At 44.4% G+C, this 1,153,433-nt stretch overlaps 2 protein-coding genes, 1 long non-coding RNA gene and 1 pseudogene across 8 annotated transcripts; 2 read left to right on the top strand and 2 right to left on the bottom strand.

The window, feature by feature from the left end:
- Nucleotides 1–173,784: 173,784 nt before the first annotated feature.
- On the bottom strand, nt 173,785–299,534 carry LOC130276909 (uncharacterized). The gene is made up of 3 exons (XR_008845293.1): nt 299,294–299,534; nt 194,176–194,243; nt 173,785–173,853 (listed from the first exon to the last, which is right to left on the bottom strand). It is a non-coding gene; the product is annotated as an uncharacterized LOC130276909 (long non-coding RNA).
- Nucleotides 271,119–713,263, top strand: LOC130276901 (mucin-5AC-like). 6 transcript variants are annotated; one of them, XM_056526890.1, is made up of 50 exons: nt 271,119–271,251; nt 288,575–288,634; nt 326,797–326,865; nt 328,572–328,833; nt 341,308–341,422; nt 342,265–342,346; nt 350,020–350,132; nt 354,876–355,092; nt 358,043–358,168; nt 374,380–374,497; nt 378,044–378,182; nt 381,507–381,617; nt 390,287–390,356; nt 395,343–395,489; nt 397,349–397,513; nt 403,645–403,739; nt 409,598–409,724; nt 413,294–413,549; nt 415,991–416,037; nt 417,327–417,421; nt 421,331–421,482; nt 439,903–440,041; nt 441,611–441,718; nt 441,823–442,002; nt 442,986–443,225; nt 443,301–443,457; nt 451,236–451,364; nt 451,480–451,624; nt 469,853–469,896; nt 470,983–471,144; nt 500,617–501,549; nt 512,202–514,018; nt 519,152–519,326; nt 521,746–521,984; nt 554,713–554,896; nt 591,250–591,457; nt 596,107–596,270; nt 602,976–603,045; nt 617,972–618,072; nt 631,959–631,990; nt 634,129–634,306; nt 650,077–650,117; nt 651,044–651,175; nt 651,278–651,373; nt 672,245–672,373; nt 673,740–673,838; nt 698,039–698,158; nt 710,411–710,456; nt 710,964–711,084; nt 712,404–713,263. In XM_056526890.1, exons 2-50 carry the CDS (start codon nt 288,616–288,618, stop codon nt 712,573–712,575), a joined length of 8,886 nt encoding a protein of 2,961 aa, XP_056382865.1. In that variant the 5' UTR covers nt 271,119–271,251; nt 288,575–288,615; the 3' UTR covers nt 712,576–713,263. The 6 variants fall into 6 exon arrangements, with proteins under 6 accessions (XP_056382865.1, XP_056382866.1, XP_056382870.1 ...); XM_056526891.1 differs by having other exon boundaries at nt 271,119–271,247; XM_056526892.1 differs by lacking the exons at nt 271,119–271,251; nt 288,575–288,634 and adding an exon at nt 325,918–326,148.
- Nucleotides 713,264–814,733: 101,470 nt separating this feature from the next.
- LOC130277903 (U2 spliceosomal RNA) lies at nt 814,734–814,896 on the top strand (annotated as a pseudogene).
- A 37,274-nt stretch (nt 814,897–852,170) lies between these two features.
- On the bottom strand, nt 852,171–1,107,215 carry LOC130277500 (mucin-5AC-like). Its single transcript, XM_056528176.1, has 37 exons — nt 1,107,155–1,107,215; nt 1,082,352–1,082,396; nt 1,065,545–1,065,806; nt 1,065,351–1,065,468; nt 1,053,911–1,053,995; nt 1,052,711–1,052,814; nt 1,047,875–1,048,091; nt 1,046,112–1,046,237; nt 1,045,511–1,045,628; nt 1,043,230–1,043,368; nt 1,036,301–1,036,411; nt 1,033,902–1,033,971; nt 1,032,887–1,033,024; nt 1,024,994–1,025,158; nt 1,023,050–1,023,144; nt 1,021,133–1,021,259; nt 1,020,786–1,021,041; nt 1,017,118–1,017,170; nt 1,012,458–1,012,558; nt 995,656–995,807; nt 990,305–990,443; nt 990,111–990,221; nt 987,565–987,744; nt 986,735–986,974; nt 982,025–982,181; nt 977,964–978,092; nt 976,084–976,219; nt 931,252–931,295; nt 911,898–920,468; nt 871,230–871,270; nt 868,452–868,568; nt 865,188–865,274; nt 864,352–864,438; nt 862,519–862,641; nt 860,696–860,756; nt 857,109–857,211; nt 852,171–852,639 (listed from the first exon to the last, which is right to left on the bottom strand). The coding sequence occupies exons 2-37, from the start codon at nt 1,082,386–1,082,388 to the stop codon at nt 852,468–852,470; spliced, it is 12,972 nt and encodes a 4,323-aa protein (XP_056384151.1). The 5' UTR covers nt 1,082,389–1,082,396; nt 1,107,155–1,107,215; the 3' UTR covers nt 852,171–852,467.
- Between the last annotated feature and the right edge of the window lie 46,218 nt (nt 1,107,216–1,153,433).

Raw genomic sequence — 1,153,433 nt, forward strand, 5'->3', positions numbered from 1 at the left:
CCATAAATTTTTTTTTTTTTTAATAAAAAGCGATCAAAAAGTCCCATCAAAAGAAAAATGGTACCGATAAAAACTAATGACCACGGCACAAAAAATCTGCCCCATATGGGGAAAAATTAAAAAGTTATAGGGATCAGAAGATGACAAATTTAAACATACAAATTTTGGTGCATGTAGTTATAATTTTTTTTAGTGAAAAAATAAAACCTACATAAATTTGGTATCATTGTAACCACATGGACTTACAGAATAAATATAAGATGTCATTTTTACCGAAAAAGTGCACTGCATAGAATTTGAAGCCCCCAAATATTACAAAATGGCATTTTTATTTTATTTCACCCCACAAACATATACATTTTTTGCCGCAGATTGTTTTAAAATAAGTGTCATTACAAAGTAGTGATGCAAAAAACAAGCCCTCATGTGGGTCTGCAGGTGCAAAATTTAAAGCGTTATGATTTTTAGAAGGGAAGGAGGAAATCCTTGCTTAATCCCTCCCTTCTCGGCCATTTTTCATTTTGCACTACCGTTTTTTTCCTCCTAACCTTCTAAAAATTATAACACTTTCAATTTTCTACCTACAGACTGATACGAGGGCTTGTTTTTTGCGTCACCAATTTTACTTTGTAATACCATTATAATCATTTCACCACAAAATCTATGGTGAAACCAGAAAAAAATATATTTGTGGGGAAAAACTGAAAAAGAAAACGCCATTTTGTAAATTTTGGGGGCTTCTCATTCTACGCAGTACACTTTTCAGTAAAAATTACACATTATATTTATTCTGTAGGTCTAGACGGTTACAAGGATACCTAATTTATACAGGTTTTATTTTATTTTACTACTTTAAAAAAATGATAGCTACATGCACCAAAATTAGTATGTTTAAAATTGTCCTCTTCTAATCCCTATAACTTTTAAATTTTTACTTATATATAGGGATTAGAGATGAGCGAACCTACAGTAAATTAGATTCCTCACAAACTTCTTGGCTCGGCAGTTGAGGACTTATCCTGCATAAATTAGTTCAGCTTTCAGGTGTTCTGGTGGGCTGGAAAAGGTGGATACAGTCCTAGGAAAGGGTCTCCTACGACTGTATCCACCTTTTCCAGCCCACGGGAGCACCTGAAAGCTGAACTAATTTATGCAGGATAAGCCATCAACTGCCGAGCCGAGAAGTTTGTGACTAATCGAATTTACTGTAAGTTCGCTCATCTCTAATAGGGATGCATAAGGGCTAATTTTTGCGCCATGATATGAAGTTTTTATTTTGATGGCACCTTTTGATCGAATTTTATTCATTTTTTTCTAGTCTATGAAGTGACCAAAAATACGCATTTTTGGACTTTGGAATTTTCTTAAACTTTGCCGTTGACCGTGTGGTTTAATTAACATTATATTTTAATAGTTCGGAAATTACGCACATACATGTTTAGGTTTTATTTTTTTATTTGAAAAATGGGAAAAGAGGGGTGATTTAAATTTTTTATTAGGGAAGGGGTTAATGCATATTTATTAACTTTTTTAACCTATTTTTTACACTACAGGGTGGGCCATTTATATGGATACACCTTAATAAAATGGGAATGATTGGTGATATTAACTTCCTGTTTGTGGCACATTAGTATATGTGAGGGGGGAAACTTTTCAAGATGAGTGGTGACCATGGCGGCCATTTTGAAGTTGGCCATTTTGAATCCAACTTTTGTTTTTTCAATAGGAAGAGGGTCATGTGACACATCAAACTTATTGGGAATTTCACAAGAAAAACAATCATGTGCTTGGTTTTAACGTAACTTTATTCGTTCATGAGTTATTTACAAGTTTTTGACCACTTATAAAATGTGTTCAATGTGCTGCCCATTGTGTTTGATTGTCAATGCAACCCTCTTCTCCCACTCTTCACACACTGATAGCAACACTGCAGGAGAAATGCTAGCACAGGCTTCCAGTATCCATAGTTTCAGGTGCTGCACATCTCGTATCTTCACAGCATAGACAATTGTCAGGGGGGACAAGGGGGTCAGATCCGGAGACCGTGGGGGCCATTCAACTGGCCCACGATGACCAATCCACTTTCCAGGAAACTGCTCATCTAGGAATGATCAGACCTGGCACGTTCCCTGAGTTTTTCCAGCAACATGGTGCACCACCACATTATGGGTCTCAGGTCCGAGCATTCCTAGATGAACAGTTTCCTGGAAAGTGGATTGGTCATCGTGGGACACTTGAATGGCCCCCAAGGTCTCCCGATCTGAAGGCAATTGTCTATGCTGTGAAGATACGAGATGTGCAGCACCTGAAACTACGGATACTGGAAGCCTGTGCTAGCATTTCTCCTGCAGTGTTGCTATCAGTGTGTGAAGAGTGGGAGAAGAGGGTTGCATTGACAATCCAACACAATGGGCAGCACATTGAACACATTTTAAAAGTAAGAGATAATTATATAACCAGTCCTCAAGAAGTAGTGAAAATAAGTAGTGAAAAAAGGGGAAAGAATAAAAAAGGGAAAAATTAGTGGTTTCGAATAAAAAATGTACAATGATATGTGAAATAAAAATAAAAATAAAGACAACAGTAAAAAAATAAATAAAAATGAAAAAGAGAAAGGGGAGAAGAAAATGATAAATAAATAAATGAGAAAAAAAAAAAATAATTAATAAGCCTGCAGAAAATGATAATACTTAAACATCAGCCGATACTACCTGGACAGCGCTGTAGGACCCGGACTAGTGGACCACTGTGAATTAACGCGCCATTCACACGCCACGAGGACGCCGGGCAGCGGCTGCCGTTTTCTCCATAGACCGGCCACTAAGCTGTGCGAAGCACGATACTCCCACCTGGCTACGATCTATTACCCAGCGGCTTACATTATCGTAATCGGGATCATCACATCGTCCCAACCACGGCACGATAAGTACCTCTTTACCCATACCAGGGCAGTGATCGATCCGGTCCGTGCGGGCACTGGGCTCCCACAGTCCCCGGAGACTGCAACTTTGGAGATATACAGCCGCCGATCATCACGGTGAACATAAGCATAAGGTACTGTGCCTGATCTCACATAAGCAACTGTATCTTGCTATCAATATTGTTATTTCTACAAACATTTGTTGTGGGACACAAGTAGATAACAGCGAGCAATTACAATGAAACATTGAAACATTTATCACAGCTCAAGGTGACTGTATTTTATATAGGAGTATCATTGGAGCACACAGTCTCTCCGATCACCGGATTTTTCATTTAATATTGTTGCTATTCACATCATTTTTTCGGCTACAAAGGACTATTTTTGTAATTTGAGATAGTTGGCATTTTTATTATTTTATTGGAATATTTTTATTGCATGCCTGAGCAAGGGCCCTGCCCAGGCATCAATCAGTTTTATTTTTAATAAATGCATATGATTGTTTAAGTATTATCATTTTCTGCAGGCTTCTTCATTATTTTTTTTTTTCTCATTTATTTATTTATCATTTTCTTCTCCCCTTTCTCTTTTTCATTTTTATTTATTTTTTTACTGTTGTCTTTATTTTTATTTTTATTTCACATATCATTGTACATTTTTTATTCGAAACCACTAATTTTTCCCTTTTTTATTCTTTCCCCTTTTTTCACTACTTATTTTCACTACTTCTTGAGGACTGGTTATATAATTATCTCTTATTATATTTCTTTTTGTTGATTACTGGGTCTTTTGGGGTTTTTAGACCTACCAGTTAACCTCGGAGTAGATGGTAGATTGAGCTGCACTTCCTCTTTGTCTTCTATTACATTTTAAAAGTGGTCAGAAACTTGTAAATAGGAGGGGCATGGCTTGCCGAGCTCGTGATGAGTCACACCCTGTGAAGCTCCGGCTAGGGCCGCGCTTCTTGGCCTATTTTCGCCTGCTATGGGAGGCAAATCTCGGGGGAGAAGCCGCAGAAAGTTAGCCCTGACAGCCAGCAACCAGCCGAATCTAATATCGGGATATTTTACACCCTGCAACCCACCCGCTTCTGCTCCAGCCCTGCAGCCTGGGCCGCGGCCTGACTCACACGCACTGCCGACCTCCATCTCTCCACTGCGCAAGTGCAGTCTAGCTCCGTCTGAGACGGAAGGACCGGAGGATTCCCCTGCACTCCCGACCCTCCAGCAGCTGGAGAACACTGTCTCTGGATCGCTGTGACTGCATTTTGATACTATAGCTGACTAACGGCTCCTTACATTTCCTATGGTACCCTTATGGTTATTATGTTTCTCCCCCATGTAATTAGACGCTTCTGTTCTATATGCCTTCCTCAGTTTTGTATTGCTGTCATTGAGAAGCCCGTTGGCTCTCAATGTTTAATGCCCACATAGCCCAACCTCATATTGATACGGCTCTGATCTTGAGCTGTTCTTTAGTTATTCACCAGGCCCTGAAAGTAAGTACACTCTATGACACTATGTTCCTCGTGATACCTACACTTGGTAACTGTGATGAGCTTACCTTCTACGTCTCCCACCTCAGTCTGACTGGTTCTAACCCTGTCAAGCCCCCCACCCCTTACGCATCCCCCTCCGCCACCCTCATCCTTCCACAGTATCTCTCTGACACTGCTCTCCCCCGTCTCTTCCCTGACCTAGTCCACTCTTTGGAATCTCCCTTCACACCTGAGGAACTTGAGAATGCCATTGCCTCATTGCCTGCTGGTAAGAGCTCTGGCCCTGACAGCTACACAGCCAAATTCTTTAAGTCCCTCAGGTCTGAACTTTCAGCTCCCTTACTCCTAGCCTTCAATCATGTCTCCGATACTAACCCCCTGTCCCAGTCCTTTCTAAATGCCTATGTCACGGTTATCCCGAAAGAAGGCAAGGATCCCCTTTTGTGCCCAAGCTACAGACCTATTTCCCTGATTAATACTGATACCAGACTATTCGCCAAATTACTCTCCAATAGACTGGCCTCTCACATGCCAGCCTTAGTTCACCCGGATCAAGTCGGCTTTATTAGGGGTAGAGAGGCGAGAGACAACACTCTACGTACCTTCTCAGTGGTACATCACGCCCATACTCACAAGCTGCCCCTCTTTCTGTTATCACTGGATGCCGAGAAAGCTTTTGACCGTGTGGACTGGGGCTTCCTGGAGGATGCATTGCTACAAATAGGCCAAGGTCCCTCCATGCTGTCTCGTATTATGGCCCTCTATTCCGCCCCGAAGGCCCAAGTGAGAATAAATGGACAACTCTCGGCTCCATTCAGGATCCGCAATGGGACGAGACAGGGATGTCCTTTGTCTCCGCTCCTCTATGTCCTCTGCATGGAGCACCTCCTAGTAGTGATCCGCAACAATGTCAACATAAGGGGTATCCCTGTCTCCTCTCCCCATCTCAAAAGTTCGGCCTTCTATACCTGTCTGCTCCCATCACTACTCTCCCCTCTCTAATGCACACCATTCAATAGTACTCAATCCATAGTAACTTCAAACTAAACGCCTCTAAATGCGAAGCCCTGAACATCACCATACCACCTTCAGTAGTCAATCAAACACGATTTTCCTACCCCTTTAAATGGAAACTGACTGCACTCAAATATTTGGGCATCTCCGTCCCTGCATGCCTATCGGACACATACAACTTCCCACCCCTTCTCCATACGCTAAGACTAGACCTGGCCAGATGGGAGTGCAGGGATTTCTCCTGGTTGGGGAGAATAAACATCTTTAAAATGACTGTTCTCCCGAAACTCCTTTACCCCTATTCCTGTATACCGCTGCATCTTCCCCGAACCTTTTTCAGGGAGATCGCTGTGCTCCAATCTGGCTTTGCATAAACAGCCCAGACTGTCTTGACACGTTCTCATACGATCCAAGACTAGGGGGGGCTTAGCCTTACCGGACTTTCTCGCTTATTACCTGCCTGCTGTCCTAGTCAGGGTCCTAGACCGTTCCCATCATCGCAGGGACAAACAATGGTCCCACCTTGAAATTACTGTGTCTGGTGTTGACCCACGATCCCTGATGGGGCTACCCCGTTACTCTTCCTCCGTATCCAATATCCCTCCTGTCTTCCCTCCTGTCATGAAATCCATAGTGAAGGCCAGATTGACCTATATGTCTCACTTTACTCCGACTCGTTCTTAAACTTCTCTAGGACCTCCGGTACAACCTTTTGCGATCTCATGGCCCAGTCGGCCCTGAGACCATTATCGCAGCTCTTACAGGAGCCCCCCCCCTGACACCCCTTCATTTTTTTCAATACTTCCAGCTGCGTCACTTCTACTCAGTGGCCACTCAACCCACACCTCTCCACAGACCTCTCACTTCTTTTGAACGTCTTTGCACCCAAGAAATAGCCCCACTCCGCACTATTAGTTCACTGTATCCGCTGATTCTAGAACACTGTACAACAAAGCCACTCCCATACAAATTGGGATGGGAACGTTAACTTGATAGCTACCTGATAGCGACTGGTCTGAAGCCCTGTCCTGGTGTCATCACACCTCCATCTCGTGTAGAGCTCAAGAGACCAATTTCAAAGTTCAATCCCGCTGTTATAGAGTCCCGACGCTCTTAGCTAAATTTCATCCTGGTGTCTCTGATTCATGTTAGAGGTGTGGGGAACACGGTGGCTCGATGCTTCATGTGTGGTTTTCATGCCCATGTCTCTGGCCCTTCTGGAGGCAGACCTGTGAGTTGATATCCCATATCAGTTCTATCCACTTGCCACGAACTCCTGAGACCCTGCTCCTCTCTATACTACCAAAGTGTTTGCCTTGGGCCATGACTAAACTGATCTCCTATCTCCTCATGGCAGCCAGAATAGTGATACCCGCCACTGGAAATCTCCCATCCCCCCCTACCATCTCGTCCTGGCTCCGGGAAGTGACACATCTCCATAGAATGGAGGAACTCATGGCTGAGTCTCCCTGCCAATTGACTAGATATTTCTCAATCTGGCATCCCTGGTCCTCATTCCTTGCCTCTCCGGAATACACATCGCTTGATCTAGCCACTTAAAACTCGTTACTCTACCCCACACTCACCCTGATAACTCTGTACCGTCCAATGTCCTCCCCATCTCATGCAATAACTCCTTGCTAGAGATGAGCGAACCGAAGCTGACGAACCCGAATTCGTTATAAATTTCATGAAAAATTTGATTCGCAACGAATACGAATATCGCTGCGATTCTATCGTGCAAATCGCTTAATTAAACTACATTTTACAGCGTTCCAGGCTATTGGAGACCTAAAATGGCGGATCCACGTGTGAGTACATGGGGCAGGGGATTATGGGAGGGCGGGAAACAGCGGCGGGAATGAAGGTAGGCGGGCTGACCCTGAATCACATGTGAGATGCAGCCTATCAGTGTTCACTGTCCCCTGTGATGTCACAGCCCCTATATAATCGGCGGCCATCTTGCCTCTCTTTATTTCATCTATGAACTGGAATAGAGAGGACGGGACTGCGTGTGTGTGAATAGCTCATACCACAGCGTTACACTGCAACTGCTAGTCACATCAGCATTAGGGAAAGACAGGAGTGCAGAGTGCTTTGCTGTAACACTGAGAAGGATCATTGATAGCTAAACCTCCTATTCACTGTCACGCTTCGGCTGGCAGGAGGTGGATCCTCTGTGCCAGAGAGGGATTGGCGTGGACCGTGCTAGTGGACCGGTTCTAAGTTACTACTGGTATTCACCAGAGCCCGCCGCAAAGCGGGATGGTCTTGCAGCGGCGGTAGCAACCAGGTCGTATCCACTAGCAACGGCTCAACCTCTCTGACTGCTGAAGATAGGCGCGGTACAAGGGAGTAGACAAGAGCAAGGTCGGACGTAGCAGAAGGTCGGGGCAGGCAGCAAGGATCGTAGTCAGGGGCAACGGCAGGAGGTCTGGAACATAGGCTAGGAACACACTAGGAAACGCTTTCACTGGCACAATGGCAACAAGATCCGGCGAGGGAGTGCAGGGGAAGTGAGGTATACATAGGGAGTGCACAGGTGAACACACTAATTAGAACAACTGCGCCAATCAGTGGCGCAGTGGCCCTTTAAATCGCAGAGACCCGGCGCGCGCGCGCGCGCCCTAGGGAGCGGGGCCGTGCGCGCCGGGACAGGACCGACGGAGAGCGAGTCAGGTACGGGAGCCGGGATGCGCATCGCGAGCGGGCGCCACCCGCATCGCGAATCGCATCCCGGCTGGAGGCGGTATCGCAGCGCACCCGGTCAGTGGATCTGACCGGGGCGCTGCAGTAGCGAGGATGTTGCGAGCGCTCCGGGGAGGAGCGGGCACCCAGACGCGCTCGGCGTAACATTCACATTATTGAGCAGTGCAGCAGACAGGGGTAGATAGCTGTCAGCTGCCTCATACAGATCTCCAAGCTGCCTGAACTTTCTGAAGCATCTTATCTCCTCATTTTTCAGCCCAATTTAGTTTTTTTTTTGCTCCACAAATCTGCTGCGGCTCAGAAATGTGTGCAATTTACAGTTTAATCCCTGTATTTTCTGTTTTTTTGTGGTGCTGCACTGTTGGGTCCTGCTCCTGTTCAGAAATACGTGATTGTTCAGTGGACTGTAGTGCATTTGTGCCATTTTGTACCTGTTAATCTGTCAAGAGGCTACATACTGTGCAAGTCCAAACAATAGTATTCACTGGCTGGTGTTTTTAAAAAATACAGAGTTTTTTCTGCCTATAGTTGCGCATCTTACTGCCCTCATCAGTGCATACCGCATACGTACATCCAAGTAATGTACCATCTTGTACCTGTTAATCTGTAAAGGGCCTACATACTATGAAAGGAAAGCCGTAAGTAATCACCTGCTGCTGTTCTAGACAAATACTGTTTAAGCAGTAATGTAGCGTATTGTAATGCCCTCATAAACGCACTAAGTATGTCAGGCAGAGAAGTGCCAAGACGTGCACAGAGGAGTGGCAGAGGCCTAAATACTTCAGGCAGAGTTGGCAGCAGACTTTGGGTGACTGGCAGCAGGAGTCGCAGCGAGAGGCCTGAGCTCCCGTTATCAGCCAGCGGTCGTGTCTTGACCAGCAACCCATCTGCCGTCATTGATTGGTTAACACGCTCATCCACATCATCACAAGTGACATCTGACACCCCCAGTCAACAGTTGGTGGGTTCCTCAGACACAACCCTCAGTTGGCATGGCCCGGGAGCAGTCCCTGTCCTTCCATTGCCTTTGTCCTATGCTGTTCCCTCTCCTAAAGAAGTATCTTATGCTGTGGGTTCAGCTCCACTATTTACTGAGGATGATCTAATAGAGGACAGTCAGCAGCTACTGGACAGCCAAGAAGGGGAGGAGACATGCGCCGCTTGCTCCACTAGGCGGCCAAGTAGTGATGCGGAGAGTGACGTGGGAGGCGGTGTTGCAAGGGTTCAGGGTCCTGAAGCAGACACTGTTGGGGAACCTGAGGAGGACATCAGTGACGTGCACACACCTGTTGATGATGATGAAGCCGATCGCAATTGGGAGCAGGGTGCAGAAGGGGCTTCATCATCATCAGGAGAAGAGAGTTGCAGCTTGCCCTTGAGGCAGCAAGACGGTAGCACGGTTGGCAGTCAGCGTGGTGGCAGGAGTGGAAATTCAGGAGCAAAACGTGCCCGGGGGAGACCACCTGCTTCGCGGCAGCCTACCCTTCCGGGAGGTAGTGGAACAGGGGTTCCTGGAGACGACACCAGTAGCAGTCAATTAGTGTCGACTGCGGGTGGGAAAATCAGCTACTCGGCGGTGTGGAAGTTTTTCATAAGGCATCCGGAGGAGGTTCATGTAGCCACATGCAAGATCTGTCGGCAGAAGGTGAAGCGTGGTCAGGGTCCCAATGCCGGCATCACGGCCCTGCGTCAACACATGCTTCGCCACCATAAAGCGGCCTGGGAGAACCGTGGCTCCAATGTAGTGGTCCAGCCTGCTGCATCACCCAGTGGCCATCCGCTCCCTCCTTCATCCAGCCAAGGCTCCACCACCTCAGCTGAAGGGAGCTGTGTGTCAAACCCTCCTTCTGTCGCTCCTGCTTCTCCCGCTTTTAGTCAGCCATTCCACCAACAATCCATCGGCGAAGCCATGTCCAAGAGACAACAGTATGTGCCCACTCATCCAACGGCGCAGAAGTTGAATGTGCTCCTGTCCAAGTTGCTGGTGTTGCAGTCCCTCCCATTTCAAGTGGTGGACTCTGCACCTTTCAGAGAATTGATGGCTTGTGCCGAGCCGAGGTAGAGAGTCCCAAGCCGTCATTTCTTTGCGAAGAAGGCAGTACCAGCCCTGCATAAGTTTGCACAAGAGAAGGTGGGCCAGTCCTTGAGCCTGTCGGTGGGTTCAAAAGTGCACGTCAGCGCCGACGTGTGGAGCTGTAACTACGGGCAGGGACAATACTTGTCTTTTACTGCCCACTGGGTAAATGTGGTTCCTGCACAGCCACAACAGCAACTTGGACAGGTCACACTGCTTCCTCCTCCACGCTCTTGCTCCCAGGCAGTTGGTCCTGTTACAGTGTGCGACACCGCCTTTTCATCCTCCACCGTGTCCTCGGCCTCCACTGCATGTCCAAATCTCGGTGGCCCTTCATCGTACCATGTGTGTAGGGCACGGCGGTGTCAAGCTGTTCTTCACATGGTTTGCCTTGGCGAACGGAGTCACACAGGGGAGGAACTGCTAAAGTTCATTCGTAAAGAAATCCAAGTATGGCTTACTCCACGAAATCTGGAAATGGGAACCATGGTGACCGACAATGTGAAGAACATCGTGTCCGCCCTGCGACAAGGAAGTGTGAAACATGCGCCCTGCATGGCACACGTGTTGAATCTGGTTGTCAAGCACTTCCTCAAGTCTTCACACCATTTGCAAAACATCCTGAAAATGGCAAGGAAACTGTGCATGCACTTCAGCCACTCGTACACCGCCAAGCACACCTTCCTTGAGCTGCAGCGTCAGAACGGTATCCCACAACATCGTCTTATTTGTGACGTTGCCACCCTCCATATGTTGGACAGAATATACGAACAAAGAAAAGCCATCACCGATTTCTTGATGATCCAACAGATAGGAGTACTCCCCTGTGTAACTTCAATGTGAACCAGTGGCAGCTCATACGTGACACCTGCCGTTTGTTGAGGCCCTTTGAGGAAGCCACATTATTTGTAAGTCGCTTGGATTACGACATGAACGACGTAATTCCACTCCATTTCCTACAACAAATGATTGAAACCATTGCAATGGAGACGTTGCGCCTACATCTCAAGGCTACATGAGCCCTGTGGGGGCTTAACTGGAGGAGGAGGAGGATGATGAGGGGCAGGGCGGAGCACAGTTTAGTTTGGATGAGATGGCCAGTGTTTCTAGTCATCGGACAGGAGAGGAGGAGCAGGAGCAGCCAGAGGAGCTGGAGGGTTATGAGGAAGGCGAGACAGAGGATCCAGACACACCGTGGCAGTATGCAGTGGAGATGGAGGCAGGAAGTCCCTCCGAATCACTGGCGCAAATGGCATGCATGTTAACTTGCTTGCGTAGTGACCCCCAAATTGGCAAAATTCGTCAGCGGGATGACTTCTGTATCTCCACCTTATTAGACAATCGCTACCGTCCCAGAATGGATGCCTTTTTTACACCCACTGAGAGGGAGGACAAACTGACCTACTACAGAGAGATTCTATCGGCCACATGGTCCATTCACTCGCAGGTCTGAATCGGGGGACCCTCTGCGCTCACCTTCCACTGCCATGGCTGCTAGGGAGGGGAGGGGTGGCAGGAGCAGTACCAGCACAATCAGCAGCAGCCTGAGTCTACAGTCGCTGATGAGTCGCTTTCTTCAACCGCATAGTGAAGCAACTCATCAGCAGCAGGTAGACATGGAGCAGGACCTGAACCAGCAGGTGGTGGCATACCTTGACATGACCATGCCAGCAACCATTGAAGATCCGCTGGACTTCTGGGCAGCCCTGGAAAAGCTCTCCTGCCCGGCCAGTAGTGTGCCATCAGAGCGGGTGTTTAGTGTGGCCGGGGCCATAGTCACCCCCAAGGTGAACTCGTCTGTCCACTAAAAAATGTGGAGAGACTGACGTTTGTCAAAATGAATCAGGGATGGATCAGCCAGGATTTCCAGCCACCAATTCCAGATGCCTTAGAGTAGATTGACCATGCTGCTACACCAACATTTCCCAATTATGGTTGGTTATTAAACCCTCTTGGGTTATCAATTAGGGTTATGAAACCCTCTTTGGTACTGCCATTGCCTGCTCCTGGCTCATCCTGTGTGTTTCAGGAACTACTTGCCTCACTGATGCTTCTGGCCTTGGGCCTTTAATTTTTGGAAGTTTAGCAGTAGCTAAATACATGCTTAATGCAAATTTCAACATTGATCTTTAAATGTAAGGGGTTATGAAACCCTCTTGGGTACTGCGAATGACTGCTCCTGACTCATTCTGTGTATTTCAGGAACTACTTGCCTCCCTGATGCCTCAGGCCTTGGGCCTTCAAGTTTTGGATGTTTAGCAGTAGCTAAATACATGCTTAATGCAAATTTCAACATTGATCTTTAAATGTAAGGGGTTATGAAACCCTCTTGGGTACTGCGAATGTCTGCTCCTGACTCATCCTGTGTCTTTCAGGAACTACTTGCCTCACTTCTGGCCTTGGGTCTTTAATTTTTGGAAGTTTAGCAAATGCAAATTTCAACAATGATCTTTAAATTCTCGGCGCTCTGTCAGGGCCTTCTTCTTCCCCGCCGGGGCCGATCCGAGGACCTCCCTAAACCATCCAATCGGTAGTAGAGACATGTGGTGTGTAAAAGGGCAGGGACTTAATGAACCCAGCTTATGGCCCGCACTTAGTTGTGATTCTTCTTTCCTGGCAAATAATTGCAATCCCTGATCCCTATCGCGAACGGGGTTCAGCGGGTTACCCGCACCTGTCGGTGAAAGATAGACACACGCTGCTCTGTTCAGTGTTTTGCGCGTGCAGCCCAGGACATCTGAGGGCATAACACACGTGTTATTGCTAGATCTCGCAATTGATCGTGCAATGTAAGGGGTTATTGAAGCCTCTTGGGTACTGCTGATGCCTACTCCTGACTGCTCCTGTGTCTTTCTGGAACTACTTGACTTGATGATGCTTCTGGGCTAGGGCCTTTAATTTTAGGATTTTTGAAATACATACATACATGCTTAATTAAAATTTCAACATTTATGGTGCAATGTATGGGGTTATTAAACACTCTTGGGTAGTGTTTTTTTTTTTTTTCAAATTTTCTGATAATTATCACAGTAATAAACTTGAATTTTCCAGAATATTAACCATTAAACCATTGAACGCTTGTTGCGTGTGATTTTTTTAAGTAAAATTTTCAAAAAAATACGGAGAGGGATGAACTCTGCTTCTTTAATTAATAAAAAATTATTTTATAGAAGAATGTCTTTTGGTGGTCCACTGTCCTGCATTATAGAGTCTTCTGGACTCTTGGATATGCAGTTGTTCTTAAACAAAGGTGCAAAAACCAAAAATGGCAGGTCAGGGCTATGGAGACGTTGCGCCTACATCTTACGGTCACATGAGCCCTGTGGGTGCTTGTAAGATTAGGTCCTTTGTACCCACACGGCGGGGTCCGGGACACAAATTTTGATTTAAATTTTCAAATGAAAAAAATCACACATTTGAATGGTCTCCTCATGCTGCAGCCAACTCCAGGCTGCGTCATTCTGGTAATATATAGAGAGCATGCGCTGTCCTAAATTTTTGTCCAAATTTTTTCGTCAAAAATGTTTGTCTTTTTTATTAGGGATTGTGAAGCTTTGGTGCGTACTCATGCATCAGCCAACTCCAGCCTGTGTCATTCAGGCAATATATGGTTTACTGACAGCGCTGCTGGGCCTGGGTCTGGGAATTTCAAATTTTCTCATAGGTAGCACCCGCTATCCAGAAGTCTTCTTCATAAATTTCTACAATTGTTGTGTTTTTTGGGAGGGATTGTGAAGCCCTAGTGTGTACTCATATATCCGCCAACTCCAGGGTGTGTCATTCATGCAACATATAGGTAGCACCCGCTGTCCTAAATATTCTTAATTTTTTAAAAAAAATGGTTGTTTTTTCTTTGGGATTCTGAAGCCCTGGTGTGTACTCAATGCTGCTTCCTGTTGGTCCTGTGACAGTGTGCTACTCCGCCTCCACATCCTCCACTGTGTCTTAAGCCTCCACTGCCCAGGCAAGTCTCAGTGGCCCTTCAGCATACCATGTGTGCAGGGCACGGTGGTGTCACGCTGCTCTTCACATGGTTTGCCTTGGCGCGAAGTCTTGGAAACAATGGCCGATCAGGGCACCTACATCTCACAGCCACATGAGCCCTGTGGGGGCTTATTGGATTTGGTCCTTCGTACCCACACGCTGGGGTTCGGGACACGCAAAGGTTGTTTTAAGTTTCAAATCAAAAAATGATGGTGCTGCTGGGCCTGGGTCTGGGAATTTCAAATTTTCTCATAGGTAGCACCCGCTATCCAAAATATTTTTCAAAAATTTCTAAAATTGTGGTGTTTTTGGGGGGGAATTGTGAAGCCCTGCTGTGTACTCGTGAATCAGCCAACTCCAGGCTGTGTCATTCAGGCAATATATGCTTTACTGATGTTGCTGTGGGGGCTTGTTGGATTTGGTCCTTCGTACCCACACGATGGGGCACGGGACACTCAAAGTTTGTTTTAATTTTCAAATAAAAAAAATGATGGCGCTGCTGGGCCTGGGTCTGGTAATTTCTAATTTTCTCATAGGTAGCACCCGCTATCCAAAATCTTTTTCAAAAATTTCAAAAATTGTGTTTTTTTGGGGGGGGATTGTGAAGCCCTAGTGTGTACTCGTGCATTAGCCAACTCCAGGCTATGTCATTCAGGCAATATATGGTTTACTGATGCCGCTGTGGGGCCTGGGTCTGGGAATTTTAAATTTTCTCATAGGTAGCACCCGCTATCCAAAATCTTAGGGATTGTGAAAGCCTAGTGCCTACTCATGCTGCTGGCAACTCCGGGCTGTGCCATTCATCCACTATATGGTCTCCTCATGCTGCCAACACCTCCACACTGTGCCATTCAGACACTATATGGTCTCCTCATGCTGCCAACACCTCCATGCTGTGTCATTCAGCCACTATATGGTGTCCTCATGCTGCCAACACCTCCAGGCTGTGCCATTCAGCCACTATATGGTCTCCTCATGCTGCCAACACCTCCACGCTGTGCCATTCAGCCGCTATATGGTCTCCTCATGCTACCAACACATCCACGCTATGTCATTCAGTCACTATATGGTCTCCTGACACTGATGCCACCACCAGGCTCTGTCATTGTGCTGCTGTGCGGCAGTGATTCTAAAAGCGATGCTGGTAATCTGCATGTTATTCTGAATAACAGTATTATTTCACTACCCCAGCACACTCCATATGCGTTTTAGAACACAGTAAAAGCATGGAGGCTGTATGTAGGCTAGAAATAGCCTTTTTTAATATAGATTCGGATCGAAACAAACTTTTTCGGAAAATTTGGCCAATCGGCCAAATCAAATTTTTGAAAAGTTCGCTCATCTCTACTCCTTGCTGGGTGGCAGGTCTTCCGGTTGCAGCTCCCTTGGCAGGTGATTTGTTCTTGCTCTCTTTGTTCCCCTGTCACCTCTCCTTCCTTCCCTTCCTTTTCTCCCCCTCCCCACTGTCCTCTCTTTTCTTCTCCTCTGCCTTCCTATCAGACCCCCCTTGGAGTGTACTCTACCTGTCATAGGTGACATACCTTGGTCAAGGTTCTATGTTTGCTACTCACTGGCATCACTGCCTCCCATCCCCTGTTTCTAATGCCCATGGGTTTTCCTAGTGGTGCGCCTGTCCTCCTTGTTTACTGTCATGTACTTTTGACCTATCCTTAGACCTGTTATGGTAGACTATTACGTTAACTTTTTATTTCTGATGGAACCTGGCGGAGTCTGTATCCTTATTCTGCTTTTGGAATTTGTTTCTGTTTTGTATTGTATTAAAATTCAATACATTTTTACTTTGAAAAAAAAAAAAAAAAAAAAAAGAAACTTGTGCTTTGTTTTAATGTAACTTTATTCTTTCATGAGTTATTTCCATCATTGTTTTTCTTGTGAAATTCCCAATAAGTTTGATGTGTCACATGATCCTCTTCCTACTGAAAAAACAAAAGTTGGATTCAAAATGGCCGACTTCAAAATGGCGGCCATGGTCACCACCCTTCTTGAAAAGTCCCCCCCCCCCCTCACATGTACTAATGTGCCACAAACAGGAAGTTAATATCATCAACCATTCCCATTTATTAAGGTGTATCCATATAAATGGCCCACCCTGTATTTTGAGTCCCCGTAGGGGACTATAACATGCAATCTTTAGATTGCATACACTGATCAATGCTTCTCCATAGGAAAGCATTGATCAGTGTTATTGGTGCTCCATTGCTTCAGCCTTGCAAAGCTAACTGAAAGCCTGGAGCACCGATCGGACGGCCAGCAGGAACATAAGACACCACCCCTGTCCTCTCAGCTGATCGGGATCAGTCCCAATCAGTCCACTGATTTAACTGGGAACAGAATTAAATGCTTTTAGATGCATGCATTAGCTGTGGGTCCCGGTTGCTTATAGCAACTGGGACCCACTGGGTATGATGCACGCTCACCTGCTGAGCATGCGTCATACAGCGGGAGCCCGCAGTGGACGTACATATACGTCCATTTGCCGCAAGGGGTTAAGGGAAAAGTCTTTAAGGTGTTAAAGGAGTAGTCCAGTGGTGATTCAGTGGTGAGCAACTTATCCCCTATCCTAAGGATAGGGGATAAGTTGCAGATCGCGGGGGGTCCGACCACTGGGGCCCCCTGCGATCTCCTGTACGGAGCCCCGACAGCCCGCGGGAAGGGGGCGTGTCGACCTCCGCACGAGGCGGCGGCCGACACGCCCCCTCAATACAACTCTATGGCAGAGCCGAAGCGCTGCCTTCGGCAATCTCCGGCTCTGCCATTGAGATGTATTGATGTATTGAGATTGTATTGAGGGGGCGTGTCGGCCGCCGCCTCGTGCGGGGGTCGACACCCGCTATCTCGGCGGAGAGCCGGGGCCCCGTACAGAGAGATCGCAGGGGGCCCCAGCGGTCGGACCCCCCGCGATCTCAAACTTATCCCCTATCCTTAGGATAGGGGATAAGTTTTTCACCACTGGACTACCCCTTTAATGAAATAAGTCAGTAAGTCAGAATAAGCACACAAACATAGTATATCTATAGAGGTAACAATATACTTCACAATCAGATGAAGAAAAGGAGCATTTTATCGCCTATAAAACACATTACTGCCAGTCCATCAGCTCATTAAACAAAGAACACATACAGATTGCTCATGCGAAAGTATGAAAAATGTCTATATACCTGGGTATTTGAAGCTATCCCGATATGAGTTGGACAATGATGACCGTCTAAAGCTGAAAACTGTAATCCTGGTGAATGTAAATGAAACTATGGTTGTCCACATAAAAAGATTCTAGTACCTGGTAAAATAAATCCACAATATCCTCTAAAGAGGAAGGTAGGAGAAAAAAACATTTGTCCTGATTTATCAAAATGTGTGAAAAAGAAACTGGAGAGATTTTGTCCATAACAACCAATCACCGCTCAGCTTTCATATATTAAGGAGCTCTGGTAAAGTGAAAGCTAAGCTTGGTGATTGGTTGTTATGGGAAAATCAATCCAGTTTTTCTCTCATACATTGAGTATTCGATGTTGGCAGTGCAGTACATATACACCTTGTGGGCCAGCTCTGGCAGGTAGCATTAACCACACGTTCACCAAAATATTCACTCTACTTCCATCAAATAGGGTGCCTTACCAACCAACGAACTCAATACAAGGTAGGATGGCACGCTATTTAGAGCAGGTAGGGTTTTTTTTATTGGGTCTACAAGTATCAGGGGTATAAACATTTTTTTTTAAACTACTTGTCCAAGGGACTAAAATGGTAGCACAAAATAATTTCTACCAAAATAGTATGTAAATATGTTTTTTATTTTATTAAAGGGGTTGTTCGCTGCCCTAACTTTCGGAGTTCATTATTCCAAACGCTGTGTGCGGGCTTCTGTGTTCACGCCCGGCCCCTCATGACGTCATGCCCGCCCCCTCAACAAAAGTCTATGGGAAGGGGGCACGACCGCTTCCCATAGACTTTGGTTGAGGGGGCGGGCATGACATCACGGGGGGGGGGGGGGCGGCCACGAACACGGAAGCCCGCACACAGCGTTTGGAGTAATGAACTTCCGGACGCTGTGAGCGGAGCTCCGAAAGGCAGGGCAGCGCACAACCCCTTTAATACAAACTTAATAGGTAGACGTAAAATTCTTTAGTGCAATCAACAAATTCAATCAAGATGGAACCTTAACCACTTACGGACGAATGGGCATACAGGTACGCCCTTGCGTCCCGGGTCTTAAAGGGGTATTCCGGTGAAAAATATTTTTTATTTAAATCAACTGGTGCCAGAACGTTAAACAGATTTGTATATTACTTCTATTTAAAAATTTTAACCCTTCCAGTACATATCAGCTGCTGTATGCTCCACAGGAAGTTCTTTTCTATTGAAATGTATTTTCTGTCTGACCACAGTGCTCTCTGCTGACACCTCAGGAACTGTCAAGAGCAGGATAGATTTGCTATGGGGATTTGCTACTGCTCTTGACAGTTCCTGAGACAGACAGGTGTCAGCAGAGAGCACTGTGGTCAGACAGAAAAGAAATGTAAAAAGAAAAGAACTTCCTGTGGAGCATACTGCAGCTGATATGGACTGGAAGGGTTAAGATTTTTAAATAAAAGTAATTTACAAATTTGTTAAACAATTTTTTTTTAAATCAACTGGTGCCTGAAAGTTATTCAGTCTTTAAGGAAGAAGGACATACCTGTATGCCCTTTGCTTTACCGATTCCTGCCACACGCTGGGCGGTGGTTGGAATTGGATGGCTGCTGATAACTATCAGCAGCCATCCCGGCATATCGCCTAGGGGGGTCCTGATTGCCACGATTCGCCGATTAATTCAGACCGGCAAACCACTGCATTTCCAGGGCATTCAGGTCACTGTTGACGCGAAAAAGAGGGTAATCAGTGCAGTTAGATAAGGCACCAATAACCCTTGCCCATTTGGGGGCGTTGTCAGTGGTGCCACCCCCCCCCCCCCCCCCGGATGGCTTCGGTTGGAGATTCCATCTCTCGGTGCTCTGCTCTCTTCCAGACCCCAAAAGTGGTCTGTGGGTCCAAGCAGTGTTTGCTTGTGTGACCCCAGCCTTACCTTAGGGTGCTTCAGTCTACCCCAGCGTTTTTTGTGGTGCAGAAGTTTATTTTTTCTACTAACTTTGTGGCTGACCCACTGTTAGTAAATCACCCACCCAGCCGCTGAACAGTGAAGTACCACTGATCAGCGTTTTTTTTGGGGTGCAGGCACTATTTTCTTGGATTATAGGTGTTTTTTTTTTTTTTTTTTGCTGTTTTAGTAAACTTTTTTTGGACTTTTCGGTTCGTGCCACCAGCAGCAGTCCTGTGCTGTGTGGACAGACATCCCCCCCTGAGTGTAGACTGCCCTAACCACTGTTCAGTGAGTTATTACTGATCAGACTTTTTTGTGGGGTTTAGGCGGGTGCTTTTTTTGTGTTAACACCTTTTTTTGGGGGGGTATTTGAGATCTGTGCCACCAGCAGAAGTCATGTGCTGTGTGGATGGACCATATCCCTGGTGCTGCCCACCCTTACTGCAGAGCATTGAGGTTTTTGTTTTTCAAATTTTTGGAGGGTTTTTGTTCTTGCCACCAGCTATTGTTCTGTGCTGTGTGGCCACATTCCTCACTGCTTGTCTTCTGCACCCCCTGCCGCCACAGAGCGCTAATCCGTAAGGCACTCCAGTGATTAGTATCCGTTCTAATTTGACACAATGCTTTTTGCCCTAGAAGGTTAAAAAAAAAAAAAATCTAAATTAAAATTAAGTTTTTTTTATTTCTTTCCCCCCCTTTCTTTTAGTTAGGGGGTGGGTTAGGGAAAAAGTAAAAGAACCACACTAAACCACACCTACACAGCTTCACAGTTTTGACAGAGGGGGCATATACTATTATGTTTTTCCACACCAAATCTCTTCCCCTCATCATCATCCATTGATGATGAGCCCCCTAGAAGGCCGTACCGCCACAGGGCAAGGCCACAACCCCCATGCCAATATGAGTGCCCCTGGTGCCCATACTCGCTTTCTGGCCAACCAGTCAAGTCCATCTGTACCCCTACAGGTGAATCTGTCTGGACTGTCCCTGAGGACTATGAGCCCCTGGTTCCTTAGCTTGTTAGTAACCCAGGAATCCAGATTGACCGCATCGGCTTCACAGAGATGAGTGAGGACTTGGTCAATTTGATGGTGGAGCAAGCAAACCTATATGCCCACCAGTTTCTTGCCCAGCACCCTGACTCCCTTTTAGCTAGGCCTAATGGATGGACCCCCGTCAGTGCAGCAGAGATGAGAACTTTTTGGGGCCTCATGCCGCACAATGGCCTAGTTAAAAAGAGTGTTTGGCAATACTGCAGTGAGAATATCCTTTACAAAACCCCACTCTACCATATGACCATGCCTTGGGTACGCATGCAACACGCCCTCCCTGAAGTGATCCTGCGTATGACCTCCCATACAAAATCAGGGGGTCATCGATCATTTCAGTGCTTAATTTTTGGAGGCCTATGCCCCCCAAAAGGAGGTCACAATAGATGAGTAGAGATGAGCAAGCCAAATCCAGCGAACCCAGATTCGATCTGGCTGGGCAAACACATGAGCTTTTACAGGTTAGGCTTGTGCAAGCCAGTAAATAGAATGAAAAACCAGAAAGCATGTTTTTTTGGCGGACGGAAGAAGCAGGGCGGCAGGAGGCGGTGAGATGGCGTAGGGATAGCAGCAGATCACATGATAACCTAGATCTATAATGTGATTTGCTGCTTACTGTGTCAATCAAGCACAGAGGCCAATAGGAAACAGCCAGGTACACAGATAAAAGGGCGCTGATGTCACCCACAGCGTTCATAGCGCTGGAAACTTTTTCAGAGAGAGGGAGACAGACATAGGGACAGTTGGTGGTTAGAAAGATCGAGACTGTCCCTATTTCTTCTCTCTTTGTAATCTGTATCTCAGTTAGTGATTGGAAAGAAAGAGATAAAGATTCGAAAGAGAGACCTTGTGTGTGTGTGTGTGAACAGGATTCAATTCCCTTACAGGAAGAATCCTATAGGGACTCCTATACACCAAAACAGCATATAAGGAGGGGACCTCTTAATCACAGCCTCTTAAGGGCTCATCCTTTTCTACCACAAATTTACAGCCTTTTTCAAGGCTCATACCAGTATATACCTGAACTGAAGTGTTCCTGAACCAGCTCCAGTGAGGTGCATTGATCTGTGCACCCATCCACAAAGCATATTCAAGTGGCACCTGTATACCTATAGGGCCTGTCAACACAGTAGTGAATATAATAGATTTCCGCAAACACCTTCAGTACGCATTTTGCTGTCGTCTCTGCCACCCAAAAGGCGTGTTTAAGTTATACATATCTAACCTGTAGTGTCATACTGTTCTGGTACATTTAATATTGTTCCGCAAACACTGTCAGTACTCTGAGGTCATCTCTGTCAGTCAAAACGCGTGTTGAAGTTAAGCCTGTAGTGTTAATACAGGTCTATTGCATTTCATATTGTTCCACAAACACCTTCAGTAGTCTTTGTGCTGTCATCTGTCAGTCAAAAAGCGTGTACTCCGGCGCTTAGACATCTTATCCCCTATCCAAAGGATAGGGGATAAGATGCCTGATCGCAGGGTCCTGCCGCTGGGGACCTCCGTGATCTTGCACGGGGCACCCCAGTTAAAATAAGCCCCTGGAGCATGTTCGCTCCGGGTCTGATTACCGGTGACCACGGGGCAGGCGGCGTGTGACGTCACGCCTCCGCCCCCATGTGGCGTCAAGCTCCGCCCTTCAATGCAAGCCTATGGGAGGGGGCATGACAGGGGATAAGATGTCTAAGCGCCGGAGTACCCCTTTAAGTTACACGTATCTTACCTGTAGCCTACACTAGCATGTAGTGTGAATACAGTTGTGGTGCATTTCATATTGTTCTGCAAACACCTTCAGTACTCATTGTACTGTCAGCTCTGCAACGCAAAAAGCGTTTCAAGGGTTTAAACTTAAATTGAACAAGTCGGTTGTGGAAAAATCACCGAAAAAGGATAAAAGTAACCCAAAAAAACATGTCTGGAAAAGGAGTTGGTGGACAGGGTAGAGGGCAGAAGACCTCTGCCATGTTCTCTGCCAGTAATAATGTTCGTGGCAGTCTTAGTACAGGTAGCGGCAAGAGCAGCCAGGTGTCATTTGGTAGGAGTGGCAGCAGTGTCATCCATCCCAAGTTCTTATTGCCTGAGAGAGGTTATGTGGTTTCATAAGATGATCCGGCTTTACTGGAACATTTCTGTCATATGACTTCTGAGGAGGAAGTCTCTGACAATATGACGGTGAGCCACACCGGTCAGTGGATTCCTTTGTGTCTACTCTCATATGGGGAAGTGGAAAGGTCCATCCTAGATGCTGTGCTTTCTCATCTCTGGCTTTGCCCCCCCCCCCCCCCCCCCCACACTGCTCCAAAGAAGGATAGCACTAGCCACGAAGAGGAGTTGTGTGGGGACAGTCAATCTTTAGAGTGTGTCGCCGAGGTGATGGAAGATAAGGAGTTTGACGTTGATGTGATGTTGGACAGGACATGGGAACCACCTGGCCATGAGTTGACGTGTTATGAGCAGTAGGGTAGTAACAGTGTCAGCGAAGAAGAGCGTAGCCAAAGTAGGGGAAGAAAACCTGTGAAACTTAACAGGTGTAGAGCTGCTGATCTGATGAGCTCAGGTGATGGTGACACTGCTGCATGTTTAGGGTTCTGATAAAAAAAAAAAAGCAACACGAGGAGGGGCACATTCAGATTGTACAGTCTCTGTCCGATATTCTGATGGGTGAAACTTCTTCTCCACCTTACCTGATGCAGAGAACATGGCAATATGTTGTCTCTGCAAACAGAAAGTAAGCCTTGGCCAGGGTCGAGTGTGAGGACTACGGCCCAGATTTATCAAACTGTGTGGGAGAAAAAATAGAGTGATTTTCCCACAGCAGCCAATCGAAGCTGAGCTAACAAGCTCCGGTAAAGTGAAAGTTGAGCTGTGATTGGTTGCTGTGGAAAAATCCCTCTATTTTTTGTCTCACACAGTTTGATAAATCTGGGCCTACGTCTCTACACAGGCATATGGAGCCTCACCACAAGGCCATGTGAGGAAAACACTGATGCTGCCACTGATGATCCTTCAAATCCCTCCCAAATGTCTAAAAGCCAGGCCTTTTCCTTAGGATTTGCCTAATCTGTGTCATGCCCTCCTCCTCCCTGATCCCACCAGTTATCCATTGGGGAATCCATGTCCTCCAGACAACTGTATTCTGTCAGGCGTATTCTGCGCCTCAATTCTTACCTGGCCAAGTTGTTGGTGCAGGTCCTCCCATACCATCTTGTAGACTGCATGGCCTTCAGGCAACTAATGGGGTGTGCCCATCCCAGGTGGCGCATATCTAGTTGCCAATATTTTGTAAAGAAAGCCGCCCCCGCTTGGCACAATCATGGGGCGGAGAGGGTGGGACACTATGAACTTGTCTGTGTGCAGAACAGTGCATGCCACAGTTGATATGTGGAGTAGTAGCTATGGCTAGGGGCAATACATGTTTTTTATGGCCCACTAGGTCAACATCCTGCAAAATAAGGCTCCACCGCAATGAGGCCAGGAAATAGTTGGAACACCTCCACGGATGCGCCGATCGGGTTCAACTGCTGACACCCCCCACCTATCCTCTTCCACTGCCATATTGCTCCCCATGGGGAAGAGCTTCACTTATTCTCCTCCTCTTCCCCCTTCTTTCATCGCTGGAAAATTAAGCGCTGAAATGCTGTGTTACACCTGCTGAGCCTGGGCGAGAAAAGCTCTAGATCTTGCAAAACTACAACTCCTAGCATTCCCACACAGTAGTTTGCTGTCTGGGCATGCTGGGATTTGTAGTTTTTCAACATCTGGAGGGCCACAGTTTGGAGATCACTGATCACTGGTCTCTAAACTGTAGCCCTCCAGAAGTTGCAAAACTGCAAATCCTAGCATGCCCAAACAGCTGGCATGCTGGGAGTTGTAGTTGTGTACCTCCAGCTGTTGCATAACTACATCTCCCAGCATGCCCTTCGGCGATCAGTACATGCTGGGAATTGTAGCTTTGCAACAGCTGGAGGCACACTGGTTGGAAAATACTGAGTTAGATAACAGAACCTAACTGAACCCAACCCAACCAGTGTGCCTCCAGCTGTTGTAAAACTACAACTCCCAGCATGCATGGTCTGTCATTACATGCTAGGAGTTGTAGTTTTGAAACAGCTGAAGGTTTGCCCCCCATGTGAATGTACAGGGTACAGTTGAAATTTTTCGCCGCAGCACAAACTCTACACCCTAAAAACACTACACTACACTACACTAACACATTATAAAGGGTAAAACACTACATATACACCCCCTTACACTCTCCCCCCCCCCCATTAAAATGAAAAAGTATTGTACGGCAGAGTTTGCAAAACGGAGCCTCCAGCTGTGGCAAAACAACAACTCCCAGTTACTGTCCAGGCATGCTGGGAGTTTAGCAACAGCTGGAGGCACCCTGTTTGCGAATCACTGGCGTAGAATACCCCTATGTCCACGCCTATGCAATCCCTAATTTAGTCCTCAAATGTGCAGGGCACTCTCTCACTTTGGAGCCCTGTCGTATTTCAAGGATACAGTTTAAGGTCACATATGGGGTATTTTCGTACTCGGGGGAAATTGCACTACAAATTTTGGGGGGCTTTTTCTCCTTTTACACATTATGGAAAGGAAAAGTTGGGGCTACACGTGCCTGTTAGTGTAAAAAATTTACAATAACACGCTGGTGCTGCCCCATACTTTTTATTTTCACAAGCGGTAAAAGTCAAAAAAAGACCCCCAAAATTTGTAACGCAATACCCCATATGTGCGCGTAAAATGCTCTGCGGACGCACAACATGGCTCAGGAGTGAGAGCGCACTATGTATATTTGAGGCCTAAATTGGTGATTTGCACAGGGGTGGCTGATTTAACAGCGGTTCTGACATAAACGCAAAAAAATAAATACCCACATGTGATCCCATTTTGGAAATTACACCCCTCATGGAACATAACAAGGGATATAGTGAGCTTTAAACACCCCACAGGTGTTTGATGAATTTCCATTAAAGTTGGATGGGAAAATGAAAAAAAAAAATTTCACTAAAATGCTGGTTGTTACCCCAAAATGTTTCATTTTCACAAGGGAAAATAGGAAAAAAAGCCCCCCAAAATTTGTAACCCCATTTCTTCTGAGTAAGAACATACCCCATATGTGGTTGTGAAGTGCTCTCCTGGCGCCCTACAATGCTCAGAAGAGAAGGAGCACCATTGGGCTTTTGAAGAGAAAATTTGTCCGGAATTGAAGGCCACATGTGTTTACAAAGCCTTCATAGTGCCAGAACAATGTGACCCAATTTTGGAAACTACACCCCTCATGTAATGTAATAAGGGGTACAGTGAGCATTTACACCCCACAGGTGTCTGACAGATCTTTGGAACAGTGGTCCGTGAAAATGAAAAATTTTATTTTTCATTTGCACAGCCCACTGTTCCAAAGATCTGTCAAATGCCAGTGGGGTGTAAATACTCACTGCCCCCCTTATTAAATTCTGTGAGGGGTTTAGTTTCCACAATGGGGTCACATGTGGGGGGGTCCACTGTTCTGGCACCACGGGGGGCTTTGTAAACGCACATGGCCCCTGACTTCCATTCCAAACAAATTCTCTTTCCGAAAGCTCAATGGCGCTCCTCCTCTTCTGAACATTGTAGTTCGCCAGCAGAGCACTTGACATCCACACATGGGGTATTTTCATACTCAGAAGAAATGGGGTCACACATTTTGTGGGTCATTTACTCCTATTACTCCTTGTAAAAATGTAAAATTTGGGGGAAAAAGCAGCATTGTCGATACTTCCCTTCTGAGCCCGGTAGTGCACCCACAGAGCACTGGACATACACATATAAGGTATTTCCTTACTCGAGAGAAATTGGGTTACACATTGTAGGAAGATTTCTCTCCTTTTACCCCTTGTAAAAATTCAAAAACTGGGTCTACAAGAACATGTCAGTGTAAAAAATGAAGATTTAAAAGTTTCTCCTTCAATGTGCTGCTATTCCTGTGAAACCCCTAAAGGGTTAACAAACCATTTGAATGTCATTTTGAATACTTTGAGGGGTGCAGTTTTTATAATGGGGTCATTTATGGAGTATTTATAATAAGAAGGCCCTTCAAATCCACTTCCAAACTGAACTGGTCCCTGAAAAATTTTGATTTTGAAAATGTTGTGAAAAATTGGAAAATTGCTGCTATACTTTGAAGCCCTCTGATGTCTTCCAAGAGTAAAACCATGTCAACTTTATGATGAAAATATATTGGAATATTAATTTTCCTTACAAGTAAAGAGCTTCAAAGTTAAAAAATGCTAAATTTTCAATGCATGCAAGTATCGACAAAATTTTACCACTAACATAAAGTAGAATATGTCACGAAAAAACTCTCGGAATCAGAATGAAAGGTAAAAGCATCCCAAATTTATTAATGCTTAAAGTGGCAGTGGTCAGATGTGCAAAAAATGGCCGGTCCCACACTTTGCAAATTACAGCGCCAAACGGTCTCCACCAACACTACCTTATATGTTGGAACGCTTCTACCAGCAGTGCAAAATGGTGACCAACTTTCTCATGCAAAAGCAAGACAATTTCTGGAGCCAGTGTGATTTACAGCTCAGGAGTTGGATGAGGAGGTAGTGGGACCTGGGGAGGAGGATTTGGAGACAGACTCTATGGAAGAGAGAGGGGACAAGGACCTTACTCAAGGCGATACGGATAAGGACGAGAAGGAGCAAGACCAACCTTGGCCGCATGGGATAAAGGTGGAACTCGCTGGGCCCTCAGAAAAGCTTGTAAGGAAGGCTAGGTGTATGCTTTCCTGCTTGCACAATAACAAGCATTTTGAAGGCTTGAAGGGAAAAGAGGAGTACTGGATAGCCACACTCTTAGACCCTTGGTATAAACCCAAAATGGGGGGATTTTTTAACCTTCTGAGAAGGAGGCTAAATTGGAATTGTATTAGGTGAAGCTATGCAGCCAGCTTGCCCCAGCTTTTCAGCAACAATCACCTGCTGAACGGGAGTCCAGTCTCCGCTCTCTGCAGAATCAGGAAAGGGATGTAAACCACCACCATAACAACCAGGTTGAGGCCTACCTCACCGGTGCCTTTTCTATGACAGACACCATGAGCCCAGACCCCATGGACTTCTGGCTCACCAAATTAACCCCTTAAGGACCCAGGACGTACAGGGACTTCCCCGCACCCTGGGCTTTAAGGACCCAGGACGTCCCCGTACGTCCTGGTGTTTTCCAGTCCCTGCCGCACGCCGGGCAGAGATCGGAACCGGATACCTGCTGAAATGCTTCAGCAGGCATCCAGGGCAAACGCCAAGGGGGGCCGTGTAGGCCCCCCATGTCGGCGATCGTCGCAAATAGCAAGGGAAATCGCCCCTGCGACCTGCGGCGATACCGGGCTGATCGGGTCTCTGGGACCCGACCGCCCGGTAATTTTGCATGATCCCGGTTGTCACAGACAGCCAGGACCATGCTAAAGTATAGGAGCGAGGTGGCAAGCCTGCCACCTCCTCCTATCCCCTGCGATCCGTCGGTTAGCTAACTGACCAATCGCAGGGGGGGGGGGGTTACTTCCTCCCGCCCTGCCCGGCCCCTGGAAGTCCGGAGAGGACGGGAGGAAGACCGGAGGACGCGGCGGGGGACGGGGGAGTGCTGGGGCCCGGCCCCGGTACTTACCTCATCCCTGAAGACCCGGATCCCGGCGATGAAGACGGCGGCGGGACCCGACCGCCCGGTAATTTTGCATGATCCCGGTTGTCACAGACAGCCAGGACCATGCTAAAGTATAGGAGCGAAGTGGCAAGCCTGCCACCTCCTCCTATCCCCTGCGATCCGTCGGTTAGCTAACCGACCAATCGCAGGGGGGGGGGGGCGGTTACTTCGTCCCACCCTGCCTGGCCCCTGGAAGTCCGGAGAGGACGGGAGGAAGACCGGAGGACGCGGCGGGGGACGGGGGAGTGCTGGGGCCCGGCCCCTGGAAGTCCGGAGAGGACGGGAGGAAGACCGGAGGATGCGGCGGGGGACGGGGGAGTGCTGGGGCCTGGATCCTGGCGATGAAGACGGCGGCGGCAGCGACAGGTGAGTTCCTCTTCAGCCGCGGTCGGGCCCTTTACAGCAATGCACGTTGCCGTAAAGCGACATGCATTGCTGTAATGGGACCCTGTATACTACAACTCACAGCGTGCCCAGACAGCCCTTTGCGTCTGGGCATGCTGGGAGTTGCAGTTTTGCAACATCTGGAGGTCCACAGTTTGGAGACCACTGTGCCCTTCCAGATGTTGCAAAACTACACATCCTCAGCCCTTACTGTCCAGGCATGCTGGGAGTTGTAGTTCTGTAACAACTGGCCCTTCAGATGTTGCAGAACTACAACTCCCAGCATGCCTGGACAGTTTTGGCATATTGGGAGTTGTAGTTTTGCAACATCTGGAAGGGCACAGATTGGGAACCACTGTATTAGTGGTCTGCAAACTGTAGTCCTCCAGATGTTGCAAAACTACAACTCCAAGCATGCTGGGAGTTGTAGTTCGGCAACATCTGGCTCTAAAGATGTTGCCGAACTACTACTTCCAGCATGCCTGAGAATTTTTGGGAGTTGTGGTCTTGCAACAACTGGAGGCACACTGGTTGGGAAACATTGTCTGTTTCCTAACTCAGTGTTTCCCAACTTGTGTGTCCCCAGCTGTTGCAAAACTATAACTACCAGCATGCATTGATAGACTGTGGATGCTGGGAGTTGTAGTTTTGCAACAGCTGGAGCCCCCCCCCCCCCCCTGTGAATGTACAGGGTACATTCACATGGGCAGGGGGCTTACAGTGAGTATCAGGTAGCAAATTTGCGATGCAGCAAATTTTGCGCGGCAGCTCAAACTCGCAGCGGGAAACTCGCTGTAATCCCCCGCCCGTGTGACTGTACCCTAAAAACACTACACTATCACAAAATAAAGTAAAAAAACACTACATATACACATACCCCTACACAGCCCCCCTCCCCAATAATGAAAAATGTCTGGTACGCTACTGTTTCCAAAATGGAGCCTCCAGCTGTTGCAAAACAACAACTCCCAGTATTGCCGTTGACTGTCCAAGCATGCTTGGAGTTTTGCAACAGCTGGAGAATTTTTGTTTGGGAATCACTGGCGTAGAATACCCCTATGTCCACCCCTATGCAAATCCGTAATTCAGGCCTCAAATGCGCATGGCGCTCTCACTTTGGAGCCCTGTCGTATTTCAAGGCAACAGTTTAGAGCCACATATGGGTTATTTTTACACTAACATGCTGGTGTTGCCCTATACTTTTCATTTTGACAAGAGGTAAAAGGGAAAAAAGCCCCCCAAAATTTGTAATGCAATTTCTCCTGACTACGGAGATACCCCATATGTGGGCTCTGGGGGCGTACAACAAGGCCCAGAAGGGAGAGTGCGCCATGTACATTTGAGGTGATTTGCACAGGAGTGGCTGATTGTTACAGTAGTTTTGACAAACGCAAAAAAAACAAAACCCCACATGTGACCCCATTTCGGAAACTACACCCCTCACGGAATGTAATGAGAGGTGCAGTGAGAATTTACCCCCCACTGGTGTCTGACAGATCTTTGGAACAGTGGGCTGTGCAAATTAAAAATTTCGTACAGCCCACTGTTCCAAAGATCTGACAGACACCAGTGGGGGGTAAATGCTCACTGTACCCCTTGTTACGTTCCTCAAGGGGTCTAGTTTCCAAAATGGTATGCCATGTGGGTATTTTTTGCTGTTCTGGCACCATAGGGGCTTCCTAAATGCGACATGCCCCCCGAGCAAAATTTGCTCTCAAAAAGCCAAATATGACTCCTCTTATAAGCATTGCAGTTCGCCCGTAGTGCTCTTCAGGTCAACTTATCGGGTACCTCCATACTCAGAAGAGATGGGGTTACAAATTTTTGGGGGTATTTTCTGCTATTAACCCTTGCAAAAATTTGAAATTTGGGGGGAAACACACATTTTAGTGATTTTTTTTTTTTTTTTTTTACATATGCAAAAGTTGTGAAACACCTGTGGGGTATTAAGGCTCACTTTATTCCTTATTATGTTCCTCAAGGGGTCTAGTTTCCAAAATGGTATGCCATGTGGTATATTTTTTGCTGTTCTGGCACCATAGGGGCTTCCTAAATGCAACATGCCCCCAAAAAACCATTTCAGAAAAACGTACTCTCCAAAATCCCTTCGCTTCTGAGCCCTCTACTGCGCCCGCCGAACACTTTACATAGACATATGAGGTATGTGCTTACTCGGAAGAAATTGGGCTACAAATATAAGTATAAATTTTCTCCTTTTACCCGTTGTAAAAATAAAAAAATTGGGTCTACAAGAACATGCGAGTGTAAAAAATGAAGATTGTGAATTTTCTCCTTCACTTTGCTGCTATTCCTGTGAAACACCTAAAGGGTTAAAACACTTACTGAATGTCATTTTGAATACTTTGGGGGTGCAGTTTTTATAATGTGGTCATTTGTGGGGTATTTCTAAGATGAAGACCCTTCAAATCCACTTCAAGTCTGAACTGGTCCCTGAAAAATTGTGAGTTTGGAAATTTTGTGAAAAATTGGAAAATCGCTGCTGAACTTTGAAGCCCTCTGATGTCTTCCAAAAGTAAAAACACGTCAATTTTATGATGCAAACATAAAGTGGACATATTGTGTATGTGAATAAAAATAAAATTATTTGGAATATCCATTTTCCTTACAAGCAGAGAGCTTCAAAGTTAGAAAAATGCTAAATTTTCTAATTTTTCATCAAATTTGGGGATTTTTCACCAAGAAAGGATGCAAGTATCGACAAAATTTTACCACTATGTTAAAGTAGAATATGTCACAAAAAAACAATCTCGGAATCAGAATGATAAGTAAAAGCATTCCAGAGTTATTAAAGTTTAAAGTGACAGTGGTCAGATGTACAAAAAATGGCCGGGTCCTAAGGTGTAAAATGGCTGGGTCCTTAAGGGGTTAAACCATTGGCCAGAACTTGCCCAGTTTGCCATGAGTGTTCTGTCTTGTCCATCCTCTAGTGTAGCTTCGGAGAGATTGATCAGCGCAGCAGGCGTCGTCGTCGTCACCCGGAAGCGAACAAGAGTGTCAGCCAGTAGCGTGGAAAAACTGACTTTTACTAAAATGAATCAGGCATGGATTAGGCTGGGTTCACACTACGTTTTTGCCATACTGTTTTCAATCCGTTTTTCTAAAAAAACAACGTATGGCAAAAAAACGGACGGAACAGTATGGAAAAAAGTAAACCGTATGCGTTTTTAAACAGTATACTGTTTTTAAAAGTGCATACAGTTTCGTCAGTTTTTATTTTTTTAAAAACCCATACGTTTTTGAAAATTTTGTCCATTTTTAATGGGAGGGGTCTTGGGTGGGGACTTTAGGATGCAAATGCGCATGTGCAAAGTAAAAACGTATACGTTTTCCCCGTATGGAACCGTATACATGTGCGTTTCCCATTGACGTCCATGTTAAAAAAAAAAACATATGCGGTTGCAGTACGGTTTTTAAACCGGAGTCAAAACCGTGGTCGACCACAATTTTGTCTCCGGTTTAAAAACCGTACTGCAACCGTATACGTTTTTTTTTAACATGGACGTCAATGGGAAACGCACATGTATACGGTTCCATACGGGAAAAACGTATACATTTTTACTTTGCACATGCGCATTTGAATCCCAAAGTCCCCACCCAAGACCCCTCCCATTAAAAATGGACAAAATTTTCAAAAACGTATGGGTTTTTTTTCTATAAAAACTGACGGAACTGTATGCACTTTTAAAAACAGTATACTGTTTAAAAACGCATACGGTTTACTTTTTTCCATACTGTTCCATCCGTTTTTTTTGCCATACGGTTTTCTTTAGAAAAACGGATTGAAAACAGTATGGCAAAAACGTAGTGTGAACCCAGCCTTAGCGAGGAATTTAAACCTCCTTTGGCAGATGCAACTGATTAGGCATTACTACCACCACCCCTGTTGCTTAATTCCGATGCTGAATTCAGTTCCGCTTCAAGAAAGAACATGTTCATTCTTTAAGCGGAATCCGCAAGCAAATTTCAATAGACGTCAATAGTAAAAAAAAAAAAAAATCTGCCTGACATCGTTTTCATGCTGAACTCAAGCAGGATTAAAGCGGAATTAAAGCAGAATTCAGAAAAGTAGAATTAAATAGCCTCCTCCTTCATTCCTCTTAATTTCCGAGTGGAAATTCTGCTCAAATTCCACTTGAATTCTGTTTGAATTCCGCAGTGTGAACATACCCTTATGTTCTCCTCATGCTGATGCCAGCTCCAGGCTGTCTCATTCTGCCACCATATGTTCTCCTCATGCTGATGCCAGTTCCTGGCTCTCTCATACTGCCACCATATGTTCTCCTCAGGCTTATGCCACCTCCAGGCTGTCTCATACTGCCACCATATGTTCTCCTCCTGCTAATGCCACCTCCAGGCTGTCTCATTCTGCCAACCATATGTTCTCCTCATGCTTATGCCAACTCCAGGCTGTCTCATACTGCCACCATATGTTCTCCTCATGCTGTTGCCAGCTCCTGGCTCTCTCATACTGCCACCATATGTTCTCCTCATGCTGATGCCACCTCCAGGCTGTTGATTCTGCCACCATATGTTCTCCTCATGCTGATGCCAGCATCAGGCTTTCTCATTCTGCGACCATATGTTCTCCTCATGCTGATGCCAGCTCCAGGCCGTCTCATACTGCCACCATATGTTCTCCTCATGCTGATGCCAGCTCCAGGCTGTCTCATACTGGCACCATATGTTCTCCTCATGCTGATGACACCTCCAGGCTGTCTCATTCTGCCACCATATGTTCTCCTCATTGTAACACTCTAGTTTCAGAAGACTGGAACACTGAAGATAGCGGATCCACTGGACCTGTGTGGTAGATGACTCAGACAGTACCAGGGAGCGGAGTCTAAGGTGCCGCTGGTTTTCACCAGGGCTCGCCACAAAGCGGGATGGACTTGCTGCGGCACAGGAGGGATAATGCAGCTCGTAGTCAGGATAGCAGAAGGTCAGGGCAGGCGGCACAGTAGCGTCATCAGGACGTAGCAGGAGGTTAGTCGGCAGGCTGCAGAGGAGCAAGGTCAGGTCACAGAGCAAAGGATCAGACACACAGCAAGGTAATAACAGGAATGTGGAGGAATCTATCAATGAGCCACAGATGAATTACACTAATGAGCGCACTGGCCCTTTAAATCTTTGCAACAGTGATTCTAATAGCGACGCCTCTAATCTGCATGCCATACTGACTAACAGTATTATTTCACTAACACAGCACACTCCCTATATGTGTTATGGCACGGCAAAGTGTTCTACACCCCTATTGGGGCTCTCTGTAGCCCAAATATAGCCATTTAAAATTTTTCTAAAATGTGCTTATCTCTACTAGTGACATTGGTCCGTCATCTCATGCTGTATGCTAGTGACATCTGTCCGCCATTTCATGCTGTACGCTAGTGACATCTGTCCGCCATCTCATGCTGTATGCTAGTGACATCTGTCCGACATCTCAAGCTGTTCGCTATTAACACCACCTACGGTACACGGGCTACAACTAGAAACACCAATCCACCATCACCCTACTTCTGGCTAGGCCTACACATACACAAACGGACAGCAGAAACCCCCACAATTGACACCATTTTGTAAACTACACTCACCAAGGAACATAACAAGGGGTATACTGAACTTCTACACCCCGCAGGTGTTTGACAGATTTTTGTTACAGTTGTGAGAATGAAAAAACTAATTTAAAATGTTTCCAACCCACTGTAACAAAATTGGCAAACACCTGGGGGATGCTAAACTAATAAGGAGCAAGGGCGTACAGGTATGCCTTTGCTCCCTGGTACTTAAGGACAAAGGGCGCACCTGTATGCCTGTGGGAATTTCAGTCCCCGTCGCACGCCGGGCGGGGACCAGACCGGGGTGACTGCTGATATCGATCAGAAGGCACCCCGCACAAATGCCCAGAGGGGTCATCAGACCCCCCCCCCATGTCGGCGATCGGCGCAAATCGCAAGTGAAATCACACTTGCGATTTGCGGTTATTCCGGATCATACGGGTCAATGGTGACCCGGAAAATAAGGGGGATTGCGGTTGTCCAAGACACCCACGATCCCCCTGAAGGGATAGGAGTGAGGTGGCAGGGGTGCCACCCCTCCTATCCCTGCTATTGGTCGTCAAGATGCGACCACCAATAGCAGATCGGGGGAGGGGAGGGGCTAACTTTCGGTTTCCCCATCCTGCCCACCCACAATAGGCGGAGCAGAACGGGGAAACCGAAGCGGACTGGTAACGACGTCCACTTACCATGCGGGCGAGGCTGCGGGTGACGATCGTGGTTGGAGATCGGCGGGCGGCTTTGTTGTGCGGCTTGCTCCCTGGATCCTACGGAAGCCGGTGAGTTGCCTAGCAACATCTGGAGGGCTAGAGTTTGAGACCACTATACAGTGTTTCTCTACACTATAGCCCTCAAGATGTTGCAAAACTACAACTCCCAGCATGCCCAGGCAGCTGTTTGGGCATGCTGGGATTTGTAGTTTTGCAACAGCTGCAGGGCTACAGTTTGGAGATCACTGTGCAGTGATCTCTAAACTGGCCCTCTAGATCTTGCAAAACTACAACTACTCGCATGCCCCCACAGCAGTTTGCTGTCTGGGCATGCTGGGATTTCTAGTTTTGCAACATCTGGAGGGCCACAGTTTGGAGATCACTGTGCAGTGGTCTCTAAACTATAGCCATCCAGATGTTGCAAAACTGCAAATCAATTTAGCCAAACAACAAAACGGCAAAACAATACGTGCCGTATGTAGGTCCCGGGGGTACCGATATATAGCCAAAAACAAAGAGACCCACAATACTTATATTATTTAAAAAAGTATAACAATGTTTATTAGACAATAAAAAACAAACAATTTAAAAATAGTAAAAAGCAGAGGATGACCTTACGCAGGAGACAACAAGTGCCAGTGGACCTGGTATGGGCGATATAGGCATTCAGTCAAGAACATACATAATGTAAGACTGGCACGGCTGCACACTTCATGATATCGTAGCAATAGATATAATATCTAACATACATTGATGTAACAGAGGGAGCAGCAATGCAATATAACAAACATAAATAGGGACCCAAGATGGGTAATACCTAAAAAGACTACCTGTCATATACCCAAAGGCCAGGAACCCCAAGCACCAACACCCCAACGCACGTTTTGCGTATGGGCTTCGTCAGGGGCTCTAGTCCAGCCCCTGCCCATATAAGGGAGCTGTAGCCAATTATCGCTCTCTTGGGTTGCTGCTCTCGTGGATGCCGGACTAGCAGGACGGATCTGCGCAACTTGCAAAGACACGCTAGGCCTGAAAACCTACCGGTCTCAGCAGAACTAAACCATGAGTTCTAAATTAATCCCTGCTAAAGCTAGCGTGACTACTGGACCGCAACTAAATCCCCTAAATCCAGTGGAACAGCGCATATTATCCTTAAGACTCTAAATGGCTAAAGTCCCAACCATTGTCAATTTCCAAGAAAGCAGTTGTATGTATAGGGACTGTTCCAGTTATGATGCTTGCATAAAATCTTCAGTAAAAGTGAAACCTGTTTCAGCAAACTCTCCGGTTGTGGACATTCCATTATTATCTACCTCCCTATCGCTCTTGGGAAGGGTGGCAGTAGGACAAGCATTAATGAGGAGCCCCCAACCTGGCGTCACGAATAGCAAGGGTTAACAAGCACACTTTAGTCACCGCACAGCTACACTCCCCATACCCTACATCCCCCAGGCTATCACATAGCTTTTTGGCATCCTACAAACAGGATACGGGTGTGTGCCTACAGCCGTTGCCACCAAGTAAAGTGTACTCCCCCTATGTAAAAGACTGTATCAATGTGTTGCGAAGCACCATCTAAGAGTACGGAAGTTTGTGAATTGTGCCGCGTGCAGAGAGCACACGTGAAAAGTAAGGGGGGAGGTGAAAATGTAATTGCTGCAGAAATGTGAAAAGTGAATGTATGCTACGATCCTCTGGTCCGGTCAGCATGCAAGAGTTAACCCGCTGCCGGAAAAGCGCGCGAAGAAAGCCTGCGCTGCGCCACGACAAGTGAGTGTATCGCAGCCGATAGGGAACTTGAATTCACAGGTTTTTTTTTCAGGGGGGACCGGAAGTCGGGGCTGCACCGATGACGTCCTACCGGCCAGCAGCCATTTTGGAGAAGCCCAATATAAAAGGAGCCCTGCACAGTGACCTCTTCAGTCTGCACAAGAGAGAGACAGACGGAAAGTACAGACATGGTGGAGAGCAGCGTTCCACGTGGCGTGCGCCCCAAGATGGCACCGGAACAAAGGAAAGTTGTGGCGGTCGCAGTCCAACTGTTCCACGATCTTGCCGACCGTCTGCATCGGTTGTCGCTGGATGAAGAGGGGGCCTGCAATCTTCCCCCACTGCCTGACGATGATGACGGCTTGGCCGGATACCCCTTCAGGGGAAATCGCAGGGACACCTGGAGCTCCTTCACCGGTGAAATTGTCCCCTCACCACCGGATATGGGGTTCGTGGGCCGAGATCCTGGCGGAGGAGTCTTCTGTAAATACACCATCAGAAGCTGCCTTCTCCTCCTCCACCAGCCCTGAGCCAGAAATACCCCTGCCCGCTTTGCAGAGTGCACAACCGCGCTCACCAAAATTGCCCCAATGGGTCTTTGGTGATGAACCTGATTTAATCCAGTACATGCATGATGTTCTTCAACACCTGCCTTCTTCAAGTCCCTTCCACCGGTCCCTAAGGCACAGAGGGAAAGGGCCCGTCAGGAGGCCGAAATAGCAGACTTGATGGAAAACTTAAAGGCCTGACACAGAGAACTTTATGCTCTCAAGCACGTTCATCTGCCTCATGAGGAGAGGATCCGCTACCAGGAGAACACCAAAGAAATGGAGGCACTCTTTATCCGCATGTGGGATCATCCCCGAGAAGGAGAGAAGCCCTTGGAACGTCGTAGATCAACAGTGGCCAAGTTCAACAAGGTCAGAGATTATGGTACCCTCATTGATTGCCACACCGGCTATACCATCCTCGTAAACCGGCGAGCTGTACAGAGGCCATACATCCACAAAAAGTTCCATTCCCTGGAGGTGGGTGAGATAATGGATTACACCCCCGTCCAAGGCCTGCAAGGAGAGTGGGCTGCCACAGTCACCAGACCAGCTGCTCCAACCCAGCTTCCTTTCAAATACTTTCCTTCTACTGATTGGGAGGCGGACCCCTTCCAGCTGAGGCTGAAATGGCCTGCTCCTGATGCCTCCACCTACGAACCCGAGGAGGAATTACTACAGCAGCAGCCACTTCCTTATACCTACAGCAAAGTACCCAGGCCTACTCCTATTAAGGAGGTTTGGCCTACCCAGCGGGTACCAATCAATGTACCTAGGCCTACTCCCAACGCAGAGGTTTGGCCTGCCCACCATGTACCAACGAAAGTGCTGCAGCCCATTCCCGATGAGGAGGTGGGGCCGAATCAACCAGCACCAACTGTTAGTCTCAACCCCACAGTGTCACACTCTACCCTCACTAATGTGGTGTGGGAGAGCCACATTAACTCTTTGCCTGCTCGTGATCCTGAGAGGGGTAGAGGCTCCAGGCGAGGAGGAGGACGTCATCGCAAGAGTTTCGTCTGAACTGTGACACTTATCTTGTTTTAAAGTCTTTTTTGTCTTCACAGACTTTTAAGAAGTGTGCCTAGCAGGACTATGCTAAGACTGTTAAAGTTGAAACCGTAACCGTCAAGCTTTTGTGCCTGGTACTTAGACCAAGAGACTCCTAGCGGTAGGAGATTTATAAGTGTGTGCCCGGCTAAACTAGCCGTGATATTTGGACTCAGCGCAGATCCTTGCGTGCCTGTTTACATGTAAATACCTCAATAGCAACGTGACATTCCTTGCTAAAATTGCACTTATCAGGTGAATGCACCTGAACCCTGTTGGAGTGTTTAATAAATATTCATGCTAAGGTAACTAAATGTAAATGGTTATTGTACACAGAAAAATTAGCCTTGTACATGTGTACATAAAAAATGTAAATAATAGGTGTTGTAGTTTTTGCTAGTAGGTGGCTTTCTCAGCTCCTCTGAGGAGAACAGTTTCGTCACCCATCATTAACACCTTCTCAAAGGTCCAATTAAGGAAAACTACCCCTAAGGTATCAAGACTGACTTTTCACATAGTACCTTAAAATAATCACTTAAAGGGGTACTCCGCTCCTGGCATCTTATCCCCTATCCAAAGGATAGGGGATAAGATGTTAGATCGCCGTGGTCCAGCTGCTGGGGACCCCGGGGATCGCCACTGCGGCACCCCGCCATCATTACTGCACAGAGCGAGTTCGCTCTGTGCTTAATGACGGGCGGTACAGGGGCCGGAGCAGCGTGACGTCATGGCTCCGCCCCTCATGACATCACGGCCCGTCCCCTTAATGCAAGTCTATTGCAGGGGGCGTGACGACCGCCACGCCCCCTCCCATAGACTTGTATTGACGGGGGCGTGCCGTGGCATCACGAGGGGCAGAGCCGTGACATAACAATGCTCCGGCCCCTGTATTGCCCCTCATTACGTGCAGAGCGGTCTCGCTCTGCACAGTAATGATAGCGGGGTGCTGCAGCAGCAGGACCCCGGCGATCTGATATCTTATCCCCTATCCTTTGGATAGGGGATAAGATGTCTAGGAGCGGAGTACCTCTTTAAGTCTACTTACCTCACTTAAACTTAGTACACCAAACAAACATTAAAAATATCTCACACTCAAGTAAATGTTTTGTGAATTGTAGCCTATGTCATTTTCCAATTCCTGCCACTGTTATGTATACTAACTCTTTTCTCTCCTACGTGTGCGAGATGCCCTGCCTGGCCAGTAGGTGCTCTTGCGAGCTAGAAATAATACACGTAATCAAAAGGTAACCTAGGTAAGGTTTATCTGTTGTGTTCTAGGGATAAGAGCGTGTAGCCAATGGACCCTAGTAGCCAGTTTATTGGTAGAAAGCCTCAGGCAAGCCAGTAAAGTTCTCAGTGTACTAAACAGGTAGCTAACATGACAAAAATGTATAGTGAGATTCAAAATGTCTAGTAAATGTCTAGTCTCTGCGGTCTAGTAAGCTTTCAAATTGTTAAGTAGGATGTATCTCACTTGCCTCGACGTCTGTCCCCTAAGACAGAAGGGTGAAGTGAAGGTTGGTTAATAACATTATAAAGCTTCTTAACTTCTTTGAGGTACATACATTTACTTGGGTAAACTCATGAACAGGATTATTGGGTTCATGAATTTAGTAACAGGATGATATTATTCGCATGAGATACATCCTACTTAACAATTTGAAAGCTTACTAGACAGCAGAGCTCTTTACATCCACATATGGGGTATGTTCTTACTCAGAAGAAATGGGGCTACAAATTTTGGGGGGCTTTTTTCCTATTTTCCATTGTGAAAATGAAAAATTTAGAGTAACACCAGCAGTTTAGTGAAAACATTTTTTGTTTTTAATTTTCCCATCCAACTTTAATGAAAATTTGTCAAACACCTGTGGGGTGTTAAGGCTCACTATACTCCTAGTTATATTCCGTGAGGGGTGAAGTTTCCAAAATGGGGGTCACATATGAGTATTTATTTTTTTGTGTTTATGTCAGAACCACTGGAAAATCAGCCACCCCTGTGCAAATCACCAATTTAGGTCTCAAATGTACACAGTGCACTCTCACTCCTGAGCCTTGTAAAGTGCTCTGCTGGTACACCGGCGCACTACAATGTTCAGAAGAGAAGGAGCGCCATTGTGATTTTGAAGAGAAAATTTGTCCGGAATTGAAGGCCACGTGTGTTTACAAAGCCCCCATAGTGCCAGAACAATTGACCCCCCCCCTTTGTAAACACACGTGGAATTGAAGGCCACATGTGTTTACAAAGCCACCATAATGCCAGAACAATTGACCCCCAACATGTGACCCCATTTTGGAAACTACACCCCTTACATAATGTTTACACTAACATGCTGGTGTTGCCCTTTACTTTTTATTTTCACAAGAGGTAATGGGAAAAAATGACCCCCAAAATTTGTAACACAATTTCTCCTGAGAACGGAAATACCCCATATGTGGGCGTAAAATGCTCTGCGGATGCACAACAAGGCTCAGGAGTGAGAGCACACTGTGTACATTTAAGACCTAAATTGGTGATTTGCACAGGGGTGGATTTTACAGCGGTTCTGACATAAACACAAAAAAATAAATACCCATATGTGACCCCCATTTTGGAAACTACACCCCTCACGGAATGTAACTAGGGGTATAATGAGCCTTAACACCCCACAGTTGTTTGACAAATTTTCATTAAAGTTGGATGGGAAAATTAAAAACAAAAAAAATGTCCCTAAAATGCTGCTGTTACCCTAAATTTTTCATTTTCACAAGGGAAAATAGGAAAAAAGCCCCCCAAAATTTGTAGCCCCATTTCTTCTGAGTAAGAACATACCCCATATGTGAATGTAAAGTGCTCTGCTGGTACACCGCCGCACTACAATGCTCAGAAGAGAAGGAGCGCCATTGTGATTTTGAAGAGAAAATTTGTCCGTAATTGAAGGCCACATGTGTTTACAAAGCCCCCATAGTGCCAGAACAATTGACCCCCCAACATGTGACCCCATTTTGGAAACTACACCCCTTACATAATGTAATAAGGGGTACAGTGAGCATTTACGCCCCACAGGTGTCTGACAGATTTTTTAAACAGTGATCCATGAAAATGAAAAATGGAAAGGGTGATGAAATGAAAAATAAAGGACAGGAGATGAGTTATAGATCGCTGCGGGTCCAAGCGCTGGGGCCCCCCAGGTTCTCCTGGACGGGGCCACTGCAGTCTGCAGGAAGTGCAGTTTCGGCCCCAGCAGAAAGCCGTGGCAAATAGATATCAGCAAATTTAAGTAGTGACTAGCAGCAGAGAATGATATACAAAGGAAGAACGTTTGGTATAGGCTGGCACAGGACTCACCCCAGTTACAAGATGACTTGGATAGACTAAGTGTCTGGGCATCCACTTGGCAAATGAGGTTTAATGTGGATAAATGTAAAGTTATGCATCTGGGTGACCTGCATGCGTCGTATGTCTTAGGGGGATTAAACTGGCAGAGTCACTGGTAGAGAAGGATCTGGGTGTACTTGTAGATCACAGACTACAGAATAGCATGCAATGTCAGGCTGCTGCTTCCAAAGCCGGCAGGATATTGTCATGTATCAAAAGAGGCATGTACTCAAGGGACAGGGACATAATACTCCCCCTTTATAAAACATTGGTACAGCCTCACCTGGAATATGCTGCTCAGTTTTGGTCGCCTGTCCATAAAAGGGACACTGTGGAGCTGGAAAGGGTGCAGAGACGTGCGACTAAACTAATATGGAGCATGGAACACGTTAGCTGCGAGGAACGATTAAAGGAGTTACAATTGTTTAGTCTTGAGAAGAGACGTTTAAGGGGGATATGATAAACGTATACAAGTACCGTATTTATCGGGGTATACCACGCACCGGCCTATAACACGCACCCTCATTTTACCAAGGATATTTGGGTAAAAAAAGTTTTTTACCCAAATAACCATGAAAAAATGAGGGTGCGTGTGTGCGCATGTATACCCCGATACACCCCCAGGAAAGGCAGGGGGAGAGAGGCCGTCGCTGCCCGCTTCTCTACCCCTGCCTTTCCTGGGGTCTAGAGCGCTGCTGTCGGCCCTTTTCACCCCCTGGTTATCGGCGCCGCTGCCCGTTCTGTCCCCCTGACCATCGGTGCCGGCGCCGATAGCCAGGGGGAGAGAAGCGGCGCCGACAGCCAGGGGGAGAGAAGGGGCAGCGGCACCCATTGCCGGCGCCGCTGCCCCGTTGCCTCCCCCCATCCCCGGTGGCATAATTACCTGAGTCCGGTCCGCGCTGCTCCAGGCCTCAGTCGTGCGTCCCCAGCGTCGTTGCTATGCACGGCGCGGCGCTCTGACGTCATGCGCAGCGCCGTTCAGCGCATAGCAATGACGCCGGGGACGCACGACGGAGGCCTGGAGCAGCGCGGACCGGACTCAGGTAATTAGGCCACCGGGGATGGGTGGAGGCAACGGGGCAGTGGCGCCGGCAATGGGTGCCGCTGCCCCTTCTCTCCCCCTGGCTGTCGGCGCCGCTTCTCTCTCCCTGGCAATCGACGCCGGCACCGATAGTCAGGGGGACAGAACGGGCAGCGGCGCCGATAACCAGGGGGTGAAAAGGGCCGACAGCAGCGCTCTAGACCCCAGGAAAAACAGGGGGAGAGAAGCGGGCAGCGACGGCCTCTCTCCCCTTGCCTTTCCTGGGGGTGTATCGGCGTATAACACGCACACAGACTTTAGGCTAAAAATTTTAGCCTAAAAAGTGCGTGTTATACGCCGATAAATACGGTATATAAATGTCCCATACAAAAAATATGGAGAAAAAACTGTTTCAGGTTAAACCCCCCAAAGGACGAGGGGGCACTCCCTCCGTCTGGAGAAGAAAAGGTTTAGTCTCAAGGGGCGACACGCCTTCTTTACCATAAGAACTGTGAATTTATGGAACAGTCTATCTCAGGAACTGGTCACAGCAGGAACAATTAATAGCTTTAAAACAGGGTTAGATACATTCCTGGAAAAAAAAATTAATGCTTATGCAGAATTAAAAAACAACATCCCTTCCCCTTATCCCCTTACACCCTTCCCTGGTAAAATAATGGTGACATTAGTTGCCTAAAGGTCATGGAGTCAACAAAATAGTATGGGTAGCCCCCTTTACCACAAACAACTTGGCCAAGTGCCAATTAATGTAGGTTGTGTAATCAATTTAGGGTACACATATGCTGGATATCAGCCCCACAGACCACTAACTTATCAATGGAAAATATAGGGATGTCGTTACAAATTACAATTTCTTAAAAAATATACCGTGTTTCTCTGAAAATAAGACCAGGTCTTATATTAATTTTAGTCACAAAAAACATACTAGGGCTTATTTTCAGGGTAGGGCTTATTTACGGTATGGGGGGCTGCAGCAGTGTGGAGGATGGGAGGCTGCAGGAGTGTGGAGGATGGGGGGCTGCAGGAGTGTGAAGGATGGGGGGCTGCAGGAGTGTGAAGGATGGGGGGCTGCAGAAGTGTGAAGGATGGGGGGCTGCAGGAGTGTGGAGGATGGGGGGCTGCAGGAGTGTGGAGTATGGGGGGCTGCAGCAGTGTGGAGGATGGGAGGCTGCAGGAGTGTGGAGGATGGGGGGCTGCAGGAGTGTGAAGGATGGGGGGCTGCAGGAGTGTGAAGGATGGGGGGCTGCAGGAGTGTGAAGGATGGGGGGCTGCAGGAGTGTGGAGGATGGGGGGCTGCAGGAGTGTGGAGGATGGGGGGCTGCAGGAGTGTGGAGGATGGGGGGCTGCAGGAGTGTGAAGGATGGGGGGCTGCAGAAGTGTGAAGGATGGGGGGCTGCAGGAGTGTGAAGGATGGGGGGCTGCAGGAGTGTGGAGGATGGGGGGCTGCAGGAGTGTGGAGGATGGGATGCTGCAGGAGTGTGGAGGATGGGGGGCTGCAGGAGTGTGAAGGATGGGGGGCTGCAGAAGTGTGAAGGATGGGGGGCTGCAGGAGTGTGAAGGATGGGGGGCTGCAGGAGTGTGGAGGATGGGGGGCTGCAGGAGTGTGGAGGATGGGGGGCTGCAGCAGTGTGGAGGATGGGAGGCTGCAGGAGTGTGGAGGATGGGGGGCTGCAGGAGTGTGAAGGATGGGGGCTGCAGGAGTGTGAAGGATGGGGGGCTGCAGGAGTGTGAAGGATGGGGGGCTGCAGGAGTGTGGAGGATGGAGGGCTGCAGGAGTGTGGAGGATGGGGGGCTGCAGCAGTGTGGAGGATGGGAGGCTGCAGGAGTGTGGAGGATGGGGGGCTGCAGGAGTGTGAAGGATGGGGGCTGCAGGAGTGTGAAGGATGGGGGGCTGCAGGAGTGTGAAGGATGGGGGGCTGCAGGAGTGTGGAGGATGGGGGGCTGCAGGAGTGTGGAGGATGGGGGGCTGCAGGAGTGTGGAGGATGGGGGGCTGCAGGAGTGTGAAGGATGGGGGGCTGCAGAAGTGTGAAGGATGGGGGGCTGCAGGAGTGTGAAGGATGGGGGGCTGCAGGAGTGTGGAGGATGGGGGGCTGCAGCAGTGTGGAGGATGGGGGGCTGCAGGAGTGTGGAGGATGGGGGGCTGCAGGAGTGTGAAGGATGGGGGGCTGCAGGAGTGTGAAGGATGGGGGGCTGCAGGAGTGTGAAGGATGGGGGGCTGCAGGAGTGTGGAGGATGGGGGGCTGCAGGAGTGTGGAGGATGGGGGGCTGCAGGAGTGTGGAGGATGGGGGGCTGCAGGAGTGTGGAGTATGGGGGGCTGCAGCAGTGTGGAGGATGGGAGGCTGCAGGAGTGTGGAGGATGGGGGGCTGCAGGAGTGTGAAGGATGGGGGGCTGCAGGAGTGTGAAGGATGGGGGGCTGCAGGAGTGTGAAGGATGGGGGGCTGCAGGAGTGTGGAGGATGGGGGGCTGCAGGAGTGTGGAGGATGGGGGGCTGCAGGAGTGTGGAGGATGGGGGGCTGCAGGAGTGTGAAGGATGGGGGGCTGCAGAAGTGTGAAGGATGGGGGGCTGCAGGAGTGTGAAGGATGGGGGGCTGCAGGAGTGTGGAGGATGGGGGGCTGCAGGAGTGTGGAGGATGGGATGCTGCAGGAGTGTGGAGGATGGGGGGCTGCAGGAGTGTGAAGGATGGGGGGCTGCAGAAGTGTGAAGGATGGGGGGCTGCAGGAGTGTGAAGGATGGGGGGCTGCAGGAGTGTGGAGGATGGGGGGCTGCAGGAGTGGGGAGGATGGAGGGCTGCAGGAGTGTGGAGGATGGGGGGCTGCAGCAGTGTGGAGGATGGGAGGCTGCAGGAGTGTGGAGGATGGGGGGCTGCAGGAGTGTGAAGGATGGGGGGCTGCAGGAGTGTGAAGGATGGGGGGCTGCAGGAGTGTGAAGGATGGGGGGCTGCAGGAGTGTGGAGGATGGGGGGCTGCAGGAGTGTGGAGGATGGGGGGCTGCAGGAGTGTGGAGGATGGGGGGCTGCAGGAGTGTGAAGGATGGGGGGCTGCAGAAGTGTGAAGGATGGGGGGCTGCAGGAGTGTGAAAGATGGGGGGCTGCAGGAGTGTGGAGGATGGGGGGCTGCAGCAGTGTGGAGGATGGGGGGCTGCAGGAGTGTGGAGGATGGGGGGCTGCAGGAGTGTGGAGGATGGGGGGCTGCAGGAGTGTGAAGGATGGGGGGCTGCAGGAGTGTGAAGGATGGGGGGCTGCAGGAGTGTGGAGGATGGGGGGCTGCAGGAGTGTGGAGGATGGGGGGCTGCAGGAGTGTGGAGGATGGGGGGCTGCAGGAGTGTGAAGGATGGGGGCTGCAGAAGTGTGAAGGATGGGGGGCTGCAGGAGTGTGAAGGATGGGGGGCTGCAGGAGTGTGGAGGATGGGGGGCTGCAGGAGTGTGGAGGATGGGGGGCTGCAGGAGTGTGGAGGATGGGGGGCTGCAGGAGTGTGAAGGATGGGGGGCTGCAGGAGTGTGAAGGATGGGGGGCTGCAGGAGTGTGGAGGATGGGGGGCTGCAGGAGTGTGGAGGATGGGGGGCTGCAGGAGTGTGGAGGATGGGGGGCTGCAGGAGTGTGAAGGATGGGGGGGCTGCAGGAGTGTGAAGGATGGGGGGCTGCAGGAGTGTGGAGGATGGGGGGCTGCAGGAGTGTGGAGGATGGGGGGCTGCAGGAGTGTGAAGGATGGGGGGCTGCAGGAGTGTGGAGGATAGGGGGCATCCTCCACACTCCTGCAGCCCCCCATACTCCTTCAGCCCCCCATCCTCCCCTTCCCCTGTCGTCCTCCACACTCCTACCGTACCCTACAGCAGTGTTTCCCAACCAATGTCCTCCAGCTGTTGCAAAACTACAACTCCCAGCATGCCCGGACAGCCTTTGGCTGTCCGGGCATGCTGGGAGTTGTAGTTTTGCAACAGCTGGAGGCACACTGGTTGGGAAACACTGCCCTACAGTGCCCCCCACCCCTCTGCCATAATAAACTTGGCTACCGGGACTCATTTCACTTTCTTACCGTACGGTACCCTCCTGCGAGTTCTTCTCCTGTTGCTTAGCAGCTGGGGGCAGGGACACATCCGTGACGTCGGCCGTGCATACGCGCCGACGTTTTAGAACGTCAGCGTCCCTGCCCCGGCTGAATTACGGTAAGCTAACTTGCTGCGGGTGCCGCGGGACCAGCCAAAGGAGGCAGGGGGCTGGCCGAGGGGGGCTGTGGGGTCGGCGGGCAATACTGGGGTGGCCAGGGGGATGTGGAATCTGCGGGCATTACCGCACTGTGGTGGCCGGGCGCGGTGTCAGATCTGCGGGCATTACTGTGGCGGCCGGGGGGGAGGTGTGTGGAGTCTGCGGGCATTACTTTGGTGGCCAAGTGGGGTCTGCGGGCATTACTGGCGGCTGCGGTCCGGATCTGGACCGCGGTCCGCCAGCAGATTACCCCTGAACTAGGTCTTATTTTCGGGGTAGGGCTTATATTGCAGCCCTACCCCATAATCCTGCTAGGGCTTACTTTCGGGGTAGGGTTTATTTTCGGGGAAAAGCCACCAGATAGAAAATAGTGCAATTACCCAAAAAAAGGTGGAGACAGGAAATACATAAAGAAAGACACTACTAATTCTAGAGGAATTAAAGGAAAACTGTCAGCTTGTGGTACTGGCTGGTAGTTACATAGTTAGTATGGTTGAAAAAAGACATACGTCCATCAAGTTCAACCAGGGAAATGAAGGGAAGGGTGTAAGGGGATAAGGGGAAGGGATGTTGTTTTATAATTCTGCATAAGCATTATTTTTTTTTTTCCAGGAATGTATCTAACCCTGTTTTAAAGCTATTAATTGTTCCTGCTGTGACCAGTTCCTGAGATAGACTGTTCCATAAATTCACAGTTCTTATGGTAAAGAAGGCGTGTCGCCCCTTGAGACTACACCTTTTCTTCTCCAGACGGAGGGAGTGCCCCCTCGTCCTTTGGGTGGTTTAACCTGGAACAGTTTTTCTCCATATTTTTTGTATGGGACATTAATATACTTATATATGTTTATCATATCCCCCCTTAAACGTCTCTTCTCAAGACTAAACAATTGTAACTCCTTTAATCGTTCCTCGCAGCTAACGTGTTCCATGCTCCATATTAGTTTAGTCGCACGTCTCTGCACCCTTTCCAGCTCCTTTTATGGACAGGCGACCAAAACTGAACAGCATATTCCAGGTGAGGCCGTACCAATGCTTTATAAAGGGGGAGTATTATGTCCCTGTCCCTTGAGTCCATGCCTCTTTTGATACATGACAATATCCTGCCGGCTTTGGAAGCAGCAGCCTGACATTGCATGCTATTCTGTAGTCTGTGATCTACAAGTACACCCAGATCCTTCTCTACCAGTGACTCTGCCAGTTTAATCCCCCCTAAGACATACGATGCATGCAGGTTATTAGTACCCAGATGCATAACTTTACATTTATCCACATTGAACCTCATTTGCCAAGTGGATGCCCAGACACTTAGTCTATCCAAGTCATCTTGTAACTTATGCACATCCTCTATAGACTGTACTGTGCTACAAAGCTTGGTGTCATCTGCAAAGATAGAAACAGAGCTGTTAATACCATCCTCAAGATCATTGATAAATAAATTAAACAACAGCGGGCCCAGTACTGAACCTTGGGGTACACCACTAATAACCAGGGACCAATCAGAGTACGAATTATTGACCACCACTCTCTGGGTACGATCCATGAGCCAGTGTTCAATCCAGTTACAAACTAAAGTTTCCAAGCCCAAAGACCTTAACTTACCTGTCAGACGACTATGAGGGACAGTATCAAATGCTTTAGCAAAATCCAGAAACACTATATCCACAGCCATTCCTCTGTCAAGGCTTCTACTCACCTCTTCATAAAAGCAAATTAGATTGGTTTGACAACTTCTATCCTTAGTAAACCCATGCTGGTTATCACTTATAATACTATTATCCCCTATGTATTCCTGTATGTAATCCCTTATAAGTCCTTCAAACAATTTATCCACAATGCACGTTAGACTTACCGGTCTATAATTAAGACCTAGGGCCCTTTTTGAAGATTGGTACCACATTCGTCTTGCGCCAGTCCCTTGGCACAATACCAGACACCAGAGAATCTCTAAATATCATGAACAAGGGTACAGATATTACTGAACTTACCTCTCTAAGAACTCTTGGGTGTAGTTCATCTGGTCCTGGAGATTTGCTTACATTTACTTTACTTAACTTACTTTGTACCATCTCTACATTAAGCCAATTCAGTACATTACATGATTTGTTACCAGCACTGACCTGGCCAATGTCAGCTCCTCCTTCTTTCATAGTATATACAGAACTAAAGAACCCATTCAGTAGCTCCGCCTTCTCTTGATCGCCTGTGACAACTTCCCCATTATCATTATTAAGGGGTCCTACATGCTCTGTCCTTGTTTTTTTTGTATTTATATATCTAAAAAAAATATTTAGGATTAGTTTTGCTTTCTTTGGCCACCTGTCTCTCATTTTGAATTTCTGCCGTTTTTATTACATTTTTACAGATTTTATTAAGTTCTTTGTACTGTTTAAATGTTATATCTGACCCATCAGATTTGTATTTTTTAAAAGCCATTTTTTTTTGTTGTTTATTGCTCTTTTAACATCATTTGTCAGACATGTAGGCTTTAGTTTTAATCGTTTATATTTGTTCCCCTTTGGTATATATTTAGCTGTATAGTTATTTAGAGTTGATTTAAAAATTTCCCATTTACCTTCTGTATCAGTATTTGAGAACACCTCCCCCCAGTGTGGGGGCTGCCTGCCGTTCTGACATAATCTTTTATTTTCAGTATATGCTAATTAGGTGCTAACTTGCACCGGCTGGGCTAACTGGCACTGTGACATCAGTGTTTTTGGCCCGAGCGCCACCCAGCTCATCAATATTCCTCCCCTCCCTCCGCCTCTCCCTCTTCATAACCGAGAGGGGAGAAAAGGGAGAGGCCGAGGGAGGGGAGGAATATTGATGAGCTGGGCAGTGCTGCGGCCAAAAATGCTGACGTCAGAGTGCCAGTTAGTCCGGTCAGTGCAAATTAGCATATACCGAAAATAGAAGATCACGGCCGAATGGCGGGGTGGATCCGGGCACTGTAAACATCAAACTAATCAGCTTCCCACGCACTACCCGCCAGTACCGCTGGTTAGTGCGGGGGGAGCAAGCTGACAGTTTTCCTTTAAGTAATGTACTAGACAGACCCCTATTTTTAAGATAAGAGATCTCTCATATGATCTGTTCATACCCAGGACTGTATCTATATGAAGGAGATTTATCAAAGGATTTAGAGGGGTTTTTTTGCGTACAAAAGTCGCAAAAGAGGTTGTTTTTTTTTGCTTACAAAAGTCGCATGTGCGCGTAACCAAATTTTTGTGCGACTTTTGTGGGTAAGCAAAAAAATACCAGTCAGCCCTACCTAAGCAATTTTAAGTTTTCACTTTGCAGTGGTTGGAGGACTACAGTACCCAGAAAGATTATCAGAATCAGGGTTATTTAGTTTAGAAAAAAGAAGGCTTAGGGGCAACCTAGTAACTATGTATAAATATATCAGGGGGTAGTATAGAGATCTCTCCCATGATCTTTTTATACCCAGGACTGTATCTATAACAAGGGGGCATCTTCTACGTCTAGAGGAAAGAAGGTTTCTACACCAGCACAGACGGGATTCTTTACTGTAAGAGCAGTGAGACTGTGGAATTCTCTGCCTGAGGAAGTGGTCATGGTGAACTCTGTAAAAGAGTTCAAAAGGGGTCTGGATGCATTCTTGGAGAGTAATAACATCGCTGGTTACGTATACTAGATTTATAGGGACAGAACGTTGATCCAGGGATTTATTCTGACTGCCATATTTGGAGTCGGTAAGTCATTTTTACCTCTAGTATGAGTTTTTTTGCCTTTCTCTGGATCAACTAAGTAGCGACTCATTAGGGATATAGGTAAAAGGGGTACTGCGCCCCTAGACATCTTATCCCCTATCCAAAGGATAGGGGATAAGATGTCAGATCGCCGCGGTCCCGCTGCTGGAGACCCCCGGGATTGCCGCTGCGGCACCCCGCTATCATTACAGCACAGAGCGAGTTCGCTCTGTGCGTAATGATGGGCGATACAGGGGACGGAGCAGAGTGACATCATGGCTCCGCCCCTCGTGATATCACGGCCCGTCCCCTTAATGCAAGTCTATGGCAGGGGGCTAGACGGCTGCCACACCCCCTCCCATAGACTTGTATTGAAAGGGGCGGGCCGTGACATCACTAGGGGGCAGAGCTATGACGCAACGATGCTCCGGCCCTGTATTGTCCGTCATTACGTGCAGAGCGAACTCGCTCTGTGCTGTAATGATAGCGCGGTGCCGCAGAACCGATCCCAGGGGTCCCCAGCAGCGGGACTGCGGCGATCTGACATCTTATCCCCGATCCTTTGGATAGGGAATAAGATGTCTAGGGGTGGAGTACCCCTTTAAACTTGATGGACTCTGGGGTTTTTTCAACCTCATGAACTAGGTTACTATGTTACTGTTTAAGTGATATGATACAACCAATATCACTGTAGGTTTATGGTCCATATATAATCTGGAAAGCAAGTTAATACCAAAATATACAAAATACACACGTTCCCAACGAGTTTCTCTCGGCATGCATAAATTACTCTAAACATGTGAATGTCTTCAGGGGAATCTACGTGCTATCAGATCAATAAAACAAAGTTGGCGGGAAAATCTATGCCATACTCAAATAGGTAGTGCCAACACATACTTAAAATGTCATATAGTCAGGGAATCAACCAGTCAGGATCCAGGAGTGGCATCCGGATACCAAGACATGGATCCCACAGGCTGCATAATAACTCCAAACATTGACCCTGAGCAGCGTGTCTAGCAAATCCCTGCAGTGGCAGGATGCCGGGCGCATGTCCCGGTGTATGATGTGGCTCATGGTGAATCTGGCGCTACCTAACTGGTATTGCATGGAAGATTTTGACTTTTTGTATTGGCACAGCTCATACGATTACCATCTTTTTATTCATACTGCCTTTTTTATGCATTGTGCACCTATACTCATGATTTATACATGTCCCAGGCTGCCTTTCTGTTGCTTGAATTCCAACTTGATTTTAAATATGTTATTATTGTATGTTACACTGTTGTACCAATAAAGATCATATACTTTGCACATAAAAGCTTGGTAAATAAAATCAGAATGCTTGGGCTAGGGAAAATGTGTGTAGGTGTATAAGTAACTGGTTGAGTGATAGATGCGCGTTCTGTGCCCATGGATCGCCCTTCGAAACGCGTTGTCTGTCCTTTATGAAGAAATAAAGACTGAACTCTTTACCACACCTGTAGTCTTTTACCTTATTGACCACCTGGACGGATCCTGCGAGCGCCAGATGAGTATCTGATTTTCTATTCTGTGACCTATGCCACGGGCACAGAACGCGCATTTTGACAAAACCGCCTCGACTATCTCGAGAAACGGAAGGATACAGGCTGCCGCGGATCGCACTATTTCGATACCAAACCCACAACGGTGTCGCGCTCACAGCGCGACGCAATAAGGTGAGCAACTTCCCACCCCCATTTTTTCTCTTGTCCCCACGAGGTAACGGCACAGGGTGCGCTGGTCTTTTGTTCCCTTTTTCTCCTCCCTTTCTAAAGCTGGTTGAGTGATAGGAAACAGAGTGTTTATTAATGGTGCATTCTCTGAATGAGTGACTGTGACTAGTCGGGTACCCCAAGGTTCAGTTCTGGTCCCTATTCTATTTAAGATATTTATTATTGAGTCAATCTTTGAAAATGATATGAAGTTCTGTAAAGTGCTTAACACAACAGAGGACAGAGCATTTATGCACTTGGATCTGGATAGTTTGGAGCCTTGAGCTGATGAGGTTTAACACTGATAAATTGGAAGTTATGCACATGGGGAGGGAAAATCCAGGCTAGAAATGTGTTAAATGGGGACGACTGACATTAAAAAGGACTTTGTACACATGTACACTGGGGACCAATACTGTACACAGTATTCCAAGAAAGATATAGTGGAAAAGGAGAGAGGTTCAAAGAAGTGCAACTAAAATAATACTTAGATTAGAAGAACTACAGTACTCAGATTAATTATTAAAATTAGCCCTATTTTTTTCTGAAATAATAACCCTAAGGGGGAAGAAATAAGAGATCTCTCATATATGTTCATTCCCAGGACTGTATCTCTATGAAGTAGATTTATCAAAGGATTTAGAGGTTTTTTTTTTTTTTTGCTTACAAAAGTCGCATGTGCACGTAACCAAATTTTTGTGCGACTTTTGTGGGTCAGCCCTACCTAAGCAATTTTAAGTTTTCACTTTGCAGTGGTTGGGAAGTGCGAAAGTCTCATGTTAGCAAAAAAAAGTTGCAAACCCCTTCAAAAAGTTGAAAGCGTAAGCCAGGTCAGACCTGGCTTACAAACTTGCTTTTGACAACATTTTTTAAAAGTCCCACAAAAAGTCGCCTGACACCCGCTCACATTTACCACCCGTCCGCAAGCTGTTGGGACTACAACTCCCAGCATGTGCTCACTGTGAGGAGCTAGTGGGTGGGAGGCCGGGGAGCGGAGCTGCACGAAAAGTTGCACTTTTTGTAAAGCTCCGCTCCCTGGCAACCCGCCCGGATCTACCACCCACCCGTTAGCTACTGCAGGACTACAACTCCCAGCATGCCCTCACATTGAGGACATGCTAGGATTTGTAGTCCCAACAGCTTGCGGGCAGGTGGCCAGGGAGCTGAACCAGCCGACAGGAATATGATACCACAGCACTGTAATTTAATATTTCCCGGGCAGGTGATTGGCAGCTGAGACTGGCCAGGAGGTCTGGACCAATCACAAGTCTGCCCAGGAAATATGAAATTACAGTGGTTTAATTTCATATTCCTGTCAGACGGCTCAGCTCCCCGGCCACCTGCCAGCAAGCTGTTGGGACTACAACTCCTAGCATGTCCTCACTGTAAGGGCATGCTGGAAGTTTTATTAGTGCGATGCGGGTGGGTGACAAGGAAGCCAGGAAAGCAGGTGGCATGTGCTCCACTCCCTGATTTCCCAGCGGGGAAAATTAAGTAATGGCACTGTAACTTCATGTTTCCCTCTGGCAGCTGTGATTGGCCAGTAGGTCTGGACCAGAGTGAAACATGAAGTTACAGTGCCGTAACTTCATTTTCCCCACTGGGAAACCAGGTAACAGAGCACAAGCCACCTGCTTTCCTGGCTTCCTTGTCAACTGTGCCGCACTACTACAACTCCCAGCATCCCTTTACAGTAAGGACATGCTGGGAGTTGTAGTGGTGCAGCGTGGGCGAGAGATGTGTGGGCGGGTGACAAGCTTGTCACTCGCCTGCATATCTCCCGCCCGCATTGCACCATTACTACTCCCAGCATGTCCTTATTGTAAGGAGATGTGCGGGCAGGTGAAAAGCTTCCCTGACTTGCTTGTCAACTGCCTGCACATCTTCCACCATTGCATGACTACAACTCCCAGCTTGCCCTTACAGTGAGGACATGCTGGGAGTTGCGGCACGGACGGCTGACAATAAATGCACTCACCTATTTTCTGTTTTTCTTTTCTCATTTCAGATCAGTGTATCCTGTGGACTACTTCAGGATCGGTGGACAACTACAATAATCAGCATTTTTTTTTTTTGTTTAAGGTTAATAAAATGGTTTACGAGGGCTTGTTGGGGAGTAATTTTTTTTAAATAACATGTTGTGTTTTTTTTTTTTTTAACTTGGAAGTGGTCTCATAGACAGAATCCATTACTAAGCTGGGGCTTAGTGTTAGAACCAAAAATAGCTAGCACTAACCCCAAATTATTACCCCGGTACCCACCACCATAAGGGTTCCGGGAAGAGCCGGTAACAACAGGCCTGGAGTGTTAAAAATTACAAAAGTAACAGGCTGGCATTATTTAGGTTGGGGAGGGCCAGTAACAATGGTCCTTGCCCACCCTGGTAACGTCAGGCTGTTACTGCTTGGTTGGTATCTGCCTGAGAATGAAAATAACCCTATAAGTTTTTTTTTTTTTTATCCTTCATGAAAAAACGTGTGGGGTTTCCCCTATTTTTATTCTAAGCCAGATACCAACCAAGCAGCAACAGCCTGACATTACCAGGGTGGGTGAGGACCATTGTTACTGGCCCTCCCCAGTCTAAATAATGCCAGCCTGTTACCGCCTAGGCCCAGGAGCACTATTTTTGATGCTCTGGACCTGTTCGTACCAGCTCTTCCCGGAACCCCTGTGGCGGTGGGTTCTGGGGTAATAATGAGAGGTTAGTGCTAGCTGTTTTTGGGGCTAACGCTAAGCCACGGCTTAGTAATGGATTCAGTCTACAAGACAGCTTCCACTACTAAACTTGTTAAGTAAATAAAATAAAAAACACCACATGTTTAAAACTTTTATTTTAAAAAACACTCCTCCAGAAACCTTGGTAACCATTTTATTAATATTAAACAAAATAAAACACTGGTCATCGTAGTCCACCGAATCTGAAGTAGTCCACAGGATACATGGATCTGAAATAAGAAGGAAAAAAAAAATGGGTTAGTACATTTAGGGGGGAAAAACTGGTAAAAAAAAAAAAAAATGTAATAAAAAAACACACACACACACATATTGTTACGCCGAGCGCTCCGGGTCCCTGCTCCTCCCCGGAGCGCTCGCGGCGTTCACCCCCATGCAGCGCCCCGGTCAGACCCGCTGACCGGGAGCGCTGCATTAGTCCACCGGCGGGGATGCGACCCACGTAGCGGGACGCGCCCGCTCACGGCTCGCATCCCAATCCCCTCACCTGTCCCGTCCACTATCGGCTCAGTCCTCAGTCTCTTAGATTTAAAGGGCCAGTGCGCCATTGATTGGCGCCTGGCCCAATCAGTACTCACACCTGTGGCCTCATTATAAAATCCCACTTCCCCTTCCTAGCATTGCCGGATCTTGTTGCTTCAGTGCCAGTGAAAGAGTTTCTTGTGTATGTTCCAAGCCAGTGTTCCAGACCCTCTGCCGTTGCCCCCGACTACGATCCTTGCTGCCTGCCCTGACCTTCTGCTATGTCCGACCTTGCTCTTGCTAATCCCTTGTACCGCGCCTGTCTCAGCCGTCAGTTGGGGTTGAGTCGCTATCAGGTGGAACGACCTGGGGGTTACCTGCCGCTGCAAGTCCATCCCGCTTTGCGGCGGGCTCTGGTGAAAACCAGTAACCCCTTAGACTCCGTTCCCCTGGTACGGCCCACGTCATCACCCCACTGACACAGAGGATCCACCACCAGTATCCTCACAGTATACCCATCCGGATCCTGACAGTAGATCCGGCCATGGATCCCGCTGAGGTCCCACTGCCAGTTGTCTCTGACCTTACCACGGTGGTCGCCCAGCAATCTCAACAGATGGCGCAACAAGGACAACAGCTGACCCAACTGACCGTCATGCTGCAACAACTTCTGCCACAGCTTCAGCAACCATCTCCTCCGCCAGCTCCTGCACCTCCTCCGCAGCGAGTGGCCGCTCCCAGCCTCCGCCTGTCCCTGCCAGACAAATTATAAACTATGCCGTGGTTTCCTGTCTCAATGTTCCCTACAGTTGGAGATGATGTCGGACCAATTCCCCACAGAACTGTCTAAGGTGGCTTACGTGGTTAGTCTCCTGTCTGGAAAGGCCTTGTCATGGGCCACACCGCTCTGGGATCGCAATGATCCTGTCACTGCCACTGTCCAGTCCTTCGCTGAAGTTTGTAGTGTCTTCGAGGAACCAGCCCGGGCCTCCTCTGCCGAGACTGCTTTGCTGAACCTAGTCCAAGGAAGTTCTTCCGTAGGTGAATGCGCCATCCAGTTTCGTACCCTCGCCTCTGAATTATCCTGGAACAATGAGGCCCTCTGCGCGACCTTCAAGAAAGGCTTATCCAGCAACATCAAGGATGTACTGACCGCACGAGAAATTCCTGCTGACCTGTCTGAACTTATCCATTTGGCCATCCGCATTGACATGCGTTTCTCTGAAAGACGCCAGGAGCTCCGACAGGAGAAGGATCTTGTTCGCACCAGGCGATTTCTCTCCCCGGCTCCTCTCTTCTCAAGTCCATTGCAATCTGTTCCTGCGCCTTCTGTCGAGCAGGCTATGCAAGTGGATCGGTCCCGCCTGACCCTACAAGAGAGGACTCGCCGCCGTAACGAGAATCTATGCCTGTACTGTGCTAGTACCGAACACTTCCTAAAAGACTGTCCCATCCGCCCTCCGCGTCAGGAGAAACGCACTCCAATTCCTCACAAGGGTGAGACAGCTCTAGGTGTGAATTCTGCTTCTCCACGTCTCACTGTGCCTGTGCGGATTTCTTCTTCTGCTAATTCCTCTTCAGCTGTGGCCTTCTTGGACTCCGGTTCTGCAGGAAATTTAATTTTGGCCTCTTTTGTTAATAGGTTCAACATCCCAGTGACCAGTCTCGCCAGACCACTCTATATCTCTTCAGTCAACGGAGAAAAATTGGACTGCACTGTGCGTTACCGCACAGAACCCCTGCTAATGTGCATTGGACTGCATCACGAAAAAATTTAATTTCTTGTCCTACCCAACTGCACCTCTGAAATCCTCCTCGGTCTGCCATGGCTCCAACGTCATTCTCCTACCCTTGACTGGACCAAAAGGGAGATCAAGAGTTGGGGTTCATCTTGGCTCCACCTATACCAGGTCTTCCCAAGGCCTACCCGGACTTTGCCGATGTTTTCTGTAAAAAACAAGCAGAGACTTTGCCACCTCATAGGCCTTATGACTGCCCTATTGATCTCCTTCCTGGTACTACTCCACCCCGGGGCAGGATCTACCCTCTGTCCACCCCAGAGACTCAAGCCATGTCTGACTATATCCAGGAAAATCTAAAGAGGGGATTCATTTGAAAGTCCTCATCCCCTGCTGGAGCGGGGTTCTTCTTTGTTTCTAAAAAAAAGACGGTTCCCTACGGCCATGCATTGACTATCGCGGTTTAAATAAAATCACCATCAAAAACCGCTATCCCCTGCCTTTGATCTCTGAACTCTTTGACCGTCTTCGTGGCGCCAATATTTTCACTAAATTGGACTTAAGAGGCGCATATAATCTTATTCGCATCAGGAAAGGGGATGAGTGGAAGACCACATTCAATACCAGAGACGGACATTTCGAATATCTTGTTATGCCCTTTGGGCTCTGCAACGCTCCTGCGGTCTTCCAGGACTTCGTTAATGAAATATTTCAGGACTTGTTATATACCTGTGTTGTGGTTTACCTGGACGACATTCTGATTTTCTCCTCTAGTCTAGAGGAACACCGTCGTCATGTCCGCCTAGTGCTCCAGAGACTCCGCAAAAATCTAGACATGTGCAATTCGATTCGGCACGAATGTCTAAAATACCGAATTTTACCGTTTTCGTGCATTCGGACCGATCCGAATGCACGAAAACATATTTTGAACATTCCCGAATAGCCACGATAACACGAATAGCAAAGTAACGAATACATTCGTTATTTCCCGACCATATGCTGTAAATAACGAATGCATTGGCTATCTGTAAACGAACGTGAATAATTCATTCTGATAGCAAAGATAATAAAAAGGATACAGATAGTTTGATTTTTCGGATACATTTGGTATTCGGGTACATTCGGTAAATCTTATAATTCTTTTTTTGGACTTTAGCGATCCTAAAAAATTATGGAGATACCTTTTTTATTAAAATTTCGTAGGGTATCATAAAAAAATCATAATAAAAAAGATACAGTGGTGATGGAAAAAATTGTATCTAATGAAATGTATCATTTTTATTATGAAATGTTTATTCATTTTTAAACAGGGATTAATTTATGTGAGCGGGTAAAGCACTAAAAATGTAGCCGACAATAGTAAAAATGTAGTGTGTGCGTGCTTTTCACTTTTTTTTTTTAAAACATTTTTTAGGTAGTACTACTACTCCCAGCATGGAACACACTCTTCCATGATGGGAGTAGTAGTTACCTGTACTAATTGACAGATCGCCAGGGTCCCTTGCGATCCTCTTGTATAATGTATAGATGCGGCGGCTGCTCTTCTATGGTCCCCTGCACTCACGTATATATACACGTATTCATATTTCCCACAGAGCTGTGATTGGCCAGATGGTTCCAGCCAATCACAGCTCTCTGTGAGAAATAGGAATATGTGTATATATACGGCCGTGCAGGGGACCATAGGAGAACGGCCGCCGCATTCATACATTATACTGGAGGATCGCAGCGGGCGTCAGGAGTGATACCCGCAGTGATCTTCCCTTTATTACAAGTACTACTACTCCCAACATGGAGTACACTCTGCTCCATGCTGGGAATTGTAGTACCTGTATTAATAGACAGATCGCAGCGGGTGTCAGAAGTTACACTCGCTGCCATATGTCTATTAATGCAGGTACTACAGCTCCCAGCATGGAGCAGAGTGTGCTCCATGTTGGGAGTATTAGTACCTGCAGTAAGGGACAGATCCCAGGGATGTCACTTCTCCTGACACCGCTGCGATCGTCCTTATGTGAATGTCGGGATCAGCTGTTCTCAGGGCTACAGAGCCGGGAGAACAGCTGACGCTGAGCCGTAGGTATACATGGTATATCTACTGCCCAGCAAGAACTTACAGTGAGCTTGCAATGTGTATACAGTATACACATTGCTGGCTCACTTAACCCCTTGCTGAGCTGTGCGCTATGCGCAAGCCCAGCAATGGAAGAGTTAACTTACACTGCTGGACAGTGTAGGTTAACCCTTTGGGCGGTATACACTATATACAGCTATCTATAGATAGCTGTATACAGTGTATACAGAAGACGAAGTCCAGCTTACTTCCCTCTAGTCCAGGGCGGGGTTCGTGTAGCTCCGCCCCTAGTGATGACGTCATTAGGGGGCGGATCTACAGAAGGGAACAAGGCTAGTTAATCTGAAGCTCTGTTCACATTGTCCGTATTGGATAATGTGAACAGACCCTTCTGGCAGTGTCTACCCAGACAGGGAGACTCCAGCTGTTGCTAAACTACAACTCCCAGCATGCCCAGACAGCCAAAGGCTGTCTGGGCATGCTGGGAGTTGTAGTTTTGCCCCAATTGGTGGCTCCCTGTTTGGGTAGACATTGCATCATGAGTGCTCTCCCCAGCGGACAGCGCCAAAAATGTCCAATTTTTTGTGTTTTTTTCTTCTCGTTTCAGATCCGTGTATGCAGAGGATTACTGCGGATTATTTATTTTTTCCTTTAATAAAATGGTTAACGAGGGCTGTGGGGGAGTGTTTTTTTAAATAAAATAATTTTTCCAATATGTTGTGTTTTTTTTTTTTTTTTATTGAATTTTCAGGGTTAGTAGTGGAAGCTGTCTTATTGACGGAATCCATTACTAGGCCAGGGCTTAGTGCTAGCCCCAAAAACAGCTAGCGCTAACCCCCAATTATTACCCCGGTACCCACCGCCACAGGGGTGCCGGGAAGAGCCAGTACCAACAGGCCCGGAGCGTCAAAATGGCCCTCCTGGGCCTAGGCGGTAACAGGCTGGCGTTATTTAGGCTGGGGAGGGCCAGTAACAATGGTCCTCACCCACCCTGGTAACGTCAGGCTGTTGCTGTTTGGTTGGTATCTGGCTGAGAATGAAAATACGGGGAACCCTATGCGTTTAAAAAAAAAAAAAAATATTTAAATAAAAAAGAAAAACGCATAGGGTTCCCCGTATTTTCATTCTCAGCACAATACCAACCAAACAGCAACAGCCTGACGTTACCAGGGTGGGCGAGGACCATTGTTACTACAGCCTAAATAACGCCAGCCTGTTACCGCCTAGGTCCAGGAGCGCCATTTTTGACGCTCCGGGCCTGTTGGTACCGGCTCTTCCCGGCACCCCTGTGGCGGTGGGTACCGGGGTAATAATTGGGGGTTAGCACTACCTGTTTTTGGGGCTAGCACTAAGCCCTGGCCTAGTAATGGATTCCGTCAATAAGACAGCTTCCGCTACTAACCCTGAAAATTCAATAAAAATAAAAAAAAACACAACACATTGGAAAAATTATTTTATTTAAAAAAACACTCCCCCACAGCCCTCGTTAACCGTTTTATTAAAGGGAAAAAAAATAATCCGCAGTAATCCTCTGCATACACGGATCTGAAACTAGAAGAAAAAAAAACACAAAAAATTGGCTATGACATTTTTGGCGCTGTACGCTGGGGAGAGCACTCATGATGCAATGTCTACCCAAAAAGGGAGCCACCAATTGGTGCAAAACTACAACTCCCAGCAAGCCCAGACAGCCTTTGGCTGTCTGGGCATGCTGGGAGTTGTAGTTTAGCAACAGCTGGAGTCTCCCTGTCTGGGTAGACACTGCCAGAAGGGTCTGTTCACATTATACAAAACGTACAATGTGAACAGAGCTTCAGATTAACTAGCCTTGTTCCCTTCTGTAACTCCGCCCCTAATGACGTCATCACTAGGGGGCGGAGCTACACAAACCCGGCCCGGGACTCGAGGGAAGTAAGCTGGACTTCGTCTTCTGTATACACTGTATACAGCTATCTATAGATAGCTGTATATAGTGTATACCGCCCAAAGGGTTAACCTACACTGTCCAGCAGTGTAAGTTAACTCTTCCCTTGCTTGGCTTGTGCATAGCGCACAGCTCAGCAAGGGGTTAAGTGAGCCAGCAATGTGTATACTGTATACACATTGCAAGCTCACTGTAAGTTCTTGCTGGGCAGTAGATATACGATGTATACCTACGGCTCAGCGTCAGCTGTTCTCCGGCTCTGTAGCCCTGAGAACAGCTGATCCCGACATTCACATAAGGACGATCGCAGCGGGTGTCAGGAGAAGTGACATCCCTGGGATCTGTCCCTCACTGCAGGTACTAATACTCCCAACATGGAGCACACTCTGCTCCATGCTGGGAGCTGTAGTACCTGCATTAATAGACATATTGCGGCGAGTGTAACTTCTGACACCCGCTGGGATCTGTCTATTAATGCAGGTACTACAGCTCCCAGCATGGAGCAGAGTGTACTCCATGTTGGGAGTGGTAGTGCTTGTAGTAAAGGAAAGATCACTGCAGGTATCACTCCTGACACCCGCTGTGATGCTCCTGTATAATGTATGAATGCGGGGGCCGCTCTCCTATGGACCCCTGCACGGCCGTATATATACACATATTCCTATTTCTCACAGAGAGCTGTGATTGGCTGGAACCATCTGGCCAATCACAGCTCTGCGGGAAATATGAATATGTGTATATATACGTGAGTGCAGGGGACCATAGAAGAGCGGCCGCCGCATCTATACATTATACAAGAGGATCGCAAGGGACCCCTGCGATCTGTCAATTAGTACAGGTAACTACTACTCCCATCATGGAAGAGTGTGTTCCATGCTGGGAGTAGTAGTACTACCTAAAAAATGTTTTAAAAAAAAAAGTGAAAAACAAGCACACACTACATTTTCATTATTGTCGGCTACATTTTTAGTGCTTTACCCGCTCACATAAATTGATCCCTGTTTAAAAATGAATAAACATTTCATAATAAAAAAAGATACATTTCGTTAGATACAATTTTTTCCATCACCACTGTATCTTTTTTATTATGATTTTTTTATGATACCCTGCAAAATTTTAATAAAAAAGGTATCTCCATAATTTATTAGGATCGCTAAAGTCCAAAAAAAGACTAAAAAGATTTACCGAATGTACCCGAATACCGAATGTATCCGAAAAAAACAACCCGAATACCCGAATACCGAATGTATCCGAAAAATCTAAACCGAAAATATTGCCGAACCGAAATTTTTTTCCAAAACGAAACGAAATTAAACGAAAATTTTTCTAGTGCACAAGTCTACGAAAATCACCTGTATGCCAAAATGGAGAAATGTCTCTTTGAATGTGAATCTCTTCCTTTCCTAGGTTACCTAGTCTCTGGCCAGGGACTTCAAATGGACCCAGACAAACTGTCAGCGGTTTTAGATTGGCCCCGCCCTTCTGGACTCCGAGCTATCCAACGCTTCCTAGGATTTGCCAACTACTAACGACAGTTTATTCCCCATTTTTCCACCATTGTGTCCCCTATTGTAGCCCTGACTAGGAAGAATGCCAACCCTAATACATGGCCTCCTCAAGCGGATGAGGCCTTCAACCGCCTTAAAACTGCCTTCGCTTCTGCCCCAGTGCTGTCCAGACATGATCCATCGAAACTTTTCTTGCTGGAAGTGAACACCTCCTCAGTCGGAGCCGGAGCAGTACTTCTCCAAAAAAAACTCTACCGGACGTAATATTACTTGTGGTTTCTTTTCTAAAACCTTCTCTCCGGCAGAAAAAAATTACTCCATTGGTGATTGTGAACTTCTAGCCATCAAGTTAGCACTCGAAGAATGGAGGCATCTGTTGGAGGGTTCCAAACACCCCATTGTCATTTACACCGACCACAAAAATCTCTCGTTCCTCCAGTCTGCCCAGCGTCTGAACCCTCGCCAGGCTAGGTGGTCGTTGTTTTTTGCACGCTTTAACTTCGAGATTCACTTTCGTCCTGCTGACAAAAACGTCAGGGCTGATGCCCTTTCACGTTCCTCTGATGCCACCGAATCTGAAGTCCCTCTACAGCACATTGTACCTCCTGGGTGCCTGGTCTCCTCTGCTCCAGCTTCTATTGGTCAATCCCCTCATGGGAAGACCTTTGTCCCTCCACGCCCGCGCCTCAAGATCCTCAAATGGGGTCATTCCTCTCACCTAGCTGGCCATGCTGGCATCAAGAAGTCCATCCAGCTTATTTCTCGTTTATATTGATGACCTACGCTGGAGGGTGACATCACTGATTTCATTCGGGCCTGTACAGTTTGCGCCCGGGATAAGACCCCTCGCCAGAAGCCTGCTGGACTCCTCCATCCTTTACCCATTCCTGAGCAGCCGTGGTCCCAAATTGCCATGGATTTTATTACGGATCTGCCTGTATCTCATGGCAACACAGTAATCTGGGTGATCGTTGATCGTTTCTCCAAAATGGCACATTTCATTCCTCTTCCAGGTCTTCCTTCTGCGCCACAATTGGCGAAGCAATTTTTAATGCATATTTTTCGCCTTCACGGGCTACCCACGCATATCGGATAGAGGCGTTCAATTTGTATCGAAATTTTGGAGAGCTCTCTGTAATCAATTAAAAATCAAATTAAATTTCTCGTCCTCCTATCACCCCCAATCCAATGGGCAAGTAGAGGGAGTTAACCAGATTCTTGGTGACTATTTGCGACATTTTGTCTCCTCCCGCCAAGACGATTGGGTCGACCTTCTACCCTGGGCTGAATTCTCGTACAATTTCAAAAACTCTGAATCCTCCACCAAATCCCCATTCTTTGTGGTGTACGGCCGTCACCCTCTGCCCCCCCTCCCCATTCCCACTTCTTCTGGATTGCCTGCTGTAGATGAAGTTACCCGGGACTTCTCTATTATCTGGAAGGAGACTCAAAAGTTGCTCCTACTGGCCTCGTCTTGTATGAAGAGACATGCCGATAAGAAGAGAAGAACTTCTCCTGTCTTCGCTCCTGGGGACAAAGTGTGGCTCTCTGCCAAGTATATTCGCTTCCGCGTTCCGACCACGTTACCTTGGACCATTTAAAATCAAGAGTCAAATCAATCCTGTCTCCTACAAACTTCTTACCCCTTCTCTCCGTATTCCTAACTCCTTTCATGTTTCACTTCTCCAACCTCTCGTTCTTAACCGTTTCTCCCCGAAGGTTGTTGCTCCAGCTCCTGTCTCTGGCTCCTCTGATGTCTTCGTGGTAAAGGAAATCCTTGCTTCTAAAGTGGTCAGAGGTAAAAAAAAAAAAAATTCTCGTAGACTGGGAGAATTGTGGCCCCGGAGAGAGGTCTTGTGAACCCGAGGATAATATCCTCGACAAGGAGCTCATTCACGGGTTCCTGGGATCCAAAAAGAAGGGGCAGACGAAAGGGGGGGGGTTCTGTTACGCCGAGCGCTCCGGGTCCTGCTCCTCCCCGGAGCACTCGCGGCGTTCATCTCCATGCAGCGCCCCGGTCAGACCCGCTGACCGGGAGCGCTGCATTAGTCTAACCGGCGGGGATGCGACCCACGTAGCGGGACACGCCCGCTCGCATCCTAATCTCCTCACCTGTCCAGTCCTCCGTCGGCTCAGTCCCGGCACGCGCGGCCCCGCTCCCTAGGGCACGCACACGCCGGCTCGCTGAGATTTAAAGGGCCAGTGCGCCTGGCCCAATTAGTACTCACACCTGTGGCCTCATTATTAAAACCCACTTCCCCTTCCTAGCATTGCTGGCTCTTGTTGCCTCAGTGCCAGTGAAAGCGTTTCATGTGTATGTTCCAAGCCAGTGTTCCAAACCCTCTGCCGTTGCCCCTGACCACGATCCTTGCTGTCTGCCCTGACCTTCTGCTACGTCCGACCTTGCTCTTGCCTAATCCCTTGTACCGCGCCTGTCTCAGCCGTCAGTTGGGGTTGAGTCGCTATCGGGTGGAACGACCTGGGGGTTACCTGCCGCTGCAAGTCCATCCCGCTTTGCGGCGGGCTCTGGTGAAAACCAGTAACCCCTTAGACTCCGTTCCCCTGGTATGGCCCACGTCATCACCCCACTGACACAGAGGATCCACCACCAGTATCCTCACAGTATACAACTCCGGATCCTGACACACACACACATATATATATATATATATATACACACATACCGGTATATAACATTTATTTTTTTCACAGTTGCGACTTGAGGTGGGGTTACAAATAGGTGTTCTAAAGTCATTTATTGGTTTTTGCTTATGCCGGCCAAATTTATCAACCCCCTGTGATAGTTTAAGAAAACTCACACAAAAACCAAAGCAAGAAAAAGATGCCAACAGAATTTGCTTACCAAAGCAATGATGATAAATGTCCTATGTCTTTTTATTTAAGGAGGTTTTTTTTTATATATATAATTGAAAAACAGAAGGAATATAAGTACAATATAATAACAGAGCACAAAACAGCATAAAAGAAGAGCACTACAGTAAGTGGCATAATAAGCGCCATATAACATCAGCAGCATATTACGGTAGGCTAGAGGACGTAAGAAGTGACACAGCAGTGTTTATGTATGCAATATACACCTAATAAACAACAAAACCAACATATAATAGCAACAAGACAGAGGAGGGGAAAGGGAAGAGGTGAGAAGAGGGGGAGGCAGGGGTAAACAGACTGCTTATTGGATCCATGCACCCACCTACATTTAACCCCTTAAGGACTGAGCCCTTTTTCACCTTAAGGACGCAGCCCTTTTTTGCAATTCTGACCACTATCACTTCATGCATAAATAACTCTGGGATGCTATAACCGATTATTCTGATTCCGAGACTGTTTTTTCGTGACATATTATACTTTAACACAGTGGTGAATTTTCATTGATACTTGCATCCTTTCTTGGTGAAAAATCAAAAAATGTCATAGAAATTTTGAAAATGTTGAATTTTTCTAACTTTGAAACTCTCTGCTTGTAAGGAAAATGGATATTCCAAACAAATTATACATTGATTCACAAATACAATAGGTCTACTTTATATTTGCATCATAAAGTTGGCATGTTTTTACTTTTGGAAGACATCAGAGGGCTTCAAAGTTCAGCAGCAATTTTCCAATTTTTCACAAAATCAGCATTTTTCAGGGACCAGTTCAGTTTTGAAGAGGATTTGAGGGGTCTTCATGTTAGAAATGCCCCATAAATGACCCCATTATAAAAACTGCACCCCTCAAAGTATTCAAAATGACATTCAGAAAGTGTGTTAACCCTTTTGGTGTTTCATAGGAATAGCAGCAAAATTAAGGAGAAAATTCAAAATCTTCATTTTTTACACTCTCATGTTCTTGTAGACACAGTTTTTGAAATTTTACAAGGGGTAAAAGGAGAAAAAGCCCCCCAAAATTTGTAACCCAATTTCTCTCGAGTAAGGAAATATCTCATAGGTGGATGTCAAGTGCTCTGTGGGTGCACTACAAGGCTAAGAAGGGAAGGAGTGACAATGGGATTTTGGAGAGTAAGTTTTTCTGAAATGGTTTTTGGGGGGAATGTCACATTTTAGGAAGCCCCTATGGTTCCAGAAGAGAAATAAATAAATAAATAAATAAACCTACATAGCATACTATTTTGGAAACTATACCCCTCAAGGAACGTAACAAGGGGTCCAGTGAGCCTTAACACCCTACAGGTGTTCGACGACTTTTCGTTAAATTCGGATGTGTAAATGAATTTTTATTTTTTTTTCACTAAAATGCTGGTTCCCCCAAATTTTACATTTTTGCAGGGAGTTATAGGAGAAAAAGCCCCCCAAAATTTGTAACCCAATTTCTCTCGAGTAAGGAAATATCTCATAGGTGGATGTCAAGTGCTCTGTGGGTGCACTACAAGGCTAAGAAGGGAAGGAGTGACAATGGGATTTTGGAGAGTAAGTTTTTCTGAAATGGTTTTTGGGGGGAATGTCACATTTTAGGAAGCCCCTATGGTTCCAGAAGAGAAATAAATAAATAAATAAATAAACCTACATAGCATACTATTTTGGAAACTATACCCCTCAAGGAACGTAACAAGGGGTCCAGTGAGCCTTAACACCCTACAGGTGTTCGACGACTTTTCGTTAAATTCGGATGTGTAAATGAATTTTAATTTTTTTTTCACTAAAATGCTGGTTCCCCCAAATTTTACATTTTTGCAGGGAGTTATAGGAGAAAATGCCCCCCAAAATTTGTAACCCCATCTCTTCTGAGTATGGAAATACCCCATGTGTGGACGTCAAATGCTCTGCTGGTACACAACAATGCTCAGAAGAGAACATTTGGCTTTTGGAAAGCAAATTTTGCTGAAATGGTTTTTGGGGGGCATGTCACATTTGGGAAGCCCCTATGGTGCCAGAACAGCGGAAAAAAAACACATGGCATATTATTCTGGACACTACCCCCCTCAAGAAACGTAACAAGGGATACAATGAGCCTTAACACCCCACAGGTGTTTGACAAATTTCCGCTAAAGTTGAACAGGAAAATTCAAATTTGTATTTGTTTCACTAAAATGCTTATGTTACCCCAAATTTTTCATTTTCACAAGGGGTAATTGGAGAAAAAGCCTCCCAAAATGTGTAACCCCATTTCTCCTGAATATGGAAATACCCCATATGTGGATGTAAAGTGCTCTGCGGGGGCGAACTACAATGCTCAGAAGAGAAGGAGTGACTTTGGGCGTTTGGTGAGAGAATTTGGTTGGAATAGAAGTCGGGGGCCATGTGCGTTTACAAAGCCCGTGGTGCCAGAACAGTGGACCTCCCACATGTGACCCCATTCTGCAATCTACACCCCTCACAGAATTTAATAAGGGGTGCAGTGAACATTTACACCCCTCTGGCGTTTGACAGATCTTTGGAACAGTGGGCTGTGCAAATGAAAAATTTAATTATTCATTTTCACAGACCATTGTTCCAAAAATCTGTCAGACACCTGTGAGGCGTAAATGCTCACTGTACCCCTTATTACATTCCGTGAGGGGTGCAGTTTCCAAAATGGGGTCACATGTGGGGGGGGGGTCCATTGTTCTGGCACTATGGGGGCTTTGTAAACACACATGGCCTTCAATTTAGGACACATTCTCTTGCCAAAAGCCCAATGGCACTCCTCCTCTTCTGAGCATTGTAGTGCACCCGCAGAGCACTTTACACTCACATATGGGGTATGTTCTTACTCAGAAGAAATGGGGCTTTGGGGGGCTTTTTTCCTATTCTACCTTGTGAAAATGAAAAATGTAGGGTAACACCAGCATTTTAGTGAAAACTATTTTATTTTTCATTTTCACATCCAGCTTTAACGGAAATTTGTCAAAACAAGGCTTACTATACCGCTTGTTACATTCCTTGAGGGGTGTTTCCAAAATGGGGTCACATCTGGGTATTTATTGTTTTGTGTTTATGTCAGAACCACTGTAAAATCAGCCACCCCTGTGCAAATCACCAATTTAGACCTCAAATGTACAAGGCACGCTCTCAGGAGAAATTGTGTTACAAATTTTGGGGGTCTTTTTTTTCCTTTTACCATTTGTGAAAATTAAAAGTATTGGGCAACACCAGCATGTTAGTGTAAAAATATATATTTTTTTACACTAACATGCTGGTGTAGACCCCAACTTTACCTTTTCATAAGGGGTAAAAGGAGGAAAAAGACCCCCAAAATTTGTAACGCATCTTCTCCCGAGTACGGAGATACCCCATAAACTGTTTCCTTGAAATACGACAGGGCTCTGAAGTAAGAGAGCGTCATGCACATTTGAGGCCTAAATTGGGGATTTGAATCCACCACAAAAAATACACTACGGCAATGTTTCCCAAACAGGGTGTCTCCAGTTGTTGCAAAACTCCCAGCATGCCTGGACAGTCAGTGGCTGTCCGGCAGGGCCGGATTAAGAGCATCATGGGCCTGGTGCTGAAGATTGTGATGGGCCTTTTTATCAAAGTATATAAAATGAAAACGCAACACAAAGCAATTTTGTCACGTTTTATGCACATTAAATTATCAGGATAGCTGAATATATGTTAGTGCATGGAAACTTTACATATCTTTATAGAATCTGTTCTTTAGCTAAAAAAAAAAGAAAACAACTCACTTTTATGGGGACCCAGAGTATCAAAGAGTTGTGGTAGAGGGTCTGCTATGCCCCCAAGACTGTAACACCTATCCGATTTGACGTCACATCCGCTGCTTCTTTGGTTAACATGCAGGGCTTGCTTGCCAGTGAGGTGTTGCCAGTTGTGAACTACAATCCCTATTCATGGTGCATGCACAGGATGTCCGACTGCTCATGCATCACAATCCCCATTCACAGCGCATAGGGGATGCATGTGTCAAAGAAGGTGCGGAGAAGTGTTGCCTTAGCGCACCCTAGCCACACCTCTTTCACACTCAATGTATCCCTAAAAAAATAAAAAAAATTTTAGCGAAATAAAGGATCAAACATCATCTATGAAGATATGTAAAGTATCATACACCAACGTCTTTTATGGCTATACTAGCAATTTCATATGCATAAGGCTTCTTTCACACTGCCGTTAGCACACGGGGAATAGTGGGAGAAAAATTACTGCTTGCGCCATCTTCTACTGCTAGTCCCGTTACAAAATAATGGCACCCGACGGACCCCATTATAGTAAATTGGATCCATCGGGACCAGTTATTGCACATTGTGCCCCATCTCAAAAACTGCTGTTAAAGGCTGGAAAAAAAAATGGCCTAACGGCTGTTTAATGGGGTACTCCGCTGCTCAGCGTTTGAAACAAAATGTTCCAAACACTGGAGCAGGAAGCTTGTGACGTCATTAAGGACGGGGCACAACATTTAGTGTGAAACTAATGTATGACAGATGCACTTTAAACAATTTAAATTTTCACAAGTGTGAACCCCATCTATAGTGTCCAAATGGTTATAATGCCATATCTTTGTGGGACTCACAGGCAATATCTTCTCTCATCAGCGTCGTCCTCTTGTATTTTATTTTCCATCTATCCATCTAGCTAGGACCGCTGTGACGATTCCTTCCAGATGTATATCATTTCTGCAGAATTGGTAGGGAAACATTTTAGGTGCAGCAATCACCCAGCACTGCATTAGTACAGCTATAAGAAGATATGTGATTCAGAAACAAGGAAAAGCTCTTCACACCTAGCTTTTTATGCTCCTGAATGGAATATCTGTTTATAATAGCTCAGCTATTCTAGACAGATTTGCCTATAACATATAATCAAAGCTTTCTATAATAGCTGAGCTATTATAAGAAGACATGCCATTTAGGAGCATGAAAAAGCTAGGTGAGAAATGGTCATCTAGCTTTTCTGGGCTCCTGAATGTCATATCTGCTTATCATAGCTCAGCTATTCTAAACAGATTTGACTAAAAGTTATAGGGAAATCTGTCTATAAGAGCTGAGCTATTATAAGCAAATATGCCATTCATGAACCCAAAAAAACTGGGTGACAATGTTTCACCTAGCTTTTTCATACTCCTGAGTGGCATATGTTCTTATAATAGCTCAGCTACTATACTATCCATAATAGCGGAGCTATGATAAACAGCTATGCCATTCAGGAGCCCAGAAAAGCTAGGTGACAATTTCTCACCTAGCTTTTTCATTCTCCTGAATGGCATATCTGCTTATCATAGCTCAGCTATTATAGACATATTTGCCTATAACATATAGTCAAAGCTGTCTATAACAGCTGAGCTATTATAAGCAGATATGCCATTCAGGAGCATGAAAAAGCCAAGTGAGAAATTGTCATCTAACTTTTCTGGGCTCCTGAATGGCATATTTGCTTATCATAGTTCAGCTATTATAGACAGCTTTGATTACATGTTATATGCAAATCTGTCTATAATAGCTGAGCTTTTTTTTTTAGCAGATATGCCATTCACGAAGCCAGAAAAGCTAGGTGACAATGTTTCACCTAGCTTTTTCTTACTCTTGAGTGGCATATGTTCTTATAATAGCTCAGCTACTATAAGCAGACATGCCATTCAGGAGCATGGAAAAGCTAGGTGAGACACTGTCACCTAGCTTTTCTGTGCACCTGAATGGCAAGTCAGTTCATGCCCGGTGGACTAGTGATACCTTTGGGGGAAACTCCTGGGGCAGAGTGTAATATGCGCCGGCGGCGGGACCTCAGGCAGGTGGCAGCTACAGCACACACAGTAGTTTTTTTTAAACTTGGCAGACGCTGGCCGAACGGGGGGAGGAGTCTCATACGCTACCCTGATGTCATTTGGGGCACGCAGGTCGGCAGGTTACGCAGCCACGTCACCACCAGGGCTGTAGGTAAGCCTGTGGGCCGGCCTGGGACATCGCAGGGCCAGCCCTCTTTTACTGTTAACTAGAGGCGGCTCTAGAATTTCGGAGGCCTTAGGCGTAACTGGAACATGAGGCCCCTGCATCATTTTCTGCAGACTTCACATAGTGATCCGATCGTCTGTGAGATGGCAAATTCTGTCCAGTACATCGAGACCACAATCACCAATAATACCAGTATACAAGGAGGGCAAAATTGAAAAAAAATATACCATTTAGCAACTTTTGGGGTGCGTCCGTTTCTATGCAGTGCACTTTTCTGTAAAAAGACTCAATCTTTATTCTGTAGGTCCATACGATTAAAATGATACCTACTTATATAGGTTATTTCTATTTAACTACTTTAAAAAAAAATCTTGTACAAAAATGAGGGAGTGTCTCTTCTCACCCCCATAACCCTTTTATTTTTCCGCATACAGGGCTATATGAGGGACCATTTTTTTTGTGTTTTTATCAGGACCATTTTTTTAATGACATCTTTTGACCGTGTTTTATTTTCCGACCAAAAACACGCACTTCTGGACTTTGATATTTTTTCACGCTTTTGCCTTTCACTGTGTAACTTAAATAACATTATATTATATCAGTTCAGACATTTGCACACGTGGCGATACCACACATGTTTATAGTGTTTTTTTTTTTTACATTTGAAAAATAAGAAAAGGGGGTGATTCAAATTTGTACTAGGGAAGGTGTTAAATCACATGTATTTACTTTTTTTTATAATTTTTTTTTTTTACACTCTTTTAGTCACCATGAATAGGCCAGCGAGTACAGGGACATAATACTGCGGGGCTATATACATCGACTGTGCTGTACCCACTGCCCTGATTACTATATATATACATATATATATATATATATATACACACGCACATACATATACACCGTATACACCGTATAAGACGACTTGGCATATAAGACGACCCCTAACTTTTACAGTTAAAATATAGAGTTTGGGATATACTCGCCATATAAGACTACCCCTCCTACCGCGATGTACGGTATCTTGTAGTTTCCCCCCACATGAGGTAGGCATCATGTTCCCCCCACATTAGGTAGGCAGTATAGTTCCCCCCACATTAGGTAGGCAGTATAGTTCCCCCCCACATTAGGCAGGCAGTATAGTTCCCCCACATTAAGTTGCCAGTTCCCCCACATTAGGTTGCCAGTTCCCCCACATTTGTAGGCAGTTCCCCCACATTTGTAGGCAGCTCCCCCCAGATTAGGTCAGCAGCTCCCCCCACATTTGTAGGCAATTCCCCCACATTAGGTCAGCATTTCCCCCACAATAGTAGGCAGCTCCCCCCAAATTTGTAGGCAGCTCCCCCACATTTGTAGGCAGCTCCCCCCACATTTGTAGGCAGCTCCCCCCACATTTGTAGGCAGCTCCCCCCACATTTGTAGGCAGCTCCCCCCACATTAGATTGGCAGCTCCCCCCAACAGACATACAGCTTCCAGCCATATACAGTGTATGGCTGCAGGCTGTATGTCTGTACTGGTCTGCCCCCACAGTGTTCCGATCCCCGCTCCTCCGGCCCGGGTCACCATCTACTGCTATGGCCTATGGACCATAGCAGTAGGTGCTGGGACCGGGGAGCGGTGACCGGATCACTTAAGATAGCAGGGCCGGTCACTCACCAGGCCCCGGTTGGCGTGCGTCCTCCTGCGGTCCTCCTGGTCCTGCGCTCCTCTGCCTCTATGGTTGTAGGCACGTGACGTCACTGACGTCCCGTGCCTACAACCATAGAGACGGAGGACCGGACCGAAGGAGGATCGCAGGAGGACACGCGCCGCCGGGGAATGGTAAGTGATCGGCGGACTATAAACCAGCCTCCAGCTGTTGTAAAACTACAACTCCCAGCATGCCCGGACAGCCTTTGCCATGCTGGGAGTTGTAGTTTCATAACAGCTGGAGGCCCCCTGGTTTGTAGTATACAGTATTAGTTTTTACTTGCTCTGGCCGGCCCCCGCCTGCAGCGACACACGGGAGCCGGCCTGGGCAGATAATCAGAAGTTTTCCTATCCCGGACCTCAATACCTGGCGTATAAGATGACCCCCGACTTTTCAGAAGAAAATTCAGGATTAAAAAGTGGTTTTATACGCCGGGATATACGGTATATGCATATGTTTATATATAGCAGGCAGGGTCGTGGGTACAGTACAGGGCAGCTGATGTATATAGACCCGCATTATTATGTCACTGTATACCAATGACGTTGCTGTGTCATCTGAACTGGCCCATACTACATATATTATATACGATACAGTGACCCCCCGACTTACGACGTCCCCGACATATAATCATTTCAACATACGATTGCCTCTCAGAGCCCATCGTATGTTGAAGGCAGCATTGACATATGATGCTGCTGTGTGTCGGGGCCATCGTACAAACAGCTATCTGACAGCGCTGATAACTTCAGCAACTGACAGATAGTTGTTTCATGTGCCCCATGTGTCCCGTTCTGCCTCCTGTTACTCACATGCTGTCCTGCTAATTCACGCAGGCTTCCACTGTGAGCTCTGTGTAAGCCCCGCCCCCCAGTGCAGCCATAGCCAATAGCCTGCAGCATCTTGCTGCAGGTATCCAATGAGCTGCTGGCTCCCCTCCCCTCCCCTTCCTTTCCTATAGAGCTGTAGTCGGCAGGATCGTAATGGAGGACATTCTGTCCCCCCTGAAGGTATTTAACCCCTTAAGGACACATGACGTACTGGAACGTCATGTGTCCGCTCCCAATAACCCCCCAATATATATATATATATATATATATATATATTAGGGGTGTGAATCGCCAAGAATTTGGCGATTCGATTCGAATCGCGATACCAGTGCGGCGATTCGATATATCGCGATATATCGCGATACCGTCTAGGTGACGATACATCGCGATATATCGCCCACCTGGGAGCATTCATAGATCCCAATAGACGCCGCTGTCAGCTTTGACAGCGGCGATCTAGTACTCCGGTGCTCACTTTTCTCATGTTATCCCGTCCGGGCTGCAAAATAAAATAAAACGCACTTTATCTTACCTGCCAACGAGCCCGCGGAGGTCCGGTACAGGTGTTCGGTCCCCGGGCTGTATTCTTCTTACTTCCTGTTAGTCCGGCACGTCACATGGAGCTTCAGCCTATCACCAGCGGAGGCGGGACATCGCTGCGGCCAGTGATAGGCTGAAGCTCCATGTGACGTGCCGGACTAACAGGAAGTAAGAAGAATACAGCCCGGGGACCGAACACCTGTACCGGACTGTACCGGAGCTCCGCGGGCTCGTTGGCAGGTAAGAAAAGTGCGTTTTATTAAAAATTCCACATCCCTAAAAGAATCGATTCAAAAATATTTTGAATCGATTCTGTATCGGCAAATGAAAAATCGCGATTATCGCGAGAATCGATTTTTTCTTACATCCCTAATATATATATATATATACGCATATGTATAGCAGCCAGGGCAGTGGGAACTGCACAGCTGATGTATATATAGCTCAGCACTATTATGTCACTGTATATCAGTGTTTCCCAACCAGGGTGCCTCCAGCTGTTGCAAAACTACAACTATGGCATGCTGGTTGGGAAACACTGCTGTATATCAATGACTGTGCTGTGTTCTCTGACTGGCCCATACAGCATATACTACTATATATAAATATATATAGGGCAGAGGGCAGAGGGCACAGCACAGTCACTGGTATATAGTTAGTGACTGAATGCTGCCTGAGCCAGGCCCGGCCACTGGGACTTATCTACAGAACTCGTCACCTTCTGACCTTTGCAGCCTCTGCAGGTCGGAGACTGCTAGACTGGATGGAGCTCCCTCACACAGACCGCAGAGGTTGTACAGCTGTGAGGCAGTGTGTCTCTCTCTCTCTTCAGCTCTGCAGTAGTACAGTGAGCAGCCGGGGGAGGGGTCGGTCGGGCGGGCAGGGACTAATAAGCTGCAATGTCTGTGGCACATGACCAGCCCCATCAGCCCCTCTCTTAAAGGGGCAGCAGGGGCTGGTCAGAAGCAGCGCTGGGGCCCTCCAGCTGTTACAAAACTACAACTCCCAGCATGCACTGACAGACCATACATGCTGGGAGTTGTAGCTATTCAACAGCTGGAGGCACATTGGTTGCGAAATACAGAGTTTGTTACTTAACTCAGTGTTTCACAACCAGTGTGCCTCCATCTGTTGCAAAACTAGAACTCAGAGCATGTACAGTCTCTCAGTGCATGCTGGGAGTTGTAGTTTTGCAACAGCTGGAGGCACACTGGTTAGGTAACATACTCTGTTTCACAATCAATGTGTCTCCAGCTGTTGCAAAACTGAAACAATCAGCATGCATTGACAGTCAAAGGGCATGCTGAGAGTTGTAGGTTTGCAACAGTTGGAGTCACACTGCTACAACTTACAGCATACACTTTGGTAGTCTGTGCATGCTGGGAGTTGTAGTAATGCAACAGCTGAATGCACACTTTTTCATAGAAAAATGTGCCTCCAGTTGTTGCATAACTACAACTCCCAGCATGCACAGACTACCAAAGGGCATGCTGGGAGTTGTAGTTGGAACTCCTGCTTTTGCAAAACTACAACTCCCAGCATGCCCTTTGGCTGTGCAGGCTTCGAGTTGCTGCTAAGCAACAGCCAGAGGGGAACAGACCTCACCTCCTGCTGTTTCCTGCTGCCTACACCGCGAAGACCATCGCCGCTGCTGCCACTGCTCCTGCCGCAGGGACCGCTGCCACCGATCCTGAGGGGACCCCCGCCGGACCAGGAGAAGGTAGGAGACCTCCGCTGGTGCTGATCGCCACCATCTTCGTCATCCCGATCGCCGTCCAGCAGATCTATGATTGATCGGACGTTCCGGCCGATCAATCATGTGATCGTAAGGCGGCACCTGTGCCACCTCACTCCTGCTGGGTAAGGGTGAATGGGGCTGTCTCGGACAGCCCCATTCACCCTTTTTTTCCAGGTCACCAGAAACCCGATTGACCCAGAAGAGCCGCAAATCGCAGGTCTGAAATGACCTGCGATTTGCGATGATCGCCGACATGGGGGGGTCTCAGGACCCACCCAGGGGTTTTCATGGGGTGTCTGCTGATAGACTTCAGCAGTCACCCCGGTCCGGTCCCCACCCGGTGAGCGGTGGGGACCGGAATTCCCACGGGCGTATGGATACGCCCTGCGTCATTAAGGACTCAGGATGTAGGGCGTATGCATATGTCCTGAAGAGATTAACATTTATCCCTCTCTGACATATGATGTAGAGTTCATTGTTTTCTGATGCTCCTCACGCGTTTTGGTTGTTTTTGCGCTTTGTGTATTTTATAGGGTGGGTTAATTTATGAGAGGGCTATTTTTGTCGTGCTATTTTTTCTAATAAAGATTTAATCATTGTCATTGTTGTACTGTGAATCTTTTGTAGGTTTTGTAGGTTAGATAACCTAAAACTACTTAAATACATTCCTAGCAGTGTAATACAGGGCGTAGGCAGTGTTATAAACATGTTTAGGGGCTTATTTGCTGGTTCACATCAAACCGTGCCAAACCACACTCAAAGACAAATGGTAATACATGCGTCTACTGTTATAAAATTATACTATAGTAATGCAGTTTAAAATAATAATTCCACTGTCTGCAGTCACCATATCCTCATACTAAGAAAAGGGGCACAATGGGGGAGATTTATCAAAACCTGTGAAGGGGAAGACTGGTATGGTTACCCATAGAAACCAATCAGATCGCTTGATTCATTTTTTTATACAGGCTGCACCACTCCTGCCCTATGCAGATTTTGATAAATCTTCCCCAATATATTTTATGCAGTTAAGCAGAATGTGTAAAAAAGGGTACTGTATGTGCAGAAACTGATCTGAAAAATTTATTGTCAAATTTACTATGCTGTTTTGGTGCTGATTTTGATGTGATCTTTCACCTAGCTTTTCAGGCTTTTTTTTCCCAAACTCATATTGATTTCAAGGTAAGATTTCAAATTGAATCATTCTAAAATGGGTAACTTTATTCAGCACTGTTTATTAAAAAAAAAAAATTACATTCTGCATTGATGTCAAATTCAAAGGAAACAAAAACTGAATTGTTTGAGGTGTTTTAAGAGTTTTTAGGGGGTCTTTTTAGCCTATGTGAACATATTCTAGGCCCCCCAAATGCCCAATGAACATGCATTTTCCATTTCCCATGGACTTCAACTGAGAATCATTTAGAAGTGGCTTTCAAAAGCAGTGAAAAGGACCTGTCACTTTTTAGAGTAGTAGTTCAGCACCAAAAACCACACAGACTTTAGAAACATTTTAGAGAGCTCCTTTTAAAGTAAGCAAATGCTGTCATCCAGGTAACAAACCTAAGATAAAAGGAAGGAGCGCTCCATAGTGTAAATCAATCTAAACCATCAGACAGATGCTCGGGAATGATGTACGCTTATCCCAGCGAGTTGTGCAAGCCAAAATGTTGAGCACGAATATTCGCAATTTGAATATTTCTCGCGAATTGCGCATATTCGTAAATATGGCAAATATACCACTATTTTTTTCCACTAAACACATCACAGTGATCTTATCCCTCCCTGCTTCCAGCTTGAGGCCTAAAGAAGGCTCCTATACTATTTACTGTATTAGACTGGAGAGCTAATATTTGAGAATATAAGAATATGCGAATATCCTCATATTCGCGAATATCATCACTAAAATTAGATGGGTAGATAGGTGATAGTATATTTGCTAATATGATATGACAATATTCAAAATGAAGAATGTCATAGACCCATTATCACTTCTGTATAGACCAAAAATAGACCAAAAAGATTCAGGAGATAGATAGATGGATAGATAGATAATATAGATAGGTAGATAGTTATCCACATGCGCATACACGCAAAGCAAAAATAACCACGAATATGTTGAATATGCAAATGTTGCAAATATAGGACAATATAAATATCGCAAATTCGAATATGGCATATGCTGCTCATCACTATACACAACCATGGATACAAATGCAAGGAACGGACAGCTTAAAAAAGGGAAGGCGGATTGTAGGCACTGAAGGGAACAGGCCAGAATAGATAGGTGCCATTAAATAGGTAATGCATTAACTCTCACTTTGCCGGTACAAAATATTTAACAAGGAATACAAAAAAACACATTATACAACAAATACAATATGCTAAATTTTGTATTATGTAACCTTAATGTGCTTTTTAATATTGTTTTTATTTATGTAATTTTAATGTCTATTTTGCATATTGTTTTCGTTGTATATGTCCAATAAAGATCTTTCTGTTCATCTTATCCTGGCCTGTTACCTTCAGAACCTACATCCAGGTAACAAGTACTGCAAGCTACCACGGTAGCTTAGTACAGAATAGCAACTCATATTAGATACATTGGTATAATTGTAGACATTCAATGTAAAAATGTAAAGGGTAATTTTAACAGGATTTATGCTTGTCTACAGTAAACAGTAATCAATAAAGAGCTCTGCTATCCTCCCCTCATTGCCAAAATCGAAAGGGAACTGGACAGATGGAAATCGATGCCGTTGTCTCTGATGGGTAGAGTGCAAATGATTAAAATGATGTGCTTCCCGAAGCTTCTCTACCCGTTGCAGACAATCCCATTGTTATTACGTCACAACGACGTCAAAAGGATTCACTCTAGTTTCTCTAAATTTGTCTGGGCGGGTAGGAGACCGAGAGTGGCTTATGATATTTTGTTTGGGCAAGGAGGTGGGGGGACTGAAGTTGCCTCACGTACGTTTCTATAACCTGGCAGCGCTTTTCCGACATGTCCGTGACTGGTCTCTGAACACAGGATATTTCTACAATACTGTACTTGAGAAAGATCTCTGTCCCATAGGCTCCCTTCAAACATTGCTCCACCTCTCTTACAAGGATATCCCTGGGGTAATCCGCCAGAATACTCTGTACCGCGATACCATCGCAACGTGGAAAGCGGTTCGTAAGCTTTATGGTTTGTCTTGGCGTTTATCGAGATTTTTGGGGCTATGGCATGTCCCTACCCTAAAACATTGTGCAACTAACCTGAACCGTAAAGTGTGGGAGAACAAAAACATCCTCTCGTTTAATGACTTTTTGTCAACCCAGGATGGCTCCTTGTTGAGGTGGGGGGAATTTAGTGAAAAATACGCTCTGCCCGCCTCCCATCAGTGGCTCTATAATCAATTCTGTTCTTTCTTTCATAGCCTGAATAGGAGTTATGCCACCGCAGAAAGGAGAAGTCCATTTGATAGTATATTGGGTAGGTCCGTCAGCAGCTGCTCCCTTTCGTTCATCTATACAAACATCAGGGATGTAGCGTTAAAGGGAGCAGCTGCCAAATCACTGACCAAATGGTCGACCCATATTGATAATCCTGATTTACAGATGTTGTCTAGAGAAGGGCTGGCGGCAGCATTTGGAGCCACCCCAAGTGCTCAACTCAGAGAAATCCAATGGAGGATTATGCATAAGGCTACATACGCTTTTAAATAGAAGGGCCATCCACCCCCCTCCCCATATCTCACCCACTAAGTGTAAGCTAATTGATGCAGATTTATAGAACTGTATATGGGAGTGTACGGGAGTACAGCAGCTTTGGGAGGGTATGAGACGATTTGTCTATGATGTCTGGGACCACGACTTCCCACTCACACCTGAACTTTACCTGTTCCATTTTCTTCCTCCGACAGCTTCTGACCCACCTGACAGAGGCAAATTGCACAGGGGTATTCATCTAGTGTTCCTGGTGACGAAACAGTGTCTCTTACGACATTGGCTTGTACCAACTGTCCCGACTTTGACAGAAGTTCTCAATGAGGTACATTTGGTACTACATAAGGAGTTACTGCTAGCAATTAGAAATTCGGAACTACATGCCAAATCCTTTTTTGCTAAATGGCGTAGATACTTACAACATTTGCCTGATGAAAGTGAAAGGCTCAGGATTGTAACACATTTTAAATCATCGGCATGGTACTCTATAGAACGGTGGAAGGGCTCCTTAGGAAATCTGGAACTACCCGCATAAGTGTCCACTCATTTAGCGCATTAGCATCCTGGCTGTTATCGGGGTCACAGGTCGGGACATAAAGATTTAAAACCTGGTCACTTAGCTGATTGATAGGAGGACAACATCCAAAGCCTGGCAGGGTCTGACTGAGATGTAGACGGGTGAGGAAACTGAAATTGTTGTGGGAGATTAGGTTGGGTCATGTTATATGTTATGCTTTATGGTGACAGTTCTTTGCATTGATGGTATACTGCAACTCGCTGTCTAGACGTTAAAAGACGGAAGTTAAGTGCTCTTACATGTCTCTACATTTCTGTAATATTGTAATTCTATTTTATGACATGTCCTGTACAGCATTGCTACGGTTGTATGTTATCTGATGCACATTGCTTCTATGAATAAAATGTTTTGGGAAAAAAAAATAAAGAGCTCTGCTTACTGTCTGGCCCCAATGGAGTAAAGTGCTGATGCTCTGCAGGCGTCCTGCTCCTCTGTGGGGACTGGTTTAACATTTAACACTCTCCACTCCTGCAACAGGCCTATCCAGTATTCACTGAGCAAGAGCCATACAGCGATTACTCCTCCTGCTCAGACCAAGCTGGACCAGTGAATGTATAGCAACAGGTCAGCTCAGGAGCAGAATGTGTGCCAAAACCAGCACACCTTCTGCTCATGCGGGAAATGCTTGTCAAAAAGAGTTCCAGCTGAGATATAGTAAACAGTATTGGGCTACTGTTTACTGTAAGGCTGGCAGAGGTAGGTGGTGATGTTTCACTTTGCCGCTTTACATTCCATAGGCTGGTTGCTCTACACGCGACCCTGGAGTCTAGAGGAAAATCTGAATTGGCCGTCAAATCTGAAACAAATTAGTCAATTACAAATCTTTGGAGGTTTACTCATTTCTAGTGGCTGCCTTGTAGAACAGAGGATGACTATGGGGACCTGGATGTGGGGAGAGTGACTAAGCATGTGCGTCCTTAAGCACTCAGCTCATAAACTAACTTACAGATTGCTGTACTTATTGCTTATAAATACCAGGTTGCGCCATATTAAGTAACTCCTTACCTGATTGTGTTTTTAAACAGAATGTTAATCGCAAGCACTGTTATTTTTTTAAATAAAAAATAGAAATGCCGGTACTGCCTTCCCAGTGTATGCATCAGAGTTGACAAACTCACGGAGTAGTGCCCAGGGTTCCGGACGGTGCATATGTCAGGTAAAAGGATAGCGTTTCCTCTGTATCAATTGTAAAGGAATGAAGTCTCTGCAGCATACGTCAGTGGACCAACGCAACCTTATTGACAGCAAAGTGAAACGCACAGGCAACAAATGTTTCGCTCTTACAGCTTCTTCACAGCCACAATTTTTTGTTCTTTTTTATTATATTTGTATTAAACAATTTCCAAGAAGTACAGAAAGTACAATATGCAAATCAACAGAAACAAAATAACATAAGTTCCCGAGAAGACAAAAGTGCGACTGTACTATGAATGTGAACAAGCTGTCAGCTAAGAGTACATCTCCCTCATTTGCAATACATCCATGCCCTATATCAATCAGAAACAGCCCCCCCCCCCCCCCCATACCTTCTCCTGTACATTACCATATGTCGACAAGCAAGCAAAAGCCAGAAAGGGACATTTTGACACCGAAGGGATACAAGAAAGTGGTGTGAAAATCATAAGACCCAGGCGATTAAGGGTTAAGCAGCTCAAGGGCTCCAATAGAACTCCTGACTCCCTAAATGGCATACCACGTTGTGTACTGGAAGGGACAAATAAAATCAGCTATCCTCTGTGTGTCAAAATTATAAAAGATATCCATTTGTTGAAGAAGCGTTCTGTCCCTGAATCTTTGTGCCTCTCTGCATCCAACCTGTCAACCCCTAGAAACATTTTCAGCTGGGAGAGGATCGGCAAGTCTGAGGAATCTGCTTCCAACCACTTGGCAAAATGGCATCCCAGTGCTAAGAGGACAATGTAAATGAAATTCTGCACTTTCCCCGGCCCCCATTCCTCCCTCAGGTTGATGAAAAAGCAGGGACAGTGGTGTGAAAGAGAGATGAACCCTCCAGTGGTCCAGAATGTAGGTCATCACCAGCCTCCAGAACGCGGCAATGTTGGGACGTTTCTATACCCCATGGTAGAGGGGGGAGTCGCACTTTGGACATTTGATAATCCTATCCAGAAAAGACTGGGAGGGTAAAATGTTAAAGCCATATGAGGCCGTGTTCACTAACATAAAATAAGTCTCCCTCCACCATTCATTTATCACATATTTACACACTGTTTCTTACCTGTCAGTATTGTTACTGTGAAGTCAGGGTCCCCCGTTCACCTCTCCCAGGTGCAGAATATTTGTTTGGGATTGATTCTGAGTAGCCTACTTCTAAAAGCAAGGTAAAGGGATGATCTAGAGGCCCTCTTCTGTTCTGCACCTATAATATTATCCAGCATGTGAGTTGTGGCCTCTTTCGCCAAATCTCTAAGTCTTGTTGAGCAGAAGGTGGACACCTGGTTGGCAAAAAAGGCATGAGTCTGGGGCAACCCAACTAATTGAAGGATTTCTTCAAGGGCCAGGCACCTACGGTCCTCTCTATGCATGAGAGACCCCACCCCTGCTATCCCCTTAGACTCCCATAAAGCCATGGGGCCGATCGTCCCTGTGGAAATTCTGGGTGGGTCAGCAAGGGCATCCGTTTAGAGAGTAGAAAGGGAAGGCCAAAAGCCTTGTATATTTCTTTCCAAGATATTATGGTATCTCTAAGCATAACTGATCGCTTGCCTTCAACAGGTAACTTGGAGTAAGAGGTATTGAATAAAGCTGTAAGAATGTACTGGGCTGTCAGGGCTTGCTCCACTTTCAGGTTGGAGTGAAACTTTGAGGCATGCTAAGTTATATCCCCTGATATTTGGGAAATTAGCTCCCCCTTCAACTTTATGAAGCATGAGTTTCTGTAGGGCTATGCGTAGGCACTTGCCCTGGCAGAGAAAGTGTGTAAAACCTAAGCCTCATCCCCATGCTTGAGAAGAAGCGGAGGGGTCTGCAAGGACTATAGCAGCCTGGGGAAGCTGATCATTTTCAAAAGATAACACCTGCCCAGAAAGGAAAAAGGCAGATTGCCAATCTTTCCAGTTCAGCGAAGATACACTTGAAATATACTGTATCCTATATCTTCCCTATTTGAACTCCCAGGTAATGAAGGAAGTAGCTATAGTGACCCCCAATTCCCCTGCTCCCACCAATCATCTTGGAGGGGTGTTCATTATGGGCAGCAAAATGATCTCGGCAGCCTGATAATCCCCTAATATAGGAAAGAAAATCTAAAACTTTGGGAACCCCTTTAGCCAGGTTGCTGAGATAGAGCAGGACATTGGGTGAAAAAGTAATAGTGTTGCACTCACCAGAAAGGTCCTGATAGAATCTTCTTTATTGTGGAAACACATCTCAATCGGTGTGAACACAAACAGGAAGAGGTGAGGAGCAGGTGCAGGGGGGGGGGGGCTCAAAAAGTGACCTGTGGATGCATACCCTTCTATCGAGCCACAACTCATATGATGCCTTTGCCTCTTGCAACTTGGTTTGGTTGAACAATGTGGGAGAGTCAACAAAACGGGAGTATGCTTCCTCCAAAGCTGCACTGGCCCCTGAATAACCCTCTGCGGTCCTACACGTCAGTGTATTAAAGTATGTTAAAATCCTACCCCGAAGGACTACATTTGCTGATTCCCAATAAATTGTAGGGAGGTACCTTGGTGCCTCACATTGTCAAATTCAAACTCCCTCCATCCTCCCCTCAGAAGATCCAAGAAGAAATAGTCTTTAGTCAGATAGAATGAAAAGTGCCAGAGATGGATAATACATCAATGGATAAAAATTATTACTTGGGTGGAACCTTAAAATAGGGAACAGGTTAAAAACAAGTGTGAGAGAGAACTAAGTTACAGGGAATACAGAAAGAGAGGTCCATCCTCATCACAGAAGTTCCTAGAGGCTACCTAAAGGGGCGGAGTAATGAAGAGCCAGGGAGAGAACTTGATGCTATAAGCCCCTTCTTCCCTAATAATCGGTTAGGACTACAGGTGTTCCCATGGACCCCAGACAGCCATCTTTCTATCTTACCATCTACTCTCGGTGGTAAGATACACAGGTATCTTATTTGATTAATCCCTTAACCCCTTAAGGACCAGGCCATTTTACACCTTAGGACCAGAGCGTTTTTTGAACATCTGACCACTGTCACTTTAAACATTAATAACTCTGGAATGCTTTTACCTATCATTCTGATTCTGAGGATGTTTTTTCGTGACATATTCTACTTTAACATGGTGGTAAATTTTTGTGGTAACTTGCATCCTTTCTTGGTAAAAAATCCCAAAATTTGATGAAAAAATTGAAAATTTTGCTTTTTTCTAACTTTGAAGCTCTCTGCTTGTAAGGAAAATGGATATTCCAAATAAATTTTTTTAAATTCATATTACCAATATGTCTACTTTATGTTTGCATCATGAAATTGACAAGTTTTTACTTTTTGAAGACACCAGAGGGCTTCAAAGTTCAGCAGCAATTTTCCAATTTTTCTCAAAATTTTCAAACTCACTATTTTTCAGGGACCAGTTCAGGTTTGAAGTGTATTTGAAGGGTCTTTATATTAGAAATACCCCATAAATGACCCCATTATAAAAACTACACCCCAAAGTATTCAAAATGACATTCAGTAAGCGTGTTAACCCTTTAGGTGTTTCACAGGAATAGCAGCAAAGTGAAGGAGAAAATTCACAATCTTCATTTTCTTGTAGACCCAATTTTTGAATTTTTACAAGGGGTAAAATGATAAAATTTATAATTGTATTTGTAGCCCAATTTCTCTCGAGTAAGCACATACCTCATATGTCTATGTAAATTATTCGGCGGGCGCAGTAGAGGGCTCAGAAGGGAAGGAGTGACAAGGGGATTTTGGAGAGTACGTTTTTCTGAAATGGTTTTTGGGGGGCATGTTGCATTTAGGAAGCCCCTATGGTGCCAGAACAGCAAAAAAAAAAAAAACACATGGCATACCATTTTGGAAACTAGACCCCTTGAGGAACGTAACAAGGAATAAAGTGAGCCTTAATACCCCACAGGGGTTTCACAACTTTTGCATATGTAAAAAAAAAAAAAAAAATTCACTACAATGTGTGTTTCCCCCCAAATTTCACATTTTTGCAAGGGTTAATAGCAGAAAATACCCCCCAAAATTTGTAACCCCATCTCTTCTGAGTATGGAGGTACCCCATAAGTTGACCTGAAGTGCACTACGGGCGAACTACAATGCTCAGAAGAGAAGGAGTCATATTTGGCTTTTTGAGAGCAAATTTTGCTTGGGGGGCATGTCACATTTAGGAAGCCCCTATGGTGCCAGGACAGAAAAAAAAAAAAACACATGGCATACTATTTCGGAAACTACATCCCTCAAGGAACATAACAAGGGGTACAGTGAGTCTTCACACCCCACAGGTGTTTGATAAATATTCATGAAGTGGGATGTGAAAATGAAAAATTGGATTTTTTTACACTAAAATGCTGGGGTTACACGAAATTTTTCATTTACACAAGTGGTAAAAGGAGAAAATGTCACCGTAAGTTTGTAAATACATTTCTTTGGAGTAAGGACAGACCTCAAGTCTGGGCGTAAACAGCTTGCACACTGGTCTCTCAGAGCAGGTCACATTCAGGGGCCTTGAGCTTCTGCATTGCGGCCTATGGAGCCAGAACAGTGGGAACCCCCCTCAAGGGGCATTACATGGGGTAAATAACTGGGGTACACTAAATAACTAAAATGGGGTACAGTGGGACATAAAATTATAAAACAATTTATGATCCCAGAATGATGACCCAGAGCATAGCCAAAACTAAAAAATATGCCCGCCCCAAACCCTATGCTCTGAATCATCACTCTGGGAATGTGACGTGTGTGGCCGTCCCTAACCTGATGTCTCAAATGCGCACCCCGCTCAGGTGGAGAGAGAGCGCTGCGCATTTGAGGCAACAAAAAAAGTCCCCGATGATAGTGACTCAGTGACCCATGACCAAGAGAAAAAAAATACCCCCAGGGGTCTCATCAGTTTTTTTTTTTTTAGATGAGTTTTTTTGGGCAATTTAGTGGTTTTATGGTGTTAAAATTTGGAATGTACTCTGGACATGGTACATTGGGGTCAAATTATGGAAAATTAAAATGAAAAGGGAAAATTTAGTCCTGCATGGAAGTGTGATACTCCCTGAAGCAGTTTTTAATGCAGAGGCCCGGATGATCGGGGCAAGTGTTACATTGAGTGGTGGTATCCTTCCGAATCCCCCTCCTGTTACACACACTGCCTTTTTTCTGGGATCGTCCCTTCTTTCCAGTGTGGGGGACCTCACCTGGAAAGTGTTGGCCTGGGACGATCCTGGCACCTATAACTCAAGTTCCTTGGGAAGTCCGGCCTGCTCTTTCCCGGTCGCCAAAGATCAGGACCTTTAGGACTTCTTCTTGGAACTGGAGGAATGTCCCTGTGTTGCCAGCGTACTGGGACAGTACTAAAGCGTTGTACATGGCAACCTGTACCAAGTAGACTGCAACTTTTTTGTACCATACCCGTGTTTTCGGCATGGCCATGTATGGCTTGAGGACTTGATCAGAAAGATCAACTCCCCCCATATACCGATTGTAGTCCAGAATACAATCGGGCTTGAAGACCAGTGTTGTGGTACCTCGCACAGGGACAGGTGAGCTGCCATTACCATGAATAGTGGTCAGCATAAGGACATCCCTCTTATCCTTATACCTGACCAACAACAGGTTTTCATGGGTAAGGGCACGGGACTCACCCTTGGGCATAGGTGTCTGCAGAAAATTTAGAGGGAGGCCTCTCTGGTTTTTCCGCATGGTCCCACAAGCGGACGTGGATCTGGCGGCAAGGGATGTGAAGAGAGGGATGCTGGTATAAAAGTTGTCCACGTACACGTGGTAACCCTTATCCAGCAAAGGGTGCACAAGCTCCCAAATGATTTTCCCGCTAACACCCAGAGTGGGGGTACAATCTGGGGGTTCAATACGGGAATCTCGTCCCTCATACACTCTAAAATTGAGAGTGTACCCGGAGGTACTCTCACAAAGTTTATAGAGCTTCACGTCATACCGCGCCCGCTTCGAGGGAATATACTGGCGGAAGATGAGTCTCCCCTTAAAACTGATAAGAGACTTATCAACCGAGAGCTCCCTGAGGGGTACGTAGGCCTCCAAAAATTTGGCCCCAAAGTGATCGATGACCGGCCTCACTTTTTAAAGCCGGTCATGGGCGGGATCACCTCGGGGCGGACATGCCGCATTATCTGCATAATGCAGGCATTTCCGAATGGCCTCGAACCGCCTCCGTGCCATGACCATACTGTAAAGTGGGGTCTGCTAGAGGATGTCCCTGCTCTAGTACTGTCTGACACTTGGTTTTTTGACCAGGCCCATATGCAGCAATAGGCCCCAAAATGTCCTCATTTCTGCTGCATCAATGGCGTACCATTCATTGGGCCTGGCCAAAACAGAATCAGGGTGGTGGGCGATGAACTGCCTGGCGTACAGATTCGTCTGCTCCACCATTAGATTGACAAAACTGTCACTGAAAAAAATAACTGAAATAGTCAATTTCAGTGAATCCAGAATTGTCAATCCGGATTCTGGAGTCGCCAACAAACTCCGGAACCCGTGGCTGATAAGCCTCTGGGGGTCTCCAGACAGGTTAACCGGAAGGGGGCTCCGGTAAACTTGTCTGGGGGGTCGAACTCCTAGTACGAGCAGCATCACCACTCGCACTAGTGCCGGCCACTGGGCCACTATCATGGGGGGTGCGTGGCCTCGCCTGGCGGCGTCTCCGCCGCCGTGCAGGGGGCTCATCATCAGTACTAGATGATGAGGAGGACGATGAAGAACACAGGAATGTTGGATCTTCATCGTCCTCACTGACAGATTCGGAGTCGGAGGCAAGAAAAGCGTATGCCTCCGCTGCTGAAAATGCCTGGCGAGCCATCACATTTTTTCTACGGTGGTGGTGGGGGGTTGGTGGCGGGGTGGCGGGTGTGTGTGTGATTGGTGTAACTAACTGTATGGTGGGGGAAAAAAGCGCTGCGGCCAGAAAAAAAAAAGGCCCAATGCAGCGCCTGAATCCCTAATAGGGCCCGGGTCACACTAAAAAAATTGTGGCGGACCCTTTAGGTCCTATTAGGGGGTCGGGGGGGGGGGGGGGGAATGTTTAACTTGTTTTTTACACTTTTTTTTTTTAACTTTATTTTACTGGTTAACCCTACCTATCCCTGGGGCTGTACTCTCTCCCTGCTCTAAGGGGGGTCTTCCTCTGTGAGGGGCTCCGATCTTCAGCTGGCTCCTTCTTGCAGCTCTGGCCGCTGAATGAACTCAGGGAGCAAGCAGAGCCGCGAGAAGGGGCCATTAACCCCTCCCCTGCCGTCTGCTATTGTCTGGGGGGGTTGACGAAGTCGCCACCTCCCCATAGATACAGAGGGTGAAAAGTGGTGTATCCTACACCCCCGATCACCTTGTATCTCCGGGTCAGCGGGTCACACGTGACCTGCATCACCGGAATAGCCGAAAATCGCAAGTGTGAATTCACTTGCGATTTTCGGCAATCGCCTACATGGGGGGGGTCTGATGACCCCCCTGGGCATTGGCGCGGGGTGCCTGCTGATCGATATCAGCAGTCACCCCGGTCCGGTCCCCGCCCGGCATGCGGCAGGGACCGAAATTCACACGGGCATACAGGTACGCCCTTGGTCCTTATGTACCAGGGAGCTTAAGGGGTTAAGGACGCAGGGTTTTTCAGTTTTTGCATTTTCATTTTTTCCTCATCACCTTCTAAAAATCATAACGCTTAAAATTTTGTACATAAAATTCCATATGATGGCTTATTTCTTGCACCACCAATTCTACTTTGCAGTGACAGTCATTTCACCCAAAAATCCAAGGCGAAACGGAAAAAAAATTCATAGTGCGACAATATTGAAGAAAAAATTTAATTTTGTAAATTTTGGGGGCTTCCGTTTCTACGCAGTTCATTTTTCGGTATGAATAACACCTTATCTTTATTCTGTAGGTCCATACGGTTAAAATCATACCCTACCTATATTGGTTGGATATTGTCGTACTTCGGGAAAAAATAATAACTACATGCAGGAAAATTTATATGTTAAAAATTCTCATCTTCTAACCCCTATAACTTTTTTATTTTTCTGCGTACAGACATGAGGGCTAATTTTTTGCGCCGTGTTCTGAAGTTTTTATCGGTACCATTTTTGTATTGATTGGACTTTTTCATCACTTTTTATTCATTTTTTCATAATATAAAAAGGGACCAAAAATACACTATTTTGGACTTTGGAATATTTTGGCGCGCACTGACCGTAAGATTTAATTAATGATATATTTTTATATTTCGGACATTTCCGCACGCGTCAATACCACATATGTTTTTTTATTTACACAGTTTTTTTTTTTTTATGGGAAAAGGGGGGTGATTCAAACTTTTATTAGGGAAGGGGTTAAATGACCTTTAACTTTTTTTTCCCCAGTGTTATAGCTCCCATAGGGACCTATAACACTGCATACACTGATCTCCTATGCTGATCCCTGCAAAGCCATAGCTTTGCACAGATCAGTGAGATAGGGGCTTGATTGCTCAAGCCTGTAGCTCAGGCTTGGAGCAATCAATCGCCGATCGGACGCCGCGGAGACAGGTAAGGAGACCTCCGCCTGCGTCCCAGCTGATCGGAACATCACGATTTTATCGCGATGTCCCGATCAGACTGACTGAGCTGCCGGGGAGCGTTAACTTTTGCTTTCAGACGCGGTGGTCAACTTTGATCGCCGCGTCTGAAGGGTTAACAGCGCAGCACAACGATCAATGCCGCGCACTATTAGCCCAGGGTCCCGACTATGATTAGCAGCCAGGACCAACCCGGTGTCATGCGGGGTTACAGCGTGACCCCGTTTTAAACACTGGGACCGGACGTACAGGTACGCCCTATGTCCTTAAGGGGTTAAGTTACCTAATTTTAATGTGGACTGAATTATGTTATGTATAGTAGCAGAACTGGCTTATATATAACCTCAATTATGAGATGTAATAGTAGTTTCTAAGCCACACCCCCTTCTACTGCAGATGAAGGGGGCGCATCTTATGGGGATCAATGCAATGATCATATTGCATGTTAGCATAGTCTGTTGGGATCCTACTCTGCTCCATGACATAATAATTGCCACGAGGAAACGTAATTTAAGTCTTCCTAATTAGCAGCATACTAGAAATGATATATTTAGTACCGTATCTTACCAGAGATAGTTGTGGTTAGCCAATAGTGAGAAGAAAATTGAGGAGGCACTGGAATTGCAGTTACTCGAAGATTATTCCATCAGGTCAAGGATACAACAATGAATGAATACGAAGTGGTCGGCACTGCGGCTTTGGTCCCGGTGCGCGTAGATGCAATAACTCACAAGTAGAAAGAATTCCCAGCACATGGTAGTCGTTTTCTTTTGCTTTATTGCGGTTCACAGCTTAGCGTCTGCACGCGTTACAACAATGGCCGACGGGCCGTTTCTCGTTTACATGCGCTTAATCATGGCCAATTATTACTACACCTTTGTGTTCCAAAGATAGAGCACGGTTAAACGTTACCATCTACAATGCCCAGGTGTATACCCGATTCGCACTACAGAAGCCAGCTAAAAGATTAAGGTACGCGGCAGTGCCGTACTCTCTATTTTTTATAACCAAATAGTTGTGGTTAGAACTGGGCTGGGTTTACTCCCATTTTTAAACACGCAAAATGCCCATGTGATATAATTTGATTTAATGATTTCTACACAAAGTACGGTAAACTATTGATATCTGAACTAACCTACTTCTGTGACCAAGTTTAATCTTTTTAAATAGCTTACTAATACATCATTGATTTATATCTGACATTAAGTCATTGATATTCTTTATATCATTTCAGTAATATTTTGGTCTGTTTTTATTACTCTATATTGTTTTTTTTTATATAATTGTTTATTTTTCAAATTTTTCTACATTTTTAACAAAAAGAAGAAAAGCATGTATGCAAAATGTTATGTCAATACAATCAACATTAATATGAAAGAAAATGAATAGTAAAATAAAAGAAGAAAAAGAAAGAAAAAAAATATATAAAGGAAAGAATAAAAAGGAAAGTAAGCATTTAAAAAAAACAAAAAAACATAAAAAAACATCAAGATATTTGTTGATAACCTTCATAGAGTCTCATCTTCACGTGTCCATACTGGGTATGACTTTGAGGATGGATGTTCGAGACAAATATGCATAGCAACCATTGAAAAGAAAATGTGTCCAGGTTATAAAGAAAATGTAAACATTAACAGAAAACAAGCATAATGAAGGTATCTCTTGACCCAAAAATATAATAAAAATGATTCACGCTGTGAACCAATTATTTCTTGTGTTTTCTTATTTCTTTTAATGTGTTTCAGCGCGCCGACCAGAACAGTGACGTAGGCCCACTGCCTGCGATGATAGGTAAGTTCTGAGAGATGACCCAGGTAGTAATTAAAAGCTATGATACCTGATTGGATATGACAGGTGACACTTTGTAACAACAATTGTGAATGGTCCCAGAGATTGGGCGCAGGTCAATAATGCAGACAACAACTGTTATAAATACCACCTCCGCCATATTGTTGTCATGATTGCCACTCTTGCCTCTTGAGAATGCCGTGGAGATGGAGAAACATGTAATGGCGTGCAATTGAGTGTTTTTTTTAACATATCAGAATGGACCAAAGCACAGTGGTTGCTGCAGGGCCACTTTATACTGTAAAATGGAGTGTTAACTCCTTATACTATTACAGCTTACAGCGTCCATCCTGGAATCTATTTTAATCACTGTTGGGGGACAACATTTTAAGCATTATACAATAAAAGTTAAATTTTAAGGGTTACTTTAAAAGGGGTATTTCACCCCGTTTTTTTGCCCTAGGGTTCGGTAATTTCAGGAGATGTGGAGCAGCAAGGGGAGAACCTGAGGACCTCTGTGTGCCCGCCTAGAGAGTGGGTAAAGCTGCCACCGCTGCCATGAGAGATTGATACACCATGAAAGTCCCATTCGGGCAGAAGACCTTCAGAACCGCAGGATATTGCAACTGGAAAAGTTTTTGCACCTTATAAAGTTCTGTGCACACCCTGATGAATGCTCTTCTCCATTTGGCAACTTCAGCTAAGAAATCTTCAAAAAGGCAAATCCTCATATTGCAGAAAATCAATGGTGAGGAGCATTTACGATAGGCCCTCAGCACCTCCACCTTGTCATTATAGTTCAGAAACTTAAGGATGACTTGTCTCAGGCGCTGTCTGTCCTCAGGGCGGGATGCCAGGCGTTTGGTGGCTTTCTTGCCCAGGCGGTGCGCTCTTTCGACCCTGCAGGAATGTTGGAAGCAAAGGGCCTTTGACAGGTCACGTTCACAGAAGGATTACAAGTCAGTAGGAGAAAGAAACTCACTGATATACACCAGGCCGAGGTTGTCACGGCTGGATCGGTTTTCTAAATCCTCTAGCTTCACGCTCACGTAGCTTAAGTCGGTTTCCTCCCGTTTCAGTCTAGTCACCAACACAGAATTCTCATCCTTCAGGGCAACAATCCGCTTTTCTGCCTTATCCAGGCACATTTGGTAAGCATTCAGAGCTGTCTTGATCTGTGTCAGCTTGGAGCACGTTGCATTTTCCAGAGTCAGCTGAATGGTGGAAGTAATAAGTTTGACCAACTCCGCCGCTATAGAATGGAGGTCTGTTGACATGGGAGATGAACCATCCTTATTTGGCTTGTCAGCCTGCCAGGAGTAACGATCAGAATAAGAGGGGGCAACTTCTTCCTGCATGAACAGTCTCCCTGCCACCTCCATATCTGAAAAAGGTCCTGGGGGAGAGCAGACGCATGTTCCAGTGTGGGAGCTGAGTTAAGCTCCGAGAGTGAGGGGCTGTGGTGCTGGTTCCCTTTGCTTAAGAAGTTCTCCATGGAGCTGCTGCAATCTGTGGGTGCTCCAAATCAGATAGAAGGACCCGCTGCTGAAACGCTAAGGCATATGCTAGAGTGGCGGTTAGATGTGGTCGTCCGAGCTCCTAAGAATAAAGAAGACCCCCAAGTGATGCTGTCCCAGAGGTGGGGGGAGCGCAGTCCAAGGTAGAGGGGCAGCGAATGTCAGTAGTCTACCCGTGGCCATAGAATACTCGTGCAAACTTGTCCTGGGGAGATGCTATGCAGACTGTATAAGGCAGGAGATGGTTAGAGCTTAGGAGTCTGCAGCCAGACCAGTAGATCTGAGCTGACGCTCTTGTTGAGTCGGGCACCGAGAGGAGAAGCCACCGGAGAGATGCGGCTCTGAGCAGGGTCTTCAGAGGCCATCCTCGCAGCGTAATGGCGGCGCTGAAGGGTGTCTAGCGGGAGGAGGCAGCTCTGTAGCTGGGCCGAGTGTCAGTACTGTGAGAGCAGATCTTTGGCTCCAGCTATCCCCCAAATCACCAGGCATGAGGGAAGAGAGTTGGGCCCCTTTTGTGGCACTGCGAGCCAGGAATGGTGCAGGTATGGAGCTTGGGGTGCAGGAGTTCTTTCTCCTCACTCCTTACATGACTGCGCCAGAACCGGAAGTCCTCAGCACTGTTAATTTTTTTAAACTATTGCAGTGTTAAAGATATCTCATGTTGGGCTAACCCCTTCAACCTTTAAATCTGACAAAACCTTTCAATTTGACAAAATGTGCCTTATTTTAAACATTTATATGAAGACACCTTTATACAAACTTACTTATAATTATCAATTTTTGTAAATTTTTTTACTTGATTACATTTCTAATTACATATTGATTAATTTCACACCACTACTAAATACAACAATATTCCTGAATCTTAGATCTAGAGCTGATGGAAAATAGTTTAAAATAGGTAAATCAGCAGTTCATTTATTCTGATAGGAGTCACTTTCCAAGACCAACATATTGACTAAAAGTCTTCTCACAGCCATCTCACCTGTGTTGGAGGCTTCGCTTTGAGCATCCATCACAGCTTCCATCAAAAACACAGTACAACAATAGAAAACTGGAAAATTAAAATCAGGGGTGTGAACCCCTGTATTTATTTAATAACTAGCTGAGTACCTGGCGCTGCCCGATTTTTCCTACCTAATCCTTGTGGGGGAGGAAAAGCAACAAAAGGAGAAAACGATTGTCCTCATATCCCATCCACAAATCCTGACCCCATATCCCCTCCTCATATTCCGACCTCAAATCCCCTCCTCATATCTCGACTTCATATCCCAACCTCATATCCCAACCTCATATCCCTTTCCCATATCCCGTCCTCATATCCAGTTCCCATATTCTGACCTCAAATCCCTTCCCCGTATCCTGTCCCCATGTTCCATCTCCATATCTAATCCTCATATCCCATCCTCAGATGGGGCTGAATTGTGATTAACCCCTTAAGGTGCAATGACGTACCGGTACGTCCTGGTTCCTTTCCCTTTCTATAACGCGGGGCCACACGGAGCTGTTTGGGATTACCGCGGTGAAATCGCAGGAGCGTCTCCTTACCTGCCTCCTGTTGTCCGATCGCCGAATGACTGTTCAGTGCCTGAGATCCAGGAATAAACAGTCAAGCGGCAGTGTGTGCAGTGTTATAGCCCCCTATGGGAGCTATAACATTGTAAAAAAAAAGTAAAAAAAAAAAAAGAATAAAGATCTTTTAACCCCTTCCCTAATTAAAAGTTGAATCACTCCCCTTTTCTCACTTAAAAAAAAACTGTGTAAATAAAAATAAACATATGTGGTAAAAATCTATCGTTAATTAAACCGCATAGTCAATAGCATACGCGCAAAAAAATTCAAAAGTCCAAACTTGTGTATTTTTGGTCACTTTTTATATCATGGAAAAATGAATAAAAAGCGATCAAAAAGTAAGATCAATACAAAAATGGTACCACTAAAATTTTCCGATTACGGTGCAAAAAATTAGTCCTCATACCGCCCCGTATGCGAAAAAATTTAAAAAAAGTTATAGGGGTCAGAAGATGACAATTTTGAACGTATAAATTTTGCTGCATGTAGTTATGATTTTTTGCAGAAGTACGATAAAATCAAATCTATATAAGTAGGGTATCATTTTAATCTTTGGACCTATAGAATAAAGATAAGGTGTCATTTTTACCGAAAAATGTACTGTGTAGAAACGGAAGCCCCCAAAATGTACAAAATTGGGTTCTTTTTTCAATTTTAGCACACAATTTTTTTTTTCACTTCATCGTAGATTTTTGAGTAAAATGACTGATGTCATTACAAAGTAGAATTGGTGGCGAAAAAATAAGCCATCGTATGGATTTTTAGGTGCAAAATTGATAGAATTATGATTTTTTAAAGATAAGGAGGAAAAAATGAAAGTGCAAAAACGGGAAAACCCCTGGTCCTTAACCCCTTAATGACGAAGGACGTATATTTACTCCCTCAGCCGGCTCCCGCGATATGCCGCGGGGTCACGCGGTGTCCCCGCGTCATATCGGGTCGTTCCGACGGCTATCAACGTCCGGGACCCGTGGCTAATACAGGACATCACCGATCGCGGTGATGCCCTGTATTAACCCTTCAGGCGCGGCGATCAAAGCTGACTGCCGCGTCTGAAGTGAAAGTGAAAGTAACCCGGCTGCTCAGTCGGGCTGTTCGGGACCGCCGTGGTGAAATCGCGCGTTCCGAACAGCTTACAGGACACCGGGAGGGCCCTTACCTGCCTCCTCGGTGTCCGATCGACGAATGACTGCTCCATGCCTGAGATCCAGGCAGGAGCAGTCAAGCGCCGATAACACTGATCACAGGCGTGTTAATACACGCCAGTGATCAGCATGAGAGATCAGTGTGTGCAGTGTTATAGGTCCCTATGGGACGTAAATGCGTAAATGTCCAAACTATAAAATATATCATTAATTAAACCGCACAGTCAATGGCGTACGCGCAAAAAAATTCCAGTCCAAAAAAGCGTATTTTTGGTCACTTTTTATACAATTAAAAAATGAATAAAAAGTTATCAAAAAGTCTGATCAAAACAAAAATGGTACCGATAAAAACTTCAGATCACGGCGCAAAAAATGAGCCCTCATACCGCCCTGTACGTGGAAAATGTGTTACATTTTCCTGCATGTAGTTATGATTTTTTCCAGAAGTACGACAAAATCAAACCTATATAAGTAGGGTATCATTTTAACCGTATGGACCTACAGAATAATGATAAGGTGTCATTTTTACCGAAATATGCACTGCGTAGAAAAGGAAGCCCCCAAAAGTTACAAAATGGTATTTTTGGGTAAAATGATGACTAATGTCACTGCAAAGTAGAATTGGTGACGCAAAAAATAAGCCATAATATGGATTTTTAGGTGGAAAATTGAAAGGGTTATGATTTTTAAAAGGTAAGGAGGAAAAAACGAAAGTGCAAAAAGTGAAAAATCCTGCGTCTTTAAGGGATAAAGATATTGAAAGCTGAAAATTAAAGGGGTGTGGCTCAAAGGGTAGGTGTGGAATGCGTGCAGGGTGTGGCTTGCAAGCCTGACTGACACATTCATCAGGAGATGCAAAGCGGAGCTTGTGGAGTAAGGTACCAGAAATCCTATATACTTGCATGGGGTAGGTTAGGGTTACTTTAACTATTATATATTTTTATTTGACATATAAGAAACATGTGACCAAGTATTATCGAAATATCTCCAGCTATACAGAAGTTATGCTAGAACATACATTTCCCATAGATTTGCATTGGACTTTAAACTAAAACCCTGACTGACACAAATGAGGATAGGTAAGAGTTAAATTAACTATCCTAAATTTTTAGCTGACATATAAGTAACATGTGACTGAGTATTATCAAAATATTTCCAGCTGTTTGGAAGTTATGCAGTATCATATTTCCCATAGACTTGTATGGGATTTTAAACAAAAAGCCCAACTCTCACCAAAGGGAGTGGGTAAGGGTAAAATTACCAATCCTATGTTTGTTGTCGACATATAAATAACATGTGTACCAAATTTCATGTTAATATCTTAAGGCGTTTGGAAGTGATGCTGGAACATACACACATACATACATACATACACACACATACATTGAATTATATATATATATATATATATATATATATATATATATATATATATATACACATACATACTAGCTGAGCACCCAGCGTTGTCCGGTTTTTACTTCCTAATCCTTGTTGCGGAGGAAAAGAAACAAAGGAGGAAGCTTTTGACTTCATATCCCATCCTCATATATTGTTGTCATATTCCAACCCCATATCCCGACCTCCCATCCCGACCTCCCATCCCGACCCGTAATATGTGTACCAGGTATTGAAATATCTCCAGTCGTACGGAAGTTATGGGGGAACATACATTTCTCATTGATTTGCATGGGACTTTACACAAAAACCCTGACCCTCACAAATGGGGGTAGCTAAGGGTTAAAATAACTATCCTATCCTATATTTTAAGTGGACATATTAGTAACATGTGACCAAGTATTATCGAAATATCTCCAGCTGTTTGGAAGTTATGCAGTTATGCATTTATTTCCCATTGACTTGTATGGGACTTTAAACAAAAAATCAGGGTGGGTAAGGGTTAAATCACCTATCCTATGTTGTTAACATGAAACTTGGCACACATGTTACTTATATGTCAATATCTTTAGCCGTTTGGACGTGATACATACATACACACACACACACACACATGTTGAGTTATATATATATATATATATATATATATATATATATATATACATATACATATATATATATACATATATATATATATATATACATATATATATATACATATATATATATATATATATAGACTAACTGAGTACCCGGCGTTGCCCGGTTTTTCCTTCCTAATCCTTGTTGGGGAGGAAAATCAACAAACATATCCCATCCTCATATATTGTTGTCATATTCCAACCTCATATCCCATAACCACATACCATCCTCATATCCCATCCTCATATCCTGTCCTTATATCCCATTTTCACATCTCGACCTCACATCCTGACCTCACATCCCTCCTATCCCGACCTCGTTTCCCGTCCCCGTAGCCCGTCCAACTATCCCGACCTCCTATCCCGACCTCATATCCCGTACTCTTAGCCCAACCCCATTTTCCTGTCCCCATACCCCATCTTCATAAGCTGTCCTCATATCCCGACCTCATATCCCGTCCTCATATACTTTCGTCATATCCCATCCTTATATCCTGTCCTCAGGTGGGACTGATTTGTGATGAAGATATTGTAGGATGAAAATAGAAGGGAACGTGGCTTTGTGGGACTGGGTGTGATTTTCAAGCCAAACCAATGCACAAAAAGGGTAGAGAATAAAAAGTTGTGGGGCTTAAAAAAAGGGAGTGTCTTTGTGAGATGGGGTGTGGCTTGCAAGCCGGACTGACACATTCACCAGGAGATGCAGAGTGGAGCTTGTGGAGTAAGGAAGTCCCATATACTTGCATGGGACTTGAAACAAAAACCCATCTTTTATATAAGGGTGTAGGTAAGGGTTAATTTAACTATCATATATTTTAATTTGACATATAAGTAATATGTGTACCAAGTATTATTGAAATATCTCCAGCCGTACGGAAGTTATTTGGGAGAATACATTTCCCATAGATTTGCATGGGACTTTAAACAAAAATCCTGACCCTCACAAATGGGGCTAGTTAAGGGTTAAATTAACTATCCTATATTTTATGTGGACATATAAGTAACATGTGACCAAGTATTATTGAACTACCTCCAGCTGTTTGGAAGTTGTGAAGTAACATATATTTAAAATAGACTTGTATGGGACTTTAAACAAAAACCCTGACCCTGGCAAATAGGGGTGAGTAAGGGTTAAAGGAGTACTTGGGTGGAAAACTTTTTTTTTTTATCAACTAGTACCAGAAAGTTAAACAGATTTGTAAATTACTTCTATTAAAAAATATTAATCCTTCCAGTACTTATTAGCTGCTCAATACTACAAAGGAAATTATTTTCTTTTTGGAACACAAAGCTCTCTGCTGACATCATGACCGCAGTGCTCTCTGCTGACACCTCTGTCCATTTTAAGAACTGTCCAGAGTAGGAGAAAATCCCCATAGAAAACATATGCTGCTCTGGACAGTTCCTAAAATGGACAGAGATGTCAGCAGAGAGAACTGTGGTCATGATGTCAGCAGAGAGCACTGTGTTAAAAAAGAAAATTATTTCCTCTGTAGTATTCAGCAGCTAATACGTACTGGAAGGATTAAGATTTTTTAATACAAGTAATTTACAAATCTAACAGACAAAAGATACAGAATTCGGCACTGCTGAATGTATGGCAAATAGGCAGCTACAGGTGCATGTATGAAGCAATATCAAACAGTTTGGTGCTCAGTCCAGAAACAGTAAGTCAATCCACATAAACGAGATATAGAACAGAGGAGAGCACTCACCCAGGTAGAAGCTTCAGTGTTTTCTTTATTAAACAGTGGGGGTCTCAGACAGGTGAACAGACAGGAACGCCGAGGACCTCAGCATGAAGGTAACAGCTGTGTCGTTCTTCATCAGACCATCACTCCCACAGGTATGGCCACCGGTAAAATACCTGAGTGACCTCACCAGGGGGCGGGAACTACAAACTTGTAGAGTCACCAAACAAATTCAGCGAACAAAAAGAGATAAAAACATTTCAAATCAAAAATATGCTGGAAAACATTTCTGTGCAAAGCATTATAGTTCTTAAATAAATATACTTAAATCTAGTTTATCATTTAAACCTAGTTTTCCTTGAGCATAATCCAGCGCGCCTCAGTTTGAAGGAGGGAGTTGCGTCTATCTATACCATCTCGGCGATACACTCTCTCGATCCCGAAAAACTGCAGAGCCGAGGGATCCCCTTAATGAACTTCCCATATATGATCTAGAACACGAGGTGAGCCTTTTTTTGTCCGTATTGTATAGAGATGCTCTCGAAACCTAGTATGCATTGGACGTGTGGTGCTTCCGATGTAAAATTGTCTGCACCCACACTTTAGACCATACACCACAAAATTAGTTTTGCAACAAATGAAATCTTTACATTGTATGCAGATACCGCCAATTGTGAGAGATTTATCACACAACAAGGAAGAGCACCATTTACAGGCTCCACATTTCACATTGGCGTTCCTGTCTGTTCACCTGTCTGACACCACCACTCTGTCTGTTTAACCCCTTAAGGACGCAGCCCTTTTTCACCTTAAGGACTGAGCCCTTTTCGCAATTCTGACCACCGTCGCTTTACGAATTAATAACGTGAAAACTCTTTTACCAAATATTCTGATTCTGAGATAGTTTTTTCGTGATATATTCTACTTTATTTTGGTGGTAAATTTTTGGCGTTACTTGCATCCTTTATTGGTGAAAAATCTCAAAATGTCATGAAAATTTAGAAAATTTTACATTTTTCTGACTTTGAAGCTCTCTACAAGAATATTCCAAATAACTTATTTTTCTTCACAAATACAATATGTACATTTTATGTTGGCATCATAAAATGGACATATTTTTGCTTTTTGAAAAAATGAGGGCTTCAAAGTAGAGCAGCAATTTAAAAAAAAAAATCATGAAAATTGCTAAATCTGAAGATGTTACAGAACTACAACTCCCAGCATGCCTGGGCAGTCCAGGCATGCTGAGAGTTGTAGTTTGGCAACTTCTGGAGGGCTACTGTTTAGGCACCACTATAACAGTGGTCTCCAAACTGTGACCCTCCAGATGTTGCAAAACTACAACTCCCAGCATGTCCAGACAGCCTTCCGAGTAGTTGCCACGGTAAAGATTGTTTTACTTTCACTTTCAATTCTGACCAATGGCAGGGTATAGGAGGAGATTGCAGCTCTGCGACCTCACTCCTAGCCCTCAAGATGATCGGGGCTGTCCCTGACAGCTCCGATCATTGCTATTTTCCGGGTGATCTGGTCACCAGAGACCAGATCAGCCTGGAATAGCAGAAAATCGCATGTCTGAATTGACATGCAATTTTCTGCGATCGCCGACATGGGGGGGCCTCAGGACCCCCCTGGGCGATGTGTCGGGGTGCCTGCTGAATGATTTCAGCAGGCATCCCGATCCGGTCCCCAACCGGCTAGCGGCGGGGACCGGAATTCCCATGGGCGTATCCATACGCCCTCAGTCCTTAAGGACTTGGGATGCAGGGCGTATGCATACGCCCGGCGTCCTGAACAGGTTAATAAAGAATACACTAAAGCTTCTACCTGGGTGAGTGCAGTCCTCTGTTCTATATCTGGTTTATGTTAATTTACAAATCTGTTTAACTGTCTGGCACCAGTTGATTTAAAAAAAGAAAGTTTTCCCCCCCGACTACCCCTTTTAATCACCTATCCTATGTTTGTTGTGCCAAGTTTAATATTAATATCTTTTGCAGATTGGACGTGATGCCATACATACACACACATAGGGGGACATGTATCAACGATTTTACCCGTTTTGTGTTAACATTTTTGCACAAAATTTTGCTCAAGCTGTTTTTTTGCGTCTTTTTTTGTGTACGTTATGGTGGAGCATTTCCTCCAGATGTGTATGTTTTGGTGTACCTTGGAGTGACAAATTTAGTACGCACGAATTTATTAAATGCGTACATTTCATTTACCCGCAGAAATCTTGCGCAATGTCCAAATTTTTAACACAAATATAAGCCATCTTGGACTGCACATAGCAAGATGCTCTAAATTATTGATTTCATTTTTCAAAGAGTGGAGGTATGAGGAGATTACTATATTTGCCCGCAATTTATGAAACTCATTGCACTTGATTGATAAATTTAGCGGATCTGTTTAGAATTTAGCGCATAATTTAGAATTCGGCAAAAGGGGTAAACTGCTTCTACCATACACAAATAATGATACATGTCCCCATTGAGTTTTATATATATAGATGAGCATGCTGTAGGGCAAATGGAAAGGACTTCATTTTTCACCTCCATTTAATCTTAAAAAATGTAAAATCACTGGGCCTTACCGGTTAATACTGGCAGAAAAGCCTCCAGAGTTCTTCAGTATAAGTCATTGTTAAGACATACTGGGGGAGATTTATCAAACCTGTCTATGTCCCGTATCAATATGGACCAAACTACAGAGGGTTAGGCTAGTCTATTGTGCGCCTAATTTATCAAGTCGCACGGCTCTTGATAAATTCTGCACACGGACTTCATGATCTATGCTTTAGACTGTATTTAAACCTGCTCCAACATGGTCTGATATTTCATCGTACAGTGGTCCCTCAACATACGATGGTAATTCGTTCCAAACGACCCATCGTTTGTCGAATCCATCATATGTTGAGGGATCCGAGCACTGTAAAGTATAGGAAGCTGTACTTACCTGTCCCCGCCGCTCCGGACCAGGTCCTCACCGCTCCCGATGCTGTCCCAGTGGCTCCCGATGCTGTCTCGCTGCTCCGGTGTCTTCTTCGCGATCCTCCGGCTTTTTCCGCATGTTCTGCAGGGTCCGGGCCTCGCTTTCTGGTGGCGTTATTACGCTGCTGCGCCGATGCGGCGTGCGTAGTGACGTAATAACGACGCCGGAAAGCGAGGCCCGGACCCTGGAGAAGATGCGGAAGACACCGGAGGATCGCGAAGTGGACCCGGAGCAGCGGGAATAGGTAAGCGAACCTGCCCAGGATGCTTAAACTGCTATCCGACAGCAGCTTAAGCATTTTGCGCTGTCGGATAGCAGTTAATGCGATAGCCCCGACATATAAAAGCATCGTATGTCGATGCTGACATCGACATGCGATGGCCTCTGAGAGGCCATCGTATGTCGATTTTATCATATGTCGGGGCCATCGCATGTCGGGGGGTTACTGTACTTTCAGCCGATGCGACTTGTCACAGTAAAGTCACTTTTGATAAATTCAGCACCAATGCATTTTTCCATCTAAAATAGACTGGAATGCATCTTGTTCTAAAAATCCTCTAAAACAAAAGTCGCTAAAAAGTCGCACAAATTTAGACTGCGACTTTCTGTGCGACAATTTAGACAGGAAAAAACTGTCTAAATTCTTTGATAAATGTCATTCAGTGGGGGAGATTTATCAAAGGATGTTTTTTTCCACCCTTATTTTGACGGTGGTTTTGACAAGCACACAACAAATTTATCAAAAAGTCACAAGGACAATAATAAATTTGATGCGTTATTAGTACTTTGCACATTTCCTTAGTGGATAAGTCTTTCTCATGTCTCCTTTTAGATGGTGTAGAGTTGCACCTCGATTTTGCTCTTTGTACAAAACTTTTAACTTTTGTTATAAGCTGTAATTTTTTGTGCAAAGAGTATAATTTTATAAATATGTGACCACTGCATAGTGAAAAAGATAAATGGTGTACTGTTAGTTAAAGGGGTACTCTGGTGCTAAGACATCCTATCCCCTATCCAAAGGATAGGGGATAAGATGCCTTATCCCGGGGGTCCCGTCGCTCGGGACCCCTGTGATCTTCCAAGCCGCACCCCGTTAGAATCAGCCCCCAGAGCATGCTCGCTCCGGAGCATAGGGACGGAGAATAGTGACGTCACGGCTCTGCCCCCGTGTGACGTCACGCTCCGCCACCTCAATGCAAGCCTATGAGGGGGTGTGACAGCTGTGATCGCTAGTAATCAGACCCGGAGCGAGCACGCTCCGGGGGCTGATTCTAACGGGGTGCGGCATGGAAGATCACGGGGGTCCCCAGCGGTAGGACCCCCGCGATCAGGCATCGTATCCCCTATCTTAGCGCCGGAGTACCCCTTTAACATTGTGAAGAATGTCTATATACAAAGTCGCAAAAAAGTCACATAAAAACCCCACTGCGCCTAAACTGCACCAAATATAGACAACAAAATAATAATAATGTATTTCAGGAGTGTCTATAAACATTTCTGAAATAACTATTGTAAAGCTCGTAATTTGCTCCATAATTCAGGCTATTCTTTAATTTGTTAGGCAAGACTTAGTGACAACTAGAAACACAAGACATAATGACATAATGTTCAATGAACAAGGCAACCTTTGGCATCCTATGAGTTCATGCTGCTCTCATTAATTATTTCACTTCTTTGATATTGCTCAAACAATGACTCTTTGCCTTCTGTATAACTGCTGTGGGGATCAGTTAACTACTGCTTAGTAAGTTACACTTTCTAAAAGTTTAAAAGTTGAATATTATCAAGACATAAATTATTTTACAAAATAATTTTAAATAAAATAAAAACATGTATTACAATTCTATGAATTTTATTCAATCATTTGTTTTATATTTTAAGATATGGGGGAGATTTATCAAAACCTGTCCAGAAGAAAAGTTACTGAGTTTCCCACAGCATCCAATCAGATCGCTTCTTTCATAGGCCTTCTGCAAAAATGAAAGAAGCGATCAGATTGGTTGCTATGGGCAACTCAGCAACTTTTCCTCTGGACAGGTTTTGATAAATGGCCCCCCTAAGTGAGTAAATTAATTTTAGGGATTAGCTTTGGACACAAATTGCTTTCACTATTAAGACTTTCAAGATTCATGCCTTGAGGCAGATCTGGGCAGTGGCCAAGGCCACTAAAACTAATTGGAGGAACATCAGCCTATATGTAACCAACAAGCAGGGCCAACGTTAGGGCGGGGCAAACCAAGCAATTGCCTAGGGCCCCCATCCCCCAGGGGGCCCCCTCCTGGCTGCTTAGCATAGGCCTAATTAAGCCTGGGGGGCATCCGCAGAGCAGTCCGCAGCGGGCCCCCGTCACATTCTGGACATCCCTGTGTCCTGAAAAATCTTTTCGGGGCACAATGATGTCCCTGTTACCTTTCTGCGGCGGCCCCCGCGTTAACTTTAAAAACGCAGGGGCCGCCGGGAGCTAGCTCACGCATGTGCGTGCGCCCATAGCAACGAAGGAAAGGAGCGGAGCTATGAGGAGGACGCGCGCCGGCTGGAATGGTAAGTCACCAGCTCGCAGCACGTCCTCTCCGGTGCTCCGACCACCGGTCCTCCGTTCTCGGGACCTACTGCTATGGTCTATAGGCCATAGCAGTAGAAAGTGACCCCAGACCGGAGGATCGGTGGTCGGAACACTGAAGTGGGGCAGTACACAGACATGCAGCCTCCAGCCATACACTGTATATGGCTGAAGGCTGTATGTCTGTGGGGGAACTATACTGCACCTAATGTGGGGGAAGTGTACTGCACCTAATGTGGGGGAAGTGTACTGCACCTAATGTGGGGGAACTATACTACACCTAATGTGGGGGAACTATACTGCACCTAATGTGGGGGAACTATACTGCACCTAATGTGGGGGAACTTGTCTGCACCTTATGTGGGGGAACTTGTCTGCACCTTATGTGGGGGAACTTGTCTGCACCTTATGTGGGGGAAGTGTACTGCACCTAATGTGGGGGAAGTGTACTGCACCTTATGTGGGGGAACTTGTCTGCACCTTATGTGGGGGAAGTGTACTGCACCTAATGTGGGGGAACTATACTGCAACTAATGTGAGGGAACTATACTGTACCTAATGTGTGGGAACCATACTGCACCTAATGTGGGGAACTATACTGCACCTAATGTGGGGGGAACTGTACGGCACACCTAATGTGGAGGGAACTGTACTGCACACCTAATGTGAGGGAACTGTACTGCACACCTAATGTGAGGGAACTGTACTGCACGCCTAATGTGGGGGAACTATACAAAAATATAAAATTGTACTATTCTGATCCCTATAACTCTTATTTTTCTGTATATGGGTATGTATGAGGGTCTTTTTTGTGCGCTGTGATTTGTAGTTTTTATCGGTACCATTTTTGTTTTAATGGGACTTTTCAATTGCTTTTTAGTAAATTTTTTATGGTATTCTGGTTAGTGCACTATTACAACTTTTGGGGCCCACTTTTGATTTTGCCTAGGGCCACGCTAAGCCTAAAACCGGCCCTGCCAACAAGTAGAGTGAATGAATGGTGCACTGTGACAATTACCTTAAAGGACATCTGCAGTGATATAACACTTATCCCCTATCCACAGGATAGGGGATAAGTGTTTGTGGTGGCTGGGAGTGAGGTGCAGGGCAGATGTTGGTACCCTAGGGGCGGATGGCATTAACCCCTTAAGGACACAGCCCATTTTCACCTCTAGGACGCAGCCCTTTTTTGCACATCTGACCACTGTCACTTTAAACATTAATAACTCTGGAATGCTTTTACTTATCAATCTGATTCCAAGATTGTTTTTTCGTGACATATTCTACTTTAACATAGTGGTAAATTTTTGTGGTAACTTCCATCCTTTCTTGGTGAAAAATACCCAAATTTGATGAAAAAAATTGAAAATTTAGCATTTTTCTAACTTTGAAGTTCTCTGCTTGTAAGGAAAATGGATATTCCAAATATTATTTTTTTGGGATTCACATATACAATATGTCTACTTTATGATTGCATCATAAAATTGATATGTTTTTACTTTTGGAAGACATCAGAGGGCTTCAAAGTTCAGCAGCAATTTACAATTTTTCACAAAATTTTCAAACTCGCTATTTTTCATGGACCAGTTCAGGTTTGAAGTGGATTTGAAGTGTCTTCATATTAGAAATACCCCATAAATTACCCCATTATAAAAACTGCACCCCCCAAAGTATTCAAAATTACATTCAGCAAGTGTTTTAACCCTTTAGGTGTTTCACAGAAAAAGCAGCAAAGTGAAGGAGAAAATTCAAAATCTTCATTTTTTACACTTGCATGTTCTTGTAGACCCTTGTAGAATTTTTACAAGGGGTAAAATGGTAAAATTTATACTTGAATTTGTAGACCAATTTCTCTCGAGTAAGTACATACCTCATATGTCTATGTAAATTGTTCGCCGGGCGCAGTAGCGGGCTCAGAAGCGAAGGAGCGACAAGGGGATTTTGGAGAGTACGTTTTTCTGAAATGGTTTTTGGGGGGCATGTTGCATTTAGGAAGCCCCTATGGTGCCAAAACAGCAAATAGAAACACATGGCATACCATTTTGGAAACTAGACCCCTTGAGGAACGTAACAAGGAATAAAGTGAGCCTTAATACCCCACAGGTGTTTCACGACTTTTGCATATGTAAAAAAAAAAGTTTTTTTCACTAAAATGTGTGGTTTCCCCCCAAATTTCACATTTTTGCAAGGGTTAATAGCAGAAGTGCACTACGGGCGAACTACAATGCTCAGAAGAGAAGGAGTCATATTTGGCTTTTTGAGAGCAAATTTTGCTCGAGGGGCATGTCGCATTTAGGAAGCCCCTATGGTTCCAGGACAGCAAAACAAAAAACAAAAAACACATGGCATACCATTTTGGAAACTAGACCCCTTGAGGAATGTAACAAGGGATAAAGTGAACCTTAATACCCCACAGGTGTTTCACGACTTTTGCATATGTAAAATTTTTATATTTTTTTTTACCAAAAATGCTTGGTTTAGCAAAAATGTTACATTTTTTAAAAAAGGTAATAGCAGAAAATACCCCCAAAATTTGAAGCCCAATTTCTCCCGATTCAGAAAACACCCCATATGGGGATGAAAAGTGCTCTGCTGGCGCACTACAGGTCTCAGAAGAGGAGTCACATTTGGCTTTTTGGAAGCAAATTTTGCTCTGGGGGCATGCCGCATTTAGGAAGCCCCTATGGTGCCAGGACAGCAAAAAAAACAACACATGGCATACAATTTTGGAAACTAGACCCCTTGTGGAACGTAACAAGGGGTAAAGTGAACCTTAATACCCCACAGGTGTTTCACGACTTTTGCATATGTAAAAAAAAAAATATATATATTTTTTTTACACTAAAATGCTTGTTTTCCCCCAAAATTATAATTTTTTACAAGGGATAATAGCGGAAAATACCCCCCAAAATTTGTAACCCCATCTCTTCTGAGTATGGAAATACCCCATAAGTGGGGGCGAACTGCACTGGGAGCGAACTACAATGCTCAGAAGAGAAGGAGCATCATTGAGCTTTTGGAGAGAGAATTTGGCAGTGTGCATTTACAAAGCCCCCCGTGGTGCCAGAACAGTGGACCCCCACATGTGACCCCATTTTTAAAACTCACGGAATGTAATAAGGGGTGCAGTGAGAATTTACACCCCACTGGCATTTGACGGATCTTTGGAACAGTGGGCTGTGCAAATTAAAAATTTTATTTTTCATTTTCACAGACCCCTGTTTCAAAGATCTGTCAGACACCTGTGGGGTGTAAATGCTCACTATACCCCTTGTTACATTCCGTGAGGGGTGTAGTTTCCAAAATGGGGTCACATGTGGGTATTTATTGTTTTGCGCTTATCTCAGAAACGCTGTAAAATCAGCCACCCCTGTGCAAATCACCAATTTAGACCTCAAATTTACATGGTGCACTCTCCCTTCTGAGCCTTGTTGTGCACCCGCAGAACACTTTGCGCCCAAATATGGGGTATCTCCGTACTCAGGAGAAATTGTGTTACAAACTTTGGAGGCTTTTTTTCTTTTACCGCTTGTGAAATTTAAAAGTATGGGGCAACATTAGTATGTTCGTGTAAAAAAAAATATTTTTGTACACTAATATACTGGTGTAGACCCCAACTTTACCTTTTCATAAGGGATAAAAGGAGAAAAAGCCCCTCAAAATTTGTTAGGCAATTTCTCCCGAGTACGGTGATACCCCATATGTGGCCCTAAACTGTTGCCTTGAAATACGACAGGGCTCCAAAGTGAGAGCGCCATGCGCATTTGAGGCCAGAATTAGGGATTTGCATAGGGGTGGACATAGGGGTATTCTAAGCCAGTGATTCCCAAACAGAGTGCCTCCAGCTGTTGCAAAACTCCCAGCATGCTTGGACAGTCAATGGCTGTCCGGAAATGCTGGGAGTTTTTGTTTTGCAACAGCTGGAGGCTCCGTTTTGGAAACACTGCTGTAGGATACGTTTTTCATTTTTATTTTGGGGGAAGGGGGGTGGTAGGGGGGGCTGTGTACGTGTGTATATGTAGTGTTTTACTCTTTATTTTGTGCTAGTGTAGTGTAGTGTTTTTAGGTTACATTCACACTGGCGGCGGATTACACTTGGAAAATTTGCCACAGCTCAAACTTGAAGCGGGGAACTCACTGTAATCCGCCGCCAGTGTGAATGTAACCTGTACATTCACATTGGAGGGGGGGGGGGGGGGCAAAACTACAACTCCCAGCATGCACTGACAGAACGTGCATGCTGGGAGTTGTAGTTTTGCAACAGCTGGAGGCACACTGGTTGGAAAATACTGAGTTAGGTAATAGAACCTATTAGCTAACTCGGTATTTCCCAACCAGTGTGCCTCCAGCTGTTGCAGAACTACAACTCTCAGCATGTACTGATTGCCAAAGGGAATGCTGGGAGCTGTAGTTATGCAACAGCTGGAGGCACGCAAGTACAACTCCCAGCATGCCGAGACAGCCTTTTGCTGTTCCTGAATGCTGGGAGTTGTAGTTTTGCAAGATTTAGAGGGGTTCAGGCTGGAGATCACTGACAGTGGTCTCTAAACTGTGGCCCTCCAGATGTTGCAAAACTACAAATCTCAGCATGCTAAGACAGCAAACTGCTGTCTGGGCATGCTGGGAGGTGTAGTTTTGTAACATCTGGAGGGCTACAGTTTAGAGAGCACTATCAGTGATCTCTAGCCTGAACCCCATCTTGCAAAACTACAAATCCCAGCATGCCAACACAGCAAACAGCTGTCAAGGCATGGTGGGAGTTGTAGTTTTGCAACATCTGGAGGGCCACAGTTTAGAGACCACTCTCCAAACTGTTGCCCTGCAGATGTTGCTAGGCAACAGACTCCCGGACACGCGGCGCCATACTCACCTCCACCGCCACCATGATCACAGCCGCTGCCATCATCTGGAGCTCCGCCACCGGGTAAGTGACAGCCGCTGCCGCCGCTGCTACAAGGTTCCCCCCCGCTGTGCCCGGACACCGATGGGTGTAGCGCCCTAGAGCGCTTCCCCTGCAAACACCATAGAACTGATCACGGCATCTATGGGGTTAATGCTGCTGCGATCGCGGCCCCGGCAGCTGCGGTGGGACTCCGGCTGTGATTGACAGCTGAGTCCCGCCGGCGATCTCCTGCGCTGCCTGCGGCAGAGCAGAAGATCGCTTGGTTGTATGCATACGTCCATTTGCGCGAACGTGTAGCTCGCCTGGACATATGCATACGTCCAATAGCGGGAAGGGGTTAACCCCTTGTATTCGTGATGCCAGGGCATCGTTTAGCCTATAACCACCCGAAGGTATGCCGCTGGATCCTGGGCTAGGTATGGGGGCAATAAAGACTCTGATGGCAAGTTACGGACAATGAAATTAGAAAGAAAACAAAGGTGCGCTCCTAGTGTAGAAGTTAAGATAAGCAGGCGCCCCAAAAAGGTTTGATTCTGCTTACCAGAAGATGTTGCGCTGCAGGCGCAACACCGTGAAGTTCCCGTAGTATGACACTGAAGATTGAGGTCAGCAAGCCGAGGCGTCCTTCTCAAGTGGCTCTGGGTCACTCCAGTAAATGAACATCAATTGGATGGGTATCCAGGAAAAATAGGACTATGCCAGGCGCTTCTCCTCTAGGTATTGAAAGTCCAGACCACACAAGATGGATGCAGGGACAATCACTTTATTGGTGCAACAACAAGTTTCGAGTCCGAGCGGGACTCTTCGTCAGGCATAAGGAAGTCAAACACAGACCTTGTTTATATAGCCCTCAGGTAATCACTACCAGGCCACAAGGTCAACAAGTTACATAACATATAAAAACAGGGAATTTAGGACATAATATAAAAAAAACAATAAAACCTTACATATGTAAAATATAATATACTGTCACTAGGACATAAATGGTTAAAATGTTTAAAAGCAGTGTATAAACAAAAGTGCCCAGTCTCCGTGCTGTATGTAAACAAAACAATAGTTTATGAATTATAGTGAAAGCGAGGCTGGTAGAAGGAGCATAATCCTGTGTACTATGTAGTGCTGGCTGCAGAACTAAAATTGTGCCCGTATGTCAGACACACATAGCGCTGTGATGCACTACATATGGTGCTAGACTGAGAAGGCACCGCTCCCAGAACTAGCGCTGTCGGCAAGCTTGTTACGGCCAGACGCAAAATGTAAGTGGAGAGGCTGAGCAGGAGCTGGTAGACAGGGGCGCATGCGCAGATGAGCTACACAGCGCTGCGTTTGTAAACATAAGCCACGTGCTGCCCGGAGCCAGCATGATAGGCGGATATATGTCTTCTGTGCTACTGTGGGCTAAATCCTATGTGTCTCCTGCGCTGTAGAAAGAGACACACAGGGAACAAGGGGCCAAGATTGTGATATGGAAACTAGGTAAAAACCAGAATGTGCTAGTGTATAAAATAAGTTTTAATAATAATAACAGGTCTGTATAAATATTAAAAGATGAAATAACAATTAGCTGAGTGCCAACCATGTGAAAGGCTGATAAGACCAATGCAAAATGATTATAAAATAACATATATATGATGTATCGCAACCACATAAAAGACATATAATTAAGACTTGATAACTGGTTATTGCACATGAATATTGCACACAAAAGGGAATAAAGGTATACCCTATGGTAATTTCTATAGGATGGTTTCAGCCATTTCATTAAGCCCTTTTGGTGAAACTGTGGCGAGTTTGAACATCCAGAAGATTTCTTTCTTTTTTAAGGATTCAAACCGTCCTATAGAAATTACCATTGGGTATACCTTTATTCCCTTTTGTGTGCAATATTCATGTGCAATAACCAGTTATCAAGTCTTAATTATATGTATTTTATGTGGTTGCGATACATCATATATATGTTATTTTATAATCATTTTGCATTGGTCTTATCAGCCTTTCACATGGTTGGCACTTAGCTAATTGTTATTTCATCTTTTAATATTTATACAGACCTGTTATTATTATTATTATTATTACTTATTTTATACACTAGCACATTCTGGTTTTTACCTAGTTTCCATATCACAATCTTGGCCCCTTGTTTCCCGTGTGTCTCTTTCTACAGCGCAGGAGACACATAGGATTTAGCCCACAGTAGCACAGAAGACATATATCCGCCTATCATGCTGGCTCCGGGCAGCACATGGCTTATGTTTACAAACACAGCGCTGTGTAGCTCATCTGCGCATGCGCCCCTGTCTACCAGCTCCTGCTCAGCCTCTCCACTTACATTTTGCGTCTGGCCGTAACAAGCTTGCCGACAGCGCTAGTTCTGGGAGCGCTGACGCTGTCGGTGCCTTCTCAGTCTAGCACCATATGTAGTGCATCACAGCGCTATGTGTGTCTGACATACGGGCACAATTTTAGTTCTGCAGCCAGCACTACATAGTACACAGGATTATGCTCCTTCTACCAGCCTCGCTTTCACTATAATTCATAAACTATTGTTTTGTTTACATACAGCACGGAGACTGGGCACTTTTGTTTATACACTGCTTTTAAACATTTTAACCATTTATGTCCTAGTGACAGTATATTATATTTTACATATGTAAGGTTTTATTGTTTTTTTATATTATGTCCTAAATTCACTGTTTTTATATGTTATGTAACTTGTTGACCTTGTGGCCTGGTAGTGATTACTTCAGGGCTATATAAACAAGGTCTGTGTTTGACTTCCTTATGCCTGACGAAGAGTCCCGCTCGGACTCGAAACTTGTTGTTGCACCAATAAAGTGATTGTCCCTGCATCCATCTTGTGTGGTCTGGACTTTCAATACCTAGAGGAGAAGCGCCTGGCATAGTCCTATTTTTCCTGGATACCCATCCAATTGAAGTTACGGACAATGGTAGCTTTGCTGAGGGTAAAAAGTTGGTAAAGTCTATATAGTTCAGCCAGGGCCCACGGAGGTGACCAGTGACACAGAGCCCTTAAGGGTTTGCTGGGACTTGTAGTAGGACTGGACAATTGAATACACACCTCGCTGACTTGACAGATGACAGGGACTGACTTGACTCATAAAGCTGTGACTTTAGCATACTCGAATTGATGGTGGCTGCAGGACTTGACTTTAAAACGTACACGTCAGATCCAACAAAAAACCTTTTTTTATATATATATCACTCAGTACCTAATCCTGATCATGTATATCTAACTTTTATGTGTCTAGCACCTTTATTTATTTATTACACTTTTAATTTAGCTCACTAGTCTGAATTCCTCTCAAAGGCAGGGGGCGTGGCCTCACTGTGCAGGTCTCCGCTTCCTCCCTCAGTATGCTGTCTGCTCACATCTCCCCCAGCATTAGCAAAACTACCCCCCCCCCCCCCAGCTTGTCCTCACTGACAGTAGCAGGACACAAGCTGACAGTGGGAGGATTTTACCTCCAGCTGTGAGCTCTGCATTCACAGCTGTCAATCAAGGAAGTGTGTCCATGACATAGGTGATGACGCATGGACACAGCAGGACTAGTATGTGTCCAAGCAGGCAGGGGGGCAGTTGTTTGACTGGCTTTTTCTGTATGAAATACTGACATGATCTGCTCCCTCAGTATAAATGCACAACCGCATTTGAGCCCCTCCAGCCATTCGAGACCACGTTTTTTGTTGTTTGTTTAAATTTTATACTTGGAGGTGTGTAAACTCCATATGTTAATGCGCCTTGAATATCTTCCAGGCAGCATTAGGGTAGCACCTGTGAGGCCATGCACCTATATTAGCCAACTTCGGTGGGGCTTGCAGCTTGCCTCTCTCCTCCCATTGTTTGTGTGTGCTTGTAGCCACGCTGGAGGGTACCTGGGAGGAAGCTGTGAGTCGACCGAATGCTGCCGTAATTGCCCACTGGCCCCTGTTTTGCTTATCACGCACAAGTAGGTTTAGCGTTAGGTCCCTCACCATTTGAGAAACCTTGGCGTTGGTGTGCGGGCTCTGGTATGTCTTTCATACAAGGATATACTGGCAAATGTCTCAATTTTAACAACAGTGTTGAGGGATAGCCAATGTCATTGTATACATCTACCACAGTAGTGCACCCATATTCCTGTATTGTACAATTTTCTAATGAAAGCAATTGCAAAACCTATTGGTTTTGCATGCTTTACAACATATCAAAAGTTTTTGTATCTGACAGTGCCCATTTAAGGCCTCCAACACTCTGGACACATACACACTGGGCACGACTGCACTGGACCTCAGCAGGAAGCAAGAGCTCTGAGCTCCAAGAGAGAGAAGCTAGCTCCACCCAGGGCTTATATGGGGGAGACTAACAGAGAGTCCATAGGTCACTCTTGGGATCACCTGGTCACTGATACTTTCTGGGTAACAATCACACGAAATAACTCTTAAAGCTACAACACATTTTATACAGTACAACATATTTACAATGGAGAAACTAATGCAGGGGGCCCTGAGAACACTGAAGGAGGCTGCCTGACATTTGGGGCTCCCAGCAGTCAGACCTTCAGGATTAAACACTTATCCCCTATCCTGTCGATAGGGGATAAGTTTTATATACCTGCAGATGTCCTTTAACCCATTAACGACGCAGAATGTAAATGTACGTCCTGGTGCTGTGGTACTTAACACACCAGGACGTACATTTACGTCCTATACATGACTACGAGCATCAGAGCGATGCTCGGGTCATGCGCGTCAGGTCCCAACTGCCAGGGCCAGTCCTGCTCTGGTCTGAGTTTGAGCAGAGCAGAAGATGACTGATAACACTGATCAGTGCTATGGCCTATGCATAGCACTGAACAGTATTAGCAATCGAATGATTGCTATAAATAGTCCCCTATGGGTACTATTAAAGTGTAAAAGTAAAAAAAGTGAAAAATAAAAGTAAAAAAATTTGAAAAATCCTCTCCCCAATAAAAATGTAAATTGTCAAGTTTTCACTATTTTACCCCCAAAAAGTGTAATTTTTTTTTAATTATCATATTTGGTATCGCCGCATGTGTAAATATCTGAACTATTAAAATAGAATGTTAATCATCCCGTATGGTGAACGGCGTGGACGTAAAAAAAAAGTCCAAAATTGCACACTTTATTCCAAATAAAATTGATAAAAAATTTAATAAAAGTTTTATATATGCAAATGTGGTATCAAAAAAAAATTACAGATCATGTCGCAAAAAGTGAGCCTATATACCGACGCTTATACGGAAAAGTAAAGTTATAGGTCTGCAAAATAGAGGGATTTTAAATGCACTAATTTAGTTAAAAAGTTTGCAATTTTTTAAAGCAGTATAATAATAAAAAAGTATGTAATCATGGGTATCATTTTAATTGTTTTGATCCACAGAGTAAAGAAAACAGGTCTATTTTACCATAAATTGTACAGCATGAAAACGAAAGCTTCCAAAATTAGCAAAATTGCGATTTTCTTATCAATTTCCCCACACAAATAGTATTTTTTTGGTTGTGCCATACATTTAATGGTAAAAAGAGTGATATCATTACAAAGAACCACTGGTCATGCAAAAAACAAGCACTCACACTAGTCTGTAGATGAAAATATAAGAGAGTTATATTTTTAGAAGTCATGGAGGAAAAAAACAAAAATGTAAAAATAAAATTGTCCTAAAGGCCCAAATGGGCTGAGTCCTTAAGGGGTTAAACTATGTTCCAGTCTCACTGCGATAGTTAGCCTACCAGGGATCTGTGTGCCAGACCAAACATGTTCCATGCCTTCTGAGGCACACTAGATTAAACCCATTCGGGCCGAGGTCAATTTCTATTATTTCTTTCTCACTTTCTAAGACCCATATCAATTAAAAAATTTCCCATAGAGGCAAAATCATAGTAAAAAAAAAAGGCATTACAAGATTTTGTAATATTAAAAAAATATTTTGTAATGACAAGCTTGTGGCTATTTCCATATACAGAGCTTAAGAGGGCTTGTTTTATGCAGGACCAATTAAAATAACATCACTACTTTTACCACTAAGCCTACATAAAAAAAAAAATTGTGGGGGTGAATTGAAAAAAAAAAATTCAAGTGTGTGTGTGTGCACGTGTTATAACCCTTTTTGACCTACAAGATAAAATTAACGTTACATTGGTTTTATCTTACTTTACTACTGCTTTTTTTTGTATACGGAACTGTATGAAAACTCATTTTGGAGTTTGTCAATTGTTTAGGGGAATAATATGATCTATGTATAATTTTTTTATTTTTTTTAAATCCCGATAATTTGCTCAAGTACCCTGTTAGGGCTGAGTGTTAAATAGGTGCACTTCTGTACATGAATATCTGTTCACCATATCTGAGTATACCAAAAACTATGACTTGCCTGTAACCCATACTAATTTTTAATTTTCAAAAAGTCTAATAATTTTCCATCCCTGAACAAATGTTGAGTCAATTTTGCTCCCAAAAACCTACTTGCCCTGTAAAAAAAATCCTTCAAATGTGCATTATGACAAAATTGGTGTTATTGGTAAACTGTTTTTAATCTCGAGAATGTTTTTCAACTCCTTCTATGGCTTACAAATAAGTTCCCCAAATGTGAAAAATCAGGAAATAACCAACCTCCATTTTAATGTTAGAAAGTTTCCTCCCCCAAATAAATTTGTTTATAATATTTTTTTTCGTGTGTGTGTGAGTAGTTTGGCCTAGAATTTTATAGGCTAGGTGTTAAGTTGGGTATAGTGGAGCTGAGTGAAAATTTGATAAAAAGATTGCTGTTGTTAATGCACAAAGCAACTAAATGATCTTGTGGTATTGAGTTTAGGTTTTCTTTTTCCTTTCTTCAGATGGCCGGTATAGCCAACGTAAAAGTATGTCAGAGGGGAATCAATATGCTTACTATCAGATATGCCCTTTTTGTTGTTTGGGGTATGAGAAATGTCCAGGGATTAATTTACCTATAATGGACAGAATGAGTGTTGAGATGTGTATGCTTCTTGTTAACCACTTCACCTTTTTCCCCATTTAGATTTAAGCATGAAAATCCCACATGGAAACCCCGGTAGAACAAGGTACATAAACCACTATACTGAAGTTAGTATCCTTGAATTGTAAAGGATTAAATTCCCCTCTTAAAAGAAGTAAATTATGGAATGAGGCTCTTGATCTAAAGGCAGACATATTATGATTACAAGAAATGCATCTTAGGACAATAGATACCCATAGGCTAAACCATAAGACACTTCCATTAATTTGCCATGCCCCAGCCACTGGTAAAAAAAAAAAAGGTGGTGTTGCAATAATTTTTCATAAATCTGTATCAATAACAGATGCCCTGGTTGAAGTAGACATGGAGGGAAGGTATGTGATATTGAAATGCAATATTAGAAAGGTACCATATGTGCTCATAGGCAGGCCTGCCTGTATGCTTCAGGAGGCCCGGACATCCCTGGACCTTTTTTTCTTTTTTTAATTGGTTTGTCAGTGAGTGACTAGGACTGTCACTCACTGACCGCTGGGGGCCCGCCAGGACTATGACCGGGCCTCACTGTCTGGGGGGCCCACACATTCCTCATAAATTACCTATTCCTAGGGCGCAGTCCCCTAAAGAATCATAGCAGTGCCAGACAGGCCAGGGGCTGATGGGAGTAGAGACATCACGTTCCCCGTGCAGGCACGCACGTCTACTCCAATTACCTGACCTGTCCCTGCCTACGTCCACCCGCGATCACCAGCATCCACCCCATGCAGTGACAGGAGCAGCAGCACCCTCACACCATTGCACCGATCCCCGGCAAGGTAGGTGAACTTGCGGGCGGGCAGGGGGTGTGGGGGGGCGGTTGTTGGGTGGTTAGGAGACTACAATGGTGATGAGAGGTGCAGAGGGGGGTTATGGGGGTGATAAGAGGTACAGGGGGGTTATGGAGCTGATTAGAGGTGAGGGTGGTTTATGGAGGTGATAAGAGGTGCAGGGGGGGTTATGGGGTAATGAGAGGTGCAGGGGGGTTATGGGGTGATGAGAGGTGCATGGGGGGGTTATGGGGGTGATAAGACGTTCGGGGGGTCATGGGAGTGATAAGAGGTGCAAGGGGGGTTATGGAGGTGATTAGAGGAACAGGGGTGGTTATGGGGGTGTTGAGAGGTGCAGGGGGTGATGAGAGGTGAAAAGGGGGGGTGATGAGAGGTGCAGAGGGTTATGAAGGTGATCAGAGGTGCAGGGGGGGTGGTTATGGGGTAATGAGAGGTGCAGGGGGGGGGATTATGGGGTGATGAGAGCAATTTTCCAATTTTTCACAACATTTTCAAAATCGAAAATTTTCAGGGACCAGTTCAGTTTTGAAGTGGATTTGAAGGGCTTTCACATTAGAAATACCCCATTAATTACCCCATTATAAAAACTGCACTCCTCAAAGTATTCAAAATGACATTCAAAAGGTTTGTTAGCCCTTTAGGTGTTTCACAGGAATAGCATCAAATTGAAGGAGAAAATTCAAAATCTTCCTTTTTTACACTGGCATTTTCTTGTAGAACCAGTTATTGAATTTTTACCAGAGGTAAAAGGAGAGAAATCTTCCTAAAATGTGTAACCCAATTTCTCTCGAGTAAGGAAATACCTCATATGTGTATGTCAAGTGTTTGGCGGGCGCAGTAGAGGTCTCAGAAGGGAAGGAGCGACAGTGGGATTTTGGAGAGTGAGTTTTTCTGAAATGGTTTTTGGGGGGCATGTCACATTTCGGAAGCCCCTATGGTGCCAGAACAGAAAAAAAAAACACATGGCATACTATTTTGGAAACTACACCCCTCAAGGCACGTAACAAGGGGTCCAGTGAGCCTTTACACCCCACAGGTGTTTGACCACTTTTCGTTAAACTTGGATGTGTAAATGATTTTTTTTTCACTAAAATGCTGGTTTTCCCTCACATTTTAAATTTTTACAAGGGATAAAAGGACTAAATGCCCCCCATATTGTGTAACCCCATCTCTTCTGAGTATGGAAATACCTCATGTGTGGACGTCAAGTGCTCTGCTGGCGCACTACAATGCTCAGAAGAGAAGGAGTCACATTTGGCTTTTGAAAAGCAAATTTTGCTGAAATGGTTTTTGGAGGGCATGTCGCATTTAGGAAGCCCCTATGCTGCCAGAACAGCAAAAAAAAAGCACAAAAAAAAAAAACACATACTATTTTGGAAACTACACCCCTCAAAGAACGCAACAAGGGGTACAGTGAACCTTAACACCTCATAGGTGTTTGATGACTTTTACAAGGGGTAATAGGAGAAAATGTAACCCCATTTCTTCTGAGTATGGAAATGCCCAATGTGTGGATGTCAAGTGCTCTGCTGGCACACTACACTGCTCAGAAGAGGAGGAGTGCCATTGAGCTTTTGGAGACAGAATTTGGTTGGATTAGAAGTCGGGGGCCTTGTACAAAGCCCCCGTGGTGCCAGAACAGTGGACCCCCCACATGTGACCCCATTTTGAAAACTACACCTCACAGAATTTAATAAGTGGTGCAGTGAGTATTTACACTCCACTGGTGTTTGACAGATCTTTGGAACACTGGGCTGTGCAAATGAAAAATTACATTTTTCATTTTCAAGGACCACTGTTCCAAAAATCTGTCAGACCTGTGGGTGTAAATGCTCACTGTACCCCTTATTACATTACATGAGGGGTGAAGTTTCCAAAATGGGGTAACATGGGGGGGACAGACCATTGTTCTGGCACTATGGGGGCTTTGTAAACACACGTGGCCTTCAATTCTGGACAAATTTTCTCTACAGGCTAAACTCCCAGCATGCCTGGACAGTCAGTGGCTGTCCAGAAATGCTGGGAGTTGTTGTTTTGCAACAGCTGGAGGCTCCGTTTTGGAAACACTGCCGTACAATACATTTTTCATTTTTATTGGGAGGGACAGTGTAAGGGGGTGTATATGTAGTGTTTTACCCTTTATTATGTGGTAGTGTAGTGTAGTGTAGTGTTTTTAGGGTACATTTGCACTGGTGCAGGTTTACAGTGAGCTTCCAGCTAGAAATTTGTGCCATGGTGAAAGATTTGCCGCAGCTCATACGTGAAGCAGGAAACTTACTGTAAACCTGCCCGTGTGAATGTACCCTGTACGTTCACATGGGGGGACAAATCTCCAGCTGTTTCAAAACTACAACTCCCAGCTGTCTGTACTGACAGACCATGCATGCTGGGAGTTGTAGTTTTGCAACAGCTGGAGGCACACTGGTTGGAAAACCTTCAGTTAGGTTCTGTTACCTGACTCAGTATTTTCCAACCAGTGTGCCTATAACTGTTGCAAAACTACAACTCCCAGCATGTACTGACAGGGGGGATGGGTAGGGTAATTTTTTGCATCGGGGCCCTGTGGTTTCTAGCTACACCCCTGCCCACGCCCGCTGCCCATTGATACAGCATTGGGGGCAACAATTAGCAGCAGAAAGAGGCGTACAACAACTATATATTGGCAAATTGTGCCCTAGCCCATATAGTTGTAGGCCCCTCTTTGCTAATAGTTTCCCCCCCCCCCCCATATAGTTGTAGGTCTCTCTGAGAGGGGCCCAGGCCTACCACAACCATGGGGGCAGGGGCGTAGCTAGAAACCACAGGGCACTGGTGCAAAAATTTGCCCAGGGCCCCCCTATCACCTGATGACCCGCTTTCCCAATCCCGGCGACCCCTTACTCAGCCGATCAAAGATATCAGTGACTACAGCACTGATGAGCAACAGTCAGGAGAATACACAACAATATAAGTGACTTACATGCAGGGCAGGACAGTCAAAACATATGCCCAGACTTTTAAGAATAAGCCGCCCATTTTTCTACTGGGGGTCCAACTGCTGGGACCCCCACCTATCACCTTGGTTCCAAGTTGCTCTCCAGCTGTTATAAAGCTATAACTCCCATCATGTTTGGAGAGCCTCAGGCATTATAGGAGTTGTAGTTTTGCAACAGGTGGAGAGCCACAGATTAGGGTACAGCGTCACCTATCATCACTGCAGAACTAACAAGTGATTACAGCTCTGATGGGACAGTCAGAAGAATACACAATTATATCAGTGACCTGAGTGATGTCTTCTCTGTTGTCTTTTCTTTTCTTCTTCATCTGGTCCAGACGTCAGAGTCTGACGCCCGGACATCATAGGTTCTGACTTTGTCAGTAGATCCTTGTTCTCTGTATGAAGACAATAATCATTTTTATTGCTAAATACTGTACCCCCTGAATATAATACTGCCACCCACTGTATCCCCTGAATATATAACTACCATCCACTGTACCCCTTGAATATAATACTGCCACCCACTGCACCCCCTGAATATAATACTGCCACCTACTGTTCCCCCTGAATATAATACTGCCCCACACTGTATCCCCTGAATATAATACTAGCACACACTATATCCCCTGAATATAAAACTACCATCCACTGAACCTCCTGCATATAATGCTGCCACATACTGTACCCCCTGAATATAATACTGCCACCTACTGTTCCCTATGAAAATAAAAATGCCACCTCCTGTTCCCCCTGAATAAAATATTGCCACCTACTGTTACCCATGAATATAATCCTGCTACACACTGTGCTCTCTGAATATAATACTGCCACATACTGTTCCCTTTGAATACAATCCTGCCACACACTGTGCTCCCTGAATATAATCCTGCCACACAATGTACTCTCTGAATATAATACTACCACACATCGTACCCTCTGAATATAATACTGCCACACGGTGCCCATGAACGTAATACTGCCACCCACTGTACCCCTGAATATAATACTTCAACACACTGTGCCCCTCAAAAATAACCATGCTTTACGCTTCACCCTCTGAATATAACCCTGCCACACACTACCTTCCAAAAATAATAATCCCTCCATACTAATAATACTGTCACACACTGTTTCTTCTCAGTTTAGCTGAGTCACACCTGTCCTCTTCCAGACCCCTCTGTCCTCCTCCTGGCTCCTCTGTTCCAACCCCCCTTTCCTCCCAGACCCATAAGTCCTCCTACATGCTTCTCTTCCCCCCTTCCTAGACCACTAAGTCCTCTCCAGGCTCCTCTACACCCTCCCCAGACCCCAGAATTCAGCTCTAGGATCCCCTGACAAACTCTCCAGACCCCAAAGTCTGACCCATACCCAATCACCTCCTGTCCCCCCCCCCCCCATTGTTGAACAGTATATATATTTACGTATGATAGATGTGTATGAGACTGGTGTATGTATGGTAGATGTATGGTTATGATATTTGCATGTATGATAGATGTATGTATGATAGATGTATAATACATATACACATCATACACCCATCTATCATTCATACGTACATCTATCATACACACATCCATCATACGTACATCATACATCCACACATCATAGATACATCCATCTAGCTTCACAAATACACACACATACACGCACACATCTAGCTTACACACATCTATCAAACATACACACATCATACAAACACACAGACGTCCGACGCCTCCGCCACCCCCCTCCAACACACACACATGCATAATACATACATATACACGGACATCATACATAAACATACATTATACATTAACACATATCATACATACACCTGCCACCTCCAGATCTCCACGCATCATAAATACATCTTGTTTACACACATCATTCATACACACACCATTCATACATCATATATGCAGTACATACACACACACATCATTCATACATCTTACAGTACATACCCACACATCATTCATACATCATACATACAGTACATACACACATCATACATACACCATACATACAGTACACACACATCATACATACACCATACATACAGTACACCCACACACACACACCATACATACAGTACACCCACACACACACACCATACATACACCATACACACAGTACATACACACACATCATACATACACCATACATACCATACATAGACACATCATACATACACCATACATACAATACATACACACACATCATACATACACCCTCTGCCTCTGGACCCCAAATATAACCTGCCCCTCCGGATCCAAAATTAACCCCCCACCTCCCCTTCCCTCCGGACCCAAAATTAAGCCCCAGCAACTCGACCACTTGGCCACCCCTGCCACTCCTCCGGACCCCAAATTTAGCCCCCCGCCGCTCCTCCAGACCCAAATTTAAATTAACCCCTCCTCACTCACCTGCGGCAGCCATGAAGTTCATCGAGGAGACCTGCTGGTGATCCGGTCTTTCCTCTGCGCTCACTGCTAGGCCATTGCTGCATGCATTAGGAGCATGTCTGACGGCACCAATCTCGGTAGAGGAAATTGTAAAACATGTCCGTACACTCAAAGCTGCTAAGTCGCCTGGTCTGGATGGGTTGATAAATTAATTTTATAAGACTCATTTAGATAAGCTGGCTCTGTATTTCACTAACCTAACACTAACCTTAATCAACTCTTTACAACTGGTTCTGTACCGGGGGAGATGTTAGAAGCTGTAGTAATCACATTGCCAAAAGAAGGGAAGGAATTATCATCTCCGGCCAGTTTCAGACCAATTTCTTTATTAAATGAAGATATTAAATTCTATGCAAAAATATTAGTGTCTAGAATAAGCTACTGTTTGATCAGGTAGGGTTTATGAAAGGGCGACAATCATTGGACAGGACCAGGCGTCTTTTAAATCTTAGAGTTGTGTGCTGTCGAGTGCCTTCGTTTATTTTGGCCATAGATAAGGAGGAAAAAACGAAAATGCAAAAACAGAAAAAACCCGGGTCCTTAAGGGATTAAGTAGGTTCTGTATTTCTAATGGCACGAGACAGGGATGCCCCTTGTCCCTGTTGATTTTTGCCCTCGCAATAGAACCATTTGCTCAGCGGGTTCGGGACTCGACGGGGATTCGGGGCATCCCTGTTGGACTGGGCGATCATCACATAAGTTTATTTGCTAACAAAATTCTTATTTCATGCACAGCCCCAATTGTGTCCCTGCAGGCAACAATGACCCTCCTAACACACTTCAGTAAGGTAAGCTACTATAAATAGAAAACTTTAACAGAAAGACAGATCAAAAAAAGGGGGAAAGAAATAGTCAGTGTGTGGTACAAAAAAAAAATATTTTAAAGACCACTGTAACACTCCCCATATTGGTAATTAACCCATAAATGTGACTAAAAATAGATACATACAAAAAAAAATAGATATATACAAAAAAAGCAAAGAAATGCCCAAAAGAGTCACTTACTAAAATATAAAATGATAAAATATAATAAAATTAATAAAGATTATTAATATAATTTATACAATTTTTGCATGAATTTAGCATTATTGGTGGTCATTTTATGGTGACAATTGTAGTAGTATTACCATATGTGGTTTTTGTTACCATTTCTATTGGTAGAAGAGTGTAGGTTTATAAAATATAAAATTAATTAATTTTATTGATATGCACTAAAATTAGCTACACACACGTAGAGGAAAACGATATATCACAATAAGCGGAAAAACCGGATACCCTGCAGCAGGGTTGACAGTAATGGGGTATTGCACATGAATCAATAATTAGATAATATAGGTAACTACAGACACCAAAAAAGCAGCATACTCATATAAGTTAATGGAAGGTGCAAAGTGCAAACAAGGTAAGGTGCTGTATATAGATGTATAAAACTATACACCTACAATGAAATGTATGATATTGAATAAAAGGATACCCACAATGGATACAAAGATCACACAGAAACTGCAGGGACCGGGATGCTGCCACTCCTGGAGTGGGGGTCTGCTGATGTACTGGCCAGTCTCCTAGTAGCGCCTCGATGCTCTGGACACTACGCTGACAGACACAGCAAACCTCCTTGCCAGACCTCACATTAATGTGCCATCCTGGATGAGCTGCAGTACCTCAGCCACTTTAGTGGTAGCATGAGACAGAGTCTACAACCCACACGAGTGAAAGCACCACCAGCATTCAATAGTGACCAAAACATCAGCCAGGAAGCATAGGAACTGAGAAGTGGTCTGTGGTCACCACCTGCAGAACCATTCCTTTATTGGGGGTGTCTTGCTAATTGCCTATAATTTCCACCTGTTGTCTGTTCCATTTGCACAACAGCATGTGAAATTGATTGACAGTGTTGCTTCCTAATTGGACAGTGTGATTTCACAGAAGTGTAATTGACTTGGAGTTACATTGTTTAACCCCTTAACGACCACGGACGTAAATGTATGTCCTGGTTTGGCGGGACTTCCCGCACCAGGACGTACATTTACGTCCTGTGTATGACCGCAGCAGCCGGGGACCCGCCGGTAATGGCCGACATTCGCGATCGTGCGGATGTCCGCCATTAACCCCTCTGATGCCGTGATCAATACAGATCACGCCATCTGCGGCATTGCGGCACTTTGATTGGATGAACGGATCGCCTGCAGCGTTGCCGCGGGGATCCGATCATCCAGCAAGACAGCCAGAGGTCCCCTTACCTAGCTCCGGCTGTCTCCCGGGGTCTTCTGCTCTGGTCTGCGATCGAGTAGACCAGAGCAGAAGATCACCGATAATACTGAGCAGTGCTGTGTCCTATACATAGCACTGCACAGTATTAGCAATCAAACGATTGCTATAGATAGCCCCCTATGGGGACATAAAAAGTGTAAAAAAAAAAAATTTGAAAAATGTAAAAAAAAAAAAAGTGAAAAGTCCCCTCCCCCAATAAAAAATTTCAATTTTTCCCATTTTCCCCCCCAAAAGCGTAATAATAAAAAAAAATAAACCTATTTGGTATCGCCGCGTGCGTAAATACCCGAACTATCAAAATATAATGTTAATGATCCCGTACGGTGAATGGCGTAAACGTAAAAAATTCAAGTACACAAATACTGCTTTTTTGTCACATAAAAAAAATTATAATAAATGATCTAAAAGTTTTATATATGCAAATGTGGTATCTAAAAAAAGTACAGATGACGGCGCAAAAAACGAGCCCTCATACCGCCCTATATACGGAAAAATGAAAAAGTTATAGGTGGTCAAAATGTTTGATTTTAGATTACTGATTTTGTACAAAAAGTTTTTGATTTTTTTTTAAGCGGTACAAAAATGTAAAAGTATCTAGCCATGGGTATCATTTTTATCGTATTGACCCACAGAATAAAGAACACCTATCATTTTTACCGTAAATTGTACAGTGTGAAAACAAAACCCTCCAAAATGTGCAAAATTTTGGTTTTCATTTAAATTTCCTCCCTAAAAAAATGTTTTTTGGATTCGCCGTGCATTTTATGAGAGGTTTCATTACAAAGTAAAATTGGTCACGCAAAAAACAAGCCCTTATATGGGTCTGTAGATGGGAATATAAAAGAGTTATGGATTTTAGAAGGCGAGGAGGAAAAAACGAAAACGCAAAAATAAAATTGGCCTGGTCCTTGAGGTGAAAATGGGCTTGGTCATTAAGGGGTTAAGTGTTCCCTTTATTTTTTTGAGCAGTGTATAATAATGCCACACTGTAATCACTGAATACTACCACACACTGCACTCTTTGAATATAACACTAGTACATGTATCGTATACTTTATACTTTACTGAAAACCTTAATAAAAACTTTGAAACAGAATATAACACTAGCACACACCATACCCTCTGATTATAATACTGTCACACTTTGTATCCTCGGTTTATAATACTACCACACACTACACTCTCTGAATATAACACTGCCACTCATTATATCCCCTGTATATAATACCGCACAGTGCACTCTCTAAATATAATACTCCCACACACTGTGCTCTCTGAATGTACTACTATTACACAATGCGCCTCTGAATATAACCTTGCCATACAGTGCACCCTCTGAATACAATTCTGCATACCTTAACTCTGAAATGTAAAATAATTCTTCCTGACTCCCTACTGGCGATGGTGGAGCACAATAATCTAGACTTCAGGCAAGCTATCCAGAGTAATGGTGCGGGTGACCATAACCAGCCACCTGGAGGAGGTCCGAGAGAAGAGAGTGCCAGTTCAGTTCCAGACCCGGGCTGAAGAATGAGCAGTTACACCGGGTAGCATAGGTGAGTGTCCATCTAGACTGGAAACATCAGGGCAGTGTCGCAAAGAAGTAGCAAGGAGTTAACATGGAACTTCTGGCCGCTCATGGAGGAATAGGATCCACCGGTTGAGAACGGGATGATCACCGGTCTCTAGTGACAGGAACCTAGATGCGAATCAGTCGGCCCGAACGCTGAGGCAAAGGTGGCTGGTCCGCCAGCTTAATGTGTTCCTGAGACAGTACATCCTTAGCGTCAGAAAGGGAATGAACTGTGTGTGAACGCCCATTCACTTGAAAGGAAAGGGAGAAGGGGAACCCCCATCTATACTTCACCCCCTCTCGCTGTAGTGCTAATGTCACAGGGCGAAAGTCCCGACATCTAGCCAGGGTAGTTGGGGCTAGATCAGTGTATAAATGTACCGAGGAAGGCACATTCGGGAGCATTGGAACGTTTCTAGCTGCCTGTAAGATCAAGTCTTTCACCTCAGGATAGTGCAGTTTAAGGATCAGGATTCTTGGGCCTGGCCAAGGCCCTATGAATGCGATCAAAACAGTAGAGCGCCGGTTCTAGTTGCGGGGCCAGCTCATAAAACAGAGATGAGATCGCCTTGGAGACATCCGTCACCTCCTCCAGGAGGCCTCGAATCCACAAATTTGCTCGCCGGGAGCGGTTCTAGAGGTCCTCGAGTTTCAGCACAAGGACCTGCAGCTGAGCAGAATGGTCTTCCAGGTCAAGGCGGTCATTTTCAATTTCATCTGCCAGACCATCAATTTTGGCCTGCATTTACCTATAGGGAAGGGGGAGAGGGGGGTGCTCTGCATTTACCTATAGGGAAGGAGGGAGAGGGAGGGGGGTGCTCTGCATTTACCTATAGGGAAGGGGGGAGAGGGGGGGTGCTCTGCATTTACCTATAGGGAAGGGGGGAGGGGGGTGCTCTGCATATACCCATAGGGAAGGGGGGGAGAGGGGGGGTGCTCTGCATTTACCTAAAGGGAAGGGGGGGAGAGGGGGGGTGCTCTGCATTTACCTATAGGGAAGGGGGGGGAGAGGGAGAGGGGGGGTGCTCTGCATTTACCTATAGGGAATGGGGGGGAGAGGGAGAGGGTGGGTGCTCTGCATTTACCTATAGGGAAGGGGGGGAGGGGGGGTGCTCTGCATTTACCTATAGGGAAGGGGGGAGAGGGGGGGTGCTCTGCATTCACTTATAGGGAAGGGGGGAGAGGGAGGGGGGTGCTCTGCATTTACCTATAGGGAAGGGGGAGAGGGGGGGCGCTCTGCATATACCAATAGGGAAGGGGGGTGCTCTGCATATACCTATAGGGAAGGGGGGAGAGGGGGGGTGCTCTGCATTTACCTATAGGGAAGGGGGGGAGAGGGGGGGTGCTCTGCATTTACCTATAGGGGAAGGCGGGGTGCTCTGCATTTACCTATGCGGGGAGGGGGGTGCTCTGCATATACCTATAGGGAAGGGGGGAGAGAGGGGTGCTCTGCATATACCTAGGGCTGGGCGGTATGACCATATATGTGTATCACGGTATTTTTTTAACTTACGGCGTTTCCACTGTATATAACGGTATTGCCCCCAAAATCATGTGACCCGCCAGGGCTGTTCTGCCCCCCCCCTGCCCCTATCATGTGACCCGCGTGCGGTGTTCGCCCCCCCCCAAAAAAAATAATTTGACCCGCCAGAACTGTTCTGCTCCCCCCAATTAATGATCAACCCAGCGGGGTACTACTCACGTCAAGCACTGCCCTCCTTCTCTTTGTTGGGGGCCGCCGGCGGGTAACATAGGAACAGTGCTGGAGGGTAACATAGGATTAGTTCCCCGATGTGGGGAAAGCGCTGTGCTAGGCTGATAATACATTCTCGAGGGGAAGGGGCCCAACAGGTATTGCGGTATGAAGGAAAATTCATATCGTGCAGCCCAAAAAATTTGGTATTTGGTATGAACCTGGTATACCGCCCAGCCCTAGATATACCTATGGGAAAGGGGGGGGGGGGGTGTAGCTCTGCATATACCTATGGGGAAGAGGGGGGTGGGGGGTTTAGCTCTGCATATACCTATGGGAAAGAGGGGAGGTGTAACTCTGCATATACCTATGGGAAAGAGGGGGGGGTGTAGCATAGCTCTGCATATACCTATGGGAAAGAGAGGGGGGTGTAACTCTGCATATACCTATGGGAAAGAGGGGGTTACCTGTCTACCTACCTACCTGCTCTTTTACTGTGCAGGACACCAAGGAGGGCATTATTACAGTTTGTGGGCCTATAGATGGGAAGATTGTGTAGAGGAGGGGAGGGCACTGAAAATATGCAGAGTCTGACATGTTTTTCCTGCAGATGTTAAGAGATCCACATGGCGGTCTTATCCAGACGGAGAAGAAAAGGAAAGAGGACGCCGCTGATCAGAAAAGACGTAATTGTGAGTCCCAAAATGTAACTGTAATCACTTATATGGTATACACATCCTATGTACAGCTGATATCTACCGCCATATGGTCCTGTATATAATCACTTATATTGTATACAGATTCTTTATAGTATACTGGTCTGTATATAGTGGTTTTATACAGTATGGCGGTATTATCCAGTTATTGTGTGATGGTATATATTTACTCCTTGTATACCAGTATTATTGGTCATAGAAATTTACCTACGTTAAAGTGTTTCTTACATATATTCATTTTAGTTTATTGTGTGTGGGATTTGGGTGGAATAGGAGCATGGCAGAAGATTGACAAGCTGCAGAGCCTAGCAGGGGCCCTTGCCTTTTTTTTGGTCCGGGGGCTCCGAGTGTTGTCAGTCTGCTCCTGGGGGGAGGGGAGGGAGGGGGTGCGCGCGTGTGTGTGTGTGTGTGTGTGTGTGTGTGTGGGGGGGGTGCCAAACAAAGGGTCCGCCCCGGGTGCCAAATGCTCTTGGTACGCCCCTGGAGTAAGGTCACACATAACAGATCCGCAGCATATTTTACGCTACAGATCCACCTGTAGCCTGACCCATATTGTGCCTCCAGCTGTTGTAATACGCTGCTTCGAGCAGCCATACAGGAGCCTGTGAGAGGGAAAGTACACTTGCAGTGTCTGAGTATACTGCTCATGCATGCAGTGACTTGCAGGCCTCTGTGTGGCTGCTCGGGACCATTAAGTGTGACACTACCCTTAAAGGGGTTTCTGAGAGAACCTATTCTGGAATATCTGAATGAAAATAACCTTCTAAAACAGCACCAACATGGGTTTATGCAAGATTGGCCCATTCAGACTAATCTGATTAGCTTCTATGAGGGGTTCAGTTATAGATTGGACCGGATGAAGTTGTGGATGTTGTACATCTGGACTTTTCTAAGGCATTTTATACTGTGCCACACACACGGTTAGTACATAAAATGAGGATGTTTGGGCTAGGGGAGGATATATGTAAATGTGTTACCCTCTGCTTCCTGTCACTAAGCCAGTTGCTGAGTATCAATAGTAGAAATTCAATATTTGCAGATGGCACTAAACTGGGTAAGGAGATCACCGCAGAGCAGGAAAATATAATATTACAGAGAAATCTAGGGAAGCTGCAAACTTTGGCAAAGACACAGCAAATATAGTTTAACCCCTTAAGGACCAAGCCCACTGTGACCTTAAAGGGGTACTCCTGCGGAAAACTTTTTTTTAATCAACTAGTGGTAGAAAGTTAAGCAAATTTGTAAATTACTTCTATTAAAAAATCTTAATCCTTCCAGTACCTTTTAGGGGCTGTATACTGCAGAAGAAATGCTTTTCTTTTTGGATTTCTCTTCTGTCACAACCACAGTGCTCTCTGCTGACCTCTGCTGTCCATTTTAGCAACTGTCCAGAGCAGCATATGTGTGCTATGAGTATATTCTCCTGCTCTGGACAGTTCCTAAAATGGACAGCAGAGGTCAGCAGAGAGCACTGTGGTCATGACAGAAGAGAAATCCAAAAAGAAAATAATTTCCTCTGTAGTATACAGCCCCTAAATTGTACTGGAAGGATTAAGATTTTTTGATAGAAGTCATTTACAAATTTGTTTAACTTGGCACCAATTGATAAAAAAAAAAATAATAATTTCCACGGGAGTACCCCTTTAACCCGATAATGAACATGAACATCTATGCTCGTCCAATGGCCATTATCTGGGTATGACGCAGGCTTCCGACTCGAGCCCGCGTCATACCGGCCGGCCCGCAGCTGATTCCTGTAGCTGGGGGACGGTGTTAATAGCCGACATGTTTTGATCGCCACGGCCGGCTATTAACCCTTTGGAAGTTGACAGCGACGTCTAAAGGTGCCTGTATCCCGTCCCTGGTGGTCCAGTGGGGTGGATCGCCCCCCACAGCGCTAAGGCGCTAAGGAGATCCACTGCTGTGGTAGCTTGAGGGCTTACCTCTCCTTTCATGTTGGCTCCGGTGCTCAGAATGATAAAGCCTGGCAGGATTACACTTTATCAATCGAGCACAGAGCACGCAGATCTATGGGAGTATATGTAACCCCACTGATCTGTATAAGGAATCAAATGATTCCTCCTAAAAGTCCGCTAAGGGTACTAAAAGTGTAAAAAAAAAAGGTTTAAAAACACACACCCCTTCCTTATTAAAAGTTTAAATCACCCCCCCTTTTCCCAAATTCATATAAAAAATATATATGAACATAATAAAAATAAACATATATGGTATCGCCAGGTGCGTAAATGTCCGAACTATAAAAATTAAATTAAACCGCACAGTCAAGGGCGTACACGCAAAAAAAAAGTCAAAAATAGCATATTTTTGATCACTTTTCATACCATAATAAAAAGGAATAAAAAGTGATGAAAACTTCAGATCACAGCGCAAAAAATGAGCCATCAAACCACCCCGTATATGGAAAAATAAAAAAAAGTTATAGGGGTCAGAAGAGGACAATTTAAAATGGATTAATTTTCCTGCATGTAGTTATGATTTTTTCCAAAAGTACGACAAAATCAAACCTATATAAGTAGGGTATAATATTAATCGTATGGACCAACAGAATAAAGATAAAGGGGGAGATTAATCAAGAAATGTCTATGTTAGATCAAATTTCCACCATTTTTTTTGTCTATACTTTGACTAGCGTGCGCCTTACTCATCAATAATGCGCAGCGTAATGATGAATAAGGTGCCGCTCTCCTTTAGCGTGAAAAGTTGTCTAACGTACACCTTTTCTAAAAATAAAAATAAAAGAGTCAGACCAACAACCAGAGGCCTGGGTTCTCAACCCGTGGTACACGTACCCATAGGGATACAACATGGGTCATGCGTTGGTATGCGAAAGTGCCGACAAATACTGGCCATGCACTGGCAAGTACTTGTCAGCGCATAGCCGGGCAAACCTCCAGCTGTTGCAAAACTACAATTCTCAGGATGCAGTGACAGAAGGGCATGCTGGGACTTGTAGTTATGCAACAGCTGGAGGCACACTACTATAACTTTCAGCATGCCCTTTGGCTGTCCGTGAATGCAGGGGGTTGTAGTTATGCAACAGCTGGAGGCACACTGGTTGCAAAACACAGAGTTTGTTACATAAGTCAGTGTTTCTCAACCCATGTGCCTCCAGCTGTTGCAAAACTAAAACTCCCAGCATGCCCAGACAGCCGAAGGGCATGCTGGGAGTTGTAGTTTTGCAACAACTGGAAGAGAACAGATTGGAAACCACTGTGTAGTGGTCTCCAAACTGTGGCCCTCCAGATGTTGCAAAACTTCAACTCCAAGCAACTCTGCAGGGCCATATGTTACAGAACCACAACTCCCAGCATGCCTGGACTGTCTGGGAATGCTGAGAGTTCTAGTTTTGCAACATCTGGAAGAGCACAGATTGGAAACCACTGCACAGTGGTCTCCAAACTGTGGCCCTCCAGATGTTGCAAAACCACAACTCCCAGCAAGTCCAGACAGCCAAAGTCTGTCTGGGCATGCTGTGAGTTGTAGTTTTGAAACTCCTAGAAGCAGCAGCAAAGATTAGTGATGATCTTCACAGATGCCGCCGCCGCCACTGCCACATTGCCTCCCCCATCCCCGGTTTTATAATTACCTATTCCCGGGGCCCGGGGTACGCGTTACTTCTGGCTCCTGCGGCGTCCTGTCCTCAACGCGACATCACCGTCAGTGTGCCCAGTGACAGCTCAGGACGCCGCCGTAGCCAGAAGTAGCGCGGACCCTGGGCCCGGAAACAGGTTATTATAAAAGTGGGGATGGGGGGAGGCAATGGGGCAGCGGTGGCGGTGGTGGTTGGACTAGGGAGGACCCCAGGACAGGCAGAGGGAGAGAAGCGGGGTGGCGGCGGTCTCTGGCCCCGCTAAAGCCCCTGCTGTTCATTGATTTAAAGTGCCCGCTTTAAAGGGTACTCCGGTGAAAACCTTTTTTCTTTTAAATCAACTGGTGGCAGAAAGTTAAACATATTTGTAAATTACTTCTATTAAAAAATCTTAATCCTTCCTGTACTTATTAGCTGCTAAATACTACAGAGGAAATTCTTTTCTTTTTGGAATGCTCTCTGATGACTTCACCAGCACAGTTCTCTCTGTTGACGTTATTATAATAATAATAATAATAACAACACTTTATTTATTGTCCTTAGTGGGATTTGAAGCATACATCTGCTATGCATGGTTGCTAAAATGGACAGAGATGTCAGCAGAGAGCACTGTGCTAGTGATGTCATCAGTGTTCCAAAAATAAAGGAATTTCCTCTGTAGCATTCAGCAGCTAATAAGTACTGGAAGGATTAATATTTTTTAATAGAAGTAATTTACAAATATGCTTAACTTTCTGCCACCAGTTGATTTAAAAGAAAAAAGGTTTTCACCGGAGTACCCCTTTAAATCATTGATCTGCAGCGGCTTCTGAGGTGGGGAGGGGGGAAGATATAGCCGATAACTTATACCGGAATATCGGTATAAGTTATCGGATATCGGGCTGGTAACTGCGGGACTTCTGCCAGTTAACCCGTTAACTGAATGCCGTCTATAGACGGCGGAATGCGCAAAGGACCTGCGCAATTCGCCGTCTATAGACGGGATTCTGCGGGAAGGGTTTAAAGGTTGAATTGTGGAAGGTAGAAATTATTCTCACCCCTACTGGTAGGTGGTGTAGCTTTGGGCCTAAAAATGTACATTTGCGCACAAAATAGCGACTTTTGACAAAAGTCGCAAATGATAAATACGTGACCACTGCATGGTCAAAAAGAAAAAGTTCTACGGGTAGGCAAAAAGAGAAACTGTCTATATCAAAAGGCACATAAAAGTCTCAAAATATGCTGCTTGCACCTGAACTGTGCCTAAACATAGACAAAAAAAAAAAGCAATGATAAATCTTCCCCATTGTGTCATTTTTACCGAAAAATGTACGACGTAGAAACGGAAGCCCCCAAAATGTACAAAATGGTGTTTTTTCTTCAACTTGTCGCACAATGATTTTTTTTTTTCCGTTTCGCCGTAGAATTTTGGGTAAAATGACTGATGTCATTACAAAGTAGAATTGGTGGCGTAAAAAATAATCAGCAGCGGCGGGCGGCAGAGGACAGCGATGCGGCAATCCTACAGAAGCCGGTGAGTAGTTGGCTAGCAACATCTGGAGGGCTACTGTTTTGAGACCACTATATAGTGGTCTCTAAACTGTAGCCCTCCAGATGTTGCAAAACTGCAACTCCAAGCATGCCCAGACAGCTGTTTGCCTTTTGGGCATGCTGGGATTTTCAGTTTTGCAACAGCTGGGGGGCTACAGTTTGGAGATCACTTTGCAGGTGTCTCTCAACTGTGGCCCTTCAAATGTTCCAAAACTACATCTCCCAGCATGCCCAAACAGCAAAGAGCTGTCTCAGCATGCTGGGAGTTGTAGTTGCGTACCTCCAGCTGTTGCATAACTACATCTCCCAGCATGCCCTGTGGCAATCAGTACATGCTGGGAGTTGTAGTTTTGCAACAGCTGGAGGCGCACTGGTTGAAAAATAATGAGTTAGGTATCAAAACCTAACTGAAGGTTTTCCAACTAGTGTGCCTCCAGCTGTTTCAAAAGTACAACTCCCAGCACGAACAGTCTGTCAGTGCATGCTGGGAGTTGAAGTTTTGCAACAGCTGAGGTTTGCCCCCCACCCCCATGTGAATGTACAGAGTACAGTGAGTTGTGCAGGATTACAGTGAGTTTCCTGCTTCAAGTTTGAGCTGTGCCAAATTTTCCGCCGCAGCGCAAACTCCTAGCGGGAAACTCACCGTCAACCCCCGCCTGTGCAAATGTACCCTAAAAAACACTACACTACACTAACACATAATTAAGGGTATAACATTACAGCTGTCCCCCCCCAATATAAAATGAAAAAGTATCGTACAGCTGTCCCCCCCAATATAAAATGAAAAAGTATCGTAAGCCAGTGTTTCCAAAACGGAGCTTCCAGTTGTTGCAAAACAACAACTCCCAGCATTTCTGGACAGCCACTGACTGTCCATGAGCAGAAGAAATGGGGTTACAAACGTTATCCTATTACCCCTTGCAAAAATGTTAAATTTGTGGGGGAAATGCATTTTAGAGAATTTTTTTTTTTCATTTACACATCAGACTTTAACAAAAAGTCCTCAAACACCTGTGGGGTGTTAAGGCACACTGTACCCCTTGTTATGTTCCTTAAGGGGTGTAGTTTCCAACATATTATGTCATGTGTTTTTTTGTTGTTGTTGTTCTTGCACAAAAGGGGCTTCTTAAATGTGACATGCCCCCCAAAAACCATTTCAGCGAAATTTGCTTTCCAAAAACTAAATATGACTCCTTCTCTTCTGAGCATTGTAGTTCGCCCGCAGAGCATATTACGTTTATCATGGGGTTTTTCCATACTCAGAAGAGATGGGGTTACACATTTTGAGGGGCATTTTCTCCCAAAATTGCATTTTAGTGAAAACATTTTTTTCATTTAGGTTTTTCCCCAGCGTTTTCTTCACAAAAAAAAGCGCCAGTGCAATTTCCTGCATCTGACGTTTTTTCTGGCATTTTTGCATTTGAGTTGAAATTTCATTTTTGGCCCCTTTGGCGTTTTTTTCAAAATGTGTTGGGTACTAGAAAAAAAAAGGATGCAGTAGGGATGGGCAAAAAATTATTTAAAGAAATTTTTATTTTTTATAATGAACTTTTAATAAATTTTTAATGAAGTGTGTATTCACTTTTTTTCTCTATTTTATTTTTTAAATTTTTTAGGTAGTACTACTAATCCCAGCACGGAACAGACTGTTCCATGATGGAAGTATTAGTACCTGTACTAATAGCCAGATTTCCCGGGGTTTCACTCCTGACACCCGATGCGATCGTCCATAATATAGCAGAGATGCGGAGTGGCTCTATACATCGCATCTCTGCTCTGTACTCCGGCCGGCCAGTGATGTTAATAGAAATTCCCATCACTCATTCATAGTTTCCGCCGAGAGTGGGGATTGGCCAGATGGTTGCAGCCAATCACCACTCTATGCGGGAAATATGAATGAGCCATGTTCTATTCATATCACTGTCCGGAGTATAGAGAAGAGATGCGGAGAGCAGGAGAAAGCCGCTGAGCATCTCTGCAGTAGAAAGGACGATCGCAGCGGGTGTCAGGAGTGACACTTTCTGTGATCTTTCCTTAACTGCAGGTACTACTACTCCCATCATGGAGAACACTCTGCTCCATGTTGGGAGCTGTAGTACCTGCAGATAAGAAAAGATCACAGCGGATGTCAATCCTGACACCTGCTGTGATCTTCCTGTATAATGTATAGATGCGGCTGTCCGCTCTTCTATGGTCCCCTGCACGGACGAGAGTTGTGATTGGATGGAACCATCTGGCCAATCACAGCTCTCTGCGGAAAATATGAATAGGTGTATATATACGGCAGTGCAGGGGACCACAGAAGAGCGGCCGGCCGCATCTATAAATTATACAGAAGGATCGCAACGGAACCCGGGGTGATCTGTCAAGTAGTACAGGTACTACTACTCCCATCATGGAACAGTGTGTTCCATGCTGGGAGTAGTAGTACCACCTAATAAAAAAATAAAAAAAGTGAAAAAAAATACACACACACACACACTACATTTTTATTATTGTCGACTACATTTTTAGTGCCCTGCCCACACACAAAATGGATCCCTGTTTAAAAAATAATAAAAAATGTTGTTATTAAAAAAGATGAATTTAGTTAAATACTATTTTTTTCCATCACTACTGAATCTTTTTTATTATCATTTTTTTTTTTTTACGGTGAAAAAAAGAGTAAAAGAGCCAAAAAAGAGTGAAAAAAATTCCAAAAGGATTAAAACAACACCAAACTGAAAAACGTCAAGTGGAAAAAGAATTTTTAGATTTCTCATTGATTTACAGCTAATATCTGGCCGCAGTGGTTTTTGCCAAAAAAAAAAAAAAAAAAAAACAAGTGGAATTCCAGCCTTACACATCCGACTTTAACGAAAAGTCATCAAACACCTATGGGGTGTTAAGGCTCATTGGACCCCTTGTTACATGCCTTGAGGGGTGTAGTTCCCCAAACAGTATGCCATGTGGGTTTTTTTTTTTTTTTTTTTGCTTTTCTGGCACAATAGGGGTTTCCTAAATGTGACATGCCCCCCAAAAAACATTTCAGAAAAACTCATTCACCAAAATCCTATTGTTGCTCCTTCTCTTCTGAGCCCTCTATTGCACCCGCTGAACACTTCACATACACATGAGGTATTTCCTTACTCGAGAGAAATTGGGTTACAAATTATGTGGGGCTTTTCTCCTATTACCCCTTGTAAAAAAAATTAAAACTGGGCCTACAAGAACATGAGAGTGTAAAAATTTGGTTTGATCCAAATTTATTTGCGGCAAATCTATATTGAAAACAGCTATTTCTGGACTACAGAGAGCCTCAATAGTGGTGTAGAACACTTTGCTTTATTCTAACATGCATATGGAGTGTTCTGGGGTAGTGATACAATACCGTTATTCAGTATGAGAATGCAGATTACAGGCATCGCTTTTAGAATAATTGCCGCAGAGTGGCACAATGACAGAGCCTGGAGGTGGCATCAATATGAGGAGATGATATAGTGGCTGAATGACAGAGCTCGGATGTGGCTGAAGCATGAGGAGACCATATAGTGGCTGAATGACACAGTGTGGAGGTGTTGGCAGCATGAGGAGACCATATAGCAGCTGAATGACGCAGCATGGAGGTGTTGGCAGAATCAGGAGACCATATAGTTGCTGAATGACACAGCCTGGAGCTGGCAGCAGCATGAGTAAACACTAGGGATTCACAATCCCTAAGATTAAAAGATTAATTTTGAAATTTAAATTGAAGATTTATGGTAGCTTGTGCAACCATGAAAAATTTTAGGCTCAGGCTCACCTGCATCAATAAACCATATATTGGCTGAATGACACAGCCTGGAGTTGACTGAAGCATGAGGAGACCATATAGTGTCAGAATGGCACAGCCTGGAGTTGGCATAAGAATGAGGAGACCATTGAAATTTAAGATTTTTATAGAAATTTTTATAGAAATTTAACCCCTTAAGGTCGCAGCTCATTTTCACCTTAAGGACGCAGCCTTTTTTTTTTTTTGCAAATCTGACCACTGTCACTTTAAGCATTAAAAACTCTGGGATGCTTTTACTTTTCATTCTGATTCCGAGAATGTTTTTTCGTGACATATTCTATTTTATGCTACTGGTAAATTTTTGTTGATATTTTTGTTCATTTATTGGTGAAAAATTCCAAAATCCCATATTTATTTTTTTTTACTTTGAAACTCTCTGCTTATAAGGAAAATGGACATTCCAAATAAATGATATATTGATTCACATATACAATATGTCTACTTTATGTTGGCATCATAAAATTCACATGTTTTCACTTTTGGAAGACATCAGAGGGCATCTAAGTTCAGCAGCAATTTTCCAATTTTCCACAAAATTTTCAAAATCAGAATTTATCAGGGACCAGTTCAGTTTTGAAGTGGATTTGAGGGGCCTTCATATTAGAAATACCCCATAAATGACCCCATTATAAAATCTGTACCCCTCAAAGTATTCAAAATTATATTCAGTAAGTGTGTTAACCCTATAGGTGTTTCACAGGAATAGCAGCAAAGTGGAGAAAGAGAGAAAATTAAAGAGAAAATAAAAAAAATCTTCATTTTTTACATTCCCATGTTCTTATAGACCCCGTTTTTAAATTTTTACAAGGGGTAAAAGGAGAGAAAGCACCCTAAAATTTGTAAGAGTAAGGAAATACCTCATATGTGTATGACAAGTGCTCCGTGGGTGCACTAGAAGGCTCAGAAGGGAAGGAGTTTTTTCTCCAAATTTTACATTTTTACAAGGGGCAATAGGAGAAAATGTCCCCAAAATTTGTAAACCCATCTCCTCTGAGTATGGAAATATCCCATGTGTGGACGTCAAATGCACTGCGGGTGCTCTACCATGCTCAGAAGAGAAGGAGTCACTTTTGGCTTTTGGAAAGCAAATTTTGCTGAAATGGTTTTTTTGAGGCATGTCCCATTTAGGAAGCCCCCTATGGTCCCAGAATAGCAAAAAAATAAAAAACACATGGCATACTATTTTGGAAACTGCAACCCTCAAGGCACGTAGCAAGGGGTACAGTGGGCTTTAACCTCCCTGGCGGTATGATTCTGTCTGGAAATTTGTACCAAAAGCGGTACAATTTTTTGCATTGAATTTCACATCTCCCCCCGCCCATTTCACATCTCCCCCGTCACATTCCCCCTCCCTTGTCACATTCTCCTCCCCCTTGTCACATCCCCCCCTCCCTTGTCACATCCCCCCCTTGTCACATTCTTCCCCCCATGTCACATTCTCCCCCCCTTCATGTTACATTCCCCTCCCCCTGTCACATCCCCCCTCCCTTGTCACATTCTCCCCCTTGTCACATTCTCCCCCCCTTCATATTACATTCCCCTCCCCCCTGTCACACCCCCCCCCCTTGTCACATTTCCCCCTCTGCCCCTCTGTCACATTCCCCCCTTTGTCACATTCATCCCCCCTTCTCACCTTGTCCTGCAGCAGCATACACTAGGTTTGCCGGGCAGATTTCAAACCTAGTGTTGTGAAACTACTACTCCCAGTATACCCGGACAGCCTTTGGCTGTTCAGGCATGCTGAGAGTTGTAGTTTTGCAACAGCTGGAGGCCCCCTGGTAGGGAAACACTGACTTTTAGTATTTTTCTTTACCTGCTCTGGCTGGCCCCCGCCACAGGAGCCGATCCGAGCAGATAATCGTTTTCCCGGGGGCCGCATCGCTATATTGCATTGCTTTTGCGATATATATCGTGCAGCCCAGCCAGCAACTCTGCAATTCTACCCCGAGCGTGACTCGGGGTTACCGATCCTTGCAGGGAAAATTAACCCTGAGTCACGCTCGGGATTACCGCTCAGGAGGCTAACACCCCACAGGTGTTTTGCGAATTTTCGTTAAAGTCGGATGTGTAAATGAACATTTTTTTTTTCACTAAAATGCAGTTTTTCCCCCAAATTTTACATGTTTACAAGGGGTAATAGGAGAAAATGCCCCCAAAATTTGTAACCCCACTTCTTCTGAGTTTGGAAATACCCCATGTGTGGATGTCAAGTGCTCTGCTGGCGCACTACAATGCTCAGTAGAGAAGGAGCGCCATTGAGCTTTTGGAGAGAGAATTTGGTTCGAATAGAAGTCGGGGGCCTTCTGCATTTACAAAGCCAACCGTGGTGCCAGAACAGTGGACTCCCCCCCCCCCCACATGTGACCCCATTTTGGAAACTACACCCCTCACCGAATTTAATAAGAAGTGCAGTGAGCATTTACACCCCCTTTCATTTTCATGGACCACTGTTCCAAAAATCTGTCAGACACCTGTGGGGTGTAAATACTCACTGCACCCCTTATTACATTCCGTGAGGGGTGTAGTTTCCAAAATGGGGTAACATGTGGGGGGGGGGGTCCATTGTTCTGGCACTATGGGGGCTTTGTAAACACACGTGGCCTTCAATTCCGGACAAATTTTCTATTCAAAAGCCCAATGGCGCTCCTTCTCTTCTGAGCATTGTAGTTCGCCCGCAGAGCACTTTACATTCACATATGGGGTATGTTCTTACTCAGAAGAAATGGGGTTATAAATGTTGGGTGGCATTTTTCCCTGTTAAAAATGAAAAATTTAGGCTAACACCAGCATTTTAGTAAAACATTTTTTTTTCTCATTTTCCCATCCAACTTTAATGAAAATTTGTCAAACACCTGTGGGGTGTTAAGGCTCACAATACCCCTTGTTACGTTCTGTGAGGGGTGTAGTTTCCAAAATGGGGTGTCACATGTGGGTATTTTTTTTTTTTTTGCGTTTATGTCAGAACCGCTGAGCAAATCACCAATTTAGACCTCAAATGTACATGGTGCGCTCTCACTCCTGAGCCTTGTTGTGCATCCGCAGAGCATTTTACACCCATATATGGGGTATTTACGTTCTCTGGAGAAATTGCGTTACAAATTTTGGGGGTCTTTTTTTCCTTTTAACTCATGTGAAAATAAAAAGTATGGGGCAACACCAGCTGTTGCTAAACTCTCAGCATGCCTGCACAATCAGTGGCTGTCCGGAAATGTTGGAAGTTGTTGTTTTGCAACAGCTGGAGGCTCCGTTTTGGAAACACTGCCGTACAAAATGTTTTTTTATTTTTATTGGGGAGGGGGACCGTGTAAGGGGGTGTATATGTAGTATTTTAAACTTTATTATGTGTTAGTGTAGCGTAGTTTTTAGGGTACGTTCACACAGACGCAGGTTTACGGTAAGATCACCGCTAGGAGTTTGCGCTGCGGTGGAAAATTTGGTGCAGCTCAAACTTGAAGCAGGAAACTTACTGTAAACCCGCCCGTGAACCCTGGGAGGAAATCTCCAGCTGCTGCAAAACTACAACTCACAGCATGCACTGACAGACCGTGCATGCTGGGAGTTGTAGTTTTGCACCAGCTGGAGTCACACTGGTTGGAAAACCTTCAGTTAGGGTCTGTTACCTAACTCAGTATTTTTCTACCAGTGTGCTCCAGCTGTTGCAAAACTACAACTCCCAGCATGTACTGATCGCCGAAGTGCATGCTGGGAGATGTAGTTATGCAACAGCTGGAGGTACGCAACTATAACTCCCAGCATGCCGATACAGTTGTTTGCTGTTTGGGCATGCTGGGAGTTATCTCCAAACTGCACAGTGATCTCCAAACTGTGGCCCTCCAGATGTTGCAAGACTACAAATCCCAGCATGCCCAGACAGCATACTGCTGTGTGAGCATGCTGGGAGTTGTAGTTTTGCAAGATCTAGAGGGCCACAGTTTAGAGACCGCTTCACAGTGATCTCCAAACTGTACCCCTCTAAATCTTGCAAAACTACAAATCCCAGCGTGCCCAAACGGCTGTCAGGGCATGCTGGGAGTTGTAGCTTTGAAACATCTGGAGGGCTACAGTTTAGAGAGCACTGTATAGTGGTCTCCAAACTGTAGTCCTCCAGATGTTGCTAGGCAACTACTCACCGGCTTCCGTAGTCTGCACCAGGGAGCCGCACGTCATCGCCACCCGCCGCCGCCGATGGCAGGTAAGGGACCTCCACCTCTGCCGGTCACGCTACAGTTCCCCCATTCTGCCCGGATTACCGTCTGTGGGCAGAATGGGGGAACCAAACTTTAATCCCTCCTCCCCCGATCTGCTATTGGTCAGTCTTCTGACCGACCAATAGCAGGGATAGGAGGGGTAGCGCCTCTGCCACCTAACTCCTATCCTTTCAGGGGGACCGGGGGTGTCTTGGATGCCCCTTATTTTCTGGGTCACCAGAGACCTGTATGACCTGGAATCGGCAAAAATCTCTGGTCTGAATTGACTGGCGATTTCCGGCAATAGCCAACATGGGGAGGGGGGGGTCTCAGGACCCCCCTGGGCATATGCACGGGATGCCTGCGGGATAGATATCAGCAGTCATCCCAGTCCAATCCCCGCCGCTAGCCCACTGATCAACCCATACGCCCTGTCTCCTGAAGAAGTTAAGATTTTGAAATTGAGGATTTTGAAATTGAAATTTTAACTCCCAAGTTTTAGTGCCCCAGGCCCCAGCCTGTGGGTACAAAGGACCAAAATATAACAAGGAGTCACATGTCACATGGCAGCTCAATGACAGAGCCTGGAAGTGGCATCAATATGAGGAGATCATATAATGGCTGAATGACTACCTGGAGATTGTGGCAGCATGGGGAGACCATAAAGTTTCTGAATGGCACAGCCTGGAGTTGGCTGAAGTATGAGAAGACCATATAGTGTCTGAATGGCACAGCCTAGAGTTGGCAACAGCATTAGTAGACGCTAGGGCTTCACAATCCCTAAGATTAAAAGATGAATTTCGAAACTTAAATTGAAGATTTATGGTAGCTAGTGTTACCACAAAAAATGTTTAGGCCCAGGACCAGCAGCATCAGTAAACCATATAGTGGCTGAATAGCAAAGCATGTAGTTTCTGGAAGCATGAAGAGATCATATATGGGCTGAATGGCAAAGCCTAAAGTTTGTGGCAGCATGAGGAGACCATATAGTGGCTGAATTGCACAGCCTGGAGTTGGCTGAAGCATGAGGAGACCATATAGTGGCTGAATGAGACCAGGGCTGTGGAGTCGGAGTCGAGGAGTCGGACAAAATTTTGGGTACCTGGAGTCGGAAAACAATGCACCTACTCAGACTCCTACTAAATTTAGATTGGAATAAAAAAAAAAAAAGGCAAGTTTAAATGTCCCAATTCACAAAAAGTTATAATTAATGACTTCTCTACTGTAAGAATAAAGTTCACTGCATGCAGTGCCTCATGTAACCGCAAAATGAATACGTTAAGTGACTGTGAAGAAGCATGCTTTTCATGTGCTTTACTATATGGCACACAACGCACAATTAGAGCGTCAATACTTATACTTTCCATAGTGTTGTGTTCTGCTGTTACAGGGAACCCATGGGTAACCTAGCCTCTCACTAATAAGGGATTAAGTAAATATGTTTTTTGCAGGACTAGAGACACTTGTATAAGTGAAGGGAATGGAGGGTCAATAGTTCAAATCTGATGCTGTAAACCATTGGAAAAACTACTGCCATTCAGCTAAGGCAATAAAAACTTGTAAACTCGATTGTTAGCTTAAAGGGGTCATCCGCCCCTAGACATCTTATCCCCTATCCACAGAATAGGGGATAAGATGTCAGATCGCCGGGGTCCCGCTGCTGGGGACCCCCGGGATCGCCGCTGCGGCGCTGCGAGTTTGCTTTGTGCGTAATGACGGGCGAACAGGAGCCGGAGCACACAAACTGTTCAATACAGTAGACTGTTGGCTTCCCAGCCAGTAGTCCTGTGGTAATGACATGTATGTTGCCTTTCTTTCAAGGAATGTATAAAATACATTTGCATATTAATACAGAGGGGTCGGAGTCGGGGAGTCGAGTGGGAAGTACAGAAAACTCCGAAGTCTGAGTCGAAACATTTATCTACCGACTCCACAGCCCTGAATGAGACAGTCTGGAGGTGGCCACAGCAGGAGTCCTGAAAGTGACCCTAATGCATAGGAATTTCTGAAACTTCTGAAAAAGCCTGGAAGTGGTAGCATCAGCATGAAGAGACCACAAAGCAGCACAATGACAGTGCCTGGAGGTGGTAGCATCAGCATGGGGAGACCGTATGACGGCACAATGACAGAGCCTGGAGGTGTTAGCATTAGTATGAGGAGACCATAGAGCAGCACAATGATAGAGCCTTGAGGTGGCAGCAGCAGCATGAGGGCCATGCCAACTGAGGGTTGAGTCTGAGGAACCCAACAACTGTTGACTGGGGGTGTTGAATGTCACTGGGGATGAAGTGGATGACCAAGTGAACCGATCAATCACGGCTGCTGGGTTGCTGATCGAGACACGACTGCTAGCTGACACCGGGAGCTCAGACCTCTTGCTGTGACTCCGGCTGCCACATGCCCCTACTCTGCCGCGAGCTCTGCCTGCACCTGATGAAGTTAGGCCTTTGACACTCCACTGTGCACGTTCTGGCACTACTCTGCCTGACATACTTATCACGTATATGAGGGGTGTACAATACGCTTCAGTAAGCTTAAAACAGTATTTGTCTAGAACAGCAGTAGGTGTGTACTATTGGCTGTCCTTTCACAGTATATAGGCCCTTGACAGATTAACAGGTACAAAAAGAGTACACTACTTAGATATGTGGTATGAACTTATGAGGGCAGAAAAATGCGCTACTGTACACTTAAAGTATCTGAGTAAAAACACCAGCTGGTGAGTACTTTTGCCTGGACTTTCACAGTATCTAGGCCCTTGACAGATAAACAGGTACAAAATAGTACACTACTTAGATGTATGTATGTGGTATGCACTTATGAGTGCAGAAAAATGCGGTACAGTACGCTTAAACAAGAAAAACTTATTTTTGCACAACACCAGCAGTACTCAACTGTGCTGCGTGCTGCAGCACTGTTGTGTACTGCTGGTGTTGTGCAAAAATAAGTTTTTGCACTCTGTCAAAGACTATTAGGAATGGACTGCTGGTTATTATACCGTCTACAGACTAGTATAACCAGCAGATGATTTTTTGTGGAATAAAGACACAGAATTGCGCTGAAAAATTATTCCTGTCTCCTCTGCTAAGGTTTATGAAGTTGAGGCAGCTTGGTGAAATGCAACACACAGCTATCTGCCCCTCTCTGTAATACAATGCTGTAGAAAGTGGCTGGGAGGTTAATGGCTGCAGTAAAAATCCTTTTCAGTGGAAGTGACTAGAATGGGGTATGCTGCTGGAATGAGCATTTCTGTGTAACACACACACACAGCGATGTCCGTCCTATCTCTCTGCAGTGTAATGAATGACATGAGGAGCAGAAAAATGGCTGCCAAATATACTAGTGACATCACAGGGGTAACTGGCTGCTGATAGGCTGCATCCTGCATGTGATTCGGGGTCATCCCGCCTACATCCCTTTCAGCCTTGCTTTCCCGTCTTCCCAGCGTTCCTTGCCCTATGTACTGACATGTGGATACGCCATTTTAGATGCCCTGGAGCCTGGACCGCAGTAAATGGAGTTTAATGAAGCGATTCGTATGATAGAATCACGGTGATATATGCATGCGTTGCAAATCTAATATTTCATGAAATTCTTTACGAATTCGGGTTTGTCAGCTTCGATTCGCTCATCTCTAATTATTTAACATACACAATATGTCTACTTCATGTTTGCATCATAAAGTTGACATGTTTTTATGTTTTGAAGACATTAGAGGGCTTCAAAGTTTAGCAGCAATTTTCAAATTTTTCACGAAAATTTAAAAATCTGAATTTTTCAGGGACAAGTTCAGTTTTTAAGTGAATTTGAGGGTATTTATGTTAGAAATACCCCATTATGGACCCCATTATGAAAACTATACATGTCAAAGTATTCAAAATGACATTTAGAAAGTTTGTTAACCCTTTAGGTGTTTCACAGGAATAGCAGCAAAGTGGAGGTGAAAATAAAAAATCAAATTTTTTGCACAAATATGTTCTTGTAGACCCATATGTTTTATTTTTACAAGAGGTAAAAGGGGAAAAAAAGCCCACCAATTTGTTACCCCATTTCTCTCGAGTAAGAAAATGCCTCATATGTGGATGTAAAGTGGTCTGCTGGCACACTACAGGGCTCAGAAGGAAGGCGAGACAATGGGATGTTGTAGAGTGAATTTTGCTGAGATGAGGGGGCATGTCGCTTTTAGGAAGCCCCCATGGTGCCACTATTTGAGAGACTACACCCCTCAAGGAACGTAACGGTGATTGATAAACTTGATTGACTTAAATTGGGACGTGAAAATGAAAAATGTAATTTTTTACACTAAAATGATGATGTTACCCCAAATATTTCATTTTCACAAAGGATAATAGGTGAAAATGTCCCACAAAATCTGTAATTCCATTTCTCTCGAGTAAGTACATATCTCATTTGTGGATGTAAAGTGCTCTGTGGGTGCACTAGAGGGTTCAGAAAGGAAGGAGCGACATTGGGCTTTTGGAAAGCAAATGTTGCCGAAATGGTTTTGGGGGGGCATGTATCATTTAGGAAGGCCCCAGAGCAGGAAAAAAAAACTAAAACACATGGCACACTATTTGGGTAACTACACCACGTAACAAGGTGTACAGTGAGCCTTTACACCCTACAGGTGTTTGACAAATTTTCACTAAATTTGGACATGAAAATTTAAAATGTGTTGTTTTTTTCACTAAAATGCTGGTGTTATCCCAAATTTTTCATTTTTACAAGGGGTAATAGATAAAAATCCCCCCAAAATTTGTAACACCATTTCTTTTGAGTATGGAAATACCCTATATGTGGATGTAAAGTGCTCTGTGGGAGCACTACTGGGTCCAGAAGAGAATGAGCGCCTTTGGGCTTTTGGAGAGAGAATTTGGTTGGAATGGAAGTCGGGGGCCGTGTGTATTTACAAAGCCCCCATGGTACCAGAACAGTGGACCCCCCCCACATGTGACCCCATTTTGAAAACTACACCCCTCACAGAATGTAGTAAGGGGTGCAGTGAGCATTCACACCCCACTGGCGTTTGACAGATCTTTGGAACAGTGGGCTGTGCAAATGAAAAATTAAATTTTTCATTAGCACAGACCACTGTTACAAAAATCTGTCAGACACCTGTGGGGCGTAAATGCTCACTGCACCCCTTGTTACATTTTGTGAGTGTAGTTTCAAAAATGGGGTCACATATGGGGGGGGGTCCACTGTTCTGGTACCATGGGGGCTTTGTAAACACACGTAGTCTTCAATTATTAAGGCTCCCTATGCCCCTTGTTATGTTTCATGAGGGGTGTAGTTTCCAAAATGAGGTCATAATGGGTGTTTTTTTTTTTTTTTGTGTTTATGTCAGAACCGCTGTAACCAGCAGCCACCAGTTTAGGCCTCAAATGTACATGGTGCACTCTCACTCCTGAGCCTTGTGTGCTCGCAGAGCACTTTACATCCACATATGGGGTATATCCGTACTCGGGAGAAATTGCGTTACAAATTTTGGGGGTCTTTTTTTACCTCTTATGAAAATGAAAAGTATGCAGCAACACCAGCATGTTAGTGTAAAAAAAAAAAAAAATTACACTAACATGCTGGTGTAGACCCTAACTTTACCTTTTCATAAGGGGTAAAAAAAAAAAACATTTGTAGCGCAAGTTCTTTCGAGTACGGAAATACCCCACATGTGGCACTAAAACTGTTGCCTTGAAATATGACAGGGCTCCGGAGTGAGAGAGCCTAAATTAGGGATTTGCATAGGGATGACCGCAGATGCAAGAAGGGCGCTTGCCTCCTCCACCAAAAATACCGTACGGCAGTGTTCCCCAAACAGGGTGCCTCCAGCTGTTGCAAAACTCCCAGTATGCCTGGACAGTCAATGGCTGTCCAGCAATACTGGGAGTTATTTTCCAGCAGCTGGAGGCTCCGTTTTGGAAACAGTTGCATACATGACGTTTTTAGTTTTTATTGTGGCGGCAGGGGGTGGGGTGGGGGGGGAAGTGTAAGGGTAGGTATATGTAGTGTATTTTAACCCTTTATTTAGTGTAGGTATAGTGTAGTGTTTTTAGGGTACATTCATATGGGCTGGGGTTTAAAGAGAGTTTCCCGCTGGGAGTTTGAGCTGCAGCAGGAAATTTGCAGTTGTTGTAAAACTACAACTCCCAGCATGCATTGATATACCGTGCATGCTGGGAGTTGTAGTTATGAAACAGCTGGATGCACACTGGTTGGGAAACACTGAGTTAGGTAACAGACAGTGTTCCCCCAACCAGTGTGCCTCCAGTTCTTGCAGAACTACAACTCCCAGCCTGCACGGACAGCCGAAGGGCATTCTGGGTGTTATAGTTTTGCAACAACTGGAGAACAGTTTGAAGACCACTGTGTAGTGGTCTCCAAACGGTGCCCTTCTAGATATTGCAAAACTACAACTCCCAGCATGCTTAGACTGTCCAGGCATGCTGTGAGTTGTAGTTCAGCAACATCTGAAGAGCCATCCTTTGGCTGTCTGGGCATTCTGGGAGTTGTAGTTGTGAAACTACAAGGCAGCAGTGAAGATCACTTACCAGATCTTTACTGCTGCCTCGGTCTCCGCCAACTACAGTCTGCTGCCACCGGTCCTCCCCACCGCCGCCGCCCCCTTCCACAACGGCCGGCAACCATCGCCACCACGTTTACCCCACTGTGCCCGGACTTCCGGGGGCCGGCAGAGTGGGGATCTCAACTTTAACCCCTCCACCTTTGCCCTGCGATATGCCAGTCAGTCCTTATTAGCAAATCGCAGGTCATAGAAGGGTTTGGCACCACTGCCACCTCGCTCCTATCCTTTAGGATGATGGGGCTGCCTCTGACAACCCCGATCACCCCTATTTTCTGGGCGATCGGGTCACCAGAGACCCAATCAGCTCAGAAAAGTCGTGATTGGCTGGTCGAATTGACCGGTGAATCACAGCGATCGCCAACAAGGGGGGGTCTCAGGATGGCTGCTGATATATATCACCCTTGGTCTTTTAGTACCAAGAAGTAAGGTTATACCTGTACACCCTTGGTCCCCAACAGGTTAATGTGAATAAATGTAGAGTTGTGCACTTGGGCTATAAAAACTAAATGTAAAATGATGTGCTAAATAATAAGACATTAGGTAAAACTTCTATCGAAAAGGACTTGGGGGTACTGGTGGAAAGTAAGCTTAACTTTAGTGACCAGTGCCAGGTAGCACCTGCCAGGGTTTACAAAATCAGGGATAGAGGCTCAGAACAGGAACATAGTTTTGCCATTGTATAAATCATTAGTCAGACCTCATATGGATTATGGTGTCCAATTTTGGGCATCTGTATATAAAAAGGACATTGCAGAACTGGAGAGGGTGCAGAGGACAAAGATAAATAATGTTATAGGAGGATTACAGGACCAAGACAGGTTATCAAGCTTGGGGTTATTTGGTCTGGGGAAAAGATGTCTTAGGGGCAATTTGATCACAATGTATAAAAATGAATGGACAGTAGAGAGATCTTTCTAGTGATATTTTTATACCTAGGCAGGTAACCATGACATGGGGGCATCCTCTATGTCTAGAGGAAAGAAAGTTTCACCATAATAACAGACAGGGATTATTAACTGTAAGTAAGACTATGGAACTCTCTGCCACATGATGTTGCGATGTCTGACTCCATAAGCAGGTTCAAGGTGGATCTGGATACTCTTCTGGAAACATATATTTTTACAGGTTATGAATACTAGATTTATTGGTATAGAACATTGATCCAGGGATTTATTCTCATTGCCATATTTGAGTCGGGAAGGAATTTTTCATGGGGCAACTGGCATCAGCCTCATGGGGTGTTTTTTCCTTCCTCTGGATCACACAATAGGGTTTTAGGTTGAACTCGATGGACTCCTGTATATTTTCTTTAACCTGACAACCTATGTTATGTAGTAGTGAGGTGCAGGCTGGTATTGTAAGGGTCAAAACAAACGGCGCTTTCACCTTTGCATAATTTGCACATTTAGTAGTGCCACCTGTAGCACATTTAGCAGTGCTTTTTGCTTGTATTTTATATTTAACCCCTTAAGGACAGAGGCCATTATGACCTTAAGGACAAGAGCATTTTTTGCACATCTGACCACTGTCAGTTTAAGCATTAATAACTCTGGGATGCTTTTACTTAATAAATTTGATTCCGAGATAGTTTTTCCGTGACATATTCTACTTTAACCCCTTAAGGACCAAGGGCGTACAGGTATGCCTCTGCTCCCTGGTACTTAAAGGGGTATTCCGCCCCTGGCATCTTATCCCCTATCCAAAGGATAGGGGATAAGATGTTAGATCGCCGCGGTCCCGCTGCTGGGGACCCCGGGGATCGCCGCTGCGGCACCCCGCCATTATTACTGCACAGAGCGAGTTCGCTCTGCACGTAATGACGGGCGATACAGGGGCTGGAGCAGCGTGACGTCATGGCTCTACCCCTCATGCCATCACGGCCCGTCCCCTTAATGCAAGTCTATGGCAAAGGGCGTGACGACCCCCACGCCCCCTCCCATAGACTTGTATTGACAGAGCGGGCCGAGACGTCACGAGGGGCGGAGCCGTGACATAACGATGCTCCGGCCCCTGTATTGTCCCTCATTATGTGAAGAGCGAACTCGCTCTTGCGCAGTAATGATAGCGGGGTGCTGCAGCAGCGATCCCCGGGGTCCCAGGCAGCGGAACCCCGGCGATCTGACATCTTATCCCCTATCCTTTGGATAGGGGATAAGATGTCTAGGGGCGGAGTACCCCTTTAAGGACCAAGGGCGGGGACCGGATGGGGGTGACTGCTGATATCTATCAGCAGGCACCCCGCGCAAATGCCCAGGAGGGTCATCAGAATGTGAATTCACACTTGCGATTTGCGGCTATTCCGGGTCATACGGGTGTATGGTGACCCGGTGACCCGGAATATAACGGGGATCGCGGTTGTCCAAGACACCCACAATCCCCCTGAACTGATAGGAGTGATGTGGCAGGGGTGCTACCCCCTCCTATCCCTGCTATTGGTGGTCTAGACGTGACCACCAATAGCAGATCGGGGGCGGGGGGGATTTACTTTCGGTTTCCCCGTTCTGCCCACCCACAATAGGCGGGGCAGAACGGGGAACCGACAGAGGACCGGCGCCGACGTCCACTTACCCCACGGGCGAGGCTAGTTTTGCAACAGCTGGAGGTCCACAGTTTGGAGATCTCTAAATTGTAGCCCTACAGATGTTGCAAAACTGCAAATTCCAGCATGCCCAAACAGCAAACAGCTGTCTCGGCATGCTGGGAGTTGTTGTTGTGTACCTCCAGCTGTTGCATAACTATATCTCCCAGCATGCCCTTCGGTGATCAGTACATGCTGGGAGTTGTAGTTTTGCAACAGCTGGAGGCACACTGGCTGGTAAATACTGAGTTAGGTAACAGAAACTAACTGAAGGTTTTCCAACCAGTGTGCCTCCAGCTGTTGCAAAACTACAACTCCCAGCATGTACTGTCTGTCAGTGCATGCTGAGAGTTGTAGTTTTGAAACAGCTGGAGGTTTGCCCCCCCCCCCTCCCCATGTGAATGTACAGGGTACATTCACACATGCAGGTTTACAGTAAGTTTCCTGCTTCAAGTATGAGCTGCGGCAAATTTTTCGCCGCAGCGCATACTCCTAGCGGTAAGCTCACTGTAAACCGCCGCCAGTGTGAATGTACCCTAAAAACACTACACTAACACAAAATAAAGGGTAAAACACTACATATACACCCCCTTACACTGTACCCCTCCAATAAAAATAAAAAATGTCTTGTACGGCAGTGTTTCCAAAACGGAGCCTCCAGCTGTTGCAAAACAACAACTCCCAGCATTTCCAGACAGCCACTGACTGTCCAGGCATGCTGGGAGTTTAGCTACAGCTGGAGGCTCCCTGGTTAGGAATCACTGGCGTAGAATACCCCTATGTCCACCCCTATGCAATCCTTAATTTAGTCCTCAAATGCGCATGCGCTCTCTCACTTCGGAGACCTGTCATATTTCAAGGAAACAGTTTAGGGCCACATATGGGGTATTTCCGTACTCAGGAGAAATTGCACTACAAATTTTGGGGGACTTTTTCTCCTTTTACCCCTGATGAAAAAGAAAAGTTGGGGTCTACAACAGCCTGTTAGTGTAAAAAAAAAAAAATGTACACTAACATGCTGGTGTTGTCCTTTACTTTTTATTTTCACAAGAGGTAAAAGGAAAAAAGACCCCAAAAATTGGTAACACAATTTCTCCTGAGTACGGAAATACCCCATATGTGGGCGTAAAATGCTCGGCGGACGCACAACAAGGCTCAGGAGTGAGAGCGCACTATGTACATTTGAGGCCTAAATTGGTGATTTGCACAGGGGTGGCTGATTTTACAGCGGTTCTGACAAAAACGCAAAAAAAAAAAAAATACCCACATGTGACCCCATTTTGGAAACTACACCCCTCATGTAATGTTATAAGAGGTACAGTAAGCATTTACACCCCACAGGGGTCTGACAGATTTTTGGAACAATGGTCCGTGAAAATGAAAATTGTAATTTTTCATTTGCACAGCCCACTGTTCCAAAGATCTGTCAAACGCCAGTGGGGTGTAAATGCTCACTGCACCCCTTATTATATTCTGTGAGGGGTGTAGTTTCCAAAATGGGGTCACATGTGGGGGGTCCACTGTTCTGGCACCACGGGGGGCTTTGTAAACACACATGGCCCCTGACTTCCATTCCAAAGAAATTCCCTTTTCAAAAGCTTAATGGCGCTCCTTCTCTTCTGAGCATTGTGGTGCGCCAGCAGAGCACTTGACGTCCACACATGGGGTATTTTCATACTCAGAAGAAATGGGGTTACAAATTTTGGGGGGTAATTTTCTCCTATTACCCCTTGTAAAAATGTAAAATTTGGGGGGAAAAAACTGCATTTTAGTGAAAAATTGTGATTTACACATCTGACTTTAACAAAAAGTCGTGAAATACCTGTGAGGTGTTAAGGCTCCCTGTACCCCTTGTTACATTCCTTGAGGGCTGTAGTTTCCAAAATAGTATGCCATGTTTTTTGCTGTTCTGGCACCATAGGGGCTTCCTAAATGTGACATGCCCCCCAAAAACCATTTCAGAAAAACTCACTCTCCAAAATCCCATTCTCGCTCCCTCCCTTCTGAGCTCTCTACAGCGCCCGCCGAACACTTGACATACACATATGAGGTATTTTCTTTCTCAAGAGAAATTGGGGTACGAATTTTTAGAGGATTTTTTTCCTTTTACCTCTTGTAAAATTTCGAAAACTGGGTCTACAAGAACACGCAAGTTGAAAAATGAAGATTTTGAATTTTCTCTTTCACTTTGCTGCTATTCCTGTGAAACACCTAAAGGGTTAAGACACTTACTGAATATCATTTTGAATACTTTGAGGGGTGCAGTTTTTATAATGGGGTCATTTGTGGGGTATTTCTAATATGAAGGCCCTTCAAATCAACTTCAAACCTGAACGGATCCATGAAAAATTCCGATTTTGCTAATTTGGAGAAAAATTGGAAAATAGCTGCTGAACTTTGAAGCCCTCTGATATCTTCCAAAAGTAAAAATATGTCAATTTTATGATGCAAACATAAAGTAGACACATTGTATATGTGAATCAAAATATTATTTATTTGGAATGTCTATTTTCCTTACAAGCAGAAAGCTTCAAAGTTAGAAAAATGCTAAATTTTAATTTTTTTCATCAAATTTTGGGATTTTGGTGAGAGAAGAAATGGTGAGAGTATCGACAAAATTTTACCAATAACAAAGTAGAATATGTCACAAAAAAACTATCTCAGAATCAGAATGATTGATAAAAGCATCCCAGAGTTATTAATGCTTAAAGTGAAAGTGGTCAGATGTGCAAAAAATGCTCTGGTCCTACAGTGTAAATTGGCCTGGTCCTTAAGGGGTTAACATAGTGGTACATTTTTGTCAATACTTTCATCATTTCTTGGTGAAAAATTCCACAATTTAATGAAAATGTTGAAAATGTTGCATATGTTTAACATACCAAATAAATTCAATATTACTTCACCTATACAATATGTCTACTTTATGTTTGCATCATAAAGTTGACATGTTTTTACTTTTTGAAGAGATCAGAGGGCTTCAAAGTCCAGCAAAAATTTTCGAAATTTTTTGCAGCAAAGTTCAGCAGCAAATTTTTTAAAAAAATTTCAAAATCAGAATTTTTCAGGGAGAAGTTCAGATTTGAAGTGGATTTGAAGGGCCTACATATCAGAAATGACCCCATTATAAAAACTGCATCCCTCAAAGTATTCAAAGGACATTCAGAAAGTGTGCTAACCCTTTAGGTGTTTCACAGGAATAGCAGCAAAGTGGAGCAGAAAATTCAACCTTCATTTTTTACACTTGTACTTGTAGACCCAGTTTTTGAATTTTTTAAAAGGGATAAAAGGAGAGAAATCCACCCAAAATTTGTAACCCAATTTCTCTTGAGTGAGGAAATACCTCATATGTGTATGTAAAGTGTTCTGTGGGCGCAATACAGGGCTCACTGCGATAATGAGATTTTGGAGAGTGAGGTTTTTTTTTTATAGTTTTTGGGGGGCACGTCACATTTAGGAAGCCCCTTACGTGCCAGAACAGCGAAAAAAAATACAAACAACTATGGCATACTATTTTGAAAACTACACCCCTCAAGGATCATAAAAAGGGGTACAGTGAGCTTTAACATCCCTCAGGTGTTTGACAACTTTTGGTTAAATTTGGAAGTGTAAATTAATTATTTTTTTCACTAAAATGTAGTTTTCCCCCAAATTTTCCATTTGTACAAGAATAAGAGAAAATGCCCCCCAAAATTTGTAACCCCATCTCTACTGAGTATGGAAATATCCCATGTGTGGACATCAAGTGCACTACGGGCGTACTACAATGCTCAGAAGAGAAGGAGCGCCATTGAGCTTTTGGAGAGAGAATTTGGTTGGAATAGAAGTTGGGGGCCATGTGCGTTCACAAAGCCCCCATGGTGCCAGAACAGTGGACCCCTCCACATGTGTCCCCATTTTGGAAACTACACCCCTCACAGAATTTTATAAGGGGCGCAGTGAGCATTTACAACCCACTGGCATTTGACAGATCTTTGGAACAGTGGGCTAAGCAAATGAAAAATATTTTTTTTTTCATTTCCATGCACCACTGTTTCAAAAAAATTTCAGACACCTGTGGTGTGTAAATGATCACTGTACCCCTTGTTACATTCCGTGAAGGGTGTAGTTTCCAAAATGGGCTCACATGTGGGGGGGATCCACTGTTCTGGTACCATGGGGGCTTTGTAAACACACATGGCCTTCAATTTTGGACGCATTCTCTCTCCAAAAGCCCAATGGCGCTCCCTCTCTTCTGAGTATGGAAATACCCCATATGTGATGTAATGGGGTTACAAGTTTTGGGGGGCTTTTTTTCAATTTTCCCTTGTGAAAATGAAAAATGTAGGGCAACACCAGCATTTTAGAAAAAAATATATGTATGTGTTTTTACATTTTCACATCCAACTTTAACAAAAATTTGTCAAACACCTGTGGGGTGTTAAGGCTCACTCTACCCCTTGTTACGTTCCGTGAGGGGTGTAGTTTCCAAAACAGGGTCACATGTGTGCATTTATTGTTTTGTGTTTATGTTAGGAGTACTGTAAAATGAGCCACCCCTGTGCAAATCACCAATTTAGACCTTAAATGTAAATGGTGCTCTCTCACTTCTGAGCTATGTTGTGCACCTGCAGAGCACTTTGCATCCCCATATGGGGTATTCCAGTACAAACTTTTTTTTTACTTTTACCGCTTGTGAAAATTAAAAGTATGGGGAAACACTAGCATGTTAGTGTAAATTTTTTTTACATAAGGGGTAAAAGGAGAAAAATCCCCAAAATTTATAACACAATTTCTCTCGAGTACAGAAATATCCCATATGTGGCACTAAACTGTTGCATAGAAATACATAGTAACATAGTTCATAAGGTTGAAAACGACCAGCGTCCATCAAGTTCAACCTATATCCCTAATGAGTCCCTACTGAGTTGATCCAGAGGACAGAAAAAAACAATCATATTAGAGGTAAAAATTATTTCCCGACTCCAAATATGGCAGTCAGAATAAATCCCTGGATCAACTTTCTTTCCTCCAAACGTAGAGGATGCCCTCTTGTTATAGATACAGTCCTAGGTATACATAGATCATGGGAGAGATCTCTGTAGGGTCCACTGATATATTTATACATAGTTATTAGGTCGCCCCTAAGCCTTCTTTTTTCTTAACTAAATAACCCTAATTCCGATAATCTTTTTGGGTACTTTAGTCTTGCCATTCCCCGTTTTACTCTGGTTGCCTGTCTTTGAACCCTCTCCAACGCCACTATATCTTTCTTGTACACTGGTGCCCAGTACTGTACACCGTATTCTATGTGTGGTCTGACTAGTGATTTGTACAGTGGTAGAATTATTTCCTTGTCGTCGGCATCTATGCTCCTATTGATGCACCCCATGATTTTATTTGCCTTGGCAGCAGCTGCCCAACACTGACTAAATTTACTGATAACTCAGACTCCCAAGTCTTTTTCCATGTCAGTCGTCCCAAGTGTTCTCCCATTTAATACATAATCCCAGCCTGGATTTTTCTTCCCCATGTGCATTACCTTACATTTATCAGTGTTGAACCTCATCTGCCACTTCCCAGCCCTAACCTCCAACCTATCCAGATTCATTTGTAACAGTGCACTGTCCTCTATATTGTTTACCGCTTTACAGAGTTTAGTATCCTCTGCAAAGATTGCTACTTTACTATTCATAGAAACAATAGAATGTGTCGGCAGATAAGAACCATTTGGCCAATCTAGTCTGCACAATAATCTAAATACTATGAATAGCCCTGGCCCTATCTTATGTGAAGGATAGCCTTATGCTTATCCCATGCTTGTTTACACCTTAAGGACCATGGACGTGTATACATGTCCAGGCTGAATGCACGTTCCGCCATTAGGACGTGTATACTCGTCCATGGCTCTCGTGGGTGCTGCCCAGTGCACCCACGAGATTGCAGCAGGGACTCGGCTGTAACACACAGCCGGGACCCTGTCGCAATGCCGGGACCTCTGTCTTTCCTGCAGCACGATCACGGGGTGCTGTGTGTAATCCCCGGCAGGCGGGGACCTGCCTTACTGCCGGGACAGAAGAAAACTTTGGTCCCGGCAGTTTAACCCTTACAGCTCGCGGTCGACCGCGAGCTGTAAGGAGTTTTGACAGAGGGAGGGGGCTCCCTCTGTCTCTCTCCTGTAGCACCCCGCAACTATTGTGGGATGCTGCTTACCTGGGCAGCTGGGGGTCTGTACTAGGACCCCCAGGTCTGCCCCGGTTATTGCCTGATTGGACGTGCCTGAGGCACGTCCTGATATGCTGCCTGCTAGTGTAAAACTGGCAGGCAGCATATAACTGCAATGTTTTGGAATACTAAGTATTCCAAAGCATTAAAAAAAAGTGTAAAAAATATAGAATAAATAAAAGTGTAAAAAAAAAAGTGTAAAGACAATAAATGTAAAAAAAAGGTGTAAAAAAATGTTAAAAAGTGTAAAAAATAATAAAAATACATTTATTAAATAAATATAATCAAAAATAAAAATGCATAATGTGTAGGATCCCACGGCGCACATCCGCAGCATATTACATGCTGCGGATGCCTGCCAGCAGTCACGATAATGAGCTCCCTGCTGTGGTTAGGTAGCTTTGTGTGTCCACTCATAGCGGCGGATTTCCTGCCGGCAGTCATGAGCAGACACACTGAGCTACCCAGCCCCAGCAGTGATCTCGCCCCTTGTGACTGCTGCCGGGGGCATCTGCAGTGTGAAATAAGCCGCGGATGTGCTCTGTGCCCCTACACTGCGTCCCGTTCATACTGCGTTTGTGCAGTGTTAGAGGTATCCGTCAGCATCACGTCAAAAAGAGTGATGCTGACGTATACTGTAGCAGCTCCATTCATTTCTGAATGAGACTGCTACAGTATACATTGGCATCCCTTTTTTGACACGACAACGGACACCTGTACTGCAGAAACGCAGTATGAATGGGGACTATTCATATAATGATGCCCTGAAAGCCAAAGACGGTCAAGCAACCAGATATAGCCTAAGTATGGGTACTGCCCGGGATGAACAAGGTGATAAAATATGGGGCGTATTTCCTCCATTTCAAAGCAACTTACCAAAATGATGTCCCACAAATAAAGAATTTGTGGGAAAAAAAGCTAATTTCTATTTTTTCCACTGACTTTGAAATAATTCTAGCCACACAATAAGGGCTCAACGTACTCACTTTTGCCCCAGGTGAATACTTTAGGGGGCGTAGTTTAGTAAATAGGGTCACTTCTGGGGGTGCGGTATTGTTCTGACAGCTAGAATGCTTTGCAAGTTGAAGTGCGGCCCATAATTTGTATAATGATATCCTGAAAGCCAAATGGGGCTCCTCTCCTTTTGGGTCCCACCATGTGACCATGCAACCAAATATGGTCTAAGCGGGGGTATTACCGAACATGGGACAAACAGCGTAATAAAATATGGGGCGCATTTTCTACTTTTCAGATGCAATGTACAAAAAATATGTCCCACAAATGATGCAATTGTGAAAAAAAAAGAAAATTTAAATTTTTCCACTGATTTTGTATCCATTCCAGCCACACAAAAAGGACTCAAAGTACTCCCTTTTGGTCTAGATGAATACTTTAAGGGGTGTTGTTTCCAAAATGGGGTCACTTGTGGGGGTTCTGTATGGTTCTGGCAGCTAAAACCCTTTGCAGGCATGAAGTGCAGCCTACAATCCATTCTTCCTAAAATGATGCCCTGAAAGCCAAATGGCGCTCCTCTCCTTCTGGGTCCTACCATGCGGCCAAGGAACCAAATATGGCCTAAGTGGAGATATTTCCAAACACGGGCCGAGCAGCTTAATAAAATATAGGGTGCATTTCTTGCAATATCAGAAGTGATGTACAAAAAATATGTCCCACAAATGATGCATTTGTGAAAAAATGCAAATTTCAAGTTTTTAACACTGACTTTGTAATAATTCCTGCCAAAAAACTATGGTGTTAAAATACTCACTGTACCCCCTAGCGAATACCTTGAAGGGTCTAGTTTTTAAAATGGGGTCATTTGGGGGGTGTTCCTATGTTCTACCACCTTCAAATTTCTGCAAACCTTGCATAGCACATAAAAAAAGATGTACTTTTCAAATTTTCAAAATTTCAAGTTAAATTGTAAGGCTTCTAATTAATTAAAAATGTGAATAAAAAAAAAAAATACTGTCAAAATAAAGTAGACATCTGAAAGTATAAGTTTCATAAACTATTTGGTCAGTAAGTATAAATATATGCAACCTATTAGTGTTAAAATAGCAAAAAAATCTAAATTTTTCTTTCATGATTTCATGATTTTTTTGCATTGTAAAAAAAAAACTACAAATGATAATCGGCTTACTTTTACTATGTACATGAAGGACAACTTATGACAAAAAAACAGTGTCAGAACTATCGTGATTGGCAAAACTTTACCAGAGTTATTCTCTAATAAAGATCTGACATCTTATCCCCTTATCCCCAGAGCAAACCTATGCTGCTCTGGACAGTTCCTGACATGGACAGAGGTGTCAGCAGAGAGCACTGTGGACAAGACAAAAAAAATCAAAAAGAAAAGAATTTCCTCTGTATCATACAGTTGCTAATAAGTACTGAAAGGATTAAGATTTTTAAATAGAAGAAATTAACAAATCTGTTTAACTTTCTGGCACCAGTTAATTAAAAAAAAAGTTTTCCTCCGGAGTACCCCTTTAATCACCTCCCTGTGTAGGCAGCTTACACTTTACTATTCACAGTTACTTTATTTAAATTCTATATCATGTATATTGTTCTATGATGTTTGGTGATGTGACTTAGTAAATAAATAAAATGCAAAAGTAAATAAAATTTGAAACCAAAGACTTTCCTATATAATTGTCCTCCATTTACCTGAACAACTGAAAATGAATGATCATCAGGTCAGCAATTGCTTGGCCAACACAGCCATACGTATTTCAGTCCATATTGGCTATTTTAGTTTCCTAAACCGACCATACAGGATTTATGGCACAGCAAACTATTTTCGAGCTTTCTTGTGCATTGCTTTTATTAGAGGATTTCTACTGGGACAACAGCCAAATAGACCAATTTGATGCACTGTATGGAATATGGTCTGAGCACTAACAGGCTGACCCATATACCCCTTCAACCTCTGCAGCAATACTGGGGCACTCATACGTCTATCAACCAAAGACAACCTCTGGATAAGATACTGAGCATGTGCACTCCACTTCATTGGTCAACCATGGTGAGGCCTGTTCTTAATAAAACCTGTCCTCTGAAACACCGGTATGGTAAATCTTCTTATTGCCTAGGTATTCTTTACATAAATAAGCAATTCTTTTTTCATAAGATCTTCACAGCGTTCTTTACCATGAGGTGCAATGTTGAACTTTCAGTGACCAGTATTAGAGATTGTGAGACCAATAATACCAAATTTAAGACAACTTCTCCCCATTCACACCTGAGACCTTGTAACATTAACCCTTTAACGACCATGGACGTAAATGTACGTCCTGATGAGGAGGTACTTTGCGCACCAGGACGTACATTAACGTCCTGTACATGACCGCAAGCATCGGAGTGGTGCTCGCGTCATGCACTGCAGGTCCCGGCTGCTATCAGGTAATGGCCGGATATGGTGGACATCAGCGATCGCGCTGATGTCTGCCATTAACCCCTCAGATGCTGTGATTAATACAAATCACGGCATCTGAGGCAATGCACGTGTTTAAATGGATGATTGGATCACCCGGGGCACTCCTACCATCTTAAATAATATGGCCATCTCCAAAGGTCTTTTGCTCTGGTCTGAGATCGAGCAGACTAGAGCAGAAGATCACCAATAATACTGATCAGTGTTATGCCCTATGCATAGCACTGAACAGTATTAGCAATCAAATCATTGCTATAGATAGTCCCCTATGGGGACATAAAAAGTGTAAAAAAATAAATAAATTAAAAACGTCAATGTGAAAAATCCCCTCCCTCAAAAATGTAAATTTTCCCTTTTTCCAATTTTTTGTCACATTTTATAAAAAAAGAAATCATAAAAAGTGATTTCAAAGTTTCATATACGCAAATGTGGTATTGATAAAAAGTAAAAATGACAGTGACTATTTGTGTTTGATGTCAGAAGATGCGACCTGATGCATTCTCTTCGTTTTGATTGTGTTCCCTGTTGTAACACGGTAAACCTTTAATAAAAACTTTAATATGGAAAAAAAATAAAAAATAAAAAAAATGTAAAAAATGAGCCCACACAGAGACGCATATACAGAAAAATAAAAAAGTTATAGGTGGTCAAAATAGGGCGATTTTACACATACCGATTTTGTACAAAAAAAGTGAATATTTTTTTTAAAGCAGTACAATAATAGAAAAGTATGTAAAGATAGGTATCATTTTAATCGTATTGACCCATAGAATAAAGAAAACATGTTATTTTTACCAACACGTTTAGAGTGTGAATACAAAACCCTCCAAAATTTGCTAAATTGTGGTTTTCATAAAAAATTTTTTTTTGAGTTTTCTGTACATTTTATGGTAAAATGAGAGGTGTCATTTACAAAGTACAATTGGTCAAGCAAAAATCAAGCCCTCATATGGGTCTGGGTATGGAAATATAAAAGAGTTATGGGTTTTGGAAGGCGAAGGTGGAAAAAATGAAAACACAAAAATAAAATTTGCCTGGTCCTTAACCCCTTAAGGACCAGGCCATTTTACACCTTAAGGACCAGAGCGTTTTTTGCAATTCTGACCACTGTCACTTTAAACATTAATAACTCTGGAATGCTTTTAGTTATCATTCTGATTCCGAGATTGTTTTTTCGTGACATATTCTACTTTAACTTAGTGGTAAAATTTTATGGTAACTTGCATCCTTTCTTGGTGAAAAATCCCAAAATTTGATGAAAAAAATGAAAATTTTGCATTTTTCTAACTTTGAAGCTCTCTGATTGTAAGGAAAATGGATATTCAAAATAAAACATTTTTGGGTTCACATATACAATATGTCTACTTTATGTTTGCATCATAAAATTTATGAGTTTTTACTTTTGGAAGACACCAGAGGGCTTCAAAGTTCAGCAGCAATTTGGAAATTTTTCACAAAATTTTCAAACTCCCTATTTTTCATGGACCAGTTCAGGTTTGAAGTGGATTTGAAGGGTCTTCATATTAGAAATACCCCATAAATGACCCCATTATAAAAACTACACCCCCCAAAGTATTCAAAATGACATTCAATAAGTGTATTAACCCTTTAGGTGTTTCACAGGAATAGCAGAAAAGTGAAGGAGAAAATTCACAATCTTCATTTTTTACACTCGCATGTTCTTGTAGACCCAATTTTTGAATTTTTGCAAGGGGTAAAAAGGAGAAAATTTTTACTTGTATTTGTAGCCCAATTTCTCTCGAGTAAGAACATACCTCATATGTCTATGTTAATTGTTCAGCGGGCGCAGTAGAGGGTTCAGAAGGGAAGGAGCGACAAATGGTTTTTGGGGGGCATGTCACCTTTAGGAAGCCCCTATGGTGCCAGGACAGCAAAAAAAAAACACATGGCATACCATTTTGGAAACTAGACCCCTCGGGGAACATAACAAGGGGTAAAGTGAACCTTAATACCCCACAGGTGATTCACGACTTTTGCATATGTAAAAAATAAAAAAAAATGTTTTACCTAAAATGCTTGGTTTCCCAAAAATGTTACATTTTTAAAAAGGATAACAGCAGAAAATACCCCCCAAAATTTGAAGCCCAATTTCTCCCGATTCAGAAAACACCCCATATGGGGGTGAAAAGTGCTCTGCTGGCGCACTACAGGTCTCAGAAGAGAAGGAGTCACATTTGGCTTTTTGAAAGCAAATTTTGCTCTGGGGGCATGCCGCATTTAGGAAGCCCCTATGGTGCCAGAACCGCAAAAAAACCCCACATAGCATACCATTTTGGAAACCAGACCCCTCGGGGAACGTAAAAAGGGGTAAAGTGAACCTTAATACCCTACAGGTGTTTCACGACTTTTGCATCTGTTAAAAAAAAAAAAAAAATTCTTACCTAAAATGCTTGGTTTCCCAAAATTTTTACATTTTTAAAAAGGGTAATAGCAGAAAATACCCCCCAAAATTTGAAGCCCAATTTCTCCCGCTTCAGAAAACACCCCATATGGGGGTGAGAAGTGCTCTGCTGGCGCACTACAGGTCTCAGAAGAGAAGGAGTCACATTTGGCTTTTTGAAAGCAAATTTTGCTCTGGGGGCATGCCGCATTTAGGAAGCCCCTATGGTGCCAGGACAGCAAAAAAAAACACATGGCATACCATTTTGGAAACTAGACCCCTCGGGGAACGTAACAAGGGGTAATGTGAACCTTAATACCCCACAGGTGATTCACAACTTTTGCATATGTAAAAAAAAAAAAAAAAAAAAATTTTACCTAAAATGTTGGTTTCCCAAAAATTTTAGATTTTTAAAAAGGGTAATAGCAGAAAATACCCCCCATAATTTGTAACACAATTTCTCCCGAGTACGGCGATACCCCATATGTGACCCTAAACTGTTGCCTTGAAATACGACAGGGCTCCAAAGTGAGAGCGCCATGCGCATTTGAGGCCTAAATTAGGGATTGCATAGGGGTGGACATAGGGGTATTCTACGCCAGTGATTCCCAAATAGGGTGCCTCCAGCTGTTGTAAAAGTCCCAGCATGCCTGGACAGTCAGTGGCTATCTGGTAATACTGGGAGTAGTTGTTTTGCAACAGCTGGAGGCTCCGTTTTGGAAACAGTGGCGTACCAGACGTTTTTCATTTTTATTGGGGAGGGGAGGGGGGCTGTGTAGGGGTATGTGTATATGTAGTGTTTTTTACTTTTTATTTTATTTTGTGTTAGTGTAGTGTTTTTAGGGTACAGTCGCACGGGCGGGGGGTTCACAGTAGTTTCTCGCTGGCAGTTTGAGCAGCGGCAGAAAATTTGCCTCAGCTCAAACTTGCAGCCGGATACTTACTGTAATCCTCCGCCCATGTGAGTGTACCCTGTACATTCACATTGGGGGGGGGGGGGGGGGGGGAACATCCAGCTGTTGCAAAACTACAACTCCCAGCATGTACGGTCTATCAGTGCATGTTGGGAGTTGTAGTTTTGCAACAGCTGGAGGCTCCGTTTTGGAAACGGTGGCGTACCAGACGTTTTTCATTTTTATTGTAGGGGTATGTGTATATGTAGTGTTTTTTTACTTTTTATTTTATTGTGTGGTAGTGTAGTGTTTTTAGGGTACAGTCGCACGGGCGGGGGGTTCACAGTAGTTTCTCGCTGGCAGCTTGAGCTGCAGCAGAAAATTTGCTGCAGCTCAAACTTGCAGCCGGATACTTACTGTAATCCTCCGCCCATGTGAGTGTACCCTGTACGTTCACATTGGGGGGGGGGGGAACATCCAGCTGTTGCAAAACTACAACTCCCAGCATGTACGGTCTATCAGTGCATGCTGGGAGTTGTAGTTTTGCAACAGCTGGAGACACACAGGTTGTGAAACACCGAGTTTGGCAACAAACTCAGTCTTTTGCAACCAGTGTGCCTTCAGCTGTTGCAAAAGCTACAACCCCCAGCATGTACGGACAGCGGAAGGGCATGCTGGGTGTTGTAGTTATGCAACAGCGGGAGGCATACTACTTTGGCTGGGGATGCTGGGGATTGTAGTTATGCAACAGCTGGAGACACACTGGTTTGCTACTTAACTCAGTGTGCCTTCAGCTGTTGCAAAACTACAACTCTCAGCAGTCACCGACAGCCAACGGGCATGCTGGGAGTTGTAGTTATGCAACCACCAGATGCACCACTACAACTCCCAGCATGCACTTAAGCTGTTTGTGCAAGCTGGGAGTTGTAGTTACACAACAGCTGAAGGTACATTTTTCCATAGAAAGAATGTGCCTCCAGCTGTTGCAAAACCATAAGTCCCAGCATGCCCATAAGTGCATGCTGGGAGTTGTGGTGGTCTGCCTCCTCCTGTTGCATAACTACAGCTCCCAGCATGCCCTTTTTGCATGCTGGGAGCTGTTGCTAAGCAACAGCAGGAGGCTGTCACTCACCTCCTGCTGCTGCTGCTTGATCGCCGCACAGGTCAGTCCCGCCGCCGCCGTCGTCGCTCCTGGGGCCCCGATCCCAACATTAACGCCGGGGATCGGGGTCCCCAGCACCAGGGGTGCACGTCCCGCACCCGCTCACGTCCTCCGGAAGAGGGGCGGAGCGGGTGCGGGAGTGACACCCGCAGCAGGCGCCCTGATTCGTCGGCCGGTAATCCGGCCGACGAATCAGGGCGATCGTGAGGTGGCACCAGTGCCACCTCACCCCTGCAGGCTCTGGCTGTTCGGGGCCGTCTCTGACGGCCCCGATCAGCCAGTAATTCCGGGTCACCGGGTCACTGGAGACCCGATTGACCCGGAATCGCCGCAGATCGCTGGACTGAATTGTCCAGCGATCTGCGGCCATCGCCGACATGGGGGGGCATAATGACCCCCCTGGGCGATATGCCGCGATGCCTGCTGAACGATTTCAGCAGGCATCGGGCACCGGCTCCCCTCCGGCTAGCGGCAGGGGGCCGGGAAAGGACAGGACGTACTCCTACGTCCTCGGTCCTTAAGGACTCGGAAACGGGGGCGTAGGAGTACGTCCATTGTCCTTAAGGGGTTAAAGGGGTACTCCCGTGGAAAACTTTTTTTAATTTAATCAACTGGTGCCAGAAAGTTAAACAGATTTGTAAATCACTTCTATTAAAAAATATTAATCTTTCCAGTACTTTTTAGGGGCTGTATATTTAAGAGAAATCCAAAAAAGAAATGCATTTCCTCTGATGTCATGACCACAGAGCTCTCTGCTGACCTCTGTTGTCCATTTTAGGAACTGTCCAGAGCAGGAAAAAATCCCCATAGCAAACATATGCGGCTCTGGACAGTTCCTAAAATGGACAGCAGAGGTCAGCAGAGAGCACTGTGGTCATGACATCAGAGGAAATGCATTTCTTTTTTGGATTTCTCTTTAGCATACAGCCCCTAAAAAGTACTGGAAGGATTAAGATTTTTTAATAGAAGTGTTTTACAAATCTGTTTAACTTTCTGGTACCAGTTGATTTAAAAAAAAAAAAGGTTTCCAAAGCAGTACTCCTTTAACCTCCTCAGGACACATGTCGTACCGGTATGTCATGGGACCCTGGTACTTAAGGACCCATGACGTACATGTACGGGCGTGGGAATTTCGGTCCCTGCCACGCAGCAAGCAGGGATCGGACCGGGGTGACTGCTGATATCGATCAGCATTCACCTCGTGCAAATGCCCAGGGGGTCATTAGACCCCCCCCATGTCGGCGATCAGCGTAAATCGCAAGTGAATTCAAACTTGTGATTTGCGTCTTTTCCGGTGATGCGGGTCACAGGTGACCAGCTGACCCGGAGATACAAGGTGATAGGGGGTGTCTCCTGTATCTATGGGGAGGTGGCGATTTAGTCACCCCCCCCCCCCCCCCCCAGGATCGCTGCTATTGGCTATCGTCCGGCCAATAGCAGATGGCAGGGGAGGAGTTAACGGCATCTTCCCGCAGCTGGCTGAGTTCAGTCAGTGGTCAGAGCTGCTGGAGGAAGCCAGGGACCCCCCCCCCCCCCCGTTTGCTGGGTTGGAGAACCCACAGAAGAAAAGAAGCCCCCCATAGATCAGGTAAAGAATACAGACCAGGAAAAGGTAGGGTAAAAAGTTCAAAAAAAGTTCAAAAAAATTCCCCCCTGACCCCCTAATAGGTCCCAAAGGGTCCTCTGCAGTTTTTTCAGTGAGACCCGGGCCCTATTAGGGGTTCAGGGCGCAGCGATTTGCCCCCATTTGTTTTCTGGCCGCAGCGCTCCCCCCCCCCCCTATTTAACGGTGTGTGATTTTGAATCCCACACAGTTATAGGTAAAGTTACACCAAACACACAACACCCCCCCCCCCCCCCCCCCGTCACTGTAGAAAAAAAGGCGAAGGCTTCTTCGGCAGTGGAGGCATACGCTTTTCTTGCCTCCGACTCCGAATCGGTCAGTGAGGACGATGAAGTTCCTACATTCCTTTGTTCTTCATCGTCCTCCTCATCATCTAGTACTGATGATGAGTCACCTGTCACCTGCCAGTGTAAAAAATGAAGATTTTGAATTTTCTCCTTCAATTTGCTGTTATTCCTGTGAAACGCCTAAAGGGTTAACAAACCTTTTGAATGTAATTTTGAATACTTTGAGGGGTGCAGTTTTTATAATGGGGTCATTTGTGGGGTATTTCTAATATGAAGGCCCTTCAAATCCACTTAAAACAGAACTGGTCCCTGAAAAATTTTGAGTTTGAAAATTTTGTGGAAAATTGCTGCTATACCTTGAACGCCTCTGATGTTTTCCAAAAGTAAAAACATGTCAACTTTATGATGCAGTCATAAAGTAGACATGGTGTGCATGTGAATCCATATATAATTTATTTGGAATATTAATTTTCCTTATAAGCAGAGAGCTTCAAAGTAAAAAAATTCAAAATTTTCAATTTTTTCATCAAATTTTGGAATTTTTCACAAAGAAATGAGTATCGACAAAATTTTACACTAACATAAAGTAGAATATGTCATGAAAAAACAATCTCAGAATCAGAATGAAAGGTAAAAGCATCCCAGAGTTATTAATGCTTAAAGTGAAAGTGGTCAGATGTGATAAAAATGGCCGGGTCCTACAGTGAAAATTGGCTGGGTCCTTAAGGGGTTAAGGACAAAATGGGCTTGGTTCTTAAGGGGTTAACGATTGGGCCAAATTCATATCAATTGGTGCCAGAAAGTAAAACAGATTCTATAAAAAAAATATCTTAATCCTTTCAGTACTTATCAGCTGCTGCATACTACAGACTACAGAGGAAGTTGAGTTGTTCTTTCCAGTCTCACATTTCTGTCTGCTGACACCTCTGTCCGTGTCCGGTACTGTCCAGGAACCAAACCCACGGGCCTACTGTCCAGGAACCAAACCCACGAACCAAACCCACGGGCCTTAAATGCCCACCAAAACTTTGTTAGCCAACTGGCTTTTACAAGTGTTGGCGCATCTGCATGGGCCCATTCTCTCTTGATGATGACACAACATGTAGAGTGGGCACACACACTGTCTTTAAACATTGATTTTTGTGTTTGTTTGGTGTTAGGTTGAATGGTAGCTACTGCAGATTCACTGACACTTGTAAAAGCCAGTTGCGTAAGAATATATTAATTACCAACATCAATACATTGGATTTAACAAACACTCTTAGTATATCACAATAAAAGTGAAGTTTTAGGGGTGGGCGTTTAATAGGGGTTCTTTACCACGGGCTTAGGCACATGGGTTTGGTTATTGTTCAATTTGTCCCCTTACTCACCTTGTCTGAACTGTTCTTGAGTACAATAAAATTCCCATAGCAAACCTTTACTGCTCTGGACAGTTCCTGACACAGATAGGGGTGTCAGCAGAGAGCATTGTGGTCAGATTGAAAAGAACTTATACAAATTTTTGTGGAGCATACAGCAGTTCATAAGTACTGGAAGGATTAAGATTTTTAAATAGAAGTAATGCACAAATCTGTATAACTTTCTGGCACCAGATGATTTGGAAAAAAAAATATTATAATAATTGTTTTCCACCGGAGTACCCCTTTAAGGCTGTACTTTCTTTTGTTACCAAGATTTAAACATTGACGGCTGTGTGATGAGTTGTTTTGGGGCAACACTACATAAAACACTGCTATAAGGCTGTGCACTCACTACTTTACATTGAGGCAGAGTGTCCCATGAAAAGATATTATATATTTACAAAAATGTGAAGGGTGCACTCACATATGTGAGGTACTGTATATACAGTGTGGGCCATTTATATGGATACACCTTAATAAAATGGGAATGGTTGGTGATATTAACTTCCTGTTTGTGGCATATTAGTATATGTGAGGGGGGAACTTTTCAAGATGGGTGGTGACCATGGCGGCCATTTTGAAGTCAGAAATTTTGAATCCAACTTTTGTTTTTTCAATAGGAAGAGGGTCATGTGACACAAAAGAAAAACAATCATGTGCTTGGTTTTAACCTAACTTTATTCTTTCACGAGTTATTTACAAGTTCCTGACCACTTGTAAAATGTGCTCAATGTGCTGCCCATTGTGTTGGATTGTCAATGCAACCCTCTTCTCCCACTCTTCACACACTGATAGCAACACCGCAGGAGAAATGCTAGCACAGGCTTCCAGTATCCGTAGTTTCAGGTGCTGCACATCTCGTATCTAATAGCATAGACAATTGCCTTCAGATGACCCCAAAGATAAAAGTCTAAGGGGAACAGATCAGGAGACCTTGGGGGCCATTCATCTGGCCCACGACAACCAATCCACATTCAAGGAAACTGTTCATCTAGGAATGCTCTGACCTGACACCCATAATGTGGTGGTGCACCATCTTGCTGGAAAAACCCAGGGAACGTGCCAGGTGCGAGCATTCCTAGATGAACAGTTTCCTTGAAAGTGGATTGGTCATCGTGGGCCAGTTGAATGGCCCCCAAGGTCTCCCGATCTGACCCCCTTAGACTTTTATCTTTGGGTTCATCTGAAGGCAATTGTCTATGCTGTGAAGATAAGAGATGTGCAGCACCTGAAACTACGGATACTGGAAGCCTGTGCTAGCATTTTTCCTGCGGTGTTGCTAACAGTGTGTGAAGAGTGGGAGAAGAGGGTTGCATTGACAATCCAACACAATGGGCAGCACATTGAACACATTTTATAAGTGGTCAGAAACTTGTAAATAACTCATGAAAGAAGAAAGGTACGTTAACACCAAGCACATCATTGTTTTTCTTTTGAAATTCCCAATAAGTTTGATGTGTCACATGACCCTCTTCCTATTGAAAAAACTAAAGTTGGATTGAAAATGTCCGACTTCAAAATGGCCGCCATGGTCACCACCCATCTTGAAAAGTTTTCCCCCTCACATATACTAATGTGCCACAAACAGGAAGTTAATATCACCAACCATTCCCATTTTATTAAGGTGTAGCCATATAAATGGCCCACCCTGTATTTATCATATACAGAAAACAATACTTTTTTAATTGTATTACGTTTGAATTGGTAATAAATGCACCGTATAATTGTAGAATGTCCAGGGTACTTGAACAATTGACAATGCCAAACAGACCTAGTGTATGCTATGTATATATGTATTAGATTATAAATCTGCCCAATATGTCAACTACTTGACATATTCCTTGCAGTAAGGAGCAAGTAAACCTTTTTTGTTAACATAATGGTCCAATGTCACCTCTTAAACAAACTGCCTATTGCCCATACACACGTCTGTAAATTACAATATTTATTGTCTCAAAATGATAAATGATTCTAAATGTTGTACATGTTCTTGGCAAGGTAATTTAAAAATATGGTAACATTATATCACATCCTCTGGAATCCATTGGAGTGCTGGGCTTAAAGGGGTACTCCGCCCCTGGCATCTTATCCCCTATCCAAAGGATAGGGGATAAGATGTTAGATCGCCGTGGTCCCGCTGCTGGGGACCCCGGGGATCGCAGCTACGGCACCCCGCCATCATTACTGCACAGAGCAAGTTCGCTCTGTGCGTAATGACGGGCGATGCAAGGGCCGGAGCAGCGTGACGTCATGGATCCGCCCCTCATGACATCACGGCCCGTCCCCTTAATGCAAGTCTGTGGCAGGGGGCGTGATGACCGCCACGCCCCCTCACATAGACTTGTATTGACGGGGGCGGGCCATGATGTCACGAGGGGCGGAACCGTGACGTAACGATGCTCTGGCCCCTGTATTGCCCGTCATTACGTGCAGAGCGATCTCGCTCTGTGCAGTAATGATAGCAGGGTGCTGCAGCAGCGATCCCCGGGGTCCCCAGCAGCGGGACCCCGGCAATCTGACATCTTATCCCCTATCCTTTGGATAGGGGATAAGATGTCTAAGGGCGGAGTACCCCTTTATATTTAAGTTAAAATATGCTCAGACAGCAGGATCTTATGCATTCTCCCATTCCAGTTAATGTACCAAACACAGCACACATTATAATCAAGGTTACTGCCCCTCCAACAGATTACTTTAATAGTCAGACAGGTTTGGTCAGCAACACATAGGCAAATAAGTAGCCAAATCAGCAGACAAAGGAATACACTAAGGACACAGATGGTAAAAACCGAGAGGGGAGGATATTACAAAATTAGAACCAAAATCTTAAAGGGGTTATCCACCATAAGGTGATTTTAGTACTTACTTGGCAGACAGTAATGGACATGCTTAGGAAGAATCTGTGCTTGTCTTAGGGCTAAATGGCTATGTTGTGAGATTACCATTACACTGTGGCTAACTTTTTGTAAACTGGTATTTCCTGTTTGATTTTTCTTTTTTGCCTACAAATTCCATAATTCCATTTTCCACCCTCCCACACATCAGCCACCCCACCCAATGAAACATAAATTAACTGCATCCATTCAAAAGACCTGGGATTTTCAATTAGGGTGCCTACAGGAAAAATCCTAGGAAAAATCTGAGACAACAGTTATTTTGTATGCCGTTAAAAATAAATATTGGGATGAAAATCACAGAAGAATTGTGAGAAAACCGTCACACACAGGTACAGACACTATATTATGAACTACACCAAGTTTACAGCCCCTGTAGCATAGTCAAATGAAAAAAATCCTGGAATACCCCTGTAAGCAAAGCAAGTATAGTACAAAATCAGCAGACAAGAGAATAGTCAAAATACAAAGAAAAAGGTCAGATTAGGTCAGAATATTACTAATGACAGCGGCCCCTAGAAGAGATCAGAGGTGGCACTGGACCCTCTGTAAATTTGTTACAGAAGGAGGATGAGAAAGTAGGAGCTGGGGGAGATTTAGTGATGGAATTGGTTGAGTTATCACAGGAAGAGATAGGGATCCAAAAAGACATCCAACACAAAGATGGCTACTACCACTATGATGATGACCAATCATGGCAGAGTCAAATGGATATGGAACAAAAAGGCCCTTGAAAATACTGGCAAGGATCGCAAGCCGGTTGTCTCGTTGCTTCACTGATTACAGCTATATTGTGAACATGAAGCAAAGAGATACTGTATAGCCACACTTAGGAGGTATCTTACTAGAGGGATGTAAAATTGTCCTTCTCTCAAGAGAAGCTTTTCAACCAGATTGCCATTGCTTTCCGGGCACATGCCTTCCGGGAAGGGGCGAGGGCTGGCAATGGGTTGTTGCTCCTTGCTTTTGAGTCACCACTGCTAACGCTCCAACATGTAGCAGCATCCAATTTACTTTTGTTGTTTTTGCAATTCTCTATTTTCACTTTTGATAATAACTCATTTAGGATTACAGGATGACAAAGTTTTTACATCCAATAGGCTGACAAAGATCATGAACTGCAAAGAGAAGTGCACCAGCAGCACCTAAACAAACCTTTCTCCAGCAGATAAACTGAGCCTAGACCCAATGGGCTTTTAGTAAGGAGATTGGTTTATTAATAAGATTTGCTTCAGTTTGCAATGAATGTACTTTCTAGGCCGCCCTCCAGTATGGCTTCCGAGTGGGTATTCAGTGTAGCAGGAGGTGATGGATTTAGGACCCTTTATTGAACAATATTGTCTGCTAAAAACATTAGAAAACTCATGTTTGTTAAAATGAAAACAGGCATGCATTGGTGAGTATTTTAAACCATTGTTCCTGATGTGGCTCTAGATAAATATATATTTATACATATATTTTTATAATGTATATACATACACACATATTTTAGCAAACTTTAAAGGGTTGTCTACATTATTATTTAAACATTTTTCTATAGCCTGTTATTATGAAAAATAAAAATTGCGATACAAATGGTATATTTACCTGTCTTATCCCTATCTTTTTCAGCACTGCTTCTATGGTCCTTACAGCTGAATTTGTTTTTACAAATTCAGCAATGACATGGCGGTATATAGAGATGAGCGAACTTTTCAAAAATTCGATTTGGCTGATTCGCCGAATTTTCCGAAAAAGTTTGTTTCGATCCAAATTTTTTTTGCGGCAAATCTATATTAAAAAAGGCTATTTCTAGCCTACATACAGCATCTATAGGGGTATAGAACACTTTGCTGTGTTCTAAAACGCATATGGAGTGTGCTGGGGTAGTGAAATAATACTGTTATTCAGAATCACATGCAGATTACCGGCATCGCTTTTAGAATCACTGCCACACAGCAGCACAATGACAGAGCCTGGTGGTGGCATCAGTGTCAGGAGACTATATAGTGACTGAATAACATAGCGTGGAGGTGTTGGCAACATGAGGACACCATATAGTGGCTGAATGGCACAGTGTGGAGGTGTTGGCAGCATGAGGACACCAAATAGTGGCTGAATGACACAGAATGGAGGTGTTGGCAGCATGAGGACACCATATAGTGGCTGAATGGCACAGTGTGGAGGTGTTGGAAGCATGAGGACACCATATAGTGGCTGAATGACACAGCTTAGAGGTGTTGGCAGCATGAGGAGACCATATAGTGGCTGAATGGCACAGCGTGGAGGTGTTGGCAGCATGAGGACACCATATAGTGGCTGAATGACACAGCTTGGATGAGGCTGAAGCATGAGGACACCATATAGTGGCTGAATGACACAGTGTGGAGGTGTTGGCAGCATGAGGACACCATATAGTGGCTGAATCACACAGCATGGACATGTTGTCAGCATGAGGAGACCATATAGTGGATGAATGGCACAGCCCGGAGTTGCCAGCAGCATGAGTAGGCACTAGGCCTTCACAATCCCTAAGATTAAAAGATGAATTAAGAAATTTAAACCGAAGATTTTGGATAGCGGGTGCTACCTATGAGAAAATTTGAAATTACCAGACCCAGGCCCAACAGCGGCATCAGTAACCCATATATTGCCTAAATGACAAAACCTGTAGTTGGCTGATGCACGAGTACACACCAGGGCTTCACAATCCTCGCCCAAGAAACACCACAATTTTAGAAATGTTTTAAAAAGATGTTGGATAGTGGGTGTTACCTATGAGAAAATTTGAAATTACCAGGCCCCACAGCGGCATCAGTAACCCATATATTGCCTGAACGACCCAGCCTGGAGTTGGCTGATGCACGAGTACACACCAGGGCTTCACAATCCCTCCCAAAAAACACCACAATTTTAGAATTTTTTTAAAAGATTTTGGATAGCGGGTGCTACCTATGAGAAAATTTGAAATTACCAGACCCAGGCACCACAGCGGCATCAGTAACCCATATATTGCCTGAATGACACAGCCTGGAGTTGGCTGATGCACAAGTTCACACCAGGCCCAGACCCAGGCCCAGCAGCGCCATCATTTTTTGATTTGAAATTTAAAACAACCTTTGCGTGTCCTGGACCCCAGCGTGTGGGTACGAAGGACCAAATCCAACAAGCCGCCACAGGGCTCATGTGGCCGTGAGATTTAGGCAAAACGTCTCCATTGCCCTGACCGGCCATTGTTTCAAAGACTTCTCGCCAAGGCAAACCATTTGAAGAACAGCATGACACCGCCGTTACCTGCACACATGGTATGCTGAAGGGCCACTGAGACTTGTCCGGACAGTGGAGGCTTAAGACACAGTGGAGGATGTGGAGGCGGAGTAGCACACTGTCGCAGGACCAACGGGCTGACAGAGTGTAGCAGTAAGCAGCATTGAGTAAACACCAGGGCTTCAGAATCCCAAAGAAAAAACAACCATTTTTAAAATAATTTTAAGAATATTTAGGACAGCGGGTGCTACCTATATGTTGCTACCTATGAGAAAATTTGAAATTCCCAGACCCAGGCCCAGCAGTGCCATCAGTAAACCATATATTGCCTGAATGACACAGGCTGGAGTTGGCTGATGCATGAGTATGCACCAAAGCTTCACAATCCCTAATAAAAAAGACAAACATTTTTGACGAAAAATTTTACCTAAAATTTAGGACAGCGAGTGCTCTCTATATACTACCAGAATGACGCAGCCTGGAGTTGGCTGCAGCATGAGGAGACCATTGAAATGTGTGATTTTTTTATTTGAAATTTTAATCATAATTTGTGTCCCGAACCCTGCCGTGTGGGTACAAAGGACCTAATCTCACAAGCACCCACAGGGCTCATGTGGCCGTAAGATGTAGGCGCAACGTCTCCATAGCCCTGACCGGCCATTTTTGGTTTTTGTACCTTTGTTTAAGAACAAGCGTCCAGAAGACTCTATAATGCAGGATAGTGGACCACCAAAAGACATTCTTCTATAAAATAATTTTTTATGAAATAAAGAAGCAGAATTCATCCCTCTGCGTATTTTTTTTGAAAATTTTACTTAAAAAATCCCACGCAACAATTGTTTAATGGTGTAATGGTTATTATTGTGGAAAATTCAAGTTTATTACTGTGATAATCAGAAAATTTGAAAAAAGAAACACTACCCAAGAGTGTTTAATAACCCCATACATTGCACCATAAATGTTGAAATTTTAATTAAGCATGCATGTATGTATTTCAAAAATTCTAAAATTAAAGGCCCAAGCCCAGAAGCATCATGAAGTCAAGTAGTTCCTGAAAGACACAGGAGCAGTCAGTGTCACGATCCCGGCTGGTAGGAGGTGGATTCTCTGTGCCAGAGAGGGATTGGCGAGGACCGTGCTAGTGGACCGGTTCTAAGTCACTACTGGTTTTCACCAGAGCCCGCCGCAAAGCGGGATGGTCTTGCTGCGGCGGTAGTGACCAGGTCGTATCCACTAGCAACGGCTCAACCTCTCTGACTGCTGAAGATAGGCGCGGTACAAGGGAGTAGACAAAGGCAAGGTCGGACGTAGCAGAAGGTCGGGGCAGGCAGCAAGGATCGTAGTCAGGGGCAACGGCAGGAGGTCTGGAACACGGGCTAGGAACAAACAAGGGAACGCTTTCACTAGGCACAAGGGCAACAAGATCCGGCAAGGGAGTGCAGGGGAAGTGAGGTATAAGTAGGGAGTGCACAGGTGGAAACTAATCAAGGTAATTGGGAAGATTGGACCAGGCACCATCATTGGTGCACTGGCCCTTTAAATCGCAGAGACCCGGCGCGCGCGCGCCCTAGGGAGCGGGGCCGCGCGCGCCGGGACAGGACCGACGGAGAGCGAGTCAGGTACGGGAGCCGGGGTGCGCATCGCGAGCGGGCGCCACCCGCATCGCGAATCGCATCCCGGCTGGAGGCGGTGCCGCAGCGCACCCGGTCAGTGGATCTGACCGGGGCGCTGCAGCAACGAGGATGAGGCGAGCGCTCCGGGGAGGAACGGGGACCCGGAGCGCTCGGCGTAACAGTACCCCCCCCCTTGGGTCTCCCCCTCTTCTTGGGGCCAAAGAACCTGAGGACCAAAAACTCAATTTTTCCGTGATGAGGTCCGAGGCACATTAGGAGGGGTTCCGTGCGGTAACGCACGGCACAGTCCAATCTTTCATTGTTAACACAATTGATGTAGAGGGGTCTGGCGAGACTGGTCACAGGGACGTTGAACCTGTTGATAAGAGAGGCCAAAAAAAAATTTCCTGCAGATCCGGAATCCAAGAAGGCCATAGTAGAGAAGGAGAAGGTAGAGGCAGATATCCGCACAGGCACAGTAAGGCGTGGAGAAGCAGAGTTGACATCAAGAACTGTGTCACCTTTGTGCGGAGTCAGCGTACGTCTTTCCAGGCGGGGAGGACGGATAGGACAATCCTTCAGGAAGTGTTCGGTACCGGCATAGTACAGGCAAAGATTCTCCATGCGGCGTCGTGTCCTCTCTTGAGGTGTCAAGCGAGACCGGTCAACTTGCATAGCCTCCACGGCGGGAGGCACAGGAACGGTTTGCAGAGGACCAGAGAAGAGAGGAGCCGGGGAGAAAAAACGCCTCGTGCGAACAAAGTCCATATCCAGGCGGAGCTCCAGACGCCATCCGGAAAAACGCATGTCAATGCGAGTGGCAAGATGAATGAGTTCATGTAGGTTAGCAGGAGTTTCTCGTGCGGCCAGAACATCTTTAATGTTGCTGGATAGGCCTTTTTTAAAGGTCGCGCAGAGAGCCTCACTATTCCAGGACAACTCGGAAGCAAGAGCACGGAACTGAATGGCGTATTCGCCAACGGAAGAAACACCCTGGGCCAGGTTCAGCAGGGCAGTCTCGGCAGAAGAAGCTCGGGCAGGCTCCTCGAAGACACCACGGACCTCAGCGAAGAAGGACTGGACTGTGGCTGTGGCAGGATCATTGCGGTCCCAGAGTGGTGTGGCCCCAGACAAGGCCTTTCCAGAAAGGAGACCACGGCAGAGTCTAGAGTCCCCATCAAATTTGTCCGGCAGGGACAAGCAGGGGTTAGGAGCGGCCGGTTGCTGCGGAGGAGTTGCAGGAGCCGGCGGAGGAGATGGTTATTGCAGCTGCTGTGTCTGTGACTGAAGTTGCTGTATCTGCGGCAGCAGCTGCTGTATCTGAGACTGAAGTTGCAGAGTCACGGTGGTCAAGTATGCCAGCTGGTGATTTCGTTGGGCAATCTGTCGGGCTTGCTGGGCGACCAGTGTGGGGAGGTCGGCGACAAGTGGCAGAGGAACTTCAGCGGAATCCATGGCCGGATCTACTGTCACGATCCCGGCTGGTAGGAGGTGGATTCTCTGTGCCAGAGAGGGATTGGCGAGGACCGTGCTAGTGGACCGGTTCTAAGTCACTACTGGTTTTCACCAGAGCCCGCCGCAAAGCGGGATGGTCTTGCTGCGGCGGTAGTGACCAGGTCGTATCCACTAGCAACGGCTCAACCTCTCTGACTGCTGAAGATAGGCGCGGTACAAGGGAGTAGACAAAGGCAAGGTCGGACGTAGCAGAAGGTCGGGGCAGGCAGCAAGGATCGTAGTCAGGGGCAACGGCAGGAGGTCTGGAACACGGGCTAGGAACAAACAAGGGAACGCTTTCACTAGGCACAAGGGCAACAAGATCCGGCAAGGGAGTGCAGGGGAAGTGAGGTATAAGTAGGGAGTGCACAGGTGGAAACTAATCAAGGTAATTGGGAAGATTGGACCAGGCACCATCATTGGTGCACTGGCCCTTTAAATCGCAGAGACCCGGCGCGCGCGCGCCCTAGGGAGCGGGGCCGCGCGCGCCGGGACAGGACCGACGGAGAGCGAGTCAGGTACGGGAGCCGGGGTGCGCATCGCGAGCGGGCGCCACCCGCATCGCGAATCGCATCCCGGCTGGAGGTGGTGCCGCAGCGCACCCGGTCAGTGGATCTGACCGGGGCGCTGCAGCAACGAGGATGAGGCGAGCGCTCCGGGGAGGAACGGGGACCCGGAGCGCTCGGCGTAACAGTCAGGAGTAGGCATCAGCAGTACCCAAGAGGCTTTAATAACCCCTTACATTGCGCGATCACTCGCGAGATCGAGCAATAACAGGTGTGTTATGCCCTCAGATGTCCGGGGCTGCACGCGCGCTATACTATCTTTCACAGACAGGTGCGGGTAACCCGCTGACCCCCCCCTTCGCGATAGGGATCAGGGATTGCAATTATTTGCCATGAAAGAAGAATCACAACTAAGCGCCGGTCATTAAGTCCCTGCCCTTTGTACACACCGCATGTCTCTACTACCGATTGGATGGTTTAGTGAGGTCCTCGGATCGGCCCCGGCGGGGTAGGAGAAGGCCCTAGAAGAGTGCTGAGAATTTAAAGATCATTGTTGAAATTAGCATTAAGCATGTATTTAGCTACTGCAAAACATCAAAAAATTGAAGGTCCAAGGCCTGAAGCATCAGGGAGGCAAGTAGTTCCCGAAAAACACAGAATGAGTCAGGATCAGTCATTCGCAGTACCCAAGAGGGTTACATAACCATCACCTTACATTTGAAGATCAATGTTGAAATTTGCATTAAGCATGTATTTAGCTACTGCTAAACATCCAAAAATTTAAGGCCCAAGGCCTGAGGGCAGGGAAGCAAGTAGTTCATGAAAGACACAGAATGAGCAGGCATTCACAGTACCTAAGAGGGTTTCATAACCCCTTACATTTAAAGATCAATGTTGACATTTGCATTAAGCATATATTTAGCTACTGCTAAACATCCAAAAATTAAAAGGCCCAAGGCCAGAAGCATCAGTGAGGCAAGTAGTTCCTGAAAGACACAGGATGAGCCAGGAGCAGGCAATCGCAGTACCCAAGAGGGTTTCATAACCAACCCCTTACATTTAAAGATGAATGTTGAAATTTGCATTAGGAATGTATTTAGCTACTGCTAAACATCCAAAAATTGAAGGCCCAAGGCCTGAGGGCAGGGAGGCAAGTAGTTCCTGAAAGACACAGAATGAGCTAGGAGCAGGCAATCACAGTACCAAAGAGGGTTTCATAAACCTAATTGATAAGCCAAGAGGGTTTCATAACCAACCATAATTGGGAAATGTTGGTGTAGCAGCATGATCAATCTACTCTGAGGCATATGGCATTGGTGGCTGGAAATCCTAGCTGATCCATCCCTGATTCATCTTGACAAACGTCAGTCTCTCCACATTTTTGGTGAACAGACGAGTTAGCCTTGGCGCACTAAACACCCGTTTCTGATGGCACACTACTGGCCGGGCAGGGCAGCTTTTCCAGGGCAAATTCTGCTAGTTGTGGCCATAAATCAAGTTTGGCTGCCGAGAAGTCCAACGGATCTTCAATGGTTGTTGGCATGACCATGTCAAGGTATGCCACCACCTACTGGTTCAGGTCCTGCTCCATGTCTACCTGCTGCTGATGAGTTGCTTCACTACGCGGGTGAAGAAAGCTACTCATCAGCGACTGTAGACTCAGGCTGCTGCTGATTGAGCTGGTACTGCTCCTCCCACCCCTCCCCAGCAGCCATGGCAGTGGAAGGTGAGCGCAGAGGGCCACCCGAGTCAGACCTGCAAGTGGATGGACCATGTGGCCGATCAGGCAACTGACTACGTAGAATCTCTCTGTAGTAGGTAAGTTTGTCCTCCCTCTCAGTGGGTGTAAAAAAGGCCCCCATTTTGGGACGGTAGCGAGGGTCTAATAAGGTGGAGATCCAGAAGTCATCCCGCTGACGAATTTTGACAATTCGGGGGTCACTACGCAAGCAACTGAGCATGCATCGTGCCATTTGCGCCAGTGACTCGGAGGGACTACCTGCCTCCATCTCCACTGCACACTGCCACGGTGTGTCTGGGTCCTCTGTCTCAACTTCCTCATAACCCTCCAGCTCCTCTGGCTGCTCCTGCTCCTCCTCTCCTGTCAGAAGACTAGAAACACCGGCCATCTCATCCAACCTAAACTGTGCTCCGCTCTGCCCCTCATCATCCTCCTCCTCCTCCAGCTCAGCCCCCACAGGACTCATGTAGCCTTGAGATGTAGGCGCAACGTCTCCATTGCCGTGACCAGCCATGGTTTCAATCATTTGTTGTAGGAAATGTAGGAGTGGGATTACGTCGTTCATGGCATCCAGGCGTCCAGGCGACTCACAAATAATGTGGCTTCCTCAAAGGGCCTCAGCGAACGGCAGGTGTCACGTATGAGCTGCCACTGGTTCACATTGAAGTTACACAGGGGAGTACTCCCATCTGCTTGGATCATCAAGAAATCGGTGATGGCTTTTCTTTGTTCCTTGCCATTTTCAGGATGTTTTGCAAATGGGGTGAAAACTTGAGGAAGTGCTTGACAACCAGATTCAACACGTGTGCCATGCAGGGCGCATGTTTCACACTTCCTTGTCGCAGCGCGAACACGATGTTCTTCCCGTTGTCGGTCACCATGGTTCCCATTTCCAGATTTCTTCGAGTAAGCCATACTCGGATTTCTTTACGAATGACCTTTAGCAGTTCCTCCACTGTGTGACTCAGTTCGCCAAGGCAAACCATGTGAAGAACAGCTTGACACCGCCGTGCCCTACACACATGGTACGATGAAGGGCCACCGAGATTTGCACGTGCAGTGGAGGCCGAGGACACGGTGGAGGATGAGGAGGCGGCGCCCCAGACTGTAACAGGACCAACAGCCTGGAAGCGAGAGCGTGGAGGAGGAAGCGGTGTGACCTGTCCAAGTTGCTGTTGTGGCTGTGCAGGAGCCACATTTACCCAGTGGGCCGTAAAAGACAAGTATTGTCCCTGCCCGTAGTTACAGCTCCATACGTCGGCGCTGCCATGCACTTTTGAACACACCGACAGGCTCAAGGACTGGCCCACCTTCTCTTGTACAAACTTATGCAGGGCTGGTACTGCCTTCTTCGCAAAGAAATGACGGCTTGGGACTCTCCACCTCGGCTCGGCACAAGCCATAAATTCTCTGAAAGGTGCAGAGTCCACCACTTGAAAAGGGAGGGACTGCAACACCAGCAACTTGGACAGGAGCACATTTAACTTCTGCGCCGTTGGATGAGTGGGCACATAATGTTGTCTCTTGGACATGGTTTCGCCGATGGATTGTTGGCGGAATGGCTGACTAAAAGCGGTAGAAGCAGGAGCGACAGAAGGAGGGTTTGACACACAGCTCCCTTCGGCTGAGGTGGTGGAGCCTTGGCTGGATGAAGGAGGGAGCGGATGGCCACTGGGTGATGCAGCAGGCTGGACCACTACATTGGAGCAACGGTTCTCCCAGGCCGATTTATGGTGGCGAAGCATTTGTTGACCCAGGGCCGTGGTGTCGACATTGGGACCCTGGCCACGCTTCACCTTCTGCTGACGGATCTTGCATGTGGCTACGTGAACCTCCTCCGGATGCCTTATGAAAAACTTCCACACCGCCGAGTAGCTGATTTTCCCACCCGCAGTCTGCACTAATTGACTGTTATTGGCGCCGTCTTCAGGAACCCCTGTTCCACTACCTCCCGGAAAGGTAGGCTGCCGCGAAGCAGGTGGTCTCCCCCGGGCACGTTTGGCTCCTGAATTTCTACTACTGCCACCACGCTGACTGCCAACCGTGCTACCGCCTTGCTGCCTCAAGGGCAACCTGCAACTCTCTTCTCCTGATGATGATGAAGCCCCTTCTGCACCCGGCTCCCAATTGCGAACGTCACTGAGGTCCTCCTCAGGTTCCCCAACAGTGTCTGCTTCAGGACCCTGAACACTTGTAACACTGCCTCCCACGTCCCTCTCCGCATCACTACTTGACCGCCCAGCGGAGCAAGCGGCGCATGTCTCCTCCCCTTCTTGGCTGTCCAGTAGCTGCTGACTGTCCTCTATTAGATCGTCCTCAGTAAATAGTGGAGCTGAACCCACAGCATAAGATACTTCTTTAGGAGAGGGAACAGCATTGGACAAAGGCAATGGGAGGACACGGACTGCTCCCGGGCCATGCCAACTGAGGGTTGTGTCTGAGGAACCCACCGACTGTTGACTGGGGGTGTCAGATGTCACTTGTGATGATGTGGATGAGCGTGTTAACTAATCCACAACGGCAGATGGGTTGCTGGTGGAGACACGACCGCTGGCTGATAACGGGAGCTCCGGCCTCTCGCTGCGACTCCTGCCGCCCCAAGTCTGCTGCCAACTCTGCCTGAAGTATTTAGGCCTCTGCCACTCCTCTGTGCACGTCCTGGCACTTCTCTGCCTGACATACTTAGTGCGTTTATGATGGTATTACAATACGCTACACTACTCTTTAAACAGTATTTGTATAGAACAGCAGCAGGTGATTACTTACGGCTGTCCTTGAACAGTATGTAGGCCCTTGACAGCTTAACAGGTACTAAATGGTACAATACTTGGATGTACCTATGCAGTATGCACTGATGAGGGCAGTAATATGCCTAACTATTAGCAGAAAAAAATCTGTATTTTTGTAATACACCAGCCGGTGGATACAATTGTTTGGACTTTGACGGTATGGAGCACCTTGACAGCTTAACAGGTACTAAATGGTACAATACTTGCATGTACCTATGAGGGCAGTTATATATGCGTAACTATACGCAGAAAAAACTATTTAAAAAACAAATTAAAAAAAACAGCCGGTGAATAGTATTGTTTGCAATTGCACAGTATGTATCCAGCCCCTTGACAGATTAACATGTACAAAATGGTACAAATGCACTACAGTCCACTGAACAATCACATATTTCTGAACAGCAGCAGAACCCAACAGTGCAGCACCACAAAAAAAAAATCCAGGGATTAAACCCTAAATTGCACTCTGTCACACAATTCTGAGCAGCAGAAGATTTGTGGAGCAAATAAAAATAAACTCAATTGGGCTGAAAAATTAGGAGATAAGATGCTTCAGAAAGTTCAGGCAGCTTGGAGATCTGTATGAGGCAGCTGACAGCTATCTGCCCCTCTCTGCTGCAATGCTCAATAACGTGAATAGGAGGTTTAGCTATCAATGATCCTTCTCAGTGTAACAGCACAGCACTCTGCACCCCTGTCTTTCCCTAATGCTGATGTGACTAGCAGTTGCAGTGTAACGCTGTGGTATGAGCTATTAACACACACACAGTCCCGTCCTCTCTATCTGAGTGCATAAATGAAATGAAAAGAGGCAAGATGGATGCCTATTATTTAGGGGCTGTGACATCACAGGGGTAAGTGAACACTGATAGGCTGCATCTCACATGTGATTCAGGGTCAGCCCGCCTACCTTCATTCCCGACGCTGTTTCCCGCCCTCCCATAATCCGCTGCCCCAAGTACTCACATGTGGATCCGCCATCTTAGGTCTCCAATAGCCTGGAAAGCTGTAAAATGGAGTTTAATGAAGCGATTCGCGCTATAGAATCGCGGCGATATTCGTATTCGTTGCGAATTGAATTTTTCATGAAATTCGTAACGAATTCGGGTTCGTCAACTTCAATTCACTCATCTCTAGCGGTATATCCACATCATCAGTGCCACCAATTACACACCTAAATGTTATACAGCATGATATCATTAAGGCCAATGATTGGCTGCAGCAATGGTGTGATTACAACTGGAGCAGTGGAACTAGGTGAGGATAGCTTCCCACCCAGGAAACTACTTATGGGGCTGGTGGGGGACACTTTCAAAACATCATGGCCCAGATTTATCAAACAGTGTGAGAGAAAAAAAATAGAGTGATTTTCCCACAGCAACCAATCACAGCTCAGCTAATGAGCTCTGGTAGAGTGAAAGCTGAGCTTTGATTGGTTGCTGTGAAAAAAATCACTACATTTTTTCTCTCAACAGTTTAAAATATGGGCCCATATCCTTACCACCCCTCGAGGGGCGTACCTGGAGCATTTGGCACCCTTGGCGGACCCTTTGTTTGGCACCCCCCCCTATAATTACACCCCCACACCCTTAATTACACCCCCACCCTTCCCCTCCTTTAATTAACCCCCCTCCCCCAAAGGTATAGGCAGCAGAGGTAGCCCCCCACCCTTCCCCATAGGTATAGGCAGCAGAGTTAAACCCCCTTCCCAATAGGTATAGGAACAGAGATAACCCCCCTTTCTCTTTAGGTATAGGCCGCAGAGTCACCCCACCCCCTTTCCCCCGTAAGTATAGGCAAAATTACACCCCCATCCTCCTTTCCCCATAGGCAGAGTTGTCCCCCTCTTCCCCATTGGTATAGGCAGAGTTACCACCCCCCATCTTTCCCATTGGTATAGGCAGAGTTACCCCACCCCCCCTTTCCTCCCCTTTCCCCATTGGTATAGGCAGAGTTACCCCACCCCCCCTTTCCTCCCCTTTCCCATAGGTATAGGCAGAGTAACCCCCTCCCCCTCTTCCCCATAGGTATATGCAGAGTAACCCCCCCATAGGTATATGCAGAGTAACCCCCCCATAGGTATATGCAGAGTAACCCCCCCCATAGGTATATGCAGAGTAACCCCCCCATAGGTATATGCAGAGTAACCCCCCCATAGGTATATGCAGAGTAACCCCCCCCATAGGTATATGCAGAGTAACCCCCCCCATAGGTATATGCAGAGTAACCCCCCCCATAGGTATATGCAGAGTAACCCCCCCCCATAGGTATATGCAGAGTAACCCCCCCCATAGGTATATGCAGAGTAACCCCCCCCCATAGGTATATGCAGAGTAACCCCCCCCCCATAGGTATATGCAGAGTAACCCCCCCCCCATAGGTATATGCAGAGTAACCCCCCCCCCCATAGGTATATGCAGAGTAACCCCCCCCATAGGTATATGCAGAGTAACCCCCCCCCATAGGTATATGCAGAGTAACCCCCCCCATAGGTATATGCAGAGTAACCCCCCCATAGGTATATGCAGAGTAACCCCCCCCCATAGGTATATGCAGAGTAACCCCCCCATAGGCATATGCAGAGTAACCCCCCATAGGCATATGCAGAGTAACCCCCCATAGGCATATGCAGAGTAACCCCCCCATAGGTATATGCAGAGTAACCCCCCCATAGGTATATGCAGAGTAACCCCCCCATAGGTATATGCAGAGTAACCCCCCACAGGTATATGCAGAGTAACCCCCCCATAGGTATATGCAGAGTAACCCCCCCATAGGTATATGCAGAGTAACCCCCCCATAGGTATATGCAGAGTAACCCCCCATAGGTATATGCAGAGTAACCCCCCCATAGGTATATAACCCCCCCCTCTTCCCCATAGGTATATGCAGAGTAACCCCCCCCTCTTCCCCATAGGTATATGCAGAGTAACCCCCCCTCTTCCCCATAGGTATATGCAGAGTAACCCTCTCTTCCCCATAGGTATATGCAGAGTAACCCCACCATATTCCCCATAGGTGTATGCAGAGTACCACCCCTCTTCACCATAGGTATATGCAGAGTAACCCCCCCCCTTTTCCCCATAGGTATATGCAGAGTAACCCCCTCTTCCCCATAGGTGTATGCAGAGTAACCCCCCCCCCTCTTCCCCATAGGTATATGCAGAGTAACCCCCCCAGGTATATGCAGAGTAACTCCCCCCCAGGTATATGCAGAGTAACCCCCCTCTTCCCCATAGGTATATGCAGAATAACCCCCCTCCCCCATAGGTATATGCAGAGTAACCCCCCTCCCCCATAGGTATATGCAGAGTAACCCCCCTCCCCCATAGGTATATGCAGAGTAACCACCCTCCCCCTCTTCCCCATAGGTATATGCAGAGTAACCCCCCCTCTTCCCCATAGGTATATGCAGAGTAACCCCCTCTTCCCCATATGTATATGCAGAGTAACCCCCCCCCCTTTTCCCCATAGGTATATGCAGAGTAACCCTCTCTTCCCCATAGGTATATGCAGGGTAACCCCACCATATTCCCCATAGGTGTATGCAGAGTAACCCCCCCCAGGTATATGCAGAGTAACCCCCCCTCTTCCCCATAGGTATATGCGGAGTAACCCCCCCTCCCCCATAGGTATATGCAGAGTAACCCCCCTCTTCCCCATAGGTATATGCAGAGTAACCCCCCCTCTTCCCCATAGGTATATGCAGAGTAACCCCCCCCCTCTTCCCCATAGGTATATGCAGAGTAACCCCCCCTCTTCCCCATAGGTATATGCAGAGTAACCCCCCCCCCTCTTCCCCATAGGTATATGCAGAGTAACCCCCCCCCCCCTCTTCCCCATAGGTATATGCAGAGAAACCCCCCCCCCTCTTCCCCATAGGTATATGCAGAGTAACCCCCCCCCCCCCTCTTCCCCATAGGTATATGCAGAGTAACCCCCCCCCCTCTTCCCCATAGGTATATGCAGAGAAACCCCCCCCTCTTCCCCATAGGTATATGCAGAGTAACCCCCCCCCCCCTCTTCCCCATAGGTATATGCAGAGTAACCCCCCCCTCTTCCCCATAGGTATATGCAGAGTAACCCCCCCCCCCTCTTCCCCATAGGTATATGCAGAGTAACTCCCCCCAGGTATATGCAGAGTAACCCCCCCTCTTCCCCATAGGTATATGCGGAGTAACCCCCCCTCCCCCATAGGTATATGCAGAGTAACTCCCCCCAGGTATATGCAGAGTAACCCCCCCTCTTCCCCATAGATATATGCGGAGTAACCCCCCCTCCCCCATAGGTATATGCAGAGTAACCCCCCTCCCCCCTCTTCCCCATAGGTATATGCAGAGTAACCCCCCCTCTTCCCCATAGGTATATGCAGAGTAACCCCCCCTCTTCCCCATAGGTATATGCAGAGTAACCCCCCCCTCTTCCCCATAGGTATATGCAGAGTAACCCCCCTCCCCCCTCTTCCCCATAGGTATATGCAGAGTAACCCCCCCTCTTCCCCATAGGTATATGCAGAGTAACCCCCCCTCTTCCCCATAGGTATATGCAGAGTAACCCCCCCTCTTCCCCATAGGTATATGCAGAGTAACCCCCCCTCTTCCCCATAGGTATATGCAGAGTAACCCCCCCCTCTTCCCCATAGGTATATGCAGAGTAACCCCCCCCCTCTTCCCCATAGGTATATGCAGAGTAACCCCCCCCCCTCTTCCCCATAGGTATATGCAGAGTAACCCCCCCCCCTCTTCCCCATAGGTATATGCAGAGTAACCCCACCCCCTCTTCCCCATAGGTATATGCAGAGTAACCCCCCCTCTTCCCCATAGGTATATGCAGAGTAACCCCCCCCTCTTCCCCATAGGTATATGCAGAGTAACCCCCCCCTCTTCCCCATAGGTATATGCAGAGTAACCCCCCCCCCCCTCTTCTCCATAGGTATATGCAGAGTAACCCCCCCCCTCTTCCCCATAGGTATATGCAGAGTAACCCCCCCCCCTCTTCCCCATAGGTATATGCAGAGTAACCCCCCCCTCTTCCCCATAGGTATATGCAGAGTAACCCCCCCCCCCCTCTTCCCCATAGGTATATGCAGAGTAACCCCCCCCTTCCCCATAGGTATATGCAGAGTAACCCCCCCCTCTTCCCCATAGGTATATGCAGAGTAACCCTCCCTCTTCCCCATAGGTATATGCAGAGTACCCCCCCCTCTTCCCCATAGGTATATGCAGAGTACCCCCCTCTTCCATAAAGGTATATGCAGAGTACCCCCCCCTCTTCCCCATAGGTATATGCAGAGTACCCCCCCCCTCTTCCCCATAGGTATATGCAGAGTAACCCCCCCCCTCTTCCCCATAGGTATATGCTCACCTGGTATCCCACGCAGCGATCTCCTCAGCAGCAGGGGCCCACGTCTTCTCCCCTCCACAGTACAGGCACCGGATGAGCGACGTCACCGGCGCCTGTACTGCATGCTGCGTGGGGGTGGAGGTCACATCTCCTCTGTGTAGCTGCAGATGCGGCTCACACAGAGGGGATGCCTTCTCCTGTATGTGCGTGTATTGCGCATACAGGAGAAGGCACCGCTGTCTGCTGGGGATCTGGGACGAGTCCCGGACCTCAGTAGCGGCGGCGGGTCAGTCCACCCCTGGCACCCCCCCTTGTGAGTAGCACTCGGGGCGGGATGCCCCCCGCCCCTTGGTACGCCACTGCACCCCTCCCAGCAGGAACATCTCCTGGGTATGGTGACGAAAATTTTCACATATATAAACACGTTGCCACACGTTATGCATAGTAAAATCTGATTATAACTTCCCTTTAAATAACTTGACAATTAAATGGTTAAATAGCTTCTCCTAATTTAAGAGCCTATGTAATCTGTAGCATATTTCTGTCACTCCATTTACCAAAAAATATTTCTTTATAGCTGAAAAAAATCCCTAAAGTTTTGGCTACTAAGTGACTTACTTCTCTACAATTTGCTGTTCACTAACCGTTAGTCTCAGTCGATCTTTAGTAACAGAAAGACCAAAATTGAATACAGGAAGTGGGGGTAGGGCTTAGCTACTGCTGCATGCAGGAGAGAGAATTTTAGACATTTTTTGCCAACTTTTTTAAAAGTAAAAACTAAAATTTTGCAGGAGCTTATGTATTCAGAACCTTAAGGGGAAAAGAACTGCATGTAGATGTCAGAAACATGGGTAGAGGCGCAGATCTGTAGACAGGTTCAAAAAAAAATACCAAGAACACCGTGACTCCATAATTCATAAATGGAACAACAAGAAATCTTCCTAGAGATGGTTTCCCCACCAAAATAAGCAATCGGGGGGAAGGGTCTTGGTAAAAGAGACCACGTGACCACAAACCCAATGTTCACTCTGGCTGAGCTCCAAAGGTCCTTTGTGCAATATGGGGAAACTTTCAAAAAGGTCAGCTGTCTCTTTGGCAGAGTGGAGTGAAAGTGTAGTAAAATACACAAGGAAATTTGCAAAAGATACCTACCTTTCTGGTGAAACCAAGATTTAACCCCTTAAGGACTTAGCCCTTTTTCACCTTAAGGACTCGGACGTTTTTTGCACATCTGACCACGGTCTGGAATGCTTTTAGTTATCATTCTGCTTCCGAGATTGCTTTTTCGTGACATATTCTACTTTAACATAGTGGTACAATTTTGTGGTAACTTGCATCCTTTCTTGGTGAAAAATCCCAAAATTTGATGAAAAATTTGAAAATTTAGCATTTTTCTAACTTTGAAGCTCTCTGCTTGTAAGGAAAATGGATATTCACAAAAAAAATTTTTGATTCACATATACAATATGTCCTCTTTATGTTTGCATCATAAAATTGATGTGTTTTTATTTTTGGAAGACACCAGAGGGCTTCAAAGTTCAGCAGCAATTTTCCAATTTTTCACAAAATTTTCAAACTCACTATTTTTCAGGGACCAGTTCAGGTTTGAAGTGGATTTGAAGGGTCTTCATCTTAGAAATACCCCATAAATGACCCCATTATAAAAACTACAACCCCCAAAGTATTCAAAATGACATTCAGTCAGCGTTTTAACCCTTTAGGTGTTTCACAGGAATATCAGCAAAGTGAAGGAGAAAATTCACAATCTTCATTTTTCACACTCGCATGTTCTTGTAGACCCAATTTTTGCATTTTTACAAGGGGTAAAAGGAGAAAATTTATACTTATATTTGTAGCCCAATTTCTCTCGAGTAAGGACATACCTCATATGTCTATGTAAAGTGTTCGGCGGCGCAGTAGAGGGCTCAGAAGGGAAGGAGCGACAAGGGGATTTTGGAGAGTACGTTTTTCTGAAATGGTTTTTGGGGGGCATGTTGCATTTAGGAAGCCCCTATGGCGCCAGAACAGCAAAAAAGAAAACACATGGCATACCATTTTTGAAACTAGACCCCTTAAGGAACGTAACAAGGAATAAAGTGAGCCTTAATACCCCACAGGTGTTTCACGACTTTTGCATATGTAAAAAAATAAATAAAAACATTTCACAAAAATGTGTTTCCCCCCAAATTTCACATTTTTTCAAGGGTTAATAGCAGAAAATACCCCCCAAAATTTGTAACCCCATCTCTTCTGAGTATGGAGGTACCCCATAATTTGGCCTGAAGTGCACTACGGGCGAACTACAATGCTCAGAAGAGATGGAGTCATATTTGGCTTTTTGAGACCAAATTTTGCTCGGGGGGCATGTCTCATTTAGGAAGCCCCTATGGTGCCTGGACAGCAAAAAAAAAAAATACACATGGCATACTATTTTGGAAACTAGACTCCTCGGTGAACGTAACAAGGGGTTAAGTAAACCTTTATACCCCACAGGTGTTTCACGACTTTTGCATATATAAAAAATTTTTTTTTTTTTTTTTTTTTACCTAAAATGCTTGTTTTCCCAAAAATTTTACATTTTTAAAAAGGGTAAAAGCAGAAAATACCCCACAAAATTTGTAACACAATTTCTCCCGAGTACGGCGATACCCCATATGTGACCATAAACTGTTGCCTTGAAATACGACAGGGCTCCAAAGTGAGAGCGCAATGCCCATTTGAGGCCTAAATTAGGGATTGCATAGGGGTGGACATAGGGGTATTCTACGCCAGTGATTCCCAAACAGGGTGCCTCCAGCTGTTGTAAAACTCCCAGCATGCTTTGACAGTCAACGGCTGTCCGGCAATACTGGGAGTTGTTGTCTTGCAACAGCTGGAGGCTCCGTTTTGGAAACAGTGGCGTACCAGATGTTTTTCATTTTTATTGGGGAGGGGAGGGGGGCTGTGTAGGGGTATGTGTTTATGTAGTGTTTTTTACTTTTTTATTTTATTTTGTGGTAGTGTAGTGTAGTGTTTTTAGGGTACAGTCACACGGGCGGGGGTTCACAGTAGTTTCTCGCTGGCAGTTTGAGCTGCAGCAGAAAATTTTCCGCAACTCAAACTTGCAGCCAGAGACTTACTGTAGACCTCCGCCCATGTGAGTATACCCTGTACATTAACATTGGGGGGGGGGGGGGGGGGACATCCAGCTGTTGCAAAACTACAACTCCCAGCATGGTCTGACAGATTGTACATGCTGAAAGTTTTAGTTTTGCAACAGCTGTAGGCACACTGGTTATGTATCACTGAGTTTGTGACCTAACTCAGTGTTTCACATCCAGTGTGCCTCCAGCTGTTGCAAAACTACAACTCCCAGCATTTACGGTGCATGCAGGGAGTTGTAGTTTGCACCAGCTGGAGGCACACCGGTCGTGAAACACTGAGTTAGGTAAAAAAAAAAACTCTGAGTTTCACAACCAGTGTGCCTTCAGCTGTTGCAAAACTACAACTCTCAGCAGTCACCGACAGCCAACGGGCATGCTGGGAGTTGTAGTTATGCAACCAGCAGATGCACCACTACAACTCCCAGCATGCACTTTAGCTGTTTGTGCAAGCTGGGAGTTGTAGTTATACAACATCTGAAGGTACACTTTTCCATAGAAAAAATGTGCCTCCAGCTGTTGCAAAACTATAAGTCCCAGCATGCCCATAAGGGAATGCTGGGAGCTGTGGTGGTCTGCCTCCTGCTGTTGCATAACTAAAGTTCCCAGCATGCCCTTTTTGCATGCTGGGAGCTGTTGCTAAGCAACAGCAGGAGGCTGTCACTCATCTCCAACTGCTGATCCACGCCACTTCAGGTCAGTCCCTCGCCGCTGCCGCCGCTCCTGGGGCCCCGATCCCAACATTGACGCCGGGGATCGGGGTCCCCAGCTGTCGGGGTCCTCTTCCCGCACCCGATCACTTCCTTCGGAAGAGGGGCGGAGCTGGTTGCGGGAGTGACACCCGCAGCAGGTGCCCTGATTGGTCGGCCGGTAAACCAGCCGACGAATCAGGGCGACCGTGAGGTGGCACCAGTGCCACCTCACCCCTGCTGGCTATGGCTGTTCGGGGCCGTCAGAGACAGCCTGTAATTCCAGGTCAATGGAGACCCGATTGACCCAGAATCCGCCGCAGATCGCTGGGCTGAATTGTCCAGCGATCTGCGGCCATCGCCGACATGGGGGGTCATCATGACCCCCCCCCTGGGCGATATGCCGCGATGCCTGCTGAACAATTTCAGCAGGCATCGGGCACCGGCTCCCCTCCAGCTAGCGGCGTGGGGCCGGGATTTGACAGGACATACTCAAATGTCCTGGGTCCTTAAGGACTCGGAAAAGGGACCGTTTGAGTATGTCCTGCATCCTTAAGGGATTAGTCTTAGGGATTGTGAAGGCCTAGTGTTTACTCATGCTGCTGGAAACTCCGGGCTGTGCCATTCAGCCACTATATGGTCTCCTCATGCTGCCAACACCTCCATACTGTGTCATTCAGTCACTATATGGTCTCCTGACACTGATGCCACAACCAGGCTCTGTCATTGTGCTGCTGTGCGGCAGTGATTCTAAAAGCGATGCCGGTAATCTGCATGTTATTCTGAATAACAGTATTATTTCACTAATCCAGCACACTCCATATGCATTTTAGAAGTGTTCTATACTCCTATAGAGGCTGTATGTAGGCTAGAAACGACGGAAAATTCGTCGAAACGGCCGAATCAAATTTTTGAAAAGTTCGCTCATCTCTAATGTCAGCCATTAGTGGTAGGTCCCGTGGGTCTATCAGCAGCCAAACACCTGCCGCTAATGGTGGACATCCGAAATTGCACTAACCAGCCATGCACCCTTTAAATGCCTTGAACAGTATCTATCACAGCAGCTGAAGGATTATGGGGGGCTTTGAGAGACTTATCGAATCACCTGTGGTGCAAATGCGGGGTCCAATGAGTCAGGGTCCAATGCCAGCCAAAGCTCCAGTTCTGGCACACCTAGAAGTAAATTGACAATATCAGTGATAAGTGCAATGCCTATGCATAGCACTGAACAGTAATAACAAATCAAAAGATTGCTATAAATAGTCCTCTATGAGGACTTCAAAAAAACTTAAAAGAAAAAAAGTTAATAAATGTAAATAAGCCCTCCCACCTATTAAAAAATGAAATAATTCCCATTTTAAATATAAAAAAAAAATCTCAAACAATAAAATAAAAATAAAACAAATGTGGTATTTCCGCGTTTGCAAATATCCGAACTATTAAATGTAAGGTTACTAATCACAAGTCTAGAATTGCAGAATTTTGGCCACATCACAGGCTAGAGAAAAATAGATTTAAAAAATTGATAAAAAGTGCATGAAAAGTCATATTTGCAAAAGTGGTACTGATTAAGTAGTAAAATAATAGTAATACATGTAACCATATATATCATTTTAAACGTATTGACCCACAGAATAAAAAGAACAGGTCAGCTTTCCCATAAAGTGCAATGCGTAAAAATGAATGCCCACAAAATTAGCAAATATGCAATTTTCTTTTCAATGTGCAACTACAAATTGTAAGGACACATTTAAATTTTATGATAAAAAGGTATGAAAATGAAAGTTATGAAAAAAAATTAAAACGCAAAAAAAATATTTAGCTGTGTCCTCAAGGCCAAAATGGTCTGTGTCCTTAAGAGGTCAAGGGCAAGGGACGTAAATGTACACCTTTGTGCCCTGGTAATTTTAAGAGTCATACTGTACATTTACACCCTGCACAGTATTTTGTCTATGAAGCAAGCACAGGAGCCTTGCCAGCCCTGCGAGGTTCCTGTGCTTGCTTCATAGGCAAAATGCTGCCGATGTCTGCCATTAACCGATTAAATGCTGTTGTAAATAGTGTTCATGAATGACAGCTCTTGTAAGTGATGAGCACAACCGCAACATGTATGTGGGTATCCGATTAGTTTTCATACCAGCCGGAGGTCCCCTCACCTGCTCTGATAGAATCTGCCAAAGCAGACATCAAAGTGCTCATCTCACTGATCAATGCTATGCAATTCAGTATTAGCAATCTAATGATTGCTTGCAATAGCCCCCTATGGAGACATCAAAAGCGTAAAATAAAAAAAATAAAAAGTTGAAAAAAAAATGATATATGCCACTCCCCTAATACAAATTTTAATCTCCCCCTTTTGCATTTTGCAAATAAAAATAAACAAAAGAGATTTGGTGTTGCCATCTGCAGAAATATCCCCACTATTAAAATATGTTTATGATGCTCCACAGTGACTGGCATGAACATTAAATATACTAAATGCCAGAATTGCTGGATTTAAGGTCACATTAAATATTAGAGAAACATGAATAAAAAATGATCAAAAATCCCAGATGTAACACTTTTGGATTTGATTTAGAATTTTAGTGCAGATTCTTAGGCCGATTTAACAGTGTAATTTTTTTCATCCAATGTGTAGACTTACCCTTGTCTCCTTATGCAAAAATATAAATAGTAACTAAACCTGTATGTATGTCATACATCAGTGTTTGAGTAAAAAGTATTGCAGAGTGATTCTACAAGTAAAGTTACAAGTAGTGGTGTTTAAATTAAATGTTATTCTTTTTGGTTGCCAAAAGGCACTTTGACATGGCAGATAGCAGGCGCCACTAAAGATTTCTCTGTCTGAAACTAAAGCTTGCATTGTCTGTTTATAGTGTAACCCCTTGGAGACCAGTCAATTTTGGTCCTTAACCCCTTAAGGACTGAGCCCTTTTTCACCTTAAAGGACTGAGCATTTTTTTTTTGCAATTCTGACCACTGTCAATTTATGCATTAATAACTCTGGGATGCTTTTACCGTTTATTCTGATTCCAAGATAGTTTTTTCGTGACATATTTTACTTTAACCCCTTAAGGACTCCGGGGTTTTCAGTTTTTGCACTTTTGTTTTTTCCTCCTTACCTTTTAAAAATCATAACCCTTTCAATTTTCCACCTAAAAATCCATATTATGGCTTATTTTTTGCATCACCAATTCTAATTTGCAGTGACAGTCATTTTACCCAAAAATTCACGGCAAAACGGAAAAAAAAATCATTGTGTGTCAAAATCGAAGAAAAAATGCTATTCTGTAACTTTTGAGGGCTTCCGTTTCTACGTAGGCATATTTCGGTAAAAATGACACCTTATCATTATTCTGTAGGTCCATATGGTTAAAATGATACCCTACTTATATAGGTTTGATTTTGTTGTACTTCTGGAAAAAATCATAACTACATGCAGGAAAATATATATGTTTAAAAATGTCCTTTTCTGACCCCTATAACTTTTTTATTTTTCCATGTACAGGACGGTATGAGGACTCATTTTTTGCGTCGTGATCTGAACTTTTTAACGGTATGATTTTTTTTATGGGAAAAGGGAGGTGATTCAAACGTTTATTAGGGAAGGGGTTAAATGACCTTTATTAACACTTTTTTTTACTTTTTTTTTGCAGTGTTATAGCTCCCATAGGGACCGATAACACTGCACACACTGATCTATCATGCTGTATTAACACGCCTGTGATCAGTGTTACATAGTTACATAGTTAGTATGGTTGAAAAAAGACATACGTCCATCAAGTCCAACCAGGGAATTGAAGTGAAGGGTGTAAAGGGATAAGGGAAAGGGATGTAGTTTTATAATTCTGCATAAGCATAGTGTTATCGGCGCTTGACTGCTCCTGCCTGGATCTCAGGCACGGAGTAGTCATTTGTCGATCGGACACTGAGGAGGCAGGTAAGGGCCCTCCCATTGTTCTGTAAGCTGTTCGGGACGCCGCGATTTCACCGCGGGAGTCCCGAAGAGCCCGACTGAGCAGCCGGGATACTTTCACTTCAGACGCGGAGGTCAGCATTGATCGCCGCGTCTGAAGAGTTAATACAGGGCATCACCGTGATCAGTGATGTCCTGCATTACCCGCGGGTCCGTTGATAGCCGCCGGGACCGACCCGATATGACCCGCGGCATATCGCGGGAGCTGGCGGAGGACGTAAATATACGTCCTTCGTCGTTAAGGAGTTAACATAGTGGTAAATTTTTTCATTACTTGCTTCCATTCTTGGTGAAAAATCCAAAAATTTCATGAAAATTTAGAAAATTTAGCTTTTTTTCTAACTTTGAAACTCTGTGCTTATAAGGAAAATGGATATTCCAAATAAATTATATGTTGATTCACATAATATGTCTACTTCATGTTGGCATCATAAAGTTGACATGTTTTTACTTTTGGAAGACATCAGAGGGCTTCAAAGTTCAGCAGCAATTTTCCATGAAAATTTCTAAATCAGAATTTTTCAGGGGACCATTTCATTTTGAAGTGGATTTGAGGGGCTTTCATGTTAGAAATACATTATAAAAACTGCACCCCTCAAAGTATTCAAAATTACAAAGTTTGTTAACCCTTTAGGTGTTTCACAGGAATAGCAGCAAAGTGAAAGAGAAAATTCAAAATCTTTATTTTTTTGGGGAGAGATATCTCCCCAAAAATGTAACTGAATTTCTCTCGAGTTAGGAAATACCTCATATGTGTATGTAAAGTGTTCTGTGGGCGCACTAGAGGGCTCAGAAGGGAAGGAGCGACAATTGGATTTTGGAGAGTGAATTTTGCTGAAATGTTTTTTTTTTGTCGCATTTAGGAAGCCAGAACACCCAAAAAAAAAAAAAAAAATCACATGGCATACTATTTTGGAAACTACACCCCTCAAGGAATGTAACAAGGGGTACAGTGAGCCTTAACACCCACAGGTGTTTGACGACTTTTCATTAAAATTCGATGTGTAAATAAAAAAAAGATTTGTCACAAAAATGCATTTTTTTCTCCAAATTAATAGGAAATACCCCATGTGTGGACATCAAGTGCTCTGCTGGTGCACTACAATGCTCAGAAGTGAAAATGGTTTTTGGGGGGCATGTTGCATTTAGGAAAGCCTCTATGGTGCCAGAACAGCAAAAACAAACAAAAAAAAAAAACACATGGCACATTATTTTGGAAACTACACCCCTCAAGATACGTAACAAGGGGTAGGGTACAGTGAGAGTTAAACCCCAGAGGATGAATTTTGAAAATGAAAAATTAGATTTGTTTCACTAAAGAAGCTGGTGTTACCCCAATTTTTCTTTTCCTTTTCACAAGGGTATAGGGTAAATAGAGCCCCAAAATTTTGTACCCTTCTTCAAGCTTTGTAAACTACTCAGAGCATGGATACATGGCGGATGTAGAGTGCTCTGTGGGCAAACTACAATGCTCAGAAAAGAAGAAGCGCCATTGAGCTTTTGGAGAGAGAATTTGTTTGGAATGGAAGTCGGGGGCCATATGCGTTTACAAAGCCCCCATGGTGACAGAACAGTGGCCACATGTGACCCCATTTTGGAAATTACACCCCTCACAGAATTTAGGAAGGGGTGCAGTAAGAATTTACAACCCACTGGCATTTGACAGATCTTTGGAACAGTGGGCTGTACAAATTAAACATTACATTTTTACGGACCACCGTTCCAAAAATCAGTTAGATGCCCTGTTTGTGGCAAATGCTCATTGTACCCCTTATCACATTACATGAGTGGGGTAGATTCCAAAATAGGGTCACATGTGGGGTCCATTGTTCTGACACCATTGTGGCTTTGTAAACACACATGGCCTTCAATTCCGGACAAATTTTCTCTCCGAAAGCTCAAAGGCGCTCCTTTCTCTACTGAGCATTGTAGTGTGCCTGTAGAGCACTTTGCATCCACATATGGGGTATGTTCTTACTCAGAAGAAATGGGGTTACAAATTTTGGGGGGCTTTTTTCCAATTTTGTCTTGTTAAGATAAAAAAAAATTAGGGTAACACCAGCATTTTAGTGAATTATTATTTTATTTTCATTTTCCCATCCAACTTTAACAAAAAATTGTCAAACACCTGTGGGGGTGTTAAGGCTCACTATACCCCTTGTCACGTTCCGTGAGGGGTGTAGTTTTCCAAATGGGGTCACAAATGGGCATTTATTTTTTGCGTTTATGTCAGAACCGCTGTAAAATTAGCCACCCCTGTGCAAATCACCAATTTAGGCTTCAAATGTACATAGTTAGCCATGTTGTGCGCCCACAGAGCATTTTATGTCCACATATAGGGTATTTCTGTACCTCTTGTGAAAATGAATAGTATGGGGCAGCACCAGCATGTTATTGTAAAAATTCTTACTTTTTTACACTAACAGGCTGGTGTGGACCCCAACTTTTCCTTTTCATATGGTGTATTTCCTGAGTACGGAAATACCCCATATGTGGCCCTAAACTCCTTGAACTATGACAGGGCTCCAAAAAGAGAGTGCGCCATGCGCATTTGAGGCCTAAATTGAGGATTTGCATAGGGGTGGACTCTGATGCAAGCGTTACAATTGCTTCCGCTACCAAAAATATTCTATGCCAGTGATTTCCAAACCGGGGTGCCTCTAGCTGTTGCTAAACTCCCAGCATGCCTGGACAGTCAGTGGCTGTCCAGAAATGCTGTGAGTTGTTGTTTTGCAAAAGCTGGAGGCTCCGTTTTGGAAACACTGCCGTTTTACTCTTTATTTTGTGTAGTGTAGTGTAGTGTTTTTAGGGTACGTTCACACAGGCGGGGGTTTACGGAGAGTTTCCCTCTAGGAGTCTGAGCTGCAGCAGAAAATTTGCCACAGCTCAAACTTGAAGCAGGAAACTAACTGTAAACCCCCGCCCATGTGATTGTACCCTATACATTAATATGGGGGGGGGGGGGAGGGGGGTGCAAACCTCCAGCTGTTGCAAAACTAAAACTCGCAGCATGACAGACCGTGCATGCTGGGAGTGGTACTTTTGCAACAGCTGGAGGCACACTGGTTGAAAACCTTGAGTTAGGTTCTGTTACCCCCCCCCCCCCCCCCGATCTGCTGTTGGTCGGTCGCTTTCGAGACGGCACCTGTCACCCTTAACCCCATTATAACCCTAAGGACGGGAGCATTTTTTGCAATTCTGACCACTGTCACTTTAAGCATTAATAACTCTGGGATGCTTTGATTCCGAGACTGTTTTTTCGTGACATATTCTACTTTATGTTAGTGGTAAATTTTTGTCGATACTTGCATCATTTCTTGGTGAAAAATTCAAAAATTTTATGAAAAAAAAATGTCAATTTTGCATTTTTCTAACTTTGAAGCTTTCTGCTTGTAAGGAAAACAGACATTTCAAATAAATTATATATTGATTCACATATACAGTATGTCTAATTTATGTTTGCATCATAAAGTTGACATGTTTTTACTTTTGGAAAACATCAGAGGGCTTAAAAGTTCAGAAGCAATTTTCCAATTTTTCACAAAATTTTAAAAATCAGAACCAGGCCATTTTACACCTTAAGGACCGGAGCGTTTTTTGGCAATTCTGACCACTGTCACTTTAAACATTAATAACTCTGGAATGCTTTTAGTTATCATTCTGATTCTGAGATTGTTTTTTCGTGACATATTCTACTTTAACTTAGTGGTAACATTTTATGGTAACTTGCATCCTTTCTTGGTGAAAAATCCCAAAATTTGATGAAAAAAATGAAAATTTAGCATTTTTCTAACTTTGAAGCTCTCTGCTTGTAAGGAAAATGGATATTCAAAATAAAACATTTTTGGGTTCACATATACAATATGTCTACTTTATGTTTGCATCATAAAATGTATGGGTTTTTACTTTTGGAAGACACCAGAGGGCTTCAAAGTTCAGCAGCAATTTGGAAATTTTTCACAAAATTTTCAAACTCGCTATTTTTCATGGACCAGTTCAGGTTTGAAGTGGATTTGAAGGGTCTTCATATTAGAAATACCCAATAAATGACCCCATTATAAAAACTACACCCCCAAAGTATTCAAAATGACATTCAATAAGTGTATTAACCCTTTAGGTGTTTCACAGGAATAGCAGAAAAGTGAAGGAGAAAATTCACAATCTTCATTTTTTACACTCGCATGTTCTTGTAGACCCAATTTTTGAATTTTTGCAATTGGTAGAAAGGAGAAAATTTTTACTTGTATTTGAAACCCAATTTCTCTCGAGTAAGCACATACCTCATATGTCTATGTTAATTGTTCGGCGGGCGCAGTAGAGGGCTCAGAAGGGAAGGAGCGACAAATGGTTTTTGGGGGGCATGTCACCTTTAGGAAGCCCCTATGGTGCCAGGACAGCAAAAAAAAAAAAAAAAAAACATGGCATACCATTTTGGAAACTAGACCCCTCGGGGAATGTAACAAGGGGTAAAGTGAACCTTAATACCCTACAGGTGATTCATGACTTTTGCATATGTAAAAAAAAAAAATATGTTTTACCTAAAATGCTTGGTTTCCCAAAAATTTGACATTTTTAAAAGGATAATAGCAGAAAATACCCCCAAAATTTGAAGCCCAATTTCTTCCGATTCAGAAAACACCCCATATGGGGGTGAAAAGTGCTCTGCTGGCGCACTACAGGTCTCAGAAGAGAAGGAGTCACATTTGGCTTTTTGAAAGCAAATTTTGCTCTGGGGGCATGCCGCATTTAGGAAGCCCCAATGGTGCCAGAACCGCAAAAAAAAAAAAACACATGGAATACCATTTTGGAAACTAGACCCCTCGGGGAACGTAACAAGGGGTAATGTGAACTTTAATACCCCACAGGTGATTCACAACTTTTGCATATGTAAAAAAAAAATTTTTTTTTTACCTAAAATGCTTGGTTTCCCAAAAATTTAACATTTTTAAAAAGGGTAATAGCAGAAAATACCCCCCAAAATTTGTAACACAATTTCTCCCTAGTACGGCGATACCCCATATGTGGCCCTAAACTGTTGCCTTGAAATACGACAGGGCTCCAAAGTGAGAGCGCCATGCGCATTTGAGGCCTAAATTAGGGACTTGCATAGGGGTGGACATAGGGGTATTCTACGCCAGTGATTCCCAAACAGGGTGCCTCCAGCTGTTGTAAAAGTCCCAGCATGCCTGGACAGTCAGTGGTTGTCTGGTAATACTGGGAGTAGTTGTTTTGCAACAGCTGGAGGCTCCGTTTTGGAGACAGTGGTGTACCAGACATTTTTCATTTTTATTGGGGAGGGGGGCTGTGTAGGGGTATGTGTATATGTAGTGTTTTTTACTTTTTATTTTATTTTGTGTTAGTGTAGTGTTTTTAGGGTACAGTCGCACGGGCGGGGGGTTCACAGTAGTTTCTCGCTGGCAGTTTGAGCTGCAGCAGAAAATTTGCAGCAGCTCAAACTTGCAGCCGGATACTTACTGTAATCCTCCGCCCATGTGAGTGTACCCTGTACATTCACATTGGGGGGGGGGGGGACATCCAGCTGTTGCAAAACTACAACTCCCAGCATGTACGGTCTATCAGTGCATGCTGGGAGTTGTAGTTTTGCAACAGCTGGAGGCACACTGGTTGTGAAACACAGAGTTTGGCAACAAACTCAGTGTTTTGCAACCAGTGTGCCTTCAGCTGTTTCAAAAGCTACAACCCCCAGCATGTACGGACAGCGGAAGGGCATGCTGGGTGTTGTAGTTTTGCAACAGCGGGAGGCATACTACTTTGGCTGGGGATGCTGGGATTGTAGTTATGCAACAGCTGGAGACACACTGGTTTGCTACTCAACTCAGTGTGCCTTCAGCTGTTGCAAAACTACAACTCTCAGCAGTCACCGACAGCCAACGGCATGCTGGGAGTTGTAGTTATGCAACCAGCAGATGCACCACTACAACTCCCAGCATGCACTTTAGCTGTTTGTGCAAGCTGGGAGTTGTAGTTACACAACAGCTGAAGGTACACTTTTCCATAGAAAGAATGTGCCTCCAGCTGTTGCAAAACCATAAGTCCCAGCATGCCCATAAGGGAATGCTGGGAGTTGTGGTGGTCTGCCTTCTCCTGTTGCATAACTACAGCTCCCAGCATGCCCTTTTTGCATGCTGGGAACTGTTGCTAAACAACAGCAGGAGGCTGTCACTCACCTCCTGCTGCTGCTGATCGACGCTGCAGGTCAGTCCCCGCCGCCACCGCCGTCGTCGCTCCTGGGGCCCCGATCCCAACATTAACGCCGGGGATCGGGGTCCCCAGCACCCGGGGTCGTCTTCCCGCACCCGCTCACGTCCTCCGGAAGAGGGGCAGAGCGGGTGCGGGAGTGACACCCGCAGCAGGCGCCCTGATTGGTCGGCCGACGAATCAGGGCGATCGTGAGATGGCACCAGTGCCACCTCACCCCTGCAGGCTCTGGCTGTTCGGGGCTGTCTCTGACCGCCCCGATCAGCCAGTAATTCCGGGTCACTGGAGACCCGATTGACCCGGAATCGCCGCAGATCGCTGGACTGAATTGTCCAGCGATCTGCGGCCATTGCCTACATGGGGGGGCATAATGACCCCCCTGGGCGATATGCCGCGATGCCTGCTGAACGATTTCAGCAGGCATCGGGCACCGGCTCCCCTCCGGCTAGCGGCGGGGGGCCGGGAATGGACAGGACATACTCCTACGTCCTCGGTCCTTAAGGACTCGGAAACGGGGGCGTAGGAGTACGTCCATTGTCCTTAAGGGGTTAAGGGCCTTCATATTAGAAATACCCCATAAATGACCCCATTATAAAAACTGCACCCCTCAAAGTATTCAAAATGGCATTCAGTAAGCGTGTTAACCCTTTAGGTGTTTCACAGGAATAGCAGCAAAGTGAAGGAGAAAATTCAAAATCTTCATTTTTTACACTCGCATGTTCTTGTAGACCCAGTTTTCGAAATTTTACAAGGGGTAATGGGAGAAAAGCCCCCTAAAATTTGTAACCCAATTTCTCTCGAGTAAGGAAATACCTCATATGTGTATGTCAAGTGTTCGGCGGGCGCAGTAGAGGGCTCAGAAGGGAAGGAGCGACAATGGGATTTTGGAGAGAGAATTTTGCTGAAATGGTTTGTGGGGGCATGTCACATTTAGGAAGCCCCTATGGTGCCAGAACAGCAAAAAACAAAAACAAAAAAAAAAACACATGGCATACTATTTAGGAAACTACACCCCTCAAGGCACGTAACAAGGGGTCCGGTGAGCCTTAACACCCCAAAGGTGTTTAACGCTTTTTCGTTAAATTCGGATGTGTAAATGAATAAAAAAAAAATTTCACTAAAGTGCAGTTTTTTCCCCAAATTTACCATTTCTACAAAAGGTAATGGGAGAAAAATCCCCCAAAAATTTGTAATGCAATTTCTCCCAAGTACGGAGATACCCCATATGTGGCCCTAAACTGTTGCCTTGAAATACAACAGGGCTCTGAAGTGAGAGAGCTCCATGCGCATTTGAGGCCAGAATAAGGAATTTGCAATAGGGGCGGTCCGGTTACAAGGGTGGGGCTTGTCTCCACCAAAACCCTACAGCAGTGTTTCCCAAACATGGTGCCTCCAGCTGTTGCAAGACTTCCAGCATGTCAGGACAGTCTATGGCTGTCCGGCAACACTGGGAGTTGTGGTTTTGAAACAGCTGGAGGCGCCGTTTAGGAAACACTGCCGTATAAGACTTTTTTCATTTTCTATTGGGGGGGGGGCGACGTGTAAGGGGGTGTAGGGTTTTACTTTTTAGTATTTGTTAGTGTAGTGTAGTGTTTTTAGGGTACATTCACGCAGGCAGGAGTTTACAGTAAGTTTCCGTGAAGGAAACCCACTGTAAACCCGCGCGTGTGAATGTACCCTGTACATTCACATGGGGGTGGGGGTGGGGGTTTGCCCCAAACCTTCAGCTGTGGCAAAATTACAACTCCCAGAATGCACTGACAGACCGTACATGCTGGGAGTTGTAGTTTTGCAACAGCTGGAGGCACACGGGTTGGAATCACTGAGTTAGGAAACAAGACTCTAGCTCAGTGTTTCCCAACCAGTGTGCCTACAGCTGTTGCAAAACTACAATTCCCAGCACGGCCAGACAGTCAGGGATGCTGGGCATGTAGTTCTGCAATATTTGGCCCTTCAGATGTTGCAGAACTACAACTACCAGCATGCCTGGACAGTCTGGGCATGCTAGGAGTTGTAGTTATGACACAACTGGGGAAGAACAGTGGCATCCAAACTGTAGCCCTCCGGATGTTGCAAAACTACAACTCCAAGCATGCCAAGACTGTCCAGGCATGCTGGGAGTTGTAGTTATGCAACAACTGAAGGGCCAGATTACAGAACTACACGCCCAGCATCCCTGACTGTCTGGCCATGCTGGGAATTATAGTTTTGCAACATCTGGAGGGCTACAGTTTGGAGATCACCATATAGTGGTCTCCAAACTGTGCCACTTCAGATGCTGCAAAACTACAACTCCCAGCATGCCCAGACAGCCTTTGGCTGTCTGGGCATGCTGGGAGTTGTAGTTTTGCAGCTTTTAGAAGGCCACAGTGAAGATCACTTATTGCGATCTTCACTGCAGCCTTTTCCGCCGCATTTTCCGGCCGCCGCTCTTCCTGCTGCAGCCGCTGCTCCGTGGGTGCCCCCGATGCCGCCTCCGAAGGTCCGGGTAAGCCGGGCCATGCTCCCCCCTCTCCGCCCGTGTTTCCCCGCTCTGTACCGACTTCCGATCGGTGGCCAGAGCGGGGGAAATGAACTCTAACCCCCGCACCCCCCTCCTGCCATTGGTGGTCAGCCTGACCGACCAATGGCAGGGGATAGGAGGGGGTGGCAACATTGCCACCTCGCTCCAATCCTTTAGGCTGGTCGGAGCTGGCTCTGACAGCTCCGATCAGTCTTATTTTCCGGGCGATTGGGTGACCCGATTTGCCCGGATCGCGGCAAATCGCAGGTCTGAATTGACCAGAGATTTGCTGCAATCGCAGACATGGGGGGGGGGGGTCTCAGGACTCCCCTAGGCATTGCCACAGCAGTCATCCTGGTCCGATTACCGCCTGGTGAGCGGCAGTGACCGGAAATGCCGAGGGCATATGGATACGCCCTCCGTCCTTAAGTGACGGGACGCGAGGGCGTATGTAGGGATCGACCGATATCTTTTTTTTAGGGCCGATAATTGGTGGAGGTTAGGGCCGATAGCCAATAACTTATACCGGTATTCCGGTATAAGTTATCGGCTATTTATCCCCCCTCGACACCGCTGCAGGTCATTGATTTAAAGCGGGTGCTTTAAATCAATGCACTGCGGTGGCTTTTGCGGTGCCATAGGCCGCCGCCGCCACCCGCTTCTCTCCCCCTACCTGTCAGGGTGGTCCGGGCTATCCATCCTTCCTTCCTGTAGTGTCTGGCAGCATTCCGGGTGGAGGGTGCACCGGTCCGGGCTGTCCTTCTCCGGCGGTCATCTTCTCCACTCCGGGCAGGCTCCGGCCTAGTACGCTGCGCTCCGGCCTAGCCGCTGCGCAGCGACGCCCGTGCGCAGCGACGTACCTGACGTCACGGCGTAGCAGCGTCTATGCAGCATACTAGGCCGGAGCCTGCCCGGAGTGGAGAAGAGGACCCCCGGAGAAGGACAGCACGTACCGGTGTACCCTCCACCCGGAATGGCGCCGGACACTACAGGAAGGAAGGATGATGGATGGCCCGGACCACCCCGATAACGGGTAAGCTTATTTTTTTTTTTTTATTGACTTGAAGGGTGGGGGAGGTGCCCGACCGGTATAGCTGTATGGGCAAAAATCCATACCGGTATACCACCCAGCACTACGGTGGGGGTGCGACGCGGTGGGTCGGGGGGCGGTCGCAGTGCGGCGGGTCGGGGGGTGGTTCGCGGTGCGGTGGGGGCGGGGCATTATCGGCTTATCGGCAAGGTAATTGCCGATACCGATAATGCCCAAAATCGTGATTATCGGCCGATAATATCGGCCATACCGATAATCGGTCGATCCCTAGGCGTATGCATACGCCCTTCGTCCCCAAGGAGTTAAGCAGCAGGAGTTAGGTGGCACCTCACGATCGTCCTGATTCGTCGGCTGTTACCGGCCGGCGAATCAGGACTCCTGCTGTGGGGGTGTCCCTAATGGCACCCGCTCTGCCCCTATTCCGGAAGGCAAGATCGGGTGCTGGGAGTCGTTACCTGTAGTGGGGGCCCCCGATCCCAGGCACCAAGAGTGAGTCGGCGGCGGCAGGCAGGAGGGTCCTGGAGCAGCAGCAGGAATTAAGGCTGGTCTAATGCAGTTGCTTAGCAACAACTCCCAGCATGCAAAAAAGGGCATGCTGGGAGTTGTTGTTATACAACAGCAGAAGGCACAACCACAACTCCCAGCATGCCCTTTGGTAGTAGGTGCATGCTGGGGGTTGTAGTTATGCAACAGCTGAAGGCACAATTTTTCTATGAAAAAGTGTGCCTCCAGAAGTTGCAAGACTACAACCCCCAGCATGCACGGACAGCCAAAGGGCATAATGGAAGTTGTAGTAGTATGCCTCTCAAGCTGTTGCATAACTACAAGTCCCAGCATGCCCATCAACTGTCACTGCATGCTGAGAGTTGTAGTTTTTGCAACAGCTGAAGGCACACTGGTTGCGAAACACAGAGTTTGTTGCCTAACTCAGTGTTTCACAACCAGTGTGCCTCCAGCTGTTGCAAAGTACAACTCCCAGCATGCACTGATAGACCGTACATGCTGGAAGTTGTAGTTTTGCAACAGCATGTGGCACACTGGTTGCAAAAACACTGAGATAAGTAACAAACTTCCAGTGTTTTGCAACCAGTGTGCCTCCAGCTGTTGCATAACTATAACCCCCAGCATGCACAGACAGCCAAAGGGCATGCTACAAGTTGTAGTTTTGCAACAGGTGGAGGTTTGCCCCATATTTGTCATTTTCACAAGAGGTAAAAGGAAGAGAGAAAAAAACAAACTTTGTAATGCAATTTCTCCTGAGTACGGTGTGATAAAGTGGCAAGGAAAGGGTCAATTACCTTGACTGACTCTGAAGGATCCCTCACCTGGGTAAAATTGGACATGAAACTAAAATGCTGGTGTTATCCCAAATTTTTCATTTTCACAAGGGAAAATAGGAAACATGCCCCCCCAAAATTCGTAACACCATTTCTTCTGCGTATATAAATACCCCATACGTGGACATAAAGTGCTCTGCAGGTGCACTACAATGTTCAGAAGAGAAGGAGTGCCATTGGGCTATTGGAGAGAGAATTTTGCTGGAATTGAAGGCCATGTGTGTATACAAAGCCCCAATGGTGCCAGAACAGTGGACCCCCCCCCCCCCCCCCAAATTAAAATTTTCATTTGCACAGCCCACTGTTCGAATTGTCTGCCAAATGTCAGTGGGGCGTAAATGCTCACTGCACCCCTTATTACATTCCATGAGGGGTGTAGTTTCCAAAATAGGGTGACATGTGGGGGGGTCCATTGTTCTGGTAGCACTGGGGCTTTGTAAATGCACATGGCCCCCGACTTCCATCCCACACAAAATCTCTCTCCAAAAGCCCAATGGCGCTCCCTCTCTTCTGAGCATTGTAGTTCGCCAGCAGAGAACTTTACATCAACATATGGGGTATTTCCATACCCAGATGAGGGGTTAAACATTTTGGGTGGCTTTTTCTCCTATTACCCCTTGTGAAAATGAAAAATTTGAGGTAACACCAGCATTTTAGTGAAAAAAAAAATCAAATTTCTCATTTTCACGTCCAACTTTAGCAGAAATTGTCAAATACCTGTGGGGTGTAAAAGCTCACTGTACCCCATATTATGTTCCTTCAGGGGTGGTGTTTCCCAAATGTTATGCCATGTGTTTTTTTTTTGTGTTTTTTTTGCTCTTCTGGCACCATAGGGGCTTCCTGCTACATGCCCCCCAAAAACCATTTCAGCAAAATTTGTTTTCAAAAAGCTAAATGTGGCTCCTTCTCTTCTGAACATTGTAGTGCACCTGGAGAGCACTTTACATCCACACATGGGGTATTTCCATACTCAGAAGAAATGGGGTTATAACTAGAGATGAGAGAACTTTTGAAAAATTTGATTCGGACGATTTGCAGAATTTTTCGAAAAAAAAATTTTGATCCAAATTTACTTGCAGCAAAACTATATTAAAAACGGCTATTTCTTGCCTACAGAGAGCCTCAATAGGGGTATAGAACACTTTGCTTTGTTCTAACACGCATATGGAGTGTGCTGGGGTAGTTAAATAATACTGTTATTCAGAACGACATGCAGATTACCGGCATCGCTTTTAGAATCACTGCCTCAGAGCGGAACAATGACAGAGCCTGGAGGTGGCTGTCACGATTCGGCTGGCTGGAGGTGGATCCTCTGTGCCAGAGAGGGATTGGCGTGGACCGTGTCGGTGGACCGGTTCTAAGTTGCTACTGGTATTCACCAGAGCCCGCCGCAAAGCGGGATGGTCTTGCAGCGGCGGTAGCAACCAGGTCGTATCCACCGGCAACGGCTCAACCTCTCTGACTGCTGAGATAAGCGCGGTACAAGGGAGTAGACAAGAGCAAGGTCGGACGTAGCAGAAGGTCAGGGCAGGCAGCAAGGATCGTAGTCAGGGGCAACGGCAGGAGGTCTGGAACACAGGCACTGGCACAATGGCAACAAGATCCGGCAAGGGAATGCAGGGGAAGTGAGGTATAAGTAGGGAAGTGCACAGGTGAAGGTACTGATTAAAACCTCATGCGCCAATCAGTGGCGCACCGGCCCTTTAAATCGCAAAGACCCGGCGCGCGCGCGCCCTAAGGAGCGGGGCCGTGCGCGCCGGGACAGCACAGACGTGGAACGGGTCTGGTAAGCGAGTCGGGATGCGCATCGCGAGCGGGCGCGTCCCGCATCGCGAATCGCATCCTGGCTGGGAACATTATCGCAGCGCACCCGGTCGGCAGGTCTGACCAGGGCGCTGCGAATAGGAGAACACTGTGAGCGCTCCAGGGTGGAGCGGGGACCCGGAGCGCTCGGCGTAACAGTGGCATCAGTAAGAGGAGACCATATAGTGGCTGAATGACACAGCTTGGATGAGGCTGAAGCATGAGGAGACCATATAGTGGCTGAATGACACAGCGTTGAGGTGGTGGCAGCATGAGGCGACCATATAGTGGCTGAATGACGAAGCTTGGATGAGGCTGAAGCATGAGGAGACCATATAGTGGCTGAATGACACAGTGTGGAGGTGTTGGCAGCATGAGGACACCATATAGTGGCTGAATGACACAGCGTGGAGGTGTTGGCAGCAGGCGGAGACCATAAAGTGGCTGAATGACACAGCGTGGATGAGCCTGAAGCATGAGAACATATAGTGGCTGAATAACACAGTGTGGAGGTGTTGGCAGCCTGAGGAGACCATATAGTGGCTGAATGTCACAGCCTGAAGTTGGCGACAGATGAGGAAACAATAGGGCCTCAGAATCTCTAAGAATAAAAGATGAATTTTGAAATTCCAATTGAAGATGTATGGTACCTAGTGCTACCATAAACACATATAGATAATGTCCTAGGCCCAGCAGCATCACTAAACCATGTAGTTGCTGAATGACACAGTCAGTAGCAGGCAGCAGCATGAGTACACAAGAGGGGTTCACAACCCCTAACATTAAAAGGTGAATGTTGAAATCTCTATTAACGATGCATGTTAGCTAGTGCTACCATCCAAAAATTTAAGGCCCAAGCCCAGCAGCATCACTAAACCATGTAGTTGCTAAATGACACAGACATGAGCAGTCAGCAGCAGGAGTACACAAGAGGGTTTCATAACCCCTAAGAGTGAAATATCAATGTTGAATTCTCTATTAAGCATGTATCTAAGCTAGTGCTAACATCCAAAAATTTAAGGACCAAACTCAGCAGCATACGTAAGCTAAGTAGTTCCTGAAAGACACAGTCAGGAGCAGACAGCAGAACCCCTAAGATTGAAAGATCAATTTTGAAATTTTTATTGAACAGGTATGTTATCTCGTGCTATCATCAAAGAATTTAAAGGGGTACTCCATTCCTAGACATCTTATCCCCTATCCAAAGGATAGGGGATAAGATGTCAGATTCGCTGCGGTCCCGCTGCTTGGGAGCCCCATGATCGCCGCTGCGGCACATGCTATCATTTCTGCACAGAGAGAATTCGCTCTGCACGTAATGACAGGCAAGACAGGGGCCGGAGCATCATTGCATCACAGCCCACCCCCTCAATACAAGTCTATGGTAGGGGGCATGGCGGTCGTCACGCCCCCTGCCATAGACTTGCATTAAGGGGACGGGCAGTGATGTCACAAGGGGCGGAGCCATGACGTCACGCTGCTCCGTCCCCTGTAACGCCCGTCATTACGCACAGAGTGAACTCGCTCTGTGCAGCAATGATAGTGTAGTGCAGCAGCGGCTATCCTGGGGGACCGCGGCGATCTGACATCTTATCCCCCATCCTTTGGATAGGGGATAAGATGTCTAGGGACGGAGTACCCCTTTGAGTACGAAGCCCAGCAGCATCGTTAAGCACAGTAGTTCCTGAAACACACAGCCTTGAGCCGGCATCAGCATGAGTTTACAAGAGAGCTTCACAACCCCTAACATTAAAATGTTAATGTTGAAATCTGTGTAGAAGATGTATGTTAGCTAGTTCTAACATCAAAGATTTTTAGGCACAGGCCCAGCAGCAACACTAAACCATATAGTTGCTGAAACACACAGCCTGGAGCAGCCAGAAGTACACAAGAGTGCTTAATAACCCCTAACATTAAAAGGTGAATATTGAAATATGTTTAGAAGATGTATGTTAGCTAGTGCTAACATAAGTAAAAACTTTAGGCACAGGCCCAGCAGCATCAGTAAGCCAAGTAGTTCCTGAAACACACAGCCTGGATCAGGCAGCAGAGGATGCGTACATAAGAGGGCTTCACAACCCCTAACATTAAAAGATCAATGTTGAAATCTCTATTGAGCATGTATGTTTGCTAGTGCTACCATAAAACAATTGTATGTAATATCCAGGAGAGTCCCATCAACATCAGAAAACAATATATTGGCTGAATGACACAGCCTGGAGGTGAAGAAAGCATAAGGAGCCCATTTAGTGTCTGAATGGTACAGCCTGGAGGTGGCCGAAGCATGAGGAGACCATATAGTGGCTGAATGGCACAGCCTGGAGTTGGCAGAAGCATAAGGAGACAAAAATAGTGGCTGAATGAAACAGCCTGGAGGTGGCAGCAGCAGCATTCAGGAATCCTGAAAGTGACCTGGTGACAGAGTGGTGCGGTGGGTGGCAATACCAGTACCCAGAGATGAAGGTGACTGGAAAATTTGTAAATGAAGAGCAGTGCCTTAAATCTGTTTGGCACTATCCATATTTGTGAAGTGTTGGTGTAGCACCATGGTCAATCTACTCTGATGCATCAGGCATTGGTGGTTGGAAATCCTGGCTGATCCCTGCCCGATTCATCTTCACAAAAGGTCTGTCTCTCCACATTTTTTGTGGACAGACGAGTTCTCCTTGGGGTGACTATGGCCCCCTGCCGCACTAAACACCCGCTCTGATGGCACACTACTGGCCGGGCAGGACAGCTTTTCCAGGGCAAACTCTGCTAGTTGCGACCATAAATCACGTTTGGCTGCCCAGAAGTCCAGCGGATCTTCAAGGTTTGTTGGCATGGCCATGTCAAGGTATGCCTCCACCTTCTGGTTCAGGTCCAGCTCCATGTCTACCTGCTGCTGATGAGTTGCTTCACTATGCGGGTGAAGAAAAAGGTACTCATCAGCGACTGTAGACTCAGGCTGCTGATGATTGAGGTGGTACTGATTCTGCCACCCCACCCCTCCACAGCAGCCATGGCAGTGGAAGGTAAGCGCAGAGGGCCCCCCGAGTAAGACCTGCGAGTGGATGGACGATGGCGCCGATAGGCATCGGCCAACTGACTACGTAGGATCTCTCTGTAGTAGGTCAGTTTTTCCTCCCTCTCAGAGGGTGTAAAAAAGGCCCTCCATTTTGTACCGGTAGGGAAGGTCCAATAAGGTGGAGAGCCAGAAGTCATCCCGCTGCCGAATGGTGACAATTCGGTGGTCACTATGCAAGCAACTGAGCATGCATCGTGCCATTTGTGCAAATGACTTGGAGGGAGGGACTCCCTGCCTCCATCTCCACTGCATATTGCCACGGTGTGTCTGTGTACTCTTTCTCGCCTTCCTTATAACCCTATAGCTCCTCTAGTTGATCATGCTCCTCCTCTCCTTTCAGATTACTAGAAGCACCGCTCATCTCATGAAACTTAAACTGTGCTCCACTGTGCCCCTTTTCCTCCTCCTCCTCCAGTTCAGCCCACACAGGGCTCATGTGGCTGTGAGATGTATGCGCAACCTCTCCATTGTCCTGACCCGCCATAGTTTCCAACACTTGTTGTATGAAATGAAGGAGTGGAATGAAGTTGTTCATCCCGTAATCCTGGCGACTTACTAAGGGCCTGAGCAAACGGCAGGTGTCACGTATGAACTGCCACTGGTTCACATTGAAGGAGAGTACCCATATCCGTTCGGATCATCAAGAAATCAGTGATGGCTTTTCTCTGTTCGTACAGTCGGTCCAACATATGGAGGGTGGAATTCCAACGTTTGGCAACGTCACAAATAAGACTATGTTGGGGGATACCATTCTGATGCTGCAGCTCAAAGAGGGTGTGCTTTGCGGTGTACGAGTGGCTGAAGTGCAAGCAAAGTTTCCTTCCCATTGTTAGGATGTCTTGCAAATGGGGGAACACTTCAGGAACTGCTTGATAACCAGATTGAACACGTGTGCTAAGCAGGGCGCATGGCTCACCCTTCCTTGTCGCAGCACGACCAAGATTTTCTTCTCGTTGTCGGTCACCATGGTTCCCATTTCCAGTTTTTGTGGAGTAAGCCCTACACTGATTTCTTTATAAATGACTTTTAGCAGTTCCTGCCCTATGTGACTCTTTTCACCAAGGCAAACCATGTTAAGAACAGCGTGACACTGCCATGCCCTGCACACATGGTATTCTGAAGGGCCACTGAGACTTGTCTGTGCAGCGGAGGCTCAGGACACGGTGGAGGATAAGGAGGTGAGTCGCACACTGTCACAGGACCAACGGGCTGACAGCGTGGAGGAGGAAGCGGCGTGACCTGTCCAAGTTGGTGTTGTGGCTGTGCAGCAACCACATTCACCCAGTGAGCCGTAAAGGACATGTATTGTCCCTGACTGTAGTTACAGCTCCATGCACTTTAGTACATACCGAAAGGCTCAAGGATTGGACCACCTTCTCTTCCACAAAATTGTGTAGGGCTGGTACTGCCTTCTTCACAAAGAAATGACGGCTTGGCACTCTCCATCTCGGCTCGGCACAAGCCATCAGTTCTCTGAAAGGGGCAGAGTTCACCACTTGAAAAGGGAGGGATTGCAGCACCAGCAACTTAGACAGGAGCACATTCAGCTTCTGTGCCATTGGATGAGTGGGCGCATACTGTTGTCTCTTGGACATGGCTTCGCGGATGGATGGCGGAATGGCTGACTAAAAGTGGGAGAAGCAGGAGCATCTGGATTGACAGAAGGAGGGTATGACACACAGCTCCCTTCGGCTGAGGTGGTGGAGCCTTGGCTGGCTGAAGGAGGGAGTGGCATGCCACTGTGTGATGCAGCAGGCTGGACCACTACATTGGAGCCACGGTTCTCCCAGGCCGCTTTATGGTGGCGAAGCATGTGTTGACGCAGGGCTGTGGTGCCAACATTGGGACCCTGGCCACGCTTCACCTTCTGCCAACATATCTTGTATGTGGCTATGTGAACCTCCTCCGGATGCTTGATGAAAAACTGCCACCTTGCCAAGTAGCTGATTTTCCCACCAACAGTCCGCACTAATTGACTGCTACTGCCGCCGTCTTCAGGAACCCCTGTTCCACTACCTCCCGGGAAGGTAGGCTGCCGCGAAGCAAGTGGTCTCCCCTGGGCACGTTTGGCTCCAGAATTTCCACTTCTGCCACCACGCTGACTGCCAACTATGCTACCGCCTTTCTGGCTCAGCTGCTGCCTCAAGGGCAGCCTGCAACTCTCTTCTCCTGATGATGATGATGAAGCCCCTTCTGCACCCGGCTCCCAATTGCGATCGGCTTCATCATCATCAGGTTGTGTCTACACGTCACTGATGTCCTCCTCAGGTTCCTCAACAGTGTCTGCTTCAGGACCCTGAACCCCGCCAACACCGCCTCCCATGTTACTCTCCTCATCCCTACTTGGCCGCCTAGCGGAGGAAGCGGTTCTTGGCTGGGCAGTAGCTGCTGACTGTCCTCTATTAGATTGTCCTCAGTGAATAGTGGAGCTGAACACACAGCATAAGATACTTCTGTAGGAGAGGGAACAGCATAGGACAGAGGCAATGGGAGGACAGGGACTGCTCCCGGGCCATGCCAACTGAAGGTTGTGTCTGAGGAGCCCACAGACTGTTGACTGGGGGTGTCAGATGTCACTTGTGATGAAGTGGATGACTGTGTTAACCAATCGACGATGGCAGATGGGTTGCTGGTCGAGACATGACCGCTAGCTGATAACGGGAGCTCAGACCTCTCGCTGCAACTCCTGCTGCCACTCGCCCATAGTTTGCTGCAATTTAGGCCTCTGCCACTCCTCTGTGCACATCCTGGCACTTCTCAGCCAGACATACTTAGTGCGTATATGAGGGGGATACAATACGCGTCACTACACTTAAAACAGTATTTGTATAGAACACCAGCCGATGAGTACTTTTGCCTGGACTTTCACAGTATGTAAGTCCTTGACAGATTAACAGGTAAAAAATAGTACAGTACTTAGATGTACATATGCGGTGTGCACTTATGAGGGCAGAAAAATGTGCTACAATGCGCCAAAACACTCTGTATTTCACCAGCATGTGATTACTTTTATCTGTCCTTTCACAGTATGTAGGCCCTTGAAAGATTAACAGGTACAAAATAGTACACTAGTTAGATGTACGTATGCGGTATGCACTGCTGAGGGCAGAAAAATGCGCTACAGTACCCTTAAAAAAATATATTTTTGTAAAACACCAGCAGTACACAACAGTGCTGCAGCCACAAAAAGCTCTGTACTAAACACAAAATTGCATTCTGTAACTGATTATTAGGAATGGACTGCTGGTTATTATACAGTCTACAGACTAGCATAACCAGCAGATGATTTGTTGTGGAGCAAAGACGCTGAATTGCGCTGAAAAATGATTTCTGCTTCCTCTGCTAAGGTTTATGAAGTTGATGCAGCTATATGCTTCTCTGTAATACAATGCCGAAGAAAGTGACTGGGAGGTTAATGCCTGCAGCTGCAGTAAAAATCCTTTTCAGTGAAAAAAAAAACAATGCTCTCCGTCCACGAGAACGCTGAAGTGACTAGGAGGATGTTAAACGCTGCTGGAATGCGATTTTCTCTGCTTTAACACACACAGGCTGTCCGTCCTATCTCTCTGCAGTGTAATGAATGAAGTGGCTGGCAACAATATGGCTGTCGATTATATAGGGCTGTGACATCACAGCACAGGGGTGACTGGCTGCTGATAGGCTGCATCCTGCATGTGATTCAGGGTCATACCGCCTACTTCCCTTCCCGCCTTGCCTTCCCAGCGTCCCTTTCCCCATGTACTGACATGTGGATCCGCCATTTTAGATGCCCTGGAGCGCTGTAAAATGGAGTTTAATTATTATTTCCTGAAATTTGTAATGAATTTGGGTTCGTCAGCTTCGATTCGCTCATCTTTAGTTATAACTTTTGGGGGGCATTTTCTCCTATTACCTCTTGTAAAAATGATAAATTTGGGGAAAAAAACATTTTTGTGAAAATAATTTTTTTTTTCATTTACACATCCGAAAAAGGTTTTCATTTACACATCATCAAACACCTGTGGGGTGTAAAGGCTCACTGTACCCCTTGTTACGTGCCATGATGGGTGTTTTTTTTTTCTTTTATGGCACCATAGGGGCTTCCTAAATGAAAACAGTGAAGAGAAACGAGATGGAAAACTCACTCACCAGTAATCTTGCTGGGATGAACAATTTCTTATTTTATTCTAGCGTGCTGTGCAAAAATGTAACAGGTACACAGGAAGCTGTAGTAGGAAACAGGCAGGGGGCGGCAACTAGTTTCACGCACGTAGGCGCTTCCTCTGGCTCGCACTGACACTGACTGGTCAGTGTGAGCCAAAGAAAGCGCCTACGTGTGCAAAACTAGTTGCCGCCCCCTGCACGCCCCCTGCCTATTTCCATCTACAGCTCCCTGTGTACCTGTTGAATTTTTGCACAGCACACTACATTTAAATAAGAAATTCTTCATCCCAGCAAGATTCCTGGCGAGTGCGTTTTCCATCTCATTTCTCTACACAGTTTGCATTTGCTTTTCTGCCTATTTGGATTATCGCACCGCCACCTGGGGAAAATTATAGCGATATCACAGGTACCTCTACCCAGCACACTGCTTTGTTGCTTTTTATATTAGCGGTGCCGGACATATACAAACTCTCTTCCTCCTGGATTTATTGCTTCCTAAATGTGACATGCCCCCCAAAAACAATTTTAACAAAATTCACTCTCCAAAATCCCATTGTTGCTCCTTCGCTTCTGAGCCCCCTAGTGCACCCACAGAGCACTTTACGTTCACATATGACGTATATCGTTACTCGAGAGAAATTGGGTTACACATTTTGTGGGGCTTTTTCTCCTTTTACCCCTTGTAAAAATTCAAAAACTGGGTCTACAAAAACATGTTAGTGTAAAAAATTGAGATCTCGAATTTTCTCCTCCACTTTGCTGCTCTTCCAATGAGACACCTAAAGGGTTAAACTTTCTGAATGTCATTTTGTATACTTTGAGGGGTGCAGTTTTTATAAGGGGGTCATTTATGGGGTATTTCTAATATGAAGGCCCTTCAAAACCACTTAAAACCTGAACTGGTCCCTGAAAAATTCTGATTTTGAAAATTTTGTGAAAAATTGCTGCTGAACTTTGAAGCCCTCTGATGTCTTCCAAAAGTAAAAACATGTCAACTTGCTAACATGAAGTAGACATATTGTTTATGTGAATCAATTGGAATGCCTATTTTCCTTACAAGCAGAGAGCTTCAAAGTTAGAAAAACGCAAAATTTTCTAATTTTTCATGACATTTTGGAATTTTTCACCAAGAAATTACGCAAAGAATCAATGAAAATTTACCATTATGTTAAAGTAGAATATGTCACGAAAAAATAATCTCAGAATAAAATTCATAAGTCAAAGCATCCCAGAGTTAGGCTAAATTCACACAACCGTTGTCCGCAGTCTAGATTTTTGTCTGTTATTGCCTCCTAAACGGACCATTCTATTAACGGGTGTAAACTGATGCAAAGGGGTGCTATTTAGTGGCATCCGTTTGCATCAGTTTTTCATCCGTTAGTATCAGCTGTCTACAGGCTACTGCAGCCGGGACTAGTACTACTCCAATCATGGAACAGACTTTTCATGATGGGGGTAGTAGTTCCCTGGTTGCTGTAGTCTGCAGGTGGCTGGGAGGCTAGATTAGTGATTGTACTACTACCCCCATCATGGAACAAAGTCTGTTCCATGATGTGGTTTGCAGTATAGGGGCTGAGGGATTGATCTGATCACATTGGGTCCCAGAAGTGAGACCCGGTGTGAAGTTATTAACCAGGGTAGCGGGCAGCATTGTCCGCAACCCTGCGATGTAGATCGTGTGCGTGTTTTACTTTCATTTTTAAATATGCCGCTGGGAGTCCTGAATGGCCGAGGGGCCATTCAGGGCTCTCAGTGGGGGTTTTAAAGTCATTAGTGAGGATTGTAATGTTTCACTACACTGGCAGCCGGGGAAGCATTGCGCTGCGTTCCCCGGCTGCCCTTATGCACTGCAAGAGGGAAAGATCTATAGGGGGCAATATAGTGGGCAATATACATAGAAGCACTACAGGGGGACAGTTACATATCACTATATATCTTTCCCACTGCAGTGCTTCTATGCACATGTCCCTCACAGCCAGGGCCAGATTAAGGCTGCCTAGAAGACGGAGCACTTCATTATGTTGGGGCCCCCTGCCCCCCCGACAGTTCTCCCACATTAGGTTTCAGTATAGTTCCCCCACATTAGGTGCAGTACAGTTCCCCCACATTAGGTGCAGTACAGTTCCCCCACATTAGGTGCAGTACAGTTCCCCCACATTAGGTGCAGTATAGTTCCCCACATTAAGTGCAGTATAGCTCCCCATATATACAAAACACAATTCGCATAGTATCCTTAGCACTGTGATGTCACTGTGCATATTACCCTTGTACTATGACATTACTGTGTATTATCCCTGTACTGTGACATCACTGTGTATATTATCCCTGTACTGTCACATCACTGTGTGTATTATCCATGTACTGTGACATCACTGTGTATATAATCCCTGTACTGTGACATCACTGTGTATATTATCCCTGTACTGTGACATCACTGTGTATATTATCCCTGTACTGTGACATCACTGTGCGTATTATCCCTGTACTGTGACATCACTGTGTATATTATCAATGTACTGTGACATCACTGTGTATATTATCCCTGTACTGTGACATCACTGTGTATATTATCCTGTACTGTGACATCACTGTGTGTATTATCCTGTACTGTGACATCACTGTGTGTATTATCCTATACTGTGACATCACTGTGTGTATTATCCTATACTGTGACATCACAGTATAAATGCACATACCCCAACTATAAATGCACATACCCCAACTATAAATGCACATACCCCAACTATAAATGCACATACACCAACTATAAATGCACATACACCAACTATAAATGCACATACACTAACTATAAATGCACATACCCTAGCTTTCTGAGATGCTGACAGGATCCTCATATGGCTTCCAGTGCTGGGGGTCAGGAGTCAAGACCTCTGACCTCAGGATGAAGTCATGTGGAGGAGGGGGCACAGACAGTTGTCCTCCTACTTTGCTGTCATGTTTCATGCTAGCAGGCTGCTGTGCTCTGAGGATCATTTCCCCTCCTTTAGGGCCCGACAGCAGGATGGCGCTTGTAGAGCATGTGCAGAATAACAAGATTAGTACTGCTGTGATTCCTACAATCTATGAGCCAGGCTGGGCAGCCAAAAAGCACTGACAATGTAGGCAGTGCCCCCCATTCACTCTCCTAGTTACCTTACACAGAGGCCATCTACTCCCACAGTTCTTCTTCCTCCTTACTCCTGCTGCCGATCACTACCAATGAAAGGGTGGGGGCCAGAGCGAGGCCCCCACCAGTGCGAGGCCTTAGGTGGTGGCCTAATGGAAGGGCCTCACACCGCCTCTGCAGTTCCCCCACAGACATACAGCCTCCAGCCATATAAAGTGTATGGCTGGAGGCTGTATGCCTGTTTACTGCCCCAGTGTTCTGACCACCGCTCCTCTGGTCCGGGGACCGGGGTCACGATCTACTGCTATGGCCTATGGGCCATAGCAGTAGGTCCCGGGAGCGGAGGTCGGAACACTGAAGATGACCGCAGGTCACTTACCATACCCGCGCGTCCTCCTCGATGCTCCGCTCTGCTTTTCATCTATGGGTGCTCGCACGTGACGTCAGTGACGTTCCTGCGTGCGCTAACTCCCGGCGGCCTCTGCATTTTTAAAGTTAACGCGGGGCCACTGCAGAGAGGTAACCGCCGGGACATCCTTGAGTCCTGAAAATATTTTTCGGTATTCAGGGACATCCTGAGTGTGACGGGGCCCCCTGTGGGCTCGGGGCCCGGAGCAGGCGCTCCATAGCGCCAATGATGATCCGGCCCTGCTCACAGCGCTATCTGTGAATAGCATGCTATCAGCAGCGCATCTGCTGGCCGGGAAGCGGGCGGCATTGCGCTTCCTTTCCCGGACAGCAGAATGATGTGCTGCTGATAGTATACTATTCCCAGATAGCGTTGCAACGGATTTATGTATGCGCTCACTGGGGGGACATATGTAAGCGCAGCAGGGGGCATTATACATATAGCGTTATATGTCTGGCTCCCCACTGCGCTAGCTATGTATATTGCCCACTGCTGCGCTACCTATAGATCTTGCCCTCCTGCAGCACATCAGGGCAGCCAGGGAACGTAGCACAGTGTACTGCAACATTACAATCCTCGCAATAATGACCTTAAAAACCCCGCAGGGAGCCCTGAATGGCCCTTCGGTGCTGGCCATTCAGGGCTCCAGATGGGGTATTTGAAAATGAAAGTAAAACACACACGATCTACATCACAGGGTTGCGGACCATGCCGCCCACTCCCCTGGTTAATAACTTTTGATCGCATGGGGTCTCAGACGTGAGACCCAGTGCGATCAATCCCTCAGCCCCTGTACTACTACCCCCAACATGGAACAGACTCTGTTCCATGATGGGGGTAGTAGTACAAGCATTAATCTAGCCACCCCAGACTCCCGCAACCTGGAAACTACTACTCCCATCAAGGAAACAAGTCTGTTCCATGATGGGAGTAGTAGTAGTCCCACAGCTCAGCAAGAGTTTGCTCAGAAGTAATAACGGTTGAAAAATGGATATTAAAAACTGGGTGCAAACGGATGACATTATATGCTCATCCGTTAGCCATAGTCTTCAATGTTAAATTTCCGTTTCCATGCCGTTATTTTTGACGGGAGAAAAAATACTGCATGCAATGTTTTTCCCCCGTCAAAAAAAAAAAAACAGAACAGGAAGGAAATTGGTGCAAACGGGTAATAAAGAATTGTAAAAAAATTCCCATTTACATCAATGGGATTATTTTACAGCCCTTTGCAACCCGTTTAAAAAATATCAAACGGATTGCAGAACGGGCATAAATTTATGGGGGCAGATGGCTGTGTGAACGATTCCTTATTAATGCTTGAAGTGACAGTGGACAGATGTGCAAAACAAATGCTCTGGTCCTTAAAGGGGTATTCCAGGATTTTTTTTTTATTTGACTATACTACAGGGGCTGTAAAGTTAGTGTATGTTACGCCTAGCGCTCCGGGTCCCCGCTCCTCCCCGGAGCGCGTACGGCGTCTCTCTCTCCGCAGCGCCCCGGTCGGTCCCGCTGACTGGGAGCGCTGCACTGTCATGGCCGTCGGGGATGCGATTCGCACAGCGGGACGCGCCCGCTCGCGAATCGCATCCCAGGTCACTTACCCGTTCCCGTCCCCTGCTGTCATGTGCTGGCGCGCGCGGCTCCGCTCTCTAGGGCGCGCGCGCGCCAGCTCCCTGAGACTTAAAGGGCCAGTGCACCAATGATTGGTGCCTGGCCCAATTAGCTTAATTGGCTTCCACCTGGTCCCTGACTATATCTGACCTCCTCCCATGCACTCCCTTGCCGGATCTTGTTGCCCTTGTGCCTAGTGAAAGCGTTTTGTGTGTCCAAAGCCTGTGTACCAGAACGTCTGCTATCCACCCTGACTACGAACCTTGCTGCCTGCCCCGACCTTCTGCTACGTCCGACCTTGCTTCTGTCTACTCCCTTGTACCGCGCCTATCTTCAGCAGCCAGAGAGGTTGAGCCGTTGCTAGTGGATACGACCTGGTCACTACCGCCGCAGCAAGACCATCCCGCTTTGCGGCGGGCTCTGGTGAAAACCTGTAGTGACTTAGAACCGGTCCACTAGCACGGTCCACGCCAATCCCTCTCTGGCACAGAGGATCCACCTCCTGCCAGCCGGCATCGTGACAGTGTAGTTCATAATATAGTGTATGTACCTGCGGTTTTCTCACAATTCTTATGGGATTTTAACCCCAATATTTATTTTTAACAGCATGCAAAATGACTGTTGTCTCACATTTTTCCCAGGTTGCAATGCAGCCGAGAGCTGACTTACTAGTCAGCTGTTGACAGGGAGCCTGTCTGCTTCAATGGGTGGAGTGATCGTTTGGTGGGAGAGAAATCAATCTGCAACTAATGCACCAGCTGTAGGAACCCTGACTAAAAACCACAGATCTTTTGAATGGATGAAGATCATTTATGTTTCAATGGGTGGGGTAGCTGATGTGTGGGAGGGAGGAAAATGGAATTATGGGATTTGTAGGCAAAAGAAGAAAATACCAGTTCACAAAAAGCTAGCCACAGTGTTATGGTAATCTCACAATTTAGCCATTTAGCCCCAAGACAAGCGCAGCTCCTTCCTAAGCATTTCCATTACTGTCTGCCAGGTACGTACTAAAATCACCTTATGGTGGATAAACCCTTTAAGGTAAAAATGGGCTTGGTCCTTAAGGGATGAAATTATGTAAAAAATAAAATAAAATCACCCTTGTTGTCCCATATTGATATATATATATATATATATATATATATATAGTGCTGGGCGGTATACCGGTTCATAACGAATACCAACATTTTTGTGCTGCCGGTTGGGCTTCTCCCCCTCGGAAATGAATTAATTATCAGCCCAGCGCTGCACCGTCCCCCGCAAGCACTGTTCTGCACCCCCCCAACTTAATTAGCCCAGCGCTGCGCTGTCCCCATCGGCGTAAATACTCACTCGTCACCCGCAAGCGCTACCCTCCTCGTCCTCCTGTTGGTTGCGGGCCGCCAGCTCTGACACTCTATACTGTACGCTGTATCCTTATGCCCAGGCTGCAAAAAATAAACAAAATAAACTTTAAACACACCTTCCTACGTTCCCCCGTCGGTCTGGACCTGCTTCCTGGGGAAGGGAATGCAGCGATGTTCCACCTCGGATAGGTTGAGCCCACTGTCATGTAAGAAGTGCGCTCAACCTATCATGGGCCAAGGCAGAACATCGCTGCGTCCGGTAATAGGCTGACGGCGCTCCAACGTTCCCGTCCCCAGGAAGAGCGTGAGGCCGGCGTAGGAAGGTGCGTTAAAGTTTACTTTGTTTATCTTTTGCAGCCCAGGCATAGGGATACAGCGTATAGTATAGAGTGTCAGCACCAGCGGCCCGCAACAAACAGGAGGACGAGGAAGGCAGCGCTTGCGGGTGACGTGTGAGTATTTACCCCGCTGGGGACAGCTGAGTGCTGGGCTGATAATTAATTTGGGAGGGGGGGTGAGAAGCAGAACAGCGCTCGCGGGTCACATGATTGGGGGGGGGGGGGGAGGAAATACCATCATACACCGTGGAACCGCCATAAGTTACAAAAATACCGTGATACATATATTTGGTCATACCTCCCGGCTCTGTGTGTATATATATATATATATATATATATATATATATATATATATATATACACATATACATACACACACACACACATTTCGTATAGCTGCGTGCGTAATTGTCCAAACTGTTCAATTTAATGGAGGTTATTTACTATTAGTTTCCTAAAAAAATGTCCATGGCATTATGTGGTTTCAAACGCTCTTGGTTTCATACTGTCCATACGTTTATGGCTTTTCACTGTCAATACGCTTGTGGCGATTATACTGTTCCATGCTCCTGGTATTTATACTGATCATACGCCCATGGCATTCATACTGTCATACGTTCAGGACATCATACTGTTCACATGCTTACGGCAGTTATACTGTCGTGAACTATGGGCATTTTCACTGTTCATACCTCATGGCATTCATACGGTCATCTGCTCATAGCTTTAATACAATTCTTACACTCATAGCAGTCATACTGGTCACACGCTTATGCCATTTATATTGTTCATACTCTCATGTCATTTAATTTGTTCATACGCTCATGCCGTTGTCATGGTTCATATGATTGTGCTTATGCTGTTCATACGCTCATGGCAGTCATACTGTCATACGTTCATGACTTATACTGTTCTTACACTCATGCTGTTCATACGATCATGGTATTCACACTGTTCATACGCACTTGTTGTTAAGACTTTGATAGCAGTTATGTTTCACGTGCACTCTTGGCGTTCGTTATTTGTGGCATTATTGTTTCTTTTTACAATGTGCAGTCATACACAGCACTTATATTGTATATATAAGTCCTTAGCTTCCATACCAGTCATACGTCCATGAACCTTCACTGGGTTCAGATAGAATTACAGACATACATTGTTGCTAGGATTACATGCATATTCTTGTTAGGTCCATGACATCTACAAGTGAGATAGCACACTTACTCTACAATAGTTGGCACCACACACGGGTGTTAGATTTTGAAATCACAAATATTTCCAGGTGTGTTACTATGCCTCTCACGACAATATCACGACACTTAGGTGGTGGTGTACCCATCATACCTGCCACGTATGCAGGGGGATACACTGCATAGTTGTTGTTACTGACACGTCTTCAGAGCAACAATATCATGACACATAGGTGATTGTATACCCTGCATACCTGCCGTGTCGGAAAGGGGATACACTGCGTAGTTGTTGTTACTGACATGTCTTCAGAGGAGCAACAGCATGACACATAGGTCGTTGTATACCCATTATACCAGCCATGTCTGCAGGGGGATACACTGCATAGTTGTTTGTTACTGGCACGTCTTCAGAGCAATAACATTACAATGCTTGGGCAGTTGCATACCCTTCGTACCTGCCATGTCTGCAGGGGGATGGACTGAGCAGTTGTTGTCTCAGACACATCTTCAGAGTGACTACATCACAACACATAGGCGGCTGTATACCCATCATACCTGCCATGTCTGCAGGGGGATACACTGCATGGTTGTTGTTACTGACGCTTCTTCAAAGCAACTAAATCATGATGCATAGTCGGTGGCTTGACTTTGTATCTGCCACATCTGCAGGGGGATTCACTGTGCAGTTATTAACACGCCTTCAGAGAAATAGCATCAGGTGGTTGTATTCCCTTCACCTGCCATGTCTGTATTGGGATGCACTGCATAGTTACTGTTACGACAAACTTTCAGGGAAATAATTTCATAGAAGTGGTAGAAAAAAAACTAAAAATTATGGTTACGCAAGTCCTGTCACGTCTACAGGCATGATGGTTACGAAAGATCTGACATGTATTCAGGCACTGGTGTTCACGAAAAGACCTACAGGTACGAGGGTTCCGCAAATGACTCATTTCCAGGCACGATGGCAGGGAAGTTATCGGTCACTTGCGGCGGGACGTCACCCCTGAGACCAGTTTGAGTCAGAAGCTCGGCAATTAAAAGTTTGGTTAAGATCTAGAAAATGGGTTATTCAAGTGTAGAAGATGGTACAAGACCTGGCCCATCTACAGGCACATGTTTAGGGTATGGCCGTCGTTACAGTTCGGGTAGTTTTCAGGATAGTTCGAGCCTAGTACTGGTTACAGGTAATATGGAGATCATGGTCAAGGTCTGTCATATGGTCCGGTTACTTGTGTGTCAGATTGCCTAAAACGTATTGTTTATTTATGAAGTTATGCATTCTACTACTTACTCTACCGGGTTATGTGTTTTGCCCACTCAAGGCCTGTCCTTGGAGGCGGTGATGGGCACAGTTTAACTGCGTTTGTTCAAGGTACATTTTTCCAGTCAGGTGTGTGTAATATTTTGTGACACGAGCATGAATGTAAGCCCGAGTGTTAGGCCGTACCGGAAACTATCCGTTTCTCTTGTCATAATGGCACAGGTGAGAATATATATTCCATGATGCCAGCCTGGTCGGGATTCAGTGCTGGCTCGTTCTTCCGAGTAGGCTTAGTTGCCTTTAACTCCTCAAGTATCAGGCACCGCCTTCATTGATACCTAGTCAGTTGATTATACTCTGTCTCTAGGGTAGGGTCTGAATTAGGGTGTTGTGCTGGTCACTGTACTTAGGGTGTGGTATTGTTTATTAGGTTTATATATTCTGCTACTTACCCTACCGGGTTATGTGTTTTGCCCACTAAAGGCCTGCCCTCGATCATGGTTATGGGCACAGTTCAACCACTTTTTGTTATGGTTTAATGTTTTCTATTCATGTGTGTATCGTTTTGTGATACGACCATGAGCGTAAGCCCGAGCACAAGTGTTAAGCCTATCAGGCTGTGTTTGTGCGAGGGGCTGGAATATTCTGCCCCTAAACCACCAGGCGGGGCTTACAGGTGTTGTGGGTGCCCTGTATATATTGCCCTCTCCTCTTACTGGAGGGGCATTCGTGACATTTTTCGGATCCCTCCCAACCCTCCCTATCTTATTTTATTTATTTTAAATTCATTCATCACAGGGTATGCCTACTTAAGGCCTGCCCTAGGTCACGTTTATGGGCACAGTTCAACTGCTTTTTGTTATGGTTTAATGTTTTCTATTCAGGTGTGTGTATCGTTTTGTGATACAAGCACGAGTGTAAGCCCGAGCACAAATAAACATTTGATATAACACAATTACAATGCCAAAAACTTAAACACCTGCAACATTTCAAGCCTAAGATTCGGAACATATCTCACATAAGATGAATTCCATCTATCCATTTATTTGATGATATGCACTAGAACCTTGTGCTGTGACGCTGCAGAGGCGGCACCAAATCAGAAAGAAACCCCCAAAAAAGAAGTAGGATTATAACCCAATGTTTTAGCTAAAAGCATTGTTAAAGAAAGATTAGAACCTGCACCATGAACCCTTATCTACCTATGACAAGTTCTTAAGTGATACTGACATGCTCCCATGTAAACCAAAAAATGCAGCGGGAACCGGAAGTATTCCATCACCCATGCACTCTTAACACACACCGTAATACGAAACAGAGAGGATTGCAGATTGTCCCTAATAGCAACATGACTACAGAAGGAATCTAGTGCCCTGTAGCCATAAGAGGACTTTGCGTAATCATCGTGCATGTGACAGTGTTTGTGTAACCATATGATCAGGAGACTATCGTGATTAGACAGACATAGTACCATGTATAACTGCAATGACCTGACTGAGGACCTAGAAAGGGGTAACCATGGTTTACTGTGTGTGCGAAGAGCACACGCACGAAACCTACCTAAACAACAAGCTACTTGCTTACCGATACCTGGTCCTTACATTCCTTATGACATAATGTTGAACCAAGATGATCCAAATACCTTCTCTATAAGTCGATTACTGCTTCACCTCAATAACCTGAAATCTAAGTGGCAAAATACAATTGAGTAGGTAGGAAACATAAAGGCTTCCATGAACACCCGGTGCCATCCTGATATACCCTAATTGATAAGAGTAACAGAATGAAACAGATATACTGGGATGAATTGGTTGAGTGTATCCTGGAGGAAAGAATTCTTACACTACTCAATAGTAGAACTACTCAAACCCTGTGAAGCCATCTAGCCTGTATACTTAAATGGGCACTCTCATTAAAACTATTTTTTTCAATTGCACTCATTTCTAATATACTTTGGTTAAAAAAAAAAAAAGAAGTTTTCTAGGTTTTATTTGTGCTTAAAAAAGCTCAAGAGCACATTTTCCCCATCTTATACACAGACTTAGGACCGAGGTCCAAACACAGGAAGTGCAGCCTGGAGTGCTGAGGGGGGGGGTCCAACCAACAGCATGTGGCAGTTAAGTGTGAGAGGAACTACGATTGGATGAGGCTGGACACACACCCCTCAGCACTCCAGGCTGCACTCTGTGTTTGGACCTCGGTCCTAAGTCTGTGTATAAGATGGGGAAAATGTGCTCTTGAGCTTTTTTTAAGCACAAATAAAACATGGAAAACTTCATTTTTTTAAACAAAGTATATTAGAAATATATTTTTTATTTACCATAAGGAGTGCAATAGCAAAAAATTTTTTTAATGAGAGTTACCATTTAACTATGCTAACATGACCAATGGCAGCTATAGACCCGACAACTTGTAAAACCATTGTGCCCACAAATGCGACAAGTCTTGCACAACCATCATGTCTGTAGTCGTGACAGGACATAGCATAACCATCTTGCCCGTAGTTGTGACAGAACATTGCATAAAATCATCATGCCTGTAGTCATGACAGGTCTACCGTATTTATTGTGCCTGTAGTCATGACAGGACATTGCATAACCATCATGACTGTAGTCGTGACAGGTCTAGCATAACCATCGTGCCTTTAGACGTGACGGGTGTTGGGTATCCATTTTGCCTGTAGTCGTGAGAGGACATTGCGTAACCATCGTGCCTGTAGTGGGGACAGGACATAGCATAACCATTGCGCCTGTAGTCATCACAGGACTTTGTAAGTATCATACCCATAGACATGATAGGTTGCCTAGATATTGTGTAACATGCCTATTTACAGCAGTCATATAGTGACAACACTATGCATGCAAAGTGTGTGTATTTGGAACATATAACAGCTATTATGACACCTAACAGACATTACCCGATAATGAGCAGCGAATTGAACTTTCTATGGGGACAGCTTGAAAGGCGTGACAGACCTAAAGTGTACGAAACTTACTATTGATGATCGTCATGTGAATCTGAAACTACCGTAGCAACCTGAAAGACATGGCGACCCTAACCCTAGCAGACCCCACCAGACCAAAGTGCACGAAGCGTGATAGTACAAATATCGTGACAGCCTAAAAAAACGTGACAACACTGAATACCTTAGGAAACATAACCGTAGTAATGATGACAGCCTAAAACGTAGCAACCTATGAAATGTATCAGTGCCACCTGCCCTGTGCTGCTATATAAAATAAATGATAATGACATCTACCCGGCAAACACGATAGGAAAGCATACATTGCACCTGTATGATGGCATGACACAAATCTATACATACATTAGTGATGACATTGCGTACTTTGCCTACATGTGATATCTAGCAATGTGTATATAGATGGTAAAGTGTACATGGTAACACCTAGAGAAGTGTATGCATTGTGTCTCTGCTATAGTGACGTATGCTTAGTGTGTGAGCTTTTGGTGACGATTATATGGAATGAAGCTATAGTAAGGAAAGCAAAGGTATCTATGCTATTGTAAGTATACATAGTGTGTGAGCTATGATGACTCCTATAACCAAGCTGTGTACACGCTCCACCCCACTGGTGCCAGCAAGAGGTTGTTTCATCAGTAATTTGTATAGCTAGGCCTTCCTAGCTGTTGCTGCAAAAGCAACTCCCCTTCTGCGCAACTCCTCCATGATTTTAGGAATTGTCCACATGCGATATGAAGAGACATTGTCTCTGTCCGAAGCACTTGACGGAGTCTCTTGAATCAACAAAGCATCGTCAATATCTGACGCACAGGGCCGGATTAAGAGCATTATGGGCCTGGTGCTGAAGATTGTGATGGGCCTTTTTATTGAAGTATATAAAATGAAAATGCAACACAAAGCTATTTTGTCAAGTTTTATGCACACTAAATTACCAGGATAGCTGAATATATGATAGTGTATGGAAACTTTGTATATCTTTATAGAATCTGCTCTTTGGCTTAAAAAAAAAAAAAAAAAAAACAAACAAAAAAAAAAACTCACTTTTATGGGGACCCAGAGTGTCAAAGAGGTGTGGTAGAGGGTCCGCTAATCCCCCCCCCCCCAGACTGTAACACCTATCCCATGTGACGTCACATCCACTGCTTCTTTGGTTAGCACGCAGGGGTTGCTTGCCAGCGACATATTGACATTCTGTGCATGCTCCATGAATAGGAATTGTGGTTCACAAGTGGTAAGTCTGAGTTCACACCTGTCAGACTGCTCATCCATCACAATCCCCATTCACAGCGCATAGGGGATGCATGTGTCAAAGAAGGTGCGGAGAAGTGTTGCAGCCCTGTAGCCACACCTCTTTCACACTGAATGCACCCCTAAAAATTTTTATTTTTGTTTAGTGAAATAAAGGATCAAACAACATCTATGAAGATATGTAAAGTATCATACACCAACATCTTTTTTGGCTATCCTAGCAATTTCATATGCATAAGGCTTCTTTCACACTGCTATTAGGACACTGCAGTATGACGGCCCCCGGGGGAGAAAAATTACAGTTTGCTCCGACTTTTTCTCCTGCTAGTCCCGCTACAAAATAACGGCGCCCGACTGACCCCATTATAGTAAATGGCAAGGTAAAAATTTCTCACCTAGCTTTTTCATGCTCCTGAATGGCATATCTGCTTATCATAGCTCAGCTATTACAGATAGATTTACCTATAACTTTTAGCCTAATCTGTCTATAATAGCTGAGCTATGATAAGCACATATGCCATTCAAGAGCATGATAAAGCTAAATGAGAAATTGTCATCTAGCTTTTCTGGGCTCCTGAATGGCATATCTGCTTATCATAGCATAGACAGCTTTTGACTATATATTATAGGCAAATCTGTCTATAATAGCTGAGCTATTATAAGCAAATATGTCATTCAGGAGCCCAGAAAAGCTAGGTGACAATGTCTCACCTAAATTTTTCAAGCTCCTGAATGGCATATCTGCTTATAATTGCTCAGGTACTATAAGCAAACATGTCATTCAGGAGCATGGAAAAGCTAGGTGAGACATTGTCACCTAGCTTTTCTGTGCACCTGAATGGCAAGTCAGTTCATGCCTGGTGGACTAGTGGTACCTTTGGGGGAAACTCCAGAGGCAGAGAGGAATGTGCGCCGGCAGCGGGACCTCAGGCAGGTGGCAGCTACAGCACACGCAGTAGTTTTCTTAAACTTAGCGGGCGTCGGCCGAATGGGGGGACGGGGGACGGGGAGAGGAGTCTCCAGGGCTGCCATCAGAAATTTCGGGGCCCCCTGCACAGCTTCAGGCCTGGGACCCTCATCACCGGCCTCTCCTCCTGATGCCCTACTCTCAGTGGCCCTAATAATGCTCCTCCTTAGTGCCCTAGTGAGTAGGTTAGCGTGTTAGGGAAAGGGTAGGCGGATGGGTGGTGGTGGGTAGGTAATTTCCCTTCCCCTATTAGTGTTAATGCCCCCATTAGGTAGGTAGTAGGTTATGGCCCTGGTAGGTGGCAGGTAATGCCCCCAGTAGATAGTGCCCCTAGTAGGTAGGTATCAGGTAATGCCTCCAGTAGGCAATGCCCCCCCCCCCAGCTGAGTGGTGCCCCCCCGTAGATAGTGGCCCTAGTACCTAGTGGTCCCTTGTTGGTTGTGCCCTCAGGTAGGTAATGCCCCCAGTATACAGTGACCCCAGTAGATAGTTCCCCCATATAGGTCATGCAGGTGGGTAGTGTCCCCCAGGTAGGTAATGCCCCCAGTTGAGTAACAATGCCCCCAGCTAGTTAATAATACCCCCAGTTAGGTAATTATTCCCCTCACATAAGTAATGCCCCCAGTTATGTAATAATGCCCATCACATAGGTAATGCTCCAGTAGGCTAAAAATGCACTAGTTAGTAAATAATGCCCCCACATAGGTAAAAATTGCCCCCACGTAGATTAAAAAAAACATCATAAAAATCCACTGCGCTGAGGCCAGGCTGTCAGCAGCCTCTGGAGCGGCGCAGGACTTCTCTGGCCGGCTGCGTGATGTACGTACAGGAGCCGGAAAATGCTATAACCTGTATGTACATTGGGGAAGATTTATCAAAACCTGTTCCTTGGAAAAGTTGCTGAGTTGCCCCTAGCAACCAATCAGATCACTTCTTTTGTTTTTAAAGAGACCTGTGAAAAATGAAAGAAGCAATCTGATTGGTTGCTATGGGCAACTCCGCAACTTTACCACTGCACAGGTTTTGATTAATCACCCCCATTATGTACGCAATTTGGGTACTGTATGTCCAGAAGCAGGAGACCGCTGTCTACACAACTCAGCTGCCATAATACACAGTGACAACTAGAAGGAGGACAAGTAGCTCATCACATTTGGGGTTTCAGGAGCCTGGAAAAGCTGGGTGAATGGCAGTACACAGTGCAGGGCTCACAGTACTTCCCCAGCTTTATGGACTGCCTGTCACTCAGCTTTCCCAGTCTCCTGAACGGAATGCCTGTATGGTGAAGCAGTCATATTGGAGAGATGAAGTAACAGATGTCACACTAGTATTTTGCCATTCAGGAGTCATATAAAGCTAGGGAAATGCTAAGAGTACTAGTGTGACATCTGGTACTTCACTACATAATAACATGTTTTCTTTCCAATGTGGCTACTTTACCAGACAGATATTCTCTTCAGAAGTCTGGGAAAGCTGGGTGACAGGCGGTACACATAAAGCTGGGGAAGTACTGTGAGCCCTGCACTGTGTCACCTAGCTTCTCCAGTCTCCTGAAGAGAGCCCCCATACACCCATATAGTGCCCCACACAGCGAATACACTGATACATACACATTACACAGATACAGACACATGTACTTTACATGTGTACAATTTCAACACTAACAGACATACACACACAGGTGATACATGACATATATACACACACACAGGTGATACATGACATACATGCACACACAGGTGATACATGACATATATACACACACACACACACACACAGGTGATACATGACATATATACACATACACACACAGGTGATACATGACATATATATATACACACAGGTGATACATGATATATACACATACATACACACACAGGTGATACATGACATATATATACACACACACACACACACACACAGGTGATACATGATATATATACACATACATACACACAGGTGATACATGACATATACACATACACACAGGTGATACATGACATATATACACATACACACACACACACACACACACAGGTGATACATGACATATACACATACATACACACAGGTGATACATGACATATACACACATACATACACACACACACACAAAGGTGATACATGACCTATATATACATACATACACACACAGGTGATACATGACATATATACACATACATACACACACAGGTGATACATGACATATATACACACACACAAAGTGATACATGACATATATACACATACACACACAGGTGATACATGACAGACATACACACACAGGTGATAAATGACAGATATACACATACAGGTGATACATGACATATATATACACACACAGGTGATACATGATATATACACATACATACACACACAGGTGATACATGACATATATATACACACACACAGGTGATACATGATATATATACACATACATACACACAGGTGATACATGACATATATACACATACATACACACACACACACACACACACAGGTGATACATGACATATACACATACATACACACAGGTGATACATGACATATACACACATACATACACACACAAAGGTGATACATGACATATACACATACATACATACATACATACATACACACAGGTGATACATGACATATATACACATACATACACACACCGGTGATACATGACATATATACACATACATACACACACAGGTGATACATGACAGATATACACATACAGGTGATACATGACATATATATACACACAGGTGATACATGATATATACACATACATACACACACAGGTGATACATGACATATATATATATACACACACACACACAGGTGATACATGACATATATATACACACACACAGGTGATACATGATATATATACACATACATACACACAGGTGATACATGACATACACATACATACACACACACACACACACACGTGATACATGACATATATACACATACATACACACACAGGTGATACATGACATATATACACATACATACACACACACAGGTGATACATGACATATATACACATACATACACACACACAGATGATACATGACATATATACACATACATACACACACAGGTGATACATGACATATATACACATACATACACACACAGGTGATACATGACATATATACACATACATACACACAGGTGATACATGACATATATACACATACATACACACACAGGTGATACATGACATATATACACATACATACACACACAGGTGATACATGACATATATACACATACATACACACACAGGTGATACATGACATATATACACATACATACACACACAGGTGATACATGACATATATACACATACATACACACACAGGTGATACATGACATATATACACATACATACACACACAGGTGATACATGACATATATACACATACATACACACACAGGTGATACATGACATATATACACATACATACACACACAGGTGATACATGACATATATACACATACATACACACACAGGTGATACATGACATATATACACATACATACACACACAGGTGATACATGACATATATACACATACATACACACACACACACACAGGTGATACATGATATATACACATACATACACACACAGGTGATACATGACATATATACACATACATACACACACAGGTGATACATGACATATATACACATACATACACACACAGGTGATACATGATATATACACATACACAGGTGATACATGATATATACACATACATACACACACACACACACACAGGTGATACATGACATATATACACATACATACACACACACAGGTGATACATGACATATATACACATACACAGGTGATACATGACATATATACACATACATACACACACAGGTGATACATGACATATATACACATACATACACACACAGGTGATACATGACATGTATACACATACATACACACACACAGGTGATACATGATATATACACATACATACACACACACACACACGTGATACATGACATATATACACATACATACACACACAGGTGATACATGACATATATACACATACATACACACACACAGGTGATACATGACATATATACACATACATACACACACCGGTGATACATGACATATATACACATACATACACACACCGGTGATACATGACATATATACACATGCATACACACACAGGTGATACATGACATATATACACATACATACACACACACAGGTGATACATGACATATATACACATACATACACACACAGGTGATACATGACATATACACATACATACATACACAGGTGATACATGACATATACACATACATACATACACACAGGTGATACATGACATATATACACATACATACACACACCGGTGATACATGACATATATACACATACATACACACACACAGGTGATACATGATATATACACATACATACACACACACACACGTGATACATGACATATATACACATACATACACACACACAGGTGATACATGACATATATACACATACATACACACACACAGGTGATACATGACATATATACACATACATACACACACCGGTGATACATGACATATATACACATACATACACACACACACAGGTGATACATGATATATACACATACATACACACACACACAGGTGATACATGACATATATTCACACACACAGGTGATACATGACATATATACACACAGGTGATACATGAAATATATACACAGACATACACACACAGGTGATACATGCCATATACACACACAGGTGATACATGACATATATACACAGACATACACACACAGGTGCTACATGACATATATACACACACAGGTGATACATGACATATACACATACATACACACACACACAGGTGATACATGACATATACACATACATACACACACAGGTGATACATGACACACACAAAGATGATACATGACATATATACACATACATACACACACAGGTGATACATGACACACACACACAGGTGATACATGACACACACACACACACAGGTGATACATGACATATATACACATACATACACACACACGTGATACATGACTTATATACACATACAAAGTTAGGTGATACATGACATATATACACAGACACAGACACACACAGTTAGGTGATACATGACATATACACACACACACACACACACACACACTTACTTTTAGGCAGGATTAGACAGCTCCAGGGGGTTCCACATCTGCAGAGTCCTTATTTCACCTCTGCTCCTAGCTCCACTGTGCAGCCTGCAGCCCTCCCCTCCTCCTATTCCCCGACTGCCGACCTGTATACAGCAGGAGGCCGAGGATCTTACTGAAGGATGGGGGGAGGGGTCCGGGAGAGAGGAGAGGGGCCCAGGAGAGAGGAGAGGGCCCAGGAGAGAGGAGAGGGCCCAGGAGAGAGGAGAGGGGCCCAGGTCTTCCTGCCTGTACGTGTGGGGAAGTGCTGAGCCCCAGTGTAGAGACCAGGCAGGGCAGAGGGAGGATACAGGCCTCACGATCAGGGGAGCATAAGGGGAAAGTGACAGCCGGCAGCCACAGCCCCTGTATATAGTGCACCTGGTCCGGGCCTGTACTGCCCTGATGGCGGCCAATACGTTACCCTGACATCACGTGGGGCACGCAGGTCACGCAACCAAGTCACCACCAGGGCCGTAGGTAAGCCTGTGGGCCGGTCTGGGACATCGAAGGGCCAGCCCTCTTTCACTGTTAATATTGTTGTCGCAGGCTGCCGGGCCTATTTTTACGTAGGGGCCTGGAGCTGCCGCTCCATCCGCCCCTACGTTAATCCGGCCCTGCTGACGCATGAGACATGCTGACTGACAACCTGTTACTGACTTTAGTAAAACTCAAAAGCAACGTCACCAAGAACTATGCCCTGAAAGAAATGAATTGAAGATTACTAAAATATAATGCATTGTAAACTTATGTACGAATTATTATTGCTTAAAGTAATTAACCTTGTCAGAAATTAGATTAAAGGGGTATTCCGGGAATTTTTTTTATTTGACTATGCTACAGGGGCTGTAAAGTTAGTGTAGTTCATAATATAGTGTCTTTACCTGTGTGTGACGGTTTTCTCACAATTCATATGTGATTTTCATCGCAATATTTATTTTTAACAGCATACAAAAGGACCGCTATCTCGGATTTTTCCCAGCTTGCAATGCGGTCGAGACCTGACTCACTAGTCAGCTGATGACAGAGAGCCTGTCTGCTTCTATAGGTGGAGGGATCAATCTGCAAGTAATTCAACAGCTGGAGGCACTCTGATTGAAAACAAACAGGTCTGCAGCTCATTTATGTTTCAGTGGGTGGGGTGGCTGATGTGTGGGAAGGAGGAAAATGGTGTCATGGGATTTGTAGGCAAACAAGAAAACTGAAAACAGGAAATACAAGTTCAGACAAAGCTAGCCACAGTGTTCTGGTAATCTCACAGCATAGCCATTTAGCCCAAGACAAGTGCAGATCCTTCCTAAGCATGTCCATTACTGTCTGCCAGGTACGTACTAAAATCACCTTATGCTGGATAACCCCTTTAAGCTTGGAAAAGTAAAATTCAAGTTCTCAGGTGCTGATCACATGTAGTAGATAAGTAAGGACACAAAGTTATTGTCCAAGAGACAAATTTATTAGCACAAACGTTTGTGCTGATAAATTAGTATCTTGGACAATAACTTTGAGTCCTTACTTATCTACTACATCTGATTAGCGCCTGAGAACTTGAATTTTACTTTTCCAAGCATTTCCCACCGGATCAGAGCTTCATAAAATCATTTGTCTACTGAGGCGTTGTGCTCTTAGCACAACCCTTTATGGTGAGTGTAAAATCGCTTATCATAGCATTGTTTTTTAACCTTGACATATTACACTAGGGGTGCGTATCCCCTTTTTTTTTCTTTTTTGCCTGTGCAGAAATTAGATAAAAACAGGGCTGTGACTGAAGTTGAGAGTGCCATGCTAGGAACGTATGAGTTAAACATGTAATGTTTGCTTGGAACGATGGTTAAGTAGATATTTATTTTCCAACAATAGGTGGACAGTGTATGCCACCTGAAGCGTGACAGGTCATGAGGGGTATGCCACTGCATGTGTGTGACGTGTGATCCATTGCTCTGAAATAGTGTCAGCAATGATAGGTTAATCATTGCACCCCACCTGGAATACGTGACAGGTCATGAGGGGTATACCACTGCATGTGTGCGACATGTGACCCATTGCCCTAAAAGCATGTCCGAAACAATAGATAATGAAAGTTTTAATAACTTACACTGCCAATAAGTATGAGTTTTTGCTCTGAACCTCGTCAGTAACCCTGTGACATCAAAACAACCACGTGGATGAGTGTTTGATATGATGAGAGATATTAACGCTGCTGATGGAACGAAAGATATTGATCGACTGCGGTGAACATTGATAAATGTGATACCTGATGACAACTACCGTGATGGACTTGGTACATAGAAACAGAAACTCAAAAGCAATGTCACCAAGAAGTATGCCCTGAAAGAAAAGGACTGACAATTACTAAAATATAATGTATTGCTAAATCATACAAAATTTTGATTGCAAAGAAAACCCATGTAGCAATGGAGTAAAAGCTACTGTGTAAGTGCCATACAAAGAACATATGAGTGAGCAGTGTAAACGTTTGCCTTTGAAGAGTGTTGAAAGAGAATATACATGTATATAAATCCCTATACATAATTTCCTTTTTTTAAATGATATTTTATTTATTTATTTTTATTATTATTCAATTTGTAAATCACTTATACTATAACCGCGTATGTGATATTGCTCTGAAAACATGTCAGTAACAACATGATGCGAGTGACTTCCACCTGAATGTGTGTCAGGTATGATGGAAAAGTCACTTATACTAGAGCTACGCAAGCGGTATTGTTCTGAAAGCGTGTCAGTAACAATATGGTGCAGTGAGTCAGGTATGTGTACAGGATTTATACAGGACTAGGTAAGTGGTATTGCTCTGAAAGCGTGTCAGTATCAACATAATGCAAGTAACTCCCACCTGAAAAGAGTCAGGTATGATGGCAAGATATTGTACTAGAAACTACGTAAGGAAAAGTTCTGAATTGAATCAAGGTGCGATAAAATAAAGCAAATGACATGATGACATGGATGCGTGTAAATGTAATGAGGCAGACATGTGTATAGCTAAAACTGAATAAAGGATCAAGTGTGGTGGACCTTAAGGTAATGAAATCAACTAAAGCTAGACATGGCGCACAGCAACAAAAAGCTATTGTATTAACCCCTTAAGGACTCAGGGTTTTTCCGTTTTTGCACTTTCGTTTTTTCCTCCTTACCTTTTAAAAATCATAACCCTTTCAATTTTCCACCTAAAAATCCATATTATGGCTTATTTTTTGCGTCGCCAATTCTACTTTGCAGTTACAGTCATTTTACCCAAAAATGCACGGCGAAACGGAAAAAAAATCATTGTGCGACAAAATCGAAAAAAAACCCACCATTTTGGGGGCTTCCGTTTCTACGCAGTGCATATTTCGGTAAAAATTACACCTTGTTATTCTGTAGGTCCATACGGTTAAAATGAAACCCTACTTATATAGGTTCGATTTTGTCGCACTTCTGGAAAAAATCATAACTACATGCAGGAAAATTTATACGTTTAAAAATGTCATCTTCTGACCCCTATAACTTTTTTATTTTTCCACGTACAGGGCGGTATGAGGACTCATTTTTTGCGCCGTGATCTGAAGTTTTTATCGGTATGATTTTTGTTTTGATAGGACTTTTTGATTACTTTTTATTCATTTTTTAATGGTATAAAAAGTGACCAAAATACGCGTTTTTGGACTTTGGAATTTTTTTGCGCGTACGCCATTGACCGTGCGGTTTAATTAATTATATATTTTTATAGTTCGGACATTTACGCACGCGGCGATATCACATATGTTTATTTTTTTTTTTTTACACTGTTATTTTTTTATGGGAAAAGGGGGGTGATTCAAACTTATCAGGGAAGGGGTTAAATGAATTAAATTTTGCTTACCTGAAAATTTCAATTCCTGGAGTCCGTAGGCAGCACAGAATGGGTTAAGTTCTTCCTCCCGAACTTGTCAGAAGAGGTAATCAGCATATAATTACACAAATTAACATAGGAACACAGACCACAGAGTATTTTTATAGCAATATTTATTTAGGGAGGGTCCTCTGTGCTGCCTACGGACTCCAGGAATTGAAATTTTCAGGTAAGCAAAATTTAATTCATTCCTGGACGTCCTACGGCAGCACAGAATGGGACTTAAGTAGCAAAAAACAAAAAAGGGCAGGCATTACTTCTTAAACGCTTCTTCCAACACAGTCTTACCCAGGGCTGAGCTATTGGATATGTCTAGGCGATAGTGCTGAATGAACGTCATCGGAGTTGCCCACGTTGCAGCTCTGCAAATCTCTAGAAGAGACACATGAGAAGCTTCTGCCCAGGATGCAGATGTCGCCCTAGTTGAGTGGGCTTTGAGATCCTTCGGGGGCTCCAAGCCTTCCTTCTGAAAGCAAAAACTGATCGTCTTCTTAATCCAGTTGGAAATAGTAGGTTTGGCTGCTTTCGAGCCCTTAGACTTGGCCCCAAATTGCACGAATAGATGCTCCGAGCATCTAAAGGATGCTGTTCTAGACAAATATTCCAGAACCGATCGCCTCACGTCCAGTTTCGAGACTTCTTGGTTCTCCGCCAAAGCCGGTAAGACAATTTCTTGTTGCAGGTTATTAACCGAATGAACCTTAGGAATAAAACCTGGCAGGGTTCGAAGGACTAACGCATCCCCCAGGTCCCGCAGGTAAGGTTCCCGGCAAGACAAGGCCTGTATTTCGCTGATTCTTCGAGTTGATGCGATGGCTACCAGGAAACAGGTTTTCCACGTGAGAAACTTAATATCAATGGAATGTATAGGCTCAAATGGGTCTGAAGCGAGGCATCTTAGTACCTTGGATAGGTCCCATGAAGGTATAGGTTTACTGACTTTTGGACATAGATTATTGACTCCTTTAAAGAATCTCTTAACCAAAGGGTCTTTAGCGAATTTCCCCGCTAAGAAGAAATTTATAGCCGCAAACTGTACTTTCAGTGTAGACTGCTTGAGACCCTTGTTCAACCCCTTTTGCAAAAAATTCAAGATATCGATGACTGTAGGATCCCTATTAGGGGTCATGGACTTGAATAGATTCCATACCCTGGTGTAGCACTTCTTGGTCCCTGGTCTGCTTGATTTCTCCAGTGTCGATAACACCTCACCCGACAGACCCTTGTCCTTAAGTAAACTCAGTTCACCCTCCATGCAGTTAGGTGTAATGGGTCTATATCCTGATGATAGATGCCGTGTTGTGACAATAGATCCATTCTCTTGGGCAGATGCCAGAATTGGTTGTCCGATATCTCTCTTATCATGGAGAACCATGCTCTCCTGGGCCAGTATGGAAGAATTAGAATCGCCCGAGGGTTCTCTCTCTTGACCTTCAGTAAGGTTCTCTGTATCAAGGCCGGAGGTGAAAATAGATATAGAAATTTCCTTCTCCAAGAGAATGACAGGCCATCCACATGCTGCGGGTGGTCCAGGCTGGAAAGGGAACAAAACTTTTGCAGTTTGGAATTTTTCCTTGTTGCGAATACATCTATCTCCGGTGTCCCGAAACGTCTGGTCACCTGCTCGAAGACTTCTGCATTCAGCTCCCATTCTCCCGGATGTAGGGATTTCCGACTGAGGAGATCTGCCTTGACATTCAGTGTCCCCTGTAGATGTACCGCCGCCAAGTTCTTGATATTGGTTTCTGCCCATTTGAAGATTTTGGCACACTCCGTCAATAATGAATGACACCTGGTCCCCCCCTGCTTGTTCAAGTAAAAGACTGTGGGAAGATTGTCTGACCTCAATAGAACATCCTTGTTTGACAAGCAGGGGGAAAAATGAAGCAGGGCCAGACGTACTGCCCTTAGTTCTTTCATGTTTGAGGACAGAGTTTTTTCTGAGTGGGACCAGAGGCCCTGGGCCCAGTGATCCCCAATGAATGCTCCCCATCCATGAGCTGAGGCATCGGTTGTAATGACCACTTGTCGGGCTGGAAGCAAGGACCTTCCCTCCGAGAACCTGTTTCGTGCAAGCCACCATTTGAGTTCTTTGCAGAGGATCGGCGGAATCCAGATGGATGTTTCTAAACCCGTCCTCGATCTGTTCCAATACGACAGAACTCGACTGAAGACTGCGGATGTGGGCCTTCGCCCAAGGTACTGCATCTATTGTTGATGTGAGGCTGCCTAGTACTCTCATGGCTAACCGAATGGACACTGTTCTGGCTCTTATGAGGAACTTTATCTGCTTCCTCAACTTCATTTCCCTTTCCTGAGAAATCGAAATTTTCATTGATAGAGAATCCACTCGGAATCCCAAGAAAAGGATTTGTTGTGATGGGGCTAAATGGGATTTCTTCAGATTGATTATAAATCCATGATGTTCTAGAAACTCTATTGTCTGCTTTACATGACGACTCAATTCTGGTTGTGATCCTGCCTTTATCCACCAGTCGTCCAAATATGGTACTATCGTCATACCTTGAAGCCGCAGGGCTGCTGAAAGAACCACCACCAGCTTTGTAAACACCCTTGGTGCTGAGCTCAGACCGAAGGGGAGGCACCTGAACTGGAGGTGCCATGTTGAGTGTCCTACCAACACTGCAAACCTCAGGAATTTCCTGTAGGACGGATGAATTGGTACATGTAGATATGCGTCCGATAGATCTAATGTGGCCATGAAGTCCCCCTGATTCAGAATGGGGAGTACTGACCTGATGGTCTCCATCTTGAAATGCCTTCTGGCCATGAACTTGTTCAGGTATGTGAGGTCTATGACCAACCTCCATTTGCCGTTGGATTTCGGTACTGCGAAAATCCTTGAATCTGATGATTGCTCTTGAGGGGGTACCCACTCGACAGCATTCTTCTCCAGAAAATCTTTGACCAGAGAAAGTACGTTCTGGTCCTGGTTCGAGTTGACAAAATACATCTCCTGTGGAGCACTGAGAAGCTCGAGACGATATCCTTTCTCTACTACTGAGAGTACCCACTTGTCCTCCGTCGTCCGTGCCCAGGCAGGAAAAAATGCTGCTAATCTTCCACCAACTTTTAGGGGCACTAAGCTGGCGTCATAAATCCTTCTTTTTGGTTGGTGGCTTGTTCTTAGATGCAGGATTAAAGCCTGTGTTCTTCCTCTGCCGATTAAATCTAGGCTTGTTATATTGGCCCGACTGAAAATTCCTCCATTGGAACTTGGGTGATCTTCTCCATTTCGGGCAATCCTTTGATGCGTCCTTCTTAGATGTACCTGGAAATGCGTCATTCTCATCGTTAATATCTTTAAGAATGTTTTTCAGACTAGGTCCGAAAAGAGACTCTGGAGAGAATGGAAGGGAGCAGAGATCATTCTTTGCTGCTACATCTCCTTTACTCCAATTCTTGATCCATAGTGCTCTCCTAATGGAGTTAGATTCCGCCATGTTCTGAGCTCATAAGCGCATTGTATCCAGTGGTGCATCGCACAGAAATTCTGCCGCGGATTTCATAACAGGGATTCTCTTAATGGTGTCCTCCCTGGAAACTCCATCACTCAGGTCTCTGGATAATTGACTTATCCAAACACGAAGGGCTCTAGCCACTGGAACAGAGGTCATCACTACCTTTGAAATCGCCGCTCCTGTGGAGAACGCTTTTTTAGATAGAGACTCCGCCTTTCTGTCCATGGGGTTGGATAACACGGATGACTCTTCGGAAGGAAAATACGATTTTTTAACAAGCTTGGCTACTGATAAATCCACTTTAGGTGGATTGAACCAAGAACCTGTAGCCTCAGAAGACAATTTGTATATAGACCTAAATCTGGAACTGACGTCCACTCTCTTTTCAGGCTTATCCCAGTTGGACCTGAACCATTTAGTAATGGCTGGATGAGAGGGTAACACCCTATCTTTAGAAGCTGGAAAGTAATATAGACTTTCCCTGGGAGGCTTATCTTCAGTGGATCGGTCTGTTTCTAGTACATGCTTCACTGATTTTATCAGGGTATGCATGTCGTCTTTGTGGAAAATATAGTAATCTTCTGGAGAATCTTGTGATTCAATCGAGGAACCTGGACCGGAATCCTCCGAGTCAGGAGGAGAGGTCGTTCTGTGTTGAATTTTGCGTTTTTTTGCACAGGAACCTTCCTCGGGTAATATGGCAGAAATACGTTTCTTAAACCAAGAAAAAAATAAAGAAGCCTCATCACCAAAAGTTTCCTCTTGAACTGGATGTTGTTGTGGGGAACACATGCCACAAGTGTCTCCTTCTATATCGTCTGCCAAAGGCTGGGAACATGATACACACAGTCGGTGTTTCGTCTTTCTTGGCTTTTTGACCCTTGTGTGAGAATCCTCAGACATCTGAGGAAAAAAAGAGGTCAAATAATAAATTATAAGTGAGATGATCACTTGACACATAAAGCGCACATCTTGAATGTTGGAAAGACAGGCAGCGGAAAAAAACAGGCAAAAAACCTAGGTACTTCACAGTAACCTGGTATCCCACAGTATTCCTAGAAGGAGGCGCAATAGGACACTTCACAGTAGTCCCAATAATCTGCCCATCATAAGTATTAATCACACCTACAAACAAGCACTTACTTTTAAGCTCCAATAGCCCTGCTGCCCCGAGTACAGTGTATGCGGCAGCAGGGCCGGGCCGGAAGCAGTTTATGAAGGGTTTCTGGCGCGAATCACCGCCTGTACCGCCCCTTGCTTGAATGTGACTTACTTCCGGTCTGCGCGTGCAGTAAACAACTGCACGTGGAACGCCGCCGGAAGTAGAGGTCCGCGAGTAGCGCTGACTCACCGGCTGACGGACCTTTGTACCGTGTCCTGCTGCAGCTAGGGATGCCGATAAACATGAGTAACCAGAAAATCATTCCAGTAACTGTGACCCCATCGTCCGCCGTGGATCTTCTGGAGGAGGGAAGGGCCATAACATCAGCGATCTCGCTCCAACCCTCCTGTCCACAAAAAAAGGGCACTTCACAGTAGCCCTTGAGATAAAAAAAATAGAGACTTCACAGTGTCTAATAAATCGGCCTGTTGCAAAGGACTTCACAGTACCTCCCAGGATTTCATACTAACTCTGAAAGAAACAAAATGAGACAGGGAATAAGTTAAAAACCCCGTCCAAACATTACCCCTTCTAAGATCAGAAGAAAAAAACTATGTGGTCTGAGTTCCTATGTACCTACTTATACCTGGTGGGAGAGGTTGTTAATTATGTTAATTTGTGTAATTATATGCTGATTACCTCTTCTGACAAGTTCGGGAGGACGAACTTAACCCATTCTGTGCTGCCGTAGGACGTCCAGGAATGACCTTTATTAACACTTTAAAAAAAAATTTTTTTTGCAGTGTTATAGGTCCCATAGGGACCTATAATACTGCACACACTGATCTCTCATCCTGATCACAGGCGTGTATTAACACGCCTGTGATCAGTGTTATCGGCGCTTGACTGCTCCTGCCTGGATCTCAGGCACGGAGCAGTCATTCGTCGATCGGACACCGAGGAGGCAGGTAAGGGCCCTCCCGGTGTCCGTTCAGCTGTTCGGGACGCCGCGATTTCACCGCGGCGGTCCCGAACAGCCCGACTGAGCAGCCGGGTCACTTTCACTTTCACAGCGGCGGTCAGCGGCGGGAAAGCTGACCGCCGCTTCTAAAGGGTTAATACCGCACATCGCCGCGATCGGCGATGTGTGGTATTAGCCGCTGGTCCCGCCGTTGATGAGCGCCGGGACCGACGCGATATGATGCGGGATCGCGGCGCGATCCCGCTTCATATCGCGGGAGCCGGCGCAGGACGTAAATATACGTCCTGCGTCGTTAAGGGGTTAACCTCATTATTACATAATTTATATATTTTTTATTATTATTATTATTATTATTATTTTTTTATTTTTTTATTAAACACACCTGTATTAAGTAAAACATTGGCAATGTATACTGTCCCAGAATAATCTGAACCACAACGTATCAAAATTAAAAGAAATACATTCCAAGACATACATTTATTACCAAATAGCTTGAACATTTCATAAAACACAATGACAACTGAGACCCCCAGATTTAAGAAAGGGGAAATGCTGCCGCAACATGGCCCAGATAAAGCTGACATTTAGCTCCCCACTAGCCCAAGTACTGACATCAAGGTGTGAATCCAGTGCTGCGTTTTAATGCCCCCTGGACACTTATAATAGAATGCTACTCAGCTGGCCAGTTCTACAATCTCTGAGCCAGCCACCACTAATTAACACAATCTGCTTGTATTTCCCTCACACAAATAATCTGCCAATGATACGCTGACAGCGCAGGCGACCCTGCGCCCGCAGCCTACCTGGGGCCAGCCCCCGTCCCCTGTCGGCGTGTGAGTCACATTATATTATATATACACATGTATGTGTATATATTATATATATATATATATATATATATATATATATATATATATATAGTCCGGTTGCCATGCGAGTCTCAGCCCGTCTCTCCCCTTCTTGTGTCTCTGCTTCCTGGTGTCCCCGCAGCTCCGGCGTGCGTGCCTTCCCCCCCTAGGACGCGTGTGTGCCGGAGCTGTTTCTTAAAGGGCCAGTACCTATTAAAGTGTCTGCCCCTGTCCCTTGTCCATAAGTATCTGCTCCTCCCTGTTCCCTGGGCCAGATCTTTGGTTGTCTAGCCTTAGTGAAGTCCTGTTTCCCAGAGTCTGTGTATCTGTTTCTAGTTCCCACCATGTCCTGCCAGCCACGTTCTGCCAGTCACTGTCAGTGCCACGTCACCCCACATCTACCTATGTGGACGAGTCGTGCCAGGGGTAGCGACCTGAGTGTCACCTGCCGCAGCAAGACCATCCCACTTTGCGGCGGGCTCTGGTGAAAACCAGTGGCACCTTAGACCCCGCTCCCTGGAACCTGAATTTTACTCCACATATTAGCAACACGTATGTTGAATTTTTAGATCTTTTAATCACATCCACCCCCACGAAACTAGTTTGCAGCACCTTCACCAAACCAACAGCACGTAACAGTTTTATCCTCTTTTCAAGTTGCCACTTACCAAGATGGTTACTCAATATCCCCATTGGCCAATACAGAAGGCTAAAAAGAAATTGCACTGACGAGACCCAATATCAATTAGAAGCAGCCGATCTCACCAAAAAATTTGTGGCTAAAAACTATCCCACTACTAAAACTTTAAAGAAAAAGTTGAAAAACTAAACAGGCAAGAATTTTTTGAGGAACAAACTCGACCATCCAACGCTGATAATAAAACACGTCTAATTTTCCCTTTTAATCAAGAGTATAAAAAACAAACAAATTTGCTCGAAAAATTGGCACCTCCTTCTACAAAGACAAAATAATAGGCCCTCTTCTCCCCAGCACACCTCCCATCGTCTTTACAAGAGCGCCCAATTTGAGCATACAAGTGGTTCCCACTGTACGTAACACGTAACCACCGGCGGTTTTCATAGATGTGGCACCTGTTCAGGTTGCAAAAACACCACATTTCCAAAGAAAACAGAAAAAGTAACAACTACCTCAAATAACTTTCAGTGGTCCATTAAACAATTCCTAACATGCAATTCCAAGGGTGTTATCTACATCATTACATGCAGCTGCCAAAAACAGTACATCGGCAGGACCAAACGTTCCCTTAAAACACGTATAGCCGAACATATATATAACATAAAAAAAGCAGCGACAAACACCCGCTATCGGCCCATTTCCTCAAATACCACAATTCAGAACCATCAGAATTCACTTTTGCTGCTATTCAGACAGTAAAAAGAAATCGGAGGCGCGGCAATTTTATTATACAAATGTCAAAAGCCGAGGCACGAAAAATTTATGAGTTTGGCAGCCTCGAACCCAAAGGCTTGAATGCAGAACTAGAATTATTCGGCTTTTTATAAACATACCCCCCCTAACTATTCATTTCCCAGTCCTTTCCCTCCCCCTCCCCCTATATATGAAAATTCTTTAGTTTTATTTAATTATAAGTAGGGTGCAAATTTTTATAGGTATAAATTATTACACTATTATATACGTATTTTATTGTAAATAAACACCATATGAACATATAAATCTACTTAATCTATTCTATTGGCTCTTTTCGATCACATCCCGTCCCTTTCCTTCACTACATCATATTTATACCCACATCTATTTTATCCTTCACTGTATCATATTCATACCCCCATTTTACATATAGCAATATTCATATACGCTGTAAATAAATTCTCTATATTTTTATCACCATCTCCCAACCTGTTTTATACCAGTTTTTTTTTATCACCTCTGGTTTGTTCCTAACATTTGAATTCCCCCCCCCCCCCCCCATTTTTATTATCATTATATATTAAATATTAGCCCTATTGGCTAGTCTCTAAATCTGCACACAGAGCTCAAACATATGACATCATTTTTTATCACTGGATATTCGAAATACGAGTATCTAGTCAAATCATTTTTGACCAGGCAAACATTTTCAGATCCATTTTCCCATACCTTTCACATAAACAGCATCATTACCATTTTTGCAGCTCACGTCATCTAAATTTTATTCATTATTCACTCAAATAACATTTATAAAAATATGCATCATAAATAAATTTGTCATTTATCCTTACTGTATCCATACTTTTCTCTCCCCTTCCCTTTGCATGTCAGAATACTCTAAAATTTATCTTTCAAAGCACTACATCCGTTACTCTAATTCACAAACATAATGCATAGCAACCAAAATTCACGAACATAATGCATAGCAATCAAAATTCACGAACATAGTGCATAGCAACCAAAATTCACGAACATAATGCATAGCAATCAAAATTCACGAATATAATGCATAGCAACCAAAATTCACGAACATAATGCATAGCAACCAAAATTAAAGAACGTAAAAGACTGCCTTTTAATATCTATCCAATTAGAAACATAACACTACTCTCATTACACACAGTATCATATGTATCCCTATTTTTCTTCTTAAGTCTTTTTCTTTTATTCCTCTATGCAATTCTGTTTTCTCTGTATTCTATTCTTTTTCCATGTTTTTATTTTTTTTTTATTTTATTTTTTTATTTGAACGTGTCCAAAAACTTTATTGAAGCTAACTGTAAACTCTGACACTTCCCTTCCAAAACCCGCATCTAGCCTTTGTATTACACAAGGATGACACCCACAAAATGGGTTATAAAAGACTGAAATTTTCAGCCATGACATACAGTCTTTCTGAACCTCCACCATTGAAAAAGGGGACGCAGTTCCCCGAAACGCGTCTGGTGTTAAGACAACCCTGAACATCATCTGAGACAATCGTTACTGCATTGCCGGTCCTCACCTACTCTCTCACCTGCTCCCCGTGTCGTCGGCGTAGAGAGAATACCTCCAGCGTTGCCATACGCTGCTACGACTGCTAGGCTTCACAGCGCTGCCACACGCTGCTTCCCAGCCCTCATCTCCGACCCCCAGCACCGGATCATATCACCCCTCCTACATTTCTCCCGTGCCGCCGGGACATGTATCCATATCGCAAGCACAGCTGCACTCACCTGACTGTGCACACTGTAGCCGGTAAGAGGCAAGTGCCTGAACTGTATAGCGATTGCCCTCTTGCATTCAGTCCCCGTGCCATCGGGGTAGAGGGGGCATCGCCTGTATCTCTGCACCTAAAAATGTCTATAGTGGGCCCCAATCTGGGAGGCTCCAGAGCTACCGAAAATTTGCCTAATTGGATTATCAACTTTTTTGCTATGTACTTTCATCTGGATTAATCCTGGCTCCTATAATATGACTTTACAGTATAACTAAACAGATACTGTTTGCACTATCCCATTGCCCCACTTTTCATTGTCTCATTGTCCAATTGTTGAAGTGCAATACCACTGTGCATATTTTATATATTTAGCATTTTATACCATTGTAACCATTTTTTATCTAGTGACCAGTCTGCGACAAGGGCCCTGTCGCAGACCTCACATCATTTTTCCAAATAAATGTTATCATTTTATGCTATTTTAGACACGTTTTCTTTTTTCTCTCTCTTTTTCTCCTAATTTTTGACCTTATATCTTTTACTCTGACCTAGCCTAGCAGGACTGCCTCCCCTTTTTACACTATTAGTACTCTTTCTTGGCACATGGGTATGTGCAATGCAGTATCCTCGGTATAGGTTTTCTCTTTTTACGTTGAGCTCCCACATTTAAAAAAATAAATAAAATTAATGATGATTCTTCTTCTTATTATTCTGTAAATTACAAATTATGTCTAGCTTTCATATCCAGTATATCAAGAGGTTCAGTACTCAACTATTAAATAGAAGATGTAAAGCAAGAAATAAAAAATGTGAAATAAAAGCTAGAATAAAACAGGATATTGCAGGGTACGTCCTTGTATTGTTACCATCCATGCCCATTTGTCCAAACAATATAAGGCCAGCCAAGCCACACCTCATGTAAGTTTTATGCCAACATCACAATATAAAATCTCAGCTCTTGGATGGAAACTCTGCTCATTGTTGGTCTACTTCTGCTTGAGTACACTATGGGATTCTTTGCTGGGATCCCATTATGTATCTTAATGTTATGTGTGGGCCAGTCGAAAGGTAAGTGTCCAACATTATGTTTTTTTTTAAATCTTTGTCACCCATTGTAAAACTCTGAGCATAATTCTAACTTATGTAATATCATTATAGTATATATCATTATATTACTAATTCAGTGGAGGAATTTAGTGTGTCCCATATTTATATTGATTCACATTGATTGTTTTTATTAAATTCCACTATTGTGAGACAGCTAGTTCCTTGATGCATTATGAATAGTGTACATGTGTTTCTGATGGAGAACATGATAGTTCTGCTCCTTGACTTTGCAAGTCTTTTGAAAGTGATTTGTATAGCACTGCAGCTAAGATACTTATCATTATGAAACAGAGGACATTGTATTTCTCTTTAAGCAGTGAAGCATGGATCACAGTACATTTTTTTTTTTGTTTAATTATTTTTATACCAAAAGTAAAGGAAAACAAACTTATCTGAAATATTTTTTATTTAACTATCTATTTGCATCTATTTCATAATATAGTCTAAACAGACCTAAGTGGTTGTCCATAAATACAAATAAACATATTAACCCCTTAAAGGAGTATTCCAGGCAAAAACTTTTTATATTATATTATTTATATATATATATATATATATATATATATATATATATATATATATATATATATATATATATATATATATATATATATCAACTGGCTCCGGAAAGTTAAACAGATTTGTAAATTACTTCTATTAAAAAATCTTAATCCTTCCAATACTTATTAGCTTCTGAAGTTTTCTGTCTAACTGCTCAATGATGATGTCACGTCCCGGGAGCTGTGCATGATGGGAGAATATCCCCATAGGAACTGCACAGCTCCAGGGACGCGAGTCATCAGAAAGCAGTTAGACAGAAAAAAAAAACAACAACTTCAGAAGCTAATAACTATTGCAAGGATTAAGATTTTTTAATCGAAGTAATTTACAAATCTGTTTAACTTTCCGGAACCAGTTGATATATAAAAAAACGTTTTGGCCTGGAATACCCCTTTAAGGACGGAACCATTTTTTACCTCAATGACCAGGCTCATTGTATCTCTTCAAATGGTAATAACTTTAGAACACTTTTTCTGAGCAGAGCGATTCTGAGATTGTTTTTTCGTGACATATTGTACTTTATATAACTGGTGCATTTTTGTTGACACATGCAGCATTTTTTGTGAAAAACTTAAAAATATTGTGAAAAACTGGAAAATTTCTGACGTTTTAATTTATTTATTTTTTATGGTGTACACTGTGCGGTAAAAGTGATATATTTATTCTATGGGTCAGTACAATTATGGTGATTTTGTATAGCTTTCTATGTTTCTTTTTCCTTTTCTGAGCAAAATTATTTTTCTGCCATTCATTTTCCAACAGCAGTAACTTTTTATTTTTCGTCCGACGCCATTGAGTAAGGGCTTATTTTTTGCGGGATGAGCTGTACTTTTTATTGGTATCATTTTTGTGCTACGTGCTACCATTTGCTCTTTTTTATTCTGCTATTTGTACCAAAATTGGCGAATTTTGCACTTTTTTAATGTATTTTTACGGCGTTCACCATGTGGGATAATTTACATTATAGTTCTATAGTACACGTCAAAAGGGACGTGGCCATACCTATTATGAATATGATGTGTTTTTGATCTTTTTTGGTGATAATACAGGGCTTTTATTGGGAAAGGAACTTTTTATTTTTTACATTTTTTACAGGTTATACTATGCTGCAATACATTTGTACTTCAGCACAGTATGACCTGATGAGCTGCACACACTACAGCCTGTGCGATCCAGCCTCTGGCTGGATCTCACAGGCTTCCGTAGCAGGCAAACATGGCAAACATGCTGCCATAGCAACCAACGGCGACCCGCGATCGTATCGCGGCGCTGGCGTTGGTGAACAGGAGGAGAGCGCTCCCCCTGTCAACAACAATATGTCATGATCGGGATTGATGGGGTTAATGCTGCCAGGACCGACGAGATCGCGGCTCCGGCAGCTGTGGCGGCGGGACTCCAGTTGTGGGTCCCGTCCCCAATCTCCTGCACTGCCCGCGGCATTGATGGAGATCGCTAGGACGTATGCATACGTCCAAATGCGCAAACGTGTCGGATGCTTGGATGTATGCATATGTCCTATAGCGGGAAGGGGTTAAAGAGTATGATTATTTTCTCTAGGAATAGCATCCATGAGCATGTCTGGTATTACAGCTCTACTTGTAATATGTAATATCTGAGCAATTTTACTTATTTGTAATACAGGTCAATAAATTCTATAAATTAATCAGCAATTTATTAGCAGTAATTTTGCACAATCAATCCCTCAGTTTTCAAGGCTTGAAGAGGCTTTCCAGGTACGTTTTCTATTTGTGACTATAAAGAATGAGAATAGACTATAAATATCCCATCTGTGAGGTTCTGATTCCTGACACCCCCACATATCACTTAAATTGATGGGGCACCTGTGCCTGTGTATACTGTAGCCTCATACTTAATGTACGGCGGTGGGCAGTGTAAGAGGTGAAGAGGCAACAGTGCTCTAATGAATGCAGTGGCCGCAGCACCCTTTCATCAGTGGAGGTGCTGGAAGTTCACCCTCACCAATTGGATAATGATAGTCTATCCAAAGACTAGACATCAGTCATATCCGTATGACAGCTGTCATACGGATCATGAAGTATTTCACTGTTTGCCACAAAGCAACTCCAGCACTTACTGTGTGTATATACATATATATATATATATATATACATACATACACACATATATGTATACTGTATATATTAGATGTAAGTGTTTTTAAAGGGGTTGTCCAACCATTAACACTTTACCTAAGTACAGGATAGGGGATACATTTATGGTTGTGGGGAGTCTGACTGCACCCTGAAGAACACATAGAGATCATGGGTGCACACTTCCATATCCAGTCATTGTCTATTGGGGCTTTCAGAGAGTACTCCACTAGCTCTCATATACATTGAATGGAGAGGCAGATTATACGCACAACCACTGCTTCATTCTAACTGGAGACTTAAGACACCATTTTTTAAACTGTGGGATAAATTTTTTCGTATATGTAATTTTTTGGACAATTTTCTTTTTTTTTAGTACCATATGAACACTTTCACCCAATTCTTTAAAGGAATTCCTTAAATATTAACTCGCCATGCATATTATGTCCTATAATTCTCTGAATAATGGGGATCACATGAGCCCAGGGGGAGTCAGCAGGATTATGTGGGCCCTCAAGTAGAGCTTCCCCTCCACTACATTAACTACTTTTCTCCACCCAGTATACTTTACATTGATAATTGCACCAGTGACATTTGAGTCATGATTTGTGGTACATTTTTGGTGATTTTTTTTTTTTTAATTACCGTAAATATGTTTGTCAGCTCATCTAAAGCTGTATGCTTCAAACATTGTAATTTAATGTTTTGCTGTACTGTACTGTACCTGTTGAGAAGACAGGAATATTTTTTCTCTCCAGGCCATAACTTTTTACACAACTTTAAAAAAAAATTTTATTATCATTATATGTTTATTTTGTCGATCAGAGTTATAATTTTTCCTTCACTACTGTATCATACACATACTGTAAGTAAATATATTGCAGTGTTCAACATAACTCATTAACTTGTACTTTTCACTACTATACTGTACTGGCACAGTCAGTAAAACATCTATATATGACAGTATATTATGTCTATGAAGAATAATAATAATGTATAGGCATTATGGCATTTTTTCCACACAGATACAAATGAAGTTCACAACAAATGAACCACCCCCTTGGATGTGATATATGAAAAAACAGTAATATTCCAGTAAAATTTTGGAGGGATTGGCTTTCTGTACACTCTCAGGCAGGGTCACATTGGCGCCTTCTGCAGTGTATTTCATGCTGCAGATGTGCAGACAGCACTCACAGGGGAACTGCAGAGCGAGCTCCCAAGTGTGGCCAGGTAGCTCTGTGTGTCTGCTCGTAGTGGTGGATTTGCCACTGTACAAATCTGCCGCTAAGAGCGTACAGAGAGCTACCCGTCGCAGCCAGGAGCTCACTCTGCAGTCCCTCTGTGACCTGCGTCAGTGCATCCGTAGCGTGATATACACTGAGGATGTGCTCAGTGTAACTGTAGTTATACTGAGGGTCAGTATGATTACAATGATACCCATGGTTACATGTTTTATATTATTGTACTGCTTTTAAAAAACTCGAACTTTTTTTTTTTTTTTTAAACAAAATAAGCATGTTTAACCCTTTAAGGACCAAGCCCACTTTGGCCTTAAACAAGATGTTAGTGCTTGCAGCTTCTGCGTCCATCACACCCCCTCAATTCATGTCTAGTACATAGCTGTCACACCTTCTCCCATAGACGTGAATGGAGGGAGCGTGGCGAATGGCATCGCCAGTCATAGGGCACGGAGCGGAGTTCGCTCCGTGCACCGAATGACAGGGGTGTCGCAGTGGAGATCACGGGGGGGTTCCCCAGCTTTGGGACCCCCGCAATTAGACATCTTATCCCCTACCCTTTGAAATGGCGTCTAAAATAAGAAAGAAAAAAGGGCCTCGGCAGCTTTGAGACCACTGCTGTAAAATCACGGTGTGCCGAACCGCTCAGAGGACTGCGGGAGGGCCCTTACCTGCCTCCTCAGCATCCAATCGTTGGTATAAAGTAACAGTCAGCCATGGCAGGCTGGAGCAGCAGAGCACCGATAACACTGATCAATGCTATGCTATGGTATATGCAATTTAAGAATAGCATGTCATAGTCCCCTATGGGGACTAAAAAAATTTGGTAAAACAAAGTTAAACATTTTATTAACCTTTTCACCCCTTAATGATGCAAGGTATTTTTCCTCATCACCTTCTAAAAATAATGCTTTTCATTTTGCACCTAAAAATCCATATTATGGCTTATTTTTTTGCTCCACCAATTCTACTTTGCTGTGACATTAGTCATTTTACCCAAAAATCCACGGCGAAACGTAAAAGAAAAATCATTGTGAGACAAAATTTAATTAAGAATACATTTTTTTACGCTTTTGGGGCTTCCGTTTCTATGCAGTGCATTTTCCGGTAACAATTACACCTTCTCTTTATTCTACAGGTCCATACGGTTAAAATGATACCCTACTTATTTAGGTTTGATTTTGTCATACTTTTTATTTTTTATTTTTTTTATTGGGAAAAGGGGGGTGATTCTGACTTATTATGGAAGGGGTTAAATGATCTTTATTAACACTTTATTTTCTGCACTGCACACACTGATCTTCTACACTTACCACTGCCAGGCAATAGCCTGGCGATGATCAGTGTAATCGCCGCTCGACTGCTCTTGCCTGGATCTCAGGCATGGAGTAGTCATTCGGCGATCGGACAGCGAAGAGGCAGGTATGGACCCTCCTGCTGTCCTGTAAGCTGTTTGGGACCTCGCGATTTCATTGCGGCGATCCCGAACAGCACCACTGAGTTAACCGGCAAAGTTTACTTTCACTTTAGACGCAGCGATCAACTTTGATCGCCGCGTCTGAAGGGTTAATACCGGGCATCACCGGGAACGGTGATGTCCGGTATTAGCCGAGGGTCCTGGCCATTGATGGCCGCCTGGACCGACGCGATATGAAGCAGGGTCAGCGCGGGAGCCCGCTCATGACGAATGCATATGTCCTGTAGCGGGAAGGGGTTAAAAAAATGCTAAGAAAAACAAAATGCAAAGTGTCCAAACTATAAATATGTAATGTTACTTTAACCACGCAGTCAATGGCATATATGTAAAAATGACCAAAGTCCATTGCGTATTTGTCCAGAATTGCGTGTCAATAAAAAGGTATAAAAAAAAAGTGATCAAAAAGTCCCATCAAAACAATTGTACAGATAAAAACTACAAATCAAAAAATTAGCCCTCACACATCCCTGTATACAGAAAAATAAAGTTATAGGGGTCAGAAGAGGACAATTTTAAACATGCCAATTTTTGTGCAAAAAGTTATAATTTTTTAAAAGAAAAAATGAAAACTATATAAGTTGGGTATCATTTTAATTGTATGGACCTACAGAATATATAGAAGGGTATGTTCACACTGCATAATGTGAACATAATCATCATCTGGCGGCCACCGCCGTCTAAATACTTTGGCGGTAGGACCGTGCGGCACCATTCTTTCTTTGCGTAGATCAATTTCAGCGGTGGAATTGTTCGTCCTAGGAATTTACGTCCTAAGCATAACCGCGGGCATCGGAGAGATCGCAGCCAGGGACCCGCCGGTAATGGCGGACATCTTCGATCCCGTGGATGTCCGCCATTAACCCCTCAGATGCCGTGATCAATACCGATCACGGCATCTGCAGCATCGCGGTCACTTAATTGGATGATCGGATCGCCTGCAGCACTGCCACGATGATCCGATCATCCAGCACGGCAGCCGGAGGTCCCTTCACCTGCCTCCACTGTCTTCCGGGAGTCTTCTGCTCCGATCTGCAGACCAGAGCAGAAGATGACCGATAACCCTGATCAGTGCTATGTCCTATACATAGCACTGAACAGGATTAGCAATCGAATGATTGCTTTAATGAGGACTATTAAAGTGTAAAAATAAAAGTAAAAAAAGTAGTTAAAAAAGTAAAAAAAAATTGAAAAACCCCCTCCCCCAATAAAAACGTAAATTGCCCCATTTTCCATATTTTACCCCAAAAAGTGTTAAAAAATATATTTTATAAACATATTTGGTATCACTGCATGCTTAAATATCTGAACTATTAAAATAAAATGTTAATGATACCGTACCGTGAACGGCGTGAACGTAAAAAAAAAAAAGTCCAAAATAGCTGCTTTTTTATAACATTTTATTCCCCAAAAAATGAATAGAAAATGTTTTAAAAGTTTTATATAAGAAAATATGGTATCAATAAAAAGTACAGATCATGGCGCAAAAAATGAGCCCTCATACCGCCGCTTATACGGAAAAATTAAAAAAAGTTATAGGTCTTCAAAATAGGGGGATCTTAAACATACTAATTTGGTTACAAAGTTTGTGATTTTTTTTTAAGCGCAACAGTAATAGAAAAGTATGTTATCACGGGTATCATTTTAATCGTATTGACCCAAAGAATAAAGAACACGTCACTTTTACCATAAATTGTACGGCTTGAAAACTAAACCTTCCAAAATTAGCAAAATTGCGGTTTTCTTTTTAATTTCCCCACACAAATAGTATTTTTTTGGTTGCGCCATACATTTTATGGTAAAGTGAGTGATGGCATTACAACGGACAACTGGTCGCGCAAAAAAACAAGCCCTCATACTAGTCTGTGGATGAAAATATAAAATAGTTATGATTTTTTTGAAGGCGAGCAGGAAAAAATGAAAAAGTAAAAATAAAATTTTCTGCGTCCTTAAGGCCAAAATGGGCTGTGTCCTTAAGGGGTTAAGGACACAGCCCATTTTGACCTTACATACACAAGAAATTTTCATGTTTTGCATTTTCATTTTTCCTCCTCGTCTTCTAAGAGCCACAATTCCGATTTTTCCATCCACAGACCCATGAGGGTTTGTTTTTTGCGCAACCAATTGTACTTTGTAATTACCACTTTCATTTTACCGTAAATGAAATTTTATTTTATGGTTGTAAATTGAAAAGAAAACCAAATTTTTGCAACTTTTGGGGAGTTTTGGTTTTATGCAATGCAGTTTATGGTAAAACTGACATGTTCTCTTTATTCTTTGGGTCAATATAATGAATATAAAACTATCTTTACACGCACTGGTAGCCATCTTGATTCATCAGACACCTGAGATTGCACCACGGGTGGTCTGATGAATCCCCCCAAATGCTTCAGATACCATGATTACAGCTTTTACCCCTTAAGGACGGACCGATTTTTTCTTTTTTACCTTTAGGACAAGGCTTTTTTTATTTATTTTTTATTTGACTATGTCTCTGTGGTGAAGTATACTCACGATAATTGTATTTCCTGGAAGTCTCCATGACAGCACCCGGAGATTGCCTCCCCCTGATTGGGACAGGAAAAACACAGAGTTTAAAACCCCACCCCTTTCTCTCCATTCCCAGTGTATTAAAGAGAACACCAAGTAGAAAGGAAAAGTGATCACCGAATGACCAAACCAGAAAGAAAAACCAAAGGGCGGGTATTATGAGTGCTGTCATGGAGACTTCCAGGAAATACAATTATCGGTGAGTATAATTCACCATTTCCCAAGTCGTCTCCATGACAGCACCCGGAGATAATACCAAAGAATAGTATTCAGGGAGGGACCACAGCACTAAAGACCTTGCATCCGAACGCCTGATTAGAAAGAACATCTAATCTATAATGTTTGGAAAACTTATGTAAATTTTTGCATGTGGCTGCACGACAAATCTGCTCCACAGAAGCAGATGCTCTCTCTGCCCATGAGGAAGAGACTGCACGGGTAGAATGAGCCTTTAATTCAAGAGGGGGATTTTTTCCCTTTGCCGAATAGACGTCTGATATGGCCATGCGGATTCATCCCGCTATTGAACTCTTGGAAGCCTTTTTCCCCTTGTTAGGACCTGCAAACTGTAGAAAAAGGTTTTTGTCTTTCCTCCAGGGACGGGAGGATTCAACATACTGTAACACTGCTCTCCTTACATCTAAACAGTTGAACAATCTTTCTTGTTCATTCTTAGGAGCTGAGCAGAAGGAAGGAATAACAATATCCTGGGATCTATGAAATGATGAAGATACCTTAGGTAAAAAATTAGGGTCTAATTTGAGGATGATTCTATCATCTCTGACCATAAAAAAAAAGGCTGTAAAGTAGAGAGAGCCTGAATCTCACTGACTCTACATGCAGATGTTATTGCTACCAAAAATACAGTTTTTAAAGGTAAGTAATTTGATAGAGATGGACTCTACTGGCTCAAAGGGAGGTTCAATGAGGGCTTCAAGGACTACATTAAGGTTTCATGAAGGGTAGAGGTTTGTAATTCTAGGCCTAAGTTTTTCAGAGGCTTTAATAAACCTAGACACCCAACAATCCTCCCTAAATTCATTTGGAAAAGAGCACTGAGGGCTGAAACTTGGACCTTTAAAGTGTTAGGAGAAACACCTAAATCAAAGCCATCCTGCAGAAAATTAAGTATCTGAGGAATTTTAGAGGATTCAAGTGAAAAAGAAACCCTTTTTCTCTAGCAGGAGCTTCTCAGTTTCCAGGCCGCTAAGCTGAGGGTATGAACCTGACTGTGCTGGACTGGACCCTGGGTTAGTAGATCTGGATGAGGAGGAAACTGTATTGGATCTTCCACACTCATAGATTTTAGGATAGGAAACCAACTCCTTTTGAGCCAAAAGGGGGTGATGAGGATTTACATACAAGAGTGGATCATCAGCTTGTGTAGTACTCTGGGGATTAGGACTATTGGAGGGAAGGCATATCCCAGGCTGAAGGACCATTCTTGAAATAGAGCATCCACTGCCACTGTAGAGTCTCTGGGATTCAGAGAGAAGAACCTTCTCACTTTGCGATTCTTTCTGGAGGCAAACAGATCTATCTGGGGTAGGCCCCAGGCATTGACTATTGATGAAAATGCCCAGTCTGCTAGCGTCCATTCCCCCGGATCTATAAAGTGTCAGCTCAGAAAGTCTGCTCTGATGGTCCATATCCCCGAGATATACGGCTGAGATGGAAAGTATGTTCTGTTTTGCCCAACAGAATTTTTGACCTGCGACTGACTGCAGGGCTAAGTGGCGAGGCCCCCCTTGATGACTAATGAACGCCACTGTGGTTATGTTGTCTGAGTAAATGAGAATGTGTCTATCTTTGCAATGAAGTTCCAAGTCCTATAGAGCCATCCAGATGGCCAACAACTCTTTCAGATTTCCAGACCTGTTCGCTAGAGCAGGACTCCATTTCCCTTGTACCCAAAGCTTTTCTGAGTGGGCTCCCCAACCCCCAGCACTGGCATCCGTGGTAATGATCCTGGAATTTGTTTGATGCCAGTGTACACACCCTTACCAGATTTTGGAGGGAAAGCAACCATCTTAGCTGGGTCTTTAATTGTGACGGAAGAGGAAATCTTTTGTCTAAGGAGCTTTGCTTTTTGTCCCATACCATTAGAATCCACTTCTGGAGGGGTCTGAAGTGGAACTGGGCCCAAGCCACCGCCGGGATGGAAGATGTTAACAGTCCTAGACCTAGGACTGTTTAACTATTGGATTGCAAATAAAATCTAAATCTACTTCACCGTGACAAGTGGTGTGCGAAGTTTTATCTTTTATATAACAGTCCTAGGACCGACATGGCAAATCTTAGAGTACAACTTTTGAGAGTAAGAAGTAGATAAATCTAATCCTGTATCTTTTGGACCTTTTCTTTGGGAAGGAAGGACTGTTGGGCTACTGAATCCAAGAGGATCCCTAAAAAGACCTTCCTGCAACTTGGTAGTAAGTTGGATTTGTCTAGGTTCAAGATCCAACCGAGATCCTGAAGGACCTGAGCCGTTCTTTTTATATGTTCTTTTAGATAATGAACAGAGTCCGCCACAGTCAATATGTCGTCCAAATAAGGTATTACAAGAATTTTCTCCTTTCTGAGAGCTGCCACCACCTCCGCTATCACTTTTGTGAAAATGCGGGGGCCGAGGAGAGCCCGAAGGGCAGACAAACAAATTGTAAATGGCGGACTCTTCTGTCCCACTGGACAGCGAATCTTAGAAAAGGTTGCAAGTCTATGTGGATTGGGAGGTGATAATACGCTTCCCTGAGATCTATTGTGGCCATGACTGCCTTGTTTTTATGAGATGAATGGCTGATCTCACTGTCTCCATCCAGAATTTCCTGTATGTAACTAGTCTGTTTAAGGGTTTCAGGTTCAGATGGTAATAATGACCTGAACCCCTCTGGTTTCTTGGGACCTCTATGACTGCCCCTAAACAAAATAGGTTCTGGACCCCCTGAAGGATTAAGGCTAGGGAACCTGGGGATTTGGTTACCACAAATCTTGGGGAAGGGGGAGAGGAAAACTATCTGGTAATCTTCTTGGATAATGTTGACTATCCAAGGGTTGGGAATCATTGATTCCCAAATGGAAAAGGATGACAGTCTCGCCCCTACCGGAATGGCGTCATTGTTTACCTGCACCAGCGCTAGACTGGTTGGGGTTAAATAAGAAGCTTCTTCCTCTACCTCCTTTCCCATAGGACCAATGGCCTGTTTTGCCCTTACCTCCTCTATAGGGCTGATTAGTCTGAGAAAAGAGGCGAAAGGGGGTCTTTTTTGGTTGAAAACCTTTTTTCTTTGGGAAAAACTTTCTTATTGTCCGAGGCCTTAGCCAGGATATTATATCAGCTCCAAAAACAAATTGTCCATGAAACGGAAGGACAGCTAATTTGTTTCAACCAGAGCACCCTTCTTGAAATATTTGACAGAACAGCAGTGCGGGCAGATAGTCTGACGGATTCTGCAGATGCATCCGCAAGAAAATTGGTAGCCATTTTAAAAATAGGGACTTGCAATTATATCCTCTTTAGGGGTATCGCTCTGTAAGTGTAGCTGAAGTTGGTCAATCCACACGCCCAAGGTTCTAGCTACACACGTGGAAAACTTTTTTTTATATATCAACTGGCTCCGGAAAGTTAAACAGATTTGTAAATTACTTCTATTAAAAAATCTTAATCCTTCCAATAGTTATTAGCTTCTGAAGTTGAGTTGTTGTTTTCTGTCTAACTGCTCTCTGATGACTCACGTCCCGGGAGCGGTGCAGTTCCTATGGGGATATTCTCCCATCATGCACAGCTCCCGGGACGTGACATCATTGAGCAGTTAGACAGAAAACTTCAGAAGCTAATAACTATTGGAAGGATTAAGATTTTTTAATAGAAGTAATTTACAAATCTGTTTAACTTTCCGGAGCCAGTTGATATATATAAAAAAAAAAGGTTTGGCCTGGAATACCCCTTTAAGAGACTCTCTGTCTTACGGAACTTTGGATCCTTTAACTGAGAGGAGTCTTCAAATGGTAAGGAGGTATTTTTAGCCACCTTGGCTATGGGAGCGTCGACTTTTGGAATAGTGTCCCAGTTAGATGAGTCAGCCTCAGTAAAGGGATAATGTCTCTTAATGCCCTTAGGAATGAAGGACCCCTTATCTGGCCTAGCCCATTCGTCATTAATGATCTTATGAATGTTAGGATGCACAGGGAAGGAGGGAGATTTACGGTCACCTAGACCTCCGAATAATTCACCCTGAATGGTTTTAACCTCTTGTACCTCCTCAATATTAAGGGTGGCTCTAACTCCTTTACCCCTTAACGACGCAGGACGTACATTTACGTCCTGCGCCAACTCCCGCGATATATCCCGCATCATATCGCGTCGGTCCCGGCGCTCATCAACGGCCGGGACCCGCGGCTAATACCACACATCGCTGATCGCGACGATGTGCGGTATTAACCCTTTAGAAGCGGCGGTCAAAGCTGACCGCCGCTTCTAAAGCGAAAGTGACCCGGCTGCTCAGTCGGGCTGTTCGGGACCGCCGCGGTGAAATCGCGGCGTCCCGAACAGCTGACAGAACACCGGGAGGGCCCTTACCTGCCTCCTCGGTGTCCGATCGGCGAATGACTGCTCCGTGCCTGAGATCCAGGCAGGAGCAGTCAAGCGCCGATAACACTGATCACAGGAGTGTTAATACACGCCTGTGATCTGTGTATAAGATCAGTGTGTGCAGTGTTATAGATCCCTATGGGACCTATAACACTGCAAAAAAAAGTTAAAAAAAAGTGTTAATAAAGGTCATTTAACCCCTTCCCTAATAAAAGTTTGAATCACCCACCTTTTCCCATAAAAAAAATAAGTGTAAAAAAAAAAAAAAAAAACGTATGTGGTATCGCCACGTGCGTAAATGTCCGAACTATAAAAATATATAATTAATTAAACTGTATGGTCAAAAATTTTTAGACCATTAAAAAATGAATAAAAAGTGATCAAAAAGTCCGATCAAAACAAAAATCATACCGATAAAAACTTCAGATCACGGCGCAAAAAATACCGTCCTGTACGTGGAAAAATAAAAATGTTATAGGGGTCAGAAGATGACATTTTTAAACGTATAAATTTTCCTGCATGTAGTTATGATTTTTTCCAGAAGTGTGACAAAATGAAACCTATATAAGTAGGGTATCATTTTAACCGTATGGACCTACAGAATAATGATAAGGTGTAATTTTTACCGAAATATGCACTGCGTAGAAACGGAAGCCCCCAAAAGTTACAAAATGACATTTTTTCTTCGATTTTGTCGCACAATTATTTTTTTTTCCGTTTCGCCGTGCATTTTTGGGTAAAATGACTAATGTCACTGCAAAGTAGAATTGGCGACGCAAAAAATAAGCCATAATACGGATTTTTAGGTGGAAAATTTAAAGGGTTATGATTTTTAAAAGGTAAGGAGGAAAAAACAAAAGTGCAAAAATGGAAAAACCTCGAGTCCTTAAGGGGTTAATTAGCTCCTCAATGTCCTCAGAATTAAGCAAAAAAATTTTAAAACCCGTATCCTCTTCTTCTTGTGGGCTGTCTACACATTCAACTTCTTCAATGTCCTGATGAGATGTATTATAATCAGAGTTGGAGAAAGAGATCATCTTAGTTTTTGTTTGGATCTTTAGCAATGTAGCCGGGACTGCATGACTTGAAGAGGATTTAGAAGCCTGGATTTCAGACTGAATCATTAATCTAATATCTTTCAAAATATCAGGAGTTTCCTCCGAGACTAAATTGGCAACACATCTTTTGCATAGTGTTTTTTTTTTTTTTTAAGACACCTGAGGCTCCTTTTTACAGACTACACATTTCCTTATTTTATATCTTGTTTTTACGGAAACCATAGGAGTATCTTTTTCTCCCTAAAATATAAAGGGAGGCAAGGATCAGACAGTAGTTCTGAAGATAGGCTAGGGTACAAAACCCTATAGGCCCTCATTACTTACGGTTACTTGGATCTACACGGGATCAACCTTTAACTGGTGTAGACATAGTGGAAAACGACTGTAGCAGCGAAAATTGCTTCGGCTGTGACAGATAGTACCTTCAAGGGAACGGTCATAGAGCTTGAATCCACCATGGTAAAAGAAGCCAAAAAATGACCCAGCATCAGGAGTACTTATATCCTGTAGCGGGTAATAGGGTGTAGCAACTGTAGTTCTGTTGCGGGTCCCTGCGGTGTTTAGCAGCGTCGGCTGTGGTAGCGGAGTGAATCCTTATAGAGCTTACTCTTCTGGAGTAAGCACCTTCTGTGATTTCCATGTTTCCTATATTGATGGGGATTTTGAAATCCCCGCCAAATTTCTGGCCAGGTGTGACGCAAGACGCCATACACGTGGCCGGAAGCGCACTCCGGAGGACTCCTATGTCACCGGAAGTGATGTTGTTACCATGCCACAGCTTGCTGGTCGGCGTGGAATCGGAAGGCAGGACCTGAGGACCGCGATCTGGCCCCATATCGCATCTCCCCTGTATTAGCCCGTCTGGGTGCTGCAAGGGGAGACAAACAGAAAAAGAGTTTCCCGGCAAGTCAGTAAGTAAGTATTTTAATAGGGCAGACTAACCCCCAAAGTTTTCTAGCAGAAGAGCGCTCTCCTGCACTCTCAGCTTCCTTCCCTAATCAGGACAGGAAAAACACTGGGAATGGAGAGGAAGGGATGGGGTTTTAAACTCTCACTGTTTTCCAGTCCCAATCAGGCGGAGGCAATCTCCGGGTGCTGTCATGGAGACGACTTGGGAAATGGTAATAACTTTAGAACGCTTTTTCTGAGCTGAGAGATTCTGAGATAGTTTTTTCATGACATATTGTACTTTATATAAGTAGTACATTTTTGTTGACACAAGCAGCATTTTTTATGAAAAACTCCAAAATATTGTGAAAAAAATGAATTGCTGGCGTTTTTTTATCCTCATTTTTTTATGGTGTACACTGTGCAGTAAAAGTGAAGTTATACCTATTCTGTGGGTCAGTACGATTATGGCGATATCCATTTTATATAGCTTTCGATGTTCTTTTTCCTTTTCTGCCATTCATTTTTCAACAACAGTAACTTTTTTTATTTTTCGTCCGACGCCATTGAGTGCATGCTTATCTTTTGTGGGATAATCTGTACTTTTTATTGGAATCATTTTTGCGATTTGTGCTACCATTTGACCTTTTTTATTTTGGCAAATTTTGCAATTTTTATTTTTATTTTATTTTTTTTACGCCATGCGGGATAATTTACATTATAGATTTATATTTGACATCATTACGGAGGTAGCAATACCTATTATGTATATGATTTGTGTTTTTGATCTTTTTTGATGACAATACAGGGTTTATTTTACACTTAATAAAAGGTTATTCAATACATGTATGATTTTATTTTTCACTCTTTACAGGTTATACTATGCCACAAAATATTTGTACTGCAAGTATAACCTGATCTGCTGCAGACACTAAAGACCGTGCGATCCAGCCTGTTGCTGGATCTCATAGGCTTCTGTAGAAGGCAGACATCTGTCATCATCTGACCTCCGGCTGCCATAGCCACCAACCAATGCGCTCCCCCTGTCAACACCATAGATGCCGTGATCAGGATTGATCACGGCATCTATGGGGTTAATGCTGCCGGGACCAGCGCGATTGTGGCCCCGGCAGCTGCAGCGGGTCCCCGGCTGGGATTGACAGCCGGGTCCTGCCGCCGATCTCCTGCGCTGCCCGTGGAGGTGCAGGAGATTGCTAGGACGTATGCAAACATCCTATTGCAGTAGGGGTTAAGGAGTAAGTGGCGGACATCAGCGGAATCACTGATGTTTGCCATTATTGGTGAGACCCTGCCAGTATCGGCGAGATCCCAGATGCGCTGTGTGCGAAGTCCTTACCGCCCATGTCCTTATGGGGTTAATCTAAGTTATTTTATTAAAACATAAGCGGGGACATTTATCGTTGTTGCTTTGGTAAAAGAGAGTTCTGTATGCATTTTTGTTTTGCTTATGTGTGACATATTTATCATAGGGGGTTGATAAATTTGGCTTACATTAGCAAAAAACAAATCACTTTTGAATACCATTTTATTAGCACACATGAGCAAAAACCAATAAATGACTTCAGAATTTGCAGCTTTGAAAAAACATGTGTGATAAAATTATATATATCTATATCTCTCTCTATATATGTGTTTATTACATTTTTTTTACCCCTAAATGTACTAACTCATTTTTTGTTTTTTACTTCTCATTTCAGATGAGAAGTGTATCCTGTGGATTACTTTAGATTCAGAGGAGTAAAGTGACCAGTGTTATTTTATTTTTTTGTTTAATGTTAATAAAATGGTTAACAAGGGCTTTTGGGGGAGGTTTTTTTTTGGATGAAAATTTTTTTTTTAAATGTGCTGTGTTTTTTTAACATTTTTTATTTAATTGACAAGCTTTGTAGTGGAAGCTGTCTTATAGATGGAGTCCATTACTTTGCCTAGCTTAGCGTTGGCCACAAAAACAGCTAGCGCTAACCTCAAATTTTTACCCCGGTACTCAACGCCACAAGGGTGCCACAAGAGCCGGTACCAACAGGCGAGGAGCATCAAAAATGGCGCTCCTGGGCCTAGGCGGTAACAGTCTGGTGTTATTTAGGCTGGGGAGGGCTAGTAACTATGTTCCGTGCCCACCCTGGTAATGTCAGGCTGTTGCTGCTTGGTTGGTATTTTGCCGAGAATAAAAATAGGGGAACCTTATGCTTTTTTTTCATAAATAATTAAATATAAAAAAAAAAAAAAAAAACTAAACATAGGGTTCCCCCTATTTTTATTTTCAGCCAAATACCAACCAAGCAGCAACAGCCTGACATTACAAGGGTGGATGGAGGACCATTGTTACTGGCCCTCCCCAGCCTAAGTAACACCAGCCTGTTACCGCCTAGGCCCAGGAGCGCCATTTTTTATGCTCCGGGCCTGTTGGTACTGGCTCTTCCCGGCACTCCTGTGGCGGTGGGTACCGGGGTAATAATTGGGGGTTAGCGCTAGCTGTTTTTAGGGCTAACGCTAAGCCCAGGCTTAGTAATGGACTCAGTCTATTAGACAGCTTCCACTTCTATGCCTATCAAATAAAAAAACACAACACGTTTAAAAAAAAAATTCCAAAGAAACTCCCCCCACAAGCCCTCGTTAACCATTTTATTAACATTAAACAGAAAAAAACGCTGGTCATCAACGCAATCCACAGGATACACTGATCTGAAATGAGAAAAAAATAAAATAGGTTAATACAATTATTGTCACCTGTCTGTGCATCTCCCATTCAGACACAACTACAACTTCCAGAATGCCCTTACAGTAAGGACATGCTGGGGGTTTTAGTCATGTGGTGCGGGAGATGTGCTGGCGAGTGACAAACTTGTCTTAGTTGTAGTTGTGCGGCAGGTGGAAAAGCTTGTCGCCCGCCCCCGCTGCACGACTATAACTCCCAGCATGCTCTTACAGTAAAGGCATGCTGGGAGTTGGAGTTATGCAGCAGAGGGCAGGTGACAAGCTTGTCACCCGCCCGACAACTACAACTCCCAGCTGGGAGTTGTAGTCCTGCAAGCCAGGGAATCGAGCGGTAATGCGCTCCTCTCCCTGGCAAGGTGATAAGAAAATCACTGTAATTTCAAATTACAGTAAAGTCCATGGCACCATGGTAAGGAGCCCCGGCTGACATAACAGAGAAGCCGCCCGGGACTCCCACAGCCGGGAGATGTGCAGGAGCCATCCCTGCAATCCCTCAGCATGTACTGCAGTGCTGGAGGGATGGCAGGGACTGCTCCTACACATCTTCATGCCCGGCTGCGGGAGTCCCGGGCGGCTGCAGAGTTATGCCAGCCCTGGCTCCTTTTAACATTCAACAGAGCCGCAGAGTTTTTAGTCCTTACTGTAAGATCAAATTTCCCACCGAGTCCCATGATTGGCTGTTCGGTCCCGGCCAATCATGGGACCCAGCTGAAAATATGAAATTACAGTAGGGGATATAGAAACTCTGCGGCACCGAGGTATGTTAAAAGGAGCCAAGGCTGGCATCACTCTGCAGCCGCCCGGACTCTGTCTGATTCTATCCCCGCTACCCTAACTTAACCCCTTAACGACCACGGACGTAAATGTACATCCTGGTTTGGCGGTACTTCCAGCACCAGGACGTACATGTACGTCCTATGTATGACCGCGAGCATCGGAGCGGTGCTCGCGTCATACACGGTAGGTTCCTACTGCTATTAGCAGCCGGGGACCCGCCGGAAATGGCAGACATCCGCGATCGCGCGGATGTCCGCCATTAACCCCTCAGATGCCCTGATCTGTACAGATCACGGCATCTGCGGCAATGCGCATAATAAAATAGATGATCGGATCGCCCGCAGCGCTGCCGCGGCGATCCGATCCTCTGTAATGGCATGCGGAGGTTCCCTCACCTGGCTTCGGCCGTCTCCCAGGGTCTCCTGCTCTGGTCTGAGATCAAGTAGACCAGAGCAGGAGATAGCCGATAATACTGATCAGTGCTATGTCCTTTGCATAGCACTGAACAGTATTAGCAATCAAATGATTGCTATAGATAGTCCCCTATGGGGACATAAAAAGTGTAAAAAAAAATAAAAAATCCCCTCCCCAATAAAAATAGTTTTTGCCATTTTACCCCCAAAAAGCGTAATTTTTTTTAAAATTACATATTTGGTATCGCCGCATGCGTAAATGTCCAAACTATCAAAATATCATGTTAATGATCCTGTACAGTGAATGGCATAAACGTAAAAAATTTAAGTCCAAACATGCATTTTATTAACAATGATATAAAAGTTTTATATATGCAAATGTGGCATCGATAAAAATTTCAGATGACGGCACAAAAAATTAGCCCTCATACCGCCCTATATACGGAAAAATGGTCAAAATAGGGAGATTTTAGATAACGGATTTTGTACAAAAAGTTTTAGATTTTTTTTTTTAAGCGGTACAAAAATATAAATATCTAGCCATCGATATCATTTTAATCGTATTGACCCACAGAAGAACATTGTCATTTTTACCGTAAATTGTACAGTGTGAAAACGAAACCCTCCAAAATGTGCAAAATTGTCGTTTTCATTAACATTTCCTGCCTAAAAAAATATTTTTGGGGTTCGCCGTACATTTTATGGTAAAATCAGAGGTTTCATTACAAAGTACAATTGGTCACGCAAAAAACAAGCCCTTATATGGGTCTGTAGAAGGAAATATGAAAGAGTTACGGATTTTAGAAGGTGAGGAGGAAAAAACGAAAACGCAAAAATAAAATTGGCCTGGTCCTTAAGGTGAAAATGGGCTTGGTCCTTAAGGGGTTAATGACGGGACACTGATTTACATCCCCCCAGTCTCACACAAAAATTTATAAAAGTGCCTAATGTGCTCCAAATTTTTTACATTTTTTTATTTAAACAAGCATCAAATAAATGTATCCGTTGACTCCTGGATATTAATAAATCCAATGTCATAATTTAGATTATTATATTATCATTTAGTAGCTGCATTTTATTACAGGAAAATAAAATAGCTTTTTTTCTTGCCAAAAAGAAAAGATAATGGGGGAGATTTATCAAAACCTATCCAGAGGAAAAGTTGACGAGTTGCCCATAGCAACCAATCAGATCACTTCTTTCATTTTTGCAAAATGCAACAAACAATTATATTGGTTGCTATGGGCAACTCAGCAACTGTTCCTCTGGACAGGTTTTGATAAATCTCCACCAATAACTTTTTAATGGGAATTTCAGTACCTGAACTATAACCCTGAAAGTGTACCTCCAAAGTTCAACTATCGTCCGAGCTTTAGAACTGGCATGAAGTAACGCAGTCCATATTGGGCAGTAAAGTGGGTGAGACAAACGTACAATGACCAGCAAGTTCTGTACACAAACTTATTTCTAATTAATAGGGCTCATACTAGGAGGTTCACTTTAAGTCTCTACAGGGCTATATGTGGGCTTTAACTCTTCTATATATAAATTCCATAAAGGTCTATAGAGTTCAATAAAAATGGCAAAGCCTGTAGAGCAGTGGTTCTTAACCCCAGGGGTTCGGTGAGTCAGTCCTAGGGGTTCTGCGGGGGAGGTCGCAACAGGACAGGCAAACCAAGCAATTGGCAACAGGACAGGCAAACCAAGCCGATGTTTGTCAGTCCTGTAGCTACGGGGCAATTCCCCCCATCACTATTAACTCTGTGCGGCCACGCGTTAAGTTTAACCCGTTAAGGACCAGATGTTTTTCGCACTTTCGTTTTTTCCTCCTTACCTTTAAAAAATCATAACTCTTTCAATTTTGCACCTAAAAATCTGTATTATGGCGTATTTTTTGCGCCACCAATTCTACTTTGTAATGACATCAGTCATTGTACCCAAAAATCTACGGCGAAACGGAAAAAAATCATTGTGCGACAAAATTGAAAAACAATGTAATTTTGTAACTTTTGGGGGCTTCCATTTCTACGTAGTACATTTTTTATTCTCTAGGTCCATACGGTTAAAATGCTACCCTACTTGTATAGGTTTGATTTTGTATTACTACTGAAAAAAAATCCTAAATACATGCAGGAAAATGTATACGTTTAAAATTGTCATTTTCTGAGCCCCATAACTTTTTTATTTTTCCATGTTCAGGGGGCTATGAGGGCTCATTTTTTGCGCCGTGATCTGAAGTTTTTGTCGGTACTATTTTTGCATTGATCGGACTTTTTGATAGCTTTTTATTCATCTTTTCACGATATAAAATGTGACCAAAAATACGCTGTTTTGGACTTTTTTGGCGCGTACGCCATTGAACGTGCAGTTTAAAAAGCGGTATATTTTTCTAATTCGGACATTTCCGCACGCGGCGATACCACAAATGTTTATTTTTATTTACACTGGGTTTTTTTTTATTCTTGGAAATGCCGGGTGATTCAAACTTTTATTTGGGGAAGGGATAATTGAAAGGCTTAATGATTTTTTTTACACTTTTCTTATGCAATATTATAGCCCCCAGGGGGGGGGGGGGGGGCTATAACATTGCATGTACTGATCTTTTACACTGATTGATGCATTCCTATGGAGATGGATCAATCAGTGTTTTCGGTGATTGAATGCTCAAGCCTGGATCTCAGGCTTGAAGCATCCATTCGGCGATCGGACTGCAGGAAGGAAGGTAAGAGACCTTCCTCCTGAAGTACAGCTGTTCGGGATGCCGCGATTATACCACAGCGATCCCGAACAGCTCCCTGAGCTAACCGGCACATTTTACTTTCACTTTTAGCCACGCGGCTCAGCTTTGAGCGTGCGGCTAAAGGGTTAATAGGGCGCGGCACCGTGATCAGTGCCGCGCGCTATTAGCGGCGGGTCCCGGCGTCACTATGACGCCGGGCCCGCCGTGATATGATGCGGGGATACCGTGTAACACCACGTTATATCACGGGAGCGGGACTAGGGGTGTAAGTTTACGCCCTTGGTCCTTAACAGGTTAAAAATGCAGGGCCTCCAGGACATAGCGCACGCCGGGACATCACTGAAGTCCCGTGTGTGTGCCCATGGAAACGAAGGTGCCGAGGACCGGAGGATAGAGAAGGAGGAATACACTGTATATGGCTTGAGGCTGTATGTCTGTGGGGGAAGACTGCCTACATCAGTGGTCTTCAACCTGCTGGGAGTTGTAGTTCTGCAACATCTGGAGGTCCGCAGGTTGAACACTGCCTGCCCGCCTAATGTGGGGGGGAACACTGCCTGCCCAATGTGGGGGGGGGGGAACACTGCCTGCCCAATGTGGGGGGGGGAACACTGCCTGCCCAATGTGGGGGGGGGGGGAACACTGCCTGCCCAATGTGGGGGGGGGGGAACACTGCCTGCCCAATGTGGGGGGGGGAACACTGCCTGCCCAATGTGGGGGGGGGACACTGCCTGCCCAATGTGGGTGAGGGGGACACTGCCTGCCCAATGTGGGTGAGGGGGACACTTCCTGCCCAATGTGGGTGGGGGGGACACTTCCTGCCCAATGTGGGTGGGGGGGACACTGCCTGCCCAATGTGGGTGGGGGGGACACTTCCTGCCCAATGTGGGGGGGGGGACACTGCCTGCCCAATGTGGGGGGGGGGGAACACTGCCTGCCCAATGTGGGGGGGGACACTGCCTGCCCAATGTGGGTGGGGGGAACACTGCCTGCCCAATGTGGGTGGGGGGGACACTGCCTGCCCAATGTGGGGGGGGGGGAAGACTGCCTGCCCAATGTGGGGGGGGAAGACTGCCTGCCCAATGTGGGGGGGGGGAACACTGCCTGCCCAATGTGGGGGGGGGGGAACACTGCCTGCCCAATGTGGGGGGGGGGACACTGCCTGCCCAATGTGGGGGGGGGGAACACTGCCTGCCCAATGTGGGGGGGGGGAACACTGCCTGCCCAATGTGGGGGGGGGGACACTGCCTGCCCAATGTGGGTGGGGGGGGACACTGCCTGCCCAATGTGGGTGGGGGGGGACACTGCCTGCCCAATGTGGGTGGGGGGGGACACTGCCTGCCCAATGTGGGTGGGGGGGGGACACTGCCTGCCCAATGTGGGTGGGGGGGGGACACTGCCTGCCCAATGTGGGTGGGGGGGGACACTGCCTGCCCAATGTGGGTGGGGGGGGACACTGCCTGCCCAATGTGGGGGGGGGGAACACTGCCTGCCCAATGTGGGGGGGGAACACTGCCTGCCCAATGTGGGGGGGAGGGGGGGACACACTGCCTGCCCAATGTGGGGGGGGGGACACTGCCTGCCCAATGTGGGGGGGGGGACACTGCCTGCCCAATGTGGGGGGGGGAAACACTGCCTGCCCAATGTGGGGGGGGGGAAACACTGCCTGCCCAATGTGGGGGGGGGGAACACTGCCTGCCCAATGTGTGGGGGTGGGAACACTGCCTGCCCAATGTGGGGGGGGGGAACACTGACTGCCCAATGTGTGGGGGAACACTGCCTGCCCAATGTGGGGGAACACTGCCTGCCCAATGTGGGGGAACACTGCCTGCCCAATGTGGGGGAACACTGCCTGCCCAATGTGGGGGAACACTGCCATTGTTGCGAAAATGACATGAGAGTGACACTTGCCAAGGTAAAGCCGCGCATTTCTGAACTGGTCTCTGAAAGACAACAGCAGAAGTCACATTGATTTGTAGTAAATATTCATTATGTTTTTGTGTGAAAATCAAGTTTTCATGGTTTTGTTCTTTGTTCTTAATGGTTTTGTTCATTTTGTGCACCTATGTATAAATATATACCTCCTATGTTTTGAATTTGAAAAAATCATATTTTAATTTTCCAATTAAGAGGGGTTCGGTGAATGCGCATATGAAACTGGTGGGGTTCAGTACCTTCAACAAGGTTAAGAACCACTGCTGTAGAGGGTGGAGACACCTTGTTATGCTGATCATTTCTACCAGTTAAACCCATCTGAATAACAACAAGCAGTAATCTCTCCACACACCTCATGTTATTGTATCTATTGCCAGAAAGATAAGGAATTATATATTTACTTTTTGAGCAGCCATAGATATTCCCATGTATGTGAATTTATCTTTTGCTATTTACACTCAAATCTGTTTTGTCCAGGATCTTTCACCAGATGGTTGCAGGAAAAAATTTCACATTTAGCTTCATTAAGGGTCTATTCACATGTATAGTATCCTACACATATTTCATACGCAGGATTTGAAGCTGTGTCCAGTCATTTAGATTACATTAAAACCTGCAGCATAAAATCCTGCACATAAAATATGTGCACGATACTGTACGTGTGAATAGACCCTGAGCGTAAAGTCACATGTGCTGTATTTTGCAGCATATTTGCTGCTGCACATTTTCCTACCCATTGAAGTCAATGGGTAGCAAAATCAGCTGCACATTTTGCTACCTATTCATTTCAATGGGTAGAAAAATACGCAGTGGCAAATATGCAGCAAAATACAGCACGTATAACCCTACCCTAAGAGAGTTTTCTGGGGGGAAATTTGTGTGCCATTTGTTATCTTTACTCACATATCAACAGTATATAGCTGGTCCTGCTCCCTGCACCTAATAGATATCTTAAGGAGAACAAGAAAAAAAAAAAAAAGGAAATATATAGTCAGCTGCTAGTCATGCTATTGATCTGCACGATTCCTGGGGTCCCAATATGCACATAATAGCCCCCAATGAAGACATACACGTATACCCATGTGCAGTATAAAATGTTAACCCCTTAAGGACCGAGGGTTTTTCCGTTTTTGCATTTTCGTTTTTTGCTCCTTGCCTTTTAAAAATCATAACTCTTTCAATTTTGCACCTAAAAATCCATATGATGGCTTATTTTTTGCGCCACCAATTCTACTTTGTAATGACGTCAGTCATTTTGCCCAAAAATCTACGGTGAAACGGGAAAAAAAAATCATTGTTCGACATAATTGAAAAAAAAAACGCTGTTTTGTAACTTTTGGGGGCTTCCGTTTCTACGTAGTACATTTTTCGGTAAAAATGACACCTGATATTTATTCTGTAGGTCCATACGATTAAAATGATACCCTACTTATATAGGTTTGATTTTGTCGGACTTCTGGAAAAAATCATAACTACATGCAGGAAAATTAATACGTTTAAAATTGTCATCTTCTGACCCCTATAACTTTTTAATTTTTCCGTGTATGGGGCGGTATGAGGACTCATTTTTTGCGCCGTGATCTGAAGTTTTTAACGGTACCATTTTTGCATTGATAGGACTTATTGATTGCTTTTTATTCATTTTTAAATGATATAAAAAGTGACCAAAAATGCACTATTTTGGACTTTGGAATTTTTTTGCGCGCACGCCATTGACCGAGCGGATTAATTATATATTTTTATAATTTGGACATTTCCGCACGCGGTGATACCATAAATGTTTATTTTTAATTTTGAATTACACTTTTTTTTTTTTTATTGGAAAAGGGGGGTGATTCAAACTTTTAATAGGGGAGGAGTTAAATGATCTTTATTCACTTTTTTTTTTTCACTTTTTTTTTGCAGTGTTATAGGTCCCATAGGGACATTTAACACTGCACACACTGATCTTCATCATTGATCACTGGTTTCTCATAAGAAACCAGTGATCAACGATTCTGCCGCATGACTGCTCATGCCTGGATCTCAGGCACTGAGCAGTCATTCGGCGATCGGACAGCGAGGAGGCAGGAAGGGGCTGTCCTGTCAGCTGTTCGGGATGCCACGATTAGCCGCGGCTATCCCAAACAGCCCGACTGAGCTAGCCGGGAACTTTCACTTTCACTTTTAGCCGCGCGGCTCAGCTCTGAGCGCGTGGCTAAAGGGTTAATAGCGCGCGGCGCCGCGATCGGCGCTGCGCGCTATTAGAGGCGGGTCCCGGCTTCACTATGACGCCGGGCTGCCGTGATATGACGCGGGGTTACTGTGTAGTTCATAATATAGTGTCTTTACCTATGTGTGATAGTTTTCTCACAATTCTTCTGTGATTTTCACCCCAATATTTATTTTTACCAGCATACAAAATGACTGTTATCTCAGATTTTTTCCAGCTTGCAATGCGGCCGAGACCTGACTCACTAGTCAGCTGACGACAGGGAGTCTGTCTGCTTCAATGGGTGGAGGGATCAATCTGCAACTAATGCAATAGCTGTAGGCATCCTGATTGAAAACCACACTGGTTTGAATGGATGCAGCTCATTTATGTTTCAATGGGTAGGGTGGCTGATGTGTGGGAGGGAGGAAGATGGAATTGTTGGATTTGTAGTAAAAAAAAGAAAAATCAAACAGGAAATAGTAGTTCACAAACAACTAGCCACAGTATTATGGTAATCTCACAACATAGCCATTTAGCCCCAAGACAAGCGCAGATCCTTTCCTAAGCATGTCCATTACTGTCTGCCAGGTACGTACTAAAATAACCTTATGCTGGATAACCCCTTTAATGCTGTAAATACCGACTTCATTACCCTAATAACAATACTTTATTTGTAGTTTCCTTACTGATTTGTAGTACTTGTACGACATTTAGAGATGGTGATAGCAAGAAAAAATGACATTGTATGAAATGTCATGGTGCCACTAAATCTGCAGAAACACAATACGCTTATCAACTGTTCTGTAAACTTAGTCACTGAAGACAATTGTGATTGTTCTCGCAACATTATTACAAGTTAGACACTCTGCCACAAAGCCCTGCACAATGCTGAGGAGATTGATGGTCATTATTATCATGGTATTATTATTTTATTTCACTGCACACATATGCAGTAACATTGTCAATGCCAAAACACTAACCTTCCCATAGAACAATTAGTCCAGTTTCTTACTTTGTGTCAGAGGTATAACTTGACATTGACACAAAGATGAACACAAAGGGGGAGATTTACTATCATTGTCTATTCTCTGCAGTACTTTAGACCAGACAAGTCTCTAAAGCCGAACAGCCTGATAAAATTATTTAAAAAGTCGCAAGTTCCATGCCCACAAACCACCAATATCCATTTTAGAATAAGCCTCCCAAACTAACTCACTTTACCCTCTCATCTTTTGGCCTTTTCCTCCATGCCCCAGCACCCCCCCCCCTCTAGCCTTAAAGGGGTTATCCAGCATAAGGTGATTTTAGTAGGTACCTGGCAGACAGTAATGGACATGCTTAGGAAGGATCTGCACTTGTCTTGGGGCTAAATGGCCATGTTGTAAGATTACCATAACACTGTGGCTAGCTGTTTGTGAATTGGCATTTCCTGTTTGACTTTTCTTTTTTTGACTACAAGTCCCATAATTTCCTCCCTCCTACACATCAGCCACCCTACCCATTGAAACATAAATGAGCTGCATCCATTCAAATCAGTGTGGTTTTCAATCAGGGTGCATACAGCTGTTGCAGATTGATCTCTATCCCACCAAGCGATCCCTCCACCCATTGAAGCAGACAGGCTCCCTGTCGTCAGCTGACTAGTGAGTCAGGTCTCGGCCGTATTGCAAGCTGGGAATATCTGAGACAACAGTCATTTTGTATGCTGAAGAAGAATTGTGAGAAAACCATCACACACAGGTAAAGACACTATATTATGAACTACACTAACTTTACAGCCCCTGTAGCATAGTCAAATAACAAAAAATCCTGGAATACCCCTTTAATATTCTACCTTTTTATCAGCCTCCATGCCCTCACAAGCATTAGACAATCTCATTTGTTCAAATTCCTGTTTTGGTAAAATTTTGACTTTACATATAAACAAACAAAGGAAGGCTGGCATGGCATGCTGGGAAGTGCAGTTCAACAACAGCTGGGAGGCACAGTAGTTGAGAAACAGTGACCTATGCACTCAACTCTGAGGATTATCCATGTGGTGATCAGCCACGGACATTCCACTACAGCAGAGTCATGCTCAGTGCACACAGTGGAGATCGTTCCCGAATGGAAACTCCGTTGTCCGTGTCTACACAGAATGAACGCGGTCATTCTTTGTGCTGAAGCCTCACGGAATGCATAACTGTCTATGAGACAGCCCATTCCTGTGCGGTCCAAGCGCAGGAATATTCTGCCAGCGCACGCACTGTACGGAATGTGCACTTAGGGGGGCATTTACTAATCTTTTACTATGTAGTCTGGTTTTTACCCTGTTTTTTTCTACTTCATTTTTGACTATGTGCGACAAATTTACTAAATTGCTGCACGGCATTAATAAATTTGGCACACATAGGCAAATAGTCTGTTCCTTTTTCCAGCTGTCTGAATAGGTTTGGCTGCTGGTTTCCTTCTGGATCTTTTGTTTTTGAGTTTTTTTTTAGCTTTTTCACCACATCTAAATAATTCAATAACTACAGTGGTCCCTCAAGTTACAATATTAATTGGTTCCAGGAAAACCATTGTAAATTGAAACCATTGTATGTTGAGACCATAACTCTATGGAAACGTGGTAATTGGTTCTAAAGGCACCAAAATGTCATCCAAAATAGGAAAAAGTGACAAAGAAAAATAAGTAGATAACTGATATAGATAAAGCAAATCCTTACATATAAAAGTAATAAAGATCTGCTGGGAGCTGTAAATTACTGTCTATGTCAGTGTTTCCCAAGCAGGGAGCCTCCAGCTGTTGCAAAACTATAACTCCCAGCATGCCTGGACAGCCAAAGGCTGTCCGGGCATGCTGGGAGTTGTAGTTTTGCAAAAGATGGGGCCACCCTGCTTGGGAAACACTGTCTATGTAGAGGACAGGAGCTTCTTCAGGGGTCCTGTACAGTACAGGCAATGTCCCAAACAAGTAATGGAGTCGCCCTCACCTGGTGTCCAAAAGAGCAGCTAACCCTGATACAGGTAAAGTGTACAGAACATGTAATACCAGACACCAGTCAGTGCATACACTTCAGTAATACAGGGGTTTTACCAGTGAATGCCCATTTTGATTGGTTGGTTCTTCCAGCCATTGACACGTTTTACAGATCTGGACTGTCTGTAGCATTGTATGTTGAGTCTGGTTTCAACTTACGATGGTCCAGAAAAGACCATTGTATGTTGAAACTATTGTATGTTGAGGCCATTGTAAGTTGAGGGATCACTGTAAATTGTAGTTATGGCTCAGAAGTGGTAAACGGCGTTTAGTGTGTGTGTTTATTACATTTTTTTAACACAGTTTTTTTCTCCCTAAATGTACTTACTTTTTTTTTTTTTGGTTACTTCTTCTACAGATCTGTGTCTCCTGTGGACTCCTTCGGATTCGGTGGACTACTTCGATGACCAGCGTTTTTCTTTGCTTGATGTTAATAAAATGGTTAACGAGGGCTTGTGGGGGAGTGTTTTTTGTAATAAATTTTTTTTTAAACCTGTTGTGTTTTATTTTACTTTACTAGACAGGCTTAGTAGAGGAAGCTGTCTTATAGACTGAGTCCATTACTAAGCCGGGCTTAGCGTTAGCCACAAAAACAGCTAGCGCTAACCCTCAATTATTACCCCGGTACCCAACACCACAGGGGTGCCGGGAAGAGCCGGTACCAACAGGCCCGGAGCGTCAAAAATGGCGCTCCTGGGCATAGGCGGTAACAGGCTGGCGTTATTTAGGTTGGGGAGGGCCAGTAACAATGGTCCTCGCCCACCCTGGGAACGTCAGGCTGTTACTGTTTGGTTGGTATTTGGTTGAGAATAAAAATAGGGGGACCCTATGCGTTTTTTTAATATATTTAATTATTTATTTAAAAAAAAAAAAACGCATAGGGTCCCCCCTATTTTCATTCTCAGCCAAATACCAACCAAACAGTAACAGCCTGACGTTCCCAGGGTGGGCGAGGACCATTGTTACTGGCCCTCCCCAGCCTAAATAACGCCAGCCTGTTACCGCCTAGGCCCAGGAGCGCCATTTTTGACGCTCCAGGCCTGTTGGTACCGGCTCTTCCCGGCACCCCTGTGGCGTTGGGTACCGGGGTAATAATAGGGGGTTAGCGCTAGCTGTTTTTGTGGCTAGCGCTAAGCCCAGGTTAGTAATGGACTCTGTCTATAAGACAGCTTCCACTACTAAGCCTGTCTAGTAAAGTAAGAAAAAAACACAACAGGTTTTAAAAAATTTTTATTACAAAAAACACTCCCCCACAAGCCCTCGTTAACCATTTTATTAAAATCAAACAAAGAAAAACGCTGGTCATCGAAGTAGTCCACCGAATCCGAAGGAGTCCACAGGATACACGGATCTGAAATGAGAAGAAAACAAAAAAAATGGGTTAGTACATTTATTATCACCTGCTCACACATCTCCCGCCCCGCACGACTACAACTGCCAGCATGCCCTTACAGTAAGGACATGCTGGGAGTTGTAGTTGTGTGGTGCAGGAGATGTGTGGGCAAGTGACAAGCTTGTCCCCTGCCCCCAGCTGCAGGACTACAACTCCCAGCATGCCCTTACAGTAAGGTGGGGCGGAGGCCGGGCACAGTGTTTCCCAACCTGGGACTTGTAGTTTTGCAACATCTGGAGGCACCCTGGTTGGGAAACACTGTTTTAGGCCAGTGTTTCCCAACCAGGGTGCCTCCAGATGTTGCAAAACTACAAGCCCCAGCATGCCTGGACAGTCAAAGGCTGTCTAGGCATGCTGGGAGTTGTAGTTTTGCAACATCTGGAGGCAACCTGGCTGGGAAACACTGGCCTAAAACAGTGTTTCCCAACCAAGGTGCCTCCAGATGTTGCAAAACTACAAGTCCCAGCATGCCTGGACAGTCAAAGGCTGTCTAGGCATGCTGGGAGTTGTAGTTTTGCAACATCTGGAGGCAACCTGGCTGGGAAACACTGGCCTAAAACTGTTTCCCAACCAGGGTGCCTCCAGATGTTGCAAAACTACAAGTCCCAGCATGCCTGGACAGTCAAAGGCTGTCTAGGCATGCTGGGAGTTGTAGTTTTGCAACATCTGGAGGCAACCTGGCTGGGAAACACTGGCCTAAAACAGTGTTTCCCAACCAGGGTGCCTCCAGATGTTGCAAGACTACAACTCCCAGCATGCCTAGACAGCCTTTGGCTGTCCAGGCATGCTGGGAGTTGTAGTCTTGCAACATCTGGAGGCACCCTGTTTGGGAAACACTGTTTTAGGCCAGTGTTTCCCAACTGTTTTAGGCCAGTGTTTCCCAACCAGGGTGCCTCCAGCTGTTGCTAAACTACAACTCCCAGCATGCCTGGACAGTCAAAGGCTGTCTAGGCATGCTGGGAGTTGTAGTTTTGCAACATCTGGAGGCAACCTGGCTGGGAAACACTGGCCTAAAACAGTGTTTCCCAACCAGGATGCCTCCAGATGTTGCAAAACTACAAGTCCCAGCATGCCTGGACAGTCAAAGGCTGTCTAGGCATGCTGGGAGTTGTAGTTTTGCAACATCTGGAGGCAACCTGGCTGGGAAACACTGGCCTAAAACTGTTTCCCAACCAGGGTGCCTCCAGATGTTGCAAAACTACAAGTCCCAGCATGCCTGGACAGTCAAAGGCTGTCTAGGCATGCTGGGAGTTGTAGTTTTGCAACATCTGGAGGCAACCTGGCTGGGAAACACTGGCCTAAAACAGTGTTTCCCAACCAGGGTACCTCCAGATGTTGCAAAACTACAAGCCCCAGCATGCCTGGACAGTCAAAGGCTGTCCAGGCATGCTGGGAGTTGTAGTCTTGCAACATCTGGAGGCACCCTGGTTGGGAAACAGTGGCCTAAAACAGTGTTTCCCAACCAGGGTGCCTCCAGATGTTGCAAAACTACAAGTCCCAGCATGCCTGGACAGTCAAAGGCTGTCTAGGCATGCTGGGAGTTGTAGTTTTGCAACATCTGGAGGCAACCTGGCTGGGAAACACTGGCCTAAAACAGTGTTTCGCAACCAGGGTGCCTCCAGATGTTGCAAGACTACAACTTCCAGCATGCCTAGACAGCCTTTGGCTGTCCAGGCATGCTGGGAGTTGTAGTCTTGCAACATCTGGAGGCACCCTGTTTGGGAAACACTGTTTTAGGCCAGTGTTTCCCAACTGTTTTAGGCCAGTGTTTCCCAACCAGGGTGCCTCCAGCTGTTGCTAAACTACAACTCCCAGCATGCCTGGACAGCCAAAGGCTGTCCAGGCATGCTGGGAGTTGTAGTCTTGCAACAACTGGAGGCACCCTGGTTGGGAAGCCTGCGCAACTTACCGGCTTCCGTAGGATCCAGCGCTGCACGACAGTGCCGCGCGACGATCTCCGACAGCGATCGTCGCTGGAGCCTCGGAAGGGTAAGTGAACTTCTTCGCCGGTCCCCTTCAGCTGTTTAGTTTTGCAACAGCTGGAGGACTACAGTTTACAGACCACAAACCAGTGGTCTGCAAACTGTGGCCCTCCAGCTGTTGCAAAACTACAACTCCCAGCATGCCTGGACAGCCAATGGCTGTCCAGGCATGCTGGGAGTTGTAGTCTTGCAACATCTGGAGTCACCCTGGTTGGGAAACACTGTTTTAGGCCAGTGTTTCCCAACAAGGGTGCCTCCAGCTGTTGCAAAACTACAACTCCCAGCATGCCCGGACAGCCAATGGCTGTCCAGGCATGCTGGGAGTTGTAGTCTTGCAACATCTGGAGGCACCCTGGTTGGGAAACACTGTTTTAGGCCAGTGTTTCCCAACAAGGGTGCCTCCAGCTGTTGCAAAACTACAACTCCCAGCATGCCCGGACAGCCAAAGGGTGTCCAGGCATGCTGGGAGTTGTAGTCTTGCAACATTTGGAGGCACCCTGGTTGGGAAGCCTGCGCAACTTACCGGCTTCCGTAGGATCCAGCGCTGCACGACACTGCCGCGCGACAGTGCCGCGCGACGATCTCCGTCAGCGATCGTCGCTGGAGCCTCGGAAGGGTAAGTGAACTTCTTCGCCGGTCCCCTTCAGCTGTTTAGTTTTGCAACAGCTGGAGGACTACAGTTTACAGACCACACACCAGTGGTCTGCAAACTGTGGCCCTCCAGCTGTTGCAAAACTACAACACCCAGCATGCCCTGACAGCCAAAGCCTATGGCTCTCAGGGCAGGAGCCCGGGCTGACATTACAGTGCAGCCTATCGGGCTCCTCATACAGCCTCCCCGCTACCCCCCTTGTCTCCCGCCCGGGCTCCTCATACGGCCTCCCCGCTGCCCCCCCCCCCCCCTTGTCTCCCGCCCGCGCCGCTCAGCTCCCGCTGCTACAAGACTACAACTCCCAGCGTGTCCTCACTGTAAGGCCATGCTGGGACTTGTAGTCTTGCAACAGCAGACAGATGGGAGTTGTGTGGCGCGGCAGGTGAGAGGGGGGGGATGTAATTCACTGTAGTGTCCTGGTAGCGCAGTGAGGGTAGCGGGGAGAAAGTATGTCGGAGCCCGGGCGGCAGTAGCTTTGCCTGCTCCATGTTGGAGCTGGAGTAAATTTAGTCAATTTTTATGGCCGTTGCGACAGTTTATTGCGCAACTGCGACTGTCTCAGTTAATAAATTCCTGACCACTGCAAGTAAAAACTGAAAAATTGCGTAAATTAAGCGGGAAATTTTTTTTTTACTTTCTAGCTCTTGCTAGGGAAAGTCGCACAATTTATAGGGTAGGCGCAATTGCGACAATTTTGCGCCAAAAATAGTCAGAAAAAAAATGACTAAACCACTTAGTAAATGCCCCCCTTAGAGATTCTCCCTGTGGACATTCCGCTGTGAGGACATAGCCTTAGGCACAGTCATTCAGCAGCATAGTGTTGTGGAATCCAAAAGGGGGAGATTGATGACAACGTGTAGAGGAAGAGTGGTGCAGTTGACCATAGAAACCATTCAGGTTGCTTTTAAATAATTAAAGAAGATATCTGATTGGTTGTCATGGTAAACTGCACCACGCTTCCACTAAACGTTTTGAGAAATCTCCAGAGACTAAATTGCACCATGCACAAATTCCTATGCTTTCTTCAAATCAGCCACAAAAGTGAAATTGGAGCACTAAAATCTAGAAAACCATAACAAAAAATTTGAAGACATCAACAAGAATAACAAAATGACCAAAAAAAAAATAAAAATAGTTTGGCATCATTGGGATTAAATTGTATTTTAGAATTTTATATATTATTAGATTACCATTCAGATTAAAGCTAAAATGTCATTTGAAACATAACCTGCACTAAATAACCCCCTGAGACTTTCTGAGAGACAAATATAGACTGTGTTAACAGTTTAATAAATGTCCCCTAAAGGGTCTTTTCTTCAAAGCACCATCACAGTGGATATTAACCCCTTAAGGACCAGGCCATTTTACACCTTAAGGACCAGAGCATTTTTTGCAATTCTGACCACTGTCACTTTAAACATTAATAACTCTGGAATGCTTTTACTTATTCTGATTCCGAGGTTGTTTTTTCGTGACATATTCTACTTTAACACAGTGGTAAAATTTTATGGTATCTTGCATCCTTTCTTGGTGAAAAATCCCCAAATTTGATGAAAAAAATGAAAATTTTGCATTTTTCTAACTTTGAAGCTCTCTGCTTGTAAGGAAAATGGATATTACAAATAAAAAAATTTTTGGTTAACATATACAATATGTCTACTTTAGGTTTGCATCATAAAATTGACAAGTTTTTACTTTTGGAAGACACCAGAGGGCTTCAAAGTTCAGCAGGAATTTTGACATTTTTCACAAAATTTTCAAACTCACTATTTTTCAGTGACCAGTTCAGATTTGAAGGGTCTTTATCTTAGAAATACCCCACAAATGACCCCATTATAAAAACTGCCCCCCCCCCCCCCCCAAAGTATTCAAAATTACATTCAGTAAGTGTTTTAACCCTTTAGGTGTTTCAAAGGAATAGCAGCAAAGTTAAGGAGAAAATTCAAAATCTTCATTTTTTACACTCACATGTTCTTGTAGACCCAATTTTTGAATTTTTGCAAGGGGTAAAAAGGAGAAAAGTTTTACTTGTATATGAAACCCAATTTCTCTCGAGTAAGCACATACCTCATATGTCTATGTTAATTGTTCAGCGGGCGCAGTAGAAGGCTCAGAAGGGAAGGAGCGACAAATGGTTTTTGGGGGGCATGTCACCTTTAGGAAGCCCCTATGGTGCCAGAACAGCAAAAAAAAAAAAAAAAAAAAACATGGGATACCATTTTGGAAACTAGACCCCTCAGGGAACGTAACAAGGGGTAATGTGAACATTTATACCCCACAGGTGATTCACGACTTTTGCATATGAAAAAAAAAAATAAAAAATTTTTTTGTTTACCTAAAATGCTTGGTTTCCCAAAAATGTTACATTTTTAAAAAGGGTAATAGCAGAAAATACCCCCCAAAATTTGTAACACCATTTCTCCCGAGTACGACGATACCCCTTATGTGACCCTAAACTGTTGCCTTGAAATACGACAGGGCTCCAAAGCGAAAGAGCGTCATGTGCATTTGAGGCCTAAATTAGGGACTTGCATAGGGGTGGACATAGGGGTATTCTACGCCAGTGATTCCCAAACAGGGTGCCTCCAGCTGTTGTAAAACTCCCAGCATGCCTGGACAGTCAGTAGTTATCTGGCAATACTGGGAGTAGTTGTTTTGCAACAGCTGGAGGCTCCGTTTTGGAAACAGTGGCGTACCAGACATTTTTCATTTTTATTGGGGAGGGGGGCTGTGTAGGGGTATGTGTATATGTAGTGTTTTTTACTTTTTATTTTATGTTAGTGTAGTGTAGTGTTTTTAGGGTACAGTCGCACGGGCAGGGGTTCACAGTAGTTTCTCGCTGGCAGTTTGAGCTGCGGCAGAAAATTTGCCGCAGCTCAAACTCACAGCCGGATACTTACTGTAAACCTCCGCCCATGTGAGTGTACCCTGTACGTTAACATTGGGGAGGGGGGGGGGGGGGACATCCAGCTGTTGCAAAACTACAACTCCCAGCATCTACGGTCTATCAGTGTATGCTGGGAGTTGAAGTTTTGCAACAGCTGGAGGCACACTGGTTGTGAAACACCGAGTTTGGTAACAAACTCAGTGTTTTGCAACCAGTGTGCCTTCAGCTGTTGCAAAAGCTACAACCCCCAGCATGTACGGACAGCGGAAGGGCATGCTGGGACTTGTAGTTATGCAACAGCTGGAGGCATACTACTTAGGCTGGGGATTGTAGTTATGCAACAGCTGGAGACACACTGGTTTGTTACTTAACTCAGTGTTTCACAACCAGTGTGCCTTCAGCTGTTGCAAAACTACAACTCTCAGCAGTCACCGACAGCCAACGGGCATGCTGGGAGTTGTAGTGATGCAACCAACAGATGCACCACTACAACTCCCAGCATGCACTTTAGCTGTTTGTGCAAGCTGGGAGTTGTAGTTATACAACAGCTGAAGGTACCGGTCAGATACTAAACTCAGCAGCTGCGGAATCCTGGCTGTGATTGACAAATGGGTCCTGCTGCCCATCTTTTGTAGCACATTGCACAGAGCAGTAGATCAACAGGATGTATGCATAGGTCCCCATTGTGCAAGCCTGTAGGAAAATAGAACATATGTATATGTCCAATAGTGGGAGAGGTTAAACATTACACAGTTCTCATTTCAAATCTGTGATTGTCTGTGTAATGCAGAAACGGCCAGGTCCTTCAGGGAAAATGATGCTCTTTGCAACTGGCCAAAGTAACATGGCCTAATAGTAAATAACAGTAAGCTTACCTATAGTGATCAATGTCAGGCAACTGCTGCCAAGGCAAATAAAATCATGGGGTCCATCAATAGATAAGGAAATAATTCTACCACTGTACAAATTACTAGTCAGACCACACATAGAATACTGTGTACAGTACTGGGCACCAGTGTACAAGAAAGATATAGTGGAGCTGGAGAGGGTTCAAAGAATGGGAGGACTACAGTACCCATAAAGATGGTCAAAATTGGGGTTATTTAGTTAAGGGGTAACCTAATACCTATGTATTAATAGATCAGGGAGCAGTACAGGGATCTCTCCCATGGTCTATTTATACCCAAGACTGTATATACAACAAGCGGGCATCCTCTACGTCTAGAGGAAAGAAGGCTTCTACATCAGCACAGCTGAGGGTTCTTTACTGTAAGAGCACTGAGACTATGGAACTCTCTGCCAGAGATGCAATTCTAGAGAGTAATAACCTAACATGTCATGGATACTAGATTTATAGGGAAAGAACCTTGACCCAGGGATTTATTTTCATTGCTATATTCAAAGACCAAAAGGAATTTTTTGCCCAGATATGGGGCAATTGGCTTCAGCCTTATGAAGGTTTTTTTTGCCTTCCTCTAGAGCAACATTGTAGAGATACAGCAGGGATATAGGTTGAACTTAGACATAGACATCTTATCTGGTATCCAAAGGATAGGGGGATAAGATGTCTAATAAGGGGAGTCCAACTGCTGGGACCCCCAGTGATCTCCTGGTCGGCAACAGCTTTGTGTGGCCATGGTCCTGCCACGTCCCCTCACAAACATGAATGGAGGGGGAATGGCATGACATCACAACCACAGCTACCCAAAGCTGGTGTTCTGAATGATGTTCAGAACGCCGGGGTACCAGCAGCAATATCCAGCGGCCGGACCCACCGCAATCAAACATCTTATCCCTTATCCTTTAGATAGGGTATACGATGTCTAGGGGCAGAATACGTGAATGGTTTTTGTATTTTTTTTAACCTTAGGAACTATGTTGCTATGTTACATAATGTAAAATGTTCTTGATTATATATTTACCATTATCATTTTCTTTTACAGCTTACTTTGCAGAACTTGTGGTTTCTTCTGAAAATCAATATATGTATCATGAAAACTACGGTAATAATATCTATAACCATATGCTCATGAATATTCATTCATTCATATCCATTTCTGTTATTTTATAAATAAAGTAAAATGAGTTTGTAAGAATGATATACAGAAATGTGAGAATTGCAGAACATTAACGGTTTTCAGTTTTACTTTGATAATTTTTTTGTTATGTGTATCTATCATAACTAAAAGTACAGTATGTATTATTGTAAAGGTCTGTGCCACTCACGATGAGGGGAAAAAAATAATTATTATTAAGCACTAAAGTTCAGCAATTTTAACTTTAAACATCAACCTAAATAATTTCACATCCAGAAGAACTGCTGAGTTGGTTAAAGGGGTACTCAGAAATTAAATTAAAACTATGAAAAAATCTTAACCCTTCCAGTACTTATCAGCTGATGTATGCGCCAGGGGAAGTTTAGTTGTTCTTTTCCTTCTGACCACAAGGCTCTCTACTGACACCTCTGTCCATGTCAGGAACTGTCTAGAGCAGGAGACTATTGCTATGGTGATTAACTCCTACTCTGTACAGTTCCTGACATGGACAGAAGTGTCAGCAGAGAGCACTGTGGTTAGGCAGAAAATAATTCAAGGGCATAAAATATTTTGCTCATCTGTCCACACAAACTCTTATATACCTTAGAGAATTCAATATGCTGACATCCATTCTTTGCAACTATCAAATGCTCTATAATGGGAGTTCCCTATCAAGACACTAATAACCAGAAATAGGACAAAGTCAGTTGTAGATTTGCCAACCAAAACCTACATGGCCCCCATCTAAAGGCTCTCACTGCCTACCCACCACCTATCTGGTTGGTCAGCAATGAATTACAGATGTGTCCACTAGAGATGAGAAAACTTACAGTACTTTGATTCTGCACAAACCTCGCGGCTCAGCGGTTGCTGACTTTAGCCTGCATAAATTAGACATCAGAAGGCTTCAAAGTTCAGCAACAATTTTCCAATTTTTCACAAAATTAAAAAAATTGGAACTTTTCAGGGATCAGGTTTGAAGTGGATTTGACCCCATAAATGTCCCCGTTATAAAAACTGCACCCCTCAAAGTATACAAAAGTTTCTTTGTTAACCCTTTAGGCGTTTCACATGGCAAGCTTTTTGGGAAACTACACCCCTCAAGGAACGTAACAAGGGGTACAGTGAGCCTTAACACCCCACAGGTGTTTGACAAATTTCCGCTAAAGTTGGACATGAAAAATCTTATTTTTTTCACGAAAATGCTGGTGTTACCCCAAATTTTTCATTTTCACAAGAGGTAATAGAAAAAATAGGGTAAGTTTTGGGTGGCTTTGTCTCCTTAGTATGGAAATACCCCATATGTGGATGTCAAGTTCAGAAGAGAAGGAGCGCCATTGAGCTTTTGGAGAGAGAATTTGGTTGGAACAGAAGTCGGGGGCCATGTGCGTTTATAAAGCCCACGTGGTGCCAGCACAGTGGACCCCCCACGTGACCCCATTTTGGAAACTACACCTCTCACAGAATTTAATAAGGGGTGCAGTGAGTATTTACACCCCACTGGCATTTGACAGATTTTTGGAAAAGTGGGCTGTGCAAATGAAAAATGTAATTTCTCATTTTCACGGACCACTGTTCCAAAAATCTGTCAGACACCTGTGGGGTGTAAATGCTCACTGCACCCCTTAATACATTTCGTGAGGGGTGTAGTTTCCAAAATGGGTCGCATGTGGGGGGAGATCCACTGTTCTGGCACTATGGGGGCTTTGTAAACACATATGACCTTCAATTTCAGACACATTCTCTTTTCCAAAGCCCAACGGCGCTCCTTTTCTGAGCATTGTAGTTTGCCCGCAGAGCACTTTGCATTCACATATGGGGTATTTCCATAGTCAGAAGAGATGGGGCTACAAATTTGAGGGGACTTTTTCCTATTTTCCCTTGTGAAAATAAAAAATTTAGCTTTTACTATCTTTTTTTTTTCACATCCAACTGCAACTAAAATTCATCAAACACCTGTGGGGTGTTAAGACGCACTATACCCCTTGTTACATTTTGTGAGGGGTGTAGTTTCCAAAATGGGGGTCACATGTGGGTATTGTTTTGTATGACCAAAAGAAAGAAAGACCGGGCACTGCTTGCTACACGTGCAGGTGTCTGGATGGATAGTAATGTCTATGAAACACTCTGGGGGAGGGTGCAGCAGGTAAGCAGTCTTAAAGCGGTGCTACATGTAATATATATATATATATATATATATATATATATATATATATATATCCAAAGCACAAAGAGAAGAAAAGACGGAGCACACACCTGTAGGAGTTTGCTGTTGAAGTTTATTTCGGGATAACATCCATATACTTCGGCATCCCATCACCCCGTGTTCCTATCAGAGCTGGAGTGGCAGGAGCTTCACACCTGGACTAAGGTGTGAAGTTCCTGCCATTCCAGCTCTGCTAGAAACACAGGGTGATGGGATGTCGAAGTATATGGAGGTTATCCGGAAATAAACTTCAACAGCAAAGTCATACAGGTGTGTGCTCCGTCTTTTCTACTCTTTGTGCTTTGGATTTATTGTTTTGGGTTCATGTCGGAACCGCTGTAAAATCAGACACCCCTGTGCAAATCACCAATTTAGACCTCAGATGTACATGCGCTCTCACTCCTGAGCCATGTTGTTTGTCCGCAGTGCACTTTGCGTCCACATATGGGGTATTTCCGTAATTGTGAAAATTAAAAGTATGGGGCAACACCAGCATGTTAGTGTAAATTTTTTCAATTTTTTTTATTTTTTTTTTTACACTAACATGCTGGTATGGACCCCAACTTTACCTTTTCATAAGGGGTAAAGGAGAAAAAGCTCCCCAAAGTTTGTAACACAATTTCTCCCGAGTACTGAAATACCCCATATGTGGCACTGAACTGTTGCCTTAAACTACAACAGGGCTCCAAAGCGAGAGAGCGCCATGTGCATTTGAGGCCTAAATTGGGGATTTGCTTCCTCCACCAAAATACCCCACTGTAGTGTTTCCCAAACAGGGTGTCTCCAGCTGTTGCAAAACTCCCAGCATGCCTTGACAGTCCGTGCTTGCAAAAGGGGCATGGCCTATTGGAAAGGCTATGTGGATTCGAGCAAATGGGGGTTTGTCTGCCCCACTCTGCAAACTAAATCTCAGTTTATGCTGGCAAAACGGTGTAAAATGCTGTTGAAATATTCATTATTCTCAGATTCAGTGGAGACTAGCTGAGTACCCGCCGCTGCCCAGTTTTTCCTACCTTATCCTTGTATTGGAGGAATTGCAACAAAGGAGGAAGCTTTTGTCCTCATATCCAGTCTTTAAATCCTGACCCCAAATCCCCTCCTCATGTTCTAACCTCATATCCCGGCCTCATATCCAGTCCCCATATCTAATCCTCATATCCCATCCTCAGAAGGGGCTGAGTTGTGGTAAAGATATTGTAGGCTGAAAATAAAAGGGGTGTGGCTTAAAAGGTTGCCGTGTCTTTGCAAGATGGGGTATGGCATCCGGGAAGGTTGTGGCTTGCCAGCCGGACTGATGCATTCACAAGGAGATGTATAGCGGAGCTTGTGGAGTTTGGCACCAGAAGTCCTATATACTTGCATGGAACTTGAAACAAAAACCCCATCCTTCACATATAGGGGTAGGTTAGGGTTAATTTAACTATTATATATTTTATTTGACATATAAGTAACATTTGACCAAGTATTATCGAAATATCTCCAGCCGTACGGAAGTTATGCTGGAACATACATTTCCCATAGATTTGCATTGGACTTTAAACAAAAACCCCGACCCTCGCAAATGAGGGTATGTTAGGGTTAAATTAGCTATCCTATATTTTTAGTGGACATATAAGTAACATGTGACCTGTGACATGTGAGTATTACCAAAATATTTCCAGTTGTTTGGAAGTTATGCAGAAACATATTTCCCATAGACTTGTATGGGACTTTAAATAAAACCCCTGACTTTCATAAATGGGGGTGGGTAAGGGTTAAATTACCTATCCTATGTTAGTCGTTGACATAAGTAACATGTGTACCAAGTATATATATATATATATATATATATATATATATATATATATATATATATATATCAGCACTGCCGTACTGCAGAGATATTCCAGGCAAAGATTCCATCTTTAGCGGGCGCCAGCAGAACAAACTAGCGCTAGGACTGCTCAGAAATGGGCCATCTTCACAGATGGAAATGCATTTCCAAGCACAGCCTGCCAAAAGAATGAATATGTTCATTCTTTTGGTAAATTCTGGAGTCTGAAAATTCTGCCGTGTGAAAAGTGCAGCAGAATTCCACAAAAAATGTATCCTCTGCAAAATTCATCTTGGAAAATACATAGTGTGAATGGGTCCTTTGGGGGTGACGTGTTGGGGGCGGTGGTGTTAGATGGTGTGGTAGTAGCGATGTTTTATTGTTCATAGCTTGTAATCTTCACGCAGAGCAGCGCTGCACTGACATTTGGCCATGTCAGGAGTGCGCCCTGCCGTCCTGGCTGCAGTCAGATTTTGGACTAATGCCATGGGTCCAAAATCAATACAAAAGCCTTGCAGCCAGGACTGCTAGGGAGACCCCTAGTGGTGAGTTTTTTTTTTTTACATAAAAAAAAATAAAATAAATAAATGAAATTTTTTAATAACATCCTATTAGAAAGTGATTCATTAGGCATTTATCTTTAACATATAAAAGTTTTTTGATGATAGGTACTAGAGATGAGCGAAGTTACAGTGATTCGATTCGTCACAAACTTCTCGGCTAGGCAGTTGCTGAGTTCAGCTTTCAGGTGCTCCAGTGGGCTGGAAAAGGTGGATACAGTCCTAGGAGACTCTCTCCTAGGACTGTATCCACCTTTTCCAGCCCACCGGAGCAGCTGAAAGCTGAACTCATTTATGCAGGAAAAGTCAGCAACCGCCGAGGCACGAGGTTCACTGTAACTTCGCTCATCTCTAATAGGTACCCTTTAAAGAGGTACTCCGGTGGAATAAAATGTTTTCAATTCAACTGGAGCCAAAAAGTTTAATTTGTAAATGACTTTAATTTAAAAATCTTAATCCCTCCAGTACTTATTAGTTGCTGTATTCTACAGAGGAAGTTGTGTAGTTCTTTCCAGTCTGACCACAGTGCGCTCTGCTGACACCTCTGTGTGTTGGGGACTGTCAAAAGCAGGAGAGGTTTGTTATGGGAATTTGCTTTTTTCTGGACAGTTCGTGACACTGACAGAGATGGCAGCAGAGAGCACTGTGGTCAGACTGGAAAGAATTACACAACTTTAGCAAACTGTGCTTCATCCTTAAAAGGATACTCTGCAACTCAATATTCAGAACAAAATGTTCCGAACGATTAGAGCCGGCGCCTTGTGATGTCATGCCCCGCCCTCTCAATGCAAGTCTATGGAAGGGGGCGTGACATCCACCATGCCCCCTCCCATAGACTTGCATTGATGGGGCGGGGCATGACGTCACGAGCCCCGGCGGCAGCTCTAAGCACTCTGAACATTTTGTTCTGAATGCTGAGCAGCGGAGTATCCCTTTTAACCCCTTAAGGACGCAGGCCCTTTTTTTGCAATTCTGACCACTGTCACTTTATGCACTAAGAAATCTAAGATGCTTTTACCGATTATTGTAATTCTTAGATAGTTTTTTCGTGACATATTCTACTTTAGTTTAGCGGTAAATTTTCATTGTTACTTGCATCCTTTCTTGGTGAAAAATCCCAAAATTTCATGAACATTTTGAAAATGTAGCATTTTTCTAACTTTGAAGCTCTCTGCTTGTAAGGAAAATGGATATTCCAAATAAATTATATATTGATTCACAAATACAATATGTCTACTTTATGTTGGTATCATAAAATGGACATATTTTTACTTTTTGAAAACTTTAGAGGGCTTCAAAGTAGAGCAGCAATTTTCTAAATTTTCATGAAAATTGCAAAATCTGAAGGGACAGATGTTACAGAACTACAACTTCTAGCATGCCTGGGCAGTCTAGGCATGCTGAGAGTTGTAGTTTTGCAATATCTGGAGGGCTACCGTTTGGGCACCACTGTAATAGTGGTCTCCAAACTGTGACCCTCCAGATGTTGCAAAACTACAACTCCCAGCATGCCCAGACAGCCTTTGGCTGTCTGGGTATGCTGGGAGTTTCAGTTTGGCAACCACTAGGAGGGCAGCAGTAAATATCGCTTAACTGCCACCTCCCTTAATGCTCCACGCCGTCGCCTCCCTACTTGCACCGCTGATTTCCACTGCTGTCACCGATGATCGGCGGTCCCCACAGCATCTTCTTTGCAGGTACCGGCCGCTATCTTCTCCCCCCTGTTCTGCCGACATCCAGGGGTGGGCAGAGCGGGCGGTTTCCATGGCAACCCCGTCTTCAACTGCCATTGGTCAGTACTCAGTACTGACTAATGGCAGGGGATAGGAGGAGGTTGCAGCACTGCAACCTCTCGCCTATCCCTTAGGATGATCGGGTCTGTCACTGACAGCTCCGATCATCCCTATTTTCCGGGTGATCGGGTCACCAGAGACCCGATCAGCCCGGAATAGCAGAAAATCGCATGTCTCGCATGTCTCAGGACCCCTCTCGGCGATGTGCCGGGATGCCTGCTGAATGATTTCAGCAGGCATCCCGGTCCGGTCCCCAACCAGCTAGCAGCGGGGACCGGAATTCCCACTGGCGTATCCATACGCCCTACGTCCTTAAGGACTCGGGATGCAGGGCGTATGCATACGCCCTGTGTCCTGAACAGGTTAAAGAGGCTTTATGAGCCATGCAGACCAATTTGATTTAGTGTAGGGACAACCGGGTGAGGAGTACAAAGACAAGCATGTCTTGCCTACAGTCAAGCATGGTGGAAGTGTCGTGGCCTAAGGCTGTATGAGGGGCTGGGGAGCAACAGTTCATTGGCTGTGTGTTGAGTTATTTTGAGGGGCACAACATTAAAAACTGTTATACAGGCTGTGTACTCACTACTTTATATTGTAGCAGAGGGTAATTTCTTTAGTGTTGTTCCATTAAAAACGATATAATAAAATGTTTAAAAAAATGTGAGAGGTGGACAATTGATACCATTCTTTTAAAGGTAACCAATCATCAGATTTTACCCAGTATAAAGCTTGGCAAAGCATTATATAGGGTAAGATCATTATCCTCACCATCCTCGGGGGACACTCGTGCCTGCAGGGATGATGAGGATATGAACTTATAAACTAGTCCCGCCGGCCCCGTAAGTAGTCCCCTGGGCTCACCTAGTCGCTTTCTTCGTCCGGCAGCGACACCCCCTCCATTTGATTGATGGGCCACGTCATTGCTTTGCTCCGTCTGTCCAGTGAGCAGAGTGATGACGTGGCCCATCAATCAAGCGGAGGGGGTGTCGCTGCCGGCTGATAAATTGGACTAGGTGAGAGGACCACCCCGCCCAGGGGACTACTTACGGGCACAGCGGGGAGCAGTTTATACGTTCATATCCTCGCCATCCCCGCAGGCAGGAACATCCCCCAGGGAAGGTGAGGATAAAGATTTTACCCTATATAACGCTTTGCCAAGCGTTGTATAGGGTTAAATCACTTTTTTTTTTACCTACGAATATCAATTACCAATACTTTTTTTTAAATCTTATGTGACAGCAGAGGTGGCTCTAGACCAGGGGTACTCAACTGGCGGACCGCGGTCTAAATCCAGACCGCGGCCACCAGACATCCGGACCGCCCGCTGAGCTCCCCTCATTCATTTGTATAAGTGTCTTTAGACACCGATACAAATAAATAGCCGCGGCCGAACGCTGTGTCGCCCGCCCGGCACTTTTGTGATGCAGGCTGCGCTATTAGCGCTTCCTGCATCATCTGCTCTGGCCACCGTTATTGCCACCACTGCTTTATACAGCGGTGGCTTTTGGGAAGTAGCACGGTGCAGCGTAACATGCTGCGTGGTCTTAATACCAGGAGATGGGGCGGGGAGGCTGCTGTGAACAGACGTGGTCCACGCAGGCACGCACGTCTGTTTTTAGTCTCGGCGGCATCTTTTATCATGTGCTGAGTGAGGGGGAAAAAGTGAATGCCAGCCCGGTACACTGGTGTCCTGTCATAGTCTGCTGTGAGCACTGCTGACCCGGTCTACTTCCACTGCCACTGAAGCTACTGAGCAATGCTGATCTCCTGTCAGAAAGACGGGGGGGGGGTGAGAAGGGGCACAGCGGCATCATTCATTGAGGGGGCGCAGCGGCATCATTCATTGAGGGGGCGCAGCGGCATCATTCATTGAGGGGGCGCAGCGGCATCATTCATTGAGGGGGCGCAGCGGCATCATTCATTGAGGGGGCGCAGCGGCATCATTCATTGAGGGGGCGCAGCGGCATCATTCATTGAGGGGGCGCAGCGGCATCATTCATTGAGGGGGCGCAGCGGCATCATTCATTGAGGGGGCGCAGCGGCATCATTCATTGAGGGGGCGCAGCGGCATCATTCATTGAGGGGGCGCAGCGGCATCATTCATTGAGGGGGCGCAGCGGCATCATTCATTGAGGGGGCGCAGCGGCATCCTTTATTCCTTTATTGAGGGGGCACAGCGGCATCCTTTATTGAGGGGGCACAGCGGCATCATTTATTGAGGGGGCACAGCAGCATCATTTATTGAGAGGGAACAGCGGCATCATTTATTGAGAGGGCACAGCGGCATAATTCATTGTTTTATGGTACAATAAGTCGGTACTGGGCACAGTGTTTGTCAAAATTATATTTGGGGACAAAGGGGGAGATTTATCAAAACCAGTGCCCAGTTTCCCATAGCAACCAATCAGATCGCTTCTTTCATTTTTCAAAAGCCTTGTTAAGAATGAAAGAAGTGATTTGAATGGTTGCTTTGGGCAACTGGGCAACTTTGCCTGTCCACAGGTTTTGATAAATCTCCCCTATAGCATGTGCCAGTAATATAACAGGGATATAGGGTGTGGCAGTACTATACCAGGGGCATACCGTGTGGTAGAAATATACCAGGGATAAAGCATTTGACAGTAATATATCTAGAGCACAGCATGTGGCAGTAATATATCAGGGGCATAGCATGTGGCAGCACTATACCAGGGCACAGTGTGAGGCAGTAATATATCCAGGGGTAGGGCATGCTGGCAGTAATCTATAAAGGGGCACAGCATGCAGGCAGTAATATATACAGGGGTATAGTATATGGCAGTATTATATTCAGGGGGTACAGTGTGTGGCAGTAATATATTTAGTGGTACAGTTTGTGGCATTAATATATTTAGGGGTACAGTGTGTGGCAATATTATATTCTGGGGTATAGCATGTGGCAGTATTTTATTTAGGGGTACAGTGCGGCATTATTACATTCAGGGGCAGTATTTTATTGTCTGTGGCAGTATTATTTTCATTGGTACAGTATGCGGTAGCTGAGATACAGTCTGTGGCAGTATTATTTTCAGGTGTACAGTATGCAGCAATATAATTCTCAGGGGTACAGTAGGCAGCTGTATTATTTTTAGGGATACAGTATGCAGCAGTATTTTCAGAGATACAGTCTGTGACAGTATTATTTTCAGCGGTACAGTATGCAGCCATATTATTTTCAGTGGTCTAGTAGGCAGGTGTATTATTTATAGGGGTACAGTATGCTGCAGTATTATTTTCAGGGGTACAGTATGCAGCCATATTATTTTCAGTGGTCTAGTAGGCAGCTGTATCATTTATAGGGGTACAGTATGTGGCAGTATTATTTTCAGGGGTACAGTAGGCAGCTGCATTATTTTTAAAGGTACAGTATGCGGCAGTATTCAGAAAATACAGGAAACAGTACATTTACATCCTCCAGAGTTCAACCATATTACCTATTGTATCCGTCGTGGCACTGTGGCCAATAGGTGTGAACCAGGCTTTAGAGCTTAGCTCTGACCTCTACCGGTGACAGACCTGGATGAGCGGACCCTCACTAAAAATAGTTGAGTACCCCTGCTCTAGACTTTGTGAAGTCGTATTAGAAAGTCAAGCACGAGGCCCTCAGTGAGAAAGAAGCCCCCAGTACGTAGGTAGAGAATCCCCCAGAAGATAGGTAGGATATCTGCCTATTAGGTAGAAGCTCCCACTAAGGTAGGTAGGGAATCCCCCTATTAGGTACAAGCCCCAAGTAGGTAAGTAGGGAATCCTTCCTTTTTCCAAAATGTTGGGGAATATGAATTCTGCAGGTATTGGGATGGGTAGCGGGAACATATGTAAGAGTACAAGTACCAATGTCCAGTATCGGTGCCATCACAATTTATACCATATATCAGTGGTCTCCAACCTGCGGTCCTCCAGATGTTGCAAAACTACAACATGAATGGACAGCCGCCGGCTGCTGGGAGTTGTAGTTTTGCAACATCTGGAGGTCCGCAGGTTGAAGACCACTGCCATATATTATACCCATTGTATACACAATATGCAGATATATACATATAATTTACTGTATACATCAGGCTTCCCCAACCTGTGCCTAAACTACACCTCCAATCATTCCTGGACAGCCAAAGGCGGTATGAACAAGGTAGGAGTTGTAGTTTTGCAACAGCTGGAGAGCCACAGGCTGCTATACAGTACATACACAACAAAACAAATGCATAAAGCATACGAGTACACATAGTAAGGTCATCTTACCTCAGAGTAGAGCATCAGCTCCAGGGCAGATGGTGCCTACAATGAGTGGTCTCTGGAGGTCCCAATGGGGGAGCAGTCAGTGAGGTGCATGCTTATAAGGATGGAGGGGACTGGTGACAGCCAGGTAACAATGCAGACTCAAGCCAAAAAGCGACATCATAGTCAGCAAGTAAGTCTCCCAACACCTGCACTGCCTCCACATTACAGCAAGGGGCAGGGCATGACTTTTCCTGTGAAGACTTCTCAGCAGCAGGGTCCAGTAAGATCATGTGACCTGAGGGGGTGGAGCACAACTAGGAAATGCCTGTGTGGGGTCATGTGACCTGAGGGGGTGGAGCACAACTAGGAAATGCCTGTGTGGGGTCAGGTGACCTGTCATACAGCTGCAATGCACCTGCCTGGCCACAGCAGCAGTTAAGCAGGGGCAGTGAGGAGGGCATTGCTGTCTCTTTCTCTCCCTGCTGTGGGTTACATAGGAGAGCGGGCAGTACGCGGCTATCTGTGGCCTGTATTTATTCCTAGCGATGCCCCTGTGTGGTGGCGGCCCTGACCCCCAGCTCAGCCTGCCCCTGTGCAAGCCTATGTTCAAGACTGATCAACATATAGAAGAAATGTAGATGCAGATATGGCTGCACAAGGGGATCATACCAGTTAGGGTGCATTCACACCACCTTTTTGCATTACGTTCCCATATAAGTTTTCAATCTGAAAACCGTATGGAACCGTATTGAAAACTGTATGCATTGACTCTTCACTGAAAACCATATGCCAAGCAATGCATCCGGCTGCATCCGTTTTGCGTCTTGTACGGTTTTGTCCATTGTTTCACGTACCCAAAACCGTAGCCTACCACGGTTTTTGGTCCGGGTGAAAAACTATTGAAACCATATACGTTTTTTTAAAACCTGGGAATCAATGGGAACCGTAGAGTACCGTATGTGCGTACGGTTTCATCCGGTTTGCACCATACGGTTTTTGACTTTGCACAGTTTTTTTCAATCAAACAAGTGAAACGTTATTCATAATGGAGTGAAAAGTAAAAAAAAATAAAAGGATACAACCGGACATCACTTTTCAAACCGTATACGGTTTTTAACCTCTTAAGGACGTAGGGCGTACCTGTACGCCCTACGCCCAGTCCCGGAGTTTAAAGCGGGGTCACGCCGTGACCCCGCATCACTCCGGATCGGGACCCTGGGCAAACAGCTATTAACCCTTCAAACGCGGCAATCAAAGTTGATCGCTGCGTCTGAAAGTGAAAGTAAACGCTTCTTCGGCAGATCAGTCAGGCTGATCGGGACATGGCAATAAAATCGGGATGTTTCGATCAGCTAGGACGTAAGCGGAGGTCCCCTTACCTGTCTCCGTCGTGTCCGATCAGGGTTTGATTGCTCCAAGCCTGAACTACAGACTTGAGCAATCGAGCCCCTATCTCACTGATCCATGCAAAGCTATGGCTTTGCAGGGATCAGCATAAGATATCAGTGTGTGCAGTGCTATAGCTCCCTACGGGAGCTATAGCACTGCAAAAAAAAAGTGGAAAAAAAAGTTAAAGGGGTATTCCAGGCAAAACCTTTTTTTATATATATCAACTGGCTCCGAAAAGTTAAACAGATTTGTAAATTACTTCTATTAAAAAATCTTAATCCTTCCAATAGTTATTAGCTTCTGAAGTTTTCTGTCTAACTGCTCAATGATGATGTCACGTCCCGGGAGCTGTGCATGATTGGAGAATATTCCCATAGGAACTGCACAGCTCCCGGGACGTGAGTCATCAGAGAGCAGTTAGACAAAAAACATCAACTCAACTTCAGAAGTTAATAACTATTGGAAGGATTAAGATTTTTTAATAGAAGTAATTTACAAATCTGTTTAACTTTCCGGAGCCAGTTGATATATAAAAAAAAGTTTTGGCCTGGAATACCCCTTTAACAAAGGTCATTTAACTCCTTCCCTAATAAAAATTTGAATCACACCCCTTTTCCCATAAAAAATAAATAAATAAACTGTGAAAATAAAAATAAACACTTGTGGTATCGCCGCGTGCGGAAATGTCTAATAATAAAAATGTATTATTAATTAAATAGCACGGTCAATGGCGTATGCACAAAAAAATTCCAAAGTTCAAAATAGCGTATTTTTGGTCACTTTTTATATCATGAAAAAATTTATAAAAAGCGATCAAAAAGTCTGATCAATATAAAAATGCTACCGATAAAAACTTCAGAACACGGTGCAAAAAAATTGAGTTCTCATACCGACCCATACGCGGAAAAATAAAAAAAGTTATAGGGGTTAGAAGATGAGAATTTTTAACATATAAATTTTCCTCCATGAAGTTATGATTTTTTTCAGAAGTACGACAATTTCCGAAGACACTGGGCGACGCACATAGAGACTGACCTGCTCCCTCGACCAACTCTTCAGGGCCTGACGGACCACAAAAAAACTTAGTGACATCAGACCAACCCAAGAGCTGAAAATAAAAAGCCACCCCGGACATCCTGCGAGCAGCAACCAAACCCGAAAAACACTGCCGACGCAGAGCTAACAAATAGTCCAGAGTGACCTCAAGCCTGTCTGGAACCACGCTAGCAACATTGCGAGAACCCACCAACTCCAAACACTCAGCCCATGCCTTACCATGAGAAGACCAGGAGACCAGAGCCACAGAGGACCTAACCAGGGACATCAAACAGTCTCCACGATCTCACACAGGATGCCCGGGCACAGGCAACCCTCCAGATCCGCTTGGGGCAGCAACTGACGAAAATCCTGCCAAGGAAAACAAGATAAAGCGTCAGCAACTTTATTGTCAACCCCCGGAACATGTTGGGCCCAAAACCAGATATTAAATTCAAGGCAACGAAGAATCAAGTGCTGCAGCAAACCTATCACAGGAGGAGAGCCAGAAGAAAGACCATTAATAGCAGAAACAACACCCATGTTGTCACTCCAAAAACCCGGCAGTCGCTAAGGGCGGCCCGCCACAGCTCCACTGCCGCTACAACAGGAAACAGCTCCAGCAACACCAAAGTCCGACACCAGCCAGCTGAATGCCAGGAATCGGGCTACTCACCCGCACACCACTGAGAACCAAACATGGCACCAAAGCCGACCAAACCAGATGCATCCGTGAACATAGCCAACTCGCCATTAGTCGCAAACGGGAGCTGAAAACAGGTGCGCCCGTTGTAAGACTCCAAAAAGCGTAACCAAACTGAAATATCAGCCTTGAGGGCTCTGGTGACACAGATGCGATTACCCGGGCGCCTAGCGCATCTGGTTGCCAAGGACAACCTGCAGGAAAAAAACCCTGCCCATGGACGTAATCCTGCAAGCGAAATTCAACAAACCAAGCAATGACTGAAACTGGACAAAAGAAACCTTAGAAGCACCCAGGAAACCAAGCAACAAAGCACCCAGCTTCTCCACCTTATCCGTGGGGAGACGGTAAACCATAGCCAGGGTGTCAAACTCGATCCCAAGAAAGGACAACACCGTGCCAGGACCCACCGTCTTGTCCCCGGACAACAGGACACCAAAGCGCTCCATGAAAATACGAAAAGTGTGTAACAGGTAACTACAGTGATCAGAACCCGCCGGGCCCACAAACAGAAAATCGTCCAAATAATGCGTGACAGACAATGAACCGGTCTCATATCCAACGACCCCTTCCAGAAAAGAGCCAAAAAGCTCAAAATAGTAGCAAGATAGAGCAGCCCATTTGGAGGCAAGCATCATAAAAATAATCGCCATCCACAAAACAACCCAACAAGTGATGACAATCCAAGTGAACCGGAAGGAGACAAAAAGCAGACTCCACATCCGATTTAGCCAGCAAATCACCCCTACCCTCCATACAGACCAAATCAACAGCCCTGTCAAACGACACGTATTGCACAGAAGATTCCCCCGACGGAATACCGTCATTGACGGAAGCACCCTCAGCATAGGACAAATGATGGATAAGCCGAAATTTCCACTCCTCCTTCTTAGGAACCAAACCCAGGGGGGAAAACCCTGAGGTTCGGAAAAGGAGGAGACAAAAATGGACCCTCCATCCTACCTTAGCCACCTCATCCGACAGCTTCGCAAGCAAAACCACCGGATGAGCGCTAGCTGATTTGAGGTTAGGGGCAAAACAAGGAGAACCATCATACAAAAAAGGGATGAAAAAACGAACAGAAAATCCAAAACGTAACAAGTCAGCAGCCTCCCTATTTGGGTACTGGTTGAGCCACGGGCCCATCGCTTCCACGCTCACGTCCTTCGGGTTGCCGGAGGCCGTCTTGGCAGCGGGGCAGGTGCATTTGACAGCGGCATAAGCGCCCCCAAAGGAGGAGCGCTCGTGCACAACTAGAAAAAACGGCAGTGGCCTTCATTGAAGAGCCAGCACGCCCCTGGGCGGCGCATAGCCACCGCACCGGGACCAGAAGAATGGCCCGACACAGCAGCCCCGGGCTGAAAGGGTGGAACCTTAGGGGACAACATAAGCCTCAGCCACACATCCGTGACCTTAACACCCCACCCCATCTCAGGCTGAAGACGCCTCCTGAACTCCTCATCATAGCACCACCAAGCAGTGCCGCCATGAGACTTGTAAGAGGAATAAACCATGTCCTGGTAAATAAACAGTTCAGCACATCGTTCAGGATGCTTCTGCCCCATCACACACCCCAAAACACTAAACGCCTGCAACCAGTTAGACATAGTCTTGGCTACCCGGGCTTACAATCAAAAGACCTATCCCCAAAAAGCTCTACGCTCCTTATCCACCGTGTGTTAATCAGCGGAAATAAGGGAACAAATATCAATGTAACCATTCTCCCACCGCCGCAGGCATCTGAACTCCGGAACCCGGCGCCTGGCCTGCGCCTGGATCCCGCACCAGAAGACATCGAAGAGCTAGATCTGGATGAAGTAGAAGGGGACCTCCAGCAGGAGGACCTGGAGCGCCCGCTCCGCCTGGAAGACCTTGATGACCGGGAAAACCGCCTGAACCTCATCCCAGAGCCCGAGCGAGAGCGGTGGCGAGAACGCCTGTGCCCTCTCCTGGACCTAGAGGGGGATAAGTGTTGGGAGTCAGCACAGGAACGCTCCCTGCTACCTCTGGAAACAGCTGGAGGGGCAGGAGGAAGGACAGCAGCAGAAACTGCAAGGGCAGCAGCAGAAGCTAAGACAGGGAGAGCAGGGGGGGAAGGGGGGGCAAAGGCTGAACAAAAACAGCCTGTGAGCTATCCCCGGCAGCCGGAGACGGCGCAGGGGCATCCTGAGAGAGGGGGAATAGCAGGGGCAAGGAGTCAGGAGCTGTAGGAGCAGGGAGGAAGGATGTACCAGGTGTGGAGCCCGGCGTCGGAGAGAGAGCTAGCACTATCTGTAGCTCCCATAGCTGCTGCTGCTGCTTGAATGGCCACCGGAACAGTGAGGAGGAGAGGAGGGAGACCGGAAGACGTGCCCCTTCGCACAGCAGAGGCTGAGGCACGTGACCGGCCCCTGGAGGCAGCAGGGGGGGAGCAGAGAGGCTCGGGCTGAGGCAAGTAGGAGGGCGGGACTGCCTGGAGGACCGCCTACCCCCTGCAGGAGACACTGCAGCCGACGGTGGAACCGGAGGGGAGGCAAGCTCAACAATCAAGTGTGAGAGCCACCCCTCACCCTCCCGGTCCATACGTGCCCTAATTTGCGCAGCAAGATCTATGACCCGACCGGCAGCACCCACAAGGAAAACTCCGGGTCCAGGGGCAGAGTGAGTGAAAAAGGGGTGTTCCTCTGCCTTATAACTGGTGGGAGGGGTATGGCAAAGCTCAGGAAACTAGGACCCTCCTGATAGGGTGAACTCCAGTTCACCCAGCCTGCCAGTATCTGGGCAGACTAGGAGAAGAGGGAGACAAGAAAAGGGGGGGGGGGGAGGAGCAAAACCTTACTTAAAAGGGACCGGACCAACTTAAGGCTCTACAGTCAGGGGGCAACCAAGTTATACACAGCTTGCCCCGACTGCCCTTACCCAGATGCTGACTCAGCCATTAGGGAGCAGAGACCAAGATGGAATTCTGGATGTACCACTTGGTCCTACTAAAGCCATAGCACAGCCCACCAGAATGGTACTATCAGGGTGCACATGGAAAAGAAGGAAACCTAGGTGACCGAGATTGGAAATGTAGGGGGAAGTGCTAGATATAGATAATGGAACAATGAGTCTGTTAGATTGAGAAGTGGCCAAAGCACAGACGTCAATAGGTATTCAATAAGAAGAGCCAGAAGAGGGAAATAGATGTTGAAAAATGCAACACATCCCATGCTACACACATAAGTAATCATATTGAACCATGCCATACATAAAGTGTAAACAATGGAAAGACCCCGCATAAACAATACATAAAGGACAAGACGTTCTTAACCTGAGGTCTCATGTACCAGTAAGGCAGTATCCTCATACTTGCAGGCATAAGATGATTACTGCTGCACCCTAAGACTCATCCCAAAAGAAAACTACATGACCAGCATGTTAAATAACCAATAAGAGCAAATTTCCCAACAGATACACGCATGACAAGACCTTAACACTAAGCACATGTGAAACGAAAATGTAATACTACTGCCTAAGATACTTCAATAGTGTACATAATATAAGCCTAATGTGACATATCTGAAACAAAAGACCACAACAATAACTATTTAAACTAAGAACTGTATGCGTATTACCCTGTAGGGGACCGTATGTATGTCACACCATAGGGAACCGTTAACATTAAAGCTAGGTATTTCATTCAAAATAATGTAAGCACTGTATCACATCAATGCACAGTATATGAGCTATAGTAACGTAAGCCCCGAGTAACATGAATGTTCAGCATAACAGCTAGATTAACCACTAAACACAGTATCTATAAGCAACAATAACAAGGCACAAATTACCAGAAATATTAACATAGGCCCATAATGTCAGTTAAAGCAACGTTCAATGCCCAGTGTATCTGCAATAGTAACGCAAGCCCCGACTAACGTTAACGTACAGTATATCAACAACTTAACACTAGTGCCTAGCATATGACTACTACTCACGTGACACAATTACCCCTATAGTAACATAAGCATAGTATTACAACTATAGGAACACCAATGCACCCAATGACAGTAATAGAAATGTAAGCACAGTATAAGCTATAGTAACACAAAGCCCAGTATATCAACTATAATAAAATCTATGATAAAACAAAAAAAAAAAAACACGCCATTATATAGTTTTTAGTGGCTTCCATTTCTACGCAGTGCACTTTTCAGTAAAAGTGACACATATTTATTCCGTAGGTCCATATGGTTACAGGGTTACCCAATTTATGTAGGTTGTTTTTTTTATTATGCTAATTTAAAAAAATACAACTAAATGCACCAAAATTTTTTATTTTTCCGTACAACTCCCAGCAGTCAGTGCAGCTCTGTGTAATGGCTGCCAGCCAATTGCTTTTACTATCTGTATGCATGCTGTGTTGTAAACTGTACATGTCTTTTCTTTCAAACTATCATAGAAACATAGAATGTGTCAGCAGATAAGAACCATTTGGCCCATCTAGTCTGCCCAATAATCTGAATACTATGAATAGTCCCTGGCCCTATCTTATATGAAGGATAGCCTTATGCTTATCCCATGCATGTTTATACTCCTTCACTGTATTTGCAGTGACCATTTCGGCAGGAAGGCTATTCCATGCATCCACTACTCTCTCAGTAAAGTAATACTTCCTGATATTACTTTTAAACCTTTGCCCCTCTAATTTAAAACTATGTCCTCTTGTGGTAGTTTTTCTTCTTTTAAATATGCTCTCCTCCTTTACCGTGTTGATTTCCTTTATGTATTTAAAAGTCTCTATCATATTCCCTCTGTCTCTTCTTTATTCCAAGCTGTACATGTTAAGGTCCTTTAACCTTTCCTGGTAAGTTTTATCCTGCAATCCATGTACTAGTTTAGAAGCTCTTCTCTGAACTCTCTCTAGAGTATCTATATCCTTCTGGAGATACGGTCTCCACTACTGCGCACAATACTCCAAGTGAGGTCTCACCAGTGTTCTGTACAGCGGCATGAGCACTTCTCTCTCTCTACTGCTTATACCTATCCCTATACATCCAAGCATTCTGCTAGCGTTTCCTGCTGCTCTATTACATTGTCTTCCTACCTTTAAGTCTTCTGAAATAATTACTCCTAAATCCCTTCCTCAGATACTGAGGTCAGGGCTGTGTTAAATATTCTATATTCTGCCCTTGGGTTTTTATGCCCCAGGTGCATTATTTTGCACTTATCCACATTAAATTTCTGTTGCCAGAGTTCTGACCATTCTTGTAGTTTGCCTAAACCCTTTTCCATTTGGCGTATTCCTCCAGGAACATCAACCCTGTTACATATCTTTGTGTCATCAGCAAAAAGACATACCTTACAATCTAGACCTTCTGTAATATCACTTATGAAGATATTAAACAATATTGGTCCCAGTACAGATCCCTGAGGTCCCCACTGGTGACAAGACCTTGCTCTGAATATTCTCCATTTACTACAACCCTCTGTTGTCTGTCACTCAGCCACTGCCTAATCCACTCAACAATATGGGAGTCCAAGCTCAATGACTGTAGTTTATTGATAAGTCTTCTATGTGGGACAGTGTCAAAAGCCTTACCAAAATCTAGATATGCAATGTCTACTGCCCCTCCGCCATCTATTATTTTAGTCACCCAGTCAAAAAAAATCAATAATATTTGTTTGACATGATCTCCCTGAAGTAAGCCCATGTTGTTTTTCCTCTTGCAATCCATGGGATTTTAGATGTTCCACAATCCTATCCTTTAGTAGGGTTTCCATTAATTTCCCCACTATTGATGTCAGACTTACTGGCCTATAGTTGCTTGATTCCTCCCTACTACCTTTCTTGTGAATGGGTACTACATTTGCTAATTTCCAATCTTCCGGGACGACTCCTGTTACCATTGATTGGTTAAATAAATCTGTTAACGGTTTTGCTAGCTCACCACTGAGCTCTTTTAATAATTTTGGGTGTATCCCATCAGGCCCCTGTGATTTATTTGTCTTCACTTTAGAAAGCAAACATTGAACCTCTTCCTCTGTAAAGATATATGCATCAAACGATTCCTTAGTTTTCCTCTCTAATAGAGGTCATTTTCCTTCTTTTTCTTCTGTAAAAACTGAACAGAAGTATTCATAAGGGCTACCCCCTTATTCTCTTCTACACACCTTCCTTCCTTTGTTTTTAATTTAGTTATTCCTTGTTTTAATTTCCTTTTTTCATTTATATATCTGAAGAATGTCTTATCCCCTTTTTTCACAGACTGAACTAGTTTTTCTTCTGCCTGCGCTTTAGAAGTTCTTATAACTTGCTTGGCCTCTTTCTGCCTAGTCTTGTAGATTTCCCTATCTTCATTGCTCTGGGTTGTTTTATAATGACTAAATGCTAGTTTTTAGTTTTTTATGATTTTGGCCACTTCTGCTGAGTACCACAGTGGTCTCTTCCTTTTTCTGCTTTTACTGACAAGTCTAACGCAATTTTCTGTTGTGCCTTCAATAACGTGTCTTTTTAGTGGTCCCATTTCTCCTGAACTCCTTCCCCCAGCAATAAATTATTATATTCTCTGAATGGCAGCAGTAAGTGATAATATCTACAGCAAGAAAAGAGCAGCATTGTTCTACCGTAAATGTCCTCACACAGGAAAGGAGGTGTGAAAGAGGAGGAGTGGCTGTAAAGAAATCACATGGTGTTTGCCTGCCAGGAGGGTGGGGGCTAGTCTCATTGAGGGGTTTACACAAAGACAAGCAGGATCTGAGAATGACATCGTTCTCTCCCTGCCTGTATGTAATTGGCAGCTGAAAGAGGGAAACAGCTGTACATAGCTAATGAATGATATTTAGACAAATAAATAGGTTAGTGAGAGGGAAAGGATGGGATATGGGTTTAGTTCCCCGTAGTACCCCTTTAACCCCTTAACGACGCAGGACGTATATTTACGTCCTCCGCCGGCTCCCGCAGTGTCCTCGCGTCATATTGGGTCGGTCCCGGCGGCTATCAATGGCCGGGACCCGCGGCTATTACAGGACATCAGCGATCGCGGTGATGCCCTGTATTAACCCTTCAGATGCGGCGATCAAAGCTGACCACCGCGTCTGAAGTGAAAGTGAAAGTATCCCGGCTGCTCAGTCGGGCTGTTCAGGACCGCCGCGGTGAAAGTGTTAATAAAGGTCATTTAACCCCTTCCCTAATAAAAGTTTGAATCACCCCCCTTTTCCCATAAAAAAATAAAACAGTGTAAATAAAAATAAAAATTTACATATGTGGTATCGCCGCGTGCGTAAATGTCCAAACTATAAAAATATATCATTAATAAAACGGCACGGTCAATGGAGTACGCGCAAAAAATTTCCAAAATCCCAAAAAGCGTTTTTTTTGGTCACTTTTTATACCATTAAAAAATGAATAAATAGTGATCAAAAAGTCCGATCAAAAGAAAAATCATAACGATAACAACTTCAGATCACACTGCAAAAAATGAGCCCTCATACCAGCCTGTACGTGGAAAAAAAAAAAAAAAGAAATAGGGGTCAGAAAAGGACATTTTAAACGTATAAATTTTCCTGCATGTAGTTATGATTTTTTCCAGAAGTACGACAAAATCAAACTTATATAAGTAGGGTATCATTTTAACCGTATGGACCTATAGAATAATGATAAGGTGTCATTTTTACAGAAATATGCACTGCGTAGAAACGGAAGCCCCCAAAATTTACAAAATGATGTTTTTTGTTCGATTTTGCTGCACAATGATTTTTTTTCCCGTTTTGCAGTCAATTTTTGGTAAAATGACTAATGTCACTGAAAAGTAGAATTGGTGACGCAAAAAATAAGCCATAATATGGATTTTTAGATGGAAATTGAAAGGGTTATGATTTTTAAAAGGTAAGGAGGAAAAAACGAAAGAGCAAAAACTGAAAAACCCTGAGTCCTTAAGAGGTTAAGCCAGAAGTCACCAACCTATAGCCCTTCAGTTGTTGCTAGAGAAAATGTCAGTAAATGAAAAAAAAAGCTAATTATAATACTGTGTAATATGCTTCTATTACCTCTGTGCACAACTTTGTGCCATTTTGTAGTGCAAGTCTTGTTCATTTTACTGTTGCCTCTGACCTTTTACAGCATTTCATGGGGCCAATAATGAACCAAACCCACAGGCCTGAGCCTGGGGTAAAAAAAAACCTTGTAAATGCCCAACCCTAAAAATTCACTTATATTGATGTGTATTAAAATCCAATGTGTTTATTGTGTTTAAAACCATGAGGTCAGAAGCTGGTGTTATACGCTGCTCAAAAAAATAAAGGGAACACTTAGGGTATGTTCACACTGTGGAATTCCCGCGGAATTCCGTGACCGGAATACCGCTCAGTGAACATTTCCATCAGTGTGAACGGGTCTACCGCGAGGCCCGTTCACACTACGTAATTTCAGCGGCCAGACTATTCCGCTGCTGAAATTGTTCTACGCAAAGAAAGAACATGTTCATTCTTTATTCGGAATTCCGTGAGTACTGCATAGCCGTCAATGGTGACGGCGCAGTGCCCTATGTTCCTACCGCCACTATAAGGAGACAGGGCAGTACATCAGGAGGCATGGAGGAGACCTTAGGAGGGCAATAACCCAACAGCAGGACCGCTACCTCCACCTTTGTGCAAGGAGGAGCAGGAGGAGCACTGCCAGAGTCCTGCAAAATGACCTCCAGCAGGCCACAAATGGTGGGTCAGTAATGGTGTGGGGTGGCATTTCTTTGGGGGGACGCACAACCCTCCATGTGCTTGCCAGAGGTAGCCGGGGTTCCTGGGTTCCTCCTAATGCAAGACAATGCTAGACCTCATGTGGCTGGAGTGTGTCAGCAGTTCCTGCAAGAGGAAGGCATTGATGCTATGGACCGGCCCACCCGTTCCCCAAACCTCAATCTGATTGAGCATCATCTGATTGGGACATCATGTCTCGCTCCATCCACCAAAGCCATGTTGCACTACAGACTGTCCAGGAGTTGGCAGATGCTTTAGTCCAAGTCTGGGAGGACATCCCTCAGGAGACCATCCGCCACCTCATCAGGAGCATGCCCAGGCGTTGTAGGGAGGTCATACGGGCACGTGGAGGCGCCACACACACTACATGCATACGCCCTTGCGTCCTGGTACTTAAGGACGAAGGGCGTATCCATACGCCCGTGGGAATTTCGGTTCCCGCCCGCCGGGGACCGGGCTGGGGTGACTGCTGATGTCTATCAGCAGGCACCCCATGCAAATGCCCAGGGGGGTCATTAGACCTCCCCATGTCGGCGATCGGCGCAAATCGCAAGTGAATTCACACTTGCGATTTGCGCCGATTCCGGGTCATTACGGGTCTATGGTGACCCGGTGACCCGGAATAGAAGGGGGATCGCGGGTGTCTAAGACACCCACGATCCCCCTGTAGTGATAGGAGTGAGGTGGCACGGGTGCAACCCCTCCTATCCCTGCTATTGGTGGTCTAGACGCGACCATCAATAGCAGATTAGGGGCGGAGGGGTTTACTTTAGTTTTCCCCGTCCTGCCCACCCACAATAGGCGGGGCAGAACGGGGAAAACGAAGAGGAGCGGCGCCGGAGTCCACATACCCCTCCAGAGGCTGCGGAGCGACGGCGATCGGCGGGCGGCGACGGAGATCTGCGGGCGGCACGCTGCAGAAGAGGACGGCTCCCTGGATGCGACGGAAGCCAGTGAGTAGTTGCCTAGCAACATCTAGAGGGCTACAGTCTGCGACCACTATAGTGGTCTCTAGACTGTAGCCCTCCAGATGTTGCAAAACTACAACTCCCAGCATGCCCAGACAGCAGTTTGCTCTCTGGGCATGCTGGAATTTGTAGTTTTGCAACAGCTGGAGGTCTGCAGTTTAGAGACCACTGCACAGTGATCTCTATACTGCCCTCTAGATCTTGCAAAACTACAACTCCTAGCATGCCCACACAGCTGATTGCGGTCTGGGCATGCTGGGAGTTGTAGTTTTGCAACATCTTGAGGTCCACAGTTTGGAGATCACTGTTCAGTCGTCTCTAATTTGTAGCACTCCAGATGTTGCAAAACTACAAATTCCAGCATGCCCAGACAGAAAACAGCTGTCTTGGCATGCTAGGAGTTGTAGTTGCGTACCTCCAGCTGTTGCATAACTACATCTCCCAGCATGCCCTTCTGTGATCAGTACATGCTGGGAATTGTAGTTTTGCAACAGCTGGAGGCACACTGGTTGGAAAATACTGAGTTAGGTAACAGAACCTAACTGAAGGTTTTCCAACCAATGTGCCTCCAGCAGTTGCAAAACTACAACTCCCAGCATGCACGGTCTGTCAGTACATGCTGGGAGTTGTAGTTTTGAAACAGCTGGAGGTTTGCCGCCCCCCCCCCCCCCCATGTGAAGGTACAGGGTACATTCGCACGGACGGGTTTACAGCAAGTTTCCTGCTTCAAGTATGAGCTGCGGCAAATTTTTTACCGCAGCGCAAATTCCTAGCGGGAAACTCACCGTGTGACTGTACCCTAAAAACACTACACTACACTAACACCTAATAAAGAGTAAAACACTACATATACACCCCCTTACACTGTCCCCCCCCCCAATAAAAATGAAACACATATTGTACAGCAGTGTTTCCAAAACGGAGCCTCCAGCTGTTGCAAAACAACAACTCCAGGCATGCTGGGAGTTTTGCAACAGCTGGAGGCACCCTGTTTGGGAATCACTGGCATAGAATACCCCTATGTCCACCCCTATGCAATCCCTAATTTAGTCCTCAAATGCGCATGGCGCTCTCTCACTTCGGAGCCCTGTCGTATTTCAAGGAAACAGTTTAGGGACATATATGGGATATCTCCGTACTCGGGAGAAATTACACTACAAATTTTGGGGGGCTTTTTCTCATTTTACCCCTTATAAAAAGGAAAAGTTGGGGTCTACACCAGCCTATTAGTGTAAAAAAAAATTTTTTTAAAGGAAAAAAAGACCCCCAAAATTTGTTACGCAATTTCTCCTGAGTACGGAAATACTCCATATGTAGGCGTAAAATGCTCTGCGGGCGCACAACAAGGCTCAGGAGTGAGAGCGCACTATGTACATTTGAGGCCGGAATTGGTGATTTGCACAGTTGTGACTGATTTTACAGCGGTTCTGACATAAACCCAAAAAAATAAATACCCACATGTGACCCCATTTTGGAAACTACACCCCTCACGGAATGTAATAAGGGGTGCAGTGAGCATTTACACCCCACAAGTGTCTGACAGATTTTTGGAACAGTGGTCAGTGAAAATGAAAAATGTCATTTTTTTGTTTGCACAGACCACTGTTCCAAAGATCTGTCAAACGCCAGTAGGGTGTAAATGCTCACTGTACCCCTTATTACATTCCGTGAGGGGTGTAGTTTCCAAAATGGGGTCACATGTGGGGGGGTCCACTGTTCTGGCACCACGGGGGGCTTTGTAAATGCACATGGCCCCCGACTTCCATTCCAAACAAATTATCTCTCTAAAAGCTCAATGGTGCTCCTCCTCTTCTGAGCATTGTAGTTCGCTCGCAGTGCACTTGACGTCCAAACATGGGGTTTTTCCATACTCAGAAGAAATGGGGTTACAAATTTTGGGGGGCATTTTCTCCTATTACCCTTTGTAAAAAAGTAAAATTTGGGGAAAAACCAGCATTTTAGTGGAATTTTTTTTTTTTCATTTACACATCCGACTTTAACGAAAAGTTTTCAAACACCTGTGGGGTGTTAAAGGGGTACTCCGGTGAAAACCTTTTTTCTTTTAAATCAACTGGTGGCAGAAAGTTAAACATATTTGTAAATTACTTCTATTAAAGAATCTTAATCCTTCCAGCACTTATTAGCTGCTGAATGTTATAGAGGAAATTCCTTTCTTTTTGGAACACTGATGACATCACGAGCACAGTGCTCTCTGGTGACATCTCTGTCCATTTTAGCAACCATGCATAGCAGATGTATGCTAAGGGCAGCATGGTGGCTCAGTGGTTAGCACTGCTGCCTTGCAGTGCTGGGACTTGGGTTCAAATCCCACCAAGGAACACAATAAATAAAGTGTTATTATTATTATAATAATGTCAGCAGAGATAAATGTGCTCGTGATGTCATCAGAGAGCATTCCAAAAAGAAAAGAATTTCCTCTGTAGTATTCAGCAGCTAATAAGTACAGGAAGGATTAAGATTTTTTAATAGAAGTAATTCACAAATATGTTTAACTTTTTGCCCCCAGTTGAAGAAAAAAGAAAAAAAGTTTTCACCGGAGTACCCCTTTAACCCCTTAAGGACTCAGGGTTTTTCCGTTTTTGCACTTTCGTTTTTTCCTCCTTACCTTTTAAAAATCATAACCCTTTCAATTTTCCACCTAAAAATCCATAGTATGGCTTATTTTTTGCGTCGCCAATTCTACTTTGCAGTGACATTAGTCATTTTACCCAAAAATGCACGGCGAAACGGAAAAAAAAATCATTGTGCGACAAAATCGAAAAAAAAACGCCATTTTGTAACTTTTGGGGGCTTCCGTTTCTACGCAGTGCATATTTCGGTAAAAATTACACCTTATCATTATTCTGTAGGTCCATACGGTTAAAATGATACCCTACTTATATAGGTTTGATTTTGTCGCACTTCTGGAAAAAATCATAACTACATGCAGGAAAATTTATACGTTTAAAAATGTCATCTTCTGACCCCTATAACTTTTTTATTTTTCCACGTACGGGGCGGTATGAGGACTAATTTTTTGCGCCGTGATCTGAAGTTTTTATTGGTATGATTTTTGTTTTGATCTGACTTTTTGATTACTTTTTATTCATTTTTTAATGTTATAAAAAGTTACCAAAATACGCTTTTTTGGACTTTGGAATTTTTTTGCGCGTATGCCATTGGTTTAATTAATGATATATTTTTATAGTTCAGACATTTACGCACGCGGCGATACCACATATGTTTATTTTTATTTTTTTTTACACTGTTTTATTTTTTTTATGGGAAAAGGGGGGTGATTCAAACTTTTATTAGGGAAGGGGTTAAATGACCTTTATTAACACTTTTTTTTAACTTTTTTTTTGCAGTGTTATAGGTCCCATAACACTTCACACACTGATCTCTCATCCTGATCACAGGCGTGTATTAACACGCCTGTGATCAGCATTATCGGCGCTTGACTGCTCCTGCCTGGATCTCAGGCACGGAGCAGTCATTCGTCGATCGGACACCGAGGAGGCAGGTAAGAGCCCTCCCGGTGTCCGATCAGCTGTTCGGGACGCCGCGATTTCACCGCGGCGGTCCCGAACAGCCCGACTGAGCAGCCGGGATACTTTCAGTTTCCCTTTAGAAGCGGCGGTCAGCTTTGACCGCCGCTTCTAAAGGGTTAATACCGCACATCGCCGCGATCGGCGATGTGTGGTATTAGCCGCGGGTCCCGGCCGTTGATTAGCGCCGGGACCCATGCGATATGATGCGGGATCGCAGCGCGATCCCGCTTCATATCGCGGGAGCCGGCGCAGGACGTAAATATACGTCCTGCGTCGTTAAGGGGTTAAGGCTCACCGTACCCCTTGTTACGTTCCTTGAGGGGTGTTGTTTCCATAATAGTGTGCGATGTGGGGGGTTTTGCTGTCCTGGCACCATAGGGGCTTCCTAAATGGGATATGCCCCCCAAAAACCATTTCAGAAAAACTTACTCTCCTAAATCCCATTGTTGCTCCTTCGCTTCTGAGCCCTCTACTGCGCCCACCGAACACTTGACATACACATATGATGTATTTCCTTACTCGAGAGAAATTGGGTTACAAATATTGAGAGGATTTTTTTCCTTTTACCCCTTGTAAAAATTCAAAAACTGGGTCTACAAGAACATGCGAGTGTAAAAAATGAAGATTTTGAATTTTCTCCTTCACTTTGCTGCTATTCCTGTGAAACATCTAAAGGGTTAACACACTTACTGAATGTCATTTTGAATACTTTGAGGGGTGCAGTTTTTATAATGGGGTAATTTATGGGGTATTTCTAACCAGAAGACCCTTCAAATCCACTTCAAACCTGAACTGGTCTCTGAAAAATTCCGATTTTGAAAATTTTGTGAAAAATTTGAAAATTGCTGCTGAATTTTGAAGCCCTCCAAAAGTAAAAACTCATCAATTTTATGATGCAAACATAAAGTAGACATATTGTATATGTGAATGAATATATAATTTATTTGGAATATCCATATTCCTTATAAGCAGAGAGCTTCAAAGTTAGAAAAATGCAAAATTTTCAAATTTTTCATGAAATTTTTGAATTTTTCACCAAGAAAGGATGCAAGTATCGACGAAAATTTACCACTAACATAAAGTAGAATTTGTCACGAAAAAACAATCTCGGAATCAAATTTATAAGTAAAAGCATCCCAGAGTTATTAATGCTTAAAGTGACAGTGGTCAGATTTGCAAAAAATGCTCCCGTCCTTAGGGTCATAATGGGCTCCGTCCCCAAGGGGTTAAAGGACATGACATCAAAGTTGGATCAGCCTTTGGTGTGGTTTTCCACTTTGATTTCGAGGTCGCAGGAGTATCACTGGGAGGCTGTCAGCATGTCACAACTAGGTAAAGTGTTTTGAGACATTGTTCTATTATACGCTGACCAAACCTATACTGTAGGATCGTGCTATTGGCAATATATATGTGATATTGTACTTGTCCCAGAGATACCCTGCTCAGCTTTTTGTTGGGGATTTTTTAAGGGTGGGTTATTTTAAGGTTTTTTTCTACCTGTTTTGTATTCATAATAAAGATTAAATTTTTGAACATAAGTTTGGGCTAATTTTGTAGGTTGTTTGATTATTATTAGCCTTTTGGGCTCTGTAGGTAATATATATTGATTTTGAGTGTGACTCCATATTCAGACCTCCATGGGTTGATAAATTTGATTTCCATCGATAATTTTTGCATGATTTTGTTGTCAGCGCATTCAACTATGTAAAGACGCAGGTGCAGGTGCATCTGCAGCATTCACCACTTTCCACCAAAACATCAAGACCTATTGTTAAAAGCTGCGAACATGCCCCCTCTACATGTTTCGTTCAGGAGGCTCATTTACCTCCTGATGACATTGCTGAGGCAACGAAACATGTAGAGGGGGCATGTTTGCTGCTTTTAACAGTAGGTCTTGATGTTTTGATGGAAAGTGGTGAATGCTGCAGATGCACCTGCACTAATATTGGCTAGTTTTCTGGCAGGACAATACTACACTGCTCAAAAAAATAAAGGGAACTCTAAGATAACACATCCTAGATCTGAATGAATGAACTAATCGTATAAAATACTTTCGTCTTTACATAGTTGAATGCGCTGACATTTTCTAGCAGGACAATACTATGACACCAGCTTCTGACCTTATGGTTTTAAATAAACACATTGGATTTTAATACGCATCAATAAAAGTGACGTTTTAAGGGTGGGCATTTACAATGTTTTTTTTTGCCCCAGGCTCAGGCCCGTGGGTTTGGTTCATTATTAATTGTCCCCTAACTCACCTAGGGGTACAAGTTTTGTGTTTATTCCATGGGGCCAGAGACAATATGTCATAAGTCACATGGTGGCGTGGCATTACGGCAGTGGGTGGGTGAATAACATTACTTCAGTAAATCCCTTTCACCCCGAAATCCACCCACCCACACATAGCCATGCCCCCTGGAGACCATATGACTTACAACATATTGTCTCTGGCCCCTTGGCATGCTGGGAAAGTCAGGCAATAGTAAAATAAAAAGCATTAAAAGCATAACAATATAGCACTTCTGGGTATGGGTCCTGTGCATAAAAGCATATTACACAATATTTTAACTTGGGGGGAATGAGGGGGACTAGCAGCATGAGCTCAAAGACTAAAGAAAAAATATCCTTGAATACCCCTTTAAGCAACCCCATAAAATACCAGGTGACTGTAAAGGGAACCTGTCATCATTTTTATGCTACCCAAACCTGGTTGTATGATTCGACCTAAAAAACTGCAGCAGCTAGGAACAGGGCTTCTGAGTCATCCGGGCAGTCCCTTGCAGCTTCTGCCTATCTTTCATCCTGGATTGATAGATCTCTTCCTATACTTCAACAGGGAGAGGTTTAGCAATCAAGGGGGAAGCCGATTATTTTGAGGCCTTTTCCTGGACAAATTTATAACTGTTATGCCCTACGCTCCGGCCACCTGCACCTGCCGTGGACACATTGTGCATCTGTCCTTGGCTACCAGCAGGGCCGGAATTCGCATTGCGGGACGCACCCACATGCGAATCCCGGCCCGTCACTCACCCTGTGCTGCTGCCAGTTCCGCTGCTGTGCCTCGGCTCTGTCGCTTGTGCCCACGTCTCCTAGGGAGCGTTCGGCGGAGCTCTGAGATTTAAAGAGCCAGTACGCCCATAATTACTGTTTGCACCTCATCACTACCTTATAAAATCCCTGCACCTCCCACACTTCCCTGCCGGATCTTCAGTGCCCCTAGCCTGAGATTAAGCGTACCCTATATGCTGTTTGCCTTGTCCATGTACCCAGACATTTCTCTACGTTATTTGACTCCGCACCTTTGCCTCCTGCCCTGACCTTCTGCTACATTGACTATGCTACTGCCTTATCCTCCTGTACCTTGCCTTGCCCAGCTACCTGTGTGGTCGAGCCGTGTTGGGGGTAGTGACCTGGGTGTCGCCTGCCTCAGAAAGCACATCCTGCCTTGCGGCGCTCTGGTGAAGACCAGTGGCACCTTAGATTCTGCACCCTGATACGGTCCGAGTCATCAGCCACACAGGTTAGAGGATCCACATCCAACTTCGTTACAGCAAGATCCGGCCATGGATCCCACTGGGGTTCCTCTTCCCGATCCGGATCTTGCTTCCACCGTGGTGCTCCAGTCACAGCAGTTGGCCCAGCAGGCACAGCAGATGAACCAGTTATTCACCTTGATGCAGCAGTTGCTATCTGCTCAGCAGCAACCATCACAACCACAGCTGCCTCATGCTCCAATGGTGCCTTCCTCTCTTGCAGTCGTCTCCAGTTCTAGACTCCGCCTGTCTCTTCGCGAGAAATATGAGGGGAATCCGAAGTCCTCTCGTTGTTTCGTGACTCAGTGCTCCATGCAGATAGTACTCATGGCAGATCTGTTCCCTACGGAATGAGCAAAGGTGGCCTTCATCCTCAGTCTTTTAACTGGAAGGGCGTTGGCCTGGGCAACTCCGCTTTGGGACCGCGATGATGCTCTCACTACCAATCTCCAGGCATTCCTGACGGAATTTCGGGGTGTCTTCGAAGAACCTGCTCGAGCTTCCTCCCCTGACTCAGCATTGCTGAGCCTTACTCAGGGCAACACCTCTGTGGGCCAGTATGCCATTTGCTTTTGTACCCTTGCATCCTTGCATGGAATGAAGAAGCTCTCTGCGCCACCTTTAAGAGAGGACTGTCAAGTCAAATCAAGGACATTCTCGCTACCCAGGAATTACCCTCTAATCTCAATAACCTTGTACAGTTGGCATCCCGGATTGATATCCATTTCTCAGAGCGACGTGAGGAACTACGCCAAGAAAGGGAGTCTGCACGACATCGGCACTTTCATCGTCCGGCACCAGCCTTCCAGCAACCACCGCAACATTCCACAGTGGAGGCTATGCAGGTGGATCGGTCTCGCCTTACCTCGCAGGTAAGGAATCACCGACGAACTGAGGATCTCTGCCTATACTGCGCCAGTGCGGATCACTTCCTAAAAGATTGTCCTCTACATCCTCAGCCAGGAAAACACTTGCACCTAGGGTTTGTGGGAGAGGCTTCCCTAGGTGTGAATACCATCTCTCCACGCTTAAATATGACGGTCCAGCTTTTTCTACCTTCCGAAGAGTTCATCTCTGTTATTGCCTTTCTCGACTCTGGCTCCACGGGAAATTTTATTGATGCTTCTCTAGTGCATAGGCATTGTCTGCCGGTGTCCCGCCTGTTAAGGCCTCTCTTCATCTCCTCAGTGAATGGTGAAAGACTGTATTCTACCGTGCTTTATCGCACAGAACCATTGACTATGCAGTCTCGCATAGGGAGAACTTGTCCTTCTATGTTCTCCCACATTGTACTTCTCCTCTCTTGCTGGGCCTACCATGGTTGCAACTCCATGCTCCGCAGCTGGATTGGAAAACTGGATAAGTTCTTTGCTGGGGCCCGCATTGCAACAATAACGGTATCCACATACGTATCACAAAGATGGAACCATCATCTTGTCCTATGCCCGGTATTCCTTCCTTTCTTCTGGACTATGCTGATGTCTTTTGTGAAAAGCAAGACAAAGTTTTACCTCCGCATTTCCCCTACGATTGTCCAATTGACTTGCTACCCGGCACCACTCCTCCCAGGGGCAGAATCTACCCTTTAACTGTTCCTGAAACTCAAGCCATATCTAACTATATCCAGGAGAACCTTCAGAAGGGATTCGTCAGGAAGTCCTCTTCCCCTGCCAGAGCTGGTTTCTTCTTCGTGGAAAAGAAAGACGGGTCTCTGCGACCTTGCATCGACTACCGTTGTCTGAATAAAATGATGGTAAAGAACCGCTACCCACTTGCTTTAATCTTGATCATCTGCGAGGTGCCAAAATCTTCTCTAAATTGGATCTTCGTGGGGCCTATAATTAAATTTGTATATGAGAAGGGGACGAATGGAAGACCGCATTTAATACTCATGACGGACACTTTGAGTATTTTGTGATGCCATTCGGACTCTGCAATGCTCCAGCGATTTTTCAGGAGTTCGTTAATGATATTTTCCCTGACCTCCTGTACTCCTGTGTCATTGTTTACTTGGATGATATACTCATCTACGCCCAATGTCCAGTCTTATCACTCTCACCTACGTCAAGTCTTACAACGTCTCTGAGAAAATCACCTCTACGCTAAACTTGATAAATGTACGTTTGAAAAAAACATCCTTCCATTTCTGGGGTATATTATTACCAGTCAAGGCCTCCAAATTGACCCCAACAAGCTGTCCGCGGTACTAGACTGGCCTCAACCTTCGGGCTTGAAAGCAATTTAGCACTTTCTCGGCTTTGCCAATTACTATTGGCAATTTATTCCTCACTATTCCACTCTAGTAGCTCCCATCGTCTCGCTTACCAAGAAGAGTGCAAATCCAAGAGTTTGGACACCTGAGGCTGAAGAAGCTTTCGTGAGCACATTGTGCATCTGTCCCCGGCTGCTGGCGGGGCCGGGATTCGCATCGCGGGAGGCGCCCACATGCGGATCCCGGCCCGTCACTCACCCTGTGCTGCTGCCGCTTCCGTTCCTGTTCCTCGGCTCCATCACGGGCACCCCCGTCTCCTAGGGCGCGCGCGGCAGAACTCTGAGATTTAAAGGGTGAGTACGCCCATAATTACTATTTGCACCTGACACTACCTTATAAAGTCCCTGCACCTCCCACACTTCCCTGCCGGATCTTCAGTGCCCTTAGCCTGAGATTAAGCATACCCTATAGCCTCAAGCAGAGGAAGTCAGCTCACACGATCCGTCCAAACGGCAAATCTCCAACGTATGGTAGAAAAACAGCAAGTAGCCAGCGGTACACGAACTTCACTTTATTTCACGATAACATCAATAAAAGCTCTCAGCGGCAGTCCATAAAAACAGGAACGTAGAAACATGCATGACGACGTTTCTGGTCTTGCGACCTTTATCAAATGCAATGAACTGATGGCATGGGATAAAATATATGGGATCTAGACAGGTGAAGGTCATTGGGACTGATGATAATGGAGGAGGAGTAAGCTTTACAAACCTCCAACCAAAATAGGCACCAGTTAACCCCCGTAAGACCACCTGAAAAGACTGAATGAATCACTCACAATAGATTAAGTTGCAAAGTATAATCAATTTTAACAACAAAAGAAAAATATATACAAAAAGGTATATAAAAGAGGATACAAAAAATGCATGAAAAAACGCAAACGTGTGAATAAGTGCCAAAAGAAAAACACACAAAAATCAAACAAAATTGGGCCTGGTTAGTGGGTATCAATAGTGGAGGATAAGATCGGTTTTGAGATTTAACCCTTGCGGAAAACATGTATGCAAAAGGTAAATTCAATAGACTTCTCTGGAACAAAGAATTTTTTTCCCGATCCCCTCCTCTATCAGGCACTCTGACAGTTTCTATGCCCTGAAAGTGAAAATTACTTACATCACCAGAATGAATTTCTTTGAAATGTTTTGACACTGCGGATATATTCATATTCACTGTAGACTTAGCACCTCTCAGGTGTTCTTGAACTCTCTTTTTAATCGATTTGATCGTACTGCCTATGTACGATAGTTTACATGAATCACACCATATGTGATAAACTCCAAACGTGGTCTGGCAATTGATGAATTGTTTAATTTTAAACTTTTTGCCATCTTTGCCAGTAACCTCATTGGATTTAACAGCATATTTACATGTGACACAGCGGGCCAAGCCGCATTTGAAAAAAACGCACATAGACAGCCACCTATCGTGTGAATTGGAGCCTTGTCGTGAGGGCAAGACACTAGGAGATAACAGATTCCCTAGGCTAGGTGCTCGCCGGGTAGAGAAATTACAGCCAGACTGGAGGAACTTGTCAAGAGATGGATCTTGATGTAAAATGGGTAAATGTTTAGATATCATTTGTTTGATCTTCGGGTATTCTACACTGAAAGTGGTAACAAAAGAAATTTTAGGTAGAAAATCATGATTCAGCTTCCTCGCTCCCACATTGTGGTTAAGCAAATCCGAACGTGACTTAGATTCCACTCTTTTCTTAGCTCTATCAAGTGCCCAAGTAGGATAGCCGCGATTACTTAATCTAGTACAAATATTGTTACTTTCGACTAGAAACGCTTCTGTGGTAGAACAATTTCTTTTGGCTCTAGTGAATTCACCAACCGGTACTGCTAGAACAGTGTGTTTAGGGTGGCATGATTCTGCACGTAATATTGTATTACCAGCAGTTGGTTTTCTGTAAGTAGAAGTGTAGATACTATTATTATTGATGGTAAGTTGAATATCTAGAAACGGAGTGTCTGTGTGATGCCAAGAGTACGTGAAAAAAAGGTTGTGACAGTTATTGTTCAAATAATCCACAAGTTGCTTAGCTTCCACTTTAGTGGAACGCCAGATGACAATGACGTCATCCACAAAGCGTCCAAACCACACTATGCTATCAAAAAATGGATTATTGTCACCAAAAACATATTGTAGTTCAAACCAAAATACAAATAAATTTGCAACCGATGGAGATGATTTGGCGCCCATTGACGCTCCTGTTTTTTGTAAAAAAAAAAAAAAACTCATTTTGAAAAGAAAAATAATTGTGAGACAAAATTAATGACAAAGTGTCCAAAATGAAAGTGTGTAGGTCTGAGCTGTATGTGGATAATAAATGCATGATGTCTGAGATGGCCTGCAGAGAGAGAGAATGTGGTATAGATGAATAAAGGGATTCAACGTCCAGAGTTAACCATGAATATGAACCATCCTTCTTGATTCCATCTAAAATGGAAAGCAAATGTTTGGTGTCTTTAATGTGACTGGGACAAAGAGATACCAGTGGCTGTAACAGGGAGTCCAGTCACTGGCAAATCCGTTCATTCAAAGAACCGATTCCTGCCACGATGGGACGCAAGGGTGGCGGGAATCGGTTCTTGTGAATTTTAGGAAGCGAATGAAAGGCTGTAATGATAGGATTTTTTACTAGCAAATAGTCAAATTCTCGTTGAGAAATTACATGAAGAGCCAACCCATCTCTTAGCAGAACCTCCAAATCTCTACAAAAATGAACTGTGGGGTCACATGCAATTTTACAGTACGTTTGTGTGTCACACAAAATATCTCTGTTGAGAACACAGTATAAATCAGTGTCAATACACACTACAGCTCCACCTTTATCGGCGGCCTGCACTGTAAGGTGGATGTTATCCCTTAATTCTTTAAGAGCTCTCCTCTCCGACGGTGATAGATTATCATGACCTTCGTTACAGCTATGACTTTTAAGGTGAACTAATTCCTGCATAACCATATCCTGAAATTTGTCCATGACTGGACTTCTAGAATGAATAGGGTAAAAATCAGGATTGGCAGTTTTGAAGCTTGGGGCAGAAGATACCTCTGCTGATCGTCCCAAAGCTTCAAACTCCAAGCACCTTAATTGACACAGTGTCACTTGTTCTTTAAATGAGTTAGAAACATTATATTGGGCATTATGGGTGAAATCTTCATGGTTAGACATTTGTATGGTTTCACAATCACTACAATCAAAATGTTTTTTTTAAAAGTGAGAGCTCTAATAAATTTATTTACATCAACAATAGTATCAAACACATTGAAATGAAAAGTCGGTGAAAAACCAAGACCTTTTGCCAACACTAACTATGTAACACCTGTAACTGTGATTCACTAAGAATAACCGGAGTCAAGTTGACAACATCTGAACCAGGTTCTATTTGTATCGGCTTTTGTTGTCCCGAGCGGACCTTCTTGGACCGATGCTTCCTCCCACCTCTTCGCCATCGTTTTTTGAAACTGGTCGACAAGAGGTGGAGGGGGCATTAGGACCCCGATTAGAACCTGCATGATCAGATGCGTCTGATGAATCAGACATGGAGTCAGAAGTTTCTGACTCCAATTTTCCAAAAGTAACCCAGGAGGTTTTATTTCCCTGTTCCCCTTTGTTTGGTCTATTAAAATACTTTTTTTTAAGGATGGATTTGGTGGGTATAACCTTATCCCAGGATCCCCAAGCATAAACTTTGTCAGATTTAAAATCATGTAAGTCCCGTCTGAATTTGAGTCTCTTAGAGTCCTTAATAATTTGTCCAGCTTGGCGATATTTTCCTTCAATCTAGCATCAAATTCGCACACCAAGGGCTTAGCAGTATGCGATACCAGTTGTTCCTGTTTTTTTTTTTTTTTTAATATCCAGCTTGACCTGGGCAAGAGAGTCCCGTTCAGAAATGAGAAGAATGTCTATGAGTTTAGAGGAACATACACTCAATGCGTTATTCCAAGCAGTTTGTAAATCCTCCTTGATTTTAATGGTGGGAAGTTTTTTAATACGAAGTCCCCTATGGATTAACCCTTTAGAGAGATAGGTTTTGAATGTTGTAACCTCCCACCACAACTTGGTTTCTCTAACCAGCAACTTTTCCAAAGTATTCAAAAGTACCTGTAAATGGACATTTTGAGAAGCTTTGTCTTCATCGTAGATGTCTAGAGCTGCATCCTTGCGATCCACACAGTCGTCCACGTCCTTCAGGAAGCAAAGCTCGACTGGGGCAGCAGGAAGTACTGGCTCTAGTTTGTGAGGTGAAGTCATCATAGGTCTGGAGCACAACAGGTGAGAAGAACACCCAACACAATAGTAGCAAGCAGAGGAAGTCAGCTCACACGACCCGTCCGCACGCCAAATCTCCAACGTATGGTGGAAAAACAACAAGTAGCCAGCGGTAAACGAACTTCACTTTATTTCACGATAACCCTATAGCCTGTTTGCCTTGTCTGTGTACCCAGACCTTCCGCTACGTTATTTGACTCCGCACCTTTGCTGCCTGCCCTGACCTTCTGCTATGTTGACTATGCTACTGCCTTATCCTCCTGTACCTCGCCTTGCCCAGCTACCTATGTGGTCGAGCTGTGTCATGGGTAGCGACCTGGGTGTCGCCTGCCGCAGCAAGCCCATCCTGCCTTGCGGCGAGCTCTGGTGAAGACCAGCGGCACCTTAGACTCCGCTCCCCAAAACGGTCCGAGTCATCAGCTACACAGGTTAGAGGATTCACATCCAGCTTCGTTACAATAACTATGTGTCTCGTAAAATGCTGCAGCGTTTCAGTGTGAGTCATACACCAGTGGCAGCATTAAAGTGATGACAGCTTCCCTTTAAGCCTGCAAAGTTACTATAATGTTTTTAAGGGGAAGAAAAATCTTGGTGACTACTATTAATCATCACAATCCACCAAATCACTAGTGATAGAGCCTCACTAACAATATTACCATATCTCATCTTTATGGATACCCAAGAATATAAGTATTTGGGGTATGACACATAACATCAGGTTTTGATGAAGATATTTTCTAATGACATTTCCATGACCATGTAGTGGTCCTTTAGATCCTACACTCAGCATCACATAGGGGGAGATTTATCAAAACCTGTCCAGAGGAAAAGTTGCCCAGTTGCTCATAGCAACCAATCAGCTCGCTTCTTTCATTTTTATAAAGGCCTTTTGCAAAATGAAAGAAGCCATCTGATTGGTTGCTATGGGCAACCGGGCAACTTTTCCTCTAGACAGATTTTGATAAATCTTCCCCATAGTGTCAATATGTAGTGTTCTGAATTATTCCTTGAAATCTTATCCTTCTATCTTCTTACTATTTATATTGAATTGCTGTAATCTTTTTCTTTGTACACAGGATTTTTGGGCTTTAGATCTCTATCTGACAACACACAACTTCTATCTTTAAACAGCCGTAATATTATAGGTAAGTAAAATGTCTACTATAATTCTTTTAAACATCTACATCAAAGCAAAAATTACTATAGCTGACATCAATAATAAATGGATATGACATTTTGGCACATAAAACTGCTGTACTGAGGTTTATACTGTAATTAGCCACATGATCATTCAAGAATAAAAACAAATTAAAAAGTCATTGTTTAGACTTTTAAAGTCTTATAGTATGGAGTGTTTTAGTGATGCATTTGCAAATATATTATGGCAGCAAGTCCTGGACTGGCATTACTGAATTGACAGCTGTCAGTTTGGGTCATCAGAAACTCATAAGGCCAGGACTTGAAGCTGTAATACAGAGGCAAAAATATGCATGTAACATGCTCAAGTGAAACCGGCCTCACCCATGGGATAAAATTTAAAGGGGTTATCCAGGAAAAAAACTTTTTTTTTATATATCAACTGGCTCCAGAAAGTTAAACAGATTTGTAAATTACTTCTATTAAAAAATCTTAATCTTTTCAGTATTTATGAGCTGCTGAAGTTGAGTTGTTCTTTTCTGTCTAAGTGCTCTCTGATGACATGTGTCTCAGGAACTGTCCAGTTTAGAAGCAAATCCCCATAGGAAACCTCTTCGACTCTGTGCAGTTCCAGAGGCAAGCAGAGATGTCAGCAGAGAGCACTGTTGCCAGCCAGAAAACAACAACTCAACTTCAGCAGCTGATAATTATTGAAAGGATTAAGATTTTTTAATAGAAGTAATTTACAAATCTGTTTAAATTTCTATATATATATATATATATATATATATATATATATATATATATATAAAAAAAAGTTTTTCCCTGGAATACCCCTTTAAGTGTGTACTTCATACACACACACACACACACACACACATATATATATATATATATATATATATATATATATATATATGTATATAAATATTTGTGCTGCTAGAGTAAGTATAGGCAGTATATTTTGACATGTCATTTGTTTTGATTGGACAAGATCTGGGTGCTGAGACCCCCACTGAATGCTAGAACGAGAAGGGGGAACCACTCTGCTGAGCTTTGTTTCTCCTCTCCATCCCCTCACTGCAGGAGACAGGCTCATAGACTTTCTATAGAATCTATATCCTGCAACAAGGAGAGAGTAATAAGAGAAGTGTTCAGCTGAGTGCTTTGCTTTTTCCCCTTTTGTTATAGCGAATGGCGGAGGTCTTAGCACCTAGAACCATATTTACTGTTTGATTTACTAACTGTACGTTTTACTGAACAGTCAAATGGTTGGGAACTTTATTCCAAAAATGATATGGATGTGGTATAAATTGGTCCGATGTATACAATAAGTGTACTGGGTAAAATGAAACTAATATCGAGTGATATATTGATCCTGATATATACAATAAATTTACTTATTATAAATGACTATACTTTCAATGCAGATAGATCTAGCAAAAAAATAATCTATTTTTTTTTATTAAATTAGAGTCAATGGGTGACATATTCATACAACTGAATGTATTGGGTTATACCTTCTTTTTGTAAGATGGGAGCATTTCTAATGTATAGAACAAATGTTAGGAAATACACGATCTGTGCAGAGCCTTATTTTTCTCAAATGTATTGCAATGACTTGGACTATTGATAAGCTCCCAAGGTATATTATTTCTATTTCTGTATGGATTTTTGCATGTTGAGCTAATTGAAAACCCATTTTTTTCATCAGCATCGGGCATCAATTTTGATAAGGTCTGCAGTTACTGGAATGATTTTCATTACAAGACTTTTAATGATAAGGTTTTCTACTTCCCTGGAAATTGCTCCTACGTTTTTGCTTCACATTGTAAAAACAACTATGAAGACTTTATCATACAGATCAGGCACATGACAAATGAGAACAATATTGTGTTGTATACCAATGTCACCCTGAAAATTGATGAAATTTTAGTTCACTTATTCAATGGCATGGTGCTGGTCCAAGGAGAAGTGTAAGTATATTTTCCTAAAAAGGTAAGGTTATTAAAGAATATATTCATAGGGAAGGCAAAAGGGGCAAAAGCCAAGGGGCCCTTATTCCCAATAGAGCAAATCTGTCTTCCCCAATGGCGGTGGTGAACTCCCAGCACTGTTGCATAGATTGCAATAAAATAATACCTGTCATACCTGTGGCAAGAAGGTTTGCTGTGTCTGTCAGAGTAGTGTCTACTGTAGAGCATGGAGGCGCTACCGGGAGACAGGCCAGTACATCAGGAGACTTGGAGAAGGCCGTAGGAGGGAAACAACCCAGCAGCAGGACCACTACCTCTGCCTTTGGTGGTGGTTGTGCTTACATCTTTGCCAGACTTTGGCATTTGCCGGAGAACACCAAGATTGGCAAATTCGCCACTGGCACCCTGTGCTCTTCAAAGATGAAAGCAGGTTCACTGCCTGCAACATCCTCCAGCATGACCGTTTTTTGATGGTTCAGTAATAGTGTGGGGTGGCATTTCTTTGGGGGCCGCAGAGCCCTCCATGTGCTTGCCAGAGGTAGCCTGACTGCCATTAGGTACCGAGATGAGATCCTCAGACCCCTTGTGAGACCATATTCTGGTGCGGTTGGCCCTGGGTTTCTCCAAATGCATGACAATGCTAGATCTCATGTGGCTGGAGTGTGTCAGCAGTTCCTGCAAGAGCAAGGCATTGATGCTATGGACTGGCCCACCCGTTCCCCAGACCTGAATCCGATTGAGCACATCTGGGACATCATGTCTCGCTCCATCCACCAACGCCACATTGCACCACAGACTGTCAAGGAGTTGGCGGATGCTTTAGTCCAGGTCTGGGAGGACATCCCTCCCCCAACTCATCAGGAGCATGCCCAGGCATTGTAGGGAGGTCATACGGGCACGTGGAAACCACATACACTACTGAGCCTCATTTTGACTTGTTTTAAGGACATTACATCAAAGTTGGATCAGCCTTTAGTGTGGTTTTCCACTTTGATTTTGAGTGTGACTCCATATCCAGACCTCCATGGGTTGATAAATTTGATTTCCAGTGATAATTTTTGTGTGATTTTGTTGTCAGCACATTCAACTATGTGAAGACGAAAGTATTTCATATGATTAGTTCATTCATTCAGGATGTGTTATCTTGGTGTTTGCTTTATTTTTTTGAGCAGTGTAGTATAAAAAAAATCTGAAGCCTTCAAGTACTTATCATCTGCTGTATACTACAGAGAAACTTTTTGTCGTTCTTTCCAGTCTGACAAACGGTACTCTTTGCTGACACCTCTGTCCGTGTCAGGAACTGTCCAGAGTAGAAATAAATCCCCATAGCAAACCTATCCTGCTCTGGACAGTTCCTGGCAAGGACAGATTTGTCAGCAGAGAGCACTGTGGTCAGACTGGAAAGAACTACACAGATTTATCCGTAGTATACAGCAGCTGATAAGTACTGGAAGGGTTAAGATTTTTAAGTAGAAGTAATTTACAAATTTGTATACATTTCTGGCACCAGTTGATTTAAAAAAAAAATAATTCCACAGGATTTCCCCTTTAAACTGACCAGTTCTGCTAAAATCCAGCACATGCACTGTCGTATCCATACGTGGCGCAGCAAGTGATTGACATATCTGTGGTGTCCCGGTACAGGACATGGTCCTGTATCCTTCCTAAGTCCCCTCAGGAAGAGTCCCTTCAGGCCATAGGGCTCTCCTGCAGGGCTCACCTTATATAAATGCATTGTAAATGTATTGTGCATATTCTTCTCTGTATATAAAGTTGTACAAATGTATAGGACCTTCCTGGGTCATGTGATCTACTGTCATGTGACATTACCCTGAGTTCCCTGGGTACAGGACCTACAGGGTTTGCAACCAATGGGATTTAGTCCAGCCTCCTTAGTATATAAGGGGCTGTAGTCTCTTAATTCACTCTCTTGATTCCTGGCAACAAAGCAAGCACAATCTCTGCATCTACTAAATTAATCTCATCTAGGCCAAAGCCTAAAGAACCCACAGCCACTTCAAAACGTGAGTTATCAAGCTCTATCTACAATTCTAGTGACTGCTACTCAACTCAAGTATACAATTAGTAGCACAGTGGCCTGCATAAATCATCTCAATACTACAAGTCCCAGCAAGCCTGTGAGGTATCCTGCATCCCGGTTGCCTCTAGAGAAACTGCATAATTGTGAAGACTGTTTCATAAGAAGTTTAAGTAAAAGTTCCAGTTATCTCATAATTCCTGCTGTGGACATTCCTTTATTGCCTGCTGTTTTGGGTTTGTTGTCGGCAGGGCCTTATACAGAAAACAACCACATCCTGGCGTCATGAATAATCAGGGGTTAATAACATCTTACCCCACAGGGTTAATACCATCAGACCTTGCTACATTGTTGCAACACCCCAGACACCACAAGCCTTTTGGCGTCCTACGAACAAGATACGGGTGTATGCCTTTAATATCTCAGCTACCCTGATCACCCGCAATGAAAAACGGTTGTACACCGTTATTACAAGTGCCTCCCCCTATGCAGGAATGTGTATAGAATACTGTCCATGATTTTCGCAAGTAGCGATTGAAATTGCGCCCAGAAGTGTACAGGACATTTTTGCTGAAATCGTGCTTTGCCGGGGCGCAAGATGAAGTAAGGGGGGAGGTGAACAATATTGGCCATGTGTAAAATCAGGAACGAAGCCATACTACGTGCTCTGCTACAAAAAGTACCTTAAGGGGTTAAAGAAGAACCCGAGAAGCGTGCCAAAATTTCCCGCTCTGGTCTGCGTCCCCACCCCTGGGCGTGGACATCATGTAGCGGTTCCTATGCTGAAGTGGAACTGTTATCTTCTGCTTGTGTTTGCTGGGGGACAGGATGTCAGAGCTGCACCGATGACGTCCTTCCAGATGGCGGCTATTTTGTTGAAGCCTCATATAAAAGCAGCCACGCAGCCAGACCTCTACAGTTCGGAGATGGCAGCAAGGTGTGCAGAGATGGAGGAGCCCACCGGAACATGTGAGGAGAGCAGCAAGATGGAGCAGGAGCAGCGGAAAGTTGTTGCGGAACTTTTCCAGAATCTAGCTGACCACTTGCAGCAGTTGTCCCTTGGGGCCGAGGAGGCCTGCAACCTGCTCCCGCTTCCAGAGGACGACGAGTGGCCAGCCACCCCGAGGGGGGAATCACCGCAGAGTTCAGGACTTGCATCGTCAGTGAGATTGTCCTCTCACCACAGATCCTGGGGATCCTAGGCGGAGAACGCAACCGAGAAGTCGGATGTAAGTACTCAGGACGAATCCGCTTTTTCTACTCCTTCCTCCTCCAGCCCCAACAGGGAACCCCTAGTACAGAAGTCTGCACCCGTTAGCGCATGCCCGCAGTCACCCCCCGTTCCACAGTGGGTGCTCATACAGTACATGTGGGATCATGTCTTTCCCCAGCCAGGGAAGTCACATCCACCAGTCCCCACAGCCTAGGCAGAGAGGGCCCACATAGAGGACGAAGTAGCCGGCATCATAGAAAAATGTAATGTGCCCAGGCCTACTCCCCCAGAGGAGGTGAAGCCTAATCTACGGGCACCAACGTATGTGCCTTGGCCTACTCCAGTCCCGGAGGTGTGGCTTAATCAGCAGGCATTGACTGATGTGCCGCGGCCTACTCCACCTAAGGAGGTGTGGTCGAACCAGCCGGCACCAACTGTTGTACCATTGGCCTCAGCCGCTGCCATTAATGTTGTGGTCAGTGTGAATGCGTCCATAACACAGTCCCGGCTCTCCAATGTAGCCTGGAACACTATTGTCAATCCCATAAGGGAAATCCAACCTCGTGCCCCTCGATACATGTCGCAAAATGGGAAGCACGCCAATAGGTGAGGTTGAGAAGCAAGAAGATCCAACTTCTGAAATTGTTTTTCATTCACTAACTGTGTGGTACTCTAGTACCCTCTTGTTGTTACAGGTTTTCTTCAGTTCTGCAACAAGTTCCAGATAAAGTGCCTGGCAGGACTGTGCCAAGAAGATCTCCTGTTTGCAACGTAACCACCTTCATAAGTTTGTGCCCAGCCCCTGGCCGAGAGACTCCTTGCCTGAGGAAATCCTAGTAAGTTTTTGCCCGGCATAGACGTGTTTTCATTCAGGACTTCATAATGTAGGTGCACTGTAGAGCCTTACATGGCAATTAATGTAAATGTTATGATAGTAATATATTTTTGTGCACAAAATTTTGCACTCCAACAGCAGGTAAATGCAATCTGAATATCTCAAGTGTTGTGCTGCCAGCATGTAACCTTTGTATCCCAAGCAAATAAAATTATGGTTACATAAAATGTCAAAAATGTAAATGGTTTTACTGTACAGAAGTATAAAATTTCTGTACATAAGCATAAAATCTCTGTACAGAAGTACATAATTCCTGTACGGAAGTAAAGGGAAAAAATACATTTCTTATAGGTGTTATAGTGTTTGCTTAAAGGTGCTCTCCCAGCTCCTCTGGGAGTAACAATAAAACTGTCACGATGCCGGCTGGCAGGTAGTGGATCCTCTGTGCCAGAGAGGGATTGGCGTGGACCGTGCTAGAGGATCGGTTCTAAGTCACTACTGGTTTTCACCAGAGCCCGCCGCAAAGCGGGATGGTCTTGCTGCGGCGGTAGTGACCAGGTCGTATCCCCTAGCAACGGCTCAACCTCTCTGGCTGCTGAAGATAGGCGCGGTACAAGGGAGTAGACAGAAGCAAGGTCGGACGTAGCAGAAGGTCGGGGCAGGCAGCAAGGATCGTAGTCAGGGGCAACGGCAGGAGGTCTGGAACACAGGCTAGGAACACACAAGGAAACGCTTTCACTGGCACTAAGGCAACAAGATCCGGCGAGGGAGTGAAGGGGAAGTGAGGTGATATAGGGAAGTGCACAGGTGTAAACACTAATTGGAACCACTGCGCCAATCAGCGGCGCAGTGGCCCTTTAAATCGCAAAGACCCGGCGCGCGCGCGCCCTAGGGAGCGGGGCCGCGCGCGCCGGGACAGAACTGACGGAGAGCGAGTCAGGTACGGGAGCCGGGGTGCGCATCGCGAGCGGGCGCTACCCGCATCGCGAATCGCATCCCGGCCAGAGGCGGTATCGCAGCGCCCCGGGTCCGTGGAACCGACCGGAGCGCTGCAGTGAGAGGAGTGTAGCGAGCGCTCCGGGGAGGAGCGGGGACCCGGAGCGCTCGGCGTAACAGTACCCCCCCCCTTGGGTCTCCCCCTCTTCTTGGAGCCTGAGAACCTGAGGACCAGACTTTTGTCCAGGATATTGTCCTCAGGTTCCCAGGACCTCTCTTCTGGACCACAACCCTCCCAATCCACTAAAAAGAAGGTTTTCCCTCTGACCTTTTTAGATGCTAAAATTTCTTTGACGGAGAAGATGTCCGAGGAGCCGGAGACAGGAGTGGGGGGAACAGATTTGGGAGAGAAACGGTTAATGATAAGTGGTTTAAGAAGAGAAACATGAAAGGCATTAGGAATACGAAGAGAAGGAGGAAGAAGAAGTTTGTAAGAGACAGGATTAATCTGGCGCAAAATCTTGAAAGGACCAAGATAGCGTGGTCCCAACTTATAGCTAGGGACACGGAAGCGGACATATTTGGCGGAGAGCCATACCTTGTCTCCAGGGGAAAAAATGGGAGGAGCTCTTCTTTTCTTATCCGCGAATCTCTTCATGCGTGAAGAAGCCTGTAAGAGAGAATTTTGGGTCTCTCTCCATATGATGGAAAGATCACGAGAAATTTCATCCACAGCGGGCAGACCAGAGGGCAAGGGGGTAGGGAGGGGGGGAAGAGGGTGACGGCCGTACACCACGAAAAACGGGGATTTGGAGGAAGATTCAGAGATTCTAAAATTATACGAGAATTCGGCCCAAGGTAGAAGATCTGCCCAGTCATCCTGGCGGGAGGAAACAAAATGTCGTAAATAGTCACCCAAGATCTGGTTAATTCTTTCTACTTGTCCATTGGATTGAGGATGGTATGCAGAAGAAAAATTTAATTTAATCTTGAGTTGTTTACAGAGAGCCCTCCAGAATTTAGACACAAATTGGACGCCTCTATCCGAGACGATCTGCGTAGGCAACCCGTGAAGACGAAAAATGTGTACAAAAAATTGTTTAGCCAACTGAGGCGCTGAAGGAAGACCAGGAAGAGGGATGAAATGTGCCATTTTGGAGAATCGATCAACGACCACCCAAATAACAGTGTTGCCATGGGATGGGGGTAAGTCAGTAATAAAATCCATACCAATCAGAGACCAAGGTTGTTCGGGAACAGGCAGAGGAAGAAGAAAACCAGCGGGCTTCTGGCGAGGAGTCTTATCCCGGGCACAGATAGTGCAGGCTCGCACAAAGTCCACCACATCAGTCTCTAGAGTCGGCCACCAATAGAAGCGAGAGATGAGTTGCACAGATTTCTTGATGCCCGCATGACCTGCGAGATGGGAGGAGTGACCCCATTTGAGGATTCCGAGGCGTTGGCGTGGAAAAACAAAGGTCTTTCCTGGAGGAGTTTGCCTGATGGAGGCTGGAGAAGTGGAAATCAGGCAGTCAGGAGGAATGATGTGTTGAGGAGAGAGTTCAATTTCAGAAGCATCTGAGGAACGAGAGAGAGCATCGGCCCTAATGTTCTTATCAGCAGGCCGAAAGTGAATTTCAAAATTAAATCGGGCAAAGAACAGAGACCACCTGGCCTGACGAGGATTCAGCCGTTGGGCAGACTCGAGATATGAGAGGTTCTTGTGATCGGTGTAAATAATAACTGGAAATCTTGATCCCTCCAGCAGATGCCTCCATTCCTCAAGTGCTAATTTAATGGCTAGAAGCTCTCGATCCCCGATGGAGTAGTTCCTCTCCGCCGGAGAGAAGGTCCTAGAAAAAAACCCACAAGTAACAGCATGCCCGGAAGAGTTTTTTTGTAGAAGGACAGCTCCAGCTCCCACTGAGGAGGCATCAACCTCCAATAGGAAGGGTTTAGATGGGTCAGGTCTGGAGAGCACGGGAGCCGAAGAGAAGGCAGACTTGAGTCGTTTAAAGGCGTCTTCCGCTTGAGGAGGCCAAGACTTGGGATCGGCATTTTTTTTGGTTAAAGCCACAATAGGAGCCACAATGGTAGAAAAATGTGGAATAAATTGCCTGTAATAATTGGCGAACCCCAAAAAACGTTGGATGGCACGGAGTCCGGAGGGGCGTGGCCAATCTAAGACGGCAGAGAGTTTATCTGGATCCATTTGTAGTCCCTGGCCAGAGACCAAGTATCCTAGAAAAGGAAGAGATTGGCGTTCAAACAGACATTTCTCAATTTTAGCATAGAGTTGATTGTCACGAAGTCTCTGAAGAACCATACGGACATGCTGGCGGTGTTCTTCTAGATTGGCCGAAAAAATTAGGATATCATCAAGATATACAACAACACAGGAGTATAACAGATCACGAAAAATTTCATTAACAAAGTCTTGGAAGACAGCAGGGGCGTTGCACAGGCCAAAGGGCATGACCAGATACTCAAAGTGTCCATCTCTGGTGTTAAATGCTGTTTTCCACTCATCCCCCTCTCTGATGCGGATGAGGTTATAGGCGCCTCTTAAGTCCAATTTAGTAAAGATGTGGGCACCTTGGAGGCGATCAAAGAGTTCAGAGATGAGGGGTAAGGGGTAGCGGTTCTTAACCGTGATTTTATTAAGTCCGCGGTAGTCAATGCAAGGACGTAGAGAGCCATCTTTTTTGGACACAAAGAAAAATCCGGCTCCGGCAGGAGAGGAGGATTTACGGATAAAGCCCTTTTTTAGATTCTCCTGGACGTATTCAGACATGGCAAGAGTCTCTGGGGCAGAGAGAGGATAAATTCTGCCCCGGGGTGGAGTAGTGCCCGGGAGGAGGTCGATAGGACAATCATAAGGCCTGTGAGGAGGTAGAGTCTCCGCTTGTTTTTTGCAGAAAACATCCGCGAAGTCCATATAGGCCTTAGGGAGACCGGTTACTGGAGGAAGCACAGAGTTACGGCAAGGGTTACTGGGAACCGGTTTTAGACAGTCCTTGGAACAAGAGGGCCCCCAACTCTTGATCTCCCCAGTGGACCAATCCAGGGTTGGGGAATGAAGTTGAAGCCAGGGAAGTCCAAGGAGAATTTCCGAGGTGCAATTGGGGAGGACCAAAAGTTCAATCCTCTCGTGATGAGATCCGATGCTCATTAGAAGGGGTTCCGTGCGGAAACGTATGGAACAGTCCAATCTTTCATTGTTTATACAATTGATGTAAAGGGGTCTGGTGAGACTGGTCACTGGGATGTTGAACCTGTTGACGAGAGAGGCCAAAATAAAATTTCCTGCAGATCCAGAGTCCAAGAAGGCCACAGAAGAGAAGGAGAAGGCAGAGGCAGACATCCGCACAGGCACAGTAAGACGTGGAGAAGCAGAGTGGACATCAAGGATTGTCTCACCTTTGTGCGGAGTCAGGGTACGTCTTTCCAGGCGGGGAGGGCGGATAGGACAATCCCTCAGGAAGTGTTCGGTACTAGCACAGTACAGGCAGAGGTTCTCCATGCGGCGTCGTGTCCTCTCTTGAGATGTCAGGCGAGACCGGTCGACCTGCATAGCCTCCACGGCGGGAGGCACAGGAACAGATTGCAGGGAACCAGAGGAGAGAGGAGCCGAGGAGAAGAAACGCCTCGTGCGAACAGAGTCCATATCTTGGCGGAGCTCCTGACGCCTTTCGGAAAAACGCATGTCAATGCGAGTGGCTAGGTGAATAAGTTCATGAAGATTAGCAGGCATTTCTCGTGCGGCCAGAACATCTTTAATGTTGCTGGATAGGCCTTTTTTAAAGGTCGCGCAGAGGGCCTCATTGTTCCAGGATAATTCAGAAGCAAGAGTACGGAATTGTACGGCATACTCGCCAACGGAAGAATTACCCTGGACCAGGTTCAACAGGGCAGTCTCAGCAGAAGAGGCTCGGGCAGGTTCCTCAAAGACACTTCGAATTTCCGAGAAGAAGGAGTGTACAGAGGCAGTGACGGGGTCATTGCGGTCCCAGAGCGGTGTGGCCCAAGCCAGGGCTTTTCCAGACAGCAGGCTGACTACGAAAGCCACCTTAGACCTTTCAGTGGGGAACTGGTCCGACATCATCTCCAAGTGTAATGAACATTGGGAAAGGAAGCCACGGCAAAGCTTAGAGTCCCCATCAAATTTATCCGGCAAGGATAGTCGTAGTCCAGAAGCGGCCACTCGCTGCGGAGGAGGTACAGGAGCTGGCGGAGGAGATGGTTGCTGGAGCTGTGGTAGTAACTGTTGTAGCATAACAGTCAGTTGAGACAGCTGTTGGCCTTGTTGCGCAATCTGTTGTGACTGCTGGGCGACCACCGTGGTGAGGTCAGCGACAACTGGCAGAGGAACTTCAGCGGGATCCATGGCCGGATCTACTGTCACGATGCCGGCTGGCAGGTAGTGGATCCTCTGTGCCAGAGAGGGATTGGCGTGGACCGTGCTAGAGGATCGGTTCTAAGTCACTACTGGTTTTCACCAGAGCCCGCCGCAAAGCGGGATGGTCTTGCTGCGGCGGTAGTGACCAGGTCGTATCCCCTAGCAACGGCTCAACCTCTCTGGCTGCTGAAGATAGGCGCGGTACAAGGGAGTAGACAGAAGCAAGGTCGGACGTAGCAGAAGGTCGGGGCAGGCAGCAAGGATCGTAGTCAGGGGCAACGGCAGGAGGTCTGGAACACAGGCTAGGAACACACAAGGAAACGCTTTCACTGGCACTAAGGCAACAAGATCCGGCGAGGGAGTGAAGGGGAAGTGAGGTGATATAGGGAAGTGCACAGGTGTAAACACTAATTGGAACCACTGCGCCAATCAGCGGCGCAGTGGCCCTTTAAATCGCAAAGACCCGGCGCGCGCGCGCCCTAGGGAGCGGGGCCGCGCGCGCCGGGACAGAACTGACGGAGAGCGAGTCAGGTACGGGAGCCGGGGTGCGCATCGCGAGCGGGCGCTACCCGCATCGCGAATCGCATCCCGGCCAGAGGCGGTATCGCAGCGCCCCGGGTCCGTGGAACCGACCGGAGCGCTGCAGTGAGAGGAGTGTAGCGAGCGCTCCGGGGAGGAGCGGGGACCCGGAGCGCTCGGCGTAACAAAAACGCCACCCTTCACTAACGCCTAATCAGCCAAAAACCCATCAGATATCAAGACTGACTTCACATTCATAAAATTCAGTGTACACATAATTCAGTACATAAACTTCAGTAGTGTACATTCAAAGTCCAGTACACATAACTTAGAACATATACTCATAAGAAAAGATAGGTATATGTATATATCTTACAAACAAGAAAATGAGTCTTAGGGACTGTAACATATCAGTTCTATAGCTGTTCTATATAAGTCCATACCACTGTTATGCACAAAAATGTCATGTACTAATGTGTTCTTTTGTCTCTACGTGTTCAGGATGCTCTTACTGGCCAGAAGGTATTCCTGTAGCTAACTAAAAAATACACGTATCCAGTAAGGTAACAGTATGCTTAATTGTTATCTAGATCCCGAGTTCTAGGGGAAAGTGTGTAGTACTGATAGACCCTAGTAGCTAAGGCATTGGGCAGAAAGCCTCAGGCAACCCAATCCACAACCAGTATATAACAAGGGAAATAATATGTGGTATTATATCAAATATATGTCAATAAAAAGGTAACAGTGAGATTAATTTCAGTATGTTGAAGCATTACAGTCATTATACATACTTTATGTCACGTGTCTGTCAAAAATATTCTATAGTCATAGTCAAATATCTACATGTCAGTCAACTGTCAGACATAAATCAAAGATCAAATGTCATGTTATTGGTGTTATTGCTTGTATTCTTAGTAAGTCCTAAAAAGAAAAAAAATGTATTTGAATAAATAAATAAATGTATATGAATAAGTTCCAGAGCATTTATGGACATTATTTAAATGCACAGAGACTCTATATATTTCTTTCATCATTTTGGTTATCATCAGCCTGAACTGGGACATTTGGATTAATGCTTCAGGACTGCATCCGACCCTCTGGCCATTTCATTCTTCTCCCTAAGGGGACCTACGTTGGGGATGACTTTTGTTAAGTAAGGGGGTTTGTGGTGTCCCGGTAAAGGACATGGTCCTGTATCCTTCCTAAGTCCCCTCAGGAAGAGTCCCTGCAGGCCATAGGGCTCTCCTGCAGGGCTCACCCCTTGCTCACCTTATAGAAATTCATTATAAATGTATTGTGCATATTGCTCTTTGTATATAAAGTAGTACAAATGTATAGGACCTTCTTGGGTCATGTCATCTACCGTCATCTAACATTACCCAGAGTTCCCTGGGTACAGGACCTACAGGCTTTGCAACTAATGGGCTTTAGTCCAGCCTCCTTAGTATATAAGGGTCTGTAGTCTCTAAATTCCCTCTCTTGGTTCCTGGCTACAAAGCCAGCACAATCTCTGCATCTACTAAATTAATCTCATCTAGGCCAAAACCTAAAGAACCTGCAGCCACTTCAAAACGTGAGTTATCAAGCTCTATTTACAATTCTAGTATCTACTACTCAACTCAAGAATACAATTAGTAGCGCAGTTGCCTGCATAAATAAGTCCCAGCAAGCCTGTGAGGTATCCTGCATCCCGGTTGCCTCTAGAGAAAGTGCATAATTGTAAAGACTGTTTCATAAGAAGTTTAAATAAAAGTTCCAGTTATCTCATAATTCCTGCTGTGGACATTCCTTTATTGCCTACCGTTTTGGGTTGGTTGTCGGCGGGACCTTATACAGAAAACAACCACATCCTGGCATCGCGAATAACCAGGGGTTAATAAAATCTTACCCCACAGGGTTAATACCATCAGACCCTGCCACACCGTTGCAACACCCCAGACACCACACATCTCCCTGGTATTTTGGTGGTGCACACTCGGGGAGGTAGAGAGGCTGAGGATTGTCAAACTTACCATGCCTCTACCACAGTTGGATACAATGGCACATGCACAGGAATGTAGCAGGGCTTAGCAGCGTAAATCAGGCCCTGCCTGTCTATCAATATGCAATAGGGTAGGGTATATGCAGAAGTGCTGTGGGTCTAGGACAGGGTGGACCCTTGACCACTCCACCTTGGTGATTTTTATGAAAATAACCACACAGACACAATATCTAAAGCTATGGCAGGTATAGTTTTAACCTTAATATTTGCAACTGTCCCAGCGGTTCACCACCACTATTGGGTCCCCAGACAGATATCACAAGTATACCGTACATCCAATGTAAAGGTTATAATTTGAGGCACAAGAGTTGTTGTAGACAAGGCATCATTATGGGAGAAGGAAAAAGGCAGTAGACATCTGAGACAAATAAATGTAAAGTATTGGGGGAAAACTATATTGTAAGATTTTACTCTTGTATTTTGCCTCAAGATTAGGCAAATAGCTGTAATCCAAACTATATCTAGTAATAAATAATTATTCTTTTTTACTCAGTGTGCAACTACCCCATAGCGTATCAACAGTAGTAATTCAAACAACTTTCCTATACACTCAAGTATCTTCATCAATTGGTCTGATGTTCAAGAAGTACCATGATGGAAGTTTTGAGGTAAAAACAATAAATTAAAAAAGGGATAAAGAGTGAACATTAAAGAAATAAAGAAAGCATTTAAGTAACAACAAGTGAATGTAAATGAGTATGAAATATTTCTGTTTCAGATTACCACCATCAAGCTGAACATACCCAGTACTATTGCACAAAGTATATATAGTACGCAAGGCTAGTACGCATACATATTGTATGTGAACCTTTTGTCCAAGGTATATGTTGGGAAGATTTTCCAATGAATACCTCCAACATACAAATGTAATGCCCAGCATCATGAGCATGGGAGAATACATTATAGTAGCTCTGCACACTAGAGACACAAATACCTTAGTGAACCAATCATATGTCTGTGAGCGCCAATGCATATACTGTATACATCTCTGCTCACTGTAAATTTGCTGGACTAGGTGATCTTGCACTTGGCCCAATGAAAGCAAAGTGAACATTGATACATACAGTGTATGCATCACCATTTGGAGCAACAAACCAACACTTTAGTGCAGCAATAAATAGCTCGTTACCAACGATAAACCAACACCACAATGCAGCAATAAATAATTATCCACCAGCGATAAACCAGCACTGCAGTGCAGTAAAAAATACCTCTCCTTCAGCAACAAACCAACACCACAACGCAACAACAAATACTGCTGATTATATGGAATAATGTACCTTACTATACAATTTAGAAGTCACCTTAGAGTCATGTAACCTTTAACTTCCTGCTTTTATGCATTCACACAACTACTTGGTGACTGCTAAGATTTTTCTAGTTCATAGTAGGGCTAAAATAAATATTAAAGCTCTTGCAGTAAGTACAATTTTCTCTTTTTGTTATGTAGCTCCAGCTTGATAGCAAATATATAAATCAGACTTGTGGACTATGTGGAAGTCTCATGGGGATTGGTGTGTTTGATTTGTATGGTAAGTATTAAATCTTTCTTTTTTATAAAAAGTCTATGCTACATTTTTTATGGGAATAAGTAAATTGTCTTAAAAGATATTGGCCCAGATTTATCAATCTGCCCAAGACAAAAACTGGAGTGATTTGCCCATAGCAACCAATCAGAGCTCAGCTTTCTTTTTACCTGAGCGTATTAAGATATGAAAGCTGATCTGTTATTGGTTGCTATGGGCAAATCACTCCAGTTTCACAGTCTATATGCCATCATTTTGCAACCAAACCATTCATATGACCTTATCTATAGATCCAGGGTGGGTTTGAAATTTCCAGCTGCAGGCCATATTGACCATATTTGAAAGGTAATTGAAAAGAAGAGGTGCGCTCCTAGTGAAGTACTGTGGGATATTAAAGTAAGGTGTGTGGATAAAATGCACCTTACTGTGTGGTGTTGTACTAAGAGTACAACACCTTGAAGTACATGTAGACTCGCTGGGGAGTAGTATGGTAGAAGGTGGCAGCCTCGGCGTCCTATTCCCGTGACCTCCTGGTCCGGTCGGTGTAGTAGGATAAAGGATAAAAATTAAGACAATCCGGATGGCACCTCCCTTTGTCTCTTAGTTTCGCTAGTTCTTGTCGCTTCTTTTTCCGTCTTTCCTTCTTTAAAAGAGACCTGGCTTGTTTGTGATTTAATTGTCCTGCTTCGAAACACGCTACCTCGGAGCTCCATAGACAAGAATGGAGGGGGCGTGGCGTGACGTCACGTCCCCAGTCCCGGAAACCCGAAGGTTTCAGAAACTAGAGATTCAGCACTCGCATAGAATGCGGATGCTACAGGGAGATCACGGGGGGTCTCTGCATCAGGCCCCCCTGCTATCAGACATATTATCCTCTATCCTTTGGATAGGGGATAAAATGTTTTTGCCCGAAATACCCCTTTAATGTAATCGGTCAGGAAAGCCAGACAATGCACATGTATATTTAGCAATTAAATTTAGCATTATTCAAATTTTTTTGTTAAGCTCCTTGGCACCCCTGCCATCTTAGGAACTCCACAGCCATTCTAAAAAACTAAGAATCATTCTCAGGTCATTGAAATTTGATAGGTGGAATACTGTTGCCCTTATAGGCGGTTGCCCTGTAGCTGTATAATGAATATATAGAATAATAATGCAGACAATTACATATAGTGGCAATAAAATTGTTCAGCCCTTCTTTTAAAACTGTCATCTATTTGCACAAAAATGTTTATGTCCCTGACATTTCAAAACAACTTTTAAAATGTTACCGTAAGTTTTTATCAATCAGCATCTCAGTGCTGAAACCCCCACAGATCAGATGAACAAAAGTCTATGTGGCTGCAATAGGAAGATCTTTCTGAACAAGGAAATGAATTGCTTTAGAATACGCTTCTCCCCACTCGTTCTCCTGATTGGTGGGGGATCCCAGCATTGAGACCCCAACAAATCAAAACTTTTGACATGTCTCTAATATATGTGGTTTCACCAAATTCAACAGAAATGCCACTTTTAATGACTACTGCAGCCTCTGAATTGTTGAACCCCTGAATGACAAGACTCTTTAGTACTTAGTAGAGTACTTTTTTGTTGATATGATCTGCTGCAACTGCAGTGCACACAGTGCAGACAATAGCTTCTAGCTCACTATTCTTGGGTTGTTGTGCTGGAAACACCTTTTTCCAATCCTACCAAAGATTATCTATAAGATTCATGTCAAGCTACTGAGGCATTCACTCAAAAATCGTTCAGGACTTCCCTGAAACCAAGTCTTGGAGGACTTTGTTGTTAGCTTGCGAACATTGTCATTTTGAAAGGTCCAATGCAACCCAAAGTTCAGCTTCATCATGATTGTTACGCCTAGCGCTCCGGGTCCCCGCTCCTCCCCGGAGCGCTTACGGCGTCTCTCTCTCCGCAGCGCCCCGGTCGGTCCCGCTGACCGGGAGCGCTGCACTGTCATGGCCGTCGGGGATGCGATTCGCACAGCGGGACGCGCCCGCTCGCGAATCGCATCCCAGGTCACTTACCCGTTCCCGTCCCCTGCTGTCATGTGCTGGCGCGCGCGGCTCCGCTCTCTAGGGCGCGCGCGCGCCAGCTCCCTGAGACTTAAAGGGCCAGTGCACCAATGATTGGTGCCTGGCCCAATTAGCTTAATTGGCTTCCACCTGCTCCCAGACTATATCTGATCTCCTCCCATGCACTCCCTTGCCGGATCTTGTTGCCTTAGAGCCTAGTGAAAGCGTTACTGTGTTTATCCATACCGTGTACTTGACCTCCTGCTTGCCTTATTGACTACGATTCTTGCTGCCTGCCCCGACCTTCTGCTACGTCCGACCTTGCTTTGTCTACTCCCTTGTACCGCGCCTATCTTCAGCAGTCAGAGAGGTTGAGCCGTTGCTAGTGGATACGACCTGGTCACTACCGCCGCAGCAAGACCATCCCGCTTTGCGGCGGGCTCTGGTGAACACCAGTAGTGACTTAGAACCGGTCCACTAGCACGGTCCACGCCAATCCCTCTCTGGCACAGAGGATCCACCTCCTACCAGCCGGGATCGTGACAGTAGATCCGGCCATGGATCCCGCTGAAGTTCCTCTGCCAGTTGTCGCCGACCTCACTACACTGGTCGCCCAGCAAGCCCGACAGATCGCCCAACAAGATCACCAGCTGTCGTACTTGACCACCATGACACAGCAACTCCAGTCGCAGCTACAGCAGCTTCAGTCACAGCTACAGCAATTTCAGTCTCAGCTACAGCAGCAGCAACCATCTCCTCCGCCAGCTCCTGCACCTCTTCCGCAGCGAGTGGCCACTCCTAGCCTCCGCTTGTCCCTGCCGGACAAATTTGATGGGGACTCTAAGTTTTGCCGTGGCTTTCTTTCGCAATGTTCCCTGCACTTGGAGATGATGTCGGACCAGTTTCCTACTGAAAGGTCTAAGGTGGCTTTCGTAGTCAGCCTTCTGTCTGGAAAGGCCCTGTCATGGGCCACACCGCTCTGGGACCGCGATGACCCCGTCACTGCCTCTGTACACTCCTTCTTCTCGGAAATTCGAAGTGTCTTTGAGGAACCTGCCCGAGCCTCTTCTGCTGAGACTGCCCTGCTGAACCTGGTCCAGGGTAATTCTTCCGTTGGCGAGTACGCCATACAATTCCGTACTCTTGCTTCTGAACTATCCTGGAATAATGAGGCCCTCTGCGCGACCTTTAAAAAAGGCCTATCCAGCAACATTAAAGATGTTCTGGCCGCACGAGAAACTCCTGCTAACCTGCACGAACTCATTCATCTAGCCACTCGCATTGACATGCGTTTTTCTGAGAGACATCAAGAGCTCCGCCAGGAAAAAGACTTAGATCTCTGGGCACCTCTCCCACAGTCTCCGTTGCAATCTACGCCTAGGCCTCCCGCCGAGGAGGCCATGCAAGTGGATCGGTCTCGCCTGACCCGGGAGGAGAGGAATCGCCGTAGGGAAGAGAATCTTTGTCTGTACTGTGCCAGTACCGAACATTACTTGGTGGATTGCCCTATCCGCCCTCCACGTCTGGGAAACGCACGCTCGCACCCAGCTCTCGTGGGTGTGGCGTCTCTTGATTCTAAGCCGGCTTCTCCACGTCTCACGGTGCCCGTGCGGATTTCCCCTTCAGCCAACTCCTCCCTCTCAGCCGTGGCCTGCCTGGACTCTGGTGCCTCTGGGAATTTTATTCGTGAGTCCTTGGTGAATAAATTCCGCATCCCGGTGACCCGTCTCGTCAAGCCACTCTGCATTTCCGTGGTCAACGGAGTCAGGTTGGATTGCACCGTGCGTTACCGCACGGAGCCCCTCCTAATGTGCATCGGACCTCATCACGAAAAAATTGAGTTTTTGGTCCTCTCCAATTGCACTTCCGAAATTCTCCTTGGACTACCCTGGCTTCAACACCATTCCCCAACCCTGGATTGGTCCACAGGGGAGATCAAGAGCTGGGGTTCCTCTTGTTTCAAGGACTGCCTTAAACCGGTTCCCAGTACTCCCTGCCGTGACCCTGTGGTTCCCCCTGTAACCGGTCTGCCGTCCTGCCATAAAAAGTGCCTCTCCCCCCCTCCCAGTCCAGTCAGGCAAGCCTCGGTGCCTCCCCATGGCCCCCGTCCTGGTGTCACACTGCCCCGTGCCAGGCCTCGCCCTCTGCCCTCCCTCCCCATTCCCACTCCTGCTGTACTGCCTGCCGTTGAGGAAACCCTCCTTTCTTTCCCGGTGTCCTCATCCCAGGGGAGGCAGTTACCGGACAAAGAGAAGGGGAGACCTAAGGGGGGGGGGTACTGTTACGCCTAGCGCTCCGGGTCCCCGCTCCTCCCCGGAGGGCTTACGGCGTCTCTCTCTCCGCAGCGCCCCGGTCGGTCCCGCTGACCGGGAGCGCTGCACTGTCATGGCCGTCGGGGATGCGATTCGCACAGCGGGACGCGCCCGCTCGCGAATCGCATCCCAGGTCACTTACCCGTTCCCGTCCCCTGCTGTCATGTGCTGGCGCGCGCGGCTCCGCTCTCTAGGGCGCGCGCGCGCCAGCTCCCTGAGACTTAAAGGGCCAGTGCACCAATGATTGGTGCCTGGCCCAATTAGCTTAATTGGCTTCCACCTGCTCCCAGACTATATCTGATCTCCTCCCATGCACTCCCTTGCCGGATCTTGTTGCCTTAGAGCCTAGTGAAAGCGTTACTGTGTTTATCCATACCGTGTACTTGACCTCCTGCTTGCCTTATTGACTACGATTCTTGCTGCCTGCCCCGACCTTCTGCTACGTCCGACCTTGCTTTGTCTACTCCCTTGTACCGCGCCTATCTTCAGCAGTCAGAGAGGTTGAGCCGTTGCTAGTGGATACGACCTGGTCACTACCGCCGCAGCAAGACCATCCCGCTTTGCGGCGGGCTCTGGTGAACACCAGTAGTGACTTAGAACCGGTCCACTAGCACGGTCCACGCCAATCCCTCTCTGGCACAGAGGATCCACCTCCTACCAGCCGGGATCGTGACAATGATGTTGTCTCTTAGGATTTCCTAATACTTGATTGAATCTATCTTGACCTCCACTGCAGATTTCCAGTGCTCTAGGAAGCAAAATGGTCCCAAAGCTTCACAGTGGTCACAGTGGGGGTGGTGGTGGGGGGGCTATTGACCACCATGCTTCACTGTTGAGTGTTCTCTTTTAGCATGTGCTTTATTCTTCCTCCTCCAGACATACTGCTGATCCATAGGTCCAAATAGTTCTACTTTTGTTTAATTGCCCAAAAGAACAGTATCCCAAAACTTCATTTGTATGGTTTAAAGCATACTGAAGTTGACTTTTCTTACGATTTTGGCTCAGTAGAGAGGCATGTTTTCGGAGTTCAGGCGTGGAGACCTTCAGTGTTTAGTATGTGCCTTGCTGTGCAAATGGAAACCTCAGTGCCCGCTACTACCAAATCTTACTGCAGGTCTTTTGCAGTGGGGGGTTATCACCACCGGCCTCCTCAGGAATTGGGGGGCAGCTGGTGTTAGCTCCCTCTTTCTGCCACATTCAGATAGTGTAGTCATTGTTCCCTTAACTTTGAACGTGGGAACTATGCTTCCAACTGTACCTCTAGGAACATTTAGTTCCTTTTTGCAATCTCTTATATCCATTTCCTTATTTGTGCAAGGCAATAATCTCTTCTCTTAACCCTTTCGACCAATATTTTGACTTATTTCTAATATGCCATCAAGGGCACCTGATGTAACTAATAAAGTTTTGATGCTTGAGACAAGTTGAGACTGATTTGCAAATGTAGTGTATGCTCTTATGAGGAATTCTATTCAGGTGGTTGAATAATTCTCAGACTGTAGCAGACAGTAGAAAAGCATTTTGTGCAAAATTTGGTGAAACCACTTGTTATATTAGTTGTATTGAGCTATTTACAATGATTTTTATTTCATTTTTATTCTTTTACAAATAGTTTAAAATTTGTCAATTTAGCAAAGAAAGCTAATATGCAATGGGGTTTGAATAATTTTGATTGCAACTGTAGTTTACTTTCATGACAAATGAGATTTAACAAAGGCAAGCACATAAGAAAAAATAACAAGCGTAGATAAATTGCTATGCCATAAAATAATAGTATCTAGTAGAGCAAAGTCCACTTCTTAGGCTGGTCTCATGCAGTAGTGAGCTCAATATTTTGCACTAGTAGTTTTAATCCTAAATCAGGGCCTACAAAGAAAAAAAATTGAACTCCTTAAGGACTGAGTTTTTTTTGGTTTTTGTACTTTCGTTTTTTCCTCCTCACCTTTTAAAAATCATAACCCTTTCAATTTTGCACCTAAAAACCCATATGATTGCTTATTTTTTGCGCCACCAATTCTACTTTGCAGTGACCTCAGTCATTTTACCCAAAAATCTACAGTGAAACGGAAAAAAAATAATTGTGCGACGAAATTGAAGAAAAAACGCCATTTTGTAACTTTTGGGGGCTTCCGTTTCTATGCAGTAAATATTTTCAGTAAAAATAACACCAGATATTTATTCTGTAGGTCCATACGATTAAAATTATACCCTACTTATATAGGTTTGATTTTGTCGTACTTCTGGAAAAAATCATAACTACATGCATGGAAACGTATACGTTTAAAATTGTCATCTTCTGACCCCTATAACTTTCTTATTTTTCTGCTTATGGGGTGGTATGAGGGCTCATTTTTTGCGCCGTGATCTGAAGTTTTTAGCCGTACCATTTTAGTATTGATCGGACTTTTTAATCGCTTTTCATTCATTTTTTCATGATATAAAAAGCAATCAAAAATACGTTATTTTGGACTTTGGAATTAATTAAACCGCGCCATTGACCGTGCGGTTTAATTAATTATATATTTTTATAGTTCAGACATTTACGCACGCGGTAATACCACATATGTTTATATTTATTTTTATTTACATGGTGTTTTTTATGGGAAAAGGGGAGTGATTTGAACTTTTATAAAGGAAAGGGTTAAATCACATTTATTAACTTTTTTTTACACTTTTTTTTGCAGTGTTATAGCTCCCATAGGGACCTATAGCAATGCACACACTGATTGCCAGCACTGTTCACTGCAAAGCCACAGCTGTGCAGTGATCAGTGTTATCGGCGGTCGATTGCTCAAGCCTGCATCTCAGGCTTGGAGCAAGCAATCGCCAAAAGGACACGCCAGAGGCAGGTAAGAGGACCTCCGCTCGTGTCCCAGCTGATCAGTACACCGCATTTTCACTGCGGTGATCCCGATCAGCCCCACTGAACAGCCGGGCAGCTTTCACTTTCGTTTTAGATGCTGCGTTCAACTTTGAACATCGCGTCTAAAGGGGTAATGGCGCGTGGCACCGCGATCGCTGCCGCACGCTATTAGCCCGAGGTCCCGGCTTCAGATAAATGCCGGGACCAACCCAATATGACCCCGCGACACCGCGTGACCCCGCATTATATCGCTGGAACCGGTCATGGACGTAAATATACTTCCTTGGTCGTTAAGGGGTTAATGTTAAGATATACAAAGATTTGTTTTTTTGGGGGTTTTGGCTTACAAATACTGATTAAAAATACTGTACCAAATATTGCAGTGTGAAACCAGCCTTATTCAATATATTTGTTGCCCCATGATGATACTGCACAAAACAGAATGGATACCAGAATCTTTAATATTAATATTTTTCTTCTCTTCTCTAGACATTCCTCTTACAGAGACAGAGTTTGGGAATCTTCAAAAAGCAGATGGTCCAAATGAAAACTGTCCAGACGCAACACCTGCCAATTGGAGTGATTGTTCTTCTAAGGAAAATGTAACTATAATCATATCTTTCGTTCAGTAGAAACATCATACAGTGGGGCCACCAATTGTGCAAGTTCTTCCACTTTCTGATGAGAGAGGCCTGTAATTTTCATCATAGGTAGACCTCAACTATGAGAGACATAATGAGAACAAAAAATTCATAAAATCACAGTGTTTGATTTTTAAATAATTGATTTGCTAATTATGGTGGAAAATAAGTATTTGGTCACCTACAAACAAGCAAGATTTCTGGCTCTCACAGACCTGTAAATTCTTCTTTAAGAGTCTCCTCTGTCCTCCACTTGTTACCTGTATTAATGGCCCCTGTTTGAACTTGTTATCAGTATGAAAGACACCTGTCCACAACCTCGAACACTCCCACTCCAAACTCCACTATGGCCAAGACCAAAGAGCTGTCAAAGGACACCAGAAACAAAATTGTAGACCTGCACCAAGCTGAGAAGACTGAATCTGCAATAGGCAACCAGCTCAGCATGAAGAAATCAACTGTGGGAGCAATTATTAGAAAATGGAATACATATAAGACCACTGATAATCTTCCTCGATCTGGGGCTCCACCCAAGGTCTCATCCTGTGGTGTCAAAATAATTACAAGAACGGTGAGCAAAAATCCCAGAACCACATAGGGGGACCTAGTGAATGACGTGGAGAGAGCTGGGACCAAAGTAACAAAGGCTACCATCAGTAACACACTATGCTGCCGGGGACTCAAATCATGCAGTGCCAGATGTGTCCCCCAGCTTAAGCCAGAACATGTTCAGGCCCATCTGAAGTTTGCTATAGAGCAGTTGGATGATCCAGAAGAGTATTGGGAGAATGTCATATGGTCAGATAAAACCAAAGTACAGTAGAACTTTTTGGTAAAAACTCAACTCGTCGTGTTTGGAGGAGAAAGAATGCTGAGTTTCATCCAAAGAACACCATACCTACTGTGAAGCATGGGGGTGGAAACATCATGCTTTGGGGCTGTTTTTCTGCTAAGGGACCAGGACGACTGATCCGTGTAAAGGAAAGAAAGAATGGGGCCATGTATCATGAGATTTTGAGTGAAAACCTCCTTCCATCAGCAAGGGCATTGAAGATGAAATGTGGCTGGATCTTTCAGCATGACAATGTTCCCAAACACACCGCCCAGTTAACAAAGGAGTGGCTTCGTAAGAAGCATTTCAAGGTCCTGGAGTGGCCTAGCCAGTCTCCAGATCTCTTGGAGGGAGTTGAAAGTCCATGTTGCCCAGCGACAGTACCAAAACATCACTGCTCTAGTGGAGATCTGAATGGAGAAATGGGCCAAAATACCAGCAACAGTGTGTGAAAACTCTGTGAAGACTTATAGAAAACGTTTGACCTCTGTCATTGCCAACAAAGGGTATATAAAAAAGTTCTGAGATGAACTTTTGTTGTTGAACAAATACTTATTTCCCACCATTATTTGCAATTACAGTATGCAAGTAGAAAAAAAAGGTAGATTGCACTCATCCACTTATGAAGTTAAAACATCTTCTTTATTTGAACATCATTAAAACATGCCGAGGGAGAGGGTAGAGAGACACGGTCAGCGTAGGCTGACTGACCGGCCGAGGCGAGGCAGCGCTCATTTCGCAGTTCAGCCCGCTTTCTCAAGCCTTGAGGCTTGAGAAAGCGAGCTGAACCGCGAAAGGAGCGATGCCTCGCCTCGGCCGGTCAGTCAGCCTATGCTGACCGCGTCTCTCTACCCTCTCCCTCGGCATGTTTTAATGATGTTCAAATAAAGAAGACGTTTTAACTTCATAAGTGGGTGAGTGCAATCTACCTTTTTTTTTTTTCTACTTGCATACTGCATATACAAGCTCTGAACAATAGATTGCCCCCCCCCCCCCCCCCGAAGTACATCCATTCATTACCTCTGCGCTGTTCCACTCCCCACACTGTAGCTTTAACCCCAGATATCCCAGCTTTGGTGCCTGCCTTGCCTTTCTCAGCCTTAGTAGTATAATTTGCAATTAAATTCTTTAAAAATCAGACAATGTGATTTTATGGATTTTTTTTCTCATTATGTCTCTCATAGTTGAAGTATACCTATGATGAAAATTACAGGACTCTCGCATCTTTCTAAGTGGGAGAACTTGCTCAATTGGTGGCTGACTAAATACTTTTTTGCCCCACTGTATATCATGAATATATTCTTTTATATTTGATTGGCTTTACTGTACTGGATACTGTACATGGTTGTGCATCACAATAATATTCATATTTTCATCTAGGAGATATCTTCAAGGAGTTTGTTGTAGTACTTCTTCTGTAGGTAGTATGGAATCTGTAAGTAATCAGTGGATAAGTCTACTGTTACTCCCATTTTGTCTGACTATTTAGTCAGATTCCTTTACACTCTAACCTAACATGATGGTTCAGTGGTAAATATTATAATATAAAATTTTAGAAATTATATATGTAAAATAATATTATATACAATATAATATTTTTAATTATCAATTCTTTAAACAATCACTGCCTATGACTTCCATCCATCATCTAAAGAAAATATGAGAGATGGATAAAAAGAAAATATACAGCCTGCAGCAACATCCTTTGGTATGGCTGTAGTTGAGTGGGGTTTGTGACTTTCTGGATGCTCCTGCTGTCATCTACAGCTTCAGTTCTTAGGCAGCTTCCTAAGTAAGGTTGGGCTCAAGATAATGTTTGATTCCGGCCATTGAATCCATTGTTTGCATGACCATAGGGTCTAACAAGTTCATAAGCTTTCCCACTACCCAATTGGACACTGGAGAAATGCTCTGCAGTCAGCCCTGGGGACCTTGAAAGGACACTGTTTGTTCTGTGATCCTGCTACTTGGACAAAAGTGTTGTTTTAACCTTAAAGAGAGTATAATATATTGGACTATTAAAGTAGGACTACAGTAATATAACATTATTATCATAATTATTATTGAAAACAATTATCCTTTAATAGTATAAAGAAAAAATGTAATAAAAAGGAGTACAGTAAAAAAAAGTCTGACAAAAGGGATATAGTAAAAAAGTGCTTTCTGCTGACCACAGTGCTCTCTGCTGACACCTCTGTCCATGCCAGGAACTGTCCAGAGCAGGAGAGGTTTGCTATGTGGATTGGCTCCTACTCTGGACAGTTCCTGACACAAACAGTGTCAGCAGAGAGGTCTATGGTCAGACAGAAAAGAACAATTCAACTTCTTCTGTAGCATACAACAGCTGATAAGTACTGGAAGGATTAAGGTTTTTTTAATAGAAATAATTAACAAATCTGTTTAACTTTCTGGAGCCAGTTGATTTGAAAATTTTTATTTTTTTCAACTGGAGTACCCCTTTAATTTCTGTGTTAGGAAAATCGAAAATACCGGAGAATCAGGGCCTCACGGAGCACCCAGGTAACAGTAAATACTATTGTCATCAGCATCACCCGCACTACAAGCCTATACCAAAAGGTTTAGTGCAGGTGATGTTAATAACAGATTGCCTTTGAAGGTCCCAAATATCAAACTATAGGCCCTCTACAATGTGGGGCTCAACTAGGGTTTGCTATTGTTGAGCCCCACAGGGCCTAGGATTTACTATGTAGTTGAGCCCCACAGGACCTATGGGTAGAAGTAAGGATTTCCCCCAATTAACCAATAAACCATAATAAAGACAAATCAATCTACAGTTTGCAGCATAAAGTAAATCTAAGAAATACTGGAAAGATAAAACAGTAAAAATGATTGCATAAAGGGAGATTCTGTCCTCTCTTCTCTCATACAAGAGGTTTGTGGCTTGTTAACCAAGGAAAACAAAAGATGGCAGGATATAGACCGACGCAAGGGAATGGTAAGCCAAGTCTTAGGATTTTTATACAATAAACTGATCCAACTAATACATGTATGCACCAAAATCAAGCTTTGTAAGTATGGCCATGGTTACTTCACAGTATGAAATGCCATTTCAACCAATGAGATTATGCATCAGGCCTCCATTTACATTCACACCTGCAAATAGTAAAATATTCTTCTGTTATTAAAATAAATCTTTTGCAGAATGAAGCAATTTTGGTCAGCATGTATCAAATTAGCAATCCCACCTGCCGAAATGTTAATGAAAACTTGGACAAGTTATTTGGCAAAACTGTTTAATATCTGCCAATAGCTTATCCACCAAAGACAAAAGCCTAAAAAAATGTTAACTATTCATTCTATATACTTCATTGCTTTAGACACTGTACTCTACTAGGATGCAGGAAGCGTTATGCCTCTAATAAGCACTATAGTAAGAAATACAGATGTATGCCAGCATCATCTTGATCCTTAAAGAATTAAGATATTTTTACCTAAAGGAAATCTGTCATCAGTGTCACCTGGACTAACCTGTCGGTACAGATAGGTAGTGCAGGTGACACTGATGACAACCATACGTACCTGGTTCAGTTCCGTGCTCCTGTTCTCCTGCTATCTTCCGTCATTGTTTTCGTTCAAGTGCCAACTTGTGTTAGGTGAACACTTTGTTATTAACGCGATCAATATAACCATGGCTACAGCTACATTAACGGACTACACAACATATCTATAATATTTCTGTTATCATTCATAATTTATGACTCCTTCTGTTAACATTCTGCTTTGACTATTATTTTCATCTGGTGCATATGGATCTTAACAGTAAAACTCAATAACTAACTAGCATGTTTATCACCTACTGTACGGACTGTGTATGAACTTATTCTTTTCACTGCATTGTTTATGTCTTTTAGGAAGCAATATGTGAAGTTGCATTGACAAGTAATCATTTTGAAAACTGTCATCCAATGATTGCAGTTGAGCCGTATATAGAAGCTTGCAGGCAAGACTTGTGTCGATGTAAGGCAGCTGATCGGACATCCTGCATTTGTTCAACTGTTGCAGAGTATTCCCATCAGTGCATTCTTCATAGAGGACAGCCACAAAACTGGAGAAGTTCAGATTTTTGTTGTAGGTTTACAAACTATGCTTTCAAATAAATAAATAAGCATTGAGGTATTCATCTGAGGAATCAGTCATCAGTATTTTACTTCAGGCTTATAAGTAGAACAGTTGTATGGACCTATAGAAAAAATAAAAACCAAAAACACGGGTGTCATAAAGCTGTAAGTGTAAGGAGGGGGGTATGTACAAATTCTCTGTATGCTCCTACAGCATAAGTTATGGACCACGTAAAAAGGACTGCTAAACGCAGCTATAAACTACCAAACCAAACACTGATACTGCAGCAGACCAAGATATGATAATCACAAAATGTGATCTTTATTGAATACACAAAATGACACATAAAAACATGATAAAAACAGAGATGATAGCAGCTGAAAAAAATGAATGTCTCTGGAAGCTATACACATAGTAATAGTAATATAGAATAAATGTTAAGTAGCCCTCGAAGGATCTACAGAGTAGGGGTTCACAGGGTGCCATATGAAGTATTACAAAATAATACAAAATAAAATGGCAGTTCAAAGGTGCAACAACAATGAACACCACAGAGATACCCACATGGGCAAATCAAGAGGCAGCCAAGCGACGTCCACCGCTGCAGTCAGTTTGTATCTCAAGCTGCTTGTGTTCAGCTCCTTTGTACTAGTTTTTGTATACTCCTTGCTTGTTAAATCCCATGTATTCTGATCTTGGCTTGTGACATTGGTATTCTCTGCTTATTGATTTGGTACCTTTGCTGCTATCTCAGTTTTGAACCGGCTTGTTTGACTACTTGTTTCTTGTATTCACCTGTGAACCCTTTGTGTCCTGACCTGCTTCTCTGATGGCTGTACTGTGGTGTTTATTACTTTTGGACCTTGTTACGCCCCTGCACTTTCTTAGAACAGGGATCGCCGTCTACTTGAGAATCTTTCTTTTAGTGTAGATACCAAAGTACAAAGTGGCTGTGGGTGAACTCAAGACTGCATTTATCCCTGCATTATGTGACACCTGGCCAGAAATCCATAGGTACCTCCTGGAACCAGGTAGAACCGCAAAGCGATTTTCATTCTCCAGCCTATTGGTATAAAGAAAACTGGGTAATAGATCCCTGTTCTGAGCTCTGAAGGTGGGAGCATCCCCTATGGCTCCTTTAACAAGATATTTTTGAATATGCTCCTTAAAGCAGTCTGTTTTGCTTGAAAAAAAAAAAGCTTTGTCCTTGACATCTATGGAGTAGCCGTCTGTTATGACCCAAGGATCCTGTATGGATTTAACCCAATCCTCGTTGAAATTGAGAAAACAACCCCCTATGGAAAGATGCAGAGCTGCAAAACGGAATACAGATGGGGACAGGGGGGGGGGGAGCAGATCCCCAAAGCCTCTTAGAGGCACATAGTCATAAAACAAAAAAAAACGATGGAACTCAGCTTGGATTTCTTGGATTTTTACATGGATTAATTAAAGAGTACCTGTCACCAAATAAACATTTTAATATAGTGTTCCTTGCGTAATTAGCAGACACGTTCCCATTCACTTGCTTTTAAAATTATCAACATAAATATGTTTAAAATGTACTATAAAAAACGGCCATTAGGTGGCTCTGTTCTGTTCCCTGCCACAAATAATACAGTGAGTTTGGTCTCCTCCCGGCCTGGCAGGAGTCCAAAATCATGAAATTTTTCTCTGCACTGAGCTTGATTGACAGCTGCACAGAAAGTGAAAGCTCCACAGATTCTCACAGAATGCTGCACAGACTGAAAGCTGCAAGAGAGCCTCACTGCTGGGAAATGCTCACTTTCTCCTTCTGGGAAATTGCAGGAGCAGGAAGAAAGCTTTTAAAGCTCTGAGATTGTTTTTAAGGGTGTTAGGAGTAGTTGGGGAACATAGCCTGAGGTAGTTGAGAACAGTTTATTTGGTGACAGGTACTTTTTAAAGTCTTGCTTTTTAGTCAAGAATTAATACATTTTCTGCCGTTGAAGCTGGATTGCTTTTTAAGCTATTAGTTCTGCATAGACTTGGAAGCCAGTTTAAGTTTGATCTGCATCAAATCTGTTGTCAAATTAACAGACTTGAAGGCGGACAGAATGTTGTCTCATGATTCTTCGCTATCAATATCATTCTGGATGACTTGCAGACAAGGAAGCCACCACAATTGAGGCTATGACAACAGAAGCAGAGGCAGACATGGCAGTGTATCTGCTCCTCTATCCATCGGGTCCTGCAGATGAGAGCCATCATCTGCAGGGACCACAGTGCACTTTGATAGATTGGATATGGCCATATCCACCTGGAGTATCAACCCCCAGGAACGTAACTGACTCTCCTGGATCGGAAACATGGAGCAAAATCTTTAAATGGAGAACCGGCCCTTTCTTAAGTTTCATCCACTCTGTCTTCATGTCAGAGAGGAGAGTCTCATCTGCTTTATAGACCCTTAGCACCCTAGAAGAAGGATCAGATGGTTCCCTCTTGTTAACATCATGGTCTCCCGACCTGATGGAATTTAAAAGTTTTGGAATGTTCTTGGGAGGGAAAAAAATTGATAGCAAGTCCACCTAATTAGAAGAAGATGAGGAGCAGGAATCTTAAAGCTGTCAAAATCATTGTTTCACATTGTAGTAGGAATTAAAATTATTCTCATACAGTACCCATACATTGCTTATTGATATTTATATGATGATCCAATATTTGACTTTCTATTGAAATACATAAGATTCAGGGGTCCCCAATGCAAAGATCAGAATGGGGTCCCTATCAACCAGATACACAAAGTGTTTGGTGGGCTAAACATGAAAAAAAATCTGGTCTGGATAAGGTTGTGGCCTATTCAAAGAGGTGGTCTTCTAGAGAGGTTTCACTATATTTCATACATATAAAACATACATATAAAAAAGTACAGTTGTTATGATTAACACAAGCTCTTTGGTGTCTGTTTGTACCCTTAATGTTAAATGTTACTGTTTTCTTGCAGACAAATCTTGTCCATCCAACATGCTCTATAGGGAGTGTGGCTCACCCTGTATGAAAAGTTGTTCTGATCCAGAAAGACATCTTGTTTGTGATGAACACTGTGTAGAGGGTTGCTACTGTCCTCCAGGTGAGTAAGCTCTTTACTCTAAATAAATGAAGTTCCAAAATATTCCTTTAGTATGAAATGGTCACTAAGCATTTCACATTGCGCATAAATCAATAGTACAAACAGAGGTGTTGCCAGACAATACTAGGTCCCATAGCAATTTTTTTTAACACTCACCCCATGTTATACTGATCAGATTTAGTAAATACATAATAACTATTACATCCAGTGACTCACAGGTGACATTCTACACAGGTTTGTTCTCCTTCTGGGCCAAGCCACCATGATGACATCTCCGACAAACAATAGACTAAAGGAAGTCATCTAAAGCCCCCCATTTTTGCAGCTGTCCCCTTTTCTATAGCAACCCCATCTTTTCAAGGACCTTTAATGATATCATAAAAAGTCCTTGGCTCTGTTGTAGAGAACTGCATTGGGATTGGGATCCCGCAGGCCCCGTGGTACCCACTGAAATACTTGCGGGTGGAATTTGGTATGTTGCAAGCAGTCAAACACTATGCCTGTGGGTCCCGCAAATCTTGCACACTCCCGCATTGCAGGGGCAGAACAGGTGCCAGATTAGCCTGCAGTCACTTTCCCTTAATTCAGCTCACCCAACGCCCAATGCACAGCAAACTCATTAAGGCTGTGGAGCCTCTAGTGTCTGAAACTTGGCTGCGCTGCCACTGACTCCTCCCCCCGCCGTATGTGAACACAATCTTGTCAGGGTGGTGACATGGTGCTGAACTTCTCAGGTTCACCGTAAGGGTTAGAAGGACTTTTGTCAATAGTAAACTCGAGGAACACTAGGTACACAGCAACCGTAGTGACCACCAGTGTCCTGTGCAAACATAAAGTCCTCTACTGTATTGCATTATACTGGAGGATACCACCATATACTGTCCGACTGCACTCTGAATCCATAGTGCCCAACAGTGCCCTGTGCACACATAATGTCATGCATTGTGTTGCATGACATTTCTATAGTACCTTATGGTGCAAATATGCCATTCAGGTGCATAGGGAAGCTAGGAGAATGTCTGACCTAGCCTATAATCTGCTTATACTGTACATGTGTGTGACAGTCAGACCCTGTACTTATTATATGAGTTATGAAGTTTGCCTGTTTACAGCCATAAGCAAAGGTGTTATTCAGTAGCCTGGGACATTCTCACCTAGCTTTCCTATGCTTCTGAATAGCACATCTGATTATATATCACTATATGTACAGGCACACTTCAGAACTCATACAATAGTCCCTGCAAATTACTGGCGGCTATGTTGGCTGCAGTTCTAAGCAGATGTGCCATTTAGAAGCATGAAAAACTTGAGGGATAGTGTTAAAGGGGTTATCCAAGAAAAACTTTTTTTTATATATCAACTGGCTCCAGAAAGTTAAACAGATTTGTATATTACATCAATTAAAAAATCTTAATCCTTTCAGTACTTATGAGCAGCTGAAGTTAAGGTTGTTCTTTTCTGTCTAAGTGATCTCTGATGACACGTGTCTCGGGAATCCCCATAGCAAACCTCTTCTAAACTGGGCGATTCCCAAGACACATCAGAGAGCACTTAGACAGAAAAGAACAACCTTAACTTCAGAAGCTCATAAGTACTGAAAGCATTAAGATTTTTTAATAGAAGTAATTTACAAATCTGTTTAACTTTCTGGAGCCAGTTGATATATAAATAAAAAAAATTCCTGGACAACCCCTTTAAGCTGCCTGCACCTCTTTTACTTTATGACTAGACAGAAAACACCTTCAAATAGCTGTGAGAGAATATTTTTGGGAGCAGGCGGGACTGAAAACACGATGCGGGAGCAGGCTGGAGTGGAACACATGCTTTGCACAAGTGGGCGGTAATGGTTAGAAATTCATCAGAAGGGTGCATGAGCGGCATTAAGAAAACTGTCAGGCACGGACTGGTGTGCTCAAGCTACATCTCAAGGATATTTAATGACATTAGCAAAAAGGTCCTTGTGAATATTCATAGCCCCTTCGCTCATGTGAACAAAAGGTGGGTGGGCAGGTATGCTGGCTCCCACCTCAATTGGGCAAAGGATGACACTTACATATTAGCAATAGAGGCTAATACACCCTGTATCTCTGGAACGGCGGTGCCCATTCTGGTAAGTTATGCATGATTTTAATATGGTTCACCTGCACTATAACCCTGTGTATTGGGTGAAGTGGCCATCCCTTTAACCCTTAGGAATGCTGGCAAGGTAATTTTATTTCTTTCCCTGTTATTGAGCCCCTCAACCATAGTGCTGAGTTATTTATCATTGTCTCCATATCAGGGGATGGACCTGCTATGACATAATGCTGGTGAAAGTGTACCAAATAGGCTTGCACCGAGCTGGGAGCTGATTTACACAGTGAACTACAATAGATGGCATGTGGGGAGCGAATGGGTTACTGATGTACTGGCTTTGCAAGGTGTTATGAGCAGAAAGAAAACAAGTACAGCAGCAGTAAAATAAGGAAAGTTAGCACCTCTGCTAAGATGAGAGGGAAACCTTATTTACCTTGCATGGACAGTGAAGATCCTATGACTACTGACAGATGCAGGTACACAGTCTCTCTCACCCCAGCACAGCGTACATGTTAGGAACAATCATTACGGTGTGCACTGCACTTAGGCGCCAGAGAAGGGGGCGCCAATTTGGGGCTAATAAATTGCAATCAAGTAAAGTTGAAATTCCTACACTCAGAGAATGGATGGCGCTGATCCTTCCAGCGTGCATAGGGTGGCTGTGTATAAAGGGACTTGGAGTCATTAGTAAAAGGGCCCCAAACACATAAAAATAAAAAAACTGTTAAAACAACAGTTACTCACTTGTACAATCCCCCGGTCAGTCTTCCTTTTTGAAGTCACGTTCAGTACTCATAGCATCCCCACTCAGTGATCGGAGTCAAGAAGCGAGGAATATAGCATGTAACTGCTGAGGCCGCTGATTGGCTATAGATGTCATATAACCTCAACTACAGAAGGAATGCTGGGGTGCCGACTGGAGCTGGGAGGGGCAAATGGACATGTGAGTAAATGTTGGTATGCCCTTTTGCAGCTTTTCTCAAAACCTGGATATAAGACTTTGGATATAAGATGTTCATACATGCATTTTCTTTAGGAGCTTCCATCACAGATTCCATAAAAAATTACAGACAACCCCCCCCCCCCCCATATTTTTAGAGCATTATATAAGTGAAGCATGTGTAAAGCAGCACTGATGGTATTCTTCTACAGTCATTAGGCAGTGGCAATATGCGATCAGCATTTCGTGGCATTATGTGGTTTCTATTATATAACTAGCTGAATACCCGGCGTTGCCCGGTAAAATAAACAAAGGAGGAAGCTTTTGACTTCATATCCAGTCCTCATATATTGTTGTCATATCCCAACTAGTGTTGAGCGGCATAGGCCATATTCGAATTCGCGAATATTCGCGAATATATGGACGAATATTCGTCATATATTCGCGAATATTCGCATATTCGTTATATTTTCGCATATGCGCATATTCGCGTATGCGAAAATTAGCATATGTGAATATTAGCAAATACAAAATTAGCATACGCGCAAATTCGCATATGCGAAAATTAGCATATGCGAATTTTCTCATATGCGAATTTTCGCACGCCAGTCTCACACAGTAGTATTAGAGCCTTCTTTACACCACACGAGCTGGAAGCAGAGAGGGATGATCACTGTGATGTGTACTGTGAAGAAAAAAAAAAAAAGAAAAAAAAAAAAAAACGAATATTCGTAATTACGAATATATAGCGCTATATTCGCGAAATTCGCGAATTCGCGAATATGCGATATTCGCGAATAATATTCGAATTGCGAATATTCGCGAGCAACACTAATCCCAACCCCACATCCCGACCTCCTATCCCGTCCTCCTGTCCCGACCTCCTATCCCGTCCTCCTATCTCAACCTCCTATCTTGTCCTCCTATCCCGTCCTCCTATCCCGACCTCCTATCCCGATCTCCTATCCCATCCTCCTATCCTGTGCTCCTATCCCATCCTCCTATCCTGACCTCCTATCTCGACCTCCTATTCCGTCCTCCTATCCCATCTTTCTATCTCGACCTCCTATCCCGTCCTCCTATCTCGACCTCCTATCCCGACCTCCTATCCCGTCCTCCAATCTCGACCTCCTATCCTGACCTCCTATCCTGACCTCCTATCCCGACCTCCTATCCTGACCTCATATCCTGACCTCCTATCCCGACCTCCTATCCTGTCCTCCTATCCCATCCTCCTATCTCGACCTCCTATCTCAACCTCCTATCCCGTCCTCCTATCCTGACCTCCTATCCTGACCTCCTATCCCGTCCTCATATCTCGACCTCCTATCCCATCCTCCTATCTCGACCTCCTATCTCGACCTCCTATCCCGACCTCCTATCCAGACCTCCTAACCCGTCCTCATATCCCGTCCTCATATCTCTACCTCCTATCCCGACCTCCTATCCCATCCTGTAACATGTGACCAGGTATTATTGAAATCACTCCAGCCCAATGGAAATTATATGGGAACATACATTTTCCCATTGATTTGCATGGGACTTTAAACAAAAACCCTGACCCTCACAAATGGGGGTAGTTAAGGGTTAAATTTACTATCCTATATTTTAAGTGGATATATAAGTAACATGTGACCAAGTATTATGGAAATATCTCCAGCCGTTTGGAAGTTATGCAGTAACATATATTTCCCATTGACTTGTATGGGACTTTAAACATAAGCCCCGCCCCTGGCAAATGGGGGTGAGTAAGGGTTAAATTACCTACCCTATGTTTGTTGTTGACATATAAGTAACATGTGTGCCAAGTTTCATGTTAATATCTTTAGCCGTTTGAAAGTTTTTGTGGAACATACACACATACACACATACATACACACACACGTTGAGTTTTATATATATAGATGTTATTGTTGGAAATCATGGCCTTGGTATACTTTGTACAGTTTAGTGCTTATATTTACAGGTATGTGGTAGTATTATTCGGTCTTTATTTATTTGTTTCTCTCGTACATTGGGTCTTGTTTAGTAACTGTATGCACGCAGACCTTTATTACTTTTGTTTGGGTGGGGGGCCATTTCCATTTTCACCTCAGTCAGCCAATTATAATGAGTGCAATTTTCCCTCATTAAAATCCATTTTGCACCGCTTGTTGCACTCAATCATTTGTAGGCCACAGACGTCACACACCTTACCTCCACTCACACTGAAACTGTTTCTTTGGAATCAGGTAGGCAGCATGCCCTGCCTCCCTAACAGAGGTTGGAGCAGGTGCCATTTTCTCTGTTCAGGTGGGAAATCAGGAAGAGAGGAAATAATCACAGGCAGCATCAGACTTTCTGGGAGGCAGGGGTGCCTACATAAAATACTGGGGAGACGTACCTATAAAATTGAGGGCCTACCTACTTGTGAGACACACCTACTGTATGTAATGGGTGACCTATCTACTGTTAGGACACTTTGTTTGACTTGCCAAAGCAGTCTACTTAAGTTATTGGGAATTTACTATGATTACAAAAGGGGGTAACATAGTAACATAGTTCATAAGGCCGAAAAAAGACCAGAGTCTATCAAGTTCAACCTATAATCCTAATGAGTCGCAACTGAGTTGATACAGAGGAAGGCAAAAAACCCTCATACTTGAGGTAAAAATTGATAACCAACTTCAAATATGGCATCAGAATAGATCCCTGGATCAACCTTCTGTCCATATAGATCTAGAATCCATAAACTGTAATGTTATTATTCTCCAAAAATGCATCCAGACCCCTTTTAAATTATTTTACCGAGTTCACCATGACCACCTCGTCTGGCAGATAATTCCACAGTCTCACTGCTCTTACAATAAAGAACCCTCGTCTGTGCTGGTGTAGAAACCTTCTAGACGTAGAGGATGCCCCTTGTTATAGATACAGTCCTGGGTAGAAATAGATCATGGGAGAGATCTCTGTACGGTCCCCTGATATATTTATATATAGTTATTTGGTCTCCCCTAAACCTTCTTTTTTCTAACCTAAATAACTCTTATTCTGATAATCTTTCTGGGTACTGTAGTCCTCCCATTCCCCGTATTACTCTGGTTGCCCGTCTTTGAACCCTCTCCAGCTCCACTATATCTTTCTTGTACACTGGTGCCCAGTACTGTACACAGTATTGTATGTGTGGTCTGACTAGTGATTTGTACAGTATGTGTTTTACACTCTTTACCAATGAGTCTTTCTGTCTCTATTTTTGCGGCTTTTATCTGTTTTTTTTTAACATATTTTACATTTTTAAAATATGCTTTTTCACTGCCATCCTCTTTTAGTAGTTTAAATGCTTTATTTTTGTCATTTATTGCCCCCTTAACATTTTTATTCATCCATATTGGTTTTCTTTTATTTCTGACCCTTTTATTCCCATAAGGTATATACATCTTACAGTGAGAACTTAAGATATTTTTAAAAGAAGTCTCCCATTTAGTGTCAGTAGTCTTGTTTTTGAGGACATTGTCCCAATTTAAATTGTTAAGGGCTTCTCTGAATTGATCAAACTTTGCTTTAATAAAGTTAATTTTTTTTGTGCCCCCTCGAGAGATTCCCTTATTGAAGAACAAGTTATAATGTATTATATTATGATCACTATTTCCTAGGTATCCTTCTACTTGCACATACTCTGTCAGGTCTGTTGGTTAATATTAAGTCTAGTAGGGCGCCTCCTCTGGTCGGGTTCTGCACCATTTGGGACAGATAATTGTCTTTAGTTATAGTCAGAAACCTGTTTCCTTTATGAGATCCACAGTTCTCAGTCTCCCAGTTTATATTAGGATAGTTAAAGTCCCCCATTATAATCACTTCATTCTGATTTGCTGCCTTGTTTATTTGCCTTAGTAATTGATCTTCTGCCTCTTCCATTATGTTTCGTGGCTTATAACAAACCCCTATCAAAATTTTTTTCTTTTCATCTTCATATATTTCTACCCATAATGACTCCACATTATTGTTTCCCTCCCATATATCCTCCCGTAGCGCGGCCTTCAGACTCAATTTCCCATAAAGACAAGCTCCTTCAGCTTTCCGTTTTGTCTGATCCTTCCTGAATAGACTATAACCCTGTATGTTGACCGCCCAGTCACAGCTACCGTCCACCCAAATCTCTGTTATACCCACTATGTCATAATTTTCTTTAGACATCAACCACTCCAGTTCCTCTGTTTTATTGGACAGACTTCTGGCATATGTCATCATGCAATACAATGGTGTATGTTTTTTCTTCCTATGAAGCCTATCCCTATTAACTATTCTAAGCCCTCCCTCCGCTCCACCCCCAGGTATATTAATATGACCCCCCACTCTATCTACACTATCTTCCCCCTCTACATTGTAGGTTCCCTCCCCCCAGACCCTAGTTTAAACACTCCTCCACCCTTCTAGCCATGTTCTCCCCAAGCACAGCTGCCAGCTGCACCCTCCCCATTGAGGTGCAGCATGTCCCTACGGTAGAACCGGTATCCGACAGTGAAGTCGGCCCAGTTCTCCATGAACCCAAATCCCTCCTTCCTACCCCAGCTTCTGAGCCACTTATTTACCGCCCTAATCTCCTGCTGGCTCTCCGGTGTGGCTCGTGGTACAGGTAATATTTTAGAAATTATTACTTTGGAGGTCCTTGCCTTAAGCTTGTGGCCTAGTCCCTCAAAAAATTTTTAAGGACCCTCCACCTACCTCTTACTTTGTCATTGGTGCCAATATGTACCATGACTGCTGGGTCCTCTCCAGCCCCACCCAGCAACCTGTCAACCCGATCTGCAATGTGCAGAACTTGAGCGCCAGGAAGACAACACACTGTTCGGCGATCCCGTTCTTTGTGACAGATCGCCCTGTCTGTCCCTGTAATAATTGAATCCCCCCACTACCAGTACCTGTCTTAACTGCCCTGTTCTCCTCCCTCCTTACTGGAGCAGATACCCCCCTGGCGGTCAGAGGCAGTATCTTGCTGCAGTACTGCTAGCTCTGAAATGGCATCACCCTCATCTGTTAACCAGGAAAACTTGTTGCGGTGTGCCCCTTCAGGACTAGCCTCTCTGACACGTTTCCCTCTACCCTGTTTTCTAACTGTAACCCAGCTAACTGCCTGACCGTCCTGCACCACCGTCCCACTATCCTCCCCCACCTCTACCCCAAAGAGTACTTGCTCTGTGAGCAGGAGACTCCTCTCCAGGTTGTCAATGCGTCCCAGTGTTGCCAGTTGCTCCTCTAGATCCAGGATCTGGGCTTCCAAATGAACAACTCGCACACATCTCACACAAAAATATGCACCCTGAAACTGCTGTTCAAGGATTGCATACATTGTGCAAGTTGCACACTGGACTGCCTTTTCAAACATGGAAACCATACTAGATTTGGGGATTGCAAAAAATAACACACAAAAAAAAACAATCCAATATTTCAATTAAACTCCCTGAATTTAATGTCACTTAATTTTAAGTTCCTCTCACTTTTATACTTACACTCACTTGTATACTTCACACTTTTGTGTACACTCACTTGTATACTTCACACTTGTATACTTCACACGCTTAGTGTACTTGCTTTTATAGTTTCCAGATACCACTTCTCACTGCCTGGAAGTGAATGCAAAGGGGTGGTGACTTATATATGAAGAGGCAGATTTATTGCCATATAAACAGGCATGTATGGACAAGACATGTGTAACTGGTAGGAGTTAACAAGAGCCACGCCCGCATGATGCGTCAAAAAGTAATTCTGCTCTATGCCTTCTATGACCCTAGGACAGTGATGGCGAACCTATGGCACACGCGCCACAGTTGGCATGCTGAGCCCCCTCTGTGGGCACGCGGCCATAGTTCGCCATGCGACCTGTGCAGTCTTGCGACCGCTCCTCCCCTCGGCTCTCCGAAGGTTTCCGAAGCTAGAGCTGGGGGGAGCGAAGTCAGAGGACGCAGGTCTGCGCGGATGAAACAAACCACACACCCCTCATCTCCTCCTCTCAGAGGACGCAGGTCTGCATGGAAGACAGAAGGCAGAGCAGAGGAGAGAGGACATACACAGCTCCTCATCTCCCCTCCCCATGCTCTGCCTTCAGCGGACGCAGGTTTCCACAACAAAAAGAAGCCAGGGCAGGGGGAGTGGACGTACACGGCTCCTCATCTCCCCTGCCTAATGATTTCTATGCGTGAAAGGGACATAATGCACGGGCTGGGGATAAGGGGGGGGGAGCATCACAGACTGGGGATGATTTCTATGTGTGAAGGGGACATACTAAATGGGCTGGGGATAAGGGGGGGGCGACATCACAGACTGGGGATGATTTCTATGTGTGAAGGGGGACGTACTGAACGGGCTGGGGATAAGGGGGGGGGACATCACAGACTGGGGATGATTTCTATGTGTGAAGGGGGACATACTGAATGGGCTGGGGATAAGGGGGGGGGTCATTACAGACTGGGGATGATTTCTATGTGTGAAGGGTGAAGGGGACATACTGAATGAGCTGGGGATAAGGGGGAGGGGGACATCACAGACTGGGGATGATTTCTATGTGTGAAGGGGGACATACTGAATGGGCCGGGGAGAAGGGGGGGGGGGCATTACAGACTGGGGATGATTTCTATGTGTGAAGGGGACATACTGAATGGGCTGGGGATAAGGGGGGGACATCACAGACTGGGGATGATTTCTATGTGTGAAGGGGACATATTGCACATGCTGGGGATAAGGGGGGGACATCACAGACTGGGGATGATTTCTATTTGAGGGCACTTTGAGGGGAAAAAGTTGGCGTGCATTATGGTTTGGGCACTCAGGCTCAAAAAGGTTTGCCATCACTGCCCTAGGACCATGCTACCCACTTCCTGTGTTCTATCTTGCTGGGGCTGTTACTAGAGACATATTTTCCCTTACAATAGGCAGTGGACAGGAGATTGCAAGGGAGTCATCTAGGGGCTATAGGCTCTCAGATTGTGGTAAGTTGTTTGAAACAACGGAGGCCACTAAACTTCTCACAGTTCATTGGCTTTTTTGTGCTCTAGCATACAAAATTACTCATGTCTCAGGATTTCCCAGGTTGCAGTGCTTCGAGACTTGACATCACTAGTCAGGTGATCAGAGGGAGCCTGTCCTGCTTCAATTTTGCAACAGCTGTAGGCCCCCTGGTTAGAAAACCCTGTGTTTCAATGGGTGTAGTGGCTGATGTGTGGGAGGAAGGAAAGTGATCTCAAACTTTCAAGCATGGAACTGTGGGATGTGTAGTTTAGAGAACAAAATCCAACAGGAGATACCCAGTTCTGGCAGGTAAGTACTAAAATCACTTTATGGTGGATAACCCCTTCAATACCACATTATTCCCCCAACTCTGATTTCCCCCATTTGCCGCATCATTCCCCCTGTGCCACATCATTCCTCCCCCTTTCTTAGGCCCTGTGCCACAATATTTTCCCCCATCTTATCCCCTCTGTGCCTCATCATTTCCCCCTTTGTTCACCCCTGTTCCTCATCATTTCCCCCTTTGATCACCCCTGTTCCTCATCATTTCCCCCTTTGATCACCCCTGTTCCTCATGATTTCCCTCTGTGCCTCATGATTTCCTCTGATAATCCCAACCTGTGCCTCATTGTTTCCGCCCCGTGCCTTATCATTTTCCTTCCCCCTCCCCTGCTTGTTTTTTTTTATTTTTTTCATTTTTCCCTTACCTGGCTGCTTTACGGCAGGCTCTGATTCAGTGCACTGGCGAATGACGTCCTCTGCCTGCTCCTCTGCGCGGCGTCATGGAGGTTACCGGTCAGACCCTGCAGCCGCCGCTGGTCACTGATTTAAAGTGGCCAGAGCGCTAGCTGCTTGTTCAAGATCAGTAGCCCAGCCGTGGCCACTTTAGAAGAGTGACCAGCGGCGAATGCTGCGGGCCTGGACGTGACACTTGACTTGGGAATCCTTTAAATCAGTGACCAATGGTAGCTGCAGGGTCTGTAACTTCTTTATATCAGTGACCAGTGGATTTATTAGAGTATGACACACAGGTAGGGTTTTGCCTTGTAGTTTAGCTTTAAAAGCGTGTGTTACATTCTGATAAATACAACACGTTCTACATCATTTGGTTACTCATATCTCATGTTTTAAAATTCAGGGGGGAATTTATCATTGGTTTTACACATTGGTTTATTTTGAGCAGTGGGTCAAAAAGTCGCTAATTTAATTGCAAAGTATTTAGACACAATAAAAAAATAACTTAAATTAGTGTGGCATGGTTAGCTTTTTGCGGTGGTCAGAGAATTATCAACTGCAACTTTTTAAAAATTGTTGCAAATTGCTAAATTTTGCTAAATGGACACAAAAGAGTGTACTGAAGTGAAATATTGGGAAATGTGTACCTGCACCAAATTCATCAAATGCCCTGCGACCACATAATACATTTGGCACACATACACCACACAAAATATAGGTGGACAAAAATTGTTCACCTACACCAGCAATTATATATTTCCTCAAACGTGTCTAAATCGCAAGTGGTCAAGACCTCTCTCTTTCGATTAGAAGACTCCATAAACCTAGATTCACCCTTTGAGTGATAAAAACACTTAAAGGGGTACTCAGCTGGACAACATTCTGAAGTAAATGTCCTGAACGCTGTTTTCGCGCTGTGTGGGTTGGCCACGCCCCCTCAATGCAAGTCTATGGGAAGGGGCATGATGGCTTAGTAGAGTGGTCCCTCAAGTTACAATATTAATTGGTTTCAGGACGACCATTGTATGTTGAAACCATTGTATGTTGAGACCATAACTCTATTGAAACCTGGCAATAGGTTCTGAAGCCAACAAAATGTCATCCAAAAATAGGAAAAAAGTTAGGTTAAAAGAAAAATAAGTGGATATCTAATATAGATAAACACGTGAAAAATTTAGAAAATACGGTCTTAGAGGCGCTGCGCACAAACGTGGTCACAAATGGGAAAACTCGAGCCAGCACAGGACAATAAATTTTTTTATTTGAAACAAGGACCCACGCCAGCACTGCTCAACAAAGGAACCTCACAAAGTACTTCTCCCTCCATGCGCAAGGGTCCAGTCCTGGTCAGAGTGCAGCAGCCATTACCTACTAAAATCATACCCCCACCTGTCCACTGCAGGCATTGGTCCCAGGAATCCTGGGATTAAGGCTTGCCGTCCGATCTGGTGAGTATATCACTTAGGTGTGGTTGAGGGTCACACTAAGTCGGTATACGTAAACTAAGGGAGCACCCCCTGTTTTCTTTTTACCTCTTTTCCTACGTCTAATATAGATAAAGCAAGTCCTTACATATAAAAGTAAGAAAGAGCTGCTGGAAGCTGTAATCACTGTCTATGTAGAGGACAGAAGCTTCTTCAGTGTCCTGTACAGTACACACAGTGTCCTATAAAGTAACATAGAGTTGCCCTCACCTAGTGTCCAAAGGAGTAGCTAACCGTGGCATAGGTAAAGATTAGTACAGAACATGTAGTACCACCCTATACTGTAGGGAGGCGCTACCAGACAGCCAGTCAGTACATATACTTTAGTAGTACAGGTGTTTTACCAATAAATCATTCTGATTGGTCATTTCTTCCAGAGATTGACACTTTTCATAGATCTGGACTGTCCGTAGTATTGTACGTTGAGTCTGGTTTCAGGTTACAATGGTCCAGAAAAGACCATTGTATGTTGAAACTATTGTATGTTGAGGCCATTGTAAGTTGAGGGATCACTGCACCCATTTAATGTAATATAACATGTATATGGAATATAACACTTAAATAATAACACTTATATAAACACTTAATGCAATATAACACTTAAATAACTAGTTATAAATCTAACTGGTGATCAATTGTAAATTCTTTATTTCAATTTAACTATACATCTCCACCAAATTATGCAATATCCAGTGGCACCACTCCTCTTGGACAGGCAGAATATTTTTTTAAACTAAGGGTGTGTTCACACGTACAGTGTTCTGCTCATATTTTATGTGCAGGATTTGAAACAGCAGATTTTATGCTGCAGATTTCAATGCAAACTAAATTATTGAACATAGCTTCAAATCGTGCACATCAAAAATGCACAGGATACTGTGCGTGTGAATAAATCCTTAGGGGCTATTCACACGTACAGTATTCTGTGCAGATTTGATTCACAGGATTTCAAGCTGTGTTCAGTCATTCAGTTTATATTGAAATCTGCAGCAGAAAATCCTGCGCATCAAATCTGCGCATCAAATTTGCGCAGAATACTGTATGTGTGAATAGACCATTACAGTACTATGGCCCAGATTTACCAATCTGTCTGAGGACAGAAACTGTCTGGTTTTCCCATAGCAACCAATCACCGATCTATCATCTACACCTCTTTCCAAACATTCTCCCCCAAATAATTCTCCCCATATCATGTCTCTTGTGAGTGCTACAAGTCTCCTGGTAGGATAGCACCCCACCTTCCCTCTACCAATGGATTGTGAAGGTTGACCAAATATACTGCCCAGAGGACCTGTCTTTCTGAGAACAGCATTCACATCAGACATTTTCAAAGGTATGGATAAAATACAGGAACTTTAAGAATGATGTTTAACTATAACGTTGATAGGACCCCTAAGACCTCTTCTCTTTCACATTTATGGTACCCCATACTTATCTAAAGGTCTTAGAGTAAGAATACCCCTCCTTATGATACTTATATCTGTAGGTGCCAGTTTTGCATAAGATTTTGCATTTACCCAGACTCCTACTCCTTTTTTACCCAACCTTTCACCCCTTGCTTCCTCTAGTTTATTGGTTATAATGATACACCTTTATTTTCTACTGTTACATAGTTACATAGTTTGAAAGGTTGAAAAAAAATAAGACATAATTCCATCAAGTTCAACCGAAAAATCAGACTGTAGATCCAAAGGAAAAAAAAAAAAAAAACATGAGGCTCATGCCTATTGCCCCATAATAGAGGAAAAATCCTTCCTGACTCCAGTATGGCATATTACAAGTTATGGATGTTCATGGGCTTGGAACGTTGATCCAGGGATTTATTCTATTTTACCATAAGAACACCTAGATCCCCCTTGAATTTGTTTATTGAGACATCACAACATCATGTGGCAGAGAACTCCATAGTCTCACTGCTCTTACAGTAAAGAATCCCCACCTGTGATGATGGTGAAACCTTCTTTCCTCTAGACATAGAGGATATCAGCCTAGATATAAAAAGATCCCTGGTGTGATCCCTGTATTGTGCATTCATATATTTGTACATTGCGATCAAATTGCACCTTAGACATCTTTTCTTCAAACTAAAAAAACCCAAGCTTTATAACCTGTCTTGGTCCTGTAATCCTCCCATACCATTAATATTTGTCGCCCTCCTCTGCACCCTCTCCAGCTGTGTCATATCCTTTTTATATACAAGTGACCAGAATTGGAAACAATACTCCATATGTGATCTGACAAATGATCAACAGAGGCAAAACTATGTCCTTGTCAAAAGCCTCTATATGCACCAGTTCCCCCAAGTCCTTTTCAGTAGAAGTTTTACCTAATGTCTTATTTAGCACATAATTGTGCCTCTTGTTTTTACGGTCCAAGTGCACAACTTTACATTTATCCACATTAAACTTAATTTGCCATGTGTGTGCCCAAACCTCCAGCTCCCTAGAATTCTCTGTAATATTATATTTTCAGGGGTCAAGTCCTACGAAAAAATGTGGAAATTCACCCAGGATTTCCAATCAAGGGATGGTCCTGCAGGACTCCTGCTAATGGGAATGGTGTTCCTGCTGTGAAAATGTGCAGGAACTCAGTTCCCATATGTTCCTGCAGGACTTGAGCCCTCCTCTGTGGTGATCACCTTACCCAGTTTAGTGTCATCTGCAAATATAAAAATTCTACTTTGTAATCCTTCTACAAGGTCATTAATAAACATATTGAAAACAAGTGGACCCAGTACTGACCCCTGTGGTACCCCACTTATGTCACCCAACCAGTGTAATATTCTTTGAGGGGACAGAAATATTAATGGGGTACTCCGGTGGAAAACTTTTTTTTTTTTTAATGAACTGGTGCCAGAAAGTTAAACAGATTTGTAAATTACTTCTATTAAAAAATCTGAATCCTTTTACTACTTTTTAGCAGCTGTATGCTACAGAGGAAATTCTTTACTTTTTGAATTTCTTTTTTGTGTTGTCCACAGTGCTCTCTGCTGATACCTCTGAAAGGATTAAGATTTTTTTAATAGAAGTAATTTACAAATCTGTTTAACTTTCTGGCACCAGTTAATTTAAAAAAAAAAGTTTTCCACCGGAGTACTCCTTTAAACACTGTTATACAGGCTGTGCACTCACTACTTTACATTGTAGCATAAGGTAATTTCTTCAGTCTTGTCGCATGAAAAGATATAATAAAATATTTACAAAAAATGAGCGGGGTGAACTCACTTCTGGGAGATACATATCACGGAGATTGGAACATGCATGTTTAACCAACATCTATCATACTAAACTGCAGCATCCAAAAGTATGTGTGCACGGATGGCAAAAGTAAGAGGGCTACAAAACTTCCCCTAGTCCTGGTACAAAGAAATGCATTGAGATGCATACTCATGTGATGTATGTTTCATACAAATTGTATCCAATTGTTGTAAGCATTGCTCTCTCATTTATCATTGGAAAAAAAGGTTAAAGATGAATATAAGAAATTGACTAAGGTTTCATTATTGATCTAGCATTTTTAAAGAAAAGGCAATGTCTTATCCCTTTTCAAATAACTGGGTCTTTTTTATGTTAAAGAAAAATCCAGCTATTGTAAGGGATCGAAAAACTTTGCATTTTTTTGTATGTTGTTGGATTAATGAAAAACCCTTAGTAGATATGTAATATTCTAATTTTCATTAATCATCAATAGAACAACTCCTGTGTACAACATGTGCACGTATTTGTTATCCAGCTACCATGTCTAAATCGTAAAAGTATGAATCTCAATGTATTTCTGTGTACCAGAAGTGGGGTATGTTTTCTTGTAACCCAAGACAAATGAAGTAACTTTCCCGCTCTTACCCCTTTTGTAAAAAACTGAAAAACTGAGAAAATAACTAGGTAGTCTAGAAAAAGCTCTAAAACACTAGTCTTTTGTTGATTAATAAAAAAAAAATGAACCTCATTTGTCCATGGGCATCTTATATTTTAACATCTCTCGTGCAATGTTTAAAGGCTATATATTCGATGATGTTGGCAGCAATGAGTGCATACGTATTGAGGAATGTCCTTGTTCCTACAATGGCAACATTTATCAACCAGGAGAATCCTATTCCACTTCTTGTAGGACTTGGTAAGTAAAACCAATGTAATTTTCTGATATTTTGCTTTACGGTATCTACAGAAATCTCTTTTCTAGGGGCTTCCTTTTCTTAGTTAGTTTCAATACAGTAATATTGCAGTGCAAGAAGTAATTTACACCTGTTTTAGCTTCACAACAATGGCACATTGGGTTATGATTTGAGAGATCAGAGACTATGGTAAAATTTCACTATATATTGTACACTGTGCTAAAGAATTTGGAGACTGCTCCATAGCCTGGATGGCAAATGGGATGAAGTTTATGCTAATTCTGCATAAAATGGGGTTCCTGTGAGTGTGGGAGGATTCCCATGTGGCTTACAATAGTCTGGCACTATTGGATTCAAAAGTTGGTAAAAAATGGCAATAGTGTTTTACTGTACACTCAACAATATACAGTACAATAAGGTACAAATTTTCTCCACAGGAGGGAATCGACTACCTAAATGTTACAGTTCAGCAGCTCAAAAGCCCTCACAGCCACATGGGCAAAACAAGAACAGTCCGACCAGAGTGGTGGGCATCTTAGCTATTTACAGTCTGCAGTCTGCAACTATCTGTCCCATAAGTCCCAGAGGGTCCTCTTTGTTAGAGGAGCAATATTATGAACCTACTAAAACTACCTATGTGTCCAGCTTTATTTCTAGACTTTGCTGCAGCTTTATATCTGCGGCTATCATGCTTACCATGAAGAAGAGAGACTCCTGTGATGAGCCTGGTCAATTGGCAGACATGGGAGAATTCCTTTCCTTCGGCATATGCCTTCCATCATCCAGCAGCTGCCTGGTTCAGTGTTTGCATCCCCTGCAATTTCCCTGCAGGCTGAATGAATGCTAATGCATACTAACCTGGCGATCTCTAAAATGACACTTCTTTAATATATGTTAGGTGAATGGAGCTCTATGGATACCTTTAGTAAAGGCACTATGATTCAAAGTTAGAGAGTACCTACCTGCCTCCATTGTGTTATATTCTGCTGCTGATATGTTGCCCTCTTCATTACCTGCCCCCCGCAGTTTTTCTTTTTAATTTTCGGCCAGTATTTCTTTTATAGTCCTCTTTGAAAGCTTGCTCACTGCCTGTGTGCTTTCTCAGGCTGAGGGGGTGTTTCCCGGCAGGCGTGATGTCAGCTGAAGCCTGCCGAGTAACATTTCCGCCCTTCTCTGTTCTATGCTGCACTCGGCTCCGGATCGTGCATAGAACAGGCAGCCAATCACGGCAGACAGGTTGTCATTGCCCTCCTCTCTGTTATGCACAGCACAAGCCATACAAAGAGAAGGGAGATGAGAGTCGTCCTGCCTGCCGTACACAGTGCTGCGGTGCAGGCCGGCTTGTCATCCAGGGGGTTGGTAGAGAGAAGGGGCTGAACAGAAGCACATGTGGCTTAGTGGATATTTATGTACAGGGTGGGACATTTATATGGATACACCTTAATAAAATGGGAATGGTTGGTGATATTAACTTCCTGTTTCTGGCACATTAGTGTATGTGAGAGGGGAAACTTTTCAAGATGGGTGGTGACCATGGCAACCATTTTGAAGTCGGCCATTTTGAATCCAACTTTTGCTTGGTTTTAATGTAATTTTATTCTTTCATGAGTTATTTACAAGTTTCTCTTTGTTTACAGCCATTGACACGTGAGGTGTGGATAGAAATTGTGTTGATGTCTGGTGAACGCAGTATCCGGGTCATTGCAGCAGATTTCAATGCAAGACACCCTACGAGACCACCCAACTCCCATACTACAGTTAGCAAACTGCTTGCTAAGTTTCGTGAAACTGATTCAGTGTTGGATTTGCCAAAATGTGGATGCAGAAAAACTGTCACTAATGAAGAAACATCAGTGGTTGTCCTAGCTTCATTCAGCAAGAGCCCACAGCATAGCACTCGCCGCATGTCACTGGAGAGTGGCATTAGTTGAACATCCCTTTGGCGGATATTACTCACAAATGGCACCCTTACAAACTCCAGCTACTGCAGCATCACAATGAGGATGACCCAGATCGGCGCACTGAATTTGCAGAATGGGCAAAACAATAATTGGAACAGGACCCTCAGTTTACGCAGAAGATTTTGTTCAGTGATGAGGCAAACTTTTATGTGAATGGTGAAGTTAACAAACAAAACCCCCGCTATTGGTCTGACACTAACCCACATTGGATAGATCCCTCCAAGACTGTTGGAACACAAAAATTGATGGTATGGTGTGGTATATGGGATACAAAGAAAGTGGGGCCATTCTTCATCAATGGAAACCTCAAAGCCACTGGATATGCGAAATTGCTACATTATTATGTGTTTCCCTCTTTATGCACTGAAGCTGGCACGTTCCCTGAGTTTTTCCAGCAAGTTGGTGCACCACCACATTATGGGTGTCAGGTCTGAGCATTCCTAGATGAACAGTTTCCTGGAAAGTGGATTGGTCATCGTGGGCCAGTTGAATGGCCCCCAAGGTCTCCCGATCTGACCCCCTTAGACTTTTATCTTTGGGGTCATCTGAAGGCAATTGTCTATGCTGTGAAGATACAAGATGTGCAGCACCTGAAACTACGGATACTGGAAGCCTATGCAAGCATTTCTCCTGCGGTGTTGCTATCAGTGTGTGAAGAGTGGGAGAAGAGGGTTGCATTGACAATCCAACACAATGGGCAGCACATTGAACACATTTTATAAGTGGTCAGAAACTTGTAAATAACTCATCAAAGAATAAAGTTACGTTAAAACCAAGCACATCATTGTTTTTCTTGTGAAATTCCCAATAAGTTTGATGTGTCACATGACCCTCTTCCAATTAAAAAACTAAAGTTGGATTCAAAATGGCCGCCATGGTCACCACCCATCTTGAAAAGTTTCCCCCCTCATATATACTAATGTGTCAGAAACAGGAAGTTAATATCACCAACCATTCCCATTTTATTAAGGTGTATCCATATCAATGGCCCACCCTGTATATAAGTTCTCTAGAATATGCAACCTGACTTTCCTGCAACCCATTGCACAGCCCTACAGATTCACCCTGTGGATAAGCAGAGTTGTGACTGCCTACCGTGCACAGTGCTGCGGTGCCGGCCGGCTTGTCATCATGTTATGCATGTGCACAATATAGCAGGCACAGAGTTAAATGTAGCAGGCACAGCAGCCGCCCTGCCTGCCATGCACAGCACTCGCTCCCGCCTGTCTGATTGACAGGCAGGGAGTTGCACTGTGCTCTTCAGTGTCCCGGCTGCAGAGCTCAACTCTATAGCCAAAACATGTAGGGAAACCCCTAGTGGTCAGTATTTAAAAGTTAAAAAAAATATATATAAAGATACATTTTTGTTAATCACATGTTATTAGAACATTGTTTCTTATACATTGATTAACAAAATATAAAAAGTTTTTGTGGTGACAGGTACTCTTTAACAAATAAAGTATGAACCTGAGCTAGAATATTCAAATACAATATTACCAGATTTTAAAGTCTAATTTAGTTGTAAAATATTTTCACTCAAGACTTTTTTTTAACAGTTGTTTAAGATAATGATAATTTGATTTACAGTTCATGTTTTGGTGGGAAATGGAATTGTTCGGCCATTCCTTGTTCTGCAACATGTTCCATAGAAGGAGGCTCCCACATAACCACATTTGACCAGTTCCGATATAACATGCATGGGGACTGTCATTATGTGATTTCTAAGGTATGACCAACATTTCTTTCTCTAGCTATTTTACATGGGATGTTAAACAAAAACAGTCCTGCTCAAAAGTCAAACGGTCAAAGAGTGAGCAGGCAAAACACATTTATTGTATTTCTTATGGGATTCATATTCAACATTAAGTTATAAAAGAATGGCACAATAAAAAACAAAACGGCAACAAAAAAAAAAGTCTGCATTCCCTTTGTTCTTAAAGTGGTACTTCGGTGGATCAACTGGTGCCAGAAAGTTAAACAGATTTGTCAATTGTTTCTATTAAAAAATCTTAATCCCTCCAGTACTTATCAGCTGCTGTATGATCCACAGGAAGTTCTTTTATTTTTTTATTTATTTTCTGTCTGACCACAGTGCTCTTTGCTGACACCTCTGTCTGTGTCAGGAATTGTGCAGAACAGGAGCAAATCCCCATAGAAAACCTATCCTGCTGTGAACAGTTCCTGACATGGAGAGAGGTGTCAGCAGAGAATGGTCGGACAGAAAAGAAATTTAAAAAGAAAATAACTTCCTCTGGAGCATACAACAGCTGATAAGTACTGGAAGGATTAAGATTTTTAAACAGAAGTAATTTACAAATCTGGGAAACTTTTTGGCACCAGTTGATTTTTTAAAAATTGTTTTCCACCGAAGTACCCCTTTAACCCTATACGGACGATGGATGCAAATGGATGTCCTGGTGCCCTGGTAGGAGCTGTGGTCATTTCATGCACGGCTATCAGTAGCCAGGAACCCGCTGGTAATGGCTGACATCAGCTGGCATCTGAGGCATTCAGGGGAGAACTCATGGGTCCACCCACAGCTTAATTGCAGGGGTCCTATGAGTCAATACGGTTGCCGGAGTGCTGCTTACTGGCTCCCAGCAAGCTTCGGCAATCTTCTCCTCTGATGTGGCTTCTGACAGACCAGAGAAGTAGATTGCCAATATTACTGATAAGTGCCATGCATAACAGTAATATGAATCTAATGATTGTTATAAATAGTCCCCTAATTAAGTAAAAAAAAAGAAAAACTTTTCTTAAAATGTGAATAAGCCCCTCCCCCAATAAAAATGAACAATTAGCTTTTTACCATTTTACTAATAAAAAGTGTAAAAAAAAAAAAAGTTGGAAATAAACATATTTGGTATCGCCGCATGCATAAATGTCCAAATTATTAAATGATCAAATTATCATGTTAATGATCCTGGAACGTGAAAGGCGTAAACATTTTTTTTTTTATCTAAAATTGCTGTTATTTGGTCACATCACATCTCAGCAATGTTAAATAAAAAGTGATTAAAAAAAGTCACATGTACGCAAAAGTGGAACCAATAAAAACGACAGCCCTATATACGGAAAAATAAGAAAGTTATAGGGGTCAGAATAGAGAAATACAAATTTTGCATAAAAGTAGTACAGTAATAATACCGCATGTAAACATGGTTATCGTTTTAATCATATTGACCAACAGAATAGAGAGAACATGTCAGTTTTACTATAAAGTGTACTGCGTAAAAATAAAACTCTCCAGAATTTGCTAAATTGCAGTTTTCTTTTTAATTTCCCCACAAAATAATTTTTTTTGTTTTGTCATACATTTTAGGGTAAAATAAAAGGTGTCATTACAAAGTACAATTGGTTGTGCCAAAAATAAGTCTATACAGTGGTCCCTCAACATACGATGGTAAGCCGTTCCAAATGAACCATTGTTTGTTGAAACCATCATATGTTGAGGGATCCGTGCAATGTTAAATATAGGACTTTATACTCACCTGTCCCCGCTGTCACCGCTGCCCTGGATGTCGCATCCATTGCTGTCGCCACGTCCCCGGGGTGTGCCTCCGCTCCGGAACCTCTCTGTTGCCTGGGATTGTCATTCCTCATCGCCGCCATTACGTCACTACGCACGCCGCTCCTATTGGATGACGGGACGGCATGTGCGGCGACGTGATGACGACGATGGAGAGCGACGGCGATGCAGGGGATCACGAAGATGACATCCTGGAGCGCAGTGGACAGGCAAGTAACCATCACCGGAGCTTACGGGGCACCGTAAACGGCTATCCAGCGGCAGCTGAAGCAGTTTGCGCTGCTGGATAGCCGTTTATGCGATGGCCCCGACATACAAAAGCATCGTATGTTGATGCTGCCTTCAACATGTGATGGCCTCTGAGAGGCCATCGCATGTTGAAATTATCATATGTCGGGGCCACTGTATTGGTCTGGAGATGAAAAAATAAAAGAGTTATGGCTCTTAGAGGGCAAAGAGGAAAAAGGAAAATGCAAAAATTAAGCTGACTGTGTTCTTAAAGCTTTACTGTCTTTAGATACATTTTTCATTTAATACTTCCTTAAAATCTTAGCGTTTTCCTATTATACTTTGTTAAAAAGTTTGATTGCTACAGATGTGAAAGAATGGTTTAAAAAACAGCCGCCAAGGGTATCATTCTCTTTAATTTTGCAAACAAACCCTGGTGTTCAAGCTTTTTTTGTCCTAGCAACAAGTAATTTGGACTGATTTGCTGAGGGGATGGATGTGGTTCTCTCCCTGCTCTGCTCTGCTCCCTCCAGTTCAGTGTATAATACAGCTTTCGACAGGGTGAACTGAGCCCATGTGAGATCCAGACAGGACCCACGCAGTTTGCAGTCTTAAGAGTAGCATTTCCATTCACACTGACAAGCAATAAATATAGGTTCTTATAGCTGCATTAGAGTAATAAAAACCATGCACTTTAGGCACAAAGCTTTGCAAATGTAAAAATGTTTGTGCAAACCTCATGACAAGGGAGAGGGGAGGAAAGGAGCTAGTTTGTCATGGTTCTGAAGAAACTCCCCCAGTTTTAGGAGTAGTGCAAGAAGAGTGAGCATAGTAAGACATAGATGGAAAGGTATTTTACATATAAAAACATGCATATTGTTATGCATACAGGTCTTAGGGCACATAACTACACTGATTTGAAACTTTTTTTTAAATGTTCTTTCTAATGACAGTAATGCTTTAATGAGTTAATATTACACATTGCCCCCTTTAACATGAACACAGCTTGCAATTGAGGGGCACACAGACAAGGGGCAACAACCCTTTAACACACCAAGCATGCTTCTTCTGGCCCACTGCTTCTTCTTGGCCAAAAGATGCACACTTGCCATGTGAAACAGTCGCTGCCCATTTGTCTGTGTGCCCCTGGCATCTGTATGTCATTCTGTGACTTTCTGCTAAGCTGGTGAAGTGTTGCCTTTTCTATGTGTGGATATTGCAGAAATTTAGTTATGATTTTGACTATTTAAAAGTCTCTCTTTATTTCCCTAATGCAATGTTTTTACTCCCTAGGATTGTAGGAGAGGCCTCTTTACCATTTTGGGTGAATTAAGACACTGTGGACTAAGACAGACAGAAGCATGTCTTAAAGGAGTCACCATTTTCCTTAACAATGCCTCAACTGTGAGTGATCATCTCACTGTAAAACAACATCTTTAATAAGTTATTACACTGATAACAAACACATCTTAAAGGGGTATTCTGGTGATAAAAAAATACATTCTAATTGATTCCAGGTACTGTAAAAATGAAGAAGTTACTATACTCACCTGCCCTGATCGCTCACTGACAAGTCATAACTCAACTGCCTCATTAACTACTTAAAGGGGTACTCCCGTGGAAAACTTTTTTTTTTAACCCCTTAAGGACGCAGGACGTAAATGTACGTCCTGGTGAGGTGGTACTTAACACACCAGGACATACATTTACGTCCTAAGCATAACCGCGGGCATCGGAGCGATGCCCGTGTCATGCGCGGCTGATCCCGGCTGCTGATCGCAGCCAGGGACCCGCCGGCAATGGCCGACGCCCGCGATCTCGCGGGCGCCCGCCATTAACCCCTCAGGTGCCGGGATCAATACAGATCCCGGCATCTGCGGCAGTTCGCGATTTAAATGAACGATCGGATCGCCCGCAGCGCTGCTGCGGGGATCCGATCATTCATAACGCCGCACGGAGGTCCCCTCTCCTTCCTCCGTGCGGCTCCCGGCGTCTCCTGCTCTGGTCTGTGATCGAGCAGACCAGAGCAGAAGATGACCAAAAACACTGATCTGTTCTATGTCCTATACATGGAACAGATCAGTATTAGCAATCATGGTATTGCTATGAATAGTCCCCTATGGGGACTATTCAAGTGTAAAAAAAAATGTTAAAGTAAAAAAAAAGTGAAAAATCCACTCCCCCAATAAAAAAGTAAAACGTCAGTTTTTTCCTATTTTACCCCCAAAAAGCGTAAAAAACATTTTTTATAGACATATTTGGTATCGCCATGTGCGTAAATGTCCGAACTATTAAAATAAAATGTTAATGATCCCGTACGGCGAACGGCGTGAACGAAAAAAAAAAAAAAAAAGTCCAAAATTCCTACTTTTTTAATACATTTTATAAAAAAAAAATTATAAAAGATGTATTAAAAGTTTTTTATATGCAAATGTGGTATCAAAAAAAAGTACAGATCATGGCGCAAAAAATTAGCCCCCATACCGCCACTTATACGGAAAAATAAAAAAGTTAGAGGTCATCAAAATAAAGGGATTATAAACGTACTAATTTGGTTAAAAAGTTTGTGATTTTTTTTAAGCGCAACAATAATATAAAAGTACATAACAGTTCCTAAAATGGACAGCAGAGGTCAGCAGAGAGCACTGTGGTCATGACATCAGAGAAATCCAAAAAAGAATAGCATTTCCTCTGTAGCATATAGCCCCTTAAAAGTACTGGAAGGAGTAAGATTTTTTTAATAGAAGTAGTTTACAAATCTGGAAAACAGCAAGTAGCCAGCGGTAAAGGAACTTCACTTTATTTCACTATAAGACATCAATAAAAAGCACTCAAACGGCAGTCCATAAAAACAGGAACACTGAAACATGCAACTTGCATGTTTCAGTGTTCCTGTTTTTATGGACTGCCGTTTGAGTGCTTTTATTGATGTCTTATCGTGAAATAAAGTGAAGTTCCTTTACCGCTGGCTACTTGCTGTTTTCTACATTGCATTGGAGATTTGCCGTGCGGATGGGTCGTGAGAGCTGACTTCCCTTGCTTGCGTAATTTACAAATCTGTTTAACTTTCTGGCACCAGTTGATTAAAAAAAAAAGTTTTCCATGGGAGTATCCCTTTAATTTTTCACTTTCCAGAATGGTAGCTAAGCAGGCATATTATGTTTTCTTTTAACGTTATTTTCTTTTATAAACAAGTAAAAATAATAAAATGACAAAGAATTCCTATACAACAACTTTGCATAATCTGCTTCAACCCATCCCTGAGGTTTTGAGACATCCAAAAAATTCCCCTCTTTGTCTGCTTAGCTATTTCATATTCAAACTCATATATTACATATTGGCCATTGTTCGGATAGAACCATTTAGGCTCAATAATTACTTTTGCATGGGCAAGCAATCCCATAAGTAGATTTTTATCTAATTAACATCCACTCAGGTCTCCCAAGACTGTAATTAAACTAAATTTCAAGTCTCTTTTTATAGAGAATTTAAAACAGATACGTGGTCTGATATTGATCTAACAGAGTGTTTCATATCTTGAAATGCACATAAGCCTATATCATTCTTGAGGCCATTTTATGTGTGACACTGCAACATGTATTTGTCCCTATCCTGATATATACTTCTCCAAACATCAATCCAGCCTGCTTCCTCTGCTAATGTTGCTTGTTTTATCTGGACATGGCACATTAGACTACCTTTTTTGACTCTACACCATTTCCTATCTTTGCTAATATTACATGCAAAGTTTAGTGGCGGATCCAGGGGGCGACTGCCCCCCAGATTAATTTCCCCCATCACATTCAGGACATCCCTGTGTCCCGAAAGATCTTTTCTGGACACAAGGATGTCCCGGTTACCTTTCTGCAGCCCCGCATTAACTTTAAGAACACAGGGGCTGCCGGGAGGTAGCGCACGCAGCAGGGACGTCACTGACATCCTGTGCGTGCGCCCATAGGAACAGAGCAGAGCGTAGCGCATGGTAAGTTACCAGCGGCATATCATCTTCGGTGCTCTGTCCACTGCTCCTCCGGTACCGGGACCTACAGCTATAGCCTGTAGGCCATAGCAGTAGATCATGTCCCCTGACCAGAGGAATGGTGGTTGGAGCACTGAAGTGGGGCAGTACACAAACATACAGCCTCCAGCCATACACTGTATATGGCTGAAGTCTGCATGTCTATGGGGGCCACTGCCTACCTAATGTGGGGGGAACTGTACTGCCAACCTAATGTGGGAGAACTATACTGCCAACCTAATGTAGGGGGAACTATGCTGCCAACCTAATGTGGGGAGAACTATACTGCCAACCTAATGTGGGGGAACTATACTGCCAACCTAATGTGAGGAGAACTTTGCTGCCAACCTAATGTGGGGGGAACTATATTGCCAACGTAATGTGGGTGGAACTATACTGCCAATCTAATGTGGGGGGAACTATACTGCCAACCTAATGTGGGGGAACTATACTGCCAACCCAATGTGAGGAGAACTATACTGCCAACCTAATGTGGGGGGAACTATATTGCCAACGTAATGTGGGTGGAACTATACTGCCAACCTAATGTGGGGAACTATACTGACAACCTAATATGGGGGAACTATACTGACAACCTGATGTGGGTGATCTATGCTGACAACCTAATATGGGGGAACTATGCTGACAACCTAATGTGGGGGAACTATGCTGACAACCTAATGTGGGAGAACTATGCTGACAACCTAATGTGGGGGTAACTATGCTGACAACCTAATGTGGGGGGAACTATGCTGACAACCTAATGTGGGGGGGAGCTATTCTGACAATCTAATGTGGGGGGAACTATACTGCCAACCTAATGTGGGGGGAACTATACTGCCTACCTAATGTGGGGGAACTATACTGCCAACCTAATGTGAGGGGAACTATACTGCCTACCTAATGTGGGGGAACTATGCTGACAACCTAGTGTGGGGGAACTATGCTGACAACCTAATGTGGGGGAACTATGCTGACAACCTAGTGTGGGGGAACTATGCTGACAACCTAATGTAGGGGAACTATCCTGACAACCTAGTGTGGGGGAACTATGCTGACAACCTAATGTGGGAGAACTATGCTGACAACCTAATGTGGGGGTAACTATGCTGACAACCTAATGTGGGGTAACTATGCTGACAACCTAATGTGGGGGGGAGCTATTCTGACAATCTAATGTGGGGGGAACTATACTGCCAACCTAATGTGGGGGGGAACTATACTGCCTACCTAATGTGGGGGAACTATGCTGACAACCTAGTGTGGGGGAACTATGCTGACAACCTAATGTGGGGGAACTATGCTGACAACCTAATGTAGGGGAACTATCCTGACAACCTAGTGTGGGGGAACTATGCTGACAACCTAATGTGGGGGAACTATGCTGCCAACCTATTGTGGGAGAACTATGCTGTCTACCTAGTGTGGGGGAACTTTGATTCCTACCCAGTGTGGGGGAACTATGCTGCCTACCTAGTGTGGGGAAACTATACTGCCTGCCTAGTGTGGGGAAACTATGCTGCCTGCCTAATGTGGGGGAACTATGCTGCCTACCTAGTGTGGGAACTATGCTGCCTACCTAGTGTGGGGTAACTATGCTGCCTACCTAGTGTGGGGGAACTATGCTGCGTACTTAAAGGATACTCCACTGCCCCAGCATTCAGAACATTTTGTTCCGAACTCTGGGTGCGGGCTGCGGGGGTTGTGACATCACAGCCACACTGTCACGATTCGGCTGGCTGGAGGTGGATCCTCTGTGCCAGAGAGGGATTGGCGTGGACCGTGTCGGTGGACCGGTTCTAAGTTGCTACTGGTTTTCACCAGAGCCCGCCGCAAAGCGGGATGGTCTTGCAGCGGCGGTAGCAACCAGGTCGTATCCACCGGCAACGGCTCAACCTCTCTGACTGCTGAGATAAGCGCGGTACAAGGGAGTAGACAAGAGCAAGGTCGGACGTAGCAGAAGGTCGGGGCAGGCGGCAAGGTTCGTAGTCAATAGTAATAGCAGGAGGTCAGAAACACAGTAATGGTAAACACAGTAGTAGCTTTCTCTAGGCACTAAGGCAACAAGATCCGGCAAGGAAGTGCAGGGGAAGTGAGGTTATATGGACAGGAGGCAGGTGGAAGCTAATCAGACTAATTGGGCCAGGCACCAATCATTGGTGCACTGTCCCTTTAAATCTTAGAGAGCTGGCACGCGCGCGCCCTAAGGAGCGGAGCCGCGCGCGCCAGGACGTGACAGCCGGGGACCGGGACAGGTGAGTGACTTGGGATGCGATTCGCGAGCGGGCGCGTCCCGCTATGCGAATCGCATCCCCGCCGGCAGAGTCAGTGCAGCGCTCCCGGTCAGCGGGTCTGACCGGGGCGCTGCAGAGAGAGGAACGCCGAGCGCTCCGGGGAGGAGCAGGGACCCGGAGCGCTTGGCGTAACAGTACCCCCCCCCCTTAGGTCTCCCCTTCTTTTTGTCCGGTTGTCGCTCCACCAGGGACGAGGACTTTGGGAGCGATTGTAGAGTCTCCTTCTGGAGGACAGAGAAGTCCTGGGTATACAGATCAACGGCAGGCAGTACAGAAGGAATGGGGAGGGGGAGCAGAGGGAGAAGCATGTCACAGGGCAGGGTGTCACCAGGAAGGGGGCTATGAGGAGGCATGGCACAGTCCTGATAAGCCTTGGGGGAGACCAGGCACAGGAGGAGACACTGAGGCCCGACAGACGGGGCTGGGAGCAGACGTGAGGCATTTCTTGCGGCAAGCAGGACCCCAATTCTTGATCTCCCCGGTGGTCCAGTCCAGGGTGGGAGAATGAAGCTGGAGCCATGGCAGACCGAGGAGGACTTCAGAGGTGCAGTTGGGCAGGACCAAAAATTCAATTTTCTCGTGATGCAGTCCAATAATCATAAGCAGGGCCTCTGTGCGGTAACGCACAGTGCAGTGCAACTTCACTCCGTTGACCGAAGAAATGTAGAGCGGCTTGACGAGACGGGTCACCGGGATGCAATACCTATCAAGCAAAGAGGCCAGAATAAAATTTCCAGAAGAACCAGAGTCCACGACGGCCACGGCTGAGAAGGAGGAGTTGGCAGAAGGAGAAATCCGCACAGGCATCGTGAGACATGGAGAAGCAGATTTCGTACCAAGAGACGCCAGACCCACGTGAGCTGGGTGCGTGCGTGCGTGCGTTTTCCAGACGTGGAGGACGAATAGGGCAATCTACAAAGAAATGTTCGATACTAGCGCAGTACATACATAGATTTTTATCCCTACGGCGAGACCTCTCTTCAAGGGTCAGGCGAGACCGATCCACTTGCATAGCCTCCTCGGCGGGAGGCACAGGGGTAGATTGCAAAGGATACCGTGAGAGAGGTGCCCAGGGACCAAGGTCTTTTTCCTGGCGGAGTTCCTGGTGTCTTTCAGAAAACCGCATGTCAATGCGGGTGGCCAAATGGATAAGTTCATGCAGGTTGGCAGGAATTTCTCGTGCGGCCAGCACATCCTTGATGTTACTGGATAGGCCTTTTTTAAAGGTCGCGCAGAGGGCCTCGTTATTCCAAGATAATTCAGAGGTGAGGGTACGAAATTGGATGGCGTATTCGCCTACAGAAGAACTACCCTGGACCAGGTTTAACAAGACAGTTTCGGCAGAAGAAGCTCGGGCTGGTTCCTCGAAGACACTGCAAACCTCAGAGAAGAAGGACTGTACAGTGGCGGTGACAGGATCATCGCAGTCCCAGAGCGGTGTGGCCCAAGACAAAGCTTTCCCAGACAGGAGAATAACCACGAAAGCCACCTTCGACCATTCTGTAGGAAATTGGTCCGAGAACATCTCCAAATGTAGGGAACATTGTGACAGGAAACCACGGCAGAGTCTAGAGTTCCCATCAAATATGTCGGGCAGGGACAAGCGGAGGTTAGGAGCGGCCACTCGCTGCGGAGGAGGTGCAGGAGCTGGCGGAGGAGATGGTAGCTGCTGTTGCAGCTGCTGTAGCTGCGACTGAAGTTGCTGTAACATGGTGGTCAAGTGCGACAGCTGGTGAGCTTGTTGGGCGATCTGTCGGGATTGCTGGGCGACCACCTTGGATATGTCAGCGATACTTGGCAGCGGCACTTCAGCGGGATCCATGGCCGGATCTACTGTCACGATTCGGCTGGCTGGAGGTGAATCCTTTGTGCCAGAGAGGGATTGGCGTGGACCGTGCCGGTGGACCGGTTCTAAGTTGCTACTGGTTTTCACCAGAGCCCGCCGCAAAGCGGGATGGTCTTGCAGCGGCGGTAGCAACCAGGTCGTATCCACCGACAACGGCTCAACCTCTCTGACTGCTGAGATAAGTGCGGTACAAGGGAGTAGACAAGAGCAAGGTCGGACGTAGCAGAAGGTCGGGGCAGGCGGCAAGGTTCGTAGTCAATAGTAATAGCAGGAGGTCAGAAACACAGTAATGGTAAACACAGTAGTAGCTTTCTCTAGGCACTAAGGCAACAAGATCCGGCAAGGAAGTGCAGGGGAAGTGAGGTTATATGGACAGGAGGCAGGTGGAAGCTAATCAGACTAATTGGGCCAGGCACCAATCATTGGTGCACTGGCCCTTTAAATCTTAGAGAGCTGGCGCGTGCGCCCTAAGGAGCGGAGCCGCGCACGCCAGGACGTGACAGCCGGGGACCGGGACAGGTGAGTGACTTGGGATGCGATTCGCGAGCGGGCGCGTCCCGCTATGCGAATCGCATCCCCGCCGGCAGAGTCAGTGCAGCGCTCCCGGTCAGCGGGTTTGACCGGGGCGCTGCAGAGAGAGGAACGCCGAGCGCTCCGGGGAGGAGCAGGGACCCGGAGCGCTCGGCGTAACACACACCCCTTGTGACGTCACACCACGCCCCCTCAATGTAATTCTGAGAGGGGGCATGTCGACAACTGCACGATACCCTGATGGTTCCCCTCCCGAGACTAGACTCTGGATTAGCCCCTGCCACAGTTCAGGTCATACACACTATAAGCCCGAAACTCTTCTTTATCTCACCCGCAGGAAAACTTATCTACTTTTTTTTTTATCTACCTTTGAGAAATAAAGCACAAAACTAATAGGGATGTAAACCGACACACTGATAAATATGAAGAATGTGTTGAAATATATTCCAAACTCATGTTCTTTATAAAAGAAAAACAAAAACAAGAAAAACAACCACCAATACCTCCCCTTTCCTACTTGATTGGTAATGACCACAATTGTTATCACTGACCTCTCCACTTTATTTTGTCCTACCTCCCCTCTCCCCTCTTAACAGTGACACGGTCATTAGATGCCTCTTGGGATGGGGACCCGAGAGGAAGTTTCTTTGTTCGCACCTCTAGACAGTAACCAGTGAGAAAAAGCTCTGGGCTCCGGAAGTCTCAATAATGCATTTAGTACAGAAATGTTTTATATCACCATTTTCTGCCCCCTCTGTATCTGTCTTCCATATCAAGTTGTTTGCTTTTTAGTTGCCACTTTTTCTTCAATATTTGGGATCACTTTATCCAGATTCACTAATTTTTCACACAGTTTATAATTTTTTGTTCCCTATAAGCATAAGGACCAATAAAAGGTTACATTAATTTTGATCATATACTCGATATAATAACATTGATGTACTATGCTTAGAGTAGGCCAAAAATATGATATGATAACGGAATTATATTATATGATAAATAACTGATCAGTTGTTTGAAGGGTCTGTTTTCCCCCACTAATCTTATATTGATGATGTGTCCTAGGCAATCAATATTCCTATTAAGGAAAACCCCATGTGATGGTAACACAAGTACAGGACTGATAACAGTTACAGTAAATTAATTTAGCAAAGTTATGTAATTTTTCAATATACAAACAATAGCATTTGCTAAAACTAAAATACCACTTTAATGTCCTTGGTCATTATTATAAATATGGGGTTGGGTTAACTATTACACACAACTGTCTTAAAGAATCAATTTTTTATCTAAATGTAAAATTTGATTTTTCATTTAAAGATATTTAGCAACATCAATGTAAATGTCACTATCTCCTGTGTATTTATGATGTACTTGTTTTTAGAAATTGGAAGTTATAAAGCCCAGTCAAATCTTTGTGAATGGAATGATGTCTAGACTGCCTATTTATTCAGGTATAAAGCTGATGCTTTTAATAATACATATTCATTAAAGTATTTGTACATTATGAGCCATTTGTATTTTCCAGTACAGTTATACTAATATTTATATTCATTTATTATAAAGGATTAAGCATTGTGATATGTTTTATCTTAAAACACCCTATGATAATAATGGGTGAACCTTTAGACATTTGTTTTAGGAAGTTTACCTCGAATTGGCAGTGGACTTAATTTTGGATTTAAAGGCTGATTCGAATATGGCCTTTCATTGGCTTGACTAGGTGTAGAGCCCCCAGCCTAGTGAGTTTAAAAAGTGTCCATATGCCGTCAATTATCTACACACACACACATTAGCAGCGATGCATAGCACATCATTGCTTACTGTGGAGTAGCAGGGACACCTGTCAAAAAGTTTCTCTGCTAGGGCACCATAGAAACTGTGTACTGAGCATGAGAATATCATTGATGTCTCCTGCTCAGTACATAGCATCTTAATTTACCTTCTTGTGCTCAAGAACAGTACACAGCAATGCAGATTGCATTGCAGCTTACTGTAGACGAGCAGGGGCTCTTAGCAAAATGACAAGAGTCTCTGCTACTCTATGTTGTTTTCACTAAATCCTACACAAGGGTGTCATGAAAACTATGTACTGAGCAGGAGGCTTACACTGTATGACTCCTGCTCAGTGCACACTCTCTTGGCTGATTGTAAATGTCCTGAGCAGGCCTCCCACTAACACCCAGCGAGTATAAGTGGAAGGCCTGCAGCATCGCCACTTTCTTCTGAGCAGCACACATTCACTGGGCGCGGAACTCCTGGCCCAGTAAGGCCATGTTCACACGACGGAAGTTCCATGCAAAATTCCACTTGGAATGTCCGCACGGAAACTCCACTGCAGAAGAGTCCCGTTGAATTTAGCGGGATTCTGCTGCTCTGTGCACACGGCAGGATTTCCATGCCAGATGTTTCAGGCATGGAATTTCCAATTTCCGTGGCCACACAAAGAATCAACTCCTTAGTTCTTTCTGTGGAGTCCGCACGGAATGCCTAGCCGCCTTTGAGATGGTGCATTCCTGTGCGGTCCCAGTGCCGGCATTATTACTGCGCCCCGCAGTTTGTTGAACGTCTGAATGGAGATTCTCCATGAAGACATTCCGCCGTGTGAACATAGCCTAAATTTGACCTGAGCAGCAGGCATAAAATGTCTTTGACAGTAGTCTTTGCTCCTGTACTGACTTACCTGAAGCAAGTCACAAAATCCAATATTTTGTAAAACTATGAATTAATTTTATTCATTCTAAACCGATTTGCTTATATCAACCCCATTAAAAGCTTATTTTCTGTTTGGAATCATTTTTGGCAAGCATGCAATAGTTTGGTTGGGGGGCAGCAACACTGTTTTGCAGGAATATTACAATCCCAGAGAAAAAAAATACTGTACAGAATTTTCCCTGTAAAAATTCCATTTGAGGAAAATAGTATGCAGATTTTTTTTTACTTTAAAAATACAACATGGTGGTAGTCAACATTGTTGCTATGCACTCAGATCCAGGGTTTGCAGGGATTCACTTTGAGTACTTATAGATCCTCACGCATGCTGAAAAAACCCCCATAATAAAACAATAAGTTAAAGGGGTATTCCGGTGGAATTTTTTTTTCCTTAAATCCACTGGTGCCAGAAAGTTAAACAGATTTGTATTTTACTTCTATTAAAAAAATCTTTATCCTTCCAGTACTTTTTAAGTATCTGTATGCTACAGAGGAAATTCTTTTCTTTCTGAATTTCTTTTTTGTCTTGTCCATGATGCTCTGTGCGGACATCTCTGTCCATGTCAGGTACTGTCCAGGGCAGCATAGGTTTGCAATGAGGATTTTCTCCTGCTCTGGACAGTTCCTGATATGAGCATCAGGTGTCAGCAGAGAGCACTGTGGACAAGACAAAAAGAAATTCAAAAAGAAAATAATTTCCTCTGTAGCATACAGCTGCTAAAAAGTACTGAAAGGGTAAAGATTTTTTTTTATAGAAGTCATTTACACATCTGTTTATCTTTCTGGCACCAATTGATTTAAAAAAAATATGTTTTCCACTGCGGTACCCCTTTAAGGCTGAATTCACACAAAGCTTTTTGGTCAGTATTTTTTTAAAAAGGTTTCCATTATAGTTATGTTTGGGTTGGTTCTAATCCTGGTTTTGGCCAACTTTACTTTAAATACTGTACTATGGGGGAGTTTTTTTTTAAACATTTCCTACTACTCTCTTGAAAAATGTGCTCTGGTTTACAATGCACCAAATTTATTAAGATTAATAATTTGTCACATGTGTGATTGCCTTTGTGCAACTGGTTCAAATTTACATATGATATGAGCTGGTGTAGATTTCAGGTACTATTTATGCCAGTGTCTAGTGTATATTATAAAAAGTTTCCCGGGCTGTGGCAGACTACACCCCATTAATGCAAACCACCTTCCACATTCAAAAAAAGTGGCAAGCATAATGTAGGGCAAAAAGTTGCAAATTTTTTTCTCAAAATAGGATTTGCACAAACATTTTCTACATTTTCACACCCAAAAACTGTGAACCCAGTCAAACAAAATGCATACAAAGTACTGAAAGAAAACACTAAGAATAAGTAAAATAAAACAAATAGAGTTAGAGTTCACGTTAAACAACAACAAGTTTTTACATTGAAACCTTGAGAATACAAAATTCTTACTGTATAAGAGTGAAAAAAAAAGACAGAGCTCTCATAGGAAAATTTAAATTCAACTTCATAACTGACTATTCCACAGACAAACAAAAAATAAATAAAGTTATGGAAACACATTGGAAAATTCTGTTACAAGATCCAATTCTGAAGGAACACCTTCCAAAAAAAACAGGCTACACATATAGAAGAGCAAAAACAATAAAAAATATGGTGGCCCCAAGCCAACTCAGAGGAGAGAAACAACAAAAAAATAATAATGGAAATTTCCATCAAAATGGATGTTTCAAGTGCGGAGGAAAAACATGCAAACTCTGCAGAAACATCAATCATGGCGCAAACACTTTCATGAGTAACCAAACAGGTAAAAAAAATTCACAGTAAAGGACAGACTCAATTGTAATTCCACGCATGTAATATATCTGATTGAGTGTGGATGCCAGTTGCAGTATATTGGATGAACATCGCAAAGGCTAAGGAACCGCATGAGCGGTCACTGATTTAATGTTACTCATAAATTCCTAAAACATAGTGTATCCAAACATGCAACCAAAAAGCATAACAATGAGTTTGAGGACTTTAAGATCACTGCCATTGAGCAGATACCAGAGGACCACAACAATAGGTTTGGCAGCCTATGCAGAAGAGAATCATTTTGGATCTACAAAATGAACACGCTCTCCCCTCTGGGATTAAATGAGAACATTAATAATGTATAAAAGAATGCCAACACATCCGCCATTTTCCTCCACCTTAATTTTAGTAAATACACTCCAATATACTAATAATACTAATATATATATATATATATATATATATATATATATATATATATATATAGAAACATATAAATTGATAATATATACACACCACTTTATAAACGCAGCCCATACCATATACACAACGTAGCAACACCAACATAGTCACACCCCATCTTTATATTTCATATACATATAGATTGACATTCATTAATCTTATATAACCACAACATGTATATGCATATAATATGATGGAACACATGAACATCTTTTATATTTCTTCCAGCTAAATCTCATCTAACACATATCAAACATAGTAGTTTAATAGTATATATGTACCTATCTAAAATGAAACCCATACTATATACCTAACATAACAATGTATCTCACTACACATGGTACTTCAGATACACATACATTCATATCATTCATTACTACACCACACACATATGATTTACTATAGTAACAAACTCATTTTATCAACTGAGCATTCAGCAGTGCTGCAGTCCCCAAGAGTGGGAAAACCGCACTAAAGCTCTATACAATTAATAACCATGACCTCTCCCAACACATAAACCCCATAACTAAGACCTTTTCAGCGCTGCAGCCTTCAGTAATGGGGAACCTACCCATAAAAAAATATGTATAAGGACATTGGAATACAATACGTATAAAGAATGTATTCCAAGAGAGCATAACGACATATGACATCAAAATACAACGATATCGTTCCTCTCCTGACGCTAGTCGTCCCTCTACAGAGTGTTTGAGACCTTCAGTTGTAGATTACTAATAATAAGACTAAGAATATTATACTTTGAAAATGGGTGCAGCAGAGCTGTAACTCAGAACACGCCACCAGCGGTATTGCTCCTTCGGGAGCTGGCTTCTCCTCCTCCTTTTCTAAACACATCAAGCACATCAGAGCCGCCGCTCTAAGTATGGAAGCTCAGCTGATGCCGACACTCAGAAACAGTGAAACAAAATTATATAGAGAAGCTGCTCTTTGATTTTAGGAACTAGGAGTAGGTAGTCACTTGGAAATTGAAATTTAAAGTATCTTTTAATATTATCGTATGTTTTATTATGACAGAGTATTTTTTATGAATGAACTACTGACGTGGGAGCCCATACACGTCAGCTAGCAGCGCTACAACAGCGCATGTCTATGACAGATCTTAAGTACCACCTGACGCCGTTTAAGGCGTCCATCTTTTATTATATAAAACTGTAATTTTATATTGTCTGTATAAGCACCAAGGTCATTGAGAAAGAGGTATCCAAAACCTCGAAACGCGTCTGAATTGCTGAATAAAGAAACTTTTAACTATACCAGTGACTTCTGAAGTTTATTGCAATGGGTGGCGCCGAGAATCCGGAGCTTCCCCCCCCCCCCCCCCCCGCATATCCTGAATACATAATTCTTGTATATAATTAAGATAGCATAAAAAGGAAAAAAAAACGAATCCTTCTGCTAAACAGTTTAATAAAACTAAATGTTGTATGTTTATGTTTCTTTTTGGCACAATTTTAGTCTCAGAAAAATACATAATCTTTCAGCCTTCACCTTTCTACATTGTTGTGAAATCAACCAGTATTGGACTTCTGGTAGTGGTTCAAATATTACCCATAATGCAGCTGTATGTTATTCTGCAACCTGCATTTAAAACTAAAACTTGTGGTAAGTATGAATCATCTTGTTATTACCAAAGAAATTACTATTTAGAAGACATAAAGGTGTATAAGAAGTATACTGCATAGTATTTATTTTATGTATATATTTTTATAATTTTTATATTTTTTGTTACTTTGCATCAAGCTGTGTACCGTACATGATACATGATGGGTGGACATTAATGGACACAGTAGTTTCTTTAGCCCCCTATATTACCTGCATAAAGTGTCACAGAAAATATGTAAGTGGAGCAGGCACTCCTGTCAAAATCTGACAGACTGTTCACACTGCTAATAAACACAACACAAGTGCAGTATACTGTCATCTTCACAGGTTTAGTCTTGTGGTGTAGATGTCAGGTGGCCTTGATGTTTTACATTGTGTTCTATTGACTGGTAATGGTAACATGGTTTTGCTTGCTGTTTAACTGCTGAAAAAAGTTTTTTTTTCATAATTCTTTTCACAATTTTCTAGGTAAATAGCATGCAAAACTAGGCAGCCAGTAACAATTATCGCATATAAGCTCAATTTTAACATCATTAGGTACAGCTCCTTCCTCAATTGAAAAAAAAAAAAAAAACTTTGCACACAACACATGGAAACATACGCCACTTAATTATCCCCCCCCCCTTGACTACTTTTAAAATCTTTAAAATCCCTTAAATGGGCACTGTCATTAAGACAAATTTTTGCTATTGCACTCCTTATGGTAAATAAAAAAAATCTTTCTAATGTACTTTGTTTGAAAAAAAATATTTAATTTTCTATATTTTATTTGTGTTTAAAAAAGCTGCCACTAGGTGTCCTACTACTTGTCCAGAGCACATTTCCCCCCCATCTCTTGCACAGATTTTGGACTCCTGGTCCAAAATAAGGAAATGCAGTCTTGAGTGCTGAGGGGTGTGGGTGCAGCCTTAGCCAATCATAGCTCATCTCACATTGAACTGCTCTGGGCTGTGTGTAGCAGAGTGAGGGAGAAAGTTCTCCCCTGTATGGCTTCAGATTATGTCACGTCTGCTGAGGAATGCCCTTTCCCAGTCTGTGAAGACTGAGCAGAAAATACAGAGCAAAATCAAAAGTAGAAACTAAAAAATAATAAAAACAAAGGGTGGTTTATCATGATGGGGGCTGTGAACTGGGAGAATTAGAAAATTTTACAAGATCATGACAGATACTCTTTAAGAACCTTACCAATTTTTGTTGTTGCACTTTCATTTTTTCCTATTCGCACTTTTATAGCCATAACTCTTTTATTTTTTCATCTACACACTCATATGAGTTTTGTTTTTTTTGCGGGACCAACTGTACTTTGTAATGACTTCCTTAATTTTGCCATAACATATGCCCCAAAACGGGAAAGAAATATATTTTTGAGGTGAAACAGAACAAATTTTTTAAATTGCCATTTAAAAAAAAATTAAATTTTCTGTATTTCGAGCTGTATGAGGGCTCATTTTTTACAGTGGGATCTGTAGTTCTTATCAGTACCATTATGGTGTTGATCAGACTTTTCAATAGATGTTTACTTCTTTTTTTGAGGGATATAAAGTGATAAAAAAAATAGAATTCTGAGGTTTGGCAACTGTCAGTATGTGTCACATTAATGACAATTTTCCACAAAATGGGAACATAATTTTATCTGCTCCCTATAATGTTTTAGCTTTCTGAAAGATAGTTATTAGCTGTATGTGTGTAGATGATGTACAATTTAGAGATTTCCCCATTGCTGTGTGTAGCAAGTTCAAGGTGTTGCGATGAAGTCTTTCAATATATCCTCTGTTGCAGTAAAAAACATAATCTGTAAAGTTATCTACTGTTATGAATTTCATGTTAATATTTTTGTCTTCTATTTTTTTTTTTTACAGGACTTTGTGGAAATTTTAACAGCATACAAAATGATGACTTCAGGAGTATAAGTGGTATAATCGAGGGCACTGCTTCTGCTTTTGTGAATACATGGAGATTGACATCTGATTGTCCAAACATCCGTGACATAATAGATGATCCTTGTACACTTGGTGTAGAAAGTGGTAGGTAATTGGCCTTATGCATAAGTTACTTAAAATATTAAGGAATATCTATGAAAAGTTTAATCTATGGGTTGGATTAGATGTGGCAGCTTTGCAGCACATCCCACAGATTTATTAGCTTGTAGTACACACACTGCTATACTTGGGGGGGGGGGGGGGGGGTGTATGTGCAGAGCATTGCACTCTGGTGTATGTACAGGTGGGAATAGCAGTGACTGTGCAGACTCAGAGGCCCTGGGTCACTGACCGATGCAATGCTCTGCAAATACCTAGCCTATGGGGATGTATGAGGACTTACCGTTTTTGTTTTAATGGGACTTTTTGGTCGCTTTTTATTATTTTTTATGGCATAGGAAGTGACCAAAAATGCGCAATTTTGGACTTTAGCACGCAATCAACCGTGCAATTTAATTAACATAATTTTTTACGCATGCGGCAATATTTACGCAGATATATATGCACGTGGCGATTTTTTACATTATTTTAGTTAAAAAATGGGAAAGGCTCAAGCTTTTATTAGGGAAGGGGTTAGTGGGAAGGGGTTACATTTTTTTTTTTACACTTTTTGTTATAGCTCCCCTAGGGAGCTCCCATAGGGTATGTGCAGACTGCAGAGCATTGCACCCTAGGGTCTGTAGAAGGGTGCAATGCTCTGTAGTCTGCACATACCCCCCCCCCCATGGGGGAGATTTATCATTAGGTGTCTATTGTAGACACAGATCTACCCCTTTACACTGCTTGTCTAATTTACACCCTTGCTCAAGAGTTACTAAAATTGTGTACGTCCTTTGATAAATTCCATTGAGGTTTTTTGTCCATCAGCAAAAACACCAGAAAAACTGTTCCAGCTTTTTCCTGTGTTTTGTCAGTTTTTCTTGCATTTTTTTTTCTTGCGTTTTTGCTGGTGTGTGGAAACAAAAAAATGTACTTACCGTATATACTCGAGTATAAGCCGACCCGAGTATAAGCCGAGACCCCTAATTTCAACCCAAAATCCCAGGAAAAGTTATTGACTCGAGTATAAGCCTAGGGTGGGAAATACATCATCCCCCCATGTCATCATCCAGACCCCGTCATCATCCAGACCCGTCATTAACATCCTCATCATCACCGCCTGTCATCATCCAGACCCTCATCATCATCACCTGTCATCATCCCCTTGTCATCATCCCACACATCCCCCCTTCATCATCCCCTTGTCATCATCCCACACATCCCCCCTTCATCATCCCCTTGTCATCATCGCACACATCCCCCCTTCATCATCCCCTTGTCATCATCCCACACATCCCCCCTTCATCATCCCCTTGTCATCATCCCAACCCCCCTTCATCATCCCCTTGTAATCATCCCACACACCCCCCTTCATCATCCCCCCCCCCCCTTCATCATCCTACCCCCCCTTCATCATCCTCTTGTCATCATCCCACACCCCCCCCTTCATCATCCTCTTCTCATCATCCGCCCTCAGTGGTCTTCAACCTGCGGACCTCCAGAGGTTTCAAAACTACAACTCCCAGCAAGCCCGGGCAGCCATCGGCTGTCCGGGCTTGCTGGGAGTTGTAGTTTTGAAACCTCCGGAGGTCCGCAGGTTGAAGACCACTGCGGCCTTCGACATCATCCAGCCCCCTCTCACCCCCTTTAGTTCTGTACAGTACTCACCTCCGCTCGGCGTGGTCCGGTGCTGCAGGGCTGTCCGGAGAGGAGGTGGTCCGGTGGGATAGTGGTTCCGGGCTGCTATCTTCACCGGGGGCGCCTCTTCTCCGCGCTTCCGGCCCGGAATAGAGGCGTTGCCTTGACAATGACGCAGAAGTACGTTGGCAATGAACGCACCTCTGCGTCGTTGTCAAGGCAACGTGACTATTCTGAGGCCGGGCCCGAAGCGCTTAGAAGAGGCCTCCCCGGTGAAGATAGCAGCCCGGAACCACTATCCCACCGGACGACCTCCTCACCGTACAGCCCTGCAGCACCGGACCAGCGCCGAGCGGAGGTGAGTACTGTACAGAACTAAAGGGGGGTGAGAGGGGGCTGGATGATGTCGAAGGCCGCAGTGGTCTTCAACCTGCGGACCTCCGGAGGTTTCAAAACTACAACTCCCAGCAAGCCCGGACAGCCGATGGCTGCCCGGGCTTGCTGGGAGTTGTAGTTTTGAAACCTCTGGAGGTCCGCAGGTTGAAGACCACTGCGGGTGGAGAGTTCACTCGAGTATAAGCCGAGGGGGGTGTTTTCAGCACGAAAAATCGTGCTGAAAAACTCGGCTTATACTCGAGTATATACGGGAACTTTTTGTAGTTTTTTTTTCTTAGAAATTTAGATACGTGAATGCGGAGGACTATGTCAGATTTGGTGGACTGCGACGATGTACAGTGTTTAAAAAAATGTCAATAAAAGGGTTAACGAGGGCTGTGGGGGAGTGTTTTTTTTTTTATAAAATGGCGCTCCTGGGCATAGGCGGTAACAGGCTTGTGTTATTTAGGCTTGGGAGGGCCAGTAACAATTGTCCTCGCCCACCCTGGTAAGGTCTGGCTGTTGCTGCTTGGTTTGTATATGGCTGATACTGAAAAAATTAGGGAACCACACACTCTATTTTTTATTTATTAAAAAAAAAAAGCATGGGGTTCCCCCTATTTTCAGTATCAGCCAGATACCTACCAAGCAGCAACAGCCTGACGTTACCAGGGTGGGTGAGGACCATTGTTACTGGCCCTCCCTAGCCTAAATAACGCCAGCCTGTTACCGCCTAGGCCCATGAGCGCCATTTATGACGTTCCGGGTATGTTGGTACCGGGTTAATAATTGGAAGTTAGCGCTAGCTGATTTTGGGGCTAACGCTAAGCCCCAGCTTAGTAATGGATTCCGTCAGCTTCCACTACTAAGCCTGAAAATGAAATTGTAAAAACACAACACTTAGAAAAAACATTTTATTTAAAAAAAACACTCCCCCACAGCCCTCGTTAACCATTTTATTGAAATTTAAAAAAAAAAAACGCTGGTCATCGTCGTAGTCCACAGAATCTGACGTAGTCCTCCGCATTCACGTATCTGAAATGAAAGAAAAGAAAAACAAGAAATATGGGTTAGTACATTTTTTGCGCTCTCCCCTGGGAAGAGCGCACATAATGCAGTGTTGCTAAACAGGGAGCCTCCTGTTGCTAAACTACAACTCCCATTATGGGGGGCTGTAGTTAAGCAACAGCTGAAGTCTCCCTGTTTGGGAACACACTGCTCTGTTTCCATTATGCAAAACGCATAATGTGAACAGACATCTGTCTCTCTGCCCTTGGACTACTACTCCTATCATGAGACAAAGTCTGTCCCATGATGGGAGTAGTTGTAGTACCGCAACACTGCTGAGGGATGGCACTTGCACATCCCCCAGCTGTGGGACTTTTAGGACTACTACTCCCATCATGGACATACTCTGCCAATGATGGGAGTTGTAGTCCAGGGGCTGATTTGCAGATCACACCAGGTCATTCTGCAAAGACCTGCTGCGATCCGCCTTTAAGTTAAAAAGCCGTCAGTACATGCGGCTTCATCACGCTGCCCGCTAGCTCCTGTATACACTGTCATAATTCATGATCCCCACTGGGAGACAGGAGCTCTGATTGGTCAATAGCTATTCACCAATCAGAGCTCCTGTGTTCCGGCGGCTGGGATTATGAATTATGACAGTGTATATAGAAGCCGGTGCGATGTAGCCGCATGTACCGCTGGCTTGTTAACTTAAATGTGGATTGCAGCAGATCATTCTCTGGAGATCTGATGCGATCCGCATTTATTAACTATACAAATTGGCGGTACATGCATCTACACTGCGCTGCCCGCAGGCTTCCATATACACTGTCATAATTCATAATCCCTGCTGCCTAAACACAGGAGCTCTGATTGGTGAATTGCTATTGACCATTCAGAGCTCCCGTCTCCAGGCTGGGATTATGAATTATGACAGTACATATAGAAGCAGGCCGGGAGCGCGATGTAGCCGTATGTCCTGCCGGCTTGTTAACTTAAATATGGATCGCAGCGGGTCTCTGCAGAATACCCGGTGCGATCTGCATCTTAGCCCCTGGACTACAACTCTAATCATGGGCAGAGTCTGTCTATGATGGGAGTAGTAGTCCTAAAAGTCCCGCAGCTGGGGGATGTGCAAGTGCCATCCCTCAGCAGCGCCGCGGTACTACAACTACTCCCATCATGGGACAGACCCTGTCCCATGATAGGAGTAGTAGTCCAACGGCAGAGGGGCAGATCGCAGCAGATCATTCTCCGGAGATCCGCTGCAATCTGCATTTATTAACTATACAAGCCGGCGGCATATGTGGCTACACTGCACTGCCCGCCGGCTCCTATATACAGCTCTTATAATTCATAATCCCCGCCAGGATTGGTCAATAGCTTTTCATCAATCAGAGCTCCTGTCTCCCGGCGGCGGGGATTATGAATTATGACAGTGTATACAGGAGCCTGGAGCTGGCGTGCAGTGCAGTGTAGCCGCATGTGCAGCTGGCTTTTACAGTTAATAAATGTGGATCGCAGCGGGTCTCTGGATAATGACCTGCTGCAATCTGCACCTTAGCCCCTGGACTTCAACTCCCAGCTTAGGCTGAATCTGTCCATTATGAGAGTAGCAGTCCTTACTGTCCCAAAATAGACACTTTGGTACATGTCCTACGAGGTGGTGTATATTTGCGCAAGAAAAGTGCTTTTGCGCTTTTTTTTTTGCGTAAAAAAAACCCTGCAGTTAATAAATTCGATTCTACAGTAGAAAGTGTTCTATGGTAAACTTAACCGTAGACATGGCCATAAAAATTTGATCAGATTTTGTGCAAAAACAATGCGCAAAAAATCTCTTGAGCAAATTTTTGCATTAAAAAATACACCAAAAAAAGCTTTATATACAATGATAAATTCCCCTCCATGTGTTTAGCAGTCTGTGTGTGTATGTACATTCCTATACAGGTGGGGGTATGTGCAGAGCACTGCACCCTTGTCTGTAGTACAGACTAGGGTACAATGCTCTGCACATACCCCCACCTGTATAGTACATATACACTGCTATACACATGGGAGGGTATGTGCAGACTGCAGAGCATTGCACCATAAGGTCTGTAGAAGACACTAGCGTGCAATGCTCTGTCTGCAGATTACTCTGCACATACCACAATGTGTACAGCAGTGCTGCAGTGCAGAGCAAACTGCAGACACAGAGGCCCTGGGAGGATCACCGACCCAGCTGGGGCTGAGTGGGGGATCCAAGTAAAATGGCGGTGAGATGGCGTTGGGGGGGGGAGACAAGTTGGGAGGAGCAGCAGTCCCACCCTGGTGATTCCGGACCTAAGGCAAAAGCTGGGGAGTGGTGCCTGTAAGAGGAGGGTGGGGTTGAGTCTGAGTCACTTGGTGGGGTTGAGTCACTGGGTCACGCGGGATCCCAATCCCAATGCAGGGCTCTTCTACATGGTCCAGTTCTGATTCCCACATGCCTACTTAAAGGGGTACTCCACTGCCTCAGCGTCCGGAACATTTTGTTCAAAACGCTGGGTGTGGACTGCGAGTGTCGTGACGTCATGCACACGACCGCTAGTGACATCACACCTCGTCTTTAGGGGGCGTGGCCATGACATCACGAACCCCGTAGCCCGCACACAGCGTTCGGAACGCTGGGGCATTGGAGTACCCCTTTAAGACATTGTGGTAAGCAGGGATCAGCATAGATACACTGACTGGTATGAGGCTACATAGCCCAATATGAAGCAACCTTTAATGCACTGTGTGTTCAGAAATCTTTCTTTCATGGCAAGCATTAACATTTTTAACATGGGGACTACAGTTACCCTTTTGTGAGATTGGACTAGATGGGCAATCTTTTTTTGGTTTTATTGTGTGAGGGGGAGTGACATGAACTCCTCCCTTTCCATGGGAGGTTTTTAAATTGATAGTGGATCCTGCATGTCACCCAGTCAGAGAATGTTGCCCAGCAGAGGTGAGTAGAGTGTTAGTGTCCCATACAAAGTAAAGCTACCTCCATATGGTGGATGGGGGACACGTTTTGATCTAAAAGTAATCTAAAGTGCTACCGCAATCTTCTTTTTGTGCATATAAATTTGAATACATATTTTTTTAATTTTCAGCTGAGTATGCAAGGCATTGGTGTGGGCAACTTCTTGATCGTACTGGGGTGTTCAGCGACTGTCATAGTCTAGTAGATCCAGAAATTTATTACAAGGTAAAGAACTTTTCTTTTTTTTTTTTTATCTGATATAACATATAGGTAGAATAAATATTTTAGGCTTTATCTGTTTCATGCTTTCTTTGAGGGGTTACAATATTTTTGATGACAACTATAACTCAGTCACACATAGTTCATAGTTTATAAGGTTAAAAAAAACAAAAGTTCCTTAAAGGGGTACTCCAGTGGAAAACATTTTTTTTTTAAATCAACTGGTACCAGAAAGTTAAACAGATTTGTTAATTGCTTCTATTTTAAAATATTAATCCTTCCAGTACTTATCAGCTGCTGTATGCTCCAGAGGAAGTTTTCCTCTGGAGCATACAGCTCCACAGGAAAACTTTTCTTTCTGAATATTTTTTCTGTCTGACTACAGTGCTCTCTGCTGACAACTTTGTCCATGTCAGGAACTGTACAGAGCAGGAGAGGTTTGCTATGGGGATTTGCTCCACTCTAGACAGATCCTGACATGGACAGAGGTGTCAGCAGAGAGCACTGTGGTCAGACAGAAAAGCAATTCCTCTGGAGTATACAGAAGCTGATAAGTACTAGAAGGATGAGGATTTTTAAATAGAAGTAATTTACAATCTGTTTATCTGTTTACTTTTTGGTACCAGTTGATGATTTAAAAAGTGTTTTCCACCACTGGAGTATCCCTTTAAGTTCAACCTATAACCCTTCTGTGTTGATTCAGAGGAAGGCAAAAAATCCCTATGAGACTGATGACAATTGCCCCATTACAGAGGAAAAATTCCTTCCCGACTCCAGAATAAATCCCTGGATCAACGTTCTTACCCCATGAATCTAGCCCCCATCACTTGTTATATTATATTTTTCTAGAAAAACACCAAGGTCCCCTTTAAGTTGTTAATTGAGTCAGACATCACAACATCATGTGGCAGAGAGTTCTATAATATCACTGCTCTTACAGTGAATCTCTGTCTGTGATGATGGTAAAACCTTCTTTCCTCTAGATGTAGAGGATGTCTCCTTGTCATGGTTACCTGCCTAGGTATAAAAATATCACTAGAAATATCTCTGTATTGTCTATTGATATATTTGTACATTTTGATCAAATGGCCCCATAGACAACCTTTCTCGGAACGAAATAACTCCAAGCGTGATAACCTGTCTTGGTTCTCCAATCTACCAATTCTGTTAAGTACCTGTGTTCCCCTCCTCTGCACCCTCTCCAGTTCAGCCATGTCCTTCCTTTATGCAGGTGCCCAAAACTGGACACAATACTCCATATGTGGTCTGACTAATGATTCATAAAGAGGTAAAACTATGTCCTTGTCACAGGCCACTATATTATCCTCCTCTGTGGTGATTACTTTACCCAGTTTATTGTCATCTTTCACCTGATCAAAAATATCAGAACCCCTTTAAAGAGTAGCTCCCACCATCTGTATTTTTTTTTCTCTCCCTACCTATTGCTAAACTATCCCTAACCCCCTCCCTGCCTTTTAAATTTGTTTTTCTACCTTATAAAGAGCTGATCTTCTGCTGCCAGCTGTAGCTCTGCCAGAAGCCGACTTCCCCAGCAGGCGCGACGTCACTGACGCCTGCTGGACGCCAACTTCCGCCCTCACCTCATCTATGCTGCGCTCCTGTAGGGAGCGCACATAGATGAGCGGCCAATAGCACGGCAGGCTGCTCCATGGTCTCCTCCTCCTAGGTTAGCAGTGTAGTGTTATCCAGGGAGGAGTAGTAGAGGAGCCCACCTGTCGTGCTCACTACTGAGACCCGGGACTGAAACAAAGTACGGGTAAGTGAAATCAGACATCACTTACCTGTACAGGACATGTACAGTCCTGGAGCATCAGCGCAGCACTGAGACTCAGTGCCGCGCTGCCTCCAGACGGTACATGCCGGGGGCAGGCAGCCAATGAGGCAGCTGCGAGGCCAGGCAGCCAATGAGTGCAGCCTCGGCATTCACAGCGCTCGCTCCCGCCTGTCTGATTGACAGGCAGGGAGCGAGAGCAGGCTGACTGAGTTAGGACCGATTGCCCGGCCGGCATCGGTCCTAATTCAGCTGTGACATCACGGCAGGCTGCAGCCAGCCACTAGGAGGGAGACCCCTAGAGGCCGGTTTTCAAATATAAAGTACACTATTTAATTTAAAAAAAATAATGAATCTATATTAGAGATATGTTGTAGTACATAAGTACTACAACATATAAAAAAAAAAAAGGTTGGTGACAGTGCCCATTTAACGCCGGTGTAGAGAAAAAAATATGTGATCTGCTGCGGAATGTGATAGTACATCACTGAAAAGTGCTGAGTCACCTAAGGATTGATTGACTGACACGCGCACACCCTCCCTCTACCATTGGTTCTTGAGAGGGGGGGGGGTTGCGCGTGTTACGTGATCAACTCCACTGTGTTGTAACATAATTTTCCTCAGTGTGTTTTATGTCTCCCTGCTGTGAGAGCTGCTTGGGCACTGCTTGGGCACAGTAGGGGATAGCACTGCAGGGGGAGAAGCTGTCAGATTCTGTACCTCCGAACGGGGAACAGAAGCCCTGCACTCGCGGGACATTTCATTCATTCCCCGATGGGGGATATCACTGCTGGGGGTGATGCTGTCAGCTTCTCCCCCCACAGTGCTATCCCCGCATCAGGGAATAATTTATATGTCAGCCACAGCTTCTCCCCCGCAGCGCTATCCCCTACTGTGCCCGAGCAGTGTGCTCTCACAGAGGGGAGACATTCTCCCACTGTGGGAGCCTAAAACACACTAAAGAAAACTGTGTTACAACACAGTGCAGTTGATTACATGACACGCGTACCTCCCACCCCCCCTAAAGAACCAGTGGTAGAGGGCGGGTGTCAGCCAATCAAAGATTCTTAGGTGGCTCAGCACTTTTCAGTGCTGTACTATCACATTTGGCTGCAGATCACAGATTTCTTCCCTACACCTGCAGTTCTTGGAAACCAGCGTGCAGCACGTCCTGCTGCTTAATTTCCTCCTCCCTGCTGACTTCCTCTTCTGTACTGCAGGAAGTGACAAGTTCTGGCACACCTTGTAGGGGGGATGCCTGTGCATGTACTGTCTCTTTCATGGTTTGTGCACATCCCTGATTCCTGACCTTCTCCAATCCCTGCTAGACACCACCTAGGATTTATTTTAGGATTTATTTTACAGGATACAACTTTACCATCTACAGGACTGCCATTTATATCATTTACAGGATAATTTGTACATTTATTGCATAGAAGGTTTCTTTGATACAAAGCTATTTTCTTTCCAGGAGGAACGTTCCTATTTTATCATTGTGTATACCAGATACACTATGACTCTGATAAGTGTAGCACTATATGCAACAGTTACATTTAGTGTATTATTATATGGCTGGCAGCCATATTAGATACATTGAAATTGAGAGTATCATCAGTACCATTTATGTTCGCTCTGTAGTGTAATATTCAATTGCTTTTTCATATTTTATTGTATCTTTTAACCATTTGTGCGCTACCGTAGGGCCCTGCGGGAACGCATTATTTAATATCTTATAATAAATAACATATTTGTATCATATCCTTCTTTTTCTCTATTATTGTTACCAGACATCCACCATTTAATCTTTTTGATATTGAGCTGAGGACTAATACCCTATTTTTGCCACCACCTGTATATAACCCTGCCCAACTCATTCTCTGGTGCCTGAGCAGAAGTGTAGTTTTCTACAGGCAAAGGTTATCTATCCTGCTGATCTGTGTTCCTCACTTTAACCTGTTTTCCTGACCTTGCTGATTCTCCAGTGTATGACCCCGACTGTTGACCACGCCTGTGCTCTCGTCATTCCTGCACCACCTGGCTGTATCTGTGCCTCTCAGCTCTGCTGTTCTCCATACTCAGCTTAGCTATAACACCTACTCATCTCTGCTATATTGTGCTCTGCTGTGCTGCGCTACTACCAACTACAGTGTCTACTTGCCCCTCCTGCTTGGCAGCGATGCTATCTTGGGAAATAAATTACCTCAATTTTATCTGATCTCCATTCCCTTTGCATCCTGTGCCACGTGGAGCCAGCAATCCCCTTGAAGCCAGACCGATTGAATACCTCCACCTAACCAGGACCACTCTTGCAGTAGCATCCTGTTATCTTTTCTGCTGAAGAAGTCTAGCTTCCGAATCCTCGAGCGGGATAAAGTGATGAACCAGGGGAATACTCTGCTTACAATATTGGCCAAAAGTCAAACCAATAGATGACACAGCAAATCCACACCCGTGGCATTACAACCCAAAACTAAACCTAAGACACCTTATAATAAATCAATGGGATCCATTATGTGGTTTTTGAATGGTTTATGTATAAATAAGTAATGAAATAAATGGTGAACACTACTGTATAATGGGGTAAGAACTGTACCAGGCATTTTTTTTTACAATAGTAATATATGGCTAGTGTTTTTAGATAAAGCCTCTCTAGCTCTGTTCAGTTAATATCCTGATTAAATGGATTTTCCACACTACTGCCAGTATAACAGAGCTTCCTCCCTGATGTCTGGCACTTTAGAGTTCAGGAACATAACGTCACATACCTTCTCAGCCAATCAGTGGCTAAGGTGGGACATGGTTAAGTGACACTCTTTTATACCCGTAGCATTGTGGACATGAGAAAGGTAAAATACTTTTCTTATTTCTTATTTTAACTAAACCCTTCACTGACCAGATTTCAAAAAGTTTTTTTTGCTGGACCATTCCTTTAATGCTACTGTTATTGTACTGTAGTGTTGTTTAACCCCTTTGCAACCCATGACTGTTCCAGACCATCATTTGCTGATTTGTATGGAGCGGGCAGCAGGCTCCTGACTTAAAGCGATCAAAGTGTCAGATCAATACCAAAATGGTACAAAAAAAACCTACTGAACAAGATGCAAAGAATGAGCCCTCATACAGCCCGGTATACGTACATACAAAAAAATGACATTTTAGAATGATGAAAACTATGCAAATTGGGTATTCATGTAATTCTGCTCACCTGGGCCTTGTTGGCCTATAGGTAAATATATCACTGCATATACCCAAACAGGGAGAGATTTATTAAAGGGGTACTCCGGCGCTAAGACAGCTGTCACGCCCCCTCCCATAGGCTTGCATTGAGGGGGCGGAGCGTGACATCACATGAGGCGGGGCCCAAAACGCTCCGGCACCATGATCGCCAGTAATCAGACCTGGAGCGAACATGCTCCGGGGACTGATTGTAACAGGGTGCTGCATGCAAGATCACGGGGGTCCCCAGCGGCGGGACCCCCGCGATCAGGCATCTCATCCCCTATCCTTTGGATAGGGGATAAGATGTCTTAGCGCCAGAGTACCCCTTTAAGGCTGGTGGGAAAGAGAGAAGCCACCAGGGCCCACCTGATGACATGAGGTTCAGACAACATGAAGTTCTCTTTATTATTACTAAGATTTACTTGACGGAATAAAGAAGTATGCCATTACAGATGAGGCTTTGGGTGGCCACTGTAGGAACATTGTAGTATTACAAGGTTCCTAGTTATTTGAATGTATAACATATAGTCAAATTAAATCCACATGAGTGGGAGATCTAATAGAGAAGCATGTGGACAATGGTAATAGAGAGGGAACAGACCCAATAAAAAGATTTTTTTTAACTGCTGCCAGCACCACCTTTGACTGCACAGGGCTGCAAGAATGTCAAATTATTGAATGCCCTCCCTACAAAATGTATTTACACAAATAGTCAGTCACCATATTATTGGAAAATTGAAGTACTGGATGGAATGTAAAAATGGGAAATTAATAATAAAAAATGTCAGTATCTTGAAGTTACACAAATTCGGTATGTAAAAAGAAAACTAAATAAAACTACACTTTTTTTCAGAATTGTTTGATGGATACTTGTAGCTGTGACAAGAGTGAAGACTGTATGTGTGCAGCCCTCTTCTCCTATTATAAAATATGCGCAGCTAGAGGGATTATAATCACTGACTGGCAAACTAATGTCTGCAGTAAGTATACAACTTGTTTAGTCAATAAGACATTGGCAGTGGGGGAGGGACTTACTAAAATCAGCATTTCATACGCTGGTCTTATGTAAAAGCCTGTTTCAGTAAGCAGCTTACGTTTTTTTTAAGAGGTGCCAGCCTGTCAATAAATAAGTCTCTTCTGTGGCATCCACTGCTGTAGCCAGATTCCCACTGTAATTCACGCAGGTTGCAGGTAACTGTAAAATACTGAAAAAACGTCAAGGACACAATTCTCCACCCCCTTTCCAGAAAGCCCCATCTGTTTTTAAAAAAGTTGGTGAAAGAAGTGTAAAACTCTCCAAAAGTCACACATTTTGTTCACTTCATTGTATGTGCAAAGATTTGAAACTATTTTATGTCTGAAAGCAAAAGTTAATGATTGAAAAATTCCCCCATTGTGTTTGACTTTTCTATTGCATTGTTGTGAAATGATGATTATAATCTGAATAACAATATCAATTTATGACCCTCAATATGTATCACAGGTGAATAAAGGTATTCCATTGTAAGAAAATAAAGTTTATAGAAATGGAGAAAAGCAATGAAGTAATGAGTACCACACAGTCCCTGGTAAAGGTCCCGTTATCCACCACACTGAACACTATGCACTCAGATGATGTCCTTAATAAGTCCCATACAGTGGTGCACGCTAAGAAACACAAAATAATCTCTATATAAAAGAGAAATACAGCAGCGGCACTCACTGAAATGTGCAGAGTTACTTTAATAAGGAACAAACTTGACAGCAGGAGCGGGAGCAATCCACCGAACAGAGCAACACTGTGTTTCCCCGGCGGCTTCTTCCGGCTCTATAGAGCCAGAAGAAGCCGCCGGGGAAACACAGTGTTGCTCTGTTCAGTGGTTTGCTCCCGCTCCTGCTGTCAAGTTTGTTCCTTATTAAAGTAACTCTGCACATTTCAGTGAGTGTCGCTGCTGCATTTCTCTTTTATGTACAGAAAATAAAGTTTATTATATTTATGATACAAAATTATTCAATTCTTAATATTCTTTATCATATCCTCTTGGTTTCTAAGATCTTAGTTTGCTGTCTAACTTAATTTTCCATAAAGCAGTTTGACAATTAGGGGGGATTTATCAAGATTTGCGTCTCACACACTATCTAAATAAATCCTCCTTCAGCGCACAGGCTTGCTGGATTTATGTTAATGTGCACGCCTCTACAAAAATTTGCCAGTGCACCTCCCTGAAATCTTCCAGATTTAAAGCATACCTGTCAGATCCCAGAAAAAAAAGAAAGAAAGAATGAATACAGTGGTCCCTCAACATACGATGGTAATTTGTTCCAAACGACCCATCGTTTGTCGAATCCATCGTATGTTGAGGGATTCGTGCAATGTAAAATGTGCATTAAATACTCACCTGTCCCCGTCGCTCCGGACCGCGTCCTCACCGCTCTCGATGGTCTCCCAGGGGCTCCCGATGGGGTCCCGCTGCTCCGGTGTCTTCTTCTGGGTCCTCCGGCATCTTCCGCATCTTCACCGGGGTCCGGACCTCGCTTTCTGGTGACGTTATTACGTTTGTTGCGCTGTGCGTAATAACGACGCCGGAAAGCGAGGCTCGGACCCCGGAGAGGACCCGGGGATAGGTAAGTGAACCTGCTGGGGCACATTACACTGCTATCCGACAGCAGCTTAAGCATTTTGCACTGCCGGATAGCAATTAATGCGATGGCCCCGACATATAAAAGCATCGTATGTCGATGCTGACATCGACATGCGATGGCCTCTGAGAGGCCATCGTATGTCGATTTGATCATATGTCGGGGCCATCGCATGTCGGGGGTTACTGTATGTTACTCAATACCCACCGTTTATACGTGTTATACGCCGATAAGCCGCTGCAGTTCAATGATTTAAAGCGGGCGCTTTAAATCAATGAACTGCAGCGGCTTTGCAGGTGCAGAGACAGCCAGCGCTGCCGGCTTCTCTGCCCCTGCCTGCCCTGGGGTCTAGAGCCCTGCTGCCGGCCCTTCTCTCCCCCTGGCTATCGGTGCCGCGGCCCGTTCTCTCCCCCTGACTATCGGTGCCGTCAGTGCGCCGCGCCGTGCAGTGCATAGCAACGACGCAGGGGACGCACACCGGAGGCCTGAAGCAGCGCGGACCCGACCCCGGCAACAGGTAATAATGCAACCGGGGATGGGGGAGGCAACGGGGCAGCGGCGCCGGCAATGGGTGCCGCTGCCCGTTCTCTCCCCCTGGCTTTCGGCGCCGCTGCCCCATTGCCGGCGCCGCTTCTCTCCCCCTGGCTATCGGCGCCGGCAATGGGGCACCGATAGTCAGGGAGAGAACGGGCAGCGGCGCCGATAGCCAGGGGGAGAGAAGGGCCGGCAGCAGGGCTCTAGACCCCAGGAAAGGCAGGGGGAGAGAAGCGGGCAGCGACGGCCTCTCTCCTCCTGCCTTTCCTGGGGGTGTATCGGGGTATACATGCGCACACATGCACCCTCATTTTACCATGGATATTTGGGTAAAAAACTTTTTTTGCCCAAATATCCTTGGTAAAATGAGGGTGCGTGTTATAGGCCGGTGCGTGGTATACCCCGATAAATACGGTAATTGTGACCATGTGCATCTCATTTTTATGCCTCTTTTATGCCATTTTATACCTTTTTATTAGCTCAAAGAGTTAGAAATCCTCTCAGGGGAAGGGGGCGTGTCCACTCTTGTGGAGGTGGGAGGTGATTGGTGTGTCTGCCTATGACAAGCTGATGCTGCTGCAGTACTGGTTAGTGTCCCTGTAGGTGTTGGGACCCCTAGTGATGGGATTTTCAGGGGCCGTTTTCTTTATTTAATATTTCAAAAATTTTAAACAACCCCATTACATGTTAAAATTAAAAGATCTTTAATTTTCATAGGTAACAACATATAAAACTTTTGGGATCTGACAGTGCAAATTTAAACTTCAGTTTGCAACTACAAGTGCCTATACTTGCAAGCAGGGATGACCCTGTCCCCTTCAAAATCATATTTCTTTCCATGAAACCATACCCATTTGTCAAGAGCTATAAAAAAATATGGAAAATAATCACACAATCTGTGCAGCTGGATCTTGCATAAAAATGATGTGATTATTTATTTGAAGCTCTGTGATATACTACAAGCTTTCACTTAAAGTTAGTTCAGTATAAATACAGTGAAACACGTACATTAAGTTTTTTGGAGAAGTTTTACTTTTTCTTCTTTAATAAGCAACATGTGAAGTAGTAAATGTCTTGTATTTCTGGACATTTCTCAATGTTCCATTTGTTAGTAGATGAGAGCATGCGCTTTTATTCAGATGCCGCAAACCCTGTATCCGTGCCCCGGTTACAACTATCCAATCTAGGCAATGCCTATCCAATCTAGGCACTCCATATACTAATACGTACTTGCTGCTAAAGTTTTAGCTTTAGTTACAAAAAAAAAATAATATATCTATCTATATATATATATATATATATATATATATATAGTATAGTTTTGATACTTCACATATATTTCAATACCAATGTCAATTGCTTAACAAACTATATTTTATTTTATTTGTATTTGCAGGCCAGTATCCCATGTCCTGTCCTAAAACACAGATTTATAGTTACAAGATTAGCTCTTGTCTACCCTCTTGCCGCTCTCTAAGTGAGCCCGACATCCTCTGCAGAGTTCTCTTTGATCCACTGATTGGGTGTACTTGTAAAAAAGGCTTTTATTTGAATGAAAATGGTAAATGTATTCCGGCTTCTTTGTGTCCATGTTACTACAGAGGCAATGAGATACCCCCTGACCAATCCATAACTGATAATGGAATTCTTTGGTGAGTAATACACATTTCAGGTGGTTATTGATTAGTTTCATAATATCTGTGAAGAACAATATCAATAAGGCCCAGTTCACATTACGATAAGTCCCTCCGTGGCACAGATATGATTTTTGAAGTTGAAATAGTCTGCGATTGTATCTGTGCACTCACAGGCACAGACACGATTCACTCCTATGGCCTGCACGGACCTGAACAAAGTTAGCTAGTGGTCATTTTCCAAGCATATGGTATGCCACACATTTTAGGTCCAAGTCCAAAGTCGCATACCCTCTGAAATTACCCAAAATCTAATTTAGATCAGGTCCGTGCGGGCCATGGGAGTGAATGGCTTCAGTGCCTGTCTGTGCACAGATACAATTGCAGCTGATTTCAGCTTTGAAAATCGTATCTGTGTTTCTAATCACCATTAGAGAGAAAAGGAGACTAGAAATGTTTTGTTTTAACCTGGGAAAAAGTATATTATAATAAAATAACTAAATAAAATATCCAGCAGTGAAAGTTACCGACAAATGTGTGTAACTGTACAGGTGTGCAAGTTCATATGTCTGGAACGTACTGTTACAAAAAGTTGCTCTAAATGTAATGCTAATTATAGGCAGACAAGATCATTTGTTTATGACATTAAAGGGGTCATCTGCCCACGAAACCAGCTTCTAAAATCCCTGAATGATCAGTTGTTATTGCCAGGGGATATTGTGGGCAGCTATATGTTTTCACTAAAGTAGACACTATAGCCACAGTTTGCTGCATCACAAGTCCATATAGAATCCCCATAAACAAACCTAAATAATACCACCATAAAGTGACTAGTTATTACCTCAATAAACTAGGCAGATCAATACAGCAATGATTAGATGCTATAGAAGAAGAAATAGGCAGTGATTAAATATAATGACTCAAAGAGGACAATTCTTTCTGACTGACTGTAGTTATTTACTTTCCCCATATTTTTCATTAGGCTGGGACCATAAGGAATGTCTCCAGCTATAACCCTCACAGGGTCTGCTGCTCAGGCATCTTTAGCTCCTCGCTTTTTTACCATACCTACATACAATTCATTAGGAAAGTCTTCAGACCCTTTCACAGTCTAAGGTCCAGAACAGTCTGGATCAGGTTTTCATTAAGGGTAGGGTCACACGTAGCACATCCACAGCTTATTTGATGCTGTGGATGCGCTACTCACCGTCCCTAAAGTCAGCCTCCTACTTTGCTATTGTGTTCTGCTTTGCTTGTAGCAGCAATCCACAGCTACGAGCAGATACAGAGGGAGCTGCGAGTCACCTGCGTGCATGTGCAATGTACTCACAGAAATAGGTTAGGAGACTAGAAACTCAAAGACGCAGCAGAGCGCAACCTGCTGTCTAGCAGGGAGCCAGCATTGTCCGGCTACTCTTGCTCGAGCTTAGGCACTGAATGTGCAGGTGCACAGGATATCGTGCCCCCTCACAACAAGTCTATGGGAGTCGGCGTGATGGCCGCCACGCCCCTCCCATAGACTTGCATTGAGGGGGCAGGTCGTGACATCGCGAGCTGGCGGGGCCGTGATGTCACAATACTTCGGCCCCTGTATCACCCGTCATCAGGCAAGTTTGCTCTGTGAAGCAGATGACACGGGGTGCTGCAGGAGAGATTTCAGGGGTTCCCCGCAATCAGACATCTTATCCCCTATCCTTTGATTTAAGGGATAGGCTATGGACTAAAGGAGTTAATATAAGCACATATCCTGAGCACTTGGTTCTTGGGCATTTGCTTTTGTTATTTTTTTCTGGCATAGTAGCTTCAAGAGTATTGTAGCTTTCTTAGGGTGTTATGCAGATGTGATTCTATCCATGAGAGCCACAACTCCTATCTTTTTAGCCGGCCAAAGTAGCACACATAAAGGAGTAACAAACAAGCGATACCTTTCCCAATCCCCTACAGTTCTCTTTTATGTATTTTCAGTCACCACTGCTCCCTGCTTCTGAAAAGCTCGGACACCTTCTCTTGCAATAAATGCTTTATTTAAATAACAATCACTCGGTGTGCTTATAAAGACAATTTGAAGAAAATGTTATTTAGGTCATATTATATGTAAAATATGTTATAACTGATATGTTTTCATATGACAAAGTAGGAATTTTTCACAATCATCCCCATTCTTACACAGCAGTTTTCAGAGTTTGGAACCACGTCTGTCACATCCATAAGGCCTAATAGGACTTACAGTATGGACAAATGTATCAAATTGAATGCATAATGATTCAGTGATTAAAGGACACCCAGACAATTCTGGTCACTGAACTTCCATATAACTGCATTTATAGCCTGTACAAATATATTATGTATAATATATAAGTAACCTGCTTCATAGTTGCAGTCACTTTTAGTGAGAATATAGTTGAAGGGTAGAAGTGTGTAATATCTTACGATTATATATTTCTGTTTACATTTTTCAGTACCTGTAACAAAGGAAAACTAAACTGTTTGACACCAACTGTAACAGGTAAAAAAATAAGATTTTCACTTTCAGCTTTATCAGTATAACATCATTCAAATTAAAGGATTTTTTTTACTATGTACATGAGCATGGACTGCGAAAGACCAGACTCCCCAATACTAAACATTGAGTGAATTCTTATGGAAGGGGCAAAGGTTTCATTGGATTCAAATCAAAATGATGGCCAATAAGCATAGAATCCTCCTGAAACATATTTTAGGCACTGTGCTAAGCTCTACTGTCTAGTATAAGTTTATATATAGTTTAAGAATTCAACAGCAATATTAAATCTGCCCCCTTATCCACATAAAGGACATCTTAAACCATCTATAGAATGCAGGATCAGGAGAGCTTCTTCTGGTGCCTGAGGCAGAGGTTTGAACTTCAGCACCCCCTCTATACGTAAGAGCCCCAATCCGTTATGTTTATCCACATTGTCCTCCATCTCCATCTCTTCATACAAGCACAGTTCTTCTGTAGGGGAATTAGTTATCCCACCAGATATAGTATCTGTAGGAAGATCCAGTGGCTGTCATGGCCTTCTTTTTCTGTTTTTGTATAGCCATAAATTCTCCATCCCCCCCCCCCCATGACATCCTACTCACTGTTCCCTTGTCCCACTGCTGATGGAGTCTTCATGAGAGACCATTTACTTATTTCCTTAAAGGGGTACAGCTATCCACAGGATATAGGATAACTGTGTGATCACCGAGGGTGTGACTGCTGAGATACCAGAATGAGACCCCCTTTCTCCCGCTAAGCTCTCTGGCCTACCTTTCTAGATGAACTGGTCTTGGCAGTGATAGCCAGTTTAGTCAATCACCAGTTTGTCTCAAAGGTGGGAGCCAGAGTGCTCAGCAGGAAGTGCTTGTCCCGTACTCTCTAAAGTGTATTAGGACCTCCCAGAAGATGTTGGAGCAGAGGATTGAGTACAGTAAACCTGATCCATTTGTATTTCTTTGGCATGAGCTGCCACTGGAGGTGTCCGGAAGTGGCACCTCTCTTGATTGAAATCGCATGTACCATCTCCCAAGCTGAGTGTTCATATCATATGCTGGAATTGTGATGAATATCTGTCAGACAAATAAACATACCTCAGAGAGTTTTTGAGGATGTTTTCCACCATAATCCATGAGAATCAGAGGATAAGGAATAATTGAACCTGGGAAAGTGATACTATTGCATATTGTTTTGGAAAAACTCTAACTCAGCAAGGGAATTTGGCCTCGTTAAATAATACATTTTACATTGTCTTGATTTTGGAATAAGATTTTTTCTTTTCCTTCATTTTCTAGAATGTAAGCATCCAATGACTTTGGCTATCTGTAATACCAGAGGATCCACAGGAACAGAGTGTGCTAAAAGTTGTCAGACGCTGGACATGCAGTGTGTAAGCTTTTAGAACGTAACATTTTAAAGTGATGTTCTGATTTCAGTTAACAACTTATTCATAAACATTTCTAACATACTTTTATTTGTCTATTTCTTATGGTTTTTAAGATTTCTACTTGTGGTCAATAAATGGGAGTATTCATTGTCCACAACACCTTGTTACAGTTCTGTTATCAGACCTGTTTTGAAACAAACCACACACTTGTGTGAATGAATGCCTAAAGGGCCAATCTCTAAATAATTAAATGTTATACACCTTTTCCATATACTTGCTGTATATAATTTTAGGCTTGTTGTTATTCAGTAGAAACATCATATTTTTTTCCCTGATCATGTGATAAACCTGTGTGATTACCCTGTTTCCATCACATGACCAGAACACATTTTCTGGAACATCTGGAAAATTACGGAAAGAAAACAGAATTTTGGGGAATCTTGGAAGCCTTTAGGGGTATTCCGGTGAAAAACAATTTCTTTCATATCAACTGGCTCCAGAAATTTAAACAGATTTGTAAATTACTCCTATTAAAAAATCTTAATCCTTCCAGGACTGATCGGCTGCTGTATACTACAGAGGAAGTTCTTTTCTTTTGTAATTTATTTCTGGTCTGACCACAGTGCTCTCTGCTGACACCTCTGTCCATGTCAGGAACTGTCCAGAACAGGAGAGGTTTGCTATGGGGATTTTCTCCTACTCTGAACAGTTCCTGACATGGACAGAGGTGTCAGCAGAGAGCACTGTGGCCAGACAGAAAAGAAAAACTCAACTTCAGCAGCGGATAAGTACTGGAAGGATTAAGATTTTTTAATAGAAGTAATTTGCAAATCTGTTTAACTTTCTGGAGCCAGTTGATATGAAGGAATTTGTTTTTCACTGGAGTACCCCTTTAAAGAACATGAGCTAGATACCGGAAATAAAAAAAAATTAAAAAATGTAAAAAATATATATATTTTTTTTTTTTATAAATCAAAGAAATACAGAGGTACAATATATGTACACTACACACATATGGAATTATTCACATATACATTTGCACATCACACACTCTATTACACAGGAATGTACTTACATTTTAGAGAAGCTAGCTGGGTGCAGTGTAGAGAGCCTCCATAGGTGACATCAAGAGGGTGATGTTTATAGTAGGGATCAGACTGTGAGCTCATCACTGGCTATAGACATCCCCCCAGGCCCCTCCTGTTCAACAGCTAAACATTGTCAGTCCACCCTTGTCCTGTAGCCATGCTTGACCTGTACGCTAAGCCAACCCCGTGCTTTGATGTTACTCATAAACTAAATCTTGTGCACACAGTAATCCTGTTGTCTCGGTGTTCACTCCATGGCACTTTGGGTGGGCAAGATTTCACTTATCAGTGACATTAAAGCATAGGGGTGGCTCTGCGTACAGGGCCGGCGTGGCTTCAGGAGCTGGGGAAAGTGTCTTCCTAATCCAGTGCATGGAAAGGTTTAATTTACATATGGTCGACCACGTTTTTGCCTGCGGTCGGGAAACCGCATACGGCCAAAAAAGCAGCCGACCGGAGGCTGTGGTTAACTCCGGTCGGCTCATAGACATACATTAACTACGGTTCCCTATACGGCTGAGTGCGGGTGCCGCGATTAAGCCCCGCCCACCCCTCCTCCCAGCCGTATACGGGAACTGTAATGACAAACTGTAGTTTGAACCCAGCCTAACACTGCCTGCATCAGATATTCCCGCCCGGCACCCACTTCTTCTGTGGTTCTACAGACACCTAAGTACGAGTGAGTGGAGGACATTGGTGCTGGTGGGTAAACTAGTATGCAGAATGCTTTTCTCTCTGGTCTGGGGAACCGGCTGTCATTTTAATAACCAGTTCCAAGGGACCAGTGAGAACCGACTAAATCCCACCACTGCAGCTGTAAGATACATGTTAGTAGAGGACACACATTATGTTAGAAAATCAGCATCTCTATGATATCAATCTGTTTAAAAGGATGACACTTTTCTATTCTTAACAATATTGCATTAAAAATGTCGACATTTTCTAAATAATAATATTGCCATTTCCATGTGCTTATTCTGTGTACTATGGATTGTTCTCTTTGGATTCCATAGTATTCAACTAGGTGTGTACCATGCAAAAAACAAGAAAGGGGGGCTCACCTATTTAATTATACTGGGTGCTACTCAGTGAAAGAGCAATAAACCATGTAAAAAGAAAAAGGAATTCACTGCAATAAGTAGCACACCAAAAAAATAATTCTCTAAGAATTTTCATTATGCTCAAAAAATGTAATAACAAAACAGTATATTGCACACACAATACTCAGTACAATTTTTTTTTAAAACATCTAAAAAACTGACTCAAAGGAGCCAGTGCACAACCCAGGAGAGGAGCCATGAACCCCCTCACCTGAAGACACCTGTCCTCAAAACACAATAATAGAATGTAGAATAGCCTCCATAGTACTGGAGCCAGCCAGTCCACTTGCTCAATTAAGTAATAAAGAATACACAGTAAAAGTTATAATATATATTCATTAGAAATACTATAATCTCGATACTTGCGCAGCATGGACAAGAAGCAAGCGTTCCAGACCGGAGTGAGGCAATATGGTATCCACAATGAAGGAGGACGGGGTCACCAAGTACCCCACGCGTTCCGTCACCTAAATGGCAACTTCCTCAGGGGTGTTGTGCCATCAAAAAGTTACAACATTTATATACTGAGTAATCAATTGGCCATACCTTTCAGATGGGAGATGTTTGATGATCTGTACATGCCAAGGCCACTTCCGGCCTTGCACGTCACTTCCGTGCGTCCGTGCGGGTCAGTCTACGCCCAGCTGGAACGCAGAGTGACACGCACTACATCATATCTACTGCGTGCAATGCGCGCCAGTCTGCGCCCAGCCGGAACGCAGAGTGGCACGCATGAGATCCCACCCACTGGGACGTGAGCATGCGCCGCGGACCCACCACCGTGACAGCCGGCGCCCCTGTGGAGCGCAGGCTGACACGCATCATGGAGAGTGGCGCATGCGCCCCACATTACTTTAGCACACAGAGCGTATATGATTATGGCAGCATACAACTAATACAAATTTACTAAAGGTCCTGCCAGCAGAGTAAGGGATTGGATAACCCCTGTATTTAATATTCTCTTGTTTGTTATGCCATATCCTATCTTTTCTTTAGGACACGATAGCAGACAGAACCTAGCTCTATTTCTATTATTTTATCTAATTCTATATTGTTTTTTTGTTTTTTGTATTCTATGTTCTATTTCTATTTTATATGTATATTTTATTTTTTTATTTTGAATTATTTTTTTTATTAATTTTTTATTATTTTATTTTTTATATATATTTTTACATTTATTTATTTATTATTTTTTATATTATTTTTTGTTTTTTTTATATTTATTTATTTATTATTTTTTATTTAATTTTTTAAATATATTTTTTTATATTATTTTATTATATTATTTATTATTTTTTGTTTTTGCTAATTATTTTCAATAAATTTTGATATTTTCTTATTATTATATGAACCAACTTCTACTAACTATACTTCTACAGACACCTAAGTACGAGTGAGTGGAGGACATTGGTGCTGGTGGGTAAACTAGTATGCAGAATGCTTTTCTCTCTGGTCTGGGGAACTGGCTGTCATTTTAACAACCAGTTCCAAGGGACCAGTGCAAACCGACTAAATCCCATCATTGCAGCTGTAAGATACATGTTAGTAGAGGACACAAATTATGTTAGAAAATCAGCATCTCTATGATATCAATCTGTTTAAAATGATGACACTTTTCTATTCTTAACAATATTGCATTAAAAATGTCGACATTTTCCAAATAATATTGCCATTTCCATGTGCTTATTCTGTGTACTATGGATTGTTCTCTTTGGATTCCATAGTATTCAACAAGGTGTGTACCAGGCTGCATCTGTCCACCTGGGCTTCTATCTGATGGCAGAGGAGGATGCATTGAAGCAGAAAGCTGTCCATGCATACACAATGGAGTCATGTATAACCCAGGAGAGACTATTCAAGTCAGATGTAACACTTGGTGTGTATAACATTTACCGTTTAATAATTTTATATTGACCTTTAAAACAAATAAAATGTATTATCCGAAAATAACATTAATACAATTAGGTTTTAGCAATAAACTAATATTTAGTTTTTCAGTTTAACTCATAGATGGCATTGTGTCTCAGGGCTCTTTTGACCAGTGAAAACAATCTTGGACACCAGTGATAATTAGATTGCCAGGTGAGCCCAATTTAAGGAAAAACTATTAAAGGGGGGTGTTCCACATTATTAGGCAGAGCACCATTTTCAAGCAATATGGGGAAGAAAAAGGATCTCTCTGCTGCTGAAGAGAGTGAAATAGTTCACTGCCTTTGACAAGGTATGAAAACATGACATATTTCATGAAAATGTAAGCGTGATCATCGCACTATTAAGAGATTTGTGGTTGATTCAGAGCACAGACGGGTTTGTGCAGATAAAGGCACATTGAGGATGATTTCTGCCAGATCCATGCATCGGATCAAGAGAGCAGCTGCTAAAATACCATTAAATATCAGCAAACAGATATTTAAAGCTACTGGTGCCTCTGGAGTACCACGGACATCAAGGAGTCCTCCAGAATCTTGCAACTGTGCATAAACCTTCTATTCAGTCACCACTAACCAATGCTCACAAGCAGAAACGGCTGCATTGGGCAGAAAAATACATACAGACTAATTTTCAAATAGTCCTGTTCACTGATAAGTGCCGTGCAACCCTGGATGGTCCAGATGGATGGAGTTGGGGATTGTTGGTGGACGGCCATCCTGTTCCAACAAGGCTGCGAAGTCAGCAAGGCGGTGGTGGAGTCATGTTTTGGGCCGGAATCATGGGAAGAGAGCTGGTTGGCCCTTTTAGGGTCCCGAAGGTGTAAAGATGACCTCTGCAAAGTATGCAGAGTTTCTGACTTGCTACTTTCTCCCCTGGTACAGAAGGAAGAACTATGCTTTCCGTAATAAAATTATCTTCATACATGACAATGCATCATCTCATGCTGCAAAGAATACTTCTGCATCAATGGCTGCTATGGGGTTAAAAGGAGAGAAAGTCATGGTGTGGCCTCCATACTCCCCTGACCTCAATCCTATTGAAAACCTTTGGAGCATCCTCAAGCAAAAGATCTATGAGGGTGGGAGGCAGTTTAGATTCAAACAGCAGCTCTGGGAGGCTATTCTGACATCTTTGTTAACAAATTCAAGCAGAGACTGTTCAAAAACTTACAAGTTCAATGGATGCAAGACTTGTGAAGCTGCTATGAAAGAAAATGTTACAATGTAACGTGACTGTTAAAATATTTAAAAAGTTAAAATGTTATTAAAAAATTTGATTGAAATAGCTTTTGATTTCAGTAAATATGCTGCAAACACAACAAATGACAATTCTAAGTTCTTTACAACCTATAAAGTGTTTTCTTACTGAGCGTAAAAATTTGGAACAGTGCATCACAAGTTTTAAAAAAATACTGTTATCATTAGGAGGTTTGTGCAATAAAATTTGAATTGTACTCTTAATAGTTGATAACATGGGAATTATGCTGACTGTTATTTACATCAATTATTTAGGTAAACGAGAAAAATATAATTTGCATAATAATTTGGAACAGGGTGTAATACTTTTTGTTGGATCTGACGGGTACGCTTTAAGCTTGTCTAATGTACATGACTCTCCCCTGACAGCAAATTAGGTGTAGACAAGAATCAGACATATTAAATTTCAACTGCCCGATCCTATTGTTCCCAGAAGGAGAAGACAATCGTTCAATAACTTTGTGTCCTTTTACAGAAGGAGAAAGCTGTCCAATACCAGTGCTTATCGATAATGTACAAGTTGAACTGTACTTGTTAAAAGGACCCTTTAGTGTAGACATATGCCCTGCATCCTTAAGAGGTTAAACACCGTCAAATAGGTATCTCAGAAAACGTAGGGAAGTTGTGCAGCATGCATGTTTATGAGTGGGGACATCTGCACTTTGTGTTCTGTCTGTTTACAGATTGTGGACTTTCTGTTGGACTTGCAGCACCAGCTGAACCTGGCTGCATTGTAATTTGTTGCCAAACTGAGTGAACATGGCAAACAATAGTTCATTGCTTTAATGGGGTACTCTGCCAGTAGACATCTGGAGTTGCAATCTCACCTAGAAATCCACTGCATGGAGCAAACTCCGCTCCGTGTTGGATGACAGGCGACCACACCCCCTCCATTCAGGTCTATGGGAGGAGGTGCAATATGAATTGAGGGGGAGATCACAGGGAGAGATCGCAGGGAGTTCCTGTGGATAGCGGAGTACCCCTTTAAACATTAGTCAAAAACAAGCCTAGTCCTCTTTAAATTGGTTGTTTCTAAGCTAAGAAGAGGGACTTCATACTGTTTATTCCCCTTTTATTCTTTCCTTGTGCTATATTTGCATCATTATTTGCAGGGTGAAGTCACCCCATGTTGTGCTTGTCATGTAGCGTTACATAGGGCAGGGAAGATCTAATTCCAGAATCCCCTTTCCCGGCCTACTTGCATAGTCGCCCTAAATATCGGCTCTTCAACTGGATGCCAGTCCCTCCACGGGCTAAAGGGGCGACATAATTAAAACAAGAAACAGGACCATACAAGGTCGGGGAAACAGGTCAGGATACGAAAGGTTACAAGCTAACAAAGACAAGAAACCAGGATACTAAATAATGCAAAGTAGTTACAAGCAGATATCAGGGAAACATGGTGGCAGGTATATAGAGAGCAGACACTCAAACCTGAATGCAGGGTTTGGAGGTTATCTTAAAGTTAGAGCATGATATAGATTGGGATGCACTAGAACCAATTCACACTATACTAACATAAAACCAAACTCCAACAATGGAGGAATACAAAATATAAAAAACAAATAGACTCGAGGTTAGGGACAAAGCGATATGCTAAGGAACAGACCTAGCCATAGGAGGAATATGCAAAATACAAACAAGTCTAAACACTGGTGAAGATTCAGGATTTCAAAAAACAGTAGTGAACACAAGCCGAAATATAAGAAACAAGTTACTAATACAAAAAACAAATAAGACATGATAACTGACCGAGGCACAGACAGATAACTTACAAACCAACTAAGCTAAAAGCACATAAATGAGTAAAACTACAAAAGCCATAGCTAAAACAAAGATACATGTGGACAGAGACAGAGACAAAAGTGCAAAGGGAAATTACCAGCAAGACTGAAAGGCTCAGGAGGACTGAAATAACCCCTCCTAACTATTGGTTGATCCAAGAATGTAACTCTTACCTAATCAGAGAGCAACATGCACAGCCTCGCCAGGAGTGATGGTTACAGTGCTATACATATATATATATATATATATATATATATATATATATATATACACACAGTGCTTTTTGGCAGTTGCCTATTTACATTACATAGTTATTTATAACTAATTTCTGTATGAAACATATCTGTCTGGCCATGGGGTAACAAAGTTTGCTATCATGATTATGTAAATTGGGTGGAGGTCCAATTTAGGTGGAGGTCCAATCCAACATTCTGACCTGTGTTATTTTGGTTTATTGACCACAAAGTGTGTGGTAGAGTGCAGTATTATGAAAGCGCAATTCACTCTATGTGGGACCCTCCCACATACACCCTGTTCCAAATTTACCTAAATAATTAATGCAAATAACAGTCAGCATAATTCTCATGTTATCAACTATTAAGAGTACAATTCAAATTTAATTGCAGAAACCTCCTAATGATAACAGTATTGTTTTTAAGCATAAAAAACGTACAATGCAGTGTTCCAAATTATTACGTACAGTAAGTTTCAAAATACTTTATAGGTTGTAAAGAACTGAAAATTGTCATTTGTTGTGTTTGCAGCATTTTTACTGAAATGAAAAGTTATTTCAATCAAACTTTTAACAACATTTTAACTTTTTAAACATTTTAACAGGTCACGTTACATTTTAACATAGGACCCCTTATTTGATAGCAGCTTCACAAGTCTTGCACCCATTGAACTTGTGAGTTTTTGGACACTTTCTTCTTGAATTTGTTTTCAAGATGTCAGAATAGCCTCACAGAGCTTCTGTTTGGATGTAAACTGCCTCCCACCCTCATAGATCCTTTGCTTGAGAATGCTCCAAAGGTTTTCAATAGGATTGAGGTCAGGGAAGGATGGAAGCAACACCATGACTTTCTCTCCTTTTATCACCATAGCAGCCTTTGATGCAGAGGTATTCTTTGCAGCAGGAGATGGTGTATTGTCATGCATGAAGATGTTTTTATACTTAAAGCATAATTATTCCTTCTGTACCAGGGAAGAAAGTGGTCAGTCAGAAACACTGCATACTTTGCAGAGGTCATCTTTACACCTTCAGGGACCCTAAAGGGGTCAACCAGCTCTCTTCCATGATTCTGGCCCAAAACATGACTCCACCACCACCTTGCTGACATCGCAGCCTTGTTGGAACAGGGTGGCCATCCACCAACCATCCACAACTCCATACATCTGGACCATCCAGGGTTGCATGGCACTCATCAGTGAACAGGACTATTTGAAAATTAGTCTTCATGAACTTTTCTGCCCAATGCAGCCATTGCAAGACTCTGGAGGACTCTACACCTTGATGTCTGTGGGACTCCAGAGGCACCTGCAGATTCAAATATCTGTTTGCTGCTCTGTAATGGTATTTTAGCAGCTGCTCACTTGATCCGATGCATGGATCTGGCATGAATCTTCCTCTATGTGTCTTTATCTACAGAAACCCATCTGTGCTCTGAATCAGCCACAAAATCATTTAGTAGTGTGATGATCCCGCTTAAGTTTTCATGAAATATCTAATGTTTTCCTACCTGGTCCAAGGCATTGAACTATTTCACTCTTTTCGTCAGGAGAGAGATCCTATTTCTTCCCCATATTGCTTGAAAATGGCGCTCTGCTTAATAATGTGGAACACCCCCCCTTTAATTGTGCTCGCCTGGCAATCTAATTATCACAGGTGTCCGAGATTGTTTTCAGTGATGAAAAGAGCCCTGAGACACAATGCCATCCATAAGTTAAACAGAAAAACAAAATATTTAATCTTTGTGACGCTTTAATAGAATTTGCATAATAATTTGGAACAGGGTGTATTTGGTAGTTTTGACCCTACTGATGATACGGAAGGACAGGGTAGTGTATTTTTAAAAAGACTTCATGGGGTAAATTGCTTTGGTAATTAATAAAGGTTATGTTTAGAGATGAGCGAATCGAAGCTGACGAACCCAAATTTGTTACGAATTTCAGGAATTATTCGATTAGAAAATAATGTGAATATCGGCGTGATTCTATAGCGCAAATCGCTTCATTAAACTCCATTTTACAGCGTTCCAGGCTCAAGGGCATCTAAAATGGGATATCCACTACTACTACTATTTTGTAGAAAGATTCAAAAGGAAAAAATCCAGCTCCCAGTGAAAAAGGATCCTTCAAACTTAACTTTTAATCGTGCACATAAAATATAAAAAGGATGTCACAGCAAGTGGCAAGTGACATTTCACTCTAAAATGGGGAGTAAACGCCGACGCGTTTCGAGCAGTTGCTCTTAGTCATGGCCCTGACACCATGTCCCACGGGGGTTTAAATATCTATTGGAACAATCCCAGAACCCACTGTGGTTCAAAATCCCCGGCCCTGTCAGACGGGAACTGACGTGTAGGACCAGGAAGAAGCCAGGTAAGGCCACCCAGGTGGAGCATAATTAACCCGGCAACAATAAAGCCCCATTAACCTCTTCCTGGCCTGTATACGACCCAGATATTGATATGTTGTTTGGCAAAACAATACATATATCGTTAAACAGATCATGTATATCCAAACATGTGTGCTATAGGTGTGCTATCTATGAACAGTGGGTGAGCTGATCTGTCTTTGCAATTTTTTTGCATAATATTTTTTACCTGTTAATCTGTCAAGGGCCTACATACTGTGAAAGGACAGACAAAAGTAACCGGCTGGTGTTTTTCAAAAATACAGAGTTTTTAGGCATAGTGTAGTGCATTTTTCTGCCCTCATCAGTGCATACCACATATGTACATCTAAGTAATGTACTATTTTGTACCTGTTAATCTGTCAAGGGCCTACATACTGTGAAAGTCCAGGCAAAAGTACTCACCGGCTGGTGTTATACTTAGATACTTTTTAAAGTGTACAAGCAATAAGCAGAAGGGAAAGAAACGCTGGCACATGCGAAACTAAGCAGCAGTTGAAGCGCAGGGTGACACACAGGATGGGACTCCCAAGTAGCCTGTCACGGAGGTGCATAGCAAAACGAGAAGCACAAGGAAGCAGAAAAAAAGAAATGAACAGAGGCCGCACTCACCAATCAGGTGTTTATTTCGGTCCGGTAGACATTGCAGTGGCAACAGGCGGGGGAGCGGGGTGGAGGATGGTGAAGAGCGGAACAAGTTGTTCCGTGAGGCTGAGCGCACTTCCTCTAGCCGGAATGACGTCTCTCGGTGCCGCCCTCCTATTCATAGGGGTGGCGCCGAACAGTCGCCTAGTAACCTGGCAAGCAACTCAGTCAGGTGACTGTGTATACAGTCACATGACTAACATGTGATGACAACACAGAAAAACATAAATGAAAAAACAGACAATGACAGTTACAATGAGGAGGCAACAATAATAATAACAACGGAAAATTACAAAAATGAACCAAACTCATTCCGGTCGTTCAGACTGGCATTACCAGTAAGTCATACTATTCAACGGGCTTCTCGCTCCAGGTGGAGTTTACCCCAGTCTCCTCCATTTCTGAGGGGTGGGATTCTTTCAAGGCCTAGAAATTTAAGACCACTATGGCTAACATCATGTGCTTGGTTCATGTGGGCAATAAACCTGGGGGGGGGGGGGGCTCCAAGGCAGGTCCGGATAGAGCGAACATGCTCCCGGAACCGCACCTGGAGCTGCCTAATGGTCTTGCCCACATAGAATCTGCCACAAGGGCAGACCAAGGCATACACTACAAATGTGGATCGTCAAATGATTAGTTCATTGATTTGGTGGTACCATCCTCCTGGTGTTAAGGCATTACCTGTGTGCATATGTATGCAATGTGAACAAGTCCTACAAGGGTAATTGCCTTTTAGAGGGTTTCTGGTTAACCAATTTCTGTCTGAGATGATGGTCAATAGTTTATGGTAGCTTCTTCAATTTCTCTCCTATCGTGAAGTTTTTTTCTGAAGGTGACTAGGGGAGGATGTTGAACCAGATCATGGAGGTCAGGACCAGATTCCAAAATGAACTAACTGCGGCGTATAGCGCTGGCCACCTGCTGGTTCATATCGGAATTTGCCAGGGAGAAGCAAAAAACGTTTTGGGGACGTCTCACATTTTTTCTTGCAATTTAGGAGGACGGATCTATCCATGATCTCAATGATGTTCTCTGGGTATTGCCTAGCCAATAGACGTTTCCTAATGTCATGAGCTTGACTGTAAAAGATCTTGTCTATGCTGTTGATCCTGCGGAGGAATTGGGAGTATGGAATGCTTTTCTTAACGTGTAGGGGGCGAGAACTCTTAAAATGCAATAATGCATTTCTAGCAGTAGGTTTGCGAAAACCTTACGGAAGTGTCCCCGACTATTTTGAGCTCAACGTCTAGAAAGTTGAGTTCATGACCCCCAAACACTGCGGTGAAAAGCATATTCTCGGTGTTGGTCTGATTAAGGTACTCAACAAAGCGAAAAAACTCGTCCTCAGAGGAGTCCCAGACTACCAGTATGTCATCGACATATCGGAGAAAGGTCTTAATGTGTGTGCAGAAGGGTTTAGTGGGAGAGAAGACGTATTTACGTTCAAAGATGGCAAGGAATAAATTGGCATAAGTGCAGGAGACCCTCGTGTCCTGTACTAGTTCTCGCCATCTTTGAACTCGTTTTGGGTCAAAATGAAATGTAAGGCCTCCCAGACAAAAGAGACAAACTTGTCTGTCTTGTCTGTTTCAGACAAGAACTCGTAGATAGCCTGAACACCTGCATCGTGGGAGATGCCAGTGTATAGGCTCTCGTCCACCAATGCGAGTCGGTATGTCTCGTGCCAGTGGACGTCCTTAAGTGCCGTCAAGAGGGCTCCTGTGTCCTTGATGTAGGTGGGGTTGGAGGGTAACAGTGGTTTCAATAACCATTCTAGATACTGCGAAAGGTATTCGGTCGCAGAGCCGATCCCCGCAACAATCGGGCGTCCAGGGGGTCGGCTCTGCGACTTATGCACCTTCGGTAGATAGTACCATCTAGGATGAAGAGGGGCACTGGGGAGGAGTCTTTCAGCGGTTTTCTTAGAAATGACTCCTTTCTCCCAGCTGGTTCGGAGAAAGGTCCTAAGTTGATATAGGGTTTTTGTAGTTGGATTACTTGGGAGGGTTCTATAAGTGGTGGTGTAACTTAGCAAACAATGTTTTTCAGAGTCATAAGCTGTAGTGGTCATTACCACGGTGCTATAAGGGTGGCAATCAGTCTAAGTTTTCCCCTCTCACTCTGGCAGGAAGTCCTATTGACTTTTTTGTCCGAGTAGTGCCTAGGGATCTAAAGGCTTTACTTTACCCCCAACAGAATGGAAACCTCACCCCAGGTGAAGAAAGGTCCCTTAAGTGGTTGGCGTCCAGACCGGATTTAAAAGTTGTCAAGGCTGATAAGGGTGGCAGCACCGTGGTAATGACCACTACAGCTTATGACTCTGAAAAACACAGTTTGCTAAGTGACACCACCACTTATAGACGCCTCCCAAGTAATCCAACTGCAAAAACCCTAGATCAACTTTCTCCAAACCAGCTGGGAGAAATTAGTAATTTCTAAGAAAACCTGCTGAAAGACTCCTTCCCAGTGCCCATCGCCATCCTAGATGGTACTACAGAAGGTGCATAAGTCACAGAGCCAACCCCCTGGACGCCCGATTGTGGCGGGGACCGAATACCTTTCGCAGTATCTAGAATGGTTATTGAAACCACTGTTACCGTCCACTCCCACCTACATCAAGGACACAGGAGCCCTCTTGACGGCACTTAAGGACTTCCACTGGTGCGAGACATAATGACTCACGTCGGTGGACGTCGAGAGCCTATACACCCACATCCCCCACGATGCTGGTGTACAGACTATCCGCGAGTTCTTGTCTGAAACAGACAAGACAGACCAGTTTGTCTCTTTTGTCTGTGAGGCTTTACATTTCTTTTTGACCCGTAACGAGTTCAAAGACGGTGAGGACTGGTTCAGGCAGGAGACCTGCACAGCAATGGGCACGCCAGTCTCCTGCACTTATGCCAATTTGTTCCTCGCCATCTTTGAACGTAAATACGTCTTCTCTCCCACTAACCCCTTCTGCACACACATTAAGACCTTTCTCCGTTATGTCGATAACATACTGGTTGTCTGGGACTCCTCTGAGGATGAGTTTTTTTCGCTTTGTTGAGTACCTTAATCAGACAAACACTGAGAATATGCTTTTCACTGCAGTGTTTGGGGGTCATGAACTTGACTTTCTAGACGTTAAGCTCAAAATATTGGGGGACACCCTTACTACCGAAGGTTTTTGTAAACCTACTACTAGAAATGCATTATTGCATTTTAAGAGTTCTCACCCCCTACACGTTAAGAAAAGCATTCCATACTCCGCCTTCGCAGGATCAACAGCATAGACAATTTCTTTTACAGTCAAGCTCAGGATCTTAAGAAACGCCTGTTTGCTAGGCTACCCAGAGAACATCATTGAGACTAGTCTGCAATGAGTTAGGGGCATGGATAGATCTGTCCTCCTAAATTGCAAAAAAAAAAAATGTGACGCGTCCCCAGAACGTTTTTGCTTCTCCCTGGCAAATTCCAATATGAAACAGCAGGTGGCCAGCGCTATACACTGCAGTTGGTTCATTTTGGAATCTGATCCTGACCTCCATGATCTGGTTCAACATCCTCCCCTATTCCCCTTCAGAAAAAACATCACGATAGGAGAAAAATTGAAGAAGCTACCGTAAACTATTGACCATCATCACTCAGACAGAAGTTAGTTAACCTGAAACCCCCTAAAAGGCAATTACCCTTGTACACATGCACACAGGTAATGCCTTATCACTAGGAGGATGGTGCCACCAAATCAATGAACTAATCACTTGCAGATCCACATTTGTAGTGTACGCCTTGGTCTGCCCTTGTGGCAGATTCTATGTGGACAAGACCATTAGGCAGCTCCAGGTGCGGTTCCGGGAGCATGTTCCCTCTATCTGGACCGGCCTTGGAGCCCCCAGGTTTATTGCCCACATGAACCAAGCATATGATGGTAGCCATAGCGGTCTTAAATTTCTAGGCCTAGAAAGAATCCCACCCCTCAGAAATGGAGGAGACCGGGCTAAACTCCTCCTGGAGCGAGAAGCCCGTTGGATAGTACGACTCAATGCTACTGGTAATGCCGGTCTGAACGAGCGGAATGAGTTTGGTTAATTTTTGTAATTTTCCGTTGTTGTTCTATTATTATTGTTACCTCCTCATTGTAACTGTCATTGTCTGTTTTTTCATTTATGTTTTTCTGTGTTGTCATCACATGTTGGTCATGTGACTGTATACACAATCACCTGACCGAGTTGCTTGCCAGGTTACTAGGCGACTGTTTGGCTCCACCCCTATGAATAGGAGGGCGGCACTGAGAGACATCATTCCGGCTAGAGGAAGTGCGCTCAGCCACACGAAACAACTTGTTCCGGTCTTCCCCGTCCTCCACCCCGCTCCCCTGCCTATTGCCACTGCAATGACTGCTGGACCGAAATAAATACCTGATTGGCGAGTGCGGCCTCTGTTCTTTTCTTTTGTTCTGCTACTTTTTAAGTGTACTGTAGAGCATTTTTCTGCCCTCATCAGTGCATACCACATACCTACATCTAAGTAGTGTACTTTTTTGTACCTGTAAATCTGTCAAGGGCCTAGATACTGTGAAAGACCAGCCAAAAGTGCACACCTGCTGCTGTTCTATACAAATACTGTTTTAAGCATAGTGAAGTGTGTTGTACTCCCCTCATATACGCACTAAGTTTGTCAGGCAGAGAAGTGCCAGGACGTGCTCAGAGGAGTGGCAGAGGCCTTAATCCTTCAGGCAGAGGTCGCAGCAGACTAGGGGCGAGTGGCAGCAGGATTCGCAGCGTCCTGCGAGTCCTGAGCTCCCGTTGTCAGCTAGCGGTCGTGTCTCGACCAGCAACCCATCTGCCGTTGTCGATTGGTTAACACGGTCATCCACTTCATCACAAGGGACATCTGATACCCCCAGTCAACAGTCGGTGGGTTCCTCAGACACAACCTTCAGTTGGCATGGCCCGAGAGCAGTCCCTGTCCTTCCATTGCCTCTGTCCTATGCTGTTCCCTCTCCTACAGAAGTATCTTATGCTGTGGGTTTGGCTCCACTATTCACTGAGGATGATCTACTAGAGGACAGTTAGCAGCTACTGCCCAGCCAAGAAGTGGAGGAGACATCCCCCGCTTTTTCCGCTAGGCCGGCAAGTAGTGATGAGGAGAGTGACGTGGGAGGCGGTGTTGCCAGTGAACCTGAGGAGGACATCAGTGACGTACAGACACTTGATGATGATGATGATGATGAAGCCGATTGCAATTGGGAGCCGGGTGCAGAAGGTGCTTCATCATCATCAGGAGAAAAGGGTTTAAGGTGGTTGCCCGTGAGGCAGCAGCTGAGCCAGCAAGGTGGTAACAAGGTTAGCAGTCAGTGTGGTGGAAGAAGTGGAAATTCTTGAGCCAAACGTGCCCGGGAGAGACCACCTGCTTCGCGGCAGCCTACCTTCCCGGGAGGTAGTGGAACAGGGGTTCCTGGAGACGGCGGCAGTAGCAGTCAAGTAGTGCAGACTGTTGGTGGGAAAATCAGCTACTCGGCGGTGTGGCAGTTTTTTTTTTATCAAGCATCCGGAGGAGGTTTACATTGCCACATGCAAGATATGTTGGCAGAAGGTGAAGCGTGGCGAGGGTCCCATTGATGGCACCACGGCCCTGTGTCAACATGTGCTTCACCACCATAAAGAGGCCTGGGAGAACCGTTGCTCCGATGTAGTGGTCCAACCTGCTGCATCACGCAGTGTCATACCCTCTTTCTGTTGCTCCAGATGCTCCTGCTCCTCCTACTTTTTGTCAGCCATTCCGCCAACAATCCATCGGTGAAGCCATGTCCAAGAGACAACAGGATGTGCCCACTCATCCAACGGCGCAGAAGCTGAATTTTCTCCTGTCCAAGTTGCTGGTGCTGCAGTCCCTCCCTTTTCAAGTGGTGAATTCTGCACCTTTCAGAGAACTGATGGCTTGTGCCGAGCCGAGGTGGAGAGTGCTAAGCCATCATTTCTTTGCGAAGAAAGCAGTACCTTCCCTGCACAATTTTGTGGAAGAGAAGATGGTCCAGTCCTTGAGCCTGTCGGTGTGTACCAAAGTGCATGGCAGCACCAGTCTGGGACAATACATGTCCTTTACGGCACACTGGGTGAATATGGTTCCTGCACAGCCACAACCCCAACGTGGACAGGTCACGCCGCTTCCTCCTCCACGCTCTCAGCCCGTCCGTCCTGTGACAGTGTGCCACTCTGCCTCCTCATCCTCCACCGTGTCCTCAGCCTCCACTGCCCAGACAAGTCTCAGTGGCCCTTCAGCATACCATGTGTGCAGGGCACAGCGGTGTCACACTGTTCTTCACATGGTTTGCCTTGGCGAAAAGAGTCACACAGGGGAGGAACTGCTAAAAGTAATTCGTAAAGAAATCTGAGCATGGCTTACTCCATGAAAACTGGAAATGGGAACCATGGTGACTGATGACGAAAAGAACATCTTGCATGCGCTGCGACTGAGAAGGCTGAGCCATGCGCCCTGCATAGCACACGTGTTCAATTTGGTTGTGAAGCAGTTCCTGAAGTGTTCCCCCCATTTGCAAGACATCCTAACAATAAGAAGGAAACTTTGCATGCACTTCAGCCACTTGTACACAGGATGTGCCCACTCATCCAACGGCGCAGAAGCTGAATTTTCTCCTGTCCAAGTTGCTGGTGCTGCAGTCCCTCCCTTTTCAAGTGGTGAATTCTGCACCTTTCAGAGAACTGATGGCTTGTGCCGAGCCGAGGTGGAGAGTGCTAAGCCATCATTTCTTTGCGAAGAAAGCAGTACCTTCCCTGCACAATTTTGTGGAAGAGAAGATGGTCCAGTCCTTGAGCCTGTCGGTGTGTACCAAAGTGCATGGCAGCACCAGTCTGGGACAATACATGTCCTTTACGGCACACTGGGTGAATATGGTTCCTGCACAGCCACAACCCCAACGTGGACAGGTCACGCCGCTTCCTCCTCCACGCTCTCAGCCCGTCCGTCCTGTGACAGTGTGCCACTCTGCCTCCTCATCCTCCACCGTGTCCTCAGCCTCCACTGCCCAGACAAGTCTCAGTGGCCCTTCAGCATACCATGTGTGCAGGGCACAGCGGTGTCACACTGTTCTTCACATGGTTTGCCTTGGCGAAAAGAGTCACACAGGGGAGGAACTGCTAAAAGTAATTCGTAAAGAAATCTGAGCATGGCTTACTCCATGAAAACTGGAAATGGGAACCATGGTGACTGATGACGAAAAGAACATCTTGCATGCGCTGCGACTGAGAAGGCTGAGCCATGCGCCCTGCATAGCACACGTGTTCAATTTGGTTGTGAAGCAGTTCCTGAAGTGTTCCCCCCATTTGCAAGACATCCTAACAATAAGAAGGAAACTTTGCATGCACTTCAGCCACTTGTACACAGCAAAGCACACCCTCCTTAAGCTGCAGCGTCAGAACATTATCCCCCAACATAGTCTGATTTGTGATGTTGCCACACTTTGGAATTCCACCCTCCATATGTTGGACCGACTGTACGAACAGAGAAAAGCCATCACCGATTTCTTGATAATCCAAGCGGATAGGGGTACTCTGCTTTGCAACTTCAATATGAACAAGTGGCAGCTAACACGTGACACCTGCCGTTTGCTCAGGCCCTTTGAGAAAGCCATATTATTAGTAAGTCACCAGGATTACAGGATGAACGATGTCATTCCACTGGTTCATTTCTTACAACGCGTGTTGGAAACAATGGGTGGTCAGGGCACCTGAGACATGGTTCCTACATCTCACGGCCACATGAGCCCTGTGGGGGCTTAACTGGAGGAGGGGGAGGGGCACAGTGGAGCACAGTTTAGATTTCGGCAAATGGGCTTTTTTTTCTAGTAATCTGACAGGAGAGGAGGAGCAGGAACATCCAGAGGAGCTAGAGGGTTATGGGGAAGGCGAGACAGAGGACCCAGACACACCGTGGCAGTATGCAGTGTAGATGGAGGCAGGGAGTCCCTCCGAGTAACTTGCACAAATGACACGATGCATCCTCACCTGCTTGCGTAGTGACAGCCGAATTGTCACCATTCGGCAGCAGGATGACTTCTGGATCTCCAACTTATTGGACCCTCGCTATCAGCACAAAATAGGGGCCTTTTTTACATCCACTGAGAGGGAGGACAAAATGACCTACTACGGAGGCATCCTATGTAGTCAGTTGGCTGATTCTTATCGGCACCATCGCCCATCCTCTCGCAGGTCTGAGTCGGGGGGCCTTCTGGGCTCACCTTCCACTGCCATGGCTGCTGGGGAGGGGTGGGGTGGCAGGCGCAGTACCAGCTCCATCAGCAGCAGCCTGAGTCTACAGTTGCTGATGAGTAGCATTCTTCACCCACATAGTGAAGAAACTCATCAGCAGCAGGTAGACCTGGAGCAGGACCTGAACCAGCAGGTGCGTGCATATCTTGACATGTCCATGCTAACACACCTTGAAGATCCGCTGGATTTCTGGGCAGCCAAACTTGATTTGTGGTCTCAACTAGCAGAGTTTGCCCTGGAAAACTTGTCCAGCCTGGCCAGTAGTGTGCCATCAGAGTGGGTGTTTAGTGCGGAGGGGGCCATAGTCACTCCAAGGAGAACTCACCCCATGGAGAACTGGGGTATGTCCATGAAAAATGTGGAGAGACTGACCTTTGTGAAGATGAATCAAGCATGGATCAGCCAGGATTTCCACCCACCAATGCCTGATGCATAAGAGTAGATTGACCATGGTGCCACACCAACACTTCACAAATATGGATAGTGCCAAACTGATTTAAGCCCTACTCCCCAGTTACAAATATTCCTCTGCATCAGGCCTTTTTTTTTTTACCCACCTTTGTCACTGGATACTGGTATTGCCACCCACTGCACCACTCTGTCACTGGATCACTTTCAGGACTCCTGATGCTGCTGCCACCTCCAGGCTGTCTCATTCAGCCACTATATGGTCTCTTTTCATGCTTCAGCCAACTCCAGGCTGTGCCATTCATCCAATATATGGATTACTGATGCTTCAGCCAGCTCCAGTCGGTGTCATTCAGCAACTTCATGGTTTAGTGATGCTGCTGGGCCTAGTACATTACCTATATATGTTTATGGTAGCACTAGGTACCATACATCTTCAATGGAAATTTCAAAATGCATCTTTTATTCTTAGAGATTGTGAGGCCCTATTGTCTCCTCATCTGTCACCAACTCCAGTCTGTGCCATTCAGACACATATGGTCTCCCCATGCTGCTACAAATTCCAGGTAGTCATTACGCCACTAGATGGTCTTCTCATACTGATGCCACCTCCAGGCTGTATCATTCAGCAACTATATGGTCTCTTCTCATGCTTCAGCCAACTCCAGGCTGTGTCATTCAGCCACTAAATGGTCTCCTCCTACTGATGCCACCTCCAGGCTCTGTCATTCTGCTGCCATGTGACATGTGACTCCTTGTTAGATTTGGTCCTTTGTACCCACATGCCGGGGCCCGGGACACTAAAACTTGGGAATTAAAAGTTCAATCTCAAAACCCTCAATTTCAATTTAAAAATCTTAAATTTAGATGTAAAAATCATGAATTTCAATGGTCTCCTTATGCTTCTGCCAACTCCAGGCTGCGCCATTCAGACATTTTATGGTCTCCTCATGCTTCAGCAGACTGCAGGCTGTGTCATTCAGCCAATATATGGTTTACTGATGCTGCTGGGCCTGGGTCTGGGCCTAAATTCTTTTATATGGTAGCACTAGCTACCCTAAATCTTCAATTTAAATTTCTAAATGTGTCTTTTTTTCTTAGGGATTGTGAAGCCCTGGTGTCTCTTCATGCTTCAGCCAACTCCAGGCTTTGTCATTCAGGCAATATATGGTTTACTGATGCTGCTGGGCCTTGGTCTGGGAATAAAAATGTTGTTATGGTAGCACTAGCTACCCAAAATCTTCGGTTTAAATTTCAAACTTCATCTGTTTTTTCTTAGGGATTGTGAAGCCCTGGTGTCTACTCATGCTGCTGCCAACTCCAGGCTGTGCCATTCAGACATTATATGGTCTCCTCAGGCTTCAGCCAACTCCAGGCTTTGTCATTCACGCAATATATGATTTACTGATGCTGCTGGGCCTGGGTCTGGGAATAAAATGTTTGTTATGGTAGCACTAGCTACCCAAAATCTTCAGTTTAAATTTCAAACGTTGTCTTTTTTTCTCAGTGATTTGGAAGCGCTGGTGTCTACTCATGCTGCTGCCAACTCCAGACTGTGCCATTCAGACACTATATGGTCTCCTCATGCTTCAGCCAATGCCAGACTTTGTCATTCAGGCAATATATGGTTTACTGATGCTGCTGGGCCATGGTCTGGGAATAAACATTTTGTTATGGTAGCACTAGCTACCCAAAATCTTCAGTTTAAATTTCAAACTTTGTCTGTTTTTTCTTGGGGATTGTGAAGCCATGGTGTCTACTCATGCTTCAGCCAATTCCAGGCTATGTCATTCAGGCAATATATGGTTTACTGATGGTGCTGGGCCTGGGAATAAAAATGTTTTTATGGTAGCACTAGCAACCCAAAATCTTCAGTTTCAATTTCAAACTTCATATTTTTTTCTTAGGGATTGTGAAGCCCTGGTGTCTACTCATGCTTATGCCAACTCCAGGCTGTGCCATTCAGACACTGTATGGTCTCCACATGCTTCAGCAAACTCCAGGCTTTGTCATTCAGGCGATATATGGTTTACTGATGCTGCTGGGCCTGGGTCTGGAAATACATTTTTTTTTGTTATGGTAGCACTAGCTACCCAAAATCTTCAGTTTAAATTTCAAACTTGATGCAGGACGTAAATGTACATCCTGGTGCGGTGGTACTTAATGTACCAGGATGTACATTTACGTCCTATACATTACCGCGAGCATCGGAGCAATGCTTGGGTCATGCGTGGTGGGTCCCGGCTGCTGATAGCAGCCAGGGACCCGCCGGTAATGGCCGACATCCACGATCACGCGGATGTCCGCCATTAACCCCTCAGATACCGAGATCATAGTTCTGGATGCCACGGAGATCCGATCATCCAGAATGGCGGACGGAGGTCCCCTCACCTGCCTTCGCTGCCATCCACTGGTCTTCTGCTCTGGTCTGAGATCGAGCAGACCAGAGCAGAAGATGACCGAAAACACTGATCTGTGCTATGCCCTATGCATAGCACTAAACAGTATTAGCAATCGAATGATTGCTATAAATAGTCTCCTATGGGGACTATTAAAGTGTTAAAATAAAAGGAAATAATACAATACAGGGGCCGGAACATCGTTACGTCATGGCTCCGCCCCTCGTGACATCATGACCCGCCCCTTTCAATACAAGTCTATGGGAGGGGGCGTGGCAGTCATCACGCCCCTCCCATAGACTTACATTAAAGGGACGGGCCGTGATGTCACGAGGGGCGGAGCCATGACGTCATGCTACTCCGTCCCCTGTATCACCCGTCATTACGCACAGAGCGAACTCGCTCTGTGCTGTAATGATAGCGCAGTGCCGCAGTGGGGATCCCCGGGGTCCCCAGCAGCGGGACCGCGGCCATCTGACATCTTATCCCCTATCCTTTGGATAGGGGATAAGATGTCTAGGGGCGGAGTACCCCTTTAAGGCCAAAATGGGCTGAGTCCTTAAGGGGTTAATAAGTAGTAAAAATAATAAAAACTAACTACACGAGTTGAATATTGCTGAACTTGTACTGACATGAACAAAAAAGTTAACATGTCAGTTTAATGTTACGTGAATAGAGTAAAAATGAAACCTCCCAATTTACAAATGTTTCACAAATACATTTTATTTTCTTGTTTTGTATTATAATTTATGGTAAAGGTGAAGGGTATCTCCAGAAAGAATATTTAACCCTGCAAAAACAAGCCCTAATGGCTCTGTGGAAAAAAAATAAAAAATAAATGGCTCTTGGAAGGCAAGAAAGGAAAAAACAAAAAATAGCATGGCCATTAGAGGTTTAATTAAATTAAAATAAATAAATAAATACATAACATTCTATTGAGGATATCTTATTCATGTCTTTCAGTGTCTGTGAGAAAAGAAAGTGGAAATGTACAAACAGTACTTGTTTAGCTACGTGTACTATTTATGGTGATGGACATTATATCACTTTTGATGGAAAACGCTACATTTTTACTGGAGAATGCCAATATACCCTTTCACAGGTATTGTATGAATTACAACTAGACTCCTGTAGACTAGATTATGTTTCTTTCTGCAAGTATAAAGCTAAATGTAAGCACCTCTCATGCAAAGTATGTGAGAAGGAGACCTTCTGTAACCAGACTTGTGATTATTTTATTTTTGCATTTTGATACTGGTTAAAATTAGTTTATGCATAAAGAAAACATTGTACACAAAGGCTACATTCACACAGGGGAATGCCCACAAGGAAAATCTCTGTGAGGACATTCCCCTGACAGCAAAGTGCTGGTAGAACATGAGCGTGCTTGTACCGCACAGAAATGTGCTGTCATAGACAGCAATGCCTTTTCATGTGCAGTCTGCAGAAAGAATAGACATGTGTATTCTTTCTGGGAACACCGGAATTAGAATTTCCGCACCAGAGGTTTCCATGAACAGTGCAGCAGAATCCCATTGAAACCCATTAAATCTCTGTGCAGAATTACACTGCATACTTCTGCACAGAAATTCAATTGTGTGTCTCAAAGTTGGCCAAATCCATCAATTCCAGATCAGTTTATTGATAATCTAGTGTGTATTGGAACCTCCGTACTGTCTGTGAGTCACATGTGACAGATTTGTTCCTGATATTTCTGTAGTTGTCACAATTTGGGTTTGCAGAATTATGCTGTATTACCAACCGAATGTACATCCCAAATGTAATCTTTCATTAATAAGAATCAAGAAATACATCAATATGCAATTAATTACATCTCCCCAGTATATCCTATAAGAAAGGATTGCATATATTCCTTAGGAATGCCTGGTATGTCTTATTTACTCAATCTGGATGTGCTCAATCTGTTCATGTTAAAGGGGTACTCCATCCCTAGACATCTTATCCCCTATCCAAAGGATAGGGGATAAGATGTCAGATGGCGGGGGTCCCACTGCTGGGGACCCCCGGGATCTCGGCTGCAACACCCACTTCAACGGCTTCCGGCTACGCGTTATCTATATAGAAACCAATGAACACCATATATTGATTAGCTTTTCCAAAATTACCTGGCAATTACATAATTAATGGATGACCCCACAGCATGGCTTAGGAGACCGAGATCAGCTATGCCAGAGACCAACATTACCACAGAGGGATGATTTCCACTGTAACTAGAGTTCCTATGGATGCCCCAGTTACAGTGGAAACCTACAAAATTAAAGTGTACCTCCACAGTTCAGTTTAGTGCTGCCCAGGGTGAAATGCATCTTTTCACGCTGGGCGGCACAGTTGCTAAGGCAACCGTTAGATGCCTAGCGAGCTTCTTACACAAGCCCTATGCGTATTTTTACTGCATATTTTGTGCAGCTGATTTTGCTACCCATTAACTTCAATAGGTAAGGTAGCATAATCAGTTGCAGAAAATATTGGACTACGTTTCTCTCTGTTTGTAAAGCACCACGAGTGGAAAATCACTTACAAATGTCTGATCATTTAGAAATGTAACACTAGTCATTAAGGGGTTACAATTTAAAATGATTAAGTATTTTGCACATACAAACAAATGTGGATAGTATACCAGTTGAATATAGTACTTTCTATTCAACTCAAGGACCATTGCTCTCTAAATGACAACGGTACATTTAGGATCATAACAGAAAATGTTCCATGTGGAACCACAGGAATGACCTGCTCCAAGTCCATCAAAGTTTTTCTTGGGGTGAGTAAACGGAACTACAATACATAAATACCAGAATTCCCCGATTTTGTCATAAAAATGCTTTCTCCACACACTGCTTATCTGAGTCAATTCTGTCTTCAAAGAGTTACGAGTTTATCCTTGTTGATGATCATCTTAATGTGGCCCAGAGAGGGTCCGGTGACAATGTTCCATATAAAGTGCGACTTATGGGTATCTACTTGGTTATTGAAACTCAATCGGGTCTGCTCCTATTATGGGATAAGAAGACAAGCATCTTCATCAAAGTCACCAGTGAATTTAGGGTAAGCCTCTGTTATGTTGTGAAACATAGAGATAAATGGAATAACATTGCATAATTATCCTTTACAGAACATCTGGCCTTTGCTTAGAAGTTAGTTTTTTATCATTTCCAATTTGTGGGCAATTGTCATATTTGGAATGTAATCTTGTCTTTATATTGATACTTACCGTATTTTTCGCCCTATAGGACGCTCCGGCATATAAGACGCACCCAATTTTAAATGAGGAAAATCTAGAATACAATGTAAAGTATAGGGCACAGTGATCTTCAACCAGCGGACCTCCAGATGTTGCAAAACTACAACTTCTGCCATGCCCGGACAGCCAACGGCTGTCCGGGCATGGCAGAAGTTGTAGTTTTGCAACATCTGGAGGTCCGCAGGTTGAAGACCACTGGTATAGGAGGTAATACTCACGTGTCCCCGCCGCTCTGGACCCGTCACCGCTCGTCACCGCTGCCTTGGATGTCACCCTCCATCGCTGTCGCCGCGTCCCCGGGGTGTCCCCGTCGCTTCAGAACGTCTCTGCTGCCCGATATCCTCGTTCTCCATCGCCGCCATCACGTCGCAAAGCACGCCGCGACGCACGACGGCGTGATGACAACGAAGGAGAGCGCCAGCCATGCAGGGGATGCCGGCACAGAGCAGACACCGAGGAGGCAGGTAAGATCCCTCCCGGTGCAGCCGGGTTAGTGTCACTTTCGCTTCAGACACGGCGGTCAGCTTTGATCGCCGCCTCTGAAGAGTTCATACAGGGCATCACCGCGATCGGTGATGTCCTGTATTAGCCGTGGGTCCCGGCCGTTGATGGCCGCAGGGACCGCCGCGATAGGTGTGTATTCGCTGTATAAGACGCACCAACTTTTCTCCCACAGTTTTGGGGAAGAAAAAGTGCGTCTTATACGGCGAGAAATCCGGTAACATTAAAACATTACTACTTTAGGTGGATTCCTATTAAAGCAGTCTTTTTTTTTGTATATTTCTAGGGGAAGCTTTGTGGACTGTGTGGAAACTATGATGGAAATGCAATCAATGATTTTACTACTCGTAACAATGCCATCGTTGGAAACATAGAGGAATTCGGAAACAGTTGGAAGTTGGTTGCAACCTGTCCAGATGCCAAAGTCAACCGGGATCCTTGTTCATTGAACCCATATAGAGTATCATGGGCGCAGAAACAGTGCAGTGTCATAGGCAGTGAAGTCTTCTCTGCTTGCCATCCACATGTATGTTTAATACAATTAAAAGATAATCTGCTCCTGCCACACAGCACAGATTTATAATGATTTTTGTGTCTTTAGGTTGACCCATTCAAGTACTATGAAGCATGTGTTACTGATACGTGTGCCTGTAACACCGGGGGAGACTGTGAGTGTTTATGTACAGCAATTGCGGCCTATGCACAGGCTTGCGGAGAATTCGGAATATGTGTCTCCTGGAGAACTCCCAACCTCTGTCGTGAGTAATAAGTGTTCATATTGATTAAGTTTACTTCTTAAAGGGGTTGATCAGCAAAGGAAGCAACCTATGTTTGGTGTCAAAAAGTATAATAAAACTAATATTACTAGTATTATTAGCCATAGTGCAGAGAACTCTTCATATCAGAGAAAGCAGAGTTCACATCCCTTCTCCCCCCTCCCCTCCTGTCTGCTGAGGACTAGACCATGAATGCTTAGAGGGGAGCTCAATATTACTGCTCAAATACGCAGCAAAATATGGCACATGGGTCACACATGCCATATTCTGCTGTGTATTTGCTGCTGCATATTTCCCTGCCCATTAGAGTCAATGGGTAGTAAAAGCAGCTGCAGAAAGTATGCAGCAATATACGAAATGTGTAACCCTACCCTAAGGATGTATTCACACATACAGTATCCTGAGCATATATAAATTGAAGCTGCACATTTGAAGCTGTGTTCATTCATTTAGTTTACATTGAAATCTGCAACATAAAATCTGCATTAGCAAATATATTGTATGTGTGAATACATCCTAAAGGGGCTATATAGGCTTAAATAAAATTGTGTTTATGGCTGGGTTGGGGAAAAATTAAAGAACATATACTCAGCTGCCCCGATTCCTGACAGCTGCCATGCTGACGCTACTAGTCCCCAGTCCTCATAGCTACTTACTGGCTGCTGATGATGTGTCTTTCCTGCAGGAATTGCCCTGCTCAGCCTATCACTGGCTACAGTGGTTTCCTGCCTCAGTCAGTGATTGATGGAGCTGGGCAGTTCCTACAAGGATAATACATCATCAGCAACCAGGTAGTCGCCAAGAGGACTGAGGACTGGTAACATCAGCTCAGCAGTTCCAGGATACCTGTGAAATAAGCATAGGTTCCTTTTTTTTGTCCATCCCCAACCACATATATATTTTTCAATCCCTGGATAACCCCTATAAGCAAATTGCTTGAAGGGGTTGATATCTCAGCCATGTTTTAATCTAAAGATAAATAACTCTTTCAAATCTCTTATTTGATGTGAATCTTAAAGGGGTATTCACACACCCCTTAGCTAGTTCCTAACATGGACATAGGTGTCAGCAGAGAGCATTGTGGTCAGATTGGGAAGAACTACATAATTTCCTCTGTAGTATACAGCAGCTGATAAGTACTGGAAAAATTGTGATTTTTATATAGAAGTAATTTACAAATCTGTTTAATTTTCTGGCACCAGTTCAATAAAAAATATTTGATTTTCACCAGAGTACCCCTTTAAGCCTGTTTAACCCCTTAACGACGCAGGACGTAAATGTACGTCCTGGTGCGGTGGTACTTAACGCAACAGGACGTACATTTACGTCCTAAGCATAACCGCGGGCATCGGAGCGATGCCTGTGTCATGCGCGGCTGATCCCGGCTGCTGATCGCAGCCAGGGACCCGCCGGCAATGGCCGACGCCCGCGATCTCGCGGGCGTCCGCCATTAACCCCTCAGGTGCCGGGATCAATACAGATCCCGGCATCTGCGGCAGTGCGCGATTTGAATGAATGATCGGATCGCCCGCAGCGCTGATGCGGGGATCCGATCATTCATAATGCCGCACGGAGGTCCCCTCTCCTTCCTCCGTGCGGCTCCCGGCGTCTCCTGCTCTGGTCTGTGATCGAGCAGACCAGAGCAGAAGATGACCGATAATACTGATCTGTTCTATGTCCTATACATAGAACAGATCAGTATTAGCAATCATGGTATTGCTATGAATAGTCCCCTATGGGGACTATTCAAGTGTAAAAAAAAATGTAAAAAAATGTAAAAGTAAAAGTAAAAAAAAAGGGAAAAATCCCCTCCCCCAATAAAAAAGTAAAACGTCCGTTTTTTTCTATTTTACCCCCAAAAAGCGTAAATTTTTTTTTTATAGACATATTTGAAATCGCCGCGTGCGTAAATGTCCGAACTATTAAAATAAAATGTTAATGATCCCATACGGTTAACGGCGTGAACGAAAAAAAAAAAAGTCCAAAATTCCTACTTTTTTAATACATTTTATTAAAAAAATGTATTAAAAGTTTTTTATATGCAAATGTGGTATCAAAAAAAAGTACAGATCATGGCGCAAAAAATGAGCCCCCATACCGCCACTTATACAGAAAAATAAAAAAGTTATAGGTCATCAAAATAAAGGGATTATAAACGTACTAATTTGGTTAAAAAGTTTGTGATTTTTTTTAAGCGCAACAATAATATAATATGTAATAATGGGTATCATTTTAATCGTATTGACCCTCAGAATAAAGAACACACGTCATTTTTACCATAAATTGTACGGCGTGAAAACTAAACCTTCCAAAATTAGCAAAATTGCGTTTTTCGTTTTAATTTCCCCACAAAAATAGTGTTTTTTGGTTGCGCCATACATTTTATGATATAATGAGTTATGTCATTACAAAGGACAACTGGTCGCGCAAAAAACAAGCCCTCATACTAGTCTGTGGATGAAAATATAAAAGAGTTATGATTTTTAGAAGGCGAGGAGGAAAAAATGAAAACGTAAAAATTAAATTGTCTGAGTCCTTAAGGCCAAAATGGGCTGAGTCCTTAAGGGGTTAACCCATTGGACATTGGACATAATTGCACATCCTAATCTGCTGGGACTTAGTGCACCAGTACATAAATTTACGTCCTGTACATGACGCAAGCACTAGTGTTACGCCGAGCGCTCCGGGTCCCTGCTCCTCCCCGGAGCGCTCACGGCGTCTCTCTCCCTGCAGCGCCCCGGTCAGACCCGCTGACCGGGAACGCTGCACTGACATTGCCGGCGGGGATGCGATTCGCATAGCGGGACGCGCCCGCTCGCGAATCGCATCCCAAGTCACTTACCCGTCCCGGTCCCCGGCTGTCATGTGCTGGCGCGCGCGGCTCCGCTCTCTAGGGCGCGCGCGCGCCAGTTCTCTGAGACTTAAAGGGCCAGTGAACCAATGATTGGTGCCTGGCCCAATTAGCCTGATTAGCTTCCACCTGCTCCCTGGCTATATCACCTCACTTCCCCTGCACTCCCTTGCCTTGTGCCAGTGAAAGCGTTTAGTGTTGTCCAAAGCCTGTGTTACCAGATCTCCTGCTTTCCATATTGACTACGAACCTTGCCGCCTGCCCCGACCTTCTGCTACGTCTGACCTTGCCTCTGCCTAGTCCTTCTGTCCCACGCCTTTCCAGCAGTCAGCGAGGTTGAGCCGTTGCTAGTGGATACGACCTGGTTGCTACTGCCGCAGCAAGACCATACCGCTTTGCGGCGGGCTCTGGTGAACACCAGTAGCCTCTTAGAACCGGTCCACCAGCACGGCCCACGCCAATCCCTCACTGACACAGTGGATCCACAACCTGTAAGCCGAATCGTGACAGTAGATCCGGCCATGGATCCCGCTGAGGTGCCGCTGCCAAGTCTCGCTGACCTTACCATGGTGGTCGCTCAGCAATCGCAGCAAATTGCCCAACAAGGACAGCAGCTGTCGCAGTTGACCGCCACGTTACAGCAACTTCTGCCTCTGCTACAGCAGCAACCATCTCCTCCGCCAGCTCCTGCACCCCCTCCGCAGCGAGTGGCCGCTCCGAGTCTCCGCTTGTCCCTGCCGGACAAATTGGATGGGGATTCTAGACTCTGCCGTGGATTTTTGTCTCAATGTTCCATGCATATGGAGATGTTGTCGGACCAATTTCCTACAGAACGGTCTAAGGTGGCGTTCGTAGTGAGCCTTCTTTCTGGAAAGGCCTTGTCTTGGGCCACACCGCTCTGGGACCGCAATGATCCTGCCACAGCCACAGTCCAGTCCTTCTTCGCTGAAGTCCGTAGTGTCTTCGAGGAACCAGCCCGAGCTTCTTCTGCCGAGACTGCCCTGCTGAGGCCATGCAAGTGGATCGGTCTCGCCTGACCCAGGAAGAGAGGAATCGCCGTAGGGAAGAAAATCTTTGTCTGTACTGTGCCAGTACCGAACATTTCTTGGTGGATTGCCCTATTCGTCCAACACGTCTAGGAAACGCACGCACGCACCCAGCTCACGTGGGTGTGGCATCTCTTGGTTCGAAGTCTACTTCTCCACGTCTCACGGTGCCCGTGCGGATTTCTCCTTCTGCCAACTCCTCCCTCTCAGCTGTGGCCTTCTTGGACTCTGGTGCCTCTGGGAATTTTATTCTGGATTCTTTGGTGAATAAATTCTGCATCCCGGTGACCCGTCTCGTCAAGCCGCTCTACATTTCCGCGGTCAACGGAGTTAGATTGGATTGCACCGTGAGTTACCGCACAAAACCCCTCTTAATGTGCATTGGACCCTATCACGAAATGATTGCATTTTTCGTCCTTCCCAACTGCACCTCTGAGGTCCTCCTCGGTCTGCCATGGCTCCAGCTTCATTCTCCCACCCTTGACTGGACCACCGGGGAGATCAAGAACTGGGACTCTGCTTGCCACAAGAAATGCCTCTCCCCCCCTCCCAGTCCCATCAGGCAAGCCTCAGTGCCTCCTCCTACACCTGGTCCCCCCAAGGCTTATCAGGACTGTTCCCTGCCTCCTCATGGCCCCCCTCCTGGTGACACCCTGCCCCGTGCCAAGCTTCACCCTCTGCCCTCCCTCCCCATTCCCACTCCTGCTGTACGGCCTGCCTTTGAGGAAACCCTACAATCACTCCCGGTGTCCTCATCCCATGGGAAGCAGTTGCCGGACAAAGAAAGGGGGAGACCTAAGGGGGGGGGTACTGTTACGCCGAGCGCTCCGGGTCCCTGCTCCTCCCCGGAGCGCTCACGGCGTCTCTCTCCCTGCAGCGCCCCGGTCAGACCCGCTGACCGGGAGCGCTGCACTGACATTGCTGGCGGGGATGCGATTCGCATAGCGGGACGTGCCCGCTCGCGAATCGCATCCCAAGTCACTTACCCATCCCGGTCCCCGGCTGTCATGTGCTGGCATGCGCGGTTCTGCTTTCTAGGGCGCGCGCGCGCCAGTTCTCTGAGACTTAAAGGGCCAGTGCACCAATGATTGGTGCCTGGCCCAATTTGCCTGATTAGCTTCCACCTGCTCCCTGGCTATATCACCTCACTTCCCCTGCACTCCCTTGCCGGATCTTGTTGCCTTGTGCCAGTGAAAGTGTTGTCCAAAGCCTGTGTTACCAGATCTCCTGCTTTCCATATTGACTACGAACCTTGCCGCCTGCCCCGACCTTCTGCTACGTCTGACCTTGCCTCTGCCTAGTCCTTCTGTCCCACGCCTTTTCAGCAGTCAGCGAGGTTGAGCCGTTGCTAGTGGATACGACCTGGTTGCTACTGCCGCAACAAGACCATCCCGCTTTGCGGCGGGCTCTGGTGAACACCAGTAGCCTCTTAGAACCGGTTCACCAGCACGGTCCACGCCAATCCCTCGCTGACACAGTGGATCCACAACCTGTAAGCCGAATCGTGACAACTAGAATGGTGCTTGCATCATGCACGGCAGGTCCCAGCTACTTTCAGCAGCCAGTGATCCGCCGGTAATCAGCAATTGCGCTGATGTCCGCCATTACCCCTCAGATGCCGTGATCAATACAGATCATGGCATCTGAGTCAATGCAGCACTTTGAATGGATTATCCAGTCATCCAAGATGGCGGACGGAGGTCCCCTCACTCTGCTGCTCTCGTGTGGTCTTCTTCTCTGGTCTGACATCAAGTAGACCAAAGAAGAAGGTTGCCAATAATACTGTTCAGTGCTATGCCTATGCATATCACTGAACAGTAATAGCAATCTAATGATTGCTATAAATAGTCCCCTATGGGTATATAAAAAGTGAAAAAAAAAATTTAAAAAAATTTGATAAAGCCCCTCCCCCAATAAAAATGTAAGTCACTTTTTTTCCCCCATTTACCCCAAAAAACTTAAAAAAAATGTATTCAAAAACATATTTGGTTTGGCCCTTGCATAAATACAGGGCCAGATTAAGAGCATCATGGGCCTTGTGCTGAGAATTTTTCTGAGCCTTTTTATGAAATGTATCACTCCTATCCTTATATAGTGATCCAGACACTAATGGTGGTATGGTATATCTCCTATCCTTATATAGTAGCTCCCCACATTAGGTGCAGTATAGTTCCCCCACATTAGGTGCAGTATAGCTCCCCACATTAGGTGCAGTATAGTTCCCCCACATTAGGTGCAGTATAGTTCCCCCACATTAGGTGCAGTATAGTTCCCCCACATTAGGTGCAGTATAGTTCCCCACATTAGGTGCAGTATAGTTTCACCACATTAGGTGCAGTATAATTCCCCCACATTAGGTGCAGTATAGTTCACCCACAATAGGTGCAGTATAGCTCCCCACATTAGGTGCAGTATAGTTTCCCACATTAGGTGCAGTATAGCTCCCCACATTAGTTGCAGTATAGTACCCCACATTAGGTGCAGTATAGCCCCACATTAGGTGCAGTATAGTCCCCCACATTAGGTGCAGTATAGTTCCCCACATTAGGTGCAGTATAGTTCCTCACATTAGGTGCAGTATAGTTCCCCCACATTAGGTGCAGTATAGTTCCCCCACATAAGGTGCAGTATAGTTCGCCACATTAGGTGCAGTATAGTTCCCCATATTAGGTGCAGTATAGTTCCCCCACATTAGGTGCAATATAGTTCTCCCACATTAGATGCAATATAGCTCCCCATATTAGGTGCAGTATAGTTCCCCACATTAGGTGCAGTATAGCTCCCCACATTAGGTGCAGTACAGTCCCCCCCCCCCCCCAGACATACAGCCTCCAGCCATATACAGTGGATGGCTGGAGGCTGTATGCCTGTGTACTGCCCCACTTCAGTGTTCTGACCACCACTCCTCCGTTTCGGGGTCACAATCAACTGCTATGGCCTACAGGCCATAGCAGTAGGTACTGGGATCGGAGGAGTGGTGGTCGGAACACTGAAGATGACGTAGAACATACAGGTAAGTTACCATGCGCGCGTCTTCCTCCTCGCTGCTCCGCTCTGCTATTGCCATGGGCGCATGCACGGGACGTCAGTGACGTCCCTGTATGCACTACCTCCCGGCGGCCCTTGCGTTGAAAAAGTGAACGCGGGGGTGCCGCAGAGAGGTAACTGCCAGGACATCCATGTGTCCTGAAAAGATCTTTTGGGACACAGGGATGTCCAGAATGTGATGGGGGCCCCCTGCGGTGGTCAGGGCCAGAGTGAGGCCCCACCCAGAGTGAGGGTTGGTAGAGCTGCCTCTGGCTCTGACTGCCAGCCACCGTGGCCCGTGAGAGTACAGAGTTGCGAGAGTAGAGAGGATTTAAACTCTGTTCTCTTGCGGGTGGCTCTGCTCCTCGGTGGCCTTTTTGGAGGCTGGCTGGGCCTATTTTACTTAAGGGGCCTGGAGCTGCAGCTCCATCAGCCCCTACATTAATCCAGCCCTGATTAAATGTCCGAACCATCAAAATATAATGTTAATGATCCCCTATGGTGAACGGTGTTAATGTAAAAAAAGAAGAAAGTCCAAAATTGCTGTTTGGTCACATCCCATTTCACCCAAAAAAAAAAAAAAATGTGATGAAAGAGTCACATATATGCAAACGTGGTACCAGATGGTGGTAAAATGTTTTCATATTTTTAATCCACTTAGAAATACAGATGTTTGTTCAAACAGAGTGTGGACTGACATCTAATGAGACTAATATTACGGACATACTTTATTCCTATTTTCCAGACATGTTTTGCTATTTCTTTTATGATGTGTGAACATAGCCTGAAATTGTTTTGTTTTTGTTATTAACCTCCATTGTTGACATTATAAACAGCTCTCTTCTGTGACTACTATAATGAAGACAATGGTTGCCAGTGGCACTATAAACCCTGTGGTGCTCCATGCATGAAAACCTGTAGAAATCCAAGTGGAAAATGCAATTATCTGATAAGAGGCCTAGAAGGTAAATATTCCTAAGTGCAGATAATGATTGATTTATTATTTTTTTTTACAGTGAAATACTTGCCAGAAAAAATTGTGTTCCAAAAGTAACCTTTTTATTATTGTCTATTGAACAGGATGCTACCCCCATTGTCCTCCTGATAAACCTTATTTTGATGAAGATGAAATGCAGTGTGTTGCAGTATGTGGCTGCTATGACGAGGAAAGGAAACATTACAAGCTGGGGGCAGAGGTTCCAAGTGGGCAGAACTGCTATATTTGGTATTTATTTTCTTCTTTTTAACACTTAAAAACTGCTATTTACAGATCAAATCACATATAAAAGTATGTGTAACAATCTCATCTGTCACCTGTCCCAAACTATAGTTGGGTAATCAGATTCCATGGCAGTTCAAAGCCTTCTGAGCTGACCACTTGGCAGTCTGCTCATATGGGGAGATTTAAAAAATATATATATAAAAAAGCCCCAAAATTTATATTAACCCCTTTTCGTATTGCCTGGAGAGGAATTGTCTTACCTACTAAAATATAACATTATTAAAGGGGTTTACCAGGAAAAAACTTTTTTTTATATATATCAACTGGCTCCAGAAAGTTAAACAGATTTGTAAATTACTTCTATTAAAAAATCTTAATCCTTTCAGTACTTATGAGCTTCTGAAGTTAAGGTTGTTCTTTTCTGTCTAAATCCTCTCTGATGACACCTGTCTCGGGAAACGCCCAGTTTAGAAGAGGTTTGCTATGGGGATTTGCTTCTAAACTGGGCGTTTCCCGAGAGAGGTGTCATCAGAGAGGATTTAGACAGAAAAGAACAACCTTAACTTCAGAAGCTCATAAGTACTGAAAGGATTAAGATTTTTTAATAGAAGTAATTTACAAATCTGTTTAACTTTCTGGAGCCAGTTGATATATATAAAAAAAAGTTTTTTCCTGGATAACCCCTTTAATCTTGTTTGGTGAACTGTGTAAACTAAAAAAATAGGAACGCCCCCACCCTCCCTCCCCAAAGATAGACCTGTACACCCTGCCTTCTTCCGATCACCGCTACTATCCAGAGCAGGGATCAGCAGAAATGGCAGAGATCAGGTTAGGCGAGAGGGACACTGTTTCTCTACCAGTGTGCCCCACCTGTTGCAAAACTACATCTCCCACCATACACGATCTGTCAGTGCATGGTTGGAATTGTAGTTTTGCAACAGCTTGGGCACATTGGTTGGCCAACACTGAGTTAGGCTTTGTTACGTAACTCAGTGTTTCCCAACCTGTGTGCCTCCAGCTGTTGCAAAACTACAACTCCCAGCATGCTCTGCCAGACAGTGCATGCTGGGAGTTGGAGTTTTGCAACAGCTGAAGGCACACTGGTGGGGAAAAACTAAGTCAGGGTCTGTTATCTACTCAGTGTTTCCCAACCTGTGTGCCTGTAAAACTGTGCAACTGAGGCACACTGGTGGGGAAACACTGAGTTAGGTAACAGATCTAGCAGTGCATGCTGGGAATTGTAGTTTTGCAACAGATGAAGGTTTGCTCCCCTCCCCCCCTCCCTTTTTTTCTGTTTTTTCTTTTTCAAAAAGTACAGGGTACTCGCTGTAAACCCGACTGTGTGCACGTACCCTAAACGCACTACACTACAATACACTTACACAAAATAAAGAGTAAAACTAAGAGAAATACATTTACACACACACTTACACAGTTACTCCCCCCCTTTTCCACCAATAAAACATAAATATGACCTGTAGGGCAGTATGTACCAAGCGGTGAGCCTCCAGCTGTTGCCACACTACAACTCCCAGCATGATAGGACACATTATAGAGGTGTATATTTCTCCGACTTTACAGTCGTATGTGAAGAGGACAGGCTCTTGCCCACACCTTCCCATGCAAGACCCTCTCAGTCTCTGCAAATATCAGCCACCCCTGTGCCTCAAATGCACATGGCGCTCTCTTCATACTGAGCTCTGTCGTATTTCAAAGCAACAGTTTAGGTCCATATTTGGGGTATTTTTTGTACTCGGGAGAAATTGTGTTAACACATTTTGGGGGACTTTTGCTCCTTTTACCCCTTATAAAAATGGAAATTTGGGGGCTACACCAACATTTTAGTGTACAAAAATTACATTACAATTACAATATCGTATCCCCATATTTTTCATTTTCTCAAGAGGTAAAAGTAGAAAAAATGTTAACACAATCTTTCCCGAGTACAGAAATACCCCATACGTGTATGTAAAGTGCTATGTAGGTGCACAAAAGAGCTCAGGAGTGACAGCGCACTTTGTCCATTTCAGGCCTAAATTGGTGATTTTGCATTGGAATGGCTAATAGTTGCAGAGGTTCTGACATCTGATGCTAAAAAATACCACCCACATGTGACCCTATTTTGGAAACTACTCCCCTCAAGGAATGCAAGGCTATGTTAACACATGGTCATTTGTGGGGGGCTTTTTACTGTTCTTGCACCATTGGAGCTTTATAAATGCAGCATGGTCCCCAAAATCTATTCCAGCCAAATGCACTCTTAAAAAGCCAAAAGGGGCTAGTAAGTCAAAGAGGATGTCATGGCGTAGGGCGGTTGCGCACGGATCTCTCCCCCCTCCTCCCCGAACTCCCAGTACCTGGTCTGCCGGAGGCCTCTCCTGAGACCGTTTGAAGTGCCACGGCAGTGGTGATGGCTCCCCCGCCTTCCACGGGGGGGCCTCGGCCTGAAGCGTGGGGTGTCCGTGGTGGGAACCACAGCATCGCTTCCCCGGCTCCCACGCTGAAGTTCCCCCTCCACAGTCACAGATGGTATCCTCCGGCGTCCTATGATTGGAGGATGGGCCAGTCAGCTGGTCTTGGACATGTGTGCAGAAGTGAGGAGAAGCTGAGCGGCTTGGGTGACGTGAGTGGGCTCTATGAGACTGATATGCTGCAATATGGATGTTGAACTGTACTTTGAGTTAAGGGGGATGCCTTTGAAGCTGTGTGTTGGGACTCAAGCTCTGGCCCACTTGGCGCCGGCCTCCCATGGCCTCTGTCGCTCTCCTCCCCCCTCTGTCTCCTTTAGGAGTTTGAAAACTTTATAGGACAGGTTTATTCTGGACTGTGCCCTAAGACTGTGGTTTTGGAGGGATTGTGGGGTGGATTGGTTGGGGGGGGTGCTGGGGAGGGGGAGCTGGTGTCATAAAGTAGGTGGTTTCTGAGGTAGTTTGGTGGATGTAGGATAGAGACAAGCTAATGTTAGTGGGTCATGAAGAGGGAAGGGGAGGGGGAAAGGGGTTTTTATTTTATTTTTTTTCTTCTTCTTATATTTTTATGAGAGATAGATTTAATATTTTTTTGGAATGGTAGGGGAATGGCGGAGCGACGTAAGAAAGTGGCAATTTTTGACAGGGTCCAAAATAATTTGCTAGCAATTGTTTGCCTGGTTGAATCTCATGTTACCAGGGAATCTGAGCGGAAAATTTCCAGAAGATGGGCCCAATTGGAGTTTCACTCCTCGGCATCTAGCTATTCAGCAGGGGTCTCTGTGTATATACATAGAGCAATCCTAATAAAACATTTTTGCAAAAGGATAGATCATAGGAGTCAGTATGTTTTTTTTTGCATGCCAAGTTTTTTGATTGGGAAGTATTGATGGCCTTTTTTTTACGTCCCCCCGCCATTCTCCACTCAGCCACTACTAGATCTATTTGTCTTCTCCAAAGGGAAGGAACATTTCCCTCTTTATTTGTTAGGGGATTATAACTGTGTGTTGAAACCTACTCAGGATAGGTCCTCAATTAGGTTTGGAAGAGAGTCTGACACCCCCCTCTATAAAATATGTGCAGAGATGAGTTGGAGGAACCCGTGGCATTTAATGAATCCTGATAGGAGGGTGTTTTCATGTTTCTTGACCTTCTATAAAGTTTATCGAAGGAGTTAGGTACGAAAGTAGGACCATATCAGACCACTCCCCAGTTGTAATGGACCTCAGAATTGGGGTCCAGCAAAATCAGAGGGAGAGGGTTTTTAGTCTTAACCCACATTGGCTGAATTTGAGGAGTAAGGAGGGAATTGTGAAAGAGTTATGAGAATATTGGGAGTTGAATAAGAACTCAGCCCCTTACCCGGTAGTATGGGACACTATAAAAGCAGTATTGAGGGGGATCCTATATAGGGAGATTCAAAGGAAAAAGAAAGCATTTGGTAAGGCAGAACATGACTTGAGAGAGAAGGTCAGAGAGGCCGAGGAGGAATATGAGGCAGAGAGATCCAAAAAGAACTTTAGGGAGTTAGAACAAGGACAAGGAAAGTTGTCAGAGTATTATTTTGAAAAAGCACAACATAAGATTTTCTTTTCAGGACAGAGGGACTTTGTAGAAGGGGCTCGCCCAGGGAAAATGCTAGTTAATTTAGTAAGAGCCCAAAGGGAGAGGAGTGATATTTTCGCCCTATATGGTGAAAATGGGACTACTATCCAAACTTCGCAGGAGGAGCTATAGAAGATCGCCCGGCAGTATTCCCAACAACTATACAGCTCAGAGGAGGTTGTAGAGGATAGTGAGATAGAGGAATATCTGGAGGATATTGAACTTCCAGCTGTGGATAAGATAAGACTGGAAAGTCTTAATAAGCAAATTACAGTAGAAGAACTGGAGAAAGCCTTAGAGGGTTGTTTGATTACATCAGGGTTGGATGGCTTACCCTATTCAATATATAAGGAATATAAGGAGGTATTACTCCCCATTCTTTGCATAGTTTTGGAGGAGGCTCTAAAGGGGGAAGAACTGCCTCCCTCGATGTTAGAAACCAAAATAGTCCTAATTCTTAAAAAAGAGAAAGACAGTATGAAAATAGAATCTTATCGGCCTATATACTGGATAAATTCTGATGCTAAGATTTTGGCCAAACTTTTGGCTGAAGATTGTCCCCTCTCCTCTCTAGTATTGTAGGAGCTGAACAAACTGGCTTTATTCTGGGGCGCTCAATTCACTGGTTCGATCATTGGTCAATATACAGTTGGGATCGGACCCCTTCCGCTCCACCCTGTCACTCAATGCTATGAAGGCATTTGACAGGGTGGAGTGGAGATTTTTATGGAGGGTCCTTAAGAAATTTGGCATAGAGGGGGAGATGCTAGAATGGTTTAAGATGTTATATAAGAATCCTAGGGCCAGGGTTGCAGTAAATGGGTCTCTGTCATCTCAGTTGAGTATAGGGCGGGGTACTAGGCAGGGATGCCCTCTCTCACCTATCCTATTTGTTCTTTTTATGGAGCCATTGGCAAGGAAGCTCAAAAAGATTTGAGGGGATTTGGGAGTAAGGGTGTAGAAGAGAAATTTTTTATGTATGCCGACGATATTTTTAGAAAAAGCGTATACATGGGTCCCAGTAGCAATTAGGGTCTTTCAGGATTTCGGGAGGGTTTCTGGTCTCAAAATTAATTGGGAGAAATCATCTTTAATGCCTTTGGTAACTGGTAATATTATTGGACCTATGGGGGTGAAAGTTCTGAAAGAAGATGAGAGTCTGGATTATTTAGGTATTAAATTAGCACTGGCAAAAAAAATTTTATACAGCTTAATCTTTATCCGTTATTGAATAAGTTTAGGAAAAAGATAGATGCATGGGTTAAATTGCCTCTTTCAATTGCAGACAGGATCGGGTGAATCAAAATGGTAGTCCTTCCTCAGGTATTATACATCTTGGGGGCAGCCCCTTGCTGGATTCCTGTGAAATGGTTTCGGGGATTGGAAGCCCTTATGGGTAGATTGATTTTGGGGAGGGGCAGAGTACGTTTGAAATATATAAGGTTGGTACATTTGGAAGGAGAAGGTGGAGAGGGTTTACCTGAATTTAGGTTATATTTTTTGGCAAAAAACCTCCAGAATATTAGACAGGGGTGGAGTGAAGCACTTTGGAGGGAATTATTTAAAGATTATAGAGGGCACTTTATTGAAGCTGGTCTTCCTGTGAAGAAGGATTTGGGGCATGTCTCACTGATAGGGTTATTTCGGAAAATCTGGCAAGAGGTTAAAAAGAGATGTAAAATAGAGGGAAATACAAGGAATACGGTGATATGGGATCAGGGACGTGCACACATAGGGATCAAAGGGGGCTTCAGCCCCTGCCCTTTTTCGCCCTTGCTTCTTTAATGCCCTTTTTTTATTTTTGCAAAACTGGTAGACAAAGTGAGTCTGCTCACTCTATAGAGGTGCTACCTCTCTGCAGGGGTCACTTGTATAGCGCTGGCACTGGCAGGGAGATGCTCGGCTCCTTTAACAAGCCGCCCCCCCCCCCCCTAGGGTTGCCACCTTTCCCTCAGAAAAATACCGGTCATGGGTGTGGCTATGTGGGGGTGGAGCTACAAAAGGGGAGGGGCCAGATTGCACAGGGGCTGAGGGATCAGGGGTTTAAGAAATGGCATGGGGGATGGGAGGGGGGTTTAAGAAATGGCATAGGGGATTGGAGGGATACAATATATATGCGGGGGGGGAGTTTTCCTATATCGCACAAAAAAATTTACATTTAGAGAATACCTACCAAAACCCTATTTATGCCAGCGGCGGCGGTAGTGGTGGTGCGCGACAGCAAAGCTGGCTCTCTGTGATGACGAGTGACGTCCCCCTGCACAACGTCAGATAAACAGGCTAATCAGACAGTATCACACATGACAGATTTAGATGCACAGGCTCAGCAGACAGTATCACACATAACAGGATTAGATACACAGGCTCAGCAGACAGTATCACACATGACAGATTTAGATGCACAGGCTCAGCAGACAGTATCGCACATGACAGATATAGATACACAGGCTCAGCAGATAGTATCCCACATGACAGATTTGGATATACAGGCTCAGCTCACAGTATCACACATGACAGGATTAGATACACAGGCTCAGCAGACAGTATCGCACATGACAGGATTAGATACAGAGCGCAGCAGATAGTTTCACACATTAAATCAGTGTTTCCCAACCAGGGTGCCTCCAGCTATAGCAAAACTACAACTCCCAGCATGCCCGGACAGCCAAAGGCTGTCTGGGCATGCTGAGAGTAATAGTTTTGCAACAGCTGGAGGCACCCTGGTTGGGAAACACTGCATTAAATACACAATTTTGCAGAGAGGTCTCACCAGTCTCTTGTCTTCACTTTCTCCTTTCCCCGGGCGGCTCCAGGTTAAGGAATGTCCGGGGTTGAGGAGGAATGGGGTGGGCAATTATTTATCCCATGGGGCCACATGAGAAACTAAAAATATTGTGGAGGGCCGGGTAGTTTTTCCCCAGATTAGGCAGCATAGTTGTCCCCCAGATCAGGCAGCATAGTTGTCCCCCAGATTAGGAGCATAGTTGTCCCCCAGATTAGGAGCATAGTTGTACCCCAGTTGTCCCCCAGATTAGGAGCATAGTTGTACCCCAGTTGTCCCCCAGATTAGGAGCATAGTTGTACCCCAGTTGTCCCCCAGATTAGGAGCATAGTTGTACCCCAGTTGTCCCCCAGATTAGGAGCATAGTTGTACCCAAGTTGTCCCCCAGATTAGGAGCATAGTTGTACCCCAGTTGTCCCCCAGATTAGGAGCATAGTTGTACCCCAGTTGTCCCCCAGATTAGGAGCATAGTTGTACCCCAGTTGTCCCCCAGATTAGGCAGCATAGTTGTCCCCCAGATTAGGAGCATAGTTGTCCCTCAGATTAGGAGCATAGTTGTCCCCCAGATTAGGCAGCATAGTTGTCCCCCAGATTAGGCAGCATAGTTGTCCCCCAGATTAGGCAGCATAGTTGTCCCCCAGATTAGGCAGCATAGTTGTCCCCCAGATTAGGCAGCATAGTTGTCCCCCAGATTAGGCAGCATAGTTGTCCCCCAGATTAGGCAGCATAGTTGTCCCCCAGATTAGGCAGCATAGTTGTCCCCCAGATTAGGCAGTTTACCCCCCCCCCCCTACACACACACACACACACACACACATATATATACACAGACACATAGAGACACAGACACAGACACATATATACAGACACATATAAACACAGACACATATATACACACAGACACATATATACACACAGACACATATATACACAGACACAGACACATATATATACACACACACATATATATATATACACACACACACATATATATACACAGACACTCACCCGCCCTGTGCAGCAGAGGGAGACAGGATACATGGCCTCTCCTTCTCTCCCCTCCCTGCTCTGCCTATGGAGGGTTGTAAGACTGCACGGCAGAGAGAAGGCGGGGGAGGGGGAGAGAGAGGAGACAGGAGGTCACGCCCCCTCCCCAGCACTGTACAATCTCTTCCTGTCATCGCACGGAGCTCTCCCTGTCACAGGCTGCTGGTGTTAGACCTGGGCATTGTACGGCCGGTCATGAAAGAAGTGCTCTTCTGGGGATGCTGCTCCGTCCGCCCCTGTCAGTGAATGAAAAATACCGGCCATTGCATGGCCGGTATTTTTCATCCAAATTTACCGGCACAGCCCGGAATGTAGATGAAAATACCGGCTGTGCCGGTAAAATACCGTCAGGGTGGCAACCCTACCCCCCCCTCCTGTTCTGTTGCTGAACGATCTTGCACAGTGTAACTTCCTGTCGGCTGAGTCTGCAGGGACCAGGAAGCACAGAGTCCTGCCGAACATCCAGTTACTGAAGTATTCCCTGCACCCAGCCAGCTTCCTATAAAAGTGAGTGTATTCATATATAGTGTGCAGATGTATTGTGTGAACATGTCTGTGAAGCCTTTGTGTATAGTGTGGTGTGTATGTACTGCATGTATATACACATGTATGGTATATGTGTGAGTATGTGTATGTAAGTGTGTATATGTATAGTACTTTATGTATGTTATATGCAGTGCTATGTCTGTCTGTTACTCGGCCAACAAGGCCCAGGATTGACGCAGCACTTATTGCAGTTGTGGTCACAAATCACATGGTGCCCCTGAAGTACACTAATGTTTGTGTATATAAGTTTTTATATTTGTCTGTAATCAGTGTTTCCCAACCAGGGTGCGGCCAGCTGTATTGGCTGTCTGGCCATGCTGGGAGTTGTAGTTTTGCAACAGCTAGAGTCACCCTGGTAGTGAAACACTGATTTATGCATGTGTGTGTATTTATCAATGTCTCACAACCAGAGTGCCTCCAGCTGTTGCAACTGCTGAAAGCACTCTGGTTGGGAAACACACACACACATTTATATTCAGGGATGTGGGACTCCTATCACCCGACACCAGGGACATACTACTGGTGGTTGTAGTAGTGCTATGTTGCTTTACATACTGGTGGTTGTAGTTGAGCTATGTTTGGGTGGAGGCGGCGGGGGGGGGGGGTGTATGATTTTGAGGAGATCAAGCATATAATGGCCTATAACCAAACTAGTGTTTCCCAACCAGGGTGTCTCCAGCTGTTGCAAAACTACAACTCCCAGCATGCCCAGACGAGTTTTGCAACAGCTGACACCCTGGTTGGGAAACTCTGAATCAAACATTCCCATAAGAAAATAAAAGAAGAATAGAACTACAGAAGTAATTTTTTTTCACGTTCGTGTTTTCCTCCTCACATTCTAAAAATCATAACGTTTTCAATTTTCCACCTATATACCCATATAAGGGCTTGTTTTTTGCATCAGAAATCATACTTTGTAATGACTTCAATCATTTCACCACAAACTCTATGGCAAAACCAGAAAAAATATTTGTGGGGCAAAAGTAAAAACAAAACAGCAATTTTGTAAATTTTGGGGGCTTCTGATTCTACACAGTGCACTTTTCGGTAAAAATGGCACTATCTTTATTCTGTAGGTCCATACGGTTACAAGGATACCTAATTTATTTAGGTTTTATTTTATTTTTCTACTTTAAAAAAATTATATCTACAAGCACCAAAATTTGTGTTTAAAATTGTCATCTTCTGACTCCTATAAGTTTTTAATTTTTCGGCATATAGGGCGGTATGAGGGCTCATTTTTTGCGCCTTGATCTGAAGTTTTTATCTGTATCATTTTTGTTTTGACCGCTTTTTATAAAAAAAAATTATATTATAAAAAATATGCTATTTTTTATAGTGCCTTTTTTATTTGAGCCCCTGCCCTCCAAAATGTCTGTACACGTCCCTGTATGGGATAATATATATTTGGTACATTTTCATGAATAGGGAATGATTTTTGGAAAGGTAAAGGGGTTAAATATGTTGCACAGATTTTTCAGGATGGAGATTTGAAACACTAAAAAATGAGTTTGGACTGCGGAATGAACATAAACTTTGGTATATTCAACTGTGCAAAGCACATAGATGCACTGATAAGGAGGGGGGTAATGTAATGTAATGGAATGTTTTTTTCTTGCTGAACTATGATAAGTGTATTTAATTTTAATTGCTATAATAACATTTTTTGTTTAAAAAAAATAATAAAAAAGCCAAAAGGGCTCCTTCACTTCTGAGCCCTGTTGTGTGCCTGCAGAGCACTTTATGTCCACATATGGGGTATTTCTGTGCTTGGGAGAAATTGGGTTACAAATTTTGAGATGCTTTTACCAGTTGCAAAAATTTAAAGTTTAGGGCTATACCAATATGTTAGTGTAAAAAAAGAAATTTTTCATATTTACGACCCTCTGTTCCAAAAATTTGTTGGACACCTTTGGTGTTCAAATGTTCACTGCACACCTACTGTAATTACATTCCAGGAAGGGTGTAGTTTCAAAAAGGGAATCCCATGTAGGTAGTTTTCACTGTCCTGGCACAGAGGGGGCTTTATAAATGCAACATGGCCCCCAAAAAATTATTCCAGTCAAATTCTGTCTCCAAATGCCAGATTTTGTTCTCTCTCTACTTAGCACTGACGTGCGTCCACTGAACACTTTACATTCACATATGAGTTATTTCCACACTCAGGAGAAATTGTGTTACGAACTTTGAGGGGCTTTTTCTCCTTTTATGCTTGTAAAATGAAAAATTTGGAGCTACAACATGTTAGTGTGAAAAAATTTTGATTTTGACTTTTTGCCTCTACTTTGCTGCTATTCCTGTGAAACACCTAAAAGGTTAACAAACTTTCTGAATGTTATTTTGAATACTTTGAGGGGTGCAGTTTTTATAATAGCATAATTTATGGGGGATTTCTAAAAGAAAGGCCCCTCAATCCAACAAGATTTTATTGAAAAGTTTGATAGCGGTGCAAATGTGAGATAGACTGGCAATATACATCAATAACAAAAATTACCAGAGGATGTTTTTTTTTTTTTCCAGAGGATGTGAACGATATAGTAAAAGCCCAATAAACGGGCTAGGATAAAGTATCAAAACTTAGTAAATACAATAATGTGGTGCGACAATTACATCAAAAGGCATAGAAAAAAGAACGGTTGCCCTATAAAAAACAAGTAAATAACAGGGGTGTACCCCTTCCTGTAAAGCAGGACAATAAGATGAGGTGAGCCAATTAAAACTCTCAACTGTATCCTCCTGGATCGCAGACAATTTTTCATATAGATGGATCAAGTTAACTCCATCAACAATTTTCTGTATTAGTAAGTTGGGTGTTTTCCATTGGGAAGCTATGTGGATACATGTAGCTAAAAGAATAAATTGTGCTGAACGGAAAGTGCGATAGGGCATTCTACATGGTCTATGGCTTAAGAGACAAAAGGACAGAGTCCGAGGTACTCGGCTCCCACAGACTTCATTCAGGATTGCAAAAACCTGAGTCCACAGGTCAGCTACCACGGGGCAGCTCCACCATACATGATACATCATGCCATGAACTGAGCAGCCTCTAAAGGATAATGGTGAGACCTGTGGAAAAAGTGCATGCAGTCTAGGAACCATATACACACGATGTAAGACCTTAAGGGAGGTCTCCATTAAGGAGACTTGCCAACTACCTTTACTGATTAGCTTCTTACCCACCAGCAAGTCCGAAAGTTTAGTAAGTTTTGCAGCATGCCACCAAAGGAAGGATCTGGGAGATAAATCTGGACAAAAGAGGGGATCAGAAAGAAAAGTAAGGAGAGGGGGGGGACAGAGGATTGTAAGGTAAACTTAAAATGGACCAGTCTCCAAAGAGACAGTGCATAAAGAGTAAGTCAAGCAGAAGAAGGAAGCAAGTTAGTAATAGTGCAAGAGGACCACACCAAAGCAGAATGATAGTAGGGAAATATAAGAGACTCCTCCAAGCCCACCCACTGAGGGGCCCCCTTAGAAACATGAGTAAGGACCAATTGTGCCAACCTAGCCGCATAGTAATATTTAAAAAAATTGGGTACAGAAAGAACCCCCCATTTATGATAATGCATAACCGTTCTATTGATACAGGGCCATTTATCGTTCCATATAAAAGCAAAAACATAATTTTGTAGAGATTGGAGGTCCCACTGTAGGACAGGTATTGGGAGGGAGCGATAAAGATATAACAAAAGAAGAAGCACTACCATTTTAATCACGTTTAATTTTCCCCACCCACAAAATATGTGGCAAACTCCACTTTTTCAAATCCACTATAGAACGGTATAAGGGTGGATAGTTAGCATTTTAGGCAGAGGATATGGTAGATGTGAGTTGCACACCAAGGTAAGGAAGGCCAGTGGAGGAGTTTTAAAAACCAAAGTTCAAAGAGATCAGGTTCTGGACCAAAGTGAGGACACTACCATAAAGAACCTCAAACTTGGCCACATTTACTCTTAAACCCGAAAGTCCAGCGAACTTATCCTGCAAACGGGTCAAATTCGGCACTGAGATTAACGGGTTGGTAAGAGTCAAAAGCAAATCATCTGCAAAAAGGCTGGTTTTATGCTTGGTAGAGCCAATCCTCACTCCCGAGACATCCACATGTTCTCTAATGGACGCCGCCAGGGGCTCCATCACCAGGGCAAAAAGCGCTGGAGAGAGGGGGCATCCATCGCGAGTGCCCCGTCTAATAGAAATGGGCATTGGAGTTGTTGACGGAAGTTTAAGATAGGCTGTCGGGGTAGAGTAAAGAAGGTGTAAGATTTGAATGAAAGGGCCAGAGATGCCAAATGTAGTTAATACAAAAAACAAATAAAGACAGGTAATAGTATCAAAGGCCTTCTCAATATCTAAGGCCAAGGCCAACATAGGAGTAGACATAGTATGAGACCAATGGATAAGGTTAATAATATTCTGAATATTGTCTGGGGCCTGTCGTCCCGGAATGTACCCCACTTTGTCCATATGTATAAGTGATGGAAGGAAGGCTTTAAGACGAGAAGCGAGGATAGAGGTAAGAAGCTTGGAATCTACGTTAAGAAGGGAGATCGGGTGATAGTTAGCAGGAAGAGAGTGGTCCTTAAAAGGTTCAGGCAAAACTTTAATAAGGGCATCGAGAAATTCAGGGGAGGAGCCAGACATGAAAGAGTTTAAAACATTTTCCTCGCTCTTAATTCTGCACCTTGTTTCATTTTTCAAGTACACAGCAGAGAAGCCATCAGGACTGGGGGACTTGCCAAGTTTAAGATGAACAATCGCTGTCTCCACTTCCTCAGATATTGGTGCGTTCAAGCTATCCCGGTCTGTGGCAGAAAGAGAGGGGAGAGAAAGAGAGTCCAAATAAGAAGTGAGAGTAGAAGAAAAATTAGGGGGGAGAGTAGGAACAGTATAAAGTATAAAAAGAAGAAAATGCAGAACATATACGGTCAGGGTGAGAAGTGCGAAGACCAGGACGCAGCTTTATGCTGTCAACACAATTAAAGTAGGTAGTTTTCTTAAGCATAGCTGCCTATAAGCGATCTGGCTTATTAGCCAACTTATAGTAGGTGGCACCAGTCCACCTAAGCTCCTTCTCTTCTTTTGTGGATAATAAGGCATCCAGCTGCATCCTTGTATCAGCAATAGACTCATAAAGATAAGGAGAGGGGTCCTGCTGGTGGGCATAAGACAGTCTCAATAATTTGCTCTCTAAGGCTATTTGGACACGTGTTCGATCACGCTTAATACCCATAGCAACGGAAATCAAACGTCCTCAGATATAGGTTTTATGAGCCAACCATATCCATTTCAGTGAACAGTTTTCCAAAGCATTCTGCAAAAAATAAGAAGCTATATCTGATTCAAATTGAGTTTTCACTCGGCATGGTTAACAGAGATTTATTAAGGCAGGGTGAGAGGGGTCATAAAGTAAAAAACAGTTAAAACTATGTCATGATCTGACAAAGAAGCAGGAACGTGATGGGCATACAATAACGGAGGTAAAGTATTAGTCCAAACCCAGTCAATTCTGGTATAGTGACATTGGATCGGAGAGTAATAAGTATAGCGTCGGCTAGCCCCATTTTGTTCCCTCCAAGTATCCGCTAAAGGATTGGCCGAGAAAAGCAAGGAGATTAAATGTTGTTGAGTCCCTGACCTACAAAACTGCATAGTGTTCGACCGATCAAGTCTAAATTTTAAATCCCCAGCCCAAACAAAGTATCATAGGTCAAGTTTATAACACATAGACTGAAAAAATGAAATAGGATTATCAGTAGGAGCATAAGTATTAATTAAGCAGAGACATTTATCATACAAAGTACCCAGTAATATCAAATAGAGACATTCAGGGTCCAAGAGCATTTCCGTCACATCAAACAGAATGGAGTTATGTATCAAAATCAGAACTCCTGCATTTGCTAAAGACTCTCGAAAATGCCCTATGGAGAAACTGAGGGAAGCTGGTGCTTGTGAAATGTGATTCCTGAATGCATATAATGTCAGGATTAAGTCGCTTATAGTCCTCAAAAGCTTTTCCCCTTTTGCCAGGGGAGTTGAAAACTCGCACATTATGTGATATTAATCGACACATTTGGGTCGAGAGGGAAAAGCTAAGTCACTGGCAAAAGGAGAAAGGCAACCCCCCTGCAACCATTCAATCATACAATAAAGGAATATAGTTGTCAAGCCACACAATAAGGATATGAGCAAGATCCTCAATACGAATAAACAGCAAACATAAAGAAAACAAAACAAACACAAACAAAAGAACAGTCTAAATCACAGGAAAGACAGTCCAGGGAGTACCACGGACTGCCGTACTTCCTAGTCCCCATCTGGGGAGTTTGGGGCACATCAATCCACACCGCGTCGAGCCTCATGGCAGAAGATTCCGAACCAGACCACCCAGGTACCTGAAAGAAAAGGTAGGCTCCAGAACAAGCCGAGAGAAGGGAAAAGAAAAAAGAGGAAAACAAGGAAAGAGTGGCAAGAAAACAAAGAGAGGGAGAAAAGTAAGAAAAAGAGAAGAGAGAGAAGAAAAACGAAGTGGAGAAAAAGCAAAGGGTAGGCGAAGAGGCATAATGTAGGCATAGAGATGAGCCACCAGCATCAGGTAAGTATGTAGGTAAATGTAAAGGCAGTATGTAGGTAAATGAAAAGGCGCTCCAGTGGGCGCTTCCGAGAGTCCCGTATCAGGGGGAGGGTGGCAATCCAGAAGTAGGGGGAAAAGTCCAAGGTGTCCAAGCCACAAAATAAAATTCCAGAGCCTCAGTGGTGGAAATGGCAACAATCATGGGGACATGTCCACAAAGTAGGCAGTATTCCTCAAAACACTATGTAGCAAGCCATCAATAAAATTTGCCAAGTTAAGCAGGAGGCTGAGCATCTTTGGGGTTCTGAGAATCCCACCTAGCAGGGGAGACCTAAGTCCAGGTGCGCGCCAGACGAGCCACTCTCTGAGGTTGCGGGGGTGGGCTCCACTAAGGCAATGCGTTCCTGGCCTGATATATCTCGGGCCTCCTGCAGGGTGCAAACCTAATATGTGCGATCACGCATCCGAAAGGACAATGACAATGAAACCCCATCTGTGTTTGACCTGCTCTTGCTGCAACACTAGTGTTACTGGACGAAAGTTCTGGTGGCGAGCCAATGTAGATGGAGCCAGGTCAGAGTAGAGGTAGACCGTTCGGGACAACCCAGGTAAAGCCGGGAGATTCCGATCCACAGTTAACAGCATATCACGCACCTCCAGGTAGTGTTATTTAAAAATGACATCCCGAGGAAGATTGGGGTTTCTAGATATAGCAAGGGCCCTGTGGATACAGTCAAATCGGAGCAACTCCTGTTCTATCTGAGGGGTCAGCTTGTAAAATATAGAGGTTACCGTTTTCGTGAGGCCCAGTTCAGATTCTGGTAGACCTCAGATCCATAAGTTGGCCTGCCGGGACCTATTCTCAAGGTCCTCTAGTTTGATCTCAAGGTCTCGCAATTGGGCCACGTGGTCATCCAGGTCCCTTCGATCATCCTCCGCTGCATCTGCCAAAAAATCCAGCTATGCTTCTGTGTCATTTACTCGGCATCCCAGCTCCTGTATCTGGGATGTGAAGTCTTCCACTGCTTTGGCTAGAGCCATGTGGAACAGTTGCTGTATATTTCGAAACATGGTGGCCGGGGTGAGGTCTTCAGTCTCTAAGGGATCCTCCCCCTCTGACAGGCCTGCTGGAGAGGCCGCACAGGAAGCCGCCATCATGGATCGAGTGCTGGACCAGAATAGACTGTGAAAGGGCTTACGAATTGCAAAGTGACCCTCTCCTGCCGGACCAGGACATGCTCACGAGTCGCCAGGTGGGTGGAAGGGTGCAGTGGAGCTAATAATCAGCGCGTAGTGAGGCTAATTAGCCACGAGTGGCACAGAGCTTACATCATGTGCATCCTTTGGGAAGCTACACTCCTTAAGGAATATAACAAGGGGTGCAGTGAGCCTTAACACCCCACAGGTGATTGACGAAGTTTCATTAAAGTGGGACTTGAAAATAAAACTATAATATCAATAAATAATTAGATTTTTAACACTAAAATGCTGGTGTTACCCTATACTTTTCAATTTCACAAGGTGTATTGGGAGAAAATGCCCCACGAAATGTGTTACCACATTTCTCTCGATTAAGGAAATACCCCATATGTGGACGTAAAGTGCTCTGTGGGTGCACTAGAGTGTTCTGAGGGGAAGGAGCGACATTGGGCTTTTGGTGAGAGAATTTTGCTGAAACTTTTTTTGGGGGGGGGGGGGGCATGTCAAATTTAGGAAGTACCAATGGTGCCAGAATAGCATAAAAAAAAAACATGGTACACTATTTGGGAAACTACATCCCTCAAGGAACGTAATAAGGAGTACAGTGAACTGTAAAGGGGGATTCCAGGTTTTTTTTTAATTTGACTATGCTACAGGGGCTGTAAAGTTAGTGTAGTTCATAATATAGTGCCTGTACCTGTGTGTGACGATTTTCTCACAATTCTAATGTGATTTTCATTCCAATATTTATTTTTAACAGCATACAAAATTACTGTTGTCTCAGATTTTTCCCAGGTTGCAATGCGGCCGAGAATTGACTCACTTGTCAGCTGATGACAGGGAGCCTGTCTGCTCATTTTGGAAACTCCCCCCCCCCTCACGGAATGTTAAAAGGGGTACAGTGTGCATTTGCACCCCACTAGCATAAACATTTTGGGGGGGCTTTTTCATCTATTACCCTTTGTGAAAATGAAAAATTTGGGTTAACACAAGCATTTCAGTAAAAAAAAAAAAAAATCAAATTTTTTCATTTTCACATCCAACTTTAAGGAAAATTTGTCAAACACCTGTGGGGTGTTAAGGATCACTGTACTCCTTATTACATTGTTGTGAAAATGAAAAGTATGGGGCAACACCAGCATGTTAGTGTAAACTTTTTTTTTTTAAACTAACATGCTGGTGTAGCCCCTAACTTTTCCTTTTCATAAGGGGTAGAAGGAGAAAAAGCCCCCCAAAATTTGTAACACAATTTCTCCCAGGTAAGGAAATACCCCATATGTATGGGACTAGATTATTGCCTTGAAATACAACAGGGCTCCAGAGTGAGAGAGCGCCATGTGCATTTGAGGCCTAAATTAGGGATTTGCATAGGGGCAGACTAGGATGCAAGCATGGCGCTTGCCTCCTCCACCAAAAATACACTAAGTCAGTGTTTCTCAAACAAGGTGCCCCCAGCTGTTGCAAATGGCTCTCCAGCAAATGGCTGTCTGGGCATGCTGGGGGTTGTAGTTTTGCAAGATCTGGAGGGCCACTGTTTGGAGACCACCGCACAGTGATCTCCAAACTGTGGCCCTCCAGATCTTTGAAAGGGGCACTCACCAGAATCACACCGCCACTGCCCACATCTCTCCGCCACCGTTGCCCGAGAAACTGAACTTTAAACCCCCCCACCCCCGTTCTGCTATTGGTCGGTCGCTTCTGACGAAGGGGTGGCATCTTTGGATAGGGGGTAAGATGTTTTTACCGAAGTTACCCCTCAAATAAAAATGTTTTGGCTTTGCAGTAAATTCTATGGTAAGTACTATTGGTCTTGCCAAAAAATAACAAAAAAAAAAAAAAAAAAACCTTATATGGCTCTGTGGATAGAAAAAGTGTTTAAACGTGTTTTAGTAAACAGTAAATTTAAACACAAAAAAATTAAAACTGGCTGTTTCCTTAAGTGGTTAAACTGACTTCTAATCTTAAATGTCTGTTAAATATCCAGTGAAAGACTATTAATATTTGTTTCTCCGCAGTACCTGTACTATGGATGGTATAAATTGCGTTTATGATGTTTACGGTAAGTTTATGAGGTACATTTGAAAGAAAAATCAATTTAAGGCTATGTTTCCTCATAGTATTTTGGACACTTTTTTTTTTTTGCCATAAATGGCCGAAAATGGATCAAAAGCAAAAAATAAAATAAAAACCTGCTGCAAAAGTTGTGTGAGAACATAACCTTATGCAAAAAAACTATTTATAATGAAAAACTGAGACCCATTTTACACAGGTGTATTACTGACCCATTTTTGATCCCATGTGCAAATGGCCTATTTTGCATCTGTAATACAGCTAATGGTAATCTTTAAAGCTTTTCACATGTGTATTTAAAGGGGTATTCCAGGATTTCTTTTTATTTGACTATGCTAAAGGGGCTGTAAAGTTAGTGTAGTTCATAATATAGTGTCTGTACCTGTGTTTGATGGTGAAATAATATAGAAAAAAGAAGAGGATAGAGATGATGCTATATAGTGCCATTATCTTAGATAAGGGTAAATATTGTACAGTGGAATGATACAACTGCTCACCTTGGCGTGTTGCGCTTGCAGGCACAACACTGATAAAAGCTTTTTTGGTATAGAAAATCCGGTGTCCGGGAGCTGCTGACTGTCGGTACTGTCGCAGAATGGTGCTGGATGCAGGACAGTAGGTGTAAAGATGTAGGTTTCCCGGCAGGGATTCCCTTTTTCTTACAACTTTGACTTCTGGCCGTAGCGCTTCACCAATGGGATGACACAATATTTTTTGTAAAAGATATGCTTTTATTTAGATATACATAAGTAAAGGTCAGGACAACTCGTTTCTAAGGGCTCCCCCTCCTTCTTCAAGTCCAGGTTACATAATTAGGGTACAACATAATTTATACACAGAAAAGAAATTCAAAAACTGGTGGGACTTTGGGTCAGCGGGGGTCGACGTCAGCCCTCGTGGCCTCTGGTGCAGGATCCCGTTGCAAATTAAATGTGTAATACAGTTTATGAATTAATTATTGTTTTGTGAAGAAATAGCCCCCTAATTAACCTTAATAATTGGTTAAATGACTAAAACCTTTTGATTTTATATTGTACATTGTTTTCTGTTCTAAATACCTTGTGTTTTATTGTAGCATGTATATGTACCTATGAAGGGAACATATACAAATACAATGAAGTTGTATACAACATTACAAGTATAGAAGGCTGTGTCTCTGGTATTTGCAAAGAAAATGGGACCATCCTCAGAGAAGTCTACCCCTGCCCCACTGCTACACAAGTCCCACATACCACAGGTGAGATGTTGTTATTTTTTGAAAATATGAAAGGTACTTTGCAGGTACTATATATGGAGGTCCTCTACTGGCATTATTTCTGGAGGCACTCTACTGGGGGGATAGCACTGTAAAAATCTCACAATCACAATCTGTTGGTAATTAAAGGGGTACTCCGCTGCTCAGCGTTTGGAACAATTTGTTCCGAACGCTGGAGCCGGCGCCGGGAGCTTGTGACATCATAGCCACACCCCCTCATGACATCACGCCCCGACCCCTCAATGCAAGTGTATGACAGCATTCACACTTGCTCAGGATTGGGTGCGGTTGTGAATGCTGTTGAATTGGAATCCCAATATAGGACAGCAATCACACTTGCTCAGGATTGGGTGCAGTTGTAGATGCTGTTGGGTTGGAATCCCAATATAGGTTCGCATTCACACTTGCTCAGGACTGGGTGCGGTTGTGGATGCTGTTCCCTATCCATATGTCCTGGTCTCTTGCATGTAAATGAGTATCAGTATTGTTTTTTTCTATATTGTCACTAGAGATGAGTGAATCGAAGCTGACAAACTTGAATTCGTTATGCATTTTTATGAAACATTCGATTCGGAATGAATGCGAATATCGCCATGATTCTATCACGCAAATCGCTCCATTAAACTCCATTTACTGCGGTCCAGGCTCCAGGGAATCTAAAATAACGGATCCACATGTCAGTAGATGGGGCAAGGAACACTGGCAAGGTGGGAAGGCAAGGCGGGAAGGGAAGTAGGCGGGATGACCCTGAATTACATGCAGGATGCAGCCTATCAGCAGACAGTCACCCCTGTGATGTCACAGCCCTATATATTTGGTAGCCATTTTGCGGCTCGTCATATCATTCATTACACTGCATACAGATAGGACGGACATCACTATGTGTTACACAGAAAAGCTCATTTCAGCAGCGTTTCACATCCTAGTCACATCAGCGTTCTGGTGGACAGAGAGCAGTGTTTTTTTTCACTGAAAAGGATTTTTACTGCAGCCATTAACCTCCCAGTCACTTTCTACAGCATTGTATTACAGAGAGGGGCACATAGCTGTGTGTTGCCTCATACATTTCAACAAGCTGCCTCAACGTCATAAACCTTAGCAGAGGAGGCAGGAATAATTTTTCAGCACAATTCTGTGTCTTTGTTCCACAACAAATCATCTACTCATCTACATCTACCCTCATGAGTGCATACCACATACGTACATCTAAGTAGTGTACTATGTTATACCTATTAATCTGTCAAGGGCCTACATACTGTGAAAGTCCAGGCAAAAGTAATCACCAGCTGCTGTTTTACTAAAACACGTTTTTTTAAGCGTACTGTACCGCATTTTTCTGCCCTCATAAGTGCATACCACATACCTACATCTAAGTAGTGTACTATATTATCCCTTTTTTAATCTGTCAAGGGCCTACATACTGTGAATGGACAGCCAAAAGTAATCACTGGCTGGTGTTTTACTCCAATACGTTTATTAAGCGTACTGTAGCACATTTTTCTACCCTCATAAGTGCATACCACAAATGTACATCTAAGTAATGTACTATTTTGTACCTGTTAATCTGTCAAGGGCCTAGATACTGTGAAAGTCCAGGCGAAAGTACACACCTGCTGCTGTTCTAGACAGATACTGTCTTAAGCGTAGTGAAGCTTATTGTACTCCCTTTATATACGCATTAAGTATGTCAGGCAGAGAAGTGCCAGGACGTGCACAGAGGAATGGCAAAGGCCTCAATTCATCAGGCAGAGGTCGCAGCAGACTAGGGGTGAGTGGCTGCAGGAGTCGCAGCAAAATGTCTGAGCTCCCGGTATCAGCTAGCAGTTGTGTCTCGGCCAGCAACCCATCTGCCGTCATCGATTGGTTAACACGGTCACTTCATCACAAGTGACATATGATACCCCCAGTCGGTGGGTTCCTTAGACACAACACAACCCTCGGTTGGAATTGCCCGGGAGCAGTCCCTGTCCTCCCATTGCCTCTGTCCTATGCTGTTCCCTCCCCTACAGAAGTATCTTATGCTGTGGGTTCAGCTCCACTATTTACTGATAGAGGACAGTCAGCAGCTAATGCCCAGCAAAGGAGTGGAGGAGACATCCACTGCTTCCTACGCTAGGCGGGCAAGTAGTGATGAGGAGAGTGACGAGGGAGGCGGTGTTGCCAGGTTTCAGGGTCCTGAAGCAGACACTGTTGAAGAACCTGAGGAGGACATCTATGACATGCAGACACCTGTTTATGATGATGAAGCCGATCTCAATTGGGAGCCGGGTGCAGAAGGGGCTTCATCATCATCAGGAGAAGAGAGTTGTAGGTTGCCTGTGAAGCAGCAGCTGAGCCAGCAAAGTTGTAGCATGGTTGCCAATCAGCATGGTGTCAGAAGTGGAAATTCTGGAGCCAAATGTGCCCGGAGGACACAACCTGCTTCGCGGCAGCCTACCCTCCTGGGAGGTGGTGGAATAGGGGTTCCTGGAGATGGCAGCAGTAGCAGTCAAGTAGTGCGGACTGTTGGTGGTAAAATCAGCTACTCGGCGATGTGGCAGTTTTTCATCAAGCATCCGGAGGAGGTTCACATAGCCACATGCAAGATATGTCGGCAGAAGGTGAAGTGTGGCCAGGGTCCCAATGTTAGCACCACGGCCCTGCGTCAACATATGCTTCGCCACCATAAAGAGGTCTGGGAGTTATAGGAATGACCCTTAAATTTCTAATTAGAGATGTGCGAACTTTTCAAAAATTTGATTCGGCCGATTTGCCGAATTTTCCGAAAAAGTTTGTTTCGATCCAGATTTTTTTGCGCCAAATCTATATTAAAAAAGGCTATTTCTAGCCTACATACAGCCTCTATAGGGGTATAGAACAATTTGCTGTGTTCTAAAATGCATATGGAATAATACTGTTATTTAGAATAACATGCAGATTACCGGCATCTCTTTTAGAATCACTGCCGCACAGCAGCACAATGACAGAGCCTGGTGGTGGCATCAGTGTCAGGAGACCATATAGTGACTGAATGACATAGCGTGGAGGTGTTGGCAGCATGAGGAGACCATTTAGTGGCTGAATGGCACAGTGTGGAGGTGTTGGCAGCATGAGGACACCATATAATGGCTGAAAGGCACAGCGTGGAGGTGTTGGCAGCATGAGGACACCATATAGTGGCTGAATGACACAGTGTGGACATGTTGGCAGCATGAGGAGACCATATAGTGAATGGATGACACAGCATGGAGGTGTTGGCAGCATGAGGAGACCATATAGTGGCTGAATGGCACAGCATGGAGGTGTTGGCAGCATGAGGAGACCATATAGTGTCTGAATGACACAGTGAGGACATGTTGGCAGCATGAGGAGACCATATAGTGTCTGAATGACACAGCATGGAGGTGTTGGCAGCATGAGGAGACCATATAGTGGCTGAATGACACAGTGTGGAGGTGTTGGCAGCATGAGAACACCATATAGTGGCTGAATGACACAGTGTGGAGGTGTTTGAAGCATGAGCAGACTATATAGTGGCTGAATGGCACAGCGTGGAGGTGTTGGCAGCATGAGGACACCATATAGTGGCTGAATGACACAGTGTTGACATGTTGGCAGCATGAGGACACCATATAGTGGCTGAATGACACAACGTGGAGGTGTTGGCAGCATGAGGACACCATGTAGTGGCTGAATGACTAAGTGTGGACATGTTGGCAGCATGAGGAGACCATATAGTGGCTGAATGGCACAGCGTGGAGGTGTTGGCAGCATGAGGACACCATGTAGTGGCTGAATGACACAGTGTGGACATGTTGGCAGCATGAGGACACCATATAATGGCTAAATGACACAGCGTGGAGGTGTTGGCAGCATGAGTAGACCGTATAGTGGCTGAATGGCACAGCGTGGATGGCACAGCGTGGAGGTGTTGGCAGCATGAGGACACCATAAAGTGGCTGAATGACACAGCGTGGAGGTGTTGGCAGCATGAGGAGACCACATAGTGGCTGAATGGCACAGCATGGAGGTGTTGGCAGCATGAGGACACCATATAGTGGCTGAATGACATAGTGTGGACATGTTGGCAGCATGAGGAGACCATATAGTGGCTGAATGACACAGCATGGAGGTGTTGGCAGCATGAGGAGACCATTTGGTGGCTGAATGGCACAGCGTGGAGGTGTTGGCAGCATGAGGACACCATATAGTGGCTGAATGACACAGTGTGGATATGTTGGCAGCATGAGGAGACCATATAGTGGCGGAATGAAACAACATGGAGGTGTTGGCAACATAAGGACACCATATAGTGGCTGAATGACACAGTGTGGACATGTTGGCAGCATGAGTAGACCATATAGGGGCTGAACGACACAGCGTGGAGGTGTTTGCAGCATGAGGAGACCATGAAGTGGCTGAATGGCACAGCATGGAGGTATTGGCAGCATGAGGACACTATATAGTGGCTGAATGACACAGTGTGGACATGTTGCAAGCAAGAGGACACCATATAGTGGTTGAATGACACAACGTGGAGGTGTTGGCAGCATGAGGAGACCATATAGTGGCTGAATGGCACAGCGTGGAGGTGTTGGCAGCATGAGGAGACCATAGAGTGGCTGAATGACACAGCATGGAGGTGTTGGCAGCATGAGGAGACCATATAGTGGCTGAATGGCACAGCGTGGAGGTGTTGGCAGCATGAGGACACCATCTAGTGGCTGAATGACACAGTGTGGACATGTTGGCAGCATGAGGAGACCATATAGTGGCTGAATGACACAGCATGGAGGTGTTGGCAGCATGAGGAGACCATATAGTGGCTGAATAGCACAGCGTGGAGGTGTTGGCAATATGAGGACACCATATAGTGGCTGAATGACACAGTATGGACATGTTGACAGCATGAGAAGACCATATAGGGGCTGAAAGACACAGCATGGAGGTGTTAGCAGCATGAGGAGTCCATATAGTGGATGAATGACACAGTGTGGACATGTTGGCAGCATGAGGAGACCATATAGTGGCTGAATGACATAGCGTGGAGTTGTTTGCAGCATGAGGAGACCATGTAGTGGCTGAATGGCACAGCATGGAGGTGTTGGCAGTATGAGGACACTATATAGTGGCTGAAGGACACAGTGTGGACATGTTGGAAGCATGAGGACACCATATAGGGGTTGAATGACACAGCGTGGAGGTGTTGGCAGCATGAGGAGACCATATAGTGGCTGAATGGCACAGCGTGGAGGTGTTGGCAGCATGAGGAGACCATATGGTGGCTGAATGACACAGCGTGGATGGCACAGCGTGGAGGTGTTGGCAGCATGAGCTGACCATATAGTGGCTGAATGGCACAGCGTGGATGGCACAGCGTGGAGGTGTTGGCAGCATGAGGACACCATATAGTGGCTGAATGACACAGCGTGGAGGTGATGGCAGCATGAGGAGACCACATAGTGGCTGAATGGCACAGCGTGGAGGTGTTGGCAGCATGAGGACACCATCTAGTGGCTGAATAACACATTGTGGACATGTTGGCAGAATGAGGAGACCATATAGTGGCTGAATGACACAGCGTAAAGTTGTTTGCAGCATGAGGAGACCATATAGTGACTGAATAGCACAGCGTGGAGGTGTTGGCAATATGAGGAGTCCATATAGTGGCTGAATGACACAGTGTGGACATGTTGGCAGCATGAGGAGACCATATAGTGGCTGAATGACACAGCGTGGAGTTGTTTTCAGCATGAGGAGACCATATAGTGGCTGAATGACACAGCATGGAGGTGTTGGCAGCATGAGGAGTCTATATAGTGGCTGAATGACACAGTGTGGACATGTTGGCAGCATGAAAAGACCATATAGTGGCTGAATGACACAGCATGGAGTTGTTTGCAGCATGAGGAGACCATATAGTGGCTGAATGACACAGCATGGAGGTGTTGGCAGCATGAGGAGACCACATAGTGGCTGAATGGCACAGCGTGGAGGTGTTGGCAGCATGAGGAGACCATATAGTGTCTGAATGACACAGCATGGAGGTGTTGGCAGCATGAGGAGACCATATAGTGGCTGAATGACACAGTGTGGAGGTGTTGGCAGCATGAGGACACCATATAGTGGCTGAATGGCACAGCGTGGAGGTGTTGGCAGCATGAGGACACCATCTAGTGGCTGAATGACACAGTGTGGACATGTTGGAAGCATGAGGACACCATAAAGTGGTTGAATGACACAGCGTGGAGGTGTTGGAAGCATAAGGAGACCATATAGTGGCTGAATGGCACAGTGTGGAGGTGTTGGCAGCATGAGGAGACCATAGAGTGGCTGAATGGCACAGCGTGGATGGCACAGCGTGGAGGTGTTGGCAGCATGAGGACACCATAAAGTGGCTGAATGACACAGCGTGAAGGTGTTGGCAGCATGAGGAGACCACATAGTGGCTGATTGGCACAGCGTAGAGGTGTTGGCAGCATGAGGACACGATATAGTGGCTGAATGACACAGTGTGGACATGTTGGCAGCTTGAGGAGACCATATAGTGGCTGATTGACACAGCATGGAGGTGTTGGCAGCATGAGGAGACCATATAGTGGCTGAATGGCACAGCGTGGAGGTGTTGGCAACATGAGGACACCATATAGTGGCTGAATGACACAGTGTGGACATGTTGGCAGCATGAGGAGACCATATAGGGGCTGAAAGACACAGTATGGAGGTGTTAGCAACATGAGGAGTCCATATAGTGGCTGAATGACACAGTGTGGACATATTGGCAGCATGAGGAGACCATATAGTGGCTGAATGACACAGCGTGGAGGTGTTTGCAGCATGAGGCGACCATGTAGTGGCTGAATGGCACAGCATGGAGGTGTTGGCAGCATGAGGACACTATATAGTGGCTGAATGACACAGTGTGGACATGTTGGAAGCATGAGGACACCATATAGTGGTTGAATGACACAGCGTGGAGGTGTTGGCAGCATGAGGAGACCATATAGTGGCTGAATGGCACAGCGTGGAGGTGTTGGCCGCATGAGGAGACCATATAGTGGCTGAATGACACAGTGTGGACATGTCGGCAGCATGAGAACACCATATAGTGGCTGAATGACACAGCGTGGAGGTGTTGGCAGCATGAGGACACTATATAGTGGCTGAATGACACAGTGTGGACATGTTGGAAGCATGAGGACACCATATAGTGGTTGAATGACACAACGTGGAGGTGTTGGCAGCATGAGGAGACCATATAGTGGCTGAATGGCACAGCGTGGAGGTTTTGGCAGCATGAGGAGACCATAGAGTGGCTGAATGACACAACATGGAGGTGTTGGCAGCATGAGGAGACCATATAGTGGCTGAATGGCACAGCGTGGAGGTGTTGGCAGCATGAGGACACCATCTAGTGGCTGAATGACACAGTGTGGACATGTTGGCAGCATGAGGAGACCATATAGTGGCTGAATGACACAGCATGGAGGTGTTGGCAGCATGAGGAGACCATATAGTGGCTGAATGGCACAGCGTGGAGGTGTTGGCAATATGAGGACACCATATAGTGGCTGAATGACACACTGTGGACATGTTGACAGCATGAGGAGACCATATAGGGGCTGAAAGACACAGCATGGAGGTGTTAGCAGCATGAGGGGTCCATATAGTGGCTGAATGACACAGTGTGGACATGTTGGCAGCATGAGGAGACCATATAGTGGCTGAATGACACAACGTGGAGGTGTTTGCAGCATGAGGAGACCATGTAGTGGCTAAATGGCACAGCATGGAGGTGTTGGCAGCATGAGGACACTATATAGTGGCTGAAGCAAACAGTGTGGACATGTTGGAAGCATGAGGACACCATATAGTGGTTGAATGACACAGCGTGGAGGTGTTGGCAGCATGATGAGACCATATAGTGACTGAATGGCACAGAGTGGAGGTGTTGGCAGCATGAGAAGACCATGTAGTGGCTGAATGACACAGCGTGGATGGCACAGCGTGGAGGTGTTGGCAGCATGAGCAGACCATATAGTGGCTGAATGGCACAGCGTGGATGGCACAGCGTGGAGGTGTTGGCAGCATGAGGACACTATATAGTGGCTGAATGACACAGCGTGGAGGTGTTGGCAGCATGAGGAGACCACATAGTGGCTGAATGGCACAGCGTGGAGGTGTTGGCAGCATGAGGACACCATCTAGTGGCTGAATGACACAGTGTGGACATGTTGGCAGCATGAGGAGACCATATAATGGCTGAATGACACAGCGTGGAGTTGTTTGCAGCATGAGGAGACCATATAGTGACTGAATAGCACAGCGTGGAGGTGTTGGCAATATGAGGAGTCCATATAGTGGCTGAATGACACAGTGTGGACATGTTGGCAGCATGAGGAGACCATATAGTGGCTTAATGACACAGCATGGAGTTGTTTGCAGCATGAGGAGACCATATTGTGGCTGAATGACACAGCATGGAGGTGTTGGCAGCATGAGGAGTCCATATAGTGGCTGAATGGCACAGTGTGGACATGTTGGCAGCATGAGGAGTCCATACAGTGGCTGAATGGCAAAGTGAGGAGTTGTTTGCAGCATGAGGAGACCATATAGTGGCTGAATGACACAGCATGGAGGTGTTGGCAGCATGAGGAGACCACATAGTGGCTGAATGGCACAGCGTGGAGGTGTTGGCAGCATGAGGAGACCATATAGTGTCTGAATGACACAGCGTGGAGGTATTGGCAGCATGAGGAGACCATATAGTGGCTGAATGACACAGTGTTGAGGTGGTGGCAGCATGAGGACACCATATAGTGGCTGAATGGCACAGCGTGGAGGTGTTGGCAGCATGAGGACACCATCTAGTGGCTGAATGACACAGCGTGGAGTTGTTTGCAGTATGAGGAGACCATATAGTGACTGAAAGACACAGCATGGAGGTGTTGGCAGCATGAGGAGTCCATATAGTGGCTGAATGACTAAGTGTGGACATGTTGGCAGCATGAGGAGACCATATAGTGGCTGAATGACACAGCGTGGAGTTGTTTGCAGCATGAGGAGACCATATAGTGGCTGAATGACACAGCATGGAGGTGTTGGCAGCATGAGGAGTCCATATAGTGGCTGAATGACACAGTGTGGACATGTTGGCAGCATGAGGAGACCAAATAGTGGCTGAATGACACAGCGTGGAGTTGTTTGCAGCATGAGGAGACCATATAGTGGCTGAATGACACAGCATGGAGGTGTTGGCAGCATGAGGAGCCCATATAGTGGCTGAATGACACAGTGTGGACATGTTGGCAGCATGAGGAGACCATATAGTGGCTGAATGACACAGCATGGAGTTGTTTGCAGCATGAGGAGACCATATAGTGGCTGAATGACACAGCATGGAGGTGTTGGCAGCATGTGGAGACCACATAGTGGCTGAATGACACAACGTGGAGGTGTTGGCAGCATGAGGAGACCATATAGTGTCTGAATGACACAGCATGGAGGTGTTGGCAGCATGAGGAGACCATATAGTGGCTGAATGACACAGTGTGGAGGTGTTGGCAGCATGCGGACACCATATAGTGGCTGAATGGCACAGCGTGGAGGTGTTGGCAGCATGAGGACACAATCTAGTGGCTGAATGACACAGTGTGGACATGTTGGCAGCATGAGGAGACCATATAGTGGCTGAATGACACAGCATGGAGGTGTTGGCAGCATGAGGAGGCCATATAGTGGCTGAATGGCACAGCGTGGAGGTGTTGGCAGCATGAGGACACCATCTAGTGGCTGAATGACACAGTGTGGACATGTTGGCAGCATGAGGAGACCATATAGTGGCTGAATGACACAGCATGGAGGTGTTGGCAGCATGAGGAGACCATATAGTGGCTGAATGACACAGTGTGGAGTTGTTTGTAGCATGAGGAGACCATGTAGTGGCTGAATGGCACAGCATGGAGGTGTTGGCAGCATGAGGACACTATATAGTGGCTGAATGACACAGTGTGGACATGTTGGAAGCATGAGGACACCATATAGTGGTTGAATGACACAGCGTGAAGGTGTTGGCAGCATGAGGAGACCATATAGTGGCTGAATGGCACAGCGTGGAGGTGTTGGCAGCATGAGGAGACCATATAGTGGCTGAATGGCACAGCGTGGATGGCACAGCATGGAGGTGTTGGCAGCATGAGGACACCATATAGTGGCTGAATGACACGGCGTGGAGGTGTTGGCAGCATGAGGAGACCACATAGTGGCTGAATGGCACAGCGTGAAGGTGTTGGCAGCATGAGGACACGATATAGTGGCTGAATGACACAGTGTGGACATGTTGGCAGCATGAGGAGACCATATAGTGGCTGAATGACACAGCATGGAGGTGTTGGCAGCATGAGGAGACCATATAGTGGCTGAATGGCACAGCGTGGAGGTGTTGGCAGCATGAGGACACCCTCTAGTCGTTGAATGACACAGTGTGGACATGTTGGCAGCATGAGGAGACCATATAGTGGCTGAATGACACAGCATGGAAGTGTTGGCAGCATGAGGAGATCATATAGTGGCTGAATGACACAGTGTGGAGGTGTTGGCAGCATGCGGACACCATATAGTGGCTGAATGGCACAGCGTGGAGGTGTTGGCAGCATGAGGACACAATCTAGTGGCTGAATGACACAGTGTGGACATGTTGGCAGCATGAGGAGACCATATAGTGGCTGAATGACACAGCATGGAGGTGTTGGCAGCATGAGGAGACCATATAGTGGCTGAATGGCACAGCGTGGAGGTGTTGGCAGCATGAGGACACCATCTAGTGGCTGAATGACACAGTGTGGACATGTTGGCAGCATGAGGAGACCATATAGTGGCTGAATGACACAGCATGGAGGTGTTGGCAGCATGAGGAGACCATATAGTGGCTGAATGACACAGTGTGGAGTTGTTTGTAGCATGAGGAGACCATGTAGTGGCTGAATGGCACAGCATGGAGGTGTTGGCAGCATGAGGACACTATATAGTGGCTGAATGACACAGTGTGGACATGTTGGAAGCATGAGGACACCATATAGTGGTTGAATGACACAGCGTGAAGGTGTTGGCAGCATGAGGAGACCATATAGTGGCTGAATGGCACAGCGTGGAGGTGTTGGCAGCATGAGGAGACCATATAGTGGCTGAATGGCACAGCGTGGATGGCACAGCATGGAGGTGTTGGCAGCATGAGGACACCATATAGTGGCTGAATGACACGGCGTGGAGGTGTTGGCAGCATGAGGAGACCACATAGTGGCTGAATGGCACAGCGTGAAGGTGTTGGCAGCATGAGGACACGATATAGTGGCTGAATGACACAGTGTGGACATGTTGGCAGCATGAGGAGACCATATAGTGGCTGAATGACACAGCATGGAGGTGTTGGCAGCATGAGGAGACCATATAGTGGCTGAATGGCACAGCGTGGAGGTGTTGGCAGCATGAGGACACCCTCTAGTCGTTGAATGACACAGTGTGGACATGTTGGCAGCATGAGGAGACCATATAGTGGCTGAATGACACAGCATGGAAGTGTTGGCAGCATGAGGAGATCATATAGTGGCTGAATGGCACAGCGTGGAGGTGTTGGCAACATGAGGACACTATATAGTGGCTGAATGACACAGTGTGGACATGTTGGAAGCATGAGGACACCATCTAGTGGCTGAATGACACAGTGTGGACATGTTGGCAGCATAAGGAGACCATATAGTGGCTAAATGACACAGCATGGAGGTGTTGGCAGCATGAGGAGACTACATAGTGGCTGAATAGCATAGCGTGGAGGTGTTGGCAATATGAGGACACCATATAGTGGCTGAATGACACAGTGTGGACATGTTGACAGCATGAGGAGACCATATAGTGGCTGAAAGACACAGTGTGGAGTTGTTTGCAGAATGAGGAGACCATGTAGTGGCTGAATGGCACAGCATGGAGGTGTTGGCAGCATGAGGACACTATATAGTGGCTGAATGACACAGTGTGGACATGTTGGAGGCATGAGGACACCATATAGTGGTTGAATGACACAGCGTGGAGGTGTTGGCAGCATGAGGAGACCATATAGTGGCTGAATGGCACAGCGTGGAGGTGTTGGCAGCATGAGGAGACCATATAGTGGCTGAATGGCACAGCGTGGATGGCACAGGGTGGAGGTGTTGGCAGCATGAGGACACCATATAGTGGCTGAATGACACAGCGTGGAGGTGTTGGCAGCATGAGGAGACCACATAGTGGCTAAATGGCACAGCGTGGAGGTGTTGGCAGCATGAGGACACGATATAGTGGCTGAATGACACAGTGTGGAGGTGTTGGCAGCATGAGGAGACCATATAGTGGCTGAATGACACAGCATGGAGGTGTTGGCAGCATGAGAAGACCACATAGTGGCTGAATGGCACAGCGTGGAGGTGTTGGCAGCATGAGGAGACCACATAGTGGCTGAATGGCACAGCGTGGAGGTGTTGGCAGCATGAGGACACGATATAGTGGCTGAATGACACAGTGTGGACATGTTGGCAGCATGAGGAGACCATATAGTGGCTGAATGACACAGCATGGAGGTGTTGGCAGCATGAGGAGACCATATAGTGGCTGAATGGCACAGCAAGGAGGTGTTGGCAACATGAGGACACTATATAGTGGCTGAATGACACAGTGTGGACATGTTGGAAGCATGAGGACACCATATAGTTGTTGAATGACACAGCGTGGAGGTGTTGGCAGCATGAGGAGACCATATAGTGGCTGAATGGCACAGCGTGGAGGTGTTGGCAGCATGAGGAGACCATATAGTGGCTGAATGGCACAGCGTGGATGGCACAGCGTGGAGGTGTTGGCAGCATGAGTACACCATATAGTGGCTAAATGATACAGCGTGGAGGTGTTGGCAGTATGAGGAGACCACATAGTGGCTGAATGGCACAGCGTGGAGGTGTTGGCAGCATGAGTACACGATATAGTGGCTGAATGACACAGTGTGGACATGTTGGCAGTATGAGGAGACCATATAGTGGCTGAATGACACAGCATGGAGGTGTTGGCAGCATGAGGAGACCATATAGTGGCTGAATGGCACAGCGTGGAGGTGTTGGCAGCATGAGGACACCCTCTAGTGGTTGAATGACACAGTGTGGACATGTTGGCAGCATGAGGAGACCATATAGTGGCTGAATGACACAGCATGGAAGTGTTGGCAGCATGAGGAGATCATATAGTGGCTGAATGGCACAGCGTGGAGGTGTTGGCAACATGAGGACACTATATAGTGGCTGAATGACACAGTGTGGACATGTTGGAAGCATGAGGACACCATCTAGTGGCTGAATGACACAGTGTGGACATGTTGGCAGCATAAGGAGACCATATAGTGGCTAAATGACACAGCATGGAGGTGTTGGCAGCATGAGGAGACTATATAGTGGCTGAATAGCATAGCGTGGAGGTGTTGGCAATATGAGGACACCATATAGTGGCTGAATGACACAGTGTGGACATGTTGACAGCATGAGGAGACCATATAGTGGCTGAAAGACACAGTGTCGAGTTGTTTGCAGAATGAGGAGACCATGTAGTGGCTGAATGGCACAGCATGGAGGTGTTGGCAGCATGAGGACACTATATAGTGGCTGAATGACACAGTGTGGACATGTTGGAGGCATGAGGACACCATATAGTGGTTGAATGACACAGCGTGGAGGTGTTGGCAGCATGAGGAGACCATATAGTGGCTTAATGGCACAGCGTGGAGGTGTTGGCAGCATGAGGAGACCATATAGTGGCTGAATGGCACAGCGTGGATGGCACAGGGTGGAGGTGTTGGCAGCATGAGGACACCATATAGTGGCTGAATGACACAGCGTGGAGGTGTTGGCAGCATGAGGAGACCACATAGTGGCTGAATGGCACAGCGAGGAGGTGTTGGCAGCATGAGGACACGATATAGTGGCTGAATGACACAGTGTGGAGGTGTTGACAGCATGAGGAGACCATATAGTGGCTGAATAACACAGCATGGAGGTGTTGGCAGCATGAGGAGACCACATAGTGGCTGAATGGCACAGCGTGGAGGTGTTGGCAGCATGAGGAGACCACATAGTGGCTGAATGGCACAGCGTGGAGGTGTTGGCAGAATGAGGACACGATATAGTGGCTGAATGACACAGTGTGGACATGTTGGCAGCATGAGGTGACCATATAGTGGCTGAATGACACAGCATGGAGGTGTTGGCAGCATGAGGAGACCATATAGTGGCTGAATGGCACAGCGTGGAGGTGTTGGCAACATGAGGACACTATATAGTGGCTGAATGACACAGTGTGGACATGTTGGAAGCATGAGGACACCATATAGTGGTTGAATGACACAGCGTGGAGGTGTTGGCAGCATGAGGAGACCATATAGTGGCTGAATGGCACAGTGTGGAGGTGTTGGCAGCATGTGGAGACCATATAGTGGCTGAATGGCACAGCGTGGATGGCACAGCGTGGAGGTGTTGGCAGCATGAGTACACCATATAGTGGCTAAATGACACAGCGTGGAGGTGTTGGCAGTATGAGGAGACCACATAGTGGCTGAATGGCACAGCGTGGAGGTGTTGGCAGCATGAGTACACGATATAGTGGCTGAATGACACAGTGTGGACATGTTGGCAGTATGAGGAGACCATATAGTGGCTGAATGACACAGCATGGAGGTGTTGGCAGCATGAGGAGACCATATAGTGGCTGAATGGCACAGCGTGGAGGTGTTGGCAGCATGAGGACACCATCTAGTGGCTGAATGACACAGTGTGGACATGTTGGCAGCATGAGGAGACCATATAGTGGCTGAATGACACAGCATGGAGGTGTTGGCAGCATGAGGAGACCATATAGTGGCTGAATGGCACAGCGTGGAGGTGTTGGCAACATGAGGACACCATATAGTGGCTGAATGACACAGTGTGGACATGTTGGCAGCATGATGAGACCATATAGGGGCTGAAAGACACAGCATGGAGGTGTTAGCAGCATGAGGAGTCCATATAGTGGCTGAATGACACAGTGTGGACATATTGGCAGCATGAGGAGACCATATAGTGGCTGAATGACACAGCGTGGAGGTGTTTGCAGCATGAGGAGACCATGTAGTGGCTGAATGGCACAGCACGAAGGTGTTGGCAGCATGAGGAGTCCATATAGTGGCTGAATGACACAGTGTGGACATATTGGCAGCATGAGGAGACCATATAGTGGCTGAATGACACAGCGTGGAGGTGTTTGCAGCATGAGGAGACCATGTAGTGGCTGAATGGCACAGCACGAAGGTGTTGGCAGCATGAGGAGTCCATATAGTGGCTGAATGACACAGTGTGGACATATTGGCAGCATGAGGAGACCATATAGTGGCTGAATGACACAGCGTGGAGGTGTTTGCAGCATGAGGAGACCATGTAGTGGCTGAATGGCACAGCACGAAGGTGTTGGCAGCATGAGGACACTATATAGTGGCTGAATGACACAGTGTGGACATGTTGGAAGCATGAGAACACCATATAGTGGTTGAATGACACAGCGTGGAGGTGTTGGCAGCATGAGGAGACCATATAGTGGCTGAATGGCACAGCGTGGAGGTATTGGCCGCATGAGGAGACCATATAGTGGCTGAATGACACAGTGTGGACATGTCGGCAGCATGAGGACACCATATAGTGGCTGAATGACACAGCGTGGAGGTGTTTGCAGCATGAGGAGACCATATAGTGGATGAATGGCACAGCGTGGGGGTGTTGGCAGCATGAGGAGATCATATAGTGGCTGAAAGGCACAGCGTGGAGGTGTTGGCAGTATGAGGACAGCATATAGTGGCTGAAAACACAGTGTGGACATGTTGGCAGCATGAGGACACCATATAGTGGCTGAATGACACAGTGTGGACATGTTGGCAGCATGAGGAGACCATATAGGGGCTGAAAGACACAGCATGGAGGTGTTAGCAGCATGAGGAGTCTATATGGTGGCTGAATGACACAGTGTGGACATGTTGGCAGCATGAGGAGACCATATAGTGGCTGAATGGCACAGCGTGGAGGTGTTGGCCACATGAGGAGACCATATAGTGGCTGAATGACACAGTGTGGACATGTCGGCAGCATGAGGACACCATATAGTGGCTGAATGACACAGCGTGGAGGTGTTGGCAGCATGAGGAGACCATATAGTGAATGAATGGCACAGCGTGGGGGTGTTGGCAGCATGAGGAGACCATATAGTGGCTGAAAGGCACAGCGTGGAGGTGTTGGCAGTATGAGGATAGCATATAGTGGCTGAAAACACAGTGTGGACATGTTGGCAGCATGAGGAGACCATATAGTGGCTGAATGACACAGCGTGGAGGTGTTGGCAGCATGAGGAGACCATATAGTGGATGATTGGCACAGCCCGGAGTTGTCAGCAGCATGAGTAGGCACTAGGCCTTCACAATCTCTAAGATTAAAAGATTAATTTAGAAATTTAAACTGAAGATTTCGGATAGCGGGTGCAACCTATGAGAAAATTTAAAATTCCCAGACCCAGGCCCCCACAGCGGCATCAGTAAACTATATATTGTCTGAATGACACAGCCTGGAGTTGGCTGATGCACGAGTACACAACAGGGCTTCACAATTCCCCCCAAAAAACAACACAATTTCAGAAATTTTGGAAATAGATTTTGGATAGTGGGTGCTACCTATGAGAAAATCTGAAATTCCCAGACCCAGGCCCGACAGCAGCATCAGTAACCCATATATTGCCTGAATGACACAGCCTGGAGTTGACTGATGCATGAGTACACACCAGGGCTTCACAATCCCCCCCCCCCCCCCCCCCCCAAAAAAAAAAAAAAAAACACAATTTTAGAAATTTTTAAAAAAAGATTTTGGATAGCGGGTGCTACCTATGAGAAAATTTTAAATTCCCAGACCCAGGCCCAGCAGCGCCATCATTTTTTTATTTGAAATTTAGAACAACCTTTGAGTGTCCCGTACCCCATCGTGTGGGTACGAAGGACCAAATCCAACAAGCCCCCACAGCAACATCAGTAAAGCATATATTGCCTGAATGACACAGCCTGGAGTTGGCTTATTCACGAGTACACAGCAGGGCTTCACAATTCCCCCCAAAAAACACCACAATTTTAGAAATTTTTGAAAAAGATTTTGGATAGCGGGTGCTACCTATGCGAAAATTTTAAATTCCCAGACCCAGGCCCAGCAGCGCCATCATTTTTTTATTTGAAATTTAAAACAACCTTTGAGTGTCCCGGACCCCAGCATGTGGGTACGAAGGACCAAATCCAACAAGCCCCCACAGGGCTCATGTGGCCGTGAGATGTAGGCGCAACGGCTCCATTGCCCTGACCGGCCATTGTTTCCAAGACTTTTCGCCAAGGCAAACCATATGAAGAACAGCGTGACACTGCTGTGCCCTGCACACATGGTATGCTGAAGGGCCACTGAGACTTGTCCGGGCAGTGGAGGCTTAAGACACAGTGGAGGATGAGGAGGCGGAGTTGCACACTGTAACAGGACCAACTGCCTGGGAGCAAGAGCGTGAAGGAGGAAGCGGTGTTACCTGTCCAAGTTGCTGTTGTGGCTGTTCAGGAACAACATTTACCCAGTAGGCCGTAAAAGACAAGTATTGTCCCTGCCCGTAGTTACAGCTCCCCACGTCGGTGCCCTTTTGAACACACCGACAGGCTCAAGGACTGGCCCACCTTCTCTTGTACAAACTTATGCAGGGCTGGTACTGCCTTCTTCGCAAAGAAATGACGGCTTGGGACTTTCCACCTCGGCTCGGCACAAGCCATCAATTCTCTGAAAGGTGCAGAGTCCACCACTTGAAAAGGGAGGGACTGCAACACCAGCAACTTGGACAGGAGCACATGCAACTTCTGTTGGATGAGTGGGCGCTTACTGTTGTCTCTTGGACATGGCTTCGCCGATGGATTGTTGGCGGAATGGCTGACTAAAAGCGGGAGAAGCAGGAGCTTCAGAAGGAGGGTTTGACACACAGCTCCCTTCGGCTGAGGTGGTGGAGCCTTGGCTGGATGAAGAAGGGAGCGGATGGCGACTGGGTGATGCAGCAGGCTGGACCACTACACCGGAGCCATGGTTTTCCCAGGCTGCTTTATGGTGGTGAAGCATGTGTTGACGCAGGGCCGTGGTGCCGACATTGAGACCCTGGCCACGCTTCACCTTCTGCCTACAGATCTTGCATGTGGCTACGTGAACCTCCTTCGGATGCCTTATGAAAAACTTCCACACCGCCGAGTAGCTGATTTTCCCGCCCGCAGTCCGCACTAATTGACTGCTACTGGCGCCATCTCCAGGAACCCCTGTTCCACTACCTCCCGGAAAGGTAGGCTGCTGCGAAGCAGGTCGTCTCCCCCGGGCATGCTTGGCTCCTGAATTTCCACTCCTGCCACGACGCTGACTGCCAACCGTGCTACCGTCTTGCTGCCTCAAGGGCAACCTGCAACTCTCTTCTCCTGATGATGATGAAGCCCCTTCTGCACCCGGCTCCCAATTGCGATAGGCTTCATCATCATCAACAGGTGTGTGCACGTCTCTGATGTCCTCCTCAGGTTTCCCAACAGTGGCTGCTTCAGGACCCTGAACCCTCGCAACACCGCCTCCCACGTCACTCTCCGCATCACTACTTGGCCATCTAGCGGAGCAAGCGGCGCATGTCTCCAGCCAGTGAATACTATTGTTTGGACTTTGACAGTATGGAGCACCATGACAGATTAACAGGTACTAAATGGTACAATACTTGGATGTACCTATACGATATGCACTGATGAGGGCAGTAATTAGTGTTGAGCGGCATAGGCCATATTCAAATTCGCGATATTTCGTGAATATATGGACGAATATTTGTCATATATTCGCTAAATTCGCATATTCGTAATATTCGCGTAAAATTTTCGCATATGTGAAATTTCGCATATGCGAACATTTGAATATGCAAAAATTTGTATAAGCGAAAATTAGCATGTGCGAAAATTAGCATATGTGAAAATTAGCATAAGCAAAAATTCGCATATGTGAAAATTAACATATGCAAATTTTCACATATGCAAAAATTCGTACGCCAGTCTCACACAGTAGTATTAGAGCCTTCTTTACACCACACAAGCTGGAAGCAGAGAGGGATGACCACTGTGATGTGTACTGTGAAAAAAAAAAAAAGAATATTCGTAATTACGAATATATAGTGCTATATTCGCACTATATATTTAAAAAATACCAGCCGGTGAATACTATTGTTTGGACTTTGACGGTATGGAGCACCTTGACAGATTAACAGGTACTAAATGGTACAATACTTGGATGTACGTATGCGGTATGCACTGATGAAGGCAGTAATATGCGCAACTATTTGCAGATAAAAATCTGTATTTTTGTAAAACACCAGCCGGTGAATACTTTTGTGTGGACTTGCACAGTATGTAGCCCCTTGACAGATTAACAGGTACAAAATGGTACAAATGCACTACAGTCCACTGAACAATCACGTATTTCTGAACAGCAGCAGGACCCAACAGTGCAGCACCACAAAAAAACAAAAAATACAGGGATTAAACCCTAAATTGCACTCTGTCATACAATTCTGAGCAGCAGAAGTTTTGTGGAGCAAATAAAACCTCATTCTGGCTGAAAAATTAGGAAATAAGATGCTTCAGAAAGTTCACGCAGCTTGGAGCTATCTGCCCCTCTCTGCTGCAATGCTCAATAACATGAATAGGAGGTTTATATATCGTAAGATTTTCCCCAGTGAGAACACAACAGCACTTCAGTCCTGTCTTTCCCTAATGCTGATGTGACTAGCAGTTGCAGTGTAACGCAGTGGTATGAGCTATTCACACACACGCAGTCCAGTCCTCTCTATCTGAGTGCATAGATGAAATGAAGAGAGGCAAGATGGCCGCTGATTATATAGGGGCTGTGATATCACAGAGGTCAGTGAACACTGATAGGCTGCATCTCACATGTGATTCAGGTTCAGCCCGCCTACCTTCATTCCCGCCGCTGTTTTCCGCCCTCCCATAATCCCCTGCCCCATGTACTCACATGTGGATCCACCATTTTAGGTCTACAATAGCCTGGAACGCTGTAAAATGGAGTTTAATGAAGCGATTTGCGTGATCGAATCGCGGCGATATTCGCATTCGTTGCGAATCGAATATTTCATGAATTTCTTAATGAATTCGGGTTTGTCAGCTTCGATTCGCTCATCTCTATTTCTAATGGCTGATCAATATATTAATACTAATATGCCATTGCTGCTGGAAAAATATATTTTGTTACCTTCCCTTTAAAGGGGTACTCCAGTGGAAAACATTTTTTTTTTTAAATCAACTGGTGCCATAAAGTTAAACAGATTTGTAAATTACGTGTATTAAAAAATCTTAATCCTTCGAGTACTTATTAGCTGCTGAATACTACAGAGGAGATTTTTTTCTTTTTGGAACACAGTGCTCTCTGCTGACATCTCAAGCCCAGTGCTCTCTGCTGACATCTCTGTCCATTTTAGGAATTGTCCAGAGCAGCATATGTTTGCTATGGGGATTTTCTACTTCTCTGGACAGTTCCTAAAATGGACAGAGATGTCAGCAGAGAGCACTGTGCTCGTGATTCAGCAGAGAGCTCTGTGTTTCAAAAAGAAAATAATGTATTTTCTTAGTATTCAGCAGCTAATAAGTACTGGAAGGATTAAGATTTTTTAAATAGAAGTAATTTATAAATCTGTTTAACTTTCTGGCACCTGTAGATTTAAAAAATAAAAGTTTTCCACCGGAGTACCGCTTTAACCCATATATATCAGCTTGCAATATGCTCATGACTACGATGGAGGCCTTGCCATGACGCCGATACAACTGAGATAAGGAGTAAAAGACAAAATATCTGACGGACAGAGTACTCTGGAACTTCCTAGTAGAGAAACTTCTGCCAAGAAAATAATGGACAATAGATATCCTAATATATACGGACGCAATAATCAAACAACCAATCAAAATGTAACATGCTAATTTTGACGTCATAACTAAACCTCCTTCTTTGTCCAATGTAAAAACTAAATGTAATTCCTGGATTAAATAGAACTCTTTTGCGGCAGCTGCGAGTATGCTAAGAAAGAGTTTATACCAACAACCTGTCTGGTGTATATTTTCTTATGTCGACACTTAGCAGTACTGTCTATAGCAGCACAGTCAATCACATTTGAAAGCCTCCCCTCGAGCCATCCCTGACAGGAGAACCGTGGCTCCGATGTAGTGGTCCAACCTGCTGCATCACCCAGTGGCACGTTGCTCCTTCTTTCAGCCAGCCAAGGCTCCACCACCTCAGCCAAAGGGAGCTGTGTGTCAAACCCACCTTCTGTCGCTCCAGATGCTCCTGCTCCTCCTACTTTTAGTCAGCCATTCCTTCAACAATCCATCAGCGAATCCATGTCCAAGAGACAACAGTATGCGCCAACTCATCCAATGGCGCAGAAGCTGAATGTGCTCCTGTCCAAGTTGCTGGTCCTGCAGTCCCTCCCTTTTCAAGTGGTGAACTCTTCACCTTTCAGAGAATTGATGGCTTGTGCCGAGCCGAGGTGGACAGTGCCAAGCCATCATTTCTTTGCGAAGAAGGCAGTACCAGCCCTGCACAATTTTGTGGAAGAGAAGGTTGTCTAGTCGGTGTTTACCAAAGTGCACGGCAGCGCCGACATCTGGAGCTGTAACTATGGTCAGGGACAATACATGTCCTTTATGGCTCACTGGGTGAATGTGGTTCCTGCACAGCCAAAACACCAACTTGGACCAGTCACGCCGCTTCCTCCTCCATGCTCTCAAGCCGTTTGTCCTGTGACAGTGTGCGACTCCGCCTCCTCATCCTCCACCGTGTCCTCAGCCTCCACTGCCCAGACAAGTCTCAGTGGCCCTTCAGCATACCATGTGTGCAGGGCACGGTGGTGTCACACTGTTCTTCACATGGTTTGCCTTGGTGAACTGAGTCACACAGGGGAGGAACTGTGGAAAGTAATTCGTAAGGAAATCAGAGCATGGCTTACTCCACGAAATCTGGAAATGGGAACCATGGTGAATGACAACGGGAAGAACATATTGTCTGCACTGCGACTGGGAAGACTGAGCCATGCACCCTGCATGGCACACATGTTCACTTTGGATTTGAAGCAGTTCCTGAAGTGTTCGCCCCCATTGCAAGACATTGAAACAATGGGAAGGAAACTTTGCATGCACTTCAGACACTTGTACACCACAAAGCACACCCTCCTTGAGCTGCAGCATCAGAACGGTATCCCAACATAGTCTGATTTTTTACATTGCCACACGTTGGAATTTCACCCTCCATATGTTGGACCGACTGTACAAACAGAGAAAAGCCATCACCGATTTCTTGATGATCCAAGCGGATAGCGGTACTCCCCTGTGTAACTTCAATGTGAACCAGTGGCAGCTCATACGTGACACCTGCTGTTTGCTCAGGCCCTTTGAGGAAGCCACATTATTAGTAAGTCGCCAGGATTACGGGATGAACTACGTCATTCCACTGCTTCATTTCTTACAACACGTGTTGGAAACGATGGCTTGTCAGTGCACTGGAGACATGGCGCCTACATCTCACGGCAACATAAGCCCTGTGGGGGCTGAACTGGAGGAGAAGGGGCACAGTGGAGCACAGTTTAGGTTTCGCCAAATGACTGTTTTTTCTAGTAATCTGACCGAAGAGGAGGAGCAGGAGCAGCCAGAGGAGCTAGAGGGTTATGAGGAAGGACAGAGGACAGAGGACCCAGACACACCTTGGCAGTATGCAGTGGAGATGGAGGCAGGGAGTCCCTCCGAGTCACTTGCACAAATGGCACGATGCATGCTCACTTGCTTGTGTAGTGACAGCCGAATTGTCACTTCTGGCTCTCCAACTTATTGGACCCTCGCTACTGCCACAAAATAGGGGCCTTTTTTACACCCACTGAGAGGGAGGACAAAGTGACTTACTACAGAGGCATCCTATGTAATCAGTTGGCCGATGCCTATCAGCACCATTGCCCATCCTCTCGCAGGTCTGAATCGGGGGGTCCCCTGCGCTCACCTTCCACTGCCATGGTTGCTGGGGAGGGGTGGGGTGGCAGAAGTACTGCTCCATCAGCAGCAGCCTGTCTACAGTCACTGATGAGTAGCTTTCTTCAACCGCATAATGAAGCAACTCATCAGCATGGAGCAGGACCTGAACCAACAGGTGGTGGCACAGCTCAACATGCCCATGCCAACACACCTTGAAGATCCGCTGGGCAGTCAAACTTGATTTGTGGCCGCCACTAGCAGAGTTTGCCCTGGAAAAGCTGTCCTGCCTGGCCAGTAGTGTGCCATCAGAGCAGGTGTTTAGTGCGGCGGGGGCCATAGTCACCCTAAGGAGAACTCATGAAAAATGTGGAGAGATGGACATTTGTGAAGATGAATCAGGCATGAATCAGCCAGGATTTCCAACCACCAATGCCTGATGCATCAGAGTAGATTGACCATGGTGCCACACCAACAGTTCACAAATATGGATAGTGCCAAACAGATTTATGGCGCTGCTCCCCAGTTACAAACATTCCTCCCCATCAGACCTTTTTTCACCCACCTTCGTCACTGGGTACTGGTATTTCCACCCACCACACCACTCTGTCACTGGGTCACTTTCAGGACTCCTGATGCTGCTGCCACCTCCAGGCTGTCTCATTCAGCCACTATATGATCTATTCTCATGCTTCAGCCAACTCCAAGCTGTGTCATTCAGCCACTATATGGTCTCTTCTCATGCTTCAGCCAACTCCAAGCTGTGTCATTCATCCAATATATGTTTTACTGATGCTTCAGCCACCTCCAGGCTGTGCCATTCATCCAATATATGGTTTACTGATGCTTCAGCCAGCTCCAGTCTGTGTCATTCAGCAACTACATTGTTTAGTGATGCTGCTGGGCCTAGGACATTACCTATATATGTTTATGGTTACACTAGCTACCATACATCTTCAATGAAAATTTCAAAATGTATATTTTATTCTTAGAGATTGTGGGGCCCTATTGTCTCCTCATCTGCGGTCAACTCCAGGCTGTGCCATTCATCCACTATATGGTCTCCTCATGCTTCAGCCCCCACCAGGCTGTGCTGTTCAGACACTATATGGTCTCCCCATGCTGCCAGAAACTCCAGGCAGTCTTTCAGCTACTATATGGTCTCCTCATACTGATGCCACCTCCAGGCTGTCTCATTCAGTCACTATATGGTCTCTTCTCTTGCTTCAGCCAACTCTAGGCTGTGCCATTCAGCCATGAATTCCAATAACACAAGCAGAAAGCCCTACCTGTAGGGAGGGGGGGGGGGCAGTGGTGCACAGTGATGTGGTGAAGAGAAGAAATGAAAAAATAAAAAAAGGAAAAAGGCAAAGAACACAAGACAAAGAGGAACATAATCACCACATATATGGCAATGTCAAAATGTAATTACATAGCAAGGATCATGAGTCCAAGGTACAGATTAAAAAAAAAAAAACAAGGTGCAATCATACCATATACACCAATTATGAATTTAAATTGGAATGTGAATGAAAATGTACGTAAAAATATAAACAAAAAAAAAAAAAAAAAAAAAAAAAATATATATATATATATATATATATATATATATATGAATATACGAATATTATGTGTGCATATAGCCCCATTATATATGTAATGTGAGTGAACCCCTATTATTTAATGATGGAAATACTTATGTGATATATAATAATTATTAATGATGTGTATGGATCATGTGATGAATTATACACCAAAAATAAATCACTGAAAATAGTAATATATCTATGTTATATGTAACAATGGTGTGTATTGTGATAGTGAAAATTATGACCAAATGAAAAGGATGTGCAAACAAGGGTTTAGGACATGGCTTCAAACCGCCATGTGTGATGGATGCAAATAATAGGACATGGTATGAAAATATAAGGTCATGATGAAAAACAGTGTGTGGTGCATCAAGAGGAAGGGGGGCCAAAGTAGAAAGAATAGGAGAGGATGGGAATGGGGGATGGGAAAAGGTGGGGAGAACAAAGGGGAGGAAAAAGGGAGGGAGACAGAAAGAGAGAAAGAATATAGAAAAAGAAGGGTGTGTGGGTGCAGCAATACAAAAAAATTGGAAAAAAAATGTAGTGCATAAGAAATAATAATAATGGTGCGAAAGATGGGGATAGTGTAGAAGAAATAATATATATATATATATATATATATATATATGTATATATATATATATATATATATATATATATATATATATATATGAGTGGGAGATGTAAGGTATAAAAATTATAAAAGATGTTAAAAATATGATAACGTCCACCTAAATGAAAGGCATGAGTTCTCTAGAAGAGGAGTCCATCTTGATGTGCTGGTTCCTTAAAGATACATATGAGACTCCAGGTAGGTGCTGATTAAAGTGAAAAGGTACATAAGCAGGATACATCAGGCAGGTACACATGCAGCCAATTGGATCTAAAAAATATGTAACAAAGACACTGATTAAAATGATGTAATAACTACAGACATATTAAAATCCACATCAGAGAAACTAAATGGAAAAGTAATGATCTACTTGCATAAGAACCAACCAATTATAAAAAAGGGAAAAAAGAAAGGGAAAAAGAAGGGTGGACGTCTCCTGGCTGCGCATTTTACATTGTATGTGTGGGTATTTCTGCAGTTTGCACCTCTTGTACCAATGCACTTTTGATAGGTTGTTAAATACCTGATATCTACTTGCACTTTTAGTATAGTATTGTCTAGATCTATTTGTACTGGCGCACATATATTACGTGTTATGTGCAACCTGTACATATCTACCTCACTATATAGCAACACAGCGTGTGGCACTTGCCATTGTAGAATTATTATGCACTTTATTCAGAAGATGTCCTCTGTTTCAGCTGCCATTCCTCTTTGCCAATATGTTTTTTAATAATGTCTTTTTAACAATAAAGTTGTCAATGTTTGCTACATCAGTCTGCTACAGCTCTTGTTGTGTGCCATTCAGCCACTATATGTTCTCCTCATACTGATGCCACCTCCAGGCTCTGTCATTGTGCTGCCATGTGACATGTGACTCCTTGTTAGATTTGGTCCTTTATACCCACACCCCGGGGCCTGGGACACTATAACTTGGGAGTTAAAATTTCAATTTCAAAATCCTCAATTTCAAGTTAAAATTCTTACATTTCTATTTAAAAATTTTACATTTCATTGGTCTCCTCATGCTTCTGCCAACTCCAGGCTGTGCCATTCAGACACTATATGGACTCCTTATGCTTCAGCCAACTCCAGGCTGTGTCATTTAGCCAATATGTGGTTTACTGATGCTGCGGGGCCTGAGCCTAAACATTTTTTATGGTAGCACTAGCTACCCTAAATCTTCAATATAAATTTCAAAGTTCATCTTTTAATCTTAGGGATTGTGAAGCCCTAGTGTCTACTCATGCTGCTTCCAGCTCCAGGCTGTGTCATTCAGTAACTATATGGTCTCCTCATGCTTCAGCCACATTCAAGCTGTGTCATTCAGCCACTATATGTTCTCCACATGCTGCCAACACCTCCACGCTGTGCCACTTAGCCACTGTATGGTCTCCTCAAGCTGCCAACACCTCCACGCTGTGTCATTCAGCCGCTATAAGGTCTCCTCATACAGATGCCACCTCCAGGCTCTGTCATTGTGCCGCTCTGTGGCAGTGATTCTAAAAGCGATGCCAGTAATATGCATGTTATTCTGAATAACAGTATTATTTCACTACCTCAGCACACTCCATATGCTTGTTAGAACAAAGCAAAGTGTTCTACACCCCTGTTAAGGCTCTCTGTAGGCCAAAAATAGCAGTTTTTAATATAGATTCGCCGCAAATAATATCGGATCGAACTGAGATTTTTTGAAAAATTCGGTGAATCGGCCGAATCAAAGTTTTCAAAAGTTCTTTCATGTCTAATTCTCAAATATGTGTTCCACTTTATGTAAACAAAGTTATACTCTGTGTAGCTCTTATACATGAGATAATATTATGTAGTGTCTTCTACTGGGTGGGCCATTTATATGGATACACCTTAATAAAATGGGAATGGTTGGTGATATTAACTTCCAGTTTGTGGCACATTAGTATATGTGAGGGGGGGAAACTTTTCAAGATGGGTGGTGACCATGGCGGCCATTTTGAATCCAACTTTTTTTTTTCAACAGGAAGAGGGTCATGTGACATATCAAACTTATTGGGAATTTCAGAAGAAAAACAATGATATTCTTGGTTTTAACGTAACTTTATTCTTTCAAAAGTTATTTACAAGTTTCTGACCACTTATAAAAGGTGTTCAATGTGGTGCCCATTGTGTTGGATTGTCAATGCAACCCTCTTCTCCCACTCTTCACACACTGATAGCAACACCGCAGGAGAAATGCTAGCACAGGCTTCCAGTATCCGTAGTTTCAGGTGCTGCAGAATGGGCAAAACAAAAAATTGGAACAGGACCCTCAGTTTACGCAGAAGATTTTGTTCAGTGATGAGGCAAACTTTTATGTGAATGGTGAAGTTAACAAACAAAACCACCGCTATTGGTCTGACACTAACCCCATTGGATAGATCCCTCCAAGACTGTTGGAACATAAAAATTGATGGTGTGGTGTGGTATATGGGGTACAAAGATAGTGGGGCCATTCTTCATCAATGGAAACTTCAAGGCCACTGGATTTGCGAAATTGCTACATGATGATGTGTTTCCCTCTTTATGCACTGAAGCTGGCATGTTCCCAGAGTTTTTCCAGCAAGATGGTGCACCACCACATTATGGGTGTCAGGTCCGAGCATTCCGAGATGAACACTTTCCTGGAAAGTGGATTGGTCGTTGTGGGCCAGTTGAATGGCCCCCAAGGTCTCCTGATCTGACCCCCTTAGACTTTTATCTTTGGGGTCATCTGAAGGCAATTGTCTATGCTGTGAAGATACGAGATGTGCTGCACCTGAAACTACGGATACTGGAAGCCTGTGCTAGCATTTCTCCTGCGGTGTTGCTATCAGTGTGTGGAGAGTGGGAGAAGAGGGTTGCATTGACAATCCAACACAATGGGCAGCACATTGAACACATTTTATGAGTGGTCAGAAACATGTAAATAACTCATGAAAGAATAAAGTTACGTTAAAACCAAGCACATCATTGTTTGTCTTGTGAAATTCCCAATAAGTTTGATGTGTCACATGACCCTCTTCCTATTGAAAAATGAAAAATTGGATTCAAAATTGCCGACTTCAAAATGGCCGCCATGGCCATCTTGAAAAGTTTACCCCCTTAACATATACTAATGTGCCACAAACAGGAAGTTAATATCACCAACCATTTCCATTTTATTAAGGTGTATCCATATAAATGGCCCACCATGTACATGTTTATATTCATCTATTAAAGTACTTGTTATGCACTTTTTTTTTTATTTTTGTACTATGTTTATGTATCTATATTTTATTACAATAACTATGTGGTGCTAGTATATATTTTGTATGTTCTCTTTATGCAGTGGAGGAGGTGTTTATAGAGTTTTTTTTTTTAGGTGTTTCCTATCACTAATCCCCACCTCCCATACATAAATGATCCCATAACTGTGTATCAGTTGTATGAGTTAGGCCATTTTGTGTGGCCAAAATGCGTAACTGCTCCAGTGATGTCCTCTTTTTGTATGTGCTTTTCATGTGAATAAAGTTTACACCGCATTGAAAACTTTGAAAACTGTGCTGGACAATCAATTTCTTTTACATTCAAGCATTGGCGGTGTCCAAGCCAGTCCGAGCAGTAGTAAGGTATGAGGGTGAGCCGACACCTATCTGTTTTCTTTACATGAAAATAATAATGCCACATGGTGCTCTCAAAACACTTGCGACTGTGTTAAACCCAATTAATAGACACAAGCTAGGGCAAAGTTGCTAGATACAAATTTAGAGAAGAATGATAAAAAGAGGTGTGTATTTTTTTTCTACATCTATTCTCTATCTTATAATTTTGTATATGTCTAATATGTATTATTAGACCATTATTTATTTGCTTGACCACTGCTACATACAGCCTCCCCCTCAATTGGTTTGGGTGAGGAGGAATGACCCCCATACTATTCATGGGGCACCAGCAGTGGGGCCCCCAGCAATCTGACATTTATCATCTACAGGTGCCAGAATGGGACATGAATGTTAATTATGGGGAAAAGCTTGCTGATAAAAAGAAGAATTTGTGCTATCACAAAGATTAAGTGTATACTTTTATGCAAGCATAATAAATGTCACAGATTATTGACTTATTGATACATATACATTATTATTACTCTCTTTTCACTTATTCCACAGTATTAACAAAAACGACTACCCTTACCACCACACGCTCAACAGTAAAAACCATACCTACAACAACTAGAAGACGGACAACTACAATTAAGACTAGTTTACCAACTACACCATGTCAAGTAATCTGTAAATGGACAGAGTACTTTAGTTTACACACAGTTACCTTGGGGAACAATGGAGGAGATTTTGAAAATCTTGATATAATAAGAAGAGCTGGTTTTAAAGTATGTGCAAATCCCAAAAAGATTGAATGCAGACCAAAAGATACGGATGCTTTAACACAAATTATTACATGTTCTCTAGATGATGGGTTGATATGCCAAAATAAGCATCAAATAACCAACTTTAAGACATGTTATGATTATGAGATCAGGTACAAATGCTGTCAGATTTTCTGCAAAACTACATCAATTAAAACCACATCTCCAAAAACCACAACGCCCACAACCAGATCACAAGGAACTAAAACCCTGTTTACATCACCGACAAAATCTCTAAGATCAACGTCTCCAAAACTCCGAACCTCAACTTTTAAAACAAAGTCAACTTCTAATCTTACAGGATATCCAGTCACATGTACTCCAAGGTGTTACGTTTCAGAGTGGATAAGTGTGAATGAGCCAGAATCTGGAGAGTTTGGAGGTGAATATGAAAACTTTGAACTATTAAAGGCAGCTGGAAAAAAAGTTTGTTACAAACCAGTTGCAATCGAGTGTCGAATAAAGGGCTCTGACAAAAACCCATCAATCTTTGAAGAAATGCAGGAAATAACATGTGATTTACAAGATGGATTAAAATGTCTCAATGCTAAACAAACATCTAAACAATGCTATGACTATGAGATACAGTATATATGTTGCGATGATGTAAGTCACTGTAGGCCAACAACTACAACAATCTGCTCTTGTAACGAGAATGGGTCAGTATTCAAACCAGGTAAGTGACTTTCATCTTCAACATGTATGTAATATGTTAGTCAATACGCACTGGGGGACACATTGAAAAGATTCAACAGATGTGTAATGTAAGTTACAGTCATATTAATCACACCTTTGTTTTTTCTGATCATATTTACTTAAAAATCGGTAAATTTTTTCAATTTTTTGCCATTTTTGCACCAATTTCAAAAATGAAAAATTCTATTCAGATGGTAAAATGCAGATCATATGTTATGAGATTATGAAATATGATTATTGTATTCTCAAAGACCTCATACAGGTTTGTTGTTCAAGCATGGCTTAGGCTGTGTTTGTGGCACTTTATTAGTGGTGCTGAAAACTCACTGTCAAATATTTGACCATTGTGATTATAGAACATCTCTAAATATTTCTATTTTTCCTCTTCTTTTCTCAACAAACAACGCAAGGGTGTACATAGAAATGATAGCTCACAATGGCAAACCTCATAATGGGCCCAGGTCCTTATTAGGACCTCTAGAAAATGTCATATCCAACACTGTTTACTCTGCTAGTAAAACTATACAATTATCATGTTGTTTACAAAAGTTAGGAAGATGAATGGCACTCACCAGTCTCGTAGTGTAGAAAAAGTTTTTTATTCCATGAAGTGCAACATAGTGACAGGCAAGGCAAGGGAGAGATCGGACGCCAGTTGCTGTCCCTGACACAGGTGTACATGGACTTGTGATTATAGCCACATTTAAGCAATGCAGTGCCGAACGCTATCTCTATACTTGCCGTATCATGTTGTTTACTTTCAAAAGATACAAAAATGCTGGATGTCATTTTTTGTACTGGGGACTATTTTTATTAGTTCCATTTACCAGGAAATAAAATGTTTTAGCCAGTAGTGATTTCATATTTTCTTGGTTCATTTTAAATTTATTTTAATAAGTTGGCTGTGATACCTTTTTTTTTTTTTTTTTTTTTTTGGGAAGGGGGGGGGGGGGTTTAAGATCAGAGGCTTTAAGCAACCAGCATATGGCTTATAACCATAGAAACATAGAATGTGCCGGCAGATAACAACCATTTGGCCCATCTAATCTGCCCAATATACCTGAATCCTATCAGTAGTCCCTGACCCTATCTTATATGAAGGATAGCCTTATGCTTATCCCATGCATGCTTAAACTTCCATGCTTCCACTACTCTGTCAGCAAAGTAATACTTTCTGATATTACTTTTAAACCTTTGCCCCTCTAATTTAAAACTATGTCCTCTTGTTGTAGTTTTTCTTCTTTTAACTATGCTTTCCTCCTTTACCATGTTGATTCCCTTTATGTATTTAAAAGTCTCTATCATATCACCTCTGTCTCTTCTTTCTTCCAAGCTATACATGTTAAGGTCCTTTAACCTTTCCTGGTAAGTTTTATCCTGCAATCCATGTACTATTTTAGTAGCTCTTCTCTGAACTCTCTCTAGAGTATCTATATCCTGCTTGGATATATGGCCTCCAGTACTGTGCACAATACTTCAAGTGAGGCCTCACCAGTGTTCTGTACAGCAACATGAACACTTCTCTCTTTCTACTGCTTATACCCCTCCCTATACACCCAAGCATTCTGCTAGTGTTTCCTGCTGCTCTATTACATTGTCTTCCTACCTTTAAGTCTGCTGAAATAAGTATCCTAAATACTGAGGTCAGGACTTCTATATTCTGCCTGAGGGTTTTTACGCCCCAGGTGAGTTATCTTGCACTTATCCACATAAAATTTCAGTTGTCAGAGTTCTGACCATTCTTCTAGTTTGCCTAAATCCTTTTCCATTTGGCATATCCCTCCAGGAACATCAACCCTGTTACACATCTTTGTGGCATCAGCAAAAAGACACACCTTACCGGCGAGACCTTTTGCAATATCACTAGTGAAGATATTAACCCCTTAAGGACTCAGAGTTTTTCCGTTTTTGCATTTTCATTTTTTCCTTATCACCTCCTAAAAATCATAACGCTTTAAATTTTGCACCTAAATTTTTATATAATGTCTTATGTTTTGCACCACCAATTCAACTTTGCAGTGACATTAGTCATCTTACAGAACAATCCACTGCGAAATGGAAAAAAAAATCCTTGTGTGACAAAATTGAAGAAAAAATGCAGGAAAATTTATACGTTAAAAATTGTCATCTTCTGACCCCTATAACAAAAAATTTTCTGCATACGGGCCGGTATGAGGGCTCATTTTTTGTGCCATGATCTGAAGTTTTTATCGGTACCATTTTGTATTGAGCAGACCTTTTGATCGCTTTTCATAAATTTTTTCATGATATAAAAACTGACAAAAAATACGCTAGTTTGGAATTTAGAATTTTTTTGCGAGTACGCCATTGACTGTGAGGTATAATTATTGATATATTTTTATAGTTCAGACATTTACAGTTTTTTTTTAAAGGGAAAAGGGGGTTGATTCTTACTTTAATTAGGGAAGGGGTTAAATGATTTTTATGGGGATCTTCATTGTTCTGTGTTTTTTTTTATAATTACTAAATGCTATCTTTTCCTTTTTCTGCTTTTACTGACAAGTCTAATGCAATTTTCTGTTGCCTTCAATAATGCATAATTTCTCCTGGACTCCATGTAATCCGTTCCAGTCTAATAGGTAAGGTCCCCGCACACACGCCGCATCCCGTGTCCACTTACCCGCGGTCCCATCCCCTTGTGCTGCCTCTTCCTCCCGGCGCGCGCGGCCCCACTCCCTAGGGCGCGTGTGCGCCGGCTTCATGAAATTTAAAGGGCCAGCACACCATTGAACGGTGCTTGGCCCTTACTGTCCTATAAAAGTCTCCAGCCCCTTCCTGCCCTCGCCGGATCTTTGTGCCTCGTGCCTAGTGAAAGTGTTCCATTATTAAAGTGTTCCCTGCCTGTTGCCAACCCTTGCCCGTGACCACCGCCTCTGAACCTGTGCTGCCTGCCTAGACCTGTTGCTAGTGATTACCGCTCCTGAACCTGTGCCACCTGCCATGACCTTTGCTACGTCTGACTACGCTTCTGTCCGTTCCTCTTGTACCGCGCCTATCTCAGCAAACCAGAGGGGTTGAGTCGCTATCTGGTGGAACGACCCAGGGGCTACCTGCCGCAGCAAGACCATCCCGCTTTGTGGCGGGCTCTGGTGAAGACCAGTAGCCCCTTAGATTCCGTTCCCTGGGTACGGCCCACGCCATCACTCCTCTGGTCCAGTGGATCACCCTCCCGTCACCGTTCGGGACCGTTACAGGACTCTTTTATGACTAATCTCATTTTTGAAAAGTCTGTATTTCTAAAATTTAAAACTTTTGTTTTTGTGTGGTGTGACTCCTTTTTATATTAAACCACACTGACTGGTGATCACTAGATACCAAGGATTTGCCTACAATACCATCATATACCAAATCCCCATTTGTAAATACCAAATGCAAAATGGCCACCCTCCGGGTTGGCTCCTTGTTGTAGAGATAATCCAAGTAGGGAATTCAGAATATCTGTACTCCTGGCAGAACTAGCTGTTTTGGTTTTCCAGTTTATATCCGGAAGATTGAAGTCTACCATAATGTAAACTTCTCCATTCATTGTCATTTTAGCTATTTCCTCAACTAGTAGATCATCTAATTCTTTATTTTGGCCAGGTGGTCTATATATCACACCTACACGAGTTATTGCATGATTACCAAACTGCAACGTAACCCAAACTGACTCTATGTTGGCCTCACTAACTTGTATTAGGTTACATTTTATGCTGTCTTTCACATACAGGGCCACTCCTCCTCCTTTTTTGTATTCTCTGTCTCTTCTGTATAAAGTATGGATATGTCCCAGTCATTACTTTCATTAAACCATGTCTCAGTAACAGCCACTAAATGTACATTCTCAGATGCCATTATTGACCCAAGTTGATTGATTTTATTACCTAAACTGAGAGCATTTGTAGACAGGACAGGACGAGCTTGTCATTTCCTAACCTCTGTGCTACTGACATGTTCTGGCATTGTTTCGGAGGGCAATTGGACTCATGGATTTTCACTCTTCCCCCCCCCCCCCCCTTCCTAGTTTAAGTACATTTGTTCCTTTGAGAGAAAGATGAAAAACATCTTTAATGTACAGTTCCTTTCTATTCCAAGTAGAGCTATCATGAGACACAAAGCCAAATCCTTGCTTTTGACACCTTTTTCTATGCCATAAATTGAATTCCTTAATGCGCCTCTGCCTATCATTCTGAACATTATGCACAAGCAGAACTTCAGAAAATGAAACAGGGGATGCATAATCCTGTGCATCATTACAAAGTCTGATAAAAGATTCCTTCATCTCTGAAACTTCATTGCAAGCCAAGTCATTTATCCCTAGATGGACAAGAAATTCCACATCCCTTTCCTGCTTTGCTTGCGTAACAATATTAAGAATACATCTTCTATCTCTTCTAGCAGTAGCTCCAGGGAGACATCTCACAAAACCATTTTCCTTAAGCTCCACACTTCTTATGATTAAATAACCCAGCAACAGCTGCTTCCTTTCCGACTTCACTTTATCTTTTTTGTCCTTGGCTGCAGTTCTGCATACATTAGACATAGGAGTCGATGGTTCCACAGTCAAATGCTGATTCCATAACCCATCAGGGACATCAGGCTTATGCCCTGCACCAGGCTGCTGCTACAGTTTCAGAAACTGTTATGCCCCCTCCTATAGACATGAACGGAGGGCGCGCGTTGTGACATCACGAGGGGGCATGGCATGATGTCACGTCTCCAGTCCCAGAAACTCAAAAGTGTCTGAGACTGTAGCAGCAGCCCAGCACAGAATGCCAGGTGCTGCCCGGAAATCAGACATCCTATCCCCTTTAATGGTGCTAGGCATATTGTGCAGTTAGTGTTACACTCAAACAGCTTCACCTTATAGAAATAAGTTACAGGTAACCATTTTTTTTGTGAGCTTGAGTTAAAGGAGTACTCCGGTGGAATTTTTTATTTTTTTTTATTATGAACTGGTGCCAGAAAGTTAAACAGATTTGTAAATTACTTCCATTAAAAAAATATCTTAATCCTTCCAGTACTTATTAGCTGCTGAATACTACTAAGAAAATGTATTTATTTTTGGAACGCAGAACTCTCTGCTGACATCACGAGCATAGTGCTCTCTGCTGACATCTCTGTCCATTTTAAGAATTGTCCAGAGTAGGAGAAAATCCCCATAGCAAACATATGCTGCTCTGGACAGTTCCTAAAATGGACAGAGATGTCAGCCGAGAGCACTGTGCTCATGATGTCAGCAGAGAGCTTTGTGTTCCTAAAAGAAAATAATTTCCTCTGTAGTATTCAGCAGCTAATAAGTACTGAAAGGATTAAGAATTTTTAATAGAAGTAATTTACAAATCTGTTTAATTTTCTAACACCAGTTGATTTAAAAAAAAGTTTTCTACCTGAGTACCCCTTTAACCCCTTAAGGACTCAGGGTTTTTCAGTTTTTGCACTTTCGTTGTCACGATTCGGCTGGCAGGAGGTGGATCCTCTGTGCCAGAGAGGGATTGGCGTGGACCGTGCTAGTGGACCGGTTCTAAGTCACTACTGGTATTCACCAGAGCCCGCCGCAAAGCGGGATGGTCTTGCAGCGGCGGTAGTAACCAGGTCGTATCCACTAGCAACGGCTCAACCTCTCTGACTGCTGAAGATAGGCGCGGTACAAGGGAGTAGACAAGAGCAAGGTCGGACGTAGCAGAAGGTCGGGGCAGGCAGCAAGGATCGTAGTCAATATGGCAATAGCAGGAGGTCAAGTACACAGTATGGACAAACACAGTAAACGCTTTCTCTAGGCACTAAGGCAACAAGATCCGGCAGGGGAGTGCAGGGGCAGTGATCAGATATAGTCTGGGAGCAGGTGGAAGCCAATTAAGCTAATTGGGCCAGGCACCAATCATTGGTGCACTGGCCCTTTAAGTCTCAGAGAGCTGGCGCGCGCGCGCCCTAGAGAGCGGAGCCGCGCGCGCCAGCACATGACAGCAGGGGACCGGGACGGGTAAGTGACCTGGGATGCGACTCGCGAGCGGGCACGTCCCGCTGTGCGAATCGCATCCCCGACGGCCATGACAGTGCAGCGCTCCCGGTCAGCGGGACTGACCGGGGCGCTGCGGGGAGAGAGACGCCGTGAGCGCTCCGGGGAGGAGCGGGGACCCGGAGCGCTAGGCGTAACAGTACCCCCCCCCCTTAGGTCTCCCCTTTTCTTTGTCCGGTAACTGCCTCCCCTGGGATGAGGACACCGGGAAAGAATGGAGGGTTTCCTCAACGGCAGGCAGTACAGCAGGAGTGGGAATGGGGAGGGAGGGCAGAGGGCGAAGCCTGGCACGGGGCAGTGTGTCACCAGGACGGGGGCCATGAGGAGGCACTGAGGCTTGCCTGACGGGACTGGGAGGGGGGGAGAGGCACTTCCTATGGCAGGCAGAGTCCCAGTTCTTGATCTCCCCGGTGGTCCAATCAAGGGTGGGAGAATGAAGCCGGAGCCATGGCAGACCGAGGAGGACCTCAGAGGTGCAGTTAGGAAGGACGAAGAACTCAATGACTTCATGATGGGGTCCAATACACATCAGGAGGGGTTCTGTGCGGTAACGCACGGTGCAATCCAACCTGACTCCGTTGACCGCGGAAATGTAGAGCGGCTTGACGAGACGGGTCACCGGGATGCGGAATTTATTCACCAAAGAATCCAGAATAAAATTCCCAGAGGCACCAGAGTCCAAACAGGCCACGGCTGAGAGGGAGGAGTTGGCTGAAGGAGAAATCCGCACGGGCACCGTGAGACGTGGAGAAGCAGACTTTGAATCAAGAGACGCCACACCCACGAGAGCTGGGTGCGTGCGTGCGTTTCCCAGACGTGGAGGACGAATAGGGCAATCCACCAAGAAATGTTCGGTACTGGCACAGTACAGACAAAGATTTTCTTCCCTACGGCGATTCCTCTCTTCCTGGGTCAGGCGAGACCGATCCACTTGCATGGCCTTCTCGGCGGGAGGCCCAGGCGTAGATTGCAACGGAGACTGTGGGAGAGGTGCCCAGAGATCTAAGTCTTTTTCCTGGCGGAGCTCTTGATGTCTCTCAGAAAAACGCATGTCAATGCGGGTGGCCAAATGGATAAGTTCTTGCAGGTTGGCAGGAATCTCTCGTGCGGCCAGCACATCCTTGATGCGACTGGATAGGCCTTTTTTAAAGGTCGCGCAGAGAGTCTCGTTATTCCATGATAATTCGGAAGCAAGAGTACGAAATTGGATGGCGTACTCGCCCACTGAAGAATTACCCTGGGCCAGGTTCAGCAGGGCAGTCTCGGCAGAAGAAGCTCGGGCAGGCTCCTCGAAGACACTACGGACCTCAGCGAAGAAGGACTGGACTGTGGCTGTGGCAGGATCATTGCGGTCCCAGAGCGGTGTGGCCCAAGACAAGGCCTTTCCTGAAAGAAGGCTCACTACGAACGCCACCTTAGACCGTTCTGTAGGAAACAAGTCCGACAACATCTCCATATGCAGGGAACATTGAGACAAAAATCCACGGCAGAGTCTAGAGTCCCCATCAAATTTGTCCGGCAGGGACAAGCGGAGGCTAGGAGCGGCCACTCGCTGCGGAGGAGGTGCAGGAGCTGGTGGAGGAGATGGTAGCTGCTGTTGCAGATGCTGTAGCTGCGACTGAAGTTGCTGCACCATGGTGGACACTTCCGACAGCTGGTGACTTAGATGGGCGATCTGTCGGGATTGCTGGGCGACCACCGTGGTGAGGTCAGAGACAGATGGCAGGGGAACCTCAGCGGGATCCATGGCCGGATCTACTGTCACGATTCGGCTGGCAGGAGGTGAATCCTCTGTGCCAGAGAGGGATTGGCGTGGACCGTGCTAGTGGACCGGTTCTAAGTCACTACTGGTATTCACCAGAGCCCGCCGCAAAGCGGGATGGTCTTGCAGAGGCGGTAGTAACCAGGTCGTATCCACTAGCAACGGCTCAACCTCTCTGACTGCTGAAGATAGGCGCGGTACAAGGGAGTAGACAAGAGCAAGGTCGGACGTAGAAGAAGGTCGGGGCAGGCAGCAAGGATCGTAGTCAATATGGCAATAGCAGGAGGTCAAGTACACAGTATGGACAAACACAGTTAACGCTTTCTCTAGGCACTAAGGCAACAAGATCCGGCAGGGGAGTGCAGGGGCAGTGATCAGATATAGTCTGGGAGCAGGTGGAAGCCAATTAAGCTAATTGGGCCAGGCACCAATCATTGGTGCACTGGCCCTTTAAGTCTCAGAGAGCTGGCGCGCGCGCGCCCTAGAGAGCAGAGCCGCGCGCGCCAGCACATGACAGCAGGGGACCGGGACGGGTAAGTGACCTGGGATGCGACTCGCGAGCGGGCGCGTCCCGCTGTGCGAATCGCATCCCCGACGGCCATGACAGTGCAGCGCTCCCGGTCAGCGGGACTGACCGGGGCGCTGCGGGGAGAGAGACGCCGTGAGCGCTCCGGGGAGGAGCGGGGACCCGGAGCGCTAGGCGTAACATTCGTTTTTTCCTCCTTACCTTTTAAAAATCATAACCCTTTAAATTTTCCACCTAAAAATCCATATTATGGCTTATTTTTTGCGTCGCCAATTCTACTTTGCAGTGACATTAGTCATTTTACCCAAAAATGCACAGCGAAATGGAAAAAAAAATCATTGTGCGGCAAAATCGAAGAAAAAACGCCATTTTGTAACTTTTGGGGGCTTCCATTTCTACGCAGTGCATATTTCGGTAAAAATTACACCTTATCATTATTCTGTAGGTCCATACGGTTAAAATGATACCCTACTTATATAGGTTTGATTTTGTCGCACTTCTGGAAAAAATCCTAACTACATGCAGGAAAATTTATACGTTTAAAAATGTCATCTTCTGACCCCTATAACTTTTTTATTTTTCCACGTACAGGGAGGTAGGACTCATTTTTTGCGCCGTGATCTGAAGTTTTTATCGGTATGATTTTTGTTTTGATCGGACTTTTTGATCACTTTTTATTCATTTTTTAATGGTATAAAAAGTGACCAAAAATGCTCATTTTTTTTACTTTGGAATTTTTTTGCGCGTACGCCATTGACCGTGCGGTTTAATTAATGATATATTTTTATAATTCGGGCATTTACGCACGCGGCGATACCACATATGTTTATTTTTTCTTTTTTTTACACTGTTTTTTTTTTATGGGAAAAGGGGGGTGATTCAAACTTTTATTAGGGAAGGGGTTAAATGACATTTATTAACACTTTTTTTTTACTTATTTTTTTGCAGTGTTATAGGTCCCATAGGGACCTATAACACTGCACACACTGATCTTTTACACAGATCACAGGCGTGTATTAACACGCCTGTGATCAGTGTTAGCGGCGCTTGACTGCTCCTGCCTGGATCTCAGGCACGGAGCAGTCATTCGCCGATCGAACACCAAGGAGGCAGGTAAGGGCCCTCCCGGTGTCCTGCCAGCTGTTCGGGATGCCGCGATTTCACTGAGCATGCGGGTCATTTTCACTTTCACTTTAGAAGCGGCGGTCAGCTTTGACCGCCGCTTCTAAAGGGTTAATACCGCACATCGTTGCGATCGGCGATGTGTGGTATTAGCCGCGGGTCCCGGCCATTGATGAGCGCCGGGACCGACGCGATATGATGCGGGATCGCGGCGCGATCCCGCTTCATATCGCGGGAGCCGGCGCAGGACGTAAATATACGGCTTAAAAATACGGGTTAAATACGGGTTAAAAACTAGGATTTACTGTTTAATTTATATGTGCCACTGCTTTCAAACCCTCCTCATTTTCACAATATTTGTTTGCATCATTAAAAAATTATATTCTTTATTACATTCAATGGCCACTGTCAGATTCAAAAACTTTTTATTTGTTGTACATCTTGCCAAACATTAACTTTTCTAATATAATTCATAGAAAAAATCCTTTTTATAGAAACCATGGCTTTGTCCAAGCTGAAGCACAGGCATGGACAAAGTCCAGTAAGTGATGATCTGTGCTTTCTCCTGTCTGATACGACAGGAGAGAGCACAGCTGAGTACTATAAGACAGGAGAGAGCACAGAGGAGTGCTATCAGACAGGAGAGAGCACAGATGAGTACTATAAGACAGGAGAGAGCACAGAGGAGTGCTATCAGATAGGAGAGAGCACAGAGGAGTCCTATCAGACAGGAAAGAGCACAGATAAGTACTATAAGACAGAAGAGAGCACAGAGGAGTCCTATCAGACAGGAGAGAGCATAGATAAGTACTATAAGACAGGAGAGAGCACAGATGAGTACTAGAAGACTGGAGAGAGCACAAAGGAGTGCTATCATACAGGAAAGAGCACAGAGGAGTACTATAAAACAGGAGAGAGTACAGAGGAGTGCTATCAGACAGGGAAGAGCACAGAGGTGTGCTAGCCCATCCTCACTTACTGGACTTTGTCGATTCCTGTGATTCAGCTTGGACAAAGCCATGATTTTATAAGCCATGATTTCTATAAAAAGGAAATAGCATTTTCTTATGAAGTATATTAGAAAGGTTAATGTTTTGCCAAGATGTACAACATATAAAATGTTTTTTTGTATCTGACAGTGCCCATTTAATCAAATAAGTTGTGTATTATGTGTAATTTTCAAATATTTTTACTTTTCAATAGGTGATACAATTTCTAGCACAACAGATCCTTCTGGTTGCATTATATCTAAAATTTGCAGTCAAAATTGTAAAGTAACAACATTGAAGTCCTGTCCTACAACTTCAAGTGCTACAACAACATTAAGGATCACTTCTTCCACCACTAGTCCAATTACAAAAACTACTAAGACTACAGTGAAAACATCAACAGTACAGTCTACAACTGTCCCTTTTACATTTGTTACTTTGCCTAAGACTACTATGTCAACAACTCGATCTACAATATTGTCATTTACAACTCCAAAGACTACAATAAAATCATCTCCAACCGCTACCACTGCATCAGCAGAAACAACTACTCAGAGGACCACAGTATCTACTCCTAAAACATCATTTAAAAGTTCAACCCGAATAAAAACCACTCGTCCATCTACCACTGCCTCAACAAAAACTACTCGGTCGACTACAGTAACTACTCCTAAAACATCAATAAGAACTAGAACCACAACAAAGACCACTCGTCCATCTACCACTGCTTTAACAAAAACTACTCGGTTGACTACAGTAACTATTTCTAAAAGATCACCTAGAACTAGAACCACAATAGAGACCACTCTCCCATCTACCACTGCCTCAACACAAAGTACTCTGTTGACTACAGTAACAATTATGAAAACATCACCAAAAACTAGAACCACAATAAAGACTACTCCATCTACCACTGCTTCAACAAAAAGTACTCTGTTTACTACAGTAACAAGTCCTAAGACGTCACCAAGAACTGAAACCACAACAAAGACCAGTCGTCAATCTACCACTGCTTCAACAAGAAGTACTCTGTTGACTACAGTTACAATTTCTAAAACGTCACCAAGAACTAGAACCACAACAAAGACCACTCGTCCATCTACCGCTGCCTCTACAAAAAGTACTCTGTTTACTACAGTAACAAGTCCTAAGACATCACGGAAAACTAGAACCACAACAAAGACCACTCGTCCATCTACCGCTGCCTCTACAAAAAGTACTCTGTTTACTACAGTAACAAGTCCTAAGACATCACGGAAAACTAGAACCACAACAAAGACCACTCGTCCATCTACCGCTGCCTCTACAAAAAGTACTCTGTTTACTACAGTAACAAGTCCTAAGACATCACGGAAAACTAGAACCACAACAAAGACCACTCGTCCATCTACCGCTGCCTCTACAAAAAGTACTCTGTTTACTACAGTAACAAGTCCTAAGACATCACGGAAAACTAGAACCACAATAAAGACTACTCCATCTACCACTGCTTCAACAAAAAGTACTCTGTTTACTACAGTAACAAGTCCAAAAACGTCACCAAGAACTGGAACCACAACAAAGACCATGCGATCATCTAGGACTGCCTTAACAGGAACCACTCGCTTGTCTACAGAAACTACTTCTAAAACATCAACAAAAACTGGAACCACAACAAAAACTACACGTCCATCTACCACTCCCCCAACAAAAACTACTCGATTGACTACAGTATCAACTACTAAAACATCACTGAGAACTACCAGCTCAGCAATATCGACTTTTCCATCTACCACTGCCTCAACAAAAGCTACTCACTCGACAACAGTAACTACTCCTACAACATCATTGAGAAGCACAAGCACAACACCATCAACTCTTCCATCTTCCACTGCTTTAAAAACCACAACTCTTGTAACAACTCCTGAAATATCAACAAAAACGGCAACCACAACAAAATCTACTCCTCCAACTACCACTATAATATCTTCTACCACTGTCAAAACAGAAACTACTCAGTTTACCACTTTACATGGTTGCTCTGGAAGAAAGGTGACTGACAAAATAGAGAAAAAAAATGAGTTTTTCCATGTTGTGTGCGTGTATGCAATAAATGATCTATCTATCTATCTATCTATAATCTTAGCTGCCCAATCTACCTAGAAAATGCCAAACTGATTATTATGTTAAACCCCTTAAAGGGGCACTCCCCTGGAGAACATTTTTTTTAAATAGACTGGTGCCAGAAAGTTAAACAGAATTGTAAATGACTTCTATGTAAAAATCTTAATCCTTCCAGTACTTATCAGCTGCTGTATACTACAGAGGAAGTTCTTTTCTTTTTGAATTTCCTTTCTGTCTGACAACAGTGCTCTCTGCTGACACCTCTGTCCATTTTAGGAACTGTCCGGAGCAGGATAGGTTTACTATGAAGATTTGCTCCTACTCTGGACAGTTCCTGGCATGGACAGTTCCTGACATGGACAGAGAGCGCTGTGGTCAGACAGAAAGGAAATTCAAAAAGAAAAGAACTTCCTTTGGAACATACAGCAGCTGATAAGTACTGGAAAGGTTAAGATTTTTTTTTATAGAAGTAATTTACAAATCTGTTTAACTTTACGGCACCAATTGATTTAAAAAATAATATTTTACAGTGCAGTACCCCTTTAAGGATACAGCCCATTTAGGCGATAAGGACAGAGCCAATTTTTTTTTCCTTTGGTATTTTTGTTTTTTTCCTCTTCGCCTTCTAAAAATCATAACTCTTTTTTATTTCCATTCACAGACCCATAATTTTTGCGTGATCAATTGTACTTTGTAATGACATCACTCAGTTTACCATAAAATGTACAGCGAAACCAAAAAAATTATAATTTGTTATAGAAAACTGCAATTTTGATTTTGAGTTTTGGAAGGTCTTGTTTTCACACTGTACATTTTACGGTATTATTGACATGTTTTCTTTATTCTGTGGGTTAATACATTTAAAATGCTACCCATGTTTACATGCTTTTCTATTATTGTACTGCTTTTAACCCCTTAACGATAATGGACGTAAATGTACATCATGGTGACGTGGTACTTAGCGCACTGTGACGTACATTTACGTGTCACCATGATCGCGAGCACCGGAGCGGTCCTCGCGTCATGCCCGGCAGGTCCCGGCTACTATCAGCAGCCAGGGACCTGCCGGTAATGGCGGACATCCGCGATCGCACGGATGTCCACCATTAACCCCTCAGATGCCGGGATCAATACAGATCATGGCATCTCCGGCAGTATGGTCCTTTGAATGGATGATCGGATTGCCCGCAGCGCTGCCGCGGGGATCCGATCATCCAGCATGGTGGCCGGAGGTCCCCTCACTAGGCTCCGCCCATCTTCCGGGGTCTTCTGCTCTGGTCTGAGATCAAGCAGACCAGAGCAGAAGATGACCGATAATACTGATCAGTGCTATGTCCTATCCTAAGCACTGAACAGTATTAGCAATCAACTGATGCTTTGAATAATCCCCTATGGGGACATAAAAAGTGTAAAAAAAAAAGTAAAAAAATTTAAAATAAAAAAGTAAAAAAATTTGAAAAATCCCCTCCCCAATAAAAAAGTATTTATCAGTTTTTCCCATTTTACCCCCCCCCCCCCAAAAGCGTAAAAAAATTATTAATACACAGATTTGGTATTGCCACATGCGTAAAAGTCTGAAGTATTAAAATATATTGTTAATTATCTCGTACGGTGAACGGCGTAAACGTAAAATAAAGTCCAAAATTGCTGCTTTTTTGTTACATTTTATTCCGAAAAAATGAATAAAAAAATTATAAAAATGTAATTCTAAGCAAAAGTGGTACTGATAAAAACTGCAGATCATGGCGCATCAAATGAGCCCTCATATCGCCCCATATATGGAAAAATGAGAAAGTTATAGGTGGTCAAAATAGGGCAATTTCAAACATACAAATTTTGTTAAAATGGTTTGAGATTTTTTTTTAAGCGATACAATTATAGAAAAGCATATAACATTGGTATCATTTTAATTGTATTGACCCACAGAATAAAGAAAACATGTCATTTTTACCAAAAAGTGTACAGCGTGAAAACAAAACCTTCCAAAATTTAATAAATTGCGGTTTTCTTTTCAATTTCCCCACATAAATAATATTTGTTTGGTTGCGCCGTAAATTTTATGGTAAAATAAGTCATGTAATTACAAAGTACAATTGGTGACGCAAAAAACGAGCCCTCATATGGGTCTGTGGATGGAAATATAAGAGAGTTATGATTTTTAGAATGCGAGGAGGAAAAAACGAAAATGCAAAAATAAAATGGGTCTGGTCCTTAAAGGGGTACTCCACCTCTGGCATCTTATCCCCTATCCAAAGGATAGGGGATAAGATGTTAGATTGCTGCGGTCCCACTGCTGGGGACCCCGGGGATCACCACTGCGGCACCCCGCCATCATTACTGCATAGAGCGAGTTCAGGGGCCGGAGCAGCGTGACGTCATGGCTCCACCCCTCATGACGTCACGGCCCGTCCCCTTAATGCAAGTCTATGGCAGGGGGCTTGATGACCGCCACGTCCCCTCCCATAGACTTGTATTGACGGGGGTGGGCCGTGACGTCACGAGGGGCGGAGCCGTGACGTAACGATGCTCCGGCCCCTGTATTGCCCGCCATTACGTGCTGAGCGATCTCGCTCTGCGCAGTAATGATAGTGCAGTGCCGCAGCAGCGATCCCCGGGGTCCCCAGTAGCGATCCCCGGGGTCCCCAGCAGCGGGACCCCGGCGATCTGACATCTTATCCCCTATCCTTTGGATAGGGGATAAGATGTCTAGGGGCGGAGTACCCCTTTAAGGCCAAAATTGGCCTGTTCTTAAGGGGTTAAAAAAACAAAATATTTTTTGTTACAAAATAAGTATGTTCAAAATTCCGTCCTATTCTGACCCCCTATAACTTTCACATTTTCCCGTACATGGGGCTGTATAAGGGCTTATTTCTGCGCCATGATCTGTAGTTTTTATTGATACCACTTTTGTGTATATGTGACTTTTTAATCATCTTTTTATAAAGAAAATTTGGAATGTGATGTGACAAAATAACAGCAATTTTTGCCTTTTTTTAGGTTTACGCTGTTCACCTTACGGGATCATTAACATTATAATTTAATAGTTATTTTTTCTCACACTTTTTGGGGGTAAAAAAGGGAACAAAAGGCCATTTAATGGTCTTTTTCAAATTTTTTTTAAACTTCCTTTTTTACACTTTTTACATCTCTATAGGGGACTATTTATAGCAATCCTTAGATTGCTAATACTGTTCAGTGCTATGCATAGGCAAAGCACTGATCATTATTGGCAATCTTATTCTCAGGTTTGCTGGAAGGTTTACCGGTGCGTCCTTTGCTGCTGATAGCAGCCGGGAACCTGCCGTGCATGATGCGAGCACTGTTCCAGTGATCGCATCATGTACAGGACGTAAATGTATGTCCTGGTGTGTTTGGTGCTATTATATCAGGACATACATTTACATCCTATGTTGTTAAGGAGTTAAACACCAAAAGTAAATTAACCCCTTCCCTCTCGGGCCATTTTCCATTTTTGCCCTTTTGCTTTTTCCTCCTCATCTTCTAAAAATCAGAACACTTTCAATTTTCCACCTATAGACCCATATGAGGTCTTGTTCTCTGTGCCAACAATTTTACTTTGTAATAGCATTCATAATTTCACCATAAAATCTATGACGAAACAAAAAAAATTATTCATGGGGCAAAATTGAAAAAAACAAACAAACAAAAAAACAGCCATTTTGTAATTTTTAGCGGCTTCCATTTCTATGCAGTGCACCTTTCGGTAAAATTGATACCTTATATTTATTCTGTAGGTCCATACGGTCACAAGGATACCCAATTTATATAGATTTGATTTCACTTTACTACTAAAAAAATATATAATGCACCAAAATTTGTGTTTCAAATTGTCATTTTCTGATCCCTATAACTTTTATATTTTTCTGCATATGGGGTGGTTTTAGGGCTAATTTTTTGCGCCGTGATCTGAAGTTTTTATCGACACCCTTTTTCATTTGATGAGACTTTTTGAACGCTTTTTATAAAAAATTTTAGGGCATACAAAATGACCAAAAATACGCAATTTTGGAATTTGGAATTTTTTTTTACGCATACATCATTGACCGTGCGGTTTAATTTACATTATATTTTTATAGTTCGGACATTTACACACATGGCAATACCACATATATAAAAAAAAAAATATTAATGGGAAAAGGGGGTGATTCAAACTTTTATTAGGGAAGGGGTTAAATCACATTTATATATTCTTTTTTTAAACTTTTTTTAACACTTGTATAGCCCCCATAGGGGACTATACCATGAAATCTACTGATTGCAGACACTGATCAATGCTATGCCATAGCATAGCATTGATCATTGATATCGGCGCTCCATTGCTCCTGTCTGGATCTCAGGCATGGAGCAATAGAGCGACGATCGTACAGCAAGGAAGAAGGTAAAAGACCTTCCCCATCCTCTCAGCTGATCAGGATGCTGTGGTTGCGCTGTGGCCGTCCCTATCAGCCCACTGAGCTAACCAGCCATAGTAACCGCTTTTAGATGCCGCAATCAACTTTGAGCGTGGCATTTAAAGGGTTTATGCCGGACATCAGCCCGATCGGCGATGTCCGGCATTAGCCGTGGGTCCTGGTTGCTGATAGCAACCGGGACCCACCGGGTATGATGCACAGGAAGGGGTTTAAGCATTGATTCTTCAGTGTGTTCTAGTGATGCCCGAATTCCAAATTATTTTACAAATTGAAGTGGTGTGAAGAGGTTTTTTTTTCATCAAACCTGTCAATAATTTCAGTATGATTATCCTTATAAAAGAATAAAGCAAAATTGAGGTATGCTCTGTTAGAGATATCCTCATCTACAAGCATGCAAGAAGTCTGAAAGTAACGTGGAGCTTTTATGACAGTGTTTGGAGGATGTACTTTGCATGCATGAACCATCTCTTTATCACAAGTACTGTTCACTTATCACTTAGCTACCAAATCAATAGGATGCAATAATATTTGGCATGTATTTATGCATTTTAGAGGCCATTGCATTCCTAAATATATAGAATCTCTAAATGATCAGTCCTTAATGTATTATTATAATTTTTTAATACAGGTAAACGAGACTTGGTTAACTGACAACTGCACTTATGCCACATGTTTGGGAAACAATGTGATTGTTTTAAAAAATGTGACTTGTCCTCCTATAACAACAGAGTCCTGTGCCAATGGAGTAAAACCTACTGTTATATATAGTGATGATGGCTGCTGCATTCAGAAGGTCTGCGAATGTAAGTTATAGAAATTAATAATTATGTTTAAATCAATTATACATTATCTAACAGACAGGAATAACACCTACCTTCCTATACTCTTATAACTGCTCCATTCCATGTGATTACTAAGTTAGTTTTCTTTCTTTTATTTGCGAATATCAAAATACATAGTATACAAATGCATAAGTCTTTTGAATTTAATAACTTTAACTTCACCATAGGAAACCTTCCCCCACCCCAAAAAATGTATAAATAAATTAAAAGAACAATATAATTTTTTTAATGCCTTTAATTCACTCATCAAGAGTCTACTTCCATTTTCAGCATACAAACTCTGACACAGAACAATGCCTTATATGTTGCAATATTCTTCTTAGCGGATTCCTAAATAAATGAAATGTTCCCACACATAGGATAGAATCCATAACCATATAAAACAAAAAAAAATTCCCTTTTTCCAGATCTTTTCCCAATATTTAAAGGGGTACTCATGTTATCCCTTATCCAAAAGGGGAAAAAAGTTAAGTAAATTAACCACTTAAGGACCAAGGGCGTACCTGTTCGCCCGTGGGAATTTCAGTGCAGTTTTTATAATGGGGTCATTTATGTGGTATTTCTAATATGAAGGCCCTTCAGAGTTTGAAAATGTTGTGAAAAATTTGAAAATTGCAGCTGAACTTTGAAGCTCTCTGATGTCTTCCAAATTTTTTAATCTTTCATGAAATTTTCGAATTTTTCACAGGATGTACATTTACATCCAGCGTTATTAAGGGGTTAAGTATCAGCTCCTCCCTTTGTTCCCTGACAGATCTTTGTTGCCCTAGAGCCTTTGAGAGAGCATTCCTATGTATTGCCTTGCCGTGTATCATATCTTTGCTCGGTGTCCTGACCTTGCTCCTGTGCCGCCTGCCCTGACCTACTGCTACCTTGACCACGTCTTGCCAGTTTCCTTTTGTGCCAGGTCACATCCCAGCAACCTGTGTGGACGAGTTGTGCCAGAGGTAGCGACCTGGGTGCCGCCTGCCGCAGCAAGACCATTCTGCTTTGCGGCGGGCTCTGGTGAAAACCAGCTGCACCTTAGACTCAGCTCCCTGGCACGGCTCACATCATCACAATCTCCCCCCCCAAAAAAACAACACAATATATGAAATTTTTGACAAAGATTTTTCATAGCACCCACTTTTCAAAAATTTGAAATTTCCAGACTCAGGCCCCACCTCTGCGGCATCAGGAACCCATATATTGCCTGAAGGACACAGCCTGGAGTTGGCTGATGCACCAGTACACACCCGGGCTTCACAATCCCCTCCAAAAAACAACAACATTTTAGAAATTTTTTAACCCCTCAACGACGCAGGACGTATATTTACGTCCTGCGCCGGCTCCCGCGATATGAAGCGGGATCGCGCCGTGATCCCGCATCATATTGCGTCGGTCCCGGCGCTCATCAACGGCCGGGACCCGCAGCTAATACCACACATCGCTGATTGCGGCGATGTGCGGTATTAACCCTTTAGAATCGGCGGTCAAAGCTGACCGCCGCTTCTAAAGTGAAAGTGACCCGGCTGCTCAGTCGGGCTGTTCGGGACCGCCGCGGTGAAATTGCGGCGTCCCGTACAGCTTGCAGGACACCGGGAGGGCCCTTACCTGCCTCCTCGGTGTCCGATCGGCGAATGACTGCTCCGTGCCTGAGATCCAGGCAGGAGTAGTCAAGCGCCCATAACACTGATCACAGGCGTGTTAATACACGCCTGTGTTCTGTGTAAAAGATCAGGCCCACATCATCATCCACACAGGCCCAGAGGATCCACCACCTGCCGTGACCCGTTACAGTTCTAATAATGTTTGTTACCTCGTGACCCCTTACTCAGTAAATCTACCCCTAGCATACCCCTAGCATGCACTACTATATACGCAACTGTGTCCTCTAAATTAATTCAAACATTTTTCACCTAGCACTGTTCCCAGGACTCTTTTCTCTGCTGTCTCTTCTTATTCTTCTCAGCTGTATTTACTTAAACCAGAGGCTCTGAGACAGCAGAAGCAGGCAGTGGATGCCTGAGATCAGACACAGAGGACGTGATGAACTGCTTGCATCATGCAAGCATAAACCAGCCTGTGGTCTGTGTTAGTACAAGGCTAGGCTGTAGCATCTCAGTAGCTTGCAAATGTATCTGCATCCTCAAAATTCATGCAGCAAACATGCTGTCTATGGGGACAGCAATGTCCGCGTGATCTTTGAATCTCTTGCCGGAGAATCCTCAGTATGAACCCTTCCTAACTGAAACAGTAGAGGTATTAGAAAGTTGTAGAAAGTTGTCTTTTCATAATACAAATCTTATTTTGTATTGATAAAGGAATATTTAAGTTTCGGTAGGTTATTTGTTTGATTATTATATTACTTCTGTATGGTAATTATTCTCTGTTTTTGCAGGTATTTGCAGTGGATGGGGAGGTCGCTTCTTTGTGACTTTTGATGGAACTTCTTACAGTTATCAGGACACGTGTACAAATGTCCTGGTAAAAGAAATTAATCAAACATATGGGAATTTTAGTGTTCTCTTAGATAAATCCAACTGCTCCACCCCATTTAATGATTCCTGTGAACTTACTTTATTAGTTCAATATAAAGGCTATGATGTGAAGCTGACACAAAAGAGAGGTGTTACTATGGTAAGTTTTTTATGTTTGTTCAACTACTAAAACTGGTGTGCAAGGTGTGGTTACCCCTCTAAGAATGCTTGTAATATCTACAGTGTACATTTCAATGATTTTTCAAAAAAATCTTGAATGATTTTATTATACTAACTTTTTAGAGGGGTGACAAGGTGATTTTAGGCTATGACATGGAGGGAAGTTGTTTGAAACAACACTGACCATATAAATAGATTACTTTATTTATTTTACAATGGTAACACAAAACACTAATAGTTAGAAGCCCATATAGTGGCACAACAAGCTTGAACATTGCAGAATTTAACTATAATGTCCTCTTTATAGATGAGCGAACTTTTCAAAAATTCGATTCGGACGATTCGCCAAATTTTCCTGAAAAGTTTGTTTCGATCCGAATTTGTTCGCGGCGAATCGATATTAAAAAAGGCTATTTCTAGCCTACATACAGCCTCTATAGGGGTATAGAACACTTTGCTGTGTCCTAAAACGCATATGGAGTGTGCTGGGGTAGTGAAATAATACTGTTATTCAGAATAGCATGCAGATTACCGACATCGCTCTTAGAATCACTGCCGCACAGCAGCACAATGACAGAGCCTGGTGGTGGCATCAGTGTCAGGAGACCATATAGTGACTGAATGACATAGCGTGGAGGTGTTGGCAGCATGAGGACACCATATAGTGGATGAATGGCACAGCGTGGAGGTGTTGGCAGCATGAGGACACCATATTGTGGCTGAATGGCACAGCGTGGAGGTGTTGGCAGCATGAGGACACCATATAGTGTCTGAATGGCACAGCGTGGAGGTGTCGGTAGCGTGAGGACACCATATAGTGGCTGAATGGCACAGCGTGGAGGTGTTGGTAGCAAGAGGGGACCATTTAGTGGCTGAATGGCACAGCGTGGAGTTGGCTGATGCACTAGTACACTACACACCAGGGCTTCACAATCCCCCCCCCCCCCAAAAAAAAAAACAACACAATATATGAAATTTTTGACAAAAATTTTTCATAGGTAGCACCCACTATTCAAAAATTTGAAATTTCCAGACTCAAGCCCCACCTCTGCGGCATCAGGAACCCATATATTGCCTGAAGGACACAGCCTGGAGTTGGCTGATGCACCAGTACACACCCGGGCTTCACAATCCCCTCCAAAAAACAACAACATTTTAGAAATTTTTTAACCCCTCAACGACGCAGGACGTATATTTATGTCCTGCGCCGGCTCCCGCGATATGAAGCGGGATCGCGCCGCGATCGCGCATCATATCGCGTCGGTCCCGGCGCTCATCAACGGCCGGGACCCGCAGCTAATACCACACATCGCCGTTTGCGGCGATGTGCGGTATTAACCCTTTAGAATCGGCGATCAAAGCTGACCGCCGCTTCTAAAGTGAAAGTGACCCGGCTGCTCAGTCGGGCTGTTCGGGACCGCCGCGGTGAAATTGCGGTGTCCTGTACAGCTTGCAGGACACCGGGAGGGCCCTTACCTGCCTCCTCGGTGTCCGATCGACGATCGCAACGATGTGCGGTATTAACCCTTTAGAAGCGGCGGTCAAAGCTGACCGCCGCTTCTAAAGTGAAAGTGAAAATGACCCGCATGCTCAGTGAAATCGCGGCATCCCGAACAGCTGGCAGGACACCGGGAGGGCCCTTACCTGCCTCCTTGGTGTCCGATCGGCGAATGACTGCTCCGTGCCTGAGATCCAGGCAGGAGCAGTCAAGCGCCGATAACACTGATCACAGGCGTGTTAATACACGCCTGTGATCTGTGTAAAAGATCAGTGTGTGCAGTGTTATAGGTTCCTATGGGACCTATAACACTGCAAAAAAAATTAAAAAAAAAGTGTTAATAAATGTCATTTAATCCCTTCCCTAATAAAAGTTTGAATCACCCCCTTTTCCCATAAAAAAAATTAAACAGTGTAAAAAAAAAATGTTGTATCGCCGCGTGCGTAAATGTCCGAACTATAAAAATATATTGTTAATTAAACCGCACGGTCAATGGCGTATGCGCAAAAAAATTCCAAAGTAAAAAAAAGCGCATTTTTGGTCACTTTTTATACCATTAAAAAATGAATAAAAAGTGATCAAAAAGTCCGATCAAAACAAAAATCATACCGATAAAACCTTCGGATCACGGCGCAAAAAATGAGTCCTCATACCGCCCTGTACGTGGAAAAATAAAAAAAGTTATAGGGGTCAGAAGATGACATTTTTAAATGTATACATTTTCCTGCATGTAGTTATGATTTTTTCCAGAAGTACGACAATATCCAACCTATATAAGTAGGGTATCATTATAACCGTATGGACCTACAGAATAATGATAAGGTGTAATTTTTACCGAAATATGCACTGCGTAGAAACGGAAGCCCCCAAAAGTTACAAAATGGCGTTTTTTCTTCGATTTTGTCACACAATTATTTTTTTTTCTGTTTCCTCGTGCATTTTTGGGTGAAATGACTAATGTCACTGCAAAGTAGAATTGGCAACGCAAAAAATAAGCCATAATATGGATTTTTAGGTGGAAAATTGAAAGGGTTATGATTTTTAAGAGGTAAGGAGGAAAAAACTAAAGTGCAAAAACTGAAAAACCCTTAGTCCTTAAGGGGTTAAAGAACTACCTTTGTGTAAGAACAAGCGTTTATCCAACAGTTAACAAGACTCTATAATTGTTAGGATTCGGCAGGCTGTGGATCCTCTGTGTCAGCGAGGGATTGGCGTGGACCATACCGGTGGACCGGTTCTAGGTTGCTACTGGTATTCACCAGAGCCCGCCGCAAAGCGGGATGGTCTTGCTACGGCAGTAGCAACCAGGTCGTATCCACCGGCAACGGCTCAACCTCGCTGACTGCTGAGAAGGCGTGGGACAGAAGGACTAGACAGAGACGAGGTCAGACGTAGCAGAAGGTCAGGGCAGGCGGCAAGGTTCGTAGTCAATGGTGATAGCAAAGGTCTGGAACACTGGTATGGCAAACACAGTAAACGCTTTCTCTAGGCACAAGGGCAACAAGATCCGGCAATGCTGGGAAGAGGAAGTGAGGTTATATGGACGTGGAGCAGGTGGAAGCAAATAGACTAATTGGGCTAGGCACCAATCATTGCGCGCGCGCCCTAAGGAGCGGAGCCGCGCGCGCCAGGACGTGACAGCCGGGGACCGGGACAGGTGAGTAGCTTGGAATGCGAATCGCGAGCGGGCGCGTCCCGCTATGCGAATCACATCCCCGCCGGCAGTGTCAGTGCAGCGCTCCCGGTCAACGGGTCTGACCGGGGCGCTGCAGAGAGGGGAACGGAGGAGCAGGGACCCAGAGCGCTCGGCGTAACAATAATGCAGGACGGTGGACCACCCAAAGACATTCTTCTCAAAAATAATAAACCACACAAAGTTTGAATTCTTTTTTACAAAAACTAATTCAATATGTGTGTAAGCGCATCTGTCTCCAAAAGATCAGATCACCAAAGGACTTTTTTCACCCAAAATGATGAAGCAAAGTTAATCCCTGTCCGTAATTTTTATTTTATTTTTTCATTAAAAAATCACACGCAACAAGCGTTCCGTTGTGTAACCATTAGCATTCTGGAAAATTCTATTTTATTACCGATAAAATTATCAGTAAATAAAAAAAAAACACTACCCAAGAGTGTTTAATTACCCCATACATTACACCTGGAGAAGTCAGGAGTAGGCCTCAGCAGTACCCAAGAGGCTTCAATAACCCCCTACCTTTGCATGATCAATTGCGAGATCGAGGAATACCAGGTGTGTTATGCCCTCAGATTTCCGGGGCGCAGGCGCGCTCCACTGAACGGATTAGTGTGTCCCTATCTTTCATCGACCGGTGCTGGTAACCCGCTAACTCCCGGAAAGGTAAGCTGCCGCAAAGCAGGTGGTCTCCCCCGGGCACGTTTGGCTCCAGAATTTCCACTACTGCCACACCACGCTGACTGCCAACTGTGCTTGTCATGGATGTCTTGCTGACTCAAGGGCAACCTGCAACTCTCTTCTCCCGATGATGAACCCCCCTTCTCCTGAGATCGAGCAATAACAGGTGTGTTATGCCCTCCGATGTCCGGGGCCACAGGCGCGCTCCACTGAACGGATTAGGGTGTGTCCATCTTTTTTGGTAGCACCCGCAATCCAAAAATGTTAAATTCTCAGACCCAGGCCCCACCTCTGCGGCATCAGGAACCCATAGATTGCCTGAAAGACACAGCCTGGAGTTGGCTGATGCACAAGTACACACTCGGGCTTCACAATCCACCCCAAAAAAACGCAAAATTTTATTGAAATTGTCTGACAAAATACCTGTTTGTTTTTTTTTTAAAACAAGCGCATATACAGCAGTTCAGAAGACTCTATAATGCAGGACGGTGGACCACCAAAAGACATTCTTCTAAAATATAATAAACCACACAATATGTTCAATTAAAAATAAAAAATTTAAATTCCAAGACCATCAGTAACCCATATATTGCCTAACGGACACAGACTGGAGTTGACTGATGCACGAGTACACACTACACACCCGTCACCCGGGCTTCACAATCCGCCCCAAAAAAACGCAACATTTTATTGAAATTGTCTGACAAAATACCTTTTTTTTTTTTTTAAAAAAACAAGCGCATATACAGTAGTTCAGAAGACTCTATAATGCAGGATGGTGGACCACCAAAAGACATTCTTCTCAAAAATAATAAACCACACAATGTTTGAAATTTGGTTAAAAAAAATTATTACATGTGTGCATCTGTCTCCAAAAAATCAGATCACAAAAGGATTCTAATCGCCAAAAATGATTAAGCAGAGTTAATCCCTCTCCATGTATATATATATTTTTTTTCCATTAAAAAATCACACGCAACAAGCGTTCCATTGTGTAACGATTAGCATTCTGCAAAATTCAATTTTATTACTGATAAAATTATCAGTAAATGTAACAATAACACTACCCAAGAGTGTTTAATTACCCCATACATTGCACCAGGAGCAGTCAGGAGGAGTACCCAAGAGGCTTTAATAACCCCTTACCTTGCCCGATCAATTGCGAGATCGAGCAATAACAGGTGTGTTATGGCCTCAGATGTCCTTGGCCGCACTAGCGCTCCACTGAATGGATTAGCGTGTCTCTATCTTTCAAGGACAGGTGCGTGTTGCTGAAACCAGTTCGTGATAGGGATCTGTGATTGCAATTATTTAACCTTAAAATGAGGAATTACCAGTAAGTGAGGGTCATAAACTGGCATTTATTATGTCCCTGCCCTTTGTACACACCGCCCGTCGCTATAAGCGATTGGATTAGTTAGTGAGTTGGTTAGTGAGGTCCTCGGATCGGCCCAGGCGGGGTAGGAGAAGGCCCTTGCAGAGCGCCGAGAATTTAACGATCATTGTTGAAATTTGCATTAAGCATGTATTTAGCTACTGCTAAACATCCAAAAATTTAAGGCCCAAGGCCAGAGGCACCAGGGAGGCAAGTAGTTCCTGAAAGACACAGAATGAGTCTGGAGCATGCATTTGCAGTACCCAAGAGGTTTTCATAACCCCTTACATTTACAGATCAATGTTTACATTTGCATTAAGCATGTATTTAGCTACTGATAAACTTCAAAAAATTATAGGCCCAATGCCTGAGGCACCAGGGAGGCAAGTAGTTCCTGAAAGACACAGAATGAGTCTGGAGCATGCATTTGCAGTACCCAAGAGGGTTTCATAACCCCTTACATTTAACCCCTTAAGGACGCAGGACGTAAATGTACGTCCTGGTGCGTTGGTACTTAACGCACCAGGACGTACATTTACGTCCTAAGCATAACCGTGGGCATCGGAGCGATGCCCGTGTCATGCGCGGCTGATCCCGGCTGCTGATCGCAGCCAGGGACCCGCCGGCAATGGCCGACGCCCGCGATCTCGCGGGCATCCGTCATTAACCCCTCAGGTGCCGGGATCAATACAGATCCCGGCATCTGCGGCAGTGCGCGATTTGAATGAATGATCGGATCGCCCGCAGCGCTGCTGCGGAGATCCGATCATTCAGAACGCCGTACGGAGGTCCCCTCACCTTCCTCCTTCCGGCTCCCGGTGTCTCCTGCTCTGGTCTGTGATCGAGCAGACCAGAGCAGAAGATAGCCGATAACACTGATCTGTTCTATGTCCTATACATAGAACAGATCAGTATTAGCAATCATGGTATTGCTATGAATAGTCCCCTATGGGGACTTTTCAAGTGTAAAAAAAATGTAAAAAAATGTAAAAGTAAAAGTAAAAAAAAAGTGAAAAATCCCCTCCCCCAATAAAAAAGTAAAACGTCCGTTTTTTCCTATTTTACCCCCAAAAAGCGTAAATTTTTTTTTATAGACATATTTGGTATCGCCGCGTGCGTAAATGTCTGAACTATTAAAATAAAATGTTAATGATCCCGTACGGTGAACGGCATGAACGAAAAAAAAAAAAGTCCAAAATTCAAACTTTTTTAATACATTTTATTAAAAAAAATTATAAAAAAATGTATTAAAAGTTTTTTATATGCAAATGTGGTATCAAAAAAAAAAGTACAGATCATGGTGCAAAAAATGAGCCCCCAAACCGCCGTTTATATGGAAAAATAAAAAAGTTAGAGGTCATCAAAATAAAGGGATTATAAACGTACTAATTTGGTTAAAAAGTTTGTGATTTTTTTTAAGCGCAACAATAATAGAAAAGTATGTAAAAATTGGTATCATTTTAATAGTATTGACCCTCAGAATAAAGAACACACGTAATTTTTACCATAAATTGTACGGCGTGAAAACGAAAGCTTCCAAAATTAGCAAAATTGCGTTTTTCGTTTTAATTTCCCCACAAAAATAGTGTTTTTTTGGTTGCGCCATACATTTTATGATATGATGAGTTATGTCATTACAAAGGACAACTGGTCGCACAAAAAACAAACTCTCATACTAGTCTGTGAATGAAAATATAAAAGAGTTATGATTTTTAGAAGGCGAGGAGGAAAAAATGAAAACGTAAAAATTAAATTGTCCTTAAGGCCAAAATGAGTCCTTAAGGGGTTAAAGATCAATGTTGACTTTTGCATTAAGCATGTATTTAGCTACTGCTAAACTTCAAAAAATTATAGGCCCAAGGCCAGAAGCATCAGTTTTCCCCATATTAGGAGCATAGTTGTCCCCCAGATTAGGCAGCATAGAGGTCACCCAGATTAAGCAGCATACATGTCACCCAGATTAGGAGCATAGTTGTCCCCCAGAAAAGGAGCATAGTTGTCCCCCAGATTAGGCAGCATAGATGTCACCCAGATTAGGCAGCATAGATGTCCCCCAGATTAGGCAGCATAGATGTCCCCCAGATTCGGAGCATACTTGCCCCCCAGATTAGGCAGCATAGATGTCCCCCAGATTAGGAGCATACTTGTCCCCCAGAGTAGGCAGCATAGATGTCCCCCAGATTAGGAGCATACTTTTCCCCCAGATTAGGCAGCATAGATGTCCTCCAGATTAGGCGCTTAGTTGTCCCCCAGATTAGGAGCATAGTTGTCCCCCAGATAAGGAGCATAGATGTCCCCCAGATTAGGCAGCATAGATGTCCCCCAGATTAGGAGCATAGTTGTCCCCCAGATTAGGCAGCATTGATGTCACCCAGATTAGGCAGCATAGATGTCCCCCAGATTAGGATCATACTTGTCCCCCAGATTAGGCAGCATAGATGTCCACCAGATTAGGAGCTTAGTTGTCCCCCAGATTAGGAGCATAGATGTCCCCCAGAGAAGGAGCATAGTTGTCCCCCAGATTAGGCATTTTAGATGTCCCCCAGATTAGGAGCATACTTGTCCCCCAGAGTAGGCAGCATAGATGTCCCCCAGATTAGGAGCATACTTGTCCCCCAGATTAGGCATCATAGATGTCCACCAGATTAGGATTTTAGTTGTCCCCCAGATAAGGAGCATACATGTCCCCCAGATTAGGCAGCATAGATGTCCCCCAGATTAGGCAGCATATATGTCCCCAGGATTAAGAGCATAGTTGTCCCCCAGATTAGGCAGCATAGATATCACCCAGATTAGGAGCATACTTGTCCCCCAGATTAGGCAGCATAGATGTCCACCAGATTAGGATCTTAGTTGTCCCCCAGATTAAGAGCATAGATGTCCCCCAGAGAAGGAGCATAGTTGTCCCCCAGATTAGGCAATTTAAATGTCCACCAGATTAGGAGCATACTTGTCCCCCAGAGTAGGCAGCATAGATGTCCCCCAGATTAGGAGCATCCTTGTCCCCCAGATTAGGCAGCATAGATGTCCACCAGATTAGGATCTTAGTTGTCCCCCAGATAAGGAGCATACATGTCCCCCAGATTAGGCAGCATAGATGTCCCCCAGATTAGGCAGCATAGATGTCCCCAGGATTAAGAGCATAGTTGTCCCCCAGATTAGGCAGTATATATGTCCCCCAGATAAGGCAGCATAGATGTCCCCCAGATTAGGAGCATACTTGTCCCCCAGATTAGGCAGCATAGATGTCCACCAGATTAGGAGCTTAGTTGTCCCCCAGATTAGGAGCATAGTTGTCCCCCAGATAAGGAGCACACATGTCCCCCAGATTAGACAGCATAGATGTCCCCCAGATTAGGAGCATACTTGTCCCCCAGATTAGGCAGCATAGATGTCCCCCAGATTAGGCAGCATAGATGTCCCCAGGATTAAGAGCATAGTTGTCCCCCCAGATTAGGCAGCATAGATGTCACCCAGATTAGGCAGCATAGATGACCCCCAGATTAGGAGCATACTTGTCCCCCAGAGTAGGCAGCAAAGATGTCCCCCAGATTAGGAGCATACTTGTCCCCCAGATTAGGCAGCATAGATGTCCACCATATTAGGATTTTAGTTGTCCCCCAGATTAGGAGTATAGTTGTCCCCCAGATAAGGAGCACACATGTCCCCCAGATTAGACAGCATAGATGTCCCCCAGATTAGGAGCATACTTGTCCCCCAGATTAAGCAGCATAGATGTCCCCCAGATTAGGCAGCATAGATGCCCCCAGGATTAAGAGCATAGTTGTCCCCCAGATTAGGCAGCATAGATGTCACCCAGATTAGGCAGCATAGATGTCCCCCAGATTAGGAGCATACTTGTCCCCCAGAGTAGGCAGCATAGATGTCCCCCAGATTAGGAGCATACTTGTCCCCCAGATTAGGCAGCATAGATGTCCACCAGATTAGGAGTTTAGTTGTCCCCCAGATTAGGAGCATAGTTGTCCCCCAGATAAGGAGCATGCATGTCCCCAAGATTAGGCAGCATAGATGTCCCCCAGATTAGGCAGCATAGATGTCCCCCAGATTAGGAGCATAGTTGTCCCCCAGATTAGGCAGCATAGATGTCACCCAGATAAGGCAGCATAGATGTCCCCCAGATTAGGAGCATACTTGTCCCCCAGATAAGGCAGCATAGATGTCCACCAGATTAGGAGCTTAGTTGTCCCCCAGATTAGGAGCATAGTTGTCCCCCAGATAAAGAGCATAGTTGTCCCCCAGATTAGGCATTTTAGATGTCCCCCAGATTAGGAGCATACTTGTCCCCCAGAGTAGGCAGCATAGATGTCCCCCAGATTAGGAGCATACTTGTCCCCCAGATTAGGCAGCATAGATGTCCACCAGATTAGGAGCTTAGTTGTCCCCCGATATGGAGCATACATGTCCCCCAGATTAGGCAGCATAGATGTCCCCCAGATTAAGAGCATAGTTGTCCCCCAGGTTAGGCAGCATAGATGTCCCCCAGATTAAGAGCATAGTTGTCCCCCAGATTAGGCAGCATAAATGTCACCAAGATTAGGCAGCATAGATGTCCCCCAGATTAGGAGCATACTTGTCCCCCAGAGTAGGCAGCATAGATGTCCCCCAGATTAGGAGCATACTTGTCCCCCAGATTAGGCAGCATAGATGTCCACCAGATTAGGAGTTTAGTTGTCCCTCAGATTAGGAGCATAGTTGTCCCCCAGATAAGGAGCATAGTTGTCCCCCAGATTAGGCAGCATAGATGTCACCCAGATTAGGCATCATAGATGTCCCCCAGATTAGGCAGCATAGTTGTCCCCCAGATTAGGCAGCATAGTTGTCCCCCAGATTAGGCAGCATAGTTGTCCCCCAATCAGCGCGGGCCGGTCAGAGCCAATCAAAAGGCCGTATGTGGCAAGCGGGCCTTACAATGCCCAGGTCTGCCCCAGAGGGTTTCATAACCAACCACAATAGAGAAAATTTTGTTGTAGGAGCATGGCCAATCTACTCAGACTCATCTGTCATTGGTGGCTGGAAATCCTGGCTGATCCATCCCAGATTCATCTTCTGATAATGTAACTGTTTTATCGGCGCTGCAGCCTGCCGCAATGGCAACACTGTGACGTGCAACTTAAAATATGAGCACAGCCACCCCCGACATGTTTCGCTGTTGAAACAGCGTTATCAAGAGGTAATGTGGCTACAATGTGACCCAAACACCGGCGGGGCTATTTATAAGCTGGTGTCACTCATCATCATTAGTGGACCGGTCTCCTAATCCAATCAGGAGACCTGTAACGGACCCTTGATGCCCCAGCCAATGCTAGAAGCCGAACCGGAACCCTTCCGGGTCGAGACTCTACCTGCGCACCTATCCTAATACCTGTGTTTATGACGTAGGACCAAGGTGGGAGTCTCTCAACTTACCGTCATCACTGCGTGACCGGATCTCGCCTCGCGCGAGAGTTCACCGCACCTGCGTGGTTAGCAGCGCTGGATACTAGTCCATTGCGCGTGCGCCGAGCTCGGCGCCGTACTGCGCATGTTTCCGGACTTAGACTCAGATCGCTGGATGACAGCGCCTTTTGTGTATATATCACCCGACTCAATCTGTGGTCCATTCAACCACTTAGTTACCACTACGGCCATAGATACCATAAATGGACCATGAAATATATGTGGCTAAGGTATATTAATTTAAGAGCAGAGGTATTAAAGATGTATGGTATAATGTACTGGCCCATACGTATAGTATAAAGTAGTGGTGTATCTATTATGACGATAATCATCAGATTATACTTCTTGTGAGAGTGGTATATCTATCGTGACAATAATCATCAGGTATAGACTTCTTGTGAAAAAAATTTTATTAACTAAGGTGAGTATAGATACATAAGGTATATTAAGATCATTAAGGTAAGTATAGGTACTAAAGGTTCGTATTCGTGTTATTCATGTTGACTGACAATTGTGTCAGTTGTGGTCACATAGTATGTAATAGTTGGTGGTGGGATATAAAAAATGTAAGATAATGCAATGATAAAGACAGCAGGCAGCTGAATGTTTGTTATTATCACATGATGGTATTTTATAAGAAGGCTGCAAACGAGAATCCTTCGTTAAGGCCCAACGGTGCCTTACTTTTAAGAAGAAAAATCCATTTTGCTTCTTCACGGAGGAGGCGAACATCAATGTTGCCCTTGCGGGGGCCTAATTTTAAATGACACAGTCCATAAAAATGAAGATCCTGTATTCGTCCCTGATGTATGCTCTGGACATGTCTGGCAAGTGGGGTATCAACCATAGTCCGTATGTTACTTAGATGCTGAGACATGCGTCTGTGTAATTCTTGTGTGGTTTTACCCACATATAGCTTCGGACAGCTGCATCTGGCTACATATACCACGTTCCGCGTACCGCAGTTGATAAACTGTCGTATATCATACTCTCTCTGATCAACTGGATTTACCAGCTTCTTGGTTCTTGGGATCAGGTCACAGAACTTGCAATGGCCACAGGGATAGGAACCCACTGTCACACCCATTTGTGACAATGACTCGCTGGGACTACCTGCCTCCATCTCCACTGCATACTGCCACGGTGTGTCTGGGTCCTCTGTCTCGCCTCCCTCGTAATAACCCTCCAGCTCCTCTGGCTGCTCCTGCTCCTCCTCTCCTGTCCAATGACCAGAAACACCAGCGATCTCATCCACCGTAAACTGTGCTCCGCTCTGCCCCTCATCATCCCCCTCCAGTTCATCCTCCACAGGACTCATGTAGCCTTCTGATGTAGGCGCAACATCTCCATTGCCATGACCAGCCATGTTTTCAATCATTTTTTGGAGTAAATGTAGGAGTGGAATTACGTCGTTCATGGCGTAATTCGAGCGACTAACAAAAAATGTGGCTTCCTCAAAGGGCCTCAACAAACGGCAGGTGTCACGTATGAGCTGCCACTCGTTCACATTGAAGTTACACAGGGGAGTACTCCTATCTGCTTGTATCATCAAAAAATCCGTGATGGCTTTTCTTTGTTCGTATAGTCTGTCCAACATATGGAGGGTGGAATTCCAACGTGTGGCAACGTCACAAATGAGACTATGTTGTGGGATACCGTTCTGACGCTGCAGCTCAAGCAAAGTGTGCTTGGCGGTGTACGAGTGGCTGAAGGGCATGCACAGTTTCCTTGCCATTGTCAGGACGTCTTGCAAATGGGGTGAAGACTTGATGAACTTCTTGACAACCAGATTCAACACGTGTGCCATGCAGGGCGAATGGTTCACACTTCCTTATCGCAGCGCGGCCACAATGTTCTTCCCATTGTCGGTCACCATGGTTCCCATTTCCAGATTTCGTGGAGTTAGCCATACTCGGATTTCTTCCCTAATGAACTTTAGGAGTTCCTCCCCTGTGTGACTCCGTTCGCCAAGGCAAACCATGTGAACGACGGCTTGACACCTCTGTGCCCTACACACGTGGTACGATGAAGGGCCACTGAGATTTGGATGTGCAGTGGAGGCCGAGGACACGGGGAGGAGGAGGAGGAGGCGCACACTGTAAAAGGACCAACTGCCTGGGATCTAGAGCGTGGAGGAGGAAGCGGTGTGACCTGTCCAAGTTGCTGTTGTGGCTGTGCAGGAACAACATTTACCCAGCGGGCCGTAAAAGACAAGTATTGTCCCTGCCCGTAGTTACAGCTCCACACTGTCACGATTCGGCTGGCAGGAGGTGGATCCTCTGTGCCAGAGAGGGATTGGCGTGGACCGTGCTAGTGGACCGGTTCTAAGCTGCTACTGGTTTTCACCAGAGCCCGCCGCAAAGCGGGATGGTCTTGCAGCGGCGGTAGCAACCAGGTCGTATCCACTAGCAACGGCTCAACCTCTCTGACTGCTGAAGATAGGCGCGGTACAAGGGAGAAGACAAGAGCAAGGTCGGACGTAGCAGAAGGTCGGGGCAGGCAGCAAGGATCGTAGTCAGGGGCAACGGCAGGAGGTCTGGAACACAGGCTAGGAACACACTGGGAAACGCTTTCACTGGCACGATGGCAACAAGATCCGGCAAGGAAGGGAAGGGGAAGTGAGGTTAAATAGGGAAGTGCACAGGTGAATGAACTGATTAAGCCAACTGCGCCAATCAGCGGCGCAGTGGCCCTTTAAATCGTAGAGACCCGGCGCGCGCGCGCCCTAAGGAGCGGGGCCGCGCGCGCCGGGACAGGACCGACGGAGAGCGAGTCAGGTACGGGAGCCGGGGTGCGCATCGCGAGCGGGCGCCACCCGCATCGCGAATCGCATCCCGGCTGGGAGAGGTATCGCAGCGCACCCTGTCAGCAGGTCTGACCGGGGCGCTGCAATTGCGAGGATGTTGCGAGCGCTCCGGGGAGGAGCGGGGACCCGGAGCGCTCGGCGTAACAGTACCCCCCCCCTTGGGTCTCCCCCTCTTCTTGGAGCCTGAGAACCTGAGGACCAGACTTTTGTCTAGGATGTTGTCCTCAGGTTCCCAGGATCTCTCTTCAGGACCACAGCCCTCCCAATCTATCAAAAAAAATCTTTTTCCTCTGACCGTCTTGGAGGCCAGTATCTCCTTTACGGAGAAGATGTCAGAAGAACCGGAAACAGGAGTGGGAGAAACAAGTTTGGGAGAGAAACGGTTGATGATGAGTGGTTTAAGGAGAGAGACATGGAAGGCATTGGGAATACGAAGAGAAGGAGGAAGAAGGAGTTTGTAAGAGACAGGATTAATCTGGCACAAGACTTTGAAAGGACCAAGATAGCGTGGTCCCAGTTTGTAACTGGGAACACGAAAGCGAACATATTTAGCGGAGAGCCATACCTTGTCTCCGGGAGCAAAGATGGGGGGAGCTCTTCTTTTCTTATCGGCAAACTTTTTCATGCGAGATGAAGCCTGTAAAAGAGAATTTTGGGTCTCTTTCCATATGGTGGAAAGATCACGAGTCACTTCATCTACAGCGGGCAAACCAGAGGACAAGGGAAAAGGGAGGGGGGGAAGAGGGTGACGGCCGTACACCACGAAAAATGGGGTTTTAGCAGAAGATTCAGAGACTCTAAAGTTGTACGAGAATTCGGCCCAAGGTAGAAGATCTGCCCAGTCATCCTGGCGGGAGGAAACAAAATGCCGTAAATAATCACCCAGGACCTGGTTAATTCTTTCTACTTGCCCATTGGATTGAGGAAGATAAGCAGAAGAGAAGTTTAATTTAATCTTGAGTTGTTTACAGAGAGCCCTCCAGAATTTTGACACGAATTGGACACCTCTATCTGAGACAATCTACGTGGGCAAACCGTGAAGACGAAAAATGTGTACAAAAAATTGTTTTGCCAACTGAGGCGCTGAAGGAAGACCAGGAAGAGGAATAAAATGTGCCATCTTGGAAAATCAATCAACGACCACCCAAACAACAGTGTTGCCACGGGATGGGGGTAGGTCTGTAATAAAGTCCATACCAATCAGAGACCAAGGCTGTTCGGGGACAGGCAGAGGGTGAAGGAGACCAGCAGGCTTCTGGCGAGGAGTCTTATCCCGGGCACAGACAGTACAGGCCCGCACAAAATCAACAACATCTGTTTCCAGAGTCGGCCACCAATAGAAACGAGAGATGAGTTGCAAGGACTTTTTGATGCCCGCATGGCCTGCGAGGTGGGAGGAGTGACCCCATTTGAGAATCCCGAGACGCTGGCGTGGAGAAACGAAGGTCTTCCCAGGAGGAGTTTGTCTGATGGAGGCTGGAGAAGAGGAGATCAGACAGTCAGGAGGAATGATGTGTTGCGGAGAGACCTCTACTTCCGAGGCATCCGAGGAACGAGAGAGAGCATCGGCCCTAATGTTCTTGTCGGCAGGGCGAAAATGAATTTCAAAGTTAAAACGGGCAAAGAACAACGACCACCTGGCCTGGCGAGGATTCAGCCGTTGGGCAGACTGGAGATAGGAGAGATTCTTGTGATCGGTGACAATGATAACTGGAAATTTTGATCCCTCCAGCAGATGCCTCCATTCCTCAAGTGCCAATTTAATGGCCAGTAGTTCTCGATCCCCGATGGAGTAGTTCCTCTCCGCCGGAGAGAAGGTCCTAGAAAAAAAACCACAAGTAACAGCATGCCCGGAGGAATTTTTTTGTAGAAGGACCGCTCCAGCTCCTACTGAGGAGGCATCAACCTCCAATAGGAAGGGTTTAGATGGGTCAGGTCTGGAGAGCACGGGAGCAGAAGAAAAGGCAGACTTGAGCCGTTTAAATGCGTCTTCCGCTTGGGGAGACCAGGACTTAGGATTGGCATTCTTCTTGGTTAAAGCCACGATAGGAGCCACAATAGTGGAAAAATGTGGAATGAATTGTCTGTAATAATTGGCGAACCCCAAAAAACGTTGGATAGCACGGAGTCCGGAGGGTCGTGGCCAATCTAAGACGGCAGAGAGTTTATCTGGGTCCATTTGTAGTCCCTGGCCAGAGACCAAGTATCCTAGGAAAGGAAGAGATTGACATTCAAACAGACATTTCTCCATTTTGGCATAAAGTTGATTGTCTCGAAGTCTCTGAAGAACCATGCGGACATGCTGGCGATGTTCTTCTAAGTTGGCAGAAAAAATCAGAATATCGTCCAGATACACAACAACACAGGAATATAAGAGATCACGAAAAATGTCATTAACAAAGTCTTGGAAGACGGCAGGGGCGTTGCACAGGCCAAAGGGCATGACCAGATACTCAAAGTGTCCGTCTCTGGTGTTAAATGCAGTTTTCCATTCGTCCCCCTCCCTGATGCGGATGAGATTATATGCACCTCTTAAGTCCAGTTTGGTAAAGATGTGGGCACCTTGAAGGCGATCAAAGAGTTCAGAGATAAGAGGTAGAGGGTAGCGGTTCTTTACCGTGATTTTATTAAGTCCGCGGTAATCAATGCAAGGACGTAGGGAGCCATCTTTTTTGGACACAAAGAAAAATCCAGCTCCGGCAGGAGAGGAGGATTTGCGGATAAATCCCTTTTGTAAATTTTCCTGGATGTATTCAGACATAGCAAGAGTCTCTGGGGCGGACAGAGGATAAATTCTGCCCCGGGGTGGAGTAGTGCCCGGGAGGAGGTCAATAGGACAGTCAAAAGGCCTGTGAGGGGGTAAAGTCTCAGCTTGCTTTTTGCAAAATACGTCAGCATAGTCCATATAAGCCTTAGGGAGACCGGTTACAGGGGGAACCACAGGGTCACGGCAGGGAGTACTGGGAACCGGTTTAAGACAGTCCTTGAAACAAGAAGTTCCCCAGCTCTTGATCTCTCCTGTGGACCAATCAAGGGTTGGGGAATGGCGTTGAAGCCACGGTAGTCCAAGGAGAATTTCGGAAGTGCAATTGGAGAGGACCAAAAACTAAATTTTTTCGTGATGAGGTCCGATGCACATTAGGAGGGGTTCCGTGCGGTAACGCACGGCACAGTCCAATCTTTCATTGTTAACACAATTGATGTAGAGGGGTCTGGCGAGACTGGTCACTGGGATGTTGAACCTGTTGATGAGGGAGGCCAAAATAAAATTTCCTGCAGATCCGGAATCCAAGAAGGCCTTAGTAGAGAAGGAGAAGGTAGAGGCAGATATCCGCACAGGCACAGTAAGGCGTGGAGAAGCAGAGTTGACATCAAGAACTGTCTCACCTTTGTGCGGAGTCAGCGTACGTCTTTCCAGGCGGGGAGGACGGATAGGACAATCCTTCAGGAAGTGTTCGGTACCGGCACAGTACAGGCAAAGATTCTCCATGCGGCGTCGTGTCCTCTCTTGAGGTGTCAAGCGAGACCGGTCAACTTGCATAGCCTCCACACTGGGAGGCACAGGAACGGATTGCAGAGGACCAGAGGAGAGAGGAGCCGGGGAGAAAAAACGCCTCGTGCGAACAAAGTCCATATCCTGGCGGAGCTCCTGACGCCTTTCGGAAAAACGCATGTCAATGCGAGTGGCAAGATGAATGAGTTCATGTAGGTTAGCAGGAATTTCTCGTGCGGCCAGAACATCTTTAATGTTGCTGGATAGGCCTTTTTTAAAGGTCGCGCAGAGGGCCTCATTATTCCAGGATAGTTCGGAAGCAAGAGTACGGAATTGGATGGCGTACTCGCCAACGGAAGAATTACCCTGGACCAGGTTCAGCAGGGCAGTCTCAGCAGAAGAGGCTCGGGCAGGTTCCTCAAAGACACTTCGAATTTCCGAGAAGGAGTGTACAGAGGCAGTGACGGGGTCATTGCGGTCCCAGAGCGGTGTGGCCCATGACAGAGCTTTCCCAGACAGAAGGCTGACTACGAAAGCCACCTTAGACCTTTCAGTAGGAAACTGGTCCGACATCATCTCCAAGTGCAGGGAACATTGTGAAAGAAAGCCACGGCAAAACTTGGAGTCCCCATCAAATTTATCCAGCAAGGAAAGTCGTAGGCCGGAAGCGGCCACTCGCTGCGGAGGAGGTGCAGGAGCTGGCGGAGGAGATGATTGCTGAAGCTGTGGTAGTAGCTGCTGTAGCATCACGGTCAGTTGAGACAGCTGGTGGCCTTGTTGCGCTATCTGTTGCGACTGCTGGGCGACCACCGTGGTGAGGTCGGCGACAACTGGCAGTGGAACTTCAGCGGGATCCATGGCCGGATCTACTGTCACGATTCGGCTGGCAGGAGGTGGATCCTCTGTGCCAGAGAGGGATTGGCGTGGACCGTGCTAGTGGACCGGTTCTAAGCTGCTACTGGTTTTCACCAGAGCCCGCCGCAAAGCGGGATGGTCTTGCAGCGGCGGTAGCAACCAGGTCGTATCCACTAGCAACGGCTCAACCTCTCTGACTGCTGAAGATAGGCGCGGTACAAGGGAGAAGACAAGAGCAAGGTCGGACGTAGCAGAAGGTCGGGGCAGGCAGCAAGGATCGTAGTCAGGGGCAACGGCAGGAGGTCTGGAACACAGGCTAGGAACACACTGGGAAACGCTTTCACTGGCACGATGGCAACAAGATCCGGCAAGGAAGGGAAGGGGAAGTGAGGTTAAATAGGGAAGTGCACAGGTGAATGAACTGATTAAGCCAACTGCGCCAATCAGCGGCGCAGTGGCCCTTTAAATCGTAGAGATCCGGCGCGCGCGCGCCCTAAGGAGCGGGGCCGCGCGCGCCGGGACAGGACCGACAGAGAGCGAGTCAGGTACGGGAGCCGGGGTGCGCATCGCGAGCGGGCGCCACCCGCATCGCGAATCGCATCCCGGCTGGGAGAGGTATCGCAGCGCACCCTGTCAGCAGGTCTGACCGGGGCGCTGCGATTGCGAGGATGTTGCGAGCGCTCCGGGGAGGAGCGGGGACCCGGAGCGCTCGGCGTAACACACACGTCAGCGCTGCCGTGCACTTTTGAACACACCGACAGGCTCAAGGACTGGCCCACCTTCTCTTGTACAAACTTATGCAGGGCTGGTACTGCCTTCTTCGCAAAGAAATGACGGCTTGGGACTCTCCACCTTGTCTCGGCACAAGCCATGAATTCCCTGAAAGCTGCAGAGTCCACCAGTTGGAAAGGGAGGGACTGCCACACCAGCAACTTGGACAGGAGCACATTCAACTTCTGCGCCGTTGGATGAGTGGGCGCATACTGTTGTCTCTTGGACATGGCTTCGCCGATCGATTTTTAGTGGAATGGCTGACTACGAGCGGAAGAAGCAGGAGCGCAAGAAGGAGGGTCTGACACAATGCTCCCTTCAGCTGAGGTGGTGGAGCCTTGGTTGGATGACGGAGGGAGCGGATGGCCACTGGTTGATGCGGCAGACTGGACCAGTACATCGGAGCCACGGTTATCCCAGGCCACTTTATGGTGGCAAATCATGTGTTGACGCAGGGCCATGGAGCCGAGATTGGGACCCTGGCCACGCTTCACTTTCTGCCGACAGATTTTGCATGTGACTACGCAAAGGTCCTCCGGATTCTTTATGAAGAACAACCACACCGCAGAGTAGCTGATTTTCCCACCCGCAGTCCTTATATTTCTCTGCTATTGGCACCGTCTCCAGGAACCCCTGTTCCACTACCTCCCTGAATGGTAGCTTGCCGCGAAGCAGGTGGTCTCCCACTGGCACGTTTGGCTCCTGAATTTCCACTACTGCCACCTCCACTCTGATTGCCAACCGTGCTACCGCCTTGCTGCCTCATAGACAAAGAGCAAATCTCTTCTCCTGATGATGATGAAGCCCCGGCTTCTGCACTCGGCTCCCAATTGCAATCGGCTTCATCATCATCAAAAGATGTGTGCACGTCACTGATGTCCTCCTCGTGTTCCACAACAGTGTCTGCCTCAGGACCCTGAACAGTCTCCTCACATTCTTTGCTGCCCATTAGCTGCTGACTGATCCAACTGCGGACTAATATATGGAGGGTTATTTAAACCAATTCACCAAAAGATCACCAAAGTGATCCACTAATTCCCTATATTTCCCATATATTTGTTAAAAGGTATAATCTTTATTAATAAAATAAAGATTATACCTTTTAACAAATATATGGGAAATATAGGGAATTAGTGGATCACTTCGGTGATCTTTTGGTGAATTAGCTGCTGACTGTCCTCTATTACATCGTCCTCACTAAATAGTGGAGCTGAACCCAAAGCGTGAGATACTTCTTTGGGAGAGGGAACAGTATAGGACAAAGGCAATGGGATTACGGTGACTGCTCCCGGGCCATGCCAACTGAGGGTTGTGTCTGAGGAACCCACCGACTCTTGACTGGGGTTGTCAGATGTCGCTTGTGATGATCGGGATGAGTGTGCAAACCAATTGACAAAGAGAGATGGGTCGACGACACGACCACTGGGTGTTAAAGGGAGCTCAGGCCTATTGCTGCGACTCCTGCTGCCACTCGCCCCAAGTCTGCTGCCAACTCTGCCTGACGTATGTAGGCCTCTGCCCCTTCTCTGTGCACGTCCTGGCACTTCCCTGCCTGACATACTTAGTGCGTTTATGAGGGTATAGAACAGCAGGAGGCGATTACTTACGGCTGTCCTTTCAAAGTATATAGGCCCTAGACAGAATAACAGTTACTAAATAGTACACTCCTTTGTTGTATGAATGCCCTTTGCAATGATGAGCGCACTGGTATGCATATTTCTACGCAGAAAAAACACTTTTTTTTTAAATACACCAGCAGGTGTATACTAATGTGTGGAATAGCACTGAATTTAGCACAGAGACAGAATAACAGGTAGTAAATAGTACACTTCTTGGTTCTATGTATGCCCTTTGCAATGATGAGTGCACTGTTAAGCGTATTTGTACGCAGGAAAAACTTTCTTTTTTTCTTTAATACACCGGCAGGTGTATAACGTGTGGTATAACACTTAATTTAGCACAGAGACAGAAAAGAAGGTAGTATATGGTACGCTATTTGCTTGTATGTAGGCCCTTTGCAATGATAAGGCCACTGTTAAGCCTATTTGTACGCATGAAAAACTTTTTTTTTCTTTCATACACCGGCAGGTGTATAACGTGTGGTATAACACTGAATTTAGCAGAGACAGAGTAACAGGTGAAAAATGGTAAAAAGGCACTAAAGTCCACACTAATATGACTTATTTCTGAACAGCAGCAGGACCCAACTGGGCAGCACCACAGAATTTTTTTTTTACAGGGATTAAACCCTAAATTGCACTCTGTCACACAATTGTGAGAATCAGATTTGTGGAGAAACAGAAAAAACTCAATTGGGCTGAAAAAAGAGGAGATTAGATGCTCCATACAGGTAAAACAGCTGTGAGATCTATGACGCAGGTGACTGCTATGCAGCACCTCTATGCCTGCTATATTGAGTAAGGAGAATACGAGGTTTTGCTAGAATCGTTCTCGGTCAGAACTGCAGCAACACTGTGCCCTGTATCTTTCCCTAATGCTGATGTCACCGCTACTCGTAGCGGTCGGATGCTGTATAACGCTGTTGTAAGCGATCAGCACACAGACGTGCAGTCACTTCCTTTCCCTATCTCGTGTGGAGAAGATATGACCAGAGGGAAGATGGCCGCCGATTATATAGGGCTGTGACATCACAGGGGTCAGTGAACACTGATAGGCTGCATCTGACATGTGATTCAGGGTCAGCCCACCTACCTTGATTCCCGCGCCAGCTTCCCGCCCTCCCATGGTGCCTTGCCCCATGTACTGACATGTGGAGCCGCCATCTTAGGTCTAAAACAGCCTAGATAGCAGGAAAATGGAGTTTAATAAAGCAATTTGTGCGAATCGCGACGAGGTTCGTATTCGATCAGAATCAAATTTTTCCTGAAATTCGTAACGAATTCGGGTTCGTCAGATTCGATTCGCTCATCTCTAGTCCTCTTCTAAATGGTTGTCACGATGCCGGCTGGCAGGAGGTGGATCCTCTGTGCCAGAGAGGGATTGGCGTGGACCGTGCCAGTGGACCGGTTCTAAGTCACTACTGGTTTTCACCAGAGCCCGCCGCAAAGCGGGATGGTCTTGCTGCGGCGGTAGTGACCAGGTCGTATCCACTGGCAACGGCTCAACCTCTCTGACTGCTGAAGATAGGCGCGGTACAAGGGAGTAGACAGAAGCAAGGTCGGACGTAGCAGAAGGTCGGGGCAGACAGCAAGGATCGTAGTCAGGGGCAACGGCAGGAGGTCTGGAACACAGGCTAGGAACACACAAGGGAACGCTTTCACTGGCACAATGGCAACAAGATCCGGCGAGGGAGTGCAGGGGAAGTGAGGTATAAATAGGGAGTGCACAGGTGAACACACTGATTAGAACCACTGCGCCAATCAGCGGCACAGTGGCCCTTTAAATCGCAGAGACCCGGCGCGCGCGCGCCCTAGGGAGCGGGGCCGCGCGTGCCGGGACAGGACCGACGGAGAGCGAGTCAGGTACGGGAGCCGGGGTGCGCATCGCGAGCGGGCGCCACCCGCATCGCGAATCGCACCCCGGCTGGAGGCGGAATCGCAGCGCACCCGGTCAGTGGATCTGACCGGGGCGCTGCGGGAGCGAGAGTGTAGCGAGCGCTCCGGGGAGGAGCGGGGACCCGGAGCGTTCGGCGTAACAGTACCCCCCCCTTGGGTCTCCCCCTCTTCTTGGAGCCTGAGAACCTGAGGACCAGATTTTTATCTAGGATATTGTCCTCAGGTTCCCAGGATCTCTCTTCAGGACCACAGCCCTCCCAGTCAACCAAAAAGAAGGTTTTTCCTCTGACCTTTTTGGAGGCCAGTATCTCCTTTACAGGAAAGATGTCTGAAGAACCGGAGACAGGAGTGGGAGAGATAAATTTAGGAGAGAAACGGTTGATGATGAGTGGTTTAAGAAGAGAAACGTGAAAGGCATTAGGAATACGAAGAGAAGGAGGGAGAAGAAGTTTATAAGAGACAGGATTAATCTGGCACAAAATTTTGAAAGGACCAAGATAGCGTGGTCCCAATTTGTAGCTGGGAACACGGAAGCGGACATATTTAGCGGAGAGCCATACCTTGTCTCCGGGAGAAAAAATGGGGGGAGCTCTTCTTTTCTTATCAGCAAACTTCTTCATGCGTGAAGAAGCCTGTAAGAGAGAATTTTGAGTCTCTTTCCATATGGTGGAAAGATCACGAGTTATTTCATCCACAGCGGGTACACCAGAGGGCAAGGGAGTAGGGAGGGGGGGAAGAGGGTGACGGCCGTACACCACGAAAAATGGGGATTTGGAAGAAGATTCAGAAACTCTGAAGTTATACGAGAATTCGGCCCATGGTAGAAGATCTGCCCAGTCATCCTGGCGGGAGGAAACAAAATGCCGTAAATAATCACCCAGGACCTGGTTAATTCTTTCTACTTGCCCATTGGATTGAGGATGATAAGCAGAAGAAAAGTTTAATTTAATCTTGAGTTGTTTACAGAGAGCCCTCCAGAATTTAGACACGAATTGGACGCCTCTATCCGAGACGATCTGCGTGGGCAACCCGTGAAGACGAAAAATGTGTACAAAAAATTGTTTTGCCAACTGAGGCGCAGAAGGAAGACCAGGAAGAGGGATGAAATGTGCCATCTTGGAGAATCGATCAACGACCACCCAAACAACAGTGTTGCCACGGGATGAGGGTAAGTCTGTAATAAAGTCCATACCAATCAGAGACCAAGGCTGTTCGGGAACAGGCAGAGGATGAAGAAGACCAGCGGGCTTCTGGCGAGGAGTCTTATCCCGGGCACAGACAGTGCAGGCTCGCACAAAATCCACAACATCCGTCTCCAGAGTCGGCCACCAATAGAAACGAGAGATGAGTTGTACGGATTTCTTGATGCCCGCATGACCTGCGAGATGGGAGGAGTGACCCCATTTGAGGATCCCGAGGCGTTGGCGTGGAGAGACGAATGTCTTCCCTGGAGGAGTTTGCCTGATGGAGGCTGGAGAAGTGGAGATCAGGCAGTCAGGAGGAATGATGTGTTGCGGAGAGAGCTCTACTTCCGAGGCATCCGAGGAACGAGAGAGAGCATCTGCCCTAATGTTCTTATCGGCAGGCCGAAAGTGAATTTCAAAATTAAATCGGGCAAAGAACAGAGACCACCTGGCCTGGCGAGGATTCAGCCGTTGGGCAGACTGGAGATAGGAGAGGTTCTTGTGATCGGTGTAAATAATAACTGGAAATCTTGATCCCTCCAGCAGATGCCTCCATTCCTCAAGTGCTAATTTAATGGCTAGTAGCTCTCGATCCCCGATGGAGTAGTTCCTCTCCGCCGGAGAGAAGGTCCTAGAAAAAAACCCACAAGTAACAGCATGCCCGGAAGAATTTTTTAGTAGAAGGACCGCTCCAGCTCCTACTGAGGAGGCATCAACCTCCAATAGGAAGGGTTTAGATGGGTCAGGTCTGGAGAGCACGGGAGCTGAAGAAAAGGCAGACTTGAGCTGTTTAAAGGCGTCTTCCGCTTGAGGAGGCCATGACTTAGGATTGGCATTCTTTTTGGTTAAAGCCACAATAGGAGCCACAATGGTGGAAAAATGTGGAATAAATTGTCTGTAATAATTGGCGAACCCCAAAAAACGTTGGATAGCACGGAGTCCGGAGGGGCGTGGCCAATCTAAGACAGCAGAGAGTTTGTCTGGATCCATTTGTAGTCCCTGGCCAGAGACCAAGTATCCTAGGAAAGGAAGAGATTGACATTCAAACAGACATTTCTCCATTTTGGCATAAAGTTGATTGTCACGAAGTCTCTGAAGAACCATGCGGACATGCTGGCGGTGTTCTTCTAGGTTGGCAGAAAAAATCAGGATATCGTCCAGATACACAACAACACAGGAATATAAGAGATCACGAAAAATTTCATTAACAAAGTCTTGGAAGACGGCAGGGGCGTTGCACAGGCCAAAGGGCATGACCAGATACTCAAAGTGTCCATCTCTAGTGTTAAATGCCGTTTTCCATTCATCCCCCTCTCTGATGCGGATGAGATTATAAGCACCTCTTAAGTCCAGTTTGGTAAAGATGTGGGCACCTTGGAGGCGATCAAAGAGTTCAGAGATGAGAGGTAGAGGGTAGCGGTTCTTTACCGTGATTTTATTAAGACCGCGGTAGTCAATGCAAGGACGTAGGGAGCCATCTTTTTTGGACACAAAGAAAAATCCGGCTCCGGCAGGAGAGGAGGATTTGAGGATAAAGCCCTTTTTTAAATTTTCCTGGATGTACTCAGATATAGCAAGAGTCTCTGGGGCAGAGAGAGGATAAATTCTGCCCCGGGGTGGAGTGGTGCCCGGGAGGAGGTCAATAGGACAGTCATAAGGCCTGTGAGGAGGTAGAGTCTCAGCTTGTTTTTTGCAAAAAACATCCGCAAAGTCCATATAGGCCTTAGGGAGACCGGTTACAGGGGGAACCACAGGGTCACGGCAAGGAGTACTGGTAACCGGTTTAAGGCAGTCCTTGAAACAAGAGGGGCCCCAACTCTTGATCTCCCCTGTGGACCAATCCAGGGTTGGGGAATGGTGTTGAAGCCAGGGTAGTCCAAGGAGAATTTCGGAAGTGCAATTGGAGAGGACCAAAAACTCAATTTTTTCGTGGTGAGGTCCAATGCACATTAGGAGGGGTTCCGTGCGGTAACGCACGGCACAGTCCAATCTTTCATTGTTAACGCAATTGATGTAGAGAGGTCTGGCGAGACTGGTCACTGGGATGTTGAACCTGTTGATGAGAGAGGCCAAAATAAAGTTTCCTGCAGATCCGGAGTCCAAGAAGGCCTTAGTGGAGAAGGAGAAGGTAGAGGCAGATATCCGCACAGGCACAGTAAGATGTGGAGAAGCAGAGTTGACATCAAGGACTCTTTCACCTTTGTGCGGAGTCAGCGTACGTCTTTCCAGGCGGGGAGGACGGATAGGACAATCCTTCAGGAAGTGTTCGGTACCGGCACAGTACAGGCAGAGATTCTCCATGCGGCGTCATGTCCTCTCTTGAGGTGTCAGGCGAGACCGGTCAACTTGCATAGCCTCCACGGCGGGAGGCACAGGAACGGATTGCAGAGGACCAGAGGAGAGAGGAGCCGGGGAGAAAAAACGCCTCGTGCGAACAAAGTCCATATCCTGGCGGAGCTCCTGACGCCTTTCGGAAAAACGCATGTCAATGCGAGTGGCAAGATGAATGAGTTCATGTAGGTTAGCAGGAATTTCTCGTGCGGCCAGAACATCTTTAATGTTGCTGGATAGGCCTTTTTTAAAGGTCGCGCAGAGGGCCTCATTATTCCAGGAAAGTTCTGAAGCAAGAGTACGGAATTGCACGGCGTACTCGCCAACGGAAGAATTACCCTGGACCAGGTTCAGCAGGGCAGTCTCAGCAGAAGAGGCTCGGGCAGGTTCCTCAAAGACACTTCGAATTTCCGAGAAGAAGGAGTGTACAGAGGCAGTGACGGGGTCATTGCGGTCCCAGAGCGGTGTGGCCCATGACAGAGCTTTTCCAGACAGAAGGCTGACTACGAAAGCCACCTTAGACCTTTCAGTAGGAAACTGGTCCGACATCATCTCCAAGTGCAGGGAACATTGTGAAAGAAAGCCACGGCAAAACTTAGAGTCCCCATCAAATTTATCCGGCAAGGATAGTCGTAGGCCTGAGGCGGCCACTCGCTGCGGAGGAGGTGCAGGAGCTGGCGGAGGAGATGATTGCTGAAGCTGTGGTAGTAGCTGCTGTAGCATCACGGTCAGTTGAGACAGCTCGTGGCCTTGTTGCGTTATCTGTTGTGAGTGCTGGGCGACCACCGTGGTGAGGTCAGCGACATCTGGCAGAGGTACTTCAGCGGGATCCATGGCCGGATCTACTGTCACGATGCCGGCTGGCAGGAGGTGGATCCTCTGTGCCAGAGAGGGATTGGCGTGGACCGTGCCAGTGGACCGGTTCTAAGTCACTACTGGTTTTCACCAGAGCCCGCCGCAAAGCGGGATGGTCTTGCTGCGGCGGTAGTGACCAGGTCGTATCCACTGGCAACGGCTCAACCTCTCTGACTGCTGAAGATAGGCGCGGTACAAGGGAGTAGACAGAAGCAAGGTCGGACGTAGCAGAAGGTCGGGGCAGGCAGCAAGGATCGTAGTCAGGGGAGATAGCAGAAGTTCTGGTACACAGGCTTTAAACACACAAAACGCTTTCACTAGGCACAAGGGCAACAAGATCCGGCAAGGGAGTGCAAGGGAGGAGACCAGATATAGCCAGGGAGCAGGTGGGAGCCAATTAAGCTAATTGGGCCAGGCACCAATCATTGGTGCACTGGCCCTTTAAGTCTCAGGGAGCTGGCGCGCGCGCGCCCTAGAGAGCGGAGCCGCGCGCGCCAGCACATGACAGCAGGGGACGGGAACGGGTAAGTGACCTGGGATGCGATTCGCGAGCGGGCGCGTCCCGCTGTGCGAATCGCATCCCCAACGGCCATGACAGAGCAGCGCTCCCGGTCAGCGGGACCGACCGGGGAGCTGCAGGGAGAAAGACGCCGTGAGCGCTCCGGGGAGGAGCGGGGGCCCGGAGCGCTAGGCGTAACAGTCATGTAGTGCCCGAAGTGGCTGCCAGCTTTCTACCATTTTATAGGGCTTCTGTGAACCTTCTGCTACAGTCTGTTCCACTTAGAAACTTCTCAAAAGTTCACCCTTTCACTTTATATAGATATGTATTGAGCCAGCCATGGTTGAGAGCTGTGCAGAAGTACATGCTTTATGCTACAGGAGTATGGCATTAGACCAACAAGTGGTCTCACTCTTTGGTCAAGTCCTTGTTAGCAGGAAGGTACCGCCTTCTTAATGGCTTCTCACCTTTAAACTGCGATGAAAGCAAAAGAGTAGTATACTTATAATAGTACCAAACTCAATTAAAATCTATTTTCAAATAGGTCAATGTTATTTTCACAGTAGTCACTTCAAAGGAAAACAAATTATCCTTAACTAATATTATGCTACATTCTAGTTGCACCTTTACTGCTAGCCTATTTTTAAGAAACCCGTGAACCAGCCTCCACCAGTTGACCAGCTTCACAGAACTGCAACTCACAGGCCACAGTACATGTTATACAGCAGCCAATTCCATCCAGTTTCTCTAACTCAGGGCAAAAGTTTTACACAGGTCCCATTGACCCAGATACATTTTCCCCATAGAATTGAATTCTCAGACAGCCCATACTGTTTCGATTTGGCTTCCAAAAAGAATAAGATATCACACCACTTTAGCATAGGCTTTCACAGCCTGTAGGATTAGGGTGTGCACCCAAAATTACAAACACACTGCCCCGAGCTATTCCCCTAATCACACCCTGTGCCACGTCCTAACAAAACCCTCAGTCAAGCTCCAACCACACCTAGGCTCTTCACATATTCAATATTCTCACACTGCTGTTTATAATACACCGCACATGCAAGGCCAACACGCCATTCATTGTTTATAAAGCATTGTCTCTCTATGGGAGAATGGAGTGCAGCTTCACTCCCTTCATTTTGGAGGACATTTTATCTCCATTCTTGTGATCATTGGGGATCCCAGTAGTCAGACTCCCAATAGTTCTAGTTATTGCCTATCATGTGGATATGGAATAATTTAAAATTGTGGGAATACATATTTCACACTAGTATTGTTGTCAGCCTGTCACCTGAGTTTAAAAGGAGGACCTAGGAGGTGACGACTGACATTAACCAATATCATTACCACAACAGACCGCGACAGACCATATGATTACAGTGCAGTTATATCTAGTAATTTCCTTACATACTTCCTAACTAATGTTGCCACACCACAACTGCTATTATTACCACTACAGACCATATATGTGATTAAAGTTTACTTATTTCCAGCGATGAGCCTAATTAACCCCTTAAGGACTCAGGGTTTTTCAGTTTTTGCACTTTCGTTTTTTCCTCCTTACCTTTTAAAAATCATAACCCTTGCAATTTTCCACCTAAAAATCCATATTATGGCTTATTTTTTGCGTCACCAATTCTCCGTTGCAGTGACATTAGTCATTTTACCCAAAAAATTCACGGCGAAACAGAAAAAAAAATCATTGTGCGACAAAATCGAAGAAAAAATGCCATTTTGTAACTTTTCAAAAGGGAAACAAAAAAGGATAAGGTGCGCTCCTAGTGCAATAAGTTTAAAACGGTAAATCCCAGGGTAAAGTAAGATGTGAGCTTACCAGATAGTGTTGTGCTGAGGGCACAACACCTGTGAAAGCCTGTAGACTCGCTTGAGACGATGAGGGTGACCGCTGCTCCGGATCTTTTCTGAGTGACCATAAGTCCTCAGCAGAAAAGGCAAAATTTTGGCATATGGATGCCGTAAAACTAAGGATATAGTCCAGGCGCTGGTCCTCACAATGGATGGTGCCAGGAGTCAGGTTTAGGTAAAATCAAGGTTCCTTTATTGCAAATCAGCAATAAAGGAACCTTGATTTTACCTAAACCTGACTCCTGACACCATCCATTGTGAGGACCAGCGCCTGGACTATATCCTTAGTTTTAAGGCATCCATATGCCAAAATTTAGCATTTTGTAACTTTTGGGGGCTTCCGTTTCTACGCAGTGCATATTTCGGTAAAAATGACACCTTATCATTATTCTGTAGGTCCATACGGTTAAAATGATACCCTACTTATATAGGTTTGATTTTGTCGTACTTCTGGAAAAAATCATAACTACATGCAGGAAAATGTATACGTTTAAAAATGTCCTCTTCTGACCCCTTTAACTTTTTTACTTTTCCATGTAAAGGGCGGTATGAGGGCTCATTTTTTGCGCTGTGATCTGAAATTTTTATCGGTATGATTTTTCTTTTGATCTGACTTTTTTATCCCTTTTTATTCATTTTTAATGGTATAAAAAGTGACCAAAAATAAGCTTTTTTGGACTTTGGAATTTTTTTGCGTGTACGCCATTGACCGTGCGGTTTAATTAATTATATATTTTTATAGTTCGGACATTTACGCATGCGGCGATACCACATATGTTTATTTTTATTTTATTTACACTGTTTTATTTTTTTTATGGGGAAAGAGGGGTGATTCAAACTTTTATTAGGGAAGGGGTTAAATGACCTTTATTAACACTTATTTTTTACTTTTTTTTTGCAGTGTTATAGCTCCCATAGGGACCTATAACACTGCACACACTGATCTCTCATGCTGATCACTAGTGTGTATTAACACGCCTGTGATCAGTGTTATCGGCGCTTGACTGCTCCTGCCTGGATCTCGATCGGACACCGAGGAGGCAGGTAAGGGCCCTCCCGGCGATTTCACCGCGGCGGTCCCAAACAGCCCGACTGACTAGCCGGGATAGTTTCACTTTCACTTTAGAAGCGGCGGTCAGCTTTGACCGCCGCTTCTAAAGGGTTAATACCACACATTGCCGCGATCGGCGTTAGCCGCGGGTCCTGGCCGTTGATGAGCGCCGGGACCGACACGATGTGATGCGGGGTTGCAGCGCGAGCCCGCTTCATATCGCGGGAGACGGCACAGGACGTAAATATACGTCCTGCATCGTTAAGGGGTTAATGTCTGAATAATACCCCCACACCATAACTGCTATAATTACCACTACAGACAAGTTATTACAGTGCATCTGGTGGCTCACAGGTAATGTCTTCTTTAATCAGAGTTGTTCACTTGTCTTTTCCATTTAATCCAGGCCATCATGACAATTTTTTCTAACTACCCTATGCTTTCTTATAAACTCTGAGGGGGGAGATTTATCACAACCTGTCCAGAGGAAAAGTTGCTCAGTTGCCCATAGCAACCAATCAGATCGATTCTTTCATTTTTGAAAAGGCCTCTGAAAAATAAAAGAAGCGATCTGATTGGTTGCTATGGGCAACTTTTCCTCTGGACAAGTTTTTATAAATCTCCTCCTTGTACGGAGACTAAATTGCAGAAAGGTGATTTGCAAGTGTTGTAAAGGCAATTGGTTCCACCAAATTTTTGTTAGGGGTTTTACAGTAATAAGGTGAATGCATATGCGCTCAATACATTTAAAAATCCATGTACTTTTTACCACCGCTTGCAAATAATGGACTCTTTTGTGTTGGTCCATTACATAATCCTTTAAAGACACTGCCCATTTTGGCCTTAAAGGGGTATTCCAGGAAAAACCTTTTTTTTATATATCAACTGGCTCCAGAAAGTTAAAAAGATTTGTAAATTACTTCAATTAAAAAATATTTCTCCTTCCAATAATTATCAGCTGATGAAGTTCAGTTGTTCTTTTCTGTTTGGCAACAGTGCTCTCTGCTGACATCTTTGCTTGTCTCGGGAACTGCACAGAGTAGAATAGGTTTGCTATGGGGATTTGCTTCTACTCTGTACAGTTCCCGAGACAGGTGTCATCAGAGAGCACTTACAGAAAAGAACAACTCAACTTCAGCAGATCATAAGTGCTTAAAGGATTAAAGCGCAACTGTCATGGAAATTATACCTCCCAGACTAATAACATGATAGTATAGATGATGATACGTGTAATGCAGCTGTACTTTTGGCTGCTGTTTATCACTGTTTATCAGCAGAAAAATAGTTTTATCGTGCGGTCAGCAACAGACGGATAGGCATGGCTGGGGATCGTAATGCCCCATCTCCACCACGCCTATCCCCTGTAAGTGAGTGCTGGACCACTGTGTGATTGACACACAGGTCCCCACCCCCCCATCATGTGCATCATGTGCGGGCCGGCGTGACTCCACTGAGCCTATACATATAATGTGCACCTTTATGATATACAGTGCCCGTACTCCTTTCTTCTCCTGGTGCCAGAGACGCGCTGCTTCTGCTTTCACTACAGGCAGTGAGCTCGCTCCCATTGTCTGCCGCCAGCTCAGTGCGCCTGCGCAGTGCTAGAGGCAGGGAGCGAGTTCACTGCCTGTAGTGAAAGCAGAAGCAGCGCGTCTCTGGCACCAGGAGAAGAAAGGAGTACAGGCACTGTATATCATATAACATAAAGGTGCACATAATATGTAAAGGCTCAGTGGAGTCACGCCGGCCCACACATCATGGACATCGGGGGTGAGGACCTGTGTCAATCACACAGTGGTCCAGCGCTCACTTACAGGGGATAGGCGTGGCAGAGGTGGGGCATTACGATCCCCAGCCACGCCTATCCGACTGTTGCTGACCGCTCAATAAAACTATTTTCCTGCTGATAAAGAGTGATAAACAGCAGCCAAAAGTACAGCTGCATTACACGTATCATCATCTATGCTATCATGGTATTAGTCTGGGGGGTATAATTTCCATGACAGTTGCGCTTTAAGATTTTTTAATAGAGGTAATTTACAAATCTGTTTAACTCTCTGGAGCCAGTTTTATATTTTCATCCATAGACCCATATAAGGTTTTGTTTTTTTGCGTGACTTATTTTACTTTGTAATGAAATCATTAATTTTACCATAAAATGTATGCTAAACCCCAAAATTATAATTTATTTGAGGAAATTGAAAAGAAAAGGGTTTAGTTTTCACGCTATACATTTTACGGTAAAAATTATGTTTTCTTTATTCTTTGGGTCAATATGATTAAAATGATACCCATTGTTACACTTTTCTATTATTGTACTGCTTTTAAAAAAACTAATATGTTTAAAAGTGCCCTATTTTGATCACCTATATCTCTCTAATTTTTTCATATACAGGGCTGTATGAGGTCTCATTTTTTTGCACCGTGATCTTTTTTTTTTTTTGGTACACAGTGCTCTCTGCTGACTCCTCTGTCCATTTCAGGAACTGTCCAGACGAGGAGCAAATCCCCATAGCAAACCCCTCCTACTCTGGACAGTTCCTGACACGGACAGAGGAGTCAGCAGGGAGCACTGTGGTCAGACTAAGGTAGCTGATAAATACTAGAAGGATTTTTAAATAGAAGAAATTTACAAATCTGTTTAACTTTCTGGAACCAGTTGATTTGAAAACATATGTTTAGTACCCCTTTAAGGTAAAGAATTGAGCTTATATATCAACTACCTAGTCAATATACTTCCATATGTCTAAATACAATAAGTGCTTCTCCTTGCAGGCCTTCTTTAACTCAGTAAATGTTTACCCAGTTTTTATCATGGATGATATTGTAATTTACGGCAGCTTTGAAAAAATGGTAGTATCTATAACCACTATTGATGCTTACATCAGCTTGACCAGTACATTGTTTGAAATAAAGTTGTCATCTACCTTGTTCAAGAACAATACTGAAGGACAATGTGGTAGGTGCCATTATATGATATATATATATTATTTTGTGTGTATAAGAGTTTATTGTAAAATAGATTAAAGCCATAAGCTTAAAGGGTTGTCCAGAATTATAAAGATGCTGCATCTTTTTTGCAAAAACAGCACCACTCCTGTCCCCATGTTGTGTGTGGTACTGCAGCTCAGTCACATTCACTTTAATGGAATTGCGCTGCAATACCAGACAAACTGTGGACAGGAGTGGTGCATCAAACATTTCACACCAGCTCTTTGCTAGTGCGGGAAATGACAAAAATGGTTGTTCCTTTTTTTTTTATTCTTTTTTTTGGGGGGGGGGGGGGCGTGGGGTTGGGGGGTTGTTTGTTTTTTGGTTTGTTTTTTTGGTGGAATTTTTTTTAAATAAATCAATTATTAAAATAATTATAATAAATATTAATTTTTGGCAGATAATGAAATAAATAAATCAAAATCATGATCATTGAACCTGTACTCACATTTAACCCTTAGACATGTTTCATCCACAGTTATTGCTTGTCTTGCACTAGTAATCATGGAATATTATGTGAGATGCTTCCATCAGAATTTTCTGGAATTCACAATTTGGTGCCCAACTCAGCAGTTTGGCAAAAAAAAAAAAAAACTTTGTTGTAGACCTCATACTACAAAAAATTTTTTTTCAAATAAACTGGTAACACAAATTTCCTACAGATTCGTAAATTATCTCTGTATAAAAATCTTAAGCCATCTAGAACTTATCTGCTTCTGTATGCTCCAGAGAAAGTTGTGCATTCTTTCCTGTCTGACCACAGTGCTCTCTGCTGCCAATTCTGTCTGTGTCAGGAACTGTCTAGAGCAGAAAAAGTTTGCTATGGGCATTTTCTCCTGCTCTGAACAGTTTCTGACATGGACAGAGGTGGCAGCAGAGAGCACTGTGGTCGGAAAAGAAAGATATACACAACTTCCTCTGGAGCATACAGCAGCTAATAAGTACTAGATGGCTTAAGATTTTTTATATAGAGATAATTTACAAATCTGTATAAACTTTGTGATACCAGTTTATTTGAAAAAAAAAATTTCCCTCCCGAAGAGTCAAGGGATATAGTATGAGGTCTACCACTAAATACATTTTTTTTATACTTCTTACACCACTGAATTTTACAATGGTAAAATATGGTTATCAAAAAAAAAAAAATGACAAAATAAATGACGTCATTAAAAATTCAATCTGTCCTGTCAAAATCAAGTAAAATACAAAAAAGTTTTCTCCTTTTAGAAGACAGGTGGAAAACAAAAACACTGCTGTAACATAAATGGGTTAATGTTATGGCTAAGTGATGTAGTTTCATGCAAAACTAAAACCATGGTTTGGTTATTTTCCTTGGGTGGTGACATTTTTTTGAAAATATTAAAATGTTATAGAGGTTTGGACGCAGGCCCAGTGTGTGGAGGTGTGACTATGATGTGGGGGCCCACCTCCAAACCTCACTGCGCACACAGGGATACGGCAGGGAAGCCCAGTATGACTGCTTATTGAAAAATAAGATGCATATTTCCTTCTGCCCTGCAGGTTTCCTGCAACATGACAAATGCACCGTATATGCTACATGTGACCCTACCCTAAAATGGGCACTCTCATTAAATCTAATTTTTGCTATTGCACTCCTTAAATAAAGAATCTTTCTAATGTATTTTGTTTAAAAAAAAAGTTTTCTATGCTTTATTTGTGTTTAAAAAATCTGCTTCTAATTGTCTCCCTACTTGTCCACAGCACATCCCCCCCCCCATCTCTTGCACTGACTTTGGACTCCTGCTGGCCTGGTAGAAGTCCAAAGGCAGGAAACGCTGAAGGGGGGGGGGGGGTAGCAGCCTTATCCAATCATAGCTCATCTCACACACTGAACTGCTCTAGGCTGTATGCAGCAGAGTAAAGGAGGACGTTCTCCTGCATGGCTTCAGATGATGTGATGTCTGCTGGGTAACGCCCCTTCCCAGTCTGTGAATCTGACAGAGATTGAGAAGAAAATACAGAACAATATCAAGGTAGAAATTAAAAAATAATAAAAATAAAGGCAGGGGGTGGTTTATCATGATGGGGGCAGTAAATTGGGAGGATTATTAGGTACTCTTTTATGGCCCTAAATTACTATTGTAAACCCGACTTGTGTTACACAGTCAATAGGAATAATAGTCACATTAATAGTATTGTGGTGCACAGCACCGCTCACCAGATCCTGGGAGATATATGCGATATAGAGCTCAGACCTCGGAGCACAGCTCCAGCCTCTTGGCCAGTTTGTTGGTGCGAGGTGGATTGTCAGCAAAATAAGATGATGTGCGCCTGCAGCGCAGTAACTGTGTAGAGATGAGTTGAAAATGAGAGATGATCACCGGGAAGTTGCGCTGGCAGAATTCGGATGTAGCCACATGAGCGGTGAAGAATCCCTGCAGCAAGGGCTGCTTAGCTTGTATCATATAGAACAGATGTGTGGATTGCCAAAATGCAGTCTAATATATTGAGTGGTGGACGTGGTTAAGCAGAAAATGGATCATAGTAGCATCCTCATGGTAGGCATGATATAAGATAGAGAACAGTTCACGTTGGGGATGTGGGTAGGGGTCTGATGGCTGAAAAGGGATAGACACGTTTCAAGGCCATGAGCCTTTTCTTCAGTAGCCGCATAAAGAAAGATGCATGCATAGAGCCGGAATGGCTGGTCTTTTATTGTAGTGTACTCTAATGGGTAGAAAGTGTGAAAAAATGGGGAGGGAAAATGGGGAATAGGGACAAGGATAACAGACAATACCCGGTAGGGATCAGGAGAGTTTGAGCAAACAGGCATAAAAGCATGAATTGTTAATCAATGAGAATATTTATATAAAAACAGGTGTTGCAAACATATTGGACATAGAAAGAATATATATAAAAGAAAGAAAGGAAAAGAAAAAGGAAAAATGCAACTATAATGAAGTAAATGAAAGCAGAGGATGACAATTGCAATACAAAAGAGCTTAAGATGGAGTAGGCAATGGAGTAAAAAAAATTCAAATTAAAAATAAATAAAAAATAATGGCAAAAAGTGTACATACAAGATGATGTACATCAAGCGACCAGCTGCTGACGGGCTGTGGGGAAGAGCCAGACCCAAGCATATCAGAGAAAACCAAAGATTTCCATTTCGGCATTAAGCCCTCTAGGGGCCTTGGTGTGTCAAACTCAAAAATGTTCCTAGATTGAGCTCTTTGACATAGATGTGACATAATCACTCCCTCTCCAGCATTGTCTGATACTCTGAATGGCTGTAAAGAAAAGATCGGAAGGATCCTGACTGTGATGTTTGGTGAAATAGAGTGATGGTGTGTCTTGATACCTATTTTGATATTGTAGATGTGTTCGGATATGCGTGTTTTTAACCCCTTAAGGACGGAGCCCATTTTCACCTCTAGGATGAAGCCCTTTTTTGCTTTTACTTATCATTCTGATTCTGAGATCTGAGATCTGATTTTTTTCGTTACATAATCTACTTTAACACAGTGGTAAATTTTTGTGGTAACTTGCATCCTTTCTTGGTGAAAAATCCCCAAATTTGATGAAAAAAATTAAAATTTAGCATTTTTCTAACTTTGAAGCTCTCTGCTTGTAAGGAAAATGGATATTCCAAATAATTATTTTTGGGATTCACATGCACAATATGTCTACTTTATGATTGCATCATACAATTGACAAGTTTTTACTTTTGGAAGACACCAGAGGGCTTCAAAGTTCAGCAGCCATTTTCCAATTTTTCACAAAATTTTCAAACAATTTTTAAGGGACCAGTTCAGGTTTGAAGTGGATTTGAAGGGTCTTCATATTAGAAATACCACATAAATGACCCCATTATAAAAACTGCACCCCCAAAGTATTCAAAATGACATTCAGTAAATGTTTTTACCCTTTAGGTGTTTCACAGGAATAGCAGCAAAGTGAAGGAGAAAATTCAAAATCTTCATTTTTTACACTCGCATGTTCTTGTAGACCCAATTTTTGAATTTTTACAAGGGGTAAAGGAGAAAATGTATACTTGTGTATACAATTTCTCTCGAGTAAGCACATATGTCTATGTAAAGTGTTCGGCGGGCGCAGTAGAGGGCTCAGAAGCAAAGGAGCGACAAGGGGATTTCAGAGAGTATGTTTTTCTGAAATGGTTTTTGGGGGGGCATGTCGCATTTAGGAAGCCCCGATGGTGCCAGAACAGCAAAAAAAAAAAAAAAAACACATGGCATACCATTTTGGAAACTAGACCCCTTGAGGAACATTACAAGGAATAAAGTGAACCTTAATACCCCACAGGTGTTTCACGACTTTTGCATATGTATAAAAAAAAAATTCACTAAAATGTTGGTTTTCCCCCAAATTTCACATTTATAAAGGGTTAATAGCAGAAAAGACCCCCCCCCCCAAAAAAAAAAAAAATTTGTTACCCCATCTCTTCTGAGTATGGAGGTACCACATAAGTGGACCTGAAGTGCACTGCGGACGAACTACAATGCTCAGAAGAGAAGGAGTCATATTTGGCTTTTTGAGAGCAAAATTTGCTCTGGGGGCATGTTGCATTTAGAAAGCCCCTATGGTACCAGGACAGGAAAAAAAAACAAACACATGGCATACCATTTTGGAAACTAGACCCCTTGAGGAACATAACAAAGAATAAAGTGAGCCTTAATACCCCACAGGTGTTTCACGACTTTTGCATATGTAAAAGAAAAAAAAAATTCACTAAAATGTTGGTTTTCCCCCAAATTTCAAATTTTTAAAGGGTTAATAGCAGAAAAGCCCCCCCCCCCAAAAAAAAAAATTGTAACCCCATCTCTTCTGAGTATGGAGGTACCCCATAAGTGGACCTGAAGTGCACTGCGGGCGAACTACAATGCTCAGAAGAGAAGCCGTCATATTTGGCTTTTTGAGAGCAAATTTTGCTCGGGGGGCATGTCGCATTTAGGAAGCCCCTATGGTGCCAGGACAGCAAAAAAAAAAAACACATGGCATACCATTTTGGAAACTAGACCCCTCACAGAATGTAATGAGGGGTACAGTGAGCATTTACCCCCCACTGGTGTCTGACAGATCTTTGGAACAGTGGGCTGTACAAAATTTTTCATTTTCACGGACCACTGTTCCAAAGATCCGTCAGACACCTGTGGGGTGTAAATTCTCACTGCACCCCTTATTACATTCCGTGAGGGGTGTAGTTTCCAAAATGGGGTCACATGTGGGTGTGTTTTTTTTTGCGTTTGTCAGAACCGCTGTAACAATCAGCCACCCCTGTGCAAATCACCTCAAATGTACATGGCGCACTCTCCCTTCTGGACCTTGTTGTGCGCCCCCAGAGCACTTTGTGCCCACATATGGGGTATCTCCGTAGAAATTGCGTTACAAATTTTGGGGGGAGTTTTTCCCTTTTACCTCTTGTGAAAATGAAAAGTATAGGGCAACACCAGCATGTTAGTGTAAAAATGTTTATTTTTTTACACTAACATGCTGGTGTAGACCCCAACTGTTCCTTTTCATAAGGGTTAAAAGGAGAAAAAGCTCCCCAAAATTTGTTAGGCAATTTCTCCCGAGTACGGCGATACCCCATATGTGACCCTATTCTGTTGCCTTGAAATACAACAGGGCTCTAAAGTGACAGCACCATGCGCATTTGAGGACTTAATTAGGGACTTGCATAGGGGTGGACATAGGGGTATTCTATGCCAGTGATTCCCAAACAGGGTGCCTCCAGCTGTTGTAAAACTCTCAGCATGCTTGGACAGTCAATTGCTGTCCAGAAATGCTGGGAACTTTTGTTTTGCAACAGCTGGAGGCTCCATCTTAGAAACACTGCCGTACAATACGTTTTTCATTTCTATTGGGGGTGGGGAAGGGGGTGGTAGGGGGGGCAGTGTATGTGTGTATATGTAGTGTTTTACTCTTTATTTCATGTTAGTGTAGTGTAGTGTAGTGTTTTTAGGTTACATTCACACTGGAGGCAGATTACACTGAGTCTCCCGCTAGGAGTTTGAGCTGCGGCGGAAAATTCTATGACCTAACTCAGTATTTTCCGGCCAGTGTGCCTCCAGCTGTTGCAAAACTACAACTCTCAGCATGTACTGATTGCGGAAGGGCATGCTGGGAGATGTAGTTATGCAACGGCTGGAGGCACGCAAGTACAACTCCCAGCATGCCAAGACAGCCTTATGCTGTTCCTGAATGCTGGGAGTTGTAGTTTTGCAAGATTTAGAGGGGTTCAGGTTGTAAATCACTGTCCAGTGGTCTCAAAACTGTGGCCCTCCAGATGTTGCAAAACTACAACTCGCAGCATGGCCAGACAGCAAACTGCTGTCTGGGCATGCTGAGAGTTGTAGTTTTACAACATTTGGAGGGCTACAGTTTGAGACCACTTAGTGATCCACAACCTGAACCCCTCTAAATATTGCAAAACTACAAGTCCCAGCATGCCCACACAGCAAACAGCTGTCTGGGCATGCTGGGAGTTGTAGTTTTGCAACATCTGGAGGGCCACGGTTTAGAGACCACTGTAAACTGTGGCCCTCCGGATGTTGCTAGGCAACAACTCACCTAGCAGGACCCGGAAGTATTGCTGCCGCCGCTGCACGTGGGGGAGGATCGCGCTCGGGGATCCGGGATCCAGGTAAGGGACCTTCGGTGCCGACCTTCCCTGGACAGTTCCCCCGTTTTGCCCGGACACCAATAGGTGGGCAAAGCGGGGGAACCGAACTTTAACACCCCCTCCCCCGGTCTGCTATCGGTCGCTCGCTCGGCCGACCAATAGCAGGGATAGGAGGGGTGGCACCCCTGCCACCAAACTCCTATCCCTTCAGGGGGATCGAGGGTGTCTCAGACACCCCCGATCCCTCTTATTTTCCGGGTCACCAGTGACCCGTATGACCCGGAATCGCGCATCGCAGTCATGGGGGGTCTCAGGACCCCCCTCGGCGATGTGCCGGGATGCCTGCTGTTAGATAACAGCAGTCATCCCGTCCCGATCACCGCTACCGGTGATGCGGCGCTCCCGGCACCCCGCAACGTACATGTACGTCGCCGCGCGCCAAGTGACACTTTGCGGCGCCGTACATGTACGTCGCTCGTCGTGAAGGGGTTAATTGTCTTTTGGTTCGACCTGTATATTGCTTATTGCATGTACATTGAATCATATAGATGACTCCCTTGCTATGATAAGTGATGCATTCAGATATTTTGTGAGTTTGGCTGTTAGATGTGGATGAGATCTCCATAATTTTCTTTAGAAAATTTGTGGCTCTGCAACCAGAACAAGAACCACATCTAAAAAAAATGTTTGTCTGCAACCAAGTAGAAGGTAAGTAGAATGTTATAGGTTGGAATTCCACTGAGATTTTTTAGCAAAAATGCTGTAAAAAAACGCCAATTTTCCTGCACTGCGTTTTTTCAGCGAAAAAATGCTGTGTCCAGATGTTAGCTGCAAGTCAATAGTGAACTGCAAAATGCCAGATCCACTTGGCGTTTTTCAGTTTTCCGTTTTTTTAATCCTTTTGACGTTTTTCGGCAATTTTGGGCTCAGAGACTGGTTTTTCAAAACACCCAAGAAGTCTATGGGAGAGCAAAAGCGCCAAGAAAAACGCCATGTTGGTTTTAACTTTGGCATTTTTGCTGGCGGTTTTTATTCTTCTTTGGACTTTAGTGATCCAAAAAAGTGATGGAGTTACCTCTTTTATAAAAATTTCGTAGGGTACCATTAAAAAAAATAAAAATAAAAAACAAACAGTAGTGATGGAAAAAATTGTATTTAACGAAATGTATCTTTTTTAGTTCCCCCACATTAGGTGCAGTATAGTTCCCCACATTAGGTGCAGAATAGTTCTCCACATTAGGTGCAGTATAGTTCTCCACATTAGGTGCAGTATAGTTCTCCACATTAGGTGCAGTATAGTTCCCCACATTAGGTGCAGTATAGTTCCCCCACATTAGGTGGAGTATAGTTCTCCCCACATCAGGTGCAGTATAGTCCCCCACATTAGGTGCAGTATAGTCCCCCACATTAGGTGCAGTATAGTTCTCCCCACATTAGGTGCAGTATAGTTCTCCCCACATTAGGTGCAGTATAGTTCCCCCACATTAGGTGCAGTATAGTTCCCCCACATTAGGTGCAGTATAGTTCTCCCCACATTAGGTGCAGTATAGTTCTCCACATTAGGTGCAGTATAGTTCTCCACATTAGGTGCAGTATAGTTCCCCACATTAGGTGCAGTATGGTTCTCCACATTAGTTGCAGTATAGTCCGCCCTAGGTGTAGTATAGTTCTCCACATTAGGTTTGCAGTATAGTTTACCCCACATTAGGTGCAGTATAGTTCTCCACATTAGGTTTGCAGTATAGTTTACCCCACATTAGGTGCAGTACAGTCCCCCCACATTAGGTGTAGTATGTTCCCCCGCAGACATACAGGCTGTATGCCTGTTTACTGCCCTACTTCAGTGTTCTGACCACTGCTCCTCTGGTCCAGCCACCATAGCAGTAGGTTCCGGGACTGGAGGAGCGGTGGTCGGGGCACTGAAGCTGATGTGCCGCTGGTCACTTACCATGCTGGCCAGCGCATGTCCTGTTCTCTGCTCTGCTCCTCTGCCTTGCTTTCCAATGGGCGCACGCACGGGAAGGGGCAATTGCCCACCCCCCTGAATCTGCCACACATACACACATAATACACACATAACACACAGTACACATTACATACTGTACATGCCTCATACACACACATAATGTACACATTACATACTGTACATGCATCATACACACACACACTGTACACATTACATACTGTACATGCATCATCCACACATACTGTACACATTACATACTGTACATGCATCATACACACACATACTGTACACATTACATACTGTACATGCATGCTTCATACACACACATACTGTACACATTACATACTGTACATGCATCATACACACACATACTGTACACGTTACATACTATACATGCATCATACCCACACATACTGTACACATTACATACTGTACATGCATCATACACATACATATACTGTACACATTACATACTATACATGCTTCATACACACACACACTGTACACATTACATACTATACATGAATCTACACACACAACACACTGTACACATTACATACTGTACATGCATCATACACACAACACATACTGCACACATTACATACTGTGCATGCTTCATACACACACAGATAGAATAGATCAGTTTTTCCCAACCAGAATGCCTACTGAGGTTGCAAAACTACAACTCCCAGCATGCCCAGACAGCCTTTGGCTGTCTGGGCATGCTGGGAGTTGTAGTTTTGCAACAACTGGAGGATCCCTGGTTGGGGAACACTGGTATAGATACACACATGCACTTTACATATAGTCATCCACAGTAGTAAAACACACACAGGCACAGTACATAGACATACACATATGTACACACACATATATATCCACACACCTGTTTATACACATATATACAGCAGGGACACCTACTATAGTCAGGCCCCATGTTGTACAGCCTCTGCGGTCTCCTTTCCTCACAGCTCTGTGCTCTCTCCTCCCCCCTCCTGCTCAGATGGCTGAAGGCTGAGAGAAGAGTCCGGGCTGAGGGAAGATACCAAGTGCAGCGGGAGTGGGGGAGCGTGATTGTGGTGAGGTGAGAAGAACTCCAAAGCTGCACATTAGTTTATTTTAAAAAAATGTCAGACATTCGGGGGCCCTCTTGTTTGACTGGGTGCCTGGGGCCCGGAGCACAAACTCCAAGAGCAGGATTGTTAATCGCTACAGGACGGGCAAGCACTGGCTGTGCTCGGGGGCCCCCAGCCAGCTCGGGGCCCCAAGCAATTGCTTGGTTTGCCTGTCCTGTAGCGACGGGCCTGGTCAGTGAAGGGGACCATAGTCAGGGCCAGATTATAGCTGCCTGGAAGACGGAGCACTTCACTATGATGCCCCCCCCCCGGACAGTCCCCGTTCCCTTCCACTGAGTGGAGCAGGAGTCAGGCCCCTGTTAAAATGAAACAGGCTGCATGGTTTAAAATCACTTTAGTTCAGGTCACTCTTTGCAGCTGTTGCAAAGCTACAACCCCCATTATGTCTGGAGAGCTTCAGGCGTTATAGGAGTTGTAGTTTTGTAACAGCTGGAGCCTCATATACAGTGTCATCCATTATTACTGCAAAACTTAGAAGTGACGAGAGATCTAATGGGACAGTCAGGAGAAAACACAAACATAAAATGACTCACAGGAGACGTCTTCTCTGTTGTCTTTCCTTTTCTTCTTCATCTGGTCCAGACGCCATCTCTTCTTCCAGATCCAGCTTCCTCTGTAAAGTTTGATGCCTGGAAATCATTGGTTCCTCACTTTGCCAGCCGATCCTCATCCTCTGTATAAAGACAACAATCATTATAACCCTTCAAGAGACTGTGTTTTCCCCTGCTCTTCATCCCCCCCCACTCATCATTCCCCCCCTGCTCATCATCCCCCCCGCTCATCATTCCCCCCCTGCTCATCATCCCCCCCTGCTCATCATTCCACCCCTGCTCATCATTCCCCCCTGCTCATCATTACCCCCCTGCTCATCATTCCCCCCCTGCTCATCATTCCCCCCTGCTCATCATTCCCCCCCTTGCTCATCATTCCCCCCCTGCTTATCATTCCACCTGTCCTGCTCATCATTCCACCCGCCTGCTCATCATTCCACCCCCCTGCTCATCATTCCACCCCCCTGATCATCATTCCACCCCTTCATCATTCCCCCTGCTCATCATTACCCCCCTGCTCATCATTCCTCCCCTGCTCATCATTCCCCCCCTGCTCATCATTCCCCCCTGCTCATCATTCCCCCCTGCTCATCATTCCCACTGCTCATCATTCCCCCTGCTCATCATTACCCCCCGCTCATCATTACCCCCCCCTGCTCATCCTTACCCCCCTGCTCATCCTTACCCCCCTGCTCATCATTACCCCCCTGCTCATCATTACCCCCTGCTCATCATTCCCCCCCTGCTCATCATTACCCCACCCCTGCTCATCATTACCCCACCCCTGCTCATCATTACCCCCCCCCCCCCCGGTCATCATTACCCCCTGCTCATCCTTAACCCCCTGCTCATCATTACCCCCCCTGCTCATCATTACCCCCCCTGCTCATCATTACCCCCCTGCTCATCATCCCCCCCTGCTCATCATTACCCCCCCCCCCCTGCTCATCATTGCCCCCCCCCCCTGCTCATCATTGCCCCCTGCTCATTATTACCCCCCCGGCTCATCATCCCCCCCCTGCTCATCATTCCCCGCCCTGCTCATCATTCCCCCCCTGCTCATCATTCCCCCCTGCTCATCATTCCCCCCCTGCTCATCATTACCCCCCCCCCGCTCATCATTAACCCCCTGCTCATCATTACCCCCCTTCTCATCATTACCCCCCTTCTCATCATTACCCCCCGCTCATCATTACCCCCCGTTCATCATTACCCCCCCGCTCACCATTACCCCCCTGCTCGTCATCACCCCCCTGCTCGTCATTACCCCCCTCCTCGTCATTACCCCCCTCTGCCTCATCATCCTCCCCTGCTCATTGCTCCTCCTCCTCCTGCTTTTTCTATTTTTCATATTTACTTACCTGGCCGCGCTCGGCCGGCTCAGGTAGCGTCGGGTCTCAGGTACGTCTCCTGCGGCTCCTCTGCACGACGTCACTCGTCATTTCCTGCACGCTGGGGTTTAATGAAGAAAACTGTGCCCTGTAGCGGCGCGGCCGCAGGAAATGATGAGTGACACCCCTGACGCTGTGCAGAGGAGCCGCAGGAGACGTCACTCGTCACAGCCCACATGACCCGATGCATCACCTGAGCCTGCCGAGCGCAGGCATGTAAGGAAATATGAAATATAGAAAAAGCAGGAGGAGTCCGGGGCGGGCCCACAGGAGCCGCCACTGGTCACTGTTTTAAAGTGTCCGCGGCCGAGCTATCAGGGGCCCCGATCCGCTACTAAGCAGCCCGCAGTGATGTCCCCAATGTGACGGGGCCCCCTGCGGGCACGGGGCCCGGAGCAGGTGCTCCTTGAGCGCCAATGATGATCTGGCCCTGACCATAGGAGAGCGACTGCCCACATCTATACATTATACAGGAGGATTACAGAAGGTGTCAGGAGTGTGTTCCATGTTGGGAGCAGTAGTACCTGCAGTTAAGGAAAGATCACAATGGGTATCACTCCTTACATCCTCTGTGATCGTTCTATCTATTGCAGAGATGTGGAGCGGCTTTCTCCTGCGCTCCGCATCTCTGCACTATACTCCGGCCAGAGTGAGATTTGTGCCCCGTGCAGACTTGCCTCCGCTCCTCCCCTCAGCTCTTTACGAAGATTTCCTAAGCTAGAGCTGGGGGGGAGGGGGCGAAGGCAGAGCAGGGGGAGAGAGGACGTACATGCCCCCCTCATCTCTCCTCTCCCTGTTCTGCCTTCAGAGGATGCAGGTCTGCACGGGAGAATGAAGACAGAGCAGAGGGGAGAGGATGTTCACGCCTCCTTCATCTCCCCTCCCCCTGCTCTGTTTGTGTTCAATGAATGGGAGGATGACAAAGTGCACAGGCTGGGGATTTATAGACTGCAGGGGATGGGGAATAAATCTTGGACTGGGGATGAAGTCTATGTGTGAAGGGGGGGGGGGAGTTGTAGTCCCTGTTATATGTGTAACTTAACCAGGGCTGAGTTATATTAGTGTGTATAATGCAGGTTTCCACTTCACACCAACCAGTGATATGAATAGAACATCACTCATTCATATTTCCCTCTGAGATCGGTGATTGGCTGCAATCATTCGGCCAATCCCCACTCTGGGCGGAAAATGGCAGAGAGTGATGTTCTATTCACATCTCTGGCCGGAGTACAGAGCAGAGATGCGAGCGCTGTATGGAGCCGCTCCACATCTCTGCTATATTATGGACTGACACCCGGGGCGATATGTCTATTAGTACAGGTACTACTACTTCCATCATGGAACAGTCTGATCCATGCTGGGAGTAGAAGTACTACCTAAAAAATTTAAAAATTAGAGGAAAAAAAAGCAAAACACACACACTCACACTTTATTAAAAATTAAAGGGGTGTTCCAGGCCAAAACTTTTTTTTACATATCAACTGGCTCAGGAAAGTTAAACAGATTTGTATATTACTTCTATTAAAAAATCTTAATCCTTCCAATAGTTATTAGCTTCTGAAGTTGAGTTGATGTTTTCTGTCTAACTGCTCTCTGATGACTCACGTCCCGGGATGTGACATTATCATTGAGCAGTTAGACAGAAAACTTCAGAAGCTAATAACTATTGGAAGGATTAAGATTTTTTAATAGAAGTAATTTACAAATCTGTTTAACTTTCCGGAGCCAGTTGATATATATATATATATATATATATATATATATATATATATATATAAGGTTTTGCCTGGAATACCACTTTAATTAAAATTTCTTTATGAAAAATAAGATTTTGGTTAAATACATTTTTTTCCATCCCTACTGCATCCTTTTTTTTTGGGTACCCAACAAATTTGTAAAAAAAAAAAACGCCAAAGGGGTCAAAAAAGGCAAATTCCACAGAAAGGTAAAAATGCAAGAAAAAATACCAAAACGCAGGGAAAAACAGTGGCAGTTTTTCTGGCGTATATAAGCCTAAAAAAACACAGTGCAAAAACCTCCGTGGAATTCTAGCCTTACTGTTGGGGCTACTTTGATACCTAAGTTGGGTGCCTTAGTGTAAAAAATAAGTGGATGAGTGGGAATGTCTTGTCCAATTATTTTATCATAAAAAAAAAATGCCAGTTCTTCTTTATAATTCTTTCTATCTGTTTATGATTAGAGATGAGCGAACTTTTCAAAAATTCGATTCGGCCGATTTTCCGAAAAAGTTTGTTTCGATCAAAAATTTTTTGCGGCTAATCTATATTAAGAAAGGCTATTTCTAGCCTACATACAGCCTCTATAGGGGGATAGAACACTTTGCTGTGTTCTAAAACGCATATGGAGTGTGCTGGGTTACTGAAATAATACTGTTATTCAGAATAACATCCAGATTACCGTCATAGCTTTTAGAATCACTGCCGCACAGCAGCACAATGACAGAGCCTGGTGGTGGCATCAGTGTCAGGAGACCATATAGTGACTGAATGACAGTGTGGAGGTGTTGGCAGCATGAGGACACCATATAGTGGCTGAATGACACCGCTTGGATGAGGCTGAAGCATGAGGACACCATATAGTGGCTGAATGACACAGAATGGAGGTGTTGGCAGCATGAGGACACCATATAGTGGCTGAATGGCACAGTGTGGAGGTGTTGGCAGCATGAGGACACCATATAGTGGCTAAATGACACAGCTTGGATGAAGCTGAAGCATGAGGACACCATATAGTGGCTGAATAACACAGCTTGGATGAAGCTGAAGCATGAGGACACCATATAGTGGCTGAATGACACAGCGTGGAGGTGTTGGCAGCATGAGGAGACCATACAGTGGCTCAATGGCACAGCGTGGAGGTGTTGGCAGCATGAGGACACCATATAGTGGCTGAATGACACAGCATGGACATGTTGTCAGCATGAGGAGACCATATAGTGGCTGAATGACACAGCATGGAGGTGTTGGCAGCATGAGGAGACCATATAGTGGATGAATGGCTCAGCCCGGAGTTGCCAGCAGCATGAGTAGGCACTACTAGGCCTTCACAATCCCTAAGATTAAAAGATTAATTAAGAAATTTAAACCGAAGATTTTGGATAGCGGGTGCTACCTATGAGAAAATTTGAAATTCCCAGACCCAGGCCCAACAGCGGCATCAGTAACCCATATATTGCCTGAATGACACAGCCTGGAGTTGGCTGATGCACAAGTACACACCAGGGCTTCACAATCCCCTCCAAAAAACACCACAATTTTTGAAATTTTTGAAAAAGATTTTGGATAGCGGGTGCTACCTATGAGAAAATTTGAAATTCCCAGACCCAGGCCCAGCAGCGCCATCATTTTTTGATTTGAAATTTCAAACAACCTTTGCTTGTCCTGGACCCCAGCGTGTGGGTACGAAGGACCAAATCCAACAAGCCCCCACAGGGCTCATGTGGCCATGAGATTTAGGCGAAACATCTCCATTGCCCTGACCGGCCATTGTTTCCAAGACTTCTCGCCAAGGCAAACCATGTGAAGAACAGCGTGACACCGCCGTGACACATGGTATGCTGAAGGGCCACTGAGACTTGGAGGCCTTAGACACAGTGGAGGATGTGGAGGTGGAGTAGCACACTGTCGCAGGACCAACGGGCTGACAGAGTATAGCAGGAAGAAGCATTGAGTACACACCAGGGCTTCAGAATCCCAAAGAAAAAACAACCATTTTAAAATAATTTTAAGAATATTTAGGACAGCGGGTGCTACCTATATGTTGCCTGAACGACACAGCCTGGAGTTGGCTGATGCATGAGTACACACTAGGGCTTCACAATCCCTCCCAAAAAATACAACAATTGTAGAAATTTATGAAGAAGACTTATGGATAGCGGGTGCTACCTATGAGAAAATTGGAAATTCCCAGACCCAGGCCCAGCAGCGCCATCAGTAAACCATATATTGCCTGAATGACACAGGCTGGAGTTGGCTGATGCATGAGTATGCACCAAAGCGTCACAATCCCTAAAACGAAAATTTAGGACAGCGAGTGCTCTCTAAATATTACCAGAATGACGCAGCCTGGAGTTGGCTGCAGCATGAGGAGACCATTGAAATGTGTGATTTTTTTATTTGAAATTTAAATCAAAATTTGTGTCCCGGACCCCGCCGTGTGGGTACAAAGGACCTAATCTCACAAGCACCCACAGAGCTTATGTGGCCGTAAGATGTAGGCGCAATGTCTCTGACCGGCCATTTTTGGTTTTTGTACCTTTGTTTAAGAACAAGCGCATATCCAAGAGTCCAGAAGACTCTATAACGCAGGACGGTGGACCACCAAAAGACATTCTTCTATAAAATAATTTTTTATGAAATAAAGAAGCAGAGTTCATCCCTCTGCATATTTTTTTGAAAATGTTACTTAAAAAATCACAGGCAACAAGCGTTCAATGGTGTAATGGTTATTATTGTGGAAAATTCAAGTTTAGTACTGTGATAATTATCAGAAAATTTAAAAAAAACACTACCCAAGAGTGTTTAATAACCATAAATGTTGAAATTTAAATTAAGCATGTATGTATGTATTTCAAAAATCCTAAAATTAAAGGCCCAAGCCCAGAAGCATCATGAAGTCAAGTAGTTTCTGAAAGACACAGGAGCAGTCAGGAGTAGGCATCAGCAGTACCCAAGAGGCTTTAATAACCCCTTACATTGCACGATCACTCGCGAGATCGAGCAATAACAGATGTGTTATGCCCTCAGATGCCCGGGGCTGCACGCGCGCTACACTGAACCGACCAGTGTGTGTCTATCTTTCACCGACAGGTGCAGGTAACCCGCTGAACCCCGTTCGTGATAGGGATCAGGGATTGCAATTATTTGCCAGGAAAGAAGAATCACAACTAAGCGCCGGTCATAAGCTCGGGTTCATTAAGTCCCTGCCCTTTGTACACACCGCATGTCTCTACTACCGATTGGATGGTTTAGTGAGGTCCTCGGATCGGCCCCAGCGGGGTAAGAGAAGGCCCTAGCAGAGCGCCGAGAATTTAAAGATCATTGTTGGAATTTGCATGAAGCATATATTAGCTACTGCTAAACTTCTAAAAATGTAAGGCCCAAGGCCTGAGGCATCAGGGAGGCAAGTAGTTCCCGAAAGACACAGAATGAGTCAGGAGCAGTAAGGAGCAGTACCCAAGATGGTTTCATAACCAACCCCTTACATTTAAAGATAAATGTTGAAATTAGCATTAAGCATGTATTTAGCTACTGCTAAACATCCAAAAATTGAAGGCCCAAGGTCTGAGGGCAGGGAGGCAAGTAGTTCCTGAAAGACACAGAATGAGTATGGAGCAGGCATTCGCAGTACCCAAGAGGGTTTCATAACCCCTTACATTTAAAGATCAATGTTGACATTTGCATTAAGCATATATTTAGCTACTGCTAAACATCCAAAAATTAAAGGCCCAAGGCCAGAAGCATCAGTGAGGCAAGTAGTTCCTGAAAGACACAGGATGAGCCAGGAGCAGGCAATCGCAGTACCAAAGAGGGTTTCATAACCCTAATTGATAACCCAAGAGGGTTTCATAACCAACCATAATTGGGAAATGTTGGTGTAGCAGCATGGTCAATCTACTCTCAGGCATCTGGCATTGGTGGCTGGAAATCCTGGCTGATCCATCCCTGATTCATCTTGACAAACGTCAGTCTCTCCACTTTTTTGGTGGACAGACAAGTTCGCCTTGGGGTGACTATGGCCCCGTCCGCACTAAACACCCGCTCTGATGGCACACTACTGGTCGGGCAGGACAGCTTTTCCAGGGCAAACTCTGCTAGTTGTGGCCATAAATCAAGTTTGGCTGCCCAGAAGTCCAGCGGATCTTCAATGGTTGTTGGCATGGCTATGTCAAGGTATGCTACCACCTGCTCGTTGAGGTCCTGCTCCATGTCTACCTGCTGCTGATGAGTTGCTTCACTATGCGGGTGAAGAAAGCTACTCATCAGCGACTGTAGACTCAGCCTGCTGCTGATTGAGCTGGTACTGCTCCTCCCACCCCTCCCCTCCCCAGCAGCCATGGCAGTGGAAGGTGAGCGCAGAGGGCCCCCCGAGTCAGACCTGCGAGTGGATGGTACATGTGGCCGATAGGCATCAGCCAACTGACTACGTAGAATCTCTCTGTAGTAGGTCAGCTTGTCTTCCCTCTCAGTGGGTGTAAAAAAGGCCCCCATTTTGAGACGGTAGCGAGGGTCTAATAAGGTGGAGATCCAGAAGTCATCCCACTGACGAATCTTGACAATTCGGGGGTCACTACGCAAGTAACTGAGCATGCATCGTGCCATTTGCGCCAGCGACTCAGAGGGACTACCTGCCTCCATCTCCATTGCATACTGCCACGGTGTGTCTAGGTCCTCTGTCTCAACTTCTTCATAACCCTCCAGCTCCTCTGGCTGCTCCTGCTCCTCCTCTCCTGTCCGAAGACTAGAAACACTGGCCATCTCATCCAACCTAAACTGTGCCCCGCTCTGCCCCTCATCATCCTCCTCCTGCAGTTCAGCCCCCACAGGGCTCATGTAGCCTTGAGATCTAGGCTCAATGTCTCCATTGCCGTGACCAGCCATGGTTTCAATCATTTGTTGTAGGAAATGTAGGAGTGGAATAACATTGTTCATGGCGTAATCCAAGCGATTCACAAATTATGTGGCTTCCTCAAAGGGCCTCAGCAAACGGCAGGTGTCAGGTATGAGCTGCCACTGGTTCACATTGAAGTTACACAGGGGAGTACTCCTATCTGCTTGGATGTCACTTGTGATGATGTGGATGAGCGTGTTAACCAATCGATGTTGGCAGATAGGTTGCTGGTGGAGACAGGACCGCTGGCTGATAATGGGAGCTCAGGCCTCTCGCTGCGACTCCTGCTGCCACTCGCCCCAAGTCTGCGGCCAACTCTGCCTGAAGTATTTAGGCCTCTGCCACTCCTCTGCACGTCCTGGCACTTCTTTGCCTGACATACTTAGTGCGTTTATGAAGGTATTACAATACGCTACACTACTCTTTAAACAGTATTTGTCTAGAACAGCAGCAGGTGATTACTTACGGCTGTCCTTTCACAGTATGTAGGCCCTAAACAGATTAACAGGTACTAGATGGTACAATACTTGGTTGTACCTATCCGGTATGCACTGATGAGGGCAGTAATATGCGTAACTATACTAAAAAAAAACTCTGTATTTTTGTAAAACACCAGCCGGTGGATACTATTGTTTGGACTTTGACGGTATGGAGCACCTTGACAGCTTAACAGGTACTAAATGGTACAATACTTGGATGTACCTATGCGGTATGCACTGATGAGGGCAGTAATATGCCTAACTATTAGCAGAAAAAACTCTATTTTTGTAAAACATCAGCCGGTGAATACTATTGTTTAGACTTTGACGCTTTGGAGCACCTTAACAACTTAACAGGTACTAAATGGTACAATATTTGGATGTACCTATGCGGTCTGCACTGATGAGGGCAGTAATATGCGTAACTATACACAGAAACAACTCTATTTTTGTAAAACATCAGCCGGTGGATACTATTGTTTGGAGTTTGACGTGTCAGGATCCGGACTGGCGGCTGGTGAAGACACAGGAGGTGGATCCTCTTTGCCAGAGAGGTGATGGCGCGGGTCATACTGGGGAATCGGTTCTAAGTAGTTACTGGTGTTCACCAGAGCCCGCCGCAAAGCGGGATGGACTTGCTGCGGCAGTAACTACCAGGTCGTGTTCCCCAGTAGCGACTCGACCTCTCTGGCAGCTGAGACTGGCGCGGTACACAAGGACTAGACAGAGGCGAGGTCAGACGTAGCAGAAGGTCAGGGCAGGTGGCAAGGTTCGTAGTCAGGGGCAACAGCAGAAGGTCTGGATACACAGGCTAGGGAACACACTATAACACTTTCTCAGGGCACAAGGCAACAAGATCTGGCAGGGACAGGAAGGGGAAGTGAGTTTTTATAGTGTAGGGAGTGATTGGAACTTATTGGGCCAGGCACCAATTAATGGTGCACTGGCCCTTTAAATCTAAGAGACCTGACGCGCACACGCCCTAGAGAGTGGGGCCGCGCACACCGGGACTGAGCAGGAGGACGGGGCCGGTGAGTGACACGGGATGCGATCCGCGAGCGGGCACATCCAGCTGCGTGGATCGCATCCCCACGAGAGACACAGAGCAGCACTCCCGGTCAGCGAGTCTGACCGGGGCGCTGCAAGCAGGAGTGTAACGCTGCGAGCGCTCCGGGGGAGAAGCGGGACCCGGAGCGCTCGGCGTTACAGACGGTTTGGAGCACTTTGACAGATTAACAGGTACTAAATGGTACAATACTTGGATGTACCTATGCGGTATGCACTGATGAGGGCAGTAATATGCCTATTAGCAGAAAAAACTCTGTATTTTTGTAAAACACCAGCCGTCGGATACTATTGTTTGGACTTTGACGGTTTGGAGCATCTTGACAGATTAACAGGTACTAAATGGTACAATACTTGGATGTACGTATGCAGTATGCACTGATGAGGGCAGTAATATGCCTAACTATACGCAGAAAAAAATCTGTATTTTTGTAAAACACCAGCCGGTGGATACTATTGTTTGGACTTTGACGGTATGGAGCACCTTGACAGCTTAACAGGTACTAAAGGGTACAATACTTGGATGTACGTATGCGGTATGCACTGATGAGGGCAGTAATATGCCTAACTATTAGCAGAAAAAACTTGGTATTTTTGTAAAAAACCAGCCGGTGGATACTATTGTTTGGACTTTGACGGTATGGAGCACCTTGACAGCTTAACAGGTACTAAATGGTACAATACTTGGATGTACCTATGCGGTATGCACTTATGAGGGCAGTAATATGCCTAACTATTAGCAGAAAAAACTCTGTATTTTTGTACAACACCAGCCGGTGGATACTATTGTTTGGACTTTGACGGTATGGAGCACCTTGACAGCTTAACAGGTACTAAATGGTACAATACTTGGATGTACCTATGCGATATGCACTGATGAGGGCAGTTATATGCGTAACTATACGCAGAAAAAGCTATTTAAAAAAAAAAACAGCCAGTGAATAGTATTGTTTGGACTTGCACAGTATGTAGCCAGCCCCTTGACAGATTAACAGTTACAAAATGGTACAAATACACTACAGTCCACTGAACAATCACGTATTTCTGAACAGCAGCAGGACCCAACAGTGCAGCACCACAAAAAAACAAAAAAATCCAGGTATTAAACCCTAAATTGCAATTCTGAGCAGCAGATTTGTGGAGCAAAAAAAAAAAAAAAAAACTCAATTGGGCTGAAAAATGAGGAGATAAGATGCTTCAGAAAGTTCAGGCAGCTTGGAGATCTGTATGAGGCAGCTGACAGCTATCTGCCCCTCTCTGCTGCAATGCTCAATAACGTGAATAGGAGGTTTAGCTATCAATGATCCTTCTCAGTGTAACAGCACAGCACTCTGCACTCCTGCCTTTCCCTAATGCTGATGTGACTAGCAGTTGCAGTGTAACGCTGTGGTATGAGCTATTCACACACACGCAGTCCCGTCCTCTCCATCTGAGTTCATAGATGAAATGAAGAGAGGCAAGGTGGCCGCCGATTATATAGGGGCTGTGACATCACAGGGGTCAGTGAACACTGATAGGCTGCATCTCAAATGTGATTCAGGGTCAGCCCGCCTACCTTCATTGCCGCCACTGTTTCCCGCCATCCCATAATCCCCTGCCCCATGTACTCACATGTGGATCCGCCATCTTAGGTCTCCAATAGCCTGGAACGCTGTAAAATGGAGTTTAATGAAGCGATTTGCGCAATAGAATCGCGGCAATATTCGTATTAATTGCAAATCGAATTTTTCATGAAATTCGTAACGAATTCGGGTTCGTCAGCTTCGATTCGCTCATCTATATTTATGATCTTTGTTGAAAGGTAAAATTATTAATTATAATTTTATATTTGATAAAATTATCCCAAACATATTCTGGACAGATCAATAAATAAAGCACGTCAATTAGACAGGTCCTCTTTTTTTCACATCTAGTTCCCCGAAATTACATCAGCATGACTCCAAAATTATTTTACCTTTCAACAAAGATCATAAACAGATAGAAAGAATTATGAAGAAGAACTGGCATTTTTTTTTTAAATGATAAAGTAATTGGACAAGACATTCCCACTCATCCACCTATTGTTTACACTAAGGCACCCAATTTAGGTATCAAAGTAGCCCCAACAGCAAAACATTACTTCTCACTTACCTTCTACTTGAATGCAGAGCCACAAACTTTCCAAGGAAAATTATGGAGATCTCATCCACATCTAACAGCCAAACTCACAAAATATCTGAATGCATCACTTGTCATAGCAAGGGAGTCATCTATATGATTCAATGTATATCCAATAAGCAAAACATAGGTTGAACCAAAAGACAATAAAAAACACGCATATCCGAACACATCTACAATATCAAAAAAGGTATCAAAACACACCATCGCTCTATTTCACCAAACATCACAGTCAGGATCCTTCCGATCTTTTCTTTACAGCCATTCAGAGTATCAGACAATGCTGGAGAGGGAGTGATTATGTCACATCTATGTCCAGAGCTCAATCTAGGTGTTACGCCGAGCGCTCCGGGTTCCCGCTCCTCCCCGGAGCGCTCGCTACACTCTCGCTCCCGCAGCGCCCCGGTCAGATCCACTGACCGGGTGCGCTGCGATACCGCCTCCAGCCGGGATGCGATTCGCGATGCGGGTGGCGCCCGCTCGCGATGCGCACCCCGGCTCCCGTACCTGACTCGCTCTCCATCGGTCCTGTCCCGGCGCGCGCGGCCCCGCTCCCTAGGGCGCGCGCGCGCCGGATCTCTGCGATTTAAAGGGCCACTGCGCCGCTGATTGGCGCAGTGGTTCTAATCAGTGTGTTCACCTGTGCACTCCCTATGTATACCTCACTTCCCCTGCACTCCCTCGCCGGATCTTGTTGCCATTGTGCCAGTGAAAGCGTTCCCTTCTGTGTTCCTAGCCTGTGTTCCAGACCTCCTGCCGTTGCCCCTGACTACGATCCTTGCTGCCTGCCCCGACCTTCTGCTACGTCCGACCTTGCTTCTGTCTACTCCCTTGTACCGCGCCTATCTTCAGCAGTCAGAGAGGTTGAGCCGTTGCTAGTGGATACGACCTGGTCACTACCGCCGCAGCAAGACCATCCCGCTTTGCGGCGGGCTCTGGTGAATACCAGTAGTGACTTAGAACCGGTCCACTAGCACGGTCCACGCCAATCCCTCTCTGGCACAGAGGATCCACCTCCTGCCAGCCGGCATCGTGACAGTAGATCCGGCCATGGATCCCGCTGAAGTTCCTCTGCCAGTTGTCGCCGACCTCACCACGGTGGTCGCCCAGCAGTCACAACAGATAGTGCAACAAGGCCACCAGCTGTCTCAACTGACCGTGATGCTACAGCAGCTACTACCACAGCTTCAGCAATCATCTCCTCCGCCAGCTCCTGCACCTCGTCCGCAGCGAGTGGCCGCCTCAGGCCTACGACTATCCTTGCCGAATAAATTTGATGGGGACTCTAAGTTTTGCCGTGGTTTTCTTTCGCAATATTCCCTGCACTTGGAGATGATATCGGACCAGTTTCCTACTGAAAGGTCTAAGGTGGCTTTCGTAGTCAGCCTTCTGTCTGGAAAAGCTCTGTCATGGGCCACACCGCTCTGGGACCGCAATGACCCCGTCACTGCCTCTGTACACTCCTTCTTCTCGGAAATTCGAAGTGTCTTTGAGGAACCTGCCCGAGCCTCTTCTGCTGAGACTGCCCTGCTGAACCTGGTCCAGGGTAATTCTTCCGTTGGCGAGTACGCCGTGCAATTCCGTACTCTTGCTTCAGAACTTTCCTGGAATAATGAGGCCCTCTGCGCGACCTTTAAAAAAGGCCTATCCAGCAACATTAAAGATGTTCTGGCCGCACGAGAAATTCCTGCTAACCTACATGAACTCATTCATCTAGCCACTCGCATTGACATGCGTTTTTCCGAAAGGCGTCAGGAGCTCCGCCAGGATATGGACTTTGTTCGCACGAGGCGTTTTTTCTCCCCGGCTCCTCTCTCCTCTGGTCCTCTGCAATCCGTTCCTGTGCCTTCCGCCGTGGAGGCTATGCAAGTTGACCGGTCTCGCCTGACACCTCAAGAGAGGACACGACGCCGCATGGAGAATCTCTGCCTGTACTGTGCCAGTACCGAACACTTCCTGAAGGATTGTCCTATCCGTCCTCCCCGCCTGGAAAGACGTACGCTGACTCCGCACAAAGGTGAAACAGTCCTTGATGTCAACTCTGCTTCTCCACGTCTTACTGTGCCTGTGCGGATATCTGCCTCTACCTTCTCCTTCTCCACTAAGGCCTTCTTGGACTCCGGATCTGCAGGAAACTTTATTTTGGCCTCTCTCATCAACAGGTTCAACATCCCAGTGACCAGTCTCGCCAGACCTCTCTACATCAATTGCGTTAACAATGAAAGATTGGACTGTGCCGTTCGTTACCGCATGGAACCCCTCCTAATGTGCATCGGACCTCACCACGAAAAAATTGTGTTTTTGGTCCTCTCCAATTGCACTTCCGAAATTCTCCTTGGACTACCCTGGCTTCAACACCATTCCCCAACCCTGGATTGGTCCACAGGGGAGATCAAGAGTTGGGGTCCCTCTTGTTTCAAGAACTGCCTTAAACCGGTTACCAGTACTCCTTGCCGTGACCCTGTGGTTCCCCCTGTAACCGGTCTCCCTAAGGCCTATATGGACTTTGCGGATGTTTTTTGCAAAAAACAAGCTGAGACTCTACCTCCTCACAGGCCTTATGACTGTCCTATTGACCTCCTCCCGGGCACTACTCCACCCCGGGGCAGAATTTATCCTCTCTCTGCCCCAGAGACTCTTGCTATGTCTGAGTACATCCAGGAAAATTTAAAAAAGGGCTTTATCCGCAAATCCTCCTCTCCTGCCGGAGCCGGATTTTTCTTTGTGTCCAAAAAAGATGGCTCCCTACGTCCTTGCATTGACTACCGCGGTCTTAATAAAATCACGGTAAAGAACCGCTACCCTCTACCTCTCATCTCTGAACTCTTTGATCGCCTCCAAGGTGCCCACATCTTTACCAAACTGGACTTAAGAGGTGCTTATAATCTCATCCGCATCAGAGAGGGGGATGAATGGAAAACGGCATTTAACACTAGAGATGGACACTTTGAGTATCTGGTCATGCCCTTTGGCCTGTGCAACGCCCCTGCCGTCTTCCAAGACTTTGTTAATGAAATTTTTCGTGATCTCTTATATTCCTGTGTTGTTGTGTATCTGGACGATATCCTGATTTTTTCTGCCAACCTAGAAGAACACCGCCAGCATGTCCGCATGGTTCTTCAGAGACTTTGTGACAATCAACTTTATGCCAAAATGGAGAAATGTCTGTTTGAATGTCAATCTCTTCCTTTCCTAGGATACTTGGTCTCTGGCCAGGGACTACAAATGGATCCAGACAAACTCTCTGCCGTCTTAGATTGGCCACGCCCCTCCGGACTCCGTGCTATCCAACGTTTTTTGGGGTTCGCCAATTATTACAGACAATTTATTCCACATTTTTCCACCATTGTGGCTCCTATCGTGGCTTTAACCAAAAAGAATGCCAATCCTAAGTCATGGCCTCCTCAAGCGGAAGACGCCTTTAAACAGCTCAAGTCTGCCTTTTCTTCAGCTCCCGTGCTCTCCAGACCTGACCCATCTAAACCCTTCCTATTGGAGGTTGATGCCTCCTCAGTAGGAGCTGGAGCGGTCCTTCTACAAAAAAATTCTTCCGGGCATGCTGTTACTTGTGTTTTTTTTTCTAAGACCTTCTCTCCGGCGGAGAGGAACTACTCCATCGGGGATCGAGAGCTACTAGCCATTAAATTAGCACTTGAGGAATGGAGGCATCTGCTGGAGGGATCAAGATTTCCAGTTATTATTTACACCGATCACAAGAACCTCTCCTATCTCCAGTCTGCCCAACGGCTGAATCCTCGCCAGGCCAGGTGGTCTCTGTTCTTTGCCCGATTTAATTTTGAAATTCACTTTCGGCCTGCCGATAAGAACATTAGGGCCGATGCTCTCTCTCGTTCCTCGGATGCCTCGGAAGTAGAGCTCTCTCCGCAACACATCATTTCTCCTGACTGCCTGATCTCCACTTCTCCAGCCTCCATCAGGCAAACTCCTCCAGGGAAGACCTTCGTCTCCCCACGCCAACGCCTCGGAATCCTCAAATGGGGTCACTCCTCCCATCTCGCAGGTCATGCGGGCATCAAGAAATCCGTGCAACTCATCTCTCGTTTCTATTGGTGGCCGACTCTGGAGACGGATGTTGTGGATTTTGTGCGAGCCTGCACTGTCTGTGCCCGGGATAAGACTCCTCGCCAGAAGCCCGCTGGTCTTCTTCATCCTCTGCCTGTTCCCGAACAGCCTTGGTCTCTGATTGGTATGGACTTTATTACAGACTTACCCTCATCCCGTGGCAACACTGTTGTTTGGGTGGTCGTTGATCGATTCTCCAAGATGGCACATTTCATCCCTCTTCCTGGTCTTCCTTCTGCGCCTCAGTTGGCAAAACAATTTTTTGTACACATTTTTCGTCTTCACGGGTTGCCCACGCAGATCGTCTCGGATAGAGGCGTCCAATTCGTGTCTAAATTCTGGAGGGCTCTCTGTAAACAACTCAAGATTAAATTAAACTTTTCTTCTGCTTATCATCCTCAATCCAATGGGCAAGTAGAAAGAATTAACCAGGTCCTGGGTGATTATTTACGGCATTTTGTTTCCTCCCGCCAGGATGACTGGGCAGATCTTCTACCATGGGCCGAATTCTCGTATAACTTCAGAGTTTCTGAATCTTCTTCCAAATCCCCATTTTTCGTGGTGTACGGCCGTCACCCTCTTCCCCCCCTCCCTACTCCCTTGCCCTCTGGTGTACCCGCTGTGGATGAAATATCTCGTGATCTTTCCACCATATGGAAAGAGACCCAAAATTCTCTCTTACAGGCTTCATCACGCATGAAGAAGTTTGCTGATAAGAAAAGAAGAGCTCCCCCCATTTTTTCTCCCGGAGACAAGGTATGGCTCTCCGCTAAATATGTCCGCTTCCGTGTTCCCAGCTACAAATTGGGACCACGCTATCTTGGTCCTTTCAAAATTTTGTGCCAGATTAATCCTGTCTCTTATAAACTTCTTCTCCCTCCTTCTCTTCGTATTCCTAATGCCTTTCACGTTTCTCTTCTTAAACCACTCATCATCAACCGTTTCTCTCCTAAACTTATCTCTCCTACTCCTGTCTCCGGTTCTTCTGACATCTTTCCCGTAAAGGAGATAGTGGCCTCCAAAAAGGTCAGAGGAAAAACCTTCTTTTTGGTTGACTGGGAGGGCTGTGGTCCTGAAGAGAGATCCTGGGAACCTGAGGACAATATCCTAGATAAAAATCTGGTCCTCAGGTTCTCAGGCTCCAAGAAGAGGGGGAGACCCAAGGGGGGGGGTACTGTTACGCCGAGCGCTCCGGGTTCCCGCTCCTCCCCGGAGCGCTCGCTACACTCTCGCTCCCGCAGCGCCCCGGTCAGATCCACTGACCGGGTGCGCTGCGATACCGCCTCCAGCCGGGATGCGATTCGCGATGCGGGTGGCGCCCGCTCGCGATGCGCACCCCGGCTCCCGTACCTGACTCGCTCTCCGTCGGTCCTGTCCCGGCGCGCGCAGCCCCGCTCCCTAGGGCGCGCGCGCGCCGGGTCTCTGCGATTTAAAGGGCCACTGCGCCACTGATTGGCGCAGTGGTTCTAATCAGTGTGTTCACCTGTGCACTCCCTATGTATACCTCACTTCCCCTGCACTCCCTCGCCGGATCTTGTTGCCATTGTGCCAGTGAAAGCGTTCCCTTGTGTGTTCCTAGCCTGTGTTCCAGACCTCCTGCCGTTGCCCCTGACTACGATCCTTGCTGCCTGCCCCGACCTTCTGCTACGTCCGACCTTGCTTCTGTCTACTCCCTTGTACCGCGCCTATCTTCAGCAGTCAGAGAGGTTGAGCCGTTGCTAGTGGATACGACCTGGTCACTACCGCCGCAGCAAGACCATCCCGCTTTGCGGCGGGCTCTGGTGAATACCAGTAGTGACTTAGAACCGGTCCACTAGCACGGTCCACGCCAATCCCTCTCTGGCACAGAGGATCCACCTCCTGCCAGCCGGCATCGTGACACTAGGAACATTTTTGAGTTTGACACACCAATCCCTAGAGGGCTTAAAGGGGTTCTCCACTGCCTTAACCTACTTTTGGCAGTTAGTTAGTTAGATCTGTGGCTATGTGTTATTATGGCTTTTTTTTCATGTTCTGTATGTGGTGTTTTACTTACCTTTTTTCCAGACCCGGAAGCTGGTTTCTTCATTTGCTTCCTGCCTTGCCTGGACCACTTTTTTTCTATTCTTCCGCCGCCATCTTGCCATCAGTACGTCACCGTGGAGGGTGGTGTGTTGGAGGCCGGCCTGCCCCTCGCTCCGTACGTGCCCGCCTCCCGCGCGACGGAATCCTCGTTCGTCATCAGTGCGCACCCTCCTTACTTTCAGCTTCTTCTAAGCTGAATGCGGATTGGGCTGCTTTTGGCGAAACTACAACTCCCAGCAAGCCCAGACAGCCTTCGGGTGTCTGGGCATGCTGGGAGTTGTAGTTTTGCAACAGCTGGAGGCACCCTGGTTGGGAAACACTGCCATAGCAAACCTTCAGGAGCTGTCCAGCACTCTGGAACTCAGCTCTGGCCACATTAGTGTTAACAAACCCGCAGCGGGTCAGGCCCGATGCTGACATCACTATGGCACATGCGCAGATGATCCTCCGGAGCGAGGACCAACTGCGCATGCGCCCATAATGGTATCCGATTCGCCGAAAGCAGCCCAATCAGCATTCAGCTTAGAAGAAGCTGAAAGTAAGGAGGGTGCGCGCTGATGACGACCTAGGATTCCGTTGCGCTGGAGGCGGGCACGTACGGAGCGAGGGGCAGGCCGGCCTCCAACACACCACCCTCCACAGTGACATACCGATGGCAAGAAAAAAAGTGGTCCAGGCAAGGCAGGAAGCAAATGAAGAAATCAGCTTCCGGGTCTGGAAAAAAGGTAAGTAAAACACCACATACAGAACCGTTAGCAACATGAAAAAAAGCCATAATAACATATAGCCACAGAACTAACTAACTGCCAAAAGTAGGTTAAGGCAGTGGAGAACCCCTGTAATGGCGAAATGGAAATCTTTGGTTTTCTTTAATATGCTTGGGTCGGGCTCTTCCCCACAGCCCGTCGGCAGCTGGTCGCTTACCGATGCGACAACAGACTCTGGGGTCTATCCCGCCCAAGCCCCCACCAGATTCTTGATGTACATCATCTTGTATGTACACTTTTTGCCATTATTTTTTTTTTTTCACTCCATTGCCTACTGTATCTTATGCTCATTTGTATTGCAATTGGAATCCTCTGCTTTCATTTATTTCATTACAGTAGTAATGAGCGGCATTGGCCATATTTGAATTTGCGATATTTTGCAAATATATAGACGAATATTCATCCTATATTCGCAAATTTCGCGTATTCGTTATATTCGCATATGTGAATATTCGCATATTTGCGTATTTGACGAAGAAAACAGTGAGGGGTGGGCAACTTTACTATTGGTTGCTAGGGATGTTGTTGATAACCTCCGACAAGTATATTTGCATCATTCTAATTGGCCCACAAGTGAAAAGAAGGAATATGCGCATATGCGGAAAAAAGGGAATATTCGTAATTTTGAATATATAGCAAATATATTCGCAATATTCGCGAATTTGTTGGGTACCAAAATAAAAAAAGGATGTAGTAGTGATGGAAAAAAAAATGTATTTAACAAAATTTATATATTTTTTTTATTTTTAATAAAGTGTGTGTGTGTGTGTGAGTGTTTCACTTTTATTTTCTCTATTTTTTACATTGTTTAGGTAGTAATACTACTCCCAGCATGGAACAAATTGCTCCATGATGAGAGTAGTAGTACCAGTACTTATAGACATATCGCCCGATGTGATCGTCCATAATATAGCAGAAATGCGGATCTGCTCAATACAGCACTCGCATCTCTGCTCTGTACTCCGACCAGTGATGTGTATAGAACATCACTCATCCATATTTTCCACCCAGAGTGGGGATTGGACGGATGGATGCAGGCAATCACCGCTCTCAGCGGGAAATATGAATGAGTGATGTTCTATACACATCACTGGCCGGAGTATAGTGCAAAGATATGAGTGCTGTATAGAGCCGCTCCACATCTCTGCAATAGATAGGACAATCACAGCAGATGTCAGGAGTGACACCCGCTGTGATTTTTCCTTAACTGCAGGTACTACTACTCCCATCATGGAGCACATTCTGTTCCAAGTTGGGAGCTGTAGTACCTGCAGTTAAGGAAAAATCACAGTGGATGTCACTTCTGACACCCCCTGTGATCCTCCTGTATAATGTATAGATGCGGCAGCCGCTCTTCTATGGTCCCCTGCACTGCCGTATATATACACCTATTCATATATCCCACAGAGGATCGCAATGGAAACTGGGGCGATCTGTTGGTATAGGAACTACTACTCCCATCATGGAACAGTGTGTGTTCCATGCTGGGAGTAGTAGTACCACCTAAAAAATAAAGAATAAAAAGTGAGAAACACACAAACACTGAATTTTTATTATTGTCCGCTACATTTTTAGTGCCCTGCCTGCCCACATAAATTGATCCCTGTTTAAAAATGTATATACATTTTGTTATAAAAAAAAGATACATTTCATTAAATACAATTTTTTCTATCACTACTGTATCTTTTTTATATATAATTTTTTAATGGTACCCTACGAAATTTTATTAAAAAAGGTATCTCCATCACTTTTTTGGATCGCTAAAGTCCAAAAGAGAATAAAAACCACCTAAAAAAACGCCAAAGTTAAAACCCACATGGCATTTTTCTTGGCATTTTTTTTTACTCCCATAGACTTCTATGGGAGAAAAACGCCAAGATTTCAGGGAAAAAAACCCCAGTGGCTCAACATGGTGCTAGTTTGCAAAACCGCCAAAGAGCTGAAACATGCCAAAAAAGGGTGAAAAAACGCTAAAATGATTAAAAAAACGCCAAACTGAAAAACGCCAAGTGGAAAAAGAATTTAGCGATTTCTCATTGATTTACAGCTAACATCTGACTTTGACTGAAAAAACGCCATGCGGCAGAATTGGCATTTTTCTTGGTGTTTTTCCCCCTAAAAAAACATGTAGAAACTTAGCCTTAGAATACACTACTATAAAAGACTGGGCATTCAGGCTTTATGCATGCATCTTTCTTTATACGGCTACTGAAAAAAAGGCCCGTGGCCTCTAGCCCTTTTCAGCCATCAGACCCCTACCCCCATCCCCATCGTGAACTGTTCTCTATCCTTATGTCAAGCCTACCATGAGGACGCAACTACAATCCATTTTCTACTGAACCACGTCCACCACTCAATATATTGGACTCCATTTTGGCCATCCACACATCTGTTCTGTACGATACAAGCTAAGCAACCCTCACTCCAGGGATTCTTCACCGCTCATGCTGCTACATCAGAAGTCTGCCAGCTGCGCTGCAGACACGTCTTCTCGGTGATCATCTCTCACTTTCAACTCATCTCTGAAACTGCTCACTTGGTTAGTTCGCTGCGAGTGCACATCATCTTATCTTGCGGACAATCTGCCTCACACCAACAGGCCGGCCCAGATGCTGGAGCTGTGCTCTGAGGTCTGAGCTCTTTATTGCATTCATCCCCCATTGATCGGGTGAGCGGTGCTGTGCACCACAGTGCTATTAATGTGATGATTATTCCTATTGACTGTGTTATTTGGCCAATTATTGCTATCGAAAATGGTTTGGACACTTTATTATAATTGCATATGAACACTACTCATGGACACTTTAATTTTATTTTTAAGGGCCCTGTGACAGTTCTTATGTTACATTATATATATATGTATATATATATATATATATATATATATATAGATAGATAGATGGATATATATATATATATATATATATATATATATATATATATATAAATATAGATATATAAATATATATATATATATATATATATATATATATATATATATATATATATACATATATATATATATATATATATATATATATATATATATATACAGTGGGGATCAAAAGTTTGGGCACCCCAGGTAAACATTTGTATTAATGTGCATAAAAAAAGCCAAGGAAAGATGGAAAAATCTCCAAAAGGCATCAAATTACAGATTAGACATTCTGATAATATGTCAACAAAAGTTAGATTTTATTTCCATCATTTACACTTTCAAAATAACAGAAAACAAAAAAATGGCGTCTGCAAAAGTTTGGGCACCCTGCAGAATTTATAGCATGCTGTTACGCCTAGCGCTCCGGGTCCCCGCTCCTCCCCGGAGCGCTCACGGCGTCTTTCTCCCTGCAGCGCCCCGGTCAGTCCCGCTGACCGGGAGCGCTGCACTGTCATGGCCGTTGGGGATGCGATTCGCACAGCGGGACGCGCCCGCTCGCGAATCGCATCCCAGGTCACTTACCCGTCCCGGTCCCCTGCTGTCATGTGCTGGCGCGCGCGGCTCCGCTCTCTAGGGCGCGCGCGCGCCAGCTCTCTGAGACTTAAAGGGCCAGTGCACCAATGATTGGTGCCTGGCCCAATTAGCTTAATTGGCTTCCATCTGCTCCCTGCCTTTATCTGACCTCCTCCCATGCACTCCCTTGCCGGATCTTGTTGCCTTGTGCCAGTGAAAGCGTTTAGTGTGTCCAAAGCCTGTGTACCTGAACTTCTGCTACCCATCCTGACTACGAACCTTGCCGCCTGCCCCCGACCTTCTGCTACGTCTGACCTTGCCTCTGCCTAGTCCTTCTGTCCCACGCCTTCTCAGCAGTCAGCGAGGTAGAGCCGTTGCTAGTGGATACGACCTGGTTGCTACTGCCGCAGCAAGACCATCCCGCTTTGCGGCGGGCTCTGGTGAAAACCAGTAGCCTCTTAGAACCGGTCCACTAGCACGGTCCACGCCAATCCCTCGCTGACACAGAGGATCCACTACCTGGAAGCCGAATCGTGACACATGCACTGCCCCCTTTGCAAAGCTGAGACCTGCCAGTGTCAAGGATTGTTCTCAATCATCTTCTGGGAAGACCAGGCGATGTCAATCTCAAAGGTTTTAAATGCCCAGACTCATCTGACCTTGCTCCAACAATAAGCACCATGGGTTCTTCTAAGCAGTTTTCTAGAAATCTGAAACTGAAAATAGTTGACGCTCACAAAGCTGGAGAAGGCTATAAGAAGATAGCAAAATGTTTTCAGATGTCAATATCCTCTGTTCAGAATGTAGTTAAAAAATGGCAGTCATCAGGAACAGTGGAAGTTAAAGCAAGATCTGGAAGACCAAGAAAAATATGAGACAGAACAGCTTGCAGGATTGTGAGAAAAATAATTCAAAACCCACGTTTGACTGAACAATCCCTCCAGAAAGATCTGGCAGACACTGGAGTTGTGGTACACTATTCCACTATAAAGAGTTACTTGTACAAATATGGTCTTCATGGAAGAGTCATCAGAAGAAAACTTTTTCTACGTCCTCACCACAAAAATCAGCTTTGGAACTTTGCAAATGAACATATAGACAAGCCTCATGCATTTTGGAAACTAGTTCTGTGGACCGATGAGGTTAAAATTGAACTTTTTGGCCGGAATGAGCAAAGGTATGTTTGAAGAAGAAGGGGAACAGAATTTAGTGAAAAGAACCTCTGTCCAACTGTTAAGCATGGGGGTGGATCAATCATGCTTTGGGGTTGTATTGCAGCCAGTGGCACAGGGAACATCTCACGAGGAGAAGGAAAAATGGATTCAATAAAATTTCAGCAAATTTTGGATGCTAGCTTGATGCCATCTGTGAAAAAGCTGAAGTTAAAGAGAGGATGGCTTCTACAAATGGATAATGATCCTAAACACACCTCAAAATCTACGGTGGATTACATCAAGAGGTGTAAACTGAAGGTTTTGCCATGGCCTTCACAATCTCATGACCTTAACATAATTGAAAATCTATAGATAGACCTTTAAAAGAGCAGTGCGTGACAGACAGCCCAGAGATCTCAAAGAACTGGAAGACTTTTGTAAGGAAGAATGGGCAAAGATACCTCAAACAAGAATTGAAAGACGCTTGGCTGGCTAAAAAAAAGGTGTTTACAAGCTGTGATACTTGCCAAAGGGGGCAGTACAAGATATTAACTCTGCAGGGTGCCCAAACTTTTGCAGATGCCATGTTTTTTGTTTTCTGTTATTTTGAAAGTGTAAATGATGAAATTAAAATCTAACTTTTGTTGACATATTATAAGAATGTCTAATCTGTTATTTGATGCCTTTTGGAGATTTTTCCATCTTTCCTTGGCTTCTTTATGGACATTAATAAAAAAATGTTCACATTTTCACATTAATCATATTGGGCTACTCATTCTATCTACAATTTTTTCACCCTATATTCTCACATCTCATATACCTTTGAGGCACGGGTTTGAATTACATATTTTTTTACATAATTTTATCTTTTAACTCTCCATTTTACTCAGAAAACCTAAAAGGGGTGTGGCCACCAAAAGGGGGCATGGTCACAAAAAAGGGGGCGTGTCCCCAACATAAAAAAAAAATCCCAACATATTTACTAAGGTTTTAACAGAATGCTGTGGATTTGAGCTTTGGAAAACCCCACAGATCAGAGCAGTTGTATAAAAAGCAAAATGTAGGCAAAAGTACAAAACATAGGGAAAACTCCACTCCACTTAGTAAATCAGGGCCAATGGGTTTTTTAATAAGTAAGCATTCTCCATAAGGCCATAATAATGCTAAGAAATGCAGATCCTTTTCACCCTGTTCCCAATACCAGTCATTTGTGGATCAGTGCACAAGATGTGAGTGTGAAGCATTTTTTTTAAATGTTAAGTGCTTAGAAAGCAGATTTATTAGGGATTTATTAAGACATCACTTGAGGTATATTACTCTTCATGAATTTTGCCGCAAACTGTCAACACAATTTGTTCTGTGTAGATTTTTTATTTGTTGCTGGTTTGCAGTGTATTTTTTTATTTGACTATGCTACAGGGCCTGTAAAGTTAGTACAGTGACCCCCCGACCTACGATGGCCCCGACATATGATCAAATCGACATACAATGGCCTCTCAGAGGCCATCGCATGTCGATGTCAGCATCGACATACAATGCTTTTTTATGTCGGGGCCATCGCATTAACTGCTATCCGGCAGCGCAAAATGCTTAAGCTGCTGCCAGATAGCAGCTTAATGTTCCCTGTGTGGTGCGGTAAGTATTACTTACCCCTCCACGATGCTCCGGGGTGCCCTCCGGGTCCAGCGCTGGTCTTCCGGTGTCTTCTCGGCCCTCTCCGATGACGTCAATATGCTACTGCGCACGTCATCCAATAGGAATGGTGTACGCAGCGGCGTAATGACGTCGCTACGCAGGCCCAGTAAGGCCTTGCGGAAGACAGTGGAGGACCGGAGAAGACCAGGAGAGGACCGGAGAAGACAGCAGAGGACCGGAGAAGACCAGGAGAGCTCAGTGGAGGCCTGGGGTCACCATCGCGAGCGGCGGGGACACCATCGCGAGCTGCGGGGACAGGTGAGTACAGCTTCCTATACTTTACATTGCAAGAATCCCTCAACATACGATGGCTCGTTTGGAACGAATTACCATCGTATGTTGAGGGACCACTGTATAGATGATATTATAGTGTCTGTTTCTGTGTTTAATGGTGGTCTCGCAATTCTTCTGTGATTTTTGCCCCAATGTTTATTTTTAACAGCATACATAATGAGTGTCGTCTCAGGTTTTCCCAGGTTGCAGTTTGGCCCGAGACATTACATCACTAGTCACATGTTCAAAGGAGCCTGTCTGCTTCAATGGATGGAGCGACCACTGGGTGGGAGATCATTCTGTTAGGAATTGCAGTTTTGCTACATCTGGAAGCACCCTGGTTAGAAAACACTGGCCTATTGCATGAAAGGGAGCACAGGTGTGTTTCAATGAGCGGGGTGGCTGATGTGTGGCAGGGAGAAAAGTGAGCTCACACTTACAAGCAAGGAATCATGGGAATTTGTAGTTGGAGGTAGGGAACTCCAACAGGAAATAGCCATTTCACAAAAAGATAGCCACAGCGTTATAGTAATCTCACAACATAGCCATTTAGTTTGAAGACAAGCACGGATCCTTCCTAAGTATGTACATTACTGTCTGGCAAGTAAGTACTAATATCACCTTATGGTGGATAACTCCTTTAATATTTTACATAGCAAACACTAAAATACATAACATTTATTACTGCACAGTTTTTTTTTTGTGAGTTTTTTTGCTACTTGTGTATACGGATATGAAACAAATTGTAAGATAGATTGTCAATGCTTACTAACAACACAACCTTTTGTCCAAAATCTATGAACTCCAGTTAATTATTAAACCATTCACATGTGTTCGTTTACAATCTTTTTTAAGGTACTTGTTCTAACAACAGGGAAGATGATTGTCGTCTTCCAGATGGAACCATCATTTCGGATTGTTCTAGCATGGCCTCTTACTGGAAGGTTGATAGTTTATCTAAACTGAATTGTGGCTTTGTTACAAGCACCCCTTCCACTAGACCTCTACCTAGTTTAACTACGTTTTGCCCCTTCTCTTCAATATGTACAATTATTTCAAGCAAGTAAGTAATAAATAGTGATAATGGTAAACATAATATGCATGGTATTTATTGGATCGGTCATCTTAAAGCCAGACTCTACACATGCCTTAAAATGTAGGTTTACTGGAAGCTTACCTTAAAGGGGTTATCCAGGAAAAAACTTTTTTTTATATATCAACTGGCTCCAGAAAGTTAAACAGATTTGTAAAATACTTCTATTTAAAAATCTTAATCCTTTCAGTACTTATGAGTTGCTGAAGTTGAGTTGTTCTTTTCTGTCTATGTGCTCTCTGATGACACCTGTCTCGAGAGCTGTCCAGAGTAGAAGCAAATCCCCATAGCAAACCTCTTCTACTCTGTGCAGTTCCCGAGACAAGCAGAGATGTCAGCAGAGAACACTGTTTCCAGACAGATAAGAACAACTCAACTTCAGTAGCTGATAATTATTGGAAGGATTAAGATTTTTTAATAGAAGTAATTACAAATCTGGAAGAAAAGTGCAGGAGCCAGCGGTATAATAAACTTCACCTTTATTCGTGATCCATGTAAAACTTCAACATTGGTGTCTCAAAATACAAACGATAAAACCTCCTGGATAAGCAACATGACGCGTTTCAGGTCATGTGACCTTTCATCAGCTGCATGATGGGACTGGGAGGATAAGAAAGATTTATACCTAGCCAGGTGAGTCAGGTGAGATACATCTGCTAATCACCAGGTACAAAGTGCAAAGGTATTCCTCTCGGTCCTAACTCTGCACATGGTAACAAATGCACATTGTGCATTTATTTTCTTGCAAGTGAATCAAACAATTTTAAGTTCGATAGAGGAAAATCATGAAAAGCAATTCAAAAAACGAGATTTCTACTATCATACGATAATTTTAGTAATGCAATATAATGTCAGACTTTAAATTTAGACCATGAGGTTGGAATGTGCGTAACGCATATATCCAATAGATTCCTCTATTGTGTAAAGCTTTAATTCTATCTCCACCTCTTTCTGGTTGTCAAACTATTTCGATGCCACAAAATTCAAAGTCGGACACATCACCTGCATAAACCATTTTTAAATGTTTGGATACATTTGATGGGTTGTTGTATGATGCCGTGTTCACACCTCTCAAGTGCTCCTGGATGCGATTTTTTTTAAATTCGTTTTGTGCTGCCAACTTAAGAAATGTTGCAGCTTTTACAATGTATTTTGTATACTACATACAATGATTGACAATTGATGAATTGTTGAATTTCTATAGGTTTAGAATCTCCAGGAGTCAAGTGAGAAGTTTTAACAGCATGTTCACACACAACACATCTAGTTCGATTACATTTGAAGAAACCTTTTAGATTTAACCATGATACATGACTATCGGATCTATGCGATGGCGGGAGCAAACTGGGGGAAATGTATCCAAACATTTTAAAATGGTTCATGCAGGTGATGTGTCCGACTTTGAATTTTGTGGGATCGAAATAGTTCGACAACCAGAAAGAGGTGGAGATAGAATGAAAGCTTTACACAATAGAGAAATCTATTGGATATATGCGTCACGCACATTCCAACCTCATGGTCTAAATTGAAAGTCTGACATTATATTGCATTACTAAAATTATCGTATGATAGTAGAAATCTCGTTTTTTGAATTGCCTTTCATGATTTTCCTCTATCGAACTTAAAATTGTTTGATTCACTTGCAAGAAAATAAACGCACAATGTGCATTTGTTACCATGTGCAGAGTTAGGACCGAGAGGAATACCTTTGCACTTTGTACCTGGGGATTAGCCGATGTATCTCACCTGACTCACCTGGCTAGGTATAAATCTTTCTTATCCTCCCAGTCCCATCATGCAGTTGATGAAAGGTAGCATGACCTGAAACGCGTCATGTTGCTTATGCAGGAGGCTTTATAGTTTGTATTTTGAGACACCAATGTCAAAGTTTTACATGAATCACGAATAAAGGTGAAGTTTATTATACCGCTGGCTCCTGCACTTTTCTTCCTGAACTGGAGGTTCTTTTTGCCGAGCAGAGGATCGGGTGAGCTGACAATCTTTGTTACTATACATGAACTAATTTACAAATCTGTTTAACTGTCTGGAGCCAGTTGATAAAAAAAAAAACAAAAAAAAAAAAACCTGGTGACAATATAGATTATCTGGAAAGGAGGCCCTTCACATGTTTTCACCACCCAGTAGTAAAGGAAATGAGACCAAATAGAACTGCTCCCTGATCCCTTCAAATGCCCTAAAGCAGTAGCATGGCCTACCTCTATTGCAATGTTGTTGCATAAAAAAAAAATGGCTAACTTAATGAAGCTTCTTTGTGAGCGCTAAGTAAATGTATTGTTTTCTTATAGTTTTCTTTTTTGACAGTATTGCATTATTGCCTCAATCTTATCCTTCAACCATGTCAGTCCGGGCTGCCCTGCCACTAGAAATTTTTTGAGAGGTTGATGCCTCTTTGAAAGCTGGTAGGGAGGTAAAAAAAGGTATCAATAAATAAGCAGGTGAGATAAGGCGGAGACGCAATTGTGAGAATGCATGTTAACAAAGCATTTTCATATTGAAAAGGCGAAATCTGCAGTGAAAATCTGCATACTTATTTACCTTGGTCTTCCCGAAGCTCCTTCTGTACGGTCATCAGATTCCCAGCTCATCGCCTGCTGCCTACTTTCCAGACAGATTCATTTTAGGAGTGATGGCCCACTCAGCCAATCACTGGTCACAGCGGTGTCCTTCAGAAATACATTTATCACCGCTCCCACACATTTCAATTCCACAACCACAAACGTCCAGTCCCCTATTATTCAGATCTCCATCAAGCTCCAGACATGAACCCAATATAAGCTATTATACGGCATTACGAAAAGGCTAACAGCTGCTAGCTTGCTTACACATTGAATTAACCCATACAGGTATCACATTTCTTTAAAGGGGTTCTCCGGTGCTTACACATCTTATCCCCTATCCAAAGGATAGGGGATAAGATGCCTATTCGCGGGAGTCCCGCCGCTGGGGACGCCTGTGATCATGCACACGGCACCCCGTTTGTAATCAGTCCCTGGAGCATGTTCACCGGGCAGGCGGCCTGTGACGTCATACCTCCGCCCCCGTGTTATATCACGTTCCGCTCCTCAATACAAGCCTACGGGAGGGGGCGTTATAGCTATTTGCGTGTTTGCTCCGGGTCGGATTATGGGCGACCACCGGGCCGGCGGCGTGTGACGTCACGCCTCCTCCCCCATGTGACGTCACGCTCCGCCCCTCAATGCAAGCCTACGGGAGGGGGCGTCATAGCTATAGTCAAAGATACAGTAGGTGGACTGAAAAGGGAAGAAAAGGGAGCATGGTGGAGACACTACTTGGCAGAATTCTGTAGGACTAGGGATTTACGAGGTGACAGGGTTCTCTGTGTATGGACTAGGGGGCAGTGAACGGTAAAGGGGTAGGGGTTAGATGGGTAGTACAGGGGGTGATGTTACTTGGCAAGGGTACAAAGGACCTGCTGAGATTCAAATTCAAGATCTCCTGTTTACTAGACAAGAGGCTCTTCAATCAACTAAGCCACAGCGCCACGTAAACTTGGCGCTGTGGCTTAGTTGGTTAAAGCACCTGTCTAGTAAACAGGAGATCCTGAATTCGAATCTAAAGGGTACAAATGGTCAAGTCTGTTAGATATAAGGGATGAAAACAACAGAAAGGAGCAATGGGAGGAGGGAAGAAGAAGATACCTTTTAGCAGTCAAAGATACGGACTGAAGCTGTTGTCAGAGTTGGACACAGACAGGCAGCAGCTTCAGAAACCCCTCACCATTACCCCCTTCCCCCCGCTAGTCTTTCACACCTGTTCTGCTCTTCCAATGTTTGGGAAGGAATGGAGGAATACAGAGGCTTTCCCTTCTCCTCCATCTTCTTTATCCTCTGGGCTATTCATTGTAATGCAGCTTTAGAGCCCTCTTGTGGCTCTGTAATAGTAACAAAAGGCAACATCACTGCATGATGCCAACACCTACAGAGCGTAATAGCAATCTCTTCTCTACGCTCCCATATGTTTGGGTCTATGTAAGATGCAAGGAGAAAAAATGGCCAGTGCCCCATGATTTTAGATTGGTACAAAGAACTGGCCCCACAATGGAGTCTGTTCTTTTCACCAAAGTAAAAACACGAGGACCTGGAGCCCCATTATGGTAGGTGACTGCTTCTGCAGGCAGAGGCTGAGAGGTGGGTAGCGATGGTGCCAGTCCCCTTTTCTGTTTTTACTTTTCATGCCGCCTGAGAGCAGTACTGTACTGCCTGATGGCAACCCTGCTGTTTTTTTTCTTTATCTCTCACTTACTGTATACTATTAACTCTTTTTTTCTTTCCATTCTTATTGGATCACCGAATTATGTTATCGATAATGGGTGACTATTCTTCATTTCTTACCTACTTTCTCAACAAGTTTACAACTTCTTAAAACTTGTTTTAATTTGTTGGTTGCTGCTGTTGCAAGTGACCAAGAGGGTGACCCTTCATGTTAAAGTTGTTCTCCCATGCACGAAAAAGATGATTTCCCAAAAACTTCCAGCCTGTTTGTGGCCACCTTCATATAGCGCTATAAGCAGTTTTGAGTGCCCAAAACTGCTGATAGGCTCCCTTTAGTCTGTTAACTTGTTTTGTTTTCTTCATCAGCGTATTTGATGAATGTCACAAAATTGTTCCATATGAAGTATACCTCAAGCAATGTTTTGCAAGTCATTGCGATAAAACTACTTTCTGTGACAGTGTGAAAGCCTATGCAGCAAAATGTATCAATTATGGAAAGTGCACAGATTGGCGGAAAGATACTGAATGTTGTAAGTGTTCCTTAAATAACTTTGTTAAAATATTGCTGATAATATGTTGTTGATATTCTGGAAACCTAAAATTTTAGACATTATTTCTAAAAAAATTTCCAATTCTACATTTTCTATAGTGGTATATCTTTCTAATGACTTTTTTGTAGAGCATGAGGAAAAATATGTTCAGATGGTTTTATTTTACAGGCAAAAGGGGAATAGGGAGCTTTTAGTCATACTTAGAAAACTATATTTACCCCCACTTTCTTAGTAAAAATTATCATTCTGCAGATTGATAGCTACTGTAGATTACAGCTGCGACTTCTCATGAACAAGCAGAACGTTGCAGTGGTTCTTTATCGCTGTGGTTGCTCCAGCTTTGGCCTATAAAAGGATTCTACTGTACAGTGCTTTATTGAGTACAGATTGGGGCTCCATGATTTTAGCAAAAAGCTATTTTAGTTTTTTAGTGGAGATGTGGAGCAGAGAATGCGGCTCGATGCCAGTGAGTGTTAGGCTAGGACTCCACTGAGATTTTTGGTATGCGATTTTTGTGGCATAAAAACGCCAGAAAAAATGCCAGAAAGACTGCCACAGTTTTCCCCTGGGTTTTGGCGTTTTTTCTGGCATTTTTACCTTTGTGTGGAATTTGCCATTTTTGGCCCCTTTTACATTTTTTTTTTTTACAAAATAGTTGGGTACCAAAAAAAAAAAAAAAAAAGGATGCAGTAGGGATGTAAAAATGTATTTAACTAAATGTTTCTTTTTTATAACAACATTTTTAGAATTTTTTTTTATAAAGTGTGTGTGTGTTTAACTTTTTTGTTTTTTAAACATTTTTTATGTAGTACTACTATTCCCAGCATAGGACACACTGTTCCATGCTGGGATTAGTAGTACCTGTACTATAGACATATCGCCCCGGGTGTCAGTCTGACACCCGATGCGATCGTCCATAATATAGCAGTGATGCGGATCTATACAGCGCTCACATCTCTGCTCTGTACTCCGGCCAGTGATGTGAATAGAACATCGTTCATATTTTCCGCCCAGAGCTGTGATTGGCCGGATGGTTTCAGCCAATCACAGCTCTGAGGAAAAGAGGAATGAATGAGTGGCCGGCCGGAGTATAGTGCAGAGGAGGGATGCGAGCGATGCATACAGCCGCTCTGCATCTCTGCTATAGACAGGACGATCACAGCCGGTGTCAGTAGTGATATCCACTGTGATGTGTCCTTAAGCAGGTACTCCTACTCCCAACGTGGAGCACACTCTGCTCCATGCTGGGAGCTGTAGTACCTGCATTAATAGACAGAGCGCAGCAAGTGTAACTTCTGACACTCGCTGCGATCTGTCTATTAATGCAGGTACTACAGCTGCCAGCATGGGGCAGAGTGTACTGGGAATGTTGGGAGTAGTAGTACTTGTAGCTAAGGAAAGATCACTGCGGGTATCACTACTGACATCTGCTGCGATTCTCCTGTATAATGTATAGATGCCGCTGCCGCTCTCCTATGGTCCCCTGCACGGCCGTATATATACACATATTTCTATTTCACACAGAGAGTTGTGATTGGCTGGAACCATCTGGCCAATCACAGTTCTGCAGGAAATATGAATAGGTGTATATATACGTCAGTGCAGGGGACTATAGAAGAGCGGTCGCCGCATCTATACATTATACAAGAGGATCGCAACTAACCCTGGCGATCTGTCAATAAGTACATTCACTACTACTCCCATCATGGAACAGTGTGTTCCATGCTGGGAGTAGTAGTACTACCTAAAAAATGTTTAAAAAAAAGTGAAGAAACACGCACACACTACATTTTTATTATTGTCAGCTACATTTTTTGTTCTCTACCCGCTCACATAAATTGATCCCTGTTTAAAAATTAATAAACATTTCATAATAAAAAAAGATACATTTCGTTAGATGCAATTTTTTCCATCACTACTGTATCTTTTTTATTATTTTTTTCTTATGGTACCCTACGAAATTTTAATAAAAAAGGTATCTACATAATTTTTTAGGATCGCAATAGTCCAAAAAAGAATAAAAACTGCCTGCAAAAATTTTTTAAACCAACATGCCGTTTTTCTTGGTGTTTTTGCTCTCCCATAGACTTCTATGGGAGGAAAACGCCACGATTTCAGGGCAAAAAACGCCAAACTAGGCAAAAAATGCCAATCCAGCCTCTGAGCCCGAAATTGCTGAAAAACGCCAAAAGGATTAAAAAAAATGCCAAACTGAGTGAATCTGGCATTTTGTAGTTTACTATTGACTTGCAGCTAATATCTGGCCGTGGCGTTTTTTCACTGAAAAAACCCTGTGCGGGAAAATTGGCGTTTTTAATGGCGTTTTTGCAAAACAAAACGTCAGTGGAGTTCCAGCCTTAGGGCACACAGTGTGCCGGCTTCAATTTTTATTTTGAAACCTTCACCTATCACTCCTGGTTTCATGCAACAATATAATATTTGATATATCTTTCTCAGACTGTTACTAGGATGATCCTTAAAAACATTTAGGGGGAGATTTATCATTGCTTTTAGAGCATTTTGTTGTCTATATTTTGGCGCAGTTCAGGCGACTATTTTGCGACTTTTATGCATCTTTTGATATAGACAGTTTCACTCTTTTTGTCTACCCGTAGAACTTTTTCTTTTTGACCATGCAGTGGTCATGTATTTATCATTTTGCGACTTTAGTCAAAAGTCGCTATTTTGTGCGCAAAGGTACTTATTTAGGTGCAAAGCTACACCACCTACCAAGTATCCCACTCTCCTTCTATGACACGCGCTCAGGAGCTGAGCGAGGGTCATAGCTGGGTGGTCCTGGCGGCTGTCTGCCACCAGGTCCCATCTCTAATGCCAGATATCACTGATCACGGTGATGCCCGGCTTTAACCCCTTAGATGCCGCAATCAAATTTGATTGTAGAGTCTAAAATGCAAGTTAAAATGTCCAGGCAGCTCTTTGAAATTAAGTAAAAACACTTAACCTTCTAAATTCAGGACTCGGGAAAGTGTCTACTTCCCTCCCTCACAAGCGTCTAGAAAAAGTGTATGTGGTAGAGCTTTTCCCACCACAGCAGAGCTGCGCAAAATTCATCATCCTGCTCCACCTTCTTGATAAATAAGATGTACGCTAGTCAAACCCATCACCCAAATAAACGTGGGAAAATAGCTCTACCGTTGACCTTAATCTTTTTATTTTAACATTGATATTTTAACCCCTTCCCGACCTATGACATACCTGTACGTCATGGGTGGCAAGGTGTTCCCGACCCATGACATACAGGTACGTCATGGACATTACTGCCGCTACTCGCGGCACCCCGCAGCGCCCGGAAAGATGGTGGCTATCACTGATAGCCAGCCATCTTACCGTGCGACCACGGGGGGTTTCGTCCCCCACCCCCCCCCCCCCCCCCAGCGATCGCTGCTATCAGCTGGTCAAATCTGACTAGCTGATAGCAGCGTTTCGCTATGAAAATACTTAGCAGCGCGGTGTGTGAGTCCCGATCACGGGGATCGGGACACACACCGCTCTGCTAAGTGTCCCTGTCCCGTCCCCCGGCGTCACTTACCCGTCGGAGCGGAGTCCCGAGCGGTCCCGGCGTCCTCCGTGCGGTCCCGGCGTCCTCCATGCGGTCCTGGCTGCGCTGCGTCCCGGAGGTGAGTTTCCGGCAGCAGTGCAGCATCTTCATTGGCAGCAGTGAGATCGCCGTAAAGCGATCTCACTGCTGCCTCTGAGAGTTTCAAAACTGCAACTCCCAGCATGCCCAGACAGCCTTTGGCTTTCTGGGCATGCTGGGAGTTGTAGTTTTGCAACATCTGGAGGTCCACAGTTTGGAGACCACTGTATAATGGTCTCCAATCTGTGCTCTTCCAGATGTTGCAAAACTACAAATCTCAGCATGCTCAGTCTGTCCAGGCATGCTGGGAGTTGTAGTTCTCTAACATCTGGAAGAGCACAGATTGGAGACCATTATACAGTGGTCTCCAAACTGTGGACCTCCAGATGTTGCAAAACTACAACTCCCAGCATGCCCAGACTGCCCAGGCATGCTGGAAGTTGTAGTTCAGCAACATCTGATCCTTCAGATATTGCCGAACTACAACTTCCAGCATGCCTTGGCAGTCTGGGCATGCTGGGAGTTGTAGTTTTGCAACATCTGGAGGCACACTAGTTGGGAAACATTGTCCGTTTCCTACCTCAGTGCCTCCAGCTGTTGCAATTGTTGCAAAACTATAACTCCCAGCATGCACTGACAGACCATGCATGCTGGGAGTTGTAGTTTTGCAACAGCTGGAGGCACACTGGTTTGGAAACACTAAGTTTGGTTGCAAAACACTTGAAAGTTTATTACTTAACTTAGTGTTTCCAAACCAGTGTTCCTCCAGCTGTTGCAAAACTACAACTCCCAGCATGCACGGACAGCCAAAGGGCATGCTCGGAGTTTGCAACAGCTGGATGTTTGCCCCCTCCCCCCAATGTGAATGTACAGGGTACACTCACATGGGCGGAGGTTTACAGTGAGTGCTGCAAGTTTGAGATGGCGCAAATTTTGCGCTGCAGCTCAAACTTCCAGCGGCAAACTTGCTGTGAACCTCTGCCCATGTGACTGTACCCTAAAAACACTACAATACACTGACACTAACCTAAAATAAAAAGTAAAAAACACTACATATACACATACCCCTACACAGCCCCCCTCCCCCCAAAAAATGAAAAACGTCTGGTACGCTACTGTTTCCAAAACGGAGCCTCCAGCTGTTGCAAAATAATAACTCCCAGTATTGCCGGACAGCCGTTGACTGTCCAGGCATGCTGGGAGTTTTGTAACAGCTGGAGGCACCCTGTTTGAGAATCACTGGCGTAGAATACCCCTATGTCCACCCCTATGCAAATCCCTAATTCAGGCCTCAAATGCGCATGGCGCTCTCTCACTTTGGAGCCCTGTCGTATTTCAGGCCAACAGTTTTGGGACACATATGGGGTATCGCCGTACTCGGGAGAAATTGCCTTACAAATTTTGGGGGGCTTTTTCTTCTTTAACCCCTTATGAAAAGGTGAAGTTGGGGTCTACACCAGCATGTTAGTGTAAAAAAATAAATTTTTTACACTGACATGCTGGTGTTGCCCTATACTTTTCATTTTCACAAGAGGTAAAAGGGAAAAAAGACCCTCTAAATTTGTAACGCAATTTCTCCTGAGTACGGAGATACCCCATATGTGGGCGCAAAGTGCTCTGGGGGCGCACAACAAGGCCCAGAAGGGAGAGTGCACCATGTACATTTGAGGCGATTTGCACAGGGGTGGCTGATTGTTACAGCAGTTCTGACAAACGCAAAACAATAAATATCCATATGTGACCCCATTTTGGAAACTACACCCCTCACGGAATGTAATAAGGGGTGCAGTGAGCATTTACACCCCACTGGTGTATGACAGATTTTTGGAACAGTGGGCTGTGAAAATGAAAAATAAAATTTTTGATTTGCACAGTCCACCGTTTCAAATATCTGTCAAACGCCAGTGGGGTGTAAATGCTCACTGCACCCCTTATTACATTTCATGAGGGGTATAGTTTCCAAAATGGGGTCACATGTGGGGGGGTCCACTGTTCTGGCACCATAGGGACTTCCTAAATGGGACATGCCCCCCAAAAACCCTTTCAGAAAAACTCACTCTCCAAAATCCCATTGTCGCTCCTTCCCTTCTGAGCCCTCTACTGCGCCCACCGAACATTTTACATACGCATATGAGGTATTTCCTTACTCGAGAGAAATTGGGTTACAAATTTTAGGGTGATTTCTCTCCTTTTACCCCTTGTAAAAATTAAAAAATTGGGTCTACAAGAAAATGCGAGTGTAAAAAATGAAGATTTAGAATTTTCTCCTTCACTTTGCTGCTATTCCTGTGAAACACCTAAAGGGTTAAAACACTTACTGAATGTCATTTTGAATACTTTGGGGGGTGCAGTTTTTATAATGGGGTCATTTATGGGGTATTTCTAATATGAAGATCCTTAAAATCCACTTCCAACCTGAACTGGGCCCTGAAAAATTAAGATTTTGAAAATCTTGAGAAAAATTGGAAAATTGCTGCGGAACTTTGAAGCCCTCTGATGTCTTCCAAAAGTAAAAACTTGTCAATTTTTTAATGCAAACACAAAGTAGACATATTGTATATGTGAATCAATATGTAATTTATTTGGAATATCCATTTTCCTTTCAAGCAGAGACTTTCAAAGTTAGAAAAATGCTAAATTTTCAAAATTTTCATGAAATTTTTAGATTTTTTACCAAGAAAGGATACAAATATCAGTGAAATTTTACCGATAAAATAAAGTAGAATATGTCACGAAAAAACAATCTCGGAATCAGAATGATAAGTAAAAGCATTCCAAAGTTATTAATGTTTAAAGTGACAGTGGTCAGATTTTCAAAAAATGCCCAGGTCATGAAGGTGAAAATGGGCTGGGTCATGAAGGGGTTAATATTGATATTTAAAGTAAAATCTAAGTAAAAAAAGAAACATTGACTTACCTTGCACAAAGTTGGTGCAAAAGTAATTTAGTAGATAATATAGGTTAACATTTTTTGATTGACATTGAATGTTTTTATGCTCGTTACTACACTGTTACTATAGTGGCCAAATGGCCAATATTATGATTGAGAATGTAGCATTCATTCACCTATCTATATTTGCTTACAGCTTATAACTGTCCTGACTCAAAAGTTTATAAAGCATGCAGCAACATTCAACAACCTACCTGCAGTTCAAGGTATGAATGGTTATAGTTTTAGAACATGTTCTCTTTTCAGCTTCCAAAATTTGAAGTGTGGTCTACCCCTAAATAATCATCTTCTGCAACATTCTGTTTATAATATGTAAATATTTGTTTCATATGTGATTATCTGTGGAATATAAAAGCTCCTCTGATCTCCAACATATAGCATACCTTACTCAATCACAACTAGTGTTGAGCGGCATAGGCCATATTCGAATTTGCGAATATTCGCGAATATATGGACGAATATTCGTCATATATTCGCGAATATTCGCATATTCGTAATATTCTCGTTTTATTTTCGCAAATGCGAAAAATTCGCGCATGCGAAAATTAGCATATGCAAATGTTCGCATATGCGAAACTTCGCACGCCAGTCTCACACAGTAGTATTAGAGCCTTCTTTACACCACACAAGCTGGAAGCAGAGAGGGATGATCACTGTGATGTGTACTGTGAAAAAAAACAAAAAAAAAACGAATATTCGTAATTACGAATATATAGCGCTATATTCGCGAAATTCGCGAATATGCGATATTCGCGAATAATATTCGAATTGCGAATATTCGCGAGCAACACTAATCACAACATTTAAAGCAACCAAAATCTGATAACGGGAGCAAACACTTTCAGATACTCTGTAGAACTAAAGCCCTTTTGTTCTGAATATGTCTAGTTTGAATTTGAAAACTCCCATCGCCAACCCCTCGACCTACGATTGCCCCGACATACGATCATTTCAACATACGATGGTTTCTCAGAGGCCATCGCATGTTGAAGGCAGCATCAACATACGATGCTTTTGTATGTCGGGGCCATCACATAAACGGCTATCCGGCAGCACAGACTGCTTCAGCTGCCACCGTGTATGGTGCCCCGTGTGGTCCTCTGACGATCACTTACCTGTCCTCGGGGCTCCGTCGCGTCCTCTTCGGGATTCCCTGCATCGTCGGCACTCTCCATCGTCGTCATCACGTCACTGCGCACGCCGTCCTGTCATCCAATAGGAATGGCGTGGGTAGCGACGTGATGGCGGCGACGGAGAGCGCGGTTGCCGGGGAAGCAGAGGCCTTGCCGAAGCGTCAGGGACACCTCGGGGACGCGGTGACAGCGATGGACGGCGACATCCTGGGCAGCGGTGATGAGCGGTGATGGTCCGGAGCGGCGGGGACAGGTGAGTACAACTTCCAATACTAGTTGTCTTCAACCTGCGGACCTCCAGATGTTGCAGAACTACAACACCCAGCATGCCTGGACAGCCAACGGCTGTCCGGGCGTGCTGGATGTTGTGGTTTTGCAACATCTGGAGGTCCGCAGGTTGTAGACCTCTGTCCTATACTTTACATTGCACGGATCCCTCAACATACGATGGTTTCAACAAACGATGGTCCGTTTGGAACGGATTACCATCGTATGTTGAGGGACCACTGTATATGGGACCCATGTTCTCAAATTGAACTCCAAAGGCTCCCCTTTAAGTCTCTCTGTTAGATGCAGCTCTACCTTTTATCCCTATATTTAATTCCCTTTCATATTTTCTTTTACAATCTTGTCACTTGAATCTCCAGAATTTACCCTTTTACTTTTAAACAGCTCAACTTATTGGGGGAGATTTATCAAAACCTGTCCAGAGGAAAAGTTGCCTAGTTGCCCATAGCAACCAATCAGCTTGCTTCTTTCATTTTTAACAAGGCCTCTGCAAAATAAAAGAAGCGATCTGATTGGTTGCTATGGGCAACTGGGCAACTTTTCCTTTGCACAGGTTTTGATAAATCTCCCCCATTGTTGCTAAGATGTATTCTTGTCTGGATTACTGTAGTTCTTTAATTCTCTAAACTCCCCCTTTCGGGTCAGTCCTTTATGCAGCAGCAAGACTCATCTTCCTGTCCAGCCGCCAACACTAATTCCCCTCATTCCTGTGCCAGTCATAGCACTGGTTTCCCCGAATCCAATATAAACTCCTCACTCTCACCCACAAAGCTCTCCACTGTGCTGCACCTCCCTACTAGAGATGAGCGAACTTACAGTAAATTTGATTCGTCACGAACTTCTCGGCTCGGCAGTTGATTTATCCTGCATAAATTAGTTCAGCTTTCAGGTGCTCCAGTGGGCTGGAAAAGGTGGATACAGTCCTAGGAGACTCTTTCCTAGGACTGTATCCACCTTTTCCAGCCCACCGGAGCACCGGAAAGCTGAACTAATTTATGCAGGATAAGTCATCAACTGCCGAGCCGAGAAGTTCATGACGAATCGAATTTACTGTAAGTTCGCTCATCTCTACTCCCTACATCTCCTTCCTCAGCTCTATCTACCATCCCACAGGTGCTCTACATTTTGCGAATTTTATAAAACTACCATCTTCCATAATCCAAACTCATCATTCCAGTCTCCAAGACTTTAATCGACCTGCACCAGTTCTCCTCAATGCAATACGCCAAGCCATCGAACTTATACAGTGGTCCCTCAAGTTACAATATTAATTGGTTCCAGGATGACCGTTGTATGTTGAAACCATTGTATGTTGAGACCAGAACTCTATGGAAACCTGGTAATTGGTTCTGAAGCCCCAAAATATCATCCAAAAATAGTAGATATAATATAATAGATAAAGCAAGTCCTTACATATAAACGTAAGAAAAATCTGTTGGGAGCTGTAAATCACTGTGTATGTCAGTGTTTCCCATCCAGGGTGCCTCCAGCGGTTGCAAAACTACAACTCCCAGCATGCCTGGACAGCCAAAGGCTGTCCAGGCATGCTGGGAGTTGTAGTTTTGCAACCGCTCGAGGCACCCTGGTTGGGAAACACTGGTCTATATAGAGGACAGGAGCTTCTTCAGGGTCCTGTGCAGTACACGCAAAATGTAGCCGCCCTTACCTGGTGTCAAAAGGGGCAGCTAACCGTGGCACAGGTAAATAGTACAGCACATGTAATACCTCCCTGTACTGTAGGGGGCGCTACCAGACACCAGTTAGTGCATACACTTCAGTAGTACAGGTGTGAATGCCCATTCTGATTGGTCAGTTCCTCCAGTTGTGACATGTCTCACAGATCTAGACTGTCCGGAGCATGTTGATTCTGGTTTCAAGTTACAATGGTCCAGAAAAGACCATTGTATGTTGAAACTATTGTATGTTGAGGCCATTGTAAGTTGAGGGATCACTGTACCTAACATCCAGGTTTGAACGTGCCCTAAAACACACATCTTTTTAGGCAGGCATGTAACATTCCCTTATTGGTTTCCCTTACTATCACTACTTTCTTCAGCAGTTTCCCCCTAGGCTCCGTGCACTTTGTATCTGTATATAAAGAGATTAACTAGTGACTGCTTCACTGACCTTTATGTAATCGACCCTATTTATAAAAGATGGCAGCTGAACCATTATAGAAATAAGGCTTTCTGTCTTTTGTGTCAAACCTATTCCATACTCCCCTTGGGGAAAAATTAGTGTGTAATAATGTAATGTGGGATATTCTTCTAAATATGTACCCTCAGAATTGTAACGTGCTGCAGAATATGCTGGCACTCATTAATATTTTTTTTTTTATTATAATTAAGCCATCCACTAGCATTTGTATGTGATAACATATCTTGTGTATGGCTACCTCACTAGGCTCCTGTGGCAGAAAACTTCCCGGGTAATCTTGTTGCCCAAGAATAGTCCCAAGACTCATTTAGGATACAGTCCCACATACTGCTTACACAGCGTACATATCGCTGCGCAAAATCATTTGCAGCAGCGGGAAATACGCTGCATATTGCTTCAGATGATCATACACACAGGGCTAGCCGGCGGCACAGTCATGCCGGCGCGGCTCCGCCTACAATCTTCACTGAAAACACAGGGCTGCCACCAGCTAGTCCTGTGTGTATGATGAGAATAGCAGCGTATTTCCTGCTGCTGCAGAGGGAAATACACTACATAAGCGGTACATGGGACCATACCCTTAATCAGAAAGATTCCTGCAACTTCCATACCTGAGTCTAGTAGTGGAAGCAAGTCAGGGAAGTTTGTCAACCGCTCGCACATATCCTGCCAGCCGCGCCAGGACATGCTGGGAGTTGTAGTGGTGCAGCACGGATAGGCGGTAGATGTGCGGGCGGGTGACAAGCTTGTTACCCGCCTACACATCTTCCACCCGCCCGCGCCTCACGACTAAAATTCCCAGCATGCCCTTACAATAAGTGGTGCGGCGAGGGCGGAGGATGTGCGGGTGGGTGATCTCCCGCTCGAGCCGCACGACTACAACTCCCAACATGCCCTTACAATAAGGACATTCTGGGAGTTGCAGTCATGCGGCGGGGTGGGAGACAAGCTTGTCGCCTGCTCCTGCTGCACAACTACAACTCCCAGCATGCCCTTATAGTAAGGACATTCTGGGAGTTGTACTCAGATGGTGGGGGCGGGTGACAAGCACATCTCTCGCCTGCCTGTGTCATAAGTCTACAACTTCCAGCATGTCCTTACTGTAAAGGCCTGCTGGGAGTTGTAGTCAAGCGAAAGGGCAGGTGACAAGCTTGTCTCCCGCCCACGCTGCACAACTACAACTCCCAGCATGTCCTGGCGTGGCTGGCAGGATATTTGCGAGCGGTTGACAAGCTTCCCTGACTTGCTTCCACTACTAAACCTGTAAAGTAAATAAATAAAAAAATGCAACACGTTTATAAAACTTTTATTTAAAAAAACACTCCCCCCCCTCCCCCAGAAGCCCTCAGTAACTGTTTTATTAATATTAAACAAAAGAAAAAACGCTGGTTATCATAGTAGTCCACCAAATCTTAAATAGTCCACAGGATACATGGATCTAAAATGAGAAGAAAAAAAACAAACAAAAAATGGGTAAGTATATTTAGGGAGAAAAAAAATTGTAAAAAAAGCAAAAAATTACAAAAGAGCTTACCAAAGTAAATTTCTATTTTCACTTTGCAGCAGTCAGGGATTTATCAAGTGCGAAAGTCGCACAAAAAGTCGCAACCGCCTCCAAAGCAGAGTAAATGTAAGCCAGCCTGGACCTGGCTTACAAAACCTGCTTTGGAGAGCTGGATTTCATATTTCCCGCCGGAAGCCGTCTTATAAACCGAATCTCCCCCACCTGCTCATCTCATATCTCACCCCCCCACCACCCCATATAAATCACATATTTCCCCCGTAATCTTAACCCGCCGCCGCTCATCTCCTTCCTGCCCCCACCGCTCATCTCCCCCCCCACTCCGCCGCACAACTCACCCTGCCGCCGCCGCTCTTCTTGCCCCAGTGCTGCTGCATCTCGCACTGCCTGTTTCAAGACCACAACTCCCAACATGCCCTTACAGGGAGGATATGCTGGGAGTTTTATTTGTGGCGGGGGGTTGATGCAGGCCGGTGGCCGGGGCAGCAGAGCCGGCCGGCATCCAGATATATGAAAATACACTGTAATTTTAAATTTTCTGGGCGGAGCCCTGATTGGCCGGTTGGTCTCGGCCAATTACGGCATCGCCGGGGAAATATGAAATTACAGTGTAGTTTCATATATCTGGGAGCCCTCTGCTGCCCTAGCCACCGGCCTGCATCAACCACCTGCCACAACTAAAACTCACAGCATGTCCTCACTGTAAAGACATACTGAGATTTGTAGTCTTGCAAGAGGTAGTGCAGGTGTGAGATGAACAGCAGCAGTGGCGCTGGGGCAAGAGGAGCGGCAGCAGCAGGAGAGATGAGTGGCGGAGGGTGGGAGATGAGTGGCGACGACGGCGAGGGGGGATGAGTGGCAGTGGCGGAGATGAGCGGCAGCGTGGGGGGGGATGAGCACCGACGTGGGGGAGATGAGCGGCGGTGTGGGGGGAGATGAGCAGCGGTGTGGGGGGGAGGAGATGAGCGGCGGCCTGGGGGGGAAATGAGCGGCAGCGGGGGTGAGAAGAGATGCGGTGGCCGGGTGGAGATGAGCAGTGGTGGGGGGGAGCAGGGTGAGATGTGCGGCGGCTTGGGGAGATGAGCGGCAGAGTGAGATATGTGACAGTGGGGGGATGAGCGGCGGCGTCAGGGTGTAATGTGTAGCGCCGGGGGCAGATGAGGGCGGCAGCCGAGAGAAGATGAGCGGTGGCGGTGGCTGGGGGAGATAAGCAGCGGTGGGGGCAGATGAGCGGTGGCCAGGGGGGGACATGAGCCGCGGCGGCAGGGAGAGATGTGCGTTAGTGGCAGGATAAGATTACAGGGGAGGGGGAGATGAGCTGAGGGGCCAGGGCAGCAGAGGGCTCCTAGAAATATGAAACTACACTGGCAACCGGCCAATCACGGCACCGCCCGCGAAATATGAAATTACACTGTAGTTACATATTTCTAGGAGCCGACCGGCCTGTTTCAACCACCCGCCCATGAGTTGCAACTACAACTGCCAGCATGTCCTCACTGCATGCTAGGAGTTGTAGTCTTGCAACAGCTAGCGGGCTGGTGGTAGATGCGGCTGGCATTTTAACACTAGGGTGCCTCCAGATTTTTCTAAACTACAACTCCCATCATGGACGTTGTAGTTAAGAAACGGGGTGCCTCCAGCTGTTTCTAAACTGCAATATATAATATTAATCAAATGGTTAACAGGGGCTTGTGGAGGAGTGTTTTTTGGAATAAAAGTTTTTTAAACATGTTGTGTTTTATTTTTATTTACTTTACAGGCTTAGTAGTGGAAGCCGTCTTACAGACAGAATCCATTACTAAGCCGGGGCTTAGCGTTAGCCTTAAAAACAGCTAGTGCTAACACCCAATTATTACCCCAGGACACACCGCCACAGGGGTGGCGGGAAGAGCCCTCACCAACAGGCCCGTAGCATCAAAAATGGTGCTCCTGGGCCTATGTGGTAACAGGCTGGTGTTATTTAGGCTGGGGAGGGCCAGTAACTATGGTCCTTGCCCACCCTGGTAACGTCAGGCTGTTGCTGCTTGGTTGGTATCTGGCTGAGAGTGAAAATAGGGGGAACCCCACACGTTTTTTGTTTTTTAAAATTATTTAATTATTTAAAAAATGTGTGTGGTTCCTCACATTTTCATTCTCAGCCGGATAATTTAAAAAAACAACATGTTTGAAAAAAAAAAAAAAAAATAAAATAAAATAAAATATATTTATATATATATATTTATATATATATATATATATATATATATATATATATATATATATATATATATATATATAACAAAAGAACACTCCCATTACAAGCCCTCTTTAAGCATTTTATTAATAATAAACACAACATTTTTTTTTGTACATTTAGGGGGAAAAAAAAGTTGTAAAAACTTTTAATAAACACAGAGGAGAGGAGGTGGTGTTTCCCAGTGGTGTTCTGAAGATGTTTATTGGTTATTGCTTATGTGTGCTATAAAAATTGCAATCTAAAGTAATGTATTGTTTTTTGCTCATGTAAGACAAATGTATCAACCCCCCTGTGATAGTATGATAAATATGTTGCACATAAGCAAAACCAAAGCAAAATAAAAATGACTACAGAACTCGCTTACCAAAGCAACATTGTTAAAAGTTAAACCTTCGACTCTCGTCTGAAGACCAGAACACTCTGAATCTGGATTTCATAAGGAATATCTCTGTACTTAGCTTTCCCTAATCCCTGATCAATCGCCCAATCCCAGCTGCTGAAAAACACTCCTGTAGCATGATGCTGCCGCCAGCACGCTTTACTGTAGATAAGGTATTGGGCAGGTGATAAGCAGCGCCTGGTTGCACCAGATGTGATGCTTAAAATTGAGGCTAGAAAGTTCAGACTTATTTTCATCAGACCACTCTGAATCTTATTTCCCACAGTCAGAGAGTCCTTTAGATGTTTTTTTTTTTTTCTCCGAAAACTCCAGACATGTGTCTTATACCACCCCACAACCAATTAGTATAGTATTGCAGTGATGGTTTCTGCTATCTTTATCAAGCTTTGTAGTCAGCTGATGTCAATTTCTCTCAGATTTGTCGTACTTGTGCAAAAGGTGTGTGGCTTTTTGCTTAGGCTAAGTCTCCTCTTGGTTTTTTTGCACTGCGTTTTTAGGGAATAAAAAAACGCCTGAAAAATCGCAAGTGACGTCATCATGCGTTTTTTCTGGCGTTTTTTCCGGCGTTTTTTTCCTTTGTGTGGAAATTGCACCTTGGCGTTTTTTTTTTTTTTTTTTGTACCCAAAATTTCTTGGGTACAAAAAAAAAAAAAGGATGCAGCAGTTATGGAATTTTTTTTTATTAAACGCAATGTATATATTTTATAACCCAATTTTTATTATTTTTTAATAAAGTGTGTGTTTCACTTTTTTTTTTTTTTTTTAGACATTTTTAAAAAATTTTATGTAGGACAACTACTCCCAGCATGGAACAGACTGTTCCATGCATGGAGTGATAGTACCTGTACTATAGACATATATATAGCATACATACATAATATAGCAGAGAAGCGAGCGGGTCTATACATCGCTCGCCTCTCTGCACTATACTCCGGCCACTGATGTCAACAGAAATTCATATTTCCCACCCAGAGCTGTGATTGGACGGATGGTTGCAGCCAATCTCAGCTCTGAGGAAAAGATGAATGAATGAGTGGCCGGCCCGGAGTATAGTGCAGAGCAGGGATGTGAGCGATGTATACAGCCGCTCCATCTCTGCTATAGACAGGACGATCACAGAGGGTGTCAGTACTGATACCCACTGTGATGTGTCCTTAAGCAGGCACTACTACTCCCAACATGGAGCACACTCTGCTCCATGCTGGGAGCTGTAGTACCTGTATTAATAGACAGATCGCAGCAAGTGTAACTTCTGACACCCACTGCGATCTGTCTATTAATGCAGGTACTACAGCTCCCAGCATGAGGCAGAGTGTGCTCCATGTGGGGAGTAGTATTACCTGCAGTTATGGAAAGATCACTGCGGGTATCACTCCTGACAGCCGCTGTGATGCTCCTGTATAATGTATAGATGCAGCGGCCGGCGCTCTCCTATGGTCCCCTGCATGGCCGTATATATATACACATGTTCCTACTTCTCACAGAGAGCTGTGATTGGCTGGAACCATCCGGCCAATCACAGATCTGTGGGAAATATGAATAAGTGTAAATATACGTCAGGGCAGGGGACTATAGAAGAGCAGCCACTGCATCTCTATATTATACAGAAAGATCGCAGCGGGCGATCTGTCTATTAGTTCAGGTAGTACTACTCCCATCATGGAACAGTGTGTTCCATGCTGGGAGTAGTAGTACTAACTAAAAAAAATTGTAAAAAATAAAGCAAAAAAGTGAAAAACACACACACAATACATTTTTATAATTGTCGGCTACATTTTTATTTCCCCGCACACATAAATTGATCCCTGTTTAAAAAGTTATAGTTTTTTGTTATTCAATAATATACATTTCGTTAGATACAATTTTTTCCTTCACTACTGTATATTTTTGAAGAAAAAAATGTTAATCGTACCCTACGAAATTTTATTAAAAACAGCTATTTACATCACTTTTTTGGATCGCTTAAGTCCAAAAAAGATTAAAAACCGCCTGCAAAAACGCCAAAGTTAAAATCCGCATAGCGTTTTTCTTGGCGTCTTCTCACTCCCATAGACTTCTATGGGAGCAAAACGCCAAGAATTTGACAAAAAACGCCGGTTTGAGGGAACTACAGCGTTTTTTTCAAAACTCCAAAGAGCGGAAAAAAACGCAGAAAAAGTGAAAAAACGCCAAAAGGATTAAAAAAACGCCAAAGTGAAAAAACGCTAAGTGGAATTTGAAATTTGCGATTTCTCATTGACTTACAGCTAACATCTGGCCGCAGCGTTTTTTGACCAAAAAAACGCCATGCGGCAGAATTGGCGTTTTTCTTTGCGTTTTGCAAAAAAACAAACAAGTGGAGACTTAGCCTTAAGGGATTTTGACGAAAATTACTTAGATTCACCCTCTAGCTTTTTCACTTTGCAGTGATCAGAGATTTATGAAGTGCGACTTTTCTAAAAAATTGCAGATTTGTCGCATAGACCTTAATTTCACTACAAACATACACCAGCCCAGACATGGATTACAAAACTGTCTGTAGACCGCATGAAAAAAAAAAGTTGCAGAAAAGTCACGCGGGTGAAAAAAATAGTCTCTGAAAAGTCACAGAGAATAAATCATGCTAAGTCGCAGGGCTCAAGTCCTGCAGGAATGCATGGAAACTGAGCTCCTGCACTTTTTCCACAGCAGGAACACCGTTCCCATTAGCAGGAGTCCTGCAGGACCAGCTCTTGATTAAAAATCTTGGGTGAGTTCCCACACTTTTTTCCCCAGGACTTGAGTGGTGTTCTGGAGTAAAATTTCAGAAAAATGTGCACCATATTTATCACATGCCATGCACCATTAATTAAATTTGGTGCATGTACACTCCATCTACACCATCAAAACCTGTGTATAACATCAGTGCACCTTCATTGACTTGTTCCCCTGTCTGTATCTTTGGAGTTTAGCCTACTTAGTTTGGTGGAACAGTCAGTTCAAAGAAAAGTCCTGGTTGTTCCAAACTTCTTCGATTTAAGAGTTATGGAGGTCACTGTGCTCTTGCAAATTCTCAATGGAGCAGAATTCTTTTTTTTACCGTTCTCCAGATCTGTGCCTCCACACCATCCTATCTCTGAGCTCTACAGGCAGTTCTTTTCTCCTCATGGCTTGGTGTTTGCTCTGATATGCATTGTCAGCTGTGAGACCTTATATAAACAGGGCTGCGTCTTTCCAAATCCTGTCTAATCATCTGAATTCACCACAAGTGACTCCAATCAAGGTCTCAAAGATGATCAAGAGAAATAGAAGACCCCAAGAGCTAAATTCAAAGTGTCATAGCAAAGGGTCTGAATACTTATGTCCATAGTAATGTTTTGTTTTTCCTTTTTAATAAACTTGCTAATTTGCATAACTTTCAAAATTCAGTTTTACTTCATTATAATGGGTTATTGAGTGAATAATGATGGGGATTTTATTATTATTTATTTATAAAAAATTTTAACATAAGGCCAGAACATAACAAAATGTTAAAGTGAAGGGTCTGAAAAAATTCTGAATGCATTGTATATCATTGTATTCATTATTTTATCCACTTATGAATCTAAAAAATTTCACACAATGATATGGTTACTGTGTATTGTGACATCTCTGTGTACATTATTGCTGTGACGCGACTGTGTTGTGCTGTGTACACAATACTTCTATTATGAGGGTGTGTCCATTATGCCTGCCTAGTCACATTACTGTAGGCATTAGCCTCTTACTGTGACATCACTGTTTATTATCCCTGACATCGAGAGTTCATCATTTCCATACTGTGACATCACTGCATGCATTTACTTTTTCTGATGACTTCACAGTCTTTTAAATTCACTACTTTGTGACATTATGCCTTTTTTTTGTGATTTCACTGTACACGTCATTCCTATTCACTGGCATCAGAGTACAAAAAAAAAAGACAAAGACAGCATATCTAAACTACTGCTAAGCTAAATTTATAAAACTGACACATTTGTTTCTTATTACAGTAAGTGCACAATACATTCCTACTGTGTGCCTTTAAATTATTTACTGTGAAATAACTGTATGCATCATCCCCTAAGTGTGACATGAACTTCAAGTTATACCTCTATCTTTACCATTTTTTCAAATTTCCATTTTGTACCCATTTATTATCACACAATGATAGAAAAATACTTACATACATCGAGTGCATACACGAAACAGTTGAGTTTTCATTTGCTATCATAGTGTTAGTATTTCATGGGACTAAATTGTCTTAAAGGGGTACTCCAGCCCTAATAGATTGTATCCCCTATCCAAAGGACCCCCACAATCTGTCATTCTGCACCCATCTTTGTGAGCTCTCTGCAGCGCTGGAGTGTCAAGTGTGACGACAAGTATTGTGACATCACAACTCCGCCCCTGTGTGATGTCCCACCACGCCCCCTCAATGCAAGTCTATAGGTGCGGAATGACAGATTGTGGGGGTCCCCAGCGATCATACATCTTATCCCCTAACCTTTAGATAGGGGGTAAGATGTTTTAGGGCCGGAGTACACCTTTAATGTGGTCCTGTCACCATTTCTAAAATAAATATTCTATCATTGAATAATAACTCAGATGAACACGTTGAGCTAAATGGTGTCTTTTCTATTTTAAAATAGGCAAGAACTCTCAATGTCTCAGTTGTTTCTCATGGAAATGTATTAATACATTCGTTTTAGATAGGTGAATGGGGAAAACTGCTTTGGATTTGAGGACTATGTTAATGACCAACGGTTATTTTTTTTTTGCTTTGTTTTTTTAAATAAATAAAATAGTTAACGAGGGTTGAAAGGGAGTGCTTTTTTTATTATTATTATTTCAAATTTTTTTATGGACTGTGTTATTTTTTTTAACTTTAATTTACAGGCTTAGTAGTGAAAGCCGTCTCATAGACGTAGTCCATTACTAAGCCAGGGCTTAGCATTAGCCCCCAAAACAGGCATTGCTAACCCCCAACTATTGCCAGATATCATCACCAAAAGGGTACTGGGAAGAGGTGGTACCAACAGGCCCGAAGTGACAAAAATGGCACTCCTGGGCATGAGCAGTAACAGGCTGGTGTATTAAGGCTGAATACATACAACTGAATGTTGTTTGCAATCACTATGGCAAAGGAGATGTTTTCCTACACACTCTGACACTTTACAATCTGTGTTAACAGTGTTTGCCTGTGTAGTGACACACTCTATTATTATTATTATAATTTTTTTTTAGTGCCCTTGTTTCCAGGGCACTTTACATATGATAAAGGTAACCGTACATAACATTAACATAATGCATTGAACATTGAGCCCATAAGGTCTTTCAATCTACAAGGAGAAGGGAAAGAAACAGTAGGTGAGGGGGACAGCAAGTCATCTGTGGGCAGGTGGTGAAGTAGCCATTAATGGTGCAGTAGTGGCAGCAGGATTATTGATGGTTGTAGGCTTTCTTGAATAGATGGGTCTACAGGTTGCTTTTAAAGGTCTTAATCGTAAATGTGAGCTGGATGTGCCAGCGTAGTGAATTCCAGTGTATTGGGGAAGTTCGGGAGAAGTCTTGGAGATGTTTATGTGAAGTGCGGACCAGGGGAGAGCACAGTCAGAGTTCTCGAGATGATCGGAGATTACCTGTGGGGCGGTATCGAAAGATAATTTCAAAGATGTTTGGAGGGGACATGTTGTGGATGGCCTTGTACAGGTTAAATTGAATTATTTGGGATATGGGTATCCAGTGAAGGGATTGGCACAGGGGAGAGGTAAAGGAGAAGCAAGGTGAAAGGTGGATTAGTTGAGCAGCAGAGTTAAGGGAGAATTGGAGGGAGAAAGTGATTTTAATGGAAGGCCGCAAAAGGAGGATATTGCAGTAGTCCAAGCGGGAGATGATGAGGGCATGTATCAATAATTCAGTGGAGTCAAAGTTGAGAAATGAACGGATTCGAAAGATGTATTTGAGGTGAAGGCAACAGGCAGTGGTAAGGGTCTGGATGTGTGGTTTGAAAGACACTGTTGAATCGAAAAATGACACAAAAGCAGCGGATTTGGGGTGGTGGAGAGGGTGGAGCCACTGACTGTGATCAATAGACCGGGTGGGGAATAGGAGCAGGATAAGGGGAAAATTATGAATTTTGTTTCTTCCATGTTGAGTTTGAGAAAGTTGGAGGAGAAAAAAGGAAGCTAGAGCTGACAGACAATCTGCGATTTTGAATAGGAGGGAAGTGACATTAGGGCCAGAGAGGTAGATTTGAGTATCGTCAGCATAGAGGAGGTACTTGCGATGGGATTCTATAATTTGTCCCAGGCTGAGGATGTAGATAGAGAACAGTAGGGGCCCTAGGACAGGGCCTTGGGGACCTCCAAAAGAGAGGGCGAGATGAGGAGGTAGTATGAGAGTGTGAGACCCAGAATGTGCGGCTGGTGAACTATCAGGAGATCCAGGAGAGGGCTTAAAGGAGATCTGTAGCCATAGACACCTATCCCCTATCCACAGGATAGGAATTAAGTGCCTGATTGTACGGGAGATCGCGCGGGGTGGGGGGGTGTCCGAATGGTCGGACCCCCCGCAATCAGACATTTATCCCCTAGGGGATAAGTGTCTATGGCTGCAGTACTCCTTCAATTTGTGACATTGAGGGATGAGAGATACTGTAGAGAATGGTCTACTGTGTCAAAGGCAGAGGAGAAGTAAAGGAGAAGGATAACAGAGTAATGGTCTTCAGCTTTTTTGGTCAACAGATCATTGGCCACCTTGGTTAGGGCGATTTCAGTAGAGTGGTGGGGACAGAAACCAGATTGCAGGTGGTTGAGGAGTGAGTTGGATGAGAGGCTGGAGCACAGTTCAAGATAGGCATATTGTTCAAGGAGTTTTGAAGCAAAAGGAAGTAGTGAGATGGGGCAGTAGCTGGAGAAAGTGGATGGGTCAAGAGATGTTTTCTCGAGGATGGGTGTGCTGGTTGCGTGTTCGAATGATGAGGGAAAAAGTGTGTTTAGAGGATAGGCTGAAGAGATCCGTTAGGGCCAGGATGAATACTGTAGTCAGGTTATTGACAAGGGAAATGGCAATGCCCAGTTGTCAATTTATTCATAAATTTTTAGAAGAAATAACAATGCTGACCTCATTGGTTATCATGATATATGATGAAACACCATCTTGATCCCTGGTGCATTAAGATATTGTACTTCACTCCTGAAGTTGAAGTTGAGGTAAATTATTCCTAACACATAGTACAAATCTAATTTTACAAACCTCAATTACTGGAACCAAGGGTGATATAAAATGAATAATAATTATGGTAATAATAATAATAAACTCTGGTGCATTAGGATATCCCAACACACCATATTGCTGTGATGGATTAACACATTCAAGATAACCATGGTTACATATGTATATTACTGTATTTTTTCAGAATTCCTCCAAATATTCCAAATTTTATTGGAGACGTATGTGTCTGCCCCAATAACACAATTCTATCCATTGCAACTCAAGATATATGTGTTCCCCAGTGTGGTAAGTAAATTTTTTTTTTCTTATTTGAATGAATTGTCTTACTGTACAACAGGTACCTTGTTATGAATATAGGTGTCTTTAGTTACCATAGTAAATTTTCATTCTTAAATGGCCACTGTCATTAAAATATTTTTTTCGCATATCATGGTAAAATGAATTAAATAAAGATTAGCAATTTACTCCCTGTAAAAAAAAATAAAAAAAATATGTCACTTTCATGGCCTTATAAATCGGACCACTAGGGGTCTCCCTTCTGGTCCAGACTGCATTCCGTCTGCTCGAAAGCACAGACTTTGGTCTCCTGTTGGACTGGCAGGAGACCAAACTCTGGAAGTGCGGTCTGGCCATAGGCAGTGAATAGCACTTGCTTTCTGCATGTGTATGAAACAGGGAGAGCAAGTGCTATTCACTGCCTATGGCCAGACAGCACTACCTGAGTTTAGCCTCCAGCCAGGAGACCAAAGTTTGTGCTTTTGAGCAGACGGAATGCAGTCTGGACCAGAAGGGAGGCCCCCTAGTGGCCATGAGAGGGACATAAAAATATATATATTTTTTTTACATATTATTACAAATCTTATTTAAACAATCCTAATAGAGAAAGAAACTGAAGTTCAGCCGTCCACGGCACACAGGTTTAAATGCTGTCCAGACCCTCCTGGTGCTCACATATAGTAAGTCGATCACAAGTCCATACAAAAGAAGAAACAGATGGAGCACTCACCAGGTCTTGTAGAATAATTCAAGCTTCTTTAGTCATGCGAATAGGCTTGGCAACATAGGTACACATTGGGGAGAGCAGGTAGGCATGCGGGGGAGAAAGAGATTGGGCGACGGTCCAAATTCGCACTTACAGCACTTCGTCAGGCCCCTAATTAATTCCTATCACAGGTGTGTTATAAAGGTAGCAGAGGAAACTATTACCATGGAAACATAACAACAACAAAAATGACGTCACCAATAGTGTAACAACAAAACCTTATAAAAACAACAAACCACCTGCAACTGCCAGACGCGGGGAGAATTAGTATCGTATCAGAAAGGATTCTTTTCTATTCTATCATTTAAGCCTAAACCAGACGTGGCATTCAGTCTGGATATCCATCTTGATTCCTTAAGTTATAGTTTCTGATGTCTATCCTCCCTTGTACCGGATATTCCTATCCTTTCTAAAGCTGCGAACCGGAGACACTTAATGGATCCACTGTGATATTTATTAATGTGTGCGATCAGTTTTGTGGCTCCTATGCCAGGTCTTCAGCGATCTAAAATGTTCCCTTATGCGACGAAAAAGTGGCCTAAGTGTTTTTCCAACATAAAAAATGACCACAATTGCAGAAGATTGAATAGGCCACAAAATCTGATCTGCATGTAATGAACTGTTTTACCTTCACTAAGTATCCGCCTAGCTTGATTTCTTTGAGTCCCGGGTTGTGGCTACAGAAAGAGCATGTACCGCAGGCGAAGTTGCCAATAAGTTTGTGTTCAGACAACCAATGCGTTTTGGATGCGTTTTTTCTCTCATTATTTTTCTTTTGTTTTTTAATATACTCGCCTATAGTTGTGCTTCTTCTGTATGTCACAATAGGCATTTCTGCTGTATAATCCTGCAAGTCCTCATCCTGCTGTAAGATGTACCAATTATTATGAACTGTTCTTCTTATTGCTTCATTCATGGGTGTATTAGCAAAAGCAAAGGTGAACCTGTCGCTATTCTTTTTTTGACGTGGCTTGAGTAAAGACTGTCTGTCAATTTTATGTGCCCTAATGCGTGCATCTACCAGGACTTTATTGGGGTACCCTCGGGCCCGAAGTCTCTCCTCTAATTCAGTTACTTGCGTTTTATGCCCTTCTTCATTGTTGTTGATTCTTTTTAGTCATAGCATTTGACTAAATGGGATGCTGTTCTTGGTGTTAACCGTGTGGGAAGAGGCATAATGCAGTATGGAGTTCCTCGATGTAGGTTTTCGAAAACCGGAGGTGATAATACCACCATCCTTGATGCTCGCCAATACATCTAGGAACTCCAGACTGGTGTCCCCAAAATGGGAAGTAAATAGCATATTCATCGTGTTGATTTCATTGAGGTAAGTAACAAAATTATCAAACTCTTGCTTTGATCCTGTCCACACGATAAATATGTCATTGACATACCGCCAGATTGTCCTAATGTATTTTACAAAAGGGTTTGTGACAGAAAAAACAAATGTTTGCGAAAGCACACGAAATGGGAGTCCCCATCGCTGTTCCATTAATTTGTCTAAACCACTTCCCTTCAAACTTGAAGACATTATTGGACAGTATGAACTCCATGGCACTAACCACAAAGTCCACAAAGTCAGAAGATTTATTGGAACAGGTGAGGAACTCCCTAAGTGCCTGTATACCCGCGTCCCAGGGGATGCTGGTATATAGGCTTTCCACGTCTATGGAGGCTAGGTGGTATTCAGACTGCCATTCTATTTCATTTAACGCTACAATCAGTTCCCCTGTATCTTTAAAAAAAGTTGGTATCTGTTTTAATAACGGGGAAATCAGCCAATCCACATAGCTAGACAGGAATTCGGTAGGACTACCGATTCCTGCTACAATGGGGCGTCCAGTGGGGGGGGTCTTCGATCTTTATGCGTTTTCGGCAATATATACCAATTCGCATGGTTGGGCCTCAGAGGGAGTAATTTTTTCGCCGTCTTAGTGCCAATAATGTCCTTCTGTGTGTAAGTTCTTAGCAAGGACTGAAGTTTTCTCATTATTTTAGGATTTGGATCTGTGGTTAATTTTTCATACACTGATGCTCAGTGTTGACTATAAGCCTCAGCCAGATAGTCTTTAGTGTACCAAACTACCACCGCTCCCCCTTTGTCCGCTTTTGAGATAGTTAACTCTTGATTCCCTGTAAGCCAGTCAAGGGCTTTTTTCTCCCTTTGTGTGATGTTAAATTTGGGCTGCAGGTAAATAAGGGCTTTTACTTCCCTACATACAGCATGATGGAACAAATCTATTGCTCCCCCCGGAATCGTGGGGGGGTTGAATTTGGAGGGGTTACCTCCTAAAAACTTTTTCTGTTCCATCATCGCTGCAGTAGTGAGGAGGGCATCTGCGACAAGTTCCACTAAATCAAGTAGACAAGCAGCGTCAGTATCGTTTGCATCTTTAAAGGGCATAAAGCCGAGGGGACCAATAGCACACTGCTGTTCGCCCTCTCAGACAAAATCGGTATGAGAAGAAACCTTAGTAGAAAATAATTTTTTTATATTCAATTTTCTTATGCTCTTAAAGGTTTTTTTTCAGGCAAAACCTTTTTTAAAAGTTAAAAGTTAAACAGATTTGTAAATTACTTCTATTAAAAAATCTTAATACTTCCAATAGTTATTAGCTTCTGAGGTTTTCTGTCTAACTGCTCAATGATGATGTCACATCCCGGGAGCTGTGCATGATGGGAGAATATCCCCATAGGAACTGCACAGCTCCCGGGATGTCAGTCATCAGAGAGCAGTTAGGCTAGGTTCAGACTACGGAATCTCCGGGCAGAAAATTTCCGCCCGGAGATTCCGAGTTCCGCCTGCGCCGACTGAATTAGTCGGCACTAGGACCGCGCGGACACTGCAGTCTCCTATAGACTGCTATGTGTTCCGCTCGGATTTCCGCCTGAAGAAAGAGCAATATAGTAAACAGAATTTCTGCCGGAAATTTCAAAGCAAAAATTCCGTCGGAAATTCCGTAGTTTGAACCTAGCCTTAGACAGAAAACAACAACTCAACTTCAGAAGCTAATAACTATTGGAAGGATTAAGATTTTTTAATAGAATTCATTTACAAATCTGTTTAACTTTCCGGAGCCAGTTGATATATAAAAAAAAGTTTTGGCCCGGAATACCCCTTTAAGTAAGTCCTCCTCGAACAGATGATATCTGAACGATTCGGTCAGTCCAAAATTGAGACCTTTTCCGAGTACAGATATACAGTCTGAACTTAGGTCAAGGTCCGTGAGGTTGACAACTAATGTCTCTGTATTCACTGGTGCCAGGTGACAGTTTTCTTCATTTTCTTTCTTGAGGGTGCGTTTCCTTCCCCTCCTCCCGCCCCTCCGGGTCTTGCCCCTAAAGGGTGACTGGATTGAGACTTTGAGGCAGCTGGACCAGAGTCCTCTGATATTCCTCCACATGGATCCAGACTCTGCCAGTATGGATACCGAGGGCACTTCAGGAGCTCTGTCCTTAGCTGTACACGAGGGGAGAGCAGACGCGGGGGAGTTTTTTAGTTCTTGCGAGACGCAGGACCCACTCCATATATTAAGTACTAAATCATTGGAGTTTAAAAGTAGTTCTCTAGCTGAACGTGAGACACGCACCTTTTGGACCATTAATTCATTGAAGGCCTATGCTGAGAATAAACGCACGCCGAGAGGCTTAAGACCATATAAGACTCCATCTCAATTCACACATAACCCGGAATTTGTTAAAAAATGGGATATAAGCCACCTGCAACACTCCTTGAACCTGCAAGCCCTGGTGATAGAACAGAATGAGGCTGAATACGAGCACATCACCACAGAATTGTGTAAAGCAAAGTGTGAACTGCGCACCAGGATTACTGACCAACAATATAGGTCATTTATATCTAACCTGGAGAAAAAATTATCTGCACTACAACAAGTCATTAAAAATACCAAAAGAGATAAATTCCTTCGGGACAAATGGGACTTTGATCATGATGAGGTCTTTAACTGGGGTAAAAAAAAAACTACCCAGAATAAACGTAATAACCGCAGTACGAGACAAAAAAATACAGCAAAGAAAAATAAGAGGATGACCAATTATCTGACTACGGAGACAGAGTCGAGCCCATCAGACGAAGCACAGCAGGAGGACTCTGAAGAAAACTGTCACCTGGCACCAGTGAATACAGAGACATTAGATGTCAACCTCACAGAGCTTGACCTAAGTTCAGACTGTATATCTGTACTCGGAAAAGGTCTCAATTTTGGACTGACCGAATCGTTCAGATATCATCTGTTCGAGGAGGACTTACTTAAGAGCATAAGAAAATTGAATATAAAAAAAAATATTTTCTACTAAGGTTTCTTCTCATACCGATTTTGTCCGAGAGGGCGATCAGCAGTGTGCTATTGGTCCCCTCGGTTTTATGCCCTTTAAAGATGAAGACGATACTGACGCTGCTTGTGGACTTACTTAAGAGCATAAGAAAATTGAATATAAAAAAAATATTTTCTACTAAGGTTTCTTCTCATACCGATTTTGTCCGAGAGGGCGATCAGCAGTGTGCTATTGGTCCCCTCGGTTTTATGCCCTTTAAAGATGCAGACGATACTGACGCTGCTTGTGGACTTACTTAAGAGCATAAGAAAATTTTATATAAAAAAAAAAATTTCTACTAAGGTTTCTTCTCATACCGATTTTGTCCGAGAGGGCGAACAGCAGTGTGCTATTTGTCCCCTCGGTTTTATGCCCTTTAAAGATGCAGACGATACTGACGCTGCTTGTCTACTTGATTTAGTGGAACTTGCCGCAGATGCCCCCCTTACTACTGCAGCGATGATGGAACAGAAAAAGTTTTTAGGAGGTAACCCCTCCAAATTCAACCCCCCCACGATTCTGGGGGGAGCTATAGATTTGTTCCATCATGCTGTATGTAGGGAAGTAAAAGCCCTTATTTACCCGCAGCCCAAATTTAACATCACAAAAAGGGAGAAAAAAGCCCTTGACTGGCTTACAGGGAATCAATAGTTAACTATCTCAAAAGCGGACAAAGGGGGAGCGGTGGTAGTTTGGTACACTAAAGACTATCTGGCTGAGGCATATATTCAACACTGAACGACACATCAGTGTATGAAAAATTAACCACAGATCCAACTCCGAAAATAATGAGAAAACTTCAGTCCTTGCTAAGAACTTACACACAGAAGGGCATTATTGGCACTAAGACGGCGGAAAAATTACTCCCTCTGAGTCCCAACCATGCGAATTGGTATATATTGCCGAAAACGCATAAAGATCGCAGCCCCCCCCCCCCCCCCGGACGCCCCATTGTAGCAGGAATCGGTAGTCCTACCGAATTCCTGTCTAGCTATGTGGATTGGCTGATTTCCCCGTTATTAAAACAGATACCAACTTTTTTTTTAAAGATACAGGGGAACTGATTGTAGCGTTAAATGAAATAGAATGGCAGTCTGAATACCACCTAGCCTCCATAGACGAGGAAAGCTTATTGTCACGATGCCGGCTGGCAGGTAGTGGATCCTCTGTGCCAGAGAGGGATTGGCGTGGACCGTGCTAGTGGATCGGTTCTAAGTCACTACTGGTTTTCACCAGAGCCCGCCGCAAAGCGGGATGGTCTTGCTGCGGCGGTAGTGACCAGGTCGTATCCACTAGCAACGGCTCAACCTCTCTGGCTGCTGAAGATAGGCGCGGTACAAGGGAGTAGACAGAAGCAAGGTCGGACGTAGCAGAAGGTCGGGGCAGGCAGCAAGGATCGTAGTCAGGGGCAACGGCAGGAGGTCTGGAACACAGGCTAGGAACATACAAGGAACGCTTTCACTGGCACAATGGCAACAAGATCCGGCAGGGAAGTGCAGGGGAAGTGAGGTGATATAGGGAAGTGCACAGGTGAAGACACTAATTGGAATCACTGCGCCAATCAGCGGCGCAGTGGCCCTTTAAATCGCAAAGACCCGGCGCGCGCGCGCCCTAGGGAGCGGGGCCGCGCGCGCCGGGACAGGACCGAGGGAGAGCGAGTCAGGTACGGGAGCCGGGGTGCGCATCGCGAGCGGGCGCTACCCGCATCGTGAATCGCATCCCGGCTGGCAGCAGAATCGCAGCGCCCCGGGTCAGTGGATCTGACCGGAGCGCTGCAGCGGAGAGAGTGTAGCGAGCGCTCCGGGGAGGAGCGGGGACCCGGAGCGCTCGGCGTAACAGTACCCCCCCCCTTGGGTCTCCCCCTCTTTTTAGGGCCTGAGAACCTGAGGAGCAGACTTTTATCTAGGATGTTGTCCTCAGGTTCCCAGGATCTCTCTTCAGGACCACAACCCTCCCAGTCCACTAAAAAAAAAGTTTTCCCTCTGACCTTTTTAGAGGCTAAGATCTCTTTGACAGAGAAGATGTCCGAGGAGCCGGAAACAGGAGTGGGAGGAACAGATTTGGGAGAAAAACGGTTGAGGATGAGTGGTTTAAGAAGAGAGACGTGAAAGGCATTAGGGATACGAAGAGAAGGAGGAAGAAGAAGTTTGTAAGAGACAGGATTAATTTGACACAAAATTTTGAAAGGACCAAGATAGCGTGGTCCCAACTTGTAGCTAGGGACACGGAAGCGGACATATTTAGCGGAGAGCCATACCTTGTCTCCAGGGGAAAAAACGGGAGGAGCTCTTCTTTTCTTATCCGCGAACCTCTTCATGCGTGAAGAAGCCTGTAAGAGAGAATTTTGGGTCTCTCTCCATATAATGGAAAGGTCACGAGAAATTTCATCCACAGCGGGCAGACCAGAGGGCAAGGGGGTAGGGAGGGGGGGAAGAGGGTGACGGCCGTACACCACGAAAAATGGGGATTTGGAGGAAGATTCAGAGACTCTGAAGTTATACGAGAATTCGGCCCATGGAAGGAGATCTGCCCAGTCATCCTGGCGGGAGGAAACAAAATGTCGCAAATAATCACCCAAGACTTGGTTAATTCTTTCTACTTGTCCATTGGACTGGGGATGATATGCAGAAGAAAAATTTAATTTAATCTTGAGTTGTTTACAGAGAGCCCTCCAGAATTTAGACACAAATTGGACGCCTCTATCCGAGACGATCTGCGTAGGCAACCCGTGAAGACGAAAAATGTGTACAAAAAATTGTTTAGCCAACTGAGGCGCTGAAGGAAGACCAGGAAGAGGGATGAAATGTGCCATTTTGGAGAATCGATCAACGACCACCCAAATAACAGTGTTGCCACGGGAAGGGGGTAAATCAGTAATAAAATCCATACCAATCAGAGACCAAGGCTGTTCGGGGACAGGCAGGGGATGAAGAAAACCAGCGGGCTTCTGGCGAGGAGTCTTATCCCGGGCACAGATAGTGCAGGCTCGCACAAAGTCCACAACATCCGTCTCCAGAGTCGGCCACCAATAGAAGCGGGAGATGAGTTGCACAGATTTCTTGATGCCCCCATGACCAGCGAGATGGGAGGAGTGACCCCATTTGAGGATTCCGAGGCGTTGGCGTGGAGAAACAAAGGTCTTTCCTGGAGGAGTTTGCCTGATGGAGGCTGGAGAAGTGGAGATCAGGCAGTCAGGTGGAATGATGTGTTGCGGAGAGAGTTCAACTTCTGAGGCATCCGAGGAACGAGAGAGAGCATCGGCCCTAATGTTCTTATCGGCAGGACGAAAGTGAATCTCAAAATTAAATCGGGCAAAGAACAGAGACCACCGGGCCTGGCGAGGATTCAGCCGTTGGGCAGACTGGAGGTAGGAGAGGTTCTTGTGGTCGGTGTAAATAATAACTGGAAATCTTGATCCCTCCAGCAGATGCCTCCATTCCTCAAGTGCAAATTTAATGGCTAGAAGCTCTCGATCCCCGATGGAGTAGTTCCTCTCCGCCGGAGAGAAGGTCCTAGAAAAAAAACCACAAGTGACAGCATGCCCGGAAGAATTTTTTTGTAAAAGAACAGCTCCAGCTCCCACTGAGGAGGCATCAACCTCCAATAGGAAGGGTTTGGAAGGGTCAGGTCTGGAGAGCACGGGAGCCGAAGAAAAGGCAGACTTGAGTCGTTTAAAGGCGTCTTCCGCTTGAGGAGGCCACGACTTGGGATCGGCATTTTTTTTGGTTAAAGCCACGATAGGAGCCACAACGGTAGAAAAATGTGGAATAAATTGCCTGTAATAATTGGCGAACCCCAAAAAGCGTTGGATAGCACGGAGTCCGGAGGGGCGTGGCCAATCTAAGACGGCAGAGAGTTTGTCTGGATCCATTTGTAGTCCCTGGCCAGAGACCAAATATCCTAGAAAAGGAAGAGATTGGCATTCAAACAGACATTTCTCAATTTTGGCATAGAGTTGATTGTCACGAAGTCTCTGAAGAACCATACGGACATGCTGGCGGTGTTCTTCTAGATTGGCAGAAAAAATTAGGATATCGTCCAGATATACAACAACACAGGAGTATAACAGATCACGAAAAATTTCATTGACAAAGTCTTGGAAGACAGCAGGGGCGTTGCACAGGCCAAAGGGCATGACCAGATACTCAAAGTGTCCATCTCTGGTGTTAAACGCCGTTTTCCACTCATCCCCCTCTCTGATGCGGATGAGGTTATAGGCGCCTCTTAAGTCCAATTTAGTAAAGATGTGGGCACCTTGGAGGCGATCAAAGAGTTCAGAGATGAGGGGTAGGGGGTAGCGGTTCTTAACCGTGATTTTATTAAGACCGCGGTAGTCAATGCAAGGACGTAGGGAGCCATCTTTTTTGGACACAAAGAAAAATCCAGCTCCAGCAGGAGAGGAGGATTTACGGATAAAGCCCTTTTTTAAATTTTCCTGGACATACTCAGACATGGCAAGAGTCTCTGGGGCAGAGAGAGGATAAATTCTGCCCCGGGGTGGAGTAGTACCCGGGAGGAGGTCGATAGGGCAATCATAAGGCCTGTGAGGAGGTAGAGTCTCAGCTTGTTTTTTGCAGAAAACATCCGCGAAGTCCATATAGGCCTTAGGGAGACCGGTTACTGAGGGAACCACAGAGTCACGGCAAGGGTTACTGGGAACCGGTCTTAGACAGTCCTTGGAACAAGAGGGCCCCCAACTCTTGATCTCCCCAGTGGACCAATCCAGGGTTGGGGAATGAAGTTGAAGCCAGGGAAGTCCAAGGAGAATTTCCGAGGTGCAATTGGGGAGGACCAAAAGTTCAATCCTCTCGTGATGAGATCCGATGCTCATTAGAAGGGGCTCCGTGCGGAAGCGTATGGTACAGTCCAATCTTTCATTGTTTACACAATTGATGTAAAGGGGTCTGGCGAGACTGGTCACTGGGATGTTGAACCTGTTGACGAGAGAGGCCAAAATAAAATTTCCCGCAGATCCAGAGTCCAAGAAGGCCACGGTAGAGAAGGAGAAGGCAGAGGCAGACATCCGCACAGGCACAGTAAGACGTGGAGAAGCAGAGTAGACATCAAGGACTGTCTCTCCTTTGTGCGGAGTCAGCGGACGTCTTTCCAGGCGGGGAGGACGGATAGGACAATCCCTCAGGAAGTGTTCGGTACTAGCACAGTACAGGCAGAGGTTCTCCATGCGGCGTCGTGTCCTCTCTTGAGGTGTCAGGCGAGACCGGTCGACCTGCATAGCCTCCACGGCGGGAGGCACAGGAACAGATTGCAGGGGACCAGAGGAGAGAGGAGCCGAGGAGAAGAAACGCCTCGTGCGAACAGAGTCCATATCTTGGCGGAGCTCCTGACGCCTTTCGGAAAAACGCATGTCAATGCGAGTGGCTAGGTGAATAAGTTCATGTAGATTAGCAGGAATTTCTCGTGCGGCCAGAACATCTTTAATGTTGCTGGATAGGCCTTTTTTAAAGGTCGCGCAGAGGGCCTCATTATTCCAGGACAATTCTGAAGCAAGAGTACGGAATTGTACGGCATACTCGCCAACGGAAGAATTACCCTGGACCAGGTTCAACAGGGCAGTCTCAGCAGAAGAGGCTCGGGCAGGTTCCTCAAAGACACTTCGGACTTCCGAGAAGAAGGAGTGTACAGAGGCAGTGACAGGATCATTGCGGTCCCAGAGCGGTGTGGCCCATGACAGGGCTTTTCCGGACAGAAGGCTGACTACGAAAGCCACCTTAGACCTTTCAGTGGGAAACAGGTCCGACATCATCTCCAGATGCAGGGAACATTGGGAAAGAAAGCCACGGCAAAACTTAGAGTCCCCATCAAATTTATCCGGCAAGGATAGGCGTAGCCCAGGAGCGGCCACTCGCTGCGGAGGAGGTGCAGGAGCTGGCGGAGGAGATGACTGCTGAAGCTGTGGTAGTAACTGTTGTAGCATAACGGTCAGTTGAGACAGCTGTTGGCCTTGTTGCGCTATCTGTTGTGACTGCTGGGCGACCACCGTGGTGAGGTCAGCGACAACTGGCAGAGGAACTTCAGCGGGATCCATGGCCGGATCTACTGTCACGATGCCGGCTGGCAGGTAGTGGATCCTCTGTGCCAGAGAGGGATTGGCGTGGACCGTGCTAGTGGATCGGTTCTAAGTCACTACTGGTTTTCACCAGAGCCCGCCGCAAAGCGGGATGGTCTTGCTGCGGCGGTAGTGACCAGGTCGTATCCACTAGCAACGGCTCAACCTCTCTGGCTGCTGAAGATAGGCGCGGTACAAGGGAGTAGACAGAAGCAAGGTCGGACGTAGCAGAAGGTCGGGGCAGGCAGCAAGGATCGTAGTCAGGGGCAACGGCAGGAGGTCTGGAACACAGGCTAGGAACATACAAGGAACGCTTTCACTGGCACAATGGCAACAAGATCCGGCAGGGAAGTGCAGGGGAAGTGAGGTGATATAGGGAAGTGCACAGGTGAAGACACTAATTGGAATCACTGCGCCAATCAGCGGCGCAGTGGCCCTTTAAATCGCAAAGACCCGGCGCGCGCGCGCCCTAGGGAGCGGGGCCGCGCGCGCCGGGACAGGACCGAGGGAGAGCGAGTCAGGTACGGGAGCCGGGGTGCGCATCGCGAGCGGGCGCTACCCGCATCGTGAATCGCATCCCGGCTGGCAGCAGAATCGCAGCGCCCCGGGTCAGTGGATCTGACCGGAGCGCTGCAGCGGAGAGAGTGTAGCGAGCGCTCCGGGGAGGAGCGGGGACCCGGAGCGCTCGGCGTAACACTTATATACCCGCATCCCCTGGGACGCAAACATTCGCAAACATTTTCCTTGCTATTTTTGAGCGTAATTGTGTTTTTTCTATCACAAGCCCTTTTGTAAAATACATTAGGACAATCTGGCGGTATGTCGATGACATATTTATCGTGTGGACGGGATCAAAGCAAGAGTTTGATAATTTTGTTACTTACCTCAATGAAATTTACACAATGAATATGCTATTTACTTCCCATTTTGGGGACACCAGTCTGGAGTTCCTAGATGTATTGGCGAGCATCAAGGATGGTGGTATTATCACCTCCGGTTTTCCAAAACCTACATCGAGGAACTCCATACTGCATTATGCCTCTTCCCACACGGTTAACACCAAGAACAGCATCCCATTTAGTCAAATGCTACGACTAAAAAGAATCAACAACAATGAAGAAGTGTATAAAACGCAAGTAACTGAATTAGAGGAGAGACTTCGGGCCCGAGGGTACCCCAATAAAGTCCTGGTAGATGCACGCATTAGGGCACATAAAATTGACAGACAGTCTTTACTCAAGCCACGTCAAAAAAAGAATAGCGACAGGTTCACCTTTGCTTTTGCTAATACACCCATGAATGAAGCAATAACAAGAACAGTTCATAATAATTGGTACATGTTACAGCAGGATGAGGACTTGCAGGATTATACAGCAGAAATGCCCATTGGGACATACAGAAGAAGCACAACTATAGGCGAGTATATTAAAAAACAGAAGAAAAATTATGAGAGAAAAAGCGCATCTAAAACGCATTGGTTGTCTGAACACAAACTTATTGGTAACTTCGCCTGCGGTACATGCTCTTTCTGTAGCCACAACCCGGGACTCAAAGAAATCAAGCTAGGCGGATACTTAGTGAAGGTAAAACAGTTCATTATATGCAGATCAGATTTTGTGGTCTATTCAATCTTCTGAAATTGTGGTCATTTTTATGTTGGAAAAACAATTAGGCCACTTTTTCATCGCATAAGGGAACATTTTAGATCGCTGAGGACTGGCATAGGAGCCACAAAACTGATCGCACACATTAATACATATCACAGTGGATCCATTAAGTGTCTCCGGTTCGCAGCTTTAGAAAGGATAGGAATATCCGGTACAAGGGAGGATAGACATCAGAGACTATTACTTAAGGAATCAAGATGGATATCCAGACTGAATGCCACGTCTGCCTTAGGCTTAAATGATAGAATAGAAAAGAATCCTTTCTAATACGATACTAATCCTCCCCGCGTCTGGCAGTTACAGGTGGTTTGTTGTTTTTATAAGGTTTTGTTGTCACACTATTGGTGGCGTCATTTTTTTGTTGTTATGTTTCCATGGTAATGGTTTCCTCTGCTACCTTTATAACACATCTGTGATAGGAATTAATTAGGGGCCTGACGAAGCGCTGTAAGCGCGAATACGGACCGTCGCCCAATCTCTTTCTCCCCCGCATGCCTACCTGCTCTCCCCAATGTGTACCTTTGTTGCCAAGCCTATTCCCATGACTAAAGAAGCTTGATTTATTCTACAAGACCTGGTGAGTGCTCCATCTGTTTCTTCTTTTGTATGGACAAATCTTATTTATTTTACCAGCTGTATGATATGCAAAAAAATAATTTTAATGACAATGCCCATTTAAATACAGTATCTATGGAAACCTCTTTTTTCATTAGCACTTTTTTTGGACAGACTAAAAAGCTAAATGTAATGATGATTATAATTAGAGACGAGTTAATCAGGTCTAAAAGAATTGAATTTTTGGCATTTGTTTCCGGCGAATTGTGAGTATGCACAGGAGGAACAAGTACTCCTGTCAAAAGTAGCTCAGTTAACATTCGCTGGGTCAGACAATCAGCATGCATTACTGCTGCAAATATTATTGCTGGGCTCTCCATGCAGCACCACTGTATTCATTGCAGCTTGAAGCATACAGTGTATTCATTATTGCATCTTTTCTTTATGTTAAATATTTAATAAATATATACTTAATTCTAATTATTGTTTTTAATTATGTCCTCAGGTTGTGTTGGGCCTAATGGAGAGCTTAAAAAGGTGAGGAATGTTCAAACCATTTTTACCATAAAAGAACTGTTATAATTTAAAGGGACTGTGTCATCAGAAAATGACCCTCAAGTAATTATGATTAACATATTTCCAGTAGACTCTTGTGATTTTTTATTAAGTAAGGTTTGAGATGTGCTCTATCTGTGTTGTGACCGAGAACTCTACTCTGGGTGCAATCTCCACTACAACCGGGCAAAACTAGAAATATTTAAACAGGGTGACTGGTTCTCCAGGTCTAGAATATGACTGTATGTATAGATGTGGCTCAGTAGGTGGCGAATAAATAGTGAATTGTAAAATATAATTGAATTGTGCTGTGACAGAGACCTTGGATCTGCATGCAATCACCACTAAAAATAGATGTACGCTGATATAAATACGTAGAAGATAACTATGTGTGGTTCGATTATATATGGGTGGTAAGTGATTAGTGTGCAGCAGCATAGGCCATATTCAAATTCGCGATATTTTGCGAATATATGGACGAATATTCATCATATATTCACTAAATTCGCATATTCGTAATATTGGCTTTATATCTTCGCATATGCTAAAATTAGAATACACGAAAATTTGCATGTGTGAAAATTAGCATATGCGAAAATTTGCATAAGCGAAAATTCCCATATGCGAAAATTCGTACGCCAGTCTCACACAGTAGTATTAGAACCTTCTCTAGACGACACAAGCTGGAAGCAGAGAGGGATAATCACTGTGATGTGTACTGTGAAAAAAAAATAAAAAAACAATATTCGTAATTACGAATATTTAATGCTATATTCGCGAATATTCGTGAATTCGGGAATATGCGATATTCGCGAATTCACGAATATCCGATATTCGCGAATAAACTTTGCATTGCGAATATTCGCGAGCAATACTATAAGTGATATGAGAGAGAAGAGCTGAGACAAAAGGGTAAAGTAGAAGGGAAAGAAAGGATAGTAGATGTAGAGTACTTAAAGGGGTACTCCTGTGAAAAACTTTTTTTTTTTTAAATCAACTGGTGCCAGAAAGTTAAACAGATTTGTAAATTATTTTTGAATAATTCTTAATCCTTCCTGTACTTATTAGCTGCTGAATACTACAGAGGAAATTATTTTCTGTTTGAAACACAGAGCTGTCTGCTGACATCATGAGCACAGTGCTCTCTGCTGACATCTCTGTTCATTTTAGGAACTGTCCAGGGTAAAAGGAAATCCCCATAGCAAACATATGCTGCTCTGGACAGTTCATAAAATGGACAGAGATGTCAGCAGAGAGCACTGTGCTCATGATGTCAGCAGTAGTGTTGAGCGGCATAGGCCATATTCAAATTTGCGAATATTCGCGAATATATGGACGAATATTCGTCATATTCGCGAATATTCGCATATTCGTAATATTCTCGTTTTATTTTCGCATATGCGAGTATTCACGTGTGCGAAAATTTACATATGCGAAAATTTGCATATACAAAAATTAGCATAAGCGAAAATTCGCATATGCGAAAATTCGCACACCAGTCTCACACAGTAGTATTAGAGCCTTCTTACACCACATAAGCTGGAAGCAGAGAGGGGTGATCACTGTGATGTGTACTGTGAAAAAAAAAACCGAATATTCGTAATTACGAATATATATCGCTATATTCGCGAATATTCGCGAATTCGCGAATATGCGATATTCGCGAATAAATTTTGAATTGCGAATATTCGCGAGCAACACTAGTCAGCAGACAGTTCTGTGTTTCAAAAAGAAAAGAATTTCTGCTGTAGTATTCAGCAGCTAATAAGTACAGGAAGGATTAAGATGTTTTAATAGAAGTAATTTACAAATCTGTTTAACTTTCTGGCACCAGTTGATTTAAAAAACAAAAGTTTTTCACCGGAGTACCCCTGGGGTACTCCAGCCCTAAGACATCTTATCCCTTATCCAAAGGATAGGGGATAAGATGTCTTATTACAGGGGTCCCGCCGCTGGGGAACCCCACAATCTCTCATGCAGACACCCACATGTGGCAGCTGCACAATGTTCGCTCCGTGTCTGAAGGGTCACAACTAGGGGGCAGAAGTTTTGGGATGTCACGACTCCGTCCCCTCGTAACACCATATTTTTATGCTTACAATTGTATTTACCTTTTACAGCCCAATGACTCTTGGATTGTCAACTGCTCCATCTGCACCTGTATTGCAATCACATATGCTGTCCAGTGCCGACCAATACAGTGCCCACCACTTGTCCCTCCACCCTGCGATAAGATAGGCTTTATATTGGTGCAAGTTCAAGATCCAGCAAATCCTTGCTGTCAAAAGATAATATGTGGTAAGTGAATCCAAGTTTTGAGCTTCAGATAAAAATATCTGTTTTCTTCATAGCACATTTGCCACAATTGGCTACTTGTAAAGAACAAGCACATTGTTACTTCTCCAATGTAATAAACGTATAGCCATAGGTTATGAGAATCATTGGCTGAAATACGATATGTCAAAATACGACATGTGCAACATATTGTGTGAAGCCCTCTCCTGCCCCAAGAGCACATAACGCATTCCCACGGTCTATTAGGTTATATATATATGGGGATAATTTAAAGTAGTACTCTGGGAAAAGTGCTACATAGGCTATTATTTAAGAATAATAGAAGTTCTTTATGGATGCCTTGTACTTACCTGTTTTAGCTGATATGGCAGGCATGGGTTAGGCTCCATAATATATGTAAATTCATCACTGAAATGGTTCGATTATGCTGCCTTTATTTTCCATGAACCTTGTGGTGTTTGATCACTGCACCTGGTTATCTATTTAGGCTGCCTGTGCTAGAGTTCGCCCAGGTTAACCAGTTAGACTTATGAGTGGGTTGAGGGCAGTTTTGATGCATTTTCTTATTCACAGTTAGTTTTTTAGAGAAATAATCACAAAAGTGATATGACTTAGAATTACATTTGAGGTGTTTTATGAAATTTGTTAGGTTACGTTCACAAATTAATTTGTACTGCATTTTTAACATATTTCTGTTATGGTTTTTCAAAATGCTGACAAAAAAAAAAAATTACAGTGATTTGCACAACTGTGGTAAAATATCTTGCTTTTTTGGGAAAATGCCCATTTAAAAAAAAACTTTATCGATGAGAAAAAAAAAACAGGGCAGATTTGAGAGCAGGGTAAGAAGTTTAAAATCCCCATAAAGCCCTGGTCACAGATTATTTCCTGATAGGCTCAGACTGGTTCACAAGGAACAGATAATATCTTCCCGGGGGGCCCATTAACAAGCCCCATTCTAGTTCTACTTGCCCAGAGCAACCAATCAGATAGCTTCTTTCATTTTTCAGAGGCCTTCTTAAAAAATGTAAGAAGTAAGCTGACTGGTTTTCTCTGCATAGGTTTTGATAACTCTCCCCACAGTCCCTTACAGTGTGTGATGACCCACAGTGATGGCGGGACCACGGGGTGTAGCGGTGTAGGTGGATGGGGCCAGATGTTATTAACCCCAGGGGCAAGGTGTTGTTAACCCCTAATGTTCGTGACACCAGAGTAGTTTTGGGTATCGGGAACCACCTGAACAGTATCTCCGCTATCCCAATAGTTAGGCAGTGAAAATGAGAGTCCACAACCAAGTTATGGCTTAACGGAGGCTTTACTGAGTTAAGACAGGTGTTATTATCTTCACAGCTAGGCCAGAATCGACCAGTAACACGGTAAGGACCATGCAGCTTGCTGGGATTTGTAGTTATTGTAATAGACTTTAGTTCAGCCACGCACACTAGAATAGACTTGATCAGTGTCTTGACATTAGTACAGGCAGCAGACATAGATGAGATGACTTACTGACAATGTGGCTGGTGTGCAGGCTTTGTGGCCTCCAGGTGTCCTGGACACAGGATCTGTGATGTCTGTGATTTGCTGTCATCAGCACAAAGAGAGAATTGTAATGGCCGCCCCTTATATAGAGGGGGGCTGAGCCAAAGCCCATTGGTCAAGCTGCGGGTCATGTGTCAACCTGATGCCCTCTGGGTAACACCATGCGATAACATAACATGTGACATTTCACAGGTCCTTTATACTGTCTATACATTAATACACTGACTACAATCCTATGACAATAAATAACACTATAGTAACAGCAGGGGAGACACTGCAGGAGAGCCCCCAGGTCACTGAGGGACTCAACCTGACAGGGCCTAAGTGTAGTGCAGGACCATGTCCTGTACTGGGACATTTCAAGTGTCTCTGTGGCTGACTGGCTGTGCAAGTGGAAAGATGACAAGGTGCAAAATCACAGAAATGCCAAATGCATTCTTCTTATCGTACCAGCCTGTAGCTTCTTACTGCAGTCATCTTTTTCACCTACAATGCATTATATGGTAAAATGAAGGATGCCATTAAAAAGTGCAACTGGTCCTGCAAATATGGTTAATCACATACCACACCTTGACAACAGTACAACAAGGGCCTCATAAACTAATCCGAGTATGACAACGTTGTTAACAATTACAATTCAGGCAAACATTTTGCTGCTTTCTAGCAGCTTTGATCAGGATAAAAAATGATTTAACCTCTTCAGGACACAGGGCATATGGATACGCCCTGCATTCAGAGTCCTTAAGGAGCGAGGGCGTATCCATACGCCCGTGGGAAATCCGGTCCCCACTGCTAGCCGGTTGGGGACCGGAGCCGGATGCATGCTGAAATCATTCAGCAGGCACCCCGGTACATCGCCCAGGGGGGTCCTGACCCCCCCCCCCCCATGTCGGCGATCGGAGAAAATCGCATGTGAATTCAGACATGCGATATTCTCCAATTCCGGGCTGATCGGGTCTCTGGTGACCCGATCACCCGGAAAATAGGGCTGTTCGGAGCTGTCAGCAACAGCCCCGATCAGCCTAAGGGATAGGAGTGAGGTCGCAGAGCTGCGATCTCCTCCTATCCCCTGCCATTAGTCAGAATGGAGTCCTGACCAATGGCAGCGCAGAACAGGAGGTCGCCATGGTAACACCCCGTTCTGCCCGCCCCTGGATGTCGAGGGGATCTGGGAAGATGATGGAGGCCGCATCTGCAGGAGAAGATGCCTGGGGACCTGGGATCTTCGCAGGAGCCTGCTGTATCCTTGCTCAGGTAGGGAATCGACGGTGGGGGGGGGGGGGGGGGGGGGAATTGAAAGTGAAAGCAAAACGATCTTTACTGTGGCAACCACTAGGAAGGCCAAACTGCAACTCCCAGCATGCCCAGAGAGCCAAAGGCTGTCTGGGCTTGCTGGGAGTTGTAGTTTTGCAACATCTGGAGGGTCACAGTTTGGAGACCACTGTTACAGTGGTGCCCAAACGGTAGCCCTCCAGATTTGCCAAACTACAACTCTCAGCATGCCTCGACTGCCCAGGCATGCTGAGAGTTGTAGTTCTGTAACATCTGTCCCTTCAGATTTAGCAATTTTCATGACATTTTTGAAAATTTCTGCTCTACTTTGAATCCCTCTGATTTTTTCAAAAAGCAAAAATATGTCCATTTTATGATGCCAACATAAAGTGCACATATTGTATTTGTGAAGAAAAATAAAATTTATCGTAAATATCCATTTTCCTTACAAGTAGAGAGCTTCAAAGTTTTCATGAAATTTTCATGAAATTTTGGGATTTTTCACCAAAAAAGGATGCAAATAACACCGAAAATTTACCACCAAAATAAAGTAGAATATGTCACGAAAAAACTATCTCAGGATCAGAATATTCGGTAAAAGCGTTTTCGCGTTATTAATTCATAAAGTGACGGTGGTCAGAATTGCAAAAAAGGGCTCAGTCCTTAAGGTGAAAAAGGGCTGCGTCCTTAAGAGGTTAAAGGATTGCTCCGCTCTCCAGCGTCCGGAACATTGAGTTCCTGAACGCTGTGTGCTGGCTTCCGTGTTCACGCCCACCCCCTCGTGACGTCACGCCCCCTCAATGCAAGTCTATGGGAGGGCCGTCGCGCCCCCTTCCCATAGACTTTCATTGAGGGGGCAAGCCGTGACGTCACGAGGGGGTGGGCATGAATACAGAATCCCGCACACAGCATTTAGGAACTCAATGTTCCGGACGCTGGGGAGCGGAGTAACGCTTTAAATTACAGTCAGCAACAGTCGGATAGGCGTCGCTATGCCTATACTCTGTATGTCAGCGCTGGGACCGCTGTGTGATTGACACACAGGTCCCAGTGCATAGGTCCCTTATTATTCTTACGTGCAGGCGGCGAGTTTACAACTTTAGAAGAAAAAACAGTCTTCTTACAGTGCGCACCTCCGATGCGCTGCGGGCAGCAAGTTTTTAGAGCAAGCGCTTGCTCCCGAGGGTCCCAGTGCAGGATGTTATGCTAGAGGCAGAGTGAGTGAGCTCTCTGCCTCTAGCATTACACCAAGCACTGCGGGCATTAGGAGCGATTGCTTGCTCTTAAAACTTGCGGCCCGCAGCACATCGCAGGTGTGCACTGTAAGAAGACTGTTTCTTCTTTTTTCTTCTAACGTTGAAAACTCGCCACCTGCAAATAAGGATAATAAGGGGCCCATGCGCTGGGACCTGTGTGTCAATCACACAGAGGTCCCAGCGCTGACTTAAGAGGGATAAGCATGGCGGCCCCGGGGCATAGCCACGCCTATCCGACTGTTGCTGACCGTAATAGAAAGCATTTTATAGCCTGATCAAAGCTATGATCAAAGTATGCCTGCGTTGTAATTGTTAACAACTTTGTCATCCTGGGATTAGTTTATAGGGGTACAAATTTGTGACAGTTGCGCTTTAAAGCACCATAACTTACTGTTATGTCATGGTGATTGCTAGGCTATGCCACTGGTTGGCCCTGGGCACAACAGGCTTACACTATTTACAGTGCAATGTCATGCTATGCAGTGGCAGCAGAAGAGTGCAGTGTTGCTGACCACCTTGCTGGAGGAGATGGCACAGCAAGAACAGCACACATGAAGGAGATGTTTGATGGTAACAAGAACATATATACAAATAAAAAAGTACAGAAAGTATAGTATTCGTCAATGAGAGCAGGGCCGCCATCAGGAATTTCAGAGCCCCATAAAGTCATAGCGCCTCACCAAAAGCAATAGTCCGAAAAAGCTTTTTAATTTGGGTCATATCTCTGGCTGTTTACAGCGCAAAATATATGCAGCAGTACAGGTCAAAATATGGCCGTATTTTAGCGAGTATACCTCAATTTTTATTCAATCTTAGACAGTGAGGGTCTGGCTGCTGAGACCACACTGATCATTATAACAAAGGAACAAAAGGGTTTTCTTGGTTGTTTTTTCAGCCAAAATACTGTGTGTAAACAAAGCGAAAAGGTGAAAGTCAAGCCATTGCTATCATATACTGCGGTATTATATTTGACAGCAATGGTGTCTTGCACTATGGATCTGCAACAAGGTTGTGAATTTTAATACACCAAAACAGAAGTGCTGAACTTTTGCCTAAGAAATCTTAACTATATATACAGGCACATTTAAATATAGATTATATGCATGCATTGGTGGATTAACTACAAAAAAAAAGGACAAAAAATACCGCCACCTTGTTATCATACAGTACCCCCACACAGTGACCGAATAACGTTGCCATATACTGATACTAAAAAGAATTCTGTATTACCGAAGACCAATATTACCTCTATACAGGGGACACCCTGATCACATATTCCTACCCTTCAATGACCATATAATGTCGTCATACAGTTACTTTATATCAAACATTATATACAAACCAACATTATTCCCATACAGTGACCATACAGTGCAGTTACATCCAAGTGACATACAGGTGATGTCTTCGTTCACTTTTTTTTTTCCGGCCTAGATGGCGACTTCTTCCAGCTGTGACTTGTTTCCGCAGAATCTGCCAGACAAGCATTTTAGGCTCTTCACTTAGAGGGGTTCTCCGGTGAAAACCTTTTTTCTTTTAACCCCTTAACGACGCAGGACGTATATTTGCGTCCTGCGCCGGCTCCCGCGATATGAAGCGGGATCGCGCCGCGACCCCGCATCATATCGCGTCGGTCCCGGCGCTCATCAACGGCCGGGACCCGCGGCTAATACCAAACATCGCCGATCGCAGCGATGTGCGGTATTAACCCTTTAGAAGCGGCGGTCAAAGCTGACCGCAGCTTCTAAAGTGAAAGTGACCCGGCTGCTCAGTCGGGCTGTTCGGGACCGCCGCGGTGAAATCGCGGCGTCCCGAACAGCTTGCAGGACACCGGGAGGGCCCTTACCTGCCTCCTCGGTTTCCGATCAGCGAATGACTGCTCCGTGCCTGAGATCCAGGCAGGAGCAGTCAACGCCGAGAACACTGATCACAGGCGTGTTAATACACGCCTGTGATCAGGATGAGAGATCAGTGTGTGCAGTGTTATAGGTCCCTATGGGACCTATAACACTGCAAAAAAAAAGTAAAAAAAAAGTGTTAATAAAGGTCATTTAACCCCTTCCCTAATAAAAGTTTGAATCACCCCCCTTTTCCCATAAAAAAAAATAAAGCAGTGTAAAGCAGTGCGTGAATGTCTGAACTATAAAAATATATAATTAATTAAATCGCACGGTCAATGACGTGCGCGCAAAAAAATTCCAAAGTCAAAAAAAGCGCATTTTTGGTCACTTTTTATACCATTAAAAAATTTATAAAAAGTGATCAAAAAGTCCAATCTAAACAAAAAGTCATACCGATAAAAACTTCAGATCACGGCGCAAAAAGTGAGTCCTCATACCGCCCTGTACGTGGAAAAATAAAAAAGTTATAGGGGTCAGAAGATGACATTTTTAAACGTATAAATTTTCCTGCATGTAGTTATGATTTTTTCCAGAAGTACGACAAAATCAAACCTATATAAGTAGGGTATCATTTTAACCGTATGGACCTACAGAATAATGATAAGGTATAATTTTTACCGAAATATGCACTGCGTAGAAACGTAAGCCCCCAAAAGTTACAAAATGGCGTTTTTTCTTCGATTTTGTCGCACAATGATTTTTTTTTCCATTTCGCCGTGCTTTTTTGGGTAAAATGACTAATGTCACTGCAAAGTAGAATTGGCTACGCAAAAAAGGAGCCATAATATGGATTTTTAGGTTGAAAAATTGAAAGGGTTATGATTTTTAAAAGGTAAGGAGGAAAAAACGAAAGTGCAAAAACTGAAAAACCCTGAGTCCTTAAGGGGTTAAATCAACTGGTGCCAGAAAGTTAAACATATTTGTAAATTACTTCTATTAAAAAATCTTAATCCTTCCAGTACTTATTAGCTGCTGAATGCTACAGAGGAAATTCCTTTCTTTTTGGAACACTGATGACATCACGAGCACAGTGCTCTCTGCTGACATCTCTGTCCATTTTAGCAACCGTGCATAGCAGATGTATGCTAAGGGCAGCATGGTGGCTCAGTGGTTAGCACTGCTGCCTTGCAGTGCTGGGGCCTTGGGTTCAAATCCCACTAAGGACAACAATAAATAAAGAGTTGTTATTATTATAATGACGTCAGCAAAGAGCACTGTGCTCGTGATGTCATCAGAGAGAATTCCAAAAAGAAAAGTATTTCCTCTGTAGTATTCAGCAGCTAATAAGTACAGGAAGGATTAAAATGTTTTAATAGAAGTAATTTACAAATCTGTTGAACTTTCTGGTACCAGTTGATTTAAAAGGAAAAAGGTTTTCATCGGAGTACCCCTTTAATGCTACACCTATACAAACTTTCTATAGCAGTATTGCCACACACAATAATAGTGCTTCTTTAAAAGTGTGCCCCACACTGTAGTGTCCCCATACAGTAGATTGCCCCCAATAGTGGCCACACACTGATATCTGCCCCAATATTGCCCCCCACACAGTAGTTTTCCTCATAATAGTGCTCTGACACAGTAGTAGTTAGATCCCATTATAGTGCTCCTTACAGTTCAAAATAGGGATTAGAGATGAGCAAATCAAAGCTGACGAACCCAAATTCATTACGAATTTCCTGAAATATTCGATTCGCAACAAATGCGAATATCGCCGCGATTCTATTGTGCGAATTGCTTCATTAAATTCCATTTTTCAGCGTTCCAGGCTATTGGAGACTTAAAAAGGCGGGTTCCGTGTGAATACATGGGGCAGGGGATTATGGGAGGGCGGGAAAGTACAGCGGGAAGGGAGATAGGCGGGATGACCCTGAAACACATGCGAGATGCAGCCTATCAGCATTCATTGACCCCTGTGATGTCACAGCCCTATATAATCGGCAGCCATCTTGCTGCTGCTCATTTCATCCATGCACTCAGAGAGAGAGCACAGACTGCGTGTGTGTGAATTGCTTATACCACAGCGTACCACTGGCAACTGCTAGTCACATCAGCATTGTGGACAGACAGAAGTGCAGTGCTTTGGTGTTCTCACTGAGAAGGATCTTACGATATATAAGCCTCCTCTTCACGTTATTGAGCATTTCATTAGAGAGGAGCAGATAGCTTTTCGTTGCCTCATACATATCAACAAGCTGCCTGAACTTTATGAACCATCTCATCACCTTATTTTTCAGCGCAATTCTGTGCTTTTTTTGCTCCACAAATCATCTGCTGCTTAGAATTGTGTGTAGACTGTATAAAAACCAGTGCACACCATTCCTAAAACTCTGTGACACAGAGCAATTTAGAGTTTAATCCCTGTTTTGTTTTTTGTTTTTGTGGTGCTGCACTGTTGTGTCCTGCTGCTGTTCACAAATAAGTTTTTTCAGCGGACGGTAGTGCATTTGTCTGCCCTCATACATGCATACCACATACCTACATCCAAGCAGTCTACTATTTTGTATCTGTAACAAGTCTAGATACAGGGAAAGTCCTGGCAAAAGTAATCACCTGCTGGTGTTTTACAAAAATACAGATTTTTTGTGCGTATTGTTGCACATTTTTCTGCCCTCATCAGTGCAAACCACGTATTTACATCCAAGTAGTGTACCATTTTGTACCTGTTAATCTGTCAAGGGCCTACATACTGTGAAAGTCCAAACAATAGTACTCACTGGCTGGTGTTTTACAAAACTTACAGAGTTTTTAGGCTCATTGTAGCGCATTTTTCTGCCCTCATCATTTCATACCGCATACGTACATCCAAGTGGTGTATCATTTTGTACCTGGTAATCTGACAAGGGCCTACATACTGTGAAAGTCCAACCAATAGTACTCACCGGCTGGTGTTTTACAAAAATACAGATTTTCTGTGTGTATTGTTGCACATTTTTCTGCCCTCATCAGTGCATACCGCATACGTACATCCAGGTAGTGTACCATTTTGTACATGTTAATCTGTCAAGGGCCTACATACTGTGAAAGTACAAACAATAGTACTCACCGGCTGATGTTTTACAAAAATTCTGATTTTTTCTGCGCATTGTTGCGCATTTTTCTGCCCTCATCATTTCATACCGCATAGGTACATCCAAGTAGTGTACCATTTTGTACTTGGTAATCTGACAAGGGCCTACATACTGTGAAAGTCCAACCAATAGTACTCAAGGGCTGGTGTTTTACAAAAATATGTATTGTTGCACATTTTTCTGCCCTCATCAGTGCATACCGCATACGTACCTCTAATTAGTGTACCATTTTGTACCTGTTAATCTGTCAAGGGCCTACATACTGTGAAAGGACAGCCAAAAGTATTCACCTGCTGCTGTTCTAGACAAATATTGTTTAAAGAGTAGTGAAGCGTATTGTAATACTCTCACATACGCACAAAGTATGTCAGGCAGAGAAGTGCCAGGATGTGCACAGAGGAATGGCAGAGGCCTAAATACTTCAGGCAGAGGTGGCAGCAGACTAGGGGGGAGTGGCAGCAGGAGTCGCAGCGAGAGGCCTGAGCTCTCGTTATCAGCTAGCGGTCGTTTCTCGACCAGCAACCCATCTGCCGTCGTCAATTGGTTAACACGCTCATCCACTTTATCACAAGTGACATCTGACACCCCCAGTCAACAGTCGGTGGGTTCCTCAGACACAACCCTCAGTTGGCATGGCCCGGGAGCAGTCCCTGTCCTCCCATTGCCTTTTTCCTATGCTGTTCCCTCTCCTAGAGAAGTATCTTATGCTGTGGGTTCAGCTCCACTATTCACTGAGGACGATCTACTACTGCCCAGCCAAGAAGGGGAGGAGACATGTGCCGCTTGCTCCGCTAGGCGGCCAAGTAGTGATGTGGAGAGTGACGTGGGAGGCGGTGTTGCATGGGTTCAGGGTCCTGAAGCAGACACTGTTGGGGAACCTGAGGAGGACATCAGTGACGTGCAGACACCTGTTGATGAAGATGAAGCCGATCGCAATTGGGAGCCGGGTGCAGAAGGGGCTTCATCATCATCAGGAGAAGACAGTTGCAGGTTGCCCTTGAGGCAGCAGCTGAGCCAACAAGGCGGTAGCACGGTTGGCAGTCAGCATGGTGGCAGGAGTGGAAATTCTGGAGCCAAACGTGCCCGGGAGAGACCACCTGCTTCGCGGCAGCCTACCTTTCCGGGAGGTAGTGGAACAGGGGTTCCTGGAGACAGCAACAGTAGCAGTCAATTAGTGGGAAAATCAGCTACTCGGTGGTGTGGCAGTTTTTCATCAGGCATCCGGAGGAGGTTCATGCAAGATATGTCGGCAGAAGGTTAAGCGTGGCCAGGGTCACAATGTCGGCACCACGGCCCTGCGACAACACATGCTTCACCACCATAAAGCGGCCTGGGAGAACCGTGGCTCCAATGTAGTGGCCCAGCCTGCTTCATCACCCAGTGGCCATCCGCTCCCTCCTTCATCCAGCCAAGGCTCCACCACCTCAGCCGAAGGGAGCTGTGAGTCAAACCCTCCTTCTGTTGCTCCAGATGCTCCTGCTTCTCCCGCTTTTAGTCAGCCATTCTGCCAACAATCCATCAGCGAAGCCCTGTCCAAGAGACAACAGTATGCGCCCACTCATCCAACGGCGCAGAAGTTGAATGTGCTCCTGTCTAAGTTGCTGGTGCTGCAGTCCCTCCCTTTTCAAGTGGTGGACTCTGCACCTTTCAGAGAATTGTACAAGAGAAGGTGGGCCAGTCCTTGAGCCTGTCAGTATGTTCAAAAGTGCACGGCAGCGCCAACATGTGGAGCTGTAACTACAGGCAGGGACAATACTTGTCTTTTACGGCCCACTGGGTAAATGTGGTTCCTGCACAGCCACCACAGCAACTTGGACAGGTCACACCGCTTCCTCCTCCAGGCTCTCACTCTTAGGCAGTTGGTCCTGTGACAGCGACTCTGCCTCTTCATCCTCCACCGTGTCCTCGGCCTCCACTGTACGTACTAATCTTGGTGGCCCTTCATCGTACCATGCGTGTAGGGCTCGGGCGGTGTCACGCTGTTCTTCATATGGTTTGCCTTGACGAACGGAGTCTCACAGGGGTGGAACTGCTAAAATTCATTCGTCAAGAAATCCGAGTATGGCTTACTCCACAAAATCTGGAAATGGGAACCATGGTGCCTGACATGGAAGTGTGAAACATGCACCCTGCATGGCACACGTGTTGATTTTGGTTGTCAAGCACTTCCTGAAGTCTTCACCCCATTTGCAAAACATCCTGACAATGGCAAGGAAACTGTGCATGCACTTCAGCCACTCGTACACCGCAAAGCACACCGTCCTTGAGCTGCAGTCTTATTTGTGACGTTGCCACATGTTGGAATTCCACCCTCCATATGTTGGACAGACTATACGAACAAAGAAAAGCCATCATCGATTTCTTGATTATCCAAGCAGATAGGAGTACTCCCCTGTGTAACTTCAATGTGAACCAATGGCAGCTCATACGTGACACCTGCCGTTTGCTGAGGCCCTTTGAGGAAGCCACATTATTTCTAAGTCGCCTGGATTACGGCATGAACGACGTAATTCCACTCCTACATTTCCTACAACAAATGATTGAAACGATGGCTGGTCACGGCAATGGAGATGTTGCGCCTACATCTCAAGGCTACATGAGCCCTGTGGGGGCTGAACTGGAGGAGGAGGATGAGGGGCAGAGTGGAGCACAGTTTAGGTTGGACGAGATGGCCGGTGTTTCTAGTCATCGGACAAGAGAGGAGGAGCAGGAGCAGCCAGAGGAGCTAGAGGGTTATGAGGAAGGTGAGACAGAGGACCCAGACATACCGTGGCAGTATGCAGTGGAGATGGAAGCAGGTATTCCCTACGAGTCACTGGCGCAAATGGCACGATGCATGCTCAGTTACTTGCGTAGTGACCCCCGAATTCTCTAAATTCGTCAGTGGGATGACTTCTGGCTCTCCACCTTATTGGACCCTCGCTACCATCCCAGAATGGGGGCCTTTTTTTACACCCACTGAGAGGGAGGACAAACTGACCTACTACAGAGAGATCCTACGTAGTCAGTTGGCCGATGCCTATCGGCGACATAGTTCATCCACTCGCAGGTCTGATTTGGGGGGCCCTCTGTGCTTACCTTCCACTGCCATAGCTGCTTGGGAGGGGAGGGGTGGCAGGAGCAGTACCAGCTCCATCAGCAGCAGCCTGAATCTACAGTCGCTGATGAGTAGCTTTCTTCACCCGCATAGTGAAGCAACTCATCAGCAGCAGGTAGACATGGAGCAGGACCTGAACCAGAAGGTGGTGGCATACCTTGACATGGCCATGCCAACAAACATTGAAGATCCGCTGGACAGAAGTCCAGCGGATCTTCAATGTTTGTTGGCATGGCCAGGTCAAGGTATGCCACCACCTTCTGGTTCAAGACCTGCTCCATGTCTACCTGCTGCTGATGAGTTGCTTCACTTGATTTATGGCTGCAACTATAAGAGTTTGCCCTGGAAAAGCTGCCCTGCCTGGCCAGTAATGTGCCATCCGAGCGGGTGTTTAGTGCGGCCGGGGCCATAGTCAGCCCAAGGCAAACTCGTCTCTCCACTAAAAAATGTGGAGAGACTGACGTTTGTCAAGATGAATCAGGGATGGATCAGCCAGGATTTCCAGCCACCAATGCCAGATGCCTCAGAGTAGATTTACCATGCTGCTACACCATCATTTCCCAATTATGGTTGGTTATGAAACCCTCTTGGGTTATCAATTAGGGTTATGAAACCCTCTTGGCTACTGCGAATGCCTGCTCCTGACTCATCCTGTATCTTTCAGGAACTACTCACTGATGCTTCTGGCCTTGTGCCTTCAATTTTTGGAAGTATAGCAGTAGCTAAATACATGCTTAATGCGAATTTCAACATTGATCTTTAAATGTAAGGGGTTATGAAACCTTCTTGGGTACTGCGAATGCCTGCTCCTGACTCATCCTGTGTCTCTTTCCGGAACTACTTGCCTCACTGATGCTTCGGGCCTTGGGCCTTTACATTTTTGGATGCTTAGCAGTAGCTAAATACATGCTTAATGCAAATTTCAACATTAATCTTTAAATGTAAGGGGTTATGAAACCCTCTTGGGCACTGCGAATGCCTGCTCCTGACTCATCCTGTGTCTCTTTCAGGAACTACTTGCCTCACTGATGCTTCGACCCTTGGGTCTTTCATTTTTGGATGTTTAGCAGTAGCTAAATACATGCTTAATGCAAATTCCAACATTGATCTTGCAATTTAAAGGGGTTATGAAAGCCTTTGGTGTACTGCTGATGCCAGCGCCTGAGTCTTTCAGGAATTACTTGTCTTACTGATGCTTCTGGGCTTGGGCCTTAAATTTTTGGATGTTGCACTACCTAACATGCATCTTCATACATGCACTACCTAACATGCATCAGGATATGAGGTTCGGGATATGAGGACAGAATATGAGGTCGGGATGTGAGGACGGGATATGAGAATGGGATATGAGGACGGGATATGAGGTAGGGATAGGAGGTCAGGATATGAGGTCGGGATATGAGGACGGGATATGAGGTCGGGATATCGGGTCAGGCCAAGAGATCGGAGGACAGGATATGTAGAGGACAGGATATGAGGACGGGATATGAGGACAGGATATGAGGTCGGGATGTGAGGACGGGATATGAGAACGGGATATGAGGACGGGATATGAGGTCGGGATAGGATGTCGGGATATGAGGTCGGGATATGAGGTCGGGATATGAGGTCGGGATATGAGGACGGGATATGAGGTTGGGATATCGGGTCAGGCCAAGAGATCGGGATATAAGGACAGGATATGAGGTCGGGACATGAGGATGGGATATGAGGATGGGATATGAGGTCGAGATAGGAGAACGGTATAGGAGGTTGTGATAAGAGGATGGGATATGAGGTCGGGATATGAGGATGGGATATGAGCTCAAGATAGGAGGACGGGATAGGAGGTTGTGATATGAGGATGAGATAGGAGGTCGGGATAGGAGGTTGGGATAGGAGGACGGGATATGAGGTCGAGATAGGAGGACAGGATAGAAGGTCGGGATAGGTGGACAGGATATGAGGACGGGATAGGAGGTTGGGATATGACAACAATATTTGAGGATGGAATATGAACCGGGAAACGTCGGGTACTCAGCTAATATATATATATATATATATATATATATATATATATACATATATATATATATATATATATATATATATACGCACACACCTACTTTTTAGGCAGGATTTAACAGCTCCAGGGGGTCCACATCTTGTGTGACTTCCAGTTTCACTTCAGTTCCAGGCTTCAGACCATGCACCTTGCAGCACTCCTCCTATTCCCCGACTGTCGAGCTGTTTACAGCAAGAGGCCAGGTGGGGAGGGGCCCAGGAGAGAGGAGAGGGGCCCGGTACATCTTCCTGCCTGGATGTGGGGAAGTGTTGATCCCCAGAGCTTCTAAGCAGACAGGCTCTGCAGAGTCTAAACAGGGTATGGGGGAGGGGATGGGGCCCCCATGATTTTAGCTCAGTAAAACAAACAAGCCCTGCTGCTTCTTGTTATTTTTACTGACATGCTGTGTGGAGTGCGGGAGGAGGTGGGGGTGTGAAAGAGTCGGCAGCAGCATGCCCCTGTTCTGGTCCAGGCACCTGACGGCAATACTACCTGTACCGAATGAGTGGCACAAACATGGTTGCACAGCAAGTTGAAGGGGTTTAAACTAAACAATATGTCTTCCTGTCTTTGGTTCCCTGTTCCAAGGGCTCACAGAACACATTCAATCTATTAATCTTTGTGATCTTGACTAGTGTTGAGCGGCATAGGCCATATTCGAATTCGCGAATATTCGCGAATATATGGACGAATATTCGTCATATATTCGCGAATATGCGCATATTCGTTATATTCTCGTTTTATTTTCGCGTATGCGAAAATACGCACATGCGAAAATTAGCATATGTGGAAATTCGCATATGCGAAAATTAGCATATGCTAATTTTCGCATATGCGAATTTACACACGCCAGTCTCACACAGTAGTATTACAGCCTTCTTTACACCACACAAGCTGGAAGCGGAGAGGGATGATCACTGTGATGTGTACTGTGAAAAAAAAAAAAAAAAAACGAATATTCGTAATTACGAATATATAGCGCTATATTCGCGAAATTCGCGAATTCGCGAATATGCGATATTCGCGAATAATATTCGAATTGCGAATATTCGCGAGCAACACTAATCTTGACTACCTTTGTACAGTCAGGACTCTAACCAGGTGCTTGCAAAATAAGGAGCCTGTGGCATCTTTGCAGTCCACAGCCCACACAGAAATCATCTCAGGTACTGAGGCAGTCTCCAGCAGAGCACAACTCTGCACAATATCACAACATGCTATCGGAACACTCAGTAGGCTTTATTTACATAACAATCACTGGGTGTCCACACATTGGGGGAGATTTATCAAAACCTGTGCAGAGGAAAAGATTGTGTCTTTTATTTTTAATAAGGTCTCTGAAAAATGAAAGAAGCAATTTGACTGGAAACTGTACCATGGATTTTGATAAATCTCCCCCATTGTCACTAAAGTGTGTACACTGTGTAAAACAGAGTATCTGGAAATAATGTTGTGGTGAAAGCTGATAATCTCACACCTGTACCAAGATAAATCTGAAAAAAAGCAATGTAATACTAAACAGTTTGCAGAACATAGCAAACAAACAAAGCATGGTTGTTTTTTCTTTTTACTTTTCCTTTTGTTCTTTCCTAGAGCCTGACAATGTATGTGTGGTTAACAACACTATTTACAAGGTGAGCAATCCTAAAATACAGTACTATACTACATTTTATTTTCCAATCAAAGATGCACAATCATTTGCAGAAAATAAATCTTTTAAATAATACCTCTCATGATCTTGTTAAATTTAATAATCCTCCCAGTTCACTGCTCCATCATGATAAACCACCCCCTGCCTTTATTTTTTATTATTTTTTTGTTTTCTACCTTGATATTGCTCTGTATTTTCTGCTCAGTCATTCACAGACTGGGAAGGGGCGTTCCCCAGCAGTCGTGACATCATCTGAAGCCATACAGGGGATAGCCATACAGGGGAGATAAGACTGCACCCACCCCCCAGCACTCCAGACTGCATTTCCTGATATTAGACTTCTGCCAAGCGAGCAGGAGTCCAAAGACTGTGCAAGAGATGGGGGGGAAATGTGCTCTGGACAAGTAGGGAGACATCTAGTGGCAGCTTTTCTTTAACAAAAATAAAACATAGATAACTTCATTTTTTTTAAAAAAAAGTACATTAGTAAGATTTTTTTACTTACCATAAGGAGTGCAATAGCAAACATTAGTTTTAATGAGAGTGACAATTTAAAGTAGGCACCCTAAGCAGGGTGCTATCCAACAGAGACATTTGCCCCCTATTACACTTTTCCCTATAAAACAGTGTTCCCCATCAAATGCAGAAGCCACTTGTTTGCAGGTGAAAACTAAATAACAAAGGGTTAACACTGAGGTAAGAACCATAAAACCACTATAGATATGATCACATATTTTCATTGACATCTTTATTTAAAATCTAAATGCTACATTTGTATTTCAAAATGGCTAACCCCAAAAGGGTTAAGGACCTCTGCTGTACAGAATCTAATACATTTTATTTTTAAGTGGATAACATTTCCTTTCAAGTTATCATAATGTTTATGTCTTTCTTCCTTTCTTTCGACAGCCAGGTGCTATTATTCCACCATCCTATGATAACCCTTGTTATAAATGTAACTGCACTAGTAATAAGGATCCCCTAACAAAGCTAAATGCAGTAAACTGTGTGACCAAAACCTGTAAAGAAAACTGTAAGCTGGTGAGTGAGATATTAGTCATTAAACTATCATACACCATGTAGACAATATGTTAAATTCTTGTACACTCTACTGCATACAAATTTTCACCTCTTACCTTGCAGGGCTTCGAACGCCAGCCAGCCCGTGGACATTGTTGTTACTGTGTCCAAGTGGCTTGTATCATCCCGCTTCCAAACGGAACCCTAATACTACTTCAGGTAAATCTATATACTTATTACAGTTATAAAAAAAAAAAAGTAAGGGTATGATCACAAGGGATCTGACAGGTTCGGGGTTGTTGGTGTAAATTTTGCACTAAAAATTGTCCTTCATGTCCTAGGATGGTCATTTTCTCATTAGGGACATCAAGCGTGCAAGTACGCCATTGTCGCCTGGGCCTAAACGCACCAGGAGGTACCTGTAACATTCAATTGGTGAGTGTCGGCTACTATCAGTAGCTGGACACTCACTACTAATGACAGGCAATGAGATCACCAATCACAGCGTCTAAAGTATTGACACATAAATGACACATTCTGGCTAGCTAGATAACATGGCCCCCTATCAGTCTCTGGACGCCTGCCCAGCTCTCCAGTGATACAACCTGGGAGAGCCGGACTGTATCAGCCAAGAGCCACTCACTTTGTTCAATGCTATGCAATAGCATAGTATTGTACAGTGAATGCAATCTAATGTTTGCATGTAAAAGATCCCTATAACACTTAAAAAGTGTGAAATAAATAAGAAAATAATGTATTTCAAAAAATATATAAAACCTTTCTCCTATTAAAAATAAAATGACTGTTATTCTCCCATAAAAAAACAAACATAAAATAAATAAAAATAATAAACATATTTGGTATCTCTGCATTTTCCAATTGTCCAAACTATTAAAATATAATGCTTATGGTCCCACACAGTAAATGGCACAAGCGTAAAAAAAAAATAACAAACACCAAAAATATTCAATTTTAATCACATCGTATATCAGAAAAAATAATAAAAAGTTATCAAAAAGTCCCATCAAAACAAAAATAGTACTGATAATAACTAAAATCATGGTACAAAAAAATTTGTTTATTGGGGGTCAGAAAAGGACAATTTTAGGTATACCAAATTTAATAAATAAAAAAGTTTGACTTTGCAATAATAGAAAAGCTAAATAAATTGGGTATCTTTTTACTTATATTGACCTTAAGAATAATATGTCCTTGCAAAAGTGTGGTTTTTGCCCCCACACATAATACTTTTTTGGTTTAGCTGTACATTTTATGGTAAAATTAAAGGTGTTGTTATAAAGAACAATTGGTCATGCAAAACACAAGCCCTCATATTGGTCTGTGGATGGGAAAATAAAAGAGGTATGGCTCTTAAAAGGAAAGGAGGAAATAACAAAAATAAAAGTTTGCTGTGTCCTCAAGGCCAAAATATGCTGTTTTCTTACAGGGTTAAAAAATGTGCAATAATTGAATCTACATTGACAAGTTTACAGATGCGTCCTTCCTTACCTCCAAAGGAAATCTGTTACCAAAATCCATGAAGTTAAACTAAGACAGACAGGCTTTTCCTGAATATTTAATTTACAAGATTTGAAACATGACCCGTTTTTATGCACATATTTGACTAATACAGTTAATAGATGTTACTTAGAATTCTATAAATGAATATTTTGTACCAACTTTGCATTTGGTAACATATTTGTGTTCAGATGTCTTTAGGATTAACTAAAATAATCACATGATGACTGGTCTAATCTTATACATATATCTTATATATATCCTACTAGCTGAGTACCCGGCGTTGCCCGATTTTTCCTTCCTAATCCTTGTTGGGGAAAAAAATATACAAAGGAGGAAGCTTTTGACTTCATATCCTGTCCTCCTATGTTGTTGTCATATCCCAACCCCATATCCCATCCTCCTATCCCGACCTCCTATCCCGACCTCCTATCCCGTCCTCCTATCCGGTCCTCCTATCTCGACCACCTATCCCGTCCTCCTATCCCGACCTCATATCCCATCATCATATCTCGACCTCATATCTATATCTCCTATCCCAACCTCCTATCCCATCCTCCTATCCCGTCCTCCTATCCTGTCCTCATATTACGCCCTCATATGCCGTCCTCATATCCTGACCTCCTATCTCGACCTCATTTCCCGTCCTCACATCCCATCTTCATATTCCGCCCTCATATACCGTCCTTTTAACCCATCCTCAAATCCTGTCCTCATATCCCGTCCTTATGTTCCATCCTCATATCCTGTCCTCAGGTGGGACTGATTTGTGATGAAGATATTGTAAGCAGAAAATAGAATGGGACGTGGCTTTGTAAGGACTGAGTGTGATTTGCAAACCAGACCGATGCACAAAAGGGTAGATAATAAAAGGGGTGTGGCTTAAAATGCCCCTTTTAAAAAAAACAACCCTGGCAAATGGGGGTGAGTAAGGGTTAAATCACCTATCCGATGTTTGTTGTTGACATATAAGTAACATGTGTGCCACGTTTCATGTTAATATCTTTAGCCATTTGGATGGGATGCTGGAACATACACATATACATACACACACACATTGGCCCTCATTTACTATTCTAAACCCGACCTCTTTTGTCGGGTTTTTTTGTCACATCTTTGTCTGCGCCATGTCGCAGACATCGTGCGCCAGTCTGCGACACCATGCAACATTTTTTCCCGACGGACCCGATGTGTATTCTCCCAAACCCGAAAAAGGGGCGTTACCCGACATTTCTGAGCTTTCCCACGTATTTATTAAGATTTCCAACCCGAATTTGTTGTATTGTTGTGGATTTTTTCCCGACAGCTCAGAGGAGTTGGAAACCAAAACCAACAAAACCCACGTGTGACAAACAGGATGCGACATAATAATAAATACCAGGGGAAAAAAGCAGTCAGGTAATAAAGCAACATAGACTTACAACCCGATTTTCTTAGTAAATGAGGGCCATTGAGTACTCGGCGTTGCCCGGTTTTTCCTTCCTAATCCTTGTTGTGGAGGAAAATCAACATAGGAAGCATGTGACTTCATATCCCTTCTTCATATACTTTTGTCATATCCCAACCCCATAACCCGACGGCCTATCCTGACCTCCTATCCCGTCCTCCTATCTTGACCTCCTATCTCGACTTCCTAACCCATCCTCCTATCCCGTCCTCCTAACCCAACCTCCTATCTTGACCTCCTATCTTAACCTTCTATCCCGACCTCCTATCTTGGCCTCCTATCTCGACCTCCTATCCCGTACTCCTATCCCGTCCTCCTAACCCAACCTCCTATCTCAACCTCCTATCTCGACCTATCTCAACCTCCTATCCTGACCTCCTATACAGACCTCCTATCCCGTCCTCCTATCCCGTCCTCCTATCCCGACCTCCTATCCTGACCTCTTATCCCGTCCTCCTATTCCAACCTCCTATCCCGACCTCCTATCTCGTCCTCCTATCCCGTCCTCCTATCTTGTCCTCCTATCTCGACCTCCTATCTTGACCTCCTATCCGTACCTCCTATCCCTACCTCCTATCCCATCCTCCTATCCCAACCTCCTATCCCGACCTCTTATCCCAACCTCCTATCCCATCCTCCTATCCCATTTTCATATCCTGTCCTCATATCCTGTCCTCCTATCCCGACCTCCTATCCTGACCTCCTAAATCGTTCTCCTATCCCGACCTCCTATCTCAACCTCCTTTCCCGTCCTCCTATCTTGACCTCCTATCTTGACCTCCTATCCGTACCTCCTATCCCTACCTCCTATCCCATCCTCCTATCCCGACCTCCTATCCCGACCTCTTATCCCGACCTCCTATCCCATCCTCATATCCCGACCTCCTATCCCATCCTCCTATCCCGTCCTCCTTTCCCGTCCTCCTTTCCCGTCCTCCTATCCCATCCTCCTATCCAGTTCTCCTATCTCGACCTCCTATCTCAACCTTCTATCCCGACCTCCTATCTTGACCTCCTATCTCGACCTCCTATCCCGTACTCCTATCCCGTCCTCCTAACCCAACCTCCTATCTCAACCTATCTCAACCTCCTATCCTGACCTCCTATGCCGACCTCCTATCCCGTCCTCCTATCCTGACCTCCTTTCCTGATCTCTTATCCCGTCCTCCTATCCCGACCTCCTATCCCGACCTCCTATCTCGTCCTCCTATACCATCCTCCTATCCCGTCCTCCTATCTCCACCTCCTATCTTGACCTCCTATCCATACCTCCTATCCCTACCTCCTATCCCATCCTCCTATCCCGACCTCCTATCCCGACCTCTTATCCCGAACTCCTATCCCATCCTCCTATCCCATTTTCATATCCCATCCTCTATCCCGTCCCCCTATCTCGATCTCCTATCCTGACCTTCTAAATCGTCCTCCTATCCCGACCTCCTATCTCGACCTCCTTTCCCGTCCTCCTATCTCGACCTCCTATCTTGACCTCCTATCCTTACCTCCTATCCCTACCTCCTATTCAATCCTCCTATCCCGACCTCCTATCCCGACCTCTTATCCCGACCTCCTATCCCATCCTCATATCCCATTTTCATATCCCATCCTCATATCCCGTCCTCCTATCTCGACCTCCTATCCTGACCTCCTAAATCGTCCTCCTATCTCGACTTCCTATCCTGACCTCCTAAATCGTCCTCCTATCCCGACCTCCTATCTCGACCTCCTTTCCCGTCCTCCTATCTTGACCTCCTATCCCATCTTCCTATCTTGACCTCCTATCTCAACCTCCTATCCCAACCTCCTATCCCGACCTCCTATACCATCCTCCTATCCCGACCTCCTATCCCGTCCTTCTATCCCATCTTCCTTTCCCGTCCTCCTATCCCGAGCTCTTATCCCGACCTCCTATCCCGTCCTCCTATCCCGTCCTCCTATCCAGTCCTACTATCTCGACCTCCTATCTTGACCTCCTATCCGGACCTCCTATCCCTACCTCCTATCCCATCCTCCTATCCTGACCTCCTATCCCGACCTCCTATCCCATCCTCCTATCCCGTTTTCATATCCCGTCCTCATATCCCGTCCTCCTATCTCAACCTCCTATCCTGACCTCCTAAACCATCCTCCTATCCCAACCTCCTATCTCGACCTCCTTTCCCGTCCTCCTATCTCGACCTCATATCCCATCTTACTATCTCGACCTCCTATCCCGACCTACAATCTCGACCTCCTATCCCCACCTCCTATCCCCTCCTCCTATCCCGACCTCCTATCCCGACCTCCAATCCCGTCCTCCTATCCCGTCCTCCTTTCCCGTCCTCCTTTCCCATTCTCCTTTCCCGTCCTCCTATCCCATCCTCTTATCCCGACCTCCTATCCTGTCCTCCTTTCCCGTCCACATATCTCGACCTCCTATCTCGACTTCCTATCTTGACCTCCTATCCTGACCTCATATCCCATTCTCATATCTTTAAGCAAAAACCCTGACCCTCACAAATGGGGTAGTTAAGGGTTAAATTAACTATCCTATATTTTAAGTGTGCATATAAGTAACACGTGACCAAGTATTATCGAAATATCTCCAGCCGTTTGGAAGTTATGCAGTAACATATATTTTCCCATAGACTTGTATGGGACTTTAAACAAAAACCCCGACCCTGGCAAAAGGGGGTGGGTAAGGGTTAAATTACCGATCCTATGTTTGTTGTTGACATATAAGTAACATGTGTGCCAAGTTTCATGTTAATATCTTTAGCCGTTTGGACATGATGTTTGAATGTATATGTTTGTATGTATGTATATATGTGTGTATGTTCCACAAAAACTTTCAAACAGCTAAAGATATTAACATGAAACTTGGCACACATGTTACTCATATGTCAACAACAAACATAGGATAGGTAATTTAACCCTTACTCACCCCCATTTGCCAGGGGCGGGGCTTATGTTTTAAGTCCCATTCAAGTCAATGGGAAATATATGTTACTGCATAACTTCCAAACGGCTGGAGATATTTCGATAATACTTGGTCACATGTAACTTATATGTCCACTTAAAATATAGGATAGTTAATTTAAGTCAAAAAAGTCAACAAAAAGTAGTAATAATTCTCGTGCTGATCGGAGGGGAACTCCATAAAATCTAGCTTTTAATGTTTATAGTTAAAAGCCACCAGAGTAATCAGAAAGGAGTGCTCAAAACTATATCCGACACCAAATAATAAATCAAAGGATTACCACATGTCAATGTGGATTTATCAAGAATGATCCCAATCTAATTGTCACGATGCCGGCTGGCAGGTAGTGGATCCTCTGTGCCAGAGAGGGATAGGCGTGGACCGTGCTAGTGGATCGGTTCTAAGCCACTACTGGTTTTCACCAGAGCCCGCCGCAAAGCGGGATGGTCTTGCTGCGGCGGTAGTGACCAGGTCGTATCCACTAGCAACGGCTCACCTCTCTGGCTGCTGAAGATAGGCGCGGTACAAGGGAGTAGGCAGAAGCAAGGTCGGACGTAGCAGAAGGTCGGGGCAGGCAGCAAGGATCGTAGTCAGGGGCAACGGCAGAAGGTCTGGAACACAGGCTAGGAACACACAAGGAACGCTTTCACTGGCACAATGGCAACAAGATCCGGCAAGGGAGTGCAGGGGAAGTGAGGTGATATAGGGAAGTGCACAGGTGAACACACTAATTGGAACCACTGCGCCAATCAGCGGCGCAGTGGCCCTTTAAATCGCAGAGACCCGGCGCGCGCGCGCCCTAGGGAGCGGGGCCGCGCGCGCCGGGACAGAACAGACGGAGAGCGAGTCAGGTAGGGGAGCCGGGGTGCGCATCGCGAGCGGGCGCTACCCGCATCGCGAATCGCATCCCGGCTGGCAGCGGAATCGCAGCGCCCCGGGTCAGAGGACGTGACCGGAGCGCTGCAGCGGGGGGAGTGAAGCGAGCGCTCCGGGGAGGAGCGGGGACCCGGAGCGCTCGGCGTAACAGTACCCCCCCCCTTGGGTCTCCCCCTCTTCTTAGAGCCTGAGAACCTGAGGAGCAGACTTTTGTCTAGGATGTTGTCCTCAGGTTCCCAGGATCTCTCTTCAGGACCACAACCCTCCCAGTCCACTAAAAAAAATTTTTTCCCTCTGACCTTTTTGGCAGCTAAGATTTCTTTGACCGAGAAGATGTCCGAGGAGCCGGAAACAGGAGTGGGAGGAACAGATTTGGGAGAAAAACGGTTGAGGATGAGTGGTTTGAGAAGAGAGACGTGAAAGGCATTAGGGATACGAAGAGAAGGAGGAAGAAGAAGTTTATAAGAGACAGGATTAATTTGACACAAAATTTTGAAAGGACCAAGATAGCGTGGTCCCAACTTGTAGCTAGGGACACGGAAGCGGACATATTTAGCGGAGAGCCATACCTTGTCTCCAGGGGAAAAAACGGGAGGGGCTCTTCTTTTCTTATCCGCGAACTTCTTCATGCGTGATGAAGCCTGTAAGAGAGAATTTTGGGTCTCTCTCCATATGATGGAAAGGTCACGAGAAATTTCATCCACAGCGGGCAGACCAGAGGGCAAGGGAGTAGGGAGGGGGGGAAGAGGGTGACGGCCGTACACCACGAAAAATGGGGATTTGGAGGAAGACTCAGAGACCCTGAAGTTATACGAGAATTCGGCCCATGGGAGGAGATCTGCCCAGTCATCCTGGCGGGAGGAAACAAAATGTCGCAAATAATCACCCAAGATCTGGTTAATTCTTTCTACTTGTCCATTGGACTGGGGATGATATGCAGAAGAAAAATTTAATTTAATCTTGAGTTGTTTACAGAGAGCCCTCCAGAATTTAGACACGAATTGGACGCCTCTATCCGAGACAATCTGCGTAGGCAACCCGTGAAGACGAAAAATGTGTACAAAAAATTGTTTAGCCAACTGAGGCGCAGAAGGAAGACCAGGAAGAGGGATGAAATGTGCCATTTTGGAGAATCGATCAACGACCACCCAAATAACAGTGTTGCCACGGGAAGGGGGTAAATCAGTAATAAAATCCATACCAATCAGAGACCAAGGCTGTTCGGGGACAGGCAGAGGATGAAGAAAACCAGCGGGCTTCTGGCGAGGAGTCTTATCCCGGGCACAGATAGTGCAGGCTCGCACAAAGTCCACAACATCCGTCTCCAGAGTCGGCCACCAATAGAAGCGGGAGATGAGTTGCACAGATTTCTTGATACCCGCATGACCTGCGAGATGGGAGGAGTGACCCCATTTGAGGATTCCGAGGCGTTGGCGAGGAGAAACAAAGGTCTTTCCTGGAGGAGTCTGCCTGATGGAGGCAGGAGAAGTGGAGATCAGGCAGTCAGGTGGAATGATGTGTTGCGGAGAGAGTTCAACTTCTGAGGCATCCGAGGAACGAGAGAGAGCATCGGCCCTAATGTTCTTATCGGCAGGACGAAAGTGAATCTCAAAATTAAATCGGGCAAAGAACAGAGACCACCGGGCCTGGCGAGGATTCAGCCGTTGGGCAGACTGGAGGTAGGAGAGGTTCTTGTGGTCGGTGTAGATAATAACAGGAGAACTTGATCCCTCCAACAGATGCCTCCATTCCTCAAGTGCTAATTTAATGGCTAGAAGCTCTCGATCCCCGATGGAGTAGTTCCTCTCCGCTGGAGAGAAGGTCCTAGAGAAAAAACCACAAGTGACAGCATGCCCGGAAGAATTTTTCTGTAGAAGAACAGCTCCAGCTCCCACTGAGGAGGCATCAACCTCCAATAGGAAGGGTTTGGAAGGGTCAGGTCTGGAGAGGACGGGAGCCGAAGAAAAGGCAGACTTGAGTCGTTTAAAGGCGTCTTCTGCTTGAGGAGGCCAGGACTTGGGATCAGCATTTTTTTTGGTTAAAGCCACGATAGGAGCTACAATGGTAGAAAAATGTGGAATAAATTGCCTGTAATAATTGGCGAACCCCAAAAAGCGTTGGATAGCACGGAGTCCGGAGGGGCGTGGCCAATCTAAGACGGCAGAAAGTTTGTCTGGATCCATCTGTAGTCCCTGGCCAGAGACCAAATATCCTAGAAAAGGAAGAGATTGGCATTCAAACAGACATTTCTCAATTTTGGCATAGAGTTGGTTGTCACGAAGTCTCTGAAGAACCATACGGACATGCTGGCGGTGTTCCTCTAGATTGGCAGAAAAAATTAGGATATCGTCCAGATATACAACAACACAAGAGTATAACAGATCACGAAAAATTTCATTGACAAAGTCTTGGAAGACGGCAGGGGCGTTGCACAGGCCAAAGGGCATGACCAGATACTCAAAGTGTCCATCTCTGGTGTTAAATGCCGTTTTCCACTCGTCCCCCTCTCTGATGCGGATGAGGTTATAGGCGCCTCTTAAGTCCAATTTAGTAAAGATGTGGGCACCTTGGAGGCGATCAAAGAGTTCAGAGATGAGGGGTAAGGGGTAGCGGTTCTTAACCGTGATTTTATTAAGACCGCGGTAGTCAATGCAAGGACGTAGGGAGCCATCTTTTTTGGACACAAAGAAAAATCCGGCTCCGGCAGGAGAGGAGGATTTACGGATAAAGCCCTTTTTAAGATTCTCCTGGACGTATTCGGACATGGCAAGAGTCTCTGGGGCAGAGAGAGGATAAATTCTGCCCCGGGGTGGAGTAGTGCCCGGGAGGAGGTCGATAGGGCAATCATAAGGCCTGTGAGGAGGTAGAGTCTCAGCTTGTTTTTTGCAGAAAACATCCGCGAAGTCCATATAGGCCTTAGGGAGACCGGTTACTGGAGGAACCACAGAGTTACGGCAAGGGTTACTGGGAACCGGTTTTAGACAGTTCTTGGAACAAGAGGACCCCCAACTCTTGATCTCCCCAGTGGACCAATCCAGGGTTGGGGAATGAAGTTGAAGCCAGGGAAGTCCAAGGAGAATTTCCGAGGTGCAATTGGGGAGGACCAAAAGTTCAATCCTCTCATGATGAGATCCGATGCTCATAAGAAGGGGCTCCGTGCGGAAACGTATGGTACAGTCCAATCTTTCATTATTTACACAATTGATGTAGAGGGGTCTGGCGAGACTGGTCACGGGGATGTTGAACCTGTTGACGAGAGAGGCCAAAATAAAATTTCCTGCAGATCCAGAGTCCAAGAAGGCCACTGTAGAGAAGGAGAAGGCAGAGGCAGACATCCGCACAGGCACAGTAAGACGTGGAGAAGCAGAGTAGACATCAAGGACTGTCTCACCTTTGTGCGGAGTCAGCGTACGTCTTTCCAGGCGGGGAGGACGGATAGGACAATCCCTCAGGAAGTGTTCGGTACTAGCACAGTACAGGCAGAGGTTCTCCATACGGCGTCGTGTCCTCTCTTGAGGTGTCAGGCGAGACCGGTCGACCTGCATAGCCTCCACGGCGGGAGACACAGGAACAGATTGCAGGGGACCAGAGGAGAGAGGAGCCGAGGAGAAGAAACGCCTCGTGCGAACAGAGTCCATATCTTGGCGGAGTTCCTGACGCCTTTCGGAAAAACGCATGTCAATGCGAGTGGCTAGGTGAATAAGTTCATGTAGATTAGCAGGAATTTCTCGTGCGGCCAGAACATCTTTAATGTTGCTGGATAGGCCTTTTTTGAAGGTCGCGCAGAGGGCCTCATTATTCCAGGACAATTCTGAAGCAAGAGTACGGAATTGTACGGCATACTCGCCAACGGAAGAATTACCCTGGACCAGGTTCAACAGGGCAGTCTCAGCAGAAGAGGCTCGGGCAGGTTCCTCAAAGACACTTCGGATTTCCGAGAAGAAGGAGTGTACAGAGGCAGTGACGGGGTCATTGCGGTCCCAGAGCGGTGTGGCCCATGACAGGGCTTTTCCGGACAGAAGGCTGACTACGAAAGCCACCTTAGACCTTTCAGTGGGAAACAGGTCCGACATCATCTCCAGATGCAGGGAACATTGGGAAAGAAAGCCACGGCAAAACTTAGAGTCCCCATCAAATTTATCCGGCAAGGATAAGCGTATCCCAGGAGCGGCCACTCGCTGCGGAGGAGGTGCAGGAGCTGGCGGAGGAGATGACTGCTGAAGCTGTGGTAGTAACTGTTGTAGCATAACGGTCAGTTGAGACAGCTGTTGGCCTTGTTGCGCTATCTGTTGTGACTGCTGGGCGACCACCGTGGTGAGGTCAGCGACAACTGGCAGAGGAACTTCAGCGGGATCCATGGCCGGATCTACTGTCACGATGCCGGCTGGCAGGTAGTGGATCCTCTGTGCCAGAGAGGGATAGGCGTGGACCGTGCTAGTGGATCGGTTCTAAGCCACTACTGGTTTTCACCAGAGCCCGCCGCAAAGCGGGATGGTCTTGCTGCGGCGGTAGTGACCAGGTCGTATCCACTAGCAACGGCTCACCTCTCTGGCTGCTGAAGATAGGCGCGGTACAAGGGAGTAGGCAGAAGCAAGGTCGGACGTAGCAGAAGGTCGGGGCAGGCAGCAAGGATCGTAGTCAGGGGCAACGGCAGAAGGTCTGGAACACAGGCTAGGAACACACAAGGAACGCTTTCACTGGCACAATGGCAACAAGATCCGGCAAGGGAGTGCAGGGGAAGTGAGGTGATATAGGGAAGTGCACAGGTGAACACACTAATTGGAACCACTGCGCCAATCAGCGGCGCAGTGGCCCTTTAAATCGCAGAGACCCGGCGCGCGCGCGCCCTAGGGAGCGGGGCCGCGCGCGCCGGGACAGAACAGACGGAGAGCGAGTCAGGTAGGGGAGCCGGGGTGCGCATCGCGAGCGGGCGCTACCCGCATCGCGAATCGCATCCCGGCTGGCAGCGGAATCGCAGCGCCCCGGGTCAGAGGACGTGACCGGAGCGCTGCAGCGGGGGGAGTGAAGCGAGCGCTCCGGGGAGGAGCGGGGACCCGGAGCGCTCGGCGTAACACTAATGCTAGTAGTGTAGACCCAACGCGTTTCTACCACATTTGTGTGGTGTCATCAGGGGACTAAAGAAGATACTGGTATGAGGCTATTTGTTCTAAGCCTACCATGCACTAGAAGTAATACAATTAGAAAAATGTTTAGGAACTGAGAACCACGATTACTCATGGAAGGGGTACACCCGATACATAGTGTGCCCCATGCAAACTTTCAGGACACGGACTCCTAAGCAACAGGGTTAGCTGTCATCAGTGGATATAGCCCTGAAGAGTCCAAAGGTACTGTTAGGATGTACTTGCTTCCGGCAAATAAGGTCTCAGTGCTGCGCTCCTACCCGCAGTGGCGGGGAGCTGTCTAGTAATCACGGCTGCTGAGCGCACCCATTTGTGAGGGTCGGGGTTTTTGTTTAAAGTCCCATGCAAATCAATGGGAAATGTATGTTCCCATATCATTTCAGTACGGCTGGAGCTATTTCAATACCTGGTACACATATTACGGGTCGGGATATGAGGACAGGATGGGAAGTCGGGATAGGAGGTCGAGATAGAAGGTCGGGATAGGAGGTCGAGATAGGAGGACGGGATAGGAGGATGGGATAGGAGGACGGGATAGGAGGTCTGGATAGGAGCTGGAGATAGGATGTGGAGATAGGAGGACGGGATAGGAGGACGGGATAGGAGGATGGGATAGGAGGTCAGGATAGGAGGTTGGGATAGGAGGTCGGGATAGGAGGATGGGATAGGAGGTCGAGATAGAAGGTTGAGATAGGAGGACGGGAAAGGAGGACGGGATAGGAGGTCTGGATAGGAGGTCGAGATAGGAGGTGGAGATAGGAGGACGGGATAGGAGGACGGGACAGGAGGACGGGATAGGAGGTTGAGATAGGAGGTTAGGATAGGAGGTTGGGATAGGAGGTCGAGATAGGAGGTCGAAACAGTAGGTTGAGATAGGAGGTCGGGATAGGAGGACGGGAAAGGAGGATGGGATAGGAGGTCGGGATAGGAGGTCGGGATAGGAGGACGGGATATGAGGACGGGATAGGAGGTTGAGATAGGAGGTTAGGATAGGAGTTTGGGATAGGAGGTTGGGATAGGAGGTCGAGATAGGAGGTCGAGATAGGAGGTTGAGATAGGAGGTCGGGATAGGAGGATGGGAAAGGAGGACGGGAGAGGAGGTCGGGATAGGAGGACGAGATAGGAGGTCGGGATAGGAGGACTGGATAGGAGGACGGGATATGAGGACGGGATAGGAGGTTGAGATAGGAGGTTGGGATAGGAGGTCGGGATAAGAGGTCGGGATAAGAGGTCGGGATAGGAGGTCGGGATAGGAGGTCGGGATAGGAGGTCGGGATAGGAGGATGGGATAGGAGGTCGGGATAGGAGGACGGGGTAGGAGGTCGGGATAGGAGGATGGTATAGGAGGATGGTATAGGAGGTCAGGACAGGAGGTCAGGACAGGAGGTCGAGATAGGAGGAGGGGATAGGAGGTCGGGATATGGGGTTGGGATATGACAACAATATATGAGGACTGCATATGAAGTCAAAAGCTTCCTCCTTTGTTTATTTTCCTCCCCAACAAGGATTAGGAAGGAAAAACCGGGCAACGCCGGGTACTTGCCCGGTTTTTCCATCGCATGTTGAAGGCAGTATCAACATGCGATACTTTTATATGTCGGGGTCATTGCATAAACGGCTATCGGGCAGCGCAGACTGCTTCAGCTGCGGCTGGATAGCCGTTTACAGTGCCCCGTGTGCTGCGGTGACGATCACTCACCTGTCCTCGGGGCTCCGGAGTGTCCTCTTCGGGATCCCCTGCATCGCCAGCGCTCTCCTTCGTCGTCATCACGTCGCCGCACACGCCTTCCCTTCATCCAATAGGAGCGGCGTGCGTAGTGACGTGATGGCGGCGATGGAAAGCGAGGATCCCAGGGAAGCAGAGACGTCTGGAGCGACAGCGACTGCTATGGAGGGCCACATCCAGGGCAGCGGTGACGAGCGGTGACGGTACGGAGCGGCGGGGACAGGTGAGTATAACTTCCTATTCTTTCCATTGCACGGATCCCTCAACATACGATGTTTTCAACAAACGATGGTTCATTTGGAACGGATTACCATCGTATGTTGAGGTACCACTGTATATATATATATATATATATATATATATATATATATATATATATTAGAGATGAGCGAATTGAAGCTGACGAACCCAAATTCGTTACGAATTTCATGGAAAATTTGATTTTCAACTAATGCGAATATGGCCGCGATAATATTGCGTGAATCGCTTAATTAAACTTCATTTACTGTGGTCCAGGCTCCAGGGCATCTTAAATGGCAGATCCACATCAGTACATGGGGCAAGGAATCCTGGGAAGGCGAGAAGGCAGGTAGGCGGGATGACCGTGAATCACATGCAGGATGCAGCCTATCAGCAGCCAGTCACCCCTGTGATGTCACAGCCCTATATATTCGACAGCCATTTTCCGGCTCGTCATGTCATTCAGTACACTGCAGAGAGATAGGACAGACATCGCTGTGTGTGTGTTACACAGAAAAGCTTTTTGCAGCAGCATTTCACCTCTTAGTCACCACTAGTGTTGAGCGGCATAGGCCATATTCGAATTCGCGAATATTCGCGAATATATGGATGAATATTCGTCATATTCGCGAATATTCGCATATTCGTAACATTCTCGTTTTATTTTCGCATATACAAAAATTACCATAAGCGAAAATTCGTATATGCGAAAATATGCATATGCAAATGTTCGCATATGCGAAAATTCGCACACCAGTCTCACACAGTAGTATTAGAGCCTTCTTACACCACATAAGCTGGAAGCAGAGAGGGATGATCACTGTGATGTGTACTGTGAAAAAAAAAAAAAAAAACAACGAATATTCGTAATTACGAATATATAGCGCTATATTCGCGAATATTCGCGAATTCGCGAATATGCGATATTCGCGAATAAAATTCGAATTGCGAATATTCGCGAGCAACACTAGTCACCACATCCTTCTATAGGACACAGAGCACAGCGTTTTTGCACAGAAATGTATTCTTACTGCAGCGATTAACCCCTCAGTCACTGTGAACATCATTGTATTACAGAAAGGGGCAGAGAGCTGTGTGTTGCCTCAGCTGCAGAAACATTTTCATGGGAAGGGAGAAATCATTTTTTAGGGCAAATCTGTGTCTTTGTTCCACAACAACTGGTCTGCTGGTTATACTAGTCTCTAGACGGTATAATCCATACCTAGCAGTCCATTTCTAATAGTATTTGAGAGAGAGTCTTTTTGCAATTTTGGGTTTAGTAAACAGTGACTGTGTGCTGCAGCACTGTTGTGTACTGCTGTCGTTGTGGGCAATTTTGTTTTTGGGTATTGTTGCGCCCTCATAAGTGCATACCACATACCTGCATCTAAGTGGTGTACTATTTTGTACCTGTTAATCTGTCAAGGGCCTAGATACTGTGAAAGGACAGCCAAAATAATCACTGGCTGGTGTTTTACTCAAATCATTTTTGAAGTGTACAGTAGTTAATTTTTCTGCCCTCATAAGTGCATACCACATATGTACATCTAAGTAGTTTACTATTTTGTACCTGTAAATCTGTCAAGGGATTAGATACTATGAAAGTCCAGGCAAAAGTACTCACCGGCTGATGTTTTTACTCTGTACTCCCCTCATATACGCACTAAGTATGTCAGGCTGAGAAGTGCCATGACGTACTCAGAGGAGTGGCAGAGGCCTAAATTCAACAGGCAGAGGTCGCAGCAGATTAGGGCCAAGTGGCAGCAGGAGTCGCAACGAGAGGCCTGAGCTCCCGGTATCAGCTAGCAGTCGTGTCTCGACCAGCAACCCATCTGCCATCATCAATTGGTTAACACGGTCATCCACTTCATCACACGTGACATCTGTCGGTGGGTTCCAACAGTCGGTGGGTTCCTCAGACACCACCCTCTGTTGGCATGGCCCGGGAGCAGTCCCTGTCCATTGTCTCTGTCCCATGCTGTTCCCTCCCATAAAGAAGTATCTTATACTGTGGGTTCAGCTCCACTATTCAGTGAGGACGATCTAATAGAGGACAGTCAGCAGCTACTGCTCAGCCAAGAAGTGGAGGAGACATCTGCCGCTTCCCCTGCCAGGAGATTGACGTGGGAGGTGGCGTTGCCAGCGTTCAGGGTCCTGAAGCAGACACTTTTGAGGAACCTGAGGAGAACATTAGTGACGTACAGACACGTGTTGATGATGATGAAGCCAATCGCAATTGGGAGCCGAGTGCAGAAGAGGCTTCATCATCATCACGAGAAGAGAGTTTCAGGTTGCCCGTGAGGCAGCAGCTGAGCAAGCAAGGTAGTAGAATAATTGGCAGTCAGCATGGTGGCAGAAGTAGAAATTCTGGAGCCAAACGTGCCCGGGGGAGACCACTTGCTTCGCGGCAGCCTACCTTCACGGGAGGTTGTGGGACTGGGGTTCCTGGAGACAGCGGCAGTAGCAGTCAATTAGTGCAGACTGTTGGTGGGAAAATTAGCTACTCGGCGATGTGGCAGTTTTTCAACAAGAATCCGGAGAAGGTTCACATAGCCACATGTGTTACGCCGAGCGCTCCGGGTCCCTGCTCCTCCCCGGAGCACTCGCGGCGTTCCCCTCTCTGCAGCGCCCCGGTCAGACCCGCTGACCGGGAGCGCAGCACTGACACTGCCGACGGGGATGCGATTCGCATAGCGGGACGCGCCCGCTCGCGGATCGCATCCCAATCCACTTACTTGTCCCGGTCCCCGGCTGTCACGTCCTGGCGCGCGCAGCTCTGCTCCTTAGGGCGCGCGCGCGCCAGCTCTCTAAGATTTAAAGGGCCAGTGCACCAATGATTGGTGCCTGGCCCAATCAGTCTAATTAGCTTCCACCTGTTCCCTGCTCATATAACCTCACTTCCCCTTCCCAGCATTGCCGGATCTTGTTGCCCTTGTGCCTTGAGAAAGCGTTTCCAGTGATGCCATACCAGTGTTTCCCGACCTTCTGCTATCACCATTGACTATGAACCTTGCCGCCTGTCCTGACCTTCTGCTACGTCTGACCTCCCCTCTGTCTAGTCCTTCTGTCCCACGCCTTCTCAGCAGTCAGCGAGGTTGAGCCGTTGCTGGTGGATACGACCTGGTTGCTACCACTGCAGCAAGTCCATCCCGCTTTGCGTCGGGCTCTGGTGAATACCAGTAGTAACCTAGAACCGGTCCACCGGTACCGTCCATGCCAATCCCTCGCTGACACAGAGGATCCACATCCAGCCTGCCGAATCCTAACAACATGCAAGATATTTCAGCAGAAATTGAAGTGTGGCCAGGGTCCCAATTTTGGCACAACGGCACTGCATCAACACATGCTTCACCACCATAAAGCAGCCTAAGAGAACCGTGGCACTGATGTAGTGGTCCAGCCTGCTGCATCACCCAGTGACACGCTGCTCCCTCTTTCAGCCAGCCAAGGCTACACCACCTCAGCCAAAGGGAGCTGTGTGTCATACCCTCCTTCTCCTTCCACATGCTCCTGCTCCTCCTACTTTTAGTCAGCCATTCCGCCAACAATCAATCGAGAGAGACAACAGTATGCGCCCACTCATCCAATGGCGCACAAGCTGAATGTGCTTCTGTCTAAGTTACTGGTGCTGCAGTCCTTCCCTTTTTCAAGTGGTGAACTGATGGTTTGTGCCGAGCCGAGGTGGAGAGTGGCGACTGGAGGAGAGGGAGGGGCACTGTGGAGCACAGTTTAGGTTTCACCAAATGGGCAGTTTTTCTAGTAATCTGATAGGAGAGGAGGAGCAGAAGCAGCCAGAGGAGCTAGAGGGTTATGAGGAAGGTGAGACAGAGGACCCAGACACACCGTGGCAGTATGCATTGTAGATGGAGGCAGGGAGTCCCTCCGAGTCACTTGCACAAATGGCACGATGCATGCTCACTTGCTTGCATAGTGAAAGCTGAATTGTCACCATTGGGCAGTGGGGTGACTTCTGGCTCTCCACCTTATTGGACCCTCGTTACTGGCACAAAATAGGGGCCTTTTTTTACACCCACTGAGAGGGAGGACAAACTGACCTACTACAGAGGCATCCTATGCAGTCAGTTGGTCGATGCCTATCAGCGCCATCATCTATTCTCTCGCAGGTCTGAATCTGGGGGCCCCCTGCGCTCACCTTCCACTGCCATGGCTGCTGGGGAGGGGGGGGGGGGGGTGACAGGAGCAGTACCAGCTCCATCAGCAGCAGCCTGAGTTTACAGTCCCTGATGAGTACCTTTCTTCACCCGCATAGTGAAGCAACTCATCATCATCAGGTAGACCTGGAGAAGGACCTGAACCAGCAGGTGGTGGCATACCTTGACATGCCCATGCCAACACACCTTGAAGATCCGCTGGACTTCTGGGCAGCCAAACTTGATTTGTGGCCGCAACTAGCAGAGTGTTATGATTCGGCTAGCTGGATGTGGATCCACTGTGTCAGCGAGAGATTGGCGTGGACCGTGTTGGTGGACCGGTTATAGGGTTGCTACTGGTTTTCACCAGAGCCCGCCGCAAAGCGGGATGGTCTTGTTGCGGCGGTAGCAACCAGGTCGTATCCACCGGCAACGGCTCAACCTCGCTGACTGCTGAGAAGACGTGGGACAGAAGGACTAGACAGAGGCAAGGTCAGACGTAGCAGAAGGTCGGGGCAGGCGGCAAGGTTCGTAGTCAATGTGGATAGCAGAAGATCTGGAACACAGGCTTTGGACAACAGTAACACTTTCTCTGGCACAAGGCAACAAGATCCGGCAAGGAAGTGCAGGGGAAGTGAGGTAATATACACAGGGAGCAGGGAAGCTAATTAGACTGATTGGGCCAGGCACCAATCACTGGTGCACTGGCCCTTTAAATCATAGAGAGCTGGCGCGCGCGCACCCTAGAGAGCGGAGCCGCGCGCACCAGAACATGACAGCCGGGGACCGGGATGGGTAAGTGGCTTGGGATGCGATTCGCGAGCGATTTGCGAATGTCAGTACAGCGCTCCCGGTCAACGGGTCTGACCGGGGCGCTGCAGAGAGGAGAACGCCGCGAGCGCTTCGGGGAGGAGCAGGGACCCGGAGCGCTCGGCGTAACACAGAGTTTGCCTCGGAAAGGCTGTCCTGTCACCCCAACGAGAACTCGTCTGTTCATGAAAAATGTGGAGAGATTGACCTTTGTGAAGATGAATCAGGCATGGATAAGCCAGGATTTCCACCCACCAATGCATGATGCATCAGAGTAGATTGACCATCGTGCCACACCAACACTTCACAAATTTGGATAGTGCCAAACAGATTTAAGGGGGCCCAGTTACAAACATTCTTCCGCATCAGACCTTTTTTCACCCACCTTTGTCATCGGGTACTAGTATTGCCACCCACCACACCACTCTGTCACCAGGTCACTTTCAGGACTCCTGTTGCTGCTGCTGCCACCTCCAGGCTGTGTCATTCAGCCACTATATGGTCTCCTCATGCCTCAGCCACCTCCAGGCTGTGCCATTCAGCAACTATATGGTATCCTCATGGTTCAGCCAACTCCAGGCTGTGCCATTCAGCCACTATATGGTCTCCTCATGCTTCAGCCACCTTCGGGCTGTACCATTCTGCCACTATATAGCCTCCTGATGCTTCAGCCCCCTCTAGGCTGTGCCATTCAGCCACTATTGGGTCTCCTCATGATTCCACCACCTCCAGGCTGTGTAATTCAGCCAATATATGGTTTACTGATGCTGCTGGGCCTGGGCCTAAACATTTTTATGGTAGCACTAGTTACCATAAATCTTAATTTTAAATTTCAAAATTAATCTTTCAATCTTAGGGATTGTAAAGCCCTAGTGTCTACTAATGCTGCTGCAAGCTCCAGGCTGTGTCATTCAGTAACTATATGGTCTCCTAATGCTGCCAACACCTCCACACTGTGTCATTTAGCCACTATATGGTCTCCTCATGCTGCCAACACCTCGACGCTGTGTCATTCAGCCACTATATGGTCTCCTCATGCTGCCAACACCTCCATGCTGTGTCATTCAGCCACTATATGGTCTCTTCATGCTGCATACACCTCCACGCTGTGTCATTTAGCCACTATATGGTCTCCTCATGCTGCCAACACCTCCATGCTGTGTCATTCAGCCACTATATGGTCTCCTCATACTGATGCTACCTACAGACTCTGTAAGTGCGCCGCTCTGCGGCTTTGATTCCAATAGCGATGCCTGTAATCTGAATGTCATACTGAATAACAGTATTATTTCACTACCCCAGCACACTCCATATGCGTGTTAGAACAAAGCAAAGTGTTCTACAACCCTATTGAGGCTGTCTGTAGGCCAGAAATAGCCGTTTTTAATATAGATTGGCCATGAATAAATTTGTCCCCAAAAAATTTTTTCGCTAAATTCGGCGAATCGCCATAATTTTTCAAAAGTTCGCTCATCTCTAATATATATATTAGATATTGTATATCATTTTTTTGTGGAGGAATGAGTGTAGGGATGGACCGGTGTTTTAATTTTATGTTACGTATCAATGGTTATGTTCCTTTTTTATTGTATGTTATGTATTCTGTTATGTTATTGTATGTTATGTTCTGTAATTATTTATTGTTATATTTTTTATTTTAATAAAAGAATAACAGATAGGAGTAGACCTAAAAATGTTATTCAGTCAAATGTAATACATAATAAAAATATTCGTATATATATATATATATATATATATATATATATATATATATTTTACATTATTTAGAAGACATCTGTAATGTAAATAACTTCCTTCAGATAGGGGATAAGTTATAGATCGCAGGGGTCCGGGTGCTGGGACCCCCCCCCGTAATCTCCTGTACGGGGCCCCGTCATTCTGCCGGAAGGGAGCGTTTTGTCCCTGCATGACGCGGCGGCTGAAACGCCCTCTCCTTGTATCTCTATGGGATACATGGAGGGGGCGTGTTGGCCAACGCGTCATGGTGGGGAATAGACACGCCCCCTTCCAGCAAAATGCCGGAGCCCTGTGCAGGAGATCATGGGGGGTCCCAGCACCCAGGCCCACCGCGATCTATAACTTATCCCCTATCCTTCGGCTAGGGGATAAGTTGTTTTGCATTACAGATGTCCTTTAACTTAAAGAAAAAATATAGATTTAAAAGTGTAAATAAAAACAAATGCCATTTTATTTTTTAGGCTAATGCTACTTGGTATCCATCTGATAATAAATGCTTATACTACGAATGTCAAAATGTAAATGGCCAATTTGTCGTGAAAGAAAAACATTTATTATGCACCGTAAATAGTCAAAGCAACTGCTCACTGGTAAGTTACTATGTAATACTTTATCACATCATCAGTCTTTCATTTTTAGTTTTTTGCTACTTTATTGTTATGCTTCTTTTGAACATTCAATATATTATTCTTGTGCTGTTTTCGCACATCATTATTTTATGTATGTTGTTCTTTATTATCTACTTTGTTTTGAGCGACATACTATATCTGTGGTAGTACTTAAAGATTCAATTGGTGGGTCTACCTACTGCCTACTACTTTTGACTTTATTTTAAAACTGTCACAAAAATTGCATGTAAGTCCTGCTTTCCTAGATTACTTTTGGTGCGTTCACATTTGATTTTTCCATCTAAAAATATCAATGCTCAATCAATAAATAATGTAGAGTTATTAAAAAATGTTATGCTTTTATCAGTTTCTTGTGATTTTCAAGACTGTTCAAGATGCTTGTTGTCATTCAAAGGAATTTTTATTTTTTACCTTCAGAAGCTAGAAATAAACAAGGAAGAAGGATTATCAGAATTAGGGTTATTTAGTTTAGAAAAAAGAAGGCTTAGGGGCGACCTAATAACTATGTATAAATATATCAGGGGACAGTACAGAGATCTCTCCCATGATCTATTTATACCCAGGACTGTATCTATAACAAGGGGGTATCCTCTACGTTTAGAGGAAAGAAGGTTTCTACACCAGTACAGACAGGGGTTCTTTACTGTAAGAGCAGTGAGACTGTAGAATTATCTGCCTGAGGAGGTGGTCATGGTTAACTTGGTAACATAATTAAAAAGGGGTCTGGATGCATTTTTGGAGAATAATAACATTACAGGTTATGGATTCTAGATCTATAGGGACAGAAGGTTTTTTCTGATTTTTTACCTCCAGTATAAGGTTTTTTTTTTTTGCCTTCCTCTGGATCAACTCAGTAGGGACTCATTAGGGATATAGATTGAACTTGATGGACTCTGGTCCTTTTTCAACCTTATGAACTATGTTACATCTAAGGCTGCCTATGTTCTAGCCTTGCTCCCCTCCCATATGAATGGAGGGGGTGTGGCGTGAAATCATGACTGCGGCCTCCCAAACCCAGTGTCCTGAACACAATGTTCAGAATGCTGGGTGTCTGCAAGGAGATCGCGGGTGGAGGTCCCTGCGGCCGGACCCCCACCACCAGACATCGTATCCTTAACATAGGGGATAAGATGTTTAGCAATGGAGTCCCCTTTAAAGCTAAGATCGGCCCACTCAGCAAGCATGATTCAGAGTGGCAAAAAGTTGCAAACTTTTTATGCACATTTTTGCATGAGGTGCAAGTGTTGATACATTCCCCACTATGGCCCTTAGTAAATCAGGGCCTATGTCTTTAGTTAGGATATTAATCTATTTTCTTTTTCCTTAGGGATTTATATACAAAGAAATAAATGGTCAGTGCTGTGGCAATTGCTTAAGGGTAAACTGCACTTTGAACATGCCAGACAAAACCATCAAGACACTTCAGGTAAGATAATAAAAAAAAAATCTGAAAATTAAAAACATATTACACCAGGTAGAAGACTAACAAAGATGATTAAAAAACTAATAATAGATCTGTTGTCAAAGAGTATTGTATACTTGCCGTGTAAATATCTAGAAGTGCTGCTGCCACTTAAAATAAGCCTGTGAAGCTGCGCACACAGTGCAGTAGGGCTTCACAAGCCTATTGTAGCTATGCCTGGGTTAATAATGCAGGCTGCTGTATAGTCACAAAAAAGGCAACTGTTATCCCTCCAGGAGCCAGCTGAACAGTCAAAGAGGTGAAGCCCATACTCATCTATGCTCCAGGGACTGCACTGTCTCTTTCTGGCTATTAACTGTTGATTGACAGGTGACCTGGGTGAAGGAGAAGTACACAGGACAAGGCAGCAGGCAGACGAGCCCTGTTAGTCAATAGCATGACATAGCAGAGAAAGGCAGTGTGTCTCCGAGCCGTAGTGGCCCCCGGGTCTCATCTCTACAACTATTCGGCCAACACCCAGAAGAATTGCAAATGCTTTTTTTTTTTATCTTATGAATATACAGCAGCCTGCATTATCAACACAGGTATGGCTAAAATAGGCTTGTTAGGCCTATTCTTGGGGACAATTGCACTTTAAATTGTACCTGTCATTAACAAAGACTTGATATAATGTAGATAAAACCATGTAATATACATTTATAACATACATTGATTAAAACATTTGAATATTTTTGGGTGAAACAATGCTGTCCCTGCAGCTATTGCCTGTGTGTCTCTATAAGGAGTCCAAATACAGTAAGTGTGGGCAGGACAAGCAGGGCTCTTTGCAGGCTCCTGGCTTATCAATCATTCTGATGTGTGAGCCAGGAGCATGTCACAGAGCTTTGCTGCACAGAGCCCTGCTTGTCCACCCACACCCTGTATTTGGTCTCCTCACAGTGACACACAGACAATAGCGTCAGGGCCAAAAATTTACATTTTAACCAATGTATATTACAAATATACATATTTTTTTAAGTACTTATTTAAGTTTCACAATTTAATTTGCAAACACCACCCACGGTGGAACAAGATAGAACATATACAACAGACTCCGTAGGTCTCAGAGACCGGCTCCAGCATAGTGACAGTAATAAAGAGTATGCATAAAATTGCGCCAGTAAAACAGAAGGGTGCATCTGAGACCCAACTGGAGGAAGCCCAACACATACAGACACACTCACACACCTTCAAGCACAAATCCCAGTAACCCCAACAGCAGCACATTTCCAGGAGAAGCCAGGGGGTACATACCTTGTCAAATTTCTTAGGGCACTTACGACTCACTTACAAAACCTGGTATAATGGGACATATTTGTTAACCAAAGTCAACCAATGAGATAGCAGGGGAGGTGGACATATCCTTGCAGGTCATTACTACCACTTTCGGGCACAGAACAGTGGGAAGCGAATCAGTAGGAGTCTATGCGAACTAGAAACAACCTCATTAACGACTCTCAGTAAGCATACCACTGGGGTTAGTAACAAATGGAAGTCTAGATTGTCAGCCAAAAACCCCTTCACCTACCTCCAGAAGAGAGCAATGACGGGGCACTGCCACACAGCATGCAAAAAGATATTGATTTCGGAAGAACAGCGGAAACACAGATTAGACCAATGCATTTCAACTTAGCAGGGGTATAATACAATCTCAAAACATATCTGGATTTGATCAGCATATCTCTACTACTGACTACTGTGGAATAATAAGAGCCTTCAACCTCCTTCCACTCACTTTCAGACAAATCCAGGATATCAGCAACCCATTTATGAAACGCTAGTAAGAAAGGGTAGGCCCCAGTGTCTGGAGGAGAGCATAGGCTTGAGTTAAGGTTTTACGAAGATCCATAGTGCCCAGGAGAAGCTCCACATCTGAAAACACAGGAGAAAATGTCAGGGAGCCAAACTGTGCCTGAACCGCATGCCTAAGCTAAAGATATCTATAAAAGGCATTTCTAGGGATGCTATAACGTTCCTTCATGTCTGAGAAGTATAAGAAAACCTAATCCTCCCCAAGCAAGTGAATCACAAATTTGACACCATGAGAACCCCAGAAACTGGCCTCCTGTAATCCATGTAGGTGAGGTAAATGTACATTTCCCCACAAGGGTGGTCTAGGAGATACCAGAGGCTGCAGAAATTCCCTCAACACCATGGACCATACTTTAGCTATAGTTTGAAGGGGAATGGGAAAGGAAGAGTGATAACTGTACAGTGTATTAGTAAGAGCTTCATAGCAACCCATAATTGCTCCAGCCAAGGCTGTCGCTCAATTGGACAGATCCTGATTGATCCTCCACGCTGCATGGACCAGTTGGGAGGCAAGAAAATAGTTATAGACATCAGGGGCAGCTAAGCCGCCATGACGCTGAGGAGCCTGGAGGAGAGCCTGACCAAGTCTGGGAGGTTTTCCCTGCCAATAGAAGGATCCCAGAGCACCACATAGTGTACTAAAATATTTCCTTGGGGGGATCATGGGAGCTAAATGGAAAAGATAAAGACATTTAGGGAGATAAATCATTTTAATCCTGCCAATATTGATCCTGCCAGCTAAAGAGAGAGGAGGTGAGGACCAGCCAGACAGCCGCTCCACAGTGGAGCATAAAAGTGTCTCCAAGTTCAGGGAGAGATAGTCTGTCAGGGACTTAGTCATCTCCACCTGTAAATATCTAAAATGGGAAACCAATTGCTCCCCTGCCGGAAGAGAGGAGTGGAGGGGAGCTCCAGACGAAGGCGCCATTAGGGAGAACTTAGCCCAGTTGATCCGCTCGCCTGAAATCGAACTAAGCCGGTCAAGTAGATCAATAAGGGACAGGAGAGATCCCCCAGCATCCGCAAAATATACCAGAGTGTCATCTGCATAAAAGGGAAACCTTCTCGACAATAGACCCCCTGAGAATACCACAGATAGTAGGGTCTTTGCGTATGGCTGCCGCCAACGGCTCCATCGCCAGCGCAAAAGGGAAGGGAGATAGCGGCCACCCCTGCCTCCTCCCACGACCCAGGAGAAAGGGAACAGAGACATCAAGTTAGTTTGAATACGGGCCCTAGGACTATCATATAACAAGCGAACCCAAGCACAGAACTGGGGACCAAACCGAAACGCAACTAGCACCTTTCAAAGATAAGGCCACAACACTAAGTCAAGGCTTTATAAATATCCAGACTAACCACCACACCAGTAGGAAAGCCCTCCCCTACCGCTGCTATATTGAGTTGCAGACGCTTCACGTTTACATCAGTGGCCCTACCCGGCCTAAACCCAGTTTGGTCAGGATGAATGATAGCATTAATTACCCCATATTGGCGAGTAGCCAGCACTCTAGCCAAGATCTTTTTTTTTTTTTTTATTAATTTTTTTTAGCTTTTTTTTATTACCACCACATATTACAAAAAGAAAAAAACGAATAATACAATATTTTATACAAATTTTTATACCCTCCTCCCACCCCCTATCCCCCCTAGAGGAAGAAGAAAAAATAAATAATTAAATAAATAAAAAAATAAAATAAAATAAAAAAAGGTCAAAAATGTCTTATCGGACCCTGCGGCTCAGCTTTTTAGTTCTCTATATCTCAATTCTATATTCCCTCCTCAGCCCCTCCCTCCATTGATGCACACTCGGGCCTGTTACAGATATCCACTGTTTTACTATAATTAATCTGGCATAAAAAAGTGACCTTTGAATTTTTTTTCCCAATCCCTTTTTATTTCTGTCCCAATATCACCTCCCAGGATCGCATTTATTGGTGTTAATTTTATTCTAATCTTCCAACTTTTCTCAACTAACTGTATAACTTCTCCCCAAAATTTCTTTATTTCTGGACATGTCCAAGGCATATGCAACAATCCTGCCTCTTCCTGCCCACATTTTGAGCAGGCACTCGAGTTCTTTTTACATATTTTATACAAAAAGAGAGGTGTATAGTACAGCCTATAAACTATATTAAACTGTATCACCCTATGATTCGCATTTAATGGAATAACATTAATACTTTCGTGTATTTTTCCCCACTGTGCTTCTTTTATCTCACCCAATTCTTTTTGACATATTTTTCTACTGTGATGATTTCTCTTTAATATAGAAAATTTATTAAGTGCTCTATATACCTTTGACAACTCTTTTTTCCCCATCTCTGTATTCACCATCTTATGAAAAAAACTACCTTTTACTATTTCTACTTTCTTCCCCTTATCTACCGTGTCTACCCTTTTTTAACTCTTCCCATGTTTTAATCTTCCTTATATATATCCCCTATTTTATTCACCCCCCAATGTGCTAGTGTTTGAAATTCTAATCTATTTATTTCCTCTACTGGGTTTTTAATATTCCAAATGAGGGCTATATCCAATATCCCAGTTATTCCCACCTCCCTTTTTACCATTTTCCATGTTCTTTTCAAGGCAGCTATTGTCATACAGTTTTTCCATCCTTTCTCTTCTAATTGCCCTGACTCCAGTAACTGGTAAATATCATCATATGATCCTCTACATCGTTCCATCAAATACTCAATCATATGAGATCTCCTCCAGTCCATAATAAAGTATAATTGGGCAGCTAAAAAATACTTTTTCACGTACGGAAACGCCATTCCCCCTTCTCTTCTGGGTAAACATAAATATTCTATCTTAATCCTCACCCTTCTTCGGCCCCATATCAAGGCATTGAAGATTGACAGCATTCTTTTAAAAAAAATTTCATCACACCAAATGGGTGAAGCACTAAATACGTATAATATTTTCGGCAACATAATCGTTTTAATTAATATCATTCTGTCTGCTTTAGAAATTTTGAAGTCGCTCCATATTTAAATTTTCTTTTCCATGTTCTTTATTAAGGGTTCAAGGTTTAATTTATAATGATCTTCTAATTTACCTGAGATTTGTATACCTAAGTATTTAAAGTGCTCATCTTTTTTTTATATTTTTATTTAGTTTTCTATGAATATATTATTCTCCCCCAATGGAAGGAGTACTGATTTGGACCAGTTTATTTCTAATCCTGAGAAACTACCATATTCCTTGATAATCTCCATCACTCCGATCAGATCCAACTGTTTTTCCAAAAAAAGCAGGATATCATCTGCATATAAGGATATTTTGTCCTCTCTCCCCCTTGCACCAAACCCGCCAATCTCCTTCTCCTCTCTGATCTTAACAGCCAAAGGTTCCATGCTCATAGCAAACAGCAAGGGGGAGAAAGGGCAACCCTGTCTGGTGCCTCTTGAGAGCGAGAATTGCTCCAATAATTTCCCATTGATCGACACTCTTGCTTTAGGTTCAGAGTATAACAGTCGGATCATGTCTATATATGTTTTCCCAAAGCCGCATTTTTCTAATACTGCCCACAAGAACTCCCACTCCACCCTGTCAAAAGCCTTAGTGGCATCTAAAGACAGGATGGAGTGGGATTCCCCGCCCTGTAATTTTCCCATATCTATATTCGTAAGGACTCTATATATATATATATATTGTGTCGGGCCATTCTTCCCGGGATAAACCTGCACTGATCTTCCTGAATTAACTCTGTGATATTACTCTGTAATCTAATGGCTAATGCTTTGGCGAAAATCTTGATATCCGTATTTATTAACGATATGGGTCTATACGACCCCATATCCTCTTTATCTTTTCCCTCTTTCAGGATCAATATTATAACCGCTTCCCGCATTGAGTCCGGTAATTTCCCAGTCACCATGCTGGTCTCAATCACTCTATGTAGTGCCGGGATCAAAATTCCGTCAAACCTTTTATATACCTCAAAGGGTAGTCCATCGCTTCCAGGTGTTGAATTACCCCTAATCTGATCTAGAGCTTTATTCAGTTCTATTCTAGTTAATGGAGCATCTAAGGTTTGTTTTTCCATTTCGGGGAGTCTAGGGAGTTGCATTTGGTCCAAATAATTAAGCGTTTCCTTTCTTTCCTTATTATATTCAGATCTATATAATAACTCATAATATTCTCTAAATTCCCTTATTATTTCCTTTTTTCCTATACACCAATCCCCTTCTTTATTCCTTATCCCAGAAATTCTTTGCTTAGTGTGTTGATTTGAGACAATTGCCATCAAATACTTGTTAGGCTTCTCTGCCTGTACAAATCTTTGCTGGCCTTGAAAAATCAATTTATTTTTACTCTTTTCCAACATATATTCATTAAATTCATTTTGTATCTTATTTAATTTTTCCTTACTCTCTTCTGATGAATTTTGTGTATATTCCTTCTCTGTATCCCTAAGATTACTTATTAAGCCCTCCTCTTTTGATTTAAACTCTTTTTTCCCCCACTTTATTGCTCTTATTATTTCCCCTCTTAGGTAAGCTTTACAGGTCTCCCAGACAACCGGGTCACTTGCTGTGCCCCAGTTGTTTGCAAAAAACTCCCTCAAGTTTTTTTCTATTGTAGCATTCTCTATCAAATTTAACCAGTGAGGGTTAATTTTCTGGAACCCATCTCTTACCTCTTCCTCTGTTTTTATCAGTATTTCTAGAGCCGCATGGTCCGACAGACATCTAACCGAATAATGTATTTTTATCACCTTATTTAAACTAGAGTCATTTCCCATACATATATCTATTCTGGACATAGTCTGACAGGTCTTGTTCCAACATGAATATTCTTTCTTTTGAGGGTTGTAAATCCTCCAAATATCGCTGAGTCCCAGTTCATTACATACTTTCGCCAGGGGGGTACAGCCCACCTCTCCTTTACTCCCGCTTGCCTCCATCTATCTAACCTCTCATCTAGGACGCAGTTCATATCCCCCATGGCAAACACAGGGCATTCTCCGCAACTCACACAAAAATCAAATAATTTAAGAAGGATCGCGGATGAGAAAGGCGGGGGTATATTTACAAATGCTAATACACATCTTAAATTTTCTAATCTCCCATATAAAAAAACAAACCTCCCCTCATCACCTACCTTTTTTCTAATTAATTCCCAATTTAAATTTCTACGGATTAACACCGAAACCCCCGTGAATATGCTGTATGAAGAGAATGGTAATAATGTCCCCAAACATTACGTTTCAAAACCATTACTGTTTCTCTCGTTAAATGTGTCTCAACTAACCTGACTATACCTGGTGCGTGCTTCATAATAACTCCCATTACCGCTGATCTTTTAATTTTATCCCCAAGTCCTCGTACATTCCATACCACTGCTTTAACATTCATCCGCGGTCATTCTTTTACAATCCAGTTGAACACAATAAACACCGTAGTAAGAAGGAAGAGAAAAGAAGGGAAAAAAAAAATCTTTAAGAAAAAAAAAAAACTTCCCCAGGGTTCCCAAACCTCCCCCCGCCCATCCTTCCCCATCACCCCTCCCCCCCCCTCCCGGTGACCTGCCATCTCGGGCAAATCTCTAGCCTTGCGTGATTTTAACTTATGGACCTCATCTTCCACACCCGACACTCTCATCTCCACCTCTCCCTGGCTTTCTTTAGATCTTCCCTGATAAAATAGATTTCCACACCGATAACCCCCACTTGATTGGACAGAACATCTATGGAAGTATTACATTTTGCAACTGCCGCTAATATTTTATCTAGGGCAGGTTGGGGAACATCCCCTTCCTTCTCCATTATAGAGCCATCTAATCCCAGATCTCCTGCATTGGTTTTATTTTGTCCACGATTTCTAGGCACTGCCCCCCGGCGAGACAAAATATTTATCCACTTTCCCAGCTGCTTTAGTGTCCTTTGTTGGGCTATGTGTTTTATTCAGCTTGGGTGCCATCTTATCCTCCAGTTGTCAATATATTGTCCCACCCAGAACAGTCACGTGTATTTCATATGCTGCGTCGGGAGTTTCAGAAAAGATTACCAATTAAATATTTCCAATGGACACTTTCAGCTTGTTGTATCACAGGAGAAGCTCAGTTATCTGCAGACTATAGACCTGCTCCTGCAGTGCTACAGGTGTTTCACCAGGTGTCATTTATACTCAGGAGAAAAAATAAATAAATACACTGTCCCAATTAGGGTTTTCCACCCAAATCCAGTTCTTATAGATAAATTCTTATTTCTTATGCAGAAGGGCCTACTTTATCGGCTTTAAACATACAAGGTGAATGTGGCAGCGCTCACCTCCACAGCTATAATCGCCACGAGGGGAATTTATTATTGAGCGAGTAAAATTTGCCCCCACACCTATTCTTTTATTACAGTTTGTTCACTGTGGCAGCAGTTTCGTCCTTATAACAACACAGATATGGGAGGATCTCACCCGAATCTCAGCTGGGTCCCTGGAGCAGCCATGGATCAGCCTCCTCAGTGTGTCTTCCACCAGTAGCTCCAGGGTCACACTATCACTCTTCCTGCATTCTCAGCACAACACAGACCCAGGTTCCTTCCACTCACTGCCTCTTCTGGGCCTTCACTCCAGATCGCAGCATTGCTGGCACCTGTGTGTGCTGTTGCTCGTGTGGGGGCTGCTACGCTCACAGTCCACTGCTCCCCGCTCGCTACTGTATTGTCAGGTCAGGTCCCTCTGCTCCACCGCCATCCAGCACACTCACATCCCAGCTTTCAGCGCAGTTGAGTGGTGTCCCGAACCAGTAGCATGTGTTTGGTCCATGGAAGGGGCAGGAAGCGGGGGGGGGAGGAGCCTCTCAACCTCCTCGCATCACGTCCTCACTCTAGCCAAGATCTTTATATCAACATTCAAAAGGGAAATAGGTCTATAAGCATCAGACAGCAACGGATCCCTTCCAGGCTTAGGGAGCACTACAATCAGCGCCTCCCTCATTGAGTCCAGAAGAGCATCAGTAGCGGCTATCGAGTGAAACAATTTAAGGAGTATAGGGGCCAGTCACTCCTCATTCCTCCCATACTAATTACCTATCATCCCATCTAAACCGGGGGTCTTCCCATGAGGAAGATCACGTATGGCCTGTTCCACCTCTTCAACTGTTAAGGGGGCATCTAACGCCTCCGCCTGAGAGTGACTAAGCGTGAGAAGGAATAAGTCATGTAAAAAGAACAAAATTTCCCCTTGACAGGGCATAGAAGGGGCAGTATACAAAGAGGAGTAAAGGTCCCTAAAGACAGAGTTAATCAACTTGGGGTCAACCCCCACAGCACCCTCGCTTCCCTTAATACAAGGGATAGAGGCAGCAGGGTGACTAGCCCTCGCTAAATACGCCAACCGTTTACCATTCTTATCTTCAAATTCAAACAAGGCAGCCTCCCTATCCGCTAACCGCAACTGGACCCTATCTTTCTGAACGACCAACAGAGATCTCTGAGCTTTAGCCTATGCCCTCTCTACCCAGGGGATGGGTTCCTAACATACTATGCCTCCAGAACACTCACCTCCTGCGACAGGGTGCCCTCCATAGCCGACCTAACTTTCCTCTGGCCCACAACACCCGCTATAAAGGCACCTCTAACCGTGGCTTTGTATGCATCCCATTGAACTAAGGGGTCAGGATGAGAAGCATTATTCTCCCAATACTCAGCATGGGCAACCCCCAGGGCCTCCACAACTGCTCAGCCTGCAGCCAGCCAGGGTGGATGTGCCAGATACGGGAAGGGGGACTAGGGCCTAAGTGTAGGACTACCAGTACAGCAGAGTGGTCCGAGATCCCCCTAGTGGTGTAGTAAATATCTCTTACCACCTGAAGGAGGTCCTCGGAAGCCAGAGCAAGATTAATTCAAGAGAATGACCTATGGGCCGCAGAATAAAAGGAAGATGCAGTCGGATACTTCCACCTCCACCAAAGCCAAGCGCCAGGTATTAAATGAGGAAGGGTCAGCAGCAGTGGTGAAGTCGAGCACCAGATCAGGAGCCACATTGAAATCACCTATGAAGAGGACAGGATCATAGGGAAAAGACAACAGTTTGTTAGTAATGAGCTCCAGCACAGAGACCTGAAAAGGAGGAGGCACATACACAGAGACAAGAACACAGGAAAAAAGAACCCAGAGAACAATGTTAGAAAATTAAACATCTCCCAAAGTGGTCACAGGCTGCCTGTAAAATCACTAACAGCAGGGACTTTGTGATTAACACTGAAACACCCCTAGCATAATTGGAGTATGATGCATGGTAGCCCTTCGCTATCCAAGCGCTTTCAGGGCAAGAACTTTCTGACCGTGATATGAGTCTCCTGTAGACAAATAATGTGAGGAGACTGACGTTTCACAAAATCTAGAGATAAGGCCCTTTTAAATTTAGAATTAACCCCTTAAGGACGGAGCCCTTTTTCACCTTAAGGACTCGGCCATTTTTTGCAAATTTGACCACTGTCACTTTAAACATTAATAACTATGGAATGCTTTTAGTTATCATTCTGATTCCGAGATTGTTTTTTCGTGACATATTCTACTTTAACATAGTGGTAAAATTTTGTGGTAACTTGCATCCTTTCTTGGTGAAAAATCCCAAAATTTGATGAAAAATTAGAAAATTTTGCATTTTTCTAACTTTGAAGCTCTCTGCTTGTAAGGAAAATGGATATTCCAAATAAATTTTTTTTATTCACATACACAATATGTCTACTTTATGTTTGCATCATAAAATTGATGAGTTTTTACTTTTGGAAGACACCAGAGGGCTTCAAAGTTCCGCAGCAATTTTCCAATTTTTCACAAAATTTTGAAACTCGCTTTTTTTCAGGGACCAGTTCAGGTTTGAAGTGGATTTGAAGGGTCTTCATATTAGAAATACCCCCTAAATTACCCCATTATAAAAACTGCACCCCCCAAAGTATTCAAAATGACATTCAGTAAGTGTTTTAACCCTTTAGGGGTTTCACAGGAATAGCAGCAAAGTGAAGGAGAAAATTCACAATCTTCATTTTTTACACTCGCATGTTCTTGTAGACCCAATTTTTGAATTTTTGCAAGGGGTAAAAAGGAGAAAATTTTTACTTGTATTTGAAACCCAATTTCTTTCGAGTAAGGACATACCTCATATGTCTATGTTAATTGTTCGGCGGGCGCAGTAGAGGGCTCAGAAGGGAAGGAGCGTCAAATGGTTTTTGGGGGGCATGTCACCTTTAGGAAGCCCCTATGGTGCCAGAACAGCAAAAAACCCCACATGGCATACCATTTTGGAAACTAGACCCCTCGGGGAACATAACAAGGGGTAAAGTGAACCTTAATACCCTACAGGTGATTCACGACTTTTGCATATGTAAAAAAAAAAAAAAGAATTTTTACCTAAAATGCTTGGTTTCCCAAAAGCTTTACATTTTTAAAAAGGGTAATAGCAGAAAATACCCCCCCAAAATTTGAAGTCCAATTTCTCCCGATTCAGAAAACACCCCATATGGGGGTGAAAAGTGCTCTGCTGGCGCACTACAGGTCTCAGAAGAGAAGGAGTCACATTTGGCTTTTTTGATGGAAATTTTGCTCTGGGGGCATGTCACCTTTAGGAAGCCCCTATGGTGCCAGAACAGCAAAAAACCCCACATGGCATACCATTTTGGAAACTAGACCCCTCGGGGAACATAACAAGGGGTAAAGTGAACCTTAATACCCTACAGGTGATTCACGACTTTTGCATATGTAAAAAAAAAAAAAAGAATTTTTACCTAAAATGCTTGGTTTCCCAAAAGTTTTACATTTTTAAAAAGGGTAATAGCAGAAAATACCCCCCAAAATTTGAAGTCCAATTTCTCCCTATTCAGAAAACACCCCATATGGGGGTGAAAAGTGCTCTGCTGGCGCACTACAGGTCTCAGAAGAGAAGGAGTCACATTTGGCTTTTTTGATGGAAATTTTGCTCTGGGGGCATGTCGCATTTAGGAAGCCCCTATGGTGCCAGGACAGCAAAAAAAAAACACATGGCATACCATTTTGGAAACTAGACCCCTCGGGGAACGTAACAAGGGGTAAAGTGAACCTTAATACCCTACAGGTGTTTCACGACTTTTGCATATGTAAAAAAAAAAAATAATTTTTACCTAAAATGCTTAGTTTCCCAAAAAATTTACATTTTTACAAAGGGTTAAAGCAGAAAATACGCCCCAAAATTTGAAGCCCAATTTCTCCCGATTCAGAAAACACCCCATATGGGGGTGAAAAGTGCTCTGCTGGCGCACTACAGGTCTCAGAAGAGAAGGAGTCACATTTGGCTTTTTGAAAGCAAATTTTGTTCTGGGGGAATGCCGCATTTAGGAAGCCCCTATGGTGCCAGGACAGCAAAAAAAAAAACACATGGCATACCATTTTGGAAACTACACCCCTCGGGGAATGTAACAAGGGGTTAAGTGAACCTTAATACCCCACAGGCGTTTCACGACTATTGCATATGTAAAAAAAATATATTTTTTTTACCTAAAATGCTTCTTTTCCCAAAAATTTAACATTTTTAAAAAGGGTAAAAGCAGAAAATACCCCCAAAATTTGTAACACAATTTCTCCCGAGTACGGCGATACCCCATATGTGACCCTAAACTGTTGCCTTGAAATACGACAGGGCTCCAAAGTGAGAGCGCCATGCGCATTTGAGGCCTAAATTAGGGATTGCATAGGGGTGGACATAGGGGTATTCTACGCCAGTGATTCCCAAACAGGGTGCCTCCAGCTGTTGTAAAACTCCCAGCATGCCTAGACAGTCAACAGCTATCTGGCAATACTGGGAGTAGTTGTTTTGCAACAGCTGGAGGCTCCGTTTTGGAAACCGTGGCGTACCAGACGTTTTTCTTTTTTTATTAGGGAGGGGGGCTGTGTAGGGGTATGTGTATATGTAGTGTTTTTTACTTTTTGTTTTATTTTTTGTTAGTGTAGTGTAGTGTTTTTAGGGTACAGTCGCACGGGCGGGGGTTCACAGTAATTTCTCGCTGGCAGTTTGAGCTGTTGCAGAAAATTTGCCGCAGCTCAAACTTGCAGCCTGATACTTGCTGTAAACCTCCGCCCATGTGAGTGTACCCTGTACATTCACATTGGGGGGGGACATCCAGCTGTTGCAAAACTACAACTCCCAGCATGCGCTGACAGACTGTACAAGCTGAAAGTTTTAGTTTTGCAACAGCTGTAGGCACACTGGTTATGTATCACTGAGTTTGTGACCTTACTCAGTGTTTCAAAGCCAGTGTGCCTCCAGCTGTTGCAAAACTACAACTCCCAGCATGTACAGTGCATGGTGTAAGGTGACTGCTGGGAGTTGTAGTTTGCAACAGCTGGAGGCACACCGGTCGTGAAACACTGAGTTAGGTAAAAAAAACTCTGAGTTTCACAATCAGTGTGCCTTCAGCTGTTGCAAAACTACAACTCTCAGCAGTCACCGACAGCCAATGGGCATGCTGGGAGTTGTAGTTATGCAACCAGCAGATGCACCACTACAACTCCCAGCATGCACTTTAGCTGTTTGTGCAAGCTGGGAGTTGTAGTTAAACAACAGCTGAAGGTACACTTTTCCATAGAAAAAATGTGCCTCCAGCTGTTGCAAAACCATAAGTCCCAGCATGCCCATAAGGGAATGCTGGGAGTTGTGGTGGTCTGCTTCCTGCTGTTGCATAACTACAGCTCCCAGCATGCCCTTTTTGCATGCTGGGAGCTGTTGCTAAGCAACAGCAGGAGGCTGTCACTCACCTCCTGCTGCTGCTCAGGGAACAGGTCAGTCCCGCCGCCGCCGTCGCTCCTGGGGCCCCGATCCCAACAGGGACGCCGGGGATCGGGGTCCCCAGCACCCGGGGTCATCTTCCCGCTCCGGCTCACGTCCTCCGGAAGAGGGGCGGAGCGGGTGCGGGAGTGACACCCGCAGCAGGGGCCCTGATTGGTCGGCCGGTAATCCGGCCGATGAATCAGGGCGATCGTGAGGTGGTACCAGTGCCACCTCACCCCTGCTGGCTCTGGCTGTTCGGGGCCGTCAGAGATGGCCCCGATCAGCCAGTAATTCCGGGTCACCGGGTCACTGGAGACCCGATTGACCTGGAATCGCCGCAGATCGCTGGACTGAATTGTCCAGCGATCTGCGGCCATCGCCGACTTGGGGGGGCATAATGACCCCCCTGGGCGATATGCCGGGATGCCTGCTGAATGATTTCAGCAGGCATTCGGCTCCGGTCCCCAACCGGCTAGCGGTGGGGACCGGAATTCCCACGGGCATATGGATGCGCCCTGCGTCCTTAAGGACTCGGAATGCAGGGCGTATCCATACGCCCTGCGTCCTTAAGAGGTTAAGCCCCCGAACATTCCAGCTAACCACCTTCAAGGTCCCCATCATGAAAAATAAAACTGCATATGCCAAGGAAAACCCACAGGAGGACTAGGACATAGGAGGGCAGCGCACCGGGACCACACATACCACACCCAACCATCATAAAGACAAACAGGGCACAGACACAAAACATATACACAAAGGCAACAAAGCAGAACCAAAACATTCCCCAAAACACCCTGTCTAACATTAAAAGGGACATAGTAAACATCTAGTCCCTAACACAGTGTAGACCTAGACCCTGAATACAACTGCTACGGGGCTTTAAAAGAACACCAAGTAAGTCTAAACTACAGAAGGGTGTACAGAAAACTCCCTTCCACCACCCCACCATAAACTTAAGTGGCCAGTAACTAATGAAAACTACCCAGAGAGCCCTAGGGAGTCTGGAACCTATGGAGGCCCTAAACAAATCTAGCTCCCTGACCACTATCTAAAAACATTCACGGAGTGCAGTCTTAAGCAAGGTAGTCCAGGAGAGTTCAATCCGGAGGTCTGACAGGGGGCGCTGCATCCACCCAATGAAGAGCATCAGTTGGAGAAGTAAAGAACTTAGTAGAGGCCCCATCCACCACTCTCAGGCGAGCAGGATACAACATTGAGTAGCGGTAGCCCTTGGCACGCAACTTCGCCCGGACCTCCGTGAATTGCACCCGCTGCTTGCGTAGCTCCACAGAGAATTCATGATAAAAGGACACACTGCTTCCATCACAAACGACCTCGCCCTTGATCCTCACTGGCCGTAGTATAGCATCTCTGTCCCTGAAGTGGAGAAGTTTGGCCAGGAAGGGATGTGGAGGGCCACCAGGAGGAGGCCGAGCCGGAACTCGTTGGGCTCACTCTACGGAGAAATAAGGAGAGAAGGTGTCTGCAGGAAGAATCTCCTTCAGCCATGTTTCCAGGAACAGCACATGGTCATTCCCTTCCACCTTCTCAGGGAGGCCTACTAAGCGTGTGTTGGTGCAAATGTACAACACAAATCCATCACATCCACCATTAGTATCAATGCTGAGAAGCAAGTAGATCAAAATACAAATGGTGGATGTGTGGCTATGTAGTCTCTCCCTTCTTCCATGGACAGCACTCCACTCCACCCATTCTGCGCAGGCATTTTTAATTAGCAGGAGGCTGCATAAGGGTTTCATCCTTACATTCTCCCAGCCCTCTGGTAGGGAGCACATGGTAAGTGTTCACACTGGTGTGGTTCTCTGTGGTGGCCATTGTTTCAGTGATACTTTGTCTGTTGGGTGGTGCGGCCCAAGGCCAAGGGCTTTGTCGGGCAGCAGTGGGGCTGCCTGGCCACTGGGTCATTCCCCCTGTGGGCATGGTGTCTCAGAGGCAGTGGTCGCCGCCTGGCGCTACGCCAGTGTTAGGTTAGGGACCCACTCTGACTAGGTGGCATTGACGTGGCGAGTGGGCTTGTACTTTTTGATCAAAATGTATACTAACAACCTGTTAGTTTTTGAAATTATTCTGAGAAGCAAGTAGATCAAAATACAAATGGTGGATGTGCGGTTATGTTTATCTATTTGTGTTGTGCAAAATAACAAATTCCTGCCTCAGTTAATCAATTTTAGTCACCATAACAGATTGACAAGAGGTAAAGGCAGCCAAGAGCTCTGAGAACCGATGGTCCATTGCTGTAGCGTCATAGACAGGCCTTTCAGGGGACTGTTGCTGCTGGGGAGTCGGAGACCCTTCAAACAGTGACAGAGGCTGATCAGGAGAATCCCCCCCAGGATGGTCCTGAGGTCTGGAGAACTGGCTCAGTGCCTTCGCCACCTGCACAGATACTTTGGTAGCAAATGGGGTCTGAGCATTAGGATCTCGATGAGAAGGGCCACACGAATGGGTGGACCCATCATTAGAGGAAGTTTCCTCATCAGAGGTTGGCCGCAAGGCTTCAGTATATTGTTTGGATTTCTTACTCCTGTGACTACCACGGGGGCCACCCATGATTGACAGGGCCACACACAGAGCAGGCAGAAAGGCACCAGAAACACAGTCCTATGAGTGCAGGTCACCTCTATAAAGATGTCAGGCTGGAGGCACCACAAGTCCCAGCAGTCCAGGGCCACACAGAGAGCAGGTAGATAGATATGGCTGGAGGGGGACCCCAGCAGATGAGGCAGTCCACAGAAGGCAGCGGAAGCACCACAAGTCCCAGCAAACTAGGGCCACACAGAGAGCAGGTAGAGAGGCACTAGGATGATATTGCACACCATTTGTGAAAATACACCCCTCAAGGAACATAACAAGGGGTATAGTGAGCCTTAACACCTCACAGGTGTTTGACAGGTTTGCTTTGAAATTGGAAGTGCAAATGAAAAAAGTGATTTTTAACACTAAAATGACGGTGTTACTCCAAATTTTTCATTTTCACACGGGGTAATAGGAGAAAATGGACCCCAAATTTTGAAGCCCAATTTCTCCAGAGTAAGGAAATACCCCATATGTGGATGTAAAGTGCTCTGCCGGCACTCTACAAGTCTCAGAACAGAAGGAGCGCCATTGGGCTTTTGGAAGAGAGAATTTGGTTGGAATAGAAGTCGGGGGCCATGTGCGTTTACAAAGCCCCCATGGTGCCAGAACAGTGGACCCACCCCCCAACATGTGACCTGGAAACTACACCCCTCACGGAATGTAATAAGGGGTGCAGTGAACATTTACACCCCACTGGCGTTTGACAAATCTTTGGAACAGTGGGCTGTGCAAATGAAAAATGAAAATTTTCATTTTCATGGATTACCGTTCAAAAAATCGGTCAGATACCTGTGGGGCGTAAATGCTTACTGTACCCCTTATTACATTCCGTGACGGGTCTAGTTTCCAAAATGGGGGGGGGGGGGCACTGTTTTGGCACCATCGGGGCTTTGTAAATGCACATGGCCCTCAATTCCAGCCAAATTCTCTCTCTAAAAGCCCAATGGCGCACCTTCTCTTCTGAGCCCTGTAGTGCGCCGGCAGAGCACTTTACATGCACATTTCCATGCTCAGAAGAAATGGTGTTACATTTTGGGGGGCTTTTTCTCCTATTACCCCTTGTGAAAATAAAAAAATTGGGGTAACACCAGCATTTTTGTGAAAAAAATCCAATTTGTCATTTTCACGTCCAACTTTAATTAAAATTTGTCAAACACCTGTGAGGTGTTAAGGCTCACTATACCCCTTATTATGTTCTGTAAGGGGTGCAGTTTTCAAAATGGGGGTCACATGTGGGTGTTTTTATTTATTTTTTTGCGTTTATGTCAGAACCATTGCAACTATCACCCACCCATGTGCAAAACACCAATTTAGGCCTCAAATGTACTAGGTGCATGAGCCCTGTTGTACGTCCGCAGATCACTACACCCACATATGGGGTATTTCTGTACTCAGGAGAAATTGTGTTACAAATTTTGGGGTTAGTTTTTTTCTCTTACCTCTTGTGAAAATGAAAAGTATGGGACAACACCAGCATGTTAGTGAAAAAATGGTTTTTTTTTTACACTAACATACTGGTGTAGACCCCAACTTTTCCATTTCATAAGGGGAAAAAGGAGAAAAAGCATGCTGAGAGTTGTAGTTTTGCCACAGATGGAGGCACACTTGTGGGGAAACACTGAGTTAGGTTCTGTTACCTAACTTTGTGTTTCCTCACCAGTGTGCCTCCAGCTGTGGCAAAACTACAACTCCCAGCATGCACTGACAGACCGTGCATGCTGGGAGTTGTAGTTATGCAACAGCTTGGGGCACACAACTACAACTCCCAGCATGCAGAGACAGCAGTTTGTGCATGCTGGGAGTTGTAGTTATGCAACATCTGGAGGCCACAGTTTAAAGACCACTTTACAGTGATCTCCAAACTGTGGCCCTCCAGATGTTGCAAAACTACAAATCCCAGCATGCCCAGACAGCAAATGGCTGTGAGGGCATGCTTGGAGTTGTAGTTTTGCAAGATCTGAAGGGCCACAGTTTAGAGACCACTGCACAGTGATATCCAAACTGTGGCCCTCCATATGTTGCAAAAATATAAATCCCAGCATGCCCAGACAGAAAATGGCTGTGTGGGCATGCTGGAAGTTGTAGTTTAGTAAGATCTGAGGGGCTACAGCTTAGAGACTCTAAACCGTGGTCCTCCAGACCTCCAGGCCACTTACCCAGATTGCCGCCGCTGAAGTTCTGACATCAGGATTGCAGCTGCCCCCACCCCCTTTTGTGATTGGTCAGTTGCTTCTGACCGATCAATCGCAAAGATAGGAGAGGTGGCACCACTGCCACCTCACTCCTATCCCTTCAGGGGGACCGAGCTGTGTCGGACAGCCCTGATCCCTGTTATTTTCCGGGTCAGCGGAGATCCAGAATCGTCGAAAATCTCCGGTCTGAATTGACCAGCGATTTGTGGCGATCGGTGATATGGGGGTGGGGGTAGGGGGTGGGGGGTGTTAGGGTCTGAACCTTGTAGCCTCTTTGCGGGCCTCCTTTAACTTGGGCTAATGTACATTTCTTTTTTGTTCTGTGTGTATACTTTTACATTTTTTACTGTATGTGTGCTAGTATTTATCTTATACAGCCATTACTATTTTATGTATGTATACTCCTGATTTGGAGCCTTTCTCCATTTTTATCTCCTGATTGCACTAGATTCCCACTTTATTACCCATATAATGGAGGCCTCAGTAGTCTGCCTGTTCCAGTTCCTATTTATTTGATTTTAATCATTCACTTATGTCAAGATTGTACGCTACTTTATATTACTTTCGGTCTCGGTGTGACTCCTTTGGTTGACTATGATATTTATTTACACTAGAGACATCTTCTATAATTACCCTCATTGATTGAGCCCTTTGTTTGGTTTATTGGATATTATTGTACAGGGTGGGCCGTTTATATGGATACACCTTAATAACATGGGAATGGTTGGTGATATTAACTTCCTGTTTGTGGCACATTAGAATATGTGAGGGGGGAAACTTTTCAAGATGGGTGGTGACCATGGCGGCCATTTTGAAGTTGGCCATTTTGAATCAAACTTTTGTTTTTTTAATAGGAAGAGGGTCATGTGACACATCAAACTTATTGGGAATTTCACAAGAAAAACAATGATGTTCTTGGTTTTAACGTAACTTATTTATTTACAAGTTTCTGACCACTTATAAAATGTGCTCAATGTGCTACCCATTGTGTTGGATTGTCAATGCAATCCTCTTCTCCCACTCTTCACACACTGATAGCAACCTCGCAGGAGAAATGCTAGCACAGGCTTCCAGTATCCGTAGTTTCAGGTGCTGCACATCTCGTATCTTCACAGCATAGACAATTGCTTTCAGATGACCCCAAAGATAAAAGTCTAAGGGGGTCAGATTTGGAGATCTTGGGGGCCATTCAACTGGCCCACGACGACCAATCCACTTTCCAGGAAACTGTTCATCTAGGAATGCTCGGACATGACACCCATAATGTGGTGGTGCACCATCTTGCTGGAAAAACTCAGGGAACGTGCCAGCTTCAGTGCATAAAGAGGAAAACACATCATCATGTAGCAATTTTGCATATCCAGTGGTCTTGAGGTTTCCATTGATGAAGAATGGCCCCACTATCTTTGTACCCCATATACCGCACCATACCATCAATTTTTGTGTTCCAACAGTGTTGGTGGGATCTATCCAATGTGGGTTAGTGTCAGACAAATAGCAGTGGTTTTGTTTGTTAACTTCACCATTCACATAAAAGTTTACCTCATCACTGAACAAAATCTTCTGCGTAAACTGAGGGTCTTGTTCCAATTTTTGTTTTGCCCATTCTGCAAATTCAGTGCGCCGATCTGGGTCATCATCGTTGAGATGCTGCAGTAGCTGAAGTTTGTAAGGGTGCCATTTGTGAGTAGCTAATATCCGCTGAAGGGATCTTTGACTAATACCACTCTACAGTGACATTCGGCATGTGATACGATGTGGGCTCTTGCTGAATGAAGCTAGGACAGCCACTGATGTTTCTTCATTAGTGAAAGATTTCATGCGTACACATTTTGGCAAATCCAACACTGAACCAGTTTCACGAAACTTAGCAAGCAGTTTGCTAACTGTAGCATGGGAGATGGGTGGTCTCGTAGGGTGTCTTGCATTAAAATCTGCAGCAATGACCCGGTTACTGCATTCACCAGTCATCAACACAATTTCTATCCGCTCCTCACGTGTTAACCTCGACGACATGTCAATTGCTGTAAACAAAGAGAAACTTGTAAATAACTCATGAAAGAATAAAGTTACGTCAAAACCAATAAGTTTTATGTGTCACATTACCCTCTTCCAATTGAAAAAAACTAAAGTTGGATTCAAAATTGCTGACTTCAAAATGGCCGCCATGGTCACCACCCATCTTGAAAAGTTTCCCCTCTCACATATACTAATGTGCCACAAACAGGAAGTTAATATCACCAACCATTCCCATTTTATTAAGGTGTATCCATATAAATGGCCCACCCTGTAGTATCAGGCTCAGAAACATATCACTCCTGCAGTGACTAAAAAATACCATCATACTATAAGAAAATAAAAATCACAATACACAGACCAGTATCACTAATAACACCACTATACAAGGGACAAATAACTGCACCACACCATCACCACTGATATATTGTTATTGGATAACGAGCTGACACACAGAGCTACAGGGAGCATGCTCTGTGACTGCCAGCAGCGCATCCGCAACATCAAACATGCTGTGGATGCGCTGTAAGTGGCCCTACCCATAAATTGACTGTACAGAATATCACCAGCTGTACACAGGTGCTGCAGACTGTATAAGTGATTACAGGTACATACTCACAGGGGGCGTCTTCTCTGTTCGGAGTCGTTAACTTTTCTCTTTCTTCTCCATCTGTCCTGGGTTATCAAGAAGACGTCTCCCGACCACAACTCGTCTCCACCGAATCTGCCAGACAAACATTTTAGGCTTCTCACTACAGTAAAATCCTCACCTTTATACAAATCCCCTATAGACAGGCCCCTCTGTCTCCGTATTAAGCCCCCTCACATTACCCCCATAAAATCTTAGGCCCCAAACATTGCCCCATAGGTTATTGGGCTTTCTTACACTTCATCCAAATTAATTAGGCTCTCTTACATTTCCCCTATAGATTATTAGGCCGCTTTACATTGCCGCTCTAGAATATTATGACCCTTACATTGCCCCCATAGATTATTATGCCCCTTACATTTCCCCTATAGATTATTAGGCCACTTTACAGTGCCCCACAGAATATTATGCCCCCTTACATTATTATGCCCCCTTACATTGTTCATAGATTATTATGATCCCTTGCATTGCCCCCATAGATTATTATGCCCTCTTACATTGCCCCCATAGATTATTATGCTGCTTACATTGCCCCCACAGATTATTATGCCCCCATACATTGCCCCCATAGATTATTCTGCCCCCTTACATTTCCCACATAGATTCTTATGCCCCTTTCATTGCCCCATAGATTCTTATGCCCCCTTACATTTCCGCTATAGAATATTATGCCCCCTTACATTGCCCCCATAGATTCTTATGCCCTCTTACATTGCCCCATAGATTATTATGCCCCTGTACATTGCACCCTTATGCCCCCTTACAATGCCCCCATAGATTTTTAGGCCCCCTTACATTGCCCTTATATATTATGCCCCCTTACATTGCAGCCATAGATTATGCCCCCTTACATTGTCGCATTGATTATGCCCCCTTATATTGCCCCCATAGATTCTTATGCCCCCATAACATTGCCCCCATAGATTTGTATGCCCCCATAACATTGCCCCCATAAATTATACCCCATTACATTTCCCCCATAGATTATGCCCCACTACATTGCCCCCATAGAATATGCCCCATTACATTGTCCCCACAGATTATGCCCCATTACATTGCCCCCATAGATTATGCCTCCTTACATTGCCCCATAGAATAGGGGGGAAAAACACCACTGGCCTCTCCTTCGTTCCCCCGCAGCTTCTATTGTTCATCTTCTGTTTCAGCCTCCTGTGTGGACAGCGTCATTAGGAGCCGCTGCCGCACAGGAAGCCCGGGCTAGAGTGACAGGATGGAGCCGCTGGCTCCTCCCTGTCACATGTGCCACCGCCACAGCGCTCGTTCAACACTGTGGGCATCTTAAAGGCGCACTCAGTGTAGAAAGTTGCGGCTGCTCAGGAATTCAGGAAAGGTGTCCCGAATCCCTTGGCGGCCTCCCCTTCGACCGGCGGGCCCGGTCGCAGGGGGTGCAGCAGGGCCTGCAGTTGAAGGTTCCGGTTACTCCCCTGATGGTGGCTCTTCTGGTGCTGGAAAATAATGGTGGTGGCCACACAAAATATTGATACTTTGGGCCCAATTAGGACATTTCCACTTAGGGATATACTCATTTTTGTTGCCAAGGTTTAGACATTAACCTCTTAAGGACCCAGGATGTATGGGTACGTCCTGGGTCCCGGTCCTGCGATATAACGTGGGGTCACACGGTGACCCCGCATCATATCGCGGCGGGCCCGGCATTATAGTGAAGCCGGGACCCGCCTCTAATAGCGCGCGGCACTGATCGCGGTGCCGCGCGCTATTAACCCTTTAGCCGCGCGCTCAAAGCTGAGCCGCGCGGCTAAAAACTAAAGTGAAAGCTGCCAGTTAGCTCAGGGAGCTGTTCGGGATCGCCGCGGTATAATCGCGGCATCCCGAACAGCTGTACTACAGGAGGAGGTCTTCTTACCTTCCTTCCTGCAGTCCAATCGCCGATTGAATGCTTCAAGCCTGAGATCCAGGCTTGAGCATTCAATCGCTGAAAACACTGATTGATCCATTCCTATGGAGATGGATCAATCAGTGTAAAAGATCAATTAATGCAATGTTATAGCCCCCTATAGGAGCTATAATATTGCATAAGAAAAGTGTAAAAAAAATCATTAACCTTTTCAATTATCCATTCCCCTAATAAAAGTTTGAATCACTCGGCATTTCCAAGAATAAAAAAAACTCAGTGTAAATAAAAATAAAAATGTGGTATCGCCGTGTGCGGAAATGTCTGAATTATAAAAATATACCGCTTGTTGAACCGCTTGTTCAATGGCGTACGTTAAAAAAAATTCCAAAGTCCAAAATAGCGCATGAATAAAAAGTGATCAAAAAGTCTGATCAGAACAAAAATGGTACCGCTAAAAACTTCAGATTACGGCGCAAAAAATGAGCCCTCATAGCGCCCTGAACATAGAAAAATAAAAAAAGTTATAGGGGTCAGAAGATGACCATTTTAAACGTATAAATTTTCCTGCATGTATTCATGATTTTTTTCTGAAGTGATAGAAAATCAAACCTATACAAGTAGGAATCATTTTAACCGTATGGACCTACAGAATAAAGATATGGTATCATTTTTGCCGAAAATTGTACTGCGTAAAAACAGAAGCCCCCAAAACTTACAAAATAGTGTTTTTTCATCAATTTTGTCGCACATTGATTTTTTTTCCCGTTTCACCGTCGATTTTTGGGTAAAATGACTGATGTCATAACAAAGTAGAATTAGTGATGCAAACAATAAGCCATCATATAGAATTTTAGGGGAAAATTTTAAAGAGTTATGATTTTGTAAAGTTAAGGAGAAAAAAATTGAAAATGAAAAAACGGAAAAAGCCCGGGTCCTTAAGGGGTTAATGTCTGTGTGTTGAGTTATTTTGAGGGGACACAACATTTAACACTGTTATACAGGCTGTGCACTCACTACTTTATACTGTAGCAGAGAGTCATTTCTTCAGCGTTGTCACTGTTTACAAAAATCTGAGGGGTGAACTCACTTATGGATTATACGATTATATAATTGTTAAGATTATTTACTTAACTATGGTACCAATAGAAATAAACATGTAGGAAATTGACCATCCTTGCTTATTTCTTTCTTTCTGTTTTTTATTTATTTATTGTCATTTATAAATTACAATTATGATATATTTTTATTTATTTATTTCTGATTATTTGTTACAGCCTGGGGAGACCTGGTCACCACCAGGTGACAGCTGCACCAAATACAATTGTACTTCTTATTCTGAGCTCATCACTGAGCAAATAACATGTCAGCCATTTGACTCATCAACATGTGAAAAGGTAGGATTTTACTGTTGAAAAATGGTTATCATAAGTAGTACAATATATCGTAGCATCTAATGTTATAAAGTGGCCAATAAACTGTTATTCCTAATGACATAATAGAATATTGCAATTATTTTATGATTGGAGGGGGTCCAACCTCTCCAATCCCCAACTGATCTTGAGAATTAACTATTGAACTATTTTAATGGAACTCTAACAACTTCTAGAGATGGACGAACTTACAGTAAATTCGATTCGTCACGAACTTCTCGGCTCGGCAGTTGATGACTTATCCTGCATAAATTAGTTCAGCTTTTAGGTGCTCCGGTGGGCTGGAAAAGGTGGATACAGTCCTAGAAAAGAGTCTCCTAGGACTGTATCCACCTTTTCCAGCCCACGGGAGCACCTGAAAGCTGAACTAATTTATGCAGGAAAAGTCAGCGACCGCCGAGCCGAGAAGTTTGTGACGAATCGAATTTACTGTAAGTTTGATCATCTCTAACAACTACATTCAAGTGATTTTTTGCCCATTGTGCAGGGAAAGTTTACAGTATGGCTCAACATAACCCCAAATGTCTCTCACAGCAAGATAAGCTTATCAAAAACAGGATTTCACAATTCTCTGTCAGGATATGAATTTGCTATATGCATCTATTTATGGACACCCAGTGGTTTTCATGCAATATTGTAATGAATTTGTATTATGAGAAGTTGAAAATTAAACTCAAGGAAAGGAAAAAGCGGATACATCTGTGTTTTTCAAGAGTCTTTAGCCATGGTCAGAAAGACCATTAACCCCTTAAGGACGCAGGACGTAAATGTACGTCCTGGTGAGGTGGTACTTAACGCACCAGGACGTACATTTACGTCCTAAGCATAACCGCGGGCATCGGAGCGATGCCCGTGTCATGCGCGGCTGATCCCGGCTGCTGATCGCAGCCAGGGACCCACCGGCAATGGCCGACGCCCGCGATCTCGCGGGCGTCCGCCATTAACCCCTCAGGTGCCGGGATCAATACAGATCCCGGCATCTGCGGCAGTTCGCGATTAAAATGAACGATCGGATCGCCCGCAGCGCTGCTGCGGGGATCCGATCATTCATAACGCCGCATGGAGGTCCCCTCACCTTCCTCCGTGCGGCTCCCGGCGTCTCCTGCTCTGGTCTGTGATCGAGCAGACCAGAGCAGGAGATGACCGATAATACTGATCTGTTCTATGTCCTATACATAGAACAGATCAGTATTAGCAATCATGGTATTGCTATGAATAGTCCCCTATGGGGACTATTCAAGTGTAAAAAAAAATGTAAAAAAATGTAAAAGTAAAAGTAAAAAAAAAGTGAAAAATCCCCTCCCCCAATAAAAAAGTAAAACGTCCGTTTTTTCCTATTTTACCCCCAAAAAGCGTAAAAAACATTTTTTATAGACATATTTGGTATCGCCGCATGCGTAAATGTCCGAACTATTAAAATAAAATGTTAATGATCCCGTATGGTGAACGGCGTGAACGAAAAAAAATTAAAAAAGTCCAAAATTCCTACTTTTTTAATACATTTTATTAAAAAAAAAATTATAAAAAATGCATTAAAAGTTTTTTATATACAAATGTGGTATCAAAAAAAAGTACAGATCATGGCGCAAAAAATGAGCCCCCATACCGCCGCTTATACGGAAAAATAAAAAAGTTATAGGTCATCAAAATAAAGAGATTATAAACGTACTAATTTGGTTAAAAAGTTTGTGATTTTTTTTAAGCGCAACAATAATATAAAAGTATATAATAATGGGTATCATTTTAATCGTATTGACCCTCAGAATAAAGAACACATGTCATTTTTACCAGAAATTGTACGGCGTGAAAACAAAACCTTCCAAAATTAGCAAAATTGCGTTTTTCGTTTTAATTTCCCCACAAAAATAGTGTTTTTTGGTTGCGCCATACATTTTATGATATAATGAGTGATGTCATTACAAAGGACAACTGGTCGCGCAAAAAACAAGCCCTCATACTAGTCTGTGGATGAAAATATAAAAGAGTTATGATTTTTAGAAGGCGAGGAGGAAAAAATGAAAACGTAAAAATTAAATTGTCTGAGTCCTTAAGGCCAAAATGGGCTGAGTCCTTAATGCTTGTAATCTCATAGTCAGACTCAGATAATGCCCATCCAGAAGCGTTATATGTCATTATATACCGTTACAACTCTTAGATGCCATTCTCAAAATCAACAAAAATAAGGCCTCTAGGTCGGCCATGGGTTAAAGTCAATTAGGCTATTCCAATACATTATAGACACAATCAAACTAGGTTCTAATTTCTTAGTAGGACAAAAAGAGTCAAGATCAATAAAATTGCATAAATTAATTCTGGATAAAAAAAACTAAACAAAAAAAAAACATAACAGTTAAATTATAAATTACAGGGTAACAAACATGGAACAAAAACTAAAGGAAAGTACTCATCTTCAAAAAGCACAAGCCCCAATATAATAACATATGTGGTATGCCTCGGGGGTATGTAGGGTAGTTGGGGTGTTGCTGTTCTGGATAATAAAGGGCGCTGTTAACCCTTGTCACTCGTGACGCCAGGGTGAGGGTTAAAAGCTGGAATGTTGCTAGGGCCTATCGCCACCCTTACCAAGAACGATAGGTGAGTGCGTAATAAATGGATTGTCCACAACCACTGTTTAACTCAAAACTTGCAGGATCTTTTACTGAAGATTTTCGGTAGCAGGCAATATCAATAACAGTCCAGATAACAAAGTTTATTCGTAGTTGAGCAGCGATTGACAGTTGGTTGGGATCAGATAAGCTCAGTTTAGCTTTAGGAAGATTCTGTTGCATAGATCCGCTGGATTTAGTGGTGCGTTTAGGTCCAGTGATCTTGCGGAGAGTAGCGGGGAATTATAGATATATAACCGCTGTGGTATAGGCCGAGGCCGCAAGGCTTTGACCTAGTAAACGTACTTGAAAGTTGCGGAGGTCCTACCTCGTTCAGTGACAGCAACCCAGGAGAGCAAATAATGGCCGCAGCTCCCTTATATGGGCAGGGGCTGGTCGTTTTAGATTGGTCCATAACAACTGTCACTCCCCGTTACACGGCATTATGAGTGAACACGTGACTTAAGAACCACCTAAGGTCCTTCAACATACCATAGAGTTCTGAGTAACGGGTCACATGACCTAAGGTCCTGCGACGCCAAACAAGTGAGTAATGCAATATACATATTTACAATGACAATATTTATAAATATTAACTTACTAAGGGGTGACTAGGGGCTAACTAGGGAAGCAGACCGCGACAGTCCTAGGGACTCTGACTTTGGGGACCTCCCTACCAAGGCACAGTATGAAATACAGTGCTGGGACACCACAAACCCCCTTACTTAAAACAAGTCGACCCTGACGCCTGTCCCCTAAGGCAGAGGGACTAGGACAAGGACAGAGTTATTAAACATTCTATACAACCTGACAAAATTTTCTTTTAGGCTGACTAGTATCCTTACTAGACTATTATGAAGCTTATTAGACATTATGTAGATATCTAACATCTAGTTTCTAGCTCCTTAGACATTTTTATAGCTCTCTCTCTATACATTTATGAGGCTAACTAGACATTTATAAAGCTCACTAGACATTGATGAAGCTGTCTAACATTTAGTCTCCCTGGGTTTTTATACACAGCTCTCTATACATTTAGTCTCAAGCTGTCTAGACATTTTTGAAATCTCACCACATTTTCTTTTGTTTTGCCACGATGAGTCACCTGTTAGTACACAGAAGGGTATATTGGCTTGCCTGAGGCTATCTACCAATAAGGTTAGCTACTAGGGTCTATAGGCTACACACTACTTACCCCTAGAACACAACAGTATAACCTTACCTAGGTTACCTTTAGAAATACGTGTTTAATTTTAAGCTCGCAAGAGCATCTGCTGGCCAGGTAGAGCATCTCACACACGTAATAAAGAAAAGAGGGAAGTTAGTTTACATAACAGTGGCAGGAATTGAATATCAATAGGCTACAATTCCTAAAGTGTTTCTTGAGTGTGAGATATGTTTTTGTTTGGTGTACTGTAAAGACTGAGGTAGTACATTTAAGTGAGCTATTTAAGATACTATGTGTGCAAGTACTGCTTAGAAGTTAGTCTTGATATCTTAAGGGTAGTTTATTTTGTGACAGGTGCTAGCGATTGGCAACTGTAATGCTACTCTCAGAGGAGCCGGGAGAGTCACCCATTTAGTAACTGCTAAAACACCTTTGAAATGTTTCTGGTCTATGTACATGTGTACAAGAATTATTTACGTTTTTTGTTTTTAGTGTACATGTGCATCTAGCGGGCATTTTCCGTGTACAACCTTTACCTACTTTTTATGTACACAGACACAAGACTATTTTTCTGTGTACAAGAACCATATAAATTTTTATTATACAAGTTTACACATTTATTAACACCCCAACAAGGTTCAGGCGCATACACCTGATAAGTGCAATTTTTAGCAAGAAAGTCTCATGAATATAGGGATATATACCCAAACGGTTGTGTAAGGATCTGCGGTCCACCTACACTAGGAGTCTATGGGAAACACGGCTTTACCACAATCAGCCGGGTACAAAACTTACTGACTAAGAGTCTCTTGACCTGATGGTCAGGCACAAAGCTTAATGGTCACTTTGCTGAACTTGGAACTGGAACAGTCTTAGCATAGTCCTGCTAGGCACAATTTTCTTGAACTTGGTTACTGGAAAACAAAAGTGGTTAGCAAAGAAAAGCAACAGTCAATACGTTACAGTCCTTCAGAAAACATTCTTCCGAACTCTTCTTGTGCCTCTTGTAGACCCCCTAGCCCTTCCAACATCAGGGGCCTGCTGGGAGTTAATATAACTCTCCCACACCACATTGGTGAGAGTAGAATGGGTAACAGTGGGATTCAAAGTGACCAGGGGTTTACTGGTCGGGATCAAGGTTGGTGCAAAAGGTTTTAGCCCCATCTCCATGCCAGGAGTGGGCCAAAGCACTTTCGTTGGTACCCTTTCAGGAGGCAAACTCTCATTGCTCGGATAGGGCCTAGGTACAGTCGTTGGTGCCCGAAGCTTAGGCCTACTTTCCTGGTCATGAGCAGGCCTTGGCACTGTGCTGCATTCTGAAGAAAATGACTGATGTAGAGGCTCCTCCTACTTGAATACGTTGGCGGAGGCATCAGGAGCAGGCCATTTCGGCCTCAGGTTGAAGGGATCGGACTCCCAATCAGTTGAAGGAAAATATTTAAATGGAAGCTGTGTTGGGGCTGTTGGTCTGGTGACCGCAGCAGCACATTCTCCACGCAGGGCCTGGACGGGGGTGTACTCCACTATCTTACCCACCTCCAGAAAAACTTTTTATGAAGATATGGCCTCTGTACTGCTCGCCAGTTTACGAGGATGGTTTGCCCTGTATAGCAATCTAAGAGTGTCCCATAACCGCTGACCTTGTCAAACTTGGCCTCAGTTGCTCTTCGTCGTTCTAAAGGCTCCTCCCCTTCTCGGGGATGATCACACTTGCGGATGAACAGTGCTTCCATTTCTTTAGTATTCTCCTGATAACGAATTCTTTTCTCAGGAGGCAAATGCACATGCTTAGGGGCGTACAGTTCTCTGTGTCGGGCCTTAATTTGTCCATCAACTCAGCCAGCTCGGCTTCCTGACGGGCCCTTTCTCTTTGTGCGGTTGGAATTGGTGGGAGTGGCTTCCGAGGTATAGGTTGTAGAACCGCGTGCATACACTCGATGAGTCCCGGCTCGTCCCCAAAAATCCACTGGGGCAAATCTGGTGAGCGCGGTCGTGCACTCGGCAAGCTGTATAGGGGTATTTCAGGCTCAGGGCTGGAGGAGGAAGAAAAGGCCGCCTCTGGCTGGGTACTCACTGCAGACTCCTCCGATGGGATCTCGGCCCATGAGCCCCAAGTCCTGTGGTGAGGGGATAATCTCACCGGCGATACTACTCCAGGTGTCCCAGCGCAGTCTCCTGGAGGTGTATCCGGCCAGTCATCATCATCATCGGGAAGTGGGGGAAGATTGCAGGCCCCCTCTTCATCCAATGACAACCGCTGCAGACGGTCGGCAATATCCTGGAATAGTTGGACTGTGACCGCCACAACTTTCCGTTGCTCGGGCGCCATTTTGATGTTCTCACCACGTGGAACGCTGCTCTCCTCCATGTCTGTACTCTCCGGCTCCTTGTGCAGACTGAAGAGGTCGCTGTTCAGGGTGTCTTTTATATTGGGCTTCCCCAAAATGGCGGCCGGCAGGAAGGACGTCATCGGTGCAGCCCCGACTTCCTGTCCTCCCAGAAACAACTCCTCTGTCTCCAAGTTCCCTTTCGGGTGCGATACAGCAACTTGATAGCCATGCCCAGGGGCAGGACGTGGTGCAGCGTGGGCCTTTTTCGCGAGCTTCTCCGGCAGCAGGTTAACTCTTCCTGTGCTGACCGGACCAGAGGATCGTACCATGTATTCATTTTGCAGTTTACACATTCTTGCAGCAAATAAATCTTTGCCTCCCCCCTTACTTTTCGTGTGGCCCCCTTGTAATGCACACCACATGCACCGCTCTTGTACACAGAAGTGCGGTTTGCGACACATGAATAAAGTCTGTTATATTGGGGGGAGTACAATTTCACTAGTGGCAACAGCAGCAGGCACACACCCGAATCCTGTTTGTGATGCCAAAAAGGCTTTGTGGTACGCCTCAGGGGTATGTAGAGTAGTTGGGGTGTTGCTGTTGTGGATAATAAAAGGCACTGTTAACCCTTGTCACTCGTGATGCCAGGGTGAGGGTTAAATACTGTAATGTTGCTAGGGCCTATTGCCACCCTTCCCAAGAACGATAGGTGAGTGCGTAATAAATGGATTGTCCACAACCACTGTTTAACGCAAAACTTGCAGGAACTTTTACTGAAGATTTTTAGTAGCAGGCAATATCAATAACAGTCCAGCTAACAAAGTCTATTTGTAATTGAGCAGCGATTGACAGTTGGTTGGGCTCAGATAAGCTCAGTTTAGCTTTAGGAAGATTCTGTTGCATAGATCCGCTGGATTTAGTGGTGCGTTTAGGTCCAGTGATCTTGCGGAGAGTAGCAGGGAATTATAGATATATAACCGCTGTGGTATAGGCCGAGGCCGCAAGGCTTTGGCCTAGTAAACATACTTGAAAGTTGCGGAGGTCCTACCTTGTTCAGTGACAGCAACCCAAGAGAGCGAATAATGGCCGCAGCTCCCTTATATGGGCAGGGGCTGGCCATTTTGGATTGGTCCATAACAACTGTCACTCACCGTTATATGGCATTACGGGTGAGCACGTGACTTAAAGGAGTACTCCGGAGCGCTGGTACTTAAAAAAAAGTTTACCTCATATGATAGCTCTTTCAAAGACCTTTCCAACGATACCTCATTTGTCAAATTTGGCCCAGCCATTCTCTTGTAATTGCCACCTATAGCAGTAAGCAGCCATGTCATAAAGACTACATTTCCCATGACTCCCTGCGCCAGCTTCCTGTTAGCTGCTGCTCTCTCCCCCTCCTCTCCCCCCCAGAAAATTATAATAAATTATAATAAAGTAACGCTCACAGCTCCTTCCCTCCTTCCTCCTCCTTCCATGTGCCCACTAGCGCAGTATTTCCCAACCAGGGTGCCTCCAGCTGCTGCAAAACTACAACTCCCGGCATGCTGGGAGTTGTAGTTTCGCAACAGCTGCAAGCACCCTGGTTGGGAAACACTGCCCTAGCGGAGTCACAAGAATGCCGAGCGCGGCTCTGTTCCCCGTCCCTGTCAGCTCTCAGGGTACGAGCCTCGCGCGCGGCTAACATAGTACTGCGCAGGTGCAGCACTACGCAAATAGCGTAGGGCTAACGTAGGCAGCGATAGGAGCCTAGCGTTAGCCCTACGCTATTTGCGTAGTACTTCTCATGCGCAGAATAAATTAACTTTGGGGGAGTATCCGACTCCGGGCGGGGAGGCCGGCACAGCCCGCAGTGACTCATGGGAGCGATGAGTCACCGGGTGAAGATGGCAGCGGATAAAGAAGAAATACAGGTCGAGCGTCATCAGAAGACCCAGCTTCCGGACGGAGAGAAAAGCGAGGAGAAGACTGGGAAGAAGACCATATGGAAAACTTGAGTATATTAGAATGTTATATAACTATGCCTCATGCTACAATTCCCCTATAAAAGGTTAGCTTCGGACTACTCCTTTAACCCCTTAAGGACCGGAGGTTTTTCCGTTTTTGCATTTTCGTTTTTTGCTCCTTGCCTTTAAAAAATCATAACTCTTTCAAATTTACACCTAAAAATCCATATGATGGCTTATTTTTTGCGCCACCAATTCTACTTTGTAATGACGTCAGTCATTTTGCCCAAAAATCTATGGTGAAGCGGGAAAAAAAATCATTGTGCGACAAAATTGAAGAAAAAACGCTGTTTTGTAACTTTTGGGGGCTTCCGTTTCTACGTAGTAAATTTTCCGGTAAAAATGACACCTGATATGTATTCTGTAGGTCCATACGATTAAAATGATACCCTACATATATAGGTTTGATTTTGTCGGACTTCTGGAAAAAATCATAACTACATGCAGGAAAATTAATACGTTTAAAATTGTCATCTTCTGACCCCTATAACTTTTTTATTTTTCCGTGTATGGGGCGGTATGAGGGCTCATTTTTTGCGCCGTGATCTGAAGTTTTTAACGGTACCATTTTTGCATTGATAGAACTTATTGATCACTTTTTATTCATTTTTAAATTATATAAAAAGTGACCAAAAATGCACTATTTTGGACTTTGGAATTTTTTTGCGCGCACGCCATTGACCGATTATAAAAAGTAATGATATATTTTTATAATTCGGACATTTCCGCACGCGGTGATACCACATATGTTTATTTTTATTTTTATTTACACTGTGTTTTTTTTTTTATTGGAAAAGGGGGGTGATTCAAACTTTTAATAGGGGAGGAGTTAAATGATCTTTATTCACTTTTTTTTTTCACTTTTTTTTTGCAGTGTTATAGGTCCCATAGGGACCTATAACACTGCACACACTGATCTTCTATGTTGATCACTGGTTTCTCATAAGAAACCAGTGATCAACGATTCTGCCGGATGACTGCTCATGCCTGGATCTCAGGCACTGAGCAGTCATTCGGCGATCGGACAGCGAGGAGGCAGGAAGGGGCCCTCCTGCTGTCCTGACAGCTGTTCGGGATGCCGCGATTAGCCGCGGCTATCCCGAACAGCCCGACTGAGCTAGCCGGGAACTTTCACTTTCACTTTTAGCCGCGCGGCTCAGCTTTGAGCGCGCGGCTAAAGGGTTAATAGCGCGCGGCGCCGCGATCGGCGCTGCGCGCTATTAGAGGCGGGTCCCGGCTTCACTATGACGCCGGGCCCGCCATGATATGACGCGGGGTTACTGTGTAACCCCGCGTTATATCAGAAGAGCAGGACCAAGGACGTACCGGTACGTCCTTGGTCCTTAAGGGGTTAAGAATAGAGATGTCGCGAATTGTTCGCCAGCGAACAGTTCCCGGCGAAGTTAGCATGTTCGCATCGCCGGGCGAACATATGTGAAGTTCGATTCGCCCCCTATACTTTAACATTGCGGTAAACTTTGACCCTGTGAGTCAGAGTCAGCAGACACATTACAGCCAATCAGCAGCAGTCCCTCCCTTCCAGACCCTCCTACCTCCGGCACAGATGCCATTTTACCTTCATTCTGCATGCTGCAGGCTTAGGAAGTGGAGGGACAGAGAAGCTGCTCCTGCTGTAATAGGGAAAGCGATAGCTAGGTTGCTGCTAGGTGGTGTATTCAGGGTCCACTTTACTCCTAAAGCACTATTCTAACATCTGCTTTAAGGACAGCACCCAAACAAGCCCTTTTTAGGGCTCAAATAGTCTGTGTGTCTTGCAACAGCTGGAGGCACCCTGGTTGGGAGGGAACAGCTGGTTAAAAGGGGTACTCCGGTGTAAAACTTAAGTTCCTTCAAGCAACTAACTACAGTATTAAAAGGGCTATAAGTTCGGTCCGTGTGTCTTGCAACAGCTGGAGGCAGCCTGGTTGGGAGGGAACCGCTGGTTAAAAGGGGTACTCCGGTATAAAACTTAATTTCCTTCAAGCAACTAACTACAGTATTAAAAGGGCTATAAGTTCAGTCCATGTGTCTTGCAACTGCTGGAGCCACCCTTGTTGGGGACCTCTGCTTAAAAGGGGAACTCCGCTGGCAACCTTTTTTGCTCATTGTCACACTAGTGCAAATCACATTTGGTGTGACAGTTGTTCAAGTAAAAATAAAAAAAATACCTTTTTTGGCTGTGAAATAAAACCAGTGCTGCCTAAAGGGGGGCTCTAACTATGTGCTGCCTGATATGGGGGAATCTATGTGCTGTCTAAAGGGGGGATCTAAATATGTGCTGCCTAAAGGGGGCTCTATGTGCTGCCTAAAGGGAGGCTCTAACTATGTGCTGCCTAATATGGGAGAATCTATGTACTGCCTAAAGGGGGGCTCTATGTGCTGCCTAAAGGGGGGCTCTAACTATATGCTGCCTAACATGGGGGAATCTATGTGCTGCCTAAAGGGGGGATCTAACTATGTGATGCCTAAAGGGGGATCTAACTATGTGCTGCCTAAAGGGGGCTCTATGTGCTGCCTAAAGGGGGGCTCTACCTATGTGCTGCCTAAAGGGGGGGCTCTAACTATGTGCTGCCTAATGTGGGGGAATCTATGTGCTGCCTAAAGGGGGGATCTAAATATGTGCTGCCTAAAGGGGGCTATATGTGCTGCCTAAAGGGAGGCTCTAACTATGTGCTGCCTAACATGGGGGAATCTCTAAACGGGGCATCTAACTATGTGATGCCTAAAGGGGGATCTAATTATGTGCTGCCTAAAGGGGGCTCTATGTGCTGCCTAAAGGGGGCTCTATGTGCTGCCTAAAGGGAGGCTCTACCTATGTGCTGCCTAAAGGGGGGGCTCTAACTATGTGCTGCCTAATGTGGGGGAATCTATGTGCTGCCTAAAGGGGGATCTAACTATGTGCTGCCTAAATGGGGGCTCTATGTGCTGCCTAAAGGGGGCTAAAGCACGCTATTCCAAAGAATTTAGGAATAATAGGTGATTTATGCCCTTTATGGATTAAAACCAGACTCTGCATCAACTATGTAATTTTCCATGGGAGTTTTGCCATGGATCCCCCTCCGGCACGCCACAGTCCAGGTATTAGTCCCCTTGAAACAACTTTTAAATCACTATTGTGGCCAGAAAGAGTCCCTGTGGGTTTTAAAATTCGCCTGCCCATTGAAGTCAATGGCGGTTTGCCCGGTTCACCGGTTCGCAAACATTTGCGGAAGTTCGCGTTCGCCGTTCGCGAACCGAAAATTTTTGATTTCAACATACCATAGAGTTCTGAGTAACGGGTCACATGACCTAAGGTCCTGCGACGCCAAACAAGTGAGTAATGCAATATACATATTTACAATGACAATATTTATAAACATTAACTTACTAAGGGGTGATTAGGGGCTAAATAGGGAAGCGGACCCCGACAGTCCTAGGGACTCTGACTTTGGGGACCCCCCTACCAAGGCACAGTATGAAATACGGTGCCGGGACACCACACATAAATATAGGGGGAAAAGTTGTGGTTATCAGAATGTGGCAACACAAAACTTGTTTTTGCTTCAAGGCATGTTTTATTCAGCAAAGGTATTGAAACATGAAAGGATATGATATAAAGTTGAAACCATAATGGTACCAACTGCTGAATCTGTAAAGAGTTTGGAGGTGCCTTTATAACTGATCGAGGACCAAGGACATTATTATAAACAGGGTGATACAAACTTAACTAAGGGACAAAGGTACAAGAAAGGGGAAAAGCTGTAAGGAGAAAGTGTGTGCATTGGTGTGCATTCTTATATACTTGTCAGACAAATCCCCATATCACATATATTTCCCATACAGTTTGCATTAAATGTTGTAGAGGTCACTCCCTTGATAGAGGTGGCCTTCTTGATTCCAGATGTCTCCTTCTCATAAAGGTTAAACAGACTTGCAGGACAGGTCATAGAACTTCTAACCTCCCTCCCAAGTCTGGGGAACCATGGATTACATGTTCACAGGTGTGGACGTACATTCATGCAACTCTCCTTTATTTTCTTTCTTAGGCATGGGACCCTTTGATCCCTTGATGGTGTTTGTAGCCTTCATGTGCAAAAAATACTAAAAATATGAATCCTTTTTATTTATAGGGGTTAATAACTACAGACAAAGATGGATGTTGCCAGATATGTACAGGTATGAGCCAATCCAAAACTTAAAAGCTAATACGTATATTTAACACACATATATTGTCATTGGGAATTGTCACTTGGGGCCTGTCTCTGCCCTTTACAAGGCGGGCACTGGTTGTCACTGTTAAGAAAAGGTTGTGCTGTCACTGTTAATAGGGGATGTGGCTTTCAATGTCATAGGCTTTGGCTGACCCTTTAATAACGATATTCTATCTGCCATTAATATTTGGTGTTTGAGTTGTCAGGACGTTTTGTGTGTTTGTCATCCTTACGGTGGACTCTCTTTCACCCATTTAAGGGGCATTATAATGGGGGCTCTCTGGAGATCAATTATCTTAGTGTTCCTATAGCAGCTTTGGTCTCTCAATCCATTATTATATTGCACATTTTGTCATAAAACAAGACAGCATTGTGAAAGACATAAAAGGTACCCTGCTACAAGATTAGGCTATGGAAATTGCCAGTATGGAATGAAATTAAACAGACTTTACGTAATTGTTTCTTCTTCTAGCAAAACAAGAAAGTAAATGTATAGTTCATGGCAATGTGACCATTCTCCAGCTTGATAATTGTAAGTCTCTATTACCTGTGAATGCAACATATTGTGAAGGGACCTGCACGTCTAAATCCATGTGAGTATCTTTTATTGTCTGGCTTTACACTGAAATATTCCTTGAGAAAAAAAAATCTTTAGCAGTTTCATAAAGGGGTTTTAGTAAGAAAAGATATAAAATAAACATGTATTTATGGTTATCTTTATGGCCACTGATATATCTACTGTATTACTATAGAGCTGGTAGTAGAGTTCAGTGTGATGAATCCAACAAAAAACCCTGGTATAAGCCATTAGTTGCAGTATGTACAGAAGTCAGGCAGTGTCCCTATAAACTGTGTTATGTGTTTCATGTCAATATGTACAAGCATTTGATCACATTTTTCTACTTGAGTCACATACTTCTCTATAAAACTAGTCTCACGGTAAGCTAGTAACTCAAATGGCACCAATGTTTACTCGGTTACCTCCTTTGGCCACATTGCACCCACAGGTTACAACTACATTGTAAGAACGTACACTAAGGCCAGGGCTACACACATGTTTGGAGCGCTACTGACTGATTTTAACTATTGAGTTATATTCATGGCTGCTTGTCCTGTCTTCTTCAATTCCCCTCCTTGTGCACTTAGTTAGGAAGGGACAGTCAACTTGTTGGGGGCTGCAGCCTATTGTAGATACTCCAAGCAGGTAGGGACAGGGGTATGGCTTAAAGGGGTTATCCAGGAAAAAACTTTTTTTTTATATATCAACTGGCTCCAGAAAGTTAAACAGATTTGTAAATTACTTCTATTAAAAAATCTTAATCCTTTCAGTACTTATGAGCTTCTGAAGTTTAGGTTGTTCTTTTCTGTCTAAGTACTCTCTGATGACACGTGTCTCGGGAACCGCCCAGTTTAGAAGAGGTTTGCTATGGGGATTTGCTTCTAAACTGGGCGTTTCCCGAGACACGTGTCATCAGAGATTACTTAGACAGAAAAGAACAACCTTAACTTCAGAAGCTCATAAGTACTGAAAGGATTAAGATTTTTTAATAGAAGTAATTTACAAATCTGTTTAACTTTCTGGAGCCAGTTGATATATAAAAAAAAGTTTTTTCCTGGAATACCCCTTTAAGTTTAGGGCTGCACTTTCCAGTCCCAGACCTTATACTTTTATTCAGAGACAGTATGGGATGAGATTATTCACAATTGGTGATGGGCACAGCTCACCTAACCCCCCCCCCCCCCCCCCTCTGCAAAGGTCACAAAGCATATACCATACTATGTGAATATGCCATAATTGTCTAATATATATTTGTAATAGTACGGTTTGCTGAATGGCAAGCTCTAAGACATCTATAGTTTTTATTGAACAGTTTCTTGTATTGCTTATGTACTTACATGTAACCTTTGGCAGGTACTCATTTGCAAATCACAAAATTGAAGAGGAGTGTGCATGCTGTGTGCCAACCAAGACCAGAGAAGCAAATATATTCCTGGAATGCAAAAATGGAACGTCTTTCAATTACAAATACAGCTTTATAGAGGAGTGTGATTGTTCCCCTCCGACCTGTCGTGATTCCCCGTAGAAAACAAAATCCTAGTAGATCATGTCTGATGCCTTTCGTGACGTGTCCTCTGTAGTCAATGGCTTTGAATTTTTTGACATCTTTCACAACTATAGCAGAGTAGTTCTTATTAGCAGTCACTGATGTTAATTTACTATCTATTAAATACAACATTGTGTCACCTTATGATTAAATATTTATGTTTTCCAACTTCATTACGTTTAACTTTCTTAATATTTCTTAATCGCTTTCTTGATTTAGTCTTTTGTTTGCTCTAATTTGGAAACTATTAACAACTATAATTCCAGACACGTTTTTACAAAGCAATCCCTAGAGCATGTTTATAACCTGCATACAGTAGAGACAATGAGCAGAAACATACTAAGGACATATTTGAGCAATTTACCAGGGATTTGTAAATTCATCGAAGTGCTTACAGTTAAAGTGTTATCCAGGAGAAGGAAAAATAGTCTGCTCGTTCTACTAAAACAGCACCATACGTTGTCTGTATTAGATTTCATTCAGGTTTGTTGCAGACCAGACACTTTTTAATGATCTTGGGCAAACTTTTTACCTGGCTGATGCAATATCTTTTTTTATCTGTGCAATATGTTTTTCATTTTGATGGACATGCTGACAATCTCATGTGGACAAATGCCTGAACTCCATTCTCCATGTACCAATGTACATTTAAAAGGTGTTGTCTGGTAAAAAAAGGTTTTTCTAAAAACATGGTCTGGCTGCCTGTTTAAAAAAATAAAAAAACATTTTACTTACCTCACTCAGTGTAAATACCCTCCAGTATCACTGCTTCCGGTCTATGCCATGCTCCACTTCCTGGTGCTGGGGCCCGATATGTCAGACTGCCACTCTCTGCTGCGGCCAGGGATTGGCTGAGCAGCTCTCTGACATATTGGGCCCCAGCACCAGGAAGTTGGGTATAGCGGAGACAGGGAGCAGCAATACCGAAGGCTGTAGGGACGTGAGGTAAGTATAGGGTTTTTTTTTTTTTTACAGGGAATGATGAGTGCTTTTTGAACTTTTGGCAGGCAGCCAATGATTTGTAGCTTTGGGGTTGATAAAATGGTGGGTCAAAGTTCTCACTGTAAAAGGATCCAAACAGCGATAGATGACACACTCTGAAGCCAATTTGTTAAAAACATTTCAGTTGTCAAAATTGCGCATTTGGCAAAGACAAAAAGATTTTATTAGTTTTAATATAACTACATTTCTTTGCTTATAGTGCTTTCTAAATCTTGGTCTTTTAATCTGTATGTTATAAGTATATCCTAAGTAACACGTTTGTTGGTTCAAAATGATATCTGTGTATCAAACAAACCAAATAAACATGTGTTAAAAGACTTAGACTCAACTTTTCATTTCAATTAAGAATGACATTTTTTTTTTTCAAGTTTTTATTTAAGATACCAAATGAGGTGCTCTGTGGGAACAAAAGGGTGAGGGCAACATGTAGTCTAGGACGGTAAAAGAGCAAATGATAACCACGGTGGCTATTGGTAGCGAAAGCATTAATATCAACATCTCTAGTAAAGTGCGGTAGTGATGGGGTTGATGTCAAGATCCTTGGCTAAGAGTAGTGAGGTAGTTAATGCTGGTTATTTAGATGCCATCGTCCCTGGTTGTTTGGGTAATGATGGTGTGAATAATAATCCTTAATGGCCTGGGGTAGTAGGAAGCAGAGAAGTTTGCTCTATGGTAGTGAGAAGATTACAATCTACAGTAGATTGTATAGTCTGGCAGTTTACTCACCAGCCCTACAGGCTGATAGTAAGTGTCCACCCTTACCATTCCTTTTATTTAGTTAGGGATTCTAAATTTTTGACACCAATTCAACACAATAAAAAATGACATGCTATCAGAGCCCTCCAAGACGAGAACTGTCTGATTTGTCCTTAGAAACCAAAAACAGCTCAGCTTGCATTTTTTAACGTGTTCTGGTAAAATGAAAGCTAAGATGTGATTATGTTGGTTGCTATGGGGAAATACAGACAGTTTATGTCTTGGACAGATTGATTAATGTGGGCCAATGTGTAAATTTCTGGTGACACAGCCTAGAAATCAGGTTGCTGGGCAAACTTACAAAGGAGACAGAGCATAACACAGAAAAAAAATCCCAGCAAAATACGATAAAAACATGCCTTACCACCATCTGCATCTGGTGGTAAGGCATGTTTGTATGGCATTTTCCTGTCTTCCTGTATGAACTGATATTGGTGCCTATTGATGTCTATTTAATGTTATTAATATATGGATATTTTTAGTAAAGATTTATGTAATTGATTTATATATGGTGGTAGTGTTATAATTTGGGGTGGTTTTGTTACAGATTTGTGTTGGTTTTTCTAGGATTATTGCCTGTATCTTTTGTTTGAGGCGGATATCAGTTCAGGTGTAAGATTGATGAACTATCTGAAAATCTAATGGGTCTGGTAAAAACTGCTCTGAAGAGGAATGGGGTGAACAAAGAATCCTGAAACACTGGGGTACACTGCAGGAATACTTTTGTGGTGTGCCACTATAGTGAGTAGTGGCAGGGCCACAGGTGTTGCAGTGAGTGGTGGGATCAGATGTTATTAACCCCAGGGGTCTGGTGGTATAAACCCCTATGTGTTCGTGACACCAGTGTGGTTTTTGGGTTCCGGAACACCACACACCCGGATTCTCCATTATCCCACGGGCTAGTAGTGCATAAAGAGTCCACAACCAGTTGCAGGTAAGTGGAGGCTTTACTGAATAGAAGGCAGGTGTAATTATCTTCACAGCTATAGCCAGAATTCCCAGAGATGTGACCAGTACCCAGAGGACCTCGCAGCTTGCTGGACCAATACTTGTAATAAACTTGACTTGGACTTGTAATTTAGACTTGATTATGTTAATAGACTGGACTTGATTATGTGCAGGACTTGACTAGATGCAGTGACAGCAGACATAGACTTGACTCACTGGAGAGTTGTAGCTTTGTGGAGCTTCAGATACTGAACACTGTCCTGAGATTCTCTGGTAGCTGCTTCAGCAAAGGCTTAGGTGTTGTAGCACTTAGCCCAAAGAGAGTGAATTAAGATGGCTGCCCCATTAATTAGTGAGGGGGCTGGACTATAGCCCATTGGTCAAGTTGTGGGTCATAGGTTAAACCTGATAATCTCTGGGATTACATATTGCAAAAATCATATAACAGTATAACATAACATGTGATCAGCTTACTCACACAGTTCTTTGGAGTCCTCCAAAGGTCCTATATTCTATCTATACATTAGAATCCTATCTATGGTCTTAAGGTAACATACACCACATTTAATAAACTAGCAAGATAACACAAGGAGTCCCTGCAGGGGAGCCCCCAGGTCACTGAGGGACTCAACCTGACAGGGCCTACAGGTAATACATGACTGTGTACCTGTACTGGGACACCACACTTTAATCACATGTAAGGCACTCACACTTCTCTCACTCCCAGCACCCTGTTACAGCCAGTATGTTTGTCTGCAGCAACACAGCACCAGATCACTTACCCCCCGTGGTCCTCTACACATTAGTCAACTGTCCTTCTGCAGGCCTTGTGACACCCTATCAAAGCTGTGGTCCTCTGCAGAAGATCAGGCTACCTGTTAGCTACTTTAGCCCTACTATGGGAAGGAGGAGCACCATTCAACAACTTCTTGCCAGGCTAAAATGTTGGGAGGGCCTCCCAACATTTTAGCCTGGCAAGAAGTTGTTGAATGGTGATCCTCCTTCCCATAATAGGGCTAAAGTAGCTAACAGGTAGCCTGATCTTCTGCAGAGGACCACAGCTTTGATAGGGTGTCACAAGGCCTGCAGAAGGACAGTTGACTAATGTGTAGAGGACCACGGGGGTAAGTGATCTGGTGCTGTGTTGCTGCAGACAAACATACTGGCTGTAACAGGGTGCTGGGAGTGAGAGAAGTGCCTACCCTCTCATTTCCAAACTGCAAAAGTACTCTCTGACACACGGAGAGAAAAAATCTACCTAGCTTCCATGAGTCTGCTGACATGGTGCACATGGAACATGGAAAGGAAAGCTTTTGATATCTGTTCAAATTTCTTGTTCAAATTTGACATTATTTGTGTTGTGGCAGTGTTGGTCCACGTCCGAGCACCACGCTCATTGGGTTAGGGGCCCACATTAATGAGGTGACCATGAAATTGTATATTCACTTACAAATGGATCAAAATGTATACTAACTACCTCATGTTCATTTAAAAATTTTGCTAAGAAGCAATAAATCAATGTATAACATGTTGATGTGTGGCCTTATACCTGTGCTTCACTGTACTCACACACACGCCCCCTCCCATAGACATGAATGGAGGGGGTGTGGCGTGACGTCACGTCCCCAGTCCTGGAAACCAGAAGGTTTCCGAAACTGGAGATTCAGCACCCGCATAGAATGCGGGTGCTGCAGGGATATCGCGGGGGTCTCAACAGCGAGCCCCCCACGATCAGACATCTTATCCCCTATCCTTTGGATAGGGGATAAAATGTTTTTGCCCGGAATACCCCTTTAAGTACCAGGACGCAAGGGAATATCTGTATTTTTTTGCCCTTAACAGGATAAGAGGTCACTTTTGGGGTGGGCACTGCAAATGTACATGGTGGGAAAATGCAACATCTGCATTCAAAATACAAAAAGACAGACACTCCTTGCCTTCTTAGCCCTGCTATGTGCCTAAACAGCTGCTAATGACCACATATGGGGTTACTGCCAAGTTGCGAAATTGCGTAACAAAGTTTGGGGCGCTATAATCCCTGTGTTCCTTGTGAAGATGTGAAAACGTACATATTATACAACACATAATGCAAATCACCACACCTGTTAGTGTGATTAATCCATGCTCGGACCGAAGAGGAACTCTGGTGCCACAGAAGACTTGACAGAAAAGAGTAGTTCAGCATGGTTTTAGAGTAAAAAAGCCAATCTCATTGGGTATCGTTTTAATCGCATTGACCTATAGAAAAAAGATAATGTAGAATTTTTACCATGAAGTGCACTACGCAAAATCAAACCTTCCAAAAGTTGCAAAATTGCAGTTTTCTTATAAATTTTTACCCACAAATAATGTTTTTTTTTTCAGTTGTGCCATACATTTTATGGTAAAATGAAAGATGTCATTACAAAGCACAATTGTTTGTGCAAAAACAAACCCTTATAGGGGTCTGTGGATGAAAAAAATAAAAAAAAGAGATGGATTTTAAAAGGAGAGGAGGAAAAAATTTAAATTCAAAAATTAAAATTGGCCCGGTCCTTAACCCCCATAAGGATGCAGGGCATACTTGTATGCCCTGAGTCTGCTCCCTTTCTATAACGTCCTAGCGGGTCGGGCCCGGCCTCTAACAACAGCCAGGACCCTTGGCGAATAGTGAGCAGCACTGATCGTGGTGCCGTGCGCTATTAACCCTGTAGACGCGGCGTTCAAAGTTGATCGCCACGTCTAAAGTGAAAGTAAAGTACTCCCGGCTAGCTCAGTCGGCTGTTCGGGACCACCGCGGCTTCCCGAACAGCTGGCAGACACAAGAAGGGTCCTTACCTTCCTCCTGCGTTGCCGAATGAATGCTCAGTGCCTGAGATCCAGGCATGAGCAGTCAAGCGGCAGAATAATCGATCAATGTTATCCTATTAGATAACAATGATTGATGTAAAAGATCAGTGTGTGCAGTGTTATAGTCCCCTATGGGGGCTATAACATTGCAAAAAAAAGTGAGAAAAAAAATAAAGTTAATAAAGATCATTTAACACCTTCCCTAATAAGGTGTTTGAATCACCCCCTTTTCCCATAAAAAAAAAACTGTGTAAATAAAAATAAACATAAGTGGTATCGCCACATTTTTGGTAATTAAACCGCACAGTCAATGGCGTATTTTCAAAAATTCCAAAGTCCAAAATAGCATATTTTTTTTTATATCATGAAAAAATGAATAAAAAGCGATCAAAATGTCCGATCAATACAAAATTGAATAGATTTTTTCCAGATGAACGACAAAATGTAAGTAGGGTATCATTTTAACCATATGGACCTACAGAATAAAGAGAAGGTGTCATTTTTACCGCAAAAGTGCTGCGTAGAAACGGAAGCCCCCAAAAGTGACAAAATGGCATTTTTTCTTAAATTTTGTCGCACAATGATTTTTTCTCCATTTTTACCATCGTTTTTTGGGTAAAATGACTAATGTCTTTACAAAGTAGAATTGGTGGCGCAAAAAATTAAGCCATTATATGGATTTTTAGGTGTAAAATTTAAAGAATTATGATTTTTTAAAGGTAAGGAGGAAAAAAATGAAAGTGCAAAAAATGAAAAATGCTCAGTCCTTAAGGAGTTAAAGCATACATGTCAGATCACCCCCAAAAAAACCTGTTATATGTTGCTCAGTATCTCATCCTGATCATGTACATATCCTTTTTGTGTGTCTATGACCTATATTTCTCTCAGAATTAGCTTTATTACCTCTCATCAAATAAACTTTTGATATATTTTAGATTAATGAATGTTGAATAATTTTCCAATAGCATGTTAATGAAAAATATGCTTCTTTCTATTGTATTTTTCCTGATCAGTCCTGTCAGCAAGCATTTCTGACTCATGCTGGAGTCCTAAACACTCAGAGCTGCCAGTCTGCTTTGTTCACAGCCAAACAGGCTGTGAACAAAGCAGGCTGGCAGCTCTGAGTGTTCTCGTTTGTGAACAAAGCAGACTGGCAGCTCGTAGTGTTTAGGACTCCAGCATGAGTCTGAAATGCTTGCTGCCAGGACTGGTAGGGAGACCCCTAGTGGTCATTTCTTCAAAGTGGAAAATTAAATAGAAAGAAGCATATTTTTTTTTATAACATGCAATTGTAAAGTTATTCTGCATACATTAAACTATAATATATCAAAAGTTTTTTTGATGAGGGGTACCCTTTAATGTTGTCGAACAGAAGCAGAGGGCGGGTCCCTTTCTTCTCCTCAGGTGATAACCATTCCCCCTCCTCCCTCACTCTCCTCAGTCACTGCTCTCGGGAGTGAGCATCTGTAATCCTTTCCTTTCTGATTTTATGCTATATACACACACACACGCACACACACACACACACACACACACACACACACACACACACACAGTGCGCTTACATATTTTGCAAAACTACAGCTCCCAGCATGCCCACACATCCTTTGAGTTGTAGTTTTGCAACAGCTGGAGGCATATGATTGGTAAAACTCAGATTTACAACATTGTTGATGCAGGCTGTGTTCCTCCTAGTGTTCCAAAACTACAACTCCCAGCATGCCCACACATAATTTGGCTGGGCAGGCATAGGCATGCTGGGAGTTGTAGGTTTGCAACAGCTGGAGGCATATGATTGTAGTCCACCTGTATTAGATACACACACACACATTGACTTCATTTATTCATACACATGCACATTACCTAGACAACACAGAATTACACACATACATATATATCCACACACACATATGTACATGCAAGGACACTTACTTTTTAAACAAAAAAATACTCCATTCAGTCCCCATCTTCAGTCACCAGCTTCTTTCATCATCTGCTCACAGGCAGCAGTATACTCCCGCCACTCCCCCTTCTCCTCACAAGAGGAGTCTGTGAAGTTAACACAAACAGTAAGGGAGCTGATCACAGCAGCTTTAGATCTGCAGACCTGTCAATCATGAAGTGGGTCCATGATATATGTAATGACGAGTGGACACAGCCAGGCTGGTATGTATCCCAGGAAGTAGGGAGGCAGTTTTTTGACTGGCCTTTTCAGTATGAAATACAATTTTTTTTTAATGAAAGCAATTATTGGTTTTGCATGCTTTACAACATATCAAAAGTTTTTATATCTGATAGTGCCTATTTAACCTCTTAACCCCTTAACCCGACACGTTCGCGCAATGGGACGTATGCATACGTTATAATGATCTCCGGCACTGCCGCAGGCAGCGCAGGAGATCGGCGGCGGGACACGGCTGTCAATCACAGCCGAAGTCCCACCACAGCTACCGGACCCGCGATCGTGCCGGTCCCAGCAGCATTAACCCAGTAGGTGCCATGATCAATCCTGATTCACGTTATCTATGGTGTTCACAGGGGGAGCGCTCTCTCCCTGTTCACCAACCGCGGCGCCGGGATACGCGGGTCGCCGCTGGTTGCTATGGCAGGAGGTCAGATCCTGATGATCCAGCCACAGGCTAGATTGCACAGGCTGTAGTATCTGCAGCAGATCAGGTTCTACTGTGCTGCAGTACAAATGTATTGCAGCATAGTATAACCTGTAAAAAGTGTAAAAAAATAAAATAAAACGTTCTTCAATAAAAGTGTTAAAAAAAATGCCCATTTATTATCACCAAAAAAGATCAAAAACACAAATCATATACATAATTGGTATTGCCATGTCCATAATAACGTGTACTATAAAACTATAATGTAAATTATCCCGCACGGTGAACGCCGTAAAAAAAAAACATTAAAAAAAGCCCAAAATTCGCCAATTTTGGTACAAATAGCAGAATAAAAAAGCTCAAAAAGGTAGCACGTATCGCAAAAATGAAATGATACCAATAAAAACTACAGCTCATCCCGCAAAAAAATAAGTCCTTTCTCAATGGCGTCGGTCAAAAAATAAAAAAGTTACGGCTGTTGGTAAATGAATGGCAGAAAAATAATTTTGCTCAGAAAAGTAAAAAGAACATTGAAAGCTATATAAAATTGTACTGACCCAAAGAATATAAATATACCATCACTTTTACCGCACATTGTGCACCATAAGAATAAAAAAATAAATAAAAAACACAAATTTTCCAGTTTTTCACAATATTTTGGAGTTTTTTTTACAAAAATGCTGCATTTCTCAACAAAAATACACCACTTATATAAAGTACAATATGTCACGAAAAAACTATCTCAGAATCGCTCTGCTCAGAAAAATGTAAATGTCAAACATGTAAAATAAAATAAAAATAAAAATAAATAAAAAAAAGAGGTAAAAAATGGGTCCGTCCTTAAGGCCCCTTTCACACTACATAATTACTCTGTTTTCGAAGTTAAATCGGCAGTAAAACGGCAGTTACAAAATTCTATACAGCCGTTAGAAAATCCCATTATAGTCTATGGGATTTTTCTAATAGCCGTTTTAACCCATTATAGCCCGTTATTAATAGGGACGTTATTTTGTGACGGAAGATAGTAACGGGAGAAATTAAACTATTTCTCCCGTTACTAAACAAAATAATGGTCGTTATTAATGACGGGCTATAACGGGTTAAAACGGCTATTAGGCTAGGATTTTTGTGGCATAAAAACGCCAGAAAAAATGCCAGAATAACTGCCACAGTTTTTCCCTGCGTTTTGGCGTTTTTTCTGGCATTTTTACCTTTGTGGGGAATTTGCCGTTTTTGGCCCCTTTTGCATTTTTTTTTACAAAATAGTTGGGTACCAAAAAAAAAGGATGCAGTAGGGATGTAAAAATTTATTTAACTACGGTAAATGTTTCTTTTTTATAACAAAATTTTAATACATTTTTTTATAAAGTGTGTGTGTTTAACTTTTTTTCCTCACATTTTTTATGTAGTACTACTACTCTCAGCATGGAACAAGACTGTTCCATGATGGGAGTAGTAGTACCTGTACTATAGACATATCGCCCCAGTTGTCAGTCTGACACCCGATGCGATCGTCCATAATATAGCAGTGATGTGGCTCTATACAGCGCTCACATCTCTTCTCTATTCACATCATTGGCCATTCATATTTCCCACCCAGAGCTGTGATTGGCCGGATGGTTACAGCCAATCACAGCTCTGAGGAAAATATCAATGAGTTAGTGGCCGGCCCGGAGTACAGTGCAGAGCAGGGATGCGAGAGATGTATACAGCCATTTTGCATCTCTGCTATAGACAGGACGATCACAGAGGGTGTCAGTAGTGACATCCACTGTGATGTCTGCAGGTACTACTACTCCCAACATGGAGCACACTCTGCTCCATGCTGGGAGCTGTAGTACCTGCATTAATAGACAGATCGCAGCGAGAGTAATTTCTGACACTCGCTGCGATCTGTCTATTAATGCAAGTACTACAGCTCCCAGCATGGAGCAGAGTGTACTCCATGTTGGGAGTGGTAGTACTTGTAGTTAAGGAAAGATCACTGCGGGTATCACTCCTGACACCCGCTGTTATCCTCCTGTATAATGTATGGATGCAGCGGCCGGCGCTCTCCTATGGTCCCCTGCACACAGTATATGTTCACATTCTGATTTCTCACAGAGAGCTGTGATTGGCTGGAACCATCTGGCCAATCACAGCTCTGCGGGAAATATGAATATGTGTATATATACGTCAGTGCAGGGGACCAGAGAAGAGCAGCCGCCGCATCTATACATTATACAAGAGGATCACAACGGGCGATCTGTCAATGAGTACAGGTAACTACTACTCCCATCATGGAACAGTGTGTTCCATGCTGGGAGTAGTAGTACTACCTAAAAAATGTTTTAAAAAAAGTGAAAAACGCACACACACACACTACATATTTATTATTGTCGGCTACATTTTTTGCGCCCTGTTTAAAAATTAATAAACATTTCGTAATAAAAAAGATACATTTCGTTAGATACAATTTTTTCCATCACTACTGTCTCTTTTTTATAAAAAATTTTTTATGGTACCCTACAAAATTGTAATAAAAAAGGTATCTCCATAATTTTTTTGGATCGCTAAAGTCCAAAAAAGAATAAAAACCGCCTGCAAAAACGCAAAATTTTAAACCAATTTTGCTCTCCCATAGACTTCTATGGTTTGAAAACGCCACGATTTCAGGGCAAAAAACGCCAAACTAGGTTTTGGCAGGCGTTTTGAAAATCCAGCCTCTGAGCCCGAAATTGCTGAAAAACGCCAAAAGGATTTAAAAAAACGCCAAACTGAAAAACGCCAAGTGATTCTGGCATTTTGCAGTTTACCATTGACTTGCAGCTAACATCTGGACGAGGTGTTTTTTCACAGAAAAAATGCTGTGCGGCAAAATTGGCGTTTTTGACGGCGTTTTTGCAAAAAAAAAAAACCTCAGTGGAGTCCCAGCCTTAGAAAAATCTCATAGACTATAATGGGATTTTCTAATGGCAGTATCGGATTTTGTAAATGCCGTTTTACTGCCGATTTTCTGACAGAACTTGGAAAACGGAGTGATTATGTAGTGTGAAAGGGGCCTAAGGGGTATGGGTATGCCCTGGATCCTTGCTACTTAATGACCCAGGGCATACCTGTACGCTCATGGGAATTCTGGTCCCCGCCGTGCATTGGGCGGGGACCGGACCGGGATGCCTGCTGAAATCATTCAGCAGTTGTGGTGCAGAACTGTGTGAAAAGCCTTGTGGGGTGTAGGTTAGTTGGAGTGTTGCTGTTCTAGATAATGAAAGGGCGCTGTTAACCCTTGTCACTCGTGATGCCAGGGTGTGTGTTAAAACTCTGTAGTGATGCTGGGCCTATCGCCACCCTTCCCAAGAGCGATAGGTGAGTGTAGAATAAATAGATTGTCCACAACAGTGCTTAACTTAAAACTTGCGGAATCTTTACTGAAGATTTTCTGTATTTGCAATAACGGTAACAGTCCAGATAACAGAGTCTATTGAAACAGCACAGCAGTGATTGACAGATGCTTAGGACCGGAAAGTCCTCTTTAGCTTTTGAGGATTGTATTTGCATAGATTCACCGGATTTAGGGGTTTGATTAGGTTCGGAGAGCTTGCTGAGGTAACAGGGAATTGTATGAACAATCCGTCTCAAGCGCAGGCTTAGACCGCAAGGCTTAGGCCTAGTAATTTGTCTTGTAAGCTGCGGAGGTCCTACCTCATCCAGAGTCAGCAACCCAAGAGAGAAGAGAGCGATCAAGATGGCACAGCTCCCTTATATGGGCAGGGGCTGGACAATCAGCTGTCACTCACCGTTACATTGCATTGTGGGTGATCATATGTCATGAGAACCACCAAAGGTCCTTCAGCAAACCATAGAGTTCTGAACTAATTCACATGACCCGCAGGTCCTGCGACACTAGCAAGGTAGGAATCTTTAATAGACATATTTACATTTTTATTTACATAAATATTAACTAACTATGGGGTGACAAGGGATAACTAAGGTAGAGGACCCCCACTGTTCCTAGGGACTCTGTCTTTGGGGACCTCACCACAAGGTAACGTATGAAATACGGTGCCTGAGACCCCCCCCCCCCATGTCGTCGATAGCCGCAAATTGCCAGTCAACTCAGAGCGGCGATCTGCGGCGATTCCGGGTTATACAGGTCTCCGGTGACCCGGAAAATAAGGGCGATAGGAGTGAGGTGGCAGGGGTGTCACCCCTCCTATCCCTGCTATTGGTAGGTCAGAAGCAACCGACCAATAGCAGATCGGGGGCGGAGGGGGGGGTTAAAGTTTGGTTTCCGCTCTCCCCAACGACTGTTGTCCGGTCAGAACGGGGAACCAGTGGTGACTGGCGCCAGAGGTCACTTACCATCGGCGATCGGCAGCGGGCGACGGTGGGCAGCAATGAGATGGTTCCCTGGTGCACGATCCTACGGAAACCGGTGAGTTGTTGCCTAGCAACATCTGTATGGCTACAGTTTGGAGACTACTATACAGTGGTCTCTAAACTGTAGCCCTCCAGATGTTGCAAAACTACAACTCCCAGCATGGCCAGACAGCTGTTTGCTGTTTGGGCATGCTGGGATTTGGAGTTTTGTAACAGCTGGAGGGCCACAGTTTGGAGATCACTATGTAGTGGACTCTAAACTGTGTGACTCTAAACTCTAAGCTGTTTGCTGTCTGGGCATTCTGGGATTTGTAATTTTGCAACATCTGGAAAGCCACAGTTTGAAGATCACTGTGCAGTGGTTTCTCAACCCTGGCCTTTTAAATCTTGCAAAACTACAACTCCCAGCATGGACGAACAACTCCAAGTCTTGCCATGCTGTAGTTGCGTACCTCCAGCTGTTGCATAACTACATCTCCCAGCATGCCCTTCGGCGATCAGTACATGCTGGGAGTTGTAGTTTTGCAACAGCCGGAGGCACACTGGTTGGAAAATACTGAGTTAAGTAACAGAACCTAACTGAAGGTTTTCCAACCAGTGTGCCTCCAGCTGTTGCAAAAGTACAACTCCCAGCATGCACGGTCTGCCAGTACATGCTGGGAGTTGTACTTTTGCAACAGCAGGAGGTTCACCCCCATGTGAATGTACAGGGTGAATGCCCCGCCAGGGCATATGTACCCTAAAAACACTACACTACACTACACTAACACATAATAAAGGGTAAAACACTACAAATACACCCCCTTACACTGTCCCCCCAATAAAAATGAAAAACTTATCATGCGGCAGTGTTTCCAAAACTAAGCATCCAGCTGTTGCAAAACAACAACTCCCAGCGATCCGAACAGCCACTGACTGTCCAGGCATGCTGGAAGTTTAGCAACAGCTGGAGGCACCCTGTTTTGGGACTTACTGGCGTAGAATACAACTATGTACACCCCTATGCAATCCCTAATTTAGTCCTCAAATGCGCATGGTGCTCTCTCACTTCGGAGCCTTGTCCTATTTCAAGGAAACAGTTTAGGGCCACATATGGGGTATCTCCGTACTCGGGAGCAATTGCGTTACAAATTTTGGGGGGCTTTTTCTCATTTTACTCCTTATGAAAAGGAAAAGTTGGGGTCTACACCTGCCTGTTAGTGTAAAAAGATACAAATTTTTACACTAACATGCTGGTGTTGCCCCATACTTTTTATTTTCACAAGAGGTAAAAGGAAAAAAAAGACCCCCAAAATTTGTAACGCAATTTCTCCTGAGTACGGAAATATCCCATATGTGGGCGTAAAATGCTCTGCGGGCGCACAACAAGGCTCAGGAGTGAGAGCGCACCATGTGTATTTGAGGCCTAAATTGGTGTTTTGCACAGGGGTGGATGATTTTACAGCGGTTCTGACACAAACGCAAAAAAAATTAATACCCACGTGTGAACCCCATTTTGAAAACTACACCCCTCACGGAACATAACAAGGGGTATAGTGAGCCTTAACTTTGACGTGTTAAGGTGTTTGACGAATTTTCATTAAAGTTGGATGGGAAAATTAAAAACATATATTGCATATAAATGCTGGTGTTACCCTAAATTTTTCATTTTCACAAGGGAAAATAGAAAAAAAAGCCACCCAAAATTTGTAACCCCTTTTCTTCTGAGTAAGAACATACCCCATATGTGGATGTAAAGTGATGAGCGGGCGAACTACAATGCTCAGAAGAGAAGGAGGGCCATTTGTCCAGAATTGAAGGCCACGAGTGTTTACCAAGCCCCCATAGTCACCGATGTGGTCCAAAATGGCAGATGGTCCTCAACCCCAAGTGCAGTTGTGCACCCCAAACTGGAGTAGCTGTCCTGCATTTGTGGACCATAATATAGGTTCACTACTGTGGCAGATGCAAACAATGACATTAACTAACCCTCAACACTGATGTAAAATTGAGACATTAGCCAGTATATCCTCATATGAAGGACATACCAGAGCCCGCACACCAACGTCAAGTTTTCTCAGATGGTATTGTGGTCCACAAATGCAAGACCTCTACTCCAGTTTGGGGTGCACAACTGCACTTGGGGTTGAGGACCATCTGCCATTTTGGACCACATCGGTGAATTTGTTTTATGTCTAGATTTCATGCATCCACACCTTTATCAGGTGTAGGATGCCATTGTGGTACTTGTGACCATTTGCAGGCATCCTCCATTGTATGCATATCGTGCTGGGGATCGCCTATAGCAATGGACCACAAGTGCAGGAGCTCCACCCCAGCGTAGAGTGCACAACTGCACTTGGGGTTGAGTATCTCTTACCACTGCAGACCACGCAATTGTAAGCTGTTTTATGTCTAAAGTTGCACCCTTTTTATTATACTGGGTAGGTTTCACCTGTGAGGCTGGCACTATATTAGCCAACCAGGGTGGGGCTTGTAGCCTGTCTCTCACCCTCCCATTGTATGTGTGCATAGTCACACTGGAGCTAACCTGGGAGCAGTCTACAAGCCGGACCTGATGCTGCTGTAATTTGGTTCCTGTTTTTGCTTATCACGCACAGGTAGGTTTGTGTTAAGTCCCTTATCATCTGAGAAACCTTGACGTTGGTGTGCGGGCTCTGGTATGTCCTTCATATGAGGATATACTGGCTAATGTCTCAATTTTAACATCAGTTTTGAGTGTTAGTTAATGTCATTGTTTGCATCTGCCACAGTAGTGAACCTATATTGTGGTCCACAAATGCAGGACCTCTACTCCAGTTTGGGGTGCACAACTGCACTTGGGGTTGAGGACCATCTGCCATTTTCGACCACATCGGTGAATTTGTTTTATGTCTAGATTTCATGCATCCACACGTTAATCAGGTGTAGGATGCCATTGTGGTACTTGTGACCGTTTGCAGGCATCCTCCATTGTATGCATATCGTGCTGGGGATCGCCCATAGCAACTGACCACAAGTACAGGAGCTCCACCCCAGCGTAGAGTGCACAACTGCACGTGGGGTTGAGTATCTCTTGCCACTGCAGACCACGCAATTGTAAGCTGTTTTAAGCCCCATTAGTGCCACAACAATGCCCCCCCACATTTGACCCCATTTTGGAAACTACACCCCTCATGGAATATAATAAAGGGTACAGTGAGCATTTACACCCCACAGGTGTCTGACAGATTTTTGGAACAGTGGTCCGTGAAAACGAAAAATTTTATTTTTCATTTGCACAGCCCACTGTTCCAAAGATCCGTCAAATGCTAGTGGGGTGTAAATTCTCACTGCACCCCTTATTAAATTCTGTGAGAGGTGTAGTTTACAAAATGGGGTCACATGTGGGGGGCAGGGCCGGATTAACGTAGGGGCTGATGGAGCTGCAGTGGAGCCGCCCGCGCTGCAAGACCGCGAGAGAACAGAGTTTAAATCCTCTCTACTCTCGCAACTCTGTGCTCTCTCGTGCCGCGGCAGTCGGGAGTCAGAACAGCTGATGCAGTACGTTTTTCATTGCCGCTCAGCCTGCCGGATATGACCTCCATGCCAGTGGCGGATCCGGGGGGGTTGGTGGTGGGGTGCCAATGTGCCAATGGGGCTATTGCACCCCCCCCCCCCCGAGATTGTTGCCCCTCCTCCTGTACTATAGCATGATGGAGCGGGAGCTGTCAGCTGTCCCGCTCCACCACTCCCTCACCTTTCTTGCAGGCTGCGGCTGCTCCATTCTTGCTGTGTGAGTGAGAGCCGCGGGGGCAGGCCGGTGCGATGACATCACATCATTGCGCTGGTGCCCGGAGATCACGTCCCCGCAGCTCTCACTCACACTGCAAGAACGGAACAGCCACAGCGTGTGAAAAAGGTGACGGGTGTGAGAAAGGGGGGGGGGAGCAAATTATAAGTGAGGGGCACATGTCAGGGGGCATTATATGTGAGGGGCACAGGACATGGGGTTATACTGAGGGACACATGACAGGGGGGCATTATATTTGGGGGCACATGACAGGACCTCCCCTGTCATGTGCCCCTCATATATAATACCCCATGTCCTGTGCCCCTCACATATAATGCCCCCCTGACATGTGCCTCTCACATATAATGTCCCCTGTCCTGCCCCCTCAGGGGGCATTATATGTGAGGGGCACAGGACAGAGGGGCATTATATGTGAGGGACACATGTCAGGGGGGCATTATATGTGGGAGCACATGACAGAGGAGCATTATATGTGAGGGGCACATATCAGGGGGCATTATATGTGGGGGCACATGACAGGGGCCTTCCTGTCATGTGCCCATATAATGCCCCCCTGACATGTGTCCCTCACATATAATGCCCCTCTGTCATGTGCCCCTCATATATAATACCCCATGTCCTGTGCCCCTCACATATAATGCCCCCTCAGGGGGCATTATATGTGAAAGGCACAGGACATGGGGCATTATGGGGGCATTATATGGGCACATGATGGGGGGGGGTGGCTGTCCTGTGCCCCCACATATAATGCCCAATGTCCTGTGTCCCTCACATATAATGCCCCCTGAGGGGGCAGGACAGGGTGCATTATATGTGAGGGGCACAGGAAAGGGTGCATTATTATGTGGGGGGAACAGGACGGGTTATAATTATTATATGGATGGGGTATTATTACTATATATGAGGGGCACAGAGTGTTTTGCATTTCAGAGGTATAGGCCGGCATTTATCATTGTAGGTGTTAGTGAAGCATTTTTCTACACTTTTTTTGTGTGCTGGTAATGTGTAGAAGTAGAGATGAGCGAACTTACAGTAAATTCGATTCGTCACGAGCTTCTCGGCTCGGCAGTTGATGACTTATCCTGCATAAATTAGATCAGCTTTCAGGTGCTCCGAGGGCTGGAAAAGATGGATACAGTCCTAGGAGAGAGTCTCCTAGGACTGTATCCACCTTTTCCAGCCCACAGGAGCACCTAAAAGCTGAACTAATTTATGCAGGATAAGTCATCAATTACCGTGCCGAGAAGTTTGTGACGAATCGAATTTACTGTAAGTTCGCTCATCTCTACAGACTTTTCAGTGGTTTTGTGCCTTTTTTCTGCCTTTTCACAAAAAGGTGCAGTTGATAAACCCTTCCTGTGTATTGCCAAAATCAGTGGATTGCAACTCAAGCGCAAAAAAGGCGCAAATAAATCCTGCTTGCGCCTTTTTTGCACCATTTGCGTTTTCATTTTATATATTATGTAAATATTTTCATAAAAAGGGCCAGAAAAATTCTTAATCCGGCCCTGGTAGGGGGGTCCACTGTTCTGGCACCACGGGGGGGGGCTTTGTAAACGCACATGGCCCCTGACTTCTATTCCAACCAAATTGTCTCTCCAAAAGCTCAATGGTGGTCCTCCTCTTCTGAGCATTGTAGTGCACCAGCAGAGCACTTGACATCCACACATGGGCTATTTCCATACTCACAAGAAATAGGGTTACACATTTTGGGGGGCATTTTCTCCTATTACACCTTCTAAAAATGTTAAATTTGGGGGGGAAAAAACAGCATTTTAGTGAAAAAAATAAAATTTTCATTTACACATCCGACTTTAACGAAAAGTCGTCAATCACCTGTGGAGTTTTAAGGCTCATTGTACCCCTTGTTACGTTCCTTGAGGGGTAAAATAAGTATGCCATGTGTGTTTTTTTTTTTTTTTTGCTTTCAGACCATTTCAGAAAAATTCCCTTTTCAAAATCACATTGTAGCTCCTTCCCTTCTGAGCCCTCTAGTGCACCCACAGAGCACTTGATATACACATATGAGATATTTCCTTACTTGAGAGAAATTGGGTTACAGATTTTAGGGTGATTTCTCTCCTTATACCCCTTATAAAAATTCAAAAACTGGGTCTACAAGAACATGCGAGTGTAAAAAATGAAGATTTTGAATTTTCTGCTTCACTTTGCTGCTATTCCTGTGAAACACCTAAAGAGTTAACACACTTACTGAATGTCATTTTGAATACTTTGAGGGGTGCAGTTTTTATAATGGGATCATTAATGGGGTATTTCTAATATGAAGGCCCCTCAAATCCACTTCAAAACTGAACTGGTCCCTGAAAAATTCGGATTTTGAAAATTTTGTGAAAAATTTGTAAAAATACTACTGAATTTTGAGGCTTTCTAATGTCTTCCAAAAGTAATGTCAACTTTATGATGCAAACAAAGTAGACATATTGTATATGCAAATCAATATATAATGTATTTGGTATGTCTATTTTCCTTACAAGCAGAGAGCTTCAAAGTAAAAAAAAAAAAATCTACATTTTCATAAAATTTTGGAATTTTTCACCAAGAAATTATGCATCCCCACATGACGCGGCTGCTGGCACACCCCTCCATGTATCTCTATGGGATTCATGGAGGGAGGTGCTGGTTGCCGCGTTATGCAGGGACGGAACACCCCCTTTCCTGTACATTGCTGTGGCCCCGAACAGGAAATCGCGTGGGGCCCCAGCACTCGGACCACCCGCGATCTAAAACTTATCCCCTATCCTTTGGATAGGGGATAAAGTTCAGAGCACTACAGATCTCCTTTAAATTGACAGTGGTCAGATGTGAAAAAAATGCCCGGGTCCTTAAGGTGAAAATGGTCTAAGTCCATAAGGGGTTAAGGACGCAGGGCATACCTGTACGCCCTGCGCCCGGTCCCAGGCTATAATGCGGGGTCACGCCGTCATAGCGGGTCGGTCCCGGCAGCTAATGAAAGCCGGACCCTGGGCTAATAGCTTGCTGCACCGATCGTTGTGCCGCCCGCTATTAACACTTTAGACGCGGCGTACAAAGTTGATTGCCGCATCTAAAGTAACAAAACACACTCCCGGCAGCTCAGTCGGGCTGATCGGGACCATCACGGTGAAATCGCGATGCCCCGATTAGCTAGAACGCGAGTCGAGGGTTTGCTATAACATTGCAAAAAAAAAAGTGTGAAAGAAAGTTATAAAGATCATTTAACCCCTTCCCTAATAAAAGTAAGACTCACCCCCTTTTCCCATTTAAAAAAAAAAAACTGTGTAAATAAACATATATGGTATCGCCACATGCAGTAATGTCCCAAAAATTTTTTATATATCATTAATTAAACTGCATGTCAATGGCGTACACGCAAAAAAATTCCAAAATAGCGTATTTTTGGTCACTTTTTATATCATGAAAAGATTAATAAAAAGCGATCAAAAAGTCCGATCAATACAAAAATGGTACCGCTAAAAACTTCAGATCACGGCGCAAAAAAATTAGCCCTCATACCGCTGCGTATGCGGAAAAATAAAAAAGTTATAGGGGTCAAAATATGACAATTTTGAACATTCATTTTCGTGCATGTAGTTATGATTTTTTCCAGAAGTCAGACAAAATAAAAGTAGGGTATCATTTTAACCATATGGACCTACAGAATAAAGAAAAGGTGTAATTTTTACCGAAAAATGCACTGCATGGAAACGGAAGCCCCCAAAAATCACAAAATTTCATTTTTCTTCAATTTTGTTGCACAATGAATTTTTTTCCCCTTTTGCCGTGGATATTTTTGGAAAAATTACTCATGTAATGCAAAGTAGAATTGGTGGTGCAAAACATAAGCCATAATATGGAATTTTAGGTGCTAAATTGAAAGGGTTATGATTTTTAAAAGGATAGGAGGAAAAAACTAAAGTGCAAAAACAGGAAAACCCTGAGTCCTTAAGGGGTTAAGGGATTAAAAGTAGGGATCGACCGATAATCGGTTTGGCCGATATTATCGGCCGATATTCATGATTTTGGACGTCATCGGTATCGGCAATTACCTTGCCGATAATCCGATAATGCCCCGCGCCGCACCCCCCACCACTGCATCGCTCCACACCCCCTACCGCACCGCCCCGGCCAGAGACTGCCTCCGCCGCTGCCCATTGCCTTCCTCATTCCCGGATTTATAATTACCTGTTCCCAGGGTCCGCGCTATTTCTGGCTCCTGCGCGTGCTGCGCAGCGCAATGACGAGTGACGTCACAATCTCTCAGAATAAAAGATGAGTTTTGAAATTTCCATTGAAGATGTATGGTATCTAGTGCTACCATAAACATATATAGATAATGTCCTAGGCCCAGCAGCATCACTAAACCATGTAGTTGCTGAATGACGCATACAGGAGCAGTCAGCAGCAGGAGTGCACAAGAGGGTTTCATAACCCCTAGGTTGAAAGATCAATGTTGAAATCTCAATTAGGCATGTATGTAAGCTAGTGCTGACATCCAAAAATGTAAGGCCCAAGCCCAGCAGCATCACTAAGCCAAGTAGTTCCTAAAACACACAGCTTGGAGCAGGCATCAGCATGAGTTTACAAGAGGGCTTCACAACTCCTAACATTATGTTAATGTTGAAATCTGTATAGAAGATGTGTGTTAGATAGAGCAGCACAATTACAGTGCCTGGAGGTGGTAGCATCAGCATGAGGAGACCATAGAGCAGCACAATTACAGTGCCTGGAGGTGGTAGCATCAACATGAGGAGACCATAGAGCAACACAATTATAGAGCCTGGAGGTGGCAGCATCAGCATGAGGAGACCATATGGCGGCACAATGACAGTGCCTGGAGGTGGTAGCATCAGCATGAGGAGACCATATGGCGGCACCGTGACACATCCTGGAGGTGGCAGCATCAGCATCAGGAGACCATATGGTGGCACAATGACAGAGTGTGGAGGGGGTAGCATTAGAATGAGGAGACCATAGAGCAGCAGAATGAGAGAGCCTGAAGGTGGCAGCATCAGCATGAGGAGACCATATTGCAGCACAATGACAGAGCCTGAAGGTGGTAGCAATAGCATGAGGAGACCATAGAGCAGCACAATGACAGAGCATGGAGGTGGCAGCAGCATGAGGGCCATGCCAACTGAGGGTTGAGTGTGAGGAACCCACCGACTGTTGACTGGGGGTGTTGGATGTCACTTGAGATGAAGTGGACGACCGAGTGAACCGATCAATCACGGCTGCTGGGTGGCTGGTTGCAACACAACTGCTAGCTGACACCGGGAGCTCAGACCTCTCGCTGCGACTACGGCTGCCACACACCCCTACTCTGCTTCGACCTCTGCCTGCGCCTGATGAATTTAGGCCTCTGCCATTCCTCTGTGCACGTCCTGGCAATACTCTTCCTATACGCTTCATTACACTTAAAACTGTATTTGTCTAGAACAGCAGCAGGTGTGTACTATTGGCTGTCCTTTCACAGTATCCAGGCCCTTGACAGATTAACAAGTACAAAATAGTATACTACTTAGATGTAGGTATGCGGTATGCACTGTTTAGGGCAGAAAAATGCAATGCAATACGCCTAAAAACTCTATTTTTGTAAAACACCAGCCGGTGAGTACTATTGCTTGGACTTTCACAGTATGTAGGCCCTTGACGGATTAACAGGTACAAAATGGTACACTACTTAGATGCACGTATGGGGTATGCACGTATGAGGGCAAAAAAATGCGCTACAGCACACTTGAAAAACACATTTTCATAAAACAGCCAGTGATTAGTTTTCCTTGACCTTTCACTGTGTGTAGGCTTGTTACAGATTAACAGGTACAAAAAAGTGCACTACTTAGATGTACGCATGTGGTATGCACGTATGAGGGCAAAAAAATGCGCTACAGTACACCTGGAAAACTTTTTTTCATAAAACACCAGCTGGTGATTATTTTGCATGGACTTTCCCACTATCTAGACTTGTTACAGATTTACATATACAAAATAGTAGACTGCTTTGATGTAGGTATGTGGCTTTCACGTATGAGGGTAGAAAAATGCACTACAGTCCGCTGAAAAAACATATTTTTTCACAGCAGCAGCAGGACACAACAGTGCAGCACCAGAAAAAAATAATAATAATTTGCACTCTGTCACAGAGTATTAAGAATGGTGTGAACTGCTGGTTATAATACAGCCTACAGACTAATATAAGCAGCAAATGATTTCTTGTGGAAAAAAATACACAGAATTGCGCTGAAAAATCATTCCTGCCTCCTGTGATACGATTCATGAAGTTCAGGCAGCTTGTTGATATGTATGAGGCAACAAAAAGCTATCTGCCCCTCTTTGATAAAATGCTGAATAAAGTGACTGGGAGGTTTATGGCTAGCGTAAAAATCCTTCTCAGTGAGAACAAGCAAAGCACTGCACTGCGCTCTGTCCACAACGCTGATGTGACTAGCAGTTGGAAGTGGAACGCTGCGGTATGATCAATTCAGCGTGTCTGTGTAACATACAGAGACATGCTGCCGTCCTCTCTCTGAAGTGTATGGCATGAAATGAGCAGCCGCAAAATGGCTGCCGATTATATAGGTCTGTGACATAACAGGGGTCAATGAATGCTGATAGGCTGCATCCTGCATGTGATCAGGATCATCCTGCCTACCTCCCTTCCTGCTTTGCCTTCCCAGCATCCCCTGCCCCATGTACTTACATGTGGATCTGCCATTTTAGGTGTCCTGGAGCCCGGAATACTGTAAAATGGAGTTTAATAAAGCGAAAAAATCGTGAAATTCATAATTAATTTGCGTTCATCTGCTTCAATTCACTCATCTCTAAACAGTATGATGAAATTATTCATTAGGTGATGGTAATACGTGGTCATGATGTAGCTGTATTACTAGTACTTTGTAAAGTGTTGTTATTGGTAATATTTGCCTTGGTCTCTTGATCGGTTTATCACTTTTTTTCCAAACCAAAAAGTATAAGGGTGCGATCATTCAGCGGTTTACAGCCAGTTTGAGCTGCAGAAAATCCACCACATTTATACCCCACAGGTATCTGACAGATTTTTGGAACAGTGGCCTGTCAAAATGAAAAATGAAATATTTTATATTCACAGTCCAATGTTCCAAAAAATCTGTCAAATGCGAGTGTGGTGTAAATGCTCACTGCAGCCTTTGTTACATTCCTTGAGGGGGGTAGTTTCCAAAATGTGGGGGTTTTCAATTTCTGGCACTATGTGGGCTTTATAAACGCAGCATGACCCACAACATCTATTACAGCCAAATGTACTCTCCAGAAGCCTAACAGCACCCCTTCACAGCACTTTCTGTCCACATATGGAGTATTTCTGTGCTCATGAGAAATTAGGATAAAAATTTTAAGGGGCCAATTCCCATTTTACATCTTATAAAAATAAAACGTTTGGGTCTACACCAACATGTTAGTGTAAAAAAATGAAAGTTTTCATTTTTATGGACCTCTGTTATGGCCCAAATGCTCCTTATTAGATTCCTTGAGGGGTGTAGTTTCGGGAGAAATAGTTCCAAATTTAGTTGCTCTTTTTCTCTTTTTACCCATTGTAAGAATGTAAAATTATGGGTTACACCAGCATTTTGGTGAAAAAAAATTTATATTTCATTTTCACAGTCCACTGTTCCAAAATTGTGCCAAACACATGAAATGTCTTCAATAAAGTAAAAACATGTTTATATTAGGCCTCGTTCACATTGCCGTTGGACTCCACTATTCAGAGTTCTGTTGGCAATCTGGCCAAAGGGATGGGAGTTTAGCGGAGAAAAAAATAGTGCAAGCTCCATTTTTTTTCTCCGCTAATATCCTTTAAAATTACTGGGTCACCATGTAAGTGAATGGGGTCCGTCATGACCCGGTAGTAGCCGTTTGCATCCGACCCATTTCAGGGTCCGAACAGCTCAGAAAAAAAAAAGAGCCGATCGGACCCTTAACAAGTCGGATGCAAACGACCATGTAAACCTAGCTTTATGATGCCAACATAGAGTAGACATATTGGGAGAGATTCATCAAGACCTGTGCAGAGGAAAAGTTGACTAGTTGCCCATAGCAACCAATCAGATCGCTTCTTTTATTTTTCAGAGGCCTTTTAAAAAACAAAAGAAGCAATCTGGTTGCTATGGGCAACTGGTCAACTTTTCCTCTGCACTAGTTTTGATGAGTCGCCCTTAGGGCACGTTCAAATGGTGCGTTCACACGGAGTAATTTAAGAGGAATTTACTCGAGTAATTCCTCTTAAATTCTCCGCTACAATCTAATGCACATCTCCTCTGCCCATTGACTTTAATGTTATTTCTGCTGGCCTGTTCACACTGCTGAAATTCTGCTAGCAGAATTCCGACGCTGAATTCCGTTCCGCTTGAAGAAAGACATGTTCATTCTTCAAGCGGAATCCGCTAGCAGAAATCAATTGAAGTCAATGGTAAAAAAAAATTCCGCCCGACATTGTTTTCGCGCGGAATTCGCGGGCAATTTGTGCGGAAATGGCTGAAAAAACCTTAATTCTTTCTCCCCATTGCATGCGAATTCCGCGCGAATTTCCCCCGAATTTTGCGCAAAAAAAATTTAAAAAATTCCGTCCATAAATTTTTCAGCATGAATTACTCTTCATTTACTCCATGTGAATGCACCCTTATTATTTATGTGAATTCATATGTAATTTATAGCAAGGAAGCGATTACGTTCACTCACCACACATAATGTGTCTTCAATCCTGGATGCTGAAGTTACCGGGGGATATCCATAGATGTCACCGAAGCGCTCGGAGGCCACGCCTCCAACCTCAAGTTTACATCATTGCACTGCGTGTTTAACCCCTTAAGCACCCAGCCCAAATATACCTTATGACCCCGACATTTTTTGAACATCTGAACACTGTCACTTTAAGCATTAATAACTCTGGGATGCTTTTACCTTTCATTCTGATTCCGAGATTGTTTTTTCGTGACATATTCTACTTTGTTAGTGATAAAATTTTGTCGATACTTTCATCATTTCTTGGTGAAAAATTCCAAAATTTGATGAAAACTTTGAAGCTCTCTGCTTATAAGGCAAATGGATATTCCAAATAAATTATACATTGATTCACATAAACAATATGTCTACTTTATCACTGCATCATAAAGTTTACATGTTTTTACTTTTAAAAGACATCAGAGGGCTTCAAAGTTCAGCAGCAATTTTCCAATTTTTCAAAAAATTTTCTAAATCGGAATTTTTTAGGGACCGGTTCACTTTTGAAGAAATACCCCACAAATGACCCAATTATAAAAACTACACCCCCCAAAGTATCCAAAATGACATTCAGTAAGTGTGTTAACCCTTTAGGTGTTTCACAGGAACAGCAGCAAAGTGAAGGAGAAAATTCAAAATCTTCATTTTTTACATTCGCATGTTCTTGTAGACCCAGTTTTTGAATTTTTACAAGGGGTAATAGGAGAAAAAGCCCCCAAAATTTGTAACCCAATTTCTCTCGAGTAAGGAAATACCTCATATGTGTATGTCAAGTGTTCGGCGGGCGCAGTAGAGGGCTCAGAAGGGAAGGAGCGACAATGGGATTTTGGAGAGTGAATTTTTCTGAAATGGTTTTTGGGGGGCATGTCACATTTAGAAAGCCCCTATGGTGCCAGAACAGCAGAAAAACCCACATGGCATACCATTTTGGAATCTACACCCCTCAAGGCACGTAACAAGGGGTCCAGTTAGCCTTAACACCCCACTGGAGTTTGACAACTTTTCGTTAAAATCGGATGTGTAAATGGAAAAAAAAATTTCACTAAAGTGCAGTTTTTCCCCCAAATTTACCATTTTTACAAACGGTAATGGGAGGAAATACCCCATGTTAGGACGTAAAATGCTGGCGAACTACAATGCTCAGAAGAGGAGGAGCGCCATTGAGCTTTTGGGAAGATAATTTGTTTGGAATGGTAGTCAGAGGCCATGTGCATTTACAAAGCCCCCCGTGGTGCCAGGACAGTGTACTCCCCCACATGTGAACCCATTTTGGAAACTACACCCCTCACAGAATTTAATAAGGGATGCAGTGAGTATTTACACCCCACTGGGGTTTGACAGATCTTTGGAACAGTGAGCTGTGCAAATGAAAAATAACTTTTTTCATTTTTACGGACCACTGTTCCAAAAATTTGTCAGACACCTGTGGGGCGTAAATTCTCACTGTACCCCTTATTACATTACATGAGGGGTGTAGTTTCCAAAATGGGGTCACATGGGGGGGTCCATTGTTCTGTCACTATGGGGGCTTTGTAAACACACGTGGCCTTCAATTCCGGACAAATTTTCTCTTCAAAATCCCAATGGAGCTTCCTCTCTTCTGAGCATTGTAGTTTGCCCGCAGAGCACTTTACATTCACATATGGGGTATGTTCTTTCTCAGAAGAGATGGGGTACAAATTATGGGGGGCTTTTTTCCTATTTTCCCTTGTGAAAATGAAAAATTTTGGGTAACACCAGCATTTTAGTGAGAATTTTTTTTTTTCATTTTCCCATCCAACTTTAATGAAAATTCGTCAAACACCTGTGGGGTGTTAAGGCTCCCTATACCCCTTGTCACGTTCCGTGAGGGGTGTGGTTTCCAAAATGGGGCCACATGTGGGTATTTTTTTTTTTTTTGTGTTTATGTCAGAACTGCTGTAAAATCAGCCACCCCTGTGCAAATCACCAATTTAGGCCTCAAATGTACATGGTGCGCTCTCATTCCTGAGCCTTGTTGTGCATCCGCAGAGCATTTTACGCTTACATATGGGGTATTTCCGTACTCAGGAGAAAACTCCAGCTGTTTCAAAACTACAACTCCCAGCATTACTGACAGACTGTGCATGCTGACAGTTGTACTTTTGCAACAGCTGGAGGCACACTGGTTGGAAAACCTTCAGTTAGGTTCTGTTACCTAACTCAGTATTTTCCAACCAGTGTGCCTCCAGCTGTTGCAAAACTACAACTCCCAGCATGTACTGATAACCGAAGGGGTGGGACACAGTGTTACAGTGCTGTGGTTAAACTTTACTTTACTGGAAAAGCAGCTGAGTTGCCCATAGCAACCGATCAGATTGCTTCTTTCATTTTTCACAAGGCCTCTGCAAAATGAAAGAAGCGATCTGATTGGTTGCTATCGGCAACTCAGCAACTTTTCCTGGAAAAGTTTCTGAGTTGCCCAAAGCAACCAGATTGCTTCCTTCATTTTTCAGAGGCCTTTTCAAAAATGAAATAAGTGATCTGATTGGTTGCTATGGGCAACTCAGAAACGTTTCCTCTGGACAGGTTTTGATAAATCTCCCTCTATTGGGGAGATTCATCAAAACCAGTGAAGAGGAAGAGTTGTGCAGTTGCCGATAGCAACCAATCAGATCGCTTCTTTCATTTTGCAGAGGCCTTGTGAAAAATGAAAGAAGCAATCTGATTGGTTGCTATGGGCAACACAGCAGCTTTTCCAGGAAAGTAAAGCTTAACCACAACACTGTAACACACTGTCCCACCCAGGGACTCAAACCAGTGACAGTCTCCCATTCCACTGTGCTGCCGAGACAGTCCTGCTTATCTTACTGTTTTATATGCCATGAGATCCCCATAGACCACAATGGGCCTTTTGGTTTCAATAGGCAAAAAATCACTGAGTTAATGCACTAGTCACAGTTCCCTATAGAAGGGAGGGCTCAATATTTGTGAATATGCACATATATTTTTGCATATGCGCAAAAAAAACCCCGAATATAACGAATATGCGAATTTCGCGAATATATGATGAATTTTCATCCATATATTAGCGAAATATCGTGAATTTCGAATATGGCCTATGCCGCTCATCACTACAGCTACAGGCACACGGGTTGGAATCACTGAGTTAGGAAACAGACTCTAGCTCAGTGTTTCCCAACCAGTGTGCCTACAGCTGTTGCAAAACTACAATTCCCAGCATGCCCAGACAGTCAGGGATGCTGGGCATGTAGTTCTGCATTATCTGGCCCTTCATATGTTGCAGAACTACAACTCCCAGCATGCCTGGACAGTCTGGGCATGCTAGGAGTTGTAGTAATGCAACAACTGGGGAAGAACAGTTTGTAGACCGCTAAGTAGTGGTCTCCAAACTGTAGCCCTCCAGATGTTGCAAAACTACAACTCCAAGCATGCCCAGACTGTCCAGGCCCCTCTCCCTGCCGTATGCGGTCCCGGATCTGCAAAAACTTGGTGTGAAACCACCCTTACCGCGATCTTCACTGCAGCCTTCTGCGCGCCGCACTTTCTGGACGCACTCCTCCTGCGTCGATGCCGCCTCCGCCGGTCCGGATAAGTCGATGCCACCACCACTGCTCGTGGATGATCCCCCCCCCCGCTCTGCCCCGACTTCGATCAGTGGGCAGAGCGGGGGAAATAAACTCTAACCCCCCGCTTGCCATTGGTCGTCAGCCTGATTGACTAATGGCAGGGGATCGGAGGGGGTGGCAACACTGCCACCTTGCTCCTATCCTTTAGGATGATCGGAGCTGTCTTATTCTTATTTTCCGGGCGATTGGGTCACCAGTGACCCGATTGGCCTGGATCGCCGCAAATCGCAGGTCTGAATTGATCTGAGATTTGCCGCGATCACCGACATGGATAGATATCAGCAGTCATCCCGGTCCTATCACCACCCGGCGGCTACGGTGATCAGAAATACGGAGGGCGTATGGATACGCCCTCCGTCCATAAGTGATGGGACGTGAGGGCGTATGCATACGCCCTCCGTCCCCAAGGAATTAACCCCTTAAGGACTGAGCCCTTTTTTGCAATTCTGACCACTGTCACTTTATGCATTAATAACTCTGGGATGCTTTTACCGGTTATTCTGATTCCGAGATTTTTTTTATTGTGTGACATATTCTTCTTTAACTTAGTGGTAAATTTTTGTCGCTATTTGGATCCTTTCAAAAAATTTCATGAAAATTTCAAAAATTTAGCATTTTTCTAACTTTGAAACTGTCTGCTTGTAAGGAAAATGGGTATTCCAAAAAATGTTTATATTGATTCACAAATACAATATGTCTACTTTCTGTTTGCATCATAAAATTTTTACTTTTTGAAGACATAAGAGGGCTTCAAAGTATAGCAGTAATTTTCATGAAAATTTCAAAATCTGAATTTTTCAGGGACCAGTTAAGTTTGAAGTGGATTTGAGGGGCCTTTCTGTTAGAAATACCCCATAAGTTACCCCATTATAGAAACTATACCCCTCAAAGTTTTCAAGATTACTTTCAAAAAGTGTGTTAACCCTTTAGGTGTTTCACAAGAATTGCAGAAAAGTGGAGGAGAAAAATCTAAATCTGCGTTTTTTACACTAACATGTCCTTGTAGCCCCATTTTTTTTTTTCATTTTTAAAAGTGGTAAAAGGAGAAAAAGCCCCCCAAAATTTGTATAAACAGTAGTCCCACCAGACCTTGTACAGAATCAATATTATAAAAATGCCTCATAGCGGGTCTGGGCTTCATACAAAACTCCTATCCTTAGGAAGGCTCTATGTACAATATTGTATACCAAAAAGAATAGAGCTACAACAATCTCCAGAAAAATTGACAATTTTTATTATACATCATAGAAAACAATGATAAAAACATGAGGTATAACTCACAAGTACACACCAATAAAATCGGCGGTGGGGCACAGAACATAAATAAAGTGCAAGTGCCGACAAAATTTGTGCAAGTACCCCAAAATTTGTAGCCCAATTTCTCTCGAGAACGTAAATACCTCATATGTTGACATAAAGTGTTCTGTGGGCTCACAACATGGCTCAAGAGGGAAAGAGACACTGAAGGATTTTTTAAAACAAATTTTGCTGTCATGGTTTTTGGGGGCTATGTTGCATTTAGGAAGCCCCCATGGTGCCAGAACAGCAAAAAAAAAAAAAAAAAAAAAAAAAAAAAACATGGCATACTATTTTGGAAACTACACCCTTCAAGGAATTCAACAAGGGATACAGTTGGACTTGAAAATGGAAAATTTGATTTTTAACACTAAAATGATGGTGTTACCCCAAATGTTTCTTTTTTTACAAGGGATAATAGGAGAAAATTTGAAGGCCAATTTCTCCTGATTAAGAAAATGCCTCATATGTGGACATGTGCTCTACAGTGCTCAGAAAAGAAGGAGCAAAATTTGGCTTTTTGAAATAGAATTTAGCTGAAATGGTTTTTGGGGGGCATGTTGCATTTAGAAAGTCCCCAAGGTGCCAGAACAGCAAAAATCCCCCCACATGGGGTATAGTGAACCTTAACACCTCACAGGTGTTTGACGACTTTGCGTTAAAGTTGGACGTGAAAATGGAAAATTAGATTTTTAACACTAAAATGATGGGGTTACTCCAAATTTTTCATTTTCACATGGTGTAATAGGAGAAAATGAACCCTGCAATTTGAAGCCCAATTTCTCCCAGTTAAGAAAACACCCCATATGTGGGTGTTAAGTGCTCCTCTGGCTCAGTACAGGTCTCAGAACAGAAGGAGCGCCATTGGACTTTTGGAGATAGAATTTTGCTGGAATTGAAGTCGGGGGCCATGTACATTTACAAACCTCCCATGATGCCAGAACAGCAGAAACCCTCCACATGTGACCCCATTTTGGAAACTACACCCCTCCCAGAATGTAATAAGGGGTGCAATGAGCATTTACACCCCACTGGGGTGGGCTGTGCAAATGAAAAATTAAATTTTTCATTTTCACGGACCATTGTTCAAAAAATCTGTCAGACACCTGTTGGGTGTAAATGCTCACTGTACCTCTTATTACATTCTGTGAGGGGTGTAGTTTCCAAAATGGGGTCCACTGTTCTGGCACTAGGGGACTTTGTAAACACACATGGCCTTCAATTCCGGACACATTCTCTCTCCAAAAGCCCAAAGGCACCCCTTCTCTTCTGAGCATTGTACTTCACCTGCAGAGCACTTTACGTTCCCACTAGTGTTGAGCGGCATAGGCCATATTCGAATTCGTGAATATTCGCGAATATATGGACGAATATTCGTAATATATTAGCGAATATTCGTAATGTTCTCGATTTATTTTCCCATATGCGAAAATTTGCGGATGCGAAAATTAACATATGCAAAAATTAGCATATACTGTAATTAACATAAGCAAAAATTTGCATATGCGAAACTTGGCATATGCAAATTTTCGCATATGCAAAAATTCGCACACCGGTCTCACACAGTAGTATTAGAGCCTTCTTTACACCACACAAGCTGGAAGCAGAAAGGGATGATCACTGTGATGTGTACTGTGAAAAAAAAAATTAAGTAAAAAAAAAATTTAAAAATGTTTTTTATTGTACTTACGAATATATAGTGCTATATTCGCGAATATTCGCGAATACGCGAATATGCGATATTCGCGAATAAAATTCGCATTGCGAATATTCGCGAGCAACACTAGTTCACACATGGAGTACTTATATACTCAGAAAAAAAGGGTTTACAAATTTTGGGGGGCTTTTTTCCTATTACCCCTTGTGAAAATGAAAAATTTGGGATAGCACCAGCATTTTAGTGAAGAAAATTAAATTTTTCATTTTCACATCCAACTTTAACAAAAATTCGTCAAACACCTATAGGCTATAGGATGTTAAGGCTCACTATACCACTTGTTACATTCCGTGAGGGGTGTACTTGCCAAAATGGGGTCACATGTGGGTATTTTTTTTTTTTTGCATTTATGTCAGAACCGCTGTAAAATCAGCCACCCCTGTGCAAATCACCATTTTAAGGCCCCAAATGTACATAGTGCGATCTCACTTCTGAGCCATGTTGTGTGTCCACAGAGCATTTTACGCCCACATATGGGGTATTTCCATACTCATGAGAAATTGCGTTACAAATTTTGGGGGTCTTTTTTCATTTTCCTTCTTGTGAAAATGAAAAGTATGGGCCAACACCAGCATGTAAGTGTAATTTTTTTTTACACTAACAGGCTGGTGTAGACCCGAACTTTACCTTTTCATAAGGAATAAAAGGAGAAATAGCTATGTAGGGGTATGTGTATATGTAGTGTTATACCCTTTATTTTGTGTAGTGTAGTGTTTTTAGGGTACATTCAGACTGCCGGGGGATTACAGCGGGAGTTTGAGCTGCAGCAGAAAATTTCCTGCATCTCAAACTTGCAACGAGAGACTAACTGTAAACCCCTGCCCGTGTGAATGTACCCTGTACATTCACATGGGAGGGGGGGGGGGCAAACCTCCAGCTGTTGAAAAACTATAGCTCTCAGCATGCCCTTTGGCTATCCGTGCATGCTGAGGGTTGTGGTTATGCAACAGCTGGAGACACACTAGTTGCAAAACACTGAGTTAGGTTTGGAAACATTGTCTGTTTCCTAACTCAGTGTTTCACAACCAGTGTTCCTCTAGCTGTTGCAAAACTACAACTCCCAGCATGCATGGTCTGTCAGTGCATGCTGGGAGTTATAGTTTTGCAACAGCTGGAGGCACACTGGTTGGGAAACACTAAGTTAGGGAAAAGACAATGTTTCCCAACCAGTATGCCTCCAGTTGTTCAAATCTACAGCTCCCAGCATACCCAGACTGCCAACGGCATACTGGGAGTTGTAGTTTTGCAACATCTGTATGGCCACAGTATAGAGACCACTCTACAGTGGTGCCCAAACGGTAGCACTCCAGATGTTGCAAAACTACAACTCCAAGCATGTCCAGACTGCCCAGGCATGCTGGGAGTTGTAGTTCTGTAACATCTGTCCCTTCAGATGTTGCAGTACTACAACTCCCAGCATGCCTGGGCAGTCTCAGCATGCTGGAAGTTGTAGTTTTGCAACATCTGGAGGTCTATAGCTTAGAGACCACTGTATAGTGGTCTCCAAACTGTGCTCTTCCAGATGTTTCAAAACTACAACTCCCAACATGCTGAGACTGTCCAGGCATGCTGGGAGTTGTAGTTCGGACAAATCTGAAGGGACAGATGTTACAGAACTACAACTCCCGGCAGTCTGGGTATGCTGAAAGTTTTGCAAGATCTTGAGGGCTACCGTTTGGGCACCATTGTATAGTGGTCTCCAAACTGTGGCCCTACAGATGTTGCAAAACTACAACTCCCAGCATGCCCAGACAGCCTTTGGCTTTCTGGGCATGCTGGGATTTTCAGTTTGGCAACCCTTAGAAGTCAGCAGTAAAGATCGCTTTACTGCTACCTTCATTGCTGCTCCGTGGCGTCGTCTCCCTACCTCCACCGCCGTTCTCCGCTAATGCCACCGATCATCGGCGGGGACCGCCGCAAGTCCCCAGGTACCGGCCGCCATCTTCTCCCCCCGCTCTGCCCGACATCCAGGGACAGGCAGAGTGGGGGGTTTCCATGGTAAGCCCCCGCCTTCAACTGCCATTGGGCAGTAGTCATTACAGGGGATAGGAGGGGGTGGCATCACTGCCATCTCGCACCTATCCCTTAGGATGATCAGGGCTGACACTGACAGCTCCGATCATCCCTATTTTGATTAAATTCTCTCTCCAAAAGCACAATGGCGCTCCTTCTGTTCTGAGACCTGTAGAGCGCCAGCAGAGCACTTTACGTCCACATATGTGGCATTTCCTTAATCGGGAGAAATTGGGCTTCAAATTTGGGGTCCATTTTCTCCTATTATACCATGTGAAAATGAGAAAGTTGGAGTAACACCATCATTTTAGAGTAAAAAAAAAATCAAATTTTTCATCTTTACGGCCCACTGTTCAAAAAACCTGAGGTGTAAGTACTTTCTCCAATCAGCGATTTATGCTTTGTATATAGATTTAATTCAATATGTTTATTTTATTGTAATTCAAATTCCATTTATATTCCGGTTCCTGGTGTGCGGTGTCTGCCCAGTTTCCCAGACCCCTCAATCCCCCCCCACCCCCCCACCTCTCCCTCCCCCTCCTTTTATGATGATGATACATGCATATACTTATGATACATGCATATACTTATGATACATGCATATACTCATGTATATATGTCTGCATGTTTCCCATTATGTATATACATATGGGGTCTTTTGGCTCATCGGTGTATGTGTATTTATAGATATACACGTGTATATTTGATATATGGGTACACGCATATATAACCTATCTTTGTCTTGGCTCTGTTCCTTACTATTATACACCTGGGTTTACATAGGATTAATGTTTCACCCTTTGTGTTATATTTATCCTGCTGTGACAACTGCCACATTCTCCACATTGCCACACCATTGGCTCCAGGTTCAGTTATCTACACATACTGTTACCTTTACATGTGTATCTTTTCTGCAGCCTCTTTTTGGCCCCAGCGAGTGACTACAGCGGCTGTCATCATCAGCGAGACGGCTTCCTGGGCGCTGCCCGTGATACGCTGCGCTTCTGCGCGTCGTACATCTCCCGGGCAACGCACTCTGGCAGGGCGCTTCCGACAGCTGCATAGTTGTGCGTCCGTGACAACGGCCACTTCCGCTGCGTGCTCCGGAGCTGCGGCATAGACTGCCAGCGGCTCCAGATGCGTGCATACGATTTACTGTTCACCAATGTTTTTACCTTTGATTTTTTATAACAGTTCCACTCCAATAGATATCACGATGTATTGGAAAAGGGACTTATGTATTAAATGCCTATTTTGAACAATGTATGACGCTTTTACAGTATGTGCCCCTTTCCACTGTAGCCCCTCCCCCTTATGTTTGGCGCCATTTTCAAGTGTATATATACTTTATAACCCCCATTATGTGTTAGCACTGATCTGAAGAAGGGGGCGCTGTCCCCCGAAACGCGTTATCCTGTCTGTATCCCTGTTTGCTATGATTCTGCATCAATAAAGTAGCTAAACCTTGCAAAATACATCTGCCTTTGGCTTCTTATCTTCATCTCACCAGGACGACAGCAGCGCCCTTTGAAAAGGGTTTTTTCCTTCCTCTCTACTGCATATTCCTCCAGGACTGGCCAGTCCTGTCCTGTACCCTGGGCCCAGCAGCTGCATCCGGTGTACCAGCATCTATACTACTAACCCCATTGTGGGTTTACATGCAAGTTTTTTGCTCGCTCAAGGTGAGCACTCTCATTACCTATTCTTCTACTACCCCCCTACCTGTCACCAACGGTATCACACTAGGCGCCTTCCCGCCGGTCTTCCTTTTTGCTTTTTTCAGAACTTTATGATGACAACATCATATTTGTATGATCGTATTTGTGAATCAATATATAATTTATTTCGAATGTCCATTTTCCTTACAATCAGAGAGTTTCAAAGTTCAAAGTTACCACTATGTTAAAGTAGAATATGTCACAAGAAAAAAACAATCTTAGAATCAAAATGAAAGGTAAAAGCATCCCAGAGTTATTAATGCATAAAATGACTTTATGTCAGATTTGCAAAAATGGGCTCGGTCTTTAAGGTGAAAACCGACTGCATTCTTAAAGGGGTACTCCGGTGAAAACCTTTTTTTCTTTTAAATCCACTGGTGGCAGAAAGTTAAACATATTTGTAAATTATTTCTATTAAAAATTTTTAATCCTTCCTGTACTTATTTGCTGCTGAATACTACAGAGGAAATTCTTTTCTTTTTGGAATGCTCTCTGATGACATCACGAGCACAGTTCTCTGCTGATGTTATTATAATAATAATGCTTTATTTATTATTGTCCTTAGTGGGATTTGAACCTAAGTCCTCAGCGCTGGAAGGCAGCAGTGCTAACCACTGAGCAACCATGCTGCTATGCATGGTTACTAAAATGGACAGAGATGTCAGCAGAGAGCACTGTGTTTGGGATGTCATCAGTGTTCCAAAAAGAAAGGAATTTCCTCTGCAGCATTCAGCAGATAATAAGTACTGGAGGGATTAAGGGATAATTTTTTAATGGAAGTAATTTACAAATATGGTTAACTTTCTGCCACCAGTTGATTTAAAAGAAAAAAAGGTTTTCACCGGAGTACCCCTTTAAGGGGTTAAATGAGAAGACACCCACACAGGCACACATACAGACACCTAAACACAAACACTGACACATAGATACAAACACACATATATATATAGCCACTGTACAGTAAGTCCGCAGAGGTGGAAGTTTCTGGCCAGGACAGACTGTGGGCGGAGCTTCTCTCTGTTTCCTCTTCTCCAGTCTACTCCATGTGGAGAGGAACAGAGGAAAAGCACACAATGACAGGCTAGGGCAAGTGGTGCCCCCTTCCTACTGGGAGGGCATAGCGCCCTGTTATGGCAGTCCCTGAATATAGCCCTTAGGAGGCCCCTCCATACACGGGCATCCCACACTGCGGGGGCTGTGGGGGGCGCCCACTAGGTCCCTTGATGGACATATGTCTTTTTTCAGTCTTACAAACTGTGCTTAAAACTTTTAAGTGATCGGAACAGGATGACTGCTGATACTTATGAGCAGCTATCCCGGCAAATCGCCCAGATTCCAGCCCCCCCCGACACCTTGTCAACAACCACCATGATTGGCTGGTCAATTGTGATCTGGAAACCTGGGAAAAATCAGAACCAATCACCGGTGACCTGGAAAAAAAAGGATGATTGGTGCTGTCCAAGACAGCACCAATCATCCTTGACCAGCAGGAGTGAGGTGCCACCTCGCAATCTCCGTGATTGGTCAGCCGAGACCGCCCAACAAATCGCGGCTTCTGCAGGGAGGTGTGTGACTGCACCCGTTCTGTCTCTAGTCTGGAGGGTAGAGCAGATGCATGTCAGGGCAGTGGTGGTCACCTGTAGGTGGCGAGTCCAGGTCAGAGCGTCGTCGTCTTCGGGATCCCGAGGCAGCAGCTTGAGGTGAGGGCTGTGTGCTTCCTGCTGTTGTATTAGTACAACTCCCAGCATGGACAACCAAAGGGTATACTGGGAGTTGTACATATAAGAGAACGAGAGGGGGGCACTCATGGGATAGGTACTCTATAATGCTGATTAATTGGCTGACACGCTTAGGTTCAATATACCTCCGTATGTGGCAGTCCAGGTATCCTTATACTTCGACCACTTGTGGAGTGCACTTTAGAAAAACTGCAGTATCATGAATGATATAAAAAAGAAAGGCAATATGCACTCACTGCTAGGCTATGGTCATCAATCCATGGAGTCCGGGGACACTGGTAGAGTCGGCGTCTTCTAGGAGCGCTCGGAGGCTACACCGGTAGTTTTGCGGGATTAACCCACTTTATCCGGCATATTGCCTTTCTTTTTTATATTATACTGGGAGTTGTAGTTATTAAAAATCTGGTGGAACATAACTACAATTCCCAGCATGGCCTTTGGCTGTCGTACATGCTGGGAGTTATAGTTATGTAACAGCAGAAGGCACACATTTTTTTTTTCTATCAAAAAGTTGCTCCAGCTTTTGCATAACTATAACTCCCAGCATGCACAGACAGCCAAATGACATGCTGGGAGTTGTAGTTATGTGCCTCCAGCTGTTGCATAACTACAACTTCCAGCATGCATGGAAAGTCAAAGAGCAAGCTGGGAGTTGTAGTTTGTTACCGCAATCTACTGCATAACTACAACTCCAAACATGCTCTTTGGCTGTCAGGGCATGCTGGGAGTTGTAGTTATGCAACAGCTAGAGCACACAGGCAGTTTTACAGTAAGTTTCCCGCTCAGAGTTTGAGTTGCGGAAAATCTGCCATGGCTCAAACTTGTAGTGGGAAACTCGTAAACCTGACCATGTGTACATACAGTAAAAACATCTACACTACACCACACTTACATAAAATAAAGAGTGAAACACTACATATACATATATACATACACTCTTACACACTTACTCCCCTTCCAACCCCCCTCCCTACAAATTAAAAACTACTTGTATTGTCTATCCATTGACTGTCCAGGCATGCTGGGAGTTGTAGTTCTGCGACAGCTGGAGGCACCCTGTTTGGGAAATATTGCAGTAGGGTATTTTTGGTGGAGAAGGCAATCGCCATGCTTGCATCAGGGTCTGCCCCTATGCAAATCCCTAATTTAGGCCTCAAATGCGCATCGCGATCTCTCATTACAAAGTACAATTGGTCGCGCAAAGAACAAGACTTCATATGGGTGTGTAGTTGTTAGAAGGCGAGAAGGAAAAAACGAAAATGCAAAAATGGACCAAATAGGCTGTGCCCTTAAGGGGTTAATCAAAACTGTAATATTCAAATTGTTAGCAAACCCCCAGTATATAGCTCTGCATAGTGTAAGTAAAGTCCAGTACACAGCCAATCCCATGGATGCGCATACACGTGATGTCATCTGCTGTGACATCATGCATCAAGGAGACTTTCCCCAGGGTACAATCCAATCCCTAACACTTATTTCCTCGGTTCGGCGGTGAACTTGTTTTCCCACTAGACCTGCGCATTTTTGCACATTTAAAGAAAATTTTGTCTTTCTAAGGCAAAAGGATCCTGTAGGGCCAGCCACAATGAAGCTAAGAGGTAGGAATAATGAAAACTTCCAAAATGACAGTTTAATAATGGATGTAACATGCAGTAAATGTGACACTAATATAGTAGAGTGCAGGAAAGTTAGTGATGGTCTCTTGTACAGTCTATCCTGGTGGCTTTAAGTCTCTTACAGACATTGGGGAAAGGGTTACTCGTGTGATAAGAAATTATTTTACTCTGTGAATCGATGTTATAAATATTTTACCTTCTGCAAACATGGGAAACTATTCTGATATTAGAGGAATAATAGTTCTAGTCACACAGGAGTTTACAAAAAGCTTCCTACAATGTTCAATGACCAAACTGGGATCCAGGACATCTGATCATCTAGCAAATAACCTATTAAATATCGATTGTTTGCTTTGTACATTACAGTTTAATAAGAAAAACATAAATATCCATTTAATAATTTCCTATATTGTGTATTTTGCAGATATTCCAGTTCTCTCGGTGCCTGTGATTTGTCTCTCACATTACGTGACAAGTTTCCTATGGAGGTACACCAGCTTCTATTATAAAGACACTGCTCCTTACTATCAGATCAGGATTATAAGGCAGACATTACCTGGGAGGGAGAAAAGGCAAAGTGGACACCTCGCTGATGTGGACATTGACATGCTTTTAGGGGACTATTCCCACCTGCATGAATCCAAGCAGAGTGATCATGTGATAGTCACCATCCCAGAAGACCAGAAGGATATAACATCAACCTCTGAAGATGCCTTGGAGCCTAAAGTGTCTTGGCTGCAGCAGACATGGATGTATGCTAAGAGCAAACTGTGGGGGGCCAATTCTGTACTGGATATGTGGGCAGGAGCATGGACTATGGCCAACAGATCAGTATCCAGCATGATGGCCGCTTTCAAGATGCCCTTTTACTATTTGTATAGTCATCTAGGAAGTATAAGACCAGAAGCTGATGATGATCAATAACGGCCAATTTACTACCATCTTTCCTGCTGAAGAGTTGGATTAGGCCACATAAGCTCTACATATGTTTGGGGGTGGGGGTGGGGAGGAGCCCGAAATGCAGCCACCTCCACGTGGTGGGCTCTGGGTCACTTGATACACTACATTATTAAGTGGGCGAGGAGCTGCATGAGAATGATTTTCTGCACAATTCAGGGCACATTTCCCATGTTAAACATGAAGCTCGTACTGGAGACAGAAGATATTGTATAGGGAGAAGTATAAGCAGTGAAAGAGATAAGTGCTCATGCCACTGTACAGAACACTGGTGAGACCTCACTTGGAGTATTGTGCACAGTACTGGAGGCTGTATCTCCAAAAGGATATAGATACTCTAGAGCAGTGGTTCTTAACCTTGTTGGAAGTACTGAACCCCACCAGTTTCATATGCGCATTCACCGAACCCCTCTTAATTGGAAAATTAAAATATGATTTTTTCAAATTCAAAACATAGGAGGTATATATTTATACATAGGCGCACAAAATGAACAAAACCATTAAGAACAAAGAACAAAAAACCATGAAAACATGATTTTCACACAAAAACATAATGAATATTTACTACAAATCAGTGTGACTTCTGCTGTTGTCTTTCAGAGACCAGTTCAGAAATGCGCGGCTTTACCTTGCCAAGTGTCACTCTCATGTCATTTTCGCAACAATGGCAGTGTTCCCCCACATTAGGCAGGCAGTGTTCCCCCACATTAGTGTCTGCCTAATTAGGGGGAACATTGCCTGCCTAATGTGGGGGAACACTGCCATTGTTGCGAAAATGACATGAGAGTGGCACTTGCCAAGGTAAAACCGCACACTTGTGAACTGGTCTCTGAAAGACAACACATTAGGCAGGCAGTGTTCCCCCCCCTCCCCCCACATTAGGCAGGCAGTGTTCCCCCCCCACATTAGGCAGACAGTGTTCCCCCCACATTAGGCAGACAGTGTTCCTTCACATTAGGCAGGCAGTGTTCCCCCACATTAGGCTGTCAGTGTTCCCCCACATTGGGCAGGCGGTGTTCCCCCCACATTGGGCAGGCGTTGTTCCCCCCACATTAGGCAGGCAGTGTTTTCCCCCCACATTAGGCAGGCAGTGTTTTCCCCCCACATTAGGCAGACAGAGTTCCCCCACATTAGGCAGAGTTCCCCCACATTAGGCAGAGTTCCCCCACATTAGGCAGAGTTCCCCCACATTAGGCAGAGTTCCCCCACATTCAGCAGACAGTTACCCCACATTAGGCAGGCAGTGTTCCCCCACATTAGGCAGACAGTTCCCCCACATTAGGCAGAGTCCCCCCACATTAGGCAGGCAATGTTCCCCCACATTGGGCAGGCAGTGTTCCCCCATATTAGCCAGATAGTTCCCCCATATTAGGCAGGCAGTGTTCCCCCACATTAGGCAGGCAGTGTTCCCCCACATTAGGCAGGCAGTGTTCCCCCACATTAGGCAGGCAGTGTTCCCCCACATTAGGCAGGCAGTGTTCCCCCACATTAGGCAGGCAGTGTTCCCCCACATTAAAGTTGGCAGTGTTCCCCCACATTAGTAACATAGTAACATAGTTCATAAGGTTGAAAAAAGACCAGAGTCCATCAAGTTCAACCTATAACCCTATAGGAAGGCAAAAAACCCTCATACTAGAGGTAAAAATTCCTTCCCGACTCCAATTAGGCAGTCAGAATAAATCCCTGGATCAACCTTCTGTCCCTATAAGTCTAGTATACATAACCAGTAATGTTACTCTCCAAAAATGCATTCAGACCCTTTGTGAACTCTTTTACAGAGTTCACCATGACCACCTCCTCCGGGAGAGAATTCCACAGTCTCTCTGCTCTTACAGTAAAGAACCCCCATCTGTGCTGGTGTAGGAACCTTCTTTCCTCTTGACGTAGAGGTTGCCCCCTTGTTATCGATACAGTCCTGGGTATAAATAGATCATGGGAGAGATCTCTGTACTGTCCCCTGATATATTTATACATAGTTATTAGGTTTCCCCTAAGCCTTCTTTTTTCTAAACTAAATAATCCTAATTCTGATAATCTTTCTGGGTACTGTAGTCCTCCTATTCCCCTTATTACTCTGGTTGCCCGTCTTTGAACCCTCTCCAGCTCCACTATATCTTTCTTGTATTCTATGTGTGGTCTGACTAGTGATTTGTACAGCGGTAGAATTATTTCCTTGTCGTGGGCATCTATGCCCCTATTGATGCACCCCATGATTTTATTAGCCTTGGCAGCAGCTGCCCGACACTGGTCACTACAGCTAAATTTACTGTTAACTAAGACTCCTAAGTCCTTTTCCATGTCAGTCGCCCAAGTGTTCTCCCGTTTAATACATAATCCCATCCCGGATTTTTCTTCCCCATGTGCATTACCTTACATTTATCAGTGTTGAACCTCATCTGCCACTTCCCAGCCCAAACCTCCAACCTATCCAGATCCATTTGTAACAGTGCACTGTCCTCTATTGTGTTTAACGCTTTACAGAGTTTAGTATCATCTGCAAAGATTGCTACTTTACAATTCAACCCCTCTGCAAGGTCATTAATGAATAAGTTAAATAGGACAGGACCCAAGACGGACCCCTGTGGTACCCCACTAGTAACAGTCACCCAATCAGAATAAGTACCATTAATAACCACCTTCTGTTTCCTATCATTGAGCCAGTTACTTACCAACTTGCACACATTCTCCCCCAGCCCAAACCTTCTCATTTTATGCACCAACCTTTTATGTGGAACCAAATCAAATGCTTTGGAAAAATCCAGATATACGACATCCAGCGATTGCCCCTGGTCCAGTCTGGAGCTCACATCCTCATAAAAGCTGATCAGGTTAGTTTGACAGGATCGATCCCTCATGAATTCATGCTGATACGGGGTCATACATTTATTTTTATCAAGATATTCCAAAATAGCATCTCTTAGGAAACCCTCAAACAATTTACATACAACGGAGGTTAAACTAACAGGTCTATAATTCCCAGGGTCACCTTTTGACCCCTTCTTAAATATTGGCACCACATTTGCCATGCGCCAGTCCTGGGGAACAGTCCCTGTCACTATAGAGTTGTCACGATGCCGGCTGGCAGGTAGTGGACCCTCTGTGCCAGAGAGGGATTGGCGTGGACCGTGCTAGTGGACCGGTTCTAAGCCACTACTGGTTTTCACCAGAGCCCGCCGCAAAGCGGGATGGTCTTGCTGCGGCGGTAGTGACCAGGTCGTATCCACTAGCAACGGCTCACCTCTCTGGCTGCTGAAGATAGGCGCGGTACAAGGGAGTAGGCAGAAGCAAGGTCGGACGTAGCAGAAGGTCGGGGCAGGCAGCAAGGATCGTAGTCAGGGGCAACGGCAGAAGGTCTTGGAAACACTGGCAAGGGACACACAAGGAACGCTTTCACTGGCACTAAGGCAACAAGATCCGGCAAGGGAGTGCAAGGGAAGTGAGGTAATATAGGGAGTGCACAGGTGATAACTCTAATTGGAACCACTGCGCCAATCAGCGGCGCAGTGGCCCTTTAAATCGCAGAGACCCGGCGCGCGCGCGCCCTAGGGAGCGGGGCCGCGCGCGCCGGGACAGAACAGACGGGGAGCGAGTCAGGTAGGAGAGCCGGGGTGCGCATCGCGAGCGGGCGCTACCCGCATCGCGAATCGCATCCCGGCTAGCAGCAGGATCGCAGCGCCCCGGGTCAGAGGACGTGACCGGGGCGCTGCAGCGGAGGAGGTGAAGCGAGCGCTCCGGGGAGGAGCGGGAACCCGGAGCGCTCGGCGTAACAGTACCCCCCCCCTTGGGTCTCCCCCTCTTCTTGGAGCCTGAGAACCTGAGGAGCAGACTTTTGTCAAGGATGTTGTCCTCAGGTTCCCAGGATCTCTCTTCAGGACCACAACCCTCCCAGTCTACTAAAAAAAAATTTTTTCCTCTGACCTTTTTGGCAGCCAAAATCTCCTTGACCGAGAAGACGTCCGAGGAGCCGGAAACAGGAGTGGGAGGAACAGATTTGGGAGAAAAACGGTTGAGGATGAGTGGTTTGAGAAGAGAGACGTGAAAGGCATTAGGGATACGAAGAGAAGGAGGAAGAAGAAGTTTATAAGAGACAGGATTAATTTGACACAGAATTTTGAAAGGACCAAGATAGCGTGGTCCCAACTTGTAGCTAGGGACACGGAAGCGGACATATTTAGCGGAGAGCCATACCTTGTCTCCAGGGGAAAAAACGGGGGGAGCTCTTCTTTTCTTATCTGCGAACCTCTTCATGCGTGAAGAAGCCTGTAAGAGAGAATTTTGGGTCTCTCTCCATATAATGGAAAGGTCACGAGAAATTTCATCCACAGCGGGCAGACCAGAGGGCAAGGGGGTAGGGAGGGGGGGAAGAGGGTGACGGCCGTACACCACGAAAAATGGGGATTTGGAGGAAGATTCAGAGACCCTGAAGTTATACGAGAATTCGGCCCATGGAAGGAGATCTGCCCAGTCATCCTGGCGGGAGGAAACAAAATGTCGCAAATAATCACCCAGGATCTGGTTAATTCTTTCTACTTGTCCATTGGACTGGGGATGATATGCAGAGGAAAAATTTAATTTAATCTTGAGTTGTTTACAGAGAGCTCTCCAGAATTTAGACACGAATTGGACCCCTCTATCCGAGACAATCTGCGTAGGCAACCCGTGAAGACGAAAAATGTGTACAAAAAATTGTTTAGCCAACTGAGGCGCAGAAGGAAGACCAGGAAGAGGAATGAAGTGTGCCATTTTGGAGAATCGATCAACGACCACCCAAATAACGGTGTTGCCACGGGAAGGGGGTAAATCAGTAATAAAATCCATACCAATCAGAGACCAAGGCTGTTCGGGGACAGGCAGAGGATGAAGAAACCCAGCGGGCTTCTGGCGAGGAGTCTTATCCCGGGCACAGATAGTGCAGGCTCGCACAAAGTCCCCAACATCCGTCTCCAGAGTCGGCCACCAATAGAAGCGGGAGATGAGTTGCACAGATTTCTTGATGCCCGCATGACCTGCGAGATGGGAGGAGTGACCCCATTTGAGGATTCCGAGGCGTTGGCGTGGGGAAACAAAGGTCTTTCCTGGAGGAGTCTGTCTGATGGAGGCAGGAGAAGTGGAGATCAGGCAGTCGGGTGGAATGATGTGTTGCGGAGGGAGATCAACTTCTGAGGCATCCGAGGAACGAGAGAGAGCATCGGCTCTAATGTTCTTATCGGCAGGACGAAAGTGAATCTCAAAATTAAATCGGGCAAAGAACAGAGACCACCGGGCCTGGCGAGGATTCAGCCGTTGGGCCGACTGGAGGTAGGAGAGGTTCTTGTGGTCGGTGTAGATAATAACAGGAAATCTTGATCCCTCCAGCAGATGCCTCCATTCCTCAAGTGCTAATTTAATGGCTAGAAGCTCTCGATCCCCGATGGAGTAGTTCCTCTCCGCTGGAGAGAAGGTCCTAGAGAAAAAACCACAAGTGACAGCATGCCCGGAAGGATTTTTTTGTAGAAGAACAGCTCCAGCTCCTACTGAGGAGGCATCAACCTCCAATAGGAAGGGTTTGGAAGGGTCAGGTCTGGAGAGCACGGGAGCCGAAGAAAAGGCAGACTTGAGTTGTTTAAAGGAGTCTTCTGCTTGAGGAGGCCAGGACTTGGGATCAGCATTTTTCTTGGTTAAAGCCACGATAGGAGCCACAATGGTAGAAAAATGTGGAATAAATTGCCTGTAATAATTGGCGAACCCCAAAAAGCGTTGGATAGCACGGAGTCCGGAGGGGCGTGGCCAATCTAAGACGGCAGAGAGTTTGTCTGGATCCATCTGTAGTCCCTGGCCAGAGACCAAATATCCTAGAAAAGGAAGAGATTGGCATTCAAACAGACATTTCTCAATTTTGGCATAGAGTTGGTTGTCACGAAGTCTCTGAAGAACCATACGGACATGCCGGCGGTGTTCCTCTAGATTGGCAGAAAAAATTAGGATATCGTCCAGATATACCACAACACAGGAGTATAATAGATCACGAAAAATTTCATTGACAAAGTCTTGGAAGACGGCAGGGGCATTGCACAGTCCAAAGGGCATGACCAGATACTCAAAGTGTCCATCTCTGGTGTTAAATGCCGTTTTCCACTCGTCCCCCTCTCTGATGCGGATGAGGTTATAGGCGCCTCTTAAGTCCAATTTAGTGAAGATGTGGGCACCTTGGAGGCGATCAAAGAGTTCAGAGATGAGGGGTAAGGGGTAGCGGTTCTTAACCGTGATTTTATTAAGACCGCGGTAGTCAATGCAAGGACGTAGGGAGCCATCTTTTTTGGAGACAAAAAAAAATCCGGCTCCGGCAGGAGAGGAGGATTTACGGATAAAGCCCCTTTTTAGATTCTCCTGGACGTATTCGGACATGGCAAGAGTCTCTGGGGCAGAGAGAGGATAAATTCTGCCCCGGGGTGGAGTAGTACCCGGGAGGAGGTCGATAGGGCAATCATAAGGCCTGTGAGGAGGTAGAGTCTCAGCTTGTTTTTTGCAGAACACATCCGCGAAGTCCATATAGGCCTTGGGGAGACCGGTTACTGGAGGAACCACAGAGTTACGGCAAGGGTTACTGGGAACCGGTTTTAGACAGTTCTTAGAACAAGAGGACCCCCAACTCTTGATCTCCCCAGTGGACCAATCCAGGGTTGGGGAATGAAGTTGAAGCCAGGGAAGTCCAAGGAGAATCTCCGAGGTGCAATTGGGGAGGACCAAAAGTTCAATCCTCTCATGATGAGATCCGATGCTCATAAGAAGGGGCTCCGTGCGGAAACGTATGGTACAGTCCAATCTTTCATTATTTACACAATTGATGTAGAGGGGTCTGGCGAGACTAGTCACTGGGATGTTGAACCTGTTGACGAGAGAGGCCAAAATAAAATTTCCTGCAGAACCAGAGTCCAAGAAGGCCACTGTAGAGAAGGAGAAGGCAGAAGCAGACATCCGCACAGGCACAGTAAGACGTGGAGAAGCAGAGTAGACATCAAGGACTGTCTCACCTTTGTGCGGAGTCAGCGTACGTCTTTCCAGGCGGGGAGGACGGATAGGACAATCCCTCAGGAAGTGTTCGGTACTAGCACAGTACAGGCAGAGGTTCTCCATACGGCGTCGTGTCCTCTCTTGAGGTGTCAGGCGAGACCGGTCGACCTGCATAGCCTCCACGGCGGGAGGCACAGGAACAGATTGCAGGGGACCAGAGGAGAGAGGAGCCGAGGAGACGAAACGCCTCGTGCGAACAGAGTCCATATCTTGGCGGAGTTCCTGACGCCTTTCAGAAAAACGCATGTCAATGCGAGTGGCTAGGTGAATAAGTTCATGTAGATTAGCAGGAATTTCTCGTGCGGCCAGAACATCTTTAATGTTGCTGGATAGGCCTTTTTTGAAGGTCGCGCAGAGGGCCTCATTATTCCAGGACAATTCTGAAGCAAGTGTACGGAATTGTACGGCATACTCGCCAACGGAAGAATTACCCTGGACCAGGTTCAACAGGGCAGTCTCAGCAGAAGAGGCTCGGGCAGGTTCCTCAAAGACACTTCGGATTTCCGAGAAGAAGGAGTGTACTGAGGCAGTGACGGGGTCATTGCGGTCCCAGAGCGGTGTGGCCCAAGACAGGGCTTTTCCGGACAGAAGACTGACTACGAAAGCCACCTTAGACCTTTCAGTGGGAAACAGGTCCGACATCATCTCCAGATGCAGGGAACATTGGGAAAGAAAGCCACGGCAAAACTTAGAGTCCCCATCAAACTTATCCGGCAAGGATAAGCGTATCCCAGGAGCGGCCACTCGCTGCGGAGGAGGTGCAGGAGCTGGCGGAGGAGATGACTGCTGAAGCTGTGGTAGCAACTGTTGTAGCATAACGGTCAGTTGAGACAGCTGTTGGCCTTGTTGCGCAATCTGTTGTGACTGCTGGGCGACCACCGTGGTGAGGTCAGCGACAACTGGCAGAGGAACTTCAGCGGGATCCATGGCCGGATCTACTGTCACGATGCCGGCTGGCAGGTAGTGGACCCTCTGTGCCAGAGAGGGATTGGCGTGGACCGTGCTAGTGGACCGGTTCTAAGCCACTACTGGTTTTCACCAGAGCCCGCCGCAAAGCGGGATGGTCTTGCTGCGGCGGTAGTGACCAGGTCGTATCCACTAGCAACGGCTCACCTCTCTGGCTGCTGAAGATAGGCGCGGTACAAGGGAGTAGGCAGAAGCAAGGTCGGACGTAGCAGAAGGTCGGGGCAGGCAGCAAGGATCGTAGTCAGGGGCAACGGCAGAAGGTCTTGGAAACACTGGCAAGGGACACACAAGGAACGCTTTCACTGGCACTAAGGCAACAAGATCCGGCAAGGGAGTGCAAGGGAAGTGAGGTAATATAGGGAGTGCACAGGTGATAACTCTAATTGGAACCACTGCGCCAATCAGCGGCGCAGTGGCCCTTTAAATCGCAGAGACCCGGCGCGCGCGCGCCCTAGGGAGCGGGGCCGCGCGCGCCGGGACAGAACAGACGGGGAGCGAGTCAGGTAGGAGAGCCGGGGTGCGCATCGCGAGCGGGCGCTACCCGCATCGCGAATCGCATCCCGGCTAGCAGCAGGATCGCAGCGCCCCGGGTCAGAGGACGTGACCGGGGCGCTGCAGCGGAGGAGGTGAAGCGAGCGCTCCGGGGAGGAGCGGGAACCCGGAGCGCTCGGCGTAACAAGAGTTCCTGAATATTAAAAATAGCGGTCTGTCTATTACATTACTTAAAGGGGTATTCCAGGCAAAAACTTTTTTTTATATATCAACTGGCTCCGGAAAGTTAAACAGATTTGTAAATGACTTCTATTAAAAAATCTTAATCCTTCCAATAGTTATTAGCTTCTGAAGTTTTCTGTCTAACTGCTCAATGATGATGTCACGTCACGGGAGCTGTGCATGATGGGAGAATATCCCTTGCATGATGGGAGGATATCCCCATAGGAGCTGGACAGCTCCCGGGACGTGAGTCATCAGAAAGCAGTTAGACAGAAAACAGCAACTCAACTTCAGAAGCTAATAACTATTGGAAGGATTAAGATTTTTTAATAGAAGTAATTTACAAATCTGCTTAACTTTCCGGAGCCAGTTGATATATAAAAAAAAGTTTTTGCCTGGAATACCCCTTTAATTCCTTTAGAACACGGGGTGAATGCCATCTGGACCTGGTGATATGTCTATTTTGATTTTTTTGTAGGCGGCACAGGAGACCTGTACTGGGGAGTTTACCTTATCACACTGTATTTCACCTGGCATTTCCTTTTCCTCAGTGAATACGGTGGAGAAGAACTTGTTTAATATTTGCTTCTTCCTGATCCCCGTTTATAATTTCTTCCTCATAATTTTTAAAGGGCCAATACTTTCATTTTTGACCTTTTTGTTATTTATATAGTTAAAGAACATTTTGGGGTTAGTTTTACTCTCTTTGGCAATGAGTCTTTCTTTCTCTATTTTTGCGGCTTTTATCTGTTTTTTACATATTTTACATTTTTCTCTATAGCTTTTTAATGCTTCTTCACTGCTGTCCTGTTTTAGTAGTTTAAATGCTTTATTTTTGTCATTTATTGCCCCCCTTAACATTTTTATTCATCCATATTGGTTTTCTTTTATTTCTGACCCTTTTATTCCCATAAGGTATATACATCATACAGTGAAAATTTAAGATAGTTTTAAAAGTCTCCCATCTAGTGTCAGTATTGTTCTTTTTGAGGACATTATCCCATTTTATATTGTTAAGGGCTTCTCTGAGTTGATCAAACTTTGCCTTCCTAAAGTTCATTGTTTTTGTGGCCCCTCGAGAGATTCCCTTATTGAAGAACAAGTTATAATGTATTATATTATGATCACTATTTCCTAGGTATCCATCTACTTGCACATTAGTTACTCTGTCAGGTCTGTTGGTTAATATTAAGTCTAGTAGGGGGCCCCTATGGTCGGGTTCTGCACCATTTGGGACAGATAATTGTCTTTAGTTATAGTCAGAAACCTGTTTCCTTTATGAGATGCACAGGTCTCAGTCTCCCAGTTTATATTAGGATAGTTAAAGTCTCCCATTATTATCACCTCATTCTGATTTGCTGCCTTGTTTATTTGCCTCAATAATTGATCTTCTGGCTCTTCCATTAAGTTTGGTGGCTTATATGACTCCACATTATTGTTTCCCTCCCAAATATCCTCCAGCAGTGCAGCCTTCAAATTGGACTTTACATAAAGACAGACTCCTACCGTTTTCTGTTTTGTTCGATCCTTCCTGAATAGACTATAACCCTGTACGTTGACCGCCCAGTCACAGCTATCATCCAACCAAGTCTCTGTTATACCGACTATGTCATAATCCTCCTCAGAAATTTTCAACTCCAGTTCGTCAGTTTTATTGGACAGACTCTTGGCATTAGTCAACATGTACTTCAATGGTGTATGCTTTTTTTTCCTATGATGCCTATCCCTATTAACTATTCTAACCCCTCCCTCCGCTCTACCTCCAGGTACATTATTAAGCCCCCCCCCTCTATCTACACTATCATCTTCCCCCTCTATGTTGTAGGTTCCCTCCCCCCCAGTCCCTAGTTTAAACACTCCTCCACCCTTCTAGCCATCTTCTCCCCAAGCACAGCTGCACCCTCCCCATTGAGGTGCAGCCCGTCCCTACCTCAATTAGGCAGACAGTTACCCCACATTAGGCAAGCAGTGTTCCCCCACATTAGGCAGGCAGTGTTCCCCCACATTATGTAGGCCAGTGGTCTTCAACCTGCAGACCTCCAGATGTTGCAAAACTACAACTCCCATCATGCCCGGACAGCCAACATCTGTCCAGGCATGCTGGGAGTTGTATTTTTGCAACATTTGGAGGTCCACAGGTTGAAGACCACTGATGTAGACAGTGTTCCCCCACAGACATACAGCCTCCAGCCATATACAGTGTATGGCTGTAGCTGTATGCTTGTGTACTGCCCACTTCAGTGCTCCGACCACCACTCCGGCTATAGCAGTAGGTCTAGGGACCAGTGGTCGGAGCACCAAAGATGACATGCCTCTGGTCATTTACCAGCAGGCCAGCACGCGTCTTCCTCCTTCTCTATCCTCCGGTCCTCGGTGCCATCATTTCCATGGGCGCATGCACGGGACGTCAGTGACGTCCCGGTGTGCGCTATGTCCCGGCGACCCTGCGTTTTTAAACTTAACATGGGGCCGCAGGGAGTTAATAGTGATGGGGGGAATTGCCCCGTCGCTACAGGATGGGCAGACACCGGCTCTGCTCGGGGTCCTGGGCCAGCTCGGGGCCCCAAGCAATTGCTTGGTTTGCCTGTCCTGTTGCGACCTCCCCCACCGAACCCCCGGGACTGACTAACCGAACCCCTGGGGATCGAACCCAGGTTAAGAACCACTGCTCTAGAGAGAGTTCAGAGAAGATACTAAACTAGCAAATAGATTGCAGGATAAAACTTACCAGGAAAGGTAACATGTATAGAAAAAATAAGAGACAGAGGGGATATCAAAGAGACTTTTAAATACATAAAGGGAACCAACACGGTAAAGGAGGAGGGCATAGTTAACCCCTTATTGATGCAGGGCATTTTCTGTTTTTGCATTTTAATTTTTTCCATACAACATTCTAAAAATCATAACGCTTTCAATTTTGCACCTAAAAATCCATATTATGGCTTATTTTTTGGGCCACCAATTCTACTTTGCTGTGACATTAGTAATTTTACCCCAAAATCCACGGCGAAAAGTAAAAACAAAAAATCATTGTGCGACAAAATTGAAAAAAAAAATGCAATTTTGTAACTTTTGGGGGCTTCTGTTTCTGCGCAGTTAAATTCATACCCTACTTATGTAGGTTTGATTTTGTCGTACTTCTGGAAAAAATCATAACTACATGCAGGAAAATGTATACGTTTAAAAATGTCCTCTTCTGACCCCTATAACTTTTTTATTTTTCCGCATATGGGGATTAGAGGTGAGTGAATCGAAGTTAACGAACCTGAATTCATTACGAATTTCATGAAAAATTCGATTCGCAACAAATGCGAATATCGCCGCCGTATTTTAAAAAATACTTATTTTTTCTGCATATAGTTGCGCATATTATTGCCCTCATCAGTGCATACCGCATAGGTACATCCAAGTATTTTACCATTTAGTACCTGTTCATCTGTCAAGGTGCTCCATACTGTCAAAGTCCAAACAATAGTGTTCATCGGCTGGTGTTTTACAAAAATACAGAGTTTTTTCTGCCTATAGTTGTGCATATTACTGACCTTATCAGTGCATATCGCATAGGTACATCCAAGTAGTGTACCATATTGTACCTGTTAATCTGTCAAGGGGCTACATACTGTCAAAGTCCAAACAATAGTGTTCACCGGCTGGTGTTTTACAAAAATACAGAGTTTTTTCTGCATATAGTTGCGCATATTACTGCCCTTATCAGTGCATACCACATATGTACATCCAAGTAGTGTACCATCTTGTACCTGTTAATCTGTAGGGCCTACATACTGTGAAAGGACAGCCATAAGTAATCACCTGCTGCTGTTCTAGACAAATACTCTTTAAAGAGCAGTGTAGCGTATTGTAATACCATCATAAACGCACTAAGTATGTCAGGCAGAGAAGTGCCAGGATGTGCACAGAGGAGTGGCAGAGGCCTAAATACTTCAGGCAGAGTTGGTAGCAGACTTGGGGCGAGTGGCAGCAGGAGTCGCAGCGAGAGGCCTGAGCTCCCGTTATCAGCCAGCGGTCGTGTCTTGACCAGCAATCCATCTGCCGTCGTCGATTGGTTAACACGCTCATTCACATCATCACAAGTGACATCTGACACCCCCAGTCAACAGTCGGTGGGTTCCTCAGACACAACCCTCAGTTGGCATGGCCCGGGAGCAGTCCCTGTCCTCCCATTGCCTTTGCTCTATGCTGTTCCCTCTCCTAAAGAAGTATCTTATGCTGTGGGTTCAGCTCCACTATTTACTGAGGACGATCTAATAGAGGACAGTCAGCAGATACTGGCCAGCCAAGAAGGGGAGGAGACATGCGCCGCTTGCTCTGCTAGGCGGCCATGTAGTGATGCGGAGAGTGACATGGGAAGCAGACACTGTTGGGGAACCTGAGGAGGACATCAGTGACATGCACACACCTGTTGATGATGATGAAGCCGATCGCAATTGGGAGCCGGGTGCAGAAGGGGCTTCATCATCATAAGGAGAAGAGAGTTGCAGGTTGCCCATGAGGCAGCAAGGTGGTAGCACGGTTGGCAGTCAGCGTGGTGGAAGGAGTGGAAATTCAGGAGCCAAACGTGCCCAAGGGAGACCACCTGCTTCGCGGCAGCCTACCTTTCTGGGAAGTGGTGAAACAGGGGTTCCTGGAGACGGCGCCAGTAGCAGTCAATTAGTGCGGACTGCGATTTGGAAAATCAGCTACTCGGCAGTGTGGCAGTTTTTCATCAGGCATCCGGAGGAGGCTCACGTAGCCACATGCAAGATCTGTCCGCAGAAGGTGAAGCGTGGCCAGGGTCTTAATGTCGGCACCACGGCCATGTGTCAACACATGCTTCGCCACCATAAAGCGGCCTGGGAGAACCGTGGCTCCGATGTAGTGGTCCAGCCTGCTGCATCACCCAGTGGCCATCCACTCCCTCCTTCATCCAGCCAAGGCTCCACCACCTCAGCCGAAGGGAGCTGTGTGTCAAACCCTCCTTCTGTCGCTCCTGCTTCTCCCGCCTTTAGTCAGCCATTCCGCCAAATTCATTGGCGAAGCCATGTCCAAGAGACAACAGTATGTGCCCACTCATCCAATGGTACAGAAGTTGAATGTGCTCCTGTCCAAGTTGCTGGTGTTGCAGTCCCTCCCTTTTCAAGTGGTGGACTCTGCACCTTTCAGAGAATTGATGGCTTGTGCCGAGCCGAGGTGGAGAGTCCCAAGCCGTCATTTCTTTGAGAAGAAGGCAGTACCAGCCCTGCATAAGTTTGTACAAGAGAAGGTGGGCCAGTCCTTGAGCCTATCGGTGTGTTCAAAAGTGCACGACAGCGCCGACGTGTGGAGCTGTAACTACGGGCAGGGACAATACTTGTCTTTTACGGCCCCCTGGGTAAATGTGGTTCCTGCACAGCCACAACAGCAACTTGGAAAGGTCACACCGCTTCCTCCTCCACGCTCTCGCTGTCAGGCAGCTGGTCCTGTTACAGTGTGCGACTCCGCCTCCTCATCCTCCACCGTGTCCTCGGCCTCCACTGCACGTCCAAATCTCGGTGGCCTTTCATCGTACCATGTGTGTAGGGCATGGTGTTGTCAAGCTGTTCTTCACATGGTTTGCCTTGGCGAACGGAGTCACACAGGGGAGGAACTGCTAAACTTAATTCGTAAAGAAATCCAAGTATGGCTTACTCCACGAAATTTGGAAATGGGAACCATGGTGACCAACAACGGGAAGAACATTGTGGCCGCGCTGCGACAAGGAAGTGTGAAACATGCGCCCTGCATGGCACACGTGTTGAATCTGGTTGTCAAGCACTTCTTAAAGTCTTCACCCCATTTGCAAAACATCCTGAAAATGGCAAGGAAACTGTGCATGCACTTCAGCCACTCGTACACCGCCAAGCACACCTTCCTTGAGCTGCAGCCTGGAGTTGGCTGAAGCATGAGGAGACCATTGAAATGTCTGATTTTTTTATTTGAAATTTAAATCAAAGTTTGAGTGTCCCGGACTCCAGCGTGTGGGTACAAAGGACCAAATTTAACAAGCCCCTACAGCAGGGCCGGATTAACATAGGGGCGGATGGAGCTGCCGCTCCAGGCCCCTACATGAAAATAGGCCCAGTGGCCTGCACAGACGGCCCGCATAGGCCGCCCGGCACCCGCGATAAATATGATAACAGAAAAAAAAGAGGGCCGGCCCTGCAATGTCCCAGGCCGGCCATGCTTCTTACTTAGGGCCCTGGGTCACTGCAGGCCGCTGCAGCACTGTTTTCTTTTTATAAATAGTTAGCCTCCGGCCCTTTAAGGTGAGTGCAGGGGCCGTGGCCGCAATGCATCTCTGGGAAGAGAGCCGAGGGATGCTCCTCCCCCTCCCCCCACACTCCTCTGTGTGCAGGCTGCAGCCCTATTGGAGACGGCAGGTGCTTTGCTTCCTGTTCCATTGCTGACTACATCACCTGCCCGTGCCGAAGGGGAACAGGAAGACTTCCCCTGCCCACCGCTGCGGCCCTCCATACAACAGGTAATTTTCTGGGAGGAAAAGGTTGAGGGGCAAATTGCTGTTTGGGGGGTCAGTGGGAGTTAAATGGGCAATTTCTTAATGTTTCCTGACCAGAGTGCCTCCAGCAGTTTTAAAAATACAACTCCCAGCATGCCTTTGGCTGTCCAGACATGCTGGGAGTTGTAGTTTTGCAACACTTTATCTATCTATCTCCTATCTATCTATCTATCTATCTATCTATCTCTCATATCTATCTATCTCATATCTATCTATCTCATATCTATCTCCTATCTATCTATCTAATTTCTATCTTATATCTCAGTGTTTGCTGACCATGGTGCCTCCAGCTGTTGCAAAACTATAACTCCCAGCATGCCTTTGGCTGCCCAGACATGCTGGGAGTTGTAGTTTTGCAACGCTTTATCTATCTATCTCCTATCTATCTCATATCTATCTATCTATATCATATCTATCTATCTCATATCTATCAATTTCTCATATCTATCTATCTCATATCTATCTACCTATCTATCTATCTATCTCCTATCTATCTATCTCAGCGTTTGCTGACCATGGTGCCTCCAGCTGTTGCAAAACTATAACTCCCAGCATGCCTTTGGCTGTCCAGACATGCTGGGAGTTATAGTTTTGCAACACTTTATCTATCTATCTCCTATCTATCTATCTATCTATCTCATATATATATATGTATATATATATATATCTCATATCTATCAATTTCTCATATCTATCTATCTATCTCCTATCTATCTACCTATCTATCTATCTATCTCCTATCTATCTATTTCAGTGTTTGCTGACCATGGTGCCTCCAGCTGTTGCAAAACTATAACTCCCAGCATGCCTTTGGCTTATCTATCTCCTATCTATCTATCTATCTATCTATCTCATATATATATATATATATATATATATATATATATATATATATATATATATATATCTATATCTATCTCATATCTATCAATTTCTCATATCTATCTATCTATCTATCTCCTATCTATCTATCTATCTATCTATCTATCTATCTATCTATCTCCTATCTATCTATCTATCTATCTATCTATCTATCTATCTATCTCCTATCTATCTATCTATCTCCTATCTATCTATCTATCTCCTATCTATCTATCTATCTATCTCCTATCTATCTCCTATCTATCTATCTATCTATCTATCTCAGTGTTTGCTGACCATGGTACCTCCAGCTGTTGCAAAACTATAACTCCCAGCATGCGTTTGGCTTTCCAGGCATGCTGAAAGTTATAGTTTAGCAACAGCTGGAGGCACCCGGGTTAGGAAACACTGATCTATCTATGTATCTAATATCTATATTATATCTGTGTTTCCAATATACCATTGTACCCAGTATACCAGTGTACCCAATATACCAGTGTACCCAGTGATACAGTGTACCCAGTGATACAGTGTACCCAATATACCAGTGTACCCAATATACCAGTGTACCCAGTGATACAGTGTACCCAATATACCAGTGTACCCAATATACCAGTGTACTCAGTGATATAGTGTACCCAATATACCAATGTACCCAATATACCAGTGTACCCAGTGATAATGTTCCCAATATACCAGTATACCTAATATACCAGTGTACCCAGTGATACAGTGTACCCAATATACCAGTGTACCCAGTGATACAGTGTACCCAATATACCAGTGTACCCAGTAATACAATGTACCCAATATACCAGTGTACCCAATATACCAGTGTACCCAGTGATACAGTGTACTCTCCCCAGGGCACCGGCTGCTCTTCTGCCCCACATAGTGGATAGTCCTGATGGGCAGGGGCATATACTGTCACTGGGGTCCGGGTATATATACTGTCACTGGGGTCCGGGTATATATACTGTCACTGGGGTCCGGGTATATATACTGTCACTGGGGTCCGGGTATATATACTGTCACTGGGGTCCGGGTATATATACTGTCACTGGGGTCCGGGCATATACTGTCACTGGGGTCTGGGTATATACTGTCACTGGGGTCTGGGTATACACTGTCACTGGGGTCTGGGTATACACTGTCACTGGGGTCTGGGTATATACTGTCACTGGGGTCTGGGTATATACTGTCTATGGGGTCTGGGTATATACTGTCTATGGGGTCCGGGTATATACTGTCACTGGGATCCGGGCATATACTGTCACTGGGGTCCGGGCATATACTGTCACTGGGGTCCGGGCATATACTGTCACTGGGGTCCGGGTATATACTGTCACTGGGGTCCGGGTATATACTGTCACTGGGGTCCGGGTATATTCCTCTTTCCTTCCTCATTAAACTAAAGGGCTCTTGTTTTTCTTGTCCTGTGTTTTCAAATATTTTTTTTTACAGATAATGTGGAAGTTAGTAGGCAGAGGGGGGGGGGGGGGCCTTGAGTTGTGTAAGGGGCCCCAACATTTCTGATGGCAGCCCTAGTCTTGTATATAATCACTTATATGGTATACAGACCCTGTGTACAGCTGGTAACTTTTGCTATATGGGCACTGTGTGGGGGAATACTGGTCTGTGTATAGTGGTTTTATTCAGTACAGTATGGCGGTATTATCAAGTTATTGTGTGATTTATATATTTCCTCCTTGTATACTGGTATTCTTGGTCATGGAAAATTATCTTACCTACGTTAACTTGTTATATATTTTATTTTCTTTTATTTTGTGTGTAGGTTGGGGCATTAGGAGGCATTTGGATGGGATAGGGGCATGGCAGAGATGTGGCCATGGGTGAAGCCTCACAGGGGGCCCTTGCTTTATTTGGTCCGAGGGCCCTGAGTGTTGTCAGTCGGCCCCTGCCTGGGTGGTCACATGGGCTGGGTAACCTCCTGACCAGCGTGACTCACGTCACGGTATTGTAGGACTCTCCTCCCCCCTGTCAGAAAGAGGATGGTATGTGCTGCTTTCCTGCCTGGCCCACGGCGGTAAACATTTTTTACTGTGTGACAGCGGCTGAGGTCCCACCGGCGGTCATTGTTCTCTGCTTCTGAAGTCCCCCAAAAAGGTACCACCACCAGTCATGAACTGACTTGCAATTCAGGTACATAGAAAAGCTAGGGGACAATTTCTCACCTAGATTTTCCATGCTCCTGAATGGCAAGCCTGCCTATAAAAGCTTAGTTTTTATAGGCAGACATGCCATTCAGGAGCATGGAAAACTAGGTGAGAAATTGTCACCTAGCTTTTCTGTGTACCTGAATGGCAATGGTGCTTATCATAGCTCAGCTATTATAGATAGATTTACCTATAACCTTTCTGTCATATCTGTCTATTCTATGGTAAGCAGATATGCCATTCAGGAGCCCAGAAAAGCTAGGTGACAATTTCTCACCTAGCTTTTTCATTCTCCTGAATGGCATATCTGCTTATAATAGCTCAGCTATTTTAGACAGATTTGACTAAAGGCTATAGGTAAATCCTATAATAACTGAGCTATTATAAGCAGATATGCCATTCAGAAGCATGAAAAATCTAAGCGAGAAATTGTCACCCAGCTTTTCTGTGCTCCTTAGTGCCATTTCTGCTTATATTTTAAGCTAATATAGACAGATTAGCCTATAATTAATAGTAGGTTATCCTTATAGGCTATAAGCAGCAATGGCATTCAGGAGCACAGAAAAGCTAGGTGATAAGTTCTCACCTAGCTTTTTTATGCTCCTGAATGGCATATCTACTTATAATAGCACAGCTATTATAGACAGATTGGCCTAGAAGTTATAGACAGGTGTGCTTGACCCCTTCCTGCGAAAAAAAAAGTAATAATAAAATTTAATTAACCCTTTCCCTAATAAAAGTTGAATGACCTCCCTTTTCTAATTTTTCAAAGAAACATTTTTTATCCCAAAAAAAAAAAAAAGTGATATCGCTGCTTATAATGTTGAGTAATCTGCATGGTCAATGGCCCAATTTGGGTATTGTTGTAATCGTATGGACCTACAAAATAAAGCTAATGGGAGAGACTTATCAAAACCTGTGTAGAGTAGTGGTGCAGGTGCCCATAGCAACCAATCAGATCGCTTCTTTCAATTTTTAAAAAGCCTCTGAAAAATGCGATCTGATTGGTTGCTATGGGCAACTGCACCACTCTTCTTCACAGGTTTTGATAAATCTCCCCCAATGTGGGACTGTTTGCAAAAGTGCTCTGTGTAGAGAGACCCCAAAATTGCATTTTTATTCAAGTTTGTCCCACAAATATTTGTTTGTTTGTCATTGCAAAGTATAATTGGTGACGCAAAAAAACAAGCCCTTATATGAGTCTGTAGGTAGAAAAATAAGAGTTATGTCTAGAGATGAGCGAATCAGAGCTGACGAACCCGAATTCATTACGAATTACAGAAAATATACGATTCGCAACGAATGCGAATATCGCCGCGATTCTATTGCACAAATCGCTTCATTAAACTCCAGGTGCAGGCTCCAGGGCATCTAAAATGGCAGATCTACATGTCAGTATATGGGGCAAGGAACGCTGGGAAGGCGGGAAGGGAGGTAGATATGATGACCCTGAATCACATGCAGGATGTAGCCAGTCACCCCTGTGATGTCACAGCCCTATATAATCGGTAGCCATCTTGCGGACAGTCACTTCATTATATTACACTGCAGAAGGATCATAGGACGCAGAGCCTGTGTGTGTTACAGCAGAGAAAAGCGCAGTCCAGCAGCGTTTAACATCCTCCTAGTAACATCAGATAAAAGAAGCGATCTGATTGGTTGCTGTGGGCAACTCAGCAACCAGCATATTCATCTATCCTGGTAATTTAATGTGCATAACGTGACGGATGCGCTTTATTTGTGTTAAACAAAATTGCTTTGTGTTGCTTTTTCATTTTATATATTTCGATAAAAAGGCCCATCAAAATCTTCAGCACCAGGCCCATGATCCTCTTAATCCGGCCCTGCCCTACAGGGCTCATGTGGCCGTGAGATGTAGGGGCAACGTCTCCATTGCCCTGACCGGCCATTGTTTCCAAGACTTTTCGCCAAGGCAAACCATCTGAAGAACAGCGTGACACCGCCGTGCCCTGCACACATGGTATGCTGAAGGGCCACTGAGACTTGTCCGGGCAGTGGAGGCTTAGGACACAGTGGAGGATGTGGAGGCGGAGTCGCAGACTGTCACAGGACCAACGGGCTGACAGAGTGTAGCAGGAAGCAGCATGAGTACACAAGAGGGGTTCACAACCCCTAAAATTAAAAGTTGAACTTTGAAATCTCTATTGAAGATGCATGTTAGGCAGTGTTACCATCCAAAAATGTAAGGTCCAAGCCCAGAAGCATCACGACACAGGCGCAGGAAACAGCGGTACACCCGAGGGTTTCATAACCCCTTTACATTGCAAGATCAATGTTGAAATTTCAATGAAGCTAGTGCTAAATATCACAAAATTTGAGGGCCAAGGCCAGAAGCAGCATTAAGTAAATTAGTTCCGGAAAAAAACAGTCAGGAAAAGTACACCGGGGGATTTAATGAGCAATAAGCAATAAGATTGAAATATCAATTAATTTGAGGATTTTAATTATTTAACTCAAGATTAGTGTTGCTTGCGAATATTCGCAATACGAATTTTATTTGCGAATATCGCATATTCGTGAATTCACGAATATTCGCGAATATAGCACTATTTATTCACAATTACGAAATGTATTTATTTTTTTCACAGTACACATCACAGTGATCATCCCTCTCTGCTTCTAGCTTGTGTGGCGTAAAGAAGGCTCTAATACTACTGTGTGAGACTGGCGTGCAAATTTTCGTATATGTGAAAATTTGCATATGCAAATTTTCGTATATGCGGACATTTGCTTATGCAAATTTTCACATATGCGATTTTTTTGTATATGTTAATTTGCGCATATGCTAATTTTCCGCAAATGCAAATTTTCACAAATACGCATTTTCGCATATGCGAAAATAAAATGCAAATATTACGAATATGCAAATTTAGCAAATATATGATGAATATTCGTCCATATATTCGTGAAATATCGCGAATTCGAATATGGCTTATGCCGCTCAACACTACTCAAGATCACCTGATAGCAGATTCTAGACTATACGGTGTCTGAAAGCCACATCCTTGAGGTGGCTGAAGCAATGGGAAGCCATTATGGCTCACACACATAGGAAATAGGTACATCCAAAGAAGCAACAAGTAATTAATTAGAGGATTTTAATTATTTAACTCAAGATCAACTGATAGCAGATTCTAGACTATACGGTGTCTGAATGCCAAATCCTTGAGGTGGCTGAAGCAATAGGAAGCCATTATGGCTCACAAACATAGGAAATAGGTACATCCAAAGAAGCAACAAGTAATTAATTTGAGGATTTTAATTGTGTAACTCAAGATGAACTGATAGCAGATTCTAGATTATACAGATACTTAATGCCACATCATTGAGGTAGCTGAAGCAATGGGAAGCCACTATGGCTCACACACATAGGAAATAGGTCCATTCAAAGAAGCAAAAAGTAAATCCTTCGAGGATTTTAATTATTTAACTCGAGATCCCCAGATAGCAAATTCTATCTCAGAAATTCAGACTGACACTCCAATTTTAATAGAAAGTAAAAATTACAACCTTTAGACACTCTCATTAAAAGTGGATAACAGTGTTGAGTCACATGACACAGCAGTCAGCTGTAGCCCAGTTCCATCAAATAAAGGGTTGCACAAAATTGAGATTCCCACAATAAAGAATAGACTGAATAAAAAAGGCTAACTTCAGTGTTTATTAAAAGGTGTACTAGAAGAATTCAATAGTTCTCTCAGTCAGAAGAAAATATTAAAGTTGTTTTAGGCATGTTGAAAAAAAATCACACACAACATGCGTTCCATGGTGTAATTGTCACGATTTGGCTGGCTGGAGGTGGATCCTCTGTGCCAGAGAGGGATTGGTGAGGACCGTGTTGGTGGACCGGTTCTAAGTTGCTACTGGTATTCACCAGAGCCCGCCGCAAAGCGGGATGGTCTTGCAGCGGCGGTAGCAACCAGGTCGTATCCACCAGCAACGGCTCAACCTCTCTGACTGCTGAAGATAGGCACGGTACAAGGGAGTAGACAAGAGCAAGGTCGGACGTAGCAGAAGGTCAGGGCAGGCAGCAAGGATCGTAGTCAGGGGCAACGGCAGGAGGTCTGGAACACAGGCTAGGAACACACAAGGAAACGCTTTCACTGGCACAATGGCAACAAGATCCGGCGAGGGAGTGCAGGGGAAGTGAGGTATAAGTAGAGAGTGCACAGGTGAACACACTGATTAAGCCTGCTGCGCCAATCAGTGGCGCAGTGGCCCTTTAAATTGCAGAGACCCGGCGCGCGCGCGCCCTAAGGAGCGGGGCCGCGCGCGCCGGGACAAGACAGACGGGGAACGAGTCAGGTACGGGAGCCGGGATGCGCATCGCGAGCGGGCGCCTCCCGCATCGCGAATCGCATCCCGGCTAAGAGGGATATTGCAGCGCACCCGGTCAGCAGGTCTGACCGGGGCGCTGCAAATGCGAGGATGCTGCGAGCGCTCCGGGGAGGAGCGGGGACCCGGAGCGCTCGGCGTAACAGTACCCCCCCCCCTTGGGTCTCCCCCTCTTCTTGGAGCCTGAGAACCTGAGGATAAGACTTTTGTCTAGAATGTTGTCCTCAGGTTCCCAGGATCTCTCTTCTGGGCCACAGCCTTCCCAATCCACCCAAAATGTTTTTTTCTTTCTGACAGTCTTGGAGGCCAGAATCTCCTTCACGGAGAAGATGTCAGAAGAACCGGAAACAGGAGTGGGGGAAACAAGTTTGGGAGAGAAGCGGTTAATGACGAGTGGTTTCAGGAGAGAGACATGGAAGGCATTGGGAATACGAAGAGAAGGAGGAAGAAGGAGTTTGTAAGAGACAGGGTTAATCTGGCACAAGACTTTGAAAGGGCCAAGATAGCGTGGTCCCAGTTTGTAACTGGGGACACGAAAGCAGACATATTTAGCGGAGAGCCATACCTTGTCTCCGGGAGCAAAAATGGGGGGAGTTCTTCTTTTCTTATCGGCAAATCTTTTCATCCGGGATGAAGCCTGTAAAAGAGAATTTTGGGTCTCTTTCCATATGGTGGAAAGATCACGAGTCACTTCATCCACAGCGGGCAAACCAGAGGGCAAGGGAGTAGGGAGGGGGGGAAGAGGGTGACGGCCGTACACCACGAAAAAGGGGGATTTAGCAGAAGATTCGGAGACTCTGAAGTTGTATGAGAATTCGGCCCATGGTAGAAGATCTGCCCAGTCATCCTGGCGGGAGGAAACAAAATGCCATAAATAGTCACCCAGGACCTGATTAATTCTTTCTACTTGTCCATTGGATTGGGGATGATAAGAAGAAGAGAAGTTTAATTTGATCTTGAGCTGTTTACAGAGGGCCCTCCAGAATTTAGACACGAATTGGACGCCTCTATCCGAGACGATATGCGTGGGCAAACCGTGAAGGCGAAAAATGTGTACAAAAAATTGCTTTGCCAATTGAGGCGCTGAAGGAAGACCAGGAAGAGGAATAAAATGTGCCATCTTGGAAAATCGATCAACGACCACCCAAACAACTGTGTTGCCACGGGATGAGGGTAAGTCCGTAATAAAGTCCATACCAATCTGTGACCAAGGCTGTTCGGGGACAGGCAGAGGATGAAGGAGGCCAGCAGGCTTCTGGCGAGGAGTCTTATCCCGGGCACAGACAGTACAGGCCCGCACAAAATCAACAACATCAGTCTCCAGAGTCGGCCACCAATGAAAACGAGAGATGAGTTGCAAGGATTTTTTGATGCCCACATGGCCTGCGAGGTGGGAGGAGTGTCCCCATTTGAGAATCCCGAGACGCTGGCGTGGAGAAACGAAGGTCTTCCCTGGAGGAGTTTGCCTGATGGAGGCTGGAGAAGTGGAGATCAGACAGTCAGGAGGAATGATGTGTTGCGGAGAGACCTCTACTTCAGAGGCATCAGAAGAACGATAGAGGTCATCGGCCCTAATGTTCTTGTCAGCAGGGCGAAAATGAATTTCAAAGTCAAAACGGGCAAAGAATAACGACCACCTGGCCTGGCGAGGGTTCAGTCGTTGGGCAGACTGGAGATAGGAGAGATTCTTGTGATCAGTGTATATGATAACTGGAAATTTTGATCCCTCCAGCAGGTGCCTCCATTCCTCAAGCGCCAATTTAATGGCCAGTAGTTCTCGATCCCCGATGGAGTAATTTCTCTCCGCCGGGGAGAAGGTCCTAGAAAAAAACCCACAAGTCACAGCATGCCCGGAAGAATTTTTTTGTAGAAGGACAGCTCCAGCTCCCACTGAGGAGGCATCTACCTCCAATAGGAAGGGTTTAGCTGGGTCAGGTCTGGAGAGCACGGGAGCAGAAGAAAAGGCAGACTTGAGATGTTTAAATGTGTCTTCCGCTTGGGGAGACCAGGACTTAGGATTGACATTTTTCTTGGTTAAAGCCACGATAGGAGCCATAATAGTGGAAAAGTGTGAAATAAACTGTCTGTAATAATTGGCGAACCCCAAAAAACGTTGGATAGCACGGAGTCCGGAGGGGCGTGGCCAATCTAAGACGGCAGAGAGTTTATCTGGGTCCATTTGTAGTCCCTGGCCAGAGACCAAGTATCCTAGGAAAGGAAGAGATTGACATTCAAAGAGACATTTCTCCATTTTGGCATAAAGTTGATTGTCCCGAAGTCTCTGAAGAACCATGCGGACATGCTGGCGGTGTTCTTCTAAGTTGGCAGAAAAAATCAGAATATCGTCCAGATAAACCACAACACAGGAATATAGGAGATCACGAAAAATTTCATTAACAAAGTCTTGGAAGACGGCAGGGGCGTTGCAAAGGCCAAAGGGCATGACCAGATACTCAAAGTGTCCATCTCTGGTGTTAAATGCAGTCTTCCATTCGTCCCCCTCCCTGATGCGGATGAGATTATAAGCACCTCTTAAGTCCAGTTTGGTAAAGATGTGGGCACCTTGTAAGCGATCAAAGAGTTCCGAGATAAGAGGTAAGGGGTAGCGTTTTTTTACCGTGATTTTATTAAGTCCGCGGTAATCAATGCAAGGACGTAGGGAGCCATCTTTTTCGGACACAAAAAAAAATCCAGCTCCGGCAGGGGAGGAGGACTTGCGGATAAACCCCTTTTTTAAATTCTCCTGGATGTACTCCGACATGGCAAGAGTCTCTGGAGCAGACAGAGGATAGATTCTGCCCCGGGGTGGAGTAGTACCCGGGAGGAGGTCAATAGGACAGTCATAAGGCCTGTGAGGAGGTAAAGTCTCAGCTTGCTTTTTGCAAAAAACGTCAGCATAGTCCATATAAGCCTTAGGAAGACCGGATACAGGGGGAACCACAGGGTCACGGCAAGGAGTACTGGGAACCGGTTTAAGACAGTCATTGTGACAAGAAGTACCCCAGTTCTTGATTTCTCCTGTGGACCAATCAAGGGTTGGGGAATGGCGTTGAAGCCACGGTAATCCAAGAAGAATTTCAGAAGTGCAGTTGGAGAGGACCAAAAATTCAATTTTTTCGTGATGAGGTCCGATGCACATTAGGAGAGGTTCCGTGCGGTAACGCACGGTACAGTCCAATCTTTCGTTGTTAACAGAATTGATGTAGAGGGGTCTGGCGAGACTGGTCACCGGAATGTTGAACCTGTTGATGAGAGAGGCCAAAATAAAATTTCCTGCAGATCCGGAATCCAAGAAGGCCATAGCAGAGAAGGAGAAGGTAGAGGAAGATATCCGCACAGGAACAGTAAGGCGTGGAAAAGCAGAGTTGACATCAAGAACTGTCTCACCTTTGTGCGGAGTCAGCATACGTCTTTCCAGGCGGGGAGGACGGATAGGACAATCTTTCAAGAAGTGTTCGGTACCGGCACAGTACAGGCATAGATTCTCCATGCGGCGTCGTGTCCTCTCTTGAGGTGTCAGGCGAGACCGGTCAACTTGCATAGCCTCCACGGCGGGAGGCACAGGAACGGATTGCAGAGGACCAGAGGCGAGAGGAGCCGAGGAGAGAATCCGCCTCGTGCGAACAAAGTCCATATCCTGGCGGAGCTCCTGACGCCTTTCGGAAAAACGCATGTCAATGCGGGTGGCAAGATGAATAAGTTCATGCAGGTTAGCAGGAATTTCTCGTGCGGCCAGCACATCTTTAATGTTGCTGGATAGGCCTGTTTTAAAGGTCGCGCAGAGGGCCTCATTATTCCAGGATAATTCGGAGGCAAGAGTACGGAATTGGATGGCGTACTCGCCAACAGAAGAATTACCCTGGACCAGGTTCAGCAGGGCAGTCTCAGCAGAAGAGGCTCGGGCAAGTTCCTCAAAGACACTTCGGATCTCCGTGAAGAAGGAGTGTACAGAGGCAGTGACAGGGTCATTGCGGTCCCAGAGCGGTGTGGCCCATGACAGAGCTTTCCCAGACAGAAGGCTGACTACGAAAGCCACCTTAGACCTTTCAGTAGGAAACTGGTCCGACATCATCTCCAAGTGCAGGGAACATTACGAAAGAAAACCACGGCAAAACTTAGAGTCCCCATCAAATTTATCCGGCAAGGATAATCGTAGGCCGGAAGCGGCCACTCGCTGCGGAGGAGGTGCAGGAGCTGGCGGAGGAGATGGTTGCTGGAGATGAGGTAATAGCTGCTGTAGCATCACGGTCAGTTGAGACAGCTGGTGGCCTTGTTGCGCAATCTGTTGCGCCTGCTGGGCGACCACCGTGGTGAGGTCGGCGACAACTGGCAGTGGAACTTCAGCGGGATCCATGGCCGGATCTTCTGTCACGATTCGGCTGGCTGGAGGTGGATCCTCTGTGCCAGAGAGGGATGGACCGTGTTGGTGGACCGGTTGGTGGACCGGTTCTAAGTTGCTACTGGTATTCACCAGAGCCCGCCGCAAAGCGGGATGGTCTTTCAGCGGCGGTAGCAACCAGGTCGTATCCACCAGCAACGGCTCAACCTCTCTGACTGCTGAAGATAGGCGCGGTACAAGGGAGTAGACAAGAGCAAGGTCGGACGTAGCAGAAGGTCAGGGCAGGCAGCAAGGATCGTAGTCAGGGGCAACGGCAGGAGGTCTGGAACACAGGCTAGGAACACACAAGGAAACGCTTTCACTGGCACAATGGCAACAAGATCCGGCGAGGGAGTGCAGGGGAAGTGAGGTATAAGTAGGGAGTGCACAGGTGAACACACTGATTAAGCCTGCTGCGCCAATCAGTGGCGCAGTGGCCCTTTAAATTGCAGAGACCCGGCGCGCGCGCGCCCTAAGGAGCGGGGCCGCGCGCGCCGGGACAAGACAGACGGGGAACGAGTCAGGTACGGGAGCCGGGATGCGCATCGCGAGCGGGCGCCTCCCGCATCGCGAATCGCATCCCGGCTGAGAGGGATATTGCAGCGCACCCGGTCAGCAGGTCTGACCGGGGCGCTGCAAATGCGAGCATGCTGCGAGCGCTCCGGGGAGGAGCGGGGACCCGGAGCGCTCGGCGTAACAGTAATGGTTAGTACTCTGGAAAATGCAAGTTTACTTCTGAGAAAATTATCAGAAAATTTGAAAAAAACAGAACCCAAGAGGATTTAATAACCCCATACATTGCACCATAAATTTTGAAATTTAAATTAAGCATGTATGTATCTAGTCCAAAAATCCAAAAATGTAAGGCCCAAGCCCAGAAGCATCAGTAATCCAAGTAGTTCCTGAAAAACACAGTCAGGAAAAGGCATCAACAGTACAAAAGAAGATTTCATAACACCTAAGATTGAAAGATCAATGTTGAAATCTCAATTAAGCATGTATGTAAGCTAGTGCAAAACATCCAAATTTAAGGCCCAAGCCCAGAAACATCAATGAGCAAAGTAGTTCCTTAAACACACAGTCAGGAGCAGGCATCAGCAGTATACAAGAGGGTTTCATAAACCCTTACATTGAAAGATCAAAGTTGAAATTTTTATTAAGCATGTATTTATCTCGTGCTAAACATCCAACAATTTAAGGTCCAAGCCCAGAAGCATCAGTAAGCCAAGTAATTCCTGAAAGACACAGGAGCAGGCATCAGCAGTACACCCGAGGGTTTCATAACCCCTTTACATTGCAAGATCAGTATTGAAATTTGCATTAAGCATGTATTTAGCTGCTGCTAAATAGTGTTTAGCGGCATAGGCCATATTCGAATTCGCGATATTTTGCGAATATATGGACGAATATTCGTCATATATTCGCTAAATTCGCATATTCGTAATATTCGCGTTTTATTTTCGCGTATGCGAAAAATTGCATAAACCAAAATTAGCATAAGCGAAAATTCGCAAATGCGAAAATTAGCATACGCAAATTTTCGCATATGCGAAAATTCGCAGGCCTGTCTCACACAGTCGTATTAGAGCCTGCTTTACACCACACAAGCTGGAACCAGAGAGGGATGATCACTGTGATGTTTACTGAGAAAAAAAAATGTACAAAAAAAAACCGAATATTCGTTATTACAAATATATAGTGCTATATTTGCGAATATTCGCGAATTCGCGAATATGCGATATTCGCGAATAAAATTTGCATTGCGAATATTCGCGAGCAACACTGATGCTAAACATCCAAAAATTAAAGGCCCAAGGCCCGAAGCATCAGTGAGGCAAGTAGTTCCTGAAAGAGACACAGGATGAGTCGGGAGCAGGCATTCACAGTACTTAAGAGGGGTTCATTACCCCTTACATTTAAAGATCAGTATTGAAATTTGCATTAAGCAGGCATTCGCAGTAGCCAAGAGGGTTTCATAACCCTATTTGATAACCCAAGAGGGTCTCATAACCATAATTGGGAAATGTTGGTGTAGCAGCATGGTCAATCTACTCTGAGGCATCTGGCATTGGTGGCTGGAAATCCTTGTTGATCCATCCAAGCGCTGCGGAAACTGTAGGCGCTACATAAATAAAACATTTTTAAAAATCCCTGATTCACATAGGTCAGTCTCTCCACATTTTTCGTGGACAGACGAGTTCGCCTTGGGGTGACTATGGTCCACACTAAACACCCGCTCTGATGGCACACTACTGGCCGGGCAGGACAGCTTTTCAAGGGCAAACTCTGCTAGTTGCGGCCATAAATCAAGTTTGGCTGCCCAGAAGTCCAGGGGATCTTCCATGTTTGTTGGCATGGCCATGTCAAGGTATGCCACCACCTGCTGGTTCAGGTCCTGCTCCTTGTCTACCTGCTGCTGATGAGTTGCTTCACTATGCGGGTGAAGAAAGCTACTCATCAGCGACTGTAGACTCAGGCTGCTGCTGATGGAGCTGGTACTGCTCCTGCCACCCCTCCCCTCCCCAGCAGCCATGGCAGCAGAAGGTGAGCGCAGAGGGCCCCCCGAGTCAGACCTGAGAGGGGATGGACCATGTTGGCGATAGGCATCGGCCAACTGACTATGTAGGATCTCTCTGTAGTAGGTCAGCTTCCTCCCTCTCAGTGGGTGTAAAAAAAAGCCCCCATTCTGGGACGGTAGCGAGGGTCCAATAAGGTGGAGAGCCAGAAGTCATCCCGCTGATGAATTTTGACAATTCGGGGTCACTACGCAAGTAACTGAGCCACGCAAGCAACTTCAGTGACTCGGAGTGAATACCTGCCTACATCTCCACCGCATAATGCCACGGTGTGTCTGGGTCCTCTGTCTTGCCTTCCTCATAACCCTCTATCTCCTTTGGCTGCTCCTGCTCCTCCTCTCCTGTCCGATGACTAGAAACACCGGCCATCTGATCCAACCTAAACTGTGCTCCACTCTGCCCCTCATCCTCCTCCTCCAGTTCAGCCCCCACAGGGCTCATGTAGCCTTGAGATGTAGGCGCAACATCTCCATTGCCATGACCAGCCATCATTTCAATCATTTGTTGTAGGAAATGTAGGAGTGGAATTACGTAGTTCATGCCGTAATCCAGGCGACTTACAAATAATGTGGCTTCCTCAAAGGGCCTCAGCAAATGGCAGGTGTCACGTATGAGCTGCCACTAGTTCAATTACACAGGGGAGTAGTCCTACCTGCTTGGATCATCAAGAAATCGGTGATGGCTTTCCATTGTTCGTATAGTCTGTCCAACATATGGAGGGTGGAATTCCAATGTGTGGCAACGTCACAAATAAGACTGTGTTGTGGGATACCGTTCTGACGCTGCAGCTCAAGGAGGGTGTGCTTTACGGTGTACGAGTGGCTGAAGTGCCTGCACCATTTCCTTGCCATTGTCAAGATGTTTTGCAAATGGGGTGAAGACTTCAGGAAGTGCTTGACAACCAGATTCAACACGTGTGCCATGCAGGGCGCATGTTTCACACTTCCTTGTCGCAGCGCGGACACGATGTTCTTTCCGTTACCGGTCACCATGGTTCCCATTTCCAGATTTCGTGGAGTTAGCCATACTCAGATTTCTTGAATTTTAGCAGTTCCACCCCTGTGTGACTCCGTTCCCCAAGGCAAACCATGTGAAGAACAGCGTGACACCGCCGTGCCCTACACACATGGTACGATGAAGGGCCACCGAGATTGCAGTGCAGTGGAGGCTGAGGACACGGTGGAGGAGGCGGAGTCGCACACTGTCACAGGACCAATTGCCTGAGAGCGAGAGCGTGGAGGAGGAAGCAGTGTGACCTGTCCAAGTTGCTGTTGTGGCTGTGCAAGAACCACATTTACCCAGTGGGCCGTAAAAGAAAAGTATTTTCCCTGCCCGTAGTTACAGCTCTACACGTCGGCGCTGCCGTGCACTTTTGAACACACCGACAGGCTCAAGGACTGGCCCACCTTCTCTTGTACAAACTTATGCAGGGCTGGCACTGCCTTCTTCTCAAAGAAATTACGGCTTGGGACTCTCCACCTCGGCACGATACAAGCCATCAATTCTCTGAAAGGTGAAGAGTCCACCACTTGAAAAGGGAGGGACTGCAGCATCAGCAACTTGGACAGGAGCACTTTCAACTTCTGCGCCGTTGGATGAGAGGGCGCATACTGATGTCTCTTGGACATGGCTTTGCCGATGGATTGTTGGCGGAATGGCTGACTAAAAGCGGGAGAAGCAGGAGCATCTGGATCGACAGAAGGAGGGTTTGACACACAGCTCCCTTCGGCTGAGGTGGTGGAGCCTTGACTGGATGAAGGAGGGAGCGGAAGGCCACTGGATGATGCAGCAGGCGGGACCACTACATCGGAGCCACGGTTCTCCCTGGCCGCTTTATGGTGGCGAAGCATGTGTTGACACAGGGCCGTGGTGCCAACATTGGGACCCTGGCCACGCTTTACCTTCTGCCGACATATCTTGCATGTGGCTACGTGAACCTCCTCCGGATGCCTGATGAAAAACTGCCACACTGCCGAGTAACTGATTTTCCCACCTACAGTCCGCACTAATTGATTGCTACTGGGGCCGTCTCCAGGAACCCCTGTTTCACTACCTCGCGGAAAGGTAGGCTGCCGCAAAGCAGGTGTTCTCCCCGGGGCACGTTTGGCTCCAGAATTTCCACTCCAGCCACCATGCTGACTGCCAACCGTGCTACCGCCTAGCCTTGCTGGCTAAGCTGCTGGCTCAAGAGCAACCTGCAACTCTCTTCTCCTGATGATGATGAAGCCCCTTCTGCACCCGGCTCCCAATTGCGATCGGCTTCATCATCATCAACAGGTGTCTGCATGTCACTGATGTCCTCCTCAGGTTCCCCAACAGTGTCTGCTTCAGGACCCTGAATCCTGGCAACACTGCCTGTCCCCACATTTTTTGTTGGGTGCCTTATTGCCTTTTTAACATCAGTATTTAGTGTGTATTATGTATTTTTCAATAAAATTGATTATTTTTTTTGTAATCCAATTCTAGTTTTGTGTTTTATTCGCAATATATTAAGAACATGCGAGTGTAAAAAATGAAGATTTTGAATTTTCTCCTTCACTTTGCTGCTATTCCTGTGAAACACCTAAAGGGTTAACACGTTTACTGAATGTCATTTTGGATACTTTGAGGAGTGCAGTGTTTATAATTGGATCATTTGTGGGGTATTTATAATATGAAGGCCCTTCAAATCCACTTCAAAACTGAACTGGTCCCTGAAAAATTCAGTTTTTGAAAATGTTGTGAAAAATTTGAAAATTGCTGCTTAATTTTGAAGCCCTCTGATGTTTTCCAAAAGTAAAAATCTGTCAACTTTATGATGCAAATATAAAGTAGACATATTGTATATGTGAATCAATATATAATTTATTTGGAATGTCTATTTTCCTTACAAGCAGAGAGCTTCAAAGTGAGAAAAATGCAAAATTTTCTAATTTTTCATAAAATTTTTGAATTTTCACCAATAAATTATGCAAGTATCAACAAAAAAAAAAAAAATACTATCTCGAAACCAAATTTATAAGTAAAAGCATCCCAGAGTTATTAATGCTTAAAGTGACAGTGGTCAGATTTGCAAAAAATGCTCCCGTCCTTAGGGTCATAATGGGCTCCGTCCCCAAAGGGTTAAGGTGAAAATCGACTGCGTTCTTAAGGGGTTAAATGAGAAGACACCCACACAGGCACACACATACAGACACCTAAACACAAACACTGACACATACATACAAACACATATATATATATATAGCCACTGTACAGTAAGTCTTCAGAGGCGAAAGTTTGTGGCCGGGACAGACTGTTGGCGGAGCTTCTCTCTGTTTACTCTTCTCCTGTCTACTCCATGTGGAGAGGAACAGAGAAAAAGCACACAATGACAGGCGAGGCCAAGTGGTGTCCCCTTCCTACTGGGAGGGCATAGGGCCCCGTTAGGGCAGTCCCTGAATATAGCCCTTAGGAGGCCCCTCCATACACGGGCACCCCACACTGCCGGAGGCTGAGGGGGGCCACCACTAGGTCCCTTGAAGGACATATGTCTTTTTTCAGTCTTACAAACTATGATTAAAACTTTTAAGTGATCGGAACAGGATGACTGCTGATACCTATCAGCAGCCATCCCGGCAAATCGCCCAGGCCCCCCCCCCCACCTTGTCAACAACCGCCGTGATTGGCTGGTCAATTGGGACTGGCAAATCACAGCTTTTCTGGGCCAACCAGGTCTCTGGTGACCCGGAGACCTTAAAAAAAGAATGGTGATTGGTGCTGTCCAAGACAGCACCAATCATCCTTGACCAGCAGGAGTGAGATGCCACCTCGCAATCTCCGTGATTGGTCAGCCGAGACCGCCCAACAAATCGCGGCTCCTGCAGGGAGGTGTGTGACTGCACCAGTTCTGTCTCTAGTCCGGAGGGTAGAGCAGATGTATGTCAGGGCAGTGGTGGTCACCTGTAAGCGGCGAGTCCAGGTCAGAGTGTCGTCGTCTTCGGGAACCCGAGGCAGCAGCTTGAGGTGAGGGCTGTGTGCTTCCTGCTGTTGTATTAGTACAACTCCCAGCATGCACAGCCAAAGGGTATGCTGGGAGTTGTAGATATGAAAAAGCTGGTGGAACATAACTACAATTCCCAGCATGCTCTTTGGCTGTCCGTGCATGCTGGGAGTTATAGTTATGCAGCAGCTGAAGGGACATTTTTTTTCTATCAAAAAGTGGCTCCAGCTTTTGCATAACTATATCTCCCAGCATGCACGGACAGCCAAAGGACATGCTGGGAGTTGTAATTATGTGTCTCCAGCTGTTGCATAACTACAACTTCCAGCATGCATGGAAAGTCAAAGAGCAAGCTGGGAGTTGTAGTTTGTTACCAACAGCTACTGCATAACTGCAAGTCCAAACATGCTCTTTGGCTGTCAGGGCATGCTGGGAGTTGTAGTTATGCAACAGCTAGAGCACACCGGGAGTTTTACAGTAAGTTTCCCGCTCAGAGTTTGAGTTGCGGAAAATCTGCCATGGCTCAAACTTGTAGTGGGAAACTTGTAAACCTGACCATGTGTACATACAGTAAAAATAATCTACACTACACCACACTTACATAAAATAAAGAGTGAAACACTACATATACATATATACATACACTCTTACATACTTACTCCCCTTCCAATCCCCCCCCTACAAATTAAAAACTACTTGTATTGATTGTCCATTGACTGTCCAGGCATGCTGGGAGTTGTAGTTCTGCAACAGCTGGAGGCACCCTGTTTGGGAAATATTGCAGTAGGGTATTTTTGGTGGAGAAGGCAATCGCAATGCTTGCATCAGGGTCCGCCCCTATGCAAATCCCTAATTTAGGCCTCAAATGCGCATCGCGATCTCTCACTGGTAAAATAAGTGATGTCATTACAAAGAACAAGACTTCATAAGGGTGTGTAGCTGTTAGAAAGCGAGAAGGAAAAAACTAAAATGCAAAAATGGACCAAATAGGCTGTGCCCTTAAGGGGTAAATCAAAACTGTAATCTTCAAATTGTTAGCAAACCCCCAGTATATAGCTCTGCATAGTGTAAGTAAAGTCCAGTACACAGCCAATCCCATGGATGCACATACACGTGATGTCATCTGCTGTGACATCATTCATCAAGGAGACTTTCCCCAGGGTACAATCCAATCCCTAACACTTATTTCCTCGGTTCGGCGGTGAACTTGTTTTCCCACTAGACCTGCGCATTTTTGCAAATTTAAAGAAGATTTTGTCTTTCTAAGGCAAAAGGATCCTGTAGGGCCAGCCACAATGAAGCTAAGAGGTAGGAATAATGAAAACTTCCAAAATGAGAGTTTAATAATGGATGTAACATGCAGTAAATGTGACGCTAATATAGTAGAGTGCAGGAAAGTTAGTGATGGTCTCTTGTACAGTCTATCCTGGGGGCTTTAAGTCTCTTACAGACATTGGGGAAAGGATTACTCGTGTGATAAGAAATTATTTTACTCTGTGAATCGATGTTATAAATATTTTACCTTCTGTAAACATGGGAAACTATTCTGATATTAGAGGAATAATAGTTCTAGTCACACAGGAGTTTACAAAAAGCTTCCTACAATGTTCAATGACCAAACTGGGATCCAGGACATCTGATCATCTAGCAAATAACCTATTAAATATCGATTGTTTGCTTTGTACATTACAGTTTAATAAGAAAAACATAAATATCCATTTAATAATTTCCTATATTGTGTATTTTGCAGATATTCCAGTTCTCTCGGTGCCTGTGATTTGTCTCTCACATTACGTGACAAGTTTCCTATGGAGGTACACCAGCTTCTATTATAAAGACACTGCTCCTTACTATCAGATCAGGATTATAAGGCAGACATTACCTGGGAGGGAGAAAAGGCAAAGTGGACACCTCGCTGATGTGGACATTGACATGCTTTTAGGGGACTATTCCCACCTGCATGAATCCAAGCAGAGTGATCATGTGATAGTCACCATCCCAGAAGACCAGAAGGATATAACATCAACCTCTGAAGATGCCTTGGAGCCTAAAGTGTCTTGGCTGCAGCAGACATGGATGTATGCTAAGAGCAAACTGTGGGGGGCCAATTCTGTACTGGATATGTGGGCAGGAGCATGGACTATGGCCAACAGATCAGTATCCAGCATGATGGCCGCTTTCAAGATGCCCTTTTACTATTTGTATAGTCATCTAGGAAGTATAAGACCAGAAGCTGATGATGATCAATAACGGCCAATTTACTACCATCTTTCCTGCTGAAGAGTTGGATTAGGCCACATAAGCTCTACATATGGTTGGGGGTGGGGGAGGGGAGGAGCCCGAAATGCAGCCACCTCCACGTGGTGGGCTCTGGGTCACTTGATACACTACATTATTAAGTGGGCGAGGAGCTGCATGAGAATGATTTTCTGCACCATTCAGGGCACATTTCCCATGTTAAGCATGAAGCTCGTACTGGAGACAGAAGATATTGTCCATTCACAACTACATTTTGCACACGAATTGTCCTAATGGATAGACATCTTTTGCCAGGTATTAGGGTTCAGTCAGAGAAAAAAGTGGAAAAATGAGCCATCCTATTGGATGTGTGAGGGGCAAGAGATAGAGGAATGGATGTATAGGGAGAGGTATAAGCAGTAGAGAGAGAGAAGTGCTCATGCCACTGTACAGAACACTGGTGAGACCTCTCTTGGCATATTGTGCGCAGTACTGGAGACTGTATCTCCAAAAGGATATAGATACTCTAAAGAGAGTTGAGAGAAGATACTAGACTAGTATATAGATTGCAGGATAAAACTTACCAGGAAAGGTTAAAGGACCTTAACATGTATAGAAGAAAGAAGAGACAGAGGGGATATGATAGAGACTTTTAAATACATAAAGGGAACCAACACGGTAAAGGAGGAGAGTATATTTAACTCCTTAATGATGCAGGGGATTTTCTGTTTTTGCATTTTGCATCATTTTTTTCCTCATCACTTTCAAAAAATCCTAACGCTTTCAATTTTGCACCTAAAAGTCCATATTATGGCTTATTTTTTGCGCCACCAATTTTACTTTGCTGTGACATTAGTCATTTTACCCAAAAATCCATGGCGAAAAGGAAAAAAAAAATCATTGTGTGACTTTTGGGGGCTTCTGTTTCTACGCAGTTAAAATGATATCCTACTTATATAGGTTTGATTTTGTCGTACTTCTGGAAAAAATCATAACTTTATGCAGGAAAATGTATAAGTTTAAAAATGTCCTCTTCTGACCCCTATAACTTTTTTATTTTTCTGCATATGGGGATGTATGAGGGCTCATTTTTTGCGCCGTGATCTGTCATTTTTATTGGTATCATTTTTGTTTTGATTGGACTTTTTGATTGCTTTTTATTCACTGTTTTATGGTATAAAAAGTGACTAAAAATTCGATATTTTAGACTTTGGAATTTTTTTTGCATGTACGCCATAGACCGTGTGGTTTGATTAACGATATATTTTTATAGTTCGGACATTTACACATGCGGTGATATCACATATGTTTATTTTTTATTTACACAGTTTTTTTTTATTGGGAAAAGGGGGGTGATTCTGACTTCTATTATGGAAGGGGTTAAATGATCTTTAGTAACACTTTATTTTTGCAGTGTTATAGCTCCCATAGGGGGCAATAACACTGCACACACTGATCTTCTACACTGATCACTGCCAGGCAATAGCCAGGCATTGATCAGTGTTATCGCCGCTCGACTGCCCCTGCCTTGATCTCAGCGAGTAGTGGATGCATGGAATAGCCTTCCTTCAGAAGTGTTCGCTGCAAATACAGTGAAGGAGTTTAAAGGGGTACTCCGGAGCTTAGACCCCTATGGGAGGCGGCGTGATACGCTGTCACGCCCCCTCCCATAGGCTTGCATTGACGGGGCAGAGCGTGATGTCACACGGGGCGGAGCCTTGACGTCACAACGCTCCAGCCCTGTGATCGACAGTAATCAGACCCGGAGCGAACACGCTCCGGGGACTGATTTTAAACAGGGTGCAAGATCATGGGGGTCCCCAGCTGTGGGACCCCAGCAATCAGGCATCTTATCCCCTATCCTTTGGATAGGGGATAAGATATCTAAGTGCCGGAGTACCCCTTTAAGTATTCATGGGATAGGCATAAGGCTATCCTTCATATAAGATGAGGCCAGGGACTATTGATAGGATTCAGATTATTGGACAGACTAGATGGGCCAAATGGTTCTTATCTGCCGACACATTCTATGAATAGAGGATGACAATATACCTCTAGCATGAAATCTCTGGATCAAAAGTACTTATGGCAGAAACAGTATTAACCCCTTGGGGGCCAAGCCCATTTTTACCTTAAGGACCAGGCCTTTTTTTGCTAATCTGACCACTGCTACTTTATGCATTGATAACTCTGGGATGCTTTTACTTATGAATTTGTTTCCAAGTTTGTTTTTCTGTGACAGATTCTACTTTAGGATCGTGGTAAATGTTCGTCGATACTTGCATAATTTCTTGGTGAAAAATTCAAAGATTTCCTACAAAATTGGGAAATTTAGCATTTTTTGTGAACTTTGAAACTCTCTGCTTGTAAGGAAAATGGACATACCATATGAAATATATTTGATTCACATGTACAATGGGGGAATTTATAATTGCATATAGAGCTTTTTTTGGTGTATTTTTTTACGCAAAAATTTGCACAGGAGGTTTTTTGCGCATTTTTTGCGCAAAATTTGATAGAATTTTTCACGGCCATGTCTATGGTTAAGTTTACCATAGAGCACTTTCTACTGTGGAATAAAATTTATTAACTGCATTTTTTTTTACGCAAAAAAAATGCACAAAAGCACTTTTCTTGCAAAAATATACACCACCTCGGAGTACACGTACATGTACACGTACTGGACTACTCCTTTAACTTAAAAAGCCGATGGCACATGCGGCTCCACTGCGCTGCCTGCGGCTCCTGTATACACTGTCATAATTCATAATCCCCGCTGCCGGGATACAGGAGCTCTGATTGGTCAATAGCTATCCACCAATCAGAGCTCCCCTCTCTCGGCGGGGATTATGAATTATAAGAACTGTATATATGAGCTGGCTGGCAGCGCAGTGTAGCCGCATGTACCGCCGGCTTGTATAGTTAATAAATGCGAATCGCAGCAGGTCTCTGGAGAATGATCTGCTTCGATCTGCCCCTCTGCCCTTGGACTACTGCTCCTATCATGAGTCTGTCCCATGATGGGAGTAGTTGTAGTACCGCAGCGCTGAGGGATGGCACTTGCACATCCCCCGGCTGCGGGACTTTATAGGACTAATACTCCCATCATGGACAGACTCTGCCCATGATGAGAGTTGTAGTCAAGGGGCTGAGGTGCAGATCGCACCGGGTCATTCTACAAAGACCCGCTGCGATCCGCATGTAAGTTAACAAGCCGGGCGTTACATGCGGCTACATCGCGCTGCCCGCGGCTTCTATATACACTGACATGATTCATAATCCCCGCCGGGAGACGGGAGCTCTGTATGGTCAATAGCTTTTCTCCAATCAGAGCTCCCATGTTCCAGCGGGGGGCGATTGTGAGTTATGACAGTGTATATAGAAGCCGCAATGGAGACGCATGTACCACTCATCATTTCCTGCAGCCGCGGCCGCTACAAGGCACAGTTTTCTTCATTACACCCCAGTGCTGCAGGAAATGATGAGTGACGTCCCTGACGCCGTGCAGAGGAGCCGCAGGAGACGTCACTCGTCACAGCCCACAAGACCCGATGCATTACCTGAGCCTGCCGAGCGCGGACAGGTAAGGAAATATGAAAAATAGAAAAAGCAGGAGTCCAGGCCCACAGGAGCCGCCACTGGTCACTGTTTTAAAGTGGCCGCAGCCGGGCTACGTACTGATCTTTAACAAGCAGCTGCGGGATGTCCCGAATGTGACGGGGCCCCCTGCGGGCACAGGGCCCGGAGCAGGTGCTCCATGAGTGACGTCCCTGACGCCGTGCAGAGGAACCGCAGGAGACGTCACTCGTCACAGCCCACAAGACCCGACGCATCACCTGAGCCTGCCGAGAGCGGCCAGGTAAGGAAATATGAAGACTAAAAAAAGCAGGAGGAGGGGGGAGCAATGAGCAGGGGAGGATTATGAGTGGGGGAGGATGATGGGGCAGAGGGGGATGATGATGAGCAGGGGGGAGGGGGGTAATGACGAGCAGGGGGGGAATGATGAGGGGGGGAATGATGAGCGGGGGGGGTAATGATGAGCAGGGGGGGTAATGATGAGTGGGGGGGGGAATGATGAGCAGGGGGGAATGATGTGCAGGGGGGGGAATGATGAGCAGGGGGGGAGGAATTATGAGCAGGGGGTGGAATGATGAGCAGGGGGTGGAATGATGAGCAGGGGGGTGGAATGATGAGCAGGGGCGTGGAATGATTAGCAGGGGGTGGAATGATGAGCAGGGGGAATGTTGAGTATGGGGGATGATGAGCGGGGGTAAATGATGAGCACGGGAAAGGAGGCGGGGGGTAAATATGGCACAGGGGCTGATAAAAGGGGGAGGAAGGAGGGGGGCAAACTGAGGATCAAGGAAATCAAAGTTGGGGGGATGATGAGGCATTTAGTTCAGAGCTTCCAAGTCATTTATTTTACATTTATTTTTTTCCCCTCAAATTTTCCTGTGAAAATGAGGGTACCTGTTATATGCCAGTGCGTGTTATACGCAGATAAATACTGTCATTCCCCCTCCCCCCCTCACATTCAGCAGGACATCCCTGTGTCCTGAAAGATCTTTTTGGGACACAAGGATGTCCGGTTACCTTTCTGTGGCCCCGCGTTAACTTTAAAAATGCTGGGGCTGCCAGGAGGTGGCGCACGCAGGGACATCACTGACTGTGCTTGTGCCCGTAGGAGCGGAGCAGCGAGGATACACGCATGGTGAGTTACCTACACATAATCTTCAGTGCTCCGATCACCGCTCCTCCTGTCCCAGGACCTACTGCTATGGCCCCTAGGCCATAGCAGTAGATCATGACCCCGGACCAGAGGAGCGGTGGTCGGAGCACTGAAGTGGGGCACTAAACAGACATACAATCTCCAGCCATACACTGTATATGACTGAAGGCTGTATGTCTGTGGAGGACACTGCAAACGTAATGTTGGGGGATAGGGGATAAGATGTCTAGGGGTGGAGTACCCCTTTAAGGACCAGGGGAAGACTAAGGCTAAGTTTCCAGAGAAGGCAAAAGCTAAGAGAAAAAAATGCCAAAAAATTACCATAACACAGGAAAAAGCAGTAGCAGTTTTTCTGTGATTTTGCAGGTGAAAAAAGGGGGAAACCTAGCCTTAGGGGTCTCTGGGAGCAGGAGTCTGGAGGAGGTTTTAGGGGTCTGGGGGGCAGAGGGGTCTGGGGAAATTAGGGTTCGCCCACACTACGAACTTCCACCAACAGTATTTTGCTTGTTTTCAATGGGATGCTGCTGCTCTGCGCACACTACGGAAGACACAGTGTGTGGTAGTATTATTTTTAGAGGGCATGATGTTTGGCAGTATAATATACAGGGTACACAGGGTTTGGCAGTATTATATTTAGGAAGCACAATCTCTTGTAGGGTTATAATGATTGTTGTTTTTATACAGAGGGTGAGGATCGGCTGGCAGAGTGAGGAACCAATGATGTCCAGGCGTCAAACTTTACAGATGAAGATGGAGCTGGAAGAAGACCTGGCGTCTGGACCAGATGAAGAAGACAAGGAAAGACAACAGAGAAGACCTCTTCTGTGAGTCATTTTATGTTTGTGTATTCTCCTGACTGTCCCATCAGATCTCTCGTCACTCCTAAGTTTTGCAGTAATAATGGATGAAACTGTACCCCAATTTGAGGCTCTAGCTGGTACAAAACTACAACTCCTATAATGCCTGAAGCTCTCCAGACATAATGGGTGTTGTAGCTTTGCAACAGCTGGAAAGAGTGATTTGAACTGAAGGGATTTTAGACCATGCAGCCCATTTTATTTTAACGGGGGCAAGACTCCTATTCCACTCAGTGGAAGGGAAGGGGGACTGTCGGGGGGGGGGGGGGGGGATGGGGGACATCATAATGAAGTGCTCCGTTTTCCAGGCAGCCTTAATCTGGCCCTGCAAAGCGGTGGTACATGTGTCTACATTGCGACTTCAATTTACACTGTCATAATTCATAATCGCCGCCGCCGGGAGAGGGGAGAACTGATTGGTCTATAGCTGTTCTCCAATCAGAGCTCCCCTGTTCCAGCGGTGGCGATTATGAATTATGACAGTGTATATAGAAGCTGCAATGTAGACATATGTACCGCCGATTTGTATAGTTAATAAATGCGGATCGCAGCGGATGTATAGAGAATGATCTACTGCGATCCGCATTTAAAGCGTACCTGTCATAGTGCAAAAAAAAATTAAAAAGTGATATGTTACTCAGGACCCAATCCTGATCATGTGCATATAATTTTTATGTGTCTCGGACCTATATATCCATAGATATAAGCATTTATCTGCTGGTGAGTTACTTTTTCATTGTGCAGGCTGGAGGGGGCGTGTCAGTCTGTCTCCCTCACAGGAGCAAGCCTGGGCAGTCAGCCAATCAGTACTCTCTACTCTGTAACCCTTTCCTCTCTGGTTTTGTGCTGTGTCATGTGTCAGAGGAAGATACTTGGAGCTTGCCTGCAGTAATCAGAAGACATTATGGTGAATTCATCACAGGATAAAATGTATAAATATAAGAATAGATCTTTATAAAATTAGCGCAAGGATCTTTTAGATAAAAGTACATAATTTTTATGAATACATGTTCTATATGTTTTATCTTCTCCTAGTAAAGCTGGATGCTAATCAGCATAGCTGTCACTATGTGTGTGTCATTCATCTTTCACAGACTCCTGAATGTCTGATCAACTTCTTTGTCATTCAGGAGTCCGAGAAAGCTTTGACTATTTCAGCATGCTGGGAGTTGTAGTTTAGTAACAACTGAAGCTGCAATATTTGTAAATAACTGTGTTAGAGCAGTGTTGCCTCCAGCTGTTTTAAAACTACAGCTCCCAGCATGTCCACACATCCTTTATCTGTAGTTTTGCATACACAATAGAAATCTCCTATACTGGATACCGGTATGTTTTACTGCCGGAATCCAGTATGCTGTAAAATCTAGACTAGTCTGTCTGGCTAAAAGACAGGCGACCTCTAGTGAAATAGCTGAAATAGTCAAAAATTTTACATTTTCACCTGAAATTCAAGCTCAAAATAGAGTGGCTATTTTGAGCTTGAATTTCAGGTGAAAATGTAAAAATTTTTTGACAGGTGTATATTGTGAAATGTCATATTATAATGAGTCCAGCAATATTAGTGTTGAGCGGCATAGGCCATATTCGAATTCGCGAATATTCGCGAATATATGGACGAATATTCGTCATATATTCGCATATTCGTTATATTCTCGTTTTATTTTCGCATATGCGAACATTCGCGTATGCGAAAATTAACATATGTGAAAATTAACATGCACAAAATTAGCATACGCGACAATTCGCATATGCGAAAATTAGCATATGCTAATTTTCGTATATGCGAATTTTCGCGCACCAGTCTCACACAGTAGTATTACAGCCTTCTTTACACCACACAAGCTGGAAGCAGAGGGGGGTGATCACTGTGATGTGTACTGTGAAGAAAAAAAAAAAAAAAAAACGAATATTCGTAATTACGAATACATAGCGCTATATTCGCGAAATTCGCGAATTCGCGAATATGCGATATTCGCGAATAATATTCGAATTGCGAATATTCGCGAGCAACACTAAGCAATATATGAAAAGTTTTTAACAATGACTGTGCCTCTTTAAGTTAGCAAGCCGGGCGGTACATGCGTCTACATCGCGCTGCCCGCGGCTTCTATATACACTGAAATAATTCATAATCCCCGCCGCCGGAACACGGGAGCTCTGATTGGAGAATAGCTATTGACCAATCAGAGCTCCCCTCTCCCGGCGGGGATTATGAATTATGTCAGTGTACATAGAAGCCGTGGGCAGCGCGATGTAGACGCATGTACCGTCCGGGTTCCTAACTTAAATGCGGATCGCAGTGGGTCTCTGCAGAATGACCCAGAGCGATCTGCACCTCAGCCCCTTGACTACAGCTCCCATCATGGACAGAGTTTGTCCATGATGGGAGAAGTAGTCCTAAAAGTCCCGCAGCCGAGGGATGTGCAAGTGCCATCCCTCAGCAGCGCTGCGGTACTACAACTACTCCCATCATGGGAGAGACTCTGTCCCATGATAGGAGTAGTAGTCCAAGGGCAGAGGGACAGATCTCTGTTCACATTATGCGTTTTGCATAATGGGAACAGAGCAATGTGTTCCCAAACAGGGAGACTCCAGCTGTTGCTTAACTACTGCCCCCCATGATGGGAGTTGTAGTTTAGCAAAAACTGGAGGCTCCCCGTTTAGGAACATGCTGCATTATGTGAGCTCTTCCCAGGGGAGAGCGCAAAAAATGTACTAACCCATATTTCTTGTTTTTCTTGTCTTCTCATTTCAGATACGTGAATGCGGAGGACTATGTCAGATTTGGCGGACTGCGACGATGACCAGCGTTTGTTTTTACTTCAATAAAATGGTTAATGATGGCTGTGGGGGAGTAATTTTTTTTTTTAATAATTTTTTTTTTATTAATGTGTCGTGTTTTTTTATAATTGAATTTTCAGGCTTAGTAGTGGAATCCATCTTATAGACAGAATCCATTACTAAGCCAGGGCTTAGTGTTAGCCCCAAAATCAGCTAGCGCTAACCCCCAATTATTACCTCGGTACCCACTGCCACAGGGGTGCCGGGAAGAGCCGGTACCAACAGGCCCGAAGTGTCAAAAATGGTTGCTGATGGACAAAAACCCTCAATGGATCCTGGCCTCAAAGCAATAGAACAAAATCCCTACGTCCACTTTTCCTGTGAGGTAGAGAAGTAGTGTACGGTAGAGCGAGGGGGGGCATTTCCATATTTGCACAAGATTTATCAAGGGAGTGCACAGCCTTAGTAAATTCTGAGCAAGAGTGTACAATAGACAAGCAGTGTAAAGGGGTACAATAGACACATGTGGTGTCCCGGTACAGTATTGCATACCATACCTAGTGTAGAGGTCCCCAAAGTCAGAGTAACTACGTTCAGGTAGGGTTCCTCAGGTGGGACAGCCCCTAGTCGCTTCTCCTCAAGTCTATCTCCAATGATAATATATATGTATATATTTAATAATAGGGTATATTTTATAATAATGTATAGTGCTTACCTTGCTCAGCATCACAGGACCTTTGGTCATGTGACCATGCTAATAACCTCTATGTTATGTTGGAGGACCTTTGGAGGTCCTTGGGTCACGTGTTACCCACAAATCTTTGTAATGGTGATTGACATCAGTTTGGACCAATTAGCATTAGTCCAGCCCCTGCCCAAATAAGGGAGCTGTGTCCAATTATCACTCTCTTGGGTTGCTGCTCTCGTGGATGCCGGACTAACAGGACGGTGCTACACAACTTTCAAAGACATGCTAGGCATCAAAAACCTGCCGTCCTCAGCTGAACCAAAATCGTGAGTTCCAATTTAAATCCCCGCTAATGCTAGCGTGACTACTGGACCGCAACTAAACCCCTAAATCCAGTGGAACAATGCAAAGTAGTAAAATACTCTAAATGCTAAAGTCCCAACCTTTGTCAATCTCCAAGGAAAGCCGTTGTTATGCTTTGAGACTGTTATGTTATTGAAGCTTGCAGAAAACCTTCAGTTAATACTGCTTCAGAAAACTCTCCGGTTGTGGACAATCTACTATTATCTACCTCCCTATTGCTCTTGGGAAGGGTGGCGGTAGGACAAACATTACTGAGTGTCAGGATTCGGCAGGCTGGAGGTGGATCCTCTGTGTCAGAGAGGGATTGGCGTGGACCGTGTCGGTGGACCGGTTCTAAGTTGCTACTGGTTTTCACCAGAGTCCGCCGCAAAGCGGGATGGTCTTGCAGTGGCGGTAGCAACCAGGTCGTATCCACTGGCAACGGCTCAACCTCTCTGACTGCTGAGATAGGCGCGGTACAAGGGATTAGACAAGGGCAAGGTCGGACGTAGCAGAAGGTCAGGGCAGGCAGCAAGGATCGTAGTCAGGGGCAACGGCAAGAGGTCTGGAACACTGGCTTGGGATACACAAGGAATGCTTTCACTGGCACAATGGCAACAAGATCCGGCAAGGAAGTGAAGGGGAAGTGAGGTAATATAGGGAAGTGCACAGGTGAACACACTAATTAAAACCCATGCGGCAATCAGTGGCGCACTGGCCCTTTAAATCGCAAAGAACCGGCACGCGCGCGCCCTAGGGAGCGGGGCCGCGCGCGCCGGGACAGCACAGACGGGGAACGAGTCTGGTAAGCGGGTCGGGATGCGCACCGCGAGCGGGCGCGTCCCGCATCGCGAATCGCATCCCGGCTGGGGACATTATCGCAGCGCACCCGGTCAGCGGGTCTGTCCGGGGCGCTGCGAACAGGAGAACGCTGTGAGCGCTCCGGGGAGGAGCAAGGACCCGGAGCGCTCGGCGTAACACTGAGGAGCAGTAACAAGCACCCTTTAGTTACTGCACAGCTACACTCCCCGTGCCCTACATCCCCCAGGCTATCACACACATAATGATAAATTCCCACCCCAATATGTCTACTTTATTTATGCATCATAAAGTTGACATGATTTCACTTTTTGAAGACATCAGACGGCTTCAGAGCTTAGCAGCAATTTTCCAATTTTTCATGAAAATTAAAAAATCTGAATTTTTTTAGGGACCAGTTCTGTTCTGAAGTGAATTTGAGAGTCTTTATGTTTAAAATCCCCTATAGTGGGGCCCATTATGAAAACTACACCCCTCAACATATTCCAAATTATATTCAGAAAGTTGGTTAACCCTTTAAGTGTTTCATAGGAATAGCAGAAACAAGGAGGAGAAAATTCAAAATCTTCATTTTTTACACTAACATGTTCTTGTAGACCCCTTTTTTTCAAATTTTTACAAGGGGTAAAAGGAGAAAAAGCCCCCCAAAATTGTAAACCCCCTTTCTCTAAAGTAAGGAAATACCTCATATGTTGATGTAAAGTGCTCTCATTTTTATTGGGGGGGGGGGACTGTGTAGGGGTATGTGTATATATAGTGTTTTACCCTTTATTTTGTGTAAACCCCCGCCCGTATAAATCTACCCTGTACATTCACATGGGGGGGGGGGGGGACCTCCAGCTGTTGGAAAAACTACAGCTCCCAGCATGCCCTTTGGCTGTCCGTGCATGCTGAGGGTTGTGATTATGCAACAGCTGGAGGCACACTGGTTGCAAAACACTCCCTTCAGCTGTTGCAAAACTACAACTCCCAGCATGAATGGTCTGTCAGTGCATGCTGGGAGTTATAGTTTTGCAACCGCTGGAGGCACACTGGTTGGGAAACACTGACTTAGGAAACAGACAATGTTTCCCAACCAGTGTGCCTCCAGTTGTTCAAAACTACAATTTCAAGCATGCCCAGACTGCCGACAGGCATGCTGGGAGTTGTAGTTTTGCAACATCTGGAAGAGCACAGTTTGGAGACCACTATACAGTCTCTTCAGATGTTGCAGTACTACAACTCCCAGCATGCCTGGGCAGTCTCAGCATGCCGGGAGTTGTAGTTTTGCAACATCTGGAGGTCTATAGCTTAGAGACTACTGTATAGTGGTCTCCAAACTGTGCTCTTCCAGATGTCTGGGCATGCTGGGCATGCTGGGAGTTGCAGTTTGGCAACCCCTAGAAGGCAGCAGTAAAGATCGCTTTACTGCTACCTTCATTGCTGCTACGCACCGTCGCCTCCCTACCTCCGCCGCTGATCTCCACTGATGCCACCGATGATCGTCGGTCCCCGCCGCAAGTCCCCAGGTACCGGCCGCCATCTTCTCCCCCCGCTCTGCCCGACATCCATGGGCGGGCAGAGTGGGGGATTTCCAATGTAACCTTCAACTGCCATTGGTCAGTAGTCATTACTGACTAATGAGGGGATAGGAGGGGGTGGCATCACTGCCACCTCGCTCGTATCCCTTAGGATGATCGGGGCTGTCACTGACAGCTCCGATCATCCCTATTTTCCAAGCGATTGGGTCATCAGAGACTCGATCAGCCAGGAATTGTCGCAAATGGCCTATCTGAATTGATCGGCCATTTGCGGCGATCGCCAATATGGGGGGGTCTCAGGACCCCACCAGGCATTTGCACGTAATGCCTGCTGAATGATTTCAGCAGGCATCCCAGTCCGGTCCCCGATTGGCTAGTGGCTGGGACGGAAATTCCCACGGGCGTATCCATACGCCCTTAGTCCTTAAGGACCTTAAACCGGGGGCATATGGATACACCTGCCGTCCTTAAGGGGTTAAAACGTATTAATAATTTCAGTACTTATTAGCTGCTGAATACTACAGAGGCAATTCTTTTCTTTTTTGATTTCCTTTCTGGCTGTCCACAGTGCTCTCTGCTGACACCTGTGCCCATTTTAGGAACTATCCACAGCAGCATATGTTTGCTTTGGGGATTTTCTCCTGCTCTGCTCAGTTCCTGAAATGGACAGTGGTGTCAGTAGAGAGCACTGTGGACAGACAGAAAAGAAATCCAAAAAGAAAATAACTTCCTCTGTAGTATACAGCTGCTAATAAGTACTGGAAGGATTAAGATTTTTTAACAGAAGTAATTTACAAATCTGTTTAACTTTCTGGCACTAGTTGATTATGATAAAAAAATAAAAGTTTTTCACCGAAGTACCCCTTTAACCCCTTGGGGACGGAGCCTATTATAACCGTAAGGACGGGAGCATTTTTTGCAATTCTGACCACTGTCACTTTAAGCATTAATAACTCTGGGATTCTTTTACTTTTCATTCTGATTCCGAGACTGTTTTTTCGTGAAATATTCTACTTTATGTTAGTGGTAAGATTTTTGTCGATACTTAATTTTTTGACGATATATCATTTCTTGGTGAAAAATTCCAAAATTTGATGAAAAAATTGAAAATTTTTCTGACTTTGAAGCTCTCTGCTTGTAAGGAAAACAGACATTCCAAATAAATGATATATTGATTTACAAATACAATATGTCTACTTTATATTTTCATCATAAAGTTGACATGTTTTACTTTTGGAAGACATCAGAGGGCTTCAAAGTTCTGCAACAATTTTCAAATTTTTCTCAAAATTCTCAAAATCTGAATTTTTCAGGGACCAATTCAGATTTGAAGTGGATTTGAAGGGCCTTCATATTAGAAATACCCCATAAATGACCCCATTATAAAAACTGCACCTCTCAATGTATTCAAAATGACATTCAGAAAGTTTGTTAACCCTTTAGGTGTTTCACAGGAATATCAGCAAAGTGAAGGAGAAAATTCTAAATCTTCATTTTTTACACTCGCATGTTCTTGTAGACCCAGTTTTTGAATTTTTACAAGGGGTAAAAGGAGATAAAGCCCCCCAAAATGTGTAACCCAATTTCTCTCGAGTAAGGAAATACCTCATATGTGTATGTCAAGTGTTCGGCAGGTGCGGTAGAGGGCTCAGAAGGGAAGGAGCAACAATTCTATTTTGGATAGTGAATTTTTTTGAAATGGGTTTTGAAGGGCATGTCACATTTAGGAAGCCCCTATGGTGCGAGAACAGCAAAAAAAAAAAAAAAAAACACATGGCATACTATTTTGGAAACTACACCCCTCAAGGCACGTAACAAGGGTTCCAGTGAGCCTTAACACCCCACAGGTGTTTGACGATTTTTCGTTAAAGTCGGATGTGTAAATAAAAATTTTTTTTTCCCTAAAGAGAAGTTTTTTCCCCCAAATTTACCATTTTTTCAAAGGGTAATGGGAGAAAATGCCCCCCAAAATTTGTAACCTCATCTCTTCTGAGTATGGAAATACCCCATGTTAGGGCGTAAAATGCTCTGCGGGCAAACTAAAATACTCAGAAGAGAAGGAGTCACATTTGGCTTTTGGAAAGCTAATTTTGCTGAAATGGTTTTTGGGAGGCATGTCGCATTTAAAAGGCCCTATGGTGCCAGAACAGCACATAAAAATGACATGGCCTACTATTTTGGAAACTACACCCCTCATGGAACGTAACAAGGGGTACAGTGAGCCTTAACACCCCACAGGTGATTGACGAACTTTCGTTAAAGTGGGACGTGAAAATTAAAAATTAGATTTTTAACACTAAAATGCTGGTGTTATCCCAAATTTTTCATTTTCACGAGGAGCAATAGGAGAAAATGCCCCACATAATTTGTAACCCCATTTCTCTTGAGTAAGGAAATGCCTCATATGTGGATGTAAAGTGATCTGCGGGTGCACTAGGTGCACTAGAGGGCTCAGAAGGGAAGGAGCGACATTGGGCTTTTGGAGAGCGAATTTAGCTGAAATGGTTTTTGGGGGCATGTCGCATTTAGGAAGCCCCCATGATGCCAGAGCGGTAAAAAACAAAAAACAAAACACATGGCATACTATTTTGGAAACTACACCCCTCACAGAATTGAATAAGGGGTGCAGTGAGCATTTACACCCCACTGGCATTTGACAGATCTTTGGAATAAAATTTTTCATTTTTACGGACGACTGTTCAAAAAATCTGTCAGACACCTGTGGGGCCAAAATGCTCACTGCACCCCTTGTTACATTCCTTGAGGGGAGTTGTTTCCAAAATGGGGTCACATTTGGAGGGGGTCCACTGTTCTGGCACCATGGGGGCTTTGTAAACACACATTGCCTTCAATTCCAGCCTAATTCTCTCTCAAAAAGCCCAATGGCACCCCTTCTCTTCTGAGCATTGTAGTTCGCTCGCAGAGCACTTTACATCCACATATGCTGTATTTATATACTCAGAAGAAATGAGGTTACAAATTTTGGGGGGCTTTTTTCCTATTACCCCTTGTGAAAATAAAAAATTTGGGGCAATGCCAGCATTTCAGGAAAAAAAAATTTTTTACATTTTCATATCCAACTTTAACGAAAATTTGTCAAAGACTTGTAGGGTGTTAAGACTCACTATACCCCTTTTTTAAATTTTAATACATTTTATTTTTCAAATTAGTAAGCGCATATACAAGTGAATAAGAACAAAGTACAGTGTATATGCAAGGCATGGAAAGTAAATAGTAAGTGAAAATTGTAAAAAGAGAATTCAAATTTTGTCTCCGGTCCAGTAGAATGGATCGAAGGAGAGACAATAGTAAAATAACAATATACCATAACAAACTCAGGGCATAAGAACAGTAATACAAACAGATGAGGATCGGGTAAAATAGGAGTACCACTGTCTGGTTGGCGCTTCTGGACAGTGTCAAGGATCAAACATATTATTTCCACAGCAAACTAGTACGATTATTGGGATCTAATCCACTATCTAATGTGCCTTAGCAAAGTTGGTTCTATATGCGCTAACAGACAGAATAGATATGTACGGATGTACCTGCAGTGCGGGGACAGAAGAAAGAAGAGGGAAGGGTAGACAAGGAAAGGGGATTAAGGGGGAGGGAAGCGGTGGAGAAAACAGAGAAGGAGCACGGATGGGGGTTACTGACAATGGTGGGGACTACTCAACCACCTATCCCAGTTCTTGAGGAAGCGCCTGTCATTCGAGTTGGCCAATGCAAAGGTTCTGTCGCATGCACAGGAGAAGTCAACATACGAGAGAATCTCAAACAGGGAAGGTAAGTTGGGGGACTTCCATTTCCGGGAAATCAGCAATTTGGTGGACATCAGTAGGTGGGCAACAATAAGCCTGGCATCAGACGGGTAGTTATCAAGATCAATCAGCAGTAGGGCCGTTTTGTGGGTCAAGGGTATTGGAAAGCCTAGGAGCTGTCACGATTCGGCTGGCTGGAGGTGGATCCTCTCCCATGACCTCTCCTCTGGGCCGCAATTCTCCCAATCAACAAGAATTTTTTTTTTACCTCTAACCATCTTGGATGCCAGAATTTCTTTCACCGAGAAGATGTCAGAGGAACCGGAAACAGGAGTAGGAGCAACAACCTTGGGAGAGAAGTGGTTAAGGATGAGTGGTTTAAGGAGAGAGACATGAAAAGCATTGGGAATACGGAGAGAAGGAGGAAGAATGAGTTTGTAGGAGACAGGGTTGATTTGGCATTTGATTTTAAAAGGACCAAGATAACATGGTCCCAGTTTATAACTGGGGACACGAAAGCGGACATACTTGGCGGAGAGCCATACTTTGTCTCCGGGAGAAAAAACGGGGGGAATTCTTCTTATTTTATCGGCATGTCTCTTCATCCGGGATGAGGCCTGCAGGAGAGAATTTTGAGTCTCTTTCCAGATGGTGGAGAAGTCCCGAGTCACCTCATCAACAGCGGGCAAACCAGAAGGCATGGGAGTGGGAAGGGGGGGAAGAGGTTGACTGCCGTACACCACAAAAAATGGGGATTTAGCGGAAGACTCAGAGACTCTGAAATTGTACGAGAATTCGGCCCATGGTAGAAGATCGGCCCAGTCATCCTGGCGGGAGGAAACAAAATGTCGCAAATAGTCACCCAGAACCTGATTAATTATTTCCACTTGCTCATTGGATTGGGGATGATAAGAAGATGAGAAGTTTAACTTGATTTTAAGTTGATTACAGAGGGCCCTCCAGAATTTCGACACAAATTGAACGCCTCTATCCGAGACGATATGCGTAGGAAGCCCGTGAAGGCAAAAAATGTGCATAAAAAATTGTTTCGCCAACTGAGGCGCAGAAGGAAGACCTGGAAGAGGGATAAAATGTGCCATCTTGGAGAACCGATCAACGACCACCCAAATAACTGTGTTGCCATGGGATAAAGGTAAGTCAGTAATAAAGTCCATACCAATCTGAGACCATGGTCGCTCAGGAAAAGGCAGAGGATGGAGGAGACCAGCAGGCTTCTGGCGAGGGGTCTTGTCCCGGGCACAGACTGTACAAGCCTGCACAAAATCAGCAACATCAGCTTCCAGGATAGGCCACCAATAAAAACGAGAGATGAAGTGGATGGATTTTTTGATGCCAGCATGGCCTGCGAGGTGTGAGGAGTGTCCCCACCTGAGAATCCTGAGGCGCTGGCGTGGAGAGACGAAGGTCTTCCCTGGAGGAGTTTGTCTGATGGAAGCTGGAGAAGTGGAGATCAGACAGTACGGAGGAAAAATGTGTTGCGGGGAAGCTTCCATTTCAGAGGCATCCGATGAACGAGAGAGAGCGTCAGCCCTAATGTTCTTGTCATCGGGGCGAAAATGAATTTCAAAGTTAAAACGGGCAAAGAACAACGACCACCTAGCCTGGCGAGGGTTCAGCCATTGGGCAGACTGAAGATAAGAGAGATTCTTGTGATCAGTGTATATAATAACTGGGTATTTGGATCCCTCCAGCAGGTGCCTCCATTCTTCAAGCGCCAATTTTATGGCCAGTAGTTCTCGATCACCAATGGAGTAGTTTTTCTCCGCCGGAGAGAAGGTCCTAGAAAAGAAACCACAAGTAACAGCATGTCCGGAAGAATTTTTCTGTAGGAGTACTGCTCCAGCTCCCACCGAGGAGGCGTCTACCTCCAGCGAGAAGGGCCTAGATGGATCAGGTCTGGAGAGTACGGGAGCAGAAGAAAAGGCAGTTTTGAGATGATTGAATGCCTCTTCCGCTTGAGGAGGCCAGGACTTAGGGTTGGCGTTTTTCTTGGTTAGGGCCACAATTGGGGCCACAATAGTGGAAAAATGCGGAATAAATTGTCTAATAATTGGCAAACCCCAAGAAACGTTGGATAGCACGGAGTCCGGAGGGGCGTGGCCAATCCAATACGGCTGATAGTTTGTCCGGGTCCATTTGGAGTCCCTGGCCAGAGACTAAGTATCCTAGGAAGGGAAGAGATTGACATTCAAAGAGACATTTTTCCATTTTGGCATATAATTGATTGTCCCGAAGTCTCTGAAGAACCATGCGGACATGCCGGCGGTGTTCTTCTAGGTTAGAAGAAAAAATCTAAATATCGTCCAGGTAGACCACAACACATATAGAAGATCACGAAAAATTTCATTTACAAAGTCTTGGAAGACGGCAGGGGCGTTGCAAAGCCCAAAGGGCATAACCAGATATTCAAAGTGTCCATCTCTGATGTTAAACGCGGTCTTCCACTCGTCCCCTTCCCTGATGCGGATGAGATTATATGCACCTCTTAAGTCCAACTTGGTAAAGATGTTGGCGCCACGTAGGCGGTCAAAGAGTTCCGAGATAAGAGGTAGGGGATAGCGTTTTTTTACAGTGATTTTATTAAGTTCGCGGCAATCAATGCAAGGACGTAAGGAGCCGTCTTTTTTGGAGACAAAGAAAAATCCAGCTCCGGCAGGGGAGGAAGACTTGCGGATAAATCCCTTTTTTAAATTCTCTTGGATGTACTCCGACATGGCTTGTGTTTCCGGAGCGGACAGAGGATAGATTCTGCCCCGGGGTGGAGTAGTACCAGGGAGGAGGTCAATAGGACAGTCATAAGGCCTGTGAGGAGGCAAAGTTTCTGCTTGTTTTTTGCAAAAAACATCAGCATAGTCCAGATAGGCCTTGGGGAGACCTGGTATCGGAGGAGCCATAGGGTTTTGACTGACAGTACTGGGAGCAGGCATAAGACAGTTCTTGTGGCAAGTAGTACCCCAGTTCTTGATCTCCCCGGTGGTCCAATCGAGGGTTGGGGAATGGCGTTGAAGCCACGGTAGTCCAAGAAGAATTTCCGAAGTGCAGTTAGAGAGGACCAGAAATTCAATCTTTTCGTGATGGGGTCCAATGCACATTAAGAGGGGTTCCGTGCGGTAACGCACAGTACAGTCCAATCTTTCATTATTAACAGAGGCGATGTAGAGGGGTCTGGCGAGACTGGTCACCGGGATGTTGAACCTGTTGACGAAAGAGGCCAAAATAAAATTTCCAGCAGATCCGGAATCCAAGAAGGCCACAGCTGAGAAGGAGAAGGTAGAAGAAGAAATCCGCACAGGCACAGTAAGACGTGGGGAAGCAGAGTTCACACCTAGAGCTGTCTCACCTTTGTGCGGAGTCGGAGTGCGTCTTTCCTGACGTGGAGGTCGGATAGGACAATCCTTCAAGAAGTGTTCGGTACTGGCACAGTACAGGCAAAGGTTCTCCATGCGGCGTCGTGTCCTCTCTTGAGGTGTCAAGCGAGACCGGTCAACTAGCATAGCCTCCACGGCGGAAGGCACAGGAACGGATTGCAGTGGACCAGAGGAGAGAGGTGCCGGGGAGAGAAACCGCCTCGTGCGAACAAAGTCCATATCCTGGCGGAGCTCCTGACGCCTTTCGGAAAAACGCATGTCTATGGGGGGGCAAGATGAATAAGTTCATGCAGGTTAGCAGGGATTTCTCGTGCGGCCAGCACATCTTTGATGTTACTGGATAGGCCTTTTTCAAAGGTCGCGCAGAGGGCCTCGTTATTCCAGGACAATTCGGAGGCGAGAGTACGGAATTGGATGGCGTACTCGCCGACAGAAGAATTACCCTGGACCAGGTTCAGCAGGGCAGTCTCGGCAGAAGAGGCTCGGGCTGGTTCCTCGAAGACACTTCGAATCTCCGTGAAGAAAGAGTGTACAGAGGCAGTGACAGGATCATTGCGGTCCCAGAGCGGTGTGGCCCATGACAGGGCTTTCCCAGACAGAAGGCTGACCACGAAAGCCACCTTTGACCTTTCAGTTGGAAATTGATCCGACATCATCTCCAAATGCAGGGAACATTGTGAAAGAAAACCACGGCAAAATTTAGAGTCCCCATCAAATTTGTCCGGCAATGATAAACGGAGGCTGGATGGAGGTGCAGGAGCTGGCGGAGGAGATGGTTGCTGAAGCTGTGGTAGAAGCTGCTGTAGCATCACGGTCAGTTGAGACAGCTGGTGGCCTTGTTGCGCCTGCTGGGCGACCACCGTGGTGAGGTCAGCGACAACTGGCAGCGGGACCTCAGCGGGATCCATGGCCGGATCTACTGTCACGATTCGGCTGGCTGGAGGTGGATCCTCTGTGCCAGAGAGGGATTGGCGTGGACCGTGTCGGTGGACTGGTTCTAAGTTGCTCCTGGTTTTCACCAGAGCCCGGCGCAAAGAGGGATGGTCTTGCAGCGGCGGTAGCAACCAGGTCGTATCCACCGGCAACGGCTCAACCTCTCTGACTGCTGAGATAAACGCGGTACAAGGGAGTAGACAAGAGCAGGGTCGGACATAGCAGAAGGTCAGGGCAGGCAGCAAGGATCGTAGTCAGGGGCAACGGCAGGAGGTCTGGAACACAGGCTAGGAACCCACAAGGAAACGCTTTCACTGGCACAATGACAACAAGATCCAGCAAGGAAGTGCAGGGGAAGTGAGGTAATATAGGGAAGTGCACAGGTGAAGGTACTGATTAAAACCCATGCGCCAATCAGTGGCGCACCGGCCCTTTAAATCGCAAAGACCCGGCACGCGCGCGCCCTAGGGAGCGGGACCACGCGCGCCGGGACAGCACAGACGGGGAACGAGTCTGGTAAGCGGGTCGGGATGCGCATCGCGAGCGGGTGCGTCCCGCATCGCGAATCGCATCCCGGCTGGGGACATTATCGCAGCGCACCCGGTCAGCAGGTCTGACCGGGGCGATGCGAACAGGAGAACGCTGTGAGCGCTCCGGAAAGGAGCGGGGACCCGGAGCGCTCGGCGTAACAGGAGCCTCTCAATCACCATGGAGATAGCGTTCCACAGTCGCTGAGCCTTTGGACATTCCCATAAAATATGAATCAATGTCCCTCTCCCCCCACAGCCTCTCCAGCAGACAGGCGAGCAACGCGGGTCAATTTTATGTAACCTGTCAGGGGTGAAGTACCACCTGTATATCGTCTTGTACAGTGTCTCCTGATGGTTTGTACATTTAAAAGAGGTGTCAATAAATCGGAATGCGTCCTGCCATTGCTCTAGTGATACTTCCTCACCAAGATCTCTATCCCATCTAGACATGTAAGGTGCCTTAACTAGTTCTGATTTGTGCCCTAGCAGATCATAGAAAAAGGTAATACCCCTCGTATTTTTGTCAGAGACATTAAGAAATCCCAATAATCTAGGTGGCAGTATTATTGTCTGTAATTGATCAGTTGCTAGGAAGCTCCTGATCTGTAGGCTTTTATAAAAGTCTTTATGTGGTATGCGGTATCTATCTCTAAGAGTGGGGAAATGCACTGAACCGTCAGCATCCAAGATATCTTTAACAGTGTACACCCCCCGCTCACCCCAACTAGTCAGGTCAAGGTCAGGTATGCACAGATGTAGGACATCCAGTGGTAACGTAGCAGGTGGGCAAGGTAAGCCACCGGGCTGCTGTCGCACACAGGTCCTCCAAATCCTGTCAGTCACATCAATAGCAGTGATCCCCGTAGGGCGTAGTAATTTGCAGGGGTGTGGAGCAACTAGCCTAGACTTGAGTGAGCATGCAGGGCTAAAGTGCTGTTCTAGGGCTACCCATTTCTTATCCGACGATCCCGACCACCAAAATCTAGTTTGGTCAAGAATGCAGGCTTTATAGTAGTCCTCCAGATGGGGTCTACCCAGACCTCCATGACCCTTTTTATAATTCAGCACCAGTCTTGAGACTCTCGGGCGTCTCGATTGCCAAAGAAAGTTATCTAGCAACTTATTTGCTGATGCAAAGAAAGATTTGGGTATGGTGATCTGGAGCGTACGGAACAGGTAAAGGAGTTTGGGCAGCAGCAGCATCTTGAAAGCCGCTATGCGGCCCATCCAAGACATAATATGCCTTCCGTATTCCTTAATGGAGGCAGAAATGGAGGAGATGATAGGTAGGAAAATAGCCGAGAAAAGAGAAGAGGAAGGGTTAGTCAGATAGATGCCAAGGTAGGAGATCGATCGATGCTGCCAGTCCAAAGGGAAACATCGTTTGAGGTCGTCTGTTTGGTCCACAGTCAGTCCTATCGGCAGTATTTGTGATTTACTAACATTTAACTTATAGTAAGAAATGTCTCCGAAGTGTCTAATGGTCTCAAATAGAGCTGTCAAGGAGTAAGCAGGGTCAGTCAGAGTCAAAATGATATCATCAGCAAACAGCGCAAGTTTGTGGCTAACGTTCCCCACTGTAATTCCTTTTATGTCTTGATTTAGTCTCATAGCCTGAGCCAAAGGCTCAATTGCCACCAAAAACACTAGGGGTGACAGAGGGCATCCCTGCCGTGCTCCGTTCGACAGAGTGAACCGGTGTGATAGAGCTCCATTAGAGAAGACTCTGGCTACCGGATTCGAGTACAATGCCTGAATAGCCGTAAGAATGCTGCCCTCAAAGCCAAAAACACGCAAGGCCGAGAATACGAAACTCCAGCTTACTCTGTTGCACGCTTTTTCTGCGTCTAAGGTTAGGAACACGGCAGGGGTTTTCAAATTTTCGCTATGTTGCAGTAGTGTCAGGATTCTGTGAGTATTATCAGGAGCTTGGTCCCTGCTTAATAAAGGAAGCCCACTTGGTCCCTGCTTAATAAACTCGGCAGTATGGGCTTCAGGCGAGTCGCAAGTATTTTGGCGTAGATCTTAGCGGCACCGTTCAAAAGCGATATCGGTCGATAGTTTCCAGTCTCGCCAGGGGGCTTACCAGGTTTGGGTATCGTCGTTATCAGAGCATCCAACATGTCAGGGGGCAAAGAGCCTGTGGTCATAGCGGTGTTGAAGACGGGGAGGAGGAATGGGAGAAGGATAGGTAGGAACCTCTTGTAGTACTCGTTAGGTAGTCCGTCAGGTCCGGGGGCTTTTTTGGAAGGTATAGATTTGACAGCATCGATCACCTCCTGAGAGGAGATAGGAGCATTAAGAGAGGACAGAGATGAAGGAGACAGTTTAGGAAGGTTTAGAGATGTCAATAAGGAATCTATTTTTGTCTGGTCTGGCTGGGAACAAGACGGGTCGTCTCTGAGGTTATAAAGTTGTTCGTAGTAGTCTTTGAAGGCATTAGCAATATCTCTAGGAGATTGACACACTAATCTAGTTTTGGGGTGATGGAGGGAAGAAATACGTTGCTTATAATGAGCGGGCTTAAGCTTCCTGGCCAGGAGCGAGCCCACTCTGTTATCCTGAGTATAGAATTTCATTTTGGATTTCTGTAAGGTGTGCTCATAATTCGACAACAGCAACCTCCGGAGATGGAGGCGCTCAGTTGTCAAATGGGAATTAATATCCTCCGTGAAGTTACGTTTCAAGAGAATTTCAAGCGCAGCTATTTTATTAAGAGATTCATTGGTAAGAAGGTGGCGCTGTTTCTTAAGGGAAGTGCCCAATTGAATAATAGAGCCGCGGATAACCGCCTTGTTCGCCAGCCAGACAGACAATTGAGAGACATCAGGAGTGTTGTTTATGGAAAAATACTCCAAGAGCGCGCCCTCCAGGTATGCAGAATGGTCCGAGTGCGCTATCAAATGTGTGTTTGCTCTCCAAACGAAGTCATTGCGGGTGAGCAAGGTATTGTCAATGACAATGCTCACTGCAGCATGGTCCGACCACGTCCTAATTCCCACATCAGACCTAGACACTTTTTCAATCAGACCCCTATCCACTAGTATATTGTCAATTCTGGAGAATGTGTGGAACCTTGGTGAGAGATATCAATAATCGCATTCAGTCGTGTGTTGCAAGCTCCAAATGTCATATTTCCATTTGTCTGTAAAAAGTCATGCAGATAAAACGATCTCCTGGTCGCGGGAGCAGATTGATCCAGTGTAGCCGATACCACGGAGTTGTAGTCTCCACACATGATCAATGCACCCCTACGGACCGGCATTACCTTCTTCATAACTGAGTTTAGGAATCTGCATTGGCGCAAGTGGGGGGCATACACATTGACTATAGTGTATTCTATATTGTCGAGCATACACACTAGTGTGATGAACCTGCTTTGTGGGTCCACAATTTGTGTGAGAATGTTAACCGCTAAGGTGTCTCTAAAAGCTATCATCACTCCTCTCCTCTTCTTAACAAAGGTAGAAGCGATGATAGTGGGGTACCTACTGTGGCGTAAGGTAGGCGGATTCTTAGAGGACATATGAGTTTCTTGCAGACAAAGTATGTCTGCTGGATCACGCTTATCCTCGCGCCACAGGAAATTCCTCTTCACATTCAGGGATAATAATTTAATACCCATAGTGGTGGCTAAAGTACCATCTACAAAGGAGGACACTAGGAAGGCTTGGAAAGGGTTGGGGAGAGAGATCGCCAGGGAGTTAACCAGAGATGAGGGGAGAAAAAAGAAGGGGAGAAGATGGGGATAGCAAGGGTGCACTGCAGGGGAATGAACTGGCTTTGCCACTAGCAGAAGTGGCTCGATCAAACTACCCCTATACGTTCAGTGTGGAACTCTAAGGGAATCTATACAGAGTGAAATTTAACACCAAATAGAAGGTCAACAACAACAATAGAGTAAGAGTCAGACGACTCTAAAGGGACTATACAGCCTGGAGGTTAGCGTGATACGTCACTCAACCAGGTCTTGGGGCCGTGTATGAACACACAAAAAAAGAATAAAGGTAGTAGCAGCTAGAAAGTCACTAGGGCAACAACACTACTACTTATCAGCATCTGAAGGTGGTCTTCTGGCAAAGTTCAATCAGGTCTCATCTGTAGGACTCTTAGCTGGGCGGCTTGTCAGCGAGCAGTCATCAGGTTCTGGAGCCCGGGTCCCCCAGTCAGATAAAGCGGTGAAGCCATCGTCAACAGAGGTGAAGACATGCATCTTGTTATGTCTCATGACCAGTAGCTTAGTGGGAAAACCCCATCTATACTGGACTCCCAGCTTCCTCAGCTCCAATGTCAGCGGGTGCAGGTTTCTCCTTGCCTAAAGGGTCGCAGCAGACAAGTCCACAAACATTTGTATCCCAGCATAGGGATCCGGGAGGGTTTTGTGTCTGCTGGAAAATTGCAAGAGCAGGTCTTTGGTGCGGAAGAAGGGGAACCGAGCTAAAACGTCCCGGGGGTTCTCCTCAGGGATAGATTTCGGCCTGGCTACTCGATGGGCCCTATCGATACTGTACTCAAACAGCTCCAGGTCCGGGAGGAGATACTTTGTCAGCTCCTTCACATTCTTGGGAAGTTCTGAGTTGGGTATAGACTCGGAAATGCCACGAAATTTAACGTTGTTGCGCCTGCTGCGGTCTTCGGCATCAACTGCTTTATCATATATAGTCCCCACTTTATCGTCAAGGGCATTGTGTGCATCCACTAGATTATTATGCGCCTCTGCAAAGGATGCCATTTTAGTCTCGATGTGTACAACTTTCTTTTTTTTTTTTAAGCCCAGGACTGAGGAATTGATAGGTGTGAGCAGAGCAGAGAAGTCCTTGGTTATAAAGGACCGCAGCAGTAGTAGCATGTCTTTAAGCACTGACTCTGAGACAGGTTTATCCGTGGCCTGGTAGCTAGCAAACAAGTCCTGCTCATCCCGCTGTTGTTGCTGCTGTCCCGGGGTTTCTCGCCCTCCTTCACCCCAGCCCTCCTCCGATGTAATCTCGAGCCTCGGTTTTTGCTTAACTGGGCTTATCCGGGGTTAGGAGGAAATCAGGCCGGAGGAGTCATCATCAGCAAACGGTAAGTCTCTGAGATCCCCCGGGGAGAGAGAGAGGGTGTCATCACCTGTCTGGGAGTCCTCCATGCGCATGGCGTCTCCGGTCCTCTGCGCGATCCAGTGTCGGGGCAATACACACACCGCCGCAGCCCAATGTGGTGAGAGCATTGTGGTTGCTGTCGGATAGGCGCTGTGTCCCGGAGCGTTTCGGCAGCGGTATAAGGGATTTAACATTGCAGCGGTCAAAAAAGTCCTTAAATGACGGTCGATCTCCTAAATTGCCGTTCCGTTTCCTGCTGGAGGTCGCCATAGATGCTGGGGTGACTTTTAAAGGAGATATGCGTTGCATAGTAGGTGCTGTTAGTGGAGCAGTTCTAGCATGCGGCCATACTCAGCAGCGGCCAAACCACACCCCCGGCTCACTATACCCCTTGTTACATTCCGTGAGGGGTGTAGTTTCCAAAATGGGGTCACATGTGGGTGTTTTATTTTTTTGCATTCATGTCAGAACCGCTGTAACGATCAGCCACCCCGTGCAAATCACCAATTTAGGCCTCAAGTGTACATGGCGTGCTCTCGCTCCTGAGCCATGTAGTTTGTCCACAGAGCATTTTACGTACACATATGGGATATTTCCGTACTCAAAATAAATTTTGACAACTCCCAGAATGCACTGACAGACCGTACATGCTGGGAGTTGTAGTTTTACAACAGCTGTACGCACAATGGTGGGGAACCACTGAGTTAGAAAACAGACTCTAGCCCAGTGATTCCAACCCGTGTGCCTCCAGCTGTTGCAAAACTACAATTCCCAGCATGTAAGGTCTGTCAATTAATTCTGGGAGTTGTAGTTTTACAATAGCTGGATAGTGTTGCTCGCGAATATTCTCAATTCGAATTTTAATCGCGAATATCGCATATTTGCGAATTTGCGAACATTGCAAATATAGCACTGTATATTCGTAATAACGAATATTTGTTTTGTTTTTTTCTGCATATGCGCATATTCGCGAATGTTGAGTGCTCCCTTATTTAATGGTATAGGGAACTGTGACCAGTGCATTAACTCTTTGATTTTTTGCCCCTTGAAACCAATAGGCCCATTGTGGTCTATGGGCATCACATGGCATGTAAAACAGTAAGTTAAGCCAGGCTGTCTTGGCAGCACAGTGGGTGGGAGACCACCACTGGTTTGAGTCCTGGGGTGGGACACAGTGTTACAGTGTTGTGGTTAAACTTCACTTTCCTTCTCGGCCTTTTGGCTAAGATCAAGTGTAGTATCTGTTCTTATCAGCTTTTCATACCGGTGGGCAGTAACGCCGGGATGGGTGCTGCATTGAGGGGACAGGTGTACCGGGGCTGGTTCTGATGAATCAGCTCGACGGCTGCCCCGATGGGACCTGCTCCCTCCGGGTCTCGCCATGAGGCTGAGAGGGTCTAGAGCTGAGGTACCTTTGTGCCTCAGGGAGTGGTGACCCCGAGGTGCCGAAACTCACTGGGTGTACTGGCTCACTGAGTGTAAGCACGGGCACCATAATCTCTTCACCTTGTGGCACACATCTCTTGATTCCCGGCCTTCTGGCTAGGATCAGAGACATTTTTATAGATCCAGACGGATGTCGGGGGAGTATATCTGCACACGTTCACTTATTTATTTCCTTTTTTGTCTCACTGTGACACTTTTTGCGTGCTGTGTGTCTGCTTTATGGTAAACTTGGGGGATAAAGCCTTGTGGGGTGTAGGGTAGTTAGGGTGTTGCTGTTCAGAATAGTAAAGGGCGCTGTTAACCCTTGTCACTCGTGACGCCAGGGTGAGGGTTACATACGGTAGTCTTGATAGGCCTATTGCCACCCTTCCCAAGAGCAATAGGTGAATGTGGAATTAAGGATTGTCCACAACCACTGTTAACTGAAAACTTGCAGGAACTTTTACTGAAGAATTTCTGTACATGCAGCAATAGTAACAGTCCAGATAACAGAGTCTCTATAGATATGGCTGAGCAGCGATTGACAGTTGGTTGGGATCAGATAAGCTCAATTTAGCTTCTTAGAGATTTTGTAGAATAGATCCGCTGGATTTAAGGGTGCGTTTAGGTCCAGTGATCTTGCGGCGAGTAGCGGGGAATTGCTTTGTATGTCCGCTATGTTAGAGGCCGAGCCTGCAAGGCTTTGGCCTTGCAAATTGTCTTGTAAGCTGCGGAGGTCCTACCTCTTCCAGAATCAGCAACTCAAGAGAGTAATCAAGATGGCGCAGCTCCCTTATATGGATAGGGGCTGGCCATTTTGGATTGGTCCATAATAACTGTCACTCACTGTTACATTGCATTGTGGGTGAACAAGTCATGAGAACCACCAAAGGTCCTTTAGCAAAACCATAGAGTTCTGAACCTAATCACGTGACCCGCAGGTCCTGCTACGCTGAACAGGTAGGCATTTAAATATATACATATTTATACTTATATTAATATGAAATTCTATATAAATATGAACCAACTAAGGGGTGACAAGGGGATAACTATAGAAGAGGGACCCCAACGTTCCTAGGGACTCTGACTATGGGGACCTCTACAAAGGTACAGTATGAAATACGGTACCGGGACACCTCAAACCCCTGTACTTAAAACAAGTCGACCCCGACGCCTGTCCCTTAAGGCAGAGGAACTAGGACTAGGACAGAATTATTAATAATTTCTATACATCCTGACAAAACCTGAGTAAACATTTAACACTTTTATACTTTCTTGTTACTCTGACTAGCATCTTCACTAGACAATTTTGAAGCTATCTAGACATTTTGAAGCTATCTAGACATTTTGAAGCTTACAATACATTTTGAAGCTTACTATACATTGATGAAGCTATCTAACCTTTAGTTTCTAGCCCCTAAGACATTTTTTTTATAGCTCTCTATAACATTTATGAGGCTAACTATACATTTATATACAGTTCTTTGGATATTTATAAAGATCACTAGACATTTATATACAGCTTTCTATACATTTAGTCTCAAGCTGTCTAGACATTTTTGTAATCTCACCACATTTTTCTTTTTGCCACGATGAGTCACCTGTTAGTACACAGAAGGGTATATTGGCTTGCCCGAGGCTCTCTACCAATAAGGTTAGTTACTAGGGTCTATTGGCTACACGCTACTTACACCTAGAACACAACAGTATAACCTACCTAGGTTACCTTTAGAAATACGTGTTTCATTTTAAGCTCGCAAGAGCATCTACTGGCCGGGTAGAGCATCTCACACACTTAATACAGAGAAAAGAAATGTGAGTGTACATAACAGTGACAGGAATTGGATATCAATAGGCTACAATTCCTAAATGTTCCTTGAATGTGAGATATATTTTTTGTTTTTGTGTATGTACTGAAGAAGAATGAGGTAGTACATTTAAGTGAGCAATTTAAGTACTATGTGTACAAGTACTGCTTACTAGTTAGTCTTGCTATCTTAAGGGTAAGTTACCCTGTTATTTTTGTTGAGACAGGTGCTAGCGATGGGCGACTGGAATGCTACTCTCGGAGGAGCCGGGAGAGTCACCTATTTAGCAACTACTAAAACACCTCCTTAGTATTTTTATACATTTGTATATACATGTGTACAAGAATTGTTTACGTCTTTTGTTTTTGGTGTACACGTGCATCTAGCGGACAATTTTCCGTGTACAACCTTTACTTACTTTTCTGTGTACAGGAACCATATAAATTTTTATTACACATTTATTAACACTCCAACAAGGTTCAGGCGCATACACCTGATAAGTGCAAATTTTACCAAGAGAGTCCAATGAATATAGGGTTATGTACATAAAACGGACGCGTATGGATCCACAGTCCACCTACACTAGGAGTCTATATTTCACGGCTGCCCCAAATCAACCAGGCACAAAACTTACGAATCTCCTACCAGCTAGGAGTCTCTTGACCTGATGGTCAGGCACAAAGCTTGATGGTTACGTTGCTGAACTTGAAACTGGAAAAATCTTAGCACAGTCCTGCTAGGCACATGTCTTGAACTTGGTTACTGGAAAACAAAAGTGGTTAGCATAAAAACAACAGACGTTGCTTGTAGATCCCCTATACCTCCCAACATCTAAAGCAGGCAAGGAGTTAAAGGGGTTCTCCGGTGCTTGCACATCTTATCCCCTATCCAAAGGAGAGCGATCAAGATGGCGCAGCTCCCTTATATGGGCAGGGGCTGGGCGTTTTGGATTGGTCCATAACAACTGTCACTCACTGTTACATTGCATTGTGAGTGAACAAGTCATGAGAACCACCAAAGGTCCTTTAGCAAAACCATAGAGTTCTGAACCTAATAACGTGACCCGCAGGTCCTGCTACGCTGAACAGGTAGGCATTTAAATATATACATATTTATACTTATATTTATATGAAATTCTATATAAATATGAACCAACTAAGGGGTGACAATGGGATAACTATAGAAGAGGCACCCCGACATTCCTAGGGACTCTGGGACTACAAATATGGTACCGGGACACCACAACAGGATTTGTCAGGATGCTTTAGCCCTTCTGGGTATCCCTCCTGGCGGTTTAGGAGAGGTGTGTGTGGCCATTAGGTTCCCCACCTCCCTGCGAACACCCTGGGTACTCCTGCTCTGGCAGGGTACCTACCGTTATCGGCTCTGCCTTGGCAAAAAGGGACATCGAACCTGGAACCTCGCAGGTACCTTTTGGTCCGGAGGTGAAGGGTAAGGTTTGTTGGGGGGGCCTCTCTCCTATAGGACAAGGGCTTGCGATAGACCGCATCCTCTGTGCACGTTTTTTTAGTGTAACACGTTTGCACTTTTTCTTGCACTTTGGGTGATTCGAGAGCATGTTCCTCGGCTCTTAGATAAAAAAAATATATAAACTTTACTTTCCTGGAAAAGCTGCTGAGTTGCCCATAGTAACCAATCAGATTGCTTCTTTCATTTTTCACAAGGCCTCTGCAAAATGAAAGAAGCAATCTGATTGGTTGCTATGGGCAACTCAGCAGCTTTTCCTAGAAAAGTTTCTGAGTTGCCCAAAGCAACCAGATTGCTTCCTTCATTTTTTGGAGGCCTTTTCAAAAATGAAAGAAGCGATCTGATTGGTTGCTATGGGCAACTGCACAACTCTTTCTCTACACTGGTTTTGATGAATTTCCCCCATAGAGGGAGATTTATCAAAACCTGTCCAGAGGAAAAGTTTCTGAGATGCCCATAGCAACCAATCAGATTGTTTCCTTCATTTTTTCAGAGGCCTTGCGAGAAATGAAAGAAGTAATCTGATTGGTTGCTATGGGCAACTCAGCTGCTTTTCCAGTAAAGTAAAGTTAAATCACAGCACTGAAACACTGTGTTACACTGCAGGACTCGAACCAGTGGTGGTCTCCCATTCCACTGTGCTTGTGAGACAGTCCTGCTTATCTTACTGTTTCACATTCCGTGAGAGCCACAAAGAGCCTATTAGTTTCAATAGGCAAAAAAATCACAGAGTTAATGCACTAGTCACAGTTCCCTATACCATTAAAGAAGGGAGGGCTCAATACTCGTGAATATGCGCATATGCGGAAAGTTTAGAGGAAGAGTTGTGCAGTTGCCCATAGCAACCAATCAGATTGCTTCTTTCATTTTTGAAAAGGCCTCTGAAAAATGAAAGAAGCGATCTGATTGGTTGCTATGGGCAACTCAGAAACATTTCCTCTGAACAGGTTTTGATAAATCTCCCTCTATTGGGGAGATTCATCAAAACCAGTGTAGAGGAAGAGTTGTGCAGTTGCCCATAGCAACCAATCAGAATGCGTCTTTCAATTTTGAAAAGGCCTTCTGAAGAATGAAAGAAGCAATCTGGTTGCTATGGGCAACTCAGCAGCTTTTCCAGGAAAGTAAAATTTAACCACAACACTATAACACTATAACACTCTGTTCGACTGCTGGACTTGAACCAGTGGTGGTCTCCCATCCACTGTACTGGCAAGCCGGTCCTGCTTATCTTACTGTTTTACATGCTGTGAGATCCCTATTGACCACAATGGGCCTATTGGCATTAATAGGCAAAAAATCACTGAGTTAATGCACTAGTCACAGTTCCCTATAGAAGGGAGGGCTCAATATTCGCCAATATGCGCATATATTTTCGCATATGCGCAAAAAACGAATATAACGAATATGCAAATTTCATAGAAGGGAGGGCTCAATATTCGCGAATATGCACATATATTTTCGCATATGCGCAAAAACGAATATAACGAATATGCGAATTTCATGAATATATGACGAATATTCGTCCATATAATCGCGAAATATCTCGAAATCGAATATGGCCTATGCCACTCATCACTAGTTATGTGTACAGAGCAATATAACACTGAAGCAAAAAAACAGCTCTCAGACGTAGAGGTGTGCGAATGTCTGCCTGGTGACCCCACTCAGAAGATTTTGAATAAATTGCGCACGTTCCTTAGGAGATAGACCAAAAAGGGAATCTTAGATTGGCAGACTGCCGAACGACTACTCCCTACCTATCCAAGAAAACCTACAAATATTTGGATTGGGCCTTATGCCCTTTTCTAATAGAGATTCCATCATACCTTAAAGACTTCAAGAACGTGCTTAATTTTTTCAGTGAGTTTCAACACCTACCGACTAACATCGGTAGACATAGGGAGCCTGTATATCTGCATACCTCATGATGCGGGTGTACAAGCAATACATCTGTTTTTAGATCATACTGAAAAATCTGCTGAAGTGTCCGAATTTATTTGCGAAGCAATTGAGTTCATATTGTCCCATAACACCTTTCAATTTGACCAGGAATGGTAAAGACAAAAAAAACGGGACTGCAATGGGTACGCCCATCTCTTGTACATATGCAAACCTATTTCTTGCAGTGTTTGAGCTTAAATATGTCTTCTCAGTGAATAATCCACATTAAGGCGTTTAAAAGATATGTTGACAACATATTGATCGTGTGGAAAGGTATGAAAGAAGTCTTTGATCAGATTGTAAAATACTTGAATGAAATTAATAACATGAATATGAGCTTTACTAGTGTCTATGGAGTTACTGAACTGGAGTTCCTAGATATGTGAATCGTAGCCAACCCTGATGGGATTAAAACTGAGAGTTATAGGAAACCAATCACAAAGAATTCAATATTGCATTACAATAGTTCTCATCCTACTTATATCAAACGCAACATCCCTCACAGTCAGTTTACTAGACTGAAAAAAGATTAATAGCGATCCTTCTGATTATGAAAAACAGGCTAATGATTTGAAGCAGTACCTAAGTGATAGGGGTTATCCTCGATTAACTATTGATACAGGATATAAGAAACTTGCGACCATAGAGACACACAAAATGCTACAGACTTCCAAAGGAACATTTCTAAACATTGCCTTCTCCTTTAAAGGGGTACTCCAATGGAAAACATTTTTTTGTTTTTTAAATCAACTGGTGCCAGAAAGTTAAACAGATTTGTAAATGACTTCTATTAGAAAATCCTTACCCTTCCAGTGCTTTTTAGCAGCTGTATACTAAAGAGGAAATTCTATTCTTTTTGAATTTCTTTTTTGTCTTGTCCACAGTGCTCTCTGCTGACACCTCTGTCCATGTCAGGAACTGTCCAGAGCAGCATAGGTTTGCTATCAGGATTTTCTCCTGCTCTGGACAGTTCCTGATACGATCATCAGGTGTCAAGAGAGAGCACTGTGGTCAAGACAAAAAAGAAATTCAAAAAGAAAATAATTTCCTCTATAGCATACAGCTGCTAATAAGTACTGGAAGGCTAAAGATTTTTTTAATATAAGTAATTAACAAATCTGTTTAACTTTCTGGCACCAGTTGATTTAAAAAAATGTTTTTCCACCGGAGTACCCCTTTAATAACACCCAGTTAAATATTTAAATTGACAACACAATAAAATTGTGGGAATTGGTGGGAATATGTTAAAGTCGAATTCCGTTGTTTCTTTCAGGCAAAAGGCAGACAACAGGCGTGTGCGAAGAAGTGGGACTTGAGGAAACTGCAGCGCGAGCTGCGGTCCCTGCAGGACCTGCTCCAGTGTGGCTGGGACGTCAGGGAGGAGCTGGAGGAGACCAAAAAGAGCTTGAAAAGGCACTTTGAGGAGGAATCCAAGCGAATCGTCTTTCGTTCCAAGGTGGAGAACCTGGAGAAGGGTGAGAAATGTAACTCTTTCTTTTTCAGGAAGCTCCATGCCGGCCACACGCCCCTGACTGAGCTACGAGATGAGACCGGACACATGAGGAGCGGCAAGGAGGAAGTGATGGGGGTCGTCCACGACTTCTACAGCAACCTCTACGCCCCCAAGTCATCCGACCCCGAAGCTGCCGAGAGGTTCCTGTCAGGTGTCACTAACGTTGTTGATCCCGCAGGTGCGGCGGCTATGGACGATCCCTTGACGGTGGGGGAGCTGCTCTCTGCCGCTAAATCATTTAAGCCCGGCAAGACCCCGGGCAGTGACGGTCTCCCGGCCGAGCTCTACGTAGCGCTGGGTGACCTGATCTGTCCGGACCTGTTGGAGGTGTACGAGGAGATGGTGGTGGGGGGCAGAATGCCTCCGTCGTTGAGGGAAGGGATGATCACGATCTTGTATAAGCGGAAGGGGGAGAGATGTGACCTGAAAAACTGGCGTCCCATCTCTCTCCTGAACGTGGACTACAAGATCCTCGCCAAGGTGCTGGCCAACAGGCTGAAACCTGTCATGGGGCAGATCGTCCATCCGGACCAGACCTGCAGCATTCCTGGCCGCAGGATTGCCGACAGCCTTGCCCTTGTGAGAGACACGGTCCATTACATCCAGGACCGCGGGGCCGCGCCGCCCTGGTCAGCTTAGATCAGGAGAAGGCGTTCGACCGTGTCTCCCACGCATTCATGGACAGGGTTTTGCGCAGGCTGGGTCTGGGGAAGATGTTTTGCTCTTTTGTTAACGTTATGTATTTTGACATTTACAGCACGTTGTTGGTGAACGGCTGGAAGACTGACCCCTTTTCTATTCTTTCAGGGGTTAGACAAGGCTGCCCTCTTTCACCTCTCCTTTTTGTTTGTGTTATAGAGCTCTTCGCTGAGACTATCCGGCAGAATGGAGAGATCAGAGGGATCACCGCACCAGGACCAGATCGCCACGAGGTCAAGTGCTCGCTCTACATGGACGACGTGACCGTCTTCTGCGCTGACCAGCGTTCGGTGACTGCACTCGTCCAGACCTGCGAGGACTTCGGCAGAGCTTCGGGGGCAAAAGTCAACTGCGGGAAGTCGGAGGCCATGCTCTTCGGGGAATGGCACCTGGCTTCTTCCGCCCCCTTCCCCTTTACTATTAAGCCGGACTTCATTCAAATTCTTGGAGTCTGGTTCGGGAAGGAAGGAGCGGCCCTTAAGTCTTGGCAAGACCGACTAGGAAGGATAAACTCGAAGATCGGACTGTGGAGCTCCAGAAAGCTCACGATGGAAGGCAAGGCACTTGTCCTGCGGAGTGAAGTTTTGCCTGTGCTCCAATATACCGCACAGGCCTGGCCTCCCCATACCACCGTTTGCAAGGCCATCACCCGGACAATGTTTGGCTTCGTCTGGGGCAAAATGGACAGAGTCAAGAGGACCGTGATGTACAAGGAACCCCGCAAGGGTGGGAAGGGAATACCCGACATCCCCGCTCTGCTGAGGGCCTCCTTTGCATGTGTCACGGTGCAGCGGACTCTTGTTGAAAAGACTGGCTCAGCGGGCAGGTCCATGTCTCGCTTGCTTCTCATGCCCCTCTGGAGACAGCTGGGCTGGGACAAGTGGGACAGCTCCATCCCTTACAACTGGAACACTCCCTGGTTCTATGGGGATGTTGTCCGGTTTGTGAGGGAGCACCAGCTGGAAGGACTGAAACCCGACCTATGGAAGCCGAAGACAATCCACAAGCTCATCCGAGCTAAGGACTTGACCGAGCTGGTTCCGGGACTCCCCGCAGCCGCTGCAGAGACAGTTTGGAACAATGTGGCCTCAATGCGGCTTACCAATGGACACAAGGACTTGTCGTGGATGGCCGTCATGGGAGGTCTCTCTCTCAGGTCATTCATGCATGCCCGCAACCTGTGCAAGACCCGGTACTGCCCCCGTTGCCCCTATGTGGAGGAAACATCTTTCCACGTGTTTTGGCAGTGCCCCTTTGCACAGGGTCTGTTGGACGCCCTAGAACATGAACTCAGAGACTCAGTGCCCAGGAGCTGCCTATCGTACCATTCGGTGCTTTACGGCCTGTTCCCTGGGACCCACGACGTGGAGGCCATCCAGGAGGCCTGGCGCCTTATGAACTGTTTTAAGGACGCAGTGTGGCTTGCCAGGAACCGCCTCGTGATCAACAGGGAAAACATGTCCGTCCGGGACTGCCGCAGGTTCATCAAGAACCTGCTTAGAGACTATTCCATCTTGGACAGCTCGGCCGTTGATGAGGAAGAAGAGGAGTGAAGACCCCTCTCCTTCTCCCATGTCTCCCTGAAGATACAGCCCAACAGTTTGGCCCTGTGATCCGCCCCCTCCCTACCCCCACATAGTCGCCCACACCCCTACCCCGATCACAGATTGTATTATTTGTTTTTTGTTTGATCTCTTGTGCCTTTCTATTGCAGGATTGAGCTGAATGTTAGAGTAGCATGGTGTGCGATGTATAGCTTAGGGAACCTTTGCTGTGTATTGTACTATCATGCTTTGTGTGACTGTAATTTATTGTACGACTTGTAATGACTGAACGGAAAATAAAGCTCTTTCAATCAAAATAAGATAACACAATTAAGCACCTGTAAAAGTACTCTCGTGATTTATTACATTATATGTCCATGCAATAGATTTTACATTGGAAAGACTAAATGGCACCTGCGGACACGCTTTAGAGAGCATTTATATACTATAAAAGCTGGACATGGAATTCCCAGATTATCACAGCATCTCTCTACTTGTCATGCCAATAATGTTAATGTTTTTAAAGTTGGAGGTTTAGAAATGATTTTACAACCTGAACAAGGAGGCGATAGACATACTTTATTGCTGCAACGAGAGGCCCGCTGGATCCTGAAGTGTAATGCCCAGGGTCCTGCTGGCTTCAATGATCATGTTAATCTATCCCCTTTTTTAAGCCCCATATGAATTCTTTTTGTTTTTCATGTTTTTGTATACTTATAGCCTATCTCTTATTATATTATTATAGTGCATGTATATACAGTCAGGTCCATACATATTGGGACATCGACACAATTCTAACATTTTTGGCTCTATACACAACCACAATGGATTTGAAATTAAATAAACAAGATTTGCTTTAACTGAAGATTGTCAACTTTAATTTGAGGTTATTTACATCCAAATCAGGTGAATGATTTAGGAATTACAACAGTTTGCATATGTGCATCCCACTTGCTAAGGGACCAAAAGTAATGGGACAAATGGCTTCTCAGCTGTTACATGTTCAGGTGTGTGTTATTCCCTCATTTTCCCAATTACAATGAGCAGATAAAAGTTCCAGAGTTCATTTCAAGTGTGCTATTTGCATTTGGAATATGTTGCAGTCAACTCTGAAGATGAGATCCAAAGAGCTGTCACTATCAGTGAAGCAAGCCCTCATTAGGCTGAAAAAACAAAATAAACCCATCAGAAAGATTGGTTTCTGACCACTTATAAAATGTGTTCAATGTGCTGTCCATTGTGTTGGATTGTCAATGCAACCCTCTTCTCCCACTCTTCACACACTGATAGCAACACCACAGGAGAAATGCTAGCACAGGCTTCCAGTATCCGTAGTTTCAGGTGCTGCAGAATGGGCAAAACAAAAATTGGAACAGGACCCTCAGTTTACGCAGAAGATTTTGTTCAGTAATGACACAAACTTTTATGTGAACGGTGAAGTTAACAAACAAAACCACCGCTATTGGTCTGACACTAACCCACATTGGATAGATCCCTCCAAGACTGTTGGAACACAAAACTTGATGGCATGATGTGGTATATGGGGTACAAAGATAGTGGGGCCATTCTTCATCAATGGAAACCTCAAGGCCACTGGATATGCGAAATTGCTACATGATGATGTGTTTCCCTCTTTATGCACTGAAGCTGGCACATTCCCTGAGTTTTTCCAGCAAGATGGTTCCCCACCACATTATGGGTGTCAGGTCCGAGCATTCCTAGATGAACAGTTTCCTGGAAAGTGGATTTATTGTCGTGGGGCAGTTGATTGGCCCCCAAGGTCTCCCGATCTGACCCCCTTAGACTTTTATCTTTGGGGTCATCTGAAGGCAATTGTGTATGCTGTGAAGATTCGAGATGTGCAGCACCTGAAACTACGGATACTGGAAGCCTGTGCTAGCATTTCTCCTGTGGTGTTCTTATCAGTGTGTGAAGAGTGGGAGAAGAAGGTTGCATTGACAATCCAACACAATGGGCAGCACATTGAACACATTTTAAAAGTGGTCAGAAACTTGTAAATAACTAATGAAAAAATAAAGTTACGTTAAAACCAAGCACATCATTGTTTTTCTTGTGAAATTCCCAATAAGTTTGATGTGTCACATGACCCTCTTCCTATTGAAAAATAAAAGTTGGATTCAAAATGGCCGACTTCAAAATGGCCACCATGGTCACCACCCATCTTGAAAAGTTTCCCCCCTCACATGTACTAATGTGCCACAAACAGGAAGTTAACCATTCCATTTTATTAAGGTGTATCCAACCATTCCATTTTATTAAGGTGTATCCATATAAATGGCCCACCCTGCATATTTATATATATATCTTTTTACATTATTTTTGCACTATTTAGCATATATTCACTCTTACACTATTGCTGAGTGTTTTGTTTACACGTTGCTATAGTTACTTCTCTATAGGTTACATGTTTTAAACTCGCAGCGCGATGACGTAAACTTGAGACTGGAAGAAGCACAGAGTACTGTGCGAAACGGTTGGCGTTACCTCCGAGCGCTTCGGTTACATCCATGGATATATTCCCCCCGGTAACTTGAGCCTCCAGGATAGGTGAGTGCACGTAATTGCTTCCTTGCTGTATATGATTCATAATCTTCACATTTAGTATGTTGCACCCCGCAAGTGTCTATACTACAGGGCTGGACAGAGGATCGCGGCTAGGTACCTGTTCACACAGATGCATTATAGCTAGATATTGTGGTGTGCCTTCCCTTTTCATTCTTCTTTTTTGGAGTGCATATGTAATTTATTTGGCATGACCATTTTCCTTACAAGCAGGGAATTTCAAATTTAGAAAAAATGCAAATATTTAAATTTTTTCATGAAATGTTGGCATTTTTAACAGAAAATGTATGCAAGTATTGATGAAAATTTACCACGATCTTAAAGTAGCATATGTCACACAAAAAAAATCTCAGAATGATAAGTAAAACCATCTCAGAGTAATTGATGCATAAAGTGACACAGGTCAGATTTTAAAAAATTGCCTGTGTTCTTAAAGAGTACCTGTCAGGATCTTGCTAAATTTTATAATCCTCCTAGTTTACTGCCCCCATCATGATAAATCACCCCTGCCTTTATTTTTATTAATTTTTAGTTTTCTACCTTGATATTGTTCTGTATTTTCTGCTCAGTCTCAGATTCACAGTCTGGGAAGGGGCGTTACCCAGCAGGCATGACATCATCTGAAGCCATACAGGGGAGAACGTCCTCCCTCACTCTGCTACACACAGCCCGGAGCAGTTCAGTGTGAGATGATGTATGATTGGCTAATTACATACCTGTTTATAGAATGAGTGTCCACAAGAAAAGTCAGGATGGCACCACTATATAACTCAGCAGACCGTAAGTCAATGAGAGGACATTCACTATTAGGACATGTGGTGCCAACAACCATAAAGAGTCCAGCAGAGGTGCTAGGAAGTAATTAGGGACAGACTTGAATAGCTAGCATGTAAAGACACAACGATTAGCATCCGGCACTCACCGCTAAATACCAGACTCTACACTCCTACATAGAGATCACCGGAGGACCAGGCTTCAGAAGGTACGTGGGCGCTCAGAGTCGCCTCTAAGCATTCTCGTACCTTCTGAACACTGGTCCTCCGGTGATCTCCATGTATGAGTGTAGAGTCTGGTACATAGCGGTGAGTGCAGGATGCTAATTGTTGCGTCTTTACATGCTATCTGTTTATAGAATGAGGTCACCCCCCTCCCCTTTCTGAACATATAGAGCATATTAGCCAATTTGACAGCTACTCTGTTAGATTAGTGGGGATAGCATTATATAGTGTAGATGCTGCAGCTGCATCTACATTAGTAACTTCACTTACACGTGCAAAGCGCAGGCTTGACACTTTCCATTCAGCAGAACTTCAACTCTTAAAGGGACAGTGGTCAATTATTCATTCATTTGCTCTAAAAAGTGTTGGTGGTTAAATCTCCGGCTATACTGTATCACTATTCAGTCAGCTATCCAGACAGGATAGGACAGTAGGGCAGTTTTCACCACTAGGTAATCTCTTCAGGGAGAGTCTCCTCTATCTACTCTGACCACTGCGTTCTCTTCTCAAAGCTTACTCTTAGATGTAGCAATGATGCAGTCCAGTTTTACATGTAGGCCTCAAGGCTATTGCTAAAGTATAGCCTTGTGCAATTAGTCAGTGTCTGATCCTGGGTTACCCCGACACCCCGTACAAGCAGCAAAGGTGTCCACAAGCATCTCTTTGTTATTGCATCCATCAGCAATCACAACTTTCATTACTTCTTTCTTTTAGTGCCAACTGTCCTTTAGAAGGCTAATTTGTCACACTCGAGCCTGCCCACCCTGGCCTACAGCCCAGGTCACATTAACACGTTTTTCTAGCACTATACTTGCTTATTAACACACAATGACATTATTTGCTGCCAACAGTGTCTTATAAATTTTTGGTGCAGGAGAACCATCTAGTGGTCACAGCAAAACAGTTCAACGCAGCACTCTATTGTATATGTGTTGCTTACAATATAAAAAAAAGCATAGAAACCATTACAACTTACAATAAAAGGTGCAAAATAGTTGTTTAGCTAGAGCTCTATCTATTCAAACCAACTTGAAGGCTGCAATATCCCATTCAGTTCAGGAGAAAATATACTGTGCAAGAACATACATTATTTGTTATACTTTTTATTGCATTGCTTACTGTATGTACTGCATATATAAATCTAAGGTTTTTAGTAAATGTTACTGTACAGTTTAGTTACAGGGGTCTCAAACTGATGGCCCTCCAGATGTTGCAAAACTTTAACTCCCAGCATTCCCGACAGCCACAGCCATTATCTGGAGGGCCACCAGTTTGAAACCCCCTGGTTTAGAATAAATAATTGTACTTGGATTGGAGATTTTAAAGGAGGAAGAACTCTAAAAATGAAGTCTAGTTGTGGTTGGAATTATTGTAGTGTTGATAATCTCAGGCCATAATGTGTAGCTGAATTCTGTTTAGATAGTAGATCTGGTGGCACATTCCATTGTGGATATAGCTGTTAGAATAGTTGTAGTTTTCAAAGTATAACTGAAATTTCTCCAGAAATTTTACTTTTTTTTAAAGTAAGAATATTGCTTTCAAAATAATTTTAGAGGTTAAGACAAAAAATAGAGCAGAGATATGGAGAGCATATATACTAGCTTATATACTTCTGTTTTGTACTCAACCATAAAGGTTGCACAGCATATATAGAGTGCATGGAAAAGCATAAGAGAGCAGGTACAGTTTCCATCTCTATACAAGCCGCAGAGTTCCAATAAGACTATATCCAACCTGACTGCAGAAATTATGCAGGCAACCGATACACACAGAATAGAAAAGAAAAGACACACAAAATAGGGACAAAAGACCAGAAGAGCTTATATACTGCTAACAACAGCCTGTCTGTCCCCAATGATTTCCATAAAGCATTAGTGTCATTTGTAAAAACTTTTGACATGTTATCTAGACATTAAAAAAAAAAGGTTAAAAAAGGACTAGATATCAACTAGACATATCAGAAGTTTAGACTGCACTGGGTCTCAGTCCTGAGAGCCGATGAGAATGTCGGTATTAGCCAGCTAAAGTGTTCTTCATTCCCCAGCCAGCCGGTCACTCCATTGACTAATGCAGTGAAACCGTTTCATTTGATTGGGAGTTAAAGGGGTACTTCGCTGCTCAGTGTTTGGAACATTTTGCTCCGAATGCTGAGCAGTGGAGTACCCCTTTAAGTGTCTGTTATACTAATAATCACTTCCTATAGGTCCTCCAATCTAAATGGTGCATCTAACATACTGACACTAGTCCCTAACAGGACGGACAGAGATATGTTACTAAAGTATTGCTCTACATATTCTTTTTTTTAAAAGACTATACAGATCCTTACTGTACCTAAAAGGGTTGTACAGCATTTTGCTAAAATGAATACCCTACTAGGGGCAGAAAAAAAAAACTTAACTTAACCTAGCCCCAGTCCCCCGCTGGTCCTCTTCAGCTGCAGGTTGCCTCCGTCAGATCCAAGCTTTTCCCTTCCTCCTGCTTTGAAGCCAATTGCACGTCACTGTGGCCGGTGATTGGCTGAGCAGTTCCTGCATCCCAGCAGGATATGAGAATGCTGGATAACCCTTTAAAAACAAATAAAAACAAAACAAAAACAAAACATGGATGGCAATGCAGGCATGGGTGGCAATGCAGGCATGGGTAGCCAGCTATGAACCATAATTTTTTGTTAGATAGGTCCCTTATAGAGAATGTTTACAAGAGACCCCACTAGTACACTGGTGATCACTGGGGAGCCCAAAAGCAAGGTTTCTATACTTCTACAGTGCTACTTCAGGGGAAAATAAAGAATTACGAATAATCCTTCAAAATAATCTCTTTATAAAAGATCTCTACTCCGCTTAAAAAAAACTGTGTCTATTATGGGAAACTACCCTCCTCCTCAACATTAAGTGAGTACTTAAAGGGGCTTGTCAAGCCACGCCTACTTCTGACATCATAACAACAAGCCACACCCCCTTTCTAATGGCCTCAGCACTAAGGACTGCTGGGAAATGTAGTTTGTATAGGGTGGGCAGGAGGAAGGAGCAGAGAGAAAATGAAGCAGTGGGCAGAGGAGGATGGTGCATCAGAGTGTAATAAATGGTGCTGGAAACAAGCCAGTGGGGACTATGTAATTACATTCCACACCATGAAAAGTCCTTTTTTTTTTTTTTAGGGCACCCAGATAACCCCTTTAAGAGAATGAGAGTATTGTGAAACTCTCAACCACTTTAACATTTCACTTACACTTGCATTTACACTTGTGATTCAATATTGCACAATTAAGTATCCTATGCTTTTTTGGCAGCCTCGAACATATTGATAGAGTAACCTATTTCTACTACACTACAGTCAAATAGGATCATTCCACCAACACCACACAGGAAAGACTTGAGTGATATTAATATGAAGCATCAATACAGAAACATGACTGCTGCTCCTTTCAAATGGGAAGCTTGTGACAACCATTTTAGAAACCACCGGGGCCTCCAGCATTCATAAACTTATCTCCTGTCCAATGGATTGGGGATAATTGTTACTGGTTAGACAACTCCTATTTGTTATAACTGTACTACTCTGCTATCGGTTGTTTCTCTTATAAGGATAAAAAGGTGATTAAATGTGCAGTATCTTAAAATTTACTGTAAACTGTGGAATTTCTGAGAAGAGAAATTTAGCTCAGAAATTGCTGTATAACAGAGTCCCTTCGCTATCAATATGATTCTGCTATAGAGGGCACACTATGTCATTTTAATGAACATGTCCTTTCTTTTGGCAGAAGACAGAGTGGAAGGCATTACTGGCTATGTGGACTGTCAATGTCCTAGAGCCAACGGCGCTGTCCGCCCTTGAGATCTCCGCCCAGAGTTTATCTAGGTAGAGATTCCGTAGTGTGCATGGGTCCTAAGTTTATAGTATTGCTCATTGCTAGAAGACATTACTATACTAGTGAAATGGCTAACACATTTCTTGGAAAATAATCATTATATAAGAGAGCAGAGCCCATAAAAAGACACCTATATTTTAATGGCACACATGGTTGGTATAGGTGGTAGATTTTGCATTGGGATTCGGGCTTCAGGTTACACCTCTGATCATAAATATTAAATTGTCTTAGGAAACAAGAAATCTACAGAGAAACAAACACACCAGTTACCTCTAATAAAGTGTAATTATATTAGCACTGTGTACACATATAAATAACACATACACAATGCTACACAGAGTACATGAAGACCCAGTGCTTGTCAAGCAGGTACTGATAATTATAAGAATAATAGAAGTTGCATGGCTTGAAAGCACATGACATTTAAGACTGGATAATTGCTTTCACTAAAGGGCTACAAAGACCTTGGATGACACACATAATTGCCTGCTTCATTGTACCATTGATTTATTATAACGCATTCCTTATTTCACAGTTAGAGACTTAGGGTACGGTCACATGATCGGACCCACAGTGTATCTTACGCTGCAGATCCGCCGCTGAAGGACCCCTGCATGGTGGCTTTACATGTACCTGCTCTGAGCAGCAATACGCCGCTATGAGCAGACACACTGCTATGCGCAAGTCGCAGAACAACAACCAATCACAGCTCAGCTTTCACTTGACCAGAGCTCATTAGCTGAGCTTTGATCGGCTGCTGTAAGAAAATCACTTCACTTTTTCTCTTACACATAAATCTGATAAATCTGGGCCAATATTATATTCTAGTTTTTATTTGGTAGCAGTATTGGTGGTGTTATTAAGTCATATGTTGGCGCTATATAAATAAAAGTATTATTACCGTGTTTCTCCGAAAATAAGACCGGGTCTTATATTAATTTTAGTCACAAAAAACACATCTAGAGCTTATTTTCAGGGTAGGGCTTATTTATTTACGGTATGTACCATGAACAACATGGGGGGCTGTAGCAGTGTGGAGGATGGGGGGCTGTAGCAGTGTGGAGGATGGGGGGCTGAAGCAGTGTGGAGGATGGGGGGCTGTAGCAGTGTGGAGGATGGGGGGCTGAAGCAGTGTGGAGGATGCCGCACCCCCCCATTTTCCACACTGCTACAGCCCCCATCCTCACACAGCCCCCCATCCTCCACACTCCTGCAGCCCCCCATCCTCCACACTGCTACAGCCCCCCATCCTCCCCCTCCCCTGTCGTCCTCCACACTCCTACAGTGCCTCCCACCCCTCTGCCATAATAAACTACAGTACACATTTCATCCCCAGCGGAGACCAGCACTTCCCTACCTTCATACGATAGCGTTCGCAACTTGTACTGTACGGAAGCTGCAGCTCTCGGCGGTGGGATCTCCTTCTGTTGCTTAGCAGGGACACCTCCGTGATGTCGGCCATGCATACGCGCGGACGTTTTAAAGCGACAGCATCCCTGCCCCGGCTCAATTACGGTAACTTGCCACGGGACCAGGCGGGGGGGGGGGGGGGTTGGGAAGTCTGCGGGCATTACTGGCGTCCGCGGATCTGGACCACGGTCTGCCAGTTGATTACCCCTGGCCTAGGTCTTATTTTGGGGGTAGGGCTTATATTGCAGCCCACCCTGATAATCCTGCTAGGGCTTACATTCGGAGTAGGGTTTATTTTCGGGGAAACAGGGTATTAGGCCGGGGTAAAATGTGTTCAAGATGTGGAGGTACTTACTAACTTCTGCTAAGATGGCCAAATCTTGGTGAATATAAAGTTTTAAAGGGTATTAAAAACTTTTGTCACAGAGACATGTCAAAAGTTTTGATTGGTCAGACTGTCAACTATGGGACTCCCCACTAGAGATGAGCGAATCGAAGCTGACGAACCCAAATTCGTTACGAATTTCAAGAAATATTTGATTCGCAACTAATGCGAATATAGCCGCGATTCTATTGTGCAAATCGTTTCATTAAACTCCATTTTACAGTGTTCCAGGCTCCATGGCATCTAAAATGGCGGATCCACATGTCAGTACATGGGGCAAGGGACGCTGGGAAGGTGGGAATGCAAGGCAGGAAGGGAAGTAGGCGGTATGACCCCCTGAATCACATGCAGGATGCAGCCTATCAGCAGCCAGTCACCCCTGTGATGTCACAGCCCTATATAATCGGAAGCCATATTGCATCCAACCACTTAATTCATTACACTGCAGAGAGATAGGACGGACAGCCTGTGTGTGTGTTACAGCAGAAGAAAGCGCATTCCAGCAGCGTGTAACATCCTCCTAGTCACATCAGCATTCTCGTGGACATCATCTGCTGGTTATTGTCGCGAATTGTGAGAACATATCTGATGTTCGATCCGCCCTATTTGTCATCATTGCAGTAAACTTTGACCCTGTGTGTCACAGTCAGCAGACACATTACAGCCAATCAGCAACAGATCCTCCCTTTCAGACCCTCCCAACTCTCTCACGGACTCCATTTTAGCTTCATTCTGAAGCTGCATGGTTAGAGAGAGGAGGGTTAGTGAACCAGCTCCTGATTTAATAGGGAAAGCGATAGTTAGGTGGTTTATTCAGGGTCCACTACACTCCTGAAGCACTAATCTGATCTCTGCTGTAAGGACAGCACCCAAAAAAGCCCTTTTTAGGGCTCAAACATCAGTCTGCCTTTTTTATTTGTTTTCCTCCTGTGTACTCTAATAGCATTTGCCTGCCTGGCAGCGTGATTGGCCGGCTCACAGGGTATATTGTGCCCAGTTGCCCAGTGGCACCACTCATATCTTCTTTCACAATTGCTTGCAATATAGCAGTAGTATAGCAGTCAGTTTCTTTCACACGTGTGTTTTGCAACAGCTGAAGGCACCCTGGTTGGGAACCACTGGTTAAAAGGGGTACTCCGGTGGAAAATGTTTTTTTTCTTTCAAGCAACTAAAGTATTCAGTGTCAACAAAAGTCCTGAAGGACTCATCTGATCTCTGCTTTAAGCACAGCACCGAAAAAAGCCCTTTTTAGGGCTCAAACATCAGTCTGCATTTTTCCCCCCCTGTGTACTCTAATAGCATTTGCCTGCCTGCCTGTGTGGCAGGCTCGCTCACAAAGTATATTGTGCCCACTTGCCCAGTGGCACCACTCATATCTGCTGTCACAATAGCTTGCAATATAGCAGTAATATAGCAGTCAGTTTCTTTTTTTAGGGCTCAAACATCAGTCTGCATTTTTTCCCCCCAAAACACTTTTTTGACTGTGAAATAATAACAGTCAGTTTCCATCACACAAGTGCATTTCAGGTCCTGCAAGGGCACAGTGTTACACCAGTGCTACTCATATATGGTGTAACAGTAGTGTACATTTTAAACAAAATCACTTTTTTAACTGTGAAATAATAACAGTCAGTTTCCATCACACAAGTGCATTTCAGGGCCTACAAGGGCACAGTGTCACACCAGTGCTACTCATATATGGTGTAACAGTAGTGTAAATTTGAAAAAAAATAACCTTTTTTGGCTGCGAAATAAAATCAGTCAGTTCATTTCACACTTTGGAGTTTTTGGGCCTGCAGGGCTCTGTGTCACACCAGTGCAAGTCATATTTTGTGTAACAGTAGTGTAAATTTGAAGAAAAATAGCCTTTTTTTAGCTGTGAAATAAAATCAGTCAGTTTACAAAACACTTGGGAGTTTTTGGGCTTGCAGGGCTCTGTGTCACACCAGTGCAAGTCATATTTGGTGTAACAGTAGAGTAAATTTGAAGAAAAATAACCTTTTTTGGCTGTGAAATAAAATCAGTCAGTTTACAAAACACTTGGGAGTTTTTGGGCCTGCAGGGCTCAGTGTCACACTAGTGCAAGTCATATTTGGTGTAATAGTAGTGAAATTTGAAAAAAAAAAAAAACATTTTTGGCTGTGAAATAAAATGCACACTTGTGCAAGTCATATTTGGTGTAACAGTAGTGTAAATTTGAAAAAAAAAACACCTTTTTTGGCTGTGAAATAAAATCAGTCAGTTCACTTCACACTTGGGAGTTTTTGGGCCTGCAGGGCTCTGTGTCACACTAGTGCAAGTCATATTTGGTGTAACAGTAGTGTACATTTAACAAAAAAAAATACAATTTTGACTGTAATAGATTGAATAGCAGTTAGTTGTCTGCAAGTGTGTGTGTCAGGCCTACAGCGTCTACTCTACCAACTTCTGCCAGTGCACAGTGCCACTCATATCTGTTGTCACAGTAGCTTGCACGCATAGTACCACTAATTGAAAAAGAAATGACAGGCAGAGGAAGGCCACCCCGCAGGGGCCGTCGTGGTCATGGTGCTGTGATTCCCTTTGGCCCTAGAATATTGGCCAGTGTTCATAGGCCACGTACCCTGAACTCGCAAAGTTCTGAGGACAAAGTTGACTGGCTAACACAGTACACCCAATCTTCTACAGCTTCTGCTCGGAACCTTGATGCACCATCCTCCTTCTCTAGCTTAGCTTCAGGCACCTCTCAAGTTACCAATCACCCGCCTGCCGCCACCACCAACACTAGCACCACAGCTGCTTTACTTGATCAGTCAGAGGAGTTATTTACACATCAGTTTGAAGAAATGAGTCATGCGCAAACATTATTGCCAGAGGATGTAGATAACAGGGATATGTCTCAGTCAGGCAGCATTACACACATGGACGTACGGTGTGATGCGGTTGATGATGACGATGCGTCCGTGGATGTCACGTGGGTGCCCGTTAGAAGAGAAGAAGAACAGGGGGAAAGTTCAGATGGGGATACAGAGAGGAGGAGGAGAAGAGTTGGAAGCAGGGGGTGGTCGTCGCAAGGAGCTAGTGGCACCGTCAGACAGCATGCATCGGCACCCTGGGTCAGCCAGACAGCACGCCAATCAATGCTGTTACCACCACCAGAATGCCGTCATTGCAGAGCTCAGCAGTGAGGAATTTTTTTTGTGTGTCTGCCTCTGACAACAGTGATGCCATTTGCAACTTGTGCCAAAAGAAACTGAGTCGTGGGAAGTCCAACACCCACCTAGGTACAACTGCTTTGCGAAGGCACATGATCTCACATCACAAACGCCTATGGGATGAACACATGAGTACAAGCAGCACACAAACTCAAAGCCGCCATCCTCCTCCTAGTCCAGCATCTTCAGCCACGTCAACCACTGCTGTCCTCCTTGCCCCCTCTCAACCATCCGCCTCTCCGTCTCTCGCCTTGAGTAGTTCCTGCTCATCTGCCCACAATCAGGTGTCTGTCAAGGACATGTTTGAGCGTAAGAAGCCAATGTCACAAAGTCACCCCCTAGCCCGGCGTCTGACAGCTGGCTTGTCTGAACTCTTAGCCCGCCAGCTTTTACCATACAAGCTGGTGGAGTCTGAGGCATTAAAAAAATTTGCAGCTATTGGGACACCGCAGTGGAAGGTACCCAGCCGAAATTTCTTTGCACAAAAGGCAATCCCCAACCTGTACTCGATTGTGCAAAAGGAAGTATGGGCATGTCTGGCACACAGTGTTGGGGCAAAGGTCCATCTGACCACTGATACCTGGTCTGCAAAGTGTGGTCAGGGCAGGTATATCACCTACATTGCGCATTGGGTAAACCTGGTGATGGCTGCCAAGCATGGAATGCGTGGCTCTGCAGAGAAGTTGGTGACACGACTTGCTGGCAGGCCTGCTATCACCTCCTTTACTCCTCCTACTCCATCCTCTTTCATAACCTCCTCGGCTGAGTCCTCTTCTACTGCTGAGTCTTGCTCCACATCAATGGCACCCCTCTCCCCCCAGCTCCCCAGGTGCTATTCCACATCCCGGATACGGCAGTGTCACGCCGTCTTGTGGTTGACTTGCCTGAAAGCAGAGAGTCACACCGACCCAGCACTCCTGTCCACCCTGAACGCACAGGTGGATCAGAGGCTGACTCCGCACCAACTGGAGATCGGCAAAGTGGTTTGTGACAACGGAAGACATTTTTGGCGGCATTGAATTTGGGCAAGTTGACACGTGCCGTGCATGGCACATGTGTTTAATCTGATCGTACAACGCTTTGTGCATAAGTACCCAGGCTTACAGGACGTCCTGAAGCAGGCCAGGAAGGTGTGTGGTTATTTCAGGCGTTCCTACACAGCCATGGCAAACTTTTCAGATATCCAGCGGCGAAACCACATGCCAGTGAGGCGCTTAATTTGCGACAGCCCGACACGTTGGAATTCAACACTCCTAATGTTCGACCGCCTGCTCCAACAAGAAAAAGCCGTTAACGAGTATTTGTATGACCGGGGTGCTAGGACAGCCTCTGTGGAGCGGGGAATTTTTTTGCCACGTTACTGGATGCTCATACGCAATGCCTGTAGGCTCATGCGTCCTTTTGAGGAGGTGACAAATCTAGTCAGTAGCACCGAAGGCACCATCAGCGACATCATACCATTTGTTTTCTTCCTGGAGCGTGCCCTGGGAAGAGTGCTGGATCAGGCCGTAGATGAGCGTGAAGAGGAAGAGTTGTGGTCACCATCACCACGAGAAACAGCCTTATCAGCATTGCTTGCTGGACCTGCGGCAACGCTGGAAGAGGATTGTGAGGAAGAGGAGTCAGAGGAGGAATGTGGCTTTGAGGAGGAGGAGGAAGACCAACCACAACAGGCATCTCGGGGTGCTCATTGTCACCTATCTGGTACCCGTGGTGTTGTACGTGGTTGGGGGGAAGAAGATTATACCTTCCTTGACATCACTGAGGACGAGGAACGGGACATGAGTAGCTCGGCATCCGTCCTTGTGCAAATGGGGTCTGTCATGCTGTCGTGCCTGTTGAGGCACCCTTGTATAAAAAGGCTGAAGGAGAACAACCTGTACTGGGTGTCCACGCTACTAGACCCCCAGTATAAGCAGAAAGTGCCTGACATGTTACCACATTACTGCAAGGCGGAAAGGATGCAGCAGGTCCAAAATAAATTAAAAAGTATGCTTTACACTGCGTATAAGGGTGATGTCACAGCACAACGGGAATCTAACAGGGGAAGAGGTGAAAGTAATCCTCCCACGACCACGCCGACAAGGACCGGACGCTTTACAGACATGTTGTTGATGGAGGATATGCAGAGCTTTTTAAGTCCTACGCATCGCCACAGCCCTTCGGGGTCCACCCTCAGAGAACGACTTGACCGACAGGTAGCAGACTACCTGGCCTTAACAGCAGATATCAACACTCTGAGGAGCGATGAACCCCTTAACTACGGGGTGTGCCGGCTTGACCTGTGTCCTGAGCTATCCCAATTTGTGCTAGAACTTCTGGCCTGTCCCGCTTCAAGTGTCCTGTCAGAAAGGACCTTCAGTGCAGCAGGAGGTATTGTCACTGAGAAGAGAAGTCTCCTAGGTCAAAAAAGTCTAGATTACCTCACCTTTATTAAGATGAATGAGGCCTGATCAGATGAGCTGCCTTGGCCTAAAAAAGGTCCACACGCAGCTGTATTTTACCTCTGAATGCCGGATGACTTGCGTGACTTATCCGCCACCAACTAGGATTCAAGCCGTAATGTTTTAGGGCACTTTCTGCCTGGGAAACAAACATCAATCAATTTTTCTGGCCACTGCTACAGCAGCGGCTGCAACAATACCTAATTTTTCAGGCATGTTTACATGCGTAATTTTTCTGGCCTCTGGTGCTGAACTGTGGCTTCAAAAACCAAACCCAAAAAAGGCACATAACAGGGCTTAAACTGATAGGAATAGTACTACTTAACACACCACACCTATCTGGTGGCACACTAGATTGCACACGCAGTGCCCCAAATTTGAAGTAGTAGGACCAATTCCCGAAGGGACTGACAGTGGGCAATACATTCGACTAAAAAAGGCATGATGATGAGCTGCCTTGGGCTAAAAATGGTGCAGACGCTACTGTATTTTACCTCTGATTGCCGCATGACTTGCATGACTTATCCACCACCAACTAGGGTTCAAGCCGCAATGTTTTAGGGCACTTTCTGCCAGGGAAACAGCAAGTCCTTAGCTCTGATGAGCTTGTAAACAGTCTTAGGCTTCCACAAATCGGACTTGAGTCCCTCCAGATGGTGTTCCCCTATGAACCGGACAACATCCCCATAGTACCAGAGAGTGTGCCAGTTGTAAGGGAGGGAGCTGTCCCACTTGTCCCAGCCGATCCTCTTCCATTGGGGCAGGAGAAACAGGCGGGACATGGACCTGCCCACGGAGCCTTTCTTTTCATCCAAAGTCTTCTGCACGCTGACACATGCAAAAGCCCGCAGCAGAGTGGGGATATCGGGGACTCCCTTTCCACCCTTGCTGGGCTCCTTGTACATAACAGTCTGTTTAACTCTGTCCATTTTGCCCCAGATGAAGCAAAACACGGTCCGGGTGAGGTCCTGCAAACGGTGGCAAGGGGGGGGGCATTTCCGAAAAACAGGTCTGAAGCGGATGATACGCATCAGGCATCAAATATAGTGCCACTCAATGGAATCAAAAGCCTTATAGATATCCAGGCTGACTACGTAACTAGGGGAGACACTCTCCTTCGCTGCGGAGATGTTGAGCTGAAGTCTCAGCACAGGCCAGCAGAGAGGGGGTTAATAGAGCAGTAGCAGGATGAAAAGTCAGCACCACTCAGGCTCCAGAAAGTCCGGCAGCCAGAATACTTCCTCAGCACGAGAGCCCCACCGTCCCAGCAGCTGGAGGAGCGGGGGTTGCCCTGGAGACCTACACTACCTGATCGATACAACATCATACTTGAAGTTTTAAAGCACGTTATTTCAAACAATTTAGGAATGTTAGGTGATTTATGCCCTTTATAGATTAAAACCTGACTCTGCATCAACTATGTAATTTTCCATGGGAGTTTTGCCATGGATCTCCCTCCGGCATGCCACAGTCCAGGTGTTAGTCCCCTTGAACCAACTTTTCACTATTGTGGCCAGAAAGAGTTTCTGTGGGTTTTAAAATTCGCCTGCCTATTGAAGTTTATGGCGGTTCACCCGGTTTGCACGTTTGCGAACATTTTATGTTCACGACATCACTACTGGTTATACTAGTCTGTAGACGGTATAATACACAGCAGTCCATTCCTAATAGTCTGTGACGGAGTGCAATTTAGTGTTTAGTCCACAGCTATTTTTGGCGGCAGCACTGTTGTGTATTACTGGTGTTTTACAAAGACATATATTTTTTAAGGGTACTGTAGCGCATTTTTCTGCCCTCATCAGTGCATAGCGCATACGTATACTATTTTGTACCTGTTAATCTGTCAAGAGCCTACACACTGTGAAAGGACAGCCAATAGTAATCACCGGAGTTTTTAGGCGTAGCACATTTTTCTGTCCTCATAAGTGAATACTAGTGTTGCTCGCGAATATTCGCAATGCGATTTTTTTTCGCGAATTCGCGAATATTCGCGAATATAGCACTATATATTCGTAATTAGGAATATTCTATTTATTTATTTATTTATTTTTTTTCCCAGTACACATCACAGTGATCACCCCTCTCTGCTTCCAGCCTGTGTGGTGTAAAGAAGGCTCTAATACTACTGTGTGAGACTGGCATGCGAATTTTCGCATATGCGAAAATTTGCATATGCTAATGTTCACATATGCGAATTTTCGTTTATGCTGATTTCGAATATGCTAATTTTCATACACGCGAATATTCGCATATACGAAAATAAAACGAGAATATTGCGAATATGCGAATATTCGCGAATATATGACGATTATTCGTCCATATATTCACGAATATTCGCAAATTCGAATATGGCCTATGCCGCTCAACACTAGTGAATACCACATATGTACATCTAAGTACTGTACTATTTTTTGCCTGTTAATCTGTCAAGGGCCTACATACTATGAAAGTCCAGGCAAAAGTACTCATCGGCTGGTGTTGTACTTGTTGTAAGTGTACTGTAGGGCATTTTTGTGCCCTCATCAGTGCATACCACATATCTACATTTAAGTAGTGTACTATTTTGTTCCTGTTAATCTGTCAAGGGCCTAGATACTGTGAAAGGCCAGCCAAAAGTGCACACCTGCTGCTGTTCTAGACAAATACTGTTTTAAGCGTAGTGAAGCGTGTTGTACTCCCCTCATATACGCACTAAGTATGTCAGGCAGAGAAGTGCCAGGACGTGCACAGAGGAGTGTCAGAGGCCTAAATCCTTCAGGCAGAGGTTGCAGCAGACTAGGGGCGAGTGGCAGCAATAGTCGCAGCGAGAGGCCTGAGCTCCCATTATCAGCTAGCGGTCATCTCGACCAGCAATCCATCTGCTGTCGTTGATTGGTTAACACAGTCATCCACCTCATCACAAGTGACATCTGACACCCCTAGTTAACAGTCGGTGGGTTCATAAGACATAATCCTCAGTTGGCATGACCCGGGAGCAGTGCCTGTCCTCCCATTGCCTCTGTCCTATGCTGTACCCTCTTCTACAGAAGTATCCTATGCTGTGGGTTCAGCTCCACTATTCACTGAGGATGACCTAATAGAGGACAGTCAGCAGCTACTGCACAGCCAAGAATTGGAGGAGACATTCGCCACTTCCTTTGCTAGGCGGGCAAGTAGTGATGAGGAGAGTGACATGGGAGGCGGTGTTGCCAGCAATCAGAGTCCTGAAGCAGACACTATTGAGGAACCTGAGGAGGACATCAGTAACGTGCAGACACTTGTTGATGATGAGGAAGCCAATCACAATTGGGAGCCGGTGCAGAAGGGGCTTCATCATCTTCAAGAGAAGAGAGTTGCAGGTTGCCCTTGAGGCAGCAGCTGAGCCAGCAAGGCGGTAGCAAGGTTGGCAGTCACTGTGGTGGCAAAAGTGGAAATTCTGCTGCTAAATGTGCCTGGGGTAGACCAACTGCTTCACAGCAGCCTACCTTCCCGGGAGGTAGTGGAACAGGGATTCCTGGAGACGGCGGCAGTAGCAGTAAATTAGTGCGTTAATGTTGGTGGGAAAATCAGCTACTCGGCAATGTGACAGTTTTTCATCAAGCATCCGGAGGAGGTTCACATAGCCACATGCAAGATATGTCGGCAAAAGGTGAAGCGTGACCAGGGTCCCAATGTTGTCACCCCCGCCCTGCGTGAACATATCCTTCGCCACCATAAAGCGGCCTAAGAGAACCGTGGCTCTGATGTAGTGGTCCAGCCTGCTGCATCACCCAGTGGCATGCCACTCCCTCTTTCAGCCAGCCAAGGCTCCACCACCTCATACCCTCCTTCTGTCGCTTCAGATGCTCCTGCTCCTCCCACTTTTAGTCAGCCATTCCACCAACAATCCATCCACGAAGCCATGTCCAAGAGACAACAGTATGCGCCCACTCATCCAACGGCACAGAAGCTGAATGTTCTCCTGTCTAAGTTGCTGGTACTGCAGTCCCTCCCTTTTCAAGTGGTGGACTCTGCACCTTTCAGATAACTGATGGCTTGTGCCGAGCCAAGGTGGAGGGTGCCAAGCCGTAATTTCTTTGCGAAGAAGGCAGTACCAGCCCTGCACAATTTTGTGGAAGAGAAGGTGGTCCAGTCCTTGAGCCTGTCGGTGTGTACCAAAGTGCACGGCAGCGCCGACGTCTGGAGCTGTAACTACGGTCAGGGACAATACATGTCCTTTACGGCTCACTGGGTGAATGTGGTTCCTGCACAGCCACAACCCCAACATGGACAGGTCATGCCGCTTCCTCCTGCACGCTGTCAGCCCATTGGTCCTGTGACAGTGTGCGACTCCGCCTCCTCATCCTCCACTGTGTCCTCAGCCTCCACTGCCCAGACAAGTCTCAGTGGCCCTTCAGCATACCATGTGTTGCCTTGGCAAAAAGAGTCACACAGGGGAGGATCTGCTAAAAGTCATTAGTAAAGAAATCTGTGCATGGCTTACTCCACAAAAACTGGAAATTGGAACCATGGTGACCGACAACAGGAAGAACATATTGGCCGTGCTTCAACAAGGAATGTTGAGCCATGCGCCCTGCCTGGCACACGTGTTAAACCTGGTTGTCAAGCAGTTCCTGAAGTGTTCCCCCCATTTGCAAGACATCCTAACAATGGGAAGGAAACTTTGCATGCTCTTCAGCCACTCGTACACTGCAAAGCACACCCTCCTTGAGCTGCAGCGTCAGAATGGTATCCCCCAACATAGTCTGATTTCTGACGTTGCCACACGTTGGAATTCCCCCCTCCATATGTTGGATCATAAACCATCACCAATTTCTTGATGATCCAAGCGGATAGGGATACTCTCCTGTGTAACTTCAATGTGAACCATCTCCCAGCATGTATGGTCTGTCAGTGCATGCTGGGAGTTGTAGTTTTGCACCATCTGGAGGTTTGCCCCCCCCATGTGAAAGTACAGGGTACATTCACACGGGTGGGTTTATGGCACGTTTTCTGTTTGAGATGCGGCAAATTGTCCGCCGCAGCTCAAACTCTCAGCGAGAAACTCACTGTAAACCCGACCATGTGAATGTACCCTAAAAACACTACACAAAATAAAAAATAAAACACTACATATAAACATACACCTACACAGTCCCATCCCCCCCCCCCCACCTCCCCATCCACCCCAATTAAAAAAAAGTCTTGTACGGCACTGTTTCCAAAACGGAGCCTCGAGCTGTTGAAAAACAACATCTCCCAGTACTGCCGGACAGCCACTGACTGTCAAGGCATGCTGGGAGTTTTGCAATAGCTGGAGACACCCAGTTTGGGAAACACTGCCATAGGGTATTTTGGTGGCGGATGCAAATCCCCAAAATAGGCCTCAAATGCACATGGCTTTGGAGCCCTGTCGTATTTCAAGACAATAGTTTAGGGCCACATATGGGGTATTTCCGCACTCGGGAGAAATTGTGTTACAAATTTTGGGGGGCTTTTTCTCCTTTTACCCCTTATGATAAGGTAAAGTTGGGGTCTACAACAGCATGTTAGTGTAAATAAAATACATTTTGGTGTTGCCCCATACTTTAAATTTTCACAAGCGGTAAAAAAAGACCCCAAAAATTTGTAATGCAAACATTTCTCCTGAGTACATAAATATCCCATATGTGGGTGTAAAATGCTCTGCGGGCGCACAACAAGGCTCAGGAGTGAGAGCGCACTATGTACATTTGTGGTCTAAATTGGTGATTTACACAGAGGTGGCTGATTTTACAGTGGTTCTGACATAAACGCAAAACAATAAATACCCACATGTGACCCCATTTTGGAAACTACACCCCTCAGCCTTAACACCTCACAGGTGTTTGACAAATTTGACAAATTTTCGTTAAAGTTGGATGTGAAAATGAAAAAAAAATGTTTTTACTAAAATCCGGGTGTTACCCTAAATATTTCATTTTCACAAGGGAGAATAGGAAAAAAGCCCCACAAAATTTGTAACCCCATTTCATCTGGGTAAGAACATACCCCATTTGTGGATGTAAAGTGCTCTGTGGGTGCACTACAATACTCAGAAGAGAAGGCGCGCCGTTGGGATTTTGGAGAGAGAATGTGTCTGAAATTGAAGGCCATGTATGTGTACAAAGCCACCATAGTGCCAGAATAGTGGCCCTCCCCCCCCCCCCCCACATGTGACTTCATTTTGGAAACTGCACCCCTCACAAAATTTAATAAGGAGTAGAGTGAGCCTTTACAACCCAAAGGTGTCTGACAGATTTTTGGAACAGGTAAGTGTCGACGCAAGCTCCACTCTGATCCCCTTCGTGAGAGGAAGGTTGTTCAGCTGAAGGTAGCCCCGGCATGGGCTAAAAATTCCTACTACGCTGAGAGTGTCTAGCGTGTCTGCAACAGGTGCACCTGGGTGAATTATTTGATCTCTCTGCGTTTTCTCTCTGTAAGAAATGTTTTTGGAACTGTGTATTTATGCAAGAAATTTCTACTAAAGCAACTAAGGAAAATTGACAAAAGTTGTGAGGCGTTCAATTTGTTTTGCACACTTTGGGATCTTTCCCTGAAAAGGAGGTGGTGGATCTAATGCCTAGATTATGTTCAATATTGGTGTATAAGGACGTCACGTCCATGGTTAGAAAGATCATATCTTTTCCCCATGTGATGTCATTTAATGTGGTGATCAGCTGGTCTAAATTCTTCAAGTAGCTTGGTAGGCCTACTACATACTCCTGGAGTATTAAGTCGAGGTACTGCGAAATATTACATGTTGCACTATTAATGCCCGAAATGATCGGCCTCCCCGGGGGGCAGGCGGTATTCTTATGCTGCTTTGGTAGGTGAGAATAATATGGTACCCCTGGGTTAGTGATAAAGAAGAATCTTTTTTCTTCCTTAGATATAATTTTGTTGTCTAAGGCCTTATTCAGCAGGCCAAGAATCTCTCGCTGTAATTGTGGGAAGGGATCATGAGTGATGGTTTTGTAGTAATTCTTATCTTCTAAGATCCGGAAAGCTTCAGTATTGTAGTCTTCGTAGTCCTGAATGACTATACCCCCCCTTGTCGGCGGAACGAATAAAAATTTTCCCATTTTTTTGTAGGGTCTTGAGGGCACGTTGTTCTCCTGTTGTTAGTCTCCCCTCTCTCTGTTTCTTTGGGAATACTTCAGGTAAGTTTTTTAATTCTTCAGCTACAATGTCATGAAATGACTTTATGAAGTGTCCTTGACTTTCTATTGGGTAGAAATTTGTTTTGAAGTGAATTTCGGGGTGTTTGCCTAGGAGGTCTGGCTCACTTGAGGATTTTGATGGTGCAGTATCCTTTTGATGTTTAGGTAAAGAAAAATGCCTCAGAAAGGTTAGACGGCAAGTAAACTGATGTAAATTTAAAAAAAAAGATCAAACTTTTTTGGATTATAATGAGGGCAGAAGGATACACCCTTCTGTAGGAGGGAACATTCATCTTTTTCTAGGATGTGATGGGATAAATTGAAGATTTTAATCAAAGTATCCTCCTCGTTTTTACATAATTCTCCAATGGTGTCCTTGTCTTTTCTTTCCTCTCTTTTTTAGTGTTGTTTTCTGTGTTTGGTATGTTGTCCTCCTTGTTTTCCTCTTCTACTTTTCTTTTCATTGATTTCTTTACTATAAAGTAGTCTGTGATGGTCCTGATTAGTCGTGGTGTACTCACCCCTAAAAAAGACTTGGAGGTCTGTGGGGAGATGGGATTGAACGAACAGGATGCCTGACATTGAACATCCTGTCTCCTTTCTGGTGAGCATATGGGTATAGATGATTTTGCTATTGGTTGTGGGTCCGAGTAGACACTCTTGTATTTCCTCTGGTCCTTGTATTCATGTTAATTGGCTCATTCACCTGGTGTTCATTGAGTGGTTTCAGGAATGGTACTGAAGCTCCAAGTCCTGCTTTGGTATTATCTACCAGGGTTACTTCATCTTTGTCTCCAATTGATGTGATTGAGCCAGCCATTGGAGTGAGGCATATTGAGACATCTTGTAGTGAAAATATCTCCTTGGAAGGAGAAGGAGATAGAAAAAGTGCAGTAAGTGTAATATCTTCCATTTCAAGGTTGAGGTTTTCCTTTAGTGTTTTCTTTAAATGGTCTACTGTGCTTCTTAAGTCCTTCAGAGGGTCTTCCAGGACTAGGGGAGGGATAGTGCATCGTAAACATTTTGATTCACCCATAGGATGGGGGGGGGGGGTCATATTGTGGACCCCACTTTTCTTTTTCTGGGTAGTCGGGGTTCTTCTATATGTGATCCTAGAATTGTGCAACACATGTCTAGGTCTGTAGGCCCCTCTTTGGGGTATGTAGGGTCTGTTTGGAGGTCTATAGCGTTGGGGTGCAGTGGTGTTCTGTAAGTCTTCCTTTTGTCCCTCATTGGATGATGTTGTTGATCTCGCCATTCGTGCGCGGGGGACTTCAGGATTGGATTCCATATGCTTTTTGCTGTTATTTTTATTCCAACATCTATGCACCCCTTATTTCCTATCTTCTCTGTCTCTGACCAATTTGACTGCTTTTTTTTAATTATTATTTCTTTTTGACTCTGGCAATGCAATTTGAAATGTTCTGATTTCATGTATCAAACTCAGTAATATGTGTGTATAATTGTAATTTTTGCATATTTTCCTCTATTTTGCATGTGATGTCCCCTGTAAAATCTTACATTTATCTTTAATGTGAGTTATTAGCATATTGGAACATTTATTTAACAATAATTTACATTCTTGTGCATATAAATCATCATTTTTAAAAGTCGGGTCAATAGTCAGCCTCAGACCCCTAGGAGCTGGGTTTTCTGTCAGGTATATATTTAAATAATCCATATCAACACTATGTCGAAGCTCATCAAGCATACATTTTTCTACATTGTTAAAAACTTTAACCATTTTATGATAGTCTTGTCCATCATTAATTTCTATGGTGGCTTTCTGTACTTCTTGCAGTGTATCCGTAAATTCGGCGATGAGTTGGCCCCTGATGGAATGTCTATTTGAAAAATATTCCATATTAAAGGGGTTGTGCGATGCCCTGCCTTTCGGAGCTCCGCACGCAGCGTCCGGAAGTTCATTACTCCGAACGCTGTGTGCGGGCTTCCGTGTTCGCGGCCGCCGGGCATGAAGTCACGCCCGGCCCCCTCGTGACGTCACAAAGGGGGCGCGACGTCACGAAGGGGCTGGGCGTGACGTCACGCCCAACGGCCGCGAACACGGAAGCCCGCACACAGCGTTCGGAGTAATGAACCTCCGGACGCTGCGTGCGGAGCTCCGAAAGGCAGGGCAGCGCACAACCCCTTTAAAAATGGTCAGCGCTTGAGCAGCAAAGGTCACTTTCTGGTCCTCAAGGGACAACCTGAAGTCCCGGCAGGGGTTCGGTCCAAAGGCTGCAATTTGAAATACAAAAGCAGAAAGACCAATGCGCATCTAAGTGCAATTATCCTTTTAAAGAGAAATGCAATGGAAAATAAGTGGAGGTTTGCTCACCTTTGGATGTTGTACTATGAGTGGTATAAGTGGTATGTTTAAGAGTGCAGCCTGCACTTGTACCCTTTCAGCTGGTGAAGGACGGTCTGGTAAAATCTAAAGTATGGAAGAGAAAATCTCCCGGAAATGTAGTGCAATCAGCGGCGCTCTCCTCTTAATGTGAACGGGCTATTAGAAATAACCGGCAAGGAACGGACTTGTTAAAAATAAAAAAATATTTATTTTATAAAAGCATACGAAGGAACAATGCATTTCGTCAGGTTCTCTGATTGGGGGTTGGGTGTGACATTCTTTTTACACACACCCAAACCCGCGAAAATCATGCACAAATGCTACTTAAAACATTAGATTAAATCGAAAAGAGCATTGTATTCAATAAAACCCATTTTGCATTGTGCATTCTCTTGTCATAATAATGTGATAGAAACATCAGAGATGCGTGTGATTCAAATTCTTACATCACATTCACCTCAGCGGCTTTTCAGGCACAATGTCCTGTCTGCACGGCTGCCGGTGAAGTCTCAAGCTTCACATCCCGGCATCCCCCGACAGACAGATATGTCCGGCACCAGAACAGATGGGAGACTGCTAGTAGCAGCCAGAATTCTCAGGGAGGTATGTGCATTTGTGTTAACAGCAAAGGTATGTATCATTTTTTATTTACAGCACTTCAAGGGGGAAGTAGTAATGATAGGTGGATAGGAAGGGGTGCAATTGACAGCCCTCCGCAAAAATCAATAAAAAGGAGAGATCATAGCGCTCCGTGGTAGGCTCCGTATGAGTTCTGAACATTAGTTGTTTTTAGTGGGTTATTTAACCCGTCGATATTCTGATGAGACAGAACCTCTGAGTGGGAATATCTTCTGTGTCTAATTGTCTGGAAGCGGAAGGTATGTTTGTAACAGAAAATAATCACAATAGAGATGCAAGTAGAACAGATACTATGCATATCCGGTAAGTGTGAGACCAAATCTCTGAATGGGGATATCTCTAGGTAAAAATGTCTACAAGCGGGAGATGTATTTGTAGCAGAAAAATGAATGAATAAATAGGGATATCAAAATGATGCCATGTATACACAACATGAAATAAAATAATGGGTGGTATCAGGATAACTCGAATTCCAGGCATACACATGGAACTGTCTGATTTTAAATGGCATATTTTTGGTCACTTTTTATACCATACATTTTTTTTATAAAAAGCGATCAAAAAGTCTGATCAAAACTAAAATGGTACTGATAAAAACACAAAAGGCACAAAAAATGAGACCTCATACCGCCCTATACGCAGAAAAATAAAAAAAAGTTATAGGAGTCAGAAGATGATCATTTTAAATGTATAAATTTTCCTGCAAAATACAAAATCAAACCTATATAAGTAGGGTATCATTTTAATCATATGGACCTACAGAATAAAGGAAAGGTGGCATTTTTACCGAAAAATTTACTGTGTAGAAACGGAAGCCCACAAATTTTGTCGCACAACTATTTTTTTTTAACATTTTGCTGTAGATTTTTGGGTAAAATGAGTGATGTCATTACAAAGTAGAATTAGGGGCGCAAGTAAAAAAACATCATATGGACTTTTAGGTGCAAAATTGAAAGGGTTATGATTTTAAAAGGTAAGGAGGAAAAAACAAAAGTGCAAAAATGGAAAAATGCTTGGTCCTTAAGGGGTTAATGACTCTACTGCTTTAAACTATACATGTCTATCTCCATCAGTGCTCCTATACCAATGTAAAAAAACTAAGATATAGTAAAAATTTTCATAGATGTGTAATATATTAGAAGTGTGAACTACTTACACATATACCAGATTTAGCTAATTTTAATGCATTCATCTTGTAAGTGTCTATGGGGCTGTCCAGAGAAGCTTGGCTAAAATTGCTGAAAGCAGGGGAGTGAAGCACCTAAGCTCACTCCTACTGGTTAGTAGGAATCTCAGCACTGACACCCTGACAAAAAGTTGTCATTTTTTTAACCCCTTAAGGACCATGGGCGTAAATGTACGTCCTGGTTTGCCGGTACTTCGCGCACCAGGACGTACATTTACGTCCTGTGTATGACCGCGAGCATCGGAGCGGTGCTTCAATCATACTCTGCAGGTCCGCCATTAACCCCTCAGATGCCGTGATCAGTACAGATCATGGCATCTGCAGGAGTGGGCATGTTAAAATTGATGATCAGATCGCCCGCGGGGATCCGATCATCTGTAATGGCAGACAGAGGTCCTCTCACCTGCCTCCGTTCGTCTCCCGGCGTCTCCTGCTCTGGTCTGAGATTGAGCAGACCAGAGCAGAAGATCGCTGATAACACTTATCCGTGCTATGTCCTATGCATAGCACTGAACAGTATTAGCAATCAAATGATTGCTTTAAGTGTGAAAAAATGTTCAAAAATGTTAAAGTAAAAAGCAATTAAAAAGTGAAAAATCCCCTCCCCTAATAAAAATGAAAATTGTCCTTTTTTTCCCTTTTACCCCCAAAAAGCGTAATTTTTTTTTTTATAAACATATTTGGAGTGGCCGTGTGGGTAAATGTCCAAACTATCAAAATACAATGTTAATGATCCCGTACGGTGAACGGAGTAAATGTAAAAAATAAGTCCAAAAATGCTGCTTTTTTTTTGTCGCATGTTATTCAAAAAAAAATTATCTAAAAGTTTTATATATACAAATGTGGTATAGATAAAAAGTACAGATGACGAAGCAAAAAATTAGCCCCATACCGTCCGATATACGGAAAAATGAAAAAGTTATAGGTGGTCAAAATAGGGCGATTTTAGATTACTGATTTTGTACAAAAAGTTTTCGATTTTTTTAACCGGTACCAAAATATAAAAGTATCTAGCCATGGGTATCATTTTAATCGTGTTGATGCACAGAATAAAGAACACATGTCATTTTTACCGTAAATTGTACAGTGTGAAAACAAAACCCTCCAAAATGTGTAAAATTGTGGTTTTCATTAAAATGTCCTCCCTAAAAAATATGTTTTTGGGGTTCGCCATACATTTTATGGTAAAATGAGAGGATTCATTACAAAGTACAATTCATCATGCAAAAAACAAACCCTTATATGGGTCTGTAGATGGAAATATAAAAGAGTTATGGGTTTTAGAAGGTGAGGAAGAAAAAATGAAATTGCAAAAATAAAATTGTCCTTGTCCTGTTTGAATGGTCTAATTGTAAAGTTCCATATTACAGTCTCCACGGTACAGGCTTAAAGGGTACCTCTCTTTGATATATTATAGATAAATGTATGCAGAATAACTTTACAATTGCATGTTATTAAAAAATATGCTTCTTTCTATTTAATTTTCCACATTGAAGAAATGACCACTAGGGGTCTCCCTACCAGTCCTTGCAGCAAGCATTTCAGACTCATGCTGGAGTCCTAAAAACTACGAGCTGCCAGTCTGCTTTGATCACAAAGGAGAACACTGAGAGCTGCCAGCCTGCTTTGTTCACAGCCTGTTTGGCTGTGAACAAAGCAGACTGGCAGCTCTGAGTGTTTAGGACTCCGGCATGAGTCAGAAATGCTTGCTGACAGGACTGATCGGGAAAAATACAATAGAAAGAAGCATATTTTTCATTAACATGCTATTGGAAAGTTATTCAACATTCATTAATCTAAAATATATCAAAAGTTTATTTGATGAGAGGTACCCTTTAAAATTCATGTGTTTTTATGTGTTTATACTGTAGCATGTTCATTCAATGTTGCAGAGAGGTATTTTCAACTTTATTATTCTGAAACCTTTTATAAGTAAACCCACCTATTATAAGAAAAAAAAAGAACGAAACATGATGCATATAAACAATATAATTTTAATTGCATATATATTATAATAATGTTGTCTTATATTATGTGTTAATTAACATTAGAAATGTGGATAAACTGCAAGATTTTTATGTGCAAAAATATTCTTGTAATACCATTCTACAGTAGCATATATTAAATGTGTGGTTCACAATGGGTTGATACATAACAGGTATATCAACATTATCAACTAGCTTATGTTTACATGATCATATTTGATATATTTTATTCATCCTGTTAGGATTTAAAGTTTAAAACATAACTTTATTTGATCTTTTCCAACGCAGTATGACAATGTTTCCTCATAGTACCAAGAAACCATTTCTAGCAGTCATTTTATTCTGTGAACACACAGGCCGCACCCCTGCATCCACACTGCAGAATGTCGGTGTAGCTGTACGATATTTTCCTTCCGTTTTTACAGAGCAGGTGAACTTTCTTGCTTGTAGTTTTTGTAGGCTGGCAACAGGTGCAGTCATGTTCCACCATCTTAGGAAAACTGGGGTGTCTTGGAAATTACAAGAACATTCAATTAAAACTTAATTGTATTATACATAGTTAAATATGACTATATACAATTACAATTGCAATTTTTTCAACCACTGAAATTAACACAAATATAAAACACATGAAAACAGTGTTTTAGTATTATGAAATGTATGTTCCAGGGTTCGTTTTCCATATCCGACTGGCTCTAATCTATACAGTGTGAATAAAGGAATTATTGGCTCAAGAGGCACAGAAATCAGCTCAGCAATTGTAAGAGCGGTGTCTCTTTCATTGTCTGTTTATTTTCTGAGTTAGTTGATGTGTTGATGCCCTAGCCTATCCCCATGCTGTTTCTTTATCCATTCAAATCTCATCTTTCATCCACACCCTGTTAGGCCTGGGTATTTAACCCCTTAAAGGACATCTGCAGTGCTCATACATAAAAAAAAAAACTTTACCTCACCTGATAGCTCTTTCAAAGACCTTTCCAACGATACCTCATTTGTCAAATTTGGCCCAGCCATTCTCCTGTGATTGCCACCTTTAGCAGTAAGCAGCCATGTCATAAAGACTACATTTCCCATGACTCCCTGCGCCAGCTTCCTGTTAGCTGCGGGGAACAAGTGCTTCATGCGCAGGCGCTCGCAGCCTGTACTGATAGGCTGCGGCCCCTACTGTGCGCTCAGCCAATCAGGGCTGAGCGCATAATAACATTATGAATATTTATAAGATGGGAGGAGAGGGGCCGGCACGATGAGCAGTAGGGGGAGTGAAGCAATCCCCTGGCGCATTATGGGCATTTGTGACGTAGCGTCGACCAAGATGGCAGCTCCATAGAGAATAATAGGTCGATGCTACGCGTGTTAGGGGACCAGGAGATGACTTCCGGTGGCGGCATAGCGGAGAAACGGGACCAGCCAGGTAGTGGATCCCATTTAGAAACTTATATAACTTGTGATATTATTACATTTGGGCCCTAACTAGCGCTGTAGTTGAAATTAAGCGGATCCCTCCAGAGAACAAACCAGGATAGAGGCAGCGCACAGGACTTCAAAGGTAAAATGGTTTATTTACCCGGCATGCAACGCGTTTCGCTGGATAACCAGCTTCATCAGGTTGCCTGATGAAGCTGGTTATCCAGCGAAACGCGTTGCATGCCGGGTAAATAAACCATTTTACCTTTGAAGTCCTGTGCGCTGCCTCTATCCTGGTTTGTTCTCTGGAGGGATCCGCTTAATTTCTTCGCCTGTGTGTCCAGGAGCAGCTGCCGCTCTTCGCCCGTTGCAGGGTCACTTCACGCCTTCACCATAGTTGTACTTGGTCGCAGTACAACTATACTTGGTGAGCAAGTTTTCTTGTCTATTATCTTTGCTTTTATATTACGCTATCACACTAGGAGCGCTCTCCTTGTCTGTCTATAGCGCTGTAGTTGTCCTTTAAGGACCAGGGGTTTTTCCGTTTTTTTCTCCTTACCTTTAAAAAATCATAACTCTTTCAATTTTGCACCTAAAAATCCATATGATGGCTTATTTTTTGCGCCACCAATTCTACTTTGTAATGAGCTCAGTCATTTTACCCAAAAATCTACGGCGAAACGGGAAAAAAATCATTGTGAGACAAAATTGAAAAAAAAAAACTGCATTTTTAACTGTTGGGAGCTTCTGTTTCTGCACAGTACATTTTTCGGTAAAATTTATTCTGTAGGTCCATACGATTAAAATGATACCCTACTTAAGTAGGTTTGATTTTGTGGTACTTCTGGAAAAAATCATAACTACATGCAGGAAAATTTATGTTTAAAATTGTCATCTTCTGACCCCTATAACTTTTTATTCTTCCGCATATGGGGCGGTATGAGGGCTCATTATTTGCGCTGTGATCTGAGATTTTAGCGGTACCATTTTTGTATTGATCAGAGTTTTGGAACGCTTTTTATTCCATTTTTTTTCATGATGTAAAAAGTGACCAAAATACACTATTTTGGACTTTGGAATTTTTTTGCACGCACTCCATTGACCGTGCATTTTGATTAATGATATATTTTTATAATTCGGACATTTCCGCACGCGGCGATACCACATATGGCCCCGGCGTTATAGAACAGGAGTGGACTCATGACGTACCGGTACGTCATGGATCCTTAACAGGTTAAGTCTGCCTGATTCATTTTCTGGTTGCCCATGAAAGAAGTGATTTCTGTAGCTAGCTTTCTTTATTGTATTCTGCTATGTGGTATTCTGATTTTGGCTGTGTTTCCTGGATTAACTCCTTGCTTTCTGATTCAGCATATTGCTATGCTAGTTATGATTTCGGCTTGCTGACAATTTATTTGTTGGTTTGTTTGTCTCCTTCTGTATTGTTATTGTGTGTTTACCTTTTTTATTCCTGACAATTTCCTGACCTGTGACTGAGTATTTTGTGGTTTGTTATTTTGACTTGACGTCCCAGCACGTAGATAGGCAGACTCTGTCTTCGTGGTTGTGGATCCATCAGTTAGCACAAAATATCACAAAATGCAATATGCACTGTAAATTTTACGCTATGTGAGTCCAGTCTATGAATGATTACAATTGACCTCTAACAACATTAAAATAATATGCAGAAACAATCTTAGTCTGTTGCCTACATTTATTGAAAAGATATATTCAGTAGTGTTAAGCGGCATAGGCCATATTCGAATTTGCGAATATATTGACGAATATTCGTAATATATTCGCTAAATTCGCATATTCATAATATTCACGTTTTATTTTCGCATATGCGAAAATTTGCATATGCGGAAATTAGCATATACAAATTAGCATATTGCTAAATTCGCATATCCGAAAATTAGCATATGCTATGAAAAGCAGTATGCAATTAGAAAATGCGCACGCCAGTCTCACACAGTAGCATTAGAGCCTTCTCTACACCACACAAGCTGGAAGCAGAGAGGGGTGATCACTGTGATGTGTACTGAAAAAAAAAAAAACGAATATTCGTAATTACGAATATATAGTGCTATATTCGCGAATATTCGCGAATATGCGATATTCACGAATAAAATTCGTATTGCGAATATTCGCGAGCAACACTAATATTCAGCACTAATACAATTTATAGGGTAACTGGCAAAAAACTGTTCCTGATTTATGACAAGCAGCTTAATTCTTATAAATGTGGCGCAATTTGGTACTGTGGAATTGTTTGCATTTTTTTTACTCCTGCTGTGAGCAGCCATACATTTGGAACATGATACTGCACCTTTTTTTTTTTTACTTTAGATACATTAATTTAAAATATGAAATTTACAGAAGAAGAAGAACAGCAATCAGTATGTTGAATATTTTTTGTAGACACCAGTTGTAAAGTTATGATTTTAGTGATACTCTAAACTCAGCTTATCGGTCTACAGGCCATTTGGTGTCTCAAGGCACTTTCTCAAGCTGACGTCTCTTCCTTAACCCCTTAGATGATCAAAATCACAATTTTCTGGCTCCTCAATTGCAAGATTTAAAAATAAGAAAAACTCAATTTGTAAGATTAACCCTTCAGAATGGTGACAAGAATATTTTTGTGCCTTCGAAGCCCCCTCCATGATGACCAACTTTTTCTTAATATCTCTATTTCAGGATGTTTGACCAGAGCTGAGCTGTATAAAATTACTAGCCATACAGGTACTTCCTCCCTTAGTTGCCTAGCCAATCACAGCACAACACTCATTCATCACAGCTATACCATAACAAAGTGCTGGTAAAACTTCACTGAACATGCTGACTCTGTGCTGGGGATTTACATAATACACTACTATGGATGACATGTGTGGTAGTATAGTGGATGAACTTTGTACTTCCTAGTATAACTCTTATTAGGGCATCACATTGAAGCTTTCATTTACAGAAGAGATAGGTTAATTATGTTTATAGATTCAGACATTTCCATTCCTTAATAACTTTCAACCCTTTGCTTGCTGTCAGTGAATGGACATTTTCTTGCTTGTCATTACCTAGTATAGTTTATAGCTATTTACTATAATCTTCTGTGGTTAAAGAGTATTCTGGAAGATAACATTTACCAACTGTCTAGGGTGCCAATATAACAAAAAAAAAAAAAAAACTTGTACTCACCTGCAACTGATCCCCCACAGTACCATTCCTATGGTGCTGGGCCCTGCTGACAAAGAGCTGAAAGCATTGACAAAGTGGACTAAAACTGTTGTAACAGCACCAGAAGGGAATCAGTGACAGATGAGTACATGTATTTTATACTGGCACCTTGGGCACTTTTAAATGTAAAATGTATCTGCCAATACCCTTTTAACCACTGAGCAGAAACCCAAGTCTCTCTCCTGTTCTGGACAACAGGTTTAGAGTATTTACCTACACTGATACATTGGAACATCTACCAAATGATGGCGGAGTTGCATACATTTCTATTTAGACTTTTATACAATGAATAAACTTTATTTCCATACTTAAAATAAGGACACCTATTTCACTATACACCCACCTGGAGATAGAGGTACAGTAACCTCCACAGTTTGTTATTGTCACATTGGCTTCGCACTCTTCACTTTCTATAACCTTCCATGATTTCATAACATCACATTTGCCTGCATAACAATAGAATAGTAGTCTTTACTTGCACAACATGAAAGAAAGATATTTTTTGCACAGAAGGTCTCTTTCTGCAGTCATTAAATGATTAAAGAACATTTTTACAGTAATGCCTTGTGTACATGGTTACATTAAGAGGTTGTGCCATAATAACAATTTATTCACTGTCCAATGGAAAGGTGATAAATATCTGATCAGTATGGGTCCAAGCACTGGGACCTCACTGATCACAAAAATGGGGGTTCCTTGGTCCACTGTTTGAAAAGGGTGACAGGTCAAGTATGCCCATTACCACACCATTCAAACTCTATGGGGCTGTCCAAAATAGCCTACAAAGTGCTTGTATAGGTGATAAGTTTTCTTAAAGGGGTACTTCCCTAGAATTTTTTTTTTAAATCAACTGGTGACATAAAGTTAAAAAAATGTGTAAATTAAACACCTTAATCCTTCCAGTACTTATCAGCTGCTATATGCTAGACAGGATGTTCGTTTCTTTTTGAATTTCCTTTCTGTCTGACCACAGTGCTCTCTGCTGACACCTCTGTCCATTTAGGAACTGCCCAGAGCAGGATAGGTTTGCTATGGGGATTTTCTCCTACTCTGGACAGTTTCTAAAATGGACAGAGGTGTCAGCAGAGAGCACTGTCAGAGAGCATATAGCAGCTGATAAGTACTGGAAGGATTTCAAGTAATTTACAAATCTTTTTAACTTTCTGGCACCAGTTGAGTACCCCTTTAAGACTCACTACACACTACAGATTGCAACAACCTACTACACAGCACCCACTGAAATCTATGGGCTATTGTGCTTCTGTATGACCCCTATGTTACATACAGAAGAGCTTTTTTACTGCAAGATTTACTCAGAACCTAACAGATAACAAAAGTGTGTGCGCTTTAATTGGATTTAGTCATTCTAAGAGAGAATATCTTTGGTTTATGCAGACAATATCCATTATCACAATAAATGCATTATATTGGGGGGCAGTACAGAGATCTCTGATATAATCTATCTATACCCATGACTGTATCTATAACAAAGGAGCATCTTCTAGGGCATCTTCCATGTCTAGAGGAAAGAAGTTTTCTACACCAGCGCAGATGGGGTTCTTTACTGTAAGAGCAGTGAGACCGTGAAACTCTCTACCAGAGGAATTGTTCATGGTGAACTCAATAAAAAAAAGAAGGGGCCTGGATGTATTTCTGGAAAGTAATTATATTACAGGTAATGGATATTAAATTTATAGAGACAGAGCATTAATCCGGGGATTTATTCTGACATTTGGAGTTGGGAAGGTATTTTTCCCCTGTAATCGGGCAATTGAAATAAGGTTTTTTTGTTTGTTTGTTTTTGCCTTCCTGTTGATCAACACAGTAAGGACACAATGGGGATAAAGGTTGAACTTGATGGACTCTTTATTTCAACCTTATGAACTATGTAACTAGCAAGTCTCTACAATAGGCATGACACTTAATCTGAAATAATCTGAAATATGTACACTTTTTGAGAGGTTTCCTAGTAAGTGGTTTGGTAAGGGATGCAAGTACAGTGCTCTTTAGTAACATAGTTCAAAAGGTTGAAAAAAGACCAGAGTCCATCAAGTTTAACCTATAACCCTAATGAGTCCCTACTAGTGTTGTTCACAAATATTCGCAATTCGAATATTCGTCGCGAATATCACATATTCGTGAATTTGCGAATAATACGAATTTTGCGATTAAAATTCGCTATTACGAATATTCGTCTTTTTTTCAAACTGTTTTAAAAACTGAGCACATTGTAGGGATCTCCTTTGACTGATAAATGCAATACTTGTATCATTAAAGACCCAGGGATGAGACTGTGAGGCGAAAGGTTTATGCATGCGTATATTCGCATTGCGAATATTCGTGTAAATTCCGCCCTACTTATGCCTGTGAGCCAATGAGAGTTCTTTAAGCACAGTTGTGAGAGCTTAGCAGCGTCCCTAGCAACGTCCCTCGCATGATGTTATAGCGCGCATGCGCAGACGAGCGAAATTTCACAATTAATTTCGCATTCGCAATAGCGAAATTTCGCAATTCAAAAAAATTTCACGGATATAATGAATATTCGAATTTCACGGACATGGGACGAATATTCGTCCTCATATTCGCGAAATATCGCGAATTCGAAAATGGCATATGCCGCTCATCAATAGTCCCAACTGAGATCCAGAGGAAGGCAAAAAACCCTCATACTAGAGTTAAAAATTCCTTCCCGACTCCAAATATGGCATCAGAATAAATCCCTGGATCAACATTCTGTCCCTATAAATCAAATATACATAACCAGCAATGTTCTTACTCTCCAAAAATGCATCCAGACCCCTTTTAAATTCTTTTAAAGAGTTCACCATGACCACCTCCTCCGGGAGAGAATTCCACAGTCTCACTGCTCTTACAGTAAAGAAGTCTGTGCTGGTGCAGGAACCGTTTTTCCTCTAGTTGTAGAGGATGCCCCCTTGTAATAGATACAGTCCTTGGTATAAATAGATCATGGGAGAGATCTCTGTATTGTCCCCTGATATATTTATACATAGTTATTTGGTCTCCCCTAAGCCTTCTTTTTTCTAAACTAAATAACCCTAATTCTGATAATCTTTCTGGGTACTGTAGTCCTCCCATTCCCCGTATTACTCTGGTTGCCCGTCTTTGAACCCTCTCCAGCTCCACTATATCTTTCTTGCACACTGGTGCCCAGTACTGTACACAGTATTCTATGTGTGGTCTGACTAGTGATTTGTACAGCGGTAGAATTATTTCCTTGTCATGGGCATCTATGGCCCTATTGATGCACGACATGATTTTATTTGCCCGACAGCTGCCCGACACTGGTCACTACAGCTAAATTTACTGTTAACTAAAATTCCCAAGTCTTTTTCCATGTCAGTCGTCCCAAGTGTGCTCCCATTTAATACATAATCCCAGCCCGGATTTTTCCTCCCCATGTGCATTACCTTACATTTATCAGTGTTGAACCTCATCTGCCACTTCCCAGCCCAATGTAATTAATTAAGGGGGGATGGAGGGGGTATAATTGGGGGGAGGGAATGGGTGTTATTAGAGGGGGGAGGGAGGAGGGAGCTAATTTCTTTCAAAAACATCTCTACGTCTGTCCCCAGTTTGCGAGTGGTATTACCACTTGGCTTCATTCACTTTAATATAACTGAGTTGCAGGACAAAACCCAACCTGGAAACAGATGGCGAGCGGTTTTTGAAATAAATTAGCTCTGTTTTTCTATTCTTGGATAACACCTTTAACCTTTATAAGAGTTTCATATGTTTACATACACTTTGTTTTCATTCCTATTTATGTTTTGTTATTTGTTTACTTTTTATTTTTACACACATGCATGCTGTTTTGCATGCATCTTGTTGGTATAGCCTTAGGGAGTCAGCCTCCATTTTTTGCTCCATTAAAATAAACAGTACATAGAAAAGGCAATAGCTTAGACTTACGTGGCTCACAAGACTGTATTGTACAGCATCCATCCGCACTTGTAAAGTTAACGAGTATACCCTATGATTATAACAGAAATACAATTTGTAATGTGTAATGTGCAGATGTGTCTTTTCTAAACTTATGTCTAATATATATTGCCGTAGCCAAATAGTATTTCAATTTCCCACACCAATTCTAACTATATTGATTTATTTTAAGACAATAATAATAATCACTGTTGTATTTGCTATGGTCTATACATTAGTCGTCATTATCTCTTATTAATTTGCCATGAAAGGGTTGGAATTCGATCCCTCTAAGGCTGTCACAATTGTTATTAAAGGGGTACTCCACTGGCCAGTATTCCAGCTGCGCCCCTCCCATAAACTTGCATTGAGTGGCGTGACCTAACGTCACAAGGGGGTGTGGCCGACCCCAGCATCGTGCACACAGAACACTGGCCAGTGAAGTACCCCTTTAAGGTGCTTAAGTAGAAACATTGGGGGAAAATTTGCAAAATCTGTGCAGAGGAAAATTTGGCCTGTTGCCCATAGCAACCAATCAGATTGCTTCATTCATTTTTCAGATCCCTTTTAAAACAAAATAGGTGATATGATTGGTTGCTATGGGCCACTAGTTAACTGCTCCTCTGAACAGGTTTTGATAAATCTCCCTCCTAACATCTCCCCCAGACAGCCAAGACAATACAGGAGTGGCTTAGGGACAACTCTGTGAATGCCCATAGAATTTTTTAAAGGTTTAGTTTGAATCCGTTTATAATCTGTACAAAATATGATCCATACAACTACATAAACTGATCATGCCTTAACGGATCAGAAATACTGACGTGCAACTAGCCTTAATGACTTTTGTGATGTATTATTGCCAATTGGTAGTATTTTAGCACTACATGTAAGATGTAAGGCTGTATTCACATCATGATCACATCAGTATATATCGTTTTGGGCATACAGCAGCTGGACCCAGTATCCCCACCGGACCCGGAGCCACATCCTATTCATCTCAATGAGCTGAACAGAGTCAGATAGTGACTCATTTTTTCATCATATGGGTTTTTGTTGCCGGACTGAAAACTGTGGTCTGCTGCAGTTTCAGTCCGGCAACAAATAACGATTCAGTCCAAAAATGAGCCGACCGGAGTCATCACGTCCGGCTCATTGAAATGAATAGGGTGCGATTTTAAATTCTCCCACTGAATCCGGCTGCTGAATGCCCAAAATGTGGTGTGAATGCACCCTAAGGTATAGAGTGAGTATTTCCAGTTTTATGCAGAAGCTGTATATTTGCCACTCTATAATGAGTCTGTCAAAGACTTCTTATTGGTATAGTTTAAGTGTTTTCCAACCAGGGCGGCTCCAGTTATTTGAAAAATAGAACTCCCAGCATGCCCGGACAGCAAAAGACTGGTTGGGATATTACTCATGCAAATGAAATATATGTAAATATGTACAATATTATAATTGTGTCACTAGGTGGCAGTAAAGACAGGGCAATGTCCCTTTTGTTCACACTCTTTTTGCAAAGGTCATTTAAAAAAAATGCTTAACAGGAAGCTAAAACTCATAATAAAAGTGGGGTAAATCATGTAAGACAGTTTTTTGGGCTAAATTATGCCAAAACGTTTATGCATTTGCGATAGTTAATCGATGAGCCATTGTGATGTCTCTGTATGGACACTCGTGATTGTTATGTAAATGATGCCTTTTCAGTGTTCTGATCTTGTGATATTGCGTTAAATTGGTTTAATGAGAAATTGCAATTCCAAACTAAAGGAAAACCAAGAATGGATACATTTATAATTTACTTGTATGTATTTTACCTGTTCACATTTTAAGGGCTTTTGCACTGGACAAGACATCTCTCTTCTAATAACAGTAAATTTTTTGGGTTCACAGTCATAACAAGTGCAGTTATCACCAGGAGGGCGCCAAAGATTTCCAGGCTGTAAGAGAAAATGATTTCAGTAACTTAGAGGGGTCATCTGTGACTTTCCTTAGGATATCAAGAAATATTGAAAAAAGAGGAGACATCGATGTCACGTAAGAGAGGCATTACTCTATTCTACATTTATCCTGTTAGGAGACCGCTTGGACTTCTCTAAACTGCCATTTATGCAAAAGTGGGAACTAGACCTAGGGGAAACATTCTCTGATGAACAATGGAAACAGGCTTTGACGTATTCTCGCACATTGCTGCACTCTACCAACCATAGAGAGGCTATCCTCAAGTCTATCTATAGATGGTATTTTACCCCCTCGAGACTCCATCTTATGAACCCGGCATGCCCGGACCTCTGCTGGAGACAATGCGGACAAACAGGATCCCTCTTACACACACTTTGGGGCTGTCCTATGCTCCTTCCTTTATGGAATGGGGTTCAATTGCTCTTAAGGAACCTGCTGGGCGAGGATTTCACGCTCCACCCTAGTTTAGCTTTATTGCTTTCGAATCTGGATAGATTGTCTAAGGATGTTCGCTCTCCAGTAGCTCACATCCTAATGTCGACTAAACTTCTCATCACCAGAGGGTGGCGCTCGCCTGAAGTCCCTGGCTTATTAGAACTAGTTAATATGGTTAACTTATCATGTGGTTATGAGAGATCTTACACTAGCTCACTCCCAGATTGCACATTTCCACAAGCATTGGCAGAGATGGCTCTCTAGCCCGCACTGTCCCCAAGGGAGCCTCACATGAGCACTAGACTTGATGCGGCTCAACAGGATCGAACTATTACATATGGAGTACTTGGGTGCAGATTCTTTTTCTCCACTCTTTTCTCTCCACTTTTTCTTTTCTTACTGTCTGTCCTTTTTACTATTACCCTCTTAACCCATTTTATACCTCACCACGGATTCTTAGGAGAGTTCGGCTTCTCTCCTACCAGTAGCTATTTACTACTTGTTATTTACTTCTGGCATTACTGTTAATGTTATAACTGTTGCTTTTTCCTGCAACTCTGGTGTTGTTGTGATGTAACCTTTATTATTTGTTAAAACCAAAAAATATTTGAATAAAAAAAAAAAGAGGAGACACACAAAAAAAGAGGAGACACTACCCTTGAATTTTATTTTGAATACATTTTGATGGTTTTATATATTGGCCCAGATTTATCAAACTGTGTGAGAGAAACAATGGAGCGATTTTCCCACAGCGACCAATCACAGCTCAGCTAATGAGCTCTGGTAAAGTGAAAGCGGAGCTGTGATTGGCTGCTGTGGGCAAATCACTCATACAGTTTGATAAATCTGGGCCAATGTGCTTATATTGTCCTTGATTATAGAAGGTGTTGTTAATAATCTTCACCAGTAGTTATATTATGGTAAACTACTGTTCCTGTTTTCAGTAATTTAGAATACATCACCGATCTATCAGTTGGGTCTCCCATTTACTGTATGGCCGAGTTGACATTGGTTTTGAGTTCTGTTAGGGGAGCTCCATTCCAATGTGAGAAGTTAAGCGGAGAAAATAAAATACAGCCGGTCAGACACCAGACAGAAATCTGACGGACCCATCTGGATCCCTTAGTGTCCAGGTCCGTTGTTTGTCACTGGAACTGACTGCAATGGAGCTTTAACGAACATGTGATCTTAGCCTACGAATCCAATATATGTAAAAATAACCTCAATGTCTGGTGTCAGTATTTCACTCATACCTTGATCAATACAGTGTTATTGATGGCACAGACATCCTGTGAACAATTCTGACAACACTTTTCAGGTAGATTTTCATCTGAATAACCCTAAAGAAAAAAACAAACAAAAAAAAAACAAGAGAACAAAACAAGAGTTGGATTCTTGAAAGCAAATACTTATATGATATCCATGATTATAAAGTCACAGATCCAAATCCTATTCATTGTAAAGGTACATTTAAGTGTTTGCTGTGGGAACAAATGTGTGCAATAATTGACTTGTAGTGCGGATTTTAATGCCGTAGCATTTCAATTTATGTTACAAATATAGGGAGAGTTGCAATAAATTCTTAGTGATGCAGACTTTTCTGTAGAAAAACGAGTATCTTTTTTTTTAATAATTTTCCAGTATTTGCGCTACATTTGGCCATACTTGTAGGCTATATTCATACAATATTTTAGGGATACAAAATATACCATAAATGGTTAACATAAAGGACAGGCAACTTAATTTTACAGCCGTAAAAAATGTAATTTTATTTATGTATGTGTAAAAATTACGATTGTTTGAACTGAGTTCAATTAAACTTTGCAGTACAAAAACATTTTGCGCTCCTGAACTGAAGCATGGGGCTGCAAATCTAAGCATCACCAGTAAACTATGGCATGGCCATGATCGCAGTTATAGTCAGAATCTGATGTTTAAAATGAAATTAACAGTAGTAGTTCTCGATACAGTTCTGGCCATGCTGGGTCATACATGCAGTGAAACGTAAGGCACAGTACATCATGGAGAACAACAAATTTTCTAAATGGTTGATCCTGACAGATATTTAAATCTTGAAGTTCAGATATACCTTTATCATCTCGCTGGCATCAAGTTGACAGAAAGTCTGTACACATTTTCCACAACATTCTCCAGGTTTTGGTTTATATATAAAACCCTGAGGATAGCATTGAAAGGATAAGTTAAATGTTTCTAAAACACAAAAATCACAATGTTTAACCATTTTTTACATCTAGTTTCTTCCCTAGAATCTTAATTCATTATATACAGTCTTTGCCATAAACAGTTTTCACTATCACTATGAATATAACTGTTTCTTCCCTCATAACCTGACTAGTCTTCTGCTTTCATGCATCTAAAGATAGGCAAAAACATCTTGAGGTGCATCAAAAAGGGAACAGATGTACCTGAAGATAACATAATTCTACCACTGTACAATTCACAAGTCTGATCATACACAGAATATTAAAGGGGTATTCCGGGCAAAAACATTTTATCCCCTATCCAAAGGTTTCCGGGACTGGGTACCGGCCGTCACGCCCCCCTCCCTTAGAATTGAATGGAGGGGGCGTGGTGTGACGTCACATCCGCAGTCCCGGAAACCCGGAGGTTTCCGAAACTGGAGATTCAGCACCCGCATAGAATGCGGGTGCTGCAGGGAGATTGTGGGGGGTCTCAGCAGCAGGCCCTCCATTATCAGACATCTTATTCCCTATCTTTTGGATAGGGGATAAAATGTTTTTGCCCGGAATACTCCTTTAAGGAAAATTCTTATGCTTTAGCATACCAGGACATTTCAGACAATTGTATGATTCCAACTTTTAGGAGCAGTATGAATTCCAACCCGTCTCTGTTCAAGTATGACTGCGCTAGTGCACAAAACAAGGGCCATAAAGGCGTTGGGGAGGGTTTGGTGTGGATGACCTTGACTGGCTGCACAGAACTCTAACCCCAACCCAATCCAAAACCTTTAAGATGAACTGAAACAGAGATTGTAAGCATAACCCTCCCATCCAACATCAGACACAGCTAAATCTTGTAGAAAGTCATCCTAATAGAGTAACTATTAAGCAACTCCATTATAAAGAGGAATTCCTGTACTTTTCTTCTTATCTCCTATCAAAAGTATAAGTGTCTGATCTCGGGGGGGTCCAACAACACCTGCAATCTTCTGCCCGGCACACCATTGTTCTGAAGATTTGTGTTCAAAACACTGCCTCTCCTCGTGCACAGAGCGGCAGTGGTGAACAGGCCCTCTCCGGGCATTTTCTGTGGGAAAGCTGGAGATACATGAGTGCAGTTTTTGAGCCAAAGTCAGAAATGGATCCAATAGGAAGAAAAAGTATGAGTATGAGTCTGAGTCTCTCTTTTGTATTTCCCATCCCCTTCAATACACTTCTGGCTTTGGCTCAAAAACTACAGTTGCAATTTCCCCCCCAAAAAAACACACCAGAAAAAACCCTGTGTAGAAACTAGGGCTGCACAATTTGGGCGGAGGGTCCCCGCAGTCAGACTCCCCACGATCTAAAAACTATCCTTTGAATGGGGGTAAGTTTTACTGCACTGGAGTGCTAATTTAAAATGTCCCCTTCTGACCCCTAAAACTTTCTTATTTTTCTTTATACGGGGCTTTTATGGGGCTTATTTTCGATTGGTACCATTTCTGTTTTGATGGGACTTTTTGATCACTTTTAAGTTTTTCCTGCTATATGAAGTGACCAAAAATCAGCAATTCTGGACATATTTTTTTTTTTTAAAGTTTACACCATTGACGGCACAGTTTCATAAATTTTATACAGTGGTCCCTCAACATACGATGGTAATCCGTTCCAAATGAACCATCGTTTGTTGAAACCATCATATGTTGAGGAATCCGTGCAATGAAAAGAATAGGAAGTTATACTCACCTGTCCCTGCTGCTCTGGACCGTCGCTGTTACCCTGGATGTCGCCCTCCATAGCTGTCGCCGCGTCCCCGGGGTGTCCACGACGCTCTGGACGTCTCTGCTTCCCCAGGATCCTCGCTCTCCGTCGCAGCCATCATGTCACTACGCACCCCGCTCCTATTGGATGACGGGAAGGCGTGCTCGGCGATGTGATGACGACGAAGGAGCAGGGGATCCCGACGAGGACACGCCCAAGCTCCGAGCACAGGTAAGAGACCATCACCGGAGCACACGGGGCACTGTAAATGGCTATACGGCGGCAGGCAGGCCCTCGCATGTTGAAATTATCGTATGTCGGGGCCATCGTAGGTCGGGGGGGTCACTGTATCTTAATAGTTCGGACATTTATGCACATGGCGATACAACATATGTTTAGGTTTATTTTTGTTTATGTTATTTTATTCGGAAAAGGGGGGGATTTAAACTTTTATTTAGGGGAGGGGGCTTTTTCACATTTATTGACTTCTAATTTTTTACATTTTTTTTTTCACAATTATTTTTTGTCCCCATGGGGCAATGTTTTCACACAGAGTGTCTCCAGTTGTTGCAAAACTACAACTCCCAGCATGTTCATACAGCCAAAATCTGTACGTGAATGCATGGAGTTGTAGTTTTGCAACTTCTAGACACTGATCCATGCTGTGTCATAGGAGCCTATAGCACAGCACTGACCATTACTACAGGGTGCTGCAGCTGCCTGCATTATTGGAGCACCGTTCGGATGAGCCAGAGGCAGGTAGGGAACCTCCGCTCATCCTTTCAGCTTATCAGGACCCCGTGGGTTTTGCCGCAGATGTCCTGATCAGCTCCACTGAGCTACCGTTACTTGTTTTTTGCATTTTAGATGCCTCGATCAATGTTGATTGTGGCGTCTAAAGGGTTAATGTCAAACATCACCAGAATCGGCTATGTCCGCCATTAGCTAGTATGAAGCGAGCTCAGCTCCTGAGCTCACTTGATACACTCGGATGGCTGCACCGTTTAAAAATGGCGGCTGGAGCTGAGCACTGCTGGGAGGAGAGCCAGTTGGCTGCACACCTGCACAATGAAAAGGCCGAGCTGGTCCGAGCTGCACGGGAGCTTACCGCTGGAGCCAGACTCTGCTCCCTTGTTTCACTTAATTGTCGGTTGTGCGGCCCACTGTTGCCCACTTCAGTGTGCGGCCCACTGTTTCTCCACACAGTAGTGTTTAGATAATCACAAAATTTAGCAAAGGGCTAAATTGACATATTGCAATCGGCAGTAATCGCGATTCGATTGCCATTGTGAGATATCATGCAGCCCTAGTAGGAACAAAGCCTAGCATTGGTCAACCCAAGCTGTTCATAAAGGTGATCAAAACAGAATGAGCATGTAAGAAGATGTTGCTGTTTAATAGAAAACCCTTACCAGGGGGCAGCGTGTCTGGCACACTTTTCTTTTGCATGTTACTTTTGCAGAATAGTTTTCCATTGTGCACTTGCATTCTTCACAGCTTTTTGGATTTTTTGGAACAGAGGTTCCCACCTGTAAAATAGGTACATTTATACTTGGTACATTTATACTTGGTTTTAGCTAAATAAGTATAATAAATATAGATCAATTATAGATAATTAAAGGACAATGGGGGGGATATTTATAACCAAAAAAGGGGCAGACAAGTGGAGAAGCTTAAAGGAAAACTGTCATATTTTTTGCCCCGCACTATCCATGGGTACCTGTGGATAGTGCGGGTGACGCTGAACATTTTGAGTCCTACCTTGCCCGGATTCAATTCGCCGTTCGCCCGCTATAGCTGGTTTTCGGTATATTCAAATTAGCTGCTAACTGGCACGGGTGGGGTTACTGCCTTCAACTGGCACTGTGACATAACCGCCGCCCGGCCCGCAGTCCTACCTTGCCGGGATCCGCTGTGCCGTTTGCCCATTACAGCTGGTTTTCGGTATATTCAAATTAGCTGCTAACTGGCACAGGCGGGGTTCCTACCTTCAACTGGCACTGTGACGTAACCGCCGCCCGACCCGCAGCACCGCTGGCTAATGAATATTCATACGTTGTCTTACACTCTCTGTCTCATCTCGGCCGAGTCCTGGACGAAACTGCGCATGCACCCTTACTCCAGCGCTGCTCCGGACAAATGAAGCAATGCTGAAGACCGCTTCCGGGTATAGAAGGAAATCCCGTGCATGCGCAGTATCGTCCAGGACTCGGCCGAGATGAGACAGAGAGTGTAAGCCAACGTATGAATATTCATTAGCCATCGGTGCTGCGGGTGGGGCGGCGGCTACGTCACAGTGCCAGTTGAAGGTAGTAACCCTGCCCGTGCCAGTTAACAGCTAATTTGAATATACCGAAAACCAGATATAACGGGCGAACAGCGCAGCGGATCCGGGCAAGGTATGACTCAAAATGTTCAGCGTCTCCCGCACTATCCACAGGTACCTGTGTATAGTGCGGGACAAAACATATGACCGTTTTCCTTGAAATGGTGCCACATTTACTATAGTATGTGCCAAAAAAACCTTGACTTACATATACCACCTAAAAGGTGCTGCAGTCCAAGATTAGCTAGCAGTAACCTGATACACTGTTAAAATTCTGGCCCAGTCTTAGACTGCCTTATCTCAATTAAAAATAGTGAGTTTCTGAATATCCTGCCAAAATGTATTTTTCCACTTCATTGGACCAGTTTATAAAAAACTTTTGCTTTCAAATGTTAAGATTTACAGTTGGGCAATGCTACTGGTTTTAACACAATTTATAGAAGTCTATGCCTTATAAATATAATAATGCTACTCTGTGTACACAACTCCCATTAACATCCATGGAAGATAGTAGTGGTCTTGACTTATCAAAATGTGTGAGAGGAAACTGTTGGGATTTCGCCCATGACAACCAATAATAGCTCAGCTTTCACTTTACCAGAGATTGTTAATATGTGAAAGCTGAGCTGTGATTGGTTGTTATGAGCAAAATCCGAGTTTTCTCTAATGCCGTGTCTTCATTCAACGGTGGAATATTTGCTCGGAAAAGTTCTGGGCGACATCCAATCAGTCTAGGACCACTCAGACATGCGCTGTTGATGCGACTGAAAGAATGGTCATCTTCATTCTGTCAGCAGAGTCTCCAAGCAGAAGCGGAATTTCCAAGCAGAATTTTTCTGCCAGATTCAGCTCGGAAATTTCGCCATGTGGAAGGGCACTAAGTCGATCACAGCTGCTTTCCTGACAGTATTCATGCAGGCACAGCTGTGCATACTTTAACAGCATAACATTTATGTACAGGACTGTGTGTGAAGTGCCTCCCACTAATGATGCGCTGTATATTTAAATCATACGTGGTGTTCCTTTCATCCAACGGTTTAACCACCGTATGATGCAGCTGACAATGAGAATGAACCTTTCTTTGTAATGTAAAAGCTAATTAGAAGGATAAAAAGTAACCTTAAAGGGGTACTCCACCCCTAGACATCTTATCCCCTATCCTTTGGATAGGGGATAAAATGTCTGATCGCGGGGGGTCCCGCCAGCGGCGGGACCCCCGTGATCAGACATCTTATCCCCTATCTTTGGATAGGGGATAAGATGTCTAGGGGTGGAGTACCCCTTTAAGGTATATTTACACTGTGTTTGAAGTAAATGTTTGAGGTCTACATTGGGAGGATTCCATGACATATGCCACTGTATAGGGATACAGAAGCATACCTCCCCTCTAGGCCCTGCGTTAAACACAAATATACTGTATATACCAACTTTTTTTGTCCTGTGATTCCTCATTAGGGAATAGTGTTGCAGACCACACTATGCCATACAGTTAAAAACAATTATATATTTATAAAAGGTATACAAGCCCAATCAAGGTCAAAAGCACTCTCTTTTGGGAACTGTCTGGTGACACCTATAAAGTATCCACCTTGTCAAGCAGACACTGCAGAAAAAGTGCAAAGTCAGCCTTAAAGGGGTACTCCACTGGCCAGCGTTTGGAAGTAAATGTTCCGAATGCTGTTTTCATGCCGCGGGGGACGGCCACGCCCCTTATGACATCATGGCCACACACTCTCAATGCAAGTCTATGGGAGAAGGCGTAATGGCTGGCCAGTGGAGAACCCCTTTAATACTTTATAAAGTAATAAAGCACTCAAATAAATATCTGACAAACTAACATCCAAAGGATGAAAAAGTTTCTTACCTCATATTCTGAGCCTTCATAAACACAAAAAGGAGGCCTTGCTGCAAAGGGGGATATATACATCATATTATATAAGAGTTTCAAAAATGTACATAGGTGAACTTATATATGTACTAATGGTTTGAGAAATAGAATGTTGTTAAAATAGACAAACAGACAGACAGATAGATAGATAGATAGATAGATAGAGGAGATAAATATATAATACAATTATTTGATACAGTTATTGCAAAATGTTACTACTATCAAACTCCCTCAGATAAAGAAAGACATGACATGAATGTCACCTGTGTTATATAGCAACAGAAATATTAGGAATTCTTCCTTTATATATGAAGATAAAATGGAGTACATACCATGTCTAACCTCTGCAGTTCATGAGGCCCAGTAGAAAAGGAGGCTCACAGTTACCTGTCTGTGAGTCACTAAAGTAGTGGCAATTGGCCTATTGGGAACAAGGCACCCATATACTGTTCCAGCACTGGGGCCTCCTGTATGAGGAAGTTCACACACAATATTTTGGCTGTTTTACTGGTCAAAGTAGGCCCTAAAAACCGATGAAACAACTAACCAAAAAACTGGCTTAGGCTGCATCCACATAATGTTTTGTAGTTATGGTGACCGGATCCGGCTGGGAAATGTGAAAACCAGGCACTCCCATATCCCAGCCGGATCCATCCTGCATCTCATTCAGTTAAAGGAGCCAGCAGGAGTCAGATAGTGACTCTGATCTGTAAGTTTTTGCCCCATATATGGTTTTCTGGCCGGTCAGAATCTGATGAATGAGATGTGGGACGGGTCCGGCTGGGATACGGGAGCACCAGGGTTTCACATTTCACAGCCGGATCTGGTCACCGTAATTTCAAAACATTATGTGAATGCAACCTTAACCCTTAAGGACCAGGGGGGGGGGGGTTCCGTTTTTGAATTTTCGTCTTTTGCTCCTTGCCTTTAAAAAATCATAACTTTTTCAATTTTACACCTAAAAATCCATATGATTGCTTATTTTTTGCGCCACCAATTCTACTTTGTAATGATGTCAGTCATTTTGCCCCAAAATCTACGGTGAAACGGAAAAAAAAATCATTGTGCGACAAAGTTGAAAAAAAACCGCCGTTTTGTAAATTTTGGGGGCTTCCGTTTCTACGTAGTACATTTTTCGGTAAAAATGACACCTTATCTTTATTCTGTAGGTCCATATGATTAAAATGATACCCTACTTATATAGGTTTGATTTTGTCAGACTTCTGGAAAAAATCATAACTACATGCAGGAAAATTAATACGTTTAAAATTGTCATCTTCTGACCCCTATAACTTTTTTATTTTTCCGTGAATGGGGCGGTATGAGGGCTCATTTTTTGCGCCGTGATCTGAAGTTTTTAATGGTACCATTTGCATTGATAGGCCTTATTGATCGCTTTTTATTCATTTTTAAATTATATAAAAAGTTACCAAAAATGCCCTTTTTTGGACTTTTTTTGGAATTCTTTTGCACGTACGCCATTGACCAAGCGGTTTAATTAATGATATATTTTTATAATTCGGACATTTCTGCACGCGGTGATACCATATATATTTATTTTTATTTACACTGTGTTTTTTTTATGGGAAAAGGGGGGTGATTCAAAATTTTAATACGGGAGGGGTTAAATGATATTCATTCACTTTTTTTTTTCACTTTTTTTTTGCTGTGTTATAGCTCCCATAGGGACCTATAACACTGCACACACTGATCTTTATCATTGATCACTGGTTTCTCATAGGAAACCAGTGATCAATGATTCTGCCGCATGACTGCTCATGCCTGGATCTCAGGCACTGAGCAGTCATTCGGCGATCGGACAGCGAGGAGGCAGGTAGGGGCCCTCCCACTGTCCTGTAAGCTGTTTGGGATGCCGTGATTTCGCCGCGGCTATCCCGAACAGCCCACTGAGTTAACCGGCACTTTTTACTTTCGCTTTTAGCCGCGCGGCTCAGCTCTGAGCGCGCGGCTAAAGGGTTAATAGCCTATTAGCGGCGGGTCCCGGCTTCACTATGACGCCGGGCCCGCCGTGATATGATGCGGGGTTACCGTGTAACCCCGCATTATATCACGGGAGCAGGACCAAGGATGTACCGGTACGTCCTTGGTCCTTAACCCCTTCATGACCCAGGGTTTTTCCATTTTTGCACTTTCATTTTTTCCTCCTTACCTTTAAAAAACCATAACTATTTCAATTTTGCACATAATAATCCATATCATGGCTTATTTTTTGCGCCACCAATTCTACTTTGTAATGACATCAGTCATTTTACGCAAAAATCTACAGAGAAACGGAAAAAAAATTCATTGTGCAACAAAATTGAAGAAAAAACACAATTTTGTAACTTTTGGGGGCTTCCGTTTCTACGCAGTACATTTTTCGGTAAAAATGACACCTTATCTATATTCTGTAGGTTCATACGGTTAAAATGATACCATACTTATATAGGTTTGATTTTATTGTACTTCTGGAAAAAATCATAACTACATGCAGGAAAATTTATATGTTTAAAATTGTCATCTTCTGACCCCTATAACTTTTTTATTTTTCCGTGTATGGGGCGGTATGAGGGCTCATTTTTTGCGTCGTGATCTGAAGTTTTTAGCGGTACAATTTTTGTAATGATTGGACTTTTTGATCACTTTTTATTTATTTTTTCATGATATAAAAAGTGACCAAAAATACGCTTTTTTGGACTTTGGAATTTTTTTGCGCATACGCCATTGACCGTATGGTTTAATAAATAATATATTTTTATAATTCAGACATTTCCGCACGCGAAGATACCACATATGTTTATTTTTATTTACACTGGTTTTTTTTTAAATAGGAAAAGGGGGGGTGATTAAAACTTTTATTAGGGAAGGGGTTAAATGATCTTTATTCACTTTTTTTTCCACTTTTTTTTTGCAGTGTTATAGGTCCCATAGGGACCTATAACACTGCACACACTGATCTTTCACATTGATCACTGGTTTCTCATAGGAAACCAGTGATCAATGATTCTGCCGCTTGACTGCTATTGCCTGGATCTTAGGCACGGAGCAGTCATTCGGCGATCGGACAGCATGGAGGCAGGTAGGGATCCTCCAACTGTCATGTAAGCTGTTCGGGATGCCGCGATTTTGCTGCAGGGATCGCGAGCAGCTCCCTGAGCTAACCGGCATTAGTTTACTTTCACTTTAGATGCAGCATTCAACTTTGAACGCCGCGTCTAAAGGGTTAATAGCGTGCGGTACCGCGATCACTGACGCGCGCTATTAGCCACGGGTCCTGGCCATTGCTAGGTGCCAGGCCCGACCCGCTATGACGAGGGGCCACGCCGTGGCCCCACGTTATAGAATGGGAGTTGACCCATGGCATACATGTATGCCATGGGTCGGGAAGGGGTTAAAGAATAGACCAAAAACACATTGAGGGAGATTCATCAAAACTTGTCCAGAGGAAACGTTGCTGAGTTTCCCATAGCAACCAATCAGATCACTTCTTCCATTTTTGAAAAGGCCTGTGAAAAATAAAAGAAGCAATCTGATTGGTTGCTATGGGCAACTCGGAAACTTTTCCTCTGGACAGGTTTTGATAAATCTCCCCAATTGGGTTTGTTTTATAGCCTGTTATTTTTCTAGACATTTTTTTGACTTTCATTTAAGACTCAAAATGTGGCCAAAAAAAACCCCTAATGTGTCTGTCTTGTTTGTAAGTCCTAGTATAACTGGTATAACGTCATAGTTTACGTTTTCTTTTCATAAAGGCAAAGTGTAATAGAAAAAAATGTGTGATTTGGAAGTCCTTTAAATGATGACTTAAAGCTTTCACCAAAGCTCTACTGGTTTAAGCCACAGTACTCACAATGACAGACATTTATCAAGGGGTTTAGTCAGGTTTTCTTTACTATAATTGTCGCAAAATTGTCGCAACTGCGTGTGTTTTCGTGCGACAATTTGCGTGAAGAACAAGAAAAGCAAGAAAATTCAAACTTGCTTACGTAGTTAATTTTTCAAAATGGATTTGCTTTAGTCAGGTATTTATTAACTGCGACAGTCGCAGCTGCGCAATAGAATGTCGCAACGGCCGGAAAAATTTACTATATTTACTCCAGCTCCAACATGGAGCAGGAAAAGCTACTGCTGCCCGGGCTCCGACATGCTTTCTCCCCGCTACCCTCACTTCGCTACAGGGACACTGCAGTGATTTACACCCCCCCCCCCCCCTCTCACCTGCCAGCGCCACACAACTCCCATCTGTCTGCTAACTGTTGCAAGACTACAAGTCCCAGCATGCCCTTACAGTGAGGACTTGCTGGGAGTTGTAGTCTTGTAGCAGCGGGAGCTGAGCGGCGCGGGCGGGAGACAAGGGGGGGGGGATATCAGTGTCCCCATCATTATTGAGTGAGGGTAGCGGGGAGGCAGTATGGGGAGCCCGGGCGGCTGCACTGTAATGTCAGGCCAGGCTCCTTATAACATATACCGGTGCCGCAGACTCCTAAATCCCCTGCTGTCATTTCACATTTCCCGCTGGGTCCTGTGATTGGCCAGGACCAGCAGTCAATCACATGACCCGACCGGAACAGTGACATGATTAGGGGACATAGGAGTCTGTCAGGGGGGGGGGGTCCCGTCAGCATACCCCCCCCCCACCGGCCTTCACCTGCGCTGTGCCCGTCCGTAACCCCCCCCCCCCGGCCTTCACCTGCACTGTTCCCGGCCTCCGCCGCCACCAGCACCCCTCTACTCCCCCAGCCCCCTGGCCTTCACCTGCACTGTTCCTGGCCTCTGCCCCCACCAGCACCCCTCTACTCCCCCCAGGCCCCCCGGCCTTCACCTGCACTGTGCCCGGCCTCCGCTCCCACGTCTTCGGTTGCGCCGGCCTGACGTCCCTCTGTCAGTGACGTCACTCGCTGGGTGCCCGGAGAGAAGGATCGCTGCGCTGGATGGGTGAGTGTGTGTGTGTCTGTCTCTCTGTCTGTCTCTATCTCTGTCTGTGTGTGACTGTGTGTGTGACTGTGTGTATCTCTGTGTGTGTGTGCCAGGGCTCCCTTTGCAGGACTACAACTCCCAGCATGCTGGGAGCTGTAGTCCTGCAGCTGGGGGCAGGGGACAAGCTTGTCACTTGTCCACACATCTCCTGCACCACACAACTACAACTCCCAGCATGTTCTTACTAGTCGTGTGGGGCAGGAGATGTGCGAGCAGTTGATAAGAAATGCATTAACCCATTTTTTTTTTCTTCTCATTTCAGATCCATGTATCTTGTGGACTCCTTCGGATTCGGTGGACTACTTCGATGACCAGCGTTTTTCTTTGTTTGATTTTAATAAAATGGTTAACGAGGGCTTGTGGGGGAGTGTTTTTTGTAATAAAATTTTTTTTAAACCTGTTGTGTTTTTTCCTTACTTACTGGACAGGCTTAGAAGTGGAAGCTGTCTTATAGACGGAGTCCATTACTAAGCTGGGCTTAGCGTTAGCCACAAAAACAGCTAGCGCTAACCCCCAATTATTACCCCGGTACCCAATGCTACAGGGGTGCTGGGAAGAGCCGGTACCAACAGGCCCGGAGTGCCATTTTGATATATAGCGCTGCAGAGGGGGGGGGGGCAGACATATAGCCTATATATCTAGCCCCCCAGCAGCGCATTAGGTATGACCCCTGCCTGCGCATTAAATATTTACCCGCTGGTGCATTAAATATATACCCCCGCAGTGCATGTATATGTGCCCTCGCAGCTCTTCTGTATACATATGCCCCTACCGTCGTATGAATGAAAAGTATTTCTGTTAGCAGCGCATAGTGTCGGCTCCCGGCACTATGCGCTGCTAATAGAAATACCTTTCATTCATATGGCAGCAGGGGTATATGTATGTAAAAGCACTGGGGGGCAGATAACGCTATATGTCTGCCCCCCACAGCTCTTCTATATACACATGCCCCTGCCGCCATATGAATGAAAAGTATTTCTATTAGCAGCGCATAGAGCCGGGACATGACACTATACGCTGCTAATAGAAATACTTTTCATTCATACGGCGGCAGGGGCATATGTATATAGAAGAGCTGTGGGGGGCAGACATGTAGGGTTATTTGCCCCCCCAGTGCTTCTACATACATATACATCTGCTGCCATATGAATGAAAGGTATATCTATTAGCAGCGCAGAGTCGGCTCCCGACTCTATGCGCTGCTAATAGAGATACTTTTCATTCATAAGGCGGCAGGGGTATATGTATAAAGAAGAGCTGTGGGGGGCAGACATATAGGGTTATCTGCCCCCCCAGTGCTTCTACATACATATACCCCTGCTGCCATATGAATGAAAGGTATTTCCATTAGCAGCGCATAGTGCCGGGAGCCAGCAATCTGCGCTGCTAACAGAAATACTTTTCATTCATACGGCGGTAGGGGCATGTGTATTTAGAAGAGCTGCGAGGGCACATATACATGCACTGCGGGGGTATATATTTAATGCGCCGGTGGGGGGTATATATTTAATGCGCCAGCAGGTATATATTTAATGTGCAGGCGGGGATCATACCTAATGCGCTAGCTGCGGGGGGGGGGGGGGGGGGGGGCTATATATATATAGGCTATATGTCTGCCCCCCCTCTGCAGTGCTGTATATCTTGCCCCCCACAGTGCTCTTTGGCCCCTGCTACTCTCAAAGTTAATTTTTCAATCTCTTGCTGAGAGCCCTGATCGGCCATTCAGTGCTCCCCGCGGTGGATTAAAAAATTAGATTTAAAACACACTGATACATCGCAGGGTTGCGGATCATGCCGCCCGCTCCCCTGCTTAATAACTTTTGATCGCATTGGGTCTCAGAAGTGAAACCCGGTGCGATCAATCCCTCAGCACCTGTACTACAACCCCCATCATGGAACAGACTCTGTTCCATGATGGGGGTAGTAGTACAAACACTAATCTAGCCTCCCCAGCTGTCTGCAGACTCCCGCAGCCAGGGAATTACTACTCCCATCATGGAAACAAGTCTGTTCCATGATGGCAGTAGTAGTCCACCCTCAGCACTGCAGGAGTCTGCTGATGTCACCTCTTCTGAGCATGCTCAGAAGTAATAACGGATATAATAAACTGTGTGCAAACGGATGACATAAAGGCTCATCCGTCAGCCATAGACTTCAATGTTAAAAATAACGGCCGTTAATTTACCCGTTTCTTGTGACGGAAGAAAAATTAGTGCATGTGCCGTTATTTCTTCCATCACAACTAACGGCCGTTATTCATGACGGACAATAACGGGTCATAAAGGAAAATCAAAAAATCCCATAGACTTTAATGGGATTCTTTAACGGCCGTTTACCAGGGCTTTTCTAATGGACGTTTGTAACGGGTGAATTTTTATAGTGTGAAAGCAGCCTTATGTGTGCTAAAAAAAAATGGTATTTAAAAGTGATTTCTTGGTTTTTCTTATGTAAGTCAAATTTATCAACCCCCTGTGATAGTATGATAAATATGTCATACATAAGCAAAAAAAATAGCAAGAAAAATTACTACAGAACTTGCTTACCAAAGCAACAATGATAAATGTCCCCGAATGATGCTACCTACACATTCATGTTTTGTTGCCAAGTTTATGACATCAGGCCCAGCGCCTCACTTAAAGGCGCCTTGTCCTACCAAGCATTGCCTGGTTATTGATGTACATATTTCTCCTAGTTCCTGTTGTTGTGTGACCATTGCTTTCTTTTTGACCTCATTTCTGCCCTTTCCTTTGCATTGTAGGCATAAAATCTGTTGTCGAACTACAGGCTCTGACCCTAGGCTATATTACTGACTACACTCTTGTCTTGCCCTGCAGCATGTTGCCTTCTGGCTGCTATCCTGATGACGACTCTTGAGCTTTAATCCAGACTGTGATTACAACCACAACCTTGGGATCTCTCTGCAACAAGATGGAGATCTGTTTTTTTTATTATGGAGGAAGGGCTCAATCTTAAAAAGCATAATCACAGTCAAAAAGCAGAATATGGTTAGAGAGTAGGAGAGAGTAGTTGAAAGCCAAAAATAGTAAAATAGTAAGAGGTCATAATCCGGAATAGTTTACAAAAATAGTCATAGACAGGTTGTGCACTCAGTAAATCTGGTTTAAACCCAGGTGTGAGCCAGAACAGGTACAGGCGATCAGAAGCAGCATTGGCAGCCAGTAAGGAAAGCAATTCCAGGACCATGGCAAGGTACATTTGTTACATTGCTCTTCCCATTTGGTAAAGTCAGTAAACCTTTCAGACTAGGTTAGTCATAAAATGTAGAAAATATTATATGGGCGATTATCAGCTAAACAGGCCAAAAATCTCCATATGTAATAAGCCACGCAATCAGCTGATAAACATTTGTCAGCTAATTATGGTGTTTTGACAGGTCCTTCTTCTTGGTCCTGTGGACTCCACTGGAGCATTCCTAAGTAGTGCCAGTACTACATATTGCAGTTTCCTATGGGTTCCTTGTGGAGGATTGGGGTTATCTCCCTGCTCTGCTCATTGCTGTGTCTCACTGAACTCAGCAGTGGCAGCTGAACCATGTAAAAAGGAGACACTGGCCAGACTTCTGCAGCATTTACAGAGGTGGACAGTGATTTGCGGGCACACTGACCACCAAAACAATGTGCTACTGTGCTACATTAATGAATTGGACTTTTGGACTTGTAAACTTTATTTTGGACATAGTATGCTTCAGTGCAAGCCATGTGACATGGAAGAGGGAGGAGGGAGAGCATGGAACAAATTGTCATGCTCCTAAAGGAACGCTCCCAGCTTCCAGGGGGCAGTGAACAGTCCTATAGAGAAGAAAATACAGTAAGGTATTTCATATATACATGTGCAGAATCATTTAATCAACTGGCTCCGGAAAGTTAAACAGATTTCTAAATTACTTCTATTAAAAAATCTTAATCCTTCCAATAGTTAGCTTCTGAAGTTTTTTGTCTAACTGCTCAATGATGATGTCACGTCCCGGGAGCTGTGCATGATGGGAGAATATCCCCATAGGAATTGCACAGCTCCTGGGACGTGAGTCATCAGAGAGCAGTTAGACAGAAAACAACAACTCAACTTTAGAAGCTAATAACTATTGGAAGGATTAAGATTTTTTAATAGAAGTTATTTACAAATCTGTTTAACTTTCCAGAGCCAGTTGATACATAAAAAAAAGTTTTGGCCTGGAATACCCCTTTAAGGCTATAGACACTTTTTTTTTGTACAAAGCAGAATAGAATGATTTTGCATTAGGTTCAGGGTGATATGCAGACAGGAATTAAACCTTAATGCCTGTTACTAAGCAGAAGGAACTTCAAAATCAATGTAATTTAAGTGTCACCATAAACGTCATGCAATCCCACTGCATGCTCAATAAGAATTTTAGGAAAAAAGGAAAGTGAGCAGACAGAGAAGAACCAAATGGCAATGTACTGAATTAATCTACTTTTGACATATAGTGGGGTAAAAGAAAAATGTTTGTATTTCAGGGATAAAAGACTGGCATATTATATGAATACTTTCTGTCTGGTGGTCATGTCTCAGGTTCTATTTTGGAGAAAATATCAACAATATCCCTGAAGCAGCTTCAGTAGCGTCTAATGTGACATACATTGCTGAACACTACACCGGCATGAAGCTTTCACCAACACCGGCATCTAGAAAACTGTCGGAAACCACACAATCTGGAAGGTCTGCACTAAAATGAGATCTTTACTTTATGTAAAATTGTCATTCATTATTATTGGATGATAATAAGAGGAGAATACCTGTGCATTTAGGTGAGCTCCCCTGAACCCACCCAGGTACGGAAGTTTTCTGTCGTGTGTCATTTGGGACATATGCTGATCAGATGATTTTGTAGAACCGATCTGCATAGGTACTTCAACGGGAAGCAGACCAGGACCAGAAGAACCAGAAGTCAAAATAGTCTGAAAGTTGCTCATTTCAGAATTCGGAAGACAATAGATGGATTCGGATGACAGTGAATCAGCATTTTATCGGCATCAGATTTGACTTCTGAACCCTTCCACTGGTAGTTCATAACCCATCTACTAAACTCCCGGCAGAATTCCTTCACAGCTTGGATTATGTTGTTCTCATTCCTTCTAGGTAATTGTAGAGAAGGCCAATGACAAGAAGGCGTCCACAGAGGAAACTTTTTACATGGAAGTTCTAAAACAACCAGATGGTTACCCAAATTTTTGTTTCTTAGTCTTAGAAAAGTGGGGTCATGGCTTAAAATATAAGCAACAAGTCTTTCTGAAAAATGGTCACGAAAATAACCTTGGTCTCTGAATAGGTAGCAGGAGGAGCAGCCAAATCAGATTGTGAGACCTATATTATAAGGGACCTGGTTCTGAGATACTCAGAGAAAGAACTATAGCGGACCGCACACTTCACCTATAGCACCCCCTTTTCCCGCGACTTCATTTAGGGTCTTGGTACTCTGTTGGCCCCAGGACTTCAGTACGTGTTGGTTGTCCCCTAGTTAATTCACTGACTAGAAACCAGGTTTTTGTGAAACACATAAAGGTATATAACTAAATATGGGGTACATTCTATTAATAAAGTGAATAAGGAATATTAGTGATGGAGTGCATTACTTTCTTGGGCTGGATCTCCAGACACACTGTCACGATTCGGCTAGCTGGAGGTGGATCCTCTGTGCCAGAGAGGGATTGGCGTGGACCGTGTCGCTGGACCGGTTCTAAGTTGCTACTGGTATTCACCAGAGCCCGCCGCAAAGCGGGATGGTCTTGCAGCGGCGGTAGCAACCAGGTCGTATCCACCGGCAACGGCTCAACCTCTCTGACTGCTGAGAAAAGCGCGGTACAAGGGAGTAGACAAGAGCAAGGTCGGACGTAGCAGAAGGTCAGGGCAGGCAGCAAGGATCGTAGTCAGGGGCAGGAGGTCTGGAACACAGGCTAGGAACACACAAGGAAACGCTTTCACTGGTACAATGGCAACAAGATCCGGCGAGGGAGTGCAGGGGAAGTGAGGTATAAGTAGGGAGTGCACAGGTGAGGATACTGATTAGGCCTGCTGCGCCAATCAGTGGAGCAGTGGCCCTTTAAATCACAGAGACCAGGCGCGCGCGCCCTAAGGAGCGGGGCCGCGCACGCCGGGACAACACAGAAGGGGAACGGGTCAGGTACGGGAGCCGAGATGCGCATCGCGAGCGGGCGCGTCCCGCATCGCGAATCGCATCCTGGCTGGGAGTAATATCGCAGCGCACCCGGTCAGCAGGTCTGACAGGGGCGCTGCGAATGAGAGAACGCTGCGAGCGCTCCGGGGAGGAGCGGGGACCCGGAGCGCTCGGCGTAACACACACATCGCATGCAGTGTCAGCATCCTGAGAACACAGAAGCAGCTGCCAGAAAGGAAGAACATTGTGGGACGGGGAACATTTCAAGCAGTCCGTCTTGAGGGTCTGGAACACTTTAACCCCATGTCTTCCAACTGCAGCAGATGTGAATATGAGGGGGAACAAACATAAAAGCTTCGTCTTTCAAATTCCTGTCAAATCTTGACAGTTTTTTGTTTGCATGTTTGCAGATTGATAAGCAGAAGTAATTACTGGAGGGACATTCTGTACCCCTGTTATAAAATTGGAGAATTTCTACCCAGCTTCCAATGAGTGCATTAAATACATGAACTATTATGACTCTTTCTGCTACCAGCTAATAGACGTCTTCTTAGATTTCTTAGACAATCAGGATCCTCACTGTTGCTATGGTCACTTATGAATAAACACAATTGCTACTGTCATCACTTGGTGCAGCACCACCAGTAGTGCAAGGTTATGATAGAGGCACATTTCCATGTGCCTTGACACATAGAGATCGGTTGCTTTTACCATGCAGCAGAGTTGGAAGCCTATGTGAACTGCACCCTGACACCACAACCAGTAAAGGGGTACTTCAGTGGAAAACAAATGTTTTCCAATCAATTGGTACAAGAAACTTATACAGATTTGTGCATTTATTATATGTAAAAATCTTAATCCTTCCAGTACTTAGCTGCTGTATGCTCCAGAAGAAGTTGTGTAGATCTTTCCAGTCTGACCACAGTGCACTCTGCTGCCACCTCTGTCTGTGTCAGGAACTATCAAGAGCAGGAGAGGTTTACTATGGGGATTTGTCCCTGCTCTGGACAGTTTCTGACATGGACAGAGGTGTCAGCAGAGAGCACTGTGTGGTCAGACTGGAAAGAACTACACAACTTCCTCTGGAGCATAGAGCAGCTGATAAGTACTGGAAGGATTAAGATTTTTAAATAGCAGTAATTGACACATCTGGTTAACTTTCTGGCACTGGTTCATTTAACCTCTACATGGATAGAAATGACTTAATGAATGAATTCGTGAAGGATTAATTTTGCCAGATAAAATTGACTAGGCACCTATCTACTACTTTCACAGCTGCTATCATTAATACTTTCACTATCACCTTTACTACTAAGAGCATATTCACATCATGGTATTTCCAGGAAGAATCTGCCGGAAAAATTTCGCTGGGAAATTCTGTTGCAGCTGAATTCTATTGCTACAAGTTGCTGCACTGTGCACACAACAGAATTCCTGTGTTAGAAACATCTTCCGTGGAAATCCTGATTCCGACCTTCGGCAAAAAAATTCACCTGTCAATCCTCTTGCGGACGTCAGCTTGGAAATGCATTGCCGTCTATGGAGACATCACTTTTCTGAGGAGTCCTAGTGAAACATGTGATTTGCGGAATTTCCAGACGGACACTCCACACATTTTCTGCCGTGTGAACTTACCCTATCACTGTTTGATATCTGTGGTAGCCCACACAAGTGATGCCGTATAAATAGATGTCCCTGGCAGCAAGTTAGCTTTTGGTATTACAGTTCCCACCCCGAGAAAGAAAAAGATTGAAGAAATATAGGAAGTGAGTATGAGGTGAATGTCTAGGGATATCAGTATGTGACGTATAAGATTACATTCACGCAGAATAAATTAATGAGTAATATTTAATGCAAATTTACCAAGCAAATCTACAATTCAAATCTGCATCTTTTTTTAAGCTTATTTGCAAAGCGCCATTGACTTTAGTGGGTAACTCCATTCCAAATGAGAAAATTCCACATGAAAAAAAACAACAGTTTTTTTCATATGGAATGTTTGCACATGATCATAAATAATTCATCTAAATGTAACTTAAAAAAATCAATGGGCTTGTCAAAAAACAATCTTAGGTCATGTGTACACTGGGGGAGGGGTGAAATATTTAAAGCTGAATTTACCGCAAGTTTTGCCTTGTTTGCAGAATGTGTGCCAATGATGTTTCTTAAAAGGGCCCTGCCTCTGAAAAGGGGGATGAGGGGGCAATGGGGTGGCGCTTACATTGGGCAAATTTTCAATAGCGTGTGCAAAAAAATAACCTTGCCTTAACTATCCTATCTAAAAGGAGCAGACTAAGAGTACACTGTGGATGCGCACAGTAGCCGGCACAACTGCACGGCTCCCCGCCATTGTGAGTTTGCGCATCAGACGAGCGTGGACGCAGAAGCCTAACAGGTCTACAGACCGGACCTTATGAGGCGACTCCTGCTCACTCAGTGCTTATTGTGCCAATAGACTTTTGTGCACATGTATATTTAAACCTAGGGTGCTACTGTATCAGCCACCTGGGTGTTTAGCTCATCATTTTATTACTTGGTACATTAATTATCTAATGTGGGTCACTGTCTCCATTCTTGCCCCTGAGGAAGACATTTGAAGTTATGTCAGAAACGCGTCGGGCTATACATGGAGACGCATTGATTTAGATAGTGACTCTATCTACACAATTTTGAGCATTAAGTAATCTATGATTCTAACAGTTGTCGATTTTGCATCATATGTAAGGTAATTTCGTACCTACAGTCATTTCTACATACACTCACGTTATATTGTGTGTTTTAGTAGATAACAAGTAAAAGTTACGTTTTAAATTCACTCCCCCATTATCTGTGTAAGAGTAAACTGTGGTAAGATGCGCTAGATTTTCAAACTTCTTGATACACTGTAAAAAAAAAATCTGGGCAATCTTCGATTGACTAGTCTAAAGGTGCTTTCACACCACGTTTTGTACTTACGGTTCCCGAATACGGCTGGGAGGAGGGGGGGGCGGGGCTTAATGGCGGCGCCCCCACTCAGCTGTATTCGGGAACTGAACCGGGGTATTCGGGAACCGTATTTAATGCATGTCTATGAGCCGACCGGAGTGAACCGCAGCCTCCGGTCGGCTGCGGTTTGCGGCTGAGTGCAGGCGCCGCGATTAAGCCCTGCCCCCCCTCCTCCCAGCCGTATTCGGGAACCGTAAGTACAAAACGTGGTGTGAAAGCACCCTAAGTGAAATCCAGCACATTTGTAAACATCCCTCATTGTGTTTTCATAATAACACCCCCCTCCCCCCAAAAAAGAGACAACCAAAAAACTATGTGTAAACCTATTCTTCTTCAAATGAATAAAACTGATCCTTTACTGTATGTGACTCAGTCCCAACCAATCAGGATGAGACTGGATTACCATCAGCTCACTAGAGGATAAGAAAAATTGGGAGCCCATAATCCCTTTATATAGACCAGATTCATATCTACTTTAATTGCAATATTTACTTTTATATGTATAAATGGTGTTAGTATTAATAAGTTATTTCAATAGCCACACCTAATTTGGTATGTTTTTTGGCAATATGTATTTATTTACAAATTATTTACAAATAACACAACCATAAGGCAGTGGTGCTCTAGCAGTGGCTGTGTGACGTGCCATTAGTGATGGGCAAACCAATTTGAAGTTTAATATTATAATATTTTTTTTACCTAAAAAATTTGATTAGTTAGAACATTTATTGTAGTGTGACTTACAAATATGAAATGCAAGGAAGAGATGGCCCTCAGGTATATACGGTGTCCAATTGATTTATTCCACAGTCAGGTCAAATATACAAGCTGGCCAACCTGTATATTTGACCTGACTGTGGAATAAATCGATTGGACACCGTATATACCTGAGTGCCATCTCTTCCTTGCATTTCTTATGTGGATACAGTTGATTTCTAGATTGAGCCCCATGGTGAAAAATTTTCATATTGCACTGAGGCAGTGCCGACTCGCTATAATTCTTATGAACATTGACTTACAAATATGCCTGGCTGCTCAGCCTCTAAGGGGTGTAATACTCACTCGCTCCCCGCTCCTGTCTGTGATTAGGACTGGACTGGTTCATTTATCTTTGCTATAGGGGTCCTGAATTATGACCAAATGCACTGGTAATATACATTATTACAGACATTTCCAATTTTTCAAACAACAGTTATTTAGATGCTATAAATAAATTCATGTGTCAAATTTTGATTGGCAAATGTTTTCAAATTTCTAATTTATTTCTCCACATTTGCTATATAAACATTTTGAGTTTAATATGATTTCAATGTATTACTGCTTAAAAAGGGTGAAGACATCTACCACAAGAATACGCTCATACATGTGGATTAATTGCGGAAAATCCATAGCGGATTTTGCTACCATTGACTTCAATGGGTCAGCAGAAAATTCGCAATAGAGGCAGATTTGAAGATTCTACTTCTGGCCAATTGAAGTTAATGGTAGCAAAATCCATTGCGGATTTTCCGCAGCAGATATGCAGCGAAAATTCTGCAGGTAATCTGCCCGTGTAAACGTACCCTTAGGATTGGAGTTCTGCTCTCCTCCTAGATAGCTCTGAATCCTTTGCTTACTCTGCACTCATAGAATATTTACAGTATAAAATGAAGATTATCTCTGATTCCTCTACAAGCTTAAAGGGGTTCTCCGGTGCTTAGACATCTTATCCCCTATCCAAAGGATAGGGGATAAGATGCCTGATCGCGGTAGTCCCGCCGCTGGGGACGCCCGTGATCATGCACACGGCACCCCGTTTGTAATCAGTCCCCGGAGCGTGTTCGGGCGACTACAGGGCCGGCGGCGTGTGACGTCACGCCTCCGCCCCCGTGTGACGTCACGCTCCGCCCCTCAATGTAAGCCTACGGGAGGGGGTGTGATAGCGAACACGCTCCGGGGAACACGGACCCGGAGCGAACACGCTCCGGGGACTGATTACAAACGGGGTGCCGCGTGCATGATCACGGGAGTCCCGCAACTGGATCGGATTCCTTTGGATCGGGGATAAGATGTCTAAGCATCGGAGAACCCCTTTAACCCCTTAAGGACACATGACGTTCTCATACGTCTCCATTTCCGAGTCCTTAAGGACACATGACGTATGAGAACGTCATGTGTTTTACCGGCCCCCCGCAACCATCTAGAGCAGAGCCGGTGCCCGATGCCTGCTGAAATCGTTCAGCAGGCATCGGGGCATATCGCCCAGGGGGGTCATGATGACCCCCCATGTCGGCGATGGCCGCAGATCGCTGGACAATTCAGTCCAGCGATCTGCGGCGGATTCCGGGTCAGTCGGGTCTCCAGTGACCCGGAATTATTGGCTGATCGGGGCCGTCAGAGACGGCCCCGAACAGCCAGAGCCAGCAGGGGTAAGGTGGCACTGGTGCCACCTCACGATCGCCCTGATTCGTCGGCCGGATTACCAGACGACCAATCAGGGCGCCTGCTGCGGGACGTGAGTGGGTGCGGGACGTGCACCCCGGGTGCTGGGGACCCCGATCCCCGGCGTCCCTGTTGGGATCAGGGCCCCAGGAGCAGCGACGGCGACGAGGGACTGACCTGTGCGGCGAGGATCGTTGGAGGTGAGTGACAGCCTCCTGCTGTTGCTTAGCAACAGCTCCCAGCATGCAAAAAGGGCATGCTGGGAGCTGTAAATATGCAACAGCAGGAGGCAGACCACCACAACTCCCAGCATTCCCTTATGGGCATGCTGGGACTTGTAGTTTTGCAACAGCTGGAGGCACATTCTTTCTATGGAAAAGTGTACCTTCAGCTGTTGTGTAACTACAACTCCCAGCTTGCACAATCAGCTAAAGTGCATGCTGGGAGTTGTAGTGGTGCATCTGGTGGTTGCATAGCTACAACTCCCAGCATGCCCGTTGGCTGTCGGTGACTGCTGAGAGTTGTAGTTTTGCAACAGCTGAAGGCACACTGAGCTAAGTAGCAAACCAGTGTGTCTCCAGCTGTTGCATAACTACAATCCCCAGCATCCCCAGCCAAAGTAGTATGCCTCCAGCTGTTGCATAACTACAAGACCCAGCATGCCCTTCCGCTTTCCGTACATGCTGGGGGTTGTAGCTTTTGCAACAGCTGAAGGCACACTGGTTGCAAAACACTGAGTTTGTTACCAAACTCAGTGTTTCACAACCAGTGTGCCTCCAGCTGTTGCAAAACTACAACTCCCAGCATGCACTGATAGACCGTACATGCTGGGAGTTGTAGTTTTGCAACAGCTGGATGTCCCCCCCCCCCCCCCCCCCAATGTGAATGTACAGGGTACACTCACATGGGCGGAGGATTACGGTAAGTATCCGGCTGCAAGTTTGAGGTGCGGCAAAATTTCTGCCGCAGCTCAAACTGCCAGCGGGAAACTACTGTGAACCCCCCGCCCGTGTGACTGTACCCTAAAAACACTACACTACACTAACACAAAATAAAATAAAAAGTAAAAAACACTACATATACACATACCCCTACACAGCCCCCCTCCCCTCCCCAATAAAAATGAAAAACATCTGGTATGCCACTGTTTCCAAAACAGAGCCTCCAGCTGTTGCAAAACAACTACTCCCAGTATTGCCAGATAGCCGTTGACTGTCTAGGCATGCTGGGAGTTTTACAACAGCTGGAGGCACCCTGTTTGGGAATCACTGGCGTAGAATACCCCTATGTCCACCCCTATGCAAGTCCCTAATTTAGGCCTCAAATGCGCATGGCGCTCTCACTTTGGAGCCCTGTCGTATTTCAAGGCAACAGTTTAGGGTCACATATGGGGTATCGCCGTACTCGGGAGAAATTGCCTAACAAATTTTGGGGGGTATTTTTTGCTATTACCCTTTTTAAAAATGTAAAATTTTTGGGAAAACAAGCATTTTAGGTAAAAAAAAATATATATTTTTTTACATATGCAAAAGTCGTGAAACACCTGTAGGGTATTAAGGTTCAAACTACCCCTTGTTACGTTCCCCGAGGGGTCTAGTTTCCAAAATGGTATGCCATGTGGTTTTTTTTTTGCTGTCCTGGCACCATAGGGGCTTCCTAAATGCGGCATGCCCCCAGAGCAAAATTTCCTTCAAAAAAGCCAAATGTGACTCCTTCTCTTCTGAGACCTGTAGTGCGCCAGCAGAGCACTTTTCACCCCCATGCGAGGTGTTTTCTGTATCGGGAGAAATTGGGCTTAAAATTTTGGGGGGTATTTTCTGCTATTACCCTTTTTAAAAATGTTAAATTTTTGGGAAACCAAGCATTTTAGGTAAAAAAAAAATATATTTTTTTTACATATGCAAAAGTCGTGAATCACATGTAGGGTATTAAGGTTCACTTTACCCCTTGTTACGTTCCCTGAGGGGTCTAGTTTCCAAAATGGTATGCCATGTGTTTTTTTTTTGCTTTCCTGGCACCATAGGGGCTTCCTAAATGCGGCATGCCCCCCAAAAACCATTTGTCGCTCCTTCCCTTCTGAGCCCTCTACTGCGCCCGCTGAAAAATTAACATAGACATATGAGGTATGTGCTTACTCGAGAGAAATTGGGTTTCAAATAAAAGTAAAATTTTTCTCCTTTTTACCCCTTGCAAAAATTCAAAAATTGGGTCTACAAAAACATGCGAGTGTAAAAAATGAAGATTTTGAATTTTCTCCTTCACTTTGCTGCTATTCCTGTGAAACACCTAAAGGGTTAACACACTTACTGAATGTCATTTTAAATACTTTGGGGGGGTGTAGTTTTTATAATGGGGTCTTTTATGGGGTATTTCTAATATGAAGACCCTTCAAATCCACTTGAAAACTGAACTGGTCCCTGAAAAATTGTGAGTTTGAAAATTTTGTGAAAAATTTCAAAATTGCTGCTGAACTTTGAAGCCCTCTGGTGTCTTCCAAAAGTAAAAACTCATACATTTTATGATGCAAACATAAAGTAGACATATTGTATATGTGAACCCAAAAAAAAATTATTTGGAATATCCATTTTCCTTACAAGCAGAGAGCTTCAAAGTTAGAAAAATGCAACATTTTCATTTTTTTCATCAAATTTTGGGATTTTTCACCAAGAAAGGATGCAAGTTACCATAAAATTTTACGGAATCAGAATGATAACTAAAAGCATTCCAGAGTTATTAATGTTTAAAGTGACAGTGGTCAGAATTGCAAAAAACGCTCCGGTCCTTAAGGTGTAAAATGGCCTGGTCCTTAAGGGGTTAAAGGGGTACTCCGGTGGAAAACTTTTTTTTTTTTTTAATCAACTGGTGCCAGTAAGTTAAACAGATTTGTAAATTACTTCTATTAAAAAATCTTAATCCTTCTAGTACTTATTAGCTGCTGAATACTACAGAGGAAATTCTTTTCTTTTTGGAACACAGAGCTGTTTGCTGACATCATGACCACAATGCTCTCTGCTGACACCTCTGTCCATTTTAAGAACTGTCCAGAGTAGAAGAAAATCCCCATAGAAAACATATGTTGCTCTGGACAGTTCCTAAAATGGACAGAGATGTCAGCAGAGAACTCTGTGTTCCAAAATGAAAATAATTTCCTCTGTAGTATTCAACAGCTAATAAGTACTGGAAGGATTAAGATTTTTTAATGGAAGTAAATCTGTTTGACTTTCTGGCATCAGTTGAATAAAATAAAGTTTTCCACCAGAGTACCCTTTTAAATGGAACCCCACCACATAGGTAACAATATACAGAAAGAACTGGGGTATGATTATTACAATAAAACCTAACTTTTATTAAGATATACCATTAAAACTTAACATACAAACAAGTAAATATACTACAGTCACAAATATTGCCTGCAAAAGAACCGCACAAAATTACTCAGCCCAGGGCAGTCGTACTCTGCCTATAAAAACAACGAGGGACATTTATCAATGTTTGCTAATGTATTCCTTTTTTTTAGTAATTTTTTCTTTACTTTTTTATTGCTTATGTGTGACTTATTTATCAACTGCTTTCAGCCTGTTGATAATTTTCTTTCACGTAAGGAATTTTTTTCTTTTTTACTTTGGTAGTAGCTTTTTCTGCTCCATGTTTGAGCTGGAGTAAATTTAGTAAATTTTTAACTTTGTTGCGACTTTTTTTTTTGCGCAGTTGCGACTGTCGCAGTTAATAAATACCAGACTACCTGTAGTCCATTTTAAAATTATTACTACGTAGTTTAGTTTTGGAAAACTTGCTTTTCTCGCTTTCCAGTCAAAATGTCGCACGAAAAATCGCGTAGTCGCAGGTGTGACATTTTTAGTAAAAAAAATTTAACTGAATCACTTGATAAATGTCTGTCAATGTCATTGCACTTGGCACCACATTACATACATAGAACAACAGTAATTCACATCATAGATATAGAAAAAGTATAGCAATTATAAAATATGGTGAACCATTGGTCGAAGACTGCCACCACTGCAGGATGTAACCACCTGTGAGAGTCTCCCTGACGAGCTACAGAGCGAAACGTTGCGTAGGAGGCCAGGTGTTATAGTTGTGATTGTATATCTTTATACCACTGTATTCATTGCGCCAGGTGTTATAGTTGTGATTGTATATCTTTATACCACTGTATCCATGCACCTTATCACTCTCGTAGAGCTGTGTACATTTATAAGGGACCATGCAGAGTAGGATTCCTGAGGCACGGGTTCCTGAGGCACGGGGGTCACCCTTTCTAGGGCGAGTGCCCCAGTCACATGCCAAACAGCTAGGGTAAGGAGTGAATAGTGTTAGGGACTGGAAGGGAGTGTAGGGATTATGGGGGAGATTTATCAAAACCAGTGCAGAGGAAAAGCTGCCCAGTTGCGCATAGCAACCAATCAGATCGCTTCTTTCATTTTTCACAGGCCTTGTTAAGAAAGAAAGAAGAGATCTGATTGGTTGCTATAGGCAACAGGGCAACTTTGCCTGTCCACAGATTTTGATAAATCTCTCCCAGTATGCTTTTTAGCCATCCCTGTGATCATATTGGAGCCAATGCTTGTAGTAACTGAATCTATTTCCTCCAGGTTCCCATATTTACGTTGTGCAATTTAGTCTTTGACCAATGGTTCACCATATTTTATAATTTTTATACTTTTGCTATATCTATGCTGTGAATTACTGTTGTTCTATGTATTTAATGTGGTGCCAAGTGCAATGACGTTGTTTTTATAGGCAGAGTATGATTGCCCAGGGCTGAGACATTTTGTGTGGTTCTTTTGCAGGCAATATTTGTGACTATAGTACACTTACTTTTTTCTTTGTTATTTAAGTTTTAATGGTATATCTTAATAAAAGTTAGGTTTTGTTGCAATCATTTTACCCCAGTTCTTTCTGTACTTAGTTACAGTAGCCTCCTTAAATGTATACATCCCTCACATTTTTCGTAAATATTTTATTATATCTTTTCATGTGAAAACACTGAGGAAATGACCCTTTGCTACAATGTAAAGTAGTGAATGCACAGCCTATATAACAGTGTTTAACCCCTTAAAGGGGTAGTCCAGTGGTGAAAAACTTATCCCCTATCCTAAGGATAGGGGATAAGTTTGAGATCGCGGGGGGTCCGACCGCTGGGGCCCCCTGCGATCTCTCTGTACGGGGCCCCGGCTCTCCGCCGAGATAGCGGGTGTCGACCCCCGCACGAGGCGGCGGCCGGCACGCCCCCTCAATACATCTCTATGGCAGAGCCGGAGATTGCCGAAGGCAGCGCTTCGGCTCTGCCATAGAGTTGTATTGAGGGGGCGTGTCGGCCGCTGCCTCGTGCGGAGGTCGACACGCCCCCTTCCCGCGGGCTGTCGGGGCTCCGTACAGGAGATCGCAGGGGGCCCCAGCGGTCGGACCCCCCGCGATCTGCAACTTATCCCCTATCCTTAGGATAGGGGATAAGTTGCTCACCACTGAATCACCACTGGACTACTCCATTAAGGACCCGGGGTTTTTCCGTTTTTGCATTTTCGTTTTTTCCTCCTTACCTTTAAAAAAGCATAACTCTTTCAATTTTGCACCTAAAAATCCATATTATGGCTTATTTTTTGTGCCACCAATTCTACTTTGAAATTACATCAGTCATGTTACCCAAAAATCTACTGTGAAACGGAAAAAAAAATCATTGTAAGACAAATTTTTTTTTTTTTTTAAACACCATTTTGTAAATTTTGGGGGCTTCCATTTCTACACAGTACAATTTTCGGTAAAAATGACACATTCTCTCTTTTCTGTAGGTCCATAAGATTAAAATGATACCCTACTTATATAGGTTTGATTTTGTCGTACTTCTGCAAAAAATCATAACTACATGCAGGAAAATTTATACGTTTAAAATTGTCATCTTCTGACCCCTATAACTTTTTTATTTTTCCGCATATGGGGCGGTATGAGGGCTCATTCTTTGCGCTGTGATCTGAAGATTTTAGCGGTACCATTTTTATATCAAAAGTGACCAAAAATACGCTATTTTGGACATTGGAATTTTTTTGCGCGTACGCCATTGACCGTGCTGTTTAATTAATGATATATTTTTATAATTTGGACATTTGCACACGTGGCGATACCACATATGTTTATTTTTATTTAATGGGAAAAGGGGGGTGATTCAAACTTTTATTAGGGAAGGGGTTAAATGGTCTTTATTCACTGGTTTTTTTTAACTTTTTTTTTTTTTTTGCAGTGTTATAGCTCCCATAGGGACCTATAACACGGCACATACTGATCTTTTACATTGATCACTGGTTTCTCATAGGAAACCAGTGATCAATGATTCTGCCGCTTGACTGCTCATGCCTGGATCTCAGGCACTGAGCAGTCATTCGGCGATCGGACACCAGGAGGCAAGGTAGGAGACCCTCCTCGTGTCTTACAGCTGTTCGGGATGCCGCGATTTCGAGTTAACCGGCATTGTTTTACTTTCACTTTAAACGCGGCGTTCAACTTTGAATGCAGAGTCTAAAGGGTTAATAGCGCGTCGCACAGTGTTCAGTGCTGCACGCTATTAGCCACGGGTCCCGGCCGTTGTTAGAGACCGGGCCCGACCCGTTATAGATCGGGAGCGGACTCATGACGTGCCGTAACGTCACGAGTCCTTAAGAGGTTAAAGGGGTACTCAACTGGAAAATATTATTTATTTATTATTATAATTTTTTTTTTTTATCAACTGGTGGCAGAAAGTTAAACAGATTTGTAAATTACTTTTATTAAAAATATATATATATATAATATTAATCCTTCCAGTGCTTATCAGCTTCTGTATGCTCCACAGGAAGTTATTTTCTTTTTGAATTTCTTTTCTGTCCGACCACATGACTCTCTCCTGACACATTTGTCCATGTCAGGAACTCTCCAGAGTAGGATCCCCATAGAAAACCTCTTCTGCTCTAGACATTTTTTAAATGGACAGAGGTGTCAGCAGAGAGCACTGTGGTCAGACAGAAATGAAATTCAAAAAGAAAAGAACTTCCTGTGAAGCATATATCAGCTGATAAGTACTGGAAGGATAAAGATTTTTAAATAGAATAATTTACAAATCAGTTTAACTTATGTCATCAGTTGATTTAAAAAAAGAAAATGTTTTCCATTGGAGTACCCCTTTAGCGCCTAAAGGACTCAGCCTATTTTCACCTTAAAGGGGTACTCCACTAGAAAACATTTTTTTTTAAATCATCTGGTGCCAAAAAGTTAAACAGATTTGTAAATGACTTCTATTTAAAAATCTTAATCCTTCCAGTACTTATCAGCTGCTGAATGTTCCAGAGAAAGTTCTTTTCTTTTTGAATTTCCTTTCTCTCTGACCACAGTGCTCTCTTCTGACACCTCTGTTCATGTCAGGAACTGTCCAGAGTAGGAGAAAATCCCCATAGCAAACCTCTCCTGCTTTGGACAGTTCCTAAAATGGACAGAGGTGTCAGCAGAGAGCACTGTAGTCAGACAGAAAGGAAATTCAAAAAGAAAATAACTTCCTGTGGAGCATACAGCAGCTGATCAGTACTAGAAGAATTAAGATTTTTAAATAGAAGTTATTTACAAATCTGTTTAACTTTTATAGGACCTTATAAAACCACTGAAAAATATTAGATTAATAATCACATTGCTGCTTATTGTAACTAAAATCTGAATGTCTTAAAAACTAAAATTGATTGTCCACAAATCCTCTTGATCTGGTCACTTGATCTGCAGACATTTGAGTTTGCATAATACAGAAGGCATAACTGTCTATTATACTACAAGGAAAGTCACATATTGCCCTAAATATTGACTATAAGGGTTTCTGGACAATCAATTTAAGTTTTTAAGACATTTAGATCTTAGTTAAAATAAGCAGCAATGTGATTATTAATCTAATATTTTTAGGTGGTTTTATAATGTCATATTTTATGTTACATTGTCCGTCAGCCCCAAGTGGGTCACAAGGGTCCTGTGAGACACTAAGAGGCATTTTATCTTTATTTGAGCAATAAATACACTTTTATTTAAACAAAAATTGTATTGTAACTGAGACCTTATTCCATTAAAGGACAACTGTAGTGCAAGCCTTTTATATAATCCAGTGCCCGGGCCTAAAAAATAAACAAATTGAACCTTCCTACGTTCCCCCGTTGGTCCGGTACAGGCCTCACGGTCAAGCGGTGCTAACCTCATTCAACTTTCTGGGATGGGGACGCCGCAGAGGCGTCGGGGTATCACCGGCTGCAGCGATGTCCCGCCCCGGCCGGTGATAGGCTGAGAGCACTGTCATGTAAGGAGCTCTGGCTGGCTTCTTACATGACAGTGCTCTCAGCCTATCATCGGCCGGGGCGGGACATCGCTGCGGCCTGTGATACGCCGACGAATACCCCATGAATGAGGTTAGCACCGTTGGACTGTGTGGCCTGTACCGGACCAACTGAGGAACGTAGGAAGGTGAGTTAAAGTTTATTTAGTTTATTTTTGAGCCCTGGGCACATGAATATATAAAATTCTTGCACTGCAGTTGTCCTTTAATCTAGAGCCCAATATTTTTTTTATCATATATTTATTTCATTTGGGACACTGTGGCTATAGGTGTCAAACGGTTTGTTCTGTTATTTGTGTACAGAATTGAGCCTCTTTCTTCCTATATTTTTACTCTCTAATATTAGTCAGTGGAAATTCATCATGGTACCTTATGGCAAAGAACGCTCTGAGGATATTAAAAACAGAATTGTTGCTCTACATAAAGATGACCTAGGCTAAAAGAAGATTTCTAAGACCCTAAGCACAGTGGGTCAGACCATACAGTGGTTTATCAGGACAGGTTCCACTAAGAACAGGCCTCGCCATGGTTGACCAAAGAAGTTGAGTGCATGTGCTCAGCGTGATTTCCAAAGTTTGTCTGAAGAAGATGCCAATACGGCTCAGAAACACGTCCGTTTTTATATGAAAATGTTTTTTTGTAAAGTTTGTCATAGCCTGGCTACATCATTATCCCCTATTCAGGAGATAGACTGGTAGGTTAAAGTTTGTTATTTGGAAATAGACATATGAGTGCTGCCAGCATTGTTGGAGAGATTGAATGGGTGGGGAGTTCAGCCATAAGTCAGACCATAATCTGCACACTGCATCAAATTGGTTTGCATGGCTGTCGTGCCTGAAGGAGGCTTATTCTACAGATGATGCACAAGAAAGCCTGCAGACAGTTTTCCTAAGACAAGTAGACTAAGGACATTGATTATTGAAACCATGTCCTGTGGTCTGACGAGATCAAGATACACCTATTTGGCTAAGAGGCAGCAATTAGATGGGTACAAGTGTGTCTTGCCTACAGTCAAGAATGGTGGTGGGAGAGTCATGGTCTGGGCCTGCATGAGTTCTGCTGGTACTGGAGAGAGACAGTTCATTAATGGAACCATGAATGCAAACATGCATGCACTATGATATACTGAAGAAGAGCATGATCCCTCCCTTTGAAGACTGGGCCAAAGGGCAGTTTTCCAACTCTGAAGCTCATATTATATTTCATTATATTCAAAGTTTATTATTTAGCTGCTTTAAAGGGATACTCCACTGGAAAACATTTATTTTTTAAATCAACTGGTGCCGGAAAGTTAAACAGATCTGTAAATTACTTCTATTAAAAAATATTAATCCTTCCAGCATTTATCAGCTGCTGCTATGATCCACAGGAAGTTCTTTTCTTTTTTAATTTCCTTTCTGCCTGACCACAGTGCTCTCTGCTGACACCTCTGTCCATTTTAGGAACTGTCCAGAGTAGGTGCAAATCCACATAGAATACCTATCCTGCTCTGAACAGTTCCTAAAATGGACAGAGGTGTCAGCAGAGAGCACTGTGGTCAGGCTGAAAGGAAATTCAAAAAGAAAAGAACTTCCTGTGGATCATAGCAGCAGCTGATAAATGCTGGAAGGATTAATATTTTTTAATAGAAGTAATTTACAGATCTGTTTAACTTTCCGGCACCAGTTGATTTAAAAAATAAATGTTTTCCAGTGGAGTACCTGTCACGATGCCGGCTGGCAGGTAGTGGATCCTCTGTGCCAGAGAGGGATTGGCGTGGACCGTGCTAGTGGATCGGTTCTAAGTCACTACTGGTTTTCACCAGAGCCCGCCGCAAAGCGGGATGGTCTTGCTGCGGCGGTAGTGACCAGGTCGTATCCACTAGCAACGGCTCAACCTCTCTGGCTGCTGAAGATAGGCGCGGTACAAGGGAGTAGACAGAAGCAAGGTCGGACGTAGCAGAAGGTCGGGGCAGGCAGCAAGGATCGTAGTCAGGGGCAACGGCAGGAGGTCTGGAACACAGGCTAGGAACACACAAGGAAACGCTTTCACTGGCACGATGGCAACAAGATCCGGCGAGGGAGTGAAGGGGAAGTGAGGTGATATAGGGAAGTGCACAGGTGATAACACTAATTGGAACCACTGCGCCAATCAGCGGCGCAGTGGACCTTTAAATCGCAAAGACCCGGCGCGCGCGCGCCCTAGGGAGCGGGGCCGCGCGCGCCGGGACAGGACTGACGGAGAGCGAGTCAGGTACGGGAGCCGGGGTGCGCATCGCGAGCGGGCGCTACCCGCATCGCGAATCGCATCCCGGCTGGAGGCGGTATCGCAGCGCCCCGGGTCAGTGGATCTGACCGGAGCGCTGCAGTGAGGAGAGTGTAACGAGCGCTCCGGGGAGGAGCGGGGACCCGGAGCGCTCGGCGTAACAGTACCCCCCCCCCTTGGGTCTCCCCCTCTTCTTGGAGCCTGAGAACCTGAGGACCAGACTTTTGTCCAGGATGTTGTCCTCAGGTTCCCAGGACCTCTCTTCTGGACCACAACCCTCCCAATCCACTAAAAAGAAGGTTTTCCCTCTGACCTTTTTTGATGCTAAAATCTCTTTGACGGAGAAGATGTCCGAGGAGCCGAAGACAGGAGTGGGAGGAACAGATTTGGGAGAGAAACGGTTAATGATAAGTGGTTTAAGAAGGGAAACGTGAAAGGCATTAGGAATACGAAGAGAAGGAGGAAGAAGAAGTTTGTAAGAGACAGGATTAATCTGGCACAAAATTTTGAAAGGACCAAGATAGCGTGGTCCCAACTTATAGCTAGGGACACGGAAGCGGACATATTTAGCGGAGAGCCATACCTTGTCTCCAGGGGAAAAAATAGGAGGAGCTCTTCTTTTCTTATCCGCGAATTTCTTCATGCGTGAAGAAGCCTGTAAGAGAGAATTTTGGGTCTCTCTCCATATGATGGAAAGATCACGAGAAATTTCATCCACAGCGGGCAGACCAGAGGGCAAGGGGGTAGGGAGGGGGGGAAGAGGGTGACGGCCGTACACCACGAAAAATGGGGATTTGGAGGAAGATTCAGAGACTCTGAAATTATACGAGAATTCGGCCCAAGGTAGAAGATCTGCCCAGTCATCCTGGCGGGAGGAAACAAAATGTCGTAAATAATCACCCAAGACCTGGTTAATTCTTTCTACTTGTCCATTGGATTGAGGATGATATGCAGAAGAAAAATTTAATTTAATCTTGAGTTGTTTACAGAGAGCCCTCCAGAATTTAGACACGAATTGGACGCCTCTATCCGAGACGATCTGCGTAGGCAACCCGTGAAGACGAAAAATGTGTACAAAAAATTGTTTAGCCAACTGAGGCGCTGAAGGAAGACCAGGAAGAGGGATGAAATGTGCCATTTTGGAGAATCGATCAACGACCACCCAAATAACAGTGTTGCAATGGGATGGGGGTAAGTCAGTAATAAAATCCATACCAATCAGAGACCAAGGCTGTTCGGGGACAGGCAGAGGATGAAGAAAACCAGCGGGCTTCTGGCGAGGAGTCTTATCCCGGGCACAGATAGTGCAGGCTCGCACAAAGTCCACCACATCAGTCTCTAGAGTCGGCCACCAATAGAAGCGAGAGATGAGTTGCACAGATTTCTTGATGCCCGCATGACCTGCGAGATGGGAGGAGTGACCCCATTTGAGGATTCCGAGGCGTTGGCGTGGAGAAACAAAGGTCTTTCCTGGAGGAGTTTGCCTGATGGAGGCTGGAGAAGTGGAAATCAGGCAGTCAGGAGGAATGATGTGTTGAGGAGAGAGTTCAACTTCAGAAGCATCTGAGGAACGAGAGAGAGCATCGGCCCTAATGTTCTTATCGGCAGGCCGAAAGTGAATTTCAAAATTAAATCGGGCAAAGAACAGAGACCACCTGGCCTGGCGAGGATTCAGCCGTTGGGCAGACTGGAGGTAGGAGAGGTTCTTGTGATCGGTGTAAATAATAACTGGAAATCTTGATCCCTCCAGCAGATGCCTCCATTCCTCAAGTGCTAATTTAATGGCTAGAAGCTCTCGATCCTCGATGGAGTAGTTCCTCTCCGCCGGAGAGAAGGTCCTAGAAAAAAAACCACAAGTAACAGCATGCCCGGAAGAGTTTTTTTGTAGAAGGACAGCTCCAGCTCCCACTGAGGAGGCATCAACCTCCAATAGGAAGGGTTTAGATGGGTCAGGTCGGGAGAGCACGGGAGCCGAAGAAAAGGCAGACTTGAGCCGTTTAAAGGCGTCTTCCGCTTGAGGAGGCCAAGACTTGGGATCGGCATTTTTTTTGGTTAAAGCCACAATGGGAGCCACAACGGTAGAAAAATGTGGAATAAATTGCCTGTAATAATTGGCGAACCCCAAAAAACGTTGGATGGCACGGAGTCCGGAGGGGCGTGGCCAATCTAAGACGGCAGAGAGTTTGTCTGGATCCATTTGTAGTCCCTGGCCAGAGACCAAGTATCCTAGGAAAGGAAGAGATTGGCATTCAAACAGACATTTCTCTATTTTGGCATAGAGTTGATTGTCACGAAGTCTCTGAAGAACCATACGGACATGCTGGCGGTGTTCTTCTAGATTGGCAGAAAAAATCAGGATATCGTCCAGATATACAACAACACAGGAGTATAGGAGATCACGAAAAATTTCATTAACAAAGTCTTGGAAGACGGCAGGGGCGTTGCACAGGCCAAAGGGCATGACCAGATACTCAAAGTGTCCATCTCTGGTGTTAAATGCCGTTTTCCATTCATCCCCCTCTCTGATGCGGATGAGATTATAAGCACCTCTTAAGTCCAGTTTGGTAAAAATGTGGGCACCTTGGAGGCGATCAAAGAGTTCGGAGATGAGGGGTAGGGGGTAGCGGTTCTTAACCGTGATTTTATTAAGACCGCGGTAGTCAATGCAAGGACGTAGAGAGCCATCTTTTTTGGACACAAAGAAAAATCCGGCTCCGGCAGGAGAGGAGGATTTACGGATAAAGCCCTTTTTTAAATTTTCCTGGACGTATTCAGACATGGCAAGAGTCTCTGGGACGGACAGAGGATAGATTCTGCCCCGGGGTGGAGTAGTGCCCGGGAGGAGGTCGATAGGGCAATCATAAGGCCTGTGAGGAGGTAGAGTCTCAGCTTGTTTTTTGCAAAAAACGTCCGCAAAGTCCATATAGGCCTTAGGGAGACCGGTTACAGGAGGAACCACAGAGTCACGGCAAGGGTTACTGGGAACCGGTTTTAGGCAGTCCTTGGAACAAGAGGGCCCCCAACTCTTGATCTCCCCAGTGGACCAATCCAGGGTTGGGGAATGAAGTTGAAGCCAGGGAAGTCCAAGGAGAATTTCAGAAGTGCAATTGGGGAGGACCAAAAGTTCAATCCTCTCGTGATGAGATCCGATGCACATTAGAAGGGGCTCCGTGCGGAAACGTATGGTACAGTCCAATCTTTCATTGTTTACACAATTGATGTAGAGGGGTCTGGCGAGACTGGTCACCGGGATGTTGAACCTGTTGACGAGAGAGGCCAAAATAAAATTTCCTGCAGATCCGGAGTCCAAGAAGGCCACAGCAGAGAAGGAGAAGGCAGAGGCAGACATCCGCACAGGCACAGTAAGACGTGGAGAAGCAGAGTAGACATCAAGGACTGTCTCACCTTTGTGCGGAGTCAGCGTACGTCTTTCCAGGCGGGGAGGACGGATAGGACAATCCTTCAGGAAGTGTTCGGTACTAGCACAGTACAGGCAGAGATTCTCCATGCGGCGTCGTGTCCTCTCTTGAGGTGTCAGGCGAGACCGGTCGACCTGCATAGCCTCCACGGCGGGAGGCACAGGAACAGATTGCAGGGGACCAGAGGAGAGAGGAGCCGGGGAGAAGAAACGCCTCGTGCGAACAGAGTCCATATCCTGGCGGAGCTCCTGACGCCTTTCGGAAAAACGCATGTCAATGCGAGTGGCTAGGTGAATGAGTTCATGTAGATTAGCAGGGATTTCTCGTGCGGCCAGAACATCTTTAATGTTGCTGGATAGGCCTTTTTTAAAGGTCGCGCAGAGTGCCTCATTATTCCAGGATAATTCTGAAGCAAGAGTACGGAATTGTACGGCATACTCGCCAACGGAAGAATTACCCTGGACCAGGTTCAACAGGGCAGTCTCAGCAGAAGAGGCTCGGGCAGGTTCCTCAAAGACACTTCGAATTTCCGAGAAGAAGGAGTGTACAGAGGCAGTGACGGGGTCATTGCGGTCCCAGAGCGGTGTGGCCCAAGACAGGGCTTTTCCAGACAGAAGGCTGACTACGAAAGCCACCTTAGACCTTTCAGTGGGGAACTGGTCCGACATCATCTCCAAGTGCAATGAACATTGGGAAAGAAAGCCACGGCAAAACTTAGAGTCCCCATCAAATTTATCCGGCAAGGATAGTCGTAGTCCAGAAGCGGCCACTCGCTGCGGAGGAGGTGCAGGAGCTGGCGGAGGAGATGATTGCTGAAGCTGTGGTAGTAACTGCTGTAGCATAACGGTCAGTTGAGACAGCTGTTGGCCTTGTTGCGCTATCTGTTGTGACTGCTGGGCGACCACCGTGGTGAGGTCAGCGACAACTGGCAGAGGAACTTCAGCGGGATCCATGGCCGGATCTACTGTCACGATGCCGGCTGGCAGGTAGTGGATCCTCTGTGCCAGAGAGGGATTGGCGTGGACCGTGCTAGTGGATCGGTTCTAAGTCACTACTGGTTTTCACCAGAGCCCGCCGCAAAGCGGGATGGTCTTGCTGCGGCGGTAGTGACCAGGTCGTATCCACTAGCAACGGCTCAACCTCTCTGGCTGCTGAAGATAGGCGCGGTACAAGGGAGTAGACAGAAGCAAGGTCGGACGTAGCAGAAGGTCGGGGCAGGCAGCAAGGATCGTAGTCAGGGGCAACGGCAGGAGGTCTGGAACACAGGCTAGGAACACACAAGGAAACGCTTTCACTGGCACGATGGCAACAAGATCCGGCGAGGGAGTGAAGGGGAAGTGAGGTGATATAGGGAAGTGCACAGGTGATAACACTAATTGGAACCACTGCGCCAATCAGCGGCGCAGTGGACCTTTAAATCGCAAAGACCCGGCGCGCGCGCGCCCTAGGGAGCGGGGCCGCGCGCGCCGGGACAGGACTGACGGAGAGCGAGTCAGGTACGGGAGCCGGGGTGCGCATCGCGAGCGGGCGCTACCCGCATCGCGAATCGCATCCCGGCTGGAGGCGGTATCGCAGCGCCCCGGGTCAGTGGATCTGACCGGAGCGCTGCAGTGAGGAGAGTGTAGCGAGCGCTCCGGGGAGGAGCGGGGACCCGGAGCGCTCGGCGTAACAGTACCCCTTTAATGTTGCCATATTTGTCATGATTTTTTTAAATTTGGTTCTCAACTAATATTGTAGTGTGGTTTAAAGCCACACCCCAACGTTGGAATAAAACATGCTTGATTTTTTCCCATGATCATACTTGCAGCTTATGTTAAAAAGCTGTTCTAGGAGTCAGAGCATTAGACAGTTCCTAGCCTCAGTGGTAAAAACACAGTTGTTCCAATATTGTGAAAATAATAAAAGTTATTGTTTCCACTATAATGGTCTCTCTATCATTTTACCATGAGCTTCTTTACAAGTGAAGATTTAAAAAAAAAATATATAAAAACGTAGATTGCAGGAAAAAAAAAATGGTTCCAAAGACAATTTCATGAGTAGGCTTTACCATGCATTGTTAATGAGACTACTATCAAATTATGTCAAATTTTATATACTGGAATAACCATTTAAAGGGGTTATCCAGGAAAAAACTTTTTTTTATATATCAACTGGCTCCAGAAAGTTAAACAGATTTGTAAATTACTTCTATTAAAATATATTAATCCTTTCAGTACTTATGAGCTTCTGAAGTTAAAGTTGTTCTTTTCTGTCTAAGATCTCTCTGATGACACGTGTCTCGGGAAACGCCCAATTTAGAAGCAAATCCCCATAGAAAACCTCCAGAAGGCAGCAACTACAAGCAGGAAGCTGGTATTTTTCTTTAACCCCTTAAGGACCAAGCCCATTTTCACCTTAAAGACAAGGCAAATTTTATTTTTGCGTTTTCGTTTTTTCCTCCTCGGCTTCTAAAATCCATAACTCTTTTTTACCATAAAATGTACGGCGAACCCCAAAAATATTTTTTTTAGGGAGCAAATTTAAATGAAAGCCAAAATTTTGCACATTTTGGAGGGTTTCGTTTTCACACTGTACAATTTACGGTAAAAATGATACGTGTTCTTTATTTTGTGGGTCAATACGATTAAAATGGCTAGATACTTTTATATTTTTGTACCGCTTAAAAAAAATCGAAAACTTTTTGTACAAAATCAGCAATCTAAAATCGCCCTATTTTGACCACCTATGACTTTTTCATTTTTCTGTATATAGGGTGGTATGAGGGCTCATTTTTTGTGCCGTCATCTGCTCTTTTTTTAGATACCACATTTGCATGTATTAAACTTTTAGATCATTTTTTATAAATTTTTGTTAAATAAAATGTGACAAAAAAGCAGCATTTTTGGACTTTTTTTTTTTTTTTTTCGTTTACGCCGTTCACCGTACGGAATCATTAACATTATATTTTGATAGTTCGGACATTTACGCACACGGCCATACCAAATATGTTTAATAAAAAAAATTACGCCTTTTGGGGGTAAAATGGTAAAAACTGACAATTTTCATTTTTATTGGGGGAGGGGTTTTTTCACTTTTTTTTTACTTTTTATTTTTAAAATTTGCTACTTTTTTTTACACTTTTTATGTCTCCATAGGGGACTATCTATAGCAATCCTTTGATTGCTAATACTGTTCAGTGCTATGTATAGGACACAGCACTGCTCAGTATTATCGGTGATCTTCTGCTCTGGTCTGCTCGATCTCAGACCAGAGCAGAATATTTCGGGAGACGGCAGGAGCCAGGTGAGGGGACCTGCGGCAGCGCTGCGGGCGATCCGATCATGCATTCAAAGTACCGCAATGCCGCAGATGCCGTCATCTGTATTGATCACGGCATCTGAGGGGTTAATGGCGGACATCCGCGCGATCGCGGATGTCGGCCATTACGGGCAGGTCCCCGGCTGCTGCTAGCAGCTGGAACCTGCAGTGTATGATGTGAGCACCATTCCGATGCTCGCGGTCATACACAGGATGTGAACGTACGTCCTGGTGCGGGAAGTCCCGCCAAACCAGGACGTACATTTACGTCCGTGGTCGTTAAGGGGTTAAAGAGGTTATCTAGCATTAGCAAAACAGAGTTGATTTATTTAAAAAAATATATGCATCACATTTGTTTTCAGGTTATGTATGGTTTTGCTCCTCAGTTCCCTTGAAGTGAATGGAGACAAGATAACACCACACAAGCCTGCTGTGACAGGTGCTGTATTTGGACATAGTAAGATTTTTTTTTTTTTTTTTTGCTTTTGCAGTATAACCCCTTTAAATAAATGAAACACTTGCAATACTTGTTTACAAGGAAGAGTCTGGGTCATACATCACAAATTTCAATGTCATTCAATCTTTCTGAAGTCTCCTCTTTGTCCCTGAAAGGTTCTTAGGCTGTAATTCCACTAAGGTCTTTTCAGCCAAAAACACCCCAAAAATGCTTATTCTGCTTTGAAAAAACACAGTGGCCAGATGTAAGTTGCAAGTCAATAGGGAACTGCATAATGCCATATCAACTTTTAAGTTTGCCATTTTTTTTTATCCTTTTGATATTATTCGAATATTTTGGTCTCAGTGGCTGGTTTTCAAAAATGACCTCAAGATGAGACTATGGTGTTTTTTTCACTGAAAATCTTTTTCTCCCATTGAAGTCTATGGGAACGAAAAAACACGAAAAAAAAATTGCCATGTGGGTTTAAACATTGGTGTTTTTGCTGACATTACTTTACCAAACTAAAAAAAAGAATGGAGTTACTTTTTTGATCGAATTTTGTAGTTTACCATAAAACATTTTTTTATTAAATAAAAAATTAAATGATGCAGTAGGGATGAAAACAATTGTAGGGAACAAAATATATGTTTTTTAGAACTACATTTTTATTAATTTTCATACAGGGACCAATTTATGTGAGTGGGCGGGGACATAAAAATTAAAGGGGTATGTAATTGTAAAACTAATATTTTATTAATTAATTTAGCAAAATGTCATTTTATATTGTAAAAATGTTATTCATAAACTGCGATTTATTTTAACTACTGTTAAACTTTTTTTTAGCTATATTTCTGTCATTATTTAGGTACTACTACTACTACTCCCAGAATGGAACAGACTCTGTTCCATGTTGGGAGCTGTAGTACCTGTACTAAGAGTCAGATTGCAGTGGGTGTCACTCTGCGGCTCTCTGCAGCGTTCCACAATCTCTGCTCTGAATTCTGGCTAGCCAGTGATGTGAATAGAAATTCACATCACAGATTCATATTTGCCGCTTAGAGCAGTGATTGGCCAGATGGTGCCAACAAAGCAACAAACGCCAACGTCTCTGGATTATAAGTCCGGATCGCAACGGGTCTCAACAGTGAGACGCAGTGCGATCTGTCCTTTGGTGCAGGTACTATAGCTCCCAGCATGGAACATACTCTGTTCCATGCTGGAAGTAGTAGTAGTATCTTAATAATGTTAAATAAAGTTAAATAAGTTAAAATAAACCACAGTTAGTAAATGACATTATTAAAATGCATTAATAATCAAAAGTTTTACAAAATTGATAAAAAAAAATATATATATCCCTTTTACAATTACATGGCCTCTTTATCCATTTTTAATATTGTGGCTACATTTTTATATCCCAGCCCGCACACATAAATGGTCCTTGATTGAAAATTTATAATAATTTAGTTATAAAAAATTCTGTTCTGTAAATTTTTTCCATCACAACTGAATCCTTTTTTTTTTTCTTTTTGTACCCAACAAAATTCATAAAAAATGCGCGCAGGGAAACTGCCAAACGGGCCAGAAATGCAATTTCCACAGAAAGGTAAAAATGCCAGAAAAAACGCTTGAAAGAACACCAAAATGCAGGGAAAATCAGTGGCAGTTTTTCATGCATTTTTTATGGTGTATTTTAGCCCCCCCCCCAAAAAAAAAAAAAAAAAAAAAACACAAGGACAAAACCTCAGTGGAATCCTAGCCTTATAGCTATTTTTCCTCCCCAGCCAGCTTTGTACCGTTAGCACAGGGGAGTAATGGGCTGGCTTTAGACAAGAGCAATAGATATCCCCAGCAATGCTAAAATGATGAACTGAGTCTGATCTCCTGCACAAATCTGAAATCAGAGCAAAGTCTGTTCCTGGGACCTTCCCTGGTATTCATATGAAAGGTGAGTCCTGTCCCTGTAGAAGATTTATTTTCTATGCTAAGTTGTTTTAAGTTGTAGCTAGGTGTTCAAATGTTTTACTGTGAGTTTCCAGGTTATACTGGGGAATTTAGTACCTTGGTGCACTGCTGTGTACTTATCAATTTTCAGCTTTTGTTTTTTAAATAAAAGTTAAATAAATTCTTTCCTGTCTTTCCTTTGCTCCATTGTGGTTTTCTTCTTGCTCCTGACTACAAAATTAGTATAGATGATGAGGAGCCAATTTATTCATACAAGCAGAAGAGTTTAAATCAGAAGTAAGCTTGCTAGCCTAGCACAGATGTAACACACATAATGATATTGACTATGGGTATAGCATGGCAAACTACTGGCAGAGAAGGGAGAGGCCTAAGGTTGACTTTGGATTCTAATATTAATGGTGCCCATACACCTTATGCTAAAGTCATGGGTCTGGATGGCTCAAACTCGCAGCCTGCAAGATGATCTTTTGAGGCCCCCTGTCTCGTCAGGGATTAGGACATCCCTTTATACCAAAAGATCCCCCGGGCCTGCAGCCACTTTAAAAATGCAACTGGGGCAACTACCTTCCTAAAGTTGGGGAACTTTGCTGCCTACCTAATGTGGGGGACTAATGCTGCCTGCCTAATGTGGGGGATTAATGCTGCCTTCCTAATGTGAAGGAAATCCTTTTTTTTTGTGGAGTACTTGATGCGGCCCAGCCTCACCCAGCCTCTACCTCCAGTGGCCCTAAGATAATTTGAGTTTGAGACACCTACTATAAGGTGTATGGCCTTATGACTCTTCACCCGCAGATGATGTCTAGGGAGAAAAGTGTCAGGAGTGTTAGATTTTCGCTGCACTACTAGTGAAGATAAACCTATGACAGAGCTGTATGGCTGCGGCTTAAAACTTTCTAAAAGTTTGTCCCACAGTGTGCATGTCCACAATCTGAGCTACAGTACAAGAAGAACAAAAAGACCTACAGAGGACAGCAAGGAAAGGTTCTGTGGATACACAGCCACATAGGTAGTACACATCAAGAGGACAGCACCATGGGCAACCAAAAATAGCAAAGTACTCACCATATATAAGGAGTAAAATTTTAGAATTTTTAAATTTGTACCTTAAGTATCATTTTATAGGCATTTCTTGTTAAGAGATTATCACTTTGGGGGACATTTATCAATGTTTGCTAATGTATTCCTTTTTTTAAGTAATTTTTTCTTAACTTTTTTTTGCTTATGTGTGACTTATTTATCAACTGGTTTCAGCCTGTTGCTAAATTTCTTTCACGTAAGCAATTTCTTCTTTTTTACTTTGGTAGTAGCTTTTTCTGCTCCATGTTTGAGCTGGAGTAAATTTAGTCAATTTTTAACCTTGTTGTGACTTTCTTTTGCGCAGTTGCGACTGCCGCAGTTAACAAATACCAGACTACCCGTAGTCCATTTTAAAATTATTACTACGTAGTTACGTTTTGGAAAACTTGCTTTTCTCACTTTCCAGTCAAAATGTCGCACGAAAAATTGCGTAGTCGCAGGTGCGACATTTGTGCGACATTTTTTGTAAAAAAAAAATTAACTAAATTGCTTGATAAATGTCTGTCTTTATCGTTACTGTTATTAGAAACAACTTTTTTCCATGTAATACTTCATGAAAATCTAAGCATTTTACTCATATACTGCATAAAAAAAAATTATTGCTAAAGATGTGAAATAAATGTTTAAAAAAAATGGCCACTAAGGGTCTCTGGCTCTTTCATTTTAAAAACAAACCCTGGTTTCCAGGGCTCTTTGGAAAAGGACTGAAATTCTGAAGGGAGGGGGAGTGGTGGTGTGGTTTTCTCTCTCCTCTTATCACTCAGTACAGTGTATAATCCAGCTTTCAACTGTGTGAGGAGGACACCTGTGAGATCCAGACAACATGCAGACAGCTTGCAGCCTCTTCAGATGAGAAGAATTCACATGCACAATGACTTGCATTACAAGGTGCTAAACTAATATTTATATTCTCTTTGGTCATTTTATGAACTTATCTCTTGTGTATTTGCACAATATAGGTTTCCATGGCTGCTTTAGGGTTGTAAAAAGCATGCACTTTGATCACAAAGCCGTGAACAAGTGGAAATCTTTAATTTTTGGCACAAAATACAGGCTGCATTAGAATTATATACAGCATGCATTTAGGTAGAAAGCTTTACAAATGTAAAAATATCTGTGCAGATGCATGACAGGGGTGAGGGGAGGGGGGGGGGGGAAGAGGAGCTGATCATGCTCCAGAGGAAACACCCCCAGCCTCTGAGAGGAATTCAGAAGACTGATCACAGTAATATATAGATCAAAAGGTATTTTACATATTAACACATGCATATTATTATGCATATAGGTAATAGGGCACATTACTACACTGATTAAAGCTTTTTTTTTTTTTTTTTTATGTTCTTACTAATGACAGTAACGTTTTAATGCATTGGGATATCCTAATTCACCAGATAATTTTACAATTTTTTGATTGTCATTTTTATTATTATTTTATAGTGTCCTTGGTCCAGTAATTGAAGTGTAATTTTAAAATTTGGTTTGTGCAATATTATAGGATAATTTATCTCAACTTAAGAAATGCTTCAGGGATACTGCATCAGGGATCAAAATGACGTTGGTTATATTTGCATGTAGATTTGTAAATGACTACAGGTGTGGTCTGATTAGACACTGGGTCTCATCACAAGAGGGAGTAAAATACTTTCCCTGCTGCCCTATTAAAAGGCTTTCACAGGCTACCTTTGGGTATCGTACTTCTTGGTTAGAGATTGTTGACTCCTAGACACGCCTCTACAATGTATTAAAAGACATTCTACCCAGTTAAAGGCTTTAAGAGGGGGAGCATCACTGGACTGAGAAAAGCAAAATGGTCATTTTGATGAACTGACTGCTATCTAGGCCATTCTCACTAAGCTGTTTTAGGAACACTGATTATGTGAACAGGTCATGGCTTAAACAGACTCTGGACAGCCCAAAAAGACCACCACTAGAGATCATTATTCCATTTGTCAACAAGCATGGACAGCCCCCAAGTAGCACCTTCCTGTTTTTTGTCCAGACAAGTTCCAGGCGCGTAAAAGAAATATATTTTGTGTCATGGCACCCATTATATACCCTGCCATTGACAGCAAGCTATCAATGAATTAATTTGTAGTGGTGTTGTGAGCAAGAAAAATTTACTGCTACGGACTATCATCTCTAAAGACAATTCCAGGTTCTGTTTGGGATTCGATAATGGACAGATTTGAGTATGAATGCCCCAAGGTAAGTACTCCAAACCTGCCATCTGCTGTGAAACAACAGAGGGCCCTAACTGGTGGAGTCATGATCTTGATCTATCACACACGAGTGAGACTAACAGCTCAGCCATATGTGCAGAATATCTGTATTGCACCTAATTACAGGGCTTCTGACTGGCATGTTGCAGCAGGAGAATGTTTACATACACACAGAAAGGTTTTCCTAGGTATTTCTCTGCCAGATTACAACACGTCCCTGGCATACCCAATTTCCAGATTTATCGCCAGCTTTAGCTGGATCCCAGCTGTGGAAACATGCTGAAATATTCCATATCAAACCTTTTTGCTTCCAAGCACAATCATATCTCATCTTGTATCAGGGCTACAGGTGGCCCAACAGAGTACTAGAGCCCCCTTTTCTTTGAACATCAGAGTGGACCCTGGTAGCTTCTGCCCACCCTGCAGACCTTGATTGACAGATTTCTCTCTATGCTCAAACCGAAAGATCTATTAATCAAGTCTGTTGGGGCTGAGAGGAGGTTCCCAATGACTCATGCTTCAGCCAGCATACACAAAAGGACAGGTAACCTTTAAATGGATGTATAGCGCTAAACCCTAAATAAAACAACTAAAGAAAACCCCACAAAAACAACACCCAAATTCTAAAATTTAAATTGCCCTAAACATTAACCCTGTATGAAATTGTGACTCATATCACAAAACATGAGTTTTCTTTTAAAGTATTATCTGACCGCATGGTCTCATTATATTTACATAGAGGGTGGGCTTCTGTGTAGCATCAGAACTGAAGTCTACAGAGGCCACTAAGCAGCAATAGGAGCAGGAAGTTTCTACATAAAGAGATCTGTACTGCTAACAGCTTCCTTAAATAAGAATATAAGCAAAAAGTGATGTCCATAGCAACCAGAGTTTTAGCTTTCATGTCTTAAATTGCTCTGGTAAAATGAAAAGCTATTGGCAACAAAAGCAGCTTTTAATTCTATTCTGAAAACAAAAATAATATCTTTTATGCTGTCGTTATTAGTTCAAAAATTATAGTGATAAAATTTTAAACAAAGCATAAATAGGATAGAGAGATAAAGAGGTGGTTATAATGGAAAATTATAAAAACATACCCATGGTAGGAGATTTGGGACCAGTTAGTGAAGATGATTCTATTGTAGAAGATGATGTTTTTTCTATTGTTGAAGGGCTGGATGTATGACTAGATGTTCTAGTCAGTCGGGTGGATGGTGATGTAACTGCATTACAACATTTTAATTTCATTTTATAGTTAAGGCACATACTTTGTGGCCCACGATTGTCTTGATTTCTACAAATTAAACCTTTTTCAATATTGCATGTTATGTTTTGATTAAGATCAGTTATGTTAAGTTGGGGGTATGAGCTAGCTTTACATTCAATGTCTTTGATAGATTCTTTATCTTTGCATACATTTCTTCCATTACTTTTGGCTATTATAAAGGTCTCCTCATCTCCTCCATTGTAATCAGATGTTGGATGATTTACATCAATCCACTCTGTCCAGTAGCATGTTTCATACATAGATAAATCTGTTGTTGTTGTTGTTGTTGTTGTTGGATTACTTGATGGTATTAGTTTAGTAGCAATTGTCTGAGAGCGGCCAGTAGTTGTAGTTAATAATGTGGTTTCTTTTGTCGAATCCTTGGGAGTAATACTAGATGTTGTACTCTGATAGATTGATGGTGACGTTTTTGTAGTTGTTGTAGAGAGACCTTTACCACAACAGAATGCTATTTCATAATTATGGCACATATTATTAGTCCCTGTATTATCTTGGTTTTTACAAAGTAAGCCTTTTTCAGTATTGCAGGTGGCAATTTGAGAATTTTTTTCAAAGGGAATATTAGGATATGCTTTAATTCTACACTTTACATGTCTGATATCGTTTTTGTCTTGGCACACAGATATTCCATTAGCTTTTGCTATTTCAAAAGACTCTTCATCTCCTCCATTGTAATCAGAAGTTGGATGATTTACATCAATCCACTCTGTCCAGTAGCATGGCTCATATGTAGATGAATGTGTAGTTGTTGGATTGCTTGATGTTATTAGTTTAGTAGAAGTTGTCTGAGAGTGGCCAGTTGTCCTCAATGTGGTTTCTGTTGTATAATCCTTGGGAGTAATATTAAATGTTGTACTCTGATGGATTGATTGTGATGTTTTTGTAGTTGTTGTAGAGAGACCTTTACCACAACAGAATGCTATTTCATAATTATGGCACATATCATTTGTTCCTGTGTTATCTTGGTTTTTACAAAGTAAGCCTTTTTCAGCATTGCAGATGGCAATTTGAGAAATGTTTTCAAAGGGAACATTAGGATGTGCTTTAATTCTACACTTTACATGTCTGATATCGTTTTTGTCTTGGCACACAGATATTCCATTAGCTTTTGCTATTTCAAAAGACTCTTCATCTCCTCCATTGCTATCAGAAGTTGGATGATTTACATCAATCCACTCTGTCCAGTAGCATGGCTCATATGTAGATGAATACGTTGTTGTTGGATTGCTTGATGTTATTAGTTTAGTAGAAGTTGTCTGAGAGTGGCCAGTAGTTGTCCTTAATAATGTGGCTTCTGTTGTTGAATCCTTTCGATTAAAACTAGATGTTGTACTCCGATGGATTGATGGTGACGTTGTGGTAGTTATTGTGGAGAGACCTTTGCCACAACAGAATGCTATTTCATAATTATGGCACATATTATGTGTTCCTGTATTATCTTGATTTTTACAAAGTAAGCCTTTTTCAGCATTGCAGATGGCAATTTGAGAAATGTTTTCAAAGGGAATATTAGGATGTTCTGTAATTCTACACTTTACATGTCTGATATCGTTTTTGTCTTGGCACACAGATATTCCATTAGCTTTTGCTATTTCAAAAGACTCTTCATCTCCTCCATTGTAATCAGGTGTTGGAAAATTTACATCAATCCACTCTGTCCAGTAGCATGGCTCATATGTAGGTGAATGCATCGTTGTTGGATTACTTGATGGTATTAGTTTAGTAGCAGTTGTCTGAGAGTGGCCAGTAGTTGTCGTTAATAATGGGGTTTCTGTTGTTGAATTCTTGGAAGTAACCTTAGATGTTGTTCTCCGATGGACTGATGGTGACGTTTTTGTAGTTGTTGTAGAGAGACCTTTACCACAACAGAATGCTATTTCATAATTATGGCACATATTATTAGTCCCTGTATTATCTTGGTTTTTACAAAGTAAGCCTTTTTCAGCATTGCAGGTGGCAATTTGAGAAATTTTTTCAAAGGGAATATTAGGATATGCTTTAATTCTACACTTTACATGTCTGATATCGTTTTTGTCTTGGCACACAGATATTCCATTAACTTTTGCTATTTCAAAAGACTCTTCATCTCCTCCATTGCTATCAGAAGTTGGATGATTTACATCAATCCACTCTGTCCAGTAGCATGGCTCATATGTAGGTGAATGCGTTGTTGTTGGATTACTTGATGGTATTAGTTTAGTAGAAGTTGTCTGAGAGAGGCCAGTAGTTGTCCTTAATAATGTGATTTCTGTTCTTGAATCCTTGGGAGTAATACTAGATGTTGTACTCCAATGGATTGAGGGTGACGTTTTTGTAGTTGTTGTAGAGAGACCTTTACCACAACAGAATGCTATTTCATAATTATGGCACATATTATTAGTCCCTGTATTATCTTGGTTTTTACAAAGTAAGCCTTTTTCAGCATTGCAGGTGGCAATTTGAGAAATTTTTTCAAAGGGAATATTAGGATATGCTTTAATTCTACACTTTACATGTCTGATATCGTTTTTGTCTTGGCACACAGATATTCCATTAGCTTTTGCTATTTCAAAAGACTCTTCATCTCCTCCATTGCTATCAGAAGCTGGATGATTTACATCAATCCACTCTGTCCAGTAGCATGGCTCATATGTAGATGAATACGTTGTTGTTGGATTGCTTGATGTTATTAGTTTAGTAGAAGTTGTCTGAGAGTGGCCAGTAGTTGTCCTTAATAATGTGGTTTCTGTTGTTGAATCCGTTCGAGTAAAACTAAATGTTGTACTCCGATGGATTGATGGTGACATTGTGGTAGTTATTGTAGAGAGACCTTTACCACAACAGAATGCTATTTCATAATTATGGCACATATTATTAGTCCCTGTATTATCTTGGTTTTTACAAAGTAAGCCTTTTTCAGCATTGCAGATGGCAATTTGAGAAATGTTTTCAAAGGGAATATTAGGATGTTCTGTAATTCTACACTTTACATGTCTGATATCGTTTTTGTCTTGGCACACAGATATTCCATTAGCTTTTGCTATTTCAAAAGACTCTTCATCTCCTCCATTGTAATCAGGTGTTGGAAAATTTACATCAATCCACTCTGTCCAGTAGCATGGCTCATATGTAGGTGAATGCATCGTTGTTGGATTACTTGATGGTATTAGTTTAGTAGCAATTGTCTGAGAGTAGCCAGTACTTGTCCTTAATAATGGGGTTTCTGTTGTTGAATTCTTGGAAGTAACCCTAGAAGTTGTTCTCCGATGGATTGATGGTGACGTTTTTGTAGTTGTTGTAGGGAGACCTTTACCACAACAGAATGCTATTTCATAATTATGGCACATATTATTAGTCCCTGTATTATCTTGGTTTTTACAAAGTAAGCCTTTTTCAGCATTGCAGGTGGCAATTTGAGAATTTTTTTCAAAGGGAATATTAGGATATGCTTTAATTCTACACTTTACATGTCTGATATCGTTTTTGTCTTGGCACACAGATATTCCATTAGCTTTTGCTATTTCAAAGGACTCTTCATCTCCCCCATTGTAATCAGATGTTGGCTGATTTACATCAATCCACTCTGTCCAGTGGCATGGCTCATATGTAGGTGAATGCGTTGTTGTTTGATTACTTGATTGTATTAGTTTAGTAGAAGTTGTCTGAGAGTGGCCAGTAGTTGTCGTTAATAATGTGGTTTCTGTTGTTGAATCCTTGGAAGTAATACTAGATGTTGTATTAAGTAGGGTTGATGGTGGAATTCTTGTAGTTTTCGTTTCAAAAATTAGTTCACAACAATATAATTTCATTTTATAGTTAAGGCACATACTATTTGGCCCAGGATTGTCTTGATTTCTACAAATTAAACCTTTTTCAATATTGCATGTTATGTTTTGATGAAGATCACTTATGTTAAGTTGAGGGTATGAGCTAGCTTTACATTCAATGTCTTTGATATATTTTTTATCTTTGCATACATTTCTTTCATTACTTTTAGCTATTTCAAAGGTCTCCTCATCTCCTCCATTGCTATCAGACATTGGATGATTTACATCAATCCACTCTGTCCAGTAGCATGGCTCATATGTAGGTGAATGCGTCATTGTTGGATTACTTGATGGTATTAGTTTAGTAGCAGTTGTCTGAGAGTGGCCAGTAGTTGTCGTTAATAATGTGGTTTCTGTTGTTGAATTCTTGGACGTAACCCTAGATGTTGTTCTCCGATGGATTGATGGTGACGTTTTTGTAGTTGTTGTAGAGAGACCTTTACCACAACAGAATGCTATTTCATAATTATGGCACATATTATTTGTTCCTGTATTATCTTGGTTTTTACAAAGTAAGCCTTTTTCAGCATTGCAGATGGCAATTTGAGAAATGTTTTCAAAGGGAATATTAGGATGTTCTGTAATTCTACACTTTACATGTCTGATATCGTTTTTGTCTTGGCACACAGATATTCCATTTGCTTTTGCTATTTCAAAAGACTCTTCATCTCCTCCATTGTAATCAGGTGTTGGAAAATTTACATCAATCCACTCTGTCCAGTAGCATGGCTCATATGTAGGTGAATGCATCGTTGTTGGATTACTTGATGGTATTAGTTTAGTAGCAATTGTCTGAGAGTAGCCAGTACTTGTCCTTAATAATGGGGTTTCTGTTGTTGAATTCTTGGAAGTAACCCTAGAAGTTGTTCTCCGATGGATTGATGGTGACGTTTTTGTAGTTGTTGTAGGGAGACCTTTACCACAACAGAATGCTATTTCATAATTATGGCACATATTATTAGTCCCTGTATTATCTTGGTTTTTACAAAGTAAGCCTTTTTCAGCATTGCAGGTGGCAATTTGAGAATTTTTTTCAAAGGGAATATTAGGATATGCTTTAATTCTACACTTTACATGTCTGATATCGTTTTTGTCTTGGCACACAGATATTCCATTAGCTTTTGCTATTTCAAAGGACTCTTCATCTCCCCCATTGTAATCAGATGTAGGCTGATTTACATCAATCCACTCTGTCCAGTAGCATGGCTCATATGTAGGTGAATGCGTTGTTGTTTGATTACTTGATGGTATTAGTTTAGTAGAAGTTGTCTGAGAGTGGCCAGTAGTTGTCGTTAATAATGTGGTTTCTGTTGTTGAATCCTTGGAAGTAATACTAGATGTTGTATTAAGTAGGGTTGATGGTGGAATTCTTGTAGTTTTCGTTTCAAAAACTAGTTCACAACAATATAATTTCATTTTATAGTTAAGGCACATACTATTTGGCCCAGGATTGTCTTGATTTCTACAAATTAAACCTTTTTCAATATTGCATGTTATGTTTTGATGAAGATCACTTATGTTAAGTTGAGGGTATGAGCTAGCTTTACATTCAATGTCTTTGATATATTTTTTATCTTTGCATACATTTCTTTCATTACTTTTAGCTCTTTCAAAGGTCTCCTCATCTCCGCCATTGTAATCAGACGTTGGATGATTTACATCAATCCACTCTGTCCAGTAGCATGGCTCATATGTAGGTGAATGCGTCATTGTTGGATTACTTGATGGTATTAGTTTAGTAGCAGTTGTCTGAGAGTGGCCAGTAGTTGTCGTTAATAATGTGGTTTCTGTTGTTGAATTCTTGGACGTAACCCTAGATGTTGTTCTCCGATGGATTGATGGTGACGTTTTTGTAGTTGTTGTAGAGAGACCTTTACCACAACAGAATGCTATTTCATAATTATGGCACATATTATTTGTTCCTGTATTATCTTGGTTTTTACAAAGTAAGCCTTTTTCAGCATTGCAGATGGCAATTTGAGAAATGTTTTCAAAGGGAATATTAGGATGTTCTGTAATTCTACATTTTACATGTCTGATATCGTTTTTGTCTTGGCACACAGATATTCCATTTGCTTTTGCTATTTCAAAAGACTCTTCATCTCCTCCATTGTAATCAGGTGTTGGAAAATTTACATCAATCCACTCTGTCCAGTAGCATGGCTCATATGTAGGTGAATGCGTTGTCGTTGGATTACTTGATGGTATTAGTTTAGTAGAAGTTGTCTGAGAGTGGCCAGTAGTTGTCCTTAATAATGTGGTTTCTGTTGTTGAATTCTTGGAAGTAACCCTAGAAGTTGTTCTCCGATGGATTGATGGTGACGTTTTTGTAGTTGTTGTAGGGAGACCTTTACCACAACAGAATGCTATTTCATAATTATGGCACATATTATTAGTCCCTGTATTATCTTGGTTTTTACAAAGTAAGCCTTTTTCAGCATTGCAGGTGGCAATTTGAGAATTTTTTTCAAAGGGAATATTAGGATATGCTTTAATTCTACACTTTACATGTCTGATATCGTTTTTGTCTTGGCACACAGATATTCCATTAGCTTTTGCTATTTCAAAGGACTCTTCATCTCCCCCATTGTAATCAGATGTTGGCTGATTTACATCAATCCACTCTGTCCAGTAGCATGGCTCATATGTAGGTGAATGCGTTGTTGTTTGATTACTTGATGGTATTAGTTTAGTAGAAGTTGTCTGAGAGTGGCCAGTAGTTGTCGTTAATAATGTGGTTTCTGTTGTTGAATCCTTGGAAGTAATACTAGATGTTGTATTAAGTAGGGTTGATGGTGGAATTCTTGTAGTTTTCGTTTCAAAAACTAGTTCACAACAATATAATTTCATTTTATAGTTAAGGCACATACTATTTGGCCCAGGATTGTCTTGATTTCTACAAATTAAACCTTTTTCAATATTGCATGTTATGTTTTGATGAAGATCACTTATGTTAAGTTGAGGGTATGAGCTAGCTTTACATTCAATGTCTTTGATATATTTTTTATCTTTGCATACATTTCTTTCATTACTTTTAGCTATTTCAAAGGTCTCCTCATCTCCGCCATTGTAATCAGACGTTGGATGATTTACATCAATCCACTCTGTCCAGTAGCATGGCTCATATGTAGGTGAATGCGTCATTGTTGGATTACTTGATGGTATTAGTTTAGTAGCAGTTGTCTGAGAGTGGCCAGTAGTTGTCGTTAATAATGTGGTTTCTGTTGTTGAATTCTTGGACGTAACCCTAGATGTTGTTCTCCGATGGATTGATGGTGACGTTTTTGTAGTTGTTGTAGAGAGACCTTTACCACAACAGAATGCTATTTCATAATTATGGCACATATTATTTGTTCCTGTATTATCTTGGTTTTTACAAAGTAAGCCTTTTTCAGCATTGCAGATGGCAATTTGAGAAATGTTTTCAAAGGGAATATTAGGATGTTCTGTAATTCTACATTTTACATGTCTGATATCGTTTTTGTCTTGGCACACAGATATTCCATTTGCTTTTGCTATTTCAAAAGACTCTTCATCTCCTCCATTGTAATCAGGTGTTGGAAAATTTACATCAATCCACTCTGTCCAGTAGCATGGCTCATATGTAGGTGAATGCGTTGTCGTTGGATTACTTGATGGTATTAGTTTAGTAGAAGTTGTCTGAGAGTGGCCAGTAGTCGTCGTTAATACTGTGGTTTCTTTTGTTGAATCCTTGGGAGTAATACTGGATTTTGTACTCCGTTGGATTGATGGTGGCATTTTTGTAGTTGTAGAGAGACCTTTACCACAACAGAATGCGATTTCATAATTATGGCACTTATTATTAGTCCCTGTATTATCTTGGTTGTTACAAAGTAAGCCTTTTTCAGCATTGCAGGTGGCAATTTGAGAAATTTTTTCAAAGGGAATATTGGGATATGCTTTAACTCTACACTTTACATGTCTGATATCGTTTTTGTCTTGGCACACAGATATTCCATTAGCTTTTGCTATTTCAAAAGACTCTTCATCTCCTCCATTGTAATCAGATGTTGGATGATTTACATCAATCCACTCTGTCCAGTAGCATGGCTCATGAGTAGAAGGATTTAGTGTTGGATTACTTGATATTGTATTTTCAGCAGAAGTTGTCCTAGAGTGGCCAGTTGTAGTTTTTAATGATGTGGTTTCTTTTGTCAATGGTTTTGGAGTATTACTAGATGTTGCACTAGGATGCAGTGTCATTGTTGGATTTATTAATGGTGTAAGTTCAGTAGAAGTTGACGTACCCTTATGTTTACCAATTGTTGTAATGGAAGGAGAGGTTGTGCTTGTACGATGTGTTGATTCAAATGAAATCTTTTTAATGGAGGTAAACTTGTCCGTTGGAAGATGAATTGTAGTCTTCTCTGTGGTGTATAACTTTAAAAAATCAGTTGGTGCAGTTGGTTCAGTTGGTACATTGCATTTACTAATTTCAACAACTACTCCACCGGCAGCACATTTCATTTCACTGCATTTATCATCTCCCTTTTCGGAGTATGGTATAGTATCGTTATAGTTGTATTCTTTGCCTTTAAATGTGCACTGACAAGCTAGAAAGATAAAAACAAATGTTACATTTTTTCCAAAAACTGTTTTTTAAATTGTAATTTATTGTATATATCTCTGACTTATAAACAATCAGCAAGTAGATTACTGTTAATAATTATAATCCCTTTACTTCTTTTTTTATTTTCTTCCCTCATTATAATGTAATATACACAGCTACTATAGAAAGATTACCCTTAGTCACCTTCATTATGTGGAACTTGCTTCCTTACCTTCTTGGACATGATCTGCCTCTGTGTTTGTCTAAAAGTTCATCAGATATTCAGATATTCAGAGGCCTTGTTAAAAAACTAATTTGATTGGTTGCTATGGGCAACTGCACCACTTCATCTATACAGGTTTTGATAAATCTCTGCAACCATTTTTTAATTATTCACTGAAAAATAATTATATACATAATTTCCTAATACTCATATTTGTAGTCAAATTAGTTTGAGCATGGTTACCCTCTGTTTTTTTTCTTTAATTTTTATGTGTATATATATATATATATATATATATATATATATATATATATATATATTAGAAATTGCATTACATATTATAAATCATTCACCCATACACAGATACATAAAATGTTGTTTTTTTCCCACTGAAGTAATTTTTGGCAACTACATATGAGCTTTTTTTCTTCTTACATATAAAAACCAACTGTTTTTTTTTTAATAGCCACATGGGGCTTATTTATGGCAGGATAAGTGGTACTTTTAACCCCTTAAAGGGGTACCCCGCCCCTAGGCATCTTATCCTCTATACAAAGGATAGGGGATAAGATGTCTGATCTGGGACCACCACGATCCCCGTGCAGCACCTGGCATTTTGAAAAAACGCTTGGTGCAGGTGGTCGTGATGTCATACCACACCCGTGACATCACACCACGCCCCAGTGATATGAATGGCGGGGGCATGGCGTGGTCGTAATGTCACACCATGTTCCCTGTGACTTCACACCATGCCCTATTCCATAGACATGAATGAAGGGGGTGTGTTGTAAAGTCACGAGGGGGCGTGGGGTGACATCACGACCATGGCTGCCCTCATCAGGGGTTCATTCAGAATGCTGCACAGAGATTGCAGGGGTCCCAGAGGCCAGACCCCTGTGATCAGACATCTTATCCTTTGCATAGGGGAAAAGATGTCTAAGTTCTCTGTCTTTTTTCCTCTGCTGTCTTTTTTCATCTTCTAAAAATCATAACGCTATACATTTTCCACCTACAGACCTATATGAGGGCTTGTTTTTTTGTGCCACCAATTTTAATTTGTAAAGACCTCAATCATTTCACCACAAAATTTACTGAGAAGCATAAAAAAATATTAATATTTGTGGGGCAAAATAAAAAAAGAAATAACACAAATTTGAAACATTTGGGTGATTCTGCTTCAACTCAATTAATTTATTGATAAAAGTTACTACAATGTTTTTTATTCTGTAGGTCCATATGATTACAACAATACCCAAATTTTATAGGTTTAATTTTGTTTCACATCTTTCCAAAAATGTTAACTTTTTGCACAAAAATTTGCATGTTTAAAATTGTTCTCTTCTGACCCCTATAACTTTTATCATTTTTCATATACAGTGATGTGTGAGGGCTTGTTTTTTTGCGCCATAATCTAACATTTTTAATGGTACAATTTTTTTTTGATAGGACTTTTTGATCACCTTTTATACATTTTTAGGGTACACAAAGTGACCAAAAATATGCATCTCTGCATTCTTGTTTTATTTTTTTGTATACCCCTTTGTCATTGCAGTTTGATTAACATTATGTTGTTATAGTTCAGACATTTAAACATGCGGTGACACCATATATGTTTATGTTTATTTTGTTTACATATTTTATTTTTAAATTAGTCTCGGTCACCTCGATTGGGACACATATTTGTAATACACATGGATTAAAATGTGTATATTTTTTGGTGAAAAACTGCATCTGCTGCCTGTGTGTCTCTGAGAGAAGACCAAATACAGGAAGTGTGGGTAGGATAAGCAGGACTCTGTGCAGGCTGTTGGCTTGTTAATCATCCTTCTGTGTGACCCAGGGGCATGTAACAGAGCCTCAGTGCACAGAGCCCTGCTTGTCCTCACTGCACAGTACCCTGCTTGTCCTCAGTGCACAGAGCCTTGCTTGTCCTCAGTGCACAGAGCCCTGCTTGTCCTTAGTGCATAGAGCCCTGCTTGCCTCAGTGTACAAAGCCCTGCTTGTCCTCGGTGCACAGAGCCCTGCTTGTCCTCAGTGTACAGAGCCCTGCTTGTCCTCTCTCTGCACAGAGCCCTGATTGTCCTCAGTGCAAGAGCCCTGCTTGTCCTCAGTGCACAGAGCCCTGCTTGTCCTCAGTTTACAGAGACCTGCTTGTCCTCACTGCACAGAGCCCTGCTTGTCCTCGATGCAAGAGCCCTGCTTGTCCTCGGTGCAAGAGCCCTGCTTGTCCTCAATGTACAGAGCCCTGCTTGTCCTCAGTGTACAGAGTCCTGCTTGTCCTCAGTGTACAGATCCCTGCTTGTCCTCAATGCACAGATCCCTGCTTGTCCTCAGTTTACAGAGCCCTGCTTGTCCTCAGTGCACAGAGCCCTACTTGTCCTCAGTGTACAGAGCCCTGCTTGTCCTCAGTGCACAGAGCCCTGCTTTTCCTCACTGTGCAGAGCCCCGCTTGTCCTCAGTGTACAGAGCCCTGCTTGTCCTCAGTGCACAGAGCCCTGCTTGTCCTTAGTGCATAGAGCCCTGCTTGCCTCAGTGTACAAAGCCCTGCTTGTCCTCGGTGCACAGAGCCCTGCTTGTCCTCAGTGTACAGAGCCCTGCTTGTCCTCTCTCTGCACAGAGCCCTGATTGTCCTCAGTGCAAGAGCCCTGCTTGTCCTCAGTGCACAGAGCCCTGCTTGTCCTCAGTTTACAGAGACCTGCTTGTCCTCACTGCACAGAGCCCTGCTTGTCCTCGATGCAAGAGCCCTGCTTGTCCTCGGTGCAAGAGCCCTGCTTGTCCTCAATGTACAGAGCCCTGCTTGTCCTCAGTGTACAGAGTCCTGCTTGTCCTCAGTGTACAGATCCCTGCTTGTCCTCAATGCACAGATCCCTGCTTGTCCTCAGTTTACAGAGCCCTGCTTGTCCTCAGTGCACAGAGCCCTACTTGTCCTCAGTGTACAGAGCCCTGCTTGTCCTCAGTGCACAGAGCCCTGCTTTTCCTCACTGTGCAGAGCCCCGCTTGTCCTCAGTGTACAGAGCCCTGCTTGTCCTCAGTGCACAGAGCCCTGCTTGTCCTCACTGCAAAGAGCCCTAGTTGTCCTCAGTGTACAAAGCCCTGCTTGTCCTCAGTGCACAGAGCCCTGCTTGTCCTCAGTGTACAGATCCCTTCTTGTCCTTAGTGTACAGAGCCCTGCTTACCCTCAGTGCAAAGAGCCCTGCTTGTCCTCAGTGTACAGATCCCTTCTTGTCCTCAGTGTACAGATCCCTGCTTGTCCTCAGTGCACAGAGCCCTGCTTGTCCTCAGTGTACAGATCCCTGCTTTTCCTCTCTCTGCACAGAGCCCTGCTTGTCCTCAGTGCAAGAGCCCTGCTTGTCCTCAGTGCACAGAGCCCTGCTTGTCCTCACTGCACAGAGCCCTGCTTGTCCTCGGTGTACAGAGCCCTGCTTGTCCTCAGTGTACAGAGTCCTGCTTGTCCTCAGTGTACAGATCCCTGCTTGTCCTCAGTGCACAGATCCCTGCCTGTCCTCAGTTTACAGAGCCCTGGTTGTCCTCAGTGCACAGAGCCCTACTTGTCCTCAGTGTACAGAGCCCTGCTTGCCCTCACTGTGCAAAACCCCCGCTTGTCCTCGTGTACAGAGCCCTGCTTGTTCTCAGTGCACAGAGCCCTGCTTGTCCTCACTGCATAGAGCCCTGCTTGTCCTCAGTGTACAAAGCCCTGCTTGCCCTCAGTGCACAGAGCCCTGCTTGTCCTCAGTGTACAGAGCCCTGCTTGTCCTCTCTCTGCACAGAGCCCTGCTTGTCCTCAGTTAACAGAGCCCTGCTTGTCCTCAGTGTACAGAGCCCTGCTTGTCCTCAGTGTACAGGGCCCTGCTTGTCCTCAGTGTACAGAGCCCTGCTTGTCCTCAGTGCACAGAGCCATGCTTGTCCTCAGTGTAGAGAGCCCTGCTTGTCCTCAGTGTACAGATCCCTGCTTGTCCTCAGTGCACAGATCCCTGCTTGTCCTCAGTGTCCAGAGCCCTGCTTTTCCTCAGTGCACAGATCCCTGCTTGTCCTCAGTGTACAGAGCCCTGCTTGTCCTCAGTGCACAGAGCCCTGCTTGTCCTCAGTGTACAGAGCCCTGCTTGTCCTCAGTGTACAGAGCCCTGCTTGTCCTCAGTGCACAGAGCCCTGCTTTTCCTCACTGTGCAGAGCCCCGCTTGTCCTCAGTGTACAGAGCCCTGCTTGTCCTCAGTGTACAGATCCCTGCTTGTCCTCAATGCACAGATCCCTGCTTGTCCTCAGTTTACAGAGCCCTGCTTGTCCTCAGTGCACAGAGCCCTACTTGTCCTCAGTGTACAGAGCCCTGCTTGTCCTCAGTGCACAGAGCCCTGCTTTTCCTCACTGTGCAGAGCCCCGCTTGTCCTCAGTGTACAGAGCCCTGCTTGTCCTCAGTGCACAGAGCCCTGCTTGTCCTCACTGCAAAGAGCCCTAGTTGTCCTCAGTGTACAAAGCCCTGCTTGTCCTCAGTGCACAGAGCCCTGCTTGTCCTCAGTGTACAGATCCCTTCTTGTCCTTAGTGTACAGAGCCCTGCTTACCCTCAGTGCAAAGAGCCCTGCTTGTCCTCAGTGTACAGATCCCTTCTTGTCCTCAGTGTACAGATCCCTGCTTGTCCTCAGTGCACAGAGCCCTGCTTGTCCTCAGTGTACAGATCCCTGCTTTTCCTCTCTCTGCACAGAGCCCTGCTTGTCCTCAGTGCAAGAGCCCTGCTTGTCCTCAGTGCACAGAGCCCTGCTTGTCCTCACTGCACAGAGCCCTGCTTGTCCTCGGTGTACAGAGCCCTGCTTGTCCTCAGTGTACAGAGTCCTGCTTGTCCTCAGTGTACAGATCCCTGCTTGTCCTCAGTGCACAGATCCCTGCTTGTCCTCAGTTTACAGAGCCCTGCTTGTCCTCAGTGCACAGAGCCCTACTTGTCCTCAGTGTACAGAGCCCTGCTTGCCCTCACTGTGCAAAACCCCCGCTTGTCCTCGTGTACAGAGCCCTGCTTGTTCTCAGTGCACAGAGCCCTGCTTGTCCTCACTGCATAGAGCCCTGCTTGTCCTCAGTGTACAAAGCCCTGCTTGCCCTCAGTGCACAGAGCCCTGCTTGTCCTCAGTGTACAGAGCCCTGCTTGTCCTCTCTCTGCACAGAGCCCTGCTTGTCCTCAGTTAACAGAGCCCTGCTTGTCCTCAGTGTACAGAGCCCTGCTTGTCCTCAGTGTACAGGGCCCTGCTTGTCCTCAGTGTACAGAGCCCTGCTTGTCCTCAGTGCACAGAGCCATGCTTGTCCTCAGTGTAGAGAGCCCTGCTTGTCCTCAGTGTACAGATCCCTGCTTGTCCTCAGTGCACAGATCCCTGCTTGTCCTCAGTGTCCAGAGCCCTGCTTTTCCTCAGTGCACAGATCCCTGCTTGTCCTCAGTGTACAGAGCCCTGCTTGTCCTCAGTGCACAGAGCCCTGCTTGTCCTCAGTGTACAGAGCCCTGCTTGTCCTCAGTGTACAGAGCCCTGCTTGTCCTCAGTGCACAGAGCCCTGCTTTTCCTCACTGTGCAGAGCCCCGCTTGTCCTCAGTGTACAGAGCCCTGCTTGTCCTCAGTGCACAGAGCCCTGCTTGTCCTCACTGCAAAGAGCCCTAGTTGTCCTCAGTGTACAAAGCCCTGCTTGTCCTCAGTGCACAGAGCCCTGCTTGTCCTCAGTGTACAGATCCCTTCTTGTCCTTAGTGTACAGAGCCCTGCTTGCCCTCAGTGCAAAGAGCCCTGCTTGTCCTCAGTGTACAGATCCCTTCTTGTCCTCAGTGTACAGAGTCCTGCTTGTCCTCAGTGTACAGATCCCTGCTTGTCCTCAGTGCACAGATCCCTGCTTGTCCTCAGTTTACAGAGCCCTGCTTGTCGTCAGTGCACAGAGCCCTACTTGTCCTCAGTGTGCAGAGCCCTGCTTGCCCTCACTGTGCAAAACCCCCGCTTGTCCTCGTGTACAGAGCCCTGCTTGTTCTCAGTGCACAGAGCCCTGCTTGTCCTCACTGCATAGAGCCCTGCTTGTCCTAAGTGTACAAAGCCCTGCTTGCCCTCAGTGCACAGAGCCCTGCTTGTCCTCAGTGTACAGAGCCCTGCTTGTCCTCTCTCTGCACAGAGCCCTGCTTGTCCTCAGTGCACAGAGCCCTGCTTGTCCTCAGTGTACAGAGCCCTGCTTGTCCTCAGTGTACAGAGCCCTGCTTGTCCTCAGTGTACAGAGCCCTGCTTGTCCTCAGTGCACAGAGCCATGCTTGTCCTCAGTGTAGAGAGCCCTGCTTGTCCTCAGTGTACAGATCCCTGCTTGTCCTCAGTGCACAGATCCCTGCTTGTCCTCAGTGTACAGATCCCTGCTTGTCCTCAGTGCACAGATCCCTGCTTGTCCTCAGTGCACAGAGCCCTGCTTTTCCTCACTGCACAGATCCCTGCTTGTCCTCAGTGTACAGAGCCCTGCTTGTCCTCAGTGCACAGAGCCCTGCTTGTCCTCAGTGTACAGAGCCCTGCTTGTCCTCAGTGTACAGAGCCCTGCTTGTCCTCAGTGCACAGAGCCCTGCTTTTCCTCACTGTGCAGAGCCCCGCTTGTCCTCAGTGTACAGAGCCCTGCTTGTCCTCAGTGCACATAGCCCTGCTTGTCCTCACTGCAAAGAGCCCTAGTTGTCCTCAGTGTACAAAGCCCTGCTTGTCCTCAGTGCACAGAGCCCTGCTTGTCCTCAGTGTACAGATCCCTTCTTGTCCTTAGTGTACAGAGCCCTACTTGCCCTCAGTGCAAAGAGCCCTGCTTGTCCTCAGTGTACAGATCCCTTCTTGTCCTCAGTGTACAGAGCCCTGCTTGTCCTCAGTGCACAGAGCCCTGCTTGTCCTCAGTGTACAGATCCCTGCTTTTCCTCTCTCTGCACAGAGCCCTGCTTGTCCTCAGTGCAAGAGCCCTGCTTGTCCTCAGTGCACAGAGCCCTGCTTGTCCTCACTGCACAGAGCCCTGCTTGTCCTCGGTGTACAGAGCCCTGCTTGTCCTCAGTGTAAAGAGTCCTGCTTGTCCTCAGTGTACAGATCCCTGCTTGTCCTCAGTGCACAGATCCCTGCTTGTCCTCAGTTTACAGAGCCCTGCTTGTCCTCAGTGCACAGATCCCTGCTTGTCCTCAGTTTACAAAGCCCTGCTTGTCCTCAGTGCACAGAGCCCTACTTGTCCTCAGTGTACAGAGCCCTGCTTGCCCTCACTGTGCAAAACCCCCGCTTGTCCTCGTGTACAGAGCCCTGCTTGTTCTCAGTGCACAGAGCCCTGCTTGTCCTCACTGCATAGAGCCCTGCTTGTCCTCAGTGTACAAAGCCCTGCTTGCCCTCAGTGCACAGAGCCCTGCTTGTCCTCAGTGTACAGAGCCCTGCTTGTCCTCTCTCTGCACAGAGCCCTGCTTGTCCTCAGTGCACAGAGCCCTGCTTGTCCTCAGTGTACAGAGCCCTGCTTGTCCTCAGTGTACAGAGCCCTGCTTGTCCTCAGTGTACAGAGCCCTGCTTGTCCTCAGTGTACAGAGCCCTGCTTGTCCTCAGTGCACAGAGCCATGCTTGTCCTCAGTGTAGAGAGCCCTGCTTGTCCTCAGTGTACAGATCCCTGCTTGTCCTCAGTGTACAGAGCCCTGCTTGTCCTCAGTGCACAGAGCCCTGCTTTTCCTCACTGTGCAGAGCCCCGCTTGTCCTCAGTGTACAGAGCCCTGCTTGTCCCCAGTGCACATAGCCCTGCTTGTCCTCACTGCAAAGAGCTCTAGTTGTCCTCAGTGTACAAAGCCCTGCTTGTCCTCAGTGCACAGAGCCCTGCTTGTCCTCAGTGTACAGATCCCTTCTTGTCCTTAGTGTACAGAGCCCTGCTTGCCCTCAGTGCAAAGAGCCCTGCTTGTCCTCAGTGTACAGATCCCTTCTTGTCCTCAGTGTACAGAGCCCTGCTTGTCCTCAGTGCACAGAGCCCTGCTTGTCCTCAGTGTACAGATCCCTGCTTTTCCTCTCTCTGCACAGAGCCCTGCTTGTCCTCAGTGCAAGAGCCCTGCTTGTCCTCAGTGCACAGAGCCCTGCTTGTCCTCACTGCACAGAGCCCTGCTTGTCCTCGGTGTACAGAGCCCTGCTTGTCCTCAGTGTACAGAGTCCTGCTTGTCCTCAGTGTACAGATCCCTGCTTGTCCTCAGTGCACAGATCCCTGCTTGTCCTCAGTTTACAGAGCCCTGCTTGTCCTCAGTGCACAGATCCCTGCTTGTCCTCAGTTTACAGAGCCCTGCTTGTCCTCAGTGCACAGAGCCCTACTTGTCCTCAGTGTACAGAGCCCTGCTTGCCCTCACTGTGCAAAACCCCCGCTTGTCCTCGTGTACAGAGCCCTGCTTGTTCTCAGTGCACAGAGCCCTGCTTGTCCTCACTGCATAGAGCCCTGCTTGTCCTCAGTGTACAAAGCCCTGCTTGCCCTCAGTGCACAGAGCCCTGCTTGTCCTCAGTGTACAGAGCCCTGCTTGTCCTCAGTTTACAAAGCCCTGCTTGTCCTCAGTGCACAGAGCCCTACTTGTCCTCAGTGTACAGAGCCCTGCTTGCCCTCACTGTGCAAAACCCCTGCTTGTCCTCGTGTACAGAGCCCTGCTTGTTCTAAGTGCACAGAGCCCTGCTTGTCCTCACTGCATAGAGCCCTGCTTGTCCTCAGTGTACAGAGCCCTGCTTGTCCTCAGTGTACAGATCCCTGCTTGTCCTCAATGCACAGATCCCTGCTTGTCCTCAGTTTACAGAGCCCTGCTTGTCCTCAGTGCACAGAGCCCTACTTGTCCTCAGTGTACAGAGCCCTGCTTGTCCTCAGTGCACAGAGCCCTGCTTTTCCTCACTGTGCAGAGCCCCGCTTGTCCTCAGTGTACAGAGCCCTGCTTGTCCTCACTGTACAGAGCCCTGCTTGTCCTCAGTGCACAGAGCCATGCTTGTCCTCAGTGTAGAGAGCCCTGCTTGTCCTCAGTGTACAGATCCCTGCTTGTCCTCAGTGTACAGAGCCCTGCTTGTCCTCAGTGCAAGAGCCCTGCTTGTCCTCAGTGCACAGAGCCCTGCTTGTCCTCACTGCACAGAGCCCTGCTTGTCCTCGGTGTACAGAGCCCTGCTTGTCCTCAGTGTACAGAGTCCTGCTTGTCCTCAATGTACAGATCCCTGCTTGTCCTCAGTGTACAAAGCCCTGCTTGCCCTCAGTGCACAGAGCCCTGCTTGTCCTCAGTGCACAGATCCCTGCTTGTCCTCAGTTTACAAAGCCCTGCTTGTCCTCAGTGCACAGAGCCCTACTTGTCCTCAGTGTACAGAGCCCTGCTTGCCCTCACTGTGCAAAACCCCCGCTTGTCCTCGTGTACAGAGCCCTGCTTGTTCTCAGTGCACAGAGCCCTGCTTGTCCTCACTGCATAGAGCCCTGCTTGTCCTCAGTGTACAAAGCCCTGCTTGCCCTCAGTGCACAGAGCCCTGCTTGTCCTCAGTGTACAGAGCCCTGCTTGTCCTCTCTCTGCACAGAGCCCTGCTTGTCCTCAGTGCACAGAGCCCTGCTTGTCCTCAGTGTACAGAGCCCTGCTTGTCCTCAGTGTACAGAGCCCTGCTTGTCCTCAGTGTACAGAGCCCTGCTTGTCCTCAGTGTACAGAGCCCTGCTTGTCCTCAGTGCACAGAGCCATGCTTGTCCTCAGTGTAGAGAGCCCTGCTTGTCCTCAGTGTACAGATCCCTGCTTGTCCTCAGTGCACAGAGCCCTGCTTGTCCTCAGTGTACAGAGCCCTCCTTTTCCTCAGTGCACAGATCCCTGCTTGTCCTCAGTGTACAGAGCCCTGCTTGTCCTCAGTGTACAGAGCCCTGCTTGTCCTCAGTGTACAGAGCCCTGCTTGTCCATCCACACTTCCTGTATTTGGTCTCCTCACAGAGACACATAGGCAATAGCTGCAGGGACAAAAAATATACACATTTTCTAACCAATGTATATAACAAATATACATATAATGTTATTTTCTACATTATATAAAAGTTTTTGATAAAGATAGGTACACTTTAAGAAAAGCTGCATTGCCGGTTTAGCTCAAAGACAAAAATAACCTCCCTTTACCATAGTTCAGGTAAGTCTCTCATGTAGTTACTGTACAATGCCATGCATTTGTTTATTATTAATATACCCATATATTTTTTTATTATTATTTTATGATAAAATGCACTGCTCTGTTGTTCTCACCTATGCCTGATGAAGCTGCTTAAGCAGTGAAACGCGTTGCATTCTGGGTAAATAAACACCTTGTCTCTCACCTACCTGTTTGGTCTGTGTCCACCGCCACACTGAGCCGGCTTCTCCTTTGAAGCTGCTTACTCCTATACATATCCTTGGGCCAGAGGGCTGCGTACACCTTATACTATCTGCTCACCATTGTTGTGTATGTGCTTACACAACTTTACCAGGTGAGCAGCTTACATGCCTTTGTAAACATTTTATTATCCTCTTTTATTACACCACGGAGCGCTGTTTCCTGTTTTTTCCAGATAATCTGGCATAGAGCAGCATGAAACTACTAAGAAATTTTCTTTAAACAGTTATACATACCTTTATTATCATCATGACATTTGATCTCATCTTCAGCACAAACACTGAAAATAAAAATACAAGAATACTTGTGATATTCATAAAAAGCATACAAGGTACATATAATATGTTTATGTAATTATTAGTGCTGCTTACCTGCATATTAGTACAGATAAAATAGGTAGCTCGAAAAAAAAATAAGTTTGTATCTGGCTAGATGTCTCTCATGGCAAGTTAACACGGGCAGATTTGTTGCAGATTTTTTTAAAATCTGTTCCATTTATCTGAAAGGGGCTTTTAGGCTGGGTTCACATATGTCCGGCATAGGTGAACTAAGCCTAGGTTTCTACGCAACTGATGCCACAACTGATGACAAGTTGTCATCAGTTGTATGGCATCCGGAGTCCCTTGTTGCTTTCCTCTTTCCAGTGCCCTCCGGCGTGTCCAACCATCCGGCGTCAAAATTGAGACACTGGATGATTGTGAACTGTCCCATTGAAAATAATGGGATCAGTTCTAGCATCAGTTTCCCTCTGGTGCACGTCGGAGAGAAACTATGCCGGATGCCTGATATATGTGAACCTAGCCTTACAGATACATGTTGCATGAACAACCCCATTTAAATAAATAGAACTAATTTTAAGTTAATAAAATTTTGGCAATAAATTTGCCATGTACGAATATACCCACGGGGTTTGTCTAGTGTCTGAGAGTCAATCTACATAAAGTGTACCTAGATTGAAAAATAAATAAATAAAAATGTCTGACAGGTCAATGATCGCTAAAATGAAGAAGTTAAATGCTTGGCTAAGCACTGCACGGCACTCCTTCCTTTCAGCTCAGCTCTCTTTGAATAGCTGAGTGCACGATGTACAGATTAAGTGAGAGCATAAAGGAAGGGGCACAGAGCTCCTCCAATTGCTTCTACACCTTCATTCTAGCAGTTGGTGGGGGTCTCAGCACCTAAACCCCCACCAACCAAAACTTCAGGCACTATGACATGTCAGAAGTTTGCTAAGAGTCTGCGTACACTTAAATGGGCACGGTCAGATACAAAGACTTTTATATGTTGTACATCTTGACAAAACATTAAAGGGGTTATCCAGGATTAGAAAAACAGAGCTAAATTCTTTCAAAAACAGCTCCACTTCTGTCCAGGTTGTGTGTGGTATTATAATTTGACTTCATTCACTTCAATGAGTTGCAGAACCACTGAGCTGCAGAACCACACCACACCTGGAGTGGCTTTTGAAATAAATTAGCTCTGTTTTTCTATTCCTGGATAACTCTTTTAACCTTTCTAATATACTTCATAAGAAAAATGTGTTTCCTTTTTATTTTTTTATAGAAATCATGGCTTATAAAATCATGGCTTTGTCCAAGCTGAAGAACAGGCATGGACAGTGTCCAGTAAGTGAGGGTGAGCCAGCACTCCTCTGTGCTTTCACCTGTCTGCTAGCACTCCTCTGTGCTCTCTCCTGTCTGATAACACTTCTCTGTGCTCTCTCCTGTCTGATAGGACTCCTCTGTGCTCTCTCCTGTCTGATAGGACTCCTCTGTGCTCTCTCCTGTCTGATAGTATTCCTCTGTGCTCTCTCCTGTCTGATAGGACTCCTCTGTGCTCTCTCCTGTCTGATAGCACTCCTCTGTGCTCTCTCCTGTCTGATGGCACTCCTCTGCACTCTCTGCTGTCTGATAGGACTCCTCTGTGCTCTCTCCTGTCTGATAGCACTACTCTGTGCTCTCTCCTGTCTGATAGCACTCCTCTGTGCTCTCTCCTGTCTGATAGTATTCCTCTGTGCTCTCTCCTGTCTGATAGGACTCCTCTGTGCTCTCTCCTGTCTGATAGGACTCCTCTGTGCTCTCTCCTGTCTGATAGCACTCCTCTGTGCTCTCTCCTGTCTGATAGCACTCCTCTGTGCTCTCTCCTGTCTGATAGGACTCCTCTGTGCTCTCTCCTGTCTGATAGCACTACTCTGTGCTCTCTCCTGTCTGATAGCACTCCTCTGTGCTCTCTCCTGTCTTATATTACTCCTATCTGCTCTCTCCTGTATGATAGTATGTCTCTGTGCTCTCTCCTGTCTGATAGTATTCCTCTGTGCTCTCTCCTGTCTGATAGGACTCCTCTGTGCTCTCTCCTGTCTGATAGGACTCCTCTGTGCTCTCTCTTGTCTGATAGCACTCCTCTGTGCTCTCTCCTGTCTGATAGCACTCCTCTGTGCTCTCTCCTGTCTGATAGGACTCCTCTGTGCTCTCTCCTGTCTGATAGCACTACTCTGTGCTCTTTCCTGTCTGATAGCACTCCTCTGTGCTCTCTCCTGTCTTATATTACTCCTCTCTGCTCTCTCCGGTATGATAGTATGTCTCTGTGCTCTCTCCTGTCTGAAAGCACTCCTCTATGCTCTCTCCTGTCTGATAGCACTCCTCTGTGCTCTCTCCTGTCTGATAGTACTCCTCTGTGATCTCTCCTGTCTGATAGTACTCCTCTGTGCTCTCTCCTGTCTGATAGCACTCCTCTGTGCTCTCTCATGTCTGATAGGACTCCTTTGTGCTCTATCCTGTCTGATAGGACTCCTCTGTGCTGTCTCCTGTCTGATAGCACTCCTTTGTGCTCTCTCCTGTCTGATAGTATTCCTCTGTGTTCTTTCCTGTCTGATAGCACTCCTCTGTGCTCTCTCCTGTCTGATAGCACTCCTCTGTGCTCTTTTACTGTCTGATAGGACTCCTCTGTGCTCTCTCCTGTCTGATAGGACTCCTCTGTGCTCTCTCCTGTCTGATAGGACTCCTCTGTGCTCTCTCCTGTGTGAATGTACTCCTATGTACTCTCTCCTGTCCTATCAGACACAGAAAAGTGCTAGCCCACCTTCACTTACTGGACTTTTTCCATGCCTGTGCTTCAGCTTGGACAAAACCATGATTTTTATAAGGGTATGTTATCACTACGGAATTTTCACGGATTCCGCAGTGTGAAAATAACATTAGTGTGAATGGGTCTCTGCGATACCTGTTCACACTGCGGAATTTCCGCGGCGGACAATTCCGCTGCTGAAATTGTTCTGCGCAAAGAAAGAACATGTTCATTCTTTGTGCGGATTCCGCGAGCACTGCATAGCCATCAATGGTGACGGCTCAGTGCCCCGCGGCCCTAGCGCCAAAGCACACCCGGCGGCGGCCGCCAGGCGGAATCTCCGATTCCGTAGTGTGAACGAGGCCTAAAAAAGAAATAACATTTTCTTATGAAGTACTGTATATTAGAAAAGTTAATGTTTTGCCAAGATGTATAACATATAAAAAGTTTTTGTATCGGACGGTGCCTATTTAAAATCTTTTATACATACGGGGCAATTGATGAATACCTTTGCACTGGTATTTTAACATTCGTAGCAGATCTTCAAATTAGTACCAAAATATGTAACCTAAAGTGGGCAGGGTTAACCTGGGGAGAGCAGATGCACCAGGTTTCCAACAGTCCAAGATGCACCAAATTTATTAAGGACCATGGCACATTTTACTCCAATGAATTTCAGTTTAAGACTGAAGTATGGAATGCCTGTCTATATAAATTTTTGCCCGGCCTACTACAAATGATTGCTGTAAAAAGGAATGCTTTTCTTTTTGATTAATGAAGCTCCCACTGGTGATGCATACATTATAAGATTTTTTCAGCAGAACCTGACTGTAAAATCTACTTTTTGAGAAATTTTCCATGTAACCGCTCTAGGGAGAAAAAAAATGAAATAATGAATTTCCTTACCAACCTGGTCTAACGTTTGAATCTGCAAAAGCTTTGGACTTGTCAAGCTCCAGACATTTTAGTGTATGTTTACACAGAAGGTATTTTGAAGAATTTTTTATGAGGAAAATGTCAAATGAGTTGGTCAAGAAAATGTGCATCTAAATTTAACTTTTGGATTTTAGACAAGGATTTTTTTAAAACAGTGTGGTTATGATCCTTTTTTTTCAGTTAAAGGGATACTCCGCCCCTAGACATCTTATCCGTATGATCGCAGGGGTCCTGCCACTTGAGACCCATGCGATCTCTGTGCTGCACCCGGTGTTCATTTAGAGTGTCAGGTTCAACACTGGAGGCTCGTCATGTCACGGCCGCGCCCCGCTCATCACGTCATGGCCTTGCACTGTCAATGCAAGTCTATGGGAGGGGGCATGATAGCGCCCCGCTCGTGATGTCATGACCACACCCTGTCAATGCAAGTCTATGGGAGGGGGCGTGATAACGCCCCGCTTAGGACGTCATAGCCACACCCTGTCAATGCAAGTCTATATGAGGGGGAGTGATAGTGCCCCACTCATGATATCATGACCTCTCCCTGTCAATGCAAGTCTATGGGAGGGGGCATGATAGAGCCCCGGATGGGACGTCATGGCCACGCCCCATCAATGCAAGTCTATGGGCGGCCGTCATGCCCCCTCCCATAGACTTGAATTGAGGGGGTATGACCATGACGTCACGAGCGGGATGTGACCATGATGTCAAGAGCCTCTGCATCACCAGTCATCCAACATGGATCATGTGGATTCCTGGGAGAAAACACTTTTTCCAGGAGATTTCTCCAGCTGTAAGAAAACCTTACAAATTGTCCAAGCTACCAAAGATACCACTTGCAGCAAAATGGATTAAAGTGAACCTATGATTACTTACATTAACATGTTCATTTACATTCGTAATGGATAAAAAATAAGCCTAAAAATGTTGGCACTTTTTTCTCCAATTATGGATAAAAATCAACGTGTACAATTTTCACCCGTTTTCCTACTTTGTGAACCTGACATTAGATCCATAAAATTGATTTCTATCCCCTCCTTTTTTTTGTTTTAACATGTGCTGCACTCTTCCCCACCCCCTCAGCCCAACCCTATATAAGTAGTAGTTAGCTACACATGGGCCATTTCTTTCCTAGCAGTCTCCCAGTCTGACTGGGAGAGCATGGTAAGTGAGCGATTACACCTTGTTCACACTGGTGTGGTGCTGTGCGGCGTCCGTTTCTGCCGTGGTGCCGTGTCTGCGGGGAGTGCGGCCCATAGACTGGTTTGAGTGGCATTGGGGCTGCTCTGCCGGTGGGTCGTTCCCCCCTGTGGGCATTGGTGTCGCAGCGGTGGTGGTCGCCGCCCGGTGCTGCGCCATTTTATGCTAGGGACGTTAGGGACCCACTCTAAATAGGTGGCCTTGACGTGGCGAGTGGGCTTGTACTTTTTGATCAAAAATGTATACTAACAACCTGTTAGTTTTTGATATTATGCTGAGAAGCAATCAGATCATTATAAAAGATTGTAGATGTGCACCATGTCTGTTTTTCTATCCGAAATCTCATAAAATGTTTTTCACTGACAGAGTTAGGCTGGGTTCACACTACGATTTGTAACTACGGTTCCCGTATACGGCTGGGAGGAGGGGGCGGGGCTTAATCGCGGCGCCCGCACTCAGCCGTATTCGGGAAGCATATTTAATGCATGTCTATGAGCCGACCGGAGTGAACCGCAGCCTCCGGTTGGCTGCTTTTACGGCCGTATGCGGTTTCCCGACCGTAGGCAAAAATGCGGTCGACCACGTTTTTGCCTGCGGTCGGGAAACCGCATACGGCCGAAAAAGCAGCCGATGGGAGGCTGCGGTTCACTCCGGTCGGCTCATAGACATGCATTAAATACGGTTCCTGTATACTGCTGAGTGCAGGGGCGCCGCGATTAAGCCCCGCCCCACCTCCTCCCAGCCGTAAACGGGAACCGTAGTTACAAATTGTAGTGTAAACCCAGCCTTAAAATTGCTATACTTTTTGTTTTGTTTATTAAAAAAAAGGCTCTTGTTTTGTCCCATGATGTAGTTTTTAATGGTGCCAGCTGCAGATAGGAGCCAGCACTTACTGGGTATAGAGCAGGCTCAACTCCCAAGTCCATGCCATACTTCTTCACCTGACCCATGACATAAGTGTATGTCATGGGTAAATAAGGGGTTAAAGGGGTACTCCAGTGGAATTTTTTTTTTAAATCAACTGGTGCCAAAAAGATAAAGAGATTTGAAATGACTTCTATTGAAAAATCTTAATCCTTCCAGTACTTATCAGCTGTATTATACTACAGAGGAAGTTGTATAGTTCTTTTCTGTTTGCCCACAGTGCTCTCTGCTGACACTCTTTTTATTAGAAAACTACAAAACTTATCAAATACAAAACACAAAGCAAGCTTAACCAGCTATAACATTAATAAACAATACTCTAGAACCAAAAACAAAACCTCATAAACAAAACCCTGCCTAACCGGCCAGCCCAGCTTTTACTAAGATACTAAAATACAAAGATATTAAAATATGCCCAAAATATCTAATAAAACACTCACACGCTTACCGAAAATGAACATAAGAAAAATAAATAAATAAAATAGCACAACTTGGCTTGTCAAAATATAAACATAAAAGTTATCATTACCCGACTATAACTCGAACAGAAACAGAAACGTAGCAAGCACACCTAAAAAAAAATAATAATAATAAAAAAAAAAATATATATATATTTTTTTTTTATTTTTTTATTTTTTATATTTTTTTATCTTTTTTATATGTGCGAAGGTTAATTGATTTACTCATTTAACCTGTGTTTGTGGGAAGGGCGGTACTCACTCTTAAAAGCCGCGGCTCCCCTCGGTCAGTACGCCACGGCTCTCGCGTTGTTTGGGTCCGTGACGTCAGACGCCAGAGGAAGTTCCCCTGTCGAAGCTTTGTCGCAGGTTAGTAAAAGGTGCTGGGTTAGGGGGTGTCGGCGGAGGGTCACCTTTGGTATTCAGGTTTCGCTGGGCTCCGTGGTGACCCCCCGTGCTGTTATGTGCACTCGCTTCCGGCTGCATAGCTCTGCACTCCAGGGGCATGTATTTGCTGTTTGTCGGGTGCCGGGTACCCTGCCTGTCGCATGCCTGCATTGTTTATTGTTTAGTGGCCACGTCGGGCTGATGTCAGATGTCGCACGCTTCCGGCTGCTCGGCTCTGCACGTCGGGGGGGTGGGGGGTGGGGGTTCAGTTGGAGGTGTCTTTGGAGCTCAGGTCTTTTATGGGGTTCCGCAGTTACCTCCCGTCTCTGTTGTTTTACGCTGCTTGTTCCTTCTAGCCTCAGTAGGTTTTCTCAGTCATGTTGTGATAACAGTGCTCGTTATTGCTAATGCTAGTCGCTACCACATGTTTGTGTTTCGCCTTTATAAATTAACTCTGCCTCGTTCCTGTATATTCTACCATTCATACTATTTATTCCCAGTCGCTTCTCAAATCCCATGCTATTTCCCATTTCATGTATTTTTCTCTTGCTGCTTGCTACTAACTTTTTAATCGTTTAGTTATAGCTCATGAGTCATCCTGCGGTTGTTAGTATGCTACTTTCTCTTTACAGCATTGTTAGTCTGTGCCTGTAGTTTGGTAAAAAAAAAAAAAGGGGAGAGTAAAGAGTAGGTGTTGTTAATGATGTTTGGTTCCCTGTGGGGGGGGGGAGGGGTTTCTGTTAAAAAAAAAAAAAATAGAGGGGTGTGGAATAGTGGACGTCTAGTTTCATTGGTCTATACAGTTTAATTGTATATCGTGGTTTCATTTCCCTGCTGCTTTTCTTAGTTCACGGTTAGTTCTCACTAATAAATCACCGTGTGCTTAGCTTCCCAGGTTACGTTCCCACTTCATACGTTGCTGATTCACTACTACTACTCCACTGCTGGTATGATATTATAACTCGGTCTCACATTGTTGGTTTTCCTTTGCTGCTTTACTTCATTGTTATGGTCTGGTCTCCTTATGGCGTTTATTGCTAGTCATAGTAGTTACCATATTCGTTCTTCTGCTAAGTCGGCTAGTAGCCTTGTCACCAAGGTGCATTGCACGTGGGCCGTATCTGTACTGCAATGATATTCGCTGTTAACTGGTTAAGTATGTTTGTTATGTCTGCTGGCAAAAAAAAATAAAAATCTCTGTCATGGTCTCCCGGTATGCTCTGTTGGGTGACGGTCCACGCCGGCTCTTATTTAGTCATGTGGTTTGTTTACCTTGTCTTGTTTCTATACATTTATTTAGCTTCTCCCCTCTCTAGCCCTTATTCGCTGTCTAATTAGGCGCCCTCTGTGTACCTAGTACTTGTCTTGTTGCTCCTGCCACTTTCCTCACTAGTCTATTTTTCGCTTTCCTCGCTGTGTTCCTAATCGTCGTCGTGTTCAGTACCCCAGTCACAAGTATCCTTGTTACTCGTGGTTGCCTACATGCAGTTGTCCCTTACAATTTTGTCTAGGTCAAGCTGTGAGTTTACGCATGTTTTCTGTTTCAGTATATTTATCAGAAGTCTACCTTCTACATTAGAGCGTCATCTTTTCATTCAGCATTGGTTGTGTATCTGTCTAGGCTCGAAGTTCGTCTTTTCGTGAGTCCGTTACTCCCTTGTCCCTGGCTCGGTCGCTTTGAAGGTATGAAAAAAAAAAAAAAAGGGTGGTTAATAAATAAAGGTATTAGTTAACGTGCAGCTTGGTCTGTTCTCCCCATCTCGCCTTTGGGGCTCGGTGCATTTCCTTCCCACTGACTCAACTCGTCCTTGGGTCTTCGTGTGGGTCCATGTTAGCTGGTGTTTAGTTATATGCCTGTGTGTTTTATCCAGCAGTTGTCCACGCTCGTTCTAGTGGCTTGATGTCTGCCGTCATCTACGTCGTGTTAGCATATCCATCCTCATACAGGTATGTGCAGTCTACACTGTTGGTGAGTTGTGATAGACGTTCTCTTTGTACGGCTTTCCTTTGAGCCCACAGTATTCACTCTGGTGGTCTCTTCTCGCTTTAGCCTCTACGTTGGTCCAGCGCTCTGTTCGTGTCAAGGTTGACCTACGTCGCTCAGTAATCAAGGTTGGTAAACTGTTCCTCCAGGCGCTGTCTTAAGTAGGATCGCGGTTCTTATTGCTTTTTTCTTTTAGGCACAGTCTGTTTGGAACTCTGAGAAGCACAGGTATTCATGTTTTAGTTGTTACCCATCACGTCCTTGGGTATGCCTTTACCCCCTACCCACTACGTCTCTGGGCCAGGGCTTCGTTTGTCACGAGTGACTCTCACGTAGCACGCAATTTGCATCTTTTCGTCACTACACATCACCCTTCACTTTCTAGTCTAATTACGTTTTAGACTTAGTTCCTTCACTACTGTTGTGTGGCATCCGTGGCTTTGGTTCCAAGTTGGTCTTGCGCTGATAGGTGAATTTCACTGTGGTGGGCTGCTGCCTTCTGGTGTCAGGGTTTGATTGTTATGTGTCTAATTTTCAGAAATGTCTTACGCTTCAGACATTGAAGATGCAGCCTCTGTTCTGGACAACGTCGCTAGAACGTCGGATCTGGGTAGCGTCCCCTCACTTCGCAACTGGACTATTCCCAAGCTGACGGCTGAACTCGTCCGCAAAGGCATCTCTTTCCCGGCCACTGCCCGCAAGGCGGAACTTTATCGTTTATTGGTCTCGGAGCAGTCAGGACTTTGTGATCAAGCAGGCACTAGCAGCGGAGAAGTGTTCATGCAGACACTTAATACGTCCATCCTGCAGTTGCATACTTTAATTAACTCGCTGTGTTCTAGAGTTGACTCTTTGGAGTGCAAGAATTCAGAAGTTCCCGCTTCTGCCCCAGTAGTTGGTTCGGTTCCTGCCGTTCCGCAGACGTCCGTTCCCCCTCAGGTTCCTGCTACTCCGCAGGTTTCAGTGTTACCGGTTGGACTTAACATGCTCGTGCCTAATATCGCACCAGCTCATTTCATTCCGGCTAATCTGAAGAAGGACATTCTCGATGGTTAGGACGTTAACCTCGCTTCCTTGCTTATTGCATCTCACGATGTTTCCGAGAACAAGACTATTGCTTGTGGTGAGGTGTCAGTGATCCTGAAAGCTAAGGACGTTAGGTTAAGTCACAAGCTTACACTAGCTGAATTCAGTATGGCGTTCGCCATTTATCATGACGTCTTGTGCTCAGTCAGGCCAGAGAGACGCGAAGAGCTTGATATGTATCTGTACAAAGTCACAGAATTAGCTCATAAATATGGTGGGTCCACGTTTTATGATTATCATAAATCATTTTCAGCTAAGGCTGCGGCTGCTCTAGTACAGTATAACTACACAGTCAATTGGGCGTTGGTTGACACCGAAATTTTTGCAATCCTTTTGCAGGTCTTAAAGCCCCAGTTTGCTCTCGGTGTCAATCCATCACCCATACCACCGAGTGGTGTAATACCGTTAATTCCCCAGCTGAAGTGACTCCCGGTACGTCCTCACCCACATTTCAGCCTAGGAATCAGAAACAGGCCGGCTTGATTGACAAACTAGGTAGACCCATTAAATATCTCGCAAATCTGCAATAATTACAATTTCGGCTCTTGCAATTATAACCAGTGTAGACTTTTACATGTTTGCGCAGTCTGTTTCAGAGCCCATCCTAAGTCCAGTTGTTCACAAAAGTCGAAAGCATGACTAGCTGTGATAGATGTCTTCTGTTTAGAATATTTTCTCGCTGATCACCCAGATAAGAGTTTTGTTCAATTTTTGCTTAATGGTTTCCGGTCAGGTTTCCATACAGGTTTTGTTACTTTACCCTCTGCTACGTATGAGTGTGACAATTTACGTTCTGCTCTAAGGGACCCTATGGTTGTAGATACCCTGTTACAAGCAGAAGTAGACAAGGGTTTTGTCATTGGTCCGTTTGATGAGCCCCCCTTTGACGTTTGGAGAGTAAGTCCACTAGGGTTGGTGGCTGGGAAATTCAGCAATAAACTACGTTTAATTTATGATTTGTCCGCCCTTTACTCTGCACACACACCTAGCTTAAATTCTCTTATCCCCGCAGGAAAATTTTCCTTGAAATATGCTTCCATAGATGAGGCAATAGCGGTCATCCTGAGCATGGGCGGTAACACGTGGCTGTCCAAGATCGACATATCTGATGCCTTTAAGCTCCTGCCCATTTTGCCTCAGTTATGGAAGTGGCACGGTATTAGGTGGCGTAACAAGTATTATTTTGCTGTGAAATTAACTTTTGGCGCTAGAAGCAGTCCTTGGTTGTTTGATAAATTTGCACAGGCCCTACACTGGCTCTTGGAAAACAGGTTCGACTGTTCCCATGTTATCCACTACTTGGACGACTTTTTGTTAGCAGTATTTCAGCAACTGGCGGTTCCGGTGTCAGATAAAAAAATTGAGGGCCCTTGCAAGTCACTGACCTTTTTAGGTATTATTCTGGACACACAGGCCGTGGAAGCCAGATTACCGTTTGACAAGCTCTCACATATTAGACAGACCATGCATGTTCTTGCCAATTCACCCAGGGTGACTAAGGTACAACTCCAATCCATTCTCGGCATGCTGAACTTTGCCATGCGTGTAATTCCACAGGGTAGGAGTTTTGTGTCCAGGTTGTTAGACGCTATGAATTCTGTACCTGGCCAAAATGATGTAGTCATGTTTGACAAACACGCGCTTGCTGATTTCGCCATGTGGCATACGTTCTTGGCTGACTGGAATGGGGTATCCTTTTTCACCCCTGGTATCGACAATGCCTCTCCTCTAGTTTTCTCTGATGCCTCCTCCTCAGTGGGTTTTGCAGCTATTTGGGAAAACCATTGGTTGGCTAGTGCTTGGCCAACAGAAGTATCCCTGTCTCCAGGTTTTAGCAGGTCATCAGCATTGTTCGAGTTGTACCCTATAGTTGCAGCTGCCGGTGTGTGGGGTCATCTATGGTTTAGGAAGTCAGTTCTGTTCGTTTCTGACAATGAAGCTACGGTGAATATTTTACTCAAAGGTAGATCCACATCCCCACAGGTTATGTCTTTGATGCGTAAACTAGTATGTTGTCATTGTCACATAATTTTCACTTCTCTAGTGCTCATATAGATGGTGTTAGAAATACGGCTGCCAATGCACTATCTAGGTTCAATTTTGCACTCTTCTTCCAGGTGATGCCAGAGGCCGATCAGTCAGGATGCACGGTTCCAGCGTTACACGATTTGATTTTGAATTAAATGCCTATATGTCTGTCGGTCCGGATTTGATTAATAGTTCACTTTCCCGTAACACTCTGAAAGTTTATCGTACGGCCTTTAATCTGTTTACCAAATTCTGTCAGTCTCACCCACATGACGACTTCCTTTCTGTGTCTTTTCTTTTAGCCTTTATAGGGTTTTGCCACTCCTCCTTACGGCTGGCATATAACACCATAAAAATCTATTTGGCAGGCATACAACACTTTGTTACCTTGAAGTTCCCGGATAGGGCGTCATTGTTTACATCGCATGCAGTCAAGGCTGCCCTTAAAGGGGTTGCTAAGAGCAGAGTACCAAAGCCTCCAGGTAGGCAGCCCATTTCAGGGTCTCTATTTAGGCAGCTGGCAGATGCCTTGGATCACTCCCCGTTTGGTTTACGTAATAGCTTGACACTAAAGGCAGCCCTCTTCTTAGGTTATTATGGCTTTCTGAGACCGGGCGAGTTCACGTGCAAAACTAGCACCCCACCGTTTCTCAAGTTTGGGCAATTGCAGCAAGCCACGGATCATTTCACTCTCGTGTTGCGCGACACAAAGACATCACTTCCCGGTCAGGAGGTGCACGTTAAATATTTTAAAACCTCTCACAAGTGGTGTCCGGTGTTGGTCTTCAATGCATTACTTGCTCTCCGTGTTCAATACAGTCTAGGGAGCCCGCTGTTATTGTTTGATAATGCTGCTCTTACTTCCTCAGTTTTGTACGTTATTTACGTGTTTTAGTTAAATCCTTAGGTCACGATGCTTCAGTTATATCCGGCCATTCGCTTCGGATAGGGGCAGCAGCATCGGCCTCTCGTCATGGCGTTCCTGCTCATGTCATCAGGAAGTTAGGTCGCTGGAAGTCCAGTGCGTATATGCGTTATGTTCCAAACCCGAAGGTGGAGATGCAATATGCTTTTGAATCACTTGTAATGTAATGCCTAATAAAGATTTGTGTGTTGATATCTGAGTTTTGCCCTCTTATTTTCCAAGGTGTACCCTTACGCGGCAGTATATGGCACAATTCAGACTGCCTAGTCTTAGCTGAGTTAGTTTTAGTTAGGTAGGCTCGCTATTCTATAGCACCGACCACAAATAATATATATATATATATTTTTTTTTTTTTTGTAAATAAAAATAATAATAGTAATAATAATAATAATAATCAAAATAATCATATCACACATACATTCACTTACAAAACGTCCAAATGAACTGGAGCCTCTATCCGGGACTAATGAAAATACCAAAGAAAACATAAAACAGACCAAATAACTGAAATAAACGAAATAAACCACATATCAACACAACAACTGGTCCGGCTACCATAACGCTATAACATGAAACAATATGAAACAATGTAGATATAACACAATATAGGTACAAATTTACTAAATGTACTATATAAATAAAATATAATATAAACAAAATATATGCACTACAGAAAACACCTACAAAATCAATAGAAAACCCTACACTAAAACTGTACCCTCACCCACACCACCCCTCCTGTACATGGGTCAGAGTCCATACCGTTCTTACAGTTCACAAAGTCCCATAACTGACCCATGTCAGGTCCCCCAAAGATGAACACCACCACCCACAAGCACACCCTCCCCACCTAACACTCCTCCCAACCAACTTATACACAAACTTATACACACTGAACCACAACCCACTTTAGGCCCAAGTTTGGTCGCCTGTAAGCCCTTCATATCATATCAGCTTAAAAATAAAACAAAAAGCTAGCGTGCACATGCATTAGCCCACCACCAGGGAGAAGGATGGCAGACTTGATACATTCAAAATAATTTTACACTCTTTCCCTAACTCCCCCTACAATTCTCCCTAATCCTATCCCTCCATTCAAACTAACCCTATTCTCATCCTATCTCTATCCCTATAACACTGTCCCTAACCAAAATAATGGTACTCTACCCAAAAGGTCTAGTACCTAGGGCACATCAAAAGAAAACCCTCTCCACAGGAGAGAAGCCCTACTGGTACCAAGACTGCCATACTCCAAAGACCTGATCTTCCCGAGGTCACCGGTGATGTTCCTACAGACCTCCACCTCGGAGAGGATTTTCTGTTGGGTCGACACTAAACACCGTGCATTCCACGTGTAGTACCTAACCACTAAACTAACTAAGAATAAAGTGCCCCGATCTCGGCCACCCAGGTTCCTGAATGCCCCATAAGCCCACTCCGGATAGGCAAGGCCGGCAAGTTGACTCCAGCCGATGGAAGCACCCACCCTGTTGTAAACCCCTATATTAAAGGGACAATGAAGCAGGAAGTGGTCCATGCTTTCCAGCGTGTCCCCGCACTCTTCTCGGGGACATCCCCGGTCATCAGAGTTCCTACACTTCAAATTGTCCCTCACATATAACTTCCCCTGAAAGCAGCGCCAGGCCAAGTCCCAAAATTTCTGGGGGATCCTTTTCATGTTTAAAAGGTACAACCCCACCCTCAGATCCCAACCTGGGCAATCCCTGAGCGCCAGAGGCTTCTGGAAGTTGGTCAACAGAACCCGTTTGTCAAGGAACTGCCTTGACTGGGTCCTGATCTCCCACACTCCCAGACCTCACCGACGTATCGCTTTCAGAGTCGGGGTAGCATAAGCCGGAAGATATCCGTGTGGCGTACGGAGGTCCTTCACTTGCCCTCCTGTCTCCCATTCCTGGAAGAAAGGCCGAAACCATTCCCTGCAGGAGAGTACCCACGGAGAAGAGCTCTCTGACCAGAGGTTTGAGATGTTAGCTTTCAAGAAGGTGTTGGTTAAGAACACCACAGGGTTTACCATAGATAAACCCCCTAGTCTCCTCGTGTGGTACGTAACCTCCCTCTTAACTTTGTTCATTCTGTTCCCCCATAACAGTTGGAAAAACAGGCTGTAGATCCTAGTGTAGTAAGCCTCTAGCAAGATACATACACTGCCCAGATAGATAAACAAGGGGAGCAGGTACGATTTGATCAGGTGTACCCTTTCCCTGAGGGTCATAGACCAACCCTTCCATTGGTCCACCTTCTGAGCGGCATCCTGGAGCTTACTATCCCAGTTTTTGGTGGGATAATCATCCTGGCAGAATATGATGCCCAAAACTTTTGCTGACTCTTGGGGCCCTGGAAGGGTGTCAGGGAGATCAAACGTGGGATCCCCCCCTCCCAGCCAGAGACTCTCACACTTATCCCGGTTGATCTTAGACCCGGATGCCTCCGAGTAGCGGTCCACTTCCGACATCACCACATCGACCTCCTCTCCCGAGGACATGAAAATGGTGACATCGTCAGCGTACGCCACCACTCTCTGGGCGACATCCAGCTCCGCCAGACTCATCCCACTCCCGCCAACGGCCCACAATCTACCCTCCGGATGAAGGGATCGATTGCGAACACGTATAAAAGCGGGCTCAAAGGACAATCCTGACGGACTCCGGACCCCACCTCAAAAGAGCTTCCAAACCAACCGTTCACAGTGGGAAACTCTCTATCCCTGCATACAAGATCTTAAGCCAATTAACAAAAGTACTCTGTAAGCCATATCTCAGGAGGATGGACCAGAGGTACTCGTGGTTCACCCGATCAAACGCTTTGGCCTGATCCAGGGACAGCAAGTACCCCTTCCAGAAACCGGCACTACTCCGCTCCACTGCCTCCCTGACACTAAGGACCGCACTTAAGGTGCTTCGGCCTGCAACAGAGCAGTGCTGGGCCCCCGAAAGGAGCCGGGGTGCAAACTTCACCAGCCGATTAAACAGTATCTTAGCCAGAAGCTTCCTGTCCGTATTGAGAAGAGCTATGGGCCTACAATTCTAAATACGGCTAGGATCTTTACCCTTTGACAGAAGAATCAGGGCGGACCTCCTCATTGAATTCGGTGCCCGAGGAGAGACACTCATTGAATACCTCAGTCAAGAGGGGAGCTAAAGACTCCTTAAAGGTCCTGTACCACTCGGATGTTAAGCCATCCAGACCAGGCGACTTCTTAGGGGCAAGCCCCTCGATCGCCAATCTCACTTCCTCTTCCCTGATTTCTTCTGCCAAAACATCAAGAGAGGGGTCTACCCCTGGCTCAGGAATGGTTTCAGCCAGGAAAACCAACATCTTGTCTCGATCTAGATCCTTCCTCCCCAAGAGGTGCGAGTAGAAGGATCTGACGACCTCCAAGATCCCTGATCTGGACCAATTCAGAGATCCTGTACTATCAATCAGTCTTGAAATGACTTTACTACTCACTGACATCTTACAGTTTCTGTAAGGGTAGGGCGAGCTGTACTTCCCAAAATCCCTCTCAAAAACCAAAGATGCGTGCCTATCGTACTGACACCCCATCAGCAAGGATTTCACTCTGGAGATATCCTCACGGCTACCTCCAGTCGAGACAAGAAGCTCGAGTTTCCTCCTCAGACCCTGATACAGGCGATAACTGTTCAGGGACCTGAGGCTCGAGAGCTGGCGGAAGAACCCCGCAACCCGCTTCTTGAATATCTCCCACCACTCTGACTTACTACTACATAGGCCCAGTAAAGGTACCTGACTCTGAAGAAAATCCTCAAAGGACTGTCTTATCTCTGCTTCCTCCAGGAGGGACGAATTGAGCTTCCAATAACCTTTTCCCATCCGGGGGGTCTCTGAAACATTCAGGGAAAACAAAATCATACAGTGGTCGGAGAACTCCACCTCAGCCACGGACACTGCGGAAGAGACGGCTTCCTCCTTTAAATAAAACCTGTCTATCCTAGACCTGCGACTACCTTGATGATAGGTGAAACCCGCGTGGCCTGAGGGGCTCCGGATGTGGGCGTCCTCTAGGCGAGCTTCTGTAGCTATGCTAATCAGTGCCACACTATCGCAAGTCAGCGGACCATTGGAGCCTCTCCTATCTCGGGACCTCGTGACATTATTGAAGTCCCCTCCAAAGATCACTTGCCGACTCGTAAAAAGAAAGGGCTTAATCCTCATAAAGAGATCTTTACGGCCCCGCTTAGTTTGCGGGGCGTAGATGTTAATGAGCCGGAGCTCTTGTCCCTTCATGAAGACATCTAAGATCAGGCACCTCCCCATTTCTAACTCAATAACCCGTCTGCATTCAACAGGAGCGGTAAAAAGGACCGTCCCCCCACTATACGGCTTAGCCGCAAGAGACCAGTGGGAGGGCCCGCGCCTCCACTCTCTTCTGGCTTTTACCAGGGAGGCTAGATCTGACAACCTGGTCTCTTGCAGATACAAAATGTCGGCTTCAACGCGGCCGAGAAAATCAAAGGCTGCGAATCTAGCCGTATCTGATTTTATGCTGGCACAGTTAATGGATGCCAACGTCAGTGGGGTGAGTGCCGCCATCCTGGGTGATTGAGTTAGATGGCCTCACCCCTTAAACCTTCTTCCTCTCCTTCCCTCCACCCCCATCTGAATCGGAGGAAGACCCTTTGCCTCTTTTTAAACTCAGGGATATATCCATCCCAAGATCTTTATCTCCAGCATCTGGTGTTACCTCAGCCCCTGAGGAAACTGCCCCAGAGGAAGGAGGCTCGGCACCTCCCGGAGGCCGCACAGCCTCCTGACCCTCGAGAAGAGGAGGGGAGATGGTATCCCCAAGGGCCTCATATCGATTTGAAAGGACGATCAGAGGGTCAGAGACTGAGTTGTTCCTTCTATGGTCTGAGGCTACAACTGAAGAGGAGGACGGCGCCGCCTTACTCTTATCCTTTTTCCTCCTCTTCTTTTTCTGGCCACCATTTACTGTCTGCCCCTCCTCCTCCTCCTTATCTACAGTTTCGGATTAAGAGGCATGACTGGAGGAAGGAGCATCTTTACCTTCTTCCCTACGCAGTCTCCCTACCTCCTCATCCAGTTCGGCCCCACCCAAAGCCTCAGAGTTATTTTGACCTCCTTCTGAGCCAGTGTCTGGAGTGGGACCCCGAGCCACCCCTGGCACCTGGGCATTCTCAAGGGCCCTCTCCAACCTGCGCTTCTCCTCTCGCCTCCGCATAGAGGGGGTCTTATGTTTTTCCTTCACTGGCTTTGGTGCCCCCTCTCCTCCACTAGTCCCCTCCCCCGCTGGGGCAACCGTTATGCTCTCCCCAGCCGGGGTGGTCACAGTGTTAGAGAACGAGCGTGGACACCGGCTGAACGGGTGACCTAAGTCACCACACAAGTTACACCGAATCTGCCCACAGGTGGCCGCCAGATGACCCACCCCACAGCAGAGGGCGCATATCTGCTGAATGCAGTTGGCACTAAAGTGGTTTGGGTCACCACACCTGTGACACAGCTTCGACTGCCCCTGGTAGAAGATCTAAATCCTGTCGCGTCACAGGAAGGCGGCTGAAGGGATGTGGGTGACCGTGTTCCCTGAACGCTTGAGACGAACGGAAAACGTCCAGGCCCCAGACCATATATTGCGCTCGTCAAAGTTCTTCCGTAGGGACGTCCGTCACCTCCCCGTACCTGCCCAGCCAGGTCACAATGTTATAACAAGAAAGTGACTTGTTACGGGTCAAAACGGTCACTTTCTTTACCATACTCTGGCGAGATACTGCTTTTACAGCGAAATCTCGCCATCCGGGCTCGTTTTTCATCAGCTCATAATTAGACCAAAAGAGATCTAGTCCTTCCGGCTTAACAAAGCTGACGTCAAACTCGGAGGAGCCGAAGGGGTGAATCAGGGCAAAGATGTCCCCAGCCCTGAAACCCATCTGGAAAAGAAGCTCCACCACCTTGCCCCTTTGGGGGCACGCATCTTCGCCTTTCCAGACCAAACGGGCCACATTCCTGCGACCTACCTCCTCTGCCCGGGTGTCTGGAGGGACCATACAGTCTTCCCATTCCTCTCTCGGAACGCTCCCAGACCATGTCTCTCCACCCAAAAAGACAGGTCCATCTCCTTTCCCTCTACCTGGAGCGTCCTTTCTCCTCTCTTTAGTGCCTCCAGGAGGCGCCGTTGCAACTGACCTTCACCAGATGCAGGAGGTAAAGATCCTACTGAACCCCCAGCCGCCACACTTGCATAACTCCTGACGACCGGGGGGCAGCCGGACCAGACACTGTCCCTACATCCCCGCCTAGGCCACCTGTACTGCCACAAAAGCCACTCTTATTCCTACCATCCACACCACTACTACTACTACTCTCATTCACACCACTACTCCTCCCATCTGCACCACTACCACTCCTCTCATTCACACCACTACCACCCCTCCTATTCACTCCACTATCACCACTCTTATTCACTTCACTGCCACTCCTCCCGATCACTCCACTACCACTCCTCCCATCTGCACCACTACCACTCCTCTTATTCACTCCACTACCACTCCTCCCATCTACACCACTACCACTGCTCCCATCTACACCACTACCACTGCTCCCATCTGCACCACTACCACTCTCATTCACACCACTACCACTTCTCCCATCTACACCACTACCACTGCTCCCATCTACACCACTACCACTCCTCCCATCTGCACAACTACCACTCCTCCCATTTGCACCACTACCACTGCCACATACACCCCTCTCATCCACAGCACTACCACTCCCATCTTTCACACACCTTGTATTAACATTGCTTTTATTGACAGTATTTTTGGGATCAGCAGCTGCTTCACCCACTACCTCTGGGCTGGCCTGGACATGCTTTAGCTTGGCCTTTTTGTACATTCTCAGGTCACCGGCGGCTGCCATTGTCGGCGACGCTGACTCCTCCTCCATTTGAGATGTTACCGCCGACATCTCCTTCCGAAGCTGAGGCTGCCCCTCCGGGCGCACCTCCACCACTCCTCCTGCCACTGATGCGCAGGAACTTCCCTCTCTCACATGGGAGATCCCTGCAGTGCCCGCGCCACACACTGTGCCCAACCGCAAGGGCTCAGCAGCAGGTTCTGACACCTGGACGCTCCCTCCCCCTCTCAGGGGAGTGCCCCGCAGCACCGACACTACTAGCAGCGCCCAGGGGACCGCCCCCCGAGCAGAAGATCTCACCACACACCTCAGGCGCCTGGACACTCCCCCCCCTCTCAGGGAAGTGCCCCGCAGGGCTAGTAACATTGCCCACAATACTCGGGGAACCGCTCCCCTTGCAAACTGCCGCATAACTATTGCCCACCATTAGCCCGTCCTGCTCTTCCCTACCAGCAGGACGTAGCACCCACAGCCATGTTGGATGCAGCACTGTACTCCCCGTGCTGGTCCCGTTCCACAGCAGAAGCGGGATCTGGCAGGGTGGGGGGCCCAGCAGCCTGAACCAACTTTTCAGGTGGCCCAGACTGCTGGATAGGAGAGAAAACAAACTTTATCTGCTCCTCAGCCTTTTTCTTCTTCTTCTTTTTCTTCCTCTTCCTCTCCTCAGGGCCCAGGTCCTGGCCAAAACTGAAATTTTCCAGACGGGTGGGTGACTCCTGCATCACTATGGCCCGCAGGAGCCCCCCACAGACCAGTCCACTGTCACCGCCATCATTACTGTCACTTTCCTCAGAGGTGGCTGGTAAGGCGACTTGGGCAGGGTTGATGTAATCCGCACTCGGGGTGACAGAGGTCTTAGGGGTACACGGGGTATCACACACATCCCCCTCACTCTCATCACCCTCACTGCCGCCATCTCCCTCACCACCTTCCTCCATCTTCTCCTCCGTGACACACAAGCACTCTTCCTCCCCCTGACTATCCTCTTCCTCCTTCACAGGGGTCCGCATGGTTTTATAGCGGTCTTTATTCCTTAATTTTTCTTTAAACATGCCTGCTCCCTCTACAATCAGCATTCGGGCTCTCACCACCTCCTGCTCCTCTGCCTTCAGTTCACACACCCTGGCAGCGAACTTAGCCCTCATAGCCTTGGCAGAGTTATCTGTTTGGTAGCGAGCAAACTTCAGATCTTCCCTTATGATTTTCAGCTTTTTTCCCGGCTGCTCATATTCTACTAGATTTGCCTGCATGCGGGAACCGAAAGTAGCTAGCGACTCCCTGGGACCCTTCACCCCCCATTGCTGGGGTTCCATAATATCAGACACAGTGCCCGTAGACATGACCATAAGCTTCTTACCGGACGCCTTGCGGTTTCCAGCGACGGACGGGGGAGTGGGCTCCACATTACTGTGGAGCCTGCTGGATCTTCTCACCCTGTCCTGGGAATCGGCCGTAGCTTTCTCACTCCCACCCCCCGCCGGCCTAGTTCGAGGGGTGGAAGTCTGGGGCTCCATAGCAGGAGGCTCTCCCAAGGAAGCTGCCACCCTCCTGGGGAAAAGGCTGTAGGAATCACTGCATCAATCCTCTCTCTCTGGAAAACTCTGGAAGTCAGACACACCCAACAGCTGCTGTGTTCCACAGGAAGTGCTCTCTGCTGACATCTCTGACCATGTCAGGAACTGTCCAGGGAATGAGTAAATCCCTATAGCAAACCTCTCCTGTTCTGGACAGTTCCTGACCAGGACAGAGGTGTCAGCAGAGAGCACTGTGGTCAGACAGAAAAGAACTATAGAACTTCCTCTGTAGTATACAGTTGCTGTTAAGTACTGGAAGGATTAAGATTTTTAAATAGAAGTCATTTACAAATATGTTTAACTTTCTGGCACCTGTTGATTAGAAAAAAATTTTTTCCCCTTTAACTCCTTAAGGACCAAGGGCGTACAGGTACGCCTTTGCTCCCTGGTACTTAACGCCCATACCTGTACCTTAACTGTACGCCCGTGGGAATTTAAGGTCCCTGCCGCGCGCCGGACGGGGACCGGACCAGGGTAACTGCTGATATGGATCAGCAGGCACCCTGCGCAAATGCCCAGTAGGGTCATCAGATTCCCCCATGTCGGCGATCGTCGCAAATCGCAAGTGAATTCACACTTGTGATTTGTGCAATTCCAGGTCATAACGGGTCTATGGTGACCCGGTGACCCGGAAAATGAGGGGGATCGCGGTTGTCCAAGACACCAACGATCCCCCTGAAGGGATAGGAGTGAGGTGGCAGAGGTGCCACCCCTCCTATCCCTGAAATTGGTGGTCTAGATGCGACCACCAATAGCAGATCGAAGGCGGGGGGGGGTCAACTTTCGTTTTCCCCATTCTGTCCACCCACAATAGGCGGGGCAGGATGGGTAAACGGAGGGGACCGGGGCTGAAGATCCACTTACCCTGCGGGCGAAGCTGCGGGCGACGATCGGTGTCAAAGATCGGCGCGGGCCGCATGTCGTGCGGCAGAAGAGGACGGCTCCCTGGATCCGACGGAAGCCGGTAAGTTGCGTCGCAACATCTAGGGGACTACAGTTTGAGACCATTATACAGTGGTCTCTACACTGTTGCCCTCCAGATGTTGCAAAACTACAACTCCCAGCATGCCCAGACATCTGTCATGCTGGGATTTGTAGTTTTGTAACAGCTGGAGGGTCACATTTTGGAGATCACTGTGCTGTGAACTGTGGCCCTTTAGATCTTGCAAAACTACAACTCCCAGCATGCCCACATAGCAGTTTGCTGTCTGGGCATGCTGGCATTTGTAGTTTTGCAACATCTGGAGGTCCACAGTTTGGAAATCACTGTGCAGTCGTATCTAAACTGTAAACCTCCAGATGTTGCAAAACTGCAAATCCCAGCATGCCCAAACAGCTGTCTCTGCATGCTGGGAGTTGTAGTTGCGTACCTCTAGCTGTTGAATAACTACATCTCCCAGCATGCACTTCGACTATCAGTACATGCTGGGAGTTGTAGTTTTGCAACAGCTGGAGGCACACTGGTTGGAAAATACTGAGTTAGGTTACAGAACCTAACTGAAGGTTTTCCAACCAGTGTGCCTCCAGCTTTGCAAAAGTAAAACTCCCAGCATGCATGGTCTGTCAGTGCATGCTGGGAGTTGTAGTTTTGAAACAGCTGGAGGTCCCCCCCCCCCCCCCCCCCCATGTGAACATACAGGTTACATTCACACAGGCAGGTTTACAGTAAGTTTCCTGCTTCAAGTATGAGCTGCGGCAAATTTTTTGTCGCAGCGCAAACTCCTAGCGGTAAGCTCACTGTAACCCGCCAGTGCGAATGTACCCTAAAAACACTACACTACACTACACTAACACATAATAAAGGGTAAAACACTACATATACACCCCCTTACACTGTTCCCGCCAATAAAAATGAAAAATGTATTGTTCAGCAGTGTTTCCAAAAAGGAGCCTCCAGCTGTTGCAAAACAACAACTCCCAGCATTTCCGGACAGCCACTGACTGTCCAGGCATGCTAAGAGTTTAGCAACAGCTGGAATATATTACTAATAGATTACCATAGGTAATCCAATAAAGGCCCTGCAGATCCCAACCACGAAAACTAAAATATATACAGGACTTTAATGTGCAGGTCCAAAAATAATGAAGTGCAAAAAAGGAAAAAATCACACATTAAAAACACTGTGTGCTCCTAACCAAATCATTTAGAATCATCATGGGCTCAGCCAGCTCCACCATAGTTCTCAACTTGTAGGAGACACACCCAGGTTCATGTCTCTTAACTACTATTTGTTAGGGCACACAGCAATTTAAAACCATAACACTGCCCCCCCCCCCAACGTTTCACCACTAAGTGGCTTTGTCAAGAGGCAAATGGGCAATGGCGACCAGAAACGCCAGCCAGACCTTTTAACACCTTCTATTATGATGTCATAATTTATTGCTCCAATCAAAAACAACTCCCATCAGGCAGTGTGATAATCACACCAATCAGCAATTGTTGTGGCATAAATGGCAGATTCAACAGCCAACCATAACACTTATTTACTTACCACTAGTTGTCTGCCACGTATCTCTTTCTTATAGGAGTCAGTCCGGACTTCCGGCACTGACATCACTGGTAAACACTGCGCAGAATAAACTGCGCACGGACTTAGAGTGTTTATGTGTCTAAGTGCCGTACCACGCATGCGCGCGAGTCCGAGGTGCTCACTCCAGGCTGCGCGAAAACATAGCCAACAGCTTCAGGGGTTCATAGATGTACACATATTCACAGTGTCTGCGCAGTAGTGGATGCGCAAACACTTAGACTTAAAAGAGAAAAGAGAAACGATCTTATAGTGAAGGAGTATTATTAACTATGTATACAAAACATTATCTCCATTTAAAAGGTAAGTATTTAGTGAACGATTCATAGATAGAACGAGTTCTCCATTATAGATGTAAACTAGATTGTTGTCATCTACATGGTCAATATTGTTGATGAATCGGACTGTTGATTTAATAGTCAATTGCCACATTTACAATAAGGGAATTAAAAGGGGAGAAGATCTTTGGAAACTAGTATAAGGTATTAATAATAAATAATTAATTGTAATTGGTACTGGCGGTCAGTTACTGATGATTATTTCCTAATAAATCATGCAACAAAACAAAAACCGTTTACTGTTTGGATGTACATAGTATGTTAGGAAGGATTACAAAAACGCAGAAAAATTGAAACCTTCATTAAGTCCTTTTGGACTTAAGCTCTGTAGCTTGTAGATCCATTTTGCCTCAACGCGCAAAAGGATCTTATCCAGATCACCCCTTCTGGGACCTAACTTACATTTGATGAAGCCCCAGAAATGTAGCTGGGACAAATCGCCATTGTGGACCTCCCAAAGGTGCCTAGATAGAGGTGTATCAACTTTATTTTTAATCATGCTGAGATGCTTTGATATTCTTCTTCGAAACTGTTGAACTGTTTTCCCTACGTAGAATTTAGGGCAACTGCATTCCGCTATATATATGATTCCGGTGGTTTGACAATTGATAAATTCCCTTATCTCGTATTGTTGCTTATCAACTGGGTTAACAAATGTTTTCTTTTTGGGTAGAAATTTACAGAAAGTACATTTCCCACAAGGAAAGGACCCCACGATTGTGTTGGTCAACCAATTCCTCGGGATCTCTTCCGAGTAGTGGCTCCTTACCAGTTGTTCACGTAGGTTTTTTCCCCTTCTATATGTAATAGAAGGGTATTGGGGAATCACTTCCCGAATTTCTGAATCAGCTAATAAAATGGGCCAATACTTCTGCAGAATGTTTTTCACTTGTTTGTTATTGGAATCATAATTCCCAATGCATCTGATAACACGGGAGGTGGTATCAGTATGCTTGGTCCGTAAGAGATCACTTCTGTCTGTTGCTCTGGCCTTAGCAAATGCCCTATGTAGAGTTTTCTTGGGGTATCCACGTTCAATGAAGCGATTGTACAGAAGTTTACTCTCTTGAATAAAAGAATCGTCTGTCGAACAATTCCTACGGGCCCTCAAATACTGGCCTATAGGTATCCCTCTCTTGAGAGGGGTTGGATGATAGCTGGACCATTCCAGAAAACTGTTGTTGGAAGTGGGTTTGCGATACACTTTTGTTTTGACACTGCCATCAGGCTCCAGGAATATAGTCAAGTCAAGGAAATTGATAGTGGTAGAATGGATCTCAAAAGTGAACTTCATGCCAATAGTGTTCGTATTCAATTGAGTGACAAATTGGTGAAACTGTGATTCAGTGCCATCCCAGAAAAGTAAAATGTCGTCAATATAACGACCCCAAAAGGAAATGTGTTTGGTGAAATCAGAAAAATGCTCAGAAAAAAACAAAGTGTCCTCCCACCACCCTAAAAAAAGATTTGCATAATTTGGTGCACAAACCGTGCCCATTGCAGTGCCTTTCTTCTGAAAATAGAATTGCCTATCAAACAGAAAATAATTGTGAGTGAGTAGAAAAATCAGTAGTGAAGAAACAAATTGATTATGTGCAGTGTATTGCATGCCTCTAGTGCAAAGAAAGTGATTGACAGCTTTTAAACCCAAATCGTGTTGTATGTTCGTATAAAGTGATTCCACATCTAAACTGGCTACTAGTGTTCCATGTGGAAAGGAAATCTCCTGGAGTCTGGTGACAGTGTCTTTGGTATCACGGAGGAAAGACGGTAAGGTTGCCACAAATGGAGCCAAAAATTGGTCAATGTACCCACTGATCCCTTCAGTTAGGTTGTTATTGCCCGACACTATGGGGCGTCCAGGGACAGGGCGACAGGGTTTGTGTATTTTTGGCAGGGCATACAGTGTTGCCACAGTAGGTTTCACATTGTACATCACGCGAAATTCATCTTCTGAAATCAAATTTTGACCTCTTGCTTCTTGCAATAAGTCATAAAGTTCTGAAAGAAAACGTTCTGTGGGATTCCCGTCAAGTTTCATATAGGTTTCACGATCACTAAGCAACTTTAAAACCATTGCCTTGTAGTCACTTCTGTCCATTATAACAATGTTGCCCCCTTTATCGGAGGGCTTGATTGTGATTGTCTCATTGGTCTCCAACTGGTGAACCGCCTGGATTTCTCTTGTTGTTAGGTTCTTAACACTTTTGGATCTAGAGGGCTTTAGTTGTGATAATTCATTACTTGCCATTCTAACGAATGTCTCAATGTTACTATATTGGGTGAAGCTGGGAGTAAATTTAGACTTCGGTTTAAACGAGGAAAGGGGGGCACTAATAGTGCTAGTCTCTACCTCATTCTCCAAGAGTAAAGATTCGAGATCACGGACAACTTGCTCGTCTCGTTGGGATCTAACAGTAGGGTTCTGATCACGATGAAGATGAAATTTTTGTAAAGCCAACTTACGGGCAAAAAGGTTCAAGTCCTTTACCAATTCAAAGGCATCATATTTAGGTGTTGGTGTAAAGGAAAGTCCTTTGTTCAGAACAGATATTTGATCATACGTAAGCACAATGGAGGATAAGTTGCAAATTCGTGAATCCGAACTACTGGCTAGTTTTTCTGCACTGGATAGGCCCATTTCTCTCGATCCCTCAGTTGTACTCCCATCCCTAAAAAATGGGGAGTTGCTACAGCCATCGCATTGGGGGTAGGAAATTGCCCCATAGACATCAATGGTGCTGCTGTGGTAATAATAGGTGATTGAGCCATTGGTACTGTTTGTAAGGAAGTAGAATAAGATACTGAGGTGCCAGAACATTCTGTATTTGAAATAGACACCATGGGATTGACTTGATGGGTAGATATATTGGAAGGATTGGTACATACTGGATAAGGGTTAACTGAGGTGGGTAAATGTGCGGAAGCTTGATTCGCAGTGGTGTTTTTTGTGCCACTGTTGGTATTAGATTTCTTTGGAGGATACCTCCGTTTGTATCTTTGTGGGTATTTAGGTTTAACAGATTGTGAAGATCCGTGCGCAGTTTATTCTGCGCAGTGTTTACCAGTGATGTCAGTGCCGGAAGTCCAGACTGACTCCTATAAGAAAGAGATACGTGGCAGACAACTAGTGGTAAGTAAATAAGTGTTATGGTTGGCTGTTGAATCTGCCATTTATGCCACAACAATTGCTGATTGGTGTGATTATCACACTGCCTGATGGGAGTTGTTTTTGATTGGAGCAATAAATTATGACATCATAATAGAAGGTGTTAAAAGGTCTGGCTGGCGTTTCTGGTCGCCATTGCCCATTTGCCTCTTGACAAAGCCACTTAGTGGTGAAACGTTGGGGGGGGGGGGCAGTGTTATGGTTTTAAATTGCTGTGTGCCCTAACAAATAGTAGTTAAGAGACATGAACCTGGGTGTGTCTCCTACAAGTTGAGAACTATGGTGGAGCTGGCTGAGCCCATGATGATTCTAAATGATTTGGTTAGGAGCACACAGTGTTTTTAATGTGTGATTTTTTCCTTTTTTGCACTTCATTATTTTTGGACCTGCACATTAAAGTCCTGTATATATTTTAGTTTTCGTGGTTGGGATCTGCAGGGCCTTTATTGGATTACCTATGGTATTCTATTAGTAATATATTATAAAATTGCCCTCCAACCATTGGTCTCGTTTTTGTTTAATAGCAACAGCTGGAGGCTCCCTGTTTGAGAATCACTGGCGTAGAATACCCCTATGTCCACCCCTATGCAATCCCTAATTTAGTCCTCAAATGCGCATGGCGATCTCTCACTTCGGAGCCCTGTCGTATTTCAAGGAAACAGTTTAGTGCCACATATGGGGTATTTCCGCACTACAAATTTTGGGGGTCTTTTTCTCCTTTTACCCCTTATGAAAAGGAAAAGTTGGGCGCTACACCAGCTTGTTAGTGTAAAAAAATAAAAAATGTTAAAAATTACACTAACATGCTGGTGTTGCCCTTTACTTTTTATTTTCACAAAAGGTAAAAGGAAAAAAAGAACCCCAAAATTAGTAACACAATTTCTCCTGAGTACGGAAATACCCCATATGTGGGGGTGTGAAATGCTCTGCGGGTGCACAACAAGGCTCAGGAGTGAGAGCGCACTATGTACATTTGAGGCCTAAATTGGTGATTTGCACAGGGGTGGCTGATTTTACAGCGGTTCTGCCATAAATGCGAAAAAATAAATACCCACATGTGACCCCATTTTGGAAACTACACCACTCATGGAACGTGACAAGGGATATAGTGAGCCTTAACACCCCACAGGTGTTTGACGAATTTTCATTAAAGTTGGATGGGAAAATAAAAAGATAAAAAAGAAATTTCACTAAAATGCTGGTGTTAGCAAATTTTCATTTTCACAAGGGAAAATAGGAAAAAAGCCCCCCACAATTTGTAACTCCATTTCTTCTGAGTATATAAATACCCCAAATGTGGATGTAAAGTGCTCTGCTGGCGCACTACAAAGCTCAGAAGAGAAGGAGCGCCATTGGGATTTTGTAGAGAAAATGTGTCCGGAATTGAAGGCCACGTGTGTTTACAAAGCCCCCATAGTGCCAGAACAATGGACCCCTCCCACATGTGACCCCATTTTGGAAACTGCACCACTCACGTAACGTAATAAGGGGTACAGTGAGCAATTACGCCCCACAGGTGTCTGACAGTTTTCTGGAACAGTGGTCCGTGAAAATGAAAAATTAAATTTTTTATTTGCTCAACCCACTGTTCCAAAGATCTGTCAAACGCCAGTGGGGAGTAAATACTCACTGCACCCCTTATTAAATTCTGTGAGGGGTGTAGTTTCCAAAATGGGGTTACTTGTGGGGGGTCCACTGTTCTGGCACCATGGGGGCTTTGTAAACGCACATGGCCCCTGACTTCCATTCCAAACAAATTCCCTTTCCAAAAGCTCAATGGCGCTCCTCCTCTTCTGAGCATTGTAGTGCGCCAGCAGAGCACTTGACGTCCACACATGGGGTATTTCCATACTCAGAAGAAATGGGGTTACAAATGTTGGGAGTAATTTTCTCCTATTACCACTTGTAAAAATTTTAAATTTGGGGAAAAAACAGCATTTTAGTGAAAAAAAATTTTTTTTTCATTTACACATCCAACTTTAACAAAAAGTCGTGAAATACCTGTGAGGTGTTAAGGCTCACTGCACCCCTTGTTACATTCCTTGAGGGGTGTAGTTTCCAAAATAGTATGCCATGTGTTTTTTTTTTTGCACCATAGGGGCTTCCTAAATGCGACATGCCCCCAAAAACCTTTCAAAAAGCCAAATGTGACTCCTTCTCTTCTGAGCATTGTAGTTTGCCTGCAGAGCATTTTACGTCCTAACATGGGGTGTTTCCATACTCAGAAGAGATGGGGTTACAAATTTTGGGAGGCATTTCACCCATTACCCTTTATAAAAATGGTAAATTTGGGGGGGGGGAAACTGCACTTTAGTGAAAAAATATTTTTTTTCATTTACACATCCGACTTTAACGAAAAGTCATCAAACACCTGTGGGGTGTTAAGGCTCACTGGACCCCTTGTATCGTGCCTTGAGGGGTGTAGTTTCCAAATGGTATGCCAAGTGGGGGGGGGGGTTTTCTTCGGTTCTGGCACCATAGGGGCTTCCTAAATGTGACATGCCCCCCAAAAACCATTTCAGAAAAACTCACTCTCCAAAATCCCATTGTCGCTCCTTCCCTTCTGAGCCCTCTACAGTGCCCGCCGAAAACTTGACACACACATAGGAGGTATTTCCTTACTCGAGAGTAATTGTGTTACACATTTTGAGATGATTTGTCTCCTTTTACCTCTTGTAAAAATTCTAAAACTGGGTCTACAAGTACATGCAAGTGTATAAAATGAAGATTTTGAATTTTCTCCTTTATTTTGCTGTTATTCCTGTGAAACACCTAAAGAGTTAACACACTTACTGAATGTCATTTTGGATACTTTGAGGGGTGCAGTTTTTATAATGGGGTCATTTGTGTGGTATTTCTAATAGGAAGACCCTTCAAATCCACTTCAAACTGAACTGGTCCATGAAATATTCCGATTTTGAAAATTTTGTGAAAAATTGGAAAATTGCTGCTGAACTTTGAAGCCCTCTGATGTCTTCCAAAAGTAAAAACATGTCAACTTTATGATGCAAACATAAAGTAGACATATTGTATTTGTGAATCAAAATATAATTTATTTGTAATGTCTATTTTCCTTACAAGCAGAGAGCTTCAAAGATAGAAAAATGCTAAATTTTTTCATGAAATTTTGGAATTTTTCACCAAGAAATGATGAAAGTATCGACAAAATTTTAACACTAACATAAAGTAGAATATGTCACGAAAAAACTATATCAGAATCAGAATGAAAGGTAAAAGCATCCCAGAGTTATTAATGCTTAAAGTGACAGTGGTCAGATGTGCAAAAGACGCTCTGGTCCTACAGTGAAAATTGGCCTGGTCCTTAAGGGGTTAAAGACTATAAATCACATATGCCTACTGCTCTGGACATGGGCACAAATTGTCCACAATTTTACAGACACATTTCTTTTTAACCCCTTAAGGACTGAAGGTTTTTCAGTTTTTGCACTTTCGCTTTTTCCTCCTTACCTTTTAAAAATCATAACCCTTTAAATTTTCCACCTAAAAATCCATATTATGGCTTATGTTTTGCGTCACCAGTTCTACTTTGCAGTGACATTAGTCATTTTACCCAAAAATTCACGGCGAAACGGAAAAAAAAATCATTGTGCGACAAAATCGAAGAAAAAACACCATTTTGTAAATTTTGGGGGCTTCCGTTTCTACGCAGTGCATATTTCGGTAAAAATGACACCTTATCATTATTCTGTAGGTCCATATGGTTAAAATGATACCCTACATAGTGTGTGATGATTTTGAGGATGTGGAATCATTGTGAGTAGAATTACAAAAGATAGAGATAGAGATAGAAGGTCGGCTGCGTAAACAAATAGAGAGGGCTGCCCGGGCAGGTACAGTGGTAATAATGGGAGATTTTAACTATCCAGATATAGATTGGGGTCGGGGGCTTGCTAAAACTACAAAGGGGAGAAAACTCCTAAATTTATTGCAGGATAATTTTATGGGCCAGTTTGTGGAGGACCCAACAAGAAGTGATGCCTTGTTGGATCTGATCATTTCCAACAACGCAGAGCTGGTTGGTAATGTAACTGTGCGGGAAAACCTTGGTAATAGCGACCACAATATAGTTACTTTTGACTTAAAATGTAGTAAACAAAGACAGACGGGGAAGGCAAAAACATATAACTTTAAAAAGGCAAATTTCCCTGGGCTGAGAGCTGCACTACAGGACATAGACTGGGGGGAGGTGTTGTCAAATACTGATACAGAAGGTAAATGGGACATCTTTAAATCAACTCTAAATAACTATACAGCTAAATATATACCAAAGGGGAACAAATATAAACGCTTAAATCTAAATCCTACATGGCTGACAAATGATGTTAAAAGAGCAATAAACAACAAAAAAATGAAGGACCCCTTAATAATGATAATGGGGAGGTTGTCACGGGCGATCAAGAGAAGGCAGAGCTACTGAATGGATTCTTTAATTCTGTATATACTATGGAAGAAGGAGGAGCTGACATTGGACAGGTCAGTGCTGGTAACAAATCATGTAATGTACTGAACTGGCTTAATGTAGAGATGGTACAAGGTAAGTTAAGTGATATAAATGTAAGCAAATCCCCAGGACCGGATGGACTACACCCAAGAGTTCTTAGAGAGGTAAGTTCAGTAATATCTGTACCCCTGTTCATGATATTTAGAGATTCTCTGGTGTCTGGTATTGTGCCAAGGGACTGGCGCAAGGCGAATGTGGTACCAATCTTCAAGAAGGGCTCTAGGTCTTCGCCAGGCAATTATAGACCGGTAAGTTTAACGTGCATTGTGGGTAAATTGTTTGAAGGACTTATAAGGGATTACATACAGGAATACATAGGGGATAATTGTATTATAAGTGATAGCCAGCATGGGTTTACTAAGGATAGAAGTTGTCAAACCAATCTAATTTGCTTTTATTAAGAGGTGAGTAGAAGCCTTGACAGAGGAATGGCTGTGGATATAGTGTTTCTGGATTTTGCCAAAGCGTTTGATACTGTCCCTCATAGACGTCTGACAGGTAAGTTAAGGTCTTTGGGTTTGGAAACTTTAGTTTATAACTGTATTGAACACTGGCTCATGGATCGTACCCAGAGAGTGGTGGTCAATGATTCGTACTCTGATTGGTCCCCGGTAATTAGTGGTGTACCCCAAGGTTCTGTACTGGGCCCGCTGTTGTTTAATTTATTTATCAATGATATAGAGGATGGCATTAACAGCTCTGTTTCTATCTTTGCAGATGACACCAAGCTTTGTAGCACGGTACAGTCTATAGAGGATGTGTATAGGTTACAAGATGACTTGGATAGACTAAGTATCTGGGCATCCACTTGGCAAATGAGGTTCAATGTGGATAAATGTAAAGTTATGCATCTGGGTACTAATAACATGCATGCATTGTATGTCTTAGGGGGGATTAAACTGGCACTCAAGGGACAGGGACATAATACTCCCCCTTTATAAAGCATTGGTGCGGCCTCATCTGGAATATGCTGTTCAGTTTTGGTTGCCTGTTCATAAAAGAGACACTGCAGAGTTGGAAAGGGTGCAGAGATGCGCGAATAAACTAATATGGGGCATGGAACATCTTAGCTATGAGGAGCAATTAACCCTTAAGGACCAAGGGCGTACAGGTATGCCTTTGCTCCCTGGTACTTAAGGACCAAGGGCGTACCTGTACGCCTGTGGGAATTTCAGTCCCCGCCACGCGCCGGGCGGGGACCGGCCCGGGGTGACTGCTGATATCTATCAGCAGGCACCCCACGCAAATGGCCAGGGGGGTCATCAGACCCCCCCATGTCGGTGATCGCCGCAAATCGCAAGTGAATTCACACTTGCGATTTGCGGCTATTCCAGGTCATACGGGTCTATAGTGACCCGGTGACCCGGAAAATAAAGAGGATCGCGGATGTCCTAGACACCCACGATCCCCCTGTAGCGATAGGAGTGAGGTGGCAGAGGTGCAACCCCTCATATCTCTGCTATTGGTGATCTAGAAGCGACCACCAATAGCAGATCGGGGGCGGAGGGGTTAACTTTCGGTTTCCCCGTCCTGCCCACCCACAATAGGCGGGGCAGGACGGGGAAACCGACAGGGATCGGCGCCGAAGATCCACTTACCCATCGGCGACGGCAGCGGGCGAAGATCAGCGGCGGCAGCGGGCGACGATCGGCGGAAGAAGAGGACGGCGACGCAGCTTCCTGCATCCGACGGAAGCCGGTGAGTTACTTAGCAACATCTGGAGGGCTACAGTCTGAGACCACTTTAGTGGTCTCTAAACTGTAACCCTCCAGATGTTGCAAAACTACAACTCCCAGCATGCCCAGAGAGCTGTTTAGGCTTGCTGGGAGTTGCAGTTTTGCAACAGCTGGAGGTCTACAGTTTGAGACCACTGCAAAGTGATCTCTATACTGTGCACCTCCAGATCTTGCAAAACTACAACTCCCAGCATGCCCACACAGCAGTTTGCAGTCTGGGCATGCTGGGAGTTGTAGTTTTGCAACATCTGGAGGTCCACAGTTTGGAGACCACTGTGCAGTGATCTCTAAACTATAGCTCTCCAGATGTTGCAAAACTGCAACTCCCAGCATGCCTAAACAGCAAACAGCTGTCTCTGCATGCTGGGAGTTGTAGTTGCGATCCCTCCAGCTGTTGCATAACTACATCTCCCAGCATGCCCTTCATTCAGTATATGCTGGGAGTTGAAGTTTTGCAACAGCTGGAGGCACACTGGTTGGAAAATACTGAGTTAGGTAACAGAACCTAACTGAAGGTTTTCCAACCAGTGTGCCTCCAGCTTTTGCAAATGTACAACTCCCAGCATGCACGGTCCGTCAGTACATGCTGGGAGTTGTAGTTTTTAAAAAGCTGGAGGTTTGCAGGGTACATTCACACTGGCGGGTTTACAATAAGTTTTCTGCTTCAAGTATGAGCTGCAGCAAATTTATCGCCGCAGCGCAAACTCCTAGCGGTAATTTCACTGTAAACCTCCGCCAGTGTGAACGTACCCTAAAAACACTACACTACACTAACACATAATAAAGGGTAAAACACTACATTTACACCCCCTTACACTGTCCCCCCAATAAAAATAAAAAACATATTGTACGGCAGTGTTTCCAAAACAGAGCCTCCAGCTGTTGCAAAACTACAACTCACAGCATTTCCGGACAGCCACTGACTGTCCAGGCATGCTGGGAGTTTAGCAACAGCTGGATGCACCCTGTTTGGGAATCACTGGCGTAGAATACCCCTATGTCCACCCCTGTGCAATCCCTAATTTAGTCCTCAAATGCTCATGGCGCTCTCTCACTTCAGAGCCCTGTCGTATTTCAAGGAAACAGTTTAGTGCCACATATGGGGTATCTCCGTACTCGGGAGAAATTGCACTACTAATTTTGGGGGCTTTTTTCGTTTTACTTTTCTTTTACTTACTTTACTTTTCGTTTTCTTTTATGAAAAAGAAAAGTTGGGGTCTACACCAGTCTGTTAGTGTAAAAAAAAATTTTTTTTACACTAACATGCTGGTGTTGTCCTTTACTTTTTATTTTCACGGGAGGTAAAAGGAAAAAAAGACCCCCAAAATTTGTAACTCAATAGAAATACCCCATATGTGGGCGTAAAATGCTCTGCGGACGCACAACAAGGCTCAGGAGTGAGAGCGCACCATGTACATTCGAGGCCTAAATTGGTGATTTGCACAGGGGTGGCTGATTTTACAGCGGTTCTGACATAAACCAAAAAAAAATAAATACCCACATGTGACCCCATTTTGGAAACGACACCCCTCACGGAACGTAACAAGGGGTAAAGTGAGCCTGAACACCCCACAGGTGTTTGACAAATTTTCATTAAAGTTGGATGGGAAAGTGAAAAAAAAAATTTTTTTCACTAAAATGCTGGTGTCACCCTAAATTTTTCATTTTCACAAGGGAAAATAAAAAAGCCCCCCAAAATTTGTAACCCCATTTCTTCTGAGTAAGAAAATACCCCATATGTGGATGTTAAGTGCTCTATGAGTGCACTACAATGCGCAGAAGAGAAAGAGCACCATTGGGATTTTGAAAAGAAAATTTGTCTGGAATTGAAGGCCACTTGTGTTTACAAAGCCCCCATGGTACCAGAACAATGGACCCCCCCCCATATGTGATCCCATTTTGGAAACTACACCCCTTATGTAATCTAATAAGGGGTACAGTGAGAATTTACGCCCCACAGGTGTTTGACAGATTTTTGGAACAGTGATCCGTGAAAATGATAAATTTAATTTTCCATTTGCACAGCCCAATGTTCCAAAGATCTGTCAAACGACAGTGGGGTGTAAATGCTCACTGCACCACTTATTAAATTCTGTGAGGGGTGTAGTTTCCAAAATAGGGTCACATGTGGGGGGTCCACTGTTCTGGCACCACGGGGGGCTTTGTAAATGCACATGGCCCCTGACTACCATTCCAAACGAATTCTCTTTCCAAAAGCTCAATGGTGCTCCTCCTCTTCTGAGCATTGTAGTTCTCCCGTAGTGCACTTCAGGTCAACTTATGGGGTACCTCCATACTCAGAAGAGATGGGGTAACAATTTTTTTTTTTTTTTTTGGGGGGGGGGGGATATTTTCTGCTATTAACCCTTGAAAAAATTTGAAATTTTTTGTGAAAATTTTTTTTTTTTTTTTACATATGCAAAAGTCGTGAAACACCTGTGGGGTATTAAGGCTCACTTTATTCCTTGTTACGTTCCCCAAGGGGTCTAGTTTCCAAAATGGTATGCCATGTGTTTTTTTTTTGCTGTTCTGGCACCATAGGGGCTTCCTAAATGCAACATGCCCCCCAAAAACCATTTCTGAAAAACGTACTCTCCAAAATCCCCTTGTCGCTCCTTCGCTTCTGAGCCCTCTACTGCGCCCGCCGAACAATTTACATAGACATATGAGGTATGTCCTTACTCGAGAGAAATTGAGCTACAAATATAAGTATACATTTTCTTCTTTTACCCCTTCTTAAAATTCAAAAATTGGGTTTACAAGAACATGCGAGTGTAAAAAATTAAGATTGTGAATTTTCTCCTTCACTTTGCTGCTATTCCTGTGAAACACCTAAAGGGTTAAAATACTTACTGATTGTCATTTTGAATACTTTGGGGGGTGTAGTTTTTATAATGGGGTCATTTGTGGGGTATTTCTAATATGAAGACCCTTCAAATCCACTTCAAACCTGAACTGGTCCCTGAAAAAAAGCGAGGTTCAAAATTTTGTAAAAAATTGGAAAATTGCTGCTGAACTTTGAAGCCCTCTGGTGTCTTCCAAAAGTAAAAACACGTCAATTTTATGATGCAAACTAAAGTAGACATATTGGAAATGTGAATAAAAAAAAATTTTTTTTGAATATCCATTTTCCTTACAAGCAGAAAGCTTCAAAGTTAGAAAAATGCAAAATTTTCAAAATTTTCATCAAATTTTGGGATTTTTCACCAAGAAAGGATGCAAGTTACCACAAAAATTTACCACTATGTTAAAGTAGAATATGTCACGAAAAAACAATCTCGGTATCAGAATGATAACTAAAAGCATTCCAGAGTTATTAATGTTTAAAGTGACAGTGGTCAGATTTGCAAAAAACGCTCTGGTCCTAAGGTGCAGTGGCGTCGCTAGGGGGGAGCCAGAGGGGGCCATGGGCCCCCCTAGATCAGGCCGTGCCCCCCCTTGTGTCCCCCCAATTTAAAATAAATAGGGCTGTCCCGATACTAGTATCGGGGCCAGGGGCGGACTGACCGGCTGGGTATAGAGCAGGGGCGTCACTACGCTAAAAGATCCGAGGCACAGGCCCCGAAGGTTAGGCCCGGTCCCCCGGATCTCAGCTCCCCCTGCCACTAAACATTATGCAGCAATAGGTCGGGCCCTTGGACATGGCTCTAGAGCCTGGCCCTGCTGCTGCTTACACTTATTTTCCCCTAGTTACCTTTAATGCTGCTGGCCCTTTAAAAAACTATTGCCGGGTCAGTCAGGCCAGGGGCTGATGGGAGTGTACGTGCACCGCGTAGGCACACACGTCTCCTCCAAGCCCCTGGCGTATTGAAGCCTCCGACTCCATGACGTAGTGGGAGAACAGAAGGATTCCTGCAGCCTCCCCTGCTTCACACTGCAGCACCGCGGATCTCCAGGAATGTGGTAGGTGAGTAGAGAGACTGAGGATTGTTTGCTGTAAAGATTAGGAGGAGAACAAGCACGGAGTTGGGGGGGCGAGTTGGGACCTTTTGGTGTCTGGTATGTGTGTGCAGGGGGATGGGCAGTGGTGTGAGCAATGAGGAGACTGGGAATAGCAGTGAATTCTCTCCTAATGCTTAGATCAGTGTTTCCCAACCAGTGTGCCTCCAGCTGTTGCAAAACTACAACTCCCAGCATGCCCAGACAGCCTTTGGCTGTCTGGGCATACTGGGAGTTGTAGTTTTGCAACAGTTGGAGGCACACTAGTTGGGAAACACTGGCTTTGATCAATGTCACTGTATTCTGGGATTTGGGCATCTATGAAAATTGCTAAAATAAAATCCCAGCCCTATACAATCAATGGAAGTGCCTGTGTGGATCAAAAGTAGCCTTCACCTACTTTGTAGAAATAATAATTAGCAAATCCTAATATACCTGACATGTTTTGTCCTAACATGAGGACTGTAGTCCTGAAATCTTACTACTGTTACATATAAATCCATGTTATCAGCTCATCTGTATGTGGTCTGGTATGTGTGAGAAATGAGGAGACCAACCAACCAAGGGGTGGGGGGTGGTATGTGGTGATGATGATTGATTTGCAATGATGAGAAGACAGGATGGGGTGCAGGGGTGCAATGATGGTGATGAGGAGATCATGGATGGGGGGATATAAGCTAGAAGGGGGGCGGGAGGGTGCAATGCTGAGGAGACCATGGTGGGGAGGGCTTGATATGGAGTGCAGGTATTACTAGACCAAAGATGGGTGGCGGTTGTTAAGGGTTGTGTGGGGTGCTGAGGTGATGAGGAGACCAGGATGCGTCAGGAGGGGTTGGGCATTGGGGTGATGAGCATGACATTGAGATGTTGAGGAGACAGAGGATGGGGTGAAGGGTATGCAGTAATGAGGAAACCGAGGATTGGGGGATGTGTGTGTGTGTATGTTTGATAGTTGTGTGTCTAAGTATAAAGAGAGCCCACGTATTGGACAGCATGGGAGAGGAGGGGGCACATGACAGGGGGGGGTATGAGAAGCAGTAAAGGCGTCAGGGAGAGGTCAGGTCAAGAGCGGGAAAAGAAGGGGAGGAGTGAGAGGGGTTAAATAGGAGGGAACAGGAACAGGAGGTCATTCTGCCAGGGAAAGCGGAGTTGTCCCGCCCGCCCGCCCTTTGTGTTGGCATGAGTGGTAGGCAGTGTGGGGGTTGGTGAGTGTTTGTCGCAGCGGCGGGAATGTTAAAGGGGGGACTTGGAGGCATTGCTGGAAAAATGGTGCAGTGGCCCGGTTATACCGGCCCTGGTGGAGCTGGGATAGAACCCAGCTGGTTGTGGCAGGATACTCTCCGAAGGTGGGGCCCTTTGGGTCAGGGGGTGAGGCGACCTAGGGCTCAGTAGGAGAGTAATAAAATTGGGTTGCCTTCAGGTCCCCCTTCCTTATTGTATTTGAAATATATCAGGGGTTAAAATATTGGTTGCACTTTATATTTGTTATTGGGGGTTATTGGTGTTACCCCCCGTTTGATGTATATGTTATATTTATGAATATTTATATTTTGTTAGGGTTTAATAAAATGGGGTCCGCTGTGGCCGTTTTCTACCACAAAGCAAGTGTCTGTGTCTTGTGTTCAGGTAAAGGGGTGGTAGTAGGCCAGCGGATCTATACGATCCCCTAGTCATGTATAATAGATGTGTGTATGTATATATGACAGAAGTGTCACACATACACTTAGGGGTTGGGGGGTATAGGGGTGCATGAAAAGGACTAACAAGTGTAGGGAAAAGATGGTTGGATGAAGGAGGAAGACTTATATTGTGTTCAGGGTACAGCGTATAGCAGGGTTATATTTCAAGGGTACAATGTGTGGCAGTATTATATTCAGAGGGTACAGTGTGCGGTAATAATATATTTAGAGGGTACAGTGTGTGGCAGTATTATATTCAGAGGGTTCAGTGGTTGGCAGTATTATATTCAGGGTGCTTGGTATTTGGCAGGAATATAATTATTATTGTCATCATACAGAGGATGAGGATCTGCTGACAAATTAAGAATCCAATGATGGTCGGGCGTCAGACAGAGAAGATGGAGCTGGAAGAAGTCCTGACATCTGGACCAGATGAGGAAGAATAGGAAAGACAACAGAGAAGACGTCACTCAGGTCCCTGATATCCTTGTGTATTTTCCTGATTTGTCCCATCAGAGCTGGATTCACTTGTATGTTCTGCAGTGATGATGGCTGTACCCCAATCTGTGGCTCTCCAGCTGTTGCAAAAGGGCAACTCCCATAAAACCTGAGGTTCTTCGGACTTGATGGGAGTTATAGCTTTGCAACATCTGGAGAGCCACTTGAACCAAGGTTATTGGTGGGGGTCCCAGCAGCCTGACCCCCACCATAACAATGGGCTGCTTATTCTAAAATGCCCGGGCCTATTTTTGGTCCCAGTGGAGAGAAAAGAGGTATAATAGCTTGGTGAGTACTCCTAATATAGAATAACCTGCTGGCATGAAGGCACGGTATACAGCAGTCTTTCCCAACTTGGGTGCCTCCAGTTGTTGCAAACCTGCAATACTATCATGGCTGTATGGGCATACTGGGAGTTGTAGTTTTGCAACAGCTGGAGGTTTGGAAACACTGGTATACAGTATATATATATATATGGGGACACATTTTGATCAAAAAGTGCGCTGAGAGCCTCCATTTTTTGACCTAGAGTGCTGTTGCAACTTTCTTGTTTGTACATTTTATATATATATATATATATATATATATATATATATATATATATATATTTTTTTTTTTTTTTTTTTTTTTTTTTTTATGGTAAGTAATTTAATTGTACACAGTGACCCCATCTTCAGAACAGTGAATGCAGCTCTGAATCAGGAGCAACATTTGTTCTACTCCAGAGCTGTACTCACTATTCTGCTGGTGGGGTCACTGTGTACATACATTACATTACTTACCCCACTGGAAGGACAACATGTGAACACACTGCTAGTTTATCATTAACCCCTTAAGGGTACATTCACATGTACAGGATCTGCTGCATATTTTTGCTGCATATTTTGTGCAGTTGATTTTGCAACCCATTAGCTTCAATAGGTAGCAAAATCAGCTGCAGAAAATATACAGCAGATCATGTACATCTGAACGTACCCTAAGGGCTCATTCAGGGGTGGATCCACAGTGTATTTTATGCTGCAGATCCACCGACAATGGACCTTACAGTGCTGCCTCCGTCTGTGCCTGCTCATAATGGCAATTCTCCGCTACGAGCAGACACGCTTTGATGTGTATACTCGCACACATCATGGCCGCTCCTACTGCTTTCTGAGCTAGGCCGATAGCAGCCGCGATGTGTGCGAGTATACACATCAAAGCGTGTCTGCTCGTAGCGGAGGATTGCCATTATGAGCAGGCACAGACGGAGGCAGCACTGTAGGGTCCATTGTCTGGGGATCCGCAGTGTAAAATATGCTGAGGATCCGTCCGTGTAAATGAGACCTAAGGACACAAGGCGTATGTGTACGCACAGTCCCTGCTCCCACTGTGTTGTATAAATCATTAGCTAGATTTATTAGTTTTAACGCCTTAAGGACATAGCGTTTTTCCGTTTTTGCACTTTTGTTTTTTCCTCACCTTTTAAAAATCATAACCCTTTCAATTTTACACCTAAAAATCCATATTATGGCTTATTTTTTGCGCCACCAATTCTACTTTATAATGACATCAGTCATTTTACCCAAAAATCTACGGCAATTTATGATATATATAAAAAAATACACACACACATATACACAGACACACACACATTTTAAAATTGCCCCCCCCCACTTTTGTCACTGGCCCCCCATGTGCCCCCCTTAAATATGAATGCTGGAGACGCCACTGCTAAGGTGTAAAATGGCCTGGTCCTTAAGGGGTTAAAGGAGTTACAATTGTTTAGTCTTGAGAAGAGACGTTTAAGGGGGGATATGATAAATGTATATAAGTATATTAATGGCCCAGACAAAAAATATGGAGAAAAACTGTTCCAGGTTAAACCCCCCCCAAAGGACGAGGGGGCACTCCCTCCGTCTGGAGAAGAAAAGGTTTAGTCTAAAGGGCCGACACGCCTTCTTTACCATGAGAACTGTGAACTTATGGAACAGTCTACCTCAGGAACTGGTCACAGCAGGAACAATTAATAGCTTTAAAACAGGGTTAGATACATTCCTGGAACAAAATAACATTAATGCTTATGCAGAATAATAAAACTACATCCCTTTCCCTTATCCCCTTACACCCTTCCCTTCATTTCCCTGGTTGGACTTGATGGACATATGTCTTTTTTCAACCATACTAACTATGTAAGGCTGGGTCCACACTACGTTTTGTCCCATACGGGAGCGCATACGGCAGGAGGGAGCTAAAACCTCGCGCTCCCGTATGTGACCGTATGCGCTCCCGTATGCCATTCACTTCAATGAGCCGACCGGAGTGAAACGTTCGGTCCGGTCGGCTCATTTTTGCGCCGTATGCGCTTTTACAACCGGACCTAAAACCGTGGTTGACCACAGTTTTAGGTCCGGTTGTAAAAGCGCATACGGCGCAAAAATGAGCCGACCGGACCGAACGTTTCACTCCGGTCGGCTCATTGAAGTGAATGGCATACGGGAGCGCATACGGTCACATACGGGAGCGCGAGGTTTTAGCTCCCTCCTGCCGTATGCGCTCCCGTATGGGACAAAACGTAGTGTGGACCCAGCCTAACTATGTAACTACTTATATAGGTTTGATATTGTCGTACTTCTGGAAAAAATCATAACTACATGCAGGAAAATGTATACGTTTAAAAATGTCATCTTCTGACCTCTATAACTTTTTTATTTTTCCACGTACAGGGCGGTATGAGTGCTCATTTTTTGCGCCGTGATCTGAAGTTTTTATCGGTATGATTTTTTTTTTGATCGGACTTTTTGATCACTTTTATTCATTTTTTAATGGTATAAAAAGTGACCAAAAATAAGCTTTTTTGGACTTTGGAATTTCTTTTTTGCGCGTACGCCATTGACCGTGCAGTTTAATTAATTATTTATTTTTATAGTTCGGACATTTACACACGCGGTGATACCACATATGTTTATTTTGTTTTTTATTTACACTGTTTTATTTTTTTTATGGGAAACTTTTATTAGGGAAGGGGTTAAATGACCTTTATTAACACTTTTTTTTTTTAACTTTTTTTTGCAGTGTTATAGGTCCCATAGGTCCCATAGTGTTATAGGTCCCATAGGGACCTAAAACACTGCACACACTGATCTTTTACACATATCACTGGCGTGTATTAACACGGCTGTGATCATTGTTATTGGCGCTTGACTGCTCCTGCCTGGATCTCAGGCACGGAGCAGTCATTCGTCGATCGGACACCGAGGAGGCAGGTAAGGGCCCTCCCGGTGTCCTGTAAGCTGTTCGGGACTCCGCGATTTCCCCGCGGCGGTCCCGAACAGCCCGACTGAGCAGCCGGGATACTTTCACTTCAGACGCGGCGGTCAGCTTTGATCGCCGCGTCTGAAGGGTTAATACAGGGCATCACCGCGATCGGTGATGTCCTGTATTAGCCTCTGGTCCCGGCCGTTGATAGCCGCCGGGATCGACCCGATATGACGCGGGGACACCGCGTGACCCCGCGGCATATCGCGGGAGCCGGCGCAGGATGTAAATATACGTCCTGCGTCATTAAGGGGTTAATTTAGGACCAAGACCATTTTCACCCTAAGGACCAGGCCAATTTTATTTTTGCTTTTTCATTTTTTCCTCCTTGCCTTCTAAAATCTTTTATATTTCCATCTAAAGACCCATATAAGGGCTTGTTTTTTGCATGACCAATTGTACTCTGTAATGAATCCTCTCATGTTACCATAAAATGTACGGCGAACACCCCAAAAAATTTTTAGGGAGGAAATTTAAATGAAAACAACAATTTTGCGCATTTTGGAGGGTTTTGTTTTCACACTATACACTTTACGGTAAAAATGACAAGTGTTCTTTATTCTGTGGGTCAATAAGATTAAAATGATAACCATGGCCTAGATACTTTTATATTTTTGTACCGCTTAAAAAAAATCTAAAACTTTTTGTACAAAATCAGTAATCTAAAATTGCGCTATCTTGACCACCTATAACTTTTTCATTTTTCTGTATATAGGGCAGTATGAGGGATCATTTTTGCGCCATCATCTGTACTTTTTATAGATACCACATTTGCATGTATAAAACTTTTAGATAATTTTTTATTAATTTTTTTTAAATAAAATGTGACAAAAAAGCTGCATGTATGTGCTTTTAAATTTTTTTTATGTTAACGCCATTCACCGTATGGGATAATTAACATTATATTTTGATAGTACGGATATTTCTGCACGCGGCGATGCCAAATATGTTTATAAAAAAAAATTTACACTTTTTGGGGGTAAAATGGGGAAAAACTGACAATTTTCATTTTTTTTTATTTTTCACTTTTTTTTTTACTTTTTTTTTTTACATGTTTCAACTTTTATTTTACACTTTTTATGTCCCCATAGGGGACTATCTATAGCAATTATTTGATTGCTAATACTGTGTAGTGCTATGTATAGGACACAGCACTGCTCAGTATTATCGGTCATCTTCTGCTCTGGTCTGCTCGATCTCAGACCAGAGCAGAAGACCCCGGGAGACAGCCGGAGCCAGGTGAGGGGACCTCCGGCCGCCATGCTGGATGATCGGATCGCAGCAGCAGCACGATGTCAGCATCGACATACAATGCCTTTTCATGTCGGGGCCATCGCATTAAGTGCTATCCGGCAACGCCAAATGCTTAAGCTGCTGCCGGATAGCAGCTTAATGTTCCCCGTGTGGTGCGGTAAGTATTACTTACCCCTCCACGATGCTCCGGGGTGCCCTCCGGGTCCAGCGCTGGTCTTCCGGCGTCTTCTAGGCCCTCTCCGATTACGTCAATACGCTGCTGCGCACGCCATCCAATAGGAATGGCGTACGCAGCGGCGTAATGACGTCGCTACGCAGGCCCAGTAAGGCCTTGCGGAAGACAGAAGAGGACCGGAGAAGACAGAAGAGGACCGGAGAAGACAGCGGAGAGCCCAGCGGAGGCCCTGGGTCACCATCTCGAGTGGCGGGGACACCATCTCGAGCGGCGGGGACAGGTGAGTACAGCTTCCTATACTTTACATTGCACGGATCCCTCAACATACGATGGATTCGACAAACGATGGCTCGTTTGGAACGAATTACCATCGTATGTTGAGGGACCACTGTATACTGTTTCAAACCCAATTCAGATAATTGACAGAATAGTTATAATTTTTCTCTCTGCTCTTACCAAGAAGAACAGTTCCGTGGTACTTTATCTCCATTGTTATAGTATATGCCATTCTCATAACAGCCACAGTGAGCAACACACTTCATAGTATTTTCATTTAAAAAGGGTCTAGATGGTGGGCATTTTGGGTAACAACCTGCAATATGAATAGAATACATTGGGTAAGTTAGTATGTCATACAATACATACAATACATACAGCCCAAGTATACTGTAGAGGTCTGATGTTATGTTTGTAAGCACTAAATACAACAGTTTTGATTTGCTACAAAATCATGATTTGTTTAAAGGGTACTCCGGTGAAAACCTTTTTTCTTTTAAATCAACTGATGGCAGAAAGTTAAACATATTTGTAAATTACTTCTATTAAAAAATCTTAATCCTTCCTGTACTTATTAGCTGCTGAATACTACAGAGGAAATTCTTTTCTTTTTGGAATGCTCTCTGATGACATCACGAGCACAGTTCTCTCTGCTGACATTATTATAATAATAATAACTCTTTATTTATTGTTGTCCGTAGTGGGATTTGAACCCAAGTCCCCAGCACTGCAAGGCAGCAGTGCTAACCACTGAGCTACCATGCTGCCCTTAGCATACAGCTGCTATGAATCTGCTATGCATCTTCTATGCATGGTTGCTAAAATGGACAGAGATGTCAGCAGAGAGCACTGTGCTCGTGATGTCATCAGTGTTCCAAAAAGAAAGGAATTTCCTCTGTAGCATTCAGCAGCTAATGAGTACTGGAAGGATTAAGATTTTTTCATAGAAGTAATTTCCAAATATGTTTAACTTTCTGCCACCAGTTGATTTAAAAGAAAAAAGGTTTTCACCGGAGTACCCCTTTAATGCAAATTTTGTTGTGAATGTAATGCTTTGCATTAAAGGGGTACTCCACCCCTAGACATCTTATCCCCTATCCATAGGGGATAAGATGTCTGATCACGGGGGGCCCGCTGCTGGGGACCAGTGTTGCTCGCAAATATTTGCAATGCGAATTTTATTCGTGAATATCGCATATTCGCGAATTCGCGAATATTCGCTAATATAGCACTATATATTCGTAATTTTTTTCACAGTACACATCACAGTGATCACCCCTCTTTGCTTCCAGCTTGTGTGGTGTAAAGAAGGCTCTAATACTACTGTGTGAGACTGGCGTGCGAATTTTCGCATATGCGAAGATTTGCATATGTTAATTTTCGCATATGCGAATTTTAGTTCATGCATATTTTTGTATATGCTAATTTTCACATGTGTTAATATTCACATACGCGAATTTTCGCATATGGGAAAATAAAACGAGAATATTACGAATATGCAAATTTTGCCAATATATGACGAATATTCGTCCATATATTCGCGAATATTCGCGAATTCGAATATGGCCTATGCCGCTGAACACTACTGGGGACCCCCGCAATATAGCATGCGGCACCGACCTGTTTCTGCTCCGGAAGCGCTGAAGGGTCTGGGTCCAGACCACCGGAACAGAAGTCCGTGACGTCACGACTCCGCACCCTGTGACGTCACACCCCGTCCCCTCAATGCAAGTCTATGGGAGGGGGCGTGACGGCTGTCACGCCCCCTCCCATAGACTTGCATTGAGGGGACGGGGCGTGACGTCACACGGGGGCGGAGTCGTGACGTCACGGACTTAGGTTTAAGAAATGAAAGCAACAAAAATCTGCAACTCATCTGCCATGTTTGAATGTGTTTTAATTGTGGCTGTAAATATTGTGAGTTATCCGATGGAACATTTTTTAGTTATCCTAACAATAGAATCTATTAGGGAAGTTAGAACAATTAGAACCCTTTGTCCAATATTCTCTTGTGCACTGAACACTATGGTGATTAGTAAATGTTCCGTTTGTCTCCTTACCTTCACAGCCCGAAAGTTCATGTAAACACTCTCCTTTAGGGTTTCTGCAAGTCTTCATACATTTATCACCACAGGCCTTATAATGCCATTCACACTCTCCGACATCATTGTAGTAATCACAAAACATTGCTGCGGAAATAGGACAAAAATGGTAAGTATTCACAATGCCACAGGAACAGAATCAATATTAATATCATGACAACCCACTGTATTTATTCATTTATCTGTACAATACATCTGTAAGGTTCTGATTAGAGATGAGCGAACTTACAGTAAATTCGATTCGTCACGAACTTCTCGGCTCGGCAGTTGATTTATCCTGCCTAAATTAGTTCAGCTTCCAGGTGCTCCGGTGGGCTGGAAAAGGTGGATACAGTCCTAGGAGACTCTTTTCTAGAACTGTATCCACCTTTTTCAGCCCACCGGAGCACCGGAAAGCTGAACTAATTTATGCAGGATAAATCATCAACTGCCGAGCCGAGAAGTTCGTGACGGATCGAATTTACTGTAAGTTCGCTCATCTCTAGTTCTGATCATAGAACACAATCCGCACAGCAGTGCTAGATCCACTGTGATGGATACTGACTGATAGACTACAATGACTCTCCAAACAGCAGGCATCGCTTTTTTATTTTTTTATTTGGGTGACTCGGGCACTTGCTTGTCCTAGACTGACTGCATTTTTTATAAGGCGACTGTCAGCACACTTGTGTGAAATCAGCCTTAGGCTGTGTTCACACAGTGTAATTTTAGGCCGAAAAATTTCTAGACAGACATTTCATCAGCGGCAGGCGTCGACTCGCCAGTCAGCACTAGGACCACTCGGAAATGCATAGATGGCAATGCCTCAGTAGCTTCCACAGAAAGAATTGACATTTCACTTCTTTATCCAGAGGCCGGAATTAACATTTCCGTGCCAGATGTTTCCGGAGCAGAAATTCTGCTGTATGCATGGAGCAGAAGAAATCCAACAGGACTCTGCTGCAAAGGGATTTTAGAGTACCGTATTTTTCGCCGTATAAGACGCACTTTTTCTTCCCCAAAACTGTAGGGGGGGGGGGGAGTTGGTGCATCTTATAAGGCGAATACACACCTATCGCTGCGGTCCCTGCGGCCATCAACGGCCAGGACCCGCGGCTAATACAGGACATCACTGATCGCGGTGATGCCCTGTATTAACCCTTCAGACGCGGCGATCAAAGCTGACCGCCGCGTCTGAAACTAAAATAACACTAATCCGGCTGTTTTGCCGGGCTGTTCGGGACCACTGGAGCAGCGTGCATAGCGACGTCATGGCGTGCATAGCGACGTCATGGCGGCGACGGAGAGTGAGTATACAGGGCAGCAGAGACATTCCGGAGTGACGTGGACACCCCGGGGACGCGGCGGCAGCGATGGATGAGCGGTGACGGGTCCGGAGCGGCAGGGACACGTGAGTACTACCTCCTATACCAGTGGTCTTCAACCTGCGGACTTCCAGATGTTGCAAAACTACAACTCCCAGCATGCCCGGACAGCCAACGGCTGCAACTTCTGAAGGTCCGCAGGTTGAAGATCACTGTCCTATACTTTACATTGTATTTAGTTCAGAATCTTTATTTTCTAGATTTTTATCCTATAAAATTAGGTGCTTCTTATATGCCGGAGCATCTTATATGACGAAAAATGCGGTATATTTTTTCCCCGACAGAAAATTCTGCCAGGTAAACAGGCCTTTTAGTTTTGCTTCCTATTGGAGCTACTACAAGACTTCAGGCCAGCTTCCTACAAAGTATTTGGATGGTTTTCATAGGCATTTTGGGGAGATTTATCATAACCTGTCCAGAGGAAAAGTTGCCGAGTTGCCCATAGCAACCAATCCGATCGCTTCTTTCATTTTTCAGAGGCCTTTTCAAAAGTGAAAGAAGCGATCTGATTGGTTGCTATGGGCAACTCAGCAACTTTTCCTCTGGACAGGTTTTTGATAAATCTCCTCTATGCAGGGAGGTTAATATGTTAGTTTACAGTCTATGATAAAAAATATTGGGGGGGTATGTATGAAGCTTTTTACCCCGTTTTTTGGTCTGTGATTTGTCGCAATTTTTCTTTTATGTCATTTTTTGCGACAAACAATTGCACCAAATGGTTTAGAACAAAATCACTGATTTCACTTTGTTAGTCGTGATTTCAGTTACAATCATTTGGTCTGGAATTCATTAATTGCGACTCTTCGATTTGGCGCAAGTTTAGGCGGAAATACCTTCATTTAGGTGCAAATCTACACCACGAATAAAGAAAATAGCTACAACAATAGAACGTCCCAAAGTCAGATTCACTGCCTGGAATTCTGGGGTCTGCGCCTTTTGTAGGGCTATATTTGTGCCAAAATTACAAACTTGTGTACGACAATTGATAATTTTGGCGCAAATATGCTCCATTTGACGCCAAAAAACATACATAAAATCACACATTGCTACACCATTATTGATACATGTCCCCCACTGTCTCTACAAAGTTTCTGTGATGTTTTAACATGTTTTTGGTTTGGTTTCATTTCTGGATATTGGGGGAGATTTATCAAAACCTGTGCAGAGGAAGAGTGGTGCAGTTGCCCATAGCAACCAATCACATCACTTCTTTCATTTTTCACAGGCCTCTTTAAAAATGAAAGAAGCGATTTGATTGGTTGCTATGGGCAACTGCACCACTCTTCCTCTGCACAGGTTTTGATAAATCTCCCCCATTGTCTTCACAGGCTTCACTACAGAGTTTCTAAATTCTAGGAAAAATACATGCACAGAGAAAAATGTCAAAAAAATGGAAAATGTCGCCATAAAATACAAACACAAAAATACAAAGGCCATTTTTTTACATGTATTCTTAAGCAAAAAACATGTGATGGGGGTCGTATACTTCTATGTAACTACCTAGTTAGAGATCTAGACCTCTAAGTTAAGGGTTCGTTTTTAGAATTCTGCATCCTAAAATGGTTTTAGAACCATTGATCCAGATTAATAAAGGTTTATGATATTTTTGCTCATTTTTGAGCTCATGCTTTTGCAGAAAGATGCACAGTAAATAATACAGTAAGAAATACTGAATGTTTATATTATATTCTATACATAATAGATATCAACATTGGAAATCACATTACAACACATACATATATTAAAGGCCATGCAGGACTGAACACAGCTACCGTATTTTTCGCTGTATAAGACGCACTTTTTCTTCCCCAGGGGGGCTGGTGCATCTTATAAGGCGAATACACACCTATTGTGGCGGTCCCTGCGGCCATCAACGGCCGGGACCCGCGGCTAATACAGGACATCACCGATCGCGGTGATGCCCTGTATTAACCCTTCAGACGCGGCGATCAAAGCTGACCGCCGATTCTGAAGGGAAAATAACACTAACCTGGGTTTTCAGTCGGGCTGTTCGGGAGCGCCGCGGTGAAATCGCGGCGTCCCAAACAGCTTACAGGACACCGAGAGGGACCTTACCTGCCTCCTCGCCTCCTCGGTGTCTGCTCCTTGCCGAGATCCCCTGCATGGCCGGCGCTCTCCTTTGTCGTCATCACGTCGTCGCGCACGCCGTCCCATCATCCATAAGGAGCGGCGTGCGTAGCGATGGTGGCGACATAGAGCGAGGGTACCCGGCAGCAGAGACGTTCCGGAGCGACGTGGACACCCCGGGGACGCGGCGGCAGCGATGGAGGGCGACATCCAGGGCAGCGGTGACGAGCGGTGACGGGTCCGGAGCGGCAGGGACACGTGAGTATTACCTCCTATACCAGTGGTCTTCAACCTGCGGACCTCCAGATGTTGCAAAACTACAACTCCCAGCATGCCCGGACAGCCGTTGGCTGTCCGGGCATGCTGGGAGTTGTAGTTTTGCAACATCTGAAGGTCCGCAGGTTGAAGATCACTGTCCTATACTTTACATGGTGTTTGGTTCAGAATCTTTATTTTCTAGATTTTTATCCTATAAAATTAGGTGCTTCTTATATGCCGGAGCGTCTTATATGACGAAAAATACGGTACTTATATCAGACCATCATGTCAATAGTGAAGCAGACTTACGGCATATAGTTGGTGTTCTCCAATTTATACATATGCCGTTTTCACCGCAAGCTTGGGCATATAATGCAACAGTAGTACAAAAGCATTCACAATCTCCACCGGTATCACAGGCACAGGAGTCACTAATGCAAGACTCATAATATCTGCTGGGATCAACCTGTAGATAGAAATACACTGTTTAGTGTGGCTGACAAACCCTTGCAGGACTTGTTCACTATGCAAAATGCATTTTGTAAGCACAGAATACAGCAAGATCACAAAACAAATTACAGTGTGTATACACATTGGCCCTGATTTACTAGGAGTGGAGGGATTATTCCGGAATGATTTCAATATCACTCGTCTTTTTTTCAGGGTTATTTACTATTCTGTCGCACATGTCGGTTATTTTTCTGTCGCACATTTTTTGGTGTCACATTAGTCACTTGTGTCGCACAAACTCCGAGATGAAGAAATTAGTTGTGTGAGTCAAAATGGGTTAGACTTGTTTGTTTAAAAATGTTTCCATGAATCAAAAGTATTTATGTGTTATAATTTTTCAAACATTACAACAATTATCCTTGTTTATCAGCTTGGGTGTTAAATTGATTTAAACCTAATATTGCAAATGTGTTAAAAAGAAAAAAAATGTATAAACATTAAAGGGGTAGTCCAGTGGTGAAAAACTTATCCCCTATCCTAAGGATAGGGGATAAGTTTGAGATCGCGGGGGGTCCGACCGCTGGGGCCCCCTGCGATCTCTCTGTACGGGGCCCCGGCTCTCCGGCCAGATAGCGGGTGTAGACCTCCGCACGAAGCAGCGGTCGACACGCCCCCTCAATACATCTCTATGGCAGAGCCGGAGGTTGCCGAAGGCAGCGCTTCGGCTCTGCCATAGAGTTGTATTGAGGGGGCGTGTCGGCCGCCGCTTCGTGCGGAGGTCAACACGCCCCCTTCCCACGGGCTGTCGGGGCTCCGTACAGGAGATCACAGGGGGCCCCAGCGGTCGGACCCCCCACGATCTCAAACTTATCCCCTATCCTTAGAATAGGGGATAAGTTGTTCACCACTGTGTCACCACTGGACTACTCCTTTAACTATCACAAAAGCATTCAATATTTTATTCATAAAGTGTTGAACTGTACAAAATGTTTTCAGGTTATAAAACAAGTTACTTTCACAAATAACACAATGGCAAACAGTCCCTTGTTACAAATCCCTCCATTTTTGGAATTTCATTCAGCCTCTTCTCTGTCGGTTATTGTGTGAGGCAAACTCACACTTTTTCTCGAGCGAATTTGGAAGTACTCTGAGTATTTTTGTTTTTTTGTCGATAAAACGCCCATTTCTGCATAAAACACACCCATTTCAGAGGGAAAAATAGCACTCCGAGTGTTTTCTAAAGTGTCGGTTGTGTGACAAAAATTTGGTTGCATAAATAGTCGCACAGACGTTGCAACAAAAATTTAGGCGCAATAACCGAGAAAATGAGTCGGTTGGACTTTAGTAAATGAGGGCCAATCTGTTTTGTGCTTACACAACAAACGGTGTGCACAAAAATGTATCTTGTGGCACAGAAACAGAAACAGAAAGTTATTTTGGGACAAACAATTAGATTTTGTTGCACAGAATTGTATTTTGTGATGCAGATTAGAGATGAGCGAACTTACAGTAAATTCGATTCGTCACGAACTTCTTGGCTCGGCAGTTGATGACTTATCCTGCATAAATGAGTTCAGCTTTCAGGTGCTCCTGTGGGCTGGAAAAGGTGGATACAGTCCTAGAAGACTCTTTCCTAGGACTGTATACACCTTTTCCAGCCCACCGGAGTACCTGAAAGCTGAACTCATTTATGCAGGATACTGTATATACTCGAGTATAAGCCGACCCGAGTATAAGCCGAGACCCCTAATTTCAACCCAAAATCCCAGGAAAAGTTATTGGCTCGAGTATAAGCCTAGGGTGGGAAATACATCATCCACCCCTGTCATCATCCAGACCCCCGTCATTAACATCCTCATCATCATCACCGCCTGTCATCATCCAGACCCTCATCATCATCACCTGTCATCATCCCACACCCCCCTTCATCATCCCCTTGTCATCATCCCCACCCCCCTTCATCATCATCCCACACACCCCCCTTCATCATCCCCACCCCCCTTCATCATCCCCTTGTCATCATCCCCACCCCCTTCATCATCCCCTTGTAATCATCCCACACCCCCCCTTCATCATCCCCTTGTCATCATCCCACACACCCCCCTTCATCATCCCACACCCCCCCTTCATCATCCTCTTGTCATCATCCGCCCGCAGTGGTCTTCAACCTGCGGACCTCCAGAGATTTCAAAACTACAACTCCCAGCAAGCCCGGGCAGCCATCGGCTGTCCGGGCTTGCTGGGAGTTGTAGTTTTGAAACCTCCGGAGGTCCGCAGGTTGAAGACCACTGCGGCCTTCGACATCATCCAGCCCCCTCTCGCCCCCCTTTAGTTCTGTACAGTACTCACCTCCGCTCGGCGCTGGTCCGGTCCTGCAGGACTGTCCGGTGAGGAGGTGGTCCGGTGGGATAGTGGTTCCGGGCTGCTATCTTCACTGGGGGCGCCTCTTCTCCGCGCTTCCGGCCCGGAATAGAGGCGTTGCCTTGACAATGACGCAGAAGTACGTTGGCAATGAACGTACCTCTGCGTCATTGTCAAGGCAACGTGACTATTCTGGGGCCGGGCCCGAAGCGCTTAGAAGATGCCTCCCCGATGAAGATAGCAGCCCGAAACCACTATCCCACCGGACCACCTCCTCTCCGGACAGTCCTGCGGCACCGGACCAGCGCCGAGCGGAGGTGAGTACTGTACAGAACTAAAGGGGGGTGAGAGGGGGCTGGATGATGTCGAAGGCCGCAGTGGTCTTCAACCTGCGGACCTCCGGAGGTTTCAAAACTACAACTCCCAGCAAGCCCGGACAACCGATGGCTGCCCGGGCTTGCTGGGAGTTGTAGTTTTGAAACCTCTGGAGGTCCGCAGGTTGAAGACCACTGCGGGTGGAGAGTTCACTCGAGTATAAGCCGAGGGGGGTGTTTTCAGCACGAAAAATCGTGCTGAAAAACTCGGCTTATACTCGAGTATATATGGTAAGTCATCAACTGCCGAGCCGAGAAGTTTGTGACAAATCGAATTTACTGTAAGTTCGCTCATCTCTAATGCAGATTTTACTATTGTGACATGTCTTTTGTATTACTGGCTTTACAAAATGCATATATCTTACAAAATAAAATTCTGTGTAACAAAATTTAATTGCGTGACAAAATCAACTTCTGTGTCAAAATACAATTATAGGTCAGAAAAATACAATGGTGGGTCACAAAATAACATTCTGTCCACAAAATAACGTTTCATTTTGTGATTCTGTGGTCACAAAAATGTGTTTGGCTTGACAAAATTAATTTGGTGTGAATATAAAATCAATTTCAGTGAAGAAATGAATTCTGTGGGACAAAATACATTTTTGGGATACAAAAGAAAGTAGTTTGTGACACAAAATACAATTTTGTACTTAAAAATTGGTTTTAACACAAAAAAATATTCTGTTCAAGCAAAACAAAACATCATCACAAAATAGAATGATCCTGCTCATTCTTTTGACAGACTGCCATGCAGAATACAGTGCGGTCTATAGGGACCGGTAAAGCCCGATCCGTTCTAGCGTCGACTTGTTCAGTCCGCACTTGATGCCCTTGGAATCTCCTTGAAATATTTCTGAACTGAGATTCTGTTGTCTGAACTTAGCCTGACAGTAAAGCCAGTAGAACTGGACAATAATTACATTGATGTAAAGCCAGAAAGACAACTTATCCAGAGGTCGCCTATTGCAGGAATGGACTATCGATACCCTAAGTGACATCCATTGTGCCCTGAAGTGGGGCCTGCATGTGCAGAGACTGTACAGTTGTCAAAACATTAAAAATTTACACATGTGCATATTTTGCCACAGATTTTCTGCTGCTGATTTTCCTATTAATGGACTTCAGTGGGTAGGAAAATCATTAGCAGAAAATCTTCAGAAGAATACCTTTAGGCCATGTTCACACGGCCGATTCTGGAAAACATTTTGCACATTTGAATGATACGGGTGCACTAGGACTGCTAAGAAATGCGCTATTTCCATAGAAAGCAATGCATTTCTGACTTAAATCCGCAGAAAGAATAGAAAAGTCTATTCTTTCTGCAGATGCTGGAATTAGGATTTCTGCGTCAGAAGCATCTTCTGCAGAAATTCCGCCGTGCTCACAATGCAGCAGAATCCCATTGAAGTCTATGGGCTTCTGCTGCAGCGGGACTTCCGAGCAGAATATTCCTGCGGAATTGCGCTTAGAATTTCCTCCTTTTGAACATAGCCTCTGGGTCCGTTTACAAAGGAAGATTTCGGGCGTATTTTCCACAGTGTATTTTGCTAACATTGACTTCAATGGATCCGCAGAAAATCCACAAATCTGCTACTATTGTGCATTTTCTGCTGACCCACTGAAGTCAATACTAGCAAAAATCCGCTGCATATTTTCTGCAGCAACTACGATGCAGAAAATCCGCGCAAACTGACTTTTTATTATGATGGCAATAAAAATGTGTGTAAAATTAAACATGTCACAACATTTTACACAGTGTAAACCCAGGCTGACAGCTAAATTGATTTACCACATCTGAAATAAAGTAAAAGTAAAGTTCGGGAGAAGTCACCTGAGCATGGCAAGATTGAAAGACATCACTGGTAATGATCGCACACTGCTTCAGTGCCCACGCTTTCCTGTATGGGTTCTTAGAGCACGGATCTTGGACAACATGCACATCTGGACAATTTGGGTCTGTTTTCCAGCTGTTACCAAATTCCATCAAGTTCTCCACCACTGAGTGGCTTCTTGTAGTGAAATCATTGTTTGCATTTCCATCATAGTTACCGCAAATGCCGCAGACTTTACCCTAAATGGAATGCAAAATGAGGGAACGATAAACAAAGATGAGAACACTAGACATGGTAATTACATAGTATTATGATACATTATATGGATATTCCAGAACTTTTTTGAGTTCTGTTCCCATAATTCCCAGCATACGCTGGATGTCCCAGATATATACGCCTATATGCCTGTTTACAACATTCACAGCATCTTATATACATCAAAAAATACAGTAGAAAGGTCACTCTCCTCTAAAACATAATTCTTTATTTCAGTCCATTTCAGTTCCGGCAGAGTAGAATAAAAAAATAACGCTGAGGCTGGGCGTGCACGTCGGCTTTGGCTGTGGCGTTTTTGTTTTTATTCTACTCCTGAAGTACTGTATACTAGCCAGGCATATGTCAATCAAATGAACTCTCTTTTGCCATGGGTTTGACTCTTGAAATGTATTTGTTATATATGTGAATACAGCCTAAGCTGTGAAGTCAGATAATGAGTATAAGCTGTGACATCATAGATTTTAATAAGCCAAAATAGAAAGAAAATAATAACCTGTACTGGAAAACTGGAATTCAATTTTAACAGCTTTTTGTTTTTAGAAATAGTTTTTACCTGAAAGTGTGGGGCAAGCTTCATATGGATGGTTGTTTTCTTGTCCCACATGACGTAGATTCCATTTCCCCCTTTAATAATCATATACATGCCCCTCCGCATAACATCATAGGGAATTGCATTGTTTTCATCTCTTCTCACCACATCAATCTTTTCATTATCAAGACGAAGCTCTTCACCCTTTGGATCACATATATTTAGGTGTCAAACTATCTATGAAACTTAAGTATTACCTAGTCCTAAGTTGTTAAAAAAAAGAGGGGAAGCCCATTAAACTTTAGGTAGTTGGGCATCAGAAGACCATGCTGTGTGCCAATTACTACACCAAGAAAACTCTTGATATGCAAATAAAAAGGATTGTGGAATAGACCTACTTAAAGCAGAACTCCACCTCTAGACATCCCCACGATCTCTATGCAGGCACCTGGCGTTCTGAACATTATAACATTATCCCCGAACCCAGCATTTGCCTGCATGGAGATCGAATGGGGTCCCAGCGCAATCAGATATCTTATCCACTATCCTTTGGATAGGGGATACGATGTCTAGGGGTCGAGTACCTATTTAAATGCTTAAAGGAGTAGTCCGGCATGCACTTTTCTTATTTTATCCTGTCCGGGCTGCAAAAAAAAAAAACTTTCTCTTGCCTGCCTACGCGCCCCCCGGAGCTCTTGTACAGGTGTTCGGTCGCCGGGCTGTTTGCTTCTTACTTCCTGTTAGTCCGGCACGTCACACGGAGCTTCAGCCTATCACCGGCCACAGCGATGTCCTGCCTCAGCAGGTGATAGGCTGAAGCTCTGTGTGACGTTCCGGGCTAACAGGTAGTAAGAAGCAAACAGCCCGGCGACCAAACACCTGTACCGGAGCTCCGGGGGCGCGTAGGCAGGCAAGAGAAAGTTTGTTTTCTTTTTTTTTTTTTGCAGCCCAGACCAGATAAAATAAGAAAAGTGCACGCCGGACTACTCCTTTAAATGGAATCTGAGTGAAAATGAAAAATATGGGAGAAAAGTGGGGATGTTGCCGATAACAACCAATCAGATTGCTTCTTTAATTTTTAAAAAGGCATCTAAAAAAATAAAAGAAGCTATCTAATTGGTTGCTACAGGCAACTGCACCACTTTTCTTCTGCACAAGTTTTGATAAATTTTCCCCCGTTTACTTTATGTAGAATGATATATATATATATATAAATGTATTAGCAACAACACCATGAACACTCCACAGTAAATAAAAAATATACAGCCACCTATACTTGCTTACTGTTGCAATTGTCACTGCTCCTCGTCCTTTTCAGCATAAGGCTATGTTCACATGGACCCAGATTTATCAAACTGTGTGAGAGAAAAATTTTTGAGATTTTTCCACAGCAACCAATCACAGCTCAGCTAACTAGCTCTGGTAAAGTGAAAGTTGAGCTGTGATTGGCTGCTGTGGGAAAATCCCTCCACTTTTAATCTTGCATAGTTTGATAAATCTGGGCCATGGTGTATTTTCAGTAATATGTTATAAAAAAAAAAACACACGGTATATAAAAAATATACATATTTTTTGCATCCGTAAAATAAGTGACACAATGTCAGTTTCAAAATGTTTTCTTTATAAAATATGACTGAAAATACACTGCGTGAATGTAGCCTAAGAGAGATTGTCCAGTATCTAAAAATGTATCCCCTATGGGTAGCAGTGTCAGATTGTGGGGGGGGGGGGGGTCCGACCACTGGGACCCCTGCTATCTCCCGTACGAGGCCCAGCTCTCCTTATTAATGGAGGCAAGTAATTCTGCTGCCAACACACCCCCTCCATACATCTCCATGGCAGAGCCGGACATACAGTGTTCGAGTATCTCTGCCTGTGCCATAGAGATGCATGGAAGGGGCGTGTTGGCCAAGGATTCGTGCGGTGGTCGATACACCTGATTCATGCACACAGCCGAGGTGCCGTGCAGGAGATCACAAGGAATCCCAGCGGTCAGACCCTCTGCGATCTGTCACTTATCCCCTATACTGCAGATAGGGGATATGTTTTTAGATACTGGATAACCCTTTTAAGGCTTAAACATAAAAACAGATCAAAGATGAACATTTTGTTGTACAATGTGTTTTGTTATTGGTTTCACTTTGTATCCTTTGTAGGCTATGTTCACACGTCGTAATTTCCGCATTGGAAGTCCACAGCAGCGTCCCACTGTATGTTTTTGGTGCGGAAATTCCAATTTTTCTTGTCCGCAGAAAGAATGATCCTGTCCATTCTTTCTGCGGACTCAGCATGGAATGCATTGCCGTCAATGAGACAACACATTTCCGTGCGGTGGGGCTTGGACTTACAGTGGCAATACACATGCAAAAATGCAGCTCAATTAGAGCCATGTGAAACTGGCCTAAGGTAGGGCAAGGGGAAGCTTTACTCCTATTAACTTCAGAATGTAGAGTTAGAAGAGGGTGGATGTTAACTGCAAGCCTATGCCTGGCAAGTTGAAATCTTTGGATCCAGCAATGTTAGTGCATTGAGCATGAGAAAATCTTTTACTACAAAAAAAAATGTCTTACTCCGAGAAAGAACTTAATGTTTTTTGTGCATGTGGTGCCAGTCGTCCCACATGGCACATTTTCTGTGATAACTTTGAAAGAGCCGCGACCTCCATTTTCACCACAGTTATCCTGTAGAAAGAGAAAAGCATGTATTACATGATCGGTCAACACTTTCCATTCAGGTCAACTTTTCTTTGAATGCAAAAATGTACCTGGACTAATATGTATTCACAGCTCCCACTGAAGGTAAACTGCTTGTTATCAAAAGTTATGTAATGCCCATCGCCATAAACCGAACACGTGCCAAGGCAAGGCTTGTGAGTACACTGCCACCTTCTGTTCTTACATGTGCTGCAAAAAAAAGAAAATCAGTTTTCACAGTGAAGATAGAAATCATGAGAAGGCCTTCAAAGTAGAGCACTGCGATGGGGCTGGTTTCTTAACCCCCACTCCCACTGGATTTCTGACTATTACCACCCGCTTTCGCAAGGTGTGTCATCCACTCCCATCCGGTCTGGCAACGTAAGGTGAATCTCATTTGCTCCCACAAACAGTTTTATTATCCCGTTGTACCATTTCATCACCCCTTGTGCCATTCTATTAGCCCCCATCAGAGGTTTGGTAGACTGAGCAAGATGTATATTCTTTGACTGTCCTCTCAAGACTGCAACCACCTGCTCCCGCAAGTTTTATATCCGGTCCTATGAGACAACAGGATCCAAAAAGACAACTGTTCCAAATTATTATTCAAATTATATTTTCATAATTTTGTTTTTTCCTCCTTTCAATTTTGCACCTACAGACTCATATGATGGCTTTTTTTACCCAAAAATCTACAGCAAAACCAAAAAGAAAATCATTGTGCAACAAAATTGAAAAAAAATATTTGGTGGCTTCCGTTTCTACGCAGTGTATTTTTTCGGTAAAAAGGACACCTTCTCCTTATTCTGTAGGTCCATACGATTAAAATGATACCCTATAGGTTTGCTTTTGTCTTACTTCTGGAAAAAAATCATAACTCCATGCATGATAATTAATACGTTTAAAAATGTCCTCTTCCGACCCCTATTTTTTGCGCCGTGATCTTACGTTTTTATCGGTACCATTTTTGTTTTGATTGGACTTTTTGATCACTTTTTATTCATTTTTATGGTATAAAAAGTGACCAAAAATACGCTACCTTGGACATTTACGCACGCGGTGATACCACATATGTTTATATTTATTTTTATTTCCACAGGTTTTTTTTTTTAAAGTGGAAAAGGGTGGGGTGATGCAAACTTTTATTAGGAAAGGGGTTAAATGATCTTTATTCACTTCTTTTTTTCACTTTTCTTTGCAATGTTATAGCTCCCAAAGGGGACTATAACATGCATTACACTGATTGCCCACACTGACCAATACTATGCCATAGCATTGATCAGTGTTTTTGGCACTCAATTGCTCCTGCCTGAATTCACCGATGAGACAACGAGGAGGCAGGTAGGGAGCCTTCTCGTGTCTGTACATCTGATCGGGACATCACGGTGAAACCTGAACTTACGGGAATGCATTTTTTAAACTTTAGACGTGGCGATCAACTTTGATCGCTGTGTCTGAAGGGTTAATACCGGTATAAGCCACGGATCCCGGCTATCGTCAGCCACCGGAACCGACCAATGTGACACGGGGTCACAGCGTGACCATGCGTTATATCGCGGGAGTCGGCGCAGGACGTAAATATACGTCCTGTGTCGTTAACTGTCACAAAGATTAAATATTTTGTTTTTCAGTTTAACTCATGGATGGCATTGTGTCTCAGGGCTCTTTTGATCACAGAAAACCATCTTGGACACCTGTGATAATTAGATTGCCAGGTGAGCCCAATTTAAGGAAAAACTACTAAAGGTGGGTGTTCCACATTATTAAGCAAAGCACCATTTTCAAGCATTATGGGGAAGAAAAATGATCTGCTGCCAAAAATAGTGAAATAGTTCAATGCCTTGGATGAGGTATGAAAACATTAGATATTTCATGAAAACTTAATTAAGCGTGATCATCGATTGACTCCTATTGGGATAAAAGTAGAGAAAGTCATGGTGTGGCATCCATCCTTCCCTGACCTTAATCCTATTGGGAACCTTTGGAACACCCTCAAGCAAAAGATCTATGAGGGTGGGAGGTAGTTTACATCCAAACAGCAGCTCTGGGAGGCTATTCTGACATCTTGCAAACAAATTCAAGCAGAAACTGTCCAAAAACTCACAAGTTCAATGGATGAAAGACTTGTGAATCAAATAAGGGGTCTAAAGGGGTTTAAATGTAACGTGACCTGTTCAAATGTTTAAAAAGTTTAAATGTTGTTAAAAGTTTGATTGAAAAAGGTTTTGATTTCAGTAAATATGCTGCAAACACAACAAATGACAACTTTCTGTTCTTTACAACCTATAAAGTGTTTTGAAACTTACTGTGTGTAAAAATTTGGAACAGTGCATTGTAAGTTTATGTTTTAAAAAAATACTGTTATCATTAGGAGGTTTGTGCAATAAAATTTGAGTTGTACTCTGAAAGGGGAATTCCAGTAAAAAAAACTTTTTTTATATATCAACTGGCTCCAGAAAGTTAAACAGATTTGTAAATTACTTTTATTATAAAAATGTAATGCTTTCAATAATTATCAGCTGCTGAAGTTGAGTTGTTGTTTTTTGTCTGGCAACAGTGCTCTTTGCTGACATCTCTGCTTGTCTCAGGAACTGCACAGAATAGAAGAGGTTTGCTATGGGGATTTGCTTCTAAACTGGGCAGTTCCTGAGACACGTGTCATCAGAGAACACTTAGACAGAAATGAACAACTCAACTTCAGCAGCTCATAAGTACTGAAAGGATTAAGATTTTTTAATAGAAGTAATTTACAAATCTGTTTAACTTTCTGGAGCCAGTTGATATATATATAAAAAAAATTTTTCCTGGATAACCCCTTTAATAGTTGATAACTGGAGAATTATGCTGACTGTTATTTACATCAATTATTAAGTAAATGATAAAAATATAATTTGCATAATAATTTGGAACAGGGTGTATTGTTGTGGAAGTGGAACTTCAAGTCTACAGCATCAGAATTCAACTTCAATAGAACCTGTAATATTGACTATGCTATTTGATCTGCCAGGATTATGTAACAGAGCAGAACGAGCTGATCAATCAGACTTATATATTTCTGGGATAAAATGCAGCAGAATTGACTTAAATTCCTGCTTATTCTAAGAGGTCCAGTGGGCGGTACTTATCAATCATTGACAGATATTTCTGTACATGCACATTCATACAGGTAGGACTGCCCCCTGGACTAATAGGCCAAGAATAAGGAATATGAATGAATTGATTACAAATCTTCCTGAAATATTTTGAACAAACTATCAATCTAATCAGCTGTTTAAGCTCCATAACTTGCTGCTTGCTGTTCAAATTGTGTGTTCAATGTGACTGGTCGGCTTTAAAGGAGAACTAACGTGTGGGACAACTTATCCCCAGCGACCATAAAAAGCAATGTGTACATTGATGGCTACTTTTCCATCTTTCATATGACACATTATTAGATCTTAAAACAATAACCCTTTTTATGCCTATTTTATGCTTTTTTTTTTTAACAATGCGTGAGCCAAGCCAAGCCTTAAAAGAGAACTATTGTGCAGAACAATGTATCCCCCCTATCCAAAGGTTGTAGATCACGGGGGGGGGGGGGGGGGGTTCCCTGCAAACTAGGCTATGTTCTCACAAGGTGGAATTTCTGTGCTTCTGGTTAGATTCCTTCCTGCCAAGGCGGCAGCGGATTTTGGATTTTTTGCAGTTTTGCGGATTCTGTGCAGAATGTGCGCAGAATTTTTATGAAATTTCTTGCGCTCAATACACAGATTCTTCTCTGCCCCAAATTGTTTAGTGTGCACTGATTTCCTAATGGAAAAGTAGAGGATTTAAATGGGCACTGTCATGAAATAAAAAAATTGATATGTTGTAGTACTTAAGTACTACAACATATCTCTAATATAGTTTAATTAAAAAAAAGTGATTTTAAACCAGTTTAAAATCACTTTTAAATTCGGCCACTAGGGGTCACCCTCCTAGTGGCCGAATGCATTCGGCAGTGACGTCACTACAGAATTTCGTCTCATTTGAGCCTGGCAAATGAGTCGAAATTCCAGTCACTGCGGTGCTCGCTCCCGCCTGTCAATCAAACAGGCGAGAGCGAGCACAGTGAAATCCAGGGCTGCGCATTGGCTCCCTGGACTCACACACTGGCTGCCTCCTTGCTGCATATTCTCCCTGCAGCAGGGAGACTCATGGCTCTCACCTCTGCTTACAGCCCCGGCTCCAGTGGGGATACGCCGCCTCCTCACTGCTCCTGTCATTGCCGGGGGGAGCACGTTATATGGAGCAACAAGTGTATGCCCGGCTTCCTGTCATGCTCCTACACTCTGGTAACTCTCTCTATGGTTCTGGAGGACTTTCAATCCTCCAGAAACATAGAGACAGTTTCCAGAGTGTACGGGCATGACAGGAAGCCGGGCATACACTTGTTGCTTGCTACGGACCCCCGCTCATGGTCCGGCACAGGTGAGGGGGAGGGGGAGGGGGGGATGCGATATTGGTCGGGGGCTGGGTGTCTTCCAACACAGGGTGCCTCCAGTTGTTTCCCCACTACAACTCCCAGCATGCCCTGACAGCAAATAGATGTCAGGGCATGCTGGGAGTTGTGGTGGTGAAACAGCTGGAGGCACCCTGTCCTGAGAACTATGGGCGGAACTCGGCCCCCAGCAGGCATCAGTGACGTGGTGCCTGCTGGGGAAGTCTGCCTGGTAGTGAGCACACTGCCAGGCAGACAAAAGCCATTTTTAAGATAATAAAAAAAAAAATAAAGGCAGGGAGGGGGTTAGGGATAGAAGGGCAATAGGCAGGGACAGAAAAAAAAAAAGAGGATGGTGGGAGCTACCCTTTAAACTTTTCCACTGAGGAAATTAAGCAAATACATTTTGAAAGAAATTTTCTTAGTGTGCCCTAAATTTTGTGGACCGCTAGGACCGCTCAAGAATGCACCGTCGCCACAGAAGACAATGCATTTCCAAGTGGATTCTGCTCGTCTTTTGGTGATGGCCACAATCAGGATTTCCACAGCAGATGTTTTAGCCGTGCAAATGCCGATGTTTGATTCCGCTAGGATATTCTGTTGTTTGAACATGGCCTTAGGGTATGTTTACACGTGGACATTTTTCTGTGTATTTTTCTGCAGATTTTCTGATGCTGATTTTCCTACCCACTTTAATGGGTAGAGAAATCGGCAGTACAAAATCAGCAACAAAATATGCACGTGTAAATGTACCCTAAGGGTCTATGGACACTATGGAATCTTTGCCCCTGGAGAAACTTCAGAAATCTGAATCAGTTGGCACTTGCCAGTCCTCTTCACTGTAATGTGCACTGTGCCGCAGGATCCCATTGACAGCAATGCACGGGAATTTCAGAGTAGAATTCTGTAGTGTGAATGGGCCCTTAGAGTTTCTACATTGACTTACAAAATAAAAAGACTTACCATGTGTTACATCCAACTGAGATGATGTCCCCTGGTCTGTATGTAGCTTCATTATGTATACATGGGCACTGCTGCTCACTGATACAACCTCCTTTCTCATCAGAAACAAGGCCAGGAGGACACACACAGCCTGACATACACTGAGAGCTGAACTGTGGAGAAAAAATACACAACTTTAAATTGCTAGATAATTTTGTCACACAATATAAATAAGATTATTTTATATTACTTAATTTCAACACATTAACAGGGATGTGGAACAGTACCTGCAGGCCTGGATCAATAGGCCTCTAACCTGACAGTTTCAATACAAGCCTCTAACATGACAGCTATACAAGCCTCTAACCAGACATCTTGTAAGAACCCGAAGGGTTAATCTGCACTGAGAGTCTTTCTTTATTCTGATTACTGCGGTTACACCTAGCTCTCTGGGATGGTCAGCTGACCTCATTAGCATTTACCTGTGTACTCCCTATTTAAACCTGCAGTTTTCATCCAGGCTTTGCCTACGAAAAAGTTTCCTCTAGTAGCTAGCATAGTTTCTTGTATCCCTGATCTTCTTTCATTTCTGACTTATTGGCTTGGCATTCTGACATTTCTCCTATTTTTGCAACTTGGCACTTCTGATAACTCCTGGTATTGACTCAACTAGTGGACTGTGACTTATTGTGTGTGTTTGTTTAGATTATATTTCTGTTAGTCTGTGTGCCTCGTTACTGTATCCTGACCTCTGTCTATATTGTAGTTTGTTGACAGTGACCTCCATCACATATTCAGGGAGTTCACCATGCCTGATGAATCTGCGCTTGCGCAGGGAAATGCGTTGCATCGAATAAATTGGATTTTACCTTCCTACCTTGCTGTGTCCTGGGTCCGTTCAGCGCCAATGTACTCCTGTACCTTCCATTAAAGCCACCTTTTTATGCATATGTTGTGGGATCCGCACCAGGAGGGCTGCAGACGAACCAGCGTTTACCATTGTTGTGTATGTGGCTACACAACCATCCAGGGTGAGCAGTTAATATTAGATCCTACTCTCCCCTCCCCCTATCTCCGGTGGTGTTACCCTATGGAGCGCTTCTCTCCTGTCTTTATATTCAGGGAGGGATTGTCACCGTGGTTGTCGATCCGCTATTTAGGGCGGAGAGGCAAGGAGGTAGGGCTAGAGGGAGTGGGTGAGATCAATACTGCTCTCCTTCCCTGCCCATACGTGACACTTTTATACAGGCCTCTAACCTGACAGCTTCTATACAAGCCTCTAACCTGAGAGCTTCTATACAAGCCTCCTACCTGACAGCTATACAAGCCTCTAACCTGACATCTTCTATACAAGCCTCTAACCTGACAGCTTCTGTACCAGTGGCAGATCCAGAGTCTAGTCTTGGGAGGGGCATTATCAGGCTATGTTTACACAGGGAACGTCGTGGCTTTAGGACCGCTTGAAAATGCTCCGTTCCATAGATGGCAATGCATTTCTGTGCAGAGTCTGCAGAAAAAATACACATGTCTATTCCTTCTACAGACATCAGAATTTTATTTTCCGCAATAGATTTTTCCAGCGTGGAAATTTTTCTATGTGAACGACGCAGCAGAATCCCATTGAAATCAATAGAACTTCTTTAAATATTTGAAATAGAATGTATGGAGTGGAGGATCACATATCTCTAGCCAGCTACACTCACCCCTTCAGGGAAGGATGACAACTGAGGGTCCCTAATATCCCCGCAGGGGTGAGCGTACCAGACTAGAGATGTGTGAGCCTCCACTCTATACATTCTACTTTAAATGTTTTTAAATGTCTGTCTTTTTCTTGTGTCAAATACAGATTTTTTTTTTCATTTTTGTAACCTAGTTGGTGTGCGATATTCCATGACTGCTTGCTATTTCTTATTTAGGTACATACACACATCTATCATACACACACACACACACACACACACACACCTATCATACACACATCATTCATACACATAAATCTATAATACATAAACACATCTATCATACAAACACACATCATATATATATATATATATATATATATATATATATACACACATGTCTATCATAAATACACACATCGGGGGAAATTTATCAAAAACTGTGTAGAAGTAGAGTGGTACAGTTGACCATAGCAACCAATCAGCTTGCTTCTTTCATTTTTCACAGGCCTCTTTAACCCGTACAGGACCCAGGGCGTATGGATACACCGGACCGGGGTGACTGCTGGTCTCTACACTGTAGCCTTCCAGATGTTGCAAAACTACAACTCCCAGCATGCCCAGACAGCTGTTTGGGCATGCTGGGATTTGCAGTTTTGCAACAGCTGGTGGTCAACAGTTTAGAGACCACTGCACAGTGATCTCTATACTGTGGCCCTCTAGATCTTGCAAAACTACAACTCCTAGCATGCCCAAACAGCTGTTTGCTGTCTGGGCATGCTGGGATTTGTAGTTTTGCAACATCTGGAGGTCCACAGTTTGGAGATCACTGTGCAGTGGTCTCTAACTGTAGCCCTCCAGATGTTGCAAAACTGCAAATCCCAGCATGCTCAAACAGCCAACAGCTGTCTCGGCATGCTGGGAGTTGTAGTTGCGTACCTCCAGCTGTTGCATAACTACATCTCCCAGCATCAGTACATGCTGAGAATTGTAATTTTGCAACAGCTATAGGCACACTGATTGGAAAATACTGAGTTAGTTAACAGAACCTAACTGAATATTTTCCAACCAGTGTGCCTCCAGCTGTTGCAAAACTACAACTCCCAGCATGCACGGTCTGTCAGTACATGCTGGGAGTTGTCATTTTGAAACAGCTGGAGGTCCCCCCCCCCCCCATGTGACTGTACAGGGTACATTCACACGGGCAGGTTTACAGTAAGTTTCCTGCTTCAAGTATGAGCTGCGGCAAATTTTTCGACGCGGCACAAAGTTCTACCGGGAAGCTCACTGTAAACCTCTGCCAGTGCGAATGTACCCTAAAAAACACTACACTACCACATAATAAAGGGTAAAACACTACATATACACCCCCTTACACTGCCCCCCCCCCCAAATAAAAATGAAAAACTTATTGTACAGCAGTGATTTCAAAGCTGGGCCTCCAGCTGTTGCAAAACGACAACTCCCAGCATTTCCGGACAGCCACTGACTTTCCAGGCATGCTGGGAGTTTAGCAACAGCTGGAGGCACCCTGTTTGAGAATCACTGGCGTAGAATACCCCTATGTCCTCCCCTATGCAATCCCAAATGTAGTCCTCAAATGCGCATGGCGCTCTCTCACTTCGGAGCCCTGTCGTATTTCAAGGAAACAGTTTAGGGCCACATATGGGGTATTTCTGTACTCGGGAGAAATTGCACTACAAATTTTGGAGGCTTTTTCTCCTTTTACCCCTTATGAAAAGGAAAAGTTGGGGGCTACACCAGCCTGATAGTGTAAAAAAAAAATTAAAAATTACACCAACATGCTGGTGTTGCCCCATACTTTTTATTTTCACAAGTGTTAAAAGGAAAAAAAAGACCCCCAAAATTTGTAACGCAATTTCTCCTGAGTACAAAAATACCCCATATGTGGGCGTAAAATGCTCTGCGGGCGCACAACAAGGCTCAGGAGTGAGAGTGCACTATGTGCATTTGAGGCCTAAATTGGTGATTTGCACAGGGGTAGCTGATTTTACAGCGGTTCTGACATAAACGCAAAAAAAGAAATACCCACATGTGACCTCATTTTGGAAACTACACCCCTCATGGAATGTAACAAGGGGTATAGTGAGCCTTATCACCCCACAGGTTTTTAATGAAAATTCTTCAAAGTTGGATGGAAAAATGAAAAAAAAAAAAAAAATTCCACTAAAATGCTGGTGTTACCCTAAATTTTTAATTTTCACAAGGGAAAATAGGAAAAAAGCCCCCATATGTGCATGTAAATTGCTCTGCTGGCGAACTACAATGCTCAGAAGAGAAGGAGCACCATTGGGATTTTGAGGAGAAAATTTGTCCGGAATTGAAAGCCACGTGTGTTAACAAAGCCCCCATAGTGCCAGAACACTCGACCCCCCCCACATGTGACCCCATTTTGGAAACTACACCCCTCATGTAATGTAATAAGGGGTAAAGTGAGCATTTACGCCCCAAAGGTGTCTGACAGATTTTTGGAACAGTGGTCAATGGTGCTCCTCCTCTTCTGAGCATTGTAGTGTGCCAGCAGAGCACTTGATGTCCACACATTGGGTATTTCCATACTCAGAAGAAATGGGGTCACAAATTTTGGGGGTCATTTTCTCCTATAACCCCATGTAAAAACGTAAAATTTGGGGAAAAAACAGCATTTTAGTGAAAATTTTTTTTTTTCATTTACACATCCGACTTTAACAAAAAGTCGTCAAACACCTGTGAGGTGTTTAGGCTCACTGTACCCCTTGTTGCATTCCTTGAGGGGTGTAGTTTCCAAAATAGTATGCCATGTGTTTGTTTGTTTTTTGGTTGTTTTTTGCTGTTCTGGCAGCATAGGGGCTTCCTAAATGCAACATGTGTGCCAAAAACCATTTCAGCTAAATTTGCTTTTCAAAAGCCAAATGTGACTCCTTCTCTTCTGAGTATTGTAGTGCACCAGCAGAGCACTTGACGTCCACACATGGGGTATTTCCATGCTCAGAAGAGATGGGGTAACAAATTTTGGGGGGCATTTTGTCCTATTATCCCTTGTAAAATTTTACATTTGAGGGAAAACCAGCATTTTTGTGAAAAATAAAAAATAAATCATTTACACGTCCAACTTTAACGAAAAGTCGTCAAACACCTGTGGGGTGTTAAGGCTAACTGTACCCTTTGTTACGTGTCTTGAGGGGTGTAGTTTCCAAAATAGTATGCCATGTGTTTTTTTTTTGTTTTTTTTTGCTGTTCTGGCACCATAGGGGCTTCCTAAATGTGACATGCCCCCCAAAAACCATTTAAAAAAAACTCACTCTCCAAAATCCCACTGTCGCTCCTTCCCTTCTGAGCCCTCTACTGCGCCCGCCGAACATTTGACATACACATATGAGGTATTTCCTTACTCAACAGAAATTGAGTTACACATTTTAGGAAGATTTCTCTCCTTTTACCCCTTGTAAAAATTCAATTACTGGGTCCACAAGAACATGCCAGTGTAAAAAATGAAGATTATTAATTTTCTCCTTCAATTTGCTGCTATTCCTTTGAAAAACCTAAAGGGTTAGCAAACCTTTTGAATGTCATTTTGAATACTTTGAGGGGTGCAGTTTTTATAATGGGGTCACTTATGGGGTATTTCTAATATGAAAGCCCTTCAAATGCACTTCAAAACTGGTCCCTGAAAAATTTCGATTTAGAAAATTTTGTGAAAAATTGGAAAATTGCTGCTATACTTTGAAGCCCTCTGATGTCTTCCAAAAGTAAAGCATGTCAACTTTATGATGCAATCATAAAGTAGACATGTTATATATGTGAATCAATATATAATTTATTTGGAATATGAATTTTCCTTATTAGCAGAGAGCTTCAAAGTAAAAAAAAAAAAATGCTAAATTTTCTATTTTTTTCATCAAATTTTGGAATTTTTCACCAACAAATGTTGCAAGTATCGACAAAAAGTTACCACTAACATAAAGTAGAATATGTAACGAAAAAACTATCTCGGAATCAGAATGAAAGGTAAAAGCATCCCAGGTTATTAATGCTTAAAGTGACTGTGGTCAGATGTGCAAAAAATGGCCGGGCTAATGCACCACTCTTCCTTTACACAGGTTTTAATAAATCTCTATCATCATACATACATACATCTATCATACACACTAGGGATGTCCCGATACAGATACTAGTATCGGTATTGCGGCCGATACTCGGCATTGGCATGGTATTGGGGACTCGTTTAATGTCCCCGATACCATGTCCGATACCTGATGCTGTGCGGCCCCGCTCCGCTGTCCTGTTCTCCTGATCGCCTCATGGTGTCCTATGGAGGACCATGTGACACACACGTCACTCCTCCTCCCCTGGGCCCAGCACAACGCTACGGAGGAAGCAGAGTGACATGTATATCACATGCTCCTCCATAGGATGCCATGATGCGATCGGGAGAATGGGACGGCGGAGCGACAACACCGAGGACAGCCGCAGGTGAGCTGTTTACAGGAGGAGGGGGGGCGTCTATAAGGGGGGGGGCTGCTGTCTATAAGGGTGGGCAACTTTCTATAAGGGAGGGCTGCTTTCTATAAGGGGGGGGCTGCTGTCTATAAGGGGGGCCTGCTGTCAATATGGGGGGATGTTCTGTCTACAGGAGGGGGGCCTGCTGTCTACAAGGGGGGGCCTGCTGTCTACAAGGGGGGGGGGGGCTGCTGTCTACAAGGGGATGGGGCCTGCTGTCTACAAGGGGGGACCCTGCTCCCTACAAGGGGGGACAAGAGGGAGCACTGTCTACAAGGGGTGGGCTGCTTTCTACAAGGGGGGGCCTGCTGTCTACAAGAGGGACAGGGGGGGTGGGCACTGTCTACAAGGGGAAGTGCTGTCTCAAAGGGTGGGTCCCTGTCTACAAGGGGGCACTGTCTGCAAGGTGGGGCCTGTTGTCTACAAGGGTGACACGGGGGGGGGCTTTGTCTACAAAGGGGACAAGAGGGGCTGCTGTCTACAAGGGGGGGCTGCGGTCTACAGGGGTGGGGCTGCGGTCTACAGGGGGGCTGCTACTAAGGTCTGCAACTATCTATACTACCTACAAGGGGATACTACCTACTAGTAAGGACAATCTTACAGCAGAGTCACCTGCACTAATTTGAATTTATAGGTATATAGTGTAGGTGACCAGGTTTCTACCGCTGCTCACCATGTGAACATCAGCGCAATCGCTCCGGAGACATCGGTCTCGCTGCCAATGCAAATTCCCTGTTCTGTCCAATGGAGAAGAGAGAAAGCTTGGCTCATACTACAGCAGCCACCTCCATTGCACACAACAAGGAACCCACATATCAGCACGGTAAGCAGCGCCAGAAACTGCATCACACTGCTGTCAGATTCCCTTTAAAATAAAAGTACTCGTACTTGGTATCGGCGAGTACTAGAATTAAAATATCGGTCTTAAAAAAATGGTATCGGGACTAATACACACACGCACACATATAATACATATATAATACATATACATATATATAATATATATATATATATATATATATATATATATATATCTACAGCCATGGGAGTAATGTTGACACCCCTGAAATTTTTCAAGAAAATGAAGTATTTCTCACAGAAAAGGATATCAGTAACACATGTTTTGCTATACACATGTTTATTCCCTTTGTGTGTATTGGAACTAAACCAAAAAAGGGAGGAAAAAAAGCAAAAGACATACTGTCACACCAAACTCCAAAACGGGGCTGGTCAAAATTATTGGCACCCTTAACTTAATATTTGGTTTCACACCCTTTTGAAAAAATAACTGAAATCAGTGGCTTCCTATAACCATCAATAAGCTTCTTACACCTCTCAGCCGGAATGTTGGACCACTCTTCCTTTGCAAACTGCTCCAGGTCTCTCTTATTGGAAGGTGCCTTTTCCCAACAGCAATTTTAAGATCTCTCCACAGATGTTCAATGGGATTTAGATCTGGACTCATTGCTGCCACTTCAGAACTCTCCAGAGCTTTGTTGCCATCCATTTCTGGGGGCTTTTTGACGTATGTTTTGGGTCATTGTCCTGTTGGAAGACCCAAGATCTCTGATGCAAATCCAGCTTTCTTACACTGGGCCGTACAGTGCGACCCAAAATCCGTTGGTAATCCTCAGATTTCATGATGCCTTGTACACATTCAAGGCACCCAGTGCCAGAGGCAGCAAAACAACCCCAAAACATAATTGAACCTCCACCATATTTCACTGTAGGTATTGTGTTCTTTTCTTTGTAGGCCTCATTCTGTTTTCGGTAAACAGTAGAATGATGTGCTTAACCAAAAAGCTCTATCTTGGACTCATCTGTCCACAAGACGTTTTCCCAGAAGGATTTTTGCATACTCAAGTTCATTTTGTCAAAATGTAGTCTTGATTTTTTTATGTCTCTGTGTCAGCAGTGGGGTCCTCCTGGGTCTCCTGCGATAGCATTTCATTTCTTTTAAATGTCGACGGATAGTTCGTGCTGACACTGATGCTCCCTGAGCCTGCAGAACAGCTTGAATATCTTTGGAACTTGTTTGGGACTGCTTATCCACCATCCGGACTATCCTGCATTGACACCTTTCATCAATTTTTCACTTCCGTCCACGGCCAGGGAGATTATCTACAGTGCCATGGGGTGCAAACTTCTTGATAATGTTGCGCGCTGTGGACAAAGGCAAATCTAGATCTCTGGAGATGGACTTGTAACCTTGAGATTGTTGATATTTTTCCACAATTTTGGTTCTCAAGTCCTCAGACAGTTCTCTTCTCCTCTTTCGGTTGTCCATGCTTAGTGTGGCCCACACAGACACAATGCAAACACTAAGTGAACTTCTCTCCTTTTTATCTGCTTCAAGTGTGATTTTTATATTGCCCACACCTGTTACTTGCCCCAGGTGAGTTTAAAGGAGCATCACATGCTTGAAATAATCTTATTTTTCCACAATTTTGAAAGGGTGCCAATAATTTTGTCCAGACCATTTTTGGAGTTTGGTGTGACATTACGTCCAATTTGCTTATTTCCTCCCTTTATTGGTTTAGTTCCAATACACCCAAAGGGAATAAACATGTTTAGAGAAAAACATTTACGGCCATGACTGTGTGTATATATATATATATATATATATATATATATATATATAATTTATTCTATTATTTATAATATAATATAATTCCGACCGGCGAATCAAGGCTTTTCCTGGCTGATTGGGACTCTGGTGATCCAACTGCCTGAAAAATAGGTATGGTCGTAGCTGTCAGAGACAGCTCCGACCACCCTGAAGGATAGGAGTGAGGTGGCAGGGGTGCCAACTCCTCCTATCCCCTGAGTCCGGGCAGAGCGAGGGAAGATGGCGGCGATGGCTGTGGGGGCCGTTGAGGTGGGGGGACCGGCAGCAGATACCTGTAGGACTGGCAGCAGGAACTTGGAGGACAATCGGCAGGGTGTGAAGAGGATCTTCAGCAGCCTGCATCGTCGGCATCAGCTGCAGCAGTGAGTAAGTGAGTTATTTTGAGGGGTGTAGTTTTTATAATTGGGTCATATGGGGTATTTCTAATATGAAGGCCCCTCAAACCCACTACAAAACTGAACTGGTCCCTGAAAAATTCAGATTTTGACAATTTTGTGGAAAATTGATGCTGAACTTTGAAGCCCTCTGGTGTCTTCCAAAAGTAAAAACATGTCAACTTTATGATGCCAACATAAAGTAGACATATTTTATATGTGAATCAATATGTAATTTATTTGGAATGTCCATTTTCCTTACAAGCAGATATTTCATGACATTTTGGAATTTTTCACCAAGAAATGAATGCAAGTATCAACAAAAATTTACCACTATGCTAAAGTAGAATATGTCACGAAAAAACAATCTCAGAATGATTAGGAAAAGCATCCCAGATTTATTAATGCTTAAAGTGACAGTGGTCAGATATGCAAAAAATGCTCTGGTCCTTAAAGTGGTATTCCAGGAATATACTTTTTTTTTTATATCAACTGGCTCCAGAAAGTTAAACAGATTTGTAAATTACTTCTATTAAAAAATCTTAATCCTTTCAATAATTATCAGCTGCTGAAGTTGAGTTGTTGTTTTCTGTCTGGCAACAGTGCTCTCTGTTGACATCTCTACTTGTCTCTGGAACTGCACGGAGTAGAAGAGGTTTGCTATGGGGATTTGCTTCTAAACTGGGCGGTTCCCGAGACAGGTGTCATCAGGGAGCACTTAGACAGAAAAGAACAACTCAACTTCAGAAGCTCATAAGTACTGAAAAGATTAAGATTTTTTTTTTAATAGAAGTAATTTACAAATCTGTTTAACTTTCTGGAGCCAGTTGATATATAAAAAAAAAAGTTTTTTTCCTGGATAACCCCTTTAAGGTCATAATGGTCTATATCCTTAAGGGGTTAATTGGCATAATTTTGGGGTACATACAAAGTTTTGCTTATTTTTCAGGATAAACAAACCCTGCTGATCTGGCATAGCTTTTTTTTAATTTAAAAAAAAAAAAAAATTTGCATGATAAATACTGTGTTCATTTCACTGTATGGGTCACTATTAATACAGAAAATTCATTGTATTTTTTTGTTTTACTAAAAACCATCTTGAACTTTTCTTTTCACTTTTTTTTAACTTTTTTTTCCACTTTTTTTGGTCTTAGTAAGGGGACTGGCATATAAAAGGGCTGTAATTGCAGGTGTATATTCACGCATTTTGGAACATTTTTCTTACATTTTATCTGCTGTTTTTGGTGATATTCTCACCAGTTTTTATGGGGGGGGGGGGGGGGGCGGGGAATTGAGTTCTAGCAAAGATATGTTTTCTGCTAAGCGACCAGGGCGACTGATCCGTGTAAAGGAAAGAATGAATCGGGCCATGTATTGTAAGATATAGAGTGAAAACCTCCTTCTATAAGCAAAAATTTGATTCGGCCGATTCGCTGAATTTTCCGAGAGCCTCAGTAGGGGTGTAGAACACTTTGCCTTCCCGTAACACGCATAGGGAGTGTGCTGGTGTAGTTCCGGTCCCCGCCGGGCGCCAATCGTACCGGGATGCCTGCTGAAATCATTCAGCAGGCATCCCGTGCAAACGCCCAGGGGGGGTCATTAGACCCCCCATGTCGGCGATCGCGGCAAATCGCAACTGAATTCACACTTGCGATTTGCGTGATTCCGCGTCATTATGGGTCTATGGTGACCCGGAATATAAGGGGATTGTGGTTGTCTAAGACACCAACGATCCCCCTGAAGGGATAGGAGTGAGGTGGCAGGGGTGCCACCCCTCCTATCCCTGCTATTGGTGGTCTAGACCCGACCACTAATAGCAAATCGGGGGCGGGGGGGGTTAACTTTCGTTTTCCCCGTCCTGCCCACCCACGATAGGCGGGGCAGAACAAGGAAATGACGGGGACCGGCACCGAAGATCCACTTACCGATCTGGGCGGGCGTCGGAGGCAGCGGGCGACGGAGACGGCGGGTGGCAATGACGTGCGGCTGGATCCAACGGAAGCTGGTGAGTTGTCTAGCAACATCTGGAGGGTACAATGGTCTCTAACTGTAGCCCTCCAGATGTTTCAAAACTACCACTCCCAGCATGCCCAGACAGCTGTTTGGGCATGCTGGAATATGTAGTTTTGCAACAGCTGGAGGTCTACAGTTAGAGACCACTATACAGTGATCTCTAAACTGTATTCCTCCAGATCTTGCAAAACTACAACTCCTAGCATGCCAAAACAGCGGCATGCTGGGATTTGTAGTTTTGCAACAGCTGGAGGATGACCGTTTGGAGATCACTTTGCAGTGTTTTCTAAAACTGTAGCCCTCCAGATGTTGCAAAACTGCAAATCCCAGCATGCCCAAACTGCTGTCTCGGTATGCTGGGAGTTGCAGTTGCGTTCCTCCAACTATTGCATAACTACATCTCCCAGCATGCCCTTCGGCGATCAGTACATGCTGGGAGTTGTAGTTTTGCAACAGCTGGAGGCACACTGGTTGGAAAATACTGTTAGGTAACGGAACCTAACTGAAGGCTTTCCAACCAGTGTGCCTCCAGCTGTTGCAAAAGTACAACTCCCAGCATGCACGGTCTGTCAGTACATGCTGGGAGTTGTAGTTTTGAAACAGCTGGAAGTTTGCCCCCCCAGGTGAACGTACAGGGTACATTCACACGGGCAGGTTTACAGTAAGTTTCCTGCTTCAAGTTTGGGCTGCGGCAAATTTTTCGTCGCAGCGCAAACTCCTAGCAGGAAACTCACCGTAACACACCAGTGTGAATGTACCCTAAAAACACTACACTACACTAACACATAATAAAGGGTAAAACACAACATATACACCCCCGTACACTGTCCCCCCAATAAAAATTTTAAACATATTGTATGGCATTGTTTCCAAAACGGAGCCTCCAGCTGTTGCTCCCAGCATTTCCGGACAGCATTTCCGGACAGCCACCGAGTGTCCAGACATGCTGGGAATTTAGCAACAGCTGGAGGCACTCTGTTTGGGAATTACTGGCGTAGAATACCATTATGTCCACCCCTATGCAATCCTTAATTAAGTCCTCAAATGCGCATGGCGCTGTCTCACTTCGGAGCCCTGACGTATTTCAAGGAAACAGTTTAGGGCCACATATTGGATATTTCCGTACTTGGAAGAAATTGCACTACAAATTTTGGGGGGCTTTTTCTCCTTTTACCCCTTATGAAAAGGAAAAGTTGGGGGCTACACCAGCTTGTTAGTGTAAAAAAAAAATAAAAAATGTTACACTAACATGCTGGTGTTGCCCCATACTTTTTATTTTCACAAGCGGTAAAAGGAAAAAAATACCCCCAAAATTTGTAACGCAATTTCTCCTGAGTACGGAAATACCCCATATGTGGGCGTAAAATGCTCTGCGGGTGCACAACAAGGCTCAAGAGTGAGAGCGCACCATGTACATTTGAGGCCTAAATTGGTGATTTGCACAGGGCTGGCTAATTTTACAGCGGTTCTGACATAAACGCAAAAAAAGAAATACCCACATGTGACCCAATTTTGGAAACTACACCCCTCATGTAATGTAATAAGGGGTACAGTGAGCATTTACGCCCCACAGGTGTCTGACATATTTTTGGAACAGTGGTCCGTGAAAATGAAAAATGTAATTTTTCATTTGCACAGCCTACTGTTCCAAAGATCTGTCAAACCCCAGTGGGGTGTAAATACTCACTGCACCCCTTATTAAGTTCTGTGAGGGGTGTAGTTTCTGAAATGGAGTCACATGTGGGGGGGTCCAGTGTTCTGGCACCACGGGGGGCTTTGTAAACGCACATGGCCCCTGACTTCCATTCCAAACATTTTTTTTCCCCAAAAGCTCAATGGAGCTCCTTCTCTTATGAGCATTGTAGTGCGCCAGCAGAGCACACATGGGGCATTTCCATACTCAGAAGAGATGGGGGTTACAAATTTTGGGGGGCATTTTGTCCTATTACCCCTTGTAAAAAAAAATTATTTGAGGGAAAACTAGCATTTTAGGGAAAATAAAAAATCATTTACACATCCAACTTTAGCGAAAAGTCGTCAAACACCTGTGGGGTGTTAAGGCTCACTGGACCCTTGTTACATGCCTTGAGGGGTGTAGTTTCCAAAATAGTATGCCATGTGGGTTTTTTTTTTTGCTGTCCTGGCACCATAGTGGCTTCCTAAATGGGACATACCCCCAAAAAAACGTTTCAGCAAAATTTGCTTTTCAAAAGCCAAATGTGACTACTTCTCTTCTGAGCATTGTAGTTCGCCCAAAAAGCATTTTACGTCCTAACATGGGGTATTTCCATACTCAGAAAAGATGGGGTTACAAATTTTGGGGGGCATTTTGTCCTATTATCCCTTGAAAAATTTTTTATTTGAGGGAAAACTAGCATTTTAGTGAAAACAAAATAAAATCATTTACACATCCAAATGTAACGAAAAGTCTTCAAACACCTGTGGGGTCTTAAGGCTAACTGGACCCCTTGTTACGTGCCTTGAGGGGTGTAGTTTCCAAAATGGTATGCCATTTGGGGGGTTTTCTGCTTTTCTGGAACCATAGGGGCTTCCTAAATGTGACATGCCCCACAAAAACCATTTCAGAAAAACTCACTGTCCAAAATCCCACTGTCGCTCCTTCCCTTCTGAGCCCTCTACTGCGCCCGCCGAACACTTGACATACACATATGAGTTATTTTCTTACTCGAAAGAAATTGGGTTACACATTTTAGGAAGATTTCTCTCCTTTTACCCCTTGTAAAAATTCAATAACTGGGTCTACAAGAATATGCGAGTGTAAAAAATGAAGATTTTGAATTTTCTCCTTCAATTTGCTGCTATTACTGTGAAAGACCTAAAGGGTTAACAAACCTTTTGAATGTCATTTTGAATACTTTGAGGGGTGCAGTTTTTTTTTATAATGGGGTCATTTATGGGGTATTTCCAATATGAAAGCCCTTCAAATCCACTTTAAAACAGAACTGGTCCCTGAAAAATTTCGATTTTGAAAATGTTGTGAAAAATTGGAAAATTGCTGCTATACTTTGAAGCCCTCTGATGTCTTCCAAAAGTAAAAACATGTCAACTTTATGATGCAAACATAAAGTAAACATATTTTGTATGTGAATCAATATATAATTTATTTGGAATTTTCAATTTTTTCATCAAATTTTGGAATTTTTCACCAAGAAATGATGCAAGTATTGACAAAATTTTACCACTAACATAAAGTAGAATATGTCACGAAAAAACAATCTCAGAATCAGAATGAAAGGTAAAAGCATCCCAGAGTTATTCATGTTTAAAGTGACAGTGGTCAGATGTGCAAAAAATGGCCGGGTCCTACAGTGAAAATTGGCTGGGTCCTTAAGGGGTTAAACTGTTATTCAGTATGACATGCACATTACAGGCATCGCTATTAGAATCACTGCTGCAAAGCAGCACAATGACAATGAGTCTGGATGTGGCAGCAGGGTCAGGAAACCATATGGCATCGCAATTGAAGAGATGAAAGGGATTTTTGAGATGTCAGTTGAAGAGTTTAAAGAGATTAACGAGTTTAACCCCTTAAGGACACAGGGCATACCTGTACGCCAGTGGGAATTTCAGTCCCCCGCCGCGTGCCCTGCAGGGACTGGACCGGAATGTCTGCTGATATCTATCAGCAGGCACCCTGTGCAAACCTCTGGGGGGGGGGTACTGACAAACCCCCCCCCCCATGTCGGCGATCGCCGCAAATCGCTGGTCAATTAAGACCGGCGATATGCGGTAATTCTGGGTCAATCGGGTCTCAGAAAAAAATGGTGAATGGGGCAGTCTGAGACAGCCTCATTCACCCTTACCCAGCAGGAGTGAGGTGGCATGGGTGCCACCTCACGATCACGTGATTGATTGGTCGGAATGACTCACTAATCACGACCCTGCTGGGTGGTGATCGGGGCGGCAATCATGGTGGTGATCTGGGCTGGCGGGGGTCTCTTTCCTCTCCCTGATCCAGCGGGGGTCCCCTCTGGTGCGGCAGCGGCGACAGGAGCAGCAAGATCGGGGGCAGCAGCGGCGGTCCCGGCGGCAGGATACAGCAGGAGGTGAGGCCTGTTCCCCTCCTGCCAACAAATCTTTTAGCATGCACAGCCAAAGGGCATGCTGGGAGTTGTAGTTTTGCCACACCTGGAGTTCCAACTAAAACTCCCAGCATGCCCTTTGGTAGTCTGTGCATGCTGGGGATTGTAGTTATGCAACAGCTGGAGGCACATTTTTTTCTATGAAAAAGTGTGCATCCAGCTGTTGCATAACTACAACTCCCAGCATGCACAGACTACCAAAGGGCATGCTGGGAGTTGTAGTAGTGTGCCTCCAGCTGTTGCAAAACTTCAACTCTCAGCATGCCAATGCATGCTGGTACACCCCCCCCCCCCCCAAAGTATGGTTGCAATAGAAAATAGCATACTCTCTCTCTCTCTGAACAGTCCCTGCCTGCACTATGGTTGCTTGCAGTCTTTGAATGGGGATTGCTCCCAGTTCTGAACTCAATTGGCAGACTCTGAAACAACTTCTGAACTGTCTCTGCCTGCACTATGGTTGCTTGAAGTCTTTAATAATCTCAATTGGTAGACTAGGAAACGACTTCTAAACTCTCCCTGCCTGCCTGCCTGCCTGCAGTGATGCGGGCTTGAGGTCAATGGATTTTCTCTGTGCTGATCTGTATTGTTAGTAACACTGATTAGTGACCACACAGAGTCTGCTCTCTCTCTTTAACCAGAACGAATGTGGGCTTGAGGTAAATGGATTCACCGCTGTAACGATGTGAATTGTCAGTAACGGTGATTAGTGCACACACACAGTCTCTGCTCTCTCAGCAAAATGTACGGGAAATGCCCGTCTTCGGCAATAGCTGCCAAATATTCAGGGTGATCCCGCCTTCCCAGACTTCCTTGCCCCATGTGAAATATTTTTCAATTTTCTAAACCTGGCTGCATCCTATAGTCAAGTGCATCTAATAGCCAAACTATTTTTTGATATTTTATGTCCATAAAAAATTGGGACATAACTTTAAATATGTGCCATTTTTATTGAATCTAATGGTAAAAATTCAGCTATTTGTTTGCTTGCGTTATGGTAAAAAATCTGATAGCACATAGAATCAGTGTTACATGGAAGTATGTACATGGCAGAACTAAAAGCCACAGTAAGGGTAGGGTCACTGATGACCATGCCTAGAGTGTGCCTCCTGCTGTGCCAGTGTGTCCTACATTGTCTGCCCGTAGCAGCAATACCCCGCTATGAGCAGACACACAGAGATCTGCAAATCTCCAGTGTATGCACAGTTTACTCTCTGACATTGCCGCTGCTCTCACTCTCTCATCGAGGCCGCGATGTCTGTGAGTAAACTGTGTATGCGAGCGCGATTCGCAGATCCCTGTGTGTCTGCCCATAGCGGGGGATTGCTGCTATGAGCAGACAATGTAGGATACACGGGCACAGCAGGAGGCACACAGTAGGGAGGGTCATCAGTGACTCCATAGCGTCAAATATGCTGTGGATGTGATACGTTTAAACATTTTACTATTACAATTCGTGTCACCCTGCAATTGGTGTTATTTGCTTAATCATTAGTTACATATGCATATAATTCTCATGAGTACTTACACAGTCCATGTCCAGTGTATGGCAGCTCTTTTGACACTCCATTCCCTTTGCTCCTTTCGGAGCACTGGAGCAGTTAAGATAAACCAGTGGGTACAAGCAAACTGGTGAGAGGTTTGGTGGAAAAAAAAGTTGGTAAGAATAAGTGATCACTTAGTCTGTGAAACTAGTCATTGTAGAAATGTAAATGTCAACATCTAAATCACGTAAATAAGGCCTCTGGGGCTTTTATACCGATGGCCATCAATATCATATTGGTGGTGGTCTGATTTATTGGACCTAGTACAGCCTTGGTACTGCCTATGCAGCTCATATATAGAGTATTTGTACACCTCTAGATCATGGGTACAGCCCTTGTGCAGTAGCACAAATGTCTGTAATATAAAGCTTGGCACTCCACCTATTGCCATGTGTTTCTACAGGCAATACCTCTATAATCTATAATGAGTTACAATCTATAAGAAAAAAGGCTCTATGTGTTTGCATAAAGATAGAGAATAGGCCTATAGCAAACTATGTGTGTAATACTATAAATCTACACAACTCTGACCTGTAATTTGGTCATGCACATTAAGCTTTATTATGAGCTAAAAAATTGCCAAAAATTTCAATATTTTTTCCCATGAGTTTTATTAAACTCAATGGGAAAATGTCCCCTAGTGCTATAATTGGCCCGATCATCAAATAAGAGTCGGGTCCTTTTAAAGGGGTACTCCGCCCCTAGACATCTTATCCCATATCGAAAGGATAGAGGATAAGATGTCAGATCGTGGGGGTCCCTCTGCGGGGGAACCCCGGGATCTCAGCTGCAGCACCCACCTGTTGCGGCTTCTGGCAGTGCTAGAGGCTCTCATCCTAACGCCTCATGACCATGGTGACGTGAGATCGTGACATCACGACTCCGCCCCGTGTGATGTCACACCCCGCCGCCTCAATGCAAGTCTATGGGAGGGGGCATGACAGCTTGCATTGAGGGGCGGGGCGTGATGTCACACGGGGGCAGAGTCGTGACGTCACGATCTCACGTCACCGTGGTCGTGAGCCGAAGCCTCCAGCGTTTCCAGAAGCCTCAACAGGTGGGTGCGCCAGTCGAGATCCCGGAGGTCCCCAGTGGCGGGACCCCCGCGATCTGACATCTTATCCCCTATCCTTAGAATAGGGGATAAGATGTCTAGGGGCGGAGTACCCCTTTAAGTGCCAACATATGGCTGTATTTTGGCACTTCATTTGGGATGTATCTTCGGCATTACTATATATTAAAAAAAAACTGCAAATCTCAATAAACAGCAGACATGGCTCCAGTATGAATGCTTCTGAATGTTTTGCAAATTCAAATTTTTCTAATACTGTACAGATTTAAGATATCAACTGTACAACACATGTACTGCATTTCTGTCCTATGCATCTCCTAATAAGTCAGCAGGGGGCAGCATTACCTCGGTTTAAAAAAGTTTCCTGTTAGGAAAATCATCTGGACTGTTTCAAATATGCAACTTATAATAACCCAAATTGTTATAGTAAAAAATATTGGAATGCAGCCGGAAGAGGAGCACATTAATGCGCATTGCTTCCGGATTACTATCCTTATTCCTTATTATTTATTTTTCCTAAATCAGTCAGACAATCTGTAATGTATCTTACTGCCTCTTTCTTATCTACGTGCTCTCTGAATGTTATATATACTGTATATATCTATGTAAAACTCAATGTGTCTGTGTGTATGTACGTTCCACAATCATGTCCAAACGACTAAAGATGAAACTTGGCACACATGTTACTTATATGTCAACAACAAACATAGGATAGGTGATTTAACCCTTACTCTACCCCATTTGCCAGGGTCGGGATTGTTGTTTAAAGTCCCATACAAGTCTATGGAAAATATATGTTACTGAATAACTTCCAAACGGCTGGAGATATTTTGATAATACTTGGTCACATGTTACTTATATGTCCACTTAAAATATAGGATAGTTAATTTAACACTTAACTACCCCCATTTGTGAGGGTTGGGGTTTTTGTTTAAAGTCCCATGCAAATCAATGGGAAATGTATGTTCCCACATAACTTCCATACGGCTGGAGATTTTCAATACTTGGTACACATATTACAGGTCGGGATATGAGGACGGGATGGGAGATCAGGATAGGAAGTCGGGATAGGAGGTCGAGATAGGAGGTCAAGATAGGAGGTCGAGATAGGAGGACGGGAAGGTCGAGATGGTCGGGATAGGAGGTCGCGATAGGAAGTCGGGATAGGAGGTCGAGATAGGAGGACAGGATATGAGGACAGGATATGAGGATGGGATAGGAGGTCAGGATAGGAGGTTGGGATAGGAAGTGGGGATAGGAGGGCGGGATAGGATGTAGGGATAGGAGGTCGAGATAGGAGGTCGAGATAGGAGGTTGAGATAGGAGGACAGGATATGAGGACAAGATATGAGGATGGGATAGGAGGTCAGGATAGGAGGTTGGGATAGGAGGTGGGGATAGGAGGTCGAGATAGGAGGTCGAGATAGGAGGACGGGATATGAAGACGGGATAGGAGGATGGGATAGGAGGTCGGCATAGGAGGTCAAGATAGGAGGTCAAAATAGGAGGACGGGATAGGAGGAGTGAATAGGAGGTCAGGATAGGAGGTGGGGATAGGAGAAGGGGATAGGAGGTCGAGATAGGAGGTCGAGATAGGAGTGTGGGATATGAGGACAGGATATGAAGACGGGATATGAGGACAGGATAGGAGGTTGGGATGGGAGGTCGGAATAGGAGGTCGAGATAGGAGGACGGGATAGGAGGACGGGATAGGAGGGCGGGATAGGAGGTCGGGATATGAGGACGGGATATGGGGTTGGGATATGACAAAAATATATGAGGATGGGATATGAAGTCAAAAGCTTCCTCCACAATTAGGACTGTAAAAGTTGATGGCATCTGAATTCTCTGGATAGGTCCGCCATCTCTTTAAAGGGATACTCGGGCGCAAAACATCTTATCCCCTGTCAAAAGGATAGCGGATAAGATGTTAGATCCCGCCGCTAGGGGATAAGATGTTGGATCCCACCACTGGTGACCCCCGTGATTACTGACGCAGTACCCCGGTCATCCGTGCACAGAGCGAACTTCACTCCATGCTGGATGACTGGCGACTACAGCCGCCGCGCCCCCTCCATTCAAGTATATGGGAGGAGGCGTGATGGCAACGTACTAGCCGTCACGCCCCCTCCCAAGACATGAAAGGAGGGGGCGTGGCGTGACATCATGAACACGGGAGCTCCAAGCTTCCGTGTTCCGGACTTCGTTGCTGCCGGCCCGGAGATCACGGGGGTCCCCAGCGGTGGAACCCCCGTGATCTAACATCTTATCCTCTATCCTTTTGATAGGGGATAAGATGTTTTGCACCGGAGTACCCCTTTAAAGAGGTATTCCAGGAAAAATCTTTTTTATATATCAACTGTCTTCAGAAAGTTAAACAGATTTGTAAATTTATTCTATTAAAAAATCTTAATCCTTCCAATAATTATCAGCTGCTGAAGTTGAGTTGTTCTTTTCTGTCTGGCAACAGTGCTTTCTGTTGACACCTCTAGAAGAGGCTTGCTATGGACAGTTCCTGAGACAGGTGTCATCAGAGAGCACTTAGACAGAAAAGAACAACTCAACTTTAGCAGCTCATAAGTACCGAAAGAATTACGATTTTTTTAATAGAAGTAATTTACAAATCTGTTTAAATTTCTGGAGCCAGTTGATATATATATATAAAAAGTTTTTTTTTTCCTGGATAACCCCTTTTATGTTTAGCTGAGCCTGTCCTTGCCATGCCATACATGGAATGTAAAGATAGCCTAGGGACCTATTAGGCCATGTTGACATGTCAGAATTCCCGAGCCAAATTACACATTGGAATTCAGTATGGAGATTCCACTGCAGCAGAGTCCCATTGAATTCAATGGGATTCTGCTGCACAGTGCACATGGTGGAATTTCTGTGCCAGATGTTTCCGGCACGGAAATGACGATTTCCGTGTTCATAGAAAGAATGAACACGTTCAGTCTTCCTGCGGACCCCACATGGAATGCATAGCCGTCTATGAGATGGCACATTACTGTGCGGTCCTAGCACAGGCATAATATGCTGGTGCCTGCAGTTCGCCGAATGTCCGTGGGGAAATTTTGCGTGCGGACATTCCATAGAGTGAACATGGCCTTACCCTGAATGCTTGCTAATTCTTCTGTGGATCACTGGGTCTATTATACAGGGCTATGTAGCTGATAATTGCCACATGCACATGTCACATTTTCAAGCTGCAGGCAGCAGGTTCCGGCAAGACAAGCCGATGTTAGGACTGCTTGGATATGCTCTGTCTCTATAGACAGCAACACATTTCTGAGTAGATTCTGCAGAGAAAATTGGCATGTCCTTTTTTTTGGGGAAGTTTGAAATTTGAATTTTGGCAGCAGATGGAAATTAATTCCATTAATAACAATGGGAGTCTGCTCCAAAGAAATTCCTGAGTGTAACTTTTACGCCAGATTTTGCTCGGAAATTCTATGTGTGAATAGGGCCTAAATCTGTAGCAGAATTTGATCACATTATAATAGTACATTTTCTAAGTTGATAAACTTTGTTATACGGAATGAGAAGAGTTTTTTATTTTTTATTTTATTTACCTGGTGCTTTAATTATTGCCCCCATACAGGTCAGCTGACCTCTCTCACAGGTGCTGTAAATGTGAAATAAATGAAATTAATTATTTAAATTGCAGGTAAGTATATATATATATATATATATATATATATATATATATGCAGTGTTACTTTATTTTACTAAATGCTTACCTTCAGCATAAGGACATACCCTATAGGACGCACCAGCGTATAAGACGCACCCAATTTTAACGGTGCGAAATCTAGAAAAAAAAAGATTCTGCACCCGACAGTGATCCTCAACCTGCAGACCTCCAGATGTTGCAAAACTACAACTCCCAGCATGCCCGGACAGCCGTTGGCTGTCCGGGCATGCTGGGAGTTGTAGTTTTGCAACATCTGGAGGTCCGCAGGTTGAAGACCACTGGTATAGGAGGTAGTACTGACGTGTCCCCGCCGCTCCAGACCTGTCACCGCTCGTCACCGCTGCCCTGAATGTCGCTCCATCGCTGTCGCCGCGTCCCCGGGGTGTCCCCGACGCTCCGGATGTCTTCTTCCCTGGGATCCACGCTCTCCGTCGCCGTCATCACGTCGCTACGCACGCCGCTCCTATTGGATGATGGATGTGATGATGTCGAAGGAGAGTGCCGGCCATACAGGGGATCCCGGCACGGAGCAGACACCGAGGAGGCAGGTAAGGTCCCTCCCGGTGTCCTGTAAGCTGTTCGGGACGCCGCGGTTTCACCACTGCAGTCCCGATCAGCCCGACTGAGCAGCCGGGTTAGTGTCACTTTGGCTTCAGATATGGCGGTCAGCTTTGATCGTCTAAAGGGTTAATACAGGGCATCATCGCGATCGGTGATGTCCTGTATTAGCCGCGGGTCCCGGCCGTTGATGGCCGCAGGGACCGACCCGATAGGTGTGTATTCGCCATATAAGGCGCACCAGCTTCTTATACGGCGAAAAATACGGTATACACTATGTATTGCTAAACTGTGCTCATTGGGTAACAGATTTGATACTGTGCCTCTTCATAGAATTTGAACCACTGACTTAGATGGACTCCATTTTAAGTCAATAGGACCCGTTGGTGTCTGTTGTGCAATGGATTGTTCAGCACAGATTTTTTCTTAGTGAGCCTCAATACAGATGTGAACTTAGCCTTACAAGGAAAAACTAGTTTGCTCTTAGGCTAGGATTCTACTGAGGTTTTTGCCTTTTTAGGGTAAAAAACACCAGAAAAAAATGCATGAAAAACTGCCATTGATTTTCCATGTGGCAGTTTCTCTGCAGGCGTTTTTTTTTTACGATTGTTATTGGGTACCAAAAAAATTATAATAAAAAAAAATAAAAATTAAGCAGTAGGGATGGAAAAATTGTAGGGAACGAAATGTATATTTTTTAGAACAAAATGTTTTAGAAATTTTCAATCAGGGACCATTTTATATAAGGGAGCAAGGACATAAAAATTTAGCCGACAATATTAAAAATTTATAAAGGGGCCATGTAATTGTAAAAATAATATAGTTTGTTATTTAATTTTGTGAAACTGTATTAAAGGGGATTTCCAGGAAAAAACTTTTATATATATATATATATATATATATATATATATATATATATATATATATATCAACATTCTCCAGAAAGTTAAACAGATTTGTAAATTAGTTCTATTAAAAAATCTTAATCCCTTCAGTACTGCTGAAGTTGAGTTGTTCTTTTCTGTCTAAGTGCTCTCTGATGACACCTGTCTCGGGAACTGTCCCCATAGCAGACTGTAGAAACAAATCTCCATAGCAAACCTCTTCTACTCTGTGCAGTTCCCGAGACAAGCAGAGATGTCAGCAAAGAGCACTGTTGCCAGACAGAAAACAACAACTCAACTTCAGCAGCTGATAATTATTGGAAGATTTTTTTAATAGAAGTAATTTAAAAATCTGTTCAACTTTCTGGAGCCAGTTAACCCTTTAAAATACATTATTAAAAAGTTTCATAAAATTTATAAAAAATTTTTTTTTTTTTACAATTTTACAATTACATGGTCCTTTTATACATTTTTAATATTGTCGGCTACATTTTTATGTCCCTGCTCTCTCACATAAATTGGTCCCTGATTGAAAATTTATAAAAACTTTGTTCTAAAAAATATACATTTTTTTCCCCACAACTATTTCTTTCCCCTACTGTATAATTTTTTTTAATGGTAACCTACGAAATTTAATTTAAAAAAAAGCCAAACTCCAACCTTTTTTGGATTGCTTAAAAAAAAAAAAAAGGGATAAAAACTGCCCACAAAAACTCCAATGTTAAAACCCACATGACTTTGTTTTTGTGTTTTTTCACTCCCATAGACTTCTATTGGAGAAAAACACCAAGATTTTCCGGAAAAAACGCCAAAGTCTCAACCACAGGTCGTTTTTGAAAATCGTCCACTGAGCCCAAAATAGCTTATAAACGCCAAAAGGATAAAAAAAAAAAAAAAAAAAGTGGATACGGCATTTTTCAGTTCCCTATTGGCTTGCAGCTAACATTTGGCCACAGCGTTTTTTCAAGAAAAAAATGCTGTGTGGCAGAAAGGACTTTTTTGGGGCTTTTTTGGGGCGTTCTTGGCTGAAAAACCTTAGTGGAATTTCAGCCTTATAGAAGGTTGACTGGTTGACTGTTGTAATGTTCACAAGTCAGAATGTCCCTGCGGAATTTAGCAGCAGAGTTCCACTGATTTCAATGGGATTCTGCTGCATTGTTCACACAGCAGGATTTGTGTCCCAAATGTTTCTGGGGCAAAAATTCAGATTCCGGCACCTGCAGAAAAATAGGTATGTCTATTCTTTTTGTGTAGTCTGCAAGGAAATGCATGGGCGTCGCCCGATAGTCAAATGTGTGGAGTGTCCGCACTTGTTTTTTGCGCGAACATTCCGCACATTTTCCGACCATGTGAACATAGCCTTATAGGGGAACTATGGTTGGTACTATTATAGGAGCAATGAAAGGAACTCTTGCTTTTATAGGGTCACTCTAGGTGACTTTAGAGAGTACCTGTCATCAAACCATATTTTGAAAACTAACTCAGATTATATTCCCTAACTACTCCCACCCCTCCTGCGCTTACATTTTTTTTCTGAGCTATAAAAAGCTCTGTATCATACCTTTCCCCTTGCTCACATTGTGTGAGCTCCCGGCAGGATAAAGTGGGTGTTCTCCTGCAGTTCCCCAGCAGGTGCGATATAACACACTTCATGAGTTTGGTCTCCTGCCAGGCCGGAAGGAGAACAAACTAGCTGTTTGACATTTGCAGGGAAAAGAACAGAGCCATCTAGTGGACGTTTTTTCACACATCACATTAAGAACATATAAAGGTTGAGAATTTCAACAGCAAGTAAATAGCAAAGTGTCTTATAATTATATACTGTAAAGAACAATATATTAAAAGTTTAGTTTGGTGACCGCTACTCTTTAATGGGTTTCTCTGGCTGGTTGTCATAGGGGAACTTTGTCTGGCACTGTTCTGGGGCACTGACTGGCACAACCCCCAGGACAGAGGATCTCCTGTTAGCCCCTCTTGCTTTTTAATGTAACAAAATGAATTTTGAAAGGGTCAGACCTTAGAGCTATACATAGCATTATCATGGTGAAGAAAAAAATATACGGTAGGTTGACCACAAAACACATGACAATTTTTACATCCTTACCATTTAACTCCATTCTCCTCAACCATTTCCCCTGATTCCATGACATTGCCTTGGTAGTAACATGGGCATGAACTTGATGTTACACAGTCTCCATTATCATTCAGATATGTTCCTTCTCTGCACACACAGCCATCCACCGGAGAGAATTTGAAGTTGAATATTGTGCCATCATTACTTTGAGATCGGCAAGTGGGCTGACACTGGGTCACATTATATTGGTATACTTGAGAATCTTTACAAGATTTTGTGTACTTTTCTGTAGCGAAACATAAATAATTTAAAGGTAAATTGTTACAAAAGAGAGGACATGTTTACAGGGGTGAAATAGGTACTCAGCGACTGCTTACCACAGACATTGTCTCTCCATCTGAAGAGAGTGACACCTTTCTTGGCACATGCATAAGCATATGAAGCCAGAGTTGCACACATACATTCCTCACTGTCCTTACAACTGCATGTGTCTGACAGGCAATTCTGGGAAGAAAAAAACAAGACAGGTTTACATTGCTTGCAGTTTCTTATACTTTCATATGGATGAATTCATGCAAAAGGAGACACCCCCCCCCCCCCCAGGTAGCCTTTTCTTAATGCGGCCTGGCCTTTGCCTACTTTTCCCTTTGTCATTTCTCCTTCTTTTGTTGCTGCCGTTTCACGCTCACTAAGCTGCCTGAGCAATAAGGTTCCTTAGCTTTCCAGCAAAAGTGTTTTCCATTGTACTTCATTATAGTGCATGATCTCTGCCTGCCTTGACTAAATTTCTGCCAATTCCCTTGTACCACATTTGATTCTCTTGTGTCTGACCTTCGTCTGCTTTGCTATAAACCTGTGCTGCGCCTACCCCTACCTGTTTGCCTGTTTCTGACCAGGCATGTATGCTACCAGCCCAAGGACTTCAGCCAGTACCCAGACTCATCTCTGCTTTTCCCCTTGGTGCCTTGCAACAGCATTTCTTGGGGCCGTCACTTTGTAGGAGATTATGACATTGCCATAGAGTAACTACAGGGTGGGCCATTTATATGGATACACCTTAATAAAATGGGATATCAACTTCCTGTTTGTGGCACATTAGTACATGTAAGGGGGGAAACTTTTCAAGATGGGTGGTGACCATGGCAGCCATTTTGAAGTCGGCCATTTTGAATCCAACTTTTGTTTTTTCAATAGGAAGAGGGTCATGTGACACATCAAACTTATTGGGAATTTCACAAGAAAAACAATGATGTGCTTGGTTTTAACATAACTTTATTCTTTCATGAGTTATTTACAAGTTTCTGACCACTTATAAAATGTGTTCAATGTGCTGCCCATTGTGTTGGATTGTCAATGCAACCCTCTTCTCCCACTCTTCACACACTGATAGCAACACCGCAGGAGAAATGCTAGCACAGACTTCCAGTATCCGTAGTTTCAGGTGCTGCACATCTCGTATCTTCACAGCATAGACAATTGCCTTCAGATGACCCCAAAGATAAAAGTCTAAGGGGGTCAGATCGGGAGACCTTGGGGACCATTCAACTGGCCCACGATGACCAATCCACTTTCCAGGAAACTGTTCATCTAGGAATGCCCGGACCTGACACCCATAATGTGGTGGGGAACCATCTTGCTGGAAAAACTCAGGGAACGTGCCAGCTGTGGTGCATAAAGAGGGAAACACATCATCATGTAGCAATTTCGCATATCCAGTGGTCTTGAGGTTTACATTGATGAAGAATGACCCCCTTAGACTTTTATCTTTGGGGTCATCTGAAGGCAATTGTCTATGCTGTGAAGATACGAGATGTGCTGCACCTGAAACTACGGATACTGGAAGCCTTTGCTAGCATTTCTCCTGCGGTGTTGCTATCAGTGTGGGAAGAGTGGGAGAAGAGGGTTGCATTGACAATCCAACACAATGGGCAGCACATTGAACACATTTTATAAGTGGTCAGAAACTTGTAAATAACTCATGAAAGAATAAAGTTTTGTTAAAACCAAGCACATCATTGTTTTTCTTGTGAAATTTCCAATAAGTTTGATGTGTCACATGACCCTCTTCCTATTGAAAAAACAAAAGTTGGATTCAAAATGGCCGACTTCAAAATGGCCACCATGGTCACCACACATCTTGAAACGTTTCCCCCCCCCCCTCACATATACTAATGTGCCATTTTATTAAGGTGTATCCATATAAATGGCCCTCCCTTTACAACATCTAAAACTGTTGTATGCAGAAAATTGAGGTTCTCCTTATCTTGACAGAAGAGTTGGGAATAGTGCATTACCGCATGATATGTCAGTGGATTTTCTATATTGTGGCAGGGGGAAAAGGGTCCATTTGCCAAAGTAAGTAGGCCACACCAATGTTGTGCATATTTTTCTGTAAAAAAGGCAGAATTATTTTAGTTTACTGTACAAAAAATGTATAATAAATTCACTATTGTATTATATCAATAAGCAAAAGCAACTTGAGAAATGTAAAGGTATTAATTATGATAATATTTGATAAAATAATAGCATATCAGTACCAGTATCTTTAGAGCTATCAACTAGCAAACAATTAGATTCCAGTTATTGTCTTGTCAAGGCCACTTTGAAAATGAAAGATAGTAATCTGTGAGCTACTGCTTAACTGTCCCTTCCCATCTAGGATTATCATGTAGTAAAGTGCACTACCTGCTAATGCCAGATCAAAACATAAAAAGTAAAAACCATTACAATAAACTGGACCTGCGGCAAACCCACAAAAATGTTGACTTTTCTTTTTCAAACTTTCATTAAAGGGGTATTCCGGGCAAAAATATTTTATCCCCTATAGACTTGAATGGAGGGGGCATGGCGTGACGTCACGTCCCCAGTCCCGGAAACCTGGAGGTTTCCGAAACTAGAGGCGCAGTCCCCGCATAGAATGCGGGTGCTGCAGGGAGATCGCGGGGGGTCTCAGCAGCGGGCCCCCCGAGATCAGACATCTTATCCCCTATCCTTTGGATAGGGGATACAATGTTTTTGCCCGGGATACCCCTTTAAATATGGCGTTCTGATCACACACCTTTTCACAGTTTACTGCCCTTCCTGAGATATGAGAGTTTATAGTTTGTCTGACAATTTAGGGAATCAGTCAGATGGTTTAAACTTACTTTTCATAATGGAAACGAATAACAGGTGATGGGCGGAATTATACATTCAGGGATTGTGAATGTTGTACACTGAGGGGCATGTATGCTTAATACACCCCCTGGCTGTATAATCCCGCCCATCACCTTCCATTATTAAAACTACATTTACACCTATGTACCTGATTTTCTAAATGGTCAGACATACTATAAACCTACATATCTTGGGAACAGAAGGGCGTATCAAGAAACAGTAAATAAGGTGTGCGATCAGGGCACCCTAATCTTTTAATGACAATGTTTGCGATTATGGCAATTGCACCAGATGAAGGCAGACTTTACACTTGTGTAATACGGGCCATTTTTGCACTCATATTATGGCCACATATCCTATGGGATGATATAAGGTTTGATGACCTGAATTAAAGGGATTATCCAGTGGTAGGGTGCTGTTTTTTTTAATATACCCATTTTCTCAAGTATAAAAAAATAAATGCTTACTTACCTCCAACGCTTCCCTGATGCCTCTTGTAACGCTGTTCTGGTCTTTGGTGCGGTCCTTTTCCTGGTGATGGGGGTCGATCTGTCACATCTCGGCCAGTGAATGGTTGAGCGGCAAAGTGATGCATTGAGAACTCCCCCCGTTCTTCCTACTGGTTCCCACGCGCTTAAGATGTTACATTGCAGCTGAGCCAATCACTGGCCAATGAGGGACACCACTGTGTGAACTGCACTGTGATGGATTGACCCACAGCACCAGGAAGAGAATCGCACTGGGGACCAGAGAAACACTAGGGGATTGCAGAGGTAAGCAAAAGTTTGTTTCTTATAATACCTGACAGGATGGGTATTTAAAAAATAAAATAAAAACCTATTTATCAGAATCATAGATTATTACAATAGTTAAAGTCATTCAATCTGCAGTCAGTCCATATTACACTCCTCTTTATACAATCCTGTGATAATGGCTGATAATGGAGGGCAACAATGGGCAAGGGCTGAATAAATCTGGGAGACATTTTTCAGGGGTGACCCCATAGATGACAATGTATTCTGCCCAGATTCCGCAAAAAGAATGACAGTGATTATTCTTTTGTCGTCATGTACATACTGTACCTTTCTCCAAGTTCAGAGAACATGGGTCCTCATAACTGCTCTTTATATTAGGACAGTTGCTATTACTCTTCCATGTATTAGCAAAGCTGGCAGCAGTCCCTTCAGAGACTCCACTAATAGCTTTAAAATCATCGCTCTGGATGTTGTTAAAGTTTCCACACAACCCTTTGAAGAAACAAAGTAAAAAGTAAAAAATAAAATAAATAAAATTCAAGTTGAACATGCTCTACAGGTTAAATTCTATTAGAATTTCATCAGACTTCATTTAGAGGGTACCTTTCATCAAAAAAACTTTTGATATATTATAGATTAATGTATGCAAAATAACTTTCCAATAGCATGCTATTAAAAAATATGCTTCTTTCTATTTATTTTTCCACTTTGAAAAAATGACCACTAGGGGTTTCCCTACCAGTCCTTTTTTTATAGATTTCAGACTTATGCTGGAGTCCTAAATCTCAGACTGCAGCCGGGACACAGACAAGCTCAGTACTGCTCCCTGCCAGGGAGTTTGTCTGTGTCCCGGCTGCAGTCTGAGATTTAGGACTCAAGCATAAGTCTAAAATCTATATTAAAAAAAGGACTGGTAGGGAGACCCCTAGTGGTCATTTTTTCAAAGTGGAAAATTAAATAGAAAGAAGCATATTTTTTAACAATATTCTATTGGAAAGTTATTCTGCATGCATTAATCTATAATATATCAAAAGTTTTTTTGATGAAAGGTACCCTTTAACTTAACACTCATATATTATATGTTAGACAAATATGTTGATATGAAAAGATTCTCCAGATCAATGCAGATCAATGTGCCATCTTTTTTTCACTCGGAGCTACATGGATCACAGGTAAAACAGGATGTGACGCGTTTCAGCCAGCTGGCCTTACTCATACTTACGTACTTACTTACATATGAGTAAGGCCAGCACCTGGCCGAAACGCGTCACATCCTGTTTTACCTGTGATCCATGTAGCTCCGAGTGAAATAAAGATGGCACATTGATCTGCATTGAGCTGGAGAGTCTTTTCATATAGTCTGTTTATGAAGTTTGGGTGCAGTCCATGCCCTGCTCCGTGCTCAAATTGGTGGGCTTGGGGTGAGCTGATACATAATCTCTCTTTGTAGACAAATATGTTATATGACATACTAGTGTCAGGTTAGCAAGAGGATGGGCAAGACTGGACTTCACTCTTCCCTGTCCACCTATTTGTCTGGAGTATAAGTCTTTATTCATTGGAAAATACCAGCTGTGGTCAAAGCTAAGAAAATAGATTAGAAAGGGAGATTTGTTTTTATATATGTTGTCAAACAGAAAAGAATAAGTGCTGGAAGGATTAAAAAATGTTAATAGAAGTAATTTACAAATCTGTTTAACTTTCTGGAGCCAGTTGATATGAAAAAAAATAAGTTTTTTACTGGAATACCACTTTAAGTTACCATATAATAGAACCAGTTGCAAAGATAAGGCTTAAAGGGGTATTCCAGGCAAAACCTTTTTTTTATATATATCAACTGGCTCCGGAAAGTTAAACAGATTTGTAAATTAGGGTAGAAAACAGACATGGTGCACATCTACAATCCTGTATAATGATCTGATTGCTTCTCAGCATAATATCAAAAACTAACAGGTTGTTAGTATACATGTTTGATCAAAAAGTACAAGCCCACTGGACTGGTTTGAGTGGCATTGGGGCTGCTCTGCCGGTGGGTCGTTCCCCCTGTGGGCACTGGTGCCGCGGCGGTGGTGGTCGCCGCCCGTTGCTACGCCATCTTATGCTAGGGACGTTAGGGACCCACTCTAAATAGGTGGCCTTGAAGTGGTGAGTGGGCTTGTACTTTTTGATCAAAATGTATATACTAACAACCTGTTAGTTTTTGAAATTATGCTGAGAAGCAATTATATCATTGTGAAGATTGTAGATGTGCACCATGTCTGTCTTCTACCTGAATTCAGATTTGTAAATTACTTCTATTAAAAAATCTTAATCCTTCCAATAGTTATTAGCTTCTGAAGTTTTCTGTCTAACTGCTCAATGATGATGTCACGTCCCGGGAGCTGTGCATGATAGGAGAATATCCCCATAGGAACTGCACAGCTCCCGTGACGTGAGTCATCAGAGAGCATTTAGACAGAAAACAACAACTGAACTTCAGAAGCTAATAACTATTGGAAGGATTAAGATTTTTTAATAGAAGTAATTTACAAATCTTTTTAACTTTCCGGAGCCAGTTGAAATATATAAAAAAAAGTTTTGGCCTGGAATACCCCTTTAATTGAGTGCTTACAAGGGCCTTCCTACTTTAGAGAGGTATGCAGCATGGATGCCCTTTGTCACCTTTGTTATTCATTTTGTTTATAGAGCCCCTAGCCATCTCTATCAGAAATACACAGGATATTAGAGGTTTTTGCCTCAGGGGAAAAGAAGTAGTGTTGAGCAGCATAGGCCATATTCGAATTCGTAATATTTCGCTAATATATGGCCGAATATTCATCATATATTCGCTAAATTCGCATATTCGCATACAATTAGCATAAGTGAAAATTCGTATATGAAAAAAAATTGCATATGTGAAAATTTGAATAAGCGAATTTGAATTTGCATATGCGAAAATTCGCACACCAGTCTCACACATTAGTATTAGAGCCTTCTTTACACCACACAAGCTGGAAGCAGAGAGGGATGATCACTGTTATGTGTACTGTGAAAAAGAAAAAAAAAGCGAATATTCGTAATTGCCGATACATAGTGCTATATTCGAGAATATTGGCGAATTCGCGAATATGCGATATTCGCGAATAAAATTCCCACTGCGAATATTCGCGAGCAACACTAAAAAGAAGATAAGCTACTATTATAAGCTGATGATTTATTATATTTTTTTTTGTAGTGATGCTTCCAAGGGTTATAATTGCAAATCAATTCGGATCACTGAAAAGATCAATAGCTGGGCGGCTCCCGTGTGTTCAATCTAGGGGCTCCAAACACCCTCGTATAAGATCACATTCACAGAAGAACACATACATGGGAATGCGTTTAGCCAAAGTTTTTATCCATCACTTCTCATATGCTTAATTTACAAACTTTTCAACACAGACATACAAAAGATATTCACCCAGTGACAAGTAGGGATAGTCATAGATTAGTCATCTCCGGAAGTCATGTCCCTTGGCTTAGATCTCTTGTTCCTGACCATAATCTTTGGTAATTCTCTGGGCTGGAAGTTGGACTGCTCAGCGTTTCTGAGCGCCGGCCGTCTGGTTATGTTTCAGGAGAGTTACCTCCCTTTCTCAAACCTGAGGTTTGAAAAAGGAAGGTAACTCTCCTGAAACGTTACATTATTTGTATACTGTAGGTCCATACAGTTACACCAATACCCAAATGATATAGGTTTTATTTAGTTTTACTTATTTTAAAAAATTATAACTTTTTGTACGAAAATTTGCATGTTTAAAAATTTACTCGTCTGACCTCTAGGGGACTATTGCATGCAATGCTTAGATTGCATACTGTTACGCCGAGCGCTCCGGGTCCCCGTTCCTCCCCGGAGCGCTCGCCTCATCTTCGTTGTTGCAGCGCCCCGGTCAGATCCACTGACCGGGTGCGCTGCGGTCCCGCCTTCAGCCGGGGTGCGATTCGCGATGCGGGTAGCGCCCGCTCGCGATGCGCACCCCGGTCCCCGTACCTGACTCGCTCTCCCTCGGTCCTGTCCCGGCGCGCGCGGCCCCGCTCCCTAGGGCGCGCGCGCGCCGGGTCTCTGCGATTTAAAGGGCCAGTGCACCAATGATGGTGCCTGGCCCAATCTTCCCAATTAGCTTAATTGGTAATCACCTGTGCACTTCCCTATATTACCTCACTTCCCTTGCACTCCCTTGCCGGATCTTGTTGCACTTGTGCCTAGTGAAAGCATTCCTTGTCTGTTCCTAGTCCGTGTTCCTGACCTCCTGCCGTTGCCCCTGACTACGATCCTTGCCGCCTGCCCCCGACCTTCTGCTACGTCCGACCTTGCTTCTGCCTACTCCATTGTACCGCGCCTATCTTCAGCATCTTCAGCAGCCAGAGAGGTGAGCCGTTGCTAGTGGATACGACCTGGTCACTACCGCCGCAGCAAGACCATCCCGCTTTGCGGCGGGCTCTGGTGAAAACCTGTAGTGGCTTAGAACCGGTCCACTAGCGCGGTCCTCGCCATCCCTCTCTGGCACAAAGGATCCACTACCTGCCAGCCGGCATCGTGACAGTAGATCCGGCCATGGATCCCGCTGAGGTTCCCCTGCCAGTTGTCTCTGATATCGCCCGACAGATCGCCCATCTAACCCACCAGCTGTCGGAAGTGTCCACCATTTTGCACCAACATCCCCTGCCAGTTGCCTCTGATATCGCCCGACAGGTCGCCCTTCTAACCCACCAGCTGTCGGAAGTGTCCACCATGGTGCGCCAACATTCGCAACTTCTTCAGCAATCATCTCCTCCGCCAGCTCCTGCACCCCTTCCGCAGCGAGTGGCCACTCCTAGCCTCCGCCTGTCCTTGCCGGACAAATTTAATGGGGACTCTAAGTTTTGCCGTGGCTTCCTTTCGCAATGTTCCCAGCACTTGGAGATGATGTCGGACCAGTTTCCTACTGAAAGGTCTAAGGTGGCTTTCGTGTTCTGCCTTCTGTCTGGAAAAGCCCTGTCATGGGCCGCACCGCTCTGGGACCGCAATGACCCCGTCACTGCCTCTGTACACTCCTTCTTCTCGGAAATTCGAAGTGTCTTTGAGGAACCTGCCCGAGCTTCTTCAGCCGAGATTGCCCTGCTGAACCTGGCCCAGGGTGTTTCTTCCGTTGGTGAGTACGCCATTCAGTTCCGTGCTCTTGCTTACGAGTTGTCCTGGAATAGTGAGACTCTCTGCGCGACCTTTAAAAAAGGCCTATCCAGCAACATTAAAGATGTTCTGGCCGCACGAGAGACTCCTGCTGACCTACATGAACTCATTCATCTAGCCACTCGCATTGACATGCGTTCTTCCGGATGGCGTCTGGAGCTCCGCCTGGATATGGACTTTGTTCGCACGAAGCGTTTTTTCTCTCCGGCTCCTCTCTCCTCTGGTCCTCTGCAATCTGTTCCTGTGCTTCCCGCCGCGGAGGCTATGCATGTTGACCGGTCTTGCTTGACACCTCAAGAGAGGACACGACGCCGCATGGAGAATCTTTGCCTGTACCATGCCGGTACCGAACACTTCCTGAAGGATTGTCCTATCCGTCCTCCCCGCCTGGAAAGACGCACGCTGACTCCGCACGAAGGTGACACAGTTCTTGATGTCAACTCTGCTTCTCCACGCCTTACTGTGCCTGTGCGGATATCTGCCTCTACCTTCTCCTTCTCTACTATGCTCTTCTTGGATTCCGGATCTGCAGGAAAATTTTTTTTGGCCTCTCTCATCAACAGGTTCTACGTTCCTGTGACCAGTCTCGCCAGACCCCTCTACATCTATTGTTTTTACAATAAAAGATTGGACTGTCTCGTACGTTTCCACACAGAACCCCTCCTAATTTGCATCGGACCTCTTCACGGAAGAATTGAGTTTTTTTTTCTCAGGTTCTTTGGCCCCAAGAAGAGGGGGAGACCCAAGGGGGGGGGTACTGTTACGCCGAGCGCTCCGGGTCCCCGTTCCTCCCCGGAGCGCTCGCCTCATCTTCGTTGTTGCAGCGCCCCGGTCAGATCCACTGACCGGGTGCGCTGCGGTCCCGCCTTCAGCCGGGGTGCGATTCGCGATGCGGGTAGCGCCCGCTCGCGATGCGCACCCCGGTCCCCGTACCTGACTCGCTCTCCCTCGGTCCTGTCCCGGCGCGCGCGGCCCCGCTCCCTAGGGCGCGCGCGCGCCGGGTCTCTGCGATTTAAAGGGCCAGTGCACCAATGATGGTGCCTGGCCCAATCTTCCCAATTAGCTTAATTGGTAATCACCTGTGCACTTCCCTATATTACCTCACTTCCCTTGCACTCCCTTGCCGGATCTTGTTGCACTTGTGCCTAGTGAAAGCATTCCTTGTCTGTTCCTAGTCCGTGTTCCTGACCTCCTGCCGTTGCCCCTGACTACGATCCTTGCCGCCTGCCCCCGACCTTCTGCTACGTCCGACCTTGCTTCTGCCTACTCCATTGTACCGCGCCTATCTTCAGCATCTTCAGCAGCCAGAGAGGTGAGCCGTTGCTAGTGGATACGACCTGGTCACTACCGCCGCAGCAAGACCATCCCGCTTTGCGGCGGGCTCTGGTGAAAACCTGTAGTGGCTTAGAACCGGTCCACTAGCGCGGTCCTCGCCATCCCTCTCTGGCACAAAGGATCCACTACCTGCCAGCCGGCATCGTGACACATACACTGTTCAATGCTATGCCATAGCATAGCATTGATCAGTGTTATCTGTGCTCCATTGCTCCAGCCTGCCATGAGCATAGGAGCACCGATCGGACAATTTGGAGGCAGGTAAGGGCACTTTTGTTGCTAATCAAGATATCATAATTTCCCTGCGATGATCCCGATCAGCTCCTCTGAGCTACTGGCAGTGAATGGTCCGCATTTTAAATGCCGCAATATATACAGCATCGGTCGTTAAGGGGTTAAGGCAAGGGCAACACCAAGGGTTCTCATATTGGGTGATGTATGTGAATTTGGCAAATTTAATGAAACGCTATTTTTTTTTTAGATATAGATTTTTTTTTATATATAATCTGATAGGGTGGCCCCAGTTATGATACATTGTGTAAATCTAGTGGAAAGAATTAATAATATAAAAAATGACATTGTAAAATTTAAAGATTAAAAACAATTGAAGCGAAACATTTATTCACCCTATTATTATTATTATGTTTTTTTTACAGATTGTCAGCCGGAAGGGGGGGAGGGGTGGATAGTATGTGTAAAGTTGTTCAGAGTGTTTGTATATTATCTATGTATTTAAAATTTTGATAAAGTCTAATAAAAACAATAGACTACAACACATACCGTATATGACTATACGGACAATTGGAGTCGTTTGTGTAATCTTTGTTATATTAGTGATTAGTCATCTGTATACAACACAGCATTCATTAAAAACAAATATGTTGCTATTAATTTGAAATGTATTTTTAACATTTACATATTTACAAAGTTGTGGATTCCAGTATGATTGGCCACTTCTGTTTTCCCAATTGCAAATGTTGAGAGAAAAAAAAAAGAGTGTACAATTGATATGCCACCGAGGCCTCTATCATGCATGGCAGGCTATAGCCTTCTCACTGATTCTAGCTTCTAAAACACTGATAATCAGCAGTTATGGCAAATGCATGTAATATTATGTAGTGTTTATTTAAATTTCCCAAGGCATCCTCTTTCTGACATACATGTGTCCTCTTAGGACATATTAACAGTGTTTTTCGTCATCAGACAGTCCCTTTGAAGAATTGGGCTTAATACAATGATGCAATGGATTAGGGTGCCCAAAATGTATAAAGGACTACATCTCTCTTCTTTAAAAAAAAAAAAATCTGTTGTATCATTGACATTCTGAGTGATCGGCAACCTGGCCTTGATTTCTGCTATAATGTAATGGCTGTGTCTCTTTCTAGCTCTGACAGCAGCTCCAGTCTTTCCCGTTCCGCTGCGGCCTGACGTGTCACCGTCTAGAATGCCTGGGCTGGGCACCACAACATGCAGTGACAGAGGAATGTGACCACACTTATTCCTGCTCAGCCTGACACATAATATACATCCATTTTCTAGTTCACATTGTGGTACACGCACCAGACCGGGGGACCCCACCCCTGCAAGTAAGCTCCACTCAAATGATCGGGCATAGTGGAGCTTGAACACAAAATGCATGGCTTTTTTAAAGCACCTCCTCCCCTCAACTTGTTAAAAAAGTAGAAATCATATCTTACCACAAGTCTGACCATGATAAGATGGACCAAGAGTTATATATATCTGCATAGCTGGTGTCAGTTGGACTTGCATTACAAAATCAGAGCCTATGTGAATATTTAGGTAAAAAGATGTAGCCCAGTAGATACTCATATTTGCTGCAAAACAGAAAACAACATATGTTAAAAGAGATTTAATATCAACGTACTAACTTCATTTGAAGGCTTTTTAAGTGTTAAAGTGTTATTATCTCTTCATGTGAAAGCTCAATATAAATGTAATATGTGCGACCAGCTTTGAACTCTATCGAGAGCAATTGATCTTAAAGGGGTACTCCACCCCTAGATATCTTATCCCCTATCCAAAGGATAGGGCATAAGATGTCTGATCGTGGGGGTCCTGCCGCTGGGGACCCCAGCAATATAGAATGTGGCCCCTACCTGTTTCTGGTCCGGAAGCGCTGGAGGGTCTGGGTCCCGACCACGGGAACGGAAGTTTGTGACGTCACGACTCCTCCCCCGTGTGATGTCACGCCCCGTCCCCTCAATGCAAGTCTATGGGAGGGGGCGTGACGGCCGTCACGCCCCCTCCCATAGACTTGCATTGAGGGGACGGGGCGTGACATCACACAAGGGCGGAGTCGTGATGTCACAAACTTCCGTTCCCGTGGTCGGGACCCTTCAGCGCTTCCGGACCAGAAACAGGTGGGTGCCGCATGCTATATTGCAGGGGTCCCCAGTGGCAGGATTGGGGATAAGATGTCTAGAGGTGGAGTACCCATTTAAGCTCATCACATGGATTTTTCCTGGATTCATTGACAGTGTAATGTGTATAGGTACTTTAAATGGCAAATGTTAAAGGAAAATAGGCATGCTAAAACCAGCCAGGGGATAGACAGCTGCATGGGTATATGTGGTAGGGAATTGTCTACCTCTTCCTACCTAATAAATATACAAATATACACAGTGATATGAACGTGCATGTGTAAAGGCAAATGAGGTTTCTTATATTCAATACCAAAGGTAAAAAACTCACCGAATGAGATAGGAACCTGAGTTGGTATCCAGTTAAGAAACATACCACCATTCTCTTTAATAATAAACATCTAAGGATAAACAAAAAGGTTTTAATATAGTAAGGATTAAAAAGTAAAAAAAAAAAAAAGTCATACAATTAAGATCTCAGAAAAATAAATTACAAATTTTCTGAATTTATTAGTTTTTCTAGTAAAGATTGTCTTGGACAAAGATAAAAAAATTTCATATTTGCAGATGGTACTGTACTGGGTAAGGTGATCACCACAGAGGATACCATAATTTTACCATGTCAATGGTAAAAAACTAAATGTGTAATGATTTGCCAAATAGTTAAACTGCCATTGAAAGACTTGGGGGTACTGGTGGACAGTAAACTAATCTTTAGTGACCAGTGCCATGCAGCGGCTGCCAAGGCTGACAATGTCATGGGATGTATCAAGCGAAGGACAGAGGCTTGTGATAAGAATATAGTTTTACCTCTGTATAAATCATTAGTCAGATCACATATGGAGTATTGTGTCCAATTTTGGACCCCTGTATATAAGAAGGACATGGCAGAACTGGAGAGGGTGAAGAGGGAGGCGCCAAAGATTATTAATAGTATGGAAGGAGTACAGGACCAAGAGAGGTTATCAGGCTTGGGGCTATTTAGTTTAGAGAAAAGACGTCTTGGAGGCGAATTGATAACAATGTACAGATAAGTGAATGCACAATATGGGGATCACAATAGGGATCTATTTATACCTAGGCCAGTAACCATGACAAGAGGGCGCACTCTAGGTCTAGAGGAAATAAGCTTTCACCATCATCATAGAGGGGGAGTCTTTACTGTTATAGCAGTGAGACTATGAAACTCTCTGTTGTAATGGTTGGTTTGATTTATTAAACAACTTCAGGAGGGGCCTTGATGTCTTTGTTGAAAAAAACATAATATTACAAGTTGGATACTAGATTTCGGGAGACAGGGTGTTGATCCATCGATTTATTTTGATTTCCCCTAGTATGGGGTGATTGGCATCTGCCTTCTAAGGGTTTTGCTCTTCTCAAGATCAGCATTGTAGGATTATATAGCACAAAAGTACAATGTTCTTTTTAGCTTTGTTTATTAGGCAATCTTGGTATTTGATCAAAATTTCTTTATAAACAGAGCTTCAACCCACAGCTGAGTGCCACTAACATACTTTTGTACTATGCTTGGACCTGTAGTTCTTACACATCCGAACAGTTGTGTCCTTCCCTCCGGTGGAAGTATGGTGAGTGTAGAGTCTGTCCTCTCTGTATGCTATATTGTAGGCTTTTAGGTTGGACTTAATGGACTCATATTTTTAACCTTTTCACCAAGTACTTATGTAAGACTAGACTCTAGAGCAAGCTGTAGATACTTGATATCATGAGCTGTAATGTTACTTCATGAGTGGAGAATACAGGACCGGTAAAACAGCCTGTGTATGTGGAGGTGTAGCAGTGCTAAAGCTCTGTGTAGACAATGAAATCCAAATTGGAAATAAAATACAGAAATCAAAAGGTGATCTAGTATTCAGGATTACCCATGAATGGCAACGGGCAAAAATGACAGCTTTTTTCCATTGTTCTTCCCTTACTAAATCCAGGGAAACATTTACTGTATGACGTTTAATTGAAAGGGCATGTCTTCTAGGTGCTTTTGCCAATGAGGGTACAAGCAAGCCGCTTTGCCTTTAGCAGTTTATTCACACACAAAGCAAAGGCAGCAAGCTGAATCTTTGTTCTGTGTTAAAGAAAGGAAGCATAAATACAGTAGTGCTTTCACTTTTTTATGGAGCTGCAGGCAATCTGTATTTTTTCATAGGGTTTCTCCATACAGCATGATCTAAGGAAGATTATATATGTAATATGACATGCAGAAGAGCATGCCATACTTTCATTTTTATATGATTCCATGCAAAACAAAATCATAATGAAAATAACAAACACCCCAGAGGCAGGTAGGGATACTGCTTAATCCCCTTAATCTATTGGTGCCATAGTACAGACCTTTATAATATTATATTATATAATATAAATATTGTATAGTAAATTTGCCCTCCTGTAAGTAACAAAATAAAGCTTTTTTTCCCATTAATTAATTGAGTAAGAGAGCTAGTATGTAGGGAGGATGTAGGCCCAAAGCAAAAATAACAGTTTGTCAATATATGGAAAATGGGGGGGGGGGGGTATATTTTAAAATATATATTTTGTTTGCATAAAATAGGTTTAATAAAAAAATATTGAAAAAAAAACAACAACAAAATAAAGCCTTGTGTATTTGTAATACATTTTCAATTCTCTCATAAAAAATTATTTCCTAAATTTACAAATGCTGTTTTGTGAGATTCTTTGCAGTAAAACAATGTGGCCCTTATTTATACAAATACTTACAGTTTCCCCCTTGTTTACTGCCAAAACTACACTCTTCAGGCAGGATTTTTTGCTAGTGATTCCACATCTTCGCATCTCCGCAAGCACAGAGAAATCATTGCCAGTGTTGTGCTGTTGTGAAAAAAAAAATTAAATGGTTGTTTGTTGCATTTTGTAAAACATGAACATATTTCCCTCCATGTGATCTATGTGAAAAATTTTGGAAAATGAGGGGTTGCTCTAAGCCTGCCTTCTGCTCTCCACAGCCTGTTGTTAGAGGAATTCCACCTCTAGTAAGAGAGAGCAAGACAAAAACATAGGAAATGTGGGCAGTGTTATGTGCATGAGAGAGAGAGAACCTAGGCTGTGTACTTGCAATCTGAGAGCCTATCTTTGTCCTCCAGAAGGATCAGTTCCAGGGGAAGACTGACAGGTTGGCCACTTTGGCACTGCCCAAAGGCCCATGCCTGATGGGGACCCGCCCCTGCCTAAACCTTTTCTTATTTTTTAGTTTTCAGGCCTGGACAAAAACTCAAAATTTGGCTACTCCTTCTATGGGTGCATGTTCCTGAGAAGATAAACGTAGATAATACATAAAAAAAAAAAATGTACAGAATTGCGTATTTTTGGTCACTTTGTGTTCCCCTCCAAAAATGTGTAAAAAAACGATCAACCAGTCCCGTGAAAACAAAAGTGGAATGTCTGCAGGCTCATTTATTGTGTATTTTGTGGTTCCATTTTTGTTTTGATGAGACATTGTGATCACCTTTTTATAATTTTTTTCTGGTATATGAAGTAACCAAAAATCTGCAATTCCGGAATTTATTTATTTTTTTATATATTTTTATTAAATAATTTTTAAGAAACAGTAGACATAAAGCAAAATAATGCATGGTATCAAGATGCAGTAGAACATAGGTAGAACAAGATAAAGTAGAACATGGGGACATAGGAAACATGGCATCATAAAAAAGTGCAAAAAGTGCATGAAATTCCTGCACCCATGGCAAGTAAAATAACTCCCACAATGACCCCCCCCCCCATGTGCTTAAAGGTATCTCAAGAGAAAGTGTCCTCCGTCACCACAAAGCATTCAGCTGATAAAATTTAGGTGTTGTCGATGGAGAGACGGAGATACAGTAATTCTCACCCCCAAACCATACAGACAGGAATATAGTGCAGCCACTCACTTTGGGGACCCCACTCGACCCCTGTGGGTGTTCCTCTGACTCCCTGGGGATCCCAACAGAGAGCTGTAGTGCTCCATCTAAATGGACAAGCTATGTGCAGCAATACATATCCAGTAATCTCAACGCTCTTGGAGAGCCTCTCAGCGATTCCACACTATACCAAGTGGTATATCTAAATGGTCTTACACTCTCGATGATCCCCCGAGAGTCATAGTGAGTAACAATAAAGGATTTCCATTTTTTGAAAAACCGCTTAGTGCCAGTTTCGGAGTTTCGCTCAGTATCTATGCGGTATATAAAGTATGTGACAGGGGGAGGTCAAATGTACTGAGCATTTCTTCCGGAGTGAGCCATCTGCGGTCATCACTATGAATCAGTCACCCCACTGTTCGAACCCCTCTAGAAAGCCACAATCGCAACCCACGGAGAAGATTTACCCTGCGGGAACTCTGGATGGTCAAGCATGGGCATCCCTTTGGATAAAAGAAACGGAAGGCCAAAAACCTTCTGCACTTCCTTCCAGGTCCCTATAGTATCTTGCAGAAGTACTGAGCCCTTGATCCCTACCAGAAGTTTAGCATAGGAAGTGTGCAGCAGCACCTGTAGCGACCATGGGGTGGCCAGCGCTGCTTCCACTGCTAGTTTAGAGAAGTAATCAGAGGAATGCAGCCAGTCGAGCATGTGGCAAAACAAACAAGCCAAATTATAGCCCCTGATGTTGGGGAAATTAACTCCCCCTCTACCTTGCTAAGCATGAGTTTCTGTAATGCGGGGGCACTTGCCCTGACACAGGAATCGTTGAAAGGCCACGTTGAGGCATCTAACATCGTCATGCCGAAGTAGAAGCGGGATCGTTTTCAAGGGTTACAATAAGCTAGGGAAACTAATCATTTTAACGAGACGGCATCTACCTAGGAAAGCTCCCAGTGCTTCAATTCTGACAAGATACGTTGAAAGAGTGATGTGTAGTTGAACGAATACAGCGTGTCAGGAGTTTTCCCTAGGCAAATGCCTAAATATGTAAGGAAGGAGCCACCGTAACATCCAGCACATTCGCATCACAAAGCAACCTGGGGGGGGGGGGGGTCGCACCCAAAGGCAACAGCATGCTCTTGGCGGCATTGACTCTATAGCCTGTGAAACTGCCCACATAAGATAGAAAGGTTAAAATTTTAGGTATAGCCTCCCTGGGGTTAGTTAGGTAAAGTAATACATAATCGGCAAACATGGACAATTTGATCTCCTGTGTACGCACATCTATACCGCTGTAGATATCAGTGGAGATCAGATAGGTGGCCAGAGGTTCAATCACCAGATCGAACAATAAAGGCAATAATGGACAACCCTGACATGTGCCTATCGCTAACGGGAGGGGAGTGGAAGAGATGCCTGGGGTCTGTCTGGGACTGGCCCTGAACACTGTCTATCACTGCCAGTACCTTTCTACAGTACATTCATGACTGCTGAGCAGGTCTTCACGAAACATACTTGGTGGTCGCCAACCAGCGATAGGAGCCAGGGTCTAAAAGATCTTTACCCGGTTTGGGGAGCACCTTAATATACGCAAGTTTCGTAGCCGGGGAAAGTACGCCTGTGTGTAATATTTAGTTAAAATGCGCCATTAAGGGGGGGACACTCTGGTCAATCAGGGGTTTGTAAAACTTGCCAGGATAGCCGTCTGGCCCTGGTGCTTTCCCATTCGCTAAAGCGTAGATACCAGCCACTACTATGTTTACGTTTATTTTATTTTACATTACTTTATTTAAAAAATGGGATAAGGAGGGAGATTTAAACATTGATTAACTTTTTATTTGATGTGTTAAAAGGAGACTATTACATGTAATCTTTAGATAGCAAACAATAAACAATGCTGTTCCATAATACACAGTATTGATCAGTGTTATCGGCATTCACAGTGTTATCGTCATCACAATTAGAGCAGCCTGCTGAGGCTGCTTGCACATTAGGAGTGCTGATCGAATGGCTAGAAGACAGGTAAGGGCCCTCCCACCTTCCTTTAAGATGATCGTGACCCCAAGATTTTATCACAGTGGTCCCGCTCAACCTACAAAGCTAGCCGTGATTATGTTTTTCCCCATTTTAGATGCCCCCCTTAACTTTGATTGTGGTGTCTAAAGGATTTATACCGCACATCGGTCATAATTAGCCTCCTCACTGATTGATGATTATGAGCTGCCTGGCGCTGATGTACATTGGGGCCCCATGTACCTCTAATGCGCAGGGGCCCCATGAATTGTCAGTCCATCCCTGAACAGAGCACTACCTAAAAGGAAATCATGGCTTCCCTCTAACCAGCATCAGCAATTCAGTGCTTAACCTAACCTCTTCCCTGCTGTGCTGCTGCTGTTTCTTTCCTTTCTGCTCACATAGCACCTTGCAAAGCCAGTGCATCAGTAACCACTTCTCTCTCCACATGCTTTCTAGTACTGTACTGTGTACATTATCCCCCAGCACAATGCCAGTTTGTTCAGTAGTACTGGTAAACAGCCCAGCTCTGGTATTGCCCTCTAAAACATTGTGGAAGGGGGCTCTTAAGGGCTCAATAACAGCAGTAAGTACACTAAAATCCCCTTTTTATCACTCTCAAGGAGTTAATTCAATAAAACCTTTCTGGTTTTTGAAAGAAAATAAATGTCAGGCAATAATTCTATTATAACTCCCATTACACAGCAGAAATGAAACAGCTAAATAAATCTATCAAATTCAATTTCACAAAAAAAATATGTCCAATACTGTTTTGGTAAAACACATTTAAAGGATTAAAGCAATGACCATCCTCAATCCCCTACTACCACTGTTCTGATGGCTTCCAGCCCCTAATGCTCTTCATCTGGCTTCTGATGATGTAGTAAACCTGTAGGAAATGCTCACTCAGCAAGACCCTGGCTAAGATGGGTCACTGCTGCTGGTGATTGGCTGAATGGGAAATTCATGCAGGGTCAACACATCATGTGAAGCAGGAAGACGCAGAGAGCACCAGCATTGAAATGTAGCAGTGGGTGATTAGAGTATGTTTCATTTTATATTTTTGGTTAAAAAATTTTTTTTAACCATTCCATTTTAACCTGTTTAAGGTTTAGTTAAAAGAAGTTGTCACACTGAAGATGTATCACCTTTAAATAGGATATAGGTTGTGTCATCACAGGGCTTCACCACTGGGACTCCCACAATCATTAGAAAAGGAGTCCTAAGCCCCCTTCTGTTTCCTAACTCAAACTCAAATCAAACCCCTCACTGGGGTCATGCAGTAAGGAGGATTTGGGAGCTTGGGACAATTGTAATCTGTGGGTGTCTGATAGTGGCATGGTCCATTTAAGGGACAATACCCTACAAACACCAGATCAGAAGACCTATAGGTTAGTGACGCTACAAAGTAATTGACAGTTTAGATTTAAATATTATTTCCCACGGCTTATGATTATATATTATGCAGCATATTAAATATGTGCTCCAGTGAAGTAGGAAATAAACAGGGCAACTCACCACCTGCGTCTTCTTCAATCTTCTTTATTCAACAAAGTAGAAAATACATACAGTGCAGGATCAGGGTGGAGAGTACAGACAGGGGGGATGTTGATCGGGGATACGTTGCCGTTTCGCGGTGTATGTTTCAACTGGCCCATGACGTCGTCACGCTGGATACACATTTAAATATCCCTCCCCTCTGTTGACATGGTAATCATCAAACAAAAGGTAAGTGTAATTAAAATGTTAAAACCAACTCTGCAGAAAAAGGATATTATAACAAAGCACTAAGTTCAGTTTGTTCATTCCAACCAAGAGGTTCCATCGCTTCTAAGCGTAAAATCCATCTAGTTTCCTTTTTTTTAATAAAATGTAATCTTTATTCACACCATTGTGGCCACGTTTTCTGGACACTTTATCAATTTTATTTCTAGCAGTGACAATCAAATCCCTAGGGTACCCTTTTTGTTCTAGTCTTATTTGTAGTTCATCAGCCTGCCCTTTAAAAGTATCCTGACTGCTGTTAATACATTTTAATCTAACTAGTTGGCTGTAGGGTATGCTATTTTTAACCTGAGGAGGATGGGATGGCTGGAAATGTAAAATGGCATTTTCAGCAATAAATTTCCTGAAACCTTATGTCCTAATAACATTCTAAACAATGTCAATTTGTACATCTTCTAGATGTTGGTCCCAAAAAACATGGGAAAAATACATATTTTCCCCATTTACCTGATTTAAAGGCAGAACATTTTTCTTTTGTCCTATCCCAGATGACAAACAGGTCATCTACATATCTGAGGAAAAGCTTGATCCTACCAATAAAAGGATTTTGGGAAGTAAATACCCATTTGTCTTCCAGTATGGCAAGGAAAATATTGGCATATGAACATGAAGTAAGTGACCCCATGGCCATGCCATGGGTCTGTCTGTACCATTCTCCACTATACTGGAAGACATTATTGCTTAGAACATAGGTGAGTGCTTCTATGACAAAATCTATAAACTCAGGAGACTTTCCTGTTCTCTGTAGTATAGTGGCTGTAGCCTGTACACCTGCATCCTGTGGGATGCGGGTGTACAGGCTCTCCACATCCAGCGAACATAATTTGTACCCAGACTGCCACTGAAAATTATTGAGGATGTTGATCAGGTGTCCCTTAAATGTGAAGACAATTCTCTTAGTAGCGGTAAAATCAGCCAATCAATATAACTTGATAAAAATTTAGTCGGTGACCTGATCCCGGTAAATAACATCATAAAAAATGCAATTTTTAACGATTGGTACATTTTGCAGGAAGGTACAGATATAGCAGAAACTGTAAAATAACAACCTATTATTACTTATAAGAAAAAGAAAAACTATTGGAGAATTCTTAAAAAGAAACAGAAATGAAAATAGATCTAATTGGCTGTGTGAACAAAGACCTAGAAGTAATTTTAGTTGCGGTTTGTGCTCATTTTGCTTAATACCTGACAATACCTGTCGCTTCTCTCATGTAGTTTATTCGTTTATATGTAAGTGCAACTATTTTTACATAAGGAAAAACCAAATGTCCCCTTTTTCACAGAATTCGTGAGCACGTAAGATCTCTCAGAACAGGCATAGGAGCCACTAGATTCATCCAACACATTAATGAATTTCATTCCGGAGACAAGTGTGGATTCCAGTTTGCAGGTCTTGAGAGGGTCGAACGTAGCCGCAATGGTGTGAATAAAGATGACATTTTATTTAAAAAAAGGAAACTAAATGGAACCTCTTGGTTTGAATGAACAAACTGATCTTAGTGCTTTGTTATCCTGTTTCTGCAGAGTTGGTTTTGACATATTTTAATTACACTTACCATGTCAACAGAGGGGAGGGATATTTAATTGTGTATCCAGCGTGATGACATCATGGGCCAGTTGAAGCATACACCGCGAAACGGCACTGTAACTGCGATCAACATCCCCACCGTCTGTACCGTCCACCCTGATGCTGCACTGTATGTATTTTCTACTTTGGAATAAAGAATATTGAAGAAGACGCATGTGGTGAGTTGCCCTGTATATTTCCTACTTCGCTGGAGCTTGTATATTGGACTGACTGCTATACAGAGAGCACCCCCTGGCGCAGGTCAGCTAGCAGAGGTACCACCATTGAGATGAAAGCCCCATTGAGGAGGGACCTAGACCTAAGAGCAAACTAATCTCTTTGGCAAAACACAAAATTAATTGAAATGAGTCATTTATGCTATATTGTGACATGGTATTGAAGAATTCTTAATATTTTACCTTAGCAAATACATAACTGCAATCCCCCTTGATACTATATCGGGATCCATCAAAGCTTGTTATGTGGGATCCACCTTCTACTGAACAACTTCCTGTGCAGGGTAACTCTTTGCATTTCCATTTTCCTTTGGAACATGTGCTAGAGAAAAAACATCATACAGTTCATAAAACTTTGCGAAATAAGATCCGACCATATCAATGTAGTTTAGTGGAGGAAGAATAATATGAGACGAATTAGTAATCTTTTAAAGGATACTCCGGTGATACATTTTTTTTTTATAAATCAACTGGTGCCAGAAAGTTAAACAGATTTTTTGATTACTTCTATTCTTCTAATCCTTCCAGTATTTCTCAGCTGCTGTATGCTTATATTCTCCACAGGAAGTTCTTTTCTCTTTGAATTTCTTTTCTGTCTGACCACAGTGCTCTCTGCTGACACCTCTGTCTATTTCAGGAACTGTCAAGAGCAGGAGAAAATCCCTGTAGCAAACCTCTCCTGCTCTTGACAGTTCCTGACATGGACAGAGGTGTCATCAGAGAGCACTGTGGTCAGACAGAAAAGAAATTCAAAGAGAAAAGAACTTCCTGTGGAGCATACAGCAGCTACCGCTTTAAAGTTTTACCTTTACCATTGGGACATAGCTAAACAATGGCTTTTCTCACTGTAAAGGTGCCTAAAGGAGGCTGTTTGGTGGCACTAATACCATCATATGTTGTAAAATGTAACCGTTATCCAGAGTTTCAGCACAGTTACCACTGCAGCAAACATAGTAGTGCATTGAGTTGTACTATATGTCTAAGTTACTGCACCTATGACAGTGTGAAGTTGCATTGTGCTATTTCTCAGTTATTTCAACTTAAAATGTGTGTATAAATAGCTGGATATTATGATCCCATTGTAAATAAGGTGTGTCTCTGCACAATATGACATACAGAACAGTCAGTGTCACAAAGAGCAGGGGCGTGCCCTAGTGGTAAAAAGAATAGGAATAACAGGGAAAAATAAAAAAACACAACAGATAGTTATCTCAAATCTCTTCCATGGTTGCAGGAGGGTGACAATTGGTGGTGTTTTTTTTTTTTTTTTTTCGTTTTTTTTAACAGCAGTCTTGCAGAACTCTCACTGTGCAATAGGTTATACAACATATGAAAGAAATGTACAGTGTCCCAAATGTCATAAAATAACATGAAGTCAGTTACTTAACTGTCCAATCCAGTGTTAGAGCAACGAAGCTTCAGTGGACACCCCAGTCTCTGTTCACCAGTAGCCAACTACATGACTGCTGTAGCCAATCCGTGGCCATAGCAGTTATGTGTTGTACTATTAGCATCATGGTTTCCATCAGAGAGTGGTGATGCCAGTAAGTGACCACGGAGGCTGCAGTAGCCATGTGTTGATGTCCACCGGAGTTTTAGCTCATAATCTCCACGTAATCGGACAGATGACCAAATGATCTTATGTTATTTCATTAGATTTGAGCTGCTTTTTAATAATTTTTTTCAAAGGGTAGATAACCCTTTTCAGCACATAGTCAAGAACTGAAAGTGTCCACCTGGTGAAGCAACAGTAATATATTAGTTAATGTATTAAAGGTAATAACTAAGGCTTTAAAATAGATATGCTATCTTAGGGTAGGCCATTATAAGTAGATTGTGAGAACCCAACTCTCTGTACCACTGCCAGTCAACTATTTGAAGAGACCGTGGGGCTTTGCTGACTGCTGTATATCCTTCATTGTTTACCAGGCACAGCGTCATCATGTTAGTAGTGTTACCTGGTATGAAAGCTTAGTCCCATTCACTTAAAGGGGTATTTTAGGCAAAAACATTTTATCCCCTATCCAAAGGATAGGGGATAAGATGTCTGATTGAGGGGGGGCTGCTGCTGAGACCCCCCGCTATCTCCCTGCAGCACCCGCATTCTATGCGGGTGCTGCATCTCCAGTTTCGGAAACCTCCGGGCTTCCGGCACTGGGGACATGACATCATGCCACGCCTCCTCCATTCATGTATATGGGAGGGGGCATACATCTATAATATCACAAAAAGAATTATAGGAAAGAAAAAGGGTAACAGAATATAATTGGAATTTATTTTATTCACATGGGAATTATTGTAAAATATCAGGTTTCTAACTAGGGTAACTCAGTCATTTATTATTTCTATTACTGGCAAGATGAAAATAAACTCACTTGGCACATTCACTGTCTATGAATGCAGACATTGTGATATTGTTTTATTGTTATACCGTTTTAGTCATACACATGGTGATTGTCATTACCATTCTCGGCATGGCGTATTGAAAGAAGATCCTGGGGTGTAAGTCTCGCTGTTATAGACACATGGACATTGCTCTTGGGGGATACAGCCGGTGTTATTTATGTCATCAAGCACAGTTCCTAAGTAAAAATAATGTGTTTTTATTTAATTTACAAAAAAAAGTGAAAATCAACATCTACCCATAGTTATTTCTGCATTAAGCAGTGGTACATGATCATAATATTCTTTGTTGGCAGAAGTTACATCTTCCTCCCCCTCCAGAAACATGCTGTTCCCCCTATTCCTTTTGTAAAGACTCTTTGTACATGTTCAAATGTTTTCCTTGTCTACAGTCTACAATAAATGGAAGACTGGAGAGAGGGATAAACTGCAGTTTGTACTCTGTAAAGTGGAAAGGGGCATAAGTGGGGAGACATCTGGCTTTAGAGTGCTGGGCCCACCTATAGTATTACATATGAAAAGGTCCACTCACTCTGCAAACATGAAGGTAGGAAATAGGCATTTTCAATTGGCAAGCAAAGGGTTACAAAAGGCCAAGAACAAAATGTGTTCCGTAACAAAAGAAACGAGTCACAATACTTAGAGAAGAAAAATCATTTTACCTGGAGGACAAAAGCATCCATCTGTGCCATGGTCTTCACAAACCATGGTCCGCTCTGTATTGGAGCATGTATTAGGGCACGGAGATCCACATTCTTGGTATACCATATTTAAAGGGCATGACTGGGCTGTGGGCAGAACAAGAAATTAAATAATATCTTACATATATGTATTACAAATGACTATGTACACTGCATATGTGGATGATGACTAAATAGTCATGTTTCCCTGCTCGTGGGGACTTGGAAGCTGATATGTATTGATGTGTGGGTGACTGAGTAGGTTCTGCTTGAGGGGCCTTAAAGGGGTACTCCAGTGGAAAACAATTTGTTTTCAGATCAACTGGTGCCAGAAAGTTAAACAGATTTGTAAATTACTTCTATTGAGAAACATTTATCCTCCCAGTACTTATTAGCGGCTGTATATTACATAGAAAATTATTTTGTTTTTGGATTTCTTTTTTTCTTTTGTCCACAGTGCTCTTTGCTGACACCTCTGTCTGTATCAGGAACTGTCCAGAGCAGCATATGTTTGCTATGGGTATCTGCTCCTGTTCTGGACAGTTCCTGATATGGACAGAGGTGTCAGCAGAGAGCACCGTGGACAGAAAAAAAAAAGAAATCTAAAAATAAAAGAACTTTCTCTGTGATATATAGCAGCTAATAAGTACTGGAAGGATAAAGATTTTTTTTTTTTTATAACTGTTTTAGATAAAGATAGATTTAGATAAAGATTTTTTTAATAGAAGTAATTTACAAATCTGTTTAACTTTCTGGCACCAGTTGATACATTTTTTTTTACCCCTTTAATCCTTTCAGTACTTATCAGCTGTTGCATTTTATATACAATGGCTATGAATAAAACATTTTTTAGCTTACTATGTACATATTTTTATATTTATCCATTTAGAGAAGACTGGTCCTCCAACTGACTTCTTATGGGTCAGTTAAAGGGTTACTCCGTTGAAAATATCTTATTCCCTATCCAAAGGATAGGGGATAAGATGTTGGATCGTGGGGCTTTCAGGTTCTGCATTTGTGACGTCACCCCACACCCCCTCCATTCATGTCATAGCTGTCACGCCTCCTCCATAGACGTGAATGGAGGGGGCAAGGTGGCTTGCATTGCCAGTCATCGGGCACGGAGCAGAGTTCACGCCGTGCACTGAATGACAGGGATGCCGCACTGAAGATCCTTTGGATTAAGGATAACATGTTTCCAGCAGAGTACCCCTTTAAGTTTCAATAACTACTATAGGTAAAATTATTAAGCAAAGGGCAATGGAAATCTGATGGAACAGAACTCACAAGGGTATGATTACTGCTGCGGAATTCTGCTTAGAGATGTAGTTGCACTAATCTAATTATTTCCATGGTATTGGGTGCGGACTGCATTGCTGTCAGTGGTGACGGCGCAGGTCCATGCAGTCCTACAGCTGAAGGATTTCGGAGGCAGACACTTCAACAGAATCTCTGAGATTCTGCAGTGTGATCGTATCCTTAAAGTATAAAGACATTAAAAGAGTCATCAGCCAATTCCCTTTCCATGTGTTGTATAAGGTTTTATCCACATTCAGTGTATTTTTTGAATGAAAATGAGTTCCAGTGACCTATATAAGGTTGTTTCTTCATCCATTACTGCAAGACCCGTTCAGATGAATAGGACGATCACATAAAATCTGCCCTATATGGCCTAAATGTCTACTTTGTCTTCTTTAATTGTCCTTATATAGTTTTTTATTCGCTCTATGGTTCTTTGCACTTACGGCACATATCTGGGGTCCTCCAGTTCCCAGGGACTCCGCCAGCGTGAGTGCACTGCCGTGAATATTCAGCAAACACACTGCATTTGCAATGCATGTTGTTCTCACTATTGCAGAAACACAAATCCTGAACACAAGCATCTATGTAGTCCATAGGGCTTAGAATGCTGTTACAACTGGAGAAGGCTTCCGAGGTCAGAATACTCTTACATATCTCACCCTGGAACAAAGAAAGAGGTGGGAAGTTAATTTAGTATTAATATTTGCACAATAACATCATTATAATGTAGTTAAAGGGGTACTCCAGTGGAAAACTTTTTTTTAATCAACTGGTGCCAGAAAGTTAAATAGATTTGTGAATTACTTCTATTATAAAATCTTAATCCTTCCAGTACTTATTAGCTACTGAATATTACAGAGGAAATTCTTTTCTTTTTGGAACACAGTGCTCTCTGCTGGCATCATGATCACAGTGTTCTCTGCTGACATCTCTGTCCATTTTAGGAACTGTCCAGAGCAGCATATGTTTTTTTATGGGGATTTTCTCCTACTCTGGACAGTTCTTAAAAGGGACAGAGGTGTCAGCAGAGAGCACTGTGCTTGTGATGTCAGCAGAGAGCTCTGTAGTCAGCAGAGAGTAGTATGCAGCAGCTAATAAGTACTGGAAGGATTAAGTTTTTTAATAGAAGTAATTTCCAAATCTGTTTAACTTTCTGGCACCAGTTGATAAATAAAAATAAAAAAAAGTTTTCCACCATAGTGCCCCTTTAAAATTAAAAAAAAGATTTTGGGCCCATATTCTACTCAGTAGTACTGCAGTCAGTCCCATAGGCAGACCTTGAATATCAGGGAGGACAGCTTAATTATGATTTTTGATGGGAAGGATGGGAGAAGTTTTTGTCTTTCTGGACAGAAATGGCCCAGATGTTATGTCAGTGGTGAATGGAAATAGTGAGTTGGGTTCATGGTGAGTGCCTGCTGAGTATTGGTTGTGAGTCTCTGTAGCTGGCCTGGCAACACAATTAATAGGGGAATCAATAGGTACAAATCTCCCAAATTATATTGTTGTAAATTTGTTGATTTTAAAGTCTTTTGAGTGCTTATAGTATGTTGTGATATTATCCTAAATGGGTTTTATGAAAAATTAGAATCCTTACCTTAACTAAAGGAAATGCTTTATGTTGTTTGTTATTAGAGATGAGTGAACTTACAGGGATTCAATTCGTCACAAACCTCTCAGCTTGGCAGTTGCTGACTTTAGCCTGCATAAATTAGTTCAGCTTTCAGGTGCTCCGGGGGGCTGGAGACTCTCTCCTAGGACTGTATCCACCTTTTCCAGCCCACCGGAGCACCTGAAAGCTGAACTAATTTATGCAGGCTAAAGTCAGCAACCGCCGAGCCGAGAAGTTTGTGACAAATCGAATCACTGTAACTTCGCTCATCTCTATTTGTTATATTTGTTCCAAAACGTTTATGTTGATGTTTTAACTTAATTGTTGTATCTTCTTAGGCTATCTTAGGTCACATCAGCATTGTGGACCTCAGTTACAACTGCTGATAACAGGACTAGGACAAAGGTTATGACACCAAACACAAATGGTACCCAACAGGTCCCATTCACTTTGAATGGGGTCCGACAGGTTTTGGTTAGATGCCCGTTTTTTTTATTTTAGTGGGGAAAAACAGAAAACATGATAAGCAGGATTTCTTTTCTCCTCTAAAGTCCTGTCATTTCAATGGAGTCAGCGAACTAAGTTCCCTAACAGAGCTCCGAACACTGATGTGCACACAGCCTTACCTTACATCGGATAAAGTGTGTCATAATACAATATGTTTGGAGAAGGATAAAAACCACAGGGGGCGCTCCATGATGAGGGGTATCTGCTGGTGTGTGCCATTCACCACACCACAGTGAGATACCCACCTTGTATAGCCGTGGAATGGTTGGTGCGGCGATAAGCACGGCTGGGTCAATGGTGTTAGTTGGCTGCTGCGCTCCTACCGGTATCAGGCACCAATAATGGGGGCCGATAGTAATGGTAGACAGATAAGAACATGAAGCGGGGACTCGAGCAGCACAGGACAATAAAATGCTTTTATTGGTATAATGGGGACAACGCGTTTCGGCATGAACTCATGCCTTCCTCAGGTCCACTTACAGTGCCCAAGATGATGCTTGTGGTAGTACTGTAGAGCTGGGTAGAGGTCCTGTGTGCGTCTGTGCTGCCGCCGGTCAGACCTCTACCCAGCTCTACAGTACTACCACAAGCATCATCTTGGGCACTGTAAGTGGACCTGAGGAAGGCATGAGTTCATGCCGAAACGCGTTGTCCCCATTATACCAATAAAAGCATTTTATTGTCCTGTGCTGCACGAGTTCCCGCTTCATGTTCTTGTTGTGCAGCGCCTCTGCCAAACCGGCTTTTTTCCGCCTTATCTGTCTACCATAATACTGTATGTTACACTCCTCAATGGCTAGGTGGAGAAACATCCATGGTATTTATACGTTAAGACAAATAAGACCGGACAAACTATTAAGGGATTGAAAAGTGCATATTGTAAGCAAGAACTTGTGTGTCAGTAAAGCTTGTATCCCTTGCTTCAGTGTCATATCAACCTGGTTACTCATGAACCTTGATTCTTGCCTGTGCTGCTGTATGCCCTGTATATGATTTCATTGATGTAAAATAAGATTTCTTTTTGATTTTGATTAGAGATGAGCGAACTTACAGTAAATTCGATTCGTCACCAACTTCTCGGCTCGGCAGTTCATGACTTATCCTGTGTAAATTAGTTCTGCTTTCAGGTGCTCCGATGGGCTGGAAAAGGTGGATACAGTCCTAGGAGACTCTTTCCTAGGAATGTATCCACCTTTTCCAGCCCACCGGAGCACCTGAAGGCTGAACTAATTTACGCAGGATAAGTCATCAACTGCCGAGCCGAGAAGTTTGTGACGAATCAAATTTACTGTAAGTTCGCTCATCTATAATTTTGATGTTATTTTACAGCTAAACCATAATTTTACGATATTGTGTATTACAGAGAGATAATACAAAGTTATCTCAATGGAAGCAATTTGAAGAACAGATGCCAGTACTAAAAACAAAGTCCACACATTACTATTTGTGTAGTGCTAATATTATTGACATACTGTATGTGTGTGTTCTTGTTCACTCTCAGGTCTTGAAATATGCAAAATATATGTTACATCACACACCAGTTAGTGATGGAAACATAGACTTACTACCAATACCGTTCTCCAAATGTCCAGGTATAGCGAATAGGAATTCAAGTAGGTGTCCAGTTGATTCAAATAAATATAACCCTTTATTCAGTATATAAAAGTTTAGCTTCTATTGCGATGTGTTTTCGAGGTTACGGTTTAATCCTCCTTCCTCTGACAATGATTACAGACTACCGTATATACTCGAGTATAAGCCGAGTTTTTCAGCATGATTTTTCGTGCTGAAAACACCCCCCTCCACTTATACTCGAGTGAACTCTCCGCCCTCAGTAGTCTTCAACCTGCGGACCTCCAGATGTTTCAAAACTACAACTCCCAGCATGCCCGGACAGCCATCGGCTGTCTGGGCATGCTGGGAGTAGTAGTTTTGAAACATCTGGAGGTCCGCAGGTTGAAGACCACTGCCCAGGCCTTCGTCATCATCCAGCCCCCCATCCCCCCCTTTAGTTTTGTACTCACCTCCGCTCGGCGGGACGTTCGGGTGAGCTGGTCCGGGCCATCTGTGCTGCAGGACCGTCCGGTGGGGAGGGATAGTCGTTCCGGGCTGTCCATCTTCACCGGGGGGGCCTCTTCTCCACTCTTCGGGCCCGGAATAATGAAGTTGCCTTGACGACGACGCACAGGGATGTTGCGTCCTTGTGCGTCGTCGTCAAGGCAACGTCATTATTCCGGGGCCGGGCGCGAAGCACGGAGAAGAGGCCCCCCCGGTGAAGATGGACAGCCCGGAACGACTATCCCTCCCCACCGGACGGTCCTGCAGCACAGATGGCCCGGACCAGCTCACCCTAACGTCCCGCCGAGCGGAGGTGAGTACAAAACTAAAGGGGGGATGGGGGGCTGGATGATGATGAAGGCCCGGGCAGTGGTCTTCAACCTGTGGACCTCCAGATGTTTCAAAACTACTACTCCCAGCATGCCTAGACAGCCGATGGCTGTCCGGGCATGCTGGGAGTTGTAGTTTTGGAACATCTGGAGGTCCGCAGGTTGAAGACTACTGTTAAATCAGACATTGACAAGCGGTGATGATGAAGGGGGGTGGTGTGGGATGATGACAGGGTAATGATGAAGGGGGGGATGATGAAGGGGGGGATGATGACAGGGTAATGATGAATGGGGGAATGATGACAGGGTAATGATGAATGGGGGGGATGATGACAGGGTAATGATGAAGGGGGGATGATGACAGGGTAATGATGAAGGGGGGATGATGACAGAGTAATGATGAAGGGGGGATGATGAAGGGGGATGATGGCAGGGTAATGATGAAGGGGGGATGATGAAGGTGGGATGATGAAGGTGGGATGATGACAGGGTAATGATGAAGGGGGGATAATGAAGGGGGGATGATGACAGGGTGATGATGATGAGGGTGTTAATGACGGGGGTCTGGACGATGACAGGGGGGATTATGTATTTCCCACCCTAGGCTTATACTCGAGTCAATAACTTTTCCTCGGATTTTGGGGTGAAATTAGGGGCCTCGGCTTATATTCGGGTCAGCTTATACTCGAGTATATACGGTATACATTCTTATATTTGTCAATTACACAAGGACACTATAATGACCTAGAAATGAGGTTGTTGTTTTTTATTACCTCATCTTTGCAGTGGAGGGGGGTATAATGCACATCTAGACACTCTTCAGTTGGGCCATTCCATTTTTGCAGATTTCCATATTGTACTGGAGTGAGCTGTTCACCTGAATAGGGAATATGTAGAACGTACTGATATTTAGTATAAAATATCATTTTCAATGTCATCATACAATATATTACTATATTCATGTCAAGATTTACTATTTTAAAGGGGTACTCCGTTGGAAAACTTTTTTTTTTTTTTTTTTTTAAATCAACTTTTGCCAGAAAGTTTAACAGATTTGTAAATTACTTCTATTGAAAAATCTTAATCCTTCCAGTACTTATTAGCGGCTGTATAATATAGAGGAAATTCTTTTCTTTTGGGATTTCTTTCTGTCACGACCACAGTGACAAGAAGTGTCCAGAGCAGCATATGTTTGCTATGGGGACTTTCTTCTGCTCGGAACAGTTCTTGACATGGACAGAGGTGTCAGCAGAGAGCACTGTGGTCGTGACAGAAATGAAATCCAAAAGGAAAAGAATTTCCTCTGTAGTATAAAGCCACTAATTAGTACTGGAAGGATTAAGATTTTTTTTTTTTTATATAGAAATAATTTACAAATCTGTTTAACTTTCTGGCATCAGTTGATTTAAAAAAAACAAGTTTTCCACTGGAGTACCCCTTTAAATATTCAATTGGTGCCACTGATTGTATATAGAGGTAGGCCGAGGTTTATAAACACAGATGAGCAAATCTTCCAAGATACTTTTTGGGTCTAGTATGGCACATCAGACTGCTAGATTAGTTTTGGATTTCGATCCCAATATGGATTTAGAAGTGCCCCCATTGCCCTGTACTTGTCCATGCTAAGTATGTAAAGGAGCAGGGAATTCTGTTTTGTACAGTATATAGAGTGGGTGGGCCAGGTACGGAATGTCTGAGTGGAAGCTGCAATGCATAAAGCAATACTGCTTTCCTCCAGGCCGCACACTGAACAAGGGCAAAGAGGGAATTGGTTCAAAACAGATCACAAAATATTTTCTTTGAGATTTTTTGTGCAATTTGGACCGAATCTGCTTCATGCTGAATCAATTCTCTTATCTCTAATCATAAATTAATTGCATGTTAGTAAAGAGGAATTCTTTCCTATATATAGGGGTTCCTATTCTGTTTACTATGTGCTGAGACAATACTGAACTATTCAAATAGTCTCTTACCATCTAAGGTGAATCCAGGAGAACCACTAAAATCACCGCACAGTCCACAGGTTTTGTTAGCGTATTTATTAGGGTTCAGTTTCAACTGAAATACAAAAGTGTAAAAAAATTAATTTGCAAATTAAAGACAACTCCTCCATCTAATGAAGACTCCTCCTTTTCTGCATGTCCTTATTAACCCCTTAAGGACTCAGCCCATTTTGGCCTTAAGGACTCAGACAATTTAATTTTTACGTTTTCATTTTTTCCTCCTCGCCTTCTAAAAATCATAACTCTTTTATATTTTCATCCACAGACTAGTATGAGGGCTTATTTTTTGCGCGACCAGTTGTCCTTTGTAATGACATCACTCATTATATCATAAAATGTATGGCGCAACCAAAAAACACTTTTTGTGGGGAAATTAAAACGAAAAACGCAATTATGCTAATTTTGGAAGGTTTTGTTTTCACGCCGTACAATTTCTGGTAAAAATGACATGTGTTCTTTATTCTGAGGGTCAATACGATTAAAATGATACCCATTATTATATACTTTTATATTATTGTTGCGCTTAAAAAAAATCACAAACTTTTTAACCAAATTAGTACGTTTATAATCCCTTTATTTTGATGACCTATAACTTTTTTATTTTTCAGTATAAGCGGCGGTATGGGGGCTCATTTTATGCGCCATGATCTGTACTTTTTTTTGATACCACATTTGTATATAAAAAACTTTTAATACATTTTTTATAATTTTTTTTTTAATAAAATGTATTAAAAAAGTAGGAATTTTGGACTTTTTAAAAATTTTTTCGTTCACGCCGTTCACCGTACGGGATCATTAACATTTTATTTTAATAGTTCGGACATTTACGCACGCGGCGATACCAAATATGTCTATAAAAAATGTTTTTTACGCTTTTTGGGGGTAAAATAGGAAAAAACGGACGTTTTACTTTTTTATTGGGGGAGGGGATTTTTCACTTTTTTTTTACTTTTACTTTTACATTTTTTTACATTTTTTTTTACACTTGAATAGTCCCCATAGGGGACTATTCATAGCAATACCATGATTGCTAATACTGATCTGTTCTATGTATAGGACATAGAACAGATCAGTATTATCGGTCATCTCCTGCTCTGGTCTGCTCGATCACAGACCAGAGCAGGAGACGCCGGGAGCCGCACGGAGGAAGGTGAGGGGACCTCCGTGCGGCGTTATGAATGATCGGATCCCCGCAGCAGCGCTGCGGGCGATCCGATCGTTCATTTTAATCGCGAACTCCCGCAGATGCCGGGATCTGTATTGATCCCGGCACCTGAGGGGTTAATGGCGGACGCCCGCGAGATCGCGGGCGTCGGCCATTGCCGGCGGGTCCCTGGCTGCGATTAGCAGCCGGGATCAGCCGCGCATGACACGGGCATCGCTCCGATGCCCGCGGTTATGCTTAGGACGTAAATGTACGTCCTGGTGCGTTAAGTACCACCTCACCAGGACGTACATTTACGTCCTGCGTCCTTAAGGGGTTAAAGGGGTACTCTGCCCCTAGACATCTTATCCCCTATCCGCAATCTCCCTGCAACCCCAGACGTTTATTTAGAGCATCGGGTGCAGCATTGGAGGCTTGTGTCATTATGGCTACGCCCCACTCGTGACATTATGGCCACGCCCCCTCAATGCAAGTCTATGGGAGGGGGTATGATGGCAGTCATGCCCCCTCTCATAGACTTGCATTGAAGGGGGTGTGGCCATGATATCACAAGCAAGGTGTGGCCGTGAGGTCACAAGCATCCACCCAGCATCGCCAGTCATCTTGCACAGAGCGAAGTTCACACCCAATGTCTGGGGTGCCGCAGCCGAGATTGCGGGGTCCCCAATGACGGGACCCCTGCGATCAGACTTCTTTTCCCCTATCCTTTGGATAGGGGATAAGATATCTAGGGGCGGAGTACCCCTTTAAGTAACTATTTGGGGGCCCCTGCTTGGATCCTCCCCCTGGAAGGCAGTACATAAAGCCTTTAGGTAAAAGTTTCTCCATCTATCAGACCAGGCCTATCCATATTCTTACTGACGGGTCATTCAGGGGCGATGTTTTGCCAATGTAAGCTGCTCTTTGTTGCTTCTTTCTAGTTGTGGAACCCACCAAAACCAGCCGAACCCTATTACAGCTCTCAGAAATAATATATATATCAATTTTTCTTCTATAATAATTTGTTAAGTACTTTATACTTCATAGATGTTGTCTTTACTCTCTTATCTGCAATTGACCTTTACTCTCTTATCTGCAATGATATCATTACCCTTCTCCATATGATTTCCCCCCCCTCTCTCTCTCTCTCTCTCTCTCTCTCTCTCTCTCTCTCTCTCTCTCTCTCTCTCTCTCTCTCTCTCTCTCTCTCTCTCTCTCTCTCTCTCTCTCTCTCTCTCTCTCTCTCTCTTTGTTTACCACACTTTTTCTTTTGAGTCTTAACAGAGACAGTGAAAGAGAACAATAGACCTATCATTCTGTAATCCATATTCAACACTCAATAGTATTCTGTTTCACCGTAGGCTGTAAATGTTTTCCTTGCCGATACTACTGCCAGAATACACAATGCTTTTCGAAAGTTTTCAGACCCTATCACTTTTTTTACATGTTTTATGCTGAGGACTTATGCTAAAATAAAAATCAAAACAATTCCAGATCAGTCTGCCCTCAGTACCCCAAATGAGAACGTAAAAATAATTTTTTTTTGTGTGCAAATTTTAAAATATTGCATAGACATAGTCTAGTCCAGGCATAGGCAACCTTCGGCACTGCAAAAGCATCATGGGAGATGTAGTCCAAAACATCTGGGGTGCCAAAGGTTGCCTATGCCTGGTCTAGTCTATGTAGACCCTATGTAGACCTATGTACTCTATGTAGACTTTATTTAGCTTGTAGCACTTCATTTAGCTTGGGCAACCACCTATTTCTCTTGATTTTCTTCGAGATGTTTCTACAATTTGATATGAGTCACCAAAAGCATCATGGGAGATATAGTCCAAAACATCTGGGGTGCCAAAGGTTGCCTATGCCTGGTCTAGTCTATGTAGACCCTTTGTAGCCCTATGTAGTCTATGTAGACTTTATTTAGCTTGTAACACTTCATTTAGCTTGGGCAACCACCTATTTCTCTTGATCTTCTTTGAGATGTTTCTACAATTTGATATGAGTCGCCGGTGATAAATTCAGTTGAATGGACATCATCTATCTACATAAGGTCTCACAGTTGTCAGTGTATATTAAAGCAAACAACTAAGCTATGAGGTGGAAATAGCTGCTTGTAGAGCTCAGAAACAAGATTGTGTGGAAACACAGACCTGGAGATGGTAATATAAAAGTTCCCTAGCCCAGTGGCCTCCATAATTCTTAAATGGAAGAAGTTTAAAACAACCAAGACTTTTCATAGAGCTGGCTGCCCCATCAAATTAAGAAATCAGGGGAGTAGGACCTTGGTAAGAGAGATGACCAAGAACCTAATAGCCACCCTGTGCAGATAGTTGATTATGACTGCAGCACTCTACCAATCTGGGCTTTATGGCAAAATTAACAGAAAGAAACCTCTCCTCAGTAAATGACACATGAAAGCTGGTCTGTTGAAATCAAGATTGAACTTTTTGGTCTCAATTGAATTGTCTAATCTGGAAGAAACAGGTCACTGCTCAATACCATTCCTACAGTGAAGCAACATTGTGCTGTAGGTTATTTTTTAGTAGCTGAGGCAGGAAATCTAGTCAAGATTGAGGGAATCCAATATTTTAGTTTTTCCTTTTCAATTAATTAGCAAAGATATCTAACGTTCTGTTTTCACTTTGCCATTATGGGCTATTGAGTGTAGATTGATGGGAGAATCCTTCCTCAAAAACTGTGTCAGTTGAGTGTTCCCACAAATAATGATGCCAGCTTAATTCCTTACATAAACAAAGCCATCAGTAAATAGTTCAAAATTATCTGTCTCCGTAATATTAAAATATGGGCAGATTTACTAAATAACTGCATTTTAGATACTGGACTGTGTTGGGGTAAGTTGGTACAAATGTATTAAAGGGGTACTCCGCCTCTAGACATCTTATCCCCTATCCAAAGGATAGGGGATCAGATGTCAGATCGCCGCGGTCCTGCTGCTGGGAACCCCGGGGATCGCCACTGCGGCACTGGGCGATCATTACTGCACAGAGCGATTTCGCTCTGTGCGTAATGACGGGCGATACAGGGGACGGAGCAGCGTGACATCATGGCTCTGCCCCTCGTGACATCACGGCCTGTCCCCTTAATGCAAGTCTATGGCAGGGGGCATGACGACCGCCACGCCCCCTCCCATAGATTTGTATTGAGAGGGTGGACCGTGACATCATGAGGGGCGGAGCCGTGACGTAACGATGCTCCGGCCCCTGTATTGCCCGTCATTACGCACAGAGCGAACTCGCTCTGTGCTGTAATGATAGCGGGGTGCCGCAGCGCTGATCCCCAGGGTCCCCAGCAGCGGGACTGCGGCGATCTGACATCTTATCCCCTATCCTTTGGATAGGGGATAAGATGTCTGGGGGCGGAGTACCCCTTTAAGAAGAGCCCGTGTCTCAAAGGTGTACTCCGCTGCTCAGCATTTCTAACAAACTGTTCCGAATGCTGGAGCCTGGGCCGGGAGCTTGTGACATCATAGCCCCGCCCCCTCATGACGTCACGTCCCACCCCTTCAATGCAAGTCTATGGGAGGGGGCGTGATGTCTGTCACACCCCTCCCATAGACTTTCATTGAGAGGGCGGGGCTTGACACCATGAGTGGGCACGTGGCTATGGTGTCACAAGCTCACGCCGCCGGCTCCAGTTTTCGGAAGTTTGTCCAAATGCTGAGCAGCGGAGTACCCCTTTAATAAATTTGTACCATTTGTGGCTGTCCATGTGCCAGACAGAAATATACATCAGCTAGGAACTCGGTAGAGATCAGCTACATTTTATCCCACATTTCTGGCATAAATTATAGTAAATCTTTTAGGCAGTTGAATGTAGAGTCCTCTCCTGCAAAGTCCTGTCCACTTTTTGCATACGCAGTGCAAAAATAAAAAATAAATGATAACATTTTTGTGACAGTGCTTATACAAAAAGATCATACTTTTTTTTAACCACAAAAAAGTTCAAGGGGCTTGATAAATACTCATCGGGGGATATGCATCGTTATTTGTGTATGGTAGAAGCAGTTTACCCCTTTTCCCGAATTCTAAATTATGTGCAGAAGCGCTAAATTTATCAATCAAGCGCAATGAGCTTCATAAATTGGGGGTAAATATAGTAATCTCCTCAATCCACTCTTTGGAAAATAGAATCGATGATTTAGAGCATCTTGCTACGTTAAGTCCAAGATGGCTTATATTTGCGCAAAAAAAACAGCTCTTGCGGCAAAATTTTTGTTGTAAAGGAAAAGTATGCAGTTAATAAATCCATGCGTACTATAGATGTCACTCCAAGGTACCCTGATTCAGCCACATCTGGAGGACATGCTGTACCAAAACGTGCGCAAAAAAATGCGCAAAAAAAGGGCTCTCTCTCTCTCTCTCTCTCTCTCTCTCTCTCTCTCTCTCTCTCTCTCTCTCTCTCTCTCTCTCTCTCTCTCTCTCTCTCTCTCTCTCTCTCTCTCTCTTTGTTTACCACACTTTTTCTTTTGAGTCTTAACAGAGACAGTGAAAGAGAACAATAGACCTATCATTCTGTAATCCATATTCAACACTCAATAGTATTCTGTTTCACCGTAGGCTGTAAATGTTTTCCTTGCCGATACTACTGCCAGAATACACAATGCTTTTCGAAAGTTTTCAGACCCTATCACTTTTTTTACATGTTTTATGCTGAGGACTTATGCTAAAATAAAAATCAAAACAATTCCAGATCAGTCTGCCCTCAGTACCCCAAATGAGAACGTAAAAATAATTTTTTTTGTGTGCAAATTTTAAAATATTGCATAGACATAGTCTAGTCCAGGCATAGGCAACCTTCGGCACTGCAAAAGCATCATGGGAGATGTAGTCCAAAACATCTGGGGTGCCAAAGGTTGCCTATGCCTGGTCTAGTCTATGTAGACCCTATGTAGACCTATGTACTCTATGTAGACTTTATTTAGCTTGTAGCACTTCATTTAGCTTGGGCAACCACCTATTTCTCTTGATTTTCTTCGAGATGTTTCTACAATTTGATATGAGTCACCAAAAGCATCATGGGAGATATAGTCCAAAACATCTGGGGTGCCAAAGGTTGCCTATGCCTGGTCTAGTCTATGTAGACCCTTTGTAGCCCTATGTAGTCTATGTAGACTTTATTTAGCTTGTAACACTTCATTTAGCTTGGGCAACCACCTATTTCTCTTGATCTTCTTTGAGATGTTTCTACAATTTGATATGAGTCGCCGGTGATAAATTCAGTTGAATGGACATCATCTATCTACATAAGGTCTCACAGTTGTCAGTGTATATTAAAGCAAACAACTAAGCTATGAGGTGGAAATAGCTGCTTGTAGAGCTCAGAAACAAGATTGTGTGGAAACACAGACCTGGAGATGGTAATATAAAAGTTCCCTAGCCCAGTGGCCTCCATAATTCTTAAATGGAAGAAGTTTAAAACAACCAAGACTTTTCATAGAGCTGGCTGCCCCATCAAATTAAGAAATCAGGGGAGTAGGACCTTGGTAAGAGAGATGACCAAGAACCTAATAGCCACCCTGTGCAGATAGTTGATTATGACTGCAGCACTCTACCAATCTGGGCTTTATGGCAAAATTAACAGAAAGAAACCTCTCCTCAGTAAATGACACATGAAAGCTGGTCTGTTGAAATCAAGATTGAACTTTTTGGTCTCAATTGAATTGTCTAATCTGGAAGAAACAGGTCACTGCTCAATACCATTCCTACAGTGAAGCAACATTGTGCTGTAGGTTATTTTTTAGTAGCTGAGGCAGGAAATCTAGTCAAGATTGAGGGAATCCAATATTTTAGTTTTTCCTTTTCAATTAATTAGCAAAGATATCTAACGTTCTGTTTTCACTTTGCCATTATGGGCTATTGAGTGTAGATTGATGGGAGAATCCTTCCTCAAAAACTGTGTCAGTTGAGTGTTCCCACAAATAATGATGCCAGCTTAATTCCTTACATAAACAAAGCCATCAGTAAATAGTTCAAAATTATCTGTCTCCGTAATATTAAAATATGGGCAGATTTACTAAATAACTGCATTTTAGATACTGGACTGTGTTGGGGTAAGTTGGTACAAATGTATTAAAGGGGTACTCCGCCTCTAGACATCTTATCCCCTATCCAAAGGATAGGGGATCAGATGTCAGATCGCCGCGGTCCTGCTGCTGGGAACCCCGGGGATCGCCACTGCGGCACTGGGCGATCATTACTGCACAGAGCGATTTCGCTCTGTGCGTAATGACGGGCGATACAGGGGACGGAGCAGCGTGACATCATGGCTCTGCCCCTCGTGACATCACGGCCTGTCCCCTTAATGCAAGTCTATGGCAGGGGGCATGACGACCGCCACGCCCCCTCCCATAGATTTGTATTGAGAGGGTGGACCGTGACATCATGAGGGGCGGAGCCGTGACGTAACGATGCTCCGGCCCCTGTATTGCCCGTCATTACGCACAGAGCGAACTCGCTCTGTGCTGTAATGATAGCGGGGTGCCGCAGCGCTGATCCCCAGGGTCCCCAGCAGCGGGACTGCGGCGATCTGACATCTTATCCCCTATCCTTTGGATAGGGGATAAGATGTCTGGGGGCGGAGTACCCCTTTAAGAAGAGCCCGTGTCTCAAAGGTGTACTCCGCTGCTCAGCATTTCTAACAAACTGTTCCGAATGCTGGAGCCTGGGCCGGGAGCTTGTGACATCATAGCCCCGCCCCCTCATGACGTCACGTCCCACCCCTTCAATGCAAGTCTATGGGAGGGGGCGTGATGTCTGTCACACCCCTCCCATAGACTTTCATTGAGAGGGCGGGGCTTGACACCATGAGTGGGCACGTGGCTATGGTGTCACAAGCTCACGCCGCCGGCTCCAGTTTTCGGAAGTTTGTCCAAATGCTGAGCAGCGGAGTACCCCTTTAATAAATTTGTACCATTTGTGGCTGTCCATGTGCCAGACAGAAATATACATCAGCTAGGAACTCGGTAGAGATCAGCTACATTTTATCCCACATTTCTGGCATAAATTATAGTAAATCTTTTAGGCAGTTGAATGTAGAGTCCTCTCCTGCAAAGTCCTGTCCACTTTTTGCATACGCAGTGCAAAAATAAAAAAAAAATGATAACATTTTTGTGACAGTGCTTATACAAAAAGATCATACTTTTTTTTAACCACAAAAAAGTTCAAGGGGCTTGATAAATACTCATCGGGGGATATGCATCGTTATTTGTGTATGGTAGAAGCAGTTTACCCCTTTTCCCGAATTCTAAATTATGTGCAGAAGCGCTAAATTTATCAATCAAGCGCAATGAGCTTCATAAATTGGGGGTAAATATAGTAATCTCCTCAATCCACTCTTTGGAAAATAGAATCGATGATTTAGAGCATCTTGCTACGTTAAGTCCAAGATGGCTTATATTTGCGCAAAAAAAACAGCTCTTGCGGCAAAATTTTTGTTGTAAAGGAAAAGTATGCAGTTAATAAATCCATGCGTACTATAGATGTCACTCCAAGGTACCCTGATTCAGCCACATCTGGAGGACATGCTGTACCAAAACGTGCGCAAAAAAATGCGCAAAAAAAGGGCTTGAGCTAAATTTTGCGCAAAAAAATACACACAGAACAGGGGTAAAATCTTTGATACATGTCCCCCATCAAGTGTACATTTTGTAAATCTCTTTCTAAAGTAGGGTTCATTTAGTTAAGGTATCCAACAGACTTTACAGAAAACTTTTTTGCTCTGTAGCCTTTAGGAGATTGTACAAAAAAGGAGTTAAGTATTTCTTTTCTTAGAGTGCAGCATAGGCTATTTAAGAATATAGGTCCTTGTGTATTGTTTGTGTTTATCTATTTTAGCTGATGTGGCTTACGACAATAACAATTTTCCTTTTTCCTTTTGAAATGATTTTCTAATGCTCCCCACATTTCCCATGAAGCCTCAGGCTTTGCTGAGAGAGGGGGTGGAGTCACATCACTGCAGTTCATCTAATAAGGCTGCTAATTCTGGAGGTGACCTGGTGAGCTCATTAAACTCATAATTGGGTTGGCATCAGTTCACACTTTTTTGCAGTTTAGATGCATTTCTCCTATTCAAAGTGTGTTTTTTTTTTTAGATAAATTGATTTAACTGATAATTAAAACTGAGGTGTTATATAAAGATGACGTCTTCAGGCTGTGTTCACATGTTTTTTACAGCATTTGTATGGTTACTATTTATGTATTTTTTACCACAAATTGTTCCATCACCGTAAAGTAGTGCCATTTGATTTAACGTGTTAATACAACCTCAGGAGAGGTGTATTACTGCTATTTATCCTGATCCCCTAGAAATAGCAGCAGCATGAAGATGGAGCTGCCAGAAGAGATCTGATAGGTGATGGTGTTATCCTGTAGTTCACAGGAAGTCAGCTGATCCAGTACAGACCACTTACTGTGACACATTGAGCACTGTCTAAAAATAGGAGAAAAAAGAGGCGCGCTCCTAGTGTGATATTTCCAAAATACAAGCGATCAAGTGCTGGTTATTGCACCTTACCGTTGTGTGTTTTGCTAAGAGCACAACACCTTTGTGTGCCTATAGGATCGCTAGGAATCGGTGGTATCCGAGTTCGTGGTTCCAGGGTTGTTAGTTTTAGGTGGCTGCCTCTGCATTTTTGACCAAGACTGGCAGGTCCGGTAAGTAATGGGAGTAGTAAAGGAAAAAAGTAGGACGAGAACGGCGCCGGACCCCTGAAATTATCAAGCAATATACGATACCCAACATGCACGGCTGGCGCATAAAACAAAGCTGCAAGTCTCAAAAATATATCCACATAAAAATAAGTGATCTCCATCCTATGCACCTGCAGCGCTTCAAAAAACGCTAATAAATTAACATACCGTATTTTTTGTCCTATAGGACGCACCGGCGTATAAGACGCACCCAATTTTTAGGGGCAAAATCTAAAAACAATAAAGATTTTGAACCCAATAGTGGTCTTCAACCTGCGGACCTCCAGATGTTGCAAAACTACAACTCCCAGCATGCCCGGACAGCCAACGGCTGTAGATTGAAGACCACTGCAGGAGGAGGTAATACTCACGTGTCCCTGCCGCTCCGGACCCGTCACCGCTGCCCTGGATGTCGCTCCATCGCTGTCGCCGTGTCCCCGTTGCTCTGGAACGTCTCTGCTGCCGGCCGGGTATCCTCGCTCTCCTTCGCTGCCATCACGTCGTTACGCACACCGACGCACGTACGCGACGACGTGATGACGAGGAAGGAGAGCGCCAGCCATACAGGGGATCCCTGAACGGAGAAGACACCGAGGAGGCAGGTAAGGTCCCCATCGGTGTCCTGTAAGCACTAACCCGGCTATTCAGTCGGGCTGTTCGGGACCGCCGCGGTGAAATCGCGGCGGTCCCGAACAGCCCGACTGAACAGCCGGGTTAGTGTCACTTTCGCTTCAGACGCGGCGGTCAGCTTTGATCGCCGCGTCTGAAGGGTTAATACAGGGCCTCCCCGCTATCGGTGATGTCCTGTATTACCCGCGGGTCCCGGCCATTGATGGCCGCAGGGACCGCCGCGATAGGGGTGTATTCGCCGTATAAGACGCACGACTTTTCCCCCCCAGTTTTGGGGAACAAAAAGTGCGTCTTATACGGCGAAAAATACGGTATTTACTACCCTCTCTTCACCCAGAGTTCTTCCTCAATTTAAAATTTAATGTATAAATCTTTTTTTATTGATTTCTGTATGTTCTACACATCTGTTATGCAAATTATCACTGTAATCTTCAGCTGACCATGACCTGGTGACCCGGTAGCGGTTAGCTAATTGTACATTTAATGTTGGCGCCCTCTGTGTTTGTAACCCCCTGCCTGACGAAGAACCCGATCTGGGTTTGAAACTTTTAAAGTTGCACTATATGAAATAAACAGCCTTTGTTCAGTTTTATTCCAAACCTGGGCTAGTTTCGATTTTATTCCAATGAAGGCGCTATTCTGGTCCTACTTTTTACCTTTACTACTCACATTGAGCACTGTAATTTTCTAGAGGTAAGAATTGATCAGCTACAGGAATGAAACATATGGATTCAGCTGTACTGGAATAAAACAGATAGCACTGTAGGAATAGTCATGGTGAGTGTGCATTATGTTGGCAAAATAAAACCCAGAGTGCTGCTTTAATAAAAGTAACTGTCTACTTTTTTTTTAAAGCGCCTCTCCTGTGCAGTGTGGCTGTGGAATGTGATATAACATATACATATACAATGATTTTTATATTTACCAGTAAACTGTCGTTTCCATTCCATATCAGAGTAATATCAGTGGATGCTGTGATCTTCATATTGTTGCCAAGTTTATTAACATGAACCCTAGCTTTCTCAGCTGGAATATCTGTCACCCTACAAGAACAATCTTATTAGAAGCCATTTCATCAGAAGGCACTTGGGCAATGAGTATGGGAAAAGAACAACTCACGTGACTCCATCCAACGTGATAGACTTATTGGTTATTTCCACCACCACTCCAAGCAGTGTTGCTGTGATGTGGCTAACAACGAGGATGCCATTTTCCACAGAGCGGCGGAGTTGAATGTTGAAGTCCTCAGTGTTGCTCTTGCAATGTGAGGCAAATAAGTAATTGCATTTGCCAGGAAAGTAATAAATATCTCCATTAAAAGTCTTGTAGTGGTCATTTCCCCATGTGCTGCATACTTGTCCACTGTGACTTGTGAATTGAGCTGCATGGATGAGAGAGCGCCGATGAGAACAAGTTACAACTACATTGTTTCTGCAATCAGTATAATAATACAATAAACACTCTATAGCTGTTTTTTCAACCTTCTCGAGACATTTAAAGGGGTTGCCCAACAACATTAAAATCCCCAAAGGTCTTTGAAGTATAAAAATAGTAAACTTTTTTCAACAATAAAATGGTATTTTCCACCATTAATAAAGGGAAACAAAAGGCTCCAAATAGCATAAGCTAAAAATATTGCTATGATCACTTCACAATGTCCACTCTGCATTCTCTTCTGCACCTGGTATATGACATCTATCTGGAACTGTATTGTAGCGCTGACTTAAAGGAGATATCCAATGTTGAAAAACGTATCCCCTATAGGATAGGGGATACGTTTCAGATCACGGGGGATCCGACCGCTGGGGCCCCCGTCATCTCCCGTACGGGGCCCCAGCAGCCCACTGACACGCCCCCTCAATACAACTCTATGGCAGAGGCAGAGTGCTGCCTTCGGCAATCTCCGGCTCTGCCATAGCGATGTATTGAGGTGGAGTTTCACCTCTGCGGTGGTCGACACCCGCCATCTGGCCAGCGAGCTGGGGCCCCGTACAGGAGATTGCGGGGGGCCCCAGCGGTCGGACCCCCCCACAATCTGAAATGTATCCCCTATCCTTAGGATATGGGGTAAGTTGTTCAGCACTGGACTATCCCTTTAACCCCTTAAGGACGCAGGGTTTTTCAGTTTTTGCATTTTAATTTTTTTCTCCTTACCTTTTAAAAATCATAACCTTTTCAATTTTCCACCTAAAAATCAATATTATGGCTTATTTTTTGTGTCACCAATTCTACTTTGCAGGGATATTAGTAATTTTACCCAAAAATTCACGGTGAAACGGGAAAAAAAAATCATTGTGTGAAAAAATCGAAGAAAAAAACGCAATTTTGTAACATATGGGCTTCTGTTTCTACACAGTGCATATTTCGGTAAAAATGACACCTTATCATTATTCTGTTGGTCCATACGGTTAAAATTATACCCTACTTATATAGGTTTAATTTTGTTGTACTTCTGGAAAAAATCATAACTACATGCAGGAAAATTTATACGTTTAAAAATGTCATCTTCTGACCCCTATAACTTTTTTATTTTTCCACGTACAGGGTGGTATAAGGGCTCATTTTTTGCGCCGTGATCTGAAGTTTTTATCGGTACCATTTTTGTTTTGATCTGATTTTTTGATCACTTTCATTTTTTAATGGTATAAAAAGTGATCAAAAATAACAATATATTTTTATAGTTCGGACATTTACGCACGCAGTGATACTACGTATGTTTATTTTTATTTAAACTGCTTTATTTTTTAAGGGGAAAGGGGGGTGATTCAAACTTTTATTAGGGAAGGGGTTAAATGATCTTTATTAACACTTTTTATTATTATTATTGCTTTTTGCAGTGTTATAGCTCCCATAGGGGCCTATAACACTGCACACACTGATCCTTTACACAGATCACTGGCGTGTATTAACACACCTGTGATCTGTGTTATTGGCGCTTGACTGCTCCTGCCTGGATCTCAGGCACGGAGCAGTCATTCGCCGATCGGACACCGAGGAGTCAGGTAAGGTCCCTACCGGTGTCATGTAAGCTCTTCGGGACACCGCGATTTCACCGCAGTGGTCCCGAACAGCCCGACTGAGCAGCCAGGATACTTTCACTTTCGCTTCAGACGCGGCGGTCAGCTTTGACGCCATGTCTGAAGGGTTAATACAGGGCATCACCGTGATTGGTGATATCCTGTATTAGCCGCGAGTCCCGGCCGTTGATGGCCGCCGGGACCGACTCGATATGATGCGGGGTCACCGCGGCATATCGTGAGAGCCGGCGAAGGACGTAAATATATGTCCTTCGTCGTTAAGGCGTTAAAGGGGTACTCCGGACAGATTTGTAAATTACTTCTATTAAAAAATCTTAATCCTTCAAGTACTTATTAGTTGCTGAATACTACAGAGGAAATTATTTTCTTTTTAGTAATCTAGTGCTCTCTGCTGACACCTCTGTCCATTTTAGGAACTTTCCAGAGCAGCACATGTTTGCTATGGGGATTTTCTCCTGCTCTGGATAGTTCCTTACATGGACAGAGGTGTCAGCAGAGAGCACTGTGGACAGACAGGAAAGAAATCCAAAAAGAAAAGAATTTCCTCTGTAGTATACAGCTGCTAATAAGTACTGGAAAGATTAAGCTTTTTTTTTAATAGAAGCAATTTACAAATCTGTTTAACTTTCTGGCACCAGTTGATTAAAAAAAAAAGTTTTCCACCGGAGTACCCCTTTAAGCAATAGTTGAGATGCATGTACTGTTGGCCTTTTCAAATGTAGCATAGTAATGTCTGTTCATTACTTTTTTTTTTTTATCGTTGAGCACCATTGTCTTTCTTTAAAAAAAATAAAGTTTTTAAATGAATACACATAGGTTTTAAACCTAATGTTCTGTATGCCTGCAGAGCACAAGAGAGGATGGTTACTCCATACTATTATACATCAGGAATGGTGACAATGGGGTCAGCTGGGATATGTGGTACTTGCAGGCCCCTAATCCTGAAGCACTTATCATGCAGAAAAGGTTCACTGGGGTTAATAATATCTGTATCCTGGGTTATACTTCGTGTAGCGTATCTGGTAAATGGGGCGCTGTTATGTTCGCTGTGGAATGATGTAACCAGACATAAAAAAAAATAAAACATTTCTTTACTTAAACAAACTTGGATGAATTATCTACAAGCTTTTGTGAAAATGGTGTCTTGCTCTCAGTAAAGCAATGTTGCATGTGAACAGATACTTCTTTATAGCTGTAGTTCAGCAAGGTGTGTCTGTGTGTTACATTAAGATGACAAAAGAGAAAATCAGTCCTGAAATGCTTTACTAGGGAGATTTTCACTGGTTGACCACCAGTGGGGGAGATTTGGGTTGTAAAGTGGTCCTCATGAAGCTTGAGCTGTAGTTCCCTATCACAGAATACAGGTTTAAATCAAGGGCTTCACTTGGCATAAATATCTGGGGCCTGTGTCCAGAATAAAATGATCAGTGCCCTAAATGTCCAGTATTAGGCTCCTCCTGTCATGTGACCTGTCTGCTTTACATAGTTAGTACGGTCGAAAAAAGACATATGTCCACCAAGTTCAACCAGGGATTTGAAGGGTAGGGGTGTGGCACGATATTGGGGAAGGGATGGGATTTTATATTTCTTCATAAGCATTAATGTTATTTTGTTCCAGGAATGTATCTAATCCTGTTTTAAAGCTGTTAATTTTTCCTGCTGTGACCAGTTCCTGAGGTAGACTGTTCCATCATAAGTTCACAGTTCTCATGGTAAAGAAGGCGTGTCGCCCCTTGAGACTAAACTTTTTCTTCTCCAGACGCAGGGAGTGCCCCCTCGTCCTTTGGGGGGGGTTTAACTTGGAACAGTTTTTCTCCATATTTTTTGTATGGGCTATTAATATACTTTTTGCTCACTTCCTGATGAATGATGACGGGTCAGAGTTCAGATTGCAGACGCATTTCTCCTCAGTGCATCCTTTCTATCATACCCCCTTACAGTACCTGCAGGTACATGGAAAGAAAAAGGATGAACAGGGGGCTTCAGCATCACAGGGCTTCCTGTGCCTGTTGGGTCTGAGAGGTGAGCGTAGGGTGGATCAGCACCGCAGCCTGCAGGGATCACACAGCAGTACAAGGCCAGGAAACCATGTGTGCATGCTGCCTGTGTAGTGTGTCCTGTCCCCTCATCTCAGATACAATCCTGTCTCTGTTCCTGACCACTTTATGGCCATTCTGGGATGGAGGAAGCCAAACAGGACTGACACATCTAATACAGAGATCAGTGTGTATTGTGGGAGTGTACATAAATGTATGTCTGTGTGTTGTTGTTTTTTATAATGTAAATGTGTGTGTATATATGTGTGTATATGTGTTTATATGTTTGTTAATATGTGTATTTCTGTTTATATATGCGTGTGTATATGTGGTTGTACTGTATATATGTGTATATGTTTCTATATGAGTGTGTATTTGTGTTTATATATATGTGTGTGTATCTGTTTATATATAGTAACATAGTTCATAAGGTTTAAAAAAAGACCAGAGTCCATCAAGTTCAACCTATATCCCTAATGAGTCCCTACTGAGTTGATCCAGAGGAAGGCATGTGTATGTGTTTATATATGTGTGCATATGTGTTTATATATTGGTTTGTGTATATGTGTATATATAGATAGATAGATAGATAGATATATGTGTGTGTCAGGATTCGGCTGGCTGGAGGTGGATCCTCTGTGTCAGAGAGGGATTGGCGTGGACCGTGCCGGCGAACTGGTTCTAAGTTGCTACTGGTATTCACCAGAGCCCGCCGCAAAGCGGGATGGTCTTGCAGCAGCGGTAGCAACCAGGTCGTATCCACCGGCAACGGCTCAACCTCTTCGACTGCTAAGATAGGCACGGTACAAGGGATTAGGCAAGAGCAAGGTCGGACGTAGCAGAAGGTCAGGGCAGGCAGCAAGGATCATAGTCAGGGGCAACGGCAAGAGGTCTGGAACACTGGCTTGGGACACACAAGGAACGCTTTCACTGGCACAATGGCAACAAGATCCGGCAAGGAAGGGAAGGGGAAGTGAGGTTATATAGGGAAGTGCACAGGTGAACACACTAATTAGAACCAGGCGCCAATCAGTGGCGCGCCGGGCCTTTAAATCGCAGTGAGCCGGCGCACGCGCGCCCGCGCCCTAGGGAGCGGGACCGCGCGCGCTGGGACAGAACAGACGGGGAACGAGTCTGGTAAGCGGGCCGGGATGCGAACCACGAGCGGGCGCGTCCCGCATCACGAATCGCATCCTGGCTAGGGACATTATCGCAGCGCTCCCGGTTCAGCGGGTCTTACCGGTGCGCTGCGAACAAGAGAACGCTGCGAGCGCTCCGGGGGGGAGCGGGGACCCGGAGCGCTCGGCGTAACAGTACCCCCCCCCCTTGGGTCTCCCCCTCTTTTTGGAACCTGAAAATTTGTGAATAAGGTCCTTGTCGAGAATGTTATCCTCGGGTTCCCATGACCTCTCCTCAGGACCGCAATTCTCCCAATCTACAAGAATTTTTTTTTTTACCTCTGACCGTCTTAGACGCGAGAATTTCTTTAACCGAGAAGACATCTGAGGACCAAGAGACAGGAATAGGAGCAACAACCTTGGGAGAGAAGTGGTTAAGGATAAGCGGTTTAAGGAGAGAGACATGAAAAGCGTTAGGAATACGGAGAGAAGGGGAAGAAGGAGTTTGTAGGAGACAGGATTGATTTGGCACTTGATTTTAAAGGGTCCAAGATAACGTGGTCCCAGTTTATAACTGGGGACACGGAAGCGGATATACTTGGCGGAGTGCCACACTTTGTCTCCAGGAACAAAGACAGGAGGAGTTCTTCTTTTTTTGTCGGCATGCTTCTTCATCCGGGATGAGGCCTGTATGAGGGATTTTTGAGTCTATTTCCTGATGGTGGAGAAGTCCCGGGTAACCTCATCAACAGTGGGCAAACCAGAAGGTGTGGGAGTGGGGAGGGGGGGAAGAGGGTGATGGCCGTACACAAAGAACGAGGATTTAGCGGAGGACTCAGAGACTTTGAAATTGTACGAGAATTCGGCCCAGGGTAGAAGATCGGCCCAATCATCCTGGCGGGAGGAAACAAAATGTCGCAAATAGTCACCAAGAACCTGGTTAACTCTCTCCACTTGCCCATTGGATTGGGGATGATAGGAAGACGAGAAATTTAATTTGATTTTAAGTTGATTACAGAGGGCCCTCCAGAATTTCGACACAAATTGAACGCCTCTATCCGAGACGATATGCGTGGGAAGCCCGTGAAGGCGAAAAATGTGCACAAAAAATTGTTTTGCCAACTGTGGAGCAGAAGGAAGACCTGGAAGTGGAATAAAATGTGCCATCTTGGAGAAACGATCAACGACCACCCAAATAACTGTGTTTCCATGGGATAAAGGCAGGTCTGTTATAAAGTCCATAGCAATCTGAGACCATGGTAGCTCAGGAACAGGCAGAGGATGAAGGAGGCCAGCAGGCTTCCGACGAGGAGTCTTGTCCCGGGCACAGACTGTACAAGCCCGAACAAAATCAGCAACATCTGCTTCCAGGGTAGGCCACCAATAAAATCGAGAGATGAGCTGGATGGACTTTTTGACGCCAGCATGGCCGGTGAGAGTGAGGAGTGTCCCCACCTGAGGATCCTGAGGCGCTGGCGTGGAGGGACGAAGGTCTTTCCAGGAGGAGTTTGTCTGATGGAAGCTGGGGAAGCGGAGATCCGACACTCGGGAGGAACAATGTGTTGCAGGGGGGCTTCCATTTTGGAGGCATCCGAGGAACTAGAGAGGGCGTCAGCCCTGATGTTCTTGTCAGCAGGGCGAAAATGAATCTCAAAGTTAAAACGGGCAAAAAACAACGACCACCTAGCCTGGCGTGGGTTCAGCCGTTGGGCAGACTGAAGATAAGAGAGATTCTTGTGATCTGTGTATATGTTAATTGGGTATTTGGACCCCTCCAGCAGGTGCCTCCATTCCTCGAGGGCTAGTTTTATGGCCAGCAGTTCTCGATCACCAATGGAGTAATTTTTCTCCGCCGGAGAGAAGGTCCTAGAAAAGAAACCACAAGTAACGTTATGTCCAGAAGAGTTTTTTTGTAGGAGTACAGCTCCGGCTCCCTCCGAGGAGGCGTCTACCTCAAGTGAGAAAGGTTTAGATGGATCAGGTCTGGAGAGTATGGGAGCAGAAGAAAAGGCAGTTTTGAGACGGTTGAATGCCTCGTCTGCTTGAGGAGGCCAGGACTTAGGGTTGGCGTTTTTCTTGGTTAGGGCCACATGTGGAATAAATTGGAATATGTGGAATAAAATGTGGAATAAATTGTCGGTAGTAATTGGCAAACCCCAAGAAACGTTGGATAGCTCGGAGTCCGGAGGGGCGTGGCCAATCTAACACGGCTGACAGTTTGTCTGGGTCCATTTGAAGTCCCTGGCCAGAGACTAAATATCCTAGGAAGGGAAGAGATTGGCATTCAAAGAGACATTTCTCCATCTTGGCATATAATTGATTGTCACAGAGTCTCTGAAGAACCAGGCGGACATGACGGCGGTGTTCTTCGAGGTTAGAAGAGAAAATCAAAATGTCGTCCAAGTAGACCACAACACAGGTATATAACAAATCACGAAAAATTTTATTTGCAAAGTCCTGGAAGACAGCAGGGGCGTTGCAGAGCCCAAAGGGCATAACCAGATATTCAAAGTGTCCGTCTCTGGTGTTAAATTCGGTCTTCCACTCGTCCCCTTCCCTGATGCGGATGAGATTATATGCACCTCTTAAATCCAATTTGGTGAAGATGTTAGCGCCACGTAGGCGGTCAAAGAGTTCCGAGATAAGAGGCAGGGGATAGCAGTTCTTTATAGTTATCTTATTAAGACCGCGGTAATCGATGCATGGCCGTAAGGAACCGTCTTTTTTGGAGACAAAGAAGAACCCTGCTCTGGCAGGGGAGGAAGACTTGCGGATAAATCCCCTTTTTAAATTTTCTTGGATGTAATCCGACATGGCTTGTGTTTCAGGAGCTGACAGAGGATAGATTCTGCCCCGGGGTGGAGTAGTACCAGGAAGGAGATCAATATGGCAGTCATAAGGCCTGTGAGGAGGCAAAGTCTCTGCTTGTTTTTTGCAAAAAACATCGGCATAGTCCAGATAGGCCTTGGGGAGACCTGGTATAGGAGGAGCCATAGGGGTTTGACTGGCAGGACTGGGAGCAGACGTGAGGCATTTTTTGTAGCAAGAAGTATCCCAGTTCTTGATTTCCCCGGTGGTCCAATCAAGGGTAGGGGAATGGCGTTGAAGCCAGGGCAGTCCGAAAAGAATTTCAGAAGTGCAGTTAGAGAGGACCAGAAATTACATTTTTTCGTGATGAGGTCCAATGCACATTAAAAGGGGTTCTGTGTGGTAACGCACAGTACAGTCCAATCTTTCACCATAAACTGAGGCGATGTAGAGAGGTCTGGTGAGACTGGTCACTGGGATGTTGAACCTGTTAATGAAAGAGGCCAAAATAAAATTTCCTGCAGATCCAGAATCCAAGATGGCCACAGCTGAGAAGGAGGAGTCAGAAGAAGTAATCCGCACAGGCACAGTAAGATGTGGAGAAGCAGAGTTCACACCTAGAGCTGTCTCACCTTTGTGCGGGATCGGAGTGCGTCTTTCCTGACGTGGAGAACGGATAGGACAATCCTTCAAGAAGTGTTCGGTACTGGCACAGTACAGGCAAAGGTTCTCATTGCGGCAGCGTGTCCTCTCTTGAGGTGTCAGGCGAGACCGGTCTACTTGCATAGCCTCCACGGCGGAAGGCACAGGAACAAATTGCAGTGGACCAGAGAAGAGAGGAGCCGGGGAGAGAAACCGCCTAGTATGAACAAAGTCCATATCCTGACGAGCTCCTGGCGTCTTTCGGAAAAACGCATGTCAATGCGGGTGGCCAAATGAATAAGTTCATGCAGGTTGGCAGGGATTTCTCGTGCGGTCAGCACATCTTTGATGTTACTGGATAGGCCTTTTTTGAAGGTCGCGCAGAGGGCCTCGTTATTCCAAGATAATTCGGAGGCGAGAGTACGGAATTGGATGGCGTACTCGCCTACTGAAGAATTACCCTGGACCAGGTTCAGCAGGGCAGTCTCGGCAGAAGAAGCTCGGGCTGGTTCCTCGAAGACACTTCGAATCTCCGCGAAGAAAGACTGTACGGAGGCCGTGACAGGATCATTGCAGTCCCAGAGCGGTGTGGCCCATGACAGGGCCTTCCCAGACAGGAGACTAACCACGAAAGCCACCTTTGACCGTTCAGTTGGAAATTGGTCCGACATCATCTCCAAATGCAGGGAACATTGCGAGAGAAAACCACAGCAAAGTCTAAAGTCCCCATCGAACTTGTCCGGCAACGATAAACGGAGACTGGATGCGGCCACTCGCTGCGGAGGAGGTGCAGGAGCTGGCGGAGGAGATGGTTGCTGAAGCTGTGGTAGAAGCTGCTGTAGCATAACAGTCAGTTGAGACAGCTGATGGCCTTGTTGCGCTATCTGTTGCGACTGCTGGGCGACCACCGTGGTAAGGTCAGCGACAACTGGCAGCGGGACCTCAGCGAGAACCATGGCCGTATCTACTGTCAGGATTCGGCTGGCTGGAGGTGGATCCTCTGTGTCAGAGAGGGATTGGCGTGGACCGTGCTGGCGGACCGGTTCTAAGTTGCTACTGGTATTCACCAGAGCCCGCCGCAAAGCGAGATGGTCTTGCATCGGTGGTAGCAACCAGGTCGTATCCACCGGCAACGGCTCAACCTCTCTGACTGCTGAGATAGGCACGGTACAAGGGATTAGGCAAGAGCAAGGTCGGACGTAGTAGAAGGTCAGGGCAGGCAGCAAGGATCGTAGTCAGGGGCAATGGCAAGAGGTCTGGAACACTGGCTTGGGACACACAAGGAACGCTTTCACTGGCACAATGGCAACAAGATCCGGCAAGGAAGGGAAGGGAAAGTGAGGTTATATAGGGAAGTGCTCAGGTGAACACACTAATTAGAACCAGGCGCCAATCAGTGGCGCACCGGCCCTTTAAATCGCAGAGAGCCGGCGCGCGCGCCCTAGGGAGCGGGGCCGCGCGCGCCGGGACAGAACAGATGGGGAACGAGTCTGGTAAGCGGGCCGGGATGCGAACCGCGAGCGGGCGCGTCCCGCATCGCGAATCGCATCCCGGCTAGAGACATTATCGCAGCGCTCCCGGTCAGCGGGTCTGACCGGGGCGCTGCGAACAGGAGAACGCTGCGAGAGCTCCGGGGAGGAGCGGGGACCCGGAGCGCTCGGTGTAACAGTGTGTGTGTGTGTGCGTGTGTCTGTATATGTGTTTATATATGGGTTTGTGTATATGTGTTTACATATGTGTGTATATGTGTTTATATATGGGTTTGTGTATATGTGTTTACATATGTCTGTATATGTGTTTATATATGGGTTTGTGTATATGTGTTTACATATGTCTGTATATGTGTTTATATATGGGTTTGTGTATATGTGTTTATATATGTGTGTATATGTGTTTATATATGGGTTTGTGTATATGTGTTTATATATGGGTTTGTGTATATGTGTTTTTATATATGGGTGTCTGTATATTTATGTGTGTATATGTGTTTACAGCGAGAAAATCTGGAGCAGACCCCATGAAAGTCAATGTAATCTGTTTTCGCTTTGGAAAATTCACCGTGGCTTAAAGGGGTTATCCAGGAAAAAACTTTTTTTCTATCTATATATATATATATATATATATATATATATATATATATATATATATATATATATATATATATATATCAACTGGCTCCAGAAAGTTAAACAGATTTGTGAATTACTTCTATTAAAAAATCTTAATCCTTTCAGTACTTATGAGCTTCTGAAGTTAAGGTTGTTCTTTTCTGTCTAAGTGCTCTCTGATGACACGCGTCTCGGGAACCGCCCAGTTTAGAAGCAAATCCCCACAGCAAACCTCTTCTAAACTGGGCAGTTCCCGAGACACGTGTCATCAGAGAGCACTTAGACAGACAAGAACAACCTTAACTTCAGAAGCTCATAAGTACTGAAAGGAATAATATTTTTTAATAGAAGCAATTTATAAATCTGTTTAACTTTCTGGAGCGAGTTGATAAATAAAAAAAAGTTTTTTCCTGGATAACCCCTTTAACCCCTTAAGGACACATGACGTTCTCATACGTCTCCATTTCCGAGTCCTTAAGGACACATGACGTATGAGAACGTCATGTGTTTTACCGGCCCCCCGCAACCATCTGGAGCGGAGCCGGTCCCCGATGCCTGCTGAAATCGTTCAGCAGGCATCGGGGCATATCGCCCAGGGGGGTCATTATGACCCCCCATGTCGGCGATGGCCGCAGATCGCTGGACAATTCAGTCCAGCGATCTTCGGCAGATTCCGGGTCAATCGGGTCTCCAGTGACCCGGTGACCCGGAATTATTGGCTGATCGGGGCCGTCAGAGACGGCCCCGATCAGCCAGAGCCAGCAGGGGTGAGGTGGCACTGGTGCCACCTCACGATCGCCCTGATTCGTCGGCCGGATTACCGGCCGACCAATCAGGGCGCCTGCTGCGGGTGTCACTCCCGCAACCCGCTCCGCCCCTCTTCCGGAGGACGTGAGCGGGTGCGGGACGTGCACCCCGGGTGCTGGGGACCCCGATCCCCGGCGCCCCTGTTGGGATCGGGGCCCCAGGAGCAGCGGCGGCGGCGGAGACGACGAGGGACTGACCTGTGCGGCGAGGATCGTTGGAGGTGAGTGACAGCCTCCTGCTGTTGCTTAGCAACAGCTCCCAGCATGCAAAAAGGGCATGCTGGGAGCTGTAGTTATGCAACAGCAGGAGGCAGACCACCACAACTCCCAGCATGCCCTTATGGGCATGCTGGGACTTGTAGTTTTGCAACAGCTGGAGGCACATTCTTTCTATGGAAAAGTGTACCTTCAGCTGTTGTGTAACTACAACTCCCAGCTTGCACAATCAGCTAAAGTGCATGCTGGGAGTTGTAGTGGTGCATCTGGTGGTTGCATAACTACAACTCCCAGCATGCCCGTTGGCTGTCGGTGACTGCTGAGAGTTGTAAACCAGTGTGTCTCCAGCTGTTGCATAACTACAATCCCCAGCATCCCCAGCCAAAGTAGTATGCCTCCAGCTGTTGCATAACTACAACACCCAGCATGCCCTTCCGCTGTCCGTACATGCTGGGGGTTGTAGCTTTTGCAACAGCTGAAGGCACACTGGTTGCAAAACACTGAGTTTGTTACCAAACTCGGTGTTTCACAACCAGTGTGCCTCCAGCTGTTGCAAAACTACAACTCCCAGCATGCACTGATAGACCGTACATGCTGGGAGTTGTAGTTTTGCAACAGCTGGATGTTCCCCCCCCAATGTGAACGTACAGGGTACACTCACATGGGCGGAGGATTACAGTTAGTATCCGGCTGCAAGTTTGAGGTGCGGCAAAATTTCTGCCGCAGCTCAAACTGCCAGCGAGAAACTACTGTGAACCCCCGCCCGTGTGACTGCACCCTAAAAACACTACACTACACTAACACACAATAAAATAAAAAGTAAAAAACACTACGTATACACATACCCCTATACAACCCCCCTCCCCTCCCCAATAAAAATGAAAAACGTCTGGTACGCCACTGTTTCCAAAACGGAGCCTCCAACGGTTGCAAAACTACAACTCCCAGCATGCACTGATAGACCGTACATGCTGGGAGTTTATAGTTTTGCAACAGCTGGATGTTCCCCCCCCCCCAATGTGAACGTACAGGGTACACTCACATGGGCGGAGGATTACAGTAAGTATCCGGCTGCAAGTTTGAGCTGCGTCAAATTTTCTGCCGTAGCTCAAACTGCCAGCGAGAAACTACTGTGAACCCCCCGCCCGTGCGACTGTACCCTAAAAACACTACACTAACACAAAATAAAATAAAAAGTAAAAAACACTACATATACACATACCCCTATACAACCCCCCTCCCCAATAAAAATGAAAAACGTCCGGTACGCCACTGTTTCCAAAACAGAGCCTCCAGCTGTTGCAAAACAACTACTCCCAGTATTGCCAGATAGCCGTTGACTGTCCAGGCATGCTGGGAGTTTTACAACAGCTGGAGGCACCCTGTTTGGGAATCACTGGCGTAGAATACCCCTATGTCCACCCCTATGCAAGTCCCTAATTTAGGCCTCAAATGCGCATGGCGCTCTCACTTTGGAGCCCTGTCGTATTTCAAGGCAACAGTTTAGGGCCACATATGGGGTATCGCCGTACTCGGGAGAAATTGGGCTTCAAATTTTGGGGGGTATTTTCTGCGATTACCCTTTTAAAAATGTAAAATTTTTGGGAAAACAAGCATTTTAGGTAAAAAAAATATATATTTTTTTACATATGCAAAAGTCGTGAAACACCTGTAGGGTATTAAGGTTCAAATTACCCCTTGTTACGTTCCCCGAGGGGTCTAGTTTCCAAAATGGTATGCCATGTGGTTTTGTTTTGCTGTCCTGGCACCATAGGGGCTTCCTAAATGCGGCATGCCCCCAGAGCAAAATTCGCTTTCAAAAAGCCAAATGTGACTCCTTCTCTTCTGAGACCTGTAGTGCGCCAGCAGAGCACTTTTCACACCCATATGGGGTGTTTTCTGAATCGGGAGAAATTGGGCTTCAAATTTTGGGGGGTATTTTCTGCTATTACCCTTTTTAAAATTGTAAAAATTTTGGGAAACCAAGCATTTTAGGTAAAAAAAATATATATTTTTTTACATATGCAAAAGTCGTGAAACACCTGTAGGGTATTAAGGTTCACATTACCCCTTGTTACGTTCCCCGAGGGGTCTAGTTTCCAAAATGGTATGCCATGTGTTTTTTTTTTGCTGTCCTGGCACCATAGGGGCTTCCTAAATGCGGCATGCCCCCAGAGCAAAATTTGCTTTCAAAAAGCCAAATGTGACTCCTTCTCTTCTGAGACCTGTAGTGCACCAGCAGAGCACTTTTCACCCCCATGCGAGGTGTTTTCTGTATCGGGAGAAATTGGGCTTCAAATTTTGGGGGGTATTTTCTGCTATTACCCTTTTTAAAAATGTAAAATTTTTGGGAAACCAAGCATTTTAGGTAAAAAAAATATATATTTTTTTTACATATGCAAAAGTCGTGAATCACCTGTGGGGTATTAAGGTTCACTTTACCCCTTGTTACGTTCCCTGAGGGGTCTAGTTTCCAAAATGGTATGCCATGTGTTTTTTTTTTGCTGTCCTGGCACCATAGGGGCTTCCTAAATGCGGCATGCCCCCCAAAAACCATTTGTCGCTCCTTCCCTTCTGAGCCCTCTACTGCGCCCGCCGAACAATTAACATAGACATATGAGGTATGTACTTACTCGAGAGAAATTGGGTTTCAAATACAAGTAAAAATTTTCTCCTTTTTATCCCTTGCAAAAATTCAAAAATTGGGTCTACAAGAACATGCGAGTGTAAAAAATGAAGATTTTGAATTTTCTCCTTCACTTTGCTGCTATTCCTGTGAAACACCTAAAGGGTTAATACACTTACTGAATGTTTTTTTGAATACTTTAGGGGGTGTAGTTTTTATAATGGGGTCATTTGTGGGGTATTTCTAATATGAAGACCCTTCAAATCCACTTCAAAACTGAACTGGTCCCTGAAAAATAGCGAGTTTGAAAATTTTGTGAAAAATTTCAAAATTGCTACTGAACTTTGAAGCCCTCTGGTGTCTTCCAAAAGTAAAAACTCATAAATTTTATGATGCAAACATAAAGTAGACATATTGTATATGTGAACCCAAAAAAAATATATTTTGAATATCCATTTTCCTTACAAGCAGAGAGCTTCAAAGTTAGAAAAATGCAAAATTTTCATTTTTTTCATCAAATTTTGGGATTTTTCACCAAGAAAGGATGCAAGTTACCATAAAATTTTACCACTAAGTTAAAGTAGAATATGTCACGAAAAAACAATCTCGGAATCAGAATGATAACTAAAAGCATTCCAGAGTTATTAATGTTTAAAGTGACAGTGGTCAGAATTGCAAAAAACGCTCCGGTCCTTTAGGTATAAAATGGCCTGGTCCTTAAGGGGTTAAGCAAGCACTTTTAAAGCAGTTGTATAATTCTCAGAGAGAATTACACAAGGTAGCATAAGGATGAGTTCTTACTAGCATATAACAAATTCACTTTTGTGTCTGTTTTATGACCACATGTCCAAGCTAGACTGCAGGCCTGATTAGCAAAGTGCAGCACATAGGACTTGTGCCCTGTACGTTTGAGGACACTGGCAATGCCCCTGTCTGCATTAAGATGTCATGTGGCAGCCACAAAGTACTGGTCCTGGCCTGAAGCCCCCCAGGTGCCAAATAAAACACAGAGGCCCTTATTTATCAATCAGCCTGAAACCCTAATTGTCTGTTTTTTCCCATAGCAACCAATCACAGCTCAACCTTCAGTTTACAAAAGCTTGTTAAGATATGAAAGGTGTGCTGTGATTGGTTGTTATGGGTAAATCCAAACAATTTGGGTTTTAGGTTGATTGATAAATCAGAGCCAGAGTCATTGTGAAAAGTTTATCCTGGACAATCACTTCCCCTTAGGTGGCAGGGTATATCACTTCTTCTTAGAGGCAGTAGAGTAGCTTGTATTCCCATTAGTAAAAATGTATCCCCTTTCTCCAGAGCTGGGCCTGTCTCTCCCTGCTGAACGCTCTGGCCCCCACCTTCCGACATCTACTCTTCTCAGCAATGGTGTCCTGTTTCAGTCGATGATTGGCTGAGCATGTTGCCGCTGCCGAGATGCGTATGTCTCAAATGGTGGGGGACAGAAGGCTTACCAGTAAAAGTCAGGCCCTGTCCTGTGGATAGAGGATAAGTTAAGAATTGTGGGATAACCCTTGGTTTTCTCGAGGACTAGATATGATGAATGACTTTAGCTTAGAATAAACACCTCTTCAGCTGGAGGTGTTCAGCCTTATTTCTAAACCAATTTCCTCCACTCTAGGTAAGAGAGAGTCTTGGCTAAGGAAGCTTCATCCACACATGCTAGAGAATTCTACATGTTAAAGAAAAACGGACAGCTAGTTCACCTGCACTAAACCCAATATACTGGGTTATTGTGCGGGTAAATAGCTGTAAAAAGAGGGGTTACTTACATACTTTGGTAAAGCATTATGACCATTAGTAATTCCATTGCACGCCAGCACTTAATTGAGACAGGAAGCACACCTGCCTCATAAATATTCACTCCCCGGCCCACCCCCTTTCGTAAAGTGAAAGTCTAGCTACAGTCGGTTGTAGCGAGCAGCAGAGTGAGGAGCAGGCTCACACATCACGGAAGAGGGCAGGCTGAGGAGTAAATATTAATGAGGCAGGGGAGCTGTGTGAGACAGGTCCCCGCCTCCATTGCGGTTGGGGCGCAATGGAAACAAAATTATTAATGGGCATAACTCTGAAAATACTTTACCTAAATATATAAGTAACCCCTTTTTACAGCTATTAACCCAATATATTTGGCTTAGTGCTGGTGAACTAGCTGTGGTTAATGTAACAGTGGTTAGAATAGAATGTTTTCTTACATGCACCTACAAAAATGACACTAGAAAAGCAGTCAGAAAAGTATTGGATTTACAATACACATGCTTTTCACGCTTCCATGGTGAGGTCATACTATGCAGCCATGCTAGCCAATTACAATCATTGAATTTTGTGTGATGTGATTGGCTGTTGTAGTCATAGATATCTTAGTTGTGCTGATAATGATGAAAAGCAATTTGCAATACTAACATTTCTATTGAATACATGACACATTCAGATCTCCACAAGATTATTATTAAGTTACATCTCAAAACATATTTGACAACATTTACATCTGGTCATATTATTAGAGTACTTACGTATCGGAGCTGGGGTTGGCATCATTGAATGAAACATTGCTATTCCTGAAATACATTTCCAACAGTTAATATTACAGTGAAGCCATGTTACAGGCACAAGAATCAAATGTGGTCAGGAAATGTGATCACAACCAAACATAATCCTATACATATACCCCCACTTACCCACAGCTAAATGATAAGACTGATTACAGGTTATTTATTATTATCAAACTACATATGAGGACTACAGATCCAAATAGGTGTTACAAGGTAGTAAAATCAGTATGAAGTATATTTCAATAGAAGTAATACTGAAAAAATAAGCATCATGGCCATCTATTTGCTATTTCCATGTGTCGAATATTTTTAAAAGTCATCCCCCTCTGTCTGGCTAACTTACCTGTCCATGTGATCTGTCACATATCTGTAAATCACTTAATTTACCAAAATTGACCCCAGAATAAAAAGCTCTAAAGTATGAACCTTGCCAATGGCTGCCCATGGCCTATTGTTAGGTTTACATTATCTATAGTAAAGAGGCATCAAAATACACAGGAAGCGGGGATGAGGCCTTGATAACATTATGCACAGAAAAGAGGAAGAGAGCTTAGGGTATGCATATGCAGTCTGTGAGCTAGTCTGTTTCCTCCAGAGGGTTAACACTGCCTAAAAGGTAAATCAAGGCTTCCTTTTTATTTCTCACCACACATAAACTTCTGGGCATCTGTCTCTTGTGTAATTACCAGTGTTCCTACTACTGTATACAATGTTGCCTCATGTATATAATCTTCCCCTCCCCTCGCTTTAGTCTGCAGGATTGTCATAATCATTATCCTCAACAACGGCAGTTTAGTGCTTAGTGTAGCACCTTTCTTATTGTAACAATGAAAAGATGAAGGAGGCACAGACTGTTTCACACTGCTCTAGTGCTTCATCAGATTGGCAATCTGACGAAGCACTAGAGCAGTGTGAAACAGTCTGTTATTACCTAGTCTGTTGGTGGCATCCAAGTCCGGTCAGGCTGCGTTTCATTACTACACGAAGAAAAAAAAGAAATCCTGCACTTTATGGGTGAGTGCCTCCTTCATCTTTTCATTGTTATTTATAAAGAACTGCACCTATTAGGATGAGCACCACCAGAATGCTATGTTAAAATATTTCACCGAATCCTGGAAGCCGCAATAAGGGTATACAAGACAGAGGTTGTGCCGACTCCTCTTTCTGCTCATACATAACTTACTGGTTTGATGCTGCAGTTTCTTTCCTTTCTGCTCACATAACACCTTGCAAACCCAGTGCAACAATAAACGTTTTCCTCCCCCACAAGCCATCTATAGTGGTTTAGTATAATCACCCCCCCCCCCCCATCCCCCAGCACAGTTGTCACGATGCCGGCTGGCAGGTAGTGGACCCTCTGTGCCAGAGAGGGATTGGCGTGGACCGTGCTAGTGGACCGGTTCTAAGCCACTACTGGTTTTCACCAGAGCCCGCCGCAAAGCGGGATGGTCTTGCTGCGGCGGTAGTGACCAGGTCGTATCCACTAGCAACGGCTCACCTCTCTGGCTGCTGAAGATAGGCGCGGTACAAGGGAGTAGGCAGAAGCAAGGTCGGACGTAGCAGAAGGTCGGGGCAGGCAGCAAGGATCGTAGTCAGGGGCAACGGCAGAAGGTCTGGAAACACTGGCAAGGGACACACAGGGAACGCTTTCACTGGCACTAAGGCAACAAGATCCGGCAAGGGAGTGCAAGGGAAGTGAGGTAATATAGGGAGTGCACAGGTGATAACTCTAATTGGAACCACTGCGCCAATCAGCGGCGCAGTGGCCCTTTAAATCGCAGAGACCCGGCGCGCGCGCGCCCTAGGGAGCGGGGCCGCGCGCGCCGGGACAGAACAGACGGGGAGCGAGTCAGGTAGGAGAGCCGGGGTGCGCATCGCGAGCGGGCGCTACCCGCATCGCGAATCGCATCCCGGCTAGCAGCAGGATCGCAGCGCCCCGGGTCAGAGGACGTGACCGGGGCGCTGCAGCGGAGGAGGTGAAGCGAGCGCTCCGGGGAGGAGCGGGAACCCGGAGCGCTCGGCGTAACAGTACCCCCCCCCTTGGGTCTCCCCCTCTTCTTGGAGCCTGAGAACCTGAGGAGCAGACTTTTGTCAAGGATGTTGTCCTCAGGTTCCCAGGATCTCTCTTCAGGACCACAACCCTCCCAGTCTACTAAAAAAAAATTTTTCCCTCTGACCTTTTTGGCAGCCAAAATCTCCTTGACCGAGAAGACGTCCGAGGAGCCGGAAACAGGAGTGGGAGGAACAGATTTGGGAGAAAAACGGTTGAGGATGAGTGGTTTGAGAAGAGAGACGTGAAAGGCATTAGGGATACGAAGAGAAGGAGGAAGAAGAAGTTTATAAGAGACAGGATTAATTTGACACAGAATTTTGAAAGGACCAAGATAGCGTGGTCCCAACTTGTAGCTAGGGACACGGAAGCGGACATATTTAGCGGAGAGCCATACCTTGTCTCCAGGGGAAAAAACGGGGGGAGCTCTTCTTTTCTTATCCGCGAACCTCTTCATGCGTGAAGAAGCCTGTAAGAGAGAATTTTGGGTCTCTCTCCATATAATGGAAAGGTCACGAGAAATTTCATCCACAGCGGGCAGACCAGAGGGCAAGGGGGTAGGGAGGGGGGGAAGAGGGTGACGGCCGTACACCACGAAAAATGGGGATTTGGAGGAAGATTCAGAGACCCTGAAGTTATACGAGAATTCGGCCCATGGAAGGAGATCTGCCCAGTCATCCTGGCGGGAGGAAACAAAATGTCGCAAATAATCACCCAGGATCTGGTTAATTCTTTCTACTTGTCCATTGGACTGGGGATGATATGCAGAGGAAAAATTTAATTTAATCTTGAGTTGTTTACAGAGAGCTCTCCAGAATTTAGACACGAATTGGACCCCTCTATCCGAGACAATCTGCGTAGGCAACCCGTGAAGACGAAAAATGTGTACAAAAAATTGTTTAGCCAACTGAGGCGCAGAAGGAAGACCAGGAAGAGGAATGAAATGTGCCATTTTGGAGAATCGATCAACGACCACCCAAATAACGGTGTTGCCACGGGAAGGGGGTAAATCAGTAATAAAATCCATACCAATCAGAGACCAAGGCTGTTCGGGGACAGGCAGAGGATGAAGAAAACCAGCGGGCTTCTGGCGAGGAGTCTTATCCCGGGCACAGATAGTGCAGGCTCGCACAAAGTCCCCAACATCCGTCTCCAGAGTTGGCCACCAATAGAAGCGGGAGATGAGTTGCACAGATTTCTTGATGCCCGCATGACCTGCGAGATGGGAGGAGTGACCCCATTTGAGGATTCCGAGGCGTTGGCGTGGAGAAACAAAGGTCTTTCCTGGAGGAGTCTGTCTGATGGAGGCAGGAGAAGTGGAGATCAGGCAGTCAGGTGGAATGATGTGTTGCGGAGGGAGATCAACTTCTGAGGCATCCGAGGAACGAGAGAGAGCATCGGCTCTAATGTTCTTATCGGCAGGACGAAAGTGAATCTCAAAATTAAATCGGGCAAAGAACAGAGACCACCGGGCCTGGCGAGGATTCAGCCGTTGGGCCGACTGGAGGTAGGAGAGGTTCTTGTGGTCGGTGTAGATAATAACAGGAAATCTTGATCCCTCCAGCAGATGCCTCCATTCCTCAAGTGCTAATTTAATGGCTAGAAGTTCTCGATCCCCGATGGAGTAGTTCCTCTCCGCTGGAGAGAAGGTCCTAGAGAAAAAACCACAAGTGACAGCATGCCCGGAAGGATTTTTTTGTAGAAGAACAGCTCCAGCTCCTACTGAGGAGGCATCAACCTCCAATAGGAAGGGTTTGGAAGGGTCAGGTCTGGAGAGCACGGGAGCCGAAGAAAAGGCAGACTTGAGTTGTTTAAAGGAGTCTTCTGCTTGAGGAGGCCAGGACTTGGGATCAGCATTTTTCTTGGTTAAAGCCACGATAGGAGCCACAATGGTAGAAAAATGTGGAATAAATTGCCTGTAATAATTGGCGAACCCCAAAAAGCGTTGGATAGCACGGAGTCCGGAGGGGCGTGGCCAATTTAAGACGGCAGAGAGTTTGTCTGGATCCATCTGTAGTCCCTGGCCAGAGACCAAATATCCTAGAAAAGGAAGAGATTGGCATTCAAACAGACATTTCTCAATTTTGGCATAGAGTTGGTTGTCACGAAGTCTCTGAAGAACCATACGGACATGCCGGCGGTGTTCCTCTAGATTGGCAGAAAAAATTAGGATATCGTCCAGATATACCACAACACAGGAGTATAATAGATCACGAAAAATTTCATTGACAAAGTCTTGGAAGACGGCAGGGGCATTGCACAGTCCAAAGGGCATGACCAGATACTCAAAGTGTCCATCTCTGGTGTTAAATGCCGTTTTCCACTCGTCCCCCTCTCTGATGCGGATGAGGTTATAGGCGCCTCTTAAGTCCAATTTAGTGAAGATGTGGGCACCTTGGAGGCGATCAAAGAGTTCAGAGATGAGGGGTAAGGGGTAGCGGTTCTTAACCGTGATTTTATTAAGACCGCGGTAGTCAATGCAAGGACGTAGGGAGCCATCTTTTTTGGAGACAAAGAAAAATCCGGCTCCGGCAGGAGAGGAGGATTTACGGATAAAGCCCCTTTTTAGATTCTCCTGGACGTATTCGGACATGGCAAGAGTCTCTGGGGCAGAGAGAGGATAAATTCTGCCCCGGGGTGGAGTAGTACCCGGGAGGAGGTCGATAGGGCAATCATAAGGCCTGTGAGGAGGTAGAGTCTCAGCTTGTTTTTTGCAGAAAACATCCGCGAAGTCCATATAGGCCTTGGGGAGACCGGTTACTGGAGGAACCACAGAGTTACGGCAAGGGTTACTGGGAAGCGGTTTTAGACAGTTCTTGGAACAAGAGGACCCCCAACTCTTGATCTCCCCAGTGGACCAATCCAGGGTTGGGGAATGAAGTTGAAGCCAGGGAAGTCCAAGGAGAATCTCCGAGGTGCAATTGGGGAGGACCAAAAGTTCAATCCTCTCATGATGAGATCCGATGCTCATAAGAAGGGGCTCCGTGCGGAAACGTATGGTACAGTCCAATCTTTCATTATTTACACAATTGATGTAGAGGGGTCTGGCGAGACTGGTCACTGGGATGTTGAACCTGTTGACGAGAGAGGCCAAAATAAAATTTCCTGCAGAACCAGAGTCCAAGAAGGCCACTGTAGAGAAGGAGAAGGCAGAAGCAGACATCCGCACAGGCACAGTAAGACGTGGAGAAGCAGAGTAGACATCAAGGACTGTCTCACCTTTGTGCGGAGTCAGCGTACGTCTTTCCAGGCGGGGAGGACGGATAGGACAATCCCTCAGGAAGTGTTCGGTACTAGCACAGTACAGGCAGAGGTTCTCCATACGGCGTCGTGTCCTCTCTTGAGGTGTCAGGCGAGACCGGTCGACCTGCATAGCCTCCACGGCGGGAGGCACAGGAACAGATTGCAGGGGACCAGAGGAGAGAGGAGCCGAGGAGACGAAACGCCTCGTGCGAACAGAGTCCATATCTTGGCGGAGTTCCTGACGCCTTTCAGAAAAACGCATGTCAATGCGAGTGGCTAGGTGAATAAGTTCATGTAGATTAGCAGGAATTTCTCGTGCGGCCAGAACATCTTTAATGTTGCTGGATAGGCCTTTTTTGAAGGTCGCGCAGAGGGCCTCATTATTCCAGGACAATTCTGAAGCAAGTGTACGGAATTGTACGGCATACTCGCCAACGGAAGAATTACCCTGGACCAGGTTCAACAGGGCAGTCTCAGCAGAAGAGGCTCGGGCAGGTTCCTCAAAGACACTTCGGATTTCCGAGAAGAAGGAGTGTACTGAGGCAGTGACAGGGTCATTGCGGTCCCAGAGCGGTGTGGCCCATGACAGGGCTTTTCCGGACAGAAGACTGACTACGAAAGCCACCTTAGACCTTTCAGTGGGAAACAGGTCCGACATCATCTCCAGATGCAGGGAACATTGGGAAAGGAAGCCACGGCAAAACTTAGAGTCCCCATCAAACTTATCCGGCAAGGATAAGCGTATCCCAGGAGCGGCCACTCGCTGCGGAGGAGGTGCAGGAGCTGGCGGAGGAGATGACTGCTGAAGCTGTGGTAGCAACTGTTGTAGCATAACGGTCAGTTGAGACAGCTGTTGGCCTTGTTGCGCAATCTGTTGTGACTGCTGGGCGACCACCGTGGTGAGGTCAGCGACAACTGGCAGAGGAACTTCAGCGGGATCCATGGCCGGATCTACTGTCACGATGCCGGCTGGCAGGTAGTGGACCCTCTGTGCCAGAGAGGGATTGGCGTGGACCGTGCTAGTGGACCGGTTCTAAGCCACTACTGGTTTTCACCAGAGCCCGCCGCAAAGCGGGATGGTCTTGCTGCGGCGGTAGTGACCAGGTCGTATCCACTAGCAACGGCTCACCTCTCTGGCTGCTGAAGATAGGCGCGGTACAAGGGAGTAGGCAGAAGCAAGGTCGGACGTAGCAGAAGGTCGGGGCAGGCAGCAAGGATCGTAGTCAGGGGCAACGGCAGAAGGTCTGGAAACACTGGCAAGGGACACACAGGGAACGCTTTCACTGGCACTAAGGCAACAAGATCCGGCAAGGGAGTGCAAGGGAAGTGAGGTAATATAGGGAGTGCACAGGTGATAACTCTAATTGGAACCACTGCGCCAATCAGCGGCGCAGTGGCCCTTTAAATCGCAGAGACCCGGCGCGCGCGCGCCCTAGGGAGCGGGGCCGCGCGCGCCGGGACAGAACAGACGGGGAGCGAGTCAGGTAGGAGAGCCGGGGTGCGCATCGCGAGCGGGCGCTACCCGCATCGCGAATCGCATCCCGGCTAGCAGCAGGATCGCAGCGCCCCGGGTCAGAGGACGTGACCGGGGCGCTGCAGCGGAGGAGGTGAAGCGAGCGCTCCGGGGAGGAGCGGGAACCCGGAGCGCTCGGCGTAACAACAGTGCTAGCCTGTTCAGCCCAGTGCACTTTCACTTTTGCAAGGGGGTGAAAAAGTGAAAAATCTCAGCAGTCACTGTAAAGGGTGAACCTGTCTCTGCTGCAATAAATAAGTCTACAAAACAGAGAAACTGGAGAATATGTTCACAGTATATTTACTTGTCAAAAAATAAATACAATATGTAAACATAGTTGGGTTCTCACTGCATTAAAGGGGTATTCCAGGCAAAACCTTTTTTTATATATATATATATATATATATATATATATATATATCAACTGGCTCTGGAATGTTAAACAGATTTGTAAATTACTTGTATTAAAAAATCTTAATCCTTCCAATAGTTATTAGCTTCTGAAGTTTTCTGTCTAACTGCTCAATGATGATGTCACGTCCCGGGAGCTGTGTATGATGGGAGAATATCCCCATAGGAACTGCACAGCTCCCGGGACGTGAGTCCTCAGAGAGCAGTTAGACAGAAAACAACAACTCAACTTCAGAAGCTAGTAACTATTGGAAGGATTAAGATTTTTTAATAGAAGTTATTTACAAATCTGTTTAACTTTCCGGAGCCATTTGATATATAAAAAAAAGTTTTGGCCTGGAATACCCCTTTAACCTGGTACTTCATAGGTTTATGTCACTATTCTGCCAAAAGTGATGCTGACATATACTGCAGAAGCACCATTCATTTTTAAAACCTGAAAGTAGTAAAAATTGTCTACATTCAGGCTATTAAACCGAATGTCACTAAACCTCTGTATATGTCAGCCTCTCTTTTGACAGGATGTTGACGTGTGATATCCTGGTGGGTGTAGGGTATGGGGAGTGTAGCTGTGCGGTAGTTAAAGGGTACTTGTTAACCCATGCTATTCGTGACGCCAGAATGAGGGCTCCTCAATAACGCTTGACCTACCGCCACCCTTGCCAAGAGCTATAGGGAGGTAGATAATAATAGACTGTCCACAACCGGAGAGTTTTCTAAAACAGGTATAATTTTTGCTGAAGATTTTCTGCAAGCTTCAATAACGGAACAGTCTCTATGCATACAACTGCTTTCTTTGGAGATTGACAAAGGTTGGGACTTTAGCAAGTTAGAGTCTTTAAGGTATTATGCGCTGTTCCACTGGATTTAGGGGATTAGTTGCGGTCCAGTAGTCATGCTAGCTTTAGCGGGGTAGTTTAGAACTCACGGTTTTAGTTCTGCTGAGGCCGGTAGGTTTTTCAGGCCTAGCATGTCTTTGCAAGTTGCGCAGATCCGTCCTGCTAGTCCTGCATCCACGAGAGCAGCAACCCAAGAAAGCGATAATTGGCTACAGCTCCCTTATATGGGCAGGGGCTGGACTAGTGCTTATTGGTCCATACTTGTGTCAATCACCATTACAAAGGATTGTGGGTAACACGTGACCCAAGGACCTCCTAAGGTCCTCCAACATACCATAGAGGAGATTAACATGGTCACATGACCGAAGGTCCTGCTACGCTAAACAAGGTAAGTGCTATACATTATCTTAGATATACATTATTATGAAATATATACATGTATTAACAGTATAGAATTAGACTTGAGAAGAGGCGACTAGGGGCTGTCCCACCTGAGGGACCCTACCTGAGCGTAGTTACTCTGACTTTGGGGACCTCTACACTAGGTACAGTATGTAATAAGGTACCGGGACACCACAGACGTATACCTAACAATTATGCAAATTAGGAAGATTATTAGTGAATGTAAATGTACCTTTAACAGGGGAGTATTCAGGGTCGGTGCTAAGGCAGCATGAACCATAAATACGTCCCTGGAAACAGGCATCATCATTACATAATTTTATGTACAGAGCATAATTATATATATGGTGGCTGTAACGGCTGGTGATGGAGAAGTGGATCTGCTGGACCTGTGTGGATGATGGCGTGGGCCGTACCAGGCAGCAGAGTCTAAGGTGCCACTGGTTTTCACCAGAGCCCACCGCAAAGTGGGATGGATTTGCTACGGCAGGTGGCACTCAGGTCGCTACCCCTGATACGCCTCGTCCACACCAGCTGCTGAGGTATAGCGTGGCACAGGAAGGAACAGGCAAACTCATAGTCAGGACAGGCAAAAGATCAGGGCTTGTGGCACAGGAGTGTGGTCAGGGACGTAGCAAGGTGGTCAGAGGCTGGCGGCACAGGAGCAAGGTCAGGAACGTAGCAGGAAGGTATGGTACACGGATAGTCAGAACACACAGAAAACGCTTTCTCTACTGGCGCGCTGGCCCTTTAAATCTTAGAGAGCCAGCGCGCGCATTAAGGGGTGGGTGCGCGCGCATTGGAGCGTGGATAGGTGAGTAGGGGTAGGAGACATGGGAGTGCCTGCGATCTGGGATGTGGACCGCAGTACCAGAGTGGGGCAGAGGCGAGCGCCTGCGGCCGGGACACTGGACTGCAGGGGAGCGTCCGCGGCACGGACACCGGACTGCAGTAGTGGATATAACAGCAGACGAGCGCCTGCGGCCGGGACACCGGTCTGCAGGAGCGCGCGTTACAGTACACCCCTTAAGTATCCCCTTTTTTCTGGGCGCAGAAACCTGAGGACCAGATTCCGGTCTATTTCCCCAGTTTTAGCTAGGTTGCTTCAGATGAACAAACTTCGCAGAGAGCCAAACCTTGTCTTCGGGAGAATACACTGGCAGAGATCTCTTCTTGTCGGCCTGGGACTTCATGCGAGAGGAGGTGAAAGCTAAAGAATGCGTGTTTCTTGCCAAATAGGTTGAAAGTCCAAGACCAAAACATCAACTTTTTCCCCACAAAGAAGAAACCGGTTCCTGCTGGAGAGGAAGACTTCCATATAAAACCCTTCTGTAGGTTCTTTCTGATGTATTCAGACATGGCTTGTGTCCCAGGAGCCGACAAGGGATAGTTCTTCCCCTAGGAGGTGAAGTACCCGGGAGGAGATCAATTGGACAATCATAGGGTCGATGTGGTGAAAGACTCTCAGCTTGCTTCTCGCAAAACACGTCAGCGAAGTCTTGATAAGAGGTAGGCAGACCCAGCAGAGAGGGACAAGGAATGAAATGCTTCAGTTGAACTGTCAACAGTTGTGTTGAGCGGCATAGTCCATATTCGGATTCGCGATATTTCGCAAATATATGGATGAATATTCATCATATATTCGCTAAATTCCCATATTCGTAATATTTGCGTTTTATGTTTGGGTATGTGAAAATTAGCATATGCGAAAATTTGCGTATGCGAAAATTAGCATATGCTAATTTTCGCATATGCGAAAATTCGTACGCCAGTCTCACACAGTAGTATTAGAGCCTTCTTTACACCACACAAGCTGGAAGCAGAGAGGGATGATCACTGTGATGTGTACTGGGAAAAAAAAATACGAATATTCGTAATTGCAAATATATAGTGCTATATCCGCGAATATTCGCATTGCGAATTTTCGCGAGCAACACTAGTCAACAGACAGCGATTCTGGCAGTCCTGGCTCCAGCATGAGACTTCTCCGGAACGCCAATCGAGCACTGGGGTGTTGCACTGCAGCCAAGGCAGACCGAGGAACACCGAAGTAGAACAGTGAGGAAGCAAGTAGACCCTGATCCATTCCTTGTGCATAGCACTCACTTGCATTCTCAGAGGCTCCATGATGAACTTTACAGAGGAATTCAGACACTCCCCGTTGATAGAGGAGATGTGTGACTGGAAAATGATATTTGTAGACCAGAGTGGCATCTATGAAGTTCCCTGCAGAACCGGAGTCCACAAAGGCAGAAAAGTGGAGCAAGGATCTGGTAGAGGTGAAGAGCTGGACTGGCAGGTATAAACAAGGAGAGGAAGTATTCACACCTAGAGACGCCTTTCCCACATGTCCTAGGTGGGTGCGTTTCCCGGATGCTGAGGCCGAAGGGGAAATTATTACGAAAATGCTCTGGACTGGCACAGTACAGGCCCAGGTTCTTTTTCTGTCAGGACAGGTGAGCACAATCCACCTGCATGAGCTCTTGGAGATAAGGTAGTAGGGAGTAGTGTTGCTCGCGAATATCGCATATTCGCGAATTCGCGAATATAGCACTATATATTCGTAATTACGAATATTGTTTTTTTTTTTTTACAGTACACATCATAGTGATCATCCCTCTCTGCTTCCAGCTTGTGTGGTCTAAAGAAGGCTCTAATACTACTGTGTGAGACTGGCGTATGAATTTTCGCATATGGGAAAATTTGCATATGCAAATTTTCACTTATGCTAATTTTTAGCATATGGTAATTTTAGCACATGTGAATTTTCCTTTATGCTAATTTTCGCATATGCGAAAATATAACGCGAATATTACGAATATGCAAATTTAGCAAATATATGGCGAATATTCGTCCATATATACGCAAAATATCGCGAATTCGAATATGACCTATGCTGCTCAACACTAGTCAACACGCGCTATTTGGCCAGCGAGCCAGGGCCCCATACAGGAGTTCACGGGGTCCCCCAGCGGTCGAACCCCCCGCAATCTGAAACTTATCCCCTATCCTTGGGATAGGGGATGTTTTTCAACACTGGACTACTCCTTTAATGGCCTCAAGGGATCTTCCACTAAAAAAGATCACACAGCTTCCACTCCTCCGTCATGTGGTATGTTACTATATAATGAAGCAACATCTAGTGTTGCCCACATATAGTCCTCTTCCCGTATGATATCTTTCAATAGGGTTAATAAACGCCCTTTTATTTCTGAGGTATGCTGGTAAAGACACCACACATTTCTGTAACTGATGGTCTATATATTCAGATAAACATCTGGCAACTATCGGACGACCAGGTGTTTTTTTTTTCTTCGGTTTTTATGTACCTTTTAGGTAGAAAATAAAAATAAGGTACATTTGGGTTGGGGTTAAATATATATCATGTTTTTCCCTCTTAAAGGGGTACTACGCACCAAGACATCTTATCCCCTCTCCAAAGGACCCCTGTGATCTCTGTTGCGGCACCCTGCTGTCATCACTGCACAGAGCAAACTTACTCTGTGCGTAATGACGGGTGATACAGGGGCCAGAACATCGGCATAGCCATTGACTGTCCTGGCAAGCTGGGAGACACCCTATTTGGGAAGCACTGCCGTAGGGTAATTTGGTGGTGGATGCAAATCCCTAATTTAGGCCTCAAATGCACATGGTGCTCTTTCACTTTGGAGCCCTCTCATATTTCAAGGCAACAGTTTTGGGTTACAAATTTTTTTTCTCTTCTTTTACCCCTTAAGAAAAGGTAAATTTGGGGTCTACACCAGTATGTTAGTGTAAACAGAGTGTACCATATACATTTGAGGCCTAAAGTGGTGATTTGCATAGGGGTGGCTGGTAGTTACAGCAGTTCTGACAAAAACATAAAAAACACCCATATGTGACCCCCATTTTGAAAACTACACCCCTCACGTAAAGTAACAAGGGGTATAGTGAGCCTTAACATCCCACAGGTGTTTGACAAATTTTAGTTGAAGTTGGAGGTGAAAATAAAAAAATGTATATTTTTTTCCCTAAAATGCTGTTGTTACCCCCAATTTTATAATTTTCACAAGGGGTAATAGGAGAAAAAGCCCCGCAAAATTTGTAACCCCATTTCTTCTGAGTCAGAAAATACCCCACATGTGGATGTAAAGTGGTCTGCGGGTGAACTACAGGGCTCAGAAGAGAAGGAGCACCAATGGGCTTTTGGAGAGAAAATCTGGCTGAAATTGAAGGCCATGTGCGTTTAGGCCTCCATGGTGCCAGAACAGTGACCCCCCCCCCCAGATGTGACCCCATTTTGGAAACTACACCCCTAATAAGAAGTGCAGTGAGCATTTACATCTCACAGGTGTCTGATAGATTTTTTTGAGCAGTGGTCTGTCAAAATGAAAAATGAAAATTTTTCATTTGCACAGCCCACTGTTCCAAACATCTGTCAAATGTCAGTGGGGTTTAACCCCTTAAGGAACCAGCCCATTTTCACCTTAAGGACCCAGCCATTTTTTGCACATCTGACCACTGTCACTTTAAGCATTAATAACTCTGGGATGCTTTTACTTTTCATTCTGATTCTGAGATAGTTTTTTCGTGACATATTGTACTTCATGTTAGTGGTAAATTTTTGTTGAGGCTTGCATCATTTCTTGGTGAAAAATTCCAAAATTTGATGAAAAAAATTGAAAATTTAGCATTTTTCTAACTTTGAAGCTCTCTGATTGTAACAAAAACAGACATTCCTAATAAATTATATATTGATTCACAGATACAATATGTCTAATTTATATTTTCATCATAAAGTTGACAGGTTTTTACTTTTGGAAGACATCAGAGGGCTTCAGCAGCACTTTTCCAATTTTTCACAAAATTTTCTAAAATGGAATTTTTCAGGGACCAGTTCAGTTTTTGAAGTGGATTTGAAGGGCCTTCATATTAGAAATACCCCACAAATTACCCCATTATAAAAACTGCACCCCTCAAAGTATCCAAAATGACATTTGGGTAAGTGTGTTAACCCTTTAGGTGTTTCACAGGAATAGCAGCAAAGTGAAGGAGGAAATTCAAAATCTCCATTTTTTACACTCGCATGTTCTTGTAGACCCAGTTTTTGAATTTTTACAAGGAGTAATAGTAGAAAAAGCCCCCCAAAATTTGTAACCCAATTTCTCTAGAGTAAGGAAGTACCTCATATGTGTATGTCAAGTGTTCGGCTGGTGCAGTAGAGGGCTCAAAAGGGAAGGAGCAACAATGGGATTTTGGAGAGTGAATTTTTGCTGAAATGGTTTTTGGGGGGCATGTCACATTTTGGAAGCCCCTATGGTGCCAGAACAGCAGAAACCCCCACATGGCCTACCATTTTGGAAACTGCACCCCTCAAGGCACGTACCAAGGGGTCCAGTGAGCCTTAACACCCCACAAGTGTTTGACGACTTTTCGTTAAATTCAGATGTGTAAATGAAAAAAAAAAAAAAAGTTTCACTAAAGTGAATTCACTTCCAGGCAGTGGAAGAGAGTTGGTTGTGATAAATATAAAGCAAATACACTATGTTGAGCTAGCGATTGTTTGTCTGTATACAAGAGTGTGAAGCTTACAAGTGAGTGAGTATAAAAGTGAGGGGACTTTAAATTAAGGGACTTTAAATTCAGGAAGTTTAAATTGAAATATTTGATTTTTTTTTTCTTTTCTGTTAATTTTTGCAATCCCCAAATCTAGTATGACCTCCATGTTGGAAAAGGCAGTCCAGTGTGCATCTTGCAAAATGTATGCAATCCTTGAACAACAGTTTGAGGGTGCATATTGTTGTGCGGGATGTGTGCGAGTTGCTCATTTGGAAGCCCAGATCCTGGATCTAGAGGAGCAACTGGCAACACTGAGATGTATTGACAACCCGGAGAGGAGTCTCCTGCTCACTGAGCAGGTACTCTCTGGGGTAGAGGTGGGGAAGGATAGTGGGACGGAGGTGCAGGACAGTCAAGCAGTTAGCTGGGTTACAGTTAGAAAACGGGGTAGAGGGAAAAGTGTCAGGGAGGCTAGTCCTGAACTGGCACACCCCAACAAGTTTGCCCTGTTGGCAGATGAGGGGGATGCCATTTCAGAGCTAGCGGTACTGCAGCAGGACTCTGCCTCTGACCACCAGGGGGGTGTCTGCTCCAGTAAGGAGGGAGGGAGGAGAGCAGGGCAGGCCAGACAGGTACTGGTAGTGGGGGACTCAATTATTAGATGGACAGACAGGGCGATCTGTCACAAAGACCGGGATCGCCGAACAGTGTGTTGTCTTCCTGGCGCTCAAGTTCGGCACATCGCGGATCGGGTTGACAGGTTGCTGGGTGGGGCTGGAGAAGACCCAGCAGTCATGGTACATATTGGCACCAATGAAAAAGTAAGAGGTAGATGGAGTGTCCTTAAAGAGGATTTCAGGGACTTAGGCTGCAAGCTTAAGGCAAGGACCTCCAAGGTAGTATTTTCTGAAATATTACCTGTATTACGAGCCACACCAGAGAGGCAGCGGGAGATTAGGGAAGTAAACAAGTGGCTCAGAAGCTAGTGTAGGAAGGAGGGGTTTGGGTTTATGGAGAACTGGGCCGACTTCGACTTCAATGGAAACAGGTTTCTGACTATAGCTAAAGACAATTATCTGTCCCAAATGGTGCAGGGCCCGACCAGAGGAGGCGCCCTACTAGACTTAATATTTCCCAACGTACTGTACCTGACAGAGTAATTAATGTGCAAGTAGATGGACACCTAGGAAATAGTGATCATAATTTTATTCATTATAACTTGTTCTTCAATAAGGGAATCTCTCGAGGGGCCACAAAAATAATGAACTTTTGGAAAGCAAAGTTCGATCAACTCAGAGAAGCCCATAACAATATAAAATGGGATAATGTTCTAAAAAAGAACAATACTGACACTAAATTACTGACACTTTCAAAAATATCTTACATTTTTACTGTAAGATGTATATACTTTATGGGAATAAAAGGGTCAGAAATAAAAGAAAACCAATATGGATGAATAAAAATGTTAAGGGGGCAATAAATGACAAAAATAAAGCATTTCAATTACTAAAACAGGACAGCAGTGAAGAAGCATTAAAAAGCTATAGAGAAAAATGTGAAATATGTAAAAAACAGATAAGAGCCGCAAAAATAGAGACAGAAAGACTCATTGCCAAAGAGAGTATAACTAACCCCAAAATGTTATTTAATTATATAAAAATGAAAGTGTTGGTCCTTTAAAAAAATTATGAGGAAGAAATTATAAACGGGGATCAGGAAAAAGCAAATATACTAAACACATTCTTCTCCACTGTATTCACTGAGGAAAATGAAATGCCAGGTGAAATACAGTGTGATAAGGTAAACTCCCCAGTACAGGTCACCTGTCTAACCCAGGAAGAAGTACAGTGCCACCTACAAAAAATCAAAATAGACAAATCACCAGGTCTAGATGGCATTCACCCCGTGTTCTAAAGGAATTAAGTAATGTAATAGACAGACCCCTTTAATATTCAGGGGCTCTATAGTGACAGGGACAGTTTCCCCGGACTGGCGCATGGCAAATGTGGTGCCAATATTTAAGAAGGGGTCAAAAGGTGACCCCGGGAATTATAGACCTGTTAGTTTAACCTCGGTTGTATGTAAATTGTTTGAGGGTTTCCTAAAGATGCTATTTTTGAATATCTTTATAAAAATAAATGTATGACCCTGTATCAGCATGGATTTATGAGGGATCGATCCTGTCAAACTAACCTGATCAGCTTTTATGAGGAGGTGAGCACCAGCCTGGACCAGTGGCAATTGCTGGATGTCGTATATCTGGATTTTTCCAATGCATTTGATACGGTTCCACATTAAAGGTTGGTGCATAAAATGAGAGGGTTTGGGCTGGGGAGAATGTGTGCAAGTGGGTAAGTAACTGGCTCAATGATAGGAAACAGAGGGTGGTTATTAATGGTACTTATTCTGACTGGGTGACTGTTACTAGTGGGGTACCACAGGGGTCCGTCTTGGGTCCTGTCCTATTTAATATATTCATGAATGAACTTGCGGAGGGGTTGAATAGTAAAGTAGCAATCTTTGCAGATGACACCAAACTCTGTAAAGCGTTAAACACTATAGAGGACAGTGCACTGTTACAAATGGATCTGGATAGGTTGGAGGTTTGGGCTGGGAAGTGGCAGATGAGGTTCAACACTGATAAATGTAAGGTAATGCACACGGGGAAGAAAAATCCGAGCTGGGATTATGTATTAAATGGGAGAATACTTGGGATGACTGACATGGAAAAGGACTTAGAAGTCTAAGGTAACAGTAAACTTAGCTGTAGTGACCAGTGTCGGGCAGCTGCTGCCAAGGCTAATAAAATCATGGGGTGCATCAATAGAGGCACAGATGCCGACGACAGGGAAATAATTCTACCGCTGTAAAAATCACTAGTCAGACCTCACATAAAATACTGTGTACAGTACTGGGTACCAGTGTACAAGAAAGATATAGTGGAGCTGGAGAGGGTTCAAATCCCACTAAGGACAACAATAAATAAATAAAGACTTATTATTATTATAATAACGTCAGCAGAGAGCACTGTGCTCGTGATGTCATCAGAGAGCATTCCAAAAAGAAAATAATTTCCTCTGTAGTATTCAGCAGCTAATAAGTACAGGACGGATTACGATTTTTTAATAAAAGTAATTTACAAATCTGTTTAACTTTCCGGGGCCAGTTGATTTAAAAGAAAAAAGGTTTTCACCGGAGTACCCCTTTAATGGTATAGAGAACTGTGTCTCGTGCATTAAACTCTGTGATTTTTTGCCCATTGAAACCAGTAGGCCCATTGTGGTCTATGGGGAAAAGCTGCTGAGTTGCCCGTAGCAACCAATCAGATCGCTTCTTTCATTTTTGAAAAAGCCTCTGAAAAATTAAGGAAGTAATCTGATTGGTTGCTATGGGCCACTCAGAAACTTTTCCTCTGAACAGGTTTTGATAGATCTCCCTCTATGGGGGAGATTCATCAAAACCAGTGTAGAGGAAGAGTTGTGCAGTTGCCCATAGCAACCAATCAGATTGCTTCTTTCATTTTTGAAAAGGCCTCTGAAAAATGAAGTAAGCAATCTGATTGGTTGCTATGGGCAACTCAGAAACTATTCCAGGAAAATCTGCTGAGTTGCCCATAGCCACCAATCAGATCGCTTCTTTAATTTTGCAGAGGCATTGTGAAAAATGAAAGAAGCAATCTGATTGGTTGCTATGGGCAACTGCACAACTCTTCCTCTACACTGGTCTTGATGAATCTCCCCCATAGAGGGAGATTTATCAAAACCTGTCCAGAGGAAAAGTTTCTGAGTTGCCCATAGCAACCAATCAGATCGCTTCTTTCATTTTTGAAAAAGCCTCTGAAAAATGAAGGAAGCAATTTGATTGGTTGCTATGGGCAACTCAACAGCTTTTCCAGGAAAGAAAAGTTTAACCACAACACTGTAACACTCTGTCCACCCTGGGACTCAAACCAGTGACAGTCTCCCATCCCACTGTGCTGCCGAGATGGTCCTGCTTATCTTACATGCAATGAGATCCCCATAGGCCACAATTAGCCTATTGGTTTTAATGGAAAAAAAATCACAGAGTTGACGCACTAGTCACAGTTCTCTATACCATTAATGAAGGGAGGGCTCAATATTTGCAAATTTGCGCATTTGCGCAAAAATGTTCACATAAGCACAAAAAAAGCGAATATTCGTAATTATTAATATATAGTGCTATATTTGCAATATTCGCGAATTAGCGAATATGCTATATTCGCGATTAAAATTCGAATTGCGAATATTCGTGAACAACACTAGTCGCTGCAAATACAGTGAAGGAGTTTAAACATGCATGGGATAGGCATAAGGCTATCCTTCATATAAGATAGGGCCAGGGACTATTGATAGGATTCAGATTGTTGGGCAGACTAGATGGGCCAATTGGTTCTTATCTGCCGACACATTCTATGTTTCTATACTGTATGGATATCAGAAAAATGGTTCCAAGCTCTTATTTCTTTAATAAATTCACTACTTTGGGGCAGGAAAGCACGAGAATGAAATATGTTTCTTTAACGTTAGCTGAGCAAGATGGGGGTTGGACACTTTTTTTTTAGGTACTTTTTAGCACTAAAATTGCAGACTATTATGAGAAGGAGGGAAAATGTAGTCCTTTTTTTTCTCTCTAAGGGTATGTTCAAACTACGGAATTCCCGCGGAATTCCACGGGTGGAATTCCGCAAGCCGAATTCCACGGGCGGAATTCCGAAAGCCGAATTCCGCGGTGTGAACTTAACATTAGTGTGAATGGGTTTCCGCGAGACCCGTTCACACTGCGGAATTTCAGCGCCGCTGAAATTGTTCCGCGCAAAGAAAGAACATGTTCATTCTTTGCACGGAAGTCCGCGAGCACTGCATAGCTGTCAACGGTGACGGCTCAGTGCCGCCCGGTTCTACCGCCGCCGCCGGCTGCCAGTCTGAATCTCCGCTCGCTGAATTCAGCGAGTGGAGATTCCGTTCACACACTGTAGTGTGAACATACCCTAATGGGTCGTTATAAGGATATTTTTGAGATTTTGGAAGCTGGGATACTCACTACACCCATGCATATCTATATAATAAAGTATGGGAGGAACTTAAAAAAAATTTAAAATCACATGGAGTTTTGACTTTACTTCATTATGGTCGAATAAATCACTTAAAGAATTCCTTAAAATTAAAGATTCACTCTTTTGGATGAAAAGGGGCTTATTTATGTAAATCAATTATACGTTTTAGGTCAAATAAAGTCGTTTGAAGAGATAGCCCATAAGTATGGGGTGGCAGACAATCAGAAACATTGTTTTTTACAAATAAGTAATGCAGATCATAAACCAATAAAAGGAGAGATTGGAGATTTCAGGGATTCTATATATAAGAAAAGTTTAATTAGACTATTTCCTTATGCGAAGTTGCTGTCTGGGCATGCTGGGAGTTGTGGTTCTGCAGCGGTTGGGAGTTCAGAGCTTGAAGACCACTGCTATAGAGGGTGCAAATGTATCTGAGCCCTGGAACTCAAATAATGTGAAATATGAGATGATCAAAATGGAGCCCCTGCACTAATTACTTGGGTTCTGGGGTCTGTAAGGTCCATAGTGAAAACATCAGGTTCTGTCTATAGCAGATACTAAATCATGGCAGCTCCAAGAAACAAGCAGTCATTCTGACATGTCACATGTGATGTCATAGACAGCTGGAGTCCTGACATTCCACTGACAGCCGCCCGAGCCTTCAGTCTGTAGATTGTTCCAGTGAGATTAGTGAGATTAGTGAGTTTAGCGTCTTCTACTTGTCTGAAATGGAGCTAAAAGGTTTGGGGTCCGTCCCCCTCCTGTTGGCGTTTTGGTGTGCGGCCTGGCTTGCCACCAGCTACATCATGACGGTCGTCCTCGGCCATGCAGCCTCGCCACTGATGAGCATCAGGTAAGATAAACAAGCACATGATTCTTATTTCATGGGTTGGGAGTGAGGAAATATCCATAATAACATTGGTTTCTTTTCCTTCACAGTGACGTGGAAAATTTATTTCCTGAAAGCATATTATTCAGAATTGGATTCACAGGGACGTCCATTGGCACTTTGGTACTAACCTTTCTTATTTATAAGTATATGGTTATGCATACTGAAGAGTTCAGTGGTAATCAGGTCCTGATCCAGAGGATCCTGCTGGCCATTGTGTGGGCCTCCTGTTTTGCCACAGCTGTTATGCATGTATTTTCCCCCAAAGAATATCCCAGGATACACTTTGTCAGCACGATAATTTCAATTACATGTGAAGCCTTATACTACCTTGGGCAGTCCATTACCAGGAGCAAAAAAAGTCATCCACCATAGTAGATGCACCTGCTGTGGCCTGACTTTTGTCTGTGTAATTTTCTATTTTGGATATGAAACATTAAAGGAATTATTCTATAATGATGAAGACTGGGACGAGATCCCTGAAATCCCCATCATAATCATCGAGTGGGTGATGCTTCTACTGATCCTGATAAACATCGTGACCTATTATTCCACCATGCAAAGGTTATTGTTGAGCTTCTCCAGAAACAGCTGCACACTCTCTCTTAGAGTGAAAATTGATGACTTCGGGGTGTAGACCACCACGTGGGCCATCAAGTGGACTTCTGGGAGAAATACTGCACAGGATATGGAAAAACATCTAAAGAAGAATAACTGGGGGACTATATATGGTGCCAGTAATCATGGCACAATAATATGAGCTGGTGATATTACCTATACAAAAAAATGTTACAAAATTTTAAAAAAAATATTGCTGTGTGAAGTGTAATACCTAATTAGAAAAACAGAATCAAATTCATCATTATAACCACCCTCTGCATTACCCTGTTTATTATTTTTCAAGCAAGCACTTTGTTCTAATTCGTCCACTCTCTGGCGTGCTCCTTGTATAAGGGGTTTGGGATACCCTTTTTGTTTAAAACGATCCTCCAGGTTATCTAGTTGTTGTAGGCATTTTTGTGTGGAAGAACAATTCTTTCGGATTCTTTTCATTTGACCGAATGGAATGTTCTTCTTTCATTATTTAAGATGGTAACTGTTAAAGTCAAGATAGCTGTTTGCATCCACCTCCTTAAAATAGGTGGCAGTATGCAAACAGCCATCCTGAATATAGATATTTAAATCCAGGAACTCAAATTTTTTGGGGGACTGATGCAGCACTGCCTTTGGCAATCTCTGGCTCTGCCATAGCGCTTTTTTTGAGGGGGTGTGTCGGCTGCCCCTTCGTCTGGTGGTCAACAATAGTGTTGCTCGCAAATATTCGCAATTATTCGCGAATATTGCATATTCGCGAATATTCGCCAATATAGCACTATATATTCGAAATTACGAATATTGTTTTTTGTTTTTTTTCCACAGTACACATCACAGTGATCATCCCTCTCTGCTTCCAGCTTGTGTGGTATAAAGAAGGCTCTAATACTACTGTGTGAGACTGGCGTGCGAATTTTCGCATATGGGAAAATTAGCATATGCGAATTTTCGTTTATGCAAATTTTTCGCATATGGTAATTTTCGCACATGCAAATTTTCATCTATGCTAATTTCCGCATATGCGATAATATAACGCGAATATTACGAATATGCGAATATACTCGGCTTATACTCGAGTAAACTCTCCGCCCTCAGTGGTCTTCAACCTGCGAACCTCCAGAGGTTTCAAAACTACAACTCCCAGCAAGCCCGGGCAGCCATCGGCTGTCCAGCTTGCTGGGAGTTGTAGTTTTGAAACCTCTGGAGGTCCGCAGGTTGAAGACCACTGCGGCCTTCGACATCATCCAGCCCCCTCTCACCTCCTTTAGTTCTGTACTCACCTCCGCTCGGCGCTGGTCCGGTGCTGCAGGACTGTCCGGTGAGGAGGTCGTCCGGTGGGATAGTGGTTCCGGGCTGCCATCTTCACCGGGGAGGCCTATTCTCCGCGCTTCGGGCCCGGCCCCAGAATAGTCATGTTGCCTTGACAACGACGCAGAGGTACGTTCATTAACAAAGTCCCTCTGCGTCATCGTCAAGGCAACGCCTCTATTCTGGGCCCGGAGCGCGGAGAAGAGGCCTCCCCGGGGAAGATGGCAGCCCGGAATCACTATCCCACCGGACGACCTCCTCACCGGACAGTTCTGCAGCACCGGACCAGCGCCGAGCGGAGGTGAGTACAGAACTAAAGTGGGTGAGAGGGGGCTGGATGATGTCGAAGGCCGCAGTGGTCTTCAACCTGCGGACCTCCAGAGGTTTCAAAACTACAACTCCCAGCAAGCCCGGGCAGCCATCTGGGAGTTGTAGTTTTGAAACATCTGGAGGTCCGCAGGTTGAAGACCATGATGATGACATGTGGTGATGATGACAAGGGGATGATGAAGGGGGGGGGATTATGACAAGGGGATGATGAAGGAGGGGGGAGGATTATGACAGGGGGATGACAAGAGGATGATGACAAGAGGATGATGACAAGAGGATGATGACAAGGGGATGATGACAAGGGGATGATGAAGGGGGGTGGGGATGATGACAAGGGGATGATGAAGGGGGGGTGTTGGATGATGACAAGGGGATGATGAAGGGGGGTGGGGATGATGACAAGGGGATGATGAAGGGGGGGTGTGGGATGATGACAAGGGGATGATGATAAGGGGATGATGAAGGGGGGTGTGGGATGATGACAAGGGGATGATGTCAAGGGGATGATGAAGGGAGGTGGGGATGATGACAAGGGGATGATGAAGGGGGGGGTGTGGGATGATGACAAGGGGATGATGACAAGGGGATGATGACAAGGGGATGATGACAGGCGGTGATGATGAAGGGGGGATGATGAAGGGAGTGTGTGGGAGGATGACAAGGGGATGTTGACAAGGGGATGATGAGGGGGGTGGGGATGATGACAAGGGGATGATGACAAGGGGATGATGAAGGGGGGTGTGGGATGATGACAAGGGGATGATGACAAGGGGATGATGACAGGCGGTGATGATGAAGCCCCCCTTCATCATCACCGCCTGTCATCATCCCCTTGTCATCATCCCCTTGTCATCATCCCACACAGGGTGATGATGATGAGGGTGGTAATGACAGGGTGATGATGATGAGGGTGGTAATGACGGGGGTCTGGATGATGATAGGGGGGGATGATGTATTTCCCACCCTAGGCTTATACTCGAGTCAATAACTTTTCCTGGGATTTTGGGGTGAAATTAGGGGCCTTGGCTTATATTCGGGTCGGCTTATACTCGAGTATATACGGTATATGAAATAAATTTATATATGGATGATGGTACTTACAGGGAATGCTTATTAGTGTTGCTCGCGAATATTCGCAATGCAAATTTTATTCGCGAATATCGAATATTCGCAAATTCACGAATATTCGCGAATATAGCACTATATATTCGTAATTACGAATATTCGGTTTTTTTTTTTTGTAATTTTTTTTTTTTTTCACAGTAAACATCACAGTGATCATCCCTCTCTGCTTCCAGCTTGTGTGGTGTAAAGAAGGCTCTAATACTACTGTGTGAGACTGGCGTGCGAATTTTCGCATATGCGAAAATTAGCATATGCTAATTTTCGCATTTACGAATTTTCGCGTATACTAATTTTGGTTTATGCTAATATTTTCGTATATGCTAATTTCCGCATATGCGAAAATAAAAAGCCAATATTCCGAATATGCGAATTTAGCGAATATATGACGAATATTCGTCCATATATTCGCAAAATATCGCAAATTCGAATATGGCCTATGCCGCTCAACACTAATGCTTATTTGAGATTTATTTATATAGATTATACTGTATGGCTGATTTTTAGATTAGCTCCACGAGGCAAAGCTGTAATCTGTGACTATAATTTGGCCTTATTGACGGTAGTGGGTTCATTAGGGAAGTAAACACAGACAGAAATTAAGAAATTAACTATTGCAGAATTTGGCAGCCAAAAATTATATGATGTTAAAAGCAGACATTTTTAACATCATGTTTTAAAAATAAATTCACCTAAATGGGCTTTTGTAACACGTTTTAGGTATTAAAGGGGTATTCCGGGCAAAAACATCTTATCCCCTATCCAAAGGATAGGGGATAAGATGTCTGATCGCGGGGGGCCCGCCGCTGGGACCCCCCTCGATCTCCCTGCAGCAGCCCGCATTTTAATGCGTAGCTGCGTCTGCAGTTTCGGAAACCGCCGAGCTGGGCTTCCGAGACGGGGACGTGATGTCACGCCACGCCCGCTCCATTCATTTCTATGGGAGGAGGCGTAACGGCCGCAATGCCCCCTCCCATAGACATGAATGGAGGGGGCGTGGAGTGACGTCACGTCCCCATCTCGGAAGCCCGGCGGTTTCCGAAACTTCAGACGCATCTACGCATAGAATGCGGGCTGCTGCAGGGAGATAGTGGGGGGTCCCAAGGGTGGGCCCCCCGCGATCAGACATCTTATCCCCTATCCTTTCAATGGGGATAAGATGTTTTTGCCCGGAATACCCCTTTAAAGCTGGAAAATTGTTGAGGTTTACCAATTTAAAAGATTATAGCAGCCACACATTTTAACCACATGACCAGTCAAGTCAGTAGAGCGTGGCTTTGGATATTACGTCGAAACACAACATAGGAAGTTCGGACCCCTGTTCTCCAACAAATAGACACTCCTCAAAATACAATTACCCAATAAATAAAAATGCAGTAGAGGTGCATAAATTGATTTGCTGTCTAGCAGCGCCTCACCACAGTATGGTGTGGTACTTTATTGCTCTTTACCTGTATTAAGACCAGATGCTCCTGCGGACACCAGGTGAGTGCGGCTTCATCTCCGGTAAATAATGTGTACTGTACAGGACCCTGAAGAAGCAACTGCCCTCTGTGTATAAAGGGATTTCTAGCTTCCAGCAGCTATAGCTAACTTTTATATGTAAGGACTTGCTTTATTTACATTAGTCAGCTTGTAATTTTGTAAAATTTTTTTTTCATTTTTTCTTATTTTTGGTTGACATTTTGAAGTCTTTGAAACCAACTGCTAGTTTAACATATAGATATGGGCCCAGATATATCCAACTGTGTGAGAAAAAAAAAATGGAGTGATTTTTCCACAGCAGCCAATCACAGCTCAGCTTTCACTTTACCAGAGCTCGTTAGCTGAGCTGTGATTGGTCGCTGTGATAAAGTCACTCCATTTTTTCCCTCACACAGTTTGATAATTATGAGCCATGGTTTTCACATACAATGTGAGTCCTGAGGCTACTTAATTTTGTTATTTGAGGGGCCACTGTGTATATTAAAAGACCCCCAATCTAAATGTGTGTCGAGATCAGGTCCTCAAGAAAAAATACATTCTTATTTCTTCTAATACTACACAAACTAGGTTGAAAACCAAGCTCCAATTATTAGTCAGAGGGAGCATAAAAATATAAACAAACTCACCCTAAGAAATTGTTTTATTATCCCCTTCTTGGCAAGTTGGTAATCTCCATTAAAAATGATGACCCCATGTTAGAAAATAGCTCTATCTAGATACCCCTGAACTTCAGTTCCTGACATGCAATTCATGTAGATAGACGTCAGAATGGGGGTTATAGGGGTATTTTTGTTAATGACATTTATCCCATATGCGCTGCTTTCATACTTTACCTTCTGAAGAGGTGTATAAAGCTGCAATGCATATGATACCAATGGATCTAACATCCAAAGATAATTGTTTTTGGCTTGAATACAAGCCTGTATGGTCGTTCACTACCTAGAACAAGGCAACATGTTTTCTGTGTACAGCCCTACGAGCTCTGTCGTGTACTCTATGTACAAATCTGTTCCCCCCCCCCCCCCCTAGTAGTATAACTCCCCTAGAAGAGCATAGTACATACCTAGTCCTTTTTTTCAGCTGAATTTGTATTAAATGCAACAAAGAAAAAAATAATTCCCCATATGGAATTGAGGCATAAAAAGGTACAGCAGAGATCCTATAGACCTCTATGGCCTCCCTATTATGGCTGCAATGGCTGGGATGTCTTTAAGACTAAAAACAGTATTTAATAAATACGTAAATAATATTTTCTCATGTACAATAAATTAAATGGGTTATCTAAAGATTATAGCTTATCTCATACATTATCCACAGGATACGTAAAAAGTATCTGATCAATATTGGACAATGCCCGGCTATCTACAGCAATCCCATAAAGAATCAATGGGACAAGCATACACATTGCCACTCAAAAAGCAAGTAACTCCTGTTCTTGTGACTGCCATCAATTATATATGTATCACATATCCTGTGGAGAGACGATAACCTCTTTATGGAATTATTTCTATATCATCCCTTAGAATTTTAAAGACACAGTTAACTTTCATCGGTACATTTTAAAGATTCATCATAATAAATAGGTTAAATGGTAAGAAGACTTGGATTTGTACCCAAAATAGCTGATCTGATGTTCATTCAGTACCATAAGATAAATGTATAATGAAATAATAAATGATACTTACCAACATGACTCCAAGAAAAGAATATCCATATCCAAAGCCATAGCTCTGCTCCACCTTTAGCAAATAGGACCATATTTGCAAGTGCACAGCTTCCAGGTTAGCCCTGCTTATATTGCCTAGGACTTGGCTGGGTCCCAGACTGTGTATACTGATGGCACATCCCATTCTCCCAAGGTTTCAAAGTGTTCAATATAATACTGTACATCCTTTAACCCTTAGGTCTTTAAGGAAATAGAAGTTAAAGTGATATTTCATAGCATTAAGGCTGCCACTGGTATCTATCTATCTTAAACTAAAGAAAGCCGCAGTTCCAAAAGACCTTCCTAATGAGTAGGTGTAAGCAATTATAGAACCCTCAATCTCAGGTTCTCCAACAATATAGCACTGGGATCACTGCAGCCCCCCCCCCCCCACACACACATTCAGTAGGAGTCAGTAAAAAAGTTTATTCATCTGTTTATATATTGTTTATTCATCAAAATGCTTCCATTGGCAAATGAACAATACCATATTCTGTATATTCTGTATAAATGTACCACTTCCCCTATGCCGGGAATAAACCTCATTATTTGCCCTTATTATGTATATTTGGCCCTTACACAATGCTGCTTTGCCTCCCCTGTATGCTGAGTATAATTCTCAACATCTCCTATGGGGTAAGGTTTGCAAAAATTGCCAAAAATGCCACAAATGTTGCACCATCTTTGTTTGGTGAAAAAATACAATGGCCAGATGTTAGCAAAAGGTCAATAGCGATTTATGAAACACCAAATGTACTTTACTTTTTACTTTGGTGTTTTCCAAAATCATAGCATGTTAAGATTATGGCGTTTCTTTTGGACAAAATCTTGGCGTTCTTCTCCCATAGAAATCTAGGTGAGCAAAACACACTATAAAAAAACGCCATGTGCGTTTAGCATTGGAATTTTTTTCAGAATTTTTTCCCCCATTACTTCAATAAAAATCCTTGAGTCACATGATGAAAGAATCAAATGACCTGTCATGATGAAAACACAGGAGGACAAATGTGAATACTAAAACCCACTATTTTTTAAAAACGTCACAAAAACAACATCTTGAGAATGTAAAGTCACAGGGCTTTATTTTGTGGTGTATTTTGTCAGGTAAAAAAAAAACAAAAAAAGTAAAAACCAAGACTTATTTTTTCCCAGCAAATATTCTTCCACGATATATACTAAGGTTTCCCTACATTTTTCTTTTTTACACATGCTCTGAGTTTTTTCAGAGCTCAAATCCACCACATTTTCTGTGGAAACCTTAGTAAATATGCTGGGATTTTTCGAAAATGACAAGGACACACCCCTTTTTTGCCAAACTTTTCGTAGCGGCCACTCATTTTTTTCAGGTTTTCTCAGTAAAATTGAGAGTGGGTCCAGTTTTTGATTTTTTGGTGCAAATTCTGGTACAGACAGAAATTGTAGTGCAAATTCTGACGCACACAAAAATTCTGTTGAAATGCACCAAATTCTGGCGCACAACTCAACAAAACAGGTCAGGTTTACAACTGTAAATCAGGGCCATTCTGTATAAATGGACACTGTAAGGTATCACTTCTGGAGCACAAATGTCTACTTTTACTGTGTGGGGCAGATGTCTTGGTAGCATACTTTGTAGACCAAGAAAATTCCCTGTAAGTCACTTCACTGTAATATGTGGTGTGCCATGGATTTGTAACACCACAGCTCACAGCACACTGCTGTTTCCGCAACCCCCATTACTATCTATTGAACTTAACTGTACAACACATCCCGCTTGCATATGTTTGAAATCCAGACCACCTCCAGCTGCAACAACCAGGGCCCCTATTAAAGAGATAGCTGTGGTTCTCATAAGTAAAACCCTTGTATAGATATACCATACATGTTTGAGATGGGAATGCCCCTTTAATTCAGTACAACCATAGACCAGTCTAAGTCCTCAATGATCAACCACAGTCACAAAATATATAAATATAACACCCAGTGACTCACAGATATCTTACATTATAGATGTTTATTTCCATATCGTCTCTATCAATCCAAGGCTGATATGACATTATCTTCTGACAATAACAGTTCGATACCCAGACATCTTCAGCCCCTCACTTTGCAGACATCCTCAGATGTAACACATAGCAACACAACCCCTATCCTTTAATACTAAAATACTGCTGCTATTGCCTGTTCTTCTGCTGTTCTATGTTCCTCTATTACTATACCTTCAATACAGCCAAGTATTCCCAAACACTACAATTCAGATATTATAGTGCCTAAATATATGGAAAAGATTACAGCAGAGGCATAACTCCAAATTAATAGACCACATACTAAACTTTTAAATTAAAGCATACCTGTCAGATCCTACAAAAAAAAAAAAAAGTTACTCAGTACCTAATCCTGACCATATATATCTAATTTATAGGTATATCTAATATACCTATATTTATTATAAAAATATCTCTTTTCATTAGCTCATAGTGTTAGAAATCTTCCTTGTGGTGGGAGGTTATTGGTGTGTCTGCTCATGTAACCTTGTCCATGAGTCATCTCATATCCATGACTCATGGACAAGCTGATTCTGCTGCAACTGGTTAGTGTCCCAGTAGGTATGAGGGGCTCCTAGTCGTGGAATTTTCAGGGGTTGTTTTCTTTTTAAAATATTTGAAACATTTTAAACAACCATTGTACAAGGTCTTTAATTTTCATCATTAACAGGTTTTTGGATCTGCCAGTGCCCATTTAACTTTAAACCACCATAATAAATGGAGATCAACACAGGAAAAGCTCCAGCAGCTCACCCTGTGATCAGAAAGAAATCCAAGTGCACGAGGATCCGCAGTGCAAGTGGCACAAATTCCAAAAAAGAAAAGAAGCCCAACACTTTTCAAATGTGGATATAATGTAATTATTTTAATCCAGTTTATTCCAGAACAAAAGAATGACGTTTTATCCACATTTGACAAGCGCTGGATTGGAGACTCCACATGAAACCAAAAAACTCCCATCACACACTTCCCTCTATGTCACCCTCTCTTATACTTATACAGTACCTCATACCCCCCCCCCCCACAGACTGCTCCCCATGGGCTCCCATCTTACATAGATTGCTACATATGGTTTGCACTCTGACTTACATAGACTGTTGTTCATGCCCCCCCCCCCCTCACAAAGAATGACACTCATAACCCCCTTTTTCTTACAAAGACTGCAGCTCATAGAACCCCTTTCTCACATATCTTGCAGCTCATGGCCCCTCTGCCAAACAGACTGCTGTTTATTGCCTCCTCTTTCACGGAGACTGATCATCCAGACATTCCTGCTCCCACTTATTCTACTTCTCATGATCCCTTCTATGAGACTGCAGTTTAAGGACCTCATCTAACATAGACTCCTGCTCATGGCCTCCCTCACATAGACTGCTGTTCATGGACCAACCCCTCACATAGACTGATGCTTATGGGCCTCAATCATAGATTGCTGCTGATAGTTTCATTTTCTCACAGACTCCCCATGTGTCTTCCAAACAGACTCTTACTCCTTCCTTCTGTACTATGGTGAATTGCAACTGACATGACTTGCAAGATCTGGTGACTTCATGAGAAAAGTTATGTAGGTATTGTTGCAGGTGGGTCACTGCAGTTCTTCACAAAATTGCATCTGCATGTTTTTTTCAAATTTTTTTTAGAGCTAAATCAGTAACAACACAATTTATATGCAGAATATGCTTATGGCTCCCCTGCTGTATGTGGCCCAACAGGGAGATCCAATAACCCCCAATGGACAAGTCTGAACCTGAAGAGGACTTCTGCTGACCCAGCTGTAAATCCTTATATTACCCTTGAAATTACAATTCTTAAGATTCTCTACTTAGATTACATAGTAGATATTAGTAGGGTCACACCTGATGCATTTTGTTGCATATTTACTGCTTCGATTTTCCTACCCATTGAAGTCAATGGGAAGCAAAATATGCAGCTGTTTATGCTAGCCGTTGACTTCAATGGGTAGGAAAATATGCAGCAGCAAATATGTAGTAAAATATGACACATGTGACCCTACTGCACTTAATTCTTTAAATACAAAATGAAGCCGCACACTGAGTAACATGCAGTTGTGTTGACAGTGTTACAGGCAGCCTTTTTGTACCCAAATGTATGGTCCACAGCACCAGTCAATTAAAAGTATAATTTATTCATATCCATTAAAATCAGCATACAAAAAATAAAGTGAAGTGTGCAGCAGATATGACCATGGTGAGCTTGCCTCCCTATATTCTGACGTGTTTCCGCCCTGCTGGGCCTTAGTCGTAGTCTTTGTGTACCCAGACCAAATTGGCAACTAGGTGTTACTATTCCTCTATCCAACAGGATGGAGTAGAGTTACTAAAACTGTCTAACATGGACTCGACAAACATAGACTAGACAATCAAAAACGCATAAGATTTGTTACAGTATATCCTTCTGTTGGTAAATCTGGTACAACATTAACCTGTCTAGTCTAAGTTTACTGTAGACCTACTTAATTTAGCTACACCCTTTTAAATTGAAGCCACACCTCTTTTCAAAGGGGCACACCTGCAAATCAGCTGTTCAGCACAGCCTTGGAACCCAGATGTAAGCAATGTATGGAACTGGAAGAATCGACTCCATACATTGTGTAAAGGGGATTCTGGGTTACTGCAGCTCAGCGCTCTTTGACTTCAATGGGAGCTGAGTTACATCAACCCAGCCTCTACAATGTAAGTCAAGTCAAGGCATCTGGTCTTTTTGTTTAAATCCAGGTGCTGTAATTGTGTTATTAGTTTAGTTAGATTGTGTTTTTGGATAACTGTGAATTCAATAAAAATTAAACCACATTTTATTATTAATCACTGCAGAAATCCAGTAAATCAAAAAGGTTTGCTTACCTTTTCCTCTGCACTGTGGATGTTTACTACATGCTAAGGGTAAAAAAAAGCTTAACAGTACAACTGTTTGTGTTTTGCTGGCTCAGTTAGATTGTATTTGTGTATAATGGTGTATTAATAGCAATCAAATCACATTTTATTATTAATCAATGCAGAAATCTTCAAGGTACTTGCAAATGTTTCTTTTTTTTTTTTTTTTACTTTTTCTTGTAACTGTATGGACAATGGTTATTGCTCAGTGTAATACACGAGATCCTACCATCAACAATAGCTAAAATAGATATTATTTCTTGTGTTAGAAATATTTTTTTTTTATATTTACTTTTTTATAATACATGTGCCTTACAGAATTTTTTTTTTTAATCAAAGGCATTAGTGATATAAAAAAAAACAAAAAGAAGGAAATTGAAGAAGGAAGAAGTTACAAGTTATTTGGTTAAACTTATAAAAACATGTCACAAACAACACAGAGTATGAATGGAACACTATGTATACAACCCCCACCTTTCTAGGCCTGTAGAAAAAAAAAACCAGGAAAAATCAGGGCAGCAGTTCCTGCATAATACATCAAGCTTAGTGACAAGGTCTTAGTTTATACATGTATTCAAAACTAAACTAAGCAGGAAAAGCATTACTATAGTGTTTGACATTTTATAATCCCAATGTAGTTAATGGCAGGTCAGCCTGTTCATAATTCCAAAAGGCTGCAAAAGCTAAATGCATGAAAATCCATAATATTGCTTAGGTTTAAATGATTTTTATTGAGGTTTTTAAGAAATAACAAACATAAAGAAATTCAGGCCATTACAATTTCATGGCCCTACAAGAAATAACAAAGAACTACAACAATATCAATATATATAATAGTCATGTGCATACATGGAAGTATCACTCAGTAAAAATTATAAATTTAGTCAGTGATTGTAAGTCATTATTAAGTGTTGCGTATTAATAGTCACACACAACACAAAACATTTTTGTTGTTTTTTGGGCTTGTTAAAAAATCATTGGATATCCTGTGATTTTTACAAGCTTCTACTCATTTTTTTGTTTTTACAATTTTTAACATTTAGTTTTTTTTTTATATATGTGTAAGACATACATAACATTATAAGTTCTATGGAGCTTATAAAGAAAAATCACCATACCTACAGTGTAGCTTAACCCCTTAAGGACCAAGCCCATTTTGGCCTTAACCTCTTAAGGACCCAGGACGTATGAGTACGTCCTGGGTCCCGGTCCTGCGATATAACACGGGGTCACACGATGACCCCGCATCATATTGCGGCGGGCCCGGCGTCATAGTGAAGCCGGGACCCGCCTCTAATAGCGCGCGGCACTGATCGCGGTGCCGCGCGCTATTAACCCTTTAGCCGCGCGCTCAAAGCTGAGCCACGCGGCTAAAAGTGAAAGTAAAAAGTGCCGGTTAGCTCAGGGAGCTGTTCGGGATCGCCGCGGTATAATCACGGCATCCCGAACAGCTGTAGCACAGGAGGAAGGTCTCTTACCTTCCTTCCTGCAGTCCGATCGCTGATTGAATGCTTCAAGCCTGAGATCCAAGCTTGAGCATTCAATCGCCGAAAACACTGATTGATCCATTCCTATGGAGATGAATCAATCAGTGTTAAAGATCAGTTAATGCAATGTTATAGCCCCCTATAGGAGCTATAATATTGCATTAAAAAAGTGTAAAAAAATCATTAACCCTTTCAATTATCCCTTCCCCTAATAAAAGTTTGAATCACCCGGCATTTCCAAGAATAAAAAAAACACAGTGTAAATAAAAATAAAAATAAACATATGTGGTATCGCCACGTGCGGAAATGTCCGAATTATAAAAATATACCGCTTTTTAAACCGGACGTTCAATGGCATACGCGCAAAAAAATTCAAAAGTACAAAATAGCGCATTTTTGATCACTTTTTATATCACAAAAAAGTGAATAAAAAGAAAAAAAAAACACATGGCATATTATTTTGGAAACTACACCCCTCAAGGCACGTAACAAGGCATACAGTGAGCCTTAACAGGTATTTGATAACTTTTCGTTAAAGTCGGATGTGTAAAATAAAATTTTTTTACGAAAATGCAGTTTTTCCCCCATATTTACAAAAGGTAATAGGAGAAAATGCCCCCCAAAATTTATAACCCCATTTCTTCTGAGTATGGAAATACCCCCTATATGGACGTCAAGTGCTCTGCTGGCGCACTTCAATGCTCAGAAGAGGAGGAGTCACATTTGGCTTTTGGAGAGAGTATTTTGCTGAAATAGTTTTTGTGGGGCATGTCACATTTAGGAAAGCCCTAAGGTGCCATAACAGCAAAAAAACACCCCACATGCCATCTATTTTGGAAACTACATCCCTCAAGAAATGTAATAAGGGGTACAGTGAGCCTTAACACCACACAGGTGTTTGACGACTTTTCGTTAAAGTCAGATGAGTAAATGAAAAAAAAAAAAGTTTTTCTCAAAAAAGCTGTTTTTCCCCAAATTTTACATTTTTACAAGGGGTAATAGGGGAAAATGCCCCCCAAAATGTGTAATTCCATTTCTTCTTAGTATTGAAATACCCCATGTGTGGAAGTCAAGTGATCTGCTGGCGCACTACAATGCTCAGGTGAGAAGGAGCGCCATTGAGCTTTTGGAGAGAGCATTTGTTTGGAATGGAAGTAGGGGGCCATGTGTTTTACAAAGCCCCCCATGGTGCCAGAACAGTGGACCCCACATGTGACCCCATTTTGGAAACTACAACCATCACAGAATTTAATAAGGGGTGCAGTGAGCATTTACACCCACTGGCGTTTGACAGATCTTTGGAACAGTGGGCTGTGCAAATGAAAAACTAAATTTTCATTTTCATGGACCACTGTTCCAAAAATCTGTCAGACAACTGTGGGGTGTCAATGCTCACTGCACCTCTTATTACATTCCGTGAGGGGTGTAATTTCCAAATTGGGGTCACATGTGGAGGGGGTACATTGTTCTGGAACAATGGGGGTTTTGTAAGCACATGTGGCCTTCAATTCCAGACAACTTTTCTCTCCGAATGCCCAATGGTGCTCCTTCTCTTCTGAGAATTGTAGTTTGCCCGCAGAGCACGTTACATCCACATATGGGGTATGTTCTTACACAAATTTTGGGGGGCTTTTTTTCCTATTTTCGCTTGTGAAAATGAAAAATTTTGGGTAACAGCAGCACTTTAGTCAAAAAAATGTTTTCCCATCACACTTTAACGATAATTCTTCAAACACCTGTGGGGTGTTACGGCTCACTATACCCCTTGTTACGTTCCGTGAGGGGTCTAGTCTCCAAAATGGGGTCACACGTGGGTATTTTTTTTTCCTTTTACCTCTTGTGAAAATAAAAACTATGGGGCAACACCAGCATGTTAGTGTAAAAATTTATATTTTTTTTACACAATTTTTCCTTTTCATAAGGTGTAAAAGGAGAAAAAGCCCCCCAAAATTTGTAACCCAATTGCTCAGAGAGTACAGAGATACCCCATACGTGGCACTAAACTGTTTACTTGAAATATGACAGGGCTCAGAAGTGAGAGAGCACCATGCGCATTTGAGGACTAACTTACACATTGCATAGGGGTGGACATAGGTGTATTCTGCGTCAGTGATTCCCAAACAGGGTGCATCCAGCTGTTGCTAAATTCCCAGAATGCCTGGACAGTCAGTGGCTGTTCGAAAATGCTGGGAGTTGTTGTTTTGCAACAGCTGGGGGCTCCGTTTTGGAAACACGACCGTACAATACGTTTTCATTTTTATTGGGGGGGGGACAGTGTAAAGGGGTGTATATGTAGTGTTTTACCCCGTATTATGTGTTAGTGTAGTCTTTTTAGGGTACATTCACATCGGCGGGTTTACAGTGAGTTTTCCGCTAGGAGTTTGCGCTGCAGCAGAAAATTTGCCGCAGCTCAAACTTGATGCAGGAAACTCACTGTAAACCCGCCTGTGTGAATGTACCCTGTACATTCACATGGGGGAGGGGGCAAACACCCAGCTGTTGCAAAATTACAACTCCCCGAATGCACTGACGGACCGTGCTTGCTGGGAGTTGCACTTTTGCAACAGCTGGAGGCACACTGGTTGGAAAACCTTCAGTTAGGTTCTGTTTCCTAACTCAGTATTTATTAATCAGTGTGCCTCCAGCTGTTACAACTCCCAGCATGTACTGATCTCCAAAGAGCATGCTGGGAGATGTAGTTACATAACAGCTGGAGGTACGGAACTACAACTCCCAGCATGGTAAGACAGCTGTTTGTTATTCGTACATGCTGGGAGTTGTAGTTTTGCAAGATTTTGAGGGCCACGATTTAGAAACCACCGCACAGTGATCTCCAAACTGTGGCCCTCTAGATGTTACAAAACTACGAATCCCAGCATCCCCAGACAGCAAACTGCTGTGTGGGCATGCTGGGAGTTGTAGTTTTGCAAGATCTAGAGGGCCACAGTTTAGAGACCACTGCGCAGTGATCTCTAAACTGTACCCCTCTAAATCTTGCAAAACTATAAATCCCAGCATTCCCAAACAGCTGTCTGGGCATGCTGGGAGTTTTAGTTGGGCAACATCTGGAGGGCTACAGTTTAGAGACCACTGTATAGTGGTCTCCAAACTGTAGCCCTCCAGATGTTGCAAGGCAACAACTCACTGGCTTCTGTAGGATCGCCGAATGTCATCGCCGCCTGCCGCCAATCGCAACCGGTAAGTGACTTCAGGACCTACCGTAGGTGAGCAGAGTGGGGGAACCAAACTTTAACCCCCGCCCCCTGATCTGCTATTGCTCGGTCGCTTCTGACGGACCAATAGCAGGGTAGGAGGGGTGGCACCCCTGCCAACACAATCCTATCCCTTCAGGGTGATTGGGGTTGTCTTGGATAGCTGAATAACTTCTCATGTTGTATCTATATACCCATGTTTTATCTATATCTTTGTGCTAGCAGTGTGCTGCTGTATTCTCCTGTTGCTGTATATTTAGCCCAGCAGCCTGCACCTGTAAGTCAGGTCCGTATAATAGTTTGGAATCAATAGTGCTGGCCAACTTATTCTTTCTTTGTATTACACATATGGGGGAGTGGCTACCTCCATGTTGGTTCTTGCACCCCACCCACCTCTATCAGGTGTATATAAGGTGATTTGGATGTTCCAGATCCTGCAATGCCTGCTGATCTATTCACACAGAGGCATAGTGTAGGGTCCGTCCCAATGAGATCACCTTACTGTGGTGGGACGGTTCAAGCTATTTGGCTGCCAAATTGCAAGCTAAGTATCTCACTATTTCATTACTGCACCATAGCTGAATAGCTTCTCATGTTGTATCTATATACTCATGTTTTATCTATATCTTTGTGCTAGCAGTGTGCTGCTGTATTTAGATAGATATATAGATAGATAGATAGATAGATATGAGATAGATAGATATGCAATAGATAGATATGCGATAGATAGATAGATAGATAGATATGAGATAGATAGGTAGATAGATAGATAGATATGAGATAGATAGATATGAGAGAGATATATAGATAGATAGATTGATAAATAGATAGATAAGTGTTTCCCAACATGGGTGCCTCCAGCTGTTGCAAAACTACAACTCCCAGCATGCCCAGACAGCCAAAGGCATGCTGGAAGTTGTAGCTTTACAACAGCTGGAAGCACCTTGGTTAGGAAACATGGAGAATTGCCCTATCACCTCCCACTGACCCCCAAAAAGCACTTTGCCCCCCGGAAAGTTATCTATTAGATGGGTGGCCTCAGCGTTGGGCTGGGAAAGTCTTCCTGTTCATCTTCAGCACGGGCGAGTGTTGTAGTCCACGGGGGAGCAGGAAGCAAAGCACCTGCCTGCTCCACCAATGGGGCTGTAGCCTGCACGCAGAGGAGTGTGTGGGACGGGGGGGGGGGGAGCATCTTTCTGCTCTCCTCCCAGAGGGGCATCACAGCTGCGGCCCCTGCACTGACTGATGCTGAACTTTTGAAGATGTAAACAGTCCTGCAAAGGTGGGTCCCCTCCGGGGCTCGATTGCCCCACCAGCAACCCCGCCCATCTGTGCTCCAGGTGCTGCAGGGGGGTAATATGGGGACGAGGCCCCTTACTGAGGTCCTGGCTGTACCCCCCTGATGGCGGCCCTGAGCAGTGGCGGCGGGTCCCTAAACCGTCCAAATGGACCGGCGGTCAATCCGCACCTGCCTGTACTGTGCAAATAATACTCACAGCATCAGCCTGTTCAGCGCACTTTCACCAGCACTATATCAACAGCATAGCAGAGAGGACTATGTGTTACTGGCCAACAGCCCAGCTCTGGTCAAGCCCCCTTAAATAGAGAGAATGAGGAATATCTGTGCACCATGGAGGGGAGTCTCAGGGGCCCAATTATGGCACTGAGAGCACTAAATCACCCAGTCAACTTTTTTAAATGACAGGAAAGCATTAATGCTGACCATGGTTATAATGATTACAATTTCTAATTAAACCAATTCAAAACAATATCACAACATGCTGTCAGGATACAGACCAAAACAATACATACATTTAGTGGTAGAGTTGTTACACCTCAGAATGTAATTTAGCTAAAAATAAGGGAAGACAGGACACATTGGCAAGCCATCATTGTCGCCCTGAAGTAATGTTCTGGTGTTAACATATTGCGGTAATATGTTAATTGGAGAGCAGTATGTTTTCCTGCTAACGTTTCCTGTTCCATAATTTGGATAATGTGAGCCACACCTCTGATTTATGCAAAATATGCCCCAATATATCCAGAGTCCTGACAGTTATATTTGCTAGATTTATTGCATTTAACATCTTACCAACCACAATGTACCTTTATGCATATCCCTTTAGGGTATGTTTATTTGGCAGATTTCTGTTGCAGAAAATCATCACATATATCTACATTGGGTTTGTAAAAATCCTATGAACATGCTGTGAAAAAAATCTGACATGGGTAAATGTACATGTTTTGAACAACTTGACAGTAAAGAAGAACAACATAGGTACTTATTTTCTGGTGCTTTTTTGAAATTTGTGAATAACATTTTCTTCTTATTCCTGCCTTATTATAAAATCAATACTGATGTTTAATAAAGTTACACAGAAACCTTGTAGGCTACAAAGCGCCAAGCTGAAATGACAATAAACGTTAAAAGCAAATCATTTTATTGTAGTAAAATATCTCTGGAATACAGTTTCCTCTTCACAACAATAAAATTCCACAATAAATGCAAGGTAACTCAACATTATGTTTCCATACAACAATTTCAGTAACAATTATTATGGCAATATCAAACTAATACTATGGAATTTTTATGTTTTTTACTTTGCATAATAAAAACATTTATGTTTGGCAAAAAGACTGCTAACAATCACAGAACCCTCTGGAGGATATAGAATGATCAGAATGATCAGTGCCTAGAGAGCAAGGCAGGACAAAATCACCAGGCATAAGAATAAACAGTAAGGCTGGGATCATACCACAAAATTTAAATCCAGAATTTCTGTTACAGATCCTGGGGCCGGCTCTAAGACCGCACAGACTGCATTGCTGTCCTAATTGATGTCAATGCATTTCTGAGCAGATCCACTGAGCAGATCCCCTTTAACCTCTTAAGGACCCATGACATATGCGTACGTCATGAGTCCCGGTCCTGCGATATAACGCGGGATCACACAGTGACCCCGCATCATATCGCGGCGGGCCCAGCGTCATAGTGAAGCTGAGCCGCGCGGCTAAAAACGAAAGTAAAATGTGCCGGTTAGCTCAGGGAGCTGTTCGGGATCGCCGCGGTATAATCGCGGCATCCCAAACAGCTGTAGCACAGGAGGAGGTCTTCTTACCTTCTCCTGTGCTGTCCGATCGCCGAATGAATGCTTCAAGCCTGAGATCCAGGCTTGAGCATTCAATCGCCGAAAACACTGATTGATCCATTCCTATGGAGATGGATCAATCAGTGTAAAAGATCAGTACATGCAATGTTATAGCCCCCTATAGGAGCTATAATATTGCATAAGAAAAGTGTAAAAAAAATCATTAACCCTTTCAATTATCCCTTCCCCTAATAAAAGTTTGAATCACCCGGCATTTCCAAAAATAAAAAAAACATTATGTAAATAATAATAAAAATAAACATATGTGGTATCGCCGCGTGCAGAAATGTCCGAATTATAAAAATATACCGCTTTTTAAACCACTCGTTCAATGGCGTACGCGCAAAAAAATTCCAAAGTCCAAAATAGCGCATTTTTGATCACTTTTTATACCACAAAAAAGTGAATAAAAAGTGATCAAAAAGTCTGATCAGAACAAAAATGGTACCGCTAAAAACTTCAGATGGCGGCACAAAAAATGAGTCCTCAAAGCGCCCTGAACACAGAAAAATAAAAAAGTTATAGGGGTCAAAATATTACCATTTTAAACGTATACATTTTCCTGCATGTATTCATGATTTTTTTTCCGAAGTGATACAAATTCAAACCTATACAAGTAGGGTATCATTTTAACCGTATGGACCTACAGAATAAAGATAAGGTATCATTTTTGGCAAAAAATGTACTGCGTAAAAACAGAAGCCCCAAAAACTTACAAAATAGTGTTTTTTCATCAATTTTATCGCACATTGATTTTTTCCCGTTTCCCCGTAGATTTTTGGGTAAAATGACTAATGTCATTACAAAGTAGAATTAGTGACGCAAAAATTAAGCCATTATATATAATTTTAGGTGAAAATTTTTAAGAGTTATGATTTTTTAAAGTTAAGGAGGAAAAATTGAAAATGAAAAAACGGAAAAAGCCCAGGTCCTTAAAGGGTTAAGGATTCAAAAATTTTTCGTTTTTGCAGTTTCGTTTTTTCCTCCTCACCTTCTAAAAATCATAACGCGTTTAATTTTGCACCTACAGACCCATATAAGGGCTTTTTTTTTGCATCACCATTTGTACTTTGTAATGACATTACTTATTTTAGAACATAATCTGCGGGGAAACAAAAAAAATTTTGTGCGGTGAAATGAAAAAAAAAAAGCACCGCCATTTTGCTAATTTTTAGGGCTTCCGTTTCTACACAGTGCACCTTTCAGTTAAAATGACACCTTATCTTTATTCTGTAGGTTCATACGGTTACAGGTATACCCAACTTATGTAGGTTTTATTTATTTTACTACTTTAAAAAAAATTATAACTACATGCACCAACTACATGATAAAATTGTCATCTTCCGACCCCTAAAACTTTTTTATTTTTCCGTGTAGGGGGCTATATGAGAGCTCATTTTTGAGCTGTAGTCTGTAGTTTTTATCGGTACCCTTTCTGTTTTGATGGGACTTTTTGATCACTTTTTTATTTATATTTTAATGGTATATGAAGTGACCAAAAATGCACAATTTTGGACATTGGTATTTTTTTTAGGTGTACCCCATCGACAGTGTGGTTTAGTTAACCTAATATTTTAATAGTTCGGACATTTAAGCATGCGGCGGTATCACATATGATTTTCTTATTATTATATTATTTTATTTAATAAATAGGAAAAGGGGTTATTCAAGCTTTTATTAGGGGGGGGGGGGGGCTTATTCACATTTATTCTATCTTTTTTTCTATACACTTTTTACTTTTTTTCTTTAGCCCCCACAGGGCATACACTGCGTAGCATAGCATTGATTAGTGTTCTCGGCACTCCCCTACTCTAGCCAGGTTTGGAGCAGTAGATCACCGATCAGATGACGAGAAGGCAGGTTAGGACCCTCTGGTCATCCAGTAAGCTGATCAGGACATTGCGGTTCTGTTACGATAGTCCCGATCAGCTCCGCTGAGCTGCCGGGATAGTTTTACTTTCACTTTAGACGCCGAGATCATCTTTGATCGCGGTGTCTAAAGGGTTAATGTGGGGCATCGGCCCGATCGCGGTGCCCGGCATTAACCCTATGTCCTGGCTGCTGATAGCAGTCGGGACCCACAGGATTTGAAGCATTCTCCTCTCGTGAGAACGGTTTAAACCCGGGTAACGGGACTCAAGACGTACAGGTACACCCATAGTCCTTAAAGCGTACCCGTCAGATCCAACAAAAACATTTTTTTCTTATATATCTGTGGTGTCCCGGTACTGTACGTGTACTGTACCTTGTGTTATAAGTCCCCAAAGTCAGAGTTCCTCTGTACTGATAGGATGCTCTTAGTGGGATAACCCCTAGTTGCCTCTTCTTTCTTCAATTTTATGTATATATTTATATATAATGTATAGTGTAAATGTTGCGTCCAGGACCTTAGGTCACATGATTAATAATTATATTGTTCTGCTTAGGTTAAGGACCTGCCAGGTCAGGTGCTCATGTCACTGTTGTACCACAATGCTTTGTATTAAGACTGACAGATGTGGGGGACCAATAAGCTTGAAGCCTGCCCCTTTAGATATAAGGGCATGGTTATCCAATCCTTGCGCTCTTGTTTCCTGATCATCTATAGAGAAAGCATCACTTCATACAATTCTGCAAGAGAACTTAGGCCTGAAGCCTGCTAACTTCAGCCAAATACAAAACAGTGAGTTCAATCTAACTTTATCCTAATGACTGCTGGACCTAAACAATACCCCTAAATCCAGTGGAACAGCGTAAAGCAAATACTTCAGGCTTATTCCCTACAAGGTCCCAACCAAACCTGTGAGGAACCTAAAGTCCGGTCCTCTGTAAAGACTGTTACTACGTTTAATCTGCATCACATCTGCAGTAAAATCCTTATCTTCAGTTTACTAAAATTCCGGTTGTGGACAATCCTTTATTCCTCCCTATCGTTCCTGGGATGGGTGGCGGTAGGGTATATATACAGAGAGGAACCCGCACCCTTGCGTCACGACAGTTAAGGGTTAATCCAACACCCTTTCATCACTGCACAGCTACACCCTATTCACCCTACACCCCCCAAGCTTACCACATTTCACTCAGTACCTACTCCTGATCATGTACATCTAATTTTTATGTGTCTAGCACCTTTATTTATTTCTTTATTACACTTTTAATTTAGCTCACTAGTCTGAATTCCTCTCAAAGGGAGGGGGCGTGGTCTCACTGTGCAAGTCTCCGCCCCCCTCCCTCAGTATGCTGTCTGCTCACATCTCCCCTAGCATTAGCAAAACTGCAACTCACAGCTTGTCCTCAATGACAGTAGCAGGACACAAGCTGACAGTGGGAGGATTTTTCCTCTAGCTGTGAGCCCTGCACTCACAGCTGTCAATCAAGGAAGTGTGTCCATGACATAGGTGATGACGCATGGACACAACAGGACTAGTATGTGTCCAAGCAGGCAGGGGGAAGTTGTTTGACTGGCTTTTTCAGTATGAAATACTGAAAATTTTCTAATGAAAGCAATTGCAAAACCTATTGGTTTTGCCTGCTTTACAACATAGCAAAAGTTTTGTATCTGACAATGCCCATTTAAGGACTCAGGAACGGGGGCATACATGTATGCCCTGCGTCCTTAACTGGATAAGGGTGTGGAGAGGCCTTGGAACTTGCGCCTGATCCATACCTGGTGGCACCACCGCTTATAGGCGGAGTGGAGCGATCTTCACTGGGGGATATTAACAATTTAAATTCACTGTCAAAACTTATAGTGGCATTTAAACTGCCTTTTTTCCTGTCATTGGTGGTGCAGTGGTTCGGAATCATTGTGAACCAATCTGTTGTCATGGCAGTTTGAGACCTCTGCTCTTCTATTAATAGAGCACAGATGTAATGGATCAGTGCAATCCATATTTACATCACTGATCTGTATGACCAATCCAATCTCATACAAGTCCTCTAGGGGGACTAACAATGTAGTTAAAAATAGTAATTACACCCTTATATTATACAAATTCAAATCACCCCTATTTAAAAAAAAATATATTTTTTTTTTGGTCACATGACATCCTAGTAAATATATATTTTTTAAAGTCCAATCTACTGTACAGTAGATTACACGGTACTGATAACAACTACAGTTGATATGCATAAATTACACATAAAAATCATCATACATGGCACAAATTTTTACTGATGTAAAAAATATCAGTATATCCCATAGACTTACACATTTCCTGCAATTTAAAGGAAGCATTTTCTTTTCAGTAAAATATGTCTGAATATAAACTGTGTGAACAAAACCTTGGACTCATTAATATGTTTGCAGTATTACATTTCTGGCTTTTGTTTCCCATCCTGTTCATTGCATTTCTTTGCATTGTGTATAAAAAATTTAGTTCAGCGCAAGGTTTGAGAATATCAAATATCTTCTCTGATAAAAAAAAAATAATTGAGGGTATCATAAATGCATTTCTATGTCATGTCAACCATTGTGACCATTGTGTGGGGTTTTAACCTAGAAAAGGTATCTATTATGAGTTTGCTTCTATGACATTTAGTTTCTGGCTGGATCTTTTTTTTTTAATAGGTTTTCCAGAAATCAGAATTTGTTACGGTCACCTTCCATTATTTAGAAAGTTTGTTTGGGAGTAAGCTTTACTATTTGTGCACCGTTTGAGTTCTGGGGTGAAAAAAGTATGGGGAAATGCTTTTCAGATTATTTATTGAGGTTTATCCTCCGTAGTTTTCCTGTTTTTAACCCTTTGAATCATTTTAGCAAATTTCTGTAATGTGGGTGTAGTTTTTACTTAAAAAAAAATGTATATAAATTATTCACCATTTTTTAAGTCTTTTTTAGACTGTGATTTTTTTTTTAATTTACAGAGAGGTTAAATAAATGAAAACCACTAAAGTTGTTTTAGTAGAAGGAATGCATTTTGCCATTTTGGATGTGTAAGTCAACTCTGGGTCTGCTTCCTTTTAGACATGAAGGTTATTTAACTGAGGGAGCAGCCATGATAGCTTACAGTCACAAAATGATGCTACTCCCTTGTTTTTCTTAAAGGAAAATGGGTTATACACTGGGTTATAGTGCGGGTGAACAGGAGACCAATGATTAATATGCATACCTGTATCCCAGAGTGGTGTCCCTCTGAAGGTTCACTTCTTTCTTCGGTGAAGCGCTAGCTGTGCTTGACAAAACACAGCAAGTAAGACGGGCTTCAAAGGAAGCAGAAGGTTCTGCTGGTCCCGCTTGTCCCGTCAGCCCTGTATTGATTCTGCTGTCTCTTTTCTTTTACCTGAGCTGGAGGGCTGTAAACTAGACATGTGCAATTCGTTTCGGCACGAATGTCTAATTTACCAAATTTTACCGTTTTCGGGCTTTCGGACCGATCCGAATGCACGAAAACACATTTTGAACATTCCCCAATAGCCACGATAATACGAATAGCAAAATAACAAATGCATTCGTTATCCCTAAACAAACATAAAAAACAAATTCTAATAAAAAAATAATAAAAAAGATACAGTAGTGATGGCAAAAATAGTATCGAACGAAATGTATCTTTCTTATTATGAAATGTTTATTAATTTTTAAACAGGGATCAATTTATGTGAGCGGGTAAAGCTCTAAAAATGTAGCCGACAATAATAAAAATGTAGTGTGTGCGTGTTTTTCACTTTTCATTTTTTATTTTTTTTACATTTTTTAGCTAGTACTACTACTCCCAGCATGGAACACACTGTTCCATGATGGGAGTAGTAGTTACCTGTACTAATTGACAGATCGCCGGGGTCCCTTGCTATCCACCCATTCATATTTCCCGCAGAGCTGTGATTGGCCAGATGGTTCCAGCCAATCACAGCTCTCTGTGAGAAATAGGAATATGTGTATATATACGGCAGTGCAGGGGACCATAGGAGAGCGGCCGCCGCATCCATACATTATACAGAAGGATCAGAGCGAGTGTGAGGAGTGATACCCGCAGTGATCTTTCCTTAACTACAAGTACTACTACTCCCAACATGGAGTACACTCTGCTCCATGCTCGGAGCTGTAGTACCTGCATTAATAGACAGCAGTGGTTGTCAGAAGTTACACTCGCTGCGATATGTCTATTAATGCAGGTACTACAGCTCCCAGCATGGAGCAGAGTGTGCAGAGTGTGCTTCATGTTGGGAGTAGTAGTACCTGCAGTAAGGGACAGATCACAGCGGATGTCACTCCTCCTGACACCCGCTGCGATCCTCCTGATGTGAATGTCGGGATCAGCTGTTCTCAAGGCTACAGAGCCGGGAGAGCAGCTGACGCTGAGCCGTAGGTATACATCATATATCTACTGCCCAGCAAGAACTTACAGTGAACCTGCAATGTGTATACACATTGCTGGCTCACTTAACCCATTGCTGAGCTGTGCGCTATGCGCAAGCCCAGCAAGGAAAGAGTTAACTTACACTGCTGGACAGTGTAGGTAAACCCTTTGGGCAGTATACACTATACACAGCTATCTATAGATAGCTGTATATAGTGTATGCAGAAGACGAAGTCCGCTTACTTCCCTCGAGAAAGTCCATGTAGCTCCGCTCCCTAGTGATGACATCATTAGGGGCGGAGCTACAGGCAGGATTCAGGCTAGTCTGAAGCTCTGTTCACATTGTCCGTTTTGGATAATGTGAACAGACCTTTCTGGCAGTGTCTGTCCAGACAGGGAGACTCCAGCTGTTGCTAAACTACAACTCCCAGCATGCCCAGACAGCCTTTGGCTGTCTGGGCATGCTGGGAGTTGTAGTTTTGCACCAATTGGTGGTTCCCTGTTTGGGTAGACATTGCATCATGGGTGCTCTCCCCAGCGGACAGCAACAAAAATGTCATAACCAATTTTTTTGTGTTTTTTTTCTTCTCGTTTCAGATGCTTGTATGCAGAGGATTACGGCGGATTTGATGGATTACGGCAGATTAATTTTTTTATTTTAATAAAATGGTTAACGAGGGCTGTGGGGGAGTGTTGTTTAAAATATAATAATTTTTCCAATGTGTTGTGTTTTTTTTTATTGAATTTTCAGGCTTAGTAGTGGAAGCCGGTCTTATTGACGGAATCCATTACTAAGCCAGGGCTTAGCGCTAGCCCCAAAAATACGGGGAACCCTATGCGTTTTCTTTTTAATTTGTTTAAATGAAAAAAATAAAACAATGTATAGGGCTCCCCGTATTTTCATTCACAGCACAATACCAACCAAACAGCAACCGCCTGACGTTACCAGGGTGGGCGAGGACCATTGTTACTGGCCCTCCCCAGCCTAAATAACACCAGCCTGTTACCGCCTAGGCCCAGGAGCGCCATTTTTGACGCTTCGGGCCTTTTGGTACCGGCTCTTCCCGACACCTCTGTGGCGGTGGATACCGGGGTAATAATTGGGGGTTAGCGCTAGCTGTTTTGGGGGCTAGCGCTAAGCCCTGGCTTAGTAATGGATTCCGTCAATAAGACCGGCTTCCACTACTAAGCCTGAAAATTCAATTTTAAAAAAACACAACACATTGGAAAAATTATTTTATTTTAAAAAACACTCCACCACAGCCCTCGTTAACCATTTTATTAAAAGAAAAAATAATAATCCGCCGTAATCCTCTGCATACACGGATCTGAAACAGAAGAAAAAAAACACAAAAAATTGGTTATGACATTTTTGGCGCTGTCTGCTGGGGAGAGCATCCATGATGCAATGTCTACCCAAACAGGGAGCAACCAATTGGTGCAAAACTACAACTCCCAGCATGCCCAGACAGCCTTTGGATGTCTGGGCATGCTGGGAGTTGTAGTTTAGCAACAGCTGGAGTCTCCCTGTCTGGGTAGACACTGGCAGAGGGGTCTGTTCCCATTATCCAAAACGGACAATGTGAACAGAGCTTCAGGCTAGCCTGAATCCCGTCTGTAGCTCCGCCCCCTAATGACATCATCACTAGGGGGCAGAGCTACACGGACTTGCTCGAGGGAAGTAAGCGGACTTCGTCTTCTGTATACACTATATACAGCTATCTATAGATAGCTGTATATAGTGCATGCCACCCAAAGGGTTAACCTACACTGTCCAGCAGTGTAAGTTAACTCTTTCCTTGCTGGGCTTGTGCATAGCGCACAGCTCAGCAAGGGGTTAAGTGAGCCAGCAATTTGTATACTGTATACACATTGCAGGCTCACTGTAAGTTCTTGCTGGGCAGTAGATATACGATGTATACCTACGGCTCAGCATCAGCTGTTCTCCCGCCTCTGTAGCCTTGAGAACAGCTGATCCCGACATTCACATCAGGAGGATTGCAGCGAGTGTCAGGAGGAGTGACATCCGCTGTGATCTGTCCCTTACTGCAGGTACTACTACTCCCAACGTGGAGCACACTCTGCACACTCTGCTCCATGCTGGGAGCTGTAGTACCTGCATTAATAGACATATCGCAGCGAGTGTAACTTCTGACAACTGCTGCAATCTGTCTATTAATGCAGGTACTACAGCTCCGAGCATGGAGCAGAGTGTACTCCATGTTGGGAGTAGTAGTACTTGTAGTTAAGGAAAGATCACTGCGGGTATCACTCCTGACACCCGCTGTGATCCTCCTGTATAATGTATGGATGCGGCGGCCGGTCTCCTATGGTCCCCTGCACGGCCGTATATATACACATATTCCTATTTCTCACAGGGAGCTGTGATTGGCTGGAACCATCTGGCCAATCACAGCTCTGCGGGAAATATGAATATGTGTATATATACGTCAGTGCAGGGGACCATAGAAGAGCGGCCGCCGCATCTATACATTGTACAAGAGGATCGCAAGGGACCCCGGCGATCTGTCAATTAGTACAGGTACTACTACTCCCATCATGGAACAGTGTGTTCCATGCTGGGAGTAGTAGAACTACCTAAAAAATTAAAAAAAAAAAAAAAAAGCGAAAAACACACACACACACTACATTTTTATTATTGTTGGCTACATTTTTAGTGCTTTACCCACTCACATAAATTGATCCCTGTTTAAAAATTAATAAACATTTCATAATAAAAAAGATACATTTTGTTAGATACAATTTTTTCCATCACTACTGTATCTTTTTTATTATTATTTTTTTTTTATGGCACCCTACCAAAAAAAAAAAAATTATAAAAAAGGTATCTCCATTATTTTTTAGGATGCTAAAGTCCAAAAAAGAATAAAAAGATTTACCCGAATCTACCTGAATACCAAATGTATCTGAAAGAAAATAAAAACCTGAATACCGAATGTGTCCGAAAAATCAAACCGACGACCCGAATACCGAATGTGTCCGAAAAATCAAAACCGAAAATATTACCGAACCGAAAATTTTATCCAAAACGAAAAAAAAGATGTTCTCTCATGAGATGTGAGGGCAAGGGAACATCCCATCCTCCTCAATGAACTGCAGTGTGAGCAGCATAAACAAGGGAATTAGGAGCAATAATAGGATGAAAACCAGGATCAGCAGCAGTTGAAGAGTAAATCTATAGTTTATGCAATGGTCCTGTATTAAAAGCCCTCTGGAATCCCAAACTGTATTTCGTAAATGTTTTCCCTAATGATTCAGAGAATGGTAGAGGCACTATTTTGGTGACTTTGGGAAGGGCTCTTTTTGCTATAAACACATTGGCCCTCATTTACTATTCTAAACCCGACCTCTTTTGTCGGGTTTTTTTGTCATGTCGCAGACATCGTGCGCCAGTCTGCGACACTATGCAACATTTTTTCCCGACGGACCCGATGTGGATTCTCCCAAACCCGAAAAAGGGGCGTTACCCGACATTTCTGAGCTTTCCCACGTATTTATTAAGGTTTCCAAATTTGTTGAATTGTTGTGGATTTTTTCCCGACAGCTCAGAGGAGTTGGAAACCAAAACCTACAAAACCCACGTGCGACAAACAGGATGCGACATAATAATAAATACCAGGGGAAAAAAGCAGTCGGGTAAGAAAGCAAGATAGACTTACAACCCGATTTTCTTAGTAAATGAGGGCCATTTTGATTTAGTTTTTGAGTAAAAGCTATAAGTAAATCCAGCTGAAAGGATAAAACCTTTCTTTATACTTCACAAAATATTACATTGTGTTTAAATCCACTACTGCCTTTTGCAAAAACTGCATACCAAACTACCTAAAACTGTCAGAAATATGCACAATAACCTCACAACACATTGACTGTAAATCTACTGTGGTGTCCCGACACCGTATTTCATACTGTGCCTTGGTGGGGGGGGTCCCCAAAGTCAGAGTCCCTAGAACTGTCGGGGTCCGCTTCCCTAGTTAGCCCCTAGTCTCCCCTTAGTAAGTTGATATTTATAAAAATTATCATTGAAAATATGTATATTGCATTACTCACTTGTTTGGCATCGCAGGACCTTAGGTCATGTGACCCGTTGCTCAAAACTCTATGGTATGTTGAAGGACCTTAGGTGGTTCTTGTGTCACATGTTCATCCACAATGCCGTGTAACAGTGAGTGACAGTTGTTATGGACCAATCCAAAACAGCCAGCCCCTGCCCATATAAGGGAGCTGCGGCCATTAATCTCTCTCTTGGGTTGCTGTCACTGAACGAAGTAGGACCTCCGCAACTTTCAAGTACATTTACTAGGCCAAAGCCTTGCGGCCTCAGCCTATACCAAAGCTGTTGTACATCTACAATTCCCTGCTACTCTCTGCAAGATCACTGGACCTAAAAGCACCCCTAAATCCAGCGGATCTATGCTACGGAATATTCTAAAGGCTAAATTGAGCTTATCTGATCCCAACCAACTGTCAATCGCTGCTCAACTATAAATAGACTCTGTTATCTGGACTGTTATTGATATTGCCTGCTACCGAAAATCTTCAGTAAAAGTTCTTGCAAGTTTTCAGTTAAACAGTGGTTGTGGACAATCCATTTATTACGCACTCACCTATCGCTCTTGGGAAGGTTGGCGATAGGCCCAGCACCATTACAGTATTTAACCCTCACCCTGGCGTCACGAGTGATAAAGGTTAACAGCGCCCTTTATTATTCAGAACAGCAACACCCCAACTACCCTATAACCCCTGAGGCATACCACACTACTTTTGGCTTTTGCTTAAAGAACAACATCAAAACTGCCCGAAAAGTGCTACAACATGCAGTGGCGTTGCTAGGGTTGATGGGGGGGGGGGGGGGGCAGCAGCACACTCATCATCCACCAGCAACACCCCCCCCCAGCAGTAGCACCCCCATCAGCAGATCCTGCTGACGGATGATGAGGTGTGCTATTACCACATGGGGGGGTTGCTGGTGAATGATGGAGGTGCTATTGCCAGGAGGATGATCCTGCCAATGGATGATGAGGGTTCTACTGCCCCCCCTGGCAGTAGCACCCCCATCATCCATCGGCACGATCATCCTCCTGGCAGTAGCATCCCCATCATCCACCAGCAACCCCACACATGTGGTAATAGCACCCCTCATCATCCGTCAGCAGGCCAGTAGCACCCTCATTATCCACCGACAGGATCATCCTCCTAGCAGTAGCACCCCCATCATCCAGGAGAATGGTGCTATCGATGGGGGTGCTACTGCTGGGGGGGTCAGTAGCACCTCATCCACCAGCAACACCCCCCCAGCAGTAGCACACCCATCATCCATTGGCAGGCCCCCCGGGACAGCTGAGGACGGGTGGGGGGAGTTTCTAGCGGATGTGCTGCCGGGGCCGGGTGACACAGCTGAGGATGGGGGGGTGCTGAGTGTCATGGTGTCACCGCATCAGGCTGGTGTCACCCAGTGCGGCCTGCACCCCCCGCACCACGGTCGCTACGCCACTGACATCATGTACCATTTTTTTCATGCACTGATAATTCCAGCATATCTGAGGCTGCCTGTGCATCAAGCATAGAAATCTAATCTAGCTCCAAGCTGTCCATACTCCCCCATGCAGTTGTACCTTCTTCATGAGAGGCGCAAAAGTGATGTGACTTCTGGCGGTCTGCCTCTCTTACACAGATTGATAATTCCCCCCCATGTCTAATTCCAGGTTAATATAACACACATTTATATTTGTATATTATTTTTATTATTATTATTTTTTTAAATAAAAACCAAAGACCCCATCAATTGTTTTTATTGTTATACTCTATAACGCTATTTAAATATTGTAACACATTGAGACAAATAGATCAACCCTTTCATTTTTGAGACATCAGTTGTTTTGGTGTAATCTTTACATAAATGAACTAATCCTTTATTAAATAAGTAATATTTCATTGTATTTCAGCTTACACTGATCACGTCTCCCTTGGCATTCATTCTATGAAATGTTTAGTTAGCTTAACCACTAATTATTTGTGACTTAGTAATAACATCCCCTCGTATATTTGCACAGCCACACCTTAGGACAGTGTCATTTTTCTTGCAGTTATCTCCTTGATTCTAAATCAGCTTTCTAACTTTTCTAAAGAATTAGTTTTTAACCCCGTATTCCCCTCAGGGTACATTCATAAGCTGCAGTTTTGTTGGAGAATTCACTGTAAGCAGAAATACTTCACTCATATGTATTAAATGGATTTTTCCATTGCAGAAATTCCTACAATAAGGCTTTTTTTTTTTACACACCAAGTATTATTTCAGCCTTTTTTATGTTCATAAAGTTTATTTTATTAAATTTTTTTGCTTTTGGTCTAGTTTTACATGTGAATATAGCATAAATAAACAAAATATTTTATGGTGTTAAATGTATTTTTTCAGATATTTTGTATAACACTTAACCATAATGGTTTTGGGAGAATGATGTGCAGTCTCTTGTGCCTATGCTTTGCCTTCTTCTTCTGGCACTATACTAGGTAGCGCAAGATGTTGTTTATTTACTACAATACAGCAAAGTTCGGGAACTGCGATACCCTTATGGGGAGCACCTAATGAAATGAAGCAAACATGAGCCTAACTTTTGCCAACCATTAAAGGGTACCTCTCATCAAAAAAACTTTTGATATATTATAGATTAATGTATGCAGAATAACTTTACAATTGCATGTTATTAAAAAATATGCTTCTTTCTATTTAATTTTCCACTTTGAAGAAATGGCCACTAGGGGTCTCCCTACCAGTCCTGGCAGCAAGCATTTCAGACTCATGCTGAAGTCCTAAACACTTCGAGCTGCCAGTCTGCTTTGTTCACAAAGGAGAACACTCGGAGCTGCCAGCCTGCTTTGTTCACAGCCTGTTTGGCTATGAACAAAGCAGGCTGGCAGCTCTGAGTGTTTAGGACTCCAGCATGAGTCAGAAATGCTTGCTGACAGGACTGATCGGGAAAAATACAATAGAAAGAAGCATATTTTTCATTAACATGCTATTGGAAAGTTATTCAACATTCATTAATCTAAAATATATCAAAAGTTTATTTGATGAAAGGTACCCTTTAAGCTTTAGTCAGCATGTGACCGTATTTTTGTCTGTTAAAAATGTTATATAAGTTTATAAAAACTGCAATGTTTTTAAAATTAGTTATATTTGTTTTTTCATTGGTTAGAATGAAATTAAATATGAAATTAAATATTGGGGGGCGTGACTTCAAGGCATGGCGGCATCCATGATGTGAGCAGATCTCTCTCCACCAGCGTGTATAAAGCGTTCATGAAGCAGCAGTAATGGCCACAAAAGCGGTTTGAAAGAAGAACCGACACGCACTGCAGGAGGTGTAACAAATCGGAGTAGACCCGAACAGGAGGAGACGAGCGGTATAGGCACAGGAAAGAAATAATGACGAAAGTGAGAGACGGCGGAGACTTACCCGAAACTGCTGGACAGCCGTAGGCGACAGAGGCAGCATCTGGAGATCGGAGTGGCAGTGTGCTAGAGTGAGGGACGAGAGAGGCAGAGAGCCAGGGCGGTGAGTGGAGCCGGGAACAAGGCGACGGCAGAGAGCGGTGAGAAGGAAGAGGAGGCTGCAGCAGGAGATACGTGGCAGATTCTGAGCAGCTGAGAGACCACCAGGTACAAGAGGGGCAGAGTGAAGCGAGGGAGAAGAACCTAATACACGGTCAGTACTGAACCCAACCAATTATAAACAGCTATACTAACGGAATATAGGCTTACCTGCTCTCCCTACTTTTTGCATACTGCCTCCGCTATTAACAACTTTTTGCATACTGTCTCCGCTATTAACAATTATAAAACTGCATCCATTGTTAAAACTCTATTCCCGCTACTAACTATTAACAACTATAAAACTGTTTCTATCGCTAATGAATTACTCCCGCTACTAACAGCCGTAAAACTGCCTCTATTGCAGATGAAATTGCCACTGTTACCAACAACTATAAAATTGTTTATACTGTGAATGAACTATCTCGGCTATTAACAAGGTTGTTACTCCTGACATCATTTGTTAATTTTGATTAACTACACTATCCATATTTATCTGAAAACATTGCTCCTGCTTACAGAAGAAAAATAGTGATACCTCTTGCGTATCCGGGCATGCTGGGTGTTGTAGTTTTGCAACATCTGGAGGTCCGCAGGTTGTAGACCACTGTCCTACACTTTACATTGCACGGATCCCTCAACATGCAATGGTTTCAACAAACGATGGTCCGTTTGGAACGGATTACCATCGTATGTTGAGGGACCACTCTATAGCGGGACAAAATATGTTGTGATTTGTTGTGCCTTTGTTTGGCAACTGAAAGGAGTGCAGTCGCCGGGTATGGGCATGATAAATAAATATAAGCTTTGAATATATGAGCTACAGGTAGTGAAAAAAAATTTAAGGGAAAAATAATATTTATAACTGAACAGCAGTATATTAAATCATAGCATAATATTTGCAATTGGCCATTAATATGAAAGTTTGCTGGTTTAGTTACATAATTATGCATTGGTTAGGATGTACGGAGTGTTTGTATTTACCAATACCCCTGAAAAAATATGCCCCGGGGAACAAAAAAGGGGCTTTAAGAAAGAATGTTGAGGGGCGTACCGGCAATGAGAGGCTGGGCTGCCCACTCTTTTGTCTAATGAATTCTGTGTTGTGGAATATGTTTTTTTCCTTTGTCTTTTCTTTTCTTATTGAATATTCTGTTTGTGGGGTGTTTGAGTGGTGCCCGTTTTCTATGACAGTATTTTTTAGGGTTTGTTACGAATATGAAATAGGATAGAGGACCCCCATCCGTAAATATAATGGTATTGACATTAGCATCGATAAATGTTAAGGGTCTCAATAGCCCCCATAAAAGAGCTCATATGTGGACCAAGGCTAAAAAAATTTAATTGGGACACACATTACAGCATCAGACGCTCACCGTATTTCCCATCCACAGTTTACAACTAGGGGGGTAATGATAGCTATACAAAATACAATAGCATTTCAGCTGATTTTACAGATAGTAGATCCAGATGGTCGCTATATTATTTTGGTAAGATCCTTGAATAAGACTGTATATACAATGGTGTGTGTCTGTGCTCCAAATACGGGCCAAGAGATCTTTAAAAAAAAAATTATTAAAAAGATGAATAGTTGTAAACAAGGCCATTTAATAGTTGGTGGCGATTTCAATACGATTATAGATAGCGGGTGGGATACATCATCGGGTTCAAGGGGAAGATCACAGGGGCTTAGTAAAATTATACATACACAGGATTACTTTGACGTATGGAGAGCCCCTCACAGCACGGAGAAGGATTTCTCTTTTTTTAATGCAATACATAAAAGCTATTCCCGATTAGATTTTTTCTTGGTTGACAGGGTCATACTTGTGTCAGCACAGAAGTTATCAATTGGACAAATTACCTGGTCAGATCACGCCCCGGTAACTGTAACAATTGCTGAAACCATCAATGTACCAATAATGTAGACAGGGTGTGTAAATTCATTTCTTCTTCATCACCCTAAGTATTCCCAGATCATTGAAAAGGATCAGAATACTTTACAATTAATGATACAGAAGAAGTAAAAATTGCAACACTTTGGAATGCCCATAAGGCCATTGTTAGGGCTATATGTGTTAAATTAGGACATATGTATGGACATATATGGACACATATATGGACATATGTACGAAAAAAACGGATGGTAAAGATTAATGACCTGATAGGTAAAATTAGAGAACTAGAAGAGGAAAATAAGAGCTCACAAGAAAAAAGTAGGGGGAGTGAACTAATATCATTGAGGCAACAACAGCGAGAACATCTTTCCATTGAACATTAGGTCTCTATGCGGAAAACAGGCGCTAAATATTATTCATGCAGTAACAAAGCGGATAAATTGTTAGCGGCTAAGTTGAAAAATAGACAAACTAAATCCAAGATCCCCTTTTTATGGACAGTAAATAAGACAGGTAAGATAACCTCCCCAAACAACATAGCAAATAGGTTTAGAGATTTTTATTCATCACTTTATAATATGAATTCTGAGCCTACTATTACACAACCATCACCTGAAATCATATCTGCCTTTCTGGATTCGGTCAGACTGCCATCTCTTTCACTGACCCAGAGGGAAAATATCTTAGCCCCTATCACCTGGTAGAAATTAAAACAACAATAGCCTCCCTACCAACAGGCAAATCTCCGGGCCCAGATGGGCTAACGAATGAATATTTCAAGAAATTCTCATCTATTTTGTCACCAATAATGTCACTTTTATTAGTTCTGTGGCTGCATCGGGGACCTTCCTGCTGGAAAATCAAAAAGCACTGTCACGATTCGGCAGGCTGGAGGTGGATCCTCTGTGCCAGAGAGGGATTGGCGTGGACCGTGTCAGTGGACCGGTTCTAAGTTGCTACTGGTATTCACCAGAGCCCGCCGCAAAGCGGGATGGTCTTGCAGCGGCAGTAGCAACCAGGTCGTATCCACTGGCAACGGTTCAACCTCTCTGACTGCTGAGAAAAGCGCGGTACAAGGGAGTAGACAAGAGCAAGGTCAGACGTAGCAGAAGGTCGGGACAGGCGGCAAAGTTCGTAGTCAATGGTGGAATAGCAGGAGGTCTGGAACACAGTATGGGTAACACAGTAAAGCTTTCTCAAGGCACAAGGCAACAAGATCCGGCAAGGGAGTGCAGGGGAAGTGAGGTATAAGTAGGGCAAGGAACAGGTGCAAGCTAATCAGGGTGATTGGGCCAGGCACCATCATTGGTGCACTGGCCCTTTAAATCTTAGAGCGCTGGCGCGCGCGCGCCCTAGAGAGCGGAGCCGCGCGCGCCAGAGCATGACAGCCGGGGACCGGGACAGGTATGTGACCTGGGGTGCGATTCGCAGGCGGGCGCGTCCCGCGATGCGAATCGCATCCCCGCAGGCCATGTCAGTGCAGCGCTCCCGGTCAGCGGGTCTGACCGGGGCGCTGCAGGGAGAGAAACGCCGCGAGCGCTTCGGGGAGGAGCAGGGACCCGGAGCACTCGGTGTAACAAGCACTTAATGTAACATTACCTAAACCCGGGAAAGAACCCGATGCACCACAGAATTTTTGACCAATTTCTTTGTTAAATGGGGACCTCAAAATATATGCAAAAATGATTGCGAATAGAATAACCCCCTACTTGTTAGAGCTGGTGGCCGCAGATCAAACGGGATTTGTTAAGGGGAGGCAAAGATCAGATAACACTCGAAGAATACTAAATATTCTTTCACATGTTGAGAAAGATAAGATACTGGCTGTTTTTTTGGCTCTGGATGCCGAGAAGGCATTCGACTGGATGAACTGGTCGTACGCCTTCTCGGTTCTCCAAAAGATGGGCTTTGATGAGGGGGCAATGAAAGCAATAGGTGCTTTGTATTCTGGACCATGAGCCCAAGTATACACATATGCAGCTTTTAGAATCTCCAATGGAACCCAACAGGGTTGCCCCCTGTCCCCTTTAATTTTTGTTTCTATAAATAGAACCCTTGGCCCAACTCATCAGAACCAACCCAAATATATTCGGGATAAAAATTGGAGCATCAATCCACACAATTTCTTTATATGCAGATGAAATTATCCTTACATTATCAATAGACTTGTGCACTAGAAAAATTTTCGTTTAATTTCGTTTCGTTTTTTCGTTTTGGAAAAAAATTTCGGTTCGGCAATATTTTCGGTTTAGATTTTTCGGATACATTCGGTATTCGGGTATTCGTGTTGTTTTTTTTCGGATACATTCGGTATTCGGGTACATTCGGTAAATCTTTTTAGTCTTTTTTTGGACTTTAGCGATCCTAATAAATAATGGAGATACCTTTTTTATTAAAATTTCGCAGGGTATCATAAAAAAATCATAATAAAAAAGATACAGTGGTGATGAAAAAAATTGTATCTAACGAAATGTATCTTTTTTATTATGAAATGTTTATTCATTTTTAAACAGGGATCAATTTATGTGAGCGGGTAAAGCACTAAAAATGTAGCCGACAATAATGAAAATGTAGTGTGTGCGTGTTTTTCACTTTTTTTTAAAACATTTTTTAGGTAGTACTACTACTCCCAGCATGGAACACACTCTTCCATGATGGGAGTAGTAGTTACCTGTACTAATTGACAGATTGCAGGGGTCCCTTGCGATCATCTTGTATAATGTATAGATGCGCCGGCTGCTCTTCTATGGTCCCCTGCACTCACGTATATGTACACATATTCATATTTCCCGCAGAGCTGTGATTGGCCAGATGGTTCCAGCCAATCACAGCTCTCTGTGAGAAATAGGAATATGTGTATATATACGGCCGTGCAGGGGACCATAGGAGAGCGGCCGCCGCATTCATACATTATACTGGAGGATCACAGCGGGTGTCAGGAGTGATACCCGCAGTGATCTTTCCTTTACTACAAGTACTAATACTCCCAACATGGAGTACACTCTGCTCCATGCTGGGAGCTGTAGTACCTGCATTAATAGACAGATCGCAGCGGGTGTCAGAAGTTACACTCGCTGCCATATGTCTATTAATGCAGGTACTACAGCTCACAGCATGGAGCAGAGTGTGCACCATGTTGGGAGTATTAGTACCTGCAGTAAGGGACAGATCCCAGGGATGTCACTCCTCCTGACACCCGCTGCGATCCTCCTGATGTCAATGTCGGGATCAGCTGTTCTCAGGGCTACAGAGCCAGGAGAACAGCTGACGCTGAGCCGTAGGTATATATCGTATATCTACTGCCCAGCAAGAACTTACAGTGAGCTTGCAATGTGTATACAGTATACACATTGCTGGCTCACTTAACCCCTTGCTGAGCTGTGCGCTATGCGCAAGCCCAGCAAGGGAAGAGTTAACTTACATTGCTGGACAGTGTAGGTTAACCCTTTGTGCGGTATACACTTTATACAGCTATCTATAGATAGCTGTATACAGTGTATACAGAAGACGAAGTCCAGCTTACTTCCCTCGAGTCCCGGGCCGGGTTCGTGTAGCTCCGCCCCTAGTAATGACGTCATTAGGGGCGGAGCTACAGAAGGGAACAAGGCTAGTTAATCTGAAGCTCTGTTCACATTGTACGTTTTGTATAATGTGAACAGACCCTTCTGGCAGTGTCTACCCTGACAGGGAGACTCCAGCTGTTGCTAAACTACAACTCCCAGCATGCCCAGACAGCCAAAGGCTGTCTGGGCATGCTGGGAGTTGTAGTTTTGCACCAATTGGTGGCTCCCTGTTTGGGTATACATTGCATCATGGGTGCTCTCCCCAGCGGACAGCGCCAAAAATGTCATAACCAATTTTTTGTGTTTTTTTTTCTTCTCGTTTCAGATCCGTGTATGCAGAGGATTACTGCGGATTCGATGGATTACGGCGGATTATTTTTTTTCCCTTTAATAAAATGGTTAACGAGGGCTGTGGGGGAGTGTTTTTTTAAATAAAATAATTTTTCCAATGTGTTGTGTTTTTTTTTTATTTTTATTACATTTTCAGGGTTAGTAGCGGAAGCTGTCTTATTGACGGAATCCATTACTAGGCCAGGGCTTAGTGCTAGCCCCAAAAACAGCTAGCGCTAACCCCCAATTATTACCCCGGTACCCATTGCCACAGGGGTGCCGGGAAGAGCCGGTACCAACAGGCCCGGAGCGTCAAAAATGGCGCTCCTGGACCTAGGCGGTAACAGGCTGGCGTTATTTAGGCTGGGGAGGGCCAGTAACAATGGTCCTCACCCACCCTGGTAACGTCAGGCTGTTGCTGTTTGGTTGGTATTGTGCTGAGAATGAAAATACAGGGAACCCTATGCGTTTTTTTTTTAAATTTAAATAAAAATTTTTTTAAAAAAAACGCATAGGGTTCCCCGTATTTTCATTCTCAGCCAGATACCAACCAAACAGCAACAGCCTGACGTTACCAGGGTGGGCGAGGACCATTGTTACTGGCCCTCCCCAGCCTAAATAACGCCAGCCTGTTACCGCCTAGGCCCAGGAGCGCCATTTTGACGCTCCGGGCCTGTTGGTACCGGCTCTTCCCGGCACCCCTGTGGCGGTGGGTACCGGGGTAATAATTGGGGGTTAGCGCTAGCTGTTTTGGGGGCTAGCACTAAGACCTGGCCTAGTAATGGATTCCGTCAATAAGACAGCGTCCACTACTAACCTTGAAAATTCAATAAAAAAAAAAAAAAAACACAACACATTGGAAAAATTATTTTATTTAAAAAAACACTCCCCCACAGCCCTCGTTAACCATTTTATTAAAGGAAAAAATAAATAATCCGCCGTAATCCATCGAATCCGCAGTAATCCTCTGCATACACGGATCTGAAACGAGAAGAAAAAAACACAAAAAATTGGTTATGACATTTTTGGCGCTGTCCGCTGGGGAGAGCACCCATGATGCAATGTCTACCCAAACAGGGAGCCACCAATTGGTGCAAAACTATAACTCCCAGCATGCCCAGACAGCCTTTGGCTGTCTGGGCATGCTGGGAGTTGTAGTTTAGCAACAGCTGGAGTCTCCCTGTCAGGGTAGACACTGCCAGAAGGGTCTGTTCACATTATACAAAACGTACAATGTGAACAGAGCTTCAGATTAATTAGCCTTGTTCCCTTCTGTAGCTCCGCCCCCTAATGACGTCATTACTAGGGGGCGGAGCTACACGAACCCGGCCCGGGACTCGAGGGAAGTAAGCTGGACTTCGTCTTCTGTATACACTGTATACAGCTATCTATAGATAGCTGTATATAGTGTATACCGCCCAAAGGGTTAACCTACACTGTCCAGCAGTGTAAGTTAACTCTTCCCTTGCTGGGCTTGCGCATAGCGCACAGCTCAGCAAGGGGTTAAGTGAGCCAGCAATGTGTATACTGTATATACACATTGCAAGCTCACTGTAAGTTCTTGCTGGGCAGTAGATATACGATATATACCTACGGCTCAGCGTCAGCTGTTCTCCCGGCTCTGTAGCCCTGAGAACAGCTGATCCCGACATTGACATCAGGAGGATCGCAGCGGGTGTCAGGAGGAGTGACATCCCTGGGATCTGTCCCTTACTGCAGGTACTAATACTCCCAACATGGAGCACACTCTGCTCCATGCTGGGAGCTGTAGTACCTGCATTAATAGACATATGGCAGCGAGTGTAACTTCTGACACCCGCTGCGATCTGTCTATTAATACAGGTACTACAGTTCCCAGCATGGAGCAGAGTGTGCTCCATGTTGGGAGTATTAGTACTTGTAGTAAAGGAAAGATCACTGCAGGTATCACTCCTGACACCCGCTGCGATCCTCCAGTATAATGTATGAATGCGGCGGCCGCTCTCCTATGGTCCCCTGCACGGCCGTATATATACACATATTCCTATTTCTCACAGAGAGCTGTAATTGGCTGGAACCATCTGGCCAATCACAGCTCTGCGGGAAATATGAATATGTGTACATATACGTGAGTGCAGGGGACCATAGAAGAGCAGCCGGCGCATCTATACATTATACAAGATGATCGCAAGGGACCCCTGCAATCTGTCAATTAGTACAGGTAACTACTACTCCCATCATGGAAGAGTGTGTTCCATGCTGGGAGTAGTAGTACTACCTAAAAAATGTTTTAAAAAAAAGTGAAAAACACGCACACACTACATTTTCATTATTGTCGGCTACATTTTCAGTGCTTTACCCGCTCACATAAATTGATCCCTGTTTAAAAATGAATAAACATTTCATAATAAAAATGATACATTTCATTAGATACAATTTTTTCCATCACCACTGTATCTTTTTTATTATGATTTTTTTATGATACCCTACGAAATTTTTATAAAAAAGGTATCAGCATAATTTTTTAGGATCGCTAAAGTCCAAAAAAAGAATAAAAAGATTTACCGAATGTAAAAAAGATTTACCGAATGTACCCGAATACCGAATGTATCCGAAAAATCAAACAATCTATATTCGGTAGTTTACGGATAACGAATGCATTCGTTATTTACAGCATTATGGACGGGAAATAACGAATGTATTCGTTACTTTGCTATTCGTATTATCGTGGCTATTCGGGAATGTTCAAAATATGTTTTCGTGCATTCGGATCGGTCCGAATGCACGAAAACGGTAAAATTCGTTAATTTAGACATTCGTGCCGAACCGAATTGCACATGTCTAATTATCAAATCCTGTAAAGTCAATAGACATAACACTAAAGCTGTTATCACATTTTGGGTTAGTTTCATATGAATCACTAAATAAATCTAAATTGCAAGTTCTCCCTATTAATCTTCCAAAAACAATTGAATCCTTTATCAAGGTTACACATCAATAAGATTAGCAGAGAACACAAATTAAATATCTGGGAATTCAGATTACAAGAACCTTCCATTTGCTGTATGAAATTAACTTTATACCATTCATCAAACAATTACAATCAGAGCTGGAACAATATAAGGGGGTGGAGGTCTCCTGGTTGGGGAGAATTGCAGCTCATAAAAATATGCTGTTACCAAAGCTCCTCTATCTATACCGGGTCCCTATCAGGATTCCAACCACCTTCTTAAGAAAGGTTAAAATAATGATATCCTGGTACATTTGGCGAAATCATAAATCAATTAATAAATCAAAATAAAATATTCACTAATGATGAAAAATAGGACTGCAGGTGGACTTGGCTTACCGATATTTTCCACTATTATATAACATCAGTGGTACACAGATTAAGGCATGGTGGACATGCTCATATGACATCCATTGGGTACAGATTGAACAAACATATGTTAAAAATAGAGATACACGCTGTCTGTTCTTTCTTCCACTTTGGAAAAAAGAAAATGTGACGTATATGACTCCACTGATGGCCAATGGCATATGCTGCTGGAAATTATGTCATAAATTAGTAGGACATATCTCATTAGAATATAAGGAGTATACACCTCTGCAATTTCTTTCTTATAATATTGAAGATCTAGATCTGCGAGAATGGGAGAAGAAAGGTATAACACAAGTCAAACAATTATACATAAAAAATAATAAAATACCATTTCCAGAACTACAGATGAAATTTGATCTGCCAACACGGGAAATCTTTAGGTACCTTAAAATCAGGCACTATTTAGAAGCGTGTAATTTTATCTCACAATATTGTTGCCCAATTCTGTTTTCCTACTTAAATAATTTTTAACATCTAAAGGACTAAGTCAAATTTATGGGGTAATGAACAATCGTTCTACGTTCCAACATATAGGACCATATCTAACATGGGAAAAAGACTTGTCACAAACATATACAGATCAAGAGTGGGCCTATGCATTTAACCCCTTAAGGACCCGTTTTAATGTCCTTAACCCCTTAAGGACCAGGCCATTTTATACCTCAGGACCAGAGCGTTTTTTGCACATCTGACCACTGTCACTTTAAACATTAATAACTCTGGAATGCTTTTAGTTTTCATTCTGATTCCGAGATTGTTTTTTCGGGACATATTCTACTTTAACATAGTGGTAAAATTTTATGGTAACTTGCATCCTTTCTTGGTGAAAAATCCCCAAATTTGATGAAAAAATTTGAAAAATTTGCATTTTTCTAACTTTAAAGCTCTCTGCTTGTAAGGAAAATTGATATTCCAAATAAAAAAAAATTTTGATTCACATATACAATATGTCTACTTTATGTTTGCATCACAAAATTGACAAGTTTTTACTTTTGGAAGACACCAGAGGGCTTCAAAGTTCAGCAGCAATTTTCCAATCTTTCACAAAATTTTCAAACTAACTATTTTTCAGGGACCAGTTCAGGTTTGAAGTGGATTTGAAGGGTCTTCATATTAGAAATACCCAACAAATGACCCCATTATAAAAACTGCACCCCCCAAAGTATTCAAAATGACATTCAATAAGTGTATTAACCCTTTAGGTGTTTCACAGGAATAGCAGAAAAGTGAAGGAGAAAATTCACAATCTTCATTTTTTACACTTGAATGTTCTTGTAGACCCAATTTTTTAATTTTTACAAGGGGTAAAAGGAGAAAATTTATACTTATATTTGTAGCCCAATTTCTCTCGAGTAAGCACATACCTCATATGTCTATGTAAATTGTTGGGCGAGCGCAGTAGAGGGCTCAGAAGCGAAGGAGCGACAAGGGGATTTTGGAGAGTACGTTTTTCTGAAATGGTTTTTGGGGGGCATGTTGCATTTAGGAAGCCCCTATGGTGCCAGAACAGCATAAAAAAAACACATGCCATACCATTTTGGAAACTAGACCCATTGAGGAACGTAACAAGGAATTAAGTGAGCCTTAATACCCCACAAGTGTTTCACGACTTTCGCATATGTAAAAAAAATTATATTTTTTTCACTAAAATGTGTGTTTCCCCCCAAATTTCACATTTTTGCAAGGGTTAATAGCAGAAAAGACCCCCCAAAATTTGTAACCCCATCTCTTCTGAGTATGGAGGTACCCCATAAGTTGACCTGAAGTGCACTACGGGTGAACTACAATGCTCAGAAGAGAAGGAGTCATATTTGGCTTTTTGAGAGCAAATTTTGCTCGGGGGGCATGTCGCATTTAGGAAGCCCCTATGGTGCCAAAACAGCAAAAAAAAAACACATGGCATACCATTTTGGAAACTAGACCCCTTGAGGAACGTAACAAGGAATAAAGTGAGCCTTAATACCCCACAGGGGTTTCACGACTTTTGCATATGTAAAAAAAAAAAAAAATGTTCACAAAAATGTGTGTTTCCCCCCAAATTTCACCCCCCAAAATTTGTAACCCCATCTCTTCTGAGTATGGAAATACCCCATGTGTGGACGTCAAGTGCTCTGCTGGCGCACTACAATGCTCAGAAGAGAAGGAGCGCCATTGAGCTTTTGGGAAAAAAATTGTTTGGAATGGAAGTCAGGGGCCATGTGCGTTTACAAAGCCCCCCGTGGTTCCAGAACAGTGGAACCCCCCACATGTGACCCTATTTTGGAAACTACACCCCTCACAGAATTTAATAAGGGGTGCAGTGAGTATTTACACCCAACTGGCGTTTGACAGATCTTTGGAACAGTGGGCTGTGCAAATGAAAAATTAAATTTTTAATTTTCACGCACCACTGTTCCAAAAATCTGTCAGATACCTGTGGGGCGTAAATGCTCACTGTACCCCTTATTACATTACATGAGGGGTGTAGTTTCCAAAATGGGATCACATGTGGGTATAAATTTTTTTGCCTTTATGTCAGAACCGCTGTAACAATCAGCCACCCCTGATGTAGACCTCAAATGTACATGGTGCGCTCTCACTCCTGAGCCTTGTTGTGCGCCCACAGAGCATTTTACGGCCACATATGGGGTATTTCTGTACTCAGGAGAAATTGCGTTACAAATTTTGGGGGTCTTTTTTTCCTTTTACACTTGTGAAAATAAAAAGTAAAGGGCAAACCCAGCATGTTAGTGTAAATTTTTTTACACTAACAAGCTGGTGTAGCCCCAACTTTTCCTTTTCATAAGGGGTAGAAGGAGAAAAAGCCCCCCAAAATTTGTAGTGCAATTTCTCCCGAGTACGGAAATACCCCATATGTGACCCTAAACTGTTTCCTTGAAATACGACAGGGCTCCGAAGTGAGAGAGAGCCATGCGAATTTGAGGACTAAATTAGGGATTGCATAGGGGTGGACATAGGGGTATTCTATGCCAGTGATTCCCAAACAGGGTGCCTCCAGCTGTTTCTAAATTCCCAGCATGCCTGGACAGTCAGTGGCTGTCCGGAAATGCTGGGAGTTGTTGTTTTGCAACAGCTGGAGGCTCCGTTTTGGAAACACTGCCATACAATATGTTTTAAATTTTTATTGGGGGGGACAGTGTAAGGGGTGTATATGTAGTGTTTTACCCTTTATTTTGTGTTAGTGTAGTGTAGTGTTTTTAGGGTACAGTCACACTGGCGGGTTACAGTGAGTTTCTCGCTAGAAATTTGAGCTGCGGCGAAAAATTTGCCGCAGCCCAAACTTGAAGCAGGAAACTTACTGTAAGCCTGCCAGTGTGAATGTACCCTGTACGTTCACATGGGGGGGGGCAAACCTCCAGCTGTTTCAAAACTACAACTCCCAGCATGTAGTGACAGACCATGCAGGCTGGGAGTTGTACTTTTGCAACAGCTGGAGGCACACTGGTTGGAAAACCTTCAGTTAGGTTCTGTTACCTAACTCAGTATTTTCTAACCAGTGTGCCTCCAGCTGTTGCAAAACTACAACTTCCAGCATGTACTGATCGCCGAAGGGCATGCTGGGAGATGTAGTTATGCAATAGATGGAGGTACGCAACTACAACTCCCAGCATGCCGAGACAGCTGATTGCTGTTTGGACATGCTGGGATTTGCAGTTTTGCAACATCTGGAGGGCTACAGTTTTAGACAACACTGCAAAGTGATCTCCAAACTGTGGTCCTCCAGCTGTTGCAAAGCTACAATTCCCAGCATGCCCCGACAGTTGTTTGAGCATGCTAGGAGTTGTAGTTTTGCAAGATCTGGAGGGCTACAGTTTAGGGACCACTATATAGTGGTCTCAAACTGTAGCCCTCCAGCTGTTGCAAAACTACATATTCCAGCATGCCCAAACAGCTGTCTGGGCATGCTGGGAGTTGTAGTTTTGCAACATCTGGAGGGCTACAGTTAGAGACCACTGTATAATGGTCTCAAACTGTACCCTCCAGATGTTGCCAGGCAACTCACCGGCTTCCGTCGGATCCAGCCGCACGTCATCGCCGCCCTCCGATCTCCGTCGCCCGCAGCCTCCGTCGCCCGCCCGGATCGGTAAGTGGATCTTCGGCGCCGGTCCCCGTCGTTTCCCCGTCCTGAGCCGCCTATTGTGGGTGGCCAGGACGGGGAAAACGAAAGTAAAACCCCCCGCCCCCCGATCTGCTTTTGGTGGTCGCGTCTAGACCACCAATAGCAGGGATAGGAGGGGTGGCACCCGTGCCACCTCACTCCTATGCCTTCAGGGGGATCGTGGGTGTCTTAGACACCCGCGATCCCCCTTACATTCCGGGTCACCGGGTCACTATAGACCCGTAATGACCCGGAATCGCGCAAATCACAAGTGTGAATTCACTTGCGATTTGCCGCGATCGCTGACATGGGGGGGGGGGGGTCTGATGACCCCCCTGGGCATTTGCACGGGATACCTGCTGAATGATTTCAGCAGGCATCCCGCTCCGATCCCCGCCCGGCGCACGGCGGGGACTAGAACTGCCCATGACGTAAATGTATGTCCCTGGTCCCAGGGTGTCGGGATGTACCGTTACGTCATGGGTCCTGTAGGGGTTAAGGACTGAGGGCGATTTTCGGCGATTTTGCTAAACGTGTGGCCTGTGTGTGTGGCCTGCCCCACCGCTGTCAGTGATTTATCACTGATCAGTGTTTTCTTTGGGGGGTTCAGGCAGCTGCTTTCTTTCGGGTTTTATTCTTTTTTGTTATTTTATCTTTTGTGTTTTTGTGTGGGGTCTGTGTACGTGCCACCAGCCACTGTTCTGGGCTGAGTGGCCAGACCCTCCACTGACTTCTGCGCTCCCTGTCGCCACCACTGATTGGGTAAACATTCTTTGGTGCAGGGTTTTTTGCGCTAGAAGTCTTTTTTTTTTTTTAAGTTTCTTTTTTGTTTAGTTTTCTTTGATATTTTTATATTTTTGTTCTTAGGGCAGGTTAGTTAGTTAGGTTAGGGTGGATAAGGGTTAGAAGTCTCGTACCACACCACACGCAGTACACACACCAATGAGGTTTTCCCCCCACATATATATACTTCACCCCCCCCATTAGAGTAGGGAAATGGCCCGCAGGGCATTTTCAGCAGGGGAGGCATATGCCATACTTGCCTCTGACACTGAAAGCGCCTCAGAGGACGAGGAAGACCCGACCTTCCTTATTTCCTCGTCCTCCTCATCATCTTCTGATGTTGAGCTATCAAGGCGGCGGAGACGCCGCCATGCGAGGCCGCAAACCTCCTCTGCTCCTGACCCTGTGCCCCATGCTAGTATGAGTCCCCCTGACGCTCATACTAGCAAGCCCCCCAGCCAAGTTTACTGGTGACCCGTACCGGTGAACTTGTTAGCCAGCGGACCACTAGCTCGTGATTCCTGAGTTTGTTGGCGACTCAGGAAACAAGATTGACATTGTCGGGTTCACTGAAATGGAATATTACAGTTTTTTTTTTTCAGTGACGACTTTGTCAATCTGATGGTTGACCAGATGAACCTGTACGCCCAACAGTTCATCGCCGCAAACCCGGGCTCATTTTTAGACAGACCCAATGAGTCAATGCAGCCGAAATAAGGACATTTTGGGGCCTCGTGCTGCATATGGGTCTAGTTTAAAAACCCAGTGTGGGGCAATACTGGAGTGGGGACATCCTCTACCAGACCCCGCTCTACAGTATGGCCATGGCACCTCCCCAGTTCTAGGCCATTTGGAAATGTTTGCATTGTGCTGATAATGCAGCATGTCCCCCCCCCCCCTGAAGTGATCCCGCATATGACTGCCTGCATATTGTCGCTATTGATGAGTCTCTCATCAGCTTTAAGGGGAGACTCAGCTTCGACAATACATCCCAACCAAGCGAGCGCGGTATGGTGTGAAGAAGTATAAACTTTGCAAGAGTGCCTCAGGGTACACTTGCAAGTTTATGGTGTATGAGGGACGAGATTCCCGTATTGAACCCCCAGAATGTCCCTCCGCTCTGGGTGTTAGCGGGAAAATAGTTTGAGGCCTTTTGCACCCATCGCTAGATAAAGGTTACCACCTTTACGTGGATAACTTTTATACTAGTATCCTTCTCAGATCCACGGTTGCTTGTGTTAAAGTCCGGAAGAATCATAGAGGCCTTCCGCTTCATCCACTACATGCTCCTATCCCCCGGGGTGAGTCCGGTGCCTTTTCCCATGAAAACCTGTTGCTGATCAGGTATAAGAACAAAAGGAATGTCCTTATGCTATCCACAATTCATGGGAACGGCAGCACCCTTGTCCCTGTGCGAGGTACCGCGGGACCGATCCTCAAGCCCGATTGTATTCTGGACTACAATCCGTATATGGGGGGTCTACATGGTACAGGTTGTCATGTACAACTATTTTGTACTGTTCCAGCACGCTGGCAACACAGGGACATTCCTGAAATTTCAAGAGGTAGTTCTAAAGGCCCTCCTCTTTGGTGACTACCAAAGAGCGGGTCAGAGCACCTCAGGAACTGTGGGCCTCTGGATCGTCACCGGCCAACACTCTCCAGGTGAGGTCCCCCACACTGGAAAGAAGGGACGATCCCAGAAAAAATGCAGAGTGAGTCACATGAGGGGGATTCGGAAGGACTCCGGGCCTCTGCATTAAAAACTGCTTCAGGGAGTATCACACTTCCATGGAGCACAACATTTTTTCTTTTCCCTAATTTTAGTTCCTTAGAATTATACTCCAATGTACCAGTCCAGAGTACATTATCTTCCAAATTTTAAAAGCAAAACACCCCCCCCCTCAAGAAAAAAAAAAAACTTTCCCAATACCCCTGATATCTCCCCCCCCCCAAAAAAATAAATGGGTCATGGGACACAGAGACAACAGTATTGGGGGTTTGCAGTTGCCTCAAATAAGCAGCACTCTCTCCCCACCTGAGCGGGGTGCGCATTTGAGGTAACAGGTTAGGGATGGCCACACATATCACATTCCCAGAATGATGTTTCAGAGCATAGGGTTTGGGACTGGCATCATTTTTACTTTCCGCTATACTCTGGGTCATCATTCTGGGAAATTGGTATATCAGTATTAAAATTGCAATTTTCTTCCCCCCCCCCCCCCCCACATAGTACACAATAAAATTTAGGGAACACCTGTCTGTTCCAAATCTCCACCTCACCCCTACACACCTTCCCTAGGGGTGTACTGTTTGTAATAGGCTCCCATGTGGGTGTTGCTTTCTTGTATTTCCCTCTGAATGTATGTAACTGTTAGGTCCGTAAGAAACATCGGCCTCAAATGAGTTCTCGCTCATGAGCTCTGTCGTATTTCCATGAGACGAGTCACATGTTAGTTGTTCCCAGAAAAATGAAGCAGAGCATAGGTTGAAAATTGCAATTTTCAAAAGCTACCCTTCATAATTTCCTGGAAAATAAATTTAGGAAACACCCGTGTGTTCAAAATACCCATTCCTCAGGGTGGGTACTTTCTGTAGTGGTATCATATGTGGGTGTTTCATCTTTGTATTTTCCTCGGAATGTATGTAACCGTCAGCTACTGATATGCCATAGGCCTCAAATGCAAACAGACCTCTATGATTTCTTAGCCTTGTTGTGCGCCCGCCCAACACGATACCCCATATGAGGATGCGTTTCCATAGTCAGGAGAAAAATCCCTCCAATATTTGTAACCCAATTTTCCCAATTACCCCTTGGGAAAATGTAAAAAATTGGGTAACCCCAGCATTATAGTGTTAAAAATCTAATTTTTCACTTTTACGGCCCACTGTTCAAAAAACCTGTGAGGTGTAAGTACTCACTGTAACCCTTGGTTACATTCCTGGAGGGGTTTAGTTTCCAAAATGGGGTTACATGTGGGGGTTTCTGCTGTTCTGGCATCATGGAAGGTGTAAAAATGCACACAGCCCCCGGCTTCAATTTCAGCAAAATTCTCTCTCCAGAAGTCCATTGGTGCTCCTTCTGTTCTGAGACCTGTAGTGCACCAGCAGAGCACTTAACATCCACCTATGGGGCATTTTCTTAATTGGGAGAAATTGGGCTTCAAAACTATGGGGTCCATTTTCTCCTATTACCCCTTGTGAAAAATAAATATTTGGGGTAACACCATCATTTTAGTGTTCAAAATCAAATTTTCCATTTTCACGTCCAACTTCAACGCAAAGTCGTCAAACACCTGTGAGGTGTTAAGGATCCCTTTACACCTTGTTACATTCTTTGAGGGGTCTAGTTTCCAAAATAATATGCCATGTGGGGGGTATTTTGCTGTTCTGGCACCATTGGGGCTTCTTAAATGCAACATGACAGCAAAATTCTTTAAAAAAAATCCCACAGTTGCTCTTTCCCTCTTGAGCCATGTTGTGAGCCCACAGAGCATGTTATGTCAACATATGAGGTTTTTCCATACTTGAGAGGAATTGGGCTACAAATTTTGGGGGGCTTTTTCACCTAAACATGCAGATTTAGATTTTTCTCCTCCACTTTGCTGCTATTCTTGTGAAACACCTAAAGGGTTAACAAACTTTCTGAATGCCATTTTGAATACTTTGAGGGGTGTAGTTTCTATAATGGGGTCATTTATGGGGTATTTCTCATTGAAAGGCCACTCAAATCCACTTCAAACTTAACTGGTCCCTGAAAAATTCAGATTTTGAAATTTTCGTGAAAGTTTTGAAAATTGCTGCTATACATGAAGCCCTCTAATCTCTTCAAAAAGTAAAAACATGTCAACTTTCTGAT

The sequence above is a fragment of the Hyla sarda genome, chromosome 6, assembly GCF_029499605.1.
Source record: "Hyla sarda isolate aHylSar1 chromosome 6, aHylSar1.hap1, whole genome shotgun sequence".
Lineage (NCBI taxonomy): Eukaryota > Metazoa > Chordata > Amphibia > Anura > Hylidae > Hyla > Hyla sarda.

Excerpts from the sequence above, each read along its gene's own strand:
- LOC130276901 (XM_056526890.1), top strand. Across the intron at positions 440,042-441,610 it reads GCCAATATACCCTTTCACAG|GACCATTGCTCTCTAAATGA; the intron begins GTATTGTATGAA and ends ATTCAACTCAAG. Across the intron at positions 710,457-710,963 it reads ATGTTGCCAGATATGTACAG|CAAAACAAGAAAGTAAATGT; the intron begins GTATGAGCCAAT and ends TTCTTCTTCTAG.
- LOC130277500 (XM_056528176.1), bottom strand. The coding sequence starts at position 1,082,388 with ATGTTTCATTCAATGATGCCAACCCCAGCTCCGATAC. Across the intron at positions 1,017,171-1,020,785 it reads GAGGAGAATGGAGTTAAATG|CACCTGTGAGAGAGGTCAGC; the intron begins GTAAGGATGTAA and ends TCACATTTACAG. Across the intron at positions 987,745-990,110 it reads ACATTAAGTTCTTTCTCGGA|GGTGAAGAGCTTCGTCTTGA; the intron begins GTAAGACATTTT and ends TGTGATCCAAAG.